At 37.1% G+C, this 1,072,847-nt stretch overlaps 1 protein-coding gene and 1 long non-coding RNA gene across 2 annotated transcripts; one reads left to right on the forward strand and one right to left on the reverse strand.

The window, feature by feature from the left end:
• Nucleotides 1-104,709: 104,709 nt before the first annotated feature.
• Nucleotides 104,710-184,015, reverse strand: LOC116962746. Its single transcript, XR_004407777.2, has 6 exons — nt 183,972-184,015; nt 181,379-181,643; nt 169,523-169,755; nt 166,210-166,400; nt 160,216-160,345; nt 104,710-104,776 (listed from the first exon to the last, which is right to left on the reverse strand). It is a non-coding gene; the product is annotated as an uncharacterized LOC116962746 (long non-coding RNA).
• A 218-nt stretch (nt 184,016-184,233) lies between these two features.
• Nucleotides 184,234-938,392, forward strand: LRP1B (LDL receptor related protein 1B). Its single transcript, XM_042808487.1, has 91 exons — nt 184,234-184,437; nt 473,987-474,124; nt 565,575-565,694; nt 567,056-567,184; nt 575,692-575,949; nt 595,567-595,729; nt 635,315-635,537; nt 638,137-638,308; nt 640,372-640,515; nt 641,938-642,174; nt 650,180-650,360; nt 653,216-653,435; nt 656,096-656,285; nt 662,238-662,360; nt 664,052-664,192; nt 668,364-668,489; nt 670,368-670,484; nt 674,535-674,615; nt 675,908-676,075; nt 677,929-678,111; nt 684,803-685,003; nt 687,316-687,561; nt 698,015-698,212; nt 699,828-700,032; nt 703,391-703,555; nt 704,512-704,756; nt 715,447-715,578; nt 716,817-717,044; nt 718,127-718,301; nt 718,614-718,708; nt 724,291-724,440; nt 739,167-739,307; nt 741,484-741,609; nt 743,466-743,597; nt 750,663-750,797; nt 751,212-751,341; nt 756,273-756,399; nt 756,554-756,705; nt 756,995-757,119; nt 760,195-760,566; nt 775,970-776,159; nt 777,641-777,845; nt 788,812-789,004; nt 789,476-789,601; nt 794,743-794,871; nt 797,483-797,602; nt 798,641-798,754; nt 798,952-799,101; nt 802,190-802,312; nt 804,097-804,216; nt 806,494-806,622; nt 807,595-807,717; nt 813,057-813,197; nt 814,309-814,496; nt 815,922-816,105; nt 818,097-818,182; nt 821,757-821,879; nt 825,045-825,226; nt 827,826-828,025; nt 842,315-842,503; nt 843,305-843,453; nt 846,569-846,662; nt 848,295-848,411; nt 848,586-848,705; nt 851,552-851,671; nt 856,200-856,316; nt 864,318-864,424; nt 865,091-865,220; nt 866,261-866,367; nt 867,293-867,425; nt 870,628-870,750; nt 871,289-871,411; nt 871,669-871,806; nt 872,275-872,409; nt 873,438-873,557; nt 875,758-875,999; nt 881,983-882,206; nt 882,473-882,579; nt 886,719-886,835; nt 888,967-889,140; nt 889,682-889,807; nt 898,434-898,598; nt 909,658-909,819; nt 914,585-914,759; nt 915,375-915,479; nt 917,528-917,641; nt 927,969-928,045; nt 930,216-930,306; nt 932,762-932,906; nt 933,934-934,032; nt 936,549-938,392. Exons 1-91 carry the CDS (start codon nt 184,356-184,358, stop codon nt 936,687-936,689), a joined length of 13,788 nt encoding a protein of 4,595 aa, XP_042664421.1. The 5' UTR covers nt 184,234-184,355; the 3' UTR covers nt 936,690-938,392.
• The last annotated feature ends 134,455 nt before the right edge of the window (nt 938,393-1,072,847 follow it).

Below are 1,072,847 nucleotides of genomic sequence, written 5' to 3' on the forward strand. Positions count from 1 at the left end.
GCTTTTTATCTGGTTTAAAACAAAGAATTGCAAGTGGGGGCAGGAAGATCTGGAGCCACCTTGTTCAGTGGGACCTACCAGTGACAGTGACAGGACTGTGATAAATATCTAAAAATGTTCACGGTACAGATATCATTGACATGACCTAATTTTACTCCATACTCATAATCTGTTCATTCATAGTCGTTTATCAACTCGTGTGTTTTTTGATTAAGTGTTGTTTGTCAAAAAGAGTTGAAGAAAACTTAATCTGGTAAAAGGGTTTATACATGTCTAAAGAAGTACAATTAATGTTTATATTCAAGAAAATCATTATTGCCTGAGCATTTTTATACTGCTTTTTTTTCCAAGTTGATAACATAGGCTGACGTACCATGATGCATTTTTTATTAAGTATTTGATTATTCAGTTTGATTTCCTGAAGGCTTTAGCATCTAATTTACCGAGAAGGGAGGGGATCAGCTTAAACTTTGTGCAGAAAAATGAGAATGACACATGTTGTGCCAACCTGTTATGGTATAGCATGATTATATGAGGCCAGTCTTCATGAGGTTGTAGAAATAATCTCAGTTCATGATAAGTGACAGTGAGGCAGAGCATAACAGGCCACTAGAAATAATTAAAAGGTATTCAAACTTTATGCAAAATTCTCAAAATTCAAGAAGTAAGAGAGAAGATATATTGCCACCAGATTTAAGTCCTATTTTGGTGTTGTTTTTGTGACATCTACATTGCAAAAACTAAAACAACTCACAGATATAATAATGTAATTTTTTCATTCCAGAGTTTGGCATTATTTCATTGAAATTTTCCAATCTAGAGAGAGGACTATTAACTAGTCTAATTTTAAAACAGGTGAAAATGACCCCAACTAACACTTCTCTGATACTAAATTTAAAATTAAAAAAAAGTATTTCCCACCTTCTCAAGGTTCATAAAAAGATGATCTAGTTTAAGTGCTGTGTCTAATATTTTGCACTCTATTGCAGTATATGGCATGGTAGGTTGAATATAATTTACATGTTGCTTAACATCATATTAAAATTTAGATGCAAAAAATATTAGGATGGAGTGAATATCTGTCATTGAATGAGTCCTTCAGAAGTTAAGAGAAAGGTTGCATGCAAGGAAACAGCAGTATCAAAACTTTGGGTTCTTTGACTAAATCTTGACTAAAATTCAGTGATGATATTCACTATCAGAAATGCAAAGGTATCTTCCACTTAATTTGTTTTGCATCGTTCACATATGGTAAAATCCAGCTTATCCAGTTTTGTGTTTGAGGCTGGTAGCACATACAGTGTAGCTAACTGAAGTGTCATTTATCCTTTATATTATTTCTTACTATATCATGGATACTTGTTTTGATACATATTCTTCTGTTGTTGTTAGAGGTGCTTAGAGTATCAAAGTGAAAGGTATATTTCAAGTAGTGTGCATGTAAGAAAAAATTAATGTGATACAAAAGAAAATATATATGTATTCTGGTAGAAAATCTTTATGAGGTTTTGAGTTGGAGAAGCTTATGTGGAAAGTAGCCAGAAATGGAGGTAAATTACATCAACATAGATTTATCTCTGTATTTAATTCAATGTTTTATAATACTTATATAAATACTCACACAGGTTACTTTAAAACACAAAGCACAGCAAACATGACCAGTGAGATAGAAAGACTCAACCAATTTATTTCAGTTATTAAGACTCTGACATTCATAAATCACCAGGAAGGATGACCAGATATTCTGAAGCCCATCCATTTAATCATTGCACTGATAGGTTATACTTTCTAACTTGCTTGTTCATTTTGATCATCATACTAATTTGAAATGCAAGATAAATCATAGGATTATAGAATACCAGGTTGGAAGGGACCTCAAGGACCATCTGGTCCCACCTTTCTTGGCAAAACCACAGTCCAGACAAGGTGGCCCAGCACTCTGCCCAGCTGAATCTTAAAAGTGTCCAGTGTTGGGGGATCCACTACTTGCCTGGAGACATTATTCCAATGCTTATAATTATTTCATTAAGACAGTATTTTTTGCCACTGGAAGTGCTGTTTAAATTTTTTTCCCCTCAGGTTTAGGTACCAGCTCAAGGAAAGCATCTGTGCATAGAGTTAAACATGTATTTACTTTACTCTGAATTTAACCATCTACTGAAAGCATGAAAACATTTAAATAACGCACTGAAATTCCTTCTGCATAGAAACCTCAATATCAGCATTTTTATAGAAGGCTATTGATTGCAGCTGGCCTTGCTGTCACCCGCAACTCCTGGCTCCCCGGGGCTGGCAGAGCAACCCTCTCCCGGCTCCCAGCCACAGTCCGCCCTTGCTGGGGTCGTGTTCCCCCTTGCATTGTGAAAACATGCATAATTTATCAAAAATGTATTTCATTAACTCCAACGTCCTTCTTTATCTAATGGGCTAAGATGCACTTGTAAAACTGAAGCTATATTTTGCAAAACAAAAAAATAATTGGAAAAATATTAAATGTTAGGTCAATCAAATGAACAGAACTTGTTGCTTTTGTGAAATCTACTGGTTTGTTACAATTCACAAAAAAAAAAAAAACAAAAAACAAAAAACAGTGCCCCTTCCCCAGGTTTAATGGATGGCATATGTCTCCAGCTATACATTAGAGTAAAAGATGCTCCAAATGTTCTTTGTTCTAATTACACTGTTTAAAGAATATATGGCATTTATAGAGATGAGACTTGTCCAAAGTTGGAAATGATGCCTGTTGGCAGGTCAGCACACTCAGATGACATGTTAACCTACAGCACCCAGCTAAACTTTGCCATAAATAGCAGAGAGAAAGGGGAAAAGTTTGCTATTTACCAATGGGTAAAGTTCATTTAAATAATATTCTTGATTCTCACTCCTGCCTGCTTTCCTTCCTGAGCCCTAAAGCTCTATTTTTTTTTTTTTTTTTTTAACACTGTTCCTCTGGGATTCACAGAGCTAACTGACTAACTGCTCTTAATAAAATTCCTCAGAGAATTTTCACATATAAAGTGCTAAGAAAAAGGACTGCTCCGAGTTCTCCACTGAATTGGTGATAGCCTTCATTTTGATGCACATCTCTCTCTGCTTTCCTTGACTGAACTCTTGAGTCAACAAAGTCATCAGCATATCTTTGCATTAAAGTTTCTTCACATTTTTTTTTCATAGTTGACTATCACTTCTGTCATTAAAATATTAAGGATGAATGCTCAGCATGCATTCAGCAGCATTTCTAAGAGCCCTATTGCCTTACATTAGTAATGAGCAGATTGGAGCAAGTCTGAGTCAGCCTTTGAAGAAGGAGCTATAGGAAATCATGTCATAAAAGGCTTTAAAATTGTTTATTTATAACACAGTAGCACCCAGGACTATCAGCCAATAACCTGATTTCCATTGTGCTAGGCATTATACTGACACAAAATTAGAGGATAATTTTCCTATGCAGAACTTTTAAAGCAGCTGAAATAAATGATTGGAAAGTCTTTAAACAGTATTTAAGCTTAAGCATTTTTCTGTCACCTGATGTTTGTTACTCATTCTTCTTTCCTACGAAACTTCTTAAGCAAAAGCTTAATTTTAATATATTTGAGTTGATTGAACTTAAGCTTGTACTTAATTACTTGAATCAGGTCCTATTAAATAGCTCTACAAATATTGATAAACTGTAATTTTTCTATTCAAGAAAAGGAAATAACATGGAAAATACATCAACAAATGAGAGTCAACATTACAGTGAAACAAAAACATGCTCTCCAACTACTCTCTAAACAGTGGTCCATCTAAAGGAGTCAGTATTTGAAAGACAGTGTCACTTACTAAGTAAAGAGATGGCCCAAATACGTTAATCTTAAAGGATTACAACCAGTATAAATGGAAACAAACTTTCTAACTCTTTTCTAAATTAAACAATTAACTCTAATATTCACATCCTCAGAGACATTTCAGTTGAGCTAGCATGTCTAATTTATAATCAATGATTAACAGAAGATGCAACTAATTTGTCTTTGTTATTTGATTTTGCCACAGTCAAATTTACTCAGTAAAATGGATTGAAACAATGTTCTAAAGACTGGTAAGCACTGAATTAGAAATATGTTATGTGGCTTCTTTTTAGACTGACATAAAGCAGATGTAATACAGGACAATATCTCTTGCATTAAATAGTTTTAACAAATTAATTTTGACCCATGAGCTTAATAAAGTCTGTGAAGTAGGCCCAACATCTCTGTTAAGTTAAATGGAACTGAATATTTAATTATTTTAATTGTCTGATAAATTTGAAATTGGGAAAATAACAACCCTGTAAATCTTAAAATATATTTTCAGCCCTGTGTGTCATTAAGAATTACTCTAGTGATTTTACTGCATTCAGGAGGTTACAAAGTCAAGCCCAGCCACCCCCGATTGAATGAGAATTGCACATTAGTTCAAGAAAAATAGTTTTCCAGAGGTTAAAGTATCAGTCCAGGGAAGCCAAGACACATTTGCAGGGATATTTAGAATGGCAATTAGGAAGTAGAAGAACTAACAAAGATGGGCAGCCTTAATAATGATAAAATACATTTCGCTGAAGTCAGTTGCAGTCATTCTTATAGTAAAGGGCATGAAATTCTAGCAGTTCATGTATGAAGAACTATCATTTTCCTAGTCATCATCTATGCTTAATACAGAGATACAAACATTAAAAGAAGAGGTAGCTGCAGCAGAACTACACTGTTAGCTACAGCATGGCTGCATGTACCCGCCCAGTTCTCCCAGTTCCCACCCATACACAGTCTACAGGCATGTAGGAGTCCTCTCCCAGTTCATGTTTGGGTTTAAGAGCTTTTTTTATGCAAACTTACCCTGTTGCACATCAGTAAGTCACGCTTTCACAGAAACCTCTCGTGCCTGCAACACCATAGCTTTGCACTCAGTTTAAGCTGGTGCTGCCATTGAAGGGACTATGTCCTGCAACCCCCAGCCTTTGGCATCCGATTTGTGACACCCCTCCCTAAGGGGTCTGCTGAACTGGGTCAGCAAAATACCTGTATTGTCTCAAAGCAGGAAGGCGCAAGGAATGGAGAAATATCAGGGGGTAGTGGAAAAGATGCAACTAAATCTTCAGATAGCAGTATCTGATTATTCATCTACAGTTCAAGTACAAGGGTTTTGAGCAGTCTGATTTCTGAGCAGCACCACTGAAGTCAGTAATAATTGAGACTGTGACATTTCCTAGAAAGAACTTTCAAAAATAAATAAATTTTTAAAAAAAAAAAAGGTCATCTTAACAAGGATAATGAATGAACAGAAAAGTGACTTTACTACTGAGAGGAAGAAAAGTATTCCTTTTGTGGGAAACAACCTGTGTAAAGATGCACTTGTAGAGGGATAGATTAACAGGACACCAAAGAGAACAAATGTGATATGCTGGGAGATACTCATGTTCATGCTGTACATGTACATTTGCATATTTACATGTGGTAGGAAAACAAGGATAACAATGTTCCTAACACAGGATTTAATTCACTGCAGAGAAATAAAAATTAAAGGTCTAAAACATTATAATAACTCAAATATTCTGACTGTAAAGCATCTTAATCACAAAGAACTATTTGTTCAGGTCATTGGCTCCAAGTATTCACTCCGTCTTTAAACTAGTTGGTACACTGTTTTTCTTGTGCAGCTTTCTCACTTTTGTGGAGTATCTATGTCACAACCTGATATTTTCCTACAAGATTTTTTGCAAAAAAGTTTGAGCTGAAATCATCTACAGTTTGTGGGCATGCAGTGCAACAGGTCTCCTAGCAAAATCAGTGTGTGTATATATACGTATATGATATATATATTAATAAAAGATATATACATATATCTTTTAATTTTCCATAATAATCCAATAAGAACACAAGATGACTCAACTGCAGTTATTAGGTCTAATCTCTTCAAGTAATTATTTAGTAAGGAAAAAAAATATTTCGGAAAGCACTCTCTCCAGAGGATGCTTCTGCACTGGACATAGAAGGACAAATACTAATCAGTCACAGTAAAATAAAAAGGACAAAAAACAGCTATAGTCACTATGCTGAGAAGACATCCTTGTTAAAATCAATACTGTGATTAATGCTGAAACACAGGAGATCAGAATCCATCATGCAATATTTTTCCTGTCTGTACTGTTATTTTTATTTCTTTAACTTTCCTGTGCTGATCTACTTAACTTCTGAATAATTGCTGGAAACCAGCTCCAACCCTTTCTTGAGAAACAAAAGAAGGCTGAGGTTCATGCTTAGCTGAGAAGAAAGAGGATAAGAAGGAAAAACAAAGTGAAAGCAAATCTGTGTTATTTATATGAACTTCATAGCATAAACTATACATAAAACATATAACCTGGCAGATAATTCCTGGTGAAATTGCTGCAAAATCTTTCAAGGTTTTCTGAGACAAAGTTTAGCTCTCTGCTGCAGACACCATCCCTCTGGTGACCCTGGACCTCCCTGGTGAAGGACTGATAGTCGCAGTATTTCTGCCCCTTCCCTCGCGCTGTTATTTTCTAGATTCATTTTCCACTGCAAGAAGAATCATGTCCTCAATTTCTATCCCCTGTAAAGCAAACACTACAAAGTAACCATGATGCATTGATATATAATTTTAAAAGACAGGATCGGGTTCATATAATTAAAAAGTGTCTGTTTAGAATATTTGAGTCTTACATTTATTTTTTTTTAATTATTATTATTTAAAGTCTTTGATTGCTGCAATAAAGAATGACCTTGATACATAATAAATGTGTTGGTTGTCTGGTAGTTTAACAGATAAGTTTCAATGTGGGATAGACTGTTTTACAAAAAGGGATAAAATTATATTTGCTTGGATTCCTGAAATAAAATATCTAGCCACGCATCTGCAAAATTTGGCTGGTGACATACCAATATTTACTGTGTGGAAACCTATGACTGAGCCCATTATGAAATAAGACAAATCATTTTTTCTGTCCATAAAGCTACAGTTTAGAAAGTAATCATTAATTACAGGTATTCCCCATCCCCATCTGCCTATAGTGCCTTAGCATGCCCTCGTACACCTTGACAGCACTGCACTGTGGAGCAGACTGGTGAGTACCAGCAAATTCATATAGATAGAAGACTAACATTGAAGCATCTTAGTTACAGAGTATTGACTTCAGAAATCCTGCCTCGTACAGACAAACTTGCTACTCCAAAGAAACTAACAAGGAGTAATATCCGTTATCTATGAAAAAAATACCACAGCAGGGTTCCCTTCTACTCAAAAGCTATGCACAAGTAATTCCACTAGTCTACAAAATTACACTGATATTAGGCAAGTAGAATAAATGAGATATATATCCTATTAAAAAAAAAAAAAAAAAAGTCATTCCCATACTTTTCATTTGTTTGGGCTCTCTGTTTACAAACAGGCATAGCAGTCTAATTCATTGTGCCCTTAAATATTGTCCCTCTTCCACAATAATATCCCATAATATTATTGATTTCTAAACAATTAAAGTCATTGGCATTTGTCTTACAGCTGACATGGGCTGAACCTGTTTTTAAAACCCTTACTGACCTTTTGGTCTCATAATACTAATATACAAAAATTGCAAAGTGTTGTAATCACTTCTTTCACTATTTTGCTGAAGATCATTATTTAGCCATTGCTAATTATAACAATAAATTATTTAGTATTAATTATAAAGTCATGTGGTAGAGAAAAGGTAAGTATATTTTATACACCTAGCAGATTTTATTAGACAGCTATATTGGGCTTTGCTTTTCATCATCTTGCACAAGTTTTTACATCAAAGATTTTAGCTTGACACTTGCTTTTTTTCTTCTCCATTTTATAATATTATTGATGTATAATTTAATGATGGAAGATTTTGAATGCGTTTGTTGATAAATAGACAAGAAGCTTTGTTCTCCATAGGATCATTGCTTTTTATCTTTTCTTCATCGAATTGTCAAGACTGCATACTTAATCACAGCTAGATGTTGGGTCTCATCTTGAACGTCATAAAGTCAATGAGAGTTTTGCAACTGATTTTTATTGGAATGGGACTGAGCACACTATTGGTAATGTGCAACTTATAAATGCCATTTGCACACATATCAATTTTATTAACTCCCTTAGTATGGAATTTTCAGAATGTAATAGTTTGGCAGGCATTACTTTAGATTTATAGTGCTCCAAGATGACACTATTAAGCCACTTTCACACCTCTGAAAATTGCTATAGCAACGGACTAGGGCCAGTTCTTCCTCCACACTACTGGGTGAGAATTATCTCAACTACTGAAGCTTCTGCTGCCACGTTTCAGGGGGTGTCACTTAAGGAAAAGGTGGCCATGTGTGGTATATTCACCAATATATATGCACACAAATAAAAATAGATGCAAATAGTATGAGCAGATGGTCACAAACTCTTAGGTAAGCCAGAGATAATATAGGAAGTCATGGGATGTGTGGGACCATCTGATTTCTGACTGCACTGTTACAGCGGAGTTCTCTTTGGGAAGATGCCTTCTGAATCTTTTGTCTTCTACAGACCTGGAAACCTGAGACAAAAACTGGAATGACGGTTTAGGCATTTCTTAAAATATCAGTAATTCCTACAAAAAGAGAGAAGGTGACTGACCAGCTTGGCTCTCAGTGCTGTCTCCAAAACTCTGCACAAACCACAGCTGACCTTGCCAGAGCCCCCTTTCTGCCGTTGCAAGGGAAATACTCACCCACTTCATCCCTGTGAGGTTCCTGAGAGCAAAAGCAGTGAAACCATCAGGTTTCTGGGCACCCTCCGAGTCACTGACCATTGCACAGAGCCCACAGAAGGGCTGAGCAGACAAGGAAAGATAAAGTCAAGCTTTGTTGAGGTCGCTGATGGAGAGAAACCTCATGCCTGAAACCCTGACTCGTCTTCATGGTAAAAGGGGGATAATCCAGGTAGAGTCAGAGCAGAGTTACCAGATCAGCTACTCTGGAAGAAGAAATAGGTTATCCATTCATCTGAGAGAGCATCTAACCAAAGAAAATCAGGAGGAAAGGCAATCTCCTGTTGCTATTTCCTATATTTTGAGGTTAGCCTTTATCCTGGCCATGAAACTAGTATCTTAAAATGTGAAATATTCAGGGACTGCAATTTGTTTTTAAGGATACTTTTGACTACATCTTCATATTTTTAACTAAAACTTTATATTTCTGTTTGTCTGGGGGACAAAATGCAGCTCTGACTTCAATAACATATCAGACTATTGTACTTTTAAAAATGGTATCTCAGAATTAGTGTATGAGTCCATCTCCTCCATAACTGTTACGCATGGCAGGGCCTGACTCACTTTTTTTGGCAATAGTGACACTCCTGACTCATGCTGAATCATGCTGGCAATGCTATTTAATAATTTTCTAGCAGAAGAACTACAAGGAATACTTTCACAAAACTATGAACTAAGATTAATTTTCTACAAAAAAAAAATTAAACTCATTATATACTTGTAAGTTTGAGATGTTCTCTAAAGAGTTACCTAATTCTGAATTATTGCCTTCTAAAGCATTGCTGAACAACAGCTTTTTGATAAGATTATAGAGATATAGGTAGTTAGCATATAATCTTTTGAAATAAAGAGATTTAAAAGACAGAGAAATAATCTTCTCAGTGCCTGGAGATGGAGTGTAACCATTGCAAAAATCTCTTCTTTTTTTTTCTTTGAAAGATGATAAGAAGTACAAAACTGAGGATCAAATTGATGCAATGCAGAGATGCTGGCAGAAGGCAGAATAAGGAGGCTGGGGCTACTTCACAGGTCTAGCACTGGTGGGCAGCAAAGCAGTAGGAGCTTCCCTCTTCCACAATAGCTGGTTGGAGGGCAAACATCTGATTCTTTCAAACCAGATGCTTGAACATGGGTGGCCTGCATAACCCCTGTTTTCTAACCACGGGGCAACAGCTTCTCTCTCTTTCTAAAGTAATATTAATTAGACAATACTCCAGCAGAAGACTCTTGTCCTCCAAGACATACTGAGATGAGAGCCGACTGGGGCATAAATCATATCATCTTAAATCAGCTGTGCTGAATCTGGCCCAACGTTCTTATGATTCATTGTGCTTAAAGGTTTTTACTAAAATGTCAAACCATTACCATGGCCACTGCTGTCAGCTATGTCACCATTCTGGCTCCAGTGTATTCTCTGACTAGTCACTGTGTTGTGAGCACAGAATGATACCAGAAGACGCTTCTTGAAGAGGACTTGAGAGGAAGAATAAAAATAGGAAATAATTATTTCACAATTAGCAAGTGAAATCATATTGTCCTTGCAAAATATCTACTGCATCAAACCTGAGATGCAGCTGTTTCATCTCTTCTTCACCGCATGTTTGCTTATGCCTATGCATAATGTGAGCTCTCCTCTATGCACTCAGTTGCTGACACATGGCTATGCTTTCAGTGGATGAATTCTGAAAAGGTAGTTTAGCTCACCAGCTATGGAACTTAGTTTTTCCTTTTTTTGTTAAACTGAGCACTTCCTTATAGAGGATGCGGTTACTATGCAGCTTATATATATTTACATCTACCTGAAAAATACAATACATATTGATAATATGATATAATTAGTTCTTATTTGTTGAAAGGTCACTGGTAGTTCTGGAGAAGTAAAAGGCCCCACAATAGAAAAAATAAAAAAAAAAAAAATAAAACCAAAAACAGAGTTTAAAGATAGGGAAACTACTTTTGAGGAGAGTTTAAAAGAACTGAGAGAGTCAGTGGGCAAAAATAGGAGTCTACCAACACTTTTCTGTGAAAATAATTTTAAAATGCTTGCCATGTGGGGCAATACTCTCCAAATATTGGAGTATTTACCAAGCGGTAAATAATACACATTCTTTCCAGTGACCTTTAGCTCCTGCCAGCTCAGTTCTGCCTACCCATCTTGAACTATGCTTTGAGCTTCTTATGGATCAAGCCAGCTGCATAAACTACATATTATAATCTGAGAAAATTCTGTCAGTACTTGTTTTCATTTACCATTTTCTTTTCTTCTCATATAGGTTGTTCAGATATTCTTCCCAAGTTTCCCCACTATTTTAGCTAGTCTCTTAAATCTTTCTGTTGCCTGCAGACTGATCTCTGACGAAGCTCTTTCCTCTCACAAAGCCATTCCAAGGATTACTACACTGCAAATCACCGTTGAAGAGAAACTAAAGTATTTCATGCATAAAACTCAAAGTGAACTAAACATGATTTATCTTTAAAAAACAAAAAACAACAGGCTTAAGATAGACACAGAAAACATTCAGCAAAAAGTGCGATCATTCATTTAGAGCAAAAGTAAATCTCAATGCAGGTTACAAACACTGGATATTTGCACTTGTTTTTTTCTCAGGCTGTATTGTTGGTGTTACTCATTTCACATCTAAACTTAAGTCCCAACTCTTTAATGTGTAGACAGACTTGTAAAAATAGGTGTTGCTAAATGCTCCTGTCTTTATAAATACCTCTACATAAACACAAACTAATAGAAGTGCAACATTTAATTATATTTTCTGTTTTTCTTCTAATGTATATCAGTAGATTTTCTCTCTTGACAAACAGATTGCTTATTCAAAGAAAGGCTGAATATGTGTTATACTATTTCACTTTAAAGAACCAGTTTCCTGCTTTCTTTTCATCTATCTGTAAAACGTGAAGTCTGCCATCAAGTAGGTACATATTAGTTGTGGGTGTTATAACCTGTCAATCATGGAAGATTATTTAAATTAGTAGGTTTCTTAGACAGTGATTTTCTCCCAGATATCAAGTTATTTCCTTCTTAAAAAGGATACAGTAACTTCAGACACCTATGTGAAAAAGACACGTGAAGCTCATGGAACTTGTAGATTTGTTCCCATGTATAATTCTGTGTTATTCTTAAAATTCCACATAAAGTCTTCTTTATATGAGTGAATTTCACCATCACGGATTAAAGCTTCAGGACTACAGTTACAGATTTTCTAGAGAGAAAAAAATAATAATAATACATAAACCACTACGTAATTGATTCTCTTCAACATGCGGGGTATAATCTCTATGAAGGGCAAAAGAAATTTCCTACTGGGTGAGACCACTGATCCATCTAGACCAGCTGGGAGAGCCTGCATTACCTGATATGGTCCGCAGTCTCTTCCACCATCCACGTTTCTTGGATTAGAGATATTAGTGCAGACATCTCTGCCTGATCCCTTCCATCAGTATATTTTCATGGGTTTGTTATCCATGGATCTGTCTAACCCCTTTTTGGACGGGCTGATGCTGTCTCTCTCCACAACCTCCTGAGAGAGTCAGTTCCAGAACTTCACTCCCACAGTGGAAAAAGAGTACTTTTCTCTTGTATGTTTTGAACAGATTTTCTTCTAGTTCCAATGAGCTTCAGAACCAAGAGGGGTTTGATATTAAAATGCTCCTTTGGTCTATCCAAAGCCCAGACCTCAGAGAGCACAGGACGACACACTTCTCTCTTTTCCCGTGGTTTTCCAGCACGCGACCGCGCCTGCAAAATTCACCGTCCTGTTAGCGAGCGTCCAGGCTCTTCCAGTCTTTTCAGCGATAGCACATCACAGCTTGCTGAATCCACAGATCTTCCCTTTCAGTTACTCACTTCATTTGCCTTCAGCCACAGGGCAAAAAGCCTCCCCTGTTGCATAGTCTACCCTTACGCCTTGCTCGGACATCAATGGCAGCGGCGCAGCCTGAGCGCGCGGCAGAGACCCGCGAAGCCACGCGTGGGGCGGATCAGAGGTTGGCACTTTGCCCTTGCTCGGATGCCAGCTGGGCACCCCTTCGCGGGGAAGCACCGCAAAACCAAAGGAAAACACAATTTCTGCAAAGAGATGACTCCCAAGAAATGCTGATACTATGACATGTTGTGTCAATAAGCTTAATTTAACCATTAAAATTAATCTAAGGATGACCATTGCAAAGGTAGGAAGTAAAGACATTTCTCTAAGAATGCTGATTTAGCTTAAATACTCTTCTCTTGTGGTTTCTTCATAACACGTAGCAAGTTCCATTAACTAGTACACATAAATGTCTATAAAGGTGTAAAGGATTAAATAAACTAAGAGGAAAAAAAAATGACAGGATATTTTTAGCTTGCTTTTGCAAACTAATTCCTTAAGCCTGCTTCAACTTTTTCTTTGAAGTGGAATTTAGATAGGTGCCACTTGGAGGCACTCTTATACTATTCTCACTTGAAGTTTCTCATAAGCATTTCATGCAGGAAAACAGTAATTTTTTTTATTTCTTTTTTTCTGCTAATAATCATCTAGAAATGGGTAATTAACAATGGTTTGGGTAGTTAAACTTTGACATTACTCATATTTATTACCTTGTAATTTTGTCAGAGGTAAACAGTCCCCTATACTTTCAATAAAACTGACTTAATTCCCTTATGCAACGGAAGATAAAGTGCTGTCTGTGATGCAATACTGTTTCAAAGAAGTGGTTAGAAAGGATTATAAACTGCAAACTTACACAAATTATTCACTTTAAAACTGTGTGGAGTTTTATCACTTCAGATTTGAAATTAAACACCCAGTTTATAATTATATCCTATATATGTTAAATTATATAAAATTATCTTTGAGAAACAGAGAAAAGTATTTCTGTTTTACAGGCATATATAATCTCTCCATTTTGACTGCATGTTAGATATGGAACTTTGGAATACATTTCATTGTATTTGGAGCACTGTGTTTCTTACACAGATGCAATACTCAAATAATTATTCTCAGTCAAAGCAGAGATGACATTTTGCAAAACATTTGTGCACCATAACAGTACTTTTAAATTTTAAATGTGATGTATTCATTTATTTTCCATAGTTTACCAAAGAAAAAATTAATCAGGCTAAAGGAAATCTTGTCCATCGCTTGCAAGGCAACAGGTTACACACCTGTGAAACCCTACAAAAGTTAAAAAAAAAAAAGGACTTGGACCATCATGTTGCCCTTAGTAAATGGTACATAAAGGGAACTGTTCTACTAACAGGGGAGAAACAAAATTGTGACTTAAAGTCACAGATTGGTCTTTTTCACTCTAACCCAGGGGTGTACCACCCATGCTCCCGTATCACTTCACACCTCTGCATTGGGTCAACTGACCAAGATTTGTAAGGGGATGATACAGGATCCAGTTTCCTGCTCATCCTGATGAGGATGTGTCATTAACAGCAGCACAGGACCTGTACTGAGGTGCTGCTAGTAAATCCCACCAGCACAGCCTCATGGCATCTCAGCATCAAGGAAACATCAATTTTACAAGGTCCTCTCTTTGCAAATGACTGTTTCACACAGCTAGAGTTCAAAACACTTTGAAACAACATATGTAATTCAGAGAGATGTACCTCATGTTCATCTTTCCAAAGAAAACCTTGCATATGCTCTAGATAAATATTAGGAATTCCTCAGAGTGAAGGGGATTAGCACGAACTATACTTGAGCACAGCGTAAGTCTAAATACTGAGTGGTGAGAGGTAATACCTGCCTAGGGAGCCATAAGGACAAAAGTGTACTTAAGGAGAATGATGGGTTTCAGCAATGTCATAAAGAAGGCAGCAAGTGGAAGCCACCTTACCGGAGGAAGGGAAGGAGCTGAAAGCTGGGGAAGTCAAGTGACATGAGAAAAGCAAAGAGAAATGGATATTAACCCTTTGGAAATCTTCTGGCTCTGCTTGCACCCTTCTTTTTAGGGTCTATAAACTTTCCTTTGCAGCATGCACTGATCACACTTTTTTGCTAACATTGTTTTCTTTCCTGACGTAGGAGCAGCCCCGCAGGGCCAGAGCAGCAGTGACAGATCCCATGTCCCATCTCCAACAGTGAGCAAAAGCTGAAGCCTGCCCCTGCCCATCCCACCGCCAGTGGCTCAGCACCCACCAGATGGGCTTTCCAAATAGTAACTTGTTCACAGGGGGGTTTTTCTTCAATTATTGCGTCTAGCTTCTCCCTGAACTTACAGTCTCTTTATTATGCCTTTTTATGTTCTCTTCTCTGCTAAAGACATCTAAGCTAAATGCATACAGCATATGGAAGTAATATTGACTGCAAAAATGCAATGGAGACAGAGTATAAATTTTCCCAACATCCTGTGGCAGTAGTTTCAGAGCTTACCCCTACACTATATAGCTTGTTTGTTTTGAACCTTCCACCTCCTACTCATCCCTCTTTTTATCTTCAACCACTTGAAATACTTCTTTTTTACCCTTTTCTCCTTCCCTTGTTATGTATTTACTGTTTCTCATTTCGCTTTATCCCTACCTTTTTCTTCTTGTTCTTTTGCCCTGCCTTTATTTTTCCCTCCAGTTTCTATAACTTGCTCTCTCCCATCAGGCATGTACTACTGGCATAATAATATTCTCTACAAAATTAAGCAGAAATTGGAACACTACATCGCCTAAGAGGCGATTTCTTATAGGTTTTATTCTGTTCAGAGTCTTCTGGCACTATTTGTAATGCTGAACTGTATTGAATAAATAACTAAATATATTTTTTTCAGTGAACTGAAGTAGTTGGTTTGCTACATCTTCCCCTGCCCCAATCCCTGCTAAAGAGTCTACACACACACACAAAAAAAGAAAGACCTATACAGAACATCACCTAAGCCAAGCATTTATTACGTGGAAGTCAAATTTCCTGAGAACAAAGCAATGGAGGCAGCACAAAAGACACGATGTTTGTTAGACTTAATGAGCTATGCATACCTGATCATAAGATGTTACTCCACCACTCACGTCAGTTCAGTTAAACATAGCTTTCTGAAGAGCCCTCCATTAAGGATGGTCCAGTCAACACCTCGGCAGTAGGTGGATTGTGGGGACATCAGACCTTGGCATTAAGGACTCACAAATATCCTTTCTTAGCCCTGACACTATTTCATGGTAAAGCAGTAGGCACCTCCAAGACTTCAGTGTAGGACACACACTGTGGACAAAAGGAGCCAGCCCCAACTGGTCAACTTCTCAGCTTGATGTTATCAGAGCACAGGAAAGGTTTTTCTTCAAGTTAAAAGTTTCCTTTTAGATAATACTTCATCCACCCTCAGGTCACCAAATGATTTATGCTTGTGATTTTACACCCAAACTGGTCCCTGATGCTAATTTGACAAGCCAACTGGTGAATCCTTAAAACACTTTCCTGTTAAAGTGACTAGACAGAGTTGAAACTGTGCATTAGGGCGTCAATCACAGAAACCATCTGTTCTAACAGGGCTTTTTGTGCTTTCCAAATTCAAGCTTTCTGAATGAGATGCTGACTGTTTTATAAAATACTGACAGGAATCAGTATACAAGAAATTACCTATTCAGCATCTCTTAGAGATGATAATTGACAGTAGTCAGTTAACAAGTAAAGATGTTTTGAATGATTAACATTAGGGAGGATGATTTATAGAGTCTCTTCATTAATTCTGTATTAAATTAACCTTCCTAACACTTACTGTTTGAGAATTGCTTTGCAAAACATTGCATATGAGCCTTAAGTGCAAGGCTTTGTTTCCCATGGCTAGTCACAACAGCTATAAAATAAATCTGGGATCTAGATGAGTTTTGTTGTCTCTCTTCAAGACAATATCCTAAGGTAATTTTATTTTTTGTCATGAATGACTCGTTATCACCATCATCTTTTCATTTATCACACTAATCTCTCAAAACTAAAGAACAGTGATTCAGAACAGCTATGAGGAAAACCTTTTTTCCTTGGGAGAGCAGTCAAGCAAGGGAGCAGATTGCTCAGATATGTCACACCACCTCCAACCTCGTAGGTCTGCAGGACCAAGTGGATCAAGCCCTGAGCAAGTAGGTCAGACCCCAGAGCTGACCCTGCTGCGACAAGAGGTCTGACCTGAGACCTCCTGGGGTCCCTTCCCACCTAAATCATTCTGCAACTCTTGGATCCCAAAATAGTCAATTTACACCCAATATTCCACTGTTACAATTTATACACATTAGACTGACCCTGCCTTCTCTCAGATACCCCAATGTTCCATGATCTTCTACAAGTTTAAGACAGAGTCATTGTATTGTTTCAATTCCCACCAAACTAACTATAACCCTGATCTCTGCTGTCCCCTTCAGCAGAGCTGACAGTGACCTACCACACCAGGATTTTCTAAAGAGGTAAAATACTGTTTTCCTACAATTTCTTCCTTCCAGATACTTAACAGATATTTTGATTGATATCAGGGTGTCACATGGAGAAATACAAATATTTTGGATACAGTTATTTCCAAACTTTGTGCCCTTCAGTTTCTATGTGGCATTGCCATCCCGAACCTCATACAGCAAACTGTAACCAGTCGCTTTTTGGATAGCTACAGGCAGTTAGGGAGACACTGGCCTGTTCTGAAGACACAGATTATATAGAGAGAACCAGATAATACTGAGAATTCAAAAAGGAAAGATCATTGCAACATCAGACCTCCGCTAATCTACAATAAAATTAGTCTCCAGTTCATTTTGAAAGTAACAGGCACCAAATTTCTTCATGCTGTATTTCTTATAGAACTTTATCAGGACTTTTAATACACATATATCCTCTCCAATATATTCCCTGTATCCTTCATGATACCAGAATGCTCCACAAACAATTCAGTGTTCATCTGTTGGTATGCAGCTGCAGAAGGCACAGTTCCATCCTTTACAACACAAAAAAATGCATGAGGGTCAAAGCTATACTAAGAGAAAGCAATATATAAACTTTAGAGAAGAAATGTCCACACAGAGTGGAACAAACCTCTCCATTAAGGTCTTCCTCTTTTGTGTTGATATACAAAACAAGTGGGGGAGTGAACATGACATTACAATTTATTTTTCTAAATTAAAAAAAAAAAAAAAAAAAGTTCGATATACATATATATTACATTCCAGCACAACATTCCCTTCTGTCAGCAGCCTGTGAAGCTCACGATGCCCTAGGTGTTCTCAGAAAGGCTGCTGAACAGACTGCGGTGATAGAACAGACCTTCGCACCGTGAAATCCTGCTGACAGCTAGGAGCTGAATGCTGCAGTTTCTTGTACCCTTAAGATAACACAATTGCTTGGATGCAGCAACATCTTACGCAGTTTATGAGGCAGTGATCAATCTCTGATTGACAATTCTAATTAGCAGCTCTCTTATGTGCAACATTATGGCATTTTATAGCAACTTTCTGCTGCCTATTAAATCTCCACAGCCATCTTATATGAAATAGAGTACTTTATAGATCATTTGATATCCAACACTGTCAATTATGTTTGTTTATACTGAAAGGCTTTATTGGTATTGCAACATGCTGGTTTTGATATAAAAAATCATATCTATAATACCTAGTGATGTCTTCCAAGACCTCAGCATTTCTTTTCTGAAGAGCTACTGGCATTTGAGGAGGACTACTGTGTCCTATTATTACTGTTTCCAGAACACAATGTATTTCAGGTATAAGGTTTTGTACATTTAGAGATGAATTTTTTTCCTCCTCCAACAGAGGTGATTCATAATGGAATACAGTAATCATAAGAAAAATGACATCTGTTTAAAAATATGGTTCTCTCTTACAGTCACGATGACATATCACATTTTACTTGGTTGAAAACACGCTAGAAAATGGTGTTCATTTGAGATGTGTTATGAAATGTCTAAACAGATTTTTCATGGAATAACATCTTTCCCCAAAACCCACCACAAACTAGACAATAATTACATAGCAGGGTCATACTTTAGCATCTCCATTAGAATTTGTAACTAGTAGACCAAGTAGATCCGTCAGAAACACAGGAAATAAGCTTGTCTTTTAGTCATCAAGTTTCTCATCTGTATTGAATATGAGTTTGTTTCAGTGTTTTTTTTTCTTCCTGATATTTTTTTGGGGAAAACTAGGCTTTCCATCATACAGAAGGTGATAAATTACTGAGAAAAAACAGTATCTTTTCTTGTCATGTGTGTGGATTGTACCAAAGATCTGTTTTCCCTGGTGTTCTTGGAGGAAAAGACAGTATATAAAATTAAGCTTTCCTCCCCCCTCTCCAGAAATCCCAGAACAGCAATTTGAGCTTAAATGTTACCTTAAACATACTTTAAATTAACCACTGAACACTTCTAAAACTATATTTAAAGATGAATGATCAGCAAAAATTTTGTAACAACACCAAAAAAGAAAAAAATGATTGTAAAATACAGGTAAGGAGGTTGATGATATATGCACTTGAAATACTAGATATCAGTAGACAGGATGCAAAGCACAGCAGGGCAGTTAAAACTCAGTGTGATTCATCTTTTAAATGATAAGGCTTTTCTAATTTTATGAAGTATTTGTCATATCAAATGCTTCCTAGTTCCATGAAATATTTCTTTGATTTCCCTCCCTCAGGATTTTGATGTACAGTACGGTGTTGCCTTCATATAAGGATTAATGCTGGAGTTATAAATAAACCACTCAATATTTAGGACTATTGATGGTGGTAAGTGACACCCTAGAAGTTGAATTCCCTCACTACACAGTAACTTTACAGTATTGCACGAGACTAGGACCTGTACAGAGAGGACATTCTCTATTTTATACAGAAGGTAAAGGTCCTGAAGATGCATTGATTTCAAACTTATTTTGCAAGTTGCCTTTTAAAAATCATTATAAATCCTCCCTATAAATTGAGAAAATACTCTTTTTTCTTTAGGAAATTAGTCAGGAGACAATATATATGCATGTATCTAATACACAGGCACACATATAAAAAATATAATTGGAAAGGAAAGACTGTATTGCATTGCATTAATAAAAGCAAAGACAAAAATTCAAATAGGAGCTTCAGCATAACCTCGGCTCTCCTAGTGATATTGATGGTGCAGGAGTTAAACCATCCAAGACACCCTTTGGCTTTCCCTGCCTTCCTGCCAGGGCACCCTCCCCCTGCACCCCGGGCACCTCCCGCTTTCTGGCTCAGAGATTTTCCTTCAGCTGCCAGCCCCGATCGCTGTTTGTGCTGCCAGGTGCTCTGCATATCCTCTGCTAACGAGGCATTTCTTCTGCTCTGCTGAAAAACTTTGTCTTTCACTATTTTGGCAGGCTTCATTCCAGCCCAGCTCTTCCTTTTCACCCTCCTAATCCTCCTCTCCTGCCAAAACACACCTTCCTTGGATCACTCTTCTCTTTCTTCACTTCACTTCCACAATATAGGGCAATTCCTGCGCGAGCCATCTGAATAACCCTGGTCCCCAAACCTCAGAGAGGACCCCTCTCTGCTACACACCCAGAGATGGCATCTTTCAGCTCTAAATTGAGTCTTTCCGTGACATGAACCAATTTGCGTTAAACATTTTCACACAACCTATTAAAGAGTAAGAGACTTTGTTCAAATTTAAACAGGACCCTCTCCCTTATGCATTAAAAAAACCTAGCCAAATTTGCTTAATATGTTTAATAGCAAAAATCAGAACTGGCAAAAAATGTTAATACCAAATACCATTTGTACCTGGAGAGAAGAAGGAATCATCACCCATCCTGAAATCACTGTTAAATTTGGTGTCAGTAACAGTGCCATAGACAAGGATAAATCTTCTCTCTCATCCACATTCAAGTGCAGTTTGGATCTCTGCTGTATGTTCTGCACTTCTGCTATTCTCTACAGATTTTTGGTAGAGAGATGAATAAAATATGCAACACAGACCTGTGGTGCAAACTGGAGGATGTAAGTTTATTCCTGCTTTGATGAAGGGAAAATACATTTCTCTCATCTATTCCCCTTGGACTGCACAGGCAGGAAAATGGAGTTCCATGGTATGCCTTTGGAAAGGAAAGTGCTGTTAGCTCAAATAACTAAATCCAGTAATAGAGTAGAACTTAAAAAAAAAAAAAAAAAAAAATCACAGTTCCAATAGTTGACTAGAATTGTGTGACATTCCCTATGTAGCAGAGATACCTCTACACTTTTGAAGGTGTTGGACTTGTGGAGTTAGAGTATATATTTTAAATGTATAATACATCTCAGATCTCACTGAAGAATCAAATTTAATAAAAATCTATTGGAAAGCCTTATGTGTATTTTAAACAACATTCATTGCTTTTTATCCAGTATCTTGAGATCTATATCCTAAATGGGACTTAAAGCAACTCTCATACTCAGGATTGCCTACTTCTATCTTTTTTTTTTTTTTTTTTGGTAGGTATATTCACACACGCACCATGAATCAACTTGTGGTATATCTTAATATTTTTCAACTTTTATTCTTTGTTTTCTTTCTATTTTGAGTGGCTATCCAAAAAAAAAAAAAAAAAAAAAACACCACATATATATAAAATGAACAGTTAAATATAAAACATTAACTTTTCATTTAACATTAATTTTATATCAGATAACTTATGCCACATTATAAAAGTTAAAGCTACTAAATTTTAATTTAAAAGTTTAATTTATATTGAATTTTAGAGCTAGTCTTATTTAAAATAGACTTGCAATATAGTAGACTGTCATTTAAAATGACCTATAAAATATATAGACAAAGCATCTTCTGATTTATATGTTCCCTGCATCATGCCGATCTACTGACATGCTTTTAAAAACTGGCTTACCCTTGACAAGGAAATTATTTCAAAATGCTCCTTTATTTTTCTTTACCACTGTATAGATGGGAAATAGGTCAACAGAAAATTCATTTGCCCAAGATTATCTAGACGATTATCTATGAACTCAGAGGTAAAGACAGGGACTGAATATGCATCTTTCAGCTCTTCTAACACCAATGCCTTCCCAACAGATCATGTTATCTCCTGTACCATACCACTTAAAAAATACTCAAAAGATAAGTAGTAGATATGTCAGACAGAAGCCCTGCCTGTTACTTTCCCTAGTTAGAAATGCAAACAAGAATTGACCTGTACCACTTCTCCTGATCTCAAACCAGTTATCAGAGTGCATCTACTCCAGAAGCCAGGCCAAGGGAACTTGAATCAATGACCGTGGATAAAAGCTTTTCCGATAAACTCTCAATTCATTAAATCAAATGGAGACTTTAAATTGATGAAGATTATAATAAATTATTTCTTAATCCTGCTGTATCAATCTATCATACGTGGTACTACAACACAATGAGCAGTAACACTAAAAGCTTTAGGAAAGTCATCTCATCTTCATTCAGAGCTCAGTGGTGGTTGGGGACAGAAGAGGAGTTACAGTGAAGGATGTGGAGGAGAGATGGGTCACAACTTCTGCACACGTGTAAAGGAGAACCTCACATTGGCACTGTGCTGTGAAAAAGTGACACTCACAAACTGATGTCAGCATCTGCAGTGGCTTACACACCTATAGCCTTTGCCACAAGCTTCTCCCACACTCTTTCACACTCCCTGGCCAGGTTTCCAAGCCCTGTTCTTATAAAGGGCAGCTCAGTGGCAATCTCAATAGGCAGCAGGTAGACTGGTTAGTCCAATCAGCCTAGAAGTACAACAAAGCCAAGGGAAGACTATCAGATTCACATTATGGTACAGAGGTTGACAGTGCCGTAAATAGGACCAATTTGTTCTGGTTGCTTTGAGAAGCATAAGGAGCAGGATGTTTCCTCAAATGTAGGGAATATTTACAGCTGTTAGCTATACCTACACTATTATTATTAACAAGATTGTGAAGCAGAAAGCCCCATTAGTCTGCTGTTTATATACTAGTTATTTTGAACTCTGTTATCTTATGATTATCATGATTATAATTATCATCACTGATCCTCATGGAGGACTTCAAACACCTCAATATCTGTTGGAGGAACAACACAGCAGGACACAGCAATCCAGGAGGCTCCTGGAATATATTGATGATAAATTCCTTCTTCAACTGATAGAGGAGCCAAGGAGAAGAGGTGTTATGCTGGACCTTGTTCTCATCAACAAGGAGGAGCTGGTGGGGAGTGTGAAGCTCAAAGGCAGCCTTGGCTGCAATGACCATAAAATGGAGGAGTTCAAGATCCTTAGGGCAGCAAGGAGGGCATGCATCAAGCTCACTACCCTGGACTTCAGGAGAGCAGACTTTGGCCTCTTCAAGGATCTGCTTGGCAGAGTAACATGGGATAAAGCCCTGGGGGAAAGAGGAGCCCAAGAAACTGATTAATATTGAATTGACACCTCCTCCAAGCTCAGAAGAGATGCATCCTGACAAAGAGGAAGTCAGGCAAGAATGCCAGGAGGCTTGCATGCATGAACAAGGAGCTCCTGGACAAGCTCAAACACAAAAAGGAAGCCTACAGAGGGTGGAGGCAAGGACGGGTAGCTTGGGAGGGATAGAGAAAAATTCTCTGTGCAGCCAGGGATCATGTTTGGAAAGCCAAAGCCCTGACAGAATTAAATCTGGACAGGGATGTCAAGGGCAGCAACAAAAGTGAGAAAAGGAAGACTAGGGAAAATGTGGGTCCTCTTCAGAAGGAAACAGGAGGCCCAGTTATGCAGGATATGGAGAAGGCTGAGGTATTCAATGACTTTTTTGCCTCACTGGCAACTCCTCCAACCACACTGTCCAAGATGCAGAAGGAAAAGACAGGACTGGGAGAATGAAGAACAACCAACTGTAGAAGATCAGGTTTAAGACTACTGAAGGAATCTGATGCTGCAAAAGTCCATCAGACCTGGTGAGATGCAACTGCGGGTCCTGAGGGAACTGGTGGCTGAAACACTTTCCATCTTATTGGAGAAGTTGTGGCAGTCCAGTGAAGTCTCAACTGACTGGAAAAGGGGAAGTACAACCCCCAATTTTAAAAAGGGAAAAAAGGAAGACCCAGGGAACTACAGGCCAGCCAGTCTCACCTCTGTGCCTGACAAGATCATGGAGCATTGATCTTCCTGGAAACTATGCCCAGGCATATGGAAAATAAGGAGGTGATTGGTGACAGCCAACAGGGCTTCACTAAGGGCAAACTGTGCCTGACAAATTTGGTGGCCTTCTACAATAGGGATACAGTGTTGGTGGATAAGGGAAGAGCAACTAACATCATCTACCTGGATTTATGCAAAGCATGTGACACTGTCCCACATGACATCCTTGTCTCTAAACTGGAGAGACCTGGATCTGATGGATGGACCACTCAGTGGATAAGGAATTGGCTTGATGTTTGCACTCAACAGCTCAATGCCCAAGTTGAGAGCAGTGATGAATGGCTTTCCTCAGGGGGCGATGTTGGGGCTGGCCCTGTTTAACATCTTCATTGGTGACATGGACAGTGGGATTGAGCACACCCTCAGCAAGTTCACGACAATGCTGAGCAGTGTGATGTGGTGACACGCTGCAGGGAAGGGACCTGGACAGGCTGGAGAGGTGGGCCTGGGCAAACCTTATGAAGGCCAAGTGCCTTCGAGAGGCCTCCCAGGGATTAAAGGGGGGACAGGAAAGGTGGGGAGGGACTCTTGATCAGGGGGTGGGGATAGGATGAGGGGTAACGGTTTTAAAGTGACAGAGGGCAGATTTAGCTTAGATAAGGATGAAATTCTTCCTTGTGAGGGTGGTGGGACACTGGCAGATATTGCCTAGAGAAGTTGTGGCTTCCCCCTCCCTGGAAGGGTTCAAGGCCAGCTTGGATGGGGCTTTGAGCAACCTGGTCTAGTGGATGTTGTCCCTGCCCTTGGCAGAGGGGTTGGAACTAGGTGGTCTTTAAGGTCCCTTCCAACCCAAGCCTTTCTATGATTTTATATTAATTTAGGAAATTAGAATGCCATTAACTCTTTTTTGAGCATGCTAACATGTTTTTTTTTTTTTTTTTAAAGAACAACAAAAAAAATAAAATAACAGCTCTTTTTAAAGCTATGGGTATTAGTAAAAGGAAGAAGCAGTAACTCTAAGGAACTTTTATTCATTTTTAAAGAATACCAGCCCAATCAAAAAAATACACCTTGAAAACATTCAGATATGGTCTGTCTTTACTGATTAGCTCAGAACCTGGCTCTTTTATTACTATTATACATTTCTGTTTGATGTATTTCTTACCGATACTTCTGGATTCAAGAGCTTACCTCAACACTGACTGGCAAAATTCAGTGTTGGTTTTGATCCATCAAACTGGATTCTCATTTTCTAAGACTCTTTCTCTGCTTCACTACCACAAAGCTTAGACTGATAATCCCTCCAGGGAAGCACCTGAAGTGGGAGAGCATGAGGGGCTACATGGGTGGCCCTGTCCAAGTGTCTCAGGCTTTGCAACCTTCTCGTTGCTGCCTTTGGTTGGAAATGCTAATGTGTGCTCATCAAGATGGTGGTTGCTCAGGGTCCTTACACCTTGTTGGCTTTTAGTAACTCATGAAAACTTCCCAATGATTTGTATTTTTCTGAGTACAGAAGGTTTTGCATTAGGACAATGACATCACTAAAAACTCCCCTTCTTTCATGCTGAACATTAGGTGCTTAAAAAGACCAAATGAGCTTTCCTATGATTCTACAATTTAGTCCAAGGAGTCCTCAGAAGATCTTTATTTTACAGTCTGTTCTTCACAGGTCAGCTGAACTCTCTATCTACCCATCATATCTGCTCTGAGCTGCAACATCTGAGAGATCTAAAAACAAAAACGAATGAAGAAATGTTTGACTGAGTTGCATTTCACTGCAGAGATTTTCTATGCACCACAGCATGCTCACAAAAGGCAAATCTGATGGGAACTTCATGAAAGGGCATTGTCGTAAGTTTTTGAGTCCAGTATTGAAGACTCAAGACTTCAGATAAAAATCCGAAGTTTTGAAGTTCTCCTTGTAACAGTATATTACACTTACACAGCCATAGAAGCAACTCAAAACATTTTATATTTCTTACTGAAATAAATCTTGCAGCATCCCTATGAGATAGAAATCTAGTACAGTCATTTTACAGATGAGGAAACTTAAGCACAGAGCAAAGTACATGACTATCAAATTGACATTTACTTTCAATATCTAAAATGGACTCTCAGGCACCTAAATGATGACTTAAGTATTCACATTCAGAAAAGAGCATCTTACTCCAATTCAGAAACAGTTGTCATCAAATATAAGATACATAAAATGCTAAAAATAACCTAGTCAACATCTTAGGTTAATTAAAAGACTTATAAATAGACAAGATCTACCTGGTAAGTTTTCAAACAGCAACCCTAGGGGGAAAGCAGAGGTCTAAATTATAGAACAGGGGGAAAGCAGAGGTCTAAATTAATAGCAGTTCTTTTGCCACTGGACCAAGTATTACTATAAAGAGAAGCAATTATTTTTTGGCTTAAGAGTGTGTGGTTGGGATGTTTATTTATTACCTTGGTAAGTGAAAAAAAAAAAAAAAAAATCAAATCACAAACAGAAGCACAGTAGGACAGTTAGCAATTACTATTGCCAAAAGTTGGTTCATCTCACTAGAAACAAAAAATATGTCTCTTCTAGCTAACTGCAGTTTTTGTAACTTTCTGTAGCAGGACATTCTTCAAGAATTTTTTCTATGTGAGAATGCTTTATGTTTTACTTAAACTGTGAACCCAGGGCATGCATTTCATTTTGAATTTTTTGTGTCTTCAGAGTTTGGTCATGCCACCTTCACCCACCTGCCACTTCCCAAACTTCTTTTCTTCTCTGTGTGCACAGATGATGGCCCAGACAATACAGAAATCATTCAAATCACTTTACATCTCCAGCACCCACTCTTCTGCACACACTTTGGATCTGCTATGGCTTGCACTGCTTCTATCCCCTGCAATAAATTTTAATCAGATACTTTGTACCCAGTTGTACTCTTGTCTGAAACCATCCAAAGTGCTGTTGTTGCTAAGGAAACCACTTCCCCGTTATCCTCACACTCAGCTCCGCCACCTCCTTCCCTCCATCTCCCCTCCCTTTCCCTCTCCCCATTTTTCCTTGGCTCCAAGCGGCAGCTCTGGCACCACATTTTGGGCACTGAGCCATTTACCCCCCTCTTCCCTTGGAGTGCAAACTCACTTGAAACACATAAGAAATCACTGCAACCAGAATTTGTGGTATTTAAAGTATTACTGTCCCTGCACAGGCCCATTATGCTTAATTAGTCCCCATGCAGCAAGAGACAAGCTGATCCCAATGGGCTGCGAGAGTGAGGAGGAGCTCTAACCCACTGTGAAAAAAGGCAAAACTCAGCTCTAGGCTCTTCTTGTAGGAGCTGAAAGCAGAAATAGATGGAAGAGAACAGAGGTGGCCTGGGTATGCGAGTGCCTTAGTATTTTTTTTTTTCTTAAGCAATAAAGTGCCAGACCCCCTCACTCTCCTCTGCAGAGCATTCGCCTCTATGCCAGCCCCACTCCAGGAAGAGTTGTTTACCTCTTTCAGAGAAATAAAGTCCCTTGAGCAATTTGACTGCAGAATTGATTTCTGACCCTTTGCTTCCTTCCAGTCTCCTAATGTTTAAATTATGCAGCAGACCACAGAAGCAGCTCATGTTTAGGATTATGTTCTTAAAGCTGCAAGCAGTGCATGCAGAGCACAGCTCCATCACCATAAGCACATGGAAAAAGAGTGGGGAATTCAGATTTTGCCATGTCCCTCCTGTATGTCCAGACCCAGAAGGCAAAAAATGTATGCCAAGCTGTTAACTGAAAAAGTCACAGGGGAAGAACAGTAAGGAAAGTCAACAACATTAGAGTGCTTTCTTCAATAGGAGTTGATAAAACAGCATTTGAATTACACCTCAAGTTTTAGTTTGTAGATTTTTTTAGGGAAAAGGGAATACATTCAACATACACAACTCCCTAATGAAAAGACCCCTTCAACTATCCGTTGTGTTTGTCAGTAATGGTATTTTTGACATCTTTCAGCTTTTTCTACACTCATTGCTCTTTCTCCCCCCTCCCTTGCTTTTGCTTTTTTATCACATTCACCTTTGTATAGTGGGATGTAGAAGAGACAAAAGGTAAAATTCAGAACTAAAGAGCAAGTAACCTCTGATATTATAGAGGCTTCTCTGTGCTTTTCCTTTTCCAAACTAAGCCTCATTGCCATTAGTATTGAGTGTAAGGACCCTGCTGGGTCTGTTGTGGTTGTCCTATTGACTTTCTCTGGATGAATAAGTTCCTGTCAAGAGCACCACTAAATATCCACTTTAGAAAAGCACTTTTAGCCATAAAGAGCACATTTTCCCTTCTTTCCGAGAGTCAGAGCCAGCTCTGCAAAGCAAAATGAAAATGCAGTCTTTGGAGACAGATATAATTATAAGTAAATACTTCATAGGCATTAATTAGCAACATTTTTTCACCTGTGTTTTGTATAGGGAGTCAAACACCCCTCAACAGAATTTGCTGGTGCTTCTATACTTGCTACTACCACTTTACAAGTAATAATTACACCAAACACTTGTATTGCACCAAGCTTCAGATGCTTGAATAATATGAACTGAAATTCTTTAGCTGTAGATCTTTCCAGTCAAAAGAAGCTAAGATACTGATTCAGAACCAACTGCATGGCAAATTCTTAGTGTTCCTATGTGGTCAAGAACTGAAGCAGGGACAGACCCATCACACAAAACATCCACAAAATTCCAGAATGTTCCTTTGGAACTGCAATTATCTGAAAATAATAAAGACAAACAAAGCAATGGCTCGTCTGCATTCAGCATCAGTGCCATAAGATGAAGGTTAAAGAAAAAACCCTACAGAAGCAGGACAGCAGAAGAGACAAAAAGTAAAGGTCACTATATTCGTCCTCAGACTTGTAGAACAGCAGAGCAAATGCTCACTGAGGAAAATAAGCCATGGGTCTGCATTTGCCAGCAAAGAGAACAGCCAACTTCTGTGCTATTTATGTCCAAGGCTATGCAGTTTTTAATTGAAGGCTACTGCTCTCTGACATAGACCTGATATTGTACAGTAAAGGAGACTTAAAGAATTTCTTAAATTCTTCTTTATACAATAAATTTAAGAATTCTCAACTCACTTATCAGAGCTTAGAGATTTTATTTAGACAGACAGCATGAAAGATACCTGTTCCCTTGCTTTGCTGGGATGACATTCAGAGTTCAGGATCCTACAACCAGATGCAGAAGAACAGAAATCCCACCAAGAAGCTCATGCATATATTGCTAGATATTTACAAAGGTTTTATTCTAATGAATATTATCATCAACAATCTACACCTTATAAAAAGTTCAGAGGCAGATGAAAGAGAAACCTCGATGTATTCATCTGAAAACTAAAATAAATTCTAGAAAGACTGGAATTGTTTTGCAGAAGTCTTGAAATGCATGCCACTAGTGTGTCCCTATAGCAGCTATAAGTGCTGGCTGTGAAGGAGGACTAGTGGAATAACAACATTTTACTCAGGCCTGACACTTCTGGCTGTGACTCAGCATCATGACTGTCTTCTGACACACAGTCTACTGCTATCATGTACTTGAAGGGGTCCTTAGCATCAAGTGGCAGAACCTATGTTTTCATTCCTAAACACTTTGAGGTTTGCTTAACCTGGGGCTTGTGAGGGTCTAGTTCACCTTGTCCCTTAGCTGGGCAGAGGGAAACATCCTTATAACTGTCTTAAGATTTTCATCTGAGATGTAGAGTTCACCATTTGAACATATGAATATGCAGTTAGAAGTCAGAAGCTGTCAGAAAATCAAGCAGCTATTCACTAGGAAAAAAAAAAAAAAAAAAAAAAAAAAAAAAAAAAAAGAGAGGAGAAATGTCTTAATATCAGAACTGTCTTGACATTTCCCAGCATAACTGAATCTGGCTGTGGTCTCCAAGAAATCAATTCACAGAGAGGCCACAAATATCACCTAATGCCTTGATTCATAAAATTTCATCTGTGCTGGTATGAAACTCCTATTAAAGTAAATAGGACTATAGTCTCATATACTCAGGTTGGAGGACCAGAAGTCAAGCAGCCTGTTTGAAAACTCCTTGGGGACAAGGGCAGGGGTGTCAGTCTGGAAACCAGCCCTCAACTTTTTCCTTCATACAGATTCATGTTGTCCTCATTTTACCTATCCTGGACAGTCTGAACTAATGAGATTGCTTAAGTACCTTAGTTTTGGTAAGGAGCATATAAATATTGATCACTACCGGAAAAGTTCCAAAGACCTTTTAAACTGACACTTTTGTTTTGCACCAATTAATTATTATTCACATATTTTGGAAAGATGAGTCTCTGCGTTCCACCTACTTGACAAATGTTTTTATTGAGTATCATGAATATGAAGCTTTTATAGGACTAGGTATATCATTGGAAGATTTTGTTTTAAGGACTATAGTTCAATCCTTTAGATCTGTTATTTTTGACAAGAGGGAAGAAAGGCTAGTGTACAACATAAATAATTTTCAATTTATGACCTAAAACTTCAAGGTCAAGTCTTTTATGGGTTTATTATTAATCTCTTCAGAGATTAATCTCTCCAGAGATTCAGACTTCAACTGACTTACAGTTTCATTTTAGGGAATGTTTTTTAAAGAAAATTAAGGAAATTAAGAAAAATTAGGGAATGTTTTTTAAAGAAAATTCCTTTTTGAAAATATTGTTAGTTTTAGCTATTTTCTCAGATTTTCATCGATAGGTGTGTCTTTATTATTTTCATGAATGCATGGTATACTTCTGATGAAGAGGGGTACTTCAGAGCTATTTAGTTGGTGACAGGATGTTAATGCTAATTGGAAGTACACTGGGAATTATTCTTACAGGTATTATTACGATAGAAATAGAAATAGCCAAGAGGACAGACACTTATTTAGTGGACAGATACATTAAATATAACTGTGCTTGCAATAATTAATATTTCAGAAACCTGTTAAAATAAATTGGCAGTAAAGAGCCAGAATTGCAGCTCAGATTTCCAGGTCTCTGCTCCAAAACTAAGCAAGGTCAGGGATGGGATTAATTTCTTCCATACGGATTACAGTCTCAGTAGTAGTTTAAAAATTATATGACCATTGAAAAAAAAAAAAAAAAAAAAAGGACTGGTGCATAAGAGAAAAGTAGAAGAATACTGAGAGTACTGTTTATCTCCTAACTGATAAAACTAAAGACCCACTGGAACTTTGTCCAGGTTTATTGGATGGGGTACGGGGTACTGCATTTCCAGGTATGAAGAACTGTTTAAGTGACAGCCCCATGACCCAGTGATGAGGCATATAAGCACATAGGTTACCCGTTATGCACATGTCATTGCTCAGTTAAAAACATAGTACTAAGTGAGCTCTCAAAGTCCTGACCCAAGATGTGAGTAACATCAAATCTATGGGAGGTTCCTTCAGGAAAGCAACTTCTTTGGTATCTAATTCCTTCTCTAAGACACTGCATAGGGCAGTTCACCTACAGCTCTAAGCTTTTTATTTATTTTTGGACAGTTATTTATCAACAGTTGTACAAGCATGGACTGCAGAACCTCACAACATGGTGTTAAGCATGAAAGAGCTAATCAGGAAGGCAGTATTTCTATACAGTAATCAAAAATACTACACTTACAGATAAAGCTTATTGAAAATTTTTCAGGAAGATGTCTGATTTTCTATCAGATGCCCTTTACTTGCAACCCTGTTTAACAAGGAGTAACAATGACTGAGAATAGCAGCAAAGCTCTGGTTTACAGAGTCAAATCCCCCAGCCCTTGCAAGAGCAGGACCCCATCGGAGAGAAAGGGACTGAGTGTACTGAAGCACAAACTGCTGCCCTGCAAGGAGCAACTTAAGTGGGGAAAAAGGCAAAGTCTCCCCTTATGCTAGGAAACTAGGCCTAAAAAGTTGTATGCACAGAGCTCCAGCTCTTCTAATGACTCTTCTTCTGCTACCAAACTCACAAACATGTAAAAGTAATTCCCATTTAGGTGAAAAGCATAAATAACTGCTTTAAGTATATAGGGCAGGAATTTTTATCCTTTTAAAAATATGTATAGAAGTTAAGCCATCTATATTCTGGGATTATCCTGCACAAATTTTGGGAAACAGACATGTGACTACTGAAGCGACTATGTGGTTGGCAGAACTGACCTGGATGTCTCCACACCACTTCTTTCTTGCCATGTGGAAGGAACTGGCTGAACAAAACCCCCTGCACCCTGTAGGCAGACTTTGCAGCTGATTAGTCAGCCACACGCTTAAGTCTATTAATATATAGCTCTATTACCATGGCAGCAGGTTAAAGTTAGAAGTAACTAGTTTTGAATAATTTAAATATGCTAAAAATACCAACTTCTAGGCTTAAGTGGTTCTATTTGTCACTACACGTTGTCATCCATAATGACAATTGCCACCTATGTTAGAAAGTCTCCTTAGAAAACTCATTGAGAGCGCACCTAGTTCTCCTCTCTATATATTTGCACTCCAAAATATATGTTGTGTAGTTCCACTTGCAAACACTGAACGCAATAGTTTAGTTTCTCATATACAGTGAATACATGCAGTTTGTTTTCTATCATAAACAAATAATCAGATATCGAAAGAATGTTTAAATAGATTTAGTTTGATTCAGTATGGCCCAGCCAAGTCGGCCTTCATACAAATTTGAGTACAGTTTCAGAAGTTTCCCTTTTCCTACAAGCCTACAACTACATAAAGGCCACAGAAAAAAAAATAATAAATTTAGATGCTAAATTAACTAATATTTATTTAAATAAAATTTAGATTTTAAGACATGATTTTGCAATGCAAACATATGATAAAGCCCTACAAAAAGTACAAAGAATAGCAAACCATATTGTCCTATCATCTCAAAATAGTGACCATATCTGAAAAAAAAAAAAAAAAAACAAAACAAAAACATAAAAAACCCCAAAACAAGCAAACAAACAAAAAAACTAAAAAAAAAAAATGAACACCAGGTTGTTGAAAGGTGGTAGAAAAGGTAGTTCCCCTACATCAGTTTGTCAAAGAGCAAACACAATGTAAGCTAAAATCTTTCCTGTTTCTAAGAACTCCTGATTGAGTGCTCCAGAGCCTCCAAATCAATCCAGTGCCAATCCCAATCAATATAAAACACTCACCAAAGTAAAACCATTCAGGTGCATTAGAGTTTCCAGGATTGCATGTTTGACAGCAATGGGAAAGAGACATTGCTCACCGTTAACAAAAAAATTCAAAAATAATTTCTATCTGTATCTGCATTTAACACAGATGCGGTATTCAAGATCTTGGCTTGCTGTATTCATTTCTTAATTAAAAAACTAACAGGGAACATTAAACATCTCCCCATTTCATCTTTCAATATGCAAATTATAGATACAAACTGCTACTAGTAAGTAGCAGCCTACTGAAAGATGTGGCTGTATGCCATGCAGGTGCAAGAAAAGAGATAATTTTAACATCAAGTGATTAAAATTACAACTTTACCTATCAGTAACCCAGTTGGGAAGCTGGTCTAATGGACACTGGATTGAAGATTTTGAAAAAGAAGTAAAAAGAAAGGAATGTATTGCACAATACAGAAGAACATATGGTTAGTTCTATAATTTAATATACTTTGGGAGTGGACAATATTTTTCACCTTCTAGGGGATGAAAAGAAAGCTTTTTTTTCCTTGTTTCTGTGCCAAATCTATAGAGATTAAAACATTTTCATTTGCAATTTACAAGTGATTCCCCATCCGTCTGGTCCAACTCCTTCCTACTGATCAAACCACAGAGCTATGGATAGACATAACTGCATTTATTTCAACTGCAAGAACAAATCCAACTCTTGCACTGATTTTCTCCCTGTACACTAGTAGAAGTGACTATGTGCTACTTGGATCACACTGGCTCTCAGTCCATGCATGCCATGGTGGCCTCGTACAACATGGGGAAAAGCTCTTGTGGACAAAACCATTGGGAATTCACTTTCATCTGCAGCACCTTCTCTTCCAGAAGACCCCAAAGATGGTAATAGTCCAATATGACCAAAGGGAAAGATGTGACTCAGTCCTCACTTCTGGCCCTGTGGTCACTCCTAAGATGGCAAAGAAGAGCCATGCAGCCTGTGACATGCTGCCTCAAAAAAAGGTTCTCCTCCTCCCTACATCTTGGGCAGCTCAGTGTGACTGGGGAAGCAAATATTTTGTTGATTTTGTTTTTCTGGAGGGAGAGGAAGGAATGCGACAGCATTATGGCTTTGAAGGAGTAGACATGCCCTCAGACAAGCGTCAGTATGGATGCAGATGTGTCTCCACATCTCTCCCAAATCCCCAGGGAGAGAGAAATCCTAGGTTGGTGGGGTAACAGAAAGGACTGAACGGCCCATGATGACATGACTGCTTTGCCTTTGCTGGGCTGCCTGCAGGGCACTCATGGCTGGGGTGGCAGAACTGTGGTCCTGGAAGGCCAAAGACCCTGCCTGAGCATGACAAAAGCAGGGCAGCTCATTCCCAGAGATGGAACAAAAGAGTACTGAATTTTCCCAAAATTATGTCACTGCACACAAGAACAGGAGGCTAATTGGCAAATAGGGCCATGACAAGGAGCTTCTGGGAAGGATTTTAAAGAGAAAGAGAAGAGCCAGCTAAACTTACAGAACAAGCTGATACTGATAGCTGTGTGAAATGCAGATACAGGGAGCCAGAAATGTTTTAAATTTGAGCTGTTGTTGCAACCATGGATTTCCAGCACTGCTTCATTTGCTGCCCCCACTAGATTGCCAGTCAATTTCTGTTAGATTATGCTGTGCTGAGAGATCCTTCTCCTGGGATCATTAGGCATATCTCAATTTAGTTTTCCAATAAAAATCTGAGAGTTACAATTTAGTGGCACAGCTGCAGTTATTGAAATAGCCCTGGCTCTGCTGGCTGAGGGCTCCAAGGTGGGGAAGGAAGGGGAGAGGAACAGCTGCAGCACAAAGGAGCTGGTTGGGGACAGACATAGGAAAGGCATGGGAAGGACAAGGAGGTTTCACATCAGCAGAAATGTCCAGGAGAAGGGGAGGTGATGCATGTCAGAAGAGACTTTATTTCATTGTGTTCCTATTTCGTACTTTAATGAATTAAGTAATCTTGTTCAGACTAGGGCCAGGACTGACAGTTCACCTCCCTGCTCCATCCTGCTGTTTGACTCATTCATGGTCTTCCCCATATGTGTTGGGTATTACCCACATATAACCAACAGCTTGAGTATCTTAGGAAAAAAGAAGCAAAACCAAGATGTTTATTCACTGCATGGAGAAATTATATAGCATAGCACCACACTGAACAGGATGTCATGCTTGCTGAACTCATAGGACAGCTTTTCATACTTTATATATGCTGACCCACGTGTTTCTCATGCAGACAGTTTAAACATCTAAAATGATGCTGCTTTGTTTATATCAGCAGAGAGGTATGACCAAACTGTAGATGGGTTTTCCCATAAAAACAGGTCTTGAAGGACACCATTAGTACTCTCAGCTTCCACACTTTGCATTGGCCCCCTTAAGTCTTTTGGCTTTATTCGCAGAAGCAAAAAAATTAAGGAATGAGAATAAGAATTGTTGGCTGAAAATATGAAGGCAGAAGTTGTAAACATTCACAGAACAATTATGTTCATAATTCCAAATGAACAGTAAAAGGAAAATGTACATTAAAAGGATATGTCAGCAAGTTCTGAGGAATCATCAATAGTCCCTGGAGTTTAAAAAAAAAAAAAAAAAACAAAAACAAAACCAAAACCAAACAAAAAACTCAGAAAACAACTCTAAAAGTACAGGACACCTGGTATTAAAGGACAGCCTATTAAGGGCACAATATCAAATAATCCTGATGCAGGGAAAATAGAAGAAATGAAGAGACTCATGACCTCTTTAACAATCGAGATAATCAAAAGCAAATTGTATTTAAAGTGGAATTGTGCTGAAAGTGGAAATTTAATTAAGGACAAGTGTAAAAGAATAGCATAAGTATATAAGCATAGAGTTGAAAAGGCACAAAGCGAGTTAAAACCAGATATAAAATGAAAACAAAAATAAATTCTAGAAATGCATCATCCATAATGGAAGATAAAGAACCATCAAGTTCCATTATTTTGGTCAAATAAATAATGGCAAATGCAGAAAAGCTCAAGTATCCAAAGCCTGCCTTTCTTCAGTTTTCACTAAGGTTAATTGCAGCCAGATACTTGAACAATTAATTTTAACTGGGAGATAAAAGAGTAGAACAGGAATATGAAAAGGACAGGTTGAAGAATATTTAAGTTAGACACAGTCAAGTTTTTGGGACAAATGAAATGCACTTTCAAGTACTCAAGGAATTAACTTACCTCATCTAAGAACCATTAGCAATTATCTTTGAGAACTCAGAGGACAGGGAAATCCTGAGGGACTGGGGAAGGGCAAAGAGAGCGTCGACTCTTAAAAGAGAAGATGGAAGGAAGGTCCAAAGATTTAAAAATCAGTCAACCTTGCTTTTATACTTGGAAGTGTATTAGAACAGTGCTTAAAATGATGAGACAAAAATGTGAGCATAGACTATATGAACGTCTTGAGAACAAATTAACCCAGTCACCAAAAAGAGGTGTTCCTGACACTGATGAGCACATGGAAAGTTGCAGACATACTCCAGTAAGGTTTTCAATAGCTAGATTAAGTCCCATAAGTTTCATAAATAAACTCAGGAAATATGGCCTGAATTATTATGAAGTGTAGAGACAGCTGGTTTAAAAATAGTACTTAAAGCTATTACCTTTGATAATCTAATAAAATGGGAAGATGCTTCCAGGGATGTTCCGTGTGAGGCCTTTCCTGGACTCTGTTCTGTTTTGTATTTTCAACTGGGGCAGTGGAATTGACTGCACTTCTTCATAGGTCTGAGAGATAACGAGTTCTTTAGCAAGAGATGCACATTTTTGCAAATACAGCTCTTTGTGTGGTCCCAAAGTAGTAAACAGACAACAGAGTAGCATTTTGCTAGAAGACTGGGAACAGTTATTTTTAAGTTGGAGACATTTTTGTAAAGATTGTCTTTCTTGAAATGCTGTGTGTAGTTACCATGATCAGCAAGTCTAAGGTTGCCTCCTGTTTCTGAAAGAAATCCAATAGCAGAGCCAAGCGCTCAAGTGACAGTGCTGAAGACAGATATAAGGAGATGAGGATTTATCAGCTGAGATAAGGGGCTTTGGCTTCCTCATTAGTTACAGTCACTGTGCTTGAGCAACTGCATAGCCTCCTCCTCCAGACCAGGGAGGACAAAGCTAGGTACAAATTGCTGGGAATGATGCATTTATCAGCTCCAATTCACTTCCAATCCAAGCACTAACAATGCAGCTGTATTTATACCTGATTCAGAGGGAAAAAAAAAAATAGCCATAACAAAGAAGCAGCCATTCTGCAGTAGTTGGATCCAAACCCTATTTCAGGCTTTGGGAATGCAAGAACCTTATAGTCCCCAACATAACTGAACCAGCAGTGCAACACTACCCATATAGGAATACCTTTTCTTGAGAATCAGCAAACCATAAGGTAAAGGTAGCTCAGGTGAGAAGCAGGCCACGTTATCTAGGTGGTGTGTTGGCCTACTACAGCAATACTGCTCTTGGTACTCAAAGCACATTTTCCTCAATGTTATGGAAATCAGAAAATATTTTATTATTTTTCTTAGATTTCCTTCACCATCTTCTGCAGAAACAGATCAGAAACATGGTTTCATGCGGGAGAGCAAGGTGCCTCAAAATCTTAAACAAGTTTGAAAGAAAGTCAAAGCAAGTAACGGAAGACCAACTAGACACAGCAACAGAAAAAAAATGTACAGCAGACAAGCTCTACAGCTGTCTTGCCTTGGGAAAAAGCCTCTGTAGGATTGGCCATTTTGTAAAAAGAAATAAGAACCACTGATGAACCTTGAATGGCTCAGTATTAGATATGATCTAATGAAAGTTTTCCCTCTGCTTCTAGTGTTAAAAAAAGACTGTACACTTCTTCTCCCTTCCTAGGGGCTCACAGATATTTTTATGCATAGTATGGCTTGACCCAGAAGAGTATTAATTCAAGGAATACATGCCTTGACAGCAGAACTGAAGATAAAACTAAGCATGATATAGTAAATTTAAATTGTTGATATGATAGTTGCATATTAAAACAAAAAGTTGCTGAGGTCTTGCATGTTGAGCTAAATTAGATTCACATAGAGGAACATGAAAAACAGTGTGAAAGGAGCATTTCCTCACTTTTGCTCTTCCACATGCTTTGGCATGAGGACCAAGAGCAAAGTGACAGCACAACCAACCAAAAAAAAAGAATGGATAAGACTAAGGCTATTACTTTTCCACCTGCAGACTTCTCAGCAAGCCAATGGAGTTATGAGCACATGATATCTGGAAAGAGAATAAGCAAGGGAGAAATCAGGCTTGTGCTTCTTCGCTTCTCTGAAAGTTCTTTTCTTCATGTGGAATTAGGTTAGTCTTCCCAAATTTGGCTGAACGATGAGGATACTTAGCATGAATGCTCTTATCTTAAAAAGACTGATGGTTCGAGAGGTTAAACTTTAGCAATCCGTGTTTTCTAGAAATTTATTGAATTCCTGACTCCAAAGAAAAACAATTTTTTTTTCCCAAAAATGTTCCATTTTTATGCCAGTGTTACTCCCTGCACCAATTATTTGGTCACTTTCAACCTTAATGAGACCAAACTTCTAATGTAAAACATAAGCAGAGTTCTCCACTTCTTCACAGATATTGCAACTCTAATACAAAGCAGGAGACAGGCCATCATCCTTTCTTGTTCAAGTAATATAGTGTTTCAAAGCCATGTCCCCCAGGCATTGTATACACAGACACACATGCACAGATCCTGATGTGCACTGAGACTTGAAACTACAATACAGCATTAAAAGGTATATTTTTCCTTCAAAGTCCATTTATAATTCCCACCAACACTTATGGGAGCTGTGCAAACCCATTAAGAAAGAGATGAATATACTTCCCTCCCGAGCATAGCCTTGAATTACAAACCAAGAAGAGCTACAGAGCTCTGACACCTAAAATAAAACCTTGAAAATCCATATTTCTAATGGAGATGCATCTGCTTCTCTCACTCCAGTGGTGTTACAGTACAGTCTGCTACGCTCACCTCCGCTGCCATCTTTATGCAGATATACTCTCTATGGTAAAAGTTAAGTGCTAATGATATTTAAAATCCATTTCCAAATCAGCCCTTTCTGCATCTCCCTCCCCATCTGTATCTGTTTACTTGGCTGAAAATCTGTCTGCAGTGCTCTGATATTTTTCTGTAGAAAAGTCATGTAGACATTTATTCAAGGACCAGAGATCTTCAGCTGGTTCCCAAACTACTTTGGTACCTGTCATTTCCAAATTGTTTTCTTGCTTTCCATTGCAAGCAATAGTCACAATGAAACTTACCTTGGAAAACAGGAAAATAAAAATCAGCTAGCAGCTATTTATTCCCCCCATTCCCCTGCCCAGGAGGCAGACAGGAGCACTAACTAGTAGATTTTCATAGACCGAAAGCTGTTCTTAAAAGCACTTTGTGGTGGCCTTTCTCGCATCCAAAACTACAGATCTCTCATCAAGGTCAGGTTTTGATCCTCCTCAAACAGACCTTTAAAGCCCAGTGATGTCAACCACCTGCTGAAGCACAAGCCTGGACACTCAACAGGACTGTCAATTTGTCCTTCCTAGATAATATGGGAAGAAGCACACTGAGGTTACTTTATACAGAAGGAGCATATTATTAAATTGGAGTTTATATGTGTGGGAAATTAATTTATCAAAACCAGATCCCCATTTGTCTATAAGTATGTAATGAACTAATTCCTACAACTTCTGCCTCCTGCACAATTTCATTGCACACACTGGAACAATCATAGATTGAAGCAAACTTAGAATTAATTGCAATTTGTCCTACTTACAGAAAAAATTATTTCCTGGACTAGCTCTAGAGAAAGCCCAGTTCTTTTCCACCTGTGTTACTTAACCACTTGTTGACCTGTTCATCTTGTTTTGTCTCTGTACCTTCTTTATTTGTAAAAGGAGGATCATTTCCAATTTGAGTATTGCCAGATCAATTTTCCTTAAAAACAGCTGTATATGCATAAACGAATAAGAATTTTAAAGATGCTGAAGACAAGCTAGTGCTAATCTCCTACTTCACATCAGCAAAGATTCCCACTGTACCACTAGAAATCTTCCCTTCTCCTCCGAATCTGGACCAACAACTAATCACTAAGAAATTCCTAACACGCAGTGACTTCTCTATTTTCAACACTTCACTGTCATTTAAAGATAACTTCCAAAATTAACCCATTGCCCAAAGCACATTCCCTTATGTAACAGCTTCACCTTGCTACAAATACATCCCAAGTACATTCCTAACAACAGTACTGACCTGCCTGAATTTCTGCAGCCCCTACCAGCCCTATGAATCTGCCTCACTCTTGCTACCAATGGATGCAGCAGCCACAGGGCTGGTTCATGATAGTTTTAGATTTCATCTTAAATTAGCCCACTGTACTCAATTGCTAAAGGAAGAAGTGTTATCAGAGGGGACTAGACACAACAAGTTGCATACAGGCAGGTGTTCTGTCTGCACTGGAAAAAATCTTCCAGAAAAAAAAAAAAATTACTGTACCTAGGGTTTCAAGATTTCTCATCAGAATTCAGCACAACACCAATACCTCTAGGCGGAACAAAGACCACAGGAAAGCAAGCCCTGGTGAAGAAATGAGTGAAGCAAGGTGTTTTAAATACTGTATTTAATTAATCCTCCCTTTTTCCTCAAATGTATTTGCCTTTCACCACCACCCCCACTCACTCCAGAAGAGCTCCTGTCCTGTGACTCTTCTGGGGCAGGTTAAGCCATGGCTGCATACAGCTGCGTGTGTCAGGGCATACAAGTCTCATGGGGTATTTGTTTGCTGGCTCACAACATAACAACAAATGGCTTTTTTAGGGGACAGTGGGAAAGGGTGGAGGGTGATGTGGAGCCTCAGGGAATCATTCACAGTTATTGCAAAGGAGAAATTAAGAGTTTACTGAAACAAATCCTGGTAACAACAGAAGACTGCAAACTAGCCTGTTTGCAACTTTTCTTGGGTTGATGAACCAGAAAAGTCTGTACATAACATCAGGAGAGAGGACTCATCTTTCTAGCCAGCTCTCTCTTGCAACTCGAGTTCAACTTTTTGATTATTCGTAGTGGCTTAAGGATGAACTTTGTTCTAAACTATTAATCCATGGCAATGAGCTAAGCAGGTGATCCTTCTAATGGAAAATAAAAGGTCAATGTTTTTTTTAAAAAAACTCAGCTTCACTGAAATACTGTTTTGACAAATGTCTTTGAGGGTTTTTTATAGATTTAAAAAACTGAAAATGTAGCTTTCCTACTTTTTGTTAAAGTTTGCTTCGTAAGAATTATGAAACAACTATATTCAAATATGCATGCTGTAACATTTTCACTTTGTCAAAGATTCCATGGAGGAACCTCCACACTACTGTTTTTAATCACTTTATTGACTTTCACTGTTTTTGAAGGGGATATATATATTTATTTTTTTTTAAATTAAACCCAGCATCATTCAAGGCCAATGCTAAAGTCTATGTGCCTATACTCAGATGGGCCACTTTTCTGTTCTGACACATTATCTCAGATAATTCTGCTTTTCTAGGCTGACTCAGACACCTCCCCTCTCTGTTATGCCTTAAATAGTTACCTTAACTAAACCTGGTGTGGCTGCCCTTCAGACACCCCCTGACAACAGCCATTAGCACAGTTCAAGGAAACACTGCACTGAGTATATGGAATTTCCCTCCTGTTCAGAGGTGCACAAGAAAATTTTTGTGTTAGGTGCAAAACCCACTACACATAGTGGCTCAACAAAAGGAGCTCAGTTTTCATTAATTTTACGTCTCGCCTTGCCACTTCCACCAGAAAAATGCAAAAAACCTGCCATATAAGAAGGGAAACAGGTTATACCTACTGTGATTTTGTTTTTCCCAGATGTAATCATCCAGCAGAGCCAGGTTTGCATACTCAACATTGCTTAAGTCATAAGACTCTCCAGCTCAAGGCAAACTAGACTAAGAGAACTTAGGGAGAAAGGGAAAACCAGGGGGAAGGAAAAAAAAAAAAAAAAAAAAAAAAAAAAAAAAAGTTTCTAAATTTAATCCGGAAGATTGTCCTGGGTTTGAGTGAGTGGTGGAGTTTTCTGGTAGCAGGAAAGGGGGCTATAAGGGCGGCCCCCTGTGAGAAGCTTCTCGAAGTTCCCCAGCTCCAAGTCAACTCCACCTCTGCTCAAAAACTGAGCCCATCAGTTGCGCCTCTGCGATAACGTATTTAAGAAGGGACGTGGTGACAGGCAGTGGGACTTGTGAGGAGGAGTTGCAGCAACTGCGTGAACACCAAGGTCAGTGGAGGAACGGAGGAAGAAAGGAGGGGGGAGGTGTGCTGGAGCAGAGACCCCCCTGTATCCTGTGGTGAGACGGCAGGGTGCCCCCCCCCCCGCCCGCCCGCCACCCATGAAGATCTACGGTGGAGCAGACACTGATTTATGACCTGTGGGTTTTTTTTTGCCTGGCTGATTAAGGTTCTGTGCCCAAAGAAGGCCGGGGTCTTGTGGGAAAAGGTAGCCCCCATTGTTATAATTCAGCACTGGGAGGATTGCAGCATGCGGGGGTGTCCCACGCCGGAGCAGCTCAGGAAGGGCTGCAGCCGTGGGAGGGAATCCAGTTGGAGAAAGTTGGTGACCCATGATGGAGCAGTGTGGGGAACGCTGCGGCCCATGGGAGGAATTCATGTCAGAGAAAGTTTGTGGAGGACTGTCTGCTGTGAGAGGGGGACCACGATGGAGCAGGAGGAACAAGTTCCAGACACTCCCCTCACCGAACATGAAGGAAGTGGCAGCACTGCCTGCACCCCCCATTCCCTGCCCCTGCGCCACTGGGGGAGGAGGTAGAGATATCGGGAGCAGAGCTGAGCCCGGGAAGAAGGGAGGGGTGGGGGGAAGGTGTTTTCAAGATGTGGCAATGCTTCTCACTGTCCTACTCTGTTATGTGTTGTTAGTGTCTGTAATAAATGTATGGTTTTTTTTCTTCCCCTAATGAGTCTGCCTTTTGCTCGTGACCATAACGGGGGATTTTTTCCCCATCCCAGTCCTATCTCTAACCCCAAGCCTGGCTCTCTGTCCCTTCTTATTGCCAGAAGAGAAGGGGGAGAGAGTGGCTGCATGGTGGTTGGCTGCCGACCAGGCTCAAACCATGACAAAGATGGACAAGATTGAAAAAGGGCTTATCTCAGATACTTATACAATAAATGTATCTCAGATACTTATACAATACAACTATGTAGACATGTAAAAACCACAGAGGTATGTAGCAAATTTTTACATCTTAATGTTATTCAATAGAGATTCATATTGTCCAATGCAGAAGGAACATCAGTCAAGCTCGAAATGAACAGATTTCAATGTTTTTGCTCAGAGACCAATAAAATAATAATATGCGCAAGCACATTCACACTATGGAAGTCAGAAGATAAACAACATGGCAAGGCAACTTCCTGACCTAAGAATCAGATTTCAGCATGTTTCATTTACTACAGGTAACAGAGACCAGCAATGTCATCCAAAATACAACCTCACGTCTAATAGCAGTTTGACACACTAAAGGTATTTAATATTTGTCATTAAATTAATTATCTCAGTGGAAGCCAGCTAAGCAACTGCAACTGTTAGTAACTTTTGGGAATTACTGCATACCACAGAAATAAGTGTAATTTTTACTAGGGAACACTGAGAAAGGGAAACTAAAATTCTGCAACTTATCAGCAGCTAAAAAGAAAACAGACTCCAAAACTATCTTCATTAAGAGAGACAGAGGAAGAACAGAGGCAAGAGTGGGATACACTCACTGGTCATTGCAGGAAAGTGAGAAAAATAGGCTCATTTGTGTACAGGCACTGAAGAACGAGCAACAGCATCCTTCAAAGGAGGCAAACAGAGCTTTCATTTTGTCTCAGAAGGTCTGGTGTGGCCAGTGATAACAACAGGTTAAATGGCTGCATCTACAGACACTTTCCAAGTGAATAAATGTACTCTCAAAGAAGTGTTGACTTATCACAGGACCAACAAGTTAAAGTGCTACTGAAATATATCTCAAATTAATTGAGAGTAATGAACTTGGCTAATGGTTTGGTAAGTGCTTGAAATTGTGTTCATTGTTGTTATTGTTAACCTTGGATGAAAGAAGAGCCAAACTCCTTTATCTGGGGAAATCTGGGGGCAAGTGGAACCGAGGCACTTAATGAATGCTGGTAAAACATCTTTCTAAAACAACTCAAAATCCACATGTATGCAAGAAATCCATTTGAGATTTTCTGTCTTGAAAATAGAGTTAAGGTGTCACGAACCCTATTCTTTGCATTGAAAAAGCCCTGAAACAGGGTCTAGGGGAAAGAGTGGATGTCCACCACAACCCAGCATCCAGACTTGGTGCTTAGGGCTTCAGAGAAGCAGAGACCACACACCTTTTTACAGACAAATAGGACTGCCAAGAAGATTACTTGTTTCTGCAGCCTCAGAGACACTCTGCCTAATAGCTGTCAGTGTAGGTGAAAATGCCTCCTGGGGATGAGAAATCACTTCTGTTGAAGTACTTTTCCTCCTGTTTCTGCCACCCCCATACATGACACACGTGGCACCCTGAATGCTGGTGTTGGAAAACACAACCCAAAGTGAACACTTTCCACATTCACTTTTTCACCTGAGTTCATTAAATTGTGACTAATGACCCCAATACAACACTGCAGATCTTAAGCCATGAACAAAATGAGAAAACCCTTACTTTACTTGCCTAGCCAATATGTTTCAGACTCCTGCATAATCAGTGTTATACCTGGCTGTTGCCCAGGAGCCCTCTCAGAAAGGCTATACATTTCTGAAATCTCTGCAGCCACCAGTTAAAATGGGAAGTTTCAAACTGAGAAATAGTCAGTGTGGGGTTTATGATTTTTTTTTTTTTTAAAAAAAGCATATTTACCTCCTACCATTAAACAGATAATATCTTGGTAAAAATAGACTCAAGTTATGGCCAATATTGTTCTTAAGCTTTCAGGAACCTTACAAAAGTCAAGGGGGAGAAACACTTAGTAAAAGGAGTAAAGATAAGAAGTCACTTCTACATTCATCCTCACATATGGGGAAAAAAATATTATATACCTTAATCATTGGCACACATACCTATATACTTAGTTACATTTACTACAAATCTCAAAGCCACACTGGAGCAGAGTCACTTACATTTTCTAAAAGACAACAGATTCTCCTATATAGCTTGGAAGGAGATATTTCCATACTATATTGTATTGTTAGTATCATACAGTGAACATGATCCTCAGCTCCTATATTGAGACAATACCTGCCAGATTTTGTTATTGACTTTCCACTGAAGCCTCAATACTAAGCTGTCAAAAAAACGTTGATTTTTTTGTATCACACAAGTTAAAAGGTCATCAGCCACCACACAACAGTGCAACAAAAAAGAATTGAAAGAAAAATGAATTTTGCACTCTTACATGAATATAATTTTTACCTAAAAATAAATAAGAATCTTAAATTTAACCTACTATTGCCTATGATTTCCTGAAAATAATTTAAAATTACTATCTACTACAATTCAATCACATATTGAGCTTGGGCATCAAACATTAGTTCTTCAACAGTGTTTTTTTTCAGGTCTTGCTTTGCAATGGATGACATTAACACAGCTCTTGGTGTGAAAAAAAACTTTTAGCCTTTCAAGCCATTTCACACACATATAGATTACCATGTTGTGTTACAGCTTGTGTATTCTCTCATTTGGAGGTTACAAGACATAAACATTCCCTGTGGCTAAGTTCTTGTAATTAAGTACAGTGCTGAAGAACCTAATTAAAAAAATGTTTTGATGATAGCTGCATAATACTTAATAACCTTCATAGTAGAACAACTGTGCAGAAAATACTGCACATGCCATGAAGATGCTCGGGGAGCTGGAGCAGCTCCCCTGGGAGGACAGGCGAAGAGAGTTGGGGGGTTCAGCCTGGAGAAGAGAAGGCTCCGGGGAGCCCTTCGAGCAGCCTCCCAGGGCTTAAAGGGGGGACAGGAAAGGTGGGGAGGGACTGTGGGTCAGGGAGTATAGGGATAGGATGAGGGCTGATGGCTTTAAACTGCAAGAGGGTAGATTCAGATTAGGTATAAGGAAGAAACTCCTTCCCTGTGCAGGGGGTGAGGTGTTGGCCCAGGGTGCCCAGAGCAGCTGTGGGTGCCCCCTCCCTGGAAGGGTTCAAGGCCAGGTTGGACGGGGCTGGGAGCACCCTGGGCTGGGGGAAGGGGGCCCTGCCCGGGGAAGGGGGGTTGGGACTAGGTGGGCTTTAAGGTCCCTTCCAACCCAAACCATTCTATGGCCTTTAGGAGTGTTTACATGACTTCAGGCATTAAGGACCAGGAGAGACAGGCATTAGCTTGCAGGGCTTTTCAGCTAGTCACAGGGGCTAGGTGTCATCTAACCTGCCCCCAGGACATGGGAAACACAGACTGCACCACTGCCATCTGTAAGTGCAGGTATCACTGCTGAGGCATTATTTTAAATGCACGTGTATCATTTTTGGTAAACTGAGGCTTGGACATCTTGGGCGCAAAAGTTACAGAAAAGAAGATATCTAGGCAAAAATCTGCTTTCCATCTCCTGGTGAGGAGCTTCCCTTTCATGATAGTAGTGTTTTGGGACTGCATGTATACTCTCTCCCCTTTCCTCTGTAGGGATCCACAGTGCAGAGCTTGGTATTTCTGGATTCCACCCCAGGGCCAGGAACTAAGAGGTAGAGGATACAGCATATATAACGACCATTTTAATACTCAAACTAGCTCACAAATACCAGATTTATATATTTTCTTTTGTACCAAATCATCACCCAGTTACTGGGACTACACAGCTCACTGAAGTCACAAATGGTCTCATAACAAAAATCACTCTTCTCTGTGCCGCAGCAGAGCAATCAGTTTTCACAAGCCACAGAAGTCACAAACAGATCACTCTAAGGGACAGATTGCAAGCAAATATTTCAACTTCATATGCACATGGAAAAAAGGGGACAAAGCAAAATCAATAGCAATATGCTTACTAATATGTGTCTTAGCCACCAGCTGCAGCATGGAATGCAATATACATAAGGTAAACTTCCAATGCAAAGTTCAATAAAATGACAGATATTCTAAAAATAACGTGTCCCCAAAGAAACAGAAAGCATATCTGCCCTAAAAAAAGAAAATCTTTGTAGCCTCAGTGATCAGTATATGCCTTCAAGGCTATCTTCATAACAAAAAGGTCTTTTTGAAAAAAAAGCAGAGTTTCTCATATATTGCAGCCCTGCAGATAGGCCAGGCACCCCAGAGCTGCTCACTAGAAGGAGGTGGTGATCAGTAACGTTTGCATGGAGATGTACTTCTGGAGGGGGCCGCATTCAGGGCTCTGTTAGCCAGAAAGCTCAGCAACCTCCCGTGGCTCTAAACCATGGGGAGGAGATGGTAGATACGAACAGAGTCCTACGGGCTCTTGCATTATGGCAATGAGATTTCAAAGTGAAATGATGTCTTCCTCACAGCACAATATCTTACAAGAATAAAGTGAGCGTAAAGCAAAAATTAACACTTTAAAAAGTGGAATTTCCATTTCCAAGAATCTTGAAAGGTCCTTGTCCCTCCTGCACTTCTCACCTCTCTTCACTGTCACCTTGGGACTAATTTCATACAACATTGCCAATGCTTCATTTGATTGCTGTATGAAAAGAAAACACAAATCAGTCCTCACTGCCTGTTTGGCAATCATCTAATTTTTAAAGCAATCCCCCAGTGCATGTGATTTGTAGGGGAGAATCTGAATTTGACAGCTGTGTCTCACAATACTGCCCATAAATTAAAAATGTATCATGGACTTCTCAAAATCTTCAAAACACTTAGCTGAACTTGTTGCATCAGAACAGACCAACTCCTTATCAAGTATCTTCCTGTCCAGAACTGACCTTCATCATTATTCCAGTCAATTGGCAACAGCCAGAAACTGAGGATGACAAAATAAGGAAGCACTGTTGTTTTGGGGGTTTTTTGTTTAATTTTTATTGTTTATACTGAAGAGCCTTAAAACACTGAATTGTAGTCCATTTAAATGTAAGTGCTAAGGGTTTGGTCTAATTGCTCCTTTTTTCATCTTGCCAGGATATATGCTCTAATCCTGTCACCAGAGTGACTTCCACAACCTAATTATACCTTGCAGAACCAAGTAAAAAACTAAGAGAATATGGCCAAGGTTTCTTGAACATGGTCTTAAGTCATTAATAAAAATGAAAAATCATTTAGGAAAACAATAGTTCTCCAACAGAAATAGAGAAAGGTGATTCTTCATATGACTATTTTACAAGAATAAGTATTTTTGTGGCTGCCAGATTTTTATTGCAAAAGAATGTATTTTTGGATTGCAAAAGTTTCTTGAACCTTGAGTGACTGAGTACCATTTTGCATTATGTTAATTTAAGTGGTAAAAGGGTTTCCTGACTGACACTAATTGATGGTCCCTCCTGGGGCTTAATTGACATGAGTTTGTCTCTATAAACCTGCACTGTTAATCAGCTCCTTACCCACTTTGAAAAATGTTTACAGCTGAAGTGTCAGTGGGGGTTACAGACAGACAACATTGATTCTAAGTGAGGGTACTTTTGAGCACTCTCGTTGTGGTATTTCATTAAACTGATATTTTCCTAATCTCGCTCTGAAGTAGAAAGATAGTGTCTCGCATTCATTTACTGCTGGAATTATTTTTTTGTTGTTTTGTAAGCATTTCATTTAGATGTTAAGTGTTTCCTTTTATCTACTGCAAATCAGTAGGCTTAGATAGCTAGATGTTAAATACTGTTTGAAAACATATAGAATTAGCTAAGATACCAAGACATCCTATTCCTCAAGGAAGGAGTCACTCTGATTGCAACACCTACAGTATTCCTGTAGTGATATCGTATTTAGAAAATACAAGGAAAAAATGGTGCTATGTTATAATGATTGGGCAGGTATTCTTTCTACCTATATAGAACCACCACTGAACATTTTCTGAAGTTTCTCTCAACTGTTAACCCTTACCATCACTGAATTACCCCAACAACTCTGCCTCTTGTCCAAGATCTTTGTATTTTGACTTAGAAAGTCCTTTTAAAAGCAATGCTTACTATCCAAACTGGGCTATAGCTGTAGTCTGTTCTCCTATACCAGCTACCAGTGCTATTTCTAAATTCCCATTTTTAGTACAACTTTTACTTGCATCAGTTTTCCGATTTCTTAAGAGACCCTGTGTACTGACAATGTAAGCTATTACATAATAATAATAGTACAGTTATTATAAACACCAAAGAGAGGTAATAAATCTGAATATTTGAATTCCTATCTGTCAGGTATATAAAGAAGAGGTGACTTCATAGCAGTTTTTCAATAGAAAGTAGGGTAAGTGTCAAGGTACCACTTTGTATTTTATTTACTTTGCTGATTATAGTCTTTGTTCACTAACAGTATCAGAAAACTGGTTAAAAACAGTTTTAAAGAGTAAAGAGGGTGATTTATGAAACATAACTAATTATTGTACTGCCCATTTCAGATGGCAGGAATATTTGGCAGAAATAGGACCTGCTGAGCAATGGCACTGTAGGTGAGCTAGAGGCAGAAAGCCCACTCTACATGTTAGAGGGACTCATTTCTTCTGAGTTTATCTCTCAAAGGATGTTTGGAAAGATAAAGAAAAACAGCTATAAATAACCTTACATTTAAGTTATGCTGAACTAATCCACAAGATATTTTGGGGATGCAACTTTTCCTCTTGCCTTAAGGCTATGCTCCCAGCTCTTGGGCCTCAAGTACAGCACCACTCTCCTGCAGCCCCAACAAAAGCAATCATGCTCTGTTGATCTCCATTTATACTGCTCACGACCCATCATGCTGACTACACTGCTTCTCTTTATGCATCCTTCCCCAAAAGCATCAAAAAAGTTGTTTACCTACTTTCACAGCCCTTAGCAAAATAACATCTGCTCTAACATCCCTCCTGTCATATCAAGAGCTCAGCCTTTCCCCATTCACTCCACAACATTGGCTTCCATCACTCAGGTTTTTCAAACACACACCTTTGTGCTATCTTTTACTCTTGTGAGGAACACTTTAGAAATACCTGTAAAGGTACTTCATTATTTCATTTCAAAACTCTTCATAATTCATCTGCTGTGAAGCACTTTGGAACAGCAACTAGATTTTGGAGCGGGTTTTTCTCTGTGTTTGTACAATACTTTCTATAAGGTCATAGAAGCTATAGACAAGTTGATAATAATGGTAATATTTGGTGGGTTCACAAAAATGCTGAACTACCTCCAATTTTATAATAGCTACCTGAGTGGGAAACACACAGCAGTAAACACAGCTAAATCCATTTTTATAGACATGTATATAAATTATTGGGATAAACTCATCAAAAGCACAGCAGGTTAACTGGTATACCAAGTGAAAAAATCTGATGATGCTCTAAAAACAGCAATACAAGCATGGCCTTTAAATTGTTAAATTATTTGGACAGGGAAAATTATGTACATAAAGATAAGCATAGGATGCATAGTGAATAATTTATTTCAGTTCAAGTTTTTGTTTCCTAAGAAGTCAAAGCTTGTGGGTTGTTTTGAATTTACTAGTCATAATGGGTTGACCCAATTTAAACGAGCACATTGCAAGTCTCCAGAACTATTTTTCACATCATTCATTTAACATCTTTTTCCTTCATGGCTGCACTGTTTAGCTGGTCATATGTTAAAAGGTACTATACGATGTCAGGATATTTTCTTATAGTTACACCAAGGAAAAGAAAGATCGAAAAGATTTTAAGATGAGCTCATGAAAACTTTCAATCATAAACTGTTCCACAATACATAAATCATACAATTGTTCAGATACCAGCATTCAGTTCATGATGGCATACATCTGACAGGCAAGCAGTTATCAAAGCTATTTCATATTTTTTCAGTTCTGATATATTTCCCTGCTTGACTCTCTGTCCAGTGTTGTTTTTCTCTCCTCTTGCATGAAACACAATATGTAAAAATACATAAATATGGTTCACTGTTATCTCAACTCTGTTTTGTGACTGTTGAGCAACAAGCCACTCAGAAATAATAATTATTAACTGTTCTTAAGTACAAGAACAATGATTTCAAAGCAAATTCCAGACTGGATAGTGAAAGAGTCATGGGCATTAATCTAGCAAGTTACAATCATATAGTGAAAGATGTCATTGTAAGGTTCAAGCCCAAGTCATCTATGCTTCTTACTTACAATCCCCCAACACATTTTACTACTAACATAAACAAGAAATTTTCCTTCCAAAGCATTCTCTGATCCTACTGCTATTTCTCAGATGCTGAATACTGAGATATTTTACAGCAATTAAATACATTCATAGGCTCGAGCATAAGCATCTCTTGAGTAGCTCAGTAGATGACTGGTCGAGCCTTACGGAGTTACACCTTGGCTGTGTTACCCAAGCTGAAACAGACATATAAAAATAATTTAATCTAAAAATTTTCTAGCAAGCAGAAATGCCCGCAGCAACCGAGAACATGTTATAGCTGAAAACAAAGCTCTACAATCAATCCCGACAAACGCCTCAAAATGCTTTTTCTATGTAGATTATGAATATTTTTTATGGCTCTGGAAGAATGGCTGTGTGGCATATTTGCCAGTAATTAGTTCAGGAATTGAAGAAGTATTTCTGAAGCCCCTTGGGAAGCTCAGAGCTCAAGTATTTTTCTTATTACCCTGATGCTGTTGAGTGTAAATGACTATACACCTGTGCTCAGTTTCCATGTCGCATTTTTTTATTTTGGTAGCAGAGGAAGGGGCTACAGCAGTGCCCCCTGTGAGAAGCTTCGTGAAAGCTCCCCTGGCTGCAAGTCTGACCCACCTCTGGTCAGGGCCGAATCAACCAGCTGCACCTCCGCGATAACGTGTTTAAGAGGAGGAACCTGAGAGGGGATGGGGACTTGTGAGAAGAACAAACACCCAGGTCAGCGGAAGGAAGGAGGACATGGGGGGAGGTACACCGGAGCAGGGACCCCTGTATCCCATGGTGAGGTGACAGGCCTGCCCACCCTGCCACGCATGGAGGTCCGCAGCGGAGTCGCGGCCTACCCAAAGCCTGTGGAGGAGCCCACACCAGGACAGGCCTCTGCACTTAAAGGAAGCCGGGGTCCTGAGGGGAGAAGTGGCACCTGCTGTCATGGCTCGGCGCTGGGAGGACTGCAACACGTAGGGGTGACCCACGCTGGAGCAACACGGGAAGGAGGACTCACGCCAGAGAAGGTTCATGGAGAACTGTCTGCGGTGAGAGGGGAGCCCCGTGGAGCAGGGGAAGAACGTGTGGCATTCACCTCCCGTCCTGAGAAGGAAGGAGCAACGAGCTGACTGTGACCCCCATCCCTGCCCCCCTGCACCGCTGGGGGAGGAGGGAGAGAGACTGGGAGCAGAGGTGAACTGGGGGAGGAAGGAGGGGTGACGGGAGGTGTTTTTGGATGTGGTGGCGCTTCTCATGATCTCCACCTTGTCTGTTTAGTGTTGTCTTGTTAGCATTTGCATTGAAGTGATATTTTTTTTTCTTCCTCTAACGAGTTGGTTTGACTATCAAAAGTTTCTCAACAGGAATACTGAACACTTATATCCAAGTTACTAGTCAAACATCCAGTCTTGGTTCACTGAGCATACTAGTGGTGTGTAATCGTAGCCTTGTGGGGGCATTTCAAGACTATAGACATAATCAATAAACAATTCTCCATGGAAAAAAAAAGTAGAGTTTTGGAAATAACCTTGTGTGTCACCAAATAAGGTCCAGGATTTGTTTTCCATCTGCTGTGCCACACACATTTTTACAGGGACTTATTGCCCCTGACATTATGATAACAAGAGGCAAATAAATCCTTACCAATCAGCTCATGTTACCAGCATGCTCAGAGAGAACTTTGTTCTTCTGAAAAAGTGATGCTTTTACTAGTTAAAGAGATTAAAAAGTCAAGGAATGGTTTTCCCTGTGAAGTTTCACAGGTACTTATTCAGGTTGTCCCTGTATTTCTTCTGCAAATTCACCCTTACTATATTTTTTTAAGATTCAAACTAGATAATACCACCCATGCTAAACTGTTTGACCCTTTAGAGGTAGCACCAATCTTCTTGTGGATCTTTTTAAGAAACTAATCTTTTGGGGGGTGGGTTTCAATGACATCCAGTATGAACTCTTATCTGTTTTGGCCCTCCTTCTCCCTCCATGGTTTTATCTGCATTTACACACAGGTAAATGAATGTGCAATACTCCAATAGGTCTTACATAGCTTCTGGTTCAAAAGAAAGCCCTTAAATTTAAAAGCCCATAGAGAAAAGAAACTGAGAGCTAACATTAAGGGCTCTGCACTAAGGTTTCCATACACAATTACTGTGAAGTGTTGTGGGAGAAGAGAGATCCTTGCTAAATACTGCTTTCAAACTGTCTCACCACATCACTTTATCATATTGAAGCCTTCAGCTTTTAAAAATATAAGGAATAACTCTTAACCCCATGTATTTTTGCCTTTTTCTTAAATTTTTAAAAGTAACAACTGCAATCAGTTGTCTTCTCTGATAACACTAGGAGTTGTCCATATAAAATGCTGTCAAGTCTCATACACTGTATGCATTTATTTATTCTTTTTTTTTAACAGGCAGGCACTTCCTTAAGTCTAAGAGAAACAAGAAATAGGAGAGCTACTCCAAATGTACTAACAAAAGAAACAAAACAGATCAAGGAGCTAAATTCTATCTCAGAGGTGTTTTCAGCAAGAGTAATTTATGAATCTTTCAAGTTTAGACCAATGTGGATAGTTAGAATAATTAAGTCTAGGAAAAAAAGCAGACACATGGAAAAGAAGAATGCATTTCTGACCATGTCATTTAATGGCTGTGCATGCTAGTCCAACTCTTTCTACCAGATACATTCAGTGTTTTCTTTATTCTGGGTGGCTACATAGTCATCAAGACTGACAGGATAAATCAGTAAAAAAACAATACCACAAAAAAACAAGTGTTATTTCTTTGTATCAGTGACCTAATCTAGCCTAGATCAGGTACAAGCAATGAAAATGGAAAATGGCGGCAGGGAGTGCAGTGAGTTCTCTAGAACCTTTAAGTGAATATTCTGGCTCAGTTTAGCCCCAGTTCCTCAAGAAGCCACATCCTGGTAAAAACAGGTACAATCATTTCTCAATGTGGACTTGAATAAAGAGGCATTTTTTGTTCTCAACCAGTTGAAAACCAAGACAAGAACTACCTCTTGCAATCTGCAAGTTCACATGATATTTTGAAACCAGCACTGAATAATACATATTTGGACACTTGACAGAATTTACCTTAGAGCAGCAATCATTCCTGCCAATGTAATGGCAGGAATCATAGAATGGTTTGGATTGGAAGCGACCTTACAGATCATGTAGTTGCAACCCCTCTACCAAGGGCAGAGGCATAAACACCTTCCACTAGATCAGGTGAATTTTATTCATTAAAACACCACCCCTTTTTTGCACTCCGTGAAAACAGATTAACATCTTGGTTAAAATTTCTTGGATTTATGATTTCATTATCTAAATAAGAGCCTACACAGCCTTTTATTATGTGTATTAAAAGCAAACCTAAAGAAACAGAGAAATTACTTTGCAAAACACACCAGGCTCACCACTGCCATGGGAGGAGACCTTAGATGATCTGTTTAAGCCTAGAGTTGATTACTTCTCACGCAAAAGGTGTTCAAACTGGGGAAAACTACTTAGTTTTAATATCAAGTTGCTGTTGGGCATCTCTATAATACTATGCTATGTCTACAGCGCCTCCAATAAGTATAATAAAATGTAGTAAAGCACTGCCATGCTACACTGGCCTCAAATGTAACAAGTGGGAGCAGAAGAATCAACATTTTAGAAATGTGGAAAGCAGTGCAAGAACGGGAGAGGGGGTGGGGAGGTGGAAAGCAACTCTACTTTAAGCATATCAAGCCAATAAAAGGAAATTACAGAGAAAAAAAAATCAATGTGGATTTTAAAAATACAAGGAGTTACTATTAAAGATACTGGATGAAGAACGGTAGAATTTAAGTGGCTGTTTTTAGACCCCCTGAGGTGCTCTATAACTGGAAAGATATTAAGGAGTCAGAGGAGCTGAAATTAATCAATTGACTTTTAGTCACAAGCATCCATTGCCACAATGCTACAAGAGACATATGACCTGACTCTCTTAATCAAAACTGGAGAAGTTACTCCTCACACTGGAGAAGATTACATGTTTTCTTCCTGAGCCTAACCAGCTTGTTTTCCCACTTATTTAGTTTATGCTGCATTCATGTGTGTATTTACCGAGTGAGATTTTCATGGTGCTAAGCCACAAACATTGGAGGGAAGAGTTTCTGCCTGTTCATAAACAGCATGCCATAACAAAATAGGTGTCAAGGCTGCAATTCGACTGAGTGTCAATAGCCAACACTGAATTGTGATAATAGAGGCAGAATTGTATAAAGGAAGTTCTCCTCACTCTTAAATTAGATTAATTCACCTTTGTCTTACTCAAGGTTTTCTTCTTTATGAAAAGGAAAAGGCGGCCTCACTTCTGACTCATCTGACAAGTGATGAGGAAAATATGAACATGTTGGACTGAGGAAAAGGCAGCTCGTAACTCTGGCTCTGTCCCAAAAATCTGTACGATCTGGACCAGCCTCTGTTTCCCCTTGTGCTTTTAGGGAGCTGACACCCCTCTCGCATCTCTCAGACTAAGCAGCCATTCTGCAGCTATAAGTAAAGTATTCAACAAAACTTCAAACTCCAAGTCTGCAAATAAAGTGTTTGGCAATGCAAGTTATCCCACATCATTATATTTGAAACAAAACAAAAAAATCAGTAACATCCAAGGGAGAGTATGAAAAATAGTGGCTCCTATCCTCTCAGAATACCAACCTTGCTGGTATTTTTAACTTCCCAGCATAAAACTTCTGTACTTTTAACATTTTTTTTTTTTTGTAAGTGATCAGATGCTGTTTCTGCCAGTAACAACTACAATAAAATACAACTTTCTGATAAATAGAGAAAGCTTATAATATTTCTGCCTTTTTTTTTTTTTTTTTCAGTCTGCCCTTGGAAAACGCTCAGTAATTATGCTTGTGCTGTTTCATATTTTCTGTGTTGCTCAGCCTCCTATATCTGAGCCAGGTGTCTACATGAAGGGAACAAATCTTCAAAAGCAGTTAATACCTCACAGCTTCACTTGAGGAAGGTACTAGCATCACTGAAAATCTGGTCTCTTTGGTCTCATGGTTTAACTATTGCATTTAAAAAGAAACTAATACAAATACAATATATGCAGCACAAGCTACTAATACCAGCAGAAGACCTTCCACTGTGACATGGGGAATCCTGGAGACTGTTCACAGAGACCCTCCACTTCATCCCTGCTGCAGGCAGAGTGTCATAACTTACAAGAACCAGGCACAGAACTTGGAAGAAACCCTGCGCCAAATGCTCTAAGATGCAGCAGGTTTTTCTAAGTGAGGGAATGCATAACCAAATGGACCATCAAGAAAGACAACTAGAAATATTCATATTTCAGTTGACAGGTTCTTGCCCATACACTAAGAAATAGATTTGGAACTATTTAAAAGATTAAAATGATGCCTTTTTTTCCTCAAGGATTAATAAGGAATTTCAAAGGACTTTTAAAGGGTTTAAGAATTCTTCCAGCACCACAGGAAAACCAATAATTAGCTTTTCTTAGCCAATCTATACTTCTGAGCACTGGAAAACAATGAAGTATGTTCCATATCATGGTTAATATTCAAGGATCACCTCCTCCAATCTCAGGAGCAATGCATCCCAACCAGGAGGAAGTCAGGCAAACACCAGGAGGCTTGCAGGTATGAACAAGGAGCTCCTGGACAAGCTCAAACACAAAAAAGGAAGTCTACAGAGGGTGGAGGCAAGGACGGGTAGCTTGGGAGGGATACAGAGAAGCTGTCCAAGCAGACAGTGATCAGGTTTGGAAAGCAAAACCCCTGACAGAATTAAATCTGTCCAGGGACATCAAGGGCCACAACAAAAGTTACTGTAAGTATGTTGGTGAGAAAGTAAGACTAGGGAAAACGTGGGTCCTCTCTGGAAAGAAATGGGAGATTTGGTTACCTGGGATATGGAGAAGGCTGAGCTACTCAACTTTTTTGTCTGTCTTCACTGACAAGTGCTCCAGCCACCCCACCCAAGTCACAGGAGTTAAAGACAGAGACTGGGAGAATGAAGAACCACCAACTGTAGGAGAAGATCAGGTTCAAGACCATCAAAAGAACCTGAAGGTGCACAAGTCTATGGAACCTGAGGAGATGCAACTGCAGGTCCTGAGGGAACTGGTAGATGAAGTGGCTGAACCACTCTCCATCTTATTGGAGAAGTTGTGGCAGTCCAGTGAAGTTCCCACTGACTGGAAAAGGGGAAACATAACCCCCATTTTTAAAAAGGGAAAAAAGGAAGACCCAGGGAACTACAGGCCAGCCAGTCTCACCTTCCTGCCTGACAAGATCATGGAGCATCAATCCTCCTGGAAACTATGCTCAGGCACATGAAAAATAAGGAGGTGATTGTGACAGCCAACAGGGCTTCACTAAGGGCAAACTGTGCCTGACAAATTTAGCGGCCTTCTACAATGGGGATACAGTGTTGCTGGATAAGGGAAGAGGAACTGACATCTACCTGGATTTATGCAAAGCATGTGACACTGTCCCACATTACATACTTGTCTCTAAATTGGAGAGACACGGATTTGACAGATGGACCACTCAGTGGCTAAGGAATTGGCTGGATGGTCACACTCAAAGAGCTGCAGTCAGCAGCCTGATGTCCAAGTGAAAAGCAGTGATGAGTGGCATTCCTCAGGGGTTGGTGTTGGGCCTGGTGCTGTTTAACATCTTCATTGATGACGTGGACAGCAGGATCGAGTGCACCCTCGACAAGTTCACCAATGGCACCAAGCTGTGTGGTGCAGTGACATGCAGGAGGGAAGGGATGACCTGTGCAAACCTTATGAAGTTCAACAAGGCCAAGCACAAGGTCCTGCCCATGGGATGGGGCAATCCCAAACACAAATCCAGGCTGGACAAGGAATGTATGAAGAATAGCCCTGAGGAGGACGACTCTGTGGTATTGTTTGGATGAAAACTACCTGTGAGCCAGCAACGTGCTCTCACATCCCAGAAACCACCCGTGCCCTGGGCTGCATCCAGAGCAGTGTGGGCAGCAGGGCCAAGGAGGGGATTGTCCCCCTCTGCTCTGGTGAGTCCTCCCTACAATGCTGTGTATGCCCCCCCACATCAGAAGGTCATGGACCTATTGGAGCAGGCCCAGAGGAGACCATGAAGATGATCAGGGTGCTGGAGCATCTCCCTTACAAGGACAAGCCAATAAAGTTGGGGTTGTTCAACCTAGAGAAGAGAAGGCTTTGGGGAGACCTTACAGTGGCCTTCCAGCACTTAAAGGGGGCTAGAAGAAAGGTGGTGAGGGAATTTTTTACAAGGGCATGTAGTGATAAGACAAGGGATAATGGTTTTAAACTGAAAGAGGGTAGATTTGGGTTAGATGTAAGGAAGAAATTGTTCACTGTGAGGGTGGCGAGGCGCTGGCCCAGGGTGGCCAGAGCAGCTGTGGCTGCCCCCTCCCTGGAAGGGTTCAAGGCCAGGTTGGACGGGGCTGGGAGCCCCCTGGGCTGGGGGAAGGGGGCCCTGCCCGGGGCAGGGGGGTTGGGACTAGGTGGGCTTTAAGGTCCCTTCCAACCCAAACCATTCTATGAATCATATACCTACCTCCACAGAGGAGGCAAATTTTATCCTTATCACTGATCCAAGTTCAAGTTCAGCTAGCCAGGCTGCAAGTGTCTGTAGATTTCTGCTAATGTTAAGAAAGGTATAAGGATTCATTTTGGTGTAATTAACTGTAAGATAAGCAATTGTTAAACTTTTATGCTTTGTGGAACAATTCATTCGTTCAAACTGGTCTTATTATGTTAATCTAGCTAAACCAAATTTTATAACAAACAAGGAGCCATAAACAGTTTCTCTGCTAAATAAAAACATGACAGAATATGTAGGTGTGCATTTTGAAATCTTTTTTTTTAAAGCATCTTTAAAGGTAACGTCAGGATCAGTGGGAGGCAACACAAAGCACCAGTGGGGCAGTATCTGCAGAGGTTTGCTTGGCTGAATTCATTATTGCTTGGCAAACCGAGCACTTTCCTCAGGAAAATTTTTGCCCTTTGGTGTTTTTGATTTAAACATACTTAGTTGATGCAGCTTCTTCACAAGTCTCTCTTTCTTAAAAGCACCTCTGGCAAAAGTAGAGGGTAAAGGCACAGCAGAGCCAAGTAACCAAGGACCTACATGCAGCTGATGCCTGTGTGCAACAGCCCACTGAGCCCCAGTTGCATGACCAGGAGCCAAGGACAGGAGAAAAGTAAACTCAACCTTGACTGCAATGTCCTTAGGCAGTCATAATTTGGAGGAGGGCCTGCCTTCCAGCAAGGGCAAAAATCACCAGGAGAGCTGTAGTGCTAGTTTTCCTAAGTTAAAACAGTAACTGTGAAGCTTTTCCAGGAGAACCCACCACCACTAATCCAGCAATACGCACGTACCTGCCTCACTGCTAGCCCCGGGCTCAGTGCCATCTCTCCTTCCAGCAACTTCCCCCCAGCTGTGCTCCCTTTCTTTTAAATGCTCTTTTTTGCAATTAGACATTTAATTCCTCCCACCTGTGCTACAGGGCAGCCTGGCTCACCCTTATCTCTAAAAGCCCATAACATATATATGGTACACTGCAGAAGGTTGGTATCTGTATCAGGTTGCCACTGCTTGCACACTGAGTACAGGCTGGGAAGATGAGACAAACCAGATGAAAAGCCTAAATATTTTCAGTCATGAGTATCAAGTAATGAATAGAGTCTTGGATCTCTTCTAAAAATAAAACTTTTGGGAAAAGAAAGCAAATATTGGATATTTCTTAACAGTGTTACGTAAGTTGTGTAAATCCATCTAGGTGAAGAAGATGATCTTTTTAGCCTGGATATTTATAGAGCCAGTGTATGTATGCAGACTCCAGAACCTCATTAGTAGAGGAGAACTGGTTACTAGAGATCAGTAATTGGATTTATCCCAGTGGCCACGTTCTAGTCTCCATCCAATGCACTGAGAATTCACTCAGATCACAGAGTTCCCTGATGTTTTCCATGCAATCTCTACATCTGTGTAGTTTTGAAAATGGTGTCCACATAGTAGAGGAAACCCCAGTGCTGTGAGGGGTATGTTGGAAGAACCCAGGCTCCTAACAGTGAAGGTCCTCAGGGCCGTCCCCGCTGCCGTCTGTCACAGCAGCATGTCGTGGCGATCTGGAGGAGCAACCTGTCACCTCCACGCTCATCAGGGGTAATTCTGAAGTCAGTTGCAAGTCGTTGGTGCTTTTTACATTTTCAAATCCTGGCAAGAGTCCTGGATGACTCTGTGACATCCGATGTGCTCTTGGAGGAGAAATAGGAGCTTGCTTTCTGCCAACAGTCACACGCAAGAGAATCTCGCAGGTCTTAGTCACGGAAAGTCCTTGCTCCTGTCCACTGCCTCTAGTGACAGAGAGCCCAAACCTCTTCAGAGGGGCTGGATACCCCATCAACCAATTTCTGGGCACCTGGCTCTGCAGAGCAAAACTATGTAGATTAGGTTTGAAAAAACACAGAGTCAAGAGCAGAAAGGGAAAGAGTTTATGTGGCTAAGCTGAGTGTGAACACCAGAGAGGTTGAACCTAAATATCAATATAACCTATTTCCTTCCGAGAATGTATTTCTTGGCCACTGACTGATCAGTTAATCCTTTTTTTTATTCTCCTCTCCTCAGTAGAACTCCCAAGTTATTACAGGTGATATCCAGGGACACAATATTCACGGTTCCACTATAGTATGTTTTATGGCTCCCAGTAAAATTTGTACAAGGTTTACAGACTGAACTTGAATTGTGCCCTTACTGGAAGCAGCTTGAACCCCTTGGTTCTGTATTTCCATCCCACAAGATGAAGATTATCCTCAGAACTATCTGAATAATAAATGAAACCCTTGCATCATTTCTTTTCCTTCTCCTTTTCATAATTTCTCTCTTATTTTTTTTTTTTTTCTATGTCCTGAGCCTTGCTTTTTATATATCTTTCAAAGTTCAGCATATGCATATACCACAGTAAGGGCCTGTCTTGAATTGCTAATATCATATGCTATACGTGCTTCCTATCTTGCTGGAGTAAACGCAGTAAAAGAACAGAATGCATTTTTCTGAGATGTCATGTAACATAAGATATGCAAATTGTCTCTGATTGGGAAGAAGAGATTATTTTTCCTGTCAAATACATATGCTTTATGTACACTGCTTGTTAGAACAATGTTCAACAAACATTTGATTTTTAAGGGCTGGAATATTCCGAAAATGAGTTTTGCATGTGAAATCTTCATCTATAAGAAGAAAAATGGAAGTACTACACACCATATTCTGTTATCAGGACTAAACACAGGAAATAAGAAGGGTCTGAGGGAAAGAAAGCAATGGAGACTGCCAAGTCTGTCTATACAATGTTCGTTTTATCCTTTTTTTTTTTTATTGACCTGCATGGTGGGGTAGAGGGGGAGGGAAAATGTACAGCAGTGGTGCCAGCACTGATGCCAACGCTAAGAGGAGGGAGGAACCGTTGTTGGGATGTGGTGGCTCTGTGCAAGCTCTGTGATATCCATAGGATTTAGCCAATCTGTTCCTGCAGATGTCAGTTTTATGCATGATTTACCTGGCTTGACGTGGCTCCTGCTCCCTCGCCAGCGCTGCCAGCTCACAGGTTGGAAAGCTGTGGTGCCCCGCAGCCGCTGCACTGCCAGGGCTGTGCAGAGCATCTATTCAGCCCTCTGCTGCCCCAGAAAAGCAAGAATAAGGCCTCTGTGATTTCGGTCTGCTTTGGTTTAGGGTTTTTTCTGAGTTTTTCTGTATAGCTCTGAATAATTGCCGCAGAAATTTTTTCTTTTTTTTTTTTTTTTTTTTTTCTTTTTCTTTTTTTCTCCAGATGGGCTTCTACTAAAGATTACAAGTAAACAAAGGAAAACAGACACAAAAAAATGCTTTTTGAGCCAGACACTGGGACAGCACATACACTTGTCATCCCTCCATGAAGTATTGGCTATTAAAGATGTAATATTTCCACTATATCTCAATTGCAGTATAACAAGACTGACTCTGAGTGAGTGTATGCAGCTGACCTTCTGTGAGCATTTTCAATACACTTCAAAATATCATATTATTTACCAGTTGTGGGAAAGTGTTCTTTAGTAAGAAGTACAAAGCAATCACAGTGGCTTTGGAGTTTTTAAAGATTTCCTAAGGAGCCACTAGTGTCTGTAAGATGCCCTTGGGGCTTCTGTTTTGCACTGTGATTGTGCAGTGTTTTATTTCTGTCATAAAATGCATACAAAGGAAAAAGGAAAGAAGTAATCTTCTACAGCTGGAAACCAAATTACAGGACTCTCTTATAATAAGGAGAGATTTTCCCCAAAGTGACACAGTGGGACATTAAAGCTTTGAATTTGATCCTACCTAAATGAACAGGAAAAAATCCATTGACTGTAGTGGTAAAGGATCAAACTCCAAAGGAGCTATTTAAAATTATATGTGGGAGACTTATGAGTGTGGTTTTATATATGTTCATTAAGGGTCTTTTTATCCCCTTCCTCTCTAGAAATACTGTAGAAATATTATCAAACTCTGTGATTACAGTTGTGTGGTGATATGGCAATGGTATCCCTATGAACAACATTTCTGTTGAGGTGCTTACTCAGATAGGCTTTATATTAACATGGATTCACATATAAGGATTTGTTATCTCTACTGTTGGCAATTGTCAGTACACACTAAAGTGTTTATAAAATTCATGCAATCAACAAATAAAATACTACACCTCAGTGACGGCAGTGTGTTGGTACATTCAGGATCCAAGCATTATCAGTAATTTGAGTTCCAAACAGTTTCCTACCTGATCTACCTTTTAGCAGTACTTTCAGAAAAAGAAATAACAGAAGTAGTGAGAAAGCAGAGTTTCTAAGACTCTCTGGCATGTTAAATCCTTGAATTCTCTTTGGAGAAAAAAATGTATGCATCTGTAAATTTAATGTTACATGCACCTTACTATATTAGTGTGACTCATCTAGGAAATTTGGCTCATGCGGCCAATTTTATAGAAATCAGTATTTCCTGTTTTGCCACCTCAGATATTGTGTGGAACACCTAGAACTGAGCTCAATGTGAGCAGAAATAGGAATTTTACAATTATTAAGTATGAAAATTAGTATAGTTTAATACAATGTAATGACAAAGTGGTTGTAATCCACCTAACATTTACCTCTCTTATTTGCACCAAACTGTGAAGTTGCTTGCAAGCCACCTGCCTCTGGGTTATACTTAGAAGTATATTGGAGGTAAGGAATTACATCTTATGAAGTCCAGTGTTTCAATCACATTCCAGGCAACTTCATGCCCTGAAAGGGCTTGGGTTTGTCTCATTGCTTCTTTAGCAATAGGATAGTTAATGATTCACCAAACTACAGTTGAGCTCCTTGGATTATTTTGGAAAACCACAACTCTTTCAGTGTAAGGTCTGATCTAGAGACTACTTGTGTCCATTTTCCCATTCATTACAACAGACTAAAAAAATTTTATTACAGAGTCAGAAAGTGATATGAGAGCAAACATACATTTGGTTGATAACTGTTGGAAGAAATGAGCTAAAATTGAGCTAATGGTTGGTCTTGGGAAATTCTTATAGAGTAAGATAATCCCCAGTTAAATAAAAACTGTCAAGAATAGGTCTTCTAATTTTGTGATAGTCACTCAAGTCAGCAGAGTAGCTTTGCTTTTCCCACAGAAAGAACTTTTAGTTTACAATTATATAGTATAAAATTCCAGTATGAGATAAATCAGGCAGATTTAGGACAACAAATGAAGCTAGCTAACTTCTGAAAAAAAAAAAAAAAAAAAAAAAAGCCTTTTAAAAGTAGTCTCTTGAACATCCAAAGAGGATAATGATTTTGTAATTCACTTTATTAACAAAATCTTTGCTAATACTTGCATTCCTGTAAGCTCAGAAGTGTTGCTTTCATTCAGGTAAGCAAATCCAGACTGCCCAAACCCTAAGCACTATAGTAAAACCCAGTAAAATCCCTAACAAAAGTAGCTGCAGTTGCTGTTTATTTGACTCCTGGCGATTGATTTGTAACTCACCTTCGCTTTCAGTTGTTGCCCTTATGCATCTGTGTGCACATCACTGCCAGCCTGGTGCTGGGCTCTCAGGTTTTTCTCTCTCCTACTTACTGGTGTTTTACTTCAGTGTTTTGCATCACTATTTATGAGATCCTGTGTTATTTTAAAAAGAAACTAAAGGCCGTGGCTGCACACAGGTTAATGCGCTGTGAAGCTTTGCTGCTCCCAGGCAGGAGGTCTTGTTTCCTCTGCCTTTCCCACCCCTGTGGTCTCTCATCTCTCCTGCCAGCTCTGCCTTCTCTGGGCTTGTCTGTGAGCCCAGTCATCTGTACCGCTTAGCAGAAACATATCATTTCGCTGGGTGCATTTTCCACCAGCTTATGTAGTAGAATTAGCTCACGGAGTGGTCTGATGGGTGGCAAAGCTGGTGCAAAATCCACAGTTGGAGCATGTAACAGGGAGCACGGGATGGGAAGAGCTGGGTCTCCTCTTCCCAGTAGCAGTAAGCTCTTATGTCAGCTCACCGCCTCGTGGAAATGCACCTGCAGGCATCTAATTGGTGCTGTAATATCTTTCAGTCTACTCCTCTCTAAAGCAGAGTTTTGTTAGGGTCGGAAACAGCCAGCACAAGAGAGCAAGCTAAAATTGATACGCTTAGACTAAAGCTGCCAAGAGGGAGAAGCAGCACATACCGAGCGCAGCCACGCAGGGCCGTGTTGAGCAAGAGCCCCCTGTTTGGTATCATTAATGTCACACACTCTTCTGCAGATACCTCAGCTGGATTCCTCAGGGAACGCAGCAAAAGCTCACATTATTATTTTCGTTAAAACCACAGGCTGTGGCTAGAATGACACATCTTCCTAAAGAGAGCTGTGGCTACGGCACTTCCCCAAAATGCAGAAGGCACATCCCAGTCCTGATGCCGTTCAATCATTTTAATCACCTGCGTGGCATCATATAGCCTGGCCTCCACTTGGCTGTTACAGCTCTGTGTCCTAGTTTAGTCCTGAAGAAGAATTTCTGCTTCAGGGGAATGATTATACAGTTTACACGAAATCCCACTATATAAATAGCCGGTCTTTGAGGCAAGGACTACACTCCGAGGTCCGTTGCTTCTTAGCATCCAAACCACAAGCCTACAAAAGCTTCTTTCATGTTTTTTTATCCTTCTTCCAGTATACTTTGAAGTACTCCATGCAGAGGGAGACAGCTTGAGAAAGAGTGACGATAGGTGCCTTCAGCCTGCATAGTCTGTAGGCTGGTGGCTGGTACGCGCTGCACAAAGAGGCAGGTTCAGGTCTTGCTAGACAAGGTTGGGAATTTAGCATGTGGCTTTCACCTCAGGCAAGTGCTCTCCATGATAAGCAATGAATAAGGAGGGGTATAATACCACCTACTCTAAAAGAAAACAGAATGTAGCTGTATTTTATATGAAAGTCACTTTTCCACAGAGCATTGCTGGTAATGTAAGGGCGTGATGGGCACGAGGATAGTTACAGCTCCTCTGAGATTAACAAACTTTCTGGAAAAAGGGAAAAGGCTATAAAAACTGTACATTGCCACGAGCTAATCTGGGGCAAATATCTTGCTGAAATGACTGCAGCATGTTCTGGAAAGCTATTGCATTCAGGTACTATATTAACAACTCCAGCTTTGATTGTTTGATATGTTTTCTGTTCAGGAATTTGAAGCTGTAAATCACTGTTTAAGCCCCTAAAAATGAAGTGATCATTAAGCAATTAAGAGTATAGTACTCCCTGTAATATCTGATCCTCTGAGACATTGGAAGAGTAACTTATAACACATAACATCTCTTTAACTATCTCTGTGGAGATTGTGGGGAAGGAGTTGATTTTTTTAAGAACACCTTAGATTCAGAATTCCAGCTGTGCAAACCAGGAATACTATGTTCACAAGAAGCAGGATGGCCTGAAATCCAAATAGCTTTTAAGTAGATTTTTTTTTTTCCTAAGGACACAAGCAACATCAGTGGAAGTTAGCAGAGCTGAATTTTATCCAGAGATGTTCAGAAATGCTCTTTTTTGAATACATGTAGAATAGAAATAGGAAGCGTAATTAATCATTCAAGATTGGTATGGTCTAAGGAATAGGTAAACTTTCTGAAAAAGCATTATTTCAGTTTAAGATCTGACTTCTCATCATAGCAGACTAGGGTCTGTTTCCAAACAAACATTCAGATCTAAGCTAGATACTGTAAGACCTAAGTAAAAAAAAAAAAATATTTAGCTTGACAGCAGAATTTAGAACTCAAAACAGAAACAAGTCTAAGAGTTTAGGTATCTAAAGCCTCTAAGAGTAAACTAGAAAACTTTCGCATTATGTGGGGCATTACTAGGATCTAGCTATTAGGAAATGCTAAACACATAACTGCATTGGAAGTCTCGGTCCTCTCTGGAGATTAAGTGCCAGGCTGAATCAGGCTGGAAAAAAGGCACTCCCTCCAGGATCCACAGTCTGCAGTATATTCCCAAGGGTTTAAATCAAAAATTTTAAAAGTTTAACTTTGCAAAAGTCTCAACTTTAGTGCAAAAGCCTAGCATAAGTATCATGACTCAATTCCCTGCCCTGGGTAAGCAGATAAAACATGCATTTTTCACCTCAGAGTACATTACAGATAGGCAATACTTGCACAGCTGTGGGGTCACCTTACCACAAAGGATGCAGGAGTTCAGGAGTCAGAAAGAATTAGCAAGATGGGATATAAAACAAGCTGTGGCAGATAGTCCGCCTGTCAAGGAGCAGGAAACCTGGGTTCAAGTCCATGCTTAGACAGTAGTTTGTGCATTGCTCTTCGCTATGATACTTGGATGAAGAAAGAAATTGATGTTGGGGATTGGAGTATGGGACTCATTTTCTCTGCTGAGCCTTTCTGCATCTGAACATCCCTTCAGGTCTTGCACCACCTGTGGCAACCTGGATGTGGAACAGGAGGGTGCTTTGACCCAGGTCAGCCTGTAGTTTCATTTCTAGGTTGGAGTTTCAGACATAAGACATGTCTGAGATATAGACTTCATCTTCTGGAATGTCTTCTACAGCCAGGGATGGGGTCATCCCCATCCCTTGGCCAGCAGTTCCCACACTGGGGCCAGAAGACAACTGATGCTCAGCAGTTCACAGCGTGCCCAGCTCAAAGGGGTCTTGGTGGGTGGCTCACCTGGGGCCACAGGATAGTGCTACAGCCTGTTTCCTGATAAACCAAATGTATTCCCTAGCACATACAAACCTTTTATATTGCATTTCAGTCTATAAGGAAAAATGCGAGTGAAGAATTTTGATGTAGAAATGATATAAAAGTATATTCTTTTTTTTTTTTTTTTTTTTTTTTTTTTACTTTAGGATGTCTTATTTAAATATATGGTGCCCGCTATCTTTTTTGAAAAGGAAGAGTTTCAGAACTCAGCTGTGCAGCTTTGTAGATTTATCAGGAAACTGAAGATTTAGCTGGAAGCTGGTCTTTGGCTGTCCTTCGAAATTTTTAGTAAGGTTCTATTTCATGTATTCATAACAATTTTATTTGTTTCATATTGAGTGGCAAGCTCGAGATAAAAACATCTTTGAAGAACTGGGATTTTTATTGGATATGAATGTAGGTCGTTTTTTTCTTTGAGTTCTTTAGGTAGAGTCTAAAATTCAGACCATTTTAAGACAAATTTCTAACGGTAGCATGATAAGATTGCAAGAGAACAACTATTCTTGAGATAATTTCTATTATTGATGACACAGATTTTTTCCAGCGGAAAATGTACCTCTACTGTGTGCTTCAATTCTTGTGACAGATCTTGAGGCTGCGCAGTCAAAGGCACTCTTTTCAATACATTGAACATGGATGGTACAGTACTAGATCCTTGTTAGGAAAGAACATTTTAAAAATAATTATTGAATGCTGCAAAAATTAAAAAATAATGTCAATTTAGTTACTTTTTCCATCTCTATTATTGAATCAATCTCTGATCTTGTTAGGAAAGGAAAAAAAAATGCACCTCTCTCTGATAAGGCGAAATACTTCATCAAGAACAATTCTCTTGGCTTTTTGGAATTGGCATAGAAATTTTTTATGCAATGTGTTGCTTGATTTAATTTCTGGCAAGATAATCTCTCTCCCTTGATGGATTTTCAGCTGCTTGAGAAGAAGAAAGATGACGGATTTGATCTATGTGAGAAAATCTTCCTCAATGAAGCAAACTGGCACTAATTCCAACTAGAATGAATGAACACCACAGAGATGATAAGTAAAAACAACAAAAAAAAAATGTTTCAATGATATTTAAATCTTGTGTTAACTTTCATTGGGAAATAAAATACTTTACTGAAAAAGTATTAACATCACCAGACAGCTTCATGCCCAGACTAGGGAGGAAATCCTTAGAAAACTTTCAGTTAGACTGAAACTTTAAGTTTGTCCCTGCATATAATTGGACTCTGGACATATAAACGTCTGAATCTTCCTCATTTATAGCTTAAATAATGAAATATTTTTTCTTCAAACTCAGCTTCACTAACAACATAGGGGAACTTGAAAATCTGCCCTTGAGCCTGTTTTATATTCCTTTTAGTTTCTGCTTGAACCTCCTGCTCCTTCTCCTCCTTTCAAATACAGATTTTATCAATGGTTTTCTCTGCACCTCAAGTCTGTAGGTCTGGGGTAGAAAACTGTATTCTTTACTACCTCTCACAGTTGGCAAGCATTAGTGAATATGCAGTCATTAATATACGTATAAAAATTTTGTAACTTAGGAGATCCTTGCTTTTCATCTTTGTTGTTGGCACAGAAGCTCTTTGGATAAATTGACAATCTCAAAAAATGCCCAATTATCTAAAAAAAATATTAAATCAACCTTTGGGCCTATATGGCTGAGTGGCTTAACTGGCTGAAATGTATACTTCCTGTTCATATAGACATTGAAAATTCTGTACAAAAATTGCAAATAACTTAAAAGGGGGAGGCAATTTAAATGTTGGCTTTGTCCACTAGGATATACAATGTAGAATACCAGGTTTTTCTTCTGTATTCCATTTTATTCAGCAGCAAGATTGCTGCAGCTTGTTATGCCTCATTATGTATTTAACAAAATCAGCAAACAAATTCAGCAACTGAATAACTGAAGAGGATCACACACGTGAAACTGTACAGGAGGAGTCAGAAGCTAAATTACAACTACAAGCTAAAAATCTTTGTAGGAAGAAGCAGCTCTCTAAAACTTGTCTGTGATCTTTGATCATGCAAACACAGCGATCAACTGAGTGAGGGAACTGATATTCAGTAGGATAATTGTTTGAGTAATTATGGTAAGAGTTGCCTAGATCTTATGCATGTTCTACTAAATAAATTTGTGTCTTGGCAGATGTGTGTCTTGTGAAGCTGAGGGCTGCTTCGTCACAGGGCTGGGAGGGCGGCACCTCGGTAGCCTCAGTGGCTACCTTCTGCTTCAGTAAACTTGAAGATGCTAAAAACTCTACTGAAAACAAGGAATAAGTGGATAAGAGGAAGACTTCTAAGAGCAGACATCTCTCCTTCTTTCGTAGCGGAAGTGATCCGAGATGTCTGTTGTTTTCCACCAGTGATGCAGGTGCTGTCCATCCACTCACACTCATATCCCCTGAGGGCCTGTAGGAGTTTCTTATTTTCATTCAAGCCATCCCTTATACAAAGAACAATTTCTCCCTTTTTACATTTTCAGCTGTCTCATAGACAATTTTAAACATCAGTGTTTCACTCCTTCAAAGACAATATTTTGACACAGTGTCTGTGGAAAATAGTTTCCAGACAAATACTGACAAGAACAGGCAAGAAATAATAAAGATCAGTAGGTGGAATTTTTCTCTAAAGTGATCTTTGTTCTATGCTGGATAAAACTTTAGCCAAAATCAAATGCCAAATTAATTCCTTCCTTTCTCAGCTCATTATCTGTACAACTGGAATATCAGTCTGCAACTGATGGTCACAGTCTCTTTTCTAGACTCTTAGGAAATCTTCCAATGTAAATATTAAAAATGTTTGAACAGTACCGATCTATAAAAGTTGATGGAAAGTCTTACTGGCTAAGCCGACTCTGCTCTTTAATGGCACCCCCAAGTGCTATCCATCATTCAGCAGGATAGGCTGTATTATCAAACATCCCCATGCATCAGAGGTTGAGGTCACTTCTGGAGTGTCCTGTCTCCCCCGGTGCTGCACTGAGACAGTGTAGGATGCTGCAGGTATAGTGCAACAGGTTTGGTACATGCTCCTTTAGACCCTTCTAGCCTTTCTGCTGCACAGGACCTTTCTGAACTGTGAAGAGCTTGTGAGCTACATCACCTCCTTTCCTCAAAAGACATGACATTAGCTCTTTCCCTGTTATAAGCCTCAGCATTAAATGAAATCTCAGTGCACAGCCCCAATGTATGTCTACAGCTTTGGAGGAGGAGACCAGCCAGGGGCCTACATGTCTTCTCCATGAAAAAAGAAAATGCACCTGAAACTGCAGATTGGGGCACTGCTGGGGAAGCCACATCACCACAGTCACTAGGCAGGATTGCTTCCAACCTACTGCACCTTGATTTGTCCATTCTGTCAGGTATTTTTCATTCACACGTACGATCTGATTTTTGAGGGGGGCTGCTGGTGGATATATGCCCCGTACCTGTCCCTGTCATTCCCATCTCCAGGAGGAGCACAAGCCATGTGCAGAGCAGTTGTCACTTGAGAAGACCAGGTCGGGTGGGGTTCATGTATGCACTCAGCGTGGTGGCCAGCATCTTCTCTGCCAGGGGGGGAAGTGATCCTAGACCACTCCTGTACCAGGCTTTGTTGGAGGAGAGCCCCTGACCAGCAACGCACCCCACCAGCTGATGTGCAGGTGGGCTCTCAGGGAGCCTCTGGCATGGGAAGGACCACCCACTCCATCCCTTGCCTTGTCAGCTTCAGAGGCTACACTCCTTCTTGAACTCCAGTCTGTTCTGATCTGCTGGAGACATCCAAGGTTGATGTGTCTGGTATGGCACGAGCAGGCCATGAGTGGTGTCACTCAGTCAGTAACACAAAAAAAGGAGCAGGCATTCAACAACTGGATAGCAGAGGTGCCAAGGCACTTGCCGAGGCCTTTTCAGAAGATTTACTGGGAGCTTGTGTGGCTGGGAAAGATGAGTCTAGTAAGCCTTAGACCTGCCATGGTATCTTCTGGAAGGACTGAGACACTTTATATGAAGTATTTTAAGCGAACTCAGTGGGCACATGTACTGGCATTCACTCGTGTTGATTCCAGAATTGCTCCTCTTGGCTAAAAAGTGCGAATAATCTATACCAATGCTACGGATGCCCTCACAAGTTAGGATAAGTAGTTCATCTTAAGGGTGTTAAAAATCTTTGGTTGTTTAAGAAATACTGGGGGTAGTTATTTACCTTAGGAAAACCAGCGTATTAATGTGTTTTAAAAATGAAAAACACAGCTGTCACTAAGAAGAAACAATGAACCTGCAGAGAATCTGATAAAATTGATTATTGCATTATTGTCTGATTATTGCATTGAAAAAGTGCAGCTGTTCCGCTCCAATTTCTATGTGGTAAAAGCACCTCAAATTTTCAGAAAGTAGACAGGAATTTCCCCTACTGTATCTTTATTTTCAATGTATCATGATCCTACAATATTATGTTGAGTGTAAGGTGGAAGATGCTTTTTCTTTTTTCTGTAATACTTTCTAAATTCTCTAGGACTGCTGTATCTCATCTTGCATAACACAGCAGATGGGAGAGAGAACAGAGTGGGGCAGAATCATTTGGATGATTGGACTGGCAGATTGCAGGAAACTGTGTTGATGGTACCTGCCAAGTCACCAATCAGTCTGAATCAATTAATTGTCAAACTGGCACACAACTCCTAGCAGGAAGCTCCGTGTCTCATTCCGGTTGGTCTTCTTTGTTTTTCTATTTTTATCGATACAATGTCATATTTATTAAAAAAAAAAAAAAAAAAAAAAAAGAAAAAAGGAAAAAAACCAAACCAAAACAACTCACAAACAAACAAAAAAACACAGAAAAAAAACCCACAAAACTTCATTCTTTTGTATGAAGGCTTATCTTTTTTTTTTACCGACATCTTGAGTATCCATACTTCCTGTAACTCTGTAGATAATGCATCAAAGTCAGTACAGCTTGATTTTGTTAGTGCTTAATGATGTTTTCTGGATAACAAATTGTTTTCAGGAAGTGAAAATATTATTCAAGGGAAGATATGCTTAAGATAACAGAAGTTAAAACATCAGTGACAATACTGAGAAAGAAAATATGTTTTATTTCTTCATTAGCAACATTCTCTAACTACTACATGTAAAAGTTTTATTTTCTATTTTTGCATGAGTCTTTCTCCAGCAGTAATATTGCTGTTGGCTTCATGTAAATGACCTTGTTTATGTCTTCATATTTATTCATGGCACTAAGTTATGATATAATATACAAATGTAATATACACATTACTAACAGCATTTTTAATAAATATGATTTGCAGCAGAGGCAGCTCTTTCCTTGGGGATGGTGAGGTCCATTCCCACCAACCTTATTCCTTTTGGTAAAATCTTTCTGAGCCTTATTTCTTCCAGGGCAGAGGACATGCCATCCCAGCATTGGCACTGGAGCAGTAAGCACACAGAGAGCAGGAGCTGCCCCATGCAGTCCTCATGGGCATCCCCATCACCTAGGAAGATTTACAGCTGCATTTTGTCTGTATATTATTTTTTTTCTGGTTGGTTTTTGCACCAGACCTAGCTCTACCTCATCTCCCCGCCTGCCCAAATGCCTGTAAAGATACAAGTCTCCAGCCCCAACAGGAGCAACATTTCACAGCACAGTGGGAGCAGCCCATGTCCTCGTACCTGCTGGCACAAAATGTGGGGTAACATTGATTAAAGCCACTGTAGTATGGACAGAAGCTACTTCCTAGCTGCATCAGCACTCTCAAATCCACCATGCACCCACCAGTTTTTGGGTAAAACGTAGTGCTCTTCACAAGTGAGTTAGGAGCTACAACGAGAGCTCTAGGCAAAGAACTGCTCTTCAATGGACTTACTTGTCAAAAAAGTTTATTTTTCAGAAGTGTAACTTTCTTTTAGATGTTTTTTTTGTCACTGTGTGGAAGACACGATGCGCTTGTAGAAGTGGGGGCCTGGCCTGTAGGAAGCAGGTGTTTTCTTCTAGTCCCGCGTTGCCATCAACGGTCTCAAGACATATGTCATTGTGCATGGAAAGGTAGTCTGAGCTGGAGTGAAAACGCATATGTAACTAGCTAAGTTTGTAGCAAATGAAAAAGAGTTGCAAATGTTTCAGAGAATAAATGAATGTTAAATACTGCAGCCTGTGCAGCATCTAGGAGAATCTTATAACCTAAGATGGTTCCAAAGGTTTGACAATGGGTGGCAAGGGCCAGATACATCCCTCAAGTGGTGAAGGAATCTGAGTCCTGCCAGGCATGGACCATCACTATTAATACCAGATCTTTACACCAGATTTGACCTGGTGTCTCCGTTTCTCTCAGAGTAACCAGTGCACACAACATGGATTTTGTGTCAGTGTTATGATTATGAAGGAAGACAAATATTTGAAGTCTCAGCAGCCAATGATAATGATGAGCACGGTGTCTCCTCATACAAAGTTAACTCATCAAAAAATTCTTGAACACATTTGGATCAGCCAAGTGGGTTCAGACCAGGCTCTGTATCATGTGGCCACAGTGGCTTTAGCCTGTTAGCAGAAGCCCTACCAGACGATGACTGAGCCGGGTTCCTGTGTAGCCTGTGGTCTGTCATTTCCATGATCTCAGTCTTCTCCTAGACTGCAAACATGACTCCCATTTATGTCAGAATAGAACTGCACTGGGGTAATATTCACCCTGGATCTAGCAAGCCCAAGCACTAGGGAGATCAAATGGCCAAAATCCAAGAGCAAGAGCGGACATGACTTTCAGAAGTTCAGGTCCTCTGAAGACCAAAGTATAAATGTACAAGTGCACCTCTGTTGTGGAGGTGAAATCATTGTCTGCACACACAGCTGGAAAATTTGAATGCACAACTTTTTCCAGAGCCTGTCACATGTCCAAATATAGAATTGCATATGAAATCTTAGTAATTTTTAATGTGTTTTAATCCAGCCCTTAGGGTTTATTTGGATACTTTCCACTCTGTTCCCACATCAGTGCGTTATTGAATAGTAAGTTAAACCTATTAAAAAGTCACTTTGTGTTGGCTGAAGGATAGAGCTTGAATTGCTGTACAAAGGATTTTTCCACTGATGAACCTAGCGGATGGTAACTCCCTCTCTACATTTGTCCAATTAATTTTGTTTCTAAACTTTAAAAAAAACCACTTACATCAAGATAGTTCCTGTTATACTTCAATGTGATTTTGATTACATTATACTACAGAAGTAGCACTGGCCTTCCTTCAAGTCTAGGTGAGAAGCTAATTGGTTTCAAACTGTTTTAAATATGCTGAAGTTATAGTTGTCAATTATTTTTCTGGAACAATAATAATTTCTCAGATTGAACTCTGTTTTGTTAAAGAGCTTTAAAAGCTAAAATAATTAAATAACTGATATTTTTTCTCTGTTTCCCTCTGCCTTCACATTTAGAATCCTTTGGTTCCTGACCTCTAGATCCTGTTAATTTTGATCAGCTTTTGTTCTGAATTTAAAGTGTGCTGTGTTATCTCTTTAAATTAGTATTATGTTAATAAATTTTACACTGCTTAAAGTTACTTCAGGAGCTGGTGCCGAAGGAGATGTGGCAATATCATTTAATAAGCTTGCTATGCATGCTTACTTTTAATGTCTTTTTACTGATCTAATCAATAATCTTAAAGCAGCATTGCACCATCTTTGTAGCCATCTCTCATCAAACTGAATACAAATTCTTTTTAATAGATATTCAAGGCTAATGTGGCATTATAAAATTTAACTTTAGAAATGCAGTAATGCTGAATACACACCGAATTGCCTTCAAAATTTCAGTTGAGAGTTACACAAAATCATCATCCAGTTTCCAAAAAGACAAATGCTTCTACAAACATTGCATTAGATGTGTGTTTGTTGCAACACTTCATTCAAAATACATGTCTGGTTATTCATAGATACAGCAGTCTTTTAGTATTCTCTGGGTAATATATTCTTGTCACAGAACATTTATCACTTTTGATACATAATTATCTGTAAAACAAGGATTAGGATTTTGTTGGGTAAGGCCCAGCCATATGTGAAATCAGAACAAGGGTCATTACCTTTAATGCCTTTTTATCTCTTTGGATGCTGGAACAATTACCATTTGGAAAGAAGGAGGACCGGGAGTGAGAATGGGCATATTCCAAGGTGTTTGAGACATCTGTTTGCCTGGATCAGAGTGCAAGAGAAAAAGGAAAATCAAGAGAATCAACCAAAAATTAACAGTTAATCTTCCTCAAAGGCACATAGCAAAACCCATTGCAGGGAATGGAGCATGTGCTGGAGAGGGATGGGATGCTGATGGAGCAGAGTGACTGGATTTCCTGATGGAAGAAGGAGGATTTCCTTGGCTGCATATGGCCAGAGCCATTTTCCCAGTTTTCACACTCTGTTTTCAAAAGTGATTTAGGGTTTAACCAATGGAAATTAACAGATTTGATACTGAAGCAGCGGGCGGGGTTGCTTTAGTTTTGGAGGGTTTTTACATGAAAAGCCAATATACATTCTATGAGGATTGGAAATATAGGATGCACCTTGTTAGATAAGATTAATCTACCACAAAATCCATCTATCAACAGTGTCCAATACTGACGTCTGATAGTGTTCCTGAGCAGCCAGATAACTTCTCTCCTGGTGTGTGGGGATTTATGACCCTCATATGTTTCTATTCTCTCAGTGTAACTTCAGAAATTTTATTGAGGTATTTTTGTTTTATTTCAAATACTTTTTCTAATTGTCTTTGATTCTTACTAAGCTTCCCTAATATTAGCTGTAAGGCTGAGCTAATGTCACTGCAGCTCAGTATGTTTATCTAAAAGGATGCGTTAAAAAAGATGCTTATAAAGCCAAGCATACTGCTCTGAAAACCTAGAGCACAGACATCTGATCCTGCTCCCATTGACATCAGGGGGACTGCCTGCTGCCGGTGTCATACGTGGGAAGAAGAGGAGATCCTGCAGGTGTGGATTTTTACGGCTTTATGCGAGGTGCAGTGAAGTCGTGATCAAAGCCGTGTAGTCTGAAGTGTGCACAGCGCTTGCAGGCGAGATCTAAGTGCCTGCTGGAGCCTCTCCGAGACAGCGGGCTGACACACGGTGGGCACAGTTGAGGAGAGGGTTTGCAGGAGCTCCAAATACCCTTTAAAGAACGGCTTGCTTCTCCTACCCGCTTGTGTTTGGTGCGGCATGCTCGTCTTCCCACTTACCTGCCAGTTAAAGAGAACTGAAGAAGCAAGGGGGCCCTCTGCTCTGCTTGCCCGAGCAGGCTTTCTGGAGCACATGGAATTTCATTTTCTTGTCTTCTGGTGACTTTATCCATGTTGAGAGACTCCTGCAGATTGTCATGAAGCCAGGATAAATATTATGAAAATGGACTAGATGATTAATATAGATCCCTTCCAACTGAAAATGATTCTATTCTATTATTCTATTCTATTCTATTCTATTCTATTCTATTCTATTCTATTCTATTCTATTCTATTCTATTCTATTCTATTCTATTCTATTCTATTCTATTCTATTCTATTCTATTCTACTCTACTCTACTCTACTCTACTCTACTCTACTCTACTCTACTCTACTCTACTCTACTCTACTCTAAATACCAAACACCCCTAAATGAACAACTCTACAGAAGATACCTGCATACAAGGTGTGCTGCACTTAGGAGTTGGGGCGGGGAGATTGGTTTGAAATAGATTATTTTCTGTTCAGTTGAAAATGTACCTAGTGACTTTAGAGATCAAGCTGCAAGACCCAGGAAAGAGTTCTTTCTCCAGATCAAGATTATGAGCCGCTGCAGCAGGCTCTGCTTGTTCATTCTGCCAACATGTCCCTGTCCCAACAAGGAGAGGCCACATATTGAGAAGTGCGAGTAATTTGCTTTCCACACCAATTTATTTTTTGGCTCCTTCACTAAGATTAATTCTTCGCCTTTTTATTTAATAGCACCTTTAACTAGCACAACAGAAACAGCTTTATGAATATCAGCAAACAAATCTCCAACCAGGTTGCCAGCTACTGTTGTGGGTTTGCAGGAGAGACATCTGTCCGATGGCAACTTGACCAAGACCACCGGCAGAGCAGCAGTCACAGTCCCGTGTGCTGACTTCAAGCTGGTAAACTCCAAGGACTAAATGAAAAGTTGAGATTTTCTCAGTACTGTTACCAGTGCTCTGAAATTTCCTGTCTGTTTCTAAAAAATGCTCTTTATTTTGCAGTTGGCATAAGAAATGCCCCAGAATGCAGCACAGAGCTTCAAAAGCAAAATAGCCTGCTCTTCTTTCCATGGAGTCTATGCACAGGCTTTTCTCCAAGGCCTCATTTTCATTATCCAAAAGATACTCGGACAAATTTCAGCTCCCATCATAGTCACAGCCTGAATAAAATTTAAATTTATCTGAATAAAATAAAATCTTAGCTAAGTATATCCAGAAACTGGAACCTAGGTCTGAAGTATAAATCCCTTGGATCATAACACAAACCCACTTCTAAGTCCAAAATGACAATGGACCTATTCCTCAGTTAAGGCATGGTTGCATTCACACGGGAAAAGCTATTTTTGTAAAACTTTGGCTTTTAATGTCAGGAATCTTAGACTTAACTTCTACAATTTTTGAGCAGCTATGAAACATATGTTGTGAAACACAGAATGGAGTACCTGACCCTCCACTCCAGCACTTCTTAGCCTCCTGCTCCATAGCATCCTTTTCCGAGCCCTCGGGTCCCAGTTTGTGCACAGAGTACCATCTTTTCCCTCCTTTCCGTGCCAGCCACAATCTCATGTCTGTTCTAAATACAGTTTTGGCAACAGTTTAAGCACTTGGTTGAAGCGTGTGTGTTTTAACCAGTACGCTTTTTCTGCGCAGTTCCTTTACAGGAATATGCCAGACTGATTTGGAAGTGTTTTGCCTTTCCACCCAAGAACTGGAATGCTCTTAAACAGCACAGTAACAGTGGAATAACAGGATCTACACCAATACAGGTAAAGCAGTGCAACTTGCTGGTGCTCGCAATGCTTTTCTCCGTTTCGCAGCATCACTCCTTGCCATGACAACTCAGTCTCTACTTTTGTCTCATTTATCATCTCTCAGTCTCCATGACAGGGTCTCAGGGCACGGTGGACAGAGCCCACCGATCCTCTGTTATAACCTCCAGGTCTTTTCAAAAGAAATGTAATCAGTAGTCCAACTTTGAACTTCCAGCATGCCCTGAGGCTGGCTGAATGTATTCTTCCTTCTTCAGTTTCTAATATGCCTATGTTTGTCCTTGTTGTACAAGTAGTTCTTGGCTAGACAGAACTGTCAACTTAGATGGAGACACTGTGTAAATATTTTGCACTTGTACAGCAGTGTGCTTATTGAAGGAAATTGTGCTGCATACCAGTCTGTGCTGGGTTAACAGAAAAAGCAAGTTTTCTCATCTCTTTGGAGCAGCTCAATCTGTAGTGTGGTGCATGATTTAGCAGCAGTTGTGATGTTTCCCTGATTAATTCTTAAACAGGTCTCCTAGCAACAGACAAAGGGAGACCACGAGTACTTTGCCATAGGAGAAACATCTTTGTATTTTTGCGTGGTGTCAAGTATTAGGATTCTTACTTTCCCATTTATGAATGTGTACAGAGGTCTCTGGCAAACATATATATTCCTGAGATAAGGTACTGGGTTAGGGAAGCTTTTGTAGGCATGAAATAAGAAATAAGAAAAGTAAGTAATTTCTTAAAATTCTTAAAATTCAAACAACTGAATTTGAAATTCAGAGTAATTAAACATTTCTTAGAGGACGCCACGTTCAGTTTTAGAGATTTTTAGGATACATTCTGTACCCTTCTAGGTAATTCACAGATGAAAAGAGTGAGAAAAGTAAGGCAAGACTCTTGTTTTGATATTTCCACACAAAACAACTGGTTTTGCAATTAATTTCTACTGTTACAGAAACTACATGTAAATTTATATTTGAGCTCCTGTCCAATATGATCAGAAAATATGATATTAGAATGGGACCTTTTACATTTTTTATATGTGAAACTGAAATAAGACTGCAATAGAATAAATGTACCGTTTTCATTATTTCTACCTTCTAGCCTATAAAAGTCCATTCCTTAAAAAATCAGGCACAGTGTCTATGAAAGAAAATGTCATTAGCAAAAAATATGCATTTTTCCACTGAAACAGAGCATCAGTAGAACTCATCTGTGATTTGAATTAAAATTGTACCAAAAGACTGCAGCACTTGTGCATCCTTCTGGAAAACAAGAGGTGGAGCCTCAAAGGCTTTGCACTCAAGGAAACCTCCCAGTGAGCGTGCTAGGAGGAAAAAGCTGGTATTTTCCTAAGGGCAGTAAGATAACTAGTTAAACCAGGGAAAAGAGAGTTGGATAATTGTAAGCTGCTAAATCCTTAATTAAAGGACAGTACAAAGGAATCTCAGCAGACACATACTCAAAGTATTGGTCTTCTCCTCAGTTCTAATAAAACTGTTGTTTCGATGGATTTATTAATTGACTTCAGGATTAGATGTTTTCTTTAGATGTGTCTTCATGATCTGGTATTAAAATTAACATACCAGGAGAATGCAGATTCCAAAGTGAAAAAGGAGTTGAAGTGCTAAAGGATTGAAAAACAAGAATAAGTGCTTATTTGAGGGGCTAAACCTCTTTAGGAAGTGAAATTTAATCTTTCCTATAAAATATATCTGGGGAAGTAGGACTTTAGATGAAATTAATCCCAACTTTAGAATGAATATTCTATGTGTATGGATTATTGTTTGTGTAAAGCTTTGCAAGATTGAGATTTCATCATACATTTCTGGGTCATTCCCTTAAATCAAGTCTTGTAACCTAAATACTGAGTAGCTGTCATTTCTGAAGACTGCATGGTGAGTATTTGCGTGAGTAGGAAGGTGGGATGGACAGATGGACCAAGAAGTGTGTTTGGGTTCCCACCCAAACCGGGGAAGGGATCGTGAGGTCTGCAATCCCCTGGCATGCACACAGGGATGCTGCTCCATCCTGCACCCAGAGCTCAGCACCACTTCCAGCTCAGCTTGTCCTCTGCTTAGCTGCCTCCTAGGGCAGATGTATTCAAAAGTATAAAGCTTCAGCTACCCTATTTCCAATTCTCAGCTCTCTGCTCCTCTGCACTACGAGCAAGCAGTTCTCTATGCTGAGAAACAGCTTGATAATTTAAAGAAATGTATAAGATTATCCATCATTAATATGAAGTCTTAAAAGTATGTTTAATTTTGTTGTCTTTGGGAAACCAGCAGACTAAAATTCCAGCTGTTCAAAATATGTCAGCATTAACTGCAACTGCAGGGATTTGAGAGTAAATTGTAGAAGGCACGTTTTATACATCTGCTTGCTTCTGCGGTGCAAAGTTCAGTCTCTGTCTTTTATCATTGGTTCTTTATTGGTGCATCCCACCTTACTTGTTTGATTTTTATTCTCAAATTTTGTGTAGTTCAAAATGCAGGGCCAGTTCCTGAATAAGCTGCTGTCTTCAGAGAAGTTGAACTACATCAGCACAATCCGGTAATGATTTTGTTGTCTCATGATAGTAGGACACCCCTCCAAAGAAACACTGGGTGCATTTTTTACAGCCAAGCCCACCTTACAACATTAGCACCCCGCTTCTCTCAAATAAAGGTATTTCAGAAGATAAAGGATAGTGTGTTTTCCATATCCTTTCAGCAGATGGCATCAATTAATCCATCTTCTCACTCAAAATGTTAATATTTTATAAGAATGGAGAATATTCACTTATTTTATTCCCCTTCCCCCAGGCATACACTTAAAAAATGTTTCCTAACTTATCTTAATTCATATCTCCTATTTCATAATTACCATTTTACTATACTCTCTGCCCCTGTCATAGCTTAGTTGTGTTTTTGAAATTTAATCAAATAATAATTAAATTCTGAGAGTAACACCTCTGGTTATCTCTTCATAATTAAACTTTACTTTTTTTCTTCAGAAATATTTGAAAGAAAAAGGCAATTGCTTGTAAGAATGCATGCGTATCATTTGTGTGTGAGTTTGATGACTGAAGTGACTTTGGCAGGGAATTCAGAGGAGATATACTTAATGCATTCAGATACTGGCTTTTTGGAATTTTTCTGTTTTCATTTGGGATTGGTTAGCTCATTCTGAGAAGTCCCAAGTACATGCCAAACACAATACTCAAGAGACTTGTAAGCCTTCTATCTTAAACTTTGTTTTTGCTAAGCAAGATAGACAATACAAATTGTTCTATTTTTACCTTCCCTCACATGCAAACTAAATTATGCTTTTGTTTAACATGTCTTAAAATTCTTTCCTAGATGTGTTCAATGAGGATCTATCAGTATTTGTATAATGGGGCATTGGATTTTCCCTGAAAACCTAGGGCAAAATCCAAATCTCACTTTGTTGAAGAGGAGTGAGATAGCGTGCTATTAATAGGGTGAGAGCCATGCCCAGGCTACCATTCAGCTAAGGCAACAATCTTTCTTCTCTCGAGGCAAGGGTTACTTAGCATCTAAGATTCAAAAAGAAAAAAAAAAAAAAAAAAACAAACCACACCATAACCCTCTCAATATTTCAGAGTTTACATTGACAAAATTGTTCTTAATATTTTATTGGACTATCTCCTTGCTAGATGGCTTGAGGGTATTTTCCTCAAAATAAATAATGGTCAAGAAGATCTAAAATAATAGCTTTTTATTCTACCGTTATTTACAATCCCATGATTAAGTCATGAAACTGCAGAATATGCAAAGAGGTGATTATAACATTGTCAGTGTCAAGCAAGGTGTCTGACAAGAGTTAGCTGGGCAAGTGCATTCCCAGCTGTGACAGATGTGGCAGCGAGTAGAAAGAACATAGTTTTAGTTTATCAGCAATGGAAAGCAAGATTTTAAAAGTGCTGGCAAAGATGAAGAGGGAAAATAATTATGATGATAGAGAAAGTGACACAAGTTTCCCCAAAGCTGAACTTACATCAGGGCAAAGAGAGGGAACAGTAAATAATAATCAGTGCATATGTTACAGGCAGAATGATGTGTTTGTTCTAGGTTGCGTGGAATAATTCTGCAAGTAAAACTGGCTGTTAAGTATTGCACATCAATATTTCTTACCTTATTAGATTACAAGGTTTTACAACACTCTCTCAGAACCTGATAACAGTTCAGAGTCCTTCTCCTTACACAAACCTTGACAAGTATACAGCATTTTAAATTTAATTACTTTAGCTGAAACTGTTCCTTGTACAAAGGTTGTTTTCAAATTAATTAATCTGCTTCCTCCATATGTCACAATTCTCTTTTGTATCCTTCATGATCTTTCAGACATGAACAAAACTCATCCAAGATCCGTATGTCTGTATATTTGCTGTTGTTCTTCATTTGTACCTGTTTTTTTTTTTATTTAAACTTTCTTTGAAAATCTACATTTAAGAATAATAAGCTTTTCAGAATTTCATCTAATCATAATATACTTTTTTTATTATGTGAGAACTATTATCCCCAATATGAACACTAATCTCATTCATATTACAACTACCTAAGGAAACTACTGGGCATTTGGCCTTTTAATAAAATCCAAGATCTGAAATAACTTAAGCCCATAGATAACCAGCAGGAACTCTGCAGATCACTGTCTAGTTGTCCACAACAACAATATTCTAGAGCAGTTAGCACCTAATCTAATTAGTTTCCTTGGGAAAAAAAAAAAAATAGAGAGCATTATCTCCCTGGGTTTATAATGTCTAATTTTTAATCCTATAATTAGCATTGCGGTGGCTTATCCTGGTAGCATGAGATAGTAAAAGTTATCAGCTTTGCTACCCAAATTAGAACTCCTAGCCTCTCCCAGTTCAAACTATCTCAGAATAATTATAATAATAACTTTTATTTTTTTTTTAAAAAAAAAGGACAGGAATCTCATGTCTGTCTTGTGTCTTCATACAGTATATTTGCTGACAAAAATGAGCACCTCATTATTTTTCAGTGATTCTCAGAGGTTGGGCTGGCGGAAGACAATCCTCTGGCATCCTCACATTTTTCTGTACAAAATCCCAGTAAAAGTGCACTGGGTCTCAGAAAATCTCCAGGCCTCTTGATCGAGGAAAGGCTGCTGCAACCCAGAAAAAGGAGAGTGCTTGAACAACTGCTGCTCCCAGCTGCAATAGCCTCAGCCATTCCCATTCTGGGAAGGTTTGGACCTCAGTGGATCAGCAAAATCCCCAGTAATAACAGTCACAAACATTAGAAAATTATGAACAAGTTCTCCCCAGCTCTTTCTAATCATGGGTTTTGTTATCAGAAAGCTGAGGGAAAATGGATTGTTTTTCCCTACCTAATTTTTGTTATTCCTTAAGATAAAAAGAAAAAAGAAAAGAAACAACACATCTATTGACTAAAATTCAACCTCTGATCTAGAGCCTTATGGAAATTTTTCATAGTTTAAACAACACAAAAAAAAAAAAAAAAAATAAAAGGCTAGTAACACCAACAGTTAACTGTGATGACTATCATCACTGGTCTGCCACAAGAAAGCCAAGAAATCTGAAACGTTCTGCTGACCTTGTGCCTTATGTGTCATCAATTTCCTTTATTTTTGTATCAACTATTCTTGAGTGCAAAGCTGCATTTTGCTTCACCTTGATTTGTTAATACAATGGTGAAAGCCTGAGAGTCAGTTGAAGTTTGAAAGACTCTAGTCTTTAGAAGTTACTGAGGTAGATAAAAGGGAGCTCTTCTTATGACAACTTCATTGGGTATCAATAGATGAGGTTTGGATTTTTCTGGATCCTACTTAATCTTTTCAGATCTTGTCAAAACAGCAGAGTCCCATCTTTAGGGGAAGGAGCAGAGAATGTATTAACAGTAACACACCAGGTCTTGAATTCAATTACATCGGTAGGAATCCACTGATTAAAAAAAAAGTATTAATTTGGTAGATTATAACAACATATCAAGTGCTATATAAAAAAGAAAAAAATATAGCCAACTTCTACTCTAAGATGATTTTTTTTTTTCTCTTTTCTTATTTTTTTTTTTCCCATGTTAAGGACAGATAGTGGAAAGTACATGGTTTTCACTTCATTTTCACTTTAGATTTTACCATGTAATTCTGAGTGCAGCTTAAACCATGAAGGATGAGGCATGGAATACCAAGAATTATCCATGCTGCAGAAAACAGGAGACAGTACCAGCAAAGTTTTGTTCACAGCTCTTTTCAAACAGCAGCAAACACAGAGGAAGATGGTGAAATGAGAAGACAATGATCTATTACAGGCAAGGGCTCCAAATCTGGGGAGCCTGACACAAGACTCAAAATGTGACAATTTAAATATATGAAATTTCAGAGGATTAAGAATACTATTCTGAATGCCTTACTGAAACGCACTACACAATCATCTGGCATGAAAGTGGAGCCATTTAATTTTAAGGCAATTTAAAAATCAAAGTGAACACATCTCTCATTCAAAGTGAGTGAGACTTGGCAGGTCCTCTACAGATGATAAGAGTTAAGCCTTGGTGCAGACTGTAAAGTTCTGGTTCATATAGGCAGAAACTACAGAAGGGGAAAAAGTCCTTAACAACATCTATGACTGAGGGGAGAAGTGTGCCCCTGATAATCAGAAGGGGAATCAGAAGTCACTGGTGTGGGAATTTTTATCTCCAGATCAAAGGGTTTGCAGCAATACAGGCTGTTTATGTAAGAAAAACATCTTTAGAACAGGGAGAAGAAAAAAAGATAACAAGCACATGGTGGTATTTGCTCTAAGAAGTCAATAAAAAATAAGTATTCATTACTAGAGAAGAAACATTTGCACAGTTCAACAAACAGACAATGAGCAACAGAGGAAAAGACAGAGAGCACAACTAATTTTGAGGCTAATCTCAAGAAATTAGTCTAATCATCTTAAGATCACATATGATTGAACGAGTTCATTACTCAGTTTGGACCATCAATGTAAGTGAGACAAATAATTTGATACACAGAAAAAAAACAGGCTAAACTCTGTAAAAGTGCCTACTGATCAAATCCGTTAAATTATTCAAGTGATTAAACACATACAGAAGAATCAAAGTGGACTTTTCAAAAGCATCTAGATATTTCCACATACCCTTGGCCCCAACTCAAATTTTTTAAATGACCTAGGGTCAGATTTGTGGAGTTATTCAACAGCCTAAAATATATACATAAATACAAATGGGACCTACGTAATTGCTTAACTAATTCAATTGCTTGACTTCTGTTAAAAATTTCAATTGATATATTCCACTGGGCTTCAAAAAAACCTGCAAATGCTGAGAATTTATTCATTAAGCGTTCATCCTCATAATCTGGTGTGTAAGAGTAACATTGTTAAATGCTCTTTGCTGGCATCAGATGTATCTTTTGACCACCTGAATTCAAGAAGTCCGAACTTATATTTTGTGTTCTAGACTGTTCACTATGACTTTATCAAACACGGCAAGGATATTTCACTATTATTTCTCCTAGCATAAAATTTGACTTTTATCTTCAGATGTATCAATATGATTTTAACTCCATCTGCTCTTGCTAAGTAAAATTAATTGGAATCACATTTACCATGATCAAACTAAAATTAAGTGAGATTATTAAAATGGGGACATTTCTTTTTCTGTTTTAGGTAGACTTAAACCAGATTTTTCCTGCTCTTCCCTGGCTGTGGAATTTTTTCTATTCACTCTTAAACCCAAAGAAATAGAAGGAATTCAGCATAATACACTGCTTTTTCTTTTCTCTATTACTAGCTAAAAACACTATCCATTCAGTCCTTTTCATTTTAAAACTCCAATAGGAGAATTATAGACTCTTCTATTTCTTAAAAAGGGCACCATTTTGAAAATATACAGGGAAAATGATTAATAAAAATTGGAGCACCGGCACTGATTGAACATTAGTACATATGCTCAGCCACTAAACCGATCTGTGTAAGATGTGCTTTATACTCAGAACATTGTGTGCATTCAGAATGAGAAAATTAGTTTAAAACTATCCAAGAACTTCTGAACTACAGATTAAGTTCCATCATCCTCTGCAGAAAGGGAGAGCAATTGTCATCCACTTGCTGCCAATACAATCCAGGAAAAGAATGTTTTGCCCTCTCTTCCTTATGTACATAGAAATGGCATACAATTTTAATTTGTTTCTTGTTGAAGATCCCGAGGCCGTTTTCCTATATTACCTCTAATTGTTTATTTTGTGTCCACTGACAAGACAGGAAGAGGAATAAAAATTCAGTTAAAAAACCTTACAAATATGTCAACATTTAATCTGCATATCATCTCTACTTGGCGTGCTGTTACCTAACCCTTGATATCCTACATTAAATTACACTTCTGATGGTTCTTTCTAACCTTGAATTAAAGGTCCATCTCCACCGCTCTTCCTTTCAAGCAAATTTTTCAGGCTGAACTCTTAAGACAGATAACAATATTATTTTCCACTTTGATTTTCAGAAAACATTCAATTTCTGAAATACTTTCAATTAGTAGAACATGGCAAAGGGTGTCTAAAACATCTTTCATTTCTGAAAAGAACACAAGCTTTCCTCACTAGCTTGTCAATGCAATTAGCCATATTTTTGGTCTGAAGAATTTCTCCAAAGCACTACCTCTCTATTTATTGTCAAGAATAATATATCTATGACAAATCTTTCAAAATGAGTGAAAAGGTTAAAAACATCTCCTCTGAGCTGGTGTTCAAACTTTCTGCACATTCTCAAACATCCCCTTCCCCAACTGATTTTCTGAGGTCATGTTTTTCGTTCTTACTCTGGTGCTTTGGTTAGTATGCCTTTAGACATTGTGATACCATATGAGAAAACCCTAAATAACAGTGTATTGTGAGTGCTGACTTAGTAACAAACAAAATGAAAGCTTTACTGAACCGCACAAAAGATCCATGTTTCCTTACATTTAACAAACTGCTGAGAGACCTGTAATTTAGATAGCAGGAACTAAGAAGTTCTGTGCTCTAAGTAGGGAGGAGATAAAGGGCTATAAAGCAGAGGAAGGAAAAGATGAAGAGCGTCACTGCACGATCCATTTTTGATACTATCAATCCCTTTTAGCCATCCCTTTTAGCTAAAAGGTTTGTTTACGCTGTCCCGGGGTTTTATTCCAAATGTCAAAGTGACAGGAATGATATGGAAAACATAGATTAGAAAGCAATTGCCCAAGTACAATGTCCTCTCAGGTAGAGAAGAGATTTGCTTTATGAAGCCTTGGACAGAAGGAACACGATAGTCCTTTCATACTCCAGATTGCAAGCCAGCTGACTGCAACAATACTGCTAAAATCCAGGATCTCCCTAAGTCCCTACTTGCATTAATCAGTAATTGCTGCCTATACCATGCCATCCATGATAGTTCCCAGAGTTCCCTTCAAGGAAGGAAAGGGAAAATTGCTCCTGTCTGTCTTGACAGACCATGTCAAGGACAGAATCTTGACCTTCAGGCCAGCTGAGATGGGTAACCTCACTCCCATAGTGTGCAGAGATATTGCTCCTTGGAACACACTGGCCAGGTCTAAACTGTAGAACACTTGGTTTACATTCACATGGGTTGCATATGTCTTCTTTCACAAAGGAAATCTTCAAGGAACAGGAGCAGGCCTTCCCATATGCTGAAAGATGAGCTGGAAGGGAGGAAGACCGGCCTGGCTGAACAGAGAGCTTTGTCTGGAACTCAGGAAAAAAGGAGTTTATGACCATTGGAAGAAGGGGCAGGCAACTCAGGAGGACTACAAGGATGTTGTGAGGTTATGAAGGGAGAAAATTAGAAGGGCCAAAGCCCAACTAGAACTTAATCTGGCTACTGACATAAAAGGCAATAAAAAACTTTTCTATAAATACATCAGTAACAAAAAGAGGGTTAAGGATCCTTTATTGGATGCAAGGGGAAGCATATAGACAAAGGATGAGGAAAAGACTTATTAGGCACTTAATGCTTTCTTAGTTTCAGTCTTTAGCAGTAAGACCACTTGTTCTCTGGGTACCCAGCCCCCTGAGCTAGAAGACAGGGACAAGGATCAGAATGAAGCTCCCATAATCCAAGGAGAAATTATTAGCAACCTTCTACACCACTTAGACACACACAGGTCTATGCGGCCAGATGGGATCCACCCAAGGGTGCTGAGGGAGCTGGTAGAAGTGCTCACTGAGCCACTTGCAATCATTTATCAGCAGTCCTGGCTAACCAGGGAGGTCTCAGTTGACTGGAAGTTAGCAAAGCTGACACTCATCTACAAGAAGCAACTAAAGGCCTGTCAGTCTGACCTCGGTGCTGAGGAAGGTTATGGAGCAGATCATCTTGAGTGCCATCATGCAGCACATACAGGACAACCAAGTGATCAGGCCCAGTCAGCATGGGTTTATGAAAGGCAGGTCCTGCTTAACTAACGTCATCTCTTTCTATGACAAGGTGACACACTTAGTGGATGAGGCAAAGGCTGTGGATGTTGTCTACCTAGGCTTTGTAAAGCCTTTGACACAATTTCCCACACCATTGTGCTGGAGAAACCAGCTGCTCATGGCTTGGAAAGGCATACTCTTCTCTGGGTAAAAAAATGGCTGGATGGCCAGGCTCAAAGAGTGGTTCTGTATGGAGTTCAATCCAGCTGGTGGCTTGAGCTCACTGTGTGCATGTCTGCACAGTTCGAGAAATAACCTAAACTCCAGAAGCGATCATGGAACAAAGCAGCATGCATGCAGGGTGGGCAATTAAGATCCCAGGGCTTTGCAGTGGATTAGGAAGCAAACAATTTCTAAGATAGGGCTTGTGTGAAAACAACTGGACTGGATTATCAGGAGGTGGGTAATTCAGTTGCTCTGTATGTCCTTGCATGGAGGGACTAACAGCAGCTCTGAGAGTTGTCACAGTTTGGGCCATGCCCTGAACTCCTAACGTTTCTAGCTGCAATGCCATAATTGACTGTGTAAGTTATATCAGTCCAGCTCAGTGCAAAGGTGAACAGAGCAGTTTAAACCATTCTTCAGAAGTCATTTAAACTAAACTAGAATGAATTAGGAACAGCCCTTTACAGTCATACCACCTACAGCTGAGGAGAGCTTTAAAAAGCTGTCCTTGACACCTCTCAGCTTTTAGTTATTCTTATCTATGTGTTTCTTTATGACTCTGTCATTCAATCCACCGTCCAAGCTGCATCTTGCTCAGAAACAGCTCAGGCCAATTCCCTGGTTTTCAAGAAAAAATTATGATGGTTAAAGAACAGAGTATCTGAGGGCAGGACCAGGGGACTTGGCAGAAAGGGAGGAGCAGGACCTTGAAAGAGTGGTAGTATGGCTGGATGGAACTGCTGCTGCTCTTCCTCCTGTCCCTCTATATGGGCAGGTGAGGTCTGAGCCTGGTTCAGGTTTGAAAAATGCCATATGTTTGGCCAAAGACAGAGTAGCTCCTAGAGAGGGATAGCAGCTGTGAATAGTCTGGTGTTACAGTGAAAATTATTAACAGATCTCATGGTAAAAATTATAAGAGTTAGAATGACACTTTTCCTTCTAAGTTTTGGCTGCTCACTCATTTTTGTACAAATTAAGCATCACACAATCAATTAAGCATCACACAAGAAACATCTACAACATTGTGGGTCTATCTGAAATAGACATGATAATATTTTGCATATATTCTGCCCCAAACTTAGATTTGGAGTTCTGTCTTAAATCTGTCTATAACTCCATATACACTTAATCATTTTTTCATGAATCATAAATTCCTTCAAAATATTTCACTGCAATTCACACGTGATCCCTTGTTATCACTGCAGTAGATGACAGAAGAGCTTAAACTGCTCCACATAACTGCACTTACAGGAGCCATGCTCCTGTCTGCGGGTCGGGCTGGGTGCTCTCTGCTTTGCTGTCACACCGTGTGCATGTATACACTTCACCACCTCAGTGATCTACTCATTTACTCTGCAGTAATAACGTAATGAAAAAGCATACAATTTTTCACCCCCACAATATCATGAATGTATCAAGTTTGATCAGGTCTTGTCTCATCTGGGGCTGGCTTGGGTTGAGGAGTGCTGTGTTTGGCACAGAGAGAACAGGGGAGCAGGGCTGGTGTGGTGCCCATGTTCTTGCTGTTCTTGCTCAAGGAACAGTGAAGGGCCAGTGCAGCACAAATTAGAACAAGACAAATTAGAGCACGTGGTGCAACCCTCACACTGCAATGTTCAAGAAACTGGAGTGGAATCAGTGAAGGCAATACTCAGATATCCTCTATAATCAGGTGTTCCTCTCTAGCTTTCAAATCCTGAATGGGGAATATGTAGAAGCAGCACAAGAGACACAACCCAGTGTGTGCATATAACTAAAAAGCAGTAGCAACGTTATTAAATTGATAACAGAGGCAAAAAGGTAACCAGTCTTCAAAGGTGATTTGAGAAAGCACCAAGGTGAAATGGGATTCTTGACATTAACTAGGCTGGATTTTCCCTACAGATTTGACACCTTCCTAGGTGTCTGACCTAATTTTTATACTTATTAGTAGATGTACAAGTGAAAATCAAGTAGATCATTTTCATTGTGTCATGTGTTGAAAAAATTGCAATAGAAACTTGTCCCCTATAAAAATATTTTCATTTTAGAGCATAATATTTACTTGATAGTTCAGTGTACTATTTCTGCATTTCCTTTTACATGGAATAATATGTATGCAGCACAGTGATACAGAATGGCATTATAAAAAACATTTCACAAAGTTCAATTGCACATAATGACTTATATTGCCTATGCATATGTGTATACAGAGTATAAGTTTTATTTAAGGGGAAAAAAAAAAAAAAGAAGTGGAAATTTGCAGTATTTCTTACATTTATCAGAGTAGAACACCTTTAACAGGTTTCTTTTGGAAGATGTATCTATGTAACCAAAAGCAGTTAATAGTAGTTTCTTGCTGAAGACCTCATGCTATCTTTCTATTAAAGACTGATACTGTAAAGTCCTGTATATCCATTTATGCTATGGTCTATGAAAATCCAGTTGCTCCTCTGCAGAAGAAGGAGTTGTACTTGTGTAGCTGTTTTTGTTTAGAAGGGTTATGCTATGTATCCTGCCTGTGTTTTCACAACAATCCACCATTGCTTAATAACAATCCATAATGTTCTAAAAATAATAAGCCTAGGTGGTCTAGGAAAAATAGAAAATGGAAATCCTGTCACATTTTATCCAGAGGGAATTGATACATTTTGTTTTGCTCCATTCCCTAAAGGATACAGCAGATGTACAGGTGCTGGGCTAGAAATTGTTATAATTACAAAACCTGTATTCAGTTCCTCAGAGAGCTTTGAAATTTTCAACATACAGTAGAAACTCAAGCTTTGAAGAGAAAAAAAATCCATATGCCCAAAGAACAATAGAGTACAGGATGATTTCCTGAATTATTTACTGCAGCAAGTCGATCATTAAGAAATACAGCACAACAAACAAAACTCAGAAGAAGAACTGTAAATCTAAACAATATCAAAAACAAAATTGCTGGCCCACAAAGGGTTTTATATATATATATATATACACACACAAATTTTGTTTTACACTTTCTGCACCTACAGAGTGGTTATAGAAGAATCTATACAGACTGACATCACTCTTCTCCTCACCCTATCTCTGTTGCCTGTGAATTGCAGCTATTTATTTTCTTCGAGGGGAAAAGTCTTTATTACTACTAACATAGGAAAATGAATTGAATTCCATATGTTCCTACTACCATTGGTGATGGCAATAAAAGAGAAGAAGTATTCAGGCCCTTGCTTATAATTGTGTTGTGCTTTTGGGTATCACATCGTTCTCTTAAATCCAAGAAACCACGAGTGAATCCCCTGGTGTCTTGTGCAGCATCAAAACCTACTGGCATCAGTATGAGGCTCATAGCCTTTCATCAGTACTTCTGGGACACTCATGTGTTCCTTCTAAATCAAGATATATAATTTATTGATATATTCTGGAGACTAGAACATTTTGGAATCATAGAATCATGTAGGTTGGAAAAGACCTTTAAGATCATCAAGTCCAACCATAAACCTAACACTGCCAAATCCACCACTAAACCATGTCTCTAAGTGCCACATCTACACGTCTTTTAAATACCTCCAGGGATGGTGACTCAACCACGTCCCTGGGCAGCCTGGTCCAGTGCCTAATAACCCCTTAGGTGAAGAAATTTTTCCTAATATCCAATTTAAAACTCTACTGACAAAACTTGAGGCTATTTCCTCTTGTCCTGTCACTTGTTACTTGGGAGGAGAGACCAACCCCCACCTCACTACAGCCTCCTCTCAGGTAGTTGTAGAGAGCGATAAGGTCTCCCCTCAGCCTCCTTTTCTCCAGGGTAAGCAACCCCCGTTCCCTCAGCTGCTCCTCCTAAGACTTGTGCTCTAGACCCTTCACCAGCATTGTGGTCCTTCTCTGGACATTCTCCAGCACCTCGGTGTCTGTCTTTTATTGAGGGGTCCAAAACTGAACACAGTATCTGAGGTGCAGCCTCACCAGGGCCGAGCACAGGGGGAGGTTCCCTTCCCTCGTCCTTCTGGCCACTCTATTGCTGGTACAAGTACAAAATTTTATGTAGATCTGTCCCAATTATTTGACAATCTGCTTTGTTCAAATTCCATCCCTTCCTCATATAATTTGAAATTCATATGGAAATTGAAATGCACTGTAAGATGGTTTTAGATTTCTCCTGAGAGTTTGGCAAAAGCGGAGTTTCCTTGTGTTTAACATTTTAACCCCTTATTGTATTTACTTGCAGCCACTTTGCTACAGGGGAAGGCAGCAGCCATCTCAGGGATGATCAGAGAGAAGCTTAGAGTATTTGGTGCCTAGAGCATTTAATGACTGGCATAGCACCAAATTATTAATGCTGTGATAACAGCTTTAAATCAGGTCCTGTGATGTACAACCTTTTCCTTTTAATTGCTGAGTGTTCTGCTAGTCACTGTCACAGCTCTTATTTAACCTTTTATGTTTAGGAGATTGTGCTTAGGTAAGTAAGAGTGAGGTGGAGGAAAGAAGGGGTGAACGGTGTCAAGGAAGGAGGATGAGGGCAGAAGGCTCAAGGCAACAGCTCAGGACGATTAACTGAGACCAGGGAAGCCATCATGATGCCCTTGTGAGAGGATGTGAACTCATGCACTGGTACCTCCAAAGAGAATGAAACAGGAACTGTGATTTTTCTGGTTTTTTGTTTATTTGTTGTTGTTGTTGTTGTTTTGTTTTTGTTTTTGTTTTTGTTTTTTTTTTTTACTTTGATTTCTAGTCTGTTTGCAGATTATGCATTATGTTCTACACTTTACTTAGCATGGTTTACAAATAACAGCTTAATCCCAATCATTATTAAAATTATTTTATAAATAATCTGTTATACTAGCAAAATTTCAATTTCACTGAAAACTATGATACAATGGATTTTAAACAGTCTCACTGGAGCTCACTGATAAAATCTATAGGGAAATTACTCCCTGCATTGCTGTTCTCATTACGCAGCTTTTTAGACAATACACTCACTATTGCTAAATAGAAAAGCTTTACTGCTTTTCCTTTTTACAAGAGCAACGTTGTTCTTTGTTGGTTTTCACATACAAACCAAAATGCCAGCAAAACAAGGAATTATCATTTAGCTATTGCTATCACTTCCGAGGGACCTTAGAGAAGGAACTTGCCATTCAGTCTCTCCAACTGAGAAGGAAAAAGTGTTTGTTCTTCTGTTCACCCTAAAGACAGCGGCATGTTCAAATGGACTTCACAAGCTCAGCTCCATCAGCAGACACAGAAGGAATTCAATGTCACAGTTATTTTTGTGTGTGTTTTGAGTCGATATAGCTATTCCTACTACGGAAATGTATCTTTCAAGTCTTCAAGATTTGTATTCTCCAATACATACTAGCATGAATTTAATAGTATTGTCTGCACCCTGAGTTGTCCTGACTTGAGAAACAAAGCAGGAACTTCTCTATTAGAGTTTTACATGCAAAACATATGAAATGAGGAAACTGAAAATCTCTGTAAGTAGCATCGTTCTGTGGGCTTTATAGCATTCTTAAGTATGTAGTAAATGGTGTTAGCATGGCTGTTAAACAGAAGCATTTAAAAGAAGAGTATTTCAAGTTTTTTCAAAATAAAAAACCAAACAACTGAAAAATAACCCTCAGAGAATATGCTGGCACTTACGTTTCTCACAATTAAGATCCAAGCAAGTTTTTTCTCTACTTTGAAGGAACCTTCTGTAGTAACCTTTCCAAATTTTGAAAAAAAAAAAAAAAAAAAAAAAGACATACTAGAATGGCATCACATTGTGTTTCATCTGGCATAGCTCTTCAGGCTCTTCAGTAATTTCTGGTGCCACAAAATGTCTTCATGTAACATAGCAACAGTTTCAGCAATGCTGCAGATTTAGAATCATCGGAAACATTGTAGTTTGGTCTAAATCACATGGATCTCTTCCCTATTCTCTTCCCTATTCTATGCATTGTGTGATGTGTAGCTATGGTACTTACAAATAGCTCTGTGTGTGTGTGTGTGTGTCTGTCTGTCCTCCTGCCCCCCTCCGTCCCATCCCCCGCCCTTTCCCCTCCCGCCCCCCCCCCCCCCCCCCCCCCCAAAAAAAAAAAAAAAAAAGAAAAAGGCAATAGAGAAGAATAATAAAACAATGTGAATGGATACTATGTCTGATGCTTGAAATCTCTATGAGGCATCTGAGACATCTTGGAAAGGGAAAACTCCTGACCTAAGGGGAAGATATCTCATTTCTTTTTGAATACTTAGTACATTAAAGATGAAAATAAACAGGCAGCAATAAATAAATTGGAAATGCTAAAACAAAGAAAATGATATATATTTTGGAATGTGTGCTTTCTCATGCAATGCACTGAGCTTCAAAATAGCTTTCAGATACTCAGTGTACAGTGTTATGTTACCAACAGGGTATGGGCAAACTGGGCAAGTTCAGAGACCATTGTGAAAAGTGCCAGAGCCTGGAACATATTGATACATGACCAGTAGCTTACATATAGAATGCAGTTTAATCAGATTAAATAAATGCTATAATAAGGTTTTAAATATACTTTTAAGGTTACATGTTGAAATAAGGGAATGTGTGGGATTAACTTGCTAGGGGGTTGGTTAGTTGTTTGGTCTTTGTCCTAAGGATGTATTATACTGTAGCATATGTTCCATAAAGGAACAGTGGAAGTTGTATAATAGAAGATTATTAATAAATAAATAAACAAACAAATAAACAAACAAACAAATAAATAAAATAAAATTGAATAAAAGACTAGAAACTTACAGTCTCCCGGAAAGCCTAGAAAACACAGCTCTTCCACCAGGCAACATGAAATAGTCTCCACAGTCTGGTACGTCTTTGCCAGTGTATACATGTGTTCTCATTACACTGTAGTTCATTAAAGGATGCTATCATGAGCTCTCTTTAATCTGTGAAGCAGTGGTAGCTGATGGTCGGTAAGAGGTGCTAAGTGTTGTAGTTAAACTGATGTGTATATAAACACTTCTCTGTGTGTGTGTAAAATATTTGTGGGGAAATACAGCTTGAACAGGGAAACTTTGAAAGGAAAGTTCTTTCTTACCACCTCTCTCTATTATGTGCAAGCAGGTTTCAAAATTACGACTGCAGGGAGTTTTTCTTCCTAGCAGAAACTCCACAATCAGAGTAGGGGAAAGGAGCAGCTACATAGTGGAATAAGCCCCTCAGTGGGATGATGCATTAAATGTCTTTTGATCACACTGAGATAAAATCAAGACTTCTAGAACATGAAATGAAGACTACGCTGTTCTGAAAACACTGAAGAACGTTATTAAAACACAAAAATCCCTCCTGCAGTTGAGTTTACTGACCTGAAATTTAGAATGAGCATCTCTGCATTCAGGTGCTTTCAAAATACAAATAGACATGCACGTCTAGGTAGGACACAGCACAGAGATGCCACCGGGCTCTGCTCCACCCCCCGGAGAGACAAGCGCTGTCTTTGCCTGCGTGCTGAGGTGAGATGCACCTCCTAACCCTGCGCTCCGGATTGAGCCGATGCAAGCCCTGCCAGTGGGGAGCAAAAGCAGAGGGAGCTGGTGCCCCACACAAACCAGCCTCTGGCAATAACTGCGGAGCACTACACTGCGTTTTTTACACAGCTTCTCTCCTCTGTTTGGAGCAGAGCTGCAGCTAATGTGGAAGGTACAGGTTTCACATTTCAGCAGCCATTGAGATGTTCAGGACATGAGCTGCTGGCAACCAGGTGAGCAATTGGCTCGTTCAGTTTCTGAAAAGATCTCATTTTCCCTCTTGGACAGTACATCCTAGCAAATAATAGTGATCTGGAAGGTGGATATGAACATTACAAGAGTTACATTACTAAAAATTCACTAGTGGTGCCTGACTTCATCTTCAGGAAATGACACAGTGTAAGAGTAGGAGAAAGTGTAATCTAAACAACCTCATTTAAAAACAGATATATGATATCAGGGGAAATCTTGTGCTTAATGAAGTCTGTTAGGTCTTGAAATTAATCTCATTATAACTAGAATTTCAGGCAAGTAGTTGCTAGAGATATTAACACTGATAGTAACTCTTGCCACAGCTGGAGGTCATGAGAACTTTAGGGCATTTTCCAGGCCTCTTCCCTGAGCACCACTTTTGCAAGGAATAATTATGCAGAGTGAAAGCTGATGGATTGTTCTGATATCAGTGAAGCCTTCATATCTTTTCACCAGATGTAAAGTGTAATCAGAATTTTACAGAAGTGCTTCTGAATGTCATTTTTACAGTTTTCTTGGCAGCTTTTTAGAATCCATTTCCTGTCATACACGGAGGTACAAAGAGGTAGAATTGTAAAAATGCTGCATGTCTTTTTCTTCTTTTTCTTAAGCAGGGGAAAGCTAATGACGAAAAGTAGAGGATCGAATCCATACCAGATGTGTAACACTGTGGGAACTTCAGTAGCCCTGTAAACTGGCTGTGTTTTTTCAGTAGTCTGAGAGTGCCAGGTTGCCTATTATCTCAACTTTTGTTTTGTAATTAAAACATCTTTAGTCAGAAGTATCACTGCTCTGCTTACTGACTGAAAATTTCAGATCATCAGCATCCCTTGCCAAACGCCTCATGCATGCTGCGCCTAGCACCTGGAACGTGTGGTTTACAGCAGTTTCCTATACTGCAAAGAGGAAATATTTGGATTGCAATTCGGGACTTGCAATGGCAAAGCAGAGCTGATACCGAAGTGTGGTGGTGTGCTGCTGTGCCAATGGCAACAGCAGATTGGAGCAGGGGAAGAGCTCAGCAGAAGATTGCTCAATTATTTTTACAGGCAATCTACCTACCTGGCCAAACCACAGAGAAACCTGTGGCCAGTCACCAACTTAGTATCATTACTGGACCTTTAATTAAAGTCTATCACTTCTGATTGCTGATATTGCTCAGGTAATTTGGTGTTGGTAGACCAACTGTACGGACTGTTGTCATGGACATATGCAATTCCACAGTGCCAGGTCATAAAAAGATTGGCAGCACACTGCAATACTGAGAATCTTACACCTGTAAAGCTGTCAAACCATAGATAACGTATGTGTTCATTGTCTTACAAAACAGATACAGAGAAAAGTTTATCAACAGGAAAAGGTTGTGCCTGCCTGACTGCTCCAGATTGAAAGGAAAGATCCATATTGGCAAGATCTTTTTCAACTTAAGTCTGCTTTCTGGAATCAGCAAGGGTATTTTTGCTTCTCACACCTCCTTCTGACTGTTAGTCTGGGAGATTCAGCTTAGACTTTGCTTCTTTTCTCTGTTTTGCTTCTTAGTGAGAGTTTGTACATTGTGAAATAGGCTCTTTCCCTTTAGACTGGACACATGTAACAACTGGGTGTTGTTTCAGATCTGAACACATAGTGAGGGGACAAAGCTCAAAAACTGTTATCATTCTCAGTGTTGTACAAGTCGTCATACTGTAGCCCACTTTTCTGAAAAATCAAGGGAGAAAGTGTTGCCCAGAGAACAAAAAGTGCAGGTAGGTGATGCAACATGTCATAACCAGATACTGAAGGTATCTCTGGAAAATATTTTGGTGAAATAAGGCCAGGAAAGTTTTATTTCTTTTTTACTTTGATGACATGGCTTCAGTAGCAAGGACATAGTTGAAACGATGTTTGGTTTTCGTCTTGTTAGGAGTTAAATCAATGGGATGGTGACTGATTGCGGGAGATGTTCTCCCATGAAGTCTTTTACACAAGAACAAAAAAAAATGTCTTATTATGCACCACAGGAGTAAAACCAGGAACAATGCAACTCAACATATTTGACATATTTGTTGGGTAGGAACAGTCCAAACAGTTTGCCTTTAGTGTGGATAATTAGCCCAGTAAGGGCTTGCAAAGTTAGAGCCTAAACGATGTTCTGTAATTTTTGCTCAATCATCTACATGACGTCGATTCTCTGGGATATTATGCTTGAGCTTGGAAACAAATGCAGTCTAAACCAGCTGTCTGCCTGTGCATCCTATATATAATGCAAACTCTGTGAGCTCTTTTTGATGACTACTCACTTCTATCTGCGTCTGCTCAATTACCCTTCCTCTTCCTTCCTATTTTAAGACAGATTTGCCATTCCCTGAACCTTCTTATTTACCTTGTTTGGTTTTTCTCTCAAAGACTTGGCAGTCTTCCACAGATAAGGTTGTTATGGAAGATATAGTATTTCAATGTCAATGTAGTCAGAAATAAATGTAACTAATTATTATCCAAATACTAATATCCATGTCAACAGTGATAATGTTGTTTTTATGACAAATTAGAATGTGTTTTCTAAATCTGCTTTCAGATTTTGTTCAGGATGGTGAGATATTTTCCAATACACCGTGTCTTTGTACCAGACTACTTCACTGGTCGTATGTGGATGATTGATAGGTAAACAGAGAATATGAGTATGAACAAGAAAGGCTAATAATCAAGAATAAATTACCGCAAGTTGTATTTAACCTGGGAGATGTTATAATCCCTGAGGCAAAGGACATAAAACATAGGGGTCTTGTACCAGCTGACAATCAAGACATGCAACGCTGTTACCAGCACTATAAGAAGGTTTATTTCTATTCTTTTATTTTCAAGTAGGTCTTAAGTAGAACGTAAGTATCTCTTATGTTTGCTATCTGCACATCTGGGAATTTCATCGAGCTTCGATATAGTTCTTATGCATTTAAAGAAAGAGCTTCTAAACCAGCAGAGCCGACCTCTCTCCAGAAATACAGCAAAAACAACTTCTCTAGGCATCATGTGTCTCTGACTGCTTCTCATGGCTTTCCGAGACACAGAGCATCATTACCTTCTCCCACACACACAAAAGGAAGATGTTTTGTCTTAAAGGAATGTTTTAACTTTTCTTTGCCATCCCTGAGGTGCCTAAATAACACAGTCAAGCCATCCAACCTTGAAGCCATCTTATCCAGCCTTGATTTTTCCAGACCCACACGCGAATATGAAAAGAAATACTGTCTCAAAGTCAATAGGTTTATGTATGCATTCAGGAAGATTTAAGTCTGTGTCAAACACAAGTACTTTCTGTCAGGTTTAGCTGAGTACAATCAAAACTCTTGTCAGATATAAGTCTTTAATTAGATTTATTTTTTTTTCCATGCCATTTCTACAGTAACATTTATATAACCTGTGTTGAACAGGTAATAGAATTCTCCTCGTGGCATATTTACACTCCAACAAGATGCTGTGTCCGTAAATGCACCTAGAGACAGAGTGAATCTGTTGCCACTATCCTACTACCAGGAGCCAAAACAGAAGAAAAAAGGTAAAGCTGTTAGTATATTTTTTCAGCAAACTAAAGAAAAGAGTCAGTCATGAGAGCGAAATGGTTGCCACTCTATGAGAGATAAGAAGATTGCACATCCAGAATGCAAAGGAATTTCATTGACCTGTTGTTGGTTTGAAAAGATAAAAGGATTTCTCTAGAAGTACTTTAAAAATGCATATACACATGCACATGTGTACGCATGTACACATGCAAGGTTAATAGAAAGCTTAAAAAGTTCAGCTAAAAGAAGTTATACCAGCAGGGCTATTATCTCTTCGTGTGACCATGGATGCATTATAGTTGTTTCACTGTTTGTCAAGGAGTTTCTGAATGTCTGGAAAAAGAAGAGACATCCCTGTTAATTAAAGCTGAGAATGGGAGAAATGAATCAGTAAGACATAAAAGGAGGGAGGCAATCAATAAGGAAGGAGGATCTCACTGGTAGGATGCAATTAGATTTCAAGGAAAAAGACACAGTGCGATTGACCATATGATAGCTCCTTGGCTATCATGAAATATTTTACTCGACTTGCTGTGAGGACACAAAAGTGATAATTGTGTCAATCTTGCAGTCAAAGTTTTTAAACAACAGAAAGTTGACACTGATAATTGTATTGAATGGAAAAGAAAAAAAAAAAATAACACAGAGAAGTATTGAGAATCACAGCATCTTTCTTTTAGATATTGGGAGAGAAAAAAAGAATAACAAACCTATTGCCCTGATGACAATTTGGTCTCAGTAATTAACTCTGATACAGAGGAATAAAAGTTGAATTGTCTAGGATGATCTCACATAACACAGCCCAGCAGAACTGTGGACAAAAGTTTCTCCTCTGCAAGCTTAGTAGTAGAGGAAGTGTTTTTAATGAAAAGTAGAAGAATGAGTATATATGAAAAGTAAAGGAAATGTGATAAGGAGTAGAAAAGAAAATGAGATTTCATTTTCTGCAGAAACCACGAGGCAGCCTGTAGCTGACGTGGATGTCTCCGTTTCTGGCCGATGTGGGTGGAGATCCTTTGAAATAGAATGGACCACTGTGAAAGTCTAGGTGAAATGTTTTGACCCAAATCCCATCCTATTATGTGACTTCACATTTTAATATTGAACTCTATTCTGGCTCTGGCAGGGAGTCAGGACACCGCTGTGGTAATGCCTGTCAAATTCATATTAGATGGGGTGGTCTAAAAGCTCATAACTAATTATCAGCTTAGTTGTTTATTAACAATTAATCCAAGCCCTATATTTTTTTATGGAAAATTGGATTAATCTGATTTTCAACTTCCATCAGCCAAATATACCTTCTGGATTATTCTTCACATAGGATCTGGATTTTCTAACTTTTTAAAATTTTTTTCAAATCCTTCAGCACCATATGACAAATGCCCCCGAAAGACAAGCCATCAGGGGCACAGACTGGACTGGGGCAGGATATTAAAGGACATAAATAGAAAGAAGAAGCTGTAAATTACTAATATGCTGACTACTTTCCTTACCTTCACCACTGGGGCGCTCAGGATATATTGCTGCCATTGAGGAAGTCACCTCTGAATCTGAAATGGAGAAATGGCAAGTGTCGTGTTCTTCCTGCAAGATGTTTTCTCAGAGATATTTATTTGTTTCCCTTTCTAGCAGGGAAGCCACAGCAGTTCATTCTACTTTAATTCTTGAAATTAATGCTGTGAGCAGATGAAAAAAGTCACACCTAAAATAATTCCCCATCTGTAAAAATGAGGATAAAGCCTTCTTCACAAGGGTGTTGTACATCCCAATTAAGGGTTTGACACTCTCTGAAACGTCTTCTCTCTCTCTCTTGGCATGGCTTGCTCAGCCCTCAGCTCCCTCCCCGTGTGTTCACACAGGAGCTGATCCTCAGCAACATCTTAGACGCCTTGATTTTCTTTAAAGCTAGTGCCCTAAAGCTCATGGCTTATCATCCAAATTTCTAGTCTCCAACCCTGTAGATCTCAAGTTTTACTCTGATACGAACTTCAGAAGAACCCAGTAAAATATCATATACGTTGGATAACCATTTAAGAGACTTCCTGTAATAATATGCAGCCTTTGGGTACTGTTATGTAATATCTCAGGGCTGGCCAAGGGGGAGGAGGTGCAACCTGCACTGCTGGAGCTGAAGGATCCACACCCAGCCGATGCCCTACATACTGTGCTGTCTGCAGTACTGCATTCATAATATAGCCATCCTTCATGAAACTTTATGGATATTATTTAAAACATTTTTTTTTTCTTTTCCTTCTACTTCCTCTGAGATTCAAGCTGATGTGAATTTGGATATATATTTTTTTTTTCTTTTTTTTTTAGGTTGGTTTCTTCATTTCCTACATGAAATGTGACATCTGTTGACAGCTGGGTGATAATTCTTTGACGGGAAGAGGTTTTTTGGGTGGGAGAGGAATCACATTTGGAGACCATGAAACATTTAACAAATTTGCTTTGGTGTCTCTAGGAGCTTGTGCTGAACAACTTTCATAAAAAGCAGTTAGATTTGTGTTGTACTTTACAGTGTAAAAATAATAACATGACATCTTAGTGAACACTACTGTTGTGCAATGAAAGTGCATATGGACAAAAGATATTTAATGAAAAGTTATTTTAAAAAACTTAAACCTAATTTTAAAAAAACTTTGTTTCTTACAACACTCATCTCATTGAAAAAGAATGCTTTCCTAACAAAATTTTAATGTTAAAATATCCTCCACCATCAAGGGCTAGAGTGAGTGGAAGTTCAGGCTCAAGACAGTTGTTTTTCTTTAAAAACTAATGGGAGAGGGGATGTCAATGGCATCATTTATCGTCACTTCACAAGCACATTGCAGCCTTTCCATGGCCCCACGCTGCAGGACAGGAGTGCTCCCTTTCCTGTCTGTGCCTTCTGCCCACCGCTGGAAATGGCACCAAGTGCAAGAGGGTGGAGATACAGGTTTCCTATTTTATAAACATCCTTCTTACTGAGGGATACCAGCTCTGCCATCCTTCACTGATGTAAATCACAGCTCCAGTAGAATACGCAGAGATGCTCTGGCATAAAACCAGCCTAAGGAAGGGAAGAGTTAGACCACTGTCTCTGAGGAGTTCCTGGTAACATGTTTTTGCCTGTGGCAATCGTTTACTTTTGAGGTCACCTTTGTACAAAATATACTTTCAACAACTTTATGCTGTTTTCCAAGTATTTGGAAAATACTTGCAGCAGTTCAGGGGAGTCAGGACTCTGAAAAAGCAAGTGAGACACCCATACTGTCTTTGAACTATTCCTTCTTCTGCCCAATTGCATATGTACGCGCACTTTAAATGGGATATATTTATCACTAAACCGCTTTTGAAAATCAAGCATTCGACGCGGTTTCACAACACACAGTCTGAAAGTGAGCAGTACTAGTGGTAGTGGTGTAAAGGCACGTCGCGCCAGCCCCCCTTCCCCTTCCAGAGGGTCCCAGTGCTGTGCTGAGACCCAGCTGCGGCCCCCCCACCGACCACCACTCCTGCCAGCCCTTCCTAATTGCTGCCGCCGGCACCTCTTTGCTGCGGGGTTCCTCCTCCTAACAAATGTGAGCGCCTCGGTGAATGTCAGACCAACCCTGTCGGGATGAAAATCGTCAACAAAAAGATGATGATTACAGACTCATTAGGCAAACCTATAGCGAAAGTGCTGTGACCAAATGTTCAGTACTTACAGCGCCATAAATTTTCCTAAATGGTAAAGCAGTGTTTTAAGCAGGCTCGCACTTATTCTGGGTCAGGGTCATTAGGGAAGGATTGTCTCTTGCTTTAACTCATGTGGTAGAAACAGAGGTTGTATATTTTGGGGTTGCTTCATTATGACTTTTAAGAGATGGTCTCAAGCCAAAAGCCTGGATTTGAACTCAAGCTCTGAATCCAGGCTTGCCTGAGGATAGCATCCCTCTAACAGGCAAGAGCAGTGGAGCATGGGAAATGTTTCTTTTGGATTTGAATTTCATACTTCCAGCTGAAAGAGCTGGATCCTTGATTTCTGGTCCACTAGAGACGTACAGTATCTGTACACAGAACAACAAGTCTGGTTTGCACCTCTTTTACATTTGGGGAGCATAGACTCTTTTATAAAGAAAGAGAAGCTTAGTATTTTCACAGCAGCAATTAATATTAAACACGCTGTATATATATAATTGATGGTGATGATGACTGAGTAAATGAACTCTGGGTTTTATTTTTCTTGGAGGAGTTTGTGTGTTTCATCCAAAATTGATTAGTTGCTTTGCCTTGACTTTATTGCACCGTATTGAACTCACTGGCACTGAACTTGCCGCACCTGTGTCTTAGTGGGAATGAGTAATGCAACCTCCACAAAGTGTCATATGAAGGAAATAGCAATCTGGACAGAGAAACAGAGTTATTGATGTCTGTCTTGTAGTAAGCTAAAATGCTACTCACTGCACCCTCCACTGGGTCCTTCAATACTGGAGCATGCTGGACATCACTCAGATATTTTCTTGAAGGAACATCCAAATGGAAAATCTTGGCCTCCTACAAGAAAAGAAAAGGAAAAAAAAAAAAAAAAAAAAAAAAAAGGATTAGTTTTTGGGTACAATTCGGCTATGATTAATAGTAGAAATAGTGAAAATATTTTTTATAGTACTCCATGGGGTCGCCAAGGTTGACACAAGTGTACCTGAATGTTAAATTTGGTCAGTTTTTTCCTGTGTACTGCAATTTTTTGTCAGGTGTATCAGGAGATACTGTTTAGCTCTGGTCACCAGAGGGATAGGCAAAACAAGTTGAGCAATAATATAGACATTTGTGCAGTTTCAACTACTCTTGTGTTTGCTTTTTGAGTGACAAGTGGCAGGAAGCCAACTTTTAAGCTAGTGTTTGGAAGGAAGGGAAGAGTTTATTGTACTCCTGTTCAAAGCATGCCCACGGGTAACTGAATGGAACAATTTACCACTGCTGAAAGGCTGAGAGGGGACATGATCTTTCCGAATACAGCATGGAGCTTAACACTGGGAAGGAAGAAGAGCTGCTTAACTTAAAGACAATATTGTCAAAAGAGTAAACAAAAAAGAATAAAATGTTCATAAATAATTGGAACTGGAAATCGGAAGGTTTTTAATCATTATTGGAGTAAAGTTATGGAAACATTTTTAGATTTAGGTCCACATATCAGCAGAATCTCATTCCTAGAGATGACCCTGCAGTATTTATCTGAGTTCTTTCATTCCTCTCTTGAAAAAGAAAATGAAAAAATGACTCATAGAAATGCTCTATTGACATGGTGTCAGTCCCATGAGCCTGCTGTATTCTGCAAAGAACTAACTATAGCTCTACACTTATCCACCTGGATTTTACTGTTAGATTCACACATTTGCTCTCTCATTTTTTTTTCTTTACTTATATTCCTATATGCAATATCTTTCAAAGATTAAATAAATTACTGTTCAAAAGGTAACATTACAATTCTAGTTATATTCCCAGATTCTTCACTGAGACTCAGTATAACAATGTTGTTTCTAAAAGTGAAAGAATTTGCTTTTTCATAAAATATGTTTATATAGAAAGGCTTTGAAGGAGGAGAAACTTGAAAGACTCTGTAATGCTCTATTATTATCTAGTCCATGAAAGGGTACCACAGTAGCTTACCTTGCCAACAGTGCCTATGATTACCTATTTTTATGGACTTTAGGACATTTGGGGGGAATTAATTAAACTATCAGCCATTTCACAAAATGTTTCTAGGAAAAGATTAAGCTTCATCTGTGAATTTCCTTGAAGTATGTTTGTGTACATACATGAAGCAAAATGCACTTTACAATATTGGGTTGTTATATAGAGCTTTTTTCCCCTAAACAAATACTCTGCAAACGGGCATTTTTGCACCTTTGCTGTTTTTTTTTTTTGCTTGAAGGATTATTTTAGTTACTCTTCGTCATACTCTGTGAATTATTACTTGACTGAAGGACCTGGGAGTTTGTGCAGGTATTTCAGCTGGGGATGTTAAAAAGGAGTTCAGTGTCTTGCCACTGCACTGCTGTCACTACGAAGCTTTCTGAGTCTGCTTCAGCGAGCACACAAGTCCAGAGCAGTATCTGTCCCCACAGCAGATGCTGCTGGATTCATTGGAGCTGTACCCCTCTAGCTGCTGGAGCCTCTGGGGCTAGAGGAATAAAAGGGGGGTGGGCTGGAGAGAGGGGTTGTTGTCTCAGTCCTCCCATATATTGCCACTGTATTCCCCTCTACCTCTGTCAACAAACATATCTCTTACATACTTTAATCACTGGGGATTTTTTTTTAATGAACCATTTTTAAAAAAAAAAATTAGACTCACACACAGACACATATATATATACTGATATTAATCAGACAAGATATTGCATATGCTCCAAGCCATGGAAACTTCTTAGTCTCCAAAGACAGTTACAGAAGTTGTAATCATTATTAAAGGAAAAAAAAAAAAAAAAGAAAATAACAACCTCAAACTGTCAAACCTTCAGAAAGAAGTTTAGAAAGATTTCTGGAGGTCTCTGAAAGGCAATGGGGAATGCACGATGCTCCACTGGGCAGGTTACTCTGCCATGCTCACATGGCAGTGGATGGCACTGAGGAACAATAGCTGGCTACACAAACTATTATTCCACCGAATTTTGACTACTCTTTTGCTTTGAAACAAAGACCATAAATATATGTTCAGAAAACTTTTCTTCTGCCTTTTCTCAGAAGGCTACAGCACAGTGCAGCTCCAGATGGATCCTATCTCGTCTGTATTTATTATACAAGTCTGAAAGAAGGCAGAGCTTTGCACTGCAGACAGGTGCCCATAGTGCCTCATCCTGGGGCTCAGTGGGGGAGGCAAGGGAGGCATAGAACAAACTGGGGAAAAAAAATCACCCCTTTTCAATCTTCTTACCATGACTTTATTTTATTTTAAGAAAACTGCACACTGCCAGAAATCAAGGCATGAGAAACATCTGTGTTTCTTCATTTTTGTAGAACACTTATTCTGTGAGTAATGTCTGATGCACACCCTACACTTATTTTTTTAATATTTTGCATCTTTTTAATTAAAAATATTTCCTCCATCATTTCTTTTTAGAGTGCTGTTTACTTTTCTGCCATTGTAAGTTTATTGAAATTTAGAGGAGGAAAAGCAATAACAGTGAAATATTGAGGTGAACGGGTGAACTAAACCCTGTAAAGAGTCTGCAACAAGGTATTACAACAGGGATGAGCATCAGACAGGTGTATCATCCATGAGAAGTCAGTGAAAGCAGAGAAACGACAGGACAGATTAGGTTCTATAAATTAAAATGTAAAGAAACTCTGACTAAGCATCTTGAATGTCTCATGAAATAAGAGGTCACTAGAAGATTATTCTTGCTTGTGTCAACAGAATCCCTTCAAAAACAAACAGCTGTCTTGTGCTGGTACAATGATGTATCTATCCCTCCATTACTAACTTCTACATTTTTGCATTGCATCTCTGTCAAACATTGAACACAGCACCTTTACTCATTATGGTATAAATCTACTGTTGCAACCTAGAAGTCGTAAAATTGTCAATGTGTATTTATGGAGTAGGTGTATTTTATCAGGGTTTTTTTTTCCGTATCTGCTACTGGTAGTAGACTGATACCTCTTGAAATTCAGAAACATTTTGTATAAATAGATGCTTATTTAGTTGTTATTTAAATATATGAGACTGTACTATATGTGTGACTCCTGATACTTACATGCAAATTTCTTTTAAAAAGATGACTAAGCCAATTTAAACTCCATGTAAAAAAACCCATTTTTTTACTGCGACTTGCATGCCAAATTTCAGCCAGAGAGAATTTTAATACAGAACCCTTAGACTTACAAACCCTTCAGAAACAATATTTATAATGGAAATTTTGACAGCACTTTCAGTACAGGAGTGAAAATAACACCACCATAATGAAAAAGAAATGATGATAAACAGAATATATTATAAAGTAGGGTCTAACAAATTCCTAGTCTTTACTTTTGTCAGCAAGCTGACAACAGGCAGTGAAATACAAAACAAGCCTTAGCTTTTAAATAAGAACAGCCTGAACAACAAGAGGGCTTCTGTAAAATAGATTAAGAAAATATAATATCATTCTTACAGCATAAAGTAATATTTTCATTAGAAACCATAATTCACAAATTAACACTAAGAGCACTTAGAGCCAAAGAGGTGAAAAATGTGGCTATCTGTCATTTTGGTAGCATATTTTCTTCAAAAGACATTCTTATTACATTTCCCAGGCAGGTTTGTTAATGCTTTTTGTTTAAATATTCATACGTGGGCTTTTGAGTCTGACTGCTGTGAAGAGAGACAGAGGCTGGGAGCTCCTGCTGAAGCTGCTCAGAGATGTGATCCATGGCACAAGGGGGTGACAGCCACGGCAGATACACTGCCCTCCTTCCCACGGGGTCCTGGTGGCTGCCCCATGCCAGGACACACCTACATACCTACCAACAGGACACTCGGGAGGCTGGCCTATACTAGAGTTTGCAAAACAAATACTGGGAACGATCCTCTTCCCATATTTTCTAACCACATTTCTGCATTACAGCTTCCAAAGACAGAGGCAGTGGTATGTTGTGGGGCCAGGGAAAGAGATCTTCCCTTGCCTAACACAACACCAAAGTGACATCTCCATATGGAGGTGAGATGGAAACAGTCTGACAAAAACAAATGTGGCTTTTCATCAATTTTTTAGGCAGGAATAGGCCAAAACTAGCTTACACAGTGTAATATTAGCTTACACAATGAGCCTGCCTGTGTAATAATATGTTAAACATGGTATCAGCCATTCTTCTATTGGTGGAAAAAAAACGTATTTAGTGAAAACATACATCTACAATAGAATTAGACACTGTAAAAATGTGGAAGGTAAAAGATATAACCCAGACACTACTCAGTTTCCATATTTAATCTGTTTAATGTAATGCAGTATTTAAAAAATAAAATGTAAGACAAGAATTTCAGAACAATGATGCCCTACCTCTCTACTTGGCACGTCCTATGTAAATCAGCTACTCCTCAGTTAGTGATATATTTCATTTCTCATTCAAGACAAATATCAAGATTAAACCACTAGAAATATATATTGTTTCAGCTCTCTCACATAACTTCACTGCAAAGCATTCCCATTTGTTGGTTAATGAGATCTGAGTTCTTTAAAGCAAATAAATCAGTAACATCCTATATAATTTTGAAATTATCTTTGCAAGAAATGTGGTTCCTTACATGGGCACACTCAGATACACAGAGCTGTCTATTCATGCATATCTATTCCTGTCCTCCATTCAATAACCTGTTTGAGAGGCCAGGGCGTAATTTATCTGCTCTGCATGGAAGCTGTCTAGGTTTTTTAAGGTTAATATGAATAGAGACATTGTCCCTACCTCTTTGCTAGTTTAGCCTTGTGTCTGAGGATCACTCCTTTCAGGATCTGACCCAGCAGGCATTTTCATATCCAACAGTCACGTAACACATAGAGAGATACTTACTGTGTCACCTCACCTCCTAATGAGCATATGAGGATGAAAATTACATGATAAAAACTACAATGATGAAATTACCTTATCCTGTGCATTACTTGATTTGTCACAGTGTAAAAGATTAAACTAGATGTCAGGTTGTTTTCTTCTGTATCTGTTAAAGATGGGCTCTTGACTGAGGTCTTGGAACATTTTACATCCATAAAAAAGTGATAAATACAAATGACTAATTAAATCTTGGTTTTCTACTGAAAGTATCCTATTTCATGTTCTTTACTTGGAAAATCCTTTGCACAGGTATTCTGTGCACATTAGTTTATTAGAAAATGGGATGCATAATGTAAAGTGAGAAATTTTATCACCCATTATTTTGACTTTGAAGAATACCATACACTCTTCACTTGAGGGCAGCCTATCTTGTATCTCAATTTCTCTAATGCCTCTCTCTAGCATGTTGGCAATACCTACAGTAACCAGAGAAGTCATCTTTAATCTCTCTATTGATTTGCTTCTGACAAGTGTCCTCTTTGCACTCACAATTTCATCCTTCAGATTATCTGAATTTCATGCATGCTCCATACTATGTGGAATATGCATGCACTTGTCCCCCAGCCCATAAGTCCTTGTAACCTTGGTGAGGTGCTTCTACCACTCCAAAGTGCTGCATTATCTGTCCTATCTGATGATTTAAATAAAATCACCTGCATTGCTATTTTTGGCCAAGACATGACAACACAGAGGATGAGGCACTGGGGCAGTGATGCCAGGCCAAGGTCACATCCAGACTCCTGGAGAGCACATCTGGGCAGGGGACAGTGATGAGATAGTGCCTCCTCTGCCTGTGACACTGGGACCAGGTTGGGCCAAGCAGCAAAACTCTGCAGCATTTTTACAACAAACCAGATGATAAGCAGTGAAAACTGGGCCTCTAAATGACATTTCATGTGTTAACCCACTCAGCAGCTGACAAATGCATCGTCCATTTGTTAGGGTGTACCTGGGAAAGGACATGTTCTTCTCACTTTGGTTGCTGACAATTTCCTTTTGCATTAACCACATTAACCACACATTATGTCCCATCACTAATTTTCTATTAACACATAACACTTTCTGGCCTCAGATGACCTAACCCGGGTACACGCTTCATTTGAATAAAAAGCTTTCTTCTCCATCAGCACTGGTGATGACACCATCATGCTGTCTTTTCATCAGTTTCTAGTTCTTCTCATAAAATCTTGCAGATATTTTCTGCTCAGCATGTCTAGTATGCAAAAATTTTATAAATATCAAAACAGCTAGAAATTAACCCAGGCTCTTTTCATCACGAATTTCAGCTCCTGCAGTACCCTCCTCTTCGGCATTACCAATGCATGCCTGCCTCACACAAAATATTGTTCTTAATCCTCTCTCTTGCTCATATTACTTCCTCTCCTGTGTCAAACATAAACTTCTTGTTTCCTCCTCCAAAGTCATGTTGTATCCCCACCTCTGACCAGATCATACTGCTAAACTCCATTTTTAAAATGTTCATTTTTCAAGTTGGCACTTTCATGCTTTCTCCCATACTATCACTCCCTCTTTGCAGAATCTCCCCATAAACATAAGAAAAAGTAACTACTCCTCCTCCAGATTGTCCCTCAAACCTCTCTTTTCTTGAAATGACTTTGTTTTTCAGTGGCTATGGGCACACTGAGATGTACTACATACCATGTTAATCAATATCACCTCATTGCTTTCTCATATTTGCCCATTTTTTTTTATTTATTTCCGTGGTCTTGCCTGTCTTACTCTGAGATTAGAAAATCATCTTTTAGTCCTGAATGTTCACCTTATTTAGATAGCTGACCACCCGTATGATGAGGACTCATAGGCAATATAGTGACACTAAAAATAAAGAGTTATAGGCATATAAATACGTCTGTGAATCGGAAGCATTCTCCTAAAGGGAGCAGAGTGGAAATTTACTGGTGAACATTAAATCTCAACTGTTCTTTGATTTTAAAAAGATGATGCACCTAGACTTGGATGGAGACATAGTGGTGAGCAGCATGTAGTTTCTCATTAAGTACAGAGATACACTTTGAGTTATAGCCATGCCTCAGCTCATTTTTTACAAGAGAAAAGTATAGATCCTCGATAGGATTTACCTCTAGGTAAATATGCCTGCCAGTCTCTGTGAGACCAGCATTTCCTATTCTGTCCCCAACAAGGGGTTGTACTTTAGTGCTTATTTCTGGAAGCAGACAAATAAGCAAATTCTGACAATGCTTGTTTTTTCCTTTTCTTCAGGACAGATGTTTCCTGGTTCATTACTACATATAATGTAACATATGTACTTGAATATGAAGGAAGAAGTAATATAAGGCTCCCCACTTTTTACCAATCACTGCCTGCAAACATTATGATGAAAAATTGTAGTTGTTTTCCCATCTTTCAGTGTTCTTCATAATAACTAGCATAGGAGAGGTGTGACAGGAGACACAGGATGCATCACTATATTACTTTTTAGAGACAAAATTTTACAATAATTACTGACTAAATTGCTCTTGAAATGGTGATGATACCACCTCTTTCTTCTCTTAAGGACAAAAAAGCAGCAAGCTCCAATATTTTTAAATGCTTCTTTACATGTATGGATGATGGAATGCCAAAGAAAATCATGCAAACAAAACCTTCATCAGCCTGTCCTGGAGGCCAGCCAGAGACTAGATAATTTGGACAAGACCATGATGGGCTGGATGAATGAGTGGGAATGAGGTACTGTTTCCAGGGTTTGTAAAACTGCTGTAGACAGTCCGTCCCTTTCTAAAATGTGTGTAATTTTTTTTTTTTTTTTTTTTCAGAGTGAAAACAAAGCCCAACATTTTTGCCTAGTTCATTTGAAGAGAAAGTCTTGAGAAGAAGAAGGAGAGAAACCATGCTTTACTGTAATGGTGCTATCCAATTCAGACATAATCTTATGGCACAAAAAGTACACCACTTAAGAAACTGCTTTTTAAGAGCTGCCAGGATTTTTAACCTCTTCTCAAAATACATGAAAGACCTCTTAAATGTATTGCCTTAGCACGTTGCAAATCTATTAATTTAGCAGTTGTATCAGATATATTTCTTTGTCAGCTACCCATTTAAGAAGGGATCATCTTAAAAGGCACTGACATAAATTGTTGTGTAGAAGATCAATTAGTTTAAAAGGTTTTTCCTTTTAACAGATCAGATAGCTATTATATCTCACCATTTGGTATATGGAATTTTCATTGAACAATTTCAGTATTTAATCACTTCTTTAAACACATATTCATTTTAAATTATTTCACCCAGATTCCATGATCATGAGTTACCCAAATGAGTTTTCCACTTGTGTGCTGTATTGAATGGATGTGACCAACTGGCCAGGAAATTCTTCCAAAGATACCAGTTTAATTAGCTAGAAGAGGCTTTTGGTGCAAAGATAGGCATTATTCAGCCGAGGCAAGTAAAACCAGCTTTTACGAGGTAGGTCATAAATTACCAAAATTTTGCTAAGTATTAGGGAGCATACAGGTGAGCATTACACATCTCTAGCAATCATGGCAGGGGCAGTTTGTTGGATCCCATCCTTCCCAGTGTAAATCTCTGAATTAACTCCTGTGGGTGTGTAGAGGAGTGCACATGAATTGTTGCTGTTTACTGTTTTGAAAATCACACTTTTTGACAGATATGTAATTGCTATTGTTTCTTGAAATTAGTTCATAAGAAAGATGCTGAAAACAGCAATCTGGTAAATAACTTTAATTGAATTCTAAGGGCAAGATTCTGCCAATCATTATTCCCATTAGGTAACACTTTTCTCTGCAATTAGTCTATTGATTTTGTTGAGATTACTGTTGAGGTTCACATTAGGTACCACAGAAGTAAATGACAGAGCAGAACTTCACCTTAGCACTGAAATGTGGGGAGGATGTTTCCTTCCTCAGGGTCTTTCTAGCTTGCTTAGGCTGATGGACTCCATCCCCTGTCCTGGGCCACCAGTGTTTATTCTATAGCAGAAATTAGACAGGTCAGATGAGGTAGTGCTGAGCATCTGTGCCAGTCATTTTTTTTCCTCCCTATCTCAAGATAGCCCAGCAACTAGAGCAAGAGCCCTTCTCACATCCATTGTCCACTATCCATTTCTTCTCTGGAAAACGAGTCTACAATGCCCATACAGTCACCCTGCTTTATTATCAGTTTGGATATTATAAATAGCATAAAGTAGCATAAAGTTTCAGTGATAGACCGGCTATGCAGTTTCTTCTGTATGAATCCCAACAATTTATTTTTTTTTCTTGACCTGATAAAAAAAAAAAATATTTGACAGTTCCACAAACTTCAGACTTCAGAATTAAATAAACTAACTGCGGCAGAACTATGATCTCACCAGCCTCCCACACATTTACTTTTGTGTTGTACTCATTTATATTGCATGCCTAATTAATCGGGGGAGTTGACAATTACAAAACTAAACTACCAATAGATTTTCTTATGTTCTTAAATCCTTGGAAAAAGAAACAGAATCAAATAGAAAGGATTATGAATCAGAAACTTACTGGAAGTGATATAACCACAATCCCTCATATTTAGAAACCATTCAGCTATCTTTTCAAGACTGCCAATGACTTTTCAGGCTAAGTCTCACGGCAAACCCAGATTTATATGACTGCTGAGGGATTTTTTTATTATTTATAGTTTGTTTTCTTATGAAAGCCATATAGAGGAAAAAAAGCCCTTCCATCTTTATTCCTTTTTTTAGCATACTTCCATAATCTCAACAGCAACAAGAAGATGTCACATTTCAGATGAGTTTATACAGATTCATAGAGTTTTGGAGGCAAGAATATCTCCATATGAATGGTATTTCAAAACCAAATTCAAGCATTATATTGTAATTCTCTCTGAAGATTCTCTTTCACATACTACACATTGAATAATAACTTGAAAGGACCATGTTTCTAAGACTAAACTGGCTTTTTTGGGGTTGTTTTTTTTTTGGTTGTTGTTTTTATTGGTGTTTTTTTTTTCTTTCATTGTGATAACTATTTACAGAGAAGCTGAGCACTCCACATAAAATACACTGACTTTCCGATTCCTCCTGAACCTCTTTCTTCTGTTAATGTACGCTCTTCCTTAAGTTCTTTGTTGACTGATATAAACTCCTTTTTAATATTTTCTGTTTGTATTTCACATACATGTCTGCTGGGGACAGAATTGTATAACTCAATGAAGATTCATTTTCTAAAGCCACTGACCTCTCAAGTCACAGAAGGGACACTTATGCTTAAAATTATTAGTTTCTTCTCTCTTGAAAATTCATTTTTGTACCTCTAACCTTTTTCAGATTGCATCATTATGTGCATACAATTGTGTTTGTACCAAATCAATCTAGAGAGTAGGAAGGAACCAGACTCCTTTCATGTGTTGGTCTCTATTTTCTGGACTCTCAGCACAGTCCTTCAGAAGTCAGAATATGTCCTACATAGGAGACCTCTTTAAGAATCAAAAGATTTTGTTATTGTGTTCCTATATTATGTTCTGTTATCCTCAGAGTCAGAATGACACTAAGTGTAGCGTGGACCACAAGGGAAGTAGGAGTCCTCCAAACACAGAGCCTATGCAGGAGCTTCTGGACCCCATAGGCATGCGTGCCAAAAGAGGCGTCTTGAAAGATGCTGTTGAGTGGCTCCATGACTCCAGAAGATCAATATGTCAGAAGTCATAAAGTGCAGATATATCTGTTCTGCATAGGTCAGACAATCTGCCTGCTGAAACTGATAATGAATAGTCATTTCTGTTTGTTCTTTGTTCAGTGATAGTGGATGAATTCAAAACCTGCCTACCCACAAAATTATCTGGTTTGCAATACCTTCAATACACATATTTTCCATTTCCTTGCAGGTTTGCAGCTTCCCTCCTGCTGGACTTTGCTAGAATTGGTAGAATTCTATATTTCAGTTGTGTTTCAAGTTGCTCTTGGGAGGAAACTGCAGAGGGAAGTTTGTTGTCTCCAAGTCTTGCTTGGTCTCCAGCAGTCCCTGAAATCGGTGCTTACTTTCGGTAGGCTCAGCAAAGGGTGACTGCTCTCTCACATTGTGAAGTGTGTGGTGTATTCAATAAACCCCACACCTTACACCACCTTACTGCCACACTGCTTAGTAGACTCTACTCTTGCGCATCTACTTCAGGCAAATACTTATTCAGATAAACAGTATATTACACTTGTTGGATTTTCCAGGTAGATTCAATTTCCTTGCTAGTCTCACAGCATTTTTACTATACATCACTATTTGGCCATATTTCTTCATATTGCTTCTGGGACTGTATTGTTTCTTGCTGTCCAGTGTCCAGTACAACTGGAATGAAATGATTTGAGAATAAATAATTGCAAATACTGATTCCAAGTGTCTAGCAACCTTTTTTCCTACATTGTACTTATTACTTATCTATCTCACTTATTACGTTTTCTTCATCAGTCATTGCATATTATTTGCCTTTCATGTTACTTTATGGAACATATATACTTGACATGAGTATCAGTGTGTCTAGCTCTTCACAGAATATTCTAGCCATGAGCACAGAAACCAACTTGCTGAAATATTTTACAAACCTTTCTGATTTTCTCTTGAAGTACCACTTAGAAAAAATTAGAAAGAACTGAAAGCAATCTATCAGGAAAATGGACCAAATGTGATTGGACAAAAAAAAAAAACAACCAACCAACCAAACAAACCAAAAAAAAAAAAAAAACAAACAAACAAACAAAAAAAAAAAAAACCAAACAAACAAAAAAAAAAAAAAAAAAAAAAAAAAACAAAAAAAAAAAACAAAAAAAAAACAATCATGACTGGAGACATTTGTATCAGACTGTTGGGGTTTTAGTGTATGGTATGTACCCAGGCAGAGTACATGCCCTAATAAAGCAAATAAAGCAGTGAGATTTTGAATTAGGTCATCCAGTTAAAAATTTTTATTGGCATGTGCAATGAGTTATGTGGTATTTCTTGTGTACTAATGATGAACAGCAGTTCCATATACATAAACAAGGTGCTTTTGTAAAACAGACTCCTGACGCAGATTGGGATTTGAGAATACAGATTAGAGTTTCATCTCTAACCACACTAAACTTACACTGTAAGACACTTTTCCAAAATGAGGATTAGTAGTATGTCCTACATCCTCTCTGTGTACAAGCCAAAAGTAGGTAATAGTTCCCAACCACACAGAAGAAAGAATCTCTTGAATAATCAAAAGAGATTTGTGATTACTTAGTATTTTAGAGTTGTTTCTCACCTGGGGAGAGCCTCTCAAGAAAAGGTGTCATACTGTAATACACAGGTAAGGTACAGATTCATACCTGTTTTTAAATATATATAAGAACAACTGAGGATAAAATAAGAATTCAAAGATTTCATGTATTATGCTTGAGGTCATTCAAGCAGCTAGCCGATAGGTATAACGAGAAACTTCCCATTTAGCTATTATATTGTTGTGCTGTACAGGGTTTTTCCACCTTTCTCTGAAGCATCTGGTATGGGTTATTGTCAAAACCCTACTTTGAGCATCACTTTGGCTTAACATAATAATTTCTATGCTCCTGAAACTGGGACATTCTAATTATCTTTCAACATTACAGTACTGTGCTACTAAAACCACTTTAATCTATAATAATAACAGAAAAGAATCATAAGGCAAAAGACTGTTTACAAGTTGACACAAATGACCTAAACTTTGCGAAGAGTCATAGTGGGAAAAGTGTGAAAAATGCACTTCACAGAAGCATCCTTGGCAGAAGAAGTGAATTCAGTGAAAAGGTTTAATACATTTTAATGAAAGCCTGAATTGGATGACAGAGCTATGAGAAGTGTATCCTGTACCAAAAGAGTGGCCAGAAAAGATCTTGGAAAATATAGTGCATATCTGCTATGTTACTGTACTTATTTTAAAATAGCAAATATAATAAACAGACAAATGGCAAGAAAATGTCCAAATGCAACAAACTAACCCCTGCAAGATTCTTCACGGCTTTACCCCCTTGTATATGACCTATGATTTGAACGTATATCAATATTCTTCTAGCAGTTGTATAGGTCCATTAGCCAAATGCCATTCTTCATAAAAAAAAAAAAAAAACATTATAAATATATGGCCACAAAGTGCTTTTGGCCTGATTCCAGATGATCCCATATTTCAGCAAGCCATTTCAATATAGGGAAAAGAGAAAGAAAAATTGAAATCGTTTTTGAGCATGTCATATCTCCAAATCTAATAATGTGTAGTGGGACAGACTGGGCAGATTTCTGCATTGTCCAAAAGTTAAAAGTAAAAGATGGGAGAGTTTGTTTATTGAAGTATGAGTGCTACCCACCTTCAGCACAATGTGAAACCATGATGTTAACCTCGGTATTGCTGTCTCAACAGCATTTAGTTTTATTTATGGAAAGAGAAGTGAGATTTGAAATTCCATACTCAGAGAAGAAATGCCCGGTAATATTGCAAACTAGAAGAAGACAAATAGAAATAATTATCTTAGAAAGTCTTATCAAGAATATTATTATTTTATTTTTATTTTATTTAAGTAAGAGAAGTGAGAAAAATTACTGTCACTCCACCCTGAAGTAAACTGAGCTTACAACTGTTCTTAAAGCAAGCCCAACACAGTTCAGCAATACTTTGTCTCTGAGAATCGATCTTTCTTAGCAAAATGAAGGGGAAGGCTGTCTCAGGCAGCATCTGTTATGGCACAAGCATAACTTAAGTGCTGGAAGGAGAAAAGTTAATGTGGATAAAGCAAAAGGCCAGGGCCGCATTTTCTTGACTATCATTTCCCAGATTTATCATTGTGCCCTGGTGCAAATTCCTTAATTTTTCCTTTGTCTCAACTCCCACATCTATAAACTAGACATAATTTGCCTTACATGCCTTGTGTATCTATTCAGCCTAATACATTTTCACCGAGTACCCAGGGTACACAGAGATGAGTACTATCAGCAGAAACATTCTCTGCCTAGCTAATATTGTTTTGTCACTCACTACTGAATTTTTTTCTCATTTCCATAGGAATTGCATATCGTTGAGCTGTTGAGCATGTCTTCTCAGAAGATGATCTGCGAGACAGCGTGAGCTTCTGCACACAGCGAGCAGCAGCTGACCACTTCTGGTGGCCTAATGGCAGCAAGACTGTGGGGTGTGAAAACCCTCTGCTACTTTAAAATAAATCTGACAGTCGGATCCAGGCTAGGGAAAATATTTATTTTCACATGTTAGCTAACATATGTTAACATTCTAGCATAAGCAGAATGTAATTTTAATTGCGGACTTGTTAAAACCAAATATGCTTATATGGTTTTTGTTTGCTTGTTTTTTTCTTAGAACTCACGTTACGATGTGAAATCAAGTAATTCCAATAGTGTTAATGGGATCATGAACAATCAGCTGATCAACAGTTGGGATTTTCCCCACCCTGAGGGTGTCAGATGTAGTATGGATTAAGTCATAAAAGCGTTATCAAGAGGCAAAAGTTCTTGACAGCATATAGGCACCATGTAATATAACGATAAACAGATGTAAACAAACAATTAAAAACATGACAAGGTTAAAAATCAGTCATCCCTGCACTTAGTGCCACAAAAATAAGACTTCTAAAAGTGGAGAACTTCTTGGAAATGTCTTGTCTTTCAAATTACTTGAAAACTCCCTATTTCCCTTTCTCTTTCCCTAGCCCCTCCATTTTTTCCTTGTCCCCACAAGAAAGCTGATAAAACCCCAATACACATACAAAAAAAAAACAACCAAACAAAAAAAAAACCCAAACCCACAAAAACAAATAGCACAGATGAAAAAAAATAACTCTAGGGATTGAAATTTATCTTATATAGTTGAAGAAAAGCACAAATTCCATGATTCAGTTCAACATCAAAAGGCAGGTATCAGCAAGGGCTTAGCTAGCTCCATCCAAGACAAAGACACTTTAGCCAGAGGTCTCAGAATAATGAGAGATTCCACAAAAGCAATCACTGGAAGTAAACAAATATTTGAGCCTGTAGTAAAAGGGACTTTGCATACATGCGTGACAAGAAATCCAATGAATAAACAAATTACATATAAACACTGCAGAAGCCCTCAGCTCTGCGGAAGTTCTGAAGCAATTTGCAGTTGCAAAAACATTTAGAGAGCAAGCAAGATTCAGTGCTGAGGCACGTTTCCTTGTCTCAGTCTGAATGGTAGTTTGGCACTGGGAAAGTAAAGCTCATAGGGGGTTAATTACCCACAGAAGCTACAGGTCAACTGTCAGCTTGACCACAGGTCAACACCATGACAAAACAAAGCCACACAAGCCCTATATCTACAGTGTCAATGCAGCAAGAAATTTCCTCAGATAGGTCCTCCTCTGGCCCAAGCATTGTCTACTGGTCTTTGTGAAATGTAGACCTGTTATTTTCAAAGCTGCTTTATAGCAAACCAAATACTGCAGCAAAAATAAAAATCAGGTGTGCTGGCATAAGGGCTCCAAACTGCTGAGCACCAAATCCCCACCATGTTCTGAAAGAAAGTGTCAGGGTTTCAGGTAAATGCCTATTTTGGCTGTCTGAACCATCAGGTTAGGCTTATCTAAGCGAGGTACTAACATATGAGGGATAAGAGAGCTAGGAAAAAGAATACGTATTCATTTCAGTTAATGATTTTGCAATTTTTAATTTGGTTTTAAAGATTTTTCATCGATAGCATATTCCTTAATTTTTCCACTGTCTGCATCTGTCAGACAGCTCTGAACGAAAGCCAGACCACATCTACTGTCTCAAATTAATGAAAAAGGTGAAATAAGAAAGTCCTATTTCAAGTAAACCAAATAAGAAAGATCTATTACAAGCAAACCCAGCACACAAAGAAAATCCAAGCAAGCTGAATGCATTCTTAACTGTTCTGAGAACCACATATATTCAAGAAAAGGGTACAGTTTTCAAAAAATGTTTCAATCCTATTAAAAAAAAAAAAAAATACAATGCTTTGGGGCCCAAGTCCCATGCTCCATTGTGACATTAGGTACATTGAGCAATTGTATTCATGACCATAAGTTCAGTTATGGTGACTCAGCTGTGTTGTACCAAGTGAGTGGGCCTTTACACCAGCTTAAGATAAGGCTCAATTGAAGAAACACTTATTTTTTCCTTTAGAAACTTGTGGAAACTTGATACTTGGATTGAGACACTCATCCTGAGAAGCAGCTCTTTCTTTTCAAATCTGCAAAAGTTATTTGGGTAGCGCATACTTTCTGGTCCTTCATATTTAATGGCCACAATATTTCCATTGTATGGTTGTCATTAAACACGGCCTTGCAACCTTTGAATCACCACTAAAAGCCACCATGAACAATTTATATGCCAATCTTGATTCCCATAGGAGGCTTAGGCACACTTTTTTGTAGCCTCTCCTTTCAAAATGTCCAGACGTGCTTTGCATCAAAATAGAAAGTAAAATACTTGTGAAGTACTTATGATCAATTGCAAATATCTGTTGCAAAATTAAGTTGGTAGGAGGCTATTTTACGACCAGAAACCTTTAGGAATTGCCAAAAACTGAAATCTGTCAGATATTTTAAGGAGGTTTATAACAGAATACTGTATCTTTGACTGTAGCATATCATGAGTACAAAGCTAAGCTGACAGAATTAAAGCTATTCCTACTGGAAAAACCCAGTTATCAGACTCCAGGACTAATATGCATAATGAAAGGAGTCTTATGATCAGAAGGGAATTAAAGAAAAAAGTTTGAGGAAAAACTCATTAAAGGCCTGATCCTCAGTGTTGATACGTTGTTAGCACATGTGGGTGCTATGCACCTTTCCAGACCAAAGCTTAAAAATGTTAGATGTTTCAAATGCCTTTTGTAATCAGATAAGGGGTTTCTGTATTTCACTACTGTGTATGAACCATTTGCTTTATGCAGGATTTTGATAGTGGGAAGTGTTATGAATTATTTTTAATAATTATCCTTATTTTTAAGTCTTTAAAATTTCTTTTGTACCATTTGCAAAAGGCTTTGTCTTTTTTTAGCATTTCTCCTCCCATCCACCTACCAAACCACTTTTAATCCATTTATTCTAAAGAGCAATGTAGCAATGTAGTAATACCTTCTGTTTATATGAACAAGCATGGCTCTCTTAAGCATCTTGAGCTCTTGTACAGACTCCACATCTTATTCAGTGAGTACCAGGAGAAGTGAGATGGGCATTGATGCATGTACATTAGGTATTACGTACTGCTTGTAGGATCCCTTTCAAATTAGGGGACCGGGAGATGGTCCCCATGGGCCTAGGCTTTGAGACAGCACTGCGTATGAGCATGAGAATAAAGTACTTAGAAGAGCCAAAATGCCACTGTGCTCTGCATATTTTATGTGGTTTAATTGTATTATATTGATTTGAGTCCATTATAGCCTGGTTTGTTACTCTAATAAATTACATTGTTCTTTGAAACAATGATGGTTTAAGATTGAAATATTATATTAAATCTTAAACCTGACTGGCATGCTTCAAATTTGATGTTTACCACTGGCTGTGGAAAAAGTAATCCTTGGAAGGTTTTTCACTCTTTGAATAAAATCTTTAAATAGGAACCTAGAAGTTTAAAAATGGTCCCCAAGCATTGGTTAGAGTGGGAGGTGAACAACAGAGGGGTCAGCCATTTTTCAGGCTGAGATTTACAAAAAGGACATGTAAGCAAAAGAAAATGAATAATTTCTTATTTAGATCTGAGGAACAGGAAAGTTTTAGCTTCCAAAACCCCCAAAAAGCTTTATTATAATAATTGATCTCCAGTGCTAATGCTTTTTTATATGTATCTTAAGTTAGGGCTTTGGAAGAGTTAATTAGTGAAAGAAAAACAACTTTCCAGAGACATATCTGTATTAACTATATAACTTATTATTCATTGTATGCTTTATGTGGCAATTCATATGAAGTCTGAAGCTAGAAGAGTTTGCATAAAAAAAAAAGAATATAAAGATGAATGATTTTTATGATTGGGATTGGGTTTTGTTAAAAACACATCCAAAAATGAACATTTTAAAAGTAAAAACCAAGACTGAGAAATTATTTAAAAAAAAAAAAAAAAAAAAAAGCAAAAAAACCCCAACCAAATCCAACCTGCTAGGCACCACATATTCCACATATTCTATGTGTTTTTCTAGAAGCACAAAATGTTTCTTCAGTGAAGTAAAAGGAAAATGGGGTATTGCTGGAATGGAAAACTATAAACAGGAGTTCAGATTAGATTGAAAAAGGAATGTAGTGACATCATATGTGTTGATACCATGTGTTAAATAATGAAGGTGAGTCATCAACATGAGTACCTTGTCTTTTAAACTCTATGGGACTCCTCTTTGATGAGCAGCAGTACAGTCACTGCAGGTAGGTGCATGTTGAGAGGCAAAGTGCCGCATTGCACTAATTTGCTTTGTCAGAAATTCTCATCGTAGCACTGAGATGATGTTCTTGAGGGATTTAGTTTCTGGGATGCAGCAAGTCTGGAGGTGGACCCTGCAGAAGTAGGTGTTCAGTGGCAGAAGTAGAAGCTGTTACTGAATAAGGAAAGTGTCTCTCTAGGGTCCAGATAAATGATTAAACACTACTGTTAGGCAGAATTTTAAACTTTATGTAAACATATTAAAAAAAATTGAACTTCATTTAAAATACTCATACACCTCTTTTAAAAATACTGCAAAAGGGTGTCATTAAGAGAAAGGGAATTTTTGTAATTTTGTTCAAACCTGTTTTGGTGCTTAGTTTGAAAATATATATGTAATCTACTTCATTGATTACTTATCTTGCCTTCTGATGAGTCTGACAAACAGACGTATCACCTGACAGCAGGTGTAAAAGCAATTCTAGGTGCTCTAGAGTAGATGCAAGTCTCTGAGTTGGACAAAGTGGGGCTGGATTACCTGCTCCAAGAGCCTGTTCTTTGAACTGAAGCAGGACTGCAGCCAAGGAAGTCTGATGTTCTACATCATGAAGACTAGAGGAGGTGATGTCCATCGTCCCTCCCGGCCCCACTCCCCAGCTAGGTTTGCAGACAGCCTGGAATTTGGTGGGTTGTGCCATTGCTGGAATTACCACTGGGACTGACATTACAGAATTGGTCATTCATCATGTTTGACACTGGGACTATTTCAGAAAGTACTGCTCTGGCACATTCAGGAATAATTATATCAAAGTTGGTGCAGTGCATTGCTTCAGAGGGAGGTCATGCAGACAATAATAATGCATCACATTTTTTTCTCTATTGTAATGCTACCTATGTCTTATATATGTCTCTTGCTATTTGTCTGTACCTTCTGGTGCCATGCGCCAGGGCTGCTGGCCTTCAGAGAGAGCCTGCATGCAGGTATCAGTCAAATAGCAGAGAAAAGTGGAGAGCAATAGATGAAAACAAGAAGAAACAACAACAACAAAAAAACATTAGGAAATAAGTAGGATTCTTATACAAAATAATGTATGTTAAATATATTCAAAAGAATTCATAGGGAAAGTCAATGTGACTTGCATAAATCTAAGACTTAAAGAACAATATGCAAACTACCATTATGCATTCAAAACAACATATTATGTTTCATTTATAAAGGTATATTTCACAGTCACAGGAATAGACACTACAAAATTATCTGATTTACACAAAGTTGAATATACACAAACCAAATTATAAATAGAAACCAGAATATTTTAAATGCAATTGAAAGGCCTATGTGTATGCCTTTCATACTAATAGCAAAACTGTGTTTCCAGTAGGCATAAGATTGGCTCATAATGGCCTAATCCCACCAATGTTACTTACCTTAGCATAGTCTGACATCAGCCTCATGAATAATTCTACAGGTGTCAGGAAAGATGCAGCTGTTAAAATGGTAAGCCAGGCCTGATGATTAGATTAGCCTGAAAACAGTGATTTAAAAAATGGGAGTTCTCACAATTGACTTCTGATGTTAAACCTTTAGGATCACAAAGATATCTTTCTCAAGCTTTTCTCTAACAAAATTTAAAATTAGTCTTTTTTTTCCTTTTCCTTTCTCATTATCTTCCCTTTTGACAAGCTCAGTTTTCATCAGTAACCACAGCTCATAAGGGAGATTTAAGGGAAATATCAATTGAGACAAGATTTACAATAAACAGACAAGAATCAGCAACATGCAGTTTGCAAGAGATCTCTTCATTTATCGAGTACTGTCTTAAGGAGACACAAGGTATTCAGTACCAGACAAATAACAATATTATATCTCTTCATATTAGTACAAAGTGAACTTCAAGCTCAAGAAATCATAACTACCTAGTTATATTAGGTCCTGTTTACAAAGATTATTTACTTGACAATCAAACCAGCAGAAATGAGATGATTTCAGTCCTTGTACATATGCAGTATCTCAGTTTTAACGGTCCGTGTGCATCACGGACAAACAGAACACCTTAAAACACAGATAATTACAGCTACTACTGTGTGCCTCAGATGACATAAAAATATAAATCTGTTTATTAGGATGGGCATTAGGAGTTTGACCTACTGGAAGTTTACATTGAACATAAAAGATCAGACAGATCTCTAAACATTTAAAGACCAGTTTTCTTTATGTCAGGGAACATCAACATTAAACGTGCTGGTTATTGTTTATATTTTTACCTTCTCTATAATGATGATGAAAAAAGAACATGAAAATAGTTCCAGAAAAAACCCTAAGAAATATCCTTATGCATTCTATTTTTACAGCTGTAGATTACATATTGAGCATTTCATCATTACTGTCCTTGATTTCTTATAGACAAAGCACTCTACGAGTTAAACTGCACACAAAAACCTAATGATTGTACTTGCTTTCACTGCAATGGCAGGAATGCTTTAAGATTGTGTAAAGGATTTTTTTTTACCCTACAGAGTTATGGCTGAACATAAGCCACTGCAACATAAAGTTATGTTTTAAAAATTTAACCACAACCAAAATACTCTGTTTCTGACACAGGAGCCACACAAAACTTCTCTGGAAAACACAGAGTAGCGGCTGATATTGGAGATAATTCTTTGCTGTAGGCACTAGCAGCTCTGGAAGAGGAGTCGCAATGTGAACGGGCGTTAAAGACAGTGGCAGGCAGAACCAGGAGTGGGAGGAAGGGCAATGTCTGAGGATGAGGAAGGAGGAGGCAATGCAGGAGTGCAGGAAAGAACCGACCCTCCTCCAATATGCATGCCCTTCTGGGACCCTGCGGACTAAACAATAACCATTTTGTTTTAATTTAAGACAATTGCTAAAAAAAAAAATTCCACCTACAGAAAATATGACAATCTGTTTGAGACCCCGGTGAAGCTGAGCATCATCTAGATACCCAATTAGAAAATGTAGGAAGTCAGAATTATGACTCTACTTAGAGAAAACCATAGAGTTTGAAACTATGCAATTAAGACTAACAAAACAATCTCTGTATTATATCTCAATCATTAACTGAAAAAGAAACTCATCCTCAAAAAGGCACTTCTTCCCCATTTCTGGTGTCAGGAAGCAATCTGCCTAACTTCCTATCTGGCTCCACTGCTTCCAACCGACTGTAACAGTCAGCCGAAGGTGTGCCTGCACCCATCTGTTCCTGACACTTTTAAGACCCTACATTGCTGTGACAAAATGAAAGGTTTTTACTTTTCTCTTTTTTTTTTTTTTTTACCATTTCAGTGCAAAATTTAAGGATAATTATACTCAGATAAAGGGGAGGTGAAATTCAAATCTGTTTTCATGTTAGGTATCAACTGTGTTATCATATTTGCTGCATGGCCACCCTAAATTACATTACACAATAAATGTTCATCATAGCAGTGATAATACTTGGCAGGGATCAGCTTTCCAGCTGAAGTTACACATTCCAGAGCTTGTTAGAACCATATAAAATTAAATCAAACAAAACTGATTCTAGCATTATGTAAAAACCCTCCTAAGTACTAAAAAACCCTCCTAAATTACTAAAAAATATATGGTGCAAAAGTTTCCTCTAAAAGAAGGGTGATAATAATTTTCATCTGTCCTTACCTACAAGGATAACCCAAAGTAAGCCCCAGATTTTCACTTTTAAAAATAAGGCCATATCTTGAATGGAAACTCAGAGGAAAAAGCTAATTGATACTTAGCAAGACAAGGAGTCCCTTTTAGGTAAATTATCTTTCTGGCCAATAGCTATTAAGGAATGCAAAAGGAAGTTTTTGGAACATAAAGGATACAAAACCCCATCTCTTACACTACAGATTTCATTGGAACAAAAATGAAAACTATGAGTTTGATGAGCACAAGAAGCGTCAGATTCTATGTGGTGTAATTCTTTTCAACTCTCATGTCAAGCAAATAAAAAAGAGGAATTCTGGCATAAAATCCTCCAATAAATTACTGTAACACTTTTAACTTATTCAAGAGGTACCTGGTAGGGAACCAGTGACTTTGCTGAAACTGGAAGAAATGAGTACATATATTGAATAGTAATGCAAGAACTTCATTTGGATGAAATGCTAATACTTTGATTAAGCATAGCCGTACACAAGAAGGAATTTTTAGAGGTAGATTTGCTGGCTTGCACATTTGTCCAGAGTTACCATAAAGCACCAGCAAAATTGCATCTGTAGCCCAGAATTACCCTGTTTTACCCATGATATTACACTCACAAAATTAGAATATAGTTTAAGTTTTCTTGATCTTACACTAATTGAACTGACACAGCTCTATTAAAATGCATACTATCTAATAACAGCATTTCAATAGAAGGAAATACATTTGCTTGTTTTTCTTGAAAGACAAGAAAGGGGAAAATGATATTTTGGGGTTGGTTAAGCATCTATTCCCAACCCATAATAAGGTTGTTATCAACCAGAAAAGCCTATTAAGCTAGAAAATTAATACTGAAAGCTTTCTAATTAAACACTTTCCACTTACATGATACTGAAAGAATAGAGTGGGAGATGATGGTACTGATACTGTATTAGTCATTGTATCACTCATATCATGATGTAGTAATCAGCTTTCGGGATAGTATACATGAATAGCCCAGGTGCTCATGCTGTGCTGCAATTTGTAATTGGAAATATCTTTGGATAATAGGAGTCTCATGAGTTGTCTTCTCTTCCTGTCATATTTTTTAATGTTATGTGACTTATAATTGAAGTTTTTATTAACTGCCATGGAATTGTTTTTTTTTAAAACTTAAAGTCTGACCCTGACAAGCTGCTCTGTGCAGATTTTTCCTGGGCTGGAGTGGAATATCTCCATCAAAATAGTACTGTACAAGTCCTGTCCCTCTGGAGCAGCCGGCAGGATTAAGGCTGCAAGCTTTCCATTCTTTGAGGGAGGATGTTATTTTCATATCTGTCCGCAAAGATCCCCACAGTGAGGTTTATACCATAATATTATATTATTCTAACAGCAACAGAGCTAAACCATCAGCAGCATTCTCCTTCTTCAGATGGAATTCTCATATCACTTCTCACCAAAGTTGTATGCAGCAGACAATGCGATCAGTTACAGAGATTTCATTGAATTGAAAGAGTAATGCAATATTCCAAAATGTTACTAACAAGAAGTGTAACTTTTGCCACATCTGCCAATAAGTTCATGATTACCTGGTTTGTTTAAAATATTGTAGTGAATTTTGTCATTATAAGACTTCCAAGAAAGGAGGAGGATTCAGTGGCCAGCCTGATTTGGAAGAAGCTTGGGAAATGCAGAAATTAAATTTGGTCTGAGTAGAAGGTTAAAAATCATACCATTTCAGCTACATGAAAACTGATTGTATGTTGTAGGTTCAAAACAGTGTCAAAGTGAAGCCTATGATATTTCAATTTACATAATTTTTTTCCTTCATATTTTTAATTAGGTATTTCCTCAGATCTGCCACATACTGTTTGCGGGCTTTACCAAGACACACCACAAGTCTATACAACATATAATCTTGACCTAAACACAACAATCATGATTAGTTTTAATGTGCTGAAGTGTAGACTCTTTCTAATATATATTCTTCTATGTAGTCTAGTGAAAAGTTTTTCAATTATGCACTAACTAGGGAACTACAGGTATACTGGTAATGGTATGGATGTGAGAGCATGTGATGCAGTATCTTCACAGAGGTAAAGCAGATTAAAAATGTAAATATATAGTCAATCTATTAAATATATCACAGTCCACTTTAAAGGGCTTAATGGTTTATAAGAGGGCATCCCTACCACAGGAGTGCATGGCAGCCTGCACGCAGGAATCCAACCCTCCTACAGCACAGTGGTCTATAAGGAGAGGATGATTTAGAGAAGTTTGAGTTCATTGAGGTTCTTCCAAATCCCTTCCTGGGGTTGATTTTTCTTCAATTTTAGGAATGTGACTGTATTCAGTGGCTGTTTATTCTGCTGGCTTCCCCCCGTGACCAGTGATAATTCTCCAAGTAGACATAGCAAGGATGAACAACAGTAGGAGCTCCTTTCTGGACACAGAAGAGGATGTGGAATTGGATGTGGTAATTTTGGATTACAGTGACTGCTGAAAATTTTTTTGAAATTTTATACAGCGGTTTGTTTTCACCTGGAAGGAACAGCGGCTCTCTGGCTATGCTGCCCTGCAGAGAAGGTTGTTTGTGTTATCAGCCTTCCTTGGCTGATTAACTACAGGGTGATATGTAAAAATGCAGTCCAGGTTTTAATTGCACTCTCCTTTGGAGGACATGATTATAGACTGTTGAATCCAAGCCTTGTGGCTTCCTTACTCAGTTTTGTTGGCCTGGCCTCTTTGCTTCACTCCCCTCTATGTTTGGTTGCACACAGAGATATATCTAATATTGCCTTATGTTGTACAGTGGCAGAGTCTGCCCAAAAAATTATCCTTACTAGCCAAACAATTTCTGTGAGGCAATGTAGCTAATTCTTGTTCTAAATTCTACTTTCATCATACCCAAGGTCACTCTCCCCATCCCTGTGAATCAGTCTACAAGATGGGAATCAAATATGTTGTGGTGACCCTAAATTTTAGATTTAAATTGCAAATCTGCAAGGAAAGCACCAGCTCAGCTCTTGAATTGTTATTAAAATTTAGAAAAGTAAATGTTTTCCCTTAGATGCAAATTCTTCAGTGGTTGACAGCGCAAAAAGCTTCCTTCCCTGGGAGTTTAGGAACTTAGTTAACCATGCAACCATGTGGTCATGTATTCAAATTAATAAGAATAGATTTACATTTGCATTTTGAGACCTTTCAGCTTTTGCAAACCCAGGAACAGCCCACAGTGGTTTTACACGGTACACACAGATGTGCTGGTGGAGCACAGGCCACACTGGTCAGTGCAGACCATTGTGGGCACCCAGTGCTCCTCACACCGGTTGCAGATCAGCTCCATGTCTTAGGCGTGACAAAGGCAGGCAATTCTGAGACACATTGCACTCGTGTCATCGGGAGAATATAACAGTGATACTCACATATTCACTGCTCATCCATTTGGCATACTAAGGAGCTTGGCAACCCTACAGCTCACACCAGTAGGGTGCTGGGCTGGGCAGTGGCATCTCACCAAAAATCACTCATCACAGAAGCAGAACTTTGGTCTTTAGTGGTAATGCAACTGATGTGAGTTTTTATTAGTTCATTGATAGCTATGTATTTTATTTCTGATCTGTTCATGGTGAAAAAAAAATTTAAACTGACTTGAAGAGGAGCTGAAAGAACAACTGATAGACTAGAAGGGTGGCCAAAGGAGCTGTGGATTTGAAGAGTGGGTATTGACTTGAAAGAAGCAGTAGAGGACAGAAACTGCAGTCTCAGAATTGTGAAGGAAGGATTTGTGCAATGGAGAAGGCTGAAATAACCTGTAGAGGCAGCAGACAAGAGCCGCCCTATGTACAGTTGCAACAATTGGTCATCCTTAAAAATCATAAATGCGGACAAGCTGGTAGGGGAAGTGGTATGAATTTGATATAAAAATTACATGTACTGTTATAATGTAATGAGGTTTTCTATGTACTTACTATATACTTCCTATGCACTCTGTTCTCAGTAGATGTTTCCCAGCATCTCTGACTCATGGGAGACTCAACTTACTGTGTAACAGTAGTGGAAACATTTTGTTCTGACAGAGACAGATATCAGAAACTTGACTTAATTCTTCACATTTAAAAAAAAAAATAAAATTAAGCATGTAGATGAGCTTACTTGAACCTGTATAAATTAGAGCTGGCCTATTCCTTTGTGCTTTGTTCCCAATTGCTGTTATTTTCTTTTACAGACAAGATTTTATTTTGGAAGTCACAAGTTCTTAGTTAAAACAGTTTTAACTATTTAGCATCAAATTCGCCCACCTACATAAAACTCTCCAACTGTTGAAGTTGTTAAAGGGACACTGTCAATTTTAAAACTGCACGTCTGTTTAAAAATCTTTTACCTTCTGTTGTTAAGAGTGAGCCCTAAGGTTGTATACTTGAAAGGCATTAGAGAGAAAATATCTCCTTTGACAGTATTTTGGGCATCATCCATTTCACTGGTTTTCTTCCTGAGTTGCCTAGGCCAGATCCTGGAACAACATGCACTGATGTCTCCATGTGGGACTCAGGCTGCAGTGTAACTGCTCTAGCTTTAAATAGATTTTTTTCCTAAGTGATTGCCTGTTGAGGTGATACTCTTCTGTTAGTTCAAATGCAGCATAAATTATAGTACAAACTATATATAGTGTCAGTTAAAAAGATCTGCAAGAGGCAACAAGTTAACTTCAATATTACACCCCTTGCCTGACATCGCATCCTCTGAGTTCCCACGCCTTGAACGCTGCCCTTGATCAACAACTCCACATCTTCTGGTACTTACCAAGAATTAATTCTTCTGAGGACTGACCAGTACTGGGAGAGGAGATTTCTATTATTTCAGGGATATGGAAGAACTAAAGAGAGAAAAGTAGGGGTGAAAGAAGTAACAAGATTTAAGGACAGGTGAGATTAGGAAAAGGGATATTAATACTGTGAAGAAGCAAGGGACAAGTTTTGTGGAAAAAAGTATGAAAAGCTGTTATTAATGACATTATTATATTTCGTATGCAGAAGGAGGCTTACTTTGAAGTGGCATAAGGTACCAACAGTTTTTATGGCATTTCCAAGCTTCTAAGTGTTTGATTTTGCTAACAACATTCTTTTAATGTATTTATATATATATATATATATTTATATATATATATATATATATATATAAAATATAGAGATTTGGAATGTTTTCATTTTTTGTGAATCAGTGTCTAATTCTGACTGACTCATCTCTCAATTAAATTTCCTCTTCATAGTTCAGATTAGAGAATTTAAATGGGGCTACACAATACAAGTGAACTTCCTATCCTCTAACTGCAAAGGCATGGGAGATTTTGGTAAATATAGCTTTCATACAGCTTTATCTCTGGCAATATATCTGGAAAGAAGCAGTGAGAAACACAGGAGATGCTGGCAGGCGGCTGAGGAGCACCCCACCCCACCGATGCCTCAGGGTCCCTGGGCAGCACAGAGAGAAGCAGCTGCTGGAGAAGCCAAAAGAAACTCCCAGGATAAACTCACTCAGTGGCTCATCTCCATATTTTTTGCATACTGATGGATGCTAACAGGCAGAGAAAGTTTTGTTGCTGCCTTGAGAAGTAAAATTGGCTCCCAATGCATTTTAGATGTTGTGTAAACTATCTACATAAATCCATGTTGTCCTCATGTGATCCTCTGCAAGTTGCTAAATAAGCAAACCAATGTGTCTCAGCAGTTGTGTTTTTGGAATGAAGTCAAAGTGGGCACACATCATTGCGCTCCTAATCTATAAGAGAAGGTAGAATGCGTATTTAGAAAAAGAGGAATAGGAGCATTTGGCTACTTTCTTGTCTTTCTAGGATGTTCTGCCTTTCCACAATTTTATATTTTTAAGCATTGTAAATTATAGTAATGAAGACTAACATCCTCTTCCACTTCCTAATTTCAACTAAAGAGGATATGAGTAAACTAATATTGACAGACAGATGGATATAACGGCTATCTAGAGAGACAGGAGAGAGAATAGACATGAACATGTATATTTGTTAAGGTCCTATTCACAACCACAGTTCACTATTTGTCAGCAAAACTGTCTGAATAAGTGCAAGCTTTTAATGGGACTCCTTTTCTGAGTAGAATTACTTTCTCTGTAAATACAATAGGGATATCAGCCACCTGATATTTCTCTTCAGGACCATACCAAGGGATGCTTATTCTGATTTCACTATTCCAGTGTACAAGGTAGTAGAATTTTTATCAACATTACAGTGTTTTTCTAAAAACCAAGATTTTAAAGGTGAATTATGCATATTGGAAATGCAGGGAAGAAGAAGGATGAGTGTCTATGTGAAGGACTTTTGCTCATATTCCACCATAAGCAAGAATATTAACAAATTTTCTGAATAAAGCAAAGAAGTTGTGTATTAGGTGACATTAATTTTTCCAAAAGGTATAACTACTTTACTTAATGCCTGATCTAAAGCCCTGTGAAATTTTATTCACTTCACTGCGCTCACATCTTCTCAGTGGAAGACATACTTGGTCAAAGAGTTTACAATTAATTAAGTAAATTAAATACTTTGGCCCCAACTTCTTTCCAGTAAGACTTGAGTAATAATAATGATATCCGTGCGTGACATATGTGCAATGAAGTCACCATTTGACATAATGCTTCTAAAGAAAATTTCATTGAAGTGTGTACCATTAATGATGATAAAGCTAAGAGAATAGGCTTAAAAATTGCATTCTCTTACTTAGCAGATCTGATCCAGATGATCACCAGGAGCCTGTCAGATATATGTTTGACTCCGAAACGTATGTGCCTCAGAGTTGCTGAAAGGCAATAAAGAAAAATGCCTAATGCCATTTTTTCATAGTATACTTTCTCAGGGACTTCAATGAGAATGAGAGAAGTTTATGGGGATGGGAAAGGAAAGGAGTTATTATCACTTAAATATGCTATAGTTTTAGTGCAAGGGGAAAATAGAATCAAACAGAAAAAAATCCACAGATGTCTCCAAGCACAACTGGAGTGACAGACATTTCAGATGAAAGAGATAAAGAGACAGAGAAAAGTATTTTCTGAGCTACAATATGAGTGAGAAATATTCTAAGTGGCCCAGATAGAGTTGGAAAGATTTGTGTTGGTTTTGTTGTTGCTATTTTCGCTCAAAGGAAGATTTGTGTATTTGGAAATTAAAATAGATTAAGTTAATTTGAACATTTTCCTCTGTTGTAGCTATATGATGTTAGCTGTTTTATTGGTGAAAAAAACCTGAACCTGCTCTGGAGGTTTGCTTAAGAGCCATTAGTGTATAAAGTAATTTACAGCTACTCAAAACTATGCATTGAGTTACTAATTGATTGCTACTGGTGATGTACTTGATTGGATGTCCAGTTACATGTAAAATTTATTGAAAATAATTTTGTCTCCTTCTCTCTACAACTAAAATCATTAAATTGAGATAGATATGCAGGGTAGTTATATCTATCTCTTCAGGCCTGATCTTTTATAGAACCTCCCACCAGCTAAGACCTTTTCAGACTATACAATCAAGATATCCTAAAATGTATTACTAAAAATAAACAGAATATAATTTTCATGTGCCCTCTTTTCTCCCACTATTTCTCACAAAGAGATGAGAAATGTCACTAGCACCCAGTGTCAGAGGAAGTATTCCAATATTCCAAATTATATTCAATTTAATAAAAGCACAATGAAAAGTCAACAAAATTATGAATTATAGCATGACCATTTCATGCTCATTCTTTCATTTTTCTTCTTGAAGTTTAAGTCAAAACAGAGAAAATGTGATGAGCATTTCATTCAAAGGGCCAATGTGCCGGCAGGGTTTAATTAAAGGTGTCTAAGGTCTCTGAGATAGGAGCTTCTGCAGTAAAACAGCCAGCAAACAGTACAGCTTTCGATTTTCTAGACTTCCATTGACCTGTCTTCAAGCTGCTTCATTACCCGTATGAGCAGGTTTAACCTACTGTGCTTTGAAATCAGCTGGAACATTAACTGTGATACTTCTCCTTCCTCTGCGAGCTGCTCAAAGTCCCCACGGTCTTTTAAACTGGGAGTTACAGGTGCTGAATTACCTATGCGAGATGAAAGAGCGATAGGACTGAACTCTGTCATCCACTCAGGAGGCAAACTACGGCACCCCGGGGAAAAAGCAAACCCGAGACGCATCGGCACTGTGGATGGCACTGCCTGCTGCTACTGCCGCTCGCAATAGGATGTCGCATGGGTTTTTTCCTGTGGTCTGTGTGTGCTTCAGGACATGTGCAAAATGTTCAACTGAGCAAAAGAAACCCAAAAAGAAATTGCAGCTATTAATGTATGTATATTGACTCAACAGTTGGAGAGCTAGCTCAGGATCAAAACATCTGAAAGTTTACTTTCTCTCTAACTAGTAGAGGGGATAAAAAGATGTTTTCAGACATTTTAGAAGAGTATTTCTTTCAGTTATTGAGCTCTGAAATAGTGCTACTAGCCATTTTTTAAAAGGAATAGTTTAAAAAATGCTGGACTTTGTGCTCCCTGGCATGCTGAAAGGCAGGGAGGATTGGAGAGGAGATAGGAGGGACCCAGTACTTGTGACAAAGTTGATGCAGAAACTTCAACAGCATTGATTGCATTCAAGAGCTTAGAAAAAATCTGTTGTGTGTTCATTGAACAAGATACTTTTTTATCTAGAAGGAGACAAAGGTACAAGCTAAATTTGATGGTGTTTATAATACGTTTTTCCTTTCCTCTCCAAAGATGTTCTAGACAGAAAAGAATGACTCATAAGGAAAACAAGTTACAAGGGACAAGAGCATATCTGATCGAAGTACCTTTAAAAGTGCCTTATTTTGGAGGAAATGTGTGATGTGATCTAAATGATGCTTTTGTTTTAAAGAGTAACTGAAAAGATTACTTTTCAAAAGCATCAATATTACAAAGCAAACAACAAAACACTTCTTAAAGTCTTTGACATGAAGATAATAATATTTTTTGGGGGAACTCTTTTTAATGCCCCTCCTGACACAGCATCAGGATTGGAGCTCATATTTCCTGTTTTCACAGTCACTTTACACTTTTACGTGCTGCAGGCCATGCCAAAGTTGCCATTCAGACCCCTCCACAGCAGGGCAATGCGACTGCAGCTCCACAGGGTAAATGCTAAAGAGGTCTTGCAACACCAACCTTCCAAACTATGCTTTGGAGCCCAATTCAAGACTTTCTATGAGTTTAAAAGGTGTTTTATTTAAAGGATAAGTAATACACAATTGTATCATAAAAGAGAGAAACTTTACAGAGTAGGATCTATGCCTGTAATTTATGCATTTAAAGGAAATTAAAATATTTTAGATTGATATTTTGAATTAAACATTTCACCAGTTATTGTTGCAGTATTTTGATGTCTAAACATCCTATTCTGTACTATCATTGTATTAATTTTTCAGCTTTCAATGGACAGCACATGCAAATAGCAAAATAGCAGCATATCCAAATTAGTTTATATACACGTGAGTTGAGAAGAGTAAATAAGTTAATAGGAATGATGTATCTGGAAAACCTAGCTTTATTTTTTTCTGTTAAGAGTACATGTGAAAGAAATTCTGAATTTACATTCATTAATTCACATCCTGTTTTTGTGCAGAGAGCTTTTAGCTTTCAGTCTCTTCTTGAATACATCTTTGTTAGGATTTAATAATCCTTGTATGAAAAGAAGGCTGCCCCACTGCTCAGTGCTGCTGCATGGGAACTGGGAGAAGAGGATCACGTCTGGGAGGGATTTGGCCTTCATTTCTCTGTGTATCTAATATCCACCTGAAAGATGATGAGAATATCACAGTCTTTTTCAGAAGCACAAAGGAAGCTTCTTTCCTTGCCATACAAGGGAAATCCTGTGATAGTGACTGTCTATGCTTCATATTCTTGGCTACCACCTAGTGGCACCAACTTGGTTAACGATGGATATAACTAATTCACAGAGCACTCCAGAGTTGGGTTACCGTAATTCTGAGATGAAGTTTATAACCTTAATAACTGATCTTTTCAGTGTATATAGAAAGTGACCAAAAATAACTGCAGTAACCTACCGAAAAGAAATAGGGCAGATATTCACAGCCACTCTATAGCAATTGCTATTCCAATGTAATCACAATAACCCATGTCCATCAATTCGTTATAGTGGTCACTGTATTAATCTTTTTCCTTAAACAGCAAGTGATTTACTAGCAGCTGAATAACTTTAAGATAGTTTGTATCAGTTTGCTGCTGTGTGCATATTATTATTCTCATGGTGAATAGTTTCTAACTAAACAGAAGCATACCAGACTCTTTCTGTGGGTTTGATGGTACATCCAACAGCAGTATAAACTATTTGCAGACAATGCAAAATGCTGTTATTTTATAGATCCTTTCCCCAGCGTCCTGAATGAAATGCATATCACTAAACTATTAAGTACAAATTGCTTAAAGATGTAAATTTTTTATGACTTGCTAAATGTTAATGTATGACTTGTAAAATGTTAAAGTAGTAAATAGCTGCTTTGAGCTCATACACACTAAATTTCATTTTGTAGCCCTAAGCATTTAAGGTAACAGTCACACAGGGTATTCATCAGGGAGATTTCCATAATCCTCATTGACTTTAATTTATTATTGTTTAAAAAAAAAAAAAAAAAGATAATTAAGAGTTAATGTCAGTAGAATAGAAAAATAGGCCATTGTCAAAGGATAATGGTCTTCCACTAACAGGAGATTGTTGAGACATTCACTGAGAATAAACATTATGAAATATGAAACACACGATACAATACCACAATATGTAATTATAGCTATTTTATGTCAGCTGTTCTGAATGACTCTAGAAGACGTTATCAAAACCTGATTAATGTTTCCACATTTGATATTTCTTGATTTATTGATGTAATAACCAGCTGAGAAGGACTCCTCACAAAACCAATTTATTTAAAGTTTGCCATAGAAGCTCATATACACCCTGCTTTCCATCTGCTAGAATATTTCCTATATTTAGAATAATATACGTATATAAATGAAAGCCACCAAGTGGAATTTGTTCTGGCTGAAAATATCGGAGGCTGATATGGTTATTTGCTAAGAAGGGAGCAAGCCAATTTCCAGAGAATATTGATGAATGGTCTCCAGATACACACAGCAAAGAGCTAAATTCAGAGGTGTGAAATTAATGTGACTGCACCTGTGAAAACTAGCCATGAATTTGATCCAAAATGATATATTATGAATATGTGAAGATAGCACAGATATCCAGGGCCTTTGAACAAATAATCTAGTAAATCATGAAGATCCAGCATTTAAAAAAAAAAAAAAAACAAAACCAAAACAACACAACAAAAAACCAAACACAAACACAAAACAAACAGAAAATACAGTTGCTCTTTATCCCCACTTTGCTTAGCTATTTCAAAGTTATCTAGATGCCTATTACCAAATTTTGATCCTGTCATTCATGGAATATTTTAATTTTCAGGGACTGATTAGGAATTGGTTCTTGCTATCAGTACAGGTTCTCCCTTCAGGTCCCAAGAGAGTAGATATGTTAAATACTTTCATCTTCTAGAATAAAGATCATTCTGTTTCAATTTTTAATAACATTTTTAGATCTAATCCAAATGTGATTCATTTAAATAAAAATCAATAGGTTTAGCTGCTTCTTTTGAATCATTTAAGGCAACATTTTTTCACGGGCTCTTCATTCAAGGCTAAATTCTGACCAGATTTATGCTCTGATTTACATTGCAACCCGTTAATTTTAGAGGATTTGCACATTGTGTAAATTAGCACAGATTTGACTCCAGGGATCTTTGGTAAGTGGCATAAATTAAGAACAGGGAAATTCTGCTCTCTTTTAAAACCCCATAAAGGTCAATACAAAATTGAGAACAAGATACAGCCCCAAGTCTCTTAGTTAAAATGTATTAAAAAGTTTCATGAAATCCTTTTATCCTCCCTACTGCAATCTGCCCTCATTCTCCTGTCCCGCAGTGTCTCATTTCACACCCACCACGCTGGTATGCTGAGAATAATACAAGTCAGATTTTTCCCCCCCAGAGAAGCATATTTCACATACTGTGTTGACTTCTAACTTGGATCTAAGCACCAGGCATCAACTTCAGCAAAGGTGACTGTGGCTGAAACAATCTTTTTAATCGGCTGCGATCCCACAGGCTGAAACTTCAGTCTGCAGAAAGGATTTATGCAATTGCTAATCTGAGCATTTCATTACAAGTATTAATATTTGAGGACATCTGAGACTTATTCTGGAAGACAACTGCATAAAAAATTTAGCAGTACCAAGGAGCCTTATTTCTTCCGGTGTTTTTGCAGAGCAGCTCCCTTCTGGCAAGAGCACCTTCTCTCTCCTGTACCATGCGACATAGAGGGAAGCAGATATTTGTGGCCGGTGCCTAATGTTGTGCTCTCTCCGGGTAATCAATCACTTCCCCTTGGTCACCAGGATAGTCAGGGCAGATTGCCCACTGTCATTTGTGCTGACGGGGGCATTTCTGCAGAAGTAGGAAAGATGCTAAAGAAGGTGAGATGTCCTTTTGAACTGCACAGTGCATAAGCAGAATGAAAGCTGCGGAGAGCTGTATTGAAATTATTTAGGTTTTTCTTAATGAGCATCAGAAATGTCTCCTTGTAAGACATTGGGTCTCTTACAAAGATCACCAACGGTCAAAGCAATGCTCAGCTGTAGTTTATCCGCTATTTTTATGAGAAAGACTGGATAAAAGAATCACTCTGCAGCTGTGATATGCAGTAATCTCACACAGCCTGACTCAATCTTGTGCTAAATTTATGTGCCCTGTGAAAATATGTCCTACTACAAAATTTCACACGAAGCTGTAGGTCGCACATTAGCTTTTTGTAGAATAAGCAATATATTTCACCTTTTCTTCTGAGTATGAAAGCAGTGACTACGGTATATATCATGAGATTCCATCAACAGAATTAATGGGATGCAGAAAATATTTTGACCAGTATAATCTACAATTCATATAAAACAAGAACTAGGGGACCAGACATCAAATCTGAAATTAAAATTCCATTTACTCAAAGGCCGCAGAGAACTAGACTCTGATGTGTGAACAAGCACAGCAAATAGTCCTGATGGACTGGTTTCTACTATATTGTGGACACAGTTAATCATCACGAGGTGAGAATTTTTGTGCATTTGATGAATTCAGAGAGTGATTAATTCTTTTAGGTTTGCTAAGGAGAACTTTTGTTGCAATGTTGAAAGAAGCACAGGGCTTATTATTCACATGATAAGTGATGCAAATTAATGCAAGTATTTTGTGTGGGCCATAATAGAGAGAATTTTACCTTTAAAAAATAAGGTAAATTTCCTTTTAATCCCAGATATGCAGCTATGTTTAAGCATCCAAAGCACTCAGTATATTGACAAGTTCACAAATGCAAGAATCAACAACAGTCCACGTAGTTCTCAAAATCCATCTCCAAGTCTCTAAGGAATGAAGTTCAATTTTCAAACAGAATTGAGAATTTTGGCCCTTCCTGAGTCATGCTTAACACTTCACATTGCCTGGTTTTGCAGGAATTAGCCTTCCAAAATTATTTCAGGGAGCATATAGATCCATTGTAGCTACGGTTTCTAGCATTTGATAAATTAAGTACCTGGTTCTTCTGCAAACAGTAGTTAACAGTAAGAATTGAAAACGTCTACATGTAATACTTCAGTAGTGGATCTATGAAAATTGCATATTACATCTACATGTATACCAAATGCATTTATAATGAGTGTTGTCATTGCAGTGAATAGCAAAACAATGAACTGTGATTAACCTCTTCTTGTGAAGTGTTGCCTCTAATTTTGGCATTTACTATGGAAATACTTTTGAAATTTTACAGAAGATTTGAATAATTCTATTGATATTTTCATGGGCTTTTTGATTATTGAGGAATGAATTATCTGAACATTTAAAGTCATGAATATACAAGAGATGAGGAAATGTGACAATATCTTCTTCATTAAATCAGCTTTAAGGCACAGGACATAGGGAATTAAAAAGCTGGTTTAGCTAATCTATTTATAACTATCTGATATTTTTTCAATCATTTTAGTTAGCATTAGACTATTTTGACAAAGACGTAAAATAAAATCCTCAATGCACGTGAATTCACTGACTTCAAAAGTGTCGAGATTTCAACTCTATTATGATATTTTTAAGGAATAAAGATTCAGTAAAGGATAAATTAATTAATTCAAGTTCAGCTATTCAATTACACGAATACTCATTTAGTTTCAGAGAGTTTCCCAAGCTTTCCATCTGGGTTCATTTTCTGAGGTGAAATTGGGCTCTATCAGAGTGGATTTTAGAGGTCCCCCACTTAGTTGAATTAAACACTCATAAAAATTGGCCAGTGGATGAATGGGATAAGGCTTGGGGTTTACATGTTTATAAAAGTCTGACAACATTTCTTACCTATACTTACAGATGGAATTAGGGCAAGAATTAAGTTGCTTGCTTCTAATTTGGATCAGTGTGAATTTCTAGAAATTTATTCCTTATTGATATATTTCAGGAAAAAAAAACAGTAAAAATAATCTTGAGTGTCATTCAAACAAGACCAGAGATTCCAGTTTCAAAGAAGTATTTTGACAACACATAACATTTTATTCAATTAAGGAAAATGCAGATTTGTTATTAGAACTCATCATTTATTCATACAAAGTCAAGGTCCTTTTGGCCTCATGAGTTCAAACATATGTCAGATGTTTCAGATGCAGGGACAAGCCCTCTATTCTCCTGAGGCAAAATACAAAAAAAAGACACTAAATAGATCAACTGGGAGGTAAAGAATCAAAAGCAATGAACATATCTTTACAAAATAAAAATCAGCAAGAAGTCATGCAAGAAGTTTTCTGAACTGATTGACAACATATTTTACAGTCAACTTGTGCTCTTCAGAGACCCAGTGACCACTGGAGGCAAACTGGAGGCATGGAGGGCACAAAGTGCTGATGCTGGCAGTGATGGGCCACCAGCCATGGTTCTACTGAGTAGGGGAAGGAGACAGAGACAGTCTTCACCTGGCTTTTGGAGACACCAGCTTTCAGAGCAGTTCTGCCTCCTGGTTGACAACCCAGAGCGGATCACACAGGGTAGTGGAAACAGCAAAGTGGGAGCATTCAGTTGATCCTCATAGATTAATCTTATTTGAGTGTGAGGGTCAGATGAAATTTTTAGCTAAATTATGATTTCATAGATTAGATATCTAGGAAGAAGGCCAGTGAGTGATAGAAGTCTAGCTGTAGTAACGTATGAGCAACTTTTTTGAATTAATAAATCATCCTAAACTTTATACTGTAGTTTTCAAGTTAATATATGACATAAGGAAAACTATAGAAATTGATAAAACCTTTTAAAAAGTTGCTAAAAGGGGAAGTCAAGGGGGTGAAATATTTGCAGTAGGCTGAGAGCATTTTTTATTTAAAAAAAACACACCACCTTGATTTTGACTCAAGGCAAACTCTCAGCAAAAATATCTTTAGAAAGGTCAAGAAAAAAAAGGAAATCATGGGGCTTAGTTAAAGAACACTGAACAGGAGATAATTAGAAAGAATAAGACATCCTTTAAAAAAGTAAAATCCAAATAAAGGAAATAATAGGAAACAGTATGAGCTCTGTCAATTTAAATGTGAAAGTACGGTCGGGCAAACCTGAGCAATATGAATGCCTTCTGCAAGTAGTAGTGAAAGGATTTCACAGTGCTGAGTAACAGAGCAATAAAATAGCTAAAGAAATTATAGGTGTAGAAGTGTTATGGAAAGTCGGTACTCACTCAAAGTCAGAAAAGCAAACAAAATGCCAGGACGTGTTATGGAAGGCATAGAAAGTGGAAAAGCAAAGTCATGTAGCGTTGTGTCACTGCACAAATCCATGGTACAGAAACATTCTGAACAAATGCTGTAAAGGCACAGCAGAATAGAAGACTTCACAGAAGATGACTAGAGATTTTTTAAAAAATTATATGCTATCTATATGAAGATCAACAAAATGGGATACCACCTGTGGTCTGGCCAAAAATTAATTTTATTCTGTTCTTCTACTCATGGTAAAGGATGACAGCATGTGTCCAGTCTCATTTGGAGTGTTGGCATCGTAATTTAATAATTATTTTTTTGTGTGATGTTAAACCATTGATAACATATAAATCAGAGGCGATACATGGGAATTTTGAATAGTTTATACCATAGCTTGGACAGAATTTAAATAGCCAATTTGTCTGAGTCATGATTTACATTACCATGTAATGGCCCTTACTTTATCATGTGGCCTCTGTGGTCTGAATTTATGTTTTTTCATATCTGCATCTCACTAGTAAACACTAAGATGCAGGTTTCCAACTTCTCTGTGTCGGTCACTTTGAGGTTATAATCCCACAAAGTGCTCCCCATGCAAATGCACCTTCAGTCTACTTGGTAATCGACTGAGTTGCAGAAGGCACATCTGCTCCTGTGTGATACCAGTGTTGTACAAGTTTTCCTACTGGCTTCTGGCTTGGATCTGGGGTGAAATTTTGCCATTCATGAATTCCTGAATGCCACATAATATGCCTCTAGGAAACACTGCAGTATCTTCTTGAGGATAGTAAAATCTTCAAAAGTCATTTTAAGTGTTCTCATTCAAATAAGAACTTCCTAATAATTTCCATGTTTATGAACATTTAATCTAACCAGATATTATTCTTCACAGGTAACAGAAAGCATGGTCTAACACTGATCCTCTTGATCAGTTTATATTTGCCAAAGTAAGTAATGTTGATACCAGAAAGATATTTCAGTGATGTTTCATTCTATCCTTAATTTACAAACCAGGATAGTCATGCCTAATGTAAATTAAATTTCAGGTTACCCTGAAAAGAAGGTAAACATCTAATAGGTTGAACATTTTATTTAACACCATCTATTCACTGAAAGAATAAACTTTTAAAGCTAACCTCTAACATGTCCTTTGATTACACATCCCCGGGTTCCTGTCATGCCTTAGTGAGAGTTACACTTGGACCATATTTGACCCTTATACACAATATTGATGCACTGCGATTTCTTGTCATTTCAAGCACGTAAGAGAAAAGCTGAATTTTAGTCTACTGGATATTTAATTTGAACAGGCAAAAAATTAGTAAACCCATTGTTTTCTGAATAATATCAAACAAGAAACAGAAATTATATAGTTTAGTCAGTGTGGGAAACACTTTTCAAGCCACAAGTTCTCTCTTTTAATAGTTTTTATAAGGCTTCACTTTAATTTTGTTTCCAAAAAGCAATAAAGCAGAAGTTGTTTTCACAAAGCAGACAGAAAATTGATTCACTAAATGTTGATCATTTTCCATGGGTAGTTCAGAATTTCTAAACTCTTGCATATTTAATAGTAATTTTGGTCTTCTTTTAAATAAAAATCTCAATAAATAGATTAATGGTTAACCTGCTTATGATTTACATATTGATATGTGTTATTACTTCTGGTACATTTATCCAATATGTTCTTCTGTTTTTTCATATTTAGAAGTCAGATGTAGAACATTTTTGTCCTTTTTTTGCATTGATTGCTCTTTCTGCTCACCTCAACTACTGTACAGCTGAAAATAAGAATTTGAATATAATAGCATATTGCAAGCAATTTACTGCTTGTACTGCTCATTTCAACTTTTTTTTTCAGCTTTTTGATGGGAATGCAATTTGCATTTTCTTATTAATACTGATAAGAAGCCGGACATTACAGTTATTGGAAACACAAGTCAATTTGGTTTGCCCTTCAAACAAAATACTCCTTTGTTATGAGATTTGGCAGCTCTGAGTTAAAAGATTGATAGGTCTGATTGCTGAATTCTTTGTAACTGAAAGGTTACCAGCAAAGACTATGCATACTGAAACTAAGACATAAACTGAAGCTACCCGAAGGAGAAAAAAAATAATAAAAAAAAAATGAATTTGTGTGTGTATTTTAATTCTAAGTATTTCTGAAATAAATGTAAATTTTACCGAGTGTACTCAGTGTAAAAGAGAGTGTCAGCTCAAAGGAGTTATGGGAGAGATGCTGAAATAGAAAGTACAGATGACTGAGCTACAACATACACAACCTTTTTAAGGGAAGGGGATTTTTTTATGCAGTCCAGATTATAGGTTTTTTATAGGCAAGGTCACATAATTTTATAGGTAATATAACTAGTGCCAAGCACATAATAGGCTGCTGGGCTTGAAATGTTTGTTTTTCAGAAAAATTTAAAGTATAGTCATTCCATTTCTCTTGCATGAAGCTGGATATTTTATTTGATAAATTTTGACAGAAAAAGGCACTTTTTTTTTTTTTTTTTTCTGTAGGAAGATTTTCTTCTCAATCCATACCTAAGGACATAACTTGATTCAGAAGTAATAGCCTCTTAGGTTTCTTAATGCTTCTTATTTTTTAAATTGAAACCTTAAAAATAAATTTTTTATGTCCAAAATAATGTTGAGAGGGAAGGGGCAAGAATGAAAGAGAGCACAAGAAAGAATGAGAGAAAACTGGAGTGGACCATAAAAATCTTCTTTGTCCTCTCCTTTCATTTTCATTATTCCACCTTAAACTTAGGTTCCTAAAATGTTGGAAGAAATATTCACCTCAGAATAGATGTCTTTTTGCTCTTTCAAAACAACCCTCTGCTGCCCTGTTTCCACTGTGTGCTTTCCCTTTGGATAAAAAAAAAAAAAAAAAAAGTACTCATCTTAGGTTATTTTTGTTGTGCTTTTTTCTTTTTTTTTTTTTTTTCTGCATACAAAGAAGTGGTAATACAAGCAGAGTTATACAAGCAGTGGTCCAAGCCCATTTCCAGTAATAACACTACAAGTTTTGCTGCTGTGTTTTTAGGATTTGTATTTTGCAAGACAGTATGCACGAGTTGTTTTTCTCTTGGTTGGAAGTATCACTCAGTGTAAGAATCAGGTGTGACAACCGAATGACTCAGGCTTTGCACTTGCTTAGAAGTTATGAGCAGGTCATTTATAAGAGTTTAGCCTGGGATGTACATCACCATATGGGGAATGCCTTTATTGATAAAGATATTCTTTTTATTTAGATGCATGCCCCTGGCGAATGACAAAACAAAAAGAAGAGGTGGCACATAGTCCTTTGGTGCTTAAAATAGAGTTTGCTTCTAACTTTATAGAAATACATCAGGACTTGAGGATCATATGACACCAATTTGATTTATATAAACTAGCTTCACTGTTTGCCTTTGTAGGTTGTACAAGACTTCAAGGACAGTTTTCATGTTGGAATGACAGAATGGCAGGATTCAACTAAACAGAACAGTCATTTTTTTTATTTTGTTCTCCTATTTAATATAATTGCTAGGTTTTTTTCTCAGAGTGACCCTGAAAGTCACCTCTGTAGTAATGAAATCGAGCTGCATAAACAAAGCTGTCTGATTTGAAAAAAAAAAAAAAACAAAACAAAAAACCCAAAACAAAACAACAAAAAAAAAAAACAAAACAAAAAAACAAACAAACAAAAAAAAACAACAAAAAATGGTCCTAGTTTTTCACAGCTAAGGAGCCCTTCACAGACCAATGATTTGTTTTTAAATTGACCATCTCCAACTGAATATATGCCTTTATCACAGAAAGCACTACTGTTTTCTTGATTAGTGGTTGTAGAAGAGGGAAATATGTCTTGATCAACCATGTTTAGTTAACTTAATATATGCTCTCTAACTTTACCACTCTTCCCTCATCCTCCAAGTCAGAAGTTGGTCCTATTCATGGATAAGTGTAGTGAAGCTCCCACTCCCTCCATCCATGAGACTTTAAGGAGGTATTAGGAGGATTTGAATCTACCATGCTGTACATCCAACACCTATAAAGAACATTGATTTCTTTTTATATACATATGTTGGACGCAAGAGGATTTACTTGGCCTGCTTTCTATGTAATCCATTGTTTTAACAATGCTGGGCATAAGCTTTATGCAGAAGGATGGTGCTGGGAAGGTGACTATATTCCTGCTAGGATATTGTCACTGCTCCTTTTTAATTCTGCCTTTTATGAAAGAACATGGAAGCATCACCTGTGTCGTTCCCTCTCTATGATCATGAGGCATGGGAGTGAGAAAATGCACAGCTCAACTCAGGCAGTTATTGAGTCTCCATGGGGTAACCCTTTTGTAAGAGGAGAAAGTTCAGAGTCCCCAAAAAAGGAACCTTTGAGTTCATTCCAGAGAATACCTTAAATAGGAACCAACTGGTATGCTAGGTAAGGGAGTGTGGGACTAAGATGACACGGAAGGAGGAACTCACTAAGGAGATCATTTTGGTTCAGTATCTGAGCAGCTAAGTGAAGCTTAAAGCCACCTCATCACAAAGCCTGAGACCACATCCAGTGCAGGACCAACCGGGACTGCCGTGTTCAATCACAGACATCACCTTCTAAGGGTCTTGTTTCTGTCTACTGAAGCTGAAGGGGACAAAGGAGCTTAACTGGTTACCCCAAGTGCCTAAATCGAGTAGTTTCAGGAGCTGGGATGGTGATTCCCATTTCCCTAGAGGTATGGGCACTCTCAGCCCTCTCTTCAGCATGTTTGCAACACCCTTGCTCTTTGAAGTTGCTATCCTCAATGCGTTCCTAGACCACCTTAAAACATTAAAACATTTTCATAAAGATAAATCTATTGTCTCTGAGGAACTCCACATGTTGTCAAGGATATGAGCATTCCTATGATACACTCTATTACATCTATAGGATATAAATGTTATAGGTCACTCATTACACACAATTTCTCTAACTTTGGAAAGTGGGACTCTGCCTTCTCCCCGCTCTGTTGCTGTTGTCTCTTTACAACACTTCTGAACTATTCCTTAACTCTTCTGTCATCCTCATATCTGAAATGTTAACAAACAGAAAGTTTGATGCTCTTCGTACTGAAGCCAAAGGATGCTTGGCTGAAACCGTAAAAATCAGTAGTAGGTGAATTTAGCCAATTATTTGTAGAATTTTTTTTGCCTTGACTCTCTCCTAGCATTAAGTTTCCATTAGGTTTTCTTAATAGAAAGCAGCTGAGTTTAAGTAGCACAGCCAGTTTGCTTTTGGGTGACTTTTCCAAATTCTGACAGTAGCTACACATGCTGTCTCTTCAACACAACACCATATCCACCAGTTATTTCTGTGTTAAGTTTCATCCAGTAATGATTTTTTTCCAATATCAATCAGAACCATAAAGCAGAATGGATAGCTAGAAGTAGGAGTCAAGATTTTGATTGACAGTGAATAGCAAACAATATTTCCAGCTCAATAAATGTCAGTGAGCTTTTGATAAGCAAGATAAACTATAATAATCTCCAGAGTAGAACATAGTACAAGGATAGTAAAAAAAAAAAAAAAAAACTAAAAAATTTAATTTAGGTGAAAGAAGCAAACCCAGCTATTTGAAATGTTGTGATCGTTTCTGCAAAATGTGGTTCACAATTCCTCATGAACAAATGTATTTAGAAAAAGGAAAGGTAGAGAGCTTGTTTTCATTAGTTCTGTAGATATAATGAAACTACTTAAAAGAAAGGGAGTAATATAAAGGAAAAAAAAAAATGTTAGTTTTTTATTTCCAACCCAAACTATTTTCTTACACCCAAACTATTAAAAGAGTAAGTTTAATCACCACATAGAATATGTCTAATATTATATCTGGTCTAAATATAAGTGTAATAAAGTATGCAGTACACATCTTTAAGGATCATTCTCAGAAGCTACACAGAGAAAAACAAAATAAAAGTAACATAAGAAAACATTTCAAAGATGCGCATGAAAACCCTCTTTCTCTTTGTTTAGTGCAGTTGATTAAGTTTATAGGTGGATATATTTGGCATCTCTGTACATTCATTTCCATTGTGCATATATGTTTCCAAAATTTGTTACAGTTGAGTATTGTCATGTACATATTTTTTCTTTCCTTTTGGGGCGGGGGAGAGGGGAAACATAGAGCATTGATTTCTTGTGCTTAGAAGTCATCATGGCATCTTTTCATTAATCAGGGATATGCCAAATCCTAGATGATTATAAATTTTGTAGTCCATCCTTGTACTTTCATTCTCTAGAGATCTTTTCAGGGTGCATGGCAAATCAGCAGTCAATACTTGGACTTAGGTAGACCTAGATTAATAAAGAGGATATCTCTTTGCTTTCTGAAACCTGTCATGTTTCTCCATAACTTGCTTCAATAATCTAGCACAAAAAATAAAACCACTTCAAAACTTTAAAGCGATTCTAAATCTTGAACTTCTACATGATTTCCTAAATTTATTTAGTAAACCCTTGATTTAAGTAGTGGATTCACACCTATTCTCAGCTGAACAGCTGTTTATATTTTTCCCCAACATGCCATCACAGGTTGCAGACAGGAAGGTTTTGGAGAATTTTCTTTGCCTATGAGGTAGGAGTTAAGGTGTGTTTGACTGACAACTAGTTTTTGATGTGCAGTAACTTGTATAGATGTTTCAGGGGTAAGAATACATTATTTGTTTCCTGATAAAATGTATTTGCACAGTGTGAATGATACTATGACTTATCTGTCTGGTCAAAGTCTAGTGGACATAAAAATCTATAATGAAACAATAACAATTAGGTTACTAATGATGTATTATTATTTTGGTAGATTCAGGATTGTGATATATATGGATCAAGGCTTAGAAGAGTGTTTCATTTTGGTTTGGTTTGTTTTTTTCTCAAATATTTATTATTCTATAACAAAATGTCAATACTCAGGAAGGAAATTTTTCTGAGACACAGATTACAGCTGTTTAGGAAGCTGAAGACCTTTAGGAATCATGAATAACCTCCTAAAATCTCAGTGATTGTACGTGATCTTGACCCACGTACGTTGATAATGTGCCATAGAGTCACATCAGAGGCTTATTTGCAGCCTCATTTGGTGTGTCGTTTGGGTCTGGGCCTTGTTTGTATTTAATCCTTTCAACATCTGTGTGAAACAAAAGTGCATTAAAGCCTTTGTCAAAAAATAGCCTACAAAAGAGAAAATTTTCAACATTTCTAAGTGTTCACTGATTTCTAGTGCCTCCATTTTGGGAGGGGGAAGGGATATGCACTCATCAGAGACATCTAAAACTTGTTCAGAGATGTAAAAATTACTATAATCAGCTTCTACTCATAATCAGTTTCAGTGAGTATTCAGCTAATCTAAAAATTGATCTCAAGAGTGTCTCTAGCTGAATGTTCAAGTGGGACCCAAAATGAGCAAGCACCCTTGGGACTCGGTGTGCTGCCTGGGACTGGCCGTGGAGGCTTCAGCAGCACAAGGAATCCACCTGCTCTAGTCCAGTCTCATTCTGCATCAAGTCCTCCACCTCAATTCTGTTTGATTTACACCTGCACCAACTGCTCCACTCTGGAGATCCACTCCTGGTCATCACCGCAGGCTAATGCAGATACAGCCACTAAGTGCAAGAATAAATCTGGGGGGGTTGCATTTACAGTTGAGGTTCTGTGCCCAGCACCAGGTAGATAGCCTGTTCCTTTTAATTTGGAGAAAGTAGGATGAACTAGATGGTCTTTTCCTATAGCTGAATCATAAGAGATCACAATAGTCTGACAAATGTTTGATATATTTTTTCCTCTACTTGTGGAAATGTTACAGTTTTAATGTGCTTTTTTTACTAACTAAATTACCATATTTGGTCTCTTATCTATTCACTGTCATCTACTTACCCCAAAATAAAATAAAGAAATATAACATTTAAGATTCAGTGTCTGGGAACAATGTTGACTTGACTGAGAACTCTGGAAATGGCATTGTCATTTTACCACAAAGAATAGCAACAATTTGTTCAGTGACACTGAAAGGCCACCCAAACTCTTTTACCTCTCACAACATTGATTTGATGGAATCCATCTCAAAGAGAGAGAAAGTAATTTTAGCTATGAAATTCTTGCCTTTTCCCTTTCTGCAAGGCTGGCCACCAGTGATTATTCGGTGTAAACACCTCTCCATCATAACAGTCTGTGGACATCAGCGTTGAGTGTGGTGGATCCACAGAGATGGGGTAATAACAGTCTCCTCTCAGCAACAGAGGTGACCAGATTTAAACAAGACCTCAAGTGAATTGTACTTATATAAGATTGAACATGGACATCCATTTTGGTCTGCTATTAATTTAAATTAAGGTAAGAAAAATGAAAAAAAAAAAAAGAAAAAAGAAAAAAGACAAGTGTTGGAGTAACCTGTTTTGCATTTCTTTTTGTAAGTCATTCACATCAAAATTACCTAAAGGCTTTCTCTTAGCTATCAATTTGGCAGATTTCTTACATTTTAGGATATAGTCCATTGTAAATAAAAAGATGGGGATGTCTGTTACAAGATTAAATACTTCTTATCCTGTTACCTATCCCCTCAACTATTAACTGCCTGCCCAGTTCCCTCACAAGTGTCTCACACTTGCACTTTTCCCCTTACAGATTGAATGACAACCCTGTATTGATCTGGCAAAAAACTCTCCTGATTTAAATCCCGTTCAAGGCTTTCCTCTGTCGTGACAACTTTGGGAAATCATCCAAAAAAACCCGAAAAAATTATTTGGATGATCAGAGGCATGTAAAAGTGTAACTTTAAAGATAAAAAGTGTATGTAAACCCCATGTTCCTCCTCTTTTCCAACCTTATGCTGGTAAGCTGGCAGCAGAACTGCCTCATTTTTGGAAGCCACTTAGCCAGACTGGAGGGGAAGAGCTCTCTGGCCCCATGCATTGGAAAAAAGGAAGAAATAGTGTTATGTGGAGAATATCACTTGCAAAGACTTTCTACACAGAGCCAGCAGCTCCTGCGCTGCAGTCCTGTGGCTGCGCTGCCGCACGCACCCACTCCTGAGCCAGATGTTGCAACATCTGCATCTCACCGCCGAGCAACGAGCTGCAGCGGGCACGGGGAACAGAGTTCAGCTCATCGGCCTCCCTTTTCCCAGTAGCCCTTCCCCGACTCCTGTGAGTCAAAAAGGGCAAGCCAAAAGGGATAGCCAGCCCCAGAGCCCTGAACAAGGCCAGCACCCCTCCTGACAGCACTACATCGCGGAGCCTCGGGAGCTGAACGCAGTATGGTGCATTGATTGGACGGAATTAATCATTTCACAGATGCCTTTTATGTCGTCATTCAATCAATTTGGAGTTTGTCTACGTTTTTAGTGACTCCTAAGTAATTGCCATAGTTATCTGGGGATGAAGGTTCATGTAAATAACATGGTGCACATAGCCTACTGATGGGGGTGGAAAGCCTCTCCTCTGGAGTCTCTCACCATCGGGAGCTCAGAGTAAATAAAGCTGTTTTGTTGTGGTACTGTATTGTAAAAGTTATTTGGTTTCTAAAGGAAAAAAAAATAAGTAAAGCAGCTGGGGTTTTCTATTCTTTTGCCTGCTTCATTCTCCATCCTATAAGACACTGGAGGCATACTCTTCTTGATGGGAATGTTTCGGTTCCCTTGATCATAATATGCTTCTCTTGCCTTGCATGTTGTTGTTCTTAACTGGCACATTAAGTGCTAATATATTTTTCTTTTTTTCTTGCTTTTTACCACAGTGACTCGAGGAAGAGTCAGATTCTAGAGGAATTACTTTAAATCTGACTTTAAAGGACCATGGAAAGAATCCTGAATTTGAAAAATATTGTTCTGCCATCATAGAAGCACATTTTGGCACTCCTTGTTTGAAGGTATCCTAAATGAAATATGTGATCTTTTATTCATAGTCTACAGTTACAGCTGATACAGTTAAACTAAATTTTTTCTTCATGGATAAGTGCATTCTTTAAATGGTTTTGAACCTTTTTAAAGTATGAATGCACCATACAATATGTTGTGACAACTGGTTAATTAGACCTGATTTCTTATTTTTCTTTTGGAAATTTTCCTTTTGTGTGCACACTAACCTGAGGATTATATTTACTTTCCAGTGTCAGTGATACCAAAACCAATAAAGCTATTCACAAAATCAACTACCAAAAGTAGCTGTTGGGTTTGGTTTTTTCTTTGTTGTTTTTTGTTTGTTTGTTTTTGCATTAGCTTGGCTACCAATTCTGATACATTAAAAGGAGAAATTTGTAACCATGCATATCAAAGGAATTCAACATGCTATAACATGTATTTGATCTTCCATGTTTATCTGATCTTTGGCGTGCATTGTGCAGGAAGTCAGATGTCACAGAGCTCAGTGGCTGGCAGTGGGTGCTGCAGCAGCCTGGGATATGTCTTTATTGCTCCCCGAATTCAATGGGCTTCATGCTCATCTCCATCCCCACCTGTGCACTCCTGCCTTCCTCGGACAACTTCTGGCACTCGCTGGGAATCATGACATTGCCTGAGCTAAACTGCTAACTCTAACTATAGCCACAATAACGTAAACTGACACTAAGTTATTGTAACTGTTATCCTTAAAATCTATGAATCTATGGGAAAATTATGAGTTGTGAAAGCAGTTACGTACATGAATAAGACAATTCATTTGATCAATCCCAATTTTAGTTCTATTGACCGTATATTCTTTTGGAACAAGAAAATCCATATATCGATAGTCGTCATCTACAAAACCCACCAAATTGAATTAGTGTTAATTCACATTTCATTATATTATTATTTTTATCTATCATCTCGAGCCTGTTATGTAACAAAGCCTGCAGTGTACAACAGAGAAAGAGGGCCAGGAAATTAAATCAGAAAAACTTACAAAATACATTATCTATATTAAACCTATGATTCTGCAGATACTTAAATTCAGAATTAAATTGATCCACAGTATTCCAGAAAGAAGAAGATTGCATTTTGGTCATAAAAGTGCCCAGACTGGTCTCTTTGGTGTTATCATGTCAGCTCTTATCTTCCTCTCCTTGCAGGTGGGAGACATGAGAGATGACAGTGGATGTATACTTCCCTTATCCTTCCAAGTACCTTTCAAAAGCGGAAGTGCATTACTCAAAATAATAAGGAATTTCATACATTCTCAGTACTTATATATTTTGAATATTAATAATATATCATTAAATCTGGAAGGACTTTGGTGTTTTTCTCAGTTGATAGCCAAACAAACTCCTATTCACATAGCCGTCCGCCAAGCCCATGAACTACCAGTTGCAATTTCTTGCCTTTGAGATATGGATCCAGGAAAGGTCAATTATAATTTCAGTTTTAAAAAGGTTTCTGTCATCTTCTCTGTATAGTGATTGCTATAGCTCAAAGTTTCCAGTTGCACCTAGAATTAGCTCTCAAAGATTTCAGAAATTTTGAAAAATATGACCTTAGATGCCTTAATTTTCTGAGAGTATATCATCTATGTGTCATTTCACCCCTGGGTAAAACTGGGGTGGACATAAGCAGTTCCCCATCTCCTGCTGTCTTCCTTCAGGAAAAAAAAAACATTAGCTTGCTGGGATTTCTGAGAGCATGAGTTAGAGAGGTGGGTGTTGAACTCAGGTGCTGTGCACCAGCCTGGGAGAGAGTGGGGCCCTCCCCTCCATATCCTGCTTTTGCTTGTGTGGTCAGTTGTGCAAATTAATTGTGCAATTGTGCTCTTGAACTTTCTTTTTTTTATGAGAAAGTTTTGTGTTGGAAAACAAGTTCACTGAATACATTAGTAGATTCTGGTGCCTTCATGCACCAAGCACCAGCTCTCAGAAGGGATTTCATGGGCTGCCCCAATCTTGCATAGATGGGCACATGGCAACTCTGGCTACCCACAAGAAGTGCTGCAGAGAACGAGATTGCAAGGATGTTTACAAAGAAATGTCTCCATCTTCTGTTTTCCCAAATATAACTAAATGTTCTTATCTTGCTCAAATTATCTTGAAAATTAATCATTTAGAGTGGTTTTGTTTTGTATAGTACTGTTTTCTCAAACCTCTGCTGCATGCCCACACGTGCACATGCACATGTCCACTGCAAGTTTTTTTTGCTGAGAACCCCACCAGCTAAAAAGCATTAGAGCCACCACTGCTGAGCACATAATAAAACCTGCCTGCGTTATAGCAGTTTAACAGATTACACTTATTAGCTGAGTGACTGCGGCTGACTGTACATAGTTTGGGCTTTTTTTTTTTACAATGACAAGCATAACACTTTAACTCAAACCTCTGTGGAGGTGATTTAAATAAGGTCTACTGCTTTATGATTTCAACTTTGGAAGTGCCTTTCTGTGGTCTTGGTCAAATAATTTAATTTTACCCCATGATGTTTCAAACACTTTTCTCTAAAACAGGGAGAACACTTGCTTGATGTGAAGGACCACAAAATAATTAAAGCTGTTTTGTTAACTGTTTATTTAAAATGTTGAAAGGAGATCAATATTATGATTTGCATGAGCAGATATTGATTTTCATGAGCAGATATTTGAGAATGTGAGCAAAGTGTTAATGCTCTTTCCTAAATAATTAATACCTGCAGAACATGAAAAAAAAAAAAAAGTCCTACAGTTCACTGAATATAGGAGTATTCAAGGCCTGAAATTCCCTTCAGTTTATTCAGGCAATTACTGCCAAAAATTTTGTTTTAAAAAGGTATAAAAGCTTCATCATGATGGAGTCAATGCAGTTACCAGCCAGGACAACCTAAAAAGTATTCAATAATGGTACTTTGGGTCCAATTTGAAAAGTAGCCCAAGACAGGAAGTAATTTCCTCATCCCATAAAACATTTTCATATTGCAAAAGTCCTATTCTGAGGTGAGGTATAACCAAGAGGTTTCAGAAGTTTTCACCATAAAGCAAAATTATAAAAACTCAAGTGTTGGAGGCATTCAGCTATGGTGTGCCCGAGCCAAGCTGAACTCTCCCTGTCTGGTTCAGGGACTTCAGTCTGGGGCTTCTCCTGCAGACTGGTGCCTGCCAGCCTATACGTATTCGTGTGCTGTCCTTCTCCTGGCTGAGTTTACTTTTCACAGATAAATAGTTTTTCAACAAGTAGAGGTGTAAGGGTGAGGAAAGGAGGCTGACTAACTACTTGGCTCAAAACAATGACATGATCCTTTTCCCAAGTGGGGACCGTAACAAATTGGTCAGCAAGACTTTATGACACAGGTTCCTCTTTGTATAAATGCTATTTTGGAATAGGAAAAAAAAAAATGAGACTATACCCCCAGGTGGATACATGATCATATGATCTTTGAGGAAGTCTGGGTTTAAGTCTCTAGTTTGCACCAGGTGAAAATGGACACTTATTTCTAGGGGCAGGTTTCTCTCTATATTACCAGAATCTGAATTTTCACCCTCAATTTCTAAAATATCTGAGGCAAAAATTTTCTCAAAATTGGTACTTTCACATGAAACACTTTGTTTTACTGCAGTAAGTCAGAATTTCCTGATTAAAACATTCTGCATTAAAAAATAATAATAATAAAAAAAAAATTCTGACTAAACTCTAAACTGTAAATTTTTCTTTCATCAGTACTGCTGTTAGTGGAATTTGGTGCATACGGAAATCAAGGTTAGAAGACCATTGCCCATATGTAAAATAAGTTGTTTAAGTATAAAGTCTGCTATATACTGAGGTTATGGTGAACTGAATTGACTTATCTTCACTGAAGAGAAGCAAAAATTATTTTTTCAACCTTCTGCTCATTCAGCCATCTCAGCTTCTATTGATTTCAACAGATTCACTTGCTTTAAGGTTTGGTTTGCAAGTTATACATTTTACATTTGACCTATTATTAAGATACATTTTTACCCATTTTCTCCATTGTTATCCATGCATTTTAATCCAAACAAAATTTTACAAAGGACCAGATCATCTAATCACAAAAAAAAATCCTTCTCTTTGAAAGCCAAATTAGAAAATATACATTTTTTAAAATGCTCCCAGACTCATCATTTTCTTAGTCATATTCATCTTTTCTGTATCATGATCAGAAAAAGAATGAAAATAATTATCTTTTTCTTCATAACTGAGGAGTATCTTTACAGAACAGGGTAGGCTTCTAATTTTCTTCTGCTGCTTATGGCCTGACTTAGGAAATTATTCAATGTGATTGCGGACAAGATCTAAAAACAATGCGGGTGTCTACAGTGTGACTTACGTGAAATTGAGGCACCTAAGTGAAACGTTTTGCTCAAAACGTCCTTCTGGATGCTAGGTACCTCCCTGGCCACGTTGGGTTTGGCCTCTTCTACTGCCCACAGCTTCTCACCTCTCATCAGGGTGGCGCCTGCTTCACCTGTCAGGCTGATCAGGACTCAGAAATCAGCCTTCTTTTCCTTAAATCTCTTGAGGAATTTGATCTAATAGTTGTTCACAGATCACAGCCAACAACCATGTGAAGAATACAGATGAAGTCACTATTTTTAAAACTTGGCCCTCGAGAGCATGATTGGTAGTAGTGCTTATGTGTTATATATGCTAGCTATTTCTTACAGCGCTTGCCCAAGAAATGGAGAATATATATTTAATTTCACCTTCTGCCAGGGAAAGTTCAAGCCCACATTTCCAGCTCCACAGTCTAGTTAGTTAACCATTGCACTACAAGATACTGGTGGGTCTCCGACCTCGGGACCAGAGGTATTTTCCAAAGACAGTTTAACCTAGCAGCAGAGAGTTTACTTGCTTCTGGCCAGGAAGGGAGCTGCACTCCAGGCTTCTGCGTCTATACAAAGGATCAAACCAGTTGGCAGTTTCACAGCCAGTGGATGTGGCTGCTGGCCCTTCCTAAAACAAACCATGAACCTTGATTGGTCTGTGAAAGGATGGTCAGAGGTACCTCTCCCAGCCTGAGGGTATCAGATGGACAATTCACCCACCACGGCTGTCGCCTCGCCAGCAGACAGCTAAGCCTGGATGTAGGCAGGATGGAACAGCCTTCTCCATGCTCAGAGTCTGCTGCCACCAGGCACCTTGTGGACATTTCCAGCCTCCTTCCCTAAATATCCCCTTGGAGACTTTCCACGTGGTGTGTTCACCATCCCAAAGACATTTCATGCAAAACAAGTAGCCCTCAATAAACTGCATTTATTGAAACACTTCTCTCTGGGTATTTTGTCCTTAGTTATTTAAATAGTACATTACTATAGCAACTAGTGCCTCACTATCTTTAATATATTAAACTTCATTACACCATGTGAGGCAAGGGAATATTATTATTTTACTTTACAATGGTGGGAGCAAGATATAGATACTAAATGGGTGTTTACATAGAAAAGCTAGGTGAGTATTTCAGCGAAGAAAGTGTAGATAGGTTAACTCTAATTTAGCAGTCACTGGTAACAACAGGAGCAAAGACAAACAATCTCATGTGGGCTAGGAACTGGGAGCACGAAACTCCCAGCCCACACTGAAACCCACACGGGCACTTGCCCCTGGCTCCCCTGTTATGGGCTCACATGTCGAACAGACAAAAGCCAGGGGAAACTCACATTCATGCACATTTTGCATCCACATATACTTTGTTGGGTGATCAGGGGGCTGAGTATGATGGGCATGAGCTTTCCTTTCATGAGTCACAACACAGTATTTCAATCCTTAGATTTGTGCATACAGGAGCCCAGTTCTGGACAAAGCTGAAGCATCACTCAGCTGAGAGCCGTAACCCCAGCACCATGTTCCATCCCACTCCTGGGTCAATACTGTATTGAGCAGGCAAACACTACATCACACGGGGTGTTGTGCGTGTGTGTACTGCATATCATACAGTACTATACAATTTAAGACATGTCACTTCTTGAAGTCAACAGTATTTAACTGAGAAAGCACATGCATTGATAGCACTTTATTAGCATTGCTGGCACATCGCTCCTGTAAAGCAGAGTGGCAAATGAGGTCACTCCTTCATGTGAAGAAAAGTGTTGTATTATTCCAATACTCATTTTGATCTTTAATTTATTTGCTTCGTTTAAAAAAAAATCACTGACAGATATGTTGATTCAGAATGTCTGCTAATACTAGTGCTCTGAGGCTTATCAAAGAAAGACATGTTTGAAAAGTAAGCTATATTATGAAAAAGAAAGAAAAATCAGAAGTCAGATATAATACAAGGGTTTTTTTTTTTTTTAAAAATCCTCTGTTAAAATTATCCTCGAAGTTTTAACAGCAGCTGTTGCTTCAAATAGATTTTCAATTTTTTTTTACTTTTTCGATTAAGATGTTTGAAGAACTAAGTTTAGACATAGATTTAACTTAACCAGTGAGTCAGTAATTATAAAATACTGCATATGATCAGGAGATCTAGGCATAACATGAGTAGAAAATGGCCACTCATACAGACAGCTAATATATATGGGCTTGAGACACAGTCTGCAGATGTAACCTGAAGACTCCTTACTGACTTTAGCAAGCTTCAAATAAAAATATTGAATAAAATATTGCAAAGCCTGACTGTGCCCTGCACCAGAATTTGCATGGAAAACTGTTATTGACTATGAAATCATCATCTTCTGCAGTCGCAGGTTATGTTTTTTAAATGCTCTGCTGCTAGTTGTGATGGTTACAAAGAAGAGCCTGAAAAAGGTAGATGAAGGTAAGACACTACAAGAACATATCCCTGAGTTTTCAAAGTCTGAAATAGTGTTTGTGAAAAGCAGGAATGCAGCCTTCATCTGAAAGGCTTGTTAAATCCCAGGCCCTGGGGTAACAGCAGGCAGAGAATTGAATTCAGTAAAGAAACAGTGAATTTCAAATCGATATAAAAATATATAACACTGTTGTTACTGTAACTGAATGTTGTTCTTTTTAAATAGGTGCTTATTACTAGGTTTACCAAAAAAAAAAAAAAAAGATTATTATAATTTGTGCAAGCATTTCTTTCAGCATTGCAAAAGAAAAAAAAAAAAAAAAAAGAAGTAATGAGGGGGAGTCAATGCTGATAGTAGGAAAAGCCTTGGGATGTGCTTTGTATTGCAGCACATTGTAACACACCGTCAGGGACGCGCTCTCTTTCCAAGGATGCTGCGTGTGCTTCCCAGAGAGACAAAACCTCCTTTCACAGGCAGCAGGTCCTCTGCTGATAGCAGGGACACAGGATGGAGGGGACTGCTGCGAGGTGGAGAAAGGCAGGGGGGTGTTCCCGCAGCCCAGCTGGGAGGTAAAAGAGATAAACCACTTGTACCGTTTCTCCTAAGGGAAAAACTCAACACTGGTGAGCGGTTATGTGAAAAGTCCTTAATGCTCTTCCGAAGCCTGTGATTAATCTTGCGAGATGTCTGGGGGCACCAGAAAGGAGCCCTGCTTGGAGAACAGGCTCCTGAAGTTGCAAAAATTCTTTCAGCTTTCTCATTGTCATTTTAAAAGGTAAAAGCTGAGGGGGTCTTACTGGTACGTTTGGTTGGTTGTTTTGTTTTGTTTTTTTTAGTTTTTAATACATTCAGAAGTTGTCTTGAAAATATAAATGGGATAAAAAGCATAGTCCATTTACCTTTGTGCACTGCCTGGGTACTCCTTGTCCACTATATCCATCTTTTGTTGCTTGATAGGAAGCGATGTAAACTCTCGTAGTCACTGGCTTAAAAGCCCCACTTTTGGGAATCATGTGAAAAGTATTTCTTCTAAAATGAAAAAAGCAAACAAAATGCTTTTTTTAACCATCAAGGCTATAGATAAGAGCATGGAAATATATGAAAGTAACCAGCTTATTGGTGCTGAAGGTGTCTACTTTGGATGGATTATAAAATCCATCTTCAAATATTTCAAGGCACATTTTATAACAGACATTTGACTGTTGAAATAATAGTAAAAGTAAAAATAATGGAATAATTTATTTTTTTTTAATCAGGTTCTCTCTTCAATCTATAACAATATTCCAGTTAATGACTTGACCTATTATATGGTTCTGTTATATGCTAATAAACTTAATATAGTCCCATTTCAAAAGTGCTTTCCAAGATTATTGTATCAATTATTCTTATTAAAGTCTTCTGATGATGACCCTGTGGTGTGGTTTGCGCAAATTCAAGGTGTATTGTTATTATGACTCCCTAACCCTTTAAAACATGGCTAGTGTAGATGCTACGTTTTGAACGCTATTACACCAACATGTTGCTTTTGTATATTAGCAAACCCTTTTACAATAACACTGTCAAAGGAAAGTAATGCCACGGGTAGCTGTACATTGAGCAAATTAATGGATCTGAAAGAAATTGCAATGTGGTAAATAATCTTCTGTCTACTATAATTAAGGATGTAGTTGAGAAGAGGAAGATTACTTATCTGCTAGCATGAAAGGAAAAGACCGTGAATGAAAATAAATTATGTGCAGCCCTCTCCAGCAAAGAGGACTGCCCCTTGGCGCTCACGCCAGGAGATTTATGCATTCCTGCAGATGTTCCTGCATCTGCCCCCTCTCCGGCATGGAGCAGGCAGCTGCTCCGGCAGCCGCTCCTGCCAGGGGTGAGTCCCGCTGGGCTGGCAGGAGGATGGAGGGGGAACCTGCAACCCGACGGCTGCCACTGCTCCTCTTCCCTGTATGGCAGGAAAAGGCAAGGCCAACATCATCGTGGCACCAGCCTCCTCATGCTGCACCAGTGACCTACCACCTCATTACACGACATTAGCAAATTATTCTCCATTCAGATGTTGCAAGTACTGACATGATATTTCTTTGGCTGACGTGACCTCATGTATGCCTATGTATATATCATGTCATATTGAACCAGGGTAACTAAAAGCTTCTGAAAACTGGGAAATCTTTAAATGGTTCAATAGCAAGTACTGTTTAACTACAACATGAACTATCCTCCCACTCCCTGTCCTGCCTTTTAGAAGGGCTTATAGGATGTTTATTCCCCAGACCCCTGCTCACAGCACACATCAACAAAACCAGGAGGTAGGTGAAGAATAATTTCACCTGGAGATGATTTCACATGAGATTATTTGCAGGGAATATAGCACGATGTATTTTGGACAGTAGTGAATGACCCATCTACCTGTGTGCAAGCCAAAGAGAATGCATCCATACAGTGTCCAGACCAAACTCAAACAAACATTGCATCTCGTCTCCTCTTTATTTGTGGGTTTCCTCCCATCTGCAAAAATAATCTAGTGGAAGGTGTCCCTGCCCGTGGCAGGGGGGTTGGAACTAGATGATTTTTAAGGTCCCTTCCAACCCAAACCAGTCTATGATTCTATGATAATGTCCTGGCTACCTCCAATGAGAGACAGTGCTAGAGGGGGAAAAGCTAGGAGGAAAAATTTTTGCAACTGAAGACCTGAATTCCAGGAAATATAAAATTATTCATATTCATAGGGGTTCAGGGACCCTATGTAATGTTGCTAATTACTCTGGATGCATAAAGAAAATCAAAATTAAATTAGTATGTTTCAGGAGAAGTAATCTCACTGTGGACATCTGCATGGTCAGAAAAAAAACAGGAATTTTCTTCTCTCTATCACTTGCAAGAAAGACTCAAGAACACTTCAGAACGGACAACAAGGTTGCACGGAGAGTTTTTTTCTAACTCCAGTATGTGACTGGCTAATTCCATGAAGCGTGAGCATCTTATGAAGTTGTCACTATACACTTGAGAGTGGATGCTCTTACTATCTATACAAACCCTTATTCTTTAGAATCCTAACAGTGACTAACATTGAGTTCCAGGGGTTAATAATGTGAGAAGAAGGTGGGAAGAAGATGTATAATTTTATGTTTTCTTACATGTTTGAAAGGAGAGAACTTTCAGTTTTATTGAATGTTTTATCCCTCTTACATTAAGAAAGTTTATATGATCTCAGAGTTTACCTCCAGGTAAGTAATATACAATACTTAGTATTTTATTTACTGCTTCCTTTTTTATCATTTCTACAAAAGTTAAACCATCTAATTATTTTTATCTATCCACCTATAAAACAAAAATTATCTAAAGGTTTCTCTTTTTTACAGTTTGCGTCTTTGCTCAGTATATCCCTTCGTTAGTGCCACACATTCTATGAAATAACCAAAATCGAAGACATAATTACAGGTGAGGTCATACCATTGAGATGATTTGTTGGTACTGTAACCTCTGCAATAGTAAAAAATGCAAAAGAAAAATATCCTAGTATTTTGTTTGCCTTTCATTTTACCATTGTGTCCAGATATAGTATTATACATTCCACTACACAACTCAAAAATCCTGAGAGAATGGATTAAAAGAGATATGTTTACTTTTAGCAGCAACTGTAAAGTTTTTAAGAGGTATATTCTGGTTAAAAGGTGCAGACTTAGTGTTTTTTTCTGGTCTTTTGCAATCATAGCATCACCTAAGCTGATAAGCATCCTGACTCTCACAGACCTTAGAAGTAGAAATACTGGCTCATAATCATTCTGAAAGCTCCTGGAGCAATCCAGAGGCCAAACTATATTACTCTGCATTGGTACAATACTGCTTCACAGGAGAACTTGAAGTAATGTAGTAATTTGAATGGATGGGAGTTCAGATGGAGGCTTTTTTTACCCAGAAAATCCAGGTGTGTAAACTGTTAAGTTGTGAATCTGTGAGTCAGTCTGGGGAACAAACATCCTCTTTAATTGCAAAGGATTCCAGCTCAGTTTTCTCAGCATTGCCTTTTCCTTTTCTCCAGATGTCCTGCAGCATGGCCCCTCATCACTGCTTTCTGGAAGAGCAGTGCAACACTAAGAAAATCGAGTTACAAATCCTTTTTCTACCTCCAACTTCTCACATTAGGTTGGCCAAGTTGGTCAAAATTTGGTTCTTGATTCTTATTTAAGGCTGTGACAATATGTTTTTCTGCAAAGCACAGGCTGCATGAGAACCCATAGGCTATACATATATATGTGTGCATATATATATACACATACTATATATATATATATACACACACATGTATATATATGTATATATACACGTGTGTGTGTGTGTGTGTGTGTATATACACATGTATGTATATACAGAAGTAGTGTCACATCCTCTGGTCATGCAGAAGCTACACAAATAGCCCAGAAAGTCTCCCAGGAAGGTGAGTTTTTATTTTAGTGGAAGAATCAAACTAGAGTTTTTTGCTGTTATTTTTCTTCTCAGCCTAATTTCTAATTTTGTTTACTTTCTTGATATGACCACTGACATCTGAGGAGAAGAGATTGCTGACTGCAAATATATCACCCTTTGGCAGAATCATCCCAGTAATTTGTGCTGACCGCATGAATATCTAGGTAGTTAATACAGCAAGGGAAGGTTTGACTTTTTCAAAGGGGTGGAAAAAAATCTCTCTCTACATAGTGTTGAGTGAAAATACAGGACCTCCTTGAACAATTCAGTTAGGAAGAAAGTTTGAGTTCAAGTAAAAAAATCCTTATTTTCTGTTACTCCAGTGTAGATTTGAATTTACTTTATTGAAGTGAATTAATTTTTGTGTTACCTTCAGGTAAATGCTCAGAATTTAGCTACACTGCATCAGTATGCATTTTTCCCTATTAAAAAAGGTAGAATATTGTAACTTATGTTTTAATGGTGAAGAAGGAGGCATTAGAGCCATATCTGAAGTGGAAGTTTTAGCTCCTGTGTCACACAATTGCCAGGGAAATGTCACATATGAGCACAGGACTGCAGCCTGCCTACCTCGGGCAGTAATTACTTTCCTGGCTTGCAGTAGTTTTCTTACGGTGTATTTAATTTAAAAGTAGGTCTTTTCCATATAAATTTGTAAATATATATATTTATGTATATTACATATACATATACATACATATATGCAGGTGTATATGTTCTGGCAATGAGAAAAAGCAGTGTAGGAAGTATGCAGCATGCAGCATAAGTGGCATCCTTCTAGTAAGGCCAAAAATGAGACCAAAGACAAGTCTAAGCACACTGAAAAAAGAAAAAAAAAAAAACAGCCCCTCAAATCATGAGACTTTCAGTGTGTGAATTAGTTAGTCTAAAGACAACCCAATTATTGTCTCTTCAGTGTTGATTCTAATTCCTTCTGGATATTTTTATTCATTTCCTTGAGCTTCCCTCGGGCTGATTTCTGAGTTTTTAAGCTAATTTTTAGGTTTGGGGATGTTTGTTTTGGAAACTTCAGAATACTTGTAGTTTTCATGTAGCTGATATTATGGCTTAATGGACTAAGCCCACAGCTCTCTATTTCACACTAAATTAATGAAAAATATAAATCTATTAATGACTTATTTGATAATAACTCCAAAATTATGTGAATTATATTTTGGAGTAAAAATAGGCTGCTAAAATCAAAACTAAGGAAGCAATCTCTGTGTATTCACAATGGCTCTTAAATCAAATGATTGTTTTGTGTTTGGGCTTTTATTACTGTTGTTAACATTTTCAAATAAATAGTATGTAAAATAACCCAGTATTCCATTTCATATTTGGTGAGTTTTATAGAAGATCACTGGTTATTGGAAATAAATTTGATGTAATTCCAAATGTCCATTGCAGTATGAATGCAAAGTTATTAGCCTATCTAGTGAGATTATTTGTATTTGGAGTTTCTTCTAAAATTACTGCAAACAGAAATGAGTGGTAAAAGAAAACATCCTGAAATCTCTGCTTAATAGACAGGAAAACAAGAGGAAGGTAGAGAGAGAGAAGGATGGAGCTGATGGTAGATTAAAAACACTATTGCCCTAACAGTCAACTGAAAAAGTCCAAAGAATCATAAAGCCTTTATAGAGAGAGATTTAAAGAGAAAGGGAATAAAAATGATCATTCTAAAACTGCTAGAATATTCACTTGTGGCTCTGTTACTCCAGCAAGACACCCACATCTTCCCTTCATGCCAAATAGAGTAGCACACATGCATCAGCAGACTGACAAGACAAACTAACAACATTTTATGTAGGGAGTTATATTAGACATCAGTCAGTAAAGTCTTTTATAATTCTATAAAACTACAGTTGTGGTCTTTCAAAATCATCATTACTGAACCCATTTTCTTCATTTGCACATACTCATCCTGTCCAGAAAACTACTAAAAATCTGTGCCATGATTGTGGGTCCCTTTTTCTTACTTCTAAATTTAACATTGTTTTATCAATAGAATCCTACAGTTTTGGTCCTGTCCTGAAATTCAGACGTACATTAACTTAATGATACTATTAAAGGATGACATCTATAATGTGTCACCATAGTAGAAAGACCTTGCATAAATTTAAAGTATTTCAATAAAATTGAAGCCATGCTAATGAAGCAGTAATTTGCTAACATTTTCAGGTTTTCTTAATGAGCAGAAGACGAAGGTGTAACTTGAATCATGATTGCATATTACTATTGCAATATTATTCCGTCTTATTCCTTTAAACGAATTTGAGCTACATGAGTCAAGATGAGATTGCATCAGAAACAGGACGGAAGGAGTGGCAGCAGGTATTTTTCTGCAGCATAATCACTTACAATATATTCTTGCTGATAACTTTAGGGTGGGTTCTTTTTGTACCGATGCACACAGTTTAAGCTCTCACCTTGAAGTTAATTTTATTCTGTAGTAGGCAGAGCAGCCATTATGTAGGAGCAGAATGAATTTCAGAGAAACCAGTTTCACATGCAAACACACGGGACTTGTGAGTATTCTTAAATGCTGCTACGATGCAAAGGCCTGTCTTCCTGAGATGGTGAGGGAGGATGGCTCAACAGGAGGACACTCCTCTGCGACCTGTGGAAATACAAATACATCTTGCTAAACAGCCGCAAGTCACTAAAGTCTAGAAATAAAAATGGTGAGAAATAGCAGGACCCAAAGCTCTAGTTGTTAGGAACTTGGACTAAAAGTTGAATGCCTCTGAAGTATGAACCAAAAATCCTGATGCACTGAGCAGGGATACGCTCTGGATTGCAACAAGAAATACTGATGCCAGAGGTAAGCCTAAAATCTCCTGGCTGTCCTGAGCTCTGTTGCCTGAGCCAAAGCTGAGAGTACAGTTCCTGTGTTGCCTGGAAGGAAGCGCAGAGGCATCTTGTAAAGGCAGCTGCCCATCCCTAGGCAGGCAGGGCTTTCTCCTTTTAAAACCCAGATGAATGATGAGGTACTACTGACCCATACACAATGTCAGAGTTTCTGAACAAAAGACCCATTTCTAGACCCACCCTAAGGAGATGTGAACTCCCCTTCCCCTGTGCCAGGGGGTGCCTGGCCAGAGGGACACCCTTCAGGTCTCCTATTTCAACTTGTCAGGGGACCAGAAGTGCGGAGGGACATGATTTTCCGAGTTTAACATTTAGGGCTCTCAGACGGTATAAAGGAGCACTGGTTCCTTGTCTTGCTCCCATCCATCTTATTCTTCATACTATAAACAGTTATCAGGTATACATGGAAACAACTCCGATTAACAGACCGTTATCAGGCCTAACAGGGAAGAACACAACCATGAGAGAGAAACCCACAAAAATGAAAGACAGCATTTTGACTTGTCTAAGAGGCTTGTTTTCTTCACGAATACTTGGGTACTGTAAGGTAAGTCTATTACTTCTGCACGAACGGGATAATTGATACCTGAGCACATTCTGCAGCACAGAATAAACTGGATAAAATTGTGAGGAATTCAGATTTTAACCAATTTTTTTTTTCTCCCCTCCTCTCTCTCAATATTTTTTTTTTTTTTGTGAAGGCAGGGAGTGTTTAAGAGAGGATAGAGACAGGACTGTGGTGACTCTAATTTTTCACCTGGAATTTCTCAGGTGAGAGAGAGGTGCTGGGAATTAATCAGAACTCCTGGGCCAAGGTTGCCATTTTTCTTCAAGTAAAGCTGCTTTTGCCAATATGTTCCTAATTCATGATATTTACCTTGGCCAAACACTAGTTTTAGATCTAGTAATTCTTGACTCATCAGGTCCAAAGAGGCCTACCAAACCAGTTTTGACATATATACAGATGCACTCCAATACTGGGGAGTGGTTTAAAGCTTTATTTGCAGGATTGAAGCCTTGACCATAGAAGCTGTGAATGGGATGTTCTTGGCACTTCTGATAGGCAAAGGGGAAACCAGTATTTATGTATAGGTGCTTCCTGACTGTGTTCCTCACCCATAGCCTTTACATAGTTTATTGCTTTTACTGGTATGGGAGTGGAGCAATACTATGCTGGGCTGCTGCCAAGATGAGGATGCTATTAAAACTGCATTTTAAGGTTTACATTTTGAGTGCTCTTTTATGCAACTTTAGATTTTGGCTGAAATGTTGTAATGCTGGAGAAATGTCTAAAAATAATACTTTGTAATTGCAACGTATAAATCTTACATAACACTGCCTTTCAGCTGAGACAGCTACATTTGCAATGGGAAACTGAAGCCCTTGGTGCTTCTGGCTACAGCAGAGATTCAAATGGCGAAGAAAAAAAAGGAAAAGTCTTGTTCCTTCCTGTAGAGAGTTTTCTTACTGTCAGTATTTGTATCTATTACTAGTGGTATCACAAGACCTGAACAAGATGCGAACCACGGCACAAATGCGAAGTACAAGAATTTACACAAGGTCGTAGCAGACAGGACTGAGTGAGATGGCAGCAAATCTGTTAGGGCTGCAATCTGTTTTCTCTAGGCTTGAGTAAGGGTTGATCTAAGTGAGTAACAGGGACAGGCTGGGGCAGAAATAGGAAAGTATGAAAATAGGTGCTAATGTGAAGAGGCTGAAAGAATCTGGCAGGATCCTGCCATAGTAGGATAGGATCAACAGAAATATTGCATGTCTGGGTTATAAGCAATCAGTGCAAAGCATTTAGCAAGCAACAGGCTCAAATTTGGGACTCAGAATTTTCTTTTTCTCATCTTTCTGTTCATACTTCATATTAATCTCTCTGAAATTTAAAATATGGTTGAAGGTAATTACAAGTTAACTAATAATCATTAGACCCCAACAAAGTAAGTTTTGTCTCTAAGAAACACAAAAATAAACCAATTATATCTCTGAGTATAAAATAAATTTCAAAACAGAGCTATTATTTAAGTGTCTTTAGTCTTTAGGCAGAAACAACTCTTTTCCTGTTTAATTTGGATGAGGTATGAGATCAATATTTACTGTTCTGGATCCACTTTTTTGCATCTTTCATTTTTTAGTTTGGTAAATAAAAAGCATATAGTTGCCATAGCTATGGCTATATCTTTGTAATTTAAGGATCAGAACATGAAAATTCTATCTTGAAATTATTGCACATTTTAATCTTCTCATCTAAGGCCTTCAGCATATGATTGTACAGGTGTGTACTGACTTCTTAACAAGGTCCAAAATGCAAATCCCTCTCACTAAACTGTTTTTCATTCAGCAAAGAAGTAAAACTAATAATTAAACCAATTTTTTTCTTACCATCATTAGGTGGGAGAGGAGATCTGGGCAAGAATTAGACACCTGCATATTACATTGTAAGATATTTTCATATTCCCCTGTTGAGCATGTTATGAATAATGGCTTTTGATAAATTTCTCCAGCCTTATTCAAGGAAAAATTGTTGTCTTCATCAGTGGAAGCAAAAAAAAATATCTTTTTCTCTTTTTCTTTTTGCCCAGATCTCATATTTCTATGCTTGCTATAGAAAGCTATTACTGGAACTCATATCTAATAAGTTTCCTTTTCCATCACCAAATAACTCCCTAATATCCAGTATTCATAGGTGTTTGTTTTAGATATTGTTCTCCATGATCACTTTTTTTTCTTTTTTTTTAACCTGTAAAAGGGTCAAGGTTTTCTTTTTTCTCCTCTCCTCTCTTCTAACTTCAGAATTTCTGTAATTAATGTAATTCCTCCATTGTCAAGTGACAGCCACCAATATATATAGCAAACCACACTTACTTGTTTTGCTTTTGCTCTGTTGTGAAGACAGCATTTCAGATGAGTGCTGAATGTTCATGGTTCCTGCTGTAGCTGACAAGGACCAGCTTTGGTTTTCTGACATTTTCAGGTGGACTGATTTATGCAGGGTGGCAAGTCTTTGCATCTCTCCTCCATTGTGGCAGGGACGCCGTTAGCCTCTGCTGGGCCAGCGGGAGCCAGGATGGGAATGGGAAGTGGGGTGGGCAGGAAGACTTTAAAAAAAATTAAAAAAAGAGGTGTCAAAGCATAGAACTAGTGTTTTTTTCCATTTTCAGACAAAAGAGCCATGGCAGCAGCCTTGCTTCTGAAAAGCAGATGTAACGTGGGTGACAGGAAAAGGGTGAATTTAAAAGTCTTGAGAGTAGTTCTAGCAAAACATGCGGCACCCATTTGTACAGGTGACTGGTAAAGATGGAGTTTTGCCTAGGGCAGCAGAGCCCCTCCGGTCTGACCATGTGAGGGGATTATTCAGGAAAGCTGCTCTTCAGTCAGTGTCAGGTACGTGTAGCAGATAATGCATAACTTGACGATGCATCATTTATGCTATTGTCCTATGAGGGTTATGAATTCTAAAATGTAAAAAGCACGGTATGACACACATCTACTTTTTTCCACTCCCTTTAATGATATACAGGAGTAAAGATGTACTAAAAGCAGATACGCTAGCTCAACTATACCCCATCACAAGAGTTTTAGATATCAGACAAAAAAGATTCATACTTCTAATTATGCAGAGTGAAATGCAATAGTAAACTCAAAGACTTTTTTTTAATCTTAATGCTTAAATGTTAAGCTAGATATAAAAAGAATACATAAATACATCATAAATTGTTGATTACTTTGAAAGCTTATTTGAAATTTCTCCACTGTGTTGCTGACAGTGAGTGTCCTGAATTGGCCTAAGAGATGCAACTTAATGTGGAAAACACCTTGACAGCATGTATATTCACCTGACAGTGAGATGAGGGGTTGGGGTGGCGTTCAAAGTACTGAAGTGATTCTGTCCATATGAAAATAAAGCCATTACATAATCTGTTACAAGTTTGTGAGACTCCTAACACAGGAACAGTGAGGGAGAAAATAACTCAAAATTCAGCCATTAAATCTGGCCTGGACTTGAAGAATGCACACAAAAAAATATGACCTTGATTTTCCTGTGTTGAGTATTTCAGTGTAGCATAAAACTATGTTTAGCTAGTTCCCTACTCCCTGCCTTCTTTTCTACCAAACATTGCATTTGTACAGATGCATGCTCACACTTCACCATATGTACACTTATTCCACAGCATCTTTTTAAGGTGCCTGAAATTGGTATAGCAAGTGGTAAAGCATGGGTTTAACGGCCTGACTTTAGAATTATACCTACTCTTCATGTTCTGTGCATTCAACCTCTTTAAAAAGGGAGCTACTACCCTTAACCAGTCCTCTTCAGGTTGTCATCATGTCTTCTTCAATCTGTACTGGTCTTATTGCTCAGGTGCTGGCATTTATACGCTCCTGGCAAGCTCACAAATCTTCTTTCTACCACCCAGCAGGATGAGCAATGTCTTCGATGGCCGAGGGCAATGAGGGCGGTGTAGGCAGGCACGCAAGAGAGACAGCACGGTCCTTCTTTCTGCAGCCTGTGGATGGGTCAGGTGTTACTGAGAGTTAACACACCAGGGAGTGGGATGTGAAGCTGGCATCCGAATCTCTGTTTGCTTTACAACTCTCTGCTGTTTGATTAGAAAATCAGGGTTAGTCACTTCCCTTGGGAAACTCCACTCCTCTCCAAGGAAATTGCTGTGCTCTGGAAGTCTACATGAATATTGGTTTATGAAGTCCTTCTGGGGATATAGGTATTTGGTAAAGTGGAGCAGATTTTTGTGCATTGCACAGAAAATCCAGAGGAACATACTGTCACAGCCCTTTGCCACCACAGCTATTTTACAGATCCATGCAGGCACTCGAATCAGCTGCTCTTTGAAAAAGCTCGGACAAATGGAGAATTATTTCATCCAGCGATGCACGCTTTCCACTAGTTCCTCTCCTGGAGGAACTGGTGAACAAGTGAGGCAACCAAAGGCACTGCCTGACAATTTTAGCACAAAGCCAGCATCCAGTGGAAGAGCAGGGCCACACCCCATAGGTATTGATTGCCCCATCTGCATTCCCCCTTGAATGACCTTATTGCTGGCAGTCAGGCTCCATCTGCGCTACAGCCTTAGCGGCTTGTGTGTTTCCTGTCAGCGCTCTGCAAAATTAGGAAGGCAGTTTTACTTCTGTCTTGAATTGCCATAATTAAGACGCTTTTTGCATCTGATGCCTCTCTGCGTGCTGAACACAGATCATGTTTCCTGGATCATCCCCCTGCTTCTTCCCGTGCCATCCACCACCCACCTCTGTTTGCGCTGGCTGCCTTCTGCACTGCACAGGGAAGGGCAACATATGCTCCATTATCAGAAGCATCTCCCCTCCAAAATTTGGGATGGATGGGTGGCCAGCCACAGTATGACAGGCGACAGACAGAATGCAGCTCATGCGTAGGACCTAAGGGCAGGGAGAATAACACATGCCAAAACCTCCGAGGTCTGGGTGTGCTCCTGGTGGGTTTTGATGCCAGGCCAGACCTGCTGCCCCAGCTCCTTTGCTGCTCCGTGCGCTCACTCCCCCAGGGAAAAACGCGATGGGGCTGTGTCTTTAGGAAACTCAGATGAGCTCCTAAGCTGAGGGTTTCACCTTGTGCTTCCTGCCTCCTTGGAGAGCAGCATACGCTTCTTCCTGAGGTGGTAATGAAGAACACAGGTCCCAGGACGTGGGATCACGGTGCTGAATGCCAAGGCTGACATCCCACAGCCCTGGGAAGGAGGCCAGTGCGTCTCTTGAATCAGAATTTAAGGCTCTAGGCTGCCAGGAGTTTGTTAAATAGGTCTCATTCCCTACCTGCCGGACTAGATCTTGCACTTTGAACGTATCACTCAAGCTGCTGACAAATGGGTTCAGCGAGCTGAACCTGCAGGATCAAATTCTGCCTGGTATGTAAAGTCTGAGCTCATGAAGCAGGCTGGGCTTTAAAGGAAGGAAATCTCATATTTATTCATGATTTAATTAAGAGACAGCAGGCTTTTTGGCCTGTTTTGAATATATATGAAAACAAATATATAGATAAAGCTATCGTTCCTCATATCAGACCTATGGTTCTGAACAAAACGTAGCAGTTCCAGATATTCTGGATAGAATGATTTAATCCATCACTGGGGTCAGATCCTTCTCTTCCTGTACAGGGATTTAGAGCATGGCACTACAGGTTTGAATCCTGAACACCAAACAAAAGACACATGAAAAGCAAAAATCCCTCACTGAATTTCGTTCAAGCCTTGTTTGAACACAACCCTCCCTGTGCTCTGGGTTTTATTCATTAAAATAAAGCACACAAAATAACTCTCACCTACTGTTATTAATCATAAGGATTTGCTCAGGAAAACAAATATACTTGGGCTTTCAGAACAAATCAATTCAGAGAAAGGGAATATTTTGGCTGCCATGGCAGCCCAGAAGAGGGTAAAAACAAACATCTTCACTGCTGTTAGTTTGCAGCTGACTCCAAGATGGACCGCTGGTGAGATGTGATGCTATTTTTAAACAGCAATTGTTTAATCACTTCTGTTCCCCTGGGCTGAGACTAAAAATGATGCCTCCTGAGCACTTTGTCTACAAGCAGGTAGAAATAATTTGATCACATTCTTTATGGCTGCAGAGGAGATGGAGCTGTATGAAGTATCGGCAACACGTTTCACAAAGAATCTAAATATTGAATAGAAGTGACAGTTTGTTGATCATGGCATCTAAGTGGTGTAATGTCACAAAGTGATCTGCTATGAAACACATCATCATCTCCAACAGAAAAGGGAATAGCTTGCTTAAAACTGTATATTCTTTTCTGGCTTTCTTTTTTTGCTGCAGAATTAGCTCTTGGGGCTCATGTACCCACTTTGCATGAAAGGCATAAATTATTCTGAAGAACATATGTAATTGTATGTAAGCATTTCAAGTGTGGGTATTTCTGAAATTGTTTATTGGACTTGCTGTTGGTTAGTATAGTCGACAGCTCTATTGCAAACTTCTACCAAGGAAAGCAGATTTGAATACAGATGCACTTGCCAGGAAGACAGTGTGACAGTGTCTCATCAAGGTCTGAACTGTAGCCTCCTCACAATCCTTTACAAAGAAAGAGTGACCATACTCCTATACCTAGATTTTTTCAGCATACCTGCATCTTACTTGTTATACAGAAACAACTCCTATTATTAATGTTCGAAGCAGTGGGTCTAGCAGAAAAGCATTCATTTCAGCAAACTGGAGATATTTCCTCTGTCAAACTGTGATGTAACTCTGTAAATCAGCAGCATTATGCAAGCGAAAAACTTGACCTAATAGATAGAGCAAACACTTAAACCTCCAGTACGCAGAGTAATAGCCCAGCTTCACAGATGTCAATGGGAATTTTACTATTGACTACCATAGGGCCAGGATCTCACCCATATCTGCATAGATGATTAATAGCTCCCCTGCCTTTCAATATCCTCTCTGGCTAACAATAAATTATCTCTGCCAGTGATTACTTTTAAGATGTAGCTCATAAAAATGCTTGTGAAAAGCAAATAGTTTTGCCTTTGGGACAGACTATATTAAAGTAAGTGTTGGATATTTTTGAAATCTTCCCCACATGGATTGCCATAGGGCACTACAAGATCTTCCTGCCTTCATTTCAAATAATCCCAGACGCTTGCCCTGCTATAGTGTTATCTTTGTAGATATTTTCAGAAAAAAAAAGGAATAAGCTTTCTATCAAAGTGCATTTGAGTGTTTGTTAAATGGTTTTGCTTCCTTCCTTGTTTATGGGTTTGAAGAGATACTTTTGTTTACTTTGAGAAAAGATATAAATACAGTCCCTGGCATCTGTGGTTTTTTGTTTTGGTTTGGTTTGGGTTTTTTTTTTGCAGATACATGTACCCCTAAGAAATAGCACTCTGTACAAGTTGATGGGGGGAATCTATTATTGTAATTTTATTTTCATTGTCTTAAAGTGTTGGTGAAGTGCCAGCTTCAGGATGTACATCGCTAGAAAGAAAAAGTCTTACTGATAATGAAGTAAATAAGTTCTGATTTTGAAAGTTGCAGGACCCTCTCATTCAACAGTCTTGCTGTGGGTCACTGGCTATTTAACACCTCTTTCAGTCAGATAAGTCATTCCCATTCCTGTCTCTCCTCCTCTTTTTTCTTGATCTGAATAAGCTTTTAAGATCAGCTGGAGAAAGCTTCCACCACAACCAGTATTCCCAACTGGACAAGCCTCCAGCAAGTTCCTCTTCTGTTCATTTCTTAGGTTACCCTTTATGATTTTTCTTGCTCCCTGTAATATTTACTCACTCTTCCTCAATCTCCTGCATTCCTGTTCAGAGGAAGAGCACTGACTGGGTTATGGGTTTACACAAGGCTTCTGCATGTATGAAGACAAAGTGTAAACCGCAATGTAAGTAATGTCTTCTTGGCTTGTATGCAATATTGCAGAAATATTCAGACTCCTTGGGGATTCCAGTAGTGACTTCCACTTTCTCCACTAAGAAAATAATAATTTACTGCTACCCTTTGTTTCTCATCTGTTAGTTATTTATCCATAAAAGAACCTCCTCTATCATCCTGCTTCAATTTTCTTTTAAGACTTCGACAAGAATCCTTGAAAGCCCTTTGAAAATGAACATGTGGATGCTGAACTGTGTCCCTCTTGTATGGAGAAGAGCAGCTGAGCCCCATTTTTCCACATGTGGGGAGAAGAGCTGCCATGTTGTCATTAAGCGAAAAGAGCTGGAGAACCGCAGGTCCATAGTCATGTCCTCGTGATTAGACCTGAAAGTGAAGTCTCAGTATCTCGGGTCAGGTCCCTTACAGCCAGACACACATGTTTTGATATCGCCTGACCTCTTTTGCTGCTGCTCCAGTATTGAACAAAAGTTCTGAAGGCCCCGAAGTTATTTTGCACATGTATCTGGCATTGGATATTAACTAATATTGAGTGTCCTTTTATTTCTGTATGAGCGCACAGCCTGCTGCTGCTTTCTCTTTAGAGGGGCATGTAGCACACAGCCATGAAAGAGCTTCTCAGGCTATTGAAGTGAGTACCCAGATGATCCAGGATCACTGGAACAAGGGATTGGTTCATCATAAAGGCCTTTCGTCTCCCTACTCTTCTCCTTTTCCTCCACTACCACTGCCCGTACCCTCATCCCAGGTAAAGAACATGGCAGAATTTGTACTGCCCAGAGGAGGAGGATACCCATCCTTCTGAGGAGGGAGGGAGGGAGAGGGCGATAGGAGCAAATCAGCATTTTGAATTAGAATCAAATTTTTCACGAGGAATCAGCCCCAAGCAGTGATTACAAAACTATGACCAGTGAAGACCTACCTAGCAACTTGCTTAAGGAAACTTCTTCCAGATCTATTCCCTGTACACTGCAGAGCTCGGGAAGAGAAACAGGCTCCTGAGTGTGCCACTAGATCAGCCACATCCAAGTGAGCAAAAGTCCTCCCTGCAAGGGAAGGCTAACAGTAGATGAGCTGAACTTCAAACCGAGGAGAGTCAAAGTCATTCTATGGGAAGAACCTCTGCAGTTTTAGGACAGGGATTAAATTTCATGTACAGAGCCATGCTGTTCTCATTTGTGCACTTGCACAGATAGCAGATCTGCCTGCTTCTGCTATAAGGAAGAAGAGTTATATAAAGATGAATGTGATCTTTGTTTAGAAGTTGAATTTGAATTTTCAATGCCTTGTTGTTTCGCTCAGCATCATTCACTGTATTTTCTCATTCCCAGCTCTCCTTCTCCTCCATGTAGCAATTTCTGAGTTTCATTGTTATTCCATCTACTGACATGAAAGAGTAAATGCTGTGATTCCCTAACAGCATTAGCTGAATAAGCCTGGGGGAATTAACCCCTCGGAGGGTTTCTGTTCCATTGTGAAGCACGTTGTAACATGTTTTGCAATGACTGCACCTCCTGAACTTTTTTTTTTTTTTTTTAAATATCACAGTTGATTTTTTTTCCCCATCACAGTTGATTTTTTTTTTCCCAATACTTTGATTTGCCCCTTCTGCCACCTCTCTTCTTCATGCTCCATTTATGTGTATTTATGCAGACATAAGATGCTCCAAAGGCACGTAGGTATTTGACAAGGAGGTATTTGACACCCCCAAGGTCATATGCGTGAAGTTTCATTAGCAACAATGTTTACTCTAACATCAATCAGCAGATAAAAGGACAATATATTTTAATGTCCTGCCGAAGATAAGCAGAAGGCAGTTATAAAAAGATTGAATATTAACATAATTTTTAATTTCCTAATTTTTAAGTATTCAACATAATTAACGTTTTTTTGTCTGATAGAATATATGAATTTATGTCACTTTTCTTATTTGAGAACTATATCATTGAAAGTTATAATTTACTTTTGCAGTATCTATTCCTATAAACCTTCAATTCTTTTTTAATTCTGTTGGAAAAGTAACTATTCTGCTTTTTAAAATATATCTATGAAGGAAGACAATTTATCAATTTAAATGGCTACATTTAAAGAAGCAAAAGTTATTTTAAATAAGCTCTCAAAAAAGAAAACATAATGTAAATAGTGACTGGCATTAGAGTTATGTCAACCACCGCGATTTTCCTTTGAGAGCTATATCTTGATTAGGGGGTGGAACGGTTTGGTTTTAAAGTTTTAGGCTCCTTTTTCCCCAAATTGAAAGATTTTTGCTTTTATGCCCAGTTTAAAACAATTATTTGAGCAATAGCCTATGGGGGGCACTCAAGTACTGCAAACAGATCCTGCTCCTCCCGAACGAGTCCGCTTGTGCTGCGATGGAACGGGGCAGACCCTGGGGCACATTTTCACATTACCTTTTATATAGAGAACAAAAGTGAGTAAAATAAACGAAAACATTTTTTTTGTCGCAGCCTTACTATTCCCCGATGAAAGACAAAGTGATATTAAAAGGTGCGTTTAAATGACACTCAGAGCCTGATTATGCTAAAAGCCTAAAAACATCATGTAGACTGTGGAGCTTGTCTGCATTTTTTTTTAAATTCTAAACAAGGTACCTTGTACATTATGTTTTGATGGTAGATACAATTATGATTCGCCTACTGAGTTTGGGGATGGTTTTAAACTTTAATGACAGTCACACGCTCTGTTCTTGATTTTATGGGGTGTAACAATTATTTATTCAAATTATTTTTGAATTTTTTTTTTTTTTTTACTGAAAAGGAAAATTTTGCCCACTGTTGTAGTCGTGGCTGATTGCCACAGCAGTCATTTGGACTGCTACCGTAAAGCCTTTATCTGATGGCAAAAACCTTGTACCAGATGTTCTTTTATTTGATCTGTTTTATGATTAATCAGATTTAGCCCAAAACCAGAATGAAAATCCTGCTATGGCACCTGGCTGCCATCACACAATAATTTGCTTTGAAGTAGGGGGGAAGGCTCATTTAATCTTTAAAATGCTGTGGTGCAGACCCGTAAGTTTTCATTCCGATAGATTCTGGAGGAAGATACTGTAAAAGTGAATATAATAGCTGTCGGCAGGATAATTTTCCAAACATCTCAAACTGGTAAATACTACTAATTTCTCCTAAAGGAAGCGTTAAAGGAAGTTTGGACAGTAAACAGTTGCACACACAAGCTCTCGTGACGGGCCAGGCGGCACTGATGCTGCTGCAATGCAATAGGGCTGGGACAGGGGCTGGGATGATGCACCAGTAGCCCCAGGGCTAAACCCCAGCTAAGTAATAAAATTGGGCTTCTCTGCAGAATAAAAAGTTGTGCTGGAAGAAAAGCGTTAGCCCTGGCTTCTTCAGTAACGCAGGTGTCCAACATTTATCAAGAAGGGGGCATTTTGTGAGTTGGTGACACGGATGAGCCAAGCAACGTGGAGGTGTGTTTGGGATGGAAAAGGAGCACTTCCCTTGGGAAAAGGGCACCTATAGCATAACCCCACAAGATCAGGAAATGTGAAGTGATAGCCCTGCTTTGCGCCAAACCGAGTTATTTTTTTGCATGTGGAGCTGATATACAACAGATATGGCAACTTTACTTTTTTTTATAATAAAGAGATTTATTGTAATTGATTTTATTGTTGTAAGGATAAGTGATTTATATATTTCCAGGGCATGTTAGACAACCACAAGCTTGCCAGGTTTGTCAGTAGAGGCACACCTCTTTATGCGATATACCATCTTTTTCTTCAGGATATGCTGCACGATTGTGAATACGTGATTGATAGATGTCATAACGGGATCCATTTACAATACTTATTAAGTGGCATGAATTCTCTCTGATTTCAGTACCAGCAGATGTAAGTCTTATAAAAATACTTGTTTTTTTAAATGTTACTTCTAGTTCTTGCGCTTCTGGCAAATGGCAAATATATGCTCCTTGAGAGCAGTAAAATATGGAAACCTAATAGAAGGCTGTGGTAATGGATAATGACTTCTGTCGAATGACATTATGCATTATGTATTATTATTATTTTAATCATTCACTATCACTGAGAAAGATCCCATTAGGTTATTCCTGATACTGTGTTTAGGAAATAAAAGAGGTAGGTAAAGCTGTACTCTTTCACAACACTTGCAAGATGAAATAGAAAATTTCATAAATTAGTTGCATTGCAATCTAATAAAAAAAAAAAAAAAAAAGATGAATTCTCTCCTTAGGCAATTTTCCTGTAGATTTCTGAATAGGTGCTGTGTATATGTTACCAACTATGGAATTAATCCAAAGTTACTACTGGTACTACTGGTTACCTCTGCTACCCCTCGGCAGTACTGCAGAGGTACTTAAATGTTCAAATCTCAATTATTTCAGTAACTGGACCTTCAGGACTAATGATGTAGAATAAAATTGTCTTTAACTTTAAGGATGTGCTCATGAGTTTTTGTGAGATGAACTCAAGGCATCCACTGTCTTGGAAAATCACATTTTATTAAACAAAGGTAATTTTATTACTGTACTTGGAGATACAGAGTATATTTATTTGGGGATAAACTGCAGAAAGAAGAACCTTGAACTGGTTAATATGCCACATGGTCTGGACACAAATTTTACCATGGGACTTTGAAACAGATTTAATTGTATCTTTTTCTCTCTTTTTTCTACTTTTCTTATTTTTTCTCAGCATTGGCCATAAGTCTTATTTTTTGGGATAAGTACAATTTTTTACTCCGCTTATGGGAAATAAATTTGATCTTTTCCTACATGCTGGTGCAACACCTCTGAGTACAGCAGGATGCCACCTAAGGAAGTTGGGCTGTTTTATAGAAGCAACTTAATTTACTAGATAATAAAATAATTTGAAAGTTTCTTTTTAAAGAGTTTCTTTTGGTTTTTTTTTTTTTCCCCTCAAAATTGTCCTTTAAGCAGATTTGAAAAGGTGATGAGTTCTTTTCTGTTCTAGTAACTTTTATGAGCCTATTTTTATGAGAAACAAACCTTGCAATCAGCATTAAGATCTCCCATTTATGTCTTCGCTAAAGCATATCCAGTTAACTGCAAAATGTCACTTGTCCCAAGCAGATGTCTGGGCACCATAAGCTGGCGTTTTGCTGCCTTGTCTTTAGCAGACTTGCACCAGTTCATTGCATTTCATCTGAATTGGCATATGGTCCAGTACCACCTCTCAAGCATTCGCAAGCGGAATGATATAATAGAATTTCTTTACAATAGTTGGAAGATGGAGATTAGGACTAGATCAGAATCATGGTTTCCAGGCTTAGGACTTTGAGTTTTTCTTGTCCTGTTGATTGTTGCACTTGTGAGGCAGGTCTTCACAGTGATCCATTTTCATGTGTTTTTTAATACCTCCCAATTTATGTATTAAAGCCATGCCAAAACATCTCAAATGCCAGGCAGCAGTTTCCATCCATGGCACTTGGTATGCAAATATACACATTACAGCTCACACATGAAGAACTTTTCCAGCAGCTGTTGAAGATGCACATTCAGAAAGTCTTTAATAATGAAACCACTGTGGCACTGCAGTAATGAAAAATTCCTTTAGGGATGTTTTCTCCAGTAGGGACAGCTTGTAATGCAAAACCCTGAATTCAGATAGGGTGGGGTTTTTTCTTGTTTTTTCAATCGTTGGTCTTTCTTCCCTTCTTGTTCCCCTCAAATACTTTCTTCCTTCTTTCTGCTCCTGTGTCAGCTGCTGCCTGGCAACTTTTCTCTATCCGGTGGGACAGGGCAGGGCACCCGGCCGCCTTCGGACTGGCTGCCAGCACCATCCCCTAGCAACCCGGCCGGGCGCCCGCCATGCTCTCCAAAGGGCCGCACACATCGTCAGCAACCTTTGGCCCTACCACCCTGCATCCGCAGCATCCCGTAACAACCCCCTGTCCTGGCGGCAGCAGGGGAATCGTCGATGCGACCATCCTCACCTACCCACCCACCTCCTCGAGGGCCATGGCTGATAAACAGTAAATAACGGCATAACCCGATTTTCAGTGATGCCATCGAGGTAGTTTCACAGTGACTGATGCCAGAATTACCTTTGGCTTATAATTAATATTCCCGTGTTGTTTTACACCAGCAAGTACAAATGATTGGTTCTACTTTCTTTAATTTATCTCAATAAGAGTTTTCATAATATTCTATAGCTTGATGAATTCATTTATTTAACCTGTCAGTGTTAATAACTCTGATTAGAAGGAAGAAGTTATAAAACACTGTGGGAGCAAACAGACCTCTAACTTGGAATTTTCTGTCCCGCAAGTACTTCACTCTAGTCTCCCATATAATTACCTGGTTTTGGTTGTAGAACGGGACAGACACCTCTACTTGCTCAATTCCTTTCTGCCTCTCTCCTCTGTATCCACTTGTAGTTCAACTCCCCAGGGCTTCTGGTTCATTTCTTTCAAATGGGAGTGGCTGGAGACCTCATTATATATCTGACAAACCCATCTAGTTCCTGATCTCTGTGTCTGCCACCAGTCCTGCCCCTCTCGATGGTCACTCACCACGCAGAAATCTGGGTGAAGTTGTGTGCATACAAACACCAGCAGGGAGCCTAGAAATGCAGAAACAGTATCCAGTTAAAATCTCCATTTCCTTTTTTTTTTTTTTTTTTTTTTGAGGTCTGAGGTATGGGAAGGGCATGTCACACAGCAGGTGATTGCTTAAAGCATTTGAATTACATCCCTGGTCACTTCAGCAAACATTTTAGGTTTATTCACAAAAGATATACATTAAAACTTTCATACAGATCTTGGTGCTGCCTTTTTTTGTGGTCGAAAGGAGATATGAGAATATCAGATACTCGTACACATTTTTACTGTGTTCTTGGAGTTGTCCCACCCCATCACATAAAGACATTCCATCACTTCACAGCCAGTGATGTTTAATGGAAATGAAGTTTTGGAGGATGATTTATCAAAGGTCAACTTGTATTTGTTCAACAGCCTGTATTCTAAAACCAATCTTCTGTGATAATTATTGCCTCATAGCGCTATCTTAAAGCAGGCTACATTTTTAGGCAGTAATTTGACAAATGATTACTTACCAGTAATTGCATTTTTAGTCATAAATCTGCATACTCTATATTGACACTTTATGTCCTGTAAACAAGGAGGCCATTGACTTTTATTATAAATATTATTTAAATATTTTAATGAGTTTATGTGCATATGGGATCTGCAGTATTGAAAGAAAGATCAGTTAATTCTTCAAAGACTCTCATAAATGTTAATGTTTAAAATGAGCAGTAAATTGCACTGTATCATTAAAAAAAATTATTCCAGAGGAGTAGTGAGGACTGTTGTTAAATAAGTATGGAATAAGACCGAAAAAGGGCGAATTAGAAATAAAGCATCAGATGGTTGAAGAGAGGGATTTTAGTCGAGGTGTTTCCCTGAGAAGGCACAAAAGGGCAGCATGCCAATTAACAGATAACGTTTGGGGGAAAAGCGTGACCACTTGTAACCTTGCAGACCTTGAGACTTTTGCAGAGGATGCAAGAAGTCAAGATGAAGGAAGACTATGCTGTAAAGATAGTTCCATAGCCCGAAAATACAGGGACAGCATGTTCACTTGCAAATATGTGTTTCTTTATACCATGTGACAGTCCTGGCATGTGGGAAATGTCACTGATTTAAGCAGGAGTTCCTCACAACTTGGAATTCCCTGGTTTTCCTTCACACATTTTCTCATTTGGCTGTAGCATCTATGCATTTTCCTATTGAAATATAAAAGGTTGCTCAAATAAAATCATAATTAATCAGTAAGAGCCATATAGGTGGCTCTGGTGGCTTACAGAAGGACGCAAAGCAATCTCATCTGTAAATGTGGTGGAATAATGTTTCGGTGTGACATTCAGCATGACTTCATTTTGGTTGTAAAAGCAACTGATTTCCAAGACCATGGACACTGCCAGGTTTTTTCACCTTAATTCAGATCGGCTCCTTTCTGCATTAGCAAAGGTTTTCTACACTGGGATCTATAACTCTGCTCGGTTATGGCTGTATAAATACTAATTGACTGTAGGGGAATTACATAGGCTTTAAAGAGAGTAGATAAATACAGAATTTGATCCAACTGGATTTTTCCCCTCAGCTGTAAATTATTTGCAGTAATAAAGCTACCAGTAACCCTCTGCGAGTGTTGCCAGGCCCTGACCTCAGGGGAGTCCCTGGGGCCAGGACTGGGCTTTTCAGTTCTTGGGCAACCGTATGACACGGTCCGTCCCGCATTTCACCAGAAATAAATAAATATTTCATATTTCTCTGCAATTGTGTATTATTCTGCCCTTCAGCATCACGCAGTCTTTCTGCCCCTGGAAGTCTCTTGGCCATACTGCCTCATATAAAAGGTATTTAGGTTCTGTGTTGGGGAATATAAACATGAAGTTGAAAGGACTGAGCCTTTACCCTTGAAATGTAATTTTAGCACCTTGCTGTCTTTGGAGAAAACTAATATCTGAGGATGATGTAAAAGCTTTATCACCTTTCATCTATTAGAGGGCCTGGTTTGTTAGGAAAACAAACAAACAAACAACAAAACAAAACCAAAAAAAAGAGATGAGGAAATGTGATCAGCAAACCATACATGTGTTACGTGCTAGTTTCAAAGCAATACGCTTATGTAAAGTAAAAGTTACGAGTCAGCCGCGCAAAGAAGGGAGCACACGTAGGACGTGAGCTGGCTGCCCGCTCCGGGCAGCGCCATCAGCTGAAGCCAAGCCGAGCCGAGCTGCTCTGGGTGTCAACTTCTTGTTCCCGGGCAGAAGCAGCACGTCCCCGGCCTCACGGCCCCGTCATCCCCCGCCGCTCCATAAAGCCACGAGGGTTGGTGGGGATTTTAGCTTTTTAAATCTTTTTTCTCTTTATGCTGACTCACCCACCGTGCTGCCCGAGCCTTCCCGACGTTGGCTGTTGCGAATTTTTTAAAAAATTACCTCATGATTTTAAAATGAAAAAAAAAAAAAAAAAAAGAATAATAACGGGCGAAGCGCGGGCGCCGCTCTCCTCCCTCGCCTCGCGCTCCGCGGGGGCGGGGCGGCGGCGCGCGGCGGGGGGGCGCGGGGCGGGGCGGGGGGCGGAGCGCGGCGCTGCCGGCCGCCGGCGCCCCGCGCTGCCCGCTCGCTGCGTGAGGCGAGGCGAGGCGAGGCGAGCCGCGCTCCGCCGCTGAAAAGTGCCGCTCCCGCGGAGGCTCCGCGCATCTGGGGCGGCGCCGCCGCTGCTCCCGCGCCCCGCCGCCAGCCTTCTCCTCACCGCCTCCCGCCGCGATGTCCGCCCTCCTCCTAGCCCTGGCGACGCTCTGGGGATTACCGCCCGTCGCCCGGGCGCTAGCAGCGGGAGCCGGCGGAGGTAAGGAGCGCCCGCCGCGGAACTTTCCGCCGGTACCGGCTTCTCCCCGGGAAGTTTTTGCGGGCGTCCCTGCGCGGTTCTCTGCCCCTGCGCGGGGTGCGGAGCGCTCCGTGCCAACTTGGGGGCCGGGAGCTGCGTGAGGGGCCGCGGCTGTCGGCGGAGCGAGCCGCGGGGCCGGGGGGGGATGTGCCCCGCGGTGACCCAGCTGGAGCGCGCCGGCTTCTGAATGATCGCTTCGCTTTAAAAAAAGAAAAAAAAAAAAAATGCAGCGCGGGCGTTAATTGCGCGGGCGCGGTCCCCTCCCGCCCCCCCGGCTGCTGGCGAGCGGCACCGGCCGGGGCTCCCCGAGCAAGCCCCGGGGCTGGGCGGTGGGGTGCCGCCGTGAGGGCGAATCCCCGCCGCTTTTCCCCCGGACTGTTCCAAAAGTTCCTTGGTTTGATTTAGCCAAGTTGCCGCCCGCTTCATACCCGAGCTTGTCTTTCGGCAGCGGGCGGCTGCTGAGCTCGGTAGAGCCGGTGAGGGAGAAGGAGCTCAGGACCCCTCAGCCGAGCTGAGCAAGATTTCAGAAGTTGCAACTCTTTTTTTTCCTTCTCGGAAGGAGTCTCTGATCAAAGAGGGTAGCGGTCCTCCTACCGGAGTTCGTCTCAGGGTCTCCTGTCGCATTCCGTACTGTTACCAGCCCTCTCTTATTTTCCTCCGAGATGCTTGAATTGAATATTTTTTAAGTAGAGGCGAAGTCCCCCATCTGTTCTGCTCAGGTGCGGGAATGGCAGGGTGCTGCTCTGACTCAGGTTTTCTTACTGCTGTAGAAACCACTGCTAATCAGAAAATAGTCTGTCGGCTTGTTTGTAGCCCTTCAGCTTCAAAACTGCGTGGTCTCATGAATGAGGCTGCTCTGAACGTTGTTGCACCCAGTCCGTGAGAATTTAGCTAGATTTCAGTAAAAATATAACTCTGTAAGGCATTGAATTCTTGGTGTTAGACATTCGGCTTCTCTCCGTCACGTAGACACTACCAACTAAATTGTTTACTAACTGCTTACAACTCGTTTGGGTGAGTGTGGATGCCTCTAGATAGTCAGTGTGGGGTATAGATTTCTGCTTCAGTCGAACTACCAAAGCTCTCCAGTCCCTTTCCTACCTAGCTATCAAAATTACTTAAGTGATTCATGCTGTAAAAATGAGAAATAACTACCTATCAAAGAGAAAAGTATTGCTGCAGCATCACAAACTTGCATGTTTAAAACACTGCATCATAAGGTACAAGGATATTGCAAAGAAATGAGGGTAGTATTCAATATAATGGCACCTGAACAGCCAGATAGGAGAGGTTCTTAGAAAATCTTTCAGTTTTATGAAGGGTACATATGCTTTTACTTTGATACATGAAGATTCGTGGTCGTGATACTGCTTGTTTGATGGAAAATATTTCAAGAACTTTCCATGGTATTCACAAAACGGTCAGATTACATTTCAGCAGCTGTAGTGTGCATCTGATCTTATGAATAAAAATCAAAGTTTCAAACATTTTGTGGAATTGTTCTGGAAACTGATTTGTCACTCTGTCTTCCTTGATGGAGATAAGCAGGTGCCAATTATTCATGAATATTAATTTCTGGTAAATTAAATTTTGCTTCATTTTCCCTTTGTTTTGTTTTCATAGTTACCTCGCTCTGATTTAGTGTTTCACACACACACACCAAAAAAAAGGTGCTGTCAGCTTACATTAAAATCAATCCCATCTTAAAAGGCAACATCCTTGTAAATCATACCAGCCCAAAAACTGGGATAAATCAAATTTACTTAGAATCAACTAATTCATCTTATCATAATGTCATGTCTTATCAAAACTGAGTGGAGTACAAATTAGGACTTAAAAGGCATTTTGTTTAAAAAATGTCAAGTGGTCTCAACCTAGAAGGGATTTGGGATGAGGCATCCAGAAAGAGAATTACATTTGCACATCAGATAAACTTTATGATACACTGCAAAAATTATTGACCATATCAGGCTGATTTTCCTTTATGGGAGGAAATTCTGAGTCACTGGAGCATGCTAAGCTTAATCTATGTGAAAGGCACTGAAATTTGGAATGCACTGAGGCTCACCATTGGTAATAAGAGAATTGGGAAAATGTCATGGGTTGTGTTAATAGCAGTGTTGTGGTAGCCATGGTAATGTAAAATATTAGTGAGGTGCTGTAGGGAGAGGTAACACCTTCTATTAGACCAGTGGATGACATCAGGAAAAAAAATGAGCGTGTGGGGGGGAAACCCCAAGAAAGTTTGAATTATCTAAATCTTTTCTCTGGATTTGAAATACAGTAAAATTCTTCCAGTCTGTCAGATCTGTCCTTAGCCAGGTTACAACTCCTCTAATTTTATATATATAAAATTGGAAAGAGAAGATGCTGTGCAGGTGCAGAGCTGGAAATGAGATGGAAAAAAGAAGTGAGGAGAAAGGAATCCAGCTAGGAGGGTGATAGGGTAAGGGAGAAGTCCTGCAGTTGAGGCTGTACTGTTCAAGCCATGAAGAGGCATGATTTCCTTTTCTTATGCTTCAGTCGGTCTTTTCCTGAGGAGGCTGATGGACCCAGATTCCCTTGCAATTACCTGGTGAAGGAGTTGCAACTGTTGCAATAAACGAATTTCAGAAGCCTGAGAAAAACCTTGCTAACAGCTTACGAAGCTGAGAAGACTACATTTGCAACCTGCTCTCCTTAGAGATGTGCAGGGGAACTTCATAGGTCCCATCTCCACACCCTGAGTGCTTGAGCTGTAGGTGCTCTGCAGCTCTGGTGGGCATATTTCCTTCCCACAGCTCTCTCCAGCCTTGGAGCTTCATCTTGGCTTCATGGCTAGGCTCCTACTGCCTTTTTTTGTCATACTTGTTTGTTTGGTTGATTTTTTTTTTTTTTTTTTTTTTTTTGTGTCCGCTGTGGAGCGGTATCACATGAATCCACTGTACTAATTGGCATCGTTACCTAAACGTTATCCAAATTACATAGATGCCCCAGATAACAGGAGCTTGATTTGGATAATCTTCACAAATGTGTGGTGTTATCAGTAGAATGTGTATCCACAGAAGTATTAATGAGTGCATTGCTCATTACTAATTGACTTACTGTCTATGGTAAAGCTGCTGGTTTGTTTTTGTTCGGTTTTGGTGACAGATCGCTTTTGTCAGCAGCACTGAAGTGTTTGCTGTCTTGCTACTGACTCTTTTGCATGCGTTTTTAGTGTTTCGGATCTGTCATTCAGGTGCTGGTGTGATGAAACAGCTCATCAGCAAAGTCTTTCAGGAGGTCCTCCTGTGAAGGTAGGCTTCATATTGAATGGGAAAATGTTGTCAGATAACTTAAAATGCAAGTTCCCTGAGTGGTGACATATCACACTTTTTTTTTTTTTTTTTTTTTTTTTTTGGTAATTTTTAAGGTGTTTTAAAGGAGAGACAAATTGTCATGAAGATTACTCCTCTCTGGAGTCCGGAACGTTTCCAAAACTTCTGCCTTTATTCCACTTAGCAGGGAATTTACTATTTTCACAGTGTCCTTTGACCATATTTAAGTGAAGGCTGGAAACAAATTACTTTGAAATGGAATTTTCAGGTTTAAGGTTCAGCTGATGCGAGTTTGGATTACTCACCCTAGTAGCAGAAACATGAACCAGGTGAAATAAATCTGTCTCCTTATGATGACTGCTGATGGCCTTCCTTCCCTGGTAAGGTGTCACAGCAGGAGCAGTGACTACAGGAGGCTTTACAACTATCTGGTTATTGATAGCAGAATGTTTGAAACCGGCTGTACCAAGCACTGCTGTACTTCACCAGACTGAGCTCCAGCTTGGCCATCAGTTGGAAAATATTCTCAACAACAACGAAAAAAATAATTAAGCTGTTTTTGTGCAGTTCCATGGAGGTGCATGTTCTCATACTTCAGTTTCTATCATGAACCTACATTATAAGTATTAGTATCTTCCATGCAAGAGAGGCTTCCAAGGTCACAGTGACATTGCCATTTATTTATTCCGAAGAGCAATATTACCGAAGAACTTATCTATCACAGGAGTGGCAAAATTACAGAGGAGGGTGGAAATATATTGAGGAATTTAGGACAGTAGTTAGAAGGATGTGTGATAAGAGGTAATTAAAGACAGAAATTGTGGGAGATGTCCACAAATGCAATTTCATTGCCTGGTTTTATAGACAATTAGTGGTGTATGTATGTCCTCAGCTGAGCGTGTGATTGCATGCAGAAAACTCTGACACTTCTGGAGTCTGAGCAAACTGTGTGTGTGTTTTTCTGTGAACTGACATATATGTTCTCTCTTACCCAAACTGTCTCAAGTTCAGTGGTTTTGGAGAGCTTTAGTATAATAAAAAGAAAACTGGTAGAAACACACAAACTATTTAAAAGGGTAAAATGCTTTTTAAAGTTCAAAACTAGGTGTTTGAGGTAAAAAGACTATATGTAAACTTGTTTTGTAGCAAACCTTTTACTAATTTATCATAGTTTCTGCAGATACTCCTGACGGTTGAAGCAGCTGTCCTCCAAAGACTTAAAGAAAAGCTCTTACTTCACACAGTGGTTCTTTTGAAGTGTTATGTGACTGCTGCTATGTAAATTTGAGCATATGTTATACCTTTAAGGTTCATATAGATTCCAGTCTTTCTTCATTTAAAGAAAGTGGCAAAACTCACGTTGACTTCAGTCTGCAGCTTGGAAGTGTGTGTCCCTGTAGCGCCTTGTTACAGGTTCTCTTGTTTGTTGTTTGCAGTTGAAGAAAATAGGTTTCCCTTTATTGTATTGACTTAAAAGGGTGTATGTAATTTTAATTTGCAAATTTAGAATTATGGCTATCTGCAGAAATGCTAGTATTTTAGATAGTAAAACACCGTTTTTGTTGCAGTAGCATACTTTGAAACCCAGGACGTTGTTGCTTTTTCCTCGTTTTTATGTATTAATCTGTTCTTTAATAGTCTTGTTCCTTCAAATGCAATTAAAAAAAATTTGGTTAGAACTCATTTTAATTGCACTTACCCAAAACATTCTGGTATTTTCATCTTTACTGTTCATCATTAAGAACTTGGCTATTTTTATGCAAGTCATGCAGACTATTGAGTCTGTATTTAGTGTGAGTTTGGGCTAAGTGTAGGAATTGCAGAACTAGGTCCTAAATTTGTAAGTGCAATTAGGAACTAATTGGATTTTTTTAATATAATTACTCAAATAATGACTGTGCACCTTCTGTCCAACCCACTAGTCTGTTTTTTAATTAAAACAAGTTGATTTTTTTGCCCTTAAATTCTATCTATTGAAAAGATGAAAATATTTGTAAATGTAGCTATATTTCCAGCTAGCTAGTCAGTTCTTGACCATAATGTGAAAATTAACCAAGACGTATCAAAACTTCCTAGTGATGTAAACCAGAATCTTCCTTTTTAGGTACTTGGTAAAGTGAAATAACCAGTACTGGTTACAGTGAAGTCAGCCCCCCAACCCAGCTGTGATCCTGCTGACCGGGTGCCTTCGCTCTGTGGGTGTGAGGATGCTCCAGAGCCTCGGCGGGCTGGGGACGGGCCCTTTCCCCTGGGTGCCCGGCTCTGGGTGAGCAGGATTGGACCTTGGTAATGGAATTCCAATAAAACTCAGTCAGTGCCTTTTAATTAGATTTAATGGGAACTGGGAAGGATCATTAGAGAGACAAACACATGCTTTTGCCAGTAATATGTTCAATATATTATTAATCTGATTTAATTTTCAAGATCCACGTAGCAGGAATAAGATCTTTCTATGTACCTGCAAAGTGGTATATGGGTCTGTTGTATTTCGTTGTTACATATGTCATTGCTTCCCAAGCAGTATGTAAATATAGAATTGGAATTGGGCTTTATGTGTGGTGTTTATAAACTACCAATCTGAGGATAGAGTTGGTTGCTAGAAAGTAAGTTGTGTGTCTCTTTAGCAACCACATTTTTATTGACCATTTTGTAATAAATTGCAATGGTGTATTAATGAAAAAACACTGCAATATGCAGAGTGTATTACTAAGTAATAGGGCTTTTTAAAGATGATGTAATGCCAGCCTAGAAGTGAAGTACACTTTTGAGATTTTTATTTCAATTCAGTTAGAAATGCAGTCTAATTCCCTGAGGTGGAAAAATAGAGATTACGGTATTACGAGTTCTAGATATGGTACACTGAATCCTGAAATACACTTTCAACACACGCCGGATGTTCCCAAACATCTCACGTGCTGCTTCCTGCTGAATGATGTGGCCTTTCAGAGGAGCCAAAGCGTTGAAACTCAGTGTTGCTTCAGGAATAAGAATGTACCTGTTTCCTTTTCTTGATATCATCAATGTATTTTGGACTATCTATTGTCTGATTGTCAGTAGGACATCCTTTAGTAATTTTTGTGTGTGACTGCTGAATGACTTATGCTCCAAGTGTAACGGGATAAGTGCTAGTTAAGCTTACAGAATAAGAATAATATGTATAACTCCTCAAGGTTTCCACTACTGTAGGGCTTCTTTTCAATAGCTGTTCATAAACTTCACTATTGTTTTTACTGAAATGAGCAAAGAGAACATGGAGAATGCAGAAGTGGTTTTGTTTCTTTTTTTTTTTTTTTTTTCAAGTATGTATTGGAGTAGGGATAGAGCACATGGAAGACAAATTCTGAGGCAATGCTTTGCAAATGTGGTATTTCTCATGTGAGGTGCTCTGTCAAGAGGAAGGACTGTACTGTTAACATGTGTACACAAAAAGATGCTCATGCAACTTTCATATAAGGCTTTATGATTTTAAATTACCTACCTTCAAACTAGAAAGAATATTCTTGTCAGCAATTTTAAAAATGCAATTCTGATATTGTCAAACAGTTTGGGCTGCTACTATTATACATGTGTATATATATAATATATATATATATACACGCTATTCTCAGAGGCTGTGATAGGTGGAAAGCACTTGGGTTTTCACCTCCTTTAACAGGCAGGAAAGTATTTTTTGTCAAACATAGTTATTCCAGATAATTTTAAGGCTCTGGAAGTACCACAGTGCTCCCATTTCTGATACATGCTTGTTCAAATGTACCTTTTTGGAGAAATGCTTTAGTGTTGTATAGTCATAAAAATACCAGCTAAAAAAAAAAGTTACACAAATGCAAGGAGGTAATGAAAAATCACAGTAATTTTCTAGATGATAGATAGGTTTCCCAAAACACCTGCCTCTTTTTGCTTGCAAGTACTGTGAAGATAAGATGAGAGAACAAAGTAAGATCATAGCTAGTTGGATGGTCTTTTGCATATGTAAACACACACTGATTTATCCAAAGTGTATTGGTATTTATGTAAAATGTGTGTTTATGAAATGGAGGTATGTCATTTGACAATGAGATTCTTCTTTCTTTCAAAGAACAGTTTTTATTTATGTTTTACTGTTCTAACAAAGAGATTACAGACCTGGATCTACACCACTGAAGTCAGTGAATTCTTTTTGTCCTTGGTGTTTATAGGATCAGGCTGCATGCAAGTGTAAGGAAACTTTGGACCACTTTATTCAAATTTCACTGAGAACTCTCAATTAGAGGACCTTTAATTAAATTATATTGTCTCTATTGTCCTATGGCTTTTATTCAAGAAATGGATATTTCTTGCGATATTTTTATTCCCTTTTGAAATCAGTTTTGCCCAGGTTCCTTAAACTGTGCCCACTTTTATATTTACCACATTTAATTTTAAAATATATAGATTAAAGTTGCAATTATTTTTCATATCTGTTTGTAATAATCTAGAAGATGAGTTATTACATAAACTATTCATTTTTAATAAATGATAAATTAATAATTTCTCATTTAAAAAAATCAATTTTTCAAAGAGGCTGCCTTGTCATGAGGTCAGAAAAACAGAGAAAATTCCAGGCAGCTCAAGATGCTAAGATATGTATGGTCTATTACTTGGAAGTCATTTTGTTAGTTAAACCTCGTTCAGTGTAATGCAGATGAAGCTTCTAGTTTTCTAGATGAAGCATTACACATTTTATTGTGAAAAATTTGTCTTGGTTTTGGTGATCTGAAAGGTGGTACCTTCTCATGTAAGCATGTCAGTTCCCTATTGTGGTTTGAGCCTGGTCGGCAGCCAACCACCATGCAGCCACTCTCTCCTCCTTCTCTTCTGGCAATAAGAAGGGACAGATAGCCAGGCTTGGGGTTAGAGATAGGACTGGGATGGGGGAAAAAAAAAAATCCCTCTTCATGGTCATGAGCAAAAGGCAGACTCGTTAGGGGAAGAAAAGAGCATACATTTATTACACTAACAACACGTAACAGAGTAGGACAGTGAGAAGCATTGCCACATCTTGAGAACACCTTCCCCCCACTCCTCCCTTCTTCCCGGGCTCAGCTCTGCTCCCGATATCTCTACCTCCTCCCCCAGTGGCGCAGGGGCAGGGAATGGGGGGGTGTGCAGTCAGTGCTGCCGCTTCTATCTTTGGTGGGGGGAGCTTCTGGAACTTGTTCCCCCTGCTCCATCGTGGTCCCCCTCTCACAGGAGACAGTCCTCCACAAACTTTCTCTGACTTGAATTCCTCCCACAGGCCGCAGCGTTCCCCACACTGCTCCGTCATGGGTCACCAACTTCCTCCGACTGGATTCCCTCCCACGGCTGCAGCCCTTCCCGAGCTGCTCCGGTGTGGGACTCCCCCGCATGCTGCAATCCTCCCAGTGCTGAATTACAGCAGCGGGGCTGCCTTTTCCCACAAGACCCTGGCCTTCTTCAGGCACAGCACCTTAATTATGCCAGGCTGAAACCACAGGCCATAAATCAGTATCTGCTCCACCATAGATCTCCATGGGTGGCAGGGGGGGCCGCCCTGCCGTCTCCCCACAGGATACAGGGGGGTCTCTGCTCCGGCACACCTCCCCCCTCCGTTCTTCCTCCGTTCCTCCACTGACCTTGGTGTTCATGCAGCTGCAGCAACTCCTCCTCACAAGTCCCACTGCCTGTCACCACGTCCCTTCTTAAATACATTATCGCAGAGGCGCAGCTGATTGGCTCAATTTCCCAAACAGAAGTGGAGCTGACGTGGAGCTGGGGGAGCTTCGAGAAGCTTCTCACAGGAGTCTGCCCCCATAGCCCCCTCCCCTGCCACCAAAAAACTCTACCACTCACTCAAACCCAGGACACCTATGAATCTTGGTGGACTTATCCAGGGATAAGCACTTTCTTTTGAGACCTCTCCTAAAGTAGCTATTTTTCCAGCAGCATTTCATAAAGCATAACTAGGGATTGGTCAAGGCTGTGAGTTCTCATGTACTGCCTGGAGGGAAACTGGCCTGACCTCCAAGTTCATCAGAAACGCTTGCTTTAAAATATGCTTAGGCTGTGTAACTATTGAAATTGGGTTTTGAGAGATGTTTGCAGGCAGTGGGAGCTGAGGACTGGAAGCAAGGGAAGAAGCCTGCAAAACTGAATTAATTCCTCTTGGGTCCCATGTGTTATGCCAAGTGGTTTATTCGTATATTCAGATTACAGAAAGATCGGTGAACAGTAAATGGTTCCTTCATAGTAGTGTCTTATTTTAGTAGTCTTAGCCAAAACACTTGAGGCTGCAATATTAAATCATATACAAGGGAGATGAAGCAAGTTGAGACTACAGAAGTGTGAGAACTAAAGCGCTGTCCCATGCCTACAGCTTGTCGGGTTGAATTGCTTTTACACCTTTGATAGAAACAGAGCAAGGCTGTGTTGGAATAAGAAAGTCTTTTGCAGGCAGTGTCTTGGAGGCTAACCTGAGCTGCAGCAGTTAATGGCATAGGGCTGCTATAAGCCACTTCTGTGAGGATGGTACACATAGATACATGTGTATATAAAACCTTGGCTATGTAGGGAGAACCATGAAAGGTACTGCTACTAAGTACAGCAAAGCTAGGAGTACCAGGGGTTTTTTGAGCAGACAGAATCTTATGCCCTGACCCAAGCGGCCCATTATTGCACTTCTTCAAATTGCAGCAAGCTATTTGGGGCAGCCTGTGTGCACAGAGCCATCTGAATGAATTCTTCGGCTTGCACTTGCTAAGTTACATTTCTTTCTCTGGGTTTCAAATGGCTATGACTTGAACAGAGTTGACAGTACACAATATTACCCATTTACTCTGTAGATTATACTCCTCTGGAGAATTGATGTTGGCTAATCTGCCACTTCTATGTTTTCAGAGACCTGTGAACTGCATCTTCAGTAATATCGCAGGAAAGTGTCAGGTCTAGGTTTCTGTAATTTTATTATTTATTGCCCCCAGATTTCTAGGCATGTATATCCAGGTCTCCAGCCTTTGTCACTCACTTTGTCCTGTGAATAGTTTCATTTCTGTGTAGAGATTCTGTCTGTCAATATCCAATTTTGGCCACTGTTAGGGCAGTAAGAAGTTCGAAGCAGGTGGTTGTCAACAGATGATGACAAAATTCTGAAATACTGCTCCAAGACAAACTGTGAGGCTCCGTATCCAAAGCCCATTCAAGTGTATAAAACCTGCTTATATTTCAGATGCCATTACTACCTTTGCTGTGGAATATTCTTGGTACAAATCATGCATTTACACGATGACAAATTGTTTCCCTTACTGAAAACAGCAGAACTCCCCTAACCAATTAGCAGTATTCAGTAATGAGTAAAACACTATGAACCATGTTATGATTTTATGTCAGTTAAAATCACTAAATGCTCATCAATGAAACTGCACTGATTTACATTAATTGGTGGACTGTCTTCTCACAATAGTATCACACTGTGTTGGAAGTGCCTTGCAAAGAATTCTAATACAACTGAACTCACAGAGATTGCCTGTGATTGACATTTTGTTGTTGACTGGTGCTCCAAAGATGACCAGTAAAAGACTTCAAAATTCAGGAGAACTTAATATGTGGCTGTGAATCTTAGGAGTATATCTAAAAGCATTTGCAGAAAATAAGTGCTAAAGAACTAGTAGGCATGGCACAACTTGGATTCTGCTTTTTCATCGCATTTGCTAATCTAGCAACTCAAAGTAATTTAAGTGCTTTATAAAAGGCAGTTTATGTGTCTATGAAAATCATGATGCAAATACGCAAATTTGAGAGTGTCTTCTGCAAGTTTATATATCTTAATGAAAAATGTCAGAATGTAATAGATCAACAGACTGTTTAGCCCCACAGTAGCCTTTTTTTTTTTTTTCTAAAGATAGCACAGCATGTCCTTGGTGGTCCTAGAAGTAAATTAGCACTGCGGAGTGCTTGCTCTTGAAGCCAGCTAAGGACTTTTTCTCTGATTTTTGGGGAGGAAATACGTGTCTGTTGAGGATGGCCATCTTGAAGTGGTTACCACTGCCTGATCGTGCATACATGCAAGTAATTTCCCTTTACTGGTTTTAAAAAAATTCCTTTGTTTCAGTCCATTATGTTGAGTGGAAACAGTTGCCCCATCTAAGTGCAAATCTTTGTATTGTATATGTGTAATATTTATTGTATAAGTTATATTCCATGTGACACCTGAGAAGCATTGCTGGCCATGGGCTTTGCATTTGTAGCATTGGCAAGCAGAGTGGTAATTCTATTTGTTTCTGATTTCACACTGGCACCTTGAGTAGGATATCTCATGGTTTTGTGTTTTTTTTTTTTTTTTTTTTTTTTTTTTCCTAATCAAATATACAAAATCTCATGCCTGGGAAAATCCCTTACAACTTGAGGTGACCAGGTGCTGCAGAGTTTATCAGAGAATAACAGCTTTTGATGACACAGGTGCCTGTTGAATGCTGCTTTCATTTGGGATTGCAGCGCCTCAGGGAAACAAACAAACTAGAAGTGGATAATGGAAACAAAGAGAAACAGGGAGGGTTACTGGTTAAATTACAGGATTATTTTATTTAGTAGGGAGCAAGAAAGGCCATGTCCAGTATTAAAAAAATTCCCTTACAGCTTCCACAGTGCTGCTGAACCAAAAAGAGCTTGTATTTCTGAAAAGGTGAAGAGATAAGCAGCAACATTTGGCATGTGCAGGTATTGTCTTTTATAAGCCATGGGGAAATCCATTTCCTTTCTTTCTTTCCTGAAAATACAGGAGTGTCCTTGAAGCACTTGCTTTCGGGAATGAACATATTAGTGAAGAATTCACGGATGATCCAGATCTAATTTTTATAGAAATGAATGGTAGCATGCTGTGGGACCTCACGTTTGTGTGGGTGTATTTTACATTCACCTGACTTATTGTAGACTTAAAGAATTCTTTTTTTTTTTTTTTTGTGTGACTGATAAATAACTGAAGGTTTAAAGCAGCTCATCCCAAAAGAAATTGCTACCATTGTAAAAAAAAAAAAAAAAATCATCTCAGTAGTGTAGTGATATTTTAACAACACAAAGTAATCCCCCCGTACTTCAGTAATAAAGTTGCATGACTTACAGTTAGCTTTCTTGTCAGCATCTTTCCATTGACACCTTTCTGTCAAAAAGATGAAGTGAAGAGTAAAACCTAACTCTGTTTTCTCTTATGCTAAATGTATTCTGCAAAGCTTTTGTGAAATAGTAAGCATATGGACTTTGCAGATAGTGTTTGCATTTGGGACTTGTGGGGAAATTTATGTGAACTTTGTGCTGTGGAAATCATTGCCCTTTAAAGCAACTAGTTATATTAAAAATAAGCACATCCCTCAAAACTGTATTTTACAGAGTAGTCTAATCTTTAGAGCCCTTTTGTTTTTTAGGAGCAGGAGTGTATAATTATTGGTATAAACTGAATTTTCAAAATTAGCTACTTTGAATGCGTAGATAGACCTACCATTTTTTCTGAGAAATCTGTTAGTGTTTAAAACCAACAGACATAAGCCAAACCCTGGCAAACTAAGCCAGAATACTTCGCACTTGTGGGCAGAAACATTCTAATAACATAGTCCAAAAGCTCATTAATATTGATCTTCTTAATTCTCTCAATAACCTGAACATTGTTTCTGATTACAAGAAGAATAAAAAGCAGACATATGTTCTTAGATGTTGAAGTCTGATGGACCACAAAACATCTAAAAGGATATCCTTCAAAAGCAGTAAGTAGGAGGTATGCCTATGAATTTCATTAGCCAGTAACGCTATGCATACCCATACTTGGGGGAAAAATACCGCTTAAAGCATGTACTTTCTGTTAGACCAGCGGGGCTCATATACTTCCCAAGGTTAGACCTTCTGCTTCTGCTTTGCAGGCTTTTCTGTGGAAGTGGCAGAGAAAGATTTTACAGAACTGTTAAATATAATTTTTAAAGGAAAGTACCTGAAGAGTTGGGACTAGGTAAGATGCTGCAGGAAGGACTGGAGCTGGGCTTCAGCTGTGCCCATACTGATGGTGGAGCTGGGTTGCTCGTGGGCGTGTTCAAGTTTATTGTGTGATGGAAGCAGGAGTCAGGAACGGGGCTAGTTCTTTGAGAAAAGATGAGTATGCATTTAAATGCGTGCTCCTTAAGAAAAAAGAAAGCATTTTGTATTTTTCAGGGCCTTATAGAGTGGGGAGGAAAATCTCACTCCTTTTTCCTTCCCTCTTTGCCCTTAGTAACCCTTTGATTGACAGATAATCTGATCTGAGAGCCAGAAATCTTTCTGTGCTGGAGGTGGTGGTGCTGGTGATGCTGTGCCTGGAGTGTGGGATCAGGGGTGCACCTCTGTGACCTGCCTGCCTGGGCCCTTTCCTGGCTTTTGCCCAGAGGAGGGTGCCCACTCAGACCTCTTTTCCCTGCCCAAGCCAGGCAACTGACTTGGTTCAGAGCCAACATAAAACTAAATAATAAGTAAAACAGTGAGAGGAAACCTGAGCAGACCTTGGGCATGGCAATATTGCCCCTGGGGCTGAGGTTACTGCTCTTCTTTCCACGGTCTCATTGGGTGGGTGATGCTAAAGCTTGACATCACTCCTAAATTTCAGTGGCAGAGATTTGGAGAGGACAGACTAGTAATAGCCTGGGGAGGAGAAACTGCGTCCCAGAAAAAGCAAAGATATTGCTGAAGAAGGAAAACCCAAGGGATTTGCCTCCCTGAGCACTCACAGTTGGGCTCTGTCCTGTGTAGAGGAAGAAAAGGAAAGGCTTTATCAATCTTACTCTTACTAAATTGACATGGCTAATATATTCTGCTAAAATGTGTTCATCATGCTGTTTAAAAAAAAAAAACAGGTTAGAAATCTCCTGACAAAAAATGAAGATTTATTGTTTTCGGCATCACTGGGGCACCTAATACAGGTTTAGAATACTAACTGTAATTTGTGAAAGGGGGGGTGGGAATGTCCTGGTGCCATTTAATTAACTATCTGGCCAATATTTCTCCCTTTTTATTGAAAAATCTGTAAGTTGCAACTGGCTTCAAGCACACTCTTGTACAACTCTGCCAACAGTTAGCAAATAAACACATTAAAATACAGAAAGCCTCGTACAGCTCCAAGTGTACCAGATAAAATCATACTTTGAACTGTGGAGATGTTTGTTGTAACAAACCAGAATATAGTAATTGCATTTGGTTAAAAGGAAGCGATTGGAAGAAAATTAGTATTTATTTTATAAGCATAGCAGGAATATCTCTTGGTGAGTATGTTTGGGATAACTAAGAGATCAGTGCAAACATAACAGTACTTTCTTTTTAACTTAAAATATACTGGTAGCCCAGTGTAAATAACCTATTATATGTAAGTAACACTGCACAGGCATTTTTATTATTTGCTCTCTATTTTATATTGTTATTCTAAGTAACACTGCAAACTTTGATCGAAATACAGGAGAAGCAAGTCTTAAAATTTCTACAAAAGTCTGAATCAAGTTTGGGGATTAATGCTTTACAAGATTTAATGAAAAAGAACGTACAGAATGTACTGTCTTTTTGGAAAGCTGATTTAAATAAACTTTCATATCATTTGTCCAAGCAATGTTGAGAGAGAGAGAACAGTATGAGTTGTGAGTTCTAACTTTTTCCGTGGGATGTCCTGGAACTTTAACCTGGAAATTTCTGTGCTTTCCTGGTAGTGGTGCCTCTCCTGACTCCTGTCCTGGCCTTGGGGCTCCCCTTGTGAGTGCTGCCCCGTGGTGCCGCTGCAGCTCCCCGACCCTTACGGAGACTGTACCCCCTGTTTGAGGAACTACTGGAATAAAAGAAAAATTCGGGATTTAATTTGGGATTTGTCACTCAAAGTCAAAGCACTGACATCAAATGAATAGTTCAGTTTTTAGCTTAAAATGCTGCAGACAGCATTTCATGGGTGCAAAATATGTAAAGCTCAGCTTTTCTGTGAGATCTATCAACGGGGAAAAAAAAATCTTAAACCTGTCTGGTGACATATTAATACCACGTCAAGTGACAATGTTTTGGGGAGGTGGAGACCAAGTTTTCAATAGTTTAAAAGACAACTTAAAGAAATATGAAACTACTGAATTAGCTTTATTACATCTCTCACAGCCACTGGAGCTCTTGCAGTCCTTTTGGTCAGGCTTCCAGTGATAGCTCTCAGGTTGAAAGGTTAACAACTCATTTAATAAGAGGTGCAGTTTTCTTTCATTTTTCATTTACAATTATCTCTACTCCTTTAAAAACTGGACGGTCATTCCAAAATGTATTGTATTTATGTGTTATTGCTGTCAATTACAGTTATTAAATCACAGATCTTTAAAAATTAAATCCAAATATGCATTAAGATATTTGGTTGCTGCACAGCCACTCTGTTACAGAAGTGACGAGTATTGTATCAAGGCAGTTCTGGACATTGGCAGATGTTTCTTTCTAAGGATTGAAATGTTCATCTGAATACCCATTTTGTGGGGATTCTGGAGGCACAATGGACACAGAAGGAAGAGCCTTAAGGATGGCAGAGTATGGGAGTGGAGCAGATCCAACTGCGGTGTTAGTTTTAGGTTACTGGGGCAGGAGCTCAGTGTGAGAGCCAGGGATAGGGTGAGCAGATGAGATGGTGATGCCTTGTATGTAGGGGTAATAAGAGATAAGCAAAGAAGAGCCATGTCCTGAGCCTGGTTAGAGGGGTGAAGTGGAAAGAAGAATTGCCAATAACTTGCAAATCATAGGCCTAAAAGACTGAAATACTGGTGGTGATTTCAGGGAATGGAAGATGATGAGGGCAAAAGCCAAATTTTTTCACAGCCATTTGATATGGTATTCATGTTCGTGGTCCTTTGTGAATTCCTTAAATTAGCAATTTCACTTTTCTGCAAGTCTACTGTACTTTGACTCTTAACTGAATTAAGTCCCATTATAAATGACATCTTTCCAACAGTCGGAATACAGGTTAACGCTCCCAAGAGGAGTGCTTTAATGAGGTTATTGCTATGACAGCTCAGCTTCAGGCAGCTCGTGTGCCACTTCGAAATACCCTCTCTCTCCTCAAATATTACAGCAACTTCTGTGAGCGGATTTTAAAACTTCGCTTTTAGTGGAATTCATGACCAGCACTTTATATTTCTATTCTCCCAATAATGCAGCTGAGGTTTTGACAGGCTGTGCTCTTGATTTCTGCTGTTATTGCTGACATGTTAATAGAAATGCATGGTTTGGCAAGTTAAAGAAACAACAAGGTGTTAACTCCATGGCCATTTTGAAGGATGCTCTATGGACTAAGTCAACTGATTTACAGAGAGAACAGGCACATACGCTGCAGTGTTTACAGTGGAATTGTATGGGGCCTGTCTGTCTTAAATTCATATCAGAGAACTTCTCAATGGATGGAAATTGTTTATTATATACTATAGCAACTGGTAAGAATACAAGCATTCCCATTACAATGCAGCCGTGTAGGTGGGTGCAGTGATTTGCCTCATCAGAGGAGTTGGCTGGTCTACATCTGTGCTGTGTGTAGTATCTCTCGATCTCAAAGATGTTAAGCATGAAGTTGTATTTTTCAGAAAGACTTTCAGTGTGAATCAGAGCAGTTAATACAGAGGTAAATGCTGGTGTAGAAGCCAGCAGGGGCTGCTTCTGTTGCCCGCAATGCAAAAGGTGTTGGCCGTCCGAGCACTGGACAGGCACTGAGGTTGTGTTGGCCTCACCACTGCTGCCTGCCCGAGTCGTGGGGGATCTCTGGGTAGGAGAAAAGAAGCCTGTCCTCTCAGAAAGCAGTTCACCCCATCCCTATCATTCTCCATGGACTCTGTTCTTGTCTAATAACATCTTTTGCATGGATAAATGTGGGTACGTAGTTACAAGCCCAAGACTTTGCACCTCAGTATGATCCAGGATAAGGATACTAGTATCTTAAAAAAAACCCAAACAAACAAAAAAGTAGCAAGAGTTTGAACCACAATTTAACAATGTTACTCCATGAAAGCGTTGGGCCAGCCTTTAGTGACAAAGTAAGCAGTCAGTATTGTAAATATTTCTCTGTTGTTGCTTGCCTATGAAATAGTGAAATGTCACATTCAAACTCAGAGTGGCTCTAAAACATATTTCTGCTGCCTCAGTGTTTTCCAGTTTCTTTGTAGACATGGGTAACTTCATAGTTCAGTCTCCTCTTCCTTTCAAACTTCAAAAGTGAGTTTTTAAATGTATAACTTTGACATACAGAAAGGAGTCACACTCAGATTTAACACGACCTATGTAAACATTGCCTTAAACAGTGGCTTGGATGAAAAGGCTTATTCCCTTTCCATAGGTGTTAGTTTTCTTGTTTGCTTAGCTGTGAATTGTTGCAGTTGCTTCTCATCTGACATGCACCTCTACCCACCAGTGGGTGCTTTGCCACCTTGCTGCCTGTTGGAAACAAACTTCTTTATCACTACTCATCTCAGTGAAATTAAACCCAGGGAGTTGCTCAGGACCTATGTATTCAACCCCAGAAAGCTTTTCCTTTTTGAAGCTAATTGGCTTAAAAGATTTTTTTTTGTTTTGTTTTGTTTGCTGCTGCTTTAGAAACAGTGCACTATAAAGATCTGGATTTATTTTTTTGAGTATTTTATTGTAAGCTAAAATACCTCTGTACTAAAGAGTAAAAAGGCTGGCTATATAAATCAATGCTTCATTGTATTTATTATGCTATTTACTAGGCCTCCAAGTATACTAAATTTTTATAAATGCAGAATCATTCAGCTGTATCCAAATTGGCTCAAAAGATGCTGATGAGAACATTTAAGGTTTTTCCAGGTTCTGATAATACTGTTGCTGTAAGTGTGCTTGTCCCAGTTTCTTTCTATGACTGAACTGACAGTGCAATTTCTGTATAACTTTAATGACCAGTAAATAGGTTCAAATATTCAGCACATTATATTCTTTTTCTTATTCTCAGTTTTGCTTGCTTGGCCATTAGCGCCACTTATTCCCTAATCATGATTTGTCCTCTTTGGAAAGAAGGTGAGATGGAGGTTAGTGGGTGTGTGTGTTGTGTGTGTTGTGTTGTCCCTCCACCAGCCACATACACACCCCCCTGCCCCTGGTCCAAAAGAAAAGAAAACAAACAAACAAACAAAAAAAAAAAAAACAAAAAAAAAAAAAAAAAAAACAACCAAACCCTCAAAAAACAACAGGAAAAGCAAACCCAGCACGCAGGATGCACTGACAAAAGGAGACCAGATGTAGAGTGAAAGGCACATGGTACAGATTCTGGCTTCTCCCTGCAAAGATTGCTACAAGAACAGAAAACACACTGTGATTTATTCTCGTGGCAAAAAACTGCAAATGGAACAAGAAGTACAGAAATCTCAATATGTTGTTGCTAATACAATTTACATTTAGAATAGTGTGTCCTCCTTCACCATTATGGTCTGTTTAAACATAACTAAACTAGTCTATAGGCAGAGCTTCTTGAACTGCAGTTAGAACTTTCACTAAATGAACATCTAATACTTAATTTAATGGTAATTATACAGCTTCTCCAAAAAAATTTTTTTTCACCCATGTATTATATTTGTTCAGTAGTTATCTCCATGTATAATAATATAAAATTATTATGCTGTCTCTCAGAGTTGTAAATCGTATCATTTTTACACAGACCAGAAAATGACTTGCACTTAAAGATATGTTTATCTGTATATTTATGGTGGATTTTAAATTGAACAGTTCCAGACATAATTTTCCTAATATTGGTTAATCCATCTTTAATTAAAATGTTAATTGCTAATCCAGATATTACACACAGAAAAATCAGCCTACAGTAAACTGTGCCTTATTTGCACAAGGACGAAAAACATGCAATTACACGGCAATCTGCTCTTCGGAATTGCAATGTAGTCATCTTTCATCTGTGATAACCAACTAAAAACATATTGTTGAGTTGTACTAATTGCTTACCCCCCCCCCCCCCAAAAAAATGGAAGCAAAGTGTGGGAATTCAGTGCTAGTTAAAAATACCCACTTGGGTCAGAGTATGGCCTGAAATACCCTTTTAGGGGAATTGTCACACAGAATGGTTATGCCAGTGCTGCTGCGGCCGAAGTTGCCTCTGACGCTTCCTCAGCTTGAACACAGTGCTGAAATCATGTCTCCTATGTGGGCCAGAACAAAACTCCCTCTGTGTCTGAGCAATGTATTTCAGAAGTCAGACCCAGTCAATCTTGTTTTCCAGCCAAGGGTTACTGAAGGTAAAGTTAGCTAGATGAAAGTTTTGCTTGTCACGCAAAAAGTGCATTAAGGCTGCTAACTTGCTTCGGAGGGCTGTGCTGAGGAAGGCTCACGTTTGCTTTTCACTGTTGAGATACAGTCTGTGTGCAGCTCAGTGTCTTTTTTATCAGTTTACTGATTTTTTTTTTTTTTTTTTTTTTTTTGTCATGTCATACTCCGTACAGAGAATTAAGCAAGTGAAGTTGCAGCATTTCACACTTAGCAAGTAACAATCCTGTGATTCCCTGTGCGCAGTCACACATGCAACTGCGGCCAGTATGTCTTGGGGGGGGGGGTGGGGGGGTAGGGGGCTTGAGTTAAATGATCATATTAACAGAAGATAATTACAAGCCTAGTGGCTGAAAATTCGTTATTCATATGAAATATTAGATAATACTTAATTGCTGAATGGAATGACTTACGGTGCTTCGTACCTCTGAAATCAGTTATTCGGATCTTTTGGCTTGTGCGTATCTTTTTCATTTGTCGTTAATGGCATTGTTAGGGACAATACCATTTAAACGTTTCACGCAGTGTTTTGGGACTAGTTGTGTTCAAATTACAAACTCTTTGAATCACACAAGATTTTTCACTGAAAGCCATATATTAAACGAGGAAAATAGAGACTTGCCTATAGAGTGCCATCTGTTGATTTTTATTTAATTAGAAAATCATTTTCATAAATCTGTCTCACTTACACGAAGTGTATACTAATAGATAGGCTTTTAAAAATATCCTAATTTTTTTCCCTAAAATCTGAAAGGAAAAACATTCCCCCCAAATACATGTAAAATATTAACTACCACTAAGTAGTATTTAACAAAAATAATGTCTTTTGATTCCAGAAATCTCAACAATCTGTTCCTATTTGGGGATTGTCTGAATACCATTGGAAAGGCTTGAGCTTTTGGGTTTCGGATGTGCTTTTTTTATATTTTTTTAACCTGTTCATTTTTTCATCAAAGGAGGTCACCTCTTCACCTTCCTTTTAATCTTTCCTCCCTTTCATTCCCCTTATTCCAGTGTTCTTTCCAACTTGTGAAAGTCACTTAATCTCAGTTTGAGACTGTACCTGATTTGCTCCAGCAGCACGTCTTCTCTTAGCAAGTTCATCCGAATGGATAAAGAGGAAGATGCCTTTGACATTTCTGCTGTACCAGGAGGATGCAGGCGCTCCTTGGCTAAGAGCTACAAAAGAGAGGTTATTTTAGGAATGGTATGGATTTGTATGTATTGCTTTGGCTTGGTTTACAGTCACTCTGTCTTTGAGGCATGTTTGAATATCTGCTATTGATGCATGAATAATACTGCTATTTATAACTTGTTTTCAGGCAAGAAAAACTGGCCACTGCCACCAGGAGAGGCAGTCTGCCTGCCTGTATGGAAATTGTGTTTGTTTTGGTTCCTTACAAGACGAGAATAAATCTTAAAAAAGTCCAAGCTCCACCACTTTTTCAAGGTGAGGTGGTGTTTTTGAGCTGTGTTACTTGGCCAGGCAGAGCCCTATCCAGAAGAACTTGTCCCAGCTGACCTGTCCAGGCAAGCCCAAAGCCAGGCTCCTGGGGGAGCTCTTGTCTTTCCCTTGAAGTCCTTAAACCATCTCTAGTAATAAATGTGAAGTTGTGCTATGTGGTGAAAATGTGCCATCCTATCACCTGACATCCTTATTTCTGCAGCCTACTTGAAAGCTGATCTTCATCCCCGTGGTCTCCTAATATCTGGTCTACTTAACACAGGCAGGTAGCTGGGGCTCTAGGGCATGTTCACTTGTGCCTCAGTTGTATTACTTCCTTTTGTTCTTAGCTAGACGGAGTAGATCAAGAATTATTTCCTTTTCCTCTTGCATTGTAGGCTGGGACTGACAAACTAAAGACAATCTGCTATTGCAGCTCTTGTCTCTGAAAGAACGTGGTGAGTGATAAGGGTCAGGATTGACAACTAATAGACACGTAAAACTGATCTTCACGAGATATTCCCCAAGTCATTATTCAGTGAATAATCTTTTAAATGAGGGTGTTATATAACAATTGCATTCTCAAGAATAATGCATTTTCCCTTAATTTGCCTTTGCAAGCTGATTTTTCTTGAACCTGCAAAATTGAGTTCTTTCCTAAGCAGAGGATCAGTTACCAAATAATTATGAAATGTGTATTAGATGTATGTTGAGTCAGGGGTTATCTGATGTAGGAAAAAGGATGCGATTAGGAAGAGAGGCTGCAGGTAAATCAAAGTTTCTCTTTGGAAGAGATCAGGACGCCCACTCCATGAGGAACTGCCAGGCTTCAAGTGCCACATATTAACTGGTGATGAAGTGGGAAGGGGGATGGAAAGGTAAAAAGACTGGAAAACAGCTTGAGTAAGTGTTAAAAAAAAAAAAAAAAAAGCTTCTGTTAGCATGATAAAAGGGAAGCATGGGAGGTCTGACTCAGGTGCTTTTAGTGGCTAAAGTGGTTGCAAGAGTCCTTAAGTTTTTGAAGCAAAAAAAAAAAACAAAAAAACTAGTGTGAGATAGGTAGTTTCAGGGAAGAAAACAAGAAAGGAAAGGTGGGAGATGACCTTAATTTCTTGAGAATGTTTTCTTTTTCCTTCATTGTCCTGCATAAGCAGATTCACTCTGGATCTGTAAAGCTCTCACATTTTCACATTTATCTTGGAATAACTATCCCCAGAGCTTCAACCTTTTTACTAAACTACCTTCAAAAAAAGCTCCAAGTGAAAGTTTAACAACCCCTCTCCTCCAATAAAGATTGTTCAATAAAATCATAACTGTGTATTTCTTGGCCCAAATCCATGTATCTGATTCTGCATAGATGCAGGGCAAAACCTGCCGAAAGACTAGGAGGACATCCACCAGATTTACTCTATTTGTTTTTTCTTTGCTTATTTTGTCTGCCTACCCCACCTCCACACTTTTCCTTTATATGGTTTTGGTGCAGAAATTTCTCTGACAGTATTGATGTCTCTGATGTGTGAGCTCTGTCTTCACATCTTCTTGCCATACGTATTTTAAACCAGATTTAAAAAGGATCCCTTTCTAATACAACAAGAATTTATGGTTGGAAAGCTCTGTGTGAACAACCCCCCATTACTTATTTTACTGCTGTGCAGTTGTTCCTGGACCAGCCTGCCATTGTCCTGGGTTGATGCGCCTCTTCTATCCCATGTGGTTCTCTTGGTGGTTAGCCATTTATTTCCCATTATAGTCTTTAAAATCCTACTAGCTTTGTATTTATTATGCTATGCCTGTCATCATCAATTTAGCATTTCCTTGCAAAGTAAGTGCAACCCTTGTTTTGCTCAGGCAACACCTTAAAACCTAAAACTGTGAGTGTGGTTGTAGAAAATAATATAGGAAAAAGTCTCCCTTTAAAAATACATCTAATAACTGTGTTCATGTTTTTTCGGTGGTATAGCAATAACTTCTAAGTGCCTTCCCACTGTGGTGATTTCTAGTTCACTTTCAAAAATTCAGCTTATTGAAAATGTCACTATTAATAGCTTTCTGGTGGTAGAATAAACGACCATTCAATAGGATATCCCAGTTAAGCAGGGTACCTTGTTTACATTGGGTTTCTGCCCAGCAGCTGCTTATGCTGAAGTTCTACAGATAATACAGGAATTAATCAAGGTGTAACCATGGGGACAATGCAAGTGTAGCCACCATAATGTGACCTGTACAGAAGAATTACATAATTCATCTGCAATTTGGTATGATCATAGGTAATAAGCTACCGATTTCTTGACTGCCTTGGTGATACGGTAATGCTGCTGTTGCTGATGCTTCCCAGAAAAGTTGAAGAAAACGTGAAAAACAGTATATATTGAATCAGGGCCCCATTTTTCTTAAAGGTCTGTCCATAAGATGTGAAATTAGGTTCCAAATATGTATATATACAGCAGCATCAACATGTTTCTGGGTGCAAATTACATGATAACTTGTGCATGTTTTCTGTGTAAAAGGTGCAGGGAAAAACAACTGGTCAGTATTAGTGAGAATAAAGTAATTTAATGGGCTTTTTCCTATTTATTTTTAGCTTGAAAGATAATTGCCTCATTGTGGGTGGTAGATTCTGATTTTATTATATCAGTGTTTATCAGAACTGCACGCAGTTCCCAGAAAGATGTAACCAGTCACAAAAGCTCTTTGGATGTTCAGAAATGGCTATTAAAAAAATAATCGTTCAAATAAATAAAGATGGGTTATCTAATGAAACAGCCATTTTGGGGGGAGGGGGGTGTGTGTATGTGCGAGAATAGTTACGTTGTTATGTTAAATTAATAGTACTATTTCAGTTAAATTGGTCCTACATTTAGAGCTCATCAAGACACCCCTGGGAATATATGAATTAGTTTGTTTTAATTGCATTATTTAATTTGATTGTTTGAATTGCCTTTCTATTTTTATATGCAACAGTTTTTAGCTGGAAACACTTTCTGATTTGGATTTGCGTGTGTACTTGTTGTGTATGCTCGCTACTTTGGTTCTCCTCCAAAGAGCTTTTTTTTTTTTTTTTCTCAGAAAAATAGTGAGAATTAATGTGTTGGCAAAATCCAGCCATGACTTCAGAGAGAGTTGTGAATAATGAATGCAGGATCTTTCTCTCTCACTGCAATGGCAGTAAAACATTAGACAGCTTTTTATTAAAAATGCTGCAGTTGTAACTGTGCCCCAGAAAAGAACAATTCAAGTGCAGAAAACTCTTAGACCCTGATCCGCCAACATATTCTGTGCGAGTGGACAGATGGGGCCTGATTTGATGTAAACAGAGTTTTGCACTGGTTCAGACAGCTCTATGTACGTGCTGCTGGATCTGATTTTAATGCTCTTGGAGAAGAGTTAGCTTTTAACCAGGGCTAGTTGAAAGATAAACATGGTGGGGGGCTGACATGGGGAAAGCTTTCTGATTGTGTGTTTCCTTAGTCTTATGGCATGAAGTTGTGTAATTCTTGATGCTGTTCTGTGTTAAACTATGAAGCAAATTTGTCAGATGTGGCTAATAATCGTTTAAACGTGATTCTGGGAAAACCAGGTAAGAGTTTCGTTTGTGCAGCCTAAGGGAATCCTTGCAAACTGTCCTCTTGGAGTTAATGGCAGCTTTGTCATTGACTTAAAGATTAAAAGGTTCAGTAAGGTGAATTGACTGAAATCAAAGTGATTTAGCTGTGATTTAAATCAACAAGCAGAAAACGTTGATTTAAATAATTGATTTTAATCTTATTGTGAATTTATAGTGTTACCTGTTTTCTTAGGGACAAATTACTTGTCTGGTGTATCAGTTTAAATGTACTGATTTGTGACCAAAGAGAAATTTAGCAGATATATTTTTTGGCCAAACAATAAAACACTCTTCTCTTTCCAGTTACACGAATCTCTTCCTGACCAGGTCTATATTCAACCTTAACTCTTCATAAATTTTTAGCTCCTGTTTGAAATGTGAATGGGTGAGACTTAATTCAATGTCTATTAATTCTCAAGCCATGTATTCGATTTTATATGCCTTTATTTTAAAACTGGATGTGACTTAGCTCTGATTCCGTGGAAATAAAATATTAACCATTTAGCGTTGATTTTTGTGGACACTAGAGGGAGTACATATTGTTTCGGGAACTTAAATTTTAGTCCTATCAAACCAGGATGATCTAATCAGGCAACAGTATATAGCTATATATATGTGGTATTAGTAGTCAAGTTGGTATAACTCAGGTCACTTGTCAAGGGGAAAACATGCATAGATAAAGGACTTTTTTTTTTTTTTTTTTTCCCCCTTGAAAAAACCTTCTCTAAAAAAATATTTTATTTCTCATTTTCTAGGATGCAGTAGTGGCACCTTGCGTTCTCCAGCATAGTTTAAAATACAAATCAGGCACAAAGCGGCAAGGCAGTATAGGCAGATTTCAGAAATATACATATTTCCAGACAATACTGCTGTGTGACTGGGTGTCACAGGGAGGTACCAGCAACATCTGCCAGTGCTTCTGCTCCCCTTGTTTGTTTCCCACCAGGCTCAGTGTTTTCCTTGTGCCATCACAGGAAACCCACAAAACCCAATAGCATCCAGCTAATACAGATATGAATTGGAAGATTTTTTTTTTCATTAAATTCCTAAAATACATAGGTCAATAAAAAGATAAATTAAAAAAAGAAAAGAACGAAGTAGTACAATGCTCTCTCCACTTCATCCTTCTTTCTGTATTATTAAGGAAATCTATTGCCCGACTAAAATGCGATTGTTATGATCCAAAATACTGTTTGGGCAGGGACATGGAGTTGACACTGCATTAAATTGTACAAGATGAATGAGGTTAGAGTTGTGATGAAGAAACAGAAATGTTCCATGGTTTCTGATACACAGTAAGGGTTGGAGCACTGGTAGTAATTTTTTTTTGGCTGCTTTTTCTTCTTTAGCCTTTTAACTAGTTTTAACTTTGAGTTCAATTGACTCCAGGTTGGTTTCAGTAATGTTACATAGATTCCAGGGGAAATGCATTGGTTATAATAAGAATATTTTGTCTCAGATGTAACTTTATTGTGTTAAAATGCATTGACTTTCTGGCTGAAATATTCTGGGCTTCAGGGTAGATGCGTTGTTCTGGGTAGGAGTGCATTGGAGTCAGTAGAGCTCTTGTGTTTCAGCAAATACTTTTCCATTTAAAAGTGAATGTAACATCTGGAAAGATTAAATGGACATTAATTGGTCAGTCATCATAGTTTCAAACATGCCATTCTTTCTAACATGTAAAATATGACACTTGAAAGAATACATTCTAATCTTACTCTAATCATATTTTTAATGTATGTAATTGTAAATCTTTTGTGTAATGTGGTGTTTTTCTTATTAAAATATGTGTTTATATTAGTGATTTCTGTCTTTCTGTCTTAACTCAGAGATAATAACGTTGGCTGACTAATGCCTATTTAATTACTCTTACCTCTACAATGTAATTGAAGTGAGATGTGAATGCAACATCTTTAACCTATCATCAAACAAGAGCCTTCAAGTTTCTGGTCTTGAAGCAGTGCTATCAGCATCATCCATGATAGCAGGTAATCAGTTGCACCTATTGATTTGACATGGATTTCCATCACTTCTGCCAAGTGTGCTCTAACCCCTTCAAAGTCCCTGCTAGTCTCAAATTATTGTTTTCTCTTCTGTGTCTCCTTTTCTGCATTTAAAATGCTTACCTATCTTGCATGGTGAAGACTAGCTAATAGTGTTTTAAAAGCATTATAAAGTTCTAGAGCCTTCTGGCACTGTCAGAGTGTGGAACTCTGTCATTAGTATGCAGAGTGAAGTTCCCTGGTGTCAGTACTGGACACCAATACCCCTTACATAAGGAACTGCCACCTCTGAACCAGAATCGAGACCCATTATTGAAGCTCAAACCAATAACTGTATGGCTTTTATCCAACAAATCATTCTTCCTTGTGTACAGCTGTTATGCAAACTCCGTGCTGTGGTCCTTGGCAGATAAATATAGATATAAAAAAAATATATTAAACACATACATAGAACCATATTTTCCCTTTCCGTGTTGAAAGCCACGGAAAAGACTTTGACAGAGGAAATCTGCAGTTGTTTTGTGGGGAGTATCTCTTCCCCCATTTTTTTTTTCCCTCCTTGTAATTCTTCATCAGCTATCTCCCATTGAGGAAGAGTTTGTCTTTCTCCCTTCTCTGTGACTAGTCAGTAGCTCAGTTTTTTGACAGGTCTCTTCCAGAGATGAAAGATCTGTGGAAATTATGGGTGTGATAATTCCAGATGAGCTTTGGCCGAGTTTGTTGTCCATGTCAGCAGATGGAGCTCTGATGGTCCCCAGCTCTGTTGCCAACACAGAAATTGCCTCACTGGATGGGCAGCACAGTTGTTGCTCGACGCCTGGCAGTCTGGTCCTGGGATCATAAATAAAATGCATTATTTGTGGATTTTGTGTTGTTCTTTTCCACAATGGACATGACCAGCTATAACACAGATGGAGCAAGCAGGCTATGGTGAAAATGACTTATAAAGCCATTACTTCTGTAAAAGACACATACCTGTGGTGTGGCTGTAGACTGCTGCGGTCTGTGCTGTTTGGCTGTGGTGGGGAGGGCGGAGAAGCCTTCCTCTTGCTCTCTTCCTCCTGCCAAGTACCCTTCCCCCTAATAAATCTGTGCCCAGAGTATGAGGAGAATGACATGAGATCCAAAGTTCAGTTAAAATGTGCATCATTAAGCCAACTACGACATTTTTTATGAAAGTATGTGTCTAATATTAAGATTGAATACCTGTGAAGATGATGTGTAACATACCTATTATTGAATTGTTATATTACATATGTATGTATGTCTTGTGAACGTAACTACTTTTTCCACATTTGGCTGCTCAGCTCTCCCTAAATATCATGCAAGTATTACATTAATATTAAAATTCTGTTATGGCTGCCTTTAATTCATATAAGTGTAAGAATATATTTTAAGTACTGAGAGAGTCTAGCTACATACAGAAGTCCTATCAGCTCTAATGGTTGTTACTCAAAGTTAAACAAAGGCAAACAGACTTTCATGTGTTTTAAATCCAACTACTGTGGCTATCAACAAATTAGTGACTGAAAAATCCCAAAGCAATTCCTCTACATTTAATATTCTGCAACTGCAGGCCAATATATTATATACATTAATCAATTGGTCATAAATGAACCCCTATTTTGTATACAAGCAAATAAAACAGACATACCATGACATATTTTATTCATAAACCAATACATAACAAACAAATGGACTTAGATTTAATCTCTCACTTTTAACATAAAATATGCTTAGGTCAATCTGCTTGTTATACAAATTTATATAACCTATATGAATCAATACATGATATACATAACCTACTTTTAACTCTGACGTGTTTGGTACTTCATAATTACCTCAATTTAATGAAAAGTTCCTAGTTTTAAGACAGTCCTAGAAGCAACTCAGATTTTAATTAAAAGTTTTACCTTGGTTTTAAAAAGGTCATTTTAGCCAAGGGGAGATAATGTCCTTTTATAGTAGCACATCTTGCTTCTGTTCCTCATTGATGTTATTTGCTGGCTGCTGAAGAATAATTCATGCTGCTGTTAAAAAGCAGGGGGGAAAAGGCATTTCATAAGAGTTGTTGCAGGTTTTTTTTTTTTTTGTTTTTTTTTTTTTTTTTTAGAATAACGTTTTTCAGTGTCAGAATGTTTGTGCTTTTCTTTGTCGTAGTAGGTAACTAGTGTTTAAAAAGTAAATGCATAACAATGTTTTTCATTTGTGGAGAAATATGATATTTTAGTAACAAAGTAAAAGTGAATGCCAGGATGTGTTCAGTGATAAGACAACTATGCACATTGTGGCTGCCTGGAAAATCACATGTTGAAGCATGTACCTGTCCTGGCATTTCTTATCTCCTTTTCTTTTCCTTTTGGTGAGGAAGGCATACTGTCCGCAACATTCAGTGTGAAGTATTTGCTCCAGCACTGTGCATGTATGATTCCAGAAAAAAGTCTACTAGATCCCTTCTAAAAAAACTGCAAATGATTAAAACTGAAAAAAGAACAAAAAGAACAAAACAGGCTAATAGGTCAAAGACAATATGTAAAGCAAGAGCTGAGCATCCTTCAAAAGTTAAAATAGCCGGTCTTTAAATCCGACAATTTTTCTGAAAAAATTTCCCCTCTAATGCAAAATTGTTTCTTTAGAAGACTTAAAAACTAAGTGGGTATGTGATGGGAGGCAAATCAAACCAAGGAAAAGACAAGCAAGAGATTGACAAAAGAAGTCAAGGGAACAGTAAGCAGTACGAGAAAAATAAGGGGAATATTTTGACATCTTGATCTTAAGGAAAGCTCTTCCTAATCATCCTAGTGTCTCTAAGGGTTGTCCTACAATTATGGTGTGGTGCCTGTTTAACTCAAGGGACACCCACGGCTGGAATAACAGGAACCTGAAGGCAAAGGCTGATCCTGCTGATCCACATTTCCACTAGCCACATCATAGCTGACAAGGACAAAAAGGAGAACTTTCAGAGATTGTTATTTTTTTCCTTTGCCATGTGCATGGTAATGTGAAGCCCAGCCCAAAGACACTGAGGAATATTTCAGTATAATTCAAGAAACTCATGAACGTGGCTGAATTTAATTTATTGACTCCATCATTTGCTTCATTATGAATAATCCTTGTTTTTTAAGCTGCTTACAAAATCATTTTTAAATCATAAAAAGAAAATGCTTGTCTTATTTATTGAAGAAATTTGATGACTACCTAGCTGTTGTTTTCATAAAACTATAACCACAAGAATTGAGCAGTGCAGTGGCAGATGTACATATAAATTTGTTAAAATTTCAAAAGATAAGTTTGCTAAAAAAGAACTTGGACACCTTTTGTTCAGGTACTTACAATTTAAGAGACAGATTTACAAATATTCACTGTCGGCTTGCTCTGAGAATCAAGGATCCTGGTGAGCACTAAGAATTATTGACAATCAATAAATTCTTAGTATGCAGAAGGTCAGATGTGTTTCTAAAATAGAGAGAGGTACAATTAAAGTATTGCAATGCATATGTGCCTTGTTTAAAAGATCTCTTTATGTCAGATTTTTATTCCCCTCAATCTATCAAGTAGTTAATTTTATATCCTAAGGAAAACACGTATCCATATGTATGTTACTCTGGAAAGTTGTTATGTTGCTTTGAGCATAATAATGCATATTTTTAATGTTTTGTGTGTTTCTGTCTTCATGTCAAATGGCTTTTGGAGCCATTGTTATCTTTTATGCTGATTACAGAGTATCCCCTTTGCTGTTTTATGGTGCATCTCATAGAGTTTTAAATTTCAGCCTTTTTTTTTTTTTTTTTTCTTTTATCTTTTCTCTCTAGACAGTATAGTGCTCTGTCTTTACACCCAAGCCAGCCTGACTATTCCAGCATTAACGTAGATTACTTGATTTACTACCTGATTCACTTGATCTGGAACCTGGATTTTCGGAAATCTACTCTAAAGTTTAGCATATGAATTCATGCTTAGGTACCAGAATAAGTAATTTGATCATCAAAATTGCACAGTTCGTTGCAGTTCCCATAAAATCAGACAAGAGCTGCTCATTATTCCAGGGGGCGTCTCATTTTAAAATCTTGGTTCAGGTTCTCACTTTTGCCAGGCCAATAGAGTTAGGCAGACTGTCTGTCTACCGTCTCAGAAGGTACCTGCTGTATTGGATGATGTTGCAGTGTTTGATCACGAATTTTCAATGTACCGTGGAACTGACAGCTGGCACTATGTACTAGAAATCCTGCAGTATATTCTTGTTTTATGTTGGTGGTATTAATATCGCACTATCACTGCATGTCAACGCTCCTCAAATTATCTTAAGTTATGAATAATTGGTGTAATAATCAGTTACAAGATAATTTAAAAATAAAAATTTGGTTGAGCTATGGGTTTTCCCAGTCTCCCTCAAAGATTGCAATAGAGTGGAGGTGGTTCATCCCAAAGCTGATATCACCACAGTATGGACAGTAAGCAGTGCCTGGCCTCATTTAAAAGAAAATAATAATAAAAAAAATTCAGTAAGCACACATGTAATGTGCATATTTATCTGAAAAGTGAATTTTGGTGGTTTGAACGCTGCTTCTGAGCAGTTAGGGGCTGTATATGGAGGAGTAGTGTTTCTGTGCTGTGGGTGGGAGATGACTTTCCCTATTGGCAGCGGACAGTGAAATGACAGTAGGAGTTGGTCGTGAATTGCAGCAAAAGAAACTCCAACTAAAGAACAAAATTTCACCATGAGAGGATGTTTAGTGGTGATACTGGTGCCCAGAGGGCCTGTGATGTCACTGTCCTTAGAAATATTCAACAGCATATTTGACAAGCCCCAGCCCAAGCTGATCTAACTCTGAATTTAATTCCACTTTGAACAAGGATCTTTGGAGGTCTATTCCAATGTACAGTAGTTTATGACTTCCAAAACAAGAGGGTGCACATGGTATTATAGTCTTAAAAGACTTTGAACCACCTTCCCAGTTAAGTACTTAAAAATGAAAGGTACGGCTGTCAGCCATTGAAAAACACGGGGGCTGTGAAAGAAGCCTTTAAAACTTACCTGAAAATTTCACCAAAATAAGTAGGCTCCTGGAAGACACAGTCCCATAGTTGAGGCCAGATACACGTGTATTTCCAGTTAGCTGAAATCATGGCTTATTTCAATAAGATTTTTGAAAGCTGTGGTATTTGAGCAAACCGTTATTGTTAGACAGCACAAAGTATCAAAAGTTCAAGAAGGAGCCACTATGTAAATTTGCAAAGGAAATTTTCAGAATATAAAAGGCTTTTCTTTAGCAAAGCTGTTTTGTCTGTGAAAGTGTTTCTAACCAGTGCAGTAACTGCTACAGGACAGACATAGGGTAGCTGTTAATACAGTGATGGCATTGTAATGGAGTGTCAACCTCAGAAGTGGGTTTTCATTGAAAAACAACTTTTGGGTTGCAAAATCAGTTAAGGTAGATACGATGAGCAGCTTGATAAAGCAGGGAAAGACAGGTTTTGCTTTGTGTAGTGACATTGATCATACTTGGAAATTTTACAAAGAGCTCTGAGCCTTGCTGACATTAAACAACTGAAAAAGACTTACAGGAAAGGTTCAGCTAAAGAAATACAGCTTCAGCCTGGGCTAGTCAAAAGTGGTGTTGATCCTCAGGTAAAGGTAGCCTTGACTTTGACTTCTCAAGACTCTACATATGAGGCAAAGGGGGTGCTGCACAGGCTATGTATTAAAGGCTGTATAGAAACTTTTATCTCATTGCACTTGAACAGTTGTAATAGATGAGCCAATGCAATGAAAGTGTTATTTGGACAAGGCACCTAGAGCTCTTCTACCTTAAAGGACCCCAAGAATTAATAGGTTTTGTACTAACTGACCTGAGTGGAAGACAGGTCGGAGGCCCCGTGACTAGTGCCAACTTGTGTTGGAAGACCATTCTTCGGTGTAAAATGCAAAAAGCAGCTGAATGTATTCAGCAACTGCAATGATTTGAAAGTTAGTGTTGGATTTGGGGGAGCAGAGTCAGTCCCAGAGACCTCCTCTGCACTGGTGGTTGTTCTTATATGTGTTTGTCTTGCTCTGTGAGCTGCAAATGTTTTGGGGACAAACCTTTTGAAGTGGTAGTAAGTGTTTATGAAGCTAGCCAGGACAAAAAAACAACCTCATCTGTTATACTGCAAACCGTACATGTAAACAAATCAGTAAAATATCACCTCTAGAAGTTGGCTGTAAGCAGAGCTGAGAGGCATCATGACTCTAGATTGACTTTGAGGACAAATCCACATGGGATGTTGAAGCAGAAATGACTGTGGTGATGCACTGAAGAGACTATAAGCCAAGTCACTACTGGATTACTTTCTATTTTAATTATCAGACACAAGCATGGTGGGACAGAGGTAACCTGTGAGGAAGGAATAGTCCCATTAAAGTAAAATCCCACAGACACTAAGCTTTTGTAGTGGCTGTGAGTGATGAAAATGAACGGAGGTGTAAATTATGGGGGTTTAACACAGTGATGAGGGCAACAGCTATGGGAGATCTAAATAGGTGCCCTGAGCGGGACCAAATGACTCCTTACAAAGGTTACTGACAAATCCTGCCTGTTCGGGAGGAAATCTGTTTTATGGGTGAAGGACAAGGTTGTTTTAGTTATTATGGTAGTAATGAGAAATTGGTCAAAAAAATGCATCTTGGAGCTCTACAAATATACCCAGTCTATACTGCTGGCAGAGCAAATTACAGGAGTAATACAGAAAAGGTGAATTGTGTATTGAGAAGGTAGGACTAGGAAAGATATAACCAGTAGAAATCTATCTTGGTAATATTTCTGATAATACAAAATAATTTTATAAAATTGTGCTGTTTAGTGACTGATGGCCATACCCCACCTGTATGGAAACTACTGTTCCTCTGGTTTCCTCACTTTGGACCAATAATCTTCTATGCACACGTTTTATTTCCTTTTGGGCTGTGAATGCAATACAGAAGTTCGGAAGAGTGCCACTTTTCATTAAATTGTTATTCTCATCTGAAAAATTAAAGAAGTTCAGGTTTTGAGTTTTTGACAGCACTTTGGGTCAATTCCTGGTTTTAGCTACAGTAGTTCAGTCTTCCCAAGCTACGCTAATATGAATTCCTACATGTATGAAAAAACTTTGTGAAGCATAACATGTCTACGGATTTTTCTGTAAATGTATCAAGGAAAATCAGACAAGATGGGTACATCAATGGGAAAAATCCCAGCAAAGCAGTAAACTTGCAATAAAAGTAAGAAAAGTAAAGACTGTATGAATTAATTGCTGAAGTGGCACAGTATCCTCTTTGAAGGTGTAGAGAAGTGTGAAGGACAAGAATGACTCAGCTGAGATTTTATAAAATGCAAACTTTAGGCATTCAGTTTCTTTTCCAATTCTGACATGTATACTAATCCCAACCAAATCACTGTTCGTTCAATATTCATGAATCAAAGGTCATTTTGTTCTTAAGTCTGCTTCAAAGAAAGCGTTCCCAGTATTGAGATGAGCCTTTGGAAGTTGAAAATTTAGGATGAACAGGTGAGTTTTGAGAGATGATAAAATAATAGAAAAATGAATAAATGTCAACCCCAAACATAACTGAAGTGGTTTCCATAGGAACACAGATGTGTGGCTCCTGTGCATGACATATTTAGCAATTTGATTGCATGTTTGTTCTGACCTTACAATTGAAAAAAGGCCATTTGAGAATTCTAGCATTTGAGGATCCTAACAAGGGATCGTTATGCTAATGGCTCCTGAAATATCCTTAAACTCCCATGTTAAAGTTCATAGCTGTAAATGGCTCACAAAGAATCTGAAGCATAAATCATTAAATGACTGAGTTCCACTTTAGCCTCCGCAAAGTACTCTACTGGCTGTTAGCACAAAGAAAATGTGCATGGAAATGTTCTTTAATGTATGTCATGGTGATCTTGAAAGCTGAAGCAGAAGTAACATTGAGCAGTAACCTTTATCCAGTAAGTACTGTGTTTTCATAGGTTGCCATTAGGGTAAATTATGCTAATGCTCGTTCTGTGGTAGCCCACCTGCAGTCACACAAAGCCCTCCTTGGAGTCTGCAGCCTCTCCTGCCTCTGATGCTTCTTTCTGTACCTTACTATACATTAAAATAACAACAGTCTCTCCAGGCAAAAGCTACATTTTTAGAGGTGTGTAGGGACCTTTGGAAATACAATCGATTACAGTCAACTTGTTGATTAGTGTGAAACATTTTGGTCTCCAATAACTTAGCTGTTTAGGCTGAGCTTTGTAGAGCTTGCAAAATGAGTTAAGTCTACATGAAACTTTCTAATCAGCATAAAGGTCGACTAGTCAGTAATTTTAGCCTCTACCAATTTGAACACATTGAAATGTTCACATTGATGAAAAATCTTCCTGTGTTGACTTATGTGGCTTTGGTTTTTTGGTTTTTTTTTTTTTTTTTTTGTGTTTAATGTGCAGATTCAAAGTCACAACCTGTGCAGTGACCCCTCTGTTGTGTCACTGTGCCTCAGCAGGTGCCAGTGGCACTTCATCGCCTCGAAGGCACCGTGCCATGACTTACTCACTGTGAAATTCTCTTATTTCTGCTGTAGTTACAAGGGGTATCTAAATTAGAACGTAAATTGTCTCTAGTTAATTATTTCATTAAATGAGCAATGTGGACTGCTAAGCATTATTATTGTTCCCATTTTACAATTGAAGAAATGAAGTTAGTGACGTCTTAGTGATACAGATGTGAGTATTTAGTTGCATATCTGGACTCTCATGAGTGTCATAAATAAGACCAAAATCTGGTGTGTTTCAACTGTTCTGGTCATTGAAAATAGACTGATCATGAAGATAAATTTGTGCATATGTTGTGCTTGTTCTGAATGTACAGTTGCTACTCATTTCTGCAAGAATCAAAGGCATGGTCTGAACTCTTACTACTGAATGCTCCTGGATAATTAGCAAGCCCCAAAAATGAATCCCCAAATGGGATATAGTACTACTGCTGATCTCTTTGTTGTAGCAAACTCAGGTGCTGTAACAGAGATCTCTACATTTAGAGCCTCTTTCATCTGGCACATGATTTTTCTGGAGATAAGGATATACATTACAACCTGGTGGTATTTTTCAAAGTTTTTACTATGATTTTTTTTTCCTGAAAAAATGGTTTGTTTTGTTGCAGATCATTTCTTTTAGGAAGATATATGTTACCTTTCAAAACAGTGGGAGTACGTGACCTGATTGGGTGCCTGTGAGGATTTCCTTACATTCCCAGACATTTTCTTATTAAGTCTGGACAATATATGGGTTTTAGCACTTATTTCAGTTAATCAGAGATGTCTGAATGGAGCATCAAGGACACTTAGCTCTCAGGTGGGTCTGTGACTTCAAGTACTTGAGTGTTGTGAAAGAAAGAAATGGATTTCACTGGCTTTAACTTTCATGGGAAGACTTATTAACATACTTTACTTTGGTTCATCAAATCACCTTGCAGTGCAAAACCAGAACGTAAATTACTGGTGCAAAAAAGACTGGTGTCAGCATTTTTTTTTTTTTTTTCCCTGTGCTATGCAGTGTTTCTCCAGATCCAAATTTTCCTTTAGGCATGCCTGGTTTAGGTGGAATGGCATTGTTGAAATACCTATGTGGGCTGTGCTTATTGTTTCCTTCTCTAGTGCAGATGGAATGAACGCAGGGTGTCATATAGAGTCAGATGACTGTTTTCTCCTGAGTGTCACTGTCCACATAACATGATGTTATTATTCATTGCAGCAGGTGATTATGTTATTAAAATATTCCAGGAATATTCACATAGAGCTTTTAGGCACACATATGGTTCAGTATTGTAATTAGGCAGTTGGGGGTTTCTTCTTTACGTGACCTACCACCAGCGCTGGGGCGCATGGAGGACCTCGTAGGTAAATGTAAACGTCGATTTGTGGAGAGCCGAGTTCTTTGGTGAGATGTATTTGTGAGATCCTGCAGGGAGCTGAGGAAATCTATGTTTCAAATACATTGTGCCCTGCAGAGAGAGCTTTCACTTAGGCACTCACTGCGGATCTCGGAGAAAATGCTGAACTTTTAAGTGCTCACCAGTGTGTGTCTCATCCAGCCCAAGGGAAATAATTGGAAAGTGTTTATAAAATACAGCCTTGCCATCAGCATTCAGGAGGGGATGGGAGAAAATGGGATCCTGTGTCGTGGCAACCGTACTTGGTATTGTAATAAAACAACTAAAGAAAGAGGATTTGTGTGATGTGTTGTAACTAAAGAAGATCAGGAGCTGCCACGTCTGCAGGCTTGTTGTGGAATGAATGAGGAATATTTTTATTTTTTATTTTATTTTGCCAATTCTTTAAAAACATTCCTGAAGAAGAGTGGTTCAGTGTTAGGAGGCCTTACAACTTTCCTGCAGTCAGTTTAGTATGAATGTAGGATGTTTATTTCTCATTATTGAAATATTTGTTGTTTTACCTTCAGAACAAAGACACCATGTATACATCTGCTTATTAACATACGACTTACGAAATGGCATATAAAAATGTGATGATTATTTTTAATAGTGTGTGTCACATTTGGTTACAAAAATCTGTCAGTACTTTGTGACCAACAGAAGATATTTTTGCTTTAGGGCAGTTGTGTTGCATGGGGCTGATATAAATGAAAGCTGTCATTTAACTGTTATTTCCAGGCACTGAGTAAAGATGCAAGATCTTACTTTCAGCCTGGAAAGGAGAGGCAGGTAGCTAGAGGGTGCAGGGTTTGACCTGTGCTGTTTTGTGGGGTGGGGTGTTAGTGCTGGGGGTAGCATGAATCTTGTGTGTTCTTACACTTCAGATGTGAGAGCCAAGACAATTTCTACAGCGGGAATCCTGCTTCTTTCTCAGTACACCACGTGTAAATTAGGGGTAGCTCAGGGAAGCTGTAGGATTTCACTGATGCAAAATGAGTGGTTTTTTTTTTTTCCCTGGAATCTTCATCATTCACAACTTCAGTGAAATTTTTAATGTAGTAATATTCCCCTCTCTTCAGATTCCTGAAATAGAAATGATCACAGTCTGGTGCCCTTAGACCAGCTCTGCTGACCGTGCTCACAGTGCTTATGTTAATCACCACAGGAAGGATGCATTTCATGAGAGAACGGAAAACATTTTTTTTCTTACCATTTTTAGAAAGCCTTTCAAGAAAGACTTCTTCCTTTCAAGTGCCTGTACTGTGTAATCTTGGGTATTGTTCAAATATCAGATGGATCCAAGAAGGGGTGCTGGGTGATACCAATAGTATCTGCACCCTCTGAACATCTGGGAGGCTTCTGTATCTGAAATGTGCAGATCTCCACCCAGCCAGCCAGAGGCTGTGCTGTAGAAGCATGATTTCTAATGCAGAGTAAAGCAAATTCGGGGGGGAGGGAAAGAAAAAAAAAAGTTACACAGCTTTCTACTTTTGTCCTTGTATCATGTTTTTAGCCTAAATAAGACTGCTATGATTAAGCATATGCAGATGAATAGTGGGTTTTTATTCTTTGGGTATTTGTTTCATCTACAGCATCGATGGCCCAAGCAAAAAATGCTTAACAATAAAAACATCCAAATGTACTAATTCTGTCTTTCACATATTGAGTTTAGAGGCCAGTTTGGTTAAACTCTATTACCAAAACAGCAGTGGCTCAAGGCAAGGCAAATTAAATGGGAAAAGACAATTTCTAAATAAATATTTTTCACACCCTCATATGTTTTAAGTTTGGTATTCTGATGAAAATGGTCTTTCCGAGAAAGCTGAACCTCCTCTTGCCCATGGGACAGAGAAAGGGGTCATGGCTGGTTCAGATGACATGAAGCATCTTTAGATTTTCCAGGGCCACAGAGGCCCTCTTGCTTCTTCCTCAGAGCTGTGTTTGCTTTGCTGTCAAGCTTTGTGTGAATAATGTTTGAAAGTATTGACATCTAAAGAGTAAGGGCTGTGATGTATGAAAGGCAGCATTTTGCAAACTCAAGAAGACACATCTTACTATTTAATCCTAGCCTCAAAATCACAGACCCAAATGTGTTTATGTTTCTTTCCTCTTTGCATACAATTGTGATAAACCAGAATTTCTTCACAAAGTATTGCATGAAATTCTGGAAAATGAGGCAAAGGGGGATTATTTTGCTCCATCAAAGTGTTTAAAGAACATAAATTTGGCTTTCAGGATATTATCAGTCACATGCTTATTCTGGAGTTATTGCTATCATCCAAGTCTAGGTTTGAAGATGAAATCAGAAGGTCAAGATTTCACAGACATTTCTCTCCGTGGACCTCTTCTGTTCATGTGGATTTTTTGATTCAAAGATAGATGGCTGGATTTTGAAAACTTAGTACATTGCAACTGCGAATGATCTCAAAGGGAAGATTTTTAAAGCCCCACATGGGCACAGAACAGCTGTACCCTTTAGCAACTTTAGGAAAGTTCATTTAAGTGAATGGGAATGACTCAACTCAGGTAACCTGCTACCCTGGGTAGGTGCCTGGCTATCAGATAATGTGGTTTTTCTAATGTGGTCAGAATAATACTTTTGAAGTTAGTGAGACTCTGCTTTGAGCATATTTGAAATTACAAGTGTATGATCATTGTAAACATTTACCTGTGTCACAGAAAGAAAAATCCACCTTCTTCAAAAAGAGAGCAGGATACAGATTAAAAGCACCTTTCTTTTCTGTGACATGTCTTACATATGCATTGTCATGGTGCCATTCTTCATCCAACTCCACACTGAATTAAAAGAAATCTATTTTAACTGTTTCATTATATTTTATTCTTATTTTTTTTTAGGATGGATTTTAGACCATTTATACTTTTGTTACTTCTTCAATCTCTTGGTGAACAGAGTAGCAATATTTTTTATATTAATATTATGGCATTAAGTTGGACTAGCATAAACTAATGGCAAATTATTTTCTGCCCTGTTATGCAAAGTACTGCACATGCCTGGAGGCTTGGTTTGTACATATCTAAAAAAAGTGGATGTTATGCTACAATATCAACTGATATTTGTCTTTACAGTGTGCTCTTTTTGTCTCAAATGAAATAACGTTCTTTTTTCAGTACAAAAGGATGATGATCATTTCCTACAGTCCCTTCCCATAACACTGGAATGTAAAACTCACTACCAGCTAATGTATAAAGCAGCTGGCACTGAACGGAAAAGACACAAAAGACTGACCAGAATTCAAACTACCGCAAAATGAAATGAAAATAATCTTCTATCAGAAGCATCTCAGAAGTATAGTTTCTTTTGAGCAATGAAAACTAGCATTTAAGTTACATAACGGACCTGAGCATAAGAGGGAAATATGTAACACTTAGGTCATCTGAGCTCCTCTGAGCTTTTCTTGTCTAAAAGAAAAGGCAATGGCAGATGAATGCATTCAAATATTGTAAAAAAATAATAATGCTTTCTGGTATTTACTGCCTTTCACTGGAAGATCTCCAGGTGTTTTTGTTTAATAATGACACATCGCAACTAATTTTAATATCTCATTAAAGGAGGCTTGTTTATGTCCCTTTATAAGTGCTAGAAGCAGGGTTCTGTCCTCATTTATCCCAGGTTAGAAATATAGTGAATGGTAAATCTAGGAGTAAAATCAAGGTGTTGCAAGTTGAACAATTGAACCGTTTTCACTTTGATATGTGAAAACAGGAGAAATTAATTTTCTTTCCCTTCAAGTTCAAATACTACAAATATCACAGGCTGTCTGATCTTAGATTTATCTTGTCATTTCCCAGAAGGGCTGTTTCCCTTCCTGGTAGGCGAGTGACTGCAGTGGGCTGCTCTTCTGCCCTCTCCTGCCTTGGGGGGAGGGTGGTCTTCATCTTGCAGAAGCCTAATCTCCCAAAGAAAAGTTGTACTTAAATTCACCTGCATATATAAATCAATGAGTTTGAAAAATGGCTGTAATCTGGGTACCTGGTTCCTTTTTAAATCATTAAACCATATAATAGGCAAAAGGAAATAAGAGCAAAATGAATTAGAAGTGAGGAAACTAGGTGGTTTTTTCACCTCTGATTTTTAACAGGTGAATTTAATGGAAGATCAATAGTGCTGGCTAGGGTCAGCTTTACTTTAGGAAAATAATACGTGCAGTTCTCAACAGGGTCTTCTACAGCATCTCAACCATGACCATCAATACCCTTTGATTCCAGTAGTGCATCAGTTTGAAGCAAAAAATGCCAATCATGCTGTCTTGTGCACTGATGTATGAGAAAATCAATAATAATGGAATTTAGTCATTAAAGCATGTTACAAGGTAGTGTACAAACATTAATTAACCTTTAAAAATAAGTATGAAAAAAGTAATATTCTTCCCGTTTCAGAGCCTGTGATAAGTGGAACATAGGAAGATAAGCATGGCTGGGTTCTTCAAAAATTGCAAGGGTCCAGTTCAAGATGAAGGAAGGGCAAGTCCTCAAATCCTGTGGTGCAATTTTGTGTGTAAGACATCACTAGAAAACCTCAGATAATCTCTAAAGGCATCTAGTTTTCTCACCTTTGTCTAACACAACAGTTACAGGGGAGTAGCACAAGTCGTAGGTGGGTGCAGGACCTGCGCTTTGGCCTTCCCGTGTTTGATGCAAGACCAGAGCTTTGCTAGTGGGCTGTGCTTGAGGGAATGCATTTTAAAGGAGGTTTTTCTGGTAATGAGAGGGGGTTTTAGGTCATTTTGTATACACGTTAACAGTATGGATCTATGCTGGTGGCCGGTGTGAAAACATGGGGATATAAATCCTGAAAGAGAAGCTTTTCATACCCCATTACGATGTATTTTTTTAGATTGGGGGTGTGGGTGCAGCTCTGCATGCCTGTGGCAGCATCCCCTCTGGAACTGTGGGAACTCTTCCCTTTTTTCCTAGTATATTAAATAATTTGTCCTTGTGATACATTATAGGCTCTTTCATTAGATTTAATTTCTTCTCTTGTTTATTTTATTGCACTGACTTAAGAAAAATATGATTCCATGCTTGTCATTGCTTTAGGGGTTTTGTTCTATATAAATATTATCTTTTTGATGATTCCGAGAATTCTGAGGAAAAAAAAATATTGATTTCTCTATGTCAAAAGGCTCTTCTATATCTCATAAATATTCTTTTTGTCAAGATTTAATAATTCGTTGTCCAAGCCAGTGCCTAAGTGGAATAGATTTATGTTAATACAAACTTTCTTTGGTATTAAGATGATCAATTTTTCAAGTGAGGAAAAGAGGAAAGGTGTCAGGAGCAACAAATGATCATATGTACTGTGGTTTACTTGTAACCTCAGGTTCAAACCAGATGATTTTGAGGAGTTCATTGGGTAGATGTTAAAATGCATACAGGGAAAGAGGTACATTTCACATAGTTACTTGTAGGAGAAATACTGATGCTCACCAAAGTCAAGAGGTGTTGAATTAAAACGTTTGCAAGATGGTTTTCCACACTTGTCTTGGATAGCATCTGGGAACATGAAAATTAGAGTCAATATTCAGATTTCCAATTAAACCTGAAAAACCCAATCCAGTGAGCTTAAAAAGCAGTGGATCAGTTTTCTGTGGTGTTTACTGGGCTTTTAGCCAGGCTGCAGGCACGCACCGGCGAGGCAGGGAGACGCTTTCTATGGCCTTGAATAGGAGTCCCCTTAACGAGGCAGAAACATCCCTTCTCCTTACTAGAGGTAAGAGTAATTAAGTTTTAAAGCACTTCATGTGTCAATGAAACCACAGTGATTCCAGTTAGAGTGGATGAAAATGAGACAAGATACTCAATTTTACTACGTGTGCTAAAAGCCACTTTGGGACTGAGGAGATAAAGACGACTGGTACAGGATTAATCTTTTTGGGTTGTTTGTGCCTGTTAAAGAAAAACAGTTGATCAACTGTGACTAAATGCATATTATAGATAAGACGAACCCTACAATTTGTATGGGGAAAAAAAAAATAAATAAAAAAAATGCTGGGTTTGTTGCCTACCTTCACTGCCCTGCTTCTTCTTACAGGTTTTTAATGGGTGTTCTTATGGGTGTTTTTTTTTGTGGGCATTCTCTGTAGGCTCTGTAGGCTGAGTTTTGCTGCTGACTTTCTAACCATGAGTATTACAATTTAGAAATAAATCAGTTCCTAATTTAATTACCCAGGCTTTTTTTTTTTTTTTTTTATTAATTATACACTTCTATTAATTGAATGGCAAATTATGTGAAATTGAGAATGGAAAAATAAATTTGCAGGGTATTTTTCTTTGCGGTTCTGGTGAGTCATTATATTAGAAAATCATACTAAATCCATGAACTGAGTTGGGAAGGCAAATGAGAAGGTAGGTATTCTGTTACATGTGTATTGATATTTTGTATTTCAATATGACTCAAAGTTTGATTTGCTGCCTGAAAAAATAAGAGGGTTATATTTCTTTCTGCAGCAAAGTTTCAGACCAATGAGCCTTCTGGCAGGATGATCAAAGTTGAGTTTCAGCAATGGCTGTACAGATTGCCAGATTATATTGTATATAATTAGCATATGTTGTTCAAAATTCTTCTTGGTTATACCAGCGAGAAGCCAGAAGCACTCTCCTGAGATCAATGCATTTTCTCTGCTATTTACACTGCTGAAATCACAGTTTAGCTCATTGTGTGTTTTTATAATATGTTGTACACAACTGTGAATACATATTTGATTATAATAGAAATATGATTAAATTTCAGCTTTGTTCACTTCACCTGCTTTTGCTCATTCTATCTCTACTGAGATTTATTCCATCGTTCAAAACTCTTCAACTGCTTCAGATAGCTGCCAGAAAAATGAAAACAGCAAACAACAAACAAACAAAATCCCTTCTGCCAAGACCTTGATTCCTTTTCCCCCTACAAACACCGGTTTCATCTCTGCCACTGTGGCAAGTTTATACACTGGATATTTCCATTCTCTGTAACAACTGAAATAGAGGTTCGCAGCTGAACTGTGAGAAATGGATGGGTCTTCAAATGCTAACTTTAAAATAGTGATCCTTTTATGTAACAGATAAGTATAATTTCCTGTATTTCACGTGCAGTGGCTTGTTTTCCAAGAGGAAAATTTAAAATTATTCTGATAATTTAACAGCATTGCAGCCTCTCAAAAGAGGTTTTCTGTACATGGTGGTACTGGAGTGCTTATCAACGTGCACACGGGCTGCCCGGCGTGCATCTCAGCTTTGTCATTTATGAGTACCTCTGCAATCCCAAACACCAAGTAGCTCTAACATGATAAATAAAACTTTACTAGTGCTGTTGTCCTATGTGAGAGGCGAGCTCTTGGGGTAAATCAGCACTGTTACTTTAACGCCTGTCGACATAAGCCAAAGTTCTCTTGATGTGATTTTTCCTTTAGTGTTGCATCCAGTTTTATGAAGTAAGCCTGTGTTTATTATTGTCTTCTTTCCCTGTTTGAAGCAGAAAAATACAAGATATATTTTCTGGAAAAAAGAAAGGGCAGATATGGTCATGGAACTTGCTTCTCTGTGGTGCCCTGAATTTGCATGACGTATTTTTCCTTTTTGTTGGAAACAATGTGCCAGCCACTGTCTGGATCAATAAAAATTGATTTTTGAATAGTGAGTAGAAGCAAACAATTGCATAAAAGGGGAAATAATCTTATGCTGAAAGCAATTAGATAATACACATTTTACCAGTAACTGATGGGTGCATAGAGATAAAAAATAAATCAAGGCATTTATGACCTGGAAAAAAAAAATTAAATGAGGTTTTAATTCTGATTTGTGATATTTTTATGACTGGTAGAGAAAAAAATATCTAATTTTATTCTAAGCAGGGTGGTTCTTTTTTTTTTTTTTTTTTTTTTTTTTTTTCCCCCATCTTTGCTGGCTTATTTCTGTTTAGTTGTGAGAGAAGTGTGCTAAGTAGACCCAGAAGGGCTTTCAAAGGATAGATTGCTATTGCTTTCAGTTGTACAAAAAGGTTAATTATGGAGGTTGGGAAAATGTTGCTGCTTTAATGATAAGGGACTACTATACAGAAATGACTAACTGAGCTAGTTTTCAGGGTCATCTTAATTTTGAAATAAATGACAAAACATCAGGCTCCTTGATCATTCTGAGCATTAAAAATGAAAGGTCCAACATGCATGAGAAATACCTAATGACCAGAAAATCTAGGATAGGTAACAGAGGAGGAGATCAACCAAAAAATAATTCATTAGAATTTCTACGTACTGTAGTCTTTCTAAAAACTAATTAAAAAATATACAAAACCAAAGTTGTAGAATTTTTGTCAGAGTTTATAGGCCGTTAAATAAAACAGAATGTGTAATAAATCTGTAATTTAAACCCCTATTCTTTATGCTTCTCTTCATGGTTCTTATTCTGCCATTAAAGTCAATTAGGTACCTTCAGGATTTCAGAGAACAGAATTTGAATTTTATTGTTGACATACTAAGGTTGACATATTAGCACCATTTTTGCTTTAGTGCTGGTCCTGTAATATAAGTTTTCAAATAGAAAATACGTATTTCCCCCCATTTTTGCACTATGTGACTGAAAAAGGAAACGTTTTCAAGCTTTGCGCAACATTTCTTTGCTGGGAATATGAAGACCTGTGAATTACAGCTTTTACTAGAAAATACAAGAAAGACTACCCGTCAAATTATAGAATGAATGCTTAAGAACATCATCCTTGAAAAGTGTTGAGACCAATAGTGGGTAAACCTCTGTAGGTACCAGAAAGTCACATTCTGCTTAAATAAATGTTCTTATATGAATTCACTGAGTCCAATGAAATTTGCTCCAGGCTAGCGAGCCCCTAAGAAATCCTGCAATAACCAGCTGTCTTCTGCGATTGTCTCAGCCAGGTGTCCTTGAGGATCTCCTCTGTGAGCAGCACTAAATACGGGTTGTGGGGTCCGTGGCTGCTCTGCCTTAGCAGTGGTTGGTGCTCTGCTGCCAAGCCAGTCTTGGCAGAATTTCACAGCAGAGGGAAATCCTCTAGGGCTTAGATGCAATTTATTTTTTAATACCTTCTGTATCTATTACCTTATGGCTTTTGACTATCATATTTTGACTGTTGTTTTAAGTCATCTCTTAGACTCTGAGTTATTATTTGAGGACCAAGCTAATGCAGTCTAGGCTACAAGGAGTTTGAGTTTTCGTATTCTGCTCTGTCTTTGGAGTTGCAAGAATTTGCATTGAATTTTGAAGACAAACCTGTTTTAGTCCTATTCTACTCTACACTTTACTGACTTGAATGAAATGAAAGGCATCCTCCATCTGCCTACTATGCAAACAGAGTATCTGTGGGAAGTGACCAAGCAACAGTCTCATCAGTATTCCCAAGATACTTCATTTGGTTTTAATTCTTCAAAATCCAATAACCCAGTATTTAAAAAATTTATAATCCGAGCTTGTTGCTGTTGCAAGTCAATGAAAAAATATATTCAAGTAACACAGAACTGCTAATACACTAGAAATTAGCAAAGGTAGATGTTTGGAAGTTATTGCATTAATTTATAATTCATAAAATGAATGAGCTTTGTATAAAAGTTAATATCTCGAGATACCTAGAATGAAAACAATTATTAGAAGCATTATTAACATTAAAATGAAGAAACATTTTGCTTTTCATATTCATTTTTTGTTCATGTCTCTTGCAGTTTTGAAATATGTTTGTCTTAGAAATTGTGACAACACAGGAACATTAGTTGTGGAAGTTTTAATGGGGGCGGTGATGAAATATGGGATCTCAGCAAAGCATTGCTTATGTGAATAATTAATATTGGCACATTTGACTTCTGTTTGTTCCTTTATTGGTTCTTTTATATAAGTGAAAAAGGTAGTATTTTTCTAGAGTTTGAGACCAGGACTGGCCCCCACTTGGAGTGTGTCTGGGGTGGGTTTTAGTTCAGGTCAGCAGTGGCACTTGCCCCGTGGCATCACACTACTTCCCAGTGGAGGCACAGACTCAGCTTTAAACTATGGCAGATATGAGGAGGCTGTAGCTATTCCTTAAAACTGCATGTGTATTAAATAGGTATGTTTATGAGCTTTGGTGCTTCTGTCATTTATTTTCCTGTCTTGTTGGTAAGTTACAAGACTTACTCCCAAAATTATGTAGAACACTGGCTACCATAATCTACAGCTAAACAGCAAAACTGTTGCTCGTTCCAAAGAGTCATTACTGAGACCTTGGCAGAGACAAAATATTGGGATGAAGTGGAGTTAAAGAAGATACTGCTAGTGAAATAATGTGGGAAACCTGGTCATAGAAGCTGATGCTCGTATTGATGAGAGCAGGAGCTGTGGCTGCAGGAAGGGATTGGTTCATGGATCGAAAGGGCTGTTGCAAACTGAGGCAACTGAAAGCAAGCCAAAGATCTGGAGAAGAAAAGTATTTAGTAGGAAAACACTGTGCTGAGCAATGGGTTTAGTAGCTTGGGAGTTTGTAGCTTATCCAAGAGAATCTTGGATGCTGAGAGCATAGAAAATTGGAATTGTGGATATTGAGAGTCTAGAAGATTATGGGGATGAAAAAGACTGAAAAGGAGGTACTGAGAGGAAAAGTGGTTTTGTGTGACTCTGCAGTGAATAGATCAAGCTGATGCATTGGTGAAGACACCCTAGTGCTTGGGGTTTGTTGGAAGAGTAAATACAGAATACGTCTGTGCTCCAGAGCTCTCTTGGGTGTTAGAGACCTCAGTGCCAGATCAGGCTGGCTCATAGCTCCTTTCTGGTAGACTACATTTCACTTAATTGCTATATTTTTGCAGATGTAAAAATGTAGTGTATAGTAGTATATATAAAAGCAGTGTGTCTTTTATTGAAATACCTCCCCCAATAAATCTAAAATACAAGCAGTTGGCTTTGTTTATTCTGAAACACGTAGTTTTGTTCTGACTAATATTTCTATTTGCTTTTGTTTCACATAAATACAGGAAATAGCTATTTTTATTTACCATAGTTATTCCTGACTAGTATATGGTAGTTTGCAGCATAAGCAGCATGTATAGATTTAAGAGTTAACCAGGACTTAAGTGTAATTCCTTCTGAGCATTTAGCTATTAACTTCATGCAAGTAAAACCACTGAGTTGCTTATTTAATGACTTATTTGTTTATATGGAAAATCAATTAGCATGGCTCCTGTGGTTTCCTTACCTTTTCTCTTCAAGGATTCTCACCAGGAGAGGTACTGACACAGCAGGCTTTTGGCACCCACTGCATCCCGCGTTGCGCAGGGGCCTCCTGTGGTGCAGGGACGTGCCAAGTCAGTGCGTCAGAGCAGGGTACGAGCTGGGATGTGAGATTTCAGGGCCTTTAAACTTGCTCTTAAGGCTAGCATTAATAAAAACCAGCCTCAGGTATTGATGAGGAAGCTAATGCTAATGGTAAGGGAGACATCATTGTTTTATTTGATTAATTGGCGGCTCAAAAAGGCTCGGTTCCAGCCTGTGCTGTATGAGCACTTGCAACTGTTTTTTTATGTGTGGTTTTTCTTTCTCCTTTTATTAAGAGCTGGATGTTCCTTAGGACATGAAGTTGTATGTGCACCAGGGAGGAATGTTCTGGAATAGCACTGTATATGCGCAGAGATGGAGGCGAGACGCGCTGGACACATCCCTCTTATTTGATGCCAGTTCAGCTGGTTCTGGGCTGTGGTGGTTCCAGGTCTGGGTCTCCTCAGAACAGGAGCAGCCAAGAGCCAATTCTTCCAAGCTCTTTGCTGGGTATTTCTGTCATTGCTTTGAAACATGCATATAATCTCTCAGGAGTCTCTCTTGAAGCCTCCAGCATTTTTTTTCATTGGTGACTATGCCTAAATTGGCCCAGATTTACACAGAGGTCTGTATATGCTTGCTACACTAAGATAAATCAGTCTTTTTGTTCATGGGAAGTCAATTGTTTTCCCATTTATTTGCCTGCATATGGTTATTGATAGGAACCGTTCCAGTCCAGGAAAGCACAAATCAAAAAGCAGGCAATCAGCCGTGAACCCCACACCTTTCTTCTGGCGGTAACGTACTGACTCGGCATCAGTGTGCACCAAGATTGCATCAGGGAGTGGGGCTGTTGACAGCAACATGCGCTTGTATCTACCGAATCCCAAATTAAAAACAAATGGCAGTGACAGCATGAGAGGGACATGTGCTACTAATAATATTATTTTGATACAGCATGCGAAGGAGTGACGCAGGGGTTGGGTGAATAAAACACAGCCGAAGCACCTGCAAGGGCAGACTTCATCTGGCACAACGGGCCCTCTTGGCCACGTCACTCGATTTTCAGTAGACATTCAAGACTACTTGATTTTTAATTCCTGATTTCCCTAAGGAATCACTGCAAATAATAAAGCAAACTCTGGAAATAAACAGCAATGCCCGATCTTTTAAATTATTTTTTACTTTAATCTTTGGTATCATGGAGCTTCCTAAAGACCAGGAGAAATTTTGATGGTTCTGTTTAGCTTGTTTGGAGTCTAATTGTTTTATTGTGGAAATGGAGAGAGAATATTTATTTTTAAGAAGGCAGCTGTTGAAACAGTCATCTTTAGATAGTTTCTATTAAGTTTGGTAACTTAGAAGGAAACTGAAAAACAAGGAATGTTTAAACCTTGTTGGAAATACTATGCCTCCAAGTGAAAATTGATTTATTTAAATTATTGTGCTCAATTTTGAAACTAAAAATTTTAAAAGGCAAAGAGGTTATTATTCATAGCGAGGATGTCATGAGTCATTTCACAGTTTATTAACCCGTGCTGCTCAGCAGACGAAAGGCGGAGGACATACCAGATCCCCACTGAACAGAGTTTGATCACTGTATTGGGTGTTGATGAACTGAAACAGTGACATTCAGCAAACAGGTTCTAAGACTTTTGTGGCAGATATGACATGGAGAGTAAATATTCCTAGTGGACTGTATAAGCTTATACCATCAGCATCTCCGATTGCCTCAGTCAACCATAAGCCCCCTGAGAAAGCGCTAGAATTGGCCTTGTGTTACGCAGGCTCATTGACTTTTATTGTGTAATGCATTTCATCCTCTGCAGGAAGAAGACAGTGGGGCAAACATAGTCTTTGAATTCAACTTGTTCTTAATTGCAGGGAAAGGAGTTTGCTAGAAGGGAAATCAGGACAGCCACTTGCTCTTGGTAGAGGAAGAGATGCTCTGACTATTTTAGGGAGGCATCATCAGCCTGAAATCTAATTAATTAATTGTATTTTTACAATACTCCACAAGTACTTTCAGGTGTTACATCTGTGCCCAGGGTGTCAACAATGTCATTTTTTCTGCATCTCTCAATTTTCACCTCAACAGCTCCATGAGAGCCTGACACGTACAAAAGGCAGCCAGACTGAGACTTTATTCTGCAGTCTGCCCCTGATGGGAATACGTGCAAAGTACCCATTAAAGTGATGGGATTTCAGCATAGGAGCAGTGGTCTGCTTGGACACAGCTGGAAAAACTGGAGCTTAAAAACATTATTTCAAAACAGCAACTGTGAAGCTGGTGAGTCACTGCAAAAAGTGCTGACCGTATCTTACTATGCATGTATTTTTAACATACACAGTAACACATGCATAAAATACAGTTAAAAATACAGACTATTGTATTACCACTAAAAGAAAGGCCCATAATTGCAGAGCACAGACTTTCTCTAGGAAAAAATTCAGGTTCTCAGAAGCCCCGGAAGACAAATTAAATAGATTACATCACTAATTCTTCTTTAAGCTGTGGAGATACTGAAGTTTGAAATGGTAAAAGGTAAAAAAAAAAATAAGACATCTTGGACATACTTGAAGGGGAAAGATTGGAATAAGTGCTCAGATTCATAATGGATTGGTCAGTTTGAATACAAGACTGAGGGAGGCTGGTGGGCTGGGGTAGAGGAAAATCATTTTGGGGAAGCCCTTTAAATACCCTTTAAGAAGATACTTTCTTTGTGGTGTTTGCTAAAAAAAAAAAAAAAAAAAAAAAGAAGAGGTTATATTCATAAATGAGCATGTTTCACAATGAACATATCCAGTTCTGTGTTATCAGCCTCTATGCCAAACTGGAGATAGACCTGCGAGGCCTGCTGGCAAAAGGATAACACATTTCCATTTAATGGAACTTAAATGATGTCACATGTATGAACTTGGGTGCAGTTGGCCAAGAAAAGTAGAAGTGGTAAAAGATTATTTATCATTAAAAGCCATAAATCACTATGGTCAGATCTCTTGAGAGGGGAATAGTGCCTCAGCTGGTTGGATGTCATCCCTGGTGAGCAATAACTGAGTAATCACATTCCTGTTAGGGCACATGGAACCTAAAGAGAATTTTGTAAATGTTCCCAGTTAATTAAGATATTACCAGATCAGCAAAAATAACAAAAACATTAAAAAAAAAAAAAAAAGAATGAATGTAGCAACAATTAGCATGTTTTACTGGATTTGTTCTTCAATCATTTATCTGCTGGTCAGCATTACTCTCAAATACAGTAAAAATGGAAGAAATGTGGAATGTAACTGGAATAAATGTGGTTGTGAACTTCTCTAGGAGAGGTGCAGTGCTAGTGCTCTTGATCACCACTCACACCTACACACCGGCACTTTAACTGAAAGCACTTGCAATTAAAAAATAAATCCAGGTGCCTGTTGGTGTCAAGAAAAACAGAGATGTTATCTTTTCAAAATATCTGTAAACTTTAATATGACACATCTGGCAGCAGGTGGAAAAACTTGCTACTTGAGTTGTAGGAAGAAAATCTTATTTATTTAGCTGTCTTACCTTTCAGATGCTTTTAGAAAGGCTGAAATGTATAGCTCAAAGGAAAAATATTCTACCTGAAGCTAGGAAATAAAGAAGTCAGGCCTGTACCTCTTTTATCTTGCTACAATTAGAATACAACTGTAAACCATGTATTTCAAAAATTGTTTATGAACTCACAGGTCTGAACTGAGTAACCATCTGTAAAATTTTAAAAATTAAAATCCCTTTAGGAAATAGTGACCTTGCAGAGCTTAAATTGCTTATAAAATTCTGAAGGCTGAATTAGTTAGGATGAATAGTGATGAACTAGATAAAAACTAAGTTAAAAAAAAAAAAAAAGTACAAGCTGTTCCTCCCCGTCTGTCCAAAAGGCTTGCGGAAAAAACTGACTTCTCACTGAACTGTTTGTGTACGCTGTTTCTTCCAGTTTGCTGCTTATCGTATTTATGATCAGACCCAGCAGCTTTAGCAAACGACTCAGTAGCTCAGCTTGGAGCGAAGAACTAAGTATCTCGTGTGACTGCGATCGAGGCTGTCAGCGGGGTGGGCTGGCACGTGCTGGTGGGGAAGGGAGAATGTAAAATGGCCCTTACACTACAGAAGCATTTCTTGCAAACCATGTATTGAAAACGGGTTACAGAAGTGGATCCATCCTGTTGAGCACTGGAGAGGTTCTGGTGTTGGGGCTCATTGGTGTTTAGTTTTCTGTATGGAATTCAAGTTGAGGTAAAAGTGGGGATGCTGAATGGATGAAGTCTTCCAAACTCAGCTCTCCCAGCAGAGCTAAGGTAATGCTAAACCTACTCGTCTGCATGTTGTAGACTCTACACTGTTAGTAGTAATAGGGTTGTTTTATCTCGGTTGATGGTGGTCTGCTGTGGTGAGAAAGGGCACGCTCTACTCTTTCTTCTGTACCTTTATGTCAAAGGTGATGCTCCTGAGGAAATTCTTGGTGGCAGTAGAGAAGTTCCCAGTGGCCTCTGATTGTCAAATATTACAGACATTTTATTAAACGGTAAATAAGAGATGCTACGGAAGGAAAGCCATAAAGAGAGAGATCTTGGCCACAATTCCATGCTGCAAAATGGTCTATAAATTAACATGCTAGTTAACTCAAACACCAGCAGAAGCAAAGAAGTTTATATTGGCCATTATGGGACACTTAGGGGTTTTTACAGCAGGCTGAACTTTCTGCCAGTTAATTTTTATGTTGTTTTTAAACTTGATCATCTTCACTACTGTTGTCCAAATGCCATTAATTTAAAGAACTGTCAATCAAAGCTGATTATTACTATGCAGGGGTTGCAGTATGCTGTGTTATAGCAGGATTCACTGAAGGCTGAAATGCTTTTGTCCATTTTGCTTGTGTACAAGATGGAGATCAAATATGACAGTGGCTCTTAACAAAATGATGGAGAATCTCATGAATCGCACAGTGTATTTTAAGTAATACTTGAAGTTGTATTTTAAAAATTCCATTATTTACTGTTTAACCATTAAAAAAAAGTACTTCCTAAAGACTAAGTAGCAGTGACATGATGTAGTTAGCTTTTAAGAGTTTTTCTTTCAGATGCAAACCAGAAGTTGCCAAATTAAGAGTTTAAATCTGAAATGGACAGAATTGTTGTTTCAGTGGTGAAAAAATAGCAAATACTTGTAAGAATGAGCATTACTGTAAATAGGGAATAAAATGCTCTGTAGAAAACATCTAAGTATAAGATTATTCTACTAGTTGAAAACTTTTACTTGCTCTATCAGAGATCTGATAAATGGCAGAGCTGTGTTGGTCACAAGTTAGGTCTGTTGACTTTCTACTCTTTCTTATAGCTAGTGTCAGATTTGTACCTAAAACAGAGCAAAAAAAACAGTGATAAAACTCTGATATGACTAGCATAAAATCTTAATAGTGTACAAAATGTCACTTAGGAAACTCTTTGATGTTTGTGGAAACAGGGTATTAGCTTTATTTGTCAGTTCTTTCCATTTGCATTTCTGTACTCTCTGCTTCCCGAGGAAATCTTTTTCCATTTAATTAGAAAGAAAAGCTAAGATACATACTTTTTAACAGGCTTAATTTGCAGTGCTGTGCCAAAGGTTCTTTGCAAGTCTTGGTAGGGAATGTAAGAAGAGAGTTTCATATTATTCCTACTAAGCCTTTAACAGTAATGGCTATTTCTGCTTTTGTATCGCTGTCTCCATTATATCTGCTGTTGGCTTCTACACTTTTTGATCCTAATCAAATTTTAAAAAGACTCTCTGTCATCTTCCTCACCACCTCATGCACCTGCAGATGCGTATGTAGCAGCACCAGTTCTGGGTGTTGTTAAACCTGTCGTGTTCAAAATTTGAAAACTTCAGTCTGGTACATACCAGACTTTTATATTATTATCAAAATTTGTGATGTAATCTCATGAAAACCAATTTTAAAAAAAAATTTCTAAAATTTTAAGCACACCAGAGATTATGGTAAACTATTGCCTTCATTAATTTTTAGAACCATGTGAAAAAAATGTTGAAGTGACCTAAGACATTTATTTCTCTTGTACACAAAAATGCATATGAAAGGAATGTTCTAATTTGAAGTTTTACAAATTTTCACTTGTGTGTGGACTTTCTATACCAAATCTTACTATATTTGCAGCATGATTTTTCATGCAAAGTAACTTCTTTTTGACAGTTCACATGTCCTGTTAAAAGGTCCTTTCTGCTTTATACAGATAGGTTGTTTACCTATATTTTGCAAATAATGGTAAAAAAAGTCATTCCATCCATTAAGAAGGATTCTGGAAACTAGAGATTAACAAGGACAGAGACAAAATTACATTCTCCCTTAAAAAAGAATTTATGAACCAAATTGAGTCCTGGACTTCGGTCAGCTTGTTGATTAGTACTCTAAAATATACCAAATCCCTGATTGGTGTAGTATGTTAATATCCATGGACGAATTCCATATTGCAATGTACGTGCAGAGTGTCTCAGCCTGAGAAAGCTGCCCCGTGTAATTCACAATGTTCCACCTAATGAAGGACTACCTCTCAAAGAAACAAAAATCTCTGCTATCACAAGCCTGGTGGCCAACAGTAGTTATTCTTAATGCCAAACGCCTGTTGCCAAACACTTTCGTTACTTTAAACTAATCACCATACTAAAACAACAGCAGTGTAATCCCAAAAGGTAACTTCCAAATCACAGATTTCTAAGTACTGGCAACATGCAGCTGGGAATTTACTCACTTTGGATGTTTTGTAATAGCAGAAGATGACTGAATTGTCCGAATGGAAACATTTAACAGCATTAATTTGATTTCAACAAAATGGTCATGGAATCGAGACAGAATTGATTGTTTTCTGCTGGCTTGCTCACAGATTTCCTTGCAGATCAGCAGAAGAGCTGCAAGGAAATCTGGAGCCCGGGCAGTCCCCCAGAAAGCATCACCCTTGCTTTCTCTGGCTGCCATCTCCTCCGCAGAGGTGCTTAGGGAAGGAAATAATTCTTCAGATTTAGACAACAGGGTGATTAAATATCATAGTTTGTCTTCCAGCAAAAATTAATGACTTGCCGACCTGCCAGTGAGTTTTCCTAAAGCTTCTTTGTAATTGCCACACTTAAGGTTTGCAAAGCATCCCTGTACAGGTTTGGGAACCGAGGCAGGCAGCCTGCAGGTGGTTCTCTGTAGCAGCATCCAGCCTGGCTCCGCGGTACAGCACTTCAAGGTAGAATTAGTGTGCAGATGTAAACGAAGATTAACACATTTCTCTTTTGTGTAATCCTTGGCGTTTTCAACACAGTGGTTACATGGGCTATTTAGACTGTATGTATAAGCTTGGAAGCAATTTAACTCTTTAATTACACATTTTATGTAACAGCAAGTTACTAAAGTATACATAAGCAATTTACACATTGAGCAGTATATTGTGCTCATCTTCTCTTCTTTTAAATTCCCTACTGAAAAACAACATCTGCAAGTAACTTCCTTATAGCAAACTCCTTATGTTTTCCAGGATTTGCTGCAAAATAAAATTTGACTATTTTATTTCATGCCTTTAGTTGGTTACCACCTTTTCATACTCTTAAAGCAATGATGTACACTGTAGTGCTTGAGACTTATTTCACAGCGATCCCCTGTGTTCCCACTGAAATTCCTTGTGTTTGGTGCTGCTAAGGGGGTCTCTGCCCCTGGAAACAGCTTCAAGACAGGGGGCCTGGATTCTCAGATCTTTAACTCAGCAGGTAATCGTTTGTATTTTAAAGCACAATGTATATTTATAGCACTGTTTGCATAGTAAAGAACCTATGTTTGTACTGAATGCCCTGGAATACGTTAAATGAGAAAAAACTAGCAAGCATAAGAACTGTAAAAAAATTAAACTCATTGGATCTCAAATAATTGATATAATTAATTCTACTTTGTTTCACTCTATTGATGAAAGCTGCTCCAAAAGCAAGTTTTATGCGTATGAAAAGTAGAATAGTTGCATTTACTACTGTAATGCCCCTCGCACCATGTACTGAAGCAGCTGAGGCTCACGTTTTGGAGACCTGCAGTTTGGGTTCAATCCTTGGTCCTGCGCAGCGGGTCAGGTTCAATGTCTCTTCCTCTAAACCCAAACACCTGCCAGCTTTCACGATTTCACAAGCAAAGACTAGGCGTTTGGTTCCGCGACTGCATTTTTTTTTTTTCCTCAGTTGATTTTGACTAAAAACCTGTTACTCGAAGGAGCTAGTGGCAGACGGCCGTGCGAGGTGTTATCAGTTAGATTTGCGGAGACTTGCAGTGCTCGATTCGGTCCTCTTGGGTAGCCTCAGCAAGTCTTTGGGAAAGATGCTTGCACATCGTTAACATGCTAGTAGCTACTGAGAGAGGTTTAGGAGGCTATTTCGCAGCCTGGAGGCGTTGTCATGTGTGCCACATAAAAAGCTAACGTAGTCTTCTTTTAGAAATAGCTGGAAATCACACTGCAGCAGGTAGGGCAAGCTGTACTTGAACTGGTTTTGCAATACCTGAGAAGAAATAAACAGTGCATCTGTGCTGAGACCTGGGGCCACAGCTCAAGGAAAAAGGACTACTGGGCTTGAGTTCATGGATTGTCAGACTGCATAGGGAGAAGCAGAAATGCCAAGGGGACACCCGTGGCCCAATCTGCCCGGGAGGTTGCAGAGAAGCCACCAAATAACTTTCACTGAGTCCAGTCACCACCATCTCTGCTAACTCAGCTGGGCTGTATGAAGTTATCCCATGTTAGGACACTTTCAGAATGCAATCCTGTCCAGTTTTTCTATGTGGCAATGCTAAAATATCCCATTTGATCATTTTTTTAAAAATGTTTTTGGATTTCAGTTTGATATGATACTTGTTAAGTGGTTCATTTTGCATTTACAAGATGATATAACACAACAAGGACAGACCTGATTTAAAAAAAATTATTTGGACCCACTTTTTTAGAATGTTCATTTATACACATTTTGAAAATTAAGGGCTTGTCTAGAATTGAAGCAAAAATGAGTTGAGGTATGTGTGCTATGTAGGGTATTAGTTATGTGCTTCTTATCTGATTTGACTAAAATTAGACCATGTTCAATCCAAATGATAGCATGCCCCCCACAACAAGTTAATGTTCAGCATTATATATTTGTAACATCCTACTGAATATGCTATGTAAATTGAGGGTTTTTTTCATCAAAAAGAAAAATTATTTTTCACATCTGACTTGCATCTACACCCATTGTATCAGTTAGGCTTAGGACTGAATTGCTACTTAACTGAAAAAACAGAAGTATAAGAGACTGTGTATCTAACAACATTTCAGAGCCTTCCAATATTTGGAGAGAGAATCAATTGTCTGCTTCACCAGGCAATACAGGGTTTTAATTCCTACTGTTAACCCCTGCTGTCACAAATTAGTCAAGATTTATATGTGGAGCTACATATAATGAGTCGTTATCAGTGCCAGTATATCCTATTATGTATGATATATATACTGTACTTATCAAACACATAAAGCAAAATGCATACGTACATATACAAATGCACAGTTATAATAGTGTATGCATAAGGACATACTGAATTCACTCCATCTGGAAAAGGATGACCTTCTGCAGTATCAAATGAATTACAAAATCTTTTCTAGCTACTACAAGTGTATAGATCATATCCGTAGAGCACTCATAAAAGTCATAGTTACTGTCAATTTGAGAAATTTTAGCTCAGTACTCCTGTTTCTCTTTCACTGTCAGGGAGAAAAGAAATCCTTCTTATTAGAAGGACAAGACGTGCTACTGGATCGTACCTTGACAAATGACCTTTTCTTGGATTTAATAGCTCCAGGAGGGGTATCCTTGAAAACAACTGGGTGTTTACATTTGCCATTGAATGGGGGGGCATTGTGTGTTTTGCTTGGTCTCTTCAGGTAATATGGGTGAAAATTGCCTTTTAACATAGTTATAAGTTTCTGTTGTGCTAATTTGCAGCCTGAAATTTGCTGTGTTTGTTTTACTAAACTCTTCAGTTTCATAAAAATAGATACTGAATCTTGAGGAAACAGATTCATGCAGTATTGCTTCTTGTAATGTTGCATTGCTGCATTAAGTGGAAAAAAGGCAGTATTGCAACTTTCAACTAAGGAAGGACAAAATACATCCTTCCTTATTCATTAGACCCTTTCAGGCTGTGACCGTTCTGTCACAGCTGAGATGACAGGAGGCCATCCTTCACAGCAATGAACATGTCAGCCCGTCCTCTTCTCAGCTGTCACCATATCATTATGCATATGGCAGAGGGAAAAAAAAAAAAGGTGCAATTTGATTGAAACATGGATTTGTGCAGACATAAGGATCGTGGCCCAACAGATGTGATCCTTACGTTTGAAATAGGAATGAAAATACGAATCAGCCTTTATTAAAGTTTGCACAGCTGCCTCTTATTACTGACAGGTTGGGTGAGAGGGGTTGTTTCTTCAGCTTTCCTGCACAAAACACTTGCTTTCTGATGCCATTCACTATTTATTTGGTCACCCACAAAACAAGCTCATCTATTTTTAATAAGACTGCAGCTATGTTTTACAGTGTTTGTAATAACAAATACAGCTCCTAGTCCTAACCTTCACAAATTAAATTAGGAATACCTAGTGAAGACTTCACTGAGTAGCTTGTTGCCTGTCCGAACTTTTAGAAAGCAAAGCTTTAAGTCAGTAATGATCGGAGGAAAGGAGGCTGGGCTGCAGCTGAATGTATAGCTTGCAGGAGGAGCCTGAGTAATCGGCTGAATCTCAAGAATGTTTTAATAAGCACAGCTCAGATAATACAGATTCTGTTTTTTCTTGTAAATAATACAAAGCAGCTATACAAATACCTGAAATTAAAATCACTATTGCAGTTAGAAATCTATATTATTCTTACAATTCACTACATACTACTTTGACCCAGACTATTTATGTATCTTCTTAGTTTATTAACTATACAGCTGTCTAGAGAGAGTAAAAACATCCCGTGCAGATTTCTCAGCTGCCTGGTGTCAGAAGTGACGTTGAAAGCCGTTATATTTGAAACCTCTTTTAGAAGGGGTTTTTGATGCAGCAAAATCATACATTGAGTATACTGTCATTAAGTTATTTGAAAACATGATGATAACGTAAAAGAAAATTAAATGTGAAAACACTGACCTATGTTGAAAATAAACTGTTGAAGGGAAGTAAATCAGATGTAATGCCAGTGATGACCACATCAAAGTGTTCAACAGTATTCTGTATGAAGAGGAAACAATAATAGAGGAGGATAGAGGAAAGGAAGAACTGGAAAGATTTGAGAAAATACTTCTAATTCTGACTTCATGCTTTTAGATTAGACTGATTAAGGAAAAACAAAACAAAATCCAAACTCGGGACTCCTGAAATGCACATAATGCATTTAGTCTGTTTTGCAATTCACAAGTGGTAAAAAAGTTTGCTGGAGGATCCAAGGGCTACCTGAGAAGAACTAAAAAAGTGTGATTCAGTGTCCTGGCCTAAACTTGATCTCATTTACTCTAGTTAAATCACTGGAAACTAATTTAAGCCTTACTTACTGCAGAGGTGCTACTCTCATCTACAGAGTCAGGAGGGAAATGTGAACTCCAGTATCAGCCATCTGTACAGGGCTTTTTATTGAAGCCCTGAAAAAAAACATACTCAGTGCTTTTTAAACTTATATAATCTGTTTCAGTCCCAATTGCACTATCTACCTATTAACCTATATACGTCTATGCTGGGAAAAAGAGTGCAAATCTAAGATGCCATTTGCTATTTCAGTCTGTCCTTGAAACTTCAAATAAATCAGACAGAATAAGACCACTCTGATTTCCACCAGTACCACACATAGTAGGGTTTCACAGGGAGCAAGCACCAGGGCTCTCGCTGCAGTTCAGTGTAGCTGCAATGTAGTTACAGAGGAGTTTTTATTATTTTCAGGTTAAAATGTATCATCAGTGATAATGCACTTCCTTGTAACCACACTCTAGGCAGCAACGCATCTTTTGAAGTATGATCGGTGCTGTATGCAAAGCTCCTTTTCTTTAGAGACAGTAATGCTGAATATTTTTATCTATGACATGCTTTTAAAATACTACCGTCCACTGCCACTAGGTTTTAATAAGGGCAAACATCACACAATAAAATAAAAGGTCATTTATGACAAGAATGTAAATATGCGGTAAATCCTTAGCAAAGGTGTGCCTTGAAGTTTGTTGGGGGAGCTCATTCCAGTCTAGCTTTCATAAGGATAGAGTATCTTAAGCTATTTGTTTATCAACAAATACTGTTCTTCATACACTTCATACTATGCTTAAGTCTTTCTTCTCTGTTTGCTTTGTCTGCAAAAACACACACAGACTGTGGCTTCCTTAAGCTGATCCTATGCAGTCCCTAGGGTAGTGGGAGCTGATCCAGCTAGGTGGTGTGTTTTTGGGGGGAGGTTGGGTTTTTTAAATTTTTAAAAATTTTTTTCAGGAGCACTTACTTCACTCAGTGAGTCGATATGAGCTATATTTGGGGGAAAAAAAAAAAAAAAAAAAAAAGAGAAAAAAATGAACAGAAAAACTAGGGTAGCTTAAACTGATGTTTAGAGGATTTGCTAGCAGAGCTGCGCCACTGTAATTGCAGCTGACAAGACTTCGTGGTGTAAAGCTTGGCCCAAGCACAGGAGCTTCACAGCTTCACTGTAAAGCCCTGCAAAACTTGCCTATAGGTCCCTCCTGCCTGTTGGTCTCAGGTAGCTCATTGGTACCCCAGGGATTAATTACATGGATTGACAATTAATAGGACAAAACTAGATTCAGCTGTACTATTCCAGATTTAAGAATTCCTGCCATTACTTTAAAATGATGTATTTCCTCAAAGGCTTGGAAACTCATTTGGGTCTAAGCTAAACAAGAGATGGGACTATGAAAAGCATAAACCAAAAGTAAAAAAAAACTCCTTGGCCTAAATCTAACCATTCACAGATTTACTTTGTGCTTAATTTCATTCACTTCCTATGTGCCCTGGCTTTGTTTTCTCTTTGCATATTAATAATATCACACAAGGAGACTAATAAGATGTAGTGAATGTTCAGGGGAGCAGGTAGTGTTACTCTTTTAATTAATTTCTACAGCAGTTCCTGTTTTTCTGTATTTTTGGTTCTATCCTAAGACCTTTTTTTTTAGAAGCACTTATATTAAGGTCTCATTTTTTACTTTCCTGCTGTTCTCTTTAAATAATAGAGGTGTTTATTTAAGGACGAGTAAGAGGTGCTAGGAGGGGCGAGCATCATGATTGAACTGTAGGCTCCAAATTGAAAAGATTTTTAAAGTTGGGTGTTATTAAGAGCACATTTAATCAGAGAAAGTGACAAACAATTTGTTGTAAGACACATAAATACTAGTGGGAAACTAATTTCAGTGTCATAAAAAACAGTCAGCTCTTGCATATAAAGTAAATGGAAAAAGGGTACCCCTGCACATTACTGCTCCTGCCATGTAACACATTCATTTACAACAATTACTTTCTTCTCTTGACCAAAACAGCCCTTTTTTATCCACAGAGTAAAGCAGGGGCAGAAAAATATTCAGAATGCACAGTAACGTGAAATCAGCCACGGGATTTTCCTTTTTTTCCCCTCTTATTTGGTCATATTTAATAATCATAAACTGCCTTGTTGCTTAAGAGCCTGACCTTCTCTGTTAGCAAAGCTTGCACCTAAAAATCCTGCAAAGTTTCAATTTCTAAATGTCACAAAATATCAAATGGGTGCAGAAGATAAGAAGCAAGTCAATAAATGTTTGTATTCTTCTCTTGATGCTCTTTTGTATTTCATTTTGTATGGAAAAAAAAAAAAAATTAACCCAAAGTTTAATCTCTCCTCCAAATAAAAGAAAGAAAGAGCAGAGCCTAGGGTAACAGTCAGTTAAAATATTGATTACAGTGCATAGCAATTTACTGAAAAATAAATAAATAAACCCCAAATGCCTTCAAACTATTTAGGAGAAAGCATACTGTTTCCTATGGTGGGAAGAAGTATAATTAAAAAGCTATCAACAGTCTGGGATTGTCAAAAGTACTTTGTCACCTGAAGCACATTCCTTGTAATTATCTTTTGGGCTTTAAGCTAGATCACCATTAACCTCCAAAGAAGAAGGGTTACTATGCTTTCTGGTGTGAGAAATTGTATCATCATGTAAATTAAACCCTGTTAGGTAGTCAAATTGGATTTGGGAAACGATTGAGTATTAAACCTAGTCATGTATATTATCAAATGACACAAAGCATGAAATGCTAAGAGGGAAAGAAACAGAAAATTATTATTTTCCTTCCCTAAAAATGTCAACATTCTTGTACGAAAAGTTTTTTTTTTTTTAGTGAAGGTAAAAACAAGAAAATGAAGTAACATGTATATGTATATACATTTTGATTACTTTTTTTTTTTGTTTTGTTTTTTAAATTTCCAGAGAGTAGAAAATGAGACAACTCAGTACTAGCTGATAATAATACAGCAGTACTTGAAATCACACTTAACCTAGTACTCGGGATCTCCTACCCTGATATAATTTACTAGGGTTGATAGGCAATGGCTTCTTCTACCCATATAAATCCAGTTTCCCAAATTTCCTGCCGATTCATCTACAGCTGTAGTGGCTGGTTGCAAGGCAACTTTCTTTATCTCTGCAGCTTAGTCTACTGGGTATTACGAAACACATGAAAACGTTTTAACCAAATGCTGAAAAATTAATAATATTCTTTAGAACATAGAAGGTATTATTTAGGAAAAAAGGAAAGGAAAAAAAATGACTGAATTTTCTCTTTACTGTAGTCAGGATACGCCTGAAGAATTTGTGTTTTGAATCCAAGGAGAATAAATGCCTTTTAAGTATAGATATTTTTTTCTTGTTAGCTTTTCTAGCTGTGTTTACAAAGGTGCAGTATTTCAGTGACTGGCATATATTAAAGAGTGGTTTCACTCTGCTTAATAACAAGTTAGTGCTTGGCAGTGCTAGAGGTAAGCCTGTAAAGACGCTAAGTCTGTGGGTAGGTTTAACGACTGCATGTTCTGGCAGGTGCTTTAGGTGGGCCAAGCTGAGGTGTATTATCAAAATTTCAGGATTTCAGAATTGCTTGCGAAGGCAAACTTAAGTTTGTTTCCCACTTTCATGCCATCTCCCCTGTTTGCTGCCCGCTGGCTGAAGTACCAAAAGCTCTTCCAGAAATCTCAAGCTCTTGACAAACGTCTCTGCATACCAAGCCCGAACGCGGCGACACGAGCTCCCTGCGTCCACCGGAGCTCCCAGCTCGGCTCGGCTCTGCGGCCAGCCTCACGTCGGCACCCGCCGCAGTGTTCCACAAACGCTGGCCAGCCCCGCTTAACAAGGCTCTGGCTTCGCACAGGCTGTTTAAAGCATGAAAGAAAACCTTTTCCCTTTTACAAAAAAATGGTGTGCAGAAAGGAGAATGCTGAACTTCAGTTAATGGTGAGGGAAGGGTGGATAATATATTTTTCTCAGAAATAGGAGTGAAACCTGGAGCTTTGCAAATTGCTAACATGCAGTTCCATCATTAAGGAGCATACGCTTCTTTGTAGTTGGTAAATTAATTTGCCAACAATCTCCAAAGCTTTCTGAGAGTTTAATTTTTTTATTTTATTTTTATTTTGAAGAGAACTTTTTAAAAAAATTTTTCTGCCAAATTACTGCATGTTGACAATGGGCTGTATCCAGCACTTATAGTCTTTCTGCTTTCAACTTGTGGAAAGTGGGTAATTGAAGTGGTGTGCACAATAAATGAGAACATCCATTGGTTCCGTATAAACCTTTTAAAAGCCTCGGAACAGAAAGTAAGGCAGGCTAATATGAATTGCAAAAGGACACAATTAATTTGTACATGAAAGAAGATTTTTAGTATGCCATTAGCCTCTGTAACAGCCAAAAATAAAAAGGCAATCATATATAAACTTGCCAAAAGTATGACAAACTGCTTGTCATGAAAAAGTTTTGTATTTTAAGCAAAAGCATAATGTTTTTATAAAAATTATTCTGTTAACTCTCCCCTGCTGCCAATGAAATTAGATTTAAAATCTGATATTAAAAGGTACAATCATTTCAGATTAGTCAAAAAAAAAAAATCAAGAGCATCTGCTAAAACAAGTGAAAGTGCTGTGGCTGTTTGGAAGCCTTCTGAATTTTCAGCAAACCAATTCTGTTGTATTTCTTCTGTGTCCCAACTTCTTTTCATATCCCTTATTAATGTAAGCATCAGTTAAAAAAAGTCATGAGGAGGTTGTGATCCCTGTTCTATGTCTCATATCTATAGGATGCTATTTTATCCCATCTTTTTTTTTTTTTTTTTAATGAAAGTCTCTTTTCTTTTTTTCCCCTTTCTTCTTCCTAAATTACTTAATCTTTTTCAGCATATATTATCTGCATATTATATAGCATATATTCTATTTTTAGAAAACTACGTAAATTCTAAAAAATTACTCAGTGATTTTAGTTCTACATATAGCTAGTCAAGGTCATAAACTGCTCTTGGAGATTCCTGCTAACAATGAAAGTTAAATTATGCTACAGATATTAAAAAGACAAGACTGTGCAACTGATAAATTATTTTCTGCGTACCATGACAAAAAATGAATCATGTTACTTCAGTAGCCTGATTTAATCAATAACTCTGTAATTCCTGGTCAATCATAGCTTACTTTTATTCATCATTACAAGGATGCAATAGTTATTAGTCCTCTACGAAAGTATCTGACAGCATTAAATAATATAGGTAGAAGAGGAGCACACTTATGTAACAACAGGGAGCTGGTGTCTTGTCAGTGATTGTAAGCAACCATCATTTATGTTAATAACACTTAAAATATCACAGTAGCTGAAGAGAGACCCCTGAATCTTAGAGCAATAACAGGGATTAAGAATTGTATTTATTGGAAATACGGAATGGGCTATTCGCTGGAAAAAAATATTTCATAAATATTACATGGATTGCAATGTTTAGTATGTATTTATTTGAAAAAAATCATTATGATAATCTATGGTACAATAAACTGGTATGAGTGAATTTTATAAGCCTTTCTCGTGTGCCCACTAAGGAAGAGTCTTATTGATTATCAGTCTGATTTTTTCATCGGTGCAGCTCATTTGTAACTCCATTCAAAATCATTTGGTAGAAGGAGAAGGGACAGTTTCTCAATGCCTATGGCAATTGGGACAATTTATCTCCAGAGAGAAATCTCGGTGCCACGTGAGTCGCAGTGCCCTGGTGGCAGCTCGGTAGCCCCCCTGCAGAGTCCTGGCCGATCTGAATCCAGTACCTTCCTCGCTATTTACTCACCTTCACACTCTTCCTATGCAAAGGCTTTATATTTCTTTTAATATCTGTTTGGTTGTCCACATCTGCACAGATGACTTCTTAAAAAGATCCAGTTGGGTCTCTTTGGGTTGGGTAGATTTACAGTTGCCTGGGGTATTACCGCAGTCTGGCATATTTTGCCATATACGTATATATATTTAGATTAATTGTACTAATTATGTTCTGGATGTCCCTCTTTTCTTCTTTGATGTTGTAAATCTGTAGAAAAAAAGACTGATGAGAACCTTGCAGTCAGTGCATGTCGTGTATCAGGGAATCTGTTTCTCACCATTACACCCAGGTTTTTCTTCTTCCTCTGTGATCATTCTTTGCCATTTCTGACAAATTCCTCCACTCCGCTGTGTTTTATTTCTCTAATTTTTCCTTCCTCCTCTGGATAAATGCTGCCTTCTTCAGCCTCTCGTATTTTCTCTGGTTGTGTACCACTTAAGGCTGTGCTCGGCCCCGGGCAGTATTTCTTTTATCCTGCTATCCACTACGGTCCGTTCTCATTGCAGCCATGACACAGATTTTGCGTTTCAGCTTTGTGATAACTCACATTTTCTGCCAATTTTCTAGCTGTGGAAAATACCCCTCTTAATAAGCCAGCCGTTGCAATTAATGACAATTACAAGCCCATTAAGGAGTCCTCCTGTATGTTGGCTATCTATAGTGCTAACCCCGGGATGGGGTTGAATGGCGGGGACAAAGATCTACAACCCGGTATAATGTTGAAGTCAGTCCTTGTATGGGCAGGGGGTTGGACCTCTTGAGGTCCTTACAACCTAAATTATTGTATGGTTCCAAATATAGCCTTTTTTTACAAAGAGTTCTTTAAGGAGATGTGTAAGACTCCCTAAGGATGCGTGAAGCATCTCTTCTTTTTCCCCATCCGGATTTCTGTGCTTCATTTTGTCTCCCAAAGAATCCACACTTGAAAGCACAGCCGGGGTATTAGGCTTCTTTCCAAAAGAGTTAAAGAAATATCAAGTTCCAATTAGTCTTAAACTTCATGATTTTCTTCTGCTTTATGTTCTGAGATAGGGAAAATTAACAATGACTGCTCTCATGTAGAAAACTGGTAATTACATGTGAAGGGATAATAATAATTCTGGATTTTACTTGAAGGATTCTTTCCAGGCCAGTTAAATTTTCTTGGCTTATTTATTTAGGAAGAAAAACAAAAAACAAAAACCAAAACAAAAAAAAAAAAAAAAAAACCAAAACAAAAAACCAAAAACATTAAATGAAGGATGGCACCATGTGCACTATAACTTTTAAGAAGAAATGTGGAAAGGCAAAGAGTCAGACTCACCCTGGCATAATTTGATCAGTTTCGGTGATATTACACCAGGGACTAATTTGGCCCTAGAAGTTGGTAATCATGTACCACAGATGTTACAGTATTTGAAGGCAATGGTCCATAATAGCAGGAGGAACAATATTATACCCCAAAGGACCTATCAAGTGAATGAGATGTTAGAGAGGTTTTTTTTACACAAACATTGAATCAATATTGGTTGTAAGATCCAAGTGTGCCTAGGAAAATGAAAGACTTTACTGGATCTTAATATTTTAGATTAAACCTACTGATGTCTGGTTTAGAGCAACCAGAGGACATTTTAATATCATCCCCTAACTGCTTATATAAAAATGGACAGTTCGATATGCAAATGGCATTTCTATTTCTTTACCAATACAGTCTTAAACATTTTGAAGTAATGTCACAATCTATAGTTCAAAATCTTGCAAGTTTTTTGTCTAAATCGACATGCTTAATGTAAGTTCTTAAAATATTTTCAAATATTTATTGTAAGTAAATATATGTGAAAATCTACAGACTTTTATGTATTTTGAAAACCAGCTACGTAATTTATCATCTGAAGGATAGAGGTCAGAGATGTATTAGAAATAGAACAATTATGGTTTGTACTCTGTGATTAAATATCAGAAGCATTAACCAGCCACAGCATTACAGTCATAATATTAGAATAAAAATGACAGTTACTCTTGTAAAAGGCTAATGAGGTTGTATGTGTATATAGCTCTTCTGTAATTTAAAATTGGATACAGACCTGTACATACTGATTCATTCCTCCCACTCAAAAAAAAGAGGAGACTTCCTAAATCTTTTGTACACCCCAAGGTAAACATTGAATCCTTTGTTATAACCCAGCCAAACTCTGAATCACTGGTGGCTCATTCCCAGCAAACCAGCTAGTTCAGGCAGGCAGCTCAATACCTCTATCCTTTTGGGTTTTCTTCACTGTGGAAGTTGTAAGGGACAAAGATGATGAACCTCACAAGAAGCTTTGTTCTCCTTACTGCTTTTTTAACTGACAGTGGAAGAACTCCCTGGGCAGCTCAAACTGTCTGGTAGAGTCCATTGACTTCTCCTGAGGACCAAATAACAAGGTGCTCTGTATTCTGAGAAAATGTCTTATGCACTTTCTCGTTTCTTAGTGATTTGAGGTTTTTCTTCTGGTTTGTTTGCTTTTTCAACATTGCTCCTGAAAGGTCACGAGTCTCAAATTCTGCTCGTCTTGGCATCAGCTGCGGTCTTCTCAGTTGTTGCTGGTTTGCTATGCATGTGTTTTATTTAGATTAAAATGCAAAGTACATTCATTCAAGGCTTAGGCAGTTTAGCATAATTAATTGTACAATACAAATAATTTAATTAAGTTTAAACATTGCTAAATTAAAGTCCTCAGAAACCACATTTACTCGTTTTATACTGCCAGACATACACTCTCCATCTTCACTGGAGATTATTTTTTTCAGCATACTCAGCACAAAGAAGTGCCAGGGAATAGGAACAATCCAAAAGAACCCAAATCTCAGTGAGGGGCCCTTGCACTTGTAAGCAGGGGGTCAAATGCCCTTACTGTAAGACAAGTGATTCCCCCTAGCTGTTGGATGGCCATCGCACTGAAAAGGCTGAAATGATTCATGACTCTCTCTGCCCCTTCAATTCCTCTTCTGAGAAGGTTGCCCTTGCTCCATGTGACAATGTATATTGTAATATTGCGTCGTGTTTCACAATATTGTCCGTGTTCATGCAGAAAATGGATTGAACGTGTCTGCCAGCCCCGTGTGGTCTCCAGACAACTGTGATTTCTTCATTACTCTTCCCATGATTGGATGTCAATTAGTGACTTAAAAATAAAGTCTTCATTGAGTTAGCCATCCCTTGGGCTCATGAGTCTCCCAACACCTTAGCAATTTTATCTAATTTATTATACAGATAGAAATGAAGTCAGGTTTCACTGGGGAGAGGGAGCAAATGAGCTCCTGTGTGCTGTGAGGTCTCGGATACCCAACGTCCGTCCAGAGGGACCACGGCGCATCCTCTGAGAGGCTCGTCCTTAAACCAACTCACTTCTTTTTGCTCAGTGACTGTTTTCACCTACATAATATGAACATTTCCAGATATGCCTAGCACTGCATATTTCTGCCTTTTTGCTACTCAAGAAAAAGGTTAAGAAAGAAATATCAGCCAACTAAGGTCTTTTCAACTGATTTTTCAAGATAGAGTCCAGCTGAAAGGTTTTGTATTGACAGCTGGTGAAGCGGTCATAGAAATGACATCTGTCCATTAAAAATATCCCTCTTACTTTGCCTTGTCCTGGGGGATTTCAAAACTGCAAATCATTTTCATGAGAGATGTAACCTTAGATCAAGTTATGTAAAAATATATCACTTCCATCAAGTGAAATAATCACATTATGATACAGGAATATTAAACAACTGCCTTCCTGCATGGTATGCACAGGAATTTTCAGATTTTTCCTGCAAGTGTCTTCGATTGTTATTTCATATTGTGACACCTGTAATTGTATATAGCAATCTAGATTTTAAAATCCTGACAAGGCTGCTATGGGTTCCACAGCGTACATAAATCCATCACAGCGTATGAGATAGATTTTAAATTGATGGTACCACACCAGGCACTGAAATAAAAGCACTAGCAGCACTTATCCTTGTAGACTAATAGCTGCAAATGATTTTATGAATCATTAGTTCAGATCCTATAGTCCTACCCATTTTAAACCATTTCTAGATTAATGCTTTTTTGTCTGTGATACGATATTAATAGTCTACTGAAAAGCAAGCAGTTTCTAGTGGTGTGTCACAGCAACATTTCAGTGATGGAAGGGAGTTTGTAGTGTTGCAATAACTGATTAATTGCTCTGATTCAGGTAGCCGGTGCTTTTTCACGAGACTGTCTGCCGAGAACTAGTATCCTGTGAACAGATCCGACTTCTGAGCACAGATTACCTGCTACTGAGCATTTACGCTTGGATGGTAACACGGAACAAAATCCCCTCAGATTTTATACCCCTAAAGTGCTTCTTTAAGTAGCAATCCAGCAGGAACCAGCAAACGGTGTTTTGGTGTTTCGGTTATTGCACAGTCTTGTTGCTCCTCAATCTCCCTCACTTCAGGGCAGCAGGGATGTCTTACAGCAAGCACAGTGCTTTGTGCCTGCACCTGGTGGGGACAGGACAGGACAGGGACAAGGACAGTGTCACTGCAGCAGAGCCCCTCATTTTGCTCCTGCACCCTCTCCAAAATGGAATCATTCCCTTCTGACCACATTCAGGACTTCCTGTACGTGCTACGACAAAGAAGTGCTGAGAGCGCTTTCTTCTGCAGCGAGTAAATAGGACCATGAATTCTCAGTTTTGTGGAGGAAGCATCATGTCCGGCCTCTGCTACAAAGTCTGCAAAAAAGATCCCATTATACAAAGGTGGATATTTTTTCTGTGTGGTAACTATGCATTTAACCAGTCATTTTCTTGTTCAATTCAATTAGTTTTTTCCAGTATTTCTTTAAACACCACGTGGTAAATGTCATCAGCAGTTTGCAGCAGTTAGCTGTTAACTTGCTAACGTGAGCCGTATCGTATTGATGAATCCTGATACTGCTTTAAGTATTTAGCTGCTATTTTCTACCTACTCATCTCTCAAAATGTGGTGAAATGTGCTTGCTCTGAGTCGTTTTTTTCACGACTGGTGTTTACTACTAATGACATAGACATGATCCCTACATAATGTGTAGGGACGTGCTTTAAGGATAAAATCGGCAGAAGGACGGCTTTGCATTTAGATGCTGGAGGTTCATTTCCCAGCTTTGGAAACTGGGTGTGTTTCCTTCCAGGGTGTTAGTTGCAAAATAAAGGGTGACAGCTTAGAAAATCTGTGTTTATCACATTTGTACTTTGCTTTTACCTGCACCTGAAGAGGGTATATGGGTGTCTTCCAGTACTTCTTCCATACGAATGTCCTTTCCTTGTCGAGAAGCTATGCCCAGGCAATGACTGTCCTGGCCAGAGCTGTGTGTGTTTATTTGCCTCCTGTTATCAGGGACAGTGACCACAGGCCTTTAATTTATGGGCTGTGGAAAGGACATGCATTCTACTGCATGCCTAGGGCTTTGTGTAAGCTTGATAATCACAACAGTTTCAAATACAGCTTGTGAGAGTAATTAATAATTACAGAGAATGAGCAAAACTATTTAAGTGGTTATTTTAAAGTAAATGAGTCTCAACTCCTACCTTTTGGCTTAATAGGTATTTAATATTAATGATACCAAAAAGGTGAAATAGAACTGTGTAGAAAAATAAAACCTGGTGCCTCTGCTCCCACCGAGACAGGCAGAACAATGCTTGTATTTTCCATCTCCCTGTCATCTTCCCTAGAGAAGTTGGGGCGACTGGTCTTTGGAGGAACCTCTCTACTCTCCATTAACTGTACAGAGCCAAGATGAGGCTCTTCATCTTACATATTTAGACAATGATGGTATGATGTCACGTCCTTAACATGATGGCAGAAAAAAAACCTGTGGATCCGTTGTTACTTAATTGTCTTGCTTTATTGTGCTGTTGAATCCAGGAGGATCAGAGGTTAGTAATAACAGTGTGATATAAGGGCCTGGCGTGCTGGAGGGCTGACACTTGAAAAAGGATGCACTTTCTCTAATGATAAGTTCTTGGAAACTGTTGCAGTTTTAATATTGTTACTGCTGCATTCAATTTGCTTCTCCTTCTACAGTGAGTAGTAAATGATGTTGAATATATTTTCTTCTGTATCCCAGATGAGAGACTGACATCCATCTATAGCTTATTTGAAGTGAAAGTTAGAACCATAACTTTTTTTTTCCCTTTTTTTCTAATCTATTCTATATTCATAGGCTATAGTATCTGGTTTACAGTACTAAAAATAGTAGGAGTCTGCATTTTCCAGACGCCTGTAAATAAAACATGCAGGGATGCCTACATTTCTAAGTTGCAGCATATAATGTTATCATATATTAATAGGTGCAAAAGTCAGATTCTGCTATCGACATGTTAACACTTAACTTCTCAGATAGATAGATAATTTCATATTTAGATCGTGTTACCAGACACATTATTCAATCACTGCACCACAGACCTTGAACACACACAGGCTGACATTGATAGCTACCAAACTTGCTGCGAAGGTTACATACAGAAGAGTTATCTCTATCATTATATGCCTCCGCGTTTTTTAAATAAGCTGAAGGAATAGAAGAGGGAAGAGATGCAAGAACAAGAGTTCTAGAGGATGACTGTGTAAACTCGGGAAGATGGATGGGTGTTAAATCCAGCACACACGCTCGTGGTGGAGGCTCCTTCAGGCCAATGTGACCCACATTCTTGCTGGAGGAGGAGAACAACACAAAGTCAGTGTCGCTTCCTCTCTTCCTAAGTTGTTGTGTTTTTTTTTGTTTTGTTTTGTTTTTTCTTTTTCCCCTTCAGTGTTAATCACGGAGGGATCTTGTGTCATGTAAATTAGAATAACCCATCAACTTCAGTAGTGCTACTGGGATTTCCACCAGTTGAGGATCAGTCCCCTACCCCTTCCAGAGGTTAGCAGGGGGTGTTGCACACCTGAGCCAGCCTTCTCTGTCTGGTTGCCTTAATCAGTGCCTGAATGGTGTGGTAAAACGTATCATTATATTCATCAATTCCCCTCTCCAAATAAGCAAGAAAAATTCCAGGAAGGTTTTCCCATCATTACTGATGTTCATAATGTAATACGATTGATGGATTGCACTAAAATCCTCACTGTGGCAATGACCCTTTTTGAAATGCGTTGGAAAAGAAAACTGCTTTAGTGCAGAGGTATGCAAGAGTATTTAAAGGTGTTTTGGTGAAATGTGCTGGATTGAGAAAGGATATGAGAATATTAGGAAGAAGCATAATTTTAAACAAATGTGTAAATCATGACATGAAAATTTGTTACTGAGCTTTAAAAAAAATTTCACTTTTGCAAATGCATCCCTTTTGTAGTTCAATTTTTGTAATTTGTAATAAAAATGTAGTCTGTAGTGGACAGTCTTTGGGAAAACCTTAGTGGTTCTCTGACACACAAAAGCCTTTACAGGAGATAGTTAAAGGGCTTGTCAGTAAATTTTAAAAATGGCGTTGCTTAGAAGTACTTACAGAGAACATCATACATGCAAACGTTTTTGTAGAAGAAAAATTGGTTTTCATATATAATTTGCATCTAAAAATGAGAAAGGAACAAAGCACAGAATCAAAGTAAATGAGCTTTTAGATCATGCAGTATGTTGGTGGAAAATGTAATATTCACTAATATTATTCAGCTCCACATATTAATTAACATGTTTGTGGAAAATGTGCCTGTAACCATTAAAAAAGTACCTCCACATTGGATCTACAAATGACCACTACACAACTGTCCGGTTTGCCTTTATTCTCACTAAAAGCAGAATTTCTTCTACAGTAGAGAAAATCATGTCTTTACAAAGATAGAAGGCACAGATACTAAATCCCAGCAAGCATCGCTCCCAGAACTAACCTGCCACTTTTATCCGAGAAACAGTATTTCACCTTGAAAACTGTTTCTTGATCTTGAGCATTTGACACTCAGTCCAGCTGTTTTGTGTGGTCAACAAGATCAAACTCTCAGGGAGTTCCATGTAAAAGGTCACACAAGGCTATCAAGTCTGCTTTAACCAAATCGGAACAATCACAGCAAATCCAACTCCTGAATCCTGTATCAAAAACTTTAATTTCTTCCTCCAAGATCATATCTGCTCTATCTTATTTTTTCCAAGAACGTATCAAGCTTCCTTTCAAATCAGTTTGCCTTTACCAGCTTCTTTGGGATGGCTGCAAATTGTCAGAAATCTCCTAAATTCCAGTCTAAATTTATTCATGAACAATTTATAGCCCCTCAGTCTTGTACGAGTATCAGCCTTTAAAGTTAAATATTTCTTCTCCCTCCCTGCTGTTTACTTCCAAATGTACCTATAAAGAATAATTGTATCCCCTCTCAGACTTCATTTTGCTAGGCTAAACAGACCAAGCTCTTTTTAATTTCCTCCTCTTTAATCATCCTACCAGGACTTAGCTGTACTTTTTCAAACCAGGGTATGTAGAGTGATTCACAGTATTCTGCATTGCATCCTGCTAATGCTTCATGTGGTGGGCTTGTCTCTGCTTAAAACTTACTTTCATAAGTTATCTATTGCTAAAATCTGCAAATAAAAGAATGTACTCACAAATTAATTTCAAAAAACTTACTTTGTATTGGAGTCAGGAATTACCCATTTGATGGCAATGACTGTAACTGCCTAATTGCTTGGGTTGGACTTAAGCCTTTTCATTCAGACGTGCCAAAGCTTCTGAGAACCCTGATTTCTCTAACTAGTTTTGTTGTTGCCTGTTCCAGAAAGAGGCATCTTCACTGTAGAAATGCCATTTTTAGGTTAAATCGTAACTGCTCTAAAGCCATCCTAAGCAGGCTTCCACTTGCTCTAAACAGTATAAAAACCCATGTGCTGTCCTCCCTAATTTCATCAGCCGTGGCATAGGACAAGTTCTTCAGCAAGTGCTAAGATCCATAAACTTCCAGTTTCACCTACGTGTTGCTCATTTTACAGTTCTTGCTCCTTTTGACACCTTGCCTGTTTAATCAAATTAATTTAAATACATTTTTTTGCTAATTGGGTGATTAGGCAACATTCACTGCAGTCCTCCTTTTGTCCTCTGGGATTTTCACCCAGTGCAAGGAAACTCGTCATTTATGTTGTTCCAGATTGTATAAATATTTGTGAATAAGTATTAAATTCTCAGATGTCAAGTACAGTGCATAATATCAGAAATGCAAAAAAAGCAGACTCATACATCTCCTTCCCTGATCTCAGTTTGTGATCATTAGGTGACCTGCCAGCCAGCTAGACGGCCATTCAGTGATCTTATAATTTTCTGTCTGCTCCTGAAAGACCAAACGGGTAAGAGGCGAGTCTGTCTAGCAGCAGTGTGGACTCAGGTTTTCCTGCCATGACCTGTCCAACCTCTCCGTCTCTGTAGCTATACATTTGGTAAATTACAGTTATCTGTCCCCTGGCAGGGACTGGGGACTCTGGTTATTAAGAATTATAAAGAGCAGAGAAATTTTACAGGCGGTCAGTAGAAAAGCTGAGGTGATAACTCATGGTCTCTTTTCCTCGACCTCGGTGCTCTTTGTGCCGAAGTCGAGGGCATTGTGGCAAGTGGCTCTTGGAGCAAACGTGTGGCATTTTAGCAGTTTCTGCAGAAGCACGTTGCAGAGCTACAAAATTCATGACACTCCTCCAAGACATGTGGCAGGTCTATACATAAGCGTCTTTGGAATTCCAGCTCTGTGCTTTAACCTCTGGCTGTGCATCTTCTTGAGGCTCCGGTCTGGCTAAGACAAGGGTTCAAACGAGTGACCTTTGGGACAAAAAGAGTGAGTTGGTAGTTCCTCTGTGGCAGGTTGGGCTCGGCAGCAGGGAGGTGTGGTTGACTGCCTGCCCCCGTGTGCCGGGCTGGGGTTGTTGGGCCACAGGGTGCGAGAGAACCTGGCTGTGGGCAACCACAAGCTCACCCATGGGCTGGTGATAGTAGGTGGCTGAATAAAAAGGTGGTACAGAAATAAGGCATTATCCTGGCGAATGAGTAGCATTCTTCTTTTTCTCTCTTAGGGATGGGCAGTAAGTCAAGCAGTCCTTCTTACAGATAGAAGAGACTCATGAAATTATATCTGTGTTTTCAAGAGCTAAATGTTGCTTTGTCAGAAATTAAATTTAAGCCTTTAGCATTTCATATTGGACCAATGCCTCTCAATTAATATCAACAGATTGTTGTACCAGTGAGAGGCTTGAGAAGATTGTGCCTCCAAACTGTCCACACTGTTGGGAGCAGAGACATTTTCAACATCAAACCAGGGTTCCCTCTTTGCCTGTCTTGGACACCAACATTATGGCGAGTGGCCATTTCTGTGCCTTCCCCCACCCTCTCTGCTGTGCCCAGCATCAGTGGAAGTATGCTCACTAATTACAGTAGGCTTCAGCACTTGTCTTAAATGATCTGAAAGCAGCCACTTCAACTATAATTCTTTTGTAGTAGATGTTATGAAGAAATTGAATCCTCTCTTGATTATGAAATTCCCTCCCCTTATTCACAATTCACTAGCTGAACAGAAGATACAAGTGAGGATGCTTTCTAAACCAGTGGATTTCTAATTTGCTAAAGTTAATCATGTAGTACATGCCTCAAAAATCCCCACACCAGATATTTAAGAAGTGTGAATTTCATGTAAGGTAATCAAACTAGTTTTGGGAATGCGCACCTCAGTGGAGTCACACCTGAAAAGTGCTGGTGGATTTTTAATATTGGAAATAGTACTTCTTCTACCATTTCCCAGGTACTGACAGAACAATTCTGCTCTTGGGATGTTCCTTGTGCTCTTCATGATGTGCTGCTGGAGAGGCTGTGGATGTCCGTGGATGGCAATATGGTTTCCCCACCTCTCATCAAACTGCATTTTGAACTTCTTCCCCAGGATTTGTGAGAAGTTACCTCTGCAGGGGTAGCTGCTTTTCCATATTATGCAGAAAACATGACATTTGAAGACTTCAGATGTCATCCCATTTGCTATACATGCAGGTTAAAAGGGTGTTAGAGGAACATGCAGGGGATTAGTGCTGGTTGAGCAAAGGCAGTTAGAAAGCTCCCTGTAAGAACACATACATGAGGGTGAGATATGTAAGAGATGGAAGTCACCTTCTTCCAAACTAGCCCCATAGGCTACCCAACTTGGTTCACTTGGTGGGTGGTTCTGTTTGCTGCAGTATATGTGACATTTTTATGTGTTCAGGGTAAGAGAATGGCTAGATTATGTCATTTCTTTAAATACAGTAAAATGTAGATTTCCCACCCCGCCACGACTGCAGTCACTTGCAAAAAGCAATCTGAAATCAACTCTGCACAGATGTGTGTAGAGGATTGCATGATTTATACATATGAAAGCTGCATTGTGGAACTACAATTGGAAAAAAGATCTACAGAAAAACGTATATGTGTTAAGTGCAAAAGCCTTCAGTCAGAATGCAGCCTTTGGAAATACTTTTATGAAAGATCATATTGACAAGCTGTGTTCTAAGCACAGTTACACTGATTATATGGAAGTATAGTCTCCTTTGGACGAAAATGCGCCGCTATTAGATGGATTTTTAGTCAGGTGTTATGTGAGTTTCAAAGAAGGACAACCAATATACTAAAGCAGTTAGGTTTTCTTTTCTATTATTAAGTGGCAACTTTCTCCTGAATATTGAAAGAAGCATGCATTTTCCACTGAAAACCTCATGGATAAAAACCATCAGATAGCAGGGGCAGATGTGTCTGGAAGAAGACATCCTGACAGCAGAGGAAAATGGGGTCACTAAATATCAACTATTCATCTTTAAGGGGTTCTCCTGCTAACCATATGCTGTAATTGTTTCTCTTTTGCCACCACCTATGTTTTTTTGTTACATTTCATTGCCCACAAGGCTTACTCAGTTTTCCTTAAAGCAATTCTCCACTTTTTTCTTGGCTGCTCTGTAGATCTCCCTTCCTCATGCTTGCCTCTGGTGTGGTATTTACAGCATCCTGAGCAACAGCCATTTGCTGTGTGCTGTAGATACTGACTGTGGCATGGATCATCATCTGTCATGGTGTGCAGCTTTAACCTTTTGTTGTACCCATCTGTTGTCTCTGCCTCACCTTATGCTTTGGTTATGAAATTGTTGTTGTGGGGATTGTCTGTCTGGGGTCGCTGTTTGTACAACACTTACCATACTTCAGTCCTAATCCCAAACCAGAGCTTTTAATTGTTGCTGTGATACAAATACATTGACAAGGTCAGGCCAGCTGTTATAAAAATTAAAGCTACCTTTTCACTGTCTTCCTCTATGCCAGTGCCCTTCACTTACAGAGAGAAACACTATTTATGTGCCCTCGCCTGCCCTCCATGTATCTCCAGTGCTTCAGCTCTGTGGACTTTTACTACTTCTCTCTCCTATTTACTTTATTTCCGTAGTTTATTTCTGGTACCATACATTGTGCAATGATGTCTCCAAGCCAGGGAGCATGGCTGAGATGCAGGGTGGTTCCCACGTGGCTTGGGAGACTCCTTGGGTACTGCTTTGGCCTCCTTGTCCCAACTCTTCCACGCCTTTGGCAAAACCCATGGAGGTGTCCTGGACAGTCACAGCTGTGATGATGGATAGTCCTTGTGCCAGCCATCACGGGTAAAGGATTCCTTTCCTTTTGCGCATCTCTGAGTACCTAGTAACTGTTTTCCCCTGGGTTTTGAAGCATACTTTGCAGGCTACCATAATTTAAAAGGTTAGGTGAAATGGCTGGTGAATTTAAAACTGATGACATTGTCTCACGTAATTTCTTTATACTTGTTAATGAGCCTTCATCTCCTTCTGTTCATATTAGGGGGTAAAACGGTAGTGGAAGTTGAGATACATAGAAAGGCTTTGACAAAAGCCAGTCTTCCATGAAATAGAATCTCAACTTTAAGGAAAAAATGACCCACTAATAAATTACATTCCAAAACGTGTCTTCAAATAAAGCATGAAGTCTGATTTACATAAAAACATGTCTGGGAGCCCTTAATCTCTCGTTGTTCTGCAGCAAGCCAGGATCTCTTTCAGAAAGACAAATGAGAAGTGTCCCCACTTGCAATCTTAGCATAGAAAACTGATAGTTTTCCTATGTCTCCTGTTCCGACGAAATTGTTTGCCTAAGCTTAGTCTGTTGACAGACCAGTGCAGAGGATGTTTGGGAATATTGGAGTCCAGATATACTGTATACATCCCTCCAGTGCTGTAGAAAATCCCACGTACCTTTTGACGTCTGTGGTCACTGGTGGGGACCCAACATGCAGGTTTGAGCCCTGATAGAAAAGAACGGGTGACTATTTTTCCCCAGAGGTATATCGTAGACAGCAGAAGTAAGTAATGATTCCAGCTAACGCCAGCCGTGATGAGGGTTTGTAGAAGAACACCCGTTACAGGATTAATCACCTTTCTTCTCTGTGCTGTAAAGGACTGCCTGCCTTAAACTCGATGTGTTTTCACTCAGCGTGTGCCCAGGGTGAGAGCACTGCACCGGGGCTCTGCACGCAGGTTGGCTCTCAGGTTGCTAATTAGACCTCCTATGGGCAGAATAGTCAATTTTTAGAAAAGCGTTTGTTTTGAGGTTCTACGGGCTATTCTGCTGAAGAGTAACATTACGGATGCGATCAAAGGTCATCGTGTTCCACTTTCAGAAGGGCTCTTGTTGGGCTCTACGTTGAGCAGGATTTCTCCCCATGGGCTCTCTAATGTGTAAATGGCACTGATGCCCTCAAGTCTCGGGTCTTAGCCAGGTTTCCATCAAGTTTGTATTTGTTGATTAGGCTCTTTCTCTAGAAAAGAGCAGTTACGGAAATACTACGAACCCGTAACGTATGTTAGTTACGGAAAGATAAAGTAAATAAATCAACAAAAATAAATTATTTCCTTTATTGTTTCTTCATGATTGTGCTTTTTTTGGGGGTAAGATGCTTTCAGAAAGAGGAGGGACAGCAGCTTAAGCTGGGAAATTCAGATGAAACCTCAAATGAATTAGTATTCAGTCTTGGTATCAGGGAGTTTTTAATCCTTCCTTAGCCTAACGTCTCCCCAAAACAGTCTTGTGAGAAAAGCAGACCAGGACAAAAGAAGCTTATAACAGCAACTTAGAGGTTTGCTCGGAGGTTAATTAATTGCAATTAATTGTGAAGTACTGTAGCAACGAACAGTAGCTTTGAATTTGATAATGAAAACCAAAAGAGAAAAAAAAAAAAAAAAAAAAAAAGAAAGAAACAGGGAAAAACCCATATGGAACAATCCTGAGCTTGCAGATGTGTTTTTTTCCTCCCCTCTTGGTAGGTTCGGTTTTCAAACTTAACTCAGACAATTTACAAATATAATTACAGCGGAGAATTAATTTAGGGGCTGTGCGGTCTGGTGGAAAGAGCAAAATGTTTTCATTAGGAAAGTTGAGACCAGCAATTCTGTAAAGGACTCGATGAGCAAGACCATACCCATGTGCTTCACAAAAAAGGGGACTTTACATGAGTTTGTTCCCTGATTTTGTGTCATTCCTACTTAGATTAAAATACATTTTGATTTAATATTACAAATAATGGAAGGCTCTTTTTTTCCCTTCAGTTACTCTAGAAGAAGAATCTTCTTGGAAATGAGCTGGCTGGTCTGGTTGGTTCCCCAGAAGGGTGTGTGTCATGGAAAACAGAAACAGGGCTGGGATAGTCACTGGGAGGTACTGGGATCACTTTATCCGTCTTCTCTTTCTCTTTCCAATTCGGTACTCTGAAGAGACTGTTGTTTATTAGCATGAAGGTAGCACCAAGAAGCTCCAACCACAACTGTTGTGGGCAACTGTTAGGAGACAGTTTCTCACCCAGACAGCTCACCAGTATACAAGTTAGGGGTGGAGTTGGTAGAAGATTAAGTGATTTCTTCAAGGCCAAAGTCAGAGGCAGAATTACAGCCAAACCCAGAACCCACTCCCTTTGTATTGGTGTGTCGTTCTCTCACTTGCTTGCCATGATGGCAATGTCTGAGCCGGTGGTTCAGCTGGAAGCTCCTACCTGGTGGCTTGGGAAAGCGTGGCCAGGAGCCCCACATCGCTGTCACACCTCCAGGGATGCTGCAGAGCCTGCGGTGAGCTGGCTCTGGCACTGATAAGTCCGAGGAATTCACGGCACAGCCTCCCCGCTTACCTTGGCCCGAAACATGAGTCTCTCTGTGCAGGGGAATTCATTTCACTTGCTTTCTCATCTGCTGAAGTAATAGGGTCAGATCAGCAGGGAAAGCAAAAATTACTTTCAGGTTTCCTGACTCCCTAAGAAGGCTGCTCTCTGTATATGATGTGGTTACAACTCCCAAACTGATGCATTTATTTTACAGCCGTAGCTCTGAGTGTGCAGAGCAGGGTTGCACGACAGAAAAAGTTTTTGAAAAGAGATACTTACCTAGAAAACCTAAAGCTAAAATAACAGGACGCAGATACACTCGGAGATATGCGAGATGTAGCTGGTAATGTTTGTTCATAACATACTCATCCTGTCATAATAAAGGATCCCCCGAGCCATCTCAAAGTCTTATTTCAAAATTTATTATACTATTTAGCATATACAAGGTTAAGAAAATCAGCACCATAGCCAGATGGCTGGGGAATTGTATCATCTTGTTCTCTTTGCTACTGCCAATAAATTTGGTGGCCAAGGCAGGGCACCAGATGGGAGATGCTGCCAACTGGGCCAGCTGTGGGAGCAAGTGCCTGGAGCTCCCCTGGTCTGCCGCTGGTCCCTGCGCCTCTGTGGTTTGGCTGGATAGTCTCAATCATATATGAAATTACTGCTGCAAGAAGAGAGTGCAACAGGGGTGGGATCGGAGGAATCGGCACTTTATCCACCCATTAAAGAGGAGAAATATTACCAGTGCCACGAGGTTGCTACGGAATGAATTAGATAAAGAAGAAAAGTCATATTCAATTAAATCATGCCCTTTTTCTCTTCTAGACAATGTGACACTGAGGCTATGCTTCATAGTTTATAGACTTGTATAGAAATTGGTGCTAATAGTTCAATTCTGTGTAATTATCATGCTAGTAACATTGAAAATGAAGAATCTGGGGAGAGGGAGGAGGAGACAATACTTCTATAAATAGTTGATATCCAGAGGAGGCATCTGGGGTAAAATTATATTTAGAGATTAAGCTGGCAGCAAAGAACCTCCGCGATCTAATTCCAGCTTCAACCCAGAGTTTCTGTCCATCATGAGATGTCACTAAAGCTCACTGGGTTTGGGTTATATATATATATATTTTTTTTTAAATCTCTTACATGAAGATAATACCCTGCTATTTCACTGGGGCTTTGTGACAATTCATGTCTGTATAATGCTTTGAAGCAGAGCTTGTAAAGTGCTAAGTATTATTAAGATGAGATGAGGAGAGTCTCTTATCTCAAACATCAAGTTCTTCAGGGATGGGGAAGGAGGCAGTGATCTATTATCCATAATACTTCTCTTCAGACTAAGTTTGATCAGCCTTAGCGTGATTCAACAAAACCCTGTTCAACTGTGGACAAATGGACATCTCTATTATAAGTGATGAAATGGAAAGCTGTATAAAGGGAGAAATCGCCTGACACCATCTTTGATCATAATCTATCTGTGCCTCAAAAGAGAACATAATAATACAAACATATTTGCAGGAATAAGCCAAAAATAACTCCTACTGTTGTTCGGCCTGCATAAAGCCATCAGGAACGGGCGCAGACAGTTGTTGTTGTTGTTGTTTTTGTCAGCGTGGCGCGGTGTTGCTGTGCCAGTTAAGAGGCTGCCAAGTAGCTCACTATGAGGGCCATATTCCAGTGATCCCTGTTTGCGAAATTTGTAAAGCACTTAAGCATCTTTCAAAAAAGAAATGAAGAATTATGAGAAACTGTCACTCAGTCATGTTAAACACCCGCTAGACCATCTCTGGGTTAATTTAAAAAAATAAACGAGGCTATGTTTTCAGGCAAATGCTTACTGCAGAGAAAAAGACGGGACAGAAGCGGATATGGGGGCAGATGGTAGCAGGATGGATGTAGATAAGTTTTAAGCAGTAGCACAGATTCTCATCAAGTCTTTGAGGAAGAACAGGAGGGAACACTTGTGCGTAAAAGTGCTCCAATCTGTCAATAACTGTGTTATGAAGCAGCCCAGAGACACACTCTAACATTCAGAGGCTATGCTTTGCTCTTTCGGCAATTTGCGCTTTCTGGACATTATTTCAAGGTCACACATCACTGTTGCCCCTGTTGTCAATCAAATCAGTAGCATCTCTCTAATCTCTCACTCATCTTCAGTCTTTCTGCCTGACACTCCATTCTGCATCCCCGTGCATAGGGTCAGCCTTTGCAGCCTTAATGCCTTTTACTTAAAGGATGCCATTTACTTAAAGGATACAGTGGTTCAAAAATAAACAAGACTTTGACTTCTGATTTGCAGATCTTTGAGTATTATGATTTTCTTTTCAGGAAGAGTTTCCTTCAAATAAAATACTGGTGAATAAATGCAGATTCATAAACTAGCTGTTATTCATTTGTTTTTCTTGTGGATCTGCAGCACCTTTCTGTGAGACATCACACTTGATGAATATTGACGCAAAAATAATGACTGCCCACTGCTACAGTGCCATTTGAATTATATTTTGGAACCAATGCCTTCATTATGTTACAAAAATAAACTAATGAAATCTATTATATCTGTTTGCAAGGTGACCTATAAATCGTACCATAAATTCTTATCTTAAATAATTGTGTACTTCAAAGAATGAGTGTGCTGATTGAAATAGAGTTTTTAGAGTATTTGTACTCCCCGAAGGATGTATTTCAACCAATTTTCATTAATAATTAATCATGTCATACTGGTTCTGGAAGGTTAACAAGAGCATGACAAGTATAATACTCCCAAAACTGCAAGCTTTAAGTGAACGTGACATGATATGTTGCCATCCGTTGCTGCTTTTATCTGCTGCGGCCACTACTTGGGATGGGGATGAGTAATGGACAAGTTTGTTCTCTGTACTTTCCTGCTGTGTGCCTCTTTCTTCCCAAAGACAGTTTTCCACGTCACTAATAATGGACTCACATGCATGTTCGCTTGTGAGTCTCTACTTTATATTTAGGAATAGATATATAGGGGATATGTATGGGAAATACTGGTAGGAGCATCTTTATTTGAGTTTTTACCTTTAAAGGTTTCACCTACTCTCTTCAGAACCATCCATCTCTGTAAGACATGGCATTTTTGTATTTCATGCCGACATAGTATTCCAGGACTGGCCTAATTGCATGTGTCAGGTTTTACCATGCAGCCTGTGAGTCCCTCCATGCTCACTAAGTAATCCTTTCAAGATAGATAGGATGCTCCTTGTTATTGATGTATTGTTTTTTCAAAATGCACTTTGGAAATTTCAACTACTAGAAGGTAAAATTGCATACTGTAGAAGCTCTTAAAAGTCAGATTTTGCCAACCACAGACTTGTCAAAGGCAAGTATATAAGGCTAATGAAGGAAGAGTAATGGTATCTAATATTAATTGCTCGCAAATGCTGACTGCTGGCAACTGTTCCACAAAGCATAATGGACTTGAGAGGCCAAACTTGCATTCCTGCAATGTAGCACTTTTTAATAATGTAGTCAAAATAATTGCAGAGGACATCTAAGTGTCTCTGCCCACCCGGCATGGTTTGGGAGGTCTGCAGGAAGAGGAACCTTCTTCCGAGGGCAAGAGAGGAGGAGCAGGACAGGCTTAGCAGTTACTTTGCCGGTGTCCTTTGGGGGTCTTGAAAACCAGCAACGGGCTACTTGCAGCTGGAGAAATGACTGGTTCTGCAGGAGGTCAAAGGCTTTGTTTTCTCCTAGTCCCCACCTTGCAGTGGGTATTTTTCAGACCTGTGAAAGGGCATACCACCACCACACTGTCTCTCCTGTTTGGTACCTGGCAGTCGTTAACACCTATGGGTGCAGATTTTGAAAGTGTGAATTCTTGTGTTGGCACATGGAATGGTGAAAAAGCACTAAATTATTGGGAAGGTTTTAGTCTTTGAAATCCCAAGCTGCCAGAATTCAGGTGGGGAAGCCAAACTGATGCTTTTTGCCAGACGGATAGACTAGGGAAAAACAGGTCCAGCTGTTACAGTATTGGCTTGTTATTTTGAGACTTAAAACTGAACGCTCATGCTTATTTTCGTACAATAACTTAAAATAGTTCCAATGAGTAAAACAAATATAGTCCGTGTTTTACGTTTTTTGAGGGGGTAAGAAGGTTCATATTAAAAACATTTTAATTCCATTAAAGTGAAAGCCTGTGTTACATTTATACAAATACAAGATCGTACAAATGATACATTATCAAATCTAAAAACCAATAAACAACAAATGCTTTTGATTTAATAGTAATAATAATATAATTGCATAAAATGTATATACAACTTACCTAGCATGTTATGTGCACTTAAATCATTTTCAGATGAACTCTGCAGAGATGCAGGATATGGAAAACGAAGATCCAATATCCCAACCCTTCTGTTGGCTGTTAAAGTAATTTGTCTCAATTTACCAGCATAGTCATAGATGATACTTACACAAAATACATTAGTTCAAAACCCAGAGAAAATGAATGGAGTTAAAATTCTAGATTTTACCTACTCAAAATATATTGTCTGTCTTTTTCAGAAAAAAAAAAAAAAAGTAAAAGATGTATATTAAAGACAGGGAAGCATTGCTTATCTAGTTTGATTAAAAAATATTATAAGACGAAGTGGGGAAAGGCATGCCTAGCACAGGGAGTCTGTGAGATCAACAGTTCGGCTTCGTTTGCCTCCTTTTTGTAAGGTAGTTTTCAACAGACTTTGTTATACTGAGGTGTTTTATCTTGCTTTGTACTCATGGCTTACTTTTATTCTTTCTTACTCTTTCTTTTTACCTTGAAATGTATGTTCACCTACTTATATAAACAAAGTGAATATGCAGAAATGGAAAGGATAGGATGGCACACTACAACGTGTCTGTTTTGCCTTCCTGACTTTTTCTCAGCTCAAAATGTTGTAATGTTTTGTCTGTAGGGGCGTGTTTGCAGGTTTTTTGCATATGAAACCTCTGGAGTTCATAAGAGCTGCTAATGGACAAGTTAAAACTAAACCTGTATTCAGTTTATGAAACATGTTTCCAGCATTTCCCTTTATTCACTGGGTAGTGTTAGGACATTGTGCATATGTGTGTTCCAAAAAGCAGATATTTACTTGTAGCCCTTTGCTGTGGAAATAGTAACGAATGAGCAGTCATAGCTTCTAATTAAAAGACATGAGGAAAAGTATTGGGAGTAATGAGGCTTTAAGATACAAAACTCCATTTTCCTGCAGATCTTGTTAGAAATGGAAAATAAAGGAGAACTTAATAATTACAATGCATTACATTAAAACCTTGCTTCTCCCTGTCAGCTCCCCGTAACTGGATGGGTTAGTTACTAAAAGGACTTGCTGTGTTTTGGGGGTGCCAGCAATGGGAGGCTGAGATGGACCTACTGCAAGTTGTTGGTTGAGGGATTGGCTATGGTGTCCCCAGCACAGCTCAGTAACAGTTTTCCAGTTTGATAGGCAACTCATGTGGCTGAAGCCAATCCCCCTTTGAGAAATGTCTGCTGCTGCCAAACTGCTTTTGTGTGATGCAAGCGTTTAATAACATGGTACCAAGACTTTGGGAAGATGTACAGGCTTGGAGGGTGCTTGTGCAGCATTGCTCGTGGCAGGCTTTCACCCATAAAAATCACTCTGTTGACATTGGAAGAGGTGTCTGTGTTAATCAGCTTGTGCTCATCTTTACGAACAAGCTTGACATAGCTGCAGGCTCAAGCTTCAAGACAAGGTTTCAATCAAAATGTAGACTACAATCATTTTTGTGTCCAGATCTGCACGCTGTGCTGTGACAGAGAAGCTGTCTCTCCCTGTGGCATGGAGCATTCATAATAGACCTTAAAAGCATCCTGCAGACCAGACTGAGTCATGGCTCCTGCAGAACTAGCCAAAAGATGGATTGAGATAGTCTTGTGCTTTTCACCATGCCTTGTGTACCCAGACCATTGCCCTTAAACAAGCTGGGTGGGTCCCTGGCTTACCTGAAATGTAAGCGTCCCCATAAATAACAGAAGGCTATTACAATAATTAATTTTTTTGAACATTGGAGATTTGTTTTTTTTCTCCAAAACCACTTGAATGTTTTCTTCAAAGTTGCTAGAAGATGTACGTAAAGTTATTTTTGCTTATACGAGCAGTAAATAAGCTCATACACAAATTAACTTTGAAAAGATTTGAGCATTCCTAGAATATGTCATGTTATTTTACCTAAAATATGTACACAAAACCGAGAGTAAACGTTCCTTTCTTTTGTATTCAGACAAAAAACAGGTAAGTTTCCACATTAGGCAGCAAAAATTATAACTCTAGCAGAATGATGGAGATAAGCTCATTCAACCCAACTAAAATGTTGTCATTTTCAATGACTTTTCTTATTCTGCATGAAGAAAATTATGTTGACGTCTCAAAAAATTAAGCGAAATTACAGTTGCATAATGAAGCTAAGCTCTTTATGACTGGTAATAGAGGAGCAAGAATTTAGAGTTTAGTAAATTCATAATGGTTCGGAAATGTTATGACAGAAAGAGGGCAATGCAGATACAATAACAGAAGAACTTTCCATCCTATGACTTCATGCTTCCTATGAGCAGATTGCAAGTTCTGGCACAATCTGTAGTAGAAAACATATCTATTTTTCATTTTTCAATTATCAGAAAGATCAGCAGTTCCTATTTTTGTAGATTTTGCTGGGGGAATTTGGCTGAGGTTTTAGAAGCTAATCCCAGAGTGTTTTTATAAATTGTGTGCACATACATGCATCTAGTTGTGGCGGCCCTTTGCTCAGTGAGCAGCCTCATCCACATTCACAGTGACAGGAGCACCTTCCCCACCAAGAAGGACCAGCAAAGTATAGCTCGGAGCATTTCAGTGGCTCACCCCAAGTTCACTGACAAGTCCTGGACTCCTCTCTGCCTCTGCCATCTAACTCACCTGCCTCCTGCACGTGCTGCAGCCTAATCCAGCCACAGACTGCGATGCTGTGCAGCGAGACTCAGGCAGTCATTTCATCCCTTCTGGTTTGGAATCAGGCTGGGAGGCATCAATAAAGAGAATAATGTTAACGGAGCATTTCTGAACTACAGGATATACGTATGTTTGATTCTGGCAAAGAGTTGTGGCTGTGAGGTACAATTTGCCACGTTCATCTATTTGTTTCGACTTGCTCATGCATAATCCTGTCAAAGTGATTTTTTTCCCTCTGTAAGGCTGTTGTATGAATGGGAGCTTCAAAGTCAACAGTACAGAAAGTCAAACATGACTTGGCGTATGCCACCTGTAAGCAGTAGCTCTTTCACACACAAAGGAGAAAATGAAAACAAATGAAAACATCCTTCAAGACGGTGTTTCTTCTGCATCAAGATCGCCGGCTGTGTGATGCAAGGGATGATTTCTGAGATATATTCACAGAGAGCAGCGAGAGCTTTGATGCTGAACATACACAGGCTACGGCGATTTGAACACTGCAAGTGTAAAGGAAGCCATGTGCTTGGATTGTTCTGTGTTTTTTTTAAAATTAAGGATTCATTATACTAATAAGCAAAACAGATGCATGGGAAAAGGTGTCCTGTAATGAATGTAGAAGTCTCTGTTATACGCAATTTAGCAGAGCATTTGAAATGCTCTTTGGCTTTCCCTTTGCGGCTGCTCAGCTGCTTAACATCAGGCATTTTTATGCTCATGAAACAAAGTGAGCTCTTCTGTACTGCCTATTGCCTTGGCGTTTGAGACTTGTGGTGTGACAGAAGGTTTCATATTTCTTACTTTTGTCTTAGCCCATTCCTAGATGAACCGTTGTTATCACAACTTGGGGACCGCTCTGATTTGCATCGAGTACTGTCAGTCCCCTCAGTGTCTGCTGAATGGGCACCAGCAACTCCATCCATCTCCATCCTTTTTTCTGGAGGCTCTACAGAGATCAGGCAGCAGCTCCCACATCCTCCCTCCGAGCAGAGAGAACAATGGGTTGCCATAAGCATAAAGAGCACAGGTAGTTTAGTTCGTAACATCTCAAAAACTTTAATTTTTAATTTCATTTGGGCTAATGACAGAAGAGACAATTAACCTTTCATCATGAAAACAGTATCCCTAAATAGCTGCACTCCAGATAAAGTTCAGGACAAGTAGGCAGAGGTATTGTGGTTTAACCCCAGCCAGCAGCTAAGCACCACGCAGCCACTTGCTCACTCCTCCCCCCACCCATCTGGGATGGGGAGGAGAATTGAGAAAAAAAGTAAAACTCATGGGTTGAGATAAGAACAGTTTAATAATTGAAATAAAATATAATATTATAATAATAGAATAGTAGTAGTAATAATAATGCTAATGGTAATGAAAAGGAAGATAATAAAAAGAGAAATAAAACTCAAGAAATACAAGTGATGCCCTATGCAGTTGCTCACCACCCGCTGAGCAGTGCCCAGCCAGTCCCTGAGCAGCTCCCGGGCCCCGCGGCCGATTCCCCCCCAGTTTATACTCTGAGCATCACGTCCCACGCTATGGGATATCCCTGTGGCTAGTTGGGGTCAGCTCTCCTGGCTGTGGCCCCTCCCAGCTTCTTGTGCCCCCCCTCGCTGGCAGAGCACGGGAAACTGGAAAGTCCTTGACTTAGGATAAGCGCTACTTAGCAACAACTAAAACATCCGTGTGTTACCAACATTATTCTCCTCCTAAATCCAGAACACAGCACTGTACCAGCTGCTGGGAAGAAAATTAACTCTGTCCCAGCCAAAGCCAGAAGAAGAGGAAATCTGCTTCACTTCTTTTATGCCAAAAAGTCTGCATATGTCTGCTGAATGCCATTGCAGTAATTTTTCATGTGCCCAGGCCTCTAGATGGATGTAAGCTGTGGGCAAGTGGTGAGGTTTTTATTATTCTGAGGCACAGAGCATCTGCATGGAGCCTCCAGTAATAAGGTGATACCATCTTTAGTTACGTATCACCCATCCCCAGACTGACATACTGAACTGTAGTGTTGTTGATATTCATTTCTCTTTTACTTCTTTGTGCAGGTTCAAACAGTATTTACTGCTTCTCTAAAACAAGGTGCTTGTAGGAAATCTAAACCTCTGCTATGTTTTCTGCAGAGCATGAAGCAATATCTGCAACAAACTTCTTCAGCGTTACCTGCCTGAAATCCTGGAAACAAGTCGGCCCCGGGGCTAACAATACAATCTCTCTCTGTTCCTCACACCTCGGAATTTCTCTGTATCTCTTCCTTCTGACTGGTCCAAGGCAGAACTGCTCCCAAGGATTGCTTTTCCAGGTTAATTTTCAGCTCATGTCAGCTGGCGGCTTCATAAGAAACAGCACAGGCGTTCAGGGAGCAAAGGCTTAACCCCAAACAGGCAGGTAACCAGACAGAGAAAAACGGAACATGATGGCACAAGATGATATACCTCATTCAAAGCATTCAATCACGCTACGTCTGACAGTCTTTTTCTTAAACCACCGTGTCCCAAAGCCAGTGCCTCGTGTCCTGGCATGCAGGACCCATGGAGCCCTCTGCTCCTGCCCCTGCTCTGGGGTGGCTGTGGTGCCAACCTCTCTGTTTCCCATCAAAACTAAGTGATATTTAAGCACATGAGAGAGAAAAGCAAGAATGCTGTTATAAATAGGAATGCCAAACATGATGAGATATTTAAGAAATACATTACTTATGAGTGGAAGGAGGTGCAGCCCTGCGTGACGCAGATAAGAACTGGTACTAGTGCCAAGCCCAGCTTGGAGCTTGTGACTTGTGAAAAAGTTTTGTCTAATGGGGAAAAAAGCTGAAGCAATCAGTGCAGCAAAGTGCTGACTGGAAGAATAAACATTAAAGAGATAAAGCAGACCAGAAGGCAAAAGCAATCAGATTTGTAAAAGAGAGCAGATTCTGATTTTATCTTATGGAAATAAATGCAATAAAAGCTTTCTAGCTGGAGTTGTATAGAGTTGCAAATTTTTCTATGCAATAGGAGAAAAATTGATGCCGGTGGTTGTTTTAATATTTTATGTAAATGCTTCTGCAAATAAATTGAAGTGTTTTTTATCTGCAAACAGAAGGTAAATGGGAGAACTGAAGCTTTTTGCTAAATGTATTTTTTCTATTAGACACTTTCACCCTATGGTTGGGTAGCTTTTGCAGATAGTATTTAGATACCATAGAAACATCACGACCCATGCCATCTCTGAACGTCCAGGACTGAAAGAGTTAGGGGCTAGAAATGCTTACCTCCATTTTACCACAGCGCTGGACTTTCTAGCCACGAACACCCACACCAGTGGTTCAGAAGAAGAGCAGTGCTGGGTGGATCAGGGATTTTGCACATTGGCATTTGCTGTCCCGAAGTCACGTTGGCACGCTGGTGATTTCAGAGCCTCTCTGAGCACGCTGAGTGTGGACCATCAATCTGACCTAATGGCCAGCATTCAGATCCTGTCTTGATGCTGCTAATGTAAAGCCTGTAGTATAATAAAACTGACAGCGAAACTGCAGCACATACAGACATATATGGCTTTTCCTTTGAAAAGTACGGGAGCCAGCACAATGCATTAAAGCAGTCATTTCCTTTTATCTGATAGAGGGGGAAAAAAATTAAGCTAGCTAAGAATAGTCAGGGCATTTTGCCCTATGATCTCTCTTCATGCAATGGATCAATATGTCCTGAGCTTGCATCCCATACATAAACAGCTTTCATGGGTGAGATGACCTTGCTATGGAATAGATGGATCTTTAATCAACAGACCCGTAGTACAGTAGTGTGAGTAGGGTGTACGCTAACGGAGTTTATAAATAACTGAGTTCAATTAAATTCAAACCAAGATAAATCAGAAAGTATTTCCCCAAAACTTGAAGACTTAATGGTCATGAAGACTTCTTAGTGCCATGGGAAAACCTTGTTGATAGTAGCAGCATGTTACCAAAACCTGGCAGTTCTATTCAGTGACTATTGGGTTTTTGGAGTGAGGGGCATAAAAATACTCCCTCCTTTCCTAATTTACCTCAGACAGGTAGAAACTGGAGGGGCAGGAGGAGTTCACAGGATGCAGGGATCGTGATGAAATAAGAAACTTATGGCTGGCTGTAAAACGAGTCATCACACTAAATACCTTAGTTATTTTAACGTGCAAGGAAGGTTTGCACAGTTTTTATCCCCACAATTGGTAATAATTGAGGACATCTCTTTCTTTTTGGAAAACTGTGGTTCTTTTATCAGTAAAGTGCTGGGCACGTTGTCCCAGATGAGTCATTAGAAGAACACTGAGACTTACCTGCATAACTTTGGTCATTAGGTCGTATGCTAGGAAAATTGTATTTTTTTGTAAAGTTAAGAAAAAATTATTTTATTTATTTTGAAATTTTGTTACTAAAATGCTGGTTAGGCCCTAAATTAACAGAAAGAATAACCATTTATTTTGTTTATATAATTTCCTTGTCATTTTTGTTTCTTCATAATCAAGAAATAATTTTTTTCAGTAACAATTCAGGAAGTTCATAGGAACTCTGTAGTTCTCTGTTTAAAAAACACAGGGAGCAGACAGGATCATCATGCTTGTGCACGTGTATAATGTGTGAGGGTACATATGGGGTACCTGAAGGAAATAACCCCTTCATGCATTTTTCTTTCCTTTCTGGAAGACTGTACTCAATTAATGCAGCCAGGAGTGAGGCAAATAAAAAGCATTTGAAGTGGGAAAAACCTGAGTGTAATAAATACAAAAACTCTGCAGCAAGTAACATCAGACATGTTCAATTCTAAATTACATCTGGAGTATGCCCGGGCTGCTTTGTGAGAAAATATAACTGGTTGAAAGAGGATATAATACTTCACACATTGAGACTAAACCCAAAGTATTCTACAGAAATGGTCCAAGAGTCCGCAATTACGTTGATACTACAGCATTCAGCACTAGGTTGAATTTTTGTGATTTCCATGCTGTTGGCAAGTGACAAACTGCGATTCTAGGTGCATGAGCCAGCCTGCCTGGGGAAAGGGGACCGATAATTAACCCAGACCATTAGGACAGCCAAATTCAGTCCAGTCTGACGGGTGTTCTGTCACACTTGATTTATTTAATTTCTGCCTTGATTATTATCAACTTTTATTAAAACTTCAATTCACAATTTTCATACCAGTTTTAAGCAAAGTTCAAGTAAAAGATGTAAAGAATTAGAATTAGGTGAAATCCTTCATGTCCTGATTTGATTTCTGCCGACAGGAGAGTTGGAAAAGAGAAATAACATCCATGGAAGTACAGAATGCAAATTGCTCAGCACACGGCAAGTCCTGACACAAGCTGGGTGTTAATTTACTTAAAGCTCATGATATTGTAATGAATTCAGAGCTTGCTTGGCTTTGAGGGAGAAATTGTGCATATATCAGGTAACAGTAGGATATAACGTTCAACCGGTTAGTCTGGCCTCTGCTGTTGTGGATAAAGCCCATGCTGCTTCCTCCTTCACCCTCTGAAAGCAGTGGCACAGTTCCTCAGGAGTAGGATCAAATCCTTGTAAAAATGTACCCTGGAAGGAAGGAAAGAAGTCCATTACGTAGGTGAAACAACATCCTTTCAATGTCGGGCATATCATGTCTTTTCATTCAGGTGAATCGCAAACTCAGAGGAGGAAAGGCTGAGCCATTTAAATTTTATAGCCATATAAATTATAGATAGAAATCACTTCTGGAATAGGGTGAATTACAATTGCCATGTTCAAACCGACCATTCAAATGGCAGCTGATGGTTAAGTTTTGCTAGATGGTGATCACTGGTAATAGTTGCTAGTAATAATTTTATTTAAATTTCAACAGTGTCCAGAGGCTTCAATCGAGCTCAGAGTCACCGTGGAAGTCTTTGCACCAACACCTGACAAGAGACCTTCACAGCATTTTAGAGTAGGAGATAAGAATTGTTATTATTCTCATTTTAGAGATTTAGAGAGATCAAACAATTTGGGAAACAGCTCCTGGGAAGTCTAAGGCAGAGCTTTGCACTGCTGTTTGTAAGCAAAGAAGAAATCCAGTTGATACTTTATTGGCTGCAATTTAACTATTGTGCTTTTTTAAGCTGTGCCTTTTCTGCCTTTGCTTTTTGGGAATATTTGGTGTTACAGTTCAAATAATGAAAAACATCTGTTTAAGTCCTTTGACATTTTTTTTCTCATGATTGCAAAGTTCCATATATATTAGCCCATGACCACTGCTCAAATACAACCTTCTCTTACTTAATGTGCCTGTATTATGGCTTTTGTTCTACTCTTATTTTTGAGTGTAGTACATAAATTTTGAAGTTTTCCACCCCAAGTCCATATAAGCAGAACAGGAGAATAATAAATATAACATTAACTTATGCATAGCACAATAGTGTGTTGACTACTTTCGTGTTCACCAAGTAAAATGGAGAAAAGCAATTTGTGTCTAAACAAGGGCAGCATTTTTACATTGTGGAGGTCACTGGAACACATTGTACTCATTAGATACACAGCAACCTCGGTAAGAAGTTGAATCCTAGATAAGCACAAGCAAACCTCTAATGGATAGTCTGCAAATATATCAACTGATTTGTAAAATGTAAATGTTTTATGAGTAATAGGGTTTTAAAGCTGATTTTGATTAATGAAATGCAATCTACTTATTCCTTTAGCAGTCAGCCTACAAGCATCTAACCAACTAATTAGTCTGTTTACGTAAAGTATTAAATCCGCCTTTTGTTTAAAAATAGGAAAAACAACTCAGACCTGCTCTGGAAGGTAAATGCAGTAAGAAAAAAAACTTCACTGGTGTCAATGACCTAATTAGAAAAGTACAATAATTATATAAAACTTTTAAAGGCTCTGTGGTTCTAAGCATATTGACTATTTCAATCTTGGAAGTGAAATTGTTAAGTGGAAAAACTGGGAAGAAACAAAAATTGCATCTTCATATTTTGCAGACTTTTGCAGACTAAATCAAAGATGGTTTTGTGATATCAGGTGAGGTTATGAAGTTTACGGTCAGTTTAGTGGTCATTCAGATGGACAAGTTCTGAAAGTCTAAGTAGTCTTTTCTCATTTATTGTTTTAATTCACATCTATGCCTCAGATGCATATAGTGTGATCAGGTATGAGTGTTGCAAACTATGGCATTTGTGGATTGGATGCCTTAGCTGATATGCTGGAGAACATACATCCGACAAGAACTTGCTGAAAGCCATTGACACAAATGGTGCCCATGTGGTACCACTGTTTTTGACATTTATGATATTCTCAATGGGTAGCATTAAAATGGATTTGGTGAATTTTTGTTCTGGTCTTACTATTCTGTTTAGATTTGTTTTAACTTGGCTATCCCATTAAAACGAGAAGACTAATTCTAAATGCGTTCATTTCCAGCATATCCCTCTCACAGAGATACAGACACAGTAATTCCATACCTTCATTCTATGCCACTGTCCATCAAATATGGTGACTGGAGAGCAAAAACACTTTAGAAGGCAGCGAGATGACACATTCACAGGGATAAGAGAAGGGTGAGTGGCAGAGACAGTCTGGAGAAGACAAATGGAGGCTCATCTCATTCCAGAGAACTCATTAGTTTTCTGAATTAATATACTGGTTGGGCTGTTCCATTGGAATTCATGACAATGTCCTCTCAACCAGAGCTTGTAATGAAGCCTGAGATTAGATGAGGCCAGATATCTGTGGCCATATTGCTGTTAACATGATCATATTGCTGTCAGTATGATCATTCCCCAACACTCAAACACTGTTGGAGCTGTTAAAACACTTCAGAAAGATCCTACTTCACCTCATACATGTTTGGCAACTGATGATAAGTAGTCATTCTCCTACTTCGCTGGACTCTAGTCTTTGCATAATACTTCTTTTACATTTGTTTATTTACTATACTGACAGTTGCTAGGGAGAGATGGTTATTTTCACAAGACACGATCTGCAGTGATAGAAATATTTTACTAAACCCCAAAGAAATTGTGCTTTCCCCACTAGCTAAAGTCTTCTTTGGGTACAGCTTGAACAAATGTAAAAGCTCTGGTTTGTCTTTAGTCCATTAAGATCATATATATGAGTGACAGCTTCACTGCTGCAGAAGGAAGATTCAGTCAAGCTGATTCCATTTCACATCATCTCAAAAATAATCTGATTTATTTTCAAAAAATATCTGTTTTCTTTGTTAATATTTCCTTCCCTTCAGATACATTTCAGATACTTCTCTTTGCCTCTGCCTTCCCAATTCCCATTAGTTCTCACAATAACATGCGTTGATTGTTTTTTACCAGTAGTGCCAAGATACCCGGGATATTTCCCTTAGGAAATGCATTCCTTCTTCCTGGAAGAGAGGAAAGTAGGAAAAAAAGTAATGTATTTCCATTATATTTCTAAAATAATCTAAATTATCTGCTTCAGTACAGCAGATAATTCGTGTAGACAGTACAGCAGAACAGTCAGAGTCAAACCTCTTTTCTCTTGTTTCAGAGATTTTCCATTATTGCACATCTTGATCATTTAAGTGAAGAAACTTCTGCAAAAAACATCACACAAAATCCTTCTATTTCTCCATTTTGTGTGATTGGAAAGATTTTATATGTAAACACCATTTCATCCTGAAACTGTACTAATCCACATATTATTAATTTCAGTGTTTCCTCAATCCTACTTAGGATGACTTTGGTAAAGATCCTCTGGCTGTTATTCAATACACTTATCCTGCTAATATTTTCATGATTATCCCATTCTCTCTCTTTTGGATGAGAATTAGGATTTATTCTTCCACTACTCTGGAACCTTCTCACCCTTTCAAATATCCCAGGGGGATCTTTCATAATTCAGTTACTGTTACTCCGCAGCTCTAGCTGTGAAAGCTCAGGCAAAGCTGCTTAGCAAATAAGTGAGCTCACTGTAGAAAAAAAAAAAAATGCTGGATTCACCAGGCTTTTATGTTTGACATATCAGTACCGCATGTCATTTTACTGGGGTCTCCAATTCCTTCGCTTCCTCACAGCATCTGCATCAGCAAAAATGGATTGTCAACCGAAAAGTGACATAAGCTATGGATCTTGCCCTTTGCTTTCTGTTGATACACTTGTAAAGTCTTTTAGCGCGTTTCTGTTTTATTTCCCGTGGGATGCTTTTAGCACTCACCCAGTTTAATACCCTCTGAGCGTTCAGAACACAACAACTTTACATCAGAAGAGGTTTATAACTAAGTCCAAGAAGTGAAATGTTGCCATCTTCCCACAGTGGAGTGGCAAATCCTCAGACCAGGACAATGCCTGGAAGTCATTAGTGAGGATAGAAGTGGGAAAACCGCTGCTTTTATTCTGAGCTTTCTGGCACAATGATATTGTAAAGCCTCTTACCATTGCCCCATCAACCTACAGCGTTTTGGCACTCCTTTTATGTTCAAACAGTGCAACTGCTGCTGCCCGTAGAAGCAGTATCCTCCTCTGCAGATGAAGAAGTGAAGGGATCCCAAGAATATCCATGGAAACACAGAACAATTAAGGTCCATATGAAAAATGAACCCTAGCCAGCACACCTCGGTTGGTGGGGAACCCATCTCAAACACAGGGATGAGAAAGCACTAAAAGGCCATGGTTAGTTCATGTTGCTGGTTCATCACTAAAATTGCTAAACACATTCATCATTGGGATACATTTATTTTAAAAAATGGACAAATGCTTTTGGCTGCAATGCTGTTAGACCATTTGCAAAAGTCAAAATGGTTGTACATTCTGTTAATGTGTTACTGGAAAAAAATCATGCTGCACATTTAGCGCTGGATTATGTGGAGAGCAGCCAATACTTGTAGCATTGATTACAAGGTCTATGCCTAAGTAGTTCGCTTCCTGATTTATGAGCAATGCATTAACATTCATTGAGTGACAGAGTAAGCTACTAGATTTGTTGATTGGACAGTAAACCACACTTTCATTCTCACGTTCCAGTGTTTTTCATTAAAGATAGACATATCTAACTTTTAATGAAATGCTTAAATAAATAAATGGGTACAAAAGTGTTGAATATAGAACTTCTGCTTGTTTCAGCAGAAAGGAGTAGTGTACAGTGTGTTTATTAATTAGTCTCACAAAACATAATTAGAGGGCTTTAAACTCTGTGAGGAAGTTAACCAGCCTTGTAATAAATACCAATTTATAGGTACAGTAGGTCAGCTGGTATTAAGTAAAGAGGTAACCTGCACAGAAACTCATTTTTAGCATGGAGACAATATAAATAAGTTATCATCATGAAAAATATAGCTGACCTTGCAGATTCAAAGGCAGCAGATTGCAATGTTTTCACAAGTTCACGTAGTTTTTTATCTCCTAGCAACTGTATGTCATTTACATATTTTACCACATCGAATGTCTTAAAGAGATTTTCTGATGACTGTTGTCGGAAAAAAGTCATTGTAGTATAGTTCCTGGAAGACTGTTGTTTTTCATAACTGTGCTTAATGTCTTTCTGGGAAGCTCTGAAGCTACATAAAAGGTTTTGGTGTAGGAATTTGATATTTCAAGCACTTTCAGTTGTTTTGTGGTGTTTACAAAAACACTGGGGTCTGAGTTCAAGAACTGACATGGCTCCTGCTGGCATCCGTCTGAGATGCACCAATGTAAAGTATGCACACACACATATATATATGTATATGTATATACACCTATGCATACATATATATAAAGTGTATAAATAAAAAATTACATTTGTATAGATACATTATATATAGATAATATATATTTTATATATATATATATATTTTTTTTTTCATTAGGGTTTTTCTTCACTACAGTGAAGCAGAGTTCTTCTAATTAATTGTTTTATAACTTCTGCAACAGCAGGGCTTCAGTTAGCATCCAGGGCTCCCAGCAGTGGCAAGGGAAGGAGTCTGGGGCCGTGGCCTGACACACGCAGTAGTGGTTCACTCTGAAAGGTTAGACATGAACTAGGCTGTACGTTTTAATTTGTGTAGGAAATCTGTCATTCTTGTGTCACTAATGGTAATAGATGGTGAAATTTCGGAAGACCGTGTAAAAAGCTTGTTCTTTTCCATGCCAAAGCCAGGAAGATACTGGATTCAGACTTCATCCAAACGACATGAGGAGAACTGAAAGTTTGTTGCTGCATCGTCCGTCCCATCTTCTCTTTCTTGTAGCTGAGAAGCAGAAAGAGTCCTACAGGACTTGAGCTGCTGTGGTGAAATAGGGGCAGGATAGACCCTTTGTAGCGTATGGAAAATCATTTGGGCTCATTTGAGCCTCATTACCTGAGTCCATGAAATCACAAGCACTCAGCTGAGTTACAAGTAAATCTGGCAAGAGCTGAACTCAATGTCTAAAAATCATTCACCCACAGGGAGCAGTATTAGGGAATTTAAAAGCAGATCTTGCTGTTGCGGAAGTTTGTCTGATGACTGAGGGCTGTACCTCCCAAACGAAGCGAACAGGAGAGTAAAGGTTCCAGTAACAAAGCTGGTACCAGGCCGGCAACACTTGCAGAGAGCCAGGGAACCAACTCAGGATTCAGCTTCACAGAAAGAAACGCAGGAATTTCAATGCCAAGCTCTGTTTTTTCCCTGCAATACACACTGGAAAGCTGTGCCATCCCACTGGAAATTACCCCAGGCTGATCCGCTGGCACAGTCTATCCAGAATCACTTCTTAGGTGATCTGTAACTTAACTGTGAGCCTAAGACATGAGCATTGTACCTGTCCCTGCCATTAGGAGTTTAGCTCCGGTTGCTGCAAATTGCTCTTTGGTCCCACCAATTTTCTATCAATGTAATTGATAGTGTGCTCGTTTCTCTATCCTGGAAATTTTGTGTAATCAATTATAGCACCCCAGTCAGAGCAGTTGCTTTGTGAAATTTGTGAGATGACACAGACCTCATGCAAGCTGTACAAAATTACCAATTATGGAACTATACAATCTTTTCTAGGATGCCATAAAGTGTCGTTATTTACCCTAGAAAGAGAATGTCTAAACAGATCGGTTTCTCATCAGATGCCATTGCTCAGGGTTCTGAAAAATATGGAAATGCCTGAGTTTAAATCATCCGTATGCCTGAAACAGCATAAGAAATTAGTTTCTTGAGCTATTTTTATGTTTTTCTAGCTTACAGCTAAATCATGTATTATGGTGAATCATTAACTACTGACTTTTATAGCTAATCCTTATATAGCCCATTTTTAGCTTCAATGATATTTTTGAAATACAAGATTTTATAGACTACAAATATGCATCAGACAATGCAATTATCTGTTTTCAACATGTCTCCAAGTTTAGTCTTTATCTGGAGAAAATATATAGAGAGGCTGACCTTTATTTATAGTGTGCTTTGTACTGTACTTTGCTTCCTTCTACAGCCTCACCTTCATGGGGAGTGATTTTCCCATCATTTGGGAGAGATGCACAATTCAATTCCTGCTACACATAAAATCCCCACCGATTTGCTGCACGGACTGAAATAGCCTACATCTGCAATACCGAGTGCTCTGCATTCCCTCCCTGTCACTGGGGAGGAGACAAATCGCTTAAAACTGATTCCTATCAGGCTAAGATTGGAGGGACATATCTGTTTGCTTGCTACATTTCAACTGAGAAAAAGTCAGGCCTTTAAACTCGAAAGCAAGTTCTCCCGTAATTTCTTTGTACGGAAATGCAGATAATCAAATCTTTTTCTTGACAGAGACAATGTAATTTTATGCTTTGATTTATTCTGAAGCATTTGATTTGTAGTTCTCTCTAGTCCCAGAGAGTCCTGTTGGAATTGAATAAAGCAGTGGATAACATCCCAATGAGAGTTTTCTGCAGGGCAATAAAATAAATAAAGGAAACTGCCAGAAAGAGATCCTTGATGAAACCTGGGGCTTGTAGGTGTTTTAGCACATGTAACTCTTGGTGACAGTAAACCGAGGCTGTAAATAGACAAGTATGTGGGTTTAACTCCATACGTGTATAAACTCAAACCATGGAGAGATGCAGGAGCCTCAGTTGGGTCCAGATGAGGTTCACGGGGTGTGGGATCTCCTTATGCTGCCAGCAAAAAATGCCTGGCGTGGCCAAAGGCTGAAGACGGGGTCTCCTGCTGAGCACTGTTCTTTTGCTTAGCACACTGAAATGGTCAGTAAAATAAAATAGGGAAGGAGTGTGGGAGAGCAGGAGTGAGACTGATGGTGCAGGTAGCACCTTCATACCTGGATGCGGGGAGCAAGGATAGCTGGGGCACAGCCTGGTCTGGTGCTCTCGGAGCTCAAATTGCACTGGGACCTGTCTGAGCTGCAGGAGACACTTCACATAATAAGAAAAATAATAATGAGATGCTTTGGGGAAAGAGGTCTGTGCTAAAAATGGACAGTGTACTGGCCCCGCAGCAGTGAGGAAGGGAGCGAAATCTCGCAGGGCCGTTGGTACTTTGTGAGATACAGACATCAAGGGGTCCAAGGGGATTTTAAAGAATTCATTTTGGTCTGGCACATGTCGGATAGGTGGCTAAATCCCACTTAAATTTCTCTTTTGAATCTACCTTCCAGATAGAAGAGTAAAAGGACCAATAAAAGTGTGCTGAAAAATATATCTGTGGTTTTGATTGCTCCCTTCTGAAGAATGTCTCAGCATTGCTCACAAGACAGTTCATTCTCTTAATTATATTTAGAAATGTTTCACAATATTTTATTTTTAATGAAAATTAAATGACCCCATGGTGGTTCAGGACAGGTGAACATTAATATTGAGTGATTTGATTTAGATTGACTGATTGAGGTGCTTTGGTTAAACTTCATCTATCGGAGACAAAACTATTTGTTTCCATTTTTCAAGGAACTGATAGCAAAAATCAAACTATGTAAACTTTATTTACCTGGAAACTTTACAAGTAGCTCTGCTTTGAGCTGTTGCTGGAGTTCATGTCTAGGGTTTGGTCAGGATTAATCTAAGTCTGTACATAGATGATACCTTTGTACCTCCTTCTCTTTGCCAACATCACTACAGGCTCCTGCGTGGTAGTCAGGGAAGTAAGGAATCAGATCTGTTTGAATTCATAAAAAAGAAAGAAAAAAGAATGCAAAGAAAAGAGAAGATTTCAGCTGGGCCAGCTGCTGGGTGCATCTGGTTGCGGAGGACGGGAGCCTGGAGGTGGAGACAGGGGCAGGGCAGGATCGCTGGAGCAGCTGCAGGGATCCAGGCTGGTGTGGGACGGTGGTTAAACTGTGTCCTCAGACTGGGAATGGGGTGGAGGGCACAGGAGGTGGGGGAGAGGTGCCGGGTTCCCAGCACCTGTGGTATGGGATGGTAAAGAGATGCCAACCCACCTCTGTGTTGGTGCCCAGGTCTTGCTGGGCCAGGTCTCAAAAAAGTAATAACTGGGCCCAGAAAAGTGAAAAAGAAAAATTGACTCATGGTGAAGCTGAAGTTTTAATCTTTTTGAGGTAGCGGATGTAAAACTAATAAAAAAGGAGAGTTTTGAGCTTAATTTAAAGATAAGCCTCCTCATAAGCACTTGTCCTGCCCTCGTAAAGGTAAGGCAGGCAATTCATTCTCATATGCATATTCAGCAGCAAGGCTGGGAGTATTATGCAGTGGGTGGTGGGTAATGATGCTTTGAGGGAGAGAATATAACATTTTTGAATTTTTCATAACTCTCCTTTTTGTTCTTTGTATATAGGAAAGCAATTAGACCTGTAAAGCTCTGTGATGAGGCACTAGGATGGAAGCGACATATCAAATGCCTTTTCTCACAGGGAGGTTAAAGCATTGTGGGTAAACTTTTAAATAAACAGAAGATTTATTCACAGTAGTTGGGTGCCTTTCTTGCAAACTGAAGGCATCCTTTTAATAAAAATTATCCAGTTCCCCCTTCCCAGTGGCTTCTGAGGGTATGCGTCCGCAGGGGTGAGCGTGGGGAGCGCGTTCCCGCTGGCTTTGGATGCCTCACAAGTCTTTCTGTGTGTGCCTTAATAGCCTTCCGAGGGAACTGAAGTCTCATTTTGTGCGAGTCTGAATTTAAATCCAGGTCACAGAGATGTTAAATAGCAAATGACACATTTACTGTGCCACCCAGCTGCCTTCTGTAATGCAGCAGGAATGCTTTCTGAGCAGGGACAGTATGCCAATATTAACTTACATACAGGTTGTTTTGTTGTGGATGCTAATGTTAAAAAATAAGGAAAAAAAAAGAAGGGATGCTGCTCACTTTTAAATAGCTACGTATTGCCTTTGCATCTTCTCTCCTGAAGTGCTAATGCTCATTCCTGAGTGAAGAATTCCTGAAACATTAGTTCTTGTTGGTTCAGACCTTTACATTTATGTTTATTATATTACACCAAAAATAGAGTTCTGATTTCCAGGTCATCAGTAATCAAGATGGTACTGTCAATATGCTATTCTAACTCCTGTGCTTAGTTAAAATCCCGAATTGCCTCTTTGGTTTATGATACTGTGTGTAATATTCTCCTTCTGTAAAGGCATATACTTCATTTCTCAGGGAGGAAAGCGGTTTGTCAGAGGCTGCTGCATTATTGCAGCCTTATGAGCAAATAATGAAGTTGGACACCTGCATTCTGTACAAAAAGGCTTTTATCAGGCAGATGGAGAATGTGCTCCAGGGCATCAAAAAGGCTCATCACAAGATAGAAAAGATGGGGATATTGGGGTATTTGCTACACAGATGTCCTTCCTGGAATAGTGTTGCAAAATGCTTACCCAAACAGCAGCTAAATTGACTTTTGACCAATAGATGGAGACAAAAAGTGTTTTTCTTCATTAACCATTGTGGGTCATTCCTACTGAGTAGGTCAATTTACCTGCAGTTTCCCAGTTTCCCCTCTGGTAGCGAGTTAGTTCAAAGCAGGTGGGTTTCTCTTCCTGTTTTTTTTTTTTGTTTTTTTTTTTTTTTTTTTTTTTTGTTGTTGTTGTTTGCTTTTTGTGGTTTTTTTGTTTGTTTGGGGGGGTTGTTTGTTTTTTTTTTTTTTTTTCCCAACAAATATTATTGGATGAGGGATTTAGCTCTGCTGAGTGCTTTCTCAAGCGCCACAGTTTGTTTTCCCTGTGTTTATGATGCTGTTCTAATGTTGTGAAACAGCTTTTCAGGTTCAGGACTTCAGGTTTGCTTCAGTTTTTTTAACCTCACACAGCCACTTGCTGAACTTCAAGTATGGCAGTGGCCAACCATCTTGCTAAACATCAGGAAATTTTCTTTGCAAGCCCTGGGACCCAAAGCATGTCTCTCCTCAACAAAAGGGGGAACCCCTCAGCCCCTGAATCCAAAAACATGCTTTACTGTATGGCTTAAGGTATTTCCACTGACTGCAGTGCTGTATTTCATATGGGCAGCTGAAAGCACAGATGTGTATATGTATATGGGTGCGTGCACATGTATGTGTATTTATTTGTGAGTTTTTATCTAGCTCTTTAATATGACAGGGTTGAAGGCAGAAAATATACTGGTTGCTAATTCAGCAGTATCATGTGGGAAATGCAGCTTCACAGACTGGACTGGGGAAGTATTCCCGAATACACAAGGGAGAAGTACTATCTGTAGCTTCAGTGTAGAGAGTTTTCTTTCAAAGATTTTATTGTTGTACACTTCTGGTGCATTTCCCAGAATTGGGGAAATGTGTGCAATAATTAGGCTTGGATTCAGGTTTTTCCTCTGCTCATGTGCCAGTGGTTTTAATGTAAAAGTCAATCTGATACTGCAATTTACCATCTTCTGAATCTCTCTGCCTTCTAGGACCGAGTTACCCCAATATCTAAGCTATATGTTTCATTTTTCAGTCACCGGGTGCATGAGTTAACCTCTTTCTTCTTTCTTATGTGTTCTGATTGCCACATTTTAAAAACACACATTTATTTGTGAATCCTTGTTAAGCTCTGACATTCTTGTCTTATCAATCTAATGTAGATAAATGTGTGCTAAGAAAAAAAAAAAAAAAGATGAAAAAACCCCCAAACCCCAGTAGTGATCTGCCATCTGTTGATTATGTTTTGATATGCTGTAGTGAATCAGTGTGTATTTCTGATCTGTGAATCTAAACATAATTTCAGTTTAGGTCTGATTTCCTCAAACCACAAACTACTGTGTTTAATTTATAAATTGCTTCTTATGTATTCTGCTCATGGCTGGTGAATGTAATTAACATTTTCTTGCGAAAAACCTGTACCTATAAATATCAAGGCCATGACACACATTATTAATTAAAAAAAATGATGGGGGTTGTTGGTTTTGCAAATATGTAAATAGCTTTCCAAAAATGCGTAATAAATGTTCACATCCCTTTTCTAATAAGTATAAATATATTTATTTTATGTTTATTAGGAAGAGGATGTGTAAATACCATAGTCGTATTTAAGTATTGCAGCAGGATCAAATTAATGAGACCTGGAATCACTGATCAGTGCTAAACACCCTTTCCCATGCATACAGCTGATTTCAGTCCTGAAGGAGGTGTGTAAGAAATTTGCATTAAAATATAATTTCTGTTCTAGGATCAAGGCAGTCTGACATCTATTACCTTTCAGTTTTATTTACTTCTTTGCAAAAAAAATACTCCATTACCTTTGAAATAATGTTTGTGTTTGGTGCCGTCAGAAATAGTCTTTAAACTGGAAGTTAACCAGTTAAAAATTTGTTGGGAGTTTTGAATCTTTTGAATGACAGTAAAGTGTAAATCCTCAGCAGTAAATCCTCCATCTCAAACAAACCATCAGAAGATGGACTTTGATTAAAACCATACAAGCTGGAGTTTGAATTTCAGTGCAATCTGATTGTTCACGTGTTGGAAAATAAACCAACTCACTTCAATAAATTCAAGAAAGTAAAGACAGAAAAAATCTGTGCAGAATGGGTTACAATCTGGACCCTTTGAGTGAATTTGTGAAAAACTCTCTGTGACTGTGGTGCAAGTCAGCTTTTAGCACTGCTCAGAGGAGCTCCTGGGTGCTTTTTTTTTTTTTTTTCTTTTTTTTCCTGTGCCTTTTTTTCCAAGACTTGATCCCAGTATCTATAGAAATTTCCTGGGCAGCTGATATGGGAAGTTTACCTCTTACTGCTTGTTTTTTCATAATTAAACAAACACATGAGATTTAAACACAGAGACCCAATTTTGAAAACTTGTATACAAACAAGTGACAACAGTCCCTTAAACACAACTATATTTTTAATTACCCACTTACTAGCAATCTCCTTAGGCCTTGGTGGTGCAGCAGCAGCAGCAGCAGCAGCATGCTCTTCTGCCAGCTGAGGATGTAAGTTGGGAGGATGAAGAAGTTTTGAGTGTCTGGCTCTTGCCCCTGGGGCTGCATTTTCCTCTTTTCTCCCTTCTGAGGAGTTCTGGTAGATTTTCCGATTTTCTTGGCTAGATGGCAGATCCTTGAGACCTTTATTTTCTGGCATGCACAAGCGAGGCTTTTCTTCAATATGAAATATTCATAGAATAAAACATTTACAAAGATTCTAAGGGACAAATAGCATTTAGTCCTGGTCCCAACCCTTTCACCAATTCATTTAACCCCATAAAGGTGAAACTCTGCTGGGAGTTAACACAGAGCTGTGACTCAGAAATAAGGTAGTGAGCTTCAAAACAGGTTGGAGTAAGCATGCTAAGTACGAATCTGCTCATAATTTAGCCCTAGGTATAGAAGAACTTTATTTAAAAATGCGCTTTACTGCAGGTAAACATGGTAGGCTGGGCTTGAGCAATGTGAAGTTTTAGCTCATTTTCTAACATGCCCTGCACCCAATTTTCTGCATGTTACTATGCCAAACTAACTTTGGCCATGAACAAGCCCAGATCAATTGGATATTCTTTTAGGACAAGAAAATTAATATTTACTGGTACTTAGGGTTTATTTGAACCCACTAAAGGGAGGGTGGCCCTATATTTCACCTTGATTAAAGAAAAAATAAGTCTGGTATGATAAAATTACACAAAAAGTGACATGATTTATTGTGTCAAACCTTTCCTTCTTACGGCACCACAAAGGTCAGTGACAAATCGAGTCTGCTGCGTAAGATCGAGAAAGAAACTGGTAGTGTGAATAAAAGCTAGGAATGTAATTTTTAATTTTCAATTTTCAGTGTCCTTGCTTTTGTGGTGGGGAGCCAGACCATAACATTTCACTTGCTTTTAAAAAGATTACATGCAATGCTTTTTTCAAAGGAGGCTAGTTTTGCTCCCTGGAGAACTGAGGTCAGGGCTGGGAGTATAGTTAAAGGGATGTTAGAAACAATATTTGCAAACTTTTTTTTAATCACATGACCTGCTGTGATGGGATTTCTAGTGTTTTTTTTTTAATGCAGTTTTATGGCAAAAGTGAGGGGAAGGAGGTTGCTTAGAAAAACTTGCAGTGGCACACGTTGGCATTGCCCCATTATGTCATGGAAATTGTTTCTGATTCTTCCAACTTGTCATGCAATTAGAAAGAACACCAGCCACCTGAGCTGCTAAATTTTGTAGATCAATATTATTTATAAATTAAGAGTATAAATAGCAGAGGAAATATACAGCAAACTTCCAGAGGTCTAGGATATTTGTACGTGCATTGTATGTTGTTGAACTTCTTCTGAGGTGAATTGCTCAGTTGTTCTTAAGACTATTAGTAATATGATTTTAATATAATCTCAGTGACACTTTACAAAGAATTACAGAAGACTTTTGATAATTAAATAAGTAACTCACTGTGATTACTTTTGTCACTTCTAACAGTAAATATGATTATCTTTAATGTGAAGATGTTGTCTTTGGGAAGGAGAGCAGCTCAGTTCTCATGCCTCTATCTTCTAATCTTCCAAAGTGTTTTATAAAGTGACATCTTTACATATCAGACATTGGAGTGCAGTAAGCAGATATACAAGAAATCACTGAGTTTAACAGTGATTTTTTCATGAAACTGCAGTAATCTTTGATGTGGGTGGCAATATTTAACTAAGTTTTCAAACACTATTGTTCCTTCAGGTTAAGTTCAGAAGCCGCAATGCAGAAAGACTGAAACTAGTCAAATAAACTGATTATTCTATAAAAACAAGAAATCAGCAAAGGTCTAAAAAATCCCATTTTGACAAGAAAACACTCCAGGTTTGTTCCTCTGGTGTTACGATGTTATGAAGAGCCCTCAGCAGAGCTATAAATCTGTGTTACATGAATGTTTATCTCGTGACCCCTGTGCATGCAGTGTATAATTTAAAACACTATCCATGCTCTTTTCTCACTCATTCGTTGCTTTACCTCTTCTGGTCTCTTTTTATAGGCAGCCTACATTTCATACAGGCTTAGGTGATTCAGATAAATTAAAACAAGCGTCTCTACAGACAGTGTTATTTCAGTTTATGTGACATATTCCACTTTACCACAGATTGCCTGTGGTGCAGAAATCTGTTACTCATGGTAACGAGTTCCTGTGTCCAAGACTTTAATCTGTTTTTTTAAATTGATTTAAACCACGGTAAAAATGGTTTATAGGTTTAGAAAATCTTTTCACTAGTTTAGCTGGATTAATTTAAAATCACGCTAAATCGAATATCAACTCAGGGTAGATAAGCCCTTATTCTTTTCCTATCTTTCTCTTCCACGTGTCCTTTATTCTTATAATCTCTTATGACTATGTATATTTCATGACACATTGAACTATAATGTAACGACAAAAACCTTTGAGGTCTTTCCCCAGCAGATGTGAGAGATGGCCAGGTTTTTGAAAGAAGATAGTTGCAGCTCACTGTTGTAAAAGTAGTACTTACAGTACCTAAAGATCATGGAAACTAACCACATGCCCTGTCAGCTAAATGTCTAAGAAACATCTCAGTCTTTGAAATCCAAACCAAAGTGCTCTAAATTTTGTCCTTGTTTTGGTACTGGGTGTAACTCAATCGATTGACTTCAGTGATACCACATTTAGGAATGAAAATAGGTCGGCTCCATAATAATATTGCTGCACAACTCCCGTGATCTGTGGATGGAAACTTGATCTAGAAAATTCACATTTCTGGTGATATCTTAACATATATTTTATCAAGTCAGTGCATGTGTGATGGGAAGAATGTGGCTGTGGTGCAGATAATTATTGAATTGCCCTTGTAGTGATAATAAATGGGGGGGATATGAAATCATCATCATTTGAACTTAGGCAATTTCTAGTTAAGAATATAAAAAAGAGGTAATTTAGGAAGAAATCTTAACTTGAGGTAGTTGCATATAGCGGTATCAGTGCTGAAGAGAACTGATCACACCGTTTTCTGCTCAGAAAAGAGGCTTTCATTTAGGTCAGCCAGAAATTCCAAGGATGGGATCTGCCTCTCAGCAGCACGCAAGTCCATCCTGCAGCAGCGCCGCGATGCCCGCCGGCGGGGTTCACGTACAGGGGATGCTGGAGAGGTGGCTCAGGGGGTTGAGGTAGGTATTGTGTGGTGTGTGGGAACCGTGGAGTAAAAGTAGGCAATAGCACGGATTGTGTAAGGATAGCGTGGGAAAATTGTCATGGAAGGCTGAATAGGTAAGATTGGTAATCCAGTGTAGCATTAATTGCGTGGTGAGTGGGATGGATCAGCATCCCTGGATTAGCATCCCTGTCTTCTTTTTGAGCTTCTAAAACCAGACTGTGATACCCCTAGCAAAAATGGATCCAGTGGTATTACCCAAACACTCCTTCTGGATTCCAACACTATTCAAGTTAATGTTGAGGAAAAGGAAGTTCAGAAAGATTCAGTGAAAAGAAGTTTTACAGACAAAAACTTTTAAACTTCTTAAGCAGTGACTCATCCCCATCCTCTTTTGGTGGGGTTCAATATGAGACTAACGTAAATGTCAGTACCTACATGCAGCCAACATGTCTCATTTGCTGTTGCAGTGGAGACCTGATCGATAAAGCCAACGAACCCTGGGGAGTGGCTGGGCTCTGGCTCCCCACCACATTGCTCCGCAAATTCCTCTGCCTGCGTGCACTGGATCTCCAGTGGCAATGGAGTTTTAGACATCTGGCTCATATGCAGGCATATGCATACTGGCATGGAAATTTAATCTTCTTGTACTGCAGCTTTCTTGCCATGACCTCAGATAGTCATGCTATTTTTGAGCTTATAAACTTTTAACTCCATCTTAATGAAGTTGAGCTAGAGGAAGGCCTCATATAAATAATTTAATAATATGTCTGAATGAAATGACTGCTATCTAACTAGTAGAAATAACAGAAGTGATTAAATTAAATTCAATATACACATTAGCCACTGAACTACATAGCCATAAAAGAAAGAAGAGTGTGGTCTAAAGAGTTGTCTCTTTTCCTCCCACAGCTTTATAATTATATCTTCAGGGAAATGCCACAGCTCAGCATTTAACGATCTGCCATCAGAGACATTTATGAGGAGATTTTCAGGGAAGGAGAGAGTTGACGGTCTCTTTTGTAAAAAAAAAAGCAGTCATTGAATAGTCTGGCAGTCATCTGTTGAGGGGAGCATTGATCTCTATATTTACATATCATGTGAAGTTAATAATTCTAAGTTTTTCCCCCAGAAAATCCACACCAAGGTCATGATCTCCCAGGAAATGTTTGGAAAATAGAGCATAAATCTTGGACAATATCAGTCTGTCACTGCCCTACAGCAGATTTGTATGGTTTGAAAGAGCACAGCCGGTCAATTCAGTGACTCTGAGTGTTTTCCATGAGGGATGGCTCTGGCAAAACCCAGCCCCTTTGCAATGCTAAACCATGGAGTATACTGGAAAAGGGGGAGACATTTGCAATGTAGGAAACAGTAGAACGAAGTATTCATGCAGAATTAACAGATGGCACACAGTAAACAAATGGAAAAATTAGTAAAATACTTTTCCTACTGCCAGACTGTAAATCAAAGTGAAATATCCTTTGTAGCTATAGCTGGTACGTATATGCAGATATTACTGTTACTTTGGAAGTGAAAACTAAAAGTCTGGATGAAGAGTAATCTCTTAAGCGCTCAGCAGGAGTAATTTTCAACTTAAATACATATGTAAGTTCCCAAATGGACAAGAAAAAATCCAGGTTGTGGCTGTCAAGTGTTTCTTAGACATTTCAAAACATAGCTTGCATAACTGCTCATCTCTCTGAGCAGATTAGATTGTCCAAACAGATTCTGAGATGCAGGAAAAGATCAAGTACGCTTAAGAAGAAAAAGACAAACTTAAACAGATCTGTGAGTGCATTTATTTGACTGACTGAAACACTCAATAAGAGTTGAAGAAGTCTCTTTAATTAAGTTACATGCACTCCCGATCTAGTGAGACAGGGATTTCCAAGACGATGAATTCAGATTCCAAGTGAGGTGGTGAAAACATCTACTGCTTTGTCATTTACAGTGGCTCCGTATCACTTGCATTTGTCCCAGCATAGATGGTCAAATAGGTAAATCACAATCCCTTCTACTTACAGCAAAAATCAAAATACTGTATACTATGATGTGTTATCTATTTTTAAAGTGGTAGCTCCTACCGACCTCATTTGTGGACTTGAATGTCTGCAGAAGAGTTCAGCCGTGTGTGAGAGTGACAATAATATGCTTTTTTCTTTTGGGCATCCTCTGCAGCAGCCTGTGAACAGGAGAGCCTGTCATTACTGCTGGGATTTTGCAAAGCAGGAAGTAACCAAAAAAGCTGGTTTAATTTCAGGCTCCATTAGACACGGGTTTGCCAAATGGAAGAAGACCAAATTGGTTGGAAATCTTGTCCTGAGACCTCTATGCTGGTATTAAAAATCAGAAAGAGCAGGTAGTAATAAACAGAAATCGCATAATATATCAACTGAATCATTTACTTTGAAATCACTTTGAGTCTTTTAATTTTATTTTTTCTTGTAGAGATGTAAAGTAATTACTCTGGGACTATTGATTTCAGAACTGTAGTATCAACCTGGATTTTCCAGTACTAGGTTGTTGAGATCAGCATTTGAATGACTTAAAGATAATTAGACTCTGTGTGTGTGTACATACACATGTGCACACACACACACACACACAAACCTTCTTTCCTTTACTTTTCTCTATCCTTCTTTTAAAATGATTTTAAAATGTTGCTATTGCATGCATAGCAGTATATGATGTGGACACTGTAGTTACAGGAAGAAAATAGTATAATTCATAAAAAGTAAAGCTGATTTTAATCCATTCTGTTATTTTACCGTGATGATTAGTTTGACTGGCAAGATTTATTCCTCACTCTGCATACTGAAGTGCTTGTTTTCATGTAGCATTTTTCCCCCAGGAAGCTATATGTTTAAGTCTCATCAGATGCACTGCCATCACGATGTGGATGTGTTATTCTTCCTGCAAATGTTGTGTTATCACAGTTGCCGGGGGTGGTGGGCTCCTGCCCATGAATTGAGAGGTCCTGCTGAGTAGGTTGAATGGTATGTTTTACAGTTTCACATTTATGTTTAAATAATGAAGTCATACTCAAGTTTTTGAGGTCGGAAGAAGTCACCAGAGTACCCTAAAATGACATCCAGGGACAGAAGAGAAAGTCATCTGCTTGTTTTGCATCTAGCTCAGGTATTTCTATGGGAAGTTCAGTAACTGACGTAAGAAATGTCTCACTACCTGCCCTAAGAAGCGGGTCAGGCCTCCGCTCTGATGTTCCGTTGATTCAGCAGCCAGAAGGGCTGATGTGAAGGTGTCGAGCGCGGTCCTGGGGGCTGTGCTGGAAGGCATGAGCTGTGTGCGGGGCCCTGGCCTGTCATTTGTAGGGCTGCCAAGCCCGGGAGTAGCTGTCGGGCAGCTGAACTGTATGGCTCTATTCTCCATATTTAAAATTTTTCCCTCAGGAGCTATCACCAGAGTTGCCGGCGGAAGGTAGTGTGAAATATTAAAAATATCCTCCGTTTGGGCAAGAGGGACGCTCAGAAGGTGATGGAAATGCAGGGTCTCAGATCATTTCCCCATGAGGGAGAGGGGGCTGGGGCTGGAGGTGCTGCCACAGGTAAGGCAGAGGAGACGAGCAGGAGAATGAAATTGATCTGATGGAACTGATTTAAGTCGAATCAAATTTAAAATGGATATGTATCTGTGTGCTTGTTTGTTAGGAAAGATGGAATCAGTTCTCAAAGGCACCCCTGGGGGCTGCGCCTGCCGCCCACGCGAGGTGTTGATATGCAGTGCCAGCAGCAGGCTCCTGCATCCCCGAGTGCTGGAGAGGGAATGTCAGCTCGTTTAATCTTTGTCAGCGTGAGCCTCCCTCACTTCATCCTCTGAAAAGAAAGTTTAAAGGGATGCATTTAAAGAAATGTTTTCAAGTTTTGCTCGAGGAAGTGTGCTTCTTGGTATCTCTTGGCTTTAGTTTAACCTGTTCTTCTCCAGGCAAGTGGTTTCAGAGTCACCTCCAACGCCAGAGCTGGAGTGTTTAGTTCGTATTGAAGCTCATGACACAGGGATTGCTCTGTAATATAGGAGGGAAATATCTGTGTGTGTGCCGGCCACTGTTTAAAAATTCAGTGTTTACCAGGAGGTAGGAAATCCTGTGGCTTGCTCTAGTTGGACCCAGACCCATCCTTGATTCACTCAAACCTTGTATATATATGTTTGTGTGCATATATGTTTATATACATGTGTGCTCTCTTTCTCTCTCCCTCCATGTATATCAAGGCTGGTGAGGAAAGAAATTGATACCATCTCATATAAAGTACTTTAAAATAGGTATTTTCACATCCGAGTTTAGCATGAAACCAGCGATTCTCAACACTTTAGTGTATACATTTTTTAAGATCTGACTGGTCGTTTTGAGGAAGTGCTGAATATGTTGGCGCGTTCGCATTTATTGAATGCTTGGGATGCTCTTTGTCGCTGTGGGAGGACAGGAGACGTACAGGTGGGAAAGAGCAGCTCGTATAGTCTTTCCTACAGAAGCCTCCTCTCCTGTACCAGAGATTTCTACTTCCCAGGGAGCGGAAGAGAGCACACACTGCTCGGCTTTATTGGAAGGCACTGCACCAGCTGAAGAAATGGATCCACTCATTCAGGACAAGTAAGCAAATTCAGCTGGCTGATGAAAGGAAGCCTAGACAACGGTGTTCAAACACTCACTCCCATTTCCTCCCAACCCCCCTCCCCCCCGCCCCCCAGATGTCTGGTTTCAGTTTTAAAACATAATAACATTTCATTAAGGAGCCATAGCAACCCTTCACTAATTTGTGAAGAGTACATCGTGAGCTACATTCTGTACTTATCAACATTTGAGCACTTTAGATCTTGTTTCATCTCATTAGTGGATGTTTATGGGACCTGAGGGTTTCAGCACTCTGACTCATTAGTCAGCTCGTGGCGGTGCAGGTTATATACTACAAGAAACAATTTCCCCAGCCTTCAAATGCTCGCACAACCTTCAACAGAAGTTCAGTCAGAAATGTTTTCTCACATGAAACAATCAGAAGGGAATGTGCAAAGGTGTGTTGTTTTTCTTTAAAAAACACCACGTAGTGTAACACCGTGTATATCAAAGTCATATTGTTCTCAGTCGCAGACAACTGCACCACCAAAGAGATGTAATTTCAAAGGGCTGGATATTTAAATTGCTGGCTTTGGAAAATTTAGCCATGGGATGGCATTTACGGGAAACAGCAAATCAAAAGAATGTGTCATGTTGGAAATTGCTTGGCGTTAACACCAGAAAGAGTAGGAATACTGTTTTCCCACTCATTTTCTGGACCAAAGCCTTTTTATCCCCAAACACTACAGTTACCGTAGGTTCATGCATGATCTAATTTGTGTGAAAATAAATGTACTTTTTCCTCTACTAAATTTATTAAGCAGTGCACCATTTAGTAAACTGCCAGTAGCATCTGTTGGAGAAAGGCAAATAAAATAAGGATGCAGGAGGAGGCTGTTTGTCCAGATTGCCAGCATGTAGTTTCACGTACTGTGAAAAAATTCCCTGGGTGCATACTTTAATAGGAAATAATCCACCAGCTTGCTTTTTTGTTTCTAATAATGCTTTTTTTCCCCATCATGATGTACTGTTTTCTCTGAAATGAACTAACAAATAGGAAAAACAAATATAAGTGTGAATTAACAGTGTGATGTAAATGACGGAGCAGGAAATGGCATCTTAAATTTGCTTACAGTATGCTGCAAGTCAAAGCATAGGAAACTGTTTTATTAATAAGCAGTTGATAGTCATGTTAATTAGGAAATCACAGAAAAAAATGTGCTGCTTGCATGATAATTGCCTTATTAACACTGCGTAGACTGTATCAATTTTTTCAAGGATTAATGTGGAAGTCGGATTCACATGTGCTTTTGCAAAGATAGTAGGGATTCACTTCATTATAGGTGGAGCTCTGGTACTGTAATTGGGAGAAGATAACTGGTAAGGTCCTTAAAAATCTCAGCCAAAATGGAAATGCGACAAAGATCAGTATCAGATCTTATCTGAATAAATATTCCTGAATTTTACAGTTGCTACATGGCAAACTGTGCTTATGGAATAATACCTTTACAAATTGGAAATCTCTAGCCTCACTCATCAGGTATTGCATTACAAGAGTTTGCTGCCAGTCTTTTATGCATGAGTCACATTGTGGTTTTGATGGGAAATGAAAAACTGAGGGCTCATTAAGGGGACTTGGATTTGAAAGAAAAAAGGCAGTATTTTATTTCAAAAGGCTGAACTACAGATAGAAGCGACGCCAGTGCTCTTCTTTCAGGCCAACGGCGTGGCCAACCAGTTTGTAGAACAACAAGCTGTTACGTTCCAGCACGTCGTCCTCCGAGAACCTCGTGCTGCTGAAGTTGTCAGAGGACAGAGCAGCTCGGCCACGAAACCCGCTGGTGTGAGGCAGAGGCTGTCAGGGATGCTGCAGGAGGACGTGCTGCAGCTCTGGCATCGGGGCACGGCGCCGGGGCAGCACCAGCACTCGCTGCACCTGCAGCTTTCCCCTGGCTCATGGGAAGCCGAAGTAATTTGCGGGTGCTGAATCGTTTGAAAGGGGAAGACCACCGCGCTTAGTCCACGTTATACTGTTTTCAGGAATTAGTTCAGGATGACACTGCTAGTTGTGAGGACCTTGCTAATTGAAAATAGCCCAACTCAGTACCTGTGTGCCCGCTGGAGTGGCTGTGCTTAAGAACCAGATGGCACTTGAGAACATCTTCAAGCTCTAGTGCTTGTTCCATTTTATCCATATTTCCTGATTCATTTCTTCAGCTGCTGAAATTTCTGTACTTACATGAAAGGTAAAAGCTGTGTTCATAGAGCTGTCTGGCAGCACAACCTTCCAAGTCTGTTTTTTTTTTTTTTTTTTTTTTTAATGTTACTTGAAGCAAAGTGTTTGCTTTTCTGCTGTGCAAAACTGATGCCTCAGTAGCAGGATGGCAGCACCTGCACATACCTCGGCTCATGCCGTTGCTGTATCATCCTTGTAGAGGTATCCAGGCGGTGAGCTTCAGAACAGCTTGAGAGATCCACGAGAAACCTTCTTAAATGGAAGCTGAAGGCTGGATTCCTCTGTCAGGATTTGGGATAAATGTGAATTTCTCATGGTCATGATGTAAGCTTGACAGGAACGATTGTAGCTCTACCTGGAAGGGAAGTGTCCTCCTCCCATGGTGGGCTTGCAGCAAGATGGAGGTCACGAGGCAAATGAGTCGAAGAAATAAGGAGGGATAATGCTGACAGATTAAGGAAGGTTTTGGGCAGTACTTTGTCTTTAGACTTTAGCCCTGGCTTGCCACAGACTGTCCTGTAGCATTTTCTTTCAGAACAGGACAGTTCTGTCACTCTCACTTCATGGCCTGACATAAACCTTGTTTAGGTGATCAGCCTTGAAGAACCAAGGGAAGGTGCTTTTCTCTGAAGCTTTTAAAGGCAAGAGTGTTTGCTGCAAAGGCATGGAGGGCTTTGAGGATCTAAACATTAAATGCTGTCTTAAGCCTGTGCGTCTCTTGTTAAGCTGCTTTCTCTGGGTCCTGGTGACACAGTCCTGGCTGTTTGTCAGGTATTTCTGGTAGTCCAGGACATGTTAATAGAGTTACTTCAGCTCTATTTTTTCTGTAACTTCTAGAGGACGAGAGGACATCGAGGCCCTGAAATTGCTGCTTTTAAAGGTGGTTTTGAGGATTTTTCTTTGGCCAGTACCCTGTGTGAGTTGAGTTTTTAGACCTGGGCAGCAGTTACTGGTTTTTGCTCTTCATGTTGGTAGGTTCTATCACCTGGTCACCCAACAGGGATCTTCTCTCTTTATCTGTGCTGCCTTCCTTCTCTCCTCAAAATCATATCTGTCTTTCTGTCCCACTGTCCTTCTCCTGTGTTGCTCCTCCTGCTCTGTCCCTGGTGTGTAACCTCTGGAGGTCAGGATGGGTGTGCAGTGTTCTCCAGGGGCCAAGGAGATGTGGCCAACACATGCCTGGGGGATCACAGCAGGAATGTGCAGGGTGTGCTCCAGATCTGTCATGCTGGTGGCTGTTGGGAGGACAGGGGCTGTCCTGTCACCTTGAGGTGTCCAGGTGTGAGAAGCCAGTAAGCCATGCTGGTAGTCCGCACTATCTCCCTTCCACAGGCAATCCTGCAGCTGGACTTCTGCTAGGAAAGGTTCAGAACTCCTTCAAAAATACTACTAAAAAAATATCTTTGTAGGTAAAATTGCCACAGATTTCCACAATAAAAGCATAACTTCTTATCTAAAGTAAAATCTATGTGTGCGTTTGCAGAGTCTACCTTTTTATGAAGCATTTGTCCTTGGCCGTGGTCCATGCAATGTAGCATCCTGGCTGTGGCCTCAGATTTGATTAAGTAGATTACTTGCATCTTCTTTACTATGTAGTGATACATCTGGACCACAGCTCAGCAGACACTGGAGCATTTTATTAGAGACATGTAAAAACGTATTGCTGAACTGCTGTAGACAAAGTTCTTTGCTGAACTGGAAATGAAGAAGGAGTTGCCACAGGGGTCTGATTCACTGTTCCACTGTGATTCAGTTGAAATTACCGGAGTCACAGAGATGTCAGACTGGGGTGGCACGGTGCTGAAACTGGTCCCTTGCCTTGCACTTAGAAACACAGGCTCTGCATTTTCCAGTTGCTTTATGATTTTACCACGTCAGTGGTGAGCCAGAGGAATGGGCACAGATCTCATTTCCTGTTGTTATCAATAACAGTGACAGTTCATAACTCCCCAGTGAGTTAGATAATATTTTTGGTCATTCTTTACTTTTATATAAATGAACAAAACCAGCTGGCAATAAGCACGCAGTAGTCAAGAGCATCCTGATGCTCACCACATGCAAAATTTATACAGTGATTGCAGTAGCAAAAACAAGTGAATATTCCGGTTTAAATCCACTCTTTACTGTGGTCTGGCTCACCTACATGGCAAACAATATATATCCTAGCTATGAGATAGATGGCACTTTTTATAAAGATATGAGGAAAACCAGTAATTGTTCCAGTCAGTGATGACATTTGTCATGTTCCGTTTAGTGAACTCAATCTCTTTACTGGTTCAAAGTGTTTGTGAAGCCCTCGTAGTCTGACACATTGATTTGTCTGTAAAAAGCAGAAATACCTAACATTTACCAAAAAACAAAGTTTCCCAGCAGGTGTCCAAGCTGGAGGTCCTTCTGGGCCACATGGTGAGAGTTTCTTTCGCTGCAGCCCAGAGGATGCGTGCAGGGGATACAGGAGGCTGCATTTTGGCCTCATCCTGCCGCATCCATCCCAGGAACTGGGAACTGCTACCAGGTTCCTGCCTCTAGGCAAAGCCTTAGAGGTTACATCTGCTTCATTCAGCACTAGTTCCTGTGGTCCCTTACTTACAGAGAACATTGTTTATGTAAAGCACTGTCTCTCAGGTTAAAAAAAAAAAAAAAAAGCACTAATATATAAATGTTGTGATTTTGATTTAATAATTGACACATTTGCTGTTTGATAACCTATTCCATACTGAACAAAGTCCCCAGACTCATCATGCACTGTTTATCTAAGTAATAGTAAAATAGGTTATTTTCTGTTTTAAAGGCCTATAAAGCAGATATTATCTGATTTTAAAATACATGTACTTCATGCTCTTGTGTAAAGAAATCATAGTCTTCCCAGTTCTGTTCGATTGCAGTTCTACAGAACAATGTTTCTTTTGCTCAGATTTTTTTTTTTTTTTCCCCTGTGCGTGTTGAATCTGGGGATCTGATTTGACTTCTTTCACTGTTTAGAGCACTAGTACAACTCATGCTGTGCAATGTAAATTTTACATGGTATTCTGCTTTCACAAAAAGCTAATGAACAGGAGCATTTGGGATTCATTGGAAATGGTCTACTTAATGGGATGCTTCTGTAGCAGATACAGTACTTTCAAAAAGTTACTGCTTCTCCAGTCCTTGCAGCTATTCCTGTCAGATACACGGGGGAGCACTGTCAAGGACATGTAGTACACTAGCTTTTTTAATGCCAAAATAACTCTAATTGATCTTAACTCTTATTTATTCTTTGCTATAACATTCAACAGAAAGGCAAGCTCCAAATTCTGGCTTGTGGCAGCATCTTCATTAAGACATGAATGAGGAACACGGAGAACTTCAGTGCTTGAGACACTTCTTAATAAACATTTCTGAGTATTCCGATGTAAATGGGAGTCTAACCCTGATCATATTCTTTCTGAAGCCCACAATGATTTTCCTATTAAATGCACTGGCTCAGCGTTGGCTGGTAATGAAGGAAGAGGGTGATTGTTCTTCATACTAAACCTTTCAGCCAGATCACTGTAAAAGTGGTGTTAGTGTGATTAAGAAGGTACAGGCCAAGCCTATTTAACTGCTTAATCTCAGAAATGGAATAGCACAAATTGCAGTGAAAATGTCTGGGCTGCAAGATCAGCAGAAGACGTGCTTTTTAAAAATATATATATGTGAAATTGTCTTGCTTGTCCGTGGAAAACACTGGATGAATGTATTTGTCCCACCTCTGCTGCAAAGACAGGAAGAAGGAGGCAAGTCCTGCCATCGTGCCGTGTAGAGAGAGACCCAACCGTCCTCAGCTGGGAAGTTTTCTGGGCCCCTTTTGGGGGGGATTGGGGGAACAGAGATATAACTGAGCAGTTATATAGTTGCTATGCCTTATGAAGGCAGCAGACCACAGCAGTTCCTCTGCCCTCTGGAACCAATCCTTTGTGGAACCAGTTCAGTTTTAGGTCGGAGGCTTTGTTCACCCAGTCCCAATTTCCATCTACTTTAGATAGCAAAGCTGTGTGCTGCCAGCTCCTTAATGAATCCCTTGTTCTTTAATCTATCAATCTTGATAATTCCTCTGTGAAGTTAGGAAAAGCACAGAAATTTTAATTGTGGCATTAAAAGCCACCTAGATCCTTGTTCTGAAATCCAAAAGTACCTGTGAGATTTCTAAAAAATCTCGTATCAGAAAATCTGACAGGGAACTGAATCTGCATCCTTTTCATTACAGACTATTGCTGTAATGATTCAAGCACCTTTTCTTCATCAGGGACAGCGTATTTACCGTGCTGTCCACTGGGGACACAATTGCTCCTGGAAGATATGCCAAAATACCACCTTTTTGATGTGTGAATGTTCACAGTCACCTGTATAAATAGCAGCGGGCTGCTAGAGAAAACTGTATTGATGCTTTTGCCTTTGCTTCTGGGAATTAGTTTATTTGCCTTTCATGATTAGTAAGAATTTTGTAGAGCTGCTTCCCCAGAACAATGCCTGAAAGGAGGAGGGGGGCAGTGGGCGAGTGCTGGGGTCCTGGGGGGGACGAGCTGTCAGTTGGAGCTGGTATCTGTCTGAAACTGAGAGCTTAATTTAAAAAAAATACTTGGCGTCTGCAACAGGTTTTATTTCTAGACCCAAACCTTGAGACAGAAGAGGGGCAGGGATCTGAGAGGCGTTATCTGTTATTGTTGCCCTGTACGCTGCTGCACCACCGCAGCAATAGATGCCGATGGATTTCCGGTAGATAATTCAACGGTAACTTTCTTCTGAGTGCTGCAGCGTGGGAGCCTTTGAAAGAAAGAGGTTAAGAGACAAGTAAGTAGGACTGGAGTGCTATTATTACAGCTATTTTTCTTTACTTCTAATGCATGTCATCTTTTATTAGGAGATGACTGTTGAACTAGGAAAACCGATGCTACAGTATAAAAATGATACATAGGCAAGGAAGTATCATTGATAAGTGATCTGAATGGTAGTGACCTTTCAGAAAAATGGAATAAAAATATACATGCGTTGAGACTTTCAAAAGTAAAAGATCACCTGCATCCCCTCGCTGTGCTCAGAGAGCACAAGTACTTCTAGCAGCGACAAGGAAAACAAAGCTGCCACAATCCCCACCTTACCCTCCCAGCCATGGGAATTAGTACATCAGGCATTGTGTATCGCTGAAATCACAGCTCTCACCGCACCGGGGAGCTGAAAAGAGAACTGAGAATACCAGAGATGTCAAATTTGAGTGAATGCTCCCCAAATCCCACTTGTACAACTGTTACACTCTCAATACGCTATTCGAATATCAATTAATTAATGTTTGCTATTGTGTGTGATTTAACCATATATTTAGGGCTTCTTTGTTCTCTTAGCAGCAATAAGATGTCACTGCAAGATCTACTGAGAGACTGAGGAGGAAAGTCAATTTTTAAGTGCAGCCTTGTGAGCTTTCAGTGATTTCCTATAAATTTGTACTGGCGCTCTCCCAGATTCACACTCTCATCTTTCCTGTTTCTCCATACCCATACACAACCCACCTTCCTGTTTCACATATGAGGTCACAGTGTTTGTCTTAAACATTAATTTTTCATGGGTTAGATTTTGTAAATGCACTGTTTTGTCTCCCAGTCTGTTTATGCACATTTGATGTGAAACTCGCCTACTTTCCTCTTCATCTCCATGAACAAGGTTTGTGAATCCTGCTCTGTAGAGGCTGTTACTCTCAGCCTTCCAGGACTCTGAACAGGGAGGTTTTGCCTGACATGTCTTTTTGTAAGCGTCTGCTTGACTGCAGAGAAGAAGTCTGGGGAAAAGACATTACCCAGCTAGCAGCATCTTGCTTTCTGGTACTTTATCTTTAAGCTCCCTTCCAACCCAAACCATTCTTATGAAAGAATTCTGTTTAGACTAGAATTTACAGCAGTGGAGGCATCCTAGACCAGCTGAATGTAGCTTGAACAGAGGAGGTTTTACTCATGCACATCCCATTCTCTAATGTACCCTAAACACGTGTCTACAGAAAGAAAATGTAGGCGATGAGTCTGGGGATGAGTACAAGAAAGCTTCTTAAACTTCTTTGTGTGGACATTATGTAAGTAGAGTATACACTCACACATATATGCAGCTATATACACTTAGATAAACTTTCCATTAAGGAATATAGCTAGGGAGATTGGTCAAACATGGTCCTTTAAACCCTCCATTTGAAGATGACTGATTGCTTTCTGCCTGCGTGTTGGCACAGGGATAGCTGCGCATCCCTTCACAGGAGGCTTGGAGGAGCCTGTGCCTGGCTGAGCGCTGGCGTGGGGCTCCCTGAAGCACGAGAGGTGGCTGCTGGTGGAGAAAAATAATTTAAACAGGAGATGGCATTCCTCAAGAGACATACAGAAATAACAAAATAAGAATTAAAGAGCTCTAAGTCATCCAAACATGGATTTTCTTCTTTTAATGCTCAGTACCATTGGAGAACTTAAGAAGAGCTGATTTCAAGAGTGTGCGATGTAGTGGACTGCCGGGTAACTTGGAGTTGCCTAATTTCCCTTTCCTGTTTTCTTCATTTCTTTTTGCACACTATCCAAACAAATATCAAGAAACGGGGGACGAGGAGAGAAAAAATAGCCCCAATGTCAGTTCTGAGTTTGGCTATGCTACGGGCTTCACGTTATGCTGATAAAAAAAAATCAACCAACTGAAGCGTTAAAAGATGGATTTTCTTTTAAACGATTTGGGTTGGATTTAGGTTGATGTTCCACATCAGAGAACTGTCAGTCTTTCTTCTGTGAACCTGAAAGCTGTCGGTCATATGGAAGTGAAAGCCATATGTACATAAGGGTGGTGGAAATTTTTCCTTTTGACCTTCATCAGTTGTCCTCTGTGTAACGCGGAACAAAACTGCTGAGGTCTTGGGTGTGGCCAAGGTCTTTGTCTCTGCTGGGATCTCTAAAATAGAGACAAGGACACTATTTTAGGGACCTGTCTTTCTCTAAGCAGGAAAAAAAAGCTAGCAAGGAGACTGTGAGGTTAAGGGGAGCAGGTAAGAGGTAGGGAATGAATGAAGAGACAAGAGGACTGCTGTCAGCGGAGTCTTGACTGTAGTGTTGGCTTGGTTTGTCAGAGATAGTGTGAGTCTTGGCCCACGAACAGCTGGAGATGGCACTGGAAATCTGACTTGGTGCTTTGGCCTGCTGTGCACAGGCCATTCTGTCATTTTCTTGGGAAAAAAAAAAAAAAAAAATCCTTCACTTCCAGATTGGTAGTGAAAAAAAAAAATAATATTTTTTTTCTACCTAAACATCCCTAACAGGATGTTGGGCTGGTGAAAATCACCTGGCAGCAGAGGTCTGGTGTAATGGCATTTTGTAAGGCATTGGCTTTTTAATCAAGTGGAATTAAAATCTGATTTAAGGAATCATCACCTAAAGAAGCAGCAGCAGGAGGTATTGACACCTACATGTGTGATCCCTTCCCAAGATCCTCATACAGAAGAGGTCTGAGAGCAGCCTAGCAGTTGCCTTACTCCAGGTGTGAATGCACATGTTTCAACAGCACACTAAGAGAGAGAAACAGCAAAAACCAATTGTCTTTCTGGACACAGGTGGTATTCTTGGGAATACAAAAGTTCGTCAAAATATATCTTTTCTGCTGGTATAGAGAAGACTGTGACAGTTGTGACTGTTGCTCCAAGGCAGTGCAGGCTCTGACCATTGAGATTCTCACCTCTCCTCCTGAGCAAGCCACACAAAAATGGAGCCCGTTAATTTACTTTAGAGATTGTTGTGCAAAATGGAGAGAGAAATCCAAGCCTTTAGGCTAGGCTTTTTAATCATTAGGTTCAACTTAAATTGTTGCTGAAAGTTTGCACTGAAATAGTGTTAACGTGAGTAATTAGCAAATTAATAGCTCACCATGTTGTGCAGAAATGTCAGCCCCTAGAAATGTCATTGCTATTTCTTTACTAGCTTAACTTTTCATTTTTAGACCAATAATTTTGTCTCCGCTGAGAACGTGCTGTGTCTTGCTGCTGAATGATGGAAGAATATTTATAAGGTGGCTAGAATTTCAGCATTTTGAACACAGCTTAATTGACATTAATTGACATTTGAACAGTCCGCATACATAATTTTTCGCGAAGGTGATGTTCTTCAGCCTGCTGGAGGCATGGGAGGGGTTTGTATCCCGACTCCTGCTGCCAGAGCTCCCAGATGCAACAGAAGATCTTGGAGACCTTGATGCTTCAGCCCTACGAAGCACCTAGAGACGCGACGGGCGCCTTGTGAGGAGACCCGCTATCGGCCATTGGTCCGGGGCTGCACCCAGAGCCGGCAGCTGGCAGCCATGGCTTTTATTCAGAGAGCTCACACACGGCGCGTCCCCCCGAGGTGATATTACGCACCGGCGGTATTTTTTAATCCCTTTAGCTATTCCCAGGCAGCCCCTTTAAAATTAACGGCCGAGAGGCGGGAGCCCCGGCCCGGTGGCACCGGTGAGTGACGCAGCCCCCGGTGCTGCGAGTGCGGCCGCGCTGGCGGTCGAGCGGCGCTCGCACGGCCCCGTGGGCCCCGCGGGATGGATGTGCCGCCGTTCCAGCCGCTCCCGTGGGAGTCATTCGCTCCCCCAAAGGGCACGTCGCGGGGCGCGTTGACTGCGCCAACTGGAGGAGTAACAGGTCATCTTCTTCTCCTTTAAGCCGTGTTACAGTTTTCGCTTTCGGGATGAAAAAATTGAGCCGCGGTCAGCTGTAGGGACCCAGCTGCAGAGCTGGGACAAGCCGGTGAGGGATGAGAGTGTGGATTGTGTCCTCGGCTTCTGTAGAAATCTTTAGCTCCGTTGCAAAAGGCATTCTGGAATCTGGTAACTCAGTGAGGAATTCAACTCTGTTACAAAGTGCACAGCGTTACAAAAAAAAAAAAAAAAAAAAACAAAATGAATAATGAAAATACTGTGTTGCATTGCATTATGCCTACCAGAAAGAATGCAAAATGAGGCATGATTTTCCATCCTGGTACCTGCCATTTAAAATTAGTTACCCCCCCAGTTATCATTCATTTTTGTTTGGCTGGATAATTAGATGGCTATTTCGTCTTCTTAGAGCAAGTGCAACAAATGGATCACATTATTTTCAAAATGCCTTGCTTTCTTAAAAGTAATTGAAAAGCTGGGACCAGAAAACCGCCATCAATCCCCATATTTATCTAATTTAAAGTTTTATAGAAACTTTTCAGGAGGGGAAATGTATATTAAGATGACTTTTTGATATTGATGAAAGCAAAACTGGAGTTTTCTTTTGTGTGTTTTTTTTATGCGAAATGTCTTTGTTATGTACTATCCTGTAAGAAGTATTTGAAGATTACTATGAGATAAACAGAAATGGTTGGTAACTCCTTTTTCAGTTGTTTTGTCCTAATTACAATCCAGAACGTTGTTTACTGCATAATATTTATTTAATTGAGGTTTGCAAACCCCAAGTAACAATTAACTTTTATTGTTTCAGCGGTTCATCTCAGTTTCATTTTGATCACAGAAGAGCTACCAAGTAAACAGTTCATCTGCATACCATAGATTTTTTTTTTTTTCCCCGGTGGGCATTTTTCCTAGCAGATTAACTCTTTCAGCAGCAACTTTGACATTATTGTAATTACACCTCATATATAACCTATCACATCAGTAGGAGGAAAAAATTAAGAGAAACGGCCATTAATTTTGTTCATTCAAATTGTGTTTGCTCGCAAGAAGACAGGCTATTATTTCTTCTTACAAAAGCCATAATGAGAAATTTTCTGAGCTGATTGTTCGGATCAAGCAAAGGGCAATGTGCATTTGATTAAACTCCACCTGAAGCCTTGAGCCCAGGCGTATCGAATGGGAAAGCAAACTTGGTTTCTAAATCCTAGAATGGCTAGGTAGACCCTGGGCCAGTGTTGGCTGGGAGTTTTTATCAGAAAAAAAAAAATATATATATATATTGTAGGGCTAGATTGGCTGGAAAGGTTAAACCTGAGTGAGGAAGAAACCCCCAAACACAAAAAAATCTATTGTGAGGACTTCATACTTTGAAAAGCACTGTTGATAAGACACAGATAAAATCTTTTCTTGCCTAGGCTAAGTGTCACTTCGTTTTTGTAAGGTCATTTTATATTCACGTTTTAGAGATTATTTCTCTCCTGCATTGTTAGTACCTCTGTTTCCCCACACACAGCAACAGGAAAATAACAAGCAATATGAAATTTGTAAAAATAACAGTCAGTCTTATGCCCCTTACTTGGTTATATCCATAATCTCTCTGGGTAGACCTGCCATTTCACAGGATCCGATCAATAAGGTAGCAGCAGCAGTCTGTGAGCTCCGGCAGTGTGTTAATAAATCCCACTTTTCCGGTGAGCTATATATGAACTTGTGTTGAAGTTGTTTAGAGTTTGGTGAGCTGATCAATGGCAGGATTGGACTCAAAAGCCTAATGAAGGGGGAGAAAAAATATTCTGCTGCTCCAAGTATTATTGCCATGAGGAGTATGAGAAGCTTTATGCTTGTGCCGTATGACTTGCTGCACAAAGCAACAACATCCAAGTTTTGCTGATGCTGAAGACTGTGTGAAAGTTACAGAGAGTAAGTTAAAGTGGCGTACATGAATCCCAAATTGCTATTTACATTTGCAAAGAAAAGGGGAAAAATGTTTCACATTGCAGTGCACTGAGAGGAGCTGTCATCCCTGTTGGGTAACTGTCCTTTGTCCATCATCAGTGCCTGCATCCCTGTCAGAAATTTCAATTGCATGATCAGTTAAAAGGAGCAAGTAACAATTTTAGATGTTCTCAGGTGGATTTTTCCATGGAGGTGCGCACTGATGTTGAGGGGAAGGGTGAATGAGAAAAGGATGGCTCTTCACCCCTAGCTCAGCAGGCACTCCTGCAGTCTGGCAGTGCTGCTCTTGCCTAGTGTTGCCCTCCCCGCTCATCAAATAGCGCTGTTAGATAAGACCTGGGACAAAATCTCAAGAGGTTTAGTAGTACAATTCCAACAGTGGGATGATGAGCACCATTAGCCATCCCAATACCCTTCTATTTCATTTATTTTGCTGTCTTTACTTTGTCTTACCTACCCCAGTGAAGTTTATAAAGATTAACCAATGTCCTGGTAAAAAAACAGCGTTAGAACTCACAGTAAGTGTGCTGTATTTCTTTTCAAAGAAAAAAAAAAAAAAAAAAAAAAAAAAAAAAAGCTTTGCAAGCAAGCTAAAGTATCAGATGGAGAGCTGATAAGATTCTCTCTCTTGAGTTAGAAACTTTCCTGTCTATGAAATGGCCCAGAGGACAGTGCACAATTTAGGCTTTTTGGTTTAAAAGGACTTGACATTACCGCTCAGTACAGAAAAAGCGGTTCAGCAGAAGCAGCTACTGTAGCATCTACTTGACCAGAGAGTACTTAGGTGGTTTTTGCACTGGTTCTAGTATGTCCAGCCTGCACAGTGGATCTGCATTGGAGCTCTGATGGCGGGACAGAGTTTTGCAAGGATGCATGTGAGCCCTGTTAGAGGTAAACCAGAAACCTCACCCTATTTTCTCTACTCCTGTGCAGTGTCTCAGTTCACAACTACTGAGTCTCCATTTAAAAGCTCACGCCTGTTATTAGGTCATGCAGCATTGCAGAGGCTCAGGATGGAGCTACTGTGTTTAAAAAGGAGCGATGGAAATGCTTCCTCTGAGGGACTCCTGTTGCAAAAAGAGGTGGGAGTGGGGAACGGCTCAGCGGAGCGGGCTTGCTTGGTGGTAATAATTACACAACCCGATACGTCTTGTTCTCTGGCTAGGCTGTGTCCTGGTGGAAAAGTATATTCTTTTCAACTTGACCTGCCTGCGACTGTGATATTTTCCTTGTGGTTAAATGAAGGATATTTTTTAGCTGATACTCTATTTGTTAAAAAACACAGTTTTGTATTTGTGAAGCCAGCTGGATTCTTCTAATACTTCCAGCTATTTCAGCATAAGCAGTTTTGCGTATATGAAAGGAAGTTTTGGAAATATTAATTAAAACATTGAAAATGTCGGTTTTCCTGAAAATATCTCGGGCCTGATAACCTAAAAAGAGGAAGGACACAAAGCGTTGTGTCGAGTTGTGATATCAACATACAGCTTTGTCTCAAAGCTGTTACAGCATTTGTTACTGACTTGGGTATTTCCTTGTACACTAACGGAAAAGATGAGAATATATATCTCCATCATCTTTAATTTCTGCCCTGTGAGTTTTCTCATTAGTATTTTGCAAAGGACAAAATAGAAGTGTCAAGTGTTTTTCTGGATTGATATTTGAAACACAGGCAGCTTTACTTGGATGCACCGGATCATGTAGTATGGTTTATTCTCTGATTAGGTGTCTGCTCCCGTGCCCAGTGAAGTCAAAGAAAGAACTATTGATCTGACAGAGTTTATTATTAGGATGAGATTATTACCAAGAGGTAGATGAGTGAAAAAAAAAAAAAAAAAATTATTTTTGCATAAACATGATTATAAATTTTAAATTCACGTCCTACTGATACTCTATTCGTATTCTGGGATATTAATTTTAAAGTCACTGCTTCAGTGATTAATCCTGCTTTAAACAAATTTGCTAGAATATTGAAATCCAGGGAACACAAAGGGACAAGAATGAAGTAAAAAGAAATTCTTTTAACTATCTGGGTATTTATAAAATGGTTACTGTTCTGGACTTACCTAACATTAGTTTTTTTCTTTCTAAGTTTTTGTTTTGCCTTGTTTTTAAACTTGCTGGTCTATTTGAAGGCAATGGGAGTTTTTCCATTAACTTCATTGAACTATGAAACAGGCACCGCATGTCACTGCATGCATCAACCCATCAGTTTAGTCTTAGTGCCTTATTTTTTTGAATGAAACAAAATAATAACTCTGAAGGGCAGCTGATCACCTTATTATTTTCATAAATCTACATTACTGTCACACACAAGAACTGCCTCTCTGCCAGAGAAGAGATTCGATTAAAAGGCTGCCAGAACAAAGGTACCTGCCCTGCATCCCAAAGTCAGATGCGTTTGGTTCCAGCAAAATACAAGAGCAGCTTTCTCAGATGAAGTCGCTCCGCTTGAAATGCCTTTCGACCATTTTTACAGACTTTGCTGGAGGAATCAACAGCTGAAGTGTCCTTTACTGCCCTGATGGATCATAGCTCATATTTTCTCTATCTAGACAGAGATCATATCATCATAGGGTAGAGCTTTTCACTAGAGATGATAATGGAGCTTTTGCTTTGCCAACTTTTTACAAAAAATTATCTAAATGTGTTATCTCTTGTTTAGTATAGAAGCTTTCTAGTCCCCCATTACAAGATATCTCAGTGCTAGATGGGATCATGGTAGAAGATTGTAATAATAAAATAAAAAAAAAGTAAGTTACATTTTTTACATTTTTCAGGAGCTACCTCTAAATAGGGAGGATTTATTCAGGTGCCCTGTGCTTCCAGCAAGGGTCCATTTCTCATGTGTTTCTATGGTCTTACTTGGAAATAAAACCAAACAAACAGAACATCAAAATCACAAATTCTCCTTAAGTGTTCCCCATATTAGTGATGGGGGGAATATGTTTAGAGAGTCTTGTACATTGTAATTAGTTATTGGCAGTATATAATAAAACTGTATTGAAGCCATATCTTTAAAAGTTTGTATTTAGAAACAATTTCAACTTGCTATTTAATTATGTATATGAGAGCTAAGCTTTTGCACATAAGTCAAAGTTTAGAAGACTGATCCAGAATCTCTTGGGTTGTTTTTTTTCTGTTTGTTTTTGTTTTTTTTTTTTTTTTTAAAGTAGTACTTACTACTTTTACTTGTTAATAAGTTGGCTTTTCCAGGGTTGCAGACATCAGTCACCCCTTTCAGTAGCCTTTTGTTTCTTATGTGCAGTAGTGAGTATAAATGCTCATTGGAATCTCATGTTTAGTTTGTCACTTTGGTGTTTTTAGTAGGCTTTTCAATACTTAACTCTATTTTGTTGTCTTACAGCAACCAAAAAGTCATCTGTCATCTACTTTTTCCACACTGAGGGATCTCATACTTCTTGATTCTGTAGCTTCTTCTGTATCTTCTGTTAGCATTTTCTGCTAACATTTCTGTGATGCTGTTGGTGACCAGCTTCACTCAGGTGTAGCATTATTACTGTCTTACTATTTTTTCTGGTGCTAGTTTATTATTGATTCAAGATTGCTCATTTTTAAATTTGTTGGTAACATTGTAGAAGTAGTTGTTTCCTTCTGCTAGAATTACTTGTGCGTCTACTTTCCTGACTCAGTGAATTTTCTGGGAGGAGAGCCTTCACCTTTTTCTTGTGTGCTAGAAGGTGTGGTTGGGAGGGAAATTAATCCCATGCTGCTGTACCCTCCAGGTCATCAAATAAAGCTGCTGTTTAATAAGAAAATCTGCCTTTGTGGATTCATAGCAGATTCGTATCAGTACAGAGCTCATTCTGCACCTATTATTGGTGCAAATGTCGTGAGTGCAAAAAATTATAGAAGTTAGAAGTAGTTGTATAACTGAAATATAAAGAGAAACTGCAGGTAGATTTTGTTAAATTATTATTATTATTATTAACAACAACAACAACAACAACAACAACAACAACAACAATAATAATAATAATAATAATAATAATAATAATAATAATAATAATAATAATAATAATAATAATGCATCAGATGGATCTAAAATCGGGGTATTTAAAGAGAAAGTGTAATGTTCTGCCTTAAGGAAAACTTAAAGAAATCCTTCTGCAGCAATGTGCATCATCAGTGCAACAGAATTTAACGCCAAGAGATGCCACTAATTGTGACATTACCTACGTGATGTGACAGACAATTTAAGGCTAAGCCCACATGTTGATGGTCTTTGCATGTGAGCTTCATGTTCCCTGGGTACCTTGGGGAGCGATGAAGATGGGAGAAATATCCCAGCCTCCTCCCTGCAAGACTCTCCCTCCTGGGAGTCGTTAAGCACAGGAGGCGTAGGGAGGTGTACAGACCTTTTCTGTTCCCTTCTCCTCCCTAACGCACCTCCTGCACCAGCGATTTCCTACGTAGGGTGTGTGTGCACGGTGTAAGAATGATTTTGCACTCATCAAAATACAGTACCTAAGAAAGCCTTTGAGAGGTGGGGTTTCTAGCAGTGAAGTCGGCTTCAAGCCTTCCAGAAAGCCTGTGGACACAGCAGGTATTTTATAATGTTTGCCAGCTATCTCATCTCCAAAGCTACAGCAGAATTGGAAGCACAGTTTAGGGACAATCAGGTTGGTCTCAACAAGCAAATTTAAAATAATTTTAAGGGTAAAAAGCAGTGAGGAGCCTGTGTTGATCCTGTTGTAAGAGGCATATACATCATACCTGCCACAAGCTCTGCTAAATTTTCATTTCTCTGAACTTTTGGAAGTATTTGTTGCTACAGATACAGTAAAAGAGCAGAAAAACTCCCCTCAAGCAGTATGTAGATGTTTTTTTTGTCCCAGAAAATGACTAATGATACGGGGATTTCTTTGATGACGTGAAAATTTTATTTAAACCTGCTTTGTCCTTTGGTAGCCCCTCTGAAGAAGACAAAATCGATAGAGAGATACTGCACTTGAAGTCTTTTTTTTTTTTTTTGCCTCCTAAAATGCTGTTACAGAGTGTGTGCGTGAAGCTTTAGTGCTGCAACTCGATATGTGTGCAGGACCTCAACTAAATGTAAAGTGGAGGATATGGTAGCAACTGGGGTGTAGTCCAGGAGTGACTACTCCAAATTCTCAACTATTTTTTACACCTTCCTAATATAATACAGAAACCAAGACAATATCATTTCAGATTAACAGCACACGGCAGACCTACAAGAGTGAGTACACTGGGGTCTTTTTGGAGGATGATCCCCTTTACCCCTCTCTCTACAAGAAAATTGTGGAAAACAATTTTGCCTCCATCTGAGGCAAATCTCATCTCCTGCTTCGGGGTTTCTCTGCCAGCAAGCTGCGACTCTGCCAACTGTTACAGAAACAAAAGCTCTTTCCAGTTCACTTCACCCAGAAATAGCCTGCTGTCTAAATTCCTTCCTAGCCCAGCTCTCTGCTCTCTATTTTAACATTCCGTGTGTCCCCCCCCCCCCCCCCCCCCCCCCCCCCCCCAATTCTGTGGGGAGCATCCTAAACCTGCAAGGTATTTCTTCCTGCAGGTCTGGCCTCGAGCACCCCACGGGCTGGGCTGCAGGGTGCCGTGCCACAGCCTCCTTTCAAGGCACAGGGCACAGAGGATGCTGCAGAGAGGGGTCAGAACACTTCATGGCAAGAGATCCAAGGGAAATGCAGCTTCATACACTCTCAAAGAGAAAATCTTGCAAAGGCTATCAAGGAAATGGATATGCGATATCTCAATTCTATTTTAAAGCTGCCAGACAATAAAATAACACTGAATCCCTGGCCTGATAATCACATTTCAACCAGGAGACAGAGGAAAAATATTTTTATTTCTCAGGAAAAAGTCTGATTATACTGGTTGTACACTGACATCCACAAATCCTCAGAGAGCCACCAATAGACACTAGAAGGCAAAATGTTGGATTGCCCATTTGGTATATAGATAGCTGGATTTAAAATGAGTGGTTATATGAAATTTTACATGCTGGTGTATGCACAGTGCAATGTACTGACAGGCTTCCCCAAGTGTTTTCTGCAACAAATAATTTATGTGTATTATCTTTGTGTTGTAGACAGAATGAGGTGTCCAAATCCTGTGTCGCTCCTGGATCTGGCTCAGCAAAATAGATGCAAGAATTTTATTTGATCAGGCCCATCCAAATTACTGATGTAATTACTATTATCTGCTTAAATGAGAGTTTCTGTAGCAGCTAATGTAGTATTATTAATTGACAGGAAAACAGGTGAATCACTGAAAATTACTTCAAAGTTTGAGACATTATTTTATTTCAACCTCCTCTGATTTGAAACGGAGCTTTTAGGGTATTTTTTAATGTGTTTTTAAATACACCTTTAAATCTTTCCCATTTAGTTTTAGCAACTAAATACATTAGTTCCACCAGAACAGAATCTCTCTACCAGATATGCAGAAACCCTGAGCCCCCCCCTCCCTCGTACATCATGGGAAACTTTGTGTTGGAAACTTGGAGACCATGTACGACACTATTCCAGCTACCTACATCAAAATTTCTTGATTGCTTTACAGACTTGGCTTACTTTGCAGCTCCTGCAAGTACGTTTCAATCAAGCTTGAATTTGACTTAAAAATAAAAATATTTCATCCAAGAAATTGGATTTTTCAATTTATTATAACTTTAAAAAAGATTCAAGCTAGTGTGGATGACCCAATATAGTATGACTATGATGTTTTAAAAATCATCAAAGCAATTCTTTCTTATCGTGTGAATTTGCTTGCGAGTTTGACCTTACTTGCTACTTTTTTGACATGTACTGCAGTGATTTAACCACATGATTTCCAGTAATCTTTTATGGCTATAGCTCTGCTTAGAAAGTCAGATGGCTAATAGCATTTCAGTGATGTCACTTCTATTTATATCAACTTAATCTGAAAATTAAATACATTGAAATTACAGGGAAGTTGAGAGTAAAGCAGAAGCTCTTTTTTTCTTATGGAAATTATATATGATTTCTATATACACAAGCCTGTTAAAAGCTGCAGTAGACAAGAATGGTATTCCTCTCTTCATCTGTGAAATTCAGGAAACTGTGAATGATAGCTCTTATTTGTGTAACAGCGTTGTTGTAAAGAAATGATTACTGTATGTGCTGTATGTGTTACCACTCTGGCATTTCCTAGACTGATAAATCAAAATAAGGCTTTTATCCACATTCAGCTGAGACTCGGACGAACAGATGACTGAACTTATTAAGACTGTGAATCAAGTTAGAAGAGGCTGTGATTCAACCAAGATACAGACAAGTGGTTTCTGAGGTTTCTAGGGAAGATTACTACTTATTGATCAAAGCTCCAAAAACAAAGTAGAAAAAATAATTTCTTCTTTTTTGCAAGCGCTGTGACTCTTTGTCCTGAAATTGTTCTTCTTATGCTGTAGTCATCGTGTAGGACCCCAGCACTGGTGGTGAAAGTCTTCCACTAACCAAGGATCTTGCTTTTCAAAGCTATAATAAAGAATAGTAAGGAGTGTGGCATCAGAAATTCAGGGTAACACAGCCTTGATCATCTCCTCAGATACTCTTTTCCGGCGTGTTACTGGCACCAAGATACAAAAAAGACCAATCTTTTTATAAAAGTCGGATGCAAAGTATGGTGATAACTGCTGAATGTCATGAATTGGGAAGCTTAAAACCATGAGCTCTAGCGAACAATCTACTCTCTGTACAGTATTTTTTACTTGCTGTTTTTAGGTAATGCATGGTTTTGGTCTTCTGAATAGTTTTAAGTACTATAATTACAACTCTGCTGAGTGCATTGTGCTTATAGGCCACTGCCCTTGAGCCATGCTACCTATGAACCTGATGTTTGCAGAGGTTTTGACCCCATTAGATGGGCAAACCTGAGTGCATTTGAGTCACAGCCGTGCTTTGGGGAAATCTTCGTCTTATTTTATTACAATTAAGGAAATCCAGGCCACAGTGGTTCAACATAGAGTGTTTTCTGCTCACTCAAGTAGCATTACACAGGACTGTTGAAGAAGTGTATTAAAATCTCCAGTATTGTAATCCGTGGCTTTGATTGCCAAGCGAAACACTGAGACAGTTACTTGATGTCTTGAATGTCACATTTTTCCACTTGTAAAGACTATATTGTCAAACAGGATAATTTACACTTCTGCAAAAGCACGTTCTGTAAATTTAGTTTGTATATAGTATCTATTTAATATATCAATCCCTCCTATACTGCGTTTTCTTGGCAGTATAGCTGGTGCTGGGGGGACAGGCCAGCTGTGACTCTGCGATGTGAACGGGCAGCTTGTGCATCATCACCAGGAGCTGCTGTTGGGCACCGGTCACACAAGGTGGGGGGGGGCAGTCCACATCACGAGCTGGAGTTTTACTCTTTGGATCTTCGTGCAGCAAGAGAAGAGTGAAGTTTTGCATCACTGGCATGTCTCAAAGGACAGAATTGAGATTCCCACTTGGAACAAGGTCAGAATGATGAAAGTGACATGAGAGAGGGTCTTTTTAGAAGGATGTCATTGAAAAACTCACGCTTTAGAAGGAGAAAAATGTCTCAGGGAGTTGGTAATGGGATACAGATTATATTTCCTATAGGTCACTGTTTCTATTCCTACATGGATCAGTAGTAGTGGCTGAACATCATAACTAGCTAATAGCTGAGTTAGGCAGGCGATGTGAATGTACTGACTGTTTAGGTCTTTTTTTGTGTGTGATTATTCACGTCTCAAAAATGTCATCTTGACTCTGAGTAACTGCTGTCCCCATTAGCACTGTAAACAAGGAGGTCAAGGACTGAACTGGAACAAAGGCTGAGCTATTGCCTCCTTTCAGGTGAGATTGAGCCTGGAAGCTCACAGGGAAGATACACCCTGTAGTGAGATTTCCATCTGTAAGAGACTCTTCTTGAAGTGCTAAAATGTCCAGCTACATTTTTGCAGTGACATAAGGACTGATGAGAAATTAAAATAATGCGATGAATAGTTTAAAAGAGTACTTCAAGCTCACACAGAGAACAAGCAAGGTGACTTTATACCTAAGACAGAAAAATTGCAGCGTTATTTTGAGAATGGATTTCAGCCTCAGTCCTGTGAGTAACCTTTAAAAATTGTTCTCATATTTACATTTCTAGTTTTATACATTTCTAATCCCACACATTTCAATGGACATTATGCACTGCAATATGTTTAATCCCATTCTCTCCTCCCCAAACAGAATCTCTGCTTCAAGGCCTAATGTTTCCCTGACGGAGAATTGACCAAGACTTTTTAAAGTGAGAACATCAAAAAAACAACAGAAATCTCCCAGTCTCTAAAGCTGCATTTTGTTAGAACCCAAACCTAATAATCTAGAATAAAGTTTGCGGGATGTAACAATTTGCATGTTAAAATGAAAAAAAAAAAAATTGGAGGGAACTCCATCCTTTTTATTTCTACCCTAGTGACATTTGTAGTCCTCCAGGTTGCTCCAACAACACATACTGAGGAAAAGCAATGAGTAAAAAGTAACGAGCACCTCCTTTCTTCCCCCTAGTTGTACCCTATTACTGAAACACCGAGCAAATGCTGCTTATCCACTCAGCTCTGAGCAAGCAAATTAAATGCTTCTACCGCCCATCCTCGATGGTAATGCTATTTATCTCACAGGGATGCCGATATTGAACGCCGCAAAGGACTAACTCTTAGCTCTTTGGAAAGGACCTGAGTGCTGTACGGCTCAGCATGGTGGTAGCAATGCACGCCACCATCTTTCGGCATCCACAGTCCCAGGGGAATGCTTGCGGTCTTTATCGACTGCCCGAGGAGAGTTAAGTGCTGGAAGTGGAGGTGGCGGCGCTCCCGTGGCCGAGGAGTAAATGGGTAGATGGAGGCAAAGGTGCCAGCAGGACCCTGCCACTTTGCAGGTGTTATACAGTTTAGCAGGGCTCAAGGAATGAGCGCAGGAATCCCCACCTTGCTCTGTAATAAACTCCGTGATGGCAATTAGCATTTTCTCTTCTTTATTGCTGATAGCACTGCTTTTCTCAGCTGTCTTCTCTATCAGTTCCAGATGTGCTCTGAAAAGGCATGCCAGGTCTAACTCTGGAGACAAGAAGATCAATTTTTTTAATGCATGTAGCTATTTCCGATCGTTTCTGTACCTGCACAGTTGTAGATATTCTGGGAAGTATCATATGAGAAATAAAACGTGCTATTAGGATTTGTTTGGACCCATTTGTGGATCTCGTTCACGTCTGATGTGATGGATGAAGCCGCAGGGGATGTGGGACAGGGGAGACTTTCCTGGATTGTGGCATGACCACCTAATCTCTTGTATTAATTAATCAAACACCATTTTGAGCTAATTGGGTTTATGATGTACTTTTATGTCTGCTGTCCTTTCTGGGAGGTGATCCAAGAAGATGGTGTCTTATAGGAGCTGTCAACTTCTTAACCTTTGCCTAGACAAAATATATAGTAACTTACTCCTTGGCAATGTCATCCTTAAACTTGAATACTTCTTTCCTCCTGATGTTTACTCCTTTTTCTCCCTATCCCATCCAGCCTTAACTCGGTGTTTAGAGATATATTTGACCTAAACCTGATTTTTTGGTTTCAGGGTAATTACTAATGTATTGGACCTTTTTGAACTTTTTTTTTTTTTTTTAAAAAAAAAAAAAAAAAAAAAAAAAAGAAACCTCAGGTAAAAAGTGTAATATCAACATAAAGTCTAAATTTTATGGCAGTGTTATTTTGGAGTGATTCAGTATATGTGTCTGCAATGTGACTAGAAGGTTGATAAAGTAATTACCGTTTTTATGAATCTTGGAGTTATTATTCCCTTAGTACAAGCCCTTGTAACTTGTCAGCTTCAGGGGGAACATTCATCACAATTTTTTTTATGGTGACATGATATGAAAATGGCTTATGCAAGAAAATTCAGCTTTCATGTTCTAATAACTGCTTTCAATTTGTTCTTCCCATCATCACCATTAATATGCAAATATGATACAAAATTATGATGTCACATTATAGACCTATTCAGTATATCCTACTTTGTTTATGGTATTTGCTATTCTTCTAGAAAAATAAGAAGTGTATGGAAAAAAAGTAATGATGGCCCTAATCATTGCTCACCATAACCATTCCAAAAGAAAGGTAGAAAAGGAAAAATGAATATTGGAAAAAAAAAGAATTAGACCTCTGGGTCAGGGACTGGCGTACATCCTTTTTAGACAATTGAAATGTATCCGCCACATCCCTGGAAAGCATTAGTTTATTATATATTGGTTTTCTGTTCCATGAGTCAGAACATGATATTGACACTCAGATTTGTGATTTTGTGTGATTTGCTCTGTTGTACTAATTTTCAATATATTTACATAAAATTATTTTAAAACCCAATATCCCTGTTTGGCTGAAGCAGTGATACATAAATAAGCTGTTATGATATTTGTATTTATTCATAAACTTTAACTTCTCAATAAGTATGAAACTTCTAAATTATTCAGATAAATGCTAATTTAGTATCCATCATTAATCAGTTAAAAGAAATTTCAAGAAAACTGTACAGGATATACACAGAATGAGTGCAGCTGGCACAGAATTAGTGCTCATAAAAAAACAGAAACATACAAAGAGAAGAAAACAACATCTCCAACTGCTAATTTGAGATGTCCATCCCCAGTGTCTATGAATCCACAGGCTGTAGTGTAAAAATAATTTGTTGGAAATATCAATAGGCTGTAAGAAAAAGTGATGTCAAAAACAGTACTGGCAAGCCAATCGTTAACCAAAGGTTCTAGCACCTTGCTGCTTTTTAAATTTTCAGAACCACAGTAGCCCCTCCTGATGTGTAACTTTCACGTTACTTAAAAATCTTTTTCTTGGGATAAGAAAAACAATACAATAAAGGCTGTGCATTAGGTAATGCTACAGGAAAGTTGTGTGAACTTAGAATCAATTTTATTTAAAAAATATATATGGGTATAATTTCCAGTTCTGTTTGTTTTGTTCTTCAATAGCCCCACTGGCAGGTGAGCCTGAACATTTTTATCATTTTCTTCTAAGCTGCATCTGATGGCAGTGATTATAACTTCATAAACTCCATCACTGGATCCTCCCTGAAAGACCTAGACACTAATGTGGGATTTATGAAGTATTTAAGTACTTGGTCTAGAACTGAGATCCAATAACTACCCTTTATCTGCTGATGTTTTTGGCTAAAGGTTACCCAGACATATGCAGAGCTGCAGAAGTTCCTTGTTCCTCTGAGAAAAGGTACGTGGCTCAACAGGGATGTAAGCCTCCCCCAGCATTAGAAAACACACACGTACTGGGATCATGCCAGCAACTGATTTATTTGCCCCTTCTCCTGCCAGAAAGCCTGAGGCACCTGGCTGGGCTGCTGGGTTGAGGAGGCACTGCATACTCAGAGCAAAACACTGCAAAAAGTAGGGATTTCCTCTAACAGTCCCATAATCTAGAAACACATACCATTGCAATAGAGCAAGCTAGTTCAATTTTTTTTTTTTTTTTATTTCATGTGTATTTATGTTCTATCATACAGTTTTTAAAAGACCATAGATAAAGTTACATAGCATCCTGCAGGATTTCAGACTTTTTTAAGATGATAAAAGGTCAGGTCAGGTGTGATTAAAGAGGAGAGTTCAGGTCAGCTGTGATTAATCAGTTGCCTTATTGTGGGACTTGATGGAGAACAGCTGGGCCCTCTAAGGATTCAAGAGGCAAGGGTAGAAAGGGAAAAGCAGCAGGTTTTATGGTACTGCATGAGAAAGCAGTTTGTGGGATTTAATGTGGGAAGAATGAATAATCAGAAATACAGAGCTGTGCAGAATGAACATGGTGAGTAGTAGAGCCTTAATGAAAACATATATAGTTTTGGTGGTGAGAGAGGCATCTTAACTGAGTGTGGCTTGGGGTCTGAACAAAGACTTGGTTTTTATGCTTGATGAGGGTGAGGCTGGTAAGGGTCTGGGAAGTGAAATGGGAAAGGATGCTTTTTGCATGAAGCCTTGGGGTAGTGATTACACTGAAAAAATAGCAAATTTTGTGAGGATAAGAAAGATAAGGCAGGGGATGTCGTCACTGGGGTAAGTCTCCAGCATTCATGCCCTAGTGATCTCAGGTGTGAAAGCTGTTTTTCTGAGAATTTAATGCACCGGTACTGCCCACATTATAGATTATTCTCGAAAATAGATCTTGGGTGGAAGAGCAAAGGTTATTTTCTGTGTTCAGGAAAAGTAACTTGTTGTTCAGGTCTGTTGGTAGAAAAACTTTGCGATTTGCTCACTCGGGGTCGGGGGGAGAGAAAATGAATGCAGGAGGTGGGATGGGGTGGGGACGCAAGAAGATGGCTTATTTTTATGGAAGACCTGCGCAAGCAAGTTTAAACACAAACCAGAGAAACATTCAAATTATGTATTATTAGCCATAGTTGAACTGCACCTTCTGAGTGCTGTACAGAAGCAGCAGTACAATAGCACTGTAACAACTCAAGACACTCAAGTATGCAAAAGAAAAAAAGAAAAACCTGCGCAGGTGTCACTGGGGAAACTTGGGCTAGAGCTGGTGTTGACCCTGGCTTATGTAAGTGGCTTACAAAGCATTGCAGGGCTGATCAGGTTTGCAACCTCAGAAATGCTTCGTGATAGTTTCTTTGAAGTTGGCTGTTAAAGCACGGTGGATTTTGTATGATGTGGAACTGGCTCTGAAGCTTACTTGTGTATTGATAAGGCTCCTTATGAAAAAAAAATACCATCTTCTTATCGTTTGGAACAAACCTTATCAAACGTACATAATTCTTAGAGCAACTTGGATTGAAAAATACCTGTGCATGTTGTTCTGCTGCATCAGAGCACTTTTGCCAAGCCAGACTGTATCCCTGGTCAAAGCAGAGGAGAATCATTTCAGTTCTTGGATATAAATGGATAGAGAAATGGGATTGACTGTCTACTTTAAAGTGATTTGTGTGTCTGGGTTGTATCAGTTCTCTGTTTCCTAAGGCTTGATGCAGCCACTTTGAAAAGCAAATACAGCGTCTTTCTTAGCTTCAGGCACAGTACACTGTATCCACACACCTCGATAATAACTATACAAATTTCCAGCAAAGATCTCGCTCGTACTTCCTTTTGCTTTGGAGAAGAGGGAAAGGTGGAAGGCAAAGAGGATGCTGAAATAGCATCATTTAGTCAATCTGGAACATACATGGAGCCCAATCCTGAATTTGGTTAGATAAGGGTAAATCATGTTAACTCCCATGGCTGAATATTTTGGCTGACAGTTGAATTGCTTTCATTTCCCTGTTCTGCTATATGCATCCCTGCATACTGACTCTATCTATTGCATAACTTTTTTTTTTTTTTTTTTTTTTTTCAAGGTCAAACTTAAATTTGCCTCGGCTACTTACTCTGTTATATGAAAATAAATGTTTCTGGCAATGTCAGCAAAACTTATCGGTCTAATCAGCATCACACAGTGGATCCCTTCTTAGTATGAATTGCGAAGCACTACCTGGTGTTTGAGGCTGACTGGCAGCCGCAGTGCTACTGTGCAATTTAAAATCCCAGGGTTACATCTCAGGATGTCGTAGTGTTCCCTCGAGTCCCAGAACAATCTAAATTGGTCTTCTCTTTTTCTACCTCAGCTATTCAGCACTGAGCTTTGTAGGCTGAGCCTAATCAAAAATATGTTTGCCCAGAGGAGGAGGATAGTTTTGTATCAAGTACTTCCTTCTTTTTAAAGAAGTTCAATTGAGATAGATATATAGATATATAAAATATATATATACACACATATGTATTTGAACAGATGTAATAAGGGAATTACTTCACCAAAATACCTGAAAACTAACACGTTTCAGTTTTGTGCACTGTTGACAAAGGAACATCCTTCAACTGTAGTCATATCTTTATTTATTTGAAAAATGGAAGTTTATAAAACTTTAAAACCTAGTTTTCAGTAAATGGAAGCATAAGTATTATTTAAATTTTAGGGAAGAAAAAACCCAGCCCTTTCCACATACTTTAATTTGAAGTAACTCGATTTTTAGTTCACTTCTGACCTTACTCCTCTGTCGTAATGAATGACAGTGATGTACCCAGGAAAGCCAAGGTGGAGCATTAAAAGTGAAAAAGGATTGCTCCAGTTTGTGCAAAACAGTTGTCCTAAATGATGTGATAACCACCTTAGAGATATCTAGAGTTTATTGGGAGTCTCCAAGAGAAGGCCCTTGTCTCTAATTAGCTGTTAATTAAAATCCTGGTTTTCTGGCCTGTATCCAGTGGCAGTTACAAACAGGATGATAACATTGTGTGTGTGTGTAATTCTGTTATGTTAGAAAATTTTAACTCTATTTCCTACTAGTCATTGTCACATAGCTAAACTGTTAAAACCATTTTTTAAGTGTATTTTCTAAAAGGCAGTTATGGAAAGGCCAGGTGAAATACATTTTACAGAAACAAACTGAATGGACGAAATGGTCCCAAGATTGTTGTACCAACATAAGTTTTCCCTTTGTCTCTGTTTCTCTTGGAGTTGTTTCTTCCTTGCACTTAGCTCACGTTTGAGCCTATTAACAAGTGAGAAAAAACAAGGTTTCGAATGTAGAATACCGAGGCTTCAGCTGCAGAGTTAAGGTAACAAGAGGCTGGCAACAGGGAATAATCTGGAACTCCCTACGTATTGGACTTCATGATAATGCTGTGTTTTAAGATTCTGTTTCCCATCTCAAAACCTTTGTCCCTTGGTTGAAGAGCTAATGTGAAAGCTGCATTAATGCCGCTTGTATAATTCATGGAGCTTTTCTCCTTTCAGCAGCTGCCAGCATCTTTCATCGTCTGGTCCTTGGGGAATATAATGTAGTGTGAGGGACCGTGTTTCTGTTTGCTGATTACAGCAGTCCTGGTGTTACTACATAATTTGGATGTTGTTCTGGAGTATTACATGTTGCACGTGGTTCACCGTGATGGTAATGTGTAGGAGACAGGTCAGCACTGTGCCGCCGTAATGTGTGGGAGATTGTTACAAAATTTGTTTCCTGAGGGCGTAATTGTAAAGGGAAGTGACTTTTAGTAAGGAGCAGAATTTCATAGTGTCTTAGGCTCAGTGGTGACTTACCTAGGCCTAAAAATAGCTGGTGGTAACTTGTTGGTATCTTCAACTTAAGTTTTCTTACATAAAAACTGCAATAAGTGAAAGATTAAAAAAAAAAAAAAAAAGTAATGTGTGTGCTGCATTGAGTTTTATTTCATTATAGTTATCTACTGTAGTGTTTTATTCAATTTAATGTCTGAAAGGACTAATTGTGCATCTTTTTTAAAAAAAAAAAAAAAAAAAGCCCTTAAATGCAATGCCCAAGTGATTTGTTCTCCTTAGTCCTCAACAAAAGATGATTCTCTTTGGCAATTAATTCCTGTTGGTTCCTCAAGATAGATTTCACAGGTTTACTGAACTTTTCCATTACCTTTTCTCAAGGAGGTTTGAGCACCTTCCTGGAAAGATGACAAAGAAGTGTAATTGGAAAACAAGTTAGACTTTTCAAGGTAATTGTTGCATTGTTTTTATTGTTGTTCAGCAATTGCTCAATGCAAAATTGTCTGAGCCCTCCCAGAAGCTGAGGTTGGAGCCCAGTCCTGACAGACAGCATGTGTTCCTCGGTGCAAATACTGTTTTTCATGTGGGGCAGCTTGTGTTACCAGCTGCGTGGTGACGTGGTTTCAGAGTGCTGAGTCCATAGCCAAAAGAAGCCCTAGTTTGGGCTCTCCCCTGGGAGATGGAGATTTTGGGTGAAGTGTCTTGCCTGGCTGAGGAGTTTGAGATGTATATCAACTACTTTGAAAACACACTCTAACCATTTGACTGCTATAGAAATGGCCCTCCAGCATGGCTCGAATGGGAAACAGTAAGGCATTTTTTTCATTTCTTATTTAATATTGTATTTGAGGAGAAGGCTCCAGTCAGCAACTCTTGTGTGGATGGAGGCACGTACCAATGTATTAAATCACAAGTACCTGCTCCAGAAGGAGCAAGACTTCAAACCCACAGGGGTAGCATTTTTCATTAACTTTAATAGTAGGTCAGTCTTTCTACTGCATGCACCCTTTGGAGCACCAGCATTGGTGTTCGGGTATCCCTGAACAGAGACCTGCTCCCTTAGCTGGGTTCTGACTCCACTGCTCTGGACCCTTTCCGTGGCATCCCTGATTTCACTAGCAGAGGCTGAGACCCCGTAACGCAACATCTTCTGGCTCTGGGTACGGTGTTGTTACCAGTTGCATGGTTTTTGCTTCTCGACAAGAGCGTGAGTCAGAAGCTAATGCACTCGACTGAATGTGAGTGCATGTGCCCTGCTCATACCCTTGGTTTTGCAAAGTTTGTAACAAATAGTCTGAGTAGCCAGATATATATATATTTTTTTTTTCCCCCTCTTGGTGACTGATTTCTCTAACATTCAAATACAGTTAATCCTGTATCTTAGTTTAGAAAGCATAAGGCATTTACTTTTCATCTCCCTTTTTTCAATGTATTTTTGTAAATCTACTAAAATGAAATGAGAGTCAGTTTGTGGTTTCACCTAGCTGTAATAATAAAGTGCTATTCTGCTGACGAAGACGGCAGTGATGCGAGGAGCTCAGGAAGCGTACACGGTGAGGGATGGAACCATCTGTTCTGTTCACCATGGCTTTCTCGGGCCCGTTCTAATGCACGTTTACAAATAAACCCATGGGAAACAGGACACTGCTCTTCTTGCACTGACAGCTGACAAGCGTTAATGTCATCTTGAGCGAAGGTCTTCGCTTATTTTATGCTAATCTTATGAAAGTTTTATAAAAGTAACAACTCTGTGATTCTTTCGTATGTAATTTGGCTAAGGGGAAGATCCCAGACCTTTTGAAGTTGGTGACAAAATGCCATTGTCTCATTCAGCCTTTAAATCTTCCACGTATCAACAAGACAAAGTAAACTTTTGTTTTTACAAGTAAACTTTTTTCTGTGTCTTTAACTAAACTTCACTACACACACACAAGCTTTACAGAACATTAAAACCAGGAAAAATGCAGCACATGTACTATTTATACATTGAAGAATTCCAATTTTCTTCAAAGCCAGATCTTCTGCAGTATCATACAATTACTTTCACCTGTGTATATGCTTTTACTTCCAGGACTTGCCTTAAATGTGTTTAAAAGATAGGAAGGAATTTCTACCAGGAGATAGCATGAAAGATCAAATGTTTTCCCTGTCTTCATTTTCTTTATCTCTTTAGAAGGCTTAGAGACAGCAGCAGGTAATTTGGGGTCTACATTTTTGAAGAACTTCAGTCCCTAGCTGTTCCCATTACCAAACCAAACCTTCAGAAAAAATATGGTTACTTCATAAGGATATCTAACAAGAACTGGCTGCTTTTGGAAAAAAAGGAAAAAAACAAAACAAAACAAAACTGTTCTTTTTTTGCTTCTATTTCAATAAAAATGGAAGTAACCTAAAAAGAGGAAAAGAAAAAAGGGAATCATATTCAGCAAACATGGAATATCTATGATAAGGGAAGTAACCCCTCTGGTAGGATTATAAAAGAGAGGAAAACATGTTTTTACCTGGCTTTATCCTTGTGCATTCAAGTAATTTAAAAAGGGGTGGTAGGCTTGGCTTTGGCAAATGACAAGGAATGTGTGCTAGCAGCACCGGGTAGGGGGGCCTTAATCTTATTTTTAGAGTTCATAAAAGTCCTTTCCTGAGTCTAGTTTGAGAAAACATTACACAATCCTTTGGTGTGCCATGCCAGAAAACTGCAATCACAAACAGGTCATCAGTTGTTTAAAAACAAGGCATGAAGTTTTTGTGGGGCAAAAATAGCTAGTGTCTGCTGGATTGCGAAAGTTGAATTTGGAGGAAAGTGAAGTTTTTCACTCTGAATGTGTTCTCACGCTGAATTTATCACATACCACGTTCCTCCTTTTCATCCTCCCCTTCATCTTTTCTCTCAATGATACTAAACAAAACACCATCAATATTTCTTAGAACTAAAAATGTTTGCTACCACTCTAGCATTTTACTTAAACAAGAAATGTGGTTTGGGTTCCTTAGGTGGAGGACTTGTTTTTACTTGCATATGGCTCCTTAAATTTTCCTGTATTATCAAAAATCTATTAAAGATTAAGTAGGCCTTTTAAAAACGCAATCGAGCTTTTCATAGCTCTGTTCCCCAAATTCATCCTGTTTGTTCAGCAGCTCCCAGCTCTGCGTTGATGGCATCCATCGCTGCTCGGTGCTTCTACCCCCAACTGCCCGGCTGCCTTCATGGCCAAGGGACTGGTCAAATGGTCTTGCAAGTCCCAAGCTGGGTAACTCTTTCTAAATTTGGAAAGACAGGATAATAAACAGATTTTAATTCTGTTTCTCTTTGAGCTTCTTTTGTGTCTTTGTTATTTTCCCACGGTGCTTTACATAGTATCTGCCCTCTAAAGTGTAGTCCAATAAAATCATTGAATTCACTTGTGTTCACTGTGGATATTAAACATGTAAGTTTGAAGTTGGTGGGAGGAAGAGTGAGTGAGGTTGAACTTTTCTCCTCTTCTTTCTGAAATGGCACTGCTCAAGACTTCCAGAAGGCTTAAGTAAGAAGCTAATATTTTAATTGCCTTGTATTTCTCCAGCTGAGATTAATAGCGCTGTCAGCACATGAGATGACACTAAGCTGAAATACACACAGGGAAATGCATGACAAGAAATATGAAACCTCGCTGGTTCACGCTGAAGGGCCAAATCCTGCTCCTTTGAATCCACCAGTGGCTGTGCATTAGGGAGATTTAAGCCCAGCTGGTCATGGTTATGTTATACAGCAGTTGGACTAGATGATTCTTCTAGGCCCCTTCCAACTATATCACCTACCCGCAACTGTAATAGGAATATGTGTATATACATAAATATAAGAACTTGCTCAGTAATTTCTAGAGGAAAATCCATAGCTTCTGTGGAAGGCAAACAGATTTATAACTGGATCTCTGTGCCCGAGTCATCTGCCAGGACGCTGAGGAAGTGGGGAAGGGGTGTTGGGGCTGGGTAGCAGGAACTTTACTGAGAGGATCTCGGGTGGGTTTGAAGCGATCTGCTAGTTTTGCTTGTAGCCCTGCTTCTAAATCTAGTGCCTCCATTTCTTATGCAGAATGGTTTCCCCTTCTAACTGTTGCTCTCCTAGCATGTGTGTGCATCATTGCTTATGTTGTAAACCTGAAGGACATCACAACTAAGTGGGAAGACGTGTTTCTCTTAGATTTGGGGTTTTTTCCCCTCTAATATCTTCATGTTGACTCTTCAGCATACACTGGGAATAAAAAACAAACAACCAAAAAAAAAAATTAAACAAACCAGCAAACCTTATCATAAGGGAAGAAATATTAATAACAGAGAAAGAAAACATCAAAATTTGCTATTTGGTGTTTGCTCCTCTGAGTGTTTTTAAGCTTGTCAGCTGACAGGGGGTGATCAGCCCAAACAGATGTCCCTTTTCTCAACTGGAGACCAAAAGCAGAGGGATGAACTGGATTTTTCATTGCTCATATTCCTCATGAGAGAGCGAGTGATGTGAAACTTAGTTTCTACATTACCAGGGAGAAAACAGCTGTTTCTGTGAGCTTTGACTACAGATTTCCAGTAATGTTTGTGCTTAGCACTGTGCCGACACACCTTGGTGCCAGCGAGCACCGGCGGTTTGCGGAGAGCGTGGTGCCTGCAGAAGGACACGGCAGATGGTGGGCAGAGCCGGCATTTGTGGGTGCCTTACAGTCTCAACACAGGGTATTAGGTTATTTGTGTAACTAATAGATTTTGTAAATTGAACTTACACTTGAGGTAATGCTCATCTCGAAGTCTGTAGCAAATACATGTAAGAGGGTTGGGGGTTTTAATAATATGTGCAACTAATTTGCATCTCTTCTTCAGAGGACTAAGCAGGTGTAAGATATGATACAAATATTTCCTATACCTGCTCCTGGAAATGGAAGGTGTCAAAGACCTCTTGGATCAAAGGAAGAAAAGATAGGCTGCTTAGAAATAATAAAATATAGCTATGTTTGTATTGTAGTTGCTGTTTTAAGAGATGAAAGGATGAATCTGCAGAATAATGTACATTATTGTAAGGAAATTCAAGTTACAGCCTCTGTTTTTTCTTCAGTAGGAGAGATGGATGTAATCTTAGTCTTCTGGTTTTATCTACCCTGTTGAATTGCAGTCAGGATTAATCCTCACTAATGAGATCAAAACACAGAGTTCCCCTTGCACTAACACGCTACCTCAAAGACATTAATTGCCTCGCCGAAATATATATATGTTGGCAAAGCCACAGAACTTCATTTTGTTTTTGCAGGTGCTTAACCAACCTTTCAGCTTGAAAAAAAATATTATTTTATTGCACTTTATGCCAAATGAATCGATGAGAGATTACTCTGCAGCTTAGCTGATGTGAGAGCAAACCCCGGCAGGTAGCAGCTACCCGCGAGCGTAGCCAAAGGTCAGGCCCGGGTTGGGTGCGAGAGCTGATGTAGGACACGCTGGCAGAGATAAGGGTGATGAACTTTTATTTTCTAGCTTGAGATATTGATAGGGCAGTAGAACTGATAGGAGTGTAATGCATTTCTAAATGGGCTTGAATAGGATTGGCACGGAAAAGGTATTGGCAAATTATGGAGTATTCACTTCTACCTTTGAGAAATGTATTCCAGTTCATTTAAATGGGTTCTTACTGTTGCCATGAATCAGAAAGGTTGACCTGTAGGACGATTATTTTCTTTAATGTAAACAGTCCAGGTTGTGGACAATGTTGTGCTTAAAATATTTAAAAAAAAAAAAAAAAAAAAAAAAAGGTAGGCTGGTCCAGTTGTTTGATAATGCAAGTTAAGTTCCAGCAGATGTGTATTGCAGGTGTAGATGATCAACGCTATATGACAATCCTGTTTCTAATTTTCCCCTAATTTTCTTGATTGCTTATGAGTTAATTATGTGTGTAGTGATAGAAAGGCTTCAGAATGCTGCTTCATCAGTTAATTAAGAATAAATCAACACTTTATAAAGGATGGTAAAATAGTTTTAGACTTTATTTATGTTTTGTTGAGTGGTGACTGCTTTTTTAAATTTCTTTTTGTTCTTCTGAACTCAGTGCTCTGCAGACCTGGCGTAATTGATCACTGGCTACTGAATTGGAAGTTAACTGATTAAACAACTGTTAGCATGCTAATTAAGAGATACTTTTGTATTTCTAAATCTCTCAAACACCTCTGCACTGCTTGTAGAAAGAATACTGGGACTGATGCTTTGGGTTTAGTTCACTAAGGAGTTTACACGAATATAACTATAATTGCACCTCTTTTTGCCAATTGATTTTTATTACAGTGCTTAATGGTTTGTTGAATAGTTTATAGGATAATGAATGTCACTTCCTTGTATTATACTATAAATAACTTGGCAAATTTTTAATTAGGATAATCATGGTAGCTTTCTCTACTGCTGTAATCAAGCTTTGCTTTTTGCATCCAAGAACTAATGTAAATCCATATCAAGATAGACCAATTATGTTTTTTCTGGAGAGTACAAGATTTTGTTGATTGTATGTTTGTTGTTTTTTGTTTTTTGTTTTTTTTTTTATAGCACTTCCCTTCTTGAATCTTGGCTCTGCTTCTGTTGAAATGATAATTAGCTCCATTGGACGAGTTTTAATTACTTTAATATTCTGATTAGAAGAATGCAGAGGACAGAAGTTTTGTTCCATGAAAGATTTTGAAGTTTGGCTTTCTGTAGCATTTGAAGAAAATCAAGCATTTCCTAGTTTAGCGTATAAAGAAATTAAAAAAAAAAACACTAGTAAAGTTAAATGCTTTATTTTCAGCTGCAATCTTAGGGCCTAATAATACTTTTTAAAACTAAAAGTACAGAAAAAGAGAAGCAATTCAAGGAAAAGTTTGCAAGTGCTCCAAGTACCACATGGAGCAAGCTCCTGTGTGGGGAAGCCTGAGGAGCGAGCCCGTATCTCCAGCAGCTTCCCCAGCTCCCAGGGGCCGGCAGGACAGCAGGCTGTGCCCACGCACCCGCCCGGTGCCGTTCTCCTGACTTTGGAAAGCCTCCCCATGGCCACAGCACTGTGTATTGTGAGGGAACAGTTTCCATTTGCTTCTTTGGCCACCTCTACTTTGTTTATTGCGTGGATAATGTTTCTTCCTTATGTGGCTTGTAAATGTGACCGGCCTTTACAAAGAAGTTTTGGTTCCAAGGTAGTGCTGTGGGTCTTACGCTGACAGAAGAGTCACCCAGATGGGAGTTGTGTCCAGGTAAATACTACACATTTATACAGGCGCTCCACTGCAATTTTTTGTGTGGAATAGTGCACTGTTCAGTTCAATGGGATTCTTCTTTCAGGCCAGGATTTCACTAGTGCAGCACAGGGCAGATCTGAACCGTGCTGCTGTACAGGTGTGTGGATGAAGCCTGGAGTCAGGGGGAGGCAATGTGCAGCTGCAGCAGTGGGTTTCGGTTCACGTCTCATTTTCTGTTACTTTCTTCTGCTTTCGTAGTTTGGAGATCAACCTGAAGAGAGTAAAAGCGCTCGGGGTTTCTTCAGTGCCTTGAAAACATGACATTTACATCCTCAGCTAAGATTGTCAAGAGCGGAAAGCCTTAAAAAGCTGTGTTGTGATTCAAGAGTGAAATATTTCCTGCGTCTGACTTGTTATCTTCTGGAACTCTTTTGAAGGGGTGATCTAATGAGTTGCAGATGAGACAGCAGGACAGATACTTGCAGTTATTGTTAAATCCCCCCTGCCCCACTTCCATCTCATGCTGCTGTACCTTGAGCATGTTCTCTTCTGAGTGTTTCAGAAGTTGCTGGTTGGAAATTTTTTTCAATTAGGTAGACTTAATCAGAAACAAGCCTATTTGTCAAAAAGTAAAACATCTTGCACGTATGTGGAAAGCATACCACTTCTAGTGAAACTTTTAATGAAGGAGGGGTGTCCTTGGGTTCATGAAGGAATTCTTGATGAGAAAAAGCTTCTAACTCTAATTTTGCTCTTTTGAGCAAGAAGCAGGTTTCTACCACCTACAACTTCATAAAACATTCATGAAGTTTCTGTCTTACCATATTGCTGTACTGTAAATGATGATAGATCTACAGAAGGGCCAGCTCTTCTTCTCCACAGGAATCAGAAACTTAGATTAAAATTTTCCATTTCCTCTATTACCTTAGTAAAAGTAACAGGGGGACCTAGTTTATATTAAGGGCTGCCTGGTTTCACGCTTCTACTATAGCTAACAGTAAATACCCACTTTATTGCGAAGATTTGGAAGTTGTTAATGGGGCTTTCACTGCATTGCAGAAGGCTTCTCCAGCTCTGCGGCCACAACACAGCTAACACGCAGAGTTCTAGCTGCTTGCTCGCTGCAGTTTTGCAATTATGTCATCAAATACAAATCTAAACATATGGTCATTTCTATAAAATACGGAGCCTGAGAAAAGTGAAAAGAGCAATGATGAGTCGGAAAAAAATCCAGTGGAAATACAGAGTTAAATGTCAATGTCTGCATTGTGCCTAGTTAATATTTCACAGGAATGCCGTCAACTTGTTATGGAGCCCAAAGGATTTATACAGTTTTCTGACAGATGATCATAATTCCCATCAGTACACTTAATGCCAACATCTGTAGGGTTCCACCTAATTTGGGAAACAAATATATTCTGTCCTCGTCAAAAAAGAATACTTTGTATGTTTCAGGAAATGCTTATTACTTTAGGGTCATTGCAATTAAGTGGAGGACAGAGATTTTTAAAGGGGTATGGCATAGTAACATTATGCTTTCCTTTTGGTTGCTGTTTTTAAATGCAAGTAGGCTGATGCTAGCTTCTGGTCTTTGTAAGGCAGTGAAAAAATACTATTGATAATAGCTCTGAGTAAACACATTAAAGTATAAAATTGCTCATTTGAATATGCTATGGAAAGTTTTGGTCTTACTGTCTGTGCTCTGTGGATCAAGAATGTTGGGAATGTGTTATATATAACCTCCTTATATCCCAGTCATAAGCTCCACTGTAATTCTTTTATTTTATGCATTTATTGGTCATTAGGGAAAGTCTCGCAAAATCTAGCTTTTTCTAACCTTCTTTACGTTAAATCAAGGCCAGTTTAGATACTAATGCACAAGGACACCTGTATAAATATTCATTTTTCCTCTGCGTCTTCTAACGTCTTCATAGATGGTGAAGATATTCCCTTTAGCCTTTGTTTCATTCTGCTAAATAAATAGATTTCACTTGATCTCTTCTCTTGGTGATCTTTATTCCCCAGATCATATTTCAGCAAGCTGGAATTCTTAATTATTTATGTGGGTGTATTAATACTCAGGGAAAAAGTTATACTTCGTGTTGTGCATGAATGAGTTTTGTATATACAAATATAGTTGTATGATACCAATGTAACATTACTGCAAGTAGAAATAGAGCTTAGTGATCTTATGTCCTTCTGTGGAGAGTACACCAGAAAACTCAGGGAAGGCATGTCTGTCTGGGTTAACGATATAATTAAATGCATAGAGGAGGAAAAGTCTGATGGAAAATGATTACAGAATTTCTCACAAACTATTTGAAAAATAATAGAGAATGCAGAAAGTGGGAAATGTTAGCTTGTATCTGGGAAGGCAAAAAAGAAATGCAACTTAAGTTTATTCAAAGAGGTCGTTACTTTTAGAACGCTCATAAAATGACTTTCCTATAATTGTGTCGTTCTGCAGATTTCTGTTATTCATCACTTGTAAGATATATACAGTAGCTATCTAGGTTAAGTTCAGTGTTGCTGAATTTTAATTTATGCAGTGCTTAAAGCAGTTACCTTCAGGGTTGGGAGAACAATAGGAATTTTTCATGAAGTGGTCTCTTTTATGTTGGTGTTTTTCTAAACATGGTTTGGTTAAACTTAGAAGGGTTTTTACCTGTCACAGGATGCTAGTTGGGATATTCTGTAAATATTTGCTTTTGAATGATAAATGTACTATTATGTACTGAAATGTCAGCCTTGAGATTTGTCTTGGTCCTGTGTTCTTTCAACAAGATGAGGAAGCACAATGGTGTCTTATCAGTGAATCTGATCAGAATAAAAATGAACTTGTAAGACAATAAAGTGAGTCTAAGCCACTTTATTAGAAGCAGCATTGAGTTAAACAGGAGCGATACTGCATTTGGTTTTGAATGATGAATAGGACTTCAGTTTCAAAGGTTATTTTCTCTCCCTACTTGATGCAGACTTAGTGTGGCACTGATAAAAGGTTCCTCCTGACTCACCTGGTTCCTCTACGGATTCTGGATGTGCAGAGGTCCGGTTTCTAAGTGTATAAAAGATGTTTCACACAAGCTAGTAACTCCTTGAGCTGCTCTTCGTTTTGCCTTCATCCTGATAATTTTTAATATTTTTCAGTTGTCCCTATTTTCATCTTTCTCTTGTCTGTCTCGTCTTCAACATGATTTCATCTCATTTTTGCTTCCTTAACAGCAGTCCAGTGGTACTGTTGGCCATTTCCGTCTTCAAATGAGAGACCCTTCTTTCCTCCTGACAACTTTTCTGGGGCATCATTAAGTAATGTCAGTTGGTGGAAATGAGAAGGGGGATGGCGTCCAGTGACGTGCTTGGGCTAACACAGAAAACCATGAGGGCCAAACAATGTCTTTGTTGTCCTTGCTGAGGTCAGGCACAGTAGGGGAGTGAAACCGTGAAAAGTGATTCTCATGCAAGTGTCCAGTAAAAGACTTAGACCTTATTTTTCTGGAGTAAGATCAGTGGAGTTTGGAAGACAGTTCTATGGAAACATGGATTTGTAACTCGTTCATCTTTATAAAGCGTGAGAGATTTTACTTTTCCCCCCTAATGCTCACAAATACACAAGTCTTTCTGCTGCAGAAGGTAAAATTCATTTGGAATGGCAGATAAATTTCCGTTGGAGATTAAACTGGTCACACATCTGCCAAAAGAGGAAAGCTATGGACCTGGCTCTACCTTTTTGCTCTTCAGACTGCATTGTGTCGTGCCCCTTTTAGCTAAAATGCATTCACAGTGTGATATTTCTGATTGAACAAAGGCAAAGGAAAGTGCTGCCCGAGGTACAGGCTGGGATAAAGTGCTGTTCTAACGTGGATCTCCATCAACACGGCAGGGGATGGAAAAAGAAAAAGAGATCTGACAGGCAAATGTAATCCAATGGCCAAGACAGTGTAAAAAAAAAAAAAAAAAAATCTTTATTTTGTGAAGAATAACATAGATAGTTTGCATGTTTATGCCTCAGTCCATGGGGTTGATGGGAATGGTGTGCAGGGATCTCAGCAGAGCGTTGAATCTTCAGCTACTTGGGCCATGAGGTACAGCTGACCTGGCCTGTCCTCGGGAGGCCTCACTCTGCCCCCTCCAGTGACGGCTTAAAACACATTAGTGTTCCCAGCTGGAGGTTTTGGCAAAGTCATGACAACCTGTATTTGACTTACCATCTTCTCTGTCACATTCTAATAGTAATGATAAAAAAATGTCCTCGGTCCATTTAGTAAAGCAATGAACAAAACATTGTGCTACTAGAGCATCTTACTCTATTTTTATTTTGATTTTTATCTTGGCCTTCAAAATTGTGAAAGTTTTGATCAACTGTTTGAAATATTACAATGTCATCTTCTTTCTTTTTCCTCAACAGGCAGATTTCCAAAATACTTTCAAATATCCAGTCATTTTAATCTATGTCTCAAGGGATCACTGAAATATCTTTAGACAGGTGGTGTGAGTTTTTAAAAAAAGTCCTCCCTTGTGTGTTCAGCTGCATTCATCACCTTAGGTCTTCTTCAATATTCATGTCTTCTACCTGGAATACTATTTTTGTCCTCAGTGATAACATATGATTTTCCTCAAAATGAAACATATGGTTTATTTTTCTTGTCAAATTGCCCTTAAAATCTCTTGGATTTTTTTCTGATATTTATATCTCCCAGGATTTGAACACTTTTTGTTGCTTAATCTTTCTTTATATTTATGATAGTGATCATTACTAGGCAGTAAATAACAGAAAAAAAAAAAAAATTCTTTGCATAGATGCACAAAGCAGTTTTCAAAAACATCCTGTGTATGTTACTGGATCTTACCTAACCCATTATAAATTATTTTAGCATCACAATTCAGTCTTCGGAAATGTATTTGACACCATAGCTGTAGGTTTGTGTGTGGTTTTTTGTTTTTTTTTTTTTTTCTTCAATTCCACTGCAGAAAATTAAGTTGTTTAAACAGGTGTCCTTGAAACATAAAGTAGGCTTGTGTGGGAGAAAAAAAATGCCCTGTGTTGTTATCAGTCAAGTAGAAAGTATAGAAAGTAAATGATAAAAAAATATTAACTTATTAATTCCTAAGCCTCAGTTCAGTTAGACTTGGTTCAATCACCATTAGTTCTCTGGTATCTGAACTTGTTTGCTTATAGTTTAAAGAAACTCATTATAAGGTGAAAACTGTTATTTATACTAATCAGCCCACAATGGCTTAATGATAAATATATTTGAATAACTTAAAATAACCATCAGAACAAAAGTCAAAAGCTGTGTGAGGGGAAAACTTCGACTTCTCTTAAAGCGAGATTAGTTTCTCTGCTCATTTCCTGTTTGGGTAGGTGAAAGGCAAGACTGATATGGCAGGGGAAGAGTTTCTTCCAGCCGTGATGGTCTGTAAGTGCACTCAGCAGTGAAGTCACACTGTGTGCTTAATACCAGTTTGACACAACTTCACAGGTTGATTTAATTGCTGTCCATAAGTGATGGTGTAATAGTATCTCCAATTCAATTAAGGAACAAGGTTTTTACCACACTTCTTAAGTGGAAGTAAATACACAGGTCTTTGGAGCTATCTTCAGAATTAGTGTGCCTTAGTTACCAGTGCTTGAACATGTTTCAGTGAGCCATAGCTATAATTTTTAATCTTTTTTCTTTTTTTTTTTTTTTAAGATAAGAAAGAATAGGTACCACCATTCTGCTACAGGTGTGCTTTCTGTGAAATGGTACTTTAAATCTACTTGAGCATTGTTATTGAGGAGACTCAAACAGTTTAGATCTTAATTGATATTAATAGAAATAACCCTCAATGACGTGAACTTGGCAAGCCAGGAATTGCAGCTGATCTCAGCAGTAGTGGCAGTAAAAAAGATAATTAATTGTTTTTCCCTGAGAGATATATTTAGATTGTACAATCTAAATATTCCATTCCCTGAGCCCCAATTCAGGCTTGGATTTGTTCTGCAAATCCAGTAAGTGAAACTAAAGTTAATGTTTTTTGACTGTCACATCACAATATGAGCTATTGCAATTATTTTTAAGAAATAAAATATTTTTAATGTTTATTACACAAGCCTTCAAATGATGATTTAAAGTTAATACTTAACATGATTTTGTTAGCGTAAGTGCTAATTTAATTTTTAATTATTCCTTTTTTTTTGTTTGTTTTTTAAGAAAAAAGCTATATAAGAGTTGGTTTATAAGAGCTGGTACTTGAACTGGTCCCAGCAGTAATGTACAAAGGGTATCATACTGGATGTAGCAGAGCATGTGTTCCTGGCAGAGTGCTAGACAAAAAATATTCTTGAGAAAGCACAGCTTCATTTGCTAAGAATTTACAGTCAACATTATAATTATAAACCTTCTGGATTGTTAAAGAATACGTCAAGGTTCAGTCTTGAAGTGCACAAGGATGTGTTAATGGCACTGTAAAATGTTCAGGCCCCTCGTGCAGGACACCTCTGCCTGGCTTACTGATTGCCAGGCTTTAAAGTCTTTCTGTTTCGCTTAGGTCATTATTCTGTGTGGTGAGGCATCTTTGTGGGTACCTCCCCTGAGGATAACCCCAAATGGCGATGAAGGCTGAAGCGCTCGGGACTGTGCACACCACGGCACCTGGGAGGGAGCGGGACACCAGAGCTGCGCTGCAGCAACCGCCTCCGGCATCCCCTTCTTCGTGGGTGTGCTGCTGTAGGTGGGCTGCGTGCTTGGGGAGCGTTCACTTCTGCTCCTGGTTCTTGGAGCTGTAATAGATACACCCACAAGAGTGTATATTCATATGCTTTAAAGTGGGGTGAGGATTTTTAGCGCTTATTTTAATAGGGTGTGGTGGGTTGACCCTGGCTGGACACCAGGTGCCCACCAAAGCTGCTGTCACTCCCCTCCTCAGCTGGAGAGGGGGGGATAATGTAACGAAAAGCTCCTGGGTCGTGATAAGGACAGGGAGGTCACTCACCAATTACCATCATGGGCAAACAAGACTTGGCTTGAGGAAGTTAAGCTTACTGCTATTCAAATCAGAGTAGGGTAATGAAAAATAAAACCAAATCTTAAAAACACTTTTCCCCTACCCTTCCCTTCTTCCCAGGCTCAGCTTCACTCCCAAATTCTCTCCCTCCTCCCCGCCAGCGGCGCAGGGGGACGGGGAATGGGGGTTGTGGTCAGTTCCTCACCCCTTGTCTCTGCGGCTCCCTCCTCCTCAGGGGGAGGACTCCTCACACTCTGCCCCTGCTCCAGCGTGGGGTCCCTCCCCCGGGAGACAGTCCTCCATGAACTTCTCCCACGGGAGTCCTGCCCACGGGCTGCAGCTCTTCAGGAACTGCTCCAGCGTGGGTCCCTCCCACGGGGTGCACCCTCCAGGAGCAGACTGCTCCAGCGTGGGTCCCCCACGGGGTCACAGCTCCTGCCAGCAAACCTGCTCCAGCGTGGGCTCCTCTCTCCACGGGGCCGCAGGTCCTGCCAGGAGCCTGCTCCAGCCTGGGCTTCCCACGGGGTCCCGGCCTCCTTTGGGCACATCCCCCTGCTCTGGCGTGGGGTCCTCCCCGGGCTGCAGGTGGGCATCTGCTCCCCCCTGGACCTCCCTGGGTGCAGGGCACAGCCTGCCTCGCCATGGGCTGCCCCACGGGCTGCAGGGGAATCTCTGCTCCGGCCCCTGCAGCCCCTCCTGCCCCTCCTGCTTCCCGACCTCGGTGTCTGCACGCTTGCTGCTCTCACATATTCTCACTCCTCTCTCGCTGCAGCTGCAGAGTTTTCTTTTCCCCCTTCTTAAATACACGATCCCAGAGGTGCTGCCACCGTCGCTGCTGGGCTCGGCCTTGGCCAGCGGCGGGTCCGTCTCGGAGCCGGCTGGCGTTGGCTCCATCGGGCACGGGGGAAGCTGCTGGCAGCTTCTCACAGAAGCCACCCCTGTACCCCCTGCTACCAAGACCTTGCCACGCGAACCTAATACACAGGGGTTATAAAACTTGTGCTTTTAAATGCTGTTCCATACAGCGATGTTGTTCTGAGCAAGGGTTTTTTTCACTGGTTATTTATTTCTACAATACAAATTTTCTAATGTCGGTGTAATTTTGTCTACACTGATAACATCCACCATGAAAATACAACATGCATGGGAGGCTCTATTGCTTGCTACAATAGTAGTTTCCTATTACAGGTTTAAAAATCTGTGGTATCTTAAAAAACAGCCGGCAGTTTGTGGATGGGAGCTGCCGCTGGCTCTGCTGGTCTGGTGGCAGAGGCAGTGGTGTGGGCTCATACTGAGCAAAGCAGGTGCCCTCCCACAGCTCCACAAACATGTCCCTTCATAGTCAACATGTGAGAATTTATTTCCCCCAAATCTAATAGGGCACTAAACCACCAAACTAAACATTTACCTTTGTGATGTAAATATTTCCTAAGCTGAGCTTCTGACAAATCGTGCCATTACATTCAGTGCTGGGTGAGAGCCATAGGCTTTGCAGCAGGGAAATCTGTTGCTTATGAATGGGATGAGGCTCTTTTTTTCACTTGCATCTTAAATAAAATCTAAATTATACATCACGCCTTGTATAGAGCAAAAGTAATAGGTAGTATAATGAAAAAACTATTGCATGTAATCAGTAATAGTAGCAATTTAAATGTTTTGTCCTGTGTCGTCAGCCTCCTTCCCAGAAAAACTCTTTATTGGTGTATTCAAAGAAGTTACTTGAGTTCATAACTGATTTATTTCAAAATTCCATTTCTTTGGATCTGCCCGCAGTCGTAATTTTGACCATTATAGGGCTGGAATATCAGTTGCTTAGGATGCATATTAAAAATATTGTACAATCTAGTCTGGCATTCAGGTCCGCATCTTTTCAACAGCACTGGTTTTGAGAGGTAAAAGCACTTTTGCCTGTGTCCTGAAGTACAGTGGACTGCTCTTCATGAATCCCCAGCTGGGGGGAGACTTAGAAATATGGTGACATAAAAAAAAAAAAAAAAAAAAAAAAAAAACAGACAAAAAAACCCCAAAGCCCACCACAAAAAACAAACAAACAAACAAACAAACAAAAAAAAACCAAACCCAAAACCCTAAAAAGTATTGTTATTGCTGTGATCATAGATCAGGCTCAACCACCTCTTTCTGGAGTGTGTGTACATACACATATGTTTCAGAGCAATGTGAGGATTGAGTCTGCTTCAGTGATTTAGCCAAGTTCCTGGGATTCTGTAGAGCAGCTGCAAAGAATAACTAGCGCAGCACCAAATAAACAGCCTTCTCAATAATTCCCTGACTTGAAATCACTCGCAAGTGAGCTCGTTCTGCTGCGGAGCTCCAAAGCTGCGTCTATATTCTGGGGAGAATTGCCTGGCTGTACAGTTCTATATCTTTCTCTTTCCTGCTGCTAGAATATAATTAAAGTTGCTAAAAATACATGCTTCCTAATATTGTTTTTTTCTGTGTAGGCATCTGCTATTGTTTGGTTCTCAAGGGAAGCAGTGGTATAAAGATAAATGCCACTTAACTCTGTTAAGTGGTCCATACTACATAAAGATACAAGAACTCCTTATTTATGGCCTGATCCAAAGTCTCACGCAGTCTTTAAATTAAATATATATGTAAATATATATTCTGAGGAACCTGCTGGCTTTGATAGTTTAACAAAAGTATTTTTACCCATCAGAAGAGAGGAGACTTCTGAACTGTGAAGTGCCAGTTTCATGCTAGCCTGTGAGAATGCACGTTTTTAGTGCTGAGAAAATTAGTAGAACAAATGGGGGCATAATTACTGTGCTTTTACAATACTGACATCATACCTAATTATGGTTTAATCTACAGAACATACTGTTTGTTTAATAAGTCCCAGCAGAGATAGTTCAAGCATATGTTTTTACATCACCTGGAGGTAGCTGGGAATGACTGTGGTGACACTGTCAAGAAAGTGACAGTTTACAAGCTTTTGCGTATTTTACTGTATACGGCATGGCTCACCTTTGATATGCATGGAATCACTTAAAGGGAAGTAGTAATAAGCATTTAGAGCCAAAGTAGCTCAATGCAAAGATTATCTTTATTTCCCTTTATGCGTGGTGAAATCAAGGCATAATTTTCATAGCACAATCTGAGCAGCTAGCAGAGCTGCTATTAAAATACCCAGCACCCTTCCAGCTGAAGTAAGATCTGGTTATTGCTAACAAAGGTTAAATATTGATCATCCTTTTGACCTGCTAAAATGATGATATATGCAGGTTTTTATCCTCAGCTTATTACCTGAGGATGTATTTTCTTGGTTTTCATTTGAGGCTGGCCAGTTTTTCCTCAATATGAAGCTCTTGGTTTCCTCTCCTGTCTCCTCAGCCATCACTTGCATTTTAATTATTGTTTCCCACATGTGGAAAGTCTCAAAAGTAGCCTAAAGAATTTTGGACAGAATAGGCGAGGAACAAAGAGGAGCCTGAGTTTGTGATGGTTGTCCTCCAGCTGGGTTTGTTCTAAGGTGGAACCTCCATCTGCGAAAGCTGTGGTATGTCATATTTATTCAGGTGCCCACTAACTCCTTATTCAGCACATCAGGCTTATAAACCTCATTTCCATAACTTCAGTGGAACTTTTGAAAAGTTAGAATTGCCCTGGCCATCTTTCAACTCTCAGATAACAGCACAGTTTGAAGAAAGCAGTTATGTTAAAAATTAAATTATTCCATCCTTCGTTTCTGTACAACTAAAAACTTCAGCACAGGTATGGAATCATGCATACCATCATATCAATTCTGTCCTTGATGCTGTCTTTAGTTTTCTAATTGACTGTTTCCATCCTCTTGACCATCCCCTGTGACACAAATAGCCTGAGGGACTGCAGGGATCTGGAAAGGAAATAGCTGTTGTAAGTCTTTCCATAGGAGCACTGACTTTGAATTAAATGTTACCTCCATGAGGACGTGGGGCTTTGCTTTGTTTGTCAAGTGACTACTTGGCAATAAACTTTTTTTTTTTTATTCTCTCTATAAAGTTCTTTGATAACATTTTATCAAGTATTATCTTTATTTCCCCTTGTATATATTTTCATTTCTGTCTTTCTACAGTATTTTTTTTTAAAAAATAGAAGTTGCCATTTATGAAGGATAATATAATTTCACCTTAATAAACCAAAGGAATAATTATCTAAACTTACAGTTCTTTGGTGTTGGCTTGCCTTTGAATAATTAAATAGTTAATTTATATACATGATTGATTTTTAAAATAAGATGTTAATGTTTTAAAACATTTAATAAATACAATTTTTATTATTTTTTAATAACATTAAGTAATTCAGAGTGATAGTACTTGCTTTTCATTGCATGATGAACTGATGATAATCCTAGAATGCGACCTAGGAGAAGAGCTCTTTCCTGAAAGGAAGCTCTCATCAGAGATGGGTGATTCGTACCCTGCTTTAAAAATAAAAGTTTTTGTTATCAGTCTGTACTTGAGGCTTGTGATGGTCTTCTCGTCCTTTTATCAACTCAACTCTTCTTGCTAGTGTCAAAGCTTTGACTGTTTCCTTCTTGTTTTCAAGGAGCAAATGGGCATATGTGCACATTAATCCTGTGTGTCGTTACTTGAGGCTCACATAACTCAGCCCATGCTATTCCCACTGTCCTGTGTGGGGTAATAAATCCAAGCAGGGGTAGTTTCAAAACCTGTTTGTAGGTAGCTGGGTGACACTGTGCTGTTCTAGGTGATGCAATATGCATACATGTTGGCTATATTTTTACCAAGCAGAAAGGTACTTCAGCTATGAAGTCCATCCGTTATTTCAGTGTGATCGTTCTTTGTAATATCGGCCTTTTAGACATAATACAAGGTGCCCTTGTAAATACCATTTACATTTTTCTAGTAGTAACTTTTTACTAAATATTACATCTTCCTACCTCCAAATAATACATTTGCTTACTCAGATATTCAAGACATACTGACAGCAGCAGCTAAAATCACAATACATTGTTCTCTAGTGGTGTGAAAATTATTATTCAGAGAATACATTTCTAAATTGCACTTTAAATTATCAATCTTAGATCATGCTATCAAAAAAGTCAGACCTGAACTGCAGAAGATCACAATTTTAACTACTTTTCCAACTGCTAAATTGAAATTAAGCCTATATTAGACAACCCTTTGGTGTGCCATTGACTTAATTTTTACAGTTTAACTTAGAATTGTTAATTGGAGTTATTTAAAATAATGGATATGACTTCAGTAGGGCCCAGCATAAGTATGGAGCCATTTGTAGGATTGGAGTCAATTTTAAAATTATTTATATAAAAAAATAGGGTGTTGTTGTTGTTGTTGCAAGTTTCTAATGTTGCTGCTGTATTTTTAATATTTGTACTGAGTTTTTTTGGTATTAAAGCTATGCAGTATCCAATTTGAATTGAATACTTAGCCCTGGTAATAAGACTCTCCTTTTAGCTGTTTACATAGACTGTATTTAGAAAGGAGTTTTAGGTTGGTTTTCTCCCAGTTCTTTCATCCTTCTAATCATTGAGTTTTAGTATAGGGATATCTTACAGTCCGTAACCCCGTTTCCCTGTAGATTAATTATTCCAATATAAAATGAACATGTATTAAACATATGTAGTTGCTTATGGTAGCAGATTTGGCTGTTTCATTTCATATAAATCTCTTGTTGCACAAAACAAAACCTTTGTATTTAAGATTTCTCTGGTCATTAAAATTGAATCATGTAATAGGCTTCCATCTGCTATCAAAACCTGTTCATCATTATTTCATGTCATTTTAAGTGGGATCATTCTGAGATATGTTTAGTGACAGCAGGCTTGCCACTCGTAACTATGGTAGGACAGGGCTTCCTTCCTAGCTGCCAAAAATATCTTAATGTTTATTGTCTTCTGATAAGGTTTTCCCTAAAAGTTTGGTTCTCACTTTTCCTGCCTTGTCATCTTCCGTGTCGTTATGTACTATATCCATGTACTTAAATTGTGTGCGATCGCAAGTTCTTCCATACATCTCCCCCAGCCTGTTACATTAATCGGTGTGGGATAAAAACCAGCTTTGCTATCCATCAAGCTCCGCCACTATCTCCGTGACACTGATCATGGTTAGCAGAGCAGTTAGTATAAAATGATTGGCAATGGAACGACAAAAGAGTGGGTAGAGAAGATGGATAGTCCCGTGTTACTGCACTTAAGTTTGAGCTGTAAGCGGCAGTTCAGAGCTGGGTAAATACTATCTGATTGCTGTAACGACGGCCAGGCTGCCCGTTATGGCAAATGTTCTCTCCAAAAGAGTAGCTGAGTATGGGAATAGATGACCTAAGGAGGACAGAAATTTCACTGCAGGATTTAAGAACTGTACTGATAACTGTGTGCTAGATACGCCTTAGGAAACGACACTGTGATTTACTTTGAAGGCGCTGGCCTGGGTAACCTCATGAAGCGGCTGCTATTCCTGTGTGTTTTGAGGTTCTCTGAAGTCGCTGATGACTCCCAGTTGTTCCTGAAGCATTTGGGTGGGAGGGAAGAGAGAAAGGCCCATTGAATCCAAAAGAAGTAATAGAGTATATGAGCTTTGGGGATTTTTCTTGAACAAACCATTTACTTGCTGGAAGACAATTTCAGGATTAAACTATCTGGTAAAATGTTGAGAATTTTTAAAAAAATGTTGAGAATTTAAAAAAAAAATGTTGAGAATTAAAAAAAAAAAAAAACGTTGAGAATGTAATTTTTGGCAAAAGGAACAAGATTTGTTCTTGAGTTCTACAACAAAGCAAATAAGCAAATCAACCAGCGACGATAACAGCCTCAACGAGACCCTCCAGGGAAAGAACAGAGAATGCAAAGATGGTTCTGTTCAGTCCAGATACTTCATAATTCCTTCCATACTGCTTTGGGTTTTTTAAATCTTTAGGATAACTTGGCCATTATAGTTCTTTTTTCTGTTTTTTTAAGTATAACTTTGTTTTTGCCATCATACAGTCATCTGAATTATCTGCATTTTACCTAGCTGTATCTTTTCTTCATCAAATTAACTGCACTTTAAAGGAAAACTAAAAACTTTATTCTTACTCAAAGTGATGATAAACAGAACAGAATTTTTTTATCCCCACAATGCTCCTGGTATCTTAAATTATTGTAACAGCTTTATACGTGATTTTCCTTCCTTGCTTGGACAGATGTCATTCTATTAGAGTTTGAAAAATTCAAAGAAAATGGTTTTGCTATATTTTACATGTTAATAAAACTACTGAATTAAAACAATGACATCATTGATTACCCATTGATATATGGAATTTTTATATATTGTTTTTCAGTATTTGCTAAAAATGTTAGTATGTGAAAATTCACAATGATATAAACTCTGCTCAACAGAAGATTTATCAATGATATTGTAATAAGATATGTAATTAAAGTTTTCAGCTTTCAGAAGAGAAAATATTGTGTCTGGCATTTATTTAAATCTTTTGTCTCAAGTTGGGTTTTCCATCCTAAATTAAGGAAAAGAAGCAATTTTGCTGTGAAAACATTACAATTAAATTTGGAAGCTTTACAACTAGCAAAGTTAAAAGTGTAACTTGGAAATATCTAAGTTAAAACAGCTAACACAGTAGATGAAAAAGATTCATTTGAAGTCCTGCTTAGAGGCACGCTAAGTGGCACACTGCATCAAACTGGGTTTGAAATTGGCTCAGGGTGACTTATTCTCAGTCCCAACCCTTCTGCCCATTTCTTCTGCTTTTCAGGAGTCTGTCTGTCAGACCTTTTTGAGATTTGATCTTGGGAGTAGCTGAAAGCCTTAGTCTTTTTTCCACCGAGCTTCCTGAAGAAGCAGCAAGCATGTATGTGTACAAAAAAATATATTGTGCAAGTCATCTCCTAGAATTTCTTTTGCATATGAAAGTTTGTGTTGATTATCAAGGTACATAGTTGGACTGGGAAGCTCATAGTGTCCTCATGTATGAGGTCTTGGGTGTCCTGTGGAGGTTCCTGCCAAGATCCTTACAATTCCTTATGAAGACTTATTTTTAATTTATGTAATTATTTCTTTTAAGTCTTCTGTTGCAACCATTTCCTCCTGATGAGAAGTCTTACACCAGAGCAAATTAAATGATAATATTATGAACACATTATGATAATACAGACTAAGGTGGAGAGGCTCAGAGATTTTTACATTCCATTTAGAATGGTTTCTTCAAAGGCATTTTGTTCTGTGACATGGGAAAGTGAGAAGACTTGTTTCAGTGGAAACCTTTGAGGGCTTTCCACAAACGAGAGCATTTTTGTTCATGTTCACGTGGCATTGTCTAGCTGTCAGCTGCTGAAAGGGCATGTTTTGACTCTGTTATGGGGCTTGTCATTCGTCACACATAGAGGGATAAGTGATGGTCACTTTGACCCTTCATCCTGACATTAACATTCAGTCTGAGTCTAGCTGCTTGGAAAGGAGGACACCTTCACCCTGAGGAACATGTTTGCATGTTTCCTCCAGTTTTCAAGGAGGTAAAAGATAATTGTGAAGAAGTGGTTTGTAGTGAGCTTGTTGGGACTTCAAGTTCCTTTCTGTATAGAGCTACTTGGAGTAGGGGTTAGCAAATGACAAGATTATAGGTAATATTTTTCTATTAGTATATCTCCATTGTATTAAAGAAGGCATCTGGCTATTGTGTAGTATTTTTGTGTCATTAGAGAACATCACTATCATGTCATTTCGTAGTTTGCTGAGATACGCATTATTGTGTGACCCTTTGCTGATTAGGTAAAAATTGTCTCAGGAATATTTGGGTCTTTCTCATTATCTGAATATTTCCTAGATTTATCTGTCCATAAAGTGTGCCAAATTAAGGCTGAATAATAACCTTCTCTGGTTCAAATCCACAGGAGGGGACTTAGGGTCAGCGCCCCTAATGTAAATAAGTTTTTGTCAAAGGAAGAGCAAAAATTACAGGATCAAGACTGCCCCTAGACTTTTCACCTGCCCACCTTCAAAAATACTTCAGGATTTACATGAAACAGTGGATGCTTCTAGTCTTCTTGTTAATACTTCTTGTTAATATTTGCTCAGCCTGATCCATAAGTTATAGTAGCACTGAGCAAGTCTGAAAAATGTGAAGAATTACTGTAGCTGTGTGATGTAAATAAGGAATTTGAATGTAAATATTTAAGGACTAGGTTATGGGCTGAGAACTAGAAAGTCTGATGTCAATCAAAAGACTGACCAGACTCTAAACAAGATGTCTGTGACCTTGTTGGGGGGAAGATGTGCAGACTGGGAAAAGCTTGCATGTGCTGTTCAGAGATATGTGGCATAAACTGAACATAAGGTATTTCTAGTACTGGTACATATGCCTTGCCTATGGATAAAGCAATTAGTTGATTAGTAAGTGCTGGGTAAGTGATAAGTAGTATCACAGGAACTGAATAAATACACATAAAACATATTCCTGTTTAGGAATGCTGTATATGTATGAAAGTACCCACAGCTGGTTAAGCCCCTTTGCATCAGAGAAGCACAAAACAGGGTCTGGTAGATCTTGGGAGAGATTTTTGGATCCTGTGAATAAAACTTTACCTCTGACTTTGAACACAGCATTGTACTGAATCAGTAGGACAGAAATAAGCGATAACTTTTTTTATACTCTGAATGTAAAACTCTGTTTACTGTTTTGCAAGGCTCACTCCAAGGATTTTGTCTGTAGTTTACTATGGCCAATATGTAAACGTTTTACTGTTTAGTGGACTCTAAAAATATAGATTTAATTCAAAAGGTATGAAAGGTTGGAAAAGTATTATATAAAAGTCTGAAAAGTCGTAAGTTGGAAGTGCTGTGCATGCTCCTTCTTCCCATCTCCCTTTCAGTTAGAGTAATTTAGGTTTTAGCATATGATGAATTCTGTCATAAATTACTACCAGAATATACTTTTCCACTTTTGAGTAAATTTTGCAGAAATTAATCTGCAAACCCTTCCATGTTTCCGTGAGAGATCAAAGAAAATCCCAAATGGAAAACATGCTTTTGAGAGGGTGAAAAAAAAAAAAAAGAAAGGTTCTGAGTTCTTAAGCTCTTGTAATGAAGATAACTTAATTAAAATCAAAGCAAAACTAATTAAGAACTTAAAAGTGCAAATTTTTGGTTGCATAATATCCCTGAAACATGGCAGAATGGGTTTATTATTATCAGTAGAAGTTCCTGGTCATATGGACAGGTAATGCAGTCACCAGTGGATATGAATGAAAATGTACAGCTGGATTCCAGTTTTCTGACCACTCTTATTGGCCCCTCTGCTCGTTCTCAGTCTTCCTGCTCTTTTGCTTCTGAAAAATTGCTATTTTGAAGTCAATTCCCCTTCTTTCCTGGGAGTTTTGTCTGGGTGCTCAGTTGGGGACAAACTAGCTGAGCACTTGTATGTGATCATCTTTTCTATTCATGGTTTTCATGGTTCTTTCCTTGATCTTGCCATTTCCAGATTGAAAAGGAAAGCATATTTACACACACAGCCCCCTATTCTCTGTGCATATTTTCTTGCCCTTTTCCTTCCTTGAAAAAGGAGAGCAAAGTGAAAATTTCATTTTTTTTTTTGTTTCACTTGAACCATGGTAAAAATATCTTTTATTGCTTAATGAGTGCAAAATTTAATGGAACTGAATTAATGAAACGTTCTTACTTCAGGTTAATCTTAAGCTATTTTTGTAAAAGCTTTTAAAAATTATGTTATGATGATCTTTTATCCCTAAACATTCATCGATGTAATGCTATATCATATTATTCAAAAGCTTCTGTTTGAATGTGGGGTTGGGATTAGTTTGAGCATGTGTTTTTTATGAATATTTAGTGAAAGCCTAATGAGCAGACTCTCTGCTATAATGGATCAAGACTTTATTAGGTTGAGTTTTGTTCACTTTGAAGAGAGTTGCCATATGGGAGATCTGTTTTCTCGGGCTCTCAGGTGCTCTTAGCAGATGGAGATGGAAGTGCTCTGAAGACAGCACACCAAGCAACTGCCGGCTAAGCGAGGTGGTGGGGTTGCCTGGACCATGACAGAAGCCTGGCAGATCTGTTGAGCACACAAGCAATGGACTTGTGAAAGTGAGGACAGTGCTGACGCCTGTACAGAAAAACAGTTCTAGAAAACACCAGCTTCTCTGCGTGTCTGGTTCCTTGACAAAGGCAGATATTCATTAGATTCACAGCGAATTATTTACATTCTCCTGGTACAACTGAAGCAGCACTCAATTATATAAATGTTATCTCTGGTATAGTTCTTTTCAAGAGCCCTGTTGACCTGCTTTTCACAATTGCATTCCCTCAAATAAGGAGGATCCAGGTACCTTTGACCTCTCCCAGTCAATGTGGTCACAGGCAGTGATCTTTATCCCTCATCCTTCAGGACCTGAATGCCTGTTTAGAGGCAACTGCCTTATTAAACTAGGAGCATTCCGGCTGCAGGAAGGCATTGGCCACTGTCTTGTGTGCTGGGCGTTTGGTTTGTTTGTCTATTTTTCCTCTTGTCTGGGAACAACATAATGGAGTTTTGGTTTTCCAAGTTTAGCAAGTTTAGTGTAATTGCTTAAATGATAATTGTAATTACTTTTCCAATGGAGATTTTGAGCTTTGTCCTCTTAAAAATATACCTGTTTAAAAAAAAACAGAACCCCAAGCCCCCCTACATTTTTGGCGCTAGCAACAAAGTCAACAGAGCTTTTTTTTTTTTTTTTTTTTTTTTCCTTGAAACTTTCCTTCTAAGAGGCATTGCCAGGTATTTGCAACATAGGAGAGGAGTACTATCCTTAGGGAGGCAAAGCTTTCATTTACCCTTAGAGAGACGATTTCTAACCATCTGCTCTGTTTTTCAAAGAATTGGTATGTCAAAAATATGTGAATTTTCTCATCTGCTGGGAGCCTGCCTGTGCAGCACACATAATACAGAAGGATACAGTGTGCAGAGGGGTGTCACTGAAAAGAATTGTTTTCTTCACTTATAAGGCCATCTTAGATGACCATTTTTTAGAATGTGAGTTTTTTTTAAAAAAAAAGCCCAGTAATTAGTGCGTGTTTATGATTAACTGTTACAATTCATTTTGTAAAGACAGCAGCTGAAAATAAAAATAATTCTGTAGATATGGAAAAGAAAACAGTTTGAAAAAGCAGTTTCAGGGTAAATAAAACCCTGAGCTAATATTAAGCTGCATTATTCTCAACAAGATCTATTTTTCAAAGTGTTTTATAAGTTAGTGTTTTTTTCACTCTGCTAGGTTTTTCTCAAGATAGAGAATATTAAAAGCTTAGTTCTCCATAATTTCTGTACTGCTGCATGAAATACAAACCAATAATTTAATTGTAGGGAAATAGCTAAATTATTTCATTTTTTTTAAAAAGTAGAAAACAAGCCTTTTTTTCCAAACACACATGCTCAGAACTGAGCTATGTGTGAAATAGCTGTTTAGAACTTGCTTATGTCCAGTTAGTTTGGTTATTTCATAATCTTTGCCCAGAATAAGAATAAATGTAAGCTTTTTTTGTGTAGGCGTATGTGACCATCTGCAAATTTAGAAGAACCTGGTGCACTAACAGACAAGGGATAATCACCTACAACAGCGCTTACTGATTGCTGTATCCATGTTCCTTCAAGGAAAAAATGAAAAAAAAGCCTGATATCTTATTTCCCATCAGTAACCTACCAGTTTTTTGTGTCAGACTCTTGAGATAGGATACTTCCCTTTTCCATATAGCTCCACATTTGTGTGCCATTTACTCAGGCATTTATGGTGTTATTCAGAGGTTTCCCTGTTCCTTACGGCTGGCAGTAGCACTGTTTGGATGCGTTTGACTGGCAGTTGACACTGAGTGGTGAAAAAGCATTTTATTATGGATAAAAGTATAAAATATAAGGGAATGGTGCAGAGGAGAAAGGTCTTTAAATTGCTGGTAGTGTGGCTTTACTGGTTGTCTTTTGCTCTGCTTTAAATTTTTCATTTCCAAAGACTGTAGAACAGGAATCCGTTCCTTTCGTACTGGCTTCTTCCCTTACTGCTGGATTTCTTCAGTGACAGCCACGGGACTTACGGGCAGGGTTTAATATAGATGTTGCAGGGAAAAGCTATGAAAGAGAAGTTCTGAACATTTCACAGTGATTTCATTGGCATCACTGTAAGGTTTGTTTACAAACTTGAATAACTGGACTGAAATTCTTCATCAGCTTCAGATGTGATTTTCTTAACAGTGGGCTCTGCGTGCTGCAGTATATAATTAGACTTGGAGTATTACATTTTGGCATAAGTGATACCATTGATTTCTCTTTTACCCAATTACTGTCAGTTAGAACTTAGGGGAAAAAAAACACAAGATTTCTTTTTCTATAGCTATTGTGCATGCAGGTGACTGAGTAGGTTCATGTAAAACCAGTCACTTGTGTAAACTTGACTGTATAAGTGTTTACATAACTTTTTTTTTTTTCCATTTATTCATTAACATTTTTTTTTCACTTAGTTGTTCAGATCAGAAATCTATGAAAATAGCATTTAGAAAAATGTAATTTGAAATAATCTGATTTCATGAATCTTAGTGGGAATGGCTAACTTCATGAATTATTTTTTGCTTTGAGAAATAATTGTTCTTGAGTGGTATAAATAAGTGGACATGGTAGATAACTGGTTTTGTGCTAGTTTTAATATTCCCAGGTCTGGTACAAACGATCATGTAATACACAGAAGATGACAGTTCACACTGTAGTACAAGGTTTCCATAAAGAAGCAGAGATTTATTGTGGATTTCAAGAATATTATAAAAACAAATATTAAACAGTTCTTCATACAGGTTTTACTCCTCCTACTGTATCTCTTTGAAATGCTGAAACTTGACAGTCTCCCTCCCTCTTTCTGACTTCCAAGATGTTTTCTCAAGAAGCGCTATCAAAGCAGGACCTTTAATCATCTTCCTGAAAGATTTAAGCAAGCCCACTTCCATGAGCATGTAAACTTATACTTTTAATTACGCGGTCATTCATTTTTTTCAGAGAAGATAAACAACTTAAACGACCGAGCGTGTTTGCTGTTGAAGTAAAGGGAAGGAATTAAAATACAACAAAAATGCTTTGATTCCTACAGAGTTGTAGCCACGGTGTAGTGAGTTAAAGAAACGTGAATTGTATCTACATAATAGTTTCAGCTTTGGCTCTTTTGAAACTGTAGCCATAAATAGTTGTAGAGGCTGACCTTGAAAAGAAGGTGTGCACATATGAAACGATAGATTAATTTTAGCAAAATGTTTCTGTTGCTATTTCCTAGAGCAATAATACATAAATGTCCCAAAAACTGTGCCATAAGAGTTTTCCTTTGAAGCTCAGAGGCAGCTTTACAGGGATGTTTAGAAACAGGTCTGACAGTGATTAGACAACAGACTGCATGTAGTGCCTGCAAAATAGATAGTTCGTTCAGAAGGCCAGGTGAGTTGTTCTGAGGAGCGTGCTAATTGCTAGCTGACCTACCAGACAAAGAAATGAGTATCGTATCGATTCCTGAAAAGTCGAAACACTTCATCGCAAGTTGCAGCCACGAAGGTCTTTCAGGAGGGCAGCTGGGATCAGCAGGCGCTGAAGCTGGCGGTGTACGGGGCACCGGCTTACAGCGGGCTGGCAGTGATGAGCAAAAAGCAACAGCATCCGTTGGCTTTGGTATGAACTACACCAATGGAGAGATCTACCAGTGGAATTGGGGTTAATTGTCTCCTTATTTATACCTGGGTTTATGTCTTTGTTGACAGTATTGACTCCGGTGAAGTTATTTCTCACCTGTATCAGTGTCAGAATAATCAAGAAAACTTTTCCCAGTGATCTGCAATGTAACCTTGTGGAAGGCACTACTGTAATTTTTATATTGATAAAATGAATATAATGTATTGCACCGAGGCTTTGTGAGCTTTAATTAATGTTAGAATAGTTTTACATTAATTAATGATGGAATAGTCTTGAGTTAATTAACTCTAGATCTCAAGGACATCAGACTTTGGTGGTTGAACCCAGCAGATAGTTTGGGTACACCAGGCTTACAAAAGTGCCCTCTTTTTTAAGGCTGTTGTCTTCAAGGTGCCTTGGTGTCGACCTTAAATAACTAAATCCTTTGTATGCAAATTTGTCACATGAAATACAAAATAGTTTGTATATAAAACTGAGATAAGATTTGGTCATTAAAATATGTACCTAAAGAAAGAGTGAAATATTTATATGCTTATTTAAAAAGACCTTTAACTTTACAAAAATATTTACTTGAAAATTTGATTACTTGAAACAACAATTTGAAAATATTTTCTGGGGCAGGAGAGGAGAATGGTGTACCACCCTGCCAATAATATGAAATTAAAGCCTGTTGATTTTTGTGTAGTGAATAAATTTACTTCATGGTGAAATAGTTTAGAGAAAAACAGAATTTCTTAGCGTTCTGTTCCATAGAGGTAGTTAGTGCTAATGCTTTTAGTGTCTGATTGGAATGGGTATCGAATGCTCCCACTGAAACACTCAAGCTGGATGTTAGGGCTCTACAGCTTAAGTAAGGGCATTAGGTATCATTAAATTATTACTTCACATTGTTTCTTTTGTTTGCTTTAATTTCTGATTTCATAATCTCTTCATTTTCACTTTTTATTTTCATTGTGCCACTTCATTTTTCTTCATTTTTTAATCATTGCATTCCAAAACATTCTTGTTTTCAGAAGAACATCATTTGTGTGACGTAGGAGAGTTTCTGTGTCGTGATTGCGTGACTTGTGTCTCCCAGCACTGGCTGTGTGATGGAGAGTCTGATTGTCCTGATGATTCAGATGAGTCTCTAGACGCATGTAAGTAAAGAAGGAGCCACTCTCATCTTCATTTTAATGGTAACATTTAGAGCTGTACTAACTATACAATTGAAAGGAGGGATTAATTTTTTTTTAATATATAAATCCTGAATAAACCTTCATATCAGGGGGAACAGGTTACGTTCAATGTGTAGGTGAGAGACAAAAGAAATGGAAAAAGATGGAAGGTGTTTTGTTCATGTGCCACTTTGTAATGAACACTGTCACCACAGCATATGTTCCCTATGCTCTCACTGAGCTGTAGATGAGCTGTAGAGGGCAGAGGCAAAGTCACATACAGAAAAAGTGTATTCCTCTAAATGCATTTAGGAGGAGGTGGGGTGGAACTGAGTAGTGCAAAATGTTTTCAATAAAAGTATGAAAAGCATGCAAACATCAAAGGAAGGAATGAAAGAAGATGTAAAAACTACGAGGGGAAAGAAGCAAAGAACGGAAAATGAGGGAAAGCTTTAATAAAACAGGCTTAATTATAATAAAAAACCTTGTTTTTTTTTTTAATGTGGCTAAGAGCTGCTGAAGACCAGAGTAGCACCCTTACAGACTTTTCTTATCAGCCTTGTAGACTACTGATGAGGTGATATTAAATCTTAATGTTCCCTTGTTTCCTGCATTCTGAGGAAAATGAGGGAATTTCCTGATTTTATCCCCAGGATAATCACTTAATGTAAGAGAAGAACCATGTATTTTGTATCAAAGCCATACTGACAATCAGGAAGGCTAGAAAGACAGTTTACTGCTAAAAGAAAATATCAAACATCAGACACCATTTAGGAGTCTGATCTTTAAAATGAGGGACAGAAATTCAAGGTGTCTGGAAACCATTTCTGTCTGGGCAAGCTTTGCACTGCCGATTGCAACCTTCCTGCTCCTGCGTTTGGAAAATTGCCACCGGGGCTGTGGTGGGGGTGCTCTGATTAATGGCCTTTGAAAGACTTTGGGATTCTCAAAAACAAAATACTGTAGTTGGAAGCATCAGGTACAGTTAAGATGTTATTACTGCACTGATGATTGATTACTGTCTTCTCTAAAATAATATTTTCAAGTTAATATCTGCACTTAAAAGTTTTTCTTCTAACTGGTGAATATTGTGGTAAGAGTACAAAAGTGCTCACACACACATTTTTTAATTTGCCTCCTGATATTTAGCTCACAGTTCCAGATCCAGCAGCTTTCTGGGTGCCTAGATATTTTCCTCTCAAGAACTTTGCGTGTTTATTGTACTGGACCACATGATTTGGGTTCATCAATGCCATTCAAAGCCATGACATGTTAAAACCATAACCTTTGAAGTTTACTGATAGCTTGAAGAAAGGGGGACAGGGTGGGAAAGCAAACCTACACTCTTCCTGCCATCAGCCAGCCTGGTCCTCTTGGAAACACCATTCCTTTTGCAAATGATACCAGTTTCTGTAGGATGCATGACTTAGGCTGTCCTAGGTCAAAGGTAGGAGCAAGCATCATTGCTTTTCAGGTTGTAGAGCAGGAAGATGTTCGAATCCTTGTGCATGAACAGCTTAGCCCTTTGCTGATGAGCTGCTGGTTAATGAGGTGCCTGGGCAGCACTTGACTGTACGAGCTGAGCTGGTAATCTTGTCGGGTCTGGTGCCTTGTCTCACCCTTCCAGTTCAAATCAGCCCAGGACTCTGCGTGAGAATCAAGCAACAGCACTGGGATACTGGAGGAAAATTTCCTACATGCTCACAATTAAGTGTTGGTCTTGATGGTTCTGTATTTGTTTAGTCAACGTAATGTGCTGTCAAATGTAATATTTCTTGAAATATATGTATGTACTCTAAGCTTCATCAGGTAAGTTGTTTCTCATTAGAGATGAATATAGTGTTCCTGAATTTTCCCACTGATCCTTTGCATCGCAGTATCTATAAGAAGTTATAAACTACCTTAAAAATATTCTTGTGAAATATTTGAAGACTCTGTGGTATTAATGCCAGGGACACAGCACCTTCCAGCTTTAGTGCACCAAGTAATGTGTCTGTTTATAGATGAATGCAGCCTCTATTCGTCAGCTCTTTGCTGACTTACATACAGTGAATTATTTCGTGTAGCCTGACAGATATTGCTAGTTGTTCCTATAGCCATAAACAAATGGAGTTTGATTGATTTTCTGTGGATTTGTGCCTAGTAATAGGGTTTTCTGGGTTCTAATAATGTGCAAGGATTGATCAAAGCTTTTCATGCAAGTGGAAGTTCTTAACTTCTCTCCTGTGGGGGTTTCAAACTGTATAAAAGGAGAGAAATTCTCATACTGCAGCTCTTCCCATGGTGAGAATATGAAAAGTCTCATTAGTCTCATCACTCAAGCATCTATTTGCAGAAAACTTCTGGGAACTAAATATCTTTGTCGCCTCTTTCCTGGTAGCATTTTAACCAGGTTTTTCAATAGAACCTGAACATTATTAGTCTGTACAAGCACATGTGATATGACTGTATCAACTAATTTCCTCAGTAATCCACCAGAAATCGTAAAATCCAGTCCCTTTGTTTGCATTCGTAAAGAGATCTTGGATCAGACAGAAAGGAAAAAAAGGCAACATTCTTAGTTATCATTGAATTCAGCCTCTGTTGGCAAAGGTTGGGACAGGGCTTTATGCGGGCACAGCTTCCATGGCCTTTCGAGTGTGATGGAGGTGTCCTGTCCCCACATGTGTTCTGAGTTGACAGACAGCTTCCATCACCAGTGTCTTCCCCTTCTACATCCCATCTTCCACTAAATGGTCTAACAAATAGCTTTTTTTAAGTCAGAAGTGAATTCCTGTGGCACCTATAGTTGTGTTCTCCTCTGTTTCTTAGCAGCTGTAATTCTTTCTGCTCTCAGTGGAGCTGGTGCTTTTTACAGTGCCAAAAAACCTGGTTCAGTAATTTGTTCACTAAATTATTCATTACAAATTTTGTTGCTTTTCTGTTTGTGAGTTGTTCTTGAGAAAATTGATTTCAAAAAATTTGTATTTATAAAATTCTTGACCAAGTAATTTCTACCCTTTTTTGGGTGGTAAGTCTCTAGGTTGTTCATAAGGCTTTTGCAAATAGTCAGGATTCCAAAATCAATTTACTTAACCGAATCATATGATGCTAAGTTCTTCAGTAGACTAAATCAGCAAGCTCACTTGAAATCAATAGAATTCTATCAGACTCCCTAGAATCTGGCCAGACATGTTTGACTTTTACAGATAACTGTTGGTTTGGAAGTTGATGCAAATTTTTAGAGGACTTCCTTACTGTAAAAAGAAACAAAAAATAAAATTGCTGTCTGTAGACTCATCGTCTGGACTACTTTGATGGGACAATTACAAAAGTCGAATGTACTGTTAAAACACATAGGGTTTAAAAAACCAAAAATAGTGACAACCTTTTGTATCACCTAGTGTCTGTTCACTGTTGCCTGCTTTAGGGACTCAGTAGTTGGAAACACCTGTTTAATACTGTATTTCTTGGTTTTGGTGTTTTTTTGTTTGTTTGCTTGGGGTTTTTTGCTTATTTTACCATTATTGCCACTAGTATTGGTCTTAAGCTGTAAGCATTCGCCTATCTCAGCAACTTTTATAGGGGCTTAGTAGGAAAGATCACTAATTGTATCTCAAAGATACAATTTACAACATTGACATTTTGGGGTACCAGTGTGTGTTGTGTTCCACAGTTGTACCTCTGAATAACATATTAATCTCTAAATAAGTCATGTGTTTGCCCAAGGAATATCAGTGGCTTCTGAAATCTAGACCTTTGATTTGATGTAGTTACCTGGTTTCCTCCTCGACCTCCTACTAACAGGGTTGAGATCTAAAAGGTATATTGGCAAATGACTCCATCCATTTAGTACTTAAGGATTTGTGTGTGTGTTTGCAGCTTCAGAATTTGTCTGGCTTGCTTATTGTTTTCTAATCTCAGTTCACAAACTCCCCTCTGTCAGAATGCATTGTGCTAAGGCAAGGTGAAACAAAGGAGTAGGAAAAGAAATTGCTTATTTTCTGTAGCTTCTTTCTGAAACTGTACACAATTGATTGTGTTTGGTTTGTGTAATGCTCAGTGCAGGAGCAGTCCCAGCAAGGGCTGGTTTATTGTCTCTTAGCCATGAAGTAGAGGAAGATGCTATAACACTGCCTGATACTTGCCCTATGAAGAGAGACTTGAAGAGTGGCACAAGTATACCCTGAGCTCTTCTCATATTATTCTGTGGCATGTTGCAGGCAGCAGTGCTTTGCTATGGAACAGTTGTCCATTAGAACCATCTGTGACCCCTAAGTATTGCTTGAATATCATGAATATCTTGCGAGAGAGGGGAAAAAAACACAGTACAATATGAGTTCTCCTACTACCAAGACAAGAAAGCACTTGACACTTAGTTATTTTAGCAGCATCAAAATTCTGAAAACAATTCACTCTGCACTGCCAGACTGCCATTCTGTCTCTCATATTGTCTGCTACTGCACTTTCTTTGTTATCCTGGAACTGTTGTATCTGAGCCTTCTTGAATGGTATCTGAATGACTGTTTGCATACATGCCACACAAAAATTATTTGTAGCTATCTGGTCCTGAGCTGCAAGAACCTCAGTTTCCATTAGCAAATTGTCAGATTTGTATGATCCCTGTCTCCAGAAGGTTGAGTAGATGTAGGCTTATCATAACATGTTGAAATTATCTCTGATAATAATATTTCTCTTGGATTTTAAGGGAATATCATCTTCTATAATCATGATTAAACTGAAATTGAGGGAGCAAAAGAAATGCAGCAACCAGAAATATCTTGTTTAAAAGCTTGTGTCTAAGTTTGTTAGTTAAAATAGCTTCTTTCATTCTCTGGATGCTAATTATGTGAGACTAGTTTCACAAGCTTAAAAATTGTTAATTGGGTTCACCAATTGTAATCCTTTTACCAGAAAAGGATACTGCTGTGTTTATGAAACAATAAAGATGAATTTTCCTAAAGATCCTCATTCTTATATGAGTATTTTCACTGAAATTCAGTAGAGGGCAGGTTCTCAAACTACACTTAAGTAGCTTTGGAAAATCCCAGATCGATAAATAACTTGCATACACTGAAGATGAGCTGCCATGAGGCTAAAGTGCTGGATGTGAGGGAAAAATGCAGTCTTATGTTTTCACTCTTTATAATTTTGCTATATGTAGTTACTATCGAAGAAGGAATCTGCTACAGAAAATAACTGCTTACAAGTATTCTTCAGCAAGATACTTGACCAAGTTACTGGTCATATTAATTTAAGCTGCTTTGAGGTGATGAATGTATACCCACTTTTACTCTCTGAATCAGGATCTTTCATATCAGTAGCATTAAAGTTAACTTTCTAAAGCTCTTGTAGGAAATGAACCACAACAAAATGACTGATGTCAACAAATTTTATGAAACTGCTTTTAGTTTACATAAAATTAAATGCTTCATGCAGAAATACAATACCACCATGCTTTTATATTAGTTGGTGAGAATAAGTGCTACTGACAGAACAAGATGAATGGCTTCAAGAAGGATTAACTTTCCCGATTCCCTTTTTGCAGACCTGAAAGAAAGCATGCTTTCTACTGAGGATCTCCTTGTGCTTTACCCTGTCAAATCTACTGTGGTTAGTAACCACTGGTAAGGAAAATATTTAGAAAGATGTATTTATTATGGTCGGTGTTTTTGCCATCCTGTTTTCTGACATATAGCCTCTCAGGTCTGCTATGCTTGATCCCGTTCAGATAGTTTGCCTTTGTCTGCCCCCTTTTCCCCATGGTGAACACCTGCGTGACTGCTACCTGGACTTCAGCTTCTGACTTCTGCTTTCTCCTTACTCCATCGTTTGGGAAAACTGCCATGCTCAGCCCCTCCAGGAAAGGTCATTTTGCTGGTGTGATGGGATTGCTGATGTTCTGGTAGTTAACCAAATATTAGAGCAAACAGTCTGGAAAGGATGAATGTCAATGGTGCTCATGCCCTCTAAGCCTTTTGGAAAGGTTATAGAGAAGCACCCCATTGAGACAAACCCTGCATTGCAGTCGGTCTGGAGGAGTTCAGGTTGTTCTGCTGTGGCATTTGGGACTGATGTTGATGAGGCCCAGTTTTCTTCCTGAAAGTGTTCATAGGTCGGGGATGTTCCTGCATTTCTCATCACTAATTCTTCTCCTTTTCTCTCTGGGCTGCCCCATCGTTGGGTGCAGGGGAGTGCTCATCTTGGGCCAGGGGATAACCTTTATGTTTTTCCTCTTACTTTCTGTCACAGCCAGCATATAAACAATGATATTGAGGCCCTACAGAACGTTTAGAGACTCTTCCTTTTTATAATGTCCCAATGGATGATAGTACTACTTGTGAGACACATTCAAATTGTCAAATTATGGGGATACGTGTGTTATCCTTCTCTGAATAAAACTAGTTGATTCATTATGTATGAATGTGTGTGACGTTGAATACTTGGTGTAATCAAGCGCTTGGCCATGGCCCTACTCTGGAACTTATTATTATTTGGACTTGTACCAGGTGTGTGGGTGTGGGTGTTGGCAGCCATGGGCGCCTCTGTGAGGAGAGGCCGGGGCTGCCCTGTGCCGGTTCCAGCTGGTTCCAACCAGTTCCAGCCTGTTCCAGCTGGTTCCAACCAGTTCCAGCCTGTTCCAGCTGGTTCCACAACAGCCCCAGGGCAGGGCCCAGCTGGGCCGGCCATGGATGCCGGCAACGGCTCTGGGAAAGAGTATTTAAGAAAGGGCAAAACGCTGCTGGGCACTGAGGTGTGGGAAAAGAAACAGCACTGTGAACACCCAGGTCGGAAGAGGAGGAGGAGAGGGTGGAGATGCTGAGATTCCTCTGCACCCCGTGGGGAAACCATGGAGGAGCAGGTGGATGTTTCCTGAGGAAACTGTGGCCTGTGGAGAGAAGCCCACGCTGGAGCAGGTTCTCCTGGCAGGGACTGCAGTCCGGCTTTGAATTAAATTAATCTGCCCCAGCTCGAGTGCGTTTTGCCCGTGTCAGCAACTGGTGAGTGCTCTCCTTGTCTTTATATTGACCGATGAGCTTTGCCATCTTATTTTCTCCCACATACTGCTGAGGAGGGGGAGCGAGTGAGCGGCTGGGTGGGCGTCTGGCCACCACAGGACTATCTCTAGCTGATCCCAGTATTATCTGGGCTGTGGCTATACAGCCCGTATACAGATCTAAACTTGCAGTGGTGAGAGCCAAGCAGATGTGCTGGCGTAACATTAAATGCTGGTATAGTGCTGAACACGAGCTATTGAGTCCCACCAGAAGGAGGTTATGTGGCTTTTGCTTGGACCTACATTTCATTCTGCCGTCTGAAGTATGGAATGACTAAGTTTGTGCCAGCTTTTAATTTTTATTTTTTTTCTAATAATTTATTTTTTTATTAGTATAGGGTGTTTCTTTGTGTCTGTGATAACTATGGGATCTAGAATAGGGTAGGAAGCTCAGATCCACAGAAGAGAATGTTTGAAAGTCTAAATAACAAAACGCTTGAGGAATGTCATGGTACACTGAACACCTACTGTGTATAGCACATACCCTGTCAGCCAGGTAATGCCGGGGGAGCTAAAATTTGCATCATACTGAACACAAGGATCTTGCAAGAGCAAGGTGTAAGTCTGTCCAGCTGGTATCAGGAGTATAACAAGTCCTGTTCCTGACGATGTGTCCAGGCTCTACTGCCTTATCTGTAAAGAGTTAGCAACAGGGACTTGGCTTCTAGCAGCACTTATTTTGTAGGGGGCTGCAATTTCAGTTTTGTGAATAAAAAATATTTTTTCTTAAATGGTCATTTTCAAAGTGACATGCTACAGTCACATAATCATTGGAATTTAGCAGGGAATAGAATTGCTTGTTATTTTATTTTTTTTTCTTTTTTCAATCATTCTAAAGACTAAAAGCATTCAGTAATTCTTTTTAATAGTTTATTTTCTATTTTCTGTATTCATTTATACCCTGCTTTCCAGTCTGAATGTTCATTAACATTGTCCTTTGCATAGTCCACATACCCAATCCTTTTCAGCCAAACATAACTGCCTTAAAAGGTAACTGAAGTATTTGCAATAGATGTTGTTGAGCATTCTGAAGTGTGTTATATGTGCAGATATTTAAACAGTTATTTACAACTTACTCATATAAATATTTACTGGCCTATTATAAAAGTTAATGTAGATTTTTGTAAGGCTAGCCCATTTCTGGTTTACTAGTTATGATTCATGCCTTGCAAATGTCTAGTGGAATATTTGTGTGGTGCACAAAAAGTTTGAGAAAGAAGAGTTCCTTTGGCTTGTAAATGCTTTTAGCTCATAATACGAACAGATCTTTAGACAAGATTTTCCCTTGTAGTCAGGAAAGTGCTAGAGTTTATGTGCCCATCTGAGTACATAAAATGCAGCATTAGATTTCAGTTTTCTTTTCCACATGGCGCAAATTTTTCAACATGTTTATTTATGAATTTGAAGGGGGGCGTGTTGTCAAAATCACAGAATCTCCGGTCTCTGTGAAAGATGAGAACTACACAGGAATCACAATGTCGTCATTGCGCAGAAACTCAGCATCCCTGGCAAGAGCTCCAGGTTCAAATGGGTATAATTGCTGTAGCTCTTTGGCTGCATATTTTCTTTTGGAATAAAGTATGCAGCAAGGAGTTCAGGACTGAAGGACTTAAAGGTCATTGTATCTCTCAGTGACATGGCCATTAGAAATACTACTTTTTCTTTCTTTTTTGGGGGGGGGCTACGGCTGATTATCTTGTGTATGGTTTTTCAAAAGTGGTTCATGGGGAATTCAGTTAAATGATTGCCAATGAAAAGAGCCTCTCTTAAGGTCTATGGAAACATGTAGGTATAATACAAGGCCAGGATAGAACCTTTGAAGGATGATGCCCAATACCTAAAACTCTGAAACAGCTCATTTATGGATTAATTGCTTGCTAAAATTGCACTTCCTACACAGAAGCAGATCTAATGGGATATATACTCATAAGACAAGAAAATGAAAAGATCAGTCTTTTGAAAAACCTATAAAAGTAATTCATACTTTGACCAAGACTTTATTTTCAAGTTTTTAACCCAAAGTGATTTTGTTTTCATAGCTAAGCTATGAATTACACCAAAAAAAAAGTGCACATATGGAGAAAAGAGATGGAAAGATTTGTCACAGTTTCTCTTTCATGAGCTGGCTGTTAAGCCTAACATAATTACTTTCTTTTTCCTTTTTTTTTTTTTTTTTTTTTTTTTTTCCCAGCATTGACCTTCTTGACAGTATTTAGCCACAAATAAGATGCATGTTTCAGTGTTAATCAGAGTTTGGCCATCTTTCAGGTACTCCTTGGTTTCACAGGAGGGATGTATCTCCTGCACTGTCACCACAGGAGAGCCCAGTGAAGAGCTAAACAAAACCACTGTGGTTGAAAGAAATAGCACCAGTGAGTCTCTAAGGAGCACTGGGGCAAAAATGCCTGTATGCCTGAAAAAGTGGGGCAGTTACTGATCATTGGGCAAGTGATGGAAGGGAGAAATGTGAGGTTGCAGTGTGTTTTTTTGTTTGTTTTTATTTAGATGCTCTTTATTTAGTTTGATATGTACTTTATTTAGTTTGATATGTATCAATTTCACCTTTTTTCCATGAAATTTTTGTCCCTATTTCCCTGCACATTTCCTTGTAACCCATTTAATTTGCGTTCTCTTTTACAACCTACCAATCTTATTACTTCTTCTGTTTTCTTCTCTTTCCTTTCATATTTATGTCTTTGCAACAATTTCAGGGCCCTCTTTACTTGAGTTATCCCTTTCACTCCAGCTCTGCATTTTCCCACAATTTTTTTGTTTAGCCCTAATCCTTACTGTTGCTTTATTCATTATTTTCCCACTTTTCTTTTCTCACTTTTTTTTTTTTAGTCGTGGTGACAAAACTACTAAAATTACCGTGAAAACTCTTTTTCATCCTCCGTGTTCCTTTATTTTTCCTTCATCATCATCCTAAACAGATTCCCTTTCCCCTCTCATAGGTCTCATTCTTGTCTCTTCACTGATGTCTTAATTCCTTCAATATATGTCTGAGTTTTTATCTTCCTGTTAACAGGCCTTTGTCTCTTACTGTCTTGTCATGCTACTGTTGTTCAGTAGTCAGCATCAGGAAAAGAGAGTATTTTGGGAAGTGAGGAATGCACCTTAAGCAGGATAATTCAGCCAAATATCAAGATGATTGTGAGCATTGATTGTTAGGCTGTCATCGAAATCTTCACCAGGAGCAGCTTTGGTAAAAGGGAGATAGACAGTGCTGTGATACAATTTCTCTATTGATTAGGTACTGATAAAATTTAAAAATGTATTTAGAAAAAAGTAAGTATATAGCATCATCAAAAGCCTTTTTGGCTTTGCTGGTATAAAAAGGTAATTTTTGATAATGCAGGGATTTATAAATTACAGCAATCTTATGTATGAAATTTCTTGTTGAAAGATTTTTATCTGAGGTAATGCTACTTCACTGTGGGCCCCAATTGCACTGAGACTCATTACAAATATTTATAATTATAATGATACATCTGGCCTGTAGATTCTGTACTGGGAGAAATGTAGTGTATTTAAATAGTGGGCTGGATGGTATTCTTTATTTGTCACTTAAAAAGTGCTAAAGTGTAATAACCATTTTTCTTCCCAAAATTACTGATGAAAACAACTCTCATTAGCAAGCAGATGGCTTTCTGGAAGAAAAGTAAAATTGCTCTTTTTGAAAATAGGGCTGTGATTTAAAATAAGAATTTAGATGTGTTATTAGCGATAAAATGCACAGTAGTTTTAGTCAGCAGAGAGGGCACTTTGCTATGGACAAAGAAATAATGCAAGACAAAAACCTCTGCTCACAAAGAATAGTGCATAACTATGACAAAGGAGTGCAGTTCACTGTAGACAGCAGTCTGGATTCAACTGTGCTACATTTTAGCCTTTTAATAAAGCAGAAAAGGAAATGATGGACAAGATTTCATTTCAAAATATCCTTCAGGATTCAGTTCTTTATGTTAACTTACGGTTGTAGAGATCTAATCCTGAAAGTCCATGTTTTAGCAGCTCTTGTTCATGCCCCAGTACTTTTGGGTGAAACTTAACTGTGCCAAATTAAACATTTTGAAGTCTACATTGCCTAACACCTTCGTCTTACATTATTCAAAGATGCGTCAACATCCATGTGCATCTACTTTGCAAGTCTGTGAGCTGTGCCCTCAGAAATAGGTCTTAAGTTGTATGTAAAACTTGGATATGCCCTATATGAAATAATTCCAAGTTAGTTCTACCCATGAGAACAGGCGTTTATAGGACTTGACCCAAGTTTATATATAATTTCCTCACAGAGAATGCTAAATTAATTTTTACCATCTGACATTTATAATCTCATTAAAGGCATAGCTTTCTAGAAGATACAGCTGTTAATGGTGTGTTTGCAGTAACATGAGTTACTTCAAAGCAAATATGTGGCAAACTTCTTTTAAGTGTTGAAGCAAAATCTAGGTGTGAAAAAATAATTTTTTTTTCCATCTTATAATAAAATTATCTCTAAAGTGTTTCTTCTCTTTGCTTCGCTTCTTAAGCATTCATAAGTATGCCAAGGCTACAAAGAACATCTCTTACTGCCTTTACACTCAGGCTATAGAGAATATTGAGATGGCATTTTCTAACTCATTCTGACATTTTCTGCTCTACTTCTACACTGGGCTATTTGATATTTTAGGTAATTCTTGAGACTATTTAAAGTTGTCTAAGGTAGATCTCTAATGTGCTGCCGTCTGGTTTTCTAGCTTCTTGTTGCAAGAGATAATTTAGTTTATAAGTGTGTTCCATAACCTAAAGTCAATAGTTAGTTCAAGTACAAAAACCAGGTACAAATAATGGATAATATAAGTAACAGATATCTGCTTTACTATTAAGAGAGAAGTTACATAGTATAATACCAGTTGGGTACAATAATAAAATAAAGATACATTATTCTTATTGGAATCTATCTTCTCTGACTATATTTTTAACAAAACAAATAGCACCTGTTGTTGTCTTGCCTTTGAACGAATTTGTCTCCAACCTCCTCACTCCCTTCAATCCAGTGTCGCTGGTGGCCACAGCTCTGCTTTCAGTCCCTGGGAAGTCACACCCAGAAAAACACGTGGTGAGCTGGGACCACAGGGGCAGCGTGTGCTTTGTCCAGCATATAAAATTAATAAGGGAACCTACTCAGATGTTGGATTTGCCATAATAACAAATGCTTTGTTTCATTGATTTGTAATTCCCTGTTCAAAATGAGACAATTCAGTTTAATAGCAGACTTATTTTCACAGTTGGGTTTTTCTTTGGTAACACAGTAGTAGGTTCTCTATCCAAGGTAGAGAATAGTCATCTTTCTCTCCACCATACCCAAAGCTGGCTTTTCAGTTTTTTATTTATTTCTGTGACCTGCATGCAGATGTGTAAGTATACTGTGGGCTGACGGGTTTACTCATTAGGCTCCTATAACGCCAAATCTCATTTCACTTTGGCTGCACTGGAGATGTCTCTGAGGTCAGCCAGGTCAAAGCTGCAGTTGCTGCAAGCAACTATATAATTTCTTTCCTGCTAACAATCCTGGGGATTTGAATGCGTCTGATGAATAAGGTCAGTCGAACTGAACTATTTTTGTACTTACAAAATTATTTAATTTGCCTTGTTCTTATCTTCCTTTACGGTGACTTTGGCCTGGCCTTCCACCCTAGTCACTTCTTGATATGTAGTGGATTTCATGCGTATCCTGACTCTGTGACTTCATAGCAGGAGGAGGAAATTACAAGAAGATCATTAAAGTGTGAAATTAAATTCTTAAAGATGAAACATCTAAAATAGCTAAAACATTACCCCAAAAACAAACAGTGCAATTGATCCTACTTAATTACATGCTTAATAATTTTATACCAATGTAAAGCACATTGACGATGTACTAATCCATTTCAGTTTCACTGCCACCACAGATTTCCTCCTTCTTATTTGCTTTGAATCTCATCATTATCATGCACATAAAACTAGTATTCTTAGAATTTTTATAGTATTATTTCCATACAAAATGAGGAAAAGTCTAATATAGGAATACTAAACAGCTCATTAATGTGGTTTGTAATATATCTACTCATGATAAAAGCAGCTGAGAAATGCTGATATAAAATAGTACTTCAGTCTCAGGGTATATCTAAGATTACAAGAATCATGGCTTGGATAATAAATACTTCAGGGAAAACAGGAAATCTTAAATACAAATAACATCAAATAAAGAGCTTTGTATGCTTAATTAAACATATTAACAGATGCATTTATTTCAGTTAAATAATTAATATATTTCTTGCTACCAGTACTAGTAATGTTTTGTCATTAAAAAAAAATAACCTGAAAAGGTTTTCATTTCAGGAGAAAAAATGCTGCCTTTAAAAAACATTAAGGATGTTTTTATCTGGAACTGGCCCAAAGATTGGTAATGATTGAATTACACAGCAAGCAAAATGCACGGAAGAAGAGCCTAATCTACCATGTCAAGAATGCTGATCTTTAAATTTGCTCTGTGTGGGCACGTCACTGTCTCTAGCCTAAGAAACAGGATTGGATTGGAAACAGTTTAGATGATGAACAGTTCCTTCCCTACCCATGTGCATTGAGGTTTAGTTCTTGAAGTTACTGTTTCTGTCCTTTTAGCTGTGCTTCCTGTGTCCAGGCCACAGGAACGGGCTGTTGTGAATTACCTCTCCAAGACTGTCCGTAGGTTGTGTGACAGAGAAAAATTGTGCGTTCACGGCAATGTTTGTTAAAGGTTGGAGCTGAAATGTAGGATGGCATACTGCAGGATTAAATGATGTATTTGGGGTTTAAGTTATCATCAATTTATATTTTGGTATAGATTTATCTATGTGCCTTTTCCCTTTCTGCAAGCTTTTTGTACTGACCCAAACTAGAGTCTTTTGCTACTGTTTAGTTGCAGTTGTGCCATAACAATTCAGGTTAAGTTTCATGTTCAATTCCAGGATTATAACTTATGAAGAAACACGTCTGGCAGCTTTGTGAAGGGGTCAGATGTGGTCCTTAACCTTTGCTCAGACATCAAATTATACAAAATATAATTAAGATCAAAATATAACAGTGTTTGGTCATATGAAATGTCAATAAATAAATATCCCACAAATTATTTCTATTACAAATGCATCTTGTATTGTTGACAGAAAATATTACACAATGCACTTTCTATACTTCTGAATATTGAGCCCCAAATTGGAAAACTCCTACTGATTTTTTTTTTTTTTTTTTTTTTTTTTTTTAAGATGAATGACAATTTCTCCTGCAGTTTTCAGTTTGGTTTATCAGGGACAAGTCACCAAAGCGCAGGGGAAATGGGAGAATGAATTCATATATAAGCAAGGCAGAATTCATACTTGTGCAGGAGATCAATATGAGGACCATTCATAGTGTCCCTTTTTGCTTGTGACGGAGAGAGCACAATCCTGGTGCTGAGCTTGGGCGTAGAGCTGCCCTCCGAGCGTCCCTTTCATCATTCCTGAGCATTGTCCATGATAATGGTGCAGATAAGCAGAAATATTAAAAGAAGCCATTTCATAGCACTGTTCTTTAGTCTGACACAGAAAAGGATGCTGGAAGAAGGGACTTGGCTAATTTCCTGTTTCCGTGAAGTATGGTGATACTTGGTTCAAGTATGTGTATGGATTTAAATGTTTTATTTAACATTCTTTTGTATTTCCCTAGAAGTACTGGGAAAATGTGAAATAGATAAATGTTTCTTAATAAGCTAGAACAAGGTTAACTTTGACTAAGCTAAGCTTACAGAAAAAGAGGTTTGGTGGTTGGCTTTTTTTTTTGAGCTGATGATAGGTTGAAATGATGCATATAATATTCCTTGACCTTGAAGACCTGGTCTCTTTGTTTTTTTTGGCTTGTCGCTGTCAGAAACAGTACCCAGAAAGATGAGAGCACACAGCAGTTCTACAGCCAGCATCCATAACGCGGCCACAGCTCAGTAATGTAGGAAGCAGAGCTGGTGTAGGGGTGGTGATCTGCTGCAGGTGCCTGTTTGAGAAGCCTTGGAAGGCTGTGAGGGACAAAGGGCTGAGGACCCTGGCCCCGCCGGGGGAAGCTGTAGATGGAGGAGCGACAGGATCTAATCAGTTCCCAAGTCTTCCAGCAGCCTCCTCAGGTCAATGCAAAGCGCGCAACCTTTGCACCGCAGCCCAGATTACGAACGGCTGCTGCCAAACAGGGACACAGGCAGCAGCACGCTCGTGTTTCACCTGCCCCTACCCCATCTGCCAGACACTTAGTCACAGAGTATTGTTGAGCGTTTTTCAGCTCCTGTTTTTTACAAACAGCTTTATCTTCTGGCCCTGTCTGCACTGTACATTTTTTTTTTAAAAGGAATTAGTTTTCAAAGTAGTTGAGATACTTTGCTCTAATTGGGAGTGAGCCAAACCTAGGAAGGAAGAAAAAATTGCAGCAATCTAGACAGCTCAGTTGGTTTTGTGTGGTAAATCATAACACCATAAATCATGGTATGTTTATACCATTTTTCCATGACTTGGCTGTATTTGTGGCCATGTCTTAGTTGCCACCAGGCTTACAATTTTGAACACATAAAAAAATACTGTGATATTTTTTAAGAGAACATTTCTTTTTTTCAATCTGATTTTTGTATGACAGTAAATAGCTGAAAAACTTCATGCAGAGTCGAGGGGAATGTTCCTGTTCCATTGTGGAGATAAAAGCGAGGAGATGTATAAAATTGAAACTGAGTGATGCAGCACTCAGAATTACCTCAGACTGTCATTTTTTTAGTCCAGATTTGGACTCTTTGCATGTATGACCCTCACTGGAAGGGGTTGTTAACTTACTAAAAAAAACTTCTAGTGCTTGGAAAATCAATGTGAGAAGTTACTGAAAGCAGAAGGAGATGTTGGATTTATGGTGCTTCTATATGGCTGTCTCTACTGGGGATCTCTGTTTTGTGATTGAGTTCTATTTATATTTTACTGGCTGTGTGTGGGAGCGATAGATCAGATGTACTTTTATATATGTTTGAATTTAAAGATTTCTTTCTATTCTCAGAACAGTGCAGAAGAACCTTCTCATACATGTCTGTGTGTGTATATATTTCTGTAACAATCCTACTTTTAATTGTATATAGCATGTAAGGATCTCCATACGTGTAAATGCACAGGTGAAGCGCATGGACTCAGTTTAAGCCTGAAAGCAGATCTTGTGCTGCCCTGGTGCAGTGCTGGCTGAATCCCATCTCTCAGGAAGAGCATCTTACTCTCTTGGTTAAAGCTATATATGTACATGAACCATCTGTAGCACTGCAGGTCAGTAGAGCAGTACTAACCTGGTGTAACTCTAGTATGGTACTGTGTGTACTTTAAAAGGTTGAGGTCGGGGGTGGTTTCCTGGGGTAATGCTGTTCCAGCTCACAGGGGTGGTAGGCAGGACTCAGGCACAGGATTCTTAGTGGTACAATTTAATGATACTGAGATGTTGAAGGGGTTTTGTCTTATACCAAATGCATACATCAAGTTGAAAGAAAGATCTCCTTTAGCAACTGAAATTGCCAGAACAAAAAGTGCATGCAAAAATCTCAACCATTATCAGCGTAGAATCATGCCAAGTACCAAAGCTAATTCCTATTTCACGTCATCACATCACCATGTGATGGCCTTGGTAAACATCTTACACCATGTGCCCACTTTACTGTCATTTATAGTGACAGATTCGTTTTAGCAAGGTGTTTTTAGCTTGTTAAAACTGCATTAGTCTGCAGCTAGCAGTAATATTTGGACAGTGATCCATGCCTGCCCCAGTAAACTGCTCACAAGACAGTGATCTTTGGTGTAGGCCCCTGTGCATGGTTGTGCTGAGCTCATTAAGATGTCTTAGCCTCGTCGAAGGTATCAGCTATATTAAGTATGGAGCTTTGGCAATAAAAACAAATGCAGCATGGCATGGAAATACATTAACATCCTCTGGTTCACTGTAGCATTGTGTTTTCAGGGAAACAAACAAAGGTGATATAATAAACTGAGCTGGCATCAGCCCAGTTACTCTTGGCAAAAGGTAATGGCTTTCACAGAGTTCAGGGTTGGGTCTTCATCATCATTAATATTACTCTAAAGGCATGTAGGATCTTTGCTGTTGAAATAAGGGATGAATAAAATAAAAATTAGAAATCCTTGAAAGGCTGTACAGGGCCTTACACTGGAGTATTATTGAGAGAGATTTCACAAAATAAAAGGCTTGGAAGCAGGCAGGGTACAGTTTTTCTGGTAGCTGTTAGGGCCTTCTCCAACCACCCACAGCACAGCCAGGCCCTGATGCCACTGCAGTGCTCACGGTGTTGCCACCACTCACTGTTATTAACTACTCAGACATTAGTTAAAACCAGGTTTTTTTGCATGTCTGTTTTGCTTGGTGCCTAAGCTCTGAGTGCTCAGTGTGGCTCACTAATAAACTGTGTCACAGCAGTTGTATGTGGCCAAAACATCTCAAAATAAAATTCCTCTCTCTCATATTTTGCCAGATGAGTGTAATGGTGTATGGACGAATCAGGAGGAGTGTGGCTTGTCCAAACTAATGACTCTCTCACTAATCTCTGTGGCACCCTCCATTGCCACCCGAATAGCAGATTTCATCCTCTGTAGCAGCTCTGGCAATCGCTGGCTGCTTTTTAGCTGGTGTTGGGAAAGATATTACATGTGTGCAGAGTCGTCTTCCAGTTTTGGATTCAGGAATCTTTTGTCTACAGAGCTCAAGTTCTCAATTCAGTGGTTTTGAAGTTCAGCTTGTAAATCCTCTACTGGTAACAGTTTGTGTGGTTTTGTGTTTTGTGGTTTATTTTTGTTTTGTTTTGGTTTGGTTTTTTTCTGTGTTTTTTTTTTTGTTTTTTTTTTTTCCTTAGTATTTTTTTCCCCTTTCCTCCTCCAGAGGGGCTTTTACAAGGCTGTTTTAGCATGGTTGGTATGAGGCTGATTGTGAAGTGCAGCTAATTCTGGCATCTTGTAAGTATCTAAACAACACTTTTTTTTTTTTACACTAATGCGCTAAGGTCGAAATTGCCTTTCTATTTGAATAGTTAAGAATTTCATCTTTGTTAATGTCTACAACTTAAACGCTGCAGGAAGAAAAGAGGAATTTTTAATACTGATATGTTGATGTTTCAGCTCTCTCTCTTAGGAAAGCTTCTGAAGACAAAAATATAAAATGACGGTATAGCATTCTGGTGTATGCCAGCTTGTTTTAAGAGCTATGCATGGAAGTAGATATGCTGCTTTCCAGCCATGGTACTGCAAAAGGACTGGTCAGTGCTTTTATTGAAGGTGTTCTTAGCTCTGTGCTTACTCTTCTTTTAGGATTGTTCTCTCTCAGTTAAATCCCTTCAGCTTCCAAACTCTGTTGCAATTGGAGTCTCATATCTGCTGGACATTTCTGAACAGTAGATTTTTCATATTGCTGACTCAGTTCACATCACTCCCACAGTATCACTGTATCTTATTTACTTTATGTATGCATCTCTGTATCTCGCACTCCCTCAGGGCATACAAGATCACTAATCTAAGTCCTCAGTTTTAGCACACTACTTTCTTATTCTTGCAGTTTGATGTGCAGTATAAATATCATTGTTGCTTGAGCACTAATGTATAATTTAAAAACAATAAATACTCCATTTGCTGGCGGCTAATAGTCTATTCATTTTGTGCCGTAACATCACCTGTTACTTCTGTAAAGAATTTGTCTTCTGAGGAGGTGATTGTGAGCTTTGCTATGCCATACAAACGTGCAAAGTGATGTAATTTCAGTTATTTCATCTCTTTTTGGGCAGCCTCAACTGTCTGCTTTTTCAGGAATTTAGCCTGATTGCCCTGGTATGCCAAGGCAGAGTGGCAAGCACTTGCCCCAGGGCAATGCTTTGAGTGGTAGCAATGTGGTAAAACCTGACTGCAGCTCTGGAAGAATTGGTGCTGGTTCTGTGTGGCCCCCCAAGTGGAGGTTGCCTTGAGATGAAGGGTACCTGTGTCCCTTGGTTCTATCCTCAGGTGTAAGGCTGGGGGCGCAAGGCTTTGCCTTATGTTCAGCATAGCTTGATTTAATGCTGTTTTACCTCCAACATGTGAATCAGTGCTGTCCATTCGTCCTTAAGTATGGATTTTTAATTTTATTTATTATTTAAAGTCAAAATCATTCATGAGGACTGTGGTTCCTCATTTCAGTCTTGCGTTACCTTGCACCTGTTCCATGTTTCCACTTTCTTTTTGTACTCTCTAACACAGGAGAGATATAGCTGACTATTTTTTTCATATTTAAGTGGAATGCAGTGGTCCTTGAGTTTCATAGTTTGTTTTTCTAATGTGAGTCAACTAGAAAATTTTTGCTGTTTTAACAGAATTTTCACCCCATATATTGAGAGACAGGATAGCCTGTAACGTGCTCTATTTCAGTTATGTCATTAAAAAAAAAAGTTATACAGTTACAAATGTTATTCTTTAATCACTCAGCCAGGAAGGATACAAAGAATAGTTGGTTAGGTGTGGCAATAAAAATGTGATCAGTATATTTCAATATTAGTTTTGGCATAAAATAACAACCACTTTCCCACTCTTCCCAGAGACTTTTAAATACACAGATTCTTACATGCTAAGACCACGCTGAGAAGGTCCAGGAATTGCTAGGGAATAAAAAAAGTTTTAGCGACATCTTTAATAAGGATTTTCGGCTTCAGTCTGTTAAGTGTGTTGTAACATGAGTAGAAAGTAAGAAATGTAAATACGTACAATAACTAACCATTGCTTGATTTTAAAATGCAAAGTGGCACATAAAGAATATAGGTCTTTCTAGAAGGGAAATTTTTAAGAGAAAAATATATGATATTTTATTATTTCCAGGATTGTCTCTGTTCAATAGTAAGGAAAAAAGGTGTTGTGGTTTTGTTGTTTTTTTTGTTTATTTTGGTTTTTTGTTGTTGTTTTGTTTCGTTTTTTGCTTTTTCCTTTTTTTTTTTTTTTTTTTTAACAGTGATGTGAAGTAAAGAATATACTCAGCTTTTATGGTGATTAGTGGCATAAGTTTATCAGTGTATCACCACTTGATAAGTATCTATTGGAGGAGTTCTACATGTATGAAAAGAATCTCAAATAAAAATGCATAGCTATGTAACCTCTGTGGAGTTCTGTCAATAGATGTCATAGATATCACATGGTAGATGTAGCTAAAAGCTGAAGCATTTTAACTTATTTTAAAGGTGATGATTCATGTAAAGATCGACATATATTTATATATATACACACACATGCACAGAGACATACATAAAAAAATATCTCTTGTAGTGGTAGGTTATTCTGAAGAAGGTTTATAATGGTACCACAAGTGAAGTATATAGTGAATGTTATGGGTAGAGCAACAAAAGATGCTTTGAATTAGTACAGATCTAACAGAACACCAATCAGAAGGCATGGCATGAAACCTGTGATGTTGCTGGGGGGGTGAGCTAGAGAAGCTGAGCTACCACTGAGGCTAAACCAGTTTTTAAGCATGAATCAGCAGACTCATGGCTTTGAGGATGGCTGTATCTCTTGGTGACCAGGTATTTTACAAGTAAGTCACAATCACTTAATTGTTTGAACAAATTCACTATTTGGGGATTTTAAAAAAGATAATATTTGATTGCCTGTACCCATAACCTGAGTCAGCAGCATAACTATCAAGAGAGCACTGAAGTAAATGAACCAAGACAGGGAAAAGCAGCAGTGAAAATGTTCCCTTGGCTAGATGAATGGGGACTATTTCCATTCCTTGCATAGGGTCCTTTTACAAATGTACCTTGTTCCTATACTGTCTCTGTAAGGCAGGTTTGGGCTTTCTTTTTCCTTTAAAATTTAATAAACAGAATTAGTAAAACAGTTGACCAATGTTTTTGCAGTAGATGTTTTTACTTGAGACTTCAAATTAAAAGTTTGCAGTGATACTTGCCTTATAAAATGGCCTATGAAACTATTGGAAATGTTCTAAACACGTACATGACAAGAACAAAGTATACTGAATGTCAGAAATAGTGGGCAGAAGTAGAGCCCATGGTGACTTCATATTTGACATGTATCTATGCCATCTATATTTGTTTATAGGCTTACATAAACACGTTGGGTTTCTTTCTCTAGATTTCAAGTCTGTGTTGATTCTGGATCAGCGATTTGTTAGATGATGGCAACAACTACCAGGCTTCTGTCATGTTGATGACAGAATGATATGATAATTAAACTATTGATCATATTAGGAATTCAGTCAGAATTTAGTGAACTTTATTCACTAATATTCCAGTCAAGGTATTTCTTTCTCTCTTGTAATCGTTATGTACTTCAAGATTCATGTGACAGTTTTGGGGAGGCAGGGTTGTTAAAACTGTCAGCTAAGAACCACTACTTTAATGAGATGTTGGAAAACAGTTGCAGTTTGTAACAGGTATGAAGTAAATTAATCTGCCTGCTCACTTGAACAACTCCTTACTCTCTGTATCAGCTGAAGGTGCCTCACAGCATGAGGTGACCTACGTGATACATTGTGCAAAATATAGTGAAATGGTTGAAAAAGCTTTATTTCATGATGCACGATTGGTTAACGTGTTAAAGAGCATGAGTATAAGGAACATTTAATGTTAATGGTTAATGATTATGATTTAATGATAATGGTTATTACTGATGCACATAAGTTACTAATGAACCAGGAGGCATGCTCTTAAGCTTTCCTAAGCTTTTAAGAAAGTCTTTTATTTACAAGGTAGCAAATACAGTTGAATGAATTTCTTTCACTGATCACAGCAGCATGAAATTATTAAAAGAAGCTGTTGCAGTATATGTGGTGGCCTGCAGTCAAACTGATTCAAAAAAACTGAGGTTCATGCTATAGTGATTTGCCAAAAGAGTAAAATGTGAAGATGAGTTCTCATTTTGAAACCTACACAAGAAAAGTTTGTGATGGATTTGAGCTTAGGAACGGAAAGGAAGAGGAGCCCGAAGCTTTGGTGGTGTCCCTTTAATCTGACTGCAGGAGTCCATGTTTGCCTGAGCATTAGAGCAGTGTTGTGCAGAGCATATTGAGTTGGTTTATTGGTACAGTTGTATATTTATCTTAGTTTCCTCTTACATATGACAGCAAAGGACTTCTTTCCTCAGCATACCAAGCTGAGACAGTAGTGTACTTACACATGTGTTTCTCAGGTAAACAGAATCTATAAAAACATATTTCAGAAAGAAAGCAAGATCATAGTTATTTATGGCATTGCTCAGTGATCATAACATTGAGCTTTCCTCAAACGCTTTTCTAAATATATTTTCAATGTAAAATATAGTTTTGCCATTTGCCTTCTTAATTGTATTTTTCACACAAAACCTCTTCAGTGCCATTTTCTTCTGTTAGTATCACAAATAAAGTTGAAGACTTAATCTACAAATCCCTTTGTCATGCCCTATAATGAAAAGATGAGCAGAAGGTAGTTAAAGCTATTTATCACAGCATATTTGGCAAGTCTGGGATATGTTAAGTTAGGTAAATTGGCAACAACTTGTTCTTCACTCTTTATCTTATAAGACAAAACTAAAACTAGATAGAGCATAGAGCCTTCTTCCTTTAGGAAGATTCTGGGGTTCACTACTGTACTTTTTATTTATTAAACTCAGAAACTGTTAAAGAGAACTTAGGAGGCTATGTGTTTGCTTCTATTTAAAAATATCTTCTATATAGTGTCTTTATTTAAAAAGTATAATTCGCTTTTCAAAGTGATTTTTTTTTTTTTTTTTTTTTTTTTTTTTTTTTTAAACTATGTCTGTCAGGAAAAATATTTCGTCTACCTGGTCATTTCAACCACTTACAGTGCATGCTAAATACACTCAATAAGCATTTCATTTAGCATTAATGGGATAATTACTGTATATGTGATACTGATTTATGATAAAAGACACATTTACTAGGGTCTGACATTTGTTCAATTCATTACTCATGTTAGATAGCAATTAAACTTTACAAGGTTATTTTAAATTGATCAGTATGGAATTTTTGTAACAGTAGTTACTATAATACATGTGCAGTGATACATCATCTGCAGCTACAGTGCCATGTTAACCAAATGTTAATTTTAACTCATGTCTAGACATTCAGCTGCTAATTATAGCTACTTATTGTTTACAATATGTTATACCATAGAAGTTAGAATATTGTTATTAGGTATAATGGGTATTTTGGCCAAGGATAGTTTTGTACTAAACTCTATTGAAACCGGTGACATGGTGCTTTTGGATCGTTTGATTGTGTAGCAATTTGCTACACAAAAGGTATGTAATAGAATGGAAAATATATCAGAAATGTTGTTTCTCTGAACAGCAGTGCAGACTGACATAAAGCCTGCTGGCTTTTGTGAAAGGCATTTTTAGCACCTCTGTCTTTCGTCTCCTGTTCCCTTAATCTCCTGTACTTTTTGGAAGAGCCTTGGGGAGTTACTGTATCATTCTAAAATACCTATTAAATAATGCATAAAGTCCCTGTCTGTCCCATGAAAAGTCAGAGAAAGTGAACACTGGGTTTCATTTTAAGAATAAGGGTGTGTTAGAAAAGAAGCTGACCTTGCTGTTGATCACCGCCTTTGACCGGTGCAAGTTCTCAGCATTCCCGTAGAGAAGAGTAACACTGCGCTGAGAGGGGGATATTGAGCTCAGACAAGAGAGGCAAATGAGCGATTGTGTAGCTTGTGTGGGATTCCCGAGCTGCCTCCATAGCTTCTGCCAAGATTTCATGTCGGCGAGCTCCCTGTGGCTGTTGAACATCTCGAAGGCAGTGGACAGCTCCGGGCTCCCTGTCGCCACCGGCTGCCCCAGCAAATTCTTGCTCTTCCAACCAACAGCGACAACAATTGGTCCTGAGTAGCTGGGGAGTCAAATACTAAAACTCTTTCACTTTTGGCATGTTGCTTGCTATTTTTTTTTTTCTTTCATGTGATTAGTAGCTGTTGAAATTCCACTGTGGTATAGCTATTTTTTTTTTTTTTTTTCTCCCCACTCCAAAAAATTAAGAGAGACATATAAAAAGAACAGGATGCTGAAATTGGAGGATACTCCAGAGACTAGAAAAGAGAAAAAATGAGCCTGGCTTTGGGAAGGAGTTGAAAGAAAAAATCTGTAGCATTAAGTTAGGACTGTGAATTCAGGAAACTGATATTTCCAAGCCTTTTAAGTCTGTTTCCTACCAAAGATGCCTGCCTTCTACAAAGATAATTGTTCTTTATTAGAGAGAAAAAGCACAAGCAGGAATTGCAGTATTTGTTTGAGGAAACAAACATATATTTTTGTGGGAAATTATGTGAATAACCTCTAGTTAGCTGGCAGGTCTGGTATCCAAACATCACCACTTTTACATACAGATTTTTAAGTTGGTATTATGACTGATTAGTAGCAATGCTATGAGGCTACGTATTGTTGAAGACTTGAGGAAAATAGTTAGGAAAATAATACCAGGTGCTTAACCATGTTTGGCAGGCTTTTTTAATGCTGTGTTTTGATTTAAAGAAGGAGAAAACCCCCCAAACTTGGTTTTGGCAATAAATTGGAGGAAGATGCTCACACATCAGCCCTAAGTGTATAGAGAAGAGCAGCAAAGTGCAGCATGTTTGTAAGAAGTGAGTCTGCTAGAGCATCTTTATGCAAAGTGCCCAAATTAATTCTGTATGTGAAGAGGGAGGACTGGGAAGGAGAGTGGTTATCATCAGAAAATTTGGATTTTGAGGTCAGTTCCTTTGATCACAGTGCATTTTTCAGTTGTCCTACTAGAAGATTTTAACAGAATATATGGGACTAGATTCTTACATATAGTATGAACTCTGCAGTTACTGTGGCTGACCCTTCATATTGCTGTGGCTTTTTAGTAACGTTTGCCATAACACTTGGTTTTAATTTTGTTGTAATCAGGATGATATCTAATAGATTAAGATACAAAAACAAACCACAAAAAGGTAAATGTGCATTTAATTCCATGGACTATACTTGTAATGATACTAAAAGTGAAAATATTTACAAATTCTAAGCATTTGAAGGTTTGGGGTTTTTAAGTCATCATTTTCTTGATACTGTGAAAGACTGTATGTCCATGGTTTAATGTGCTGTGGTATGCTAACTTGCTTATCCAATTAGAAGTTTTTTGTCTTCTAAAATTTCCCAGGATTAAAAGAAATACTCTTTTGTCAAAGTCAGATGGTTTCTTACAACTTTATATATTAGAAAACTCCATCTTTTCAAGCCCTAGGAAATTGGAAAAAAATCTTGAAGAGAACATTAATCTCTTGCTCTGATTAATGTAAAACATAAAATATATCCATTCTTTTTAAACTTCCAGTTAAATAGATTCTCATGCATTGTTACACATTTCCAAGGAGGAAAAAATTGAAGTCATATGGAAAAAGAAGAAAACCTTTTTTAAAAAGAGAGACTTATTAATGGTCTTAGTATTGCCAAGCTGAATTTTATGTAACAGCCAGTGACTGAAACATCAGTTCAGAAATTAAAACTCCTCTGTAGTTTTGAAGTGTGTCATCAACTTCCCTCTTGGGGAACATCACTTTTGGTTTAATGTTCATGTGATTTCATGAAGAAATTAAAATAAAAATTTATCACAAGAGGAGCACTGTAAGTAATTTTATTTTTGTTTTTCTCTTTGATGCAAACAGAAAACCTAAATCACTTTTTTTTAAAAAAAAACTCCAAACAAACAAACAAACAAACAACCTCATTGTCAGCTTTTTATTTTTTGTCCTTTTTTTTAATGTTTAATGCAGAAAAATGCTTAATGTTACCTTAAGGTAAAAAGACAGAACACTTTGGGTACAGCAAGATGAAACATTTCAGTCTTTTGGAGTTTTGGGGGGGGCCTGTTCCCATTGATCTTGGGTATCAGTTTCTACCTGGTGTTAACTCCAGGCTGTGATTTTTCTTTTTTCTTTTTTCAAAATAATTGTTTTGGTCTAAATCTCTTTCCAGTTATCAGAATATAACTTGTTCTCATCATCATTTCTATCCCAGCAATATACTCCTCAGAAGACCAAGTATTTTCAGGGTTTGTGCTGCTTAAAATTGGAAATAGGTGCCTTCCCTGTGCCACAAAAGCTAAAAAAGAGTGTATATGGTCAGTATCCTGAGCCCACATGCTATTATGGGAAAATAAATATTTAATATAAAGCTAAAACAAATTATGAGCAGGTTTGATAAACTAAATGAAAAAACAGAGCTGAGAAATCAGAGTAAAAAAGGAGAGCTATGTGCTTTTGGATTTTTACAGGTTTTCATTACCTTGAGTAACTCTACACATATAGAGTGTTTCAGTGGAATTAAAAGCAGCATTTCCTCACTAATTTTCATATTTTTAGCTTTCAAAGTTTAGCTCATACATCTGCAAAACTTTCTAACATAACATACTAGGATGAATTTTTGTAGCTATAGCATATTTGATTGCATAGATACTTTTGAATAATTAGACTAAACAATTCCAAAAAACTAAGTGTCAGTTAAATTAAAAAAAAAAAAAGTATAATTCTGATTTTCTATTAGTCAATTTATTTGTTTAAATAAGTGAAGAGAAATAAAATGCCCCAAAGTATGTCTTTTACAGAGGATTACTCCCACAGTATTATTTAATTTTGTCTGTTTCTATGTATCCTACTGACACTGCCTGTATTCTTCCTTCTTTATTCCTGTTTGTATATAAAGAATCTTATTAGCACATCAGTAATTTGCAATCTAAATTCCCTTGAGAGACTATTTTCCTGCACTTTTTATGCAGATCTCCCAGGTGTTGGTGTTCAAAGTACAATAAGGAAACCTCAGGTTCACAAAAGAAATTCTCCTGTATCATCAAGCCACTCATTCTTTTTATACTGAAGAAATACAAAGGCTAATGTAATTGAAAGGCAAGTTAGTGCAAAAATTGCTTTCTCTCACAAACTGGTGTCCTGGAAACAGAAGTAAGAGCAGATTGAAATGGAAAAAGTGAAGTTTTGCTTATAGCACTAAGCCATAATGGGTCACAGGATCTAAGTGTTTTTAGAGGTTTACATTCGGTAACTTTACCTTCACATTTTTAGCACATCTCTCTCTCTTACACTGTGTTAGTAAGTTCCTTATCTCTCTGGTTATAAAAGGGATGCAGTGGGGAGAGAATTACCTCCAGAGAATAGCTGTTTGCTTTTTCTCCTACCAGAATTATAACTCGAGCTGTTCCTCTGCTTCTGAAAGAGCCTGTCCTACCTCCTGAGGCAAGGCGCTTGCCCAGGTATCCAGGATTCACTTTCTATGTTGTGTACAGGTTAACAATTCAAACTGGCAGTGAAATTCTCTGACTATTTCATGCTCGGCATGCTGTGCTTCACCATGTCACCCATAGCAGAGACTCCTCGTGTACACCCCGGTGTTCGATGGGAATACACTGCGGTTGAGCAGGACATTTACATGGCCATTTTCTTGTCCGCTTGGGCTGCCAGAAACCGGAACAATTAAAGGCTACATCCACAGCGCTAACACAGATGCCTGTCACTTAAGAAGTGTGAGTCCAGGATTTAGGTCTTCAACAAGCAGCTCAGCTGCCACTCAAACTGGCAGTTTCCACCAGCCGCTTACGCTTTCCAAGGAATCATGCTCTGCTATGCAGAGCGTGCGTGACGGATTGGGTTATGCAGGAAATCCTGGTGGCAGTTGTAGATTAAGTATTTGGCGTTCATTGGAGCGGGACTGCAAGTGAGGTGGTTGTCATTAGCTGAACAACCTGACTGGCTGGTTCTTGAATGTGATTTTTGACTCCAAATGCTCTTTTGACGCTGACCCAATGAATATTATATAGGTAAAATGGAGCAGTGCCAGCAAGCAGAATGAGATTGCCTGCTGCAACTTGCTCAGAGATCCTGCATAGGGCAGCATGTGGAGTAGGAGAAATGGGAGATGCACACTTAGACCTTTCTGATATGGTCTGGGACAGTTTTTGAAAGACAAGCTATTTGTGGAGGTGTGGTGTCAGGGCACTGAATTGTGAATGAAAGCACTAATGTGCTTTTTATCTCAGTCCCACAAAGTAAAGGACTATATTTCATATCTGCTTTTTTGTGTTTTAATTAAAGTTATGGAAGGATGAAAAATACAAGTTGTTATTAATCGTAAATGGCCTTTCACCTGCTTTAGCACCTCAGTTCACTTTCTGCTGTTCTTCTTCTAGGCTGTGACAGACTTAACATCTTTTAAATTAAACTAAGGTATCTCTTAATCCTGCCTTCCCCTTCATCCTGCCTTGCCAGGGCAAGGGGATGGGAAGGGACCAAAGGGAGATTTGAAATCCTGTTTCCTGAGAATAGTTTGGGCAACCGAGCCACTGCTTGTGCCAGCAAGGCAGAGCCCCGGGGAGGCCGCTGTGCCACTGCAGACCCAGACCCCATCTCTGCTGGGGGTGATTTCTGGTGGTCACCATTTCCCAGCTGCTGTGCTTGCAGCCTCTGAGACTGAAAGCCCACGTCCCGCTGCTCTTACAGCTGTGGGTGATGGAGTTTGGTTGTGGGGTATAGGGAAGGAAAAGGAAGATCCTTGATGGTTTGTTAAAAAGCATCTTTTTTTTCAATGTAATGTGGGGCCACAAAAAGTTAGGTTGTAAACTGCAAACTTAACTGTAGGTTTTTCAACCTCTGGCTTTTCCCTTCATGTATCTTTTTAGTGTATTTGTTTCCTGTAATACAGCATCTGTGTCACAGAGATTAAATCTTTGAAAAGGAATTGAACATACTAGATGAAAAAATATTAAGAATCATACAACGCTTCTTAATACCATAGGGCCTTTGTAGTAAAGTATCATTGTTAAAATTACTAATTATGTTGTAATTTTTTGTAACTATTTGAGGGTTAATGGAGTGGGAATGTAGTTTATGGAGGACTTAATTTTACAGAAGTGCTTTCAAAATTTTTTCAAGTAGAATAGTATTCAACTACGTATTTTTCAGTTCAGGAAATCTGTTTTGGTGGCAATTGTACAAGATTCAGAGAAAACTTACTATTCCAATGCAACTAAAATCTTTGATTTTTAAAATCATTATTTGAATTCTTTATCTGTGGAATAACTGTACTCTTAGTGGCTTTGCTATACTCATATCTTACAGCTATCGTTTAGTAAAAGAGAAAGGACATTGATTTAAAACCAGAAAATCCTGCATGGCAGTAGATCCTATAGTTTGTTCCACAACAATACAGTCTAGTGACTTTATTCAAGATGGTAGCTTTTCCAAAACAATCTGGTCCTATTTATGTATTACTGTTGCTTGAAGGTTGTGGAGAAAACAAAAGTAGTTTTAACGTTACCCACCAAAATAGATAGGGCACACATTAATATCCTTTAACCAATGTGACCTGAACATATACACTGTTGTATAAAACTAATTATAAACTCCTGCAGAAAAAAGTTTCAATAGTCTGTCTGGAGTATAAAATTGAAAAAGCTTACCCTCAAATGAAGAATAGGATGGAGATAAAGTACAACAGGTTCTGCTCCCTGTTCTTTCTTAGTTGCTGTTCACAGAGGCCTGGGAAAGCTTTAATGCTACTTGAAAATACTGGCTGCTAAAAGGCAAAGTAAACGAGGGAAAGGTGTACAATAGTAGGCTGAGGCTGCTTTCAAATACAGAGATTTGTTACACTGCACATTAGGAACAGCCATCCTTGCGTTGTAACATATTCAGAAGTTGTGATTCACTGGAGAGGAAGACCCTGGAGACAGTGGTAGAAATATGAAGATGGGGATGAAATCTTAAGTGATTTTGTTTTTTCTAGAAAAAGCTTACATTTGCCCCTTTGCACCAGGGGTGAAGAAGGGAGAAAGGAGTGTGCTGTGTTAGTGAGGGCTAGCAATGTGCCAATTTGCTCAAGAGCCTTCCCAACCTGGTGCCAGTTGGCAAACTGGGCTTGTGTTCAAGCACCAGTCAAGAGATTATGGGATGAAATTGTTTTGCAAACAGTGCCTCTCCATGTGATTTTAATGATAAGTCTGCAACATCTGGCTGTGGTTTCGGAATCAGAGCTCATACATTTGCATGCCCTGGTCCCTCCAGAAATGATTACGCTCTTGGAGAGTGAACAGCGGACTGTGCATAAACACCACATCCATGGCTTATAATACCGATTCTTTTGATTGTTTCTTAGCAGACCAGAACAGATATCTTGAAATCACCTAGGAACATGCTAATTTTAAAAAACTTTGCTGAAAATTTTTCTATTTAATTGTGCCTGAGGTTGGTTATTTTGTTCTTGTTGTTTTCCAGCACTTTCATAAGTTTGTTACTGTTGTTTCAACCAGCTTTGTTCCACCAGAACATGGGGCACTGCAGCCCTTTCAGTGCAAACCCAATGCCAAGGACTGTGCTATATAGAACTGACCTGAAACATGGAGACACAGTAGTTTGCATCTGGTATATACTGAGCTCCAGGACTCCCAATTCTGATGGAATTGAGGTGTTTCTGTCAAAAAGACTTTGAATATATATTCTCATTTTCATGTTGAATTAGTAGTGAAATCTGAACACGTTTATTCATTTTTTTTTTTTTTTTTTTTTGTTACTGTTACATTTTAGAGGTGATTTCATTATCTCAGTGTGACCATTAGGGATAATAACTGGAAGATGGGAGTAGAAATAGTTGTAATTGTTCAAGAATCGACAGAGACAGCAAAAAGGAAGCAAATGCAGAAATAAAATACCCTAATGTTTTAGAATCTAAGTAAACAGCAGTGTCATTGAATGTACTGAATGAAATCACTGAAATGTATATGTAGCATGGGTGCATGTAGTATTTTATTTAGAGGATATTAAAAAAAATATTGCAAAAATGTTAAATTTTTAATTTGATTTAGTGGTTAAGTGAATAAGATATGCAGGATCTTCTGTAGGCAATTGATTGGAGATACATTTATGCTTACCAACAAAATGCTTTTATATGGGTTCCTTTTAACTTTCAGTTACGGTTCTGCAATGTGGATTCCATGTTTCCATTGGAAAACTGAATGCTGTTGCTGGCACCTAATGAAATGCAGGGAAATTCTCTTTATGCTGGAGTTTTGTTTTCAATAGCACATTAGTTTGTGTGGGAATGTAGCATGGGATACCAGAGCCTGCAGCTGCTTACCACCACTGCTGTCCCAGCCTGTCCCTCCTCTTCTTGCCAGAACACTGGCCATGGACCCACGGAGTATTTAGAACTCATCCCAATTCCCAACAAACTGCTTCATGAGCAAATTTAACTTGTTGAAAGGGTTTTTTTGGTTTGGTTGGTTGGTTTGGGTTTGTTTTTTGTTTTTTTTTTTTTTTTCAATGGACATTTACCTACAGGGCTTGCAATTTAGTTGATTCAGTGGAAGATCTGGCAAGTGCCAGTGTCTTGGAGGAATGGAAGAGGTGGAACCCTGAGGCCAGAACAGCAGAGGGAGAAAGATATGGGCAGTGGGAGGCTGCTCTTCTCCTGGCAGCACTGAGTCATATCCCATGAAAAAGCAGGCTCTGACCCTCATTAACTCCACATCCACCCTGTGGGAACAGAGACCACAAATCGGTTTAATTTCCTTTATCCTGCGAGCGAAAGAGATGGGAGTGTGAATGGAGAAATGTTAGTGATTTCTGCAGGGCAGCCAGCTCCCACCCGTGTGCGTAGACTGCCGTGGAGGTCACAGCACTGTGAGCACAGCTCTTCTGCTCCGTGCGTGATCCGAGTTGACAGGTCTCTTCATGGTGATCCACTTGGTGTGACTGTACCCGCAGGCTCTGGTAGAGCTCCTTACAGAGGACTGCGCTCTTGGGAAGAGGCTCAGGGGCTCTGTGTGGGTGGGAATGGTTCAGCCTGGGATGGCTGTTGTGCGGTGCCGGGCTTTGTTTTTCCTTTTGAAATTGCACTTTTTCCTGTTCTGAGTTTCGATCTGAAATAGCCTTTATTGCAACTTCTTTTTGCAGTGACAGAAAATCAGAAACAGATAAAACAGAATGATACAGGAAAAATAATCCCCATCAATACATGGAGCACTAATAGACGTGGAACACTCCCGTGTGCTTCTGCTGTCACTATTCAATGTGAAATACATTTCTTCCCCAATGCAGTGTTAACTTTATTGTCAATGGGCAGTTTCTAACGATCTGTGCTTTGGAGTTTGAAAGCTGGAGATGTTTGTCTTTAGAAGTGTAATGGCCGACAGTCCTGTGGTGATGGCTCAATGCACCTCCAGCCGCACCACAAATTGTCACCAGAAATGAAGTAAGAGACTAAAGTGGATTCATTGAGAGAAGCAACAAAAGCAACAAACTCATCCGTACAATGTGGCTTCATTTCAATGGCAACCACGTATTCAGAAAATAACTGACTTGAGTCACAGTCAAATTGACACTTGTAAAAAAAGAAGCAAGAGATAGATCGTATAGTAATTATACCGGGGGAAAAAGGTGTAACAGTTCTGGTAATAGGGCTAGAAGTGACTAATGCTTTCTTTATGAGCAGTCCTAAAGTAAGTCTTTCAAGAGCATGCCAATGTATGGAAGATCCAGAATAAAAATATATCATTCAAAAGTCACTTCTTGTAATGACCCATCTTGCTTCAAAGATAACTTCGAAATTTTTGTGTGTATCAGACCAAAAAATTGTTTCTTATTTACTGTATCATCTCATTTTCTTGCTGCTTGTGGTAGCACATACAGACTTTTTCAATATTCTGTAAATTCCTCATTTAAAACTCCAACATGAATGCCATATCCCAGATTTGACAGGAAGTTTGCAGCTCAGAGTTCTGTGATTTTCCCTAAGTCAAACTACCAAGCATAAAGGGCTATGTAGTGTGATAGATGATGAGCGGTGTTACTCAAGGCTGGCTCTCTACCACTGCCGTCACTCGTTGCTTCAGCTGAAAGAGGAGCCGTTGCCGGCCGGAGGGGTTTGGTGTGTGCCCTGAGAGCGGACGCTGCAATGGCTGCGTTTTGCAGGCTGCTGTCACTGAAGTCAATGGTAATGAGCTCATTGATTCCAGTGGACCAGGATCAATTAGCCTTCAATTAGAACATGACCTTCATACTCTTTCTCTCATAAGCATTTCCCTATTACATGAGTGCTGCTTGGCACTGTCCTAGCTCCACTCTGAGTAATTTTTGTTTCTATGGATCTACATTACTGCTTTTAGATTGAAGTAAATGGAAGTAAATTTCTGCCTTTGCTCTATGCCTGTACTAATGAAAATCTTTTACTTAATGCAACCCATTAATTGTCTTTCTCATCTATTATCCATTAGTTTATTTTTTTTAATTTAGAAGCTATAGATTTGCTTCATTAGCTTTTCAGTTTCACTATAGATCCTATCGTAATTCTTTAAACAAGGATGAAAAAAAAGAAAGAGGTCATATAAAATGTACACAGGCAAATACACCAGTTGTTAATCACATGAAATGTATTTATTACCTTTTAAGAAACAGAACTACACATTTCCATAAACTCCTTAAAGATGCTAGTTAATTGGTATGTGATCTTTCCTAAATATGCCAGATCATTTCAGCCTGAGTGCCATTCAGTGTTGTAAATTTTGTTTTCTGACTTGTAATCATTAGTGGTTATTCCCCTGATGATCTTATTAGCCTCGAGTATAAATACTTCATATATCCCACTGAATAACTTAAAGTCTGTGGAACTCCTTAAATATGCATGGATATCCAAAGATATTTTTCTTCTTTTTTTCCTTAAAAGGAAGTTAAATGAAGCAATGCTGTCATTATATAGCATCATCTTCATTAATTCTACTGTTACAGGTCTGGAAACTGTTGTATTTTGTAGGGATAGGCAATGTCTCTCGATTGATATGGAAAATACAAGCAAGTATTGTTCATACAAGCTGTCTGAAAAGCTCTATATCTTACTCTTTTGGGAGATTTTTCCCCAAAATCATATTAACTAATCCAGTAAAAGATGATGCATTTCTGTACCAATTTTATCTCTTTGTAGTCTTTAGACTGTAACATGTACTGTACTTTTTCAGTGCAAGGGCCAAGTGTGGGCCAAGGACACTTTTTCTTTATTGATCTCTGAGGACAGATAATAATACATAACTATGTGTTATATAAAAATTACGAATTATGTTGTACAAGTGTTATTTTGATGATGATACTGCTATATGGAGGCTGTAATTCAAAAATGGTGGTGACTACCTGAAGTTTTCATAGCACTTTTCCATATTTTTTCTGTTTACTCTCAAATGTTTATCACTTCTCTCTTTTTGTGTTGTCTCTATGCCAAAATGGTTTAAATCCCCTTTAGTGATGTTCCTCTGCAGGTTTTTAACTCTGGTATCCCAGACTCTGCATTTACAGGGACTATGTGAATTGCTAGTATCATAAGGGTAATTACAAATGTTACCTCTCCTTAGAGTTTCAGAGGAAAGTTGAAATTTCTTTGGCATTTATGTCTTTTTCCTTTTCTGGAGTTAGGGTTTGTATTACAAAGTGCTTATAAACTCTGGAACAGCTGCTGACTGTGACTGCTTGCGTCAGCCTATAGAGATTGCTTTTCTGGCTTTGATTTTGTGTTGTTGATGGTGGTAGGGTTTTTTGTCTTTCTTTTGTTTTGTGTCTTTTGTGTGTGTGTGTGTGGAGTGGTTTGTGGTTTTGGGGTTTTGTTTCTGTTTATTTTTTTGTGGGCATTGTCTGTTTTCTTCTGTTTGTGGGGGGTTTTTTTGTTTGTTTTTGCCTGGGTTCCTCTGCCCCAGTTACAGAACCTGGTGTTCTAGTTCACAACTAAGGGTAAGTTTGGCTTCAACATAACTAAGTGCAGTGCCAAGTATTCTGATCACAGGCAAGATTATTCAGAGTTTTCATTATCAGGGTAAATATTGTTTTATTTTTTTATTGCTGTATAACAGAGAAGAAAAATCATTAAATATATGACCAATTTCATAGAACCATAGAATGGTTTGGGTTGGAAGGGACCTTAAAGCCCACCTAGTCCCAACCCCCCTGCCCCGGGCAGGGCCCCCTTCCCCCAGCCCAGGGGGCTCCCAGCCCCATCCAACCTGGCCTTGAACCCTTCCAGGGAGGGGGCACCCACAGCTGCTCTGGGCACCCTGGGCCAGCGCCTCCCCCCCCGCACAGGGAAGAATTTCTTCCTTATATCTGATCTAATTCTCCCCTCAGTTTAAAACCGTTACCCCTCATCCTATCCCCACACCCCCTAATAAAGATTCCCTCCCCACCTTTCCTGTAGCCCCCTTCAAGTACTGGGAGGATGCTCGAAGGTCTCCCCAGAGCGTTCTCCAGACTGAACATCCCCAATTCTCAATGCTGCTGGCTCACAGGTTTCCCCCCACGGACACCCCCAAGTCCCTCTCCTTGGGGCTGCTCTCCATCCACTCCTCGCCCAGCCTGGATTTGTGCTGGGGATTGCCCCGACCCACGGGCAGGACCTTGCCCTTGGCCTTGTTGAACTCCATGAGGTTTGCCCGGTTCTACCTCTCCAGCCTGCCCAGGTCCCTGTGGATGCCATCCCTGCCCTCCAGCGTGTCACCCACCACACAGCTCGGGGTCATCGGTGAACTTGCTGAGGGTGTGCCCAATCCCACTGTCCATGTTGCCAATTTGAACCAGTCTGTGTCCAGTGTGACACAGGACAGAACAGAGAAGCTGGGACCTGACTCAAGAAAACAGCAGTAGGGATTTTATTAAAGGATTTATGTGTAACGTCATATCAGGGAAGGTGCAGTTTCTTGATCTGTTTGTTTTAACTGCCAACCAGAGGCTTTTTCTCTAGGTTTCTGAGGATTTCTAGACACTGAAGTATCCCAGCATACTTCAGAGTTTTATAAATGCTTATTATCCTTGCTTTTGCCCATGATACAGTGAGTCACAAAGGGGTTATGTGATTTTTCCAGTGAAAATGAGAATACTGGAACATTGGAATCCTGTTTTTTAGCACTAAATATATGTATAGAGTGGGTGTGTGTCTGTATGTATAGTGTTTATGTATATGTAGTGCTAAAAATTTATACTTTTATATATATATATTTATATATAATTTTCCCCCAACTGTCTTGTTTTGTTGCTGATAGGTTTAAGTCGTTTTATTTTCTTCTTTTTTCAACCTACTTAAAACTTAGCCCTTCCTCAAATATTGCCAAATACTCTGAAACATTTGTAGCTGTCCCAATTCCAGCTCATAAGCCATGCTAAAAATTCCTCCTTCAATTGACATCTTTCTGTGCCAGATTATAATATTCCCAGCTGATTAGTTATCTTAACCACAGGGTTTTTTCTGAAAAGTATAATTAGCAGAATTTGTTTTAAGCTGCTACTACTAGCAGTTTGCTGTAGAATGTAATTTCTTTAATGTTTTTTGAGCAATGAGTGTTATTTATGTATTTTTGAAAAATCTGTTGCTAAGAGTATATTTTCACCATTTTCCTTTCTTTTCTCCTCCCCCAGTGCCAAGAAATAAAAATTAAATTCGTGAGTAAATCCAGAACTAAGAACAGCCCTGGCATTTAACTGTGTGGGATTCTGGATACACACCAGTGGTTATTGTTAAAATATAACTAGGAAAATATCGCCATGCAGGGAGATAGCTGGGAGGAGAGGGCAAAAGGAGGAGAATTAGGAGCTTTGAGGAGTGCAGGGTTGGTGATTTCTGTACCTCTGAGTTAGGGTGTGCACCACTCGCCTGGTTTAGAAGAGGTTTCACCTCATAGCTGAAACTAGGGAGAGTCAGAAATGAAGGTCATGCCCTTTGCCAGCATGCCCATTTAATTTTCATTCATTAGGAAATTCAGAGACGGTAAGCTATAAAGCAGAAAGCAGTTGTTTTATACCTCTTTATTTAGCAGCACTGTTTGAAAAGGCAGACGGCAATCTTGCATGTAGCTTTTATAAAACTTTATAAAGATAAAAACCCTGTAATATATCCTTCACTTCTAATATGGCAGCTGTTTGCTGAATGTCTGCTGAAGTGTGATTACATTCTTGGAAAAAAAAAGAAAAGTTACTGCAAGGAGCTGTTAAAAAGCAATTGAAATAAATGCTGAAGATGGGACGTGTCTGATTTTTGTCGTGGGCACAACAGTGTGGTGGGAGGTAATGCAGCAGATCTAAATGGAGGAGGGAGGATGCAAGAAGAGAATAGAGCTAGTCCCAGATTTCACACTGTCATGGTCTGTTTTGCAAAGGTGTTTTGGAAGTTAAACAAAAACTTGAAGAGTGATATATAAAAAAAACCCCAAACCTTTCTTAATGTGCATTAAATATATTTCATGTGTTTATAAGTTGGAGCCATGGACTGCTGTGGTAAGAAATATGTGGATAGACTTCCTGTTGCTCAAAATGAGGAAGGCATAAACTCTGTCCGCTTATACTTAATTGTTCTGCCTTCATATTTCATTCAAATAGTGAGAAGCCTGAAATGCTACACAGGTTCTTTGGAAATTGCCATAGATTGCTCTTTTAGTTGCACAGAAAATCTAGATTTTTTCTTTAAAAAATAACTGTTAATAAAATAAAAGGATCTGAATCTCCTGTTATTGTAAACTTTACATTTTACAAATCTCTTCCACAGACTCTTTGAATTTAAAGATATTTCAGTAGACATTAAATGAGAAGCTGGACTGAGTATTTACAAGACATTGGTAGAATTTTCATAAATTAGGGAAGTGTCAGTTATGCACATTAGAACATTAATGATTATTTTCACATTTACCAATTAGTGGAGGGAATATAGTTGTTTAAACTCAGGATAATATATATTTTGACTTCATTGGTTATGTTGAAACTGAAGTCAGAGGAGATTGCAGCCTGCTTCTCTCTTCGTTTCTTTCTTTTGTTATTTTTTGTTTGCTTTTAAATAGAAATAAAAGACTACAGAGATTTGCATTGGCCAGAGTTTAATTTGTATTGACATTTATATCTTACCTCTGAAGTTTAGGAAAAACTGGAAACAAATTAAGTCAGACACATACAAATGAGAAGATACTGCTTACAGCTGCGTGAGCACTGAAACACCTGAATCCAACTTAAACAAAAGTGAGTTGGAAACTCAATCCAGCATGTGAGACATGGGCAGGGGTCTTTAGAAATCTGTTTCTGGTTTACTGAGTATTTCTTTGTACTGGGTTTGCACGGCAAGGTTTTGGTAGCAGGGGGTACAGAGGTGGCTTCTGTGAGAAGCTGCCAGCAGCTTCCCCCGTGCCCGATGGAGCCAACGCCAGCCGGCTCCGAGACGGACCCGCCGCTGGCCAAGGCCGAGCCCAGCAGCGACGGTGGCAGCACCTCTGGGATCGTGTATTTAAGAAGGGGGAAAAGAAAACTCTGCAGCTGCAGCTGGAGAGAGGAGTGAGAATATGTGAGAGCAGCAAGCGTGCAGACACCGAGGTCGGGAAGCAGGAGGGGCAGGAGGGGCTGCAGGGGCCGGAGCAGAGATTCCCCTGCAGCCCGTGGGGCAGCCCATGGCGAGGCAGGCTGTGCCCTGCACCCAGGGAGGTCCAGGGGGGAGCAGATGCCCACCTGCAGCCCGGGGAGGACCCCACGCCAGAGCAGGGGGATGTGCCCAAAGGAGGCCGGGACCCCGTGGGAAGCCCAGGCTGGAGCAGGCTCCTGGCAGGACCTGCGGCCCCGTGGAGAGAGGAGCCCACGCTGGAGCAGGTTTGCTGGCAGGAGCTGTGACCCCGTGGGGGACCCACGCTGGAGCAGTCTGCTCCTGGAGGGTGCACCCCGTGGGAGGGACCCACGCTGGAGCAGTTCTGAAGAGCTGCAGCCCGTGGGCAGGACTCCCGTGGGAGAAGTTCATGGAGGACTGTCTCCCGGGGGAGGGACCCCACGCTGGAGCAGGGGCAGAGTGTGAGGAGTCCTCCCGCTGAGGAGGAGGGAGCCGCAGAGACAAGGGGTGAGGAACTGACCACAACCCCCATTCCCCGTCCCCCTGCGCCACTGGCGGGGAGGAGGGACAGAATTTGGGAGTGAAGCTGAGCCTGGGAAGAAGGGAGGGGTGGGGGGGAAGTTGTTTGAAGATTTGGTTTTATTTTTCATTACCCTGCTCTGATTTGACTGGTAATAAGTAAGTTTCCCAAGTCGAATCTGTTTTGCCCATGACAGTAATTGCTGGGTGGTCTTTCTGTCTTTGTCTTGACCCATGTGCCTTTTCATTACATTATTCTCCACTCTCCACCTGAGGAGGGTGATAGAGGGGCTTTCTGGGCACCTGGTGTCCAGCCAGGATCAACTCACCAGATTCCTGAAGGCATGAGACTCTGGGTTGGAGGGAAATAATTACGAATATCAAATTTATTTTAATAATCTCATGAACAATATTTGTATGGGAGAAAAATATCAGTTTATCTGCCATCATATAGGTGATAAAGAAGGTACAAATTGAACTAATTTGCAATAGTAATGCTGCACATCTTGGTCATCTCACAGAGCTTAGTGCAGCATGTGATCACAGGCGTTTTATTTTACAAAATAAACTTGGCTTCAGGAGATTGCAACCTGCATATAGGACAAACATACCACTTAAGGAAGTCATAAGACCATACTCTGAATTGTTTTCTTGTTCTAAATTACGATTGATTTTTCTTCTCTAAGCAAAGTTAGATTTTATAAAAAATTAATCATACTGATTGGTTGTTAATGTGATACCTTTTGTAATGCTGCTTTACCTGGTGTTTTGAACAGACCTTCATGAAACAAATTTTAAGGGAAAAGCAAGATGAATTCTCACTGCTTTTTTTGTTGTTTGTAAAGTAGATACATATATATCCTAAGATTTCCTTCACTATCACCCTGATATTTACCAATTAGTGGTGTATGTTCAGCGTTCTCAAAAGCTTTTTTATGAACTTGCTTTGTAATTGTGTATTGTGTACTGAGGACAGAAACATTTTTTTCCACAGTGTATGCTTAAAATGGACCAAAGGGAGTATCAGCTGAATTTTCAGTTATAGGGAGAAATTTCAGAACTCAGCTTTCTGTTAACTAGAAATTTCTACCCAGAGCCTTTTATTCCCAAGAACTTTGTGTTCATGTCAAGTGGGAAAAGTGCTTTGCTATTTACATGTTAATACTTATGTGATACTTGGTGTTAAATAACAAAAGCTGCATCTTACACATTCTATCACAGTGATGTTGCTGATCACATAATTAATACTGTTATTTTTGATCAGCCAGCTATTGCAGTGATGCTGCATGGAGCAGGGAAGTCGTCTCTAGCCAAAGATGCATAAGACCATAGTCAAAGAAAATATTGTTGAAATTGCCCTGTATGTCCTGTTAATGAAATAGATACTCTGAACATTATCTGCTAACCCTGATGGCTGATGATATTTTAAAATCATTAATAAAAAGCTGGTTGTGATGATAGGAGTTCTTGGCCAATGGGGAATTTCCTGACCCTTTTAAAAGGCAAGCTGCACTGCCTCCATATATCAGCTATCTGTAAAATGCACTGCTGGAAAATTATGAAGTTAGGTATGTTGTTGTGGAGATTTTTGAGAGATGAAAAGGATACTTAAAGAAATCTGTTTAAATATCTTATGTTTCTGTAAGAGGATGTAGCTTGAATCAAATTCGTTACATTTCAGTATTAATGACCCTAAAAGTAAAATTACTTTTTTTATGAGCATTTATATCAATATAATTGAGAGCTTAACCACAACCGCACAGCTGTGCAGTTTCCTGTACAACCAGGGAAACAACCTCGATGTAAAGCATTATAATGGGTGAGCATTCGTCCTCTCCGTTCTCTCACTGATGTTTGTGCATAATAAAATATGGCAGTATGACAGATACCTTTTGGGAGCACTTTGCGCTTAAAATGGACTCTCTGTATTTCGATACTAAATTGTAGAGTTACTAGCATAAAGCACCCTAAACAGATTTACATTTAAATTGTAACTGAATGAGGGAGATAAAGTCACAAAGAGGCAACAAAACAGGAAAGAAAATCCCAATAGTTATCAGCTCCTTGTTTCAGTCTCCAGTTAGTTGGGAAGTTAGGAACTTAATTTCGAGTAACACCTTGCCAAGAAATAACTACATTAAATTGTTCCTCTGAAGCTCTTCAGCCTCATTGATAAAAAAATCGTCAATGGCAGCACAGACCAGGGTGAGGGGATAGGACAGATCCTGGTGGCTCACTGCAGTGATACTCCTTGTCTCCCAAAGCTCTTCTTTCTCTTGTTTCTTTAGCCTCACATGGGTTAGAGTCTTTACTTTTTGCAGTATTCTGTTATTTGTTTGAAGACTCCATTTTTAATCCGTGATGGTATATTTTGTCCCTCTCTCTCTGTTACTTACACTTTTTCACCTATGGCCTCCACACAATCTCTCTCTTGTTCTCTCTCCCAGAATGTTATTTCTTCAGATTTTATGAATAACCTAAGTGCAGCCTGGCTTCTTCAATATTGTGCGTGTATTACTATAAAAGTGGTGTATAAACAACTGGTTCTTCAGAATATGGGGTAAAATATACCTAATTTTTCCTCTTTTTGATAGAACCACAGTGATTTAAGTCAACTCCTAATAGTGGATGGAATGATAGTGATTTTTCTGCAGCCCATCATTACAGAATGGAATAAATGTTCAGAAATACCAGTGGAACTTTTTTTTGAGTTAGCTTCTGCTTAGACAGTGACCTCGATGAGTGGGATGGAGGTTTGATCTAAGTGTGCTTTGTGAGGATGGTTCTTCTCTTAAACAACATGTGTGATAGTCAAACTTGTGCAGTTAAATTCTGCTTTCACAAAAAGCATGGCCTTCCCTCACTTGAAAAATCAACTTTTCCATTGCCTGAATCAGTGGGTTTTCCCAAAGTCTAGACTATTCATTTAGAAAACTGTCTAGATAGCTTGCAATTTATGAATGGACTCAATTGTGCTTTTAATATAAGGGATTTTTTTAATACTAAGAATATAATGCACAGTTTTAAAAGGGTACTAACCTGTAATAGTATTTTCTGTGACTTACATAAAACATATTTGTCTTAATAATAACATTGATTTTTATAGCTCTTATAACTCCAAGAATAATTAAGAACATGTCACTGAAATAAAGAGGGATGTTTCCTATTCGCTTGAGAGTCAATTTAAATTACAAATGAAATAAGGAAAAAGTGCCCTAAAAACTGATGTGTACATATTCATACCACAGTGAACAGATAGCAATTAGTGATAAGTGATTTGCCTCAAAGTTGCTTTGAATAGCGCATGACGCAAAGCTCAATACATAGCAAATAAGCTTAGTCTCGCTGTAGAGAAGACAGATAAGTTAATCTTCCCTCCAGGGCAGTAATGTTCCAGGTGATATATTTACAATGGATTTTGTCACATTGTGTTTTAGTACTCCCAAACCAATAGGTTTCTTCTTCTTTTTTTTTTTTTTTTTTTTCTTATGAGATTCCTTCTCTTTATCTATTTATGATCTATTATGATCTATTTACCAAGTCTTTGACTTCCCTTGGAAGCTTGTGTCTTTTCTTTCCAAATGAATCAATAGTATCAATTAGGATTGATTTGTAAGGTCAGACTTGGTATTGCACTGGAAAGATATGTAACCAGAAGTGGTCATGGCATGAGCATGCAGTATTGACTCATTACGCTGTAGTAATGCAGCATGAGAATTAAAAGCAATTGCTGCATCTGGAGTCAACTAAAATACACGTTATGCAGAAAATGTGTGAAGAACCCAGTAGCTGACCCAAAACTCACTTCATCTGAATTGGAGACTCGTAAGAAAGAGTGGTCTCATGATAGCTGTTTACTGATGAAATAAATAATTTTCTAATTGATAGTTGAGGGACATTGCATTGGCTGCAATGAAGTCTCAACTATTTTGCTTCTACCAATATGCACAAATAACTAAAGTTGTTTACTGATTAGAGACACTTTTTATATTGTTCTGTCAAATTTACCACCCTTAGTGATGACAACTTTGAAATCTTTTAGGGATTCATATAGATGTCTAAATTTACACTGTATTTTACTGAACAACCTGTCTCAATTATATTTTGTGGCAGAAAATGATTTCTATATATTTCTGTATATGTTTTTCATTGATCAGTTTTGAATCTATTGTGTTTTATACTTTTCAGCTATTTACTATTCTTGGTTTTGATTTTGATTGTGTGAATTGCTTCCTGAAAATTATATAGTACAATTTGACATTACCCGGCAGAAATATGTTTGAAGGCTTTTTTTTTTTTTTTTTTTTTCCTGTGTTCTACTTTGACAGAAATAAGACTACTGTGTGTCCATATTTCCCCAACTGTGTTTACTTTCCTGATGAATATCTTTTCTGGCTGAACTGGAAAATTTCACACCAGACATCCTGTAGTGTTGTTCATAGCCAGTGCTTTGGTCAAATTGGAAAAATCCAGGTCTGCTCTTGAACCACAGTGGGTCAACAGATCTGCTCTTGTGCTCCACAGGAAGCTCAACAAATAAGATACACTGAATATGTCATATGCAGGTGTGTGTGTGTTTCTGTCTCGGAAATCCAGGATGGAAATATGTGAGTCTTAATGACATGGTAAAAATAAAAATATCTGAGTCCTTAAAGGATTATTTTCTGCCAAGCTTCTCCTCAGAAGCAACTTTTATTCACCATGTTATTTATATGACCGATTTCTTTGACTGATTTCTTTCACAGAGAGGAAGATAGGGTGGTGGAAACTCTTGGCAAGTCAATTAAAATGTGGGAAATATGGTTGACTCTGGTGTGTACCCATAAATTGCTGGCTGCCTCCCAGGGGGACAGACACTTCCCTGTCCTCCACCGTCACGGCACCGGCTCGGCAGTCAGCCCACTGTTTTCCAGTCAGCAGCCTGCTATATCGATTCACCAGAAATCAACAGGGAAGTGCAAAAAATTAATGGCAAAGTTAGGTCTTCACACTGAATGGCACATGCAAAAAAAACTTTAAAAAGGCGGAAAACCAGAGTATGGCTTTATTCCAGTATACATCTTATTACGGAAGGTCTTACAGGAAGCTGAAGTAGTAACTAACCCAGCCACCGCCAGCTCATTTGCAAATCAGCACGGCAAGTTTGAGCAACTTATAAGCCCCTCCACCCTCTTCAGAATCTACCAAGGGTATTTGTTGAATGCCAGATACGGACTGACTCATTAAAACAGAAATTACTTGCGTTGATTTTGATGATTTTGGGCATCATTTCAAAAGCTGAGATGTTGCTCTACTGTGGAAGTTGAATAAAAGGACTTCAAAATTAAAAAATAAAATCCTTGTAAAACTGCAGGAGTAAGCTGGCAATCAGAAAAGTACTGGCACCTTTCCATGATCTGTAGTCTTACTGGAATAAATGCAAATTATCTTTGGGCTGAAAGTTGCACATGTGAAAGCTTTTAATTTTGTTAAAATGAATTACCTATAATTATTTTGTTGTTAATACATAGAAGTAGACTACTAAAAGACATTGAATATTCACAGTAATTTACCATTAATCAAGAAAAAAAAAAAAAAAAACTCGAAAGACAGGCTAAAATCACATTACTGCAAAAACAACTTACATCTTACATTAATAATTTGCTGTGTAAAATTCAAAACAGAAATAACAGCAGTGTGTGAGACTGTTTATTGACAAGGTTTGTATGCAGGTGTTTCTTACAGCAATAAGAGGTCGGATAGGTACTTTGCAAGCAAACAAAAAGGCAAAGAAATAGTTGTCCCAAAATGACCGTAATCTAAAAGGTATATATGAAAAATTATTTTACTGAGTTGTACCTCCTCTTTGGACTGCTCATTGTTCCCAAGGGGTGTGCAGTCTTTCCAGCAAGTTAGTATCAAGCGTTTAGAGGTGCTGTGACGACATGGGGGGCCATGCATCCATCTTCCCTCCTTTTGGTGCCTTTCCAAAGAAAAGGGGAGCAAACACAAGGCACTGTTGTGCACATTAGAGGGAGCACAGATTGTACCTCTCTGCATGGTCATGCAAAAGTCTTGAGCATGTGTTGCAGCATCATGGCCACCCCGATCTTTCACCATAGGTTTAATTTGCATGTTGTTTTTATTTACGTTTCCTCCTTCCTTTAACAGTGGTATGCTGGGTTTGAGTGAGTGGTGGGGTTTTTGGTAGCTGGGGAGGTGGCTACAGCGGTGGCCCCTGTGAGAAGCTTCTTGAAGCTCCCCCAGCTCCAAGTCTGACCTGTCTCTGCACCAAGGCCGAGCCATTTAGCTTCACCTCTGCGTATTTAAGGGACCTGGAAGGAGGAGTTGGAGTTGTGAGGAGGAGTTATGACACCTGTGTGAACACCGAGGTCAGTGGAAGAACGGAGGATGAAAGGTGGAGGAGATGTGTCAGAGCAGAGACCCCCCTGTATCCCGTGGTGAAGCGGCAGGGCCGCTGCCACGATGGATGGAGGTCTGCAGTGGAGCAGATGCTGACATGTGGTCTGTTGGGGGCCCCACGCTGTCCCAGGTGACTGCCCAAAGGAAGCCGGGACCCTGTGCGAAGAAGCAGCCTCTGCTGTTGTAGTTTGGCTCTGGGAGGGTGTCCCACACCTGCATACAAACCTAGTCAATAAACGGTCTCACACACCGCTGTTATTTCTGCTTTGAATTTTACACAGCAAATTACTAATGTAAGGTGGAAGTTGGTTTTGCAGTAATGGGGTTCTAGCCTGTCTTTCGAGGTTTTTTTTCTTGATTAATGGTAAATTACTGTGAATATTCAATGTCTTTCAGTAGTATACTTCTATGTATTCACAACATAATAATTACAGATAATTCATTTTAACAAAATTAAAAGCTTTCACATGTGCAACTTTCAGCCCCGTCCCCAACATGTGGGGGTGTCACAGGCCAGAGCCGCTAGGGAAACACTGCGGCCCATGAGAGGGACCCAAGTCAGAGAAAAGTTGTGGGGGACTGTGTCCTGTGAGAGGGGAACCACACTGGAGCAGGGGGAAGAAGTTCCAGGAGTCCCTACCTCTCCAAGATGGAAAAAGCAGCACTGACTGCACCGCCCCATTCCCTGCCTCTGTGCTGATGGGGGGAGGAGGTAGATAGTGGGAACAGAGCTGAGCCCGGGAAGAAGGGAGGGGTAGGGAGAAGGTGTGTTCAAGATGTGGTAATGCTTCTCACTGTTCTACTCTGTCTGTTAAAAGTTGTTGTTGTTAGTGTCTGCATTAAATTTATGTTGTTTTTTTTTTTTTTCCCTTCCCTAATGAATCTTTTGCTCATGACTGTAGTTGGTGAGTCATCCTTCCCTGTCCTTATCTCAAATCCTAAGCCTTTGATTATTTTCCTCCATCTATGTTCTGGGGGGGGAAGGAGGTGTGAGCAGCTGCATGGTGCTCAGTTGCCCTCTGAGCAAAATCCACCAAGCCTTTTGCTCTATTTCTCCTCAGCATAGGAGGGGAATCAGGGAGTGAGTGGTTATGTGGTGCTCAGTTGCCCTCTGAGGTCAAGCCACGACATGTAGATAGTCTAAACTTGGTCCATACTCTGTCTGGAGCTGCCTACTGGGAGCAATGTGGTGCTGATACTTAAAATGTTGTTTGTTGTACTGTGTATAATCAGGTTAACCTTGGTTTTGAGCTATAATTATTACACAGAAGGATGAAATTTTGCAAGGAAGGACTTTATTCTAATGACCACACTTCTGTAGATATTCTTGTTCTGTTTATTCTCGTGATTTATTAACAAACAAGACAAGGAGCAACTGTAGTAACTCCTACCGCTAAGGTTACAGCAGACGTATATTAAGTTTCCTTGAAAAGCCAAAACTTCAAATTTTCTACGTTTTCAAACTGTGGAAACCTTTCCAGTGGATGTCTTGAACATACTCTATCTTTACCTGCTCCTTTACATCTTTGTTACTACAAACGATGGTTGATGCTTATCATAACAGTAATCCTGGGGAAGTTTCTTAGTGAATGCAGATGTGCTTAAAGTTTTTCACATGCTGAAATAGATTTTTGAATCAGGTTGTGAGAAAGAGGTGCAAATTCTTTAAAGCCTGGTAAGCAATTTGAAACAACATTATGATTATAGCGCTGCTGCAAGAATGTGAGTACATAGCATTAAGGGGAAGGTCTTCCAAAAGCACATCAGTACTGAACTGAACGAACCACTTGCATCATTAAAGAGCAAAGATGTAGGCTCCTAAATGAGTCTGGTGCTCCTATAGGAATTGCTGTTTAAGCAGCTGTGACTGTAGACAGCCCCAAATAATTTTCCTTAACTTTATATGTTGCTGTGAAGCTTTGATCTTTGTGCAGAGCAGACAAGTGATGAGGTGGTTTCTGGAGCCGTGGTGTATTATTGTATGGTTTATCTTGTCAAGTTAGCAGCAAAGGAACAAATACTCGGTCAGATGGATTTTGCAGATAGGATTATGTTACTCCAGCAAATGCTGTTCTGTGATATAGTCTTTGCATCTCCTCAAGTCCTTCTGTGCTTCTTATCGTTGTGTTTTAAAAACAAAGGCAGAAACACTTTTTTAATCTGATAATGTGCAGGAATGTTTCATAAATTATATATCAGTGATATATGAATGTACATGCTAACCTGATAGAAGATCTTGGAATATGCTACGTGTTAGCATCTAATATTATTCAGTCATCATTGTTAGGTAATCAAAATTTTAAATCAAAACTGATTGTAAAATATTGTCATTACGATAACTTAAATTTTTATTAACTATTAGTATATGGGAGCTGCCATATAGGGTTTCCTATATATATTCCTATATATATTCCTATATATCCTGTAGGCTTGTGTATATATATACACCTATAGAGAGAATTTCAGAGGTTGGCCTACCATTCTTTCAGCTGAAGTCATTAATACATTTTCTTGTTAATCTGAGTTAGGTCAATGCTGAGTTTATAAAAAAATCCGGAGATTTTACTCTGTAACTAGAAGTTGACCATTGAAAAAGTAATTGATCGCAACTCTTTGGAAATTGTTTATCACTATTACATGCCACTGAATTGGGGAGGGGCAATATATACTAATTCATATACAGGCAAATGTAGAGTTTACATCCTGAGCACATTTATCAACAAAGTGGTAATGGAAAGCTTCTTGTTAGCTCAATAATATGCTCAAATTTCTTCTTTCATACAGTATTATTTTTTCTGTCCATCAAAATAAAATATTTTGAAGCTTTTGAGGGTTTTGTTAATCAAGTAAGCTCATCCAAATTAGTTTAATTTGCTTGAAAAGCTCTGTCAAGACATGCGAATCCATGTGCTCTCACTGTTTTTAACCAGGAAGGGAGACTCTAGATGAAAATAAAAACTACAACTCCTAAATCTTGCTAATCCTTCTCTTAAAGATCAGTACAGGATCCTAAATGTTTCTCTCTGTGGTCACTGAAAGATGTGAAGCCAAATAGGTAACATGCTTCACAGTCAAAAGAGCAGAAAATTTTTGATTATTTGTTTATTTTCCTTTTACTTTCACCCTTCCAGATGTAATTTTTTTTCCCCTCAGCTTAACGTATTTCTCCTTATAAAAATACACTTAGTTAGAACATATGGGTTACTTGTACCACAGCATGGCCTAGGAAAATTCAAAGGGACATAATTAATCGGAATGCTTGGAAACAGCATGTTCCCCAACCGCAGTAAAATTCAAGATAATAATTTTATCCTAATTTGTTTCAACTGTTTTCAAAGATAAAGTTGATTGTAAGAGCAGCTGGACCTTGAACTTTTGTTCTTAAGACATTTTTGAGGATTTATTGTGGAAAATGAAAATCAGTTACGTAGTTTAGTCTCTAGTAAATATATAAGTCAAGACTGAAAGCATTCATGGGTATTGTTCTTTATATTCTGACTGCTTTATTGGCAAGCATAGACTTGTGTTGCTTATGCCGCTGACTATTCTAAAGAAACACACAGATCAAAATTAAACAACTTTATAATTATTTTATTATTTATTGTGGCACATACATGTTTCATTTAAAATTTATGTTTCAATTAGGCTTTGTATTCAGATGGAGGAAAGGCCACACATGGTGAAATTTGATCTTGTAGGTTTTAAAATGGATTAGCGTGTGTCGCGGATGAAAGTATTAGCATGGTGATGATTTCGCAACAAATCAAAATTTATTAATAACTAATAGTACTTGATCATTAACCAGTTTAAATATGTACAAAATAATTCAGGAAAACGTAATTAAAATAGCGACTTATCTACAGATTCTAGGATGACAAGATTCACTCTAACTTACTATATGGTATCTTAAATCAATACATATATATATATTTTTGTGCGCATACACAAAGACAAAAACACGCAAACACACACAACAAAGTATTTAGATCCAATAAAATAAATTATATACCCACACAACAATAGGCAGAGAAAGAGTAAGAGAAGCTAGCTCAAAGTAAATTTTCCCTCCTTGAGTTTAGAGCAAATAGTCGCAGTGCCTTGGCATTCCTCAACGGGCAATAATTGAGACTCGAATGGTTTGACTTCACCCTGGCCTTCCGTCAGCTCTGGTAGCAGACGACACCTTAAGGTTTTTGATACCCGAGAGGCGTCCCAGCTCAGGGGAGTTGCTGGTCACAGGCCCACTGCGATCCAGGAGAGCTCAAAGGGTCTCACTCAGAGTCGCGATTTATAGGGTCCAAGATAACTGACTTTGTCATTTGTTTTTGCTCGGGCCCAGCTTGAACAATGAACTACTCTGGTATCTTCCAGCAGTTGCACAAGAATTTGATGAAGGTGCAGCTGTTCTTGTTCTCATTTGATCCCATCACTGGTACAGGTGTGCCAGACCATTAGGAGCTGAGGGACTGTGAGAACCATTTCCGAGGGAGGGGCAGGGGCCAGGCTCGTTAACGCTCTGATTCACTGCCATTAGCAGTCCTTATCTCTCCAGGTGGACATACCCCCCGGGGGGAGATGGGTGGAATCACACTTAGCACCAAGCTGCCCAGGGGGTGAGGACTGCACCACCACAGTGTGGTGGTGTCCATTTGGTGTTAGCATTAAACATTTAGGAGTATCAGTGCTGTGTATCAGTTTTGTTTTGAAACATTTTAATTTTCTGTTCACAAATGCCGTTAATGTTAAACTACTTATTACCTCCTGATTGCCTCTGAGTAAGATGTTTATGTGAATCAGTTCTTCCATTTTTTGTACTGTTACTAGACAGTAAAAAAAAAAAACAACCAACCAAACAAAAAAAAAACATTCCATGTTTTTAAGAGCAGTCTTCCAGGAAAGAAGTTCAATCAAACTCCCTATTTTCAGAATGCCTGGAACAATTCCACAAATATCACTCCAAATGAGGTATATCATAGTAGGGTAGACTTCCCCTTCCCTCAAATACTGTTTCTTCTCTCTTTAGTGCCACAATTAGCTGATTTAAGGTATGGCCATATGTTTTTTTTTCTTTCTTTTCACCGTTCATTTTGGTTTTGTTCTTTATTGTTGATGCTGATAAAATTGTATTATTTTGCCCAAGTTGGAACAGTTACTCTCTTCAAAGCACTTCACCTGCAGGTTCACTTTATTGAAAGACATTTTTAGATGTAGACTGTAAAACTTAACAATTCTTTTGTTAGATTTTTATATGGAGTGCCATTAAAGAGAGAAGAAAAACAACAACAGAGAGTAGGAAAAGGAGCACAGGAAGAGTTTTTTTTCATAGGCTCTATCCTGCTCTAAAAGACTGACCTGTATTAAAAGTAGCAAGTTGTTACTGTTTAGATCTTGTAGTCTACTTATCACAACTGTTTTGTTCACAACATTTGATAGCTTGCAGCAAATGGAAAGGAAATCTTTTGAAATTTTTAACAGGTAGAGTATTTTAAGTATCAGGACTACATTCCCTGATCCTTTATGAATGTCTTCAATATGGGAATGTTTTTGTGTGGTATAAATCCAATTCCTACAGCATTTTCACCAAACCTAATGGAAATACAGTTGAATTTCATGTGGGATTATGGTGATTTACACAAATTCTTTATTACAGTAGGTCTTTAGCCTTCAGTAACATCTACACTAACTGAATAAAGGGCTGAAAGTAAGGTTATACCATTCCTTTTTGCTCTGTTTTATGTTTTTTTTTTTTTTTTTCAGTTGTAAGAAGTGTCAGAAATTTTAAGTGATGTAATGTCCATGAGCCATGAACTGTTTCTACCATGCTAATGGTGACTCAGTGAGTTCTTAAAGTTGAGCCCTTAAAACTGACCTTTAAATGAGGAACCAGCTAGTATGAGAAAATGTGGCCCTTGGGTGACCTGCTACCAAGACTATGGGACTTCAGCTGTCATAACTGTATTTATAGTTATTGGTAACTTAATATAGGAAATGATTCACCTATTAAATCTATTAAGTAATTTCTTTGTGAGCTACTGGCTAGCAAGGTTGTTGGCAGTAAAAAGTGTCTGTTCCCTTTCCTTAGTAATGTAAGTAAAAAGGAGTTTGCCAAAACCCAATTTCTTTCTCCATCCTTTGTCAGCATCTTTCTCTGGAGCCTTTTTACCTTTCCAAAGTAGATCTTTCCATAGAACCTGAGACCTTCAAGGGGGAAGTCTGTCCCCCTCTCTGATCCTTAGAGGTTTAGGTAGCGCAGGACTGAAATGTGGTACAGCAAAGTGCACTAAAGATTCTTCAGGATTTTTGAAGTTTTGTAGACCCTTTTTTCATATGACTGGTTTCGTGACTTTGGCCATGACTCTTCCAAATGGCTTCAGAAATAGTGTTTCTTGTATCAGCAAGTTTCCTACCTCAGTTCACCACAAATGCTGTCTTTATTTCCTGTGAGAGCACCATGCTATTAATGAATGCCCACCTGCCTACATTTCAGAGACATACAGGACACAGCCTTTACTCTGCAGCTCCATGAGCTTCTGCACAAATCCACCAGACAGAAGCTTTTATTCAGTCAGACCCCACTCTTGTTTCTTGGTGCTAAAATGCCCTTCTCAAAGCAAAGATTTGACTACCCAGAACCATTTCCACCTTTTCTGTTGTTCCCAATGCTGAGTTTGTTTCTACCTTTTCAGTAAAGTTCTGGGATGTAATGACTCAAAGTAGCTGCTGAGGAGTCTGACTGCATCTTTTCACGGAACAATAGCTCTCATCTCTGTTCATTAAAGAAAAGGGTTTGCTGAAAAGAAGGATCATAAAATAAAATGCTTATGCCCTGTATTCTTTGCCAGTGTTCTTTCTGAGACAGCTAAGTATCAGCAAAGGAGAGCTTGTAGGGAAAAAAAAAAAAATTGCTGGGTATCTCAGTTGTTTTTTACATGCACTTTGTCTTCTGGCCATAGGCTGAAGGGTGCTGGTTCCTTGGGTGTTTTGTAGCCTCTTGTGATGGACCCTCTTCCCCTCCTGTTGTCCCCATGAGTGGCCTCACTTGTCCATGTAAACAGCCCCACTGCTGTGCCATTCTGGCTTGATGCGTTAAGTAAAGTTATCCTGCTGTCCTCAGTTAAATAGTTGCTGAGGTCCAGCCTTTGGTTACTCATTTGTGGGTTCTGCTTGTAATCAGCTATGATGAAAATGTGTGTGGACAGTCACTCAAAGGTCAGTGGTGGTTGCTTGATCATACTCCCGGTGGAAGGTACAGAACAGGTGGTTGTTTTCCTTACCCTGCCTGCCTCCTCAAGAGTAAAATCTAATTAAAAGACTAAATGGGCATTGTCTCTTCATCATCTGATCTATGATGTGTTTGGGATATGCCACCAAATAAAAATACTGCTAATAGTACCTGCATAACACTTCTTAAAGCAGATCAGTTATAAGTAAATAGCAAGGCTTTCTGTACAGATGTTTTTGATAAGGTATGTATTATGACCTGTTAAGTAATAACTATTGCCAGTAGCTGAGAATTTAAGTTATGGACAATTATTGTCTAAGGTACAATAATGGGCTGTGTCAGAAACAAGTGAACCTCCCACCTGAATTTCATCATAACAAATTGGAATGAGGAGAGAATTGATAATTACTACCCTGAATCCAGGGTTAGGAATATGTCTACCTTTCTGTTTCTGCCTGTGAAGAAAGTTCTTGTAAGCGTGAACTCTAGATATGATTGGTGATTAACAAGAAGTCTTAGTTGGACTGTGCAGGTATGAGTTGTCTTTCTGAGAATGGCTGACAAGCAGAGGGCTGCTGGGTGAAGAAGGGATCTGTACATTTAACTTCATGCCAAGATGCGTAATCATCGGGTCGAGGGCTTGCAGTTCAGGCCAGGTCCCTTGCAAGGCTGACTGTTCTCGCCTGGCTGTGGCTTTTCCTGCTGCAGCCCTTTTACAGAGCACAGGATGTGGAGAAGGTCTTCTGTTTTGCTGCTTTATCCATGATGACCTGCTGGTGAAGGGTGTCAGGGGAGCTCAGAGATGTCAGAGCGCTACTGCTTGCGTGATGATTCTCTCTGCATTTTACTCTTGATGAGTGGGTGTACAAGACTCCATAAAGCAGTTCATATATGCAAATGAACAAACAAGTGAATTATCAAGAACTATCAGTTGGGGAGGAAAAATAGTCAAGTGTCTTATCTTTCCTGGAGACATATGCTACAACCAGATAAGCAGTTCATCTTCTCAGGTATGTTCCATTAAGTATATTATCCAATCAACTAGGATATATAAGACATATTGCAACTCTAATCTCCTAAGGCAAGTAGTATTCAATTATACTTACCATTTTAAAAAGAGAAATATCCTGAGCATTTAGAGTGCTTGCATTTTTGGCACTCAGTCTTGTTATGTGAAGGCTAATAAAGAACATTCCAACTAAGGCGGCATAGGACAGGCAGATGAAATATTGAAAAAATAATATTATATAAGTCCTGAAGTAGAAATGTTCACAATCCCTCAGAATGGTTTCCTGACATCTTATCTAATGTTTTGAAATTAGGTCAAGGATGGAGAATGAAAGAGAATTGCCATCCATTTCTATGCCTATGGTGTACGTTTTGTGTATATACTTATAATTAAAATAGACACACTGATGAATACTTTGTTTGTAAGTGCCCTTTCTGTTTTAAAAGTGCATACAGTGATGTACTTTGTTTTGTTATGTAAATTGCTTTTTGAATTGAATACTGTTCAGACAGACCAATTTTCTTGTTACTCTTCTAAGGAAATATTAAAGATGTCAGAAGTCTGTCTCACCTCCTGCAAGCTCTCTTGAAGAGATGTCTGCTCTACCACATAAGATGTAACAAATCGGCACATAAATTCAGTCACAGATAGGTTTGTAGTTTGGGAGGAGACTACTACCTCTATTGGTTTGACTTGGAAAGAATCTAACATAGTATCTTTGGAGGGTTATGGGAAAAACTCTGCTTCATATCTGTTACAGGAAGAGGTTACAGTTGAGGTTGTTTACCACCTTGGCATATCAAACCCTATTTTCAGTTGTTTATCTTCTGCTAAGCTTTAAATATATTGGCAGAAATTTCAATGTCGGTTATATGAGCTAAGCTAAATACTAGGACATTTCAGTCTACAAAATACATCCAGTATTTAAAAGAAAGAGAGATTAAAGGAAAATTGTTTGGCTGAGTATTACATACAAATGGTTCAGCTTTTCACTGAGATGCTCTAAAGACTCAATGAAGCAAGGAAGCATTTGCCAAATTCCTTTATCCTCCCATCCCTTTCCAAAGAGACCCGCAACCTTCTTCATTCAAACTGCAGTTAAAAAATGGTGAGAATATACAGATTCTATTCTTGCTCCTGCCCATGAAATACACCAGTATCTTTGTCATATTTGGCCATGGTATAAGCATCTAAAACTTCATGCATATTTAGTAGATATTTTCTTACATTTTAGCATCTACTTTTGTAAAGGTCCTTTGCTTTTTGCACAGAGCATATTCCATACACCCATGCAAATGATTACACATACAATGTTATTTTCCCCCTCTTTTCTTTTTGTTCCTCATTGTTCCACCAGCACTGAACAGATGTCATCTCTGGGCTGAAAAGAATGAGCCAAGCCTGTGCTCCTTCTTCCTACTGCATGTAGGTGCAGCACAAAAGGTGAGGCTACTTGTGGCCAAAAAGATTCTCCCATATGTCCCCTCCTTTAAAGCCTTCCTTTTGCTCCTTTCTGGTGTTCTGAGCTAAGGAAAGTAGTTGTTTCCTGGTTCAGTAGCAGAGATAGGAGATCCAATGCATGCAAGGGAATGGTGAGAAATAGAAGCGTAGTCTTATGTGTTATCACAGGGAAAGTGACCTGGTAGAATGGGATTCTTCATCCAAATTGATATGCCTTAATCTGCTTATTAGATAGGCAGATTCTGCCTATAGATATTTATTCCTCACATATGCCTTTCAGTGTAGTCAGAGCTGTAACCTTGCAAAAGGAACAAATCTTTAATTAGCCCTATGTGATTTGGAAGTGAGAAATGCACAATATATAAAAAGTTAATTGCACAAGAATTTCAGTGTTTGCAAGCACAGAGAGAAACTGAGAGCTGTGAATATGCTCCAGGGGATGTGTTTGGACAAATTTAGTCTTATATACTCTTGTATGACCTGGTACAACATCCATTTACAGAAGGACTAAATTTGTTAAGGTAAGTAGACAGGTTAGTAAAGATACATTCTTATTAATGGGAAGAAATGTATGTACTTGAGCTGAAATTGGAAGCTGATATCACAGAAGTGATAATCCCTTCCTTGCACCTCTCCTTACCCCGTAGTTGGTTTTGACTCCATTTATATTGTTCTCAGAGCAGTTCTAACCTAATCCAGTAGAATACATCTTTTATTTTTTTGTTCCCCCCTGGCTAAAGCACAAGGCTATTTGTAAATTAAGGTTTTTGGAGACTGGCATTTTCCCTCGCTTACAGTTTTTCCACACAAAATCAAAATGAAAGAAAAACCCTAATGTGGTAAATAGGGCTTATTACTTAGCAACGTTGCCTTCTATTTCCAACCTCTCAGGTTCCCAGTGGGTCCACACACTTACCTCGCTAGCTGACTTTGCAATGAACTGTTCATCTCTTTCAAAGAGAAATGGCTTTTCAGAAGGTAAGCAGTTAAGACAGCATTAATAAAAACCTCTATTGCAACACTTACCTTCTGGTGGCCGCTTGGGAAATGCTGCCTTCTTTTACATTACTTCTTTCCTGTATTATTCAGGAGAGAAAAGTATTTGTCTGCTTGTCCCCATAGCTCTTGCAGTCTCAATCAGGCCAGTCACAGGTACTTAGGTCATGCTACATGTTTCCTCCTGAATTCCAATTTTTAGAAAAGTTCAAGACTCCCAGCAGCTCAAATTAATTGGGGAGTGAACTCTGAATCAGTTTCTTGACCTTCCTTCTCCCTTAGCCTTTGTTTCTTCTGTCCTCACTGAATAAATAGTTTGCAGGAATATAAATGTCAGGAATTTCAAATAGTCAGTTTATAAATAAGCACCCTACCATACCAAACAATGCTACACAAAGATTATTTCACTTTTTGTAGTAGTATGTTAAACCAAGAAAAGTGGCATTTATGTTAAAATCTCTAATCTCTCTCTGAACGAGTTTTATTGGAAGAGTGTTACATTACATATGATGTGTCTGCTGTTATTCAAGCATGAGAACTATGGAAACAGTAGTAAGATTATTGGAAGTAAACAGATCTGAACTGGTCTGTCACAAAGCCAGAAACTGAACTTTCAGGACTAGATTTCACTCTGTTCACAGATTAATAGCTGTAATGAAGGTAGAAACATTAGGGAAAAATAAAGGAACTTTTCTCTTATTTTTTTTCTCCCTACATTTCTATTATATCTTCACTATTAATATAGCAGAATAAATACTGTATTGTACTGTTTTCTGGTCAGTAAAGCCACAGGGCAAACATTTTCAGATGACCTATATATAGCATCTCCTTCCTGAGCAGCAGTTCTTATATTTGGTAAGCAATTCCTGGTACTGAACTACAAGTCCAGCTATTCATATATTCATAAGATACTAAAATTCTGCAGTGTTCACACTTTCTACTAATAATCCATGTATTCAACAGTTTGGAACGTTTCAGTGTGTAAGGAATATTACTGTCAGGAAGAGTAAGCCATGAGTGGCTAATAACAGGAGTCCAATACAAGCTTGAAGCTGAAGGAAACCATACCCTCTGCTGTGAGACTTGGTTACTCTATCAAGAGTATGTGCCTGTCACTGTCTCAGCTAACTACCACGGTAACATCTGAAGAAATGGATATTTTGCAAATAATAATATCCCTTGATCGCTTGCAGTACAGGTTTGGGTTTATCTTTTACTACCTGTGTAAAACCTCACTATAATTGGTGGTGACTAAATCTCCCATGACATAATTTTGAAATTATTTTTCCTCTTCGCATTGCAGATGCATAACATGTGCACCATATTTTCAAGCATTAGTTCAGAAATTGTCTGAGGATGACTTATAATGTCACTAATGCACCTGGATGGCGTTATTAGAAATATTACAAAAGATAAAAAATATCTAGGCCCAATGAATATTTAACCAGAAGTATATTAATGCTTTTTATTGTTCATCAAAGTTTATGGTTCATCATCAAAGTATTTTGTAAGATTAATTTTTTTTTTCCCAGAATGTAGTATGCTGAACTATAGGGGCTTTTTTTTTCGGTCAGCTGTAGAATTTAGGAAATATTCACAGGTACCTCTGTAGGAGATTTACTGAGTTCTTTTGTTATTTATCGTCACCTTCTACCTCAATGTCTAGGTTTTGAGTTTAAGGAAGAGGAGGTATGATCTCTCACACCAAATACTTTTCTTCATTTCCATATTGCCTTAGCTAAATATCATTGATGTACGCCCTCAGCCTACCACTCACTATTTTAAGGTCATGGAGGAAAATAAAATATGGTATGGTTTTGATTTCACCAGAAGCTGCTTCTTCCAGAAATGAGGTGCTGCTATTGATAGGTGATAACATAATTCTGTGCCCAGGAAATCAGTCTGTAGCACCTTCTGAGGTGTGAAACTGGTGATCACTTTAAAGTAGCAGTTCCCTAAGAGTTTCTACCACTATTTAGAATGCAGGTATTTGCCTAATTAAAGGTAATGATAATGAGGATATGTTACTGCTCAGTATTTTAAAAATAAAGTGGTAGTAGAGATAGTTTCATGATGATCACTGCTACCAGCATTTCTGTCATCTTAATGAAATGAGCAACAGTCCTTGAAAAGGTCATTTTCATATTTGTATCTTACAGACTCCTGAAATGAAGGGAGCAATATTGCAGTTTCTTGCTCTATATAGGTTCATATCAACAGCTTTCTCTTTCAGTTTTTATTGCATACAAATCAGGTGAATCTAATCCAGAATAAATACATTTAATATAAATGAAAGAAAAAGGTAGAGAAGTCAGAAGTGTAATATAAGCAAAGGCATTTACTCTGTGTGGATTTTGCATAGATGCTCAGCAATTGGAGGCTCTTTAACTTTCTGATTAGGTTTCTCAGGTTCATGAAATACATGTTGTTTTAAGAAGTAATGAAGAATATTGAGGAACAAAATTTGTTCTCTTCTCCTTTCCTCTTTCAACAGCAGTTTTAATGACATATAAAATCAGCAAGCCTTTAGAAAATCTATCTTTTTAGAGAAATAGAAAATCTTAACCTAAAGAATTCTGTGGAAATATTGCCTGGGGATATCAAATTTATTCTGCATTTTAATGAAATCACAAATGAGTCAATTTAAAACTAGTATACCATAAACTATGCTTCCTTGCTACATCTGTTCATAAACATAGAAGTGTGTATACCTAGGGGAAACTTTGTTCCTCTTCCATGCAAGGAGGAAAAATTCTAACTAGGAATACGTATTTTTCCTCATTCCCTGTGGGTAAACATCACAGAAGAAAACCTAGTTAAGTTTCATTTCTAAGACACAGAGCTTCTTGTCAATCATCATTGTTAATAAGGTTTGGTGGAGGCAGAAGTGTGTCACCATGTATATCTGTGTAGTGTTGCAATTTGCATTGAGTCAGTCAAGTATAACTCTTGCCTAACAAACCATATGAACCATAATATCAAAACATAAGACTAAGAGAAGTCTTATTTACTAACAGCTTGTTTTGCAGAAAGTTCCCTGGATTCTATAGCAAACAGCAACTTGGTCTTTAGAGAAACCTTAAAAAGACCAAAACAAACTTTGAAGACATGTTTAGTAATTACATACATTTGAAATAGATATGTCTGATCTCTAGATCTGCTAACTGGATATTTTTAGAAGTTGGAACTGACACATGCAGGGAGATTATAAATGAACCCTGGTGTAATCATTGTCTGCTTTTGTCAAAACTGGATGCCCAAACTCTCATGAATAACATTGTGTATATACGTATTTCTAAAATTATATTTGTGCTAATTGACATAATGAGGCATCAGTGGTTACAGCGACATCTTGGCTGTCATCTGTTAAATCACACAGTGATATAACGGTTAGGTTGACTGTTCATTTTGTTTAAAATGAGTGGGACACAAATAGGGTAATCCTCTTGCCAAAACTCAGGTCTTAAATCCATGTCTCTTTTGATAGCAGGGACTGATCATAGTCATATTTGGTGAATGGGAGGTATATTTTGACCACTGTAAACTTTTTTTTTTTTTTTTTTTTTTTTGGTGTGTGGCTGACTACTATCATCCTTACATTTTTCCTAAACCAACCATCCATATGACTTCAGAGACACAGAACTTGTCAAGAACTGCAAGTTTTTCCTTCAGGTTAAGCAGTCTTACCAATAACTCTGTCAATTTGAATGGAACTGTAGGTGTACTTAATAGACACTTATGGTACTACCTGTGCTCGAAATAGAAATATTCTTTGAAAAATGTTACATTTATTCTCACTGATTCAAAACTGCTGCTTCACTGTATTACTAGGGGCTTTCCTGGCTTTTTGTGCAGTGCAGCTCAGCATAGCATGTAGTGTATGGACTTCATATGCTCAAATTACGTAAAGATGGTGCTTCATGAACCCAGCCACAAATAAAACACACAATGAGGTTTACATTGCAGTAGCAATCTTGAGTAATTCTTCAACTGGGTAATCAATCTTGAGCAATCCTGAGCAATTCTTGAATTAATTTTTGTACTTGTAATGCTCAAAGGAGTATAATTATCTGAAGTGTAGAAGGAAGATTAAGACTTAAGAGTATGAAGGTGGACTTTAGTGCTTACTGCATGAATTGTGGAAGTTTCTTGTCCCTAAAAGCATATATGGACTTAATTGGCCCATGAAGATACTGCTACATTTCTTGTTGCCATAAGTAGCAGCAGAGAAATTAAGAGGTCTGCCATCTGAAGTGCTGATCCACCATCATCACAATATGATTTCCAGAAGGTGTTTTACAAACATTACCATGTAATGGTAATGATACAGTGATACAAACTCTTCTTAATTCCTGTAAATTAGTATTTTCCTAGCATTTCTTAATTTCTGTACTGAATCAGTTAGAAATGGTCACAATATTTTAACAGCTTTTCTTCTTCTAATATGACACTTCTGTTTGAGGTGAAAGTTGTGCTCTCCTCCATCTCTAATTAATTGTGCCAGCAGCCATAACATTTTATTATGTGATTCATACAGCTTTTATTTGGCATGAAATAGAAGTGAGCTAGCTTTGGGTATGAACTGTTCCGAGAGCAGAGCCTTTTCTTTAATTCTCTTTAACATCACCTCAGAAGATATTTAAAGATTCCTTTGAGTCTTGCTCAGGTATTTTTAGGGAACTTGGTTGTTGTTCTCTTCAGAAGTTCTTAGCTGACAGTCCAAAGATCAGCCATCCTGGTGATATCCCTTTTCTTCTGCATATGCTGTGCATCTCCAGCCCTGCAGTGTGGTTTTGCTAGTTGGTATCTGATTTCTGTTCACAGCAGCATGATGACAGGCCTGCCAAGAGAGTGAGGATAAAACTAAGCTTAATCCATAAACCAGCCAGTTACCATTCACCATTTCTCTTTTCTCTGTGCTAGGTATATTAATGTGTTCCAGTGACATTGCTTGTAGTCAAAATGCTTACCAAGGAAAATAAACAGTAGAAAGAGAACAGCAGAACAGGCTCTGTAGATCAGCATCTTTCTCTCCAGCTTTCGTACAGGGTATTGACTCAAACCACTGTGTCATTGTGGATATACTTCTGCTAGGGCATCAAGGGGAAGGATATGTTCCAATTACAGAGAGATAAAGAACTTAAGGTTACGGTCTGCTCTCTCCGTAGTGGTGGTAGTCATCATTAGTCATACATTACTGCACTACACCTTAAGTATTGGTTTTAACTACAATTCAGATCATTGTGTTTTGTAATAATCTCCTATCTAGGATATCTCTATCCAAGATTAGAATAAGTTTAGGATAATATTTTCCCTGGTAGCAGCCTTTAACTCATCAAGACAACTATATTAGATAAACAGAATGAAGACATTTTGGTTCTAGCGGTTGATTAGCAGAGGCTGGATCTATTTGGTTTAAACATAATATGAAGCAAGAGGAAGGGGAGAAAAAAAATGTTTTATGATGGAATCATTTGACATAGCTTCCTTAAATCTCTGCCTTCTACCTAATGTCATAGTAACGTTCAATATTAAAAAAAAAAAATTAAAAAGGTTCAAGAAGTACATGGTGTTAGGTCACTGTAGTTGCTGAAACACATAGACAGAAGTGAACTAACAGTGCAGCATTTTAACATCCAGTAAAGCTGAGATCTTATTTCTGGTTCATGGCGGAACAATACAAACAGTCGGGCAAAACCTGGGAGTCTGGGCTGGCAGTTTTAAGAACTCATCTATCCTATCCATGTACTTCTGTAGCAACCAAAAGGAAAGATTAATCTTTGTCTCTTGTGACATTGACACCTATATACAAAAAATAATTTAATTGGAGAACAGTTACTATTCACCCCTGTGGCCATTACATGAAAATTTAGTATCAGATCAAAATGCTATAACCATGTTCTTGCTTCTGATTCAAAACACACTATCAGGAGTGATTTGCTGTTAATATTAGAGAGCCTCTAGGTGACAACTGCCTCTCAGAAACCAGTCCTCATAAAATGGCATTCAAATGCTGTCTGATTTGCAAATGTGTAATTCTCCAGGGCTTTCAATATAATAACCTCAGATACTAAGTACAGTTTTGTCTTCTTAGAAGTGGCTTTGGGAGGTTCTGTGCTTGAAGTTAGTTTTATTCATATTTTGAATCTTACTGATCTAATTCTTCAAAGCAAATTCCTTAGACCTTTTTCATTTTTAAGATCTATTGATTTACCAAGAAATAACTTCAGAAAAAAAACCCAAACAAATAGTCCAAAATATTAAAAACTGGGTGGGGGTGGAAGAACAAGTCTGGTAAATGTACTTCAAATTACAGTAACACTTGCAAACTTCAGATCTTCGAGCCACACATAATCTAACTTATGTATATACAGTCAGTTGCTGATTCTTTTCTTTCTATAAAATTATGTAAAAAAACCAAAAAACAAACAAAAAAAAACCAACCAAATACAGATTTCTCAGATATCTCTGTCCTTCAGCAGATTCCAAAAGATAAAAACTGTCATTCTGATATTTACGGGCTACCATTCAAAACTGCAGGCTGGATCTTTAAGCTTCCTTGATGATTTGTTTGTTTTTATTTAAATAACAACTTAGTGTTCTTATGTGACCAGATCCAAACCCATAGGCAAAATGATGTTTCTTATTTCAGTTGGATTGGCATGTGTTTCTCACAGGTGGTTGTGTAGCAGAGCACCCATCCTGTGGGTTTGGGGTTGGCAGTAGGAGAGGCAAAAGACAGGGAAGAGAGTGGGAACCAGTGTGCCGATTGCTCTGCAGGGTTTTTAGCAGCAGGCCTGAGCTTGCTTTGGCCATGCTCAGCACTGCCTGGCTTCTGTTAGTGCCTCATCCGAATTGAGACAACTGCAGAGAGCCCCTCATACTTCAGGTTAGTGGTGGGAACGTGGAACTGCTACAAGCCCCACTGAAGCTCTCTGGAGTCTTTAAAGGGGCTGAGGTGCCTGTCCCAAGGATGGAGTGCAGACTGTGCCCTTGGTCCTACTCATCCTCTCTCATTTTTTCCCTTTATCCTCCTGCGAGCATGGCCCACAAAGCCTCCTCTTCATCCCTTCCTCAGGCAGGGAGTGGGAAGCAGTACTTTGGCCTCCTCCTCAATTATGACATGTAGATGTGGCACTCAGGGACATGGTTTAGTGGTGGACTTGGCAGTGTTATGTTAATGGTTAGACTCGGTGATCTTAAAGGTCTTTTCTAATCTAAATGATTCTATGATTCTGTGATCTTGCGCCTGTCTTCCTCTCTTCCGTGTATTTTCTCTTAAAGGTTGGTACTTATTGGGAGAATTAAGACTAATAGGAAAACATCACATCAATGTCAGTCTCTTTGGTGGAGGGCAGCAAATCTTTTTTTCTAGTCCAAACTAATTTTCTCTCAAACACACACAAACACATGAAGTAGAGTGTGTCTTACAAGTTGCCTAGCTATTTCGATTCAGGTTTCACAGAGCCAAGAGGGTGAGTGACAAATGCCTTTAACCATTAAATGCTTAACCATATTCCAGTGAGGATTGTGTTGTGGAGTGGACTGTAGAAATGGAGGAAAATTACAACATTCACAGTCAGTACAGAGTATCTCATACTTCACTTTCTTCTGTGTGTTTCCCTCTCTGTATAGCTTTGAATATAGCAAAACTATTAACTCCTGAGAGAAGTTTATGACACTGAAGAAGAAGAATATTTTACAATCATGGCAGCAATTTAAGTCTTTTGTAGACAATTTCCCTTCTTTTAAGCAAAACTGATGGTAGTACATGTTGCAGTTTCTCAAATGCGTGTGTGCTTTCAGGTTTATGCAGAAATTTGTAAGTGCTTTGCTGAATGGGGGTCAGTGGCCTGTGCTGAGTGGAGAAGGACTTGGGCAAATCCTTAAATGTAAGCACACAGTTATGTGCTTTGCTGATTTGCCCTGAATATACTACATCACTAAGTATTACTTATTACTAAGGAAAGATTGCTAGGATAATGAACCGTAAATGGTGCCTTTCCCAAGGGTATAATGCCCTTTATAAGATCTTTTAATGCATCTGTGTAAAGATACATAGCTTTTTGCTTATTACAGTACACTTTCTTTTGCCTCTGACTTGAATGTAACGTGTGTAAAGATGTAGTGTATTTGCAGAGGCAAAATAAGGGAGAAAGTCTTCTCAAGAAATACTATAGATTGTTAAATGAACAAAAAATGACTGCTAAAGTTCATGGTCTGTATAGAGGAATGTGTAAACTCAAAAAGTGTAACTTATTCCATGTAACAAAGTAGGATTTCTTATTCCAGATTAAAAATCCCACACAAACAATCAGTTTACAAATGTTAACAAGAAAAGTAACCATTTGCTTGCTATATCCCCCAAAAGCAGAAAATTAATATGGTTGTATATTCCTGTTAGAAGGAGGGTTATCTTTCTTTGTAAGCATCACTGAAACATTTGCTGAGAGTTTGCCCCATGCCTGTCATTGTTTGAGAAGTTCGGACTACGTCCTTAATAATACGCTTCAATTTTTGGTAATCCCTGAAGTGGTCAGTTGAACTTGATGATCATTGTAGACCCATTCCAACTGAACTATTGGAGTCGACTCGAGTCTATTCTATTATTTCTGTTTTGACACTTAAAAATCTCCCCAGAAAGTAACAAGATCACAGATATGTGAAATAGTTATAATGAAATGTTGGAGAACATTTACAAAACCTTTAATTCAGGCTGGGAATTGGATTTGGTCAGAGGTTCACATTGAATTATCTTTTCTTACTGTTATTTTTTATTTCTAAAAAGGAAGATTGTAACCATCATAGGAGTTATGTTCTTGAACTGCCTTTGATAGAAACAGAGGTAAAAAAATGTAACTAATTCTAAGCTAGAGCCATCTTCATCAGCTTATTACAGTGATTATAAAACTTGGCCTCAATAACAGAGACTGTTCACGACAGAATTTTCCCTTGATGTCTCGAGTACCTATATGAGAGCTATTTGGAGATAGATCACCATTTCAAGTATTCTAGAACTTTTCCATATCCAGCTGTGACATGCAGTCAGCATTATCAGGCTGATGTTTTACCAGCAGTATGTGCAAAGTTTGTGCATTCTTACCCTGTCCTCCGTGCCTCCGGGCCCTGTGAGCAGCAGAGGTGCTCTCTGTCCTCTTCCTGCAGCTGCTTTCTGATCTATCTGAAATTCAGACATGTCTTGGTCTTAAAGGTTTCTGGATTATGCCTGCTTCTCTGTCCTGCCTGTGACTTCAGAGTGAAACTACTTTGTTAGTCCTTTTCTACCCATTGTAGAAGGTCCCCTAAGTAGGGGCTTTCCCCAGAATAAAATTCCAAAGGATTTAAATCACCTGAAGCCAAACTATCTATTAAACTGCTCTGCCAAATCAGCTCCTGATCTTTACGATCCTCACTTGCTACTTGACCTTTTTAAGAACATGAGCAGAGGAGAGGTTCCTCTGTGGTGCATCCCCCCCAACACCCGCCAGCTAGGAGGAACTGGGGGGACTGGGAGCACTAGTATCGGCATTACATCTGGACACCAGGAGAGCCGAGCTGTGTATCCCGTCCCTAAGATCACACCTCACTTCACATTCTTATTTCTTCCTAAAAAAGTTCACAACTGAACTTAGTACTTCTCTCGAGAGTGCAGTCTCCCATTGTTCTCTCAGAGTAGCTATTAAAATGGAAAAACTGGGTTTGTTTTGCAGCTACCTTGGAATGCCATTATTTTTGTTATGAAATGATTTTACAGATAAATGTATTAATATTTTAGCTCAACCTTGACCTTCTTTTGTAAAGAAAGAAAAAACATAAGAATGGAGTTTAATCCTTTTACTTCTAAAAAACCCTCCATTATTTCTGTTCCTGCTTAGTTATCTTGCTGTCACAATAGATGCATACATACATATAAATGCAGATAAAAATATATGAATAAATTGTACTAACATGTGCATGCAGCAGAAGAATGAACTGAAATTTCTGTATTGTTCGCTGTATTGAACCTGCCATTTTGTTTTGGAAGAGAATGGAAGTTCCAACCCCACATGCACACAGACAGGATCTGTCATCTCATACCTGACTAGAAACAGGCACAGGAGGCTACTCCCAGGATTAGCTTGCTTAATTTGTCTAACAACATTTTTGTTTACTAATACTTGCACATGTTTAAGGCCATCCTGTTCTCATCAAAGCAACATTCTTAAATGCTTTTATTGCAAGACTGAAAACAAGATTTGGGCCTCCATTTTTGCCTCATTTCTTTTCCTCAATATGAAATATCTCTGTGTTTGCTTTTGCTTAGTATCAAGGCCTTTTGTGATCATATACATAGACAGGTGACTTGCAGTCTTTTGTCATAAAATAATGTAACTTACTGGTTTATCAAGAGGAATTTTTTAATAATCTAATAATTAAATTATATGTAATTAATGTTTTAGTAAGAACACATTATATTTCACACTGACAACTGGAAATAAGATTATTTTCTAATTGTACCTAGTAAAATGATTTTGCAATAATATCATTTGGTTTTGAAAACAGAACTCGATTACTTCCTCTGGAGAAAACAAAAAGAGGAAGAAGCATAATCTTTCTTGATTTTTTTTGATTAAGAAAGCCAACCCATTTTCATTTATATTCATGTACATCTAGGTCTAACGTAAGCAAAATAGCTTAAAATAGTCTTCCACAAGGATATCAGGATATTTTTCAATAATATATTTGTTTTCAAATGTGTTTCAAGTTTAGTGTGTTATGTGTTGTACTACATACATGAAATTCCCAAAGAAATATATCATTAAAGCAATTTGTGAAAGATGACTAAAAGATTCTTGTGGTCATTTGAAATATGATCAGCTCTAGTAATATTCTTGGCAGTACTTGGTCCGTAAGTGAAGCCAGCATAGTGCTAGCAGTAGTATGGTGGGACACATAGGGGTATGTAAGTCAAAATTATTTGCTGATATATTTTACTAGTGAAAAAATATAGACCTAGAATTTCAGTGAAATATCAACTTAATATATAATAAATATACATGTCAATATAGAGAATCTTTATATACTGGAACTGGAAATTATTTCTAACAGAAAATTAACCTTTTTTCTATCTAGATTTGAAAGGACAAATGAGAAAATGCTGACTCGAGAGAATGCTGACTTGCAGTAGAGCACATTCAGAGGTTGGACCCTTGTCACCTCTGTGTTATGCCTAAAATTACACGTACCTATTGCAGCTGCTTCTCTTACTTTTCAGCAGTTCCTGATGAAACAGCAATTACCTTCAGTGCAGGACAGCAAGGGGTATACAGGGAAAGAAAGGGCAATTTATACTCCTTGTGCATTCTATGGATTTGTGCTTTTATTTCACTTGACAGGGAGAAGCACAGAAGATTAAATAGGCAGCATTAGGTTTTGATTTGGGCTTTTCTTTTTAAATGTCCTGAGACACTAACATTTTTCAGGTTGTGAGATTCAGATTTCGCACACTTTTATTTCAAGTGTCGTTGCTTATCATTATGATAAAAAGTCAGTGCAACTGAGAGAAAGGGGATAGTTGTCTGTGTATATTTTCAGACCCTCTTTCCAGTGGTTATTTTCAAAAACAAGATCCTGTTGAATTTGAAGTGCATGGAGGTTGACTGATGCTGTAATTGATTTAAAGCTGATTTCTCTTAGAACTGTCATTGGTAGACCAGAGGTGATAACACAGCTCTCATGATGAGCACTGCATATGGTTTACTGATAAGGAAGTTGGAGAGGAAATACTATATTTAAAAACCTTCAGGATAGAGGGAAGGAAAGAAAAAGCTCTGTCACTGTTAGGTTTCTGCTGGATCCAAACAAGCACGGAGTCCTGCATCAGGGCCAAAAGACTCCATGCAAATTGAAGAATTGAAACCCAGATCAAAGCAAAGCAAAAGAAGTTTTCAAAACAGCAGCGCTTATTTAAGAAAAAAATGCATATTAAAAAAATCACAACATAGTGATAAATTATTATAGGACTTGGTTATTCCTCAAAGTACTGTGACAAGTTCCTCTAATGTTGCTGTCTAATTTACCTTCAGTAGTTAGTTTAGCCCAGCTGACTTGAAACTCTGACATACAGGTTTATATACATTTGTATGTGATTTTGCATTTTTAAAAGGGATATTGTTTTAGACTTTGCTTTCTAATTTTGATAGCTCTTCAGATGCCTGAAAATGGCACTCCTTTCTAATTTTTTAATTGTCATGGTTTTATAAGTTGCTCAAATTCATTCACACCGTGAGAAAAGCTTGAAAAATTCTTACCAGTCTATTCCTGAAATGCTTCTGATACCTGAAATGGGAAAATGCAGTAAAACTGGAAGGTACTTTTAGAAATCTTAAGCTGATATATCATACAATAATTTAAGTGCAAAAATCATAATATTAAACAATTCATACACTGTAATTTGATAATTTTATGATCTTTATATGGAAGATGAATAACGCTCCCAAGATTTGTGCCTTGATTCACATATTTGTCTTAAAAACTGGGATTTTAGTGATGGTATCTCTCTCTGAAGTGCAGTTGGACATATGTAGCACCAGCAGGGGCTATTCTGCCTCCAAGGTTTTGATTCTTTATAGGTCTGCCAACATTTTGGAACCCATATATAGAAATACATGAGGTAAGCAAATGTTATTTATAGCATTTAATAGCAAATGTTATTTATAGCATTTAATATGAGTGAGGGTTTTTATTACTTTTTTTTTTTTTTTTTCATGGTGATATCTCTTGAATCTTCTTTGGCTATAAAATGAAAGAGCAGTGACAATGAAGTCTATTTTATGCAAATGCAGGTAATGATCCATTAACCCATGGTATCAAAGCTATTTTCACATTCATCATTCAGTGACCTTCTAATATGGGGAAAATAGATACATTTCCAGCCTGTTCTGTTGAACTCACTCATTTTCTAACAGTATAATAAGCTTGTAGTAAAATAATCAAATTTTGAATTATAGGTGAGGAATGAGGAGCACACACCCACCCACCCCCAAGTGAAATGTTTTACTTTTGGTTTTGGCACTTGGATGTAAAGAGCAACAGTGAATAACAATTAACTGTAATGGTGATAAGAGAAGAGCTGTTGTAAGCATAGTACCTAGTATTAACAGACAATCAGGGTCTCTTTTTTTAACATTTTTCTACCCCTATGCATATCTTTAGAATATTTGTGACTGGAAAAGGTACCTGCCTCTTCTGTTTTATCCATATGGTCCCATAGTAACAGATGCCTGAAATGGCTTAGGAAAGGTGTGACTCATCCTATCTGCTGGATATTTCCTGGCATTTTTTCCCTTGATTTGTCAAAATATTGCACAAAAGAATGTTCATTTATAGGATTACAGACTAAAACCTACATTTAGAAATGCTGTCATAAATGCCTGCATGCAGTCTGGCTGTCTTTCCTGCCAAGGACTGTTAATGCTTAAATTAGCCACCTGATGGTCTGGTGCCTTGTTGTTCACAAATGTCAACTGCTCATGAAAGAAATAACATTTTTTTTTCCGTCAATTCACAGAATAACATTATGAGTGAGCTCACAAACCCCACTAATTACTGGCTAAAATTTGCATGTGCTTTCTTTTGCATTGTTTAGTGCTCCATTGTAGGTTAAATGGCAGCACATAGAGCTGCCACCAAGACTGCAAGTGTGACTCTTGAAAAACTGTCTCTGAAAGAAAAGGTGGCTGAGACAAGAAAGCAGAAAACTTGATCTCAGTCTTGTGTTTTGTTTCTGGTTATGATTGTATATAATTATTAAGTAAAGAAACCAAATTGCAGGCTTTTCCTCTATACAGAGCTTATTCAGATAAAAGGAATATTAATTTTCTATGGTTTTCTTTCATTGAAGTGTACTTAGTGTTTAAGATGATTAGTTTCTTTTCTGTCTTCTCCATCTCCTCTTGGCCCTCTCCTCTCCAGCTCTGAATTCCTCAAAATCTAGAAACTGTGTCAAAGTCCAAATTAATTTAAAATAAATCAATATTTTTTTTTTTTTCTAATTTGGGAAACAGTATTTAAGAAATTTTATCTTCTAAAAACTTTTTTCTTGAGTTGTCAAAAAAAAACGAAAATCAAACTGTGACATGTTTCCTATAATGCTATTTAATATCTAAAATCATGGTACCAAAATAGCTATTTAATTTGTACTTTTCAGCAATTTTAAACTAGTCCTCTGCTGTGGTTTTAGGAACTGTTCCTTAGAAGACATTTTACTTCAAACATATAACTACCCCTTGAAGCTCAAACATCCTCAGTCAGTTTGAAAATGTGATTTTTACAACTCTCTACCAAACTATTCTGAGAACAACTTAAGCAGTTTGGGTGGCTAAAAATATCTGGAATTCCCACCGCTCAGTAGCAGTTTATTTGACAGTAAGCAAATGGAAATATTTTCAAAGAAATAGAGGCTTTAGTGGACAGACTGAGAAAACAGAGTGCCCAGATGGAATATTGTCACTGTCGATGTGTTTGTATGGAGCATGAAGATAAGGTTTGCCTGTGTTAGATATCTAATGGCAGAGCCTCCAGAGGTGCCTTTAAATCTCTGGCTTCTCTCGACCTGTTCCAGAAAGGCTGGTCAGCATATTCAAAACCGAATGTTCTTAATAATAGTTTAACAGTTTTATATATCCAAACTTTCAAATAATCAGAACATGGTGATAATATATGCCTCGAAAAGAGGCAGCGGATTGAGATGGAAATGCTGAGGGGACCGAGTCACCTTGGAGGTAGGAAAGGACAGCAATCTGTTGAGACTTGCCTTGTTTGCAGTGGGATTATGTTTCCCAACACACCCTTTCACGAGGAAGGTAAAAGGGAAATTTTTATTCAGTATCTACCCTCTTGCACATTTTTATGTTTCCAAAATTCACCACAAATAAGACAAATCCTCATTTTGGTTCTTCCTCTCAGAGCACCAACCCTAGGTTTGGTTTTGTCCTGTTCTATTTACAACAAGGACAGGTCACCAGAAAAGGGGAAACGACCAAATGTGGCTATTCCCAAGGTACATAATCTATGTTGGACAGGCTGTGAATATTCTTGCAGTACAGTGTATTATTTGAGAAAGATTTTAATTGTTCTTTCTAACTGACAGTGGAGGAGCATTTAAAGCAGTTATTTTAGTTACCCAGACTGGATTTGAGCAAGACAGGCCAGACTTTTTAAAAAAAGCATAGGGGATCAGTTAGCCAAAGACTCTGTTTTATTTCCTGGATGTTACCTGCAGGTGGGATGGTAAAGTATCTTGCTTTCAGAATGTGAGTGTATGTGAGCCGGCATTTGAAAATGAAGATGAGGGCACAAAGAGATGTGGTATTCACAGCAGGAACTTCAAACCTCATGTCTGGCATACACTACTTACTTTTAATAGCTTGTGCTGAGAAAATCTGTTAAAAACTCGTTATGCTAGTTAAGAGCACACAATGATGAGTCCATAAGTAACTGTTTGCTTCAGACCATAATGGAATATGGCAGTTTCCTGACTAGACTCAACCTGATGAAAATGCTCAACTACAGACGTTAGGAACACAGTAGGGTAACAGCTAAGGGTTGGCAATATAAACTATTCACCTGATATGAACAGTGGACAAAATGGCTGTATGAAAACATAACCAATTTGAGAGTTTTGCATCATATTTAATCTGTGTTTGAGCTTTTTTAAAGCCATATTGATTCCTTAGACTTGTTAAAGTTGTAACTGATGATAATTAGCAGTAAGATTCTAGGCTACTGTTGTAATAATAAAGTACTTTCTTTTTAAAAGGCTACACGACTTCATATATAAATTATATATAGGCTTAGGGTAAGTAGGCTTGGCTAACTTAAGGTACAGTAATGTTTGTAAGAATTGTTTTACACCTTTTTGTTCTTAAATGGATTCAACAAGAAGTTCCCAAGGCTTTTTGAAATAAGTAGTTTTGTTCTTTTTTTTTTTTTTCCCCCCTCTTTCCTTTTGGATTGTTTGTGGCTAAAAAGCAGTTGACTAGAACACTCCTTTTTAATTTTTTTGTTGTTGTTGTGGGGTTTTTTTGTGTTTTGTTTTGTTCTGGTTTGTTCCCCCCCCCCCCCCAGTCCTACTTTCTGAGCTTCTGTTTTAATTATATGAGTGTGGTGTGGTCTAGATATGGCTTCAGCTAGCATTCTGGTTTGGAGGAAGGGTGGAGTTTCTAGAAAATTTAGTCAGTATTTGTCTGTGGTTTGGTATCACTCAAAAATAGCTAGTCATCTCCATGCTGGCTCGTGAAAATCATCCTGCTTCTGGTCCGGGACATCACTTTCACTGTATTTAGATCAGCTGCTGTTCTCCAGTAAAATACTCTGTGAGAAACTAGCCATTTCATTGTGTATTAACAATAGAAGCAAAACTAGGGAACATGGGGTTTCCGTGAAGAATCTTGTTATTGTGATCTTTTTTAATGCATTATTTATGTATATTTGTTATAGTGGTGAGTGAAATGGATAAGCATCTGGCATTGTAACACTGCATGGAGCACACTAATGTGCCGCATATTCACTTAAATGCAAACAGCTCATTCTCATTGTTATATAGGGTGAATGAAAGGGTTGGAGACAATGCAAAATTTTCCTTTCTGGTAGACTACAGGGCATTTCATAGAAAATGAACAGAGTTCTGTTACACTGAGAGATGTATCAGGGAGACTTCCACCTCACCTGGTGTTTCTTTGAGATTTTCTGAGGCAGAGTTGGAAAACAAGTAAAAGTTTAAAAGATGCTGTGTTCTTCGTGTCAGTGCAGAGCATTATTTGATGTGGCTGAGAGTTACTATGCTATTTTGCTGCTGTTTTCAGTGAACTGTCAATAAAAGAAATGATAAAAAAATTAGGCACAGATTATCAGTAACTAAGAATATGTTACTTTTAGTGGTAAAGTTAGAAAGGCAGTGAACAGAAACTGCTCCTATGGGTATTGTGTATTTGGGCTTACTAGTATCGCTGGTTCAAAGGGTTTGTAAAGAGAAAAAGGAAATCTGCTGGGCAATGTATAGTTGAATGTCATAAGCAAGTGATATTCCATGTTTTGAAAAAATAGCTAATAAAAGAACAATTGTAATTATATCACCGATATTTTAGAAAAAAACAGTTAAATAATTTTCACTGATTGAAAATACTTTATTATTTATGGAAGACAGTTTACCTCAGAGAAAGAAGTATTTTTGAAAACAAAATGTATTAGAAGAGATATGTATAGTAAAGCAGTTACAGTAATTTTTAATGCAACGTTTTTGACCAGAGTATGAACTTTTTTAAAGCTCTAAAACTTTTATTAGCTCCCATCTATATCACTGCTGTCTTGAGTTACAGTAGGTTTACATTAGCTCCTCGTTTTGTTTTGATAGTGTCAAAACTTTTAATCTTGGCATCTGCAGCATTTAATTTTTGCTTCATAATTTTGATTCACTTATCTAGATGTATAAACTATGCTAAATCTATATTGTAACAACATCTGTTATTTTAATAAGATACATGGGTGCTTATTCTTCATAACACCATGAAGTATAATATCCAGAAATAGAAGGAAAATTAAATGACATTCCATTTGCTTCAGAACTTCCAATGCAATTCATGTTCTATGGGGATGTCAATTTTTATTTCACTGCAGTCTTTGTTATTAAATTTATAAATATATGTGTGTATTTGTGTATGAATGTATGAATACATTAATATATATATGACTATATCTATACAAACATAGTTGAAGGAATTTTAGGAACAATTTCCTTCTGAATGCTTTTAATCAATAGCTTTCTGGTACTATTTGCACTGGAATAATTTTTGGCAATATCTGACACTGTTCTTCAGTCAATTGGCTACGTTGCTCTTCAAAAGCCTCTTAACCACTAGCTCACTGGTTAGAGAACACCACCAAAGTACAGGCTGGTGGTAGAAGCAGGGCCCGGGATGTAGCTCTTGCCTCTACCCACACTTTCGAATCAGGTTTACTTTTTCCCTCCTTGTAGCTCAGTGACTGCATGTGTAATCCATATAAAATGTGATAGCAGAAACAGATGGAGTTGCATAATACCTGACAGCATAACAGTTGGGAACCCTCCAAGGAGGTGTGAAATAGGGATTAAAGTCTCCTCAGATGGAGGAGGATATGGGCCAGGATCTCCCTTGGGGAATGTTTTGTCAGCAGGATAGGCAGTAGTAGACAGAGGGGTACCATTTTTTTCTCTTTTTCTTGAAATAATCAGAGCTCATTGACATGTTGAACCCAACAAGTGAAAGAGCTGAATGTAGGCTTGCCCTGATGGGTCTTGACCATTAACTTGAATATTTTCAGACCACATTTTTGTGCCTGCTCTGTAAGAGGAGCTCTGAGTACCCATAAGGGCTGGGAAGTTGGATGTAAACTCTTAATGTTTATGGATTTAGATGCCTAAGGCTTCTTGAAAATGAATTCTAGAGTTTTATACCAAAAGTGTAAAATTAAAGTTACTTTGGCAATGACATTTTTGTTGTTTGTATAGAACTCTTCTTTGTAATAACTGAAATAACTCATTTGGGGAAGGTACAGATGCTAGAAGGAAAGATAATGCCGTGCCAATATTTAAAAAGAGTAAATGGAATGGTCCTGGTGATTGCTGTCCTGTTAGACTGAAATTGATCCGGAGCAAAATATTAAAGTGGTTAATACAAGGCTTACTTTATAAAAATTTAAGGATGGTAATGTAATTAATTCCTAACAGCACTGGCTGAGGGAAAATAGATCCTACCAAGCTACTTTGATATTGGTTTTGATGAGATTACAAGCTTGATTCATGAAACAAAGACGTTGGCATTAGTCATATGCCTTGGAAAAAATATCTCAGCATATGATACTTTAAGAACATTAACATGTCATGGTGCAGTAGATCAAAAATAAACAATTGGTATATCTTAAAACAGTTTTGGCGTCACTGAGTAGATATGTTTTGAGGTTCTTTTTTTTGGTACTATTTAGCGCTTTTATCACATGTAATAAATATAAAATGAATATTCATAAAATTTTCAGATTACACAGGGGTTGGGGATGTGGTTCATGATGATAGTAACAGATCAGATTCAGAGTGTCCGAAATTTCTTGTGTGCAAGCAAGCAGCATGCGAAAAGCCCCTGCCTTTCATACAGTCAGACTTTCAGAAAGGAAGATCCTACCTAGGAAGTCATTATTCTTGCGTGGTGTTATTGTGATGGAAATGAATTAAATATGAGTTCTTAGTGCTATGTATGTGTATACAAGGTATATCAGGTAGGAATGGAAAAATGGTACTGCTGAATTTTGTTCATTTATAAGCACTGTCAGCAAGTCACCTATCTATGTCCACAGTTCAAGGCATGTGTTGACAGTTTAAACAATATTCAGAAAATACTTCCTTCCAAGAAAGATGAAAAGTCTATATGCTTTCCCTGTAATGGAAAACTGAAAGAAACTGAAAGATACTAATTTGTCTACATTGTAGAAACGGAAGTTAAGACCTGACTTTGTTTTTTTAATGGGGAACAGTAATTTGATCGATAATTGGAGGGGAAAGGGGTACTTCAAACAAATAATGATTGTCAAACAAACAATAATTGCTAAAGGCTGAGACCATAGGTCTAGGGTTTTGGTGGAATTTCTTAGTAGTGGAAAATTCAAACCAATCTTTAGCCTTACTTACAGAGCTGACTGAGCTGTCTCACTGCACTGATCCTTTCCATTTTACACTGAAGGATTATCATCGCTATGGTGATGGTGGTGTGTTTGTGAGGCCGGCTGAGTCACTGTTCATCAAAACATTCCAAAGTTATGGAACCTGGAGCTTTCCATGGTGAGAACATCAAAACTTGCTCCAGCAAAAAATTCCAAACACTGTTGTATGGGTAAATACACAATTGTCTATTATAACATTTCTGTCTTAATAGTAATGAAATGGAAATTGATGATAGCTAAAGACATTTAAAAAATTCCATGCACAGATTCAAGAGTGGGTGCACGTTGGCTGTGCGAGTGCTGTCTGTAAGAGCAGGGAAAACTTATATCAAGGTAAGGGATCAGCAATTGTCAAGAAAAGGCAATATATACCTTACTGGAATATATTATTTTGAGAAGCTTCAATACAGAAATGACAGTAAGTGAATTTTTAGAAGGTGAGAAAGCATAGAAGATATACAGAACTGAAGTTAAGCCCCATACTGAAGTTATGTAAGACAAATTCCCAACTTTATTTTTAGCAAGATAGAACAGTCTTAGAGAATAGAGCAATATGCTATAAATGAAGAGTGCTGACAAAGCATATGTTGTTAAAAACTGAGGAAGGATAATGAAATAGGACAGAGAAGGATGAAATTTTGTCAGCATTTCATAATGCAAATGAAAAGAAGCCATTACAGTTGATCTTCCTTGAGGAAGTGGTCTATGTATATTCATTTCTTAAATCAAAAAAAAAGATATTAAATGCTTCAGCAAAAAATTCTGACTTTTCTACTTCAGTTTATTGTAAGTATCCTGATAGAACTAGATTTAGAGTTCTACAACTAGAAGAGATGAAATAGAGAATGATTCTCAAAGAATTTATTTTTTTATTATTATTATTATCCTGTGTTAAGTTTTGGAGAGGAATTCAAAAGAGGTCTGAGTCTAGTTTTTCACCACATTTAAAATTGCCTTTCTTCTCTACTGCTACCTTTGTGAGCACATAAAAATGAATAGAGTTCACTCACTGTTCATATGCTTAAATGATAAGTGTTATAAATCTCTGTTCAGGTATATGCCCCTATGTGTAGTGCACATCCTCAAGACAGTCATGCTTTTGATATATATTTTTTTAATTATATTATTGTTTAGTGTGCATTACTCTGTCAAGCTAGATAAATTCTGTTTGTCTTGAGAGTAGACAGGACAATAAAACAAGAACATTAGTAAACCCCAGTCTACAGTTGAAGGTAAGCCTGAAGCAAATATGGTTAAATGTTCCTAAATACCCATATGCTTAACATAGGCATAATATATTTTGGTTTTACCAACCTATGTGCTTTTGGTGCATGACCTGGTTTTGGGGGTGAGGAGGAAATTGCTGAAAATAATCTAAGGTGAGCTTTTCCTTGTGCTATGATTAGCAGTATGAGGAAAGCTATAAATCCTTCATTGGAGGCAGCCTTCTGAGTTGCCAAATCTTCTTTCTTAACAGGAGATTGCGTCGAACATCTGAAAGGACTTCCACATAACTGAGTCTCAGGCTCAATTAACTCAGTCTCTTACTAGTATTGAACAAATATTTTGCTGAAAGCAGAAGGATTTTTCAATTTTTCTCCATTCTTACTGAAAGAGTTTTAAAGAAGTTCGGAAGGTTCCTGATGATATATGGTCCCTATATGAATCTGTTTTTTACATCCCTGTGGTTTAATTTATCATTAATATGGCTTAAACATGAACACATATTCATCCTGCCTTGTCCTGGGATCCCTCTAATCCCCTGACCCTGGCTGGCTAGCTGAACAAAAGGAAGCCTTAATTAAATTATTGCATCAATTCCCTTTGGAGAAGCTGAATAAAATTCACTAGATGTAGGATATCCAGCTCTGAGCAGATTTGAAAGGAAATCTGCGCACCTAGTGAACTGGCAAAGAAATTCCAAATCTAAGCTATTGAAATTTAATGCTTCAAGAGATGATTATTGCTGAAAGAACTGCATGCCCTTTTGAAGCATTTTTGTTTTTTCTCTACCTAGTTGGTGTCTGAGTAGTTTTCTGGATTTGGTTAAAGATGTTGTACTTCTGACTGACAGCCCAGTTGGTACAAAAGAGAGGAGCATGTAGGTTTGCTGCCTCATTGCTGTACAGTGTGTAGACTTGCCAGACAACAAGCAGAGAAACATTATCTGTTTTTCTGATATGACAAGGAGCTGGAGAACAGCAATTATTATATGTAGAGCTTGTTGGCTTTCTGAAGCCAAAATATTTTACAGGGTTCTGTCAGCTTGCTGGCAGAATCAGATGCTGGGGGAGATGGAGAGCAGGACCTTGAGCATGGTCTGTGGTGGGCTGTACACTCCTCCAGGTTACCATTGTACACACACGTACAGTTCCTGAAACCATGGAGTGCAAGTATAAGTTTGAAACAAGGCATTACAAACTTCCAGTACTGGGCGACCACCCAGGACAGGCATTATTTTTCTTAATTTAGAACCACCATAGGTTTTGAAATACTGTAACTGCTGCGATAGGGTATCGCCACAGCCTTGCAAGGATTTAATTGCCTGCCTGTGTTTGTGGCTTTCTGTCTAACAATAACTATTAAGTGAAGAGATTTAGGATGTTATTGTTAACTGTGTTATCCCATGGCTTCTTATGAATTTTGATGGAAGTTCCATCAGTTCCATTTCAAGATGGAGCTCTATAACTCAAACTCAAATTGCTGTCTGAACCTGAATCTCGTCCCACAAAAACGTGCTGAAGATGATATGCATGAGGACCAACAGTGTTACATCACGTTTAGCTGTTGCATTATATTGAGCTGTCTGACAGCTGGGATGTTCCTTAACAAGATGTAGTCTGGTAATAACACTAACAGCACAATGCCTGACCTGATACCTTAACAATAGCATGTTCTTTTGATGATACCCTCTTAATGCCACTGCACAAGTAGCAGAGACAGTTGCTCGGTGACCAATTCAATTATTTTTATGTAGTTGGACATGTTGCTAATCAGTTAGGATCTCCTTGTACTACTGGGAAGTCTTTATTTATCTGTGGATCTGAAAGCATTTTAAATCTCTCTAGAAAAACATCTTTCTAGAAAGAAGCAAATAGTCATCTGAAAAGAAGAGGAAAATTCCCACTTTTTTCTCTTTAGTAAGGACTTTTTTCATGGAAATAAGATGTTATGAAAGTGTAGACTCTTGTTTTACACTGAACAGTAATAATAATGATGATCAAAAATAGAGTGAATCAGACTATTTGCATATGGTTCCTCTAGCAGCAGTGTTTCTGTTGTTTCTTTCTTTGCTGTCACTTAAAATCTGTTCATCTGCACAGTGAGCCATGTTGAGAGCTGATCTGTCTGCAGACTATTCAGTTTTTTGATCAGTAGGGTTAGTTTCTGCATGTTCAAGCTTTCTAAGCAGCCCTGGATTGTGCTAGTGCTGATGTTGACACACAGGAGGGGAAGAGCCACGCCTGGGTTATAGAGGATGGTTAGGAGCAGATATTTTAAGATGCCGTGGGACTGCAATCTTGGTGTATTGTCTGACTGACGTGTGTCTTGAATGGGAGGAATTTAGCAATTTTCTGGGTAAGTTGTTGTTTTAGAGAAAAATACTGGATAATACTGTCCAATAGCTCAGGCCGAATCTCTTTCAGTTGATTTCAGTCCTTGACCTTTGCCATTAAGTTGTCTTTCACTTTTTGCAGTACAGCAAATTTTCAACATATTTTCAGCTCTCAGTTACCTAATAGTTCTGTGTGAGTAGGTTCATGCTGGTTTAAATGTTATCCCACTGCTGACCTTGCTCTGGGTGCTCTCATCTTCCCCCACCCCCTTGCACAGATACAAACTTTTGAGAGTGGTGTGAAGAAGGCTTACCTTCTGTCACATCATGTAAAATGGAGTTTGGAATTTAAATAACTTTTTTGGAAAGCTATGAGAATGCAAAATCAAAAAACAAATGAAAAAGAAAAAGGAGAAAAAATGTTTTAGTTGGGAAATAGCTTTAGAATGAACTCTTGCCTCCTAACTATTTCAACCAGATAAGATAACTTTTATCCAATAAATAAAATAAATTAATAACTAAATCAAAGTTCAGCTGGATCAGGTATACACTAATAATAAATAAGCTTAAGAATTCAGAAACATAGTGTAGAACCATAAAACCAGCTAAACTGGTGATACCAAGTCCAACCAATTCAATAACGTCTTTTGGAAAGTGGCCACTAGGGAAACATAAAAGATCCAAGACAAATGGAGACTTACCCAACCTTGGGATACCTCACAGGTTTTTACCAATGACTTAAGAAGAAAAGAAAGGCACTTCTGAGCTGGCATTTGTATCTGTGCCATCATAACTGATAGGCAATGACAGACTCTGCCCCTGACCTGTTTTTGAACCCATGACTTTCATCAAACCCTACAACAATTTCAAAACTATGATTTTAAATGGTGGTTTTACAAGATTATTTCTTCTTAAATTTGTCCTCCATTTTTTTTTTTTTAGTATGAAGCACATGAAACAATAATGCTTTTTTCAACTTAATCATATGTGTTAATATTTTATATACTCTGGTCCTGTTTGTGCTTCTTTGTCAAACTGAAGAATTTTAGTCTACTTTTGTTTTGTGGTTTTGTTGCTTTTTTCTTACCTTTTCTTATCTTTTATTTTTTCTTTTTCTATTTAGAAATTTCTGTGCAGTGTCTCTTATTTTTCATTTACTTTTCCATGGTTCTGTTCTAAGCCCTTCTTGAGGCAACATGTCTAGGATTGCATGGAAAATTCCAGACATGGTACATCATGAATATATACAATGGCATAATAATGCTTTTGAGATATTCTTACCAGTTTTCTATTTGCCTTTTTGAGTGTTCCTGAGCATTAAGCTGACACTTTGGAGAACTGTCTGACATGACACCAGATGTCTTGTATGCGAGGCAATGTATTATCTTGGGCCTATCATTGTGCTAGGTAAGGTTATTTTTATTTGCGTGCAGCTCATTGCCTTTGAGCTATACCTACCACTTTATCACCAGACATTCTGTATTGTCTATGCCTTTTCAATCAAAATTACATACAGACGTTCAAACTTGCCACATGATTTACTCAAATGTTGAATATCACGGGTCTGAGCACTGGTCCTTGAAATAACCTACATCTCCTATTATGAAAAAAAAAAAAAAAAAAGTAATTCTACCATATTCTTTTTATCTTTTAGGAAATCTTTAATTCACAAGATGACCCTCTCTCTTATCTCATAATGATACAGCTCTTTTCAGTTATGTAGGTAAGGGACACTAGCAAAAGAGATTATCCTATAGACATAGCTTATATTAATTATTCTTTTTCAGAAGCTTCTTGCCTCTTCAATGGACTTGTATATGTTGAGAGGCACTTAAGCACTATTTTAACTATTTCTCTGTGTATCCTATTAATTCTCTTATCTTACATGTCTGTTAGTTCTTTTTTTGATACAATTTCCAACTGTTTTCTGAGATTAGAAGTCTCAATTTGTATCTATACCAACTTCTGTTTTATGTAGATACTAACAACATACTAATTGCACCTAGCAGTAGTACTTCAAGGAATGTGAGTATGATCTGTCACATGTAGGCTGTTCATTAGTCCTAAAAAAGAAAAGAATTTGAGTGAAATACTGTATTTTCTTGCAGCGTGTTGATTTTGTCTTGGGGGATGTAATTTTTTAAGGGGGATGGAGGAGTTCATATTTGCATTTACATAAGCAGAGAGCTATGCATTTCTGCTGGAGAGAGCCAAGGTCAACCAAACTGATATATCTCAGTGGTTAACCATGCTTCATTCTGCTGAAAGGGACATGGAGACTCCTCTTACCTTGAAGATGCACCCCACAATTTCTGATGTGGGTTTGACTCAGTCCTGTTGTGGATGACACAAAACGCTGAAAATGGAGGCCACCAGAGCCTTGGGAATACAGGCACAGAGGCATATGATGGGGCAGTTAAGGACAGATTAATAGTAGTATAGAATGGGAATATCTGAAAAGTTTTATTTGCCTTTTTTTTTATTTTATTTTTTAAGCCATAGTGACCGAGGTAATAATTTCTTTTAAGCAAAAAACTAAGGCAATTATCTATGCCTGATCTGATATTGCAAGAATCTATATATAAATCTAGAATTGTTGATGATTGTGGTTATTTATTTACATGAAGGGGGAGGAATAAAAAAGGTTTTCTTAGCAGTTTTTTTTCATTCTGTATTTTTACTAAACTCACATTATGAAAATTACTTGCCTCTGAAGAATTGTTCTATGTAAATTTAGCCTTCATGATTAAATTTAGCAATATAGTGAAACAGAATTTTAACTCATTTAGAAAATCTCAATCCATCTCCTAATGAAGTTTCCATAATCAACTTATATGGGGGGGAAAGAAAATTAAGAAAATTCAATATTTAACAGTTAAAATGTGACACTATGCAGACTCCAAGACAATAGGAAGAACGCCCTGTTAGGCTTTCCTTTAAAGAACATTTTCCATTGTAGTCTAATTTTCAAAGTTCATTTTCACCAATGGAGTAGTACTGTGTTTTGAATAGCAAAATTTGATGCTTTCTTTTATTACTGCTAGAAAACTTACTCAGTTTAAACTAAAAAAGGTGTTTTGATACATTGTCTTTCTCAAATAAGTTCCCAGCAGTGAGAAATTACAGATTAATGTCAAATGGTGATTCTCTGTCACTGAAATATGTTCTAAAACAGCAGCTCTCATGACACAGAGCTGTCTGAAATGGTACTGTGTAGTGCCTCAAAGACAATGCCTGTTCTCGAGTTGTTCCTGAGCAGATGTGAGGTGGGGGATATAATAACCTACACTGCTCTTGAAAAGAGGTGATTTTTCTTTTTTTTTCCCCCTCTCACTTCTCCCTCTGTAAGTTCTGCAATAAAGCAAAAAAATGAGATTTGGTATTAATAATGTTTCTAACCTTCTGAGTGATTAATATTTAGATGATGACTTAGTATGAATAAGATTATTCAGTTCCTCTGATTATAAGACTTAATAGTGATAATGAACTCAAGGTTAAATAATGCTTATATGGTACCTTTCAGTGGAGGAGTTCAAATGTTATATACACATAATTAATTATGCTTTAGAAGATTACAATTATAAGCATGCAAGTAATAGTAAGGAAAAGCAAAAGTTAGCAAAACCAGTATTTTGTCGAGAGTTCACACTGTGCAGGAAGGCAGAGGTGGGGGCAGAACCAAGCAATCCTCAGTTTCAGCCCCTCTCTTAATCACTGGACACAAATACTTAATTAAAAACAAACCAGACCAACCCACATTAAAACCAGAGATAGCTAACTGCACTCCAATTGCTGTTAACATTATTTAGATAAATGTGGTGGTGGAGTGAGTGAATATGAGTAAAACTTTGGGGGAGGGAGATTTTTTTTGTCAGATTGCCACTTCAGTGGCACTATGTTGAGGTACGTGTGATGGACACATACAGACTAAGCAGCAGAGCACATTTAAGTGCACACAAAAGGTGAGGCTACCACTTAGACAGGCAAGCGCGGCTGTCGAGGAGGCTGAGAACTTACTGCAACTTTGCTGTTCCAGTAGATGAGCAGGTCTCTCTCTTCGGCTCAGCTTTTCCAGCTGCCTCTGCACTCAGCCAGACTTTCAATGTGAACAAAGAGGTAGGACTTGGGGTCTTCTGATTTTATTTACTTTTATTTTTATTGATTTTGATTTCTTTAGAGCTTTTTTAGTGAATAGGGTTTTAATTAGTCAAAATAGAAAAAAACAGAGATGCGTAGATCACAGCATGGATGTTCCTTCCCAAAAGCAAAAATAAATCAGAAGTATAAAATGTTTTAAATTACTTCTCTTCTTTTAGTAGATGTAGAACCTTTTGATTTGAATGTGCACACAGGAAGTGGAGAGATGGGGCAGGCATGGAAGACATTTGTCAGTTGGAAGAAGAGATACGGCACTGCCCAAAATAATGGCTAATCAGGTCCCACTAAAGGTGTTTTTATGAGAGTCCGTGCCACAAAATGTTGCCTTTTACCGTTTTCCCCCAGAACAAGCTGTGAGGAGAGAAGCCAGCCAGTGCCCACCCAGCCCTGCAAGGGGGATCTGGGACTCCCTCAGCCTGAGGGTTTCACCCCTCTGAGCTGGGGGAAGCCCTTGCTCACACCTCCAGCCCAACGTGCTGGCGGGTGGCCGGGGCTCACGGCGGTCCCATGCCCACAGCCCCCCCCCCCCCCCCCCCCACAAACCCCGGAGCTCGCGTGGCCTGGCCCTCCCTTCCCACACGTCTCCAGGCTGCGGGGAGGTTTTCTGCACTCCTTAGTGAGCTGAGAAGCAGAACACATTCAGCTCTAGCAATTCAAAATGAGTGCAAATTAAGGTAAATTAGCAAATCATGAACTATTTAATACTCCTATTTCCACATTATTTATTCAGAAGAAATTTCTATTAACAGTACATTGGACTCACAAAGCAATTAACTCCATCCCTTTCACAGATCCCTCTACAGACACACTGACATGCACTGAAGAACAAAGGATTTGATCTTTTGGGACTAAGATGCTTTGTTTTGTTTTGTTTTGGTTTGGTTTTTTTTTTTGTTTGGTTTGGTTTGCTTTTTTTTTTTTGTTGTTTTGTTTTTTGTCATTTGCTTATCACTTTGTTAACGTGAGAGAAAATGATTAGTTACATTGCTGTATTCTGTGAAGATGTAGAAGGTCAGGAAGATGTGTCTAAATCTACATCCACTTCAGAAATGTTTTCCATTACTAATATTCAGAGTATCCAAAATTATTATCTCTTCTTCCTTCAATTCTGCTTTGCCCTTGTCTCCCTGAGAAATAATTGCCAAGTACACAGCTTCTAATTTCTGCTTTTAGTTTGGTGCCTGATGGAGATACAGAACACAGATAATGGTTCCTCTCAAAGAGGGCAAGTGTTGTTAGGTAAACTATCAAGTATTTAATTGACAGAAAGATGCATTCTTTCTCAGTTCCATGAGGTTTAGGAGTCAATTCTGGGATGGTGGATGCCTTTGTGCAAGATGGTTTGTTTTCTGCACAGCTCTAACAAATACTGTAATGCCATAGTAAATGCACACTTTAATTATTCTAAAATATAATTTATACATTAGTTTCCATAGTAACTTGTCATTGCTGTGGCATGGTTGGAGCTAGTGACATTTGTGAATGTAGAAAGTCAACTTATGCAATGATTTACAATATAGCATTTGATTTCTCAAGTAAATATTGTTTTTGTTGGTTGTGGCCAGCTGCATTTATATTGAAATTATTATATATTCCATAGGTATAAACTAGATGGGAAAATTAGTCAATCAGGTCACTGTATTTTAAGCATTAAGAACTGTAATTGAAATCTGTTTCTGCAGAAGGCTGTATTTTCAAAAATATACTCCTTCAACACATGAGAATATTGTTTCTTCAGGGCTTGCTCCACTGTTAAATAAAGATTTAAGTGTTTAGCTCTGAAGGAATCATCACTTTCAACCAAGGACAATTCACTGTGCCAATAAAAAGATTGTGTACAATTTAGAAAGAACAAGAAAACAATGTTCTTGGCTCTAATTAGTTTTCTTGATATATAAGGTAATATATTTCTCAGAAGGATATAAATGATACTAACACTTTTATTTTGACATAATAAGCCTTCTAAAGAATTACTGAGTTTAAATGAAAAATACATGCAGTACTTGCAACCCTGTTTTCCACTGTTACACTTGCAACTATTGTTGCATGTATCTGTACTTGGAGGAAGCTCTCATGGATTAAACCATGAGCTATTGCTTCTGCAAACTAATTTTTTTATTAGGCATCTTTAATAGATTATGGAAATATTCAGCAGTAGAACATCTTGGAGAAGAGCTAGTTCGTCTCAGAATGGGTTTGCTTGTGTGGAAGAGTAATGTCACGCAAATCTTGTCTTGCTTACAGAATCTGATAGCTTCAAAACCACAATTTACACCCCAATGGTTTGACAAAGACACCAGTTGGTGTTGATAAGCTTAGAATGCCAAATACCCATGATTCGGTGCAGAATTATCCGTGATTAGTTGACATTATTGTAAATATAACTCGAGCTTCTATATACTGATCTCAAAAGTCAGGGCACCATATTGTAATGAATTTTTTGAAAGCTTTAAGTGTTTATTTGCTTATAGGTTCACTAGATTATGTGCTAGTACATGAGATAAAAACTGGATATGTTGGAACAGTAGCTTCATATATGATTTTTTTTTTTTTTATATAATGTCAGTTTTTAGAACATAGGTGACTAGTTATTCAGTTTGAGGAAGACATACAGAATGAAGAATAAACACGAATGTGACTTAAAAGGACTTAAGGTAATACAAACTAAGGAGGGGAAGAGTGTTTCTACTGTGCATGTACCCTGGTGAAAAGGACTCTGTGGAGTTAACAGTGTTCTGACAGTAATACAGACAGCAATACCAACATGCACAGCTTTTGTGTGGTCCCATAGGTGCCTTCACCGTTGTGTAGCTACAGGCTTTGCATTTGCAATTCTCCAGCCTGCCTTTTGCTTTTAGCTCTGTAACCTCTTGTGTAGCTGCTGCACCTGTGTTTTCCAGGGCCCCCCGTGGCAGTGATGCACTTTGGTGTTACACTGTGGTGCAAACCTGTGGTGGCTTCTCGTGGGAGGCAACTGCCGCTGGGGTGAGAATTGCCCCACTCCTCCTCTCCTGTCCTAGCTGTTTCCTAGCCCTTGTTTTCTGTTTTTCAGTTATGGAAAACAAAACTTTGCGCCTAAGGAAGCAGATAGCAGTCATTTAAATATCTGAGAAGTAATACCTGTGCACAAAGCTGTGGTCACTAATCTCAACACCACAGTTGCATGTGATCAAGCACTCTCCAGTCGGTAGTAGCAGTGTCAGAAGCGGTAACTACTGTTAAGGAGGGTGAGCCAGGTCCAGTGAAAAGTGTGTCCAGCTGGGGGAAAACACAGCAAAAAGTCACTCCTGGCATCGCAACCTGTCTCAGCAGCCCCTCTGAAACTTAATGCTTAAGCCAGCTCATCAGTAAATTAATAACTGGGTTACAGATCATAAGTTTTGCAGTTGTAACTGTGCCCAGTCCACAGGCAGGTGTTGCATTGTAAAGGGCCAGAGTGGGAAGTAGGGACGGAGCAGAGCAGGTTATCAGAAAACATCTGTTCTCGTCTCCTGCCTGCCTGAGAAATGTCCATTGTCCCTTCCCTCTATTGTTTTCATTCTCCTTTTCATTCTAATTTGATGACGGAATAAGAAATAGATTTGTTCCTATGAGGTCAGTTGGAATGCTGATGGAGAAACAGCTTGACATTGTGTTTTGGAGGAAATTGTGTAAAATGTCGCTTTCCTTTTTTCATTCTTCCCTCCCTCCCCATTGCCAGAAATAACAGGCCAATGGAAATTAAGGAGAGAGTACTGGACTTCCACCAGCTAAAAATTATTATTTTTTTTTTTTTTTATATTTAGCCATTCTGAGTGTTTCCAGCTCCTGATGGAGATAGTAAAAGGTTGAGCATAGTGTTACAAAAATCTGCCCTGAAAAAGAATTGGGGTTAGGAGTGGTAAAATGCATTAATAAAATTGGAAAACATTCAAAAGCCACATCAGTGATGCTTCTGTAGTACCTGACATGCTTTATTTTAGTAAAGTTTCTTAATAATTTTATTCCCTACGGAAGGTCTACATATACATATATTGCAATTGTTGCAGTACTAAAAAGATCATAAAAAATAACTAGAAAAAGACAGAACATGGAAGACTACTGAATACTGGCTATATCTTGAAGACAGTGTAGAAACAGCAAGGGCAGATTAGAAATGAAGAATCAGAAGTTTATCTGTTATCATTTTGCTGTTTTACTATAATATCTCAATTATTTTATCTGTAAAATGAGGATAATAGGATGTCTCTTGAATGGACTGGTCAGAATATGGACTTATGGACAAATTTCAGTAGTTCAGGAATTTACTGCTTGTCAAATGAGAAGCAAAAAGTGTATGAATTTTCCATCTTGATTCAAAGTAAAACTTTATAGCTTAACCCATGTGCATTATACGTGGGAAAGGGAGTGTATTTTACATACACACATATTCACACACATACCGAGTTAATGACTGTGACTTGACAGATAAACTATAATTTAACTGTCATCCCATGAATGTGACCAATGATTTGTATGCAGAACTGTAACATTCCTCACCAGCTCTGTAATTCATGTTTTCTAAATATACAGACATACACCATATGTGGATGTTCTTATGCCAGAGGAGAACGTTTAGGCTAGAGTACTCATACACTGTTGCTAGTTAGTAGGTTATATGCACATGCTTTTTATTCAGTGTTAGTAATGCTGTTGTTGGAATTGCAGCTATTTATCTAAATGATTAAAATCTTGTGTCCAGTTGCTTGAGATGTTTTTCACTTGGCTTTTGTTGACGGTGAACCTAAAGGAATCCAAATATTTTGCTAGTATTCTGTCAATACTGCAAAGTTATTTTGGTAAACTGGTGCAATGTACCTTTCCATACTTTTTGGCCATAAATTCATATCTGTGGGTCAAAAGTTTGGGTGATGCGTATTTGAAGCACTAGGAGCAAAGTTGCCTTTTTCTGAAGTAAAGCAAAATTCATCATTCCATCAGTAGCTTACCTCTGTGTGTGATCCCAGCCGCCCTCACTCTGTGACTAACTGAAGGCGGAGGCTCTTGAAACTTTCTGGACAGTTCTCTTTTTAACAGGAAGGTATACCAGGCTTAGCTTTTCTGTGCATCCAAAAGCCACCTTAGATAGAGAAACTGCGGACAAACTCTCATCTAACATTGGCAGATCTAGTCCCCAAGTAAGATATAGTGGTAATTAAAACTTCAGGGCCACTTTTATTAATTTAGTGCTTGAGATACAAGACCTCGTGGTGTTCCTGCCATCCCAATCAGCTGTAATGGCTTAGTGGTCAGAGCACACTCTGTTCCCCCTGCTTTCTGAAGGATTCATACCCATGCCTACCCCACAGGCTATGGACTAGGGGATTCAGTTTTGTTTCAGTCTTAGTTTCCAATTAATTAATTAATTCTAATACGTAGCCAATGTTCCGCTGTGCCTCTGTTCCATGGGCATGCGTTCAGAAGATCCTTTGGGAGTGTCACATATTGTATGATGGAGAGACTGCAGGGCTTAATTCTAGGTTGTGGATTCTATACTGCTGTTAGATCTAAGATCCGTTAGAAGGAAAAGGAAACTAAGGGGAAAAAATGAAGCAGTGATTAAGCATAGCTTTAATGAGAGAGAAACAGCCAGCATGAGCTGCTGTTTCTCAGGGTATTGTCTCCTCTTCATCTCATGATCAGCGGGGTGAAATGCAATGAGAATTTCCTCACTAGTTTCTCATAATTTCTCATCCACTGTTGCAGTGTTTTTACTCAGTTCAGGCTTGGATTCAGAATTGTTTAGATTTGGACTTCTTAAACTCTGGATTAGATTTTCAATTCTGTGAACTGCATTGACATCTGTTTCCGTTACTGTACAGTTCTGCTACATGCCTTGTCCCCATTTCTGTATAAACAATGTGTTCTTCAATTAATATCTGAAGGGATTATCAAAACCATCCATTTAGTGACTGAAAGTCTTCTGTATTTTAGGCCTCTTTTTAGAAATTAATGAAATACAGCATGTGAAGTGCTGTACTATATAACACTCATGGATCACGGGACACCATACAGAAGTTTATAAAATATCGCTATTTCAGTTAATTATAGTGTTGTGAGTCTACACAGTTATCTGAAAAAAGACTTAAAACAATGAAAGGATTATAATTTAGCGAATTATTTATTGTACTGTGATCAATAAGATGAAAAGAATTTTAATGCATGTTTAGATTTCTATTGAAAAATCAGTGCATCTTTGAAATGCACGCACAACAGAAATTAGTAGGTCTTAATTCTTTTACATGATATGTGTATACACATTAAAACCACATATAGTAGTAAAATCTATTGATTTTCATCACGTATATCTTTATATTGCCATGCTTTGGTGGTTGCTGCATCATTTTTTCACTACGAAAAATGGCATATGTAATTATAGGGGAAGGCACAATTACAAATTGCATGCAATTACATCCAAACAAGTAAACAAAATAAAACTACATTCAGCAAGCTAAGGAATAGCTGAAAGCCTTTTAATGGAGATGCCAAAGATGAGCTTTTGCAGCTCCACAATTTACCAGTCAAATTGTTGTCATTTAGGAGAACTTCCCCACAGAAGCTCAGAGTAGAGCAAATGATTGGCAAATTGTCTTTCTAAATTATTATATACTGTTCTGATTGGTTTTCCCCTATGATTATTTGACAAGATCTTAATATTTTCAAAGTTGAGAACTTGAATATTTTCTTTAAAACGGAACTTTACTTTTCTGCATAGCTCATGAAGTGAAACACATTCACTGTGAGGGGCACATCTAAGGAAATCAGTAATATTTTGAAGGTGTGATTGTAATAGAAAAGCTTTATGAGTTTTTAAAAAGATTGCACAAAAGAGGATAAATAATGCATCCATATTGTTCAGAAGTTTATCACTGAAGTAAGTTCTATCTTCTGGATCTTAATCAATGGTAGAAGTAAACAAAGCTGCAGAGATAAGGTCATGCTCTCAGGTATAGACAGATCCTATTCTAAAGAAATTAAATTTTGGTTGTAACTGGCTGCTGAGAATGTCTTTGTTGTCTTGTGTACAGTTACTAGAGCTGCAGTATAATTAATGCTGGTTAGCACTGCAGGACTCACAGATCAAAAGGATGTTTTCTCTTACCTTTTTTCCTGTGATATGGAACTGCCTTCTACATAGAACTACAACTGCTCTAATGAGATTTCTGATGCTTTCTTGTAAAAAACAACAGATTCCCACATAAGACCCTTTTTGGTTTATCATTTTTTTGAAAGAGGAAAAGTTATTGAGGGGTTTGGATAAAAGGGAGAGGTGGCATAGGGATTCTTCCATATCCATTTAGCAAAAGAAATAATAATAATAAAAAAAATGTTTCTCAGCCTATCCAGACAGCGTCAGATTATCTTATGATATCATGGAATGTGTTCCACAGCTGCATCCTCTTGACAAACAATCCTCCCTCTCCACCAACAGCATACTTCAAAATAATTGGCTGAAATTTTCTTAGCAAATAATTATTTGACCAATTAAAGCTGTTAGTCTGCAGAGTAATGAACTGTGAATAGATTTTTAATTCCTACAAAATCCTGCATTTTTACAAATGGAGGGAAGATAAAGAACATCTTAAAGTTGTTGAACAAATAATTTCTTTTGAAAACACTGAAAAGATGCAAAAGTTTTTCTTTGAGCAAACACGGAAACCAAATGCTATTCAGACTGATGCTTAAGGGGAAAAAAGCAGCAAAATGAGAGGTAAATACTGACATATCAAATTTATAGAGTTTCTTTTAGACAAGGTTTTGAATCCTTTTTTAGTTTATTCACCCAGAATTACATAGTAAAGGATTATCTGTAGACATCAAGACCTACATATAAGGGCCTACCCTGTTCTGTGAAGAATTTTTCATTTAAGTTTTACTATGTTCAAGCAGCTTTAAAATATTATTCAATTAAATGATACATCAAATAGAAACTACATATGGCATATTTCTCCTGCACCTGTGTAACAAATAATCAAGTTGTTTATATCAATATTAGATGAACAGTCTGTTTTCAAGCTATGGAGCAGGTCATCCACTCACTGCTTTATCAAATCAGAAAAAAAATAGAAGTAGGGTTTTTTCTGAGATGGAACATCTTTAAAAGGACCTTGTAATTGGGAAGTAGTAGTCCCATACTTGAAATATTTTCCTTGATGACATGTAAGATGAGTAGGCAAGCTACTGCAATGAAAGCTAAGAAAAAAACTCAAGAAGCAACCAGGAACTATGGGGAGAAAACCTGCTTGCTTATATCTTAAAGAAGAAAGCAGATAATTAATAATAGAGGTGGAAAGAACCATCAAATCTAAGAGTAGATGACAAAAACAAGAATATATGAAAAATAAATAAAATAGTGGGTGAACGAGTCTTATCAAAAGCAGCAGGAGCTAAAGATTAAAGCCAAAGTGGAAAAAGTATCTGAAAATACAGTGTTTATCAGACTGAAACAATGGCATATTTGCAGCATCGTATTTTGAAGTAGTTTGCCTGTAGGACAGAAACATACCTTGTTTTGAAATCAGATGGACATTAAAATGCAGCAGTGTCTCCCGTGTTGTTGTTTTAGGTAAGTTTTGTGATAGCTACAAATGCCAGAAAAAGCTTCCTATTTTAGTGTCTGTAATTTGGGTTAAGAGGCAAGAAGTAAGACTTTAATGAGATTTGGGTCAGTGTGTACATGGATATAGATCTGAGTTATCTGTTACTTTCTAGATAGTCTTCAGGGAAGTTGATTAGATTTTGGTAGTATGAACCTCATTGAAACTAAAGGTGGTTAAAAATGTAAACGTATGCAAGAGTAGAGATTTAAAATCAACATGCACTTTAAAATACCATTAAAAGTCCTCACCTTGCTACTTTTACTTTTATGATTGAGCTTAAAATTTTAATAAATTAAAAGAATTTCTGCATAAAACCATCTCCATCCTATGCTGGCATTAGCTCTCACTTGACCTCTCTGGAAAGTGAGACATATTGCTGTGGTTAGGACAAGATTTCATCTTTACAGAATTTGTTTTCCCTGTATTAGTTTTCTGCCCACTTTGCTCAATGGAGACAGCAATGGTTCTGCTTTACTGCCCGGCTGTGTATCTACATGAATGTTTTAGTTCATCTCAGAGATGTGTACCCCTTAAGTGAATAAAGGAGATCTTCTGGTCCTCTGAGCAGACTTCATAGATGAAGTATTAGCGATTTTTCAAAATTAGTTCTTTCTGTTTGAGCAAATTTGTATCCTTCTCACATGCATTTATTTAAATAGGGACCATGTTGAAATGGTGCAGATTTTCTTAGTTCCTTAAATTAATGATATTTAGTGATTATCATATATGAGCAGTTTTACAAAGTTTTGGAGGAAGGAATGGGAATGGGGTGTGCAAGGAAGATAGAGTTGTTTGTTTGTATTCTTTCATCTCCTTTTGTTAATCTAAATAGTAGCATACAGAATCTCTCTTCAGTCTCAATCTCAAGGTTAACATTGGACTACTTAACCCTCTTGTGGACCTCCAGAATGAGCAACAAATAGCTCAGGGGAGTTTGAAAGCCGATTCATCCAGCAGTACAATCTTTCTTTCACCCAGTCAGTACTCAGAGGCTGCAGCTTCAATTAGAACTGCAAGTAACCTTGATCTGATCTTTAGTTTGAGTAAAAATGTCATTATATGTCAGCAATTAGACCAAAGCAAATATTGCATAAAAGTTATTTTCCAGTCCAAGTTACAAGAAAATCCCTGATTTTTTTTTTAATTATTTTTATTATTAATGGGGCCTTTTATTTTCTCCATGCAACATTAATAAAAGCATTATTTTATTCACAAAATTGTGCAAAGGACATAAAGCGTACGTCTGCGAGCTGATGTTCATATCTGGCTTGATTGAAGAGAGATCAAAGCGGGGAAAGAATGTCACTGGAATTCAGAAACTAATTGTATAGCACCATGAGATACGTAAATAGTCAAATGGCTAGTAAGAAACTTATGCTGGCAAGTGTATTGCATACATGATTAATCTGATTTTGAGTCATGACTAAATATGATCATTCTTATCACATAAAACATTCTGTTTCTCTTGGATACTTTGCTCATGGGAAGTAGTCCCCTCATCATCAATCAATTCTTCCTACTTGAAAAGTAGTCATAACAAAACTTTATTCTAATGGGGTAGGTCATCTTTACCTGCATCTATTTTATGACTTTGCAATTGCCTTGATTTCTATAAACTCTTGATTTACAGTGCTACAAGTAACTAATGAAAAAATATTAACTGATATAGCCACACAATCTCCAAGTAATTATGTAGATGTTAGCTATATTAGCCTCTTAGCATCATACTTCATTATCTGGGATAAAGAACATCAGCAGCCTTATACAAAGGATGAGGAATATTAAGAGTTCCAAATAGAAGAAAAAATTTCAATTATGGGTCTAATAAACAAATTGCTCAAAAATGTGCATGAACTTAGTATGTAGTCAATTATGCACGATCTTGCATGCATTTTTTGTCTTTCCTGTATATTCAATTACTTGAATTTAATAATTTACATACTGTCTTTCCATCAACACACCCTTGAGACCCTGATCTGATGTTTTTCAGATGAAATCCTCATTGGTTATGTTAAATGGAGCTAAATGTATATTTCAGAAAAACAAGAAGGATGTATTGATATTGACATCTCTTCCTGGAATTCAGGGACTGGAATGAAAATAATCTTAAAATCTTGATCTGAACCATGTTGAAGATTTTATTTAAATCAAATGTTCACATTTTTTCATTCATGTTTCTTGATGATTTGTATAAATATATACATTTCTGGGGAATTACAAGGTGCCATAGTACAGCAAACCTTTTTTCTTTGAAGGAAATAGTGACCGTGAAGATCATAATTGTATTAAACCACTTTGTTCTTATTTCATGTGTATAAAGAGGTTATGTTAAAGTTACGATAGTATAAAGGGGTCATGTTACATAAAGATAACAAAGCACCTGTTAGTTGCACTTACATACTACAGGATTAGTAGCAACATTTAATTTAAAGGCAAGGGAGCTGTGGTTCTGTTAGTGTTCGATTCTTGTCTGTGTGTTCCACATGTGTATGTGAATGATTAGTCTGTTGATTGTGTGTGTTGTTTCAAACTAGGAATTTGTGATTTTAAACTTTTATAAAATAGATCTGAATAAATAGGATAATTAATCAGGCCATTGCGCAGACGGTGTGTGCAGGTTTCCCAGCCTGGACTTTACTTTCTGATCTGATCATCCAGCCTGTCTCCTTACATTAAGCCTGAGCCTCAGGTGTGAAAGCATTTCTTTGGCGTGAATCATCAGTGTCATACCTAACACGTGTTGTGTGCTCTTCTTTAATGTAGTGGTATTACTTTGAACTACATGTGAAATGTCATGTTTTTGCATTTTAGTAAAATAACTACCTGTCTCAGAAATAGTTTTATTGACAAGCACGTCATCATCTAGTTTGTGAAAGCCTAGATACTTGTATCAGACCTGCATAAGATTCTTGTGCAGATTTTTTCTACATTTTGCTGCAGCGTTTTCTACTTGCTGCCACTATGGCTTTTCTGGATGTTTCATCTTATTTTTATTTTTATCATTGCTTTTCCCAGCTAGTGACTTTTGTTATTTGATTACACTATTATCTGCTTGCTCAGATTAAAGATTTTGCTTATAAAAAATACCCAGATCAGGTACATTTGTACGCCAGGGTGAAAAAAGTTACAAATATGCAAGGAGTGGCTTCTGCTGAGTGACTTAGTAACAGTTTTCAGAAAAGATTTCTCTCACTAAAAGTTAGCTCTTCATTAAAGGGTCAGAACATAAAAGCAGCTATTGCACTTGGAGATGTATCCACTGAAAGATTTACCAAACCCAGTGCTCTCAAAGCTTTTTTCTGTTATAAATGTAATTACTGCTCTTCATCCTTCCTGTTCTTGGTGTTTGTCATCTTCTTAAAATGATTTCACACACATTACTTTCTATCTTTTTACTGACATTTGCCTTTTTCTTTTTAAAGCCTCTGTCACTGTAAAATGGTGGTTTTGCATGCTTCCTGTATGCCTCATCTAATGCAGAAAGAGTAAAATCAATGATGAGTATACCTCTCTAGTCACTCTGTGCTCTCCCTTCCTATCATGACATTGGTGGTTCTGACATAAATTGAGTTAATGTGACAAATAGGCAAAATATCCCACCTGTCTACCTACCTGCCTACTAATCTGCTTACCTATTTATCTTCCTGCATACCAGAATGGACAAGATTCATTCCACGTCCTGAAGACCAATGTGACATCCTGGCCCTCACATCTTGTAGTTTGCAAGGATTAACATTTTGCCAGATCATTTCATAGAGGATGGGATGTGTTTTGATAAAACTAGGATAATGATCTCAATAAGAATCAAATCCCATAGTTCTGGGAGAATTTAGGATAATACTGTTTTACTAAGAAGTTTGATAAAATACAGCTTCTCTGTGGAGTTCATTTGTGGATTTTTAGTTTACTTTTATTTATCTTTCTTGTTTGCTTTGTTTGTTGGTGAGGGTGTGAGTTTTAGACTGGAGAGGGGTAAGTATTTTTTCCTTTTTGCCATTTCTTTCAAGGTTGATTTTGAATTAAGCATCAAAACAGGGTCAAAGCATGATTATTATGCTGGCCTAAAGAACAAATGTCAGTGAGCTCATGTGCACTCAGAGACTTGTTCTCCTGAGATTATATCTCTGTTCAGGAGCTCACTGAAGCTCTACAAAAGACCTATTACAGTCAGATCTGACAATCATTTGAATCTCTGTGCATGTCAACAACTGTCCTCAGATCAAGGGTGACAGAGAGGTCTCTAGCTGTGTGGAAACAGATGTCAAGTCACTCAAGCAGTTTTCCCAGTTGTTGAACATAGGTAAGTTGTAAATCACTTTAGGTCAAGGGAAAAAAACACTTGCAAGAAGGCACAGGGAGAGCTAGATGAAAAAGTGAGATAACAGCTGCAAAAGCAGCTTGTAAAAGATTCAATTCCTTCAAAGCATCAATAAGTTTAAAGGCATTTAGAATTTCTACTTTAATTAATGCAGCTGCTTGTGACAATGCAGCCTTCAAACAAGCAGTCTAGCTTTAGAAATTTTCATCTAAGGGATTGAACTACTGCTTACAGCATTGCCACCAGAAAAAAAGATATGGGTTTGAAGGATGCGTGCTTGGCTGAAGAGGAGACACTTACAAGAATCAAAAGTGATAATTCATTTCTATAACATGCAGTGCACTGTTGCTTTCCAGGATGAACATGATCAAACTTTGTCATGCTCAAGGGATGTCTGAGATTGCACTGACTTCCCAGCATCATCACACTACTGGATTTTGATCCTATCAAGTTCCTGTAAAATAAAACGGAACAGTAGTCATAGTGCCTTCACAACTGCGTACAGGAGAGAGAAGGGGCTTAATTACCTTCAGCCTTCTACTGGGAAGCTCTTAGGAGACATAATGAGAATTAAGGTATTTGATTGCCAGCTCTGTGAGTGCATACGTGTGACTGTGCCTTTAACTTTCAAACAGTCTTTGACAGGGAGAACTATCCTTCCATAGAACCCAGAGGGAGATATCAAAAAATAAAAAAATGTTTTAAGTAATTTTAAAAATTTGGAAGAAAAAAAACCCAACTCCTTTCTTTATGAGGCAATTTTGCCAAGTTCAGTGCAGGCATAAAATCAATTTCTCCCCATTGAAAACTGTTTTTCATTTCACTGAATTGTAATGTGTGCATGATGGGCCAGGAGGTGGAGTTGTCTGTCAAGGCTGAAATAACTTGCTGCATCACTTGTTCTTGGTCTAAAAGTTGCCTACCTGATGACATTACCCGCAGTTCATATGGGAAGTGATGGGAGGTAGCATAAGGTTCCAAGACCTTACAAAAATTATTTGTTTTCTTCAGTTCAAACACATGCAGCATTAAAAAAAAATTGCAAAATAGTCTGTTAAAAGAGGATGATTTCCTGTAAATGAAGGTAAATATAGTTAAAAAGTAGGAAAGACTTGCAATTAAAAAAAAAAAAACAAACAAAACAAAACAAACCAAAGCCAAAGGATGAATGTGGCAATAAGAAGCAAGTCTCTTTCTGTACGTATTTATCTGTCTATGGCACGTGTCCAGCACAAACCAGATGGTATCTGAAATGCTGAACAATTTAAGCTGCAGGCTGAAGATATCTCAGCTTGCCCATTAAAAACAAAGCAAAACAAAATTATTTTACTTACTGATCTTACTGCTGTTGTCTAAGAGCTACAGTAACACACAATGCCTAGGTACACTTAGTGTATAGTCTCAAAATTATGAACTGGCATGAGAGTTACATTGATATTTTAAGAGTTATGTGGTTATGCTGGAATATATGAACTTTGCTAGTGAACAAGAGATGCTGAATGTTGAAATAGACACACTGCATGGACAGTATCAGTTTTAATTAAATGTTATTGAGAAAGTTACGGTATCAGAGAGCACAGAATAATCCAGTAGCTAGAGTTTTCCTCAAATATGTGGAAAATTCAAGTTCATGTGTTTCTTCTGCTCCAGTTGAGAAACCTCAACCAGATTGCCACATGCAGGGGACCATTTTTACAAAACAAAAACAATTTTTTACTTGCTATTTAATTTCTATTTGAAAAAGAAAAAGTAAGCTGTAGCAAAACAGCTAATGAAGATTAGCAATAGAAAACCTAGAAAAACTCTCAACAAAAAAAGACAAAAAAGGCATACATCTCTATAAATTATGAAAGGGGTCATTCCAAAATCTGCCTGCATTTTATTACAAAAATCTTCTTTGTTTTTACGGAGATCTGTTGGGAAATCTACTTCTCTAGAAGATGAAAGAAAGATGGCAAAGTGTCCAGTCTCCTGGGAATTGCTATGGCACAGGGACTAACTGAAGCTGATGAAAGCAAGGATGCAAAAGTGTTCAGAAAAAATGAAATCTAGGTGATAGAGAGTTTTAGAAATGAGGTGGAATAGGAAGTCTGAACAAATTAAAAAAAAGACCACTAATAGTGTGTGGTTGGTGGACTGAGACATCATTGGTAGCACATATCAAGAGGAAAAAAATGTATTTAGTTAACATTTAGATTTTTTTCTTCAGACATAAAGGGACGCTAATTGTATAATATGCAGTTCCTGTTCAGAAAGGGGAGAGATTTACTGTGAAGTAAAAGTCATGCTATGAAATAGCCGTGCAGTAGCGAAATGGGTAGTTCTGCACAATAGGCCAAGCATGAATTCCATTACCTCTATGGCACAGTCGCTCTGAAAGCAAAGCTCGCTGTACTCTACCCCAGAACTGCGTAAAAGTCAAACTGTGTAACGGGAAAGAGGATGTTCAGTACAGCAATTAGTCATCAAATAATGTAACACCTCTGAAAAAGAAGATGAATGATGAACAAAATGCTGTGCCTGTCTTGAAATCCACTTGTTAAACCAGTTAAAATCCTGGCAGTGGATGCACAGAATTTCAGTAGTCTGATAAACTGATTTTGTGGATGTAAAGTTTTAGCTTTGAATAATTAATTGAGAACAAAGGACTTTTGGTAATTCATAGGTTTCTGCTTTTAGGCATCTAAGTCTTTGGACTTCTTCCTTCAAAAAATATGATAATTTGTCTAAGAGCTTAACTGGGAACTAAAGAAGTTCACTTAGACCTCTGATTGACAATCAGAGGTAGTAGTAGTGTGTGACTATATTCCAGTAAATATCCCAGGGAATCAGTGTGAGTACTGATGAGGTTTTGGAACTTTTATGGAGCTCTATAAATCTTCTTCTTGTTTATCTTTCTCCATTTGAATGTGCCTCCATAGTAGTGAATAAAGTACCTAACTATTTGTACATATACAAATATATTTATTGAATATATATAGAGATATGTAAGACCTTATTTTTTAAACTCATTTAAATTAAGGAAGAAGTATTTTCTTACTCATCAATCAAAGCCTTTCAGCAAGCATTCTAAGTCTTTAAGAAAAGAAGTGCATGGAAGTGTTATAGCAAATGTAGACTGTGAGGTTTTATAATTTATTTCTTTTTCTTTCCCCATTTGCTGCATGCATCTGTCACCTAAATTGTTATCTCTGATCCTCGGTTATACTTTCAATGTTAGTTTGACTATACAGATGTGTTTGTACTAATACTTTTTGTTTATTTATTTTATCTTTAATATCTATACTTCCTGATGGATTCTGTAGCTACTCTGTAGGAGGTGTGAGGGGGAGAACCTTTTTAAATTAATACACACATGATCCACTGCCTGGAGCAAGGAGCCTCACAACTGTTGTTTTATAAAAGTAAATGAGAAAAGAGCTTCTGTTTAACTGTAAAATAAAGTCCTTGAAATTTATTTGGATACTGGTTCATAGGCTGGGAGTTTTACTTGTTACTGTTCTTTAGATGAAAGAGATCTACCTTGAAGCAAACCTGATACAAGCAAAGTTGAGGAATAAGATTCTAAAGGACAGATTTGAAAATCAGGCAATATATTTGCAAGGAAAAATGGGGCCAATATTTTTACATTGTGATCTCAGTTTCAGTGCCTTTCTTTTAATGTGTAAAGTAAATACACCAGGGCAGAACCACTGACTGTCAAAGAAAGGAATGTGAACAGCAGAAAATGAGTCAGGACTAAAGCACTTAAAAGTGGTATTTTTTTAAAATAAAAACTTGAAAAACAAAGACCACCGGAAGGCAGAGATAACAAAAGATGGGAGAAAAGTCCCCCAAACAGCATATTGAATTTTTTTTTTTTTTTTTGCCATAAAAGCATCCACAGGACAATAGCAGAGAGAAAGGGAAACATCACTCTTCAAGTCTTTGTTGTAGTTAAGAGGTCCAGAGGCTGAGACCATTCTTCATGGTGTGGGCTTCTTTTTTTAATCATCTCTAGCATGGGAAAAAGCAAAAAGCTTCTGTGAGAAAGAGCAAGAATAAAAGTTACATTTAAAATACTTCCATCCAACTCCATTGTTTACTTCTACAGGCCTCAATTATAAAGAGTATGTCAAAGATCAGGAAAAAAAGAAATTTCCTATATTCTTTTAAAACTGAAACAAATTTCAATAGAACAAGAATGAAACATCATTTCTGAAACAGCAAAATGGGGATAAAAAGTTATTCCAACTACTGATCTTCTTAACTGATCTTGGATTTAGAAGGGCATCAAAAAATTCTCACACAAAATGGGCGAATCAACTGCCACAAAATGACAGTGAAACATCACTATCAGTTTTGGTCTCTGTTTTTAGTCAGAGAACAAATGCAGGTTTCACTAGGGAGAGGTTTCAATGTTTTCTCTTTTTTAAGTGACTAACAAGACAAAAATTAGTAGTTTGGCACAACATTGGATCCCTACAGTCTTTGTACTAAAATGCTATACGCCTTCAAACAGCGTACTGCTGCAAAGTATTTGTGTAGCAAATGGACAGCTCTCAAAAAGAGGACTGTGGTAATGTACCTATCTCCATCTTTTTCCAGTAAAATGCAAAAAAAGCAATACAAATTCTTCAGTCCATTAGTGACTTCCATCCTTCTTAACCTGCAGTTCAGTTCTTTGGCTACGCAATAAGAAACAATATTTGGTTTCCTCTTTGCCTTAGAGCTATAAGAACCAGCATTTGTATAATTGCAGCACTGAAGGCCCAGGTTGATCCCAGCTGGAGTTAATGATCAAGTTAAATTAATTTAAATTAACTTAAAGTTTGTTTGCGGCAGCTAAGCTACCGTCTCCACCATGATGCTTCAGTGTGCTATTCAAACACCTCTGTTTTGAGCTATCTCAGGTGTTTCTACATAATGTTGCTTGGAAGTGAAAATAGATGTCACTTACTGAGCTTAGTGGATTTTTCCAGTCTCAATATTGAATGTAGCTGTCAAAATTTCAGCTAATTTCATGCCATATGCCTTACATGCTCTGGATCCAGACCTGGAACTTTTGAAGGTGTGGACAGTGAACAGACACAAAATGAAATGTTTGCAAAATGTTTTTAAATCAAAATATGTTGACACCAATGATTGCTTTATTTAGGAAGGAAGAGACATTGAGGTATAGGAAACTGAACATTAAAAAAGTATAAACATGGAATAACTAAAATCACATCTTGCTTTTGTAGAAGTTGCTTAAGGTTAATAGGAGTCGTGCATGGATGAAAGCTAAGCAATGCTAAGAAAAGGAACAGAATTATGTTATTTTTTAGGTCCTAACCCAGAAATATACAGCACAAAGGCAAACTATTGAGATTAATGGGACAACATTGTCAATGCAACAGTCTGTAAATGGAGTCCTTTAAATATATGTGTCCTAAAAGACCTTAGGAGTGTATTCAGGTAAAATATGAATATTACAATCTTTTCTTTCTGAGCTGCTTTCATCTGAATAAAGTGACTTTTGTGCTTCACCAAATGCCCCAGAGCAAAGCAGATAGATTCAGTAAGCACAAAAGGAATTTCTTGAAATTATATTCAAGTAAATGAACTACTTCTGTAATTTGGCTGTAAAGAGTGTAAATAATTCTGACAGAATTCAAACTCACCCATGCATCTTCTGCAGTTATCAGATATATACTTTCTGTCATTATTTAGTCAACCATTATAGACTTTTTTTAAAAAAAACCCCACACTGGTATCCCGACAGAATCTGTTATGTACTGTCACATTGCTGTAAAATTTCCACATTTTATTTAAAGTGAACAGTAAATCTCCCTACTCAAAAGATACTTATATCGCGGCACTTATTCTGAGCTGCAGAAAGCCTATCCATTTTACACATACTGCTCATGCTCAGCAAGAATTATTGAAAAGTTGTATTTTGACAAAATAGCATGTTCTAGAGTTTAGAATATTATATATAAAACCAGCATCATATACATCTTCTTTATAAACCATTATGACACTTTCTTGGGTTTGATGTTTGAAAACATTACAACTATTCACCTGAATACATTTTTAAATCTTGATTCTTGACAGTTAAAGCCCAATATTGGGGCACATGGTCTTAACAGCTATCATAAGTCCAGCTCAACACACTCTGTTGTGATTAACTGGAAATCTCTTTGCTACTCGTCCTATTGTGGAAGAGATGAAATACTTTCAATAAGCTGTTTTTATGACTTAAAAATACAAGCATATCTTATTTTCTCTCTTCAACACGCTAATTTTACCTAACTAGTTTATCGCCATAATCTTCAAGATGCATAAAATCTTTCTAAAAATAGTATGCACATAAGTTAAAGCAAATTGTGTTCTGTGTACATTATGCTTTGTAAGTTTTTACCATTTCATATAGGTTCATGTGGAATAGGTTTGATTTTATTTCATAATTTCATAAGAAGATGTTTGAGGGGTTTTTTCGTTCTTAATAGATTGTAAGCCTAGGATTTTAATAATGTCTTGGGTCCATTGAAATATACTGCTATATAAAACCAAAAGTTTTTTTCTCACTTTAGAGTATGATTTTTAAAGACTTTTCCATGACACACGCCTCTCTGCTAGACCTTGATGAGTACCAATAAAGGTTGGATTATTTAGGAAGTGCTGTCTCAAGCTTCCCTGATGGAAGTGATTTCCCTAGTCACAAATGATGAGTCTTGTGACTTAACAACATCACTTTATTGAAGAGAGAACAGAAGAGAAAGAAGATTGAGAAGATCATAGAATCATGGAATAGTTTGGGTTGGAAGGGACCTTTAAAGGTCACCTAGTCCAACCACCCCTGCAGTGAGCAAGGACATCTGCAACTAGATGAGGTTCCTCAGAGCCCTGTCCAACCTGACCTTGAATGTTTCCAGGGATGGGGCGTCTACCATTATAAAGTACAAGTTGAAGTGCAAAATTTCTCTTTCCTTATATAAGCTCCTTCTTGGGAGTAGGTGGCTTTCTTCTCTCTCTGCAATACCTCCCCACAGCACGCCATGCCAGGTAGGAAAGCCTCAAGCAAGTCGCACCTGAGACTTGCACAAGTTGCTCGAAATCACATTTTAGCGATCATTCACATTTAGGCATAGCAGGTTCTAGTAAGACTTTTCATGTTGAAACTGTACCATTTCCTCAGTTTTATGGGATTCTTGCTTTTAAAAATAACGCTCCTAGATATGGTAAAAATGAGAAGCTGAACGTGTTTTGAGTTATTCTCTCCCAGTGTTCAGTAGCTATTAGCGTTCAGGTATTACTGTTCATTTCCCTTTGCCTCTACCACCCTGCGCTTCTGAACTCCCTTTCCTCTTGAGTCCTCTGAAGTGTTCAGCTCTTTTAGCACATGGTGGAAAGCTTAAAATACATTATAAACAGTGGAAAGTCTGAATGTTCCACTCTGAAAACCTGTGTTATTGGCTGATGAGGGAGGAAATGTCTCTGTCACTCTCCCCGGGGATCAGAATTCAGCAGGCAAATAATATTTCTTTTTCCAATTTTTCCTATGTATTTCACATGAAATTGTTCTTGCTTCTTCAGACTGACCAGACTTTCATGCCTTTGTCCCCTTCCTTTGGTGAGAACTGTGTTACAAGCCAGGCACAGGCTCCTGGAAATTCCAGTGTGCTGGACTATTATTTTTGTTGAAGACTATAAATTTTTGTTTCAAACAACATTATTATAGATAATTGCACTGAAACTGGCATTTTAAAGCATTATTCTGGAGAAACCATGAGCACTTCAGCTCTGCAGTCTTGCCTGTGCACCGGCAGAAGCCTCCAGGAGTTGCTGAGCAGGTGGATAAGGAATGTGTCTCTAGCTGTTTGCATTCAATCGCAGCTGAGGTGGCCTGGCCTTGAGTTCAGTAAAATCTTGTTTCAGAGAGAATGGAGCTGGGTGAGCTGCAACTTTTCTATGAATTTCCTTGGTACGTGTCCAATAACAGGGAAGATCTGGCTTGAAAGAGCTAGAGATTGTTGGTTTGTTCACTAAGATTTACTGTGTTTGTGTCTGACCTGGGCTCTTTGCTTCCAGCATGCTGTTATCTGAAGTCAGTTTGGGTTTTGTATTGTGAAAAGCATTCAGCCAAGGCTGAGTCGTGTTAAATAATGCCCCTTTAGAATAATTCTAGGAGTACAAAAATGGGGAGGGAAGTTTATTTTATTTTGTAGCTGATAAACACATGAAACTTAGTTTTCTCTCTGAATTGTAGTGTCTGTCATACTTCAGAGCTTTTTAGGAGTCTCTGAGAACTACTAATTTAACATTTCCTGTAAATAGTTCAGGATTTTTTACCAGCTGTTCTAATTTTTTTGTCCATATGAATTTAGGTTCACTTATATTTGTTAATAAGGAAGTAAGGAGGTGGATATGTTGTAAGAGCTAGAAACGACTTTGATACAACATATGTTACTTTTTGTTTGAAATTAAAGGCATTCCAGGTCAGATATAAGCCAATACTGAATCAAGTAGGACCCTCAATGTCTATGCAGTATGAAGCCCTGTAATTTTTACCTTTTTGACACATTGACTCCAACAAACCTGATTAAATCTTTTATAGTGTTAAATTTTGTATTTAGAACAATTAAAATTGGTTCTCGTCATTTCAGTGCATGACTGCATGACAAGAAACAAGCCATACAATTTATTTTAATTAAGTGTAATTTACATTTATGTCTGTGTACAAAATAGAAATGAATAACTTTATGATTGCAAACTACCTAGCTCAGCTTAAAAATGCATGAGATGTAGTTCTAAGTTACTTCAGTAAAGCTGAATTAAACATATAAGATAATTTTTAAAATTAAGTAATGCAGATTTAATAACTTTTTTTTTTAAAAAAAGCTCAAATACTTAGAAAGTGTTAGCCTTCTAAGCTACATTTTCATGTAGTTATAGAACACAGTTATGCATTTTAATGGTAAATTTCTACCCCAAAATCATAAATAAAACTTGCATGTTGATACTAACATAATCTACTAAAAAGTCTTAATTTATTACAAACAAGATGGAAACTTAATTTTTTGATGTTTTAAATAAGAAGTTAAGGTATCCATGCATGTTCTATTCCTTTCTTGTCTTTAAAACATTTGTGTTTTATGTTATAAATCTCATGAAACTTTGTGAAATTTCCCATTATTTGGGACTTGAGAACTATTTCTGGGTTTAATTCTAGTTCTACAGATGCAAACGTGAATTTAGTAAATTCTGTCTCAATCTGTAGACATTTGCAAGCTTGTGTGTGGGTGCATAAAAGTTCATAAAATGTGGGCCATAGAAGGATTTACAGAGCTAGTTACAGATACAAGTCCGTAAATAACTCCTTCTATTCCCTTATTTTACTAGAATTTCTGGAGTCTAATGAAGAGCCAGGCTGGAACATGACACAATGGAACATATATAGATGGATGATGTGTAAAAATATAGTCAAACACATTTTTATAACGTTTAATAGAGCTAGTATGCTGCAGAGATTCAGATATATTGTGTGTTGTATCCAGCTGTTATATTACTTCACTGTGTTGTTCTATAATGCATATCTACATGCATTTTCCCACTGACATTTATACACTTTGGATACGTAAATATCTATAACATAAGGGTTGATGTGTTACAGTGTTGCTGGTATTAGGTGCTTTAATTGTGTAATTAATTAACACTTCTTTTGTTCACTTTTCTCAAGTAATTTTTCTCAGAGACTCTATTAACATTGTGTATTGTGCATAGATATCAAGCCATTATAAGTTGACACAAGACAGCCTTGAGATGTGTGACGCTAATTAAGTAAAAATCTCTGATTTAAATATAGGTTCCTTATAACTAACAAGGAATGACCGTCTACATGAGACAATATTCATTTTTTACTTCACTGATCATAAAGCATTGCTTTAGTGTGTTGTAGTAAATCATGAAAAAAATCATTAACAATGCTTTTCTGTTTCTGCAAGTACAAAGAATATTAATTATTTTTGCTTTCTGTAAACCATTTATTTTCTCCTCTTCCCACAATCTTCATTGACAAATGTTTGCAAATTCGTTCTCCAAAAATAACCAGAGAATATAAATTCGTAATGTTTTTGCTTATGTATAGGTACATACAAGGACCTTCCTTTGTATTCTGATACACCCTACGTGTAAGAGCTTAGCGAAACTGTGGTTTAGTTTTTTAATTTTTAGGGACTGTAGCAAAGAACATAAATTCTGTCTTTCTTGTCTATATGGTAAATTTTACTGCACAAGTTGAAGCAAGGTCATTGAGCAAGTATATAAAGATACTAAACTCGTTGATGTATAACTATATTATTCGGGGCAGTTGTGATGGAAGATTATAATGGTGAGAATTGTTTTATTGTTGTTTTTAATCAAGCACCACTGGCATACTGAGTTTTGCAATACAAGTTAGAAACTTGATTTTTAAGAAAAATTCATGCTACAGGTGTCCTCTTGTGGGTTCTTCATTCTTCATGCTTCCAAACACCAACGTCTTTTCTCTTCAGCTAGATATTTTTATTAGTATTTTCTGACTGAAAAGAGGGCTTTTTTTGACAGTTCATGTGAGATAATGTGTTCTCTTCCATACTAAGTAATTTTTCAAGGTTACATTTTTCCATTTATGACAAATTCAAATTAAAATTTTAAGGGTGAAATTTAGGAATATTTAAGAAAAAACAGAGGTTTAAAAACTGTGTGAGATATATTTCTAATATTTATAGTCAAAACTTCAGGATATTATAGAATGGGGAATAGGAAATTGTGATTTACTGTATTAACATGCTAGTAGGTCATATATGTTTTTTTAAGGCACACTGTAGAAGCACATTTGCATGTATTTATAAAGTCAGAAAAATTAAGATTGTTGTTAAGTCTGAGACAATGGAAGTCCTATAATATGTACTGAAAGGATAGATTTGCCAGCATCTAATGAAGCAGTAGAGAGAATAGAAGGTTTTGATTTAAACAACAGGCAAAAATTAAGATATTTACCATAAGTTTAATAAAGGACAGAATTTTATAATCTGTTCTGTAGGGATGGAAATGTCTTAGAAATGCATGATATGCAGAGTGCACACTGTTGCCTGATTGCATAAAGATGCAGCTGTGCTGACAATCTCAATAGAGTTATTTTCACTGACATCCAAAAAAAATGCAAGCACAAAGCAAAAAATCACATTAAAACATATTTCTCTTGGACTTTAGGTCCTTGTCAGTTCCTCTATAATGTACAGTTATGTTCTGCATTGCCCTCTCCCCTAAACTAATTTTCATTCTGATACAGTGTGGCAGTCTTTACGCACCAGGTATTTATTAATTGATTTATTACATCAATCTTCTGACACAGTGTATGAACTCTTCGGAAATAATATTGGAGCACTCCAGGTGACTCCAGTCTTGTTTCCTCTCCCCTTCTCTTTGACTCTGCTGTTGTTTGTTGTTTGCTTTTTTTTTCCTATAACTAGTGAGGCTGTAGAAAAGTTGGTGTGGAGGTAAGGTTTGATGTTCTCTTTATGGCCATTGATTTCTCTGGCCACCCTTAACCTCATTAAAAAAAAAAAAAAAAAAAAAAAAAAAAAATTAATCACATTGTCATGCTATTCAATCCAGAAGTGGTTAAATTTAGAGCTGTTTAGTAGAAAACTACTCCAGTCTTGTAGAACTGTTGTATTAGATGGGCTTTGGCTGAGAAGGTGGTCTTTCTCCCTTTGTTTGGGTGAATTTTCTATTTCTCTTCTGTCTAATTTTTGGATGCAAAATGTCCACCTGCATTTAGGAATCTAGGTTGATTTTGCTGTTACGAGCTGATTTTACTATTATCAGTCCAATTACCTCCATGGCTGTTACAGCTTTAGTAGCTAGATTTATGTTAAGCAAAACCTACTTTTAGCTTGGGTCCTGGTTCTGGTGGCTGCTTTCAGCCTGATCACCCGAAGAGCTGTATTGCGGCTCCGGCCCCATCCCAGCCCATGTGTGCCAGGAGGGATTTTTGGATAATGATCCAAAGCTCAGCTGGTTTAGAAAGATTTCCTCTCTTTCTTTTTTCATCTTTGTCAGCCTTTGTGCAACCTTCAACATAGGCACTGGAGAGAAGTAGTAAAACTATCAGCTACATTAGAATAGAAAAGATGAGGCCTGTGGCTCTGTTAATTATTTACATCTGTGTAGCAAAGATGAGCAAGTGTCTGACACAGAGAAAACAGCGATCAGGAAAAAGATAGCCAAAGGGAAAGTGTTTGCTGGAGAGCCATATCAAATAGAGCTCCTGACAGTCGTTATAATGGCAGTATGCAAACAATGTTCGTGTTTTTAAACAAAAAGAAATATTTAAACAATTAAAGTTATTGTATAATATTTAGATTTAGACTGTTTGCTGTTTGCTTGTCTCTAGTACTTACAAAAACACACAAAGTGGAAAAAGCAAGCAACTGTAGAACATCATCAACCCAGTATCCATATGCTGTGTTTTGCACCTGCAAGTTCATTTATATATAACACTAGTGCCAATGCAAAAAAGCTGATCACAGGAGAATAGAAATTGAAGTTTTTTGTGCTACTATGAGGCCAGTTAAGTTTTGCTGATAGATAACCTTTCGAACTGCTTTGTCAACAGTGACACACAAAGTAAGAAACCATCATTCGGAAGTGAATTTCAATGTGGTTTTTACTTTTAATTATGAGGTTTTGACTGACTAAATTTATATCTCATAGAATCATTTATGTTGGAAAAGACCTTTAAGATCATCAAGTCAAACTGTTAACCCAGCACTGCTAATTGTACCACTAAACCATGTCTCTAAGCACCTCTTCTACGCATCTTCTAAATACCTCCAGGGATAGTGACTCCACCACTTCCTTGGGCAGCCTGTTCCAATGCTTGAGAATCCTTTCAGTGAAGAAATTATTCCTAATATCCAATCTTCGCCTCCCCTAGCACAACTTGAGGCTGTTTCGTCTTGTCCTGTCACTTGTTACTTGGGAGGAGAGACCGACCCCCACCTCACTACAGCCTCCTCTCAGGTAGTTGTAGAGAGCGATAAGGTCTCCCCTCAGCCTCCTTTTCTCCAGGGTAAACAACCCCCATTCCCACAGGTGGTCCTCCTAAGACTTGTGCCCTAGACCCTTCCCCAGCCTTGTTGCTCTTCTCTGGACACACTCCAGCACCTCAGTGTCTGTCTTTTATTGAGGGGCTCAAAACTGAACACAGTATTTGAGGTGCGACCTCACCATTGCTGAGTACAGGGGGACACTCTCTTGCCTAGTCCTGTTGGCTACATTATTTTTGGTACAAGCCAGGATGCCGTTGGCCTTTTGACCACCTGGGCACGCTGCCGGTTCACATTCAGCCGGCTGTTGACCAACACCCCCAGGTCCTTTTCCACCAGGCAGCTTTCCAGCTGCTCTTCCCCAAGCCTGTAGCGCTGCATGGGGTGGTTGTGACCCAAGTGCAGGACCTGGCACTGAGCCTTGTTGAGCCTCATTCAAGTGGGCTCAGCCCATCGATCCATCCTGTCCAGATCCCTCTGTAGAGCCTTCCTACCCGCCAGCAGATCAACACTCCCAACAAACTTGGTGTTGTCTGCAAACTTACTGAGGGTGCAGCACTCCAACCACAGGATAAGATCAGTGCAAATCCTTGATTGGATTTGGGAAACTTTGTCTTGGATAGCTGTGCTGCTTCTCCCTGTATAAAGCAAAATGAGACAAAGCCTGTTCTTGAAAAGGGAGGTAGATACCAGAGCTGATGTGTCGATGCCCCTCCATTTATAAAGAGAGAAGAGAGATGAGACACTTGGTGCTAGACACATAAGGGCTGTGAATCAGCAGAGGTGACTGATTTCCAAACTGTGATGAGTCAAAGCCATCTCTTTTTTTTTTTTTTTTTTTTTTTTCTTTTTTCTTTTTCTCCCCCTGTTTCGGAATTGCTTTCTAGAGTCTTTAGCTTATCTCTTATGTTTGTTTTTAAGTTATGAGGGCATACTATAACTGTGTTCATTCATTTGAACACTCACAAGCCTACTGGCTGCCACTGGTTTTATTCTTTATTGTGTACTATTATTTTGGAGACAATAAGCTGTGTCTGTGAGGTCAGAGATTACAGCTATTGTTCTGCTGCAAGCAGCACAACACTTTGCCTGCTTTCCTCTTCTTTTCAGTTGTCCACATCCTACCATAAGTGTTTATTGTCCTTCTTTCATGGACCTCTGAATATCTGATTTAATTGAAGGTGACTTCAAATTTATATTCATTATCAATCTCAATTCAAAATTATATCCATATGCTTGAATAAAGCATATGGATAAAATAGCAATGAATAAGTTGTTACTTATGATACATAAATCTTTTTTTAAGTATGAAATTCTTTCTTTGCATATATATAAGACACCAAAGAAAAAAGATTTTAAGTAATTTCCATAAATTTATCCCAGTGTTTCAAGTCCTGATTTTAAAAGTATGCATCTAGTCTGTGTGAAAAAACAATTTTTAAAGCAATTCTGATACCATAGGATACCACACTTCACACATTAACTTGTAAGTACAGAAATTAATATGTATTATTCAATCTCTTGGAAGTTTTCAAATATCTAACATTAAAAAATAAATAATCATGGAACTATCTTCTCTTTTTCCCATTAATCTCAAATTTTTACACAAAAGCAAACTCTTCTACTGGTTATAATTTAGCCCTAAACCTTAAATAACTTTAAGGTAAAGTTTGTCTTATCTTGTCAGGGTCATAAAAATTACTTTAAGATGTTGTGTTTTCAAGTTTTATAAAAGATAAGTACTTTTAAAATCCCTGGTTATCAGTTATAAACTGGACAAAAAATAAATGTAAAAAAAACATCAGTAAGAATGACTTCTCACATTGTTAAAACTATATCAGATACTTTATGTTACTTTGGCTTCATGTGGCAGGCTGTTTCTTGCTGCTAAGAGCTATGTTACAGAATAAATATTAAATTTTTTAATCAATTATGCAATCTTAAATATCCTATACCGTGCTCTGACTCCACAGCAGAAATGAGGTGCCAGCAATGCTGTGGAGATCAGTTAACAGAGAGAAACAGGTCTCACAATATGAGAGGTGTGTTTGACAAGCCACATAACTGCATTGTACCATAGTGGAGTATTTTCATTTAAGTCCATATTTATCCAGAGGGATCCTAAAAGTTGTATGGATTATTTTTTTCTTAAAGTTGGGGCTATTTTGGCTTAATTACAGTCATTAATCAACTTCATTTGATAATACCACAGAGAAGACCTAGGTAGTTGCTATATCAAAACATATCTAGAGGAATGTGTACTGCAGTCAGAACAGCAAAAGGCATTTTTTGACAACTCTGTTATTTGCATCAAAATTACCAATTTTGTTTCTTTAGGTCAGATTCTATCCACTGTGTGTTGGTGCTTTTGTACCTGAAAAGGTACCATATTTGGCTGCCTGGTCTCTTATTTAAAAGTCTAATTACTTACCTGAGATGTTGAAAGAAAAAACACCTTGTGAAAACTTAGCTGAGGAATGCAAAGGTGAAAAAATAAATTCAGAAGTACCAGCTTTGACGCTCTGTTTTGTAACAGCTGTCAAATATGAGCATCTCTACATGAACTTGCAAGAAGTGGGGGGCTGTATTTTACCATAATTTAATAACTTTTTGTGGACCTTGAATTTGTGCTGGGCATACTACCGTGTCTCCTTTTGTCTGGCTATCTTTGTAATCTTGGCAAATATCATTTAGTCATACTTTGTAACTCCTTCGTAAACTTAGCACACAAAGTTGGACCTTAATTTACATTAAATCAGGGGGAATGTTTCTAGAAGGAAACGTACGTAATGAAATAATGCTCATCGATAATTTCTGCTAATAAACACCTGTATATTGCTTTTGATAACAAAAACTAGTGGAAGTAATGAAGCCTGTAGATTCTCAGTTGCATTCTCTAGTTCAAAATTTAGTACAACATGTGCCTGAAGTGAGGCAGGTACAGTTCTGGTTGAGCAGAAATTCAAGACAGATACCATGTCAAAAGTGCATGGTAAATGTCTCTGCACAGGTATTGCCAAAACAGGGTGCAGTTTTCTCCCATGCTTTCTCCTATGCTGGGAAAGTGCGGTGAGCCTTGATACAGTGTGACTAAATCAGAAATGGCCATCCCAGTTAATTCAACAGCCAAAGATACCTGGATCTGACATGAATTGCTGTCTTGTTTTCAGCCTGTCTGCTCCTGGGCACTGCCGGCCTTCTAGAGGATTTGGAAGAGCAGCAGTGACCTGTCCCCCTGGCCAGCCCAGGGCTGTGTCTAACCGTGGTACCCTCACCAGGCCTGATCCTGACCCCCAGCCAGGGGTGGACATCACGGCTCAGCCCCACGGAGGTGCCTGATGTCCCAGGCAGGGGTTGGCCCAGCCACCCGCTGATTTGGGTGGCTCAGGCCTGGCTGCCAGCCCTGGGGGGATCCTTCACAGCCCCTGCCTCACCCTTCTGCAGCCCTGCTTTTCTTTCCATTTCTCATCTAGCCATCTGTTAAGAGGCAGTTATACCGCAGAGACAGACAGATATTCTCTTTCCTGAGACAGAGTCTCTTGAGCTGCACAGCACTGCATGAGCTACACTGCTTCCATCCTCTTCACCCTCCAAGCAGTGTCTTGGTATGAGTGTTTGAAACATCAAGATGGTGTATTACCATAATTGCAGCCAGTAATTTTGACTATTTTTCCACCAACTGGCAAGGCCAGGAATTATTGTGTCTTTTGAAGGGAAGAAAAGACACCATCTGTCTTTTATATTCTTAGCATTCTTGCACTGATGTAAAATACACTGAGATTATTTTCAAGAAGAACACTTTTTAATTCCTTTTCCCAAAGTTCACTTGGTAATGCTGCCAGAAGTGGCTGTCTGCTAAAAAAAGAGGGAAGAGGAGTAAACAAGATCATAGAACCATAGAATGGTTTGGGTTGGAAGGGACTTTAAAGACCATCCAGTCCCACCCCCCTGCCCCGGGCAGGGCCCCCTTCCCCCAGCCCAGGGGGCTCGCAGCCCCGTCCAACCTGGCCTTGAACCCTTCCAGGGAGGGGGCACCCACAGCTGCTCTGGGCCCCCTGGGCCAGCGCCTTCCCCCCAAACAGGGAAGGATTTCTGCCTTAGAGCTCACCTAAATCTGCCCTTTTTCGGTGCAAAACCATACCCCCTCGTCCCATCCCTGCCCCCCCGATAAGGAATCCCCCCCCACCTCTCCTGCCCCCCCTTTAAGCCCTGGGAGGCCGCTCGAAGGGCTCCCCAGAGCCTTCTCTTCTCCAGGCTGAACCCCCCCAACTCTCTCAGCCCGGCCTCCCAGGGGAGCTGCTCCAGCCCCCCCAGCATCTCCGTGGCCTCCTCTGGCCCCGCTCGAGCAGCTCCGGGTCCTTCTGCTGTTGGGGGCCCCCGAGCTGGCCCAGCACTTCAGGGGGGTCTCCCCAGAGCAGAGCAGAGGGGGAGAATCCCCTCCCTCGACCTGCTGGCCACTCTTGGTGCAGCCCAGGATACAGTTGGCTTTTTGGACTGCGAGCGTACCTTGATGGGTCACGTTGAGCTTCTTATCAGCCAACATCTCCAAGTCGTTCTCCTTAGGGCTCTTCCCAAGTATTTTACCTCAAAGATTAAAACTACTTATCTTTATCTGCATTAGACATTTCAGAAAGTGCAGCAGCTGGGTTCGCTTCAGTGAGAAAAGCATGTGGTTCTTCAAATTTATCGTAATGTGCAGCTTTGTCTAGCTTAGTTTTTTTATTCAATGAAGGTGGTAGGAATTGTGGGCAGGGAGGCTTTGGGACATGCTGTCTTGTTCCACTGATGTTGGATGATCGAGACCACTTATCTTTTAGAATCATTTTGCAGACAAAATAGGTCACAAGTCTTCTATAAACCAGGGTTTTTATGAATTGAAGTTAATTTTAATTTGTAAGTTGGCTTCAAAGCATCATGCTAGTAAGGAAACAGAAAGTACATACGAATTAATCACATGAATAAGTTAATCACTTCTGATCGTAACCTTTCTGTTTTCACAAATTGTGCACAAAATTTCTCTTGAAAAGTAAACAATGTGAGTAATACTTCTTGAAGCATATTTCAGTTTCCCCTCATTTGCAGTTCCCAATCAAAGAAATCTAATTTAGGAAGCTCCTCTACTAGTATTTTAAGTTAGATAACATATTTAAAATTGCAGGATGTTTGTGTCCTGAAGGAATCTTGTATTTAAGAGCAAGAAGCATCAAATCAAAATTAAATTCCAAAATCTTTAGACACGAGCATATCAGACTAGTCCTATTGAGATTTTAAATGTTAATTAAGAGATTCATTATTGTCACTTGTTAAATTTAGTAGATAAATATATATGCTTATGTATTTATGGTCACAGGTCTCTGTTTTCTGTTTGATAAGATATGAATGCTGAAAGTCCTCTAGCAATCTTGTTTTTTTATGTAAGTAATGCAAGTACCGTGGTTTACATGCTTCACAGATCTAAGATTTTTAATGAATGTTCTCTATTTTAGAAGGAAAGATCTTTTTTACTCCTCAGACTCTGTTCACAGTTGCTCTAATGCAATGAATGAGCAAGCTATAAATGGCAAATCAGAAGATTAGTTTGGTTTTGTTAAATGTTAGGTGCCCTCAAGTCCTGATGGAACTGAAATGAGAATCAAATTAAACCTTTCAGTTTTTTATGACCTACCAAACATTGAGTGCTTGACTATCCTAAGCTGCTTTATTTACATTCTTCTTTGAAAGCTCTGAAGAGTTAAACTGGTCCTGGTGGAACACCAGGCACTGTCTGAGGTTTTAGGTACTTTAGTCAGCTTTATGTGCATGGGATGAAGTATCCTACCTCCAGGTAACAGAAAAAAGAGTAAAATGCATGGAGCCCAAGCAAAAAAACCCCAAACCTTCACACAGTGGCCTTGCTGCCAGGGAAGGGCATAGAGCCACATCGCCCCCACCTCATCTTTATTTGCATGGTGCAGGGGTCTCTGCCAGCACCAGGAGGTCACACTGCTCTGAGTCTTCTTACTGTGGTCTTCCTGTCCTAACATCTAGATAGGTTTTAACCATCTGTCAACTTTTTATTGTTAATTTGCTCCCATATTTTACAGGAAAATATAGGAAAATTGTATTATTTGTGAAGTGTTTTAATACCTCTGCGTTTTCTAAGCACTTGTTTAACCTTGAGCATAGTGAGAATAGTTGTTTCTTCTCTTTGATTCAAAAGGTATTTAGACCCTTATCCTTAGCTTAGGAATGCAGTTTTATTGAAAAACTGTATATAACATATGGCCATAATAAAAAATACATTTCTTTTTTCATCCTGGAAGCACACAAGTTGTTTGAGACAGAGCACATTCATCCCCATATACGTTGCCTTTTTATCCCTTGTACCAGTTAGCTGTGTTTCTGTTAATCAGTGATATGTCAAGGATGTAATTGGTGTCGCTCCATCAGTGCCAAGTGTGAAGCTGGAAGGTCAGAGGGGGGAAGCAGGACGCTGTGCATCGCGCTTTCCTGCGCTGAGGATGCGCATGTTTTACGGGCGCCTGCTCTGCTTGGGGAAGGGGAGCGCCTGCCCTGGGCTGGTGGGAGTTGCATAAAAGAATACAGGCAAAAGCACTGTAAGCCACTGAAAACTGGTATTTGTTGTGTTGAAATGGTGGACAGCTTCCTGGCATGTAGCGCGGAGATGGAAAATTTGAGTTTAAGTTTTCTAATTGGGACAAGTTTTTTTAAGTGAGGATTTTTATTTAATGGGCTGTGCTAAGAGCTGTCTGTATTTGTTACAGAAAATATAAATTCCCCCCAGAACTCTCCTTTGATTTCTCCTGCTGGATCCAACAGACCAGTTCTGCCTAAACTGAGATTTTCCCACTTATAAGGAAGCTTTCAGTTACTGCCTGTGATTTCTGTCCTTCGTCTTAGAGGTAATGCTTCCAAGAAGGTGAAAGCATATTGCACTTGAGCACAGTGCATCCTAGGGTATATTTCCCTTGAGAACTGTTACAAGCTGTCAGTTTAGCACAGGGTTAAGGCTCCAACATGTGCAATCAAGGAGCTTTAAGATGTTTCCTGAAAATTTTCCACACCTTCAGTCTCAGTGTAGCTAATCGTAGACTGTGTATGCATTATGATTCATCCTCTAAATGAGCTAAACCATTCAGACTTCTAAATGTTCATTGCAGTGTGTTAAATATCTCTTTATCATGTGAAATTATGTCTGTTGGGTTTTTTTTTATCAGTCAGAACCCTCTAAGAGATAAACAAAAGACATCCTCAAAAGTCCCTGTACTTAACACTTCAGAGATAAGGGGACACAGAGTGATAGCAGCGGGGATGGTATCCCAAAGGGAGCAATCACAGCATCCTTAATCCTCTTCCTACCATCTTGTACTGTGCAGTTTGAGGCAGACTCCTGGGCTGGAGGAACAGTTTCTCTGGTGTAATGGATCCATAAATATGTAACATTTATGTATAATTTCATAAATATATACAATTATCTATATAGAACAACAGTGAATGTAAATATGGTACCTATGACTCTTGATATGGGATATGATATGATATGGTATTCACAGGGCAATTGAAAATCTTATACAAAATTTAATGTTTGCACAGCTTGATTTTAGCATCTGTAAAACACGTGTATTTTGGGAAATAATCCTCTCTGAGCCATTGATTTCCTCTTGGTTGCACTAATAATTTCTTGCTGATTTTAATTCTCCTAAATACATCAGTGATAACACACTAAAAATCTGCAGAATGGACTAATACATGGAGTGTTGCCCTTAGCTTTAAAATTGAAATGCAATATAGAACTTTATTTGTCCTGTTGTAGATACAAAAATATGTATAAGAATTTTTTTGTGTATTTTTTAGGTCCTGAGGAAGCAGATTTCAAGTGCTCCCCGAATTATGTTAGCTGCATTGGTACAAACAAATGCATTCACTTGTCCCAGCTCTGCAATGGTGTTTATGACTGTTCTGACGGGTATGACGAAGGAGTACATTGCCGAGGTAAGTAAATTTGCTGAGGAAAAAATGCTTTAACCTGAAGTGTTCAGATATGGGCTTTTTTTTTTGAGTTCAAAGAAAACCAGAACTTTCTTATTCTTGCGAATATAGCTGAAACAAAAGTGGATGGAGAGAGGCATATTTTAAGGTGTGTTTCAAGTTCATTTTAAAAATATTTTGTGTGAAACAAATGCAAGTAAAAAGCTGATACAGGTTTTCAGACTTTATTACTAACCTTGTATGATGGAAATGGTTATACTAAAAGAAGGATAAGGAATCCCTTTCTTAGGGAGCAAAGGTCGGGCAGCACACTGTTTCCCAGAATATTTTTTTTTTCTTATAACTTTTGTTTAAGTGAAGAAGCCAAAGAAAAACAGTAAAAAATACATCAGATTTGCTATGAGCATTATTCTGCACTGAAGACTTGCTTTTTGGGGGGGAATTTATTCTAATAATCTAGTGTTTGAGAGTGTAGTTACCAAATTCTGGCAATGAGAAATTGGTGGAGGTAACCTTTTTCATATCTCAGCTCTTCTATTCGGAAGGCTTATTAAGGTCTGCCTTGGGGACAGTTATAAGGCTGCCATATTAAGCCCAAACCTTAGATGCCATGAGCCATTAAGATGTCAGTTATTCTCAATCAGTAGACATCACTGCTAGACAAATGATTGTTGATGGTCCTCAGCAGATCTCATGTTCAAAACCAGAAACTCAGGGACAGGTCCTGAGACTTCTGCTACAATCCAATGTGACAATATACAGTAAAAGATACAATTAATGGTATAGTTAAGAAAGTTGAATTAGAATTTAAAAGTTCATGTGGACGTATTTCCAGAACTGTCATAGTAAAATCTAAGCCCACACCAAAAATAAGCCATATATAAGAAAAAAAAAATTAATAAAAAAAAAAAGCCATCTGGAATTAATCAGTATAATACTGCTGACTTCACAGAACTACAAATAGTTATTTTTATACAACTAGGTGAGGATACAGGCTGTCATAAGATATATGACAATTCTTATTCACAGTGATAGTAATAATTTCTTTTCTTGAAGTCTCTACTTTTGTATAGTCCTTGTTCAATGAACATTACACAAAGTCAAAATTTGTGCCAGCATATTGGTTTTAGCACTGGTCCCAACATCCAAAAAACCCCAAAAGTTGAACTGGGCGAAGCAGTATTTGGACCATACTGAAGCTTTCTGAAGTTGCAGTGTTTTTCAGAGAAGAGTATTGATCCACTAAGCACTGTTCAAATATATATCCCTCAGTAATTCATATATTTATATAAATTACACTGGATTAGATGGCAGAAGATTGAAAACTTCCAGTGCTGAATGATTATTGTTTTATCACTCTCTTGTATATTTATAGTATTTTAACTCTTTAAATTAGGAGATTAATGGAATCAGAAAAAAAACAAATAGACTAAAAATAAAATTCTATGTTAGTGTAAATTAAATATGTTTGGTTTTTGTAAGTAGCATTTTGTATATATAGCCTGTACTTTGGAAAATGATGGTACATAAAATACCTAATCTTTATTCATACCCTTTTAATACGTGCTCAAATACACCTTGCAAGCTTCATGTTGATTCCAACTCTTTTCTTTATTATCGTATATGAATATGAAAACTTCCCAATGGTAAAATTAATGTCTGCTCTAATAAATTACCATAGAATTTAGTAAAGTACACTAAATAAACATTTCATCTAAACCACACAAAACACATAGATAATTAAGTTATTTTACATTATATTTTATTGAGAATATAAAGTTGTCTCCCAGTACTTCATGTAGTAAATGTTTAACAACTTGTTAATTGTGATTTTTGTAGCATTTACTTACTTTGACTTGATTATTTGAGTCAGTTTGTTAAATTATTAGTTGACACATTTCTATCAACAACACATTTCTATCAGCAAAGCTAAAGAATGTAGAAAACAATAACTTTACATTATGATCGTGTAGTTCGATACTAACGACTGCTACTAATGTGTCATTACGACACATTCCTATGTATTAGATATTTGGTATGAATGCAGTATAGTTGTAATTATTCTCTCTCTCTATTTCTATATATCAGAACAATGCATGAGTAATAGTTGAGTCAAAAGCTGAAAAGTTGCTTCAGAAACCTAGCCAAATAGCTTTTTCTTGATATTAGTAACAAAAACAGCATTCTAAGTATGTTCCTCCTTAATTAACATTGTTCATATAAAATTTTTCGTTGACCAAGAGGATAATGGCAGTTTAAAATATTTAGTTGCAAACAACTCAGTCACAGAGCTGACTATGTTAAAATAATCTATTGCTAGTGACACTGATAATGCTGTGTAAATAAGTCATGGTCAGTGCACCAGGAAAATAAGTTATGTTATATGTATGGGGGGTGTGACCATGGCAAAAAACATTTCACTGTATAGGTCACAACTCCACAGGGGTGAATGCTTCTAATAATGCTTAAGAACTAATGGTGTATAAGTATTCAGTAGCTAGAATTTCTTTCTTTAAATTTATCATTCTTATGTTAATTCATTATGTTAGGATCTTTGAGAGATATATTCAGGCCTGCACCTTTCCCCGGACAACTAAAAATATGATAATATCTGCAGTGTGAAATGGTAATGTATGTGAAATTTCAAGGAAATAGTAATAAATACAATGACATTCCTGTCTCATCATCTTTTATTTCAGGCACATATGCATTTTTGCTGGTGAATGTAATGCATAAATTCAGGAGGAGTTGTGGCAATATGAAATAAAAAATGTTTTATTATGTATGGTTGTTTCACATTATGTGTTTCAATGTCCTTCAGAGGAGAAGGGGTGCGTGGTTCACTGAAACTGAAACTCACAGCATGTAATAGTGATAAGACATCTGTATTTGATCATTTTGGATTCTTTGCTATTTTTTGACTAATTAAAGAATACTTCAGAGAGGCTGAATAAGCAAGGGATCACAGTATATACTAAACTCTTCTATAAAACATAGTCCGGGGATGTTCTGAGATTCACCAGATAATTTCACCACTGCCCAGTCCTGCTGACTGGGGGAGTTGGTGCCTATCAGTTATTTGGAGGCTTGATAAGGCTCAGATAAATTTTACTATTGCCAAAACTAGACCCAAGCTTGAGTAGTTCTGGTAGAGGACTGATCTGGAGCCGCTCTTGACAATTACGCTTCTTTAACACAGTTCTTCAGGTTTCTTTTGAAAGCAAGGTCTTTATTTCAGTTTCATTTTCAGCCACTTTTAAAGCTCAGCTGTGCGATGAGCTGAGAAGTCTTCTGCCACAGGGGAGTCATTGAATTATTTCAAGCTGAACTGTTTAGCTCTAAGCCTTTCCTTCCCATGGCTCACCCCAGTCCCGACTGAGGTTGCCGGGGCATTGCTGATATGGGACTGGGACTGGGTCTGACTGTGGTCAGTTAAAGTAGGTGTCATATGACTACAGCTTACTCTAGCCTCTGATTTTGTGGTCTTTTGAAGGTTAAAATACCTCATTTTTTTCTGAAAGCTTTAGGACCGGCTTAGACAAATACCCATGATGGATTAGACGGAGTAACCTGGCCTTGAGTAGGTAAAGGATTAGATATATCCTTAAGATAATTTCTAGATAATTACATTCACAGTGAATTTTAGAAAGGGTTCTTTATAGGGCTGCAGAGTTGATCTGTACAGTTTTATAAATCACTACTTTATTTTTACATATATATATATATGGCAAAAAATTGAAAGTGATATGCCCAATTTAGTTTTTGGTCTGCCTCTTAGTTAGAGATTTAAAAAAATGGAACTTTTACAGAATATAGAAATGTCTGTTTTCACTTAACTAACTTAGGGGATAAGTTGTTATTAATAGCTGCAGGAATAATTATGCTAAAATTCTGGATATTCTAGTCAGAAAATACTAAAATAATACTGAAAAAAATGCTACCACAAATACTCTGCACATCTTTGGTTTATGCCAATTTATCATAAAATGGAACATTTTTTGAACAATTACTGAGAAGCAGAACTGACATGGAATTAAGAGGCCCAGGTAACAACCCAGTGAAGGCAGTAGTTACACGCTGATGCTCTGACTTTAAGGTTGAAGTATATTTTGTGTTGTACTGCAGTATCCATTGCATTTCTATGGATTGTGTTGTATTATGCAGTGGGAATAATGTAGCAGATTTATCCATCCTACTTGACAAGACAAAATAGTAACAACACTAGGAGTCTGCATGTACACTTCTCCAATGGACATATTCACCATAAAGTATATTGGTATCTCATTAAATAGTTTTCTGTCACAGCCTTGACATGGATTATGCTCTGTACTTCTTCGGTTTGAGGACAGGCAAGCCAAGGCTTTGGGAAGGGGAAAGCAGGAGTGCTGTAGGGTCTTCCTGGAATTCTACTTGTGCTAAAATCCTGAGGTGCAAAGAGTTGCGCAGGTTCTTGAGGACACTTTCTCTCATTCTACTTGCCACTACTGATTAGCTACCAGTAGCATCTGGCCAGTATCTCGGCTCTGTGACATGTGGGAGTCACTGAACTCGTGCTCAGTGCAGCTCAGGCCATTGTTCTTCCTGGCTCTGAATCACAGCAGCTCCCCCTGAAGATGGAATTACTTGAAAAATGTGACTATATCTTTTCCCATCTGAAATACTGATTATTCAGATTGCTTATACCATCTCATATTGAAATTAATCAGAATAGCAAAACTGCAACATCCATTAAATCCCCTTGCTATTTGGAGAGTCACTGTGCAGGAGGTAATTGCCTGCGTGTCTACGTGGCTGCTTACCTAGCACTGTTGACAAAACAAGACTGGGCATACAGGGTAATTTGCATTACTGTCACAAGACTAAATATCTTACAAAAATAACTTCAAATTTTTGTTTTATTTCTTAACTAGATCTAACCCAACATAATTTAGCAGGTTAATTAAGAAAAGCTAGGAGAGATCATAGAATGAAGCACAGATTACAGAAGTTACTTGAGATACTGTCTTTTTTAATTAAAACTGAAATTTTGACTGAACAAAACAGATGTCATAGAATCCCTCCAAGTCTTCAGATTATTTGAACCTTTGTTAACTGTGATCTGAACCATAATCTCTAGTCAATAAAATACGCAAAGGCAAACTCTGGATCATTTACTATTAGAAAACTGCAGAACACACATGCAGAAGATTTGGCCAAATAATTGTTATGTTTGTAGCAGCCTATAATCAGAGTATTATTTTTCTGTTTAGGCTTTTTAAATGAATTGTTAACATAAGATGAAGATAAATGCTGCTATTACTGAATCATGTTTTTGGTCTGGCATTTCTACAGCTGGAACACTGGGAAATTTTAAGTAGTGTTTACCAAAGGGGAAAATACAAATTTCTGAATTTTATGGAAACTTATGGCTTTTCAAGAATGAGGCAGAATTATAAAACTGAAAGTTATAGAGCTACATTTAGGTCCTAGTCTTTTTTTCTTTTTTTTTTTTTTTTTTTTTTTCTCATGAAATCATGTAGCAAGGTAACAAAGAAAACCTAAATTAGTCTAGAATTATAAATGTTCCCACCGTTTTCTCATGAGACTGTTTCTAGAAGTAGTGCACACCTGCAAAAGAAATTCCCATAAACTCTTTTGATTTATTCTGACAAGCTTTAAATCAGTCATCCTTTAAGACTGTGATGTACAAGGTGTCACATCAGGTTACTTAATCCTTGAACCCTCAAGAAATCTCACGGTGCTCCTGACATACCAGGGGGGCTGCTGAAATCATCAGGTAACTTTCAAAATGATTCCCTCTGCAACCACTCTGCATTCTGCATCAAGATTTTTACTTGTGGTTATAAGAGAAAAAAGTGTAGGTACAAAATTAAGATGATCATAGGTATTTTTGCTTTGAAACAGAGCTGCTAGTAAGTAACTACATTTGTCTGGGAGAAGGCTTATTTTTCTTTCTATGATTTTCTTGTATCTCCTTCTCATTTCACCATACAAATATCCAATTTCTTGTATATTACTTTTTCTCATCTTTTTGCCTTAATTGCGCATAATGTGGCTCATTGAAATTAGCCAAGGTCATTTAGTCTATTCTGCTGTCAAGACAAAGAAGTCATGGGGTTGGTGATTTAATAACTTTCTACCACAAAATCCTGTTGCAGCAAATCAAATTAAAGATGTCTGGCAGGGGGATAGAGCAGTGGAAGACATTGGAGTGATGTGATTTCATCCTGCTTTTTATGGGCTCTTGCTAAAGAGATTTTTTAGGCCTGAATACACAAATGAACACCTTTGTTAAGGTATCAGCATTGTCTGTGAGTCAAATTAAGTGTAGAATTTAAATATTTGACCATATATGATAACAGATACTATGCAGTACATAGTTTGTATAGGGTTTTGTGATCTTGTCTGTAGAAGGAGCAATGTATATCTTGTCTGCTTCCAATCAATATTTCAGTTTCAAGTTGTGGTATTAATTTTCCTGAAAGAAAATGTTGGATACTGCTCCTTACTGGTAATATCAAGTGTTGGTCAGTTATGATCTCTCTGAATACAAACACTGATTAGTGTTCCTATTTAGCACATGTTTTAAATAAATATGCTTTCTTCAAGGTCATGGAAACCATGATTACAACAGGAAATGCAGTGTTGAATGGTTGCACCTTAGAATTCTTTTTAATCCGCCCTATGAGAGAGAGGAGTAGAGATTATAAATCAAATATTTCAGTTTTTCTATGATCCTGCTGCCTAATAAAATGCACAAAGTGTAGTAGACATGTTAATATGTCGTATTTTAAACAAGATCATGGTAGTTAAGAGGGCCACTTAGTCATATGGTAGTTAACTGGTTTGTGTTTGGGGCTAGACAAACCTGGTGTAAACAGCTACAGTCAGTGTCGTAGAGGGATGCGGTGGAATGACCTGAGAAAGCTTTGTTCTACTTTCCAAGGATATAAGTTTAATGGTATTTATTATTGCCTGCTGTTGTTGACTGCTGTTACTGTTTTGAGGCTGCCCTCTATTGAGAAAATAAAACAAATATTTAAGCTCCTGCTATGTTCATCCCCTTTTCAGTTTTATTCAACAATTTGTATTATCTTTCTGTTGGTTAGTGTGTATAGTTACCTGATTATGTTTCCCTGTTACAGCTAATAAAACTCTTTAAGGGATTATCTTATGTAAGAAATGTAAGATGCTTTTTGTAGAAATACATTTCAAAGTACTTTTATAGAGATAAATACTCTGGCCATAATTTCTGCATCAGGAGTTTCAGATATATTCACCTGGCAAAAAATCTGACACACATAAACTCTGCAAGCAGGAATTGTAGCTGCTGCCTGTCTCCCATTAGTTCACATCACAGAGTATATCTTAACTGCATTTTTGACATAGAGGCATCAGAGACAGATTTTAAGTGAGGAGAAACTAGGGCCTGACACCAAATGCTTACGAAACACTAGTAACCTTGAGGCGCAGGGAGAACGACAGCACGAGGTTTATCTTCAGCTCTTATCACCAATATTTGGGGGTGTGTGGGGTAGCTTAGACATACTGAAATCTTATTTAGAAGGTCTAAAGATTTTTTCAGTTTCCATTCAAGCATTTTTTATTTTTCAGAATATACAGGAACTTTTAAATTTAGACCTATAGAGTAAGAATTCAATTAATATTTCTTACATTAACTAATAGTAAAATTATATCTGATAAGGAAAATTATATCTGATAAGGAAAAATGTATCTGAGGCACCTGTCCATCAATAAAATGCATGGTTATTAAATTTCCATGGCCTCTTATTCCAGTGACATTATTTTCCTATTCATTGCTCATATCAAAAGAGCTTTAAAATAATTGGGCAACCAGGTATTTGAAGTGAGGGAGAAAATTAAATGAAAGTCATGTGTGCTGAAAAACATGATTTTGATTCGCCTAAAGCTATTCATAAAATCGACCTAAATTTACAGAATGGTATGAAATTGAAGACAGAAAAGAAGAAAGGAGCAAATTCTAGGGCTAGCATCACATAATTTGTCAGAAGTCCAGTTGTCAGTTTTCTGCCCCAGGAGTCCTCAGCCAAGCTAAATTATGAGACTGGGTTTCAAGTTCTTTCACTCTGTGCCTGAGGGGATTTGACTTCCCAGCTCCTTATCTTCCCAAGGTGAATAAACAAGAGAGCAAACTACAAGATGTCCTGCGTGGGGGGTGCTTTTGCTCCTCATGGTGCTCTTCTCTGTGGATTGAGCAGTTAAACATTTATTATAGCAAATACTTGAAGGTCCAGGAGTGTTCATTTGAATGTTTATGGCAGAGTGTCAATTTTTGTCTCTTGTTCCCATCTCAACAATTACTTGTCTATTGTCAGCCAACCGGGGTGAATTCTGGGAGTTGGGGTAGGTGTAGTCCCAGCTGGAACACGTGTGCCTCTACACAACATCCACATGCCTGGCCATGTGATTACAGCATACACCATATTCTGCTTTTTCACGCAATACAATTTATAGCTGTAAAGAATAGAACTCATATTTTTTTCTTCTGGACAAGGACTTTAATTTTCTACTGTATCCCACTTCTTTCATTTTGCAATTGTAAGCTCTTGATATTGTATAATTAAGAAGTCTAAGTCATTTTCAAATTGTGTAATATAGTTTAAAAATTAAAAGTTGCCATCATTTTTTAGACTATGATAAACAAGTCAAGATGTCACCAGCAATTTTAAGTGAGATTGATAATACTCAGTGGTGTGAAGAAGTTCACTTTGACACTTTGAGAAATAACTCTTGGTCTTCCACTCAGAAGCAAGAACATGCATAGAGCATACAAAAAGTGATTTTCAGAATTTATTATATCCTCTCTGGAAGATTTCAGTCATCTTTTCTCCACAAAAAATCTGTGTCAAGAAAGTGTAACTTAGTCTTTAACTCACAGAAGTAATGCCTATAATTTGAGTTATCTGTGAAATGTACAACTTAAAATACTGTCAGATGAAATGGAAGGAGTTAAAAATTGTGGGAGAAAGAAAAGAAGTTGTACCATTGTGAAGTACAGACAGTAAATGGCAAGTAAAAAGAATCACTGGAAGCAATCAAGTTAGAACAAAAACTGGGAAAATACAGAGACCAGTCAATAGGAAGGTTCAGAATAATCTTTTGTATGAGGGCTAGTAAAGCAGACCTATTTTAAGTCAGTGAGCTCTGCTTAGAAATATGTGCTTCAAAGAGCAGGAATGTGTTCCCACTGCCCTGGCTTATATAAGAAAATGAGTTTGCTAGGAGATTCCCTAATCTAAGAGTATTTTCTCTTTTGTCAAAATGATTGTATTGAAAGCATCACTGCTGTGGGTGCAATAGTATCAATCTATATGGTTCATCATCATTGCTTTGTGGTAGTTACTCCCTCTGCCCTTTGTGTTCTGGTTGTTGCTACTGGTCCTTTAGAGCTCACAGATCTTACCACAGTTGCTCCACACACCACTTGTCTTACTATATGCGAGATAGTACACAATGTATTTTAAATGGTGAAAAGTTATGATTTTTCATCAAGTTCTTACATATTTTGAATTGAAGAAACTGCCTACTTCCAACCTACATACTACAAACTTCCATTCTCTGAAATTTGGAGAGAGATCCAAAATTCACCTGAAACTGTAAAGTTCAGAAAATTTTCAGATGATGTAAAATGATACTGATATATACTTCAGTACTGTTCACTAAATAAATGTAAGATTTGTAATGCATATGAATTACATATAATCTATACTGTTGGCATATGGCACAATAGACAGATTAATTATTTCTACTAATAATGTTTTTAAACCCAACACATTATGCCAAGAAAATATAGACCTCATTTACTGTTCTGTGTATAGCTAATGTTCTCTCAAGTCAAATTCATTAACAACTTCAAGCCTGAAGAAACTTGTTAAAAAAAAAAAAAAAGCAAAGCAGTGTGCAAGAATTTAAAAAAAAAAAAAAAAAAAAAAAAAAAAAAAGAATTTAGGATGAGACCTGAATCTTTCTGGAATTAATGGCAATGTTTCCATGTTTTTAAGCTTTTGGACTGGGCCTATCCAAACCAAAAAATGTGCTTAATTTTATGGAATCACTTGTATTCAGCTGCTATTTAAGCATTTACATATGCAAAAGGATTTGGGGTTTTGTGTGTATTTTTTTTTTAAGAAACCCTATGAAAATGCTACATCTGGAGAAGGCTGAGCCATATTTAAAGTTCAGGATGTGACCATGATCAACTCTGTGCAAAACAATAACGCTTTCTGGCGTGGAACTGTTGAATAAGACAGCCATGTTTGTGCTGGCTGCTCTCTGAGCGTATCTTTTTAACTGTGGGATATCTTGGTAGGACATATGCTATGAAATCAAACTTTCTGAGACTGTATTTTACATATTTCTAATTTTTTTTTTTCTATCCAGTCATTCTTATAATCCATTTACATGTAGCAAAGTATTAAAAATGCTGTTCGGAAGATAAGGTATCTTATACAGGGAATGGATTAATGGAATAATGCACCATTGTCAGCCTTCCCATTTTCTCAAAGGAAGTGGTGACCACTAAGATTAAAAAAGAGGAGTAATTAGCAGCAGACCAGATTATGATTCTAAAAATAGGTTTATCCAGTGCACAGTGACACTTTTCTGACCCCTTCATGATGCAGCTTGGTTTCCACACTCGTGTGAGGTTCCATAAGAGCTGATGTCACGTTCCCTGAGCCAGATCAGCCAGAGAGAAAATGCCTGTGTTTTAAATTAAAAGACTCATTTATAGTAAATTAAGGCCCAAACACATCTCTTCGCCCTGCCATAGAAGGTCAAAATCCTCACTCATTAAGAACTATATGTGGTCTTTTAAACAAATGCACTTTTTAATTACCAGCAGGCAATTCAGCACAATTTGTTGCTGTCTAAGGTACTTTTTCATTTTCTAATGGTCTTGCATATTTGATAGCCTCTTTGAAAATCGTGCATCAGATGTAGGACCTGCCACTTGTTTAATTGACTTCCCTTCTTTTAATGATGTGCCTCTCCTAGAATTTTAGCAGAAGTGAGTCCAGCTACGTATGGGAAAGGCAGCTCTGTATCAGTTATGTGCACTTTTAACACAACTGTAAAGGTGATGGGGTCCCAGCCAAAGCCTGCTTACCCCTGGAGGATCTTTTTGGGGTAGGGACGTTGGAGATCTGACCTATATACTTTTCTCGAAGGGAGTATGTAAGAGAGAAGATGCCCTCTGCTGAAGGACAGGAGCTTTCAGTTGCTCTGCCCCCTTTTTCTGGGAATCTGGAACACTGCCTATTCAGAAACTATTCCTTTCATGGTTCTGATTTTCTGCTTTTAGGGTAAGGCTCTCATACTTGAAGGAACAATCTCAATCTGTTTATTAATTTTAAACGAGATAATAAGGTACCACCATGACACGCTCCTTGGAACTATTCTAAGCTATATTTCAGCAACTGTTCCAAAATAATAGCTTGTGCCCTGGAATGGTTGTGTCATCATTTCCGTAATCATTTGTTTAGTTGCATTCTTTGTTATTGACTCTTCTAATTTATTTATTAAAAACAAACAATGAGCATTCAGATCTTGATTTACTTGCCTAACAAAATTCTTTAACAAAAATAAAAAACAATGTGAAGTCACCTTTTATGTTCTGTTTTAAAATATGATAGAACAGTTCCATCTGGGATCAAGGCATTATTGTAGAAAGTGACATAGACTTACAGATTAAAAAAAGAATTGTTTACAATTCTGAAGTAGGAAAACATGTAGTTGTCTTTTAGCAAATTTGAGCTTTTTTACTTCACTGAAAAACAATGAAGTGATAGAAGAATATCATGAAACATTTATGTGCAGAGAAGTTTTAGGTTGCTACAGGAAAGCCATGAATATATTTTTAAATTCTCAAACTGATGGCATACAGTGGCATCAAGAGGATAAAAGAGGATGGGAATAAGTTCTGTTCTGCAAATTGTTACATAAAATGTGCACAGTTACATAAAAACAAAACTGTTCAGACATCCTGAGTACTTACATTTAAGGTACATTGTAATTAAAAATACTTTTGCAAAGTGCAACTGTTCTGCTTTCTGTCATGAACTGACACTTGTAATTTATGTTAAAAAATAATCAGAGAATTACTCACAAATTTAAGTGGACACGGTGTGGGGCCGATACTTCAGCTTTCTGGTAAACTTGAATGTGCTATAATGCATAAAAATGCAAAGTGCTATACTAGCCCTTCAGGAAAACCTGGGCTTGCTTCCTGCCCTTAGCATGGAAGCTGGATGTTTTGATTTTTAGAGAAGGGAAGAAAACACAGACCCAGGCCAAATCTTGTGTTGGCTATAATGTCTGGTATTAGAGGAAAGGATAAAACACAGTGGTCTTCAAACTGTAATTTCCCCCTCTCGAGCTTAATGGAAAAATATTTTGGATAGCAACATACATTTTAGTGACATGTTGTGGATTATTGTTCAGATGAAGTAAAATGTGGATCATGCTTTCTTCCTCACTGAGGTTACTGGGTCTACGTATGTGTTCTATTAATTAAGGAGAACTAGATGAAAGACAAAAAAATGACCTTACGTGATCCCCACAGAAAATCAGGCTTTTGACTATTTGAAAACTTTTTGTTTTGAAGTCTACCAACATGTGCCAGGTTTCTCGATATTGACTTGAAACAACGGTAAAGACATAATTATTCCACTGCTAAAACTACTAAATTTTCAGGATGTCAGAACTAACAAACATTTCCTGTTAAATGCAGAAATTTGAAATCTCATGAATTATATACCTTAAAAAGTCCATACATCTAATAAAAAATCGTTCTGCCAGCCCAGGAAGTTTTTCTCTCTTGATGCCAAAGGGGTCTACAGCTGGGAGACGCCGTTTGCAAAATGCCTCAGATTTTAAAAGACTCATCATAAAGTCAGAACTCTTGCTGCATACCTAAGGCTATACATAATGCATATGACGTATACCTAAGGATATACATAATACCTATGATACATACTTAAGGATGTGCATGATACATATGCTAGTTTACAGCACGCAGCAGGAGGGAGAAGCTGAATGTCATGTAAATTCACATAGAGCTGCCCAGCAACTGGCTGTTTTGGACCTCAGCACTGTAAATGTCCATGTCTACCCTCATGTATTTATAAAAGGCACCATAATGCTTTCAAAGTATTTAACCCTCCATAAGGAAAGACAGTCTGTTGATCTTAAGAAAGCCTCTATCAGTGTTCAACAAAGGATCCAAGAAGCACTTTTTAATATATGGACTGTAAATGAAAGTAGAAATTGCTGTTGGCTTGCATTAGCATGAGTTACAATCATCTTCCAAGTAAAAAGTAATGTGAATGAAATACAATTCTTGTTAACGGATACATCTGCAAGCCCTTGCTTCTGACTTCAGCTGCGAAAGTGCTTCTCACATCTTTCTTTTTCCCCTAATGAAGGCACAGCTGTGCACTTAGGGATTTGACAAAGAGTGTGATTAGGAGTTCTAGACTTCCAAAATAATTTATCTGCCTTCAAAAAGAGTTGTTATTAGCAACTAATTCTTGGTGAGATTTATTATTGTCTCAAGTTGTGGGCATTTTTGGTGGTAGAAGCATGGAAAAGCTTAGCAGTTTAGTAGATTTTTGCTTGTTCCAGAATTTATATGGTGTTTCAATATGACTTTGAGGTCTGGATGAACAAGTCACAGACTCCATAAAATCTGAAAACTTAGTTCAAATATAAATTACTAGGGATTTCTTTGGTTTTGTTTTGATTGTTTGGGTTTTTTTTTTGGTCATTTCTTGTTCATTGCCACAAGTTGTAGTGCCTTCGGATTACCATTACCGCCTCCTGTGAGACACATTTTTGGGGCTAGCTAGATGATTGTTGCAAGTAGGAAATCTAAACTAGAGAACAAGAGCAGCTTTTAACTATTCTCCTTCTCTCCCAGCTTATACACATACCCTATTCTCGTAGTCCTATCTTATTCCTGACCATGGGAAAGGTGAGTAGGCAGCCACAGACCTATTAACTTTCCCTTACCGGGTCTCATCCTTGGTAGTGGTGTTTGCCTGATGGAGAAGTGAACTCTACCCACCCATCCCATGCTGATGATGTGCGGGGAAGTTATGGTGCTGTGATCTTCTTCAGCTGTAACACGTGTTCTATCCGGAATTTCTGTTCAAGAGCTTGCCTCCCTGTGTTAAAGGATTATTAATGTAGATGAGAAGTCTACTTGAGCTTTGTAAAATACATCAGAGATTTCCAAGGAGCTGACAATGCTGATGTTCAGCACTGTGAGTTCTGCTGGCAAGTAGCTTGGGAATGTTGATCGTAGTGCTAAACATACATCAAGAATTTATTTCATGCTTTAGGTGTAACAGAGACTGTTTTCTAAAGTGACCTATGCTATAGAAAATGTAGTTTTAATTTTAAAAAGATACCAATCATTGCCTGTCACTCTGGGAAGTCCTTTCATACCTGAAAGTGTGTCCATACTAAAGCTTGCATATTTGTAATTCCAGTACTTGGGAACGTATAATCAGAACAAACTTTAGCATTATTAGTAAGCTGATAATTAGAATTTTATAGGGTCTACTACACTTATACAATATGTATTTCTAAAGACCTGATCATTTATGGACTTAGTGCAAGTAGATTCAGCTGTTGGTCTGAGGCACACCCTGAGTACTTACTCAGTTTTTACTTAGATTTTTCTCAGGTGAGCTAACAGTGATCAAGACTCTTACATAGGTAGATTAGGTGCAATAAGTGGTTTTCCTGAGCATAGCCAGTATGGAAACTTTTTTATTTGGAGCATTTTATTGCTAACTTTGTGGAGGAAGGTACTTGCATCTGAATGTTAAAAATTACATTTTTGGGGTGGAAAAAAGAGTGTGGGAAAACAATAACACGATAGTGGATTTTGTTCTTTCTTAACAGACATTAGCCAGCTGCTTGGTGAGTTTTTAATAAAAAGTAATCTAAATGGTTTTAAATTTTACTGTATACAGAAGACTAAAATATTTGTAAATCAGAAAGTCAAAGTTGAATTTTTAAGACAATTTAATATTAGATTTTTACTAAAACATCACAGAAACTCTGCCCTTTTAAATATGAAGAATATAGGCTTTGTTGTTTCTTTGTTCCCATGCTGATGCATTTTAAGAAGAGTTGCAGAAACCTCCAATAATTCCATGCTGTACACAGAGATGTTTAATTTAGAGAAAGGTCAGACAATGTATTTTAGAATTAAAAACTAGAATATTGGAAGAATAGATTTTAATCATTGTGATAAAGATTTAAAATAATCACTGGAAACTAAGATCTCTCAAAACATGATTTTTTTTAAAAGAATTTGAAGATTCCCTGTATTTGGATCAGAGGTGCCTCATCTCCGCGATATTATCATGGTGACTCTTCTCTTCTGTGCTACTTGCAGAGCACAGTTAGTTGGTGAACTTGGGAAAACCTAACAGTAGATCAGGTACATTCTGGCTGTGGGGGTTGTGAAGGTGGTGCTGAGATGCAGGGGGCCAGGCAGGAAAACACCCAAGAGAGAATGAAATCACAGAGGTCAAATGGGGAATCTCCTTCCCCGTGCATCGTTATTCTTCCTGGGGTGTCCTCCCCTCGTTTGCTTTTCACAGACTGCTCAGGTGGCAGGAGTTAACCACTGATGCTGATATATGAGTATGACTGGTAGGAACTTTTGAAAGCACATGTAATGTTACCTGGAATAAATAGCCATGCCATTGTAAAGAGGCTTACTGATTCTTTTTACTTCAATCCATATATGCTATTTTTAAAGAGATGTGTGTCACCAGCTGCAGTGTAATTTACTTTGTGAATATAGTGCTAAAATTTCTCTAGTCTCCTCAGAGAGTCATCTAAAGATGGATATTTTCAGCGAAAAAGAGAGATACATAACCGAAAACACTTCAGGATAAAGCTTTTATTACAGTTTTGAAAGTTAATTAGAATTCATAATGTAAATTCATATTTCTTGTCAAAAAGGCTTTAAAAAATGAAGTTTGGGTTAAAAATTGTGGGTAATTGACATCTCTAAGAAAATCAAAAGATGTATTGATATTCTGTAAAGACAAGAAAAGGTCTAATTAGTCTGTATGAAATGGAGCCCTTGGCTCGTTAGGCAGTTGCCTCTCATACTGGCCATTGTATTTGCTGTCATTCATCATTTCCTTTCCTATTTCCCTGCATACCTGGTTTGTCAAGGATTGGAAGTTTTCTATCATAGAGAAAATTCTGACTTGATAGAGGGAATCTGGTCTGTAGTTTGAACTCCTGGGTACTAAGGTAATACTTAATACCTTATAATAATTATAACTAGCCACTCCAGAGACAGTTACCACATGCATAAGTATGCATCTAAGGGAAAACCAGTTGGTTATTACATGGAATCGGGATCAATGAGCCTGTAGGGTACTACAGTATAAAATAGAAACAATGTGACTGCTATATTCAGAAGATTCAACAGGCCCTCCTAATGAAAAAATATGCTAACAAGAGTAGAGAAAATGTTGCCTGCTGTGCCTCAATGAAAAAACAAGAGTTTCTATGAAATTTGATTGATTTGCAAGCCGAAACAAAGTTTGAGGGGGAAAACATAGCAGACTCCACAAAACTGCTAACAGTGCTTAGCATTAAGTAAGAAGAATCAGAAGTTAAGGAAGGGATTTTAAAGGAATAGTTTAAAAGTTTGCTTTTTCTCCTTCCTTTAACAGTTCCTGTAGTAAGAGTCAATGGCTATTTGCTTTTAAGTTCCTATAATCTTTTAATGGAATTAAAATTTCAGAATATGTTTCCCTGGTACAGTCAAATGATGCGTGGATTTATATTGATGAAGATCTGTAGCCTGTTTGGAGCAGTGATATGTGCTCCTTTTAATCCATCCGTCTTTCAACAGTGGCAAAAGGTGGCTGTTCCCTTTTTAGTCATAAAGTTAACTTCAAAAAGGAGATGTCAGTAAGTAAAAGAAAGTGATTTTCATCTTTTAATATCACCACAAACCCATTTTTTATTGATGGGTGCCAAAAAAGGTTGCAATCATTTTGCATTGCTTTAAAGCAGTGATAGCTTTACTTTGAGCACATTAAATCTGCACTAGTGAATTAAAGAAGGCAGCAATTACCACATGGCTGTTGTTACTCACAGAGAGAAAATGATGAAGTTCATAAGTACAAGAGTTAGGTATTTTAATCACTGACAGGAATACTTAAATCTATTAATCATTTTGTTGTTGTTTGACTAATGTTCTATTGTTGGGCTTGATTTGCCAATGCATTCATTTGTTGCTTGTTATTTTGTGACTGAATTATAATTTTATTTTTCTCTGACCTTGTTTGTCCTTTGCTCACGCAATTGCAATGTAAGGGTGGTTGAAACCATTTAGATAAAATAAAAAACAATGCAAACTTTTGTTTTGCAATGAAACTGCATGAAGCATAAATCTTAGTTAGGTTCAGCTGATTTTCTGCTGCAGTTGCAGCCGTGACTGCTGGCAAAGGACCAAACACAGTGAGACAGTCCAACCTGGTGAGCTGCCGGGGTAGACCAGAAGCATAGTGAACTAGTCATCTCTGAAATGTCTGATGGTCCATCATAAATTCACATAAACTGCAGTTTTGGTACTGTCGAAACTGTATTTTGAATTGTTGTAAAACTAATAAACCTGGTCTTGTATAGATGTGTGTTTTTATATTTCTACTATTGCTTCAGAAGTTATTTACAGCAAAATGAATTGGCTTTTGTTTAACTGCAAAATATCTGCAACACCTTTCCTCTTCTAATTTGATGCTATAGATCAAAAGTACAAGATTACTTTTATTTTAGAGTATACCAGGCACTAAAAAACTAATCTGATAGTTATTTAGAGGGGGGGAGGGAAACATGTTTATGCCCTAGTTTCCAGTACATAGGGAAAAGCTGATGTAACATTTGGAAAGCAACAATTCGGTGCACTCCAAAATGTTTGGATTCTAATCTTCCCTGGAGTTCTAGGTTACTCTGGTGCATTAATACAATTTTCACCCACTATTCAAATTTTACACTAGCATGGAGCCAGATGTACTGGAAAGCCTGCCTCAGAGGACTTCATCTTAGGCTGCAAATTCAGTTTCCTAAGCATTCATATATTAGCATGTGTATCTAAACTCAGACCAAACTAATCAATCTTTCTACCTATAACTAATATTATGTTGATAATTAATAAGATAATGGCTCTAACATTTGTGTGATAAACTTTTCTTTGGGATAATGGGACTGTGTAGAAAAAAAGAAATAACAAAACCTTTCACTTCCAAGGGATTTTGTATCATTTAAATTGGAATCACACGAGAGACTAGGAGATGAGAGAGACTGTCCTTCCCTGCTCTGGTAGCCTCCGAGATAACACATTTTTATGATTACAGAATTCACCTGTTCACCGAGGTTAATAGCTATTTGAAACAGTGGCTTCTCTTTGGTTTGTATCCTGTACTGCAGCAGGCATGTTAATAAATGGTTCTGTCTAATAACTCTATCTGGGCTTAAAGGCTTAAATAGAAGAGTCCATCCCCAACTGAAACACCTAGTTTGTGCTTTTCTTACACTGTGTGCTGGTGTGCTCACTAACAATCAGGGCACTGACTCCAGGCCTCAAAATCTCCCGCAGCTCCTCACCTTAGATTTGGATTTGGCTCTAAGCCTGTCATGGAGGATGATTGTTATTGTTGCTAGTTAATGGCCTTCTCCATCTGTGCATCAATTGAGGGGATATCCTCCCAAACGAAAACAAATCTGGCGGCTGCCTGGAAATTTCAAGCAGCTGTGTCCTAGATAGGTACAGTTTTGTGTGTGCTACTGCTGAGAGATCTGCAAAATGCACCGCCACTGAGACTATTGCCTTGCTCGGGGTGGATTGGGAATGTGATCTGTTCAAGAGAAAATTAACAGCACAATGAAAGAAGAATGTTTGCTTTTAGCAGCTCTCCTTGTATCTTCTTTTCAGAGCTTGTTTGTGCTTTATCTCCTTCCTGTTATGGCAGAAGTTATGAATGTTGATGAGCCAATGAAGACATCCTTAAGTACTTAGGCTAGGAACCGTTTGCCTGTTGATACAGTGGAAGCTTGAGTCAGATTAAGTCCATTTTACACAACCTGTTTCCTAAAAGCTATCTACATAATGGTTTGTGTAGCTCGGGGGGCAATTTAGCTTGAACAGGATCATGTGTGTTCCATTTATAACCTATGTGTGACTTGCATCAGTGTCATTGGTTATAGGACGGGCACCAAAAACATATGTGTTCCTAAATGGCAGTGGGCTAAGGGTGAAATGCAGTAGTCTGGGTAGGTGACACAAATCAGAGAACGGTCATGCCAAAGGCCTCAGGAGTAACCAAGGGATGGGCCAGGCACTGCTCCTCCAGCCTGGCAAGTACTCTGGGTGTGCTGACCAGAACTGGAACACAACTAAGTCTCCATGTCTCAGGTTAGGAAAGCGCTTGGTTCCTGCAGTATTTTATTCCAACGGCCAGGTATGCTGCATTCCTTATCTTGACTATATTTGTTCTGTGAGGGCTATATAGACTTAATTTTTATTAGATGCTGTATTTTGTTTTATCCTGAATTATCACTATTAGAAGGACTAGTGCTGCTGTAATGAATTCTCTGCCTTTTATCCCAGACGTGGATGCATTTCAGTTTGAGGATGACTCTTCGATAGCTTGCAATCACTTTATGATCCTTTTGCATGGAAGATTCTCACTGTTCAGTGCTGGCCTGGATATTTTTCTTATGTGTTAATAATACAAGTGCTTGGAACTTTGAAGCAAAATATAGGAATAAAAGCATAATCTCCCACACCAAAGACCAGTGGTATGAAATGGTTATTAGAAACAGCGATGAAATCCTAATGTCTTGCCCACGGTTTTGATTTTTGGGAGGCTGATCATTGCTCCTTTGCTCAGCCATAGGATTTGTGTGGCATGGGGGCTGCTGTTCTCCTCCTGACAGCCCTTGGCATGTGTAGGAGCAAGGAAAGCTCAGCATGCAGGTCTCTGAGGTTGCTGTACCTTTCCTTCAGTGGCTTCTCAGCAACAGCGTCTGTTTGGTCCTCAAGCTTTTTCCCAAAACACATTTAAATCTTCTGCATGGAAATCAAATAGAAAAGAAATTACTTTCATTATGTTGGTTTTATTTGTTTTCTGACTTAGTTTAATACACAGGATTATTCTCGCCAAAATAAATTATACATTAGAAGCAGTACAACAGAGGTATGTACTGTTTCAATGGAAATAAGTTGATACTGGCAAAAGTGCATAAATAAGAGAGAAGTCCAACTGTGCATCTTAAGAAGACAATAAATGAAAGTAGCATGGTTTTACACAGTTTTTACACAAAATTGTTATTCATTACTGCAATGTCTGTGCTTTTGTCCCTTCTTCTGTGTTCTCCACCTCCTCCTTGGTATTGACTTCTGGAACAATAATATTCTAAGGAAGAAGGGTTTGTAAATTGTGATTACCATTCACATGCTTCCCTAAGAACGCTGCACACTGCTAGAGTTGTGCCGCCCTGGCCTAGAGGTGGAAGCAGACTTTCTTGATCTTGCACCCCATTGAGCTGAGTAATGAAGGCAGTGGAGAGCAGCCAAGGCATCAAAAGCAGCCACCATCCACTCTGCTGTCAGATTTCCTGATTTTTTTATTCCTTTTTTAATGCAATACTCAGAAATAATCAAATGTATTGTTGTAAATATCAGCGTGTTATTGCCGTGGATAAGTTGTACTGAAAAATCTATATTTCATGGAGTCTAAATTGTGCTGAATATCCAGAGGTATTCACTAGCTACTTCTACTGTTCCTGCTGTTTTTTTATGTACTTCAGGGAAGTCATTTACAATGCTTGAGTCACCAAAATTTAAGGTGACATGACAACCCGTAAAAGCATTTCAGTCTCCCAGAGACACTTATGTGCCATAAGAAAAGCAGTTAAACAAGTGAGAATCTTGATGTTGATTTTGTCAATCTTCCTTACTGTCTGTTTTCAAAAAGGGATTCGCAATTCAATATTTCACACTGACTGACCCCTCTTTGCCCCTAAATGACCAATATAATTGTGCAGTTTGCTCTGGCGCAGTGAAACCAGCAGGCAGCCGCCGTCTGTCCTGCGCAGGAGTGTTAACCTTGTGAATGACCCCTCTAGCATGAAGGCAAGAACAAATGGGGAATGTGCTGCTCTAATATTCCATACTGCACAAAATTAGAATCTATTTTAATGATGTTCCATTTTTCTTGTGTCCACCCCAACACTTACTCATATCAGTTGTACTTTCTTTAAGGACAAGCTGCAGGGTCTTTTCCGTTACAGATTCTAAGTTTTTTCCACAAAGCTGGAAGGCTAGAAGGAAAATGAAAGCCGTTTTGCTGCTGATTTTCCTCCTACATGTGAAGAATTGCAATCTGCTACTCATGCTAAGGGAAACTCATGGGAGCACTGGCACAGGGTAAGGTACACTATCAAGAGCACTCATTAGAATATGCCAATCTTCTTGAAGAAAGAATTATTCTGTTATTAGGATGTATATGCTGGGGTCATTTTCCAAAAAGAAGAGGTTCTTCCAGTCCATGATCTCTAGTCTCAAACTGGACATGATTCCAGGTGTTACTTTCATACTTCTAGGCAGTGCCTACTGCATGCCGACTCTCCAGAAATTCTGATTTGAAGTTTCTTGGCCATCCTGCCAAACCATGGTGAATGATATGTTTATTCATAGTGAAAAATATCTTGTAATACATTGTGTTTTAAGTTTTCCAGTTGGTTAAAAAGTAGATTAGTGCACTTAAATCACAAGCAAATGCCAGTCTCTCTCCTAGTCATGCATTTGATCTGTGCTTTCTTGTCATGATCAGAAGTGACTTGCTGCAACCAGGTAGTGTACGTGCATGTGTGGAAGTACATACCACAACCTATAAATGGTTGTAGTCATATCCACAGCACTACCCAGGACCACTTAGGCATGTACACTGTCCTGAAATAGATGACTGCTCTCCTAGCTTTAACACGTAAGTTTTATTGTCAGTTAAATCCAAGTCCATATAACGGACTCCTGATATTCCCCTCAATCTCTTCGACCGTTGAACTCCAAAGTGGATTGAATTAACCAGAGCCCATTTATATATACTCTCATTTAGTCCTAACTGCATCACAGATAAACAGTCTGACCTGTCCTCTTTAACATCATCTTCATTGTGTTTTGGGACACTTGAAGTATACTTCAGTGCTATAGTCACTGTGCTGTAGTCACTGTGATTGTACGTGGTCACAGTCACTTCTTTTTCTATTAGCCACTATCCTATTACTACATTTCCTTTAGTATATACTTTACCTCCTTGGAGAGTTCCAGTTCCTAACTTTTCTTCTTATTTTCTAATGCCTTACTGCAGTGTCCTAACACCCTGAGTGCTTCTTTTGACCTCTCCCAAACACATGCGTAGATTGGATCAGTTCCTTTATCCAGTGTATCACCTACTCAATTACTGCCTCTGTCATCAGTCCTGTCACACGTACTTCACCTCTCCTTGTTGTTTGTAGTGGTGATCTTTGCTATGTAACTTAGAAAATCATATGACCCTTGCAATGTGTTCAAGGTAGCACTGAAATTGCATGAGTTGTCATGTTTTCTAGAAAATGTCCCAGCTGCAAACCTGCTTTGTTTACTTTCTCCTCTTTTAAGTGGATCATCCTCTTCTCTTACCACATTTCAAGTTGTTCTGTCTCTTTCCTGATGAGCTCTGCTGTTTTGTAGCTCAGAAGCTTCCATATTGCAATCCACTGAAAGTTAATTTATATACATCTCCATTTAATCATGTTTGGAGTCTTCCTTCTTCTTAGATCATCCCCAGTAGTCTCTCATTAACTACTGCTGAAAGCAGCAGAATTCCTCCTATAAACTTCAAGGCAATTTCTAAGTCTGTTGCCTTTGTCTGCTCTGCTCCATTCTCTAAAATTGCCGGTGATTATAAGCAGACTTCCAGTTGTACATGAGACTTGCTGAGCGATGGTGTAAAAATGGCGTTGAGAATCTTCTCTTATTTTCTGTCTTTCCTCTGGGTTCCATCCAATGGTCTGTTTGCAAACAGCTTTTTTGAGGTGAGTGAGTGAGGGGGATGTAGACAGATAAACGTCAAACAAGTTCCTGGCAACAGTGTGTTTCTTCTGTTCTTGTCATGCAAGTGACAAGAGGACACTTCATGTTAATTTGTTGTGGTAAAACATAAACCAGCACATAAGCGCATAGATGCACACGGGTAAGTTTCTCCTCAGATCTTAAGGCTCAAGACTATCGCAGTCGGAAAATCTGCTGGCTCATGTGAGCACCCATTTTCTGTAGTTTCTTATATCCTAAAACTGCTCAAATAACTTCCAATCTTTCTGTTGGGTAATCTTTCTGATGGATCTGAAAAAATGGCTGCAGCTGTCTGCTGGCAAGGTGTTGTGTCACACCAAAACAGTCAGTCTAAAAAGGCTGCCGAGTTATTGCTAAACTGTGCCCTTTGGAGTTGGGGGTAGGGGGGCAGGTATGGTGCTGACTTTCCCACTTGGATAAAGTTACGTTTCCAAATTTGGAAGAAAATTTTAAAAGTAGAAGTTATTTTTACTAGTGGTCTTATGTCTGTGTGTGTATAAAAAGGTGTGTAAAATGACGCCTTGATTAATAACCACCATTTGGGAGACTTTTTCTGCGGTTATTCCAAATCAAATTCATTATGTGAGAAAGCATTTTAAACATGTTTCTTGCAGATTTCCATTACATTCCAACGACATTTTATTCTTGTCTCTTTTCCTCCTGATATATTTAGAGTTTTGTTTTGATTACCTTTGCTTCATATTCCAGAATTTTTCTTGTCCATGGTAATCAATTTCTGACACTGGAAACCAATCAGAGCCAGCAATAGTGGTAAATTCATTTAAGGGAGGCAGCAAATATGTATTTAGTGCAGATGTTAATGTTAAAAATCAGATTAGGTTTATACACTTCGGTTGTGGAATAAAGGCTGAGATCCCTACAATAATCTTCATTTAATTCTATTTTTATTCCTGTTAATGTGTAATAAATAAGTACCACACATGACAATAAGAAAACTGACTGAATAAGGAAAAAAAAAATCCTGCATACAAATTTTCTATTTTAGCTTCTCAGTTTTTGGGTTGGGGGTGAGAGGGGGTGGGAGATGGGGGGTATCTTTTTTTTTTTTTTTTCTTCCTAAAATGTCATTTACAGGTATATAAACTAAATTTAGTTCATTTCCACAGCTTTAACAGATGTTACATTTTTGACAAGTATTCTCCAGCCAAAAGTCTGTGCATTTAAGTTATTTTAATGTCATTTAACTGGTTGAAGATTCAAAGGAAAATAATACAAACATATCCTTTGAATTAATATATTAAAATAGCATTCTATCTTCATTCTTTCCTTTCCTTAGGTTTAGCCATGCATTGATTAAAAGAAATTATACACAGGAAGACTCCATGGGATAAAAATTAAATCTGTAATAGTGTCAATGGTTCTTGAATTTTATCAGAATTTAAATTCAAATTCTTGACAACTTCGGATCAGTGTAATTGAATTGATTTCTGTAACATTATTTGAATTATACTTGGCAGAGCTGGCTTCTGAACCTAACCAAGCAAGCCTTCCGTAGATGAGTTCTCCAGTAAAATGCAACCAAATATACAAACTTGTGTCCTTTATCATGCAAAGAGAGATAGATGGACAGTCTTTACCACATCTTCTACAGTATGAAAGACAGTAGCTCAAAGTACTTGGAAAATAGATGAATAAATATTTCAGACTGACAGCAGAGCCTCTCAGCACCTGGAAGTTTAGTCAAAAGAACTGGACTTCTGTGTTCTTGCTGAACTTTCTGAAGTTTTATTGCATAGTCAAATGTACTGTAATAGCCTGTGGATTGTATTTGCCATTTTTCTTTAAATGCCTGATAGAATTCCAAGTGTAGGTAGACTAATTGTTGTAGCAAAACTAAGTTTGTAATGAAGGAAAAACACTTTTTTTTTTTTTTTTCCCCTAAAACACATCTCCATTTAATATAAAAGGAGACAGCAAGTTCTAGAATATGGAAGGTATTAAGATAATGTTATTTATTTACTAACTGTATAGTCTAGAGAAATCAGCAGTGCAAAAGGTCATGATAATATTTGATGCTACTTTTTGAGATTTCAGAAAGGTTTCTGCTTTATGTTAGAATGCTTTCAAGACTCTGAGCTTTTCCACCCCAGAAACCACAGGAAAATAGTGATACCCTAAAATAGCTAAATGCCTGAATTAATCATTCTTGCTGGTATTGTCATTGGCTAAAATGCAATTATAGTCAGACCATAAAGACAGCTAAAAAGATGTTAGCCAATACTACTATTTCCATTTTGTAGATAAGGTGAAAACCAAAACAGTTTAAGTGATTTATCAGAAAGTCTGTTCCCTCACCAGGAAATAAAATGAAATTTCAGAGCACCTAAAAATGTAGTTATAGGTCCTCTCTGTATTATTATGGTGCTGTTAAAGTAGTGTATTTGCTGACTTTCTTTTCAATTGGTGCCAATGAAATTAATCACCGGGTTAATTCTAAATACAGTTTTGCTGACTCGCCCAAACTATTCTGTCGTACATTATTATAACAATTTATACATGCTGTTGGTTTTATACTCTTGAGGATGAAGTTTTAAAAATACAGTATTATTTATACTTAAGTGACTAGAAAATTCACTAAATATAAAAGCATGGTCTAAAATTCCTCAGAGCTTTCCCTGCCTGAGTGACCAGATAGTGAGATTTTATGTATCATTTCAGGTCCAGTTAGACAACTTGTCTTAATAAATCTCTTCAGCATCTAGCCAGGTGATCAAATTCATGTCAAACATGGCCATGCTGTTTATCATTTTATGTGCAAGTTTGTACACATTCCCACTCCTTCCACTACTATTAGATCTAAGTAGACAAATATGATATATATATCCTATCAAAGAGTGCTGATCAATATATCTTCTAGTGCTTGAAAATAAAGATTTCAGGTTAACAAATTGATGAAACTCCACCGATCTTTGGAAAGAAAAAAAACATTAATTGTAGGGTAGATTGTGAATTTCCCATGAGAATAGAGTAACACTGAGATTATCAGTATGTTTTTTCCTAGACCATAAAGTATCAATTAGTATAAAGTATTGCCAGGAAGTTTCTGTCAAAGAATGTTCTCCAGTTATTACAAAAGATGCCCTGAACACTCCAGAAAAAATATGAGCACTGTTAAGTATGGAGAAGAATAGAAGAAAACCTTTATTAAGGGATAGGGGGACTCTTCCCACCTCCTCTTTCCAAGGTAAATAATAATTTTCCCCCTCTTGACAAATGGTACAGAATATCAGAATTTTGTGGCTTGCTTCCAAATGGAAACAATTAGTAGTACATAACCAGAGCTTTATGCTCTCTATGTAATGAATGTATTTTACACTACATATGTTGGTCTTTGTAACAGAGAAGCCAGAAGCAGCCCACGTTGGCAATTGCCTCTCACTGGAGAACTTAAACCAGAGATCTCAGGAGATCACTCCTTCTCCATTACTGATTCTAGTTTGAAAAATCAAGATGGACAGAAACTTTCCTCATTTATTGTCAGAAACCTTCCTCAAAGATTCTTCATCCAAAAACCAACACAATAACATTTTCTTTAAAGACTAAAACCTTACTCATATAAAAAAACCCAGATCTTTATCAGTTAAATTTTTAAACGTTTAACAGTGCCATCTGGTGACCTTTGCCATAACAACAGCAGTTTATTTCAGAGTATCTTTTGAGGATCTGAAGGGACTGCACAAACAAGTGCACATCACCAATTGAAAACCCTACTTAGGGAAAACCTGAGACCTTTGTTATTTCTATTCATCTTCCTTTACATCTTCCAAAACTGAGATAAGCTGATTCATAAACATGTATTTTGTTCTTAATAATAGCACAATTGAAAGAATATCTATGTAATATTTTATAGTTATAAAACTACCTGAAGAAAGGCACATGCGATTATTGCTGGGTAACCAGAGTTCAACACAATTAATAGTCCCATATTGAAAGGTTCCTATGAACTATGACAGGATTGCAGGCAGTGTCTAAAACAAATCACTTAATCACTGATGAGGACCCCATATCCAGTGATGAACCTTGACTCTGACAGTTTTCCTTCTGTTCTCATCCAAATTGATATTTTTAATATTATGGTTTATTGTAAAACTCTTAAACTTTCAATGCCATCTTTCTCCCAGTGACAAGATAGATGTAATGCATATTCTTAATCCTTGCCTGTTTTGTGCATTGAAATTTGAAACATTGCAGGACAAGGACTCTCTAAATGTGAGTTGTGGGAATCTCACTATTGATATCTGGAGACTCCTAGCAATAAACCAAGCTATTATAAATATATTTGCTTTAATTTAACAATTCAATTTGCATTTGAATTTAATTTTTGAAAATGGTTTAGGAGGAGCAGTAATTAAAAATGTCATTAAATATTGTTCTTCTTTCATGGTTACAAAAACAGTGCAGGAATATTCCTCCTTTCAGAAGAGGAAAAAAAATTAGTTTGTTTAGAGAGTTGTCTTCAAGCATCTACTAAATGTGACATAAGGAAGCTGTTCACTGACTGCAGAGACAGTGGGAATACATAGACGATACATGGAATACCTGCTAAGCTCTGAGACTTTCAGCAGATATTTGCACTCAGCATGCTTTGACATGTAGAATAGATACAGGTGAATGAACAGACATAAAGAACAGCTTAAAAGTTATATACATGTCTTCTACCTCATAAGGATGCACTTGTAAGTTTGCTGTTAACGTAATTAGAAGAAAAGTGACAAATTGGAAACCAGACCCATGCAGTGGGAGGCATCGCACTGCATGTTTGCCTCAATTCAAACACATTTTTCCACATCTCTTTTAGTGATAATATTTCTTCATTTTCTTATTTTGATTGACTCGTTACTAATTAATTATTGCCTATCCTGCTCACTCCATCTATCACTTCTTTGTCACACATTATTAAAAACTGAACTTTGACATTTCATTCTCTTTCTGAATTTCTGATTTAATGTGTTGTTCAGGTCTAGAGATTTTGGGAGTGTGTTTGTTTGCATACTACACTTGGCTGCTCCTTTGCAAAATACATTATGTGAAAACATTATGTTCCTGTGTGTGAAGAGAAATGGTGCACATTACTGAGTTTTGTGAAGTTCTAAAGCATTGTAGGGAATAAATCTACTGGCTTGATTTGAATTTAAAAAAAATACCACATTTTTTTTTTCAGGAAAACAAAGGTTGGTAACAGACTAGGACTTGATGAATGTTTTCGGTGATTTTTTAATTGAAATTCAGGTTTTACTGAACAGTATGAAATTGATGGTGAGTTTTAGTCACATTTTCATATTACCATATAACATATTATCCTGAGATGAATAGAATTTTGGGTTAAATATCTGTGCTTAAATCATTCCATCAGGAAGCAGGAGACGCTGTTTCAAACTCTGCTTGGGTCAATGTGAACTTCTCTCTGACTCACTTAACACAGTTCACTAGATCATCATGTTGCAAAGTATTTTGAGTGGGCAGCTCTCAACCTCTATTGATACTGATTTCTCATTAAATTACTGAGATACACTTTAGTGAAAAGGTGGAGCCTACATATATATTTCTGGAGGATGACTACTGAGTTCTAGAGTAATTATCTTTTTATCTTTTTGTTAACATGTGTATTTGATTTCTTAAATTGGAACATCCTAACCAAGTATTTTCCTGGGAAGATGTAATTTCAAGTCAGGCAAGGTGGATCTATGTTTCAATCTCCCACAAACTGGATATCAACAGGACTAGTTAGGGAATGAAAGACAGCTTCTTCCTGTCTGTTTTGATAATAAATGTCTACATTTGTTCTTAAGTTTATTGGGTAACTTTATTTAAAATTCCCACAATAGACATAAAATGCTTTGTAGAATGGGGGAGAAGTCAATGAAGAGCAACGGGTTTTATTGAACAAGAATGATGGAGTAACTTTGTTTTTTAGGAATGATGGAGCAAGCTAAGACTCTTCATTCTCTAAATAGTTGTCCATATTGAAATATTTTAGGGGTCTATAATAGCAGGAGTGATATGGATAGGGATTGTAACAAAAATTACAGGGCATCAGGCAAAACTGATGGGTGGCAGGTTTCAGAACAATCGATAGAAGGAATTTCTTCAACACTTCGGATAAGAAGCTGATGAAATTCTTCACCAAAGAGTGTTGTAAGTACCTGAGTTTACATGGGTGCAACGGGGTAAGTGTATGGAAGAAAAATCCACTGAGGGTCACTGAATATATAGCAGATATAGCTCCCTTAGAAAAAACACTGACATTAATATATTTAGAGTCTGAGAGACAACTAAGGGGGAAGTGTCACATACATACCCTGTTCTTACTCTTCTTTGGGCATCAATATGGACATTGTTAGCAACTGAGCTGGATCCACCATTGCCAAATGCCTTATTAATTCTGAATTAGAAAATAGCTGGGGGAAAGGTGGTTCTGCCAAAAATAAATAAATCAGTACTTGAGAATATACATTTTTGGCTGACCCAGACGCTTCTTTGATTCCTGTTTTTCATTTTGCTCAAGGGATTTGGTGAAGTAAATATAATTAACATGATATAGTCACAGTTGCCTCATTTAAACTTATATTACAGTCCTGTTGGTTTAACATGCAGATGTGTATCCATGAATAAATAAGACATATATGTATTAGCTTTTAAGAGTGTCAGATCTAGGCCTTATGCCAACTGCTATATTTCTGTTTGGATTTGTTTTTTTATCTTTTTGGTATAGTCCTTATTTTATCCTTGGATTAGCAATAAATCTCTTTTCTAGAAAGAAAACAGAGTCTACTCTACCATATATCATTCGTAAACCTCAAAGTGAAAAGATCTCTCATCTTTGAAACTCATAAACCCATGCAGCAGAGACAGAGTTTGATACATACCAGTAGGAGCAATTATCTGTGTCCCAGAGGATCCTTCAGTTCGTGCTAACACTGATACCTTATTTTGTACACAGGTCATGAATGCTCTAATGACCACAATTCATGTTGCCATTTAGAGACCAGAGGAGCACGCTGTGCCCCCTCTTGCTTTTACAAGTCTAACTGACACAAACAATCAGTGCAAAATCACAGGATATATGAAGTTGCTTTTATCATAGCAGCACAACTAACAATGCGACAATTAGATGTGTGCAAGCATTTCTATTATAAACACGGTGCTTGACATTTAAGGTCTCAGCTGTTAAAAATCCCAGTAGATAAAACAGTGTTTTCTAGTTTATTAAAAAATAAATAATAATAAAAATCAACATCTATTAAAATAAAATACCTCAGGTTGGTCAAACGTTATTTTAAATGAGATAATGAAAAACTTTAAATGTGCTAGGCCACCTGATCAATCATTTTAAATGGTGACACTGCTTTATAATGTATATTAAGTTACACCCAAGCATAAAAGCAAACCTAGGGTATCAGTTAGTTCATCTTAAGGCAGGAAGGATCAGCGATGTACATTGCACGTTGTTTTGCCTGCAGAGTTTCTCTGCAAGTGTGTGAAGGAAAGGAAAGTGCGATGGGCAGGAACCTGCCAGTGCACCTTTCAGGGGTAACTCTGCTCCCGTGCTGAGGACAGACTCCTTTGCACACAGGTGTGTAATCTCTGTAACAGGAGAGCTTGGGAAATGTGGTTTGCAACCAGCTGAGGTGGGCTCAGGTCTGCGAGGGAATGTCCAGTCCCACCTGGGCAGCTGCACAGCTTGTGCTGGTTGTCTCATCAGTCTGGTTGCCATTAGGGAAGCTCTTAGACATCTATCAAACATGATACACGATAGTAGTTTTATGCGTCGATTTATGCCTTTCTCTCTTTTCTCTATTTCCTGAAATTACATAGTTATTTACAAAGTTAGTGCTGAACTTGATAGTTGTTTTACATTTTCTCATTATAATGTTGTTGTGTATTTTATCCCAAACTAGAGCACTGGAACCATAATTTTAGCAAATATACATTATTTCTTCTTATTCAGTCAAGCAGGAGACCATCTTTACTGTGTGTGTAGCTATGTTAATTACTGAGTGGATTACAAGTTAGAAAACAGCACATATGAAAGAGGTATATGAGCTGGTCATCATAAAGTATGTTTTCCAGGCAGTAACATTTATGTAAATGTACTTGCCCAATCTGAGCTTTGGAAAGCTTTGGTAAAGTATGAAGTAAACCACTAATTGGTGAATCTATCAAGAGTGGAACCAGGAGGGACTTCAGTGGATAAAGATATTGGTAACATATGGGTCTTCTGAGGCAAGATAGTGACTGAAGAAGTGTCCTCAGAAAATGTGGTATGTTTTTCTGCATTTAATTTCTAAAGACAACAATGCAGTGAGATGCTAGAGTTTATTAATGACATTAAACAGTTGAGAGAAGTCTGTACAAAGGAAATTATAATGTTCCAAATCACACAGAGATATTAAGGGAATACACAGCGATGTAATCAAGATACAGAAGAAAATTAATTCTGAAACTAAAGCAATAGTCAAGTTATAGCAGGGTTGTAAAGTCATCCCATAAATAACAACATTCTGTAGCATCAAATTTGTGAGCTTGAATGATTAGATGATTTCCTTCTTCTTGCTCCCTCTCCTTTAGAAACCTCTCAATCTTAGATATTTAAAATCCTGAGACAGAGAGGCTCAAAACTGAGACCTTGCAACTGCTTCTGCAGCTCGAGAGGTTTGCTCTAAAAATGATCCTTTGAGCCAAGAGTGTTGCCTCCTTTGCTCTTTTGAGTTGCTGTTGAAGTGTATCAGCCTCAGTCTGAGTAGCAACTCCAGCTTGAGGATCAACCCCATCTTAGGTATCAACCATACTGATAGAAATGACAGTGTAGGAACTGAGTCATCAGTGCTAAGGAAACTAAATACAAATAAAATCTCTGTGTCAAAGCCACAAACTAGGAAGTAAGTGAGATCACAGACAATTTTTTTTATTCTTTTTAGCTCTTTATTTATCCGTATGTATGACTGCAGGAATTCTAGAATAGGATTTTTAAAGCATTAGTATAAATGGTAAGGAATGCACAGTTTATAGTACACAGAGAGTTGACGAGATATCTAGTAAGCTGGGTTTGTTCCGTTTTGTTCTTCTGCTTTTGATCGTGAAAGATCTTTGCCAGACCTTACATAATTATTAAATTAAGTCAGATATATTTGTCTTTTATTTTATGGAAATTCAGATATCAGATTAAAATAAATCCCACTAAAATACTGTGCCTGTTGCTTTGTCTAAATTGCAATGAAAAAATGAGTACTATTTTTGCAGTGTAGATTTCCATATATGAGGTTGCCTCCTTATTAAAGTCATGTAAGAGTGGAGTATTAGACCACTTTATTAAACGCAAAACTCTATATCATTTTATGTGTACACACTGTATGCATTCTGTAGGCTGCCAGAAAATCCATACACCATTAAGAGAGACATTCAAGGACTAAACGTAAGTGTCTGATAGTTTCTACATGCTGTAGGATACCCACTCTTGAGCGGTTACTTCACATGTGCATAAGTCTTCCACAAATCCTTTGTCAGGTGTGCCTGCCCTATGGAAGGGCTGTAATTTGTTTTAGAGATCTGTTGTTATTACAGGAATCATTTACCATAAGAACCTGAAGTGCTTTATCTCTGTTGATCTGTAGCTAGTCTCTGTGAGATACTGATGTCCTGTCATCCATAGATTAGTGTGTAGCTCATTTATTTGATAAAATACTTTTTTTATTTGTGGTATTACATGATTTATTAAGATTAAACATCCCCATTTAAATATATACATGCTATATCTTTCCCTAAGAGGGAAGGAAGCTAAAAAAAATTGAATACCAGCTGCTGTTAAAAGCTGTTTGAATGACTTGAACATATATGCCTTGGCTGGCTTCTAGTTTTGGCAGATAAAGGATAAAGATTTCCTGTATTTCTAGTCCTTCTTGATCCACCCTGAAAAATGCAAAACATGTAAAATGAAGGAAGCCACACCTAAATATATCACAACATCAAGAAAGTCAAGTGGGGCCAAGTTTTCCCGTATATCTATCTTTTTCCCACAACTTTGTTTTTTTTGGTAAATATTAACATACGTGAAATATTTTGCTCTGTGGTATTCCTTGAAACATTTAACAAAAATATTGGTCTGTTGCGACTGCTGCTATTACATTTTATCGTTCCATCAATTTTTTGTCACAATACATGACGCACATGCATCATAGATCACACAATTGATATATGTTCCCATTCATCTGATGTGCCACATAAATCACTTCAGATAGTGATATAATATTTTAAAGAATTGACAGAACTGGTTCAGCCAGAATTGTTTTTCTTTTCTCTTGTTGAGATGATTTGGTGGAAATAGAGTGGAAAGGTTCTTGGTAGGTCAACATTTTATGGTTCTTAAGAGAGGAAAAGGGTGCGAGTAATCAGTGACCCTGCACATAATTGACCTTGACATTAAAATCATTTATGTAGATAATGTATCAATGGAAGCAATACAGAAAGACATGTGCATAGTGCTGGAACAGAGAAACTATGCTTAACCTAAAACTTCTCATTCAAACAAAATAAGAATCAAATATATTGTATTCTAGAGAGCATTGTATGACTAAGTTGAACAGTACGTATTACCAGCCTGAAGATACCTGAAAATACCTATGAAATATCCAGACAAACCTTTGAACAGACACTGAATAAGAAAGCTTCCAACAGCTCTTCTCTCCAACTCTGCAGAAATTTTCCAGGCTAATGATTTGACCTTTATGTTGTGTAAAAGAAGCACATAATTTTTCAGGAGAGCACAATATAAATGAAATGTGATCTCCTTTACAAAGTAGTATTTAGTCACCAGAACTCTCTTGAGAGCATTGCTATATTAAATACATATTATAGGCCGAATACAGCTAAACTTTGGGAGTGGATGTATATGTGGTTAAGCATTTTGTTTCCTTTATGCCAATGGAACATAGAACATCTGAGCTTAATGCTTTCAATAGTTAGTACTTCACCGGCTGAATTAAATATGCATTGCAAGCGCTCACTGGCTTCCAGGTCTAACGGGGTCCACTGTTTCCTCCAAGGGAAAAAAGTATCGTGTTTGCTAGTACGAAATTTCCATCAGCTTTATTTTTTATTTTTTCATCTCTCCTTTTATTTGCCTTTCAAATAAACTACACCTTTGCCTATTGTATTTTCAAATCCTAGCCTTTCTTAATTGACCTTTTCATCATGTTTGATTTTGGCAAGTGAGATACTGCTCATCATCCTAGTAGCGCTGGGAATTTCAGTGTGTTCAGCCGTTGCTGTATATTGCTTAAAAATATCATATATGGCCTTTTTGGAAGAAAAAGTTGAGAATTTATGAACTTGCTGGATAATTAATGACAATACTTATAGTAAACCCTGTGTATTACTAAGCACATAGAAAACACGTGAAGGTGAGTGTTCCCAGCATTAGGAACCTATGCAACTCTTACAGTTTCTCTACCTACACTCTCAGCTGGCCCCACACAGGATTTTGGTGTGGCCCAGGATCTCAGCAGAGCATCCTAATGGGCGCAGGAGCCAGACCACCCTTCCTGCACACCACGCAGTGGGGAACTGGCTCATGACCAAGTCAGAGAACAGCACTGATTCCCAGTGCAAATTTCTAATAGATGTTCTGATGGCTGAGATGTAGGAGAAGATCATCAGATCTTAGCTAAAAGATGTAGTTCAATTGACTTTATCTTTCACTCACGGAGGTCTAGAGAATCTGTCTTAACTGTGCAGTTTTAAAAACTTGCATTACTGTTGTGCTTTATTCCATTGGGAATTATGATTTTGACAATAGCTTTGCATATTTTTACAGCAGATTTTGTCATAATGTGGAATTTTTGCAAACTTTAAAATACAACTGTTTTCAGGATATATAATATATATTTTATCTTAACCAAGAAATCAATAATTAGCAACATTTTTTTATTTTTTTTTTTTTAAGTGTGGAATCAACACTCTACAGCTGAGTGTCTGGCTATAGACAGTTCTACAGTGTCTGCGTTTTCATTTATTGAGAGAAAATTCTCCCTCTTGGCTTATGTTCACAGTGTAGGTTTTTTTTTTTTTGCAAAATTATTCACACATCTTTCATACATTTCAAAGGTTTTAGCATGAAACAGAAAATAATCTATTGCCTAATATAACAAACAAACTGATGAGGCGGGTCATGCAGTGTCACCACCATTAGCCTTTTAAATATGGCCAGGTTCAAAAGCCATGACTTTAAATTACAACAGGCCTTGGCTTGCTCTGCAAGCAATCTCTCCCTCGCCTTTGAATCCACTTCCAGTTGCCAATACCTTCCTTTCATGTGGTGTGGAAAAAATGATTAAATTTTCTGTTGCATTTAGGATGTTAGTGAATAAGAATCCTTTAAAATGATGTTGGCCCTATTGAGATTTTTAACTTTGCAGAAATTCTAGCAGAGCAATTTAGATGCTTGAGAGACATAGTTAATTACAGGTTTTCCTTCCTGACCTAAATGGATCGAACTGTGGGAATTCTGATATAAACAACTTACTGTATAACCCAGAAAGGTTATTTAAATTGTTGGTCAGGAAAATAAATGTAAGAAATTATGCAAGTTAGTAATACAATAAGGATTGATACTGGTTCCCATATATAAAAATGAATCACTCATATTCCTGGTAAAAATGAGACACCATAATACATCAGTAGGTAAAGTAGTATTTGGTACATACAGTTATTAAGTTCAAAATGTAATGCCTGCTCTGTTTGTGTGTATCCTGAGTGAAGTTCGAGAGTTTTTTGGAACTGAGTGAAATCTTACAAAATGGCTCAAGGCTCAATTGTACCTTTGATAAATGAGCAAATGGCTTGGAAAGTTTATTCCTTCTTTACTAAATGCTGAAGTAGATCCTCATAGAAATACTTATTTCAGGTTTTTTCCAATTTCAGTTTTTGCCTGGATCAGTTACATTTGTCTTTATTGCGCAGTACAAGTGCTGTCCCAAACTGGGAAGTCCTTAAAATAGACTTGCCCATTAGAAGGGAAGTGCCACCTTCTTGTGATTTCTTCTCTCTCACTACTTACTATGGCTTCTACTTCAGGTTTGCACCAGAGTTTCCTTCTTTACCATTTTCTGACAGTTAAAATGTTCAGCAGGCAATGATAGGTATGGCATTTCTCCTTCAGATCCACAATAACTTTAGCATCTGATATTCCCCCAGGCTGTCTCAGCATGTCTGATCTGATAAGTATTAAGTTTCAGCAAATATCTACTATTCTTCTACATAATTGCATTACTAACATTATTATTACTTGCAGTAAGCAAAGAAAAACAGAGGTCCAGAGGTAAACAACACTTACAGGCTTGTGCCTCCAAGTTGTTTTGCCCCTCTGTCACAGCAGGAAAGTGACTTTCAACTAATGTTTGTTTTATGTTTGGTACTTGGTCTGCAGTATAACTGGACTTGTTAATAGTTGTGATGCATTGGGTTTTGTGGTCAATCTCTTCACAACTTTTTTACTCAGGACATAGTTAAATTATCCCTACAATTAAAAACAAATGTAGGTACAGAAAAGGGATTAGTCACCTTCCTGGTAGTAATATTGATCAGTAGCTACTATACCCGATACAACCATCAGTTTGAGATGTTTGCTGACCACTGCCTGTCAGTGCTTGGGAAGATAAGCCAGAGGAAAGATGACTCTGCACATGTCCTTTAGGTAGTATATTGCCCTAAGCTTTTGCTTCTGGCAATTTTCAGAAACAGGACACTGAGCTGATGGATTTTGTGGCTGAGCCAATATGGTATTACATATATCTCCCTGAGCGTCTTTCCTCAGTTATTTTCACTACTTTTTGTTTTTCTTATTTTACAAACTGATCATATTTGTTCAGGAATGTCATGGAGCAGATGAGAACCCTCTGTCCCATGGACGTCTTAGACATCAGGATGTATTGAGGACTGTTGCAAACAGCTTGCTTTTCCTGTCCTGGTAAATGCTTCCTCTCCTAGGTTATCACTGCAAGTTCCATGAAGACTTTCATAGGAGCTATAAAACAGGTCATTTCTGGTTTATTCGAGAAGCAATTAATCTGTTATGCCAAGGTGGCAAGTCTCCCAAGGTCCTCTGTCCACTTGGATGGAGTTTCTTCTTTTTATCTCGTTTGAGCTTTCAACTGTGCCTTACTCATCTCTGACAAATGGCTGGAATGAAACCCTGTAAAAAGACCAGACACTAAACTGGCATAACCAAGTCACATCAGTGATATAAGTTATAAATTCTTTAGGACCATTGGTTGGTTGCTGGAAAGGAGTTTGGACTTTTTTTCTCTCAATATTCCAAATATTACCAAATAAGCAGTGTGCAGTCTTTCCTGTCCTCTCTCAGGTGCTTAGTCCTTGCTGCGGTTCTTTTCTATTAAGAAATTGCAAGTTTCCGTTAACTTCTCTACCCTTTTACCATGAAGAATGTTTTTGTCAGTAGTAATTGCATTACTAGTCACTTCATCCTGATTTGTCTTACCATTGTGAGACAAATGGACTTCATAATCTGTCTAGACGGTCTGGTTGTTACTTTAACAGATGTTTGATCTCCAAAAGCAAAGCATCCCTCAGCTGTTTTCTAGAAACGTTTTAGACACCACTTTAATTCATTTTTATGTGTCCAACCATTGTTTTAATTTATATTTTTCTTTTTCTGAGACATCAGTGAGCTATGAAAGTACCTTCATTGTTCCATCCTGGATCATCAGGAGGACCAATTCCTAACTACCTACCTTGGAAACTGAATTCCATTTACATTGCACCTATTTCTTTGAAGCAGTTAACCAAATTCAGGCACTTGGAGTTTATTTCTTCTAGGAAGAAAAGAATGATTCTGTAAGTAATTTTTTTTTTTTTTTTTTTTTTTTTTTTTTTTTTTTTTTTACACAATCCTGTTTAGTCAGAAAGAATATACAAAGCTCTTTTCCTTTGCCAGGAATTGTGACACAATGTCTCCAGCTCTCTGGCATTCAACCCAGGAGATTTCCTTCTTGGCTTTTTTTTTTTTTTTTTAAGGACTGGGCTTCCATAACCTTTTTGTCTGTGCCTCAGGGTTATTTGCAGCTTTTTTTCTCCGCTTCACCGGTCTTTCTACTTCTCTCTCATTAATAGAAAAACGACCACAAAATAATACTAAGTGAAAGGTCTATTCCCAGACTGTGTCCTGTGCATATCCTACCAAGCTGAGTAATGACAGTTGCCAGTTTTAAGAAAGTCTCAAATTGTTTCAGCTACCTGGTTCCACACAGGAGCTTACCAGCTTCTTACCAGTGTCTTTAATGAATTCACAGAGACAGCTAATTCTAAGACCTATCATCCACTCAAGAAGCAGAACATAGCAAGCATATAATCAAAGCAGCTCACTTTTGGATTATTGAGTATTTAACTTCACTATAAATAGGCTGCAGACAAAGAATTGTTCAAAGAAATTAGAGAATGATTTAAAACAAGAGATAGTTATTTTGGAATGTTGAGAAGCCAAAAGAATTGTTGAGCTTCATTCTTAATGTGTATTTACGACAGATCTTTTCTCCCTCTAATTTTAGCTATAGAAATGAGGGAAAAAAGCTTGTCTTAAAAAAAGGACTTTTTTGCTGAGGCTTCCTTTCTTAATGCTGCTTATTTCAGAAGGATTTCACTGTTTTTTCTTTGATGTGTTAGTATCTCTTTTTATTTGTTGATATTTTTTCCCCATGAAAAAAAATGTGTGCCTCCACATTTTTTTAACAGGAGCTGTGTACGTGAATATTTTCCTAATTATTTCGATAAGTGAATAGTTTTGCACAATTTCAGTTATCTAACAATATTCAAAACATGTTCTGTTAGTAGATGAATATTTTTTGTAGTAGTATTAAGATGTGTTCAATATTGTGGAATTTGTAATTATACAGTTTGGAAAGAAGGATAGTCTCCAGGCAGCAATTTTTTTATACTGCTATAGTTGTGGTGTTTTAATAATTAAATACAGAGTTAATTAAGTATGGGTTAAAAGCATTCATTGATAGTACTTGCTTTGCAAGTTGAAAGCTCTCTGAATTTATTTATCTGTGCATATTTTCTAACCTATACATGCCTGCATATCCATATCTTTATTTCCCTCTTATTTTCCTTGGTATCTGGACAGACTAAAGACTTGTGAAAAATACTAAAAACAGGAAGAATAATGTCTGAAACAGAGAGGTGCATCTTTTATTCATTCAGAGAACTGTTTAGGGCCTGGAACTAAACCGTTAAATATTCTATACGTTGTTATCAGAGGATGCTTGCTTTCACTCCTTGTCAGTTCCATATCTTTTTCTGTTCTTAACATAGTTCCTTGTTCCTCCCTACCGATCCCAGCTCTGGTTACTTGCCTATTGAGATTTTTCCCTTTTTACTTTCATTCAGACTCCAGATCTGAGACTGGTGTTTGACTCTCTTGCCCCTGAGGCTGGAAGAGTACCAGAACAGAAGCAACCCTCAGCGAATGCAATGATATATCTATTTCATACCTTACTCTCCAATGTCGTTGTAGAAAGATTGGAAACCACCGTTACACACATAATTTTAGTAGTTCAAATGAACATGCTTTTTGGTATGTTCAAACCATCTAGTAGTTTTAGTGAAAAGAATGCTTATAGGAACATAATTTTTAAAGAAATACTGCATAAAATTTTTCTTTAGATGCAGAAATTTAATAGTCACATCAAAAAATAATTATAGTTATTGCAGCCAACCCAATACATGACAGAAACACAATATGCGATCTATGGTTTCAGACAATTATCTCAGCCTGTAAGTGCTGAGTAACAAATGCCCCAGAGAAACCGTAACACAACTAGAAACTACAGAACAAGAATTATTTACAGAAACAGTTCACAGAGTGTATATTTGCAAAAAAATTGCAATCTTCTTATGAGTAAAAATTGGATCTTAAATCATCTAGTAAATTGTTAATTATTTATCCATCTCTGCTTGGGAGTTCAAGTAAGTGTAATTGGTTGTTCCCTAATGAGATGCGGTGAAGATTCACATTTTCCCTGTTGAGTTGATAAAAATCAAATTAGAAGAACCTCTGAATATGTCTGTCAGTGTTGTATATGCAGATAGGCTAATTTCAGCTGTGCTTGGGAAAGGTCTATGAGGGCAGCAGCAGAGGAAAAGAAGGTTGGGAGCAGGAGGAGGTGCTAAATTGGTGGCAGTGTTCTTGTCTTTTTCTATTTTGATAGATATGCAAATTTGATGCTCACTATCTGAATTAATGGCTGGTCTCAAAAACAGACAGTGCCATTGATGTGTGCTTTCCAGTTTTCCAAAGTATCAGTAAAAAAAAACACACTCAAAACTAGATTTAACAATTTGTGGAAATGGGAATACAAAAGTGCGTTTCTACAGAAAAATAAAATGTGACATGAGATGGGAGCTATATTCGTAAGTCATGCATAAGAATTCAATGTTATATATGTACTTTTCCTTGGGTTGCTGTGCTTTGAGCCAGTGCGAATTATCTGTCTGTTGTGCTACAGGAAAAAAAAACAAAACAACTAACCAACAACTAGGATTTAAAGTGCCTCAGATAAATTTGCTTTTTTTTTTTTTTTTTAATTGCATTTGTATGATTTCCATTGTAGCAATATAGTGCTATTTTAATGAACTTTACAAATATAAAGTTTAAGGGCCTCGTGTCATGAATATTTCACACTGTTTGTCTCACAAGTGGTATTCAATAGAGGAATGTTAGCTGTATGTTTTCCTTCTTTCATTCCTTGCCTTATCCTTAGCTCATGTTTCAGTGGCCATTACAGCCACAGTGACTACATAGTCTTCAGCAATACTTTACTATTTCAAGTTTGTACAATCAACACATCTTTATTTCAAAAGGGGATTAAAATGAGATATCCATGTAACCCAACAAAAGTAAGATACAAATTTCTAATAAGGCATTGCTGAAATGTACAGTATTGCTGTTGTGCTATGTCAGTTAATCCCACAAACTGAAGTGAGGCGGAAGGGCTGGACATGCCCTTAAAACACCTTAGAAAAAGACATTCACAAAACCCAAGAGCTGTGATTAATGACTTGTGGTGAACCAAGAGGTGAGGTCTTCCTGCTGTTTGATCCACATGCTGATTACACAGAGCTGCTCTCCATGCCCTGGCCATCTACTGATAGCCTGGGGTTCCCTTCCCACCGCCCTGCCCTTCTGCAATCAGCTCTCCTTTGCACCCGCTGGCAATTCACCTCCAAAGGGGAGCAGATCCAACCGCCCTTTTAAAAGTCCCGAGTTTAGAACAGGGGCTAGTGGCTTCTTGCACCATGAGCCACACTGAAAGCAGAGTCAATGGGAGCAGCGTGGCTCCTCTTCCTTCCCCCAGCTATAGCTGTCTCCAGCAAATTTCCAAAATACCTTTAGCAGTAATAATAAAAGCCATCTCCGCATTTATAACACTTTGATTTTAAATTTTAGTTCAAACAGCGTGTCATTGTGCAGATTCTCTGGTCTAAACACCCAGACACAGCATTTCATGGGTGCCTGCAAATCTCAGTCCAGAGGTTTGGACTTCATTTGGGATGGGAGCTGCCAGTTGTAAGAAATTAAAAGACCTCTTATGACACAGTCAAGAATCAGACTATTCGCTATGGAAGGCATCTGCCCCAAACGCTGCCTGCTTGTGTATCTCAACACACCTGGTGAACATCTGATGAGGAAAGCTCTGGCAGCGAGTTGAACAATGCCAGATTGTTATGAGCATATTCAGCTAAAAATTTGAGTGCTACATACAATTGCATAAGCTATTTTTGTTACAGATCTATAAGCTGTACTTAACAATTACACTTTCAAAAGACATTTTGAAGCATTGAGCAACAAACAATGAGGAGCTTGATTTCCTTATTGTTTCATGGAAATGTTTTGTTTTGGAGATGTATGTGAAAATGCTTAGTTTTGTATTAAAAAATATAAACGACATAGTCTTCGATGTGTACGGTGGAGTCTAAATTCATTCAAGAGGCACAGCATCAAAATGTAAAGCATAAAACCAATTTTTTTTCCATATTATGTTATAAATCCAAATAATTAATCTTGATTTATATCAATGTAAATTAATAGGATTTGACCCAAAGTCACTTATTACAGTATTTGTTATGTTGTCCTTGATAAATGTACTAGAAGATATTTATCACTATGAAAGCTCTACTATAATTAGTGTCAGATCCAAGTAAATAAAAGATTATAGTTAACTGACAATAATAAGATTTCTTTAGTTTGCTGTGACCTTAAATTAGAGCTGTATTAGCTACATGGCCTTGTAGAAACACAGCAATCAGATCTGCTGCATCTGCGAAAGATCACAGTCTACCTCACACATTTCTTTTAACAAATACATAAAAAACAGTCCTCAGAGAATAAAATAATTGGATATGTGTGTAATGAGCACTTGTCACTAGATTTTATTCTTTAACACAAATAGTTGTCTACTGAAGGTAAGAACAGAGGGAGCAAATGATCATGTTCTCTATTATAGCTTCTCCTAAAACAAGCTCTCTTTCTTGCATGTTTTTTGAATATAAAAATTACTGTCAGCTCCTTCTGCTTTGTGTTATTTGATTAACTACACTTTTGGCTAGGAAAGTAGGTTATACTTAGGAGTTTGTCAATATGTTCAATTAAAATCTGGATACTTATTCAACGGATCAAAATCCCAATACAGGTAAGGTTGGTGGGTTGGTTTTTCCTTGCACTTCATGTTTCATAGCATCTTTTTGTAGTTGTCTGCTATTGCATTATTTATTATAGCATCAAAACTGATGGAAATTGAGGCTTCAAAAGCTTTTAGGGAGAAATGTATGGTAATTTCCCCAAGTACTGCAAGTCAGAGTGGGTTGAATCCTGCACAACAGTTGTTGTACTTTCCACTGAAAGCAACTGGGAGGGCAAAGGATAACTTTGGTGAATTATAAGGGTGTTTTGCCAGGGCATTTCAAAGGAGCTCTGGTAGAATATAGCCATATGAATGAAGTGATCTTTAATAAGAAAGGGAAAGACTTGGAATATTTCGAATAGCTCTTTCTTATGGGGTAAAGTCAGCAAAAGTCCATTTTTTTCCCTATATTTGAGAGAAATCCCTTCATTCTACCGACCAGTGCACAGAAAAATATTCCTTCAGTCTTTTAACTGCTAGCCATCTAATAAAATCAGATAGAGGATCTTATTCAGAATTTCCTTTCATTTTTGTAAAATCTTTACCTAACTGTGACAATGTTGGGTTTTTTTTGCAAGATGACTGTATTTTTAATAGTCAGTAGGTAATATACTAGTTTTTAAATTAGTAGTGAAAGTATTCAGCTATGTCTAATTTTACCCTGTGACTGCAGGATCCACTGACTACAACGTTACTCTTCTTTGTTAGAACCAATCATATATTGGTAACTTTATTCCCTACTTTGGCAGTCAGGAATTTTCATCAGCTACTTTAAAGGGTACTAATAGTAGAGTCAAACTCATTTTCATCAAATTATTGGATTTTGGAAATATTGCTCAATAGTTCATCCAATAATAGTTCATCCATCTGAAAAATGAATCCTGACCCTGCTCTGTATCAGCGATACTAGATACTTAATGCTTGCATTGTGTAACTGAGAGCTACAGATGGGAACATAATTTCCTCACTCCTATAACCCCCAATTAGATGTTCAGATACAACCCTTTCAGCTTCAAGAGATACCAGACTACTGTCCATCTGTCAAGGCAGAGATTTATTTAACTAAAAATGTGTAAGATCTGAGCAACCAAACCATAATTACCCAAATGACTTCCCTATCAATTAGCCGTTCCTCTGATCAGCTGGCCACTGCAGACTTGGGTGATCAGCGCTTCTCTCCCTGCAGCAGCCTTTCTACTGCAACGCACACAAACCTAAAGACCCTGCCTTCATCTTCTTCACATGCAAACCTTCGTGCCTCGTTTGATGCATGGGATGATCTCTTAGCTACTTGATTGCTAACTTTGTTTGCTAATTTTGCTAAATATATGCTCATACATAAGCTGTAGCAGTCTGATTGCTAAATTCAAACAAAACAAAAAGCTTATTCTCCCGTTCCTTGATTAACATACTAATAGACATAAGCAGCACCTTGACTGCTTCTCTATTTCTCTTTTATATAAGCTTTTTCAAACAGCTTCCACAGCTAAGATGTAAGCCTGTATGTCAGCTAGTCAAAGATTTGGGTCTACATTCAGTGTCTACATAACATCTCTCTTGGGAATACAGTTCACTCTGTCTTGATTTAGTTCAGCAGCTTTGTACTGATCTGCATTCTGATATCTGCTATGCAATGAGGCTGAGATCTGTAATTGTCCTGAGTGCATCAGAGGGAAGTTTTTGTTGGGTTTCAGTTGTTTATGAAATATCAGAGATGCATGTAATCAGAGAAGGGAAATTTGGTTGTGTGGTGCCATTAGTATGTATGTAATATTTTGTTATAGAGAGTTCATTAATCTGCTGTTACATCTTCTTACTATATGGTGTTAAAACCATCATGAAAATACAATTCAAACAGGCAAATTGGCCAAAATGCTATATTGTGTAGTTTTAGCTGCTGTAAGAGGAATTCTCTACATTTAAGGCTGAGTTGTTTAAAAATTAATTATCAAGTGGGAATCCACTGCAGAGTCATAACACTGAAACTGTGTATTCTTCATTGCTTAAGCCCCTGGAATGCCACCAACTGTAAAACCAGAACTGTTTAAATAAGAATTGGACTACCAATAAATGCACTGTTTTAAGTGGTGGGGTGAGGGGATGATTCTGTTTAATGACGAAAGTATGAGATGTCTTTCTCTAATGTGGTTTTGGATGCTCAGGATTGATCAGAAATTGTCAGCTCCGAGAGAAGGTGCTGCATTATGAAAAGCTCCTCAGAGATGAAAGATATTGTTTCTTATGGATGGCAATGCTGAAGCTAGATGGCCACCAAGACAGGTTTTATGTATTATCCCAGCTAAGTTTAGGAGGTGATGGTACTTTGTCTTAATATATCAGCATTCTAACAAGACCTCACCATACAAAATAACAATGTTCATAGCATGCTATAAATCATTCTTAGCAGTACAGTAAGTTTTCGTAGGGCGTCCTGATGGGTGTCAGATCTCAGCAGAATACTTCATATATCTGTGAGAGAAAGACTTGGCTACCAGATTTCTTCTTGTCTGTTTTTATGAAGTGATAAATGAAATGTAATATCATTTTTGACCAGCTTATGTCACGTAGAATTAAAGTACTGAGTTTCATCCTAAAGTCCTAGAATTTTAATTTTAATTGTAAACAATGTTTGCACTTTGTAGTAATTTCTAGGTCTTTTTTTTCATTGAAAAATATTGATAACAATCTGTCAACGCAATTACCTTTTTTCTTTTAATTGGGGTTTGGATTTCTGCAACGCAACATAAGAGAGAGATAAGAATTAACAGTTTTAAATAGGGAAAACCAAAACCATTTACTAAGAAGATTTTGTTAAAAGGGAGATGGTAAATGGATAATAGGCTATAACCAACTGGAAGTGATTGCAGTTCTTTCATGCAAGAGATTCTGTGGGAGAATGAATAGCTGAAAAACAGGATTTTGACATAATTCCCACTGATTTTCATGATAGCAAGGTTAATCCTTAGCATTTAATTTTCACAAATATTAATTGAGCTTTGCATGCTGCTGGAGTATCTACAAGTTAATAGCTTGCATGAGCAGATACTGCAGGACTGCAGTTAAATCTCTGACATTTCTGATCTCATCTTGGACTCGGAAAACAGACTTCCCCCTTCACAGCTTGTATCTTTCTTGGAAGCACAGAGCCATTACCCTTCTACAAACTTTTTCTCACCTGTGTAGTTCATTCAGTTTGATTTGCAGTTAATCTTTCTGCTCTGCTTCTCATGCTCATTGTAGGCATGGCATGCTACTACAGGCAATCGTGTAAGGTCTGTACAATTCTGAAACCTGACAGTTGTAATGGAAACACAACAAACTGTCACTCTTTAATAGCACCAGGTCTATTACTACAATTGCAGCACAGCCTGTTCATAAAACAAGCTGATTTTCTTTATATACTCATAGTTAATACTGAGATATATATGCTGTCAGTTGAAATATGGCTAATAGTTTTAATGCTGCTTAGGTTTTTATCATGTTGCAGCAGTCTACAAGCAGAGATATATAGATCCCTGAACAAAGACAGCCATCAGAGACATCAAATAAACATTTGCCTTTTGGTATAGAAGAGAAATAACTTTTTCCAAGCCATTCAGGCTGAAGAAAACTGTATTCACTTTAACACCTCGAGACGTTTGTAAAAGTGGTTGAAAATCAGCTGCAGGCTATTCAAGAAGTTTGATGGCTGGCAAAGTCCTAGAGGGGGCTATAAACTGCTGTTAGACAAAGAGACTTCGGGCACCGTGTTGGTTCTGTCTTTCATGCTACAGAGTGGGAGGACAGAAACAAGAATAAGACAGAGGGGAAGAAGCATGAAAACTGTATGCCTGCCCTCTGCAGTAGGTAGGAAAACACTTGGGCTAGGTATTGTAGGAGGTTATGGGGCTAGGACTCTGAAAACCAGAGACAAATGTAAAATGTGAATCAAAGCACTGTAGGATTGGAGGGATTAAAGGCAGGAGTCAGTGAGAAGAGCTGCTGCTGTTGAATTCTCAAAGTAAGGCAAGAATGCAACATGCTCCTGGAAATGGGGAAAAGCAGGATTCAACTTTTGGAATCAGTGCTACAAACAAAGGAAGTAGTGAGTCAGAAAGTGAAAAGATCCTTATTCACCAAGGACCAAGAGAAAAGGAGTTCTTTCTTAGTGAGTCAGAAAGTGAAAAGATCCTTATTCATCCAGGACCGAGAGAAAAAGAGTTGTTTCATAAGCATGAATTATATTGAAAAGTGGGATACTACCTTGCGTCTTCATCCATCCCCCGCAAAAATACCGAGTTGCTGTAATCTTCCCTGAAACCCCCAAGTGTACCTTTCCCCTTCCTGCCCTAAGCCAAGCTTTGCTTCCAGACCTACCTCTGCTGCCATCCTCCCCACCACAGTCGGCAGTTCCCCATCTCCGCTCGCCAGGTTGCTGCCTGCCTCCCGGCAGCGCTCCCCAAACCCCCGCGTGTCCCCTCGCCGGGCCCCCCGGGGCAGCCCTGTGTCCTCACCTCCTCCGTGCTGCCCCCGGGTTCGCTGCCAAGGCAGAGCCTGCGCCGTGATTGCCAAGCTGGCTGGGACAAGCCAGGGAGTTTTTTCACAGCTTCCCTGCTAGTGGAGGCAGGGAAATAAGTTTCTCACCTGCCAAGCTACTGGTTTTCACAAGTCTTGTCAGAATTTAATACCCTTAGAACTCCCGGACTTCAGTTTGGTTGAGATGATAGGCCAACAGCTTCAAAAACTGTAAACTGACTGTTCAAGTGGAAAAGCACTTGGAAAATGTAGCTGTGTTTTGAAGAGGAATGCACTTCTTTTTTTAACATTATTCCTAAATTCTTCATTATTGCGAACGCAAAACTGCACCTACAATATGTTCCTTTCGGGTTGAATTCCCACTCTGAATTATACATGAACAAAAATGAATGTCCAATGGCTTTGCTGTGAAAAGATGTCACATCAAGTCCCAGCAATTTTCTTGCGTATTTTTATATATGCCTTCTGATTTTGGAGATCATGAGACAGCGTTTGCTCTTGATAGCTGTAGTATTAGAGAGGACAAGAGCGTCTCTGCAGGACTCAGGGACAGGAGATTGACCTGAACACATGGTTGCAGACAAACCTGACTTTACATCCAATAGAGATCAGTGCAAGATATAGAGTATATTTTTATATATCCCTATGTGTATGTATATGTGTATATGAATATATATTAGTTCCGTACCACATAAAAGGCTGCCCAGCTGAACAGTGCGACTGGAACAAATAAGCAAATTGAAGTCTGCATAGACTTTCTGTCTATTGACAGTTTATTTTTAAACCACCCCCTGTATTCCCACAGTGCAGTTTAGTTTCACGGATACTTGCTGCACCTGCTAACAGACACAGAGGAGCTGGATGCCAGTTGTTTTGCTGCTCCTCCTCTTAAGCACCACACATAATTATCTGCGTGGCTCCCGCATCCTTTATCAGTGCTGCTGCTGCTGCTTTCTCCTACGTGTCAGTGCCACCTGGTCCTATGGTGAGGTGATAGACAGTAACAGCCTGCCTAAGAGGAAAGGCAGAAGAGAGAAGGTGAATGTGAAAAAATACAAAAAAAAAAAAAAGCATAAAGATAGTCAAACATATATTTACAGTCTTACAGAGTTTATTTGCATGGCAGCTCAGAAGGATAATATAACCACTTCCCCTCCTCTGTCGCTATTTACTTCTCATGTAGTTTCTTCCATCTTTCAAACCTGATAAGAAGGACAGGAGACAAGGTCACATTTTCCTTGGCCAAGAGAAAAGCTGATGCACGGAGCTTCTGGCTGGCTCTTGCCTTCAGACAGAATACTCTAAATCTGCTATACATGCACTTTCCCTAGAGATGGGAAACTTAACAACTGTTTTGCATTTGCAAACTATAGTACAAGGCTTTAGCAAAGTACACTGTGACAATTCCAGAGCCCTGAATTATACAAAGGTGTCTCCAGTCTACGTTCAGATCTATGTGTAAATGGAATTAGATACTGAATTATTGCTGCCAACTGGTTTTCTAACAGAATCACAATGAAAAAAAAAAAAAAAAAAAAAAAGTGCTGGAGTGCTGCTGCTTTATCTCAGAAAACATTTTAAAACCTATTACTTTAAATAGTCATTCCCATTCAGCTGTTACAGAAAATGCATGGGCCTGGGGTTCCCTACCAAAGGTATTATTCCCTTGGGTGTAGATGTTGATACTGTACTCTTTATTTTGTTTGTACTAGAAGAAAATAACCTCCAGCACCCAGATCAATTCTAAATTGTAAATATGCAGACGAAAAATATTCAATTCTGAGTAACTGTTGTACACAGAAATGTAAACCTTGTGCTAATAATATCCTTGGGACACTTCTGATCAAAGAGGCTCAGAGTGGTAACAGCTTCAGCCAAGGTTTTGGTTGTTTCTTTACTTTTGAAGAGTGTTGTCATTAGTACTCACACAGAACCAAATCTGAGCAGGAAACTGAAGACTTACAGTGACATTTCTACTCTATGTAGTTTTAGGATGTTTGTATTTCAAGTGTTTTCATGTGTCCTAGATGCTCTTCTGTTATGTGTACAAAAAAAAAAAAAAAATACTACTGAAAGGCATATCAGTTTCAAATGTAGGGAAATGGATTCTTACTTTCACTGAAGACAGCGTAGGTGGCATTTCCTGCACTTGAGCATCGTTGAATAAGCAATGTAAGAGGCTTTTTTCTCAACTCTGTGGTCCTACAGTTCATATTACTTTCTTCAATTGCTACACAACATGGGTTTTTTTGTTAAGATTCAAGTGACATAGCTGTTATGTTCCCACTAATTGCAACCCACAGCTATTTATACATTTATGTTTATGTCCTTTTTGGCTTTTATTCAGTCTTTCTAAGAACAAGCTTAATTATTCCTATAAGGAGAAAAACATATAAAGCAGTTTACAAGTACAAAACACATACCTATGGTAATTATTGACATTCTGTTTTAATCCTTAGCACTGTGAATTTCCACCAGCACAGTGATGTTGCTGTTCATTAGGTCTGTATTGTTGGATTGTTAGCAAAAATAGTGTTAGATTAGGCCCATTGAGCTCCACGTATTATGAATCTGTGGTAGAATTTAAGAAAGAAAAGTTAGGATAATTTTTGCTGGCTGAGAAAATATTTTAAGGGATGGTGGCAACACAGTTTGGGATAGCACGTTTGTGAGAATAGAAATTGCAGCTTGCTGATGACTTTTTCAAATCATCAATAAAATATCACACTTTCTCTCTGCTTCTCTGTCACACAAATATAAGTTATCTTGGCCTTTATAAGCCACCCAAGAGAATTGCTTTTAGATGAAAGAATTAAAATATACCTCATTTGTTAAGGTTTATAAGCCACAGTGCTCTTGTTAGAAAACGTACTACCATGCAATGGTAGTTGTATAGCCCTGTGCAGAAAGAACTATGTTTTCAAATCAGGCTGTAAACTTGAGGAGAGAGCAGGAGCGGTATCTGTTTGTCATTCATGTGTCACTCTGTTGTCCTCCTCGTTGTTTGAATTCAGCCTAAATTCTCCTTATACATACATTGTAAGGGCACATTAGGGAATTGTGTACACTAACTTGGCCTACTAGTGCAAATTATTTTGTGCAGAGTAACCACTTTCAAATATAAACTGTGACATCTGAGGCTCATTTAACGAATGTAAGGATTATAATAGAAAGACATATCTACTGATAAAACTAGAGAAGCCTTCTGTGTTTGTGATCCTCTGAAATATCCTGCGCAAATCATTCAGTGATTTTAGGATTTTTTTTTTTTCAAAATAATTAAATTTACTTATGAATAAATGCATTTAACTTGAAAATTTCAGAAGCATTTTAATACCATGTTCACATATTGCAAGTATCCATTTTTGCTGAATGAAGTGTTACTCTCTTCTTTTTATTTTTTAAGCTGGTATGGTTGGCTTCTTTTCATTTAGCTACATCTGTTGCTTTTTATAAATAAACCTTTTCTCCCCCTAAGAATCAAGCAGAACTTCTTCCAAGCCTTCTATTCTCAAGTGTAACTTCAGAAGTGCAGAAATAATAGCTTTAATACTTGGCCTTTATTGGCTAATTCAATAGCTTTATGTACTGTAACTGAGAAAGGTAAATGTAAGGGGGATTATAAGGCAAAGGGAGAAATTTGTCTTGTAATTGTGACCCCCAAAAGAACTTTTCTTTAGAGGTCCATCTGGCCAAGGATCCAGCCCCTGCCATGTGTCAGTGCTTGGGAAAAATATTAGAAGTAGGGTTGGTGGAGAGATGAGGTGTGAATGCCTTCTGTTTTGGGAATATTAGCCTCTTCCAGAGTCATGTTGCATCTGAATCACCCTTTTCTGTCTAATTTTATGGATTTCTTTCAGCTATTTTGAAACATTTTATACTTTTTCCTCCATAAGAGTTATGGCCGTGATCTTGTTTATTAGCTATTATCTCCTAGGAACACAATCAATGATTATAACAAGAAGAGGCATAGGAGAGATCCATATTAACTCTCTCAAACTGCTTCACAGCTCAAGAATCTACAACGTCCATTGGATTTTGTGTGTTATGACATTAGACTGCTCAACCTGATAGATGGAGTTTGAGGAGCGAGATCAAGCCTGGTGTTCTGCACTGGTGTCATCCTTGAGGTCAGGGAGGTTTTGTGGAAAGCCCCAGAGGAGCTGGCAGCAGCTCACGTTGAGCCAGAGTGAAAATCCTCCTCCTCCCTTTGCCTTGTCTTTACTTGGTGTCACTTGTGAAAGGAGTGGATTTTAGCAACCCTCAGAAGGATTGCTATTGTAACTTATTTCCACTGTCTAATTCAGGGACTGACACAAGGTAGATCTGACTCTTTCCAATAAAGTAAGCAATAGCTGACAACTCTTTAGACAAAGTCATATATTTTGCTATGTTCTCTGAGATTCTTAGCAATAATGAAAGTCTTCCTACAATTAACTATTGTTTAATATATGGAAAAATGCACAGTTTATTAATTTTCCACTTACTAATTACTCCTGAAGGCTTGTTGTGGTTTAACCCTGGCTAGCAATTAAGTACCACACAGCCACTCACTCACTTGTGGGGAGGCGAATCAGAAAAAAAAAAAAGTAAAACTCATGGGTTGAGAGAAGAACAGTTTAATAATTGAAATAAAACAATAATAAGAAAAATAATAACAACAATAAAAATAATAAATGAAAAACAAGATAACAAAAAGACAGAGAGAAATAAAACCCAAGAAAAGACAGGTGATGACCAGCAAAATTGCTCACCACCCGCTGAGCAGTGCCCGGCCAGTCCCTGAGCAGCTCCCGGGCCCCGCGGCCAACTCCCCCCAGTTTATACTCTGAGCATCACGTCCCACGCTATGGGATATCCCTGTGGCTAGTTGGGGTCAGCTCTCCTGGCTGTGGCCCCTCCCAGCTTCTTGTGCCCCCCCTCGCTGGCAGAGCATGGGAAACTGGAAAGTCCTTGACTTAGGATAAGCACTACTTAGCAACAACTAAAACATCCGTGTGTTATCAACATTAGTCTCCTCCTAAATCCAGAACACAGCACTGTACCAGCTGCTGGGAAGAAAATTTAACTCTGTCCCAGCCAAAGCCAGAGCAATATCCACCCCTTATTCTATACCATCTACATCATGTCCAGGTCTCACACTTTCCAATATATCCTAATTAAACACCAGCACCTTTCCTGTCTTTTGATATACACACACAGATATCATTCCCTTAGCCTAAGGGCCGTCCCTCTAAAACATCCATTGAGTTCATTTAGTCCATGACTTCAGGCTCCATCTGTCATAACAGTCCTTCAGAGCAGGAGAGGCGGTGTGTGCTGTTGGGTTGTTGCATGCTGAAGCCAGTTCAGGGTCCATCACCACTGCGTTTGCCTGGTTCTCTCATCGCTGCACTTTGCTCGGTTTCCTCAGAATTCATTCTTCATTCATCTGAATGATTTTTATTGTAATAACCATGCTACAGCATACAGCCACCGTAGCAGTGATGATATGCAGTGTTATATGGCAGCTAACATCATATAATTTAATTTGTTGGCTTTTCTCACCCAAAATCAAATGCCCTTGAGGCACACATTGGACTTCCCCATCTTTCCACATTACCCACTCAGTGCACCCAGGTCCTTGAGCAAACCCGATCCCATAGATGGGTTTGCCTTTGCCTGAGGCAGGAATAATCCAGACTGTCTTCCCCTTTTTATGTGTGCTGCAGGGACTTTATCCCCTGCTACAGTAAGTAAAAGCTTTGACTGTGCTGGGCCAGCTCGACTGGCAGATCCCCTAGTGTTGACTAACCAGGTGGCTTTTGCTAAGTGTGTCTCCCAGTGTTTGAATGTCCCACCCCCAATGCTCTCAGTGTAGACTTGAACAGTCTGTTGTATCATTTGATTTTCCCGGAGGCTGGTGCGTGCCCAGGGCTGTGATATACCCCCTCAGTGCCGTGCTCCTTGGCCCACGTGTCTGTGAGGTTGTTTTGGAAATGAGTCCCTTTGTCTGTCTCAATTCTTTCTGGGGTTTCCTGTCACCATAAGACTTGCTTTTCGAGGTCCAGGATAGTAAATTTCAGCTTATTTAGTGGCACACATCTGGAGTGTATAATAGATAGCAGCCTACATTCACCGGGGTTACATTGTAAAAAATCCTTCAGGAGTGAATGATGGTTATTATCAGTGACCTGGGCTCTATTACAATTTCAAAAATAAAAGTGTAATCTAACAAAACAGTGATGTATTAATAAATGCCAATGTATTCATATTAGTTCCTTTCTTCAACAAGCACACTTACTCTTACTGATTGCTGTTTATGACATCTCTGTAATGTAGAAGGTTTACAGTGAGGTCAGCAAGATTTGTCCATCAGCTTCAAGTCTTATTAACACAATATTTTGAAACACCCAAGTTTTATTATTGGTTGTCAAAACCATTTTTCTTTATTGAATTAAATGGTCTAAGTCAGTTTTGAAAACATCTCTTTGCTTTATGGTGCTGTAATACTTCTATTTTTTTTTTTTTTTTAATTGCAAATTGCACAGAAAATATCTTTCTTTTGAAAAATAAAGAGAAATCAAAGAACAAAATATTCTAAGGAAAATTCAGTCTCCCACTCACGCTACAACTCATTTTTTCTTCCTCAACTGCTGTCAAATATGTCAACCCCTCATGTGAGTAATGTAATCCCAGATTTGGAATGTGCTGGTGGTTGGACATATGTACAGCACCGGTGGGAGTCCTGCTACTGCTCTGAACCCAAGAGTTCATTGTATCTTTCTGATCTTTGTTATTTTACTTTCCTTTAAGGTGGTGTGAGATGATGCTGATATTGAATAATCATGAGCTTTTAAAAGAGTAGGTGTTTTATTTTTAACCAATAGAAACTTAGGCAATCAGAGCTATGAAAGTGGCTGGAAAATGAGATTGATTGTGACAGCTATAGCAATGCAGATATATCCCTCTTTACTGAATTGTTGTGTGCATAAGAAGCCTCAGATCAATAAGGAAAATATAATTCTAACACCTGTGCATGCATTCTAAGGACAAATCCAGAGTTTGGAATTAATTTCCAAATCACATGATATGCAAAGTTAGAGTAAAAATCACATAGGAACAGACTTCTGAGGGCAAATTCACATTTGATTTTTGTTAGATCAATCCAAAGAGCATCCAGCAGTAACTGCTAGTTAAAACCAAAGTATATTTTCTGTGGACTGTGTAGGGGAAGGAAACTGTAAATTGATATTGTGCATTAAAACAGGTCTGTAAGGCTTTTAATTTATTATATGTATATTGATCTATAGGAATATCAAATAGTCATCTTTCCTAAATAAACCACAACTTTTATCTGTATGGATTCAGAGAAGTCTGACATTTTCGATGTTGTCTTTCATATTCCAAGTGAGTTCAAAGGTGCTTTTTTTATTAGAAGTAGGTCCTGTGCTTTGAAACTCCAGATGTATACTAAGCAACGGAAATGGCTACATATAATGTTTGCATTCTTTAGTAGTTGAAGCTTGATGTAATTTCAGAGTACCAAAACAAAAATGGATAATTATTATGCATGGAAGTTGTAAATTTAATTAGCTGGTATTATCAATTAGGCACACTCAGTAGAGCCCCAGTATGAATTTCGATTTAGTATATCTGCTCAAGAGTTGGGCAAAATGCAAAATGAATATTCAATTAAAAAATGAAATTGATCAAATGTTCAGTATTTTTATCCAGTAATCTACTAGGACCAGTACAGAGGTAAATATTTATTCACTGGAACACTCAAACTGGTAATGACTAGTTTTGAAGAAGTAGGGTGTGATCCTGTAGTTTTCCCTACTAATTGCTATTAAGCACAAACCAATTTATAAGTTTTAAGGACGGAGAATTTTTTACTATTATATTATGGGCACAGTGCTACTAAGCAGTCTATTTCTCATTTATAAAGCACTCTTTCAACAGTTACTATGATTGTCTCACCAAGTTATTTATCAATGTATGTAACAAATTAGATGAAATATTTATCTTATATCTTCTGGTCATCCAAGGCTTTCACCATTTCCCTTTGAAAATGAAGGATCCATTAATGGTATAATCAAAAAAACCCACTTTTCCTTTAGATTATGAAATATGGACAAGAAGCTGAGCAGCTGGAAAAGTGAACTTGCTGGAGTGGTTTCTCTAAAGCTTGATTTCTTCAGACTGCTGTTTATTATGGGACAAAGGAAAAAAACAACATGATTTGTACATTTCTATAACCTTTACCAAGGTTGTTTGTTTGCTTGTTTGTTTGTTTGTTTTTTAATAATGTAAGAGAAGACCTTCCTAAAGAGTCTTTAGACAGTCCTCTTCCAGTACAATGAAATGAAACTGAAATGCAGTACATTTGCTCATTTGTACCAACTTTAGAGAGTCTCGTTACTCCAAAGGAATCAGTACTCTTTTCTTTGATGTTATGATTTCTTTTTATGTCACAATTGTTTTTTGTGTGAATGGGAAGAAAGGAGAAAAGAGGGAAAATATGCACCTTGTCTCCTTTTCTACTAGGTTTTCCTCTGGTTGAGTTTCTTCCTGGTTTACTCATTTGTCTTTAGTCTTAACCATTTGGGGATTTGACCAAAGTTCTCAGTTTCTAGTCTTCAAACACCAAACCAGAGAGGAACTTTTAATGTAATTAACTTTTAAAAAATTCTAAATAAGAAGAGGATAAGAAATTATGTTTTCTCACTGGATGTAAGCTACTAATTAAGCTAGTATCAGACGTCTAGGCAAGCAGAATGGCAAATTTAAAGTGTAGGTCTACTCTATGTAGTACTGTCAAACTGATCCAAAAGCAATCGGAAAGTAATTTATCACTAAACCACTAGAATATTTATATTTCATTAACATCACCTTTGCTAATTAACATTTTAATACTTCAACTTTTGATAGATCCAATATGCATCATCAGATAGTACCAACTTTAAAAGAGGGTTTGTTCGGAAATCCAAGTCTGTAAAAGTGGAATTTGATTATATGTTAAATCTGCCCCCTACCTTCATTCAATCCAGTCAAGAAAAAATACCTGCTGTTTTTTTTAATAGAGGCACATCTCAACTAGTTTTTCAGTGTGAGCCAGTAAGAGAAATTGAGCTATTCATGCATCACCAAGAAAACAGATAAATTACAGTTGTAGGGAATTCTGCCCTCAGTTACTGGCAAAAAATAGTAATTTCTATAATAAGGTTATATTTATATTGAGTAGCCACAGGGTAGCACACATTACGCATTTTAAAATATTTACAGAATTTGATTTTGAAAGTGTTCATTGGTGTCCAAGTACAAACTAAAATTTAGAGAAATGTAGGTACCTAGTTACAATATTCTTTTGTAGCAATATATATTTTGTGCTGGTGAGGTTCCTACACTAACCACCACAGTATCTGAGACCTCAATACAAGGACCTTAAACTATGTGACCAGCATATGTCACATTTTATTAATGACTGAATCACAAACCAAAATACCATCTCATAACAAAAGACAGTTGTCTTATTAGAAGAAAATTATTCTAGTGACAAGAGCAGGGAAAATATGTTACCACAATGAAAAATATAAGCAAATTATTTTATAGTAAGAAGACTTCTAATATGATGTTGTAGGGTATTAAAGAATATTCTGTGGGTTTTTTTAAACTCAAATACCAATTAAACACAGGGCCTTACAATAAATCTATCAAAATCAAATATATAAAAAAAATATCATTAATAGTATATAGTGATTCATACTTCTTGATTTGGAATCTACTGACAAGGAGCAACCTTTAGAGGTACCAACTTTTCCCAGTAAAAGCCGCATCTCAGCACCACTCTCAGAAGTACCCTATTATTATTGAGGCTTTTCTGTGTTAATTATATAATTTGGACTAGTAGACTTCTGTTCTAGAAACAAGAATCAGACTAACAATACATTCTTTGTTCCATGTATATGGTGTGGTCCCTTTTGCTCAGAGCATGACTTTGAGCGTGACTTTACGAACCCCCATGTCTCATTCCTGCGGACAAGTCAACAGCACATATCGATCCGCTCTCTCGAGGACTGCTGGTAGAACTAATGTGTGGGCTTAATGTTAGCAACTGTCCAGTAGACAACATTTTGATCTACTGCTCTTAAATCCTACAAACTAATTTCCAAACCTCTCGAATTGTAGAAACAGAATTAAATAATCTGGGAATATATTTCCTAGTTTTATTCTTCTCTAATTTTCTATAGTGTTTCAAAATTAGACTTGAAAGGATCTCTTTCCCTCTTCCCTGGATCAAAACATCTATTTTGAACAACTTGGAAATAATAGATGTGGTCAACATAAGGCTACCTGCTGCTTCTTGGGTAGGGCACGTATTTTCATTTATTCCAGGATTTCATGTATCAAGTGTGAAATATGAATGTTCATATTTAAAGAAATCTTATTCTGCATAAAAGGCACCTAAACAAAACCAAACCGCTTGGTAGAAAAACTGTGTATGAGTCTAGGCTAGATCCAATTGCATAACTGAAGAAACAGTGAAATGTGCAGAAAAATGTAGAGTTAGGATAAGATCCTTAGAACAGTAGCTAGGCAGTAAAAGACTTGGCATTCAGCATGCCTGAAACGCACAGGGAAAAAACAATAACAGCTTGCAATGAGGAACATAACAGTTCTCATCAAGATGAGTGACAATCATCACCAAGATACAGAAAAGAGGCACTCTGCATGAATTGTGGTTTTTAGTTTAATTTGCATTATGCAACTTCTGTGGCTTTGCAGGTGGGCTCAGCACCAGCTCCTGTCCATGCCAATTTGCTGCTCTCTCAAGGTTTTCCTTTTGCACAGCTCCCAGAGGAACAAAGCTGTCATATAGAGCATTTATACTGTCCCAAACCTGAAAATCCTAAGAATGGAGATTCCTATGAGGATTCTTGATGTTCTTTCTGATATGCTCGTGTCATCAAGAGGCACTTGGGCAAGTATCAGTACACTGTAGGGTACACAGCCATTACATGTATATATAAAATACAGCCTTTGCCAGATACTTTTTTTTAATTTTTATTTTTATTTTCCTGGCTGTTCAGTTCGTCCTTTCTATCCTCTAAATCTCTTTTCCTCCAGTCCTAATCCACCTCTACCTCAACCTCTTATGTCCATGCATTTTCTGTAGGCTTATCCAGATTCTCATTGTTCTAGGGTTGTAAAAATATTCCAACTCATACCTGCTGAAAGGTGGTGGATGCCATTTTTCCATTCCATCCACGAAGGATAGGGTGTTCTGATAGAGAATAAGAAACATATTGCAATCTTAATCTTATAATGTAATATTGAAATTACAGCTGGTTTGGAAAATACATGAGGTGTCTGCCTTGCCTCATGAGACAGTTTACAATGTAGAAACTTCAAAATTTCTGGTGTTACAGTAAAAGCTCAGGAGCCTGCAAACTTCTAACAGAGGGAATCTGCTGGCTGTGAAATCATACTTTTTATACTTCTGATTTAAGAACCCAAATGTACAGAGTTGTAGAGTAGTAGATTTTTACCAATAATAAACACTGATTTAACAATAAATTTGCACGGTAAATGGTATTCCTGTGCCAGGACCACTATTGTATCTTCAGCAACAATTATTATTCTGTGGTATTGGATAGCTCTTATAATAGGATCCTAGAAGTCAATAAATGATGTTTAAGGATACAAGGGACAAAAGAAAAATTTGGAAGATCCAAATTTGTGAAGGATGATAAGCACATGAAGCAGCATACAGGCACGGATTGTTATATGTGCAGGGAGTGATTTTACTTTTAACAGGACAGTTTAATATATTGCCATGGGCAGATGCATAGAGGTGAAACAGCTTGGAGGGGGTAAGACGCTATCGCTCCCTATCAGCCATCTTTGCTCTGAATCAGATGAGCAGTGCTCATGCATTTGACTGACTCCACAGAGAGCAATAACAAATAAGTGAAATAATGATAGCCATCTATTATTTTCTGTGCTAGCTACTTGCTGTATGAATGTGACTCCACACTCCAAAGAATTTGGATTCTCCATCTGCAGAGTCTTGCAGGTTTAACTGGAGGGCAGTTGGTCATTATTGGTCCTAGTTTGACTTTAATAAGTGAGCTGGACAAATATATGCAATGCACTTAGAAGTTTTCTCTGATTTAGACTTTTCCCTTTTTTTTTTTTTTTTTTTTTTTAACCAGTTGCAGACATATTCTACATCTTTAAAAAGTATATTCAAACTTGAATCTTAGAATTTATATTATTTCTGCAAATATGGTTATTCTTCACATTGGTTTTCTGTATAGTTCTTTCCTGATTTTCATTACTACTCACAGAAAATTGTTATGTGTATTGTTTGCATCATGATTCAGATGTAAAAGAACAAAAATTCTTAATAATTTAAAAGATGTGTTTATGTGAAGAGAGTTTCTTAGAATTATCCAGTAGTCTTACAGATTTTTACTGGAGATTATATATAATTTTTAAAAAGAAATTTTAAGCTTGCAACCTGATGGTATGTGTTTGGTTTTCTTGTTCTTGTTCTTCCGTCTGTCCCTGTAGTTAAGGAATAAGTTGTTGCAAATAGTTTAGAGCTGGCAATTAAATACTGAAGCATAGCACAGAAGAGGTGAGGGTTTGGGTTTTTTTTCTTTAAGGATGAAATATGGATCATGATAATCCAGCATTCCGTAGATGTGACTGTCACTGAACAGTAGGACTTTATCAGTTAGCCTGGTAATTCAGTGATCTGAGGGCTGCTGTTCGTTTGGATGCCCTGGAGACTTAAGAGTACATTTGAGTAGTATTCCCATTTACATGGAAGCAAAGATATTGAAATAGATGAAAACTGGTCTGGAGTGGGGGAAAAAAAAAAAAAATATTGCCCACAAAAATATGAAAAAGCAGAGGGTGTTAAAGGAAAGGACATGCACAGCAGACAACAGAACATCATTCACGATACTGAAAAGAATAGTAGAGCAAAAAAAAATGCTTTCTTCCATATTTTTCTGTTCTGAGTCAATCATTCAGGAAGCCTCTGGGCCTTTCCAGCTCTTCATGTGCTTTCTGTCTAAGATCTTACCAAGTATGAGATCATTCATTCTTGTTTGTTATCTCTACTTGCTTTTCCTTTTATAGAAATGCAATGGTGTTTTCCACTCACACTCTCATTCTCTTTTAATATCTCATTTTGTTATTTCTTGGTCTTAAGTGGATTTTGTTCACGTAACATTTTTGTGGAATTCTTTACCTCATTAATTCTTCTTTAGTTTAGTTCAAATCAAAACTAAAAGTAGATTAATTCTGTAATTATTACAGTTCTTATTTGTTTGATATGTTTTTTGGTACTGTTTGCTTTGGAATGCAGAAAAAACTGAGCTGTATATTTGTCAAGTGCAGCATATTCAGATTAAAAAAAGATATATGAAAAAGTGTAACAAAAAATCTTCAAAAACTCAGACATGGTAGCCAAAAAGACTCGACAATAAAAGACTCACAGAAAATCAAAATAACAAGAGGACCTAGAAGTTATATTAGTAACTACAAAGCACTGAAGATTAGAAGGTTACAAGAAAAATAAAATCATTTACTGGAAGACAAAATTATGAAAAAAAGGATTACTGAATTCCAAAGCTGGAAAGAAATTAGATAGAAAATAGCCACAGATTTTTTTTTATTATTATTATTAAATTGGAGGTGGAGGAAAAAAAAAAAAAAAGTTGGTTAATTAATTGGAATTAGAAAGTCTTTGGGACAAATTTTTTCTATTTTTTTTCTCCTTTTTTTTTTTGATGGAGCAGTCTAAGAAATACCTAACTCTGCTGGCCCCCCTAAGCGTGTGAGGATGGAGAGGATGCAACAGGACAAATGAAACTTGAAGTTGTATAGTGGAAGGAGAGCAGGATGTCAAAAGACAAAGCAGAAGATGTTCAGAGCTAGAAAAAAGTGTCGCAGAGGGAAGTGAGTGGGAGATGTATTGGCAAGAGATAAAGATACTGAGATTTGAGACAGAACTTTCCTTGGTGACATTGAAAACACTGTTAGGCATTTGGAAGTAATTCGCTGTATTGATTCTGTGCTCAGTGTGGAAATGATTATTGTGTTTGTGCACCAGCTACTAATCATGCTAAGCTGTTTTATCAGCATCTTTTAGTTTTAATATTCCAAATGATAGCCTTTGGACACTGTAGTCCCATGTAGAGAAAGCAATTCTAATCCTTCCTTGTACCTGATTTGATTTTATTAACCCATTTCCTCTCTGACTGACAAACACCATTCATTAAATTATGAAATCCAAATTAACCCTAGGCTCTGTGTTCTCTGTCATTCTTTGTCAGGGTCAAGGGACACTAGCACACATTATGCCACTGGCTTTTTATTTTTCCTTCTTTCCTTTGCAGATCTTATTATTTAAAATAAGGATTGAACTGTATCTTCAATCTATTCTGAAATTCTTCACTGGTTCATTACAAACGGCTTTAACAAGATCAAAATATGGGTTTATTAGTAGAGCCTCTGGATATCCACACGTGTTTATTTCCCACGGAAGAGGTACTGAGTTCTCCTTTTTCACAATAAAACCAATACGACTATGAAAACCTTCAGCAGCATTAGTCAGCCAATTTTGCAGCCTTTTGTATTCATGAGAGGGGAAAAAAAGACACTCAACTTCTAAATTCTCTAAATGAGGTCTACCTCCCTTTCTTTGAAAGAAAAGAGAAAACTAGTTGCCTAGTAGAGCTCAGCTGGGACCTGTTGCGTGATAGTGATTAGGAGAACATGCTTTCTGCCCACTCTTTTCTCAGTCAGGCAGCACTTCTCTCCTTTGGAGAAATAGATGGGGTAAACCTATTGTTGCTGACCAGCATTTTTCAATCAGGTCATCTTCACTATTTTTAAAAATCTAAAGTAGTATATTGCAGCTGCTGCCAGTTGATCTTCTTGAATGTCATTCCATTAAAAAAAAAAAAAAAAAAAAAAAAAAAAAAAGATTTTATCTAGGGATCTATTCATTCTTGTGAGAGATGAGAGATCATGAAAATACATTAGCTTTTTATTTTTCAGCTGTAGTTGTCATCTTACCAGGTCTCTTAACTTGGGATTTTTGTTGTTCTACTATTCATTTTTTTTCCAGTTTTCAGTTGCTTTTCCACAGATTTCTATCAATATCCACCTTTTATATTTGCTGTCTCCATCTTTGAAGAATGAAATTAAATCATTTCATCTGAAAAATTAAATCACTTAAATATGGAATATAATGTTAAATGTAGCTAATAAATACTTGCTTATCTATGTACACAGCACATGTCTCTGTAATTGTGGAAAATACAAAAAAAGTTGAAATGATTGCCTAAGCCTGGGAGGCATCAGAATCTTTAATATGGGCTTAGTACATTTATGGATTTTTTTTTTTTTTTTTGTAGCTTTGAATCATGTTTTCGGTATAAATAACAATATTTTATTTGTGCATATGGTCTCATAGACCACTATATTAGACCACTGACCTGTCTGACACAGCACTGCTTGGACTGTTGGGTCTCCTGTCTTACTCTTTCAATGAAAACAGGAATACTGAGTTCAGTTTAGCCTTTCCCATATGATTATGCCTCCTTTGGTTAATTTACTTCGTGCATGCTGATTTTGAGTTAAGTCAGTCATTTGCTGTTTCTGGGAGTCCTGCTTTCCAACACTGAGCACTAATGTATTACTGTCACTAGGAAGAAATTTTTTATGTGAGCTGTTTTATACCAAAAGTTGATAGTGAGTTCCTTGAATTTTTCAGAAATGTTTTCAAGAGTGACTATAAATTTTTCATATGTAGAAGATAAAATACACAGCCGACAACCATCCTGTAACAAATGGCACCATCTGAAAATGTGAAGTTATGAATGTCATATTTTAAACTGCATGATTTTATGCTGAGTTGGAAGCTGCACAAATTGTGTGGATGTGGATGCGTGTGTGTGCCATACCTCAGGTTGCTCACGGAAAACGGTGACACTTTACTCTAAAAGCTCCTTTAAGTCACCCTCCTGTTACACTGCAGTGGCTGGGGGAAGTTGTAATATACTGCAGCTGCAGCTCCCTGGGTGGAGCACAGGAGCGTTCCTTACTTTTAATAGCAGCAGTTTCCTATGCTACAGATATATTCTGCTAATGAAAAAGACAGGGCATTTGCATACTCACTATTTTCTAAACAATCTTCCTTCTTCTGACTTTACCAATATGCCTAATGCTACACAGACTTCGTGACCTTCCTGCGCTGCCTTCTTGATGTTTGACAATGCAGATCCGAGTTCATCAGACTGCCTGAATTGTGGAGCAGCGGTAGCAAAAGAGCAACTCAACGCAGCGGTATCAGCCTCATTAGCAGCAATAATGGGCTCTTAGTGCAGTCTTGATTCTTGTATGATTTTAATGGCACAGCTTTCTCTGTCGTTTTTTTGTATGGAGAAAGCATGAAGTCAGAGAACTTTTGTAGCCAATAAAATACGGAGAGTTGCAGATACACATTTCTTATTCTCAAGGTGTACTTCTCTTTGTTCTGAAGAGCAGACCATTGTCAATAAAAAAGTGTTTGATGGGAGATTTTTATTAGGAAACTCTGAATTTGAAATATTCAGGTCAGGAAGAGCACACTGTGATAGCCAGCATTTGGTTTGAACTTCTGAACGTTGCAAGGGGTTTTGGAGGTACTGCTTGAAAGAAAGTAAATCTCTGATCCTTGATGGTCTCTCAATTTATTAAAACCCTGAATGAACTAATAAAGGCACTTCAGAGAGCCTTATACATTGTAAAAAGCCAGTAAAAATAATACTGGTCCCTTAAAAGTTCTCCATACGAAATTTTGGAAATAGTTCTAGATGTAGTTGCATTTTTCTGATAGTTAAGCCTGCTAGGAAGCCGAGGTCTGCAGAACAATTGGATTTCTTACTAGATGACACGTAGCTGGATTTTGCTGGTATAATTTTAATTGGGAGTCTTGTTAGTACTTCTTACATCAGAGCATAATCCCAATTTTGTTCTCATTTGTATTGAAATAAAGGTCTGGTTTTGACTGTAAAAGATGAAGTCTGAATTTGGGCATAGCTCTGCTTGATACTGTCCCTCATTCTCACAAGGAAATAGATTTTTCTTTCCATTTTATCATTACTCCAGGGAGCCAGTATTATTATAATTATTAGTAATTTGTTTAAATATGTTACAGTGAATCCTAGAGGCCAACCAGGGTCTCCTCCCTTATCAACCGAGTGGGTCAGAATAGCACAGTAACAAATGGTAGTGGGGTGGAATTCTTCACAATCCCAGTTTTCATGCCTGTGTAGCTAACACGCAACTTGCTCTGCTTGTTAGAGACAAGCAGAGCTCGACCAAGAGAGAGCTGTAGGAATATATGCCTCTTCACTAAAAATAGTGGGAGCAAAAACCTTACATGTCCTTTACCTATCCTCCAGTAAATTTAGAAAGGGGAAGTGGTAGTCTGCTCCTGTATACATTTTGGGACAGAGAATAGCTAAGGACATCACATCTCCAGGTATGTAAAGCACATAAACTGTTGCAATCTAATGTCAGAGTGAGCAGACATAATTTTGATACAGTAGCATATCACAGAGTATAAAGATATATTCATTTGCTCAATCAGTGGGATGTTTCTCCCTTCATCACTGTGGTGCTTGGATCCCCTCAGAACAATCCATACGTCTTGGTTTCATACCAACCATGACAAAAACAAAGAACTTGATTCTCTGTCATTTTAATCAACTTTAACATCAGAGTCAAGAGGATATGTATGAATCCTACTTCAATCTTAGGTTGTGTTGGTTTTTTTTGTTTTTTGGTTTTTTTTTTTTTTTTTTTTTTTTTTCAAAACCTACACAATATTAACATCGCTAAACTTAAATCAGTGTAGAACAAAAAACCTGCTAGGTCTGACATTTTTAATAGATGTTCCCATTACCTCAAGAAAAAAAAATTAAAAAAGAACTTTTATTGGAGGTGACTTCTAGATGTATCTTAGTTGCGTTTTATTAATAGAGCAAATTGTGTTTGAAGGAAAGCTAGAATTTCAGTTTCTTCAGTCTTTTCTTTAAGCTACTTTTTAAAATGTAAAATTAATTGGTTGTACTAAAAACTACTAAAAAATTGTATTTCCCTCCCCACAAAAAGAATAAGGGGTGGGATACACTGATACTACTTAATTTACACAACTCCTTTCTTAGTAATTTAACAATTCAGGGTTGTTTTTTCCCCATGTTTTATAGTAATGGCCATGTATGTGAAATGAGTCTGAAGCATTATAGTAAAACCATGGAAATATTTCTTATACCAATAGCTAATATCCTGCAACTCATCTGCATCCTGTAGCTGAATCACCTACTGCAGTGACAAGTAGAGAAAATGGAGGTGAAATAAAATATAAAAGAAAAGAAGCAATTCACTTCAGTTGACAATATGACCTAAAATTAGCATCACTTCTAGGTCCCACAACAACCTTTATGTCACCTGAATAATAATTATTTTCTGTGTAAATATTGCACAGGATTTTACTTCTTTACTGATAGCCAGGTATGATAGCCCAAAATCTGAATCGGGTCTGGAGCCTCAGATGTGCAAAGAAATGTAAAAGTCAGGGCAGAAACATATGGTCTCTGTACTGAAAAGCCTGTTTTCAGCAGATACTGCAACAAGGGCTTGTCGTGGGGTTGAGACTTTTAAAAAATGTGTCTACGGTGGCTTCAGATTATCTCACTAATACGCTGCTATCTGTGTGCCTGGGCCAGAAGAAGGTCTCAGAAGCTGGGACCTGTCACTCCCGTGTTTTTCTGGGCAGGTTTTGGTGCTGTCGTGGGCTCCTCTGCTCTGCGCAGCTGTACGAGCCAGGTTAGAGATGCATATTGCCTGTGCTGAAATAACCAGCCCAGGCTGAGCACTTGCTGTCAGCCTCCGGGGAATTTTCAGAAGGATTTGTTCTAGTCTGCTTCCACTGTCTGCTCTGTTCCAGTCAGTACATGAATGGTTTGGGGGAAGGCAGGCAGCTGGTGTGAAATCATTCCTACACTGATCATCTGAAGATGTATGTGCATAAGGATACATGTAAATAGTTCTATGTCTTGTTGACCTCTAGAAACACACATACAGATGAAAGCCTATGCATGAGTAGATGTGCTAATATCTGTTTATTACCTGCACCATATGAAGCTATGTGGGAAATGGTTATATTTGCTTCTTTTATTAAATTATATTTTTTGGTTGGAATATTTTCTTTCTTTGCCTTGTAATTTTTTTTTTTTTTTTTTTTTTTTTTTTTTTTTTTTGGATGGAATAACAGTGTGGTGTACAACACCGGTCTCTCTTGCACTTTCATTTCCAGATTCCATTTTTGGATCAAAACCACTGATTTGTAGATATATTTCACATTCCCGTAATAATGAGATTTTTCAGGCAAGCCCCATGCATAACTGCATGTCCTTAAAAATATTCTCCAAACCAAAAAAAATCCTGTAAAATGGGAAAGGAGAATCAAATAGAAAAAGGAATACATGAGATAAATGTGCAAATTGCAGTAGCACTGTAAATATGGCTTATATACTCATGCAGCTCTTGCTGCAACTTGTGACATCTTTCATAAAGGTGTCACCTTTAGGAGGCTATTTTTGGCAATGATGTTTCAGCATGGGATTTTAAGGGTAACAGTGGGTATTGGATATATTCTCAAGAGATCACCTTCACATCCCCTCAAATATTTCTAGGCGTATTAAAAAAAGTGAGTAGTATATATTGCTCAATAGCTATGCACGCTTGTTTTATTCTATCTCATAAAACCAGATTCAGTAAAAACTTCGCCAATATTATGGTATATTTTTTGACAGGATTCAAAGCCATTACTTTCTTTGGATAAACAGCCGTTAGTACAAATCTTAAATACACACGTAGAAAAATATTCAGGCTCCATAACATTTGTCACTTGCTTAAGCAACAGAAATGTGCAGTGTGTGATAGAAATAAATGTTAATACAAACCTTTATACCTAGAGAGCTTGCAATTAGCCACCTTTCACTTTCTTTAGGCATGAATAGGCAGAAGAGGAGACATTTATGAAACGTAACTGACTCTTAGTTTTTCTTCTTTCTTCGAAGAGTATGAAACTGCTACATGTTTTAGGAACCTGCAGGTTCCTAAGGGCTTGCTGCATACGAGCAGTTTAACAGAGCCCTGCAAACTCTGCTAGCAGAGGCTTTGACATTTTCATGGCTTGTAGAGAAGTCAGTCATTACAGAGAGGCTGCTAAATTATGGAAGCAATTTTTATCTTCCAGTTCTTTGCTACTATTGCTTCCTATAACCTTCGAGGACATTTGAGGAAGAAGTATTGGTGTGCTTGGTTGGCTGAGTGGCTCCCTGAGTTACTTACAGCCGTTCATTTCTAGGCTGTTCACGGATTTCTTATGTTGGCCTGCACTCTTTCTGGCCGTGCCAGCAGGTAGGCTGATCTCCAGCTTGTTCTACAGCCAGTTCTAGGAGGCTGCAGAGAAAAGAAACTTTCTTTTACCCTCTCCTCATGCCGAATCCATTCAGAGGATTCCTTACAGAGCCCTGCATCTGTCATTGCAGCCCTCTCTGTGCACAGCCTCCCGTCATGGAGCAGATGAAAAAAGGTGGAGAGACAGAAAGAATTTTTAAAAAAGGAAGGCAAATACTGTTGCTTTCTGCTTTGCTGCTTCCTTGGTATGTTCCCTGTCAGTATTTGACTTCGTAAATAACTCTTTAAATCTATGTTTAGAATGGGAAGTATTTTAGCAAGAAATAAGACTCAGCACAACCAAATCTATTTAAATGCAGCATAATTGAAATGTCAACACAGTCATGAAATGCCTCAAGGTGTTTCTTTGGTGAAGGCTGGATATGACAGAAGATGGATGTCTGAATACCGTGGTACAAAAAAAGCCTTTGTGTACTCCTCAAATCTAATCTTGCACTCACCTTGCTGAATGTTTGAAAATGCTAGGCTGAAGCCTGACTGCTGCTATGGTCCCTGTTCTCCCCTTCTTTCAGGGAATCTGACAGTTCAGAGAAGGTTTTGATCCCGGAGAGGGGAGAAGTTTCAACAGCTCTCAGTGCTCACAAGTGGGGAACCTTTCCTCCAGGGCCACCCAGCATTAGCTTATAGCTCCTGCCCCGTTTGGCAGTACAGGTCTTGTACCTTCTCAGCAAGAGCTAGCGGACATGCTTCACTCGGGAAATGTATTGGGAATGGTTTTTTTCTCAAAGTGATGGTTGATTCTTCATTCAACTGCTGATGGAGTGGCTTGAAAGAAGACAACACCATTTTATACAAGCTGCTATCCTCCCCATTTGGGACGGGCCAGTAGTCTACTAAGAATGGAGAATAGAAAGTACCATTAAAGCGTCTTTTCATCTTCCGTATTTTTTAAAATTAAACAGTTATCATGTATTACGCTTCCTTAGAAAATTACTCTACTTGGTGACCCATAACATTCCCCTTGAAGTATGCTGCCCTGCCGGCCTTCCAGTGGAAATAAAACCTCTGTGATAATTGGCAGTCACAAGCAAAAGCGGTGCCCTCACTGCTCTCCCCCAGCCTCCTGGCTGGTGCTGCTGTAGGAGGGCGGACCATGGTCAGGGGGCCTATTGTGGTTGTAATTATACCAAATTTCATTTATATGTCTATCCTAGCCAGCACTCTGGCTCTAGATTTCAGTCTGCCTGAGTGACACATCTTTTTTTAGCAGTTGATAGGCAGAGAAGACTAATCCATCTGACTCTTGCCTTATGAGGCAATACTTTTTTTTTTTTTTTAGAGAGGTTAAGTTCAGCTAGATCTTTATCAGCAAACTGTGATTTCAGAAGGAAAATGAACTTGACAACTGTTTTAACAACCTGAATGTTTATGTATGTCTTTGGTTAATGCCTGAAGTCAATATTTGTTAAGTCTGATTGATAAAAATATGTGCCTTTCATCAAGGTCAAATTAATTTGTGGAAATTTGCTTTTGCTTACCATGCTGCTTTTGCACAGAATCTCTGTCAGGCTTTGCTGAAACTATGCAGGCGTTTTCTCATTTAAATTATGATTATCTTCACTGTGAACTTCCCTGTGAACACCACCTCATTTGAATGTGTCTTTTTTAAAGGATGCCTCAGATTGGATTTCAATTCAGTCAGGTGATAAATTACTTGACTTGACCTAATTCATTAATTTTAATTATATTTGAAGTCTTTATTTTATTCAGGACTCTGATAGACCCATCTTATAGACATCTTTATAATAATGTCCATTCATCAGCTACTTAAAGGACATAATGTGAAACTGGTTGTGACTGCTAGGATGCACGCTGTTTACTTGTTTGGGTTGTATTCTGGCTTAGGTTTTCAGTGGACGTTCTATGTTACATCAGACAAACATGAGGCTGACTTTGCATTAGATAGTAACGCTTGGAAAGGAGTTCTGAAACTGTGTGTTAAATATGTATGGATGAATTTATGTATATTCAAATGTTCATATAATTAAACTATGTTTAAACTGCTGTTTTTACACAGTACAACCACACCATATGTTGTACCATAGCTCTTACGTTACACTCTATAGTAGGAGTAGGTCTAAGTAAATGGCATCACTTTGTAACTGAGGTCATTAGATTATGGCTTTATGGTATACTGAGATGGAGGATTTTTTCCTGGTATTTCAAGTTTTATGACAAATATAAAAACCATGTGATGCAACAATGAAGTTAATTACGAAAAGAAAAAAACAACCAAACAACCCCCTGTTGCTACCTTCTTAGTGCAGATTCATCTCCTGATCTACTGTAATCTCTTAAAATGTGTGTCTGTTATCAGTTGGTTCCTATCATATGTTTCTGAAAATGCCTGGATTATAGGATACAATTTATATGTGTTTGTATATGACTAACTGTGGGGAAGAAACAGGAAGGATGGATTGATTTAGGGAAGGGAAACATGACAAAGCTGAAAAAGCAAGTTAGCACCAGAAGTAGAGTAGGATACCAGCAATTTTTCGTTGCCATCCACAGAATAAATTTTCTCATATTGAAAGAAAGATACGTAAAACAAATAGTAATGCTACACCAAAGAAATTATCAAAGCTGCTCGTTAACTGAAGTTTAACCACTGAAGGCTGCTGGATTTGCCTTCTCCTTGTGATTTGTGATGAGAGTTACAGGAACATGTGTGGAAGGGCTGCGAAAGAGCTACTGCAGGGGATGGGAGTTACTGCCTCCTCCTCGCTCCGAAATGTCCCTGTCACTTACATACAGAAAATATCTGATGAAGTTAATGAAAACTCTGTGCATTTGCAATGCTTCAGATGACGGCGGGATGGAACAGTTTGGTTGGCATCTGCCCTGAGGGGAGGTGGTGTCCACAGCTGCTGGTACAGGTGGAAGCAAGGACGTTCACTCACAGTAGTTGCTGAAGCATGAAACAAGAAATACATTATAGACTTAATGTATATTAGATAGCATCAATTAATAGTACAGCTGTAGTCAGGTAGCAGTGAGGAAGTTTCAATAATGAATTTTCTATTCTCACTTGCCCTACAACCTCATTAACAGAAACAAGAAAGGAAAAGTGCTGCAAAAGAATACATTTTTACCTTCTGAAACCTCTCTTAAATATCACAGTAGAATTATTTTTCACAGTTGTGCAAGTATTGCATATTATTTTTTTAGTTGGAGAGACAGTTTTTGTTAGAGGCAGTTGGAAAGAAAGGCCTTTTGTTTCTGATGTCCTTCATTCTGTATGGTGAACTGAGAACAGTTAAACAGTTTGGAAGAAGTAGAAAATAGTGCTTTTTCGAGAATAATGGAGCGTGTTCAGAATGGAGAACTTTTGGTAGTGTGCTGGAGGGAGAGAAAATGAGGAGCATGCAGCAAAATTAAAAACTTGGGAGATATCAAAAAGAGCACAAGTCTAGTTTATTGCAAGGGCAAGACCCATAAACTTGGAAGGAAAAGAAAAAATGTCCCCTAGACAGATCTGTCAGAATTTCTTCAACCCAGTCACCACTGAAAGTTGATGGGGCTGCAAAAGAACACTGAATAAACAGGCACTTTGCTTGTTTCAGCAGGCCTGTGTAGAGATGGTAGCTAAATTAATCACTTAAATTCAGATTAGATGCACAAATTAAATCTTTTCCTGAGGTATAGTGAACAGCTATAGCTCCCATTGAGTCAATTCCTTCTAGCAGCTGGAGTTAAAAAAATGCATAGTGCTTCTGATATTCAACTACTTAAATTAAGATCTAGATCAAGTGAAAGATTTAGTTAGAACACAATAATTATTTTCTTAAAAGATTCAGACCCCTTAGGCCTGTAAGTGTTGTTTTGTATATCATTTGTCAACTAACATATTGTTGCTGAAAAGAAGTAATAGTTGTCTCTGTATTAGAAGTTTCAATTATAAGTTTTTAGACTCCATCTCCAATCCTGGCCTGAAAACAAGGCCTGTCTATTGAAACACATGCAGAAAAAGAGAAGTCCAGGTAATGTTCTTGGAGATTAATATAGAAATATATATATATATAATATGTAAGATGCTATATATAATATGTTATATATGCTATATATAATAGTATATAGTCATATAGTATTGTATTATGTTATATAATGTAGATATCTGAATGTAATCAAGCCATAATAAATCAGTTACCGGTATGTCTTCAGCAACTGCCATGGGTAGATGAAGAAAAATTTGACCCTCAGCTAAAATAAACTGAGCAAATGAATCCAGAAGATACAAAGGTGCAGCTGGAATAGAGTTAAAGGAGCAGAGTTGAAACTCAAACTCCTTCAGAGTCAATCTTCTACTCAGAAGGAGTATGACAGGGTTAAGTTCCCTAGAAATAATAAACATCACTTTATCCAGAGAAATTTGTGTGTGTTTTGGGGTACTTTTCTAAGAAAGAAGGAAAACACAGAAATGCAACTTGGCTGTTGACATAGACCAACCCCTTCAGTTACCTGGCAGCAGTAATGGACAGATCAATTCTAGTACTTTCTATGTAGTATCAAGGTAGCCCAGCACTGTGGAACAGGAGAAGAAGAAGTATTAGTTTGTGCTGATAGGCTTTACAAAACAAAGCAAGGCTTTTTCTAAATTTAAATAGAATTATTATATCCTGGTTGTTAGAATGAAGATGAACTGTGCACACTTAAATTTAGCTTCTGCTGAAAATGCTTTCCCAATTTAATTTTCAATTTCTGGTTTTTTTCATGAAAAAATTAATTATACTGAAACTATTCTGAATTATTTCCACTTTAATTGCCTTTTTATTTTCACAGTAATCATCAATTAAGATTTTCTACTGTACAGATTGCACTGAAATTCATGTACTTAATGGCTTTTGTTAGAAGTCACTAAATGAATAAAGATGTGGGGTTTTTGTTTTGTTTTGTTTTGTTTTTCTCAGGTACTCCAATCTCATCATTAACTTTGGGTATACCCAAGCTTTTCCACTAGGCTTGGTAATAGGGAATAACAAGAAGATAATTAAGAGCCATATATCAAGTTTGTTTCACTGATGTTTTATAAAAGCGCTTGTGCATGTCTCGTCAAATGAGTGCATAAGGATGTAGCTATCACCAATATGTAAACAGTATAATTTTTCAGGAACAAGTCCAGTAGTAGTAGTACCCATATACTGTAGGGAAGATGCTTGTATCCTGTTTTTATTTTAATATTACTTTTCAAGGAAAAAAGGTACCCTAACTGTGAATTTCTTGTAATTGCTGTTCAAACTCCTAGCATGATTGAATTTTTCTAGAAATGACGGGAGTACTTACCTGTGTGGAGAAAAAGTCTCACTGAATTCTGAGCATCCTCTAAGAAGTTCCATTACTAAGTCAAGCAAAAAGGACATCTGATCCCAAAAGATGTTCCACAGTTGTAAAAGGCTTTCTGCCTTCAAAGAGCTCTTCCACTAATAGATTTTTGTTACTCTTGACAGTGGTAAAGGCTGCTATGGATTTCTTTGACTGCATAACTGATAACCTACCAACAAACAAACACAGCTCAGGAGAAGGGTTCTTGCTTCTTATTCTTGCTTCTTGTTCTTCAGTCTGGTGAAGACTACAGGAAATAATGTAATGCTAAGACATTTTGTCCAATTTCAAACCCATGTTTTATGAGGGAAAAACACACCTCTTCATGCAAGTCTTCAAAGCATGCTAAAGACAGTCTCCTGTAAGAAGCATTTACAGAGAGGTAAATGGATCTATTCTTCATTTTTCCAAATGATAGGTCTTTATCTTCTGATGTAACTTCTGATAATATTATATAGGAGAACCCTGTAACTTAGCTCTTCAAAAAATACTGTTAACTATAAATTATATGGTATTTATTCTGTATTTCATGTGTAGAATATAATTAGGTTTTATACATATTTAACTGTATTTTAACAATATTTTTACATAAACAATTTTTTACGAATAATTATTTAGAACTATTAACTATAAATGTAACTTTTAATTATATATATCCTGGGCTGTAGCCAGAGCAGGGGGGGGCAGCAGGGCCAGGGAGGGGATTGTCCCCCTCTGCTCCACTCTGGGGAGACCCCCCTGCAGTGCTGGGGCCAGCTCGGGGGCCCCCAACAGCAGAAGGACCCGGAGCTGCTCGAGCGGGGCCAGAGGAGGCCACGGAGATGCTGGGGGGGCTGGAGCAGCTCCCCTGGGGGGCCGGGCTGAGAGAGTTGGGGGGGTTCAGCCTGGAGAAGAGAAGGCTCCGGGGAGCCCTTCGAGCGGCCTCCCAGGGCTTAAAGGGGGGACAGGAGAGGTGGGGAGGGACTCTGGGTCAGGGGGTGGGGATAGGAGGAGGGGTGATGGTTTTAAACTGAAAGAGGGTAGATTTAGATTAGATGTAGGGAAGAAATCCTTCCCTGTGCGGGGGGTGAGGCTCTGGCCCAGGGTGCCCAGAGCAGCTGTGGCTGCCCCCTCCCTGGAAGGGTTCAAGGCCAGGTTGGACGGGGCTGGGAGCCCCCTGGGCTGGGGGAAGGGGGCCCTGCCCGGGGCAGGGGGGTTGGGACTAGATAGTCTTTAAGGTCCCTTCCAACCCAAACCATTCTATGGTTCTGTGATACAATATAGAGATAACAGTATTGAAATAATGTTAACATTATATTGTTATAGTGTTACATTGAATAACTGAATTTCTGAGTAACCTGATCTTGCAAAAATCCATTATTGTGATGCTGAGATGTAAAAAAAATAGCTACAAATATAAACTAAGGTGATGCTTTTATTTATTAGCTTCCTAATTTGGATGTAGGTGGCTTGGCTTACCAAGTCCTACCCAGCCAGACTGTAATCGTTCTTTAAGGAGAAGATAGCCAGGTTCTCTGCCAAACTTGGAATGAGCCAAGAGCAACTAGAGTTACATCCATCTCCTGTGTTTTTACTTGAAGAAGGTGTGAAAAGCTACACTGAGAGATACTAGAATTCTGCTATACTTTATGGAAAGAATATATTTAAATAGAATTTAAAAGAAGTGATCCACTCCAAACCTGTACAAAATTCATTGTCTTAAGCCAAGCACTTAGCACAGTCGTTCTTTTCTCTAAAAAAAAAAAAAACAAACAAACAAACAACAAACAAACAAATAAATAAAAAAAAAAAAAAAACCAAAAAAAAAACCTCAGAAGCTTTAGAAATGTAAACTGGAGAAAAAAGGAACAGATGCTTATTTTTCCCCTCATTTTGCTTTTTTCTCCCTCCAGAGACCAGGGAAGAGCCAGGTTAACTTTTAATGTGCCAGAATGTTGTAGCCAAATGTTGAAGTAATGCATGAAGCCCTTGTGTAAATACCACAGCAATTCTTTATTTATTCTCAGTAGCTAGAAATAGGGCTGATCTTTGTAGTACGCCTTGACCTCTAAAGCGTATCACCCAAGTCACTCATTTTCAGTGTTATCCTTTGCAAATGTGCCTCTAATAATCTTACGCTCTGGCACGATGAAATTGGCATTGAGAATTTTTACATCATGTTTTATTAACTTATTTATCAGTCTTTTCTACTTACGCCATGGAGAATGAAGCTAAAGGGGCAGGACATGAGTATGACATTTACTTACACTATCCCTACTAAAAAAATGTGTCTGTGACATCTCCAGTGAAAAACTGCATTTTTCTTTTCCTGTACGTGCAAAGGTACATACAGCTACACAAAAATATAACCGTTACCTAACCATAAAAACTACATGTGGCAGAAAAGATTCATCACCAGAGTATGCTACTTATCAGTTGCTTGATTTATAGGATGGGCTAAGGGAAGTGTTTTACTTTGAGCTCTCGAGGTTTGAAGTGCTTCAGAAAAAATGTCCTGAAACAACAGGTGGGGAACTCACAGTGAAAAATAACAAATTTTGTTGTCTTATGAAAAATACTCAGTAAAAATTAAGCTTTCCTATGTATTATTTGTGCCTATGACAATAGCATGTATTGGCAATTTTGAGCAGTGGAGCCGCTGCATTGTGTAGATCACTGACTTACAACTAAATGAAGCAACAAATGAAAAGCGATCCTTGTGCTTCTGTTGCTTTCAAACTCAGCAACAGTGAATCAGTTACACATTGCCAAGGGCTAAAGTCTCGTTAGTTGGGTAAAATATAAGAAAAGCAATGAGGAAAGATGAGTCATGATAAAATGGCAGCAAATGTCGCCATACTTTACAGTGTTACTACTGATCATGTTTTCAGCTGGTGCTCTAAGTATATTTAGTTCTTCCAGAAAAGTTGCTGCATTGTGTAGATCACTGACTTACAACTAAATGAAGCAACAAATGAAAAGCGATCCTTGTGCTTCTGTTGCTTTCAAACTCAGCAACAGTGAATCAGTTACACATTGCCAAGGGCTAAAGTCTCGTTAGTTGGGTAAAATATAAGAAAAGCAATGAGGAAAGATGAGTCATGATAAAATGGCAGCAAATGTCGCCATACTTTACAGTGTTACTACTGATCATGTTTTCAGCTGGTGCTCTAAGTATATTTAGTTTTTCCAGAAAAGTTGCTGCTAAATAATCCTACCTGGATGCAAGGTCAGATGATGACAAATCACCAAACATGCAATTGTGCATCTTCTCCCAGATATCAGGAGAGTAGGTTTGAATCATGGTGATTTTCTAGGCTTTGGGATTTGAAGGTTCATATTTTCTAGCTTCTCTGGATGCCTGCATTCATACACACTAACATACACATATGAGACAAGACTCAGATTCATGACACTCTAGTAAGTGAGCTGTTAAGAAAACCACTTGAAACGGTATTTTGAGAATTGGCAATTGTGAGTCTTTCCAGACACCAGCAGCAATCTACAACTCTAAGTGGAATTTGTCATGAATTGTGCACCTCCAATGGGGCAAACACACTCCAGAAGCCAACTTGCAATCCAACCCTGCATGCTGCAGAGAAAAATTTAAGCGATCAGCTTCTTTAGCTGGCAGACACTGTAAATGCTGCTTGTGAAGAAATGTACCACTTATTCTTGCCCTTGCCACAGTACAGAAGTATATATGCCTGTCTCTCAGGGAAAAAAAATCAACAATTGTATAAGAATTTTATTTCTCCAGTATAATTTTTCCTTGCTACCAGTTTTTAATTCTCTTCTAGCTTAAAGTTCTTTCTCTTATCCTTCACTGGGTTTAGTGGTGCACATAAAAAAATGTTCAGTTACTGAATTGCTCCTTTGGTTCTCTGGGATCCATTGTTATTCAATCCCTTTATGTAATTGATTCCAAGTCCTTGGCTGAGTTTCCAGGAAGGCACTGCCTCGTGAGCCTGAGGTTTCTGCTTGGCAATTTTTTGAGGATTTTATCTTTCAAGTGAAATTGTATTCATGAAGAGAAGCAATTTCTGAGGTACTACTTCCATGAAGAGGCATGAAATTGGACGTTGGAAAAAGCTATTATAGGTGTCTTTTATGATTTCAAAATGATTTAATTATGTTTTTCCACATAACTGAGAACTGAGCAAAGTAAATAAAAATGCTTTTTTTTTTTTTTTTTTTTTTTTTTTTTTTTCCCCCCAGTATCAGGAAAAGAAAAGTAATAATCTTCTGTCCTTGCTGGAATGTTTTAAAACTCCCACACCCTTCCCAGCTCTACAACACCATTATAACTGCAACACTAGTTGAGGCAACAGGGCCAAGACAAAGGCTAAACTTGTCATTTATCTCTGCAAACTGTCATTCCAGAAGAGAACCAAGACATCTTGGTGTGCCACATAAAGAAAACATGGCATTGCAACTGTCAGGCAGTATCTGCTTGAGGCACAATAGAGATTATCAACTGAATTTACTGGGCCATTGGACTGGATGCTTGGCATACATCAATATATGAAAATACAGAAATTCCTTGCTTTACATTGTCAGCTTGCCTAGGGGCTTCTACACATGACAGCTCCTACACTCCACAGAGCACTTGTGACCACGCACAATATTCCCCAACATTATTAAAGCTTCTGTGAAGTGCCCTTTGGATCCTGCTTTGCTCATGTAAGAGTCAGTCTAGCAACACTGCCATCCCATTTTCTTGCAGTAGTGAATTAAAGTGCCAATTAATAGCCCCCTCTACTCCTTGCATGCACTTTCTCCCAAATACGGGACTCTTAGTGAGAGGGAGCACTTATAACTAACATAATTTCACAGCAGTCTGTGTTCTCTAACAGTCTTACTGATTTGATTTTTAGTAGAGGCTTGATATTTTAAAATATTTTGATTCTGATTCATAATACAAGGAAAGACTAAGCAGCAATTTACTGTGAAGACAGAACAGAGATGTAGGAGGCAGGAGCAGAATATCTCCTCTTGTCCAGAAGGATTTAGTGCATGATAAAACGTGAACTAGACATATGGTTGTGATACATGATCCCAGTGCTCTTGGACTCCACTGTTCAAAGGTACATGTATGCAGAATAACCTGGGGTATTATCAATCCTGAACAGTGGTATTTTTTGCATTTCTGAATATGCTAAGATTTTTTCTAACCTATGCTGCTGACTTGCAGGACATTGCATTTTCATGAAGTTTACTGGATAATGAAACTTGGTCACTAAGAAGCCAGTACACAGTAGTTTGATAATAGGAAAAGTCATTCTTCTTAAAATTTATTGCTTATTGGATAATTAATCTTTTTTCTTAAACTGAGTACCCAGCAGAACAAGCAAACTAAGTGCCCCACAGCATAAATGTATGACAGTCTCCAAGACACATTATTGTTATCCTTATAGATTACACTTTTCTAAATTGTGTCGCTGTCAAATAATATATGAACTAGTCTATGACTGTCTGACTGCATCTCACCACAGGTGATCAAAAAGTAATCAGTGATAGCTGAAAGGCTAAAAAGATGCCAAGGAGTATCAGTCAATTACCTTTGCCTGATATGGGGGTAATCAATAGGCATTCATGACCTCTAATGACGTTTCTATAATGTGGGCAAAGATGAGCCAGCTGAAACCTAAGAAGATTTGTGTGACTTAGAGTGACCTCATATGGGGCTTCCAAGCTATAGAAAACAAAAATTTTAATTTTCTTTGAACTGGCTGAGTGGTTGAAATGTTAAAGCCTGTAGAGATGGTATAAGGTCCAAGCCTAGCCACTAGAGCTAAATCCACTAGGACAAAGTAAACACTTTCTATTGATTTTAAGTATAGGTAGCAGTACTGAAAATTGCAGTATTAACAATTTCAGCTAGAGTATTTCGGGCAATAAAATTATCTGAGGTTGGTTAACAGAGAATCCTTGTGATGATCTGGGCCTGTGGTGCAGCATGTAGTATCAGTCACTGTTATTTAAGTGGAGGAGAGGGTTTCCTGCTTTCTAGTGTCTTCCCTCGGTCACTGGATCTAAAACAGTCTTTGTTCACTGCAAGTGCTGCTCTTTACACCAAGTTGTTCGGAGCTACTGCAGAGGTCACTTCTTTCTGAGACATGTAGAGGTGTTGCTGTGTAGCTGCTGCCTTGGGTTCATGAAGCAGAGAGCAAGGTTACTGGCATGGAGGGTCTCCGATAAGTTCATTGTAATCAAAGCATCAGTTAAAAACCTTTAGAGTCATATTCTGGTCTATTTTAATTTAATTTATTAATTTGGCAACAACGGTATCAGTCATGAGTCCTCACTGATGACATGTTAGAAGGTTTTAGTCTAGAGCCTTAATAAAAAAATTTTCGTTCTGCTCTGTGGCTTCTCAATCAATAATATTTCAAAACATAAATATTTCCCTAAAGTTTATAGGAAACTCTCATCAGAATTGCCCTCTGGACTATAAAAAGTGTTTAGATATGTAGTGTGATTTTGGTACTGAAGTACATTTTAATAAAGGATGTTTTTCTTGATTCATATGTTACATTGTGCTAAACAGCAAATTAATATGAACTTTGTATTGCTTAGTGTAGACGGACTTTAATACAATTGGTTTTGAATGAGAAGTTCTGCATGAGGAAGTTAGATGTTTCAGTGATCAACAAGAGACTGTGTTGAGAGAAACACTGAACAGTGGTGATGACATACTGTGAGCTGGCTTCCCATTAAATTGAGCTGAAAAACATGTATAAGCCCACACTAACAATCACACTTCTTCCACTTAGAAGTCCTTGTTATCCAGTGGCTAGATGAGCTGAGTGGAATCATATGCAGGGGTGTGCATCACTGGTGAGGTTACACTAATTATGTAGTGGGTAACTATTACAACAGAATACTGTGGGGCTTCAGATATTAGTTAATGTTTCCAGAGCACTCTGAGACTCACTGAGTAGGTTTTAGTTGGAGATTGTTGTATTAAAAAAATGCTTAAAATTATTACTTCTGAGATGGCTTCTTAAGGTGCATTCAGTAAATGATTGAAGTTACTGACATGTAGGTATGTTTGCACATAGGTATATATTTTTATAAACAAAAAAGCCAAAAGTATAAAGCCTTATTACAAAATGAATGTTGCAAGGATTCAACAGCTGTATATTTGAACACATTAAAATATATCATCAATAGAATGTGAAATAAGTCTGAGTATATAAATATGAGAGTGAACAAGGTCATTGAAAAACTTGATGGTCAAAGTAAGTGATATTTAACAAGTTAAAGTAGAAGGTGTTCTTTCATCAGAGAGACAGATTATGTATTACCTATTCTAAAATGTGCAACTTTACTTTTTCAGATAGAAATGTCTGTAACTTAATTTGCTTGATCTCACACCAAAGCAGATGAGGAGCACTTATACAGCCCATTACAATGTCCAGACCTTCTAATTGCTTTCAGTTTTAAAAAATAGTCAGTGCAAGGGCTATATGATTGTGCATATTGGTCCTGCCAGTGTGTCATTTCTCCTCCACAGCTGTTTGCTACTTTTCACATCCAAAGGTTAACTGTACAGTCTTACAACAGCACTTATATGACAGCATAGAACAGCATCATATGGGAGTTTACATTTGTGTGTCTGTCAATTATGAAATTTCAATCCCTTTTTACTTTCATTTGGTGAATACAGCATGCATTTCATATTCCCTAGCATGTGGCTTTTCTTTTTGTTGAACTAAGATACAAGAGCTGGCTCTATTTATTGCCAAAGTAGATAGCTGACTAGTACAAAAGTCTCGAAGGTGACATGCTGTATAGTTTGCCTGAAGAAGTGGAGATTTACTGTGCAAGGATGAACAGCCTTCTGTATCCTGCCAACTCTGTGCGGCTGTCACTGCTGGAGGGAAGTTAAGGGTTAGAAGAGACGTAGAAGAGGGAGGTGATAGCAGCTTCCACAGGGAGCAATCACTGCCCCATCTGCCTCCACACCACCATCTCACCTGCAGGAAAAGGGAGAGGAGGGGAAGGCTCTTCCCCAGCTCTCCATCTTGACCTTATTCTCTTCCCATTGCCACCTGCCTTCTGCAGATTGTGCCTCTTCCCTGATGCACGTTTCAGGCTGTTCCAGGATGAAGTGATGGTAGCAGGTCTTTGCAAGGAGGGGACAGGCCGTAGGGACCACAGATTCCATGCGGTTGGCAGGGACCTGTGGAGATCATCTAGCTGATGAACTCTCTGCTGAAAGCAGGGTCACCGAGATTAAGTTGCCCACCACCACATCCTGTTGGGTTTTGAATATCTCCGAGGATGGAGACTCCACAGTCCCTCTGGGCAATCTATTCCTGTGTTCAACCATCTTCACAGTGAAAAAGTGTTTTCTTATGTTCAGATGTAAATACCAGAAAGACTTTTGGAGGGAGGGAAAGAGGGTTCGTACCTCTATATTGTGAATACTTAAAGACAGGCCTTAGTGAAAGGACAGCCTAGGAGAAGGAGACCTGTCTCATCAGGGACAGACTCCTCAACCATATTTAGATTTTCAGAGCTCCGTTTGAGAAGCTTCCTAACACCCCGTACCTCCCCAAAACATTACTGAACTTTTTTCACACCAGAGACTGCTCTGCCCCTGCCACCAAGTTACATTTTTTCTCTCCATTCAGTCCTCAGGCACTGAAATGCAATTTACTTATAAGGCTGAGAAATCATGAGCTAACTCTGTAAATACATTTTACATGACTAGGTCCAGACTACTAAGAAGCCCAGGCGGTCTGCTCTTGTTGACTGACAGTTCTCTCTGTAGTTTATCCATTCTGCCAGTCTTTATCACCATTCGCAAATTTTATTAGTCAGTACTTTCATTTCTTGATCTTTAATGAACATGTTCAGTATTGTCAGGCTTCATATCTCATTAAACACACTTAATTTAATGATGTTTCTCTGTAAGTCATTGAACCTGCTTCAGTATGTATTCAACGCTGTGAAAATACCTAAATCCCTAAACTGGTTTTTATAAACTTAAATAAATGTGTATTCTTCTCATATGAAGGATATCTATTCTTTTAAATCTGTATCTTGTATCCAGGTTAATAACCAAATAAATTGCTCTCTTCTCTGTAGTCTTGAAATCACGTACACAGTTTAAGTTTTCCCATGTGAACTTCTCTTCAACTTATGCTTATGCTTGTGTATGGCAGCGAAGGTATAACTAAAACAGCAAAAGGTCAAAATAATGACCCATTTCTACTGGTGAAGCTAATATTTTACTGCATGCCTACTACCTGCTGATCTCATCTCTTAAAGTGTTTTGTGATGCTATGGTTGAAGAACACCACATAAAACAAATTGTTTTGAAGCTCAGCCAATTATTGTAGGTCAAGATTTCAGCAGGAAGAAATTTCAGTAGTACATCCTTGAAAAATAAATTTACCCATGGATATGGTAGGGAGATACTGTTAGGTAATATTTTGAAGATGGATATACTCACATCTGAAAAGGAGTGCTGACTAGGGTATGGATTTGGAAGATTTGTTTTGCTTATTTAAGCTCTCTTCTTCCTTCAGTGTTCCTTCTTCTTTCTGACTTCATTATGTCAGAAATGACAATAAATAAATAAGTAAATAAATAAATCTGTCTTTTCAAAATAATGTCTTGTTGCTCACAACCAGCTGAACTTACTCAACAGGATGTGCCCATTTTCACTGAACAGTAATCACAGTAAGACACTTGTGATGTTGAACAGACTGACAAGGGCATTAAGTAAGATGCGTAGTTTTCTTGTAATCATAAAATAGACAGATACATTGTAATGTCTATTTAAAATAATATGTTAAGTTGTTCAGCAACTGATTGCCAACACATAGACAGTGATGTGTAGAAAGATCCCGCAGAGGGTTGAGATACATCAGGTAGAATTTATGAGGTACAATCCATGTGCCACCATGCTCAGAAGTGCTTACCTTGAGAAGACACCTTCCCTGTTTCAAGTAAAACTTTCTGCATTGCTTGGTGTTGTGGACCAAGGTTTCCCACTGTGGGCACACCTACTGATTGGGATGAACTGGTACATTGTAGTTAAGACAACTTTTTCTTATAGATGATTACTAATATGACAAAAGCTGTTACTCAGCTTTTACCTGCCAGCATTGTCCTTATAACACTTGCTTAGGAGGTGAGACCCAGGAGTAGCCAGGTGTGCCTTCAGCCTCAGGGGTAGCCATACCTCACACCCCATCAACCATTCCCCCATAGGATGCATGTCGTGGTTTAGGCCTGATTGGCAGCCAACCACAATGCAGCAGCTCTCTCTCCCTTCCCCTCCAGCAATGAGAAGGGACAGAGAGCCAGGCTTGGGGTTCAAGATAGGACTGGGATGGGGGAAAATCCCCCTTTTATGATCACGAGCAAAAGGCAGAATCATTAGGGGAATAAAAAAAGAACACACATTTATTACAGACACTAACAACACATAACAGAGTAAGACAGTGAGAAGCATTGCCACATCTTGAGAACACCTTCCCCCCACCCCTCCCTTCTTCCCGGGCTCAGCTCTGCTCCCGATATCTCTACCTCCTCCCCCAGTGGCGCAGGGGCAGGGAATGGGGGGTGCAGTCAGCGCTGCCACTTCCTTCATCTTTGGTGAGGGGAGTGTCCAAAACTTGTTCCTCCTGCTCCATCGTGGTCCCCCTCTCACAGGAGACAGTCCTCCACAAACTTTCTCCAACTTGAATTCCTCCCATGGGCCGCAGCGTTCCCCACACTGCTCCGCCATGGGTCACTAACTTCCTCCAACTGGATTCCCTCCCACGGCTGCAGCCCTTCCCGAGCTGCTCTGGCGTCGTGGGACACCCCTGCATGCTGCAATCCTCCCAGCGCTGAATTACAGCAGCGGGGCTGCCTTTTCCCATGAGACCCCGGCCTTCTTCGGGCACAGAACCTTGGTCAGTTGAGCAGGAGCAACAGGCCACAAATCAATGTCTGCTCCACCATAGATCTTCATGGGTGGCAGGGGGGGCTGCCCTGCCGTCTCACCACAGGATACAGGGGGGTCTCTGCTCTAGCACACCTCCCCCCTCCTTTCTTCCTCCGTTCCTCCACTGACCTTGGTGTTCACGCAGCTGCAGCAACTCCTCCTCACAAGTCCCACTGCCCGTCACCACGTCCCTTCTTAAATACGTTATCACAGAGGTGCAGCCGATTGGCTCAATTTCCCAAACAGAAGTGGAGCTGACGTGGAGCTGGGGGAGCTTCGAGAAGCTTCTCACAGGGGGCTGCCCCGATAGCTCCCTCCCCTGCCACCAAAAAACTCCACCACTCACTCAACCCAGGACAATGCACCAGTCACTACATCTTATGCAATGTGTGGTGTTCTCATGTTGAATCAGTACTGTTAGTAAAAAGGGAGTTCTGTGGCTCAGAGAATGCATGTTAGAGTAGGACTCTGTTGCATGATGATTACAGTAATGATGAAGTGTGGAAATACAGCAATCTGTTAATATGGTTTATTCGGTAACTATTGTATGGAAAATTCAGGAGCAGCTGGGTACCCAAGGCAAAGCACTATTCTCAAGCATCATACCTCTGCTTCAATCCTAGAAATATTACTGTCACACTCGAGCCTGAGGAATAGATTCTGGAGTTTAAGCAAATGGAGTTACCTAACAGCAGTCCAGGCTTAGAAATCTAAGCTCTATGAAGGAAAAGGATTGTGGTTATACCCAGACTTACAGTTTGCTCTAACTTACTAGGTGGTTCAGGATGCAGTGTTTTTCAACTGTCATTCTGGGTTATTGTTACCCTGTCAGTGCATTATATGGAAATCCTGTCCTCCTTAACGGATCTCTGGGGCTAGGCAGCTGGAGGCTGGCTTGCAGACCCTAACTGTAAATGTCTCAGTCTTTAACACATCTAAATTTTAGCTATTTTTTCTGAATGGATTGTTTATTTTAGGACCTAGTAAAAAAAAAACTTTAGTCCTGTCTTTTCCCAAGGCTCCTGACCATGATTTGGGAAGCAGCAGTGACTCGACTGGTGCCCAGGTGCAGAGGCTGCAGCTTGACCTCGACCAGCCATGGGAAACACAAAATAGATGGAGGACATGTTCATCTAAGCACTTGTCTAAGGGCAAACGGGAATCTATTTTCAAGTCTAAGGTGGTGTTCCCCTTCTCTCCCCCGGATTTGAGTATAATGGAGCACATCTGCCATATATTGCACGTTTTTTGAAATTTGACTCCTCCTGCTTCTCTGATGAACTTTGACTGAGGTCACCCATAGTGGGACTATAAAGTTATGAATCTGATCTCTAATTTCCATATCTCTTTTTCAGTGATATATCTACTGTAACAGAGCTATGGGCTGAGGTGTGTGACAAAGTTCATTACATTTTTGTCTTTTTTTTTTCTTTTTAATGGTCCGATAGTCAAAACTAATAAAATGACCAACAAATGTAAGATAAAAACATGCTGCATTATTTCAGTCCAGCAATTTAATTCTATCAATCAAGCTACCCTTTTCTGCCAGAGAAGCAAACCATAGAGCTTTATATTGTGTATATAACATCAACAATAACAAACAAACAAAAACCTTAGGGTAGATTACATTAAGGACTCTAATCTGTAAAAGAATTGTGCTTCAAAAACTCGGAAAATGAACTAGAAAAGAAAAATAAGGCTTACAGCTTATGTGTGATAAGAATAGTCTAGACATCAGTGTATGAATATTGAATCACAAAAACTGAATGAATAACGCAGTGATAAGATCAAGTAAATTCATGAAACACAAAGCTGCCAAAAAGAATACGAATATTTAAGAGAAAAAAGAATATATATGGAGTACAATTAGAAGACTAGTTCAGTAACAAATTCCCCTAAGTTTTCCTTTGGGTATGTTCCACAGACAAGGAAAAAAGAATTAATCTTAGTCCCATAATGAAAAACGATGTTTTAGCATAAGATAGTGTGTTGCTTGAGTAATATAGTAGTAGAAGGAACCTCCTGGGTCACGAGCACAGTTTCTGGCATTTCAGGGGCCTGTCCATATGCTGTCTTTCATGAATCTATCATTATCCATGTCAAAAGTTGGTTTTGGTTTGGTTTGGTTTGTTTTTTTTCTGTCCCTGTGGTTCTCATTCAAAGAGGAGGTCCAGAACCTGATTACGGTAATAGCTAAGAACCTTCTCATTTTCAGCAAGAATTTATTAATGGCCAATTTATACCCATTTGTACTTCTGCCAATAGCCCTTTAGCTTAAATTGTCTCTTTCCCCGCTGTTGATCCTCTGATATATTCAGAGACAGCAGCCATAATTCCTCTTCATTTTCATCTCCTGGCACTAATCAACACAAAAACTTGCAGTCTCCCCTCAGATTGCAGCTCTCCATTCCCCGGCTAGTCCCCGAGGCCATTCTCTGATCCTGCTCAAATCTGAGTTTTTCCTCCATTGGGGTGCACGCTGCCACGGACAGCTGCCTCCTGGAAGAAAAGAACTCCTGAGCATCCCAGGCCTTGATATCAACACGTTCTCTATGAGAAGTACTTGTCCCAGTGCTCTCAGTGGTGCATTTCCCTTTTTCCTAGGAACACTGCGCTGGTAGCTCATAGTCATTCCCTGATGAACTATTTGACAAAGATCCTTTGTTTCAAATCGTGAAGTCCCAAACTGTCAGCAGAAGCTCTGCTATTATTCCCAAGGCATATTATCTCGCATTTTGAACTAGTCACCCTCAGAAAATTTATTTTATTTAATTTAACTCTGTATCATTGATGATTATCAACATTATGTAATCAGTAAATTTTCCATTTAGAGAGTACTGTAAAGTTTTCTATACTCTCCAGCACGTATTGTCATTACAAAAAGAGCAGTACAGGGTTTATATATTACAGATGTTCTATATGAAACATAATTGGGAACGCACTACAGCCAAAAGGCCTTATTATCATCCAAGTGGCTCAGAAATAATGGCATCTAAATTCATTTCTCTGGGTGGGAACTTAGTCCTCTTTCATCCTCTCAGGAAAGGCAAAGCTAACTGAGGTATTTTCACAAATCCACTCTATTGCTTGACAATCCACAAGAGCAAAAAAAGTTTCCAGCATTAAGAAACTGCAAGCTGAACTGCTTTTCTTGATAATAGAAACAGCCAAAACATCTAAGCTTGAAAACCTGGTGTGAACCTATTGTGAACCTCATGTCAGCTCAGGAGGAATTGACAAAAAGGATAGTCATATCAATTGGTTAATCCTTTCATTAAAAAGCCATTCAAGAGATGATAGTTCCTTATATCATTCATCTTGGATGAACTATGATAAGCAGTATATTTCCTTGAACACAGAAGGAATAAATGAAACCAGGATTTTATTACTATGAAGTCCTGCGGGAGCAGTTTGTCCAAAAAGCTTACAGTTCCTCTGAGTCATTGTCAGAGGTATATCACTGTAGGGGAGATGAGATCAGCATCATCTTTGCCTGATTGACTACTCTCCTATGGGACTAGATACCTGGGAGTTAGAGGAATGTGTGTGAGGAAGCATAAGATTGACATGGGTGTCTTTGAGAAAGCAGGATGGCTTTTGTGGCAGATCTGGAGCACATTAGACAGGCTTGTTCATGGGGATGTAGGAAAGAAAGAAATGCTGCCCTTGATGTCTCCTGTGGAAGAAAGAAAACACTGAACAAAATGACCTAAATCAGAGCTAGCTGAATTGTCAGTACTCCCTGCGCTTGGAGAAAATAGATCATCCTAAAGGCATTCACAACTACTTCTGCTACCCAGTATTTCTGCAAATCTCATGGCTTGCTCTGCAACTCCAGGTCTTGAATTGTGGGTCTCCTTGCAAGCTATAAAGCTCTGTCCTTTTGCTTTCCTTCAGTTCAGCTTCTTCCTTTAAATCTTGCTGCAGAAATACCATGCTTTGACAAATTCAGAGGTTTCTGTAGCTGTGATAAAAGTGGAAAGCTCAGTGATGCTTATTCTTCACTGCCCATGCATTTTGTAAACCAATTCACATTGAGAAAGGAAGACCAAGGTGGGTGCAGAATTTTGCTCTAATCTGAAAGCAAGGTAGAAAAGAACAATAAACAAGGGTCCCTGGCTTATATCTCTCTACATTTCCTATCTGGATCATTAATAATATCAATGTTCAGTCCTTCATGAGATTTCTTTTCTTCCCAAGAAGCCTGCTACAAATCTAACCGTACCATAAATGTATACACTAGCTTCCATAGCATGTCCTTCAATACTTCAGATGTTTCCAGAGGCAAGCAAACTCCATTTTCTTCCATAGGTTTTCAGGATCAGTTACTTAAAATAAAGAAAACAAAATAGCTAGTTGATTTTTCTGTTTTTCTATTTATTAAAGGCATCTGACAATGCCCTTAACAATATCCCTTAACATTTGGTCAGCCCTGAAGTGGTCAGACAGTCGAACTAAATGATCAGTGTAGGTCCCTTCCAACTGAACTAAACTAAACTGGTCTAGTCTAGTCTATATTCGCTTACCTTCAACACTGTTGTTGTATTTTGTGCTTTTCCACTTGTGAATTCCCCTGGGAGGTTTAGCAGCACAGCAATAGAGCAAAAGTGTTTTGGGACACAAAGGTGTCTGTCACACAGGCAGTAAGAAAGCTGTGGATGGGGGCAAATTACGGTTGTAATAATCTGATGGATAATTTAATGGGGGCAAAATGTTAGTTTGAAGTCAGAACCATATGGCAGCCAACAGTGCTTCTGAAATGGATTTGTGGGAAAGTCTGGTGTGTTTGAAGAATTCCCAGCTGGCTGCCGTTACCCTCCAGGTAAAAGTAGTTTCAGTGTAAAACTTCAGCCCAATGATAACTTGCTTCTTTTCCTAGCTGGCTAAAATGAGAGAGGACACATTGTTTTCTCACTGGTCCAGTTTTAACTGTCCGAAACCATTATTGACATTAGACCATGAAATATGTCTTTTGAGAAAACAGATTTGAAATTAATTTATTAATTGATCAATAGGATCAGACAGTATTCATGATAAAGTGAATGTAAGGACTTTTGTGTAAGAGAAGGAAGTATAAGTAGAATACCTCCTCAGAGAAACCCTTTCTAAAAGCATAGCAGATGGGATGAGGACACCAACAAAGTTGTGAGAGACAGCGTGAAAAATAAAAAAGTGTGGAAGGAATTAAGGTTGAGATGTGTGACAAGAAATATTTTTGGCAGAAATGGTCTATCCGCAGCACTTCAGTTATACTTACTGTAAGGAAAATGCAACCATTTTGTTGTTAAAAGCCACACAGATGATACTGCAATAATTTAAAATCAATGAATTGCAACAGTTTTTGTGAAAAATATGAGCAGATAGATTGTTTTTATTAATTTTCCCTCAATGGGTCTGACTTGCCAATTGATTGTTGCTGTTCTCCGACAGCCTTTCGTGATTGTGTGCAGGTCCCACTATTCGGGTTTAAGCTGCTGACTGTCTGCATCCATTAGGGAAAGAGTGCAAACAAGCCAAGTCCTGTCGGCGAGTCAAATAGTTATCATCCGGTAAAAGCTCCTGACTGTATAGCATCAAACAAATATTTGAGAGAGAAAATTATAGGTTGTAAAGGATGGTTGATCCGTGTTTGCTTAGAAAATGAAATGTATATGTCAATTTTGTTCAGATAGAAATATTAGATAAACGGATACCACCTAATCAGCCTTGGTTCCAGCTCCACACCTCGGTGTGCAGTCCCACTTCAGGTTACCTTTAAGGAAGTTTCCTGGTTTGCATTCTGCGTGGGACTTGTTCTTGGAAAGGTGTTAATAGATTTAAAGACTGGACTAAGGACAAGAAACCAACAAACCAAGCTACGGCCAAAAAATTTCATAACATCCTATTCATAGGGGCACAAAAGTCAGAGAAATAGCCCGCAAACCACTTGGAAAATAGCTGTATTTAGGCAATGGATGGTTTATCAGCCTCTAGTCAGTCTGTAGATTGTGTGGATTACAGAATTCTAGGGAATGCCCTGCGGCAGTTGTGTGAAACCTTTTTAGTTTTAGAATAGTTGCATTATAGTAAGTAGTAAGTTTAGGTGCCAGCCACATCCACTTTTCTCTCAAAATTTCAGCTTTATTTTGACACTGGCAGACATTCCAGAATTGAAGCCCCAGGGCTCAGATGCTGATGCACTCTTCTTCATATTCATTTTCATCCTACCCCCGAGTAGAATTCAATGAATAATGATCAGATGGATTAAAACTGCCCACATATTGAACTACAGGTTTCTCTTTTTTTGTTAGGACCTACCCAGTTACTTAAAGCCAACCCTGTAATAGAACCTTTCTCTGTCCGTTTGTGAGTTATTTTCTGTTCCATCTGAATAGAGGCTTAAAAATATCTTCAGGTCAACACTTTAAGCTGTTTTCCTCAATCTTTTTCTTATTTTCCTGGAAGGAAAAGTGTTGTTGTTCATTAAAATACTATTTTTTTGATCAGCAAAATTATCATACATATCATACAGCTTATGGCTGAGAAGTCTGAGGGGTTTTTGTTTGTTTTCATGCGGTTTCATGCTGGAAAACATGGCAGTGTATATTTCTACAGTATTTCTTCTGGTTGTTAGCATCATGCCTTGTGCTAATGGTATGTATTTACGCAATAGATTCTGTGAAGGACTTCCTTAGTAATGACGTATATAATGTCCACTGTTTATCCAGCATTATGTGTCTAACATTAAATTGTTGAGCCAGAATGTATTCCCATTGATTGCTGTGAAGGTTATATGTGTATCAGTAAATCAAAACAAGCTTTAAAAAGTTAAAAAATCGATAGATATGAGGAACAGGAACGACACAAATGTTGAAACCTTTCTCATAACCTTGGCTGTTTTTTATAATCTAACTGTATGAGCTTTGCTGTTTGTTATTTTTTTTTTTACAAACTATTGCTTTCACTGAAAATGACTGATGTGCAAAAAATGGATGTCTAAGCAGAGCAACAGTACACCTCAATAATAAATTTGTGAGCAACTTTTGATAGAAATAAAACGCTGCTTTCTATTTATTAACTTGCTGAAATGTAATTTTCAAAGCAAGCATTTTGCAACGTATGTGTCATATTTCCAAAACCAGCTAATATACTGGTGGTGGTGTTTCCTTTTTGAGACATGCACCTAGATATAGAAAAGTTTCTAAAGTCTGCAATTACGGAATAATAAAAATACTTCGTAACATTTTGCTCTAATATTATTCACAGAATTGCTACCCAAATGCCAACAGATGAATTGCCAGTACAAATGTGCCATTACCAGGAATGGCACCAGGTGTTACTGTGGCGATGGATATGAAACAAGCCGTGATGGAAGAAGCTGCACAGGTAAAGAAGAAATACGCTGTAACATTGACACCCAGGTTTCCCAATGGTGCCCCGAGGCAGCGGTGGGCTGCCAGCTGTGGCCAGTGGCAAGTTGGCCACCACAGCCGCTTCCTCGCCCGTCTGCAGAGGTGTTGGTCAGGGAATGAGTGTGGGCTCATGGGGCAGGCAGGGGGAAAGAGTCCCCCCTCCAAAACAAGAGTCAGGGCCTCCCTGCTGACTCTTTGGTGGCCCTGTGCCCCGGCAGTAGCTTTTCTGAAGTTACTGGAAGGAAAGCATCCTCAGCCAGACTGGAGGATGTGGGGAGTGTTTCCACCGGCTCAGACAAGTTTATGGCTCATTTCCACAGGCCACTTTCCAGCCCCCACTATTAGGAGACCCTGGAAAACTGGTAGTGTTTTGCCTCATGCCCATAAAGTCATGCCTAGATTAGAATTTGATAAATGAACACTTTGAGATCCTACAGTTTAGCTGGGAATGTTATTTCAGCATAAGTAATTGTAGACTGAAATGGGTGTTCTTTTCTATTTTTGAAATATATGACTTCTTAATTCTCTATCCATGCATTTGTTTTTTGTTTTATTTTCTCTCTTTTTGTAATGATACTGGAGTTCTATTGCCTTATGTATGTGTTCACTTCCAGTCACTCCTCTCTCCGAGTTATAGTGCTAAGCCAGATTCTTCATAAATGTAATTTATTATAAGTTCTTTTGCTCTATGGTTGTCATGTTTTGTGATTAAAAATACATCTGAGGAAATAATTTTAACAGCAGTTTTTAAAAATGTCAATTTATTACTTAAACCCTCAACCACTGTTAAATAGCATATCTTGATTTTATGATATTATGCCTATATACCCTAGTTGAGAAAATTGTTCTTTATATTTATTAGAGAAATACATAGTTTTTGATGTAGTGGATGATGATTTAATGTAGAATTTGTGACAGTTCATTTCAGGAACTATAAGACATTGCCAGCATAAATAGGTTGAGAAGGAAAATCAATTATTTCCTCTCTTGAAATGTTGCTTCATTCATCGGACCTGATAACTAGTGGTCTCTAGTACTAACAAGAACCCTAAGGTCTCCCTAATATGATGTAGACATTGGATACTACTTGAAAAAATGAAGGTTTTCTCTTGCAGAATTAACAGCTACTAAACTTGAAAACTCTGTTTGGTTACTGGAGTAATTTCAACAACCAACATCCATGATAAGGTCATGGCTTGAGCAGGGGTAAACATAAAACATCCTACCATATTAACTTAATGACTTAAACTTTTATCTTAGAATTCTAATTTTTTGTTTAATTACTTTTTTTTTTTTTTCTGAACTTTAAACAAGGTCTTGTTAATGTCCCTTTAGATTTGAATGAGTGTAATACGTATGGAAGCTGTAGCCAGATATGTGTAAATACAGATGGATCATACACTTGCAGCTGTGTGGAGGGTTATGTACTTCAGCCAGATAACAAATCCTGCAAGGCCAAAAATGGTGAGTTTTAACATCTTTTTACCTTAAGGAAAATATTTCATGCTTTTTTCCTATCTAGAAGTTACGTATGAAAAGACACACAAAAGAGACGAACTTTCCTTCACTTTACTGCAAAGAGCCACACAACAACCCTAGAAAAACTTTTCATATATTACAACAATACTCCAAGGGAAATATTAGAAGTTATTATATAGCTATTATTAATTAAAGTGAAATACTTAATTCAGCCAAGGTTAGAACAGTTCCCAGCTTCCCTGTTCATAAATAAATCAAAGATTTTCCTCACACAAACAAAATAAGCTGTTTACTCTGAGAAGGCAATGGAGATAGTGAAAAGACAGAGGAAAGGTTCGTGAGGTAATTGTACCCTTAGGATAATAAAAGACATGAGATTGCTTTGTCCTTGCAATATCCCAAGAGGTGAATTTGGTGATATACATATTCTCGCTAGGCTTTTTGTTGCTTGGTGTATGTTTTCATTAGTAATAGTGAATTGGATATTTGAGGAAATTAGTGAATTGTGTTTAACGAAGTGATATTGTACACAGTATTTTCTTACTCAGCATACTGAATTAACAATGCTTTTATATTAACAACCCAAAAAGTTCCTTACGCAATTATTCAACATCCACAATGATTCAACACCCAAGTATGAAGCCACATTTTGTTATATACTTTTTTGAGTATTCCTTTTTTCTAGTTATTTTGTCATCTGAAAATAGGAAGGTCTACTGTTTTTTCTGAGGCTTCCTCACATAAAGACCATTGCTAAATATGTTCTGACTTGAGCAGCAGTAAACGTTACAAAGATTTTTACTGCTTGTATCAAGTTTTGTATTGATACACACAACATAGCTGAGCAATTTTTTAAAAACCCACAACAAAGTAGTGTGAGATACATCCATGCAAAGTAAAAATATTTTAATATTCTTCTTACTTCACTACATGGAAATCAATAACGCAATTCTAGATCAGGAAATCCTCGTGCTGCCGATACTGGGCTTGAGATGAGCCTTTGAGTTTCCCTTCTTAGATCCAGAAGACTGTGCAACAACTGAGTGTTGTCGTGAGCTGTCAGTATCTTGGTGGTGATGATGAAATGAAGCGGATGAACAGACAACAGCTACTCCTGTGCCTTTCTTAATATTTCAGCAAGTTTATTTTATGGTAGTTTTCATATTTTCTGTTATTTTCAGAAGGGAATTGCTAGTCATTAATCTAACAAGTCACTACAAGACAGTACAAATCAAAATCATGGTGCTACAAAGAAATGAGTGTTGATCATTACATTGTTTTTTTGTGTAAACACAACTTTTCCTTGAATTAATGCTGGATGAAATTTTCAATATGATGGTTATTTGGGCCAAATACTTCACAGGGAACAGAGGTCAAAAAGACACCCGACACATTAGTGAAAGTGCTTTTATCACAGAGCTCTGCAAGAGTTGAAATGACTTGTAATAGCTTGTGTTGCTTCACTGAGCCTGACTTACAGTGTGGAAAATAGTGAGGCTTCCATGTACTGGCAGGTTGATTTCCTACACCCTTACTCTTACATTCACAGTTCACTGGTCACACAGGTGGCTTTTCACAAGTTTCTGCCTTGTAGCATAAGGTTCAAGCAGAGACAAAAGTAAAGTGTGGCCCTGCACAAATAGACTGGTGAAAAGTATTTAAAATGTGTAAGGGATCACAGGTAAAAAATGAGTCCATGTCATCTTGTTGCGCAGGGGTAGAGGTACTATCCTGGTATGTGTAAGTATATTTATTACTTCTAAGACATATGAAGTAATCCTGATACTTACTCAACACTGGGAAGTCTTCAACTGGGATATGACATCTAGTGAGGGCATCACACAAGGCAGCTGTGGATCAGTAGAACAGAATCCAGGAAAAAAAGGCATCTAAGGGACAAAACCAAAAGCACTTAGAAAAATTATCATTTTTCTTTTTCCTTAAAAAGCCTAAAGAAAATAAGGATGGAAAGAGCAAGCTATCCACTTTGTCTACATTTGACAAAAGTAGTTGTCAAATAGATAAAGAAAATGAGGTAAGGAATATTCTGCTCTGTATGTAAAAGCTGTGAAAGATAAGAAGTAGCAGTAGAGGTGTAGGTGAGGTTAGGCATTATGTAAAATCTTCAATGTTAATAACAGAAGATCTGCTAAGAATATGAATTGCCATCCACGTTGAGATCCTAGATATGGCACAATACACAACACCAAACTAGCAGCCCTTTGCCTCATCTTAGCTTTCTCTGTAAATTGAGTGGGAGGTTTCTGAATATGTAAATATTAGTAGAGAAGTGGGGGAGATGGTGGAGGCCCCAGTTGCTGAAGGGGCCGAGCAGGTGTCGCGTGTTTGTGAGCACGGGCCTGGAGAAGCCCTGCCCCGGTGCAGGGGACGGGTGCGATGGCCACTGGACATCACCTGCAGCTCCTGCACAGCCTTGGAGCCCATCCCCACACAACCACCTTTCTACATGTGGTACGGTACAATTAGCAAAGAAGTTCACAGAAACTATTTTTTTCCTACCCTTCAGGCAGCCAAATGCTTGGCTGTGAAGGTGGTAAGGTTTATCCCTCATTAAATTCTGCGTTTTCTTCCTCAGATCATTTAAATAACATTGGAGCTGGAAACTTTCAGCTGCACAGTACCTTTGGGAAGGATGTTAAAATAGATATCAAAACAGCTGGGGGCAAACCATGTTTTTTTTCCAGACTTTTTAACCACACTTTCTATTATGAATAAAGAAGCAGTTAATGACTTCTAAGGTGAAAAGGAAACAAAATATAGCTTTGCTGAACAGAGTTTTAGAACTTCTTTGATTACCAAATTCTGCATCTATATTGCAAGGCCCACATTTGATGAAAAAAATATTTAAGGAAACAAAATTACAAAACTGGAAATCTTTAGCCAATGACAAAAAACATTCATCTTCCTCCAAAAGTTCCTGGTATGTTTTATATCTGCATAGTCTATCTAGAGAGAAATGCCATGTGATAAGAAACATTTGTCATGTAGATAAAGCAGGATGAGCTGAAAATGATTAAAGCAAAAAGCTTTTTCTGATATTTAGAAAATATTCTTCACTCTTAAATTGTATTCACAGTATGGTTTTCTTGTAAAATCTCACTGAACTAAGTTTTGAGGCTTTAGAAATAAAGCAGACTATATGTGGGGTATATTGTGGATAAACATCAAAAATTAATTTCAAAATAAAATTGGACTGCATTTTATCCAATATTACTAAATATTTTTTACACTTTTATACATGTATTGGGAAGAGTAAGGTACTTATACTTTACAATGCTTACCTCAGGACAAAGGTTTTTAAGCTACTTGTAAACACTGAATTCTGTTTTTTACCCCTTTTATATCATTGTAGTAGAAAAAAAAAAAAAAATTACTGGCATTTCTGAAGCTTTTCTTCCAGAGGAGATATAGGACTGTTGGCGGAGCAAAACGCCTTAGTTTCTGATTTGTTGTGACATCACTTATTGATCTGTATTTTAGACAAGATCAGGGAAGGGGGAAATGCAAGTCTTTCATCTTTTCCACTACTCTATCTTAAACATAATTCAAAGGAAGATGCTTTCATTTTAGTCAAGAGGGATGAATCATAAAATTTTCCTGGATTAGAGAGCTATTCACTTCTTATCTTTCCTATAAAATGAAAGAGAGGGGAAAAAAAAAAAAAAAAAGAAAAAAGAAAACTTGTGAAAAAATATAACACACATGAAGTCCAGTTATTTGAAAAGCTGCTGCCAGCTCACTGTAACTCATCCTAGATCTGTCCACCAAACTTTTAAGCTTTGTAGATTCTGTTCTTGAGTGGTGGGGTTTTTTGGTGGCAGAGGAGGGGGGCTATAGGTGTGGCCCCCTGTGAGAAGCTTCTCGAAGCTCCCCCAGCTCCAAGTCCGCTCCACCTCTGTTTGGAAACTGAGCCAATCGGCTGCACCTCTGTGATGATGTATTTAAGAAGGGATGTGGTGACAGGCAGTGGGACTTGTGAGGAGGAGTTGCTGCAGCTGCATGAACACCAAGGTCAGTGGAGGAACGGAGGAAGAAAGGAGGAGGGAGGTGTGCTGGAGCAGAGACCCCCCTGTATCCTGTGGTGAGACGGCAGGGCAGCCCCCCCTGCCACCCATGGAGATCTATGGTGGAGCAAACATTGATTTGTGGCCTGTGGTTTCGGCCTGGATGATCAAGGTGTTGTGCCCAAAGAAGGCTGGGGTCTTGTGGGAAAAGGCAGCCCCACTGCTGTAATTCAGTGCTGGGAGGATTGCAGCATGCGGGGGTGTCCCACGCCGGAGCAGCTCGGGAAGGGCTGCAGCTGTGGGAGGGAATCCAGTTGGAGGAAGTTAGTGACCCATGACGGAGCAGTGTGGGGAACGCTGCGGTCCGTGGGAGGAACTCATGTCGGAGAAAGTTTGTGGAGGACTGTCTCCTGTGAGAGGGGGACCACGATGGAGCAGGGGAGACAAGGTCCAGAAGCTCCGCCCACCAAAGATAGAAGCAGCAGCACTGCTTGCACCCCCCATTCCCTGCCCCTGCGCCACTGGGGGAGGAGGTAGAGATATCAGGAGCAGAGCCGAGCCCGGGAAGAAGGGAGGGGTGGGGGGAAGGTGTGCTTAAGATGTGTCAATGCTTCTCACTGTCCTACTCTGTTACGTGCTTTTAGTACCTGTAATAAATGTATGTTCTTTTTTTTCTTCCCCTAACGAGTCTGCCTTTTGCTCGTGATCATATAGGGGAATATTTCCCCATCCCAGTCCTATCTTGAACCCCAAGCCTGGCTCTCTGTCCCCTCTTATTTCCAGAAGAGAAGGGGGAGAGAGTGGCTGCATGGTGGTTGGCTGCTGAACAGGCTCAAACCACATTGAGAAACAAACAGTTTTTGTGGAGGAGATGACATGATATTTTTTTCATCTATTTTGTTTTTCATCTGCGTTATAAAATACAGTAAGATGCTTTAAATAACTTCTTTGTATTTTTGTAGGAACTTTTAATATTTTTATATAGTTTTATCAATAAAATAATGTTCCTCTTTTTTTTTTTTTTTAATAAGTAATTATAAATTCAGTGTTTATTTGAGCAACACTGAAAGAAGCAGGTGACCTACCCTACTGTGCAAAAACATGATTAAGTGATTCGATCCATTGAATTATTTCATGTATGGGCTGCTTAAAAAATATAATTTCAAGATCAGTAATCTAGTTTCAGGATAAATTCTGCCAGAACACAGATGTATTTTCAATGTTTAATAGTGCCTGCTGAGCTGAACCTCTTAGCAGTGCCGCGAGTCCTTACGATTCTTCTGTCTGCAGCCAGGTTTGATTACAGCTGTTGCTCAGGAGGTTTGATGCCAATTCTTTTCCAGAATTCCCTTATGTCTTAGACATTAATACTAAAATACAGCCTCTCTCTGGAGTTTAGTGAGATATTAAATCCTCTCTACAGTTTTCAATAGGTCAGTTCAAAACAGTGAAAGAAAGGATGTGGTTCTTTATTGCAACCTTGGACAATTGAACAACCATGCTGAGTTTATAACTGCAAACAGCTCCTGTGTAGCTGCCTTCTCTTGAAGGCTTTATAGATTGCATAGAGTGGAAATACCTTACTTAACACAAAGTATAGGAGCAAAACTAATAACAAAGGATTTTTCACACTGCTGCTGGTTGGGAAAGGAATGATTGATCCAGAACTAGGCAGTGGTATTATTTTGTGGGAAGGGAGTAGCTGAGCATGGAGCTGTTAGATTTTTTTAAAAATTAAAACATTTAGCAGGATGCAGATGGAAACATACCTTTTGTACCAGTCTGGAAAGTCTCTGGGGTGAGTGGGTGATAGAGATAAAAGCTCTTAAGTCAGGGTCTCTTCTGCTGGGTAGCAGAAGTTGATATGAAAGGGGGAAAAAGAGGTTTACGTACAGCAGCCACTTGTTGCCTGCAAATGGATTTACCTTCCAGATTTCAAATAAAGTGGCTTACTAAGAACCCCACTGCCTTCTCATTTGGAAAAAGAAAGGCTAGGGAGCTTCACTCATGTCTTGCATCTCAAGGGATCGTTTCACAAGTAAATTCAATCCCTGCAGTTGTTAGATATCTTCTGAAATTTTAAAAAACTTCTTATGCATGGATACGACTGATGTATTGGTGGAAGTGAGTGTGAGGTGGATGAGGACAGTCAGTAAGTTTGGAAAATAATGCTCCAGAAGTGTGGTTTTGTAGATGTCACTGTGGGATTGACTAGGGAGGGGAAAAGTATGTTACAAAGTAGAATATACATTATGGAATGAGAAACAATAGGAAAAGAGTAAAAGAAATCTACTTTAGAAAGAATATATGCTGATTCCTTATAGAAAATAAGATTTTTACATGACAAAAGAAAAAAAAAAGTAATCAAATGAGATATTTAAATAAAAGCAGATAGTACTAAAGGACAGAATTTAATGCCTACTTCTGTGAATTTTTGTGAGACCACCGAGCACTGTATTCAAGGAAGCATTTTCTTCTCTTTAATCAGACTTGCTGATGAAGTATTATTTGTCAAATCCTTTTATTTATGCATTTTTTTTTTCTTCATGTAGACAGCTGGAATTGCTTAGTAAAATTGTGAAAACTTTATTAGGTAGGATGTTGATTGAAAGTACTACATGTCTATGCAACATTTAAACATTGATTTATTACTTTGAATAGAAGCAGGTTACATTGGGGTGAGAGATCCTGACTTGGCAACACAAATATTTTTCACATATGCTTGCAACTGCAGTGTGCGTTTCTATGTTTTAGGATAATTTTTTAAATACAACATCCAAACGCTTGCCCACTTGACTACATTTTAATTTAACAGATGAACAGGACAAATAGACATGTTGTGTTGGTGTTGACCATGTTGCAAAGTACAACTTTCCATTGAGTCATTCACATGAACATACCTCATTGCAAAATCAGACACGACTGTTATTCCAGTTAAACTAGAAGTAATTTTTAGTGTCGACGTATCTTCCTCTCTCAGGGAATCTTCTCGTAAGGTCCTGCATCAACTCAGTCCTGGTTGGAGCAGGACTCCAAATGCTGAACATCTAATGGGAAGGGGATTTTTCAGGAAGCAGTTTCTCTGTCCTCTGTCTTAAACACATACATCTGTCCGATGATTTTTTCCAGCCAATTCACATAATATTTTATGTCAACAGCAGTTCTTCATTATAAATTGAAGCAAAGCAATTACCTACTGTTTCTAATGAAGGAGTTCTTCCCAGAAAAACAAGAGACACTGCTAATACATTGTTATGATATAGATGTCCCCCTGACAGTTCTGGACTAGCTAGGACCTCATTTCAGTTTAAAATACTAGTCTAGATCTAGAACAAGATCTAGACAAGATGTCACTCAGTTTCAGCAGTGGCACGACATATAACAGACTCCTCATCATATGGAGACTAATATTCCTTTCCAGTTGACTAAGTCAGCTGCATCGTTTCAAACCAGCCTTGGATGTTAGAGACAGTAATGCAATTAAAGATACATCTAAAGCAAGAACAGCCACTTTTGTGCCTAATAGCGTTCATCATAATGTTAAAAATACTTTGTCTCAATGAGAATTGTTTGTTCCTCTATGTGGATAGCATAACTTTTTAAGGTTTTAACTTGAACTGGAAGGTTTTGTATTTCAAGATACTTATTCTTCACAATTAGGTTGTTTTTGTTTCCTTCACTATTCACACATTACTCAAGTATTTTTACAAATTTGCTATCAGGACTTCTAGGCAAAGTGATTCAGGTGAATGTGGCAAAACTTTAAGTTGCATATAATATCTTAATATGAATTGCTTCTTCATATTTTTTATTTGTTTGTTTATTATGACATTAATGGTAACCCCATGGAACGTACACATTTTCTGTTCCCTTTTTGCTGTCAGGAAACTCCATTCCGTGATGCTTTCTCCTTTATAATGCATGGTATTGGGCCCATCATCTGTATGGTCCAGCCAGGTTTCACTGCATTGGGTTTTTCGTTAGATTGGTTTTAGTTTGTTTTTTTTTTTTTTTTTAGCAGCGTCCACACCTCAGTTTTTGTCTTACTTTACAGATGCTAATATAAAAAGTACCTTACCATTTCATGTGTGCTCATAAATTCTGCAGGTTTTCCTGCCCTTCATTCTTTTAGAAATGCCAGTAATCTGGATAGAAATGATTTGCATAAGTTGTGTTTCCTTTTATGACTTAGGCATGAAAAATGTTGCAATAATGATACTTGGAATTAAACAGAAGCTGTGGGGCTAGGGTAATTAATTTTCTTTAATGATGTGAACCATTAGAACAGCAGGATAAAATAGACTAGTAATTTGGAATGTATGATAGTTATGAAAATAAAAACAAAACCAATTATTTTATCTCTTAAAACATGCAGGTAAGAACATTTAAAACTACATTAGAACTGAAAAGATAAATATGGTATACACAGCCTGTTAACCCTTTAAATTCTCATCACTTTCTTTTTAGAGCCTGCTGATAGACCTCCTCTTCTTCTGATTGCAAGTTCTGAAACAATTGAGATATTACATCTTAATGGAAGCAAAATGTCTGCCCAAACTCCTGTAAAGGGATCTGCAATTTTGACACTAGACTATAGCTACAGAGAGGACACAATTTGTTGGATTGAATCAAGAGATCTTTCAAGTCAGCTAAAGTGTAGCAAGATAACAAAAGCTGGGAAGTTAACAGATGAGTGGATAATAAATATTTCTCAGTATCTTCACAGTAAGTATTTCACAGTGTTTCAACAAAACAGTGGTGTCTGTCTTGGTGAACTGTTGTGGGAGCCTTCAGAAGTATTTGGGGTTTGCTGTTGAAAATAGTTTTAACGCATTAAATACTGCAACTCATACGGAAGCACTTTTATGTTTCTCACTCCCGTATATATATAAATATATATTCAGTATGAGTTGCATTATTTATATGTATGCATAGTTTTTAAAGATGTGCGTTTTTATAGACTAAATAAAATGTGGGAAAGTTACAAAAACAGCGGTGCAACAGAAGAAGAAATGTAAAAAGCTTCAGTTTCTCTGGCAAAATAGTGCCACATAAAGATTGTAAATTATTCTTTGCTACCAAGACAATTTTAAAAATTAATTAAAGAGACACATGCTTATCACATTTGCTGTCAAGTATCATAGGTACATCAGTTCTTGAAAATAACAAAGTATTTCCTGACTTACTGGAAATAAATGGCTGCTCATCTTTGCAATTAAGAAAAAAAAATTAAAAATACCTGAACTCATCATACTTTATTAATCTTTGGCATTACAACATTATTTCTCCATCAGCTTTTCAATTTGTGTAACGCCGTTATCTTCTGAAGGAGGTGTTCATCCATTTACACATTCTCACGTCAACAGACTGCAAAATAGCAGGCAGTCAAAATATGCAATATTCCTCATCTTTTGAGGAAGGGATGTCCACAGGTCAGCTTATAAACCACAACACTGAGGAGTGAAATGGTGGTGTTAATAAAAGGCTTCTAAAATCTCAAGAATGTAACCTAAGATTGGACCTAAGATTTTGAAAAAGCTCTGAATGGATCTCAAACACTCTGACCATCCAGTTCAGAAATAGGCAAATCACAGATTTGATTATAACTTTTACGAAGTGCATGCCAAAGTGATAAACTCTGCATGGAAATTGTGCTTTAGACTATCAAGATAGCTGCTGTAAGATGTGGTCATTTCTGAAGAGTAAGAGTGGGTTTTTTTCAATCTAATTTCCTAATTATAAATTCACTAGAATAGAAAATTAAATTAAAAAAATAAATAAACCTCAAATAAATAGGGTTTGGGGTTTTTTGTTCACCACTCATTGTGACTCTTCTAATTTTAGAGGACTCTCTTGTCCTAGATGTATAGTTGTTTGTTTGTTTGTTGGTTTTGCCTTCTTCCTATTTTATTCAGGGTTTTCTTAAATGTTGTATTTTAGAGGGCTTTTCATAGTTTAGATATCTAAGAGCTAAAAAACTTGCTGGTAGTGTTTGTGCTTTTTTAATTCACTCTGTTATTGATATTTTCTTTTCCTTTCAGTAAGAACAATCAAATTAAGTACAGTCCTTGGCAAAATTTGTTTTGTATTGAACTGTATGTATGTCTGTTCTGTCATTTATCTTCATCATCAGATTGGACCTTAGCACCATATTTTGTAGTTCTCCACCAGCTCTCTCCTGCATTCCTCTCCCTCTGTTCTCTGCATGTGAAGAGAATTTCTAATCTCTGTGGTGTTCAGTTCTGCATTAGTGCATCTGTTTGCAAAATGAAGGCTGTATGATGGGTTTGAAATTAATACAGTGCCTGGAATTAATGAGCTAATCATTTTTTTATAGTGATAGTACACATCAGCCTGTGGTCTCTAATATTTTTCTGAAACTTCACTGTAATCATTCAGTCTTGTTTAAATGAAGAACAGAAATTTCCACGGACATGAATTGACTGCAGAGTTGTTCCAACTTCTTGTTTAATTTTGAATGGGGAAATAGTACTTGGAGGCTTAGGGAAACACTGCTTGGAGTCAGGTTTGGAGCTTTGACTGACAAAATCTAGCAGCTTTAGCTGTGGTGGTGTTTTTCCCAGGCACACACACCCACGGATGCTCTTCTTGGGTCGCTGCAGCGGAGCAGCATCTGTGCCCGTGATCTGGCCATGCCTTCTCCGAGGGACAAGTAGTGTGAAAGCTGCTTTTGTCCTGCTCCTGCTCACAGCTCTGCAGCGAACAGTCTCAACAGACTGGTTCTCAGGGGCGTCTGAGGCATGAGAGAGCACCGACAGCATGCTGCTCCTTATGGGAATAACAGCTTCCAAAAGTTTAATCAGAACTCATCTGTCGCAGATTTGTTGGTTGTTTTTTTTTTCCCTCAGTACTCAGTGCAGAAATTATCCACCTGATTAATATCTTCTCTCCCTGACATATATCTGGAGTTATGCCTTCAAGGACATGGCAGGAGTCTCGTGTTACTGTATCTATTATATATGCCTGCACACGTGTATAGGTCATTTTGTGGCTACTGCAAAATTGACTTTTAATTTTAAATTCTTCCTCGTCTTCCCTCCACCTTCTCTTACCCATCAGGTGACTTGTGCTATTTCTCTTCATCATATAACACTACATCTGATGAGGAAAATTAATTAATTTTAACTCTTCATCAAGAACTTCAGCCTGAGCATTTTCAGGTGTAATTGCCTTCTCTGATAGCTCTTGCTAAATAAATGGTCATTCTGATGGAGTTATTCACACAAAAATGGAAGGTCTGGTCTTCATAGGAAACTATTTTGTGTGTGTTTGTATGTAAACAGAAAGAGGGTATTTCTAAAACTGTTAGGGAAAAAAAAAAAAAAAAAAAAAAGGTGTTCCTAGCAGCATTTGTAGAATTATTTTTTTTTTTTTTATTTTTTTTATCCCAGTCTTCTGATCTGTTCTTTTTGTCAATAGAAGTAAACTTCTTATCTGCATATGACACAAAAAGTGGTAGAGAAGTCAGTTATACAAAGCAATTAGCAATGCTTGAAGAGGACCTATTCAAAGTGTTTCTTTTAGTGAAGGCAAGTAAGTTTAGTTATGAAGAAAGAACATAGATCACATTTTAAGACAAAAGACTACATTAAGGAAAGCAGGGTCTATGAAAATGACTTCATATTCATGATATGTCATATAGTACCAGCTCCAGGTAGTGAATATAAGCTTTGGATTCACACAAGAAAAGAAATTACAGTCCTTTAGTATCTAGCATTCTCTCTCAAAAGGCAGTCCAATATGACTTTATTTTGGAGTGTGTGTTTCCCAGATGGCTACAGCCAGACTGCTTTGAATAGCAGTTTTTAACGCGGACTGCATCTGCACCTCATTCTGCATAAAGGCAGAGAGGCTGATCCTGCACTCAGGTGTTGCTTGCTGAAGGAGAATGGGGTGCAACTCCAGTGATGGCATTCCTTCTGCTTAGTTATTAAACCAGTTTCAGGCTGCTAAGATGCATTATATCACGGAGAGCTTTTGTTTGAGAGTTTTATCCTTTTAAATAAAGATAAATAGGCATTGGCATGTTGTTTCATCTTTGTCTTTTTAAGACCTAGAAGGTTTTGGAAGACAAACTGGAAAATTTCCCCTTGGAAAGATTTATGCAGATAATATCAGAGCCAAATAGGCTTTCAGGCAAGATTCTTCTGTAAGGGAGGCTTATGCAACCAGTACCCATAAGACTGGGCATGCTGCTCGACACTTTACACTAGCTCACAGTCTGCTTCCAGTTCATACAGCAAGACTTTCAGGAACAATCTTTTATGTAAAGCGTTACCTCTAGGACCAAATTAGCAAAACTTCTTTCTAATGGCACAAATGTGGAAAATCTCTCACAATTTTCTGCCCTTCCAAAGGCATAATGTGCAATCTTATACTAATGTTTTTGTGTGTTGGAGCTGGGAGGGGGACTGGGGAGTGGCCAGAGCAGCATCTTATGGATGACAGAATATCCTTCTTCCCCATTTTAATAGGCATTCTGCATCTTCATCATTACAAGTACCAAGCACCTTATATGCTCTCCAAGCAAGCACCAGGCAGCACAGCCTGGGTTTTAGCTACTGTTCTGCAGAATGTAACAAAATCTCTTCTGGGATGACGGTTTAAAGCACGGTATTTTCTGCTTGGCTGGTATTTGATTCAGGTTTTCTTGGCATTCAGTTATCACAGTACACCAGTAGAAATCCTGGAATGCTTGTGCTTAACTTTGCCACCTGGTGGTGTTTTATACCTCCAGACAGTTGATCCTACCTCGCCCTGGAAGGCAGACATGCTTTTCTGTTGGCAGATGTGCTTGTACAGACCAGTCTGGATGAAAAGAAACCTCTTGCTTCTTCCATACTAATGCAGTTTTAATCTAGCTGCTTTCCCTAGCCTGCCCTCGCTGTCTCTTCTTGTGGAACCCAGCACCTTCTCCTTGCTCTCATAAGCAGAAGCCAAAGCTGAGTTTTTTGCTCCACCACTTTTAGGATGTGGTTACTGTGAAGACCATCAGACAGGGAGCCCAGAGGATATGACCAGGATCCAACAGTGCCTTTTTTTCTTCCTGGTTTTGGTCCCCTTAGTTGCTCCCCCACCCCCTGACCTAAAGCACTTCCTAGTAGTGATTATCCACAACTATTAGTGCTGTGTTCAGAATAGCTACAATCATTTAGCTTGGCATTGATGAGGCTCAATCACTGAAGGAAACACTAAGCACTAGAGATGGTGCTTGTCAGCAACCTTACTGTGAAGTTCCTGTGAATATTCATGAGAAATCAAAGTTTGGCTTACTCAGGAGAACAACTGTGAAGATCCAGGGGGAGGTGTTTATTCCTACATAAAGTCTGTCCTGAGCTTGTCTCCAGACAGGCCTTATAAGCTGTCATAGAGTTGCAGAATGTGATTTTTCTTCTTCTTCTGTGATAGACAGCCCATGATTACAGACCTTCTAGAAGATAAACAGAAATGAGAACGCTTCATGTCAAAGGTCATTTACACCTCAAATGACACTTTAGTGGTGTTCAGAGCATCTGATATAGTAATGGGAGCCAGAAAAGGATGTGAGAAGAATATTCTAAAGAAATATCACAGCATACTTGTTCTGTATATGGCATCCGCTTGACACTCCTAGAGCCCTGGCTGGTCTTACATTTCTGTTCTTGCATTTCTGGGAAGACTAGACTTTTCTGGGGTGGTGACCTTTCTTACCTTTCTTACTTTGCCCAAAGGAGTTGGGTTTTGTTTTGTTTTGTTTTTTTTTTTTTTTTTATAGTGTCACTTTCCCATTCTGAAGTGCTCTAGACAGATCTATCATTAAATATACAAAACTAGGATACTTTTCTCATTAATTTCGTGTTTATTCAGCCTGAATTTCTTATCTCCTTTTACTGCCCAGTCACTCAGTCTCCTGAGGTCCTGCAGTTCTTGAAATCTTTACTTTTACCTCTTTACTATTTTTACCTCTTTACTATTATGGAAACCTATTTTTCTTATTGGACTTTATCACCTTGTTATTCATGTCATCTTCCAGGTGACTTGCAAACATTATCACATACAGCTTCCAGCACAGACCACTGCTGTGGAATTTGGTGATGCTTAACAGGGAACTAGGTTTAGCCCACATCTTAGGTAATTACCTGGGTCCATCACTGTCATATGTGTAAGAATCCATCTTTCCTGAGTCTTCCCTCATGTCTTCCTGAATGGCTCTTGTGATTTTCATAAGTTTCCATGTTTACATTTTGTATTATTTCCATGTACTTTTAGATATTCCCCTTCAGAGCAGCCAGAAGTCCAAATCTTTAGTTGGATGTCCTTCATACTCCATTGCCTCATATGGGAAGTGCTTTCTTTGCATCATCTTCGCATCTTTCCATACATTCATTCCTCATTCTGGTGTACCTGGGTTTACAAAACTTTTGATTCATTATTGTATACAGCCTTAATGAGGTGCTTTCCTGGTACAATATGGACTTTTGTTTAATGCAGGAAACAATGCCATCTGATAATTGTGCTTTTGTGTACAGTTTTTCTGCCTCTTGTAATGACAAGACTCCTTTGGAAACTCAGTCCTGCACAGAAACTTCCTTTTATCAGTATGCTCCGATCTTTAGCTGCTGGCTGGTCTTTTATGGTTATGAGTTATACATAGCCTTTTTGATGATCATCAGGTTTACTAAAATAATAGGAGTAGTTCGTATACTTTCATTCAACTTTTCTATTCCAATAAGCACGATCAGTTGAATCTCATCCTTTGACAATGGTGGGTGTTGCAAATCCATTATTTTTTTTTTTTTTTTTAAATAGTATTCATACTTTTAGGTGTATATTTCAATGCTTGATGTTATTTGCACAAAAGTTAAGATATAATATATATATCAGATATCCTGAGGGTCTTGCTTACTTTAGGAGCTTCTAAGTGCTAGCTGTGAAGGATCTGTCTGCTTTTGGTGCATCCTTTGGATACAGGCTATTCAATTTGACTTAAGGATTGTGGCACCTGCTTGAATAGTGTCCCTGTAACATTGCATTATGTTGTTTTGAGGCACAAGCTTCCATGTCAGATGCTCTGAATCAGTGACATTTCCCTTCAAAGTTAGGTTACCTGCACTTAATCCTTTTTGACGCAGAAGCTATTTAACTGTGTGTTAATTGCCAAGAGTGGAATTTTTCAGTCATTCAAAAATATAGTACTGCTATTTCTTCAAGCTTTGTTACTGAACTAGCTTCCATAACTGATCTTTCATTGACACCAGCCAAACCCCTCCTTCTGTTCTTAGTAAAGGTCACATGCTTTCTATTTTCTTTTTATATACTTGTCAGTAGTCATGCCCTGGACAGTTAATTCTCAAACTGAGTACAGAAAATAAAATGTCTTATCTCAGTGGCGTTTCTCAGTGCAAATTTCTGACTTTTTTTTCTACTCTCCCCTCCTCTAAACTCCTAGACTGTGCCTGGGACAGTCTCCTGAATCCTGTCTCTGAAAAGCCTATGTCACCTCATGTCCTTCTTCTCAGTTCTCCATTGTCAAATTCCCTTTTTGCCAATTTGTCAGCTTCCTGGCTGAGCATTTTTGGACTTCCATCCTAGATAGCTTCATTATTGTCCTAATACTGGGACGTGTCTGTATCTTTTGTGTCTTTCTTACATCCCAACCCCTCCTTAATAGAAAAGCTCTTGCACCAAGGAGGAAATCCAAGAGCAAACAGGCCATCTCCCACAGTAGCAGAAGGATTTTGTAAATAAAAAATGGACACTTTGTCATAATATCAGTAACCATGTAAATTTATCTTTATCTGGCATAATGCTGACGGGCCGTTTCTCTCTGTCAAATTGAATTATGATATGGCTTGTAAAACAGTAACATTTGTATTTTCTTAACAAGGTTTTGAAGATAGAATAAAATAATTGTGGGGGCTATAAAGATCTAATGTATAGCTTAGTTTCCAAAAATATAAAATGCACAATTTTGTAGTGAATATTTTAAAAATGCATTTATATCCCCAGCTACAAGAATAATGAAATATCGGTATAAAAAAATCCCAGAACTCACAAGTAGTTCTTTTTTTTCTGAAATGTGGAATTAAATAACGCATATTTTATGCAATTAGATAGACAGTCTCCCATATGTCTTTGACATCCATATGCACCATGTTGTCTTTGTTTTGTTTTTTACTTGATAGTCACTGGAACTATTCTTTGTAATATAATTTTGACAAAAACTGAACTTCTTCTGCTTCTCTAAATCCACTGTGGACTTCAATAATAGGTACGTGTTCAGGAGGACATAGACATTTGCATAGCACAGCCTTCTCGGAGATCAGGACAGATGCTGTCCATACTCACTACAGCTTGGGTATTTCTGTGCTGTACTACAGTCTGTGATAGAGACCCACCAAAGAGTTTGTATGAGTCAGAATAAAATAAAGGGCTTGTTCTTTACTTAGTGCTTTGTCAGGAGCTCTTACAGAAAGAGGAATAGCATGTTTGCAAAAGTTGATAAAACTGTGATTATTATTGACACTGTGGTGGACATGACAAATTAAAACCACCATCTGATTTGAGGATTTAATATAGGATTATTTTTTTCAGTTTTTATCTTCTTTGAATAGCAGAAGCAATGACTAGCTCAAAAAGTATTATCTCCAGCTCATAGAAATATTTTTGTCTTCTCAACCCCCGAAATTTACATTGTGGATTTCTACTTAGAATTAAGCAAATTTGATTTCAAACTTTCCTTTGACTACAGCTCTGTAGGTGAACTTGAAATGCTGAAAACCTTATGAGTCATGTCAGCATTATGAAATAAGTGAAATGGAAGAACAAATCCTATCCTCATTGTTTGTCCATTAGGTGGAATAAAATAAAACCTTGGGTTTACTTCAAAAATTGTAAAGGTGGTTTTAGTGAAGCACTTAAATTGAAAAATTGCATGTAACAAATCTGTTAAATGGGGTAAATTACTTTTGCTAAAGTCAGGCTTAAACTATGTAAATTTCTTAGTTCTGGAAAAAAAAGCATTTTAATTATTGTAAGTAATTAAATGAGGACAGAAAATTCAAAAGGGTTGATCTGTTTGCTCAAAGATGAAGCCCTGCCTTTCATCAACATGTCACAAAACAGCTGCAGTTTGACGGGTTGGGTTAGGTATTCACCATGACAATTCTCGACCTGATGGTAAAGTTTGGATAGTCTTTGCATGTGTAATTGCGTAAAATCTCTGTCACACTATATAAGCAAAAATAATGAGCTGATTGAGTAGTGTGTGGGGATACGTGCCACAATGTGCAGTGCCGGAGACTCACTCTTTTTGGCATTTTTGGACTTGCTTGCATGTTATTCATTGCTATTTTACTTTAGTATATGAACCCATTTTTTAATATGGGGGAGTATTTTTATATTTATATATAAGGATATAAGTGTAATATATTTTAAAAGATCAGTGCTGTTTCTCTTCTAGTTATGAATATACTGAAAATATACCATTTTAAGACTCTTTGAAGGATATATTGGCTAGTTATTGAGTCTGTTCAACTGGTTGCAAAATTCAGATTTGTTTTAGTCATAACCACTGCATTAGCTTCAGAAACAAACCCATTGGGAAAAGGCACCTCAAGTAAGATGAGGAAGTGGGAAAAGATATTTTATAACAGTCTGTGAATACACTGTAATCTGTGTTCTGTATCTTCCAAAATAATAGGTTGAAGCTTGAGTTTTGGGGGTTTTTACCATTTGCAAGTATACACTTATACGGACAATTATTCTTTCATAAAGTTGACTGAGAAAAAAAAAAAAAATGAAGATAGCTGCTCTGGAAAGAATTGAAATATACTGTCAGATGGTCTGGAGAGGATGGTGTCAGGCAGAGCTGGCTGCTGGCTGCGGGGTGCCGGGTAAGGGAAGGCAGAGCCGGGGCAGCACCCGGGGCCGTGCTCCTGCGCCACTCTTGAACACAGAGAGCACTAACTCCGTGTATCCTGCTGCCTGTGGGATCGCTCATCGCAGAGGTAGTTTAACATTAGGGAAGGTAAAAAATATGACTACAAAGAAGACAAGAGCCTACCTTGCAGAGGGGACCTGGAGGAGGGATGCAATGCATATTCATGTCTCTCCTCTGTATTTCTTTGCAAGTGCTGGGACAAATTCTTTTTACTGTCTACATGAAAGGAGGAATGATTTAGGAAGAAAGGCAATGTGCTGGTAGTCAGGAGACCACTGTTTTTCCCGAGACTTACAGGATGACATTTAGCAAGTAATCTTGTCTTTTCCCCTCTAAATGTAAAATGAGAATAACAATATTTCCATATGGCATAGGGATGCTGTGAGGTTTAAAACCTGAAATGCTAAAATGATTGGGGATACACAGGGTAGAAGTAGTCAGCACAAAGTACACAAGACTTCTGTGGTTGAGAAGAGGTGGGATTATGGCCTCATATCTTTCTGAAGTGGCTAGTTTTGGAAAGGGCTGGAAGCTTTCTGAAAGCAAAGTTCAAGTTCTGTAAATACAAGAGCACTGGGTTTGAGCCATATTACTGGAAGTAACAGCTATTTGAGTGGTTTTTTAAATGGAATCTGCGGTGGTATTCAATTTTAGGATAGTGCTCAGGTAGACCAGTACTTGGATCTCACCACCAGAGTTAAAAATGGATAGAAAAATAATTAATGCATAACCCATGTTTTATTTTTATTTCTTGCATTACTGGGAATAAGTTAACATGAAAAAATAATGTGGTTTTGTTTGTTTGTTTGTTTGTTTTTAGAGTGCATCAACAGTGTCTGTATTTTAAGACTGGGCAGTTGTCTGCTTTGTTGTCAGGTCACATGTAATAAATAACAGTCTGCTTCTCAAGGGTTACTATTTCAATATTGAAAAGATGTAATAGATGGATGAAAAACAGAAAAGGATAACTAGGAAGAAAAGGAGGATGAAGTAATGATTACATTAGTATGCACTTGTTATAGTCACTTGGCAGTCAGCGTTCATAGACATGACGGGTTTTATTTGTTTGTTTTGCTCAAACTATAATGTAAGTCAAATGGCATTAGTGGGTGCTGTACAGTGGGTCCGGGTGTTTTGCAGAAATACAAGCATGCTGATGGCATCAGGTGGTGACAGTGATTCCTCTGTTAGAAGGAGGGAAAAAGATTAAGAAAACAGCTTAATGTTGTTTAATATAAGAAGCAATTTCTTTTTCTTTCCTTAGCAACCCTAAAAAAAAGAGGCTATCTCATCTAGTAAGGTACACGATACAGTTTTGTTTCAGAGATGTTATGTGGAACAACTAAGTAGATATTTGATAACTGTGCAGGCTATATTTTTTATAATTGAAGATATCTTAATTTTTTTTCATATTCTCTAAGTTGTAATGCTCAATCTGGGTTTAAATTGGACTCTGTATGCAGATTTTAATTATATTATAAACAAGTTTTGTAATAGAATTTATTTTAGCAAAGATTTTTTTTTGGAAAGTGTAGAGTCTTCTCCTTTTCCCCTAATACTTTTGAGATTAAGATAAAGACTTTTGTGCCCAATATGAAAATATCTATATATCAGAATGAAATACTCTATGATCAGTATTACCTTCTGATTAAAATAGAATATAATAATGCCCTTTGGGGAAAAGAAACAGATTGATTTATAGCACTAGGTCATGTCATGTACTCGTATTCATATTGGATAGGCAATATATTACTAATAGCAACTTTAGTGGGCTCAAAATTAAATTATCATACAGAATTATGACCTGCATTTTACCTGCAAGAAACTACAGCATAATCCAGAGCTTGTGAACCAGTTACATTCTACAAAAAAAAGTACAGTGTGAGTTTCCTTTGTTCCCTAGCCCTTTCTTTAAGAGCTGACAAAAATAATTTCCTCCTACATTATCCCCCCAAAAGCATTTCTTAAAGCACCGTTGCCTAACTCTTATATTAAACTGTTCAAACTGTCTCTGGAAGTAATTTTCCTTAAAAACTTTGTATTGAAAAAGTATTTTATTGACATATCTTGAAACTTGTAATAATCTACTGCTTAGCATCTTTATGGGAAAATGTTTAAGTGGCCTTATTTTTGTGTGACGATGGTTTATGGCGTTCATAATGCATGCAGCAGGCAGTCCTAGGAAGGTGGAAGGTTGTACACTTTTGCCTTTGATGGAAGGTGGCTAAACGAGGCAAGTGTTACAGCCTAATGTAGCCACGCTGTTTTCCCTCAGCAGTTCTCTTAGTCCACATGCTTGATGGGACGCCTATTGCAGCTGAATTATGCTTTAATTTTAACAGTGGATAACTTAACTGCTTTGAAGTAAATAACTGGGTTTGATTTACAGTCTCAGCAGATTTATAAGAAGCTTTTGAATGTGCAGTAAAAAAAAAAAAAAAAAGCAGCTGTTATAGCTATGTACCTCTATAAATCTGTCTTTATTGTTCAGCATGTATGCAGGCTACTGGGACCCCATTACAAGTTTACAATCACTGGGCAATGTGTTTGAAACTCAGTAACACAGAAATTAGAAACATTATGGTTTTCAACTATTCTTACTTGTTGCTGACATGAGATTGATGGTCAGAAAATTCACGCCTTATAAAAATCTAAACACTCAGGATTAAAAGATAAGGCCGTTCATAAGGCCCTTATTTCATTGTTTCACACACTTCCTTAGTCGTTTAATCTGTTGGCGTCACAGCCAACTCTGTGACTCAAGACATAGTAATAGAATATTTCACTCACTTTACTCATTCCAGAAACTTCATGCACTGTGTAGTAAAATCATTCTATAACACGAGTAAAAGAAGAACTATGCTAAAAAATTTAGGAGCAGATTTTGCTACACTGCTTTAGAATTCCTGGCAAAGGCACAGACCTAGGCATACCTGGGGTCCGCTATCATCACATTTCCTGTGAATGCTCTGTAAACAGAAGGATTTGTTAGAAGAGGAAGATGTGATTTTTTTGTTGTTATTGTTCTGTAGATCCCAGGGCTCCCAATGGGAGGAAGAAGGTTATCGTTAAACCCATATTTCTCTCTCAGTACCTGCTCAATCTTCCACCTCAGCCAAGGTACTGAGCCTGTCTGTCTTAATAACACGCAGTTGCCCGACTGCCATCTGTATAACATGCCTCATAGAGGCCCAAGGATGTGAGCCATAAAAAACCTGAAAATGCCTGGCTTTAGTAGAAATACAAGTGTACAACACTGTTGCAAGGCAAGGTGTAGGTAGAACAGGGCTATCAGGTGGGATAAGGTTGTATTTTGAGCTGAGCAGCAAACTTCCATGGCTATCTGCTGTACGGCTTAAGGGGCCCCAAAACTGGCTGCTGTGACCATATCTTGTCATCGTCTCTCTAGTTCATAGATGTGGGGACTGACAGGGATTTTGTAAGCCAGGCTGTGTCACAGTCCTCATGGAGTCATTTGAAAGGTATGGAACTCCTAATTTCTCTAAATCCTGTGAAGTTCTCTTCTTGATAAGTGGGCTGCATCCTGTAGAAGGGTAAAAGTCTGATTTTAAACAGAAAGAGAAATGCCCATATGGAATAAATGCCTAAATGTGTTCTCTTCTGTACCTGGGTGGAAGTTGAATGCTTGAATCTCTGAGTGACTGAATAGACCACATCTCTAAGAGACTATGTGGCTTCATGAGCTATCAGGATGCTTTCATTAAGTATTCATAATATTTAGATTAGACTCATATTTTTGAAAACTCTTCAGCTTGGGGAAACTGCTACTGTTGAAGCGTTCACATTTATTGGTTTTTAAAGCAGTATCTTCTAATATCCTGTAGGGTTGGAAGAATACCAACTCTATTTTCAACAGTAACCCAATTTATTGAAATTTAAATTATGTTACTCAGCAAACAAGAGGTAAGGCTTTCTTTTCTTTTGAGGAACTTGAAGTCTGGATGCTTTAACGTGCTTATTTAAATTTAGTATGCTTTAGGTTTTGCATTATACTCTTTACAAACAGTACCTGAGAAGGCTGATTTAATTCAAAGGAATTAGATATTTGAAGATAAGTCATTTGAAAAAGATAGGTGGATATTTTTCACTTGATTTTTCATTTTTAAACATATACAATAATCACCCAGGACATGGTTGTTAAAAGTTTAGACACCAGTGTGTCTAACTTATTGAATGGTGGCATTTTTAATAAAAATCATATTTTGTAAATGGCATTGCAGACATAATGATGGGAAATTGCTGTCGGTAAAAGGGGCACAGAAAAATCTATGCCACCTTAACTTTCCCAAGCCAGAGTGTCAGTATAAGGTTGTGTGGGCTGCTAATTAGGAATATTACTTTCAGAAGAGAGGCACAGCAAAGGCAGTGCTTCTGCAAGATTTCACAGCCTGTCATTTATGCATGTTTTAACTACTGTTTACCTGGTCTCACCATTGGTGGCTATTTTAGAAAAAGAAAGGCTTGCTGCTGTTTGTCTTGTCTTTTTACACAGATGGAGGCAAAAAGAACCCTTGTCTTCTTACTCAGGTGGAGGAAAAAAGCCTATCCCCAAGTTGCTCGCTACTGTTCTTTGGACTAAAATTTGTTTTTTTCTCTATCAATATATAATTTTATCACCTTTTTTTGCTAAATAGCAAATTAAACTAAGCGAGTGTGACCAGGCTTGGCACTTTCATTATTTGTCTACTTTACACGGTTCAGAAAGCCTCACCTGCTAAAATCTCAGCTTTCAGTCAAAAAATTGGAGCAGCTTTCTAGTTGTGAAGAAATAAAATGCGTATAGGTGGAAAAAAATACACCCTGAAGATTGAGAAGACATAGGGAAAGACAAAATGACTCAAATATATTGTCCCATTTTAACTTATTTTTTATGTTATCACCTTTTTCATGGTTTTGGCTTCCAGATTAATCGTGGGTTTTTACCTTTGCATCTGTCACACCTCTTTTGACTCTGCCAGAAGTGGGAGATGCTTCCTTAGTCAAAACACAGTGAAACAAACTTACTTACTCTGGGATGGTTTATGAAAGAAGCCCAGGAGGCAAGCAGTTCTGACATAAGTAACAGGTTGTAGAATAAGCGGGTGTGAACACACCTAGGAGATCTGCAGATCTCTTGTCCTGGCCTTTGGGGGACGGGGGACCAGAAGGTGACTCTTCCTGGCACGAGGCTCTTGAGCAGTACCGCCCGTGCACTCCTATATTGCACCACCGTCGGGGACTATAGTGACATCTTCCATGTGTTAGGATGCTCGTTACAGAAATGTTAAGCTCCTGAAAGTTTTATTACAGCGATCCTCCCTTGCTTCTCCGAGGCGTTTATTCCCCTAGCATATGGCCAACCGTCCAAACAACTGTTGCACAATCCTCAAAACCGTGATTGTATAATAGAATAAATTAAACAAGTGACTCTTAGCAGAGCTGACTACCTGTGACAGTGCTCAGCTGCTCTCTGCAAAGTGGAAAGATTTCTATAAAATAAACGCCTGATGTTTTGGTGCAGTAAGAGTAGCACTTCCCTCCCCGCAACTGTGGTTTCGAGGCTGTGTTCATGAGGAGTACATGCCCAGCCAGGCTCTTTTATTGAAGATACAACCGCCAGTTTTAAACCACTTCCACCACTCTGATCTCCCCCACGCAAGCCCAGAATGCAGCATGAAATTCCTGTGTGGATGTTTGGATGTTACATTCATTCAGAAGACATGGATATAGGTTATGGAAGAAAAAGTTGTACTGGGTATTTTTTAGCTTTTTAGATAAATCAGAATAATTCTTCCTTTAAGATCAACTTTTGAAAAAAAAAAACAACCATTTTGTGACAAAAATAACAATTATTTTTGAGCGTTTTCAAATATGTACATTAATTCTTGTCAAATGCAAGCAAGAAATCAATACTATAATTGCTATTTGTAAACATATGTATATGAAAAAAGGTCCAAAACCATGCCCAAAGAGAATGAACAAATCGTAGTTCTAATTTCCCAAAGTAAACATCAATTAAATTGTTGCACTTTGAGTCTTGAGTAGATTTTCAAATTCCTTTGGGCAGTCCTCATTGCAGCCATGTTGAGAGCAAGAACAATTTTAAGTATATAAGGCAATAGAAGCTAAATTCTTTCCCTTAAAATAGAGAGATTGTCTATCACTTTCATTATTAACCAGAAGCATATGGAGAGTGCATTTAATTTTAATTATATTTCATCCAAAATCATCCCTCAGTTCACTCAGAAGTTTCTAAAAAGAGTCCAACCCCTATGAGTTCCATCAAGTACTTTGCTTCGGTCATTTCTCACATTAAAAACAAGGGATGTTTTTACTAAAGTGTGTAAATGCAGAAAGCTTACTAATTTTTCTGTTTCTAGTCTTCCTTCAACATGTGGAGGAAATGAAATCTGTTAACGTAATACTGATTTTAATAGTCAGTATGTGTGCTGAATCCTCAATTACAATAGTAGCATAAATACAAGAATATGATCCTGCTTTTCAGTCTTTTGTTAATTGAAATCTTCTTGTGCAACTCTTGATTTGAAATTGAAATAAATGTAGTAATGCATACGGTACAAGATACATACTTGAAAATTAAAGTGGAAGAAGACAGTCATTCAGGGTGGCTCTGATTTTCATAAACTATATTTTAGCCATAAGACATATATTCCCAGTATACTTTGAAGATTTAGCCACCCTCATATAAAATTGCTATTTTCTCTAAAGGCATAATAATATTTGTGTGTTTAAAAAATAGAAAAAGTACATCTCTAGCCATACTTTTGCTAGTGCCCATGGTCTACATAATGTCATTAACTAGAGTTGAATTTAGACTATATGATGTCTTAACTATTCTTTATGAAGTCCTTAAGAGGAAATCCTAGTTTTTAGAAAGTAATAAAGGAAGGATGATCACATTTGGCAGAAATGCTCCAAGGAAACTTTTTATTAATATAGGAAAACCCCTCAAAAATATATACAAGATTGCTCAGAATAAATATGCGTTTCCAGGGGGAGACATTTCTTTTCAGAGACTTCTGAAACCATGTGAATGAAAGAAAAAAGGATTAATTACTTTAAACATGTGAGTGGACTAGACATCTGCACTTACTGGGTTTTAATATGAGTCCAGAAATAGGCATGAAATTAATTCAGTTACTTCTTGAGTACAAGAAGTTATATATATTTTAAAAGTCCCCAGTGCAACCAAACCCTTACCTCTGTGGTATTCGGTGCATTCAACTTGCGTGATAGATGGAGAGACATTCAAAGCAGCTTGATGCATAGCTGCTAGCAAAACCATAGAGATTAAAAGTTCAATTCCTAAAAACTGTTATCCGCTAGCTAGGCAGATTTTTCACGTAGAATGTAATTTTTGGGGGGACTGGACTTGGACAATTCTTTATAAACGTCTTCTCATGTGAGAAAGTGGATGTGTCCAATTCACTGCAGAGCTCATGGTACAAAGGAGACAAAACCCAAACCAGATGAGTGCTATCTACAGTACACAACGTGTTTTTAACTGACAAATGCAAACGCTGCTGTGTGGCGGATGGCCAGGTTAATTACTAGGTTATAGTGTTGTAAATCCCCAGAAAGTCTCTTTTTGAGAGAAGTGTTCTTTTTGCATAGTGAGAGATCCCCATTTCATGCAGTAGAGTTCTGAATAAGATGTGAATTAATGTGCCGCTTTTTCTGGAAACTGTGGTTAAGTCTGTAAGCATAGCATGCTTCCTAATGAAGAGCTTTACATGGAGTGCAGATGTAACGAGCCTGTCTCTCAAATAGCCTGTGCTGCTGTATCTCCTGCCCGTCCCAAAGACCTGCTGGGGAAGGGAACTCAGGTAAATAGATGTTAACAGCTCACAATGCTTTTTGAAGTCTTTGACACAAAGGTTATGGTGTGAAATTGCTTCTGGATGTCTCATTTTCCTGGACTGTTGAGCAACCTCAGTTTTAACTATTTGATGCAAGTGGTTGCCTAATATAGTCTCCAATTAATTATCCTTGTTTTCCCTATAAAAAAACGGTTTAGTGTGATTTCATGTGATATTTTAATGAATAACTAAGGAAAAAACAGAGCCAACATTTTATAAATGTGAGTATTGTTATGTTAATCGGTCTCATAATCTGTGTGTAACATGCCTTTCAGGCATATATCGTGTTTATGTAAAAATAAGTACTTTTCCCACAGGTTAAGAAGAGAACAGCATCCTCCTCCAGTGGGCTGCTACTTAAGCTTGTTCCTTTTCCACCGCTTCCCAATGTATAGCAAACTTCCAGATCTCTCACTGAAGGAATTTAATTATTCATTTCATTTCTACAAATACTTAAAATTTAATCCCTTTTGTAACTTTCATTGTTTATAAATAATATTTTCAGAAATGCTTCTCTTACATGGAAGCCTATGTTCAATTTTCAAAAGTCTCACTGAATCAGTGAGCCATAAACCTTTAATTCCATGAATCCTACTCCTGAAAATTGAAAGCAGACACATTGAAAATGCTTAATCCATTACTGATTTCCAGATAGATGGAGTTTTTCTAATATTTTTAAAAGCTTGACCTATATTTTGTTTGGACAAGGGAAAAAAATCCTTTTCCTCCCTGTTGTCTACACTGTATTAGTGCTTGCATATGCCTCATAGTGCATCTGACATTGGCCTCCTCTGGAGGTTGGATACTGGACTAAATGGAGCATTTCTTTATTCTGGCTCAGCAGATCTTTGTAATAGGAGCTATCAGAAGGGAAGAGGCATAATATTCACTTTGAATTAAAAGGAAAATGAATAGCGGAAGGGGAGAAATCTGAGACAGAAGAGACAGCAGTGAACTGTGTAATGGGATGGCTGAGATGGAATACAGCTGGTAGCTGTTCCTGATATTTGACTGAGTAAATCTTGTTTATGTTACCTGCACTTTGAAGGACAACACACGAGTCTCCGTATCTGTTTTAAGTATTGTGCAAATGCATGACCCATAAGCACTCAGTTAGTGTCAAAAACTTCTCGACCACAGTTTTTTTCGGAATCAAGTTTACTTTGTAATGCAGCAGGTATGTGATGGCAGCACCAGGTTCTTGTTGGAGTGTGGAAAAATTCAACTTCTGAAGGATGGTAGAAATACAGAAAACTGAAAGTAACAAAAAAAAAAGCTACTATGTGAAATGATATTTTATCACATATGGCTTCTCTCATCATGAACAAATTGCAACTCATGTTAGCGGGATTTTGAAACCACTGTAATATAATGCATATATATTTTAAAAATCATTAATATTTAACATTTAAAACATTTAATGGGAAATATTGTTATAGTAATTGAGTTATTCTTAATTTAGAAACAATTCTATCTTACAGGATATTATGAATACAGTACTTTCAGCAAGAATAGGAGCTAAAGAAATCTTAGTTAAGTAAAATTGATGAAGTTGTGTTCTTTAAACTTCTTTATACTTTTGCCTACTGTAAATGTAAGACTATGTATGGACAGGCAGGTTGACATAAAAAAAATTCAGGATTTAGAAGACATTTGCAAAAAGTGATTCCAGGATCCCACAAGAACTGAATGTTTTAAAACAGTTGTGTCAGGTAGTTGTGAAGCTACTTTAGTGTCCTGAGAAGAAGAACTCTTGATGTCATTGTTAAGTAACATCTCTATATAGGTATCATACAGACAGTTACTTTAAAGCTACTTATTGTGGCAGTTGAATGATAAATCTGGCAGCATCCAGGTTTCTCAGAACTACAAAAAAAATCGTAATTTAAATTGAAATTAATGCATGCACATGCATGTCTGCTACTACATACAGTGGTATTAGACATGCATATTTGCACACAGGTTCTTTGAACTTCTGTGAAGTATCTATTATCTGGTTTTAGTCCCCTTTAAACATAACTAATAAACTCTCATGAGCTTTATCCGTGTATCAATCCCACGGTGTAACAGACGTCCTAGCACACTAACTTCAGAACTGGTGTGGCCTCAGAGGCTGCCTTGCCCCTGCCATCTGCTACCGCCAGCGTTTCTGACCCCTGTTTCGCAGACACACCATCATTTAGTGATGTTGCTTCTGAACATTCCGTAAAAAAATTCACAATGACAGATACTTTACAACATTTAAAAGAACTGCAAACAAATGTGTATTTTTCACATCCTTGAAGTTGCAGTCGGACTTTTGTACTTAAAAGGGAAAAATTCTCTCCAACCAATATTTGTGTGTTGAGAATTAGATTCCTTATTATATACCATATAATACACTTAAAAAAAAGCTTGCAGTCTTTAACTGAGCAGAGCATCTGCTTGGTGAAGCACCTAGCAGTTCAGTTATTTGTATTACAGTTGCACTTCTGAGCTTTTTTTGTTTTTTGTTTTTGTTTTTATATTTTTTCCTGGCAGATGTACAGCAAGTAGCAATTGACTGGATCACCGGAAATTTTTACTTTGTGGATCACGTCAGTGACAGGATCTTTGTTTGCAACCATAACGGATCAGTGTGCATTACCCTCATCGAGCTGGATCTTAATAACCCTAAGGCCATAGCTGTTGATCCAACATCAGGGTAAGATTATTTATCTGCATTAAGATTTATTTTATAAGATGTGTGCTTGTCTGTGCGTATAGTACATCTGTTTCATCCAGGTGTTTAAAAACTATTTTCTTCATTGCTGTATCGAGTTACTTGCATAGCTGCTAGAACAAAACAGAAACTTGTAGTGAACTTGTAGCAAGTAGTTGACTATATTAATTGCAACGTGTGCCTTGTAACTTCTCCAAATGGAATCAAAAATGAAAAAACAATTTTATCTCTGCTTATCATAATATTTTCTTTTTCATCTGTTTTTCTGTAAATTATGTCTCTAACCAGCGTATATGGAAAAGGAACTTTTGAGGGTTTTTTATACTGTATCCCCTCAGTTGCAGGAATATTCGAGATGGCCTTAACAAATTTAATTACATAAAAAATGTTGAAGAATTTTTACTCTGCTTTAGAGGGTCAGCTATAAGAGTAAAATTACACTGTATTTATTTGCTTTTTCTCTTCCATAGATACATTCAGTGTCAGTTGGGAATAAAGCCTTGCTTAAAACACAGGGTACTAAAAGTCTTTCATTCTATAACAGCCACCAGCTGGGAAAAGTTTTCAAGCGAATTATCAAGTAAAAGCATAACTAACTAGGAATAAGATCAAGTTAATTTAAAAACTAAATTTTGGTGAGGATTTTAGAACAGGGATTTTAACTTGGTTTTATTAGTCCGTAAGTAGTTTAGACTGAAATACCTGGTGGAATATGTTCTAAACTGCCATAAGCCCCTTCTCAATAAATACAAAAATATTTACTGTAGAACAGCTTGTCATCCATATGTGGACTTTTGTCACTCTTTATTTAAAGCCTGATTGAATATTAAGATGCATTATGACAATGACTTTAATTCTGACAATAACAGCTTGCATGTAAAGTTTACAAAGAAGTTTTATAATGTAATTCTTGAATATAGCTGTATTTCTATCTGCAGCAGATGGTAAGCCTGACTTGATCTGACTGCAGAGTTGTTTTAAAAGAAAAATAAAAATTCATGTATAAATTGATTTTCTACAAGTTCTGATCTGAAAGAACTTGGAGCTTTCAAATTTGCCAACAACAGCCTTTTTTCTATGTGTTTGCTTGTATATTCTTTGCTGGATTTACTAGATGAATTCAAAGCTTGTCATTAGCTAATCTAATCTGTTGGGGATGTAAGGATTGTACCCAACCCTTTGATTCTGTGAGGAGGGGTGGAATGGAAAAAGAGACTGCTTTCCCTTCCTTTGTTATTTGCTAACGATAAACCATTCTTATTCAGAAAGTTGCCTTTTTCAGTGCCATATACACAAGTAATAATATCTGTTTTAGTACAGATATAAGTGCTGGCCTGTAGGAAAGACCAGAAGTGATTATGGTATTTCACAGTGTGATTCTTCATGTAGCAATACAAAGTTATTTCACGATGGAAACACCGGATGGAAAATTTTCACAGAATACATGCTTTGCATGTCAGCAGTTATTTCTTTACTGGTTTAATTGGCAGTTTTATTAATTATCTAACATGTTATTCTGTTAATTGGATATCTAACATACATTTTAACTGATAAGCCCCGACTTATGAGTTTTGCTTATTTTTGACTGGGTTTTGGTACAGAGTGTAAACAGATTATCAATAAGCATTCTGGCTACTTAAAAATGTTTTGTTCCTCTTTTTTTGGACTTCTGTTCTCTTTCATGCCGATAACAGTTGAAACATATTTCTGTGAAATATTATCATGATATTGCTGTCTACATAACTTGCTGGTTTTATTTTATTCAAAGAATCGCAGAAACATCCATACTAAAAAAATGTTGCAAATTGAGCACTGAGTTGCATAAAAGTGTGTGTGCGATAGCTTCTTAAGACAGTTAAATTTATACACTGTAAGCATGTGCTTAGAAATAACTTATTTATTTATTTATTTATTTATTTATTTATTTATTTATTTATTTATTTATTTATTTATTTAAGTATGATGCCCAGGCTGGTTTTATCTCCTGGAAGAATTACATATTCAGGTATTAAATGTAATTACATTATAAGGTATTTGCTCCTGTAACATGTGCTGCTCTCATGGTACGTTCATTGGCCCCAGTGTTCTCCTACAAGCTGAAGGTACACTCGCCCAGAGAAGAGCATTTCCCATGCAAAGGCATTCAGAGCTTGTTCACAAGCCTTTATATCTATGATCAACTTCCTGCAGGAGCACAGGGTCAGGCCCTGCTATTCTTATATGTTCACGTTTGTGCTGTTATGGGTTTAGTTGTTTAGTGAACCAGAAATTTAGTATTTATCAATAAAACAACTAAAGCACCAGTAGAAAATGTCTTAATTCAAAATTCTTCCCCTCGCTGCACTCAAGAGTATATTTTGAGTGTGATTAATTTTACATCTCTGTGCCTGTGAGTTTTCTTAGATATTTAGTGGTGATGGTTTTATATATTATTTCATTAGTTTAAAATGGAACTTGAGCTACTAAGCATATTTCATATCATACAGTGAATGAAAGAACTTCAGTTTTTCTTCTAAAACTGAACTATAATTTGAGCGAATAAAGATTCTGCTGCTCAAAAAGCTCGTGAACAAGCAAGTTGGTTATGTATCTAATCTAAGCATGTCACTTTGGTTTAGGATTTCAGCACTTTCGTCAATCTGAACTCTGTTTCATTTTTTGGTTATTCCAGACTATATCTAATGGATGCCCACCTGAGAATTTCCCCTTGCCTCAAACAATGAACTATTAATTTATACAGTTAGAATTTTTGCAGTGCTAATACTCATCTGTTACGTCAACTGATTTTCAGTTAAGAGTAGCACAGTGTGAGCATCGGCCCTGTGTTAGGGAGGCCAATACCAGAGGGAATGGCTATGTCTGCACTGATGACTGCAAGCACTCGAGTCCAGACTTGTCAGTGAAACAGGTATTGAAGAAAAAGCTAGAAAAATGCTAATAGGAAGTAAAATGGCAATCAGAAACAGAGAAGCAGAATAAATTGTTTTGCAATAATATATTATCTATCAAATGCCTTTGAAGTAAGATGTTTGGCTCCGTATGTCTGCAGTTCATAGTTTTGATAAATTTTAATATGGGACTTTTCTTATTCAGTGGTCCAGAAACAGAAGCTATTTCTTTTACTGGCCCCTGCAACTGGTGTAAAATTGATGACGGTGCTGATGACTGTCACATGAAACAAATATGAGCTGAGTTAGAATGATTTTATCTCTAGCTAAGGTCTTCAGTGTAGGTCTGCTGTACCCATGGGAAATAGCTTTTTAAAGGATTCCAGCTAGTTTGGCAATCAGCATGCATATTCATGAGTCTTTGATCACCATACATATATGATAGGGAAGGTAATACATTTAAAACTCACAAGAGGATAGATCAGGTTTCGGTTCTCTTACAGCTCTGCAACAAACCAGCTAAATGTCCATAGACAAAGCATTTCATTTTTTTTATGACTGTGCATCCCCTTGTATTTAATAGGGAGCATAAAATGCATGTTGTTTAAGTTATCTAGTATTTGGATGCATTCAGGAACATTAGGAATTAATACTGTAGAATGCATTGCTGACTGTGTACATCTACATATTTGTACTATAAATACATATACTTAATTACATCTAGTGTTCAAGGTAAATTGTTGCCTTCCACTGCACCACAATGGCAACAGAGAATGTATAGCAACATTTTAAAAAGAAAAATACATTGGAATAGGGATAGACTGCAGTTCCCTCCCAACAGGAGCACTTGAAATGTTCAGTGCTGATGGTACTTCTTAGACATCTACCATACGTGGAATAATAGAAATATCAGTGGCATAATTTCGCCTCCAACCCATTTTTTGGTTTCTTTGGGATAGCCAGAAAATGGGGAAAGGCAGGAATAGCAGATGGGTCTGCTGGCTCAGGCCACTTCTGCTTCCAGAAATGTACAACTTGTAGTGATGGCTCTGATGCTATTTGGGATGCCGATTATAATTTTCTTCTATATTTCCTGGGCTTAAGGAAGATGATGAATTTTAAGGAGAGCGTTTAAAACACAGAGGATATTGATCTAGCACCCACTTACCAAACTGTTCCAAACATAAGGAGATGTGTAGAGAAAGGGCACTCAGGGTGAGACTACAAAGAGGATGTGCAGAGCAAAGCTGGCGTGTGGGAGGATGCACAGAGCAGGGTGTAGAGAAGTACTGGGAGTGAGGAAATGGGTTAGACCTCCTACATGGATCACTGTAATGGCGAGACGTGCTGGAGGGGGAGAAGAGGAGGAGGGAGAGAAGAATTGGAGAGGGTGCCCAATTAGAGTCTGAAGTCATTGAAACTTATAAAAGTTGTATTAGTAAAGATGTGGAGAAAAGACTTGCTGCTAAAGAGATTTCTAAAGGGAGAAAGCTCACACTGTAATACTGCAACAGTGTGTCATGTAAATATTTGAATAAATATTTTAATCAGCTTTTCATTCTGCTATGTTGTAGAAATAAAAAAAAAAAAAACAAACCACAGTTCTGCTTATTTCTTTCACACAACATTTGTAAATGCATACAGGAAGAGATTGTGATATGGTGATGTTAGAAGAACAACCTCTATTAATGTGCTATGCTGTTATGTAATATTTCTTGGTAATATTAATTAGTCTGGGTAAAAAAAAAAAACAAAAACAAAAACAAAAACAATTGCACAACGACAACAGCAAAAATTATTCTGTTGCATTTTAGGACTGTAATAGCAATCAGCTGATACCTTTCTGGTCCACAAAGGTAAACAAGGAAGAATTGATAGCTTAAGTTTTCTCCTTCCCATCTCAGAAATTCATTTTGGGGGGAAAAAAAAAAAATATATTATTCTATTAACTTCCTCTTCAGTTCTAAGGATTCTAAGCACAGATTTTTCTGTGGCTAAAATCAAAGCCACAGTATGAAAATAATAATAATAATAATTAAAAATACATAATGATATTTTTGAAACACAGTAGGGAAATTTCCCTCAGTCTAAAATTGCAGAAAATAGGAGAAAGAAAGGGGTAAGATGACATTTTGAAATGCAGCCCTCTGTATAAGAACGGAGTTGAGCAGCATCTTTAAAATACATATTTGAGAGATCTAGAAAAATCATAAGAAACTTGTTTCTGCCTTTTAAAGCTTTTCTTTTTACTTGTAAATTTATTCTACTTCTGAAATAATTCTGGTAGATGTAAGAGGAAGATGTTAGAGGCTGGTCATTTGAACCCTGTTATTGTCCAGACTGATTAGCTACTGTTGCATATGTTCTTACTCAAGCTGTGCATGATTATCCTCCCGGGATGTTTGCATTTATTGAACAGATCGAAATGTAATATAAGGTCCACTGAGCAGTTCACACTAAAAAGCCAAGGGAATAGGGAAGGTTTTACACATCATTGAATCAAAAGTTTTCCTTGCTAGAAAGCTATGCAGAGGAGATAGTGCCTGGGGTATGGAAAAGCCAGCCCAGAGGATGGAAAACAACCCTTATGAGATCAAAGTGATTTTCTTGTCTTTTTTTTTTTTTTTTTTTTTTTTTTCCTGTGAAGATATAAATCAATTGAGTTTGGGGCTGACAATTCAACCTGCTTGGCAGCATGGGAAGACTTGTAAGACAGTAAGAGCTGTCCTACTTGGTGGGATCTTAGAAAAAAGCTAAGAGAAACTTTTGCATGGGTGAAGTCTTTGATGGAGCATCTGACTAGACAGAGCCTGAGGCCAACCCTGAAAACGTGTATTATGAAACCCTTGGTAGCCAGAAAAGAGCAAGTCAGATGATGAGGAGCTGGAGAGAGACCTTTCTGAATCAAATTTACTGAAAGTAATTTCATTTTTCTTCTTTTCTGTACCTATATCTTACAAAAAAACAAACAAACAAAAACAAACAAACAAAAAAAACCACAAACCCCAAATCATAAATGCAGTGTCTTTTAGACACAGTGAAGAGAGTTTGCATTTACCTTCTATTTGCCTTAAGAATGATATAAGATAAATGGATGGGTAACAAAACACACTTGCAGAGTAAAGCGGGGTCCTGGGCTGCTTCAGGAGGCATTTTGGCTTCCCCAGGGATCCCCCTCGCCGTTCAGAGGGTGCAAGAGTGGGTGCTGCTCTGGGACCCGGTGCGGAGGAGAGATGGGTGGGTGGCACTGCCGGCGCTTCGGCATGTAGCCATGAGCTGAGCTGGGGACTTCAAGATTTTGGACCTTGGTTAGAGTATGAAAAGTATCTTTATTTTAAAGCCCTATTTTTTTTTATTTTTTTTTTTTACTTTTTTTTTTCTTTATTTTTTTTTTTTTTAATAGAAATTATTTGATTTGAAGAGTTTCTCCCATTTTGCCTGGCTAATTGCCCAGGCTCCCCATGTTCTGGCTGCCAGAGGCATGGCCTTTTGCTTCACACCTGTTCCTAGACAGTGGCTGGAGACGGCACGATGCCCGAGGGGTTGCTCGGGTAGGCAGAGAGAAAGCAAAAAGTCTTTGCTGTGACCTGGCAGAACGCCCTGACAGTGCGATAAATGGCAATTGGAGTTTGAGTGATTTCTCGAACAAGGGAAAGGGAAAGTCAAGGTATTTGTTATCAATGAGGGGATCAAGTTTCTTACCGAGGAGGAAGAGAGCAGGAATGCAAAACACAGGGGAGGTCAAACCTGTATATGTTTTTCTTTATTTGCTTCATTGTTATTTAGACAGGGAGCCTTTCAGGATAAAAATAAAACATCTACACTTGCTGTCTGCTGCCTTTTTTATTCTCTTTTTACTGTCCTGTCTCTCAGCTTTTTATAGCAACCACAGGCTTGGGAGAGATCTCTGAGTCTTAAAACTTTTTTTTTTTTTTTTTCCCTCTCAGCTTTCTGACCATTTTCTGCTGATCAAAGAAGAGTGTTATAATCATTAAAGCTCACTGTTAAACAGGAAAATCATTAGTATTTTAATAACATGCCATTATTAAAAGAGCTCAGTTCCATTTCTTGTCACAAAGCAGTTTCAAAGAGCTGTAAGATACATATGACACACACTAACATCTAGAAAGTTTTAAAGGTGACCTGAAAAAGAATCTTCTTAATTAAAAAAAAAAAAAAAAACACAAAAAAACCCCAAAATTTTGTAATAACTAATCATAATATGAAAGTTTTCATTAAGAATTCATATTCTGTTGCTCATCCTCCCTCTCCACAACCTGTTTCAGGCTGTGAACAGTGGAAACAGTATAATAGCGGAGCCAGAAGAAGTGAGAGGAGAAGATACTTAATCAGACTAAAAAATTACTTTGAAATTATAGTTACCTTTGTTGTCATCTATTTATCTCAAATGCTTGCTAAGCATTTCGGAAAACAGATTTTTTTTTTTGTCCCATCTCAAGGTTTCAGATTTTTTTCAGTTCTGTGCTATTCCATCTTCTAACTTTAATTGTTGCTAACTAAACTGAGCCATAAAGCTCTGTCACCTTTACATCCCACCCTGGACCTAATCTCCTTTGTTTCTTGTGCAGCAGTACAGACCTGCTCACTAGGACACCTTGCTGCCGCTGCTACTCTTAATAATGAAAAGGAACTAGGGATATCTTCATCTGCTCTTTTCCCAATATAACATGGTAGGAGTTTACATGGTTGTGTGAAAAGAAAATGGAAGAAATAATGTTTTTTCTTCAATAAACTAAAAAAAAAAAAAAAAAAAAAAAACAACAACCTGATTTATGAATGTAGGAAGATGAACTTGTATAAAAAAGTCAGCTAATACAGCTGAAAAGTATTCACAGTCACTGACAAAACTGAAGGCATCAAAATACCAAGCACATTACATAACTGCATTAAAAGGGAACTCATTAACAACATCAGGTTTTAGATTTTGATCAAAATTACTATAATCAAGACAATAAAAACATAATAAGCTTGAAAGGTTTGATACGTGCTGTTTTTAAGGGATTATGTGAGAGCATTTTCTATTGTGCATACCTTTTTATTAATGAATTATCACTGAAATTAATAATTGATGACTCCATTTAATATCCAATCTTTTGTATATACTGTAAGATGCACTATACTCAGTGCCCAAAATGAGTTACATTCAAAGAAAAAAATATGTGCCAATAGCAAGGATAATCTGTGGGTGACAATATATTTTTCCAGTGATCATAAAACTTTGTGAAAGAGTTGGCAAAGTAAACACCAGCAGCATTATTAGAATGGCTTACTCTTGTTCTGAGCAATGGCATTCTCTAATAATCAGTGCCACTGTATGGAGAATAAAAAGCAAACTAGTGTAATACTGGTGAAACATCTGTTGCAACATGAATTCAAGAAAGCTTTTTTCTTATGCAACATGTGGCCGGTAATGGATTTCATAGCTGTGTTGCTACTAGTAGGAACAGTATTTGAGTATTGTTAATAATTATGGAAGAAATTCAGTGGGAATACAAAAACATTGATGAAATCACAAAATAGCTATAGTTTGTAAAAAATATTTAGAAAAATAAAATAGCTTGTAAGTCAGTAAAGCTTCCTTCATTTATCAAAAGTTGCCTTTCAGCTAGTTGATCCAGAGGACCTTGAATGCAGCATCACACCTCTCTCACTCGGCTCAGGTTCTCCTGAGCTCACCTGAAGAACTCAGCTGTCATCTGACTACAGCATCCTCATTACCCAAACCTGCTTTTTTATGTGGTGCCCCTGGTGCTTTTGGTTACCAGCCATTTGAACTGTCTCAACAAAATAGGTTGAACACATGAACAGCAACAACACTAATGAAACTCCATGAGTTTGATTGCTTGGGGCAATTCACAGCCAATGCAACACATGTTCTCTCACTTTTTTTTTAAATAATTAGTGTAGTTACTCTTATGCCTGTTCCTCAGATCTTTGTCCTTCAGCCCCTAGTTAATTAAGCTTCAGTTCAAAATGCTCATCTTTTACTGAAATGACTATGAGTGTATGAATTAGAGTTTGTTATTTGTGAAGAAGATAGAAAATAGGCATGTTATTCTGCCTAGTATGGAAGTCTTGAAGTACTTTTTTTTTTTTTTTTTTTTCTTAATAACTGAAATGTCCAGGCAAAAGCTACATGTTTTAAATCACCCTATCAATGATTTTCTTCAAGATGAAAGCAATTAAGCTAGAGAGAATTGAGGCCACTTTGTTTCTGAGCAAGAATATAAATGGGAGTTTAGGGCTCTATAATGCATGTACATTATGTTCATGTCCATCTGAATTCTTCTTTTATATTTTTTTATTACCTGATTTTCTTATTATCTAACCAGCTTCTGTAAGGTCATTTATGTTGAAGACAGATTCTGATATGAATTAGATCACTGCATGAGTGGAAGCACAGAAAAATATCTGTTAAAATGACTTTTTAGGACCCATCTTTTTTAAGTTGTACTTGTGTTATTGTGGACTTAAAGAGTGCCTGTGTGTGTGTGTATGTATATTTAGAAAGAGAGAAATAGACTTTAAGGTTTTTTCTGTAAAATGAAAAAAATGAAATTAAGCCAAAAAGTTCATCTGCTTCACACAAATACTATATTATGTTATAAAGTTCCCCAAATCTTTTTTCAAGTGATGAGCACACATTTCTTCTGTTGTTTTTACACCAGTCTTTGTGTTGTAGCACTACAAAATTGTGTAAACAGGTTTTCTAATAAGCTATTGTCATGCCATTCATTTCCTTCCCCATTCACAATAAATCACCATCGGTATATATGCAAGGTTTGAAGTATGAAAATGTTGGCATTACCCTTCTTCTGGATTAATCAGAAATGCTCAAACTTGCAAAAATTTCGAAACCCGTTCAGTTTATTCATCACCAGTATGATGATATCATTGTGATAGAAACTGCTGTTCTCTTGGGGCTGCTTACATGGACAGTTAGTTTTTCATACTGTTTTTTTCCAGAATTTGTTTTTTCTGAGATTTCTTGCATGTCAGTGTCCTCGTTGCTATAGTCAGCAGTGCGAGCGTGCCTTGCTGGAGCTCAGCTGAAAAGTGACCCCTTTTGGTGGAAGATACAGAAAATCCAGAGGAAATCTGGAGATAAGAAATGAAAGATGTAAAAAAAACATGGCCTGTGCAAAACCTGCAGGAACCATGGTAGTGTAATCTAGAAAGAGAAGGTTGAGAAAATTCATAACTGTTTTCTATAAAAGACCGATTAATTAAAAAAGGTGGTTTATTATTCTCCTTGTTAAAGAAAGGACAGGAAAATAATCATTGGTATTAGCAGATAGTTTGATAGACACAGGAAAAATTTACAAGGCTGAGGAGATGTTAGCATATGATCTATGTAAAAATTGTGGTCTCCATCATTAGGGATGCTTAGGACTATGTCTGCCTGGCAGGAATATTCTAGCTTTATGTTATCCTTCCTCAGTACAGGAGGCTGTATATGTGCATGTGTCTATAAGCCCATGATGTCAAGCAATGGGATACTAGAACAAATGTGAATAAATTTATTAATATTTCAGTGTTGCTCTTTAAAAAGTACTGCTGAAACATTACAAAAGAAACAATTTTCTTTGGTTTCCTCACTTGAAGGGATTGGAGAGATTTTAAGCAGAAAGGGTCAAAAATTAAATTTTATGCTTTTTTTTTTCTTTTCTTTTCTTTTAGAGGTGGTAGGATTTACTGCAAATTAAACTGAAAACTGGTTGTAGAAGGATTTTGATACCAAAATTAAAAATGTACACTGAACCATCTGCAAAATTTCCTGTCCACAAGCAGCATCCTTGCCTTTTAAGAATTGCCTTGATTTTAACAGAGACTGCAATTGAATTGTAAGTTTAAAAGTCATATTTATTTTTTCATCCATAAAGCAGTATGAGCAGCTTTCTCCTGTTGTGATTGAGAAGGCTAAATACTGCATTGGGTGGAAGGTTATGGACATTGTGGGTGATGAGACCTTTTCTTTAAACAAGAGTGCTTTCAAGTTACTGACAAAATTTCTCTTTCTTCTCTTTGATAAGTTATGTAGGTGTTAAATAAGTTGTCTTAAAGTTACCTATTGAAATACACAACTATGTCAACCCATGGTGGAAGGAGAATCAATTACTGCTTTACCATATTGAAAACTATAGGAAAATAACTGAAAGTAGGGGACCATTTGCTTTCTTTAGTTTGCAAAATGGATATGCTCTACTGCTAGAAACTTTTTTTTCACTTTCTTTGCTCAAGTTAGCTTGAGCTAGTTAACTCATTGTCAGAGATAAGATAACAAAACACACATGCGCACACATACACAATTTGGTCCAAGTTTGCAGTTGGCCTCAGGCTTAGTGTTTCTAAGCTACAGAATTTATGGGTTTGGACAGTGTCCAGACTGGCACTTCAAAACATGTGTACCTTGAATCAGTGGGTAATTAGCTCATTGACGGTGTGAACTTTTAGCACAGAGAAGTCTAGAAGAAAGCCATCAAGAAAAAAAGTGGTCTCATTGACTCTGCTTCAACTTGATTTAGATCATTTTTATTCATTAGGACTTGACAGCAAATCTACAAACCTCAAACCAAAATACTCAAATATTTAACAGATTTTAAAGGAGAACATTATATTAATAGCGGGATATTTGAAACTCATCACCTTTTTTACCTGCTGAAAAATAACCACTTACAATCTTACAGTTTGTAAATTTTACAAACATGCAATTTTGCTTATAGACTTCTTCGGACAGAAAAATTGTACAGCACCACCTCTTGGCTGATCTTATGCAGACAAATGATAATACATGGTACTTTCTGCTGGCACTGCTTATTTGTCTGAGCATAAGGAAAGGAGAATAATCAAACTGCTTTTCCAACAGGGATTACGCTGACTTCAGCAGAAAATCAGACCTCTAACCAAAATATTTAAATTGGAATAGGAATTGGTTGACTACACCAAGCCAAGCTCTTGTTTGTTTTCCTGAGTGTTTAACATAGTTTACTGATGTGAAAGAGTTACACCTTCTGAAAGTTCAAGGATTATTTTGTTTGGTTGTTTTTTTACATATTCATTTCTCTGTTAAATTACTGTTTTGTTATTTGTCATGTAGACAGTTGTCTGAATGTAGTCATATTTTAGTATATCATAATATGTTGTGCATGCAGCTCACATTTCAAAAAATTACATATATTCTAACATTTTTGAAAGTGAAACCTTTATATTGGCACTTAAATGCATGTTTAAACATTGAATATACTAGCAGCTTTATTTTGATAGATTCAAATGCCTACAGGTCATACCCAATTCAGTTAACAGCTGAGACTGTTCAGAGTTGTTTAAGTTAGGCTGCTTATGGAGTATGTGTGTCTTTGTGTGACGTACACATAAAATACACATGCACAGACATTCGTTTCCCTTTCCATAGCTGGTTTGCATATTTTAGACCATAGTGACTGTCAGGCTAAATGAAGCTTTCCTCATTTGTTATCTCAGTTTGGTAGAAAGGATATGAATGAGATGGGGATAGTGTGAAGAGTAAATATTTTTTCCTTGGGAAAGAAAACAGAATTGTACTTTGGATTTTTGTCCAAGATTTTAGGAGAGGATTCCGGTCTGTTGCTGGGGAATTATTTTAGCAAAATATTCTACAAGACACTGCTGCTTATGTATTTTACATTATTTGAGTAGCCAGCATGAGCCACCTGTGCCCTTGGTATGCAGAAGTTTTGACTGCATTCGACTCTGTGATTTGGAATAAGGTTTTGAAAATACAATGTCTCAGTGTCAAAGGCAAAATCAGGCTGTGCAGTATCAGGCTTAACATATTTTAAGTTGAGCAGCCATAATTAGTGGGTAGGTTTGAAATTCTGGATTTAAGTTCTATGGGGGATTACTTCATTTGAGCTCGGGAGGATTTTGTGAAGAAGAATTCGTTAATACATGGGAAGCAGTAGGAGACAGCGGTGCGAACATTGGTAAAGTGCCCGTTTGGAAATTAAGAGCTTTGTATTCAAAGCAGGGTTTGAACACAATACCTTTATGTCAAAGGGCAGAAGGCATCACATAATGTAAGAAAGCAATAGTCACTTTTCAGGGCATGAGGAAGGGTGTTTTGAAATAATAATAAGCATGGATGTCATGAAAGAATTTTGATTGGTCATATCATGGGATAATTTAAGGCAACACAGGAATTGTAATACCTGCTAACTTTTGAATGCCTAAATTTGCGCTTGTAACATTTTTGATGCAAGTTTTTATTTTGTTCTTACTTATCTCACAGTGCGAAGATAAGTTACACAAATCCGCACCTGCTCTACCTCTTCCTGTTTAAATGGAAAAAGAGTAAAGATTAGTTAGAGGTTGAGGGGTCACCTATTTGTCACCTTTTTTGAAGGCAGAATAAACTAGCCTGCAGCATTCCTCAAGGAAATTTTGTCTAAACGTTTCATAATATTCAGAGATTCCATGAACCTATACAGTCCTGACCCCTTACAACATAAGGTTATTGCTTTTAATTATGCTGTGAGCTTGCATTAAGAATAGTTTATTTCCCTAGTCTTTTAATGACTTTTTAGATATTTCAGGACAACTAACACATCTTCTTTTAATCTAGACTAAGAAAACTGACTTCTTGAAACATTTTTCAATATATTCCCTACAACCAGCACTTCCTTTGTCCAAACTTCTGATTATTTAGTAGCTGAGCTTTGTATAGTCTCCATTTGGTCTCCATTTTCCTAGGAAGCTAAGGGAAGTAGGAAAGTTTGTTTGTTTGATGTTGTAAACACTTCGGTATAATAGTTGTTATTTTTCTGGATTTTTTCCTTAGCACTGTGATATAACTGGCTTGGGGCTACATTCTGGGTTAGGTGTTACCTTGGTAAAAGTAATTTAGTCATTCCCACTTCCCTCTTCCTGTTACATTTCTCTGTTCTTACTTGTTCTTTCCACACCCTTCCAGCTCTCACTGCCTCAATTGGGGGAGGTCAACAGAGAGCAGTTTGTGTTGCCACACTCTAAACCAGACCTGTAAAATAATCCAAGATAAACACAACACAGTTTTAAAGTAGCGCTTAAACATGGTCACAGCAGGAAGTGACTTAGCAAAACAGCGTGGGTAGGCATCTACCAGAGAGGATGCTACAGGCTCAGTGTGAGGCTAACACCAACTCAAGCTATATCTGATGCTGTCAAGAGAAGACTAAGAGAACTGGGACCTTTATGTTTGCTTTGAGATCCTCCCACCCTTTAGATCCTTTCCTGAAGCCCTCTTGCTGAGCCAGCTGCCCCGTGTCTTGTAGATGATTCACTAATTGTTGAAAAGAGGATTGGGGATGGGGGAGGATTTTGCATAGGGGTGAGCCACTGGGTTGTTTCAGCTTCTGTGGAAATCAAAGTGGACATACAGCTCCTATACATCCTTGCTCAACTCTATCTTATTTCAGTTGGAACAGTGACATCTAATTCTCTTCTCCATATTGCTTGTCATTCCTTCCTTTTTGGTGCTGTTTTTCAAAGCAAGATGGGTTCTATATTCTGTTATCCATTATTCATTATTCTTAAAGATAGTTTTCTTCTGCCCAGCAGAACTTCAGAAAATTTTTTCTACAGTCTTTCCACTTCCATTTTTTTAAGTGACATTGGAAGGTACAGGGAGGCACAGCCGCCTGAGTGTGGGGAGTGTGAACTCCTGCTTGTCATCACCTTAATGTTACACTGCTTATAGGAGAGTGAAGTTGGCAGCAGTTGCCTATCAGCACGATAGCGTGTGAGCTGGCTTCTGACCCTTCTATAAAAAGGAAAAAAATAAGCACACTGCAATACTGTTTTTAGTAGGAGTAAAAATGCTGAGAGATACAATGCTAAAGCTTTCTGATGAGAGATTTATTACTGTAAATATCCACACACAAACCACAAGACTGGGTATGGATATTCATATCTTCCGTCTAATGTACTCCTCAGAGATATGGCTGTATGATCTATTTCCCTGTTGCCAGTTAGTAACAGGAAATATTACTTGACTAAATTCTGTTAATAGTTTTCAGAAACATTAGCTTCAGAAATATTTCCATTTAGTCTGTAGCTAGTTAATCAAGGCTATGTTCATCCGTCCATACAAGCTATAAAGTCCTGCAATGAACATCTAATTGTAATTAACATCATTGACCAGTTACGAGGCGTAAGCAGTAACATATCCACAAGTGAGTGCTCTGTGCTTGCTGACAATACAAGTTACACCAGACGGGGCCCTTGGTGCCCCCTGTGCCCCACGGCACTTGCTGTGCTCTCTATGTCAGACAGTGCTTTTGCTTTCTGTGAGATCATTATTACAAAATAGTTTTGTTTTGTTTTGTTTTGTTTTTTGTTGTTGTCCAAAGATACAACTAACTACATCGTCTTGAAGGCATCAGCTTTAACAGATGAAGGCAGCAGGTGATACTGCATAGGAAATGTTAATATTTTGATGTAAAGTTTTGCTTGTATTCTAAGACAGCAAGAATACAATTAAAAACAGCAACAAAGAGACTCTCTATTCACTGCAGGCACTCACAGGCAAGCGCCAGTCCTTTCTCACAATGTACTGCTCTTAGATATGGTCTTTTCTTCATTTCATTCTAAAAATAGGCACAATCATTAACATCAATTTAAATATGGAGTAAATACCTGTTTTGGTATTAGGTTTAAGACATATTGTTTAACCCTAATAAACTCATCAGTTAATAGTGTTGCAGGAGAGTGTAAGATCGGAAGCCAGGGGCTGAAGTACCACAGCTGTATTCAAGTCACTGATGTCAAGGCAGTGGTCTTGTGGGGCAAACATTGTCATGGAGACCACGAATTATGTCTTGTGGACAAAATAGTGTTGTGTTTTGCCTGCCTGAATTTATACATGTCAGTATGCATTCCGCTCCACTTTCGCAACAATATGTCTGACCTTTAGGCTCCTGCAAAGCAGAGCTCTGAATTCCACAAAGTTTAGGTACCCTTAGCACAAGCAAGGTCAAACTGGGATTTCAATAAGCTGACAGTTTTCTTTCTTTCTCGTTAGAGAAATGCAATACTGATGTGTGTATTGACACTTCTTTTCCTTTTGCCTCAGCTGGCTCCAACATCAGCTGGTTAAAAAATTGCACACAAACAAGTTTGGACATTTGCATTCAAGTAAACATATGTATAAAGGGGCTGGAGTACTGACTGTAATGCATAATAAGCTACATAAAGCAAACCAGAGAAACAGCTGCAGTCAAAATCTCCAGAAAATTCTGCTATCAGCTTCTGCAACCAATTGAGAACATTGCAGAATAAACGTTCCTGGATTTTAATGTTCCGAGTAGCACAACTAAACAAACACAACATGGATTATCCCCTAATATATTAAATGGCAAATGTTATCTTGCAGAAAGATAAATAAGTTTGGGTATCCCAGAAAGAAGGATTGGAATCTCAGGCAGAAATACAAACTTACTTGCTTACACATGCAGAAGATAGTACACCTCTGCAGCTGTTCAACATCTGTACCCTGAAGATAATGATATAAACACATGACAAACAACATGTAAATATCTGGCAGTTAATATATGTAGATTCATAAGTGAGGGGGGGAACAAATCTGAAATAAGTTACTGGAGCTGGACTATAGATATATGAAAGTATATAACTCTGAAAATTACTCCAAAAATATAAATGTGGTACAATCAAAGGAGTTTATTCTGAGTCAGTGCCTGATCGGTGGGTTCTACATTTGTCACACTGGCTTTTAAACAGTGATCTGAAGAAAATTTTGGATTGCGTCTGGTGGTCTGTAAAAGGTGAATGAGAAAAGCAAGCTTGCACATAGACTATTGTACCATACGTAGATGAGATTTCATAGGACAGCTGCCTTAGAGGTCCAGTTTTCCAGTGGAAGAAAAAAAATTGTGCCTACAAATAAAACCCTAAAGGTTTTATTATTAGCATCCTTCATAATAACACCCCCCACACTCAATTCTCTTTGTATTAGATCGCATTTTAATAATTCCTAGGCCTAGAACAGCATACAGTTTGATTGCAGTTTGTATAATTCCTTTCTATTTATCTTTCTCACATTTAAATGCACCTTAAATGCTCAACTGAATAAATACAATGCAGATTACCACTTAATACATTAAATGCCAAATACTATCTCGCCAAAAGCCAAATAAGCTATCTATTTCTGTTTTGGCTTACCTCCATATTCACGCATACTGGGGCTTAATGATGGGTACTTTATTCTATCATGTTATTTCTTTTCAGAGATGTTTCAGGGGAAAGGAGCCTATAATAAAGAAGTGAAATTCACAATTACGGAGTATTCTCTATGATCAAGTTTAAATGTATGGTTTTTAGGGTCTCTAGGCCATTGCTTCTTCAGTTTTGAAACATCACTTTGGAAAGATACAATTCCTTTCTGTTATCATGTGCTGTAGAAAAGGAAGTACAATTTAGTGGCTTAAAATGAGTACGGACAGATGTGAAAAAGACAAGATGAAATGCCAGGTTGTAGACAATGTAGTAAAAATAATCTGAGATCAGCCAAGCAGATACAAGTGAAAACGCAAAAGGAGCAAATTGTGTGAGATGGGACAACGGGATGTGAAGAGTGGAGAACATTATTTGGAGAAGAAAACAAGGAGAACGGTCAAGGGAAAGAAGGAAGAAAGTGAAGAAAACTTTAGGATGAAGAGTAATACTAGAATGTTGCAGATGGAGCTGACATGGGCAGGTATTAGGAAAAAGAAAAGATGCGATCCCACACATTCATAAAAATTCATGCAATTTGTGCATTGTTCCCAGGGCACAGGTTTTGTTTTGATTTACCGTTTTCGAGATTAGTTGGCCTCAGTTCGAACCCAGACTGTCTGCTGTGGAGAATCTGCTCTTGGGATGGCCAGCCAGCCACCTCCTAGGGCACACAATTTCATTTCTCTGTGCTTTCTTTACTTGGATTTTACTCGTTACCAGTAAAGTACCACTGTAAAATCAGATAATGAAGTCTTACAGGCCTCTTAGAATAAAAAAATATGACAGCTAGTAATAACCAGGGGCACCTGGACTATATTTTCTCCTCAGCATGTGGTAGGTCTGAGAGCTCATATTAACAGTTTGCCATGGATAAGAAAGGTAATTTAGTCATTTTCTATCTGCTGAAAGAGAATATGGTAGATAGAAAAGCTATGACAGTAGCTTTCATATATTTATGAAGTTGTAAGTTCTGTCTTACTGTCATGTAAGTAATTAGGTGCACTTATAAAACGTGCACGTATTAAATAATCCTTGGTAACGTTTTCAGTCTTCCAAGCAGCTAGAAAGAAACTATGATTCTATGTAAATGACACGTTTACTCAATGTCTTCCTAGATACAGTCACACAGACAATTTATATGTTCCTAAATGTGTGTCTATCTGAACACCCAGAGGAAAATGAAGGGAATATATCTTCTCCAGTGCTGTGACACAAATCTACATTTGTTACTAGTCTTTTGTTGAACTATGAATCAATTTAAGTCACCTACTTTTGATAAGTTAAAGAGAAACTGAGAGCAATGAATGGGGCACTTCTAAAACAGAATTGAAAAAATTGTAGAAGCTTCTATTTTCCCTTACCCTTGGATGGGACCCAAGTCTTTCTTGACGAGCCAAATCCTAGCTTTTCCACATCTGGTGTCCTGCTGGTATTTTACTTTGCTGTTTTGATACTACAGAGAAATAGAGCTCCTAATTTGCAATTTGAAATCCACAGGTGTTGATAGGAAGCTTTTGCCACTGCAATGTAGTATAGATTTCTTCAAATGGTAAGAAAACCTCAAGATGAAGATTGCAGAGACTTCCTTTTCTAAGTAGAGATCTTATAGGTTTTGGAGATGATACTGTATTTCAGTATTAAGAATAATGACTGTCACTGTCAGTGCCAAATGTCTGGGGAAATATGTTTCTATTTGGACTGGGAAAGATTGGGGAGAAAAGAAAGTATACATAACACTTCTCAGTCACTATCTGTTTTCAACAAAAATGAATAAAATGAGAGCTGCTCAAGCAGTTTTTATAACAATAAAATGCTTTACCTGACTCCTGGAACCAGTACCATCATGGAATAGTTTTTTTCTGGGAAGCTGCGAGCAGGGTAATGCCAGCCACTGTGAATTATGGAAGAGAAGCGAAAGGTAAATTAGCTCTTATGGTGTTCAGCAGCCCCTTTAGCCTGGCTAGTACTGGCACTTAGTATAGCTCTAATGGCATTATGTATACATCACTGAACTCAGTCTGATAGTTTCCATATTTTGTTTACCTCTCTGTGAAAGTAAATAGTATCATTTTAAACCCAGTACCATCAAGTCCAATCTATTGAAGTGCTAAACAGACTAGCACTGTGTGTGTAAGAGCTACACCTCAAGATTCAAGGGATATTGATGGCCCGTATTTTCTGTTTCCTCCATTTCCCTAATCTAATTGTCAGGCAAACTGTACTTCAAATTTCAGATTCTCTATAGGATTAGGTGTTCTTGGAAGTTGCTTTGACGGGAATTATGCTATAAAACCAGAAGAAAAAGGTAAGATGCTAAAGTTTTATCTGGGAGGTGGCTCTTACTAACCATTCTGATTTCCTGCAGATACATATTTTGTCTTGTCTGTATAATTTCCTAACTTGGAAGTCTCACGAAACTTTAGACATCTGTGCATAGCCCTATTACTTCATTTATTTATATCAAAAAGTAGACTTAAAGAAAATTCCCTGTGGAGAACCCTTCCTGTGTTGCTGCTGGGTCTAGACATCGTTTACACAGTTGTTCCAGTTCTGGTTTATGTGATTTTTTCACTCCTATTTCCTGTTTCTAATACCATTCTTCCAGATAAGATATATAAAGCAAACGTCAGACTGCAGTTCTGGTAACACCAGGGATGTTTTGCAGAGCACTTGTCAGAGGTCATTGGCTGACCATGCCCTGGCCTCTATAGGTGAAATTTTCTATGTAGCATGCACATTTGTTTATTTGTACAGTTTAAAGGAAAGATTCATACATGGAATTTGTTATAAGACTGAAATCTTCTCTAATTGTATTTTAAATCATAAGATTGGTGACATTTACCTTTCACCATGTCATTTTATTTTTCATTTTGTTCTTCAAGCTGGTGTTCCCCAAACTCAGTGCTGCTTAAAAATTCTTAATCAAATAAAAATATTTCTTTTCCATCAGTGGATTTATAGCTACAGTCATGATAAACTAAAGAAAAAGAAAAATTCCACAGCTTTGTGACAGAAATGAATAAATATTCCTAATTGTTCTATGCATTTAAATATGAATTGTGTGTTTAAAATACAGTGAATTTATCTATGTGCAGTGTGAGTTCTTTTCAAGAACATACCAGGATTCTGTATTGAATACAAAACTCAAAATCTCAAAACCAAGCTGAAATAATTGAGCTATTTATCTCCTCTCCCAACTGGAGACAGCTGAGACTGCTTAACCTTCATGACCTGCAGTCAAGGGGCAGTGCTTAAAAGCAGTGAGGTGAGTGGCTTGAGTAAGGATAAACATCCAGTTAAGGAAGTGAGTATGCAGTGTTAGTATGAAAGAATAGATGGATGGCTAGAAAGAGGCAGGAGTTTAAGCTAATTTTAAAAAAATAAATAAAAAATGAGTGGGTCTCATTTTACACTGAGAGTAGATATTAAAGAATCTCCATGATTTTGAAAAGAAGCCTCAGGTAGGTGTTACAATCTTAATCTTTAATTTAAAACTACAAGTGTTCAATGCTCATGGGGAAGCCTGTGGTGCACCTGAATATTTATTATAGTCGGTGATGAAAAAATTGATTGGTGGGAGAGCCCACTGAGAGTATGTGCATCTTTTTGTTTCATTAAGTGTATATTTTGAAAACTGAACTATGAATCCAGCATGCAAAAAGAAACTGGACCTCAGCAAAAATGAAACTAAAGACCTCTGAGTATAAGGCAGTTTGGCTGCAAAATCTCAGTCCCTTGAAGTCAACCCTCTGCATGGAAATATGTCTGGGGAATTTGTTCAGAGAAACAGGGGAGACTAAAGAACGTACATGCACTGTGTTAGGATTAAGCATCTTGTCTTAATTACAGCAGCTGCCATTGTGGTTATACAGTAGTTCCTGTGGCAGATGCCTAAAACCATTACCAAAAAGGTAGGCAAGGTCTTAATGAAACAATAACAAAACTGGTTTGTTACCAAGTTTTGAAGCTGTGTGTTCAGGAGAAGAAAGAACCGAGCACTTAATGTTTATAAACTTTTGGTGTGTGTCATGGGCATATAGAGTCCTTCTCTTTTGTAGCACGTCCAATTAGTTTTGCATGTGCCAAGCTATACAATTTTGAGGTTTTATACACAGTAGATTTATAAATTATTTTACATCAATGCAGAGCTTGGGAAATGAAAGCAAATATTTGCCAGACCTAGCAAACAAGGTAATGTGAATACATCTCTGTCACTTGATGATGTAGTTAAGCTCTAGGCATGCTGCCTGATTGGTGTTTAGTAAAGACCCAACTATAAACAAATGGATAAAGCACAGGTGTAAGGGTTAAAAAAACCCTGAGGTTTTTAATACTTGTCAATTGTGTGAGCTCACTGCCCCTAACAACACCTTAGTTTTGCTGAGTGCTTTGAGAAGGATGAAAATTAATGAGTATTTGTTATGAATGACTGATTAGCAACAGTATTTTTATTAGGAAAACTTGAAAAGAAGCTTAACAAATATCATCCTTTTCAGTCCTTTTACCCTGTGATTTTCTTAGCTTTCTTGGATCACTGGCTTCATTATGTGACGTTAGAGCATGCATTCTAAAAACAACTGTTAATAAAACACATGTGTATTCTGCTCTTATTGCTTCCATTTCTGTACTTCAAACAGAACGCATTCCTATTCAAATTGAAACAAAGATTAATGAATATCTCACTAATGTCCAGTGATTTGTTATGAGCATTGAACAGCTTTATGTCCAAGTATTTTTTTTTCTATGAATAGCTAGTGTTTCATAAATGCGATGGTGGTGTGCCATTTAAAAAATACTGAGCATTGATCTGAAACAGCTTATCTATTCCTGAATATGAGAATAGCTGGATATTTTTAGCAGATTAGGGAAACACAAAATGCATCAAACAGCACACATACTGCCTCTCTGAGCTCCTTCAGGTTAGGCTATTCATAATTATGGATCAAAGAGAGGATTTCATAATAAAGAATAACTTGATATTTAGGATTTATAGCATCAAAATGGGTTGGACTTTCTTTTATGTTGTTTGTAAAGAAAAGTCTAATGATTTTTATGTTTTAGTGTTTCAAAAGTAGAGCTGCTGGGGAAAACGTTTTCTGTCCTGCAAAAGATTTTGTGTTCTATATTGAGGTGAACCTGCAAACTTTCAAAGTTACCATGAAAAATGAAACGTCTTGGGAAAGCTGTGGACACAGGAGGTCCTCATATAATGTCTGGGACTCCCAGGTTCAGCTCTCTCCACTGCTTCAATATACCAAACAAGTACTTAGCCACCAAATATTCTGTCATTTAAGTTTTTTGTCAGTGTATAAATAATTTTAGTCATCACAAATATAAGAATTTTGTGTCTCATGCATGCTTTTATTGCTTTTGTGCTGTAGGTTTAATTGGTAACCGAAAGCACAAAAACTTCAAAAGGAAATGTTGGGACAGGTTCTCTGATACTGAAATAGGTGCATACAGATTTGAACAACTCATCCAGTCAGCACCAGATCTAACCCAGCCATCAGGGTATCTGTTACAGTGTGCTGCCCTTTTAACAGAAAATTTCATGTGATGCCAAAACCACTGCTTGGTAAAACATTCAAATAAAATTCCTAATGAGGAATAATGTAACCCATAAACAAAAGAAATACTGTGCCGTCCCTGAACATCTACATTTCATTTTGATTTAATTTTTCCTCACCTTTAGAATTGTCCTTAGATTTTCAACTGTTATGTAGATACTGAGATGAGAGCTGCCTTTTCCAAGACATGTTTAATAGCATGATGCTCAGATGGTAATTTATTTCCTGTTTACAGCTCTCTGATATTTGCAGATTAGATGTTCCATCCTGGACTTTGAGTGGCAGGGTTTCAAGAGCATGTTTTGAACATACCCTGACATATTTAATTGAGTTCAGCATATAGGACAGCTTCAATTACCAGTTTAATTAAATAAAGAAATAAAAAAAAAAAAAAAAAAAAAAAAAAGAGGAACTCAACAATAACAGAAAGGATGTAGTTTTGATTTATAATTGAATACTGCTACTGTGGCTCCTAGTTCAAAGTGCTTAATTCTCTCTAGTCACTGTGCAGGGACTTGGACTTCTTAAGGTGTGAATTCTTGTTTGAATCTGACTTCTCAGGGATGAAGACTAGATTTCAGTGATGTTTAGACATGGGAAGAAAGCAATCAGGACTTTCAAAAACATCTGTGCAACTAATTCCCAGGGGATTGTCCTTTATATTACCATGGTTTTCACTGGGATTTGGGCACCATATGATTTGTTGTGCTGGTTGTCACCGTTGCTCTCTCTCCATTATGCTTTGATAAGTAAGCGCATCCCTTGCCAGGTACCATCAAGAAGCAGGCTATATCAACAATTACTGGTTGCTAAACACAGGAACACCTTTAAAGAATACAAAGTAGTATCTTTACCATTCTTTTCTTTTCCCTCTTTTTGGAATAAAAAGTGAAAAGACCAGGAGCACATCTTTAATAAAGTAAGAAAGGAAATAACTGCTCTGCAGCAGGTGGTGTCTAATATGACCCAACCCAGGCTATCTTCCACCTTGTCACAGACAGCAGTGAGGAATTTGAGTGATTAAAACAGTGCTGGAGATTGGAAGATTATTCACTGGGGTTATGTCAGAGGAGGACAATTATATTGAAACAAAGTGGGGGGGAAGGAGGGGGGAAGCCTCAAGTTAATCTGTGCTCCCTTCACCTCAGGCTGATTAGAGTAAATTAACTGCTATTGCAAGGAATATGCAAAGTAGATACTCATTATTTTTCTGAGAGCAAATACAATAATGTATAAATATAACAAAAATAGTTTTGAAATGTATTTTGTTAATTATGCCTGTAGACTATTGCTTTCATTTTGTAAAGCAAGCAAACAATCGGCGACCCCTGTCCCCCTCTCCAAAACCCACAAGACTATTTTCTGATCCATCTTCCACTCACGTCAGTGTATATCACATTCAGTTCAAAATAAAGAAGTTAAGCCTTCCTGGCATGTAGGCACCTCATGATATGCTTTCAGACTTGAGGGGTTGTCTAGTGGAGAGGGAATCTTCACCTCAAACTGTATCAGTTGCCTTAATAAAAGATATCTCCATTAATCAGTCTTGGTCTGGTACGTGTAGCTCCCTTCCCTGCACAGTGTTAGAAGAGGTGTTCACCCCCTTTTCTGCTGGCATCACAGCACATGTGATATAATGTACTCAGCATTATTATTGAGGTTTATAGTGTTTCTTCTTTGGCTAAAATGAAACAATTAATTAGTTAATGAAACTAATTAGTTAATGAGCGCTAAAATGCAACTTTATGCATTGCAGTGTACCTGGTGGCGTGGAGACTGAGGGGAGCAGTAACTACTTGGAGCAGGGGAAGAGTAATTTAGTCACCATATGTGTAGATTGGGTTTATAATGTCTGTGAGACTGGGTGAGGTGCAGCATAAATATGTTGGAATCCCATTTGTCATATAGATTTAATGAGATAAGCCATAACTCTCACTCTTTTGAGTGTGATAATTGACTTAGAATTGGTATTAGAATTTGTAATGTATCTTGGAGAATTTAGGTATCAATGAATCAGTTCATGCTGACATAATCTAATTATTTTGTGCATCCGTATAATCATGTACTTGGCCAGAATAGTGTTTTTATTTTATTTTTCTGCATTTTTTTTCTTTTTTTTCAGCATAGTCTTTTTCATAAATTGACTTCTGATCTCCATAGCGTAGGTTGATATCTGAAAATTTATTACAGAAATGATGTTTGTAGGTCTCGCCGGGGTATACTGATTCACCACCACTCCAAACCTGCTACCTCTTTCTCCTCGTTGTTCTTGGGAGTCAGTGCTGCTAATGCATCTCTGCATTTTTGGTGTTTCAGGAGTAATCAGGAAGTAGATTTGTTCTCTTGCTTTGGAATTGCTTCTGAAATTTCTTACTTGAGTTGGTAATCCGGGAACTGGATCATTGCAGATTACCAAGTGAAATGGGGGGGTGAGGTGGTAGCGCATGGCCTAGATCCTGAGCAACGTGCAGAGCCTGGTGCAGACCCACTCAGGTCAGTGATTTTAACTGCGGCTGCATGTCAGAGCCGCTCTGCAGATGGAGGTTTCCTTCCCTGGGGCAGGTCATTTTCTGTCCGCGCGGTTTTCTGTCTGTGGGCAGGCACCAGGCCCATGAGTGGAATAGGGAAGGGATGTGGTAAAGTGGCCTTCAGTTTTCTGTTTTATTAAGCTTGTAATGGTTTGTGACTTTCTGGAGTTCTTTCTGTGCTGAATGTGCTGTCATGCCATGCTTTTCCCCTGGAGAAGAAGCAGGTGCGGAGCAGGATTCACACTCTTGTAGGTGAAGGTGTCTGCCTGATACAGATATAAACTTGCCCAGTATTTGCCTGAAACATTTCTTGTTGTTATGTAACTTGGTGAAATTTTCCCATGGCTGGCTGGTTTGCAGGTTCTTTCAGGGGAGAAAAGGAGGGCTGGGTTGTGTTGTTTTTTGGTTTTTTTTGTTGTTGTTTTTGTTTTTTTTTTGTTTTGTTTTTTTTTTTTTTGCAAAATCCCTTCAATCATTTCTGTAAACAAAGATAATATATAACTTAATAAATTTTACCAACTCCTTAAAAAAAAAAGCGTGTTTGGAGCAGAAGTGGATGCTCTGCCACTAGATCAGCTGACAACCTCTTTAATCCCTCAATTCCCAGGTTTCTTCCTGCAGTCTCTTGTTTAATTCATCACTTATGTTCAAAATTCTGCAACAAGTACAGCAAGTGTATTACAGATACAGCTTTTCTATAAAGTACTTTGTCATGCCAGAACAGGCTTTTACTGTTCTTGAAATGAGACAAGCATTGTGTGGAAAATAGCAGCAGATGATTCAGTGAGTAAGTATTAGAATGATCCACCCAAATCAAATGGAAAATTTCAAGCCCATAACTCCATTTTTTTTTTTTAAATATATATATAAGCAAATTTTCAGACATCTTTCAAATTTCAGATATGCCATGCACTCACTGCAGTTTACAGCTTCCAAAAAATCTTAAACCAAATTCATTAATTCTGAGTACTAATAGTTTCTCAAGGAAATTTTAGAAGAACGAAGGTAGCATTTGTAGCCCTTTAGGAAATGTGAGAGAACACAAGATTAGCAGTTGCCTATGAATACTATGTGAGTAAAAGCCACCAATTTGCTTTGCTGACATTTTAAGTTCATGGTATGTAATTATTAGCAACATCTTAGGTCATATGGTTTTGATTGAGAATAATTTTACAAAATATAATTTGGAGTAACAACTAACTGTATATTTCAAGACTTTAAGCTGTAAGTACTGTTACAGCCATTTCTAAAACATTCATCTTTGGAACAGTTGCAAATGATTTTGTATAAATGGGAGATAGGAAAGCCCTCTAAAAGAGGTAAAATATATTACTCTGTTTGATATGAACAGTAAGAATTCTTTATCAGTTTTCAAACTATTCTAAGCATATGATTTGATTGTCCACATGCTGTTCATTGAACAGCTATGAACAGCAACAAAAATCTAAAAGAAAAATAAATTGAAGTTGACTGGCAGGTTCTATGCCTGTGGTTTGTAGATATTGGATCTTAATCAATATTATACTAAGAAAAATCAGATTTTGTTTTCTTCCAGAGGGGAAATTGCCTTATTAAGCCTCACATATTTTCAGTTGATTATCTGAGTGAATGAAATTTAACTCTGTCTAGTTGACATTAATACCGTTCCTGTGATAAGATGTAATTTTGGATAAGGATTTAATACCCACTGACCATATTTTACTTTACCCTCGGCTTATATCGACATATAATAAATGTTTTCATTCTTCCTATGAAATAGTAAGAATTTTGCAGAACTATAAGCCATTACATTTTTTCAACACTGAAGTAGACACCATAGTTTAGCATTTAAAAATACACGAGTGATATATGAATATTCTGATCTTTGTCTACCAAATCATTGCTCACACATGAATAGCAAAAAGCAGTTCCGCCCTCTATGTTCCGTTCCTATAAAGGGTCATTAGGGAATGAGCCTTGCCCTAGAGTCAGTCAATAACTCTTACCAGAATATAGTTTAATATGTACCAATATACTAGTTTTCTGAATATAGAACTCAACAAATATTAATCAAGAATCAATTAGTCTCCACTGAAAATTGTCAGGGAAGACAAGACTGTAAGCTGTTGAAAGCAAACTGTGTGTGTCTAGCCTCTTGGGGAAAAAAATACTTTTTCTGGTCACTGTTGTAGGCAATAAAGCTGTTTTTAATGAGAGAATAATGCAGCTTTTGGAAGTTATGTGTATTTAGCCATTGCCATGAGTTCGAAAGTAACAAAGAACCTCACGACTGAAAAAAAAAAAAAGCAAAAAAACAAAACACAACTTAAAAATAACCTCTTATCATACCTTGGCTGAGCAAAAGAAAAGTGGCAATACTGCAGATTCTAAGCAGCTGCATGAATTGCTGAGTTACACCTTAAATTTATGATTATGTGATGGTGTTAGTGAAACAAAGATAGATGTGGACGTATGCCTAAATTCCCCCTTAGATGAACTGTAACCGCTTACTTTCTGATCTCCTGTGCAGGAGAATCCACCTTTATGTCAATGCTCAGCTGGGGGAAGCTATTCTCAGCTTGGCAAGAGGCATGAAAGTGTTTTGGAAGTACTGCTGAGAAATGAGGGGCTGTTTGGTTGGACCATAGTGTGCAGCTGCAAAAAGCATTTATTGCCTCCTGTTTTCCTGTTCTGGTGATTTCACTTGGAACAACTCTGACCCATTCCTGAATCAGTATTTGAGATTCTGATTGTCTTATCTATCTTTCAGTACAAAAAATTGGACAACAGAATGATTCCATATGCAAAATTTCTTAACACAAATTATTTTATTTTGTTTTGTGCCACTTGCCATAAAATATCAGAGTACTGTAGCTGTTCTATCCTTTCACTAATGTAGGTGCATGAGTGCACTGTGTGATACCAAGTTTTTATCCCCCAGTTCAATTAAAGTCACTTTGAGCCTCAAAAAACACAACTTCCATTAATTTACTGTTACACTCCCATCAGTATCTGCTTACTATTAGATATGACATGTATAAAAACTTTTCTGTCTTTGTACTCTTCATAGCGTTCAGTAAAACTTAGAGGAAAATTTATGAAAACATTTTCTAACTAGAGCAGCACACATGAACGTTTTTGGATGAATATTTTTTATATAACTTCTCTGACACAGTGGAAATATAACAAGTAATGTCACAGGTCATCTGTGGTTTCTCAGTTGTGACAACATTTGGGAGTCAAAATTGAAATCAATCCGTCTATATATTTGTTTCAAATCAGCATTCATTAGCTTTAAATCCTGTATATGTACACCAGTCAGTTTTCTAGCAGTTTCATATTAGTTCTAGTGATTAGGCACCACTTAGTAGTAGTAGTATGATTAATTCTGCCTTCCCACTAGGACTAGCTGCTACAAATTAAAGGTTAAGAGATCAAAAAGAGAGTAACAGCAAAACCACTAGAGCCTTCTACATGGTGCAAGACAACCTATTTAGTTGTCATTTAACCAAAATTGAGTTATATTTCAGAATGCCTTAAGAAAAAATATCATGAAGATTTCAAGTCTTTGATCTCAGAAGAGATGAAAGAATGCAAATACAATGCTTCCAATCTAATTTCAAGTATTATGATTCTGTATAAATCATGCTTTGCTTTCTCTTTCTATTAAGTTGATAATTCATTATCTATGATCTTTGTTTTGGACAGACTTCGGTTTGTGGGTGGTTTGTTTCTTTTTAATTTAACTTGAAAGTATAATTTTGGGGAGAAAATTACTTGTTTAGTTGGTAGTTAGTGGGAAAGCAGAACTGCTTGTTTTTCTTTACTTGCTGTCAAATGCCAAGCTGAGGCATGGCATCAAATAATTTAGTTGTTGCTGACATTAAACAATGCTCCAGCTAGGAATCTGTAGTGGGAGATTACAGGCTCTGCAGACCTGCATAAAGATGTGCCATTAACAAACCTTGCATAGACCAGCAGCATCCGAACCAATCTCTCCAGCAGAAGATATTTGATCAGAAATTTGGGATATAGGGCAAGTTCTAGTATTCACTTCAACATTTATTACCTTATAAAAAAACATTAAAGAAAGATTTCTGAACAAGAACATGGGAGTATTGTATGAGAAATTTGCGTTTATGTAATTTTGGATGGTTGTTATTATTTCGGTAGATACATATTCTTTTTTCTTGTTGAGCCCTAAGTACTTACTCATTGCTGTTCACAACTGGAATTACAAATTATATTGGAGTAATTCACTAGCCTGCAAAGTTTAGTGCTTCATCCCATAGGAAAGCTGAGTGTTGAGATAAAGATCAGGTCTGTCCGTTGCTGTCAAATACAGGCTGTCTATTTTCTATTCTATATGGCGCTAATTAGCCATATGCACAATTTAAACTCGCTTAAGGATTCATTGTATAGCTGTGTTCGCTTGTGTAGATCAAATATGAAATGTATTTGCTCCCCTTTGTTATAAGGTGAAATTATTAGCATGTGTAAAAATTACTTTAAAGTATAGCTTTGATATATATATATTTAAAATATAAATTTATAGGTTTTGTCAAATTAGTTATTCTACAGTATAAGCTATGTCTTTATTCAAGATAATCTTCAGCTTTGATGTCATTGATTATATTCAATGACTTAAATATAAACCAGGAGCTTTGAGAAGAGTAGTATTGAAGAATGTACTGGTACAGTCCCTTAGCATAGCATCCTAGATGTGACTTTTCTTAACTGTAGCAAAATTAAATGCTTAGATGAGAAAGTAAGAATAAAACAAGCATACAGTTGTAGCTCCCACAGCAAGCCTGTCAGCTTCCAGCGGTGTACAATATTGTGATTTTTAGAGTTAGAAACAGCACTGCATTTAATAGCCACTGATATATTCCCCTTCCGTGAATTTGTTGGAAAGAAGAAATCCCCATCCTTTCTGTTGACTTCTAATTCATCATGACTTTAAATCACCAGTTGGCAAAACTGGGGCCTAAAGCATTTGGTATCTAAAGAGTATACCTTTAAATATAATCCTAGCCTTTCTTCAGGTCTGCCTGTGAAGGAGGAGCGCTGAGATTCCTAGAGCATGCAAACTGGATTTTTTTGATTAATTTAATATAATCCTATATAATGATGATTATTGTAGCATTTTCTGTATGAGACAAGTTCTCAAATGCCAACTATTACTGACATTTAATCTGGTATAGGTCATAAAATACCAAGGTGGAAGAACTGTTTTATTTTTCACATTAATAATAAATTATAAATAAATTAATATTGAAAAAATGCTGTCTTTTTCATTCTCTGTAACTAAATAGGAAAAGTTGGTTTACACAAATCGCAAATTTGAAGACAAAGCATTCATATTTTAAAATAGACATCTGTATTGTCATAGATGCAAGTGATGTAGAAAACATGATTTTAAGTCTTCGTCAAAGTGAAGGGGTACATTTTTTGCATTTCATAGTGCCGAACAGTCCATATAACTATCATTTCTCAAATTGGATTGAAAGGGCCATGTCTCAAATTCTGGGAAAGAAAAGCCACTGGAGAAGTGAGATTGTGTTTGGGAAATAATAGCCTACTGTGTCTAGACAGTCATTTTTAAAAAACAAGTTACTGCTAGTGCTGTCCTGATTTCTCCATAGCTGAACTTAGCTCTAGGACAAAAGTTAAAGCTACCAAGCTCCAGACTGCTTTCCTGTTAGCCTGAGTTTCATCAGACACACTTTCAAGGGTAGTCTTTTTTCTACTTTTTTTTTCCCTACAAGTACTGAAAAATTACTATTTTTTTTCCCCAAAGGAGTCCTATTTTTAAAAAAGTAATTTTAAAAATTGTCTCTTTTCAACTAAAGGAAAGGTGGTTTATTAAGTGGAAGAAACAATAGAGTCTGATTGCATATAATAATATATTGTGAAAATTAAATAGCTTCAGGAAAAGTACCGTGTTTTATTTCTGTGAAAGAGCTTCAGTACAATACAAATTAAATCTCTGAATGAAAATAATTCTTTGAATATGTGTATTCTGCTATGTACTTGGGTTCATGTAAATACTATAAAAGGTCAAGTGGCACCATACTGTTGCTCCAGAAGTCATTCAAAGCAGAATAATAAAAACTACTACATTAAAAGTACATATTTCCAGTTGAGTTTGAAGGATAGTATATATGTCAGACCCTGAGTTTCCAATGAAGAAGCAGAATTTTAATTTCTGATGGCAAAATTTCTGTGGCTCTGCATCTTCTATATCTGATAAAATATACAGCAGTTGAAATTAATCATCTAATCCTCAGAAATAATTACTCAGGATAATCCAAGTAGTATATTCATCATTGTGTTCTCTCCAGGCTCAGCTTTACAGATTTAAATATATGTAACAGCAGTGTGTGTATGATTTGGATGCAAACACACATTTTATAACTATATAAATGTCTGTTTGTGAAATAATTTTGGGTTTATATATACCACTTATAAAATATTAGAATGTCTTCTTGGTACTATTTGGTTGTCGCATTAAAAGTCTACTTAAGTTATGATATAAAACCATGTTACGTGACAGTTTGAGTGTCTTTAAAAAATGAATTTTCTCAGTGGATCAATGCAGCAATTTGGCACAGCTGGTTTGTGATAAACTGAGAGTAATCAATGTTTCTTCATTCTTATTCTAATTGATGAGCTTGTAGTAACATGTGGGGAAGTACACGTACAGTCTGAACAGACTGTTCTTCCAGATTTAAATCTGAATCCATACATTTTCAGATGAATGGCAGTAACTTGACAAATTAAATACTAATGTTCAGAGCCTTTAATGAATCCATGAATACATCTGCAATGTGTCTTTCAATTAAAAATGTTATTAAAGCTTTGCATATATTTATGGAAAAAAGTGACAGAAGGTAAAATTTGATTGATTTCCTAAAATTTATGTTGTGAATAAATTTTAAAAATTCAGAAAATATCTTTTTGTTCAGAAGAAAGAGAAATACAATGAAAATGCACCATTGCTGCACAAAATTACTCAAGACAATTACATGGCTTTAATGAAAGAATATTGAATTGTATTTAGACAGAAAGCAGATTAAGCAAGTATAAATTCGATACATGCTAAGGGATGCAATTTTTCAAGAGTACGTCTCATAGCTGTAATTATATTGTTGATGGGAGACAAAAAAAAAAAAAGACTTAACTATTATAATGAGAATGAGTGTAAGACAAACTTTCTTTTAATTTTTATCCTCTAGCAAAGCCTATGAATTGAATTTTCTTTTCTGTGGGTGTTTGTCTTTGATTTATTGGTGTTACGTTCCAGCCGTGAGGTTTTTTTAGCATGTTCAAAAACTCACACCTATTCATAAGTGGAGCAAGAAAGAGAATATGGAAAGGTTGATATGGGTTTGCTACACGTTTCCTCTGCCTGTGAAGAAGTATAGCTTGTGTGAGAAAATTGAAACTGTGAAAGCATATCATAAGAGAAAAAGTTAGCTGAAAATCTTACTATCATATATTACTCCTGCTGCACCCAGATATGGTAGATTGGTGCACTGGTGTGCCTTTTGCTCTTACCTCCCTGCAGACATATTTGGGTGGAAATGGCACGGTCATTATGACCCTTAAAAAACTTTATACTTGATTTCTGTTCCTAAGACAAAAGAAAGGGGCAGCTTTTGTTCCGTCAAAAGTGGAAAAGATCAAACTTGAAAAACTCTATACAGGTTTTTGTTTTGAGAAACTAAAACAATAGCGGAACATAGTCATAACAATGTAACAAATCACAGTCCTGAATTATCATTTTACATATATTTTAAAACATCTCTGCAAAGGCATTTCGCTGTGTGTAAGGAAATGATATTGGGCAGCGGTGTCCTGTTGATGGCAAACCAATTTAGATTTATACTAGGCATGTTTATATAGATGGACAGTTTTAGTAGGGGAAAAAAAAGGAAGAAAATAAATAGTTGCAGGATTTTTTTCCTTTTCCCCCCCACATTGTGCTACTCCATTCAGTAAGAACTCCACAGATTATGACGATTTGTAGCTACTTTAGCAGTGGACTAGATTTGCTCTTTTTTCAATCCGTTCGGTTCCCAGATTCACAGCTATTTACCCTGTTTGCTGCTCAGGCTGCCATTTCTTACTGAAAATGAGAAAACCTTTGTTTGAACTGGTGATTTCCGTGTAAAGAGGAAGGTATTTCATTACAAATGTCCCCCCTAAGGAATTTGGGTTGAGCTTTTGCTGATCTTGCCTATGTTCTGTTATGCAACAAACAGTGATTGGAACTTGGCTCTGTGTGGTGAGGATGAGTTGTCCAACTGGGCTGTACTATTATCTGCAGCTTGGCGCTACTGCTTCCTGCGTGGCACTAAATCTGCAGCTCTCTAGGAGAGGAAACCATTATTATTTTACTCTTAGGCACTCATTGCCAGAATTCCAAAATACTAGGAACATTTGGAACATAAGTCTTCCCTTACATTGCAGAAATCACGGATAATAGTAAGGATTAAATGCAGCAGAAATCAGATGCAGGACTGCATGGCAGTCCCCTTATGAGAATCCAGTAAGTAGATCACCTGCTACCATAAGCTTTAATTTACAAGCAGAGAATCCCACAGATGTTTTCACACAGTTGTTTTAATTAGGTGTTATGATCACCTCCTGAAGAACTTTCTTTGCTCACCACAGACCCCATAATTTTAGTTATCCTACAGTGTCTGTTTTTATGTTTACAGTTTGTCCTACAGTATATATGGCTGGTGCCTCTCAATCCCAATGGTGTTCTCATTAGGTTTTAAACTGATTAAATTGCACCCCACTTCTGTTACTCCAATTCAGAGTTTTTTCCACACTGTAATCCCTCTTTTAAATTAGAAAAGTGCCTCTAATTTGTTGTCACTCATTATTTTTCCCCAGATTAACGGAATCTCTTTAGCAGATTTCTGTCTTGATAATAATCCTTCCAGTGTAATTTCTGAAAATTAAGTACTGCTCTTTCTAGTCCTTGCTCTTTGAGGTATTTTACTATTTTACTTTAATGTAAGTAGGTCTGGTCCATGGCAGTAACTTTCTCTAAGAAAGCAGCCTTCTTTATATATATATATATATATATATATATATACACACACTATAACCATTTACCTTCAATAACATTGCATTGCATTTGGCTCTGCCCTGTGAACTGCCAAGCTCTTTGTCATTCTTTCTTTCAAAATCTGCCCCAGTGATTCCCACTTTCTTGAGATTAAGCTAGTAGACCTGCAGTTACTTCAGAACAACATCCTTTCTTGTTCTTTGGCTTATGTAGGAGGTATTACCCATTAAATATGTGTGTATTTGTAATCTTTATTCTTTTCATAGCAAGAAGTGCTTAAGCTATAACACATCTTTATCTCTGCTAGGACCAGAGGAAGAGAGAAGGAGATGAAGAGGCAAAAGATGGTATTTTCCCTGGCATTGTTGTTTGACTGCTGTGTGGCAGCTGGCACAGGTTGGGTCATGTTAACAGTATTGTTAACATATGAACTTTAGGTAACTCTATAGGATACCACGTCTTCCCTTCTGCAGAATGGGGAGGGTGGGTAATTTCAATACACCTGTGATTAAAGCATTTTGGTACCTGAGTCTATTTAGCCACCACTCTTGCATTTGCTCTTAAATCACACCATGCTATTGGATGTATGATTGTTTTCTGCATCGCTGTCCTGTTTGGGCATGCCTGAAACTGTGTTTTGCTTTTCCTCATAAGGGTTTGAGGTTACTGTGCAATAACACATTCCTTCTCCATAGGTCCACTGAAAGAGCACTTGAGGTTGAAAAGTCAACTTGGGAATTAGAGGAGCAATAAGAAGTGGGTATAGGCTGCCTTGTGAGTTATACAGGGAACAGTTTAAAGTCTGAGGCCTGACAGCTGAATAGATGAGTTTTTCGACATGATAAGTGGACCTTTTTTGTATTACAAAGAGAAATGAGAGACTGAGGAGGGAAATAAAGAATAAGAAATAATCATAATGACACATGAATACACTCAACTGTAAAGCACAGTTGCTAGTGTCAGGAAAAAATTCATGATACCTTATAATATTGCTCCATACATGAGTGGTGTGTTTTTTTTTACCAGAGTTGCAGAATTGTGAAATTTTGCCCCCCCCCAAATGTCTGATTGTGCTGTATAGTAATTGGCTGCTTAGGTGCATCAGAAATAGAGGTTTCAGACATCCAAATGTAGCTTTACAAGGAAAACTTATTTCTTTCTCAGCTAATTAAATAGGTGGGTTATGAATGAGGTGACTGAAAGCTTGGAAAACAAAAGGAAGTGAGAAGAGAGAAGCTGCTGGACAAAATCAGGGGTGATAAGGGAGGCATATAATGTTTGGCAGCTGAACGAAAACATTAGCTGTCTGGCTCTGAAAGGAAGTTTCTATCAGGGAGAGGTGTCTGTCGGGAAAGAACAGCAGGCCTATTGAGGGCCTCCTTATGGGTTTTCAAGGCCTGATAATGAAGGAAAGATGAATCTGTGACCACTGTATGAGAACAGGGACTGGGAAATTCACTGTCACTTCTGTCTTGTGACAGCATTCTTTTCCTCTGGAATTAGTTTTATTTGGTGGTAACATGACTTTATTGTTATTTAGAGTCAGTGGGTTTGTCAGTGAGGATATTTTAACATGTTGTAGAGATTTTGTTGCTCAGATGTGGTGGGTATATTCCCTGTGTTTTCCTAGTTGAAATCAAACTGTTGCTGGAAAATCTCCATCCATAACTTCTATACTAAGTTAAGTTATGAAACAGGTTGTACTTCATAGACTGGAGTAAGTCATCTAAACTCTGAGAAATCAGCAGGAGGAGGAGGATGTATGTAATAGTTGGTGAGCAGACAACTATAAATCAGTAATGTAATAGAGCTGTGAAAATAGGAAATATCATCCAGTGATGGCTGAATCTCCAGCTGATGCAGGGAAGTTGCAGTGCCATTGTACAGGCACCAGTGAGCTCCTTTTTGGAACAGCGCATCCAGTGCTGACCATGATTGTTCAATAACATGACCTAAAATTCAAATAACCACACAGAAGGGCAACATAAAGAGCCTGTCTTACGAGATGAGAAAGACTGTCTTCCTTGGCTTATCTCTAGCTGCTAGGTAGAGAGTGAAAGAATTTAATTGCCTTCTAGAAATACATCTGGAGGGGAAGACAGGTGAAAAGAACTGTTTAAGCAAAATAAGTATGCTGCAGAAATCAGTAGGTGTAATTTAGTTTTGAAGATATTCTTATTAGATGTAGATTCCTAACTGCTGGAACAACAATGAAGCCATTCCGGAAGAGCTTCTGGATGAAAAAATGGGTCAAAACAGCTAAGTAATTTTATGAGTTGAAGACGTTTGGAAAGAGAGTAGTATAGGATGCCTGCAAAGCTCCTGGACTTGATGGGGAAGATGGCCCTTTTTATTCTTGATTAACAATGAGCAGAACATGGGGTTTGTACAGTTTCAAAGAGCTAGGAGAATAATCAGAATTTCTATGCCTGAAGAAGTCAATAGCTTTCAAAAGATAATATGCCTTAATAAAATTCAATTTAGTGCCAAATTTTTTACCATTTTATAGCAGCCTCATTGACGGTCTCAGGAAATAAAGGCTGTAACGAGCACAGCGCTGTCCCTGTCGGATCCGGTCCCTCAAGGTCAGCACTAATGCACGGTGCTGGGGCTGCACAGGGGAACGCCCATGGTCACTGTTCCTGCTGAAACTGCTCTCTAGATTGATAAAAGATTTCACTGCCCTCTGCTGAAAATGGATAGGCAAATCCAGCACCGTTTGTTAGCAGAAAAATCAGTCTTGAGCTGAAATGGATACTACTGCGGTATATCCTTGAGAACTCCCAAGGCAAAGGAAATACTATAATTGTGGGTCAGCTTCATATGTTAGAAATGCAATTCCGATTTAAACCTCATTCTAAAAAATCTGCATTAGTCTTTAAGTGCAGAATTTCATTTCAAGTTTATATGTTAAACCATTTAATTTTCTTAATTTAATTTTCAGAATGCTTTGATCATACGGCAGCAGTTAGGCAACTACTTTCTTGTTCTGTCTTTTACTTCTACATTAAAAGATAAAGTTTTATTAGTGTCAGTCTCTAGGAGAAGACACATGATTTTAAAAATGAAAAGAATGTAATTTACACATGAAATCATGGTAACTTTCTTAGCACAAATGATGTCAATATAAAACAGTTATTTAGAAAACAAAGAAATGACACCACATCCCTGAAATCTGGAGAAGCATCTTAAATTAGATACTCTGTCCCATATCCATTTGTTATTGACATGCAAACGTTTTACTTCTTGTCTGATCTGAAAAGAGAATATAGTTGTAAAATGCAAATAATTATTTCTAACTTGTATTTTAGTCTGTTTTGTGATATCGCATAGAAATGTTAAGTCCTGTATAAGAATAAGATTACGCTAATCAGTCAAGTACAGAGTAAGTGTGGTCAAGCTTCAGGTCTTATAGTTGCTGTGTGTATGTACTTGTATTTATTTGTAGAGGTGTGTGTGTGCGTGCTTGATCCCAGCAAACCCATTTGGTTCTATGATTGCAAAATGAGCTTTCTTCAAATTATTGAATCTTGAGATACGATGTTCCATTAAATAACCTAAATCAAATCCCCAGAAGTACAGACTGTAGATTAGAGTACATGTAATGTTTTATCAACTTATTTTAAATGTAATAGGCGTTGGTCTTGTTATTGCTAATGAAATACACATATATACACACACACACACACATAAGTGTATGTGCATCTATATATACACCGTTCTTTGTCTGTTTCTGCTCCAAATTAAACATTTGCTTTGCAGATATAGTTTTTACTTTGCACATTATCTGTAGTATCCACATTTTGATTTAAATGGACCCGAATGTTAAGTATGTGTTGTTTAAAATGTTCTTAAAGTATAGCTGGGATACAGAATTACAATGAAGGACAAGACAAGAATTCAAAATTATTTTGATAAATAGAAATCCCTGTCAGGATTGGAGTTATCCCTCAGGAATGTTGTAGGTAAAGTTTATTCTGCCTTATGGCCTGGTGATGGACTACATGACCTTTAAAATTCTCCTCAAGCCCTATTTTATGATTCTGTGATCAATTCATTTTGGCATTTGACAGCTGCTGTACATATACTATAGATACTTCTACTGCCTTTAAAACTTTTAATGATTTTTAAAAATTTACATATTTTGCACATGAGACACTTCAATGACATTTAAAATGCATTCTTGTTTGAAGATGGTGATTGTGAAGAATGTGGGTCTCATTGGCTATATGCCAAACATGTATTCTTTCCAACCTAAAACGTACTACAATGCTGAATTTCTATGAGAGGTTATAAGGCTATAAACTATTATTCTTTAACATGAAGATGTCTCAAGGTTTATATGCTGTTGATCCAATGTTATTCCCATTAGTGGTAATAACTAGGAGATAATTCACTTCATTTGGAAAATTAAATCCTGATTCTCAAAGTAGTTTTAGTAACATTCAGTCTGGAATCCGATTATTCTTTATAGCATGTTAAAGTCATGGCAAGGTGGTCTTCAGCTTGCAAGTGTGATTTAGTCTCACAACTAGGTAATCTTGTTAAAATATTGTCAGGTTAATCAAAATTGATTTGTGTGTACTAAACCCAGTGAATGCTAATCGAGTGTTGGGTTAGGAAGCTTTAGTAGCAATTTTAAGTCTTTGATATTTTTGCATTATTCCTGGATGGAATGACTCATTGGATTTGTAGAACCATTTTAAAGCCTGGACATCCTCCCAGGACTGGGTACAAATGTACTACAGACTAAAGCACCTTCTTTAGAAATGCATTTTCAAAAACCTGACAGTGTGGATTGCTGTATCTGTTATACCTCATGTACAATGAGTTGTTCTCCAAACCACTTAAGTGCTTTGTGGTTTTGCCACTCTTTGTTATTTGTAACAATCTTGTTGTTTTTTATAAGTAATGGTTAAAGTGATATTTAAGATTGTAATATAGTCTCTGTACATAAGAATACCATCCATTTAAAATTCAGGTATTGCATGGTTTATCAGTGGTGTAAGGAAATGCATTTAGACCTTCTCTACATTCCATTTGAAGGAAAATTATGTGTAATTGTGATTTTTTTAAAAAGATACGGTGAAGTATTTTGGTAATTATATGATTATCAATATGCATTATATGGGTTATTGATAGATGAACCCTCTGAAGTGAAGAACAAAAACTTGCTTTGCACAGAGCCACCAGGAACTTTGCACTCTGCTCACACCCTTTACAACTTACAACATCTTATTTTCTTTCAACAGAAAGCTTTTCTTTACAGACTACGGGAATGCTGCCAAGGTTGAGAGATGTGACATGGATGGAATGAACAGGACGTGGATAGTAGACTCTAAAATTGAACAGCCAGCTGCTCTTGCACTAGACCTCATCAATAAGTATGTGTACTGGGTTGACATATATCTGGATAGCGTGGAAGTTGTTGACTATCAAGGGAGAAAGAGGCATACAATAATTAAAGGCAGACAAGTAGGTATTTATTTGTAAATTTGTAAAAAGTAATAATATCAATAAATGATTGTACGTAATGCTAACAGTTACAGTAATTTCAGACTACTTTTCTTTTTAGTTCGAATGCGTTAAACATTAAAAGATGCATCTGGATGTTTTTTGTTGCAATTTAGCCCGTTTTACAACCTATGGACAGCCTTCCATGCAGTGTCCCATTAACAGTGCACCATGTACGTCACACTCCCCACTGTAAAAGACTTCAGGAGGGAAAATATGGGGCGATGGAAAGATACTAGGGGATAAAGTATTAATGACAAGATGTTCTTGCCAATTCTGTAAGAAGACTAACAGGCACAAGAATGTGAAAGAAAGAGAACAGCAAAAGCTATTCACCTGTTCAGACCAATCTGGACGCCCATAAATAATATTTTGTTGATGGCAATGATGTTTTTCCCAGTTGATCCAGATGTTTGGAGACATAAATACAAATGCTGAGACTGCATGAGTCTTTGAGCAGGAGTATATCAATCCATTATTGTTGCTTCCACTTGGAGAACAGGGTAGTAGGTAGCAGGGAAAGGAATGATTCCCTGACAGTTGTGAGGTTTATGTAAATTAAGAGAAAATTAGCAAAGACCAAACTGTTCCTTGTTGCTACTTGCATTCCCAGAGCTGGTGTGGGTACCATGTTTACATCTGCTTCTGCCTGAGGTTAAACAAAATGTGTAAAGATGTGCAGACAGAATAAACATTTTACCTGTTCTGCTGTCATTCTTTGCTTGCTTCCAAGTAGTCACTGTTTACTAAGAGACAACTAGTTAGCATAACTAGCATTTAAAAATAGGCAGAAAAGGTGACAAAAAACAGTCTAGATCACTTGGCTAAATAGCAGACACCTTTCTATTTTTTTAGCAAATTACTCCCAGTCTTTAGCCAGTTGTTTTGGAATACCAGCTCATCTAAACTCCTTTTTTTTTTTTTTTTTTAGGTAACTTTTTGGAATAGATACTTAAAAAATAAAGTCTTTTTTTCAGAAGCAGTTAACATACTTTTACAGGCTTGTAACTGAGTTGTACTGGTGTTACAGGAGAGATGGTTGTTCTGTCTCTTGTTCATGAAATTTAGATGCAAAAGAGGATTCTTTATCAAGCTCAGAGGGATTCTTTCTTCTCCAAACTAGCTAAGAAAGGAGAGAGAAGGATGTATGTTTCTTTCAATATGGGTGAAGAGTGTTAAAGAATTTGGCCTCTGAGTGGGTCACTGATACTGCAAAAGGAGAAGCATGTTGGGTGTCTTTCCACTCAAATGAAAAATTGGTAATTCCACTTGGATTTGTGCCTGCATTTGCCAGGATTTAGAATGAATGTTACTCCAAGTTACTCATCAGTAGTCCAAAGAAAGAGCAGACCAGAAAATTATTCTCAAGAAATTTTAGGTATTAAATTTTATTTCATAAGTACAAACATATGAAGATGCATGCTTTCCAAATGACATGTGCTTTTATAATTGATAGTCCAGGTGGCTTTCAAAGGACTGTTTTTTGTAGCAAGGAACACTTCCATTCATGCATAAGATAGCTGAAAAGCTTAATGAGATGTAAAAGACAACAAATACATAAATTAAATACAAATAATGAAGTAATTATAAATTTCATTGTAAACAGAATTGCATAGTTTTAATAGTATAAATATAGAAAAACTGTCATGGGAGTTAAATAATAAAACTTTAAACTAAGTGTAAATGGAAGTAGGGAAGAGCTATAATGCAGAGGAGAATTCACCAGTTTGGTACAAATGCATCATTATTTTCAAGTCTGTTTTCTTTTCCATTTTACTATAATTCGATTGAATTTCTATTGGGTCTTAATCAAACAATTTCATTCATCTCCATTATTTTCATTTTTTTTTCCTGGGTAAGAGCAGAATACAATGGCAAGGTTTGGCCAACTTGGGGGGTAATTTCCAGAAAGGACTGAAATATCTGATGCACGACAGGAGTTTTTTGTTTGGATATTGTTTTGGTGACATATTACTGTGAGTAAATGAGCTAAGTAAATACTTTGTGCTGAACAATTTATTGATTAAACTAATGAGATATTCAGCCTATTCAGCCTGTGAATATCTGAACATCTGCCAACAAATTATCTTTAATTTGTTCAGCTTTCAAAATTGCCAATGAGATATCTTACATTTTCTAAACCTATAAATCAAGCGTAACTGCTAGATCATTGAACACTTCATGTTTGAGCTGTGATTGGCTAATTTAACTAACACTAGGTAATTTTTAAACAGTGTAGCCAGACACATCACAGATTAATACAAATTTAGAATTCACTTTTTGAGAAACAAGTAATACCGTGTGACTACAACCATATTCAAATACACCAATGCATTTTCTTGCTTTTCTAAGCTTTTCTAATTATAAACTTTGGAATACAAGAATGTGAACTATACTTATAGCATAGTTTTTGTTTATTATTTACAAATATTTATAGACATATTCAGAAATCCTTATGTACAGCTTAGCATATATAATTAACAGTAATATTTGATGTTTACAAATCATGGATATACTTACAATATTCAACTAAAATAATGTTACGTCTTTTCTTTTCCAGATTAGGCATTTTTGTGGCTTGGCAGTATTTGAAAATTATTTATATACAGTTAATTCAGATAACCTCAGCATTTTACGAATAAACAGATATAATGGCACCGATGTTCAGTCTCTTGATATAGTTGACAATGGTAAAGAGATCCATGTATACCAGAAAAGAACTCAAACAGTAGGTAAGATCAAAATTCCTTTCTAGGAAATGTAAACCCAGGTATTAGGTGTATGTGTGGTTAAAAAGGTTCTTCAGAAAAACGTATCAGAAGATGCAGTGAAAATCTGTCATAGCAGCAAAACTCTCCATTGATTCTTCATCTGCCCGGTTTCCTATGTGAATACTGTCAGTTTTCCTGCGTCTCCAAGCTCCTAACACACTGTTTCCTGAGCATTCCGCTTGGAGAACCGCCAGAGAGCCCCAGTCTGCAAGTTTTCTGTCTCCACACACTCAAAGCTTTTGGAATTTAACACCTTCAGAATTGTTAGATACCCAATACCGTCTGCATGCTTGGGTCTCAGACCTCAGATTCCTGGTTTCTCTGGCCTGCTTTTCAGACAGACTACAAACCTCAAGAGATCCCTGTCTTCAGGGTTGCCAGCAAAGCATGGCGATGTGGGCAGGTAGCCTGCCTAACTGCCAGTATAGCCATTGGTGAGATATGAAATTCCTGTTAAGTTTTCCTCATTCGTATAAATATCATCTTTATCTTCTGTGAAAGAAACCTTCATTTTCATCTAGAATTAAAACCTTCTTATCTCATAATTTTTGGTAAAATAGCAATTTCTGAGGTCCATAGTCCTGTATGACTGTAATCAGGGCCCTGAGTGCATCCTGTCTGCATTCAGAACAGCAGTGTGATTTGTGGGAACTTTGTGCAAAGCTAGCAAGATCCAAAATGTTTACAGCAGTGCTTTATGAGAATGTTTTTATGCAACTGATGGCAATAAATCCTCGCCATGACTGCTTGGACAGAAAAGCTAAAACATCAATTCTGGTGATCAACGTAAACGTTATTAAACATAACAGCCACTTTTAGAGAACTTTCTGAAGTGGTAACAAACTCTAAATAGATGCAGATTGGGTGAACTAACTTCCACCCTATAGCTGAGGGCACTGATTTGCAGATGTCAGTGTCTGGAGGAGGCTGCAAAGACTCTTTCCTTGCTGTAGGCCCCCCTCTTGTATCTCTGAGGGAGTCAGAGAGATTGAGGAGAGACATGAGCAGAGTGTAATCTTTTATTGCATCCTGTGATTACTCTGTTCCTCTTGCCCTTTGTTCACTCCGCTACGTCTTTTGTTTTGAATGGACATGTTTGTTGCTTGTCAAGATTTTCTGTAAAGGCTGTCTCAGCTTGGTAGAGTTTCTATATACCTTTAACAATATCGATCTTAAACTACTTGATTGCTTCTTTTTTTTAAAAAAAAAAAAACAACAACAAACAAACAAACAAAAAACAAAAACAAAAACAAACAAAAAAAAAAAAAACAAAAAAAACAAACAACTAGAAAGCTTGAGAGAAAGAAAAAAGAAGAGAAAACCATTTTTCAAGCTAAAATACTGTTGGCTTGTTGCAAACCAGTTTAGTAAATGTAGGATAACAAGATAACAAGGTAGATTTTGTTTTCTCATCAGATTTACCTTAAAGAGTTTAGAAAAACAAATTTGCTATATTAATCTGCTAATTTAGAACTGTGCATTTGAAAATATGAAGTCAAGGGAAAAGAACTATTTGGCTGCTTTAGCTGGATTTATGTCCCAACTGTACGAATATGGAAAAACTCTACAAGAGTTGTTCTGTTCTTTAGTTTCTGCACAGGTATCTGCTCTGGAAAGGTGCTGTCTAATGGAGTTGAATGAATCACAAACTGTGTTGGCATGGGATTCTCTCTGTTCTCAAAAAAACAACCAGTTGAACCAAAGCAACAAATAAAAAAGGGGAAAGGTGTCAGCTACCCCAGGAGAGCCCTGCCTGGCAAATGCTGTGCAGAAACTGTATTCAAATAGGGGTGATCACACACAATGATGGGTATGGCTTGATAGCCACATAATGGCCCTTTGCATTACTTGTCTGTTTCGGGTATCATCTTAAAAAAACACCTTCCTTTGTAGTTATATTCTGGGGAAAGATTTATTGTGACACAAACTCCCTTTTTTTTCCTGTCTAAACTTTCTACATGATGATGCATATAATTATCTAGCTTTAAATGGATTTGATTTGTGCTTTTTTTCGCTTGCTGTAGTCAGAAGCCACGCATGTGAAGTGGACCCATATGGAATGCCAGGGGGATGTTCACACATCTGTCTGCTCAGCAGCAGCTACAAAGCACGGACTTGTCGCTGCAGGACTGGCTTCATCTTGGGGAGTGATGGCAGGTCATGCAAAAGTATGTTATCTAAATCAAAGAGTCTGCCAGCTGCTAATATTCCAGTGTATAGTTCTGGGTGTTAAAATGCCTTTAATAACAGTAGAGATCATATGGGCTGCTTTTGGGTAAAATTTGTTTGCAACATGTACCTGACGCTTTGTTCGAATTCTCCTTTCATTCCCAGAAAATAATTTGATTTGGCTTCATTCATAGAAGTTGCAAATTAAACCTGGGATGCTGTTTAAATAATTCTAGAAATTATCACAAGTTTTACATTAATCAGTCTTCATCCTTCTTTGTAAACTATGCATTCTCACAGTACATAAGTACTGAAGTGCTGTTAAATAGTTTGTCACATCCATTTTCCACACATAAAAATAACTTGTAACTCAGAAACAGACCTATCACGTGAATAAGGCAAGCAAATTTTTTCTCAAAATACTTTGTGAAAGCAAGTTTGATTTGTATAACTATGGTTGTACCTAACATTAGGTATACACAATCTGTTGGTCACCTACAGCCAGTAAGACAGTCCTGAAAATTTTGGGGAACACCTGTGTGTTGCCTGGTTTCTTGGTCAAATGGCATTGATTTAGTACAGATGAAAAGTCTGCAATTAGATATTTTGATGTCAGATGGATATATTTGACTTCAGTAAAACCTCATATTGTTTTCACTAACAATTCCAACAAAAAGCCTTGAGAGGCAGTAGGAAAAGTATATATTTTAGAGGCTTTAAGAGGTATGTTGATAGTATTAAGGACCTAAGGATATTTATAAGTCTCATTAAGGAAAGCAAATCACCTTACTAAGCTTCAGTTATTTGTAATTAACCTACTTGATTAAATTGTAAAATTTCCTCAGGAGTAGGAAATAATGTTATCCATGTTTTGTATCTCAGTATTGAAAGAACAGTATATGTTGATTTGTTGTATTCATTCCCATTTGAAATGAATTTACTGTAGTCTTTTGTCTTGTTTGTTTCTGAGAAACATCAGGTGAAAAAAATGGTGTTTTGTATTTGCTGGAGTTTATGGGCTTGTTAGATGTAAAGATTACTTCAGCCATGGTCTACATTACCCTGATAGATCCTAATGAATTGTAAAATTAAAAATCTACAAAGCTATATATGTCCATTTCACAGGAGATGCAAAGTTATTCTGTGATCTAACATAGCTTTTCAGTGTGAACTTTTATTGAAAATAATTAATTAGATGTAAGCAGCTCACTGAAGTAATTTGTATTTTAATTAAGGTAATGCAATTAGATAGATTTCTTGAGTTTAGATACCTTCAGAATGTATGAAAGTTTAATTTTTTGGTATTGAATAACATTCCTGCTCCCCCACTAATTGTCCCAGTTAATTAAACAGTGACATTATGCACTGTAAAGAAGATTAGGCCACATCAGTTGTTTATATATGTAATCTTTCTTTTGCAGGACCAAAGAATGAATTGTTTCTTTTTTATGGGAAGGGACGCCCAGGAATAATACGAGGAATGGACCTGAATACCAAAGTATCTGATGAATACATGATCCCTATAGAAAACTTGGTCAATCCTCGTGCTCTGGACTTCCATGCCGAAACCAATTACATTTACTTTGCTGATACTACCAGTTTCCTAATTGGACGGCAGAAAATTGATGGCACAGAGAGAGAAACAATCCTCAAAGATGGTAAGCAATTCTAACTGATAGTGACATTCAGAGAATCTCACTAAGGAGAAGTTGAACTGATATTTAGAGATAATTTAAAGCTTTATTTAAACCTCCAATGGAAAAGAGTCCCCAACTAGACTATGAACAGAGTTGGAGATACTTCTTACTTTACAACTTCCTGTTTATTTTTCCCAAGTGCAAAAACATAAAGTTTGGTTAAGTTCTTCTGCTGTGACTTCTTCTTTTGCCCATGTAAACTTATACCCCTCAGTGAGTAACTCCTAAATCTCCACTGTATAATTTCAATGTAGATACAGTGGATCCATGATGTAGTTCTTTGTAATTGTTCACCGAGTCATCCCATATCCTTGTGGACTTTATAAGATTTCTTCACTCCAACCTGTATCACAGTGTGGATTCTGGAGCTTATTCGAGTAGTTGGGCAGAGTGAGACTTTCTTTAGAGCTTGCAAACTCATTAGGAAAAAAGTATTGTCTTTCCTGATGCATCTTCTGGTGTGTATGTGGAAGCAACAAGATGACCTAGAAGTTTTTCAGAACCTTAAGATGTTTGTACCCTTTATTATAACAAAGAGGGAAAATGCCAGCATTTCTGCCACCACGCTTCACAGAATCTCCCTAGATTAGAATCGTATCTTGTCATACTAAACGCTGTTTTAGTGATAAAACCTCCAGTTTCTTAACCTGTTGTTTGTGGGGGGGTTGGTTTTTTTTTTTTGTTTATGGACTCTTTCATGAAAGACGGCTTCAGCAGGAGGTAACAACTGCTTCATTTTCTAGTACTTAAGAAAATAAGCAGTATGAATATTCATCTTGGCCTTCAGAGAGCTTGATAGCTTTACCTGTAAATTGAAGCTTGAGACAGTGAAAGTAACTAAAATACAATTGTTTTAGCACAGGGATTTTCATTCCCTGTCATTCATACCCCATGTCTTATTCCATCTACCTCAGAGAAGTTATTTCCAGTTTGCAGTGATATGGTAGTGTTTCGGTGTAAGGTCTCTCCACAGACCTCAGAATCTGCACAAAGATCCCTTTCAGCGGTAGTTGCAAGGAATAGATGGCTCTACACTATATTGGTGATTGCTTAGTAAAAGGCAACTGTCTGAGTGAATAATGAATACTCAGCTGTCAATCTGGTAATTCTTCGTTTCACTGCGAATATGGAAACAAATGGTGTACATCACAGGACTTCCACTGCTAACCTTCTTTTACTAAACACACATTTCATTTTATAACAAAGTAATCCAAATGTGCAGTAGAGAAAGGAGCAGACAGCGTGTAGATTTAAACACTGTACACTAATTCCAAGGAGCATCCTTGCTGAACAGCTTGGGGTTAGTCTAATCAAACATGAATAAACTTTGTATGCCAAACCAGCAAATTGAAGAGAGTCTCTTACATAATGTTTAACTGGAATTTTTGCTCTTTATGAGTACAACATAGCAAAAATACCAATCCAATACCAAAAGAGTTACGGATTATCCAATGGTGTATTATTGGTGGTCCTAAGACTTATAAAGGCCAAAAAAATGTCAGTCATTCTCCCCCACTTCTTCCCCAGGAGCTTACATTGTTAGTTAGAACTTGGTGTAGTTTCATAGCTTTAAAGTATGCTTAAAGAACAGTTGTTAATGTATATTTCATGATTTAAAAAATTAATATGGCCTCCAGCCATACCACCTCAGCTTTTATTCTTGTCAGCTCTCAAAAACTCAGCAGGGATAGATTAAATCTTTCCTTGGTGGAAGGCTACTAGAGAAAATCAGGTGTGTCAGGAGGTGGCTTAATATTTGCTCTGAACAGCAGGCTGCTAAGGAACTCTATCTGTGGTGTCACTTCTCAGTTTAGAAGTTGTCATTTTTTGTGACTCTCAGGTTTTGAAAGAACAGATACGCCAGCTCATTGTAAGTCAGATAATTACAGTTTGCCTACATGAGAGCCTGATCCTACAAGCTGTTGACTGGGAACTGAGAACGCCAAGCACCTAACACTGCTGGAGTTTGATTTCCCATATAGCTTTAGCTGTGATTTCTTATTCTTCACTTCAGGAAACAAACTGCTGTGTAGTATCGATAACTATTTGACAGCCCACAGCATGGCCTGTGCTAGAGTTGGCAGCACCACTGCAATACTAGTGTACTTTCACCAGCATTAGAAATTGCTATAATTAAGGTTTCAAACTTGCATATGAAATCAGTTTTTTAAATAAAAAAATGGAACAAACCAGACATTTTTAGAGGGATTTAAATATTATTTGGTTGAAGTAACATAAATACAAACTCTGGAATTCTTTTACTCATCTTTGCTAATATTTACAAGTGAATAACATAACACTGTTAGGCTCGCAGCAACCCCCAACAACAGAAGGTGGACAAAATGCTCAGGGGATAACATTATGCTTAGACAAGGTCAAATTAAGTATGGAAGGATCTTTGAAATGTGTTTATATGGTTGGTATATAGAAGAAAAGTTTTTTTTCACTGGTTTTCATGTTAATCTAGTGTTTTAGCCACTATTAGTATACATGATCTAACTGACATTGAGCTAGGCCATTCCGTACCAAAGTCCACACTGTGCTTATTTCTTGCATATTTAAAAACAATGTGGCAAATCGTTACCTCTAGTAATATGTGTTTTTAAAAATCTTGTTTCTATATTCAGTGTATTTTGGCCCACATACTACTGTTGACTGAAAATTCTGGTAGTATTTCTCAAATTACAAATGTTAATTTTTCAATCATTAAGTGAACAATGATCAAAATCATACCTCATCCTTTTTATGTTGAAAGGGCTTCACTGCAGAAAGAATGGCTTACTGTAGTCAAATCAATTTTGTTTAAGCAGAACGGCCATTATTTTGTTCCTGTTTACTACTTGATGTGAAGACCACCTAATAAATTAGGAATGTATTTCAAGCTTCTGGATAGTTTTAAGAAAACGTAACATCAAAAAGGGAATGCAAACTGTCTCTCTAGGATTGTGCTCTAGAGTTGTCTATTATTTTAAAACTTTCTGATATGTTTAATATCTAATTACCATGAGGATTTTTGACCTAGATTGGATTTGGTTTAGAAACGTAGGTGCTCCAAAATTATCGCAAAATTCATAGTAGCTCAGGTACAGGAGCTATTAAATGAAACTGAACAGACTTGGAGCAATATGCTTCTAAATTTTAGGAGCAATCTGCTTGTTTATTACAAGCTTGTTTATTATTTATAAGCAGTATACTTGTAAATTTTAGCATTCTAATCTAATCTTTAGCTTTGTTGTTATTAGTAATATACTCCATATTTGGATTGTTCTGTCTCCCAATGAAGAAAGCCAAAATATTTTAATGTAAAAAGCTGATTTCATTAGTATAAAAACTGTGTTTAACTCAAAATGTCTAGGTCAGGCAGGCTAAAAATAAAATGGGTTTTAAACAAAACACTCATGTCCTCAAGCTTGATTTTTAGGCATGTCAGTGTTTTCTTTAGTTGGGCAAAATCTGATGAGACCCCTCTGAGGCCTAAAGGACTTTACTTTCGCTCCTGAAGCTTGGCTTTGTTCCCTGTTCTGCTCAGCAGTCTTTCTCTGTGAGCCCTGGGCTCCCAGGTCCTCAGTGAGATGCTCTCTTCTTTTCCCTACCATACTTTGCACTTCTCAACACACTTGATCACTTCAAGACCAAAGGCCACTCTCCCACCTTCAGAGAGTTACAGCTGACTCTGACATTGCCTTTTAAAAAAAATGTAGCAAAGGCTTTCAGAGACAATAAATAAAACTGGCAGTGTCCATCAGCCTGGGAAACCTGGATGAGCTGCTGGCACTGATCTTGCTCACTCTGATCCACAGCTGTTTTGTACTTTGTCAGGATGATTCTTGTCAGAGTAAGTGGCTGCTGGGTTAGGTATTTTGTCATACTGTTGCTTCATATCCTCCACCTAGACAGTGATTTTTTGACACCATGGCTTCCTTCAAGCTTCTTAGAACGCAAGGAAAAGTAGTTCCCCAAAAGTATAATGATGTTTAGGCGTATCAAAAATACGGATAAAAATGTTAAACACATATTGGAAAGCACTTCAGCATATACCACTTGTTTTTTTTCCATTATTTTCTCATACTGTGTCTCACAGGACACAGTGTCATCTCTACACCCATGACCAATTTACTAAATTTAGGTAAAGTTTCTTATGTGAACAAGATTTAGTTGATACTATTGAGATTGATTTCTGTAGCTGGACATAGCAAAGTGAACACAGAAATTGTGAAATGGGACTATAATGGAATAAAAAAAAAAAAAAATCACCAGATTAGTTAAAAAACAAAGGAACACATGAATACAGAGCTAGTCAGGCTTCAATTGCTTCCATGTTCAAAGAACTACGCATATAAAAATGGCAGCTGGTGATGTTATGTACATTTAAATCCTTCTACTGATCAGGTCATTTCAGATAGTAGATTGTACTTTGAAGTTCAAGTGTTAAAAAATTGTGTGAAATACATCAGTTTTATATATATACATACATCTCCATGAGTGTTTAACATAAGCAATATGCATGGAATAGGGTGTTTACACACTTGGAATTATAGACATCATTAAAGCTACAAAGAATCCTGAGCTACTCTAGACCTTGTTGTCTTCAAGACAAATAAAGTCATTTCTCAATTACTTAGTTATTGTCCAGAGTTTCCTTCCCTTACTTATAAATATTTATCTCACTTGCATATTTATCTTTACTCATCTGTGGTGTTTGTCCCTTGCCATTGTGCCCAGACAGAGGATACTGGTAAAGGGGGAAAGCAGTTTTAGAAATATTACGTGGGTGTCATGATATGACTTTCAGTAGCCACCCGCTTCCTTTAATTTTCTCTTCTTAAATATTGAAAGCATACTGACTGAAATATCTCTCTCTTAATAAGGGGATCCTTGTTTTTTTTTTTTTCTTTAATTTTAATATAGAGTGTGAATTTATATCGTAATCTTAATATACTTCAATATTATATTTAAATGCATTTTGCTTTTTTTAAAAGGAAATAGTTATAAAGTTAACAAAAAAATGAAACATTTTGCAATTACAAGGTATTTAAAAACACTGTAGCTCTGCTAACTTGACAGGGACTATGCTGGTATTACAATCACTGAAAACATTGTTCAGTAAAAAGGCTGTAAAGTAATTTATCATGTTCCAATGCTATTGAGATTGTAACAGCACCTTTTATAGATGCTGTTATTGCATCCAAGTGTATAAAATTTCCAATATTTCATTTATTGGGTAAAGCTGTCATATTTTACCTTAGTGTGTTGTTGATGACATACCACGTTATCTATGGGTTTTAGCAAGCAGAAAGTTTCTGTACTGCACTAAAGTTATGTAGAGTGTGACTTAATAAAAAAGCTTTGCGTTCCTGTCCATCACAACGAATGTTACTGGTTACTTGTAGGGAATTAGATTATTAGAGTTATAGTAGATAAAGGTATTTGAGGTATAAAAAATATTATAGGTGAAGAGTTTGTCCCAAAGAAAACAGATCTGGTAGGTTGCAAAAAAAATATATAGATATGCTGAAGTTATGAATATTAGCAAGTAATTTCCATTAGTATTTACTGATTGCATTATGGGGAGGCATCTTGCCGGAGAAACCTGAGGGAGGGTTTAGATGAGGGCAACACAGCACCACTGATCAGTGCTGTTACAATAAAAACAATTCTGATAACAACTTGGAATGTCCCAAACCAGAACTTCAGAAGTTCATGTGAAGTTGTTGTCTGAAAAGCTGACAGTCAAATTATATATGTCTGGCAACACAGTTCAAAGGGTAAACAGTTGTATTCAGTTTAACAGCTTTTTACATCCATATCTGGTGTAATCTGGATTTAAGTAGGATCAGTGATTTTGTCACATCAGCATTTAAAAAAAAAGGTAATATATGAATCTTTAATGTACATTGGAATGAAAATCTCTCTGCAGCGTATTTGTTCTGAGAAAATGTTTCAAAAAAACTCCAGCATCAACCAGAAAGTGACGTCAACAGTGGTGAGAAAGAATGAATCTGATGAAAACTTGCATCTAGATGACATTTCTGGTGTAAATGTGAAGAGAAAAAGCAATCTATATTCCTTATTTCAAGTCATGATTCCTGTCACTGAAATTGTACTGTAGGATTGTATATCCAATTATGACAAGAAATACAATCCATATTGTCAAGAAACATCATAATAACGAGGAGGTTTTAAGTATGTTGTTTTGTTTGGGCTTTTTTTTTTTTTTTTTTTTTGTTTGCTTGGTTGGTTGTTGTTTTTTTTTTTTTTTTTTTCCTTTTTAACCATACTGACCTTAATTTTTATCGCAGCAAAGGGAGGCACCAATTTGGTGCTGTGAATGCTCCAGGCTCAGTGGAACCACTGGAGTCAGAGCTATTACACTGTTACCCCATTATCTTTTTTTTTAATGCAGGTGGCAAGATACCAAACAGTAATATGAGCATTTGTACCCCAAGTTTGACCTCAGAAAGGATCCTAAAGCAAGCAAACGCAGCTTCCTCAGCTTTAGGAAGATGTCAGGAGGCAGCAGCCGGTAACCTGCCCCTCAGCCCTCTGTCAGGTGCTGAGTTTCGGCCCCCAGCCGCTGCAGGCCGGCCAGGGCTGGTTCCCGCCACCTCTGAGGAAATGGCCGGTCAGATGGTTGGTGCTGGTGTCAGGCCCTCGCTTGAAGGAGGGAGCCGGCCCTGCTCCGGGGTGTGAGCCCAGCTGCTGCTGGCACAGCTCGGGGGGAATTTGGGCCTGTGCCGCTTGCAAGCGCTGCCCTGCGCTCAGGAGGGATTTGGCATCGGCTGGTGGAGGGGTACGCGGAGCAGCAGCTCCAACCTGCCCGGCCAAATACGCCATGGAGGGACTGAGGAGAAGGCAGCAGCAAGTGCCTAGTGCTTGGGCTGCTGGAGCCTGTTTAAAGGTGAGGGACCAGAAAAGGTGGTGGTCGTCAATGCCGCAGCTCAAGTTCCATCGCTCCCCTCAGTATTGCCACGCCTCTGGTGTGAAATGGCGGGATCATCCTGCAGATGAGGAGTGACCACGCCAGGAGGAACATGCCAGAGGGCTGGTGTAACGTCAGATGTGAGGCAAAGGGTGACGCCTGAAGTTGGGGTAGTGCCTCAGCCTTCACAATACTACAAAGGCCAGGAGAGAGTGACTGGAAATTCTTCATATCTCACCCCACACGCTTGGACTTTGAGATCTTTCTGAGAGAAAAGGGAAAGGGTATGATGGATGAGAGATGGAAAACCTTTTAGAGACCATACACTGTCAGTTAAGAAATTGGGATTGTGCAGGAAAGGGTAGAGCTCAGTTAATGTTACAGGGTGCTAAGTAAACTTGACAGAAAAATTGTTTCTTGGGGAATTGTATTATCACTTCTTAAATGGGGAAACCTCCACGTGTATGCAGTGATCGCTGTTGACTCATCTTGGTACTGCATGGAGCCCTACTGCTGTCGTATGCATAAAGCCATTGGTACATCCAATGGTAGCATTGCTCTTTGCTCATGTATTGCCTACTGTGTTAATAGTTTGCTCATACTTAGCTGTGGAGAATAACTCTGACTGTTGTGATGTTCTTGCTTACATGTTTTGCAAGATCAAGGAACAGTGGAACCTAGTATAAATTGAATACACATTTTACTTATTTTTTTGATAAGTGATTTGAGTAAAAGCAAGATAATTGAGTGTACTAGAGCTGATCCTGGAAACTGTTCTTGACTTGGGTGATATTGCTATTTAGGGTTAAAATTAAGTATGGTTTTGTTAAATAGTAATACACAAGTTTTATGACCAGTCTTTGTGTTTTGTAGGGTGTTTTAAGCAAAGATTAATTCTGACATATACAGCAAATACAATTCAGGTTCAAGGAAATAATCTAATCTAGCTATATGAACTATATACTTTCCATTGTTTATGCTAATGATAATGTTAAAACATAAACATATAATATTAATCTCTTATGACTGTCTTCTGTCACTCAACAGATCTTGATAATGTAGAAGGCATAGCAGTGGACTGGATTGGAAATAATCTTTACTGGACAAATGATGGCCACAGGAAAACTATTGCTGTAGCCAGATTGGAAAAAGCTGTTCAGAGTAGAAAAACTTTGTTGGAAGGAGACATGTCCCACCCTAGAGGCATTGTTGTGGATCCTGTCAATGGGTATGGAGTAGACTGATTTATGTTGTTTAATGATTGCCTTTATAGTATATGTACGGGATTGAATTTTGTTTAGGATGGGGTTTGTAGAGTCATGTAGTAGTCTGTAATTCTACGGTAGTCTATAATTCCTGCCCAGCATTCTTGTCTGAAGCCTTCAGAAAAATGTGTATGCCCAGACACTGTTGAACCTATGTCCAGTTAATCTGAATGTGATTCACCTTTTTATCAAACAAATTGAGTGTATCAGACCTGTATATATTTTTAATACTAAGTGAAATGTATGATACTCTCCTTTATTTCTTTCTTTGTAAGTCTCAATTTCTGAAGATAATTAGAACCATATCCTTGTACACATTGGTTTACAAAACTGAGACAGGTACTTTTCATTACTTACTAGCATAATTAATTGAGATAGGCTGCATAATGAAAAGAACATTATCTTAGTGTGATATAGTTGTGGTTTACCTAAAAATTCACTGTTACATTTATTCAGGGAATTGTCACTGGAGAATGATGTAGGCAGGTAATTCTAGTGTGGCTGGATTGATTACTGCTTTCCTACTACTAGAATGTATTTACACTAACAGGTTTTCACTTTTGAGCTTGTCCTTTGAGAAATGAAAGTGACTGTGGAAAGGCTACAATTAATTAAGGTCAGATAGTAAGGATGTAAAATCAAACCACAAACCATAACCATACCTACGATTACTTTGTTAAATTTTCCAGCTCAGTAAATGCATGGCACGGGAAATAGTGTATGAAGATGTATTGTCTGAAAAGGGCTATTATACAAAGCACTTTTCTAATAAAATAGCATGGCCTTCATGATTATACTTCTCATGGAAGATTTTCCTGAGGGATAGCATTTGTTATGGCATTTTAATTATGTTTAGAAAATATTAGTCCTGATTTAACCAATGTACAAGCATTAACTGCATTTTGAGATACAATTAAAGCACATTAATATAAATGTCTATGTCTGTTATTGTGAGCATGTTTTCACTTATGACATAACTACAACAAGCACAGACAAAGTTAATGGAGAAAAGCTCAGTAATTGCTGTTGAACAGTCATGTAAATATTTGTAAAACATATTTTTGTCTTCCAATAAAATAAATACCATACTGACCTGGATCTCTGCCTGAGCTTTAGGGTATTGTGCAGGTTTTGTAATTCTGTAAACATATTGTTGTTTGAATCAAACATATAATGAAGTTTATAAGCCTCATAGACCAAAAATTGGTCGATGTTCTTAGCATATATTTACAGAAATACTAGAAGAACCCCAAACAACCTTCTGGTGGGTGACTTGGTATATTTACATATCTGTATACCTGTGTAATGATGGCACAATTTTTTCTTTAGCTTTTCCAATTTTTTTGTATAAAAAATAAATTGATCAAATTATACATAAAAGTGAATTTTAATAAAACTTTTGACCAGTAGATTTGGCATCATTTACACATTTATTCATTCCTTTGTAAATTCAGAATATAAATTCCAGGACTTTATTTTTTCAAAGCACAGACAGGTTAAGTGGGTTAGGGGCACACAGGTTATTTCAGAAACATAAATCTGGTGAAATCAAAGGCGAGGCACATAAATGCCAATTAAATCATGACAACTTTAACAAGTAAGATCTAGATCAGTATGATGTTGTCCCTCTATTTTTAACGCTTAGTAATTTAAGTGCTAGATCTGACTTTAAATGTCTACTATCTAGTAAACGTTTTCAGTATATTGATGTCACTGTGCATCATACAATCTGAAATGCTGTTTAGACACTTCATAGATTACATACAGGCTTCTATGTCTTTCTTCCCATGAACCTGTTTTTCCTTTGGGGGGACAAAAAAAATTAGACAAAAGAGAAAAGTGCTCTTTATTAGCATATTTGCTACCCTCTTCTTCTTTTGTATAAGTTCAAGTTGAGTATTTTAAATTGTTTAAATCAGAGTTATCACCATCAAATTCTCTAATAAAATATAATAATCAGATTATTCAATAAGGTAAAAATTTAAAAAATAAATAAAAGAAACCTAGGGTGTGTTCTGTAGTGTCCAGCAGAGAATATCTCAGAGAATTCATCAGAGCTAATGCTTTTATATGACTTACTGCAATGCTTGCTTAACTTTTCCAAAGTAACATAAGTACCTGTTTTTCAGTGTTGTTTTCGTTATCTACATTGCTGCATTATAAACGATACAACTATGTTAAAATTGCCTACTAGCTATTTTTCAAGTAATTTTTATAGCTAATCTTCATTTTTGTGAGGGACAGAGTGCTCATAATAGTTTTTTGAGTAGTTTAGCTGCTTTCATCTGGGATGTGAAGTTCACAGAATGTCAAGATTATCCTGTAGCTATTAAACCAGGTTATCCTGTAGCTATTAATTGCAATTAATTCATATATTTCAGCTTTTTTGATAGTATTAAGCATAATAAAAAGCAGATTTGCATCAAAAAGGCAAATTAGACTTGGCCAAAAAAAAAAAAAAAACAAAAAAAAAAAAAACAAAACCAAACTTTATGACAAAGTCAGTAAAATTTCTGGTTAAAATTTCATAATTCTGGTGTGATTAAATAAGGTTTTCATTCTTTCACTTTTCTTGACAGTTAGACTATTTGATATTTATGTATTTTATTGCAGTATGAGCAAAACAACATACAGGTTATTTTAGCAACATCCAGTACACAGGAAGACTAAATATATGTGTAGAAATAGTGGAAAGAAACGTGCAAAAGTCAAATCACTCTGGCTTGTGGATATACCATTGTGAACCGCTGCTAAAAGTCTACAGTATAATTCACATGATTAAAATGGTATCTGAATGCTCATTTTTATCATTTCATAGCTGGATGTATTGGACAGACTGGGAAGAAGATGAAATAGATGACAGTGTGGGAAGAATTGAGAAGGCATGGATGGATGGCTACAGCCGGCAGATTTTTGTAACATCAAAGATGCTATGGCCAAATGGTTTAACTCTGGACTATCATGCCAATGTATTATACTGGTGTGACGCCTATTATGATCACATTGAAAGGATATTTTTGAATGGAACTGACAGAAAGGTAAAAGAAAAATACCGCTGTTTTGCCACAGGCATGTTCTTTCTCTGGGTTTTATTGTGTTATGTTAAAAATACTTTTCAAGCTTTTTAAAGTCTGCATAACCCTGCAGCATGTCCAGTGTTATCTCTGTTGAAACAAGCAATGTTGGCAGTCTCCTGTAGGAGACTATAATACAGTTTAAAATTTTCATCTTTAGAAAGTGAAACAAAAGTTTTTTGTTTGTTTGTTTTTTTATATATCTACTGTGCTCATGTGACAATGACTTACATTTTGATTGAGCCACGAAACCACAATGAGCTTTTGAGTAGGAAAAAAAACTTCTTTTGGCTCTGCCAGAGAGAGGCTTTATTCAACTTCACTGGATAAGCTGCTTTCGATGAATCTCAGCACCCTGTTTGAGCATTTGTGGTAGTATACCGAGAGGAAGCACTCAACCAGTGCAGTCAAAGATGGAGAGAGATTGCTTTAGTTGTTAGTAATGGCTATGCTATCTAGATACAAGTCTATAGAAGTTCTGTGTTGTTTGTAGAAGTAACAAGCACAGGACATCTGTAAAAAGGATTAAAGTTCAGACTGGAGTCTGATAATTTGGGGAAGATTTACAATTTGCTTCATAAAATTTGTACCCTGCCAACTGAAACTTCACCATTAATTGAGAATGGTGGGCATTAAGTCCTTCTGTGGGAGAGTTTTGCCACAAAATGTACACGTCTTGTGACTTCTCATTTATCCTTCCCTCATGATTCTGTCTGTATGATGGCCTTAATAGGACCAATACGCAGATCTCTAGTATTAAAAATAGTAACTATAGACACAGTCATTCCTGGAGCTCACTCCTCTACAAGCTCGTATGGCTTTAATATTGCTTTTAAAATCCTTTACATTGTATAATCTATTGTTAAGCCTGTACTAATGTTGTAGTGTTGCAGTTTGTCATAATGGCTAGGCTAGGATTTACATTTAGTGCTTCTGTTTTCGCTCTAAATCCATTATGGCTTTTTAATGGATGGGGGGAGGGTACTAAGCACATTGTCATAAAGACATTTTTTTAATTGGAGACCCTTGTCTAGTAGCAGTGCTGGACTTCCTGAAAGGTTCCCAGGCAGAACCATTCTGGGAAGGTTAAATGCATCTGCCTTGTATTACACATGGATTACTAGTAAAAACTGCTGTGTTTGCTGGTTTTGCCTCCCACTAGAACTGGTGAATAAGAAGAAGCACCTGTCTTTACAGGTTTTATTTTAAAGTGTCATTGAATTGTTCTGTTTTTTTAAAGTGTTTTTCTATTATCCTGTGATTTAAATAAAATGCTTAGCTATTTGAATAAAATTTATGTAGCCAAAAATAACTAGAAGATACTCGCTTTTGATGCAGAATCATTTGCTGTTAATTATAGGATAAGTTGGTCAAAATCTAACTGGGTCAACAGCGTCTTCAATACTGTGTCAGTATAGTGAAGATTTTAGGGAGTAGGGAAGTCCTACAAGAATTACAACAGGATCTAGTAGATAATTGACTGATGGATTAATTTTGGTCAAAGGCAGTTAACTGAGATGAGGAGTTTTGACCAAAGGAATTTCAAGACCAAAGAGAAAATTTGAATGGCAAAATGGGATTATGTTTATCGCCTAAAAATAGTTGTATTTTAGTTGGCTTTATCTCCTTGTTCTCTTGGGTTTGTGTCTCTCAGTAGAGGCAAGATAGGGCATCTGATGAACAGCAGAAGACTGGAGCGTAGTCATTCCAAACTGCAGATTCTGTGATGAAGTATAAAGGCAGGGCTCCCAAAAGTAGATGATTTAGAGTTCTGCAGTTTTCCGTCTTTTTAAAGTAAATCATTCTAATTATTGTAATTTACTTGATGGTAAGTTTAGATTCTTAAAGCTTTGGTTTTGCTCTATAGGGATTGAAAATATTTTTGAACTGTTCCTCTTTATCAGACAGCTCTTGTGTAGTGATAGTTGCACTTCTTTGTGAAGGAGTCCTGAGACTGGAGCTACAGGAAATATCGCAGGTTTAGAACATTTCTGCAGCCAAGAAAATAATAATAATAAAAAAATTAGGTATGATTTGTAGTTTTATATATGAGTTGTTAAACCAGAAGTAGAAGGTGCATGGAAGAAAGTTTGTCTTATTTTGGGAATAAACTGTGGCATTTTGTTTGTTTGTTTGTTTTTTTAAGTTATCTCAACCCAAACCAGAAATAAACAGAATAAACAGAAATAAATAAGAAATGTTTGCACTTACTTCACACTTCAACAAAAGCAAGGAACACATACACACTATTCTTTGCTTTAAAAGAAGGAGATATTTGAAATATTTGATAGACACATAAAATTATACAAAGAACCATGCTGCTTTGCTAGGGAAGGAGGGAGATATTTACTGAACATAATGATTGCATGGTTATGTACATTCCTTTGCCTTATCTGACAGTTGACACTTGAAATTAATTTATACAGAGTTTTGAAGTTATATATTGATGCTGGTGCATAGAACAACTTAACAGTCTTTATATGATTTTATTGTATTAAGTTTTTATGTTTGGGCACAGTATTTATCTCAGTTTTCCTATTTCCCATGTTATGTTGTCTGCAGCATGTGCTAAGAAAAATTAGTTATTATTTGAACCTTGCTAATGCTCACCGACCTATTTGCAGGTAGTCTACAGTGGAAAAGATTTGAACCATCCTTTTGGACTATCACATCATGGAAATTATATTTACTGGACAGATTACATGAATGGGTCAATTTTCCAGTTGGATCTGGTTACAAGGAATGTGACGTTGTTAAGAAGTGAGAGACCACCATTGTTTGGACTCCAGATTTATGATCCACGTAAACAGCAAGGTATTCATAACATACAATTTCTCCAATGGTCTGTTATAAAATTATATTTTCCCTTACGGTCTTCTAGTATTTTGAGGTGACTGGATGAACAACAACGGAATAAGGAATATGGCTTGTGGCACAAGAAATACACTTTCCAATGTTTCAATCCATTGTTGTTGATCATCTCATACTTACTAAAAAGCAAATCATAGCATTATACCTGTCTGAATTTCTTCAGTGTATTTATTCTACTGCCTTTAATGCTGTTTTTCTTGTGTGTCAGAGATACTGTGAAAATATGAAATAGAATAGAAAACATATACACATTGGCTTAAAGACATAAGATACATTATTGCACTTACCTTTTCTTAAGTAAGATCACAGATCCTGTCCATCTTTTCCTTTTTGTAATTTTCTCTCCCATCTTGCTCTACATCATCACCATATGACTTGATCTCCTGAAAGTATGTGGTGCTGTTACACAGGATCAGAGTAAGTGGCCCTTGAGTAGTTAAAAAATCCATAGCTGTTGCTATTTATCAGTAGAGAAATGAGATAAAGACCATAGGTTTGCATGGATGGAGTTTAGAAAATGCAGTTGCTAATTGCTACTATACAGGTCAATTTACAAATGCATTTTACTGAAGAAAACTTTGAAATCCATTTACTGCATACAGTGTTGAGTTAATGAATATTTGCTCTCTTTAATTAAAAACATTTATTTTTAAGGTCTGGTTAATACCTGCTATCAAACATAAAACTGAACGTCAGGAATTAGTATAAATAAAATACCGTTTAAAAGATGACCATATTGTATATTAATGTCTATAGATCACTTTAATCTCTATAGATCATAATTTTTGACATGTAGAACATTTCCAGTTCAGCAGTTCCTATAGAAAATGAAAGACACTAAGGTGCTGGCAGTCCTGCTACATTTGATTCTGTACATGAACCAGAAGAGTAACAAAATGTAAATTATACCACTTATCCAAATGCTACAGATACAGTGTTAAAATGTGCTTGTTAAAGCACATGAATGGCTTACAGAGCAACTGATAAACTAGTACAAAGTGAATAGAAACAGAACATTAGAAAAAATATTTAGCATTCATAGATACAGAGAAAACATTTAGCCTTTATGTTTGCTATAGGCATTTATCTATATGCCAATATATATACACATATCTCTGTGCATATACAAAGAGTACATGTAAATATGAAAATAAAGTACAGTGAATATTTTCTCTATATATACTCACTAAATATTTTGCATAGGTTTATTTCAGAGGTTTTATATGCCATACATATTAAATGTATTTTTTTTCTTGTCTAATTATTTTTTCTCTATCCAGCAAATAAACAACCAGTAATTTACAAAGTTTATTTCAAATTTCAAAATGATGCCAAAGTATAAAATGGGAAGTGCATATATGGATAGGCAAAATATTTGACATGTAATATCTGTATGTATAGGAGGTTTTATGTTTAATCTTAAAATTTACTATATTTGAAGACTTAGATATGCAGTTAATATTCTTTGGAGAAGAAAAGGACTTCTCCTCTATCCAAAAGTATGTCTTCTAGTTTGGTCTTCCTTGGGAAAACTACTTTTTACAACATCTCCCTTAATGATTTGAGGCCCTACTGAAAAGCTTAGTGGTTTCCTTCACCACAGGTTAATATGAAGTCTTCCCTGTCCTGCTGAGTAGTATTTTTATATGTCCAGCTAGGGTTTCTTAGGGAAATCCATTGGGATTAATACATCATTACGGAGTGCTGAGGTCCAGACAGCCAACTTGTAATTGGTTTTATGAGTATGGAGGCAATGCTGACAGTTTCTCATTTCTGATACTGTAGCATCTAAATTTTTAATACCTAAACCAAACTGCAGTATGTGTAGTATGGTGCTATGTCAAGGTCATTGTAACAATGTGTCCCTTATCACAGATGCTTTTCAGGGACTCTCTCTTCTAAAGAAATTTAAAAACATGGTATGTTTGGGATTTTTTGCTGGGCTCATGGGTTTTCTTAAGGCAAAATCTGCCCCCCAAATCTACCCTCAAGTTGGTCATAATACTTTGAACTGTGTCTGCTAAGCAGGATGTGGTGATTGCTTTAAATCCAGAGTACTACTGCTGCTTTGCTTGGTACTGAGAAAGTTCCTTTGTTTTTAGAAAAAAGGGAAATTTAATAATGAAAGCAGTTGCTATTTGCTTCCAAATACATGAACACCAGAGATAGAACACTAAAATATTACCTCTTAGACATTTTTAGCTGATTTAACTTAAATATTGAGAGAAAGAATTTGGCTTATTAATGCATTTATTCTTTGAAATTGCAATTGGAATTTTGTAAGCTAAGTGAAGCCTTAAGGATCTTCCCATTTTGTCATGCTCAGTGAGGTTGATCTTGAATTGTTCCCAAAGGAGCATAGGCATTTATTTAAAGAAAATGAAGCTTTTTTTTTTTTTTTTTTGGGGGGGGGGGGAGGGGGCGGGCTGTGTGTCTTCTAAAAGAGCAAGATTAAGACTGAATCATGATAAAGAGAAAACCACAGTATTTCATTTTATGGTATGAGTTGTATTTTACATCTTATGCTCATGTACCTTAGAAACATTTGGCTCTGGTATTTTGCCGTTACTGTTTTGATGCTGCTGTTATTGTCACTGTCTACATAAGCAGAAACCATGTCAATTCATTTTGGCATAGTTGAATTGAGACTGGCAATTTTATTAGGAACTCTGGATACTTGGCTGTGCCAATCCTGCTTTGCTTAGTGCTATGGGAGCAACACAAAGCTTTTGGTATCTCCTTAAGAGGTGTTTTTCTCTGTCTTTGTATCTCATGAGGCATGATCCTCTTGCAGAGGAATTTTTTTTTTTTTTGCTTTCAGACATTAGATTTCCTCTTTCTTTGGCACAGTCTTTGGGTCTCTATGTGTCAGGAATAACTTAAAAAATGGGGAGGTGGTGGGAAGCATAGTAATCATGGGAGTTGGATTTACAGGAAGCATATGAACCTGCCAAAGCCTGTGGGTATTTCCACTGCTGTGAAAGGGAATATTGCTATTCACACGTAAGTAATTCTTGTGTAAGTCCATCTACAGGAGTTAAAATAGCCTCTTTTGAAATCAGTTGCTATTTTAAGTCCAGATTGCAAAGAAGAGCTGCTTGAGCCCCAGGCTGCTCCTCTTTGTATGTGTGGTATGATCCTAAAAGTAGGCTTACAGAACTTAGCAGTGCTTGAGGTTAGGTTTATGGGAAGGTACAAACATAAATGAATCCTCGTGAAAACATAAAAGTACAATGATTGCTAAGCAACAATAATTACTCTGGTGTATCCCTTCAATGAGAAGATTAAACAAATGTATATGGTTGACATAATTATTTTTTTTCTGAGAATAATGACTGACATGCAAGTACATTGTTGTTTTATATCTCTGGCCTAATTTTTTTAGACAATTAAAATGGAATCAGCCTAATTTAATCATATGGAAGCTGCAAGACAGCAGCTCTTTTTAAAAGCTGGCAAAATATGAAAAACACTATAATATCTTTGAAAGTAGTTTTAAAATTTTGGGAATATTTTAAGAACACCCATATGAAATAGCTGTTATGAACAGCAGTTGAGGAAATTTAATTTCATAAATACTTGGTAGCTAAATGAGTTCCACAGCTTGCTCAAGAAAGGGACTTAACTTGTGCTGCATTTCAGGAGACATTTTAACCTAGGAGACTCTTCAGCAAGACTGATGGGACTGAAGGTCTCATTGCACAGTCAGGTTGAAAACTTCCTTGAAGTTCTCTTTATAGACCTTTTTATTTAGGATCTTGTTGCTTTAACTTTTGGTACTTGTATTTTCCTTGTCATCCTCTCTTTTTTTCACTTAGCAAGTAACCTACTGTGCAGTAGTGTGTCATCCTAATTATGAGGTTAAGTAGAAACTTTTCATCTTCAGTACGGACCAGTTGACTTTAATCTTGTGGTTTAATTTTTATTTTATTTATTTTAAGCTTGCATTGGGCTTCAGAATCATCAAGGATTTTCAAAGTGTTTTCTGTATTTTTCTTTAGTAGTCTTTTATTCTATAGCCTTATTCTTTTTTAGTGATCTGACAAACTCACATATATTCTTTAAGTCACTGCCAATTTCCTGGACTTGCGCTCTGTGATTTCTGATTCATTTTTGAAGACTGTGTTTTGGTTTATTTGTTTGGGCAGCTTCTGATATCTTCTTAAATTTTTGTGCTACTGACATTCTTTGATTTGTATAATGGGTGGTCCTATAAAGATGTAGAGTTAGTTACAAGGCTACCTTGTCTGAGGTGGTGTTGTGCCTGAGGTTTTCCAAGATTCAGATGCAAATATATCTCATACTCTTTCGATGTTTTCTTCATATTGTTTGGGTTTTGGTGAGCACAGACGTTAATGGAGTCAATTTCTTGTACAATGTCATAGTCTAAAACACAAAGTCAAAATCCAATAAATTATTTTTAAGCGTCCAGTCTCAGTTGGAACTGCTCTATCTAAAATTGTGATCCAGCCCTCACACTTCATAGAGACTTCCAGTTTTCCCTGTTCATACAGCTACATTCTTGCCTGCCCAGTGAAAGTAGAAGTACCACAGTGGCAACTCATAACAGTCTTTTAATTATTTTACACAAATTTGAAAGCTCAATGGGGTTTTAATGGACTGTAGGCATATTTGCTTCTAATAAATGATGTATGGTGCATCAGAAAAAAGTCTAGGAATAGATTATTATGAAATGCTCAAGGTCTATATTGTAAGATATATTGAGATACATCTTAAAATTTGAAAATTTTCAAATCCTTAAATTATTTTCTGGTTATCTGATGTTCATTTGATAATTTGAAAATGTTTCCCTGCATGTGCGGGTCTGGCTCTGATACGACAATTTAATACGTGTGTTCACAGCTACCTCTATGAGAAATTAAAATTATGTTTTCTTTGAAAAGACAAGTGGTAATGCTTTGAGGAGTGGGAATTGTGTGGAGTCTGTTTTAACCCAGGAAGTTGATGAATGTTTTGTACACCTAAAAAGAAGGAGCAGAGGAAGGAACACCTGCTTTTCTCTAGGACAGGAAGATGACAAAAAGAAAAGAAGCTTTAATTTAAAGTTTCAGCAGACATGAAGTTTTATAACTTGCCTGATCATAGTCAGTTGTCACCAACACTTGAAATTAATAGAGCTTTGATCGTAAGCAGTTGAATGTTCTCAGCAGTGCATATCTAAGCAATTAGGTCATGACTAAAGTGACACAAACAGAAATTGTAACATTTGCTTCAATGAATTTTGGTTTTACGTCTGATTGCCTGAGGAATGAGGTGGTGAGGATGCAGCAGTCCTTGGTAGATGATTAAAATACTTAACAGCTGTCAGTTTCCTCATGTCAGCAGCATGCAGCTTTTGGGAAGAAACAATAACACAGAAAAAGGCGGCAGAGAAATAGCAGATGTATTCAGAAGAGTAATAGAATATCCGCCTTATATTCTATCTACCCATAGATCTCATTGTACTTTTATTTTTTGTTTCCTTTCTCTTTTTTTCTTTGTCTGCATTTGTAGTCACAGTGTTTTACCGTGCAGATGCCAATATACTTCAGCACATTCCTTTATATACTGTTTAATTTCTTAAAACTAAGAGTGCATGTAGCTGTGTCATATTTTGTAGTATTTGTTACCTTCATAAAAAAGGGACATAGAATGTTGTGAGCTGGTGGTGTAGTTGTGTTTGGTTTTGGGTTTTTTTATTCTTATAGGTTATTGCCACCTGTAACTAAAATTGCTTAAATATTATGACCTGTAATAACCAAACTGTGAGAATAATGTGTCCCTAAAATGAGAGGAAAATAATTGTAAAAAATTCTTTGTGTGCTGACATTCTAAGTATAAAATCTTCTAGCATGGCTGTTAGTTTTAAAGTTGCTTTTTTTTTTATTTTCACAGGTGATAACGCATGTCGTGTCAATAATGGAGGCTGCAGCACTCTTTGTTTAGCCATTCCTGGAGGCAGAGTTTGTGCCTGTGCTGATAATCAGGTTTTGGAGGAAAACAGTACAACCTGCATGAGTAAGAATTTTTTAAATATCTGAGTTGATACTACTGTTAAAGGATCAGGTCAAATCTGAAAATAAAACAAGAAAGTACAGTCTCCTAGAGGCTTTTTGTGGTTCCATAAGACAAAGCAATATTCCTTGAATAAAGATGCTATTTGAAGACAGTTGATTAAATACAATATAGATTTTTAAAAAAATAAATAAATTAAAAAAAAAATATTAAGTACACAGGATTTGGGGATATAGTGCATTGGAAAATATTTCATAATGTCTGATATGATAAAGCACTTAAATGTTTCACTGACCTCTTTTAAAAAATATAATTAAAAAAATATATTTATTAAATATATTTTAAATATAATTATTATATAATATTAATTATTATATTATATTAAATATATATAATTAATTAAATCATATAATGTATAATTATTATATTATATTAAATCTATATAATTGATTTTCAGATTATTATATGGAATATCTTAACTTGAAATCTGGCACAGGAAATGTTCATGCCAAAACCGTTCATAAAACATGTCAAGCATTTATATATAGTAGGTTCTGACACAGACTATGCAAATTTCGCTATCCTTTTTTTTTTTTTTTGCATCCCTTGAATATCTTCACTGAAACTGTGTTAAGGATAAAATGTTGGCTTTTCAATTAAAAATAACAACTCATCAGAAAATACAGGTATATTTTTAAATGCTTAGACCACATATTTGTAACTTACTCAAAATTCTATTTTCCCCTTTAAACTCATTGATCTATTTCTGGAAGTGTAGAGTGTAAGACTTTGCATAGGTCTCTGGCAATAAGCCTAGTAGAGATGAGTAAAGCATAAGGATTATTTCATAACATGATGAGCATTATTGAGCTTGCAATTACCTTGAATTTGACCCAAATTCATGGCTAGCAGAGCCATCACTGTTGCTAAAGAAAACTATTTTTCTTTTTAGCAGAAAATACTGGAAGGTGGACTTCTCACTGGTAAGATGGAATGTAAGCATTAGGAAGAGAGATTAGAAACTTTCAGATCTGAATGAAGCAGGTTTCCTGCTTTTTCCCCAACACACTTCATTGCCCATCTCTTTCTAAGGACGTTGGTGTTCCTCATAGGGTCACAGAGAAATGTGTGGTATTTACACATTAAGCATTCTGAACCTTACGTTGAGAAATGTATCTGTCTGGATTTATCAATAAGCCTCTAGCTTGCTACTTAATTCTACCTCAGCAGAATTTTATCCTTTCTTCTTTGCCGACTCTGTACCAGTGCATAATGCAGGTGTTTGAGTTGTTGCTTGGATACAAAAATCAGCTTTTCAGTAATCATTTTCTAGCCCTTTAACGTGCACCAGAATTTGGTCTGTGTCTGTATGAATATTTTCTTTTCACTGTTGATGAGGCATTGCAATATTTTAAACATATTTTTACTCTGTCATCTAAGCACCAATTTAGAAAACAGTTTGAGTGCCATTCTGTTCCGAGTTCTTCCATCTACTGAAAATATATTACCTCAGCCATACACTCAGATATGCATGCTGCTACAGGCTTCAGGTGGAATTACCTCAAATATGCAAAGTTTACTAAAAAAATGTTCTGAAGAGTGGTAACAAGAATTTATATCTCTGGTGAGGTAGTATTGCATTCTGTATGTATCTATCTGATAAAAAAGTTGTGCTTCTTGGATATTTTTTGTAGTTAAACATGGAGAAGTGCTACCACAGTTGTGCAAAGCTGAACAGTTTCAGTGTAACAATAAGCGCTGTATCCAGGATCGCTGGCGCTGTGATGGCGATGATGACTGTTTGGATGGCAGTGATGAGCATTCTGAAATTTGCTGTATGTATGCTTTTACATTTTAACCCACAATTCCTACTGTATTTTAAAAATTGGCAACAAAATAATTTACGTCATAGGGGACAAACAAAACTGATAATCCTTCAGTCATTCATGTAAAGTTTTAATTTTCTTTTCCTCCATATAATCATAGTCGTTTCAAATGACAATCGTGTACTCATTTCATAGCATAGTACAACAGCAGTCATCTTTTGGTTTTTGACATTGTGATTTCTGATTCTTTAAATGTTGGTATTTTTTTCTTTGTTTCCCACTTTGCAGTTTTTTGTATGGGTCACAGGATAATTCAAGTTGGAAGGGACCTCAGAATATCTCTAGTCCAACCTTCACAAAGCAGGGCCAGCCTCACCTCAATCTCTAGGAAAGTGATGGTGCAATTAGTCCTAGAAACCATTTCCAAAGACACAAAGGACAAAGTGGTTGGGAGTAGTCAGCATGGATTTATGAAGGGGAAGTCACGCTCAGCCAACCTCATAGTCTTCTACAGTGATGTGACCAGTTTGGTGGAAGAGGGAAAAGCAGTGGATATTATTTACTTCAACTTTAGTAAGGCTTTTGACACTGTCTGCCCTAACGTCCTCATAAACAAGCTGACAAAGAATGGGTTAGGTATGTGGACAGTGAAGTAGATTGGAAACTGAGTGGCCAGGCCTTGGGGCTTGTGATCAGTGGCACAATGTCCAGCTGGAGCTAAGTCACTAGCAGTGTGCCCCAGGGGTTAATGCTGGGGCCAGTAACCTCTTAATTGGTTACTAGGGCAGAGTGCACTCTCGGCAAGTTTGCATATTATACGAAGCTGGGAAGAGTGGCTTATGCACCAGCTGAGTGTGCTGCCATTCAGAGGAACCTTGACAGGCTGGAGGATTGGATGGAGAGGAATATGGTGAAATTCAGTAAGAAGAAATGCATTTGGGGAGGAATAACTCCAGGCATCAGTATATGCTGGTGGCCATCCAGTTAGAAAGCAGCTTTGCAGACAAGGAACTTGGGGTACTGGTGGGCAGCAAGCTGACCATTAGGCAGCAATGCACCTCATGGCAAAGAAGGCCAGGAGCGTCCTGGGATGCTTTGGGAAGAGCATCACCACCAGGTTGAGGGATGTGATCCTTCCGCTCTGCTCAGCCCTTATGAAGTCATATCTGGAGGACTGTGTCTAGTCTGAGCTCCCCAGTACGAAAAAGTTAGGGACTTACAAGACCAAGTCCAGAAAAGGACCACTAGGGTGATTAAGGGACTGGCACATCTGTCCCAGAAGTTGGGAGAGCTGAGGTCATTCAAACTGGGGGGAGAGAAGGCTCAGGAGGCATCTTACCAATGTGTATGAATACCTGATGGAAGGGAATGAAGAACAAGGAGCCAGACTCTTTTTACTAGTGTCCACTGGCAGGACAAGAGGCAATGGACACAAACTGAAAACCATGACATTTTATCTGAACACAAGAAAACATTTTTTACTGGGGGCATAGTCGAACACTGGAATAGATTGCCCAGCGAGGTTGTGGAGTTTCTATCTATGGAGTCACTCAATGCTTATATGGACACAGTCCTGAGAAACCTGCTCTACTTTTAGCCTTGCTTGATCAGGGGATTAGACTAGGTTATATCAACAGGTCCCTTCCAACCATAAACATTTCTGGGATTATGTAATGTATATCTTAAAAAATAAAACCACCATAGCCCCCTCTCCCCACCAAAATCCAAACCAAAACCAACAAAAACAACCTTCCCCTTCCAGTTTTAAAATAGATCTACTTGGTCTTTAAAAATACAGTTTTACTAGGGCTGTATTTTTTTTTGCTGTAGAGTTCAAAATTAAAAATAATAGAAAACATACCAATTATGTATCCATGTAATTGCTGGAAGACACTTAGATAGCCTGCTATAAAATTAAAGTCACGGCAGTGAAAATTCCTTTCCTTTCTCAGTTTGTCACAGTGCTTCCTATTTCTATCATCAGATCATTTCTCTAAACCAGATCTCCTACACAAATCTAAATACATTATTTTTTTTCCCCATCAATTGTAGACATGAACTGATATGTTCTACTGTGCAGCATTGTTCTATGTCAGAAAACTCTTAGCATAGTCTCTCATTCTTACCTCTTGGAGACAAAACAACTCTAATCTGTTCTTTTTTTTCCAGTAGATTACAGGATTTTTTAGATTTCATTGCTCTTTTCTGAACTTTGCCAAGTGATCCTAGGGGTTGGATGTCCAAAACTGGAGGCATGTAATTCTGCTGGGGCTTTTGTGAAGCTGGTTAGGCTGAGAGAATGTGTTTGAGGGCTGATAGTCCTGTTCATACATTCTTGGGTAAATCTTGCCTGCTTCACAGTGGCCTGTTGTTGCTGATGTATGCTGAACTTGTGATCCTCTGTAATGCCTAGGTCTTTTTAGGTATGGCTGTTGCATAGCCAGTTTGGTTTTTTTCCTGTTTTTATATATTTTGATAGCTCCATGTAGTAGACATTACTGATTTCAATCCTAATTATTTTCAAAACATTTGACCAGTTCTGAATTGTAACACTTACTCAAATTTTATTTTAATTCCAGGAATTCTTACACTTAAATAAGGAGCTCAGCTAATAAACACAGTGAGAAGGAAAATCTTTTGGCAGACTTGTCTTAATTCTCGTTTAAATTAGTGTAATGTAGACCAATTCATTGATCAAAGCTTGTAATTCTTAGAGGTGAATACAGATATAGGTGAAATCATAATCCTGTCCCAGATCTGTATGTGATACGTAGTTCAGGTGGCCTGTATGATAACCTTAATTTCTTTTCAGCAGTTGCTATAGTAACTTCAATAGTTCTTTTTTAGTTAGTCTGAAATATTTACTATTATGAATAGAATACACACACATCAGTAAATATATATGACCACAAGCTTAACTATCATTTAAAACACAATCTATGTCTAGTATTAGTCAGATTTTAAGTATTCCAGTTTCAGTTTTAATACATGGATGATAGCAGTTTTATTATCCAGTCACACTGCAAACTAGGTTGCTTCTTAAGTATTATGAGATTTGGGTTACCGTTCAGCTCTGAATATTAATTAATCTTTACTTTGAGTGTTCTTGCACCCTCCACACAGAACACTCATGAAGGGTTCATGTGTTATTGATATCGCACTCTCTCTTTGTTTTGAATAGGAAGAATAGGTAGAAAGGTCAAAGATAAGAGCTACTGAAATGTCAAGGATAAGCCTGCAAGACATCCTTTCATTTTAAATACCGTTTGTTTCCAGATATATGTTAAACTTTAAAAGAGAGACTGTGGATGGCTGAGTAGGTGGAAAATAGCTTGAGATTATTTTTAACCCAGCATTTGAAGCGGTGTATAGTTTACTGCTCCTGTGTAGATCAAGATTAGCAAGATCTGCTAATAGATCTTGTTCTTAGCATAAAAGAAGCAGAACATATATACTTACTACAGCAGCAGCAGCAAGACCAGGCAAATAGTATTTACATAATTTTTGTGGATTCAGTCTTCATCCTTTCCATGATACTAGGTAGCTAGTAAAAACATGTTTGTCAGATACTTTGTTCACTCCTGAATACCAGATTTTTTTTTTTTGCCATTTTTACACTGTGTTGCATATTTCAGTTTTTGACGCCTACAATTTCATGGTAAGTAAACAGAAGATTTATATGTGGCCACTGACAGTAATGTACATCATTTTAGAACCATTTTATAACCTGTCCAAATCCCTGCCCACTGTGGTATAATATTTTAGATATGCTTTTAGCAACTTGCATCTGTTCATTTTAGAGTTTTCTTTTGTTTATATGTACTTCAGTTTGCAAACCTCATCACATTGATAAAATGTGATTGAGGATTTTTTTTTTTTTAAAGAAATTGCAACATTGCAAAATGCTACTACCTGTTACCACTTAGTAGTTATTAGAAGAGAATCTCCATATTGACACTAGTATGATACAAGAATCATTACTCTGTGTTTAATTTAAGATCAAATTACTTCAATAATTTTTAATTGACTAGTGTACTGAACAATTTTTATATCATGTTGATTACATGTACAGGATAACCATACTAACTGCATCACCAGGGAATACCATTTAATGTATTATTTTCAGCTGGTTTTCTCTGATTACTTTCTTAGGGGAAAAACTCTCATTTTTTCTCCTCAGTCAATCATAGTTGTCCTGATGATCAGTTTAAGTGCCAAAATAATCGCTGCATTCCCAAGAGGTGGCTTTGTGATGGAGCTAATGATTGTGGTAATAATGAAGATGAATCAAATAAAACCTGTGCAGGTAAAAATTTTACTTGGATGTGTATACAATTGTTCTAACTGCATTTCCATAAACAGTTCAATCCCGGTTGGACTGAACTGAACCAATCTGCTACTAGTAATCTGATTGTGGTCATTTTAAATTAATTCAGATTTTGGTGCCACTAAGTCTGGAATACAAATTATATTTTACTTAATCCTTATGCTTGACTGCGCTTTCCAAAGTAATTCAGCACTTAATCTATCCATATGGGTTGACTGTCAAAACACTGCTTAGGTACAAACTTGTCCTGCTAAATCTTTTTTGGCAGTTTGAATTTTGTTTGTTAACATGCTGTGATGAGTGCCATGTCACTAGTAAATTTTATTTTATGCTGACATAAGCAGTATCATTTATTCAGTTTCCTTATGGTACCTTGAAATTGATTTTATTAACTGTATAGTGGATTTTTAAGGAAATACCAAGATGAAGATTGTTTACTGATTCCACTGCAGTAAGTCCTGGAGTTCCAACTCTGTCCTTTGCTTGTATGGAAGTGATTTGTGCTTGTCAGTAGGGTACACTAAACAATCACTGAATATCTGATATACAAAATATCAGGCATCAATAAGATAATGACTATTTTAAACTGAAATGCAGTGAAAGACAGCATACATTGTGTATTATAATATTCCCTGAACTCATTTCCTTTTTAAATTTCATATGTAGAATAACCAGTTGTAGTTGTTACTTCTGCGGTTTGGCTAAAAGCACTCTAGCACAAATGCCGACCTATAGTGTCCCTATCACCTCTACTGTATTACTCCAGATTGTAATACATCTTGATATCCTTTGATATTCAGCTGTTTACTTGTAGGATGTGAGTCTGATTTGAAGACCATACGTTTCATCCCTGTGTCAATTGGCTATGGGTTGAAATTTTGTATTCTTGTTTTTCTCTGTTCCTGTAGTGGCAAACACTATTTATGTTTAAAAACTTCTTTGAAATATTTTAAACTTCTATTTATTTGTTACATCTTGGGGCATGTCTATGAAGAAAAAGGAAAATTGTAAATGAGAATACCAAATGAAGAAATATTCTTTTGATTATTGGGGCTTCTGATGTGTCAGTCATTTTTTTTCAAGTGTGGAATCACATATAGATGAACTCTAAAATCTAAAATTTGGAATAAAAATCTGCGTCACTATCACGGGGATTGTAGTTATCGGCTCACATTGTGAATAAACAAAATTATAAGTAATGTTGGTTTTATACATTAGATTTTTATTGAAGTTTTACTGCTCATTGGCTTTCAAAGTAACTTAAGTAGATATATAGCATGATTTCTTTTAGTATTCTTTATTTCTTAATAAGACAGACATACATTGTTTCCTTTAATGGATCATTACAGTTGCATATTTGCAAAGGCAAAGATTTTAAGAACAGTGAGGCCAGGCACATAACACACATGTTATATTGCCATTTCTCTGTGTAAATATGGATTTCACTAAAATGTTGTTTATGTTACGAAACACAATTTGTTAATATTCCAATTGTAAGTTATACATTTTTATGCCCAGATTTTTGTTTACTTCAACTCTAGCTCTAACGTTAATTTATCAAATATTAATGCTTTTCTACTATTAGTTTTGTATAATTACTTATAAAACTTCATGTCCTCATATGTTGAAGAAACCACTAAGGATTCTACATAACAGAGGTAGAACACAGTGCTGAAGATGACCTCAGTTTTCTCTGAAATCAAAGGAGGTGAATGATGTTTAGTCAGATCAGGTAAAATGTGCAGCAGAGCAGGAGATGCCCTCCAGACTTGCACCTTCTGCATACAGACATGCACCAGGAGACGTAACAGGTTTAGTCCATTTCCCTTGCATTTTTGGAGTGTTTTGTCTTGACAGCAAGAACGTGTCAGGTTGACCAATTTTCTTGTGGGAATGGACGCTGTATTCCGACATCATGGCTCTGTGACAGGGAGGATGACTGTGGAGATGAAACAGATGAAATGACATCCTGTGGTAAGTAAGTTTTCTTTTTTAAAAAAAAGTAAAATTATTCTATGAAAATTTAAACATATGAAGATCTTTTTTTCACAGGAACTGACAGATGGAAAAAGTAGGAGGAGCCTTTTTGTTTTTGCATGAACTGATAATATTGTTTCTGAAATGGCAAATATAATATATTTGATTAATAAATAAGCCCAAAGCAAGGGCTGCACTTTCTATTAACGAGTTTTTAACTACAATACCAAATATGCAGATCGATCAACACTGTTCTCATTTACAGCCCATTATCAAATACTGTCAGCTTCAAAAATTGATCTTTATCTCAGCCGCATACCTCTTCACGTGGGCCCCCTCAGCATATTCTAGATGTCAATAAAATCAGACTGTTTCAAGTCTGAACAGAAGGTTATTTTGATATTGTATTTTACAGAAAACAATAGTCTTTCTTGCTTATATCGTGAGAGTATCAGCAGCTCTGCTGATTGCTGCTTTGCTGAGATATTGCAAAGAGAGTTGCACTCTCTCTAATCAGCTGCTTCCAAACAATTAAGGTTTTTATAAGTCAGCATGACTGCCTTCATCTGTGTGGCAGCTCACAGGTAACTGCCATGAGTCTGAGAGCAAAAGGGTCAATGAGCTGTCTGCAAGATATTGTATCAGGGTGTTCCCTCTTTACAAGGTAATATTTGTGCTGTTATTAGACTTATATGAATTACTGTGTCACAATATAATAGGATATGTTTCTGAAATGACTTCTTGAGAGTTTTCAAGAAAGAATGCTGACTGATTATTTTAGTAGCATCAACCATGTAAACATGAAGTGGCAGGTTGTGCACAAAGAAATTAAAATCTAAAATGTACTTGTTAGGATACTTAGTAGTTAGACCTGTATTTTTCTCAGATATAGCTGATATTCTAACTTGACTCACTGTTACAGAAATATACTGTTTCTTAAAATCAAACCATGAAAGCAATGCAGTTGATAAAACATTTTTGTTGCTTTTTTGAAACACCTTACTGCTATAAACCTTTTTAATAGAGTTATTAGAGTTCTATTACTTAGAAAAGTTTTTCTGTAAAGATCTCAATGCTTATGAAGCACCTGCAGTGGAGAACAAGGAAATAATAGAAAGTAAATATGTATGTGAAAGTCATAGACTGACGCCATGATACCTTGTGTTCAGTAAACATAAATCTCCAGAATCTCAATTAACAGAGAATCTATGGAAGGCAACATGTAGGATCCCATCAGTAAATTCAGTTCATCCATAATCCCTTAAATTTGTTTAATTTTGAATTATTCGTGACTGACAACCAGCTAATACTCATTAGTTGAGCTTACATTATTACTTTTTAAGTCCCTATGTAATTCACAGCACCTCTTTCTTCTATAACTGCATTCAAGCTATTTCAGGATTTTTACATGTAAATAGTTGTTTCCTGGAATATTCACATGCTTTCTCTTATCTTACTTCTCATTACTTTCTTCTTTTTTCCTTTTAATAGTGTTATAAACCAGAAAAAAAAAAAAAAAGGTAACTTTATATTGACAGTAATTGATATCTGATCAGTTACTTCAAAACAGATGACACATTTGACAAAATCTAAATAAAAATTAAATCATTATGTGAGTACAGATGAGATTATTACTAAGGTAGACTTATGATGGCCATGCTTCAAATGAAGTTCTGTTGTGTACGGAGGTGCAATAGGTGATCCCAATGTACTCATATTTTGAAACTCTAAAATTGTGACATTCTGTGTAATGGTACAGCATGGCACTGGGCACTATGATAGTTTATCTGGCTGCCTGTACCTTGCGTTCTCAGACACCTTATCAATACAGAGATGATAATGTCATCTTTGTAATTTCTTCCCATGTGTTTTGCTTCATATCCTGTCAGCTGATCTGGGATATTTATTCATATCACTTAATATCATATCAAATCACTTAATTTATTTCACCTGCTCTTTTTCAGTGTGGCCAAACTTTACATATGTTTGATCTTTTAGAATCTTGTTTTTTTTTATCCTTGAACACTGTGGTTGTGCATCTCATATATTCAATTTTTCGTTCTGTCTTAAAATTTGATGGCTAATGGACATGCTAATGGAATTTAGCTAATCTGTTTAGTGGTATCTATTTTCTTCTATGAAACAGTTTAAAATTATTCTAGTATTTGAAAGTGTTTATATTGAAAGTAGAATCATGGTTTGCTTTTCATTACCTTTAGGAATCACTGATTTTTAACTGCACCAGTTTTCGGCTATGAATAAATTTTGGCTTCTGTTAATTCAAGAACTTAAGCATACTTATATTGGCATATAGCTGGGGCAAGCAGGACTGCAAAGATGATGCCAGTATTGTAATGCATACACTTTTTTTAGGATACAAACAGATTTACAAAGAAGCATGACATTCCTGAAGAAAATTTGAAAAGGGACCTTTCTTTTTCGCTGCTTTCCCAAAGGAAGACTTATGGTCATCTTTTGTGTCCATCTGTTTATCAGTGCATTGTCATACCATTTTCACTCAATAGCAGAAGGGTGAAAGGAGTATCAAAGAACTGGAGCTTCTACAGGACAGCTGGGTAGCAGGGAGAAATGAGATTAGTGTCTACACTGGAGACACTTCACTGGCAGCTCAGGAGTCACCTTTCTTGCTTTCTCTGTCTCCAGGGCAGTCAGCACAGGGGTGGCTGTAAGTCAGCCACAGGATATGTATCTCTGCTGTAAAAGAGATTATGGGAAGGGAAGGCAGTACTGGGGGGAGCATAGGGACAATGAGGGAAGGCATCGTGCCTGTCCTCTCGGATGTGAGAGGGAGCTGTGGGTGCTGTTGGAGGCTGGGGCTATGAGAAGCAGACCCTGGAGATACTGCAAAAAATTCTTGGAAAGGCTGTGGTGGGCTGAGAATCAGGAGATGGTTGGTGGTAAGGATAATCACAATTAATCTTAATTATTTTCTGTCTCTTTATACAGGTCTTGGGTAGACAGATGAACATAAAGAAAATAAAGTTATGAAGGCATTCATGTATGGAAAAGGGGAAAATTACATTTAATATGAGTTAAATTTCTGGAAAAATTATTGAACCACTAAAAAGCGAAATTAAAATTGCTTTCAACTTTACTTCCAGCACATAAGGCATATATTGTAGCTGAGTATCACTGTAGTTGTACATCTCCTTTATTTGTCTTATTCTCTTGCTGGTCTGTATAGAGAATTTGGGCTCCTTATTCTTTTTGAATTGTTAGACTTTCAGATTGTTTCCTAAGAATTGCTAGGTTTTGTAAAGTAGATCTTGTGTTTGCCAAACTTAACGGGTACAAGCACTGTTTAACATGTTAATTGTATGAATGCATATACCTAGCTATGTTATCAGTTTTAGAAGAAAAAGAAGCCTGAAAAAATTCAAGTTCTTCTATGCAGAAACATATTAGACAATTATAAAACCGAATCTCTGTGAGTAATATAGGTGGGTCTCTATGAATGAGTGTCTCGGTTTTCTACTACTTTTACTGCAATGCTTGGAGGAAATGATTGTAAATAGCGACACTATAATTTGAGATTTTATTATGTCAGTGTACAGTAACTATTTCTTGACTGTTCTTTTGCTTGGTACTTAACCATCTCATTTTATAGTCTTTCATTTCCTGTCTTTTCTGGCAGTGCTATTGGAATTGGAGAATGTTTTTATATAAATAAACACATCAAAAATGTGGGTTTTATCCTTTGTCAAGATATAATTAGTTGTAAATATTAGCGTGCTTAGTGACAAAGTGGTCTGATGGGAATATAGGACCAGGTTATATGACACAGAATAATGCATTTCAGTGGTCCACGCTGAGGAAGGATAGGGTTTGGACTAGTCTTTACAGTTAAAATCCTTTTTATCCTTTCTTTGGTGTCTCACATTTTTCTTCCCTCCAGCTTAAATATCTGGCAGGTGCAAATGTTTGATAGAATACATTTGTGAAATTTATACATATAGGAAGGTGGAAAATGTTACTAAAGAGCATATACATTAAACAGTTTTTATGTTGTTTTGAACACCTCCACAGAATTCCCAACGTGTGAGCCACTAACTCAATTTATATGCAAAAATGGAAGATGCATTAGCAGCAAATGGCTCTGTGATTCAGGCAAGTAACAAGTGTTCTGTATCTGAAATGAATATAGTAGATATTACATAAATATTGCTTTGATACTTACTCTTTTCTTCTGAGATTGATATTTCCAGTTTGGCTTGTAAGTGGTCAGGGAATATAGTATTTTTAAATTACCAACCTGACCTAGAAGGCAGCAATATTGAAGCTTCATACAAGGAACGATTCAGTGGATATGGTAATAGTTACAAATAGTATATTCTGTAAAATTAAGTGTGATGATTAAAAAAAGAGAAGTGAAGCTATTGCTTATGAAAGTATTTTCTAGTTTTAGGAAAAAAAAATATTCCAGTGACCAAGATATCTGATTTTTTTTTTTTTTTTTTTTTTTTGCTTGAGGGCAAGTTCGATATAATAAATTCCCTCAAGATAGAAAGCTAGGAAAACTTTGTAATGTAGTTGTTCCTTTTGTCTGAAAGAGTACATATTTGAATGATAGCTGTTCAAATTAATCATCTCTCAGAGCTTGTGATGTAGGAGTGATGTTATGCCAGTCCTAATAACATTGGGTTGGTTCTTCGTCCACTATAGCATTTGATATTACTATAATTTTGAGGCTGACAGGAATTAATAGCTGTAAATGGACAAATTCTCTGAATTATCACAGTGTGCTTACTGAAATTCTGTGGAAGGAGACCCTTTAGTGTTTACCTAATATATTTAGCTTTTCCCTCCTTTGGTGATCATGATCAAATTATGGGAATTGCTTTAAGATTGTTGTAGTGACTACAACATTAGAGTAATGAGAAACTACATTCCACCTTTATGTGCTGCCACCTTTCTCCACCTTCACTGTTGCAAGTACATGGAAACATCTTTAATGCTACTGGAAAGAAATTTTGACATCAGGTTTTCATTTTGGGTTATATGAAGTTCTCTGTGTGTGTGCTTAACTGTCTAAGTAAACATAATAAATCGCTGAGAATAAAGTAAAACCACTGTGTTTAGAAGCCTGTGTAGTTACACACAACTAAAGAAAACAAAATCTACAGCCTTCTCATGCTTGCTGGTGTCTGTGATTTGAATAGCTGTGAATAATTGCAAGGGATTGGACTATCCAAAATGTCAGTTAAGTGCTGTTGGTAAATTAGAGTTACGGAATTACTTACATTAGAAATAATTTTACCATATGGCCGTGGGCAGGAAACATACTATTTTATTTACTGTATGTTATTTTTCTCTTGTCTTTTTGGAAATGCCTTTTTGTCCTCACATCTTTTATTTAATTTTTTATCTTTTAAATTAATTCTAAAAAATAATATTTGCAGATGACGACTGTGGTGATGGAAGTGATGAACTAAGCTGTATTCACTCATGTTCTGCTGATCAATTCAGATGTTTTAATGGTAGATGTATCCCAAGTCATTGGGCATGTGATGGTGACAATGACTGTGGAGATTTCAGTGATGAAACCAAAACAAACTGCAGCAAGGAAGGTTAGCTTTTTTTTTTCTTTCCCACATTTTAATACTTTAAACACAGAGAATGCTTGATTATAAATACGGAGAACCCATCTTCAGTCAATGGAAAAAGAGAAAATGCTTTTAACCCTGGTAAGGGTTGGAATGAAAAATACGTCAGGTGTAATGTAATACCGAAGTGTATCAGAGGAAGAATGCGTTTGAAAACAGAATGGGTATTATACTGAGATAAGTTTTGTAGTTTTACTTCACTGAATTATGCGAGACATGATGTTTGTCCTATTGCAGAGATGCATGCTGCCTAAATAAAGAGAGAGTAAGCAGCATTTGTTAAGTTACCATTTATATTTTCTGGGGTCTTTATGCAGTAACACTCTCATTTTTGGGTTATCCAAATTTTAGGTATTTTTTTGTCTTTTTTTAATATTGTTACTGAAACATAAAAATGTTTTAACAAACTCTAGTTTTATTTAAATGCCATGCATTGTATTTATTTGGGTGGGGAGAGAAGGGAAGGATGAATGTAGGAAAGGATAAAGAATAATCAGATAAGAATGAATTAATATATTTTTCTCATAGTGATGTTTCCACAATAAAGTAATTGTACATGATTTTCTTGGTCCTTTTTCATGAGTTTATATTCTAAATTCAGTTGCAGACCTCATACAAATAGATGAACTAGCAGCATGCTGTGCATGAGTAAAGTTCTTAAATTTTATATATTTACGAAATTAATAATATTAATATTATTATTATTTATCTATATCAAAATAATTGATCTGGAACCAACCTACTCACTTCCCCCCCGTTCATGTCCATCTCAGATCTTAAAGGCCTGCTCTACCTTTTCATTCAATACTGTGCTATGTTGGGATTTGCACCACTGTCTGACATAGCACTGTTCTACACAGTTACTGTCAGTTGATATCTTCTGTGTCCTGCTCTGCCACACGATACACACTTTCCAGCAACTTCTCTTTGCTTCATTTACAATAGAATGCAAGAATGCAGATTATTTGGAAAAAAAAAAAAAAAAAAAAAGAGGCAACTTTTAACAAAATAAACTGTTTATTTATAGACAGTGCTTTAAGAATGTGTTCAAATAGTGCTTTTTGGTACAAACAGGAATGTATAAGTTTATCATTACTTTGAAGTGTATGTTATTGTTGTTAGTATATTATGAAATACTAGAAATATTTCCAGTGGCAATAGTTTGGGAAAAGGAGGGCAAGGATAAAATTGAGAAGGCCATCAAGAAAATACTTAGAGAATTAAGAATGCGATGCATAATTAAAATCACATAGTTATTGTGCTTTGAAATATTCAGGACTGATTCCATAGCTGCACTGAACTGAAGTTCATTGCTGTGGAATTCAGAAAGACTACAGCTGGTGTGCCAGTGCTGTGATAGCACAAGCCAGGCAGGTGTTGAGCCTCGTGTCAGAGCAGAGGTGTGACCTTTCATGTTTTCTGAATGAGGAGATGGACATTGTCAGAAAAAAAAGAGGAGAATGAAAGAGGAGGAGAGAGTGTAGCTTGAGTGTAGGAGGCTGTGCTTACAAAGCACCAAGAAAACTTCATCAGCTTTGGTGTTCCTTACATCTCCAAATTCATTATTGTCTGACAGCTGTGCAAAAAATAATAAATTGGTATTTACCTTGAGTCTGGAGGGGTGGCAGAGAGTGAAGGGAGTGAACAGAATAAAAAAGAGTTTGTCTGAAGCTTCTGTTAGAGTGGTGAGTTTTGAATGTTATACTTGGGGGGTTCTTATTTTCTCTTTGGTTAGGAAGGGGAATTCTAAGTCGTAAATTTGGCATGGAAAAAGCTCACGAGAGCAAATTTTTCAACGTATTTCTTATTTTTCTAAGAAACTCCCTCTCCTGGAAGATGCAATGGAAAGGAATTTGAATGCAGTCCTGATGGGAACTGTGTTCCTGAGTTGTGGCGTTGTGATGGAGAAAAGGACTGTGAAGATGGTAGTGATGAAAAAGGCTGTAATGGAACTATACGACTATGTGATGAAAAAACCAAGTTCTCCTGCAAGAGTACAGGTATGTGCTTGCAGATATGTTTTTCTCTCATTTATTCATTGTGTGTGCGTCTGTGTGATTTGATCACATATCTACTATTTGAATACCACTTTTAATGTTTAATACTACTAAGGTGATGTTACTTATTGTACTCATACTAGGAAAAGAATATTAATATATTTCCCCTAACCTGTTTTCTGATTTACAATGTAAAATGGATAGGTTTTGAGATTACTTAGAGCTTAAACTGTCCTGTACGACAGTAGATCAAACCAAATACTTAAATATAGCATTTTTAATAGTATTTCAAAGTTCAGGTATTTTCTTCTATTTTCCATCTTTGGCCCTAGAATTAAGTTGATTTAAATGGTATAAAGTAATTAAATAGAATACTTTAAAGAATTAGAACAGCACTGGAAATTCAAACTGCAATATTGGAAGAAAAAATGCATTATTTGAGAATGTTTAAAATGAAATTTTGCTAAGTATACTTCATTAAAAAATGTGAAGAGAAACTGACAATCTTTATATGAGGATATTTTGCAAAATAATGCTTAGATGGAGCATTTTCTTAAGGGACATTCCAGTTAAGGAAGAAATAAATATATGTCACCTTTGTATTAATCTTTTTTCCAATTTCTTTAAAAACTTAATTAAATATTAGGGATAAATTAATTTTCAAGGCAAAATTTAATTTGGGATATAATAAGTAATAATATTGTTGTCATTAGACAACTCTAGTTTTTACAGGAAAGGATGTCTAATGCCTGTGTTATAGCTAAGCATGATAGATGTTGCAGTCCTGCTATGTGAGGTCTGTCCAAAAGTACTTGTGAACATTTACAGATACACTAAGATACTTTATTCAAATCTGCAGTGTGGAGAGAGTTCATTTTTAACACATGAACTACTTTAGAATGTCTTAGAAATGCTTGGTGGTTTTCTGCTACTTTGATTTTAAAGTTATAGAAATCATAATTTCTAGATAAATAAATAAGGAATACTGAATTTCACCTAAACAAAACATTTCCTTTTGTGTTCTTACAGTTTCCATAAAGATGTATAGAACCAAGTAGCTGCTAAATGAAATAGCTTCAATAAGTGAAAGGGGATTATTCACTTTTAATAGAATGGCCTGTCACCTGAAACAGACTGATATACACCCCGACACAGGAATGGCACTTCTTCCTGATACTTTTTCCACAGTACTTTAATGGGGAAAAGGTCTCAGACTACTCTGCCTCATTATACACTTACATGTGTTTACAGTCATGCACCATGAGGGCAATATCTCAGTCAGCTTAAGGATGAACTGTGACTTCTCTGGCTGCCACATAAAAATACAGCCAAAAAATTATTTTCACCAACATTTGCTAAATTCAAAGGTATATAGCTTTGATTTAGAGGAAAATAAAATCATGCTTGTTTGCTGTGTGGAAACATCACTTTAGGAATCAGTTGTGACAGTTCCATCCATATTTTTTTCTTTTCACTATATTCCTTCCATCAGTCCTGGAAGAAGCAAAACTGCTGTTCTGGAGGAGGCATGTGGGTAATGCACTGGAACAGAAAACAGCAAAAGCAAATATTTGTTTAGCAACTTTTCAGTTTAATTCCATATGGTGGGACAAATGATTAATAATGGTTTTATGAGAAATGGTTTCTGTCGTGATCCTTTCAGGTTTCAGAATAATTGTAATTTTCTCTGTGGGTTATTCTAAAGAAATAATGGCATCCACATTTACGAGAATTGTTCTGAAGAGGAGGAGTTGGCTAATTCTCCCCTTATACATTGTTAGGTGGTGGCGTCTGATTTCCTAATGCAGAATATGATGAGTTTGGGTTGGAGTGTGTGTATGGGGGGAAGTGAAACAGCCAATATGTTTTGAGGCAAGTGGCAGTTGGTGAGAACAGTAATAGTGAAATGTTCCTGCCCACTTTTTTGCTTACTTCTTTTTTGTTTTGTGGCTGTAAATAGTAGCTGCAGGGTCTTTCCTTACTGTAGTTTTTTTGTTGGCTCTGGTTAATCTGTCACAATGCCATGGGTATGAGTGTCTCATTACAATTACAGCATTTACCAGACTTCAGCCTAACGTGATTTCTCTGCTTAGAGTAATGGTTGTCTCAAGAACCTGTTGTATCCAGCCCATTTTCTGATACGCAATTCAGAATATCCAACAGAGGGTATTCTATAACTTAGATAGATAGCCTTATAGTACTTTGCCTCTAATAGTTGAATATTTTTTCCTAATAAGGCATCTGATTCTTTGCTGCAGGCTTAGTTGATTGTCTTAATCTTTTCACCTGTATAAAAATCTTTTGGATATTGGAAGACTTCTGTCATATGTGTCCTTAACCACATTTTTTTTGCTGAGTAGTCAAATACTTATTTTTCTCTTGTATGTCGTCTTTTCTTTATTTTATAATTTTAAACCTTTAATATTTCTGTTGGTCTCAATGGAACTGTCCAACCTGTGCAGTTCCTGAGATGTGGTATCCAAAGCCAGCCAAAATGCTGCAGGGGACTTGGGGATAACAAATTTCAGAATGATATTTTTAATTTTTTCAAGAACATCACACAGATGTTGGCGGTGATTTGTGATGAAAAATATACTAGAGTTTGCACAGCAGTAGGATGTGAGGTGCAATTACTACCTGATTGAGATTGACTACTGTTGGGCTGCTTCTATCCAGTTATTTTCTGCTTTTAAGTTAGACTTCTTTTAAATTAGTCTAGGCTAAATTGGATTAGTCTAAGATCCAACTTCCTATTTTAAATTCTGATTCTGTCCTCTAAAACTTACTACAGGCATGTAACTTCAGCTCCATTTTATGTACTACATAAATCTATCCTTTTTATTCCATCTCCACACTTTGCAGTAAGTAGTACTGGACCAAGAGCGTAATCTGTGCAATCTCACTTAAAAAGTCATCTAATTACTCTAATGATCATAATCAAGTACTTTTGTGAAGACAAATGCAAGAGACACATGAATACTTCAGTTTAGTAAGTGGTAGATCTGAATTGTAAGGTATATTTGTCATACTTACTGCCTTTTATATTTCTTTCAAGCAGTTAATTTTGCATCTTACAATTTTTAATGCTACCCTGTGGGCTATTATTTTATATTTCTCTTTTCTCACATGTTAATAATATACTAGAGAGAAAAAAAAAGGTGAGGGAAGACAGAGGATTTCTTTGGAATGGAAAATAAATAATGTACATAGAGGGGAAATAAAGTCCAGGGGTGATCATCACTTTAGTACTGGAAGAGGAGAGCACCAGCGAAAGTACTGACTGGATGGGGAGTGTAAGAGGCAAGATGCAAGTATGTGACAAGAAGAAAAAAATGGAGAGAAGTCGATACTGGGAAGGAAGGCTGGGAAGGAAGGGTCTTTGAGAAAGATGATAAGGAAATTGGTAGGGCTGCCCTACAGATTCTGTGAGGGCTGAGGAGGAGGAAGTGGTTACTGTGGAGAGATAGGGCATGGGAGGATTTTTGAAAGAGGAGAAGATTTAGTAAGAACATAAGAATGGGATGCATGGAGGAGATCAAAGGGTGGGTGGAAAGGCTATCAGTCATAAGGTGGGTTTACCTGTGTTGCTTCCACTTGTTCCTTGCCTGCTCTGTCTCCCCTCTCATTTTTAGATCTTTAGAGCTGCACGTCTCGTATAACTACTTTAATAAGCTTTTTGAAACATAATGGTCATTCAGAATGAGGAAATTTCTGACTGGAGGGGTCGATTCAGTTGACATTCAAAACTTAAATAAAAAGAAACCACCACAGCAAGTAAACTAGAAAATTATATATGTTGTTCCAATATTGGTTTTATCTTCAGTTCCTGTTGTCATTATTTTCTGTGGTAACAGATGTCATCTGTAGGCCCTGAAGTTTTTTTCTTCTGTTTCATCCAGGAGACATTTATAAACATCTGTTTTCTACTAAAAACTTCTAAATACCAGAAATTACCATGTTCTTGAAACATGTAGTTAAGTCTAAGTCTCAGGTATGTTGTACAAGACAGGCAAGATCACTGACCACCACAACATTTTGTTAAATGTGTCAGATTAGAACATTATTTCATTTCAATGGGAATGAGTCTATTATATCGGTTAGGAAGGCATTACAGCTTTAGGCAGTAAGAATCGACTGTAAGAGGAAACTGAATGCAGGTAACACTACACCAAAGTAGTTTTCCTACAGTTGGATCAGTCAGAAAACTTCATGGACTCTGTATCCAAACAAAGACTGAACAGTATATGAAAAGTCAATTTTCTTGTACTTGGTGATATTTGTAGCAACTAAAAAATGTTTTTTAGAAGCATTTGGATCAGGCTTTCCCACATACTTGTTGCTTCAGAACTCCTGATTCACTATTTTACATAAGAGCTATGGAAAAGAACAGCTATATCCATTGAGGCAATTATTTAATGATGGAATTTTACTAAAAAGGTTCCTGGAAACCAAAAATATGAGTTTCAATAAGGGGCAATAAAGCAAAAATACTTCAGTGAATTTTAAGTAGTAATTTCAAGACAGTCATAATAATTGATAAAGTCCATCTCTGTAGAATTTTGACAAAGATTAATTCCTTTAAAGTATATTCTACTTAAGAACAAGTCATAACTATCATATTGGAAGACTAATCTTTTATTATAAAGCATATCTTCATTAACGTAAGAGAAAGGCGGGAAAACTGATTTGCTCTGTAAACGTCTGTATTTATAAAAGATTAAGAAGCAGATTAGGAGCTTTACTGGAAGCAATGTCATTTTGGGATCTGGTTAGTTTGCTTGACATTGGTATTTTCTATTAGCTTTCATTCTACTGCTGTGTTATAATAATACATAAAATCAATGATCATTTCAAGATAATGAAGAGTTTGGACATTTTTTTGAAACACTTGTGATTGCATGTAACAGTAAACTGCGTATATATCATACATAAAACATTGTTTCTCTGTGTCTGTGCAATTCTGTCTTCCGTGTAGGATATTAGCAACTTTGACCACTATAGAAAGTGGTGAAATCTTTTAATTCTATTTCACACCACTACCTGTTTAAGTTTTCCAGGTGATTTTGCACCGGTAAAATTTATGTTCTGTTGTTTGAAGACACATTCACTATAGTATGATCCTGAAGCTTAACTTCTTGCTTTTCATCACTGAAGGTGAAATCAGTCTCATATTTGCCTTTTGAGTGCAGCAGAAATGTTTGGGGTTTTTTTCATTGTCCTTATTTCATTGTATTTTATCCCATTGTCATTCTGTGAGGATGTCAGCACCTTTCCCATTAAAAGAAGACTAAAATATCAAACAAAAAGCATTATGCTAATCTTAAGCAAATATTTCCTTTAAAGGAAATTGAAATCTGCTGTGGTATTATGGCAAACAGTAGAGTTGCTGTTAGGAACAGTTGCTACCTTGTGTGGACAGCAATACAGAATCTCTTTTGTGGGTTTATATCGAACTGTGTCATGGTCAGTAGAGAATAAAAGACAGCCTGTATCGGATTTAACACTGAGGGGTATTAACCAACAATATTAGAATTTTACCCTAGCTGATTATTTCACACACTTGCTTGCTTCCCCCACAAAGCCATAATCAGTCTCAATTTCTTACTGGGAAGGGTTGGCAGAAAGTCGTATCAGTTCATGCTGTGCAACAGTTTGCAGTTACCAGTCTCAGGCTTCACCACTAGCATTGCTGTCAGTGCATCCAGACATTTCCAGGATTTTCTTTCCCATTCCAGCCTGATTTTCTCTACCTAAATAGTTTATAGCCAGAAACATAGTGCAAGATCAGTTTCCTCAACCCATGGTTCTACCTGTTGTCTCTGTTAATTGGAGAATCAAGTACATGCCTCTTCTGTTCAGTCCAGGTGTTATCAAAATTTCCAGCTAGCCACTACTGGTTGTAGCTAGCGAGTGTATATTTGTGAGTTGAAAAATAGTTTGGGACAGTAGCATGCACACAAACTCAGACCTGTAAGTAGTAGCATTCACAGTCTATTACTTTCACCTATTAAAATCCCTGGCTTGGGTGATTCTAAAGATGAAACCCCCTTTCTCAGTCAAGAGACTGTCTCGCTTCTCTTAGCATTGATGGTCAGCACAAAAGTGGAATTTTTTTTTCCCCTTTTGAGGAACAAAGGAAATTATCTGAACCCTGCTTTGATAAAACTGGAATCATGTAAGAAATTTCATCTGCTGTAGTTATTTTGTCTAAAAACTGATTTATCTGCCATAATCTGGGAATTTATTGTGTGTGCTTCCTAGATTTTTGTATTTCAAACCCATGCTAATAGAAAGTCATCTAGTGAAACATTGTTTCTATGCAAAGCTGTTGGAGTAGAAGCTAAAGGAAGAGAGAGAGAAAGAAAGTAAAAAATTTAAAAAACAAAACAAAAAACATTTTAGTGTAATTTGGTATATTTAACAGATTATGAGGATGTGTCCTGCTGTATGCCGTTCTGTTCAGCATAGAAATAATTAGGTTTGATGTTGTTTGGAAAATTAGACTGTCAACACTGATGTGGATGATGCTTCAGAGTATAAGTACAGGATGGTTTCTTTCTGTTCATCTAAGAGGAAAGTTCTATTAAAAGAAAAGCATAATAAAATAAAAAAATATCTGTGCAATGTTACTGAAGGTTTTTCTAAACTTTGCTTCTGGTCTGATTTCCTGTGTTTATTGTCTCTTTTCTCCAAGGGAGATGCATTAGCAAAGCGTGGCTATGTGATGGCGATATTGATTGTGAGGATCAGTCTGATGAGGATGATTGCGAGGGCTATATGTGTGGACCACCAAAATACCCTTGTGCTAATGATACCTCCATCTGCCTACAGCCTGAGAAGCTCTGCAATGGGAGAAGAGATTGTCCTGATGGATCTGATGAAGGCGATCTTTGTGGTACTTTTTAGACACGTTTTCCTGATTATTCTTCATATTGTCTATCACAGTACTTCCAGTTGAAAAAACAAAAAAAAAAAAAACTTGCATGTTAATCTTACTTAAATTTTATCACAGTAGTCTATGTGAGGATTTTTACTTAATTTAAATCATACTGGGTTTGTGCTTGAAATATTAGTTTCCTTCAAATAAGGGAATACATAGTTCCTTAAGTCTTTCACTTCCTAACCCCTTAAAATACTCCTGGAGGTAAACAATTTAAAATGCTCTTGTATATATGGAAGGATTTAAGCTAATTTGCAGTTCTCTCCAACTATAGAAGCTTGAGTTGATAGAATCCTGTCAGTAGCTGTGTAGGACTTCATGAAGAAATGCATTGGGATGACTAGGAGGCATTAACATGTCTCCCTGATGGTGGTGTTGAAAGGCTTTCATGGCATGTCAGACAATGTAGGTTATCTCAGCAAAATTGTATTTGATAAAAAATGTACAAAAATAACTTTATAAATCTGACAAAAGTGTAACAGATAACCTAATTGAATTATTGTAAAATATATGCAAAGTTAAAATGAACAGATTTCAAAAGAACTTGCAATACTGTAGCAGTAATATTGTACTATAGTGATGGCTTAGGGATAAGAAGTGAAACATGGTTTCTCGGAAAAATTCAGGTAATTTTATAATTATTTTTAATTATATCAACATTTTGCCAGCATTCCTTTACAAAACATTTGGAGGTGTTTGCAAGCATTTTCACCCTCTAGGGTCTATCTTTACCTGGAGACGCTGCACTGGTCTAGTTCAGTGGCTGGGCAACAGCTTCTGCAGGACATGGCAAGGAAATCCTTATGCTGTCCTGTGCTGTTGGTCTGCAGACTGTACTGTGAAAGAGATCTTAAACTCACTGTTCCTCTGGAATATATTAAGACTGTTGTAAACCTAAATCCTCTGAGAGCTACATATGAATCCCCTGCTGTTTAGACTCCAGGTGAAAGAAATTATAGCCTAAGGTTATTTATATTGTCTTCATACTATTTCTGTGTTTGGACAATTATATTCGTACTAGTAGTTGCCCATTATGACACCTATATACTGTTGGATACTGTATAGAGCCAAGCTCGGTTTTTAATGGTTGTTGCAACTTTTAGATGCTGTGTTATTAGTGAACAGGTATTTCAGCAACTGTTAATTGTTTAGTTTTAAGGCATACCTAAGCATAAACTGTAGGACAAATATGGGATGTTGGGCAATACATTTGCATGTTAGCCCCAGTAAGGAGTTTGATTCTTTTTTGTCATGATAAACAAAGCCATAAAAAGACCAAACTTGGAATCTGAACAAAGGACTCTTACAAGAAGGGATTATTTTTTTTTTTTTTTTAAGTGAGAAGGAAATAATTCTTCTGTAGAAAACTGTTGTGTTTTATACACTTTATCACAAGTGAGTAAGGCTTTCAGAGAATTGTTAGAATCAAACAAAATAACTAGAAGACACGACTACATTTAAAAAACAAAAAAGTGAAGCCTAGTTTCCAGTGCAACAATGGACCACTTTGCCCCTCCCATTGATTCCCTGGATATCAGTAGTACTAAGAGGTAAGCATGCTTTTTTGCTCCAGAGGTCACAGAATTTCTCACAGACGCAGTTATCATGCTTTTAATTCAGATGCTTTAAAGGTCTCACAAATCACCTTCAATTCATTTAGCAGAGCTTTACAAATCATCGGTTACCTGCAGAATATAATGAGAGCACTGACACAGAGAATGCAGAAGTAGTATTCCCTGATAACTCTTACTGGAAAAAAAACAGGAAGAAATCCTGATTTTTACTTCTTATTTTTACATGTTTCTTTGACAAGTTGTTTGTGATGTGTATACGTATGACTAAGAGTTGGATCCTTCTTCCTGCAAGCTCAAGTGGCTGGAGGCAAGGGAAGTATTTGGGAAAGTATGCTTATTTGTCTGTGCAGCAGCTTTTGGTCACCAGTGAAGATGGTTGAGCTATAATGGTCTTTGGACTGACTCTGTGTGGACACCCTTTAATTATTAATGAATTAAATAATATTCATGAAAGTCTGAAGATATACATACGTTGTACATCTACTATGCTAAAATCTTGAAAGGTTGCAGTAAAGCTACTGTGCTGAATACTTACAAATTAGATAATTTTAATAATACACATAGAAAGCTGTTTAACAAATGTAAAATTAATTTTCCACTTCTTAGAGGCCTTTTATGTGTTTTAATTGACCTGGTGACCTTAAGAACACAGCCCATGCAGCCCTTAATGTTTTTTTTTTCATGTTATTTCAGATGAATGTTCACTTAACAATGGTGGATGTAGCCATCAATGTTCTGTGGTTCCTGGAGGAAGAATTGTGTGTTCTTGCCCTGCAGGATTCAGTCTTAATGTAGACAACAAGACTTGTGAGATTATGGATTACTGTACCAAGCACCTTAAGTGTAGTCAAGTATGTGAACAGCATAAAAATACTGTCAAGTGTTCATGTTACGAAGGCTGGAAGCTCAGTAAGGATGGAGAAAGTTGTGTTAGTACTGGTAAGTTGAAATTCAATGTATTTTCAATACTCCAAATGTTAACAGTGGTTAAGTCCATTTAGTGAGAGGTTATTTCCTTTTTATGCTAAGAAATACGGGCTTGAATTGTCCAAATATTGGTCTGATAGCAATCTGAAGAGCTCATTAAGGCTGTCCCTATTCTTGATGCAGGATGAAAGAGTATTGCAATCTTAGTTTGTTACTTATAAGACTTTCTAAGAATGTTAATACCAAATAATTTCTAAGTTGTTTTAAGTTTTATACAGTTTTTCATGTATATTTAATATCCAGGAGATATATATATGCGTGTGTGTGTGTGTATATATGGAATATGGGGGATTTACTATGTATTTTGAAGAAACGGATCAATTTGTGACAACACGATATTGATCAGTATTACTTGAGGGCTCAGAAGTTTCATTTTGAATGTGCATGGACACACATATATCTTCTGCCTGTTTGCATTTCACAGTTCAAGCTATTTTTTCACCCACGACATTCTAGTACTTGTTTTTTGACATCGGTAAGCCTGTTCAGCTCACTAATCAAGAAGAAGACCAACATAAACCAGAATGGGAGAGGGGAATGCAATCCTCTCATTTACTGTTGATATGTACTGAAGCATGATTTAGAAACTGTGTTAGGGGTGTCTTTTTTCAAGTGCAGTGTTGTGCGTAAAATCCAAACAGGCATATGCAATATAAACTGTCATCACATCTTTACCTACCCTGTAGGTAATTAAAAATACCATTGATTTTGATGTCTAGATTTTCAAAGTTTCAGTTTAGAATTCTTTGATATTTTTATTCTTTATTATCTTTATTTTTTGATAGTATCTTTTCAGTTCTGAGTAGAAATATCTCCCAAACGGTCTATCACTTCTTTGGATACTTCATGATTCTGTAGATATCATGATAAAAATATCTTGATTTGTTCCAGATACTCAGCATTTCCTCAGATGAATCATATGAAAAAAATCTGAATCAGTAAACTAGAAATAAAAGCCCAAGGTTCCTGTTTCTAGTCCTCTGAAATAATTTAGTAGTTAGTGGCTAATTTAATGGTCCATATTTCACAAAAGGCAAATTCTGATCTTTCTGCTTTGACAATGTTTGAGCTAATTTACACATTTTAGAACTTCGTTGCAGTAATAAAGAAGTCCATAATTTACTTATAGCCAAAATATCTATTGGATGTAATAAAAATAATGTTTCTCTTTACAAAACAATGAATAATTAAAATTTAGTTTTATATCATGGATGTTCTCTTAAAGAGCTTTTTAGAAATGCTGATGAATTAAATGTCATGCATTTGAGCTGTCTAATTCATTAAGAAGAATGTGGTTTAAATTCATCAGACTGGAATAACTGTTGTTACAATTTCCAGAATGATCTCCAAATTGAGTCTTTGTGTCTCCATAATTATTACCACCATACGTAAATAGTTACTTCTACATTATTAAATCAGGAAGCTTTGTTGTTCAGATGTTAATGAGTTATGATGATAGTAGATTCTCAAATTGCGCTTCGCTGGCATATTACTGTGATTCTGTATATCTGAACTACATTGCTGTCAAAGTTCTTATTTTATGATACTGCATTAGTCTTACTGACTTTTGATCAATATGATTTATTATGGACACTACCAGTAATTCAAAAAGTGCATTCTTACTGGATTACAGAAATCAAAGGACTAAAAGCATTGAAGACAGTGTTAGTAACTTGGTGGATGAAAGCTTGAAACAACCTTTAAATTAAAGCAAACAGAAATTATCAGTATTTGAAAGAGAAAAAAAAACAAAGTGAAATATACTTGTGCTGAAAAATGAGACTACAGTTTCTCAGTTTTCCTTAAACCCACAAGATATTTCTGCTTAATGTTTACTGATGTTGGTGAGAATTTGATGTTACAAATTGATTTTTAAAGATTTTCTGAAAGAATGTAATATTAGATATATGATCTGAGATGTGATGTCAGCAGGTATAAAGAAAAATGATACCTTTCTTTACAGACCGTAAAGATACTATCCTAATGCTATTAAAGCTGCAACAAAATTATTCCATATGATATAGGACATATACTTTTATAGTCACTAATAATCTTGTCCCCTTTCAGTTTATTTCATTTGAAAGGCATGATAAGCACTCTGAAGGACAGATCCTCTGATACTTCAGTTGTTGACTGTGTGAACAGCATTTTAGTGAAGTGAGCACAATTTGTGAATGTTAGCCTTAAAATGTACATACTGTTTACATCTTTGTGCATGAGATCTTAAATCAACATAAAGAAAAAAGCTTTCACGTAATACTATTACAGGTAGAGTTGAAAGTCATATTGAAGATAAACAGTCTCCCAAATGCCAAACTATTTCTTCAGTTATACCAGTTGGTATAAAGTAATTCTTAGAACAGCCATAGTGATTTAAAAAGCCTTGAACCAGGAATAGGTGTGTTTTGTATTAGAAGAGTAAGTAGTAATCCTTCTTCCAGGAGAAAAAAATTCCTCAGAGGAAAATTATTACCTTGCCCTTAGCTACATATTTTTTTTTTTTTTACTATCTAAAATAGCACTTTCCTATATACAGTTAAACATATGATATTGGCATCAAAGAGACATGGTGGGATGGCTCCTATGACTGGAGTGCTGGAATGAAGGACACAGACTCTTCAGGAAGGACAGACAGGGGAGATGAGGAAGGAAAGTTGCTCTCTATGTCAATGACCAGCTGGACTGCATGGAGTGAATGAGGAGCCAACTGAATGTTTATGGGTCAGGATTAAAGGGAAGACAAGGTCAGGAGACATTATAGTGGGGTCTGCTACAGGACACCCAACAAGGAAGACCGAGCAGATGAGGCCCTCTGTAGACAGATAGGAGCAGCCTCATGTTCACAAGCCCTCGTCATTATGGGAGACTTCAACCACCCTGATATCTGTTGGAGGGATGACATAGCAGGGTATAAGCAATCCAGGAGATTCCTGGAATGTGTTGATGATAGCTACTCCAAGTGATAGAGGAACCAATGAGGAGAGGTGCTATGCTGGACCTTGTTCCCACTGACAAGGAGGGGCTGGTGGGGAATGTGAAACTCAAGGTCAGCCTTGGATGCAGTGACCATGAAATGGTGGACTCCAAGATCCTCAGGGCAGTAAGGAGGGCACGCAGCAAGCTCTCTAACGTGGGCTTTAGGAGATCATACTTTGGTTACCTGGGAAATGGAGAAGGCTGAAGTACTCAACAACATTTTTGCCTCAGTCTCCACCAGCGGGTGCTCCAGCCACACCACCCAAGTCACAGGAGGCAAGGACAGGGACTGCAAGAATGAAGATCATGCTCAAGACTATCAAAGCAACCTGAAGGTGCACAAGTCCATGGGACCTGATGAGATGCATCCAGGGTTCCTGAAGGAACTGGCAGATGAAGTGGCTACGCCACTGTCCATCATACTGGTGAAGTTGTGGCAGTCTGAAGTTCCCACTGACTGGAAAAGGGGAAACATAACCCCGATTTTTAAAAAGGGAAAAAAGGAAGACACAGGGAACTACAGGACAGCCAGTCTGACCTCTGTGCCTGGCAAGATCATGGAGCATTAATCCTCTTGGAAACTGTGCTAGTGTACATGGAAAATAAGGAGGTAATTGATGACAGCCAACAGGGCTTCACTAAGGGCAAATTATTCCTGACAGATTTGGTGACCTTCTACAACAGAGTTACAGCTTTGATGGATAAGGGAAGAGCAACTGACATCATCTACCTGAACTTGTGCAAAGCATGTGGCGTTGTCCCACATGACATTCTTGTTTCTAAATTGGAGAAACATGGATTTGATGAATGGGACCACTCAGTGGATAAGAAATTGGCTCATTGGTTGCACTCAGAGAGTTGTGGTCAACAGCTCGATGTCCAAGTGGAGAGCAGTGAGGAGTGGCATTCCTCAGGGGTCAGTGTTGGGCCTGGTGCTGTTTAACATCTTTGTTGTCGACATGGACAGTGGGATCGATGCACCCTCAGCAAGTTCACCGATGACCCCGAGCTGTGTGGTGGGTGACACGCTGAGGGCAGGGATGGCATCCACAGGGACCTGGGCAGGCTGGAGAGGTAGAACCGGGCAAACCTCATGGAGTTCAACAAGGCCAAGGGCAAGGTCCTGCCCGTGGGTCAGGGCAATCCCCAGCACAAATCCAGGCTGGGCGAGGAGTGGATGGAGAGCAGCCCCAAGGAGAGAGACTTGGGGGTGTCCGTGGGGGGAAAACTGCCTGTGAGCCAGCAATGTGTGCTTGCAGCCGAGAAACCACCCATGTGCTGGGCTGCATCAAGAGAAGTGTGAGCAGCAGGTCGAGGGAGGGGATCCTCCCCCTCTGCTCCGCTCTGGGGAGACCCCCCTGCAGTGCTGGGGCCAGCTCGGGGGCCCCCAACAGCAGAAGGACACGGAGCTGCTCGAGCGGGGCCAGAGGAGGCCACGGAGATGCTGGGGGGGCTGGAGCAGCTCCCCTGGGAGGCCGGGCTGAGAGAGTGGGGGGGGTTCAGCCTGGAGAAGAGAAGGCTCCGGGGAGCCCTTCGAGCGGCCTCCCAGGGCTTAAAGGGGGGACAGGAAAGGTGGGGAGGGACTCTGGGTCAGGGGGTGTGGGGATGGGACGAGGGGTAACGGATTTAAACTGTCAGAGGGTAGATTTAGATTAGATGTAAGGAAGAAATTCTTTACTATGAGGATAGTGAGGCGCTGGCCCAGGGTGCCCAGAGCAGCTGTGGCTGCCCCCTCCCTGGAAGGGTTCAAGGCCAGGTTGGACGGGGCTGGGAGCACCCTGGGCTGGGGGAAGGGGGCCCTGCCTGGGGCAGGGGCGATTGAGACTAGAAGGTCTTTAAGGTCCCTTCCAACCGAAATCATTCTGTGATTCTATGATTTTACCAGTACACAGCAATAACATGTACATTAGTATTCAGCACTTGCCTTTTTCAAAATATCTTAAAAACAGTTACTTGAGTGCCCATTGAAAATCTAATGGGAATATGTATGCTGAAACTGCAGTAATATATGTGTATTTTTTTTCTTTGGATGGCATATCAGAATCAAATATTGTGTTTGTTAGAGGAATCTAATGAATTATCAGAGAAATATAATGAGTTATGGAATAATATGTATATAGAAATAAATTGCTTGAATTGAACAGTTCTTTTTTAGTTTCTCTTTCAAAGTCTTTCTCGTAGTTTTCCCTGTTTTCCCTTATTTCTGCTTATTTTCTCTTAATTTCTTATGGGTTTTAAGTGTCGTGTTTTTCTCCTTCAGAGTTCTTTCACTTTCCATATCTCCTGTTTTCATTTAGTTTGCTTTTTGCTGTTCTGGTATGTAGGTTATTACATTTCTGATTTCCCAAAGACTGTTTCATTCATGTTTAAATTTGTATCGATTGAACTAAAAGTATGCTGCAGAACTCCATTATTCAGATAGAAAATCAATATAAATTATATATTTTCCTACCCTTCTTCCTAGTTTCTCTTGGAACACATTTGAAAATAAGTTGTAGTGATATATTGCACTTAAGTCTTTTAGATGATAAGAAGCATACAGAAAAAAACTGTTCTTGAAAGATATTTAAATTTCATGTTTACATTCAGCCTTTCAGAATTCGGTGTAATAAATTTAGATGAACTCTGAAACACTTAGCTTAGTATAGATTTAGTTTAAAAATTACTGTCAACCTTTTCTAAGCTGTGGGAACTCTGTTATATCAATAGATAGATGTATTTGGAAAAGAGGATGATATGTCTGTATGTTTGACCTGTTTTTAGCTGGTTTTCAATTCAATGTTATTATAATTCCCAGATAGCTTTCAATACCAAAATGGAGGGAGTAAAAACAAAATAAAATAAGGATAGTCCAATCCTTTCTGAGCAATTCAGAACTTCTAATGAAGGTTTTTTCAGACCTTTTGTGAAGCTGTCATTTTCCTTTGAGGTAAATTTCATAAAAGCACAGTGTAGGTTGCTTGTTGTGCTGCTGTTGTTACAGTAAGCTTCAGTGAAATGATAAACTTCAGTTAGCATTTTTCTCCAAGAAATAATTTTACATTAAAACCACTTAAAAGGTGAGTCATTATTTTCTATATGGTCTTTCTCGACTGTGGTGTTTAAGCAGTTTTCTCCTGTCAGATTTTTTTCTTACAGCTGTTAATGTAGTTCATGCTTTATGTTTGTATCACATATTTTATATGTTGACCTATATGGTAAAAAGGCTTGGTGCAGTCATGAAATTAGAATGTACAGAAATGAAAGATTTTCTTCTAATAAATTATCAATTACTTTTCTTTAAAAAGAGCTTTAAAGAATGGAATCAATAACCATTACATTATTACATTTACATTGACATCAACATTGAATTGCGTTAAAGTGAGATTTTATGAAAATATTCTGAATCGATTGGTAAAATAGAGTATTTTGTCTTAATTCCCAGAAGAGGAATCAAGTGGGAAAATAGCATCAAATTTTTGTTTTATAGTGTAATGGAAGCATAAACTTAAATAAACTTGATTAAATTCAGTCTGAAAATTCTAATTCAGTATAATATAGCTTATTTTATAGAGTCATTGAATTAATAACATTGGAAGGAAGGTCAAAGGCTATGTAATACTGCTTCTGTTTGCTTTCAAAGACCTTCAAGACACTGCCAGTGGTGAACTCCCTAGTTTCCCAGGGGTGAGATGTTTCAGTGCCTTATTCTCTTTAAGACTTTTTTTTTTTTTTCCTACTCTTTCTAATTCTTCCCGCTCCAGTTTAAGCCTTTAATCCTTGGCCTACTTGTTATTTATATAGAAATCAAGACTTCCCATTTTCAATTCATCAGCCTTTTATGTCTTTGGGGGATTTTATGTACTTCCACTCATCATCTTTTTCCATTTTTTTTTTTACACTAAGAAATTCCGGATTTTCATCCTTTCTTTGCAGGCCACGCTTTCTAGACCATTTATAGCACTTTCTGATTTCCTCTTGCATTCCTGTTGTTGATTAACATTATTCTTTATGAGCCATGCTCAGAACAGGGTGCAGTGTTGTAGTCTGTCTTCACCAAAGTGTAGGGGGAGGGAATGGAAGGGTTATATCATATTTATTTCAAGTGTAAACCTTGAGTTGACCTTATTTACAGTGCCATGCTATTTGTGATCTAATTTTCTAGATTCTTTCCTACAGATCTGATACCCCATCAGTTATATACCCATTTTATGCAGCTTATTATCCTTGAAATGTGGTACTTAGTACACATACAATGATAGGGGAGTCAGGCGGTAATAAGTAAAATTCTAGACTACTCCAGTCACCCAGGCTATGGTGATTGATTGCTACATTATGTAAAGCAGAGTGGTGTCTGGTCTCTGGCTCACAGCCCACCAGTCAGGCAATAATTACTGCTATAGAGGAATCTATGTAAAACTGGTTTCTGTCTGCTTTCTGTATTCTTTCCAGAGAAATTCTGTGCTACGATACTGTCTCTCATTTGTTTCAATATCAATCATTCTTTTGTTTTATGTAATATCACATCTGTGACTTGACTGTATGTCAGCCACAATAAACAAGGATCTGAATTTACATCCTTGTATTGTTATGGGAAGGGTAAGAAAGAGTAGGGAGAAAAAGCAGCTTATTATCTGTTCATTTAAATCAAAATGTCCAAATAAACAAAATGGTATTACTTTGCCTACATGTATTTTCTTACACATTTCTCATTGTTGATTTACATTCTTAAGTATTGTACCTTAAGTTTGTCAAGATCCCATTTGTCGTGGTCTGAGCTCAGAGGGCAACTGAGCACCACACAGCTGCTTACTCCTCCCTTCTCTCCCAGCAATGAGAAGGGACAAATAAGCCAGGCTTGGGATTTGAGATAGGACCAGGAGGGGCAAATCACCCATTATGGTCATGGGCAAAAGGCAGACTTGTTAGGGGAAGAAAAAAAAGAACATACGTTTATTACAGACACTAACAACAACGCTTAACAGAGTAGGACAGTGAGAAGCATTGCCACACCTTGAGAACACCTTCCCCCCACCCCTCCCTTCTTCCCGGGCTCAGCTCTGCTCCCGATATCTCTACCTCCTCCCCCAGCAGCTCAGGGGCAGGGAATGGGAGGTGCAGTCAGTGCTGCTGCTTCTTCTGTCTTTGGTGGGTGGAGCTTCTGGAACTTCTCCCCCTGCTCCACCGTGGTCGTCCCCTCTCACAGTTTGTGGAGGACTGTCTCCTTTCTCTAACGTGAGTCCCTCTCACAGGCCGCAGCGTTTCCTTACACTGCTCTGGCGTGGGACACCAACTTTCTCCAGCTGGAGTCCCTCTCAGGCTGCTCCAGCGTGGGACACCCCCGCATGCTGCAATCCTCCCAGTGCTGAACTACAACATCAGGGCTAAGTTTTCCCACAAGATCCCAGCCTTCTTTGAGTATAGTCACCATGGTCACCCATGCAAAACACAGGCCATAAATAAGTGGCTGCTTTGCCATAGACCTTCACGGGTGGCGGGGGGGCCGCCCTGCCATCTCACCACAGGATACAGGGGAGTCTCTGCTCCGGCACACCTCCTCACTCCTTTAGTCCTCTGTTCTTCCACTGACCTTGGTGTTCACGTAGCTGCCACAACTCCTCCTCACCAGGTCCCATCTTAAATACATTATCACTGAGGCGCAGCTGATTGGCCCAACCTTGGTGCAAAGGTGGAGCTGACTTGGAGCTGGGGGAGCTTTGAGAAGCTTCTCACAGGGGGCCACCCCTACAGCCACCTCACCTACTACCGAAAAACCCCACCACTCATTCAAACCCAGGACACCACTGAACTCTAACCCTTTTCATTAGTGTACTTGATAATTTGCACTGTATGTTATGCAACTTAAGCTAGACTTCCTAGACTTTGAATGAAAAAAATCCATCCAACATAGCACGGATTTATCAGGTTTCTTTTTTTCCATTGTGATGTTAATTACTGAGATACATAAAAGAAGCTACTGGTGATGTCCGTTGTGTATGTTCTTATGCACTGGAGTTGCCTGAAAACCAGTATATCAGTAGCCTGTGGTCTCCTCAATAATAGTTATCAATTTATCATAAATTGGGAAGTGCCATTAAAGTGTTTCTCGGGTTCAGTTAACTGCTACTTGTGAAATAGCTGCTAATGTCAGTGATCTTGTTCTTCATTAAATTATTGAACTAGTACAGAGCTTTGAAAAATTGGTTTTGCAGAAAGTCATTCACTGCTTTAACAAATAGGAGGATCATTTGGAAAGTCAAGCCACATTATGAGCAAGTACATCAAGAGTAGAAACATAGATCTATTGAGGTACCTGATTAACTTGAAACATCATAGATAGTTTAATCAGTATGTGCAATGGTTTTCAAGAGAACATGAAACTAATCTTTTCAAAAAGAGATATATAAGCATCCGTTCGATTTGGTGGTATTTTGTGCAAACTTTTTTTTAATATTTTAGAAGAACAATGCAATATTGCTTATTGCCATGAAATGCCATTGACCTGTCCTTTACATAAAATGAAGGTTTAATTGTATGGAGAACAAAAGCCCCAGTATCATTTGTGTTCCACTCTAGAAGAAAGAACTGGAAAAAAAGAAAAATCTAGCTACTTTCCCACAGAAAAGAAGGATTGGTGTGAAAAACTTTGTTAATTAAAGTGGATATACTGAGTGTATTCAACAGTTTACAGAATCCAATTTTTGTTTTAACACAGCTACTTGTTTGAGAAACTTCTCCTAATCTAAAATATGTAAGAACTGTAATAAAACATTGATTTTATAATATAGTTTACCTATGAAGAGAGCATTTACAGGTATTTATATGTAATTTGATATAACCACACAGGTATTTAACGTTAATTGAATACCAAAGGAAGGAGAACCTTAGTGGTAGTCGGATTTCTGATGGGAAGTATCAATAAGAACGTAAAGTGTTCATTTACTTGCTTCATAGTTTGGGGCAAAGGGTTTTTTTAAGCATTCAGTTGAAAACAAAAGGTACATTATATATATTCAAAAGGTACCTTACATACATTTTAGTAAATTGTTTAAACTAATCGGCATATGAAACAATATACAATTTAATGGATTATTTTTTCTGAAACTTTTGAGAAAACACGTTTTAATTTTGATAACATGACTTTTTAAAGATCTAATTATGGACTCCTTGTGGTAGAGCTACAAAACATGTTTCAACAGTTGAGTTTGATATTCCCAAATTTAATGTTTAATATCTCTAGTTCTGATCGAAGATAGAGCTAGAAGGGAGAAGTGAGAAGCCTGTGAGACTGAAAATGTATTTGAAAGACTCCTTATCAGAAGATGAATTGTTTTAATCATCTGTGTCTCCTGATAAAGTATTCTGTTGTTCTTATTCCACTTGTCATTTCTATCAATATGTAACTATCTTATTTATTATTCTTTTGAAACATATTATCCTCTGCTTCCAGATCCATTTGATGCTTTCATAATTTTTTCTATTCGACATGAGATCAGAAAAATTGATCTTCACAAACGTGACTACAGCCTGTTAGTTCCTGGATTAAGAAATACAATAGCACTTGATTTTCATTTCAGTCAGAGTTTGCTGTACTGGACAGATGTGGTAGAGGACAAGATTTACAGAGGCAAGCTCTCTGAAACTGGAGGTATGAATTTAATCTCTAATTTCTTAACAGTAAGAACAAGTGCAGTTACAGATGTTAGTGCTGGTAAATCATAACTGAGCTATCATTTGCAGAAACAGAATTTATGATGGCATTCTGCCATTAGAAAGGTGTATATCTAGATGGTACTTGATGTAGATCTAGAAAAATACTTTTTATTATACAAGTTTCCTTTTGCAATGGCATATAGGAGGAATAAATTGGCAAATGCAAAGGGGGCTGATATTTCTTCCTGGTCCAATGAGTGCAGTATTGATTTTCTTCATTTTTTGTAATTTACCTTCTCCTTATTAAAAAAATATAAGAATTTATCAGAAGTCTGATAAATTATTTGTTCTCACTCGGTGAAAGCTATAATTTTATAGCATTTAGAAGACATGTTCTTTGCCCTGGTGACATAATTATGGTCTATAACTCAATCTAATCTTATAATATATACAAATGTGTTTCTATAGCATATTCTTTGCTGAAGTATATATTCAGGTGCTTTCACTCCTGCATGAGCTAACAGATATAAGCATGTTTAACATGCTTCTGTAAAAGTTCACATACTCATTCACACGTATCTTCTCCAACACATTTGTTTTTTTGTTTTCTGGTCTTTTTTCTTCTCCTTAGTAGATGGTATTTGTGGGTATTTTTATATCCAAAGATCCAGACCAGGAAAGAAATACCCTACACTGCGAAGTATGTAAAGACAGGGCAAGACTTGCTACTTTTCATTAATGGTTGCAGTGTTTGCATGAAACCAATAAGGTAGTCTGTTTTCCCGCTCTGTATTATAATCACACTGTACCAGAACCCAAGTAACTTCTGTGCTGTATTTAAAAAATAAAATAAAATTTACTCCTTCAGTCTTGCAGCTGTCAAGAACTGACTTGCATCTCTAAAAAGCACTGTGCTTTCTTGGAAGTCCTGAGGGCTAATAGAGTGTTTCTGTAGTTGCCCTTTGTGTGAAAAGTTTTGAGACCTTCCAGAGGAAGTATTTGGTAGGGAAGAGATGTTAGTAAACAGTGACAGTATGAATTGTGCATATGAACTTCCAAAGTAAGGCTACTTACTGTAGAGCTTTTCAAAATGTGTAGTCCAAACAGGGCTCTCCATGCCATTTCTGTCTTCATCATTCTGTCTTTTCAGTTTTTTCTGATTGAGAAAGAACTGAAATAGAACTGCATGGGTTTTAATAAGTCACTGGGGGGCAGCGCATGAGCACGTCCTTCACAGATGCTGCCCAAGAGGTCACTGGTAATAAGGCACATGTACACCTCCTGTGTTACTCTACATGTGATCTCTGACCTTTTTTTTTGAAAGTGTCAGAGCTTCACTTATTAAAGCATCAGAGAACTAAATATGTGTATTATTGTGGAATTAAGTTTATTTGTATAACTGCCATTAGTGTATTTACAGCAATCTATCGCATTTGTAAAGAAAAAATGTCATATGGAACAAAGTATTATCATCCATCAGATTAATCAAGAATTCACTTCAAGAGCGTATGATGGATTTGTATGTCCATGTTCACTATATCAGACTCTATAATTAGTTCTTTAAGACTCTTGGCTTTTCTCCCCCCCCCCCCCCCCCCTTTTTTTTTAAGGTGTTAGTGCCATTGAGGTGGTAGTACAACATGGCCTGGCCACACCCGAAGGTCTTACTGTAGATTGGATTGCAGGAAACATATACTGGATAGACAGCAATTTGGACCAAATTGAAGTAGCAAAACTGGATGGTACTTTGAGAACAACTTTAATAGCAGGAGCTATGGAACATCCAAGGGCTATTGCTTTGGATCCCAGATATGGGTAATTATAAAAACACAAATTTTTTGTGTTGTAAAGTATTTTAAAGATAGAGGTTTAAATGTGAGATTGTTTGCTTTCATTTTTGCTGTGAGCTGTAGTTCCTAATTTACCTGTAATCGTTCTTGAAAGTATATTTTGAGCAAAATACAATTCATTATTGGTGTGTTTTGCCCCAATGAAAAGGGTTAAGAAAAGGTAAGTTGGGAGGTACAGGGATCTATTTGTTGGCAAATGATGTCCCTTGCTATGTGATTGTTTCATTTAATTTTTTAATGTGAATTATAGTAACTGGAGCCTTTGGTCTAAGCTTCCCGTGTGGTTAATCGACAGATTTAGGTATCCCCGAGGTGACTCATCTCACTTAGAGACTGATTTTTTTGGTAAGGCTATAAAAGTATAGCTTAGATGTTACTGGAAGACTAAAAATTGAGCGAGGCAAATCGTATCTTTCCTGTTTAGTCTACTTTAAAATAGAGATAATGCTTGCCAACTCCTGTCAGTATTTCTTCTACCTATTCCTGAAGGATATTCTACAAACTGGAATATTATTAATCATAAGCAACAGAATGTAGTAGATTCAGCCTACTACCATAAATATGTATTTTATCTAATGCCTGTCATAATTGTTTCTAATAAATATTAGAGTGTTTTCATAATATCAAACAAAATATTAACTAAGGCCAAAATTGGATTGTTTAAAAAAAGTATGATTAAATTAAAGTATTGCCTGATTTTGGTAATATGCTAACACAATAAAAACTGTTTTCCCTTAAAGTATAATCTAGCAATCATCAAACACATAAATGCATTTCACAATTCCATTCTAAAATCTTCACAGTAAAAAAACCCACAAACATTAAAATTTTGCTTAGGATATTTTTGCTTCCTTTTAAAATTAGCCTTTTATTTTTTGGCCAAGAAAAAATTACCCATGCACACTACTTATATTAAAATTTAAGTCAATAGACTTAAGTAGTGGAAGGAAAATAAAACTGTTCATGGAACCTTTAACTCCCTGTTGAGCCAGGTGTCAATTCTGATTCTGTATTGAAATTCAGTCTACTACTACAAAAATTTTATTATTATTGAAGTTAGAGCAGTGCTTTGAGGCTGTATGAAATTGCAAACTCATTGCAGAAACCTCATTACCCAATTTTGAGTGTAGCTGGATCCTCTTAGAGAAGCCAGAAGGTAATGGCCAATAGCTACCTCATCGTCTCCTAATTATTGTTCTTTCCAAGAGAAAAAAAAAAAAAAAAATATGTGGCCAGAAAGAGTCATGATATATAATTTTCTTTAGGAACCTGCTATGATCTATCATGTGTATTAACTCAATTTATTTTGGAAATACAGCTGTGGAAATAAAATTAAAAGCAGATAAAGGTCCCAGATTTCAGGATCTGAGGTTGCTCTGGGACCTAAATTCTGAATTGGGAAGTACATGCTTTAATGAGTAAGGATGCTGCCCTCTCAATTCAGATGCTAGAAAGCTTATTTACAGAGCGCATCACTTATCTATAGAGATCTTTAAAGAGGCATCCTGTTGGCAGAAGAATTGACAGATAAGTTTTTCAAATTAAATGGTTGGGAGGAAAAAAAAAATTAAATCACCACTCTTCCTGAAACTGAAGGCTTAATCTGCCTTTTGAAAAGCTAGAAGCAATTGTATGCTACATTCTGTTAGAAGTGAGGAAAGAATAAAATCTTTGAACATAGATGAGAACAGCTCCTCAATCTTTTCAGAAATAAATATGAATAAACAAACACTGATGATTCAAAGTAGGTGGTTCTGTTAGGCTTGCACAAATCCTGTATCCCAACGGAGGCATGGCTGCCTTAGCTCCAATCCAACCCGGAGTGAGTCTCGGTATGTATTCTCAGTCCACACACACACACACAGATATACATCAACACATGTGTGGCCACGTAGGTCTACACAGGCAGAAACTCTCAGCCCTGAGACAAACAAACAGCACCAGTGGTCTCATCCTGTGAACATCTCTGGCTGTGTTAAGTGTTAAGGGCTTGTGTGTAACATGGATTTTCCTCCAGTAGTTGGGTTTAGGCAGCCAGTCTACGCAGTGGCTGGCCGCGGGATCGCTGGGCTGCCCAGCTGCTGGCTCTGGGCCGTGAGAGCCCGCGAGGCTGCAGCCCCCCACCAGGTGCCTTGCTCCCAGAGGCACAGGCATACATCTGCCTGACCGAGCTGCTCCACGCGCTGCCCAGTGAGTCCGGCTTCACCTCTGCCAGCGATCGCACGCTGACACGCAGAGCCTCCCTCGCTCCCGTTGCTGGCACCCCGGGTGTCGAGTCCCGGTGCCTCTGGCACACAGCTCTCTATACGCACAGCACACACACAGAGCAGGGACCGTCACCCAGGGAGAGAGAAATGGAATTTGGTAGAAAGACAGGACTTTTTACACTCTTATCCCTTACAATTTAAATACAGCATGTACTGCTGTCCACAGGCACTCAGTGGAGGGGCCTTATTAGAAGATATGTTTAGGACTGAAGCTGTCCGATGTTACTTGTCAAAATTTTTGTTACAGTCTGACTCTCTGCAATTAGCTCTTTACAACTAATTAAAAGTTTTTGTTTCAAAGGTATTCTTTCCCTTCAATAAATTAAAAAATATTTTTGTGTTGTTGAAAACTTAATAAGCTAAGAACAGTTACAGTGTACTTTTGTTTTTTTGGTGACATTGCCAACATTACTTAACAAGAAACATCTTTGGTTATACAGGTGAAAGCTCTCATTGGAAAAAAATTGGAGACAGTACATAACTGAAGGAGCCTACCATTCGATACATCTTTTCAGTTTTCTTAGCAAGACTAATCTGGATAAAAATCTGTTAGTGACATACTAAAATCTAGGGGTCTTTGTTGGACCACTCTTAATAATAAATGGAAATCTCTGCTTTATCCTGTTCCTTAATCCCTGCTACATCAAATCACCTTTCTTCCCTTTCTCCCCTCCCCATCCTCCTAATCTGTGGATTGCTTTCAAAGGCTCTCATTATAATGGTTTTTAATGAGATGGGTTTCTAATTATAGAAGGAAGACAAGACAAGCTGTTACTTGTATTAATGGACATGAAAAAGGGAATGCTATTAAACTACAAGTTTTCAAAAAACTTTTTGAGTTTCATAATTGCTTTAACAGTAATAATGAAATATTACCTCCATGTTACCATGTTACTTCAATGAATTTATATAGTTCCCAAATTAATCTGTTTATTGCTTTCATTTAAAACGTGAATGTTGGAACTTTTTTTCCAGCTACTGTCTTATTGAACCATTTCAGTTTATTCTTCATGCTTTAATATTTTCTTATATTTCTTTTCCTTTTCCTCTCACTAGAATTCTCTTTTGGACAGACTGGGATGCAAATTTTCCTCGCATTGAATCTGCTTCCATGAGTGGAGCAGAAAGAAAGATCATATATAAAGATATGGATACTGGAGCCTGGCCTAACGGCCTTACTGTAGATCACTTTGAAAAAAGAATAGTGTGGACAGATGCCAGGTAAAGTGATAACAATATTCTTGTTATCTGTTTATAAATCCTTATTCTTACGTACAGGAACACAGGAATGTGAAATACATTGTAAATGGAATGTAATTCTGTACATGATGTACATAAAGGGTCTTGCGCGAATACGTACAGTATGTACATTTAATTGCATTACTATTTACATAATTTCTTCATGATCTTCTTGGTCTGTACCAGCAGAGCTTAATGGCCCTGACCAGGCTTCTCAGGCACCTTCCCACACACACCGTGCCCATGGTCCCGGGAGCCCATTTCAGCCCAGCCCTGGGGCTCGGCCCCTGCCTGAGGACACCACTGGAGCACCAGTCTCCAGCCCAGCCACAGCGCTGCCTGGCAATGGGCCTTGTTGGTCCAGACCCCAACCCACACTCTGGATCCTGGCCTGACCCTCTCTTGTCACCATTCACTTTTCTGGTGATTTGGACTCTTGGTTGAACCTGGCTGCCACCCCTAGGGCCTGCTCTGCTCGCCTCGCTCGGGGGCAGTGGGATGTGGCCCTGGACAGTGAAGCCTCTGCCCTGCCAGCTGTGGTACCACCCATGGCTCCTGGATCCCTCTGCCTTAGGGACAGGTGGCCCATTTGTCCTCCCTGACACTTACACATGGAAGACCCCAGCTATTTCACTACTTCTTCCATGAGTTCATCTGAATGGAAACTGATTTTTACCCGCTGTGCTTTCACAGCGTGGAGGTAAATTTGAATTTAAGAACAGTATACAAGCAAACCAGTATTTCACATCCCAAGTAAATTTACTAATATGAGCTAAACCATCTCTGAAGTTAATGTCTGCACTGTAAACATTCTTTGGTCTTAACAGTATATAAGAGTCAGGATGTATAAATGTATAAACATTTTGCACTGATGTCATAACGGTTGTATGATTTTTATTTTATTTTTATGTCATCTTAAATTTGGGGTTATCTTGTAGATCGGATGCCATTTATTCTGCATTATATGATGGAACTGGCATGATAGAGATTATACGGGGTCATGAATATCTTTCTCATCCTTTTGCTGTTTCCTTGTATGGGAGTGAAGTATATTGGACAGATTGGCGGACCAATACACTTGCAAAAGCCAATAAATGGACTGGCCAAAATGTCAGTGTAATACAAAAAACAAGTGCGCAACCATTTGATCTTCAAATATATCATCCAAGTCGTCAACCACAAGGTGACTATGGAATAATTAATTATTATTATTATTATGAGAGGAAAAAAAGTATTATTTTAATATAAAAATATCTGTATATGAATTTGCCTTGAACTGACATTTCTTAATTAAATGTCATATTCAGCGCTAGAGTTCCTTGGGTGCTAATAGAATTTTTATTCACACCAGAATGAACTCAACCTGATGGAGGCATGAGTTTGGAGTTTAAAGCTTCAAAACTAACTTTCGGTGTGTTTAACAGTCAAAACTGAAAAGATGTTCACAGTATATGCATTAATTAAATAATAGGAAATTCTTTAATTATTTCGTGATAATCGTAACTTTTTTGATTTTGTAACTTTAATTCCCCATTTTCATCTGTAAAAGGCTTACCTCTTCATGTGTATATATTTCCATTTCAATTTTTTACCAGCTTTTCTGGTATAACATCTATTTATACCAGAGCACAGCTGTACAATTCTGGTAAGTACACAGGCTTTGTCATCAGGTAGATAGTCTAACAGTAGTTGTGTATTTGGTGATCTTCAGCTGCTTTAACTTCAGATAAAACTATATTCATCTTGAAAATTAAGATGGACCAGATTTTATCTGTCTGGTTGAATTAAAGATTCTATTTAATTCCTAATGAAAAATTCAGGAACCTGCTAAAATTTACCCCCTTGAGACAGACGTACAATGTCTGTAGCCCATTAGTTGCACATCTAGTATTTTTCTGTAGTATAACTGTATGTATTACTTCTCTGAGTGCTATGAGGATTACAAATACAGAGACTTTATTCAACTGGTGTAAAACTGTTCTTCACTCTAAATTTTCTTGCTCTAGTTATGGCAATATATAGACTGTACCTAAGCATGTTGCTAATAACATAAGCAATAATCAAATCCAAATTATTAATAGTGGGACTTCGCATATTTTTACTGTGATTTAATCCTGATACCTACCTGTTGGTAGCACTATCTGTTACAGGTTCAAACACATCTTCCTGCCTTCTCTCATACTTCCTTTTTCCAGTTGAAGATAGGTTAATCCAAGGTACTTATTACTGTGCTGACAACCAGCAATATACTTGTTCTTCCTAAAAGTTATCGCCACTTCTATCATTATAAAAAAGAGAATTTTAATTGAGCTTTATAATTCCTTCTCCTCTGACTTTTCAAACATTGAGCCCTTCAAAGTCCCTGTATTCCTAGCATGGGAATCATAAATGTTAATGGAAATAGTTGGAAAGTGTTGTTACAAAGTCATGTACTAGGAGTTGTTGCACTTCGAGTCAGACTTGGCTTCATTCAGTGTGAAATAATGAGGATAAGGTGGTTAATTGAAGTAGTAATGAAAGGATATGATAGGATGCTGAGCAGAAGAAAACTGTTGATTAAACTTCTTGATTTATTTTGTTGGAAGGATACTTGCAGATCGGTTTTCTCAAGTGTATCCCCATGTAAAATGAAGAATTAAATAAAGTGACATTTTTCAATATGACAATAGCTACATTAATGTTTAAAATAAATTTAAAGTTACAAAACCAAATATAGGACAGGAAGACCTTATTGTGATATTGCTGACAATTTCAAAATCCATTGAGCATGTTTTTATTGTGAGATTTATCAAAAGACAGTGACTTGATTTGTATGTAAATGTAGGAAATTAAAAAATACCATTGGAGGTTGACCACCAGTTAGTTCCATGCTCTCTGGATAAATTTCAACTCTTCTGACAAAAAGTTGATGGTAGTAAAAAATACTTCAAAATTCATATAACATATACTTGGGTTTTTTTAATATCGAGAATTTTTTTTTTAATCCTCACCCAGGGTTTTTAGTGTTCAGTAAGCTATTCAGACTTTTATAGTAGTAGGTTCTGAGCGACCTTTATTTGAAAACTTTAAATCCTGATAATTTTATATGACTTTGTAAATGCCTTAGAACTCAATTCTGCATTACTTATACACAGAAGACTATGGATATAACTCTAATGTAAATGAGTACCAGCAAATAAAGTTCTTCCTGTACACTAGTACTCAAAAGATTTGAAGAATACTCTCTAATAGCACGTATTGAGAAAAGAAAAGCAATGAATAAAACTCACTGTTAGTTCCTGAGTCTAAGCATGATGACAACTGTGATAAAGACTTGCAGTGAACAACTCCTAATCTACCTTGCAACATGTGTCATACGCTGTCAGGCTTTGTTTTTCTGGTAGTTTTATTTTAATATAATAATGAACTTACATTAAAGAAGTATGTTACTGTTTTTCAGTGAATGTCAAGATTCTTGGGCTTTACTTTTTGAAATAAGCTGCTTCTGAGACTTCACTTTTTAGGCAAGGATGCTGTTCTAACAAAGCTGTCTGACTTCTGGACAAAAGCTTATATATGCCCAGGATCTTAAAATATGGGTGGAGTAAATATGCATCTCTGCACATCTCTTTCAAGTAGTGGTTTTTGCTGTTTTTATAATTAGTCACCTCCTGAACTTTGGGACTTGAGGAACTGTGTTCTATATTTCATGTTTACACGGTAGCAGTAGAGTTCCCATTAGCCATTTCCTGTTGTCAGAAGAAAAGCAACTATTTTCTCTTTGGACTGGGGCCAAGCAGTGTCTTCAGAGAGACTATAGCTTAGGGAGACATCAGTCAGTATTCCACAGTCACAGATACCTTGGCCTCAAGGCAAGATGTAAGCTGTAGGAGAATTTTCAGCGATTATTTGCAAGAATCAGAAAGTTCAAATATCATGTTCTGTTATTGCAGCATTTATTTTATGATGTAGAAAACACCAGATTCCAATTTATGATTGGCATTCTGGGTTTGCTCTAAATTATTCTCTTTCAGTGGAAGCAACTTCTTTCTACAAATCTCCAGTGTCTAGCTTTATTGGAGCTGGAGAAAAATAGAGATACTATGCTATTACTTAATATTTCTTTTAAATTTGTAGCAATTTTGCAATAAATCACAGAATCATAGAACAGTTTGGGTTAGAAGGGACTTTAATGATCGCCTAGTTCTAACCCCCCTGCCCCGGGCAGGGCCCCCTTCCCCCAGCCCCGGGGGCTCCCAGCCCCGTCCAACCTGGCCTTGAACCCTTCCAGGGAGGGGGCACCCACAGCTGCTCTGGGCACCCTGGGCCAGCGCCTCACCGCCCGCACAGGGAAGAATTTCTGCCTAATATCTAATCTAAACTTTCCCTATTTCACTGTAAAACTGTCCCCCCTCGTCCTACCCCCATCCCCTGATCCAGAGTCCCTCCCCACCTCTCCTGTCCCCCCTTTAAGCCCTGGGAGGCCGCTCGAAGGGCTCCCCGGAGCCTTCTCTTCTCCAGGCTGAACCCCCCCAACTCTCTCAGCCCGGCCTCCCAGGGGAGCTGCTCCAGCCCCCCCAGCATCTCCGTGGCCTCCTCTGGCCCCGCTCGAGCAGCTCCGTGTCCTTCTGCTGTTGGGGGCCCCAGAGCTGGCCCCAGCACTGCAGGGGGGTCTCCCCAGAGCGGAGCAGAGGGGGAGAATCCCCTCACTCAACCTGCTGGCCACCCTGCTCCTGGTGCAATTCAAAACACGGGTGAGTTCTGGGCTGCCAGCGCACGGTGCTGGCTCACAGGCAGTTTTCCCCCCACGGACACCCCCAAGTCTCTCTCCTTGGGGCTGCTCTCCATCCACTCCTTGCCCAGCCTGGATTTGTGCTGGGGATTGCCCCGACCCACGGGCAGGACCTTGCCCTTGGCCTTGTTGAACTCCACGATGTTTGCCCGGTTCCACCTCTCCAGCCTGTCCAGGTCCCTGTGGATGGCATCCCTTCCTTCCAGTGTGTCAAGAAGATAGCATGGAGTTTAGAATCCCAAAATAAAATTAGCCGTACATTCACATTGCAAAATATCAGTACAAATATAGCACTGAAGGACAAACATTTTGCAGTCTCAGCTCCATAGCTGTACATCTTTATCACCTATGTAGGTGAAAAGTTATTAGCTTTTAGAACTTTTCATACAATTGATTGAAATAAAGTAGAGCAGAGCTAAATAAATTCCTGTAGTCTAAAGCAACATTATTTCAGTTAATCTAGGACAGATGCTAATTTAAAGTAGTGAAGTTATAGTGAGATATTTGTATTGGTGATAGGTTCATCTGTTAGCAAACCACAAGGATTATGGAAGGCTCCATGCCCTAATGCAGAATGATGTCACATCTCAGGAATATGTGTTTGAGACCTACTCATCCACACAGAATCAAAACTGTATGTCAGAAATGCTATTAATGTAGCAAACACAGGCTTTCTAGGAACAGTGTTTTCTCAGTTACCATTATATTTTAAACATCCACGTGCTGCAAAGAACAAGGTGGTCTTGTTTTAGACACATGAAGGTGTACTTGTACTGTGAGTTGTACTACTGAGGATAGTGATGAGAGGAGTAAATATAGCACATTGGAAGGATCACAGCTTGAAAACAGTTAGAAAGCTGTGAATTTCGCACACATTCCCCATTTTTTTTGCATTTCTCTAGGGTATTACTTTGAATTTTAAAACCAGCATGGCCATGGCATTATTTTTCTTTTTGCAGTTTGGATTTTCATAGACTAAAAATCGCGACAAGCAGTATATAACTGCTGAATATAAAGTATAGTGGTACCGCTGGTCTCTTTTGTAATTAAAACATGAAAAACATTTAACTTCATAGCACTGTTTTGTTACAATATTCTGCTGAGGCCTGGGTTGCCAGCTGTTTGAAATTAATAACGTTTTACAGAAATGTAGCTTAAGATGCACATGAGCAATATTTCGGCTATTTTATTTCGGGGGGATTTTAAAAATTTTATTAGTTTGAGATTTTATCACAACCTTCTTGTGTACATTCTTTTTACTTCAAAACGAGCAGCAAGATAGGCATGTGTATTATAAATCACACAAAATATATACAGTCTTTCTTAACTTTATATTGAATTATTTTGTGCTTTGTGAAAGTTCCATTTTTGTTTTAGGAAATATAAAAGCAGTCTTCCTGCCTTTGTCTTAACTCAGCATCCTGTCTTTGACAGTGGCTGATCAGTGCCTACAGGAGAGTATGGATCTCGGGGAAGAATACAGCCATCATCCCCTCATATAGGCTGTCAGCTTCTAGTAACCTGCCACTCAGTTATTTTTGAACCTAAAATGGTATCTTTGTACTTCAAAGGCTTTAAAGCCTTTGACTGATTGTTTTTGCATGCACTTTTCTAGTTGACTTTTGAACTTACAAACTCTTGATGTCTACAGCTTTTCAGGCAGATGGCTCTGGTGCGTAACTATGCACTGTGTGAGAGAGGACCTAGTCTTGATTGTTTTGACCCTAATACCTGATAATTCTGTTTAGTATGTCCTAGCTCTTGTAATAAGAAGGGCATTGGACAGCCATTTCATAGGTATAAATATAATCTCTTGTTTCAGAAAATGATCTTGGAGGTATGGACATTATTTCAGCGCTCATCCTTGTATATGTAACGAAGTTGCTTTTTTCCTTGTATATTACTATACATGTATTGAATTTTATCAGATGTTTTATTTCTCAGTCACTCTGTTATATAACTCTTGTGTAGATTTTCACACTTGGATTTAATTTAATCCCTTGTCACCTCTTTTTTGTTACTTCAATAGTAAATTTCTGATTTTTGGAAGTTTTCTATAAAGCATAGCACCTATTCCTAAAAGTACTATTGCCTTTGACCTTTCCACATGGCAATGCCCTAGCATTGCAACATTTGTTATTCTTTTCCATCTGTGTTTCTTGTCCGCCTCGTATGTCAGTATGCTTTTTTTTAAGGTCAGTCATTCCATGCAGTCCCTTCTTAGTTTTGGACTCATTAACTGCATTTTTCTTGGTTTCTTTTCTGCAGTATCCTTTTATCTAAAAATGTACACTGAGTGGGGGTTGGGAAACAGAGAGATTCATTACCATAAAGCTATTGAGGAATTCTGCTAACTTTGATATTTCTGCTTATTTTGTTTCATGATGAATATGTAAATTTTTGTTAGGTGGTATATGGACTAATTCTTCAAGTCAGTGATTAAAAACTGAAGTAGAAATAGTGAATATAGGAAATAAATATGTATTTTAGAACTAATGCATTCTCTAAACAGTCCTAACTTCCAAATTCCAAAGAATTATGCTAAAATAATCAGATATAATCATGTAGTATAAAGATTTTTAACTTGACTGATCACAGCAGAAGGATCTTTGGCCCTGTGAAAAGCAATACTACAGAAAGTATTAGTAGTGAGCAGAGGATTAGATCTATAACTGGTTTTAAATATAATTTGGAATAGTTTGTCAGGAATTTAAAAGTATCCTTTTGATGTAACTGCAGTGCATATATTTGAAGATATAGGCAGAATTTAATAATGTCGTACACCATTAAAGTATGAGATTAAAATTTTGCCTAGCTAAAATCCGATGCCAAGAAGAGACAGGTTCAATATGAAGTTAATACAGAGGCTAAGTTGTTCCATAGTGAGTTCAAATTCAGAGGTTGTAACTGTTCATTTGTCAACAGGTGGTAGAATGTCTGAGGAGATTTTTTTAGGGGTACTGGTCATGAAAAGTAAACATTTTATTTGAATAATGTTTTAGAGAGCAGTCAAGCAGAAATATGGTGACAAAGAGTGACATATGTATATCTGCATGTTGTGGTTTAGGCCTGATTGGCAGCCAACCACAATGCAGCAGCTCTCTATCCCTTCCCCTCCGGCAATGAGAAGGGACAGAGAGCCAGGCTTGGGGTTCAAGATAGGACTGGGATGGGGAAAAATCCCCCTTTTATGATCACGAGCAAAAGGCAGACTCGTTAGGGGAAGAAAAAAAAGAACATACATTTATTACAGACACTAACAACCCATAACAGAGTAGGACAGTGAGAAGCATTGCCACACCTTGAGAACACCTTCCCCCCACCCCTCCCTTCTTCCCGGGCTCAGCTCTGCTCCCAATATCTCTACCTCCTCCCCCAGTGGCGCAGGGGCAGGGAATGGGGGGTGCAGTCAGCGCTGCCACTTCCTTCATCTTCGGTGAGGGGAGTGTCCGAAACTTGTTCCCCCTGCTCCATCGTGGTCCCCCTCTCACAGGAGACAGTCCTCCACAAACTTTCTCTGACTGGAATTCCTCCCATGGGCCGCAGCGTTCCCCACACTGCTCCGTCGTGGGTCACTAACTTCCTCCGACTGGATTCTCTCCCATAGCTGCAGCCCTTCCTGAGCTGCTCCGGCGTGGGACTCCCCCGCATGCTGCAATCCTCCCAGCGCTGAATTACAGCAGCGGAGCTGCCTTTTCCCATGAGACCCCGGCCTTCTTCGGGCACAGCACCTTGATCAATTGAGCAGGAGCAACAGGCCATAAATCAATGTCTGCTCCACCGTAGATCTTCATGGGTGGCAGCGGGGGCGCGCCCTGCCGTCTCACCACAGGATACAGGGGGGTCTCTGCTCCGGCACACCTCCCCCCTCCTTTCTTCCTCCGTTCCTCCACTGACCTTGGTGTTCATGCAGCTGCAGCGACTCCTCCTCACCAGTCCGACTGCCCGTCACCACGTCCCTTCTTAAATACGTTATCGCAGAGGCGCAGCCGATTGGCTCAATTTCCCAAACAGAAGTGGAGCTGACGTGGAGCTGGGGGAGCTTCGAGAAGCTTCTCACAGGGGGCCGCCCTGATAACCCCCTCCCCTGCCACCAAAAAACCCCACCACTCACTCAACCCAGGACACTGCACAGTACTGTAAAAGAAATAGATTGGCAGGCAATCAGCAGTGGAAATCAGTTAAATAATGCACAAGGCTGGACAGTTGGTGAAAATGTCAGTTCTGTACGTTGCTGTGATCAAAAGGAAAATAGATTGGTGGAAATGATTAGGAAAGGAATAAAGAATCACAGATAGTGAACTGTGATGCTGTATAAATCCATATCATTCCCATATCTTGAATACTGTATACAGATCATATAAAATGTACCAAGAAAGCTTGACAGGCTGATCAAGTGTATAGAAAAGATTTTTGTATGAGGACAGGTAAGCTGATGCTTCTTGAAATACAGCATATAGACAGGCTTCTGTATGATGGCAGTCTGTGAAATCATAAATGGCACGGAGAAGGTGAATAAGGAATGGTTATGTGGTTATTCACAATAGAAATAGAACGAAGTGTTAGAACTAGCGCAAGGAAGTAAAACTGGCAAATTTTTGAGAGTCAAAGCAATAGCATACCTGTTTATCTCAAGAGAATTAGTTTCTATTAGAAAGTAAAGAATGAGCTTAGCTGTTATTCAGTGAAAACAGTATGAATATGAAAGGAATACATACATATGTGCAGGTATAAGTAATTTTTACATTATGGTAGTTTACTCCTCCAATTGTGCATGCATGGGGAAGCAAATACATCTGCTTTATGACAGTTCTTTTTCCACCAGTTTTGTATTCCATGATATGTGAAGGGAATTGTGTTGCAGACAGATAGTACACAAATTGTAGTCTCCTCTGTTCATGCTTGTAGCACACTTTAACCACAACTCTTTCTTTAACATGATCATTAATTAGCATGCCTTTTATTTTTTCTTCTGCAAGTTCTTCTATTTGAATTACATACTCCAATAGCAACTTTGGTAGAGAAGATCATAATGCACTACTTGCACAGAAAGACAAGATGGGCATTATTATTCTTTGGGCCTAAGTAGATCCTTGCCACAGACAGTTGTATGCATATAAAAAGGTTGAGCTTCCACTGAAATTACTGCTTTGTATTTGCAAATGAATTAAAGGAAGTGCTGTTTTACAAAACATGACTAAATTTTAAATCTCACAGCAGCAGTGTTAAGTATGGCAAAAAAAAATAAAGAGGTTGAATCACTATTTGATCTCCTGAGATCCTTTACAAATTAAATGATTCTATGATCTCATTCACAATATTGTCAAAACCCTAAATTATGTTTCCTTTTTGCTGTGTACTTCATAGAGATAAATGACTTCTATTTACTAATATTAGTGGTCCATTAATAATTGATCCTTATCCTGAGGGGCTCCTGGAACCTTCTTAACTTCAGTCTCTTTTCCTCAGCTTCACATTTTTTATCTTCTACACAAAGTTGTGAACTTTTTAAAAGAGACACACCAGACTTTTTCCCATTGTTACCACAGACACAAGAAAAGTGGTGACGTTAAATAAATATTTATCTATTGTAATTTTGGAGAAAGGCAGAATCAAATATAGTCATCGCATAAAGATAATAAGGTATTAGCAGTCAAAGAAGATATGAGGTCACTAACCAACAATAAATATTTTTAAGTTTATTTCCTGAGCTGACTTTTTGTCAGATGTTTTTAGTAAGAGCTGACAGAGATGGTACGGGATGCTTCTTTTTAATAAACTTTGGAATAACAGGAGAAAATGCAAAGGGTGGGAAAGTGCGGTGTGGCCTCCAGTGCTGCTACTGTTTGAAAGGGGCAAATGTGATGACTTCATAAAAAACTGTAAAAGATTGTGAGGTTTTTTGTCACAATTATGGAAGATGCTAAATAGAATTTCATTAACCTGTTTATCCAAGGTTCTGAAAATTTCATTCTTCCTGTGGCACTGGCTGGACAAATAAGTAGTTAAAGGATTCAGGAGCTGGTGAACAAATTTAAGGAAGCATGCATTGATGAAAAATAAATGGTTCAGTGAAGCAAACCTTGAGTTTGTCTTCAAATTTTAGTGCTTGAGTTTGTGCAAAATTTATTTTGCAAAGAAATTCATACATGAGATTTCTCTAGTTATCTAATTACTTATATTGAAGGCTAGCACAGCCTTGGAGGAATATATTCTAAACTGATTTTGTTAATTATAAGTTTGTCTTTATGAGTCAGTCATTCCTGCTTTCTTTTTCATCACTGTTGATTTTCTAAGGTTTTTTTTTAGTAAATGGAAAAATCAACATTACTTTCTGTTTATTCTTGGAATGTCTCTTCAGGAGTGCTCTGGAACTGTGTGTGTATAACGAAGAATTAAGATAATAAGAATAGTTTCTAGGTTTTATAAGACTAAGAAGTCTCCAGTCTGCTTCCTTTCTGCTCTTTAAAGCAATTTTGGCACATCTTGTTCCTTCGATGAACTATAGGAAACTACTTGAAAAAAAAGCTACACTTAGGAGAGGTTTTTCTTTCAGAAAAAGTAGGAATGCTTTGACATGTTTTTTCAAATTATCTTTACATGTTAGATTTCCAATTAATATTCTGGTAGGTAGGTCAGATTGTGAGGGAACATTGAGTTTTCCAAAATTCATTGCATAATTTAAGCTCTGATTCTTCACAGAACGAAATTTGTTTGTTCATGTCCTCTTCATATTAACATTTTTTTATCCCATGTGTCCTGATTAGGAGTGTACAATTCTTTACATTGAAATGTTATAAATAGACTGCAAAATTAATAAATATCTCGCTGTGAAAATTTTATTCAGTGGCTTCATGAAGTTACAATGATAAATTTTGTGGCTGTACTAAAAAAAAAAAAATATATATATATATATGCTTGGACAAGAGTTGAATATTAGCCTAGAAAAAGTGATTAGACTACCAGCTCAATTAATTAGTGAGGCTAGGTTTGTCTTCAAATGGAATTTTCACTGCTTTACAACCAGTGTATCTTATGCTAGTTTGACAACTCTTATTTCCAAAAGTTTTTATATTTTGTGTATTTCGTTATTCAATTTTAGCTTCCAATCCATGTGCTGCTAATGAGGGAAGAGGTCCATGTTCTCACATGTGTCTAATCAATCACAACAGAAGTGCTGCATGTGCCTGTCCACATCTGATGAAACTGTCTTTAGACAAGAAAACATGTTACGGTAAGTATTTCTCCCAAAGTCTGGCAATTATATTAATTTTAGAATTTTGAACTGGACAAATGAAAATACATAATCTTAAAAACAATATGTATAGTGCATTTTAGTGATTTATTTTAAAGGCACATCTGCTTTTTGAGAATTAATAACTTATTCTAATATATGAGGTGTGTGAGCCTTTGATACTTATTAATACCTCCATTTTTTCTGTTGCTTATGTGAATGGTAAATTAGTGAAACTTACCTCTACAAAACAGAAAGATTTATACTATAAAGTGCATCATCAGAAAATGATGAGTCAGGTAAGCTGAATAACAAAAAGGTACTTAATATCTTAAATCTCTACCTGTTCTTCTAAAGTTGTCTTAGTTTCAGTTTGAAGGATTAAGAAAATTAAATGAAGAGTAAATATGAGACATGCAGCCTTGCAGGGGAGTTCTATAAAAAATTGCAGCAAACACCATTAAGCCATAAAAGCCCTCACAATGTCAAATAATTGTGTGTATTATCTGTAAAACCTTGTACTACGTTACTCTTTTCAGTGTTGATTAATAATGTTTAGGAAATAAAAAAAAAAAAATATTTTGTTGTATCAAGGATGTTGCAAGGGAAAAAATTTACCTGTACTGTTCATTCGTAGACATATACTCCAATGATTAGGACTTTTGAGATTAAAAAAAAAAAAAAAAAATTATTGTTTGTCTAAATTAAATTGAATTGAAATAAATTGAATTAAATTAAATTGAAAAATCAAAGTGCTTTTTTTCTTTCACCTCTTTGCCTTTCACTGCTTACGTATACATTGTGGAATTCCTCCTGAGTTTTGTTAGCAAAACTTCCCTGTTACTGTGATATTTTCTTCTCCTGAGATAACAACTTTTAATATCTGTTACAATGTGCAAATGAAACATATTTTTTTTTGCTTCGGATAAGTGGGGTAAGATTTTTAAAATAACGTTTTTTAACATTTTTCCTTAGACATTCACAAAACCGTATTGATTTAGTGGTGTAGTAACATCATGTCCAACATCCAGAATCAATATATTTTTCCTGTGATTTTTATGCTATGTAACATACTTTATTTCTCAAGTGTCACTAAGCTGCAGGTTTTCTGGAGGTGTTAAATCACTCGTATAAACTTTATTTACACATTTTTAAAGTGATCTCAAATGAATCACTTGGGCTTCTGTTAGCGATGTTGTGAAGAGGAGGAGGAGTGATGTTTTCCTTCTTTCTAACAGAAAGGAAGAAATTTCTTCTTTATGCAAGGCGTTCAGAAATAAGAGGAGTGGACATAGAAAACCCATACTTCAACTTCATCACAGCCTTCACTGTTCCTGACATTGATGATGTGACCGTCATAGATTTTGATGCTGTTGAGGAACGTTTATACTGGACTGATGTGAAAACACAGACCATCAAGCGTGCCTTCATTAATGGGACTGGCGTAGAAACCATTATTTCAAGAGGTAAACACCATAAAACTGAAGTAAAAATAATTTGTTATAGGTAAATGTGTGTTATAAGCATGCTAAAATATGAGCATGCAAGTTCTTGTTAAATATACCTTTCACTGATGTTGGATAATTGATCTAAACAATGAGAAAGCACAGCTGTGTTTAGGATTCTAGTTCATTTGATTGATTCATAATTCATTTTTACCTACAACTACATCCCAATTTATTTAACATTGCTTTTATACAAGATTGAAATATGTAGTAAACAATGGAAATAATGTCTTGTGAGGAAGGTTGAAAGAGTGAAGATGAACAGCAGAAAAATAAGAGTAGCCATTTCCAGAAAAGCAGGGGAGTAATTTGGAGTCTTCAAAGTTTTCAGAAATAAAACCTAAAAAGTTCTTCAGTGATGTAACTATTTACCTTCTTGTGTGCTATAGAACTGTACTATAGACCAGTGTTTTTAATTCAGATAGTCTGTACTGACCCTTCCTGGTACTTAAGAAGGAGATAGGCTTTTAAACTTCAGCATAGTTTTGTTTTGGAAAGCCACTTAATGTTCAATGTTAAAGTATAACTCACAACTAAAGAAGTATGAACATTCCTCTTATGTCATGAGTAATTTTTATGTTTATTAAATATGATTGTTGAACCTCGTAGTGGAAGCTAACTCATTGTGCATCATCATCCCTTTAAAAATCCACCACAAACTACATTTTTTAATAGTGCACTGAGTAATAAATGTGTTGTGTTTTTGTTTTGTTTTTTTATGTAGAAAAATGCATTGCAAAAATTCAGCATCTGTCTGATTGTTATTTTTGGACAATAGGTTTGATGATAATTTTTAAGGAAGTATTTATGGAAAATTTCCTGAATCTTCAGTGCAGTTTTCATGTTCTTATTGCAAGTGTATTAGGCCCAAGAAGAAAAATATTGATTATTAATTCTTGGTAACTCGTTTATAAATACATCTGAATAGAATAATGTACTATATTTTAACAAACTGTAGAAGAAATTGTTGAGGGTTTTTTTCTGTAAGACTGAGAATAATCCAGAAAGAAGATCAAAAGAACAACTGCTTTCACTTTTTGCAGATATTCAGAGTATCAGAGGTCTTGCAGTGGATTGGATATCACGTAATTTATATTGGATTAGCTCAGAATTTGATGAAACTCAGATTAATGTAGCACATTTAGATGGTTCCTTGAAAACTTCAATCATCCACGGAATCGATAAACCCCAGTGTCTTGCAGTTCACCCAGTAAAAGGGTAAGATGTCTGTCATTTCAATAAATAAGCTACAGTAAAGCTCATCAAAAGATTTCTTCTTTGTTCAGATTTTCAGTTTTCCCATTCTCTTTTCTTTCAAACTTAAAGTAGATTCATGTGTTTGAAAGATTTTACTGAGAATTTCTTAACTAAATACCAAAAGCTACCAAAAGCTTGTTGTTGATTAAATCATGTAATCATTAGTTGTATATTTTGCCTGCTTCTAAATTTATTAATGTTTTCAATACTGGTGGATAAAAAAATATTGTGTAGACAAAGCAACGTTTTCAATGTGTTAATTTTCTTCTTCAGTAAGCTCTACTGGACGGATGGTAACACAATTAACATGGCAAACATGGATGGCAGCAACAGCAAAATACTCTTTCAGAATCAAAAAGATCCTGTTGGTAAATACATTTTTTTCATGCTTCTTCTTTATTTGATAGTGCTTTATTATGGATATTATCTTAAAATGCTATTTAAGTATAACATGCTTTTTCACGTACTATATATGGACTGTACCAACTATTTGTAAATTGAAGTATACCAAGTAGTTTTAGTATATGAGAGTGATAAGAACAGGCATAAGGACATGAAAAATACTGATGTACCTCTGGGTTTCACAAATTAAGATATTTTTGGCCCATTCTAATTGAAATCTACTGTAGTGGGTTAAGTATATTATTACTAACTTGTAGGTTTACAGTATGCTGAAGATAAAGGAGAACCTATCTGTATTTCTAAATCTTTAGGTCATAGGTAAAAAAATGTAGAGAGCAGGGGTTTAATAAGTTCTGGATATATGTGAGAGAATACTTTGACTGGAAATGTAGAACCTTTTTCACTAGAATCCCAGCTGCATGATCAAAAGATAATTTGGCTCTTAACTTTTCACATACAAAGAAGAGCAACAGTTGAAGCATACATTTCATATAATGGTGTAGCCTCAGTTCTAGGATTTGAGAATTAATATAGTTGGTGATAAATTCTGGCACTTTCTGAAAAAAAAAATACTCTCTCTATATGTACTATGTATTTATTTTTGTTTTATGTCTCTGTGATTTTATTTTTTAGAGTTAAAGTGGTTACATCAATTGGAGTTGCCTTATTACTTGCCCATCAGTAAAGTGATTGTATTTTAAAGTATTATGGGGATTTTTTTAACTGAATTCATTAAGCAAGCAGAAGCAAAAATTACCTAATTAGTTAAATAATTCAGTAAATTTCACATAAGAGCAATATGACATGCATTTTAGACCCTAAATTCAAATGATTTTGCATAAATTTTTAGTAACTGTTTTATTGTTGTTTTGATTTTTCTGTCTACTTGAAGAGACAGTTACCTATTTATCTGAAGAAAAAAGCATGATATATCCACTAATTTTAAGATCTAGCATAAGCAAATTTAATATTAGAACAATATTAAGAAGTAAAGCTGTGTGCAACATTTTGCACTGAATATCCTGTGATCATAGGTCACAAAGTCCTAAATTGTAGTCCTTTTGGTTTCTGTCACTGAGTTTGGTGTGAGTAGCAGTAAAGCCAATGAACCAAATACATAGTAGAGCGGTAAGTACTCTTTAGTAGTTTGTTTGTTTGTTTGTTTTCTGTGAGTGTATCAGTGCGGCAAAAGTTGCATGTGCAAATCCATGTGGGTTTTGTGACTTTTTTTCTTCATGGACATGTACAGTCTCACTGGTTTTAGATGGATTATTCATGCAGTGTAACATTCCTGTAAACCTTATTGGAATGACAATTGTGACATAAGCTTTTTGCTTCACCATGGAGCTGCAAGTGAGACAATTTGTTTCCTTTTTTTAGTATTGGATTAATCTTTAACACCTTTGAGATCTGATAAGAGTTACCTGAAATAGGTTATATTCCAGATTGAAGGTTCTTATTGCATAATGAGACCTATCACTTAATAAGGAAACTGTAGAGATGTAGTTGTTTTTTTCCCTTCTTGGCAGTCCAAAAGCACGCTAAATCATAAAGTATTTCAATTGAGAATATGTAGTATGTAAAGAATGTAGCAAGATATATATGTATGAATATAAAGTGAAAATAAACTTGTACTTGTCTATTGCTGAAAATCTTTTCAATTAGTAGACATCTTGACTCAGTTTTGTTGGTTAGGATGGACATGAAGACAGATTCCGTTGCATGTCTGAGGACAAAATTATCAGATACACTATAGAAAAATCAATTGCTAAATTTCCAATATCAAACTCTAAAAGAAAATATACTCAAAATGCCTGTTTTAATGGTTTAAATTATTCTTACTATTAGCATAATTTTCCCATGCTAAGAACAAGAAAACACTGCAGAAGAGCCAGAGAGTAGCAGTCTTAAAACATTAATTTAATATTTCATTTCTAACTGAGAAACTATTTCCCTAAGTGAAACTCTAGTTCATGCTGTGCTAATTTTGAGTATTTGAGGAGCAAGGTGATTGATCTAATAAGTGAGTTCACAAGTGAATTACTGAAAAAGACAAATATATGACTTATTAGAGTTGGATGTCCTGATAATTGATGGGGATTTTAGTTTTCTGAAGGCAATTTCAGAGTTTGAAGAATAAGGGAAAGTTTTCTAATCTGTGAGCTGAAGTATGATGATGGATTTTTTTCTCAATTCGAGATCTATCAAAAGGAGACAATTTCAATTCAAATATTTTGTATTAATGCCAAGAGTATGTAGTTTGGAGATTTTGGAAACTGATAATCTTAGGATGACAGATTGTGTCTCTTATTTTTATCTTAACTAGTACATACAAGACATGACTTGCTAGTCCGTTCTGCAGTTCTATAAAGCTCAAATACTGTCACATATAGATTGGTTAAAAAAGGAACTAGTCACTTGTGTTACATTAAACTGTATTCTTAGGGTTTCAGAATTAGTGCTTAACTTTATATTTTGTGAGGAAGATAGTTTGATCATTGGTGTCTTGAATTTATTTTAAGTTAAGCAGTTGTTTGTTATCAAAAACTAAAAATACAAACCATGCATCTGTTGGATTGTTTTTAAGGAAATTGTTATAATTAAATTGTAGAGTACTGTATACTTAGGAAGTTTTGAAATAGCTTGGATAAAATACCTTTAAAAACATACTGGATCACTCTCTTATCTATATTCAAAGGAGTCTATAATTGGGGGGGAGGGAGGGAGTGGTTTTTGGGGTTGTTTTGCAGGGTGGGGCATTGTGTATTTTTTTTAAATAGTTCAATCCTTTCTTCTAAACAAACTTGGAGTTTCTGTTTTGCTCATGATTATCGTACAGCCCTATTTGCTATTTTAGCTCTTGTTTCATTTTCTTGGCTGACTCTACTTGAATATGCCTTGCTAATTTGTTATTTCTTTTGAATATATAGTATAGTCTACAAACAAAATTTTTGCAGATGTGAACCAAAAATCTTGCAACTGCATCTTTAAATTTTAATCTTAAATTTAGTTTTAAAAAAGTAATTTCTTAAGTACATATGTGTATTTAGCAAAGAAATAATTATTTCCTAATTTTAACAATTGTTTTCTCACCTGAAATGTAATCAGCCATAAACAGTTAAAAAAAACCCTTTCTTAAATCACTATGGTGGGAAATGTGAACAAAAATTCCAAATACTGCTACATACAAATAAATACAAATAGTGTCCAACATCTAATTGATTTAGATAGCAAGAATTAATCCCATCTTTAACGTTCTTGGAACACACTGTTTCCTTAAGCTTCCACTGCTTTTTAGATAACATCTCTACAGATAAAAATAAATGTAGAGGAACATGCATAATTTAAGCAATAAGTCTATGAAAAATGCTATCAAGAGTCGTTTCTTTGAACTTCAGGTATGCACCAAACGAAAATATCAAACTTGATTTTCTGGTAGTGGAAGCTGAGTTCTCATTACATATATGGCTTTAAGTTTGGAACCCCTGTGTGTGAACTGCTGGAATAACCTTCATTGTATACTTTTTAAATGGTAGCGTATTTCTGGAAATTTGAATGAGGAAATTGGAAATGCATGTGAAAGCAGTGATGGCCTATGTCATGGTAATGTTTTTTTTTTTTTTAAACACAGCAGAATTCTCTGAGACCAATATTTTAAAATCCACATGTTCAGGTTGACTTTGGGAACTGGGACATAAGGTGTAAGCCAGTCACCCATGCTAGAATGCATCATGACTATCAGTGATGCTTATGGCTAGTAAGTCACCTATTTTCGCTAGTAAAAACAGGACAATTCCTGAAAAACTCTAAATAAACATTTTCTGCCTACATTAGAAATAATATGTTTTCGTGAAGTTTGATAATAGGTGGAATAACACAACAGGAAAATATTTTGGGAAGAAAAATGTGGTAGGCTTGGGTAGAAGGAGATAGGAATGTTAGTTCTGTCAGTTGCTGCTGTGTAATTGGAGTACCCATGTGTAGAAAAAAATAGTTTAATATCTGAAGAAGTAGAAAAACTGACAAGATACCATTGTAATTGCTGTGCAGATTGCATTCACAGCAACCCCATAAATAGATCTGTCTTGGGGAAATCAGTGAGCAGCTGACTGGTAGCAATCAGGAGTTAGAGAATAGCAAATGCTATCCATCTCAGAGTGAGGAAAGCTCAATGCTTGCATATTACTTCTGTAACCCATAGCAAGGTTCACCCATATTCCCACGAAAGTTTCCTGTGCTGAGCCTAAGTACTGCAAGTGCTGTCTCCAAGGTCTGTGGCACTGTCTTTTCACTTTGGACAGTGCTTATTGTACAAGCATAAAAACACGTATGTGCAGGTATAAGCTGCAAGGTCAATCTCTCCTGAGGGCACTGCTTGGTATCCTTATCCTCTTATGAGTGCGCGTTGTTCTGTTATGTGTGATACACTTGCAAAGAGGGGAAAAAATATCAGTAACTGTAAAGGAACTGGAAAGCTGTTGTTCAGAAGCTTAGGAAGCGGACACCTTTTGGCCTACTATGTCAAATCCGCATAAAGAAGTTGTAGCATGATGCCAGCTGTAAGTGCTGGAGCGCGTGGCACTGCTTTCTCCTGTCGGGATTTTGAAAATAGATCTACCTTTCCACAGAGAAGCAGTTTACAGGATGGAAGAAGAGTACTGTACAATATCTAGAGGTTGACCTATGGAGTGAAGTACAATATTTTTTGGCAACTTGCTGCAGGATACCTAACATGAGTTCTGGGAAAAGTCTAGTACCAAAGCAAATTATCATGGCATATATTGTCAACATGCCAAGCATATTTCACTGTGGAAAACCTCCTGCTACAATTACTTTAAAATTTTTAAAGGATTATAGAAGTCTAAAATACACCATCTCCTAATTCTTTGCTCTTACTTCCAGAAAACTATATGCTTTGTTCATTTAGTAGTTTCTTTTGCAAGTATTTTTTATTTCTATAGTCCTCTTGTTTCTAACTCCAGAGAACTGATCATGAGGTCAGTTCGCTATGAAGCAAAATGATAATTAATACTATGAATTTATTGAGAATTAATATTAGGGTTTGGTATTTCAGCATTCTAAACAGTGGGCTGTGGATGTAGAGAGGGAACAGAGTTTTTATAGTTCTGAGGCACAAAAAGTAGCTTGTTTTCTAAGTCATTATGTATTCATAATTTTAGAGTATAGATGATGGCTTCTGGTTTGTATTTACTGTAGTCAATGACCTTGCTTAGGAGCTTATTTCATTCAAGTAGTTGTTCATTACCAGATAATGCTCTTTCATCAGTCAGGCACTAATTGATTTCTGTAGATGTTGGGAGAAATAAAAGGCAGAAATCTTTTTTAAAAGGATAGCTTTTTCCACTATAAATGGCTGAGTACATTTGGCTTTCTTGGTTGTTTTTTTAAAGTTTGAGTGGATGAGTGGATAAACATAATTGTGTGTGTGTATACATATTTCTTAAAGACACTTATTTCGAAAACAGTTTAACACTAAATGTATATTAACTGTTCAAGCCACAGTTAAAGTTGTATACATTGATTACAGGTTTATCAATAGATTATGGGGAGAACAAACTTTACTGGATCAGTTCAGGAAATGGAACCATAAATAGATGCAACTTGGATGGTGGTAATCTTGAAATAATAGAATCAATGAAAGAAGACTTAACAAAAGCCACAGCTTTAACCATTATGGGTAAGTCCAGTGGTAATAACTTGCTTTTTAAATGATTGGAGGCTAACTAATAACGAAATATCAAAAGCTTAGAGAACCTACTATTGGGTTTATGTAAATAATAAATACAGTACATTCACTAGTGAGACTGTTTTGTTTGTGAAAAAAGTTTTTTATATTTCATTGAACAGACATCTTCCAATCTGTATTACAAGTACATGTTTCTAAATATAGTCTTGTATATGTATACACAGGATGAAGGTAACAGATTGGTGGCTTATATTTACCATAGTTACTTGTAAAGCATGTTGGAAGAAGGTGTGTTATGCTCTTTATTACAAAGAATTATCTATGACTTGTTTCTTCTGCTGCTTACTTCTTTCTACTTAGTTCGGAATAGCCCTAGTTTGTTGGATTGGCTTGCACTTTGTTAAGACTTCTTTAGGTTATGAATTGATGATGGATTATTTGAATAAGTTGCTGATTTGGAGTTTCATATGTCTGCTAATATTCTGTTTATTAAATGGGTTGAAAAAAAAGTTCTGCTTGTTATACTTTGCACATTAGAACATTCAAAAAATTTAAATTATTAAAAAAAAATCGAAATAAGAACAGTAACATAATGAAAAATTCCTAAATCGTTCAAGAAGTCTCTAAGTTGTAGATCTGTGAATATTATGAGAATGCTGCTTCAAATTTACTGTTTCACATATGCATTTTCAGCTCTTGGCCCTTGCTGGAACTAGGAGACAGTATCTTAAGAAATTCTAGCCTGACTCAGAACTAGTATTTATAATATTCTAGAGATAACTTTAGAGCTTTCCATATTTCCTCCAAATGCTTTGTTGAGCTCTGTTCTAGTTCAATTAAAAAGTAGTTATCCTGGATGTTCAAATAAAAAAAAAATAAATTCAGTTGATAAGTAGAATTTTGTTGGGATAGTTGACTAAAAAACTGCCAGTTTTTTTATAAAGTATTCTATTTGATTGATTAACTATATAATGTAAATATAGATTGTCTGCTTGTGAAAGTTATGCTAAATGAACTCCAAAGACTTTATGTACATGGTGTAAATTAAGTCATATTTTAAAGTAGCAACTGCTAACATAGTTTTATTATACACATATTTGGCCAGTATTGAACTCTAGATGCTGTCAAAATCTGTTGGAGAGGGAATGCTTTTATATATGTATTCATAAACAGAAACAAGTTTTCTGTCAGGAGGAGTCATGAATGTTAATATAGACAAATGCTCTTTCGTTGATTTGGTTGTGACTAGAAACAGAATGAATAGATGACCTTTACTACAGGGAGCTATTGGAAGTCTTTAATATGAGATGTTGTAAAGAGTATTTGTTCATACTGTCACTGAGATGTCTCTGGTATCAAGTCTTCATTTGTGATTCACAGAAGCTACAACAGTGATGATCCATCTGGGATTTTGAATAAAGGGCTTTAGCTATTATTTAAAGAAGAATGTTTCATGCTTGTTTGCATGAAAGTAGTTGAATTTTTGCAGGTGTGGAGATACAAGAATTTCTGCTGCGTAGTTTTTAAACATACATGCATCTAATATTTCTAGTTTGGGATGCTTTGTTTTTATAAGTGATGACAATTCTTCCTGCTGAAAATTGGTAAACAAAACTTACAAAATGTTTGGGGTTTTCTATTTGTTTTGCTTTTGGGTTTTGCCTTTGTTTTGGAGCCATAGTTGTGATAAGCTGCTATACGACATTGCAGTATGATTCCATATATAAAACTGTTGTAGAAAACTGCAAACAAATACAGTTTTATAATCAGTACTGTATGTGCTGATTGAAAAACATGAAGAGTATCTGTATTCATTTCTCCTGTATTATTTTTTATATTGTGGAACATACTGTAGCAACATAAATGCTATCCATTTTCCTGAGGCAATGGTGTCTTTATGTCATTCTTATAGTTGGGCTTTCATGTGTGTAAAGTGGATCAAAACAGAAAATCCAATGTGATACAAAGCAAGATAAGAGATCTGTAATTGGTGAATGATCACAATAATATATAAATAAAGAAGAATTAATAATTTGTTCTAATATAAAATGCAACTTGATAGTGTGTGAAAATTTAGTACCCCTGTTGATCTGTTTGCCTACAAGATTAATAGGAAGTTTTAGCAGGTGAATCACAGTAATTATGATGTTTATTGCATCATTTTTGGTCCATTTCATAAGTTTTCTTGACTGCTTTTATCTGAAAACACAGTAAACACATAAAAACAACATGAGTTGGAATGTTTCTTCTCTGTTTTATATACTGAGCTAACTTTTTTTACCATCTGAATTCCTCGGTGACTGAAGAAAAACCAAATATGTTATATTTGCCTAAACTCTAAACTCATTTGTGGCATTTAGGTTCCACTCAGTGCTAGAGTCCTGTAGGCTTGTGCTGTCTTTTGCATTTAGTGTGTCCCCAGGTAAAAATAGTATTTTGGACAGCTTATATTTCTTGTTTCTTTATCTTATCTATATGATCATGTCGTATTGTTGGGTTGTGTTTCCACTGGGGCAGAAAGAGGAGATAGAGTTGGGTATTTTGAGACTCCCTTTGTACAGTAGTCTCACTAGGTCATCCACTGGTCATTTGTTGTTGATCATCAGAACCGTTATTGGTCTTCAGACCTAAACCAAGGAAAGTTGTATACATTAATTACAGGTTTATCAATAGATTATGCGGAGAACAAGCTTTACTGTATCAGTTCAGGAAATTCAGAGCTAAAACAAGGAAATGGTGGAAGAAACCTCAGTGAATTGAGGGGACAGGGTTATGTGATCCGAGACAGCCCTGTTTCCCATGTCCCCTTCCCCCCTCAGCAAGGGTAGGTGCACTGGGGAAGAAAGGATTGTCAGAAAAATTGCTGAATTCCCAATAAGTTTACTATACTGGTGATGTCTTCTAGCATCTTAGTCTTTCTTGCTTCTGAAAGTGTTTTTTAACTGTTTGTGAAGCACCTCCCTACCTAGCCTAGCATCTTTCAAAGCATCAGTCTTCTTGTCAGAAAGCATGAGCTCCCAGAGAGACACCCAAGGATAATCCAATAGTTTGTGTGAAGAGCTAGTATCCTCTGTTCTTTGTCTGGACAGCCTTTTGTACAGAAAACTAACAGATCTTCTAACATCTTCCAGTGGTTTTTGCTATATCTTACAGTTTATGTTCCAGAAGATTTTTCAGAACTATAAAAAACTAATGACTGACAGAGACTTGGCCCAGGACTTCTTTCTTGCTTTGTTAATCTCTGTGCCGTTCTGATACTTTTGTGTTATCTTGAACTTTGATTCCATTAATTGAAAAATAGAAAAAGAAATGAGAAGCAGTTAGGCACTCCATGATTATCTACTGTAATATGAACTCAATAAATAATGCTAGCAAAGTCAGTGAAGTTTTGGTTTGCATTTTACTATATCTTACGGAGACAAATGCCACTCCCCTATATTACAACTCCTCAATCTTTTAGTTGTTTGTACTCCATTGCTTTCAAACCCTTTATTTTAGTGTTGCAGTTTAGCTGTTGTAAACTGTTTAGAAGTTACCACTACTGTTTCAGATGTTTACTGTTGTTTAGTCCTTTCTGAGCTCTGTTTAACATTTTCCTATTATTATATCGTTTAATGGAAATATACAGAAGTTAATGATAAGACATGAAAAAATAATGTTAGCAAACAAGTTGGTGACAAAGCGACTCTGAGGTTTATCCTTGAGGGAAATGGAAACAAGTTATATAATTCACATCTTTCTGTATTTTGTTTATTTCATTTATTGCTTTTCTAGTCAGTAGTGTCAGTCATCTTTATATTTCCATATGCTGAGCATCTAAATTCCTAGTCTTTTGGTGTCTGCTCTTGCTACATCTTTTTGAGCATTCATATAGTTGGGATGAAAATTATATTCCATTTGAAAGTAAAGCATTTTGAATATGTACAAAATTACTATTTTTTCCATGAGTTTAAGCATACAAAAATTAAATTATTTTTGTGGTTGCCATTCTGTATTACAAAGATGTTTCTATAAAACCATGATGAAGTCACATTTGCTTTTCTACTCTTCCCACTTTTCCTTCAAATACGCATTCACAGTGTGAAATGTCAGCGTGTGCAACATCAGCCATTTTTAGTTGTCATTTAAAAATGTGTGCGAATGCATTGTTTAGTACTTCACGCTGTTTATTGACTTGCATTTGTTTTTCTTCTGTTACTATGTTAGCTATTCATTTTATTTTGTTCAAAAACCTCTGATGTTTCTTCTGGTCTTTTAGAAGCTTATCTAATTCACAGCAGCCTATGCCCCGCATAATTTTCAACACCTACTACGGACACCATTTACAAGTTGCTAACAAATACATCCACTATTTTGGAAACTCAGGATGTTTCATGTGAGAGAATCTCTGATTTTCTTATACAGTCCAGCAATATTCTTTTCAACATTAAGAAAATGCTTCCTTATACGTGTGTTAAGGTTTAATATATCATATTCAGTATCTGATTTCAGCAGTTTTCCTGCTAGCCAGTGTCTGAGTGTGATCAAATTATATGGATGTGTTTGGCATTCTGTATGAAGTCTCATTTCCTGCCTTCCAAGTTACTTAATGAAAACGGTTCCTTGGCTGTAAGTGAAACTGGTTGGAAATTTGCCTTTCTGGTGAGAACTATATGTATTTCTGGATTGGTGAGCAGAGTCATTGTATTACAAGTTTTGAATTATAAAGAAACTTGCAGCAATATCTGTTATATTTCCGAACTGGCATATTCTTTCTTAAATTATATATGGCTCTGAATCATAAACTGAGCATGGCTAGCAAAGTATTGTTTAGTTACTGTAAGCTTGTAGCTAAGCAAAAGATATTGAAGGCTTCTGTCAGCAGTTTTGGTGTAGGTATTTGATTAGATTTGTATCAGGTCCTCACAGCAATACAGTTTACACAAAATCACAAAATTCAACTCATTTCACTACAAAATAAAAATATGATGTAGATTGTGTAGATTGTAAAATGAGGACATAATTCATTGAGCATTGGTGATTACTTTTTTTTAAATACTTATGGTAGAAACCCCAAAAGAAATATACCATGATTTTAAGCACTAGCCTTTTTCTAGTTGTTGTTTACTAGTGTAAAATAGAGTAACTTCATGTAATGAATGATTACATATCTAAGTGCTATTTTGGTTGAAATTCCTGTTTAAAAAAAAAAAATCAATCCTCAGTGAAACAAAATCATACATATATAATAGCTTTTCAATGGGAGTGTAGATTTTAGAACAATGCCTTTTAAACATAAACCGTATATCCTGCAGCCACAAGGTGTATTATCAAACAATCAAAATAGACAGTAACAATTACAATATTTCATTTTAGACAGAAAATATGTGTTCATGTTACCAAAATATATTCATGCTGCCATTTACTTTTGTCATGTGGTTAAATGATACTCTGGTTATTTGATTTTTGTTTTATCCTAAACAAATTTTCAAAAATAACAACAAAATGCATTTCTAGTAACTCAAATGGTGGGAGCTGTGACTTTGCTGGATGTAATTGCGAAGCAAAAGGGGCTGCTTAGATCAGGAAACTTCAAATACACACACCTTAATTTTCCAAGTCATCAGTCTTCTAATTGCCGTAACACCATTCATTACATTAGCATTAATATATGAAATATATCTAGGCAATTTGCCCAGTTCTGAGTACAGTACATAGTTGTCTTCCATAAATACTCAAACCACCATTAATGGAAACTAATGGCCCATCAAAATTTGCATTCAGACTACTGCTTGAAATCTCCAAAGTACTGTCCACAATGCTAGTATAGCAATTTTTGACATTTGAAATTGCTGTTTCCCAATATGTTTCTGCGCTTAATGCTAATTGCCCCCAAAAATGGATAAATACAACAATTTTAATGTATATTATAACCCAGTTTCAGCGACAAGAATGTAATTACTGATCAAACTACACTCTTGTTAGCATAATCAAGCAAATAAATCTTTTAATTTTAGTTTGATATTTAAAGGTTTCAAATAGCATTATTTCTTCCCTAGTTTGTGAAAGTTGTCTTTATGCTAAAGTCAAGTGGTTTTGTAAAATCATCTACTGTATTTTAAAATTAATATAGAAATAGATTAATTCATCTTGATACTAGAAATCACAGTTGAGTTATCTATAGAGAACATACATTAATAACACAGAGAGAAATAGTCCAAGACTCTGCTTAGAATTATGGACAAAACCAGCTGTGGAACACATTGGGGGTTTTTTGGTATGAGATGACTGTGGTATATATTGGCCACCCAGAAGTTCCTAAATTCAAACTTGTATTCTTTAGGTCATAGGGCATAACTGGCCAGCTGTGAATAGTTCATGGCTTTTGACAGGTAGTTGTAAGAGGATTGACCTCAAGATGTCTGTACTTCAGAATTTGTGGATTGATTTTATAGTTTTCTTTGGTTTTGTTTGGTTTTTGTTTGTTTATTTGTTGGGGGGTTTTGTGTTAATGTTATGAAGAGAGAAGAACTCTTATGATCTGACATGTCTGACACCGCTGATAGAAATTGTCCAGATACTGTCCACTATATATGAAAGCAGCAATAATCTCAGTAGCTCCGTAAACAAAAGAGATACATGATGGAATGTTCAGTTGGTGATGTAGAAATGGTTTGGCTCTATATCTGTATTACAAGGGAGAAATTAAACTATTTATGCCTTCATCTCTTGGTAAAAGAATATGCAAAGTTGGTTATTTGGGGGTTTTGTTTGTTTCCTTTCCCTATAGAGACAGGCAAGTCAGCTAATTGCAGTTTTTGGGAGGCTGTCAGTACCGTAGCCAAGCATGAGGTTTTAAGCCAAATGCTAAAGAAATGTCTGAGTTTGATCACTTCTTTGAAGTACATGATAAAAACCACCAAAACTATGTGTTTTGCTTCCTTCCTGTACTCCAATCTTAAAATTATGGATGGGTTTGGATATATAAAACAGTGAGTTTGAGTATATTATGCACAAGACATCAGTCTTTATCAAAATTATTTAATAGGCCATTCTGATTCATGGTCAAATAGAAGATTTGAAGACTGAAATCACTTCTTCACATACAGCCATTTCCATTAAAAAGTTAGCCTAAACCTTTATGATAGATAATTCATTATTGTGGATCATAATATAACAGAAAAAAAAGTCAAATTGCCATTATTTCACTTATGGTTTATTTCGCATATTCACATTTCACATCTGTCTTTCTGTTACAATTCACACCATCAAAATAAAGCACAGGAATTTCTGATTCTAAGGACTGATAAAAGAATAATCAGATGCAAACTACTATTAACAGATTGATGTCACATGGTGATCTTTTCACTCAGTCAATTCTAGCACCTTTGCATGCATAGGATGATAGATTTCCTTTAAATTTTACCCAGTTTTCACTGGAGAGTTCCATTTGGGTCTCCAAGTCTTCATTTTCAGAATATTTGCATTCTGTAGATTATTGTCGCATCTTAAACCTGTGAAGACTACTCAGTAAAGGGTTTTTTTCCTTGATATTTTCAGTTTATCTTCTTACGTGCAGTAACTTTTTAAAGTTACTGCAATGGAAATTATTTTTCAGATCTGCAGTTTCCATCATGAAACACTCAACTGTCTGGGTCTACAAATTAGTTATTTAAATATTAAAACTGCAGCATAGGAAACAATTCATTTAACTAAAAATAAAATGAACTAAAAATGAAGTTAATGCACAATATTTGTCGGAAAGGCAGTGTTCCTGAGGTTTAAAAGTTTTTTTTCATTCTAGGGTTTTACTTTTGGTTCATCTACAATAATAACATTTTCTGTCTGAAATTAAAATGCTGGTGATGTCAAACACACAGTTATACAGACTTGTCCCATTTAATTATTTCATTTAAGACGTTTAAAAGATAAATAACTATTTGGAGAAAAAAAAAAAAAAAAAAAGAAATGTTCATACCTTTTTCTTCATGTAGAACATTGCTGTGTGACCGTATTTCACAGTAATTAATACTTTAAATGTAGTCATGAGTGAAATGTTAACTCGCTGCAGAGATGTAGTTTGTTAGTAACCTAAGCATGTCATACTGTCCATATACTGCCATTTACTTTGTTTCAGTTTAAAAATACATGTAACAAACTGAAGATAAAGTTGAATTCAACTTGCTGCTATAATCTCCTTTCCTTTTTCTGTTGTTTTCCCTTTCATTGTTAAATTTAACATTCACATAAAAGCTACACTGTGTTGCCTTTGATAGTGTTGGTCAAATCTAGGTCTCAGGTAATATGGTATTAAAATGTCAGCTAGTTCAGTTTAACATAGATACTTTTCCAAAAGGCTGAGAGCAGAGGGAAGTTGCTTACACTTCTTTTTATACCATTTTGTTAACTCAGAGAATATATCAGAGATGGGCCAATGAAACCTTGTTTCTTTACTGAGACTTTCTAACTTTCTAATAGGCTAATACCAGAACTGCATTTTATTTGACTGATCAAATTTTACTAACAAAATAGCTTAAATTTCTTTATAGTAAAGGAATCTAGAAAAAATATAAGTTGTGGATCCTCAGAAGTACCATTTTAACTTCATAGGATACCAGGCTGGAAGGGACCTCAAGGATCACCTTGTCCAACCTTTCTTGGTAAAAGCACGGCTTAGGGTGGCCCAGCACCCTGTCGAGCTGCATCTTAAGTGTCCAATGCTGGGGAATCCACCACATCCCTGTGGAGATTATTCCAGTGGCTGATTGTTCTCATTGTGAAAAATTTCCCTCTTGTGTCCAGAATCATGCCAGGCATACTTTAGTCCTTGTTAAAAGGGAGTCTCCATCTTTGTAGCCACCCTTTAAATACTGGAACATAGTGATAAGGTCTCCCCTGAACCTTCTCTTCTCAAAGATGAACAAACCCAGTTCTCTCAGCCTTTCCTCACAGGGCAGGCTGCCCTGTGTCCCTTGATCACCTTTGTGGCCTCCTCCGGACCCTCTCCAGCCTGGCCACAGCTTTTTTGCATAGCAGGGACCAAAACTGAACACAGTATTCCAGGTGTGGCCTGACAAGCGCTGACTAGAGTGGAACAATGACTTCTTCATCTCTGCTGATGGTGCCCTTGTTGATGCAGTCCCAGCACCCCGTTAGCTTTCTTTGCCACTGCAGCTCACTGTTCTCTCATATTGAGTTTGTTGCCCACCAGGACCCCCAGGTACCTCTCCACAGAGCTGCTCCCCAACCAGGTAGATGCAAGCCTGTGCCTCATTCCTGGATTATATTCTCCCAGGTCCCAGACCTTGCACTTGTCCTTGCTGAACTTCTTAAGATTCTTGTTAACCCACTCTTGCAGCTGATCCAGACCTTCCTGCAGGGTGGCTCTACCTTCTGAAGCATCCACTTCCCCACTCAGCTTGGTATCATCAGCAATCAGGATACACTTGATCCCATCATCCAGGTCACTTATAAAGACATTAAATAGTGCTGGTCCCAATATCGATTCCTGGGGAACCCCACCTGTGACAGGTTGCCAGTTGGAAAAGGAGCAATTTCCCACCGTCTCTCTGGGTGCAGCCTGTCCACCAGGTCCCCCCCACCGCACAGACCACTTGTCTAGACCGTAACACATCAGCTTCTCAAGGAGGAGGCTGTGGGGAACCGTACTGAAGCTTTGGAGAAATCCAGGCAGTGTCCACCGCTTGCCCCTGCATCGACCAAAGAGGTTACTATGTCATAGAAGGTGATCAGGTTTGTCAAGCATGATTTGCCCTTGGTGAATCTGTGCTGGATTTTTCCAGTCATGTGATTCATTTGACTTCTGATAGCCCCCAGGAGGATTCGTTCCATAACCTTCCCAGAGACTGAGGTAAAACTGATAAGCTTATAATTTCCTGGATCCTTCTTTAAGCCCTTCATGTGGATGGGGGTTATATTTGCCTTCTTCCAGTCTTCTTGGATGTACCCCAATCTCCGTGACTTCTCAGATTGTGGAGTGAGGCATCACAACATCAGCCAGCTCTCTCAACACCCTCAGATGGATAACATCAGGCTTCATCAATTTGTAGGGGTCAAACTCCTGTAACAGTTCGCATTCCAACTCTTCCTTCACTGATGCTGGGTCTGTGTTTGCATTGATCTGGATTTTTGTTTCCAAGTTCTGGGGACCAACAGTGCTGGTAAAGATGGAGGTGAAGAAAGTGTTGAGAACCTCTGCCTTTTCAGTGTTGTTGGTGACTAACCTCTTCTGTTTAAATGCGGGCCAGTATTTTCCTTCTGTTTCTGCTAGTGGTTTCTGTACCTGAAGAACCCTTTCTTGTAGTTTTTGACATCTCTGTCCAATTTCAGTTCGAGCTGAGCCTTTTCTTTTTTAACTACATCTCTGCACACACTGGCAATACCCTTGTAGTTCTCAATGGGTTTCCATCCCTGGTATGCTTTTCCTTCTGAAGCTTCTTTTCTGAAGTGGTGAGCGACAGAGTTAACCAGTCACTAAGTCAAGAGAAACTGATAACCCACAATGAGTTGGAAGGAGGTCATTGTCTTGTGACGAGAATAAGGACTCGGGTAGGGTGTTCTGGCATTCAAAGAAACAGAAAGAGAAACACAGTGAAACGTATTATGCACTGTGGAACTTGTCAGTCGGGAACACTGAGGCCAATTCATCATACATCTGTGTGTACTCTAGTGACAATGGGGACTAATGTGTTAAGGACATGAAATCAGAAGATTGGATATAGTTTCTGTGTCTTCAGTTCACTGAAGTTTGAGTTTGGTACCAAAGCTGTTTAATATTATGTTCTCATGCATTGGGAGGTAGAGCCTGCTTTTTGTTTTTTGTTGTTTTTTTTTTTTTTCATGATTTCTTAGTTAATGATTGTAATTTGTTTTTAATGAAAAATGTGGTTTAGCCTTGCAAGCAATTTTTTTCACTTCTGAAAAGTAATTTCTCCCCTAAAGTCAGCAGAATTTCCATATATAACTAGGCATTTTAATTTAGGATTTTCTATGGAAATAACCTCAAATCAGCAGTTGTTGCAGAAAAAGTGGAACTGGTGAAGACTGCTTTTATGTTTCCTGAATCTTAATAACAGAGTACCTTCAGCTTCTCTCTATAACCTTCTCTCCATAATGCCTTGTTGTAGCTGCTCACTCACACCCCCAGTGGAATGGGGGAGAGAATCAGAAAAAGAGTAAAACTTGTGGGTTGAGATAAAGACAGTTTAATAGGACAGAAAAGGAAGAGAAAATAATAATAATGATAAGAGAATACACAAAACAAGTGATGCACAATGCAGTTGCTCATCACTCACTGACCAATGCCCAGCCAGTCCCTGAGCAGCTATCGGACCCCTCCCCAGCCAACTCCCCCCAGTTTATATGCTGAGCATGATGCCATATGATATAGAATATCCCAATGGTCAGATGGGGTCAGCTGTCCTGGCTATGTCCCCTCCCAGCTGAAAAGCCCTTAACAGTGTAAGCTCTGCTGAGCAACAGCTAAAACATCAGTGTGTTGTCAACATCATTCTCATCCTAAATCCAAAACACAGCACTATACCAGCTACTAGGAAGAAAAAAATGACTCTACCGAAGCCAAAACCAAGGCATACCTCCACCGAAATACCCCACATCTTTTATCCTAAGACCTCACCCCAGTTTCTTTCCTGCTCTTCTCCCCAGTGGATGTCTGCTGCAAGCACTTGTAGAGACTTCTCCTATTCACAGTTTCCTATCACAATACCCAATTTTCCTCACATATGCCTTAAATTTCTCCCTTTTTTTCCTCTCCACTCTATTCCCCATCTTCTTTGTGTCAAAACAAAGCACAGGCTGTTGCCACTCTGGAGCTACACATGAAGTGATATGCTGGCCAGCACATGCGCTGCGTGGCCATCTGGCTGCCAGCAAACTGAAGGGATTCAACCAGTCAATCATTCCACTATTTTGCAGTATACTGGGGCTCAGATTTTGTATGGGGTGGCTTTTGAGTTCATCAAGGAAATATGGCATATGTGTGTTCTTGGTTTCACTTCAAAAGGAAATCTGTATTTTGACAGAGGTTGTGTTAGCTCTGTGCATTGATTTTTCCTACAGTTTTGAATAGTTACCGAAAGCTAGCAGAAGTACCTCATGCCTTTACTGTGAAAAGTAGAATACAGGATGTTGTTGTTCCTGTTACACTAGAGAGAAATAGCTTGCAGTGCTTTGCATTGGATTTGTTTATGTATAACTAGAAACATCAGGAAGTTCTTCACTGAAGTAATGCTTTTATGCAATGTCTGAAGGATGACATTAAGAGTTAGCACTGGCTAAGTTTTTTCTGTATGTTCGGTATGCTCTGTGTTTCAGTCTCACCCAGACAGGAAAGGATTTGCTTTGCTTCCAGCAACCATTGAGATTGATGAATAATGGGAACAAGCTGGCTGAAATTAATTATGATAAAAATGAAAAGATTATGTTATAAGGGAAACAGCTGAAGGACTTGGCATTGGTTAGGTAAGGAGCTCTTCACTGTGAAAATTCAGTCACTATGAGTTAGCTGAGTTCTTGTTTTGGAAGCAAGTTCTCAAGTGTTTAGCCTGTTAAAATTAGGCAGTAAACATCTTTACTATGTTTATTATTCTTTTAGATCTGACAACAGTTGGCTTGCCTTTCAGAAAAATGCTTTTGCAATTTCTGTGCATTCTTTAGCTTCCTCTAAATTGAACTGTCTCCATGTACCTCATGGAAGATATTTATGTAGAATTTGTTAGTTTGCATTAAATAAATGATTCTACCTTGAGTGTACAATGTTGATGCATGCATATGTGAAATGTAAAGGCTGGGGTTTTTTTCTCTCTTGGCACATGACAAGTCACAAAAGCATGTCATGACTGATTTCAGTACCTTGATTTTCAAGTTGTGATAGTGTCAGATGTGATAGAACGGTGAGCAGTCTTTGGGCACCCCTGATTTATGACACTTGACTATAGTCCCTGACAGCATGGCCATGATGAGTAGTGGTGCCATACTACATACAGAGCTTTTCCACTGTCACCCCAGCATCTTACACGAAACTCCAACAGGATGTAGATTTTGTAGCAAGCAGTTCTATGATCTTGATGTCATCCTTCAGAGCTACAGTAAAGCTAATAAATGGGTCCTTTAATATGCATAGGGGTATAAAGAAATACCGAGAGAGTGAAGGGCATTTCTAGCGTTATTCTGATTCCCCCTCATTTTAACCTATTCTGTCTTTCAAGCCTTAGCAATAGGGAATACGAATTCCTATGAGAGCTGTTGTGAGGATTTTCAAAACTGTATGTTTAATATTCTTCTCTTCTGTTTGCATTATTTCTTCTTGCTATGTTTCCTAATAGGTCTTATTTGCTTTTTTCTTCTTGCTTTGTGGTGGATGTGATTTTATATCCCATTTTTACAATATCAAGTGATGGCAGGAAATGTGAAATATTCAAAACTTGGTAGGAGTGCCAACCCAACACTGGTTTGAAGAAAAGTAGTAAAGAAATTGTGAACTACTGACTCCAGGGCATGTTACTAGCTTTTGTTAGATGAATAAAAGACTAACATGCTCTTTAACTGACGGCCTCTTCTTTTATTAATTCCATCAGGTAATGAGTCAAAGTCTCAAAATGACAGACTGATAACACTGATAAATGCTGTATATTTCTGTACAGAATTAAAGCAATCTCTAATGTTGGTATTTAAATTATATTAATTGGGGCTTCAAAAGTGACATTTTCCTGAAGTGATGTAAGTGAAATGGTGTAGTGAATATACAACTCATGTATACCTTTCAGCTTCTTGAAAGTTCTTTTAAATTGCTTGTCTTCATACATTGTTGTTTAAATTCTTTTGAAGATTATATTTACATTAATGCTGACATTTGTATCTTAATTTCTTTTTTAATGAAAATTTACATTCCACAGTAAACAATGTGGCCACAGCAATATGATTAAACTTAGTGTTTCTATCCTCATGTCACTTAGAATCCTGTCTGAATTTAAATGAAATCTTTATGACTAAAATCACCTGAAATCCAACCCTTGAAAAATATGTGGCATGTATGGCAATTGTGCATCAAGTGAGAATTCTGTTATAAATTTCTGACAAGACCTTCATGCTATGATTAAAGATTCCTACATGTGTGGATTGAGAAAGATGGGTTGAAGTTTTATGCTAATATGTGCGTAACGTGTCATTTTTTCTGTTATTTGAAAATCTTGTATAAATTATTATGAAAAAGTTACTATCAGTGTAGGTTGGTAATTTCGATAATTTAAGACGGTAACATGTTGCTTAATTATTTTTACGGTAATTGTCATAATTCTTAATTTGAACACTGAAGTAAAGAAAACCTGTAAGCAGAGTTCCTGTCATGTCTGTGTGTGTAAAGAATGAATATAGCAACGTTTGAGAATGAACCCTGTGTTGCAGTCGTCTAATCTCTGAATAACATTTTGTAACTTTCAGTTATAAATTGAGCATAATTCAGTTCTTCAGCTTAAAAATGTGTGAAAACCTATCAACTAAAGAGAAAAAAGTAAATTCATAAATCCAAAATTTCTGTTTAAAAAAAAAAAAAAAAAAAAAGTCTATTTATTCTTTGAGCAATTTTCCTTGAAATTGATTGAACTGAGAATTAACCTCAAAATCTTTTTCCCACCTTAGGTTTCAAACATATGTAATTTGATAGTGATCCTCTTTATCTTTAAAACTTGAAAATTTTACAGATAAAAAGCTTTGGTGGGCAGACCAGAATTTAGCTCAGATCGGTACCTGTAACAAAAAAGATGGAAGAAACCCAACTGTTCTGCGAAACAAAACTTCAGGTGTTGTACATATGAAAGTGTATGATAAAGCAGCACAGCAAGGTATGTTAAATTTTAAGCACATTTAACTAACTTTTAAGCTTCATAGTATCTTTTCCCATGTTATTCTGCAAACATGCTTAGAACAATATAATATGTATTTCACTGTAATTCAGTGATATAATGTTATAAAATATTTTATTATTGAATATATTACTGAGTACAATAGCATAACTTGTTTAACATATCTGCCTGATCTGTTTTAATTTATTAGATTTTAATTTATTAGTTTTCTGAAATTTACACTATAGTGAAGTCTGAAGTTCTTTTCCAGAATCTAAGTTTAAAATTTTTAGTCAAAAAAAAATCAGTTCGTGTTGAACCTCATCTCAAATTACTGAATTTTTAAGTGAAGTATTATGAGAGAATTCATTAATATGCATCATTATCTATTTGGTTTAAGACAGTTTAATTCATCTAAATTGACAGAAGTGACAGTAGTATAAATCAAATGTGAGACTGCAGAAAAATGGGGGAGTATTGCTAATAATGCCAAAACTTATTTGTCAAAGTTGGAGGTAGAATAATATGAAAAAATGTAATTTTGGGTCATGCACATGGCTTTATGAATTTGAAAATTGGAAATTAAAACATTTGGGACATTATTTAGAAATAGATTATTTCTGATTCCAGCTACTGAAAGTGATGAGGATGGGATCTACATGAAACAAATAATTCCATTTTGCGGACAAGCTTCCAGAAGAACACAGGGTGGTTTACTACAATAAGTAGTCTATGTATGGAGTACATTAATTCAGTTCCATATTGAGCATTTCTGGGAACACTTGCCTTTTTTACCTAATCTAGGAAACACCAAGAGTGCTTTGCCAGCCTGGTCCTTAGGTTTAAATGTGGTGGAACAGTAAGTAATAAAAATTTAGGCATTCAGTACTGTTTCTATCATTTTAAAATGCTTGAACTCCTGACCATGGAGGCGCACAGATAGCTTCATAAGTGCCCAGATGTTAGCGATATCTGGTGTATGTTGCATTAATATGCATCTTCCATTGTACAGAAGTCAAGAAGAGGAACAGTTCTGTCTTTTTGTACAACTGAACTTCAACTGTAATGAGAACCCTTAAGTTGTGTTGTGAAATGTCGCCTTGCTGATAGATATTTTGACAGAGCAATGTTACAGTTTTGGATATAAAAATCAAACATTATAGATGGGGTTCAGCTTTACACTTGCATGTTTGTTTCTTTTTTTAATTAATCTTTACATATTTCATATGTGTCTAGCATTTCATTAAATCAAAGTGACATGAGAACAAATGTGATGTGAGGCACTTACAGATTTCTCTGTATGCAAATCTGGCACCCTAGATTTTTATTTTATACTGTACAATTTGTACCTTTGTCTGAGGATGCCTGAGACTGAAACCTCACCTGTCTTTTCCATTTGTATGGTTGGATTGTTAGAAAACATCTATGATTTTAGATGAAGAAATGGTTTCTACTTCAAAATTAGTAATGCAAAAATAAATGTGACAAGTTGCACTTTGATTTATACAGGCTTGGTACCTTGTAATCAACTAGTTCCTTTAATGTTTTAGTAGTCTTACACACAGTTCTTCATGAATCTTCAAATTTCTGAGGTGTTTATTGTACTGTGTATAATGTTTATTATAAATCTTATTAAAAAGTGTTCATCTATTAGTTAAAAGTAAATATTGTTTCAATTAAGAAGTAGGAGCATGGATCTGTGAGATGACACTGGAGTGTATCTTAAATATACTAAACAAATACTGGTTGACGAAGGTAATGAGGTTCATATAACATTTAATTACTTAATACAATATGATCAGTGATTTGCTCATGGTCTAGAATAAGATACATCTTCTAGACTAATGTCAGTGAGATTTCATCATTGGTACTCCAAACTTAACGTAGTATTTTCAGTTTTATTATATGCTTTTACTTTAAAAAATGCAGATTCTTCTTCAGAAAACTGAGCTATTTAAAAAAAAAATATATTCAGAGGAGAAAACCACTATTCTAAGTGTACAGATAAAATAATGTAAGAGTAAAGCATGGAAGAGTATCCAAATAGTAGCATATCCTGAAATATTTTGTGTATATAAATTTTTCAAATAAGTTAGCTGAACCAATACTCATTTTTAGTGAGGATGGCACTGTTCAAATTCTGTTTCCTTTTGTCTCTTCTTCCATCATGCTATAGGTATCAATTCCTGTCAGTCAAACAATGGTGGATGCTCTCAGCTTTGTTTACCAACTTCAGAAACCACCAGGACTTGTGTGTGTACAGTAGGCTACAACCTTCAGAAAAACAGAATGGCATGCAAAGGTAAAATGGCTTTCAATACTTATTTTAACTGAGTTCAGGTTTATGGGAACACTGTAATGAGTAAATATTAATCTTAAGTTAAATAACTATCATTGATATGTTTGATTAAAACAGTAACAGAAATGTCTGTTGTGGTTAGGATAAAATTTAAATTTAGCTTTTAATTTATTTATTTAGTTCTGCATACATTTTTATGGAAACTTTGAGAATTTTTTTTTTTTTTTTTTAATGTAGGTAGAAAAGCATACCATCTGAGCCATCATTAATAGCAGTACACATTTGTTCAAGGTCATATACCTTATCTTTAAACTAAATTATAGGCTACAGTATCTGAAAAGTTGAGTATCTCATCACATTGTATTGCTCTTAATATAACGTAAGGCCTGATTTTTATTTTTATTTTTATAACTCTTGTCTATTTGAGCAGGAAAAAATCAAAATATAGCTTACATCCAAAGTCTTACTCTTTGTCTGAATAACACAAAGCAGCCTTGTGGTCAAGGTTAATTTGATATTATTTATTCCTATGAGGGATTGCTACCTGATCTATTTAATAGTAGAGTATACATGGAAGCAGAATTAAGCAACATAAATGCAGCTTTTCTGCTTCTTCAGTGCTTTTCATATGTGACAATAATATATTCTTAACATTTTTGTTTATTTTAAAATAGTAATTTTTATTTTTACAATTACTTCTTCAGATATTTATAATTTTCAGTTGTGGGATAAAACTGGTGAATGCTGTGTATTTGAAATGTATTCCTCCTTTATGTCTAGACATACTGCTTTCTAGATCATAAGAGGTTTTTTATGACTAAATTTTCCCTCAGTTAAAAAGAGGTCTTTAGTCAAAAACATTTTTATTCTGTCTTGAAAATTCACGTTGAAATACTGAAAAGTACTGTTCTGTACATATATGCTTGTTGAGCATTGCTCTTTTCAATTGCTAGCTAGAGTTCTTCTTGCTTTGAAGAAAATTTTGTAATTCTCTACCTGAAATTTTTACTTCATTTTCTTCGGGTCTTCTGCTAGCTAGCTCTTTATGAAGAAATAAATTTTCAAAGAATTAGCAGAAAGAACTTTTTTGTGTATGATACTTAAAATTCTTCAATAATAGGAGTTACGTATCATCATGCTGCATGATTTCCCTTAAGCTTAGAAGTGTTCTGATATATGAAGAAATTAGGGCAACAAAGTATTTGTTCTAATTTTCATTGTCAACAATTACACGTGCTTCATTTCAACCAGGAATGACTACATAACAAGACCTCTACACAGTAGAATTTCTTCCTACTTAATAGAAATAGGTGCATCTGGAGTGTGATTAATCTAACACAAATGTAGAAATTTAAAATGTATCAACTTCATTGTTCACTAAAAGTATGTATTTCTCTCTATTGTCTGTAAAGGAAGTGTGCATGTCTAAATGAGGTGAGATGAAACCCATGCCTCAATAGACATTTCACAGTCTTGAATCGTGCTTTTTCTAAAATTGTCTCTTGCTGAATATATTCAGAAAGTACAGATGTGCATTGAAAATATTCTTAAATTTTTCATAACTCAAAACCATTTTCTTCTTAATTTTTAAACTTCATTACTGCTGATTGCTTAATTATAAGGTGATGCTTGAAATGGACAGTGATTTCCTTCTCTTTATAAGACTGCATGTATCATTTAAATAGAAATTCACCATAATAATTCATGATTGTTTTTTCAAAGAGATGGAGTTATTCTGGAAAACTCTGGAGCAGTATTGGAAAACTATGTCGAGTGCTTGTTAACTCCACAAGTCTTGTTAACTGGGAAAGTCTCCATTTTGCTCTCACTGGCTTTTTTTTTTTTTATTTTTCCCATAGGTATTGAATCATTTCTTATGTATTCTGTTCATGAAGGAATTAGAGGTATTCCTCTTGATCCAACTGATAAAATGGATGCTTTAATGCCTATATCTGGAACTTCATTTGCTGTGGGCATAGACTTCCATGCAGGTAAATATTATGTATAGTTTATTGTATTTATGGTAAGTATTGTGTACTATTCTTATGAATGAAATAAACCTCAAGTTATCAAACCTTCTAAGTAATTACAACTATATTTAAAGGAATTGGAAGTTGATTGTGTGTTACAATGTTAACCTCTAACTATTTATTATTTACAGTAAATAGAAGAAAATGTATTATGTATATGTAGATTGCATTAGCAGCACTATCCACTGATTTTCAGTGGAGACATCACTGAGAACTTGATGGGGGGAGACTGGTGGTTTTACAGAAAGTGATCATAAATCTGTAGAAAAGCAGGTTTCATAATTTCCTTTTTCATAGAAAAAATCTTGTTCCTGTCATGAAACTTTTTCCACTCAATTTTCTTAGTCCTATGTGTTATAGTTAGCAGGTGGTTTTGACAGCTGAGTGGGGTAGTTTTCTTTCTGTCCAGTAAAGCTCAGCCCCTTCATTACAGCGTACAAGCCAACTCTGTATCTGTTTCTTCCTTTTGGAAGCAGACTGAAGAACAGGCATTTTTATCTTGAGTACACTAGATACCTTTCCACTGCAGTGTAGAAATAGGAAACAGTTTTTAATTTAGGTAGCCTCACAAATTTCCTATGAAATTATGAGGTTTCTGTTTTGCATGTGTGTGAAAGCAGGTGGAAAATAATTAAGGATCAGATCCTGAAAAGTAATTGGATACATCTCCCCCTGATACTAAAAAGCGTCTGAATATATTCAGAGACATTAGAAATTTTTGCTTAGTTTACAGAAAAGAGGAAATCTGTAACCAAGTAGTGACCTGAAAACATCTTGTATCTCCATATTTTTAGCCTATTAGCTCTTTGAGCAGCCCTCTTTCTAAACTGTTTTTCTCATGAGCTATTTCTGTTACCCAAGTTTACAAACTAGCAGTTTAGAAAGAAAATTTTAAGTTACCTGTTATATATATATGAACATTGGCTTCCTGAAACATACAATTATTTTGTCATACTACATTGTTTTTCATTTTGAAATAAACTCTACCTGAGAACTCAGCATTGAGAGCTCCTAAGCTTTTGCTTGAGTATCTGTTAATATATGCCTTCATATTAAAAACAGACCTTTTTATGTTTGCTCTAAATAACTACTTTATCATGCAAATATTACTAATCTTTTGTTAACAGGTTAGGAGTTAAATTCATACAAGTCTTCTTGTCTTTTGGCCTTCCTTCTTCACTAATGCTCTTGTACCTCTACTCTGCCTAGCAAAATTCCAAGTTACTCAACATTTTACAGTGCCCTCATACTTGTATATTTTGGTTTCAAATCAGTGATAGCTAATGTTCGCAGCTTCCATTATATCATAGGTATAGTTCAGTCACAGTCTACTGAGACATAAAAATCATTTAATAACCAGTGCCTTTATACATATATCTTAGATGGCAAAGGCTATGATACAGCTGATTTCATCTATTTCTGGAAAGGCACAGGATGATAGAGAAGTGATAGCTACGCATGCTTGTGACAGAGAATACCAAGACAAATGCAATTAGGTTTTCCAGGGATTATATGTTTTTATTATAGTATACTTACCTTAAAAAATACCATTATTTAATTCCGGTCTTACAAGCTTTACAGAATTATGATATTTAATACAGAAATATGAAATCTGACCTTTTCATTCTAGGATTTTGTTGGGGATTTTGCATCTTGTGTTTTCCTTGGTTTTGGGACCTTTTTTAGCACAGTATTCTTATGGGATATACTAGCTTCTACTTTAGAGAAATGTGCTTGGAATTCACTAGTCATTATCAAATTAATATTTTGTAATAATAAGATGCATGTACTAATTTTTAGCTTTTTGGAAAAATGAGATTTGAGGAAGGCTGAAATTGAGTGAGGTTCACCAACTTGCATGATGATCAGTTACACCACAGGGAATGTGAATGCAATTGACAGTGACAAATGCATTACCAAACACGAATGTAAATCTTCTATAGCAGTGAAATCATGAGGGGATACTGTGTTATAAAAGTTACAGTACAGCTTTCAACTGAATTTCAGCTTAAAAAGCAATTGTTTTTCTCATTTTCTTACCTTACCTTGAATTTTCTGAATTCATTCCTAAAACCTTTGTTCATCAAATGTGATTCAGAAGGCAAGTGGAGTTACTTTCAGATTTCATCTTGGTTTTTTTTCACTGCTTGCTTCAATGCTGCTTGCATTCCATTCTTAATTGTGAAACATTCCCAAATTCTGATCTGCTCTCAGTAATGTTTACGTATGCAAAGTGGCTAAAATACATTACCATATGCTAGTAGTATAGCATATCGTAGTTTAAAGACTTACGGCAATATTTTTTGCAGACATGAAAGAGCTAGAAGATTAATGCACCTTTTTTCTCCCTGTGTCTTGATACTTCTAAATTATCATTAAAGAACTACAAGAGGAGTTTTGACCTTTTGACTTTTTTAGAGGTCGCTGGGGAGTGGGGTTGCCAGTCTTATTTAAGACATAGGTATATAAAATTGAGTGTGATCCTAATAGACTTTCATTTCTGTATTGTTAAAGATAGTAGCCAAAGACTTCTACACAGTATGTCAGGCTAACACCCATTGTTTTTCCCTCTTGACATTTTTCCAGGAAGCTCACTGTAGTTTTACCTTAGTAAGTGTTTTGCAGTTGTTGAAATAATTATTTCACATGGTGGGAGGTACTCTGTATTTAAGCTTGGTCTGGTTGGATGACAGTCTGCATGATAGAGAAACGTTACTATATTTGAGACAAGGGCATTCTAAGTATTGAAGAAATTAGAACATCGTGTTTATTTGCAGAATGAGGGCCTTCAAATTGATGGGTACAACTGTGTCTCCAAGAAAGTGATCCTGTTCATCAGGAGACATTATCTTAACTCCTATTGACTTAGAGGGCCCAAACTACTTACTGAGTACTTAATGAGTACTTAATTTCTGTCTTTTTAAAGTACAGTGCAGAGTGGTTACATGAATGTTTTCATTAGTGCTGAAAAGCCTTCATAAAGGTGAAGTAAGACTTAAAATTGTTGATAGCTTTGAAATAATACAGTGTTATTGCTGAGCACCTTTCAGTTCTGTAGTAGTTCATCCCAGAAACAGTTTAAGATTTGCAAGACTTTGCCTCTGTGAAAAACAGTCTTCCAAGTCCCTCACTGAATTTTGATGAACTTAGTGGGAGCTGGTAACCCAGAGGTGTTCTGCCACATATTTTTCCACACTTTTGTCCCCATTTTCTGTCCCCCTGTTACTCATGCTAACACTGTGCCTCCAGGCATTTGTATCTGTGGTGTACATACAGGTGTGTACAAGTGTGAAGAAAATAGATTTTATTCTCTTTGTTGAAATAAACAATTTGAACAATTACAGATTAAGCTGATAGGGCCTGACAAAAGGGTTAATATTTAGCAAATAATTTGTATGTTGACTTTTGAGTTATAGGATTTTATTCACAAAATACTAATACATTAAATGGCATTAATTTTCGGTGTTTGCTGATAAGCTGCCTGTGGACTGTAGGAGTCAGTGTGACGGTATGGTTACCAGTGCTCACCACTTAGCAAAATGCTTGTAGAATCTGCGTGAAGTTGCAGACAGTTGTTTCCCATTTTATGGTGGACATCATTTCCAGGTAGTAATTCTCATCTCTTCAGGTTCCAGCAACAGAATAGGTAAATAGATACTGAGGGCTCCAAACTGGGTATAGGCCTTCTTTTCATCTGTCTGAAGCCAGAACTGATTTCAGGAACCAGCTGCTGAAGGGAGTTTTCACCTCCATGTCTGTTATTTTTCACAGTAATTTGGAAAATAAAACAGATTTATGCAGTCATAATATTAATAGTGCTACCTGACAGAGACAGCATTGACACACAAATTGTGAAAATATCATCCACTTTTATAAGTGAACACTGTACAACAAAATAAATGCCAGTTGCTTAATCTGAATTCCTATTACCTTGTTGTTCATGACATGGGTGTTCAGTGGTTGAGTCCTGCTGAGAATATTACTCCACGTTTTATTGAGATATGGAAAACTTTGATTATTAATGGAAAAGAATCCATAAAAATTGCAGTCTCCATAAAATGAGAGGGGTTTGTAATTTGGATCATGCTATCTGTACCCAAATGCAAACTGAAACTCAGCAAATGCTGTAGTATTATCTGTATTTGAGACTCAGAGGGATCTTTATTATTTTGGTGACAAGTCCTTGTATGTTTTCACACTGTACAGCAAAAGAATATAGTTTTTTCTTTACTTAAGTGCTCGTGAAGTACCTGAAACGTCAAAAAATATTCTTCAATGTAATGTATAGAGTATAGTGACTGAAAATTTTTACATTGCTGTGAATAAATAACCTTTACCAGTACTTCAGAAAAAAAAAAAATCTTTATTTTATTTTGCCTTGGAGCGTCTTTGAACAATTATATCAAAATGTCATAGTTAATACATTTTACAGCTATGTTTAATGAAGACTTAATTCAGGATATAATATGTAAGTAAGTAAGGCATAGGACTTCAAAAGAATGTGAGAATTTAAAGGAAATTATGTGTTAGCTGAGGTTTAATATCAGTGTATGGTTGGGTAATTATTATCTTTGCATACTCAAGCTGTTAACATTTTCTTTTAAGGATACTTTCTAGAAGCAGTGAACTGCATGTGCTTTGTGAACTTCCAACACAGCAAATATTACTGTTTCCCTGACTATTTCCAGTCCAAAACTACTTATATAATTTTTGTTTGTAGAACAGATACATTTTGCTTAAAAATTCTGGTCATTTTACAGGAACACTACCAACTAAATAAAAATCCAATTTGACTGATGATAAAATAGTGTTCCCTGTCATATTTATCTTGGAAAAAATATTCTCCTTTATTATATGTCACATCTGCATGTCTCCATGATTTTGTATGTCCTCATCATCATTTTTTTGCACATGTACATAATATATAATTGCTTTCTACCTGTTTATATTCAGGTCAGGTATATTATATATTAAGGAAAAGTGTTGATCATTAACAAAACAAAGCTGTGTCATAAAATACTGCATTTTACAGAAGGTAAATTAATAATTTAGATAGACATTAAATGGCTGTTGTGTGTAATGATATATTTTAAGGAGAAATATGGTTTGGGGTTTTTTTAATTGGTTTTACCTCTTTATCATGTGTTTATCTGGAAACAAATCCAGGTAATTCAGTTGTCTGTACTGTTGGATTACTGGAAAACACTATTTTCAGAAAACAGCACTACAAAGTCAGTTGTGCTATATACATTAACGTTTAGTCATGGAAGTGAAACCACGAAAATCTCTGTGTTCTTATAACAGTTTCTAAGCTGTTATGTGGATTCTTGCTCACGTGGCTGACATAAACAGTCACAGTATGAATACAAAGTGGTTTATTTTTATGGAGAAGAATTAAACTGGAATATGAAATACATAAAATTCACTTGCAGAATGTCTTATCCAGTTGGTAAACATAATAGTAAGAAATGTTTTTTTTTATTAACTATGTACTTTCAGATAAGGCTTTGTAGTAGTTCTGTGTATCATATATTCCACTGAAGGGTATTTGGCATGCACTTGCACACAATCATAGATCAATATCTTATTGCTGAGTGTTATGCGCAGCTAGTATTAAGATCTGTGTAATTTTCATACTCATTTGAAAAAGGTAGCAAAATACATGGCTCCCGTATGGGATAACCAAACTATATGTTTGGGGTACTTGAAGTCAGAATTTGTCATTTGTTTTATTGGTGCTGTCGCTAGGGTTCTTGCGCATACCAAACTGGTTTGATCTTGGAATTGACTGTTACCTGTTTAAGTTTAGTTTTTCTCTTTTCTTTTATATACATGTGTATATATATAAAAATATATATGTATATTTACACAGACACACACGCACACATATATACCTGTGTGTATATATATGTAGAGATATAAATATTTATATGTATTTTTATATGTAATGTTTATATATTTATATATAGAAATATACACACACACTTTCTCTCTTATGGAATTAAAAGCAAATATATGAAGTATGAAAAAAATAAAGAAGGAACAAATATTATTTATCTCTGAGCAGTGTCTTTCCCAGACAAAATAGCTCACTCATGAGGTCCCCAACTGATGACTTTGAAACCAGAATGTGGGTTGCAGTATATCTGCATTGTTAACTCAGAGCTCTGTCAATGGAAGTACAGAGAATTCTTCTTGACGGATGTCATCACTTTGTTTACCCCATCTCTTTATCAAGGGTACTTTGTGGAAACAGAGGTCAGTGCACATATGTGCTTTGGCCACTCCAATTTTCAGCCTGGCTGATGAGCTTAAATGGTCAGTGAAAGTAGATTTGTACTCTAAGACTCCAATATGGTCCCTCTCTTTTGCATTGTGGATAGCCAACTGCAGCAGTAGGGCAGGGAAGACAGCCGAAATGCCTTAAAGTACTAAAAAAGACTCTTAGTGAAAGTTTGTCAGGACACTTAAAAGATGAATTGTAGATAGAGTCAAATTTTTATTCTTTTATCAGTATAGCACTATCAAATGTCACACTTTTTTTTTTCCCTAATTAAATATTTTTATACTTCCAAAATTCAGTCTGTATGATTACTGAAGGTAAAGACTGTGTAGGCAATTTTACACTGTAGTTTTTCAGACTCCTAAGTACTTTGGAAAGGTGATTAATAAACAGTAATATGTTTTTCAAACATTTGCCCAATTAGCGAAAAAAAGAGCCAACATATTTATTGTGTTTTTTATCAGGTAGTAGCTTCAATCTCTTGTAGAGGCCCTATTGTGTTATATGTGCAGTACAAAACAACTTGTAGACAACCTAGAATTCTGATTTAAGTATCTTAAATAAAATATTTTAAAAAAAGGAAAAAGAACGAGTAATTAAAGATGATAGTTTTGATGCCATTCTTCTGTTTACTCTGAGACATATTAATAGACTTATAATTGGCAGTTTTTACAGTTACTGATGTAGATACCTGGACTGAAGTAACTGAATTAATCTAAGAATCATTGCCATGTATTTTATAGGAAATGATACAATCTACTGGACAGACATGGGTTTCAACAAAATTAGCAGATCTAAACGAGACCAAACATGGAAAGAAGACATTATTACAAATGGTTTGGGAAGAGTTGAAGGCATTGCAGTGGACTGGATAGCAGGTAGGTCTTAACCTCCTTCAGGAATTGTCATGATTTCTAACAGTATGCTCTTCCATCTTCAGCTCAGGGTTAAATAGCTTGGTTTGCATTCAGCTCTAATTTCTAATATTCCAAATGTCTAGATATTTTTCTTTGAAGATACCACCACTGCTTTTTGCAGTTTTATTGCAGACAGAAAAATTATTTAAAGATCTTGGACAGTATTTCTTATATGGACAGTCTCAATGGTGACAACCATGAATGCAAGTTTATACTTCAAAACGGAAGGCTGACTTGGACCAGAAATTACAAGTATAAGATACATATAAGTTAAAATACAGCAGTTAGTTTCTAATTCTAACTTATACACTTAAGATTTAAACAAATTTCAAGTAGTCTTTTCATTCTCCAGTAATTTCAAGGTATTTTTCCTAGGTAACATATATTGGACGGATCATGGCTTCAACTTAATTGAAGTTGCCAGGCTCAACGGCTCATTCCGATATGTAATTATATCCCAGGGTTTGGACCAGCCAAGATCTATTGCGGTACACCCAGAAAAAGGGTAACATGACCATGGCTACTTGCATTTCTTTTAAAGTTTGCATGCTAGCACTGGAGCTCTTAGATAAGTATAGGCCTTTGTTCTAATAGATAAATAAACCCCAGAATGATTGTATTGGAAAATATTGTACTGTAACTTAGCACAGGTGGAAGGAAGTGTTATTCTTATCATACACTGAGTTTTTTCACTGGTCTGTATATATGACATACTGTACTTTCTTTGCAAAACAGTTTTCATTTTTTAAGACAGTCATTTCAACTGAATTTTAGACACTGCTTGGAAGCATGCTTAAATCTATTCTTAAGTTTCCAGCAAATCCAAGGGAGTCACATTAGCTAATGAAGATCTCAATGTCATGATGAAGTAGTAGAAGAATGTAATCCTTGGTGGTTATAAATTCTAGTATCATGTAACATCCCACTACAACAGCCAAGGAGATTGCCAAGAGTAGCTGAAAGTAATGCAAGATAAAGCGTGTGGGTAACAGTAAGAGCAGCCAGAAATGCCAACTGTTTGTTGAGAGTAGGGGCTACACTGGAGTATTAACAGAAATAGAGAACGCTCGGTCCCCTTCCAGCTCCAAAACTACTGTAAGCAGAGCTACAACCAAAACAGAAGCAGTAAATTCTCCAAAGAATGTCCATCCTTTTTTCATGGAAATATGAAAAGTACTTTCTGATGTAAGGTACTTTCTGATGAAAAGGCACATAGGCAAGACTCACTGGATTTAACTGCTATACTTACCCTGCATAAACGGAAGTGCTAAAAGTTGTGTATTAAAATCTTAAGGGAGTATTTGAGCAACTACCTGCCCCCAAAGCCAGAGATGACACTGTAGATAATTTTCCCCAGATTCAATCAAATCAGTATCTCACTATTTTTAGGAAAGCAGTCTCTGTACTCAGAGGAGTTAGCAGCCATAGTAATGAAGAAATCTGACTTCTTGCTGAGGACAGATTGATACCAGTGATGCAAAAAGCCATTTGGATCTTTGCCATGATTTCTTCTATGAGAATTTAGACATAGTGATCTGTGTATTTTGCAGACCAGAGCATTGCAACTTAATCTATTTAAGAATGAAGGTGAAAGTAATAACTAGTTTTATTCTCTGCAAAATGTAATAGCTTTTGCCATAAATCATTACAGCTGTGTTCATATAACACTGCTGGTTGCTTGGCAGTATTTGCTAACAGTTTAGGATTAATGTTGTTCTTCAGAGTAGGATCTTCTCTGGATCCTAGTAAGGATCTGGCTGAATTATTATATTTTTGTCTTTAATGTACCAGAATAGCTGTGCTCTTCTGTTAAAAAAATTAAAAAAAAACAAAACAAAACAAAACAAAAAACGTTTGAAAGTAAGTACACAGAAACTTGATAAAATTCTTCTGACCGGAAGGGTAGACCAGACTTCTTCAAACAATGGTTAATTTGCAGTGTAAATTTCCTCAACATGTACATAATGATTTGATGTGCACATATACAGATAGGTTTTCAACCTTTACTTACATCAAAGGAAAGGAAAAGCCCCCATGAAATCTGTGAGGACCGAGTGCAGCAGATGCAGTTTTTCTGGAAAATATTTAAATATTAAAATAATATGAATTATATAAATAAAATTCATTATTTTCAACTAGAAATGGTAAAGAGTGTGACCAACTCTTCTGCAATATTTGGAGAGGGAAGACAGATTGTACCTGAGATCCAACATTTAATACTTGCTATAGGAAAAAGTAAATACAGAACTCTTGGTAGAATAATATTTAATTCTGCTGTTGGTAGAAAAGTTGCTATTTTACTAAAGTGTGGATTTTTATTTTAATGAATGTGTTTTCACATGAAGCTTTCTGACCCAACAGTTCATGTTTTTATTTTACCAAACCAAAATAAGTATGAGCATAAGCAGATGAAATAATAGCCAACAATATCAACGAGATTCTTTGGAAAGAAACAATTCCTGCTCTTAAGTTAATGGATATTTAGAGATGCCACTGAACTATCTTCTTAGGTCTTAGGGTAGAATAGTGTAATGCGACCAAAAAACAAATATTAATATAATGTGGGTAAAATGTAATTTGGAGGAGTTAAAATTATTACACTTGAAACAAAAAACAGTAAAGAAGAGAAATATTAAATGTAGAAAATAATTCAGTTGTGAAACATTCCTTAGATGTTTTGATCTTGTTGAGTTTTGTAGATAGTTTTTTGATGTGTTTAGATTACTTAAGAAAACAAAGGATGGACTACAGATTAGTAATTGTGTAGAACAGTTTATCTTCTATGAAGGTAGTTAAACTTCACCTCTGTCTTTTAATACTATGCCACAAAATTATATCTTGAAATGTCTTCAGTCAAAGTTTCTTCAGAATAAGGATAGCAGTGTTTTGCTAGTGACGTACAAGTATACCTTTCTGTGGGAAGATTAAGGCCTTTTTACCCTCTGTGTTATTGTCATATCTCTTTCCTTTTATGCAGTAAAACTTTCAAAGATATTCTTTCCTCCCCTTGGCCTGACTTCACATTCTTCATTTCTCTTGAAGCTTGAGTTGACAGCTATAAGAATAGAGAAGAAAATAGCAGTTATTAGATGTCGTTGAATCTGCCAGTTATACCAAGATATGAAGCAACCAGCATTCAGCTGGTTGGTAAAATTATTTATTGTTACTAAGGAAAAAGTTAAGAATGTGTAGTCCTACAGAGGAGTGTCTTTGTCCCTTTATCAGTTATACTTGCTCATATAATACATGCTTGGCTGACTTTTTTTTTTCCCCAATTAAATAATATTTTTCTGATCAAGATCAGAATTGTGAGTGAAATATGGAGTTAAGCTCATACTGAAATAATTCTTAGATTTTGAAGATGCCTCCTTCAAAAACCTTTTAGGAATTTCATTTGTGATTACAGTTCCAGGGACGTGGGTGGGTGGGCTGGAGTGTTTAAACTCTGATTTAATTTTTTCCAAACACTTTTTTTTTGAAGATTCTAGGCCAGCATCAAATTTCTGCCACTTGCATCTCCATGTCAGCCGTATAAGTTATATATGGGATAGTTCTGAAATAAATTGAGTCGTAGTTATTCTACCATTGTTCTAAATGTGTCAGTAGCATATTGCTACCTGTGAAGGTCTGGGAAAGAAGTATTTTAGATGATACTTCCAAGACCTTTTGGGAAAATATGGGAATATCAAGTTTTTCTATACTAGTTAACAGTCTATGTAAGTTTATATATCAGTATATTTATAATCATCAATGAGCTAAGAGAGTATTAAATAACTTGCCTTACATTTTTGGCAACTATTCAGGATTTTCTTTGGAGGATTTTAGATTAATTTAACCTGCTAATTATGGTTTGTTTTGTTTTGGTTTTCCTCAGAGTGACTAGTCTTAGGAGAGTACAGAATGTTTAATTCAAGTATACAGAATGCCTGCCTTTCTGTAGTCAACATTTAGTTGATCCTGTGTTAAGAAAGTGTCTCTGACTATATGCCTGATAACAAGTTCAGTTCTGTTTAGACGTTCTGTTAGTAATCTGGTTAAAGCTGTATTAAATTTAAGCAGTGATTATTGATATCCAGCTGGTTAATACTGTGTATTTCAACATTTCTAAAACATCTTTTTAATTTAGCTAATGTAGCAGTTCAATTTCTTAATTGTTGTATAAGTTTTGTAGTAAGAAGTGTGAGAACAAATTTGGCTTTATTATAGACAGGAAGCCCTAAAATTACAACCAAAGGTGGACATTGTTTCAGATGCTAAATTTTATGACCTGACTATAGGATCCATATTTGTTCTCCCCTGTCCCATTTTTAGCCCTCTTAATTTCATATATCTGCAATCAGCCAATCGAATACAGCTATTTAACAATATATTGGTATAATGATATCACCAAACTTAGGGGTAGAACTGGTTAATAATGCACAGAATACTTTTGTAATCTTTAAAAATAGACTAATAGATACATTCCACACAGAGAAAAAACATGGAGGATAGTTTTATATGTTCTGTTCACTTTGTTTACAGTGTATTACTTAACAATGTTTTGGTAATATTCTTATGAATAATTGCTATGAAAATTATTCAGGCAATTGGTAATATGCTAAACCTAAATTTTATTATCTTAGAAAGAGAAGTCTTCCTCAGAAAATATGTATTTTTACGTGTGTTTATAATATATTTTAACACAAATATATATACATACATATATATATTTGTAGACACATAGACATTTACTTAAAGCCATTCCATAGGCTACCATTCAGTACAAAAAGTGCTCTGTGTAGATTAACTGGCATCATTTAGCTATACAGAAAGCAACAGATTGAGAAGTAGGAGGTCAAGGCAGAAGTTTGACCTAGCATCTTATCCTGAAATAGTGATGTTACTTGCCAATAACTATACAGTAATATAAAATTAGACAAATAAAATGCAGATCAGCATGAGCATTAGAGAAAATAGAAGTATTTTCTTCCCAAATAAAATCCATTTGCTCTACCGTTTCCCACAGTGCTCCTTACTGCTTTATATTTAAAAGATTTTTAAGTTAGACATGCTTCTCTTGTATTATCACATTTGTTAGTAATTAGTTGTGAGAGCTTCTGTTCCAGTATTTTTTTTTTCTAATTTGCTTTTGTTTTTCCAAGCACAAAGCTGAACTCTTTAAGGAATATAATTGCATATTGACTGATCAAATACAGTTTTATGAATTACTTCATATATATGATTTCCAAAAAATATCTCAACAAAGTGTTCTATGAAACAAATATTATAATACATCTAATATCTTAAGATTATTTAGAGACATGAGCCTTATCATGTTTTTTAAATACCTATTTACTGAAAATGGTGCATTTAAGTTGCAATTGAAGTATGGTATTACATATTTTCAACTCTTATTTTGATGCTAAATTTTAATTGGTAATTTCTACAACGTTTTAGGTATTTATTTTGGACAGAGTGGGGGCAGACTCCTTGCATAGGCAAGGCACACTTAGATGGGTCTGAGAAGGTTGTGCTTGTAAGCCTGGGGATTGCGTGGCCTAATGGGATTTCCATCGACTATGAGGTTAGTTCCTCTGTCTTTCAGTATATCTTAAGATGTACAGTATTTGTTATGTTTCATTGAAACCAGTTGGTCTTCCACTTTCATGTAATCTTAATAACTCTTAATTAAATACTTGGATAAGACTGTTCATGTTTCCTTTAAAATTAATCTTTAGGAAAATAAATTATATTGGTGTGATGCTCGTACCGACAAGATAGAAAGAATTGACCTTGAGAGTGGAGGGAATCGGGAGATTGTGCTGTCAGGGAGCAATGTGGATATGTTTTCAGTCGCGGTGTTTGGAGCTTACATCTACTGGTCTGACAGGTAATTTATTTTTCATATGTATTTGAGTCTCAAAATGTTATTTCAGTGTGAGGTGCTTCACCTTTGTAGGATTAGCCATTCCTTAGCAAGGTCACAAAATGGATCACAAACCTATGCAATTTCTAAAGAAAGGGCATTTCTGATGCTGAAATCTAAAGCGTATCAGTGTCATAGATGAGAACAGGTTTCTTGACCTTTTGTTAGGTGAACTCTCCACTGCCCTTCAGTCATTTGTTTGGTGTGAATTAGTTGAGGATTGTTGATGAGACATCTTCAACTTTTTTGGCAGAGCACATGCAAATGGCTCTATTAGAAGAGGCCACAAGAATGAGGCCACGGATGCTGTGACCATGAGGACTGGCCTTGGAATAAACCTGAAGGAAGTGAAAGTCTTTAATAGAGCACGAGAGAAAGGTTGGCTGTTCTTAAGGATGCTATTAATTGTTTTAATATCACCTGCTACTTTTTATGTATATAAAAGCATACCAAAAGTAAAGCAATCACTGATTTTTATCTCCGCTTTTTACTCTTGAAGTATTTTTTTTTAAACTAAAATTAACGTACTAAAGAAAACATATAGTACAAATTCTACTAAAATTCTTCTGAGTATTTTAAGCAGAAAATTTAAAACCAAAACACTTCCTATCACTCCAGGTTTGGTGGGTTTTGTTTTGTTTTGTTTTTTAAAAAAAAGCAGAAAACAGTCTTAGGAATGAGGGGGACCTTGGACTGTGCTTTAAAGAGCAGTAATCTCAGGCAGCCTCAGATGTCTACTGGAAAGCAAACCAGATATTTTTTCACAGCTAGAAACTCCCAACCTCTGCGTCTCAAATATTTGTTTGCTGAAATTACTTGGGTTTAAGTCCTACGTTTTTTGTGCAGGAAGAGACCTTATAAATAATCAAATTTCCTTTATATTCAATTTGTTCAGCAAATTTAAGAGGCAAAAGTTATCATATACTCTCTGTGATTTATGGTATTGATGGTTAATTTTATTCTCCACTACCTTACTAAGAATAATCTTGGTTTTAGCTATTTTTTTCTTCCTAAAATTCTGGTTTTGAAGAGACCTTGACAAACTTATTTCAGTGAGCAAAGATTGTTAGAAGTCTACTGAAAATGACAATGATTTCCTCAGAACAAACTGCTACCAGGCCATCCAGACAAAATATTCTATAAATATATGCAAAGAGAGAGAAAAAGCGTTACTGTAGTACAAGATAAACTTTTTAATGCAAATATATCTCTGGTGTTGGTAGCACTCAAAAATTGCTTTAATCACAGCATAACATATCCAAAGATCCTGTTTCTTTTATATACATCTTTCCTAAATAACTGCATTAAATATGACATGTAAAACAAATCTGCATTTGAATGAAAACATATTTAACAATCAATAAGAAAAACTGGGGGTTTTTGTTGTGTTTTTTTTTTTTTTTAAGGGAATTTTAAATAGTTTTGAAAAAAATTACATTGCAAACATAGGCATATTAATTTTACTAAGAATTTCTGCATGTAATTTCAGAGTACTGTGGGCATCGTATTTTGTGGATAAAAATAAAATCCACACAAAAAATTATCATTTCTTTTAACTAGGCTAGAAATAGTTAATGTCTGCTTGCTTGGAAGGGGTTTATATTATAGAATTAGTAAAACAGAACAATGGGATGAAACAATGCTTCTTTACATGTAATGATTTTTATTGATAGCTTTAAAGACTTGATTGCATTGGGAGAAATGCTTACTGAGGCTAAAAATCTTTTGATGATAGTTTGAAAAACATAACTGAATGAGTTTTTAATACGTTTTTCAAATTTTACTAGGGTACAAATGGTTAATGTCTTTGGGAGGGGATGTCAGTGAGCCAGAAGGACAAAAGGGAAAAAACAGGTGAAAAATGTTTTTGGAATGTTTTTCTATATCACAATATTATATATATTTTTTTAAGTTAATTGAATTAGAAGTAATTAACACTGTTTAAAAAAAAAATATGTAATTAGCTAGCTTCCTGACCTTTTATTATTAAAAGAAACAAATAAACAAAACCCCAAACAAACCAGAAAGAACCCCAAACCAAAAAAATAAAAACCTGTGCTGATTGTGTTTACTGCTTTTTTTTCAAACACCTGTTTTACCCTTTCTGATGAGCCAGTCCTGCAGTGCTATTCACAAATAGATTCCTATCCTTCAGTGCTATTTTCCATGTGTGCAAGGACATACCCAACCTACACTGATTTCAGAATTGGCTGTTTTTAAAGATATTTACAGCTGGCGAACTGTGGAAGCATTGAAGTTTTTGAAGAGAGATTTTAGAAGCTCAAGGATCTTTTTCGTATCTATTCCTTTCTCTTCTCAACCTCTCATCCTTCCAAACAGATATTAACTTTTCTAGCCTAATAAAACTTTAAAAGAATCCTTAAAAAAACCCAAATGTATTAATTTATACAGCTAAATCTTCAAATGCTTTTACATAATCAGAGAGGAATGTCTCTTGTATAATTTTGCCTAGGAACATAAAATTCAATGTTTCTAGTTCTAAGAGCAAGTTAGCTCTCATCCCCCATTATTTTTTCTTAAAGTATCTTAAGCTTGAAATGTAGCACTTAGAAAATACAATCAACAGTCCTTTCAGACATTACATATTCCCTGACAATTATTATGGTTTTCTCTCTGAAAACAGTCTATATACAATGTTTTCTTCTTCCTCACTATGTGGAAAACTTTCAGAAATGGGAAAATTACTATATTAAAAGAGCTGAGTTGTTACATGGAAAGTGCTGTCAGAAACAGAAACTAAGTTATCTAACTATAATAGTAATTCACACATAGTCCAAAAAAGACAAAGGAAAATAGCTCCTAATTACTGTAATTTTAAATATTGCTTGCAACAAGTGTAGTTTAAGTCATTGAAGTTACTAATTTGAGAATGATTTCTTAACGGTATGCATTTTTCAGGGAGTAAGTTTGTAAATTCAGGTTTTAAAGGAAAATATAACAAAAAGTTTGGAAGTGTCTGTTAAAAATGGGGAACTTCACTGACACAATTTTGTACCTGTTAATCTGTATGTTTTCATTTTGATAGATTTTGTCTTAAAAAAATACTGTATTCTGTTAGTATCTAAATTTAACTTTTTGCCAGTAACAGGTGTTTTAAAAAAAAAAAAAAATCTTTCAAAGCACTTGAAACAGTCTCTAAGTCTTCAGCTGATTATGGAGGAATAACCCATTTTATAACTTTCTATTAAAATATATACTCTTTTGAGTTGGAAAGGACATTAAATATATTTGTTCATTAATTGTACTATTTAAAATTCTCTTTAGGTTTTGGTTAAAGTTACATTTTTACTATTTTGGTCTTTATTATACTTGTGAGTATTGTAGATACAGTTTAAAGAGTAGAATTCCTAGAAAACATAAAATTACGAGTTGATTTAAGTTAGCTAAGTGTACTATCACAAAAGATAGATTTCTTTTTTTTTTTTTTTACAGGTACTAATGTTTGTGCCAAGAATAATGGTGGATGTCATCAACTTTGTCTTTATCGGGGAAATACACAGAGAACATGTGCTTGTGCACATGGCTATCTTGCAGAAGATGGAATTACTTGCCTCAGACATGAAGGTTACCTGTTGTACTCAGGAAGGACAATATTAAAAAGTATACATCTTTCAGATGAAACCAACTTAAATTCACCAGTAAGGCCATATGAAAATCCAGAGTACTTCAAAAATGTAATAGCTCTTGCTTTTGACTACAGTCTGAAAGGAAGAGGTACGAATCGCATATTCTTCAGTGATGCACACTTTGGAAATATACAAGTAATTAAAGACAACTGGGCTGACAGAAAAGTGCTAATTGAAAGTAAGTAATTTTTTTTTTTCCAAAATACTAATTTTATTTCAATATACTTTATTAAGTAAAATTTGTTAATCACTTCACTTTATAGAGTAAAAAATGTTAATGAAGTTTTACCATACTTAACATAATTATTGTTTTTTTTCCCTATAACATACATTTAAACATTATCCTAAAATTACAACTCCAAAATAATTTATTTTATATCAGTTTTATGATGTGCGAAGTGTATGACTAGAAAAGAGAAGTGATAATGACAGTGCTTAATTTGTATTACTGTGATTTTAAGGTGCTTTACTCTTGAAACAAAACCACATTGTTCAATGTTTGGAAATAAAAGAAGTCCCCTTACCTCACAAATCTAATGGTTGTTTATTTTTCTAGTTAGTGGGGATGAAGTACTGTAAGATACCTCTGCTGACATAACCATTCCTCAGTATAACATATTACGACCCTGGTCAGTGTGCCCAGTTGACTCACCCTTCTTATAGGGAGAAAAGCGACTTGTGTTCAGTGATAATCAAAGGCAAATTCCAACCTACAAAATTGTTTGGTTTAAGTAGAGGCTTACTCAGTAGCTTTACATGTTTACTATACCTTCATTCACCACACTATTAGGAGGAGTTGTACGAAACTTGACATTTTTTTAGCCTCTGAATACTTGAAGCTTGGCACTGCTATCAGGGAATTGCCGCCAATATCATCACTAAAGTCATCAGGACAAGACACAAGATATATTTGGCAGCTGAGGCCTCAGTAAAATCATCCAAGGATCTGACACTGAAATCTTTATCACTGAAGTCTAACATAACTTTAAAACAAGGTGCATGTAAAAAGTTATCATGGTTTATCATGATAACATCAGAATTGAAGGAAAATTTGAATGCACCTGCGTAAGAAGTACATCCTTAATGCTAAACATCCAAAAGTCTGTGCTACAAAAATTACATTCTGTAAACTTCTCCTGTCTTTCATTTCTGTTCCAATTTAATTGTTCTAATATATTCAAGAAGATTCATTCATCTGTAGTCAGTTAACAGATGCATATATTTACTGTGTTTCTTATTTTCTCATTTTGCTGCACTGTTTTGTTTGGAGGCTGCCATTTATTTCAGTAACTGTTTTCCAGAATGTCTGCAGTGTTGTATATTTTTTGCTCCTTTGTGTTGTAGATAATTCTCACCTGAATTTCTGATGTTATGTTGCATATGGCATTGTTACATTTACCTATTTGTTTGGGTCAAACACATTAATAACAAACCCAAAGAAAGTGTTTAGGAAAAATGGAAGTACATTTGCTGTGGAATGTATCACCCTTGGCTGTTGCATGTTAATATAAATATTTTTCGAAAAGGAAGAAGTTAAACAGCTGCAAATTGACGAAGTACTATTCTACAACTGACATTTGATAACTGTATCATTATGTACCTCTGCACTGTGGTTCTGGGAAGGTATTTGTGGTCATGAAAACTGTTGACACTAGTGAATGGAAAAGCGTTTTTCAAATATGATACAAGGTCTTTTTTTTTTTTTTTTTTTACTTTGAGATTTTGTGTGTGCATATTTTAGAGGAATTAATGATACCTGTATTACGATATGGTAAAGACAAACTAAGCAATGTTGTCAGGATGTTCTTATTGCTCCCAGGAAAGCATTAAAACCTAGGGATTCAGAGTTGAACTTAGCTGTACAAAAACTACAAACAGCTCACAGAAACATGCAGTTATGATATACAAGCACAGTGTTACTCTAGTGTTGCAGGAAGAGATTAAAAGTATTACATGAAAAGTCACTGGAAATCTTTACATTCAGAACAGAGGAGAAAGAAATACTGGTGAAGTACCAGTGCATATACAAATTGGTTTTTTAAAAGAACAATAAAGTATTCCTCATTACTTTATAATAGGTTGTTGTATAAGAGCTAAAGACATTCCATAAAGCATACTTGAGAATTATAGCTTTAAGAAATTGTTAGGAAGTGTTTCTACTTGTAATCTTAATATGCCCGTTTTCATTTTTCATTAGCAGAGTCAGCACTCTGAATAATTGAATGTCAGATGAAATTTTGTATCTGCAAAAAAATTACTGTATATGCTTGGGAGGTATTTGTGAACTATGGTGGGTTTTTTTCTAGAAATGGTTCAGTTGTTTTTTCACTGTAAATGAGAAGGGATACCACATTCCAGTGCACGTTAGTTTACTGTTCTCCTTCATGTGTTTTAAACTCCTTTTCTTTATGTTGAGTCATTCATTTTAAACTGGTATTTTTGTACTACATATCCTTCCTTTCCACAGCCTGCACATGATTTTTTCTCACTGTAAACAAGAGACAGTTCGTGAGGTTGCTTGATATAGTGGAAGTATTTGACTAACAGTGATACCTGTAAAGGAAAAAGTGGTGGGAAGAATGGTTGACACCAGTGATTCCATTCACTGGCAGACATAAAATTCTAAAATTTTCTGATTTCCATGTTTACTATGTATGATTACATAGAAATCATAAGTGGAATCCAGCTGAGAGATTTTAGTCATATTTCATTGCAGGATTAAAAAATAACTACATTGACCTTCATTTTGCAATCTTTTTCCTCCAAAATTATTAGTACACATCTGTAGCAAGTTTACTTTATTAGGAAGAGATTCAAAATCACATTGGAAATATGTAACAATTCTTCAGCCCTTTCTACCTCATTAAGATGAAGTCTACAAATCATGAAAACCTTTACTCAGTATTTGACTCAGAGAAAACAGAGTATATGATAGACAAGATACTGTTGTCCCAGATTTTTAGTTCACTGAATGTAGATCTGCTCATAAAGAATCCATTAGCTGATGGATTTCTACTTCACTGAAATCAGATATGCCACTCAAATCTAACACGTTCATGAACTTTTCTGCAGACTAAAAACTGTTAAGATATATAGAGCCCTTTGTTAAAAAGGTGTCGAGTTCCCTAAAACCAGATTTACAACTCACGAGCAACCCATTATCTAACATGTTTTTAGCTCACTGAGAACAATTTTACTACCCAGAAACAACCCATTATCTAACATGTTTCCAGTTCACTGAAAACAGATTTACAACCCATACGCAAGCTATTATCTAACATAGTTCCGACTCACTGAATATTGATTTAGAATTCATAAACAACCCATTATCTGACAAATTTTCACCTCACTGAACAGATTTGCAACTCATAAACAACCCATTAGCTAACACATTTTTGGCTCAGGGAAAGTAGATTTACAGCATATAAACAACTTTATCTAACTTGTTCCAGTTCACTAAAATCAGATTCAAAACTCACGGAGAACCCGGTACCTGATAGGGTTCTGTCTTTAGCAGGAAGAAACAATAACAACAACAAACCAGTGTAGCATGTGCATAGTATGCCATACCCTAACACCTTTATTTTTTGTGCAGTGTAGTTTTTTTGGAGTATATTCTTTCATATCACTGAACTCCGCTGATGAAACAAGCATTATTTCCCTTGGTCAGTCAGTAGGGACTTTTTCTTTCTTTTTTATAAGTAACTTTATAGGGTTAATCTTTCTTGATTGCCAATTTTTAAAAATTTACCTTGTTCTTGGCTGTGATTTCCCACAAATATTCTTTCAGATGATGAATTATCTAACACTTCAGTATCACTCATGATTTTATTGCTATAGCATCATGTACAGTTTAACTTAGTCTGCAGGCATTTTTAAAATTAACTCATTGATGCAGCAATACCTATTTTAAATATGTTGTGACATGACTACCATCTATCTCATGTGTTTTGATATCAGTCTTTCTTTCCAAAAAGAGTGTAAGAGGTTATATTTTATTGTCTTTCTTGCTTTAAGTACATGCTTTGAGAAATATTAGGCTATAAAGGAATGAGAATGGTACTTACTGTGGGGTCCCACACACCCACTAATTTCTTTGAAACCTTCCACTTTTTAGTTGTAAAGATCATCCTTGCAGTTCACTTTACACAGGCTAGACTGCTTCTGCTTCTAACCTGTAACCTAAGCTATACATATGTGTACTTTTGTATCCTGTTGCGTTGTAAAACCTTCATGAACCTTTTAAGGCAAAATGAGAACCTTCTGATGTTCCCATTTTTCATTGTCAATGGTAGTCCTTTGTTAAAAAAAAAAAAAAAAAAAAAAAGTCACAGAGATTATATTTGGAAAATTCATGAGATATATGTATACACACACACTTTCTCTGTTCTTCCAGTTTGAGGAATTGTGCAGGATTCCATCTGGAAAAAGGGGTATTTTTTCATTTCACATAAGCTTGCTGGAGCTTTTGATTGTGAAAACCAGTGCCTTGACAAATCAAATCCGTATTCATTTCGTAGTCTAGAGGAGATCCAGGGAGCTTACAATGTTGGAAGTTGTTTTTCATTTATTTTTAACCCTCAATGGACTGTAGGCTTTGCAGAAAATTGAAAAAAAATGTATTAAATACAAAAGGAGGTACAAAAGGTAACAAATTTACATAGAAATAGACACTGAGTTTAAATCAGGATGGCCATCTCTCAGTAATCTTTACAATTTCTCTTCAGTACTATCAGAACTAGAACTCGTAACTGTTGTTGGTCACTCAATTTGTTACTGAAAAGCTGGGTTAATATGAGGTAATGGAGCAGTATACAGAAAGGACAGAAATCAGTAGCACTTAAAGGCACAGTTATTTAAGGAGGTATCTGGAAATCTGACTTGTTCAAAATTGCTACAGGTTATCAGTTTCATTGGAACAAGGGGGTCTGTCCCGCTCTCAAAGGGAGCCCAGGGGAGAGTTTTACTCTTATTTTCTGTATTGTTAATCACTTCTAGACAGAACAATACTATTATTTCAGACTTCTGAACCAGTTTCTGTAGTATTTAAGCTGGAAGGCATTTTGAAGGCACTTTGATAAACATATATGAAGTACTTTAAATCTTTATAGATATAAATAGACCTATCAGAAAGTAATTTTAAAGTAGATTAAAACGACTGAAAATGAAAATGTTTCAACAGAAGGAAGCATCTATTTGATATATGAGATTTTTAACATATGCTTATCCCCTCTCATACCATACCTCCCATTGACTGTTGTTTTGTCAACTGAAAAACAGTGAATTAACTTTATTTTTAATGATGTGGCAGTCTGAATAGAGATTTCTTCTACATGGAATTAGATGTCTCAGTTTGATTCAGAGAAAATCAGTCAAAGATAGCATATTATTCACAAAATTGATTCTTTGTGGGTTTGATGGAGCAAACAACTAAAGGGAGCCTTAATTAAATTAAAATCGTGAAGAACAGAATGCTAAACTTTTTGTTTCCTATTATAGAGATGATTAACATTGTGGATTGACCCATTGAGCCAAAAATACATTATATGGGATGGGATAAACGTATGGTTTTTTCCTTCTATAATATCCAGGATTAAGCCCTAATTCACAAACCATCTGCTAAACTTCTTCACTTCGGCATCCTTCCTTCTCTGTCTGCCTAGAAGCAGAGTGCCAGAGGAGCGTCTGTTTTCCTTCTTCCTTCCCTGGTGAACATGACATTTGTGTATCAGCAGCTCTGAATAAGTCTAAAATTTGTATTGACTGAGAACAGAGAGAAGACCATCCTAAACTGTCTCTCTGATAAACCATCTGTGTGAATTATCTTCCATCCCAATAAAAATGCAAATTAAGGTTAACTTTAAACAGTGGATGACATGCTAGGTTTTTGTTTGTTTGTTTGTTTGTTTTTTTTAAAAAACCCTAAGTCTCTGTTTCTACAATAATAGTGTAGTCTCCTTTTTTTTTTTGTATCATAGGTAGACGTTTGAGGTAATATATTCATTAGCCAAAGCCTGCCTCAGTGTATCTGTAGAAAACTCAGTGCAGTGTTCAGGTAGATTTACTGTAGTGGTACAGCACTAGACAGAAGACCAATGAAGAAGTTAGAAACTAAAGAAGAGAGAGGAGACAAAAAGGGGGAGGAAAGGCAAAAGATGGCAAATGAGAAAGAGGAAAAAGTATTGAGATGAGATACTCTCAATGAGCTGTTTTTTTTTTTTTTTCCTAACTGTGGAAACAATGGCACTGAGACGTTTTGCCAGTGTAACGTCTTTCACAGCACAAAAGGAAGTGTTATGTGAAAAAAAGCTCCTTCTGTTTTGAACTTTAGTCACTAGTGTCTATAGAAGGCAAAAATCTTTTCACTGCTAACATAAAGTGTCAGATCCTGTGATGTATTGTAAGGCTTTTTACAGTCTGAATCTTTTAAAGGTGTTCCAATGTGTGCTACTATTCTTTCTAACTAAATGGGTCCAATTTAACTGTCAAAAAGGCATTTACGTTCCCATTTCTCTCACAGAGCATTAAATTCGGTACATTGTATGAAATTCCTTTAGTTTTGGAGCTTTCTCCTTCAGGAAATAAATTTTTAATCTGTTAAAAATAAATAATATTGTTGCTTTTTATTTCATAAATGAATTGGATTCTTTATAATTGTATATGTTGGAATATAGGTGCAGTGATTTTCACTTTTTAAAGTAGGGAAAGTGAGCGACTATTGTTAAGTTCAGGACACTTAAGTAATAAAATCTTAAATTCGTTATTCTAACTGCAGCCTTGTTAGTGGAAAGCAAAGTGTCTGGTTTAACACTATATTTTGTTTCCAGATGGGGTTGCATATTATAATTAGTGGGTATAATTTATGATCTATAGGTGGATAAAGTTTACTAACTTTACATTAAGCAACTGTTATTCTAGAAATATGTATTTCTGCACGTTTCATGCTTTGTTTAGCTGTTCCTGGATTGAAACTCTGAAATGTATTCGAGATGGGAGCTGACATACACTGATCTTTTAGTTCAGTCTGCCCTGCACGTGCCCAACCTCAATATTGAGGAGAGGTGCTTCTGCTTATTAAACTTCAGATTATTCATGAAGAATTAATACTGTCTGTGGCTGCTTCAACTTTCCATGTTGCCCTTAAATTTTTATCGATGTAAATAATTACTGATGTAAATTTTTACATCAGCAGCCTATACAGATGAACATCTCTTGACATTTCTTGATTTATTCCAAAGAATAATGTGGTTCAGCAAATATTATTAGATTATTAAGATATTCTGCCATTAATGATTCTAATATCTCTATAGTACTTGGTTTTACTTCAATGGTAACAATAAAATTGAGTGATTATACATATTTATTAGAAACCTTATTAGTCTTTGGGTAGTCACTCTAATACTATTGATTTAAAGGTGATAAGGCTGAGTAGTAAATTTTTTTTTTTTTTTTGGAGAGTCTACATGTAATGAATAAAAAGATAATGTGATCTCTTGTAATTAGGAAAAGAAATTTTTACATGACAATTGTTGGGATTTTTTAAAACCTCATAAAACATTTCCATCTCTCTATGTTAACTTTCCATTCTAAAAGTCTCTGCTTTTAAAGCCTCTTTCACATTGACACTTTAACTATATTGAAGTTAGGATATTAAAACACTTGTTAACTAGTGATGATATATTGAATGATACTGGAAGGGATACAGTTTACAACTACACAAAATACTATTGTTTTTCTGAATTAATAAGTTCCCTATATTTCCTTAAGCATACGATGCATCATTATTCCCTGCTGACTCTAAGACAGTCCCTAAACCTGTCAAGGAGTAAGTTATATCTAGGATAAGATAGGACAGAATATTGCAAGTTTACATCTCTGTTGATGTGGTTTTCTTCAGTCAGTTGTCAGGGCATATCTATGGAAGGGCTAAATCCGTTGTTGGAAAAAAAATGTAATTGGAGGTAGATATGGATTTCCTCATAAAAAGCTGTTGGTTATTTTTTCCCCCATGGTAAAAGGGCTAAATCATTCTCTAAATAAATATATTATGGTGCTCAAGAATGTAGACATAGAATTAAATACATAATTGTTGTACTTAGTAACATAAACCAGACTTGATTTTTAAAAGCTGATTATCATGGCAAATTATGATGATACTATCTACGGTGGCTTGCCTAATACATTTTTTAAATGCTGTTAACTGGGAGGCAGAAAGAAACCCAGCATTTATGCATATATAAGCATAGTTCTGGAACAAGCTTACTGTTTTCAAAGTCACTTTTTTCCTCATTTTAAAGAGTTGATTACTTGTTTCACATATATTCAGGTAAAAGTGAGCAAGAAGTTAGTGGCATTGTTTCTGTTCTCTCATTGTGAGTTTCTGAGCTCATCTGTTTGATCCAGAAGTAAGCTAAATGGTATAGCAAAATGTAGAAAAACCACCAATGCTGGTAGGGGACAAAAAAAAATAAATAAAAAAAATTAAATAATCTAAAATTTAAATGCTGCTATGAATTATCTATTTCTTGGTGTGCAATTTTTACAGAGCTCTATCTGAATAATTGAAAATGTTTGTAAGATTGACTAACACATTTCTGTCAGTCTCCATAATGAAATTAAAACCAACCAAAAAAAATGTTCCAGAAACACTGTATGACTTGCTGATTGATCCTTTCAGTATCAGCTTTTCCTTCTGGTATCCTTGTTCTATTTACATCCTCAGCACTCCACAAGTTATAACTCCGTATTAGGGAGCATGCAGGTATGCACTGAGTGTTGATAGGTCTCCTGCTCTCAAAGGTCCGGCTTTGCCCAAAGGTACAGACCTCCCTTGTCTAGTTCCAAACTGGGTTTTATCAATGTTGTACCACAGGTACATTGAATCAATATCTAATGCACATCATTGCACAGAAATATCATCCGGCTATTATGTACTATTCCGTTGGTTGGTTAGTTCATATGATTAAACTGTCAACTGCATGTGAGGTTCATAGTCTTTTTCATGCTAAATTTTGATGTCTCCTACTCTGAATAGTCTCATCAGATATTTTGTATAGACCTTCATAAATTCACTGATGGACTATAAATAACCTACTACTTAGGATCTGCCTGTCTTTCACACTGTACTTATTTCACAGATACAGTAATTACATACAATGTTTGATATATCTTCATTGGCATTCACTAAAGCAATGCTATAAATCCAGAAAGAAACTTACCTGGTAGTTTCTTTTTGCTGAATATGCTAGAAGCATTTCTTAAGCAATAATCCAGTATTTATAGTTTCATTTTTATTTAAATGTAGACTCAGTTTTAATTGTCGTTAGGAAGATACCAGAAACAAAGATGTCTGCAAAAACAAAGGGTTATTTTTTCTGGATTCTAAAAAGTTTTCTGTTATGATAGATTATATGATGACCTTGTTTTACATGTGACTGACAGAAGCAGCTCAGAAATTAAATCACCATCTAATTTTTGAGACAAATGGAACTCAACTCATCTTGCTTTTTTTTTTTTTCTTAGTTGAAACTTATTATCTTAGAATTTTTATTTACCAAAAGGCTTCCTGCTTTATGGTACTTAAAGGGTGGAGCAGAAGGGTATCGAATTATTTAATGTTCTAACTGTGCAGTCAGTTAGATATGTGAACATAAACCCCTTTTCTTCAGGTGCTGTATTGCTTGTGAGGCATTCCTTTCACTTCAGATCAAATGGTGACCACCTGTTATCTATCACCATAATCTTACACAAACAGATTGACAAAAAGCAGTACCATCTCCTGTGACTAGGGTGGTGTAACAATTGACAGGTTGTGTACTGAAAGGTAAATCGTGAAAGCCAATTCAGACAATGAATAAAGATCAAGCAGGTGTTTAACATTAAGTACTAATGTTAAAGCCTTCTCCAAAGTTCAGATATCAAAGTGTTGTTTATGCTCAATTTTATTATTGTGATGGCTTTGCAATATTAAAAAAAAATATGATGTTGACAGTTGTTCTTGCTTTAGAACTTTGCTAAAGTAAAGGAGTTGGTAAAAATGTGAAATTAAAGGAAAAATATAATTGAAGTGATACAACTGGGAAAGTTTTGATTGTAAACATTCTGGAGAATTTTAAAAATAGAAGATAGGAGATAAAAATATAGGAAACTGATTTATATTAATATAAATTATTTATATAAATGTATATTAATAGTATATACATTGCCAAAAGTCAGTGGCAGTTTCTATTGGATAATTTAAACTTTATGTCCTTTAGTATTTTTATTTTCTGTTTGCAGTAATGAGGGAGCTCTGATCTGAGTTCTTCATTTATTGATTTGTTGCTTGTCTGTTTCCTGGGAAAGTCAGATGAAGATCAGCATGACAATATTTATAGGCTGCATCTCATCTGTGGGATGCAATCCATCTTCGTTAAGTTCAGCAAAAGTGATAGATAACATTTGGCAATGTAATGATGTGATCACTCTACCATTGCCTTTGTAAATCATAAGCTGTTGCATTCTCTTGTCTAGATATTTAATCAGTTATACACCCCATTACTGATTTAATTCAGAATGTCAGTGGCAGGTGAATAATGTGAGTATTTGTATATTAATATCATATTGTATTAATGTTCCTTTCATTTAAGTATGCTATTCATGTGAAAATCATAAACTGTTGCTTCATGGCTAGAATAAATTTAATCAGTGCTGTAGGCATCTAATGCCATCAGTGTTTTAATTCAATATGTCAGCGAAACAAATGTGTTTCTTTCCATTTCCAGTTTCTTTATGCTTTACTAATTCAGAATATTATATGATTCTGTGAAAATATGAAGCTAAGAGTAAACAAATTGCTAATTTTCATCCTATCAGTAGATTTTGGGACCGAATCCCCCAATTGTAGCACCAGATAGGATGACTACAAATTTCTGATGTATTTGAAAGCAACTGAATATATAATGATAAATTAACTTTACAACGATAAAAAATGTGCTCTTGAATATTCCTTAAGAAAATGTGAAATAAGTAAATAGAAAATAATATCAATGCAAACCAGTAATGATATAACACTAGAATGTAGTTGCTTTGGAATCTTCTCCCAGGTCATGTCTTTAGCAATATGAAGTTGATAGAAGGTTTTAGTTTTAAGTAAGCACCTGAAAGTGGCTGAAGGACCATTTCTGGGATCATTTCTGTCCTCAGCTGACACCTATTTTATTATTGATAAAAGGATTTATATGAATTTTGAGATTCTTCACTAACCTTTCAAGCAAAAACTTTGTTTTCACCTAGAAACAATATAAACTAACAAAAAATATTGTATTAGCACTGATAACATTATACTGAAAATTTGCCCAAATAGTGTACTGATGGTGCTTCATTCAGTTCTACATTCATACATACTATATGCTAATAAGAACAAAGTTAGTTGTATTTTCTGTTGTAACAATTTATCTAGATCTTGGGTGGCTTTAGCATCTACTCTCTTATGACATTGACTTGAAAACCACCTTCCTTACAGACTTCTAAAATTATTAAATGATTCTCTTCTCTATTGGTGGAGTTCTCGATTCCATAAGTAAGGATAAAACTAAAATTCTATTGGCAAATAAAAGAGACTGCTTGGTATAAATCCTTCAGAATTTACACTTTTGGTGGGGCTAAGAAAATGCACCTGGTATGTGTTTGCAGCAGACAATTTTATATTTAATTAATATAAAATTTTTTTTCTTGTCCTTAAATCAAGGATATTGGATTCTTCTCAATGTTTGGTTATTTTCTTTTAAAAAGAAAAGCATATTTTTTTAGTCTGAATTTTTGGGTTAGTGGTGTTTATGAAACCATCATCATCCACAGGCTTGTCACCTGAACTTATTGATAGTTTCAGATTTAATTTGCTCACAGATGTGATCATCTAATAAGGACACCTCTCTTCTTTGAAAATCATATAGACATCAATCAGTTCTTGAAGTTTTGTTTGTGGTAAAACATTTCCTTAATTGGCTGGCAGATATTTGAATTCAGGCCACTTTCACAGCCTAATTCTTTTGTATGTTGAGATTTACTTTTTCTTTTCAGTCACATTCTTAATCACTGAAATTCCCATTAAGATATAGATTTTTTTTTTTTTCCAATCTTAGCTTCATTTTTTTAAAGTTGTTGCTGCTGTTCTCTTTTAAGTAAAATATTTGCTTGATTGCTTTGTTTTTGTTCTTCTCCTCTCATGTATATATATGACACATGTTTATATATGCCAAAGTTTTTCAAAACTGCCCATTTTAGCTATTTTATTAAAACAAGAGGAAGATGTATTTTTCATAAGTATGCTAATATTTGCCTGTCTCCAAATATGACATAACCTTCTATGACTCTGTTTTCTAAAAATTCAGAAATTACTGTTTTATAAATGGTAAAGTTGAATTAAACCTTCTTCTGTCACCAATTACAGATCTTAACATGGAGTTGCAGTATGATGTGTTGGTGCAGTTTAAGAGTGTAAACCTATACTATACGATATGTGTAGAAAAATTGAGTTGTTCTCTTAAGTGTATAAATTACAAATAAACCTACCCATCTTGTATTTGAAGAGTAATTTCATCATTCTAGTTGTGTTTTACTTCATCAAATCTAGCTGTGGTGGGATCATTATCTTTTGTCTACTACAGAAGACTTCTAGACTATGTTGTATAAATACTTTGCTTTCACATTTCTTGACACGTTCAGACAAGAAACAAAGCTAAAGTTGATAGAAATTCAAGGGGTTAAATGAGGGAATTTTTTTTTTTTTTTCCCCTGATAGTCATATTTCAAATTAAGACCATTATTTGCAGGAAATCTTTGTTAAATCCTTGCCTCATAAGGGCTATGTCTTTAACCACAAGGTAAAGACTTGATTTCAGTTTTCTAAAAACTTCCAAAATGAAGATGAAATACTTGATATTCACAGATATGAAAGGTAAAAATAGTGCAATAAATGCTCTGATGGTTTCTTCATTATAAATACAGTGCAGAATTGTTCAGAAAATATCGATACATCTTCTGTAATTTTTTAATAGAATCTCAGAATATCCTGAGTTGGAAGGGACCCACAACAATCACTGAGACCAACCCCTGACTCCACACAGGGAAAGCAAAGAGTTAAGCTGTGTATCTAAGAGTGTTGTCCAAATTATATCTAAGAGCACTGTGATTAGTTTAGAGAATTGTAAGTAGTGGTATATTGCAATTCAGCATATAATTTCATTGGAAATTAGTAGATCAAGTTAGAATTGCATTCCTGGCTCTTTATTTTAATATTTATCACACTTACTAATATTCTTTTAATTTCACATTAGTGGAACATTTACAAAGAGTGACCAAGAAGTATATCAGAACTTGTATCTAAATTGTACAGACCTTAATTATATCTGCCCCTGGGAGTGATGCCTGAGCCCAGACCGGGGAGCAGAACAGTTCACGTATGCAGTGGTTGGCCTGGTGCCTCTAGCATGATTTGAGCAGTCCAAGTTTCCTTTGAATCCTGTGTTGTGTTCCTCTGGCTCTGAGAAATCATCATTATTTTTAGGATTTCTTCTGGGACATACAGCCTAAAACTGTGCGCTGGCCGTAAGTCAGTCCTAAGAATGATATTTTGATGTTACAATGTCAAGGATATTTCTTGCATGTCCTGAAGCATGGTTTGAGAAAGTTAAGTTGTGTCTGAGGTGTGAAGACTTCTGTGGTTAGGAGGTCTATGTAGGCAAAAGGAACAAAACCTGATGTGGTCTTGTTTATACTCCTGAAAGAGTAGCAAATTTTCGCTTAGAAGCGTACATGGGTTAAATCTTAGAAGGAATTAGGTGTTTTGTTCCAGAAGATTGCCCTGGTATAAAGTAACATGCATGTGGTGTGAGTGCTCAGAGATGCAAGACCCAAGAATGAAGCAACTGACTTTCTCGGTTCGTAGTATAGACAGACATACCCAGAAATTGCATAAACTATTGTTGATAATAAGTGTGCATTCAGGCATGTTCTAACTGGTTTTAAAATACTTCAGGAAGTGTTTGCACATCTCTGTCATGATGTTTGAAATAGCTGATTATCTTTGATTTCAGTTGGTAATTTTTCAAACAAAAAAGAAAACCTTTGCTATATCTCAATGTTTTTGAGGCTTAAAATTCAAAATAAATTAATAGGACAACTAAGTATTCTGGTTGGAAACAAGAATTCTTATCAAAAGGGTCATCTTTGCAATGCTCAGAAGAGGTTTTTTTCTAATATTGAGGTTGCCTTCATTGCCATTTTTAAAGTTAAACTCACTTTTTTGAGTTACTTGTGAGCTAAGCTTTTTTTTTTTTTTTTTTTGGAAGCTTTTTTTATAAATTCTCCTTCATAAGTAGGAAAATGCTTTTTACATATATTCACCTCCATTTAAGGAGTGTCATCTAATTTATTTTTCGATTCTTTCATCTTGAAGACAAATCACTGGGGCTTCTCTGCAGATATGTCATGAAAATGTTGTCAGAAGATCTCCAAATGCTTTAGAAAAATAAATATAAAAAAATGATAAATAATTATTTGTCTCATAGCTTTGATTTAGTTGCCTCATAGTCTTAATTCAGTGTTAGCAATTTCAGTGAGATCAAATTATTTTGGGACTTTCTGTTCTGTGTATATGAATTACATGGTCAACATTACATCTTCAAGCAAGCCAAATGTAAATTGTAATAACCACCATAATGTAATCCTTATTATATTTCTAGATTTTTGCCTTCTGTAGCTCATTAATAAGCTGCATGAACCTTCTGGTCTAAAATTATTTGTTTCTAACAAAATAATAAGTGAAGTAATAAACGTACATTTCTGCAGTTCAAAAATAATGGTAGAAAATAATTACTCCTATTTCTCACAGTCTGTCACTTTTATATATTGGCATCAGATACAATTTATCTTTTCTGGACATTAAGTGTGTGCTATCGCTGCTTATTAATATTTTCTTTTTTTTCTAGCTCACAGTTTTTTTATGTAGAATGAATGAGTGTGGTATTGTGGCTTGTTAAAACAATGTCTTTATGCTGAGACCTTCAGAGTTGGTCTTTTATCAGTATATTTCAGGTGTTTAAAAACAGTCTGTACAGTTAATAACAACTGGACACACTTTGATCCCTATTAATGTAATATGTATCTGTGTTAGAAAATATATCGAAAGATAATGCTAAATACAAGTAATTAGTGAAAACATGCCCAAGACTTTGCTTAAATGATGTTTGAAGTTGTGACTACATTATTGCTGTCTTGAATAAATGATTATTATTTCTAAGGTATTATCTGGGGACACTGTAGTAAAAATATTAATTTAATGAGTATTAGAATTGAGAAATATAATCCAGGGATATTTATAGTGATCTTGCTCTCTTTGTTTTTTTAATTTTAATTTATGAAAAAATAATAAGACAATTATTCCAATAAAACAATAGGTGAAATGATAAAGGAATTGATGGCATCAATAGGCTGAAATAGCTGAACTCTGTGATTCTACAGGATCAACTTAAGGGAAAAAGAAAAACAGACGTCTTGTTAGAAGGAGTTTTATTTGCTCTGTCTGTAACCATGTCTTCCAGATGTCGGGTCAGTGGAAGGACTTGCTTATCATAGAGCTTGGGACACTCTCTATTGGACCAGTTCAACCACATCCTCAATCACAAGACACACTGTTGACCAGAGACGTCGAGGTGCTTTCAACCGGGAAGCAGTAATAACAATGTCTGAAGATGATCATCCACATGTACTAGCTCTAGACGAATGCCAAAAGTATGTATTATATCTTTCTTACCAGTTTTTAATTTTTGCCTAATGTCAAGGACACAGCAGTACTTCTTTATTTCACAGTCAACTAATGCTGCTGAACCCTATTAAGGTTAAGTAGATTTCTTCATTTAGGATACAAATGTTAGTATTAATTTTTTAAAAGTGATTGCAGAATGAAGATACAACAATATTATATATTGGTTTATGTTTCAGATCAAATTATAATTACATTTTCATGTAATGTTAAAAAATTCAAGCTGGTGTTAAGAAAAGTGAGATAAGTGCAAATTATCAAGAGCAATCATTTTACTAATTTGCTTTGTCATACCATACATGTTACTCTCGTTGCTTAAAAAAAAACAAAAACAAAAAACAAAATTAATTTAAGCATTTACAGAAAGGAATCAGAATTTCTTATGTGCCAGATTGATAGACCCATGTGTTTATCACAAAAATCAGTGTTGTATAAAATTATATAACGAGAGGTACATTTATGGTGCTTGTGGACAACATCCTGGAAATACGTCTAATTTAGTTCCCTTCCTGCCACGCTCAAGAAGACTGTGTTTCCTAGTAAGTTAATAGGATAGTTTATATTTCTGCTTCAGCCTCTTGCTAATAAGTGTCTTACAAATTTGAGTTACTTCATTTTTTTTTTTGCTAATTCTGAAAGAAAGGCAACCTGCTTTTTCTGTTTCTTGTAACTGTCTCCCCTTTGGAGAGGCTAGGCTACATTTCTGCCTTACTAAGTCCTATTTTGAACTTGTGATAGCTGAATGTACAAAGTTGCATGGGTAGTCAAGGAGGTTATTTCCATGGATGACTTCACATACAGTTTATGCAAATCAAGAGTTTATGCTGTATTGTAAAATATGATTTATCTAGGTATAATGAATAAACAGACTAAATCCTGATGGAGATAGCAATGAGAGGATGGGCAGGTTCTGGTCAGTGTATAAACTACATCCACAGCTAATTTCATAAGATGTTGTCCACCATTTTTTAACAGTATCAAGTGGCCAATCGAGCCTCCTGTAGAGCATATTAAGTTCACTTGATTCCTTGTTATCAACCTTCTGCATAAGCAGTCCTTTGGTCAGTATCACAGTTCTAACATGGGAAAAGCTGCAGATTAATTTCACTGTTAGAAATTACTAATATACACATTAGCAGAATTAAGTAGATATCATTACAACTTATATCTCTCTGTAATGGTATATTAGTATAGAGGCATGATCAGAATTGAAGAGACCTGTGAAGAGAAAAAATATGTACTTGTATACAAGTTAATGAACTAGGAAACTGCTATAATTCATAGAATATTGGCTATTACATTTTCTTATTCACCATTGATTATCAACTACTTATAGATGCTGTTCATAGCTGTCTATGAAGATATATATTTTTTCTGTTGCTCATTTCATAGAGAATTAAATTATAAAATGTATCTTATTGTTTTATTTGTTATTTTGATTTTAATACAGCTTAATGTTTTGGACTAACTGGAATGAGCAGCTCCCAAGCATCATGAGATCTACCCTCTCAGGCAAAAATGCACAGGTTATCATTAGTACAGATATTCTGACACCAAATGGACTTACCATTGATCATAGGGCGGAGAAACTTTACTTTTCAGATGGAAGCTTGGGAAAAATTGAGAGGTGTGAATATGATGGATCACAAAGATATGTAAGTAAAACAAAAATCCCAAACATACTCATTGTAAGTCTGTTTGTATTTGTTATCATCTTTAAAATGAAAATGTTACAAAAAGATCATTAGTTGCCCAAGTTTCTCCTAACATTAATTGTATTTTAGCTTTAAAACTGAAAACACTTCTGAGCTACAAGTAATGCTCTATTTACTCAACACATTCCAGTTTCTGGATGACCTTCTGGAGATGCAGACCCTTACCATGAAATCTGTCTGCATTAATATTGAGCGTGAAGCATCACTGTCCTAAATGATCTGTAACAGCTTGAAAAAAAAAAGTAGAACTAACTTCAGTGGAAGAGATAGGGAAAAGTTCTGCTTTAAATAAGAGGATTATAATTTTCTTTCCAGTTCCAAACTTTTCTGAATGCACTAGAATTTATTTTGTATAATGCTTGAGTGTTACTCTACAAACCTTATTTTTTTTCTTTTCTATCTATACATTTTCAGATATAACCAACCACACTCATTACTTTTTTATCATAATACACTTTGGTCCTTGAGTGCTCTATTAGTTTCAGCTCAAGTAGACCTTTTGCTTGGAATATGCTGAAGGCAGTTGATCTGTGCTCACAATTTTGTTGCATGTTTAGCTCTACATTTCTCATATTTCATGAAGTCTTCTTTTCAAGGATTTTGTATCTCCCAAAGGTCATGATAAAATGAATGAAGAGCATCTTCTGTCTTGTATTTTCAATTCCCGGCTTTATAAGATAATGTTTAATACATCAGCTCACTTTCATATCTATTAATGTAAAAAAAATCCTTCATATACTGTATAAAAGCTTTGAATTTTTTTTTTTTTTTTCCATCTTAAATGAATATTACATGTTCTTCTGGAATCTTATTCAAGAGAAGTTCCACATACTCTTTTTAGACAAAATTTCTTTATCGGAGCAAAATAAGAGAGCCAAACTTGTAACAGCAGAACAGAAGTAAAATCAACATGACTCGGCATATAGTTTTGCATCATTTCCTTTCTCCTTTATTTTTTTCATTTGTAGAAATTAATTGCAGCTCACTAATTCTTTCAGATGCAGAAACTGGACAAACCAAAGCTATAAGGATTCTAAAGTATACAATCTTTAACTACATGTCTAATCTGAAAATTTATTAACTTTCTGGGGTTTTTGCTTAGTTAATGCATCTGTGTATCTAAGACGACAGTTTTTGGTTTTCTTTGGGTTTTTATTTTGTTTTGTTTTGTCATTTGGGAGATAAAAATGGAATTACTACTTTTCCTTCTTTCATATTACTCCTTTTTTTTTTTTTCTTTTTTCTTATATCTTGATTCTAAATGTTATACAAAATCTGTACTTTTTATTTTAATTCGGGTCATAATTTCAAGGTTAATTCATATTTAGATCTCTATGTCCTTCTGCATAGTTACTGATGCATCTTTTGTCAGATAATATAACAGCACATGGTGTTCCAGATGCACATGTAATGGATCTATATTGAACCATATAACAGCTCAATAGTATTTGCAGAATTGTTTATTATTCTCTTACATTGCTAAATATAAGCAATCAAAACCTTTAGCTGGGTTGCATGCAATGATCGTGTAGTTCCTACTTAAATTACAAAAGGATATAACTAGTTCAAGTGATCTGTGCTTAGTTTCTGCCATTTGATGTTTTTCTTCAATCCTACTTAATTCATCAGTTTTCCTAAAATATAACCAGTCTTATCTGTTCTTATTCCTGACTAATTTGGATAATTATGTATCTGGAAAGTAGCTCAGTTCGCTGTCTACCACATTAAAATATTTTGAGGGACGTGATGCCATCTTAAAATGCAGGTGTAGGAAATACAGGTAGAGAAAACTACTAATTTTTCTCATACTTGTCTGCTTTCTCAACTATTTCCTTTGTAGGACTTTGATCACAATTTGAAAGTTCTAATATATTACATCATCCTCCTTTTGACTTCCTGTTATTTATCTTCTATTTGATTGTCATTTTTCAAGACTGACGGTATCTTAGATGATTTTTTTGATATTATTCCATCACATGATGTATTCATCTACATTATAATAGTTGTAAATTACAAACTTCCATCTTGAAGTAAGGTTCATTGGTCAATTAAGGATACCTATTTAAAAGACATATGCAACTTTTATTTCTTTCACAAGTAGGAGTTTGTTATAATACTTCATTGCATTTCCCTGTAAGCTTATTCCAAATTCAGACACTTATTCTTAAATTCCTGGAGCTTAAGGATGTATATAAACAGTACATGCCATTTTATTCCACTGATTTGCTCTGCTTAAGTACTTTACCATCTCTACAAAGTTATTTGTTTATGTCGCTACTATTTTTGTCACATTTATTAGGGAAAAGAGAAAAATATCTAATTTAGCTCAGCAATACTAAATAATTTTAAAAATAATTTCCTTCATTTTCTATGCTTTCTTCAGTTGTTTTCTCTGAAAGGTTGTTTTCAACCTCTTTCTAGACTGGGTATTCTTTCATTCCTCTTCTACTTCAGCAGGGATTCTTAAATTATTTTCTTACACTTTTTAAAGTAAGCATAATTTTTTTTTTTCCTATTCATTTTGTCTGCATTTCCACTTTCTGATGCATACATGTGTCTTGTATTGCTGTTTCTTTTCCATTTCCTTATCATGTCCAGTTTTACTTTTGTGATCCTGTTTTACTTATGATTTTGAATATGCTGTCAGTTAAATACAAGATAGATTATACAGGAACAGTTTAACTTTGTCTATGCACAGGGTATAACAAAACACACATCACATATATGAAAAGGGCGATGATACAACTTAGTTTTAGAAACCATTACTAAAATCCCACCTTTTTATCAGACCTCTGGCTTTCAGTTTGCATCAGCAAGACAAACAGGTCATTCAGTTTTCTCAGCCATTGAACATTGAAACTTCTAATTTTCCTAGTATATTGCCTCTTGGTTTAGCTTTCTATCATTTTAATTCTTCTTCCCCATTACAGTAAACAAGAAAGCTCTTGAAAGCAATAAGCTGAGTCCAGCATCCTCATCTTGGGATGCTATAGATCCCACTTTTTGGGGGCTCTAGTGTGTTATATATAAAAAGATGTACAACTGTTAGTAGGCCTACACCAATACCTGTTTTGGGAGAATCAAATAACACTGTTGTCAAAACTACTGATCTGAGTTCTCCCATGCTTTGAGCTTTGAAACAGTTGTGTGTGTTTCCTGGGTTCCGAAGGCACTTTTCTTGCATTAGTTAGATGGGGGTTGTCATGCCAGAAAAAGAACCCACCAGGCTGCTTCGTTCAGCTCTGCACTTGAACTGTACTGGCCTCACAGCAGTGCTTCAGCAGAGTTGCTCATCACTGTGTAGATGCATTCTTAGTGATACAAGAATGCCGTAATCCAACCAGGAAATTGTATTATTGATCTAGTGAAATAATATTTCCAGGACAGTTGTTTTTCTTCATTCGTATGCTGTCCAGCTTGATGAGATCTCTGGTTTCTGTAGCGTTAAGATAATACAAGTAATAATCACTCCACCATTCTGGTGATCTGAGATTCTTTAAGATGTTTCAGCAAGGTCCTGCCATCAACTACCCTCAAAAATAGTTTAAACAGATTACCCTTTTCCTCACTATCTCTGCTTCATTGCTTTCTAGTTTCAGTTAGTTTAACAAAGGTAGAAATTGTATAGTGGAACATGAATTGCTAATGGTAAGGTAATGAATTTTCTTCCAGATAGCAGCTTCTTTCTTCATTCTACTCACCACAATAATCTAGCACAATGAATGGGTAGAAAATAATTTAGTAGTATTGAATTGACTCTTTTAAGTGGACTGTAAGAGTTTATTGATTTTGTGTTAAGCTGATATTTTAATACTAGTATTTGGTTGCTGGAGTACTCTTTCAAGTTAGGGAGCATTTTTTTTTTTGTTATTTCTGTTCCTTTTTATTACTTAAAAGATATGCAGGGGTTTTTTTTTAACATTCCTTGTTCTGCCGTGTCGGGCCTTCCTGTTTAAAAACAAAAAGTGAAAATTATTTTTTTCACGTTCCCTTCCCCTCTTTCTTCCTTTTTTGCTTCTGCACTTAGTTGGATTTAATATTGTGCCCACAGCTGTGTTTAGCTGCTTAGTGCTTTAACTATATTTTGTTCATGAGCACAGAGATGGACCTGACAGCAAATAAAGCTGATTTTGTTTTCAACTTATTTTTCCAATCAATCATAAGTTCTTTTGGTTTTTTTTTTTTTTTTTACTTTTCTTCTTCAGTATCGAGTATCCTGTAACATTTTATGTATCAAGTACTTTGAAAATATAGTTAGTTCCCTGTAAACAGAAGTCGGATTATTTTCTAGCATCCAGGTTGGAATGTTTTGGTCTAGAGGTGTCTCTAGAAATAGTAACTTTTATGTAATTGCAACCTTCCAGTAATTAAAACTTTCAATTTATAGAATATATGTTTTTATTCTGTTGGAATTTTGTATTTAAGCAATTAAACAAGTTCCAAAGTTGGTGTTAACATGTTACTGAAGATAACAGAAGTTAATCAGATCTGTTCTTCAAACTACTAAATGCAAATGGAAGTTAAAGGTTTGACTGTACAGTTATGAAAAACTTGACTTTATGATTGACATATAGAATTACTTTTCAGACATGTCATTATACTTATTTGTAGTACAAGTATGATTGAGGACAACAGAGTAATTTTGGTCAATTCTAGCAAGGTATTCATGATGACATCAACATTACCTTGAGAAGTGGCCCAATAACTCACTAAGGAAACTTAGAGATAAATCATGCAAAACATTAATAAGTAGAAATGTAGATTGTCTAACCACATTAAAGTCAGAATGTGCTAAAAATTCTTAGAAAAGTTCTCACTAAGATCTGAACATGAGCAGTTACAAAAAGATGCAGGTCCTGAATGTGATTCTGAACTGAGGAATCATATTGTTGTATTCTCTATATACTAATAAATAATCAGATGTGAAAACTAACCCGTAGGAAATTAATTTAAACTAGAAGGCAGATACTTTAATAAGCTTGGGTGGTTTTCTAGAAAAAAAAAGAAATTGAGACTACTCTTCATTGAGAAATATTTTCATCAGTTCCTACTGCTTCCTTGTGATTTTGCTAAACATCACTAGAAGCAATAACAGTAAAGAAACAAATTCTAGTAAAAATTGACAGTGTTAGCACAACATGCACATTTTACCGCCTAGACATTTAAGTTCATCATGTTTTGCATCTCCTGTTCCCCCTATTATGATAGTTTATTGTTAGGTTCTGGGCTTTTTAATCAAATCATTCTTTCTGTGTTTGAAAAACATCAAAGAATGGTGTGGATAATCCTGGAAATTAATGGTACTAGAACTGAAGTTGTGGTGGATTTCTAAATTTTCTTTCTTCAGCATTTTAAGTATATTAGTAGTAGCAGGAATGTTCCATCCTCAATTCTTTTCTCTTGTACATCTGATCAAAAAGAGTACATTTCAGCTTTCCATATGTCCATGTTTCCCTTTAACATTTGTCTGCAGAACCAATAGAGTGAAGTACCCTCCCTGCTTAAGTAGTTGTTTTTCTGGAGAGTTCACTTAATTGCCACTGATGAGTTGCTTTCTTTGAGTAGTTCTGTGAAGTAGTGCTAAGATCAAACCTAATGAAAGTGATTCCCTAAGTGGCAATTAAATTCTCTAATCCGTGTGAGCTGAGTAGCCAACTGACCCAGAGACAGCACTGTTAGTTTGGGACTGTTTGCTGAAATACCTTGATGTCCAGTGTTGGTAGCCTGGTAGAAATTAACTGAAAATATAAAAATAATACCTATGGAAAATGAGATTATTTATAATACCTCAGGATCCCACAAAATTCTGGGAGATTGAAATAAATGTAATTAGATGAAGTTTGTCATTGTCATTTATGATGTTGAAAGTAAGTATTGTGTAATACACATGCAGTTTCAAAGAACCTGGTTAATGTAGTCGTAATTTACAGAAATGAATACTTTCCATTTGAATGGCACTGAAAAGTACAGGCCTGTTATAAATAGTTGCTTAATATATCATTCCGCTGAACTGTAAATCTAAGTAGCAGCTGGAACACTGCAAATTTAGCATTGCGGTTTGGTTTCAGTGTCTTAAATGTTAATTTCTATCATGGAGAAACAAAAATTAATTATTGAAGAGGTAGCACTTCTGATTTTGTTACATCGCACTTGGACAATTCTATGGAAGCAGGATCTTACTGTCCTTGGTAAATATGGTATTCCAGTATGTCCATTGTATGCTTTGCTATGTGACTGCAATTCAAGTTACAATGAAGGAATTTTGAAAGATACAATAGATGAAAATCCATGCATTAAAGATCCCAAAATGATGAAAATACGGTCTTCATTGAGACCAATCAACAAAAAGCATGTTTACTGTTAATAGAATATAGCAGTGATTGGCACTGTTCTTTCACAAAACCCAGCATAAGCCTAGACTAGAAATTCTCTAATTTCTTTTGTAGCAACAGGAATAAAGAACCGGTTAAATTCACAAGTGTTCTCTTCAGTACCAAATTTATTTCTTCTTCTGTCTTTAACCTCCCCTTCTACTTCCACCATCCTCACCACCACTCCACCTCCTGTGACCGCATTCTTTTTTTTCCTCTGGTTAACATAAGATCTTTGTCTTAATAACATCACAGTGTTGGAAGGGCAGAATTTGGATACTCCAGATCAAGGCTGATTAATTTGTTTACCCAACAAGAGATAGCATTTTTGCTTTTTATGAAAACAACCACATCATTAATAAGCAAAACAAGGATGTTGATCTAAGTGTATCCTTTCTAGGTGGCTAAATCAAATACCTGAAAGTTACAACTTAGATTATTTTATTTTTTCCCCTGACTGTGCAACCAGTCTCCCTGTATCACAGTCTCATTTTTTTTTTCATAGTTTCCTTGTCTATACTCTTTTAAAAACAGTATTCATAACTCAATAATAAATATGGCATACTATTTCATGTATTCCATTTGAAAGAATAAAATACAATAGCTAATTTTGATTGACGTGGTGTTCTGTATAAGTCAGTTCTGTCAGACTGAGTTTTCTGATATTCACCTAAAGTGTCATTTACTTCTAGATTAGATATTTCTTTATACTTGTGTAATGATTTTATTATACAGTTGACTTTAAATTGTCATTAATTTTAAGCTTTTTTAAGTGCAATTTTCTATACTAGATTTGTCATTCTGTTCTAGACTTCTAAGTAGATTTGAGTATCTTTAGAAGACTAAAGAGCCCTTAAACTTTTAAAAGCTCTATTAGATGGCACTGCCCATTTATTAAGCATTTTGAAAGAGAAGTATTATCAGTAAGCCATTCATTAGAGTTAAAATACTTAAAGATGACTCATATTCTAAGCTGATGCATTAACTGCACTTGTCTTTCTATAAAAGTTAAGTATTGTCGCAGTAAGAATTGTTATGAATCTTATTCTTACTGACAATCTAATGAGAGTTTTCTATAAATCATTCAAATTGTAGTATTTTGGCACAAATTCTTGTCTACCTCATGTCTACCTGACTGGCTCCTCCCCTTTTTCAGTCACGATTTTCCAGAGAAACTGCTACACGTAAATTTAGAAACTGCTACACCTCAAATTTAGAGCAGCTATATGTTAAAGCAAAAGTTGTCTGGAGAACTTAAAAATCAGAACTTACAAAAGAAAGGATCAGAGTTAAAAGTAAATTGCTCTGCTACTTGTGACATTCCTCCCCCAGGCCCCAGTCTCCTTATTTCTTTACAGGAAGCAGAGAAAACTTTTCATCTGTTATTCAGAGCTTGAAGTACATGTTGTAACTGAATGTCGGTATCATTCAGTATTAAAACATGTGATGTACTATTGGATGTGTCTGACTTCCACTGGTACAGGCGTAAGGGATGGAAGGGATGTCTTGTTCAGGTTTCCTTAATGTTTCAAATTTGTACATACATTGTTACAATTTTTCGTATCAATTTAGACTTAGAATAAAATTTGTCAAGACAGGGGTTTTATATGATTAATTTTGGTTTATACTGTTAAACTGTTTAAAAACTTGTTACTGTGAAAAAAAATTAAATCAATTCAGATCTTTGTAATGCAGAATGGCTTTTTTCAATGTGTGCACATTCATTCAGTGCCACATTTCTCTCTTCTGTGACCAAAAACATTGCTGATGACCATACTTATTCTTGCTTTCCGCACAGGGTGCATTTTGGCACTTTTTGTCCTTTCTAGAAAAGGTCTGTATTTATGCAGTACTTACACAATACTGCAGTAGTTTGTGGGAATGCATGAATATGGCCTTTCTGAAAAATGTGTTTTTAAATTTTGATTACATTGTGGTCTATATCATGCTTGACTAAATTTGATGGTTAATGTTGTACCTTCTAGTTTTCTTTATCTGTATATTGTCTGCAAAGATTCTAAAGTTATTCTATGTATGGTATTCTGTGTAATATAGATGCTCAGTTTCTTATGCAACTTTGTCTTTTCCCTCTGACTCAGTGTATACAATGGCTTTCCAATTCCAGCACAGTTTATGCACTTAATTGAACAACAGGCAGCATATACTGCAGTTGTATGAATGCAGATTAACTGAGCATTACGCTTGTGTTGATAATGTGCTTCCAGATGAGAGATATAAAGAGGATTTTGCCTGTGTTCTTGTAAGTGGGAGCACTGCCTTGGGTCATTTGTACCTACACAGCCACCAATTTATATAAAACTTGCTGTAAGTTGATTACCTTGGAGTTTTTACAATTTGAAAACATGATTTTTTTTATCATGGAATGGTGATCACTGATTCTGAATTGCCTTTCTTTTCAGTGTTATGTATTTGTGAACATGCATTCCCTGAAAGACTGCGGCAGTTGTCTTATCTCTAAATCCAAAGTTTATCAGATTACTTTTGATAACTCAGAGGAATGAATCTGCAAAGTGGTTGTATTGATTTCCATCATTATTTTTGTTAGAGAGAAGCAATCAGCAAGCAAAAAGGCAGCAGGGAGTAGTGGGCAGATGCTTTTGTGCTTCCTTATAAATACTGGGCCAGCCAGATGGGACCACCCAAGGAGAATTTTGGTAGGGTCACAGTCTAAGAACCTGAATTTTTGTTACATTATCCTGCTGGTGAATCTACAGGTATCTCTGTCCAGACCTGCAGACCCTGCTGGGAAAATGAACATACAAGCTGTACAGAGTACAAGGTTTAGAACCACAGATGATTTACAACAGGTTTGATACACAGCAAATTTGGTTGACACTGAATCCCTCAGGACTGAAACATGATTTGACAGGCAACCAAAGGATGAATGGTCTTAAAGAAATCGTCTTTCCATTTCAGTTACTCCTGATCATCCAGAAGTGCTATCAATATTAAGAAAAATTTAGAAGTTTGTCAATTATTTTCAGCATTGTTCTATAAACTAGAATGTTAAAAGGACTGTAAAGATGGCCAAAAGCTGGTAGAAGTAGGAACTCTTTCTTTTGGATACTTGAATAAAACCAGTGTCTTTAGATACTCCTGTGACATAATAGGGTGATTTCAGTGAATGAAATGCTGTGAGCATTAGTGAACAAATGTTCCTGGATATTGGCTTTTGTGACCCTTTATTTGGATCTCAAATCTCCCAAAGCTAAACAACGATGATCAGCTCTAGAATGAATTTATATTATTTTGTTACAATTTGAGAAAAATAATGACAGTGCTATAGAATACAAACAGCTGTACAGAGTAGTGCCTTCTTTAGCATAGGCTGTGACAATAAAATCCCTCAAACTGGGACAGTTTCACACCATCATGGAGAACAGAAAAGGTCTTTTTGCCATTAATACATTCTCATTTATATTTTAATACTTCTAACTTTGAAAAAAAAAAAAACTTTGGTTAGAGAAAAGTTGTTCTCTTGGGACATTTATCACTTGAAAAAGTCTTTGCTGGAAAAAAGGATTTGCTGGTCAAACCTTCTTTCAAATAAGAATATATAATGTGCATAGTGATGGAGAATTTGTTATAATTATCTGATTAATTTAAGTGATTTTGACACTCTATAAGTGAATTTAAAGATGGCCAGAAATGCTCCTGTACACTGGATACAATTGTTTATCTTAGTAAGTTGTTGAAATACCCTTGACAGTGATCTGGCACATATGAAATACCCTGGGCATGTGAACAAACTGCCACTGCAGCTTTACTTGTTCTTGAATATTAAATGGTTAGGGCACCTTCTTAATCTCCAGAGCGTAGCTGTAGAAAGAAAAATAGGGCTTTTTTTTATTCCACAAAGTTTAATTTGGATGGATATGTTAGATGAATTCTTTATATGAAGAGAAACACTTATTTTTTCCCCTCATTTATTTATTTATTTATTAACTATGAGATTGACCATTACTACTTCTTTCTCATTCCATCATTTAAAAAAAGTTACACAGCATCCACTTGCAACTAGGTTAACCAGTGCACCTGTTGGATGACTTTTTTTTTTTTTTTAATTGGAAAACACAAAATATTTATTGTTTTGTATTCAAATGTGATCAAATGGTGAACACTCTTCAGTTCTGAAACATGCTTCTTGCTTTGATTCAGAAAGACTCAGAATTTTTAGACTTTCAGACATGTAAAATACCTTTTGTTCTCTTTTCTGTTTGAGCTATTAAGCAGATAGTGTGGTGAGTAGGTATTTTTACATCACATTTAGATAAACTGTGATTTTCTTACTTAAGGAACAGATGCCTGGATTTCTGGTATTTGAACCCTTGTAGAATCCTCTTAACACACTTTAAGTGCTGTTATCTCATGTTTCCAGGTGCTGTAAGTATAGAATAATTAACTGCTTTGTCTAAAACTCTGAAGTGATGTGAGTCACAGTTTGCACTTTTAAAACTTCTTATGCAGCAATAATGTTCCTTTTTATGTTTCTCTTCTGTACTTATGTCTTTTAGGTAATTGTCAAATCTGGACCAGGTACCTTTCTCAGCCTGGCTGTATATGATGATTATATCTTCTGGTCAGATGGAGTGAGGAGAGCTATTCTGCGTTCTAGTAAATATACAGGAGGAGATACAAAAGTTCTTCGTTCTGATATCCCACATCAGCCAATGGGCATTATTGCTGTGGCCAATGATACTAACAGTTGTAAGTTCAAAGCAAGATACGCTTTTTTTAATTGCGGTATCATTCATTTTGAGACTTTTACTTAGTTTTAACCAGGTGAAATCATTTCAAGGTGTTTCATAAATTCTTTTTGTTGTAGGAACTGTTAACAAAAGATGGGATAGACTCTCTTCCCAAAGTAAATAAATACTATTGAATGACCATTTTCTGCTACGGACACTGTGCTCATTTGATAGCAGTTAAATAATTTCCTGTCAAATATCAGCCATTTTGAATGTTGTGGGTTTTAAAAGTTATTGTTTGCAAGATAACTCCATTTGTTTATCTTTAGTGTGCTAGCATCTGAGGCATGCTGACATTTTCACCTGACTGACAAAACTTGAATCAGTTGCCCGTGAATCTGAGATATGGTGATCTTTATTCTCTCAAAGACATTGGCCATTGAAGCAAATTAAATAAAACAGAGTTCATCTTTTATCATTTGTTTTTCAGGTGAGTTATCGCCTTGTGCACAAATGAATGGAGGTTGTCATGATTTATGCCTTCTGACTCCTGACGGACGAGTGAACTGCTCATGTAGAGGGGATAGAATACTGATAGATGATAACAGATGTGTGAGTAAGTAATACTAGCTGACACAATGCTTTTCTATGGTGTGATGCAGTTGGCTATCATAAGCAGAGACAGTTGGCCCAAGCCATTAATTTTATTGCTTCTATATACTGTAAAAATTGATCTGGCAATTCAGCACATACCAGGGTTTTAACTATTTTATGTCTTTTGGGGTTTAAAAAAAACATTAATACACATACTTTCCTTAAATTCCAGTTTGGGTAGTTGTGTTTTACTCAGCATTTCCTATTTGCAATTTGCTTCTGTTGAGTACAAATATTTTCATTTCATGTCCTTCAACATATAAAATAATTGTTACTTATTAGCCAGCTGTTGTATTTAATAATGTAGAAATGGTGTTTCAGTAATTGGGAAATGTATCACTTTAAGTTAGCAGACTCCTTGGAGACTGGTTTTGTTGGAGAATATTTTGTATTGCACTGCTCGAAGTTCTTTCTCTGAAACAGTATATCTCAGCACATGATAAAGAAAATATGAGATAACTGTTTTCTCATACTTCAGAAGTGGTCCAGAATATGTGGTCATCCATTGCAGCTTTTGTCCCTGTGCAGAATTGAGGTTTATGCACATGAAGTATGTGCTGGTAATGTGGAAGAATGTGATAGATGTACACCCTCTGCAACCTTCCAGCTTTTCTAATAATTTGGAGAAAATCTCTGTCACTTTGTTAATGCCGTGCCTTAGCAGGGATGAATTAATTGGAAAGCTTTGGGCTGTTTCCCCAGGGATGACCCACATCCATAATGTGGAACGTGGCTTTGTGCTTCCCCCCTCAACAAGTGTAGCTGGCTGGATTTGGAATGGGGGGGAAGCATGCGGTTCCTTTCGTCTTTGTTAATGTCACTGTATTAATAGCTCTTCTGTCATGGTTAGAGGCTGCTTCCAAATTCTAGTGGTTTATTGGACCTTCACCTCAGTGGGGCAGAAATCCCAACTCCTAGATCAAGCTCTCCACTTCCATATTTATCTGTCCAGTACACCTGTTCTGCTGCTTCAGTTTCATAGCTTTGACTCACCTGCTTTCTCTAAATCAATTTTTTTGATTGTAACAATAGAGAGACACTATAGCATTCATTAAAAATTACATTTAAGTTTTGTATATGATTTAGCAAGATTTACCACCCTGCTAGAAGCTTAGACAGTTTACTTGCTTCAGACCCTTCTGCAGCAGTCGGCTTCTTTTCTGCCAATGCAGAGTTACTTTTAAAATGCTGGCCTGTATACCCAGGGCCATGTTGGTGAAGGATATGAAGAGATGTAGTCCTTCACTGGCATACCTGTACTGGTTATTTTGCAAATCTACTCCACTGATAACAAAGTTTATTTTGCTCACACCACTGATATTTTTCATGCTAGAATTATATTAGGCTCTCCTGGTATATTTGAGTCAATAATTTTTTCATAACAGGAAAGAATACTGTTGTGTAATGATCACTTGAAGAAGAGCAAGTGTGCTTCTGCCAAGGACAATCTTATTCTCTCTCCCTTCATATGCCTTTCATCAGCAATAACAGCTATGTAACTGAATGATGACTTAACTGACTTGCTTGACTAGGAATTAGGATTTTTTAATTTTAGACCTAGTTTTGGTTGCATTAGTGAGCAGAGCTCATTCAACTTGACACTGCAAGATTACTAGAAACAGTTAAAGAGAAGTAGTGAGAACAGAAGACTGATGAAGTAAAGGGTAGAATTACACCTTTAAGTATTGATGTGATTTTTGACTGGCTCAAGGTGTCCTTAGGGCTGGATCCCAGTCCTTTAGAATCAGATACTTAGCCTTGGCAGCACAGCTACACAGCTTTGTGATGAGATGTAATTAGTTTTATACCATACCAAGCTAATTGCTTAGTTATTGTATCTAAGATTTTAATCCTGAAATTTATTTTGCCATGTTTATTTTGGATCCGTAGCTTTGCCTCTTGCTTAATTTCCTAAAATATTGCTGTTAAATTAAACCAGATGCATACATTAAATATGCATATAATCAGTATAATCACACAGTAGCTATCAACATGTCCCAAACAAATACGTGAATTTTCCCAGTTTTATTTTGCACTTTAACTCACTTCATAGTTCACCTTCCACCTCTACGTTTGACTGTCACATACATGTTGTTAGTTGTTAGGTATTTACATAGTGCATTATAATATCACTGAGATTTCACAGAAAGGCCTGGTTATGTAACTAAATATATGAAAGCATGTGGGTTAAAACTATTATCCTTCACAACAGGGAATATACAGCTGATCTAGAGTCAAGATGCGGTAGTAAAGTAGTGTAAAACTAACCTGTATTACTTTATAGCTCTGATTCAAAAAACTTTTTTAAACTGGTTTGTCTAGCTGTATAATTGAGTTATAATGAATTTTACAGATGATTTGCAGTGATAAAGATTTCAATTTAAAGTATAGCACTGTTTCAGAGTAGCAGACTTTTAGACTAGTAACAGAATTTAGTGATCAATTGAGATTGTATGGACAGGAATCTGATCGTTAATGGTTCAAAGATATTAATTAAGACTTTCCTACTTTGCAAAAAGATATTTTCCACTAGAGCCAAATGTTTCTGCTTCCTGCAGATGGAATATTACCACCAGGCAGAAATGTCACTGGCTGATAAGACAAGATCAAATTGTAGCAGGTTAAAAGTTTTTCAATACTTGGTTAAGGTATTTATAACATAAATATTTCAGTTTCCTAGAGTAATTAGAATCAGAGAAAATACAAAGAAGAGTTAGAATTCCTAATGTCTGGAGCAATAAGGAGACAAATCTTTCACTGATCCTTATTTTACCTTCATTAAATGTAATGGATGTTATTTATTTCATGTAGTGATTTAAATTCATTGCATGAATGCAATAAAAGTCCTGATTGATTTGGAGGTGGGAGAGAAAGATGGCTCCTGGCATCCCAAAGAGGTTGAAAAAAACACAACCAAGATGAAAAATGTAACAGCTATTAGGGTACTACTTTGTTAGTAATAGTTATGATTTTTACATAACTATTGTAATTACTAAGAGAGAGAAAGGTATCTATGTGCATCCGTAGAGTCTGTCTAGGGCTACATCAGATGAGTTACTGAAGTTGAACCTTAATTAAAGCACTTTTTTTCACTTGCCTCTTTACCTTGTCAAAGCAGTGATCAGCAGTGGAAGCAAAAAAGGTTCAGAAGATAAATTCATAGGCTCAATAATTTATTTTATAATATTATATGGCATTTCTATTTCCCAGAAGTGTTACAACTCTTAAAATTGCTGTTAGGTAAAACTATGTTTAAGTCCTCATCTAGACTATGATGTAAAATTCCATCTTTTAAATTATTTTGTAGAATGTTTACAGAAGATGTTAATCTGAGCTATTAGTTAAAAAAAAAAGAACAAAGACATTAAATGTTAGAGTTGACTAGCACAGCAAGGATGGAAACAAGACATACTATGATTTAGCTGTGAGATCAAAAGTTTCTTTCTTTGTAACACAGTTGAAAGGGATACTCAATAAAATTGAAAGTTAGCAATTCCAACTGAGAAAAGGAATTAACTGTCCTTTCAAAGTCCAATTAGACTATAAAATTTACTGCCAGTCAAGATTCTTGAGACAAAGCTTCAGTAAAATTCAAAGAGGGATTGGATGATTATATGGGTATCAAGACTACTCATTCTACTTATTTCTCATCAAATAAACAGTTTTGAAAGGCATTTAAATGCTTTTTTTCTCAAAGTCAGGGTTTGAAGCGGTCTCTACATGGGTTTCCAGTTAGATTTTAACTGCGGTAAGACTGTACTATATATACATTTTGATATTGTTTTTCTCATCTTTTTTCTAAAGATTGCAGTATAAGATGCTGAATTAGATGAACTACAAATGTAATTGAGAGTCTTTTCCTAAGATCTAAGTTCTTACAATGCTAAAAAATGGAGGAGAGATCAAAATAATTGCTGCGATAAACTTTATTAAAATTTAAAGGACTGTATAAATCATATTCAAGACCAGCTCTCACCTTGTCCTGAATCAATATTTTCAGCACTTCTTTTATATTTTTCTTCATGTTTGAATCAAATCAATAAATGTCAATTTATATTGGCTTGACTTTTGCATAGAGCAGAGATTGGTTCTTCCTGAATTTGTACTGAAGTAATTATAATGGCAACCAAAACCACCATAATAATTAGATATCATTTTCTTATCCTTCCTCTTGAGTTGTCCTATGTATTTTTTTTCTCTCTCAAGTTGGATATTTTGTTTAGAGCCATACACATGAAGTAAATGTACGTACTATCATGAAGTTCATGGCCAAATTGTTCTGTGTCAATTTTGTGGTATTTTCTAGTTTCTAACTGAACTAATAGAAAGCCTATATGCAATAGAAAGCAGGAGTAAACATTTTAAGTGTAAATCTTGTTCTCTTCTAAAATAATAAATAAAACATCCACTCTGAGGAGGCGAGAACACAAAAAAATTACATGTCTAACAATGATTTTTTTTGTGAATAAAAAGAAACAAGTAGAAACAGCAGGGGTTTTCATTGGTTGTTAGGCTATATCTTTGACATTGAATGTAGTACATTAATGCCGGTACCTGTATACACACTGAGCAGCTGCACAGTGCCACAAAACAGAATTGAGGGTTCAAATTTACTGCTAGTTAATGATAAGTGTTTACTTCTTCCCTTTGGATGTGCTTTCTTGACAAGAATTTTTTTTTTTTTAAAAGCATCTATTAAGAAACAGTTTCATACAAGCTGAAGGTTGTGGAGAGGCATGTGTGGGTAGAGGATAGCTGAGCATGGTTGCTACGAAGTCATCATCTTACCAGAATCACTGACTTTAAGTTGCTTCATTAGACGTTCTTCATGGATATTTGGCTATATATTTTTCTTTTACGAACTCTCTCTTACCTTGGTTTGGAATTCAACATAAATTTTCTGAATATTTTTTGCTATTTAGATATCTGTCCTTAATCCTGCATAATATAATCAAATTTACAGAGAAGTATAGCAGTCTTGCAGGCCACTACTGTAGAAGCTTTTCAGTTCTGATGCCATGGTGGGTTGCAGCAAACATCTTTCTCATTTTCACTAACTGAAAAAGCTATTAAAAATTTCATGTTAATATGTTTTATTTTTAGCTAAAAATTCTACTTGCAACATTTATTCTGAGTTTGAATGTGGAAATGGTGAATGCATTGATTATCAGCTGACTTGTGATGGCTTTGCTCACTGTAAGGACAAGTCTGATGAGAAACTTTTCTACTGTGGTAAGTATTTCCAGATGTTTCACCTCCGCATTCTTATTTTGGTTATCCATGCTTTTATTGGCTCCTCTGTGACTTTTCTACTTATTCGTACTAACTGCTTGACAAAATGCGCAAGGAGAAAATGCCAACTCACACATTAAAAAAACTCTGACATTATAAGGATAGAATTACTTACCTGAACATATTTTCATTTCAGACTTCAAGTATTAGCTGACTTACATTTAATGAAAAGCATCTGAAATGTCCTCGTATTTCTACTTCTAAAACAAAAATGAGGAAAAACTTAGCTAGCTGCTTTTTTAGATGAAAAAGACAATTTTCAGCTTTAATTTAACAATTTTGATTTTGTTTTCCATATTTAATAAGTTTTTCTCTGATTGTGAACAGAAAACACTAAAATAGAAGTATTATAAAATATACGATGGCTGTGTAATAGATATCTTTCCACCCAATTTTCTGTTTATAATATCATTATTCACACTAATCAGTCTGCATCTTGCAACAAGTTAGACGCAAAGATGTCTACTTGTTACTTTCATAATTTTCCCCAGGGATTCTTGCCTTATCTGTTCTTTTGCCCTAATAATCACTAATTGAATAACTTCCAGGTTTTTTGTGACCAAATGAGTCTGCCTGCTGCAGTGTCTAAAACATTACTGTTCAAATATTTTTCCTAAATCACTGAGTCACCTTAGTGAATCCATGTATCCTGCACATTAAGTGCAATCTCCTTGTTAACTGTGTGTCTGTAACTCTTGGCATTTATCTTGTTCTGTATATCCATATCACAGCCTTGATATCTTTTCTGTTTCCCATATGAACAATTTAATGTCATTTCACAAAAATGTCTACTTTAATTCCTGGAGTTCACCTCTGACATTTTAATAGCCAGGATTGATACTGAAAAAAAGAAATAGAATAGGTTTCTTCTTTTTTTTTTTTTCCCCTTAAAAAAATTAACAACAATCTGAGTATAGCAGCTGATACTATGTTATTTCTTTTCTTGTTTCATCTTCAATCTGTGTCCCATTATCCTTCAGACTTCTCTATGATAATTCCTTTGATCATGTAAAGCTAACAATAACTTTCCATCAGATCTTGTATATGTAGATAACTAAGGAGGTTTGTTTGTTTGAATCTGAAAAAAGATAACACATCAGTCAAGGATATAAGAATCTGGAATGTACAAAACACTGCTAGTTACAGGGGGGAAAAGGCCCTTGAATTACAAATGATAGCTTCAAAGCACTGAAAAGTAAATGACATATGTCTGTGAATTCCTTCTTATGTTTCCCTACTAAGTATGTGCTGATCTATTTGTATTTATGTATGCATAGTACTTAGACACAAGAAGTAGTAAAAAAAAAAACACACACAAAAAAAAAAAAAACTGCAAAAAATTACACCATCACCAAAAAACCCCATCAGCTATATTTTTATATAAATTAAATCTCGTTGTCTCTACTATTAATTTTAGTCATTTGGTTCATTCACAGTTCATGGAAGAAAGATTAAGGTTTAATATAGTTTCTTTTGCTCTGTTGGGAGAGGAAAGTAGGTTAAAGGAATAGAGAGAAAGTCATCTGGCAACAAATAAGAAAGTTGTAGCTGGTGAAGAATCTCAGAATACTCTTTCTGGTCATTCTAGAGAAGTTGTCTTATATGACAGTAGTCTGAGGTTTACAGAGTTGCTAAAACTATTTTATACTTTATTCTACTATACTGAAAAAATATAAATGCAAGATCCAATCATTTCTCTTTCCATGGTTTTGCCACATAATTTTATGAAGGACATTATATTAACTTGTAGTGTGGCAGTGTACATCTTGCATGATTTAAATCAATCATACTGAGCTTTTTGCTATACGTTGGAAAAAGCTTTACGAGGAACTGCGGTTCTGTCATGCACTAGGTCATATGCAGTGTGTTGTTTTCTGAGACTGATAAAGTACAAAATGCCGGACTCATTATTATGGATTAACTAATCCAATGAACATTATTTATCTAATATTGTTGCATGATTTCGACAATGGTTAGGGCTTCAGTAAATACTTCCTGAATTTTCAAACATATCAACATATATAAAATGCATACGTTCCTCATAGCATACGTACTTGAACAGAACACTTGAAGCATTGGTATTCAGAAGTCCAGAAAGTTTTCTGCTAATATTTTTTCAGTTATTTTACTCTCCATTTATTCCTAATTTGATTTAGTGTAAATTTAATATGCTCCGTTCTATGTGATAGACTTACTGATGCTGTATGCAAACATTGTCACATGCCTGACAAAAAGTGTCAAGACAAATGCATTTAAAGCACATGACATTTTTATACCACAAGGTAATGGAAACTGGGAATTAGACTTTTTCATTTTTTGTCATTCTTTTATTCTTTCTCATCATTCTTTCATTTATCATTCGTTATCTGTTTATCAGTCCAAGTTCTTCTGCTAGACAATAAATGAACAATTTATGAAGTTTTTCCTGTAGCTTCAAATGCATTTTGATTTAAAATGTTTTTCTGGAATATTTGTATGGTTTTAATGTAACACTTTTTTATTATATATCAAGTGTCTAAATGAAATTCTATGCTTGTACATAAATTTCCAGAAAATAGAGGCTGTCGGAAGGGTTTCAAGCCATGTTCTAATCGTCGGTGTGTTTCAAGTAACAAAGTATGTGATGGTACAAATGACTGTGGTGACAACTCTGATGAATTTGACTGTAAAGGTAAATAACAGTTACTTCCAAGGTGATTTTGGAATATTGCCCCATAAATACTTCATATGTAGATAGAAGTAGCTAAAAAATGTGTCTAACTTTATTGGAATTACAGGTGCTGGGATTCGTTTTGTTAGAATTTAAAAACAAGCAGGTGCACACTGGTATGTTTGAGAAAGAATATGTTGGGATTGATATGAAGACCGATTTTGGTTTACACCTACAGTGCTCTAGAATGAGAGTTTGTTTAGCTATGAAAAACTCAAAAAATACAATTGCTGCTTCTTGTGAGAAGTAATAAATGAGAGACTATCTTTACTACAGAGGGAAAGGTTGGAAGATGGGTGATTTCTTCTTTGCATCCGCTGCTGTGTTTCTTCTTTGAAGAAGCTAGTGTTTTATTTCTTTGCTTCCCAGATGCATGGCAATGTCTCCATCCCTTGCAAAACTTACTAGAATTGTTCCCCTTTTTATATCAGAATTGTTTTTCTTTTTATGTCTTAAAACATGAATTTTTATATCTGCATCAGCCAATGAATAAAGACTATCTAGCAGACAAGACAAACCCTTAGTTACAATTCAGAAAGATTGGAGGGGAAATTATTCCACAGTATATAGCTAAAACCTATGTAGCTGTAGTAACTATCATTTTTTGAAAGCACTGCATAGTTTTTGATTATTTATCTGAATATAAGTAGAGAGAAATGCATATAGGCAAAAATCCTCAACCTAGTGTTATATGAAAGAAATCTGAGAGATTCCTAGATGGTCCTGAAAGTGCTTCCTCCCTCCTCACACGATGATTATCTCAAATTGAGTTGACTTATCTAGAGAGAGTCTTTTAGGCTCAAAAAAAAAAAAATTAGAAACTTATGTTTTCAAGTTTATTAGATCTTAAGTCTCTGCTGAATTTTTAGCTATGAAAGGTACAGTGTGTTCTGAATGCCTCATTCTAAAAGGTAGAAGGTTAAACATAACACATATAATATGCATCTGAAGAGTCTGTTTAGTACACAAATTTACATCTTTTATAACCATATGTTACAGATTCAACGTGTGCTTCAACAGAATTCCATTGTGCAGATGGGATTTGCATTGGAAAATCAGCACAGTGCAACCAGATCATTGATTGTGCAGATGCTTCAGATGAAAAGAACTGTAGTAAGTTTGTGTTTGTGCTTCATCGTAGCATCTGTTCTATGATTATTCCTTGTTATATAGCAGTTAATTTATAGTCATTACTAGTAGGATACCAGCAGCTGAATGGTCTGTGCAAACTCAGGCTAAACCTAAAAACCAACCTGTAAGTCTCTCAGTCTGTGTCAGGTGTGATATAGTAATTTACTGTCTCTTTCCAGATAATACAAATTGTGCTTACTTTTATAAACTTGGAATAAAATCTTCAGGATTTATTAGCTGTAATTCAACTTCACTTTGTATACTGCCAGAATGGATATGTGATGGATCTAATGACTGTGGAGATTATACGGATGAACTAAAATGCCCAGGTAACTGTGGAAAAATAAAAAAAGACACAATTAATTTACTTTTTTTTTTAAAAACATATTGCTATATTTATGGCTCTTTTTTCTAACTGTGTTGCGAAATGTTTGTTCAGTCAATACTGTTTTATTTAATACAGGGATTAATATAATGCTGAATGCAGTTTTTTTCACCAGTCTTTATTTTGTGTTTCATTAGATTATGCAAATTACTACAAATTACTACTGTATATCACTGAATAATACTGTAATGTCTAGCATTCTATTTCCTCCAGGTTAGAACTGTCATTAATCATTTTTAAGTAAAACATTAGTCATTAAAATGTCAAGCTCATCAAGCATCAGCACAATCATGCAGGAACTTTTATTAGCTACTGCTTTAGTGGATAGTATTTATTTTCTTGCTTATTTTTTTTTACTTTCTCTTTTATTTTGTTGAGGTACTTGGGATAGGCTTCCAGGGTAGAATCCAGAGTTATTACTTTTGTCATTGTTCTGGTCTTCAGCTGATACAAAGTGATCTTGATACACTTGAGTCCCAGTCCCAGGTCTGAAGTTATTTATGTTATATTTGATGTTAACCAATGAATTATTCACACTATTAAACTCTTACATAACAAAGGATGGCATTTATGTGTTTGGTCCTTTGGAACCCAGAACCCCTCATTTAAGTTTGAGAATATTTAGTGCAATATATAAACATACCTGTAAATAAAGAAGTAAATTACTTAGAATGAGAATACTTTAATGAACACAGGTTTATTGACACATATTTGTAAGATTAGGCCCATCCTAGGAAATTCTCATCAAACTGAAGACAGTGCACTAGTAAAGAAACTCTGGGGACATGAATCCTGTATGTCCTTTCCTGCACCTTTAACTTTTATACAAAAATCTATAAAATTAAAATTAGTAGTAGTATTTGCTCATAATATTCCTTTTACTATCATCTTCCAGAGCCTCATTCATTCTTTTAATTTCTAGTCTACATATATTTCAGTTTATATCTGTTCTTATGCTGAAGAGGAACTTATAGTCCTTCAGTAATCATATCCTTACTCTTTGCTTCCAAATGCAATTAAGAAAAGGCATTTTAGAATTCCTGCTTTCAAGATGGGTATATGTCTGTGTCATTTTAGTCATTTCAGCCTGCAGCTCTCTTGAATGTACCAGACCAGTATCCAGCAGGGCAGATGAAGTCTTGCTTTTGCCTTTTATCAGTGCAAATACATTTCAATTTTTTGGTTTTGTCTGTTTTCATAATTGACTCATGCTAGATTGTAATTGTCCTTATGTGACCAATACCTTTCTCTTTCTTCTAAGAATGAGTTCTTAGTAAAAATAAATCTTTACTAATTAATAAATTATATTAATTTATAACAATAAAATTTTAATTTTATGTTGTTAAATAACATTGAATTTTTGCCTAGTAATTAACATCATCTGATTATTCCCATTTAGTATTCTGGTTTTCTGTCTGAAAATCCCATTGAGTCACCAGAAGTTTCTGTTAAAATTATCATATATTTTGGGCCAACTTTGTTCATGAAAATATTACCAGGATCCAAGGAACCTAGAATTTCAGCAGTAGTGTCAAGCAGCCTGACATTAAGAACTTTCATCATTCCTATAAACCAGATGCATCTTAAATTATAATTACTATTCTAATCTCCATATCTATTAATTCTTTAGAATTTACTCTATATAATGTTTCAGTGAGCTCAAAATAGCTTAAGTTTAATGTATTTCCTTTGTCTATAGGGGTTGTTTTCCATACCAAAGAAGATTTTGAGGACAGTGTACTTATAGCTTCAGTAAACTAATGTTGCATAAGTAAACTAATGTTGCATTTTATTCCATAGTCCATTTATTTGTATTACTTTATTCTGCCTTTCAAATGTGTGCCAAAAAGTTCCATCTCTTTAATGTGTAACTAATTGCCTGGATCATTCCTCCCTTTACTTGGAAGCAATACTATTCCCATTCAAAGGAATACATGTGATTTCCTTTGCCATTTCATTCAAAACTGACCAACTTTGTCACATTAAGTTTTTGAGTGTTGTTTCTATTATGAATCTGATAATTCCCATTAACAGTCTTTGTTCAGTGTTGTCGTTCTTACAGAAAATTAAGGCTATACTTAGACAATCTTTAATAGCTACCCAGTCATCATAGACATCCCACTTCTTTCTTTATTCTTTTTTTTTTTTTTTTTTCTATTCATGCAGCTGTAGAAGCCATAGCTATGATAACTTTAACTTTCTTTTAAAAAGAGAGAGAGAGAGGGCAGGGAGGAAACAAAGCCAGTGTCAGTAGCCCCAGTACATTAAAGGAGTTATAGCAACCTTGGCAGAAAGCTTCAGTGGTCTGCAATGCTTGGAACTAGTGCATATTGCTTTCACAGGCAAATACCTTGCCTGAAGTTTTGAAAATAACCTGTGCCACTCATTAGACTAATATTAGTGCGTGTGTCATAAAAGTAAATATATGGCCTGAATTCTTTCCTCGCATCTATTTTCTAAGCATTCATAAAAGTAAAATCTTAAATTACTTTCATGCTCTACAAAGGAAAAAGGCAAGGAAGAACTTCTTTTTAAATTGAGACAAAGTCTAAATCTCTGGCTTCAACATCAGTGGTATTGCTCCAGTTAGTCTGTGCATGGATCAGATTTGTAGCTTGTCCCAGTGAAGGTGGCAAAAATACTGACACAATTAGCTTGTCTTGTAGGTGTTGGCAGATAGATCAGAAGGGCAATTACTTCAGCTGGTATAAAACAACAGGCAATGTTGATCTACCTGAGCTCAAAACCTGTTAACTGAACTACTTTCCTCTATAGGTCCTTTTAATTTAGTTTGAAGCTGTGTTCTGGTTCTTCTCTAAATAAATGAGGTATTTCAGCTCCCTAAACTGCTTAGCTATCCCTATTTTCTTATTTATATGAACACAATTAAACAATGTAAGTAGTATATTTTTGCATTTTTAGACATAAACAGTTTGTTGTCCACTAGTATTCAGAAACTTAGCAGAAATGTATTAGGCTCCTAATCATACTAGTAGAGACCATTTTACATTACATTCTTTATTTTATCACAGTTCAAAACAAACCCACATGTGAAGAAAATTATTTTGGTTGTCCTAGTGGAAGATGTATTCTGACCACCTGGCTTTGTGATGGGCAGAAAGACTGTGAGGATGGAGTAGATGAATTGCACTGTGGTGAGCACTTTGTCTTATTTGTATTTTTGTAATCACTAATGCACTTTGAAGACAGAAAGAAGTGTGCATTGATATCTCAGAGATTGAATCTAGACATACATAAAAAGGTCTTTAATATTATATTTTCATATTCAAGTCTCTAATACTTCATGCTGCCAATATCTTAAACCCTATCTCATGACAGAATGAAAGCCCTGTCAGAATTTTTTTCTCTAAATATATGTTTGTATTCTGACTTTCTAAGGCTTTAATATTTAACAATTTCACTAATTCTTCTTAATTCCTCAGTAGGACAGTTTTATAGATATAATCACTTTGTATCAGTATCTTGACCCCAACAGGATGTAACGAAAATATACTTTCTTGACATAAAAATAAACATTTATTTGCATGGGAAACCATACAGGTATAATTATTTAAAGTAACAACAAAAGTGATGTGAATACAATACAGCATAAATTGTGAACTATGTTGAGGGTCCATTCTGTCTCAGACCTTTTAGGATTCTTAAACTCTACCTAATTGAAGAGCAATGCAGGTTGATTTCACTCATAGTGAGAGCTGGTCTTTTAACTTAAATTTGTACAGATTAACTGAACGGATTATTGCTATAATTAAATTGTAGCAGATGGCAAAAAGCAGTATGAAGTTTTCCTATTCCCTATTTAAATAAAACCTGAATTTTGTTGTTTCGTTTTGTTTTGTTTTTATGCTTTACCACTTCACATGATTGAACATTATACATTACTCTCTTCATGACCCAGTTTCCATTAACATACTTCCATGTTTGGTTTGCAGTTTACATTGAATATATACATCTTATAACTTCAAAATTAGTAACTGCCGTGCACTGTGAAAATCTGAAGGTTTTATGTTGAGCACATTCATTAAGTGTAACTTGATGTTTCTGTTTCCAGCTCTTATTACACATACATACTTATGTGCAATATTGTAAAACCTATTAGCCAGTTTTTGTGGGAGAGAGGGAAGGGTGTTGAGTCAATTGTTTTTTACCTAATTATTGCTCTTACCCATTTTGAGGTATTGTTACAATATTCTGCTTTTATATTCAGATTGCATTACCTAAAATTATTTTTATTGTTAATATTAAAATCTGCTGACATCAGTTAAAATTCTTCATAAAGAAAGAAGTCTTGAAAAAGAGGACTTGATTTTTTTCAAAAAGGTCATAATAATAGCATTTATTTAGAAAAGTTGTGCAAACTGATTTTGAAATGCTGAAGCATGACATTATTTCCAATGTATACAAAAGTGTAAAAGGGACAACAGAATGTAAACACACAGCAATTTTTCTTGTGAGAGAAAAGAAAATGAAATCTTTTCAAGATGGAGTTCAATACTGCAATACCAGAAGGAAAGACTGTGTTGAAAATTTGGATTGTGCTGTCACTGCCCTACAACCAAAATAAAGCAGCTTGCTGCAGTTATGATATCCATGTGAAACACACAAACCAGACTTACGCTTTTAATGTATCTGTACTCATCCCAGTAGCAAAATATTTTAAAATAATATAATGTGTTTTGAGTGTTTTACTATTTATTTATTTATTTTTATAAACTTATTGTTGAATGCAAACTCTTAGACAAACTGGTAACATGCTGAATAAATCCTGATTAGGATTATCCTGTTTTTGAGTGTTTAAATACACAAAAATTGTGAGGACAGAGGAAGCACTATGGAGATTCCTAAACTATGCTAGAAACCGCAGGGATTGCAGTGCTGCTGTGAGCCTAACAAATGAAGTGGCTGGTGTCATTCCTAGATTCGTCTTGTTCATGGAATCAATTTGCTTGCTCTGCAAACAAATGCATCTCTAAGCAGTGGACTTGTGATGGTGAGGATGACTGTGGAGATGGTTTAGATGAGAGTGATGATATTTGTGGTAAGTAGAATAATTTTAGTTCTGTATTGTGTCAGATCATACATACTGAAAGAGACCAAGTGATACAAGAAGGTGGTGGAAAGGGAAGAAGTACAGCATCTCCAAAGAGCCTGTGCTTTAAGGATAGGGTATTAGAGGATATCCTCCTCCAGTCCCCTCCCTTCATCCAGCAGCTAAATACCTTTTTGTGGGGACTATATGATTTGTGTGTAAAATGGCACATCAGCATGGGCAAAAGGGGAACCAAACTTTTTTCCAATTCCCATCCTTGAGGTAAACCCCTTGTATTTGAATTTTACATTTCAGTGGTAGGTGCCTGAAGTCTCTCAAGTTGGTTGGTTGGTTTGTTTGTTTTTCCCAGCTCTTTTTTGAATTTCTTTTAAGCTTTTGTATATACAATCATAAGCACTACTGCATAATATTCCTCTCAAATTACCAAACCCTTAAAATTGCATAAGGAATTGAAAATTTTACTTTAACTATGGGGCTCATTTGACTGGAAATGTGTTAGTGAATTCCTTTCAAAAGAAAATCACATTGTGTCGAGTCATATTGTCACAATTAAATGATACTTTATGCATTGGTTCCATCCTTATCTATGCTGTATTTTAAGATTTTCTTTTTAAAATTTCAAGTTTTAATGCTCAGAACTTCTTAAAGCCCATTCAACAAAGAGTGTTTTATTCCATATTTCATGTGTGATACCACAGTAAAAATATTGTTGATAACTTTACTGGAAGTGTTAAGTAGACAGAGAAGAAATCTCTCCAGCTTATCTTCAGAGTTGTGGTTTGTTAAAGTAGTTTCTTAATCAAACACAGATGTAGAAAGCCAAGAAATGAAAAGGACAAAAGTGGAAATTACGCTGTTCTAATATGGCAAAATATGAATGAATTACTACATTAACTTCAAAACAACATCCATCTACAATACATTTTTTCATGGTATACAGGTCATGCTGGGACTGGGGAGTTAGAGGCAATGTCTGTTTGAAGGGGAAGGATTTTCTCTGCCTCTCTCCCCTAGGAAAAGGAGAAGGTGTGAAACAAGACAAGCACCTTGTCTGGGACTACTGTAGTACAATGTGAAACTCTAAGAAACATCAAGGCCTGAAGCTTAAGAGGAAACTCAGAGCTGAAAATAGAAAAAGGGAAAGGAAAACAAAGTCCAGCAAATTGTGAAGTGTCACTATAACATCCCTTTTTTTTTTTTTTTTTTTCTTTTAAGGTTCAGAATTACTTCTTTCGATATCTTGATTTGCAGTACATTGTAGATCCTTATTAGAATAAAGCACACCAATAAAATTGTAGGCCATCTCTTGAAGAGGGAAAAGTCCACATCAGTTATGAACAGGGGAGAATTAAGTCTGTATTTCTCCTTAGGAACAGGGGACAGATTTGAATTGCAAGAAGAGAAAAATCAAGATGATTTCAGATTTTTCAGTCTTAAAAAAAAATCAATATTTATTTAACATGAAGTTTAACTTCAGAAGTATCAAAAAATACCAAATGAGTATAAGTAAACAAAAGTTGTATCTCTTGCATAAATAGTACAAAAAATAAAATTCTTTAATTTATTTTACTTTTTTATTAATTTCTAATTAAGATTGGTAGAAAATACCCTGTCTCCTTTTTAGTGAAGTATATTTAACTTATCTAAGAGAATACGTTACGTGATGGATTGCTCAAAATTTTACTTCCAAACAGACTAAAATTAATCCTAGTTTATAGTCTTCTTACCTGGAGAAAAGCCTCTTTCAAAAAAAAAAAAAAAAATCAGTCAAATAAACAGTATGTTGAGTTACTTGCATTAGAACTGTCAGATATTTGCTCTACTCCCACCACTATTGTACTTGGTACACGTTGTTCTCTTCTACGTAGGGCTGACTCATCCAAGTTTTGAATACCTTTAGCCTCTTGACATAGACTATAGCGATGTGAGGATTATGCGGTTTACAAGATTAGTTTCTTTGTTTGGTCAGTCCAAATATGCAATCAAACATAAAGACCAAAACTGGTTTGAATAATTATTCTGCTGGATAGTTTTCATGAAGTATGGTAAATGAAATTACTTTGCAGAAAATTAAGAGACTGAATAAATTAAAAGAAAGGCAGAAATAATGGATTGTCAAAGCATTATTGTAAAATAGTCTTAGCCAGTATGTTTATTGTACTGTGCAGATTTATTTTAAAATAAAAAACCCTTACTCAGTCATTATCCATTACATTAAAAAATCAGTTAAAATATGTTCAAGAGTCCCGTGTAATGTTTTCCCAGGTTCAGTGACCTGTGCAGCAGATACCTTCAGTTGCTTAGGCTCCCATGCCTGCGTTCCCCGACACTGGCTCTGTGACGGTGAAAGAGACTGTCCTAACGGAAGTGATGAACTGTCAACAGCAGGCTGTGGTATGTTTGCATGTTAAAAATATATTTCTTTTCATGGTACTTTAGCCTTTACAATATCCAGATGCTGTTTGTGTCTGTAGTATCATACCCTTATACTGTCAAGATTGTAAGTAAAGATTGATGGACCCCATGTGAGCATACATACCAGGATACTTCAGTGTTTTAATTTGCCTACCATCTTCAGGTTTTGTTAATATATACTGAAGCACACCAGCTGAAGATCACCATGTGTGTCACGTCATAGGCATTATACAGCATGTTTACTAATTAAAATTAGCACATTATTGACTATGCAGTTTTATTGTTCTTCGTGAAGAAAATGCTGCTACATGTCAAGGAGGTTGTGCATCAAACAGGGAGATACAGTTCTGTCTCCAGTTTTTCTGGCTAGTTGTTTAGTTCTTGACATCTCTTGCCCTATAAACTATTACTTCCAATCTTCTGAGATACATTTCTATTAGAAGTGCCAGGAATTCAGTAGTAGTTTCATTAAGGGTTTTGTTTTTTTAATGTATATAAAAATGGCATAGGTTAAAAATATTGAAGTATGTTCTCTCCACTGAATGCACATTCTACCACCATTTCTAGGTGAATTATATTTTGAGTATTTATGGATTTTAAAGAGCTTTTACTTAGGAACAGAGTAACATCGGAAGGATATCTGTACTTCCTAAATGTTCTTTTCCTCAGAGGAAGACCTTAGGTTAGTTGTAGACATCAACTTCTGAAGCCTATCTGTCTTACCCTACATGAGATTTTAGCCATTCTTACTTCTTTAGCTAACTTGGTGGTGGTGGATAGCTTTTTCTGCTATTTAATTGTCTGGTGCTCTTTGTATGACTCAAAAGTTATGGTTATTTCTATTGAATCCACTCAGACTAACTACTGCTCATTTCATTTTTCTGTAAGAAAATGGCTGTATATCTTGCTGGTCTCAGTTTCATTTATTTTTATGTACTGTATTTTCCTTAGCTCCTAATAACACTTGTGACGAGAATGCTTTCATGTGCCATAACAAAGTCTGCATTCCCAAACAGTTTGTATGTGACCATGATGATGACTGTGGAGATGGATCAGATGAATCTCTGGAATGTGGCAAGTATAACAAAAGTAGAGTAAACAGGAAAAATTCAGACTGTTAACTGTAAAGCCTTCTGCATGGCATGTTATTTTAAGTCACTATTGAAAAAGAAAGATCTTCACTTTTTAAAATTGTTTTAATGTTAACTTTTAAATTAGGCATTAATGAATACAAGTTGGTATTAACTTGGAGCTGGAGCTACAGTGACAAATCATTTGCTATAGTTATGACTTCCTGTTGATTGTTAATAACATTTAACAGAATTAAAAAATGTACACTCTATAATTTCTTGTTCATGATGTATATCTTTTTTACATTTTTTTTTGGTTTTGTCTCTATACACATTTTGTAAATAATGAAACATCTCTGTCATGATTATTGCTGCAGTTAAATGATATCAACTAAAATCATATGTGAATGTTTAATTTTCACCATTCATATGAATTTGGGGTTTCTTATATTATGTGAATGTCTGTACAATATATCTAGGCCATACTCAGACACATTTGTCCACATAAATAATATTTTTGGAAAATATAGAGCAAAGATTCTGTCCAAAGAAACAAATTATTGATTATCATGCCTGGGTTTGTATAGTTAAATTCCATATTGCTTACTTACTCTATGAAATTTGCTCAAGAGATGACAACCACAGCAGGAGATAACTAGCTATGTATTTTAGACGTTTCTATTATACACACCACTGAAGAGTGTGTGTGCATAAATGATGAAAGTAGACATCCAAAGATTGTAAGAAACAGCATGTTTGGTATTTGCATTTAGTAAAATTTTTCATGTAAAGTTGGAGTAGAACATGTAATTAAGCATTTTAGAAAAATAATATAATATAGCAAATAAGAACTTACTTGTTTGCTGATCATATAAAGAACAGATTTCATCAACATCACTTAGAGCTGTATATAACATGGAAAAAATCTGCTCCTGTAATGAATTAAACATTAACCAAATTGTCCTTTCCGTCTCTATGCTCACCAGAAATAGGCTGGTACTTGAGAAGCAACAGCCAGTGCTGCCATATCGACATTAGATACGTCAGATCAGCAGAGCACCTTTGAAACAAATATCCCTCTCACCACCATGTACGGTGTTTTGGCTCACATGGAGCAGTGTCAAAATAAGTGAACTGTTAGGAAAAAAAACACAAATACTCTCTGAATCTGGGCCAGTTGATGTACTTCAGCCAGTAGTGGGCAAGAATTCCACAATAGCAGAGAGCTAGTGTGAAGTAAAATCTTGAAATGCATCTAGCGTAGATATTGGTTTCTCATTACCAGCTGTTTCATTCTGCTGTTCCTCCCTTCATGTGCCACACTGCTTTCCAGCATAGACTTCCAGATCCCTGAAGAAAAAAGGGAACAAACACACCTTTCCTAGCAAATGTCATTTACTTTTCACTTATGTAAACTACGTGGTGTTTTGAAAGGAACAGACTGCTACAATAAGCTGTTCTAGGGAAAAACTGTTTAGTTCATGTAGTTTAAACCAAATCAGGATCAAAGCAGGTTATTGATTTATTAATGACAGATAAATAATTGGAAATCAGTGAACTATACATCCAGTATCAATCACAGCAAATCAGAATCACAGAACGGTTTGGGTTGGAAGGGACCTTACAGACCATCCCGTCCCACCCCCTGCCCCGGGCAGGGCCCCCTTCCCCCAGCCCAGGGTGCTCCCAGCCCCGTCCAACCTGGCCTTGAACCCTTCCAGGGAGGGGGCACCCACAGCTGCTCTGGGCACCCTGGGCCAGCGCCTCACCCCCCGCACAGGGAAGGATTTCTGCTGTAGATCTAATCTAGACCTACCCTCTTTCAGTTTAAAACCATTACCCCTCATTCTATCAGTACACCACTTGATAAAGATTCCCTTCCCGTCTTCCCTGTAGCCCCCTTTAAGTACTGGAAGGGTGGCTATAAGGTCTCTTGGAACCTTCTCTTCACTGTTCATAGATCTCATGCATTCTTAAATACCGTTTTATAATTAGTCCCAAAAAGTTCTGAGCACACAGACGCACACAGAGCAGACTTACATGCACCTTCTGCCCTAGCCAGGGACCCCGGGTTACTAGCCCACATGGCCACTATTCCCCAGAGGGTTGTAGGTCTCCGTGAGGTCAGACAGGCAGCTCCACTTGGTGCGCCCATCCTGCACACGCTGTCCTACTCGCCTTGCTGCCTTAATGGATGTGGTGATCTAGGCCCTTTTGCCAAAATGAAGCCGTGAGAGTGGACCCACACAATAACGAACCTGTAAACCATTTCTTCAGTTAACAATAGTTTATACGTGCCAGGACCCTTTCTAGAAAGTGACTCATTATGGGTTTGTTCCTCTATTTAGCACTATCTGATCAAGTTGAATGGTGAGGGAGTAGGAGAATCTGATCAGATTTTACTTGGAAGCAGTCTTCAATTCCTAAATAAGTGTTTAGAACTAAACGGTCACAAACGTTGAAAATAAGTACATTTTTTTTTTCTACATTCTTATAATTGTTTTCTACATTCTTATAATTTCTTGCTGGTATTCATTTGTTTCCTATAAAATCATATACGTGCATGGTCCCTTAAAATACTGACAAATAAATAGTGGTAGTTTGACAGACTTTTGGGAAGAGACAGAAGGAGGAAGCAGCAACAGAAGCAGAGGATGTACAAACACCTGATCTAATTCTAGTATGGAGCTGCCTTCCAGCACTGGTTCTATTTAATTTCTACCAAGTAAACTGAAATCTACAGCAACGTTTGTTACATGTTGCACTGCTTCAATGCAATTTTCTGTTAGCTGGTAATCAAATACACACCTTAGTGTGTGACTGGTATGATAAACTAATTATACTGTAGTGTTAGGAAAGGGTTACATTATTTTATGAAAAAGGCAACTACTTGTAGAGAGTAGGAATCAAATTCCAAAATACACTTTTCAAGGTATTGTCAGGATGTAAAAATAAACAGCCTAATTTATCAAGATTTTAAAGTTGTGATTTCTGATTTGACTGCAAACTAGGTAGCCTGATCATAGCTCTATTAGATTCTAGATGTAGACCTTTGCATCTTGATATAAAAAGTAAACAAACAAACAAATGAAAGATACTCTTCAGCAGCCAGTCTACTGAATGGGATGAATTTTGATTTGAAATATATTCCTAAAAACTGAGTTAAGGGAATCCATTTAAAAATCTAGGTTTTTTTTTTTTTTTTTTTCCCATCTGTGTCACTGAAATATATATTTTCAGTTTTTTCTAGAGTATTTTTCAGATACAATATCAAAATAGGAGTTGTGATTTGAATAACCAGTTTTTACTTGTATCAGAATTTTCATCTAAACAGATTTTAAAAGTTCAGAATCATTCTAGCTCTTGCAAATTTATTTGAGATAAGTTTTGATTCCATTCTATTCTACTGGCTTTTTAGAGAAATCTTAATAATTAATTCCTTCTAAACAAAAAATAGCAATAATTCAAGCTGGGGAGAGCATGATAACAAAATATATTCTCCCTAAATTGCATGTCCTATATGCTGATGCCAGAGACAGAATACTGAGCTAGGTAAGCCACTGTCTCATACTGTAAGATATTTCTTATGCTCTTGAAAATTAAAAAAAAAAAAAAAAACAACTTTAGAACTCTATTCAAGAATATTAAATGTCTTCAAGAAGATTAAATACTTTGCTTATGTGGCTGCTCAAAAGACAAATACAGGAAGAGGAATGAGAAACTGGAAACTGAAAACAGAGAATCAATGTCCTGTCGTCCAGAGCAGAGGCAATATTAAGCAGAAACCCTCGTTCTGCACATTTGTAATGACCTTTCTGATGATGACATACTTGTGAAATGCTGCAGACATAAAGCTGTTGGTTTGTAAACTCTTGCACTCAAAGGTGTCTCATACAACCAAAAAGCTTTATCTTTTTTTCCATATCAAGCCAGCCTACCTACTTTCAAGCGTGATCTTTGAAAAAAAAAAAAAAACAAAACAAAACAAAACAAAACACCTTCAGAAGACCACATAATTATTGAAATTCCAAATAATGCTTGCAATTGATGTAATATCATACTGCATTTTGAAAATAGTACACTAACACATTTCTAAAGGACAACTAAAGATATACAAGAGGTTTAAAAATCTTGATGTAGATGGATATCTCATCCCAGATGGTCAAATGTTATGTCTCCATCTGCTATCAGAAAAGAAACTCTACTAGATAGTGGGAAATACAGTAATTAGAAAAAAGGAACAAATATTAAAAAGTTTTCAGTGCTCGTTTTAGACATTCGTAGCTTCAGTAGTTAAATCAAAGCATCAGTAGTTACTGTGATTTGGATATACTTCTTGGAAGAATCAAATTTTTGAGCTTAAAATCTACATTTTTTCAGGAGGAAAGAATATTAAGCATAATTCAGCATAATTTGGATTTTTTTTCAAAAGAATTGCAATATAATTCTTCATAATCAAAATGAGTGTTGCTTACTTTATAACCATATTTACTTCATATATGTTTCTTGAGTTTTAAACTAAATCATGGCTTTCTTACATGGATCTTTTAAAGAACTACAGATAATTTGAGACAGAATACACATACACATAGAATACAAGAAAAGTAATGCTTTTCTTTCCCAAGCAGGAACATAAGTTTTTCAGTGGTTGGTTTAGTCTAATGAATCTTACAGGGAAATATCTTACAAATAGAAGGTGATTTTCCCTCTGGGAATTTTTCGACTTTCATGTTTCAAAATTGAATAGAAAAAACTAAATTTGTGCTGACTTTTATATTTTTTTCTACTGCTTTGTTGTTTTTGAAGTCTGTTTTTAAAACCTGTCTGTCGTTTCTTTTCTTCATTCTATAATTTTCTGTTAGAAATCCACTTTAAATTTGAAAATGTATGGATTTCATATATATTGATTTTGTGGCCATCTTAGAAAATGCATGTTTAGTGTGGTTAAAATGATTAGTGTTCTGCATGTTTTAAAGGGAAAGCATATATTAGTAAGCATATTGCAAAAATATTTGCTGGATATAGTAATTTCTAAAATGTTGGTTACAAAGCTATTTCTTAATAATAGCAAAAAGGTAAATTACACATAAAAGAAAATGTATTTGTGATAGAGAGCTGCATAAATGTGTTTTACCTATATCAGAATTGTTTCGTGACTATACTGTGCTGCATAAGAGACATTTTATTTCTCTCTTTGTTAGTAAACACTCATGCATAAGCATATAATACTTTGTATCTCTTTACAGAGCAAAAGATACTTTTGCTTACATTGCCTTGTATATGCAAAAATTTATATTAAAAGTATGAAGCGAAGTAGGAAGTCATCAGTTGCTGTATTTATAGGGTATCGTCACTGCCGTCCTGGAGAGTTCACTTGTGCTGATGGAAGATGCCTGTTAAATTCCCAGTGGCAATGTGATGGTGATTTTGACTGCCCAGACCATTCTGATGAAGCGCCTATAAACATAAAATGCAAAAGTTCAGGTTTGTGTTTAATTTTTTGAATAATAGGTGTGACCTTTCTTTTTGGAAAGCAATGGTTTAGGATTGTAGATCGGCAAACGTAAAATCTCATGGTTTACATCTCCAGTGCTTTCATGGTGATATTTGTTATGTCTTCCAAGAGAATGTGTTGTCAGTCTCAAGCATCCAAAACCTCGGCTCACAAAGTTCAAGCCACCAGTTCCTATGGCATGAGAAGGCTGCTAGTTCCTTAATGCATAAATTCTCCGTACTAAAATATTAATGTAATAATTGCTAAGGTATCTAGCTTGCCCTGAAAATGTTTACTCTATTTAATGGACTCATCACACAGAAGTAGATCATACAAAAGGGATGTAAAATTGTTCTTCCTATAAGTAATAAACACTAGTTTATTTTTATTAATAAATTACTGACCAAATGTGATTGGTTTTATTGATATTTTTACTAACATGAATAAGTTTGCTGAGATCTGACAGGTTTTCAAGATATGATATTCTATTGTGGGGCTTTTTAAAAGACCAATTCTTCTGCCTAGATCTTATGACTTTATTGCATAGTAACCCAGTCCTTCATGCCAATTTTGATGGAAACCACTCATTTACTTTGAGGTAAGGCAACATACCTGCCTTATATTTAATTGTTCTAATTCTGATTTGAAGAACCTGAATGTAGCTGAAATGACATATTCATGTTTTGCCAAACAGGGAAAAAACATATATGCGTGTCCCCAGACAATGAATGTGTCAGAATTCAGTCAATCATGTTACTAAACACCTCAGCATCCGCAGGGGAGAGAAGCCATTTTTCTCAGGTTTTCTAAACTGTAGAACTATATTTTGTACAGAGAAAATGTAGAGTATTCTCAATTATATGAAAACAAATGTGTAGGAGGAAGTAAGAAGTTCAAGCATTCACACATTTTCCAGGAGAGGAATAACCTTTAAATATACTGAAAATTAAAAAGATGCTACAGTATTATCAGTAAGAAATTAATATTCAGTTTTTACACAATCTTTTCATCTCACACGCATACAGTGCAGCTGATCCATGAGAAATTAATTCCAAATACTAATAGACCACACCAAGTTGTGTTCTCTTTTTTGTTTTCCAGAACAGTCATGTAACAGCTCTTTTTTTATGTGCAAAAATGGCAAGTGTATTCCTCAAAGTGTTGTTTGTGATAACAAAGAAGATTGTAGTGATGGATCTGATGAGAAAAGCTGCCATATTAATGAATGCCTCAGTAAGAAAGTTAGTGGCTGTTCTCAAGATTGTCAGGATCTTCCTGTTGGATACAAGGTGAATAATTAGAAAATGTGATGCAAATTCTTAATTCTTAAATGGTTCTTATTTACTGCATGATTATAATAAAACTCTACTCTGTTGTGCTTACTTATAATGAAGTAGCTTACCTACCATACTAAGAACATTCTTATTTTTATTTCCTGTAAGCAAACAATTGCCAATTGTATTTAAAAAAGCTGGTATAACACATAATTTAAACCTGTGGAAAAGAACACACGATGCTTTAAATACAATAAATTGTACTGATGTATACAGAGCACTGAAAATGAGTTGAGAAAGAAGAAAACACATAGGAGTAAGTAGCAGGGATAACAGTTTTCTCCAATTTTTTTTTCCAAGTCAAAGAGACTGACAGAAATATTTAAACAAAGTGTAATCACCTTAGTTGCAGCATAAAACTGTTAGTTGTCTGCATGTGATGGTGTTTTCTGAATCTCCTCTTTGTCCTTGGGACACAGTGAGGAATATTTCTTGAGCATTACATAAACCCTAGCCACTGACTGCACTAACCCGTAAATAGAAGCTGAGATGGGAAGAGAGATTTTTTTCAGGGTTTTAACTCTGAAGTAACCCTAACTACACCCCCAAATGTTTCATCCTTTTAATAGAATATGGTCCCACTGAGAACTACATAAAATCTGTCCAACATGGCTTAGCTCTAAAGGTATTCAAACTTCTGAAACCATGTCCTAATTGGGGGCCATAAACTAGAGAGCTGGAGACTAGGTTAGGTACAGCAAAAACCTTGCTGAAGTAGCATCATTGTGGAGAAAGCATGTCATGGGTCTCTGCAGAGAGTGATACAGAGAATACAGGAGGGAACGTGACACAAAATTTTCCACTGATGAAACTCTGCCCCTGTTTCAAAACCCCTCTACCCAGCTGTATTTTGTATCATTCATATTGCATGTGATAAGCTTGCCACCGTGATCATCAGACCCCAATAAAAATCAGCTTCAAGTTCTCATTCACATTACTGTATTTGTTACACAGAGTACTAGATGTTATCAGTGCTTCCAGAAAAAATATTAAAAACTGTATCTTTACCAAAAGGCACATGTGTTTTTGAAAATAAAGAACTCCAAAGGGTCCATCCATCATTATTTTCATGTAAGAATCCTTTCTATGTTTTTGAAAAGGTGTGTTTTACTTTTTCTTCACTTAAAGACAAAAGAGTAATTACTCATTCTACAGGGTTATTTGAAGGGAGTGGTACTTAGGATCACACCAGCAACAGTTGAAAAGAAATGTAGGTATGTCTGCTGTAAACAGTATAAACAGCAATGTAATTACGATGTTACTTGAAAAATTGAAACATGAAAAAGTTTATGATGCTATCATATTCAGAGGAAAGTACATAAGATAGCGAACAGAATCAATGAGTAATTAAAAATGAATGTATTTGTTTTTCTTTCCCAGTGCAAATGCTGGCCTGGATTTCTGCTAAAGGATGATGGCAAAACATGTATAGATATTGATGAATGTTCATCTGGATTTCCCTGTAGCCAGCAATGCATCAATACATATGGAACCTACAAATGTTTGTGTGCAGATGGGTATGAAATACAGCCTGATAACCTAAATGGCTGCAAATCCCTTTCAGGTATCGCTTTTTTTGCTTTTAATCCACAGCTGTATCCAAACTAATTTGTGAAATATCTTAGCCCCATGGTTTGTGTTACCCTTTTATGAAAGATAAACAGAGTTACTTTGAAGCATGCTACTTCAACATAAAATAAGAATATGATTCAATGGCTGAACATAATAATAAGTTTTATTTTTAACATGTACTGTGCTCAAGTGAATACATACAGTGGATTATGAAAGTTTGAATTAGTAACTTTATTAGAAAAGTTAAAATACATCACAATTCTACTTCTGAGTCACATGATAATAGTAAGTTTATGATAAGTGTTTAAAAGACTTCTGCTGTTTTATTTCATTAGCTTTAGAATATTAGAATGCACTTCAGAATTCTTGGTATGAAAAGGAGGAACAGAAAAAAAATAATAGAAATTGCAAAATCTATTATTCCTATAGCATATGAAATCCTCCAGTTCTATATGTAACACACATTGAAGTTCAGGATATATAAGAACAGTTGTTATTTCCTCACCCTTCTGTCTGTGCCACTGATGTTATTTTTATGTGCTTCAGTGAGTGGTATTCTCTAGATCAGTGAAAGGAAGAGCAAAATGTCAACAGGAAAGGAACAAAAAACCCATTACTGTGTTCTGCTGGATATCCTTCATAGTGCAGGCAATCTTCAGCTTGAGCAGACTCCTCCTTATTCCAGTCTTGCACAAAGTTGTTTGTTTGTGTTTTGGTTTTAAATATAAAAAAAATTCTATTTTCTTTCTAAATGACAAGAAGACTGGAACCTTTGTCTGGATCATATTCCTGTCTCAGTGCTTCCCTGAATAATCAGAGGAAACAGAGGAGAGGACAGAAATATAGTATCTCTTTTTTTTTTTAATTTTATCTCATATCTTGCAAGCCAGTCATACATTTAGAAGCCATAGATCACTCAAATGAGAAGGGGAGCTGGAACACATCATAGTACAGTTTATTGGAGCTGTAATATATCAAACTTCAAAAGCGATCATGACAAAGCTGTTTGTGCTGTGCTAAGGATGGTTGTGCTGCAGAGAGGTGCCAACATGTAAATGTTCGGCCTCATGCTGATTTCTTGCACAAATTGCCTTGAACTCTCTAGAGCAGAGCAGAGCACTACAGCCATTCTCCACAATGCCTCGAATCTTTTAAGAACTGGAAAATGTCTTAAGAGTTGAATATAAAATGCAAGCAAGGTGGTACAATATATTCAGTACAAGAGCAGAGTAGCCTGGACAACATTACATTCCAGAGTGTATAAGCAGTAGATATAAGCCTTTAATATATTTTTGATTATTAGTAGTATTTTTTTTTTTTTTTTTAGCTGAGGTGTCTGTTAATAAAACTAAAATAAAGACAGCTTTTTTTTTTTTTTTTTTTTTTTGATATTATATATGTCAGTGTAAGAGATGTTTCAAAGTTAAGTGATGGCATGAATGAGTATCTGAAGGAATATATTTCGATAAACTAGAAAAACAGAGGTGAAAAAGCCAAATCTGGCTTCAGTTCAGAATTAGAGAATCAAGGTTTTTCCAAATAGCAGTTTCTTTACATCTATACTATTCAGTGTATTGAAATCTCAAAAAGCAATGGTTAAAACATGCTTGGTTTGCAAACATAACAAAAAATAGTGATAGTTTGAAAGTGAATGTTGAAATTAAAACAAGTGATATGAAGTACATTTCAAATTTAATCTCTGACATTAAATTAGGACAAAATGCAGTACGGTTCCCATATTACAAAGGCAAAAAAAAAAATTAGATTGAAAGATATACTAATTGATTGCTTTGTACATTTTTATACTGCATCATTGATCTTTCTTGGAACATTTGAATGTTTTAAATATTTCTTTCATCCATAACATTGATCAGAGCATGTAACATTTATTTTTCAAACCATCTGTATTTCAGCATTGTATTCCTGATTTTCCATAAATTAACGTAAAAGCTAGTCTAATATATTCTTTCTTCCGGGGTTTAGATGAGGAACCTTTCTTAATTCTGGCTGATCATCATGAAATAAGAAAAATTAGCACTGATGGATCCAACTACACTTTGTTGAAACAGGTATAATTATAGTACCATGCTCTAAGTTTAACTCAATACTTTTACTCTCTTCTAAAGTGTGCAACTGACAGAAGCATCATTCTGCAATTGGCATTGTATCCACCACAGAACAACTGCAGTATCTTCAGAGTTTTTATAATATTTATAATTGACTATTTTATCTGGATTTTACATAATTAAAGCTCAGGCAGTTGTTTCATCAGTCATTCTGAATTGCTAAAAAAATTATGTTATTTGTGATCCTCTTCTACTACAATATGTTTTGTGCAATTTATATACTTCAGTTTTCAAAAAAATCCCCACAAAAAACTATTTGGCCATGTAGTATTTGGGCTAATTACTTTCATAATCTAAATCTTTTTTTTTTTTATTTAGACAGACAATTCCAAGATTTACAGTATTACAAGTTACATCTTTGTCTTTAGCTAATTTTTAAAATAATTACTCTAAATTATTATAACAGGAAAAAAAAAAAATACTTATTTGAAAAAAAGTACAAAAATAGAAAGCCACCCAGTAAATACAGAGCTGTCATTTTTAGCTGTTTCTGGTCTGCTTCTATGCTTCACCTAAGTGTAGTTACGTACCATAGATTAGAGTTCCAAAATATGTTTTAATAAAAACATCTATTTCCTTAAGTACTAATTAATCAATTGTAGAAAGACCAGAAAAGCAGTTATTGCTAGTCAATATCATTAGGCTTTTTGTGACTTCTTGTGTCAGTAAGTTGTGCATCTGAATGTCACAAGAGAGGTGCGCAGGTCTTCACAACAGTAATTACAAAATTAACCATCTTGCATTAAACATTGACTCTAAGTGTACCAAGCAAAAGTCTGTTTGTTCTTCTGAAATCGTTCTGACTACCTCTCATTTACATCTCACTGCCTCTCTCCTCTTTTGCTGGTATATCTATTAATAGAAGCCTGGGAAAAGAGGGGATCAACAGTAAATTTTCTTTATGGTTGGTGCTGACAAATTGTCTCAGAGCTTCATCAGTCTTGAATTTAATGGACTCCTCTTCAGTACGTTAGAGACTGTGTAGCTCCAGCCATTGAAGAGAATCTGTGCTTTCCATGTCACATTAATTCACTCGTCTAATAAATACCTCTGCTATTGAACCTACTGGCCTTTGATCCTACAAATACATCATTTTTAAAAACATTCAGATTTGAAAGCAAAAGCGAGAGCTATACCAGCAGAACAGGTGGGCTGTCTTCCTGCTTGTGGACATCTTTTTGTCCTTGTAGTGTTATGATGAATCAGCTCTTTCTTAGACATCTACTGGATGAAGGCAAATACCAGAGCTGCTCTGACAAAGGAGCAAAACCACCCTTCTCTGTGTATTTGTTCTGTGCTTTGCCATTCTAACAGTTGTTCATAGAAACTCAGAGTGAAGGAGCTGAAAGTAGGAGCTCATTCAATCTTCTCTGAGTTGTTACGTGCCAGCTTTCCAGCTTCTTCCTCTTTTTTTATTTTTTTTCCAAACACACATAAACAGTACAACTGTTTGAATTGTTTGTCATGTATGTTCTTTGCCTTCCATTTCCTTCACTCATAGTCGTCTAAATCCTTAGGGTTTCCACACACAGAGTAGACAGAGAGAATCTTCCTCCTCATTATTTGCGATTTTTACCCCAATTTTTTTAATTGGGCCACCAAGGGAATGCAAATCATGGCCTATGATACCATGTGTTGTGTGTCACAGAAACAAACAAAAAGTCAAGTTTAAGATGAAAGACTAATGCACCTGGTGGCATTTGGAAGCTTCCTTATTTCTTCTAAAAGCAGATAACACAAGAAATGACAAAGAGTTATGCTAGGAGAATTTCGAAGTGACATGTAGATCATGAAGAGGAGATGTCGTCTGGACAGAGAACTCTATTGCAGATGTAAAGAAGTAATTTTACCTGCAGTTGACGTTCTGATAAATAATGAAACTAAACTGACACAAAATAAACCACTTGAAACCAAAGACTTGCAGGCAGTCAATTCTCTTTATTAGTTAAGATACTTTAGAAACTTTTACGGTGTTGTAGAACGTGTAGATATAAGGCTAGGTTTTCACAAATTACTGACTTTGTTTTCTAGTCATGTTCTAGAATGTTATAAATTTTTTATAGTCTTTTGTATTCATTCACCTGTTGTCTACTTTGTTAAGAATTTGGGATGGGGATTATCTGTAGATGCATTTATACTAATAGCAGAAAAAGAGACAGGAGAAGTGTTTTGCAGCACAGTTATGACTGACAGAGATGCAGTTGGTTTAGTTAAAACACTGTATGCATGGACATGTGATTTTTGAAAATGAGAATGGTTTTCCAACAGTCTATTGTTTCAAGCTTTCTTTAATGATGGTTAGCGCAGCATAATCACTTTTTCTCCTCTACATTTTGATCAAAAGATAGATTTACAGTATTACTACTGTAGTAGTTGGCAGATAAGCTGCGTATCACTTTCTGTACAATCAAATATTGTTCTTAGTTGTTTATTTTAGAGTTGGCTAGTCCAGTACATCCCCTCTACAACTATGAATTACATTAACAAGGGAGGTTGCTGAGCTACCTGAGAGTAGAAAGTCATTGGGCTGATAAGGGAATCGATTAACTGATCTGGCAGTTTTAAAAGGAGTGCAAACTGCATCCGTTCTTTTTACTATTGCTGCTCCATCTTTGATTGGTAACAGCATCGTTGTATATTAAGAATAGCTGTGACTTCACTACATATCAGAATATTAAGCAGATTATGGGGCAAGTCTTTCCTTTTCTCAGATAAGGAAATAAGAACCATCTTCTGAATGGAATACCTCTCTTTCTTATCTGCTGTTTGGGATGAAAAGCCATTATTATATGACTGCTCTTTCCATCCCATAGGAGTACCTCAGATATGATCACCGCTCTTTCTTGCAATGTACTGGCTTAGTAGTTGGAGCTATAGGAGATTTCCAGATGCCTGCTGGATCTCTAACTTTCATATTTAATGTATATACTACCTCTGTGTGTGTGTGTGTGTATGCACATATCTATATGTACACAGTACCTATAATAGAGCATCTAAGAATTAAAAACCTCCTTATTCAGGAATTAAAATTAATACTTTTTTGAATATGACAGTTTTGAATTCCTGATTAATTTATATTAATAATTAAATGTTTTAATTAATTAAAGATAATAAATTTTATGCTATTTCTGATTTTATTGTTACAAAGTGAATATCATCTAGGTTGCCCAAGTAATGCCAAAGGTAGGAATTAACAGAGAAATTGAGCAAAATTTAAAGTATTTACTGCTAAAGTTCATTTAACAATAGGAAGGAAAACCACAGAACCTTCATTTGTCATTTGCATTTTTGAAGTGAGCTAGTTCTTTGTCACCATACTTATTTCTGTTATAATTTTTATCTTATTCTGATTGTTTACAAGTAACTTATGGAAAAATGAGAGGTACTTCAGAAATATGCAGTCAGTAAAACAAAACATTTTGGATATTACATGCAATGTATTTTGCATTCTGAATGCTATCCAACAGTTTGTATTCGATCATTTGAATAAATGGCATTTTTTTTTCCCTGTTTTTAGGGGCTGAACAATGTGATTGCAATAGACTTTGACTATAGAGAAGAGTTCATCTATTGGATTGATTCCAGCAGACCAAATGGCAGTCGCATAAACAGAATGTGTTTAAATGGAAGTGACATCAAGGTAATTTGGAATTAATAGCGTCACTACTAGAATTAAATTCTTTGAGTATTTTGAGAAATGGCCCTTCATGCTTTTAACCCAGATTGTGAGCTTTCGGTATATGCATACAAACACAGCATAAGCAAGTTCTAGTAAAAATTGATTTTATTATCTTATTTGATTTTGTTATCTTATTTGAAGTTGAGATAAGGACTAAGAGGACTGATTTTATGAGCTAAATTCCTTATGACTTAATTGGCAGCTGATTGAATTGGCAGTTCAGTGTGGTTTACAGGACACCAAAGGAAAAAGAGGTATAATTAGGTGTAAGATGTGTAAATACACCGATGTATTATTTCTTCATATTTATTGCCTTTAAACATTTTAAAAAGCATCCTATTCAGCTTCTTGTCCACTCTGGATGAACCTTTATTTTGTTATTTTAAGGAATGTTATGAGGACAGGACATGACCCCAGACTTTTTCTTTATAATCTTAACTATTTTAAGAATAACAAAGAATTTTTCCCAGTCAGAAACTTCTCATTGTCATGTGGAAGAGTACAAAAAACTCCTATTGCTTTCTAATAATGTAATAATAATTTAATTTTTTTGAGGAAAGTTTTCAGAAATTTGAACAAACATTAGAAAAAAATTGGATTAGGTGCATGGAGGGTATTTATCTTCCCTCCATTAATATTTTGCAATTTACACAATAGGTGTCAAGTTGATGGAGATTAAACTCAAATAGGATGCAAAATTCAAAGCAAAAATTGTGAAAATAAGTGCATTTAATTTTCATAAGAATATTTGTTTTGTTTTGTTTTGTTTTTTTCCACTGAAAAGCTTGGCCCAGATATGGCATTTTAAAGATAAAAATATGTGCAAAAATTTATCAGGAATTGTCTATAGTTGCTGCCTGATATTCTGTCAATAATCTTTTATGCAGTGTCAGATGACAACTTTATGTCTCTTTGTCTTAGATTTTAATAGCTTAAAATAGCATATATTTAATAATTGATGTTACAAATAATTATTTTCCCAGAAAATCTGTTTGTGTTTTTTTTGTTGCTGTTGTTGTCGTCATGAAAGAGCGGTTTTATGGTTGACAGCCTTTTCCCTTGAAGTGTTAATTTCTTATTTCCTTCATACTTCTTGTTTTACTATTTACTATGAATAATTATGCTATTAATGTAAATGAGACTATTTGATATATTTACCTAGGATTTCCCTTTTAGAAGTTAGCATGTTTTCAGAATACCAGTTTTAGCTTTCTTGCTCTGGGAAACCTGATGGCATCTAATTTTTCTTCTGTGTGTGATCATAGAGGAGATACACAATTGAAGCAACAGCTTTTTCACATAAATGTGTTCAAATGTTAGCACAGTGCTTTAGGTATAGTATTGTAGATTCCAGTGAAATCTGTTATTGGAAAGTGCTGTAATAAGACGGATTGTGTACATTAAATGTCACACTGGTGATCTCAGTGACTGGAATAAGCTTAAAGTGACTCTCTGAAGGAAAAGTCATCAGAAAAGAGAGACTGCTTTGGCTGATACTTCTAGATAGTGTAGTTAAACCACTAGCTAAGTTTGCAGGGCTATCCAGATCTACATGAAATGTCCCATGTTACAGTGCAGCTGTTGCTGCAATTACACATAAAACAGTGAAACTGGTAGTGCTAAGGTATTAGAAAATAAAGTGTTTTATTCATATTTAAAAACCTGTGCATGCCTAGATTTAATTTTAAAAAGATTTTAGAAGGTGATAAATAAAGTAATAACCTGAAAGGGTGCTTTTACATGTTCATAACTATCAAATTGTTTCAAAGTATCTCACAGTATCTCTTCTTATCTTGAAGGCTTTTCAGCATTTTCAAATGGTAAATAAAATTAATAGTAACACAATCAGTTACACATAATGAGGCTTACATGTAAAGTTTATACTCTATCTCACATTGGTGAAGATGACAATAAATTAGAATGTACACTGCAGTAATAAACCTATTATTACTACTTAAGAAATCTCAAATATTTTCAAGTATTGCATGCTCTGATTTTTTTTTTCTCTTAAATTCTAGTTGCACAGATCTAATCAGGACCTAATCAGGAATAGAATAAGTCAGAATAGACCTTATCAGGAATAGAATTTTTAAGCCTAGAAGAAGTTGGACTCTAGTGATTTGGAATATTCAAATGTCACTCAACACTTAACATGAAGTACTCTCAGCCAAGCAAGATTGAGTCATACAGTCATGATGAGATTTGTAATTTGTTCAAGTCTCAGAATTCAAGTCATCAAAAAACTTGAGAATAACACATCCCTGCCAGTACAGCGTAGGCTTTCCAGTAGGTCACTATATTGCTTCTGTCTCTTAGTTTATTCCTTAATAATGTAGTCCTTTTGAAATTTAACTAATTCTTAGAAAGTTCCTCTTTCTTCTGCCACATCAATGTTGGAAATAAGAGCCAGTATTTACTTTCCAACTAGGTAATCTTTTTCTGTTTGCCTGATTCAAATGCCCTTATGGTCTTTCTGTCATGATGACATATGGCACTACTGTGGTATTAAAATGAAATATATGCTGATGTACACTGGTGAAATAAATGGTGAGGTAATAAGCAGATGTGTTTGAAAGCATGCTATGGGGAGAGAAGCCTCATCTCCATGCTGTCCTGTAAAAAATAAATAGAATAGTAAAGGGAATAAAGTTTTGGTTTGGGGGTTTTTTGTTTGTTTGGTTTGGTTTTTTTTTTTTTTTTTTTGTTGTTGTTGTTTTTTTGGTTTGTTTTTTTTTTTTGTTTGGTTTGTTTTTTGTTTTTTTGTTTTTTTTTTTTTTTTAATTAAGACAGAAGGAAAATTAGAAACTTAAAATGAAAAATGAAAAGTCTTAAAAGTTAGTGTATAATGCAGGAAAGTTGAAAATCTGTTATTTACTACTTCATGGTGTTCTCCATTCTCCCTTACAGTATGCACATTGTCATGCACAGTGACACATTGTTTTAGTTAGGAAGTGTCATTACTTCAGAAGTGTCAGTGTTTAACTGGAAATAATACCTAGTTTTCACAAGTTGTATGTCACTGTATCATATATCCAAGCTCTCAATATTCTGTTATTATAAGTCTTGAATTGTTTTTCCCTTTCCCAGTATTTAGATTAATAATTTATGTAATTTTTGCTTTTCTAGGTAGTCCACAATACAGCTGTTCCCAATGCACTGGCTGTTGATTGGATTGGGAAGAATCTTTATTGGTCTGATACTGAAAAGAGAATTATTGAGGTGTCTAAACTCAATGGCTTATACCCTACTGTCCTTGTGAGCAAAAGAGTGAAGTTTCCTAGAGATCTGTCCTTAGATCCTCAAGCTGGGTATGAAGCAGCCATTTTGCAGTAATTCATATTTAATCCTAATTTTATATCTAAATATTTTTTAGAAAAAGTGAAGATAGGAAATATTTATTAGCTTTTCATTATCTAACTTTCAGCTACACTGAGCATCAGTAGTCTAAAATGCATTACCAATGCTTACTATATCAACATTACATATAAAATTAGTATAATAGAAAGATGAATGCAAGTATTAACCCATGTTTTGTTATATTCACTACTCTGTAAATGTTTCTTTTGGTAGGAGGAAAGTAGATATTTCAAAAAAGATCTCTATCTTTTTTAAGAAGTGTGTTGCTAAATAATAAAAAAATCATATTATGTGGAAGACAGTTCTTACATTTTGTTTCACTATTCACTGCAAAGAACTGTCTTAACACTTTTTTCTGTTTAGTAGTTTCTAAAATAATTTACGCCATTCAACTACCACATATTTGAAGACTTTTTTCTGATAGTTTTTGCATGTTAATCAAAGAGTGAAAATCTTTAATCTTGCATAATTTGAAGATAGCTTTTGCCTTTTTTACTCTAAAACAAAAGTAGTCTAATAACTGGACTGATTACTTATTAGGATACAAGGGGCATATTTTAGGAGACTTAGTTTCTAACTTCAGTTTTCAGAAATTTGAAATGATCAATATGCTTGAAAAAATTATTGCAACAGCAATGATAAGAAGTAAGAACTGCCTAGTTTTAGTAGTTTGTTAACTGGTACCTTCAATAGCTAACTTTACTAATTATTGCATGACTTATAATTTATTTATTAATATAAATCTGTGCTGATATTCTAAGTGCAGTTTTGAGCACCACCACCATTTCTGATTTCTTGACTGGGGTGAGAGGTATAGGATCCATGGACTTTTTTTTTTTTCAAAGTTATATTATAATTTTAAAAGATTATAATTTTTCCCATAAAATTGAGCCCTTGAATAAATTAACCTAATGTAATGAATTTTAAAAAGAAAGAAAGAAAGTAAATCATATTTCCATTATCAAATGTATTTACTATTTGATTTTCATGGAATCACAGAATAGTTAAGGTTGGAATGGACCACTGAAGGTCATCTTGTCCCAAGAGATAGAAGCCCTTTTTACTTTTTTCTGTTTCTTGGAAAATTTCTTTTAAACAGTTCCCTCAGGACCCATGGATGCATCTCAACAGGTCCCATGGACTTGTGCACTTTCCTGTTCCTTCAATGATCTTGAACCTGATCTCCTACAGTGGGCAGTTCTTCATTCTCCCAGTCTCTGTCTTTGCCTTCTGTGACTTGGGCAGTGTGGCTGGAGCACTTGCCAGTGAAGACTGGGGCAAAAAAGTCATTGAGTACCTCAGCCTTGTGCATACCACAGAGTAACCAGGGCTCCTGTTTCCTTCAGAGAGAACCCACATTTTCCCTAGTCTTACTTTTCTCACCAATTAACTTATAGAAGCTTTTCTTGTTGCCCTTGACATCCCTGTCCAGATTTAATTCTATCAAGGTTTTATTTATTTTTTGTTTGTTTATTTTAATATGGAAAGCTGCTCAAAATAAAAACTGTTTGCATTTGAAATTCAGACTTATTGTTTGAAATAGTATTAGATGTATTTAGGGTTTGTTCTCACAAATGAGAAATGCTAAAATAACTATATAGCTGGTGCTGTACAACAGTAATGATATGTTTGCAAAGAAGAATTTTCTGTTGGAGTCAGTAGAGGAAGTTACCTTTCTCTACTGCTTATATGGAACAGGCTCAGTGCCAACATATTGCACCTGTGTTTTGCAGGAGACCTGTAGCTGATTTTAAGGCCACCATTTTCTCCTGCACACTAATCATATTCCAGGTGGCCGTTGAGAATATGAGCTGCATCTGGGTTTTTGAGAGCCTGTCCAAAACCTGTAGAGTAGAAGCATATCAGCTTTCCAACTTGAAAGATCTGTCCCAAGGTTCTAAGTAATGGCATACAACAGCAGCAACATGCATCCATGTACCAAATAATAGGACTTTTTTTAAAAAACCCTTTTCTCTATTGTGGCTAAATAGCATATTGTAGAGAAAATTGCTACTCAGCTTTCCAACAGTCTTTCTCAGTCCTTTACCCATTTTTAAGCCCTTTATCTGAGAAGGTGTTCTAATGTTCTGGAACTAGTACTGCTTGAAGTAACATAATTTACATTGTATTCTTAGTAACAGAAAAAAAAAGTTTTGTAATACGTGTAAAAAAAAAAGTCACTGTAATACAGTATTTTCCATAAGTTTAGTAGTGATGTCATTTTTGCAGGTTATGAATTTTGTTAAATCCAAACTTGGTGGTACTGCAAATTCTAAGATATCAAATCTAAACAATTTAAATGCACTTTTTACTAGTCCATAATTAATTTGATGAAATCACATCTAACATAAGGATTCTCCTATTCAAGCCCTTTATATTTAGCACATTTATTTATAAACAGGTCTAGAAAAATCCAAAAATCTATCTGGAAAATAGAAACATTATAGAACAGTTACGGATTTATTCTTGAGATCAACTGAATAAATTAACTATTTATTGTTAATAATTTTGCATCTCTAAACAAATGAGCTGTTGTGTTTTGTTTTATAGATACTTATATTGGATTGATTGCTGTGAGTATCCTCACATTGGCCGTGTTGGTATGGATGGCTCCAGTCAAACAGTTGTCATAGAAACACAGATATCTAGACCTATGGCTCTTACAATAGATTATGTCAACCACAGACTGTATTGGGCTGATGAAAATCATATTGAGTTTTCTGATATGGATGGATCTCATAGACATAAAGGTTTGTCAACAGCTTTTTTTTTGTGTGTGTGTTTTTTGATAATTTTTAAATTGAAAGTGCTTTGCATGCTGTGTGTAATTATGTAAAAAATGTACTTTAAAACATTGATGCACTGTTTCCTTTCTATCAATATTTTTGAACTTGCTTTTCATTTTCCCTTTCTATTATGAATATGAATAATTTTCAAACATGCAGGAATATATGTCCATGGAAAAAATTGCAAATGAAAACAGAAGCTCTGGGAACAGACTCAGTAATCAGAGGCTGCCCTGTCAATTCTGTACTATAGTGTATATTTGCAACACATGTTCCTGGACAGGTGACAAAGCCAGTGAAACTCAGTTGTTAAAAGTGGACGAAATATGTCCTGTGTGCCATATATCAGAATGTGGCTAAAAAGAACCTTTTCTCCAGCCTGAGAAAGCTTGGAAATGCCTGTTAATCTGCGTGAGGCAATAAGGAGACCAGTATTGCAAATAAAAGTTGGGGCTTTCCTGGTAGATGGGTAAAATAATAAGTTTTGAAACTTATGTAATGAAGTAATCTTTATCCCTGTGTTCTACTTCTCACCTGACAGATAATTAAAAAGCAAGTCTCTTTTATCTATAAATTGTTTTTTTAAAAAAAGTTTTACACTATGATAAATAGTTTTCATATTCCAAATGTTATAGTTAAAGATCTTTCACTTTAATTCAAATTTAAATGTATGAAATTCTCAGTATCAATGTACTGTTTTGGGTTTTTTTCTTCTCTGGGATGAAACTGTTACTTGAGCTGGCTTCCAGAAGCTTTACCGAAACCTTGGAACTGCTGCTATCCTGGTAAAACTTCATGCACTTGTGCTTTTTTAGGATTTCATTTTACACGGTGAGCCTCCAGGTTTTCTCCAAACCAGAGTTCATGAAATAACTACTTTATTTTCAGATTGAAGCTTTGCTGTGAAATAAAACAAAACAAAACAAAACAAAAAGTTTTCTAGCCACTTTATTTGTGAATGGTAAGTTATAAATATATAATGAGCAATTCAGTGACAGTTATTTGAGATAGTAGATTGGAGAAACTACAACTATAGCTATGAAAGCTGTGAATATTCCTAATAAACTCAGCATTAACTTCCATGCTACTTGTAATGAACACAGGGCAGTTATAACCTGCTCACCTAAGCAGTACTTGCCCAGACATACCCCCAAGTGCCCACTGGATTTCTGCTGACACAAGCAAAGCTCCGTACTCCTCTTGATGCTATTCCCTGTGCTGTATTCTGACACTTTGGTCTCATACAGTTATCATCTTGCTCTTCTTTCTGGATCTTTCAAAGGGCAAAAAAAAAGTAAATAATAGCCAATGTGTCTCTCTTAGGGCTAACCTGACTGCAGTGGTCAAACCTACATTAATTTTCTCTTCCAACTTGAAAGTTTCAGAGTTTTTCAGGAAATGTCTTGCTATTGCTAAATTTCAGAAGATATCTGCAAAATTCAAGTCATGCTGCCTTTGGTGTCCATTGCCTCAGTCTCCAGCCTGTGGATTTCTCTTGCCCAAATGGGTAAAATCAGTTTCAAATACTTTTATATTCATGGAGTTAATGTCTTCCCCTGAGGATATGTGAACCTATAGAAGAAGGAGATTTCTCACAAATCCACAGCTGGTATCAGGGAAGAGCAGTGTTTCACACAACAAATTGTTTTTCTCGTTCAACAGAGCACCACCACTGCTAGTTTTAGACACCTAAATGGGCTTGTCACTGTTTAAGGAGCATGTCTGACTCTTAGGTGTTACTGGGAAAGTGTTAAAAGTCAAGTATTGCTGGACATTCTGTAGGCTTTTGTGCCTGATAGTTTTACCATTTTCATTAGTGAATGAAAATTTATAAAAATTTGGTACCATTTAAATATCTGAGGCAAGCTCCAAAAGTGACAGTGACTTTCTGTAAACCAGGTATCATAGTGCTTTTGAGGTCATGTCTGTTTTAAGTGCAGATGGTGTATAAATATTCAAGCAATAAGAAACCTGCTTTGGGAGAAAGATCCTGAGGTATTTAAATTATGTGGGAGGAAGATTTTCTCCTCAGCTAATGCCGTTTGTCACTTTCTATTGTCAGGAGCTTCACACAAAACATGATTATCAAACCAAAATCTAGTTGTGGAAAAGTTTCTGTGGATTTAACAAAGAAGTAATAGAATTCTTGGTGTCTGAAAGAGATGAAACATGCCTGTAGATGCTCTGAAGAGTGCTCGGAGAATTTTGCAAAGCTCCTACATAATGATCAATTTGTCTTTAATCGGAAGGTTTTCCCTGACTCCCTCCTTCTCATGGAACAAACTACCAAATAAATTTTGCATGTCTTCATGTTTCAACACAAGACTAGGAATATTTCTGGAAGATAAAGTTTAGCCATTGCAAATTAATTGTTTTAATAAGGGAAACTTGTGGAAGTTCAGTGGTTGGAGTTTAGAGGAAGTGATACTGTCATCTCTTCTAGCTTTCTGATATGAGAAACTGTTATCCATTAAGTGTAAACACTTAAATGAGAAAGATCAGTTTTATATCTTGTGATAACTGTGTTTCTTGAAGACACATTGTTCACATGGATTTCATGGTCCATTTCCTTTGTCATTTTGAGACATTTTGTATAGTCAAAGTTAACTAAGGCATGATTGAGTTTATTCTCTCCTTTGTGTTTTCAAATGGAGAAGGATAAAGGCACAGATATGATGACCATAAAATACGTATTCATGGAGCAGAGAAAAAAGTCTAAATGGGAATCGTGTAAGTGATGCAATCTGAAGTGCTAGTTATCGTAAGCTAAGTATTTTTCCATCTGTTTCTGTGACCTTTGGGGATAAGGCTAGCTTGCTGTGAGGTTTTTTTCTGAGAATACGTGTTTTGGATCTTAAATTACCTGTTACAAAATGTATCATGAAATGCCACAGAGATTTCAAAAGACCCAGAAAATAAGTATCTTAGAATGGGTGGATGTTATATCATAAAGAGATATTATTGTGTGAGACAGACTGCAGTGTTCTGTGCACTAGATACTTCTTGAGGACAAATAGAACGATCTTAGGCTAATTATTGACATGCTGTATGTTAAACCAAGGAGTGTTTGTTTATTCCATGCAATAGGAATTTAGACGATCTTAGTGTTAATACTTTTTGCAACATTTTTTTTTTCTTTCTTTTTGACCAGTCTTAAAGATTTCTCAAGAAAATAGAACATCTGCTGCTTTTCTCTTGTAAAGTTCCTCTGCATTTCAATAAAGAAGTGAGCTTTTATAATTATCAAGAGAGTCCTAGCAAGAACTTTGAAAACATGCTAACTAGGCGAGAAATCTTACAGTACTTGGGAGTTCTTCTTGAAGCTAGAGGCAGCAATGACCTTGCTTATCTATTTGAAGTTTAATGCTTGATTATGTAAACTGTCTTTAGAGCTTAGCCAATTTAACACTGCAGCATTCACAAATGTTATGCACAGTAAATGATTAAACAATCATTGAAGCACTAATCTGGCTAAGCACTAAGCTGGTTTACTTCTGTGAGCTTTCAAAAAAAAAAAAAAACCAAACATTTAGGAATTTGTCAGACTTAACAGCTTCTTTCGGTTCTCACTGCCCAGAGGAGATGCAAGCTTCACAGTTCTCTAGATATCTGATTGCCTCCTGCAGGTTTTCCTATCCTTCAGAGCTCTTAAAACCCAAAGGTGCCTACCATTTTCCCATTTCACTCTTTGAAGATGAGAATTTCAGTATAACGAAACTGCAAAAGTGGAATCTGATAGTCCAGTTTAGGAAGCTTCTCTGAGCTGACATTAGTCCTCAGCTGTGTTGAGTTCTTTGATGTTTTATACTGTAAAAACAAAAGTTGAGCACTTAGTTACTTCATCCTAAAGGAGCATGAAAATTAAGCAGTGAAAAATTGTTGAACCTTAAGTGAATTAAGTATTTGTAAATCACTTCTTTAGCTGTAACGTAGTTAACAGAGAGAAACTTATTTATAGTATTTCAATTTGAAAAAATCTTTCATTCAAAATTGACTTCCACTTGAGTGGTTACCAACCTCTGAATTGGTGTACATATATGTAAGTTTTAAAGTATTAAGTATAAGGTGGTTGGTTATTGGTTTGTTTTGTTTTTTTTTTTAATTTATTTTTAACACCTGTAATTTAAAAAATTGCTAATTGTAAGGGCTTTGTAGGTAAATAGTGAGTATTTGTGTCTAATTCTGAACTCTTCCATCACAGTTTAATAAAAGAGTAAATTCAGTTATGAAATTGTCCTAGTGTAGAAGTAATCTAAGAGATTACAGAAACCAGTTCCTTCCAGATTTATACTGCGGTTTTCATAGCTCAAAAGTTAGAGAAGTCTGAAAAGAGGGTTCCTCATGACAGATGATAAATAAACAGTAGTCCTGATATTTCAATAATTCTTCCCAACTTTTGAGTTTATAGAATTACTCATTATAGCCACTTCTGATAGCACAAGCTGGTAATTGCTTCACCTCCACTATTGCAATATAGATTCAGTTTTCATAATTGTTCAGATAAGATTCTACAATTCATATGTCTTCCTAAATCTGCTTTTTTATTTTATTTTGTCTCTTGTAAAGGATAATATTTAGGAAAAATACACAGATTCACCTATATCAAAGACAATTCATGCAGGTACATTACTATAAAGTTTCAGTGTCCAGTTTATGGAGCCCAGTTTATGAAGGTTGCCAACAGGTTAGCTTCTGTATCTTCCACTGTTCTTGCGATAATTTGCCCAAATTTGATTAGATTATAAATTTCTGAAAATAATTGTTCTACATACTCATTAAAAGCTTAGCAGACATTCCCTGTATATTTCCGTATCAGCTGGACATGTGCCATCACAAATTTTAAAGGATGAGCACTACTTTCCATGCAGTTGTTTCTGTCAGAAAGCAACCAGAACAGAGAACAAAAAATACAGTTTTTCTTGTGTCATAAGGTTCCCCCATGTTCATATCAATGCAACCAAGAATAAGAGGTTTTTGATTAAGAAAATTGCATTATTGAACAGCTCTTGTAGTTGTGGTAGAAGATAAAAAGAGTTAAACCAAAGGGCCTTAGCAGTTCATGTACTCATAGTTGGATGATGACATGAGACAATCCAGGCAGGAGCATGGAGAGGCAAAGAAGAAGGAAGGACTATCTCAGGGGACAGAGTGGGGATAAATATTGAAACCAGCAGCAAGACACGAGTCTAAGGTATAGGGGCTGGTAGGCACATACATGATCTCTCTAAATCTGAAAAATGATTAAAGAATCTTTGAAACTCATTAGCACACTATTAATTGTTCTAATTGAATAGTGACTTGTATATATCTGAGAATAATTTAATTACTGCTGTAACAGCATGCTACTCTGTACTGCCATGGGGTAACTGGCATATGAAGAACTGTTCACAGGGAAATTAAAAAGGGAATAAAACATTTTAGAGTGGGACAATAAAATATTTCAGTCCTAGATTTGATGAACTCAGTTTTGAAAATTTATGAATCTCTTCTCAGGGTATCATTATAAGTCATATGTAATAGTCAGGTTTAATACCAAAGATATATTTGTGCCTTAAGATTTTTAGATTTAAGTCTAAATTTCCTGTTTCTTTTGTGATAGTAGTTTTGGGATATATAACTATTTTATGTGAGTTTCTAATACTGAAATATTCTCAGTTTTCACTATGTCATTTATATTTTTGACTGGCAAAATATCCTACCACTTAATTCTAGGACTTGTATCTTCCATACTTACCTGGTATGAGTGTGTAACATATATATTACATTTGCAGAAAGAAATATGTATGCATGCATATGTTGTTATTAAAATTAGTAGTAATATCATCCTAAAAAATTGTATTCATGTGTTTTTTTTTTTCTGTGACACATGGCTTCAATTACTGGAATTAATGTATATATTCTATGAATGTTTTTTCTGTTCATTGAGTTTGACAGGTTTGGTTTTTTAAACAAAGTGTCAATTTAATAAAACTAATAGTGATTATAAAATGTCTTATCTTTTTAAAAAATTAGTATTTTAATGTAGCATACTAAAGTTTAATTACATCTGTCAAAATTTCGTACTTTTTCACAAGCTTAATAGACATAATCTTATTGTCACTATTCATTATTAATTTAATTGTCTAAGCACTTTGAATTATCAAAAGGAACAAATACAAGGAGTAAGTACTATACAGAAATAAAGAAGTATTGACTGTGTCTTGAAGAGGTTACAAGTTGAATTTAAAATGAGATTAAAACAGTTCCAAGGGAGTTCAGATGGATAGAGGACTGTATGGGCCAGTAATTGCAGCACAGGAGAAGATCAGCAATTTCCAAGTTTGTTTTTGTTGGTATAATGGCTATTTTCTTATTAAGTGTTGTTCCTTGATGCAGTTTGTCTTTGGAGGATTCTTAATTCTTCCTCAGAGTTTGTCGCTGGTTCCATCTGGGTCAAGATGTCAGTAGGCTTTTTATTTTTATTTTATTGCAGTTCAGGAAATCAAGAGTTTCAGAGAATGGACTGGAAAATAAGGTAGCCTGCTTTATAAGGTTTGATCACCAATGTAAATATTCTGTCTTTATGTGTGAAAATCTGAAACAGAAACTGCTTTAATGCCACGGTGGGGTAAGAAGATCGTTTAAAATGTTGCTTAAGAATGATTAATTACCTTTAGCTGCTACATACCGGAACTGGCACTCTAAGTGGGTGAATGCATTTTGGGGAGGAGCATGACAGGACTCTTTCACCCCTTCTCTTCATGTAGACTTTGTACAAAGGCATAGCAAGGTTGCGGTCCCTTTTGGGGTTTTTTGGAAAGGGAAGGGCTAGATCTCTTTCTATCTCATAAATGAAATGTTAAGCCAGTTTCAGCTTGAGCAGCCGCCAAACACCAAAGAAAATCTAACCGTGGTGGGCATGACAGAGCACAGATATTTTTGTAGTGTTTATTGGTTAGAAGAAGTCAGCATTTGTCCTTTTTAAGGACACTTTTCTTGGCACAGAGGACCAGCTGACAATGTAGCCTTTTTTGTTGTTGTTCATTTTAGTTAGAGTATTTTCTCTTACTTTTGGAAATATTTGTGTTTTAATACGAGTGGAGTGGGACCAGGCTTCACTTTTTCTGTATGGCTTCTTCAGTAAGCATATTCTGTAGTTAAAAAATCCTAGATGGCATGATTTTCATCCCTGAAATCAAATGAACATTTTTCATGCTTAAGTAGAGGTACTCAGAAAATATAAGGGAAACAGAGTTCACACAAGAGAAAAGCAGACATTTTTATCACAGACATGACTTACAGCATATGAATTTATATTCTTGAATCAAAATTAGTACCAAATGCAGGAGCGGGAGAGACATGCATTTTAAGTCTGTGCATGCTGCTTATATGTCTACGTAATCATGTTCCTTTTTATAGAGATATGTGGTGTTTCTTCCATTAAATTCATGCAACACTTTACATCCCTTTAGTATGTTATCTATTGTCATTTTTATTTGTCTTCAAGTATCTAATAACTTATTTTCCACTGCTTCTGTTCTGTTACAACCCTTCCCTTTTTTCCCTTTACTACCCACCCATATTTCTTCCTTCTATTTTTTGCAGCTTTCTGATAGGCCTGTGGATTCCTCTCTTTTCTACCTTCTTTTTCTTATCACATTTCTCATATTCTTGTTGTTTGGTCAACCACTGTTTGGGATTAACATTCTGTGTAAGAGAATCCATAATTTATGCATAAAATGAAACCCCAGTAGAGAACTATTGGTGGCATTAGAAGGCCTGTTAAAAAAGGAGGGATTGCAAGGGACTCACCCATATCTGGTAGGAGGAGGCTATGGTAGGAAAAAGAAGCACAGAAGAAAATTTTAGCTGCAGTTTTTTCCTATAAATTACTTAGGGTGGTGATTTTGCATTCCATGTTTTTTGTCCCTCCTAATATTGGAGTAGGCTGTTGATTGTGCCCCCATACTGCATTTTATTACACAAATAACAAGAACCACGGTCTTGAAAATCAAAGCAAGTATCAGGTTGACTTAATAAGATTCTGTTGCTGGCACAAAGTATAGCATTTTTTACTCATATATGATACATCGTGTATGTTGCAGTATATGAAAACTGGAATATATGTTCTGAGATATACTATATCATAAACTGTGAGAAACTTGAGTCACTGAAATAACTCTTTGGGACTTGGTGGAAGCAGTCAGCTGAGTCATACTGTTCAGGCAAGGATTTATGAAAGGGGCTAAAAGCACATCTGGCCTCTTCTCTTACGCCATAGCAGCTGCCCAGTATGCCCACCCATGATGATGGACTCTGTGTTCTATAGCAGTTGGGCAGTTATCCCTTTTCTGATCTAGCTGTGCTTCACTTACACTTGTTGAGTTTTCTTCATCCAAGAGAAAAGTAATGTGCATGGATTATGAGGGGTTATTTAAGGATTTGATGCTCTAACAATGAGGGGAAAAAAACGTGTAGTAAGTACTGGTCTAGTAAAATGCTTACAGACTGCTAGAGCTGTATCCAGTGGATTATTGGTCTGCAGGTGGGGTATATTATTAGTTAATATTGCTAAGTATTTTGAAATATGGATTAGGCTTCACCTTACTTGACCCAATTTGGGAATCTTTCATAGAGGCCATGGGTGACATTGTTATGAGAAACCTTAAAAGGCAAAAAAAGATCTGTTTAATACCTAGGTAACTTCAGAAAGTGATTAATACTAAATGAGTTCAATTCTCACGACTCTGTGTTAAAATATGATTATTTAAATTCTCCATGAATTTGCTGGTCAAGTTCTGACCCTTATGTTGGTGTAATGTAATTTTAGTATTTAACAGAATAAATTACTTTCTTACTAGTGGTTTGTCAAGTAGACATCTTGATTAAATATTTTCAAATAGGTGGTGCAAGGAAAGCAGAGGTACTTATCAGTTATGACCAACCTGGCTTTACTTTGAATTTGAAGAAAGTAATCTGTTTTCACAGTGCTTGCCAAAGAAAGGAAAGCAATTAGTCTTGCTTTCCTGTTTAAAACTGTGATTGACATCATAATGTATGCTGTGAGGTTGGTAATTAGTATTGCAACATAAAACTAAATTATGTAATTTATGAAGAGGTAGATCAGTAATGCAGCTAAAGTTCTTTTGAAGTTAAAGGAAAGACTGAACAAAGAAAGTTGGTGTTTCTTTGACTACATACATTTATCAAAAATCAATAGCTGTCACTGCCAAAAATTTTGGAAAGCCTGAAACACTGACATCCTCAAAGGCAAAGAATAAAGAATGTGAGAGACTGTTTTACTGTTCCGTCAGAAAAGAAGATGTAAAAAATCTCTCACAGATTTGTGTTAATATTTTTTGGTCATACATCATTGATGTGAACTGGAGATTTCATAACCTATTACATGTCAACAGTTCTGACATTTCATTGTTTCTAATATACTAAGAAAAGTATAGAAAAATAGTATTCAGCTGTGATAGAACTGTTCCTTAAACAGGAAAGTAAATCAGAATTATCTGCCATTGAATGCCTGTTTTCAGAAGCTTATGTCAGTCTTTAAAGGTGTATCAGCTGCAAGAACATACTTTGAGTTTTATGATCATCTTAGAAGAATTTTTGTAAGACTTTTTATATTATGAAATTATTAATAATTCTTATTTTATAGGATTTTTTACATTTTTATGGTCAGCTTAGAATTTTAATAAGAAATACTTGTATTCAGTAATACTAATTTTCTGTGTGTTTTATTTTACATAGATTTTTATTTACATTTATTTATTTTTCCTATTTTATATAACATAGTCCATTCATTGCTTCCTTGATAGATTTTTTTAAATAACTTTCCCCAATGTTCATAGTCACAACAGAATACATATAGCTTTTACACCTATAAATGGTGCAAGCTTCTGAAAGACTTTTGATCATGTTTGTGTTGAACATTGCTTAATGAAAAGTTGACTTTAACACAGAAACCCATTAAATTTATAATGTTACTCAGAAATAAGAAATAGTGGCAGGATAAACTACAACTCTAATCTGCAAGTGCATAAACCGTTGACAGTTTCTACTTTTGACCTATAGGTGGTACTAATGAAAAATCCAGTTTTTACAAACAGATATATTCTGTCATACTTCTTTTAAAGAACATTAAGAAGATAGTATAATATTTGTTGCATTGTGTTTGACGTGTTTTTTCTTTTTAAGATAAACCTGGTGTTTACAGAATTGGCTCTAAAAAAAAGAAAAATGTACTTGAGTCAATGAACAGTTTTCTGAAATGCAGTGAAAACTGTAGTATTTAACATTTTAAGCCACACATTTAACTTTGCTTCTCTATTAATAAGGTGTGATGAGGCAATTCATACATTATTTGTTACTTTCCTGAATCTTCTTTAGTTCATGAATATAAAATTTGATCTGGATTCTGATGTACACATTATCCATCGATGCTAGGATAAATTGTATGTCAACCCACAAACATACACAGAAACATAAGTAAGCATTTACTTATACATCTATACTCAGGATATGGTGTTTGCTTGTAATTCCTTGATGGTCAAAAAGAGAATGACTGCTAGGTGCATTTTTCATTGTTGGGCAATAAGATGAGAAAATTAAAATAATTTTCCTATGTAAATCCTCTTTATGTGCATTAAGGCTTTTACATGCTCATTTATTCTGATTTTAATCTTAACTGTGATCAGTATAAGAGAAAACAGACAAAGAGAAAAGCATATTTGTTTTATTAAGAAAGACTGGAGTGTTACATTTGACATATTTAATTTGATGTCAAAAGTAGCAGCAAGGGTCATAATTTATACGAACAAGTATTTTTCCAGAACTCAAGCAAAAAATAAAATAAATAGCTTTATGGATAGCTTCAGGGTTTCACTCAAAGTAGCAGTTTCTCCTTCTGCTGTTTCTTCCTGCTTCTTCTGTCAGCCTGGTGTCCTCGTTTGGACTGAAATAGAGTTAATATTCCTTTTCAGGGACTAGATGAGTGCTGTGTTTTGGATTTAGCTTTGGGTTTGGTATGGGAAAAATGCTGATAGCACACTGATGTTTTCAGCTGCTACCGAGGCTTCAAGGACTCTCCGACTCCCCATGTCCTGCCCGTGCGCAAGGGCACAGGGAGCAGGGAGGGAGCACGGCCAGAGCACCTGACCCAAACTGGCCAGTGAAATATTCCATATCATGGAACGTCATGCTCACTACATAGAGGAGGGGTGGTTGGGAAGGAGCTCTCTCTCTCTCTCGCTTCCAGGATTGCAATTGTGGGATCTTGTTATCTCGGGGTCGCTGGCCGGGAACGGGCTGATATTGGTCAGCGGGTGGTGAGCAATTACGCTGTACATTGCCTGTTTATATATTTCTTTTTTTTTTTTTCCCCTATCATCGTGATTGTTCTCATTTTATTGCCATTATTAAACTGTTCCTATCTCAGCCTGCAAGTCTCCCTTCACCCCTCTAATTCCCTCCCCCATTCCCAGGTGGGGAGGGGGAAGGGAGGGTGACCAGCTGCGGTGGTTGGTTGCTGACCAGGCTCAAACCACGACACCTGGTTTGTACTTCTCATTAGAAACTGCTCTTTAAGATCAGTGGCAAATTTTCTGCAGTTTTACAGATGTACCTAAAATTCCTGGGTGTCTTTTAATTTTTGTATTGTGGCAGAATCATATGACTTAGAAGTTACAAGAAAATTTGAATAGCAAGTGATTATAATCTACCTAAAATGAGTTTAATATACCTGAGCCTTTGTATATAAAGAGAGCACAGTTGATTGTGCCCAGATGTACGCAAAATCCTATGGTAAATATAACAGCACAATAAAGCAACTGAATTACTTAATTTCAGTGAAGTAACTAACTAGGGAGAGTGGCAACAAATTTCTGCTGAAATATTGATAATGATTCAAAGCAAAAGGCATTTCTTTTAAAGAGCATGCATGTACACAGATTTTGATGAACTAATAATTCTGAAATAATTCAGAATTACAATTTCTTTTTTCTGAATGACATGAATGTGTAAATTCTTGCTTCCTTAATTTCAGAAATCTGGTACTAAGAATATGATATAATTAATATTCCAAATTAATAATTATGCTAAAGCATTTTAAAGAGAATTTAGTTTTTAAGTTAAAATTAGAGATACTTGCCTTTTCTGGAACAGTATTGAGTCAAATTCACCATTATCAAAGATGTATGCAGATCTTAAAGAATCTCTCAAGAAGGTTTGAGGAAAATCTCCCATGTTTATCAAAGGAACATAAAAAAAAAAAAAAAAATCAGGTAATGTCTGGGATTTGAGAGTTTAGGCTCATTTGTAACTAGGTGCAGGTTTTATTTCACCGTTTGTGGTACTAGAGATCCCACACACACCCCACACTACATCTAGGGTGAAGCTGGTTAATATTGTATACTCTACAGCTTATTTTCCCCACCAAGGGAATCATTTACTTCACTCCAGAGCAGAGTGGGGATAAAATTAACACGCAAGTAGTTGATCTAATTAGGTGATAATACATACAGGTCTTCCAGTGGACAGATGAACCCTGCTATAGCCTTTGGGTGTTTTCCCAAATCTAGGAGTATTGCAATTTTTTCTGATAAATCCAGTGGTGAAAAAATAAGGAAAAAGAGGAAAGAGAAAAAAAAAATCTATATAATAGAAATACTTGTGCTTGCAGTTTCTGTATTCTTGTTTCGTTGTACTTGATTTGTTACTTTGGTGGCAAAACTAAAAGTAATGGTACTTCAAGAATTCTTTCCTACCTTGCTCAGAGGAGCAGGATAGCAACAGTTGCCATGGGGAGTGATTCACTTCTAGTTTGTAGACTCCCTTTTCACAATATGATTCTACAAATAAAGGAAATTGTAAGAGATTTTCTTGAGGGTACTATGCTATGTAAGGAACCTTGCCAAATTTGCCTATATAATAAGTGCCAAAATCAAGACTTCTTTGCACTTTGACTAATTTATTAGACGTGTTATGAAGCTATTTAAAATAATACAGTATTTTTATTTCAGTATGATGGCTATGGTATATGTATACAAACAAGAAGGGAAAATAATATCAGGTCTAAGAAACAACGTTTCCTTTACCAGAAAGCAATGTACCCTACACTGGAGTTCACTATCTGCAAGACTATTGTATACAATATTGAATTTGCTAAGTTGTCATTCCAAATACTTAGTATCAGTCATCAGTGAACTATGAAATATTCCAACTGGAATTTGAGATTTGCCAACTCTATTTAACCACATTCCAGGTAAAAAGCTGGAGCTATTTTCACTAAGAAAACAAAGTAAAGGTGTTAAGGATATGCTTGTTAAAAATGTCAGTCTCAGCTGCTCTGATCTGCCTTTTCAGCTCTATCAGCAATTAGAGTGATTCAGTGACGAAAGATTATAATGTACAGATTGACCATTGTGGTCAAATACTCTCCTGTAACATTTATGATTACATCTATAAATGTAAAAACTAAAAAAAAAAAAAAAAAAAAAAAAAAAAAGTGGAATTCAGTTTATGTTTACTAAGAACAAATAGTTCAAGATTAAAGAGTATACACTAGGATAAAGAATGCTCCAAAGATTTTTTTGTCCCTTTTGTCCTTTTATCCTTTTTAAAAGAATGTTGGCTCATAATTTTGTGATATTGTAACAATGAGGTATTATAATCTCTTTGGTTTTTTGTTTTTTTTTTTTTATTATTATTCTGTAGTTGGTTATGTGAGGAATAAGCAATAAGTCCTCTTACTGCTATGTTTATTTTAATGCAAAGCATTTTTTTTCCCATCTCTCTCATTAGTATATTTTTCTGAAATAAAATACTGTTGTCTTAAAGGGTGTTAAACACAATTCATCTGGATACATATACCTTATCTTTTGAATGTCTTCTAATAACTTTTATTCCTCTAAACCAGCAAATGAATATTGGTTTTCTGTAAATAGCAGGTTAAGCTGTGTTTATGTTATATACTACTTTAAAGCTTAAAATATCATTGGTGTAGAATCTGGAGGTGATTTTTGTTAACTGAAATTCTTTCATTTCCTTAACACTGATTGGGCCAACTAATTCTAAGCAAGCAGATCTCGTACCCCATCCATCTTTATCGTAACTGGTAATAAAGAACCCTCTAGGCTTGACATATTGTCATGACAGTTATTCTCAAGACATTATATAGCAGTTGTATCTGTCAACCCATATAGTATGGAATATTTTAACTGGCAGTCTTCCAAGAGTGAACATTAATCTTAGTATCTCTTCTTACAGTCCCTAATCAAGATATTCCAGGGGTGATTGCACTAACATTGTTTGAAGACTATGTCTACTGGACAGATGGGAAAACCAAATCGCTCAGCCGTGCCCACAAAACATCTGGATCAGACAGACAATCACTGATTAACTCATGGCATACCATAACAGACATCCAGGTGTATCATTCTTATAGGCAACCTGATGGTAATTATTCTGACTACATTTTCTATACAGCACATTAATGTATTTCACTTAGTAGCCAGTTGCTGAGTTAATGGCAGCTTATTTATCTGCAGTGTTTTATTTTTATTTCTGTTTTGTTTCAAATTGTGGAAGCTTTCAAATTAGCATTTTTAAATATAAATATATGATTAATGTTGTAAGTATATCTGGTCTTAAATAAATGCGATCTATCTTGTTCAGTAGTGAGATGCCAATTTGGATGCTTAAAAATTAACCCAGATACTGACTGAAAGTACAGAACTGTTAAGTTGCATTATGGTCCAAGTTACCATTTGTCAAGATGGGAACAGTGTGTTATGAAAATATTTAATGTTCTTATTTGAAAAGTAAGAGAGTGTTAATAAAAGAGAAAAATACTGTTATTTAGAAACTTGTTGGACTGAGGGAACGTCAGAGAATGCAAGTGTTACGATTGTGTCTGATCTCCTGATGTCCCCGTATTTGAATTGTAGCTGAATACAATTTGGCACTTGATCTAGATAAGCTAATTTTTTGCCTCATTATTAAAAAAAACCCTAGGGCTTTTTTCTTCCTGTCAATCTTTCAGTATTGAATCTACATCCATAGTAATAATTAATTTTTGCATATAAGAGAGAATAGCTTAAAGGCAAAAGGAAAAGTTTGCTGCTTCTGAGTTTTTGATTTGAGGTGTTCCATTGTAAAAATACTATGTATAATACATTTTTCTTCCTCTATAAAGCAGATACCCTGAAGTATACTGAAATAATAGGCTCTGATATGCTTTTCCTATTCTGTCTACAGTGTCTAAACATCTTTGTACACTAAATAATGGTGGTTGCAGTCATTTATGCCTTCTAGCCCCTGACAAGATGTATACTTGTGCCTGTCCCACTAACTTTTACCTTGCTGCGGATAACAAGACATGCTTATCAAACTGCACTGCCAGTCAGGTAAGCGTATACGTGGGAGGAAGGGGGAGTGGGGATTATATTTTACTGTATTTCCACCTGCTTTTAAATAATGAGTGCTGGTGCCCATGAAATGTGGAAGCATCAGTCAAAGGAGCTGAAGACTGGGTAACTCATGGGTGCATTTAAAGTGTTTCATCTTCGAAACTGTTAGTTGAAAATAGGCTTGCAAGTGCCTTTTTTCCAGACAATGCAGAACTTGTTTCCTTTCAAATGTGGATTTTTCTGCCAGTCACTAGAACAAATACAGCTACTAAACCCATAAAAATTCCTTTGAAAAATCATTTGTGTAAAATATGAAACATAAAAATACAAAGTGTATATAACAATTATACAAAGTATATATAACAATGATTTGGGAGTATTCGTGCATGAAGGAACTTTATATTAATACAAGAAAACAAGCACAGTCCAGTTAGCTATGTAGGAAAACAGTAGGGTTACTTTGAAAATAATCCAGTAGCTGAATTGGAAATGGTAGAACATACAATTTAATTAACAGTTGCATCAAGTAAAACATTTAATTCTTTTGGGGAGATGGATTCCCTAGTACTTGAAATAAATATCTGGTGGGGTTTTTTTTCCTTAAAATATAAGGTAGATTAAGTAGAACATACTGTTTGCTTATAAGAGAATCACTTTGAAAGAAGTCTTTGGACTGTTCTAATCAGAAAATTAATTGGTTGATTGTAATAGTATATATGGCATCTAAAATGCTTCTAGTAGTCCAGATTTTCCAGTAGTCCATTTTTATTATATGTGTGCAAATGACATCTTACAATGTTCTGTGTCATGATGCATTGTTTGTACTTATTAAGGAAAGGGGATTACTCTTAATTTTTAGGAAACAATGTTCATCTTAATAAATGATATACAGTTTCATTCAAGTAATACTGTTATTTAAGAAACCTTCCCACTGTCTTCTTCTGTTCCCTTAAGGTAGTGTTTGGTGTGATTTTATTACATTCATCCTCTTTTCTGTTTATATTGTCTGCTTGTTACTTCCCATTAAGTGATGAACAAAAAGAAAGTGTAAATCACTTGCAAAATGAGGAATTTCTTACCTATCCTTGCCCCATATCTAGCTTCACAAATTTGTTTGGTTAAAAAAAACAGCACTTTTTAATTTTTTAAAATTTTTTTAATTCTCTTTAAATGACACTGGAAGCTTATTCCAGTGAATTTATATGCTAACAGTTGATTGAGTGGCTCTATTCCTTTCTAAATAATTCATTGATAATCTGAAGGACAGCATCATATCTTGGATCCTCCGGGAGCAATATTTCATCACTTGCAGATTCCATAGGAGAGAGAGCAGGCTTAAATAGAAGAAGAGGCTTCAGACAGACAGTTACAAATTGACATTGGTTATTAGTCATTTTCTTCCAATTTTGAAATCTGTTTACTGTTTGATAATTCATCCATTTGATGGTATCAGATGCAGAGACTAGTGGCAAAAACATACTTTGGTACTTAAAATTTTCAGATGATGCTGTAAAATTATAGCTGTTCCTATGATGTAATCTCTCTTAACAACGCACCCACTGTTAGCTATTTCTGATTAAAAAGGTGTTGGATGGCTGATACTCTGGTCTTGCATATCTACAGACTTTCAGCTTTCTTTTGATGGCTAATCTGATGTGAGAAATTGTTCAGTAAAAAACACATCAGACTAGAACACCAAAACTCAGGCCATTCCAGGCCCACGCATATGACTCTGACCCCTGATTTTAGAAAGTGTCTGGCTCCCCACTTGAGAAGTGAATGCAATCATTTTCATGCAGAGCATAATAGCATCCAAGAGTTAGTATCTATTTCCTGGAATTAAATTCATAATGTCATTTTAACAGCCTGAAGTCCCTTGTGGTGAGCAGAGCAAGACTGTCACCTTAAAACAATTAAGCAGCAGGAAGGCTATGCTAGCAAGTAGAAAATACTAAGAAAGAAAATTGTCTGAGTTTGTCTGTTTCCTACATTTGGAGGCCTTCTGCTGAGCTACTCTGAGATGCATGCCTTTGTGGAACAGTTTAGCAGTTTAGAAGAGCTGCCTTTCAAACCCAGCCTGTTATACATCATGTTCTTCAAGGTAGTATAAGAATGATGTATCTCCAAGTATAGGTCCTACTACATAAAAGGCCATGAAACCCTAAATTTTCTTGGCAGAAAAAATAAAACTGAGTTAATGCACCAAATTAAATATACCTTTTTAATACCTCTTTATTGAATAATCAATGATTTTTAAAATGTTAAGTAATTAAAAAATTATACCTAGTCACAGAAAATAAAATGCCTTGTACTTCTAAACCTGTCAGTTACCTTCCTTTCTGTGCTCATACAGGCACCTGATTGGAAACACAAAGTTTCTTAAAAGTTGCTGATAATCTGTCTAGAATTTTCTCCCTAGCATTAGACACATAATGAACTCTGATTTTAGTCTTAGCCTCAGAAGTTTTCATCAAGAAATTTCTACTCTTTGTTTTGTTTACATTCCCCTTTCAGCCAGAAAAAAAGGTACAGTGTTGCCTGAGCTCAGAGTAAAGGCACTGCCAAGGTCTTACAAAGGATTTTTTGGTTTACGAATATTTTATCCTTTTGAAAGGTGGAAGGCCTAGCTTCTGGTTTTCTCATCTAATTCAAACAATATAAGCAATACTGTATGCAAGTACAACACTGCACATTAAGACCCTTTTCTGTAACTGTGGGTGTTTTGATTTATCTGGAAAAGTGATATTGAGTCTGCTTCAACATCCAACAATGACTTTTTAAGAACTGAAGTGGTTGTTCTGAACAAGATCTTAAAGAATCAAATCACAGAATGCACCAAAATGCAATGAGTGGTTTATATCAGGGGCACTATAAATTAGTGTAGCAATGTCATTGAAACTACAATGATTTGTATCAGTCTTACTGCAAAACATCTCCAAAAAAAAGAATATTTTAAAAATAAGTTTTATAAAATTGATAGCCTGCGTTGAGTAATGGAACAGTGACTTAAGCAGTGAATCTAACTTTTCCTAAACTGTACTATTTCTGTGTAAAAATAAATAAATAAATAAATAAATATTCATATCAAAGCTTTTCTTCCTTCCTTCTACAGTTCCGTTGCAAAACTGACAAATGTATTCCGTTTTGGTGGAAATGTGACACTGTCGATGACTGCGGAGATGGCTCTGATGAGCCTGAGGAATGCCGTAAGTGCATTCTGAATTTGGAACCCAGTTTTGTCAGTAGAGTCCAGAACAAATATAATGCTTTATAGATATTAGGAAGAGTATTTTTTTTGAACACTTTTGTTTGCAGCCTTGTTTTCTGTTCCTTGGTCTCTGTCAAATTTACAAAGGGTGCAGGCTCTTGTGTGTCAACCTGTAAAAGATTTTTATTGACTCATGTCTACTAAGGGTCTCTTAAGGTCTTTGGAAAATCATAAGAATGTGTTTTTCATGTTTTAAACCTTTACTTGATCTTAGTTATGTTTTTGCTAAAGATTTTTATTTTACAGCTATGTTCTGAGGTTGCTGATTTTTAAATATAAATGCAAAATTCTCCCAGGTTTATTTGATTTATTTTTGTATATCATAGAAACGTGAAATTCTAATCTCATTTGCTTATGTTTCACAACAATTCTACAAGTTTAGGTACATATTACTATTTAGTGCACTTTTCTGAAAAACAGCAATGCTCTCCATGTGATTCCTACTAAGATTCTGTGTATTTTTCGCAAAAAGTTTTATATAAATATTTTAACTTTACAGTTTTAGAAATATTGTCAAAGTAAAATTTGTAGAGCTAAATCTCAACCTTCCAGTATGACCAGTTTTATGTAATGAACATTTTTCATGCATCCTGTGTACCTTTGACACACTGTCCTAAAGGCAGTGCAAATACACCATACTTCTCAATAGCCTCCCATAGTCCAAATAGTAGGTTACTGTAGTAATCTCCCATTGAATTGTAGACAACTGGAAGCCAATTATGATGATGTTTTCAGCATCCCAAAGGATGGTAGCTGTCTATAAATTTACTTGTTAGAAAAGTACTTTTTTATGGGAGTCATAAACTGTAATTTCTGTTGACAATTATATTTTTCAGTCCCAGTCACTGACTACTTTAATACTATTATATTAATCTACATAAATCGAAAGATTCTTGCCTTCGTCCCTTAAGCTTATATACACAAAATGTTCTACTATATGTTCTACAATCACCCAGTTAAGTAATAGTTAATTTGATATTTTGTATTGAAATCTCTCACACATATTTTTACAATTTTATAATTAGTTCTCTTTTTCTGCTGTGAAGACTTTGAAGCAAGCTTTAACTTGTGTAATCATTCTTCATAACATATGTAATCATTCTACATTTTAAGCTACACTATGTTTATATAAAATATTACTGTAGAGGTGCATAATTGCTCATTCACTCAAATAGCAGTGTCTGTTAGAAGGAAAAATGTTAGAACTTTCATGGGAAATAGAATTAGAGTGGGATAGTGACTTTCTTAAATGCAGACTTGAAATCAAGTATTTAGAACCTAAGTTACAAGTCTGTTGAGCTAATAGTAAGAATCAACATGTAGAGGGTTGCACTCTGTATCATTAGTAATGTATAACTATGGTTATGCAAGTTTAAAACCTCAGACTTTGAAATTAATTTTACAATAGTATGTGTACATTTTAGTTACTAGCATCTACTCAAATTGAGATTATATAGGCAAATACAAAGGTTTATATATTCTTCTGATTAGTCCATAGAGGAAGAACAACACTACTGATACTTTAACCATTCCTCTGACAGTATTCATAAGCAGTTTTCTTTTTTCTCAGCTGAATTCAGATGTCAGCCAGGACGTTTTCAGTGCGGAACTGGACTTTGTGCTCTTCCAGCCTTTATCTGTGATGGAGAGAATGATTGTGGGGACAATTCCGATGAGCTGAACTGTGGTAGGTGATTATACACTTTGTAGACTTCAGAAACACACTAAACTGATTTAAATGCCATATTTTAAATTCTGTCAAGAAACTATATTTTTATTCTTTCATCTTTTAATTTTTAAATATTTTAATCCTCAACTGTTAATCTTTTTAACTTGATATTTGTATTCTTTTAATTTACAGACACACATGTGTGTCTGTCAGGTCAGTTCAAGTGCACAAAGAATCAGAAGTGTATTCCAATAAATCTGAGATGCAATGGACAGGATGATTGTGGTGATGAAGAAGATGAAAGAGACTGTCGTAAGTTATGTTTAGAGAATTTTGCTCTGACAACTGTAGCTGATTTTAAACAAGGAACTGAAGTAAAATATGTAAAATACTGTAAATATCCTTTCTTTAAAATAATTTGAGGACATGCAGATATTAATTCATTGGATTGATTGATGTACAGTGCTTCATAGACAAGAGAACAAACTGAAATGTCATTTATTAACTTCATTTTTAAAGTCATTGCAAAGAGGGGTGTGTAAACAAATAATTTCAACCATTTAATTGGGTTTCTGACTTAGACTGAAACATCCATTTTATTCTTAACCACCCTCACAAATGACCCATCTTCTTGATGCTTTCATCTGCCATGCCTTGCAGCAATGCATTTCAGTGGAAATATATTTTTCTGTGTCTTTTATTGGGAAAGATGTAGATCCGTAGCTCCTTCTACATCCTTTTTCTTTGATGGAGTTTTCTACCTTTTCTGTTCCCTTTTTTCTGGGGACTTCTTCATTAATTTACCGATGTAACTTGATTTCCATTTACTCAGCTTTTAATACATCTTTTCATAAATTCATTTTCACTCCATATTTCTTAGATATAAGTAGAGAAAATGTTTTCAGATTTAGAGTGGAAATGTATTGAATAGCTTGTTTCTTTGATCATTTTGTAATTAAAATGATGGTGCTGTCTTGAAATACATCTCTGTCCTTCGCTCAATCCATTATTCAGATCTACTGTTTATTCTTACTTTCTGAATTAGCTTTCTCAAGGTTTGCATATGCTGCTTTTCTGCAAAGAACATGGCCTTCTCCAAGGGAAGGGCTGCTAAGAATACAAAGGCTTTGTTGATGGTCATGTTCAATGGCCATCTTCCAAACAGCTCAGCAGAGCTGATTCTCTGACAGACAGTATTATATATATGTTGGTTTGCATGTTATGTTTCTTAAAAAACTGATTAACTGAGGTCAGGTAAACTCCTGTGGAAGATAGAGGAAATCGTTTTCTTCATTATAAATAGCTGCACACGGTATATGGAAGGTTCCCAAAACCTCGAGGTGTAGCTGACAGATATTAGATCAGAGCAGTGGAATCTCTGGCACAGCAGTGCTCAGGGACTGTGGGAGGGATAGGGTCAGGATCAGCAGTGCTGGTGTTGAAGACTTCATAGGGATTAGTGGGGATAAGACAGTCTGCTGTGACATGAAGCAAACATGTGAGTTGTCTGAAACTCAGCCATCAACCCACCTGCAAAGACACAGTGGGGATTGGTGGAGGTTAATTATATACATTTTTTATTTCTGTTCTCTTACTTAGACTTTATTAGCTTCTCTCTTAAGAAAGTTAAGTGTGCTAGTTTATATTTTAATAGAACCTCGCTTGTGGCTTCTGAAAAGTCTTCTGTTGCCTTTGGGGAGGTTACAAAAAGGGGAGGTTTTAAGTAGGTCTACCACAAAGTTGATATTGACTTGGGCTCCTGTCACAAGTCAGGTAACAGATGAGTTTATCTGTTTTATTCTAATTTCACTGGAGTAGGATTCATAAGATACAGACCTTTTTTTCAGCTTTGTCACTGCTTTCTTTTATATATCAAGTGAACTTGAAGAAGGCATATTTCATACTTGTCTTTCCATATGTAAAACAGAGGTAATTATGTTGCTCTTCCTTGTGAAGCACTTTGAAATCCCCTGGTGAGGTGTCCTAGCTGAGAATCACTATTTTTTTTTTTTAAATATAGTTAGCAGCATAGCCAAGTCTTGAATGCTTTTTAATTTCAGCACTGTAAATTTATGTATGAAAATGTGACACTGAAATAAATAATACACCAACTTTTAAAAACCTAAAATTTTTCATTTTGCCAAACCCAAGAAACAGGAATGATAGTATCAAGGAGCTAATTGCTTTTCAACAGGCATAGAAAAGTTTGTTAAAAATGTTGTGGAGTTCCCTAGGTAAAAGTGGAACAAACATTAATGTGAGAAAACATTATCAGAGCATACTGTTTTCCACCTATGTTCAATTCAGTTTAGAACTGTTGGAGGTTCTTGTACATATGCTTATCTCTAAAGAAATCATTATGCATCTGATCACAAATAGCTTGGCCACAGTCCAGTCCAGACATATGTCCTTTATTCATCTTATACTCTATACTCTTGGTCATAAGAGTTTAAGAAACAGTAAGATCTGTCATCTGTGCTTTTGAGGGAGTCAATCTAGAATCGTGTGAGTGCACTGAAGAACTATTTGTTGTCAAATGGCTGTTCTAAAGTTAAAGATAGGATGAAGGTTAGCTACATCTTTGCATCTTTATCTCGCTGTAGGATTCATTCAAAGAATTGTTATGCTAAACTGATAAAATTAAATAATTGTCCAAAGCGAAATAATTGTCACACCTTTCCTACCATTTATCCATGGCTTCTTTTAACAGAGAGCACATATTTTCACCAAAATTGTACATAATTTTGATTACCTTTTCAATCAAAGCATTAAGATCTGCCTTAGTCCTTCAAAATGACTTTCAGAACTGCTAACTGGTGTTTTAGGAAGTTAGAAAAAAAATAAGCCTGACTGCTTTTTACTAAAGTGGTTTGATTGCATCATTGGTAAGTCTATTTGTTGTTAAAAGAATATCACAACAGACACTTTGTTTATTGGATTCATTAGACCTTACAGTTGTATATAAACTACTACATAAAAAGAAGACAAAATTATAAACAATATAACCCTGAATGCTGTTTTCTTACAGAAGTTATGTAAGCCATGCTGGAGATATCCAATGTCTGAATTTTGAATCCTTAATATTTTTTTCTTTAAAAAAAATATTTTGAATATTAGTAGAAATTTCTAGTTTTAATTTGGAATCCTTTTATTTAAAGCTGAAAACAGTTGTTCTCCAGACCATTTCCAGTGTAAAACAACAAAACACTGCATTTCTAAACTGTGGGTATGTGATGAAGACCCAGATTGTGCTGATGGATCTGATGAAGCTAACTGTGGTGAGTATGCTAGTGGTTTTGAATATATTACTGTAGCTTGAGATTTTTGAAAAAAGTAGTGAAATAATCATCCCCGTTAGTATGTCCTCTTTCATTGTATGGTAATACCTGTCTGATATGATAGCTGTATCTGGCTCATACAGCTCTTGTAGAATGGTGATCTTTATAGGAATAGTCTATAAACTTCATATTATACTAGTACTTTATGGGCAGGAGCTGTAAATGAGTATCTCACTTGGAAAGTAGTGACATTCTTGATTTTTCTCACACTATGATCCAGTTTTGGTCAATTTATTATGCGTACTTTGTCGCTGCTGGAGTTCATGAACAGTGAAACATGTAATAATTTGCAAATGGTCTTCGTTAAGACAGTGCAGAAGGATCCAGAAGAGGTGCCAACTTGACATGACCAACTTTTGCTTCTCTCTGTGAGCTCCAGGGAATTATGTGTCCTAACACCACTCCACAAACTTTGACTCCCCATAGGACTTTTCCAAGAACCCTTGATACTTATGAAACTTCTGTACTTGAATTCGATAATTTAAGGACGCAGATTGTCTCCAGGGATCATTACCAAACCAAGCCCTACCTAATTTCTGCCAAATTTTGCACAATATCCAGAACCACAGTGTGTTGTCCCTCTGAGGCAGATTTTTTAAAACATAAGTACTAGTTTTGAATCCAAAAATTTCTTTCATTGCTTTTTTAAAGATTCATTGCTGGATCACAAACGTAACTCTACAGTTATAATGCTCTTAGGTTTTGTGTTGGAGAAGACAGAACAAATTATCCATATTTACAGTCTCCATGCCACACATGCTTATGTACTCATAGGACAACTAAGCCCTGATAAGAACAGGGTGGGTTTAATCACATTTTAAAGTTTTCAATGCTATTTTTAACATTTGAAATACGTTTAAATGGCCTTAATATAGCACTAGTTTTAACATGGTTTGGCATGATGCATTTTTTTTTTAATTTAAAGATGGTTATTTTTATGAACAAAGTTTGATAGAATTAAATTCTAAAGCTGCAAGCTGAGTATAATAAAGATCTGTATATGTTGATGCTAATACTAACTTGTTATCCTTTATAGTTCATTTCTAAAATGCTTACAATGCAAAACTTGTATAAAGGGTAATCTGTTTTTAGCTTAAGTGCTTCATATTCATGTGTATTTTGCTTAGTCAACATCTGCCACTGTGTGTTATTTGAGATACTATATTGACTAAATTTGTTAGAAGCAGTCTGAAGGCATTTAGTCTTCTGTGGTTACTTTCTGACTCAGACAATTGAAGTACAATTAGGAAATGTATGTTTATTAATGAGTGTATGGTAAATTTCAAAGAACAGTAGGTAGAGTTAATTCATGCTTTCTATCCAGGCAATTAAAAGAAGCCATTAGATTATGGTAATCTTTGCTCACAACTTTAATACTTTACATGAAAAAAGGCCCTGTTTGAGTTAGTATCTGAAGAAAGCTTTGTATGGTCTTGGAAAGTGGTTATAACCTGCTTTAAAGGTTATATGTATTTCAGGTCTTTATTAGAATAATGTGTCAACATTAGTATGCTGCTTTCTGCTTCCTCACTTTTTTTAATATTAATTTTATTTTTAGCCTAAAGAGTCAAAGTAGGTATTTTTGATGAGACAGTTGAAGGATTCAATATATAAACAACTTCCTTCAACAGACATAATTTCCTGTATTCAGTGTCAGTGACAGCCTGCCAAGCTCTAGAACAGCTATCTGATCCTCAATCAAAAGCGAGTTACTTTTCATTTTGGAATTTATCCCTCTCAGGCACATACATGTAAACACAAGTGCACAAATATGCACATATATGGAATTAAAATCCCCAAACATCAATATAGTGCAGTTAGTAGGAAAATAGTGTTTTACGTCATAGGGATTGATATTTGAATTAAAATGCTTTTAGGGCGCATATGTAATATTTTGAGGTGTGTTTTGGTTTGTATCCATTTAAGACTTCATTTTATTTTCTTCACATTCATTTAGCATTATTTGTAAAATAAAGTCCTAGTTTGTTATGCACAAAAGATGAATCCCAACCAACTAGCTGCTACCTCAGGCGGTCACACAAATTTCTAAGAGGCCTTTGCCTGTTACAGTAGATCAATGAATGTCTTAATAATAATTTGAAGAGAGAAATATGAAAGTTGAGTTATCAGTACTTACTTCTTTGCCTTTGTACCGTTCCTATCTGAACTTTTATGTTCTAAGGTGGTCTCATTTTGAGAAAAAATGGAAAGTAATTTAGTGTTGAAGACAGCAATATCAGAATTTATGTGAACCGGTGTGTGCTTTTCAGCATTTCACAATTAAAAAAAAAAAAAAGAAGGTTTTGCAGTTTCCTTTTAGTTGAGCAAATCTGTCTTTCTTGAAGATCAGATATCAATTACACAACTTTCCCAGTTATATTTTAGTTCTAGTATCCTAGTGTTTTCCTGGTCTCTCATTAACATTAAGATGGAAATACAAGTCAAACAAATCAGGTTTGTAAGACATTGTCAAGTGTAAGCTGCTATGAGAGATCAGTCAACCTAAAGGAAGAATAAAGTTTACAGATTTGTGGAGAGAGCCTTACAAACTAGCAAAATATTTTCTATTAAAAAAAATATATATTCCTTTGTGTTTGGTAAAAATAGAGTAAGAAGAGAAAGATTCAAGTGTTAATCACAAGGTTTGACTACACTCGGATAAATTAAAAAACAAAATCTAGCCTTTCTTCACAAGTGTAAAGAGGCAATGCTAGAAAATGGATTTAACATCCTTGAGAACTTAGATAATTCTCTATGAAGAATAAGAAAAGATATATTGCATGTCCTCTTCATCCTAGCATGTAGCTGAAATGAAGGGATGTCATCTCTGGCTCCTCTGTATTACAGATTAGATCTTGGTATTTCTATTTAATATGGAAGGATAAATAGAATATAATCTGTCATTAGTCTTTAGAACTCATTTGGTGGATAGGTATCTTAATGGGAGATTGTAGGCTTTACTAGAAATACTTTAATAAATATAGGATGAATTTCTGGTTTGAAACGGTCATGTGCAGAAATAAAGAAACAACATACAAGAGTGTCTTCTTTTTTGAGGGGGAGGAGTGGGGGAAATATGTTTTGTAATGTTAAATATTTTTTAACTGCTTGCCAGTGCAAATATTTGAAATGTCATGATTGAAATGTCATAGACTGTCATCTTGAGAAAGATCGTAGGAAAACGTGTTTTGGGAGAAAACTACTTACAATCATGATATTGGCAGAGAATAAGGAACAAATGGAAAAGGCAGTATTGTAATTACCAAATTTTTGAGCCTACACAACTGAGCTGCATAGCCCTTTACCTCCATCTTCTTGATACTCAAATGTACTTTTGATTTATCACTCTAGTTTCAGAAACACATCTAAAACAAAATACAAACAGCAGTGGTTTGGGACATAACATCAGATCAAATGCTTCTAACTTGTGGTCCTTTCCATTTCACAGGCAGGGGTAGCACATTGATTTAAGCTAGTATTTCAGTCCTCCTTCATTCTGCCAGTTATTAGAACTCATCGAGTTGTCATGATAGCAGAATGCAGTTTGAACTGACATGTTATGAAATAGCCTAATGGAAATTTTAAAAATTTCTATTGAAATATCATCACAGTGACATGTAATTTTAAATATGTCATAGAGGCTTTTACAAAGCAAACTTTTTTTCAAATAATATGTCACTGATAACTTTTTAATTTACTTCATTTCATCTCAGTTCTTAGAACCTGAATGAATTACTCACGAAATAAAAAATATAAATAAAACATAGAGGCAGTTCCTTCCAGCTGGAGGAGTTCAGGATGTTCACGCATCTCCAAGAAGCTTTGCCAACAATGCTACTCTGTAAACAGGAAAGCTCACTGAAAATTTACTGCATGAAAAAACTTAATCTCAGTTTAGCATTATATGCTTTATAATACTTTACTTTGTATAAGTAGGCTTCCAGTCCAAGACACAAGAAGGTGAAAAATGTAAGTTAAAAGAAAAAGTTTTCTGTCAGGTATGATTAGCCCTAAATTATTATATGCAGACATAATTTTTGAGAAATACATCTATTTCAAATAAATATTGTTGTGGTTTACCGTGATCTGAGCATTTGTAAACCAGTCTTACAGATAAATTAAAGTCAGTACAGTTTTTGAGATTCAGTGCAATAATAACCTCTCTTCAAACTAACGTGTTATCATTTCTGAATTTCATATTTTTTACTTTAAATGACAGTGGATACAGTTCATATTTGAATTTTATCATTAAATTTATAAGCATATCTATTTTTATATAAATTAATAAATATAATCTTAAAGAATGTGATATGAAAAATAAATTATTTCTGAAAGTAACATTTCAAGTATTATGGTTGCTTCCTTTTAAATGTATCTAGCAATATTGTCATGTCACTGTTTAGTAGCAGTCTTTCCCTTTTTGACTCTTTATCTGCAATGATGTAAATTATATTCATCTTAATTACAGATAAAAAAACTTGTGGGCCTCATGAATTCCAGTGCAAAAACAACAACTGTATTCCAGATCACTGGAGATGTGACAGCCAAAATGACTGTGGTGATAATTCTGATGAAGAAAACTGTAGTAAGTAACTTTTATCTAAGTACATGTCATAAGGTGTGGAGTCAGTTTAACAATGTGTAAAAGGAAACTTTTCAATTTTGATAAACTGCACGTGTGTTTTTATACAATGCCATTGGAGCTACTGAAAATCAGTTGATCAGAATTGAAAATGTCCCTTGCCGAAATTGTCCAATTTTATTCATTTTTGTAAAGAGCTGTAATTCTGTATCAGCTATGCAAAAATGTTTGACCTATAACTTCTCAATAATATGATGAATTAAAAATAAATTACAATTATCTTACCTTTGCCAACATTATATACTACATTTCCTATCTCTAGATAAGAATCATAAAAACTGCTCAGTGATAGACGTTTGTTAACAATAAAGTTTGATCAATCACTACCTGCCCATTAGATTCATTATATTCCTGAGACGATTTGCTTTGTTTTGTATTGTGAGATGTCCATTTCTATAATACTTAATCACATTAAGAAGTAGATATTGTTATGCAAAGTAACTCAGCTCTCTCCTACCTATGAGGAACCTGAATGCCTAATAAATCTCTGTAATACCACTTTCAGTGAGTTAATTTAGATCTGGTTCTCAGGGAGAAATGACAAATTCTTAATGACTTTATCTCATAATCTTTGTCTTTATAAAATATTTCAAGAGGGAAATACCACAAATAGTTCTGAAGTACATTCACTTTAGTTGACAATTTCTCATCCTTTTTTTCTAGTGTACTTAGAAATACAATAAACTAATATCTTGTGTAGATAATCATGAATGCATATTCCTGATTATATATCATGAATGTATATTTAGTATCTTCAAGGTAATGACCTAGAAAGCTTAATAAATTAGGTATTCTAAATTGGAGTACATGCTGTCTGCCGCTTTCTCCAATTTGAGACACGGTGTCCGTAGGTACGGGATGTCTGAAGACTAGCTCATTCTTCTTGAAAGGTTAAAGTAGATGTGTCTCCTTTTTAATTACTACCTACCTTTGGAAACATTGTGAGTTACTGCAAGCAATATTGCTGTAGTTTTCATACGCAAGTGTTTCATCTAAAGGGGATAATGTCATGGGGCTCATATTAACTCAGAGCCATTTATTGTTATACCTATGGGGAGGGTTTGATACACAAAAGCTTTCTTAACTTTGTGGGAGATTTTACTTAGGAATTGATTATTAGTGCCAGTGGGATTCTTGTGTTTTCATTTATCTTATAAATACCAATAAATTATGTTCTTTTATTCTCATGGAAAAATCAAATGAAGAGATATAGTTTTGCTGTAGTGGCATTAATCTACATGAGTAGATAATATTTTTAAAATGTAAAAATTAAAAAAATAAAAAGAAACTTCTACAAATCATTATTGTTATCTGCAAAATAAGTGTCAAGCATCTTATTTGAAATTTGCCATGTGTGAAGTGGGATTTATTTATCATCCCATATTAATAATTTTATTCCTTAAAATTTAGATTATCATAGTGCAAAGTGAATTTTAAAAAAAAAGAGTTCAAATAATGAGGAAGCAATCATCTATCCTCTTTTTTTTTTTTTTTTTAATATGTATTAAGCTTGCCATCTTTCTGTTCCCATAAATAATTAGGTTATATATTTGGTTCTTGGTCATTCTCTAGACTTGCAGATAAAGAAATCTGTAGTTAATTGTAATTGATGGAATTAGTGAGTTGAGAGTACACAGAAATAGTCAGTGCATCAAATTAAAGGCTGGAGTGGTGAACTGTAGTTTGTGTTAGCTTTTTTTCATTTTCTTTAGCATATCAGATTCATATTTCACTTCTAACCATTGAATTCTATATTTTACTGTTTAAATTAAATACAGTAGGCTGACACAGTTGTAAAATTCAAAATCTTGGAAGCATTGGGAAAATACATAATACTCTTCAGTTTTTTGAAATAGATACATAAAATTCTTCATAGGCTGTGAAGTCACTTATAGAATAAAGTGTAATGAAACAAATATGTATGAAATTAGAACTTCAAAAGCATTTAACAAAATATATTACATTGCATATTACAATAAGTTATTCATACTATATGTGAATATACAAAGGGCTTGTCAGGCAGCTGTATCAGAAAATGAGTTGTTTCTCAAGAATGCAGAATGAATTCATTGAATTACAGAAATTCAGCTCAAGTATTTACATTTCTCTATATAGTTTCTTTGTATGCACACACAGCATCCTGGTGAAGTTATCAGAAATGAAACAAAATTCATGTTAAGAAATATCACATATGGGGGTGTGTCACGTCCTGCTCAAACAAGGGGGACAAGTGAGTTATAATTGTAAATCTCCAGTAGAGTGGACAACAGTATGACAAGTCTCAAAGTCCATGCACAGACATTTATAATTTCCCACAATGTATTATTTGGATACATGATAATTGGCTAAGTATATAACAAATTATGGCAAGCGATATAGTATGTCTTGCATTACCTAATGGTAAGAGGGGAAAAGGGGAAAAAAAAAGAAGAGAGAGAGAAGAGAGAAATTGAGATCACCATGCATCCCTCTAGTTTGCTTGACTCCTTTCTATCTATTGCTTGCTCCCTTTCATTCCACACCATGCCCTTGCCCCCTCCAATTTATACACAGTTTCCTTGGGCCCGTCCCCTGGGTCGACCCACATACCTACCTTATCACGTGTATGGGAAGGGGTAAGGTGCTTCATGGGATGATGTCATTAGCATGATCTTGTTAATCTCCATTAGTATATGCAGGGGTGTCAACTTTAATATGCGTTTCACGGATAAGGAAGCAAAGACCATTCACTGGGCAGGTGGCCCTTGAAACTTTCCAAGCTGCATCAGAGCAGAGCCGTCCTGCCTTCACACGACTCCCTGTTCCAGCTGCATCCTGTGCTAACCAGGCCGCCTTACCAGCTCCAGACTCCACATTATCCACCCCATGACTATAGTTTCGTTACTTGCGAGTGAGGCAGTCCTCTGCTTGGAGGGCCTCTGCTCCCCCCCACCCCTTATCTCTTTCTCAGGCTGTTTTTCTCAGCCCCTGTTTTTCCCAGTCCCTGTTTAGGGGAATTACAAGTCAGCTCTCACAGTGTGAAAAATTATTAGTGGTATAATGCAAATAATTGTGCCTGTTATGACTTTGTTATTTAACTGTATTTGTTTTACAGTCTATTGTTCTTTAACTGTATTTGCACCCTAACATATAAGTTAAAGTTGTTAGGAAGGTTATGGGTCCATACTGAGTTAGCACTAAGCAAAGCATTTTTAACCCTTCTGAGTTAATATCTAGGGAATTTGCTTTTGGATTTTGTGGGTTGGTTTGTTTGTTTGTTTGTTTTAAATATATTAGATCAAAAATTATATTTTTCTCTCAGGGAGCTTCAAAAAAGGAAAATTCCACAGTAATGACTATCTTACTCTTGCTGAAAAGAAGGCACCAGTAATGTTTTATTGAATGTAATTAAAGAAAATATAATACACTGTAAACATTGAAGCAAAGCAAATGTAATAATGCTGTGGAAAGACATGAATTCAATCACTGTAAAAATATTACTGTTGCTAGAGAATCTTCTCAATGATGCTTAGTTGCTCCTACAAGTTGTCAAGAAAACAAATTAGTTAATTTTGCCCTGGGATAAGTCTGTATCACAAATGCAATGAGAACTAGCGATTATTTAGTGTTTAAGCGAAAATGTTTTAAGCCAGCATATTTAAAGAAACTGAGATGAAATTTCTCATAATGTCATCTTCAGTAAATTTGGAGTGGATGGTACTGTAAATTCACATTCTTTACATTGCTTAAGGCTCAGCTGATTTGGTGCAAGTCAAACAACGGCTAGTGTCAGTTTTCTAAGAGCAGCTGGGTGTCAGTGCTAGCCAAAGGCAAGTACACTACTTTAGTATGATAAAATGATGTGTACAAAAGATATCTCCTTTCATGTACACCTACTACTCTTATGCCTAGATTAACAAAGAACAAGTGTTGTCTTTGTTTTGGTGAAATACAATGCTAAGTAACTGAAATTAAGTAAGTGAAGAAAATCTACATTTAATGCCACTTTAAATATATGAAAAATCCCCACCTATGACCACTTGAATTATCTTGTGTAGTGGCATTAATTCTGCAGGATGGACCGTGTTATTGTTTTTAGCAGTACTGTAATGGAGTATTATAAGGACAGGTGGTTTTGCTTTTTCCTCTTCTTCCATTTTGTCGTATTGTTTTTGGCTGGAGTAGATTTAATTTTCTTCATAGTAGCTCCTATGGTGCTGTGTTTTGGATTTGTGACCAAAACAGTGTTGGAGACAGACCGATGTCTTAGCTGTTAATGAACAGTGCTTGCACAGTATCAAGGCCTTTTCTGTTTTTCATGCTGCCCTACCAGTGAGGAGGCTGGGGTTGCACAAGAATTTGGGAGGGCACACTGCTGGGACAGCTGACCCCAAATGACCAAAGGGATATTCCATACCATATGGCATCATGGTTAGCAGTAAAAAGTTGGGGAAAAGAAGGAGGAAGAAGGGATGTTCATAGTTATGTCATTTATCTTCCCAAGACCATTACAGATCATGAAGCCCTGCTTTCCTGGAAGCAGCTAAACAGCAGCTGGCCAATGGGAAGTAGTGAATGAATTATTTTGCTTCGCTTGTGCATGCAGCTTTTGCTTTACCTATTAAACTGTCTTTATCTCAACCCACAAGTTTTTGAACTTTTACCTTTCTGAGTGGCTGTGTGTGACTTAGCAGCCCTTAAGGGTTAACTCACACTACCGTGGTGATACTGTTTCACTGATGTCATGTGGATGCATCATATTGGATGCTTTGGCTTGGCTTATTGAAAGATTTCAACTCCAATACAACTATCTAGTAGTAGATCTGATGAATACGCATTCCTCACAAGAATGTGTGGCCTAAGTATGTCCTCTAATTCCTCTAAATCCTTGTGATCTGCTGCCAAATGCCAGAATAAATCAAGAGGTCAATGTACACTTCTAACTCCTTTTGGTTGAGGTGCTCCTATCCCATGTTTGTATTGCTATTACTTCCTTTTCTATGTGCAAGTTCCACCTTTCCTATTACATAAATTAGTCTCTCTAAAAGTTTGTTTTCTAACAGCTGTTACAAGACATAGAATACTCACAGGAAACAGACATATTTATCCTGTACAAATACAGGTAAAAAATACACTAGAAGTTTGAACTTCATATCCTGTTTTAAGAAAAAAAAATCTGGTTTTTTTTTTTCCACTCAGACTTGTATATCCGTACATCAGTCTCATAAAAAATCCTTTCAATTCAAGACTTAGTGCGATATCTATGCCTATTAAATGCAAAACTGAACCCAAATATTAAATCATTTGAAATGTTTCTCATGAGATCCTTCTCTTGCTACCATTTAAGTTGATGAAAAATGTCTGTTGGCTCTACAGATTATTTCCAGACTTTAAAATTTGGAAGTGGTAGATCATCTTACATGCTGTGCTTCAAATAAAATGCTTTCTAATAATTCAAAAATGGTTTTCCTAGGAAGGAGTTTCAGTGCTTTTATAAAGCAGAAGCTGAAGGTTGCTGTCCTTCATTGGTTATACTGAAGTCTATTAATACTTACTCCTTTCACTAACAGTCTGAGCACTGATGGGAAAGTACTCTTCTGTATTCATATGTAAATCACAGAGATGTATTCCAGCAGCAGAAGAAATATGTCTTGCAAACAGAGAATTGAGAAGTTAGCTTCTTGTGTACATTTTTCCAGAATCAAATCTCTGTTTATAAATAATTCATTAGCAGTACAGAAAGTGTATTTGCTTCTATTTTGCAAATCAGTATAGAAATATGACAAATGTTTATTTGCATGTGAATTACTTTTTCCACAAATTGTTTCTTTTATGTAATTTATCATATCATGAACTTCCTCCTCCTGGCCTGTTGACAAGAAGAATCAAATGTTAGTGATTTGCTAACGTTTATACAATGAGGTATGCTTTGAAAAAAATTCAAAGTAATAGGTATATAATCTAAGAATCCATATAAATGCTAACCTTTGATGTGTTTAAGTATAATATTGCTGGAGAACTGATGCAATTGCTGTAGATCTGGTTTTATTATGCCCTTCCTACAACTTCAAAATGAAAAGTTGCTCCTACCTGAAAAATGAAATTTCCCTTAAAAACTTTCAAACAGGGTAATTCTGAATTTTTTTATGAAGTGAAAGGTTCATTAAAACTATTACTTTATTGAAACAGTTTTTGATTTTTATAAATCCAGAAAAAAAAAAAAAAAAAAGTTCAACTTTACCTTAGATCAGTGCAACTCATGTCTAGTATGTTCTCATGCTGGTATTTACCAAATTCTTCTCAGTTGGAAGCCTCTAATTCTGTGTTTGCTATCCTTGATCACTCTGGTACATTTTTCAAAAGCATTCATGCTTCCACCTTCCATAACTAGCAAAAGGACCCTCTAGCATTACCCAGCCCATCACTGTCCATTGCTACTGTCTGCTCTCGGTCTCTTTCTTTTTTACCCTTTGTCTGTTGATTTAGTAACTGTCATTTACCATTTGCCTGAACTCTTTTCCCATCTCTCTGTTAAAAAGATCTTACTAATTAATACTTATTCTTGATTTTATGTTATTTGTGTACTGCAATGTTTACTATGATGTAAATAATCCCACAAATAATCCTTATTTGCTTTTTCAGTCCTGCTTTCCCAAAGCTCTAAAGTCTGCCAAAGTCTAAATTACATGTGGAGACTTAATTCTGTCTCAGTCCTCACTACTTCTATACCTTCATTTAATCTAACGGTCCAATGTCCAGACATTAACTTGATTTTTTCCAATGTCTTTGTAATGGTCGTCATTCTCAGGAGGAAACCATATAGCATTCTGCTGGGGGAATCTTCCATGTTGATCCCCTTGCCAGTGTTTTTGTGGCAGCAGCAGCGAAGACACAGGGCTGTGCAGACAGTGAAATAAATAGGCTGAAACAGCCAATCTCACCTTCTCAGGATTACTCCATCACTCCCTGCGGCCTGCTTCTCCTGTTTGCATTGCCTATAACTTGAACTAATTTTACATCTACTTTTTCCCTTTATTGTGCATACATTTTATAATGACTCAAGACCTCCCTGTGTTTCGTTTCTTCCCAGGGAGTAGAATGACATACCCATTTATCACAAAATATTCCACTTACCTTCCAACCTTTACTGTCTCCTATCCATCTGTAAGCTCCTTAGATTCTTTTTAACATTTAACATCTCCCTTCTGTTTCCCTAAAATTACTGGAAATGCCATCCTTATCTTTTTTTTTTTTTTTTTCCTCCCCCATTTCTGTGTTTTCTAACATGCTGACAGTAGTGAAAGTATACTGTCCATTGACTTTTGCAACTCACTGTGTTCTCATTCTGTTAAATCTCCCTAACAGTCTTGTCAGTATTTAGTTCAGTGGATTATTGTCATGCTTCCTCACATACTTAATTTCTGGAAAATAGATTTTACTTGAAACTCTAAACCTTACCTCTTTGGCATTCCATTTACCATCTCAATACTGTTCCCCTGAATGCTTAGCACAGGGGAAGCTGAGTCTTGACACACACATATATGCTAAAAGGTATGTGATAAACGGTAAGCTATTGTGTGATGGAAAGTCAAAGATCTGGTTAGTTCTAATGATGTTAGATATTAACAGGTGCACAATGAATTTCTAGTCTATGGTACATATCTCACAAAATCTGTAATAACATACATTAATTGAAATAAGTATTTATATATTCAGCATCACATAATCTTCTGGAGAAATTTGACAGAACAGAAATGAAAGTATTTTCATTACTATCTTACTATATGTAAAGGAAATTTAGTTATAAAATGTTATGAAACAAAATCCTACAGAAAAAATATATAGTTTTCAAGTTAGTGGTTTTGACTTTGTTATAGTAGTTCACTGATTGATTTGGGGGGTTTATGTATAAAATATTTTATGGAAATGCTAATAAACCTAGGGTTGTTACTTTTCTTTATTCAGAGCCTCAAACATGCACTTTGAAAGACTTTCTTTGTGCAAATGGAGACTGTGTTTCAGCAAGATTCTGGTGCGATGGAGACTATGACTGTGCAGATGGCTCAGATGAGGTAGGCTTCTTCCAGGAAAAATATTTCTTTAGAAAATTAGTAGTTATCTATTGTTGGAGAATGGATTCATGCATAGGAATATTTTAAAAAACAGCAACAGGAATTCAACACATGAATCCATATATACAAATATCTTTACTAAATTAAAATGAAAGCTACTGAAATACTTACCCTAAAAAGTGAACATGCAAATAGAATCAAGTTATATTTAACAATAGTCTGCATCTTTTTGTCCCAGCAATGATCTAGACCTCTTCCCATCCTGAAAATATTTTGTCCTCGTTGGGAAACCACTCTTTCTACACACAAGAGTGGTTTGGTTTGGTTTGGTTTGGTTTGGATTGTGAGTTTTTTTGAGAAAACAATGTAGACTGTTTGTTGTGTTGAAGCTCACTGGATATTGCTTTGCTGTTTTCCTGTTCTTACCTATCCCTTCTGTCCCTTCCCCTTTCCTGCCAGTGCTGGATCTCAGGTGCTTCCCACCTTCTTCAAGGGTGCCAGCCACCTCTCATGAATCATTTCTACAAATACATTTTCTTTCACAGGGCATTGCTGTATTTCATAGTGTGGAGGAGTATAGGCTGTAACTTCTGTGATCAGCTGTATATTTACCAATGTTTATATTAAACTCTTATTCTTGTATATATGTTGTTTTTATTGTACCAGAGGTATTGTGAAACAGGCTGTTCAAGAGACCAATTCCAGTGTTCCAATGGTCAGTGCATATCAGCAAAATGGAAATGTGATGGTCATGAAGACTGCAAACTTGGGGATGACGAGAAAAATTGTGAACCAGGTATTGTTTTAAATAATGCTAAGAAATAAAATGAAGCAAGGAATAAATTAGAATGAAACAAGGAGAAAATAAATCAAAAAATCAAGATTCCTTGGGCACTTGAAGTAGTGAGGATTGCAAAGAAATCTGAAATGCTTTATCTTTTGAATGTGTTTCATTGTGTCTTCCTATTTGTGTTTTGAAAAACCCACTTAGGTACAGCTATGCCATATGACGCTTGTAGGGGGAATAGTATTTAATTTAATTATATTGAAATATAATTTAATGATATATACTCACCATATAAAATTCTGCTCTGAAAACAACAATAAATCTTGGCATAATGCTAAAGGTTCTCTGGGGTTGTTTTGCTTTGTGGTGTTCATTCAGTGTTTAATAGTCCTTACGCAAAGGTTTTCTCTAGTAAATTATTATTTTTGTTGTTATTGTTTTATTTCCTTTTTACTGTTTTGGAAAATGCAGTTATTTTTGCAGAAATCTTCCTAAGCTTTTGGTAAGCTTCATCTAGATGGATGCAACTGATAGAAGCTTATGACAAAACTCCCCTGATTTACAATATGACAAAAATATCCACCTGTATGTTAAATAAAACTGATTAATATGTATTTTTTTTAATTGTAATAATGTATATTTTCTAAAACCATGGTTTCTTGTAAATTTAGCTTATTTAATTATAAGCACATACATAACTATAGCCAAACCCTAAGCCCATTTTAAAGAATACAATTTTTTAAATATACTCTTTCTGTGTATATGTGTATATGTGTAGTTACCATTGTTACCCAGCATAAGGAAAACACACAAAGAAATTTCTCAGTAATAAAACACAAACATACTTTCACTATCATTATACAATTTACTTAGGATACAATTCAGTTCTGTTAAATATTTCACTGTAGTTTATGAACGTTTGGAAAAGCTCTGGTCAGCTGCAAATATTTGTTTTCTCACTGTGTTAACCAGATGAAAACATTAAATTATAAATCAACTTGCTTATAAATTGTATTTTTCTTAATGCTAAAATATGTGTTTGTAACCAGCATCTCCAACCTGCTCTTCAAGTGAGTACGTGTGTACAAGTGGAGGCTGTATTTCAGCATCTTTGAAGTGTAATGGAGACTATGACTGTGCTGATGGATCTGATGAGGTAGCTGACAAATTTCCACTAACATTTTTTTCCTACTGTTTGGCATTAAATTTGTTAACAGTTTTAGATCTGAAGTTAATTAAAGGGGCAAATTTTTTTTTTTTTCTTTTTTTTTTTTTGCATCCATTGAACACTGTCACGTAACTTAACCCCATGATTTTGGTTCCCTAGTAGTTACACTACATTATGTTTGTTTGCTCTGTGGCCACTTTTTAGAGTAGACAAATTTGTTTCCCCTAAATCTAAACCTGTTCGTGGTTCTGGGGGAGTTTGCTTCAGGGACTGCTGCGTACTGGCAGCATGGACAGGTTTGTGTCACATTTGTCTCCCTCTGTCCTCTAGATTAATCTAAAACAATCCTAGCAGACACCTCAGCCTCTGTGGGCCTTCATGCCATACTCTTCCTACATGTTGCACTGTTGATATCTTTTTAAAAAATTGCCACCTTCATGAACAACTTCAAGGAAACAGACCAAAAATGTTTCTCAGAGCCATAAAGGTGCCAGTTGGAGGATGAAAGATGCCTGAGCCAAATGCTACACAGTGCAGGTGAAGACAATCCACTCTGGAGGTTTCTAGTCCTGATCGATGAGGATATGAGCAAAGTTGCACTAACTGGCCTCAGGTCCAGGGTTGTTTCTTGTAGGGCAGTTGACTTCAGAAACGTAAATGTAGCCATTGTTTCTATTGCTAATAATAAACAACATAAAGAAGTAATATCACAACGTATATAACATGCGGTTAAAATTTCACTTGGAATTCAGTAACTATTGAAATTTCACATTGCATTGACAGGGACAACTTTATTGCATTAAATATATAGGGCAATGAAAAACGGTGGTAGTAAATTTGGTAGGTTTGTCTTAGTATGTTGTTGTTCTCATTCATTAATACTTAGTTCATATCTGTATCCATCTCTACACAGGTGGATTGTGTAACAGAATGTAAAGAAGACCAGTTTCGATGCAAAAATAAGGCCTACTGTATCCCTGTCAGATGGCTTTGTGATGGGATCCATGACTGTGTGGATGGCAGTGATGAAGAAAGCTGCGACCAAGGCGAGAAACACTTTTCTTTAACAGGCTTACTTTATTAGTTTTTTTATTAACACATGTTGTAAGTTAGTAGTACCCTGGCCATTCTGAGCGATGAAATGTGACCTCTTCCAACAAGGACAGTATAGCAGCTTCACAAGTGATTTGCAGGACGAAGCAAGACTTACATTGTTTGTGACTCACATCTCATCGTTCCTTCTTTGTGTTTCCTTTCCCAAGGACCAAAAGGTTGTGTTGTTACAGGAAGCATATTCTGTCTCATCAGGGAAATTGGTAATAAGACCAGTTAATTTACAGTTTTATAGGCAACAATAAATTACAAAGCCATGCCACATAATGAAAAATTGCTAAATAAGTAATCTTAAGACTCTAGTTTTCTATTTATTTCTGTGGAGATGAATTGTTGCAACTAACCAGAACCCATAAAACCACATTTTGAATTCTTGCTCTCCTTAGAGAACAGAACTATGCACATAAGTTGATTCAAATGAAGCTAAACACTATACGCAGACTTTCATGCTTATGATTAAGCTTCCAAATACGAGAAATACATCTGTTGGACTCATTTTCATAGTTGCTGCTGATTTCCTTTAACTGAACCTTGCTTCAGCTACCAGACAGTAGCAGTGTAACTTTGCACAAAATTCTTAGCAAATGTAGTAATTCAATAATTGTGACAAATACTGAAGCTCTCATTCACATTAAAGACATTTTTTTCAAAAGCAAAATTTTACTTAGTATTTTGTCAGCTTGTTTTTTTCCAGATTTTTTTCTTCCATTGTCTTTAAAGTGAGTAGTTCTGTGTGTTAGTTATCTGCACTCATATACAAGTGTAACTTCAAAAGCATAATGCAGTACAATAATAAGTAATAATAATCAGAGATGAAGCAACCAATTATGGAGTAAAATATCCTTCCCTTATTTGTTGCAAGTCTACTAAGCAACACTTACCACTAGGGAAACAAGGAAGTTAACTGGGATAATTAAGTTTGAAAGACCAGAAAATTAAGAAAATGGGAAGAATGTTCCAGAGTTGTTTAGATGCAAGGAGGAAAACATCTTATTTGGAAATGTTGAAGAATTAATTGTTTTAAGAATACTGAGATAACATAGTTTTTAAAAACTTATAGTCCATTTTAAAACTGCTTTTAAAATATCTGGACTATATCTCTTTAAAAAACAATGAAGTGTAAGTAAGTAGTAACACACTTATTTTATTTGAAGTCCACATTATTCTTTGCATAGCATAATGGACCTTCTGTGAAGTGCAAATTGCATATAATGCAATAAGAAGCCTTTTGCCTAGTTGGTTATTGCTATAATACTTTGTATTTATGTCACAATTATGATTTCTGTTATAGAAATCTATTCTATAAAGGAATTATGACAGGCAGAGCAATCACATGAAACAAATATCAGTTTATCTCACTGATAACTAATTTTTGCTTCATCAGAAATACAACAAACACAAATAGAGTTTTATTCCACAGCATTCTAAAACAATCTCTGTAATATTTATCTGTAGCCCACTGTGCATATTTATAAACGTAACTCTATTCAATCCTACTATGCAACTAGAATTATGATAATATTGTGATTACACACACAATTATTTATATTCATGAAAAATGAATATCATGAAAAATACTTGAATTTTATATATTTTTCCTTGGATGATAATTAAGAATATTTCTGTTGGAGTTCTTAAGTTATATTTGCCATGGGAGTGAATTATATTTGGTAACATAGTGTGAAAGATCCTAACATCCTCTTACATGGTGGGTATTTCATGCAAGTTAATTTTCTGGAAAAAAAAGTTAAACCATTATGAACCCTTTATAGCAAAAGAAAGCTTTCTGTTGATTTTAATGGGCTGTGAACAGGGCACTGAATGAATACATAAAAAGCCATTGTTGCCTGATCTAACTATTAGGGTGGGTGGGTATAATGCATCGAGGTAAGCCAGACTGAGAGTTTTGGTGCTATCATATAAAATTGCATTGCTTCCTGCTCTGCAGGTACACAGCTTTATTTCTTTTATACTCTACTCCTGTCAGGAAACTAAGAATCCAGTTACCATAAAAATGTGTTATATAGAAAATTAATTTCAAGAAGTTTCCATAACTTAGTTGATTGCTAGTGGTAAAATTTAGTTATAAGTCTGAAACAAAATGCCTTCATTTTGCTACACATACTAAAACTGAATCCAACTTGAACCAATTTTTAAACATTGAGCACTCCAGTTTAAAATATTTTCTCTCACCCTCTGTTCTATTTTGTTAGCTGTTTGAGTTCAATCAATGCTGAAGTTACATGGAAGAATTTACTCTTGCTGCATTCTGTGTCCAGAAATATTCTAATGAGAAATTTCATAAGTTACAAAAAGGAAGAGACTGTTAGAGGCCACCTAGTCCTATTTACTCTGTGGCTACACGGCTAGATACTTCCCTTACAGAGTTTATAGTTGGTGGGGACATTACAAGCCTGGCCAAACATATTACTCCTCAGGAGAAGAAAAAGGTGCTACCTCATGGCTAAGGGACTGAATCACTTTGTCTCCTGAACACAATGTGTGGCTCAGAGAGTGGGAGTAGAGATAGGTGGAGGATCAGACATTCATGTGAAATAAACCTGGATGGAAGTGACCTTTCACAAGTTTGACCATATTTCTGTCTTCTGGTTTGTACCATTCTCAGCACAAGTCACGGATGTACCCAGCCAGGTCTTTTCTCAAAGGCAGCATCACTGAAGGAAATTACAGACAGATAGTTTAAGTATCTCCTGGCTAAATGCAAGGGGAGCATGCCTAGCTGGTGAGTTGCTAGTGTCTTTCTTTGATAACTGCTCTTTCTAGTCAGGCCAAATAGGTAATTCCTAGGTAAGGGTCATGAAGAGAAAGTGAAAGAAGTATAAGGTCAAGGGAGAGATTTTTTTAAATGAGTATTTCTCTCTACCTCTCCAACCCTTTCATTTGGGATTTGTTCATTTAGTTATGCTACATGAGTCATTCGAGTCATTCCCTGCAGATGGTATGTGATAAGTGGTTGTATTGGTTTTATCAAGAATTTACATTCTTTCTTTTGTCTTTATCTTTCCTTGTTTTCTCGTGGTTTTTTTGTTTTTGTTTTTTTTTTTTTTTGTTTTTGTTTTTTTTTTTTTTTTTTTTTTTTTTTTTTTTTTTTTTCCTGTGTTCTCATCCTCCCAGGGGGAAATATATGTAGAGCTGATGAATTTTTGTGCAACAATTCCCTCTGCAAACTACATTTTTGGGTTTGTGATGGCGAGGATGACTGTGGTGATAACTCCGATGAAGTTGCTGAAATGTGTGGTATGACATTACATTTTTCAGTGCTTTTCATGTGTTAAAGCAAGAAATTACATGTAACATATGTAAATACATAAGGACATATGCATCTAAATTTTATTTATTTTATTTTTAGAAGATTATCTTGAAATGTGGGATATAGTTTTCTCTTGTTATTGCTATTTATGTAATTTCAGATAAGATATTTGTGAGAAATTAATCTTTTTGTAGATGCACAGATGGAAAAATTTACTTCTACATTGAAATATTGATCATCATTAAACTTTCTACTTTTTTTATTTCTGTCATATTTACTGAGTCTCAAAAAAGAAGTGGAAGTACCCTTATCACACAAAATATTTTCACTCCCTAAATGAAGAACTTATGCTGTAAACATTGTTGAATTGTTGTTCTATCAGGTACCAGAAGTTAAAATCAAGTACCATTCATATGTCCAGTACAACTGTGTTCCCATGCCTGCTTATTATTTTGATAAAGAGACATTAAAGAAGGTTCAAGAGTATTAGCTGAGTAATAGCTGATTCTTTTTTTTAATATACAGTAAAGTTTCCATGCCCTCCAACAAGGCCATACAGATGTAGAAACAACAGGGTTTGTCTGCGACCTGAGCAGATTTGCAATGAGGTTGATGACTGTGGTGATAACTCGGATGAAGATCACTGCGGTAGGTGATATTACCTTTCAAGGCATTCAGATCAAAGAAAACAACTTGAAGGCAAACTTTGTTACAGAGATCTGCTTGTCCTTCAGTAAAGCTTAACTGGAGGTTAGTAGATCAGAATTTGAAACTGAAAGAAATTAAGCTTGAAATAATTTCCAGTTGCTTAATGCTTCATGCTCATTCCCATTTGTATGTGTCTGAAATAATCTAAGAATCTTAAATACTGATTTATTTTTCTCTTATTAATTTCTAATTAATAGATAAAATCACATATAAAGCAAGACCATGTAAAAAAGATGAGTTTGCTTGTAACGATAAGAAATGTATTCCAATGGAGCTACAGTGTGATTGGTTTGATGACTGTGGAGATGGTTCAGATGAGCAAGACTGCAAAATAAGTGAGTTTGACTGACAAGATATGTTTTTGTGATTGTAGCAGAAAAGAAATAATTAACTGAGACTTTCATCCGTGCAAAACCTACTCAACAACCCAGAAGTTAATTAAAGTGGGTTTTTTAGTTAAAAAAAGAGTTAATTCTATTTGACATACCACAAGAGGAAGGCAAATTTTAAAACTATTCAGGTCGTAGTAGTTTTTAGAGTAGTTCTTGAGTTTAGCTGTAGTTTAGCTATAAATTGATTGTATTTTATTCCCTATTTGCAAAAAGATAAATTTTAGTATCAAATTATTGTTGGGAAATTAAGTATCTCAATTAAATACTGCCAATTTATATGCATATGGAGATAAATACTGTAACGTCATATGTCTGTTTAAAACTTACCTGATAGTCTTGTAACAGAAAGATAAATCTGTTATTTGTTGTTATTTCTGTCAGCATTTTTTTAGACATTTTGTTTATGTTTAGGTGTCGCTGAATATACCTGTGAAGATAATGTGAATCCTTGCGGAGACGATGCATACTGTAATCAAACAAAAACATCCCTACTGTGTCAGTGTAAACCTGGATTTCAGAGAAACAAGAGGAATAGGCAATGTGAAGGTGCAGATATTTTCCATCATCTCTTGCTGTAAAGTAGTAAAAGTCAACTGTGTAGTCAATTTTCTATGCTGGAGAAGGAGATAGATATCAGATACTTTTTTCTGAAGAGTAAAAACTGTTTCATAGTTATGGGATTGAGAAATTAAGAAAAGAAACCGAAAGGATTTACAGGAAGTAGATTTATGCATTTTACCTGGAGAGGTTATCAAAGATTAACATTGGCTGAATGTCAGAAGGTTCAGGTCAGACCATTATATGATTTCATAATTTAAGAGTTAAATGGGTGATTTAAGGTCTGGTAGATTATTTAACTGAGCAGTTGAGATTGGTGTTTAAACTGGCATATGAGAATATTTTGAGATGCTTAAAATATTGAAGATGCATTAAAAAAAAAATAAATTAAAATAAACAGATTGAAAGTAAAATTCCTTAGAAAATGCAGTGTTAATATATAGGATGCCACACTGGTCAGAAATGAAGACATAGTTTTTATAATGAAAGACTTAATCAGAACAGTAAAATAAATCTGCCTTCCTAAAGAACGGGTTGTGAATTAATTTTCTTACTGGTGAGACATAACTTAGAGAAAAGGTGGAGATCACTTCAATGGGACTATCAAAATGAATATTTACTTGCATACAAAAACTTCATTGTTTGGCTCTTAAGAAAAAGGTATATGCAGCAGCTTCTCCAGTAAGGGATAATCATGCAGTTTTGACTGTACCAGAGAAAGGCATGTTGGAGATAATTATAGCAGACATTTTCATTCTTAAAGTTGATTTCAGGCTCTAATGATAGCAGGTTGATATAGGAAGGATGGAGAAATAATACAAAAAATCTTTCTGAAATATGTTGATTGCAGCAAAAATAAAATTAGTGATAGTTGCAGAAGGCTTCTTACTGTTGCAAGATATACAAATGCTTATGATTTCCTTTTGCACATCTGCTTTGTTCCCTGATTTTCAAAACATATTCAATAATAATGTATCAAACTACAGGTATATAAATTACAGTTCTTTTTCTTACAGATATCAATGAGTGTATGGTATTTGGTGCCTGCTCTCAACACTGCAATAATGTTAAGGGATCATACAAATGTGCATGCGAGAAAAATTATAAGGAGAGGAATAACAGTTGCATAGCAAAAGGTAAGGCTATAAAAATCAAAATAGAGAGACAGTACTAAATCATTTGATATACGCATGTTTGGTAACAATAATGTGTTGCATATACAGTTTATTTTTAGATAAATATTTCCTGAATAGTGCACAGAAAGAATTCTCAAAACCACTCAGATTTGCCTTTCATTTCATGGAGCAGTAAATTCTTATCACTTCTGTGTAAATGAACATACTTAATATGAAAGTCTATTTCCAACTCCAGCTTTCTCAATTTACAAAAAGATATACGCAAATGAGAAAAAGAGATTATATATTAGCAAGCATGTAAGCATTCTGGTGAAGCTTTAGAAGCCTGAGAGAGGATTCAACTCTTTAATAGAAATATGTTTTAGAACTTTAGGAATAAATTAAGAAGTATTTGGAGTTAACATGTTGTGATTTGTCCTGTTGAGAAATCTCATAGAAGTCATTTAAGTGCAGTTTGTAAGTATAGTCACCTCAGAATATACGTCTTGTATAAATCAGCTGCCTATATCATGGTCCAGTGAAGGTAAAGAAATACGCACACATGCATGTTATTTCTGTCTTCCATAAGGAAGAGGTATTGCATAAAATGGAGGTAATAGTTGAGTCTGGCTATTATGTAACTTTTAAATCATTTTAGAAATGAAACAAGCAATAATCCAGCTGCCTAAATTACCATAATATTTATGGAACTGTATCTGAATAACTGCAGGCATGATCATAGCATCTCACCTGCAATTTAGTGAGATTTTGGTGTGAATTTGACTTATACCTACACTTGGAGTCTTCAGTGTGGAATGAGTGTTGAAGTTACAAGGTGTGGCTCCTTATACATCGCTGTGCATATCTGGTGCATGACTAGGAGCAGTACCCAATCTGAACCTTATGGCCAGTAAGCACATGTTGTGGACATACATCCTAGAACCATTACAGATTGTTCCACGTCAATTCCAGTTCTTCCTTCTTTGTAGCATACCAGTCAGTAATGTAGGTATACCCATGCTGGGTGGCGAGATGGTGATTTGTACACATTTTCTTGAAGAAAATTTACCATTGGAAGATCATATCGATGAGTCATTAGTAATTTCCTCTAAAACTAATGCTAAATCTATCTATCTATTACTGAAGAAGCAGTCAGATTATGACATGGGAACAAACAAGGTTACTGATTGAGGATAGTGGTTTCTTATTATGGAAACACATAATTCTGAGGACTTATAATTTAAAAATCTGGGAATCATTATTCTACATCTGAATTTTTCACAAGCTTCATTTCCATTGTAATACAGTTAATATTTCCCTCTTTCCCTTATTGATACTTCCTTGGAACTGTTCTTCCTTCTTGTATTTAGCAGGAGTGAGGGAACAAATGATTTTTGATATTTCATACTCATAAGGAGAAAATGTGTTGGATAAACATTATTTTAAATTGATTCTTTACGGATAAATGTGATATAAGTTGGAAAACTAAAAAATTGCGGATGAGTTCTGATGTATCCAACAGATTTGAAACTTTCTCAAAATGTAATGAATAGGTAGCAGACGGCATTTTCTTATGAATAACATACTTTACAACATCTGAATCAAAATGATAACTAGGTATCCATAAATACCTCCCAATCACAGGTATCCATAAATGTTCAGTATCTGAAATGAGGAGATAAAAGACACAACTGCACATGTTCTGTAGCATTGGTCCAGTTTGATCATGTTGCAGGCAATTTCAAAACTTCACTGCATTCACTAAAGATAGAATCATTCCATTTCTAATTTCCAATTAAGCAATTTAAAATAATGCTTATTGGCAACTTTGTGTTCCTTTAATATATATATTTAGGACCCTCTAGAAAAAACATGCATATAAAAATATGAGCAATTCATATGGGCTTAACGCATAATATCCCCTATCTTTGTATACTGCTTGAAGTGTTCAAATTCTTATATTACATACTCCTAAAAATATAATCTTAGGTGTTACAGTGTGAGCTGGGAGAGCTTTGCAGCAATATATATTGGTAGGAGAGTATGAAGAGTTGCATTTATTGCCCATAATGTGAGTGTTTTGCAGTCTTCAACAATCAGAAAATAATTTTAACATAAGAAATTATAGCAGATAAACACCAAAAAGCTACTTGAGTGAAAAACACTGATTTTGCATTAGTTGACATTTACCTTATTTTTGTTTCATTATAATAATTCCTAGGCTCTGAAGATCAAGTTCTCTATGTTGCTAATGACACTGACATCCTGGGTTTTGCATATCCATTCAACTACAGTGATGTTCATCAGCAAATATCACATATTGAACATAATTCAAGAATAACTGGAATGGATGCATATTTTCAAGGGGACATGATTGTTTGGAGTACTCAGTTTAATCCAGGAGGGATTTTCTACAGAAAACTTCACGACAGAGAGAGAAGGCAAAGTAACAGTGGCTTGATAGTAAGTGATCAAAATCAAAGATTACATGATACAAATTTATTTCAATTTACTTTTCTGTTCTGATTGTCTATAATAACATGTGCTGATTTAGTAAACTAAAATGTCTATCTGAGAATGAATTAATTCAAATGGCATATATGTCTACTAATACCTTTCCATTCAAGTCTCTGACAGACTTGGAGTCCCTTAAGAGAATGCAACTATAGTATTTTAAAAATTTTTCTGCAAAGAAATAACCAATATGTCAGAGGCTTAGTAAGATTTTATACTGTCAAGATTTTTTATTTTAAAAGAGACGATGTAATAGACATATATTAGCAACACATGGTTGAAATAAAGGCATGAATATTAAATCCTTAGAAAACAGAAAATGTAGATAGACCAAAGACAAGCTTGATTTCTATAGTGACCATATCAGCAATAGTATTGGCGAAACTATGACAAACATTTAAAAATTAGAACAATAAGTATTCCTTTATATGTTGAACTGCATAGTATCTTCTTTTGATTTAGCAAAAATGTAGTTTTGCACTTTACAACAGAAATATGTAATTTTATAAGGTAGGGTAATTCCAAGTGGTCTTTACTTGAAAATAATATAAATGCAGATTAATAATCATTTTTTCCTAATATATTTCTAAAAAATTCTCCAGGAATCGTTAGTGCTGAACTGAAGATAACAATGTGATCTATACATTGGTGTTTCTAGAGTGCTGTAAATTTAGATTACTTTTTTTTTTTTTTTTTTTACTTTTTATTACATGTGATGGAAAAGGAGCGTTTTTAGTTTTTTCTGGGCCACTAATACATTGGGTTAGAAATAACACCTGTCTGGCTGTTTTCTTAAACTTAGGAGAGGTAACAGTGATGACCTTACATCACATGAATTCTTTTATATATCCAGTAGAATAAACAGCAGTAGCAACAGTAGGCTAATCTTTCATCTATCATTTAACAGTTACACATCTGAAACCACTTCTAAGCACCTTTTATCCCAAGATATTTCCTTTGCAAACAAATTACATTCCTGACCTTTGATGCCAGCGGGGCAAAAAGCCTGGAGATGTAGACACCAACGGACACTGCAGATACCTTGTGTCTGACGTATGGGAAGAGTGGTTAAAAACTAGCACTTCCACCTGCCCAGCAGAATTGGATCTAGGATTTATTGACAGAAAGTGCATGTAAAGTAGATCTAAAGTAGAAAATTATTCCTAGCATTTCTAGTAGGTCAGGTATGTCACTTGAGTTTTGGGGAAGAATACTTTGAGAACCTAAGTGTGTACTGAAGATGTGGAGTAATTCTACTGTGAAATTTTTCTCATTTAAATGTGGCAGATACTTGTGCCTGAGAAATCCTGAGACACACTTCTCTGTATCAAGTTCATGATTAGAAAATAATTAACTTGTAAAGTCTTGTGAAATTAAAGCGTCAAGGGGTTTTAGTTTTTTTTTATTTATTTTATTTCTTTTTTGGTTAATATGCAGATGCCTCCTGCAAGCATAAGTGTAGTCTGCTGACCCATCACCTCTCTTATGGATCTACGCTTTCTTACAGGTCCATAAAATTGAACATAAGCTTCATTGAGACTTCTTCATAGTCCAGGGGTTGAACTTTTCATAGCTGATTTGACATTGTCTCCCTATTTAAACTAATAAAGATAAAATGTTCTTAAAATTGCTATTATTTTTCTGAAGTACTGAAAGACTTTTTGCTTTTCATATCGCTGTTTCACCATTATGCAAGCATACATTCTAGTCACTTCCTCTTAATCCAGAATTATTGAAAAAATTTGGTTTTCTTTACACCCCATTTTCCCCTGCCTCTTCAGTGCAGGTAGGTGCTCCTGAAGATGCTTGATCCAAGCCATGCAAAGCATTTTTACAAACCTGTGTATGGAAAATGCACATACTGTATCTGAATATATGTTGGACGCATTTCATTTATATTTGTGAAGCATTAATTCTCATTGTGCTGAACTATTCAGAGCATTTTCCCAGCATGATCTCATTAATACTCAAATATTTATGCCTTATATGTAACTGATCAGTAGGTTAATTGGTTTAATAGTGTTGCTTTAATTTTAACGCTTAAATTTGGTTTTGAAAAGCTTGAGAATTCCTTAATTTTAACTCAAGTTTTTTAATGGATAAGTTTTCAAAGGTTACATATAACTTTTATATCTAGACTTTGATATGTAAATCAGGACAGTAAACTTGAACAAAGTCACCTGTATTTTCAGGTAATTACATTAATGCAGAAATCCATCTCAACTGAAATTGCTCCATGGAATTAGCATATCAAGAGCCTTCCTCAGAGAATAGCTTTAAGTATCTCTTGTATTTTTCTGTGAAAAGGGGTTTAAGCTTGGTACAAATTGAAGCATTAAAGGAAATAGTAAATATCAACTCATCAAAGTTAATTGACAGATTCAGAAGAGTATTGCATTCCAATTGAGTGAAGACAGTGTAAGTGAATTGGTGGTAACTGGTGCAGCTCTTTACTGGCTTAATCCTTGGAGAGAGACAGATAAGTTATGGGAGGTGAATGTTCAACACAGTGACTTGCCACTTAAACTCAAGTGCTGTTTTTCATGGAAGAGGACACAAAGCTGAACATTAAAATAATTGTACCAAATAATAGGAAAAAAAACACATAGGTTTTTTAATGCATCCAGTCAGTATATTAGCAGTTGGCTTCAGCCCCACTGTTCTGAGAACTGAACAAGAACCCTTAACCACTCTTGTGATATATCCACATATATACTCCCAATGTTTGCCCCCAGGGCCCAATGAAATTCTGTGCATCACTGTGAATGAAAAAAATTTCTAGACTGTTTTCTCTAAGTAGCATTAATATATGGTTTTACCTTAAAACTATAGCTCTGTATGGATGAAGATTATGTTCTTAGGAGACTCTCTCCTGGAATCAGCTGGTTGGGATTTTTAAGTGATCCTACTTAGGTAATACAAGTGATGGTTTGGTAAACCATCACACCTACTAGGCTGCTCATCTGTCAAGGAAAATTTTCTGTTTCAGCACGTAAAAGACTAAAGATTTTCTAGTATTGTTGTTCCTCATTTATTTTTACTGTTCCAATAATATATCATTAGATAATGTATTGTTTTTAATGAAGATATTTTAAGCAACAACAAATCATTGCTCTTCCAAAGCAATACCATACCAAAACCATCTGTAAGGTAAATACAGAAAATATTGCTTCACATGTGCTTATGATATAAATTAGATTTGTAATTTAGTCTTCTTGTGTTGAAATGCTAAGCACTGCAAGGTGATAGGTTCCTATTTCATGTGTAACATAATTTCTCCAATCAAACTTAACTTTAGGGGTTGAAAATTTTTATTTTTTCTGTAAACTACCATTATATCAAAATGATTTCCAAATCCAAGCTGTTACTGAAGCTTATATTTTCTTTGGGTTTTGTTTTTTGTTTTTTGTTTTTTTTTTTTTTTTTAATCTTTATCTGTAAAACAGGTTTTATGATAGGCAGCAGTTCTGATCAAAAGTCATCAAGCTGACACAGTCTGTAGTTCTGCAGAGAACTACATACTATAAAAGGAGATTATGCTTCAAGCCCCAGTTTTTCTAATAAGTTGTAGTGTGTTATAGTTAGCATCAAAGTGGGCTAAATAACTGTAGAAAATATTAATGTGATTTTGTTCCTGTATTTTCATCCTTATTCTGTATGCAAAATCATTCTTTAAAATTAACATAATCCAAATAAGCTATTAGGTAAAAGCTCATTTACAGTAAGTAATTTTCCTAGACAGTATGAGAAGATGCATAAGACATCAGAAATATGATGTAGCTATGCTGAAACTTAATGAACACAACTGAGAATTACACAGCCATAGCATAGCTAGTGTTTTTTATTCTCTTTCTAATCTCTTACACCAGATGGCTGCTTTCCATTTCTTCTGGTTATCTCCTTGTTCATTTGATCTGTAATATGCACCACAACATTGCTGAAATTTAACTTCTCCTGTATAGTTGAGAAGAATGAGAAAGGGTCAGTGTTAGTGAGCAGCCCAACCTTGTTGCAGAATCTTTTTAGGATATCCCTTTGTCTCATCTGCTTCTACTACCAGCTTTTTGGGAACTGTTTCTCACTCTCCATGTTAACTCCCATCACGGGCTTACCAGGTTACAAAAAAAAAAAAAAACAGTCTTGAGGTAAACGGTGGTTCTTGAATAGTCCAAAAAAAGACAAGGGACTGTGCTGTCTGTGATAGCTGCTCTCCTTTTAAGAGAATATTTGGTTCCAGCCTTGTAGGCCAGTGCCATTAACCCTTGCAGTCTCCAAAGTAGTAACTGGAGATCTCCAGCTATGAGTGGCTTCTAGACAGAGGTGCCTGAATATTACCCAGAAATAAAAGGAGTTTAGATTAAAAATGCAATGATGCTTATCTGCAAATACCCACATTTTTGGGTATCTTGTCCTTTACATGAATGGTGCTTGGATAGTTCAACAAATAAAAAAAGAGGTTGTTGCTTGCAAATGCTGCATTTCTTGGAAGAAAAAAAAAGGTCATTTTTGTGGTATTTCTGGAAGCATATGCTGCCAGTGTCATAATTGTATAACAAAGAATTATGATACATTATATTGTTTAACTTTAAAAAAAATTACTGTGGCCCTGCTTTTAATGAAATATTATTTCATAAATACAGTGATTGATTTTGCTCCTTTAATACTCGTCAAAATAGAAAGTTGGGGTTCCGTATACCTTTAGAACATGCATTCTATGACATTTTAGCAGAATTAAAGGTTTATGAACAATGAACTATCTAAATTCACCCTTGCAGTCCTATTATTTCACCTAGAGAATGAAATGACCTTTATTTTATGATGAAAATAGTCTACAAATGTCTTGTGGTATTAGGGAACTCTGACACCTGGGAAAAACAAGTTATTTTAGGATTTTCTTTCCTGACTTTTAGTTACATTGCTTAGTAGCATTCCATTACTGCATTTGTCAAGGAAAAGACATTTTTTGTTCAAAATTTAACTTGATGTCATTATAGGTAAACAGGCAAACAATTTCATATGTATTTAGCTCATGTGGGACTTGAATTTTTTATGATATGCCACATTCATGTTACAAATAGTCGTGTAGTCCTATTTTACAGATTTCACTCCTCTCTGCAGGAATTCTACTAAACTTTAGAGAAACTTGTTCAAATATATCTCCTATTTGCAGAATGAACTTCTATCCTTAGGACCATTTTTTTAGGATCTAGGCCTCAATAACTGTGAAATCATGACAGAGATATTGCAGTTTATAATTTAAAAATTATAATTAGTCAAGAGACTTTTACATGTGAAGCTGAATATTACACTAACTCTAATTTTAATCAGTGGTGGAATATAGGAAAAATTAACAAGGGTGGAGAAACACTGAAACAATTTCCTTTACAATTGCATACTAGTATTGGTCAGAATACATAGGTAATTTTATACAGTTTCCTAAATGCAGAGATTTTATTTACCTTTCGTAGAGGACTGAGCAGCCATACCTCTGGATGATCTCAAGCACCGTTTTCACTGAGGGTTTTGGGATGGGACATGATACCATAGTTCTGCATGGAGTATAATAGCTGTATAATCTTAATTCTTATTTTTTCTTTCCTTTTGAATTACAATATGTAACATTTATTTGATTCAGTATCAATAGTTCCAGTAGTTTATGCCTAAGTGCATTTTTCTTAATGTAGGTAGCTTTAGATGAGAAAACATTTTTGAACCATTGACTTGTTCTGCAGTGAATAGAACTGTCAGCAGATCACTTAGAGATTGTTTCCTACAGGTGCAATTTATGTCTTTCCAATGCAGTGTTTTTAAATATTTCAGCATATTAAAGGTAAAAGTTATTTAACTGTAAAAAGTTACATAAATCTGTGACTATGCAGCTGCTGTGAAAGATAGTTTCTATTAATCTGACTTTAACGTCTGTTCCTTTTAGTGTCCAGAATTCAAAAGACCCAGGGGCATTGCTGTTGACTGGGTTGCTGGAAATATTTACTGGACTGATCATTCCAGAATGCATTGGTTCAGCTACTATACAACTCATTGGACTAGTCTGAGATACTCCATTAATGTAGGGCAATTGAACGGACCTAACTGTACAAGACTCCTTACAAGCATGGCAGGAGAACCATATGCAATTGCTGTAAATCCTAAAAAAGGGTATGTATGTTTCAACATCACTCTGTTTTGGTAATTCAAACAAAAATGCAAAGTGGAGTAAGAGAAATTAAATTATGTCTACAAATGTCTAAACTTTTCCAAGTAATTTACTTAACTTTCCTGTTCAGTTTACTTATATGTAAATCAGGATCAATTATCTCTCATCTTTCAGGTAGGTTAAAACGCTCATAATAATTTAATATCAGTGTATTGTTTTGAGGTTCTGTATAGGCATCCAGCTTATTTTTTATGTTTAATACTTTTAGGATGATGTACTGGACAGTTATCGGAGATCGCTCTCACATAGAGGAATCATCTATGGATGGTACTCTGAGAAGGATATTGGTTCAAAAGAATTTACAAAGACCTACAGGTATACAGCTTATCCATTCTGCTAATCACATGACACTTGCTAACTCAGTGTAGATTTGTTGGCTAAATTCCAGTTTCTCAGTTTACAAAAAAAAAAAAAAAAAACCAAAACAAAACCTTTTAAAAATATATATTGTGGTTATTCATATGCAATTACTAATCAAATTCTTAGTTCTGTTTTCAAAGATACATCTTAATGTGACTTAAAATTTTGTAACAAAGCTTAACATGATGATTTTACAAAGCAGTACCAAAGGACTGTATAAAATCAGTTAAAATATTATTTGTTCAATAACACGGAACAAGAAAAATTAATTAAGGGAACACCAGTTTGTGGTGAGACTAGTTTTTTTAAGAATGCATATGAAATCTCACAGCCTATTCTAGTTACTTTCCTAAATACACTGCAAAATAGTATAAAACAAGGTTTAGGTATTCAAAGAAGCAACAACTTAATTATCTCAGTATTTTACAGAACTATTTTGAAGCTTGACAGTATATGTTGAGATCTTGCAAATTACCATTAAGACTCCATTGGCAGGATAGAAGTAATTTTTGTGACAAAGGAAATGATAAATCCACAATGAAATGTGTCTCTTAAATAGCAGCATCCCATTTTGAAACCACAAATGATTTGTTCATGACCCATTTTCTCATGCAATATTTGGTGTTTCTCCAAGTTTACAATGATAATTTGTTATTATTGCATTGCAAATTAGGGGTTGTCCAACTTTGGTACGCATATCTATTGAAACATAGGCTCCTTTCAAGAGGATGCTATCTGAATATTTAAGCATCTGAAAAGCTGCCACTATCACAGCAACAAGTAATAATATTTTAACAGGTTGTTAAATCCCATTCTAAGTTGGGCTTATGGTGTTGCATATGCAAATTGCACTCATCCCTTAAAAGAAACAATCTTTTTTTATTGACATGATTAGATTGAAATATAGCAATTTAAGAAATTACATATATGATAAGGAGAGCTTTGAGGAGAGTAAGCTTATGCTCCTTCGGTAAGTAAGAAGAACATAGTAATAATAATAAAAAATACATAGTCAATAGCAAATTCAGTAAGAAGCTTCTGATTATTCAGACTGAAAGACAACAGAATTTTATGTTTATCAGAGTTGTTACCTACTCTTTGCTGAACTTTTTATATAAAACATTGTGAACATATCAGATATCCAAGTCACTAGATTTAGTTCTAATTGCTGCTTTTTTGTCTCTTATTATCAGTCTGGTTGATTCCAAGGTTACGTCCTATGGAGCCAGTTACCACTTCCTTGGTCATTAAAGGGCATTTAAACCCCCCCTTTATATTTGGCCATCAGTATTGGATTAGTGAATTTATTGAATTTTGTAGGTAGCAATGGTATCAAACTTATCTGAAAATGCAAGTATTTACTTCTTCCCTGACTGGAAGCAGAACTGAAAGAGCTTTTCTTCCTAAAATTTTTCTTGATATATAAGTTTCATATAAACATTTAACCAGACCTCTGTCTTCTTACAAGAATGAATAAAATAAAAATTAAGAAAAGTAACAGAATTACCGAAAATAAGCAGACTTTGCAAAGAGGGATGTCGTGTTTGAGCCCAGTGGGAAACTGAGCACCATGCAGCCACTTTCTCACTTCTTCCCCTTCAGGAACGGGAAGGAGAAAATGCAACAAAGGCTCAGGAATCAAGATAAGGACAGGGAGGGATGACTCACCCATTATGGTCACAGGCAAAAGACAGACTCCTTAGGGGAAGAAAAAGAACATTGATTTATTTCATACACCACCAACAACAACCCTTATCAGAGTAGGAAAGTGAGAAGCATTACCACATCTTAAAAACACCTTCCCCCACCCCTCTCTTCTTCCCAGGCTCAGCTTCACTCCCGATTTCTCTCCCTCCTCCCCGCCAGTGGAGAGGGGGATGGGGAATGGGGATATGGGCTGCAGCTCTTCACAAACTGCTCCAGCGTGGGTCCCTCCTACATGTTGCAGTCCTCCCAGCACCGAACAACAATAGCAGGGGCTTCCCACAGAGTCCCAGCTTTCTTCAGGTGCAGCCCCCTCCTCCAGCGTGAAGTCCTCCAAGGGCTGCAGGTGGATATCTGTTCCACCGGTGACCTCCATGGGCTGCAGGGGGTCAGCCCTGCTGTTGCACCATGGGATACAGGGGGGCTCTCTGCTCCAGCACACCTCCCCAGCTCCTCCTCCTCTTTTCTTCCACTGACCTCAGTGTTTACATAGTTGTGTCCCTCACATCTCCCCCCAGGTTCCCTTTCGTAAATACGTTATTGCAGGAGGTGTGGCCACCGTTGCTAATTGGCTCAGCCCTGGCCAGAGGTGGGTCCAACTTGGAGCCAATGGAGCTTCAAGAAGTTTCTTGCAGAAACCACTGCTGTAACCCATTCCCCCACTACCAAACCCCACAGCACAAACCCAACACAACGGAATTTCACAAATGCCTTGCTACAATATTGCATTTTCCTGTACCTACTGCCTGAAAACACTTTTGTGGCATCCTTCTCTGCTTTTCTTCCTTTACTTCATGGTAGAAAGTAGATGGTAAAGGAGTCTTTTAATTTTTTTGTCAGATATTTCACACAGATAAATGTCTTCGTAGAAGGAATGCAAGGAAAGAGTCCATGCCTTTCTTATTTCCTCCCAGATGAGACTTTACTATTATTTAGATGAAGTTTAAGATTTTACTAAACTAAAATTTACAGTGTTACACCGGTCTTAAATTTATTACTAAACATGCCTTTCCTATTTTAAGTAAGAGAGAGTAAGAGTTTAAGCACTTGGGCTTGGCTTCACAGGATTTACTTAAAAATTACTATCATAGGAGTGCTATATGTATAAAACAAAAACAAGTACTTTTCTGCAGTGTTATCTCTGATACTGTGAAGGATACATTGAGAATGCTATTCATTTGTTATTTGATATTTAAATAAACTTATTAAAATGCAAAGAATAATTTAAAGCCAGAGAGTGGGAACTACTTCTAAAATATTCCACCTTACAGGTACCATGTATCACACAGAGTTGACACATTGTGATTATCTTTTACCAAAAATGATTCTCTTTATCTATATGCCTGAATGCCAGTGTTTCTTTTAAAGAGGGTTTTTTTCAAATGGAGTTGCAAAAGTAAATATATTTCACTGGTCTATGTGTCAGACTTCTTCCACATCCTCTCATCTATCTGTAGCTGATTAATTTATGACCTTAAGAGGAGTGTTTTTGCTGTTATGTATAATTTCTTTTGATGTATTTTTTCTGACTTACCTACTTACATAAATAGGAAGAAAAATACTTTTTCCCATTCTTATTAAAATTACACTGTAACTTCAAAAGCTCAGAATTAAATTACTTTATGGTTCAAATATTTTTTCAGACTGAAGCTTTTGATATGAACTAAAATGGCATATTAATCATTTAATCATCCTCTATGAAACAAGGAGTGCTCAGTTTAACTATTTAGTTATTGCCTGGAGGCTGGGTAGTCACAATGTTATCTATCTTTTATTCTCATCTGTGTTCTCATTCACTCTTGTGTTTTATTTTCATAGACATGAGAATATATACATCTCTCAATATTGCTGTTTAATTCTTGCAGAACTAATGTAATTAAAATAATCTGATTTTTAATTCTGTAATACTTCCTGCCTGTGAAGTATTGGTGATTCAAAAAAAAAAAAAAGAACACAATTATATACTTGTGGAAACAGTATAGGTTAGGAAGATTATGAAACATCAACAGCTTGTTTTTAACGCATTGTCAAAGTGGTGCTACTGCTTAGAAATCTATTGAGATAATAGATTTTTGGTTGGTAGAGAAAATTACAGGATTAGATTCTATATTTAATTCCCACCTGGTATATATCCCTACCTGCCGAGGATAAGTGGTCTGAAAAGGTACTGACCTTGGAAGAGTAAGTTAAAGAAAGTAAAAACCCATGGTTGCCTCAAGGGGAAGATTTAAGCAGAAGGTTTATTCTCCTTGGTGTCCAGTCATGTTTTTTCATTGTCACCATATTTTGTGTTCACAGGAATATGAACCATATAGGAAATGTACAGTTATATAAAAATATTAACTTTTTTTCAGGCTTTTATATCTATTTGAACTTTATTTTCTTTGTAGGTCTCGTAGTTGATCAGTTCAGTCAGCGTTTATTCTGGGCTGATTTTGAATTATCTGTTATTGGCAGCGTTCTCTTTGATGGTTCTGATTCAGTTGTGTCTGTGAGCACTAAACAAGGTATGGAGAGCTTTTATATAAGATGATATCTATTTTATTTTATTTGGTTGAAGTTTCACTATTCAGAGAAACTGTGTAGGCAAAAAGCAGTGGTTATTAAGTAATATTCATTGCTTTTGTTAGATAAAACTTCAGATATCTAAACAAATATTTAAGATAAGATAATTTTAGCTTTAAGATAATCTGATAAAGTTACGTTAGGGAAAAAAAAATCAGTTATATGTACAAATCTTCAAGTTTGTTACCTAATCATTAGCTTAGATATTATCACTTCACATTGTGATTAATATTTATGCTTGGCCTCATTTGGACTTATATAACAAGAGCACCTTGACTAGTTAGAAATTAGAGCTATCTGCATTGCACAGGAATTGTATAGTTTATAGAACAGTTGACCTGAATAAGTTCTGGGAAAAATAATGGGTTTGGCTTTCAGGTCAGTAAGTAATCACAGACTTCTTCTAACAGAATGTGAATGACGAAAGTTCATTTCATAAAAACTTTGTTTTTATACAGTTGTATGTTGGCTTTTTAACAATTTGATCATATATGTAACAATTTATGAAATTTGAGTAGAAAAGAGAGGAAACACATTAACAAAAAATAAAAATTTGAAAGACAGCTTTTTGAGAGGATTGCTGAGTGGAGAGTTGGTAGTGGAGTTTCATCAACCACCTGTAACACTGAACCATACCAAGCCAATGTCTGACAAAAGACTTTTGAAGACAATAACTCCTCCTCATAACTGTGTTTGCACCTCCATTGGTTATAGTATTTCATGGTGGCTAGGCTGTAATCTATCACAATATACATACTTAGTGCTTGTGCTCAGTGCTTGTGGCTGGTATGAAGACTGACAGTATCCTGGATTGTGTTTCAATGTGTCTCAATAGTAATTTGTATTTTAAGAATAAGTGTGAGGTTATTCTTCAAGGGGAAAAAAAGACACAACAATGCTACAGAACAGAAGGTATGTAAGTTGATGACTTTCTAAATATTTTATAGCACAGAAGGGCTATACTACACTGTACCAAATGCAGCAAATTTGGGGATATAAAGGGGAAAGTGGAATGTAGAGACTTTTTGCTCCCATATGTACCATTTAATACTGAAATACAAGATCACTAAAGCAATGTCACCTTTTGTCTCCTGTTGACATTTATAGTAACTATAGAAAAATTAGAGAAATAGGACCAAAAGGAAATTGGGAGAGTTTAGAAGTTTCTTTGCAATGAGATAAAGACCTCAACCCATTTAATTAATCAAGCATAACATAATGAATTAGAATTCATAAATATTTTTATGGAAATAAAATACTGAGTACCAAGTACTGATAGAGTGGAAAAACAGTAAGAACAAATAAAGGTTGAAGAATGAAACTAAATAAATACAAGTGAAATGTAAAACCATTTTTACAGTAAATGTGGATAATAGTAGGAAGAAGGTATCACAAGGAATGATAGATTCTGTTTCTTTATGGCTTCAAATCAAGAGAGACATCTCTAGTGAAGAAGTTTTAGTCAGAATCTGTTGCCTTGCTACATGGGTAAATGTGAAATTCTACAGACCATTGTGCATAGGAAATCTTACTGTGATCTAATTGGCAATTTTAGCTCTTAAAAATAAGGAATTATTAGAGTCTTAACATCTTACTTTTCATTAATGTACTACAACTATGAATTAAAATGTGTAGTGTGAAAGCTAGCATTTCAAATATGTTAAGAAGGAGTGGAAGAAAATTTTGTCAGATTATTTTATTTTATATACAGGAAAATAATCTGTTTCTTCCTTGTTGCATACTTCTAGTTAAAGTGTGCCTAAGTATGTTCTAATTAACCAGATGATACCATAGGTTTTCCCTACTTTTCAATAATCAACCAGTTTCTGAGGCTGAATTGTGTGGAAAGCTAATACAAAGCTTGAGATTTTAGTTGCTTGTATTATGGGAAGAGTTCCTTTTAAGAATATTGCTTTTTTAAAGGCAATCTTTGTGGGTACAAAACAAGCAGTTTGAATGATAATGCCTTTAGGTGGTAATTGCAATAATGCAATTGAAGTTATTATTGAAATAACGTTGCTTATTATTTGAATATGAATTTGTATTTGTATTTATTATTCATTTTTATTTAAGGTTTACTGCATCCACATAGAATTGACATTTTTGAGGATTACATATATGGAGCGGGTCCTAAAAATGGTGCATTTAGAGTACACAAATTTGGCAGGAGCCTTGTAGAATATCTAAGTGTGGATGTTGATAAAGCAAAAAGTGCCTTGATTTTTCACCGCTACAAACAAACGGACTGTGAGTAAGCATAATTACTTTAAACTCAATATTGAGCAACTTCATCTCAGGGGGGAAAAAAAAGTAACCAAGCTGTATAAACATAAACCAGAGCCTCATTGTACAAACTGAAAATAGATGTAGTCATGTTTCTTTATATAAGTTTTATATAGATTTTTGATGCATTTTCTCTCATTTGAAAGGACATTGGACAAATGCTTGCCTTGTGTACCCACACTGTAAATGAGGTATGAAAAAATTAGAAGAGAGATGAATTCAAATAGCTCTGGCCACAAGAAGATGATGTTTTTTACTGTGTATTACCAATACGTTTTTTGTCACTGAAATAAATTCTATTCTGACATGAGTCTTGCACTGCCATTTGAGTGAGTGTGTTCACTGACTTCAGGCTGTTGATATCCTGGAAAATGAAAGTGTATCAGAATTTCTGTATCTGATTGTTTATTTTTTCCTAGTTGTAGAACACAGCATAATTCTTAAAAAAAAAAAAAAAATATATATATATATATATATATATATAATATTTGGTATTTTTAAACAGTGCCTAATCCATGCTTGGACCTGACATGTGAATTCATTTGTTTACTCAACCCATCTGGTGCAACATGTGCTTGTCCAGAAGGAAAATCATTGGTGAATGGAACATGCATTGATCAGAGCCTCTTAGGTAGGTACTGAAAACTGCATGACAACCAAAATATAAACAACTGGTCAGTTTTTGTCATTGCACAAGGCTAGACTGTCTGTTAATCAATACTTTTGTGATGTTGTTCAATATACATATTACTTATCTGAAATGGAAATTAAATATGAAGAAGAAAAATCCCCCATTCAAAAAAACTGTTTATATTCATCAGAATGATAAACAAGCTTTCAGCTGAACTGATACAAGATGATATTTAAAAATTAGTGCGTATATATATTGATCAAAAGAAGTTTGAAAAGCTCTGGAGCATTTTGGTTTCCAAATTAAACATGGGCCATTCAGGAGAAAAAAATAACTTCAAAGACCATCAAGAAACACCTCTGCTTAAACTACAGCAATAGTGAAAAGGCAGTAAGAGCAACATAGAAAATAATAATTACTTTGAAGTAACAGGTAAAAAAGAAAAAACAACTGAAATGTTTTTATCTGCAATTATATCTTTTAGTAACATCTATAACAACTAACATTAAGACACAGGAAACCAGACTTCGTGGTAAAAGAGCTACTACGTTCTTCCTATATTTTAGCAGGGAAAAAGTAATATTTTCCATAGAAGAAGATTATTAAGTACTCTAAAACTATCCCCATTCTAGTTGAGGTGAAACCTAAGGTGGTCAGACTGCTGGAATGAATTCTTAGCCAGCTTAAATTTTAAAAGGTTCTAAAAATCATAAAACAGGATTTCTTATGTGTATGAGAAGTCAGAATGTATTAGGATGTTTTTCTAACATTTAATCCCAGGCTCAGAAATGTAAATGATACATATTTTGGTGAGATTCTCAGTACTTAAAATGCTCAATTTAGGAATGAAATTAATTTGCCTAAAATGTCATCATTCTGTGGAGAAAATATCACTTATTTATACTGCCTAGTCATTAAATATTGAATTAACACAACTGTGTTTTCGTGGTTTATGATGTGGTATTAATAAAGATATCCTGTCTAGCAGCATTTCTCTTTCTGTGTCAAGAAATTTAAGAGTAATTTAGAGAGTAAAACATTATTAGAAAACTTGCCATACATAACAAACCCATTCATGTTTTTTGCTTATGTAGGAGTACATTGTATTCAATGCATTTACAGCACCAACTTTAATATGTACTACACCATGCTTTAGCAAAAATACAGTAAATTAAAGCTTTATTACTGTACACCCTTTGCTGAATACCTATCAGCGTGTATTTATATAATAGTTATAAAACTATAAAGTAGTTTACAGCTGGTTTACAACATTTTCCACTGTTAGGGGAGAAATTATGTCACTGAAGTAGATGTAATAGAAAACATTAGTATACTCTACAAGGTTTCTAAATCTTGTCACAAATCAGTCTTAACACCCTTTGTCTTAAGAGAGCATTCACCCCCCCTGCCCCTCTGTGTCAGCTCTTTGTTCATCTGAGATGGATACTTGTCAAGATTTTCTGCTGATACAGTAACACCTAAAAAATATTTCAAATGACCTATACTTACTACTTAGGTGTTGAAGAAAGGATGAATAAAAAAATATTGGTTTTCACTCGTGATTGGTAGTAGCTTGAACCTGTGATTTCAGTAATGCTACAGTTTTATTAGTGGGGCAAAGGATTATGCTATGGTAGTTTTCAGGTAGGTTTGTTTTTATTAGAGAAAGATCTGAAGAGTCTTGTAAATTATTTCACTGCTGGTTGTAACTTTTTATGGAAAGATTGAAAATAGCTAGAGAAACATTTTCAATATATCGATAATTTTCAGTATCTTCCCACAACTGCAATATCTGTTATGCCTTTTTGAAGCCCTTTTAGATGGCTCCTGAATAAGTCTTTCTTAGTTTTCTGATTACAGTTCTATTTCAATTAATGCTTAGTTTAGGCTTTTTTGTACATTTTTTCTTGTATGTTATTTTTGTAATAGTAGATTGAAGGTTTTGTAGTCTCACAGATTATAAATTATGAATTGAAAGAAGCCTCACTATCATAGCACACTAAAAAGTGTATGGTTTTGCGCTATTTTGACTTCTTAAAAAAAGTATGAAGTGGATGTTAAATGTTAGTCTCATGCTGACACTCCACTTAGACTTCCACAGATCAGCAGAGATTCCTAGAAAGATCAGAATTGACCTCAAGATCAGCATCTAAAATTAATCCAGGTTTATAATTAATGGCTGGCTGACAACACACTTGCTGTTAATAGATTGCTAATGGCCTGAAAACAAAATATAAGTCATGTTCTAAACCAGGTTCTTTTCCTTTAGGAAGTTATACAGTATGGAATAAAAAAAAATAGGAGTTGTAATCTTCCTTTCCTTTTCTGATAAAGAGCTAGAAAATGTATATGAAATATTCCAGACCACATACATTCAGCTTGTTTAAATCTAGCATTGTATTGTCTTCATTGCCTCCGAACATTTTTGGGACAGTTATGGATGTCAGAAACCCAGAACAGCAATTCCTGCCTTACATGGCTGTCAAAACCTGTATATTGTAGAAGAGTGACCTGACATTAAACCAAAGGAAGGTTATATAGGCATATTTTTTTGTTAGTCTGCAGTACGATCCTGATTCAAAATCAGTTGAAATATTCCTGTTGGTTTTGGTGGTCTTCTCGTTTGTCCCTATAAGAATGAAATCCGGAAGTTTTTAATTTGAGACATGAGTATGTGTCAAACACTTTTTAACTGATGTATTAATTTGGTTTTGTTATTGGTTTGATCACAATGCAATAGTTGTATAGTAGATAGGTTACAGTGATTTACACACATATGTGTTCAAAGATATACTGCCACTAATTTACAGATCTGAATACTCAACTTTTTAAGTCGCTTTTAATGTGCGTCATTCATGTAGCAATAGAAGTGAGGTGTACTGGCTGTTTTGTACTTGCACAGTAGCTATTTCAAGTAACATAAGAAATCTTTTAGTTTCACAAATTAGTAGTAATTGTGAATATCAAGAATTAGTGTGACTACACTGTACTTTTTGAATAATATATAATTCAAGTTAGAATAGTAAACAGTAGTATACTGAACATTCATAATACTTTTTAGTGTCTTTAAGTGTTTAGGATCTTTTAAAATGTAGTAAGGAAGCTAGTAGTAGATTTCCATGATTTGACCGAGTGAAAATGGAACAGCCATCTCCAGTACCCATCCATCCTGAGTAGTGTCCCTCGGAGGGTCTGTGTCTGAAGATTCTGTTTTGACAATGCATATGCCTCTATCCTTGTGAAAAATGCTTTCCAACAAATAATTATTATTTTCAACATTAGTATGCCATTCTTCATTTTGGTAGTTTTTGACATGACTATTGTAAAGATGCTTCACACGCTTTGTACAATTTCTTACTACTCAGTCTACCTTAAGTTTCATGACTGGGAGGTAATCTCAGTCTTGCTCTGTTTCTTGTGACTGTATCCCAAAAACTGGCTCAGATTCTTGTTCATTGAGTTGTTGGTTTTGTGTGGGCTTTTTTTTTTTTTTTACAAAAAAAAATTGAGCTAAATCTTGAAAGTCTGCATAATATTCCTACTGGCTCAAACCATTTAGTTGATTTTTCTTTGTAAATCCAATGTGAAGAATTCTAAATATTGAATCCTCGGTGGATTTCTGTAAGACTGAATCCAGATTGCTTCAGACAGCTGTTTTGCTAGCATCCTACACAACTTATGAGAAACAGCTTTGGGTTTGATTTGGCTTTTTCAAGCCAGAGATATTACAACATATGTGTGTTGTATCATTCAGAATGTTTTTTGTTACAAAATGAAAGCAAGTTCCTGTGTGCTCTTAGATGGGCTTCCATCTCATTTTTCCCTAGATGATTATGATTGACAGAGCACAATTCTTCTGTGGTTTATTGACTATAGCAGGTCTGACTTTTTTAGTTTAGAAGCTAATGTTTACTTTTCAGATGGGTAGAGTGCCACTTCATTTTCCTAAAAAAAAAGACCACTGGATTTGCATCCATTAGGTTTATTTTATCTAATTATCTGTAGCACAATGCAGCTAAAAATGTAGCAAGAGGGTAAAAATACAGAGACTTGCAGTGGAGGAAGACAGTGTGTACCACAGCTGAATGAGCAAGAGTAATGAACACTTCCAAGAGTTCTGTATTCTGGAGCTGCATGTTTATCACTTTCATTTTAAGAAGGGAATATTTGTGCCTTCTTGGCTGGATGAAAAGCCTAAGAAAAATTACAAAGATCTGACATTGCTTCTGAACAGAGATGAAACATTTAATTTATCATGGTGCTTCCTTCAGCACGTTTCTGTGGGGACTTGCCCACTGCACACACAGATTGCAGGCAGACCAAGTGCTTTGGCTGGGGATGTAGGGTATAATCCCTTATACCTTCTTTTTCACCCACAAAGTCTGCCTTAGGGAGCTGTAGTAGCAAAAGCTATGGCAGTTCAATCCATGCTATCTTCTCAGTTTTTGTCCTGCTTTCAGTGTTTTTAGACATCAGATAGAACAGGGCTCCACAGAAATCTGCTTCTGGTTTGAAAAAAATATTTTGTTTACAGTAGTATCTTCTGTATTTATGAAGGGGTTATCGTTGGGACTGCTATGTCCCAGAACAGAAGAAAATGCTTTACATTACAGCAGGTGTCATTTTTATCTCAGTGTGCATCCTTTTCTTAGCCCTTCTCTTCCATTTAAAATTATAAAGCAAAAAGATTTTTAAAAGAAAAAAAAAATGTGAATGGAAAACAAAGAAGAGGATATGTCTTACAGCATTCAGACAAAATTTGGGGATTACAGCTTGTTCTGATAAAATTCAGCATATAGAAAACTGGCAAATAGTAAGACTCATCTAGAGGGACAGGAAGATTTATACCAACTTACAATAACATTAGAACTCTGTGCTCTATAGAATAAGTGCATTCAGCTCAGTGAAGGATGAGCTACAACCTTGTCTGAAGGATACGCAAGAACAAATACCTTTCTGCCCTATGAGTATTTTCCACTGTGGAGAGGGAAATTGTTCTTGTCCCAAAGAATGTAGTTCATGAACCTTGTGCTCTGTAGCATCATCTCTCCGTTTAACTGCCTAGTCCAGAAATCAGCAGTTATTTCAAAGGGAAAAAAATAGCAAAAAGTTAGATGCATTATTCTCAAGAAAGAGTTGTTATAGAAATGCCAATGAAAGATATGTGTGTGGGATTGGTGAGAGAGGGATGGAATATCAAAAAATAGAGTAAGTGAAGGTAAAAATACTAGTAGAGTTCACAAAGCTTTGTCTTGCTGGTTTATCAGTGTTTCTTCTCTGTAAGATTTTCCTTTTATTTTCAGTTAGAGGAAAGAGTCAAAGGTGCAGCAAATAAGCCATAAATCCATAAATGTTTGTGTTAAACAGTCATATCAGGAAGAAAAACATAAGAAAAACTGCAAATCAAAGTTATTTAATTCCTTATTAAAGTTATTTTAAGATTGAAATAGGCAAATCAAGGCAGCAGAAGACTAAATAACCAGGTGAGGAGAGAATATATAAAATTACATGACCTGTAACCATTTATTTTCTTTCATGTTAGAGAGATCCAGTAGCTAGACTAGGAGTAGGATAACAAGTGAAATTATTTACTTCTATCATTTCAGTAGTGAAAAGAGCAGCTGAGAGGTCTTTGAGTCTGAGTTCCACCAAGATTAGAATAGTATTAAATTGAGTCCCAGTAGAAACTCTTCCGATCTTTTACTTTTTTTTTAAACTTTGTTCCAACAGTACGTACTTAGTAAAGCTGTTCCCATCTCTTCTTGCAGAGATCTTTATTCAGTAAATCAAATTAAGAGTATTCAGCTTCTTATAACAATTCTTCTGTGTTTCCTTCCTGTTTTCTTTTTCTTCCTATCTTCTACAGGACTGTTCTGCTCCTGTCTCCCGCACAAAAGCATCAAATCCCCTTTTGTACTCAGTTGTGGAAGAGTAATTTGATTCTTGTATTTACCTTCAGACAAAAAAGCAGGAGCATTAAAACTCCTATATTGTTAAAGTCTAACATAGTATTTTAAAACTGGCTTGTCCATTACATCTTTCAATCCTATTTCTTAGTTTATTCACAATCTGAAATTGTTGTAACTTTTCACTGGTTCATGCTAGATTTGTGTTGAAACTCTTAAATTTAAAATGTTTTACAGAGAATAAAAACAGGAGTGAATTTTAATAATCCTGTGATGATACAAAATATTACAAACTTTTATGATTTTTCAGGGACCATCTCAGTTGACCACTGCATAAAGTTATAACCTATTGCATTTTAAAAATATAAGACCTGAGTGTCCCAATCTCTGAAAACCTGTTGGGTTAGAAAATCATTACTGGGGCAACCTTTGGCTGAGTATATTTTCCTGAAAATATGAAGGCATGTATTTTTTGGTGTGTTTAGGGTAACTTTCAAGTTTGTAGTTCATGTTTTATAGTTCTAAATCTGCATTTTGATACTTTATTTTTCTCTTTAATTCATAGTCTGTCTTAATTTTGGGTTGGGGGGGTGTTGTTTGTTATTTCAAATTTTATATCTTAATTCTGCAGAATTTCTCTGGAAGAGAAATACAACATGTTTTTAATGTACTATCAGAGAGGTTCATAAAAATGAGCACTTGTCTGTACTTCAGTGTTATTTATTCCATTTTTACCAAGTTCTGCTCTATAAACTCATGACTAATGATAAGTAAAACAGATAAGATAAGCAAAACAAAAATAGACCTTCTCTCCAATAAGATATGCTACATTATCCATTTAAACAACTTCTATAATGAGTAACAGAAGAATGGTTCATGGAACATCAAAGGATTTAATGAACCACCCAAATAAATAAAACACTGAGGCATCCTCAAACTCCCAAATGCAAAGGAGCTTTGTTACAGCAGATGTATATATCCAGGGTGACTACCAAAAAATTGAGTGAATATGGTATTTCATATTTTTATTGTAAGACACCTGACATAATGATGTTCCAGTCACTCCCCCACAATAACTTTTAGATTTGTTGTCTAGTTTATGCTTAATTTGAGAGAGGTGCAATTGCCTGAAAGATGATCAGTTCCCAGGAGTTTTATTTAAATAGGTTTGATCCCAGGTTACGTGTCTACACCATCTCAGCCCTGGTTGTGAATGGAGGCAGCCAGACCCTTCTGAGGAGGGGCCCACACCGGCAAGAAAGAGACTTGGTTGCATCCAAAAACAAGGCTGCTGCATAACCGCGGTTATATTCCTGGATTCTGCAGAGTCCATGCTGGAGAGAACTGTTCAGCTAGAGGATGTCCAACATGCCTAAATTCTGCACTTCTAGCACAGTGTGCTGCTTTAAACATCAAAAAAAGGAGCTGGTGTACCTGTGTCAGTCAATGTTAGACCTCAGGAAGTATAGGACAAATGGGAACCTTGACTTTTTCATTAGTCATTTAACTAAAACAGATTAATTCAGCAAGACATCTGCAGCTGGGGGATATATTACTGAAGAGTTCTCAGTGTTTGTAGTATCCCTTTTGTTAAAAGGCATGTAGGCTTAAATGCTGGATTAGTCAGGAAGCAGTCTGGCTTCACAGGATTTGTTTTGCTATGTGAGAAATGAAAAGTCGTATTGCTGAAAGCATGTTTTGGGCTGGAAAGGTGCTTGTCTATTTCTTTAGGATTACAGTTATTTGGATGTTTAAGCATTGCATGCATGCTAGTCTATAATTAATTTCTTGTTGGTGTCATTGAATGATTTTATATCTTGTTCACTGAAATGAATAGAGATTTCATTTTCAAAGTGTTTCCAAGACAGCCACAACTCTAATTGCAAAACAGCTTTATAGAAAGATGGAATTGGGCCTAATCAGCATTTGTGTCACCTCGTACCTCACTGCTAAGACAGTGGCACTACTGCCATAAGCACTTGGTGAATGCAGAGCAGCAGGCAGTATCTCTTCTCAGTGATTTTACAGACTGGGCAGATGAGAAAAAGAATAAATCATCAAATATGGTTTAGGAGCAACAAGTTAATGTGCAAATATAAATTTTTGAGGGGGTTTTTGAAGGCTGAATAATTTCTTCTTAAATATTTTGAATAGCGTTTAGTTAAGAGGGGTATTATTTAATAGAGTGGAAGAGAGATCCAAAAAATCAAATAGGAAAATTATAAGGTCACCAGAAAATTGCTGGGAAGTTTTCTGAGATCCCCCAGATGAAATCAACACTCAGTCTTTGATTTCTTAAACTAGGAATGATAGTTTCAAAGAAGAATTCATACTTTCATTACTGATTTACAGCCTGTGGAGGTCAACTTTCCTTCGGCATCATTTAGGTGAAACATAACTGCCATGCACAGGCCCGCAGCTCAGTCATGTGCAAGCTCCCAGCCCTGCTGTACAGGCAAGCGTAGCTCCCACCACTCCGCAGCTCTTGAGAGCCTTTCCAGTGCTTATGGTCTCCTAAGTGTATATTTTTTTCTATCACTGTGGAAACAGAAGTGATAGTTTTCTTTTTCCATTTTAAAAAGTGACTTTTTTTTTTTTTTCACCCCATTGGTAGAGATCTGTAGCTCTATTTAAGATGCAAGACTCTGCTTTGCCAATTACATGAAATGTAATTTTCAGCAGTCATTGAAAACAACTCTGCATGTGTGCTTTTGCTGCAGATGATACCTGTAAATTAACCTGTGAAAATGGAGGAAAGTGCATTATAAACGAGAAGGGGGATCCCCGATGTCACTGCTGGCCAAGTTACTCCGGTGAGAGGTGTGACACTAACCACTGCTACAATTACTGCCAGAATGGAGGAACCTGTGGAGCCTCTCTCCTCGGTAAATATTTCTGAGCAGCTGTATCTTACTGTTATACCTGCATTTATTCAAATGTTTGAATTTCTTCCTTGTTTGTGATCTTTTTTTTCTCTTTGTAACTCATTTGCTTTGTCTGTACTTAAATGATGTACAAACTAGCAGTATATGCCATACATACGCTTTATAATCAATAGTGCTTTTCACTCATGTATCTTGGTGTTTTAGCAGAATTAAGCTGCATCCCAGAAAAGGGAGCATATAAGTAAATATTCAGTATAAAGATGCACGTGTTGAGGTGTAGAAATTGAATTGTAAAGTGTAAGGTCCAGTCAAACTACCTGCGGAATAACCCCACACATCTTGCTCTCTCTTTATCTCAACTCTCTAAATTTTTACATGCATACGTAGAGATATTTCCTTAAATTACAGAGTTTTGTGACCTCAGTCTTTTATCTTTGTCTCACTGGAATTCACAATATAGGCATTTTACTCATCTAATTCTCAGGAAGATTTGGTTGATCAGAACTAGATCCTTTATTTTCCTGAAGGAGTTTGAAATTACATCTCTTATCTTCAGGGAAATTATCCTAACTGTCAAAAAGTGGGTATTTGACAGTTGATCTTTGTCCCTCACACGTAAACTGTTGTAAGTTGTATAATGCAATTAGTGTTTGGGCTAGAAATGGAAAGTGTGATAAGAAGTACTCTGAAATTTAGTAATTCTCTGAGAAAGGAGAAGTTGAATTTTGTTTTCTACTCCAAGGAATATTTAAACATTTGAATCAAAGTAGAACAGCTGGAGAAGAATTTTCTGTCTAGTCTCTTCTTCCCAGAAGCCTATCAGCTGCTGAAGATGGTGTGAATTATTTTATCCTGTATGATGAAGTAACCAACACCCTGATCTCTGAAAGGAAAGTACAGGCACCCGACTTTAGAGCAGGAGTTTGAGACTCTAGCTCAGAGGGACCACTTTGCAATGAAGAATTAGGTATCAGCCTCTGTGACAGAGTGGGCTTAGAGCTCATTGTTTTCCTCAGCACACCTTACTAATTAACTTTAGCTTATATAGTTTAGTAATTTAGCTTCACTTACTATGCTGGCTTCTCTAGAGCCTCTTCGTATTTACTGAGATGTGGTGGCAAACATCCAAGTGAATGCAAATCTAGCAATCTGTTGTGTGCCAGAGGGTTTTTCAGGTCTGAGTACTTGAGGGTTAATAACGTTGTTCACATTATTGTTATGTGATATTAGTGATGTTGCTATCACTAATAATGACTAAGTATTAGAAAATGAGAATTACTTGTACTTGAAGTTGATTAATTATACTTGGAACTGCTTCTAACAGCTGATGGAACTACTGACAAATGATAAGCAGAGATTTTTATCAATGTAGTGAGATCAATACATGTTTAGTGAGGACATGCAAGTGAATGAGGGAAAGTCACAGGTGATTTAAATTATGTGCAGAACTTCCTTGTCATCTGTCCTGGGTTGAGTGAGTGGTGGTGGTTTTTCTTTTTTTGTTTGGTGGCGGGGAAGGGGGCTGCAGGGGCGCCCCCCTGTGAGAAGCTTCTAGAAGCTCCCCCAGCTCCAAGCCAGCTCCACCTCTGTTTGAGAAATTAAGCCAATCGGCTGCGCCTCTGCGATAACGTATTTAAGAAGGGACGTGGTGAGAGGCAGTGGGACTTGTGAGGAGGAGTTGCTGCAGCTGCATGAACACCAAGGTCAGTGGAGGAACGGAGGAAGGAGGGGGGAGGTGTGCTGGAGCAGAGACCCCCCTGTATCCTGTGGGGAGACGGCAGGTCAGCCCCCCCTGCCACCCATGAAGATCTACGGTGGAGCAGACGTTGATTTGTGGCTTGTGTTTGTTTTCACCTGGATGAGCAAAGTGCTGTGCCCAAAGAAGGCTGGAGTCTTGTGGGAAAAGGCAGCCCTGCTGCTGTAACTCAGCGCTGGGAGGATTGCAGCATGCGGGGGAGTCCCACACCGGAGCAGCTCGGGAAGGGCTGCAGCCGTGGGAGAGAGACTCCTGTGGAGGACTGTCTTCTGGGAGAGGGGGACCACGATGGAGCAGGGGAGACAAGTTCCAGAAGCTTCCCCCACCGAAGATAGAAGAAGCGGCAGCACTGACTGCACCCCCCCTATTCCCTGCCCCTGCGCCACTGGGGGAGGAGGTAGAGATATCAGGAGCAGAGCTGAGCCCGGGAAGAAGGGAGGAGTGGGGGGAAGGTGTTCTCAAGATGTGGCAGTACTTCTCACTGTCCTACTCTGTTATGTGTTGTTAGTACCTGTAATAAATATAGGGGTTTTGTTCTTCCCCTAACGAGTCTGCCTTTTGCTCGTGACCATCTGCGGTGGTTGGCTGTTAACCCAGCTCAAACCACTACATCATCTGAAGAGAAGATGTTTACTCCCACATCTTTACATGTCTGGCATTTAACTGATACTTTTGTGGGGTTAGAAGGCTTCATAAAATTGATAGCTCAGTTCTGAATCCTGCAGAGACCCCAGGTTTTTATTTAACCCTTTTATTTTGGCAGTAGCCATAGGGCTCACTCACCTCCAGCAGCTCATGTTTTCTTTACCAGGCAGCCAACACTTGCTGTTCTCACACAGCTATTTTATTGCCTGGATATTTTTGTTCTCCCCACCCCTTCTGCTAAATCCAGCTTCTGAAATCTCTCAGCCTTGATGAAATAATAAGTGTAGTAGGTTTGGTCACCAGTGAGTAAAGGAGAGATGACCAGATTGCACAATATATTTCTGCTAAATTGTTAAGCATGGCTCCAACTGCTACAGAGGGCCTAGAGATGCATGCATTAGCCTTCTTTCTGCCTGGTCTCAAACAGGATAATGTGCCTGCACCAAAAATGCATCAGGAGAGCCAGGTCGAATGTCACCACAGTCCATATTTCATTATTCAGTTGTCTGATCTTTGGGAATCTGAGCCTTTAACTGCAACTAAAATTTACTGTACCACACATGGCCAAAGTGTGCCAAGCCTTTATGAGTCAACACCATCATAGAGCTGGTTCTGATGACTCTTACTGGATATACTTGCTGATAGGGATATTCTTCTGTACTGTGTCCACTTTCCCAGTTTCATCAATTTTTTAATAATCATATTTCAAATTAACCATATTTCTGATCTGCCATTTCCAATTCATGAGGGTTGCCTTGCCTTGAAGCCTGTGCCATAACTTTTATGTGCTGGAGATGTAGAAACAAAGACCATATATCTTTCTAAATCAAAGTGACTCCATCTATCATTCTAGATAAAATTTTCAAACTGATCCACATCTCATCTTCCTTGCATTCCTAGTCCCTGGACCCTGTAAATATTCTATTAAGAAAAAAATCTCTATTTCTTATCAGACTGTATTTCTTATCTATATCAGGCCATAAATTATGTGTTACTGAAACAAACTAGCATGTCACTGAGATGTCCCCTTATCCTCGTTTAATCTAATCCATGATATACTAAGGCCATTATGTATTTTACAGAGGAAAGCTAAACTGGAGTCCCAAAAAGCATTGAAAACTGTAATTAAGTCAACAAAGCTTAGTTCCTCAAGTGTTTTTGCAACAACCATTCCCTCTTTCCAGTCAAATACAGCCCTGTGTAAAGCATGTCATTCAGCCCTTGCATTCGGTGAGTGCATATGTAGCTGCAGGGGCTGCACCACTGCTCCCAGTTTGGACAGAGGGTGTGAAATCCAGACTAGAGCAGTATTCACTCACTTCCTTCTTGTCTCAGCCTTCAAGGCAGAGTTGATCTGCTTTGTCAGGTTCGTATGAGATTTATTAGTGTGTATGTTACTCTACTCTTGCACATTTCTACATGTAGTAATAAAAAGGTTCCTTATTACGAGCAATTGCTGTTTTTCCTTAATGGTTGTGGAACCTAAGCATTATGTTCAGATTTAGAATATTGTGTACTACCAGGTTGACCTGTCCACTAGCAATAGGTACATTACACACTTTTTTTTTGGTAGAGAATTCCCTCACATTTCTGGAAGGTATAAAATTATTATTTTAAAATAAAGTCAGCTCAATATAATTTTAATTTGATCTGCTCTGCTGTTTCTATCAGTGCATAACACCTCCTCTATTACAATGATTACAACCAGTTCCTCAAACAGCAGCAGTTATACTTTTGATCCATTATACAAGTGGTTCATCAAACTATCCTGCTAAACTGATGCAATCAAATTGCATATATTTTCCCAATTTTCTCTTTTTTAAAATTTATTTTTGTTCAAACTGATGAAGCATTTTCCTCTGGAAACTGCAGAAGCCATATGTCTGTGAGTGCCAATCCAAATTCTATCCACAAAATGTAAATGACCTGTGTTAATTTCAGCTTGCTCAACTCTGTCTTTCTTAGAAGCCTTGATTGCCCTTATCAACTCTTGTATATTAACCAACTCAAACAGCTTTGATGCAGTCGATCTAATGAGTGCCAGTCTACATGTGTGCCCTTTGGAAAGATTAGGGACCACCAGTGAATTTTAGCCCCACAGGAAGATGAGATTCTGCAGGGTCTCTGCTGCTAGGCGGCTTCCCTAGGAGTCAGGGAATTTCCTCACTGTTGGCTTCTGGCTCAAAAACTGAGGAAGAGATATCCTGAAAACAAACCTTGCATCATATTCTGATATAAATAAAATGACACAGCAAATGAAATACTCTTCTAGTGAATGTGTGTGTTCTAGTGAATGTGTAAATCCTGTATTCTTTCACCACCTAATATAAAATAGTAATGTGATAACTAATTAAGTAAATTGCAGAGTATTACTCATTTTTTAAAACATGATTGTGCTAAATCTTTGCTGGATGTGTTAAGTTGTAGAACCTCATTATCTGCACACAAATGTTAATTTGTTAAACAAATCCCACTGGCAATTCAGGGATTATTCACTGTTGGTTTACTTACTGCTAAGCCTTTTGGCAAATTCCTATGTGAACATTATATAGCTAGAGATTGGGGCAGCTTTAATTAAAATTTATAAGTTTATGACAGTTGTATTGAACTACAATAATTGAACAAAGAAAATGTCATCAGTTAATTAAAAGTACACATCTGAGATGTGTAATTAAAAGTTGGGGTATAATAATGAACACTTTCCAGTAAGCCAAATTAATGGGAATTTGGAAAAAAAAAATGTTACCATAAAAATGCACTTCATACCTCCTTACACTTTAAAGTAAAAGTGTTGGAGCAATAATTTGCTAAATGTCTTGAACACATTAACTAGACCTAACTAGTTTATGAAATTAGATACATCCATATTTGTGCTATACTTACAGTACAAAGACTGTGTCTAACCATCTAGAACAGTGATGGTTGTATCAAAGTGAGTAAAGAATTATCTTTCCACTAAATGAAAATTGATGAAATATTCTCCAAAAAAAAATAATGATATATTAAGTAGGTTTTTTTAATATTCTATTTTATAAGCAAAGCAATTTGATTCTGGGACATGATGATGCATACTGAAAAAACTGCCAGTGACAAACCTGTTTACTTTGCTAATGTCATATCAGACACAGTAGTCTCAAAGAGGGGTGCTACATCACCTTGTCACCAGGACAGGGACGGTGAGATGGGGCGAGGGGTGGTGTTTAACTGTATGTCGAGGCTGCCTGGTCTGGTGCACAGCTGATTTAAGGGTCCCAACAGAACCACCACAACCAACTTTGGTAAGAGCAGCCTTTGAGACTACTCTAATATATTTAGAGATTATTCTTTTCTCCCTTTCTGTCACAACATGGAGAGAATGTATATCTGTTGGGATTGATCCCAATCAGCTCACCTACTAATTATGTACAGTAATACAGCTTCTCACCACTATTATTGGTTCAATAGAGCTAATTATGGTTCATCAGCCACACAGAAATGAATTATTGTGATTCCCACAGACTGCTGATAACTACTTCAGAAGACATATTATTTACAGTAGGCTGGTGTAGTGCCACATTGTTTCCTTTAACAGTGACAGCAAGTGAAATATGCAAATTAAACATGTACATAACAATTTAAAACACACACATTGCTCGTATTTAATTTACCATTGACTGGAAGACATAAATAATCTATGTCCTCATGCAGGCATTCATCTGCATGATCTCATTTTTCAAAACTTTCAGAAAGCTTACAAAAATATTGCTATTTCTCTTTTTTTTTTTTTTTTTAAATTGCAAAATACCTTATGCAGACATACAAAATACATAGTATTTCTCTGCTGTTTAGACAGTAGCATGAATCAAAGTTGATCTCCTTAGAGCTCTGTTCATTACAAAAGAAATATAAATAGGAGTTTAAGATATATGATTAGATTCCCAAAAGAAATCACTGAGATATTAGAGACAGTGCACTAAAATATTTATTAGCTATTTCTGAATATGATTTGAAAAGTTATTTGCTATTATATAGCAAATTAAATTGGCAAATTTGGAGTAAATACAACATCTGTAATGAAAACCTGAGTGTTGTAGGATTTTGATCTGTGCCATCTTTTTATGGATGATTTTTCTTTGTAAGAAAGGGGAAAACTGCATTTCATCTTCATGCCAAAAACTTAACATATTATGTTCATGTCCGATTGCTGAAAATAGCTTCGTATGTCCTATGGTCACCATAAAGTATTCTCCTTCAATTTACTGAGCTCTGTGCAAAACATTTGGAAAAATATGTGAGAAATTTATAAGTTTAATTAAAGTTCTTTCTGTTCTATAATTAAGATTAAAAATTCTCTAAATTATTATTCTTATTTTTCTAAAACAGGTTACACAGAGAATCTTCAGAGAACAGTGACTTTCAAGTACATTGCTTCCCCAGAGAATTTTCATTATTTTTGTTACTTGTTTTATATTTTTTACCAGACACCCTTTAATGTATTCTCTGCAATTAAATTCTTTAAAATTGTTATTTAGTATTATATTAAATACAAAATACTCTCATCAATATAGGGATTACACACATTATATTTCCGCTTGCATATACAAATAGTGAGAAACTTAGTGTATCCAAGAATTTGCTCAGAGATAGTAAATAATAAAAGTGCATGCCCATTCATTGTAAATCACTGAGTGGAGAAATCCTGAACAAAAAAAGGTGTGCTTCTTGCTCTCTAGATATTATTACTGTGGTTTTGAAATTGGAACATATACACATGAGATGCTGAGAATATGCTGCCACCTTGTCCTCCTTGACAGTTTGACTAACAACATTTTTCAACATAGGTAATAGAAACAAGAAATTTTTCTTGGGATTATTATGTTAGGAGAGTAAAGAACAGGATAGGAGAAAACTAGGTTGCTAATCTGTAATAGGCAGAGGAAAACACAGTATTCTCATACAATAAATCCAGTTGAGGTGTGCACTGAAGAAGGAAAAGCTCAGAATGGAAATTTTAAAATTTTTCTTTCAAAAATAAAATACACCAAAAGATGGTTAGCTGAATTTGGAGCAGTTCAGCATTCCATAAACCACTTTCCTAATTAATTTTTTCTATACAGTAATGTGTTGTGAACATTTCTGTGGTGGTGAAGGTCAGGAATTAACAGGCAATTTTATTTATGTGTCTGTACACCTCTAATCCTGAAACTTCATGACCAGTATAAAGGCTGAAGTTCTCTGTGCATAAGATTATCATGCAATGGTCGTTAGGATATGTGACATCGTAGTTAACACGATTATTGCCTTTGCAAACATAAATCTATATCCTGATTCTGTGATACAAAACCTTATGGCATTGTTTGTCATTGTTTAATAATACAGTTTTATTAAACTGTTCCTTGAACCATTTTCTATCAGCAATAATTTATGAGAATAAGGCAGATTAAAATGTCATTATTAGTATTATTTTAGATGCCGACAGTCTGTGTATAAATAGGCAATGAACTATTTAATGTTACTAAAAGTCATGTTAAATTGAGTGACAAAAATGGGGTTTAGGCTATACTGTATTAAATTTTCATGTACCTGTCAGCAGTTTGGCATATTTATAAGCCTACATTAGCAAAGAATAGAATAATCTATAAAAACTGGGAAAATATCATTACCCCATCATTTTAAAAAAATAGAGGAGTATTAATAATAAAAACTGATTTCAGACCTCCAGATCTATAGTTTATAACTATTTTATTTTACCTTTACTATTAAAACACTGATTCAGATGACAGATTGTGTGAAACCCCCTGGCTTGGGGCCAGAAATTTAAGTACAAGTGTATACATAGGGAAAAACAAAAAGAATCTGTGCTAACATACATGTTCAACATCTTTGATTTAATGTTTAGATCACAGGGGACAGATATGAATAACCAGGCTGATGCATATTAAACTAGTTGGAGCTATTTTTAAGTCAATGGTTTTGTTCCTGCTGTACTCATTAGTGGAAGAGACTAACTGATCTCGTGGCCTTTAAGATGATTTGCAAAACACTTTAAATTATCATAGCTTAAAATAGAAAATAAAGAATTGTGTGAAGGGTTTCATGTAAGAAGAATAAGAAGTAAGTGAAGGAAAAAGAATAAATAAATCATTCTGCATGAATTGGAGAGAGAAGAAAAATTGAGGGTGCTTCATTTGCATTGAAAAATTCTCCAACGAATATGTTATGAAATGATTGCATAGTATTAAAACAAAGGCAGACCAGAAGAAAATCAGAATTGTGTGGTCTATGGAATACTTAGTTTAATCTACATTACTTTAATGAGACAGCCAGCTAAATAGAGAGGAAACAAAAAAAAAAAAAGGTAAGAAGGGTTGCATATTTCAGAGTTTTAGATGCAGCTGTGGTAAAAGACATCAGGATGCAAATGTAGAAGTAGTTGTGGATACCTACACCAGGCATTGTATTAAAATGAGGAAACAAGGAATGAGACAAAAGACAGCAAGGAAGGGACAGGAAGGGACCTGGTCATAATGTGTCAGTGAATCAGGCAGCAGTAAGGATTTCCTGGAAGATCAGTATGAAAGTGAGAGAGAATTATTATTGAAAGTTAACCCTTAAATGTTATTTCATTTGGCTACTTAGGAATTTGGCTTTTCTCTACATTTTAAACTAAGTCCAGCTCAAGTAAAGCATAGCTTCTCTTGTGTGCTCCCTAACCCCACCCCCACCCTCCATGAAGTAAGAAGTTCGTTTCTGCCTTATGGCATGGTGTGAAGTTTTTCAAATACAAATACAGGGATAACTGGAGTCTCTCACCATTAACATATTCCCTGACTTTCTCTGATCTCTTTCAGATTCTACAGTCATATCTTGATTGGACTGTCCATAAAAAAATCTAATAGGCTATTTTTTCCTGTTTATGGATGTAATTCCAGTTCAAAGGGCTTCTGCATCACACGTGCAGACATTATATAGTTACCTTGCTAATCTGATTGACTTTAACACTTCTTAACGTGGAGCCCTACTCTGTCACTGGCAAAGACTCGGTATCAAGGAAGTGTGTGTTAGTTTTACAACAGCCTATTTGTTGTTTTCCTTTTCCAAATTTGCTATAGCAAATTATATTGATATTTCCATTCAAGACTAGACATTTTGGTTCTCCATCTTAATTGTTAGACTTTTGTCTTAGACTCATGTAAAGCATGTGTGTAATGGTTTTGGTTTTCTGTAGTCTACTTACAAGGCATTCCTTTTGCTCTGCCTATACCTATTTTCTATTTGACTATTGCGAGCCTATGCACCATCCTTTACTCGGAGATGGGGTATGGCTATGACATTACTCAAAGGGATGAGTCTTTGCCTGTCATCTATCCCTTACCCTGCAGTGACCCACTCACACTCTTGATTGTACGTGCCAGCAGGTTGGGTTTCTTATGATTCAAACGAAGACCATCCTGTCTGCCCCTTCACTTCAGAAGTGTCCTCAGGTCCTGATTAATTTTCATCTCTTTCCTTACCATGAAGCCAGGAAGAAGAAAAGTGATAAACTTGGTCTGTTTTCCCAAAGTTTAAGAAAATCCTGAAGGCTGAATGAAAGCAAAGGGAAGGACAGTAGGGGAAAAATAGAGTTTTCTGTGAGATAAACAAGAATAAGAATGGATTATTAGGAAGTAAGAAGGGAGATGACTAGTTGGACACATCAGGTCATTTACTTGAAGAGAAGGTTACAAATGAGATATAAAATCAAAGTCAGGAGATTGAAAAACTTTTATGGGATCTGGAATTTTGTTTTAAAGAAGATAAGCCTTAAGAAAAAAGTCATGGAAAAGTGGAAGAATTTAATAAAACAGTGGAACTGTAACAAAGCTATAAATCCTTTAGACATTAAATTTAGATAAGGAAAAAATAGGGAAAATTAAAATAGGAAGGAATCATAGGAGGAAAATGCATCAGTGTTTAAATACTATTTTAAAACCTTTTAAAAAAAAGCTATAGACTAGGAGTTCATTTTGTGCAAATGTTCATCCCTACGTGTTCACTGCTTTTCAGACATTGAGTATTGACCTTACAGGCATCTTTGGTCTGATGCAAGATAGGAATTTTTGTTACATTATTTATTATATGAGATGGGTAGGATAACAAAACAGGTACAGATATTTGTGTTTTAGTAAAAATTGTTATGTGAAATTGAGTATTAGGACAATAGTAAATATTTGTATATTTATGTGATTATATGTAAGGGTTTGTAGACTAGAGAATAATGGAGTGTATTCTGAAGAGGCATCAACACTGATTATACAAACATTTACCCTCTGCTACTGGAGGAATCCAGCCTGGCATGACGATTTGAAGAGCTTAGTCACGTCTTAAATTCATACTTAAGACCACATTTTAAAATAATTTCCAGATAAAGAGTCAACAACAATATAGGTACAGGTGTTAAATGCATAGGTACACTTTTTGAGGTATCCATACTTTACAGAGCTAACTTTATTTTTTAAAAGTTCTGTATTCAAGCTATGTTTGAAAATGCATGTTTTATTAGTGTCTATAGAAATGTAGTTGAGCTCATACATTTAAACTTGCTACTTTTGTGAGAAGTGTATCAATCTTTAAAATGCAAATTATTGTTTTAATGTGTATTTATTTTTATCATAAAATAGTTTTCTTTGTTTTGACTAGGGAGGCCTACCTGCAGCTGTGCACTGGGTTTTACAGGACCAAACTGCAATCAGACAGTCTGCAATCATTTTTGCCAGAACGGAGGAACCTGCAGTGTCACTGCTGGGAATCAACCCTTTTGCAACTGCTTGGCTGAGTATACAGGAGACAGATGTCAGTATTGTAAGTAATCTCCACAAGCTATTAAAGCCAGGCTTATAATAAAAGTTCTAAAAAATGGAACTTTAACATGAGTTGAGTGATTTTTTTTATGGCACACGTTGGTAAACTAAGCTCCAAAATTATTTGTACTGCTAAGAGAATGCTATCTTATATATTCAAGTGATCTTTGAACATATTTCTGCAATATGCATCTACATGTGTGTGTGAAGAAACGTCTTTTTTAGGAAAGATTTATGTATTATTTTCATCAATGAATACATACAATAGATCTGTACAAAACAGCTGACTTTGTCAGTAGAAATGAGATAATTGCCTTAAAATTTTCTACTCCAACTTCTCATACATGTTATCTTATGCTGGTGGAATGCCTAAATATAGTGAATTGACATAGTTTGTTAAAGAGTTTTTCTGGTATCCCTTATCTTTGCAGACCAACACATGTGTCTTGAACTGCTACCTTACCTTTGGTTTTGATTTCTAGTCCCAGTAAGCAGTATACTGACAACTTCTTTGAGTTTCACACCTCCACATTACTTCATCTTCCTCAGTCTAAGACCACCCTGAGTATGGTTTCTGCTTTGTTCCTGGTATGGAAAATCAGGATTTCTAAATATTATTCTTGTTTAATTCTCAGGACAGATTCTACCCTCTGTTTTGGAAGTTCTCCCTAGTTTTTCATTCTACTGACTCATCAGTCTATTCTCATTGAGATACTGTTTTCCAAAGGTTTCCATGCATTTAGAAAGGTTCTCCTCACTTTTTAGAAATTTCTCTATTTTTTTACTCCTTTTACAGAGGAGGAGGGAAAGAAGATTATCAACCAGTATGCCTTCTGTTCTTACTCCATTTATCTTTCTTTTCTCTCCATGCTTTCTCTTTGTATGGATCACCATTGCCTGTTTTCATCAACTTAAGACATTTGAACATAATCTTTAATTTCTTCTTTTGGTCACTCATTTAAAAATTAGAGTTTGTCCTCCTAATGTCGACATGATGACTCATTAGCAACCCAAACCTAAAACTGATTATTTTTATGAGATCAGAATTATTTTTTTTAATCTCCTTTTTTCTACTCTGTTTGGCTTTGGCTATAACAATCAGAAATAGAGGACTGCCATAGTCCTTGTTATAGAATAGAACTTTAAATGTGAAAGACATCATCTCTTTTGTACATAATTCAGTGAATTTGCTGAAGAAGGCTAGATTACAACAAAATAGGAGGGAAACTAGCTGTTATATAGGTCTAGTTTAGAATTATCTACAATATAAAAAAAAAAAAAAAACTTAAAGAAAGGGTTAGTGTGTATCTTAAATAGGATTCATGCTGAAGTAAACTGAACATATTTCTAGTTGGGAGACTATGAAATAAATTGAAACCTTTGAATGGAAAACCAGCAATAATTGCAATTCTCTCCCACTTGGTATTAAACAAACTGCATGGATCCACAAATAACTATCTACAAACACAATTGGGTATTTGAAAACAGTATAGTACATAAATCATGCACAGACAGACACACAGATTAAAAAATAATATTTACTTGAGGCTTACCCAAAACCAAACAAATTGTTTCAAGTTGAATGCTTCTGCAAACATTTTTTTTTCCTGTTGCGTTTTGGTTTTTTGTTTTTTGTTTTTTTTTTTTTTTTTTAAGAATAAATTTAAATGTAAATTTAGGGGTACTTTTTCAGCAGTGCTTGTTATCAGATTTGGTTTGTCTGCTGACACTTTGGAAAAATGTCACAATAAAGAAACTCAAACACATTATAAAATACAAAATAAAAGGAAGCTTTTGTTTATTTAAACCTTAATACTTTTAAAAAAAAAAAAAAAAAAGAGTCACGATCTTTTAGAGTATTTTTTCTGTGGCAAATAACAGTTCTATGAAATTGTGCAGGTTTACAGTTAGTAATGTGTATATAAATTCGCATCTATGGTTTTTGCTTTATTCACACATATGTATGATTTTTTGCTTTATTAATCACATTCACTTTGTATGCATGTTGGAATATATGAATATAGCATTACTGCAAAGATTGCTTGCCTCTAAGATATCTTTTTCAGTCTTTCTGTGATGTGATTGAAAGTAGTTCATATGCAAAGGATGATACATGAATGTGCATAGGTATTTTACTCATGCTTCCAAGCTGAAAATATTATTAGTGTTTTTTTATGGCAGGGAGAAGGCATTTACTTGCAGTATTGCCAGATTGCAAAGACCTTATTTTCTTCATACTTATCGTCTCCAATTACCCAATGCAGAATTTCTCCTGTGATTAGTTCACATAAGGGCTAATAACCAAAATGTGTGCTCCGTGTCAAGGCACTGGCAGTGCTGAAATAAATCTAAGTGAATGAATTTACATAGAATTCTACTCACATTGTGCATGTTATTATATACACATGAATTTGATGTATTTGAATATAAACCCCTATTTTAAATTCCTGAAATAAGACATACAGACTAGTTAAAGTTCATTTCTTGTATCATTTAAGGCCCAAACATCCTAAAAAATAGAAAACGTTTTCACTCGGTTACAATCATTCAAAGTGGTTATAGTGGTCTCACAAGCTGTTACTTTCCCTGAAACTGAAATGCCTTTCTTTAGAGGAAAAAAAAAAAAAAAAAAATTATTTTCATGTCATTTCAGTCCAGATATAGCATATGTATTTTAGATACAGCGCAAGATTAAAGGTGTTTGTGACGACAATCAATACTAAAAACTAATAATTGTTTTAGAGTATGAAGTTCCTATTCCTAGGTTCTGGGGTTTTATTTTTTTCCTAATGTACATGGGAACATTTCCCCCTTGCAATGCTTTTGTCATAAAATGTCTCTCAATATTAGCTTTTAAACTATAGTAGTTTTTGTTCAAAAAACAGCCCCCCTGCTGCAAATTGCCATTCTGCACCTTGAATTGGGGAACAGCAAACAATGAACTACTTCATTTAGAGTCTTTTAAGCCTCTCCAGTTGCTCAGTAGTGATTCCATAAGCAGATGAGTCTACAGCCTGCATAGATTGGTGGAGACACACAGTGAATAATCAAACAGAAAAAACTCCTCCACCAGTCATTCTTTGTCCTTTACCAGAACTTTTCCAGCTCTGGGAGTACCAGTGGCCTGGCAGTCAGTACATGTTTCTCTGAGAGTGGGAAACACTGAGCACAGAGAACCATAAGCAAAATCTGCTTCCCACTTTATGAAATAACCTCAAAAATCATCAATTCTGCATATATTCAGTAAAATATATCAATTTTAGTAGTCTCCAATTTGCTGCTTGTAACATGCCCCCAAGTCAAATGGCAGCTTGAGAGTTTACACTTCCAGACTCAAGGCTGAGGTTGCCTTTTGGCCAAGGTTTCATTCTCTAGTGAACAGCTTGATAGTCATAGAATCATAGAACAGGTTGGGTTAGAAGGGACTTTAATGATCGCCTAGTCCCAACCCCCCTGCCCCGGGCAGGGCCCCCTTCCCCCAGCCCAGGGTGCTCCCAGCCCCGTCCAACCTGGCCTTGAACCCTTCCAGGGAGGGGGCACCCACAGCTGCTCTGGGCACCCTGGGCCAGCGCCTCATCCCCCTCACAGGGAAGGATTTCTTCCTTACATCTCATCTAAATCTACTCTCTGTCAGTTTAAAACAATTCCCCTTTATCCTACCCCTACAGTCCCCAATAAGTAGTTCCTCTCCATAATGCCCTACTTCTAGCTGGTAATGACTCATGCTTAGCCATATCTTGAAATTCAAAGGGCTTGAATTTTTAAATTTTGCTAGAAAAGTAATATTTTATTAAGATGGACCAGGTTAACTCTAATATAATACAGATGCATAATTCAGAATTGATACACCTTATATATTAATTACTTCATCCGTCTATCAAGAACACCACCAAAAGTTCAACACAGCATGTTAACTGTATAGAACTGGAAAACGTATTAGAAACAGAGAAAAATAAAATAGAGACTTTTAATGATTTGGCCCCATTAAGAAGCTTAAACTATGACTTAAAAAAAAAAATGCGGAAGAAAATAAAAATGCACTAAAATGTTAAAATATCAGTATATTGGAGCTCTGGAAGCTTCTTCCCTTAGGCAACTTGGAGTTTGTTAGAGGGATGTGAAAAAAATTAGACAGTTACTGGCACTTCTAAAGGGTTAAAGAATTCACTACTTGGAATCTCAGTCCTGCTGGCATTTAAGCAGTTAAGTAAGATAATGGGATATTTCACAGTCTATAAAGATAAGCATGTATGTACTTTTTTGTAGAACTTATGGATTATGTCTTTATATATTATTATTAGAACTTCATGAAATTTTAATATGTGGATAAATGAAAATAAAACTTAATTATTTCAAAACACTATTTCCATTTCAGTTTAGCATAATGCTGTTAGTGGTAATGTGAATGTATCAGATTTTTATTCAGCCAATGTCCCATTAAATACATTAACATTGTTCTGCTTTTCTCATCAGTAGTCTTTATATTATGTGGGATGATGCCGTAAATAGTTAGACATCTAGAAGGAAAAAAAAAAATCTCTTATGAGTTTATCCTTCTATTTCAATTCTCAAGACCACATCATTAATACATTATGTGCCTGTTTATGGGGTATTCTTAATTCTTGTAAGTTGCCAGTGAGCCACCAACTCAATTCATAATTTTGTTTTTATTATAGTACTTTTTAAGACATAGAAAAGTAAGGTATTATTTTTTTCTATGATACTTCTTAATGTCTCTTAGTAATTATCTTTCATGTTGTTTGCAGATGTTTGCCACCATTATTGTGTGAATTCTGAATCATGTACTATTTCTGATGATGGAAGTGTAGAATGTGTCTGTCCAGTACGATTTGAAGGTCCAAAATGTGAAGTGGACAAGTGTATCAGATGTCATGGGGGACACTGCATAATAAGCAAGGACAGCAATGACATAGTATGCAAGTAAGTGTGTACATAGAGGGGGTTATGGTCAAAAATATGTATTTTATAGTGATTATATTGCAGCATCCTTCAAATCTCTTACACAGTGACTAGCCCCTGAACCAGACACATCAGAACAGTTGTGTGGCTCCTGCCCACACAAAACCCACTTGCTCCTGCCTTTTTAAACCATCTTTTGGAGCACTCCTTACAGGGGGAAGCATAATGTAGCAGGAGACTGAAAGGGTGTTCACTTGGAAAAACTGGAATATGTAATAAAGTTATCAGTCAACTTTTACCACACTGTTGAAATTTGTTCTTTCTGCAGTATCTGTGATGCTGATAGAGACATATTAAATATTAATGAAAGCATATGTAGTAAGATGTGCTTCTGTATTGCCAGGTGATTATTTTGTATAATAATTTATTTTCATAAAAGGAAATATTAGAAGTATTTTATATAAAAAGCTCATTGCCTGTGCTAGCATTTCAAGGTGGAAACCTAGAATTCTTGCAATCAGTAGATCCTATATATATGATAAAAATCAATATTTCATCATTTAGATAATCATAAAGTAATTCACCAGATTTAATAAAGCACTGATTGCTATTTGTATTTTTTCTTAACCATGACAGTTGCACTAATGGAAAGATTGCCTCTACCTGTCAGTTATGTGATGGCTACTGTTACAACGGTGGTACATGCCAACTGGACCCAGAGACAAATATACCTGTCTGTCTGTGAGTATCCTTCACTGTGTAGATCATTAAAATATCTGTGTGCCAACGAATAATAAAATTATTATGCATGTGTCTATATTTTTGATCTCTCTTGGATGTATAATGTGGTGGTTGCGGTCGTAATTTACAGTACCTTTTCCAGCTATTTCTGTTACCCAATACTTTGTCTACCTTTTTGCAATATAAGTATTGAAAGATATAACTAAGTTGTATACTGTGAATGCATATAGATACAAGATAGATCTTTTGAGACTTCTAATAATTTCACACCAGATCTAAAGCCCATTTAGGGATTTGTTCCGGAATGGAATCAGGAGGTACAGGATGGTTGATCTCCCTTACTTCTCAAAGATGGATTAAGTCTTTTCTCCTATAAATATGGTCAGAGGTAGGGCAATACACTCCTGATGACTAGAGAATAGGAAGAATAATCTCAGTGGTTTTTTCCTTTATGGGTCTGAGCATATGCTCATGTATCTCTTGATTCTGCCCACACTGCCCACAGTAGCTTGGCTGTTCTGTCATGGGACTGCTCTCTTCCTCCTGCACCGTCGTCATTGAGAGAATAATTCAGGATGCTTTTCTTAAGCCCAGACACCACATACCAAAGGAAATGTGACTCTGTAGTGTAGATGGTGGAGTACTTAAGAGGTAGAAAAGCCTACATTCTAGTCCTTTCTTGAGAGCTATGGTGTATCTTATTTTTCAGCTGCTAAAGTACAGAAGTAGTCACTGTAGCAAGGAATCAATTTCTTTCCTGCTCTCAGTTACACTGAGCTGCCTAGTCATACTCCTTGTTTTTTTACTTTTGCCTAATAAACAATCTGGTCTTTTCTGCACTGATGAAAATCCTCATTGTGGAATAGTCTTCCACTTCTCAGAACAACCTGGAGGTCAGAGTGTGCTCCAGGAACACATGAGGTGTTGGAAGAGACAATTGGACTCAACTGTCTCATTTCCAGGGTGACACAAGTAAGTTGTTGACCAAAGGGAACTGGCACTACAACTTTGTAAATGCAGATACAGCCATCCCTTCATTTTTTTGAGGTGTATGAGGTAGGTGATCTTAAAAGAGAGTGCCTGTTGTATTCAGACTCTCACGGAAGTTGCATAGAGAAATGTCTAGATTTTGTAGTCTGATCAGTGTAGGAGACAGACCAACTGTTCCTCCCCGTGAGAGTTCAAGCAGTTCCGAATGTGCGAAGGGGTAAAACGGTAGTTTCTGTACTATTGAAAAGAAGTTGTCAGTAGGTCTGGGGCTGCTGTTTGCAGCTTTGGGACTACAGACAGTGGAATGCAGTTCTTCATGAAGTCCTTATTCAGCTGAAAATGCTTTGTGTGCCTATGTCTCTTTTTCATTATTATTTTGATCCAGCCCTTTTTACCTTTTCTTTGTATCTCCTTACATGTCTTCAGTTGAGGACTAGAGACACTCAAAAATGTCAGCAAAAGGAGACTATAACAGCTATTGTAAGGCCCAAATATGATGATTAAGTCTGCTGATTCATTTGTTTAAACACCTAGAATTGCGACTTTGGAAGCTTGTGATTCTTCTTTTCTTTTTCCTTAGAAAGCTGCCTTATTTTTTTTCAAATTCCCATGGAACACCATAGCACCTCAAGGAAAACAAGTTTTATACATTAATTTGTGCATGGATTTACAATATCTAAATGCTGCAGCGTATGCCAACACTGTTAGCAATGCTAAGAAAACAGTCATGAACATTTTTAAGGTCATTGCACTCTGGATCAATAAATACAAATGTATAGTACATTTGACAGTAATGTTTTGTTAAGAATGTTAGATTCCTGAACCCATCAATTGGTATAGTCCCATTGTTTTACAAGTGTTTGATCAACGCTGATGAGCAAACTTTTCAGTATAGTCAGGTTGGACCTTCCAAGAAAACCAGAGTGTTAATTTTGTTATCTGTGGGCGTGTGCGTGTGTATGTGTGTGTGTCTTGCCATCATTATATATAATGCATTTAAAATCTGTTCAGCAAAAGGTAGAATATTTATATAGGTCTATTTTACTGAAATTCTGCAGATGCTCTGTGGGGTTTAAAAGTCAGCGCTGTGACCAGAAAGTGAACCCTTGTGATTACTACTGTCAGAATGAGGGAATTTGCACTTTAACTACGTTTAATGAACCGAGATGCAAGTAGGTTTAACCTTCCACTTAACGCTGCACATTCTGTGACATCATTTCAGGCCACAGTTCATTGGTTCAAGTCATGCATATTCACATACATTTCACAATATATACTTAATCTACAGGCTCGTTTCTTTAATACACACTTACCCTTTGATAGTTGCACTGATGAGTATATTTAAACATACTTTTGGAGTACCTATATCCTTGGAGGAAGAAATAAAAAGCGTTTTTAATTTTCAATAAGTGAATTGAAAATACTGAAAATGCCGCTTGGCTTTTATTTTTCATATTTTGAGATATTTTACCAAGTTAACCCTACACATCATAAAGGTTAGTAAACAGTGACATTGCACATGTTCTGTAGTCCAAAACTGACTTCCTATTTCTTATCTGTACAGGGAAAGGAACAGAAGAGCTGATTATGTACCGCTTCAGGAGTTAATCTTGCATTCATAAATCTCATTGTTAACTTTATAGAAATAATGCTGTAAAATAGAAACTGTTAAAACTATGTGAGCTACATCATAACTTTGACTTCTCTGATAAATAGAATCTATAAAATGCATACATTTGTATGCTGTATTTCTCTGAAGGATTTTAGGTCTATTTGTTAAAGAGAAAATTTTAATCCTCATCAGGGAAAGAGACAGTCTTTGAAAATGCTATAAGGCAGACATACACAGAGATATGAAATACCAGTCAGATGAACATAGCTTTACTCAAAAAATTGTGATGCAAAAGTCAGAACTGAAATCATGAGCCAAAGACCTAGACATCAGATAAAATATGTAACTCCAACAGCTTTAATCTTATCTCATCTAAATGCATGGTTTATGAAAACATAAAATTCTGAGGGGATGTGTTGTGGTTGTCCGGTGGGTAGCAGTGACAGTGACTAGGTATGGTGAATAATCTAATTTTTTTGAAAAATATGATCACAATTCCTTTGTCAGTGTTCTCAAGCAATGAAACTCTATGACTTGAGCTATCATAAATATCACAAGGAGATTAGTCTTCTAACTACCCCTTCTTAAACTTTGAAGAGTATGGAGTGGGTCTGTTAATCAGCATTTGTGTGGGACACCGTTGCTTGGAACAGTTTGTATCTGTGTGTGTCATACATAAGTACACTTCTTCACATTCAGAATACAAGTACAGATCTAACTCCTGTTCCTATCCAGACTGATTGTTGGGTTAGTATGGCCACCACTGCCCGTGTCTAGGAATTGTTAAGAGAATCTTCTAAATAGTTTAATTTTTTACAAAGCCATAATGACTGAGAGGAAAGGGAAGAGAAGCAAATAGATTGTTAGTTGCTTGATGAAGCTGAAGACAGTTACAGTGATAGAGAGGAAGAAGTGTAACTCCATATGTCTCAGTTCTTGCCAACCTCAGTTCAAACTCCAGTTGTTCCCAATATCTTGTGTTTTTCTGGTGTCAAATTAGTCCTTAACTGGAGCCTGTTTATAATTTTACCCTCCACTTGATACTGGCAAGTAGAAGACCTCAGTAAGGAATGAAGCAATCCCATGCTTCTTGAGAGTCATTGTGTCAGAGAACAGAAGACTCAAAGGTTTTCTTTGCAAGTTCTGCTCCGTTGTTTGGGAAAATGGTTCATCCCTCCAATATGCATTACTGGCCACTCTATGTATGACATCTGTCTCTGGTCTCTGAGAGACACTTATCTAAGGGCTAGCATTTTTCTCATCCAGTCTCCAATTCATGGGTGGGTGATTTTTATAAGAACTAGGAAATGGCTGGGTTTATTGTAATTCAGCAAGAACTCCTCTGTCTCTCAAAGTCAGATCAGTTGAGAATGAAAGCTTTATACATAATCAAGCCCTTATTATCATTCAGTAAAGACAATAGAGAATAAGATTTATCTGTTCTGAAGGGCAATCCTAGAGCCATAATTATACAGAGGAAATATAAGCCTGTAAGAACATACTCTCCTTTTACCAACCTGTACTGCTAGGGTACCTTTTTATTTTTCCTTTTTATCTCAAGATTTTTTAAAACCCAAATGCAGTAAATATTAGTTGCATAGGGGAAATAGAAGTTCTGCTTCCCACCTAACCAGTTTAGGAATGAATCAAGGTCTCACTGTGGCTACGTATAAGCCACCAAAAAAGAGAAGGTTTTGTGAAGTTGGTCTCCAGCTTCAGTGAATGCTCTGGCAGGTTCTAAAAGATACAGAATATACTGTGATTTCTCTCTGGATGTAAAGTCCTACATGATCTAGTTTATTAATTGTTAGCATTATTTTTAGAAATATATAGTTATTATCTTTTTAGTATTCACATACTAATTTTGTTAAGGATATCTTTAGTACTGCTCACTAGTGGGTTAGAGTGTGTTTGATGTGTATAACACAAGAAGCATATGGGATCTATCTGAATTGCTCCAGTACCTTCACAAATCCATTGAAAACAGAATGAACAGGAGATCAGATTCAGATGGGAAATAATCAAGAAATGCTTTTTCTATTTATTTCACAAACTGTCATTTCCATCTGTTCTATCAGTCTGTCTGTTGTTTTTATAATTACCTTTATTTGCTTCACTGTTTCCTTCTCACTAATTACCTAACTGCATATACACTCATGTAAGAGAAGCAAGGTTTAGGGAGGGATTATATGTTGTTATTGTACCATTGAAGACATCTGGAAAAAAATTAAAACTTTCAACTATACAAGGCCATTATTGGTTGTTACATAGGCAATGCTCTATCAATTTCTTTAGTACAGAATATTACCCTCTGTCACCTTTGTTTCTTTTATGCCTTCACTGTAGCGATATAGGTTGCTATAATTCGGTCTTTTTATTTGTATTACTATTATTATTTGCATCTGCATATAGATGTGATCTATTTTTTGTATTTTAATTGTTACTTTTATTATTATTATTATCATCTTCATCATCATCATCTGCAAGTAAATGTGATCAAAATAGGCAGTGTAGGAATATAATGAAGGATAATTTCTATTATAAGGTTACAATCAAAACTGGTGGTAGATATAAACCATATTGATCCTTAACTAAAGCCAACTAAATTTAAAGAGTTTTTAAATGCTCTAATGAGCTTTTGAGCAATGCTGCATGATGGTGGGTGATGATTTTAAGGTAAGACAAGTGAGATTATATTACCCTGGATAATGAAGAGGATAATAATTTATTCTTTCTTATGTTATTTTCTGCATAGAGGTATGTGCAATTCTGTGTATCTATGGTTTGGAGCCTCTGTTTCCTAGGTGTCATCAGAAACAGAGAGAGAAATTCAAAGGACAGTGTACAGCATTAAATTAGTTGCCTGTGGCTAGATGTGTTGACTGTTCAGAGGGCTTTAGGTTGTGTGTGTTGTATTTCTACATTTGAATGAACATCATCTCTTCTATAATGAAGAATAAGTCATCCTGGATAGTTTAATTGCTTGCAATAAGCAGATGCATGACTTTGAGAGCCTATTAGATAGAGAAATCGGTGGTCTTTCAGTTTAATTAAAAGGCACATACCATACAGGAGCTTGAAAAAAAAAAGCATAAGTTTAGTAACAGAGGAAACTGAAAAGTGAAGTGCGGAGAAAGAATAAATTACTTCATTTCTAAACTGAGAATTTTGGTGGAATAATAAGTTAAAGACAATAGCAAACAAATGGGTAGAGAACAAGTTGTGGAATTGCTTAAAAGTGATAACAAGAAGCTTGGATGTGGAAGTGGAGACATGGATAAATTAGAAAAAATAATTCCTGAAGAAGTGAAATGAACAAGGGAGATGTTCTTGGCAGCTTTACTTCCAGTAGGTTGGAGAGAGACACTCTGTGTAGATGTGTGTGTGTTTGTACACATGCACATGTGTGTGTGTGTGTTTGTCATGGAAACCAGAAAGAAAAGAGTGATTTTCTCTAGATGGAGGAACTTCCCTCCAGCTCAGATTCCTGTGATGCTATACCTTCCTCCTGACAGACGTTCCTTTCATGTTGAAAAATCTTCAAATACAATTTTTCTGTAGGTACATGTATGACTTGTACAAATGCTGTAAGTACATACAAGTTCATAAGTAAATGTAAAACTCATAACTATGGCAAACCTCTGCTCAAAAGAAAGGTTAAGGTACATCCATACAACCATCTAGTTGTGGACAAGAAAGAGAACATAGCGTGCAATCCCTTGACCAGCACTTTCTGAAGGTTGAGTAGAAAAAGCCACTGCAGCATAGAACAATTGCAGCATTGAGAAGCTGCCTAAGAGCAGATGATGATTATAACCATGACAGGCAATATAAGTCAAAGAACAGCGAATTTTATCAAGTATCTTGCAATAAATATTTTCCATATGATTTCCTGGGGTATATTTAATGCACTCCACAGTTACAAGTACAATAGGAATTTCACAGTATTATGCTAGTTCTCTTGAGAGCTTTCTTCTTCAACTAAAAATACCTTTATTATAAATGTCTTGAATTTGAACATAATCATCAGGTTATAACTTTATATTATAGAAGATCCTTCATTCAGTTCGTATTGCAAACTAGTATTAGCTCAAGAATTAAATGCAAACAGATGTTTGAAGAGTGGTTGTCAAAGGAAGAAATGAGAAAATCTTGTATTTCTTCTGAGTATGGAGTATGAGGACTTTGTATATTTTTCATTGAACATTTACTAGCTAGGCCGTAGTGCAGATATCCTTTGTCCGTAAGTTAAAAATTGTTTGGATAAAACTTGCATAGTAGCTGCTGCTGTACTTCACTGCTTACTTTGCCTTTGTGAAAAAGAGAGAAAAACCTGATTTGTCATCTACCTATTGATCCAGTCATTTCTCATTCTTTTTTTTTTTTTTTTTACCATTTCAATCTTTTCCTTTTGCTTTGTTGCTCAGTGTAATTTCAGCTACAGTAGTAGTCATCTAGACATGCTTAATTTTTATATATTTATGTTGATATTAATACTTGTATAGCTTATGTACTGTACACATTTTGCTAAGAGCATGGTGTTTGATGACCCTCAATTACTTCTTTTTCTTACTTTGGGATGATAGAGGCTGAGTTGCATCTGAAGGCGTGTTCCTTTGCAGTGAACACCATGCAGCAACTGTGAATGATGATTTGTATATAGTAATGTCATGCACAAATTAAAAGTCATGTTTAAAGACACATTTTATTTTTTCAGGTATGTTGTTACTAAATTTAAGTTTCTTTGGCTTCCCAAAAAGTAATTTGCTGTTGTTTTGTCTGCTTTTGGACTATGCAATTTTTCTATTCTTAATTTATTGGATTGCAGGGTAATCAGTATTTTATTTTCAGGTAATGTTGTAAAGTTTGTATCCTTTAGCTTCTTCATCAAATTCCTTCACTTTATTTTCCTTATAAAGATACCAAGTGATGCTCATTGGAGAAAAAATACTAAAATGTGGTCTGTTCATATATAAAATAATTATCGAAAAGTTATTATTTGAAAATAAATAATTCCTACAATATAGGAGAAGGTACAAGATGTGCTATTGATCAAAGTTGTGGGTGTTTCAGTCTTTCATTGTTATGAAAGTTCTTTTTATCTTTGAGGGTTTATCTGTGAGTGTAACTTTATAAAATCAGCTTCCAAAAGTATTGCTAAATTTATTATAAGGAAAAGTTTAGTGACTTGGTTCAGTGAATGGATTTTGTCATCCTATGTCATCCTACAGAGTTTGGGGGAAAAAGGGAATTATTTTGATATCCATCTTTCCATGCAATTTAATACAGTTAGTAAATAACTATTTTCCAGATGTTCTGTTCTCTTGTCTTACAAATAGTTTTAATATTAATGATAAGACATGTTCCAGTGAAATTTTAATATCAGTGTTCTTAAAATATTAAGGCTAGATTCCTTCATTAGGACATTTTACTATACGTTGCTATCTATAGTGTGACAAAAAAGAAAAGCAAAGTTAGAAAAGTACTTTGTGTAATGAAGAAATATCATTTATAGGTAAGAAACATTTTCAATTCCCCTTCCATCTCTATTTTGTAATGACTGTTTCACAGATTCTGCTATACTTCTAAACTAATCTTTCAATGCTGCTTTCTGTCATTTTTTTGATACACACTGTTATATTGCATTGGAAAGCAGTTGTCTACAAAAGCGCTTGTAACTGCATATTATGCCTGCTATATTGTATTTTTATGACAATGCCTGTGGCACGAAAAAAGAGAAACAAAAATGAAGAAAAATTGCACACTGCCACCGAATGAGCCTATTTACTAGTTTTTTCTCTTTGTTCAGACATTTCTTAGTCAAATGGTTCCTTTTGGTCAAGTGCCCGTATAATTGAGTTTGGAGTGATTCAGTGCACTGACCTGTAAGGGTTATGCAAAAATAGAGACCCATTTTCTCTCATGAATAGATTCTGTAACAGCAACATGATCAATCTCTGAAATGTAAATATCTTAATTCAAAATATTCCTCATTACAAGTGGGACACCTTTATAATTTCAGTTAAAAGTTTTTCAAACGTCTCTCTTCTGTAATACCATTTCCTCAAAATAAATATTTCCTATTGCACAGGCATTCTTTATCTCAGAACGTGTTTCCCAAGCAGTCATCTCTTTCTAAATGTATAACTAAATTGTAACAGAGAGCGCTGTAGCAGAGTTTTATTAATAACCTTGGCAGCAGACCATGTACAACTTTTATTTATTACATTTGCTTTCTGTTTTTGTATTGGCATTCTCTGTGATATTGTTGCTCTTTGATCTGTTCACCGATTCTGTTGGGAAATGGAGATTTGCACCTTAAGATGTTCACTGTAGTGCCTTGAACCACTCTGCTGATTTCAGCATGTCCTTCACTGTCAAGCTCCCCATCTGTCTCCATCTGTATTTGTTTATGTGTAGCTCAGATTAGGCATTATCTCTGCTGTTCCTTCACAGTTCTTGATAATATGAGTGTCTTCAATCAAACCAGTGGCTTTACCTAGTTCTGCTTTGTTAATGCCTTCTTGTTTGCCCTTACTGCAAATGGCCTATCTCTGACCATACAACTACTGGCAATGCTACAGAACAAAAGCTCCTGGTACCACATTAGTTGGCAAGGTACAAAATCAAATCAAATCAAATTGAACCAGAAGTCAGTTCCCATGCTCGGTACTGAGCAGTCTTAATTTAAATGTCTTGATATCAAAAGATGTTACTATTTAGAATATTTTCTGTCTATGGTATCTGAAGACAATTGAAACTGGTTAAGACCTGTTCATTTCCCATGTTTCCGCATGAATGGTTGTCATGTCCCAACTCCATCATTATTCATGTGCCTGCTCATGGCTAATTTTCTGTGTCAAATTCCCTTGTAGACAACATACCTTTCCCCTGGGCTTTATTTCTTTTTCTATTCTGTCTGCCCAAGACAAGTCTTTACTAGCTTACTGGACCATAAAAGGGCAATCATTTTACCTCTAAGTATAGAAGGAAATGACTGCCATCCTGTCAGATTCAGTCCCACTGAAGTTTATTGGAGACAGCAAGCACTGGGAAAAAAAAAAAAAAAAAAAACGAAAATGAAGTGACAACTAGCTATCGAGTTTCTATGAGAATTTTATCAAATACTTCAGAAATGTTTCAATATTGCTGACTTTAACAATTAAAATGCCAAGATAGGTAAAGAACTGCTAATATTCTTACCTTCATTTTTTCCTCTGTTTACTACATATATAGCTGTAGGGTTTCTTTCTTTATCAGTTGTGGTGTCATATCTGCTGTAAGATTTTGAGGGCATAATTGTACATTATACACAATTTTCTCATAACCTTATACTTACATGTTTCATAGTGATTCTTTTGCTAGTCTCACTATCTTATATTCTTTAAACTTTTTAAAAACAGATTTATAGTAAATCTTTTATTGGGCAGAAGCATTTGAAATCTTCAATATAAGGATTTAGGTATGAAGTTAAGACATGTCTAGCTCTCAGAGAAATCTTTCCCATTCAGTATTGTAGTATTAAATGGAAATTGCCTCTTATAACAAACTTTAATCACATGAGCTGAATTCCCAACAGCAATGATGCAAAACTTCCAGTAAGAAATATAAAGACTTTATTTCATGGTTGTCACATGCCAACAGTTTGGAACCCAGTAGAATATTCTAAATATAAAAATTTATGGTGTTTCTCTACAAGAATGGAGTTAGTTATTTTGCAGCCATATGTTGAATAGTGATCTTCTGAAAAAAAACAAGTTCCTCGAATATTATTTTAGTAAGGTAGGCTGTCAGTGTAGTCATTTCCATTTGGTATAATTGCTGAAAAGAGAGATGTAAAAAATGGATCAGATGCATCATTTAAAATATTAAAATCATGTGTTCTATATAAGTTGGAATGTGCAAAAGTGGTGGAAAGCAAATGGAAATATCAGTTGCTTTCAGTTTTAAAATACAACATTGTGAACCATAATTTGTGTAATTAATTAGTAATTGGGGGGTTCCTTTGCAGTGAGGAAATCTAAGTGTGTATTTGGCTTATCTAAATAAACAACTTATTGAAATAAACATGAAGAATTTACTAAACTATAATGCAATTTATGTATCGTGTGAAAATTTCTGAATTAACTATCAATTAATAAGCATGTTTTTCAAAGACCATCTGTGCCTTATCTCTGTAGAGTTTGAGATAAACACCTTCATAACATCTCCTACCAAAAATGAAATTAGTTCCCAAAAAAAGTTCAAACTCGCATCTCTTTACTGGATTTCATATTATCCAATTGTTGGATTGTGCTGGAATAAGCTTAGGAACAAAAAGAGAAAGTAACCATTCCTCTGCAGTGATGTGCAAAGACAAAAGAGAATTAAAAGCATCACCAACAAAAGGGGCTAGGACTCTCCTGTAAGAATTCCACAGTTTTTGTCTGGAATGTTTTGTACCTTTCAAAATCTTTTTGTATTATAGAACAGTGTCAGTTGTTAAGTGTGTCCACTTCTAAACTCTACAATTTGTTAAATCCTTAGAAAGGCATCAGATAGCAGTAGTTCTTAGAACTGCATGCAAAGTAATGCTCTATTGCATTTACCTAAAGATAACCCACATTGAAATTCATAAATAATTCAAAAATACTTAGAAAAAATATGATTCATTGCACGACATGCAACAGAGGCGGGTGAAAAATTACTACTTCCTGCTGTTTCCACAAGGAGAGTTTGAAGTTCTGTAGTAAACTTGATCATATTTACAGCAGGATGAATAAGCAATTGAATTTCATTCAGGTATTTGTTTCCATTTTTGATGGATTTGCTGAGTCTGCATATATGGACTCTTTGTGTTTGCTGGTATGCATGGAAAGCATTTTGAATCCCAGTTGAAGAAATATTTACATATCGCTATTCTCACAAGGAAATTATAGCAGAATCACTGTGTTTAGACACATGCCTCATGAAGCATATATTCTGAACATAAACAGTATTCAGGGCCCTCTGAATCCAGTAGATACTCCAGTCCCTTCAGGTCAGCTAATAATGCTTTAACTCTGACACCTCCTTACACAAACACACGCACACGCACATATATATTTCTGCAGATACATAAATAGCTATATAGTTCAAAAATTTAAAAGCTAAAGCGATTAAACTGTAGAATTTTCAAGAAAATGTTTAAATCCAAAAGCAAAGAAAGGGGAACTTCATTTAATTTGTGAATATTAGTCAAAAATAAGTCTTAATTGTTCAAGTAAATTATTACATCCAGGTCTGTAAGAACTATTCTACAGTAAACTTTGCATTATCCAGAGGACTGGGGAACAGCAGAACTGTGGAAGGAGCCAGTTGGTATGAGTACTACGGGTTACTGGATGTGTGTAGTAGTTTATGTCCAGTCAGATATGCTTTGTACAATACAGATGTGGCTGTTAAAGCTTCTAGATCAAAGCTGACCCTAAAACAATATCGTGCAAATTAAGTGCCTTAGGAAATAAGCCTTACTGGACTAAGTTGGCTATGCGTGGATCCTGCTCAAGTTTTCCTTCATTATTGCGTTGTATGTGGTAGTTGGTTTAACAGGATGTTAATATACTGTTGATTATGCCTGTTGTTTTATTATTCAAGAATTTTAGAAAATAATTATGGAATGAAGATTACAGTGATCATAACAAGAATTGAAGATACAAAGCTATAGTTTTAAACTAAAAACATACTCAGAATGTTGTAAGTGCCATGGCAGAGTACTGCTGACTCCTCGCATGAAGCCTATTGTTTATTTTGTAGAATCACTTTTGTCATTCTTGTAGCTCATGAGAAGATGCTGGTGGTCTCTTTAATAGGTTAATGTGTTAATAGCTGACATCTATTAACTTTACCATCTTATTGGATCCTTTTAGATGTTCAGCCAACTGGTCAGGCACACAGTGTGAGAGGCCAGCTCCCAAAAGCAGCAAGTCTGACAATATCAGTACAAGTAAGTACTTCAAATAGCTGCTATCACTTGTCAAATTTGGCTAACTTTAGAAATTTTAACCTGGTGATACTTTAGAATGTGAGCTTGTGTCATTAACTGTGCTGGTTACCTGTATTTAAAAAAAAAAAAAAAAAAAAGAAAAAACAAACCAAAACAAAACAGAAATGTAGATCTTTCTCAACTTTTTGATTGACATTCAGCATTTCATGAAGTGGTTTGGATGCAAGCAATATGCTGTACACTCACTGCTTCAAGGGCTAGCCTGCACTTTTCTTAAAGAAAGTGTATCAAGTAGGAAGTGCTTTGTGATATCACTGCTGTGCAGAGAACTAGTATGAGACCTCTGCCATTTAAGTCCTACTGAAAGCATCAAAAATAGAGTTGTAAGTAGTTCGTAACTTTTGTATTGGCTGTCTGCAGAGGTTTCAGTTTTACCTACTGTGAAAATCATCCTGAAAGTAAGAATAGCACCTGTCATATTTTTTTTAAACATGTCTGTAAGCATAAAAGGATGGTATTTCTACACTATTGGCAGTTTAAACTGGACAAGATTCCCTGCAGTGCATCGAGTATGCTGATGGTACCCTGCTGTACGTCTCTTGGTCACATTTAACCCAACTGGAGCAGTAAAATGAATCACCCACTATTCAGGTCAGCTTGATGCCTAGACGAAATCTTCCTATCGATCCAGACAAGTGAAATAACATGTACAAGCTGGAAACAAGTGAAAAAACATCCAGAAACCAGATCAATATTTCATGTTGAGGGAATACCTGCTACGATTTGGGAAATGGGTGTTCATCTTGTGCCTGCTCCTAGACCTCAGGCTGCACCATGGTCACCAGATGGCAATTTATGCCTGGTGGGCTGTCTTTCAGGTTTTTTTCTTGAGTGTTTACCTGCCAAGACAAAATGAGCCTTTTTTTTTTTTTTTGCCTCCTAAGTAGACCTTCATCCAGTTATTTATCAAATGTTATCTTAAAATAGTATTGTTGCAATGTCCTCTACATGTTGAATCTTCATAAGCTGAAGTGAACTCAGGATGGTTCAAGTTTTTATTCAGTAGTACTTCATTTTGAGCCTCTGACAACCCGACTTGGTTTTCAGTGAGCCTTCAGGCAGAATTCAAGGCATCTTTTTCAATTCTTTATTTAGACTGTGTTTAATGTAGAGCAGAGACTGCCAACAGCCTATTTCTTTAATAAATCAATGAATGCAACCAGTGAAACAACCAGCAATATTTTTTTTTCTGCCAGTTAAGAATTGTGATATTGAGTGAAATGCATGTTGTTCCACATTGGCTTTATACTGGAGTTCTGTAGTCTATAAGGGTCAGTTTTTTATAACATAAAATTATTTGTTGCATGTATTTCTTTATTGCCAGATACCTACATGAAAGCTAAGAAATTCTTAAAGTGTACAATTGCTGACCTTATTTTTGCAGGTAGTCTAATTTCAGTCAAGTTATCTGCCAAAATAATGTTAAGCCCATTTTCTTCTTCTCTGTTCCCTCCTCTCCTTTAACATTGCTGTATGATGTGTGCACTGTTTTTCTGCTACATTAAGCATTATTGTAGTTTCCTTGATTGCCTATATCAACATAACAAAATTATTGGCTCTTGAGTACAATGCAATAAAATGTAGGAATGTACCAACCATCTAGAAATGAATATCGCTTACTACTTTTCATTTTCCCACAAATAAAAGTAGTAAGTACATATAAATGTTAATAATGGAATTCTTCAATCGGAGCTATGTCTACTGAATATTTTAAATTAATAGTTGCCTGACTTAAATAAACCACTGAAGATGATGGTGGCAGTTAAAGTCAGTGGCCGTGCCACTTCAATCCAAATTGTTCAGCAGTTCCACACACCTTCATATGGTATTGCTGCAAATGAGGGCAGGGAATTAGTCCAAAGTGTATTGGTATCCAGAAAGAGGATGCTCCCAATTTGTCGATAAAAGTACTTGTGTTTACACCATTATCTGTAATGATTTTTTTATTGATCAACATTAAAATTTCAAATCGGTGAAGCTCATCACATGAAATTGCATTTGTTGGTGAGGGAAATTATTCTTTTGTAATTAATTTAACTGTTTTACAGCTGTGAAAAAAATATTAGATGTAGCTGTGAGTATTCAATGATATTTCCTTTTCCTGTTTTAGGAAGCATTGCAATCATTGTTCCTCTTGTTTTACTGGTGACTTTGATCACTACTCTGGTAATTGGACTATTTCTTTGCAAAAGAAAACGAAGGTAAGTAATTTTATATTGATTTATGAAGTAAAATGTAAACCTTTCTGTGCATCTTTTTGATATAAAAAATTAACTTTTTATATGTTGAGTAGATATTAAAAAAAAAAAACAAACCACAATAACCAACCCAAAACTTTTTTCTGGATGTATAGTTATATTTTGGTTCTTGATGGAACAATCATGTCTATTATTTATACCTATATTCTACCTACACTAGATAAGAAAATGTAGTTCTTTTCTTATCCAGTTTGCTCAGTCCTGTCAAGGCTGTGTAAATGTTAATAATTTTATCCAGAGACTTAGTGAATTTAGTAAACAGAATTAAGGTATTTCATTGGAACCATGTAATTAATATTGTTCATGTCTATAAATGCTTTCAGATAGAGCCTGTGCATTTCTAGTATTCTCTAGATGTAATTTCTAGTTATAGTTCACTTCAATTTATTTATTTTGATTAGGTCTTTTTAATTTTATGTAAGTTATAGTGAAGTTGTAAACAATGTTCAAATTACCTACTGTAGAGTCCTGAGCCTTGTCATCATTACTCTGTTTCTTTAGTATCTTGCATAGGAAGCCAAATTCCAGCACTGAACAGTGAATCTTTTGTTCTCTTGAATTTGCCTGCCATAGAGCTGGTAATGAACTTAGGGAATGTAGTAAACATTTTGACTTTGGTCATTTCTTCTAAGGCCATGTTGGGTGGCAGGGGGAAGCAAGAGTGTTTCTACTGTATGCAGACACCTGAGAGTGCTGCTAACATTCTCATGTTCAGAGAAATGAGAAAGTGATGTTAGTGGTGATGCAGATTTAACAGATTTTACAAAATTCCTAGTAATAAGGACATGGCCAACTATGGAGGACCTGTAGTGGCAATCAGACAGCAAACCGTTTACTTCAGACCTGTAGTTGGCCTGCTGGTTGGTCTTGAGCAGCCATATTCCTTTCTCCTGGAGCTTGTTATCCCACCTCTGAAACCAAGTTAATGTCCTCTTTTATAAAGTCCTGTAGAAATATGTGATGAATCTACTGCAAATGTGACCGTTTATGACACTATATCAGTCCTCCAAACTAAAAGAATCTTTTATGTTACTATCATCTAGCATCATACATTGCATCTCCCCTGCAAACTCTGGTGCTAACTAGTAAGCATTAACTTTTAAATCCATATTGAAAAGCCAACAAGATAAATACATTCCTTGACCATACTGTTAGTGATGCTGACACTGCCAGGCTCCATGGATGTCATTACGTGCTGCTGTACCTAAAAAACAAATTTAGTGATAGCCAAATCCTAAAGCCCAGTTGCTGGTCTGTAAATTGTTTGAGTTATTGAGTTATTATTACTTGTTAAATAGTAGATATTAAGTAGAAAAATAACATTAACCTCAATAAAGATTTTTTTCCTTAAAATTATATATATTATTATGTATATTATATATATTATATTTATTATATATAAATGTATTTTAGGGGGGGTTTAATCTCTTCAAAGAAGACTGTCAAGTATTAAACTAGGTATAGATATTCGACACTTGTATGCTACAGATAAGCGCTTGTTTCAGGAAATATTCTTTCTATGCCACTTCTGAAAAATACAGATCCTTTAGTGTATTGGACTTCAGACAATGACTGCATCTTTCTCAACCAAACAAGAGGACTTGGCTATTATCATCCTGACTGTGACCTCCCCATTATTCCCTTGTAATTCTAGAGAACATACTGAGTTGGGAAAAATTACCCTCTTGAGTTTATTTCAATTGCTCAGACTAAAATCACCGTCTTAACTAAAGAAATTAATTCAGTAACTAAAACAAACTCAATCACTTATTTTGACTCATATCTAATTCAGGGTTAAAAATAAGACTCTATCCTTTATTAAAGTTTTAAAAAATTCAAGTTGCACTTCAGCTTTCCAATAACCACTGGGAGGGGATACAAACTGGAACTACAAGTTCATACATTTTTAATGCATTGTAATGAAACCATTTGCTTGTCCTCTGATTACAACTGACTGGGCAAGTGTCTTCAAATGGAACTGAAATGAATGAGCAAGGGAATATGACTCATGTTCACTCCATCTTCATTACTGCAGGGAATCTGCAATGAATTTGCAAGGCTTTCCCTGGGAAGTGAGGGAAATCTGGAAATAATAGGAGGAAGTCAGGGTTATAAAAAACAAGTGAGCACTTCATACCAATTCATACCACTATGACCAAACTGAGAAAAACAATAAAAAGCTACTTCTAGATTATGTGAGAGCTACACATAGATTCAGATTTCTACTTTGAAAAATGAAGGGATTTTCTGATTGTCTCTGCAGGAAGCATTTTCTCATCCTGTTGGTCTTAATGATTCAAGAGATATAAAATGAAATTTGTACTATTTTAGGATGAAGCATCCAAGAAAAGTCTTGAAAAGTCACTAGCTTCTTTTTCTATGTGTTTATGCATTATAGGACAAAAACTATCAGAAGACAACCCATTATAAATGGAGGAATCAATGTAGAAATTGGCAATCCATCATATAACATGTATGAGGTGGGCCATGATCACAGTGAAGGTGGTCTTTTAGCCTCAGATTTTACTGTAAATGCAGAAAAGGTAATTTTTTCTTTTTTCCAGTGGCAAAACCACTACTTCTGTTATATATTAAAAAGGGTTTTACTTTAAACGTGCTTAGTATAAACATAAACCAATGACATTTATATTTAGTTAATTACTATAAAGACAAGTGGGATTTCATTTGAATAAATGTCATGTATAGATTAACAACTGTTTTGCAGTCTGATGCTTGCTGATGGACATTTCTCCTAGTGCTTGCATTTTACAAAAATAGAGTTAGAACTAAACTATGGAATGAGTTTTTTGTCTGACACATCCGCCATAAATTGCCAATTCACAATCTGTCTTTTTAATCTAGTCGCAAATACTGAATGGAAATATATTATTGTACAGTCTACTGTTTGAAGCATGAAAGAGTGTACGCATACATGAGACTAGCTTATTTCATATATGAAAACTTCTAAAGGCATAAAGAATTCAGAGTCCTGGCTCTCCAGATAGATTAAATGTTTACACAATGCTAGTAAGTACTATCATTTTCTTGTAAAAGATGCTGTCACTTCCACAGCACCACTCTTCAGTGATTGAACTCCCTGAGTGATGTGACATGGGATGAACGGGGTAATGCTGCGATATCTTTCCTAGAGCTCTGTAATCAGACATACACCAAAGGGCAGCCATCATTCTGTGGCATTTCTGACAAAGCAATAACCGGATTACTGTTAGCTCTAGGAAAGTCATCGCTGAATCACATAGTCAGTGTGCTGAATACAAGAGGTAAGCTGAAAATGGAGTTACTCACTGGAGGAAGAATAATTGAGTCAATGCTTATTGTGAAGTCTGGCTCTAATCCTTAGTGGTAAATCTTTTTACAATGCTGAGTTTTATTCTCTAATTGAATGCAAGAATTTTTCATGGTGAAGAATACCTGTAAGTAATTTTTTTTTAATTGTAGATGACTCTAACATAATGTTTTTAATCAGTGCACTGTTTATTTAACAGTGTTGATAAGTACACATGGAAAATGCTCTATTAGGACGGAAACTAAAATTTTCTGTTTACACAGGCCAGATACATAGGGGGAGGGCCCACTGCATTCAAGCTTCCCCACACAGCTCCATCAATCTACCTAAACTCTGACTTGAAAGGACCACTATCAACAGGGGTGAGAAATGATGATTCAAATCCATTTCATTCCACCACAGCCCCTTTCTAAAGAAAGTTTGTCTGTCATTTTTGAATAGAGCCATTTTCTGTTTGTTTTTAATTTTTTTTTTCTTCTTTTAATGGAAAGAAGAATGACAGTAAATAATACATTTTCTATTTGAAATAAAGGGTTCCTCTCTGCATACAGGATTTCATCTGTACCCATCACTGTAACATGATCTAAAACTGCAAATGCATCTTTGCAAAGCAATGCAAAACCAATAAGCAATGTGATGCTTTTCCATAGCATTATACATGTTTAGCATAACATTCACAGCCATGTATCTTGATATATTTGCAATTTGTATGTAATTACAGGCATTTAGTGAAATTTATCAAACTGAAAGAAAGAAATGAAAACAAGTCCGTTTTATTTTATAGGAAATTGATACACACTAAAATGAACGTTTTCCTTTAATATTTGCAATACAGTTTTTGATTATTCAGCCTTCAATCAATTTTAATCATAAAATAATTACTTCTAAAACATTAGATTTTGACTTCAATTTAGCATGATGTTTGCAAGCACTGAAATTTAAAATATTAAAAAGGGACATCAATATGACATTCATTTTCATGTGCATCAGTATATATATTCATCTTTTGTGCCATTTGCATTCTTGCATGATTGTAATATGTTGTATTTGGAAGTTTAACAATTTGTATAGGGTATGATATTTCTGATAGAGCACAAAACCATGGATGATGAAAGCTAGAATATATGCCCATCTCTAACATTAACTCTTTCTGTTATTCAAGTCACTCCAGTTACTTTCTATACCTTATTGTACTGCATTACACTATCAGTACCCACCCAAAAATGTATTGAGACAGAGCCTACTATTATATGTAATTTTAATAACTCCATAAGGCACTATATAGATGCCAAATGTCTCTTCTGTTGTGGTTATCATCCTTAATAATGATTGTCAATGAAATAAAAAGTCCTGTCATTTGAAATGAAACTAAATTTCTGTTTTATTAAATTTTTTATTATAATCATTAGAACAAATGTAAAGACCTCTAATTCAGTGGGGACAGACAGGTATAACTGAGAGTTAGCTCTCATACAGTACTACAGCAGTTGATTGCATATTTACATTCCATTAATATAGAAGAGTAGCTTCTTTTTTTTTTTTTTTTTTTTTTTTTTTAAATAGATGCAACTCACTTTTTTCTGCCTCAATTCCAGCAAAGTGTGAAACACCAGGTAATCACTTTGTCATCTGCAGAAGATGGAATAGGCAGCATTTAACTAACTAAATGAGTAGCTGCCATAGGTAGCCAGCCTAAGGAATACCTTATCCTGGGCTTAGAAACAGTATTGATCAACAGGGAAAGTAAGAACTAAGATTCTAGACATCTTTCATTCCTTGTTACCCAGGGTGTATGCAGGATATCTGCAAATTAAGAAAACCTACCTACTTCTGTTTTGAGGAATTTAACATTAAGCCACTTCTTATGTATGCCAAACAAATTAATTTACATATTTTATAGTTTACTGGTGTTTCACTCAGTACTTGTGTAAGCAAAGCTGTGCTGTTCCATTAGCTATAGGAAAGAAGAAGGCTCTGAGCACAAGGTACCCTTTCCAGTTATAGGTAAAAAGCTGAACATCTTGTTGCATAGCAGAGGTCTTCTAGGAGACAATAAAGGCACAAAGTATGAAGGAATTAGTGGAGTTGTTTACATGATAAACCTTGGATATGGTTTCTCCTTAGCTTGAGTGATAGAAGAATAAGTTTTCATCCGTGTTATATGCATCCTTCTGTGCTGTCAGACTCAGAAGATTTTTCATATACTGAAGTGCTTTGCAGAATTAAAAATGGACTTGTCTTATACTGAAGTACAGTCCAAACTACAAAAACTCTTGAGAAAATACTTCTCAATCTGTACCTACTGTGATATATTAAGAGTTATGCTGGTTTATTATTAAAGTTTAATTTACATTACGGAAGTATTGAATTTTTGGTCAAATCATGTTGTATATTTGGGCCACAGAATTCGAAAACTTGGTCAGCTATTGATGGGATGCTGATGTCTTAGAACAGGTAATATATGGAAACTGTTGGTTGCAGTTTTCTATTGTTAAACTTGTCACATGGTCTCACAGTGCACCTTCTCTATAAACTTCTTCATATCTATTTTGAAGCCTTCCAGTGTAATAAGGTGGACAAGTCAACTTCAGAGACATTTTTCAAGGTTTTTGTTTTAATTTTTGTCATTGTTTTTATGGTTTTAATATCATGATATGCTGCATGTCATGTCATGGATTATTTTAATAGCATGTCTCATCATGAATTTAACTAAATAATTAACTCATTATCAGGTTTGCAGAAGTCCAGGTATCTATTAAATATGTCCAGTTATATTTTATGTGTACTTGTTCTTGCTTTAACAGAACCATTTCCATTTCCATAAACATTTATTTTGGTTTAATTCAACCGAACTAATGTATGCTTAATTTCTCTGCAGCCCACAAATTACGCCAATCCAGTATATGCAAAGTTATACATGGATGGACAAAACTGTCGAAACTCCTTAGCAAGTGTTGATGAAAGAAGAGAACTCCTTCCAAAGAAAATAGATATTGGGATAAGGGAGACTGTGGCATAATCTGCTGTTACCTTTTATACTCTGTATAAATGTATAAAATATAAGGATTACTTTTCTATGTACCAACAGTATTATAATTGTTTTGGCATCAGCATTACCTCTGTTTTTTGTTTGGTTGTTTGTTTTCTGGGTTTTTCTTTTGCTGATGACTTTTGACTGACCATTTGTAAGGTATTTTTATGAAAAAGAAACTGCACTACGGTACAATTTACAACAATGCTGCTGAAATAACACACCTTTAAATTTGTTAAAATTGCAAACAACATATTCGTTTGTAGCGTGAAAATGAGCAATCTATTTTCTATGAACTTTTTTGGTTCTACTTAATCGATGAAGATGGTATCTGCACTTTTCCATTATGTAGTCTGGAAGCTGTAGTACAGTGTGTAATTTTGTTTATTTTAAATGGTGAAAGAATGATTGAATGGTCTACTCTCTTCTTTGTGCCCATTAGAATTTATCTTCAGATCCTGATAAAGCTAGATAACTTTTCACGAACAAACATAACTTGCTTTTAAATTAGCTTTAGGTTGCCAAGAAGTAAACAAGACTATAGAAATGAAACATCTAATGATCTGCATGAACACAATGATTATGTTTCAGAAATTCAGTGACTGTACATGATATACTAAACATATATACCATGTAAACAAGCTTTGTATTTATTAAAACCTTATAGAACATAGTAACGATATATCTTGGAAGCTGAAACCTTACTTGCTGTGGGACAAAGCATATGAACTCCAACAGTCCTGTAGGACAGTAGCCACCCTAGAGCACAAGAGGGCATTGCCTACACATGCATTATATGTTTATTCACTTAATCACATGCATTACTTATGAATTAATAATTCCCCAACACATACCAAGCAGTAGGGAAAAAAACAAACCCCAAACCTTAAGCACACAGAGATGATCACAGCATTCAGTTTTGACAATCACATAAAAGTCATACCTGTTTAGAGAGATTAAAGAATATAAAACACAGCAGTTTCTTTAAATGAAGATAAACTGTGATATTGCAGAAGTAAAACATAACCAAATTGCGTATTAGTGAAACCTTACCTAAGCCCAAGTTTCAGTAGTCTGGGTTAAATATCAAAATCCAATTATTGAAAGTGAAAAGCATCAGTATCAGTTTCCAGCACTTGCTCTGACCTGGTCTGCTTTCTGTTGTTGCTAAGGGGAAAAATCTGACTCGCCTTTTTTAATTTTGATGGAAATAAAGAATACAATTTCTTTCAGGTTTGAACTGAATCAAAATATTTTATACATATCTTTAAAGGCACAAAAGACTTATTCACACATATACTGTGGAGGACTTCTTCCTTCCTCTGCTAGACATGACTGACTTTTAGCTATCATAATATATTAACCTAACCGATTAAATATGTTTGTGGTTGCTCTTTATTCCCTTTGTACAAGCATTACAAAAATAACTGCTGTTTTATAAAAGTTTTTTGTTGTACTATTGTGCATGCATACTACCTATTTCTAAACTTTGCCATATTGGGGCCTTTATAAAACACTTGATTTATGTAATACTAGTGCAATTTTGCTTGAACAATGTTATGCATATCATAAACTTTTTCAGGTTCTTGTTTAAGTACATTTTTTTAAATTGAACAGTATTTTTCATTTTGGTTATAATAGTCATTTTGCCTATGTTTCTACAATGAAGTGTTAAATACTTTATAAAAAAATTGTTGACTGATTTATTTAAATGAAAATCTACATACTTAATTCAGTGTGTTGACTAATTTTTAGATTTCTTATAAAATGAAAACTGAAGATCAGATTGAAGGAAAAGAACATTATTTTGTACAAATGGCTAAATTCCTTTTCTTAATGACAATTTTTGCTTTTTATACAACTTCTATTTGAATGTTTTTGCAGCTCTGCACGTTTGGATAATTTAGGTGTATAGCTGTATATTATGTCAATAGAATTTTAAAACCATTTTATTTTCTATAAAAATACTGTATTAAATAGTTTCATACCATACAGCTATGATTCCACAGGTTCTGCCTTTATTCCGCTGACATCATCAGAGATGGATTTGGCCCTCAATTTTTGCATAATTACAGTTGTTGTGAGACGTAAGTAGTTGGTCTTTTCAGAAACATTACTGTTTATTTTCTGGCAGAGAATCTAATTTCTTTAATACTCAGGTAGAACTACATTTTAACTAGTGGGTATACAAGTAACGTGAGTTTGAAATCATAAACTCTTATACAGACCTGATGAGATTTATTTACTGTGTTGTCTCATGTTTCCTTTCACTGAGACATTTTTATTTACTTTACACTTGTTTAAGTGTAAATTACTTCTTAAAAAATTCAATTAATTCATTTTCTTAGGAATACACAGTTGATGTCAGTGGAGCTACTAGATATTGGATGTTAGATCAGAATCTGATCTTAAGTTTATAGGCAGAATTTTGATGGAGATACTGAGCTCTACCACTGACATGCCTTAAGGATCTTTAAATTACACATCGGTGTAATAATCCCCAATGGATTTTTTTTTGTTTTTTACTTTACCAAGGTTCTTCATAGGAACTGTTTCTCACAATCCTTTAACAGCCCCAGAATCCCCAGGCTCTGTAGCTGTACAAAACACAAGGATCTGGAGAGTAAAAGGTTGAGAACCTGATTACATGCATCCTCGTAAGTTCAGCAAAATAGTTTTGGGCAGGAAATTCTATAAACTTTTACAAGGAAAACCTAAAATTTTTAACTTTCTACATTTCCAGAGCCTTCTTGCTGTTATTAATGCCACAGATTCATGTGTGTTTTAAGTTGACATAAGCTTAGAAGAAAAAAAAATAGATAAATGTGCCTGTATCACTGATTAAAACATCTGTTTCTTCAGGGTATAGTTGCAAGGCTTTTTGTGGTTGCTTTCCTGAAGATACTGATGACATTTCATGTGAAATGCTAGTACTGTACTATTTCACTGAATTCATCAGGGTAAAATTTTTCTTCCACGGTACTAATAATTTTTCTTACCGATCTGAAGCAGTTTGTGGGTTACATAAATATCAGGTATTAAAATTATTCAGGGAAATGGAACTTCTGATAAATCTAACCCTGAAATACATTGTTCATTTACATTTTATGCTTAAGTAAGAAATGGTTCCAGGTTCCTGGGTGAACACAATACAGATTTATTTCTCTTTTTTCCTTCATTACCCATATTTTCATTCAACAGAAAAAAAAAAAATACATGTAAGCTTGAAGGGTGTCATGATGTGCTCCATCGCAAATTAGATTCTTAAATTCTTTGCTGAATGGAGAAGGTCTACGCAAAACATTTGTGCCAAACTTTATTTAATTGTGCCTAATGGATCTTTTTTTTTCCACAGAGGTTATACTAGTATATTTACATGTAGCAACAGTGCAGTGGAGTCTCTGCCTTGTGATAGGCCTCTTGTTCTATGCAAGAGTTTGCATAAACACTGAATTATGACAACAAAAGTTCAAAAACCCAAGTTGAGATGGATGATGCTCTTCCTACTTTTATTAGTCATTCTGCACAATTAAGATTGCCAACAGGAATACAGTCCTGTTGATAAACACACTAGGAAGTGCATTTGAGAATATTTATTTTGGTGTGTATTTTTTAATTGGTCTTTCATTTTCAAGAAAGTCATGGGGTCTGATGTGTGCAGAAGGAAAGTTCTGTAGTGGAATGCCTTCAAGACTTCTACCTAAGTTTAATATCTATCAGTGAGATTGTGGGGAAGATCCTAATATAACTAATTATTTTATCAAACTCTTCGTGACCAGAACAAGTGTGGTCACATATGTAATAAACTTTTGTGTAAACACATTTCAGAAAATTTGTTTCACATAAAAGTGCATAACGTATCAGAATAAAATCAAGTATCTTCTCGTGCAACCCCCCTTTTTGGAGGATGAGAGGATGATAAAGGAAAGAAATGTCAGTGATAATAAAAGGTCCTCAAGCTAATCAGCCTTAAAAATAAAAGCATTTTTCATGTGAAACAAGCAGACCAACAGTGAATCTTGTCTGTCTAGCCTTTGGCATCTCTGAAAAGTTATTGAGGCATTTGGAATTTTCAAGTCTTAGCTGGGCAGAAGTATGGCTGAAAGAGGGAATGATAATTTATCATTCTAGTTCTCTAATTTATTGAACTTACCATCTCCACATGTGTGAAATACAGATCTGATAGAAATAAGGGTTTCTAATTTAGTGCCCGTATTGTAAGATGACAAAAAGGAGCAAAGAAGCATAAAGCATCTTTTTGCTTCCCTATGCCAGCTGCACATCACTTAGTATGAGTTGTGACACCCATGACCTCTGACTGTGGTCTTCAAAGTAGTACTTGAATAGAGGGAACTGTCTGCTGGCCTCAAGAGGATGTTGAATGAGTTTTTCCTGGAAAGAAGATAATGCTATTACTACTTCCACTACTGCTACTAAACCTAATAATGATCCATTTTTGACAAGAAAAAAAAAAAGTAATTTTTAAATATCAAGATATGTACGTATACACAATATGTATAGTTTCAGAACAGATGTGTAGTTACTCTGAGTAAAAACTCATTTTCACAGGTGAGTCAAAAGGAATGTCTGAAACTACCATGGAAATCCAAGAGATATATTAATTAGGATTACTGTTTTACACTTTAAAAGTGAGTGTTTAACATGGAAAAAATAATGGATTATACAAGCTGATCACTGAATTTTTCTGAATCTTAAGTAAATCTTTTTGAACGTTACAAGAGCTGGCATCTCAGAAGATTTCAGAAAAAAAAGCTGTGTAGTCAAACAGTTTCTCACTTATGTTTCATCTTGCTAATGCACAAGCAGCAATCTCACTGTGTTTGATGATTCATTAGAGACAAACAGAATAAGATAAGCACATGTAGATTCATGACAGCATGAGCTGAAGAGATGATCTGCTCAACAGATCAGTGTTTGGCCACCTGAGTAGCTCAAGAGGTTGGGAAGGGATTGCACTTGACCCTTGGGGCGTGGGTTTTGCCTTGCACTGATATGCCTGAAAGTGCCAATGTGACCTGTGTGTGTGATACACACTGAGCTCTGTAACAGGCTGACACACAAATCAGGCCAGAAGGCTCAACGGTCTTGCTCTGTCCAAAGAGCAGGAGACAATATTAAGGTACAAAGCTTTAATTCCACTGATGACCGAAAGATTTGAGCATCACCCACATGCCTAGTAGGATATCCCATTCTAAGGGTGGTGGAGCCCTGGTCTATTAGAAAGGTAGGAATGAACCTTTGAAGAGCGCGTCATTGCTGACTGTGAGAGCTGTCACCTCTGATAGGAAAGTTATAGCAGAGAGCACGTCAGATGGAGCTTTCTGTCTTCTGTCCCAGACCTCAAGCCCTGCTGGTGGACATTATCATGCACTGCCTTTCTTTCATGGTTTTCAGAAAGTATAACCAAGTATCCGTACCTCTGACAGAGGTTATGGGGTGCCCTGTCAGCTCAGAAACTGTTTCCCTGAATAATTGACTGTATTCGGGCTTGCATGGCAAACTTGAGCAAAATGTGTTGGCTCCTGTGACAGTTAGAGCAGCTGCCTGGAACTGCATTCACACTTGTAAAAGGTCTTACTCGAACCAGGAGGCTGCTCTTCCCCTTTTCATTTGGGTGAGCAACCTTCACCATCCCCTGAGAAACTGGTACAGGTATGGATAAACTCTCTGGTCTTCCTCTGGGGCATAATGTCTATATGTAATTCACAGCCCCATCCTTCTGTTTTTCACTGCCAAGAAACAGGGTATCGAAAACATTGTGTCGTCTTTTGAGAGTAAAAGAGAAGAAGTTTTAGTCCCCTTTTCCTTTCATTAAATCTTAAAAAAAAAAAAAAAAAAAAAAAAGACAGTGAAAGCTTAGACATGTCCTTATGGATACTGTGCCAAGCAGTGTTTGTGTATAGCCATGCTTCCAGTGTGACTGTACATATAGGCAAAACATCTTGAAGAAGAGCAATGCCAGGTAAGTGACCTTTCTTTCCAGAGGGGAATTGTGTTGTTGTTCAGATACAATGACTGTGTCCCACAATGTGTTTTGCTGGAGCAAGTCTCTAAAGTGGTTTTCTGCCTGTGTATCTGAGCGGATCTTCATAATTTAATGGAGAGAGTTTTCCCTGAGATACCATGGTGATCGCCATTGTACAGTGTGTGACAACAGCATGCTGATAACTCAGTTTAGGTGTCTCTAAGGTTGGCAAATGGCATTGAATAGGTTGTAGGTGGCCCTTTTTACTGGCATACAAGCTTCCTGGTGACTCGTATGAGCCTTGAATTTCAAACAGTAGTTCCCAATGTTGGCAAGTGTGAAGCACAACAAATAGAGCTTTGCTGGAATTATACACTGATCTTAAAATAAAATTTAAAAACCAACAAGAAGATTTTTATCTGTTTGTTCTGAAGCCCAGACCTTGTTAAGAGCTTTGGTGTTAGTTGCGTAGCTGACATCCTTGTCCAGAACTTGCTGCCGTATAGATAGCAAACCTCATCTCCTGTGGGAGCTATCTCCCATAGCTTACAGGAATTTGATAAATATTCTGGAAGCCTTGAAAAAGGTTAGGAGGAGGGACTCAATATCAGTTTGGGAGTTGCCCAGCAGAAATTCCACACACTTGAATAATATGGAAATAAATATTTTGTAAATCTTGTACCTTAGACTTACAGAAGTATGAATCTAGCAGCTAGTCTCATGTTATTATTTTGAGGTGATAGAGTTCCATAACCAATTTTCTGTTTAAAAGGAAAAGGAAACAATGTTCAAGTAATGTTCTCACATACTGTGAGGGGGTCTGCCACATCTTTTAACAGTATGTTGTAAGAGATGTCCTTAAGGAAGAATAGACTGGTGAGAGTGAGATGAGATGGGAGGTCTGCCTTATGTATTAGGTCAAGGTTGCCATTCTCCAGGCATGTCTGTAGATCCTAATATCTCTCTTCTCCTCCTATGTCACCCAAAAATGCAATGTGTGCATATCCTGCACTTGTAAATGTGTATACTAGTAAATGCTTTACTTTAAAATTCTCATCGTATTTGCTGCTGTCCTTAGGAGGAGGACTGTAGCATCTAGATGGTTTTAAGGTGACCAGTGCATCTCCCACTGATCAGAGCCCATTTGTTGAAATAGCATAAGGTATAAAAATATGAAATGCTGCACTGCTGTCCTTACTGCAGGAGTCACAATATTCCAAATATAGATCCTTGACGGTCTTTTGAGCTTCTTTTATGCAGTAAGGCTTTACCAGGACCCTTTGTGCAGCATCATCAGAGTTGCTGTGCAGTAAAAGCCACGCTGCTTGTGTGCAGGGTGTCCAGCCCGTGCTTACCCAGGCTGGAGATCCCATGGTCTTTTGGTGGCCTTCCAACAGGTTGTGGTGAGCTGCGGCAATTCAAAAAACCATATCTACCCTGTGGGGTTTTGTAGTTCAATAGGCAGTCTGAAAATAGGTTTGTCATAAAAAGACAGTGACCTTCTTCAGGTTTTGTCTGTGTGTACGTGATTGGGTTTATACATTGTGCTGCCCTGATGTGTCTTATCTGACAGTTTTCAGACGATGTTAAGCCTTTGTGAAAGACGTGATGATTTCCTGCATATATTTAGCTATTCCAATCATCTTGAAATTCCCAAAGTCCTGATAGTTCATTGCCCTGAACAGTATTTTAATGTAAGTTATTCTACATTCTAGCTTTAATTCATTTTTTTAGTTTGTTTCCTATATTGCAGAATCAGATATCTTTATCCCCTATTATTAATGAAAGTGAATAAAATAAAACATAATAAAATGGCTAATTTGAGTTTGCTATTATATATACTACCAAAGTTGTGTCTGACAGTATTAAGTTGTCCTTTTTTCTGCTTAAAATTAAAACATTAATGTAGGTTTCAGTGATAGGTACTAAAACATCTTTATAAATATTTGAAAAGATGCTGTTTAATGAACTGTGCAAGACAGGAGGCTGACCTCGCGTAACTAATTAATTATCACAATCAGAGGAACTCCAGACAAAGTACCCTCTCCAGCAATTTGAAAGCTAATTAATATTCACGTCTCGTAAAAGTCACTTGACTCCCAATTATGATTAAACATGCAAGGTCACTGGGACACAGCAAGTGGAAGAGCTGAAAGTAATCCCCTAGTACTGTGGTGACAGTTAAAAAATAATGTCATGCACTGAAGGACTGTGCAAGAAATATGGATCAGATGTCATCGTGTCCTACTGTCCTATGTGAAGGACTGATAGGGATACCACTACCAATAATGTTTTAGGCCCTGCTACTGTAGACCAGCAAAATGCTTAACTTGTTATTTCCAGAACTGAATCATGCTGGACAGTTTTCCATAGGCCTAATCAAAATATTGTCTACCCAGTTTTAAGAATATCTGTCATACTATATGACTGCTCTTATCATGCATTTTACTGTAAAATTAGTAAGAGTTAAAGGACTGAACAGCATCTCTTGTCACTGAAAAGTCCTAATTAATCACATCTGACTGGACAACAGTGTAATTTGTGAAGGAGTATAAATCCTGAAACAAAAAATATTACATTACTTTTAGTAGACTATGATCTGTAGGGCAAACCCCTTTTTTCATAATAAGTTTAGATATGCATTAACATTTGCATCTACTACGGTAAGTATTTTAAAATGTAAATAATATTTCAATATTTGAAAATAAAAGAATTTTCTTCTCATGTAAATAATTATAAAATAGACTGCTTTAAAAAATATATATATTTTTTAGAATGAATATTTTAATGAAGGATAAAATAATTTAGGTTAACAAGCACATTAATGCTAAATGAAATAACAAAACATTGACCATAATGACAATGTAATCAGAAAGCAGCAATTATATTGTCTGTTTAAATAGCCATATCCAATAAATACAGTATGACAGCCTGAATCTTGTCACGTCCTACTGTATCACATCCTATTTTTGTTGACATCGTTTTTATCAGAACAGTTGTTACAGTCCAACAAAAAGAAAATGTTGAGGTCAGTCACCCCCCACTCATTGTCACTCCACTGTGGTTAATTGTTATCATGTCAGCCAAGAACAAGCAATAACCTGTGGATGCTGAAACTCCATTTAGACACTGCATCAAGTGTGTTTATTTGTGCAGCGTGATGTAAAATATGAAAGTTCATTGAAGAGGACACTTCACGCTGAGATGTGCTTGGTGACTCTCCAGAGGGGAGGGGGTAGGAAGCATTACCCTTCACTGGGACAAGGAGCAGTTAATTAGTCCATCAGGAAAGGAGATGGCTCTTGACCTAATAAAGCAACAGTTGTGTCTCTGAGGAAGTGAAATTATGTGCTTCTTAATAAAGAACACCACCTACACAGTCTTATAACAGCAAGTTTCAGAGAGCAAGACTAAATTTGGGACAAGTCTCTGGGGGACTTGCAAAATATGGTTGGCTACATGAGCAAGTGTGGTGCACTGGTAAGGGACTGTCTCCAGAGGTGCTGCTTCAGAGGTGTGCAAGAGGCTGGTGAATCCAGGAGGTATGTGGAAGGCTACCTGCCAGTTATGTAAAATTTAAAAAAGAGAAAAAACGAGACTATAAATTGGGGATTTTGTTCATTAGGAACTACATGGTATATTTTGAATATTGGCATTATGAAGAAATACTTTTGTTCAGATCTTCCCTTAGCTGGCTGGAGCTTCTGGTGAGACTAAGGTAGAAGATAACAGCCAGGCACTCCACGCAGGAAGGTGTGGCAAAACTGTAAATCAGATGATTAATACCTCTAAACAGTTGCCTTCGCTTCACAGAGTATCCTTGAGAGGCTCCACAGAGCACCAGAATAAACCACCACTGATGACGCATGAGCCCTGTGGAGGGACTCAACACACACATCAGGAGAGGATAAAGTCTCCTCCCTTCCGTTGGCAATCCAGGTTTCACCAGCAGGTTGAACAATACTGGGGACCACACTTGAACCTTAAATACCTCCAGGGACTCTTGTTACAATGATATTTGTGATGTGGCACTTTCTGTGCAAAGATTGCAATTGGAAATAATAGTGGTGTGGTACACAAAGGGGGACTGAGTCCAGAATTTAGTGTCCCAGATTCTGCTGCTTGCAGATGAAAAATACTAACAGCATTCCAGTGCAGCAAGTGCAAACAGTTATACCCCGGTACTTGCCTATTTACTAATCAATTTTGGTTAACTGGGTATTCTGTCTCAAGTTGTTTGGACTATTTAAACAAGAAAATGAGTCTAGCCAGTAAATCACCTTATATATTATATACATGAAAATAATCAGATGGGATTCTTTTAATTCTTGTTTTCAGCTGTTTTAGAGAGTATCTATGTTTATCTAAAGTCTGTAGGACTCAGCCACTAGCAGCATCTTATTCGTTAAATTGTTTACAACCCTTCCTTATTCATATTCCAAAGTACTCAAATGCATTTCTATCTCTTTAATGTTTTTGTAGGTTTTTTACTTCCTATTCTCGATGAAACAGTTTACTGGCAGGTTGAAAAAAATCATGGAAATTAACTGGATTTCCATGGATACAGATAATTTGGAATAGAGTTCTTTGTAAGGAACTGTTCTTTTTATTTGTGCTTATTGTATTTTTAGAGTTTGACTTACAATTTAAAAACTTGTGATGTTTTGCAAGATTTGAATGACAGAAAAACAGAGTAATATTCATTGTGACAGAAAACCTGTAGACAGCACTGAGGAGGGAACTATTAATTAAGAATAACAAATAAAGAATCATAGGGCTTGACAGGACCTCAGGATACCTTCTTGTCCTCTTCATGTTTTCCAAACAACATCAGTTATAGGTAAGCCAGCCTCTATACGCATTTCTTCAGCATTTTTGAAGTGACAACAATGTCTTTAAACAACAAATTCCAGCACTTCAGCACTTGCTGTCCTTTTTTTTTTTTTTTTTGGTCATGTATACATCTCAATTTCTATTGCTGAAGTTTAAAGCTGCCTGTCCTATTCATATTGCACAAACCAAACTTCTTTCTATAGTCTTTAAGAAAGTGAAGGGTTAAAAAGAAGCAGAGAAGATGACCCCATTGTGGTGTGCAAGTCTCAGTCCTTCTCTGTGTCTCATGATCACAGAAGAGCGGAGCCACTTTCCTTCCTGTTTTCTTACTGTAGTCCAAAGAAACACAGAACTTGAAAATGTCACTTCTTTATTTATAAATCTTACTCTGTAAATGAATACATACATTGATCCCTTGCTGATGCTAGTCACAATCTGTGAGAAACTAATCCTCAAACTGAACTGGCATTGCAAGCAAATATCTTCATATTTCAGCAGAAAAAAAAAAAAAAAAAAAAAAAAAAAAGAAAAAAACAAGGCTATATCTGTATCTAGAAAAGGTAAGAGGTAATTTCTCTGCAAAGCTCTGGACATCAGAGAATCACATAGACAGTACCTACTGTATCTAATATAGCCAATGTATCTAATTTCATTATACCTATAAAGGCAAGACTTGGTCCTACAAAGAATTCTTATTAATTTCTGCCAGAGAGAGCTCTGAACTTCATTAGTTTGAAGGAAGTCTCTGGTGACTCCCCTGTCCTGCCTTATTTGGCAACAGCAGGCTGAATCTATTGAAGCATCAGGTCAGTAACGCAGATAATGAGTCGGTAATGTCAATAGTGCAACAAAACTCCTAAGTGTAATAAATTGAAATAGTAACTCTATGAAATTGAAGAGTGTCTTGGACAGGGTGCTGAAAGAAAGGCATAGCTAAACTGTGGTAATGGAATGGGTCTTTGATAAAAAAATACCTATGGCTTTGCAAACTTCCCACCACAAAAAAACAGCTTAAGGGGTCATTTGATCAGAGCCTACACAAACCTCCATGAGACAGGATAGATGAGTATAGGTGAGTCTGGAACCCACGGGATTAATTTAGAATCAGATGAATGAAATTTGATGATGTTCAGAATAGAAGTGTGTTTCTGTTTAGTTCAGAGGTTTTGTTTTCTATCAGTGAGGATATTTATCATGGAATCAAATTACCAAGGATTATTATCGCAATCATCTCCATCAGTGGAAATCTTTAAGTCAAAATTAAAAGTTTTTTTCTAAACAGATGCTGTAATTCAGCCAAGATTTAATTCAGATAGTTCTTATGTCTAAAAGTTCATGATGTTCAGGACACAGGGAATATGATTCTGTGGGCTTGTTACAAAAACAATTCATAAGTGGTTGAAAACTTCCCGCGAGGTGCAATGTTCACCACAATACCCACCTGTCAAACACCACTAGCATCAATTTTCATGTTTTATTTCAAAACAGTACCATTTAATTTTCTAGGATAAAACTTACAGTGATAAGCTGCAAGTCACATATTTTACCCATGTAACAGACTGTACTTAATGGGCACAACATTATTCAGCTGTATTTTAAATGCAGAGCCACAGGTATGTGTGTGATTAAGTTGTCTGATGATACTTACAGCATCAGCAAGAAAGTAATGATGTGTTCCATTTGTAGTTCCTGAGATGAGTAAATCCATTAACAGTTTAGCACTAACAACTGCCTGCAAGAAGTATAACTGCAGATACTCTGGTTGCAGAAAAGAAGAGTGAGGAAGAGCAATCCATGGTATTTATTGAGCACACTGGGGCTGCTGGTGGTGGAAAGCCAACAAATACCCCAAGAGTTTAGTGCATCACTGAACTGTGCTTCTATTTAGGAAATGGCTGAATGCTGCTAACCTTCAGGAAAAAAAAAAAAAAAAAAAAAAAAAGCACTGTATTTGTACAATAAAAAAACAAACAAACAACATGGTAACATAGTAGCATTTGTATTGTTCTTCCTATACAACTGATAATGACCGAATATTTCAGTTGGTTCAGAGATCTGGGCCATAAGGTAGCTGGAAGAAAGAGCTGTTTTCTTTAACAGGTAGAGGCTTTCTCTGGGATGATAGTTCAAATAGCTTATGTTTTATTGTGTTCCCAGGTTTTTTACTGAGGTATTTTGGGCTTTTTGTTGTTGTTTTTTTTGGGTTTGTTCCCCAAACCCACCCCCCCTCAGCATTTAAGCACACTCGCTCCCTGCCAAAAAGAGGATTTCAGAGATCAGAAAAGAAGGTAAGAAAAGTAAATGTGAGTATGCAGAACACCCCCAGGAATGCCCTCACCACACATTTCCTTCATGGAGGGGGAAAAAATGTTTGTGTAAATGCTGTAGACGTATAAAGCATTAGGTCTGTTTTGTGTAATCACAATGATCACCCCTTTTTTTTCTCCAGCTGGTTTCGGGGACCTTTAACTTGCACTCCAGTTCTCTCCTCTCCCTCTTCACCTTTGCCACCACTCTCACTGTTTTCTGCCCCTGAGGAAGTGAAATTCTGCCATTTCTCCTCCCGATGGTTCTTGCATTTGCTCTTGCTTCCACTTGGTGCTGACCTCCTCTGGCAATCAGGCACACGAGCTACACGGGACGGCTGGCTTGGCTGGCTTGCTCTCCTTGTGAGGAACGGTCTGCCTGTGCTTTCTGTGCAAAGATACACATTTGCTGCGAGACAACCAGGTGATCATGATAACCTTATAAAGTGCTGGAGTTCCTGAAAAGTTACATTTCTAAATAATACATAGGGGAGTGGAAGCTTATGATAATAAAGGCAGCTAACATTTTAGTTTTCATTGGTATGACTTCATAGAAATTGTTTGTTTCCATTGAAAATGCTGTCTGACCTAACATACAGCAGTCTTGCAAAGCGAAGTGTTCCATTATCCTACCTTTTCACCTGTAATTTCAGTTTTCAATGCTTTTAAGCATTCTTCATACCCATTCTGCATGGCCAGCTGGGAGGAACTCAGCAGCTATCACCACAGAGATGGACCTGCTTTACTCATTAGTGCTCGTGATGCTGCTTAGCTTCTTATTTGAGTATCAAAATGCACTCCTGTAAGTATTTCTTGTGTCAGTACGAGATGTGGTGACACTCATCTTTTTAGGAATGTTTAAGAATTTCAGAATATTTGGCACTATCGTGCCATGGGAACATGTGAATGACTTCTAAAGTCCAGGCACATAGACAATAAACAAAATTTCTGGTTTTCATAGTCTGGTCTCACGTAATTAAATTTCTGGAAGGAAATGGATATGTGCATAACCTGCTCTTTATGAGTACTTTGAATTCCAAGTTTGCCAGGGACTGAGCAGTTATTATGATATAAGTTACATGTATTCAGTGTACATAACACAGCTATTTGTGGTGCTTTCTTAGTCCATGGCAAAGAAAAATGCCACCCATAGGACTAAACAGCTCTGCCCATAAAATATTGCTCCTGTGCAATTTTAATTGAATCTACTTAACTATTTTATCAACATGCTTTGAGCTGATTAAATCAGTTTCTTTATGGTCCAGGATTTAAAATCCTGTCTCTGGATGTTTCATGTGTGAGCTTGGAATTCACCATCCAGTGTATGTGAGAATGTACAGCAGAAATTAAAGACTGCTCAAAATTCTGTGTAGCAAACCTGCTTCTTAATGATAGATTTTTTTTTAGGTTCACTGTGCAGTCAGGGCACATGAAATTTTTTTTCCTGAACCAAGTTTATTGCTGAAGGTAGCAGTGTAGTTCACACTAAAACATAAATCTGCAGTCTGAAACCCTTGTAAGAACACACAATATTGCCATTGAGAGTACTCAAGTGAAAAAATTGAAAAATTATGTATTTTAAAGTGCTTTTAAAACCCTGTTGCCCTATGCTTTGCTGATACATATATGCACCTTATTTACTTTTATTTTTCAAAAACAATAATAATAACAACATAATTGTAATGAACGTTGTTTGGACAGTGCTGAGGGGCACCTGGATGTTAAATGATACTCACAGGCCAAAGGCCAAAAAGAGAGTGGGCCTTCTATCACCCTGTCAGAACAACACCATCTTCTCCACAAAAACAGGAGAAAAACTTATTTTCCCATGCATGTACACCTTGGGAGTCCCTGTGATTTAATGCTGCAAGTAACAGTATGGCCATTTGGTGGTCAATCCCACAGGCTCCTTTGTGCATTGGCAGAGCTTTTTGCTGTTCCATAATCAGCATTACCCAAAGGGAGAGACTGGCAATACTCCATCTCCCAGAGCACAGGATGGTCTTGTCCAGAAACACTCCTATACATACACCAAAATTTCACAGAAAATAATTTCAAACTCTTTCACATTGTCTTTACTTTCCCATCTATTTCATTCTCAATACCTTTCACTCATGAGAATGTTTTATACATTCTAAGGGTATTCAGAATAGTTTCACTAGGAAAACACAATGATCTAAAGAGGATGCTTAGATTTAACCAAGTCTACAATATACAGCATATATCTGCTGGAAGAAGGAAAAATCTAGTTCTTGGGAGACAGAATTTAATTAACTTGAGTTACATCACTTACTGCAGTATTCATGGATCCAAATTCAATTCTCTTTGACATACCTTTTAAAAAATCCATTGTTACAAAAAGTAAAGTGCAACTTCATTACTAAAACTCATTTTGAGTTGCTGCTTTTCTCTGCTGCTTTTAAGTTCAGTACAGATTTGACAGGAGCCCTGCTCAGTTCCCGAGCCCGGAGATCTTGGGCTGTTAGCTGAAACCAGCACAAGGTCATTAAAAATGTGTCACTTTTTTTCCACCCATCCTGCTCCTTCTCTCCTCCTGGCACAACCAGATGGTTTTTATTCTCCTTCAGCAATCCAGATTCTATACAAATAATAGTGGTTTTTATATATTATCCATTCATGAGAGATAATTGGCTTTGTTGATGAACCCCTGTACCCAGCAACATCTCTTGCCTTTGCCATCAATCCTCTGACACCAGTGTGCAGCTTGGATTGCATTGCAGGCATTGTGTTATGTTGTTATGTTATGTTATGTTATTTGCAGTTCTCAGCTGATAATTTGAGTAGAATTCCTCTGATTTAATTTCCTACACTGTTTACCATGTAGATATGGCTGGGAAACATGCTGTTGTCACTTATCAGAGAAAGAAAATACATAACAAATATTTTGCCATACCACCTTACCCCTTTATGTCTGGGCTGCATATGCCCTATCAGTGTAAATATTCTGTAAATGTGGGATTATCAATGAATAATATGAACTATGCTCACAAATCCTGGGCTACTGGTGTCACCGTAGCAGACAATAGAGCAATGTAAAGGCACAGCAAGTGGCACTCTCATGTAGAGGGTTAATTATGCTCAATGAACCCAGTGATCTGGAAAGCAAAAATTCACCCACTCCCATCTTTAGTTCTCTGCGGCCCTGGTAAATTGTTCAGTAAAACTATTTGCTGAGAAATAAAGGCTTCAGGAGGCTGTTGTTAATGGCAGGGCAGTGTGAAATGCATATAATGCTCCTCTTGTTTTAATTCTTTTGTTCATTCTTTGTCTATAAAAATAAGGTGGGGTAAGGCACTTTGGTGTTGTGTATGTGTGTCCTGACCATCATATGGCACATGTGGCTCTTGCTGAGGGCGATGGCTGAAAGCTATGAGCTATGGAAACCAGGCACTCTTAGAATGAGCCTCTGAGCTCCCAAAGTCATTTTCAGCTCTGACACAGTTTTTCTCTGTCTAAATACCAACAGAAACATTTGTGAAATGGAAGAGGAAGAGCCAAACTGCAATGAAACAAGTGCCTGTTTTCAAACACTTACTCCTTTTCAGAGGCTTGGCTCATCTCTGCTTCATGCACCAGCCACTTCTCAACCTCACTCATGACTATGATCACCCTCGCCAAGGCCTTGCTCAGACAATAATTTATTTTCCTGTTCCTGCATACTTGCTGCTCCCAGTTTGGGAAGGTAAGTGGAACAAACATTCCTGTTTGGAGCAATAATACGTGTGACTCTGAGGTGTACTTACAGCAAATATCTCCTGGGTGAATTTAAAAGCCCCAGCTTTCACTGTTTAATCAACTGCAAAAGCTGTTTATTGCTTTCTATAAATGTGTCTCAATGCCGCGCTTTAATTAACCGTGCTGGGCTTGGCTTGGCTGTCATTTGACATAGGTTTTATTGGAATAGATGTTAAATCATGTCTTTCATAACTGTGTCTTAAACAATACTGTGCTGAACTCTTTTAAGTAATAATTAGTTTCCATCAGCTGTCTTTTATTCATTTCACATTTGCTCATGAGCAACCTCATTAAAGTCCAGCACAGCTTTCCTATCTGGTGAATTTTCCCTCCTCCTTGGCTGGGGTAGCAAAGCTCTGGCCCAAACTTGCTTGCTCCTCTGCTGGGGAGCACACCTGGGGCTTATCTGCACAAAACCAACCTTCTTCTGGAGTTACTGCAGCTCCCTGGAAGTCGTCTTGGAATGGAGAGACCTCCCCAGCGATTCCCATGGTGGTAGCGCACTGTCAACCCTGGGTGTCCCTGAGAACTTACAAATCCTTGCAAGTCTGTCTTGGTTTTGCAAAGCCCCTTCTTCCTCCTTGCCCTGCCTGGAGGTCCATAGCCATGTCCTCTGCTCCTCTCTCTTTTCCCTCTGGGCATGACCAAGACATGGGTGCATTGCCCAGGCGTGCGGGCTGCTGCTGCAGCATCCCGGGCAAGCAGCAGGTTTTCCCTCCTGGCCACTTCAGGGCTCCACACTCATCCCTCCTGCTTGCGTGTGCTCCTAGCTGTGCTTCATCACACAGGATGTCATTTTTCTGGCTTTCCAGCCTGATTTAACCAACTGCTTACCCACCACCACAATATTTTATATTCCTCTTTATAAATGTCAGGTTAGAGCTTTCTAATTTTACTGTTGTGGATCCTTGGAGAGTTTTTTGAAAGGGAAAGGGACATATTTCTCTGTTGCTGTAGCCAGAAGCAGCTAGAGAACTGGAGGTGACACATCTGAGCTGTTCTCTTCTCCCCCAGCCTTGTCCTGAGGACAGGCAGTGCTCTCTGAGAAGTCCCCAAAATACCATTGCTCTTCACAGCTTATGGAACAATCCCCTGGAGGTCTCCAGTCCCACCTCCCACGGAGATCAAGGCTGCTGATTTATCCACTAACGAAGGTGCTTTTATTTTTCCATTACTTCTGTGTTTGTTTTTCTTTATTTTTCCCTTCCTGCTAGCATTTTAGACACTCACTGTTATTTGTCAGCGAATAGAGTCTGGCTGTTTATAGGTTAAACAAGGTGGCCAATTTCCTCTTCACGAGTCTTCGTTAAATATTTAAGACCACTTAGATACTATCCTGATGCTTTCCTGTACATGCACTAGATCACTCCCAAATACATGTTGTCTTCTGTAGCACATAGACCCAAACCCTTCCCCTCCTGACACCCCAGCCTCCCACCCCACCACTGCCTGCTCTTGGGTGGGATGGTGCTCAGCTAAAACGGTAGGAGGAAACTAAAGTCAGTGGGGGAAAAAAAAAGAAAAGGCACATTATGTCTGACCCAAAACTGCTGCAGATTCTGAGGTTTTGTGTTTCGTGGTGAGCCTGAGTTAATGCACACACCTATGAATGTCCTCCAGGGCTTTTGTCTCCGTGTGAATTCACGGTTTAGGGGTTCAAGCTGCCTAGACATTACAGAGCTTTAAATAGAGGATTGGAAATTATCAGAATAAATTTGGCCCCACAGAAGACACCCAGATGGTAAGTTGTAAGGAGAATATTTAATGTACAGAAATGCACTTTCCTATGCACCGTGATGCTATCGTTGTTATACTTGAAGTTTTCCCATCAATTTTAAGTTATTTTGGAAGATGCTATGAGACTAATCAGTTTATATAATGATATTCATTGATGAAGCTGGTTAGAACTACCTTGGAAGTGTCATGCATTTATATTTAACATTTAATTATTGTTACTTTCTCAGGCCTTTGGGGAATGATCTATTTCAGTATTCCTATGATGTCTACTGTAATCTTAGATATTATTGCTCATAATAGGAAAAAAAAAAAAAAACAAAAAACAAAAAACAAAGAAAAATCAGTCTTTCCTTTTGTCTTTATTATTCTAGAAGTGACCAAAATCATGCAGCTGGCGGCTGTTTATGCCGAGGAGCCATAATACAGACTGCCCCTAAGAGCTCACCTAGAAAGATGGTCACGAAGCTGTCAAAATGGCTCATTTAGTGAAGAAACGAACAACTTGTGGGAAAACCTTGCCACTAAATGGTTTCCTGTAAAATCCTAACAGCAGATGTGTGGATGTTTGGCCTTACTCCAAGGGATGCACATCCTAGAGTCAGGATCAGGCATATTTTGAGATAACACATTAACGCCAATGGGAGGGTAGGGATGATACATTTTATATCCTTTGTGAAAAAAAATTCTCTAGCTTAGGTGCAGGCTACTATTAAGAAAGGAGAAATTATTTTTCTTCTTCCTTAGATTTATGGAGGATGTCTGTCCCCTGTTCCAGTGAAAGCAGAGCAAAATTTGCGAGTACCAGCTGTAACATCCTCACGGAGGTGCAGACAGCACCGCTGCCTGCCATCACATCACACAGACTTTGCTAGACAGGTGTGTACTGAGGAAAAGTAATAGCTCTGAACACTGTCCTCTCTCTCACAGCTAAAATACATCGGTTTTGTGAGCTCTTCCTCCCTTGCCAGCATATATCATGTTTTCTTCCCCCATGCTTACACTTCACTAATGCTATCAATAATGTCCTCCTTCTTCCATATATTTCGTTTTTTTTCATTTCTTCTGCTGCATTTGTGGTATTTTATCACCACTTGCTCCATATTCACCTCCTTCTACTCCCAGCTTTCTTCAGCACAAGCACGCTGCAAACCCTGTATAACCTGTAGCTCCTCACCATATTCCCAAATGCATCTGGGACCTACGGGTGCTGGGTAGTGTTGCCCTGGAGGGTGGCTCTTCACCCTTCTTCCCCCTAGCCCTGTCTCAGGAGCAGTTCCCCCCAGCCCTCCCTTGCACCCTCCATGGGGACTGTAAAAGCTCAGTGAAGGATGGGGCAGCTTCTCCTCCAGACATGGCATCCATTCAGTTGTCCATGCATGTCTCCATCCAACAGCAGGAAGCTCCTAAAGGACAAAAGAGAAAAGTCTCCATTGAAAAAAAGGCAGAGTTTTGTTGTTAATGGAAGAAGCTCATCTCTTCACAGGTTGGAAAGTGCACAGAGAGTTGTAGTGACTCTTCTTGAAGTTAAAGGAGGGGAAAAAGCATTATTTCTTTTCCGTAAAATTGTAACTATATCCCAGTTGCTTGAAAAGGGGTTTGTCACACACATATCCCAGCACCAGGGTACAGGCTGTGCTGCTGTCAAAGCTGCACATTTGCCAACTGTGTGATGCTTCAAAACCACCTCTGTGTTCCTGTCTGGGCTTTTACCCTCATTCCTATCTGCCTTGCAACTCCTAGCCCGGGTGGAATGAGCCAGCTGTGAGACCAATGCTGAATGTTTTGATGTATTTGCAGCAACTTCTGTGTAAGATGTAAATGCCCTCTTGTTTCACAACGTAGTGTATTAAACATCACTGAGCACTGCAAAAGCTCAAAATTCACTTTGATCTAATCCCTTGAAAAAAGTACAAAAATAGGTCCCTACCTGCATGCATAATGCTTGCTTTGATCCTGCACGGGGCCGGAGCCCAGCTCCATCCTGCCTCTTGCAGCAGGGCTGAAGATGACATGCCTCCTCACCCAGCCCACATGGCCAAGCTTTGACAGGGCTGGACAGGGTCAAACCAAGCTGGCGAGCCGGTTATGAATTTACCAAGGCAGGAGCTGGTGGATGGAGCCCAGATCTCTCAGGAAATGATTTGCTGTTATTTGGGGTAGAGCCTGTTTCTCCTCTTCCAGCAGCCGTTGCAGCGCTGGCCCGCACCTTGGCTCAGCCTCTCCCTGCTGCTGCTACACCAGTGTTTTAGGGGTGTGCACGGTTATTTATTTGATTTCTTTTTCTGTAGCAGCCCAGCTGGAGACATAAGATAATATCCAAAATAATTAAGCACTGCTCACAATACAACTCCTGCTCCAAGACATCTTCAAGGGGAGGTGTGCGAATGGGAGACCTGAGTGTCAGAAAGCTGACAACCAAGGCGGACATGAGAAGAATTATAGGCATTCAACAAACATTAAAAGGACAATAACACACTGGCTTATGGCTATTTATTTTTTATGAGCGAGTTTGGCAGTATTTTGTTTGAAGTTTTGATGGCCATATGTTTTCCAGGGAGGCACAGCGCTGTTTGTAAACTGTGCTATAATTGAAATTGAGTTTTTATGAAATCTATGTGAAATATGATAACACATTAAAATATTCTCCTTTGGAGAGTTTCCTCATTGATTTTTGTTGCATTAAATCTGTTTACACATCAGAGGAAAATATTGCATTCTGCCTGTCTTCATTTCAGTCACACCCTTCCTTTTGTTTCCCAGAGACTACACATGGCAAAGCAAAATCCCCTCTGTTCAGAGCTCTTCCAGCACTCACACTTCTTTTAGTGAAATGATGCTTTACGCTATAATTGGCCTTCTTTCTCCCATCTGCTTAGCAAACCAGGAATTTTACGATGTCTTTTTCTTCCTTCATCTCTTCAACAATTCAACTATATTTATATGCCAGGACCAATCCTGCCCTATTGAAAATATATGGGATTTGATGGCTGACTTCACTAGGATCAGGATCAGTCTGCAGACGTGTCTGCTATGGACAAAATGTGTAGCTGGAGTACACGCAGTCATGGCTCAGTTCACTTCAGAATAGCTGGGCTGATTTATCTGAGCATCTGTCCCCAGAAAAGTTTTTTGTTATGGCAGAAATAATTTTAAATTCAGCTGGCATATTTTATCTTGGGCTTCTCATGTGTTGCTCTAAAGAACTGAGCTTTCTTTAATATTTGTGTGTGAAAATGCCATTTTGTATATATGTATGTGTGTGTCAAACTGTTTTGTATGTTACTGAAAAGTGTATGCAAAGAACAGAAATGGTGTGGTTAAAGGGAAAGCATTAGTTTATTTTTAGGCTGGTACTAAGGAAAGACTTGCAGAGTGACCAAACTAAAATGAAAAGTATTCTTAGAACTGATAGCTAGATCTATGATGATAAACTTTCCCTCACTTTACTCACAAAGCTCCTTCTCAGAACATCAGCGCCATGATAAGGCTGGTTGTATTATCCAGCCCAGGTTGTGCACGTGTGGAGCTAGGACAAAGACCTATTTCAGACACAAAGGAAATGATTTATTTTGATGTTTTTCTCTGTCACTCTAGGGATAACAGCTAAATCCTATCTCTAGCGTCTGTTGGATTCACCTCTGAGTTGAAGCTGATCTCTAGCCAAATTCTTAATTTTCGCTTCTCCTCTGCTAGTTGTAAAATTGTCTTGTTTTTAATTCTTCTCCTTGCACTTGACTGACTTTCACTTTCCTCTGTTTTCAGAACATAAAATGTGCTGTACTTGGTTAGACCCTGGGCCCACTGAAGCTGACCCTGCACCCTACCCACAGAGCCTCCTACCACTTTCAGGTGTCCTCCCTAGCAGAGGTTCACGAGGTGGTGGGAGACACCTGCAGCTGTCTGCACTGCCCGAAGCATGGGACTGCATTGCCTTTATTATCTTTGCTTCCATGGGGTGGCTACAAATGCTTTTACTGGTGACAAAAATTACCTAACTGCTGTTAAAATCCAGCAGAAGCATAGATCATCATGGACTTCTGGATGGATACACTCCAAGCTGTCAGCAGGCTACTTGATATGTTTTCTCATTGCTTTTCTTTGTTGTGTGATTGCTTTGGTTATTTTTTTATGTGTAAATAAAATTTTATTAAGATAAAGAGCATCCAGAGAAGAGGTGGCTGAGGTCAATCTATGGGACTACCTATTCTGACTGAGATAGAGGACCATCAGTTTGTGATACAGTGATGACGGCTTGTAAGGATAGAATATGAAATAAATGAAACCACGGCCATGTGTAATAGTATTTAGAGGCAGCACTCAGACGCTGAGGTCACCTCTAAAATGGCTGTCCAGGCACTGAGAGAATAGTTCCCATTTTAATTATAAGGTATATTTGCAATGAGAATAATCTCTCAAAATGTTAGGGACATTTCCTGTTGTGAAAGTTCCTTTAAGGATCGGCAGAGTTAACACAGACACATGTTTTATTGATTTATTTAGATCATGAATTAGTGTTCTAGAAAAAGCTTATAAAGTGGCAAGGTAAATTGATATTTATTTGCAACTTACTATATCTTCAAAGCCTAAATTTGAACTTAGTGCCCTCCGTCAGTACCACGGTATACTGGCCTCAGCAGTTTCTTCTCCCTCTTGTCTCCTACCCATGTGCACGACAATGTGTCTGAGGTGAGAAAATTCAAGTTTTCAAGGTGCCAAATATTGTGAAATTTGTTGCAATTCTCCGTAGATACTGTGGTAACAGCAGCTGACCACTTTTTCTACCCACAGTTGCTGGTCCAAAGAGGGAAATTTTGCTGCACGCCAGCGGGGAGAGATGCACGGGTGATCATCCCACACCTTATAAAGAAAAGGTGAGGTCTGCTGTGCCCGGTTTACTGATTGGAAGAGTGGAAGTAGAAAGGGGAATTGCATTTTAAAGATAAACCATAGCTTTCAGTAAATACAAGCTGTGTCACAATGCCCAAACAGGTACCTGAGTATGAGTTTGAGGAATTTTTAACTCCTAAACCTTTTAAGGTGTTGTTTGTTTCCCTGTGTGCTAAACAGGGAAGCAACTCTGCCCATACCTATCTCTGCCTCCCAGGGCAGATATGATGGGATCACCAAATGAGCTCATTGTGGGATGGGTCTGCCCTTGCCTTTTCCTGGTTGTGAGCTTCTAAGAAAAAGCAGAGTGTTTTAAATTAAAAAAAAAAAAAAAATAAGAAGAAAATCAGGGTTTTTTCTGAAGTTCCAATTTGTCTACTTACCTTCTAAACAAAAAATTCTCAAAGGAACAAGCTGTGGCAGAACAGAAAAAAAGGGTTTCTGAGCATCTCCTTCTCTCTTCCCTGCCATGCACTTGCAAGTCTGTGGGATTTCCTTTGGTTAATCCGGAGTTTCTGAGCTGTAGCAAACTGTGCAGTCCTCTCTCTCATCCCTGGGCAGGTTTATTTGCTCATCTGCCCTGAGGTCAGGCTGTTGGCTGCTCGTGCTTTACTGCAGCTTTTCTCCTTCAGCTACCAGCTCCTTGGCTGTAATTTTTCTCTTTTGTGCCCCTCCACCATGCAGCCTGTGGGTCAGGCAGTCCAACGTGCCAGCCCTTCTACTCCCTCCCTACCTCTGTGCACAGGGGTCCACTTGTTCCACTCCCTCCTCCATTGGCCTCCAAATAAAATAAAAAATAAACAAATCAAAACTGCCCCTCATGAGAGTAGTTAGAAGGAAATACAGTGAGTTAAAGCTAACAAAGCGTTGTGGACAAAAGGAAGAGATAAAAATGAGAGGATTTAAAAAAAAAAAAAAAAATGGCAGGAGAAAGTGATGGAAAAGGACAGAGAAAATCCATAAAACAGAACAGAAAAGCAAGTTTAGAAGAAATTGTGGTGCCCCAGCTGTTGTGAGACCAGGTAGACAGGCAGGTTGCGACAGGCAGAAAATTGCAATTTGTCTGTGCTGCAAGCAGAACTTTTAAACAGCTCACCGTAATGAACCGGCATGCACATTTTGTATTAAAAATTAATAATAGCACCTTCTCCTGTGACAAATCATTAAATAAAATATTAAGAATTGCTGGAGCTGAATATATAGACTACTACCACTTCCCTCTTCCATATGTCAAACCCCATCAGAGCAGGCTGCAAACACCGTGCCGTTAAATCACACAGTGCCCTCGACGTGGAGACACTTGTGGAAAGCAGAGATCATCTTAGCACGGACACCCTCCGTGCCAAGCAGCGGTGCAAACGCTTCTCCTCTTTCTTCCACAACTTGTGATCATGCCCTGCAGAAATAAGAATAATCTGTACTTCCAACGTGGGAAGGGGTGGGCGAGCAGAGGTTGGAGTCTTTGCTTCTGAAAGACTGTGTGTGTGTATGTGTGTTTGTTTGTGCACGTAGAGATAGGGGTGTGTGCATATACCAATATATATGTTATGCATATGCATATTTAAAACTGTGTACAGATACGAGTCAGTATGTTGATTAACTGTATTAAATGTAAAGACAGAGGCAGACCTCCCACTTACAAAAAAAGATGTTTATTTTTTCAGAGTCGCCCCCATAGCACTCATTCCCATTCATGAGGAGACGGCAGCCCCGCAAAGGACTTGTCCTGCATGTTTTTATGGGGTCCTTGATGGTTTCCAGCACGCTGCCCTGGATGCTCTGCGTGTCCTGCGCTCACCTGGAAGCCAGGTAAAACCTTGGAGTCCCTTTGGATACTGAACATTGGCCATATTAGGTGCATAAAGTATTTAGTTCACACTTAGGGTGAAAAAACTCACTTGACGGTGTTCTGGCACCTAATTCTTATGAACCTCAGTGAAATCAGTGGGTCTGAGCCACAGATGTGTTGTACAGTGCTTCAGATACTACAGGGGAGACTGCCATGGCATCAGAAATTTTAATTTTAAAGAATAACAACTTGTTTGTCCAATTACAGCTGTTCTAGGGCTATTCCACTGCTTTTGGTAATGTGCTTAAATTACAGTTTGAGGTCCTAGCACCTGGGGTCAGGCGCATGAGCAATTGGGGCAGGGGTTTGGGTGGGAACAGGAGCTCAGCCTGTGGGTCAGTACAGATGTGGCCTACAGTGAAGCAGGCTCAGGGCTGAGGATGAGGATGAACAGGAACAGGTGAATCCATCATAAACTTGGCATCCGTTAATTATGAAGTCGTGTTAGACTGAAGAGCCATATAACAAAAATGGCAATAGCATATAATTTAGGAAATAGTATTTTGCAAGTAAATTAATTAGCTAGTCACATTGTGGATAATGGTAAATACATGGCTGGTTAGTTCTGGCATAATATAAAGTAAATGTAGACACTAATAAATAGTTATGCATTTCTGCCAAAAGTGTGATGTTAATTGTAGCTTCTGTGATATACTTGTTAAAATGAAATCTATAATACATGAGCTGTTTTTCTATTAATTAAACATATTGTACAAATTATTTATTATGTTATATCTCTGTTTATAAAGAGAATAAACTGTAATATCTGACCCAAATATTTCCATATTTTAAGTAAAGATGGAAACACTGATCTATAATATGAATATATTGTCAAATTTTCTTTTTTTTTTTAATACTTGTACCTGGTTTGTTTCTAGGTATCTCTTAAGCTTTCAAATCTTTCTAGAACTATGTTCAAAATAATATTTAGCATAGAGAAAAACACTAAATATTTCATAGTATAATTAAATCTTATTAATGTAATTGTCTGTGTAGTTCATATTAAAAATTTATAAGGACCCTTTTCCTTTTCATTAGATGTTATAATTTCTTGTGAATTTCCATAAATGTTTTGAGCTTAATCCTCAGCTGTGGGAAACACTGGGAGATTTCTCATGATTTGATGTTGAATCTAAGTTGCTTTATTCATACTTTTCTTTTAGCCCAGTCAGAGACATTTTGTCACGGAATTAGTACTCATGTAATTAAGTTACCAAAGACTAAGCATTTGTTTTAGCAATTGTGGATCTAGATTCTGGCATTTAATGTTTTTTAACTTTTTAGCATTGTGTTTGTTGTTTTTGTTGAGCAGACTTTTTAAAGGCCTGGATACTTAATTTCTTATATTTCTGCACTGTGCTGTGTGCAAGGCCTGTATAGAACTATACACAATTTTAACTTTAAAGCAAATCTCTCTACACAACCAACAGTGTTTTATAACCTGAGAAATTCCACGCAATTCTGTTACTGCTCATTTGTAACACCAAAGAAATTGTATGGTAGTCTATGGATACAGAGGAATAGCATGCAGTTTTCGTTCATCACAATGCATTGCTTTCCCTACTAGTATTTTGGAAACCTTCCTTCTCTACCTCAAGCCTCCTGCCTCAAACGCCCCTTCTTCTGCAGTCAAAATCAATATTTCAGTCCTTCCATGAAGACTGACATTTCTCTAGACACAGAGACTGCATACTCACCATTTCCTGTCTTAAAAAAATTCATATTGTTGGATTGAAAAAACCCACCAAAATTCCCTTTAAGCAGCATGAAGAGAACACATTTCTCTCTCTCTAATTTCCAAGACCTTTTTAATGAAATTGAAATCCTTATGAAGTTGTCCTGAATCCATCAAATATTCATCCAAATGGTTCTGTTTATTGGCATCTCCACATTAGCATATTGGTCTGTTAAAATTCATGTAACCATCCATCTGCCTACAGCTCCACATCTAAGCAGACTTCTACTCAGCCGTTAGTACCATTAAAATCAGCTTTTTCACTTGAACTTGCTTTCATTTAAGCCACTGCTAACGTTGAAAGGAGCTCATTTAGTGATGCTTTTTCACCTTTTAGGTTAACTCTGCATCATTAACAGAAAGATGTTGACTAATTTGGAGGGAGTTTAGAGAAAAGCTATAAAAATGGTTAGCAGGTCGGCAAAGCATGCACTGTGTGGAAAGATAAAATGAGCTATCTGTGTCTAGACTGGCTGGAAAATCACGATTAGAAATTTTTAAAGGATATAAACATGTATACTGGAAGAATTCTGTGTGTTAAAACTGTAATGAAGAGCTGACACAGGTTATGTGGGGACAAAGTAGAAAATCCCTCTTCAGGTGTTTATGGTAGCCAGTTGGTGGTGGTCAGGACACCGTAGTGCCAGGAGACAGACCAAAGGATCTCAGGAGCTCTTGTCTAGTGCATAAATGTGCGTTTTAGTAGTTAAACAGGGAAAAATGCCACAAAAAGGCAAAAGAAAAGCATGAATACAAGGAGGAGAGAATCACCATTTATTTGTGGCAACATTTTTCCTGGCAAGACATGTACTGAGCTATGGAAGTTTCCCTTCTGAACTGCTGGGGGTTTAGCATGCAGGGCTTTTGAAATCACAAAACAGTAATATCAAATAGGGAACAATTTGGCATTTCCAGGGATTTTTGACCCAAATCCCCACAGCGGGGCAGCTCTAATAGTAACTGCCACCACCTGACAATATTACGCCAGTATTACTCCATCAGAGGGACTCTGGGTGGTCTAAGATAGTATCCACTTGCAATTTGTTGCCTATTTTATTTTGATTTGACTCACAGCTGTGCAAGTCAGGGACTCTGAATTTGCAGTTTCGGTATCACTGCACAGTAATGCACGACTTTACCTTGCATGTCATGCAGACTTTGGGTTGTGTCCACCTTACTTTATCTGGCCTTCATCCTCACAGAGAACAGGTTATAAAGCAGGGCCAAAATTATGTGGCAGAATCCCATACAGGAAATACTTTGCACAGTCGCAAATTGCTATTTAAACTGTGGATAGACTGCATGAACACTGGATGGTGGGGTTTAAAAAATAGCTTAAATTAGGAAGAATTCAAATGAAATATCTTCTTCAGAGAGTAAACTCATTTGTATTCCAAAATGCAATTACGGAGTGGCCTTGGGAAACTCAGTACTCCCTCTGGTCAGCAGCACTGGCAGTATCTTTGCACAAGATCATGGATAGGTTTAATTTCCAAAGAAGGAACTCACTGAGAGGAACACGAGATCCACTGTAAAGGTAAGCATTTTATAAGCCAACTGACAACCACACTAAAAATATTAAACAATCTTAAAAAAATATTACTGAGTTCACCTACAGATTGTAATGTGAGAGAAAAATGTTAGCTGACTGCATCACAGGATCCAGTGATTAGGAACTGAATGAGACCTAAATACCGTATATTTCAGTGATCTGTCTCTGTCAGTGGTGAGATGCCTGAAAAAAACTAATGAAGCTCTTTCACTAAACTCAAGATACAAAGGTACAAATACAATCCAGACCACTAATATCTGAAACATAAATGCTTAAATGTCCTTCCAGCTTCTTTGGAGGTACTAATTATGTCTCTGGATACCTTGGATGTCCATAGGATTGCCTACTCCCTTTGAAAATTCTTGTCCTGTAGTAAATTTTATCTACGAGTAAGGCTATAATGTAGGCAACATTCCTGCAAAGGGATTAAGTGTTTGTTTGACTTCAAGTATGAACGTTTTTTAAACATGGCTGCTCCCTTGCTTATAACTAAGTTTCATTTGCTTATAACTAAGTTTCTGTGTAAGCTTACATAATCTAGACCGGTGGGCAAAACTTCTAAGAATCTTTATTAAAAATCAAAAAACAAAACAAAACCAATCCAAAACCAAACAAACAAAAAACCCCACCCTAAAATAAACAAACAAACCAACCAAACACCAACCAAAACCAGAGGAGAGAAGAAACTTTGTTGTGCTGTACTTACAGCCTTGGAGACTGGACACCTCTAACTCTTTGCTTCATGGGAAGGAAGAGTGGAGAAGGGTGGCTTCCTGCCCTGACTACATGATGGATCAGGAGAGTAAATTATAGCAGTTACTTATAGCAGATGTTCACTCAACATGTGCTGACGGGATTACTGTTTGGCTGTAGCTTTCCATCACCAAAATATTATATGACAGGAAAGAAGCTGTTGAGTCTGGCTTCTTTTCAATGTCCAGTCATCCCAAGCCAAAACCAGGCACTTTCATTCAGGTGATATTTAAAAAGTAATAAAGTGAAGTAGCTTTGTTCAGTCCATTGGTTGTCTATGTGTCTGTCTGTGGCTTACTGCTTTTTTTCTGGAACCACTGACCACTGTATTCCTAAGGAAAATGTCCATAATAGACTTGATTTTGCAGCAAATCCATAATACACCCCACTGTTCCAACTGGTATTGCAAGTGACATTTGATCCAAAGGCCAGAGCTTCCCTTATTAAACAGCAGAAAGGAGCATATACTTTCAAGGGAGCAATGTGTGTAGGGTAGAAAGCATCATATAATATCCTCTCCTGCAAGCTGGATTGACTCTGCTATGAGATGGCAACCCCGAGATTGCTTGTTGTGCTTAAAAAACTGGCGAAGCATGAGTTTAGCTTGAGGGAAATGCTGATGCAAAGGATACTCCAGGAGAAAAATGATGGGTAGAAAAAGTAATTTATCTTGATCTTCCATCCCAATAGTTGAGATGCAAAAAAAAAAAAAAAACAAACCCAAACAACTACACCCCCCAGACACACCTGAAAAAACTGCAAAAAGCAAGCCACCACAACAAAACAGAAAAAACTTAAAATGTAAGAGAAAAAAGACTTACTAAACAACAGTAAGTGGATCCTTGTGTTTTAAATACTAAGAATAACAAAAATAGCAGAATTTCAGGAGCAATATTTTTATTGCATTAAAAAGTTGTAGAAATTTTATAGAAATATTCTCATAAAAAATTCTCATTCTATATATGGTCTTGATGAAAACCAGAGTCTTTTTCTAATGACTTTTTTTTTTTTTTTTTCAACTTTTAATTTGGAAATAATCCACTTTGGGGTCAAAAAAGTCCATAAAAAGGTCTGTATATAAAAGACATCAGTATTTTCTGGAAGATGGGTGGTAAAGCGAGGTTTACCAAAATTACTGAAAATTAGGCTGTCTCCCTTCATTATACCAAAATTCAGTGAAATTCAATGAATGAACAAGCTATGATAAAGGTAAAAAATGTTATTTCACTATTAATAGCCTGAAGTATTATCACTCACAAAGGCAAGAAGACATTTTTATTCTTTCCAGTGCTTATAGCTCTCTGCATTCAGCAACACGTATTACCATAATTAGTTTATATAAAGTGCAATGTAAGCGTGCTCTTGCAAGCAAATTTAAGCACATGTGTTAAAATCTGCTTGATATTTCTTGGCTGGAATTCAACAGCAATATATTGCAAAGATTTGGTCTACACCTGTGTAAGATCTATCTAGAACTGAGTAAATCATAAAACAGTATCCTCCATTTCAGTGCCTGATCCACTCCTGTCCTTATCCCTGTCTCTCTTTTGCCTTTCGGATAATGCCAGCAATGAGCAATTTTGCAGCCCCAATTAGCGAATTTACTGACAGCTCGTGGTAAGAGGGGGAATACAAGCACTCTTCTCTTTCTCTTAGCAGACTCTTTAAATTTGACAGTGCTGGTATCTAAACATGTCCTGCAGCTTGCCTGAGCACTTCAGAAATGAGACATTCAGTACATAGCTTTGTTTCATCTTTATATCCAAAGTTCTCTATAGGAGATCACGTCACCTTCTGTTGATATGTATCCAGATATCTAACAGTAATAATGCAGTTCATGAAAAAGAAAAGAGAAAAAAATGACCTTATTTTTCTGAAAGCACTGAGGGATTTAGATTATGTCTACTCACTGGGAATTGCCTGTGCTAGCTATAAGAGGTAAAGCTTTATTTCAGAGCTCTGCTTGGATTAGCTGATGTGCCTGAGAAACAGGGAAAGTTGGGAGGAGCTGAGTGCTGCTGTGATATGACCACAGCACTCCCACTATCTGGTGTAGCTTGTATTATTATAATGCTATTACAATATTAAAGATGATGATACTATGAAATGACATCTTTTACTTCCAGGGAAGATTTTTTTTTTAGGCACTCCAGTATTACAGTAGTGCTAATATAAACATCTAAATTAGATGGGATTAGCATCTGTTTTCCAAAGATTACCAGTATATGATTTAGGAATAGAATTAAGATCTGCGACTAAACATTCAGTTAAAAGACAGACATGCAAAATCCCTTCTTCAAGTATCGTGCCTTAGACTGAAGTGGTGGTGACTTGGAGGAGAGCATCTGACCTCCAGCACCACATGTCACAGAAATCTTCCATCCTGAGCACTGCTGCTCCCAAAGTAACTTCTCTAGAGTTAAGAACTCAGTGCAGTATTGTGTAGGCAACACTTAGAGCTGCTAATATCATTAATAAGGATATTGTGACTCTTGGCAAACCTAAAACAAAATATCAGTGAACCCAACTGATGTTTGAAACTAAATATAGTTCACGTTAAATTGTAAAGCTTTGAATTACAGGAAGAGCTTCACAAGTTCTAGTTCAATCGACAGTAATTGCAATTTGCCTTCAGCTACTGTGTCTCTGTGTTATTTTTCCTTGTTGGTGTGGGAGATAACAAATGTGTGAATGACATTTCAGCCTGGTAATTGGGCCATTTATAGTTCCTTGTTAGTTCTTGCTGGATAAGGGCTGTGGTGATGATTTTACATAAGGATCAAGCACCTCATTAAAACCCCAGCACTGAAAGCATGTTTGCAATATCTGACTGCAAGACAAGTATTGTCATGTAATACATTAAAAATAAGTGACTTTGTGCTTGTCATGAATAGATGGCATTTTTGACAACTAAGGCAATCCCTTAGTCTTCTATGTTGACCTCTCCTTTAGGTAGGATTTGCTGGTTCAAGTGGTGTTAAACCCTTCTTGTGCCGGCACTGTTTTGGCAGGAGGTGAGCCAGGGTGACCGGCTCCCCAGCTCATGGCCCCACACCAGCCCTGCTCCTCGCTGTTTGCTGGGGACAAGGCTGGCACAAGGGGCCAACAGATGTCAATGGTTCCTCTGTGCAAAGCCCTGACTACATCTAGCTCTGCACATGGACACACAGATTGCACAGTGCATCATCTTTCTTGTTTGGTTTTTTTTTTTTTTTTTTCAATGTCTCCTAAGGTATGGTTCATTCATCTTTATGTGTCAACTACCTCATAGATAGGTAAGCCAGGACAGAGAACTGCAGTCCTGTTTTCTTCCTCATTTTTTTTTTTTTTTTTTTTTTTGGACAATTTTCATCCCAAAGGCTGTGGGAAAGCTCTGGATGTTGCGTTAGAATGAGAATTTTATTGTCTGTCTGTGGAAGTGCCACAGATAGTGAGGATTAGAGGATTCCCTGGCATAGCTGGTATGAATTAGCTATAAGTGGTTGTAGGAAGAAGACCAATTGTTCTCAGTACAGGAAGGAAAAAAAAAAAAAAAAAAAAAAGATATTTTCAGACACAAAACTTTTACCAGGAGCACAGAGCTGTTGTTCTTCCAGCCACGTCAACTGGTTTAATAAAAGGTATTACCTCTCTCCCTGAAAACCTTGTTTCTTTTATATTGTAAGACCATCACAGCTATTACAATGCTACTATCATAATATTAGCAGGAAAATGTTAGCAGTATCTACTCAGCTGCAAGCCATTCTCTGATACCACCAGGGAATATGAATTTTTTACTTGGATATATAAAAGCAAGATGCTTAAGTTATCAATACAGTTTTTGTAGAAAAAGTTATTTCCCCACAACTCTCCACTGAAGGTTTGTAGCATAGTTTTATGTTTGGTTTTGGCTGCATTGTTTCACTTTGGTGGCTGCTGGTATATTTCAGTAGTAAAATGGGAAGAATTCGGTGAACATGGGGGAGAAAAACTCTGTCTAGACTTGTCAAGATTGTCACTTAGTCAAAAAACCTATGAGAAATACAAGTTGCATTTAACACTATGCTACCAGTGACTTGGAACCCTTCTTGTTATTAAATTCATGGTGTTCACAGTGCTCAAAAGTGAGTGTAAGATGTGCCTGACTTCTCTAATGGGTTTTAGAATCAGAAAAATATTTAAATGCCTGAAGATCTTTCCAGTGATGTTGTCATCATCCATCTGAATTACATTTTTGCCTTAAACTAGAAGATTCTTTCATGGTGAATAGGATGCTTAAAGGGGAGTCTTCTATTGTCTCTTTTATTGATTATTAATGAAACCACAGTGCTTTCAGTCTGTTAAAGCTACAGCCCTAAAATAAGGCTTGGCAGTGATAATTGCTTCTCTTAAATCATAAATATATTAAGAAAGGGAGTTTTTCTGGAGTATTTTATGATTTGTGAGAACTGTAAAATAGTCGCCTGATTTGCTGGGAATTTGGAGAAGTATTTGAAGCTTCTTAGCAGAATCAAGTATATTTCATGTTTCTTGAATTTTCAGTCATTGGGTCAGGAGGAGTAACTGAAAAACCCCAACAGATAATGATGAAAAATGTGACTGCACTGAAGACTTTTAATAAAAGGACACTAAAGAAAGCCATTGTCTGGCTTAGTAGCTAAAAAAGCAGAGAGCAAGTGAATATAAAGAAATCATACATGTTGTTTTTACTGTTTTTCAGAGTGGTGATGTGCCAAATAGCAAATAAATTTCCCATATGAAACATGAAGGCACGCCGACAGAAGAAATACATGCCTAGGTTGTGAATGCAGAGGGGGACACAGCAGCTACTGCTGTCCCCTCACTGTGCCAGAGCAAGCCGTGTGCAATGGGTGCCTTGAACTTTTCACATTTTAGTAATAAATGTTCATGTGCGGATCGCCTGCATTGAGTTTCTCCACTGTCACACTCCAAGCAACATTTTTTATCCTAGACTGGGAGAAGCCCCTGTCTTGCACCAAGCTCAGCTTGCAGCCTTATCTGTGGGCTCATCCCATGGACATGCAGAGCAGATGTACTTGGTACAGCTCCTTCTGTGGCTGCAGGGCATGTTCCCAGCTAAGCCAAGTCCTGCTGTGAGGACCAAAACTAAAAAGCCTGAGATTTCCATATGAATCATGAAATGATACCCATAACCTTTTCATTACTTTGGTCAACTCATGAGAGTGGTCATGCCACTGCATTGGAGCAATGTTCAAGTAGTGTGGTAGATCTGATCCTAAAGCTCACTTCATACTAAATTCAGGAATGTGCCTTAGTCACACGTGTTCCTTTCCTCTGTCTTACCATAAGCCACCTATCCACACCAATATTTTCTTTCAATAGGAAAGAAAAAAGAAACAAAGTAGACATTACATCAGTTACCTCCTTTTTTGCAAGAATCTTATTACAGAGATTTTGACAAAGATTGCCAATTTCCTAGTGGATCTGTGCTTGACCAGATCCACTTGTCCTTAGAGACACAAGGCTAAGATGTCTTATGCCCCAGAGTGTCTTGTCCTGATGATACAGAAGAAACTGAAGTTGGTTATAAAGAGATAGAATAATTTCCTGTGAAGATACAGGAACTATGCTTGATATAGTAAACCATTTCAAGTAAACAATTTTAGAACTGGTCAAAGGTGATTATTCAACTAAATCCTGCTGGATCAAAGAAAATAATGAAAACAATTATTCAAAAGTTGTTGGAGGAAGTGTTTTAGAACAGCCAAATAGGTTAAAATTTAAAATTTTAAATTGCAAATGGCATGGCCTTGTTTCTTAACATTTATCAAGATTATCTGTTACCTCCTTTCTGGTTGCATAATCCCACCTAAAGTGGACAGGAGAAGTGTATGGTGAAAAAGCTGATGATATTTTGTCTTATATCATCCTCCAATTATTCCATAAATGCATTAGAAGACACATTTGAATGTAACTCTTTGGCAGAGCTTTGGTCCACTCAACCTCTTCCAAACCAGTGAAAAAAAACCAGCTAGAACAGTAGGGAAGTCTGGGTGAGGCTGTGCCCCAGCATCTCTGCTGCTGTGGACCTGGGGGTGGGAGGGGACCGACCACATTCTTCCCTTATCTTCTGTAGCTTACACTAGCCTGGTATCACCACATATCACACAGCACAAGACACCACCTTTGCCAGGCACTGGCTGACAAAAATATTAATTCCCTTCCTTTTTGTTGTTTTCCCAGTGTTTCCATAGAATTACCATGCCAGCAGGATCAGGTCAGGACTAGTTAATATGCTGCAACACGTGCAGCTGGGTTATAATTTTCACCGAGCTTGATGGCTGTGGGTCCTTTGTCTGGGCAGAAATTACTGTATATTGTAAAATTTTCCATTTTATTTTTCTCATGCAGGACATTTCTTGTGCTACACCTTTAAGTTTCTGAAGGTTTGAAAAGGAGCTGAAATGCTTTCAGGTCAGTTCATTCGTATTTGAACAAAGAAAGGCTTCCAGCTTTAAGCATGCCTTCTTAAATTCAGTTCTCACAAAGGCTTTGCATGGAGTGATCACCAAAGCAGGTATTGTCTCTTTTTAAGTATCTTTGTAGGGATATTTCTTTTTAGTTTTGGCAAGGAAATTGCTTAAGAATTGCCAGATAATGACTGCCTAAAGAATATTAATGTTTTTAGCTTTTTGACTCTGTAGTCAGTTGAATGAAGATCAAAATGACACAAAAATATGATTTTCAGAGCTATCATTTTAAAAAGTTTTGTAATTTTGATTGCAGCAAAACACAAAACATCTGAAAACAGACACATCAGAAGAACATATCATTTTGGGACTGTTAAGAAATGTATGTAAGTTTTCACCTTTAAGCAGGCAGATGGATTTAGCAGTAAAAAACTTTTTCTACAAAACATTTCTCAGCAGTGAATATTCTTAACACTTGAGGAATGCAGATTTAAGAATACTTATAAAAAGGATTAATTTTACTAAGAATTTTTCAAGCCCACACAAAGACTTCTAGAAATGAGGTCTTTTCCTGAAAATGCAGTTGAGGAAAGAGCCATGGATGTGCCAGTTTAGGGGTTTGATGCTCTACTGCTGTTGAAGCAGGAAGGGCGTCCCAAGCTCCCTGCCAGGGGCTGCCGGTGACCACACCATGGAGGGTTAGAAGACACTGAGATAACACTAGGGTATCTGAGGAACTTCAAAAGGTCATCTGCTTTGTACAGCATAGAAAAGACCCAAAGAGTCTGATATTTCATGATGCACAGTGGAAGAATAAAGTATGTGAATCAGACTCACCTCACTACGCAACTGCAGTTTTATATCTGCTCTTCTCTGAGATAGCTACATCATCATTAGTGTACTTGGCCAGCGGTAGAAGCTCAGCATATCTCACACAGTGCTATTTAGATTTGAAACTTAAGAAGATCTTAATCAGGTATTGTTTGGGATTTTTTTTTTGCTGTGGGTTTTGTGGTTTTTTTTTTTTTTTTTTTGTTTGTTTGTTTTTTTTTGATTGTGTGTGTGTGTGATTTTTTATTTTCAAATCATCTCTCTCAAAGCTTTCACCATTCCTACCCAGGAGATGAAATCTGTCAAGTGAAGAATGATTTTACAGATCCATTTACATTTAAACTCAATGGAAAGGCCATGTGCCCTCTTATCTAGTGGGTAGAAATAAAAGCCAAACAAAATCTATTCCCAAAGCCACACCTAATTTCTTCTTTCTTTGACTTTCAGATAGAGCTCAACCGATGTGTCTCTTGCCAGCTCTCACAGACATCATCTTCATCTTCTCTCATCTCCTCTCCCTCAAAATCACCTCCCAGAATTTCTGACCATGCCCATACTATATTAGAAGTCCCAGTCTGACGAAGTGTAACTGCTCAGTCCAGGTTTTAGCATTTTCCCACCTTTACTGTTCTCTCCTTTCTATCTTATCATTAGTGCTGGATGGGTCTAATCATCCTCTGATGTCCTCCGGTCTCTTTCTGTCCCAGCTGTCCCCGGCCAAGGCACTTCTGGTGGCCCTCCAAGGTAAAGAGGAGAGAAAGCAGAAGGATATGTGTGCTTAAAGCCCAACTCATACTCCAAGGACACAGGTAAAGAAACCACCCCTTTGCGTTATTTTTACAGTTCTCATCTTTAAAGGTCACCTTGAGCTTTGTCTGGATAATTGTGAGCCTTTTCAGAAAGCAAGATAGAATTTTGCATATAAACTGTTAAAGATTTATGGCTTTACTGTGTTTGCACAGTCTTTTATAACTCAGAGTTTATTAAGTTGCTATCAAATGTAGTATTCCAAGAGTATCACGTTACAATATTTGTTTTGCATATGTAATGCATATAATGCTTCTTTTAATGGAATTTTTACAAAGATATGTAGAGTTAAATATGCTTATAGATAATCACAATCTCCTTGTCTGTTTGTTGAAGATTTCTATAATTTCATTTAAGTACATAAGATTCTTTTTCTAAAGCAAAACAAGATTTTCTAATTGATAAAAAGAATATATACATCTATGCATTCCCTATATTTTACAATATCTTTCAGCAATAGTCTTCAAACTCAAGTAGTTATTACAATTAAATATAAAAAAGTCCTATAGATGTTATCTGAGTCATACAGACTGCAATTTAATGAGTGCTAAGTTATTTAAGTTTCCAATTCTACTAAACCTTAGTTCCCTGAGAACCAAATCCTTCAGGTTCCCTTGAAAAATTCTGGCCTTAAAACTTAGAATGCGTTTTTGTCAAAGCTAAGCTAATGCTTCATCTATTCTAGGTTATTAAGTTTTAGTCTTACATAGCAGTAAGAACAGCAATAGGTACATAGAGAGGGCAATTGACTGTCTCAAAAGGTTAACTGTCTTCTGGCTGAAAATGAGTACAATTACTCACCAAAAAACAAATGACTAAAACCCTCATCTGAGGAGTTTTCAAATGCAACTGGAATAGACACTGTTCAGCCAAGGAAGGATGGAATTTATAGAAAGAAATAAAAAAATTTCTCAATACAAGAAAGATTAAAGTGATTTGTAGTAGTGTTCCAAAACAAATGTAGATTATTTTGGCTTTGGGAAGAGAATACACCATTTATTGTCCTTTCTGAACTTGATTGCCTTGAAGTTATATTAATTTGTTTAGCTGCATGGTGGAAAGTAGGGGAATGAGAGAAGGACACAGGTCACTGCATGGATCAGTTCATCCCTGTTTGCAGTATCATGAGAACCAAATTGAAGAGAGCATTCGATATTGTTCTTCTCAGGCCAAACCTGGCTCTTTTAAAACCATTGAAATGTTTGTTGTGTGCTTCTATGAAAGCAGTATCAGGAAATAAATGCATGGGTCTGTGTGGGAGTGATAGATGCAGAAACTGCTGACTAACTCTAGTGAGCTGTGAGCTTCAGTGTGCTGGAACTAGCACTGCAGAGAGCTGTACCCATGCTCCTGCATCGCCAGAAGCACTGGAGCACTGACTGGTTTTAAACCATTGGAAAAAAATATATAAATAAAGGAGAAAAGTTAGTAGTTCACAGTTAAGAGAGTTTGGTTTTTTTTTTTTTTTCCTTCCTTTCTCTCTTTTATTTCTTTCTTCCTGTTAAATAGGAGTTCAACATTTCATCCTGCTACAACAGGCTAGCCCAGCCCCACCTGAACACAAGTGATGATAATTTTAGAAGTGGATGAGTTTTCTGGCTTTCTGGGATGACACAGCAATGGGGAGATGAGAAGGTAAGTCTGAATAGCATAAAAGAGTATCAAGATGGAAACAGAAACATAATTTGGACAATCAAGAGTGTTAAATTCAACCTAATGTGGGAAGTCTTATAGTATTTTAAAGTTATGGGGTTTTTTACCCTTGTGTTGGATTTGTGTGTGACAGGGTTTAGGTAGCAGGGCAGTGGCAGTGGCCAATGAGAAGCTCCTTGAAGCTCCCCTGGCTCCAAGTCGGACCCTCCTCTGGCCAGGGCTGAGCCAAATAGCGACGGTGCCTGCACCTCTGTAATAATGTATTTAAGAAGGGGAACCTGGGAGCGGGAACATTGGTAAGGGAAATACCTATGCAAAGAAAGGAGGAGGGAGAGGTGGGCTGGAGCAGAAGTATTCCTGCAGGCTGTGGTGAAGACAATGGTGGGGCAAGCTGTCCCCTTGCAGCCCATGGAGGTCAATAGTGGAGCAGATGCCCACCTGCAGCCCATAGAGGACCCCACACCAGAGCAAGGGAATGCGCCTGAAGAAGGCCGTGACTCTAAGGGAAGCCTGTGCTGGAGCAGTCTGTTGCTGGGAGGACTGTACCCTGTGTCAGGGACCCACGCTGGAGCAGTCTGCTCCTGGAGGGTGCACCCCGTGGGAGGGACCCACGCTGGAGCAGTTCCTGAAGAGCTGCAGCCTGTGGGCAGGACTCCCGTGGGAGAAGTTCATGGAGGACTGTCTCTCGGGGGAGGGACCCCACGCTGGAGCAGGGGCAGAGTGTGAGGAGTCCTCCCGCTGAGGAGGAGGGAGCCGCAGAGACAAGGGGTGAGGAACTGACCACAACCCCCATTCCCCGTCCCCCTGCGCCGCTGGCGGGGAGGAGGGAGAGAAATCGGGAGTGAAGTTGAGACCAGGAAGAAGGGAGGGGTGCAGGGAAGGTGTTTTAAAGATGTGATTGTATTTCTTACTGTCATACTCTGTTTGATTAGTAAATTAGGTGGTGGTGGTAGTGGTGTTCAAATTAAATGGATGTTCTTTTTCTTCCCCAGTCAAGTATGACTTTTGCCTGTGACCATAACTAGTGAGTCATTCCTCCCTGTTCTTGTCTCTATCGTTTGTTTTATTTTCTCCTCCCCATCCTTGAGGAGGAAGGGGTGAGTGAGCAGCTGTGTGGTGCACAGTTGCCCTCTGGGTTTAAACCGCAACATCCTTTGGGAATTTTTTAACATTAGAAAGAAAAATGGGGTCTTGTCCAAAACAAAACTTTTCGTTCTAAAGTATTGAAATGAAATATTTTCAAAATATTCCACTAGATTTAAATAAATAAATAAATAGACAAATAAATAAATAAATAAACACCCAAGCCCAGCTAATTAAATTTTAGTAAATATTACAGAGGTCTTTTCTGACCCAACCTCTGTGACTCTGTGCCCTCAAATCCCCAAAACCACCGTGTATGAAAGCCTACTTTACTTCCCATTTTTTTCATTACACACATGCATTTCTTGAGAGACATCTCATGTTCCTAATTGTGGGGATGCTGCATAACACTAATGCTTGTCCTGCAGCATTTGATTTTTATTGCTTAAAAGCAAAACAAGTTGAGAAAATAATTCATGTAGCTCTTCTGTCTTTCTTCCAGACAAGGGCAGAAGATGACCCAAAACCATTTGTAAGTCATAGTAAAAATATAGTGAGTCATAGCTTAAAAATATAGTAAGTCATAGCTCCATAGTCAGGAGCAACGTTTTCTGGGTATGAAACTCAGCACCCTCATGTGTGATCTGTAAAATTCTGAGCTCTTGCAGATGCAGCTGATGGCAATAGGAGGGGAGCACTGCATGTGCCTAATGTCACATAATGCTGAGCACTCTAAAAAGTTCAGGGCCCAGAGGTCCCAGACTGGACATCCAAAATTAGCAAACCTCTTTGACCTTCATCTGTTTGTACTTCAGTTTCCTACAATAAAATTAGCAGGTTACCATCCTGTCATTGTGATGTTGATGTGAAGATCAAATGGTCACCTCACACAAAACTGGGGAAATAACGAATGTGGTTTGAAAGTCAACGAGGAATTTAGCAGGTCTGTCCTCAGCACAATGTTTAAACAGTGCTGGTAAATGTGATACAACCACACAATTAACAGTGGGGCTGAAATAAAATATTGACTAGCTGTACTTATTAAAGGAGCCCTAGTTGATCCATGCATCAAACGAGTCAAGGGTCCTATGGAAATAATAGCAAGTCACAGTGTAATTACAGACCACATCAATATAGTGCATGAGAGAGCAAAAAAGAAGGTTGCCCAGACAACCTGTCTTATTAATGCTTGACTTTGCAATATTAATAACAAGTGTTAATAAATTATTAACATATATATTTTGTGTGTGGTGGGTATGAAATGTAACAGAAACTTACCTAAATTTTCTGTCAGGTGTGATTTGGCAAGATGTAGACCTGGTTCAATAGCTAAGACACAAGCAAGTAGCATTCACCCAGGCTTTCCTAGGACTCTAAACTATCTCAGCTGAGCTTCTACTAGGAACAGTTTTTCTCCAACCACAGAAAACAAGCTGAGGGTTTTAAACCGGAGGAAACATTGCAAAGGGGGGAAAGGGAATCCAGAGAAATGGTAAATTGAGAAAGAAACCTGAGTAAGAAGTTGATAGCAGAAAACCTTATGCTGTCCTCACAGACTTGAGTACCAAACCTGAATGCTGTGTTCCTCCATGTCAGGAGCTGTGAAAGCAGCTCCTTTATAATTTACTGCACCTGGTTCCCTCGGTCTTGTAGTTAATAAAATTTGCAGTAATGGCTTATAAAGAGTCAAGAAAAGCAAATGCTAACATCATTAAAAAGCAGATTATGTCACGATATTGAAGGACAATAAGATATGTGGCTTCATCTCATGAATGCTTGCTGTTGTTCTGTAGATTGTTGTCCAGAAACGCATTTTGCAAGGCTTGGACATTTCCTCAGTCTGAAAACTAAGCAAAAGAGTTTTCTTCAAATTCCTCATAAATGCAAGTGCAACGGCCAACCATGGGGTTTTGAGTGACACAGTTCTCATGATTTGGAGGCCATATAATTGCATTGCTTGCAAAGCTCCATGCACCGTCAGAGAGGATGTGTCATGACAGCAGTGGGTAACATCAACAGTTTGGACAGTCCTCTGTGTAGCAAGCTACTGTGCTCCAAGAGGTAGGGAACCACTCATCCAGATGGCTAGCATGAAATTAAAAGGGCCTCAGATAGTATGAAAACTGTGTTTTCCAGTAAGCAGTAAATAACTGAAGTTAAACATGTTCTAGCACTCCACTGGCAGCAGAGGAAGTTTGTTGGGTTTTATCTATGGAGAATATGCTTCAAAGGTTGCACTGAGAAAAGGCATAGGACCTTAGTTTTCAAACAAAAGTCTGAATTTGTATTGCTGTTTTCTTATGCAACAATTGACTGCTGGTACAATAGCCATAGATTTTTGCTGAATTTAATTGATGCCACTTATTTAGGCATAAACCATGGCAGTTAGATCTGGTATAGACCTGCCAGCTTCAGTTCCCTTCCTCTGAGACATATGCAGCCTATTCTGTCCACCAGAGTTTATCAGCTGGATAAAAAAATGTTGCAGCTGATTTAGAGCTATGCCTTTGTATCTTCGGGCTTTTAATAAAAAAGTTATGACTTTTTCCTTTCTTTTTCCTTTCTAATTTTGATTGATCTTAACTGACCCACAGCATTTCATGCGAAATGCAAGCTTTTTCCTAAAGCTCTTCTGAGCATATGTCGTGTTGTTTCCTAAACTCATTAACAGCTCCATCTGTTTCGCAATCTTCATTTTCAAACATCAGAAGATATTCAGGAATAGTAAAAGGTCATTTAGGCCTTGCAGCTTTGTTCTCTCTATCTCTGAGAGTTTTGTACCCAGCCATTTTACATTCTGTCTGGTCTCTTGGGCAATATATTTTAATAAGCCTCTAATGCAGAACTCAATTATCTGAGTCTGAAAATCCATGCTCCTAAGCATCCTCTTCCTCCTCTTCTTCAGAGAGCCTCAAAAATACAGAGAAGTAGATAATTTTCTTAATTACATTTGTTTTCTTTTTGCCATTAGCTGAACTTTAGTAATGTGTTTAGAAGCAAGTAATTTTATAGTTTATGTGAACAGTATTAATTATTGCTAGGTGGTTGCTGCCTGCTCAGCACTGCACCCTGGGGTTTTCACCAGTGGGATGTGACTGCCCTCGCCAGCCAGGGGTTCAGGAGTGGCTCATCCGGAGCTATCCACTGAGAGACTGCTGTATAGGAAAATCTCAGAATATAAAACAGAAAACTGACTGTGCTGGACTAGGCTATAAAGCCATCCTGTTCAGAGTTTCATCTCTGTCAGTGGCCATTAGCAAACACCTAAGGAAGAAGAGTGTGTCTGCAGTTTGGCACTTCTGCTCTCACCCTTGCAGCTTAGCGGGTTCTGAACTGAGGGTTGTAGCCACGTTATATAGATTAGCCCCAGAAGTGAATTCTTCCCTGTATTAGTTTAATTGCTTTTGAACCTTTTTATGATTTTAACATTTGTAGCACCCTATAATAATCAGTTCCACAGTTTAATTGTGAATGCGTGAAGAAAATGCTGACCTTTGACTGTTCTTAAATTACATAAATTAATTTAGTGCACCATCCCAAACTCTTCTGTGGTAAGAAATAACCAATAATTGCTCCCTATTAACTTTTTCTATGTTGTTTATAACATTCCCCTGCGACATCCCACCTCAGCCATCTCTTTCTCAAACAGATTACATGCCAACTTTTTTAATATCTCCGCATATAGAGGCTGCTCCCTATATGTAATAGTCTTTACCTTCCTTCTATATGCCTTCCCTAGCACTACGATGTATCTTACTTTAAATAACTACTTACTTGGTTTTTAGTCTGAGTTATATCAGTTGAATTGTATAAAGTCAAGTCTATGTAATACATGTAAGAAAAAAATCATGCTTTGATGTTACTTCAGATATAACTTTATACTAGACATCAAACTAAAACACTAAATAACATCCCAGTGTGAATACATACATTTCCATGGAGTAGTACTTACGTTTCTTTTACAGAAGACAGTTCCACAATTCCTGTTTCAAATAAACCTGAGACACGCAAGGTGCGAGTGAAATGAGAGCAGGACCCTTGTATTCTGTATTTGTTTCCTTTATACGAGAAAATACAGTCCTTTCATTCACTCACTACTCATTATTATGGGTTAGGTAACAGGCCTCGCTGTAGTAAGCACAGGAAACCCCAGTTCTGCATAACCAGGAGCAAGTTACAGGATTGTCCATGGAGCAAGAAGGGAGAATGACTCCTAAATTGTTTTTACAGAAACTAATTTTTGAGGAAGGCTTCTGAGAATTTGTACTAATTATATTTGAAATATTTACTTACGCTTAAAGATAGTTCAGAATCTGATCTTATAAACCAATCATCCCTTGGCACCCAGACTTTAAATTAAAGTGGGTTATACCTCTTATGCAGCCCACTGAGAAGATGCTCTCATGCTGTCACTCTGGTACGTTTGTAGCCCATGGAGTAACACCGTAAGGACCGCTGCTCACAGGCATGAGTGGTGTGCTTGCAGACCAAACTTAGCAATTTGATAGGTTTTGTTAGGATGTGTGGTTAAAGGCTCAGCCCTAAGTGCGCTTAAGGGGGTCCAGGGCACAGTGGCACAAGACGTGTTGTGGGATCTTGAGGGATGGAAGCAAAGGTGGGGAAAATCATGACAGCACTGGCTCTGGAGACCGGCAGACCTGAGATGGCTGCTGAAGGGACACAGGTCCATGCTGACTACAGGGAAGATCATAAGGACTGGGGGTTGGCTGGGAGACATGCTCATGTGTATGGGGTGTGTGTGTGTGCTAGACAGCATGATAGGACAGTTTGAGACTCACTATGTGTTAGACTAGGTGTCCAAATCCAGCTGGTGGAGGGATCCACACCGCATGGATCCACAAATGGACCTTCATCCAGATCAGCCGGAGAGGGAGACAGGAGGAGGCCACTGGTACCACCTCTGTTAACATGAGTGTTACTGTCCATGTCAACCTGTTGTGTCTGTCCATGTCAACCTGTATATGTCTGTTGTGCACGTGCGTTTATGGTGTGTCTGTTGGGAATACATGCTCAGCCTCATTGCTGGCTGGATCTCAGCACGTGGAGCTGCAGCAGCCTCACCTCCACTGGGCTACTGGACTGGAAAACTTATAAGATTTTTAAAGGTGAATTAGGAAAAATAGCTTGTAAACAGAAAATTGCTAATTGGTCCAATGACTATTCCTTTCTTCTGTGTGTGTATTCTGCTTTTGGCTGTTGGAATTTGCTTGGTTAAATCAAAGCATCTAGTTAATGCACATTCTTTGAGAGAGAGCTGATGGCTGTTGGCTCAGGCTTCAGATTTCTGATACATTTATTTAAGATTAAAGAAAACTCAGTCATTTACTGAAGATGCATTAAAAGTTAGGTCAGGTCTATTGAATTCATACAGCTTTGATGGAATTGTCTGCGATGTATCAGTTGGCCCAGATACTGAAAATATTTTTAAAATGCAAGCATGGAGTTTTCTTTGGCTTTGTTTCTTATAGTCTACAGCTGTGCGTTTAAATGTGCAAACCAATATCTCCCCTAACCTCTCTCCGCATGTTCCCAGCTAACCTGCTTTAGGGGAATGATCAGGCTTGCTGTGATTTTGTCAGAACTATGATAAGTAAATTACAGGCTGTAGGTTACCTTTTAGTTTTACCAAATAAGAAACCTACAACTGAGTGATAATTGCAACACTCTCTCTACGTTTTTGCTGCCTTAAAGGTGCTTAAATAATATGTTGTATATTCTTGTGAATAATAACAACATATTATACAATATTGGTCCTTCACCTTCAGATTTGTCTCATGGGAATTCACTAGCCAAAGTCATACTGTATGGTGAAGATCTGACTGGATAGGACATCAGCCACCAGTGCTAATAGTTCTCTACTGAAAAACATTACTCTGAAAATGTAAATGTGTAAATGTGAAAGGAGATGCATTTCAGATAATGGAAAATGAAGGAGGAATAAACAAGCCAACTGAGACTCAGTACATTTTCTGATTTGGGTAGGTCCTGTTCCCCTCTTGTTACTAAAATGTGTGCAAACAGTGGCCATGAATTTTGTACTGATTAGCCTGACGATTTGAAAGATTAGCTTGGTTTGACGTGTAACAGTGAATGCAATTAGGAAAATAGGACCATATGTTATAAGGACCTTAGCTGGGTAATGAGAATGGAGAGAGATGAAAAGCGTGTTCCAAAGTCTCAGTGAAGTGATACGTTTAGCAAACAGAGGCTGTCAAATCTCAGCTGACTAGACAGAAGGGCTGTTGCATGTAGTTATTACTGCAGAGGATTTGCAGAACATGATGAGTAAATGGCAGATAATTTCACAATGCAAAGACAAATAAGTTAACAAAGACAAAGTCATCAAGAGTCTACTTGAACTGAAAACATCATTGTCACGGGCACTAATTCTCTTTAGCTACAACACTTAAAGTTACAAACACATTTAAAGAGAGACATAGCCCACAAGATGATGGTAATTTATAAGTTGTTTTGAAAATGAGGATCAAACCAAACTGAACTTTGCACACCAATTTTTCTATGGTGGATTAAGTTTTTCTTATTCAAGATATGTGGTTCCTCTTATCAGACACATTGAGAAGGCTTCTTCCCTTTTCCTTTTCTTGACAACCTTTTTTGAGAAGTGCAAAAACTGCAAAGAAACCCAAGAGCAACCTGGTTAGGTAAGGTTAGAAAAACTTCTCTTCAGAATCAGTCTGATCTCAAACATTTTTGCCACTGTCTTTATGAAATCACTGTCTGTACCACCCTGTCATTTAGTAACATGCCTCTTCTTTTCCCAAAATTAAGGATGGTAGCCATATGGACGTGCCTATGTGAGTTGCACATTTTGTAAACCTCTGGTCATACTTTCTGATCTTCTCAGCCACTGTTGGTTGAGGTCCATGTCTTTTTCTGATTTACAACACCCCTAAACAGGTGCTCTTCACCATCTTATATACGTGCAGCTGATTGTTGCCTTTAAAAATTGAAATTTGTTCCTATCAAATAGCACATTTATTTTTCTTTCCAGATCAACTCCACAATTCATTAAGAATATTTTAAATTTATTTTTTACTTTATTTTCATGTTCCAGTGTGCTTGCAGTTCCCTTCTGCTTCATGTTAAGTGTAAATTTTATAAGTCTGCTCTGACCTTCACCAGTCACTGGTGAAACAGGGATTTGCAGGAAGGTAAGGACACATCAGCTCTCTCAGGAGCTGCTTGCCAGGTCATCACCTTCTGACACTCAGGCCCCTCCTGCCTTCCTTCTCACTGTGGGTTTGCTGACAGTTTTTCACAGTCTACTCTAGCAAGCACATCTAAGCTGTGTTAGCGTAAGAAAATTTCATAGCACAAGTCTCTTGCCTTGTGATAGAAGAAAATAGCTGACACAATTCTCAATGAAAAATCTTGTCACAACAGTGTCACAATTCTTGATGAACTTGTGTTAGCTGTTGCCTATTTCCCTACTATCTTCTGGGTATTTGTAATTAGTTAATGTAGCTATTTGTTGCAATATTTTTTCTTTAAGAGAGGCTAAATTGACTGGTTTGTAAATCTCTTACTCTTCTTTTGATTTGGTTTGGTTTGGTTTGATTTGTTTTCTTCCCAAGAGTTTTGGGCTTCTTATATTTGAAATTTTCCAGTCTTCCTCTTCCAGGCTCATTTTCAATGCATTCTAGCTGACAGACTCGAAACCAGACAGAGTCACCAATCATAAAGATTTTGCTGTAAAACATTTTCTAAAAGTGCACAATATATTTACAAATGTTCCTCAAAATCTATGTGCTTCATTTTTCACATCAACAATAAACCCTCTGGGAGCACAGAAATGCAAATACTGAGAGAACAGGTGAAACCCACAGAAAATAGTGGTGTGTTACAATATTAACCTGGTGATCTAACCAAAGGTAAGAGACCTTTTCCCTACTCTGAGTGATTTTACTGTGGTGCTCTCATTCCTCTTATGCACAGAGAAGACATGATTTTTTCTAATCTTTGTCTAATTAAAAACAACAAAAAAGATCTCTAATAAAATAATGACTGCTACTTGGAGCCATCAGCTCTCCCAGCTAGTCATTAATCCCAAGGAAATGAGCCAGACTTGATTGTTATTACTAAAATATATTGCTAATGTAATTTAGAGCTTCCTACAAACAGATTTCTCAAATATATTCTAGTCCTTCTGGTCCACCTAAGAAACTGTGCATGAATTTATCTGTATACAAATTACAGTATGATTGCAATAAAGAAATTTAGGGTGTTACTCAAAAAAGTAAGTTAGAGTTTAAAACACCAATGGAAATGACAAATTTAATTTTAACATCTTTATATCAAGGTTGAGTGCCTTTCTGGAAGACAGGTGTTTGGCACATGTTACAGAAAGTCAGCTACATCGATCCAGAGTCCGTTCTGGTCTCAAAGAAAGAAAAGAAAAAAAGAGAAAGCAGTCATGAGGGAGTAGTGGTGTGTTCAAAGAGAGGCTGCAACATGGTCAGAGTGAAGTGTGCAATTATTCTGGCAACATTTGGAAGGAGAAGAAGGAAACCAGAGAAAACAAGTGTGAGGTGATTTAGAGATGACTAAGAGATGACTAACATGGAAATATTATCCCAGGGATTGAAAAGGCATATTTTATAAATGCCTGCATGTACAAGGCATTTTGCTCCATTTTGGGGGACAAGCCAAGCAATCAGGTGTGATCAGGGTGTTACCTCAGGTGGTGGCCTTGCTGGGATGAGCACGTGTTGGGGCGACGCGACCCCTCGCACCAGCGTGGCACTCCGACACGGTCCGTGCACAGACCTCCCCCCAAACGCGAAGGAGCTGCTGCTTGCTCCTGCTCCTTTGGTCTCGCAGGTTCGTTGGCCTCGCTGGCTCTGCTCAAGGGGCCGTTGTGGCCATAACAATGGGGTCATTCCAATCAGAACAGATCTCTGGGGAAGGGGGACAAGTTGTATTTGACACCTGAAAGCACCACGCTGAAGCCTTCTGTCTGTGCTGCCTCCAGCTTCCAGCCATATTTTCTTCATGTGTCTGACAGTTTGTGGGCAGTTCCTCCCTTTTTTTTGTTTGTTTGTTTTTGTATTTTTTTTCATTATGTAGATCTTAATTGCTAAATCACACTAATGTAAATGGCTAAAAAAAAATCTGCTTATATAATGACACTGAGGATAGCTAATTACATAATTAATTTGAGGCGTTTATCTATTATTACAAAGAGTTGCAGAAAGAAGTCCATCACAATTAATGAGACTTCTTATATGTGAATGGCTATTGAACTTGGAGGCTAATCTAAGATGAAATAGAAAATAATTAAAAAATTAATATATGCCAACAAATTCAGAAATTTTGTTAATGCTTTAGAGGTAGTGCAGGCTTTTAATATTTCCCCATTTGCAAAGGATAATATGTCTGGAAAGACAAGAACACCAAAGCTTCCTCTTTGTAATAATATGAATATAGATTCAACATTGAAGTATTTGAGACCTGATAAGTTGTTTAGTTTGAAACTCTGTAAAAAGAAAGGCAGCCAACACTAGCTCCAGTCTCAGTTTAAATAATATAAATGCAGAACTCAGTGAGTAACTGAGATTGTAACATGCTGTACAAATGGAGAAAAAAAAAATCCCAGCAAACCATGATGTGGAAAAGTTTTATGTCAGTCTTCTGAGGGATTAGAAGATGCCTCTGTCTTCTTAGAGCTGTATTTTGTCAGACTGGAAATAGGTCTAAAGAGATCAGAATTTAACAGATGGGTGTGAAATTGATAATGTATATATTGTACCTCTGGTGAACTCATGCCCTTTCTTTCATGATTGTCACCTCCTAAATATGTGTGACAGCAGTAACCCTGAATTTGGCCTGTGTTTGGCAGCTGGAAGTGCTGTGCTAAGAACAAGCTTCACAGATTGGTGGACACCCTGACCTCGTTGTCATTCATGGTTATGTGCTCAGTGACTTCACCCGCTCACACTCTTAGACAGATTTTAAAAAAAAAAAAAAGGCAAATGACTGAAATCTCCTCAAGACTATTTTTGGTCTCTGGACAGTAATTTCTAGTGCATGGTTGATGTACTCAAGACGTAGCTATAGTGTCCCGGTGTCCTTCGTGTACTGACACCCCGGTACTGGGAGGCTCTGCCCACCTCAGCCCCAGCACCTGAGGTACAATGCTGAGGTTTCAGTGGGACCCACAGATGTCCATGTTTGGCCAGCAACACAGCATGACTGTCCCATAGTGCTCCTTAGACCCCTGTGCTATCCAGGTTAAACAGGGTAAAGGTATGTCCTTCATCTGGTTAGCTTTTAAGTTGCACTTTTATACCAGCAGTAAGTTTATATTGTCTCAATAAACAACAGAGCTGTGTTGACAAGGTCCAAGCATTCCCACAAAAATTGGTTTTGCTGTATCCTTGATTCATTTCATATGCTGTAGTTCTTTTATTATTTTTCTTCTCTCCAAAGTGATAGCTTTTAGGTTGTTATGATACATATTTGATGATGTTAGCTGATTAGTTTGAACTTCTGTCGCTGACGTTCCCGTGGATGTGAGATGGTGCTGATGCCTCCCCTGTGCTCTTCCTCCAGCAAACAACAAAGATGTTTGACTATCAAGTCACCAAATGATGAATGTAAAGTGTCAGCCAGGAAAAGCTCAATATTAAAACAAGAAGACTGTGAATATAAGATCACATCACAGTTATCCTAGGTTGAATGGAACAGGCTGACTGGTGATTAGCAATCAGGAAATAAGAAAAATACTAATTTCTGTGCTAAAACCCAACTGCCTCTAAGTCTTCATCTATGAGCAATGCACAAATTATTCTTGCTATGCTGTCTTAAATGAGTATTTCTTGTATATTTTACAGAAGTAACTTTAAAAAAAGTTGTTGTAGCTATCTTCTCGATGCACATGTGCATGCAGAGGAAAGCAGGTCTCCGGGTGGAGGGCAGGATGAGTAGCCATGCTCCCTTAGTGTGAACCCCCCTGCAGCAGGATTCCCGCTTCACTTCTGTTTTTTTTGTGAGCCTCACTGCAAAATTCTGACCCAAACCATACTGAAGTTAAAGGAAACTTTTCCATGGGTTTCACTTAACTTTGTCACTGACCCTAGCAGAAAAATGAAAAAGTTTGTCATATAGGAAGGATGTGTTTCTGTTGGTGCATTAAAGCATTCTTCATTATATTTGGTTTATTTATTTTGTTGCTTTGAATATAAAGCTAGAAAATGGTAAGTTACATCATCTGCAGGGTCCCAGTGAAGAGAAAAGACTTTAGAGAAATTTTTATTTGATGGATGGAGTAATTGCTGGACACTTCAGGATACTGATGTACCCAGCACCTAGATAATATATAAGATGGGGGATCTTTATACAGCACAGTCCCATTTGTAATTAGTTAGTGATGGGGTATTGTTTTCTGCCTTTCTGGTATGTACAGAGTGATTTCTGTCTCGTTGATGACTGTAAACATTGTTCTAAATACTATTTTATGATCCCTGTAGGAATAACAGTGTAAACAGCATAATTATGTTCACCTTTGAGGCATATCTAGAAACTTTGTTCTTCCAGAAGAGTGATAACAGAAATGAATATTGCTGACAAGGTAAACAGAGAGGCACCAAAACCTCCTTGCTAGAGACAGCTAATGCTTGGGGAACTGTGCATTCAACACCACAAAAAAAATAGTGTTATATATTTATCTGGTGTACATGTTGAGTTTTATTCATAAATGTGTTACTACATAGAAAAAAATATTAAAAGCAATACATTCTGAGATCTTTCTTTTTCTGAAGAAAGCATGAAGACTTACTATTAGTAAATCATATTTCTGTAGATAGTTATTATGGGTATCATAGATTGCATGCATATTTGTGTTTATTTGTACCCACACTTCTACAGCACTTGCAGGGTTCCTCCAGGGTATATCTGTATTTGGAAGATACACACTGGCTTCAAACTTCAGCTTTTCTTTGTCTAAACAGAATATAGCAATGCACCCTGCTTTAGACTATCAGGCTGTTAGCTATTCACAGCAAGGAAACCTCAGGAATATTTCCTATCCCTTGGACTCCTCGGTGTAACACAGATAGATCCTTTTTCACAATTGCACTTATTTTCAAGGGGTTTTGGTGCTAAAGATAAAAACATAGACAGGGTTAGGGCTTACAGAGCATGATTTAACTAGTTGCTTTAGATTTAACTACCATAAACCAGTAAGATCAGGGGAGGGGGGAAGAAAAATGTCTATATAAAATTCTGAGAAAATTTGCTACAGCTTTTTCAGTTTCTATAGCAAGATTGAACATCTTTTGAGTTCTGTTTGGAGACATCAGAAGGCTCTTGGTTCCTTGCACATAACATTTATTCCATTGCTCACAGTTTCCCTCCTGTGCAACTCAGAGCTCAGATGAACAGCAGATACCATACTGCAAAAGCAAGCTCCCTCCTGCAGCTCAAGCCTCCTGCACATTTGTTTGTTGTTGCTGTTGTTGTTTTGTTTGTTTGTTTGTTTGTTTTTGAAGCTGTCCTTTTCTTCTCTGGCTTTTGGAAGAAGGGCTAACATCTGTCTTCATTTTTACATGTGAGTCTGTTCCACTTTGCAAACCCTAGTGCTTTGAAAAGTAAATTGGGATGGATTGGTTTTACAATAATTTGCACCAGTGTATCATCCTGATTTGAGCAGGAATCCTCATATCTTTACGACCCTCCATTATTATATTAATTTGTGTTAATTGCATTTGGGTGACATGTTGATAGACCTGAGAACAAATGCTGGATGCTAAACACACGGAGGGATTTGTGATACAGTAGTTTCATAGTACTGAAGACAGTTTCATAAGACAAATTCTACAAAAAGATGCACCTGCTTATTTGCAGATAGAGAATATAAAGTATGTTATTCCTGTGGAACTTCTGAATGTAGTTTATGTATTTGGCTTAATCATAAATTACATTCACAGTTTTAGAATAAACATCTTCAGCTTCCCATTGCAGAGAGAATTATTCTCAGCTTTTAAATACTGCTTTTCAGCAGATTAGTCCTGGTTGTATGATATCATAAGGTAATAAAGGTACATTTTCCACCTAACTGCATTTGGGAATGGAAAATACCTAATGATAACAATAGCAACAATCCTTGGCATTACTGTAGCAACTTTCATCCAAAGATCTCCAAATGTTTTCCAATAAGTAATTAATTAGGCTTCACAGCACCCTGGAGAGTTAATTACAAATTATCAAGCATAATCTCAAACTGTTTCCATTGAAACTATGCTTGTACTCTTTCCAGAGGAAAACAAAATATGCTGGCTATAATACTATGACCTTTCTCTCCCCTGCTTCATTTTGAAAACATAATTAGATGAGAATTTGAATGTATCCAGTTTTAGAGAAAGCTAATATAATTACTACCTGACCACAAAACTCATTAGAATTTTCAGTTTCTTTAGTGAGATGATACTTATTAATCTAGCTCTGTTTAATAAAGCAACAACAACAAAAACAACAAAGAGAAACAGTTAACTATTCCGGTGGAATTCCAGAGATATTTTAAATTGTGTATGTCCATCTGTTCTTCTGTCACAAGGGTGTTTGATTTTGAGGATATTTGATCCAGGCTTTAGTTCTGACACAGCAAGAAGAGGAGGACATGTATGTGCTGCCTTCAGACTGAGTGTTCCTCCTGGGATGCAGCAAGCTCTTCTAATCCGAATAGCGGAGTCTGGGCTTGAGAAGGTATTTGTCTGAGTGCATTGTGTCTCAGGGAATATCAGAAGAGGAGTATTTCATCTCACATTTTCAAAGAAGTGCTCCAGAGTATATGAACTCAAACACATATATAAGCAAAGTGCTCTAAGATGGCCTTCTAAAGAAATTAAATTCTAGCTATTAGTAAAATAGAAATAAAAATGGGAAGAGGCAGAGAAAAGGAAGGAAAAGATTGAAATCTGAAATAATACCCCAAAACAGAATAATTGGAAACAACCTGGATTCCCACAAACATTGTAGTAAAAGACGAGATATAGCTCCTGCCTATCAGAGAACTGAAGCTTTACTTTTACCTTCATCTGATATAATCATAGGAGTAATTAAAACCCCTTTTACTTATGCTAGCTTATGCCTTTTGGTGCAACATAGTTATTGGCTTGGTTTTGATATAAGATGAAACTGGTTTACTCAAGTAATTATCCGAAGGCAGAGATTTCTCTCTTTTCATATATTAATTTTTGAAAATTAAAAAAAAAAAAAAAAAGAATATAATGATGTTATTGTTTGCAAGGATAAAGCTTTTGGACAATTTGCCATTCTAAAAAGTTTCAATATTTTAACATTGAAAATATGGTACATGTTCAAGTTTATAGCAAATATGCTCAAAACTCATAAAGATATTTCAAAGGATATTTTGCTTAGTATGTGAAATTAACAGTGAAGACCTTTTTTTTTTTTTTTTTTTTCTGTAGCACAGGAATCTAAAAGCAGTGACAAAAGAAAACCCGGTGCTGTGGAAGCTAATTGAAAGCTTTCCTTCCCTATTTGCTGTAAGTGGTGAGATTCATATATGTAAGCAGTAAGTATTTAAACATGAATATGACATGTCAAAGTAATGCAAAGTTCATGAGGTACCTTCTCTTTTTTGGAAATTTTAAAGGGAAGTCATTAATAAGAAAATAAAAGATTTATGAAATTTCATAAGCTACCAGAGGGATTTACCCTCGCAGTGAAACTACAGAAAAGTAAGGATAAACTTTTGGAAAATAATTGAGGGCTCTGAATTGTAAATATGTGTTTACAGTTGATTTTGTGCCACTACTCTATCTTGGTAGAAAGGAGACCTAATTATCTGAAAGCATTATTTTATTACGCATCCAATGATCTAGTCTTATTCTATCTTCATGTCTGCACATGCAACAGCTTTATCCAGGTGTGAAAGATAATTTGATCCCAGAAGCAATTCCAAAGTATAATAGAAATGAATGTTATTTGTCTCTACAGTTTTTTAAGTGTAACCAAACTAATGAGAAAGGATGCGGAGTCTGAATTCAGTTTGATTAAAGCTCTAAACATTGATTGGGCCAAGAAGATAATTTAGACGCACACAGAGAGATGTTTAGTGCTGGTGAAGGCATAATGAGAAGGAGAAGAAAGCCCTAGGAAAAAGCTGAACTGATATATATACATAAGGGAACAGGCTTGTTGGTGTGTGCTGTAAAAAGCCCATATGCAAATAAGCATATTAACTGCTCAGGCATTCTGTTTTTCAAACAAAAGAAGATGCACAGTAAGAAACAAGAATTCATAATTGTACTGTGGGATAGAAATGAACTGAAGAATCTTTTTAAAAGCACAAGAAACCATGGCTCTTAAGCAACTCTTACTAGCACAGATTCATCCATCTCCTGGAAATGAATGCTTGACTGGTAGTCCTTCCTGTCGAAATATTGAGTGAATAAAATCTATCCATTCAGCTGTATATACAAGTCAGCAAAAGCTGCACAGCAAAAACAAGGGTGGTTTTATCTGCTGTCCTGGGAGACAGCAGTTCTATGCTCATTTTCAATGGATCAAGCCAATTAGATCATCTTGAACAAAGTTTCCTCTGGTTTATGTTTACCATTACTTTTATTAAGAGTAGCATATATGACTTCTATATCAAAGGTGGATTAGTACTCAAAATTTAGGGGAAGCTTAGATGATGATTTCTCCTTTAATATTAGTCTTGAAAAAAACACTAAAATGGGTCAATACAGTGTTAATCTTTTGCCAGCAAAGATCTTAATTTCTCTATAAGATTTAAGCCACTTTTCCCTTTCCTGGAAGTTATCAGATAAAATGGGTTAACTATTAATAATACAATGTAGATTCAATACAAAGTAAAATATCTATTATGGGAGCTCAAACAGGAAGCTAAAATCTTGTATGTGCACGTTCACGCAATCTAATAAAGCTAAGAAATTGCACATCCTGTCAAGATGAAATTAAAATAATAGTCACCAAGTAGCATATTTAGCTTATTTTACAAATATACATTGGCTGCATAAATTTGTGTGAAGCTATTTAGGCTCTACCCATCATTAAAAGGCTGAACTGTAGCTGTATCTCGAGCACATAAGTCCAAATGGGGCCCACCTCATTTTTAGGTGCTCCAGAAGTAAATGTCCACATCTTATTCAGAGCACGCAGGCAGCTGGCCAAGGGGAATGCAGAGGGCTCTGGGCAGGCCCGCAAGGTGAGAACACCATGAGGACAGAGGGACTGGTGGGCTGGCTGGAAGAAGAACACCCATTCCCAAAGGAAGGTCCCAAACCATCTTTCTTGGGACTACGGGCACAGAGTAAAGCTGTATCTGGATGAGGTAAAAAAACTGATCCCCAGTGTCTCAGAGTGACCAGGCGTAAAAGTCAGTGAATTGTTGCAACTTGGGTCATGGTAATTTGGGGTGTTTTAATAAATTAACAGTGAAAATAAAGGTCCACAGAAAACATTATTCTGGTGTCAAATTGATCTAGGTTTCTTCTGCACGCTGCACTTTTTTTTTTTTGGGGGGGGGGGGGGGGGGGGGGGGGTGGAGGGGAGGAGGGAATCAAGGGGAGTCCAAGGAAGCTTTTGCAGCTACACTGTGAATGTTAGGGTGTTAAGGTACCCCATGAATGTTAAAGCTTTATTTGCTTCAGGAGTGATGCTGTCAAGAAAAGAGGTTGGACTGAAACCTGGATAATCTGAAATACTGCTCTTTTTTTACTGTTGAGTCTTTCCTGAAATGTTTCACACGGTCAAATATACATGGAGAAAGGGAGCTGACTTTGCTGTTAATGCAATTATAGGAGAAGAAAGGTAATCAGCTGTTTTCATGCAATCTGATAACTAACTACAAGCTGTGCAAAATCTGCTTGCATAGTAATAAGAACGATGCACAATAAGCACTGAGTGTGATTAATTATCTGAGTACATTTGTATCCAATTTAGCATCAAAGAGTGACATGATCAGAATAGTTGGTCTGTCTGGAGACTGGAACAGAAGTATGAAGGAAAGAAAACTCAAGTGAATTCTGGCAAATGCTGCACTTAATGTATTTGGTTTAGAATATAAAGCATTGGAGGTAATTAGTAAATGTAGTCCTGATAGCAGTATGTGCATGACTCCCATTATTGTTAATGGTGAACATGTGCTTAACACCCTGAGCTCTCTACCAAAACTTTATTGAAATAGTTTCAAAAGATGTCCAAAATGCTGCAGAGCCTGAAGTAAAACAGACTGCTAATGCCAACTAACATGTGCAATAAAATCCATGGCAAGAAAGCACACTGATTAAGTGGTGTTTTTCAGAATCTTCTTTTTAGAGAATACTTACTAATCTTGAAAACGCAGTCAGCAGATACTACGCTATAAAGAGCATATCCTGCTCTATGATATAACTAAATAAATCTAAAGTATCTTCATAGAAGTCAGACTTCTAGAATCATAAAACTGGTGAGAGAATAGACTTCAGTCATTTCTCAGAACTGAAGTATATTGATGCATTCTTGTCTCTCTAATTTGCATGCAAAATTTAAAAGACATCCTCCTGTGATTTCTGCTTATCGTTATGGGCAAATTTTTTTAAAATCTAATGCATATTGTTGAAGGAGGGCAAAATTAAGAAATGCCAGAGTCCAGAGTGAAAATTTTGAAATCTGGGGAAAGGTCAAAGGTTTTGCAATACTAACTACCACCAACTGTAGGATGAGACATGCTACAAATCCATCGGTGTTAATTTGCCTGGCTTTCCAAGGGTGGTGGTATTTTAAGCCTTCTGATGTTATATCCTTTTGAAAAATGAATTATGATTGTCACAGTGGCAATTACCCTCTAATTTATTCTGCTGCTTTAGGAGACCCCAAGCTACTTCCCTGTCCTGGTAAAGACTCACTCCTTCAGCCCACATCTTTGCAGTCTGAAGCTCAGTCAACGGTCAGCTCTCAGAAACATGATGTGGTAACCATGGTGAACAGGTACCTGAGGGAAGTTGCAAACATTATTCTGTATCTTTGAAAACAAAACCCCGCAGAAACTATTTATTAGATTTTACTGAAAATAACAAGCAGCAGAAAGAAGTTAAGATAAGAGAGGAATTATAACCAGAGTGGCTTTCATAATGGAGCATTCAATACTTGAAAACATGGGTAAAAAATACTTCTCTTCTGCTCCTATTTATTTGCCCAGAACCCTACTATTTCAGAGTTATTCCTTGCGATCAATACCAGTTTAAAGACCTGCAAAGTAAATCCAGATGACTGGTGCTCAAAGTCTTGTTAAACGGTTGGTAATTTTTTTTCTGAAACTGGCTCTTCCTCAGCTTGTAAGCCAGTCTTTGCAGAAGCTGCTGTAGGAAGAGGAGTAATATATGTAAGGAATGACTGGGGCTCTGCATGCTATTGAATGGGAGAACAAACAGAAGGCACAAAGAGAGGAAGTTGGTTGTGCACGGGTGTAATGAATGTGTGGCACAATCTGGTAACTAAATGAGGAATGGTTTAGAAAAGGAATAAAAGTATAGTATATATCTTCACAGAACAAACAGGTGGGCGATTTGTGTAAAGTTCACTCTGCTGTGGACATCTACTTGCTAAGTCTATGTAAAAATATGCACTAAAGTGAAATAACAAATACTAGAACTGTGAATGTTCTCACCTGTGGCCACTATGTTTTTGAAAATAGATACTGTCATGGAATAACCTGCATGTTCACTTCATGTGAGCCTACCCAAAAGCTGCCTGAAGTAGATAACATGACTGAATAAAATTAATTCCAGGTTATAAAGCTGAAGTTTGTTCTAAATGCTGAAATACAGTTAAGGAAAAAGCAGTCTCCTTATGTGCAAGAGGAAAGAAGTAGTTTGGAGCAAAGACAATGCTCTGCAAGATGCTTAAACAATTGCTCATTATCATTACAGGTGATGCACATGTAGGAATGTAAATATGACCAGAAAATATTCATTTGAAGTATTCACACACACACAAAGCACACAGACTAGACTTACAAAGGAAAATATTTACTGAAAATGTAACGAGACTTTATAACTCAGATGAGTTTCAGCATATTAATATTCAATGAAAAGGTGTCAGGTGTTTTTTTCAGTTGGACGACTGACTATTTTAATAATTATGATTTATCCAATACTTACACAACACTTCTGTTCATGTATCTTACTATTAATGGTTTATTAAACTGGTTAAAGTGGTCAACAGGCACTGAAAATGCATTTGCTTTGACTTTAATGTTGCATGTTACATTAGAAATGGCTGGATAAACATATCTAAGACATTTAGCAGTGTGAAGTGCAACCCTAAAATTCAAGTAAATGTGTTTTTAATAGTGGTTGATGTGTTATGACTATCCTGTGCCATAAATGTTATGTATACTATTTTTGAGACACACATTGCTAGATTCCATCTATAGCACTCCTGTGTTTATTAAATTATATAAACAAACATGAAAATAAGTGTAACAGTCAAATGTAAAGTTCCCTCTCAGCTCTGCACAGCAGATACCATTTGGCATATTCCAACATTGTTAAGTGTTCAGGATTCTCACTGAAAGCAGGAAGGTCAAAACTACAGTTCAAATGAGCAGTTGAAGTGTTGGCATATTTATCTGAGTTTTGTTGATATGGAAATCCAGAAATGGCAGATTTGTTTGTTTCCATATATTCTCAGTGAAACCAGGTAAGATAGAACTTAATATGTTAAAGGGCTGTTCATGATGACTTCAAAACAGCTTATCCTGGAGTATTTAATTAGACCTAGACTTTTTTATAAGCAGTATGGAAACTATATCTGTATTGTGAAATATTATATGTTTAATTTAATGTTGCCTAACAGTTCCCATAATCAACTTCTATTTTTCAGTTTATTATGACCCTCTCCACACTTATGTTTGCTTTTGGCTAGATAATTCAAGCCACATTATTTTGGATTTCACGTTCAGCTATACCTATGAGAACATGTTATTTGAAAGCAGAGTCCTCTTATATCAGAGGTGTTTTTTGGTAATAAAAACTTCCCCAAAGGGGAAATCTTGGCAAACCTCGGTGTGTCCCCCCACCGCAGCTTGGTAGAGAGTTGTTGTAGAGCTTTGCATGTGGTGTGCACAGTCCATAGTCCCATCACTCCTACTGAGGGGTGACAGCCTGTTCGTGTTGGGTCTCCAGCTGCTGGAGCAGTCATATCTCCTCGCATTTAGGGGTTTCTGTCACAACAAGGCTCGACCTGACAACAAAAAGTCTGTCTTGCTGTTGCTTTTATCTGTGCTGGTGCCAGAGGCAGGTAGGGGATAATAAAATTTATCTGACTCAAATGATGAAGGATAAGGACTGAGATGAGTGAAAAGAAGGGGAGTGAAGGAGGGGAACCAAATGAGGCCATAGAAAATAGATGGGATATGAGGTGAAAGAAAAAATAAGAAAGCTGACAAGAATATTAGGAGCCATAAAGAAGAAGGGACAAGAGTGATGGCGATGGTAAAGGGGGGACTTGAATCAATGCAAGGGCACCAGTCAGAGAAGATGTGAGGAGGGAGATAGGAAAAACAGCAGCAAGCAGAAGGAGCTAGGGGAATGGGAATTGAAAAAGAGAAGTGAGATAGATCCACATAAGAACATAAGCCACCCAACCACTGATGCACCCGTCTCAGCCGTGTTTGTTGAACAGATCACTCACTACCTGGTACACTGCTAGTAAGTGCCTTTCCGCTAAAATGTGGTCCTGTACCTATATATTGTGTACAGCTGTGCAGTGTGTTGTAAAGCAAGTGCACAAAGAGGACACTGCAGTTCATAACTCCTTTTAGTGTTTGACAGTCAATCTAAACATGCTCTTGAGACACAGAAACACAATCTTGAAGACGGTTGGTCACAAGATGTCCCTCTTAGATGTGTCGCAGTGGCTGTATGCCTATGCTTTTATGTGTCTGTGATGAAGAATCTAGGTAATCCTGTTCTGGAACGTGTGTGTCAGAAAAAGGTCTCTCTGTGTGCTATGCAGAGAAGCCTGCAGCAAGCCTTGGAAGGATGCCACAGATGGGGAAGCAGGCTGGGATGAAGGAAAGGTCCCACCAGGTATTGTCTGTTGGGCAACGAGACCTGTTTCCCTTCTGGTTGTCATTGGGGGAGGAGGGGTGTTGGTGAAATGGTAGTGTTTGGAAATTCTCCCCCTTTCTCATTACCATCTTGGCAGGGATTGGGAAATGATGAAATTGCCAAAATCATCGGTCTACACACAAGGTAGTGTGCAGCACTTCAGGTGGCTGAGATGGGGAGGGTTTATGCCTGTAATTGGGAGTGTCCATAATTCTCTGATGCATAAATGAGAAAACAGATCTCCTTGTCTGGACAGAGTGTAATCATTTTAATGATTTTACATGCCATAAAAGCTCTTACTGCAATACCTACAGTCTGACTTTCCTTAATCTTTTATCTCAACAGCTCATAATATTTCCAACCTGGGAGGAGGCCCACTGAAAAATTAATATTAGAGTATTTCAGCACTGTCCACAGCTCTGTTTAGCTCTAAATTATACAATTCTTGAATTAGCTACTGTCTGTTTTCAGTAGTTTTCCATTACAAGGGGTCAAGCACCAGAGGAAATAGTTTTCTAAACCAGAAAGGAATATTAAATGACACAGCTGATAAGTATGAACAGTGGTGCAGAAGATTTATTGAGTAATGTGTTAGGTTGATAAATGATAACATTTATTTGCAATTTGAGGATGTGACCCAAATGACACTCATTAGCTCAGCTTATGTAGAACTGATTAGTTTTTTAAATTTATTATTTGTCTGGTGCTATTGGAAGAAGAGTCTGTTTTAATTGATTGGAAATCTGTTTTATTTCAATGAATATTACGTATTCTGCTTTTAATTGTATTCTGTTGTTTCCTCCTGAATGTCAGGGATATTATAGTCTATTACTTGAGCAGGGGAGTGCTTGGCATCTTGCTAAAAGGCTGTAGTGAATACATTAATCCATACATGGAGAGGTAGTAATAAAGCACCATTTCTATTACCCACTGGGCTACTTACGAGTACCCTGGGAGTGAAATGAGGAAGCAGCTGGCTCACGGACAAGTTGCCCTCCTTTTGTTGGTGAAGCCTGAATGACACGTTCAGTTTCCCAAAAAAGTTCATGGATTTCAGAGCATGATTCCAATTACACAGAGCTTTTTGCCTGTGCCCATCACCAGTGTCAGATGAGGACACTGAGAAAAGGTCTCTGGCTATCTTCTGGATGCCCAAGGGCAAAGTGTAGCAGTTTGGAGAACCTGAGAAGAAACTGTTGTCTTTGGGGCTTTGCTGCAAAAGTCCAGTGAATATTAGGCACTTAAAATTTTCCATAGGTCTTTCTCATCCAGTAAATGGAATAGCAAATGGTACCTTTGTTTTAGGAGTGTTCAGAAAACCTAAAGAATGTAAGAGGGTTTCTTGGAGTTGGGGTCTGTGCAATAGTCTGAATTAGGCAAGAATGCTGAAAGGTATTTTAAGGAGAAACACGGGCCTGTTGAAATTAGGAAAATGTTTGTTTCCATAAAGATACTCTTGTAAAACTCTTCAGAGAGGAAGGCATGTATCTTATTGTTCTACTGCAACCTTTTCTAAACCCAGTTAGGTGTTTTCTGAAGGCTGGAAATGAGTTTTGTCTGGATACTTTTTTATCCCTTACTGAAGTGTAAACATTAGAATACCAAAACTGAAATGAAACCTGAGAAAAATAAAAATTTAGACTGGAGCCACAAGAACACCCTCAGCCTCATAGCCCTCTTGTAATTGGGGGGTGAGACCTTAGCTCTTCACCCGCACCTGGCAGCCACAAATGTCCAAGACAGAAAAAATTCTGATGAGACCAGAAAACTATTTTTTACCTAGTTGTCACAAAGGTTAAGGTAATTGTGGGTAGTTGTTTCACTTAGTTTCAGCTAATTCTCACTTCCTGCAAATAAGCTGTAACATATTGGAGAGAAAACGCAAAAAAAAAGAAAGCTGTCTTTTTGTTTCAATAGCTGCTTTGTTGATTTTATTGTTAGGAAATAGGACAATATTTCCTAAATCTCAAAAAAAAACCCAAATGGAATATTTTTCTTGGTGCTGAGGTTTTCTAGGACACCACAGACTAACATTAGAGTGAGGAAAGTCTGCAAACACACATGGCACAAGATATAAGTAACCAGATTCAATGGCTCTTGAGAAGAAGTTCTGCTGAAAGATGGCAATGCAATGCTGAATGGCTGTTGTTCTAAGAAAGCATGAAGGAACAAGCACTTCATAGAATAATTGAATCATTTAGGTTGGAAAAGACCCTTAAGGTCATTGAGTCCAACCATTAACCTGTCCACCACTAAACCATGTCCCTAAGCACCACATCTACACGTCTTTTAAATACCTCCAGGGATGGTGACTCCATCACTTACCCTGAACAGCCTGTTCCAGTGCTTGACAACCCTTTCAGTGAAGAAATTTTTCCTAATATCCAATCAACCTCCCTTGGTGCAACTTGAGGCCGTTTCCGCTTGTCCTGTCACTTGTTACTGGGGAGGAGAGACCGACCCCCACCTCACTACAGCCTCCTCTCAGGTAGTTGTAGAGAGCAAAAAGGTCTCCCCTCAGCCTCCTTTTCTCCAGGGTAAGCAACCCTGGTTCCTTCAGGTGCTCCTCATAAGACTTGTGCTCTAGAACAAATCTTGTTCTTCCTTCCAAAAAAAGAAGCATTTCCCTCATGAGAAGAATTTGCCCTTCCTAGGAAATATTGAGATTTAAATAATTTTCCTGAGGAAAGCTGACATCTGCTGTTTGGAGGTATAGGACACCACACTCATGTCCTAGCATTGCCATTCCCCCATTCCGCCAAGAGCAAACCCTCACCATGGGGTTATTGACCACTGTGCAGAAAGAAGGCTTTTCTGTTTGAGCCTTAAAAGTGTACTCTTCAGAAAAGAGACCTTTCTTCGCACATCCCTGTTGTCAGTCCTGGATATCAGTTTTCTGATTACTTCAGGCGAGGCATTTTTCATCCTGAACAGAACTTGCATCTAAAAAGTATATCCTGACAAAAATGTTCACTCAGTTAGTGTTTTCTACCAAAAAAAAAGGTTCAGCTATGATAAATTATTCTCCACTGATGGCAATTAATTTTGTCAAAAAAACTTCCCAGATGTGGCCGGTACTGACACAGCCCCCTTGTTTGTTTGTGCAGTCAGTGCTCAAGGCTGAGTGACGGCAACCTGCTCCACTTCAAGGCAGGACAGCACGTCTCCTGCTGTATTACTGAGGGAGCCTCTGCATGCACAAAGCACATACTTTTTTCTAATGTGTAACAAATACACAAACAGCCTGGTTTTCACTCAAATAGCTATATGCAAGGGCATCGTAACTTTCTTTGATTATTTTTGGTTCCTTCAAAATGGATTTCAAACCCATCTTTGGGTGAGACACTACACATTTTCCTTTCTCTTCATATTCTCACATTATTCTCAGAGCCATTTTAGATCTTCTGTTCCTGGGTGTGACTTTTATTTCCTTCAAAAATCACATCTTTCTTCATGTAGTTGTGAGTGACTAAAACCATGGAGCTCACTGATAGACCAGTGATATTGCATGTGCTGTAAAAGGCAGCTGCATGGAGCCCTGAGGGCTTTCCATACTCATTGATATAAATCCTGGCATCAGAGTTTGTGCCAAAGTTTACGTCAAGTAAAGCATACAAAGTCAGAACACACAACATTTCAGGAAATCTGGCCAGCGTTGTTATCTCCAGGGTGGGCTGTTTCATTTACTTCTCTTGTCATTTTGACTCCTGGAACAGAGACAGATAAGGCTTAAAGTCCATCTCTGCCCTAGCTATTTTCTTGGATGTGGGAGATCTGTATTAAAACCACAGCACAAGATGATATTTAAATGACACGTTATTAATTAGCATAGAAATGTGTTTAATCCAGATTTAAATTTCCTGAAACAAATGTTTTGTCTGCTATTTTAAGCAAACACATCACTTACTGCAGAAAAATCTTTGGAGCAGAAAATGCTGTATGGCTTTGAATGAAAACATAAACCTATTCATAACTACAGAGCCGACACTTGCACCTCCATAATGACATTATGCCTTTGGTTGTTCACACATTATACTTTACAGTGCAAAATAAATACGCATGGTAAAACTGTTAATGAATAGCACTTGGATGAAATTTCAGGAATTTAGAAATTAAATTCAGAAATCTTAGGCATGTATTGAAGGATGAGAGAAAGGGTAGCTCTATGCTCATACAATCATCCAGACTTGAGCACATCAAGCCAATGACTGCATTTTTTTTCTGGTAACTATCATCTTTGACTAGTTCCAGTCCACCAATATTAAAAAACTTGCTTGTGGTGATTCGTCTATTACATGGTCCTTTTCTGCTGAGAAAATATTCCCATTTTTATAAAAACACCAAAGAAGGATATAGAGCAGCCAAGCAAAGCAGCCGCAGCTCATACATGAAATTACAGCTAGGAACAAATATTTTAAAGTGCTACATGGTGCATGTCTATTGTGCTAGCTTTGCAGCAAATGATAGTAATAGAGACATTAGCACACTATCTTTCTTGTACTTGCATGACCTTGTCCTTGGTGTGGCAGCTGCCTCTCCTAGCTACCGAGTATCACCTCCAACACTCTTATTTGTCTGACAATTCCTATCACATCTACCTTCAAAATCAACATCAAAATGTTCCTGTTTATACAACTATGGTAAATACCCACACCCTTGATTATTTTTTTCCTTCCTTGCAAGCCGAACAAATTATTCTATTTCCTTGGTACAAACCATGCCAGATCCATGAGACTGTAGACAGTACCAAAAAAGTAATGCAGCATTTCCTCTGGGTTCTCTACTTATGCGTTCCACATAACTCAGGGACATAGGAATAAATATTGCTAAACACTGAGAAAGACATAGCCATTTCATTAATATCCTACAGATAACACTAGAAGAATTGGTTATTATTATTTAATGTTGCAGCACAATTCATGGGTTCAGAGTTCCACAGTTTATTCTCACTAATAAGTCTATAACAAAAAAATACCTTCATGAGAGAGCATTATGCATGTTCCAGAACAGACCCTGGGTTGTTTTGCTGAGGTTTTACCTCATTTACTATCAAAGCTTTGCTGTCTGCATGGTTTATAGTAAAGGATCATGAACATCTTGAGCCGTTATCCTTCCCCCTCTCTGGCGGGGTGGATGATGATAAGGATAAGCATGAGGTGCCAGTATAAACAGCCAGAATAGACAACATGTTGGGATTAGCAGTCACCTTTTGTTTTTTCCTTTTTAATTTTTTTTTTTTTAAGTAGTGTTCCTACATGGCACCTTCTGTAACACTCAGCAGTATCATGGAGGCAGATCTTTCTGTTTAAGAAAGGTGCAAGAACTGTACCTAAGCTGGACCCACCATATTTTTTAAATCATCTTTTAACTCAAAAGCACAAAGATTAAAATATCACCTACAGCTTTGACACTTCAGTCAGTTTTTAGAGTAGCATGGTAAAGGTAAGGAGTTAAATTTATGCCATAGATGAGAAAAAGACTCAAAAAATGTAGCATATTTAGCCTGAAAGAAAAAGCGGACTGGATGATGATCTCATTACAGTGTCTAAATATATAAAAAGATTATAGAAGAATCTGGTCGTGACCTACCTGGCTGGACTCTGTGAAAATTAAGGGAAGATATATTGACCATGACGGACAATGAAATCTGCACAGAAATGAAATTGAGGGAGTCTTAATAATGCTTTTTTGAGCTGGACCGGAGCACAAAGTCTTGAAATAGAAAATGCGTATAATAGAGTTTTACAGATAACCCAAGCTGAGGTGCAAAGAGTAGAGGTGTACATGTGAACATAGTATTATTATTACTGTTTCTTAAAGTTTAGTAATATTCTAAGCATTGCAAAAATTGTCATGGCAGCCTGGAGAAAAATTTTTCTAGAAGATGTGCTCTCATCTGCTGATGGTTGACATAGTAGAGGAGGATGATTTAAAACATACAGTCATCGAAAATGGAAAAAGACTAGAATGTTGGGAAGAAACTTGCCAAATTTGGCAGTTCAACTCGGGTCTTGAGTTTGGCCCATGCCCCACCTTGGTAATGAGTCCCTGCTATATGTATAGTCTACATATATATAGTGTAAAAGTAAGATTTCTTAAAACTTTTTCCAAACATACAGATGACATAAAAATGTGGAAGAGGCTGCCCACAGATCTTTTAGACATGCACTTCCATTTAAAAAAACAAAACAAAACAAAACAAAGCAACAATCTTTTTTAGCTAGTGAGAAAAAATAAACATCCATAAATACAATGCTCATATTGGTGAGGAATTTAATAACCAGGACAGACAGCCACACAACCTCAAAATTTGGAAATTAAGACAAATGAGAGAATTCACTTAGGCAGGGCTTTTTACTCAGGAAGGAAAACACAGAGAGTAAGTTATCAAGTAAGGTCATGAAAGGCAATGGCATAAATGAATTTAAGAGACAGCTAGACATTTTTATGGAGAGAAGGGATTGAAGAATTCAGAGCCAGTGACAAATCGGGGAGATGGGGTTGAGATAAAATTAATGAGGACAGGTTTGTTTGTGGCCAGAGGCATTTCACTGTCCAGCAATACCTTATGTCCTCTGTCATCACATCCTAATCTGACACTGACATCTGAAGGTAGCATGAAATCTTTTACACCTCTTAGTATATTAAAGAGGAAAAAGTGCTTTCAGAGTTTTCCGCAAAGGGAAAAACATGTTGCTTATTCACTTTTCAACACATGCATGTGGTTGCAGTGGATGTTGAAAGGACTCAGTCTCAGGCAATAGTACACAGTGGCCTGCTTATAAACTCAGAATATGGTCCCTTGCTTGCTTTAAAACTCTCCATAGAGGGTTTCAATCATATCTCCTTTTATTTTGAAGCAAAATTTTGTTTATTTTTCTGTAGTTACTGCTTTAGATCATGGAGAGCAGCTGAAGATTCACACAGCAGCGTCCTGCTTCTCTGGTAATGGGTTAACTCATCCTGCTGTTGCATCAGCTCTGCTTGTTGATGCATTCCCACATGCTGATGAGTCTGTGGCAGACTTTGATAAGGTCCCTGGACCACCAGAAGCCAGGCACAACATCTGGAGGTGTCTGATGAATTTTTAGTCCCCAGACCACAAGGGCTTGGTGCAAAAATCCAATCTTGAGTAAGAGGAAGAGCAGTTCACGCTGTTAATTTTATCTGGAATTGGAAGAGTGAGCTGTGTGCCAGTCAGGAAATTGTATGTATCCCACACTGTTTAGGAGTTAATGCTCATGAAAGGATGATTGAAGGAAATGGGCCTTGACATTTTGGAGAACATAGATTTACATTAGTTCAGGCTTAAAGGTATAGAGGGGAAGTAGAAGACATGGACAAAGACATCCAGGATAACAAGATGTCTTCACAGACTGACATGAACAGCAATGCTATTGCCAGCAGGACAAGGGATAGAAAGACTTTTCCAGGCAGTAGACAAAACTCAAGTAACTCAGAAACCTTTCCAAGACCCTGTTGGCCACCTCTGGGACACCAGACTTACCTGGCAGCCCAAACCTTTCCCTGGGTCCAGGAGAGACCAAAGAGATCAAGCACCAAATAATGTGTACGCTATTCTCAAAAATTCATGCAGGTGTCCTGTAGTTGTCCTTCGAGGGAAATATGTCTGTGTTTCTAATGTCTTCTCTCCGCTTCTTTGCAGAAAGGGCAGGAAAAAGAGCCCAGCTCATCTGGGGTGACCATGATAAGAGGAGCACGTAGAGGTAAGGGACACGTGCCTTTGCATATGAGAGACAATGAGCCAAGACTCTAGGACAGTGTTGGGGTGGTGACCTTTACAATATTCATATTCTGAAGAAAATACCCAGCTGCAAAACATTTCCATCATGCTGACAAAATGCAGTGATGCTCCCTTATTGGCAGAATCTTTTTCCTTCCTCCTAATAGCTTCATCTTATTCATATACATTAAATTCATGTGCATTTTTTCCTTTTTAATCCTTCTCATGGATCTCTATAAATATACAGCCCTTAGGCACCTTTGTGGAGAAGCTTAAGAGATTTTTACAGTATGGCATTTAAAACAAAGCATGTCCTGGTTTGTGTAGGGTTTACTGTAACCAGCTGCTTAATCTAAACTGCTCTAATGAAGGCTAAACAAAAATGATTTTAATTTGAAGAAAATGCCTGATGTGATTAGATTTTCATTGAACACAACAGCTAAGACTAGAAAGTATTTTCCTTCTTCTTTAGCTACTTCCACTGTAATCTGAATATCAAGATCTTAAATCCATCAGGAGCCCAGCAGGCAGCCCACCTTTATAAAGAACTTTACCCTTAAAAATAGAATGAAAGTGGCTATTATGAGCCATCAGGGGATGGGCAGCCCTGCAGGCTCGGTGTGTTTAGCTAATATGGAACAGGAGGAGGTGGAAGTTCTTGGATTTGTTTTTGTTTTAAATGGCCCCTCTGCTTCCCAAGGAGTTGGATTGATGGACTCTGAAAGAAAGCTGAGGTCAACTCTTTGTCTTGATGAGTTAGTGGAGAAATATTTAACCGGGGCCTTATGAAAACTACTTAGCTGTAATAATAACAACATCAAATCGCTGTTAAATGTGTTTGAGAAGCTGTCATTAGCAACATAGCTATACGACCTAATTCTATTTGTTTAAATAAAGATCTCCTGAGGTCACATTATTCTAGTATAAATTTGAAATGCTTAGTTGCGGAAAACAGAAAACTGGAGTCAGAAAGTGAAGTTTGGATGATATCCAAGCTTTATCCTATCCATTCTTTAGTGTGGGCATGTAGGGACAGAGATCTTGCTAGGGCTTTATAAGCTCTATGTGCAGCAACACCGTATGATTCCTTTTTGCCATTCTGTGATGAAGCTGCAAAATTAAATCACCAGCTTCATCTTATCACCATCATCCTGGAAGGAAATATTTATGATGGCTCAGGGGAGACTGTCCATTTTTCTCTTTCCTGGTGATCAGAGAATCACTCTGCAGTGAAGACAGGAAACTTTAAAAAGCTGTTGTCCAAAGACAGGATGGGGAGCTATCAGTGAAAATGATGCTTAAGACTAAACCCATGAAAAAGGTAGAATAGGGAATGGAGTATTTTCAAGTTAGAAGGGACCTACAACGATCATCTAGTCCAACTGAAAGAAAAAATAAAAATAAGTAGATTTCAGTTATTTGCATCCTAGCCTTTCTCTAAAGTGTCTAGGATCTGGGATCCAAATCTGTACAATCAGGAGATATCCTCACCTATTAGGTGAGAAATCCTTAACCATACAATTAAGGAGACATCCACTTAAAAGAAGTAAGTGCCAGACATAAAAAGAGGAAAGCCCCTTACATGTTGTCCCCACTGTAGCACAGGTTTCTCACTTGGGACTTCAGATACATGCCATCATCCATGTGCACCTCACTTGAAAATACTGAATGAAGAGAGGTATCTACGTCCTGTCTTTTGAAGAATGGATGAAGGTTCACTTATGAACAGCACCTCTGTCTAAATGTAGAACAGAACTTTTAGAAGAGAGGTAATTTTGCACTTTTTATTACTAGACTGAGGTTAGATTAGCAGCCTTAGATGGGGCTGAGAGACATCCTCAGCCAGAGGTAGGATCAAATTTGTCTCTTTCTCAACATTTTTTGGTGAGGATGCAGTCACCATCCCTCCCTGTAACTGTATTCCACATTTCAGAAGTAGTATAAGGTTCATAAGTTCAGGAAAATTGAACATGCAGACCAAAAAAGTAAGGCCAGCTGCAAAGGAATCATCATAAAGAGGACAAAGGAGAGAAACTTTATGAAGAAACTCAATTAAGACTAGTATTGAGAGACAAATTTTAAATTGTGTATACAAAAGTGTAATTGATAACAGGGGAAAAAAACAGATCAAAAATGTCTTAAGCACCCACTTCCAGCCAGCACTATCTGGAATGTCCCTCAGTGCACTCAAAAGCCCTGCAAGAAACACTCTAGACCAATATATGCAAAAAGCACTTTCACAGAACCACTGAGAGGAAGAGATAAAAATGGTAAATAATGTAGCTATTGTCTGGAATAATATGCTTGAAGTGGAGAGATGAAAACCCAAAGGATCTTGAATGAACTGTCAGGATCCAAATGAAATGCTTAACTAGGAAAATATTTCTTTTCAGTCTGGAAATTATATTAGCCAGCTATGCCTCTCCTTGTGTGGGTGAAACTGAAAAAGGGAATTCTTAAGACCAGTTAAAAACATTTTAATTTGTGTATTACTGCTTTGAGTAAAATTCTTTAGCTAACCAACATTACATGTCTTTATCTAGTTTCCAAATTCCTTCACTCTGCACTCAGAATGGGAGCATATTGCAGATGACTGATGATCCCAGAGCCTTCATTTAGAGCAGGATTGACCCATATGAACAGTTCCCTGAGTGAGGAAGGAGACATTGCCCAAAAAAATTGCCAGAGCAGGATGTGGTCAGGATCTGCTTTCAGTCAAACAAGTTCTGAAGTCAAAGATATTACTGTGTCTTTATCTGAAAGCAGAATTTGGTCTAAAATCTTCATTATATGCGAATTCCACCAGGATATTACATAGTTAAGGTCTCTGAACACATTTAAAATAATCCTCTTTTGCTTTATGTAATGAATAGAATAGATGGAATTGCTTTCCCAGACTTTCTGAGGAAATTGAAGCAATGTGTTAAAGATTTAACAGCTTTTATTTCTCTTTTCAGATCTTAACCCAATATCAAATATTAAAGTACTAATACATTTAAGGAAACCAGAAGTTGCTGTTATAATTAATTTCCTTTCTGAGAAAAAGTATTGCTGATTTCTTTTTACAAAGAATGGGAGAAATCCTTTAAAAGAAAACTAGAGCAAATGTATGTGCATGTATGAAAGCCTTTTTCTTCTTTTCCCTAAATCTCAACTACAGAGGTACATTGTTTATGTTGTACATCAGGGCAAAGACACATAATCTGAAATGAGCTCAACATGTCACATCAGTAACATAAAAGTGAAAAATGCATTTAAAGTATAAAAAATTCAGAACCCGCAAGACACGTGGCCTCTACCTCTCTTAAGAAATAGGCAGAGGAGTAAAAACTGAGCAACCCTGAATCTACTGAAATTTCTACCAACTCTCTGCCTTTCTAAATAGGGGTGTAATTTCAGCACAGGTAACTAAGGGTTATAAAATGAGCTTAGACTGAAAAATGGGTTGGGAAGTACAGAGAAAGCGAGAGAAGACTGGCACCAAAATAGCCAAACAAGTATTCTACTTTTCTTTCAGATGCACTGTTAAAGTTACAAGCTCGTATTAATCAGCTGCAAGAGCATGAAATGGCTTCATGAAGCAGTGCTAGTGGTAGTCCATGTGTATGTCTTCATTACCCTCGCAGACATGCCAAATGGTTTCTGTTTTCTTTCTAGCTGGAGACAAAGCAGAATGAGACTTGCCAAGTAGCTAAATTAGCTTTTTTTTGTTGTTCTAACTTCAATATTGCCAACAGCCCTTTGTTTATCTTTTAAGCTTATTTATGGATTACTCAATATAAGACTAATCATGCATTAAAAAAAAAATCTGGTAACTGACAAGGATTGAAAGAACTGTACAACTACATTGGTTACCTCAGAAACTCTCATGTAAAACCTGTGAACAAGGAAAGAAGGAGAAATGGAAAAGTCCAGACGTGGGCAATAGAACTATCTTTAAACAACTATTTTTCCATACTGTTGTTCTTACCACCAGAAGGGTTGCCATTTGAAAACAGGTTTCACCTCCTTACAGATATCTCTGGAAAAATGGACACCACATTGGCCACATGTCTCACCATCCCCTTGGAGAAAGGGGTGAAGTGGGGTGAGCTCTGCACCTCTGTTCAATCTCCTTGGGGCAATGTGTCCCTCTCTGAAATACGGGCTGGAGCAATCCCTTGTGTGGTGTCAACAGCAGAAATTCAGTGTGTGAGGTCCTGGGTGAAGATTGTGGCTTGGGGTGGGCTGACAACCCCACTTCCACACCCATGCAGCATCGCTCTCCTCAGCACACACAGCACAGACACCCAACAGGATGGAGAGGGAATGCCTTGGCTTCACTCCTACTGGATAAGGGATCTTCAGTGGATCCACACTTGTCGTCAGCCACAAGAAGGTATTGCTTGGGGGGGGGGGTTGGTTTTGATGAATTGGGGTGTTGTTTGTTTTTTATTTTTTGCAGTTTAACATTTTGGAGTAAAAAATAAATCCCAAACAACAGGACAATTCTTTATGTGTGCAATATATGAAGGGTTTTTAAATTATTATTATTTTCTAGTTTGTTTGTTCATTCAAGAAGTCAATGGAGACATCTGGTGCTTTTGCAACTAGATGAGCATGCCAAAAATACAGTAATAATAAAAAAACTCCAAAAAAAAACTTCCTCAGGGCCACAGCTGGAAGCAAAATGATGTCTGACATAAAAGTGACTAACCGTGTCACCTGTTTTCATTTACCCTTTGGTATGCTGCAAAATAAGTATGTGACAAGGTAAAAAATCTAGCAAAAAACAATGTATCTGGAATATACTGGTTAACTTATTTTCTTCCTCTCTCTTGTTCAACTTCATCAAAGATTCATTTAAAATACTAATGTTCTTCAGTCTATTATTTGAAGTTAAAAGAAGCATATGGTGCTTTGTGAGAAAAGATAATTAGATTTCTTGTCTGCCTTCAGTATTATAGTTTGTTAACGCACTTTAATGGAGTTTACAAACAGAAACGGCAGAATAAATGATAGAATAGATTAAGAGGTTTAAAATTATGAGTTTTGATTTTCTGGGTTTGTTTCTTGGAATATTACAACTGTCCTATGGTCTCTCTACTGCAATATCCTTTGCTTCTTTAAGTATTGCTTGATGTTTCAGAAGAAAGTGCAATAATCCTGTGGGTGATGGAAAAATCCAGTCATAACAGTATTTTCCTCCTAAGCACTGCAGTTTTTTGTTATGGCCTGAAGCACACAGTTTCATGCCCCTTCATTATGTCCTTATTTGATGTGCAGTCAACATTCACTCCATCTATACCAACAGCTAATCATTCATTTGAATCCTTCTAAACATCTTTCCTGTATAACATCTGACAGCAGTGAGTTCAAAAAAATGCATGTGCATGGTCTAAAAACCAGTCCTTTCATTAGCCTAATTTTTGTTTGTATCTTTCATTCTCATCATGATGCCAACCATGTAACTAAATAATAACTTATGTCTTAAGACTCTTAAATAATCTGATCTATTGACATGAAACTTGACACAAACATTGTTTAGACATTTTGACGTAGCCTTTTCAACTCCTTGGAGGATTTGAGAAAAACAGGTTTGAGGCAAGATGTGAAACCACTGCCATACATCTGTTAGGTTCACCTCCCTCTGCATTTGGAATGAAAAAAAATGCAAATGAGAAAATAGAATAAAATGTTCCATAAATTTACTATACCTAATTAGTCATGATTTTTTGGACATTACATATTTTTGAAAAAAATAAAAAGAAAAGTAAATGGGTACCTTGGGTTTTGGTTTTCAGTAAAAGATCTGTTTTGGTACAGTATGGAAAATTACGAGTTCAGGTAGGGAAGTCATCAGTTTGACAAGTGAAAATATAACATATAGTATTCAGCTGCATGCTGCATATGAGCTGCTCTGTAGAGCTGCAACTGCAGCCTCTTTCCATTGAAGATAATGAAATATTTAGGTTACTGAATAAGAATCTGAAATGAGTTGTTACATACATTGCCTATTGTCCATCTTCAGATAAGATGAATCCAGACTGGAATAGGTACAGAGAAGGAGTAAAGAATCATCAGAGGAGGAGAGCTTGTTTGCAAAATCAGACTTGCTTCTGCTAAAACTCTGAATGAGGAGGATATTATTGGCCTTGATAATTTCATTTGCTGAGGTGACTAGTGGTATAGCCTTTTCAAATAATCCAAACTCAAGAGTACATGGATCACAGTGGTAAGGTTTGTATTCAAGATGAACACCTTTAATTTCCTCTTAAATGACAGTGAAAGGTAACATTCCTCTATGTCACATGTATTGCAGAGGTGTGAGAGTCATATATACTTCAGTCTTCCCTAAAGAAAGGGAAACTATAGTCCACTCTATACAATGTCTTCTCTTAATGCAACATGGCCCCAGACTAAACTGATTTAATCATTCAAATAGTATTGTATCATATCCCTTATTTCTTGACTAATTTCATTTTATGCTAAGGGTTTTGCATGTAATCATTATTTTTGCATTGAAATACTTTTCAAAGACAGTTTCTTTAATTTCTTAAAATTATAAAATAACGCATTAGACCTCTGACCTCCTTGGCTAACAGGACATAGGCAAAGTGATTTTTTTACACTTATGTGGTAATTTAGAATATTAAAAATACATTGGCTATGAAGTTTTATGTGACTTCTTATTTTTATGCAGACTCACAGCTGATACATTTACATTGCAGCATACTCTGGGTTATTTGATGTTATTATTCTCCTATACCATAATGTGAAAGACACATATGACTTTTTTTACTCAGTAAGGTTTACGTAAATGCTTGATACAGTCTTTGATTTTTAGTCATTAATGAATCTCAAGGTCTCGTTATGAGGCAGTATAAGTTAACAGACACTCATAAATGACAAAACTGCAGGATTTCATCCCTTCCTTGAAGAACACAGCATAATTTCAAGGCTGTTTGTGACCCATCTTGTCCATATGGTTTTCTTCATTTAGGATGGAAAATAACAAGATTAGTCTAAAGAAACCTCAGAAATGGAAAAAGTGAGAAGGAAACTGAGAAGCAACTAATAATAACATTGCAGTTAAGCTGTAAACCAGTACAAGCATCAACAGAAGAAGCTGCAGCATTCAGTGAATCCTGAAAGATGTACTTAAGATGAGCTCTCCAGAACAGATGTAGGGATACATCTATTAAATATTATTATTCTCCTATAATATAATATTAAAAATATGTAGGATTTTAATTTCATAATGTTTACACAAATACTTGCATTGAGTAATTTGACTGCTAGTCACTACTGATTCCCCAGGTTTTAAGTCCTTCCCAGACATTGACCCTCTAGCAGAAAGAGAGGCATGAGCACAAGGGAAGTGATTGTTCAGTCTCTTGCAGAGTGAAGCCTTCTAGCTCCCTCTCAGAAAACAAAGAAGAAATTGGCAGAAAGAAAATACCAGGGCTTAGAATGGCTGTTGTTGAAACCTGGCAACCAAACTCTTTTAAAACTTGATGAAAAAAAAGGAGAAAAAAAATATAACCATCTCTTGCCAGCTCAGCAGCATGGAGGCCAGATTTGTTTAAGCTTAGGAATGGGCATGTTTGCCTTCAACTCTTTTGAAACAGGTGACAAATATTGTGCCAGAAATAATTTACTGACACAATTTTTGTTTCTTCGAGTCAATGTTTGACCTAGACCTAGGGCTAAGTGTGTTTACTCTCCTAACATAACCTTCAAGCCATTTTTTTCCACAAAGGTGAGGAAGTTTATGGTAAGAAAAAGAATTAGTGTGTACAGGCACACAGAAAGTTTACAAGTTGGTGGAAATCCAAAGCTAAAAATATTTGAAACACTGTGCAAGCTATTGCACATAACTATTTGAGAGTCAGAGCTTGTTTGCACAGCCAAAAACTCGTGTCCTAGCAGTCTAGTCTAGAAAAATCCTTCCTTCTGCTTCAGTGCCTTTCCAGCTGAGATGCTGCATATAAATGTACCATGACTGTCAAAACAGATCAGAGTCTTTGACAACAATTAACATTAAAAAACAGATTCTGAGGATACTTTTTAAAAAATATCTTTTGAAATTGTGGAAGGAAGATGGGCAAATCTGTAAGAAAGCAATAATTGATTTCAGGATTTGAGTAAATTGCGAATATATCTTTCCTCTGAGAAAGCCTTTTATGTAAGGTCTTTAACATCTTTTCAAACGATTTCAGTATTTGCAGGGGGAGCTGCTAAACATTCCAGTTTCTCCCTTTTTACTAGTTTAACATCTTTTTTCTCATTGTCTGCTCCTTTTGTTCGCTAACTGTCCCTTCTTTTCCGACATACTTATTAAACCTCTGACCTTCTTTCATCCACTCATCTAGAAAAATGTAGTTAGAAAAGTATATGGAATTCTTTAAATTTGAGTAACAATTATGAATGACATGTACTTGCTAGGGGAAAGGGCAGGATAGTTCTTGATACATTTTTTACTTAAGTGAGTAATGTTAAATCTTCTCACCATGAGTTTTGCATGATTTCACTTTTTATTGATAATTTCATATAATTTGCAACTCTGTATGGGTTAGTTTACTTCTTATTAAACTTTTTAATCCAAGTGCCCTAGTTCTCCTTTGTATTAGTAGTTTTGTATTATTTGTTCTCTCCTCCATTTTTTCCTTTTCCCTTGGTGGCTCTTTTCCCTCTCCTGTATTTCAAACGGATAGACTTAAGTATCCTCTTAGAAGATAGTCTTTATGCTGAAAATAAATATTCATTAGACAACTTTCTGATGTCATAGATGAACTATAGCATATTTTACTGTAATTGTTTTGGGTCTCCGTAAAGAATCTTTCTTTCTATAATAGAAGCAGTAGTTTCAGTTCAGTTAGATCAAAATTTACTCCAACAATTTCCCCATGTCTTATTGTTTCTTTCCAACACTGCTCTTGAGAGAATTACAGAAGTCTGCTGAATAACTAGAGTGGATGCAGATTATATGTACTTCTCTGGGTACTCTGAAGTGTGCTGGAATAGTCAGACCTTTGGTCAGAAACACATTTACATTATGACTCAGCCTGCTGACAGTTGCTCCATTGGTAGATATTTAAAAAGAAAGAATAAAGATTTCCATCTGACCCACTCATTTATATTCCTCTGAACAAGTGAGGTGAAAATGTGCCGTGAGTTTGCACTCAGAAAATATTTAATTATTTTGTGCAGAGTCAAATTTTAAATTTCTCATCCATGCAAGGATTCCTCTACAATCCAGATGTGTCCACCCTCACTGAATTTGTTTCAGTGAAATGCAAACAAAACCAAATTTTTAAATTTTGGTGTTTCTTTCAAGGTAGTCAGGAAAACCTGAGTTCATAATATCTAAAAGAGTAATTACAACTTAGTGAGGAGCAGTGTGACTGACAGATTTTCTGTCAAGATGTAATGAAAGATGCAATTAAACTTTCAGCTATAGCTGTTTATCTCATGTGGGTAGGAAACAACTTTCTGGGGAAAGCACTGTGACAAGCCCAAAATAGGAATAAACTGCAGAATGAGCTAAGAACAATCATTAACTAAGTCACCGCTTTGCAAGGGAAAAATGAACTATTTCAACCTGGTTTCCTCAATCACAAATGCAGCCTAACATGAAAAATATGTGGCTTAATGCAATGATTTGAAGCCTATATAGAACATATGGACAACTCCATGTAACAGTTGAGGTCACTGATAATGAGTCGAGGAGAATAAGAGAAGGTATTTAAAAGTATATATAATCCTTTATAAGACTCTTTCAGCAGGAGATACATGGCTCCAAGGATCCCTAATCACTTACAAAACACTTCTTGTACTATCTGAAGTGGTCAGTCACAGTGATGAGCTGGTTTGTTGTGGGATTCATTTTCCAAAAGCACCCCTTGCTCGGCACCAGGACATTGTTCTGTGTGCAGTACTGGACTCTGCTGTGTCACATATGGACCAAAAGTCTGGGCAATATTTAACAACTATTTGAAGAAAACCTATGAATCTTTCTGAAAATTTGACTACCAAGGGCAGCCAGCCGATTTCACAATGGGAGACCAGAACAGCAAAACCCAGTTTGTCTCAGAAGAGCAATTATGATTCATTGATATAAGCATTTGAGAGAAGCTCAGTCATATATCCCAGATGTAGTCAATGATAGTGAGCCTAGATTTAAAGCTTGACTTCTTGGCTGTCAGGGTGGATAATCTGAGGGCCTGAGTTCATGGCAGCAACCTCAACTGCACCATCTTGATGTAATCAAGAACAGAACACAGGTTTAAGACATGCATATATTTGGTGTTTTCCACAAGGTAAGGATGGAGAGTATTTTATGGGTTCAAACTGCAGATTTGTGACTACAAGAACTGTGGGACAGGGAATCTTTCAGAAAACACAGAAAGATTGGAGATACAATCTTACACTTGTGAGATCTGGCAGTTTCAGAGTTAAAGCAGAAAGATGTAAAGAAAATGTTTTTGAGACCTGGATGGAACAGGGACTTTTTTCCTTCTGTTAAAATGTCTGATGTTAAACAGGAAACAAAAGAGAGGATTCAGATTACAGTGAGGCATATTATGTCTGCTCCAAAGTAGGATCAAAGGAAGCAGAATATTATCTTGGAAAGCGTTAGGTCTGGCAGTTGAATAAACTGGATATTCTTCAAATAATTTCTTGGAAAAAAAAAGAAATGCAGATTTGAGCTTTATCTCATATGTAACCCAAGAATGTAGGTCTTCTACCTCTTATTCTAGATTAAATCCTGTTATATGTCTGCCTTTTGAAGAATTTAATTGCTCCAAGGATTCATGCTTATAAAGCATTCTTCACCTCTTAAAATCAGCCCAAGTCTTAGTTTAGCAGTGTTACCCTTTGATGGGAATATTTCATGGCCGGTGTAAAGTGGGTTAGGACTTTGCTCATTCCCTTGTCAACACATATGAATTCTGGCCAAAATAAATGTCCTTTCATATTGGCAGAGACCACTATAAAAATCTGAGTCTTATTGAGGGGATTGTTAATGAAAGGCTTTTCCAGATCCAGCAATGTATTTATTCCAAAGACTGGAATATTTTGGAGCAAAATGTAGTGATCAGGACAACAGTTATTGGCTGCTGCTGCCAATATCATGTCTGTTCTGTGGGTAAACAATAGCTCCAGAGCTCTCCTTTGCAAATAAGAAGGTAAATGGTGTCTTCTGCATTGGTAGATGGTTAAAAGAATAGAGCCAGAAATGTGTTAATAATTTATATGAAAAATAAGCTGAGGGTTTCTGAGGGTTGCAGATGTAATTATAAGAAAACAGGACAAAAGAAAAAATGTTTTCAGTTTTCAAGGTCTTAATTTTCAGAGTGCCACATTTTTCACAAAGTACTTAATTTTACTCCAGCGAGGGATTTTTGTTTTGTTGTTTGTATATTTGTTTGTTTGTTTGTTTGTTTTTAATATGGACTGCAGTGGAGCTAAGATCACACTGCAAAAGTTGACAATGTAGTGGAAAACAGAAAAGCAGGAATCAACATAGATTTCTCCCATTATTACTAAATATTTTTAGGTGAAAAAAGATATTTTTTTTCTTAGTTTTATTCTAAGTATTTCTGAAAATTTATTACTTCTCTGTTCTTCTTTGGTTAACAAGTTATTCCACTTGCAGATCAGACTGAAATGCATCAAAAAAATGTGAGCATCCAATTTTCTAAATTAAGTCAGAAAATATTTTATACTTCTCAATAAAGTTTGAATCCATTATTTACTTTATTTTATAAGACAAAGATAATTTGTTATTTACTGTGAATTTATTTTCTGTTGATCATTTTAGATAGTTTCATCTGAAACTGTCACTGAAATAAAGATTCCATCATTACAATATCCATATTATGAATATAATCATCCATGAGGCAAATGAATAAGAAACAAAATTGGAGAGATACAGTGAATTTTTTCTCAGGAAATGAAACTCTACCAAGAAGGCCCATTTTTTTTCCATGAAAAAAAGATGTTTTTGTGGTTCCATAGAATTAACTGTATAATTAAAAGAAATACCTTTCAATATTGTTATTTTGATATTGTCAGGGTACAATGACAGAGCTTTTATAATATTTATGAGTCAGCGACTGTACAGACCAGCATTTCTTGTTGATTAATTGTATTAGACAGTGATGTGAGCAGAGGTGAGAAAGCTGCTGCCAAGAAAAACACGAGAAAGCAATGAGAAATACAAAAATAATAAATATTTAAGGATGCACTAATGCACCCAAAATCATGTAAATGCCAATATATTTAATATCACCAATGCCAATTTCAATGAGAAGGCGTTAAGGAAGATAGCATGACTTTATGTATAACAATTTGGATAGGTGAGAAAATCAAGATATTGTGTTGGTTTACAGCCACTGAAATCAAAATCTCTCCCTGTAAAAATAAGACAAAGATCATAAAGGAAGTATAAAATTTGCCTATATTCAATCTGTCAAATTTGATATGTCCTTCAAATCACCATTGTTAGTATTATTAAACAGAGCTTTAAACTACATAGAATGTCATAACAATAAATGACACTTTTGCTATATTACCTGTTTAATACTACAGTAATTGCTTGTGATTAGATATAGCTAATAAAAAGACTTCTTGCCAACATGATCTTTTTAATTAAGTATTTCATAGCTTCCAGTAAAAGCAAAATATGTTCTGAGTTGGTGTTATATTAGCTTGGGACACCAACCCTGACGGTGTATTTTTTCCTACTTTTGTCAAAAGTTATCTTTTCATTTTGTTCTCCACAAGAACTAAAGGCTACTGATGTTACTTTCTTTGAATAACTGTACTGATTCCCTTTTACTTTAGATGTAATCATTCAGATTTTGATGCTTTGCATGTTCCCCTTCCTGTTCCTTCTAAAGGTGTTCCCAAAGGAGTTTCAGAATCAACGAAGTGACTCGCACTGGTTTCATGAGCAATAGCATTGGACTTCCCTTTCTTCCAAATTCTTCAGGAACTTGAAATCAACTTGAAAGCTTGAAGAATTTTGAAAAATCCAGTCTTTCTCCACTTCTGAATTACATTCTACAATTACTAACATACGTGTTCGATATTAAACAGATTAACAGACATCAGATCTCTGACTGGATTATTGACTTGTTTAGAGATTAAGGACATAGGCAGAAAGTCCAACATTTCTGCACAGCCTTCAGTGTTTTCTGATACGTGTGAGCTCTTACAGGAATTGTTATAGTGTGTTTATAAAAAACCTAAGTTTCTTATTTCCATTCTGTCCACTCCAAATCAGATCTTAATGTTCAGATCTTTATCAAATATTAAAACCTGCTTGAATAAGGTTTTATTTAGTGATTTTCCTAACATTTATGAGGAGAATGTTCAAGAGCAGTGGTTCCTATTTCTGCTTCAATTTTTATTCCCTCACTCTGTGTCTACACTCACTGTTGATGGTTTTTAGGGCCTAAACAACCAAAAATTCTCTGCTCCTGCCTGTTTGGAACCTCCTATCTCCTATCATAGCCCACCCTAACCCAGAAATGTGGTCCAGCCTACAACAAAACCAGCTATAAACAACATAATCCAACCTGCATCTCTAAGACCCTAAGTATTAATTTGTTGTATATATTAGTGTGTTCCAGAGCTGGGATGGGGAATTACGACTTTTTTTTTTTTTTTAAGGAAAAATGTTGAGGATGGCAACCTATCAAGAACCAACTGTAGCCTGTAAATGCTCAGGAAGATGTCAACAGCAGGACATGCTACCCAGGTATCTCATTAGAGTACCTGGTCTAATCAATCACTGGAATTCATCTGTAGCTTATGTGCTTGATCAGTAATTACAGATGTTCAATGGTTGCAAAGGAACTGCAGGTTGAATTTCAGCCCATTTCTTATATTTATTTTGATTGTGCTGATTTGTACAAGCTAAGATGAAAGAAATGAGCAAATCTTTCCCCATCTGTAGCAGCAGGAAAAAAGCAATTCGAGTACACACATATCTTCTGAAAACTGCTTTTTTCACAGTTCTTAGGCCACAGATTTCAGTTCCTCAAATGATTAATTTAAAAGTTTTGTTGACACAAAAAGCAGAGGAGATATTGTTTGCAAAAGGGAAAAAACAATCTTAATAGAAATGCTCAGTTTTTCCAGGGTTACTTTATACACTTTTACAGTAGGGTTTCAGCCTCATACTGGCCAATAGAGACTCCTTCAGGGAGATATTTAGGATATTTGTAGATTATATGAGAGAAAAGAGGCAAAATATGTAATAGAAATACTTTTGCAATTAGACTATTTATTATTTTTAGCTGTAGACTGGTAGTAAATATGGCTTTTCTGGAATTGCTCCTGGAAAACAAACTAACTATAGAAATGCAAAGTTGTGGAATTTCCATTTCATTTCTTGCCTCATTAATTTCATTAACTTACAAATAGATGAATACATAAAATTAAAAAGTAATTTCCTTTTAATATTTTTAAATTACTCTCTTCGAGTATTCAAACCTTTTAATCTGTTCTTTTAAGGTCTCCATCTAATTTCTTTTACAGAGGCATAATTGAGCTTTTGTGAATCAGATATCAGTGTGATTGATTATAAGAAAGCTAATAAGAGGGTGCCATTCATAAGATAAATGTAATTGTTTCTAAAATATTTGCTTGCAGTCTGTGGTATTTCACTAACTTGTCAGCAGGTATGAAATGATGTGTGGGTGGGGTGTGTGAAGGTGTGGATTTATGTGGGGAAATCAAATCTATCCATGGAGGAAAGGCTATTTCTTCTTTTTTTTTTTTTTTTTTTTTTTCTTATACAAGGACAAATTGCATGGGAATTATAGTGTTTCCCATTTAATAGAAGTAACCTTCATTTTGATGTTTTTCACAACAGTGACAAATGGCAGCTAAAAAGAAAGGGGGAGAATGTAATCAATCTTTATACCTTTTAAAATAGTTGAAAACTAAGATGAAAACTAAACGATTTCAGAAAAAAAAAAAAAAAGTTTGAAACAAACAATCATCTGAAAGATAAGGAAAGTGCAGAAGATGATTTGGGGCGGAGTGCTGGGTATTAGAGGAGGCAAAACTGCTGTTCTGTTTTTCTTGCCTGTTTGGGACTCCAGTTTCCATGGACACAGCACTGTAACATGTATGTCCAGCAAGATTATTCCCCCAAAAGGCCACAGAGTCTGAGAGCAGAAAATGTGTAAGGGAGAAATTAGGAAGAAAAATTGAAGTCTCTTCCAAGAATTCCCAGGTATCAATGGATGTTATGTGGCAACAGTGCCAAAGGCTGCAGATGTAGTTCAGACTAGAAATCATCTAGCTTTTTTACATTTATTTAATGTTAATATGTTAATTATACATTAACATAATGTTAATATTTATTAATATTATTGGAAAAGGCATAAAATTAAAATTTCATTGGTGATATGTGAGTGAGATTACAGATATTAGAACAAGTTACAAAAACACATGATGTAAAAACTTCTGCTATATCCGCAGGAATCCATTCTAAAAGCTCATATAATAAACAAAAGATGAAAATTGGAATTCTTGAACATTTTGCTGAACTCAATGAAAATTAACTCCTCTGAGGATTAGATAAGACTCTTCTAGGTACACTTTTGATGATGGAAGATTTGTTAGGGAAACCTCAGCACTTCTCAAATTATGAGTTGAGAAATTAACAGTTTAGAGTCAGAAAAAAGTCATTATTCTGCTATTCAAATGACCCTCATACAGTTGTGGGCCTCAGCTGGATTTAGAGACTTTATGTGAAGGTATTCTTTACAGGGCTTGTTTTTGTGCCTGTAAAAAGTGCCAAACACATGTTTTCTCAGTGACACAGCTGAGGGTAGAAATTCTGTTATTGCAATTCATGGTTATTGGAAAAAAGACATCTACAAATGCTGACACCTCTAGCATTTTACAAAACTCACCATTCTTCCTTTTTAAATCAAGTATTGATTTGGTCTGGGTTCAATGTGTACTTTAAACTAATGCGCCATAATGAAAAGCCATGGTAAGATTACTATGGGATAAGTTTTTTAGATTTAGCTGAACTGCACTATTTTCATAATTTTAATGAAGACACTTAGGAGCATATTTTTCATATAATGCCTGGCAATAGTCCATTGTAATTCCCACTAAAATCACCTGGTCAGAAATTTAAGGCCCTGGTGTTTGAAAACTGTAATTTTCAAGCAACAAAATATTTTTTTCATAAATTAATATTTAAAAATTCAAACATATTATTTATATATTTTATATTCTTTATATCAGAATTTAAAACCATTCTTTAAACAGGTGGTAGAAGAGGATAACAAAAGTTTGTTTTGAATTTTTATTGTAGTTGCAAATGACAAGTCAGAACTTGAATTCTTGGATAACCACACAAAAAAGTTATGGCAGCTAAAATATACATTGATTTTAAGGAAATAGTTTTCATACTACAGTAAATTGTTGTTTCCTTTGGATTTTTCACAGCCAAGGTTTTCTGCACATCCAGACAATTATTGATTATGTATACCTCACTTTTCATAATAATCTCATAATACAATTTTTAGTAGTTTCCTAAATTCCTTTTATGATACTATCTTGATATACCTGGCTAACCCCAGTTGCAACTTCCCCACACGTACTTTATAAGGCCTTTTCTTACACTCTTTTCTTTTATTGAGGATGAAGGTCTAACTGTTGCACCATGCCTGAGCTGTCTCCTTTGTTTCCGACTTTTCCTCTGGACTTGCCTGCCCAAGACTTCAAAAAAATCAACATTAGCATTTTCAGGAGAGCTACGGCACTAACAGATACTTGTATTAGTGACTTCATCATTGTGCCTTTGCAGATGGTTGGAACATAACATGGTTTGGCAGAAGATTTGCCTTTCTGCTGCACCAAAATGCACTATGAAAGGTAAGTTCTCTTTATTTTCCCTTTGGGGACTATGTGTCAGCTGCTCTTGTTTCAGCTCTCAATACCCAGTTTTCTCCCTTTGAGACACTGAAAAGGTATTAAAGTCTTATCACCCTCACTAATTTCTAAATATATGCATAGGTCTGACCACTCTTTTTGTGTGTATCCTTCTCTAACAACTTTCTTTCCTACATTGCAGGCATTACACTTGTCTAACACAGACTTCATAAACTCATCACTCTCCACTGCTTTTGACATCTTAATTTACTTCTCCACCTCTTCAGTCTACTTTACACTCTATGCTTTTTCTGTGCTCTTGTATAGACTATTTAAAAGGAGACAAAATCTAGAGTGGCTGATGTTGGTGTTTCTTCTACTGGTCCTTTCCCCAGCAGACAGGTTGATTCCCTCAAAGCACTATTTTGTACCTTCCAGTCCCTGAACAGAGGGAAAGGTGGCCAGAAATGGTGGTCCAAATTTCAAGGGATCATCCCTTCGAAATAGAGTGGAAATACCTTCAAACATCTGGCTTGCTCCTAGAGAAGTCAGGACCTCAGGTGGTTCATGAGAAAATATGAGCAGAGAGCCAATGCTCAAAGCAAAATTTAAAAGATGGATGTTTCCCTCCCTGCTCCCTGATCCACCACTTTGAGATAAGAAAGGCAGCGAGCAACACGTGCTTGGAGTGCACAAGGTGGCAGCCAGAAAACATCTGCAAGCTAGACGAAAATTCATTTTGCTGGGAACATCTTTGTCAACATTGAGACTCCCAAACAAAATAAAGCTAGAGTTGAGTGAGGGTCAGGCAGAAAAAGTAGTAACATGCCAGTAAAACTGGGAAATGCTGTCAAGGCATCTGACAAGCTCAGCAGATACCAGGACTGCCTCCCCAGTGAAGTTTAATTAAAAAGTCTATTGTTTCTATTATTGCTTAATGATTCCTCCAAAAGTAGAGCCAAAAGTTTATTTTAGAGGTTAATTATTCCTGGATATTTTAAAGGGATATGAAAATATTTTCCTCTAATTTGGTGAATGAACCATTAAGGAAAGTGAAGCAAATGATGGTGTAAGAATTGGTGAAAACAATTTAAGTCACAGAAAAAAACGGCATGTCAGATGTCATGGTGCTGTTGCATGAAAACCAGTCTACTAGCAAATTAAATTAACTTTCTGTGCTGGAAGAAACTTGTCAATGACTTTTCCACATTCGCTCCTGAATTCTAACTGAGACTCAGCGTGGAGAAGTGATGTAGTTGTTTTTGCAAACAAACAGGAAAATGCATCCATCAGGGCATAGCACTCACTGCGCTGCCCAGAAAGCTTAATTCTGCTCCTTCATACTTGTGTATGTTAATTACCATGCCGAGTTTTGTCATCTATTCAATAAGCCATACAATAAATCTCAACATTCAGCATTAAAACCTCATGCTAATGGAAAAAAAGAGGTATGAATTAATAACTTTTCAACATGGTGAATAGTGGAATAGATTATTGCATGTGGGGGACACATTACTTGACATTGGGAAAACAAAAGAATTTAAGAAGTATTGTTATGCACAAGTCCCTGCATCAGTTTAATTTCCTACCAATTGCATGTCTTCCAGAAGTACAGTTTACTAACATCTGATGTGAAGTTTATTCTTTCTCATTCCTCTCCCAAACAATTGACAGCATTTATAAATACCATAAAATTCAGAATTTCCAAAAGCACTGAAACAGAAGTCAGTAGGATTCCTGCTTCCCAGTCATGTAGACTTAAATATTTAACTATAATTAGGCACAAGAAGGAATTATTTCCTTCTTAAGGTATGTGCCATGACCTGGACCACCCAAACTGATGCAGTTTATAGATGTTATCCAGGTTATGAGAGTCTAGGACATACTGAAAATTTCTCTGAAATGATAAAGATGCTTCAGTAATAATTTTACTAAAAGACAGTCATAGTAGTACAGAAAATGTAGCAATCCCAATCTCTTGAAAAGACAACATTGTAAGCTACTTCACAACTAAAGATATTTTTGAATGTTGCAGGCAGTGTAAACATTGAATCAGTAGAAGAGAAAGAGCCTGTAAAAGCACTATATTTTAACTTTCTGTGATTTCATGTAAAGAAGGCATTTTAAGTGGGTACCTATGCAGGTTTTTTTCATGTGTATGTTCAGTGGCATATCCGAAAGGTATTAATGTTTCTTAGGCTAATATTTTTGATAGACAATCTCTAGTAGTCATCTCTATTCCAGACTAAGTGCCAGTGGGGTTTGAATATTTCAGCAATTGTGTGATCAAGTGTGAGGTGCAATTGATGTGCGGGCTGGGTGACCTTGCAGTATATACTATTTTTATATCACGAATGTTTACTTGATTTATATCTACTACTCCCCTATCTATTTACTAATCAGATCATATTCTGAAGCATGCATCAAAATCATATCCTATTTTTATTTATTATTTTCACCACTTTTGAGCCATGTTTGTTTTCCTGCTCAGCTTTTATCTCCTTTATTTTCTTTGATAATGTGTCCATATTTATCCTTATAAGTAGGTTACTTGGGCATACGAGAAATGTATTAACTCTATTTTTCTGTAGTTTTAAAAGGACATTCTTCATGTTTCAATGAAATTTTTACCAGGTATTCTTAGGTATTGTTGCTTATTTATCTTTTCCTTTTAAGTACACAGAGAGGACAAGGAAACTCTTTTAAAGCCTTGGGCTCTTAGTAACATCAATCCTTTAACCTTTGTTATTCTTGCAGTTTTTGAGTGGGTTTGAACCAATGACCTGGTGGTGAAAGGTCATTTTCCATCAGGAACATTTGTCTTTCTGATACTGCCTTTACAGCTTTACTCTATGTGGTATTTTCTTTTGCTCAGGCCCATCTGTGTATGTGTGAAGGCTAACTGTAGGAATCACTCACTATCTTCTTTCCTCTTGTTAGTGTGAACTACCAATATCCAGCAACGATTTTTGACACAGCAGTGTCTTCATTCGTTCATTTGCTGGCATCGAGGAAATTGATGTCCTGAGGAGAAGACGACGACATCTGACCTGTTAGAAAAGCTGAGATTTAATGTTCTGGGATGAGAATTAGAGCAGAGAGCCTGGGAACTGCACACGATTTGGTGCACCCTTTGCAATGACCCGTCAAAACCAATCATGTCTTTCCTAAATGAGTAAAATTGTCAGTATCGATAACCAAGTGAAAATGATTCCTGGGTGAAAAATAGAGGCAACTCTTACAAGTGTAGTCCAAAGAAGCTGAAAGAAAATGGCTTCTATTTTTGTCTGCTTTTCTGTCATAACTGACTCTTTTTTGGTGACTTTAGATATCATAAAAGAACCAGAAGAGAGGAGGTCTCCTGAGGAAACACTGAAGCAATAGAATTATGATTTTTTGGAAGTCTGTCCCCAATAGAGGAAGATACAGACTGATGCTTTTGTAGTAAAAACATATTATACCAAGAATCTTGCTGAAAAACAAACATTTAAGATCTATCTTAAATTAATTCTACAAGAAGTTTTTTTTTTCAACGAATGGATTTATTTTCTTCCCAGTTAAATCTTGAATTACTAGAAGTGGTAGATCTAGTAACAAAAGAAACGATCTTGTAGGTGAGTCTGAAAATCCCAATAATTTAGTTTATTCAGTCACTCACATTTGGTTTATTATATGCAATCCAACAATCTTCACACTCAATCTACAACCTTTAATTTTCTCCCTAATGTTTATCTCCGTGAAAATGAACATCTTGGAAGACTTAGAAACTACAGACATGATAGATGATAATTAGTCTTCAGCAGTGACTTTTTAAAAGCTCGATGTATCAGCCTTTTAAAATATTTGTAAGGTTTCACTTGAAAATGAAATTATGTCAATGGACATTACTGATTAGGGAGATTTCATATTGCCTCACAGATATTTATAGTGTTAACGAGATCAGCAATGTTGTTAAGAACTAGTGTATGTATCAAAAAGCTCAACTGCCATGATAATAGCAGAAAACAGAAACTGTTTTCATGTAAGGACATCGCAGCTTGTCTTCTATAGAAAATCTTGTGGGTATCATGACATTCAGATGTGTCTAGCAAGATGTGTTATTTCACAAAACATAAGCATTATATTACTTAGAAAAGACAGAAAGGTGAGACATGCATATGTTTATTTACTTTGAAAATTATACAACAGAATTTTCTCTGCTTCCAGCCGCGGTTTTCTAGTGTTTGTTCTTTGCTTAACCAAATTGGGCAGTGGCAGTGATTTTAAAGTTCTTTGTGTTTTTATGATATTGGTGTTTTGGTAAGTTCTAGGGATAAAATAAACCAATGATTTCTGTGTTATTTGCTGTATTATCTTTCTCTAATGTAGGCAATTTCATTCCCAACTGTCTATAATATTGAATTATGTAAACTTTAAAAAAAAAGAGAGAGAGAGAGAGAGAGAGATGACAGAGAGAGTGCAACAAGCTAAAACATTCTAAAGAATAATGATTTATAGCTACCCAGACTTTTTGCTGTAGGGTTATATGCTCTATGTGTGACGTTGAAACGATTGGTTTTGATCATTGCTGGCAAATGGTTGAATAAGGGTTTATTTCTTCTATTAGACATCTCCTGTGTGATGCTATTACTGTCAAGGGTGATACAAATGTAGATGCCATTTCAGAGTCTGCGGTACCAGCAAATGGAGCCCAGCTACAAATAACTAATTTTCACCTCCATAATTTCTATTTTATCTTGTTGCCAGAACTCTGATGCCAAAGCACTTTGGTACCTAAGCCCTCTGTTAGAAATACTTGTGTCTACAAAATATAGTTTAGCAGGTAACAGAGCATATCATTTCACTGGGGTCATGTTACCTAATCAAGCCCTAAATATAATTATTCACAGTCAGAACTCAAACACACTCTTAGAAAGCAGTTGTATTACAGACTATAAGAAATCAACAGGAGGAGTCCTTTTTGCATATATTTTCAGTATGTCATCATTCACTTCAAACATTTGTTAAAGTTTTCTAGAAATAACACTCAAAAAAATAATAAGCACTGAAAAAGTTATGAAAAGAGGATAGAGTGCAAATGTGAGAGAGAAGAAAGTGAGGAAAAGAGACAAAAAGAAATGGAGAACTACAGAAAGAACAAAAGAAAGAAAAAGAAAGCAAGAAAAAAGCAAAGGAAGAAACTCAAGGTATTTGATAGCTGTAATTGCTGTGTTCTGTATAGAGGCTTCATTTTTTGATTAGAGACTTTAAGATAGTTACTACTGAAAACACTATTTAAAATTCATTCTTTTCCTCTTTTTTTTTTAAATTCTTCATTATGTAAAACATGTACTCCAGTGCTCTTGAAATGTTTTATTCTCTTTATTAAATTGCTCCATTTTTATTTTAATGCCCTTGTAGTCTGGATAGTCTCTAAAAATGCCTGCCTATCTGCTAAGAAAAAATGTTCTTTCAGAGCCTGTTTCCCATTTCCTTTTCAAAACTCCTTTTCTAAGTGAAAATGAAGTTTTGTTTGCCTGCTATTTTATTTTAAATACCTGCGTATTTTTGTTTCTTAAGCAGATTTCTTACCCCAGCACAGTGACGATATTCAAGTCCACACTCACTTTACTTGCCCAAATCTGGCCAAAGGTGAGGACAGTATGTGACTATTAGATACTATAGATGCAAAACTGAATAATCATAATATTTATTTCATAAATATTAATTTTTATACCCTTGTCTAAAGATCTAAAATTTTTCATTTACAAGAATATTACTAAAGTAAACTTCACTCTTGTTGATATTTTTGAAATACCAGATTGCTTAATCAGGATAATGTATAGGTACAAGTTCCTGTGTCAATTTATGAAACATCAACCACCTTTGGGCTTATGTTTTGTAAGACAGCAGAGGAAAGCAAGCCAGAGGAGCCACTTCAGACCACTGAAACATGTGCCTTTCTGCTCCTTTCTGCTCCCCAAAATGTGTTGAGCAAATGGCTATTTAGTTAGACAAGTTCTTTTGATATTGGCTTATAGGTCTTCACTTAAGGAAACATTTTTATTGAGGGAGAAAAGCCTCATGATGGTACTTGTTTTTACTGTGGGTTTCAGCATTACAAGAGTTATGGACACCAACTAACCAGCTCTAATGTGCAGAAGCAGTATCAGGCTGATATACTGAGCATCATTACTTACTGTGGACTTTTTAAGAAGTTAGAAATTGAAGGCTGAAATCTCAAGACAGTCCTCTCAGCAGTCCAAGGACTTGGGTTTAGAGTTATCTATAAATTTTGTTTATGTTTATCCAATAAGAACTTAGTCAGTGAATGCTGTGAAGAATCATTTACTTAAACATAAATGGGAATTAATTAGCTTACCAAATGAAAGCAAAGGAAATTCTGAGCCAGGGATGCACTCATAGTCACAGTAATACATCATATCTTTGCTTGATGGGCCTCAAATTTCTTTTAAGGGTGGATGCCAAATAATCTTGTTTCTTTTGTTTACTAGCCAATTTATACAAACATCTCACTTGAAATGGGAAAAATTCCAGGCTTTTCGGTGTTACCGATGACAGCCATTTTAGCAGTTGATTTCTTATTGGAAAATATTCCTCTGAAAAATACATTATGCTGTTTATTGATTAATGATCATTTTTACTGGAGCTGTTTTGTAAAGATTCAGTATCAGGTGCATTTCTAACCTCCCAGCCCCCTATTCAGCCCATCAACTGGTGCACTCATCAGTTTCTTAGTCCCACACTAAAAGAAATTAATGGACTATCCTACTTCATTTCATGGCATCTGGTTGATGGAGTACAGAAACTGCTATAAACAGTGGGGTTCAGTGGGACTTCTGGCATGAGCAAGGTATACAGCATTTGGCCCGCATTTTGCATCATCATTGACCAGGCAGAGTTAAAATTATCACAGCAGCCTGTCTCGAGTGAAGCAGAAAGAGTGGTGCAGGCTGTGCAACATCCTGACTATTAAATTGACCCATTCCCGCTTTTATATTTTCCGTAACTTAATTTTGTGCTATACTGAAATAAATGAAACTACTTATATTGTAACAGGAAGGACTGGTTAATCTGTCTTATATAGCATATTAAAATTATATGTATTCCACAGTTTATAATCAAATATGATGCTCTTCCTGAAATAAGCACTAGCTGGCTGTAGTGATAATCACTAATGGGTCAACTGGGTACCAGATCACTGTAAATTCAGATGATAACTACATGGGGATGCTGTAGATTTTTTTGCTTTTGTATTTTAATACAGAGAATAGTCAGGCAAATAAGGGAAAATTTATTCTAAAGTATATCAAAAAAATCTCATTTAATTATTTCTTATAAATCTCATTCTAGTTAATGTTTTAAGTTCTTAAATCTTCAACACATAGAATCATGTTCTTTAAAAATGGACTTCCCTGAATGGGAAAAATGGCATTGTTTATAGATGGGAAAAAAATCTTGAAAATAACACTTGAAGCTGAAAAAGCAGATGGAAAACACAAGTAAGAGCAAAATCTTTTGCTTCTGAAACCTGGCTCATGAGTTCAGAACACGAAGGTTAGCACCACTGTTACATAGTCCCTACACCTTGGCAAGGCTCCTCAGGATCCTCGTAGCCAGGAGGAACAAGAGGACAGGGTGGAAGCAAGTATTCTCTGAATGACAGCTATATTTTTAGAGATATTGGGTGCTCACAGGATACTTAGTTACAAGCCTAAGGATAGACATAAATACTTTTCTCTGCCCTTTCAGATGAAGCAAATGCAGCAGATCAGAGAATTTTGTACTGCAGAGATTCAGCATTATGATTTATTTATAGTCCACACCTTGTAAAAAAGAAAAATGGAGGGACAGGGGTGAAATCACAGGCTGAGCGAGGTCAATGGAGTAATGTCCTTAGAGCAGAACTCCATGGCAAAATTTAGCAGCAAATAGATTTCCAAGATTTCCTGAGTTCTTGATCATCAATAGCTTTTGTTAACTCAGTAGAAATTACAGGTGGGCATTCGATAGTTTGAAACTCCCTTGGTACAATCAGTACATTGAAACTCCCTTGTCATGTTTGCCTTCCTGTTCTATTTCTGTCTGGTTTTTATTCCTCTATTGATTTTAATGGACTTCAATTAAGGTCTCTTGTCTCTGAATCTTCAGAGCTTTATTTATACAGAGCATAGACTGCTAGATCACTAGTCTAATTTTTCCCCCCTCAGACTCTTTAAAACACTATTGTTTACACTGGTCTATTATTTTAACAGGGCTAAATTTAGAAACATTTAGATACCTTTCAAACCATCTGCAGTTTCACTGCTGTTTAATGACTTTGTCTTTATGGATATATTGCAATAATTGACAATTACATCTTACTGCATGCTATCCAACTCTGATGTTCTAAAAGCTTAGAATTGATTAAATCTGTATTTTAGTCACAAAGTAAGTTCACAAACCATTCCATCATTAGCTACAGCAAATAGAGAATTTTAGAGTGGGAGAACATAATTTCCTATTCATAAATTTAAATCATTTCTTCATCTTCATATTTCACATTTACAAGAATGTAGCTTAAATTTAGGTTTAGCATCTCTGACTACAAAAGTATGAACTGCTGGCTTCTCCCTTCATCTTTCCAACCACTGTAAATCTTCTGTACCCACTGCCAATGAGACACAATATCAATTATGTACAAATCAAACCATGTAAACCCATTGCACAATTTCATTCTTGGGGTATGATAAAGCCAGAGCAATTGCAATCTGTGCCAGTAACCAAAAATCTTCAGAAATGGACATTTTAATTCAGATTTATGTTCTCACTAATTGGCTAGACTTTCAATGTCATTCTAATGAGTTATGTACATTTGAGGGCTGGAATTGCCCTTAGAGACTCTGAGAGTAGCTCTCAGGGAGGAGAAATCAGTGAAGCAGAGTCTGGGTATAGTCTGAGTTTAACTTACTTTGTACATATACACATCAATCTCTTAATAGGAAAAAGTCATATGCAGGCAATCCGTAATCCATTTTTCTGAAAACTTTAACCCATATACCATGGTTCAGTTCCCAGAAAGCTACTTTGTCCTGGGAACTGCCTTGAAAGATGAAGAATAAAATGAAAGAACAAGTTCTCAACTATCTGACAATTTCTCTCGAAGGACCACACTTTAAGAGAACAAAGAACAATACTGTGTTTTTTCCAGAAAAAACTCTGCTTTGCCTTCTCTCGGGAAAAAATAACTTCAGGACTGTCATTAACAAAATTACCTGGCAACTCCTGCCACAACATGATTTATCAGTGGTGCTTTTTACAAAAGTGACAGTGGAAACTCTGATTTCTACAACCAAATTCCTACTTAGTATTTAAAACCTACTCTTTAATATGTATATCCAGTTAAAACTGGATAACCTATTCTTCATTATACCTCAAATAACTGAATGGGTTTGACATACACAGAAAATTTCTGTCAGGGAAGTGAATCTCCTTTCAGTAAACTTACTGTGTACAGAAACACCTCAAATAAATTTTAACCGGGTGCTCCTCAGTTTGGAAACCCACCCAGCAAAATCCATGTTGAAGTGCAATGTCAACCTGTGATTAAGCTTCAGCTTTGTTAATCTGCCCTATCTAGTGGCTGGGAAAAATTTTAACCTGAGACTGAGGTATGATATAAAAGACCTTAAAGAAAAATATTCTAGTCTAAGGCAGTGTTTCTTAGCCTGTGCCATTCAGTGCTGGCACTTGCAGAGAGAGGGTGAGGAGCGATACTGCCTTTGGCCCTGATCTTGTATATCCTTAATTATGATCATTCATCCTCTACTCCACGTCGAGTGAAGCACACCTTGCTGGAGCAAGCTCCGCACCAGCAAAGCAAGGGCCACCGTTGGACCCGATCCAGCAGTGCAGGTTGGACACCAGCGCCAGCTCGTGTGCCTTTCAGAGAGGTGGTCTGCTTTTTGGAAGTTCACTGTAGTGGCTCACTTTGGCAACGGGGAAGCTTTTTGAGACAGCCTGCCTCAGCATCACCCTTTCCCTTCCAGCAAGGCAAAGGTAGCTTTAAACAACACAGCCTTTTAGCAGCATAATGTATTTCCAGGAGCAACACCCCACATCTTTATTCATGATGTGAATGACGAGCCAAGTAGTAGTAATGAAACAGGGTCATAAAGGTTTTCCATTGTGAACTAGTATTAATCTAATTTCCTACAGGATGTTTATCTAAGTCAGTAAAAAGCAAGAGCTTCGAAATACTTTGGCAGGTCTCTGATTAAAAGAAGCCTGGGAAGTGCTAAGGATTTCTGGTGAATGCTAAATTGCATTCACTCAGCTCTGCCGAAAAGGCTGAGCTGATTCTGGCAGGTTTTGCTACGATCTATCCAGTGCAAATTGGCTTCTTAATGTTATGAATGTTAAGAATCATCAACATGAAAAAAAAAAAAAGAAAATCTGACAACGAGCATTCAGGACTTTTATCCATGAATAACAACAATTTTACCATACTGCAACTTTGCATAAATATTTCAAATTCTATTGGGCTTCTAAAAATTAAATAGTAAAATGTAGTGTTAATGTAGGTACTTCACAGTTTTGTATGTCCAACAAAGTTCTGTGCTTATTTTTAACCACAAATCATTCCCAACATACAAAAAGGCATGGGTTACCCACTATCCCATTAACATACATTTAGACTGTCAACAAAGCAGTTTTTTCTGCAACTCTGTTTCCATTAGAATGTAATTTCTCTGCCCTCCCAGTATAAAGCACAAGTGCTGCTGGTCACAGGCTGCCTTTAAAGATTTGGACACTTTCAATGATGGGTAGCCCAGCATTTGACTGGTGCCACTTCCATATAAGTAAACTTGAGTCTTTCCAAGAAAAATACAAATCTGTACACCTCTCATTTCTATTCCTAGCTATCCTTGGCTATCTTCCCCACTGAGGTTGTTTACCTTCTTGGGATGTGATCCAATGTTAATTAAGTTAATTTAAGGTTTTTAATGGCAACAGTAGAGCAGACACCTGCCTGGGTTTGCCTCCCTGATCCTGCAGACGTGCCGATGGGGTCTGGGCTCAGCCGGCTCCCCCGGCTCCTGGTTGTGGACCAGGCAGAAATGTTTCTGATGCCTCAGTTGCACCTCTCTTCCCATGATCCATTCCACTAGGACAGGCTAGTGGGAAGGATGCTTTGCTGTCCTTGGCACTGCTGGGTCTGCGGGGCTGGGCTGGAAAAGCAGGGTGGTACGGCCACGTCTACACTGCGCCTGGGCACAGGACTCCTGAGCAAAACCCTTTTTTCCATTCTTAGAAGTTAAAGGCAGGGGTGGTGACCCCCCTTCCAGTGAGTGGTGACAGTCTTTGCTGTGCCAGCATAGAGGTGGCTGGAGAGTCTCTGGGAACTGGAGCTTCCATCTGAGAAGCAATTCCCTAAATCACAGCATGGGAAAGTCTTACATGATGTGTAAAATGGCTTGGGTGAATTAGCATATATGACAGGCAAGGAATTTAACTAGCATTCAACCTCCGACTTAATGAATAGTCCATATGTCCAGAGAAGCAGGTAATTTATAGTCTAACATTTTCTTTTGATCTGTCGTTTGCTCTTTCTCTTTAGAATTAAATCACTTCAAAATGCACAAGGGAAGAAGGCAAAGGGAAGAAGTCTTTTTATTTTTAATTAGAATGTGCTAAATGGTAATAAAGTAATGTGAATACAGTGGAGACCTCTTAAATCCATAACAGTAAATCTATTGCTGCAACAAGTCCATCCTTTATCTGGTATTCATTTAAGAAGGTTTTACCTGAAGTGTAACAATGACATGAGCTGATGTTAATAGAGTAATATATTTAAAGAATTCAATAAAGCATCTGTTGTAGATTGTGATATGCCTTGTAATTTTATTGACAGACGTTTGTTTTGTCCTGAGACATATAAAATGCTTGGTTAAATGGTTTGATTATATACTACTTTTAAAAAATATGCACTCAACTGATTTCTTGTACTGTACAGCTTGTCAGTGATTAGCCAAGATGATTTTTGATATACAAATAATTGGATAGGCTCTTAAAAATTAGGATTTCACTCACTTGGGAAAGAATTCTAATGTGTGTGGCAGAAACAGTAATTTGAAAATTACAATTCCTTTGTATGCTTGTGTTAAGGTACTAGGTAAAACAACACGAAAGGATGTTTTAAAGCCATGTATGTAGAACAGGAAGCAGATACTTTCTGAAATATAAATGCAACCAGAAAGTTATGATTCTTTTCTTTATTAGTTATGGAAAATACACAAGGGTTTAGACACATTTCCATAAACGTTTTTTGTTTTTGTTTTTGTTTTTGTTTTTGTTTTTTCCTATATATATATATAGACAGCTTGCTTCTACTTGAGTAAAAGTGGATTTTGGATATGACTGTAAGCTTCTTTCACCTGAAAGCAATTTTCCCCATGTTGTGTATGCAATAGCCTATTCTCTCAACTCTCTCTGCTCCCGAGAAGCTGAAAAAGGCCTTGATGACATAAGGCACTGTCTATACAATTTACTCCCTTGGCTGAGGGGACACGTGCGGTGTTTGGACACAGTACAGATTAATATGGGAAGATTACTTTATTTCTAGGTTAGCAGGAGACTTGTTTTTGGAAGCAGTACTAATTTGTGTTAGATAGGATGTCTGCTTGGTTTGAAACGGGGCTATGTTTCTAAAACAACTATCTTTGCTTCTTTCCTAAGCCCTTGATCCCAGGCCAGGGACTCTGGCAGCTCTCTTCTGCCTAGACACGACACTGCATAATGTCATGGGTTTCATTAACCATTCCTGTTCCCTGTTTCTCTCACTTTTATAGCAGGTGTGTTTTCCTCTTGTCAGAAAGAGAATTTATGACTTCAAGTTTCAGTATGCTCTGTGAAAAGGAAAGTAAATGATTTCTTGGAAGGATTATTGGTCCTTGAGGACAGGGCTTTTAGGTGTTTATAGGATGCATGTGTGGACATATTGTGGAGCTCCTCTACTCAGTGTCTTGATTTATTTATTGTTGATGCACTTTGTTCTTTTATTTTTAACTGAATGTTGTGGTTTGGGCCTGATCGGCAACCAACCCCCGCAGCTAATCACCCTCCCTTCCCCCTCCCCACCTGGGAATGGGGGAGGGGATTAGGGGGGTTGAAGGGATACTCGCAGGCTGAGATAAGAACAGTTTAATAATGGCAATAAAATGAAAGCAATAACGATGATGGGGGAAAAACAAAAAGAAATTTATAAACAGGCAATGTACAGCGTAATTGCTCACCACCCGCTGACCAATATCAGCCCGTTCCCGGCCAGCGACCCCGAGATACCAAGATCCCACAATTGCAATCCTGGAAGCGAGAGAGAGAGAGAGCTCCTTCCCAAACACCCCTCCTCTATGTAGTGAGCATGACTTTCCATGATATGGAATATTTCACTGGCCAGTTAGGGTCAGGTGCTCTGGCCGTGCTCCCTCCCTGCTCCCTGTGCCCTTGTGCACGGGCAGGACACGGGGAGTCGGAGAGTCCTTGAAGCCTCGGTAGCAGCTGAAAACATCAGTGTGCTATCAGCATTTTTCCCATACCAAACCCAAAGCTAAATCCAAAACACAGCACTCATCTAGTCCCTGAAAAGGAATATTAACTCTATTTCAGCCCAAACTAAGACACTGAAATATTTTAAGACATGTTGCTACGTTTGCTTTGGTAGAAACAAGTGTGATTGCACACACCGTAAGGTTTTGTACCACCAGCTTTTTGCTTTAATCTTAAATGACAGCTACATCTGTTGGAAGTTTGTTCCTATCTCTTGGGGTTTTTTTAAACTTGACAAGTTGAAGGAGCCCTTTCAATGACAGTCTTGGTAGTTGCAGATAGTTTTTGAGATGCCCTTCCAAGGCTGTGAGCTGCTCTACACTGGTTTTGCTCTCTGGGAGAAGTTCCAGGTGACTCCAGAACTTTTGTGCCAGCAACCGCTGGGGGAAAAGGCAGAAGTAGCCACTTATTTAACTTACCCGAGTTGTTCTTTTGGATTCTGCAGGATGTGTTTTGTATCTTGTCACACTGCAGTTAAACTCATATGGGTTTATGTGGTGGATTATGGTCAAAGCCTGTCATAAATTATAACAGCATTTTCAGTCAACTTTGTTCCATTTTCCTTCTTCTGGAGCCAAGTTTTGTTTCACTGTTGTAATTTGATGTCAGATTTTCATTGATTCTTCACTGGTGATCACAGGATCATGGGCCATGGTACCACAGATGTTACAGACATTGTAGTTAAAGGTCATTGATACGATTAATTCTGTACATATTTTTGTAATGATGTGGCACTGTTATGAAAGTTAGAATACATAACAGGTGCTTGAAGTTTTTGTGCTTTGAAGTCCTTGAGCACTACAGTGATGGGTAAAACATCCCAGAGAAAACAGAAAAAAAAATGTTGGAAGGTGTGGTCTTGCAAAAACAGACTGAAGGTACCGGGTGCTAGGTGAGCCTTCTGTGACAAGACAGTGCCAAAGGTACATGGGATACACATTTACCTCTGGTATGCAGCTCCTTAATGACTCTGTTAAAAGCTGAAATAACAGATGTTACCAGTCAGCTATGAAGGCTCAAAAGTCTGTGTGAGAAGTAGTACTTGCTGCACCTCCTGTTCCCATAATTAAAAAAAAACTAGGCATCATTTAGTTTTTTATGTTTTCTGCACCATACATCTCAATATCTCAATCATGGCATTCTCATTTACTGTTAGTTTAGTTAACTGGAGGCTGCAATAGAAGCTACTTGTCCAATTATTTTGAATTTTTCTGGGTTTATTCATGTTGACACATTCATTTTTAATATGACACTCTTGATAAAATGACTGAGACATTGCCCAGTGCTTACATTAAGCAACAGAGAAATTCAACACTACAAGATGTGAGTGTAAACTTTCTAAATAAACCTAAATAAAATGCTGCAATATTAACCTGTAGTCAGCTAAACTATAGTTAGGTGTGGGTAAATGTTGACCTTCTTGCACTGAATATAATATCTTCGTGCCCTATTCACAATGTGTGCCTTCACTAAAACACTGTATTCTACATATAAGAAACTCTTTGTGTTACTTCTGTATCAACAGTTACCTGAACAATCTTGTTAACATCTGCAGGTTTTTTCAAATATGTTGTTATTTATATTTTGAGTACTCATTTCTTAAACAAGAAATGTTTTTACAGATATCCATATTGGTATATATAGATCTATATCAATATCAAAGTTGACATCTATTTTTATCTACCAATATAGATACTGATATATAGATATATTATCATATATATAGATGTATGTATACATACGTAGTATTGAAAAGTAGTATAATAATATTATGTTTTGTAATTAAAAAATTCCTCAAACCCAGGACAGTGCCAAACATTGTTCTGTTTGTAGTCTTTTTGTACAAAATATTTCATGAACTAAAGCAAGAATAAAAATGCATCACAATGCTAGAAATAAACCACAGTTATAGACTACTGCCAAATAACATTAGATCAGTGTGATGATCTCCAAGTTAACATAGTTTTTCTCTTCAAGTGTAAAAGCAACTTAAACATATCTGCATCCACCTACCCCCTTCCCAGAGCACATGGCTACATACATACATGGTGGGAAGATTTATAGCATTTCATAATCTGGACTGTTGGAAGGAGGTTGGATTTGTGGCTGAAAACCCATGAAAGGCAGCTGGTCTTGCTTATGTTCCTTTACCGGCCCCATGACTTCAGTTTTCAGGTCACTTCAGCTAATCTGTACAGCACAAAATGCATCATTTCTAATCCATCTGAGGGCAGCTAAAAGAGCATTGGCGGTGGTGTTTCTCTGAGCTCCTTCTCCAGCTTTTCTCCTCATGCATTTATTTTGTTTCCTGTTCAGATCATTCCAAGTTTCTCTGCTCTTTCAAGGAGTTCAACATGCAAATATATTAAAAATTGAATCTGCTTTTATAGTTGTATTGCGCTGGCTTCCTAACTACTTACGAAGCAGAAAAAGGCTGTTCTAGTTGTGTGTGGCCATTATGCAACATCCAAGCCACAAAGATTTAACCAACATTTCCTGCTGAGTTTTATTTTGGCAAGGTTTCCCAGCTGCAGCACAAAAGTGATGTCTCTGTGTGTGGCACGCTTGAGTGCAGGTGGAATCAGGAAGTGTAACACCAAGAAATGTACCATAAACAAGGTACAAGGCTGTAAGTAACAGATTTGATGGCAGCAGTTTTGGAGGTTTTTTTCTGTTTATCTCTATTTATAGAGCTTAAGTCAGGCTTGCCTTTAAGCATAGACAGGTGCTGAACACAGGAGACAGTCAGGGTCAGCAAAGCATTCTCTGTTGGGAGCCTGTACGTGCAGACGCACCCAAGTGTTGCTTCTACCTCAGTATCTGTTCTCCTCTACACTGGGAGGAGGTGAGAGCAAAGCAAAGCTGGCCTTGTACTGCTGCCGCCCAGCGCTGGAGCCTGTCCTTCAATGCTGAGCTGGGAAAGCAGGTAAGAAGTGACAGCTTCTGATTTTCCAAGCCATTGTATGGGTCGTGACTGAGCAGGCCATCCAGAGAAGAGGAAACCCAGAGCAGGAGAGAAGGAGGGATTTTAGTTGTTCCTGGTGAAGAGAGAGCTTTGCTGGAGATGATCAGAGAGCAGATGTAGGAAAAATGTCAAGATTATTTTTTTAAATTAATGAAAACATTGAATTACAATTCATTTATCAAAGACAATTTACACAGTGGTGCATATGCTTAATTACATACATTAAAAAAAAAAAAAAAAAAAAAAAAAAAAAAGCTGTTTTATTTGGCTATCTACTTAACAGTGATCTGCCATTTAATCAAATCACTATGGAAGTGAACATGGTGATACCCTCTAATGAAAGTGCCAACGTGGGATCCTTGAACATAAGAGAAGCAACAATAGCCTGACTGTTTTCACAACATGGTTTGGACAAGCAGATGACCAGATGGAGGAGAGAGAAGCAAACAGTCCTCTTCTGGCAAGCACCCAAAGCTTCTTGAACCTCATGTACTCTTCCCTAATAAATATGTCATTTCAATACTAGTCATGGTAATGTAGAGATAACAGCAGGAGAATAACTCTCCTTATAATTGTGTGAGACATCCAGATATATTCCCCTGTCTCCCTGACTAATGTTTCTAACATGACTTGTTAGCTTCTGCAATGATCAAGCAGCTATTAAAGATAAAACTGTGTTAACCTTTTAAAAAATTAGAAGAGCATGACTGTAACTGGAACTACAATGGCTTCCCGGAGACTAGAGCAAAAGGGTGAAAGATCATCCTGCTGAGACATTAGTAATGGATGTATTATTTATTTAGTATGTCTGAAATGCATATGAACTATGTGGCCTCATGCAAATGCCTGCTCCTCACTGTGTAGCTTCTCTTACCAATGTAGGTAAGTAAGTGGAAAGATCCTGGATCAGCTTTTGTAAGAGAGGTAAATGATCTCTCTGTTTAGTTTCCTTCCCTGACACATATTCTAGCAGCTTGATCATAGGAAAAGAACTCGAAACTCTGAAATTAACCACATTTTTCTTAATTTTGATTTTAAATTGGACCCCAAACCATCTTAATCTTAAGGTATTTATGAGAATCAACCCACTCTTCACAGTTTATTCAAATTTGTATCTTCAGTCACAGATCCATGAATTAGACACTAATATAATATTTAATATAGCTAGGTCCTCAGCAATGACAACAGGGCTGTGATGTCATCCCATGAACTGACAAACTAGAAGTGCAGGATATTCAGAAATTGTCTTGTCTGATGTCATAGGTAAGGAAAAAAACAATCCTTGACATGCATATCCTATAATAGAAGGCAGGTCTTTGTTTACTGATAAGTATAATCTGTAGACTACAAGTGACAAACAGGCAATAAATCCCAACTAGAAAGAATGACTGACAGTCCAAAAATACACTAAATTAGTCTACAATGAAAATCTTTTTGGATTTGTTCTCTTAAATAAACTTTTCACTGAAGTTATCAGAGCTGCTGATAGAATAAGGCTCATAATAAAAATAGATAACAGCAGTATGAAAATTGCAGAAATGTAATATACAATCCCAGGCACATGGAATATTTATAAGTTCTGACTTATATTAAACTACCATTTCAGTTGCATTTTTGAGATTTTAATATCTTCAAGTAATTCATTGTCTTCCCAAAAGGACTGGTAAAAAGATCATCTAAATGAGCGTGTCCAAAATAACTGTTTCCCGCTCTCAATTCAGGTTAGCAAACATTGTGAACCATCCCTTTTGGAAACTGGGTCTGTTACCTCCTTTTGTAGAAGAAAATGGAAAAAGCAAAATCCATAAGGAAATACATGAAGGACTAATCTGCCCTGTGTGAAAATGTTTCATCGTGTAGACGCTGATGTTCTCTCAACAGAGCTAAAATACAGCCCATAAAAATTCAGGAAACAAACGAGTGGGATAGGCAATGATGAAAAGTGCCTGATTTAGAGATAAAAGAGATATTTCTCCCTGAACTTGTATGTTGACGGTAATTTCCAATATCAGAAATTCGTCCCAAATGGGCAGTTCATCAATTGTTGACCTCCTTGCCCTGATGCCTACCAGCAAAGAATGATTGAGCCCAGAATTCAGAAAATACAAGCAGTATCCAAAAAGCAGTGAATCTCATGGGGGGTCCCCCAGTGACCACGCAGCAAACTATGAGCAGTGCAAGTAATTTCTCAGCATTGGTCAGTTTATTCTTTTTATTTTATTAAAAAACTGAAAAACAGAACAAGCCTAAACTGTTAAACAAAAGGATTTTGAGATCTAGGCGAGAATACGTTTTTCCTGTAGCATCTTCTTATTTCAGCTGCTCTTCCCACATCTAGTCATGAGACAAATAAATGTGCATCTGCCATGTTACACACCTTTCTCACCTTGCACTTCATGTAAGATTTCAAAACTATAGGACAAAATAGGCTTCTCTCATATCAGTGTGAACAAGGCAGCCAGGGATATTATATTTTACATAACTTGTCTGATACTGGAGTATCAGAGTCCCATCTGCTCAATAAAATATTTGCCTATGAAAAGACATGAAGGAAAAGTAACTTCCATTTTTCCTCATAGAGGTTAAGCATTAGCATGATATTAACAAGTTAATGTTTGTTCTGAACTATACTAATACAGAAAGATGCTGTTTCCTCAAAGGAGGACATGCACTAAGTCATTCCCTTCCTTCACCCAATTGGTGTGGCTGAGAGGGATGATCACGTAGGGGTGCATGAAACCTCAGCAACACTCAGCTCATGCTCTAGGAGATTTCATGCCAGGAAAGGTTGGAAAGGTAAAGTCTGCTGGAAAAGGAACCTCAATCTATTAATAAAAAACACTTGACAACTAAAAGGAGTACCAGAGCATCTTTTCTCAGTAGCACATCCAGTTCTACCTCTAACCTGAGCAGAGCTGTGAGTTTTCCTCCTGGAAAATATGCTAGGGCACACGGAAAATAAGGAGGTGACTGGTGAGAGCCAACACAGCTTCACTTGGGGCAAATAGTGCCTAACAAATTTAGTGGCCTTTTATGATAGGTTTACAGAGTTGGTGGATAGGGGAAGAACAAGTGACATCATCTACCTGAACTTATGCAAACCATGTGACACTATCTTGCATTGTCTCCAAACGGATTTGACAGATGGACCTCTTGGTGGGTAAGGAATTGGCTGGATGGTCACACTCAAAGGGTTGTGGTCAGGAGCTCCATGTCCGAGTGGGGACCAGTGAGGAGTGGCATTCCTCAGGGGTCGGTGTTGGGCCTGGTGCTGTTTAACATCTTTGCTGTCGACATGGACAGTGGGATCGATGCACCCTCAGCAAGTTCACTGATGACACCAAGCTGTGTGGTGGGTGACACGCTGGAGGGCAGGGATGGCATCCACAGGGACCTGGGCAGGCTGGAGAGGTAGAACCAGGCAAACCTCATGGAGTTCAACAAGGCCAAGGGCAAGGTCCTGCCCGTGGGTCAGGGCAATCCCCAGCACAAATCCAGGCTGGGCGAGGAGTGGATGGAGAGCAGCCCTAAGGAGAGAGACTTGGGGGTGTCCGTGGGGGGAAAACTGCCTGTGAGCCAGCACCGTGCGCTGGCAGCCCAGAACCCACCCGTGCCCTGGGCTGCAGCCAGAGCGGGGGGGGCAGCAGGGCCAGGGAGGGGATTGTCCCCCTCTGCTCCGCTCTGGGGAGACCCCCCTGCAGTGCTGGGGCCAGCTCGGGGGCCCCCAACAGCAGAAGGACACGGAGCTGCTCGAGCGGGGCCAGAGGAGGCCACGGAGATGCTGGGGGGGCTGGAGCAGCTCCCCTGGGGGGCCGGGCTGAGAGAGTTGGGGGGGTTCAGCCTGGAGAAGAGAAGGATCCGGGGAGCCCTTCGAGCGGCCTCCCAGGGCTTAAAGGGGGGACAGGAGAGGGGGGGAGGGATTCTGGGTCAGGGGGTGGGGATGGGACGAGGGGGGACGGTTTTGCACCGAAAAAGGGCAGATTTAGGTGAGCTCTGAGGCAGAAATTCTTCCCTGTGCGGGTGATGAGGCGCTGGCCCAGGGTGCCCAGAGCAGCTGTGGGTGCCCCCTCCCTGGAAGGGTTCAAGGCCAGGTTGGACGGGGCTGGGAGCCCCCTGGGCTGGGGGAAGGGGGCCCTGCCCGGGGCAGGGGGGTGGGACGGGATGGTCTGTAAGGTCCCTTCCACTCCAAACCATTCTGTGATTCTATAAGTTGGTGCAGAACCTGGGAAACTCTGACCTCATTCCCAGCACTGTGTTTCAGCTGAGGGCTGAAATATTGCAGGCATAAAAATTCTATCGAACTGGGACAAAAATGGAGTACTGTAATACTTGTATGTAAATTATTAGTGAATAAGAGGGCAATACTAAAGCTATCAACTAGAAAATTGCTTTAGTACTGTAGCATATCATTTTTTTCAAACATAAACTTTGTGAAGTCAGTGATATTAAGAAAAAAAATTCTATAAATCCCTCTGGTAATAAGCAATGGAATTAAAATCCAGGCAAAATTAAATTCCAGAAGATTAATGTTCCTTTTTATATTTTGATGACAACTATAAACATAATGTAATTTTGTGAATTTACAGCTTTAAAATGCAAGCTGATACCCCACAATGGTGCAATTTAAGTCACAAGGCAAATAAGTACTTTTTATTCTAATGTCCCCACAGATAAATTTCACAGTAGTAATGAAATGGCTTTGAACTTCTTAACTACCATTTAAAATAATACAGTAACAAATAAGTAATTTATAAATGAAGCCCTGTCGTATTTAAAATATATGTAGCAGCATGCTGATAATAGTTGCATATCACCAAAGTATATGTCCCAGATGCCTAAATACAAAGTCTGGAGGATTCTTCTCCAAAAAGATTTGGTAAAGTTCTGTGGCTTAAGCTGCGTATTTCTTTTTCTCAGTTCTCTGAGATATAAGCACGTTAGTGGCAATAACATTGTTAAGTCTTTTGAAAAATAATTAAATAACCTATGAGGACTCTGAGATCAGTGGAGGGTAGAAGAAAATGGAAATCCTGATGCACCAGTTGGAATATGATGTCCTGGAGCCAACAGGGGCAAACTGGAGGCCTCTTTCACAGAAATAAGGAATATATTGCATAACCTAGTTCATATACTGCGTGCACACCACCATCACCAAAACCACATACATATACTCAATTAAAAAGAAGGAAAACTACAAAAGGAGCAAGGGAAAAGGTCAGGTAACATAACCAGAAGACAGCTGTAAGAGAAAGTACAAGGTGAACTAGGTGCTCAGACACTTTATGGAACTTCAACTGGAAGTGTCAAGGGACAACTCATGCTGTTTTCCTCAGTGCCATGCCTGTAGTCACAGTACCAAGGTTTTTCACAGTAAGAGTAAGTTGTACCCTTGTTGAGTGAAAACAAGAGTTCTGTACAAATAATAAAAAGGATATCCCCACCTGTTTTCACACTTAGAAATTCTGCTAAATTTGCCCAAGCCAAAATTTTCTTCTTGGATTTCCTTTGCAGAACATTTGAGAAAATGGATACTTTATCTCCTCTGTGTCTCTAATTATTTTTCAAATTCTAATTATGCTTTAGAAGGAACCTTAATGATCAGATCACCCCATTTCTGAAGTCAGAATTCTTCTGCTATTGCTAGATAAAATGCAAACAAAAAAGATTATCTAAATTTTTTCCATATGTATTCAGCCTATTTGCAGAATGTAATGCTGAAAGAACATTTGAAGTATATTTTTCTCAGCAGTATTTTTTCAGAAATCAGTTCTCACAAAGCATAAATGTGCATAATAATCCACTCGTAAGAGTAAGTAGTCAAAACAATTAGGAGTGAACAATATCATGTCGTTGTCATAGAATTGACATAGTTATGCTGCAGACTAACAGGTTTCAGAAAACTCTTCAGGGGATTTTGCAGTTTAAGGTCCTGTTTCCACTGAAATTACAGCAAAACCTCCATTAACTTTGCAGAAACAGGTCTGACCCTATGCCAGCTGCTAGAGCGGGTATGACAAGGGGAAGGGAGGAGACTAGGACAGTGTGAGCTACCAAGGGAGGAGAAACAGCCTTGGCACCTGCCACTTGATTTCAATTAAATCCAGAGAGTCTTGCTAGCAAAAGAGGGATTTTGCTGCACCTTGTGAAGAGAGATAGTGGATTGGAAAAGGAGAGTCTCTGAGCAGCAGCTCCAGCATCCCCAGCTCCCCAGGGCTTGACTTAAAGGCAGGGATCAGTCATGGGACAATGTAGAAGACTTTGACATGACCAAAAAGCGCTGGGTCTCAGCACTGTTGGGGCTTGCTCGTGCCTGAGCTGGTTTCCCCTTGCTTTGGCAACTGCCCTGCAAGCAGCCTTGGCTAGTTTTTGTCCAGGGCTCACTCCAGTTTCCAAATTAACAAACACATCGCTAGTCCTATCAAGAAGAAACATATGCAGTACCCACCACTGACATCCCTACAAAAATATTTTTAAATGCAGAATTATAACAGCCGTTAAATATTTAATATTAAGTAACCTGTGGGAATTTTAATGTATTCTACTTGAAGAGAATACGTAAGGTAAAAATAAAGAGGTGAAAAGAAATGTAGTAACTGGTTCATCTGAAAGCTTGTAGCAATTTTAACTTGTATTTTATATATGAACCCATAAAATTTATATGGAAGAAATTAAATGTATAAAATGATTTATAGGTGGATTAAAAAGGCTTGCAATTTTTTTTGTTTCATACATCTTCATGAAAACAGTTATAAATCTCTGTAACTTAAATTGCTTATCCAAGTTCTACAGAAAGAGCAAAAACAGAGCAAGCAATTATCTGTAATAAACTTTTTCTTTAATATTGTGGCATTCACCCTTTTGTAAAACTACATATCACAATTTATCTTGTGCTGTACTAGAAAATCAGATTTTATTTGCTAGGCTCACATATTTTTTGCAATTGTGCGGATACCATCATCTTCAAGTTAGGGTGATCTAGTCATTAAGTGTTAATAAAATGATAATGCAATATAATCTATAGTTCTGGAAATTAATTTACATATATATATATATAAAATGATGTTTTCTTCCTCATACAACACAGAATTCTCAAAACTCTAGAAAAATCCCTTTTTAAGCGTGATTCTTCGAGTAGCCGAAAATTCAGTTTTCATTGTAGCCAGTGCTGACATTTTAAATGGTAATTTGAACAGTGTTTCCTAGGGTTCAGGCATTGACTTTTGCACTCAACATAAGAGTTTGATGTATTTTGTGGCAGCCATCTAAAAATGTTCAATTTGAATTGGTGTCAGCTACATTGAAGAAAAGCTCCACAATGGTGGATTTTTCAGAAAAGCAATCTTAGCCCTCAAACTACATCTTAAAATACAAATAAAGCGTTATAATTTGCTTGCAGTAGTACCTAAGATGGGGAATCAGGGCTCTCTGGAGCACAGAACAAAACTCAGGGTAGAGATGATCCAGGAGCAGAATGAGATCAATGCGTACCTGGTTTGGAGAGCAAAACCACTCAGATTAATTACAATAGATGCAGCATATGTTGCTTCTATATTGTGGTATAAAAAAGCCCCCAAAATCTTCTTTGAATAAAGAAAAAGACAAGCTACAGAGGTTTATCACAGTACAGAAAGAGTTGTACTTAGTCTGTATGAGCATTTCAGAAGAGAGAACACTTATAAGTGTGATGGACATGTGCCAGCACTGTGGGTCAAGCTGTGAGGTGTGCAACCCTGATTTTCACCTAAGGACATTACAGCCAGAAATACAATTTCAATTCCACATAACACTCTTCTGGCATATTAATATATGCAGTGGTGTTTCAACGCAGTGCTTGCTCATTGTTGTATTCCACAGCCTGAACTGCGTGTGTTAAACTTCATGCAAACTGCTCAGATTTTGAGGTTGAGGTAGCCAGTTTTGCCTTGGGTAACCAAAGCTTTGAGTCAGCTGCTTCACAGACACGCATCAAGTCACTGCTGGCATGGATGGTATCAGAGACAGACCCTAGAGTCTGCAGACTCCAAAAGGCAGCTCGTAAACGAGGATGTCTGATACTGTTATCGGTAGCTGTAGACAGCTTTTAATCTCTGTGGGCCTTCCATAGCTCAGACATGTACATCCTGACTGCAGCCCACACAATGCTTCACCTTAGCATGAAATCAATGTCGGCTCTTGACATGAAGATGGTGGCATAACTGATGGCATAAATCTGTATGTCTAATACGCTGCGTACTGGATAAATCAGAACAAACCCCACGTCTATTCAGTGTAGCGCTCCGCTTCACAAACAGGGAAATCAAGATTATAGTAACAGCTTTAAAAACACTCTCGTTGCAATTTGTACATTTAGGCAATCTGTACAACCAAAACTGCACAGGCTGGCTGTGAGGCCAAGTTTGTTTGCAGCTAATCCTCAGACAGCAGTTGGTTAGAGTTAATGCAGTCATTCTTTGTTCACTGTAAAACCAAGGCTTTGCAACCTGCACTGCAAGAGGCTGATCTTTCTGGGAGCCCTGGGGTCTTTCCTTTGCCTTCATTGCCTGTGGCATGGTAATGTCTATCTGTCGCCATCCCAGTTTACATCTGCAATGAAGAAAACAAGACAAAATGTCTCTAGTTGATATTAAAAGAGCAGTGTCTAGGAGGTCTCATTGGTTCACTGTGCTCATTTCTGCCTTCTACCCATGTAAAGAAACCTCAGAGCAGTGGTAATTTTCCCATGATTCTTGAAAGGAGAAGGATCAACTGGACACTCAACTCAATTCACTTTTATCCTTCTAATTTTAAAAAAAGTACATTTTTTTTTTATTATTCATCTTCCATGCCTACTTGCCTCTAGATTTAATCTTTCAAATCCTACTGTTAGCAGCAAGGGCCAGATTCAAATAACAAGCTGATCTCCTGAAAAGAAAACTCCTTCTGTCTTGAGCAGCCTCTGGGAATTCCTGGGATTGATAGTATTTTGTTAAGCCCTACTTACAAACAGTGAAATAATTGCACTAAACTTGAGATGGCTACACAGGTAAGGCAGCTGGTCAAACCTTCTTACCTTTCTGCCCTCTGTTTCACCATGCGAAAGGCTGATCCAACCCATTTTAAAATACATCTGAAACATCAGGAGTAGCTTAGGCTGAATAACCTCAGTGGTTTCCGTCCCCAGCTGGGGCTTTCCTGACTCATAGCCTCTTTGTAGGATGCTGTAGACAATGTGATAGCTATTGAGCTACCAATGTTTTCTGTCAAATGCATTAAACTAATCCAATATCAGCCTCCCCTGAAGGTAAGTAATGTGAATTTTTCTTTGGAGGAGCGTTTTTGCCTTAAATGATTGGGTGATGGCTATCTTATGCAAGGCAGCTAAATTTCAGCAATATAAATCCCACCCTAAGTCTGTGTACAAAACAAGGGAAACTTTTAGGGTTAAAAAAGTGTGAGCAGTCCTATTAGGAAGACAGCAATGCCATATGAATCACAATTCCTACTTTTCTAGAGGAAGAGCATTTCCTCCAAACAAGTGCTCCATATTTAATCTCTCAGAGCTGATCCTCACAGAAGACCCAGGAAAATACCTTCAAAAGACAAGCCAGGAACTAAAAGCTTAGAAGTCAACTGGTTAATACAAATGTGTAAAAGCTTTGGTTATACAGTGCATTACAATCTTCCTCTCACACCCCCTACAACACTGAGTACCGTTGTATTTCACCCAAATCAAGATGATGGTCCCTATCACCCATTAACAGCCCTCGCTGTGTCAAGGTGACAGCTTTCTTCGCCACCACAAAGTGATTAACACAATTAGATTGAATTATGAGCTGTTGGGTTTGGCCTACATTAGGATGAATTTTGTTCTTGTATGACTGACAAAGGGACTCTGGCTTGAAAGTCGATTTGTTTTCTAATTATATTAGTTGGTTTAATAAGGGATATTACCTTTCCTTATACAAACTATTTATCTTAATGTCGAGTAATGCATTCACTCACAAAAACATTGTCAGTATTTCAGTAACTGAATTCCCTCAGATCAAGTGAAGAGCATGTGGAAAAATGTCACTCTGGATAGTACTTCTCTCCTCTTGTTCTTCCTTGGCTAAGCTACATCCCTGATTTGGTGGCAAGCAGTATTATAACAGAGTTTGTGTGCAACCAGCCTGACCTGTCTTCCAGTCCATTTGCCAAGTTTGACCCTCTCTTGAGGCACCTTAATCCATCTCTAATGACATGAGTCACATTCAGCAGTTGAGTTGGTGAGATCTCATCAGCGTTGGTTCATCTTCGCTGCCCCCTCGTGCAGAAGGGCTTTACAATGTGTCTTAGTGTGGTGAAGGCTTTCACCACTTCCATTAAAGCACCTCCCACCAACACAGAGGGGCCAGGAGCAGGAAAAAAGCTCCTTGATATAAAAAAGCAGAAGCTCTTTTTGCTCCACTCCTCAGTCTATTCTGCACTTCTTTTAGGCAGGGTGAGTCCAGCCGTTTCACTGCAAATGCTCTGTATAGAAAACATATGTGCATTAAACTATCTCAGTGACCATGTTTGACTTCCACTCTACAAATAGATGGGAGTAGATAGCTCCTTTCCCTCAGGAGCTTCTGTCTGCCAAAAGCTGAGAATTGCTGGGATATGCAGACAAAATGTCTCTCTCTCTCCACCAAGATATGAAGCAGAGAGCTCCTTACCCTTTCGAGTTTCAGGCCGAGGGGCTTTGACACACACAGAGCAAATGGGAAGATGTGTGATAAGGTAACTTCAAAACTTCAGAAACATTTTCATTTCAAATTCTGACTTCCTGCCATGCACATATTCTTCTCTAACTAGACTTTGAGGCAATTTATTAGCAATTCCAGAGAAGTGTTATCTGCAGAATCTGTTTTTCAGCTTTTGACAGCTGAGCAGGGCTAATGTTACTGTTTCAGAGTGCCATTGCTTGAGTTATGTATATTCTGTATATTCAAAGATGTGTTCTTTGAAGGTGCAAATGAAATAGCTTATCTGAGGCAAAAAGCTAAAAACACCATTTTAATAATTTAGATCATTTATTGGCACATAGGAAAAAAATGGGAGGAAATAAAAGCTAGACCATGTTTTCCAAGGAAGATTTTTAATGACAAGCTACTGGAAGTTTTAAGCTGTATCTCTTTTTGACTCTACTTAGGTAAATATTTTAATAGAATATAATGCATTTCAGCAACAACAACAAAAATCTAAGTTAAACATTTCCAGTATTTTAATTTTCTAAAATAAAACAGACTAGTGAAGACACTTCTACAGCCCTGAAATCTAAAAAAATCATTCTAAGCTCTGAAGTGAGGGGGGGGGTGTTAAAAAATACTCTAATTATTATATAAAGGAAAGTTACAGAGATGTTCAGGGAAGGATAGGGAATTCTGATCACATTAGGGATTTAAAATTAATGTGAAGTCATAGAAGTCTTAACATTGTTCCCGAACTTTCCGAGAACAGAGGTCTTTCTTGCATGAATGTTACAAGGAAGGTAGAAGAAGGAGTTAGAGTAAAGTAGGATTGACATGCATGATGAATTACAGTTCATTAATCCAATTAATGAGTAATTCCAGAAACTTTAATCCCAGATAAAGCTCTTTATCGTAGTTCTGTTGGCTAGTGCTGCACTAACTGAGAGCCTGTCAGCAAATCCATTGTAAACTTCTATTACATAAAGCCTTCCATGCACTGCATAGCTTTTTTGGTAATTTTTTTTTTTTTTTTTTTTTTTTTTAAATAATGACAAAAACAGAGAAAGGAGTGGTCTCTACCCTTAGTTGACAAGACTCACATTACAAAAGAATTCAAGGTACGTTTAAAAAGACGCAGGCCAGCTGAACGTTACTTCAAATATTTAGAAGTGCTCTTGGTTTAGAAGGGCAAATGTATGTTCCTGTTTCTGATGTAATCTGTACGCATGATTTATTCATGCATGTCCTATTGACTGATGGGAGCCAATGAAGTATATCGAGTTGGTTTTGAAAATAATCTGATCCATTATTACTCTACTTTTTGGTAGCACTACCTACAAGTGTGATGCTTTCTGAACACTTCAGAAATACAATCCCTCCTCTGAAAATCTCACAGGCAAAGAAGAATAAAGAGAGGGAATAAAGAGAGGGAATAATATGAGTTTAAATACTGATTGCCTTCATTCACTGGAGACAACGCAGCAGAATAGAGCATATAAGAGGGAGTCAAGTGTGAGACAAGCATCCAAGCTTCCAGTGTGTGCCTAAGAAAGTAAAACCATTAATTAAAAACTACATAGCAGAAAGGACAGTGTTTCGGGACTTCTCAGAAAACCAGGAAGACTCTCTTCTCAAGAAACCAGTTCAACTTCCCACCTAATATCACTGTTGCAGCAACCCTCTTCCTCCCAGCAACTGGTCAGCTCAAATATTTGTTCATTCACTGTGATGGGACTAACAACATCTGGATCTCCACTAATATCCTTCCAAAAACTGTCAGGTTGACAGCTCTGGGTAATGCTGTGCAGTGATTTTGATTTGATGAGTACTTGGCTACTCAAAAAATACGACTATGAATTAATCTATTTTAATAATGGAGAAGACTCCCAGTATCATGAGGGCCTGTGCAATATGCTCAAAGGTTGCTCCTAATTTCAAGCAGCTATGTTGAATTATCTTCTGCATTCTCAGGTAGCAAAAGCTCTATTACCAAGAGACAAGATCCTGCTATGATGACTATTTAAGTAAAAGTGCATCCTTTCTGATGTTGCCAAAGTGCCTGTTGCAAGATGATGAAAGTTCACACCCAATTACACACTGTCATGGATTCATATTTCTTGATCAATGACTTTGAAACCTTCTGAAACAACATTGCACAATGACCCTTCATTTTAAAGACCAGATAAGATGATTAGTGACACGGAGAAAAAAAACAGTCAGGATTTCATGCATGTCAGAACTCGTTTTAACCAGTCTCTGTCTGTAGCTCTGCTCCTGAACTGGAAGAAACTTTATCACTCCAGGACAGAGAAAGTTATTCAGTGGAAACAAGCAACTGCAGAGATTATTGAAGCAGGAATACAATTGTCTCAAAAGGACTTCCATTTAGCAAAAGTAGCATCACAATTTGAAATCAAAGGCTAAATACTTGTGTGCCTATTGATAGAACTTCAGATTTCTGGAGCTTGAAAATACAATGGAAAACCCGAACTTTGATAAAGACAGGGTACTTCAGTGTGGCAAGGCATATTATTACAGTTGACAGGTTTTTACTTGAATCAAGGTCAAAAAAAGGTGTGGTATTTAATGTAATATAAAGGCCTCTTGGTTAAACCCTTAAAAGTTTGTCCTAGATTATCCAAAGGGAATATTATATCCTGCAGAAAATGCAACAGCCTGTAGAACGGAAATGGACTTGATCCATATGTCTTGGTCCTGTTATGTAAATGTAATCATGACCACACGTTGTCTATCCAGGATAAACAACATGTGAATCAATATTTGACTAATGTGAACAATAATTCCTGTAATTTTTTTAACAACAACTGTGGCTGTGAGCTTTCAGAAGCACCAGCCAGGTCATGTTGAAAATTCTTTAGCAGATTAGAAAACAAATCAAAATGAAAGCTGTTGTGAACTTCAGGGCCACTCACTCCGGTGCTGGCTGCATGCTGCTGCTAATGGCATTCACACCAGATCCTCAGTGAATTTACACATGGTCAGTTCAACTCTCCAAAGGCCAGATCTGCCAGGTCATTTGGTTTTGCAAAATCCTTATGTTGAGCTATGAATTGGGGCACCAGTGATGGGTCTATCTGTGGGGAAAGGGAGGAGGAAGAGGAGGTTCCCTCTTCTGAAAATGCATGAGGAAGAGTAGATGTTCCCTGGGAGCATTTCTGTGAGGTGAGAGCCACCATCGGTGCTGGTGGATTTTCTGGGTCCCACCTTTTGCACTCTTTCTGGGTGTGCCTGGGACACTTCTGCTGCCATCACAAGCTTTCACACCCACAGCTCATGGCCTCCCAAGGCAGCAGCAGCAGCATTTTCAGTGACACAAGAGGAATTGCAAAACATATGGCAAGTCACAGGAACTGCAAGACTTTGACCTTGAGCTATATAAACATCATTGCATTGGACAGCCACAGTGCATTTCATACCTTGAGAGGGAGTGGGGAAGTGAGGGATGGTAAGTGTGTGCACTTAGAGGGGAAGAAATCAAAAAAAAGGTGAACAACCAATATTTATAAAAGCACAAGAGAGAAAGGGGAAGAAGGAAAGTCACCAAAAATGACCAGGCTCTTTAATGTAGTGAAATGATCATGCTGTAGTCTTCCAAATGCTTTTAAAGCCAAACAGATATTTATATTTATAAACTTTTAGACTTTTGAAACTTCAATGGTAAAAGCTGTAAACAATCTGAAAGAAGCAAAACAAATCCACCCTGTTCCAACCTTCTGATACACTACTGCTCATAAACTTCCTTAGAAAAATTCTTTTGTAACTAAGAAACTTGCCACATGTGCTGGTTTGTAAATGGGAAATTAAAGAAAGCCTGAATAAAGTAAGACTATATGATATTTGCATTCAAAGCATTTTGCAAGTATCAGTCAATTACCTCAGCATGCTTTCTTACCAATCTGGCTGAAAAATGCAAGCTCACAACTTCCCTGAGAGACATGTGTTATTAACCCATTTTTCACAGCTGGAAACAGAGACACAGGAGAGGTGAGTAGATCACCCTGAGTCATGGTGGTGAAAACAGCAGAGCTGGGCATAGACTTTTGGATCAGATTATAAAGCAAGACACAGGGCAGTTGATTTCAACAGTTTCCACATCAGGATTTTATAAGCCTTCATCATACAGATGAACTGAAATTTCAATAACTCCAGTCACAAAAAGCCTCCTGCTACTCACATAATTTTCTTCTTATGATAATTATAATAAAAATATTTCTCCTTTATGAAATCCTACTTTTAGCTCAGTGTTTCCCTCCACCATTGACTCTCCACTGTGTTAGGACAGGAATCTCTGTGTTCTTATAACTAGACTCCCATTTTTTTTTAGGCAAGATTAAGATGAGCAGTGGGAGGACAGAGGTATGCTCTGATGGTATTTATCAGTATCAGTTGTCAGCTTACAAAGCATTATGTGATGTACGTGTCCAGCTTTCACTGTTTACACTGCTGGCAGATTGTATGATTCCTCTTTATTGCCTTTTGGCTTTTTCCCCTAAAAACAAACAAACAATGCACTGTTCGCCGGAGGAGGACAGGTAGTGTTTTTTACATCCAATAATGAGCCAAAAAGGAATCCATTCTGGGACACTCATTTTTACTCTGATGCTGATCATAACAACAGTACTTCTCTTCTACGAGCAGTCATTCAGTTTGTTGTTGCTACTAAAGTATTATATATGTTATTTGCTGTGTATAGTTAAATCATATTTTACTTATGATATTTTTCCTGATGAGAGCTCACTTTGTGCCCAGGCAACAGTATTCTGGAGCCAGAGGATGATTTTGCATTCACTATCAGAGGGAACTATGCACCTTTTTCTTCCCCTTATCCAAATGTCAGGCAAGTCTTTTCTAATGAGAGATTTTAAGTAGTTAAATAAAATGGATTTAGATTTTTTAGTCATTAGAGTAGTTTCTAATATATGGCACATCATTTTTTCTTGAATACCATGGTGATGTGAGTCTCCTGTTAAAGACTAAGGATGAAATAATTAAAAATGGCTAAGTGACCTTGAAAGTCATGTCTTTCTGAAAGTCAATAGGGGCTGTGCACATTAATTAGTGTTTTTCAAATTCTACTCTTAATATTTACCAAAGCAGAAAAGCTTTCCCTCAGTCAGTCAAGGGCAGGACTGGCTATCCTGTGACTGTTGACATATTTGCCTTTATCATGATTTTCTTTATACATTATTTATTTTGCAAAAATTAATTCATTATTTTGTTAAAGAGAGCTCTGATGAAAATATTTGTTTATTTCAGCTTCCTTTGAAAACATGCCTATGAATAACAGATTTGAATGCTAGCATTATAGGGTAGCTACTTCTTATCAATGATAGAAATATGACATAAAGGACACAAAAATATGACTTATTAGAAGGGACATTAGCTCAAAGGTTACAAATGCAAGTAGTTAAATTTTATCAGTCATGATCATAACCAAATCCTAATTTTAGTATGACTTTAAAATAAATATTTGTTTTCCTTGTATTTAATAGAAACACCCTGTGAACAAGAGCTTGGTTAAGATTTACATTTATTCACTTATTGTTAATGAGAGAAGAGTGAAATGTCTGGCAAATACCAATACATATCAAAGAGAAAATTTTAACAGTAGTATCTATTTTGTTGATAAATTATTTCAAAAGTCTCATAGTCAGGAACACTGGAGACTAGAGTAGACAAGACAGTGAGGAAACAAAATGTAAAACATACTTGTGCTAATAGAAAAGTGAACATGATGAATGTTTCCATTCTTTTTATTGTTTTTATGCTTGGCCAGTAAGTTATTGTAATCAAACTACTGAGAAAATCTCTTGTTGAGTTTTTGCTGTTACATTTTACCTACCTGCCATGGGTCTTTCAATATTATTTTATTAGATTAAATGATGACATGATTAGACTTTTATAAATGATAAACAAAGTAAATAATGTTAAATAAGGAACTTCAATATGTTTGTTCTTTACCTAGACAAAGGTTAATCATACTGTATTTGTTGACTCTGAAGACAAATAACCTTGTCAGGGGATGCCTAATTGCCAACCAATACCATATGTGCTTGCAGAGTTTGAAATATGCACTTGTATTCATAAAGATAGCTTAAGCCCAGAGTCAACTCTCCACACACAGCCAGATTTTGATTCTCTGGTAGAATCTGCCTGCCTGGCTCTTCTGGGGGCTTGAATTACTGCTTGGATGAAATGAACTGATTCAGTTCCACCAGATGAAATAGAAATTCCAGCTGTGAAGGACTTCTAAAATGTAACCATTTTCCAACACAGCTGACTCCAAGTGCTAGTTCAGATTCTTTCCCCATCCAGGGCAGTAAGCTTTTATGAGCCACTGATCATGCTCCAGTAGAGGCTAAGCAAAGAATGATATTTTTTTGCTTCCACCATACAGAAGATGTTGGGTAGAATGTGCTAAATGGCAGATGGTCCATAACCAGATTAGTGTGTTGCAATGCCTAGCAAGGGCTGGTAATGTATCCGGGACAGATACAACTTGTCTATAAATTTACTTTAGCTTCGGACACTATTTTCTGCTGCTTCCCTTGATCATCACTGAATTTCAAGACGTTATCACTAGCAATCCAAGGTGAAGAGTAATAAGTAACATTGTGTGAATAAAATTATTTTCCGTAAATATTTTTAAAGCATTAATGAGATTATTTTTAATTATACATTCTTCTACATTGCAAGGGTTCCAGCACAAAGCTGGTCCAAAGAACAGCTAGATGCAAATGGCATTTCCTCATCTTATTATATAAGGTAGCTAATAGTTTCTGAAGATTTTCAATGGGCAACAGTCAAGTCAAGTCTTGTTTAACTTCATGATCATAAGGAGCAGTTACACTGGAACTACATGAAAACAAGCATGTAAATTCACACACATGCATTTGCTTACCCTTTCATGTGCACAAATTTAATTTAAACTTGACAGTTCTTAAAGTAATACGTTAAGGATCACCAGCTTGTATGGGGGCTGGTTCTCAAAATGTCATTGGGAAACAAAAATACTCATCTGTGCTTTAGATTGCAGTATAAGGGCACTGATTTCCCAGTACAGTAGTAGTATTTAAGCCATGCTTTGTAATTACTTATTTCTTTGGTGTCACACATACACATGTGGTATTATTAATATCTTCATACAATATTTTAGTTATTGCTAGTCACGGACATATTTCTTTGCTTTACTTGATTTTTTAAAATGAATATATATGTAGTTACGAATGGAATAGCTACATATAAACTTTAAACCATATTGATCTGATAAAGGTAGATCTCAGCACTAATATTATCCTACTGCTGCATTTGTGACAACTGAATGTTTTACCAAAAAGGAAGAACAAAACTGCTCTCAAGCTGCTACTCTTGCATTGGCAGCAGATCAGGGACAGTTAATCTGAGACAGAAATGTTTATTAAAAGTCAACTATCATCTTAAATTGAAACTATATTTTATATTATCCACAATTATTTTTATAAACATGTTCCACCATCTCTTATTTACATCAGTTGCAGATTTTAGATCAGAGGCAATCAGAGAGGAGCTATGAGTGAGACCCCAATTCAGACTTGCATACCCAGAAGAGTTCATGGATGAATGCAAATTGAAGTGAACTCTTGAGGATTTCCAAGCCCCTGACACAATCTCTTAAATAGGTTAATAAGATACCTAAGGCCCAGCTGTTGCCCATACTCAGAGATGATACTATTGTGCCTAAGCTGATTTTATACTGAGCAGGCAAGATCAGGGTAGTCTGGAAATGCACCTGAACATCATCTACTCCATCCTGCTTGAAACGGGATGGTCACCAAGACCAGATCAGACCATCCAGGGCCAAGTCTTGGGAAACCTCTGGAAGAGGAGCCACAGTCCACTCCTGCTGCGGAGGCAGGTGAGGTGGCTGGACGGCCTCAGCTCTGTGCTCAGTCTGGCAGGAAAATGAGGGTAAACAGAAATGTATTTCAGAGCCCTCCTGAGTCTTCTCAGAGGAGGTAGACAGAGCTGGGCACTGGAGGCCATCAGCCACATTAACACAAGAATATGCATGAGGTGCCCAAAGAGCTTCAGGTTTGCCAAGGAAACATGAAGAAATGGGTTTAATATCCACTTCAGGCTGAAAACATTTACACCTCCCAGTAGGGATTTCTCAGCAGAGCCTCAGTTACCTGGCCAGTATATTATCTGTGGTCTAACAGGAACGACTCTATCCCCTCCTGGCGAGACTGTGCAGTCAACACCGGATTAATGAGAGCAAGCATACAGATGAGAGAAAAAAATCCAACAGGTTTCCAAGCCTCTTTCACTGTTATGTTACACCTGACAGCTTAAGCCTCTTGCGATGAGCTAACTGCAGTCTTTATATAAATCATGTCTTCTGCCCACTGATAAAATGAATGAAGCCAATCTTTATAAAAAACATACAATTTTATTTGGGTTCAATCAATTTAGCGTGAGAAGCAATAGGTAAAGCAGCGCTGGGTGCGTGGAGAGACTCAACTCTGCCACACGCACACACGAGTTCTAAAAGCAGTGTCTTTTATACTCTTCCACAAGCGTCTGGGTCAATCCCTTTCCATCAGAGAGTCGTCCTGCTCCTCTTCCACTGGGTTATTTGAATTGTTGGAGTAGCATCCTCCTCCCATTGGATCCATTGAAAGTCTGAAGGTTTCCACCTCTTGGCACGCTTTCCTCTTATTGGATCCTTTGAAAGTCTCGGGGTCTCATCTTTCAGTGGGCTTTTTCTAAGCAGCTATTGCATCAGCTCTGAAGGGGGGAGGGGGGGTGGTGGTTCTAAGGAGTGTTTCTAAAAGGCGGTTACATTGTTCCAAGCAAAAGGTACATTTTATATTCCTACACACTTTCGATTTGATTCCAACATTCATCACAATTATTATATAGGTTATAGCAATCCCAATTCAATTCAGATCAGCACAGAGTACAACAATTACACTTATCACACCATATTCTATCTTGACACGAATCATACCTGTGTTTTTCACACCACCAACCAGATACATTAAAATTAATAAAAATGTGAAGAGAAGGTTGTAGATTAATTTGCAATTCAGCACGGACTATACTTTTATTATCTGTAGATTTTAGGCAGTTGCAAGAAGATCTTTTCAGTGTATAACAGCCAAAAGCTGAGGGCATGCATTTATAAATCTCATAAATTTATATTGCATTTTGTGTATATATAGAATTGCGTTTTGCATGTATCACACACATTACAACACTGAACAAAACTGGTATTACAAAATTATGTTTTTGCAATTTACCTTTCTAGAAAACACTGCTATAAGCAGTGTCCAGTTTTCACTCTGGCTCTATGCTACCTCTAATTTTCCAGCTGGATTGAGTGAAGTAAAAGAAGGTCAAGTGACTGGTCCAAAATTACACAGCCATTCCAAGGCTCAGCTGGCTACCAGGGCTTGCTTCATCCATTACACCACACAATCTCCTTACACCACACAGCCTCCCACAGGGCCACGATGGAAGATGACAGTTATTTTTCTTTATTAAAGCCTTATGATATAGTATTTCTTGTATTCTAGTCTTAATTTAGAAACCTTCTAAGCTGAAGCTCCTACACAGACTTAAGAGAGGAAATACCAGAGAAGTACTTGAAGTAATACAAAGTACCCAACCCTTTATCATGATCTGCTTGTTACAGCTATATTTGTTTTGCAGTCTTCCTGGTCTTAATTTGTTAAACTGAGTTTTTGACTTGGATAAAGCACTGCAGAAAGGACTTTGAAAACACACTGACAAAGACATGGAGGGCTGGAGTCCACTCCCACAGAATCATCAAAAAAATCCTCATTGAATTCAATAAGTGCAGGATGAGGCTGGGAATGTCCCAATGCAGTGGCACACCACTAGTTGCAGTGACCCTTCTTCAGTGGGTTAAAAGCCGTTTTTTGAGGAAGACAGACTCTATCCTGGTTTTGACATCAAGCTGAGGTCAGTTGGTGTAGGCCATAAGATCTGACACTAAGAACATCTAAATTTTTTGTAGGCTGATCACTTTTTTCAAGTGCAAATGTTGAGGCACTTTGAAAGGGAGTTGCATGTAAGTAATTTAAATAAATAAAGATCTGTATCTTACTGGTATCCCAGTATTTTGTAATGTAATTAATAGCATATCAAATGGCTTGGTCTTCTAAGACAGGTGAATTATCAGAGATGACTGTTATCTACTACAAATACTTTTTTTCTGACACGTTAAGTTTTCTGCAGGTCAGTCATGCTGTGATGTGAGTGACTATTGAAAATATCAGAGATTTTTATCCTGTAATGTTACTATTATTATTAGAAGAATCATATATATACTCAACCATTGACTTCTAACAAAAAGTATTGTGCATCCCCTACACTGATACAGCAACTATTGTATGTGGGAAACCACAGAAATGATTTTTTTACATTAATTGAAACTATAGGGTGAAATGACTGTTTGAGAGGTTAAATCCCAGTTTGATCTGCAAGTCAAGTGAAACAAGGATAAATTTTGCTTTGATGAGTCAGATTTAAGAATGTTGCTACAATAAAAGATAATTATGATGACGGAAATTAAGGACAGAATTATGATAATTGAATACTCTGTTGTGGCAGATATTAAAAGACCCTGGAGTTCTGGGGCTGTTAAACATTACCATTAAAATACTGGTAATTAGAAATAGTTGACAAAGGATGGGTGAACATTTAGTAGAACAAAACATTAACTATTACTTTCTGATAATCCTGTTAAACTGCACACCTATTACATGTTTATGTCTCTTGTAACTGAGACCGCTTGATGGCATAGTTGGTTTCCAGCATCTAAACCTTCTGTTTTATTGCTTTAGAAATAGATTTACCAAAAAAGAAAAAAAAAAAAAATTTAAAAAAAGAGAGAGAAGAAAATACTATAAAACCTCTTGCATGTCAGCCCATTGCTCTAATCAAGCACACACCAGATATTTAAAGGTCTAATTCCCATGAAACTTAGCTTGTGACTCTGTTTTTTACATTGTGTAAGTGAAATTTCCCAATTCTTATATAGCTGTCTGAAGTTCATTTCAGGCTGATCTTGTGGCTGTATGGTATGCAGTAATTCCACTCTCTTTAGTGAATTTTTTGAGTGCTTTTTCTCTAAGCAATGACTGCTTATGTTTTCTACTTTGAGAGATATCCTTAGTGTCTTTTTCTTTGGGTTACATGAAAATCTGTTTTCTGATCATCTGTGTAGAAAACAAGTGCAGTAGAAAGTCGTTCAAAAGACCAGGGACATGTATGATCCAAAGGCTGTTTTCATCCTGAGGTACACCATGCTAATCAGGTAAAACTTGTGTAGTTTATGAATTATTTTAGGCAGTTTGAAAATGAAGTGATTTGGGACCTGGAACACAAAGAAGAAAGGAATGACTAGAATACTCCTATTAGATCCAATTTAATAGAATTTACCACTTGACCAGCAAGTAGCTCCCATCATTTTCAGGGAAGTATGGGATCTGACCCTGTAAACATACAATCCTGGCAGCCCTGGCGAAGAAGTCATTGTGTCCATAGCAACACTTTGCAGTGTGAAGTATTTCTGCACCTCCTCAGCTCCCATCCTGGCACTGCTGGGGACACAGACCAGCTGTGCATGACTGATCCTGTTTATGTCACCACTATTTTAACTCCACATTACAAACCTTGTTTCCCCTGCAAAGAGCATCTGCTCTCTGAGTGACATGTTTTTAATGTGCTGATTTATCATTGTCATATACAGGATTTTTATTGCTGAAATTTGAATATTGTATTTAAGGCACTTCTGTGATTACAGATGTTTTACATATAAATTGCCTTATATTACAAAAAATATACTCTGTACTTCTCAAGCAGTCTTATTCTTATGTGTTTTACATTTTTATACCTTACTTTGCATGGCTAAGTGAATGTGAATAGTTGTCTGCTTGGGATAACTGCAACTCAGACTTCAGTGCATTAGCAACTGCCCCGTGATCATGCGTGGGCCATAGTGGTTGAGGAAACATGATGGAAATAGAAGTCTGGGTCCTGCTCACAGATTTCAGCTGTATCTGCACTGTGGCTGCCCCAAAACTCTGATATTTCTGGATGCTCCCACTAAGGCCAGAAAAGCCAGAGGCTGCAAGTGCATCGCCTTTTCTGTGCAACCTGTCTGGAGGTAACTAATGCAGCCTAGGGCAAAGCACACTGCAGGTGAGCTGCTGACTTGGAGCCATCTCTGCACAACCTGGGAAGGGGCAGGGAATGGGAATAAAGGCTTTTGGGAACTCTGTGAAGTAGTGGAACTAGAGGAGCGCTCCTCCCTGGAAGCTGTCAGACCCTAAGGGATGAGCAGAGGAGGCTGACTCCTGCCTTTGGCACCGCGCCGAGGAAACAGCGCAGTGGTGGACAGATTTGCAGCCACCCAGCAACAGCCACGCTCTCTGGGAGAGATCAGCCGCTGTTTGCAGCTTTGTGACTCCAGGGAGTTGCCGGTCTGCTGTGCAAAACCGGCTGTTGTGCCGCAGGTCTCTGCGGTGCCCGGGAGAAGCAGGGTGAAGCAGCAGCACCGGACCAGACAGCTGGAGGGTGGCCAGCTTGGCCCTACCTCCTACCCACACCCAGCCACAGGTCTGCCAGGGCTGGCGCCCACTGTGGATGTGGAAAGTCCAGCAGCAAAATTCATGATCAAAGAGTGGAAAAAAATAGTATTATCTAAAGGATGTTGACATAGATACATGCCCATGTTGAACTCAATTTTGCTGTAAGTGATTAAGGGCACTCATGGCAAAAGTTGCTTGGACTCCTAGGTCTTGCTGGAGGTGTTGCTATATCCAAGAAACAGGTTTGGTCCTAAACTTTTCTAGGTCATATATAAATTCCTAATCAGTTATTGCTTTCTTAGCATTATAATACGGAAACCCTGAGACCTGAACAAGTATTACAAATTTCTGCTCTTTCTGGTGTTGGAAAAATTGCTTGCATCTTGTTTCAGACTTTGGGTTGATGTAAAGTATTCATGAAGATACGTCAGCTAACCAAATACATGGAGCGACTTAAAAATTATGCACTGAAACATGTCATGCTTCAAATATAAGCTAGTCTTCAGACATTGTGTCAGACCAGAATTGATTGAATATCATCAGCTGAGCAAACAAATTTCTCAAGCTGCCTTTGGATGACCATTTCCAGCTGGTGACTGACCATGTCACACTGTAATGGTTATAATAGTTTTTACAATAAGCAAAAATACTAAATACAACTTGATTTAATGCTTGTAGAGAGAGACTCCACACTGAAAATATTATTTCTTCCCTCTAGCTCCCATCCAAAAGGGGAAACACCATCAAATCTGTGATGGGGTTTACTATTCCTTTATGGAATCTTACTCCATGTCAGCCAAACAGCCAGGAGCTGAAGTGCTGCATTTTTAAATGTGTCCAGTAGCTTGAGAAGGAAAAGGACACAATACAGACTGCAAAAGAGAGATGCAAGAGAGTCGGCAAATCTAATGAAGTATCTGCTCAGGAGTGGGCAGGAACAAAAAAGAATAAAAATGTTACAAGAACTGAAAAAGAAAGGAAGAGGGTATTGCTGGTAAAAAGCATGAGTAATTAGGTTTTCCCACGTAAGCTGCAGAGAAGACTGGAAATCCCAGAAGGAGGTAATTACACTATCAGACCAGGGCTGGAGCACAGCTTGTAGCAGACTGAAATTTCTGGAAAAGAGATCCTTTGAAGAAAGATTTGTTCCTGCTTGTGAGAAGGGGCCCTTCCTCTTGTCACCAGCATTTTCATTAAGACAATTGTAAAAATGTTTAATTTAATATATATAGATATATCAGTAACAGTTATTTCTACAAGAAGGAGTATCAGGCTGCTGCAGGAAATAACCTGTAAGTGCAGTTCTAAGAGCTGTGAAATCCTAAAGCAACTTATCCCATAGTTGTGTGCAGCCTGGCTGCTTCCCAGGGAGCACAGAGCAGAGTAGTTGAAATAACACCACCATCTACTGGGCAGCTGGTTAATACAGCGAACGGAGAGGTCGGATGGAGACAAGTGCAAATCCCAGGCACAGCTTCTTTGGTACATACTAGAACATGCTTGGTAAGCCCTCATCATGTAATTCTTCATTATGTTTATTATTAATGTTGACTGATGCTTTTCAAGGCTGGTTTCTATGTAAGACATAGCTGAATAGCTACATAATAAAAAATGACTGACTTGTATAGCATGAGTAGGAAATGGGGAACATTTTTCATAGTGTTTCTGTGCAGGGAGCAGCACCAGTGCAGCAGCTGTGCCCTGTAAAAGATATATTAATTTGATTCCCATCAGGATAGATATTATTTGCTTTCACAGATATGTTGTTAGGTCACATGCAGCTGCACACATCAAGCCTGCAAAGCAGAAACCTAGAAATAGCAACGTCCACTGACAAGTTGAGATGCATGCCATGGCCAGATGTGGGAAACAGCATGTGACAAAAACCCAGAAATTATTCTTGCAGGAAGTATAAATGCTGCAAGATTTCTTGCTGTTGGGTGTATTAGAATTACTGTAGTCTCCCTCCATGCTTATTTATGATACAAATAATTTCCAGTAACAATGTGGGTTATCTCTGATACATAGGTGGTATTCTGAAAAAATGAGCTGAAAAGCTACAAGCCTATCACCTCAGCTAACATGGTTAAGGCACATAATTTTCTATAGCCTAAGGAAAATACAAGGATGATGTGGCTGGTATGACATGGAACATTTTTGCTGTCCCCTACTCCCACCCCCAAATGACCAGAGGCTTGATTATGATTGGATCAGGAGATAATAGCTTCCACTGGATCAGAAACAAGGCTAAAACACATGTCCGTTAATGTAGCGAGACAATCTGTTACTGTCCCTTAAATTAAGATGACTAACAGCCCTCACATGAAAGACGGTAAGATTTCCTCCTTCTGCAGAGGAAGAATTGATGGAACTATGCAAGACCCCCCCCGCTCCATCAGCCCTTTCAGTTTTCACAAAGTTATAAAAGCTGTTAATGCCTCTAGCTATTTCAGACCCCCACAGAGTAAAAGAAAAAAAATGATGAAGTCATTAAATCTTCTCATGCTCCTGGTAGGTGCTACCAAAATTTAAAATGCCTTCCCTTTCAGGAAGAAATGTCTATAGGAGATGCAATCTGCCACCTGAGATGCAGAGATTGCTGGGAGGCAGGACAGTGCCACACGCAACAAAACGCTGCTGGATGGGGATCCTGAAGATGGATGAAGAACTTGGCCATTTTGTTACGAGATATGTGGAGACCAAGGGAATATTGGTTAATGTAAGGCTAAGGATAGGTACAATCTTAGGACAGGTACTATGGGCACAGGTACAGCTGCAGCATGCCTGCTGGGGGCCTTCCGGGGCTTTCTTCTGTAAAGATCAGTGCAACCACAACTGAAAAGACTCACTGGGGATAATTAAGGGTTTTTTCTGGGTGGCTTTTCGATTAGATTCTGCTTAATATTTTTTTTTTTTTTTTTTCAGCTGAATAGTGGTAAATCCCCAGCCTCAGAAACCTACTTTCCCCCTTGGAAAAAAAAAAAAAAAATCCTTCCTTCTAATACATTCATTCACTTGTATTTACATATAAATCAAAATTAATAGCATCAGATAGTCAAGGAGCATTTTCTCTGTCACTAGCAGAAGCAACAGTAGATCCTGTGCATTTATTATTATTAAATACTATCGGTGTCTGTCACACATGAATGAAGCTGCACCAGGAGTTTATTGTCTATCTTATACAGAAAGAACATAGAAGAAAATTTTTTACATGCTTTTTAAATGTGTTACCTATCCCCAAGCTATCTGCTTGTTTCTGCCAAGGTACCTCTACTGTCCCTGAGATGTATCTGCTTCAGCATAGTTTCTAATACTATGCAGACAATGTTCTCAGCACGCTTGCATGAAATTTATAAGTTCAGCAGAACTATGTAGAAACTATTTTCAATAGGACAACTGAGACCAATCACATTACTTAGTATCATAATGTCAAATGAGAGATTATTGTAATAGTGCCAAAATATTTATCAAATAATGTAGGGAGAGTATATTTTCAGTTCAGTTGTGAAATGACCATATATGAACACCCGGGATCCTGTAGGTATTTTTGACCTGAATGACCTTCAAGCTGTGATGACTCTGCATACTCTCTATGTGTAAGTAAAGGAAGTGTACTGCTTCTCCTGATGACACTGCTTCAGAGAACCTCACGTGGAGGAAGGAGACATGTTCTAATGCAGTATTTCAATTGGATCATCTTAAATAGTTCTGTGTGCTTCGCAAATGCTTTCTTGCAGATACCAAGTGCCAGACTTTTTTTTAATATTTTCCTTCAACGTTTTTCTTGATTTGAAGTATGCTGTTTATTTTGAAGTGTAAATTTAGCTCTGCCATCCTGTGTATATCATTAAGGCAAGCTGCTTTAGTTAACCCAGGAAAATATTCTTTACTGGGAATACAAACGCTAATAAAATTATTGGTGCAATCAATTATTTCCTTTTGTATGGAGATCAGGTAATTCAGTGCTTACTTCAGAAAAGACAATACAACTTATATTGTGAGTCCATTAGCAGCAACAACAAATCTTTTCTGGCTCTAGAGGAAGAATTAATTATTTACATGTTTCTCATTAACTTTTTACCTACTGTTAACAGTAGGCTTTTAACAGAATTCCTTTCTGTCTGTGACCAAAGTTTTCAACAAGCCCATTTACAAGCAGTGTATCTAGCCATTTTTAATTATTTGCAGTCTATCACAAAATGACATTTGCAATTTGTAAGCATTGCTGAAACGCTGCAGGTATTCCAGAAATTCCTGACAAGTCTTTTTGAGCAGCCAATGCTTTTACTTACTGTCCCTGATGTGCTGTTGGCTCTTGTGCTAAGGTATCAGATACCACGTATATCTTGTCTTCACCTTACAAAATAATAGCAAATCTCATGAAAGACTTGAAGCTGTATGCTCATCCATGGAGCTGATGGTCATGTATTTCTCTGGAGTTGTATCTGCTTTAGCATATTCCAGGTAGCACTGTTAGTGGGATTTATGGCAACAGAACATGGATCCATACTGCTGTTTTAGGACAAAGTCCCAAGTTTTTTCCAGGTAAACCTGGATGCAGTTTTGGTAAGACAGTCTCAGAGAAACCTGTGATAAAGTGGTCTTCAGATTTCATCTGAAAATCTCATAGAATCAGGAGAATTCTCAAAAATTTCAACAAAAAATAGGCATAATGTAACTGTCTTTTGGTACCATTCTGGCTCACTTACATCTTAAAACCCAGAGAAAGCCACAATGTATCCAAAGAAATTTCCATTTATTGTTCGATTTGGACTTGGACTCTAATGTCTCCTGAGACTGTGAAACCAAATCCTTTACTAATCAATTCACCTTCCAAACATTTTAAATAAACTTAGAAAAAAATAGAGAAGGGTGGTATAATAGGAATTAGATTCTTAGATTTATTGAGTCATGCTTGAAAATAGACTGTGCCTTCCTAAAATGGCTGTTGAGTTTTCTTTGCATCACTGATGTGCCTTATTCCCCATTGTGTTCATCCCCAGAACCTAGTGCATGGCTCTCTAGGACCAAGATCCTTACTCAAGGGCAGTATTGTGGTTTTCATCCAAAGACTGAAAATATGGCTAATGTAACAGTTCCTGCACCATGAAACAGCCGATTTCTGTTCTGTGACCCACTCTGAACTTGACTTATTTGCTATCCGACAAACCAGACTGTTGCTCCTCTTGTCGAGCACTGCCCAGCATCAGCTGCTTCTAAGGAAAGTTCAGCAAACTTGATAATGAGCACTGGGGAAATAACAGAAGTTCCTTCTTCAGCTCAACAGTAGTTGGCTTATGTCTTAAATATTTTATGTCCATTATATACACAAAAATGCTGTAAAAGGTCTGTGTAAGCTCTTGATTTTCTTATAGGTATTTAGCCTACATTTAAAACACATACAGTAAATTCAGTGTTGTGTAATGCTACTGAATATCACAGATTTAAGATTTATTACCAAAGGAAATTGCACTGAAACAATTTATTGGAAACAAAACCAAACTTGTGACGTGATGATGAATGACTTTGTTCTCTAGTCTTAGACCAATTATTTAACAAAGCATTTGTTACATTTGACTTCAGGCCAAGCAACAATGTAAGTTGACATATTCTAGAATAATTTAAAAAATTGAGAATTTGTAACACATTAGAGACCCTACATAAGAGCAAAGCACATTTAGAGTTATAAAATCAGCTATTTTGATAACTTAGCCAGTGGTATTTAGTCATAATTTAGCCATTGATATTTAGTCAGTTCTACTAAGTGTATAACAAAATGCTGTAACAAAATTAATCATAAACTCCATGTCCCTTGATGTTACTTATTGAGTTAACTCTTCGGTGAGATGCCATTACCTGCAGTGATTACAGGTTTGCAGCATGGAAGTCAAAAGCAAATCTGGCAGCTGCAAATGCCTGCTTCTTTTTTTATAGCTGAAGAGGAAAAGTGTCCTGTAACCTAGTCTGCTTTGACCCGAACCAGAGTTTTACAAAGCTCTGTGCGTGATGGGGAACAAGAAAGCTTTAATTCTTCCTGTGCAATTTTCTGAGAACTTACTTAGCTTCATCCAGTCTGCCCAGGTGGGTAGGCAAAGGGTTTGGTCCAAATTTTATGAAAGTATTTTGAATGCTGAAAAGTGATCTGCAGACCATTATTTTAGGCTAATAAATAATATTAGACTGATGAGATGTGCTAACAGCAAACAATTAGAGGAGTGTTTTGTTGTGGATAATCTACACAGAGCAAGTCTGTCTTACTTCCTTTGTGAGTATACTTCTGAAAAAGTGCTTTGTGCTACTCTGGCAGCGAACACGAAACAAAAGGGCCAGGGCATCAGGCCCATCAGACCGCTCAGCCGGAGGATGAGGAGGAGAATCAGTCAGGACGAAACAACAACAAGCATCACCTTTTTTACACAGCTATTAGAGAAATAGCTGCTTTAATGGGCTTTCAACCATTAAAAGGTAGAATTAGAGGCTGAATTAGAGTATTCAATTAATAGGCAGTCAGCTGTGTAAAACCTATCATGTGACATTGATGCTCTAAAATCCAAACAGATAAATGTGATTAAAATCCCCAATAAAGAAAAAATGTTTTTCTTGGTTTTATATAAATGCATACCATAATGCTTGTATGAAATCTGCTGTGATAGACTACTAATTTCAAGTACCTGCATTGCATCAGTTTGAACCAAAATAAAAAATAAAACTGGAAAATTAAATATTTTCTCTGCTGCATTTATATTGTTTTCATGAACCTTTGGAAGCAGTGATTGTGGAACTGTTGGGTAGTTAATAGCAAATATCGTGTTGCCAGTAAAACTAAAAGGATGAAAAAGCAACTGTAAAGGGGAACAATGGGAATAGCTGACTGTAGGCAAGATCTGAATTTTATGAATATTAGAAGACAAGGGCTGTGGTACTCAAGGTGAAATGTCCCTTAAAAAAGTGGCTAAGAACAGCTAATCCAAAATGAGGTCATAAAAATGTCCATGCTTGTTGAAATGGATGACAACAGAAAAGTTGGGCCAAAAGAAAGGAAGCATTCAGAAAATAGCCTGAGAAAGATCTGTGTATAGTGTGAGATAGCAACACAATTATTTAAGAGCAGCCCATTACCTACTGCCCAGAAAGCCAAACAGGTTGATAGAGTTATGATTCCAATTTATGTGATATTTGAAATGGATGCTTACCTTAGTGAAAAAAAAACGCACAAAATAAAACCTATTCTAGAACCTTCATTCCTCCTAAAATGTTACTGGTCTATAACAGTAAATATTCTTCTAATAATTTTATATTACTAGGTTTTCGAAGGTAGGTGAATTAGATGAGAGCTCTTCACAAGAGATGAATTTATGAGACAACTGTTATTTATAAGAGCTGAAATAATGTGTTTGGAGTGCTGCTGTTTTTATTTAACACCTGCTTTTCCCTCCACAGAAATTTCTTGAGAAAAATTTTGTAATTAATTGATTTTTACCCATCTCAAAAGATGAAAATATGGAATTTGCAAAATGTCTGGTTGAGAATACTGAACAGAGGAAACCTTGTAGAAAATAAATTATTGGGCTGACTATAGGTTGGCCCTTAGCTCCTATGAGGTCTTTATGAGTTCTGTTGGAAACTTTCTGTTCCTGTGGCGTGATGTGTATAAATCAGATTAACTCCCCTGAAAGCAATGGAGTAAATATATCTGAGAGAATCCAGGCATGTATTCCAACATTTCTCTAGTTTCAGTTATTTTCAAGGTGGGCTAAAGCCAGTGGCCGCTTAGGGGTTTATGACAATACTAGCAGTACAAAAGATGAAATTTTGAAAAAATGGTTTCTGTAAGAGATGAAGGAGAGTCTCCCATCCATGGCTGGAAGTATGTTGTTTACGACTTTTATCTCAGCAGCTCCTGTTCCACCTTCCAAGGCACCACTAAGCTCTAACACATGATATTCCCCACATATCTTTTCTAATATAAAAAGTTTATAATTATTAATACAGAAAAGAGAAGCTCATGATATCCACCGCCACCCTTTTGTTCTTGAAATTGATGTATTCTGTAAAATCCCTAGAGGAAGAAATTTTAGAAAAAAAGTAAGAGAGAAAAGCAGGGAGCAGCAGTTCCATGTGGATGATAGTTGAAATGCCATGGCTGATTTATAGGTCTGGAAAATATTTGTAATGTTCATATTATACTTATTCTGGGAATAAAGAGAGGATTTAATTCACTAGTACTATCAATCTGTTACCTTTCAAGGCAATAAATTCACTAAATTCAGTAAAAAAAAGCAATTCAGTTTCATGGAGTTGTTTTTGTAATATATCATTTATCATTTACTGTATGTAAGTACCAATAGCACAAACATTTAAAATCATCAACAGAACTATAAAGAGACGAAAGAAAAATGTTTCAGAATAAATCTCTGTCTTTTCCAAAGCAACCTACTCTGTGATAAGGTTATAGAGTGAAACATATGTTACTGGGAGCTTCAAATAAAATTCTTATTAGTTCCATCGCAAATGTTTTAACAGAATTGTTAAAACTCATTTCCTATTTGTGTATGATACTGATGACAGGAAGAAGAGTGGGAATTTTAAAAGTAGGCTAATATGCCCTGGTTTCCTCTATGGTGATGCAGTGAGGCTTCTGCAGGGGGATTTCTCAGAGACCGTAGAACTATACACTATGGGGAGCATCCTATGGAGGAATCTAACTGTCCTTATTAAATCTACTGGGATGCCTGTCTCTTAAAGATAAACTTTAGAGTTAATCTGATAGTGATGAATATCCCCATTAATACTTAGATTAACCTATCATCTCTGAAAAGAAATAATATTTGTAATATTTTTCTTGAAAGAATGATTGTAGAAAGGCAATTGAATCAAATTAGGGGAGCTATCTATGCTGTAATACTCGCATTTCTCTGCCACTTTTCATTCATCCACTAGTTAGCCATATTTTACATTTTCATACCATTCATATCACATTTTTGGTACAGCTGTGATGCTTTATTTACCTACTCTGAGCATCCCTTGCTCGTTCAGCAGTCTAAAAGCCTTGAGGAGGCAACATCTATGTTGAAGAAGTAAAAGCAACCATCGGGTCTGCTTGAGAGGAGTCCTGCCAAGGCCACTTGCAGTAATTGAGCTTTCTTTGAACAGAACATCTGCTTACGTAGGCTCTCCTACAAGATCAAATTGTAACGGCCGAGATGGAAAATGAGGATGCAAGAAGAGATGACAGATAAATGGATAGTCACTTTTAATGCTGGTTGTATATTGTTTTTAACCCAAGCCAAATTCCCACTTTTTTTTATTAAACCTGGTGGTTCTATTCTGATTCTTATTATTAACCCTGGCTGAAAGACTAGGGGGGGGATCAGCACTGCACTGGTTGCCCTTTATGGTTTTGATTTCTTCAAAAAGAAAGGCTTCAGAAAAAGGCTAAATGAAATGGCTCAAGGTAGGAGCAACACCTTTCCACTTCATGCCTTTCCGCTGCTAATGCTGATGAAAAACTCCTGTGAAATGCCCTTCTGCTGTCATTTCAAAGGAACTGTTTCCTAAATGGAAAGTTGACTCAATGAGAAAATTCAGTCTGCAATTTTTCCGAGCAATAGTGATTTTTGTATTGGTGTTATCTGTCTATAATCAAGGCTATGAGTAGTCATTTTTCTTACTCCTTCTTTTTACTATACAGTCAAGATAAATCAACAATTAGGGAGAACAAGCAAAGAAGTTTTTCAGAAAAAGTCCAATTCATTTTCCCTACTATATCCTGTGCTATTGGACTAATCCACCAATGTAAAAGTGTTTTGAGAATTTCTACTCCGTGTGAGTATTGTATACTTCCATACTTAATAATTTTGCAGAAAAGCAATCAAAATGCCCTTTTTTAAAAAAATTGAGTAATCCATTGCACCTAAGTTGCACAATAAATTATACTCACAGAAGCTGAAGAAGCTCCTTATGGAAAACAGGACCATGACTGATTCAGGCACCAGAGGAGCTCACAAAAAAATGAAAGAAATACTGAGCTGATCTAAGAACAAAAAAGATTTCTACAAAATTTATTTCCTTCCTATTTATTTTGTGGAAATCATGTACTTTTCTGAAAATAGATTCTGATGAGAAATCCTCAGTCAGTTCAAATATACACAATTTGGACATAGGTGTCCTCTTTTTATTAATATTTACTAAGTGCCGATATCTTCACGCAGAAAAGTAATTTTGGGGTTTCAGCTGCTGAGCAATGAGCAGCATTCTCTTGGATATGTCTTAGGGCACTCTGGAGCAAAGGTGAATTGCAGGTGTGATTTAAATTGACATCTCTG

Source organism: Tyto alba, unplaced genomic scaffold, assembly GCF_018691265.1.
Source record: "Tyto alba isolate M040663 unplaced genomic scaffold, T.alba_DEE_v4.0 Super-Scaffold_7, whole genome shotgun sequence".
Classification (NCBI taxonomy): Eukaryota; Metazoa; Chordata; class Aves; order Strigiformes; family Tytonidae; genus Tyto; species Tyto alba.

Excerpts from the sequence above, each read along its gene's own strand:
- LRP1B (XM_042808487.1), top strand. The coding sequence starts at position 184,356 with ATGTCCGCCCTCCTCCTAGCCCTGGCGACGCTCTGGGGATTACCGCCC. Across the intron at positions 776,160-777,640 it reads GCTCTAGACGAATGCCAAAA|CTTAATGTTTTGGACTAACT; the intron begins GTATGTATTATA and ends ATTTTAATACAG. Across the intron at positions 794,872-797,482 it reads TGAGAAACTTTTCTACTGTG|AAAATAGAGGCTGTCGGAAG; the intron begins GTAAGTATTTCC and ends ATAAATTTCCAG.